General features: G+C 45.4%; 3 protein-coding genes and 2 long non-coding RNA genes across 9 annotated transcripts; 3 read left to right on the forward strand and 2 right to left on the reverse strand.

Moving 5' to 3' along the window:
• Positions 1-171,894: 171,894 nt before the first annotated feature.
• Positions 171,895-712,264, reverse strand: TRABD2B (TraB domain containing 2B). The gene is made up of 7 exons (XM_006126436.3): positions 712,020-712,264; positions 709,878-710,438; positions 413,464-413,610; positions 383,747-383,921; positions 257,507-257,597; positions 214,707-214,976; positions 171,895-175,902 (listed from the first exon to the last, which is right to left on the reverse strand). Exons 1-7 carry the CDS (start codon positions 712,125-712,127, stop codon positions 175,680-175,682), a joined length of 1,575 nt encoding a protein of 524 aa, XP_006126498.2. The 5' UTR covers positions 712,128-712,264; the 3' UTR covers positions 171,895-175,679.
• A 256,088-nt stretch (positions 712,265-968,352) lies between these two features.
• SLC5A9 (solute carrier family 5 member 9) lies at positions 968,353-1,050,493 on the forward strand. Of its 5 annotated transcripts, XR_012905844.1 has the most exons (16): positions 968,353-968,574; positions 976,290-976,496; positions 979,707-979,778; positions 986,921-987,025; positions 989,816-989,980; positions 992,343-992,448; positions 995,064-995,144; positions 995,937-996,142; positions 998,164-998,299; positions 1,000,033-1,000,140; positions 1,001,307-1,001,457; positions 1,003,776-1,003,944; positions 1,006,241-1,006,456; positions 1,024,056-1,024,215; positions 1,048,557-1,048,777; positions 1,050,356-1,050,493. XR_012905844.1 is itself a non-coding variant. In XM_025186312.2 (15 exons), exons 1-15 carry the CDS (start codon positions 968,368-968,370, stop codon positions 1,032,642-1,032,644), a joined length of 2,298 nt encoding a protein of 765 aa, XP_025042097.2. In that variant the 5' UTR covers positions 968,353-968,367; the 3' UTR covers positions 1,032,645-1,035,348. The 5 variants fall into 5 exon arrangements, 4 of the variants coding, with proteins under 4 accessions (XP_025042097.2, XP_075792058.1, XP_075792059.1 ...); XM_025186312.2 differs by lacking the exons at positions 1,048,557-1,048,777; positions 1,050,356-1,050,493 and adding an exon at positions 1,032,436-1,035,348; XM_075935943.1 differs by lacking the exons at positions 1,048,557-1,048,777; positions 1,050,356-1,050,493 and adding an exon at positions 1,032,439-1,035,348.
• LOC142830537 (uncharacterized) lies at positions 1,035,422-1,044,811 on the forward strand. The gene is made up of 3 exons (XR_012905845.1): positions 1,035,422-1,038,195; positions 1,041,008-1,041,180; positions 1,044,730-1,044,811. It is a non-coding gene; the product is annotated as an uncharacterized LOC142830537 (long non-coding RNA).
• Positions 1,050,494-1,062,314: 11,821 nt separating the features above from the next.
• SPATA6 (spermatogenesis associated 6) lies at positions 1,062,315-1,123,048 on the reverse strand. The gene is made up of 13 exons (XM_075935945.1): positions 1,122,863-1,123,048; positions 1,113,006-1,113,143; positions 1,110,985-1,111,033; positions 1,108,533-1,108,574; positions 1,107,115-1,107,239; positions 1,098,564-1,098,644; positions 1,095,437-1,095,715; positions 1,092,739-1,092,826; positions 1,090,155-1,090,195; positions 1,087,121-1,087,302; positions 1,074,050-1,074,149; positions 1,067,141-1,067,229; positions 1,062,315-1,062,522 (listed from the first exon to the last, which is right to left on the reverse strand). The coding sequence occupies exons 1-13, from the start codon at positions 1,122,908-1,122,910 to the stop codon at positions 1,062,342-1,062,344; spliced, it is 1,443 nt and encodes a 480-aa protein (XP_075792060.1). The 5' UTR covers positions 1,122,911-1,123,048; the 3' UTR covers positions 1,062,315-1,062,341.
• An 11,809-nt stretch (positions 1,123,049-1,134,857) lies between these two features.
• On the forward strand, positions 1,134,858-1,138,637 carry LOC142830646 (uncharacterized). Its single transcript, XR_012906082.1, has 4 exons — positions 1,134,858-1,134,922; positions 1,135,080-1,135,400; positions 1,136,888-1,136,953; positions 1,138,392-1,138,637. It is a non-coding gene; the product is annotated as an uncharacterized LOC142830646 (long non-coding RNA).
• The last annotated feature ends 14,796 nt before the right edge of the window (positions 1,138,638-1,153,433 follow it).

Genomic DNA, 1,153,433 nt, shown 5'->3' on the forward strand with positions numbered 1-1,153,433 from the left:
GCAAAAGTTACCCTTGTGGTTTACTACTAAGGCTACAGCTACACTGTAATCAGAGGTGTGATTACAGCACATGTGGACATACCTGAGCTAGCTTTGATCTAGATTTGGGAGGGCAATAACATGGCAGTAATTCATGGGTTAGCCCTCTGGTGGGCCGCCTCTTAATTTACTTGCACCTCCACAGGTACAGGCAATTGCCACTCCTGTTGGCCATGGATCGCCTTTCCCAGCCAATAGGAGCTGCAGTGGACCAGGACACTACTTCCTGCTAGTCCCATTGGCTGAGGAAGTAGATCCACAGCCAACGGGCGCTACAATAACCCGTAGCTGTATAGGTGCAGGTACATACAGTCCACCAGGGCTACTCCTGGGGAAATGGATCCTGCTCATGGGCCAGTATTTGCCCACCCCAATCTAGATGTTCAATAAACAAAAGCAATGGAGGTTGCATGGGCTGGCCACACGAGTCCCTACCTAAGGTCCTTAAAAACATACCCTAAGAACAAAGTAAAGATTTCTTTTCAGAAGAGGCCAGAGATAGGATAGGTCAGTTCCTCCTTAATCACGCTGTGTTCTGAACAAGATAAAAATTAGACCCCACCCCCTGCAGGTATAGGCGAATGGGCCCTGGTCCTGCAACCTGGTACACACATGTAGCCCATTGATGCCAAAGGGGCTTTTTGCGGGTGAATGGGTTAGGTTGCATTTTGTTGCAGGATCAGAGCCACAGTTTGCATTACTGGGCGTGTATAGACTAAGAGGCTGCCTTACCATGATATGGAGAATGATAATAGAAGAAGGGTCTAGATAATGGCAGTGCTATAGAGACATTAGGAAATGTATAATGGTGACATATTATGAAGACCTTGAGAGAAAGAGTACTAAGAGTTTTTCAGCTGTGTCTCTTAATAAGATAATTCAGGAGTGGATATCAATTGTTTACTTCCATTTGCAGAACTACTTACTCATGAATGGAATGTCTAAAGTTCCCTTTCTGTTGTAAGTTGCCCCAGTCCTATTGGTTTAAGTAGAAATTCAAGGTTTATAATGCAGTGTGTGTTTGTTTAAGTTGGGTCAATGATGCATCTGATTCAGCGAGTTCACCCAAGACGAAATGTGTTCTCTGATTCTCTAGACAATGGGGCATTTTATTTGTGATAACTAGTCAATGTCCATTATACTAAGCTGTCGTGTTTTAAGAGGGACACAAGTATGCCTAGTAGCTGGGTCAGTTCCAAGCACTGCATTTCAGTAAATGAAGCAGGAACTCAAGTTGATGAAATTTGCAAATAACTCCTCCGGGAATCCTGACCATTAAAAATTAGCACAGAATTAGATATCATTATACACAGAGCTGGGGAAAAAAGTGTCTGTGGCTATTGTCTCAAAAGTCCTTGGCATAATAAAAAAAAGTCACATTTTCTGTAGATGAAGGAAAAACCAGAGTCATCGGAAAGCATTTGAGTTTGCATAATTGGAAAATAGATTCAAATATTCATTGCAGGCCCTGCTAAAAAGTGACAGAAAGAACATTTTTAAATGTTGTTTTGGAACGGAGCCAAAATATGCACTTGTGACCATGTGGTTACTATGGTAATAAGCAAAAAATGCCCCTGCTTGAAAGCAGCTTGCCATAAATATGTATGAATTATTTTTATGATCATACAAACCCTTGCAGGAACCAATTTGCCGTGTCTAAGTGATCTGATTGAGGGCAATCATTGTTAGAGGGAGCCAAAAATATACTAGGCCTCTATTTTCATATTAAAATGCCATGCCTTGGTTTAGCATTTCCAAGTGGTTATTTTAGTCCTTTTTTAAACACACAAAAGCCTGTTGAAGATAGGCTAACTCTGTTGACCACTATATTATTGAACTTGTTTATCTCAGGGAATTGGGACTACCTGATCTCAATAGGATTTTTGTTGTTTTTTTTTTCTTTTTTTTTTTTTGTGTGTGAGTTGCTTGAAATAGTTCACAATTAAAGCAGAAGAGGCTTGTTCTGAGGTTCTCACCTTTTGTGGTCACAGCCCTGAATAGCCTTGAAACAGAGGGACACTTTCCCCAGTTGAAGTCTGGTATAATTTCCCCTTGAATGGGCTCTCATGATAAGAACCAGGGTCACGAGATGGTATGGCATGCAATAAAGCTTGTGATTGCATGGTTCTTCACCACCACAAAACATCCCTCACCACTCTGCTTTATGATGGAACAATTGGTCAACACAATGGGTTGGGGAGAAAGCTAGAGAAACAGAGAGGCGGGTATAGATATTAAGGTGGAGATATTAGTCAAGTGTTTGTCCCTCTTGGTGCATTTGAAGTGCTGAAATGTACAAGTGGCTGAGAACAGGGTCCCCAAACATTACACTGAAAAGCAGTGAATGAGTAAAAAGGGATACTAGTAATGGATCAATCTTGCCTATAGAATGAACCTTTGTGGTCAAATGTATAAGATAATATATAGCAGCTGTGTTATAAGCCAGCAAAGGGAATTGAATTTACAAAGCACAGTCTTTCAATAGATTTCCTTGTGGGAACACCAAAAGTTTAAGTGCTAAGAGAGCCTATTGCTGACTAACGGCCATGCTTAATAATAATTGTCTTATATACAGTGGAAGCTGGCAATTGGGTCAGATACTAAAGCCCTTATTCACTACCCCTAAATGGGAGCTTTGCCTGAGCGAGGACTGAATCAAAACTGAACAAGGATTTAGGCTGAGCCAATTTAGGTAAAGGAAACTCTATTTGTAAGTCCAAATCCTGAGAGGAGCTTAGAATTTGCAGCTTCAGGGATTTAAATCAAGGATGGAAATGCTCAGTACTAGAGATGATACACACAGAGATGAACATCTGTCAGGGATAATCTAGATGGTGCTTGGTCCTGCTATGAGGGCAGGGGACTGGACTTGATGACCTCTCGAGGTTCCTTCCAGTTCTATGATTCTATGAGTGAACATTTTTCAGAAGTACTTTTTTTATTAAAAAAAAAAAACGGTTTTTCCATGAAAAAGAAATGTTTGCCAAAAATCAATTTTTGCTAAAAAAAAAAAAAAAAGCCATGTTTTTGTCAGCTCACTATTTCACCACTCAAAATGTTGGGCTTTGGAATTTTTAATTTTTTCAATTACCATCCCTCTCACCAATTTTTAAAAAAATCCCATTTCCAAATGTCTATTCAATTTTACTTGAGAACTGGCCCTCATATCCCTCAGGCATAGTCCCATCATAAAGCAGAATGGAAGAACTAGAGGTCACCAAATGAAATTAATAGGTAGCAGGTTTAAAACAAACAAAAGAAAAATTTTCATCACAAAGTGTACAGTCAACCTGTGGAACTCCTTGCCAGAGGATGTTGTGAAGACCAGGGTTCAAAAAAGTATCCATCAACCAAAAGTATCCATCAATACTACTTAGCCAGGATAGGTAGGAATGCTGTCCCTCGCCTCTGTTTGTCAGAGACTGGAAATGGATGACAGGAGAGGGATCATTCCCTGTTCTGTTCTTTCCTTTTGGAACACCTGACATTGGCCACTGTCGTCAGACAGGATACTGGGCTAGATGGACCTTTGGTCTGACCGAGTATGGCCGTTCTTATGTTTTTAAGTTTACAATTGTTTTGTTGCGATGCCATGTGCAAATTACTATTTCAGTTACAGTGATGTTCCTCTATGGTGGAAAAAGAAAAGACTTCATTATAATAGGTGAGATATTATGCTACCCTTTAGTGTTTATATATAGACAGTCATAAAGATCATTGACATATGATTTATGAAGAAAAACTAAAGGTGAAAGAAAAAAGCAGTTGATCTCATAACAACTTCATAGCTGTCAGGAAAATGAGCTTTTAACCAAAATATGCTATTTTGCTCTTTGCCCTGAACCAATTTTAGTGTAGCGATCCCTATAGATGTCTACTGAAGACTATCTTCAATTTGACAAGCAGATAAAGATTTGTCCTGGTCAATCGCAAACACGAGGCCTTGTTACTTTGTGTGATTTGCTTCTAATAAAACTGTCTCAAAACTGCTCAAAGATCTGCTCATTTATCTATCCTCGCCCCATCCCTGCCTCAGCACTATTCTAACTATTCTCCTCACATGGGGTTAAAAATAGAAATAGGAACTCACCTCTTTTTCTCTCTCCTCTTTTCCAGTTTTCAGGAGAAATACCTAGATTCGTTTATAGATTTTAGGTTTGCTTTGTTTGCATGAGTGCGTGTCGTGTGTGTGAACATAAGAACGGCCATACTGGGCCATACTGGGTCCATCTAGCCCAGTATCCTGTCTTCAGACTGTGGCCAATCCTAGATGACTCCAGACAGAATCATCAAGTGAACAGATAATTAACAAATGATCCCATCCCTGTTGCTCATTCCTAGTTTCTGACAAACAGAGGCTAAGGACACTATTCCTACCCATCCTGGGTTATTATAGCCATTCATGGACCTATCCTCCATACATTTATCTAGCTCTTTTTTGAATCCTGTAAAAGTCTTGTCTTTTATAACATCCTCTGGCAAGGAGTTTCACAGGTTGACTATGTGGTGCCTGAATAAGTACTTCCTCTTGTTTGTTTTAAACCTGCTATCTATTAATTAGGTAATAACTTTGGATAGGTGACAGTCAGAAGTGAAGATTTTTTAGGACCTTTTTTTGGCATTAATTCCTTTGCAGGGTATGAAGGAATGAGTGTGGGACAGTTAAATTGCAGAAAATAGTTTTACATTAATACGAGGTTGATAAACTCAAAGCTACCTGATAAACTCAAAGCTACACATTTCGTTCGTTGCTAAGGTTGGTTTCCTAAGTCTGCTGGAGTCTTAGGAACACAAATAGTAACGGACTAAATTTACTTCCTCATCCCTGGCCATTGCAGGTCCTGCCTACAGTAAGACTGTGCTGTTTCCACTGGGCAGTGGGGAAGCAGGATTTACAAAGCCCCTGAGAAGGGCAAATGCTCATTATCCAACATTGACTATCGCCATAGGAAACCTCTTTGTGTATTTGAACAGGAGGCCATGAAGGGTGAACGGGGTAAGGAGAGATGAGCTCATGGATCAATAACTATGCTGAAGCTACATGTGGCAAAGTATATTCTAATTACAGGAATGGATACAAATTTGGAATATGCTAACAAAGGGGCACAGTCTCCTCTTGATACATGCGTGAGTGTTCGGGAAGACCTGCATGTGGAATAAGGAGAGAATCTTCCCCCAAAGTCATAATTTTCTCATTTTTGTTTGTCAAGAGCCAGAGGAATTTTCTGAACTAGATGGTTGAAGACCTGCAGAGATAATAGAAACCTAATATGAACCCCCATCCACAATTCAAACTCAGTCTCTTTGTGGTCCAGAAATATTGAGTTAGCCCTCCCCACCATTTTTCATACTTCTCAATATCCAGATTCAAGAAGGAAACACCACAACAGCATCCTGGGAGAGGCTGATTTTGCAGGCAATTGGCTAGAAGAAGGAAACTCTGGGTTTTGTGAAAAAAAAGGAAAAGGAGAACAATTTTTTTGGGAGATTTTCCACCTGTTCTGAAGTTCCAAGAGGTTCAGAGTTTGTATTTCAGAGAAGATTCAGTGAAGAGGACTAGGTATGGACCCATTAACTGAGCACATGCAAGTGAGAGGACTCATATGAAATCCTGTCGGAGTAGGGATGATGAAAACAGGTGAGAATTCCTGAGTTCTAGTCCCAGCTCTGGACACACACTCCCATTGTAGCTTTATTCAAACCACTTAATACCGCTGAGCCTGATCCATAGAAGCAAATGGAAAGTCAACTTCAAAGGGGGTTGGGTTATGTCCTCTGTTTCTTGGAAAGTGAGAACAAATTACACTTACCTATGGACCTCACAAGGATGTTGTCAGGATGAATTACTATCTGTACTGTAGCTTCAGAAAGGTAGCTGAGTTAGTCTATAATAGGAAAAACTTAAAAAACAACAAATAGTCTAGTAGCACCTTTAAGACTAACAAAACATGTAGATTGTGGGTTCCCAAACTGGGAGTGTGCCCCCCTGGGAGGGTGTGAAGAAATTCCAGGAGGGACGCGAGGCGACCCAGCCAACCCCCTCCCCCTGGCCCCTCAATCCCACTCCAAGTTTTGCTGCTATTTTTGGGGGGAAGAGGGGCATGAGGGTTTCTCAAAAATCAAAAAGGGGGCGTGATGCTGAAAAGTTTGGGAACCACTGATGTAGATGGTATCATGAGCTTTCGTGGGCAAAACCCACTTCTTCAGATGCGTTCTGAAAATGATCAACACTGTCAAATGTTATTTTCCAACCCAAGATTGATCAAAACTTCTGAGTCGGAGTTCTTTTTTAATGAGAGGTTTCTCTTCTTTCCTTGAATTGTAGAGGACTTTGGGACAGAGTTTGAACCCATTATTCACCCTGAATAGCATCAACTCACTTGAGGAATCAGTAGAAATACTCAGTGGGGTAATAGCTGCTCAAAATGAATGAAGATTGCTCTTCATTAGTATTTAGCAGAGGTGGGCCTGAATGGGGAAAAAAAATTGATTTGGATTTCAAACTTTCCAAAGCTGGAGGCTGTCTATATCTGGAATTTGAGTTTAGGCCCACCCCAGATAATTGCCCACCCACCTTTCCATGAATCACCAGAGTCTGGCCCTAACTCTGAAATGTAATGCACATGGACTTATTCACATACCGCAGAGGCATTGCACGCCCTTCAAGGGGGCGCTGTGCTGGCTCATAGGAGTGCCCACAGATGAGATCCATTGCAGGCTGGAGGCCCCTCATTAATAAATGCTACAGAACAATTAGACTCTGCAAAGAAATGAATGCAAAAAAAAGTTCCTCAGAAATCTTCACTTCTGATTGAGTCACCTATCCAAAGTTGCTGGGAGAAGAAAAGAAGAAACGTGACCTCCATTGATTGAATGCAAAAGAAACACTGGCAGAGAAAATCCAGTTGAGCAGAAAGTTTTGGTGGATGATATAAAATAAGAGGAGAGGAAGAAAACACAGGAAAAAAAAGCAAATAAAAATGTCCACTTGGAAATACAGAGTCCTGCCAGTCAGACCACATGGCTGGCCCGGCATCATTTTAAGTGGATTATTCAAACAAATATTAATTTAAGTTGCTAGGATAGAATATCTGGTTGGATGGTTAAAAAACACAGTATGGACATGCAAGTGGATGATTAATAACAAATGTGCCTACCCAGAACAGAATGTAAAGGGAAGGAATGTTGTAAGTGTCACTGTTCTGGAGGTAGATGTGCAAGAGGTTGCTCCGTGCTGGGTTTCAGAGCCAATGCAATGTTCATGCAGGCGGTGTGGTCACATGTGGTCTCCCTGAGCCCTGTCATCTCCGCAGTAGGCTGTGAGCTGGGGCTGAGAGCACCATCAACGGGAAAGAGATCTCTGATTGTTTGCCTGTCTTATCACACGCCCACTATCCTGCTATCCGAGCACCTGGGGCAAAAGCGGGTATGACAGAAAACTCGTTATGGTATGAGGAGCAACTTTTAAAATCATAGAATCCTAGAGCTGGAAAAGACCTTACGAGGTCATCTAGTCCAGCCCCTACCCAAAGCAGGACCAATCCCAACTAAATCAACCCAGCCAGGGCTTTGTCAAGCCGGGACTTAAAAACCTCGAGGGATGGAGATTCCACCCCCTCTCTAGGGAACCCATCCCAGTGCTTCACCTCTCTCCTAGGGAAATCGTTTTTTCTAATATCCAGCCTAGATCTCCCCCACTGCAACATGAGGCTATTGCTTCTTATTCTGTCATCAGTCACCATTGAGAACAGCCTCTCTTCATCCTCTTTGGAACCTCCCTTCAGGTAGCCGGAGGCTGCTCTCAAATCCCTTCTCTCATCTCTTCTGTAGACTAAATAAACCCAACTCTCTCAGCCGCTCTTTGTAAGTCATATGCTCCAGCCCCCTTATCAGTTTGATTACCCTATGCTGGACGTTCTCCAATGTGTCCACATCCTTTCTGTAATGGGGGGGGGGGGGAAGCACCAGGATTGGATGTAATACTCCAGATGTGGCTTCACCACTGCTGAATAAAGGAATGTTCCTACTAATGCAGCCCAATATGCCGTTAGCCTTCTTGGCTACAGGGACATGCTGTTGACTCATAGCAAAAGCACCAGTCTCTCCAGGCAGTTCTTACACTTTCTCTAAAATTTCCAGCATTACCTTTAGCTTTTGAACACGGACTAATGGTTTCTGTCTAGCACACCCCTTGCTGAAGTCAAAGTATGGGGCCTTTTTAGTAATGAAACTGAGGCCCTTTTATCCCACCCACATATGCATAAAGGGGCTTTCAAGTGGGCAGAAGCAGCCATTTTTGCGGCTAGGCCTGTGACACTGTTCCATTCAAGCCAGCCTCTCTGTTGCAGCCTTTCCGCCACCTCCAAGACTGATGTGTCCTACGTGTTATGTCTCTTAAGCAGATTGTGCTTTTAAATTGAGCTTTGCCCCAGAGAGCGCTTCATGGCAGCAAGTCTAAAGAAAGCAAATTATCATCCCAAATTGCTGGATTTTGTGTATACATTTGGATGTGCGCGCTAGGGATGTAAGCAACTAGGTGAGTAGTCAACTTCCCAATAAGCCTAGGCTTATCGAGTAGTCGAGTCACTACTCAACTACTCACTCCCCGCCCCCTTGCTGCCTCTGTATCAGAGGCAGCAAGGTGAGGGGGAAGCAGGAGCCAGTTTCCCCCAGCACTGACTCCGTAGTGGCAGGGAGGGAGCAGAAGACACAAAGGTGCAGCAGTCTGGGACCCGGTGCAAGCCAGGTCTGCTCAGTCCCGGCTTGGCGCCAGGTCCCGGACCTACCCCCACTGCGGCTCTGCAGTTTAAATGTAGTAAGAGGCTGGGCTGCCCATGTGCCCAGCTCCTGCTACTTTTAAACTGCAGAAGCACAATGGGAGTAGCTCCTGGACCCCGCCTGCCTTTATCGACTAATCATTTAGTCGATACCAAATGTGCTGACTATGTGATTAGTGAATTACCTGCTTCTTAACATCCTTAGTGTGTGCACATGCAACCAAATGCCTGTTTCCAGAGAAAGGGCCCCGTTCAAAGAGAAATTTCCTCTGCAAGAAAAGAGCATTCTTGCTCAAGGCAGATTCCTTAGAGGGAATGTCCTCTGGTTTCTAATAGAACAGCCTCCTGGGGTGGATAAATTCTTGCAATTTGCATAGCTTTTTCCGATTGCTTTTCCAGAAGAGGCTTTTCTGCCATTTTGGCCCTGTGTAAATGGGACCAAATGGCAGAAAAGACTCCTCTTTTGGAAGAGCCCTTATTCCTCATAGAACGAGAAATACAGGGCTCCCCGAAAAAGTACGTCTGCTCTTCTGCGAAAAAAAGCGGAAGAGCAAACGCGTTCCCTGGGTGTAGCAGGGTTTTTCTGGGATCCCAGAAAACCCCTGGGCTGTGTCTAGACTGGCAAGTTTTTCCGCAAAATCATCTGCTTTTGCGGAAAAACTTGCCAGCTGTCTACACTGGCCGCTTGAATTTCCGGAAAAGCACTGACGATCTCATGTAAGATCGTCAGTGCTTTTCCGGAAATACTATGCTGCTCCCGTTTGGGCAAAAGTCTTTTTCCGAAACACTTTTGTGCAAAAGGGCCAGTATAAACAGCACAGTAGTGTTTTCCGCAAAAAAGCCCCGATGGCGAAAATGGCGATCGGGGCTTTTTTGCGGAAAACCGCGTCTAGATTGGCCACGGACGCTTTTCCGCAAAAAGTGCTTTTGAGGAAAAGCATCCTGCCAATCTAGACGTTAAAAGCATTTTCGGAAAATCATGCCAGTGTAGACGTAGCCCTGCAGTGTAGACAAAGCCTGAGATAGGGAGTGGATGGAATCACAGACGAGGCTTTGTCATTTTCCTACATCATGTTTTATCTGCAGCGTCTAAAACCATGTCCATTTATTTAGAACCCCTGAAAAGAAAAGGGCACTGCATTTAAAGTGCTTTATTCATTTGCTCTCGCAATTAGATCAAAGGGCTGCGCATCAATAGCCTTGGGTCAAAATGTTCCAATGTGGGAGATTCAAATTAGACAACTAATGCCATAGTTAGTTGTCTCCGTTAATGGGCTGATATTCAGAAGTGTTTAACACCCACAGCTTCCATTAAGGTCATTTTACACTGCACTGAGACTGTCAGAGGACATATGCTACGTAAATACCAGCTATGAATAGCTTCGTTTTGGGGGTTTTTTTAGTTCTGAATAATAATGTGGGTTTTGTCTTGTAAAGCATCAAAGGAGCATCTTGCTTCTAGTTTGGTCGGTGTCTCTGACTTGTGCTTTAGATTGTAGAAGTAGTGGAGACCTTAACTTTCATGTGTTAGACATAATAATAATTAAGAATGGCTAATGCTTTGTCTATCTATCTATCTATCTATCTATCTATCTATCTATCTATCTATCTATCTATCTATCTATCTCTTGTGTGTCATTTATGATAGTACCTTGGTGGAAAGAACAATATTACAATGATCAGAGTAATTGCTCAAAATGGAATCTGCTTTTATCATTGTTGCATATTTCTTTGCTGTCACACTTTCCATCTTAGTCATTCTAAGCACTTTACATGCATTCGTCAAATGAACCTTAGAAGTGACCTGGGGGGAAAAGGGGTGGTAATATTGCCCCCGTGCATGTGATGAGGAAACTGAGGCACAGAGAATTAAAATCAATATTCCCAACAGTGAGGAGTGGGCCTAGAAGTCCACGAGAGTTGCTGGTGCTTAGCACCCATAAAAATCAGGCTGGGCAATATAGATTTGTGTGCCTAATCCAAGGCTCCCAAATTTGAAAATCCAGGCCTAAGCGATTTGCATGAATTCAGCCAGAAGCAAAGAATACAAAAGCTTCAGAGAGGTAGCTGAATTAGTCTTTAACCAGAAAAACTTAAAAAACAACAAACAGGCTAGCAACACCCTAAAGACTAACAAAACATGCGGATGGTATCATGAGCTTTTGTGGGTACAACCCACTTCTTCAGATCTTTGGAGAACTAAAAGTCCAGTTCCAAAATAAATAGGTAGTTGGAGGGGGGAAGGAAGGGGAAAAAAAGACATTACCTGACTAGCACACTACCTTCCACATCCTAATGACTTAAAAAAACAAACAATGGGTACTTAAGAACAATTTGCATCTTCTCTATCAGCATCATGTGACATGAACACTCTAATTCACTATTTCCCCCTGCCCTTCTCTGTCCCCCCCCCCCCCCCCCCGCGCATCCCCTATTTATTTTGGAACTAGATGTTTAATACTCCAGTCATCTGAAGAAGTGGGATGTGCCCATGAAAACTCATGTTACTGTCTACAAAGAAGACAAGTCTCCTGCCTCCCAGTCCAGCAAATCAAACACCAGAGCCCCAAACATTGATCACAAAAGGCTTTTGTCACAGGCTATCGGTACATCAGCTTTAGAAAGAAAATGGAGTTGAGCTCCTCCGAGTCTGTGTCCATTATTTCATCTCCTCCATCTGCTCTGGGTGTTTCCCATTGCTCCAATCCTTCAGTGACCACTACTGGCTTCTTTCCTTTCCATTTCATATCTGTCTCTCACCAGTCACCTTCAGAATTCTGCAGCCAGTCCTGTTTCTCCACTTCCCCCCCCCCCCCCCCCACACACACATGCTTGATGTCAAACTCCTTCTGGAGATCATATTTATTTCACGATTCTTACGTATCAGCACTCAGCTTTGTAATGAAATGAATCCCTTAGAGCGCTTTCTCCTCTTGGTCTCCTTCCACCAATAAATCAGATCCTTCTTATAATTTAAGACCTAATTTAAAAGTCGAGAGGACTCCTCTATAGACAGGGATTTACTTTGGTAACTCCCATTAAAGCAAATGGGGAATTTCATTCTAATTCTTTGCGCATTTGTGGAAGGCTAGATGATGGGCACAATTCTGGTCTCATTTAACTTAATTTTCCCAGTGGAACTTAATGTGGTGGAGTGTGAGTAAAATTGGTTTCCATGTCTCATCTGCAGAGCTTTAAATGGCTTTCCTCAATGTCAGAACATGCAGAAGAAGAAACAAAACCATTGCTACATATAGAATGAATCAAGCTTTAGTACAAATAACGGAAATTCATCTGCTAGAGTGGTGCTAGACGGTCTTATGTGGTTCAACTGGGCTGCAGAGGAAGGGGTGGGGGGAGCCAAGGAGGTTGGCACATGGCCTGGTTGGGCTGGGGGTGGGGCAGTAGGGGGACAGGAAGTCTGGCATGTGACCCAGCTGCACTGCAGGGGATGGGACCAGCAGCAGGGCGGGGGAGGGGAGAAATGGCCTCCCCTGGTCCAGCAAATCTCCTCATCCAGGACCAAGGGTTCCAGACCAGGGAGGTTCAACTTCTACTGTAATACAACTTGCTGCTGCTAATAATGGCCCAGATTCCGACCTCAGTAGCAGCAGTGTAGATCTGCAGGAACCCCACTGCTGTATCGATCAATCTTTCTCTTTCTGCGTTGCCTTTTGCTCCCGCGTTTCCCTGATTGCATCAACAAATGGAAACTCATTGATGGCAATGACTCTTTTAATAAGCATTTATATCCTGCTACCAGGGGGGCCCTTGATTGCAGACAGGAGTCCTTACACTGTAATGTGATTCAGCTAATGGCTATTATTAATATAGTGATAGCAGCTTCATCCCAGGGCAAAACTTGTCACTGACAGGATGGCTTATTCTGCCTGGGACTATGGTTTATCTTTGGAGGTGGTTGACGGCAAGGAACTGATGTGTCAAAATTGCTTCAGAATGTTTTCCCTGTGGGTTTTTTTTTCTTCGAAATGCCATTTATCTAAAAGGTGAGTTTTGATGTTTGTACATTTTAAAAAATTGTTCCCAGACCTGTTGCTAACAAAAACGTGATTTTGTTTTTCACTTTCAAAATTGGAAATGTTGAAATCTTAAAACGTCCCAGCTGTAATCTCTTCCTAGCTAAATATCAAACTTTGCACTTGGTGCTAGATCTGTCTGCTTAGTTTCATGAGGATCACTCATTACTGTAGTACAGGTTGAACTTCGCTAGTTCAGCACTATCTGGCCCAGCATCATCTGTGGTTGGCCAGGAATTTAACTAGCTGGATGTCCACTTATCATGGGTGTGTCCAAGTTTCCCATGGCCCCAGAAAGTTTGTTTACAGCCACCAGTTCTGGTTCTCCGTGTTCTGTGCTGTTATTTAGCTCTAATTTACCCCTAACTGTCTTCTAAGAGCCTAGTAAGCAGTGGACATGTTGGTAATGCTGCTAGACAATATTGACCTCCCGTGGTCCAGCAAATTCTCTGGTTTGGCATCGGTCAGGTCCCAAGAATGCCGGATTAAAGAGGTTTCAACCTATATATGGCTTCTTGGTCCTTTCCATACCAGAACCCTCTCCTGCATCAGCCCCCTTCCCATGTAGCAATATGGGAGCCACCTAGGTCATGGCCCCTGCTTAAAACTTGCGTAACCCATCATCTTTCTACTCCATCCCCAAAATTGAGATCTTTCTCTCTGAGGGGTGTTCCTCCCTGCTTCTCTGATGTGCCAGAGTGTTGAGTTCAGCGTCACCCCCCCCCCCCCCCGATTTCCCAGCTGGAGTTGGGTTATGCTACTCTTTGTTGTATATTTATGTATTCAGTACAATGTCCGCCTCTAAGAGTCACCACAGTACTATAAATAATAATAATTGTGTGTCTGGCTCTTTGCCCAACAAGCATAATATGAAGAAACCACATGGGCGGGTTGGGATCCATGTAACCATGTTTTCTGACTATACCCGGCATGCAAGACCTGGCTACATAGACAAGTTGCTCTGGTTAGGAAGAGGCAACTTCTAAAACATATAACACAGTGAGCGTATGTCTACACTACAAAGCTAATTCGAACTAACAGACGTTAGTTCGAATTAACTTTAATAGGCACTACACATACAAACCTCTAATTCGAACTTAATTCGAGCTAGGTAAACCTCATTCTATGAGGACTAACGCCTAGTTCAAATTAAGTAGTTCTAATTAAGGGCTGTGTAGCCACTTAATTCGAACTAGTGGGAGGCTAGCCCTCCCCAGCTTGACCTGGTGGCCACTCTGGGCACCACCAGGGAAACTTGTCTGCCCCCCTCCCGGCCCCGGAGCCCGTAAAGGGGCACGATCTGGCTACGGTACCCCTTCCAGGTGCAAGCCTGCCAGCACCCAGCCAGCAAACCCTGTACCTGGCACGGCACGAGCCAGCCACCCGCTGCCACCCAGCCCTCCGCCTCTTCCCAGGACCAGTCTGGCGGCTCCCAGGAGCCGGCCCAGGGCTGCGAGAGGTGGGTGCCCACCTGGTCTAGTGCGGAGATCGTGGACCTCATCCACGACCTTCGCACTAGGCACAGGAAAGTGGCCGTCTAGGGCAGGAGAGCTGCCAGCCTGGCCACCCAGGAACAGGTTTGCATGAAAATCAGGGTGGTCCAGTGAGACCCCGACCCTGAGCCCTGAGCTTAGAACATAAGAACGGCCATACTGGGTCAGACCAAAGATCCATCTAGCCCAGTAGCCTGTCTGCCGACAGTGGCCCACACTAGGTATCCTGGAGAGGATGGACCGAAGACAATGACCAAGCCATTTGTCTTGTGCCATTCATCTCCAGCCTTCCACAAACAGAGGCCAGGGACACCATTTCTACCCCCTGGCTAATACCACTCCATGGACCCAACCTCCATGACTTTATCTAACTTCTCTTTAAACTCTGTTATAGTTCTAGCCTTCACAGCCTCCTGTGGCAAGGAGTTCCACAGGTTGACTATCTGCTTTGTGAAGAAGAACTTTCTTTTATTAGTCTGAAGCCTGCTACCCATTCATTTCATTTGGTGTCTTCTAGTCCTTCTATTATGGGAACTAATGAAGAACTTTTCTTTATGCACCCTTTCCACACCACTCCTGCTTTTAGAGACCTCTATCATATCCCCCCTCAGTCTCCTCTTTTCTAAGCTGAAAAGTCCCAGTCTCTTTAGCCTCTCTTCATATGGGACCTGTTCCAAACCCCTGATCATTTTAGTTGCCCTTTTCTGAACCCTTTCCAAGGCCAAAATATCTTTTCTGGGGTGAGGAGATCACATCTGTACACAGTACTGAAGATATGGCGTACCATAGTTTGATACTTCCCCTCCTCCTTCTTCCCCTGGCTTCCCCCTTCCAGCTCCCTCCTCCCAGGTTTCCCCCTCCCCTCTCCCACCCTCTCTCTTCTCCTTTTCCCAGTCTCCCCCAGTTTTGTTAAATAAAGAGGGTTTCCATTTTTGAACACACGTGTCCTTTATTTTGTACATCAGGAAGGGGGACTATGGAGGGGTAAGTGGAAGGAGGTGAGGGAGGAATGGGGTACGAGCCCCTGATGGGGAGGACTGAGGTGGCTCTGCGGACTCTTCAGGGTGGAAGCTCTCCTGCAGCCCGCACCCCCCGATTAGCCCCTCCAGATGGCAGCCTGCAGCAAGAGCAGCCGGGCTGATGGCCGAGTGCTGTGATGTGCCAAGTGTGGGCACTCAGGGCACTCCAAGCCAGGACTGCTTTGCAAGCGGGGCACCCCTGAGAACTGTCTGTCCGGGGTGGGGGTCGGGTCCCTTTAAGCACAGCCCTCGGCTAGCCTGAGGCAGCAGCTCCATGCTCTAAGTCCTAATCTGATGCCCTGCCGGCACTGCTTCCGGCCATCCTTAACCCCGGTTCAGGGTCCACTCTGTGTGGACATGCTAGTTCGAATTAGTAAAATGCTAATTCAAACTAGTTTTTAGGTCTAGATGCACTAATTCGAATTAGCTTAGTTCAAATTAACTAATTCGAATTAAGTTAGTTCGAATTAGTGCTGTAGTGTAGACATACCCTGAGAGCCACTACAGGGCTCATAAACAACGTAAAGAATATTGTTCTGTCATAGGCGTCCGGTAGCCTAGGCGGGAGAAGGCATCTGGCCCCGCCCACACTCCGCCCCCACAATGCCTGCTGTAGGCATACTGAGGTGGAGTGTTGCTGCCCCTGAATGCCTGTGCTCCAGGCCGGGCAGGCTAGAGCCATGAGCCCTCCTCCCTCCCTGGTGCTCTGGGCCAGGGAGGCTGGGACATGCTGCCTTGCCTCCTCCCCTCCCCATGGTGGGGGGCGGGGCCTCAGCAGAAGGGGCGGGGCTGTAGGTAGGGCCTGCCTCCTCCACCCCTACCTCCACCGACTGCCCATCCTCTTCCTTTACACCACAATACCAGCACTACCTGAGCTCCCATGCTGGTCTAGAACGTTGTCCTCTGACAACTATTTTTGAACAGCAACCCTGCCACTTCTTGCTAATACTTTTAAAATGCTACCACTGAAATGTTTTCAGTGGGACTTTTACTCCAATCGGTCATATTCTGGAGACAGCCTTTCTGATCGTATCTTTCCTCCTACATCTGATCCTGTACGATAATTAGTTAAACAAATCATTTGTTCCTAATGCAGAAATGCCTGTCAAAGCCCCAGAGTGGTGATTTCGCCATTTATGTAACTGGGTTACATATGACTTGTTCTGACTGAGGGCACAACTGGTTCATGCTAATGGCTCTACACATTCATTTGCCTTTTTCACCCGTTGTCCAGAGTTGTTGAAATTACTCGTGCCAAACAGATTTCATGTCAGTGAAATATGAAGAGGAAATATGTATTAGTTTATTAAAATCCTGAAAATGTCAGAGTATTAGCAAACATAATTAATACATGTTTAAATTTCTCTCTGCAGCCAGACAGTCTTTTATTTTGTTTAAACTTAAGCTTGACGTTTTCAGTCAGCACGTTATTGTTTAACAGGAGGAGAGAGCGAAAGCTATACCCTATTCCTTAAGCACATCAGGACTTGGAATGTGTTCCATCTAGCTCACACTCCTGGGCTTCTTGTTAGATACAGGAGATGAAAGTTTGATCCTGCACCCAAGAGATTAGTTGCCCGTGGAGAAAAAAGGAAATCCTTATAAGGCCAAATCCCAGACCCTTCTTAGTGTCTCCTTGCTGTTTTTCAGGGGTTTGTCAGGAGGAGAATTGCTCAAAATCTTTCAGAGCGGATGGGAACGCGATATTTCTTTCCCCTCTGAAACATTTCAATAAGAACAAAAATGATCATTTCATCAAAATATATGCATTTTTTGTGAAAACTCGAGAAAATGAAAGTTAAAACCTCTTTAAAAAATTGGGGTTTGGTTGCCAAAAACAGAAAAAAAGCTTTTGACTAAAAGGGACTGTTTCTACCCCCATTTCCATTTCCTTTTTGGTTGGAAAAGCCGTTTTCTGTCCAAAAAAATCTATCTCTAGAGGTGGTCAAAATTTGTACGTTAAAGTCATGCCCACTTCATTGCTTTGGACGCACTTCCCGCTTTCTCTGTGGCCAATGAATGCTCTTCTGATGTTCCCTTCACTTCGTGGCTTCCAATTCTCCCCATTACCCAGACCAACTGAGTTCTCCACTTCTGACACAGGAATGCAACAATTCCTCCTTCCTAGTTTTCTATGTACCTCTCCTGTTGCCAGTGGAGAATGGAACATCCCTGCCACCCTTCCTTTCTGTTTGTAGCTACCATGTCTTGAGGAATTGTGGGAGGTGGTTTTACTAAGACTCAGACCTGCGTGGAGAAAGGGATCTGGCCTCCCACAAGGTACCAAGGCCCTATAGAATCATAGAACCATAGAACACTAGAACTGGAAGGGACCGTGAGAGGTCATCAGGTCCAGTCTCTTGCCCTCATGACAGGACCCAGTACCATCTAGACCAGTGTTTCTGAAAGTGCACCGCGGAAACACCCCCAGAAACGGCCGCCCCGGTCTGTCCATGCGCTGGTGCCACGGCAGCTTCCACTGGCCCCACCTCGGCCTCCACAGCCAACGGGAGCTGCAGGAAGCGGTGGCCTGGCCCACCCCCTGGCCGCAAAGGACAAAACAGCCAATGGGAACCGCGAGGTGCCACGGCCGTGGCGCCGGTGCCCCTTCCCCAGCTAGTGGCATCGATTGCAGAGACAACTCCCCCAGGGCCCAACTCCCTTTTCCATCTGAATTGGTCACTATCCAGTCCTGCCTCTCCTACCAGCAGCCAAGAGATCAGGGGGAGAGCAAAGCACTCTCTGGCTACGTCTACACTGGCACCCTTTTCCGGAAATGCTTAAAACGGAACAGTTTTCCGTTATAAGTATTTCCGGAAAAAGCGCGTCTACATTGGCAGGATGCTTTTCCGGAAAAGCACTTTTTCCGGAAAAGCGTTCGTAGCCAATATAGACGCACTTTTCCTCAAAAAAGCCCCGATCGTCATTTTCGCCATCGGGGCTTTTTTGCAGAAAACACTACTGTGCTGTCTACACTGGCCCTTTTCCGGAAAAAGGACTTTTGCCCGAACGGGAGCAGCATATTATGTCCAGAAAAGCGACTGATTTCTCACAGTAGATCGTCAGTGCTTTTCCGGAAATTCAAGGGGCCAGTGTAGACAGCTGGCAAGTTATTCCGGAAAAGGGGCTGATTTTCCGGAATAAGTGGCCAGTGTAGACACAGCTTCTGCGTGACCATGAGCAAGGACCCCCTGGGAGTTAGGTATCCAAATTCCAGTAGGAGAGGGGCGCTTCGCTCAGCTCCTTTGAAAATCCCAGCCTCATTGGAATGATTTAGAACTATCCACTAGTGCCCACAGCAGCCAGTGGGACTGTGGGTGCCTGTTACTGTTCTCCTCATACCACCTCCTCTGCCCTCCCCTTTCTCGCCAGCCCCACTTGCTGCCTCTAGTTTCCAGTTGGCCTCTAAGCCCTTCTGGGCCGGCACTGTGCCTTGCTACGTTTGCACAAGCGCCTCCCTCAGCAGTTGGGCCTTTGATTCTGATTGGAGGCCTCAGGTGCCACCACCCATAGACCTGCTCAAGGGTGGGAGACGTTTTCAAGCAGCACCAAAGTCCTGACGTTTCAAAAACAATGTAGGAGCCTAATTCCCATGGACTTTTCAAAGATGCAGGGTCTCCTAAGTGCTTATGTAGCTCTTGGAAATGGCACGTAGTCTCTTCAGTGCCATAGATACTTTCAAAACTGTTACCCTGGTTACTCCTCTGCCGTGCTTTGGGCCTGTTCTGGTGGCACCGATTTTCTCCCAGCAATTTGTCCATCTTTGCTGCCTCAGAAGAAACCAGAGGTTAGACTCTGGAATGTTTTCATTGCCCTCCCTGATAAATGCTAAGGCTTCCCTCTGAAATATCTGCCGATGCCTCCTCTGAGGCTGTTCCCTGACTCAGTTCCCCAAGAGCCCTCCTGTCTGTCCTCCCGTGACCACCTCCTCCTCCCCCTTACGCATCTTTAACGTATTGTGTTATTTGCCTTGCAGGCTTGCTCAATCTTCACTCCTTTCCAGAATGATATTTTTGACAACTTTCTCACATTCCTTTTCGTTCGTCTCATGCATCTCCCCCTTGTAGCACTGACATGGCTGATTTATATGTCTGTTATGTTCCTCTGTGGTCCACATTGCTCAAATACCATGTATAGCCATGCACGGACCATTTCACACACAGGTCAGCCGCGTCCTACAACACTATTAGTCATTAGTACCGCAGGTATAAGCCAAATCTACCCATCAAACCATCTCACCTCAGGTTTGACTTCCGGCCTTCTGTTCAGATGCCCAAGGATTTCTCGACTTCAGTCTGATTGTTAGCCAAGCTGTCGGGTTGTAGCGTCCCTCTGTAATCTTTTCTACTGTTTTTTGAGGCACTCTGAAACTTTCCTAGGGCTTTTCTCCATTCTCCTGTCTCTGCTGTTCAATTTTTGGTATCAAATTGTGTCTGATAAGCGCACACCAGCACTGGAAGTGGGGCCTCGATGCTTTACTGCAGCAGCAGCTCTGAGAAGGATCATGCCAATTTCTGCTCAAGTCAGTGGCAGCCTGAGCTATCGGGACACTCTGGGTACGTCTACACTAGCTCGGTAGTTCGAGCTAGGTAGGGTAATGAGGGCAAGCGGTATTGCAAATGGAGCCCAGGATTTAAATATCCTGGGCTTCATTTGCATGTTCCTGGGTGCCGCCATTTTTAAATCCCCCTTAGTCCGAACTCCGTGCCCATGGCTACACGTGGCACGGAGTAGGTAGTTCGAATTAAAGATTCTAATTCAGACTACCGTTACGCCTCACTCCACGTGTTCCAGAACCCCTTTGGATTTTGTTTCTCATTCTCCTGCCCTGCTGAGCTTTTTGGGGGATGTCTGAGGCTGTGTCTACATTGGCATGATTTTGCGCAAAAGCGGCCGCTTTTACGCAAAAACTTGCTGCCTGTCTACACTGGCGGGGAGTTCTTGCACAAGTACACTGACGTTCTACTGTGTGAAATCAGGGCTTCTTTCACAAGAACTATGAAGCTCCCGCTCAGGAATAAGCCCTCTTGCGCAACTAGCCAGTGTAGACAGGTAACATGAATTTCTTGCGCAAGAAAGCCCTATGGTTAAAATGGCCATCAGAGATTTCTTGTGCAAGAGAGCGTCTACACTGGCATGGATGCTCTTGCGCAAAAGCACATCTTTTGCACAAAGGCACATGCCAGTGTAGACGCTCTCTTGCGCAAATACTCTACCGCAAAAACTCTTGCGTTACAGAGTATTTGTGCAAAATCTTGCCAATGTAGACATAGCCATAGAGTCCTCCAGTGTCCAGTTCTGAGTCCAGATTTCAGACTGGAACATGTGCAGAGAAGGGCGACTAGGGTGATCAAAGGATAGAAGAGCCTGTCTTCCAAGAGGAGACTAGGACTACGTCTATACAGCAGCCATCTATACAGCAATCTATACATTGGACAGTGCTTTACAGCTTGGGAAGTCAGATAAGGGCTAGCGAGAACAGAGCTAGCAGCTAAAAATAGGAGTGTAGTCACAAAGGCAGCAGCCTGGGCTAGGTGTCTGGGATTGTTCCGAGGCAATCCAGCTGGGTTTGTACTCCGGTGACTAACATAGGGGTTTGGAACGGGTGCCATATGAAGAGAGATTAAAAAGACTGGGACTTTTCAGCTTAGAAAAGAGGAAACTAAGGGGGGACATGATAAGGTCTATAAAATCATGACAGGTGTGAATAAGGAAACGTTATTAATTGTTCCCATAACATAAGAACTAGGGGGTCACCAAATGAAATTAATAGGTTGCAGGTTTAAAACAAACAAAGGGAAGTTTTTCTTCACGCAGCGCACTGTCAACCTGTGCAACTCCTTGCAAGAGAATGTTGTGAAGGCCAGGAACTCGTGGAATGAGGTTTAACAGCTAATTCGAGTTAAGGGGTTTACTTCAAACTCCCGTTTCTCTGACGCGTATAGACATGGGCAATTATTCTGGGCTAGTCAGTTTCCAAATGGCGACCGCCTGGGAACATCTAATTTAAATATCCCATGCTTCATTTCCAATTTCGGTCACCCTCATTAGCCTCCCTAGTTCAAACTAGGGGGCTAGTGTAGACGTACCCCACAACATTTTGTTTACTGTTGCCCATGCGCAGGGTTGCCAGAATCTGCTGGTTTCTGTTCACATTGTGTTTTTTCCTACCGGTGTTACTAAAGTGACACACACGTACAGCCCAGGCACATGAAGTGACAGGTGTGCTGATGGTGCACAGCATTGACGGTGAGAGCCATCTGCTCTTTCTGCCTCCAATCAAAGTGCTACCATGGTTCAAGCGGCACCCTCCACAAATTCTAGGCACTTAAGCGCAGTGAGCAAAACTACCCTATCCTGGGAGATTATCTTGGTTACAACCTCCTGAGATACAGGAGAGTCACTCATGCGACCACTCACTACCCTCGGTTGCCCATGACTGGGGTATGCCCTTGTAAGCAAACAACTCCAGGGATCACCCCCAGAGCATCACTGTTGCAAACTGAGGCCAGCAGTTTCAAACTTGTCTACCAAGCACCTAGTCAATATTCTGACTTTGCGCCTGTCTATACTAGGGAGTTATTTCAATATAACAAGGCGAGAATCCACACTGCCAAGCCCGTTATTTTGAAATAAAGGGCTTGTTATTTTGAAATAATGACGCCTGCTTGCGAAGAGGAGCGGTGCTCTTTCGAAATGGTTATTTCACGAGTTATTTCGAAATAACTTATTTCAAAATGACTCCCTCATGTCGACTAAGGATGTGAGGCCTTAAGTCATTCAGTAGTCGAATAGTCGAAGCATTATTGCGTTGACTGTCCGATTAGTTGATAGGGCAATGCTGCCCCTTTGAAACGCCGCCATGGCATTTCAAAGGGGCAGCACCATCACTTTGAAATGCTACGGCAGCACTTCAAAGGGGCAGCACCGCACTGAGCCTGGGATCAGCTCTGTGGCTCTGCCCCTTTGAAACACTGCTGCAGCATTTCAAAGTGGCAGCAGCACATGGAGCCCGGAACCCCATCTAGACTGCCAGTTGGAAGTATCCCCCCTTTTCTCCCCTCTTGCTGCCTCTATGATAGAGGCAGCAAGGTCGGGCGGAGCAACTAGTCCAGTATTTCTCAACCAGTGGTACGAATACCCTTAGGGGTACTTGAGAGAAGTCTGGGGGGTAGGTCAACACAACTGAAATTTGGAGAAAACTGAATTTTTGTTTTAAGTTTTACAGTGCTTTATTATTTTTGTACTTTTTACACCCAAAAATTTCATTGCCCACCCGGCTACGATTAAATTGTTTAAACAAACATGTTGCAATGGTAGAAAAAAAATGTGTGTCTGAAAACTAGTTACTGGGGTACTTATAATTTTTTTTAAATGGGGTACTTTATAAAAAAAAGGTTGAGAAACACTGGACTAGTCAACTATCCTGTTGATTATCCTGTCGATAGTTGACTAGTCCTTAACATCCCTAGTGTCAACATGCCCTTTCAGAGGTGCTAACTCAGAGCCCTTATTGGAGGCCATACGCTGAGTGGGAGTGTCTCTGTCTTTAGGCGCTTGTCTGAATTGTTAGCCTACGGGAGTGCTTTTCAGTAAGATTAACTCTCACTGGCGTTAATTGGAATCGCATCCGTGTACCCACGGCCAAACTTTTACAAGGGCTCAGCCTCTGAGCTCTACGACATGTGGCTCTAAGGGCGCCCCGCCCGCCCAGATTCCCCTCCCGAGGCAGGCCCCGCAGGCCCAGCTTCCCCTCCCAGCCTGGCCCCGCCTGCCCAGCTTCTCCTCCTGCTCCTTTGGTTCTCTAAATTACAGTCTCCTGTATTGTCTCTCTTCAATGGAAATCCCCCACCTCTGCCTCCCACGAGTTTGTGTCACCCCAGTGCCTCGCTGTTATACAAAGCATATTTCAGTCATCAGCCCATGCTCACACATGACGCTAACCTCGTCTGTTTCTCATACCCTCGCACATTTGCACAGAGGCAATTTAGGGCCTTCTTTGGAGAATACTTTTGGTTTTCTTGGCAAGTTGTCAAATACTTTTCTGTATTTCTCTCTCCGCGTCTCCATATATCTTCCCTGCTCATGAGTCCCTGCTCACCCATTTTCTGCCCCAAGAGTCCGCCATTGGTTTTCCTGACACATTCTGTGCAGATCTACTCCGGAGGCTAGTTTAGAATTACCCCGGGCCACCTCCTGGCTCTGCATCTTCTCTCTGCCAATGAACTAGTCTTCGCCCTCGCTTTTTTCTGATGTCGCTCACCATGTCACCTGCCTACCTACGACAGCTTACCCTGGATCCCCCAGTATTTTGTGCCCATACAAGAATGGATGTCTTGTAAAATAAAATAAGTTTCATTCAATCTGTGCTTCTCTATCTTTCCCCTGCCATGTCCCCATGTTACAAAAGAGGGAAAAATACTAGTATATTTGGCCTCCCCTATATAGTCAGGGAAAGCCCATTCATAACCCCGCCCTGAATATCAGGACTAACCATAATCTAAACCCATCCTGGAAACACCAGCTATTTTCTAGCTATCCAGTCAATTTTCCTAAACTTGTTCATGCTGTCTAATCCTGACTTTCACACAGGGTGATTTGCTGAGATTAGCACCCTCTCTCTGTGGGCCTTTTATGGCCCTGACTACTATAGTGTCCAATTGTCTCACAGTCTTCAATTATTTATGCTCAGATCACTTCCCTGAGGCAGGGCAATGCTATAATCCAATGTTTTCAGATGGGAAACTGAGGCACGGAGCGGCTACATGACTTGCCCAAGTTTCATGCACAAAGTCTGTAGGAACAGATTTATTGGAGCATTAGCTTTCATGGGCAAAGACCCACTTCGTCAGATGCATGTCTTTGCCCATGAAAGCTTATGCTCCGATAAATCTGTTAGTCTATAAGGTGCCACAGGACTTCTCGTTGTTTATGCAGATCCAGATTAATACAGCTACCCCTCTGATAAAGTGTGTAGGGGAGCAGGAAATTGGTCTCTTGAGTCTCGGTCTCTTGAGTCTCAGGCTTACATTCCAGCCACAAAGTCCTACTTCCTGTCATTTTGAGGTCTGCTTTGCCTCTGCTTATTGTCACTAGTGCTGGCGTGCATTGCTTCTGCTAAACATATCCCCTATCCTCTCTAAGGGCTGCCCATTCAGCCCTTGTTTCCTTGATCAACCACACAGTGCAGAGACAAGCTGGGCCGTTCACCGACAACTGCATTAGCTGCAGCCGTTAGTCCATATCGAACCCCTCCCTGCAATTCTACTTTTGATTGTCCAAGTGAACCTCAGCAGTCATTCAGAGGAAGGATGGTCATGTGGTCAGAGCCGTGGACTGGGTTGCAGGAGCTCTAGGTACAATGACTTTGGCCAAGTCATGTCCTCTGTCTCTGAGTCTGTGTCTAGACTACACCTCTCTGTCGACAGAGAGATGTAGATTACGCACGTCGAAATTGCTAATGAAATAGGGATTTAAATATCCTGTGCTTCATTAGCATAAACATGGCCGCCACATTTTTCCGAAATGGAGCTTTTTCGAAAAAAACCCGGCAGTCTAGACAGGGATCTGTTGAAAAATAAACCCCTTTTCGAGAGAGCCTGTATTCCTCAAAAAATGAGTTTTACAGGATCTTTTGGAAAAGAGTTTATTTTTCGACAGAACCCCATCTAGACTGCCGTTTTTTTTTTCAAAAAAGCTCCATTTTGAAAAAAAGCGGCGGCTGTGTTTATGCTAATGACGCACGGGATATTTAAATTCCTGGTCCATTCGCAATTTTGATGTTCCTAATCTACATCTCTCTGTCGACAGAGAGGTATAGTCTAGATGTACTCTGAGTCAGACTGTGTCCCTACCAGCTGAGAGCTGCACAGACAGACACTGTGGTGACAGAAGCCCTAGAACACCCTGTGATCATAATGAGAGGCTGCGTGGCCACCAAGGCGGGCAGATGTGGTATCTGACGTTTGCCTGCCCTGAAAACTGAGTTGCAGCTTTCTCAGCAACTCACCCTCTGGTGAGAGCCACCACCCGGTATTTTGCAGGCTGAGCCGCATTGCCAATCTCATGCTTTCCCTGGGTTCATCTGATATTTCAGCTTCCTCCTCTGGCCAAATCATTAAGGGCGTTGGAGCACAAAATTATTTGAAAATATTCAAATAAAAATCAGCCAGAAGCCTCAAGTCAGGTTTAAAGAATGGATGACCGGTGGGGGTGATTCTTTATTGCATCCATACTGTCTTGGCCATCCCTGATTTTTGTACAAGGCTTTTTTCATTTGCCTGTCACATACCTGGTCACTTCATGATGGTTTGTTTGTGCTCTGTGGTGTCCGGAAGCTACCCATACCATTGTCTTTCCCCAGCAAGCTAGGGCATCTAGAGGTGGTCTCACACCAAACACACAGAGACCTGAAGACCATGAGGCCAGATCTACTCTAAAAGAGAAGGTAGAATCAAGATATGCAACTCCATCTACATTAATTATGTAGCAGGAGTTGACGTACCTTATTTCGCATTTCCCCACCATTCCCACAGCAGGAGGCCTACAGGAGCAAAGGCTCCCATCAGCTTCCCTTACTCCTCGTAGAATGAGGAGTACTCATTGCCTCTGATTTTAATTTAGCAAGTCTTAACAAGACTCACTAAATCAAACTCCAGCAGCATTGATCTTCCGTCTAGTGAAGACATGTCCTGAGTTTCCAGCTTGAGCTCATCTCTATAGCCAAATCATAGTCACTACAATTGTCTTCCATATAGACTCAGGCCCTTCATCAGGTCTCTCTTGCCAGGTCTTTCTTAGATTGCAAGATCTTTCGTGTGGTGTCTGGTGACCACGTGTTTGCACAGCACCCACAACATCAGGGCTCGAGTCCTGATCACAGCTACTGGGCACAACCAAAGATATAAAACATTTTCATGTTTTCTATTATCCTCTCTTTCCAGGACCAAGTCAACTCCATCCTTCATGATAGCGGTTTTCAGGTATCTAAAAGGGTGTCACAAGGAGGAGGGAGAAAAAATGTTCTGCTTAGTCTCTGAGGATAGCACAAGAAGCATTGGGCTTAAACTACAGCAAGGGAGGTTTAGGTTGGATATTAGGAAAAACTTCCTGTCAGGGTGGTTAAACACTGGAATAAGTTGCCTAGGAAGGTTGTGGATTCTCCATCTCTGGAGATATTTAAGAGCACATTACATAGACATCTATCAGGGATGGTCTAGATGGTACTGGGTCCTGCCATGAGGACATGGGATTGGACTCGATGAGTTCTAGTGTTCAATGACTCTACAATTCCATCTCCTGTACAGGGACTCTCATCTCGATACTTTTGTGTGCTGCCCTTGCTACCACTGTATCCGCTTCTCATTCCCATCTTCACGTCCCCTTCCATGTTTGCCTCATGTAATCCCAATACACGTGATCACCTGGCTCTCATCTCTCTTAATGATTCACATCCACCAGGCGATCCACAAACCCTGCCTTACCTCATCAGCCAGGCTCTTTCTCCACAGCTGTCTTATCAGGGAGCAGGAAAGGGAGGACAAGTTTCTAGTTAGCGGTACCCACTCCTCAGACTTTCCTGGTACATGTGCCAGTCTGCTGCATCCTTTCACCATGGTGGGGATTGTCCTTATGTATGTCTCATGCAGTGTTAGGATGACCAGATATCCAAAGTGTATAGGAACAATCCCAGTATTTGGGGTTGTATCTCCCTCCCCAATTCCCTGTCCCAGTTTTTCCACACTTGCAATTTGGTCATTGTGCAGCACCAAGCACAGTCAAGGCTTATCAACTAACCAACAGGTTGGCTTAATGGTGCGGAAAACCTGTTATTAAGTCCCCTATGCATTTGGTTAAAAGGTAGAAAGAAACAGGCTCTGATCTAACAGAAGCCATTTTGTTCACTTTGGGCTGGGTTGAGAGCTCCCTTAGAATCATAGCACACTAGAACTGGAAGGGACCTCAAGAGGTCATTGAGTCCAGTCCCCTGCCCTCATGGCAGGACCCAGTATCATCTAGAACATCCCTGATAGCCATTTATCTAACCTGCTCTTAAATATCTCCAGAGATGGAGATTCCACAACCTCCCTGGGCAATTTATTCCAATGTTTAACCACCCTGACAGTTAGGAACTTTTTCCTAATGTCCAACCTAAACCTCCCTTGCTGCAGTTTATGCCCATTGCTTCTTGTCCTATCCTCAGAGGCTAAGGAGAACAATTTTTCTCCCTCCTCCTTGTAACACCCTTTTAAGTACCTGAAAACTGCTATCATGTCCCCTTTTCAGTCTTCTCCTTTCCAAACTAAACAAGCCCAATTCCTTCAGTCTTCCTTCATAGGTCATGTTCTCTAGACCTTTAATCATTCTTGTTGCTCTTCTCTGGACCTTCTCCAATTTCTCCTTCGCCTCAAACTGTCACTTTTGCCACGAGATGGGGTACATGAGCGTTTGGATAGTGACCGGCCAACCGACGCTTCCTGACAGTAGTTGAAGAGATGTTCATTCTGATCCGCGGACATGCCTCTCTTCCGCCACTTTGTGGCATTGGAAAAGGCAACTCTAGAATGCTGTGCGAAGTTCTGGTCATATGTCAGGTGATAGAGGCAGGATTTAGGGAGGGGTGGCAACTTTCCTATTTAAATTAACCAGGGTTTTCAGACAGGTTCTCCCTGTACCATCACTGGGTCCCTCCAGCTCCATCTGGGTCTCCAGGAAGCCCATTTATAGTCTACTGCATATAAACTGGAAAGGTAGGTGGGAACAGACTGCAAACAGGATGTCTACTGTTTATTTTTAGTGAGGAATAAACACTGTATGCATCTAATACAAAGAAAGAAGACTGAAAGAACTGGGTGTGTTTTGTTAGAAAAGAGAAGATTGAGAGGGAAGGTGATAGCAGCTTTCAAGTACCTAAGGGTATGTCTACACTACCCTCCTAGTTCGAACTAGCGGGGTAATGTAGGCATACCACACTTGCAAATGAAGCCCGGGATTTGAATTTCCCGGGCTTCATTTGCATAAGCGGGGAGCCGCCATTTTTAAAACCCCACTGGTTCGAACCCTGTGCAGCGCGGCTCATTTCACGAGGAGTAACGGTAGTTCGAACTAGGAAGCCTAGTTCGAACTACCTAGTTCGTGCCCCGTATAGCCGCGCTGCACGGGGTTCGAACCAGCGGGGTTTTAAAAATGGCGGCTCCCCGCTTATGCAATGGGAAATTCAAATCCCGGGCTTCATTTGCAAGTGCGGTATGCCTACATTACCCCGCTAGTTCGAACTAGCGGGGTAGTGTAGACATACCCTAGGAGAGTGTTACAAGGAGTAGAGAGAGAAATTGTTCTCCTTGACCTCTGATGCAAGGACAATAAACAATGGGCTTAAATTGCAGCAAGGGAGGTTTAGGTTGGACATTAGGAAAAAGTTCCTGTCAGGGTAGTTGAACACTGGAATAAATTGCCTAGGAGGGTTGTTTAAGAGCAGTTAGAAATGTTTAAGAGCAGTTAGACTGACTTCTGTCAGAGATGATCTAGATCAGGCAAGGGAAACTTTTTGGGTCTGGAGGCCGCTGACCCACAGAAAAATCAGTCAGGGGCTACATGCAAGTGAGAAGCGAAGCAAAACAAAAACAAGCCCTCATTGAAGTGGCACCTGACTGAGAAGGAGAAAGACACTCCCCATGTTCCCCTCGCACACCAGAATCTAAGCGGGCCTGGGCTAGTAGATTTTGTGTGCCCCAGCCCCACGGGGAGACAGCACGGGGTCAGGGCTGGAACCAATGCTGGGTCGGTGAGCCCCGAGCCTCTGGGGCCTGACCTAAGCAAACCGGGGACTGGACCTGTGGTTACCCCCCATGACCTAGATGGTGCTTGGTCCTGCCACGAGGGGAAGGGATTGGACTTGATGAATTCTTGAGGTCCCTTCCAGTTCTATGATTCTAATTACACACTTGCCTGGAATAATTATTAATATTCAAATGAGCATTTATCCGCAAGAACATTTAGTAGCGTGGGGGCATCTTCTTACTTGAGTGTGGGAATAGTAGTGCAAGACAGGGAATGGGTGGGATTCTCAGTCAGGGGCGTCCCGTGAGCATAGGCAGACTCAGCGGTTGCCTAGGGCACCGCCGGCCCGGGGCGCCCAATGATGACAGCATGGGGGGCCCGGGCACCCAATGATGACGTCACAGCCATTGATGGACGTCATGGCCATTGATGGCCGTGAAGTGGGGGTGCCGATCACACCTTCCACCTTGGGTGCCAACTGCAGCAGCTGACCTCGGCCTGCTCCTGTTCTCATTAGTGTCTAAGTGAGTGAGGCCCACAAGCCTCATAGCCTTCCAGTGAGACTTGTGCTCAGAAGTCACTTGGGAGGTTTTGACATTCCTATGCGATGCACCAGGCTGAGGCTCCCCAGGTTTGATAGTGAGGTCACTCATAGCCTTATGGTTTGTGTCCCCTTCCTAGGTAAGCATGGAGCCCTGACCTTCCAGACTGATGAATCCAGGGCCTTTCATTTCCCTAGGCCAGGTGCTTCGTCATCACCTTAGAGCCAGGGTATCCAGCCAGTTCTGAAGCAGTAGCCACTATAGCTACTAACTAGCCACACTCATCCAGCCAAATAGCCACATGTGACTAGCGGCTAGCATGTTGGACACCATGGCCTTGGGGTATGTCTAGACTACGGGATTTTTCAAAAGGAGATATGCAAATTCGGTGCTAATTTGCATATCTTCTTCTGATCGCTTTTTCGAAAGCGGGTTTTTCTAAAGTGAAAGTAGTCTGGACATGGGCTTTTTGGGGAAAAAAAACCCTTTTTTCGAAAAAAACGCTCTTCCTAAAAAAAGGAGGCTTACGCGGTTTTCTGAAAAAGGTTTTTTTCCCCCGAAAAATGCATCCAGACTACTTTCACTTTTGAAAAAGCGATTGGAAGAAGAGATGCAAATTAGCACCGAATTTGCATATCTCCCTTTGAGAGGGGAAAAAAGGCAGTCTAGACATACCTTAGAGGTTTAAGGCTGGAAGAGATCACCAGGTCATCTAGTATGATGTCCTGCATGTCACAGTCCATCAGTACCCCCCAGCACTGCTACACTAAACCCAACAACCAAAATGAGACCCGAGTGCCCACAGGAGACTCAACCGTTGTGTGCCACAGGTGGAGAATAGGAGGGTGGAAGTGCATCTGTGCCCAAGGCTTCAGCTTCAGCCATTGGGGGGGTCTGATTAAGAGCGCTACCCACTTATCTTGGCAAGTGATCTGTAACAAGGCTTCACGGAAGTGAAAACTCCCTCCAGTCACCATGCTCTGGGGAGAAAATTCCACGGCTGGGAGTCAGCGGAGTGTCCGAGCGCAGAAGAGTGAGCCTGAGAAATGGGTGGGGAGAGTTGCTAAGTCAGTTGAGAACATGAGCCCATCAAAAGCACGGCAACCTGAACGATTCCTTTCCTTGTCTGCAATCCCAACTTGCCCTTATGAAGTCAGATCCCTTATCCGTGAATTAGACCATGATTCTGCAATGAGCTCCACATGGGCAGACCCCAGTGCCAACATATACCGCTCATTAAGGACCAGGGCCCAGGTGAAAACCTTCCCACTCAAGCAGTTCTCATTCTGCTGGATAACAGACTAGTGCACTTTTATCTTTTGCTGGAGACAGCCTACACTATGATAGATCCCCAGTGCAGCAACATACGCTGCCAGGCTGTTCTGCATGGTGGAGCAGTGAATCTAATGCAAGACAGAAGACTTAACAAGCAAGTGGAAATTTTTACATAAAAGAAAATATCTGAGGCTACAACCCATATTAATGAACTGAGAAAACAGACAGATGCACATTGGGGATTTGACTGATACCTGGGAGCACATTTTATTGTATTTTTTTCATACTTTTACATCTGGCGCTTTCACCATATTAATGATTTAAGGAATAATTATTGTAAGGTTGAGTTTCCTTTTAAAAACTTTCAGTGTTCTATCCCGGAATTCATTCCAGATGCTGGTAACTAAAACTGAAGAAACATGCTTCAGAATGATAGTCCTTTCTGAGTCAGGATGACAGCAAAAAATGTGAGCCGACCAACGGGTCTTCTAGCTGCTTCGTTCTTTATGGGCTATCTGATTCCTTTCTAGTTTGTTTAAAATTTTTACCATGCAGATGTTCCTTCGGGTGACCAATTTTTATAGTTTTGAGAAGATTATATCGGTTTTCCGTGGTATTGTGTTACTGTATTTCTTGGATTTTTTTATAGCACTTGAAAGGCTAATTTCTTAATCAGACATTACTAGTGGAATGTAGAAAGAGAGGTTAAAAAGCCAAACTGGCCCTGAGAATTAAACACAGGTTCGTAATAATGTGAAAGGAAAACAAAAAGCATCAACTCTAGGATGTTGTTATTGCAGGAAAGTTGAGAAAACTGCTATGAACATGCATTTTTTATTATTATCAAAGGTGTTAAAATAGATACATAGCATATGTTTGGCACCAACTGATTGTTACACAGTTCTGCAGTATTCAGCTGTCTTGGATAAAAACTATCACTTTGATACTGGAAAATTATTATGAAAATGTTAGTTTTGGGCCTAGTAGTAAAAAGCAAAGATTGTCTTGCATGCCAGTAAGGATTCAGTTTAGAGTTTGCACTGTTTCCAAAAACAGTCTCTGGCAACCATTGAGTTTCACCTCCATCAACAAGTCTGCTTAGCGTTTTGTCCTCCTTTATCATAGTCTAAGGAGAGCTGACAAGAACCAAGGGCTATGTCTACATTGCAATAAAACACCCGCAGCTAGGCTGGGACAGCTGTCTTGGGCTCGTGCTCTGGGACTATAAAATTGAAGAATAGACATTTGGGCTCAGGATGGAGTCCAGCTCTGAGACCCTCCCTGCTCACAGCCCAGGCTGTAGCCTGAGCTGACACATCTACACTAGAATGCCCTGTAGCCCCAGCCCACACCAGGTGGCCTGAGCCAGATGTGTGTGTGCTTTATTGCCCTGTAGACATACCCAAGGTAGCCTTACACACCAAGCTCAGGACTTGTCCACACCGGGCGTTAATCTACACTAGAGAGATATACATCTAGTGTGCAGTAGTGTCAAGAACATAAAAATGACCCTAGTGGTTCAGACTAAAGGTCCATCTAGCCCAGTATCCTGTCTTTTGACAGTGGCCAATGTGAGATGCCCCAGAGGGAGTGAACAGAAACACATAATCATCAAGTGATTCCTCGTCTGTCATCCATTTCCAGCCCCTGACAAACAGAGGCTAGGGACACCATTCCTATCCCTCCTGGCTAATAAGTATTGATGGACCTAATCTCTATGAATGTATCTAGTTCTTTTTTGAACCCTGTTAAAATCCTGGTCTTCATGACATCCTCTGGCAAGGAGTTCCACAGGTTGTCTCATACTAAGTGGGCACGTGTGAACCCTGCTTGTGCACAGTAGAAGTCCCCTAAGGCATGTCAATGTAGTACCTGCAAGGTAAATGCAAGCCAATTAGTATGCAACATGCTAGTATGTACTAGAATTTACATCTCTACTGCAGGCTAATGTATCATGTAGACAAACTTCAGCGGCAGATTTCAAATGCCACTTTAGGGCTGATGGGAAGTCAGGATTTGGTCCAGATCCTTGTAAAGATACTGTGAGTGCAAAATTCAGATCTAGGTGTGCATGTCAGCTGTCTTCCATGCCTCCTCCCCCCCTCTCCCCCCCAATCTTTGTGTGTGTTCAGCATTAGGGCTGTAAGCTGGGCTTCTGTTCACACCAGGCAAGTTGATCCAAATTCAAACAAGTTGCTTCCAATTTCTGAAACCATGACATCCATGTTTGCTCTCCTGTATTTCCTGCAAGGTTGATTCTATTGAGTAACATTGAGATCCTGGAAGTAAAATAACACATCTCCTTTCAGACAGCAGAGGTGGAAATGTTAAGGATTCTGAGTCATACTATTTTATTATACTTTCAAAGCATTACCTATTTGTGATTTCCAGCGGTTACCGTAACAAAAAAAAAAAAAAAAAAAAAGAGACTGATTTGTGAATCAAAATTAAGGGCCATAATGTGCTTGCAACACAATTATATTGACCAACTTGTTCATCTGCTCCGCTCTGCTGAACAGCCCCTAGTACTCACCATTATCTAGGGCATCTTTATTAGCTGCTAGAATACATCTGACTCCAAGCCAGCTGGTCATCTCTGCTTGAGTGAGGCTAAGGAATGGAGTCAGCGCTCAGGGTGATGTGAAGGGTGCAGCGCACTAAGAGTTGTGTGTGGCAAACTTGCACTGGGTGTGTCTGGCACTCGCTAATGTTATTAAGTTCCTCGTTTTCCCAGGAACAAAGTTCATGTCCCCAAAATGTTTAAAGCAAAACTGCATGTTGATAATTAGATTTACCCACTAAAAGTCTACAGATTCTTAACTGTTTTACCGATTCTCTTTTTAAACTCCCTGGACACCAGCTTTCTCAAATTCAGCCAGATAACATCGAGAGCCAGAAATGCCATCTTTGAAGTAAATAGCTTCTTCTTTTCGAGTTGCTCAGGCTTGTGACTAAAGCTGAAGATCCTACACATGCAGGGAGAGATCCTAAACTCTAGTGGCAACGTCTAGACTGGCAAGTTTTTCCACAAAAGCAGCTGCTTTTGCGGAAAAACTTGCCAGCTGTCTACACTGGCCGCTTGAATTTCCACAAGAACACTGACTTCCAACTGTAAGAAATCAGTGCTTCTTGCGGAAATGCAATGCTGCTCCCATTCGGGCAAAAGTCCTTTTGCGCAAAGCTTTTGCACAAAAGGGCCAGTGTAGACAGTTCAGATTTGTTTTGCGCAAAAAAGCCTCGATCGCGAAAATGGCGATTGGGGATTTTTTGTGGGAAACCATGTCTAGATTGGCACGGACGCTTTTCCGCAAAAAGTGCTTTTGTGGAAAAGCGTCTGTGCCAATCTAGACACTCCTTTCCGCAAATGCTTTTAATGGAAAACTTTTCCGTTAAAAGCATTTGCGGAAAATTATGCCAGTCTAGATGTAGCCTAGTGTGTGAATGAGGTGGTTTTAAATATGAAGAATATGAGAATGAAATCTTGATTGTGAAAAAAACAGAGGAGACGCAACCTGATTCTTTTAGTCACCATGCCTATTAATAGACCCTCAAACTTTCAAGCGTTCTGATGACCTGAACTTGGATCTGAAACTTTTCTCTTCACAATTGCTCTTGCCCATACATCTCTCCCCCCGAATCTGTCATTGAATTAATGAGAATTATTCATACATTCACATGAAGAGAAGAGAGGCCTTTTGTGCCCTTTAGTGCATGCTCCCCAAACTTGTCATTCTAGCTAGGAATTGCTGATCTGGTTTGGAAGGTTATATAAGTCACACACATACACACACACACTCCTCACTCACAAATCCTCGTGCGAAGGACCAAAAATCCAGGCCTGAGGACCCTCTCCCCCATCGAGAGCAAATACATCCCCAGCTTGCTATAGGTGCACAGCACAGGAGCAGGTGAAAATGCAGTTGGGAGGACGTTAGGGCAGTTCTATGCCCATGGGTTCATTTGTGCATCTGAAGTAAATGTAGTAGAGATGGGTTTTTTACTTAGTTATTTTATAGCTACGTAAGCCTTTAACACACCTCATGCTTTAGAGTCCCTGTGGGCAGCCAGGAATGGCAGGAGCAATTTAGGATGTACTGGACTGGCCCCCTATCATAAACCCAGATGTGGACACCCCTAGATGTTGAAGGATTTTGGATCTGGACTGCAGACCTCAGGCCCATCTCTAAGAAACAGATGGACAGAGAAGCTAATGGTCATGAAATCTGCCCCTTTGTTTTAAAAGGAGTTTTGCAGATGAGGGGTCTTCACTCGAGGAGCTGATGGGTAGGGCATGTTAGGAAAGTGTGTGGGGGGTAGGGGGTGAGGCAGTTAATAGATCTTTGGGTCTAGCCTCTCTCTAACTTTAAACTGTTTTATGTAGGCTGGCCGTGGAATGGAAAAAAAGATAGAGGGGTCTCGTAGACCCCTCCCACCTCAGTGCATTTCACTTAGGAGCTGACCACGATACAGCTCTAGCATTTACTTGAAGGCTGGATGGCTCTGTTAATGCTCCCAGAGAAGCACTTCATGGCTTGGAGATAAGTGTTTTGCTTCTGAATATCATCATCAGGGCTGATATGTAGGCATATAAATGGATCCAAGGCTGAAACCTCAAATACGAGTGTGTTGATTTCTGTCACCCTCTACTGGAGAGTCAGGGTAACAGGACTGTGAATCTACTGCTCTTTCCAACTTAGCCCTTTAACGTATGCAGTCAAGTCTCCTGATTTTAGCATAGAAGGTCCCGGGTTTAAATTCCTCGGCTGTCCAAGTAAACAACAGTAAAATGAGCCCCCTCTGAATGGTGTGCATTCGATATTCAAGATCTAACAGCGTGTACATTATCCATGTAGCTGGTATGTATGGCTTAGTGTTGGTTAAGTAAAGCAGTAGTTTACAGACCCAAATTTTGTTTCCTAAATGAAGATAATAATCAGTATTTATGAATATTATACCAGCTTTCTGTACAAATCAAAACAAAGCAAGAAAAGAAGATGTGGATATTAAAGTGCAGTGCAGTATCATTAATTCCAATACATCAGAAGAGCTGGGACCAGGCCATATTTTCCATTTTATTGGCTATTCAGTAATATTGTTTTTTCACATTCCAAAAAGGAAACCAAAGCAAATATTGTTAAGATTCCCCCAAAAGTCACTTTTTTATTTCAGTTCAATTGAACAGCTTCATTTTTATGAAACCAGGACCTTCCATTCTGATGTTGAGCTTTTAAAACATTTTACAATGCATGTTATATAAAACAATTAATTTAGTTTTGGGGGGGAGGGAGATAATTTTTAAGCAAAAATGCTGACATTGTTGAAATGCTTCTTTTTTAAAAAGATGAAGTTTTGTTGACACCAACAAAATTTCAAAGCCATTAATTTTTTATAAATGGCTTGTTTCATTGCGGGGGAGAGGGAAGTGTTGATGACAAATTTCCAAGCAGCTCTTTTTCACAAATACTGGGTTTGAGGTCAGCTATTTCAGTCTGTCTGTCTTCCTGTCTACACAGATAACTGTTGCAGGGAAACTCAAGGGTCCACCATCCAGTCTTTATTTGGGTGGTGAGGGGTATCTAAGAACTAGTGAGAGATTTGATTCTCTGACACCATGCCAGTTAGAAGTGAGAATTACAAAACGGTCATAGTGAAATAGCAGTTCCAGTTCCAAGCTTTTCATAGAATCACACAACACTAGAACTGGAAGGGACCTCGAAAGGTCATCGAGTCCAGTCCCTTGCCCTTATGGCAGGACCAAGCACTGTCTAGATCACCCCTAACAGGTGTCTGTCTAAGATGCTCTTAAATATCTCCAGTGATGGTGATTCTACAACCCTGCTAGGCAATTTATTCCAGTGTTTAACTGCCCTGACAGCTAGGAAGTTTTTTCTGATGTCCAATTGCCTTGTGGCAATTTAAGCCCATTGCTTCTTGTCCTATCCTCAGAGGCTAAGGAGAACAATTTTTCTCCCTCCTCCTTGTAACTTTTAGGTACTTGAAAAATGCTATCATATCCCCTCTCAGGGTATGTCTACACTACCACCCTAGTTCGAACTAGGATGGTAATGTAGGCAACTGGAGTTGCATCTCGCCGGGCGCCACCATTTTTAAATGTCCACTAGTGCGGACTCCGTGCCGCACGGCTACACGCGGCACGGACTAGGTAGTTCGGAGTAAAACGAGGAGTGAAACGAGGAGTAATGGTAGTTTGGAATAGGAAGCCTAGTCCGAACTACCTAGTCCGTGCCGCGTGTAGCCGCGTGGCACGGAGTCCGCACTAGCGGACATTTAAAAATGGCGGTGCCCGGTGAGATGCAAATGAAGCCCGGGAAATTCAAATCCCGGGCTTCATTTGCAACTCCGGTTGCCTACATTACCACCCTAGTTCGAACTAGGGTGGTAGTGTAGACATACCCTCAGTCTTCTCTTTTCTAAACTAAACAAGCCCAGTTCTTTCAGTCTTCCCACATAGGTCATGTTTTCTAGACCTTGAATCATTTCTGTTGCTCTTCTCTGGACCTTCTCCAATTTCTCCACATCTTTCTTTTAATGTGGTACACAGAACTGGACATAATACTCCAACTGAGGCCTAATCAGCACAGAGTAGAGTGGAAGAATGACTTCTTTTGTCTTGCTCACAACACTCCTATTAATGCATCCCAGAATCATGTTCGCTTTTTTTTCAACTGTGTCACACTGTTGACTCATGTTTAACTTGTCATCCACTATGACCTCTAGATCCCTTTCAGCAGTACTCCTTCCTAGACATTCGCTTCCCATTCTGTATGTGTGAAACTGTAGTCCTGTAATAGACCCACAACCTCTGGCTAAGTTAATGAAGTCCTGCTGTTTTAATTTAAAGCTTTAAAATTATGGAGAACCTACCATTTATGCTAGTTCAAGATGGCAAGCGACCTATATCTTTCCCCAGTGTCTCTGCCACTGTTGACTCATGTTTAACTTGTCATCCACTCTGATCCCTAGATCCCTTTCTGCAGTACTTCATCCTAGACAATCACGTCCCATTCTGTATGTGTGAAATGGATTGTTCCTTCCTAAGTGGAGCACTTTGCATTTATCCTCATTAAACTTCATCCTGTTTACCTCAGACCATTTCTCTAGTTTGTCCAGATCATTTTGAATATTGACCCTATCCTCCAAAGCACTTGCAACCCCTCCCAGCTTGGTCTCACCTGCAAACTTAATAACTGTACTTTCCTTTATAATCATCGGATATCTGACAAAGTAGGTTTTTGCCCACAAAAGCGTCTACATTGGCCACAGACGCTTTTCCAGAAAAAGGGCTTTTCCGGAAAAGCAGCCTGCCAATGTAGACGCTCCTTTTCCGGAAAAACTGAAAATCATTTACACGATTAACCAATAAGCCCAGGCTATTCCTAATGGTTACACACATCTCTCTATCAGAGTGATAGAAATGTAGCCGTGTTAGTCTGGGGTAGCTGAAGCAAAATGCAGGACAATGTAGCACTTTAAAGACTAACAAGATGGCAGCAAGGAATAGGTGGCAACAGTCGACAACAGTTTGAACCAAACAAAACAGTCCTGTAACAGGTATGTAGAGGCAGGCCCTGAGTAACTAAACATACACAGTGCTATAAACTCACCAGCACAGATTAAAGGGAATAGAACACTGAGTGCCAGGAGCAGGAACCATGAAAAAAACAGGAAGAGGGAGCAGGAGGCAAGAAGGACATACCTCCTCCCCCCCACACACACTCATTGCTGGTGACAACTGGACTAATTTATTATCTTGCTATGCATAGGCCAAAACCTGGAAGCACTGAGTGCTTGCGACTCCTATAGACCTCAGTGAATATTCCAGGAGCTAAGCATCATCATTTGGCTTCATGCTCGCACAGGACTGGCACACCGCAGTTATTGCATTCGTTGTGGCGATTAGAATTTAGATCTGCCGCGTCTGTTCAATTCTCTCGACTTCTGCCCAGTGTTCGGCCATGTCAATTCCTCTGCATTTCTACCAGAGCAGGCAATTCTCTCCTGCTGTGCTCCTTTGCATTTGAAGGTTTCTTTCCCCTGAGGCAACCTCACAGGCTAAACTTACATTTTCTTGGCAGCGCAACAGCCATTTAAATGAGAAGTCAAGGAGCTGACTTAAGAAATCCCTGCATGATCAAGTATTGACTTGCTTCAATGTGAAACACCTTGCAATACACATTAATTGAGAATTAAGGTCATTTCTTAAAAATCCAAAGTAATTGGTACTGAAAGGATTATTAAGGTTGAGAAAATGAACATTTCCTGTTGTGGTTTCTGTACTACAGCTCCAGTGACAGCTGCATATTACCTGAGCGACATATATAATTTGCATCCTCAAGAGACATGTTTCTATATGTACATTTAAGGGTGAAAGATATGTTAGATGCGGCTCTTCCGGATCAATTCCCCGTGAAATCCTTTATCTTCTTTATCAATAGATCCACCGTTCACATACTTTACAGAAGTTTAAAATGTCAAGCACATCAATGAATACATAGTGGAAAACCAAAGACAGGACTATGCAGCACTTTAAAGACTAACAAGATGGTTTATTAGTCTTTAAAGTGCTGCATAGTCCTGTCTTTTGTTTCAGCTAGACCAGACTAACACGGCTGCAGCTCTATCACTAGTGGAAAACAGGTCTGAGAAAATGTCTGTCCTATTGGGACACCAGAAAGAACATTTACTGGGGAGAATTTATCCTATAAATGAAACCTTTTGAAAATCAAGTCTATCACACGGATCTAATTAAAGATCTATTAGTCAAACGAGTTGCCAACATGACATAGGTTTGTATTATGCAACCATATCGGACTTTCCAAACATACTGTGAAGACTTGGCACTTCACTGAGAGACGTCAATTGATATGGATACTTGGAAGTAGTTACTGAAAATAAATGCTGGATTGTACTGAAGTTATAAATTACATGCACTGTTAGTTGTATTATGAAAAGGGCTACTCAGTAATATCTTCATACCATGAATCATTTATCAGTCCAAGACACAATCAAAATATTTGAGATGCACCACCTGTGTACTTAAATAGACCCATCTTTATATCACTCCTCTACTAAGTTCCCATCCACTCACATAGGAATAAAAAATGTAAGCAACCAGCTTTTAAAATACGGGTGAGGAACCTAAATCTGGGGGCTGGATGAGGCTCCTGGCTTGCCTGACAGCCACCCAGTGGAAATTCAAATGCCATGCAGCTGCTGAGTAAAGCGCCCACAACTGGCAGCATGTGTTTCTACTGCTGGTGCACATCTGCACATGCCTTGGTGCACAAAACAAAATTTAATCTGCATGTGGATAGAAAAAAATAAAATATTGGACCTGACCAAGCCAACAAAGGCAGACTTGGGCTTCTCTGAAGGTAGTAACTATATCTTGGCAGTTTAGTTATTGGCTTTGTGAGAAGATAGGGGACTGGTTGCACATGATCAAGGCGGGCAGTAAGGTAACACCCGGAGTGTGGGACTTAGTTGCCTACCATTGGGTGCTGGAGTGCAGCCGGTAGAAAGGGTGGGCCCACGCTTCTCTACCCATCCTTAAAGTGGGACAATAATAGAAGCCTATCCCTTGGTGAGGAACCTTGTGGGGAAGACTCTGTAGGTACAAGGATCTGGACGATAAACCCTTGACTCCAGGAGGAAGCTCTGACTCTATTGCAGGGGTGGCCAACCCACAGCTTGTGAGCCGCATGCAGCTCTTCTCCCTCAAAAGTGTGGCTCGTGAAGCTGCTCCTGTGCTCCCACCCAACGACCTCTGCCTCCTCCGCCTCCGCCCCCGGCTCCCCTGTACTCACCGGCACCCAAGATGGTGGCTGTTGATGGGACCCCGATATGGCCAAAAAGCCTAAGCTTGTTTCTTAAAGGGGCAGCCTCCTTTTTTTTTTTTTTTTTTGCTTGACAATTCTAGTGCGGCTCTTCCCACTGCTGTTTCGGCTCTCTTTGTTAAGTGGGTTGGCCACCCCTGCTCTATTGCTTCATCCTGAGGACTTCTCCGTTGTTGGACTCTGTATCTATCCCCTGAAAAGGATTGACTCGCATATGTGACCAGGCTCTAGGGCAAAGACGCAGAGATGGCAGACTGTTGCAGGGCAGAGTGGTAGTCAAAAAAAGGGAGTGCCCTGAAGGAAAGCAACCTGCTACATCCCTGCCTGGCCAGAAGGCGGCACTGGTGGTGAGTGCCCCATCCTCACATTGCTCCATGGGTCTTCAGTTTCTTGGCCACTCCCTGTGATTATCTAAGGGCTGCACCAAATCCCCTTGAAGTCAAGAGAATCTTTGACTTTAGCAAACTTTGGATCCAGCCCTTCGTGCTTGTAATCTCTCTGCCCTGTCCAGTATTTTGGCATGAGAGCCTTCTTCTCCGCAAGCACCTGTCATCTGTAACATTTCTGCATCTCCACTAGCTCCTGGATGCAAAGCCACCTGACCCTGGTGCCCGTGAGACATGCTGGGACCAGCCCTAACTTACACCACTGAGGTGAGGTCCTTCCTGCCTGTGTCGAGGTCTGTTGTAAGGTCTTTATCTCTGTGGTGGATCAGACACCACAGAGCTCTGCTCAGCCATGCCATCTTCCCTTTCCTCCTGCCCCCAACCTCCCTCTCCTTACTCTTATGTCGGGCACAGCATTATGCCCCCAGAAAGCTAAAATCCAGCCCCTTGCATCTCTATCAACCGTGCAAAACATTTCGGAGCTGCCCTTTTTATTTAAGATACTACAATGTGTTCAGATGCTTGAATATGGATTCTGAAAAATCATTGCATTGATCTTTTTTAAGACTGAGAAGCCAAAGGACGTGCCTTTTCTGTCACGTGGATTCACGAGGCAGAGATCACAGGTGTGCAAAAGCCATGCACTGCAAAATCAGAAAGCCGGTTTGTATTTCACAGCTGAAGCAGCATCCCAAACTTGCTGGACCCTGCAAGTTTCCTGAGATAATAACTTCCAGAGCTGCGCGCTACATGCCAATGTTTAGTTTGCCAAAGTTCACGTGGCCTGAGGATAATAACTTGGGTGGATGGGGTCTGAGAGTTCAGGGGGAGCAGTCCTTGGGAAAGTTAATTGATTTTTAGTACAGAGCATGTCCCAGAAGATTTTGACAATAAGACCACAGGAGGAAATGGGGAACCATCAATTCTGTAACCTCTACAGCATTTGTCAGACTGTGAGCCAGGTTCCTTATTCCACGGGGTAGCTATAAATTTTGCACAGGAGCCTGTGTGGACACATATGGAGACATATGGATACCTTGTGTTCTTTGGACTACATTCTCCTTTACTCATTGTAATTTAAAGTAATACTGGTGGCCACTAAGGGTATGTCCACACAGCAGGGCTAAAGGCGAAATAAGCTACGCAACTTGAGCTACGTCAATTGTGTAGCTTAAGTCGAAATAGTTTATTTTGGCTTGTGGCACTGTCTACACAGCAGGAAGTCTGAGTTAGAGCCCTCTTCCTCTGACTTCCCTTACTCCTCGTACAATGAGGATTACAGGGATCGGAGGAAGAAGTCCTCCAGCTTGACATTATTTGGACATTCTGTCAAAATAACTGCTTGCTGCGTAGACGTGGACTGTGGAATACCATCAGTTATTCCGAAATAACGCTGATGTACCCTAAGTTACCTGTATATTTCCTATGCTCATCTATGATTAAAACGGGGTAATAGTTTATCAGGAGCACTTTTGCAAGGAGACTGACCTCACTGTGAGAGAGCACATGAAAAGGTGAATCTAAAAGCAATAGCTTTTTTTTTTTTTTTTTTTTTTTTTTTTAAGAATACAAACTCTCTGGCTATGTCTAGACTGGCATGATTTTCCACAAATGCTTTTAACGGAAAACTTTTCCGTTAAAAGCATTTGCGGAAAAGAGCGTCTAGATTGGCATGGACTCTTTTCCGCAAAAGCACTTTTTGCGGAAAAGCATCCATGCCAATCTAGACGCGGTTTTGCGCAAGAAAGCCCCGATCGCCATTTTCGCCATCGGGGCTTTTTTGCGCAAAACAATACCGCGTTGTCTACACTGGCCCTCTTGTGCAAAAGCATTTGCCGAGAGGGCTTTTGCCCGAACGGGAGCAGCACAGTATTTCCGCAAGAACACTGATGATCTTACATGAGATCATCAGTGTTCTTGTGGAAATTCAAACGGCCAGTGTGGACAGTTGGCAAGTTTTTCCGCAAAAGCAGCAGAAAATCTTGCCAGTCTAGACGCAGCCTCTAAGGCTGGGGTTGTTTCTTTAGCTATGGTTGCACAGTCCCCGGTACAATAGTTTTCTGGATACTCCTGACTGGGGTGTTTAGGGGCTACCCAAATATTTCCATTAATTTTCACTAAAAACGAAGTATTAATAATTAATAACAACTGTTGGTGGCTGCAGGTCTTTAAATGCTCAGTTATTGATAGACCACACTGTTACAAAGGGCTTTTCATCTGTCAGTCTCAAAACAATGTGCAAATGAGGGTAAAAATAACATTATTCCCATTTGAACAATATGGAAACTGAGGCACTGGGAAAAAAACAACTTACCCAAAGCTATACAGCAGGCTGTACATACATGGAAGTGCTGGGAACAGAACACAGGACTTTCTAAGTTCCACTCCTCTACCTTAGTCAGTTAACTATGATGTTAGTTGAGTATAGCTTTAGAAATTGGAGTCTGGTTGTTGAATTATTAAATTCAACAAATAGAATCATAGAATCATAGAATAATAGGACTGGAAGGGACCTCAAGAGGTCATCGAGTCCAGCCCCCCGCCCTCAAGGCAGGACCAAGCTCCGTCTACATAAATTATTAAAAGTCTTGATGATATAAAGCACTGTCTGATATATATATATATATATTACCCAAAATCTTCATTAGGGAAGAATTAAGGTTGTCCATAGGTACCTTATGCCCTTCCAGAATGTTGAGTTCAGTACACTGATACCAAGTGATTTTCTCTGAGATCCTTCCTGTCCATGAGCAAAAGAGAGAAGGCAGAAAATTCTGGAAGAGAAATGCTGGCTAGGTGGAGTGGAAGGTTTTGATTCTGTGGAACATCATAGGTTCAACTTCTATGAGAAGAGGAGACTGTATCATCTGGATGCCCTTCACCTCAATAGAAAGAGGACCAACCTTCTTGGGGACATGCAGGTTAGAATAGTCAGGATGGTGTTAAGCAAATTACGAAGGCAGCACAAAACTGAGGTGATAAGAACAAGTTTAACAAGGAGCCCAAGGACGTGAAGCAAAGAAATTATGTTATGCCTTTACACCAATGCTAGAAGAATGCCTAAGAAACAAAGGAATTGGAATTGATCATTTATTATCAACTAGATAACATGTATGCTATTAAAGAAACCTTGGTGGGATGAACCCCATGACTGGAATTTTTAGGAAGGCCCAAGTGGGCAGAAGGAGAGAGGGAGTTGTACTCCATGTCAAAAATAGTGTTACTAATTTCTCAGTCACTGATAACCTGGAATAAAATTATCTTGAAAGTGTATGGATCAATGTCCTAAGAGATAAATCTCAAGATGGGGTTGTTTGTTATAGGCCACCGATTCAAATTAGGGAAACAGGATGATTAGTTTCTTGTACAACTATCTATCATGTCATGGGAGACTTCAATCTGAATGACATATGGCAGAGATCTGGTGATACCTGCAGTAAAACAACTTTGAGGTTTCTAAAAATTATAGATTGCATCTTCCTGACCCAAAAAGTCAACACTGGTAAATTTTATATTGGATACATTTTGACAGATAAAGAGGAACTGGTCATAGAACTTAAACATAATGATCACTTAGATACAAGTGATCATGACTTGATCATAGTTTTTAATGTGCAAACAGAATACAGTCCAGACCAGTGATATAGATTCCATGTCCTTTCTAGAAGGCCAATTTTGCAAAGCTCAAAAGAGAGAGAGAGAGAGAGACACACACAGAAAGAGAGATGGAGGAAAAATGTAATCAGTAAAATATGAATGATAATTAGGAATTGTTTAAGAAAACTTTATTAAATGCTCATAAAGCCGCAGCCCACAATCAAAGAAAAAAGGACATGTTTGAGGCAAGTTAACTATAAAGTTATTTATTTTTATATGTATAAACAAATGGAATAAATAGAAAGCTGAGAATAATGAATATAGGTCAGAAGTTAGAACTTGTAGAGAACCAAAAAGGGAAGCAAAGAGGCACACAGAGAAACCTACGTCCAGTAGAGTTAAGGATAATATGAAAGAGTTTTTTAAGTATAGTAGGAATAAAAAGAATCCTAGCCATGGTATTACATCATTACTAGCTGAAAATAGTAGAATTATCAATAATAATGCAGAAAAGGCAGACATGTCCAATAACTATTTCTGTTCTGCCCTTGGAGAAAAAACAGATGATATTTTATGATGACTCTTTCCATTCCACTAGAATTTCGGCAGAAAGTTAAATAGCAGATACTGAAGTGAGACATTTTTAAATGAGCAGATGTGGTAACTTGCATCTAAAAAAGATGGCTAAGGGGCTCATTACTGTTGATTTTTTCAACCAAGGAAATTCCAGAAGTCTGAAAAAAAAGCTAATACGGTACCATGTTTGAAATGGATAAACAGGATGTCCTGGCCTGTCAGTCAGATGTTGATCCTGGGCCAGATAATGGAGTGCCTGATGTGAGACTTGAGGAATTAAGAATTAAAGGAGGGTAATATAATGAATCCTAATTAAAATTAAATTAAAAATCAATCCATTTAAAGTAAGTTATATTTTTTTATGAGAACACATGTTTGGTTAATAAAGCTAATTATGTTGAAGTAATATTCTTAAGTGTGAAGCGTTTGACTCGGTACTGCATGACATTTTGATTAACAAATTAGAAAGATATAAAATTACTATGACACAAACCAAATGGATTAAAATGTGACAAACTGATAAAGTATATTTGTAAATGGGTGCGTTTCTAGTGGGGTCTCACAGGGGCTGGCTCTTGGCCCTATACGATTTAACATTTTTATCCATGACCTGGAAGAAAATATTTTTTTTCCCTGATAAAGTTTGCAAATGACCCAAAATTTGGAGATTAGTGAGTAATGAAGAGGACAGGTGATTTGGATCCAAATCTATTTGGATCCAAAATGCAAAACTGTTTGCATTTTAATGTGGCTAAATGTAAGTGCATGCATCTAGGAACAAAAGGCTGTAGGTCTTCCGTATAGGACAAGCAGTGAGGATCCTGGGAGCCAATGACTTGAAAGAGTGAAGAGCATGTTGGGTGATCAGCAGAATATACGCTCACTGTACAATGCTTTGACCAAAAGGGATAATGTAGTCCTGGGATACATACACAGGAGAATCTTGAGTAAGAGTGGGGATGTTATTTTACCCCTGTATTTGGCGCTGCACTGGAATCCAGCGTCCAGTTCTGGTGCCTACAATTTAAGAAGCATGCTAATAAATGTGAGGGTTCAAAGAAGAACCACAAAAATGATTAAAGGATTAGACAACATATTTTACGATGGTAGCCTTAAGGAACTCTATTTAGGCTAACAGGGAGAAGTTAAAGGGGTGACATGATCACAGTCTATAAATACCAACATGCAGAATGTTAGGAAATATTTGGGCTCCTTCAGCCAGCAGAACAAAGTATTAGATGATCCAGTGGCTGGAAGTTGAAGCTAGACAAATGGGCTGTGTCTAGACTGGCTTTTCCGGAAAAACTTGCCAGCTGTCTACACTGGCCGCTTGAATTTCCGGAAAAGCACTGACGATCTCATGTAAGATCGTCAGTGCTTTTCTGGAAATACTTTGCTGCTCCCGTTCGGGCAAAAGTCTTTTTCCGAAAGACTTTTGCACAAAAGGGCCAGTGTAGACAGCACAGTACTGTTTTCCACAAAAAAGCCCCAATCGCGAAAATGGCGATCGGGGCTTTTTTGCAGAAAAGCACGTCTAGATTGGCCACAGACGCTTTTCCACAAAAAGTGCTTTTGCGGAAAAGCATCCTGCCAATCTAGACGCTCTTTTCCGAAAATGCTTTTAACAGAAAACTTTTCCGTTAAAAGCATTTTCGGAAAATCATGCCAGTGTAGACGTAGCCATGAAGACTGGAAATAAGGTGTATGTGTTTATAGTGAGAGTAATTAACCATTGGTACAACTTACCAAGGGTGGATTTCCATCACTGACCATTTTAAAAGCAAGATTGAATCTTTTTCTAGAAGTCATGCTCTAGGAATTATTTTGAGGGAGTTCTCTAGCCTGCTATGGGTCAGACTAACTGATCAAAGAAGTGCTTTCTGCCCTTCAGAGCTAAGAATCTGTGTGTGCAAAATATGCCAGGAGACCCTGCTGATTTTTAGGAGGCCTAATCTCGGGACACGGTGATTCAAATGACCTCAAATTTCTTACTTTGCACCCCTGGAGGCACAGCAAGTTTTAAAACAATGTGAGCAACCATGTGGATTTTAGAGACAAAGAATGGTCAGCTTTATACAGAAAGTGACCTGCAACCTTAGCTACCGGTGTTTTGCTGTAATGTATTACATTTAGTCCAAATGAGTATGCAAAGTGTGTGTCTCATTTCTAGCCACAAAGACTAGGCTTTGGGTTCTACCTTTATTTCAGAATGTATTTTCCAAACACACATTTTTCTGTACTGCTCACCTTTAGCCTATTGCCTGACTGTAAAAACGAGCCCTTTTATAAGGGATAGTCGAAGGAAATGAGGGAAAACATAAACACTTTTCAAAAAGTAAGGATTTCCAGAACAAACCTGCATACGACACAATATATGATGTAGCTTCTTTTACTAGAGTTGTAAAAGAGGAGGAGGGAAAGTGAAAATACATTGGGGATTTTAAAGCCAAGCAAATCAATTAGTCATTACCGACATAAATTTCCCTTTCTTGGGGACATTCAACCCTCTCATATCCCATGGATGAACTCAAAAGCACCTGTAGTAGATTTGTTTTCAGTAAAGAGATTTGAACTACTGTAGGTGTTTTTCCAAGGAAAATACAATGTTGACAGAATAATGTGTGGAAAGAGGGGCTACTTATGCAGCTGCTATAAATTGCTAGCATTGTAATCTCACTTGCACAACTCCCCGTGTTACAGAATGTGCATTTATTGATGCTCCACATATGGCTCTGAGTAAAAGCAATTTCCTCCGAACATGATGAAAACTAAGCATGCAATGTGATGGACGAGGGTCATATTTTTCCTCTCTTTTCCCTTCAGTGAATGCTGAACTGGTGATGTTAATTTTGAAGAGAGGTCATGGATTACATGACTAAGTGACATATGTGCCTTCATCTTATTTTCAAAAGTGACTAGGATATTTAGAAACCTAAGTGGCTGTGAGCATGTCTTCACTCGCGGAGATTGATGTTTTGGCATTTGATTTAGTGGGTCCAGTAGACCTGTAAATCGACTGCTGAGGGCATCTCCAACCGGTACCTGTACTCTTTGCAGGGAAGCTATGTGGATGCCATTAAGCTCCACTTAAAGTAAGTCAACTCCAGCTATGCATTCTATGTAGCAGGAGTTGCATACCTTAAGCCGACCTTCCAAGTCTAGTGTAGACCTAGAGGGTGAAGGTCAACGAGGGTATGTCTACACTGCAGAGTTTTTTGGGAAACCTTCACTTACATTCAGACTGCAATCGCGTTCTTTCGGAAAAAAATTGAAAGAACGGGTGTTTTTCCGACATTGTTAAACCTCTTTCTATGAGGAAGAAGCCATTTTCCAAAAGAGTTCTTTCGAAAAAAGACGTGTATGGACGGGGAAGAGGGAGTTATTTCGAAAGAAGAGGAAAGAAGAAAAAGCACAGGTGCCCTGGTGGCCACTCCGTCCATAGTAATCACAGCTTAAATGCGAGATAGCGTCCATTCAGTGTGGACGCAATCTTTCAAAAAATCAGATCGCTTTTTTGATGCACTTTTGCCGTGTGGACGCTCTCTTTCGGAAGAAGTTTTTTCGGAAGATCTCTTCCTTTAAAGCTTCTTCCGAAAGAAGCTTGCAGTCTAAACGTAGCCTGAGAGAGCTGCCAGATTTTATGAGGTATCTAGGTGCGTGAAGATGCAGATAGGGCTAGACTTTAAAAGGTGTTTACACCTAAGTCACTTTGAAAATGGATCCTAAATTTCTTAAGCACTTTTTAAAAATGTACCCAGTGTTTTTCTAAAGAACATTATAGTTTTTTGAGCACATTATGCAATATTATAATGTCTCCAACAAATCTGAATATTTGTAGCAGCTAGACTCTGCAGCTGAGCTTGGGACCCAATTGTGCTCGGAGCTGTACAAACGAACAATGAGACAGTCCCTGCCTTGAAGTGTTTACAATCCAAATAGACCAGAAAAGCCATGAGGTATGGAAATGAAGGATTAGAATCTAAATCGTCCAGACATGGAGTTAATGCACTGAGGGCCTCGGACATTCAGGGAGAGATTTTACGTGGACTTCAGTGGTCCTCAGAATAGGTCCATCGACTCTGTAAGTGCCTTGCTCCAAGGTTACGGAGGAAGTGTGCAAAGCAGCCAGCAGCTGCACGCAGATCTCTAGACCCAGACCAATGCTTTGACCACAAGACAGGACCATGCAATGTGCCAAATACCCTTCACTCCCATGGACTGTGGCTGGAGTTGTGTGTGCCGAGCACCTTGTCAGAGGTACTCAGCCTCCTGCAGGATCAGGCTGTACTGCAACACTCTATTGGCAATGGTTCCGATGAAGTCTAGGCCAGGAGTGCTGACAGCTTCTGCAGGCATCTGGGGAAGGTGGAGGGCCTTAGTTCCATGATCCCAAAAGGGGCATGGCCTCAAGCAGAAGGGGGTGGAGCCGGGGACAGCCAGCCCTCCCTGTTGCTCAGAGAGTGGTGAATCCCTATTCAGCCCTCAATGCCCCCTGGACAAGTGGTGATTTAAAGCGCCCAGGCCTCTGGCCACTGCTGCGGCTGCTGAATCGCCGGGCCCAAGGGCGACTGTACCCTTTGCTCCATCCCATCAGCAGGGCTGGAGTAGGTACCTCTGAAACAGAGCAGGTGCAACTGGCAATCAAAAGGGCACTTGGAGCCACTTTGCAGGAGCAGGTGGTCAAGACGAAAATGGATCTGCTTCAGAAAGGGTTCCGGCAGCAGCTTCAGTGAGGCGTCTGCACTGTGTGAGCCAAATTCACAGCAGCTTCCATTAGTGCTACTAAGCCTGTTGCAGGCAGGTACTGTAGAACATGGCAGGTCTGAAGAAGCGGTTGTTTAACAATCGGAAAGTGTACCAGGAGGTACGGTGAGCCTGGTAGGAAGAGTATGAGACCAGATCTCCGTATCAGGCATGCAGGTATCTTGACTATTCACTCCTGAAGTTAACCCATGCTGAAATGATTTGTTGGATAGGGCTGGAACGGGTTAAAAATCAAACCACCAAATATTTTCTTCTAAAAACAAAATAGTTTGATTTATAACTGCTACCGTGGCACCTTAGGAGACTTGCAGCTAAGGTGCCCCATGCTCCCAGTCTCTGTAGTTCACACTGTCTGTTCAGACGACATCTCTCATGAGGTACCATGTATCACGGAGGTTGTGCATCATGGGAGTCCGATGGGGTACAGTGCATCATGGGAAATGAAGTCCTGCTGGAGAGCCTAGTCCATAGAGCAGAAAGAGAACATGAGCAACCAAGGAGGGGCAGGAAGGATGTTCATTGCCCTCCCCTACCCACCACTAGCCGCTCACTATAGAAAGGATGTGGACTCATTGGAGAGGGTCCAGCAGAGGGCGACCAAAATGATTAGGGGGCTGGAGCACATGACCTATGAGGGATTTGGGTTTGTTTAGTCTGCAGAAGAGAAGAGTGAGGGGGGATTTGAAAGCAGCCTTCAACTTCCTGAAGGGAGGTTCCAGAGAGGATGGAGAGAGGCTGTTCACAGTAGTGATGGATGGCAGAACAAGGAGCAATGGTCTCAAGTTACAGAGGGGGAGATCTAGATTGGATATTAGGAAAAACTATTTCACTAGGAGGGTGGTGAAGCCCTGGGATGGGTTCCCTAGGGCGGGGGTGGAATCTCCATCCCTAGAGGTTTTTAAGGCCCAGCTTGACAAAGCCCTGGCTGGGATGATTTAGTTGGGATTGGTCCTGCCTTGGGCAGGGGACGGGACTCAATGACCTCCTGAGGTCTCTTCTAGCCCTGGGGCAAAATTCCCATGAGGCACTATGAAATGTCTCAGAATCAAAATATTTCCATTTTCAGCAGAAAACCAAAAACTTTGTTTCTGAGGTATCCATTTTTTATGAATAATCACATTTTTCCTCAGAAAAGCAGATTTTCTTTTCACCAAAAGTTCATGTCATTGAAAATCCAATTTTCTGTCAAAAATAATGAAGATGGAATATTTTTGACCGGCTCTGATCAGGACCTTAGACAGCTTAGCCTGATCAAGCCCTAAAAAAGAAGCTACTTTCCCTCCTACCCCCTCTGTCCCCAGAGATGCTGAATTCCCTTTAGGTGTCCTAATGTGGATTTAGGTGTCTTACTGTAGCCTGATTATTTATGCAAATTAAACATGTAGATGATGACAGAAGAAGTGGGTTGTGCCCATGAAAGCTCGTGATACCATCTACATGTTTTGTTTAGTCTTTAAGGTGCTACTAGACTAGTTGTTTTTAAAGTTTTTCTTGTTACAGACTAACTCGGCTCCCCCACTGAAGTTTTTATTTATGCAAAGAAAGTTGAAAGCAAGGTCGTTCTTTCAAGTCAATGACAATATTTGTACTATATCTCCTATTCAATTATGCTGGGATTCGAGGGAGGGAATACCTTTGGGAAAAATCTTGCGCTTTAGATACACAAAAGAAAGTGTTGCCATGTTGTGGACAGCCACAAGATTTTCACCAAACCTTTTCTAGCTTAGGAGTTGATATTTACTGGTTAACACTTGCTGTACAGGTCTGTGACCTCTTTTTGAAACTTTTTCTTTACGAGTTTATTTTGGCTTGTCTCAGGCATTCATAAAATTCCTAGGGAACTGAAGGTTTTAAGCCTGCCTTGTAAAAGGAGGAGAGGGAAGGTGGGAGAACGGATTGGGGAGGAGAGTTTTCCATTACCTTGTCACAGCCTCCCTAATGTGAGTCTTATGCCTTTGAGATTCTTTCTAAACCTGCAAGCTTCTGAAAAGATTGGGGCGGGCAAAGAGGTGGGGGAGGAGAGACCCTTGTAATGGCCTCTGTTTCTCACTTGGTGAGGCAGGATCAGCCCCTAAGCAGATAAGGGTCTTTTTCTGAGTTTCCCTTGTCAGTCATCCTTCTGTAGCTTTTGGTCTTCACAGCAGGTCAGCAGAGTTGGTGAATAGCTCAGAAACCATGAGGCATCTGAAACAAATTAGATCTCTTATAGCCACCCAGAGACTGATGATGGATGGAGGTCTGTATTTACAGCAAAACTAATTGGCAACATACACAGACATCCAAAAGAGTATATTATTTTGCCAGACTTTGGAGTCACTGGCCTTTTTTTTTTTATTGAAGAACATTACAGTGCTAGAGATAAAAAAGAACAGTGAAAGTTTTAAATCTAATAAAAGTGTTTGACTGCAGAGTAAAAATAACATACACATAGCAGTTGGATTTGGAATTGAGTTTTATTAATGGTCTTCGCTGCAAAATGTTTCCAATTAAAAAACAATTCTGAATGTGGTGCATTAATAAACTATCCCCCCTGCATCCCCCCCTTAAAGACACTAAGAATTTTAAAGGCGGAGGTAGATTAAAAAACAGCCAGTGGATGTTATTAAAACATAATTTAATATAACCTAAATATAGTGCTTGCATACCACAGAGAGACTGCTGCATAATTGAATTCGAAACACTGATAGAATGTTGACTTTGCAAAGAGAAATATTATCAGATTCTGATCCGTTGTGCAAAAGAAGGGTCTTTAAACACAGTAGCAGATGACATGCAACAAAGTGCAAAATCAAACACGTCCCTCTGGAGTACATGTGACAGATTTAGACTTTCTGAGAGGCAAGAATAGACATGGAATTGGGAACATATAATAAACTAACATAGTGCTTTAATTTTTTTAGACTGACAGAATCTTTGCACATACAAAATCAGGAAACAAGGCTGGTGAGAGATATATTATATATCCAAAATAAATGTTTTTGTTTCACACACTCCAGGTTGTGTGTGTAATTGTGTCTACGTGTGAATGTGTGTATGGTTTTGTTTCTTTGTTGTGTTGATTTTTAATGAAACTATGTCTCGTCTGCATTTTTAGATCTCATATACAGGCAGAAACTGTATATAGAAGGATGTAAGCCTGTGAAAAGCACAGACCGCTTGGTTTCTGTGCTTTGTTCTTGCTGTGGATAGTCACATTACAATTAAATATGTCCAGAAATGCTAATCTCAATTAGAAAGGAGATCTGTCTTTTCCTATAAAGGATTGCTGATTTTCACACAGGCACCACATTAAAACATTTCTGGTGCATTTGTTTATTTTTGGTTTTGAAGCGCAACTCAGCAGAGAACAGTGAGGCAATAGATAATATCTTTCCTTGTAAATGGCCCATTTTTCCTTCTTTGCTCCTATGTGGCTGAGCCCTACCACTGAGCTATCTGAAGTTTCTTATAACAAGGAACTATTTCCAAACAAAATTGAATGGACACTGCATACACTGTGCAACTGGAAAACAACTAAATAGTATATTAATCTTGTTTGATTCCCATGACATTGAGAGGCTAGATTAAAGGCCTGATTCTTATTTACACGATCGCCCATTTACGCCTCCCTGATGCTGAGGAAGTGCCTGTCATTTGCATCCTCTCCAAGACCTTTTTATACTGTTAGAGAGATTTAAAGGGGTTAGGGTACAAGAGAACTAGCCCCTAGAATTTTAATTCAATGGATAATCCATGATCATCCATTATTATGATTATTACGTTTGCTGCAATGTGTTTTCTTATTCCAAGCTCTTGTGGGCTGCATCTGGGAAGCCGTCTTTTGTGCAAACAGCTATCAGAGCGCGCCGAAGTATGTGATCAATTAGCTCTGCTGAAAATACAATCATTGTGTTATTCCAAGCTGATGAAAACGTCCTCTGCAGTTTTCCCTCCCAGCCTCCGCATGCCAATCAGCGTTTGTCAGTGATACAATTTTCTCGCATAAACACAACCTTTGTGCAACTTCCACTCTGGATAAATAGATATAATTCCAAAACCAAATAACACACTTTGAGGGGAAATGGAGATTATACACGCAAGGGAAAACCTGCGAGAAGAGAGCCGCCTGAATTGCAAAGGGGGAAAAGGAAAGTTCTTTGGGAGCAAGCATTGTGGCTGGTTTATTTCTTCACGCTACCAAAAAGCCAAAGAAGGCAAATGTTTGGGCTAACTGCTCTGCACATTTGTGATCTAAAACTACCATGAATTGCTGAAAGAGGGTCTTTTGCTGCTATCTTGAAAGGAAGGGACATCACAGATAATTATGGTGATGCTGTTTCTCTGTTTCACTAGAAGGCCTGGTTTGGCAAGTTAGATTTTTTTCTTCTTCTTGCAAGCACCCATATCCTGTGGGTAAGTTGTGTTGTGATCAAGATTAGGAGACTTAAATGAGCTCAGAATTTCCTGCCCCATAAAGATCTGATCTCTGTGTCCGTCTGTATGATTCTGTGTGGTCACTGATAGATGCTGTGTGTACATACTAACGTGTGATTCTATACATGTGAATGGTAAAAAACAAAAAGCACTTAACTTTACGGCCATGTCTACACTGGGAAACTATTTAGAAATTAGTCAATTCAATATAACTCCCAATTTAACATATTTGAACTAGCACATCCACCCTAAGGGGAAGCCTAGAAATTAGTGCAAGGCAGGCTCCATTAAAGTGGATGTGCTACCTCGGACGTAGAGCCCCAGGAAGCACCGGGGAGTAATTAGTTTCAATTACGCTGAGGAGTATTTTGAAATAGTGACACTGGAGCATTCACACACACATTATTTTGAAATAACCATTGTGGAATTAGTGTTACTCTTGAGGAAAGCAGGTGTACAGATTTTGAATTGCACGACTTTTTATTTCAAAATAATGGGCTTGGTAGTGTGGACACTCCAGTTATAAATTTGACCTTGTGTATGTGTGGAGGGTGGGAGGTATTTTGAAATAAATTCCTAGTGTACACCAGGGCTATATGTGCATACTAGCAGATAGATGGACTTGGCTTTGCCCAGTAGTCCCAAAACAGAGCACTCCTCCAAATATCTCCATTTTATCTCTTTTCTGTAAAGTTTAGTGACAAGCAATCCTATTCCAAGTTCATCTTATTTTTTTCTGTCTCACCTTGGTTCAGTCTCTTTCAACATTTACTCAGTTGTGTCAATTTTGAGGACTATACCTGATCTGGTGAGTCTGTCTCTTTTCTGTTTGGTTTTATGAGACTCAGTCCCATTCCAGGCACATCCCATTTTCCTGGCACAACCAAACCCTTATGTTGCTGAAGTTATGATGAAAGGAAGGTGTATACCAATTGTGTGGGTCCTAGTTCTTACCATTTAACAGGAGTTATTAATCAAATAAACAAATTCTCTCTCTCTCTATCTATATATACACACACACACACACACACAGGGCTCGACAAACTGTGGCAAGAGCTACTTGCCAGCCCTGCACCGTGCCAGACCGGCACTGTGCATGCGCGTAGTGCCGGTGAATGGGGCACACAGAGCGATTTGTCGAGCCCTGTGTGTGTGTGTGTGTGTGTGTGTATGTATATATATATATATATATATATATATATATATATACATACACACACGCACACACAGGGCTTGACAAATTCTTGTGACAAATTTCTTGTGGCAAAATTAGTCTTTTGGAATCAAGCATAAGACCATCATTAAACAAAGTGTGTATCTATATATAATGTATGCACATTTCTAAATTAATACATAGATACACACTTCATTTAAATGATTGTCCTACACTTGATCCCCAAGACCTAATTATGCCAGGAGAGGTGTATATTCTGAAGAAGAAGAAAATAGAGTACATAGCATTGCTACTAATAAGGGTAGCTAAACCAGTGTTTCGCAACCTTTTTTAAAAAAAGTACCCCCTTTAAAAAAATGTATAAGTACCCCCAGTACCTACAATTTTCAGACACACAGTTTGTTTTCTACCATTGCAACACATTTGTTTAAACAACTTAATTGTAGCTGGGTGGGTGATGACATTTTTGGGTGTAAAAAGTACAAAAATAAAATGCTGTACATTTTAAAACAAAAATTCAGTTTTCTCCAAATTTTAGTTGCATTGACATACCCCCCAAACTGCTCTGGAGTACCCCTAAGGGTACTCGTACCACTGGTTGAGAAACACTGAGCTAAATAAGTTCATTAAGACTTTCGAATGCTAACTCACAAATAATGAAATAGCTGGGTATTAAGTAGCTCTTGTCACATGCAATCAATACATTGCAAGATTTCTCATGTATGAATTGCCTTAAAGTAAACCCAAGTTAAATACAGTGTTTTCCCCTCACGTGGGATAACTATGGGAGCAGAAATCGTATTTTCATTATTTGTTGGTCCTAGGGCCTTGGTCAGTCTGCTACTGTAATTACAATTGGGCTAACTTATTCCCATTGAAAACCTGGATGAACGATCCTTCCCCATTAAGATAATACAATAAGAAAGTACAACTGGAAAGAGGATGGGGCTGAGGACAGATTACCCTCAAATAGCCTCCACATTCCAAGCTCTATTGTATTCCTGCCCAATTCTATTTGCAAGGCCTAATGCATCATATAAAACAAAAACAACTTGGGCCTTGCTCTTGAAGCTAATTTTATTTTGATAAAATAAGGTGGAATTTTTTAATTAAAACCTAAACAACATTTCAATAGCAACTCATCCTCCAGACTTCCCAGAATGGAATGCTTTATTGGACTTTTTTATTTGGTGATTTTATATACTTAAAAAAAAAAAACCTTTACTTCAAGGTTTTCCAATCATTTGTGTCTATTAGCAGTGGCCAGGAAATGGAATGTGACAAATTAAACTCTGTCTTTCTCAGGAAGCCAAACAGTTTGTGAATTCTGAGCAGAGATCCTGGTTTTTTCCTTTCTGCCTCGTTTCAGCTTTTATGTTTCAAGACATCTTCCTCCGTACCTCCGCCTCTCTTAGTTTTGCACGTTTCTATGTAAATGCCAACCGATCGACTGAATTTTAAGTTTCTGCCTGACCATCTGCAAGCCATTAGCTGCTCAAAATGCCGCCATGTGATCCCATGATAAAAGGGGCTGCTGGGCTCCTTAAAAAGACAGCGATCGAGGCACGAAGGACGTGAGAGATGTTCGAAAACTGTAGAACATTCATAAGTCAGCGCGCAGCCTGTGATCGGAGCCGAAACTTCTGTTCTACAAGAAGCAGCCCAGTGAAATCGAGGCAGAGGGAGTCTCCCAATGCTTCTGCGCAAGCAAAATAAGGTCTTTACTGGGACCGAGGCCGCTTCGATTTTATTCTCACTGATTTAAATGCCACTGCTGCTTAGGGGCAATAATTCAGTGTCAGGGTTCTGGGATCGTCCCACTGCGAGGCTGCAAGACAAATAAAGGGCAACGCTGCTACATTATTAGCACTTCAAGTAAATACACGAGGGCGAAGGGGGTAAACGAGGCACTCGAGCGGTGTGAGGGAGGGAGGGAGGGAGGGGGCACCATTCTTTTTCAGGCGTGGGTCATCACTTCTCTGAGCTGCCCTGATTTGAGTGAAGTTTGTAAAGGCCCGAACGTCTGTTTCCCGTCCAGCCAGGTTTGCGTCCAAGGGGAGAGGAAATCACGCCGTGTGATGCCGCCCTGCTTGCCAGGGGTGCGGGTGGGTGTTTTCTTTTCGAGCCTCACAGCTGATCACCCCGTGAGTAGCTTCGTTTCCACCTGTGCGAAGTGTAGCAACGTTCCACGACAATGCCGCAGCGTTCCATTTGCGTTCCATTTGCGAGCCAGCTCCGAACGTTAGCATGGCTGCAGGAGGTAGCCCGAGATGGACGAGCACCATGCGAAACCAGATGCAATTCGTCTCCCTCGGGGTAAATGTGTCTGCGTGCGGGCTTTCTGTCAGGACGCCTGGCTGCAAAGCGATCCAGTTGCAAACACGTGGTCCACATTACCTCTATTTACATTCCCTCCCCCCTTTCTCTTTTTCTCTCTGGGAAGATGGGCAGCTCGCTGCGGGTCCTGGGCGAGGTGAGGCGAGATCTGAAATCGCTTCATGCTTGTTTGTTTGATTTTTCCTAGGGCCGTTGGGCCCGGTGTTTGTTCACATCGCTCCAGCATCTGGATTGGATGATGAGTTGGAAATTAACAGCGTTTGAGGGTTATCTGCCCTCGGTTGATTAAAACTCGTTGGCAATTTAGGGGGCGGGGACACACCTGCCTAGAAATGGATGGGCTCGATTCATGTTCTGGTCCGTGCGGTGGGGGGAGATTTGAGACTCCGGATCACGAGCGGCGCTCAGAACCACTGCACCAGACTTTGCAACAGCCCCTCTCTCTAGCCGCTCGGGGAAGAGTTCAAAGGCTACATTTCGGCCACAGGGCTAATGAGCAGGTCTGCCTGGGAACCCCCCCAGATTGTGGGAGGTACACCGGTGCAGCATGACAGAAACTGCAACGATCGCAAAAACGGAGAGTTGCACTTTCTGTCTATACACCGGCCTCGGTGACACCGCTTCGGTTAGGAACTGGCAAACAAACCAACCCGCGGCGATAGCCTCACAAATCGAAACGGAAATATCTACAGGGAGAAATGAATTAATCGTAAATTATGCCCCCCGAAAAATATCGGGTGGGTTTTAAAACTGGAGACACGTGTGTTTCCAAGTCACTGATCTGCGGGGGGGGAGGGGAAGAACCGGCAGGTTTAGAAGCAATCACCCCTGCGAATCAAACGCCCAGTTCTCAGATGCGGGGTGTGGAGCGGTTCCCCCGCGGTCACTTTCTAACCTTTCTTTTTTAAAAGCAAATGTCCCTTCCATCTAAACAAGCGTGGGGGAGGGAGATCCTCACGATCGGCACACAAGAATTAATCACCCACGTGGGTTTGCTGGTTAGTTTGGACAGGGCAGAGATAGCTGCAACCCGAGCAGCGACCAGGAGATACCCAGGGAAGCTAGCGCATAGCGGGATAGAAACTGCGTCCTAAGACCGTGTGAACGGATTCGGAAGCCGAAGCGCAGACAGAGAGGGTAGAAACAGCCGGGGGGCGGGTCAGGTACATTTCTCGATTAATGTTAGACAAACGACACTGTTAAGATATTTTATATACACCACACGCAGTGTTTGGCGACCCCCCCCCCCACACACACACACACACTTTGGTTTAGAGAGAAAAGTTTCATGAACAGATTTTTAGTTTTTTCACATAGAATATTCACCTCCCCCCATCATCTCATTCTGCACTGTTTAAATCGTGGGACTTTAAACATGAACAAGATCAGACCCTATTTGCCCAGCTCTAAGGAACCTCCCTGGATTCTACATAATTGGATTATCGGGGCCTTATTTTGCTGTTCTGCAAGGGCTTGCTTAGCAGTTAGAGGACATGCCTCCGAAATCCCTTCTCTGTTGGGTTAATAAAGGGTTCCGGGGTCGGTAGATGTCTTATAATGCTTCCAAACCTTATGCCCTGGCTTGTTTTTGCATGGGTGGGTAGCCTCAGCAAAGTTAGAGATAGTTCCTGGGCATAGAATTAAGTACATGTTTAAACCTTTAGACTGTGTCTACACTGGCAAGTCATTCTGGAAAATCAGCCGCTTTTCCAGAAAAACTTGCCAGCTGTCTACACTGGCCACTTGAATTTCCAGAAAAGCACTGACATCTAATGTAAAATCATCAGTGCTTTTCCGGAAAAACTATGCTGCTCCCATTCGGGCAACAGTCTTTTTCCGGAAAACTGTTCTGGAAAAGGGCCAGTGTAGACAGCACAGTAGTGTTTTCCGCAAAAAAGCCCCGATCGTGAAAATGACGATTGGGGCTTTTTTTGCGGAAAACCGCATCTAGATTGGCCATGGATGCTTTTCCGCAAAAAGTGCTTTTCCGGAAAAGTATCCTGCCAATCTAAATGTCCTTTTTCCGAAAATACTTTTAACGCAAAACTTTTCCGTTAAAAGCATTTCCAGAAAATCATGCCAGTGAAGACGTAGCATTACAGTATAGAGTACCGTTGTGTGTAAATGGCGTAGTATCACAATACCCAATATAATCAGTCTCTCTCTCTCTCTCTCTCTCTCTCTCTGGGTGGGTGTGTCTAAACTGCACACCTCTGCCAACTGAGATTAGGCACATGCCTATTGCAAATGAAGCAGGGATTTTAATATTCCTCACATTTGAATAAAAATGGCTGCCGCTTTTTACCCACATGGCACTTTGCCGGCAAAAAGCAGTAGTCTAGATGGGACTCAGTCGACAAGGAAAGCCTTTTCCGACCGATCCTGTAAACCTCATTGCACGAGGCGTAAGACACATAGCATGACAGTACCCAATATAGTGTGTGTGTGTGTGTGTGAGAGAGAGAGAGTGAGAACAAGCAAAGTTCTTGGAAGGCTTATATGTTTGCTCTGAAAGACACCAGACCAGCATCGGGCTTGTAGATTGGCCGAAGCCTAGTACAGGAATGATTCCTCACTCTAGACAAGGTTTTAGTCTAGGGTTGATTCATCACCTCACTCTATCCCCCCTTGGACTGGGGGTGGCTGCATGGGATCCTTTTTCCTTAGTGGTAGTCGTGTAAATTCCTTCTCCCCACCTTGTCAATGCACAAGTGAAGGTGTGATTGTAGATATGTTAGCGCTTACGGAAGGGGAGGCAGCAGGGAATATCTGCATGAGTAGGTCAGCTGCCTTCACTTCATTCTTCCATTCCTGCCACAAACAGTCCTCTGTTATGGTGGGGATGGTGTGGGCTAGTCCCCCCCACTGCAGAGCATGAGCTCATAGAGTTAACACCCCATTGAATTGCATGGAGCAGTCTACCCCTTTCCGAGCTATTGTTTCAGGCTCTCTACAGACTCAGGCAAATATCACTTCATTAGTTCTATTCACTTCACATTGCTGAGCTTTTCTTTGAAGCCAGGGAGCCCAAAAAACTTGTTCTTGGCCAAAATGAAAGTTGAGGTTCTGAGGTAACTGTCGTAGCTGGGACCCTAAGAATAGGCCTATAATGTCTATCCCTCAATCAGACTCTAGTGAATGCAACACAGAGTGTGTGTGTGTGTGTATACATGCATGTGCATATGTCTGTTCTGGCTTCTGGGCTGTTGGTGGTGAATATGGGATCACTCTCCATTTAAATTCAGCAAATATATTCACAGATCCTGGCAAAAACTGTAACACAGCTCAAGGTCCGTCCAGATTTTGGGTGGATTCAAGCCTCTTTGCAAACTCTGGAGTACCCCAGCTGGCTAAAGACTTTTAATATCTGCCTTTCTTTAACTGGAACCAAACCAAAAATCACTTTGCCAATCTGCCCAGCAGCTACTTGCATTCCCCCCATCCCGGCCCCCTCCCCCTACATGCAGCTCTCCCATTGATGTGGGAGCTGTGCTGTATATAGCAGGAATCCTGAAATGCGGATCAGGAATTATAATTTTCCCCTTTAGCCTACAGCACATATTCCGAGGATATGGTCATGAAAAATAGAGTGATTTCCTGTGCCATAGACATTATTTTATGAATGGAGCCACCTACAATGGAAAAGTCACCTTAAAACCCCCATAAAAGAAATGAGAGGGGGGAAACAAATTGTACTATTTTGCTAAATGGAAAACAAAGCCGAGTTTTATGGTTTGGGCTCCTTGTTCAGTATTTCATTTTTCCTTCATCCCAACTCTCCCATTGTGACTTTCAGATGCATAGAACAGAGTGTCCTTTGTGGTGTTTATTTACTTAGTTTATTGGACAACAGATGGAAAAGCACCAACTTAGTGTAATTGTGATGCTGACTGCAAAATAAACCTTGCCTCACCCACACACTACGTTGTTCCTTGCGATAAACAACACCGATTCACAAGGTGGTTAACTGGCTGTTGCTTCCCCTGTCCTCATCCCGTTCATAGATCTTTGGGACATCTGCCACGGATGTCCAAACAGAGCTCCCCAGTGACTCCAGTGGGGCAGTAATAGCATCCTACCCTTCGGTTTTTTTCTTCAGATGAAATGAAGCTCTCTTCAAAGACCTCTGAGAATTAAGCTTGGGAAGCTTTATGGTCACTGTCCACAGAGCAGTCTCATCCATAGGATGGTTCAGGTTGGCCACCCTAGGCCCCAAGGTTTGGGGCCCCCGTGGTGGCTGCCTCAGCCATTCCATGGATGGGACCCATGAGATAATGTGGGGCTGGGGCCTGGCACAGCAGCAGCAGGGATCGCCCACTCTCATCTCCACAGTGGTGGGAAGCAAAGTGCCTTGGCCTCAGGGCATTCTGCTTCCCGTTGCCGTGGAGAAACGGGGCACAGCAGGCCGGAGGGTGACATGTTGGGGCAGAGCCAGGCCACTCAGCACTTGCTGCTGGGGGAGGATGGCTCTTCTTCCACCACACCAGGCCCCCCATAATTCCCTGGGCCACATTGTGGGGGGAGGGGTAGTACAGGAGCAGGGTGGGGCCTGGGGTGGGGGATGGCTGCCATGGGCCCCGCACCTGGGCCTCTAGGGGAAGGGGTTGCCCCAAGCCCTGCATCCCCCTCAAAATGGCCCTGACTGCTCACTTGGGAAAGTTGTAAAGAGGCCCCAGATCCAAATCGTCGATGCAAACGTTCAGGAGTTTGGGGCTGTTCAGAATCTAAATCCACGTCCTGCTTGCATTATGGGTCCCACCCAGGGCCGGATTAAGACCTTTAGAGGCCCTAAACACTGAAGAGATTATGGTGCCCCCCCGTATGTAATTCAAAATAAAAACAATACTATACCGTCAAATAAAATTTTATTTTTCGAAATGACACAAAACGTAAGTGTCTGCTGAAATAAAAATAGCTTCTTTCTAGATTTTCTGATTGCAAAATTCTGGATAAGTTCATCAAAGCTGACTCGACGAAGCATGTCCACTTCCGTACACGATAGGGAAAGTGAATCAAGTCTGTCCTGATACACTGTTGTTCTCTGAGGCTACGTCTAAACTGGCATGAATTTCCGAAAATGCTTTTAACGGGAAAGTTTTCCGTTAAAAGCGTTTTCGGAAAAGCACGTCTAGATTGGCAGGATGCTTTTCTGCAAAAGCACTTTTTGCGGAAAAGCGTCCGTGGCCAATCTAGATGCGGTTTTTCGCATAAAAGCCCCGATCGCCATTTTCACAATCGGGGCTTTTTTGCGGAAAACAGTACTATGCTGTCTACACTGGCCCTTTCGCACAAAAGTCTTTTGGAAAAAGACTTTTGCCCGAACAGGAGCAGCATAGTATTTTCGGAAAAGCACTGATGATTTTACAGGATATCGTCAGTGCTTTTCCGGAAATTCAAGCGGCCAGTGTAGACAGCTGGCAAGATTTTCCGCAAAATCAGACGATTTTGTGGAAAAACTTGCCAGTCTAGACACAGCCTGAGGGTTTTTTATTCTTTTCAGCTGAGAAAAAGAGCGTTCTGCGGAGTTCTGGTATTTCTCATGATGACGACTTCAATAACACATTTTTTCCAACAAAAAAACTCTCTCTCTCTTTTTTTTTTTTTTTTTTTTTTTTTTTTTTTGGTGCTCCTGCTTTGCTGGTGCCCTAAGCACGTGCTTAGTCTGCCTATTGGGTAATCCAGCCCTCACACGACTGAATTTGAGCATGCCCAGAGGTGATTTATTGTGATTAAGGTCCACACCAAGACATCGAAGTCTTGCAGTCATCTTCGGTTGTTGAACCCTGTGGTTCAAAAGGTTCTGTTCCAAAGCCTGTTGAAGCCCCTGAGACTTTTTCCCATGGAAACTCAGATGAGGCACACTCAGAACATACTTAGGTGCTGATTAATATATATTATATTAACATATATTAATACTTACTTTAAAGAGGCCAAGAACTTTTGCACACGCTGAACGAGCCTGCCTTTTCCAGGATACACAAAAGGTTATTGTTGCACTTAAGTTTAAAAAACTGATGTTAATAAAATAACCATTGACATTTTCACTAAGAACAAGTACTTATATAAACTTCCCAGCTGAAGCATTGCACTTGGTCAGTATACATATATTCTGTAGCAACTTTGAGATCTCTGACATTGTTTTGACTTTGCTCCACATAAGCGTGTGCTGGGAGTGCACGTAAGCCAGCGTTCAAAAATACGCCACGTTATTTACCAAGCGGCAGTGTTCCTGCCAAGAAATTCTGTATTTCACAGGCTGTAAAGTTTCATGGAAAGAACCCCACTTCTGACACACAAGTGTCTAGTTGGTGAAAGTAAATATGCTTCTGAATTCAATTAGGGGATGTGGTATTAATATTTATGCAGATCAATCTAGAGAGGGAGAAAACCAGCCCCAGTGGTGTAGTTTGTATTAGTGAAACAAATTGACCTATTCATTCTTTATGAGTGACGCTGCAAATGAAACTGGATCATCTCTCTCAGCCTCTCAGGCTGTTGCACAGACAGATTGTTTAATATTTTTTCCCTTGAAAAGGAAGCCTGGGAATTTCACAAGGATGTAAGGGGGTTAGGTGCCTACCTCTAACTGACACTCAAAAATCTGAGCCAAACAGTGCGCTTTGCTTGAGATCCCCCTGCCCTTCTCCATCTCAGGCCAGAACTTGTATCCAGAACAAAGTTTGACTGCATGGACTCAGAGCACGGGTTCTATATGGGGCTTGGAAGAGGAAATCCCAGACCAGAGTCCTGTTCTGTTTTGTTCCGTTCTGAGCTGAGAGGTTTTGAGGTTTTACATTGTTTTCCCATAGTGAATCAGGAGGACGAGTCAAAATCTCAAAAATCTACTCAAACTCACGATCTGATTTCTTTTTTCTTTCTGGATTGTATCAGATGAAATGTTGTATTTTCATTCATTTTGAAAAGCATTGCTATTGATCTTTTTAAGTTTTTTAAAATGTTTAAATTAAATATCTTAGTCTAAATTAACTAAAAGCGTGAAATAAAGTCTTTTCACCATACAAAATAAACTCTTTGGTGGTGGGTGAAGGTAGGGATGGGAGAGGCAAGTCCATAGCCTCACCCTATCTGCCTAGGCCATGACCCTCATCATGGGAGTTGGGGTGGCACTAGGCCCAAGCCACCTCAGAGCATAGGAAGTGAGGGTGGGCAGCCCCAACCTCCCTGGTCCTGGAGCACAGGGAAGGCAGCAACAGTGAACCCCCAGTATGCTACAGTAGGCATTCTGGAGGCGGAGTGTGGGCGGGGCCAGGCTGGCAGTTCATGAAGGCAACGCCTTCCCTTTCCTAGCATACAGGCCGCCCATGCTCTTTGGTCTGAAAATGTCAAAAATGTGAAGAAGAAGAAAAAAAGAAACAACAAACTTTTTGAACTGGGAGATTGGTCAAAACTAACCCTTCCCTGTGACCAGTTTGGGTTGTGACAAACAGATATTTTCTGACCAAAAAAAAAAAACACTTCATAGAAAAATTTCAGACAAGATCTGCTTCTATTGTATCCTTCTGCTCTGTCCAACACCCACAGATTTTTTCTGGCCCACAGAAAAAATCAGTCGAGGGCTGCACACAACTGAGAAGCAAAAAGCAAAAAAACCCCACACCAACCCTCACACAGCAGAGCCTAGGGGGCCCCAGAGTAGCAGATTTTTTAATAGATTTTCTATGCTCCAGCTCCATGGCACAGTGGTCGGGTTGGAATGCAGCGTGGGCTCTCCTGTGCTGAGGGGAAGCCCTGAGCCTCGGAGGCCTGATCCAGGCAAGCTGGGAGTCTCATTCAGACCCCAGGCCTTAGGTTTCCTGCCCCTGGTATATTGAATTGTTGGGTGAGTTCTATTTTATTCAGATGTGTTTTCCTAGCAAAGGCAGGTTACTGTACAGTGTGGCTGTGTCTACATTGGCAAGATTTTGTGCAAAAGCGTTTGCTTTTGTGCAAAATCTTGCCACCTGTCTACACTGGCCGTGAGTACTTGCACAAGAACACTGATGTCCTAATGTATAAAATCAGTGTTTCTTGTGCAAATACTCTGATGCTCTCTCTCAGGGATAAGCCCTCTTGCGCAACTGTTCTTGCGCAAGAGGCCAGTGTAGACAGGCAACGTTAATTTCTTGCGCAAGAAAGCCCGATGACTAAAATGGCCATCGGAGCTTTCTTGTGCAAGAGAGCGTCTACACTGGCACGGATGCTTTTGCGCAAAGGCACGTGCCAGTGTAGACGTTCTCTTACTCAAATACTCTAATGCAAAAACTCTTGCGTTAAAGAGTATTTGCGCTAAATCATGCCAGTGTAGACATAGCCACAGTGTTTTCTTAGAGAAGGCAGGTTAATGGAGCATGTCTTGTGTTTAGTTTTACTACCTTCCAGGCTATTGGTGTCTCTTAGGTCATCAAACTGCAATATGGCTGCTTCTGCAACCTCAGGCGCTCCTAGTTCTTTCATGGAGTGTGCCATCATAGGGGTGAAAGGTCAGTAGGGGGTATGTCTATACTGCAACACTATTAGGAAATAACTAGCGCTATTCCAAAATCACATAGTCCGCATCTACACAGCAGGCAGTTACTTTGAAATAGTGTCAAATTATTGTCACGCTGGAGGTCTTCTTACTCCGACTCCTGTAACCCTCTTTGTATGAGGAGTAAGGGAAGTGCTCTATTTCAAAATAAGTACTGTGTAGACATTCCCTATTTTGAAATAAGCTTTCAAAATAAGCTACGCAATTGACGTAGCTGAATTTACATAGCTTATTTCAAGGTAAGCCCTGCTGTGTAGACGCATTCTTGACCCATGCGATCAGCTATCCAATAGCACTGACTCTTGCTTATATCCAGCCCACTTTCAGGCTCTCTCTGTGGGCTAGGACACAATGAGTAGCAGCTATTCACCTCCTGTACTGCTAGGAAGAACTACCTACCTACTGGATCCGATATCTAGAGAGTCAGTGGTCCGAATACTCCACCCCATGCTAACCTATTTGGATACACTTGCAAGCCCAAAAGAATGCACAATACAAACATAGTAATCCAATAGAATAAGGGTACGTCTGCACTAGCCCCCTAGATTGATCTAGGGAGGCTAATGAGGGCAACCGGAATTGCAAATCAAGCCCGGGATTTAAGTATCCCACGCTTGATTTGCATGTTCCCAGCCGGTCGCCATTTTAGAAATTGACTAGCCCGAAGTAACTGCCCGCGTCTACACGCGGCAGTGAAACAGGATTCCGGAATAAAGCCCCTAAATTGAATTAGGTGGTAAACCTAAGTCCACGAGGAATACCACCTACTTTGATTTAGAGCTTTATTCCGGAATCCCGTTTCACTGCCGTGTGTAGACGCGGGAAGTTACTTCGGGTTAGTCAGTTTTCTTAAATGGCACCCGGCCTGGAACATGTAAATCAAGCGCAGGATATTTAAATCCCGGGCTTGATTTGCAATTCTGGTCACACTCATTAGCCTCCCTAGATCGATCTAGGGGGCTAGTGTAGACATACCCTAACAGAATGGTGTTACTGAGATAATCAACAGGTAAATCAATGTCACGTTGGCCTCAGAGGGGACTAGATTCAGTTCTGGACATGGAGTCCGAGGTTCTGATATTCCACCATGTTCAAATCCCACCATGTGTTGGAAAAGAAGAAGAAACTGGAAATGATCCAGGAATCCAAAGGAATATTTTTGTTATTTTTAACATGGGGGCCAGGAGTCACATGCTGCCCTGGGTTGTTTTCAGCCGGGTGACAGAGACGTGGCGGAGAGCAGAATTTGGCCTCTTTTTTTAATTAAAGTACTACATGAGCTCTATCCCTGTTCCATCAAGTGCCATGTAGCATTTTGTTTCTCTGAGCCCTGCGAGTTAGAAAAGGGAGTGGCTACACAAAACCGTGTGCCCTGAATCTCACAGGAAATGTAAGGAGCAATAGAATAGAGAATTTAGAATAGAATTCAGCCTCCCAAAGTTTCACTGGCACTCAGGGCATCCTAAAGCTCTTTACATTTGAATCCCAGAAGGCTACGTACTTGGAATAACGTGCGCAAACGGAGATGAGGCCCTTGCATAAGAGCAGTAGAGTGACCATGAAGGCAATGCGGGCAGCCATTTTGTGCTCAACAACAATAGAAGGCAGGCCCTCTTTTTGGTCGCAGAATGGGTTCGGTCACGGGTCTGTTAGCACCAGAAAACCACATTTAATTTTGGAGTTGAGTGGGATCCTTTGCTGGCCAGTGCGCCCCCAGGGTAAAGGAGAAGCAGGTTTAGTGCTTCTTTGAGTGCAGAGGCTACAATTCTGCCTGAATTCTAACTTGGTTGTGGCTTCCCTTCCATCCCCACTGCATGCCCATGTGAAGGCCTGGTAGAACGTGGCCCTTAATTTTCAATACGTATCATAACACAGTTTCTCCCTTTAACTGCTATCGCAGGTGGGCAATCATTTTTAAAGGGGGGGGCCACTTCAAAAATGTTTGAAGTGGTCGCTAGCTGCCAGGAAGGGGCGGGGCCTTGGGTGGAAGGGGTGGGGCCTTTAAACAGCAGATGTTAAAAGGGCTCATGCCTCCTTTGCAGCTCCCAGGGGGGACATCACATTAGCGGGGGGGCAGGAACTGCAAGCCCTTTTAACTCCTGCTGTTTAAAGGGCTCATTGCTCCCGGCCTTGCTGCTAGCGTGTTGCTTGGGAGCCGGGGATGAGCGAGCCTTTTCAATTGCTTCTATTTAAAGGGCTCACGCCTTCCCCGTGGCTGTTGCCTGACCACCGCAGGGAAGGCACGAGCCCTTTAAATAGAAGCAGTTGAAAAGACTCGCGCATTCCGGCTCCCTGGCAATGCATTAGCGGCCGTGGCCAGGAACTGTTTTGTGGGCTGGATAAAAGAGCTAGGTGGGCCAGATCTAGCCTGCTGGCAGGCTATTGCCTACCCCTGCGCTATTGTGTACCACCCAAAGACAAAGTTTCAGATTGAGGGTGGAGGAAGAAAGGCCCCGGGGCAGCCCTGGTTCCTTCCTGTGGAATGAGCAGTATGCTGGGGCCAGTTCTTAACTCAGTCCCATTGGCCTCTGTGAACACAGTGAAGATGTATGGTGTGAGCTCAGAATCAGGCCCTCTAGTATCATGAGAACAGGCATACTTATTACCCTAATCACTAGCTTGAGCAGTTCAAAGAGAGAACCTCTACATGTTCCTGTAATGTGCAAAGGAGTTTCCTCGAGCAGCAGAGGTTAGAGAACTTAAGAAAACAAAGCCGTGCCGTGGGGGTGCAGGGTAATAGCGCACTTACACTTCTGGCTGGAGGAGCAATTCGGCTCTTTGTTCTTGCCTTTGTACACAAACTGCACCTGGGTTGCTTTGATATTTAATTATCAGGTAGGCTGATGGGGAAGAGCTGGGCAGTTAGAGGCAAACTGTGTTAGAAACCATCCCCTTACGGTAGGAAATGGATGCGCCTCTTTGTTCTTCTCTTGCGCAGTAATTGGATGCTAATAAATCATCTCTTGGGGTTGATTGAGAACATTGTAAGACGTGTTCATCGGCTGAAAAATAATGAGAGAATTCAGCGTGGGTTTCCTTCGCTTGGTTTGACTGTGTTCTTTTCCTCCCATCTTCATTTTGCTAAGGGCTGATTCCACCATCTTTATTCATGTTGAGTAGCATTTACACACACAAGTCGTTTTGTTGCTGTGCTACTCCACGGGCCAAATTCTTTTCTCACTTCTCGTTGGAAGGCAAGAGGGACCTCAATGAAATCAGTGGCATCACACTTTTTCACCCAGTGACTTCAGTGGAGTTATTCCTGATATACACCGCTTGTGAATGGAGACTCAATCCAATACTACCTCAGGAAATGGTGGATTCTCTGTCTCTTGAAGTCATCACGTGGAGACTGGATTCTATTCTTGGAGAGTTGCTTTAGCCAAAGACAGATTATTGGGATCAATACCAAAGTAACTATATGAAATTTTATTACCTGTTAGGAGGTCAGATTACATGGCTGAATGGTCCCAGCTGGCCTTAAAATCTATGAATCTATAATGTGAGTCCTGCATGGATACAAAATAGGTATCTGCACCCACGTTTGCATCTGCAGAAATGATCCCCAGCTACCTGTGGATATAAGTGGATATCTGCAAATTTGAAGAGTTCTAGATCAGTCTTTCTTAAACTTTTTAAGACCAAGGAACACCAAACAATAATTTTTTTTATGAGGAATACCAAGGACTTTTTGTTGAGCAAAAAAAAAAAAAGAGTCAGGGAAAAGTTATTGAGCAAAAAAAAAAAAAAGTCGCCTGTCCCTTTAAGGGTGGCCATTTTGAATTCTGTTGGTCTCTGCGGCACACCTCCGACTGCCTCGCGGTACACCACTGTGCCACAGAACACACTTTAAGAAATACTGTTCTAGATGCAACATTTGTATCTGCATCAGTATCCACAAAAGGATTCCGCATTCCCATCTGCGGATGTGGATACCCCCGGATATTAGGCAGATATCCACAGATTTGCAAGGCTCTATCTATAAGGAGAGCTGAGTCAGGCACTCTGTGAGCATAGTACAGAAACCCAGGTAAAACCACGTAGCAACAATGGTCAAACCCATTGCAGTTAAAAAAACCAACACCACTCATCTGTGCTTGACAGTCTATGGTCCAATTATTCAGTAGCAACCTGTTTGCAGGGCTGCCCCGGGGGAGGTGCGTGACTTCCGGCAGGCCTCCTCCCTGGCTTGGGGCCCAGGGCAATCTCACCTGTTGCAGGCCCTGTCCCCACCCTGCTTCTGCTCCTCCTTGCCCCGCCTCTTCCCCAAGCTCCACCCTTCCTCTTCCTGCCTTTTCCCAACTTTGCTCCACCCCTTGTCCAAAGTCCCTTCCCCCCCAAGCAATGTGAGCCAGGGGATTAGCTAGGGCCCTGGCATGGGGTGGCAGCAGGGGTTGTCCCTCTCTCCCCACTCTCTGTGGCAGCGGCAACTGGGACCACCCAGCAGCCTGCTCGGCTCTGATTCCCTCCCTCAGCCCACTGCAGCAGGAAGCAGAGCACCCTGCGGTTAGGTCACTGATTTCTGCTGCTGCAGTCAAGCAGAGCACAGCAGGCTGGGAGAGAGCAACAAGGTGGGGCAGAGCGGAGCAAGCTGCTGGATTGCTCCAGTTTCTGTCCCTGGAGTGAGTGGGGGGTTGACCACTGCTGCACTCCACACCAGGTCCCCCAGGCCACCCTGAACCCCATTCATAGGACAATTGAGACAGCCAGTGCAGGGCCCCCTAAGGTGCAGGGCTAGAGGCAGCCAATCAAAACCGTCCTAAGGATGGGACAACTCTGCCTGTTTTGTTTTTCCAGCTCAGGTTTAGAACTTTGCATGTAAGGATCTCAACACGCTTGGCAAATTATTAATAAACTCTCCTGCTACCTACGCCCGGGAAGCAACTATATGAGTCACCTTTTCCTGAGTGAGAATGAAGCTTTATCAGGTTACATGCGGATCATCTTCACTTATTGTCGTTCATATTCGGTGCCATATTCATAGTAATAAACGTTTGGCTAGAGGAATGGACGTTACTACACCAAATGTGGTTGTGTTTAAAACTTGTTTATGTTCATTGTTTTCCACTAGCTTTGTTCTTGGAATGTGTACAATCATGTTATTATTGTAAGGGATACAGAGGGTTTGAGTCTAATTTTGTACTCAAAATTAGGTGTGGTATATTGAAAAAAAAAGCTGCCAAGGTAATGGTCCACATTCAGAGGTGAGTCTTAGAACATAAGAACATAAGATGAGCTACGCAAATGGAGCCACATCCATTGCGTAGCTTATTTCGAAATAGGGAACGTCTACACGGCACTTATTTCGAAACAGAGCACTCTTACTCCTCGTACAATGAGGGTTACAGGAGTCGGAGTAAGAAGTCCTCCAGCTTGACAGTGTTTTGACATTATTTCCAAATAGCTGCCTGCTGTGTAGACGCGGACTAAGTTATTTCGGAATAGTGCTAGTTATTTCAAAATAGTGTTGCAGTGTAGACGTACCCTTAGTGTTAAAACAATTGAAGATTTCCCAGTGGGTAAACTTTCCACCATCCCCCCGCCCTTCCCAGCTTGTATATGAAACCATCTTCGACATTCACCCACATACTAACATATATCTTACATCCACCAACAATGAAACTGGCATCCTTAGTCAAAGATGGAGACACTCATGTTCAGAGATGTGCAGCAGGAAGAACAATTACCAGGAGACATGAATGTGAGGACCACTCCCAATACCTTGTTAAAGTTCCTCTTAGTTCCTTAGCCTGTATGTTAAACTTGTTTCTTTACCATAAGTGATATACAAGGGAAGAGCTGGAAGAAAGAGATCAGAGAATTTTAGGGCAGGTCATCGAGTCTAGCCCCCTGCCCAAAGCAGGACCAACCCCAACTAAATCATCCCAGCCAACAGGGCCAGCTTTAGGAAGTAGATGCCCAATTTGAACCGTTTCGACGGGGCCCCAGCAGCTGGGAGTTTTTTGTTGACACCCCCCCCTAAAAAAAACCCCCCACGCAAATTAATTTTGGTTGAGAAAAAAAACAGCAAACAAAGAAACAAGTCACAGCCCCGTTAAGTCCCCAGCTACAGGACAGAGTCCTGCCTTCCAGCCAAACCCAGAGGTTGACTCCCCCTCCTGCGGTGCACAGAAGCCGCTGCGCTCCTCCGGGGCTGACGCCCCCTCTCACAGCATACCCGGCACACTTCCGGGTTTAGGGCACAGGGCCCGATTTGGGGGAATCGGGCGAATTGGCCTAAAGCCGGCCCTGCTTAAAAACTAGGACTTTAAACACCTCTAGGGATGGAGATTCCACCACCTCCCTAGGGAACCCATCCCAGCGCTTCCCCACCCGCCTAGGGAAATACCTTTTTCTAATATCCCATCTAGACCTCCCCCATTGCAACTTGAGATGATTTCCCCTCGTTCTGCCATTGGTTACTACTAAGAACAGCCTCTCTCTGTCCCCTTTGGCTTCTCCCTTCAGGAAGTTGAAGGCTGCTCTCAAATCCCCCCTCACTCTTCTCTGCTGCAGACTACATAAGCCCAAATCCCTCAGCCTCTTCTCGTAGGTTGTGTGCTCCAGCCCCCGAATCATTTCCGTTGCCCTCTTCTGGACCCTCTCCAATGCATCCTCTGTCAGGGATCTTGCACTGCTCTTCAGGATTGTGCTCTGAGCACAATGCTATAAAAGGAGCCCACAAGGGGGCTATTAATCTAACGTGCACTTTGTCGGCCTAGCTTTACCGCAATAAGCTCTGTACCTCCCATCGATGCAGTTTGGTTTGGGTTACAAAATGGGAGAGTTTTGTCAGTGAGAGGAGCATGGTGGGGGGGTCCACCTCGACTGTTTTGACAACAAAAGCTTCCTGTCGCTGACAAAACCATAGTGTAGACAAGGCCTTAGACTCCCTTAGACTTTTCTAATTCCCTCCAAACCCTTTACTGGAATGTAATTTACACCGCTTTACACACCATCCTTGAAAGTGGCCCAATATGTATCTATCCCAAGAGCTGGGCAGAGAAGTTAATGTGAGAGGCATAGTCAGACAGAAACAAAGGGTATTAATTTATCGGGTAAAGAAACCCTTGAATTCTGCAGGATTGCAAATTGGAGCAGAATGTAGCTCTTGCTGGTTAATATATGTAAAAACATTGCAGCCCACATATGTAGCCCAGTTTTTCTATAATACTTTCCTGACTAAGCAGGGCTACAAATTTTATGCAGGTTTCATAAAGCAAAACAACCTGTTCCACCATTCTGTCCCTTCTGTGGCTGTTATTAAGAAATCATGTGTGTAATTAAGAAATGCCCTATGCTGCTTTTAATATGTATCAAGATCTGGAAACCATGGGAGACTTTTTGTTAGGAATATGCTAGCAGCAATGGCTTTGTTGCTTTCTTCCTGGGCGAGGTCAAAATAGAGAGACTTGGTGATAAGTTTAATTGAGTTGTCTCTTGTGCTCCATGATTTTCTCGACCACTACAGTCAGGTCTTTATGCACGTACAAGAATTGTATGATTTTCAAAGAAAAAACAAGGAAACACATACACACGAAAAGGAATGCCTTATTTCTCCAGAAGGGTGTTCTGTCTCTCACAACCAGCCAAGACATAGTGCAATAGACACTGTTGATTATGGTACATAGGAAAGTGATTGCAAACATTTAGCCTTGGTCTACACTAGGGCTACGTCTACATTGGCAAGATTTAGCACAAAAGCAGTTGCTTTTGCGCAAAATCTTGCCACCTGGCTACGCTGGCCTTGAGTATTTGCGCAAGAACACTGATGTTCTACTGTATGAAATCAGGGCTTCTTGCACAAATACTTTGATGCTCCCACTCAGGGATAAGTCCTCTTGTGCAAGTGTCCTTGTGCAAGAGGCCAGTGTAGACAGGTAACATCAATTTCTTGTGCAAGAAAGCCCGATGGCTAAAATGGTCATTGGAGCTTTCTTGCACAAGAGAGCGTCTGCACTGGCACGGATGCTTTTGCGCAAAAGCACATGCTAATGTAGATGCTCTCTTGCACAAATACTTTTAACGGAAAAACTATTCCGTTAAAAGTATTTGTGCAAGAGAGTGTAGATGCAGCCTAGTGCTTTATTTTGTAATAACCTTCTTTAGGTCAAATTAGTAAGTGGAGCATCCACACTACCAAGCCCATTATTTCAAAATAACTACTCTCCAGAGTAATTTGAAGTATTAGAGTCCCAGGAAGCACTGGGAAGTAAAGTGAAGGTAGCGCATCCACTTAAATGGAGCCTGCCTCGGACTAATTTTGAGGCTTCCTGTTGTGTAGAAACACTATTTTGATGTTATTTCAGGGGTTATTACATTGATTTTGAAATAGTTTCCTAGTGTAGACATGCCCTTAGGGTATTCGTATTAGCCACAGTTAAAATCATTACCCCTGGTGCTATGCGCTGTATAGACATATAGTAAATCAGAGATGATCCATGCCCCACAACGCTTATCAGACTAAACAGACTAAAAGTTGGAAGTAAAAAAAAAAACACACACACAGAGGGAAAGGGAGTTGCTCAGGCAGGTCAGCTGGAGAGCCAGGAAGGAATCCTGGTTTCCTGAGGTCCAGTTCAATGCCTTTACTACTGGACAAGACCATATAATAAAAAGCCTATTGAAGCATGAGTATTCTGAAACATCTTGGGCCAAGCGTAGCCATCAGTCACACCCATGCAGCCCTAGCTTGCGCAAGAAGAAAGTGGGAGCAACAAACTGGCGCATCAGCTGGAAATAGGCAATGAACTTGAAAAGACATGAAGCCCCATCCGGCAGCCTTTGAAACTCAAAAATCCTTCTAAAGTCAATGACACTCTTGAGTATGCAACAAGTGCAGGCTCAGGCCTGGAAGAGTTGGCCTGCAGTCCTCTAAGAACAATTCAGTGAAGCCACACTTACAAGCTGTATTTTCTTTTTGTCCTTCCCATACCAAATCCTCAGTCTGCCCTGGCCTTCCCTTGGCCTGTCCCATCTTGTCTCTCTCCCTTTGAACACCTAGGCTATGTCTAGACTGCAGGCGGATTTTTCGAAAGAGCAATCCGCTTTTTCGAAAGAGAGCACCCAGCGAGTCTGGATGCTCTCTTTCGAGGAAGCCCTATTTACATTGAAGAATGCCTTCTTTCGAAAGAGGAACTTTCGAAAGAAGGCGTTCTTCCTCGTGAAACGAGGTTTACCGCCATCGAAAGAAAAGCCGCGTTCTTTCAAAATAATTTCGAAAGAACGCGGCTTGAGTCTGGATGCAGGGGAAGTTTTTTCGGGAAAAGGCTACTTTTCCTGAAAAAACCCCTGAGTCTGGACACAGCCCTAGAGCAGTTTCTGTGACTTACAGAACCAGGAGGTGGGACAGTACCATACCTTCCATTCCATGTGGAACAGATGGAGCCCCATAACTTGAGGTTACCCTTCATATACCTCAGGAAGGATTGCTATGGGTCAGTGTGGTGTTCCTTCCAGGCCCTGCTCTGAACCCCTCATTCATGGGCTAAACAACCATTGACTTTAATGGGGAGAATCAGGTGAGCATGTCCTTGCTGCTCCTGCTTTGCATTCAAGACCATCAACACAGTTTCCAATGCCCACTGAACTGTCTAAGCAAACAGTGCATCTGACAGCCCTTCCACTAGGGGAACGTTCTATCATGGTCTTGTTTAACCTGCTGATAGGGCTAAAAGTGCAAAAGCACTGCAGGGAAGGCCTGTCTTCCAGGAAGCCTTTACAAACGTCAGTGCTCTTGACAAGGAATTGCAGGGTGTTGCCTTCAGTTTAGCCTAAACGTTAAGACTTTTCAACTAGCCATCCATCGTTGAAAGAAGACCCAAGCTGTGCTGAGGAGAGAAAAATGGACTGAACTAGGAATAAAGGCATGTTTTTTAGCAATGTCCATGCCTAAGGAAAGACTGAACCCTGGAACAAAGGATATGTAAGTGAAGAGGGGATATGTAGTTAGATGCAGTCGGGTTATTTTCTTTGGGTACGTCTAGACGACAGGCTTTTGTCGACAGAAGTTTTGTCGACAGATACTGTCAACAAAGCTTCTGTCGACAAAGAGCGTCTAGACTACAGCCAGTTCTGTCGACAAAGCAAGCTGCTTTGTCAACAAAACCCTGTAGTCTAGACACAACCCTAGATGCAATAACACCTTCTGTCGACAGAACTCTGTCGACAAAAGGCGTTATGCCTCATAAAATGAGGTTTACCAGCGTCGACAAAACTGCTGAGTTCTGTCGACATTATGTCGACAGAACTCAGTGGTAGTGTAGACACAGGTATAGTTTTGTTGACAAAAGTCCACTTTTGTCGACAAAACTCTGTAGTCTAGACACACCCTTTATTTCTTAGTTTGTGGAACGTCTCTGTGCAAATGTAAAACCCTCCTGTACTTATGACTAAAACTGAATCCCAGGGAAGTAAATCTCTGTGCTTTAATCTTTTTCTTGTTGCTCTGTAACACCTAGCAACCAAGTATGCTTTACCAAGTATGTTTCTTTTTTGTTTTGTTTCATTAATAAAATCACCTTTTTTAAGACTATGATCTGATTCCTGTGAAGGAAAGCAGGAGATTTTGTGTACACATGCCTAAACCCGAAGGTCTACTATTAAGAAAGTATAGATTGTTGTCAAACTCTCTTCTAAGGAAGAGTTAAGAGTTTGGGGTAACCCACAGAAAAAAAATACCAAGTTCATCTTCATGGGTTCAAAAAGAGTGTGTGTGTGGGGGGGGTTCATTTGGGTGGTGGCAGCATAGCACCCATCTTTAGGAAGTCTGTAATCTTGGGGAGATATATTTAAAACAAAAGCCTTTAGTTGAGGGGTATTTTAAGGTCTCTTGCTAGCTCTCACCTTCTGCACTCAAAGTTCCAGAGTGGAGAACAAGCTTGTCATGAAACTAGGCAAATGAAAGCAGGCAAATACTGTTTCATTTAAAATCTCTCACTCTCTTCCCATAGTCTCTCCTGGATCCCTGCCAACACCTCCTGGATACCCACTGTTCTGGGTTAACCTTTTAGCTGGAATGTCTAGAAAAGGGCAGTGTCCCTGCCATCTATCACACAAGCAATGGCATGTAGAACTATATGGAGAAACAGATCATGTGTATCATTCAAAGCAAATATTCAGGAACTGGAGGAATACTGATCTAAAGATCACTGAAACTAATGGGCTTCTTTGTATTGAATTTATAAATCCAGTAAGGATTATTGTGATTAGTCTGACTTCTTGCATAGCACAGGCCATATTGAGTTTCATTCAGTCATTGCAGCATCAAATACACTAACTCATGGCTGACCTAAAGCAGGTATTTTTGAAAGGTCCTGAATTGTGACTTTGCCCTGATCTACACGAGGAAGTTATTTTGAAATAACCCCCCTTATTTCAAAATAATAAGCGGAGCGTCCACACTACTAAGCCTATTATTTCAAAGCAATGGGATGGTTATTTCGAAATCGGTACTCTGCTTTCCTAAGGGAATAATGCTTATTTTGAAATAGTTATTTTGAAATAGCGTTTGTGTGGATGCTCCGCTGCTGCTATTTTGAAATAGCTCCTCCCCAGAGTCATTCATAGTATTTACTCCCCAGTGCTTCCTGGAGCTCTAAGTCAAGTAGCACATCCACAATAATGGAGCCTGCCCCCAACTAATTTCGAGGTTCTCCTGTAGCGGGGACACGCTAGTTCGATTTTGTTATTTCAGGAATTACTTCAAATGTAGTTATTTCAAAACTATTTTCCAGTGTAGACATGCCCTTAAAGACCCCCAGAGATTAATCATGCAACACACACTCCTTGGACAGCTGTTCAGCGGTTAATTTCCATCCTGGTTAGAAAGTGTGCACCTTGTTTCCTGCGTGAATTTTAATTTTAACTCCCAGCCTTTGGACCTCATTGTGCCTTTGGTAAAGTAAAGAAACTTCAACTGTCAGAAATCTTTCCCAATGTGGATACATATAGATCAAGTCACCTTTATACAATGTGGATACATGCAGATCAAGTCACCTTTATACTGTGTAGATAAATATAGATCAATTCCCTATATAGATCTATTCACATTTTATTAGCCAACTACAATGAATTTGAATTAGTTTCCATGGTATCAACATCCGAACACATTTGGCCAAAACATTTTCCTTTCGCCACCAAAAATGTCATTTAAAAACCAGCACTGATTGACTATTGATATTTGAGGTCTTAACAGACACTGAATGAGCATGGAACGTAGGTTGGGGTATTTTTATAAGGCAAGGTAGGGAAAGCTACTCAGCTGTTCTGTGAAACAAGAGTCTGAGTCTCTCTGATTGGCTGCTTTCAGGAGCGCTCATTGAATTCCACCCCACACAAATACAGCATGCCATCTCCCAGTAGGTGATTTAATTAATCAGAATAATTGCTAATCATGCATTAATTGCCCTCCTTTTCTTTCCTCTCCATCCCTTCCTCCCTAACAGCTACCCCCATTGGAATATGTCTTCATAAATAGTAACATATGCCATTTTTTTTGAAGTAGATATGTCCCTGTAGATAACTTACATAGGGGAGACAAGAGAGTGACTGACGGAAGTAGGTTAAAAAATGTGTTGATTGTGGATTCAGCAGTAGGCTCAATCAGTTGGGTTGATTGAGTGCTTGTGCAGGTAACCATAGATAAAAGATGGAGAAAGTGAATAGGGAAAAGTTATTTACTTGTACCCATAACATAAGGACCAGGGGTCACCAAATGAAAATAATAGGTAGCAGGTTTCAAACAAAAAAAGGAAGTATTTATCCATGAAATACACAGTCAACTTGCGGAACTCCTTGCCAGAGGATGTTATAAAGGCAGGATTTTAACAAAGCTAAAAAAGAGCTAAATAAATTGATGACTATTAGCTAGGATGGCTAGGAATGGTGTCCCCAATTTCTGTCAGAGGATGGGAATGGGTGTCAGGGGAGGGATCGCTTGATGATTCCCTATTTTGTTCATTCCCTCTGGGAGCACCTAGCATTGGCCACTGTCAGAAGACAGGATCCTGAGCTAGATGGATCTTTGATCTTACTCAGTGTTGCCATTCTTACGTCCTAAAAGATGAAATAATATAAGATAGACACCTGACATGATGGCCTATCTCCTAAAGAACAGGATATCTATGAAACACATGGGCTGTGTTTATTCCTATTTTCAATAATAAACTAATAAACTAATAAACTTTCAAGTAGGAATAAGAGATCCTCCGGAAAAGGCTTTATTTTCCGGAGAATCACGTCTAGACTGGTGCTTTTCTCCGGCTTATCTCCAAGCCGGAAAAAAGCGGCAGCCATGTTAATGCAAATACCGCGGGGGGTATTTAAATCCCCCGCGGATTTGCCTATTCCAAAGTGCTACATTAGCATCCCTTTTCCGGAAGGGATGCCAGTGTAGACACAGCCCTGATGTCTCCATTAATTTTCCTCCTAGAGATAATTTTGGTGAACAAAACCAATTGGTATGAAAATATTGTAGCTGAAGAATTGGGGGTTTGCCCTTGTTATAGCTCAGTCTGGGTCAGTTACGTATTTTCCCCTAGTTTTATAACTTAGGCATATATTACTCAAGCACAAAATTAGGTAGCGAGAATTCTATTTCCCCCTAATGATTTTGGATCTAAAATCTAATGCCAATCTTAGCCAGAGAGCACATAGGATCAGTGCTCTGTGCATTGTTAAGATCTGGCAGTGAATGCTGCCTCACTTCCTCCAGCAATCTCTCTCCTCACACCCATACTTTGCTCATCAAAGAGTATTGTGAATATCCATAAACATAATAGCAATCTGGAGCATTTTTTTCCCTCTGTGGAAGCAGCCAATATGTCCTATGTTGAAATAACTTTTCCCTGTCATCTTTACTAAAAAAAATGCCATAAGAAATAGCTGCAAGACAGACGGATCAGGGTGGACGGATAGTGTGCTGATCTTTCATTTTTACACTACTTTGAAAATCCGTTTCACTCCCCGATTTGCTATTTTTTTCCACCCGGGCCATCTATTTCAGTAGGCTGCAGCGCAGTTTGTATAAAATGCAACTGTCTCCCATACACTTCTGTGGTTGCCTATGTGTTCTGCTTTGTTGGGTGCAGTGTAATTGTGGCCCTTGTGGTGCCAGGGTAGTAGAGAGACAAAGCAGGTGACACCTGATCATTCATAGGCCCAACTTCTGTTGGGGAAAGAGAAAAAAAAAAAAACTTCCCAGCTTCAGAGAGCTCTTCTGCCCAGATTTCCAAAGCTTGTCTCTTTCCCCAACAGAAATCGGTCCACTGGAAGATATTACCTGGCCCACCTTGTTTGTTGCGGGAGTGAATTATATCTACAGGACTAGGGCTATGTCTAGACTGCAAGCCTCTTTCGAAAGAGCCTCTTTCGAAAGAGAGCATCTAGACTGCACGCGGAACTTTCGAAAGAGCAAGCCGCTTTTTCGAAAGAAAGCACTCAGTGAGTCTGGATGCTCTCTTTCGAAGAAGCCCTATTTACATTGAAGAACGCCTTCTTTCGAAAGAAGCACTTTCGAAAGAAGGCGTTCTTCCTCGTGAAATGAGGTTTACCGCCGTCGAAAGAAAAGCCGCGTTCTTTCGATTTAATTTCGAAAGAACGCGGCTGCAGTCTAGACGCAGGTGAAGTTTTTTCGGAAAAAGGCTACTTTTCCCGAAAAAACCCCTGAGTCTGGACACAGCCTAGGTGTATTATACACACTCACAGACAGAATGAACACACGTGCAGTCAGTATGTGTGGGAGTGTACTACAGGCCTGTGTGAGATGCATCCATGTACATAAGCGGTGGTGTGTTTTCAAGTGGTGGGGGTGTACATGTGTGTGTTGTCTCTAATGCACACAATTTATCCCCTTTCTTACTATGGCTCCTGTATGTCTGACAGATCCTGGAGTGTATTATAGGTATCAGGGGGGTGTCAGCCTGTGCCCACAAAAGCCAACAAGGAGTCAGGTGGTAACTTTAAGCCCATCGGGCAGAAACATTCCTGGGCAACGCCCCACATTGCTAGATGCATGGAGTGGAAGTTACAGAGGCAGGTATAAATGCATCGGGCTTCTGCCCAAATCAATCTGTTCGTTTTTAAGGTGCCAGACGTGTATGGAGAGTGGGGCGGTGCTTTCCGGAGCTGGGTTTCCAGCTCATTATGGCCTCCGGTTTGTTCAGCGGCTCCTACCAAAAGCCCAACTTTTGATCTCCGCTTGGGAACCGCTTGGCCTCCCTTGCTCTAGACGTACCTTGCCCGATGTCTTTACCAAATCGCCCCCCTTCCCTTTCGCCCCTTCCATTGTGCGTCCCCTTTGCTGACACACAAAAGCTTGTGTGTGGTCCCCCAGGGGCGCGCCGGAGCAGCGACGAGTTAATTTTTGGCCAAGGCGCTGCCGCGCGGGGACTGTGAACCGGTTCAATTAGCAGCTTCGACCCAGGACCCCACGCGTCGGCCTCCCCCAGGCAGAAAGGCGGCGTCACGCGGCAGACCCCAGCCCAGGAAAACCCGGAGATGCAATCGGCAGCTTGGTTCCTTGCCTCCCCCTGGCCCCCGGCCCTTGGCACAACGCTGGATCATTTGGAACGCATTTGCGCACATCTGGCCCGCTTCTAAACCAATCCAGTGTCATCCGCTGTGTTTCCCGGTTTCTTTTTTTAATTGAGGTTTAGGGAGTTATTTGGGGGAGGGGAGGGGTGTTGTTCCACGCTGCATCACTGTAAAGCGGGGGGGAGGGGGGGTCAAACCTTTCCCCGGACATCTTGGGCCCCTCTCGCGTGCCCCTTCCCTAAAAAGTAGCGGGCCGGCTATTCCGCTTTTCTGACTAGCGTTGATATTGACAAGTCCTGCAGACAGGCAGGAGCGCCCACCCGCCGCCAGTGACTTTCTGAAAAAAACACCACCAGGAAACCTAGAGGAAAAACACCACCACGAAACTTAGAGGGAAAACACCACCACGAAACCTAGAGGAAAAACACCACCAGGAAACCTAGAGGAAAAACACCACCACGAAACTTAGAGGGAAAACACCACCAGGAAACCTAGAGGAAAAACACCACCACGAAACTTAGAGGAAAAACACCACCAGGAAACCTAGAGGAAAAACACCACCAGGAAACCTAGAGGAAAAACACACCAGGAAACCTAGAGGAAAAACACCACCACGAAACCTAGAGGAAAAACACCACCACGAAACTTAGAGGAAAAACACCACCACGAAACCTAGAGGAAAAACACCACCACGAAACTTAGAGGAAAAACACCACCACGAAACCTAGAGGAAAAACACCACCACGAAACTTAGAGGAAAAACACCACCACGAAACCTAGAGGCGCCCGTGGTACCCGTCCTGATCCGCAAGAAATAATATGATGATTGCGGTAATTAATAAAATAAATAAAAGCCACAATACAACAACAATTAATAATAAAGGGACAAAGAGTCCTGTAGCACCTTATAGACTAACAGATGTATTGGAGCATAAGCTTTCGTGGGCAAAGACCCACTTTGTCAGACATGCATCTGATGAAGTGGGTCTTTGCCCACGAAAGCGTATGCTCCAATACATCTGTTAGTCTATGAGGGTATGTCTACACTACCCTCCTAGTTTGAACTAGCGGGATAATGTAGGCATACCGCACTTGCAAATGAAGCCCGGGATTTGAATTTCCCAGGCTTCATTTGCATAAGCGGGGAGCCGCCATTTTTAAATCCCCGCTGGTTCGAACCCCGTGCAGCGCGGCTACACGGGGCTCGAACTAGGTAGTTCGGACTAGGGTGCCTATTCCGAACTACCGGTACACCTCGTTTCACGAGGAGTAACGGTAGTTCGGAATAGGAATCTAGTCCGAACTACCTAGTTCGTGCCCCGTGTAGCCGTGCTGCACGGGGTTCGAACCAGCGGGGATTTAAAAATGCAAATGAAGCCCGGGAAATTGAAATCCCGGGCTTCATTTGCAAGTGCGGTATGCCTACATTATCCCGCTAGTTCGAACTAGCGGGGTAGTGTAGACATACCCTGAGGTGCTACCGGACTCTTTGTGGCTGTCGCAGATCCAGACTAACAGGGCTACCCCTCTGATAATTGATAATAAAGTTGATCCTCAGAGGAAATCGATAACATAAACCCCATTGGTCCTCGCATCCCCAGCAGTGTCACTGACAAAATTAATAAAAAAATAAAGTGACAGACTAAAGACCGCCCCCCCCCCCCCCAAAGAGATTGGTCCTTGCAATTTGAGATGGGGCTGGACTGAGACTGTCTTTGCGGGAGGAGGGGGGGAAACCTGATGAGAAACTGGAAGAATCCAGGGAAACAGGCACAGACCCCCCCCCCCAGCTCCCCTTTGCCCCCCTGTGACTAGTGTTTGTACCTTGCTGGTAGCTAGGCTTGGGCTGTAGGTGACCGCCGTTGGCTGCTGTCTGAAGCAGGCACAGTAGGGCAGGGGATGAGTTATTATGCAAGGGGGCTCTGAACCTGTCCAACCAGTTACTTCCCAGGGAGGGGAACAAAGAAAGGAGGGTGAGGTCAGCCCTGGCAGGTGGGCAGGGCTGGAGGAGAGTGGGGCAGTTTTTTCTGTCTGGGATGATGGAGGAAGCAGCCTAGGCAAGGGGCTGGGAGTTAAGGGCCTAGCCTCCCCCATCTGCAAGGGGGACTGAGGCATCCTAGGCCTGCCCTGTAACCAGATTACATCTGTGCTGTGCTGTATCCTGGAGAAGCAATAAACTCCCTCTATTCTACTGGCTGGTGGAGTCTGTTCATGCCACTAGGGGGTGCAGGAGGCGGGAAACCCCAACGTGCCGCCACCCCCCGCAAAGGGAGTGGTTGGTTCAAAGCCTGCTTCGCTCTGTTTCTTACAGCCACCCACATCCTCCCCCTTGCCCTGCGCGCCTCCGTGGGGGACTTGAAATAAGCGCTTCTTGGAGGAAGCCACCAGGGGGGCTGATTTCGAAGGGCCACGGTCCGGTTCCCTTTAAGACGCGGAATTGGGTGGCTAGGGGCGAGTCTGACCCCTCTGATGTCACTGCACGTGTTGCCCACGAATGGGGACAGGGTTTCACCCCCCTCTGCGTTCCCAGTATTCATGGGCACGCGCCGCGGCCCTCTCCCAGGTGCGTCCTTTCTGATCTGCGGCCCCTCATCGCGGCGTCGGGCCTCGCCTGCCCGCCAGTGCGATCCGCTCACAGGCCTGGTCTTGGGTTTTAAGTCCGAGCGGTGGGAAAGCGCTGCGGCTCCTCACTTCCTACCCTGGCTGAAACCCATTTCTCCAGCCTCCCTACCCGTTCCCATCTGCGCCTTGTTTGTCCACATGTTGCTGTGTCTTTAGAAATCATCTTAAGGGGGAGGGGGTGGATCAGCCCAGCCCATATTGTGTCTGAAACCCGGGGGGAGATTTTTGTTTCTCTCGAGGTGGAGGAGCCGAGCGAGGGGCATTTGGGGGGGGGGGGTAGAGGTTGCTTAGAGAAGTGTCTTATTCACTCCACGGAGCCCCCTCTTTAAAGCTCCTTTTCAAGGCTCTCTCGAGTTGGGCAAACTGAAAAGCAAAACAATCATTAGAGATAATTGCTTGTGGCCCAACACAGGCATCAAAGCCCCCGGGCTCATTTGTGCTGGGCCTTGGTGTGTGATCCAAAAAAGTGACCCTTGTTTTCTCGCTGGAGTGGGGGCGCACAGACAAAGTGCCAGATGGAGGGACCCCTTTGGCACTCTCCGGCGGCTCAGCCTTGTCTGCCGAGGCGAATAGGCACAGAGGCCGGGATAAAAGGGACATAAAGGAGGGTCAGGAGAGGTTGCATAATTACTAGGGCGGTGGGAGGCAAGAGAGGCGCGGAGCTCTATGCATGAGCTACCTCATCTGGAGATGGGGTGGAGGGGCTGATTAAGCCAGGTGGGAGGAGGGAGGGAAGCTCATGGATGCTAATGATGGGAAAGCACCTAGACCTGATTCAAAGGCAATGGGAAGATTTCTCTGGCTTCACTGGGATTTGGGACACCGGCCAGCCATGTTGCACTTGTGTGAATTTCCGATGAAGACATCGGAATATTCATAGAATCATAGAACTGGAAGGGACATCAAGGGCACCATCTAGAATCATCCCTGACAGGTGTCTGTCTAACCTGCTCTTAAATTTCTTCAGTGATGAAGATTCCACAACCTCCCTCCGCAATTTATTCCAGTATTTAAACACCTTGACAGGACGTTTTTCCCAATGTCCTAAACCTCTCTTGCTGCAATTGAAGCCCATTGCTACTCTCTCCAATCTTGTAGTTCATAAAAACATTGTTCTTCTGAGCACCCCGATGAGAAGTTAGGGTACCTCTTCACAGCAACATTATTTTGAAATAACTAGCATTACTTCAACATTGCTTAGTCTGCATCTACACACCAGGCAGTTATCTCAAAAACTTGTTGAAATACTGTCAAGCTGGAGGCCTTCTTACTCTGACATTTGTAACCCTCATTGTAAGGGAAGTCAGAGGAAGAGTGCTCTATTTTGAAATAAGTGCTGCGTGGAAGCTCCCAATTTCAAATAAGCTATTTCAAAATAAGCTATGTAATTGACGTAGCTCAATTTGCACAGCTTATTTTGAGTGACGTCAAGATTTCAAGCCTCTTTTGAAAGATACTTTTGAAAAAGCCTCTTTCGAAAAAGAGCGTCTAGACTACAACCAGTACTTTCGAAAAAGCAGTCTGGATGCTCTCTTTCGAAAAAGCAGTTTGCATGGCATAGCGCCTTTTTCAAAAGAGCACTTTCAAAAAAAGGTGTTCTTCCTTGTAAAACGAGGTTTTCTGCGGTCAAAAACTCTGCCCCGTTCTTTCGATTTACTTTCAAAAGAACACGGCAGCAGTCTAGATGCAGGGGAAGCTTTTTTGAAAAAAGGCCACTTTTTTGGAAAAAACCCTGTAGTCTAGACAGACCCTTATAGTGAGCAAGGTCCCACTGCCCTAGATACCTTCCTAATTCCCCCCTCCTGGACCTTCTTGTCCAGGTCACAAATTGGGAGGGGAGGTAGATTTTGTGGGGAAGAAAGAAAAATAAAATTGAATCCAACCCTCCCCCACCCACACGTGGGATATGTCTACACAGCAGGGCTAAAGTCAGAACAAGCTATGCAACTACAGCTACGTCAATTGTGTAGCTTAAGTTGAAATAGTTTATTTTGGCTTTAGGTGCTGTCTACACAGCATGAAGTCGAACGAAGAATGCTTTTCCTCTCACTTCCCTTAGTCCTCATGAAATGAGGGTTACCAGGAGGCTGAGTAAGAAGTCCTCCTGCTCCACATTATTTCAGAACAAAGGCTTGTAGTGTAGACATTCATTTTGTTATTTTGGAACAACATCAGTTATTCTGAAATAACACTGCTGGGTAGAAGATTGGCATGGTTTTTTTTTTCCGTTAAAAGCATTTGCAGAAAAGAGCATCTAGATTGGCACGGATGCTTTTCCGCAAAAGCACTTTTTGCAGAAAAGCATCCGTGCAAATCAATACGCAGTTTTGCTCAAGAAATCCCCAATCGCCATTTTTGTTATCGGGGCTTTTTTGCACAAAACAATACTACTTTGTCTACACTGGCCCACTTGCGCAAAAGCATTTGCGCAAGAGGGCTTTTGCCCGAATGGGAGCAGCATAGTATTTCCGCAAGAACACTGATGATCTTACATGAGATCGTCAGTGTTCTTGCAGAAATTCAAACGGCCAGTGTAGACAGCTGGCAAGTTTTTCCGCAAAAGCATCTGCTTTTGTGGAAAAACTTGCCAGTCTAGATGTGTTTCAACACAACACTGCATTTGAAATACTAACTGGTGTCCAGAGAAACACAACAGCCCTTAGCACTGGCAGTGCTGGCTTCCCACCATGTTGGCTTAACATGCATCAAGCCCTGGGAGAGGCAGGTTAGGTGCGCATTTCGCTGTCCCTTCCCCAGGGGATATGTCTAGACTACTCTTCTCTGTCAACAGAGAGATGTAGACTAGGCATGTCGAAATTGCTAATGAAGCAGGGATTTAAATATCCCCTGCTTCATTAGCATAAACATGGCTGCCGCTTTTTTTTGAAAGGGAGCTTTTTCAAAAAACAACGGCAGTCTAGTCGTGGATCTGTCGAAAAATAAACCCTTCTTTGAAAGATCCTGGATTCTTCAAAAAATGAGGTTTACAGGATCTTTCGAAAAAGGGTTTATTTTTCGACAGATCCGTGTCTAGACTGCCAGTTTTTTTCGAAAAAGCTCCTTTTTGAAAAAAAGCGGTGGCCAAGTTTATGCTAATGAAGCAGGGGATATTTAAATCCCTGCTTCATTAGCAATTTCAACGTACCTCATCTACATCTCTCTGTCGACAGAGGGGTGTAGTCTAGACACAGCCCCAGAAACTACCTAAGGGCTGCTTCGGTTTTGAGTCACTTTAGGGTGCATCTACACTGCAGGTCTTAACTTGAAACAAGCTACGCAAATTCCGCTATGCCAATTGTGTAGCTGATTTCGAAATAGGGAGTGTCTGCACAGCACTTATTTCGAAATGGAGTATTCTTCCTCTGACTTCCATTATTCCTCGTAAAATGAGGGTTACAGGTGTTGGAGCAAGAAGTCCTGCAGCTTTATAGTACTTCAAGGCTACGTCTACACTGGCACGATTTTCTGGAAATGCTTTTAACGGAAAAGTTTTCAGTTAAAAGCATTTTCAGAAAAATCGCATCTAGATTGGCAGGACGCTTTTCCGCAAAAGCACTTTTTGCGGAAAAGCGTCCGTGGCCAATCTAGATGCAGTTTTCCGCAAAAAAATGATTTGCGCAAGAGATCTTTTGCCCGAACGGGAGCAGCACAGTATTTCCTCAAGAACACTGACAATCTTACATGAGATCATCAGTGTTCTTGTGGAAATTCAAGTGGCCAGTGTAGACAGCTGGCAAGTTTTTCTGCAAAATCATGTGATTTTGCAGAAAAACTTGCCAGTCTAGACACAGCCCAACAGTTTAGAAATAACTGCCTGCTGTGTAGATGTGAACTAAGTTATTTTGGAATAGCGCTAGTTATTTCAAAATAGTGTTGCAGTGTAGACGTTGGGGGCAGCTAATAATAAAAGAGGTGTTGCAGAGTTTCCAAACACATTTAAAGTTGGACTCCATGGAGGTGGGGGCAAATAACAGCATCACATCCCCCTTCCCAGCAAATGGAAGGGGTGAGGAGCGGTCTTTAAAGGTGCTCTGGGCAGGCAAGCTAAAGGCAAAGCGCTAGAGCAGTTTCTCAACCAGTGGTAGGAGTACTTTTAGGGGTACTCAAGAGAAGTCTGAACACAACTGAAATTTGGAGAAAACTGAATTGTTGTTTTAAGCTTTACAGCGCTTTATTAATTTTTTGTACTTTTTACACCAAAAAAAGTTCATCTCCACCCATACGATTAAGTTGTTTAAACAAATGTGTTGCTATGGCAGAAAAAAATGTTGCATATGAAAACTGTAGGTACTGGGGGTACTTATAATATTTTTTTGGGGGAAAGGGGTACTTTATAAAAAAGGTTGAGAAACACTGCCCCAGAGGACAACGTGGAGAACTCCCTGGTTCACAGTCAGCCTTTACTGTCTCTCCTTAATGGGCTTGTAATGACCTAAACGATCTGTTGATGAAGGACAATAAATCTTTGGCTTTTCATCCTGTCATTTCGCAGGGCCCTAGGCAACGCTGTTTGCTTAAAATCATCTCAACTGATTGGAGGAGGAGGATGCCAGAAAGTAATAGGAAAGCTTTAGTTAAAGATATGCCTAAGGTTAATGCTATAGGAATTCTCATGTAAATACCAGATCTTTGATCGATGCTGGTATGAATCTACAGTTTATTGGCACCTATCCCTTAATATTTCAGGGATAAGCCCTCATACACAACGGCTACGTCTACACTGGCATGATTTTCCGGAAATGCTTTTAACGGAAAAGTTTTCCGTTAAAAGCATTTTCGGAAAAATTGCATCTAGATTGGCAGGTTGCTTTTGCGGAAAAGCATCTGTGGCCAATCTAGACGCGGTTTTCTGCAAAAAAGCCCCGATCGCCATTTTCGCGATCGGGGCTTTTTTTCGGAAAACAGTACTATGCTGTCTACACTGGCCCTTTTGCGCAAAAGTCTTTCGGAAAAAGACTTTTGCCCGAACGGGAGCAGCATATTATTTCCGGAAAAGCACTGATGATTTTACATGAGATCGTCAGTGCTTTTCCGGAAATTCAAGCGGCCAGTGTAGACAGCTGGCAAGTTTTTCCGCAAAATCAGATGATTTTGTGGAAAAACTTGCCAGTCTAGACACAGCCAACCAGGGATGGAACAGAAAGAACTTTTCCCCCCCAGCCAAAATTCCCCAGGTGAATCTGTGTTTGTTTATTTGTACAAAGGGTAGTTTTACCTCCCTCCCAATTGTTCAGTCAGCTGTCAGATCAGTTCGAAAAGTAAAAGGCGTGATTTTTCCCTGCACTTTTTCTTAAAAGCCCCTCTGTAGAGTTTTGTGTGTGTGTATGTATGGGTTCTCCAGATAAAGCTCAGAAAACGCGTACGCTACTTATAGCTTTCAAAGCGAAGCCTCTTCCCTGAACAAGCACTTCACCCAACAGCCTGCTTGGTGAACTGGTTGTATTTCTGCATTCCAACACTTCCAGATCTTTTCTCCACTCTGTCCACAGCCTTCAAACGTCTGTAAAACCCGGATCAGCCTAAACCGTTTTCAAGAGCAGGCACAATCCCATTGCGCCCCCTATGGTCTGCAAAGCAAAGTGCTTGTCGCACGCTGCTTTTCAAAAGGCTTCGCTTTCCAATGCTGTTATTGATCGTGGTTTTATGACTACAACGCTTCCCACCGCGATATTTGTAATTCTCCAATGCAGTGCGGTCTTCGAGAATGGGCGTGGGCGAGGATTGTTAAATTAGAGTTAAAGGCTTGGGTGGTTTAATTTTTTTTCTTAAGAGGTGGCTAGAATTTGGCAGAAATTCTGCTATAACCAGTCGGAATGGGTCACAAGAAGTTGTGGTTATATGTTGAGAGGGTGTGTGTGTGTGTGTGTGTGTGTGTGTGTGTGTGTGTGTGTGTGTGTGTAAGGAAAAGGGATCAAATGATAGAAAAGCCAGACCAAAAAAAATCACCATTCCATTTGTGCAAAAGGCGCCGATTGTGTAGCGCAAAACTCGCAAATAACTGGAGTTTTGTCTGAGTAAGGACTCCAGGACCATCCCTCGAAATAGGCTAAAACAATTCTGTTACTTTTCATATTTTAGTTGCCGCGTTGGAGGCAGAAGACAGACAATTGTGAGATGCTTGAGGCTCGAAGAAGAAAAAAAAGAGCCACTAAATAATATAGTGCGTAGAAAGAAAAGGAAACCCTCATGTATAACCAGCCACTAGCTAAAACATTAAGAATTGGATTAGGGTCAAAGATAGTCACCTGGCAGTCACATGCCATTTAGAGTGTGTTGGTGTTGCGCACAAAAATCCAGTGATGTTGAAGAGCGGTTCTCACTGAATAGAGAACGGATTTTGCTGCCGTTTCAATATCTAACTGCTAGCACAGGTACCACATAGCACAGCAGACTCCATACGCCTTCCGGAATGCTTTTATTCACATTACTGGGTGCCAAGCACCAAGAGGCAGTTTAAAGATGGGTAACCCCACCCCCCAAGTTAAACGAATGTCACTGCACAGATCCTCTGGGGTTTGTTGCACAGCAACATTATTTCAAAATAGCTAGTGTTATTTTAAAATAACTTAGTCGGCATCTACACAGCAGGCAGCTATTTCAAAATAATATTGAAATATTGTCAAGCTGGACTTATTCCAACTCCCATAACCCTCATTGTAGAAGGAGCAAGGGATGTTGGGGGAAGAGTTCTCTATTTCGAAATAAGTGTTGTGTAGATTCACCATCAGGGTGGGCTCTCTCCCCTGATCACTGAATAGTCTAAGGCTGTGGTCCCCAACGCGGTGCCCGCGGGCGCCATGGCGCCCGCCGGTGCATTCGTGGGCGCCCGCCGACAACCTGGGCCAGCCCCGCCCCCGGCGCACGGGAGGCGCCAGCCCCAGGTGCGCGACACACACCGGCGCTGGGTGCGCGGCGCTCGGACAGCCCCAGCCCCGGGGCACATGCAGGCGCTCGGGCGCGCGGTGCTCGAGCGGCGCCAGTGCTGGCCCCAGGCGCGTGGCTCGGGCGGCAGCGCCGGCCCCGGGCCCACGGCACAAGGCGCTCGGGCAGCCCCAGCCCCGGCCCTAGGGCACGCGCCGGGTGCAAGGGCATCCCAGTCCCCTAGCGTGCCCCCGGACGAGCGGCCCCGCCCCCGGGTTCCCGGCGTGTGAGTGGCCCCCACCTCCCGGGCGCCCGGCGCGTGAGTGGCCCCACCTCCCGGGCGCCCAGGAGCCTCTGAAGGTTGGGGACCACTGGTCTAAGGAGGCATCCCTTGGACCCTTGAAATTTTTGGCTCTTCATTGATCCTTCTGAGGGCACTACATTGCACACTTATTTTGAATATAGTTATTCCAAAATAGCTTATTTTGAAATAGTACGCCTATATGTGGGAAGCCTCAAAATTAATCTGAGGTAGGCCTTGCTAATGTAGACGTGCTATCTGGATTACCACAAGGCGCTGGGAAGAATAACTTAGAATGGCCCTGGTGTGGGGCTATTTCAAACTAGCAGTAGCGGAGTGTCTACACACCTTATTTTGAAATAGCTATTTTGAAATTGGAGTTATTCCTCATAGCATGAGGTTTACAGATTTCGGAATAAGCTGTCTGTTATTTCAAAATTATTTCAAAATAGCGGAATGGCTGTGTAGACGCTCACTTTGCTATTTCGAAATAATGCTAGTTATCACAAAATAACGGTGTAGTGTAGACACATCCTAGGAGGTGTAGTTCGAGTTGGTGGTTGTTAAATAGCTGTAAGGTGGGGGAAAGACCTACCCACTCACCACTGCTTGCAGGAGTAAGGATTAGTCAGTTGAGTCAAGGGTTAATTTTGATGGGCTAAATTATCTAGCTAGTTTGCCTCGGTTTAACTAACTCATAGAGATTTGGGGGACAGTTTCATGTTCACAGATCCGCATGGGTGTTACCTAGGACCACTTTTGTCAGCAGCAGGATAGAGCGTTGGTCCCTAGACTTTCAGAAATGTAGTCAGTGGATAGAGGTGTGTCCAACTCTACCTCCAGGGGCAAGTAGCCAGGGAAAGGTGTCAAGGCTAAGAGGAAAATTGAAACCCTGTCTTTAATTACATAGCCGTACGCTTGGGAACAGGGTCAGCAGCCAGTGGCTTGCTAGCGCACAAACCTGGGAGGTTAATGAGGGATGTGACAGCAATAGGGCAATTTTCTGCTTCTGCTCCTGCCCAAACTCCCAACGCCATGTGGGGGCCATGCCAAATATCACAGAGTGCCAACTCTCCCGGACCGGACAATGGCTTCTCGTCCGTGTGGTTTGGAGAGTTGGCAACCCTACACTGGCATAGTAGTGGCTGGTGGCGGCTGGCACGCTTGAAGTAGGAAACGAATGGTCCCAGGGCCCCTCCACTCCCGGGCTCTCCGGAGAAGGGGCAGCCACAGGGCGAAGCTCGCCCTCGTTTAGCCGCCCCGCCCTGTAATGAGGACAAACTATCAGCCGCTGTTAGTGACCCAAGCAAAACACTGGCTTCCCGGCAGAGAGCTCTGGGGGGGCACCCTTCCCCCCACCCCGCAAATTCGGACACGCGGTCGGGCTGACGGGGAACAGGCGAGGGAGAAAGAAAATGATCGCGCCTCAGAATTTTTGCAAGGCTGCAGCCTTGTGTCTTAGGAACGGAGCTTTTTCGCAGGCGTAGCCCCTTTCAGGTGCTTGAGAGAGCAGTGTTCTGCGTTCCATAGGGTGAACGAGTCAGCTGAGAGCGGTGTTCTATGTTGAATGGGGTGAATGAGTCAGCTGAGAGCGGTGTTCTGTATTCCACAGGGGTGAATGAGTCAGCTGAGAGAGGTGTTCTATGTTCCACAGGGATGAAGGAGTCAGCTGAGAGCGGTGTTCTGCGTTCCATAGGGTAAATGAGTCAGCTGAGAGCAGTGTTCTATGTTGAATGGGGTGAATGAGACAGCTGAGAGCAGTGTTCTATGTTCCACAGGGATGAAGGAGTCAGCTGAGAGCGGTGTTCTATGTTCCACAGGGATGAAGGAGTCAGCTGAGAGCGGTGTTCTGTGTTGAATGGGGCGAATGAGTCAGCTGAGAGCGGTGTTCTATGTTCCACAGGGGTGAATGAGTCAGCTGAGAGCGGTGTTCTATGTTGAATGGGGTGAATAAATCCGCCGGAGCGCTGTTCTGCGTTGAACAAGGGTGACCGAATCAGCTGTGCCCGGTGTTCCGCTACCGCTGTGATGGGCAAGGAAGCCAGCTAGCTCTTTATTCGGGACATGATCCAAACAGCACAGAAATCCGTGGGCGTCTCTTCGTTGACTTCCGTGGGCAAGGGCGAGGCTTTATGAAGTCTCTGATTGTTTCCATCTCCATCTCTCCAGCCCTGGTTGGTGTCCTCACTTCCCCTTTCAAACCTGGGGGAGAGCGTGTGTGAACTGGGATCGATCCATGACCGGCAGCACCCCTTTCACCTCCTGAATAACAGAGGGGAGGCGAAATGTTTTCAAACCACTGCCACCCACCCTTCCCTTTTCCCTTTGGAGCTGCCTGTGGAGGAGAAGGCACTTTCTGATGGGTGCTCCTAGCCCTTCCTCCCCTTTCCTTCTCCATTAGCGAGGCTTAAAACGAAGTCTCCCCCTCCCGCCAGTCAAGGCCAGGCCGGATTTGCTCTCTCTGCTCTTGCAATCTAGGTGAGTTGATTGAAAACAACCCAGCTTCCTGCCACGGGGCACAACCAACTTGTTCAAATAAAGCCTTTACAACCCCACACGCACTTCCTCCCCTATGGCATTTTAAGGGCCCCTGGCTGTCCTTGACCTTACCTAGCCGCACCTGAACCAGGCAATAAACTGCACACACAGGCAGTGATCTGCACCCCAGCCACTGAAATATAAAATGGGAGGAGGCCAGGACACAGAGAGGGGACACATAGGGTGGGCTGATTTCTGGCTCACCTGTTATGCTTAACCAGGGTAAAATGTTTAGATACTGAATTTTGAGAGAATCTAGGGCTGGACCAAGGGATCTTGAGAAATTATCATGGCTGGCCCCCAGCGATGAGGCAGAACCAACTAGAAACCATCCCAGACAGCTGTCTGTCCAGCCTGTGCCTAAAAAATGATAGGGATTCCACATTCTCCCTTGACAACCAGTGCCAGTTCTCAGTTAACCTTAGAGTTAGGACGTTTTCCCTAATATCTGATCTAAATTTCCCTTGCTGCAAAATTAAGCTGATTATTTCTTGTCCTACCTTCAGAGGCCCTGGAGAATAATTGATCAGCATCCTCTTTAAAACAGTCCCTCATCTGTTGGTAGCGAGATGCTGTTTTGTTAGGAATATTTATAGAGCGTTTCCCTCCCTCCTATTGATTAATATTTATAACCCATTTAGAAAAAAAATGCTTGTATCGCTTCTCGGTCTTTTGGCTAAGATTAAGTGCCCTGGAAAGAGTGAACAGAACAGGGAATCATCAATCCTAGGTTATCACCCATTTCCAGCCCCTGACAAACAGAGGGGCTACGTCCAGACTGGCATGATTTTCCGCAAATGCTTTTAACGAAAAAGTTAGACGCGCTTTTGCGCAAAAGGACTTTTGCCTGAATGGGAGCAGCATAGTATTTCCGAAAGAAGCACTGATTTCTTACATGAGATCGTCAGTGTTCTTGCGGAAATTCAAGCGGCCAGTGTAGACAGCTGGCAAGTTTTTCCGCAAAAGCAGCTGCTTTTGCAGAAAAACTTGCCAGTCTAGACACAGCCAGGCTGAGGACATCATCCCTACCCATCCTAGCTAACAGTCATGGATGGACCTATCCTCCATGAATTTACCTAGCTTTTTTTTTTAACCTTGTTCACAACATCCTCTGGCAAGGAGTTCCACAGGTTGACTGTGTGTTGCATGAAGAAGTAAACAACTGTTCCCAAAACAACTGGCCTCTTCCTCCCAAAGTTCTCAGCTGCACATACAATTCTTGGAAACCTATGTTGGATTTCAGCTGCTGGTAACTCAGGGTCATTTTATTTTTGCCTGGAGATAAAACCTACCGAAGACGTGGTGTGCAATGCATTTCATAGCACATCCTATATGGCAGAAGAATTTGGAAAATCAGGAGAGATATGATGCCAGAGGGCTTAAAAAAGGCTTGTGAGAAGAAAGACAATGACATTTCTGAACCCTGTGTGCTAAAGCTTGCTAGTTTCTTAATCATAGCAATTGTGTGGCCACTGCTAGTTGAAATATATGATACTATTTCCACTGTGATGTACTAGAATAAACTGGAGTGCCCATTTGGTATCAAGATGTTTACAGACATACTCTCATCAGAAACCGTTTACTCAGGAAACTGAAAGTCTGTTACCGATTTAAAAAATATTTAAAATCATTTAGTGGTAACATTACAGTTTTGTTTTTCAATGGCATCATTAAATGCTTTATTGATATGTATATTCTGTTTAAATATAAAAGAAAACCAATTACTCTTTCTTTTGGCTATGAACTTTTAAAGTCCAAATTTAGAGGGAGGGTTCATTGTTTTACCTGATGCATATTTCAGGTTTTTCAGAGGACAACAACTGGCAAAAATGTGAACATTCTTGTTTTAAGGTAACATTGTAATTGACATTGATAAGGGAAAAATGACTTTTTTTTTGTTTTTCTAACAAATAATATTGAATGAAGAAAAATAAAGGGTGATTGAAATGTTTAATCTAGGTATAAATAACATTTTGAATCATGAAATATGCATTAAAAATATAGTCAAATAATCATAGTTTTCTTCCCTTCTGAATATTGCACTGATTTTTACAGTATCTGCAATAGAATCAGGAAAAAAAAACCAGAATTTTCTGTGATTTGCCTATTTAGCTCAATTTTGAGATTAATTAATGAAATAACACCTTATAAAGTAACTAAGTGAAAGAACCTTCTGCTTTCATTTTGGTTTCTTGGAAAAGCAAAATGAAGTGAAGCAAAGCTTAAATACAGCTCAATGTTAAAGGCAGATGGTTTCATACAGATTTTCAAAGCTTTCAAAGCCTGTACAATTAATATTAAGACTGGGGACAGGCAGTAAACACAGAGCTGATGTTCCTCAGTTTGTTTGCGACGGAACAAAAGAAACATACATAAATGGGAATATTTGGTGTTTCATTATAATCTCTGAGGCTCTATAGTATATAAGGACATGTCTTCACTAGGAAATTATTTTGAAATAACTAAATTTGAAATAATAACTCCCAAAATAACAAAATCGAAATAGCATGTCCCCCATGTTCACACTATGGGAGACTCTCAAAATTAATCCGAGGCAGACTCTGTTATTGTGGACGCACTATCTCGACTTAGAGCCCCAGGAAGCACTGGGGAGTAATTAGGTTGATTTACTCTGGGGAGTAATTATTTTGAAATAGCAGCAACAGAGCATCCAGACGACCACTATTTTGAAATAACTATTTCAAAATGGCTACGTCTAGACTGGCATGATTTTCCGGAAATGCTTTTAATAGAAAAGTTTTCCTTTAAAAGCATTTGCGGAAAAGAGTATCTAGATTGGCACATACGCTTTTCCGCAAAAGCATTTTTTGCAGAAAAGCGTCCATGGCCAATCTAGATGCCCTTTTGCGCAAAAAAACCCCGATGGCCATTTTCGCGATCGGGGTTTTTTTGCACAAAACAAATCTAAGCTGTCTACACAGGCCCTTTTGCACAAAAGTTTTGTGCAAAAGGGACTTTTGCCCCAACGGGAGCAGCATAGTATTTCCGCAAAAAACACTGATTTCTTATAGTAGGAAGTCAGTGCTTTTGCGGAAATTCAAGCGGCCAGTGTAGACAGCTGGCAAGTTTTTCCGGAAAAGCGGCTGATTTTCCAGAAAAACTGGCCAGTCTAGACACAGCCAATAAGTGTTATTCCCTGAGTAAAGCAGGAATTCTGATTTCTAAATAACCAGCCCATTATTTTGAAATAATGGGCTTGGTTGTATGGACACTCCTTGGCTATGTCTACATTGGCATGATCTTGCGCAAATACTCTTTAACGCAAGAGTTCTTGCATTAAACTATTTGTGCAAGAGAGCGTCTACACTGGCATGTGCCTTTGTGCAAGAGATGTGCTTTTGCACAAGAGCATTCTTGCTAGTGTAGACGCCCTCTTGTGCAAGAAAGTTCTGATGGCCATTTTAGCCATCGGGCTTTCTTGCGCAAGAAATTCATGTTGCCTGTCTACACTGGCCCCTTGTTGCCTGTCTACACTGGCCCCCAAGAACAGTTGCGCAAGAGGGCTTATTCCTGAGTGGGAGCATCATAGTTCTTGCACAAGAAGCCCTGATTTCACTCGTTAGAACGTCAGTGTTCTTGCGCAAGAACTCCCCACCACTGTAGACAGGCAGCAAGTTTTTGTGCAAAAGCGGCTGCTTTGGCGCAAGATCGCGCCAATGTAGACACAGCCCTTAAGTATCCTACGTGACTTTGAAAATCCCACCGTACACTTTTTTGTATCTTCAGACCATGTACATTCTTTAAAAATTCTATTCCATATGCCCCAATTCAGAAAAAAAGTCCTTATTTAGGAAAGCAATTAAGTGAGTGCTTAACTTCAGCATGCACGTAAGTCCCACTAATTGCAGTGGCATCTTACCATAATTACTTTACTAAACTGGAATCATTCTAGAATGAGGCCAGAGTAAAGCCTGCAGGGTTTATCTTGCAGTAAAATGTAAGTGTTGTTATTAAATTCTGGTCCTACTGATTTTAATGGGTGTTTTCTAATTGACTTTAATACAGTATATTATATGGACATCTACTGATGAGCGAATACAAAGAGATCATGCACTGAAATATATGATCAGGTTGCAGAACTTGGAAGAAAAGAAAAATTTTTTAAGACATGAGTGGAGACCTTTACTAAGGCCTTCCTTCTATTCCCAATACAGTCAAGAGAAAAGCCCTAATAGGTTTAAAGAAATATGATCAAGCCATAAAAGCACATGTATTATTCTCTGCACAAGTTTTATAATAACATCTTTTGATTCCACACTCTCCAGTTGCTGGCCACTAAAGAACTTTCTTTATTGTTTGGGTGCCTCCTAGGGGTCATTTGACAACTTCAAGCTGAACTGTTCATGATTATGCTTCTAATCACGGATAATAATATATGCCTAAAAATAAATTGATTCTATGGCTTATTTTATAATCTCTTCCCTTCCTTATGTCCTGAACGTAAATCTAGTCTCCTATCCTTTGTGGTTAGTTTGTACTGAAAATGATTCAGACTCAACTGGTTTGGCCTATTAACTTAGTTTACTTTTTTACTTTTTAAAAGAAAAGAAAACATTTCTCATTGTGTGGTTCCCCTCTCTGCCGCAGCAAAACCGGATGCTTTTTTTCCCCCATTTTTTTTCTGGGAGCTGCTGGAAAATAATCAGAAACAAACTAGAGAGGGAAACAAGAAAGTTGAGTCAACCTGTGACTTGTCCTTTTAAAAAGAGTTTGTGCTAGATCCTGTTCAGTTCTTTGACAGAGCAGGCTGTCTCGGTTGCCTTCTGACATTTACCCATCCCCAAAGGAGTCATAACTCAGAGTCTAGCTGCAGCATCTGGGACATTGTGTAGTTACCCATTTGGCAGGCATGTATTTTCATGCAGCGAAGGAAGGGATTACAAAAGACATCTTGTATTTATTATTACATGCCCCTCACAGGGGCTCACTGGGCCCAGGGGTACAGTTCAAGGCTAAAGAGGTGGACCGTGGCATCTGCTCTCCTATTCCTTGCACTCAGAAAGAGAGTCACAAAGGCCACTTCTATACTTACTGTGCCAGAGATCGATCTTCTGGTATTTGATTCAGCAGGTCTAATTAAGACCTGCTGAATCAAATACTGAGGGCAGTTCCAGTCAGTGCTGGTGTTCCTCATAGTTGCGAGAAGTAAGGGAAGCTGATGGGAGCATTTGCTCTCATTGGCCTCCCTCTGTAAAGATGGCACCAAGGTTGGCTTCAGATAAGTTGACTCCAGCTACGTAAAATACATAGCTAGCGTTCAGTATCAGAGGGGTAGCTGTGTTAGTCTGAATCTGCAAAAGCAACGAGGAGTCCTATGGCACCTTATAGACTAACTGAAGTGTAGGAGCATAAGCTTTCGTGGGCAAAGACCCACTTCGTCAGATGCATAGCTGCTAGCGTTGTGTACCTTCACCTGACCTTCCAGGTCTAGGGTAGATCTGACCTGAGGTCTAGTCTACACTAACCCGCAAAGTCAATCTAATCTGCATCACTTTAGCTACTCAAATAGCACAGTTGACGTTGATGTAGTTACCGCAGCATCTTGCATGTGGTAAGGTCATTGGGGGCTGCTCTCCTGTCGACACCAGATACTCTTCTAGTTCTGGTGGAGTACCAGCATTGATAGGAAAGTGTTTGGAGAATGATTTAGCATGTCTAAGCAGGCTTACAAAGCGATGGCCAGTAGATTGATTGCTTCAGCATCAGTCCCCGGCCTCGTGGAGACAAGCCTTCAGATGCTGCTTCAGGCACATGGGGACTCCTGCCCATCAAGACAAGAGTGAAAATACCACCTCGCTCTTTCCGCCACCGGATCTCAAAGGAATATGATGACCTCCCTTTTAGAGGGTGAAGTGGCTCACTCAAGAGGGTGTAGCCAGACAGATCCCCCCCCCCCCCATCTCATCCATCTTATTTGCCTCTCTGAGGTTCCTGAAGCATACAGGACAGAGAAGGAGCAATAAAATCAGCATAGTCTATGCTGGCTCATCTGATCCCGAGAAGCTGAAAACATAGATATGAGGAGAGAGCAATTAAGGCAATAAGCTGGCCTCGAGGCTGCGAGAACTGCCCCGGCTGGCATCCATGTTGATTCGATCACACACAGTCCCTGGGAGAGGAATTTCCCACTGAGAAAAGAATGCCCAGTACTTCCAATTTAGTTCTCTCTCTTACAAGTGTAAATTAAGTTCACAATTCCCCTGTAAGAACTGGTCTCACAAAAGGCAGACCAGCACTATTTGGCATCACAGACAAGAAAGAGAAATACGTGACCCCATGGGTATAAAGATGGGTCCAGCAGCACACTCACTTTGAGTGTCAATCTACCCTCTACCTGCTGGTCGGGTTAGGTGTTTTGACCTCCCGAGGTTTCATGGGGACGCCCACTTTGTATTTTCGCCTTTCCTAGGAATTGAGGGACCGGCCCTGGCCTGAAACGCTGGAGTCGAGAGGCACAGAAGGGGGTAACAATTGTACCTGGATGTGGTCCTCTGTCTTAAGTGTACACATAGACTTAGAGCTCTTTAATGATTAAGCTGTTACTTGGTACCATTATTTCTATTTTTCTATCTTTATCTTCTTTGTAACCATTTTTAAGATCTATATTTGCTAGCAGTTAAGAAATAGAGCAATAGCCATTGTAACCATATGATTTATAAGCTTCTTTAATAAACCTGTAACTGTTTAAGTTTTAACCTGACTCCTTGGCTACGTCTACACTGGCCCCTTTTCCGGAAGGGGCATGTAAATTTCATGAGTCGTAGTAGGGAAATGCGCGGGGGATTTAAATATCCCCCGCGGCATTTAAATAAAAATGTCCGCCGCTTTTTTCCGGCTTTTAAAAAAGCCGGAAAAGAGCGTCTACACTGGCCCCGATCCTCCGGAAAAAGCGCCCTTTTCCGGAGGTTCTTATTCCTACTTTGAAGCCATTCCTACTTTGAAGTAGGAATAAGAGCCTCCGGAAAAGGGCGCTTTTTCCGGAGGATCGGGGCCAGTGTAGACGCTCTTTTCCGGCTTTATTAAAAGCCGGAAAAAAGCGGCGGACATTTTTATTTAAATGCCGCGGGGGATATTTAAATCCCCCGCGCATTTCCCTACTACGACTCATGAAATTTACATGCCCCTTCCGGAAAAGGGGCCAATGTAGACGTAGCCCTTCAGTTGCTGTAACAGAACCAAGCACAATTTAAAAGAACTTCAGCCGGTCATAAGGGACAGGTATAGGAACACACCCTGCTCTGACTGTCGACTGACAGAGGGTTGGATCCAGGAACAGAACCTGCTCTTTTTACTGAGTCCACATCTACTGCTCTGCCTTCTAGGCCACATTGCTGGGATACTGGTTCCTGCTTGTGTTCTACTCCATGGCTTCATGCTGTCTCAGAGCTCATTGGGGATAACAGTGGGAGGTGACTGTGGAAAACCTCAGGCACCCGTTCCAGATTCATTTCCTCTCACCAATATTTTGGGGGAAAAGGGGAGGGGGGCTCAGTTCTAGGGGCCATGTGAAGTTGGTAGAGAGGAAGAGGCATCGTTCAATACTTCCTTGGCCTACAGTCCAATAGCACAATTAACCGAGGACCCACGAGTTTCTGGATCTGCTGTGGAAGGGCCTGTCTATTCATGCAAAACAGCCGTGTTGGAACTCTTGTTCCAACCCCTTAACGAGTGTTATAATTGGCCTGGCCTTACTTGTACAGCTGGCATTAAAATGGTGATTTTTTTTTACCATCTCCAGTTCTAGGGCAGGTTGGTGATGTGACAGAAAGGAGGGACTCGACCTGGTTTTTTTAACTTGACTCGAGGCAATTTACAGACAATCGCTTACAACACGATCTCCTCCGCCATGACTCGTTCTCCATGTGGACAGTTAACCTGTGGAACTCCTTGCCAGAGGATGTGGTGAAGACAAGGACTTTGACAGGGTTCAAAAAAGAGCTGGAATTCATGGAGTCCATCAATGGCTATTAGCCAGGATGGGTCGGAATGGTGTCCCTAGCCTCCGTTTGTCTGGAAATGGGTGACAAGAGAGGGATGACGTGAGGATTACCTGTTGTGTTCCCTCCCTCTGGGGCATCTGGCCATTGGCAGACAGGACACTGGGCTAGATGGACCTTTGGTCTGACCCGCTATAGCCGTTCTGATGTTCTTATGTACGTGGATCCTAAAAGGCCAGATTCCACGGGGTTGGCTCACATTCCAGCCTCAAACCCTCCCCATCCAAACTAAGAGGGAACGGACAACAGACCAAGGGCTCATCCCTGCTTCTAGGAACTGAATGCTGGGGACAGCCCTCAAGAGCTTTTATCATCAAACTTCTGGGAAATTACGGTAGTTTGTAAGGTTCCACGGGTGTGCACAAGAAAAACGTGTCCCCCTCAAGGCTGGAGGTAAAGTCATTAAAGCTGATCCAAAGCCCACTGAAATCAGTTAATGCCTTCCATGTGAATATTCAGGGCAATTGCTCTTGGAGTCCTAGAGATGAAGGCCAAATGGGACCATCAAGACGTCTAGTGCGACATTCTATCACAAGCCATTAACTTCTGCTTAGTTACAGCCCCCCACCAACACATCCAGCAGCCAGAATTAGGCAAAGTCCCCATGACTCTAAGCTACTGTCTGCCACAGCAAAGATGAGAAAGACCCAGGGTATATCAACATCTAAGGTCTTTGCAATGGCTGGAAGTTAATTTTGCTCACAATTTTGGAACCGTCTTTCCTTTATGCAAATACTCATTTTTGCATACAAAGAAGGTGTTTGCTGTTCAATAGTCTCTGTTCTTCTGGATCATCTTTTTAGCCACTTCTTCCTTATTCTCCTGTTTAAAATGCTTGCATCATCCAATCAAGAAGCAGGAAGGAGACCATATGACTCAGATGGCACACACAGCACTCAAATGCCCCCTCCCAAATGTGAACAGCTTTTGTAAACCACCCATAGTCTGAAGATTGCTTATTCAAACCATAGCTTGAGTAATCACCCACAGCATTTTTTAAATACCATTGCAATATTGATGAAAACACTAGAAATAAATGTCAGTGACAGGTTTAAAATCCACTCACTTTTTTCAGATGGTTGTAAGCTGCTCAACATTTTTTTTAATTTTGAATTTTTACATAGATATTAAAAAAATGTAAGCAACAAAAACGGGAAAAAAGGTCAATCGTGTTTTCACGGCTTTGTTCCCCTTGTGTTTTTGTGTTCTGCTTGGGAATAACAAAGTATCTGAAGAATGTCAAAGATTCAAGAACAAAGCAAAGATTAAATTACGCCAGTGATTCATCTGTAATGAATAACATGACCAGCTCTCTGACCCACACATACTGGCACTGACTGACTCATTGTTGTAGGATGGATGTTGGATTCTTAACTCGTGGAACATCAAATCTTCTTCGTCACCTGCTGACTTGTCAATTAATTCAATCAGGTAAGAAACAAGCAGGGGGGTTGAGATGTAAATGGAATGGAATGCTATGATCGAAACAATGTGGCCTGCAATAACAGAGAATTAAATTCCCAGTTTCATGCCCAAGGAAGCCAATGGCAAAGCATGCAGTGGAATGGCTACTCTACCAATGGGTATGAAATCCATCCCCCAGACTGGCTGAATTCAAGGGCTTGTGTTCAACACTATTCAGAAATACGATGGTACAGGGAAGAAAGGATATGTCGAGACTGCATCCCTCTGTCGGCAGAGGGATGCAGATTAGTCAGGTCGACCTTGCAAATGAGGCAGGGATTTAAATATCCGGCGCCTAATTTGCATAAAAATGGCCACTGCGTTTTGCCAACTCAACGCTTTGTCAGCAAAATGTGGAAGTCTAGAGGGCGATCTGTCGAGAAAGAAAGCCTTTTCCGACAGATCCCTTATGCCTCCTGCAAGGAGATTTACAGGATCTGTCAAAAAAGGCTTTCTTTCTCGACAGATCCCCCTCTAGACTGCCACTTTTTGCTGACAAAGTGCTGAGTCAGAAAAGCGCGGTGGCCATTTTTATGCAAATTAGGCTCAGGTTATTTAAGTCCCTGCCTCATTTGCAATGTCAACCTGCCTAATCTGCATCCCTCTGCCGACAGAGGGATGCAGTCTAGACATACCCTAAGTGAAGGAAAATGCCATGCCCAGATGGACAGGGGGAATTTTAAGAGGGAGAAAGCATTTACCCAGCTGGGAATTTTGCAACGCATACATTAGCATTCTCGGTATGGAGCATTTCTTGAGGATTACATAGCTTGGGGCAATCCTTCAATGTGTCTAATTCCTGGGGAACACCCTGTGCTTCATTCATAACTGCTTCATCACAGCCTTGATGGGTTTATTTTAAATCCAGTGTTCTGTGTAGAGGTGGCGTGAGGCTGAATAAAGCAATCACTCCTTACGGTGCTCCCCCTTGAACCACAATGTTGAAGATGCCAGTCGTGTGGCTTTTTGGGTCTCCCTGTTTTCAAAGAGCAATCCATTTCTCTGGCAAAGGGTTTCATTAGAGAAGGGGTCTCCAACCTTCTTAAGCATGAGAGCACTTTTTGAATTTAAGCGCCATCCAGGATCTACCTCAAACCCAAACACCCTGGCTCCGCCTCCTTCCCTCCCCTTCTTCAAGGCCACGCCCCTGCTCACTCCATCCTCCCTCCCCCAACCTCACTTTTATTAGGCTGGGGGCAGGGGGTTGGAGGGCAGGGAAGGGGGATACAGGCTCTGGTCTTGGGCTAAGGGATTTGGAGTATGGCAGGGGCTCTGAGCTGAGCCTGGGGCAGGGAGTTGCAGTGCAGGAGGGAGTGCAGGCTCTGAGAGGGAGTTTGGGTGCAGGGAGACTCAGGACTAGGCCAGGGGTTTGGAGTGCAGGAGGGGTTCAGGACTGGGTTAGGGGTTCAGAATGTAGGCTTCAGCTGGACACCACATACCACAGGTGGCTTCTGGGTGGTGGTGAGAACATGAGAACATAAGAACATAAGAATGACCATACTGGGTCAGACCAAAGGTCCACCCAGCCCAGTATCCTGTCTGCCAACAGTGGCCAATGCCAGGTGCTGCAGAGGGAGTGAACACAACAGGTACTGATCAAGCGATCTCTCTCCTGCCATCCATCTCCAACCTCTGACACACAGAGGTTGGGACGCAGTTCCTTACCCACCCTGACTAATAGCCATTAATGGACTTAACCTCCACGAATTTATCTAGCTCTTTTTAAAACCCTGTTATAGTCCTAGCCTTCACAATTTCCTCAGGCAAGGAGTTCCACAGGTGTGCTGTGTGAAGAAGAACTTCCTTTTATTTGTTTTAAACCTACTGCCCCTGCTCTGACCCTGCATCACTCCCAAAAGCAGCCAGCAAACTCTCTCCATCCGTACCCCCCCTGTTCTGTGGAGATGGGGTACAGGGTAGGAGGAGGGACACCCTGACATCATCCCCCCCTCCTCTTCTTCCCATGCCCTTCACAGCAAGCAGGAGGCTCCCGGTGTGGAGGGCAGCTCCTAGCAGAGGTCAGGAGAAGCACGGCAGTGCTGAGAGAGGCAGATGAAGAGCCGGCACTTGACAGCCTCTCGGCCAAACCAGTCCGGATCACCTGTCAAAGGCTCCAAGATCTACCAGTAGATCCTGATCTACCGGTTGGTGACCACTGCCTTAGAGCCTGATGTAAGAACATAAGTACATAAGAATGGCTGTACTGGGTCAGACCAAAGGTCTTTCTAGCCCAGTAGCCTGTCTGCCGACAGATGGGCCAGGTGCCCCAGAAGTAATGCCTATCAAGGTCAATGGAAAGCATCCTATGGCTTTTAATGGAAAGGGCCTGGTCCTTGGATGGTGCAAGAATGATAGAGAACGGCTTTAACGGCAGAATGCGACCCACTGGCTGAAATAGGGAAGTCTCTGTATTCTCCCTCTGGAGCCAGCATGTTCCACCGTTCCCCCGGTTTTCTTCTTTCTGACTCAGTTCAACAAGCCAAGCGGTCTGAATCCCAGCGTTGCTGCTCGTGGCCTTGCCAGAGGCACCGTGGCGTAAATAGCTCAGGGACTCTTCGGCGGAACGTGCCGACCCAACGCAACCGAACCCCCTGAAAGACGTTCCGTGGTCTTTGACATCGAAGAAGCGTTAGGCACAGCAATGCAAAGGCAATGCTGCCGCAGCCCGAGGAATGCACCGCTGCTAGCGAACAGACAATCCAGAAACTCCCGCCCCCCCCATTTTATTTGATTAAGCTTTTGTTAATGAACCTGGCATCCGAGAACCTCTTGGAGGAATAGCTCGAACATGGAGTACTCTGAACATCCTTTGTTCAAAATTTATCTTCAATTTTTTCCTTAATAAAGGTTTTATAAATGCTCAGCTCTTAGTATGTGACAGTCATGAGTCACATGCCTGACCACATCAACAGAGGATCCACTGAATCATCAGTTGTCTTTTAGATCTCAGGAAATACGATGCTTTTTAATGACTGCCATTTTTTTTGGTTAAAGATGGATTGAAGAGAATGGCTGCATGCATCAGGAAAGCTTTCACTTCTAGCTTGCCCAGATAACTACCGTGACCCAATAAGAAGCCATGAGCTTAAACGGCAGCAAGGGAGGTTTAGGTTGGACACAGGGGCGGCCTGTGACTATAGGCCGACTCAGCCGTTGCCTAGGGTGCTGCCTTTAACAGGGTGCCTGGGTCACCCAATGATGACATCACGGGGTGCCCGATGATGACGTCACTCCATTGACGGCCCTGCAGGCGGGGGCGCCGATCGCACGTTCTGCCTGGGGCACCAGCTGCCTCAGCCGGCCTCGGGCCACTCCTGGTTGGACATTAGGAACAACTTCCTAACTCTCAGGGGGTATGTCTACACTACAAAATTAATCCGAACTAACAGACATTAGTTCCAATTAACTTTGATAGGCGCTACACATGGAAACTGCTAATTCGAACTTGCGGAGCGCTTAATTCGAACTAGGTAAACCTCATTCCACGAGGACTAACGCCTAGTTCGAATTAAGTAGTTAGAATTAAGGGCTGTGTAGCCCCTTAATTCGAACTAGTGGGAGGCTAGCCCTCCCCAGCTTTTCCTGGTGGCCACTCTGGGCAGCACCAGGGAAACTCGTCTGCCCCCCTCCCGGCCCGGACCCCTTAAAGGGGCACAGGCTGGCTACGGTGCCCATGCCAGGTGCAAGCCTGCCAGCACCCAGCCAGCAGACCCTGCACCTGGCACGGCTCGAGCCGGCCACCCGCTGCCACCCAGCCCTCCGCCTCTTCCCGGGACCAGGCTGGCGGCTCCCGGGAGCCTGCCCAGGTCCGCAAGAGGCGGGTGCCCGCCTGGTCTAGTGCGGACATCGTGGACCTCATCCACGACCTCCGCATTAGGCACAGGAAAGTGGCCATCTGGGGCAGGAGAGCTGCCAGCCTGGCCACCCAAGAGCAGGTTTGCATGAAAATCAAGGTGGTCGAGTGAGACCCCCGACCTGAGCCCTGAGCTTAGAATGGCCGTACTGGGTCAGACCAAAGGTCCATCTAGCCCAGTAGCCTGTCTGCCGACAGCAGCCAGCACTAGGTACCCTGGAGGGGATGGACCGAAGACATTGACCAAGCGATTTGTCTCATGCCATCCATCTCCAGCCTTCCACAAACAGAGGCCAGGGACACCATTTCTACCCCCTGGCTAATAGCACTCCATGGACCCAACCTCCATGACTTTATCTCACTTCTCTTTAAACTCTGTTCTAGTTCTAGCCTTCACAGCCTCCTGCAGCAAGGAGTTCCACAGGTTGAATATTTGCTTTGTGAAGAAGAACTTTCTCTTATTAGTTTGAAGCCTGCTACCCATTCATTTCATTTGGTGTCCTCTAGTCCTTCTATTATGGGAACTAGTGAAGAACTTTTCTTTATGCACCCTCTCCACACCACTCATGCTTTTATAGACCTCTATCATATCCCCCCTCAGTCTCCTGTTTTATAAGCTGAGAAGTCCCAGTCTCTTTAGCCTCTCTTCATATGGGACCTCTTCCAAACCCCTGATCATTTTAGTTGCCCTCCCCTCTCCCACCCTCTCTCTTCCCCTCTCCCACCTCCTTTTCCCAGTCTCCCCGAGTTTTGTTCAATAAAGAGAGTTTCTATTTTTGAACACACGTGTCCTTTATTTTGTACATCAGAAAGGGGGGCTAGGGAGGGGTAAGTGGAAGGAGGTGAGGGAGGAATGGGGTACGAGCCCCTGATGGGGAGGACTGGGCTGGCTCTGCGGGCTCCTCGGGGTGGACGCTCTCCTGCAGCTCCCCGATTGACCCCCCCTGGATGGCAGCCTGCGGCAAGTGCAACTGGGCTGATGGCCGAGTGCTGTGATGTGCCGAGCGTGGGTACTCAGGGCACTCCAAGCCAGGACTGCTTTGTTGTCCCTCATCGAGTTAGACAAGCGAGCGGGGAACCCCTGAGAACTGTCTGTCCGGGGTGGGGGTCGGGTCACTTTAAGCACAGCCCTCGGCTAGCCTGAGACAGCTCCACGCTCTAAGTCCTCATCTGATGCCCTGCCGGCACTGCTTCCGGCCATCCTTAACCCTGGTTCAGGGTCCACTCAATGTGGACATGCTAGTTCGAATTAGGAAAACGCTAATTCAAACTAGTTTTTAGGTCTAGATGCACTAGTTCAAATTAGCTTAGTTCAAATTAACTAATTCGAATTAAGTTAGTTCGAATTAGTGCTGTAGTGTAGACATACCCAGGGTGGGTAAACACTGGAATCTCCATCACTGGAGTTATTTAAGAGTGGGTTAGATAGACATCAGGGATGATCTAGATGGTACTGAGTCCTGCCGTAAGGGCAGGGGACTGGACTTGATGACCTTGCGAGGTCCCTTCTAGTTCTAGTGTTCTATGATTCTATGACATTCAGCATGCAGGAGTGTGGAAATTGTTGCTCTCTGACACCTGTTTAATAATCTTTGATAAAGGGCACTGCTGTGATCCCAGAGTGGTTACTACTGGACAAGAATCCAGAGTGTGTTAAGCTCACTGGCGATCTTAGCAGAAGACTAGATAGACAGGAATCCTCTGGATGGCTCCTGCTTCTAGGAAAAGTGAGGCCAATGGACGTTTTGTCTAAATAAGGATTGCAAGACCAGGCCAAGTTTTGCTGACTCAGGAGGTCTAGCGATTTTGGACTCTTTGCTCCTTTGACTGTTTGAAAGTCACTCTAGCAATGCAAGGGAAGGGAATTGCGGTTTGAATTACCATAGGCTGTTGTGCACGTTCCCCTGGGAACTGAGAAAGAGCTGTCAGAAGTCAAGTAAATTGCTTTGGGTGACAAGGCGAGTGTATTTCCCAACAAGCCGATAGACCACACTTTAATGTAGACACACACAATTACCATTATGTGCGGGGGCTGGTTGTGTCTTGCCCTTTCATAGGCAGCATGATTTGATGGAGGTTCAGACGATAACGTGACACCAGCTTAGGAGCCAATCCAGCCATTGGATGCCTTCTCTCGCAACGAGCACACCTACGACAAAACGTCAATAACGCAGCAGCAGATGGCTCCAGATATGGAGGGGAATTAAGGCCTTATGTCAAGTTACAGGGCTACAAGCCAGGAAATCTAGGCTGTATTCCCAGTTCTGCCACAGACTTCCTGTGTGACCTTGGGAAAGCCATTTCAACTCCGTGTGACTCAGAGCCCCCCTTTATTAGAACGGGATTAATAAACACATGGAAACTTCCCAGGGTCGTGGTGAGGTTCAGCTCACTGATATTTGTGAGATGTGTCAAGATTCTTGGCTGGAAGGGCTGTAGCCATATAGAATGATGTGGCACGTAGAGAGCCTTTCAAATGCATCAAGATGTAAGGATCTCACTGGGAAAATAGTCGGCCAGATGTGTTGCTGGGTTGAATGTCCCTACATCTATGTTGTGTTATGCTGGCCGAGGATCTGGGCCCCTGATTTTAAAGAGTTAAATAAAATAAAATAAAATAAAATAAAATAAAATAAAATAAAATAAAATAAAAGGAAAGTTTTAATTTACATACATGGAGTTATCAATCATTTATACTATATCATTTTTATAGAATAACTCACACACACATATTAATTTATATAAGGTATTTATGATATAAATTAATTTGACACACATTCACACATACACATATATACACAGCTAGATAGAATGATGTATTCACACATTTATCGCTAGATTGACTTTATAGCATTGTTCAGTGGCGGACGGTATCTAATGAGATGCTTCTGAAATCTCTTTCATGGATGTAATTTACTTTAAATCCCAGATTTCCATTCTGGCATTAGCAATCACTGCTATCATAACTCCAAACCTGTTAAGTCAACCTCACCTAGAGGAGGATATGATGTTTCAAGACAAATCTGCTGGTTCTCCCCTGGGAAACTCACTTGGACTCAGGCGCTAACCATTTAACCTTGGAGTCTCTAAATCAACAAGACCATTTCTGGAGAAGCGTGCACATTTTATGCTTTACCATGGTTGGTAAATCCTGGGTGGTTAAGCAAACTTAACCTTCATTTATGAAACTTGTGAACCAAAGGGTAAAATGTGACTGGCGCAAAGTAATTACGCCGGGGGTCTTAGAACGTGGAGTTATCACTTAAAGAAGCAGAGCATTGCTAATGAGTTGACTGAGAATTGATCCCTTTGTAATTTAGTTATTTATATGCAGCTCCTATTTTCCATGCTCAACTATAGGTCAAGCCCACTTTGAACTGCTCTGAGACCCCCAAGTTTGTCAAGCAAAGTCCCAAAGCCATGACAAAATGATATTTTAGAAAAGTAAATATTGTCCTGTGGGGCTTTAGAAAGGAGGAAAAGCTGTTTGCTTTACAGCTTGTTCTTTAAACTAGACCAACTGTTTCTTGTTCCTAAGCCGTCTCTCGGCAACAGCCCTCAGCTGCCGTTAAACAGAAAAGAGCGCCAAGACAAAAACGTCACCAGCACATCCCAGGTATTTTTACACAACAGGGAATAAGGTAGAGATATGCTAAGGGCGAAATTTTAAAAAGTATTTGGATCCGAAACTCCTCCTGATTTCAATGAGAGTAGGTCCCTGAAGGCCTCTAATAATTTGGTTTTAAGGTGTGTGCGTGGAAGCGAAAATGTTTACAGGACAGGTTGCGTCTCTCTAGTTGGCACTGTGGAACATCCGTGGTCTGGCACGATTTTAGTTAGCAGGATGTCCACTTATCATGGGTGTGGCCAAGTTTCCCGTGGTCCCATCAAATGTGTTTACAGCCACCAGCCCTGGCTCCTGGTGTTCTGTGTTGTTATGTAGCTCTAGTTTACCCCTAATTGTCTCCAGCAAGCAGTGGAAGTGTTGGCAAAGCTGCTGGACAATATTGACCTCCTGTGGTTCGGCAAATTCTCTGGTTCAGCATCAGTTGGGTTCTCAGGGTGCTGGACTAGACAGGTTTAACCCGTAGTGGAAAGTATGGTCCTGATCCTGCAAAACCAAAATTGTAGCAGTGGGAATTCTGGTTCCTCTGGAGTAATTCCACTGAGCACCACTCCTCATACTAAGAGTCTGCAGGCTAGGTTTACACTAGACCCAGCAGCTCGGTTTAAGATATGCACCTCCAACTACATAGAATATGTAGGTGCAGTCGGCTTACCATAAACCAAGCTTGGCAGAGTCCCCCCAGCAGGAAGCTGATGGGAGCAAACACGCCCGTTGGCTTCCCTTGCTCCTCACAAAAGCAGGAGTACCGGCTGCTGATGCGGGAGCCCGCTGAGTTTGATTGAGCAAGTCTTAACTAGACTCGCTAAATCAAACTCCAGAAGATCGATCGTGGCTGTGTCGATCTTCGGCAGAGTGAAGACATGGCCTGCGCCCTGGACAGCCAGACTTTCTTGGCAAAACTGGGTATTTATCCAGTTTGCTCTTGTTAGTTGATCACCCCTTGGCAAGAGTAAATGGGACAAATGCCCAGTTCTGTCATAAAGGGGCTAGGGCAGGGGTGACGAGTGGGGTCTGGGCCAGCCTTGCAGGGGGAAAAAGGGGACTTGGAGTTGAGTGGCTTGGGACAGCTCCATGCGGGGTGAAGTAGAGACTTGGGGCAGCTCCAATCAGAGGTGAGAGGGAGAAAAGAAGAGACACTCAGGCTAACCCAGTGCTGGGGAGTGTGGGGGATGGGAGAGGGACTTACACGCTCCCTCCCACAGCTCCATCTCTGGGAGAAGAGGAGGAGCAGGGCTAGAGGTGGGGGAGGGGAAAAAAGCATGGCTAGCATGACGGTGCCCTGGAGGGGTCCCCAAATTGCCTGTGGCCCCATTGGGCTGTATGGTAATCTGCCACAGGGTCTAGTATTTTAAACACAATACCATGGCTTGCTACGTCAAATGCCCCGGTGAATTCCACGTATACGACACCCACCCAATTCACTTTTACAGCCGAACATGGGAAGGCATTAAAAAAAATCAAGCCTGACAGGCTCTTCTACAGCTATATTTATTTAGGCTCCTATACATCGATAGTTATTTGCATTCATTCCGTTAGCCTCCTTTCCTGCTTTATGAATGCAGTCCCAAATCAGCCGTTCCGTCCTCTTGCCAGCTGTTTGTGTGGGTGGAACCTGAGAGCTGCAAGCCCCGCCTCTGGGATCTGAATGGAGTATGGACTCTGCCTGGCGGTCCATTCCGCCCACTGCAGCTCACGTCGGCCGCTGGCGGCCAATGCGCCCAGCCCCTCTCTTCCGCGAGAGCAGGAGCGGCCCTAGATGAGCTGCTGGCAACAAGCACCCGAGGTGAAATGCGCGATCGGCGCCCCTGCCTCCAAAGCCCTCCCCGGCTGTTTACCTTGGTGCCCTAGGCGACCGCCTCGTTCGCCTGTATTGACGGGCTGCCACCGCGTGAGAGTGACGTTCCTGATGTGTGGGATGGATCATGCCCAGAAAGCATCGCCTCCCTCCTCCTAGGCTTGAGTGGTGCAGAAAAACCTGCCTCCAGGCACAGCAGGGAGCAGGACGTCAAAGACGCAGCTGCCTTGTGCTGGCGGGTGACTGTCCCTCGGTCTGCCACGTTCCTACACACAGGACCCCTTAGTTCTGAATCCTATCCTCCTTTGCTGCCACCGCTCTGGATTTTACTTGAATTTAGGAAAAACGATTTCCCTCGGGGGGTGGTGAAGCGCTCGGATGGGTTCCCTAGGAAGAAGGTGGAATCTCCATCCCTAGAGGTTTTTAAGTCTCAGCTTGACAAAGCCCTGGCTGGGTTGATCTAGTTGGGATTGGTCCTGCCTTGAGCAGGGGGCTGGACTTGATGACCTCCTGAGATCTATGATTCTATGATTCTAGGGGCTGCCAAAGATATGGGGCGGTCCCTGAGCAAATAGCAACCTGGGAATCAGCCACTTGTGGCCTAACGAGACCGGCTCACGTGAAAGGCTCACCCACTGCCTCACGCTGCCTCCCAGTCACCGCTGCGGGATGCGCTGTGATAGTCAGGTCTCCCCGACCCCTCACGAGCTGGTTGCAAACAGCACTTGGCTTGGGGCGGTTCTGACATCCTGGACAAGATCTCGAGGACCACGCTCGCCGTGTGTCAGCGCGATGGTGTCAGGGGTATCATATGGTGACACAGGCCCAGCCCTTTAAAACGGAGATGGCTGGGCCTTGTGGTGGGGCAGGCTTTGATGGCTCCATCATGCCCCCCACTGTTTATTTGCCTCGGGAGGTAATTGGCTAGTCTGAGTGTAGCCAGCGAGGCCGATTATTCTGCAGGCCAGGCACGAAGCTGCAGGCGAACAAGTCCAAAAAAACGGGCCTGGCAGACAGTTTAAGACCAGACCGTTCCCCAGCGGAGCCAGAAACACGGCTAAAATACTCGACCGCTGACAGCTGTGGAGAACCCGCTGAGAGGCTGCTAGTGCAGCTGTCACAGATGATGGTGGAGACCAGAAGGAATGATCTAGGGGTGGTTGGATTCGTCAGGATTTAGGAGCCCACGAGGCAGTTCCCTGCTTTGTTTCAGCCTTCCTGCATGCCCTGGGGCAGGTCCCTGAGTGCTAGAGACACAAAGGGGCTGTAGGCCTGGCCAGGAGTGAAATGTGACCACTGGCTTTGGTGCCCTGCTGTGCTCGGGTTGCTCACCTCGATTCCTGACTCACCTGGATCTCTGGGCGTGCGCTGCAACTGCCGTGAGTCCTGGGCCGGGATGCTATGCAAGTGGCACGGACTCTGTAGGGCATGATTCAACCCATACCTGGGTGGTAGCAACCCATCAAGCTATGCCGTGACTGACGTCTTGTGGTGACTATGGACCATCTCTTGTGGGTCGTTATTATTTTTTGATCCAGCGTGTTCCCCCCTTGGGACGCCTTGTGATGGACAAGGTGGCAAGATAATAGATCCTATGAGTGATCTCCTCCTGGCCTTAGATGGGGCAACCATCAATGTGGGGTCAGTGGCAGGGGGATGGGTACGACAGAGCCAGAGGTAGAATGGAGGCATGACGGAATCTGTACATTAAAACAAAGTAAATCCAATGGAGTCAGATCATCAGCCCGGGATCCTGTCTCCGGACAGTGGCCAATGCCAGGTGTTTCAGAGGGAATGAACAGAACCAGGAAATTTTGGGTGATCCATCCCCTATCGTCCCGTGCCAGTTTCTGGCACTTGGAGGCTTAAGGACACCCAGAGCGTGGGGTCGCATCCTTGATCGTCGTGGCTAATAGCTATTGATAGGACTGTCTTCCCCCAACCGAGCCACCTTCTTTTACAAACCCAGTCGTACCTTTAACAGCGGTACAGGTGGCACATGGAGGTGACGGGAGCCATGTGACGCTCACTGGTCCTATGATGGGTGTGTGTGTGGGAGGTTAAGCTCATTATCTGTTCCAAACGATGTGACGAGGGCAGTCCCACCGCCCCACGACTGGGAAATCCCTTTTGGGCATCCCCACCTCTGAGCCCCAGCCTGCGCCCACGTACAAAATCTTTCCTCTCGAGTCTGAAAGATGCTCAGTTCAACCCACAGCAGCAGCTCCGTTCCGGGATCTCAGCTTTCCTTCCTCAGGGGTCTACAATTCCTGGTGAGACCCTGGAAGGATGAAAGACAACTTGATTTCGCCATCTAGTGCTCAAAGATATTATTACAGCCAGCTGGACTTTTACTAAAGGTCTGACTAAACAAGTGGCCCGGATCAAAGTCTTCATGATACAGCTCTTTGCTGGGCTCTGCAATTAACATGCAGAACCAACAAGCAATATCACGGGACTTCCAGTCGCACAACATCCTTGTGGCCAAAGTCTTTCGAGCTCCATACTTGAGTCTCCACTAGGCTTTGCAGGTAGCGTGTGGGCAATGCCAGCTAAGGTAAAGTCATGCACCCCTTTGTGCATCCGTGGATAGTTTACGAGCACAGCGAGCCAGGGGCTTTGTTCGTCTGGACGACGTGGTTAATGAGCATGCTGCCTTTGAATGTAGTGAGGGGTTGCAGGAAGGCCCGATTTGTGGACTATCGTGGCATTTCGCAGAGTCAAACCACTTTTTGCTCAGGCTTGCTTTGGTGGCCTGACATGCCTGCAGCACCACCAAGTCCACCCTAAGAGGGTCCCAGTTTCCGATCGCTACAGCAACACAGGTAGTATAGAGGTTTGATGGACCCTGAATGTTGTCTCAACTCAGAGACATTTTGCATCAACAGGTGAGACGTGGATTTCTTCGATGAGACCTACCAATTGGAAGAAGTCTGGTTTGAGGTGACCATTTGAACTCCACTTGCAGTCTATTTTAGGGCTGCCACTTTTGGTTGGACGTATTCCTAGAGGTGTCATCGCATGACATAATCTTTAATTAAAGATTAATCGTTTTAATTCCCGGAGATTCCCAGACAATCCTGATTAGCCTATGTATATGAACTCATGAATGCTTTCGACAGTGCCCGTGTGATGTAGTGGGGGTACTGTTACAGTCACTGCTGTAGTGTGTGTGTGTGTGTGTGTGTATGTGTGTGGGGGGGTGTACCTCAGTCCCCCCACCCCACTGCAGCTTTCTCTGCATGAGAGGGGGAGAGGCCAGGCATGATTCACTGTGGAAGTATGTCAGTGTCTCACCTCTTGTGGACCAGGTGACAAGAGATACACCGTGGGTCTGGGAGCAGGACAACGCAAGAGGCGGAGAAAGTGGGCTGTGCCCATGAAAGCTCATGATGCCATCTACATGTTTTCTAAGGTACGTCTACACTAGCCCCCTAGTTAGAACTAAGGAGGCTAATGAGGAGGACCAAAATTACAAATGATTTTAATATCCCGTGCTGCATTAGCATGTTCCCGGGCGGTCGCCATTTTGGAAATTGACTAGCCCGGTATAACTGCCCGCGTCTACACGTGGCAGTAAAATGGGAGTTTGAAGTAAACCCCTTAATTCGAATTAGCTGGTAAACCTCATTCTAGGAGGAATAACAGCTAATTCGAGTTAGGGCTTTACTTCGAACTCCCGTTTCACAGACGAGGGCAGTTATTCCGGGCTGGTCAATTTCCAAAACAGCGACCACCTGGGACCATGCTAATGAAGCACGGGATATCTAAATCCCACACTTCATTTGCAATTTCGGTCGTCCTCATTAGCCTCCCTAGTTCGAACTAGGGGGCTAGTGCAGACATGCCCTTAGTCTATGAAGTAATACCAGACCATTTGTTGTTTTTTAAGTTTATCTTGTACAGACTAACTCAGCTACCCCCTGAAGCTTCTAGGAGGGTGAGTTAATCTTGGCTGGGCTAGGATGAGTGAGGATGTTTTAGATCAAGGAAGGGGGGGGGGGTTTCAGGGCCCGTAAACCCTTCCCCTCAAAAGGAATAAGGCTGCCTACCCTGGCTCCGTGTTAACATTGATCTTAAGCTAAGCTGTGTCTCTGGGAACCAATAAACCTTCTACTCTACTGTCTGGTTGAGAGTCACATCTGGCTGTGGATGTGGGTGCAGGATCGGGGGCTCCCCGACTCACCGTCACAGCTCGGTCCCACCTGCACCTGGGATTTTGATGACCCAGCTCCATGGTTCTGGACCTTAGTTTTCTGCCATGAGATATTCAATCCCAGAGTGTGAGTGGGGTCTTGGGGCTTGTCTTCACTCACCCAGAGATTGATGCTCCAGAGATTGATCTCCCAGGGTTTGATTGAGCAGGTCTAGTAAGGACCCACTAAGGCGATCATTGATGGAGCCCCCTTCAATCCCGATGCTCTACTGGGTTGCGAGGAGTAAGGGAAGTGGGCGGGAGCATTTCTTCTGTCAACTTCTCACAGTAGGGATGCTGCAGTAATTTGGTCTAAGGTATGTTAACTCCAGCTACGCTAGTCTCATAGCTGGAGTGGCATATCATAGGCTGACTTTCTCCAGTAGTGTAGTCTGGTCATGGGAATCCCTGGCTGAAATTCTCTGACTTCTTCATAAGCAAAGTAAACTTGTCAGCACAGTCTTGGCTGGTGGACACATTGGCTACATCTACACTATGGTTTTTTGGGCAGAAGATATACAAATAAAATGCTCATTTGCATATTTTACACTCTCATTTGCATATAACCATCCAATCGTTTTTGTGGAAGAGGTTTTGCTGTTTAAAAACCCCTCTGTAGATGGGGGCCATTTGTCAGAAAAAAAACCCTTTTGCACAAGATCCTATAAACCTCATTTTTTGAGGAATGAGGGATTGTGCGCAAAAGGTTTTTTTTCCCCGACGAATGGCCCCGTCTACATGGGGCTTTTTAATGGCAAAACCTCTGTCGCAAAAAGGATCGGAAGAGGTTATGCAATTGAGAGTGCAAGATATGCAAATGAGCATTCTATTTGCATATCTTCTGCTGGAAAAAAAACCACAGTGTATACGTAGCTCACGGACCAACGCTGGTTCCCCTTTGTGGCGTGGCAAGTCCTAATATCCATCTGATGGCTCACCAGCAGTTGGAGGCAAGAGAACACCCCGTATACAGGAAGCGCTATAGGAACACGGCAAGAGCTGTGACCCAACGACCCCTTTTGCACGCGTGCACCAGACGGAATGGTACCTCTGGAAGACAACTCCTTGCCACGTGACTCAAAGTTCTGCCCTTTTGACCGAACAAAAAACTTGGCAGGTCCATTGCAACTAGCGTCTCGTCTCCCAGCAAGCAAGGTTTTGTTAATACATTTTTACAAGTCAACCAGAAAGGTATTTCAGTCAGAAACAACGGCTGCACCCGCTAAGCTAACATGAAACATGCTCTAGGAGCAGCGAGGTCTACAGGGCATGGGGAACCGAAGCACACGGTGCCTGTGGATCCACCTTCCTGTTTTACCCAATAAAGGCAGACCATGAAAAAATAAGAAGCCAGGAAGTAAACAGGTGTTAGGGGGCCATTAAGGACCAGAAGCTAAGCTACAAACAGTGATCTATACATATATTATACATATCCGAGAGAGCAAGAAACCCTTCTTCGGGCGGGTTCCTAAGCGCGTTCAAAATTTGGCACCATGAAGCCGTTAGTGACTCAGAACGAGGGCTGGGATATAAGTGGCCTGGGTTTGATTTTGTTCACTGCCTCCCTGATTTCCTGCAAGACATTGGAGCTCCCGGGCCCCATTTGTATTAATTATCGTTATTATTATTTGCATCGTGGGAGCAGCTCGGCGGCCCAACTAACGGGCCAGAACCGTGTTGCCTGAGGGGCTGCTCACTCACAGATTAAAAAAAACCAGCCTCTGCCCCAAAGATCCTCCTGTTTGAGGAATCATATAAGCAAATCTATTTTTAAAGAGCAGGATCCTGCCATCCTTCTGGCCTGTTGGAAGCACCAAGGGATGTTTTTACTACCCAAATATTGCAAGACCTTTTTTAAACCCAACACCATGGTGCTTGCCTGTGTTTATCATGTGATCTCTGAGGGCAGAAGTTATGTCTAAGGTCATGGGACATGTTCACGGACACAAGGCATTCTTGAGCCTTGGAAACATTTCCTCTTACATCCAGACGGGAGGCTTGCAAGATAAGTGTCATCCATTGCACTGACGGTAGGCTAAGCACCCACACCCCATTCAGCTGCTACAGGGCTACTCCTATGAAATGAGAGCAGCTTTTATCCAACACGATTGCACAAACTGATTTTTGTGCTACAAGAGCACTTTTCATCCTCCGATCACAGGAGGCACATGACTGAATATTGTGACCCCGCAAAGAAGGGGTTAACAGCTGCCGGGAGAGGATAAGTGACTTGACCGAGGACAAAGAGCGAGGCAGTTGCAGAAGCCAGGGCTGCTTGGCTGCCTGTCCCACACGCAATCCAATCGCCTTTGCCACAGCTTGCAAAGAAGGCCGCAATCCATTCAGTACCTTAGTGCGCCCCCCCTCTGGGGTGGAACTTGGCAGCTATTTGAGAGCACCGCATGGCTCCATACAACGGCAGTGGACGTCGTGGAAACATCTATGCAGCCCGAGGCAGAGAGCAGCCCAGCTCAGGTCAACAGAGCTCGGTTTGAGGGGCTCACGTTAGTGCTCTAAAACTCACTGTATATTCAGCGTGTTGAAGGTGCCTTTTGGGCTTTGATATCTAGGGAGGGGAATGGGCGTGAGATCCTGAGCTTCAGTTGGACCCACACCTTCCACGTGCTGGCTACACGTGAGTTTTAGCACACGAGGGCTGGAAGCTGTGCAGGTCTGAGTAGACATATGCCAAGTGCGCTACATTTCATTGAGCCTGCAGGGGGGATTTAGGTAAGCCAGATGTTAAAATGTGATCAGGACACTAGCAGCAGCATCTGGCTGGGTTGCAGCAGGACATCTGGGGAGGTGTTTTTCAATGATCATCGGCTGACACTAGTCCCTGTGCACTCGCTGACATGATTTAGGAAGGCTGGAAGCCCATCCCTGGGCAATGTTCCCTCTAACGAGTTTTTCTGTGTGGAATAAAATTTGTTGTTTCATGCACCAAGGCATGTGTGGATGTGCACCACCCAGAGAAACACATGCTGCCGGCTGTGCGGGAGCTGCTCATCAGCTGGGTGGCATTTGAATCTCACCTGGGTGGCCATCCCAGCACGCACGTTACAGGGAGCACAGTTCCTGGGATAAAAAGGGTTGAGAAACACTGCTCTGTGGAAACCCAGGGCACCATACGAAACGGTGTTGGCAATGCCACCAAGAACGATGGAGCAGTAGCTCAACGCTGTTCTCTTTCTAATGAGCCACAAGGCTGCAAGCACTGAATTAACTATGGCATTCTTGGCCAGCGGCAGGACACTAGCCAGGGTGAAATCCTGGTCCTCTTGAAGCTTCTGGGAACACTCCCATTGATGTCATACAGCTAAGTTCCCAACCCCTGCCCTTGTATGTAGCTGTAGCTCAATTAAGAGTAATTGCAGTTTGCCTTCTTCCATACCCTCTGTCGTTCCCATCAGATTATTGGCTTCTCCACATCCTCATACCATTCTGTTGCGTAACAAAGACCAGCAAAATACAGGTTGGACCTCCCTGGTCCAGCATAGAATCATAGAATAATAGGACTGGAAGGGACCTCGAGAGGTCATCGAGTCCAGCCCCCCGCCCTCAAGGCAGGATCAAGCTCCGTCTACACCATCCCTGACAGATGTCTATCTAACCTGTTCTTAAATATCTCCAGAGAGGGAGATTCCACCACCTCCCTTGGCAATTTATTCCAATATTTGACCACCCTGACAGTTAGGAATTTTTTCCTAATGTCCAATCTAAACCTCCCCTGCTGCACTTTAAGCCCATTACTCCTTGTCCTGTCCTCAGAAACCAAGAGGAACAAATTTTCTCCTTCCTCCTTGTGACACCCTTTTAGATATTTGAAAACCGCTATCATGTCCCCCCTTAATCTTCTTTTTTCCAAACTAAACAAGCCCAGTTCATGAAGCCTGGCTTCATAGGTCATGTTCTCTAGACCTTTAATCATTCTTGTCGCTCTTCTCTGGACCCTTTCCAATTTCTCCACATCTTTCTTGCCGGACCAGAGAGTCCCATGCTCAGACCAGTCCTGGATGAGGGACTTTGCTGGACCAGAGAAGGTCATTTTTGGCCCTCTTGCCACCAGCCCTTCCTGCCCAAGCCCCCTGCCTCCTGCTGGCCCTGTTGCCCTCCTGGGCAGCCACCACTGCTGTGGTGCCAACTCTCCCCCCACCCCCGTGCAGCCACATGCCGGGTCTCCCAGCCCCGCTGAGCACACACTGGGAGGCTCCACCATCAGCTCGCTATGGGCAGCCCAATGCCCTGCCAGCCCCATCACAGGGCTCCTGGCTGCTGGCCCTCCACCGGGACTCTCTAGTCCTGCAATACGTGTGCTAGCCCCTGGATGTTGCCGGACCAGAGAGTCCCAGCGTAGGGAGTTTCAACCTGTACATACTTCGCTCCACCCCAGAGCTGGCTGCAGGAGAGCTCAAAACACCCACTGTGTGCAACGTACTCCGCAGCTATTTCAGGATACTCGGTAGCCGAAATTCATTTGGGGCTTTCTGTGGTGCAGAGCCTTGACTCCAAAGTTCAATGGAAAGGAAAGTGGTGCTAAGTTCCAGCCACAGAGGAACGCTGCCCCTGCCTAATCTGGCTGCAGTTGAAGGGGTGTTTGCGTGCAGAAGGGAACCGCCTAATCAGTGCACAAAGAAACAAGCAAGCAACGAGTCTCTTTTACAGTCCAAACGGATGTTTTCCCCAGGCTCATAAAACACACAGTTGAAGCAGTAGCTCTATTTCTCAGGCTGCTCTTCCACCTGCAATGACCTCGTAAATGGAACTGGGATAGAGGGAACTAAGTCGCCTTGTAAAAAGAAAGCTCCCGGCGAGATTTACACAGGTTTACTGAATGGCTTTACAAGCTACTTGGACAATGAAACCTGCCCTCTGATCCCCCCTACGGTGCTAATCGCAGCTGGAACGTTCAGCAACGCCCAGCAAAGCTGATTGTTAAGCAGCGGTGGGCTGGAGTCTGCAATGGGTAGAATCTGAAAGGGGACCAGGACGCTGTGGCTACATCTACGCGGTGGGTTGTTTTTGGTAGAAAATATGCAAACGAAACACTCATTTGCATATATGGCACTCTCATTTGCATATCCTCTTCCGATCCTTTTTGCGGAAGAGGTTTTTGCTGTTAAAAAGCCCCATGTAGACAAGGCCATTTGTCGGGAAAAAAAACCTTTGGCACAAGAGACTATAAACCTCATTGTTTGAGGAATAAGGGACATTCCGCAAAAGGGGTTTGCTTGCAAAACCCAGCTCTGCCATTTGGAAAAAGAGAGGAGATGATGGTCTGTCATGACTTCTTCCCCACTCTGGCATGATAAATGCCAGTGGGGGCCAGCAAAAGTACCCCAAAACCTTATCTACCAGGCTTTGGTATAAAACTTACCCCCCAAATCTTAACAACCTAGATTTTGGGAATAAAATCTCCGTTGCCACCACCCAAACATTAATAAAGAAAATCAGGGGAGAGACTACTTGGGAAATCTCACTTCTAAAGTACAAACCAGGACACAACCATTAACTGGTACCAGGTTAATAAAAAGAAAAGAGAAAACTTTTATGATCACCACAATATTCCTGTTGCAAGCAGAATGACTAGATGGAAAAGTATCAAACTAATATACTCATGGAGAAACTCCATGGGCCTAGAACTGAGTTACAACAGAAAGCCAAAACATCAGATGCCATTTCCAAACCATAAAATAATAAAACCTAACGGATTTATCTAAACTTTACCCTACTTACAGAAAGTGAAGTATTGTTTCTTGGAGAGAGAGAGAGACATGTCTGTCTCCTTCAGTAGCTGGAGGGAACTCGCGAGAGACCAAAAGAGGGAAACCCCCAAATTCCTTTGTCCTAGTTTGAATTTCCTACCTACATTCCTATTGGCCAACTCTACCTGAGTTAGGTATAGTTAACCCCTTAGTCCCTAGGCTGCTGGCTAACCCTCACGATCATGACATTGTCCATTGCAATAAGTGATTTTGGAATAGTGCTACTTATTTTGAAATAGTGTTGCAGTGTAGATGTACCCTAACAGGACAGCATCGCTTTGTATCTGCACGTGTAAAGGACCAGCAGTTCTGTAAGAGTTTTTCTGGGGAAAAATCCTGGAATTATAAAGTGCAACTGCAACCCTGCTGTTACAAACATCCTTAGTTCACTGTTTGTGAAGGCACAGCCGAAAGCTAGGCCAGAAGTTACTTGACCTAGGTAGATTATGTTAAACTTGCAGGCCATGCTGGTACAACTGCCTCCAAAAACTGCATGCATGATATGGCATAACATTGGAAACACCAAAAACCATTTCAGTTCCGAGTGCTGATGGCCTTGTCCTATCAGCTAACACTGCAAATGGCTTGATGGAAAGGCTAAAGACTCATTTCTTTCTGTGGAGGCTCTTGGTTTTGGGAAGACTATTCAAGATTTTGAATAGTGCTTCCGAAGTCCTACAAAATGAAAAATCGGAATCGACCAAGTGCTGTGGAATTAGGAGCAAGCAATGTTGCTGTTCTTCAAGAAATGAGAACACCCGAAAGCAAATGGAAGGACCTACGTGATGAAGCTGTAAGCATTGCCAAGGAATTTGAAATTGCTAGTACAGTTGTAACCCACACAACGAGGCAACATCTGCATAATTAATGAGCGCCCTTTTTCGCTCAAGAAGCTTTTGCACAAGAGCCGTTCTTCCCCGTTTTTTCCCCCAGAAGAACGGCTCTTGTGCCAGAGGGGGGTTTTGCGCCAAAAGGAGCTGTGCAGATGGCTCCTTTTTGTGCAAAAGCCTGTTGTGCAAAAATGGGCGCTCATTAATTATGCAAATGAGGCATGGTGATATTCCACGCTTAGCCTCATTTGCATATGTTTTTGCGCAAAAAGGGTACAGTATAGATGTAGCCCTACTGTGGTTCACTGTCCCATGGAGTGGCACTTAGACCCCTTACAACAAGAGATAAGAGCAAGGGAGCTCTACAGCATAAGCTGATTAACTCATTGTAGAGATTTATCCACTAAGCTTCAATGGTCCCAGGTTCAAATACTAAGCTCCAGAGATCCTTGGTTCAAATCCACCCAGTGGCTGTTACATAGTCACAACTGCTAAGCACTGCAATACAACCATGGCAAAAAGACCTAAAAACATAACCCCCCCAGCTGGCCTTGTATTTTGTTGCTAGTACACTGGATCAGCCATCTATGCCTGATGTTCGAGAACCTATAAAATCTGATTTCTGCTAGCCTGGTGTGGACAGAATTCTTGCAGCGCTTGTGAGACGATTCGCCTCCAACTCCAGCTTGCTTTCTGCATTAACTTCTGGTGACCCAAAGAGTGGTGAATGCTCTTGAAACTGAAAACAATTACAGCTCACTATGACTTTGCAGGCATTGACTTTGATGGTCTGGATATAGACATCGATGTTGCCAAGAAACTTGTCCCACCAAAATAATTGCCTTCAAATTCTGATTCTGGCATGTTCTGTATGACTAATAGGTTACTACCCCCCTTGCTGTTTATTGTAGATACTGTGTTGAGCCTTTCAGTTTCTACAGCATCAAATGGGAGGTACTTTCTGTTGTGATCTACTCAATCATATATGTCTATAACAGTTCACCAAAGGGCGGCACATGAGCTTTCTATTGAGAGCCAGTAGCCCACAGATCATCATAATCACTGTGAACTGTATACATTAATAATATTCAAGGCGTTATGTAGCTATACTACAAATTATGTTGTTACGAACTTGGCATTAAGGAAGGTTACCTGGAGGTAAACAACACTTATCTTCCTGTCTGGCTATTTCTGTAATGTATGCCTCACACTGTATCCCTACTTGCTTACTGAGCCAGTTGTAAATTGAGCAGGTGTGAAATCTACAAGAGAAAAAAAAACTACAGGAAGAACCACACGGGGGCAGGAGGATGTTCTGTTTCTGAATGAAGAGAAAGGCCTGGCCTGTCTTGGAGTACAGACACACCAAATCCTTCATGAAGGAGGCAGACAGCAAAGCACAGCAAAGATTTTCTTTGCGCAATCTCCACAGGCAATGAAGACATTGTGGCTATGTCTACACTGCACAGTTATTTTGGCATCAGCTATTCTGGAATAGTTATTCTGAAATAGCTTATTTCGAAATAGCACGTCTACACTGAGGGAAGCCTCAAAATTACTCTGAGGCAGGCTTCCCTAATGTAGACGTGCTCTCGATTGACAGCCCTAGGAGGAATAACTTAGAATAGGCCTGGCGAGGGGCTATTTCGAAATAGTAGCAGCAGAGCATCTACACACGCTTTATTTCAAAATAGCTATTTCAGAATAGGCATTATTCTTCATAGAATGAGGTTTACAGAAGTCAGAATAAGCCGCCTGTTATTTTGAAATTATTTCAAAATAACGGAATGGCTGTGTGGACGCTCGCATAGTTATTTCGGAATAACAACCATTATTCCGAAATAACTTTGCTGTGTAGACGCACCCTGTGTGATTTAAGTGCAGGCTCTAGAAGGCATGGTATGATTATATGAACCCATTGGTTGCCATCACTTCTACTTGCTCCCATTTGAATCCCTATGGGTTGTGAAGTACCCTATGTCACTACAGATGTCACATCCAGAGTGTGAGAGGCCTGGAGGGGAGTGTTTGTGTTGCTTGGGGCTGGAGGAAGGGCTCCCTTGATGATGGTGAAGGGCCTCCCCCCGTATGGTTCTTCCTGTCGTTTTTTTCCCTCTCTCTCTCTCGAGGAAGCAGCACACTAGGGAGATCTGGGCTTATGGACTCAGTCTTTTGTTGGTTCCTCTTCAGGTCTGAGGAAGATCTGTCTTTTCTTCTGAGGCCAACATGCTACATCAACACTAGACTTGCTTCCATTCTCCATCCGTACAGCCATAATATTTCTTCTCTGCTTTGCCTTCCTTAATAAAAGAAAAGAGATCACTTGTAGTCGCTACAGTAACAGACTACACCTTTTCTGCTTTGTTTCCTCCCTGTAGTTGATAGGAAGGATGGCTGCAGGCAAGGATGTCCTGGGGGGTGAGACACAAGCCCCATGCTCTGCCCGAGGCCTTGCCCCGCCTCTTCCTGCCCTTGCGCTGCCCACATCCCGTCCCCATTCCACCACTTCTCCAAATACAGTAAAACTCCGATGGTCCGGCATCTGACGGTCCGGCACTTCTGATGGTCCGGCACAATCAGGAACCCGGAAGTGCTCCGGGTAGCCGGACCATTGGAGCTGCTCTGCCCCCAGCTTCCCCTATTCAACCGCTGCTAAAACTGACCAGCGGCTGAATCGGGGAAGCCGGCAGAGCAGCTGGGGGCGCTGCTGGGTAGGTCCCCTAGCGCTGCCCCTGGGGAATGTGGAACCAACCAGGCAGCACCCCAGATGTCCCCCATTCAGCCGCTGCTGAAACTGACCAGCGGTTGACTCCAGGAAGCCCGAAGCAGAGCTGCTCTGCCCCGGGCTTCCTGGAATCAGCCGCTGATCAGTTTCAGCAGCAGCTGACTTGGGGACACCTGGGGCAGAGCAGCTAGGGTGCTGCCGGGTTGGTCCAGTAGCGCCGAGGAGTGGCGCTGCAGAACCAACCCAGCTGCACCCCAGCTGCTCTGCCCCAGGCGTCCCCACGAGCAGCTGGGGTGCTGCCCGGTTGGTCTTGCCCCGCCAAGGGTCGGTGCTACCCGACCAACCCGGCAGCACTCCAGCTGCTCTGCCCCAGGCATCTCTGATTCAGCCGCTGGTGGTCAGTTTCAGCGGCGGCTGAATCAGGGACACCTGGGGCAGAGCCGGACTATCGGAAGGGGGGCTATGAGGGGTCTGGGATGGCATCCCCCCACCCCAGATCCCTCATAGCCCCCCCTTCCGATAGTCCGGCATATCTGATAATCCGGCACTCCCTGGGTCCCAAAGGTGCCAGATTATCGGAAGTTTACTGTAACACTGGGACCTGGTGGAGCAGAGTGGACTGGAATTAGCAGTTGCTCGGCTTCTCACCACCACCAGTGAGTGCAGAGGAGAGCCCCGCCCCTGCTGGTGCCAGAATTCCAGAGTGTACTCCCAGTGAAAGAGGAACTCAATGCTGGAACTCAAGCTCGGTGGAAGCTTCTTTGTTTGTACACAGAAGCTTAAGTTCGTTCATGAGCTGCACTGCAAGTCTGGATCTCATGAAAACAATAATTAGCAAGTTTCCTGTTCGTTCACAATAGCTTCACAGAACACATGCAAAAAATAATCTGCTCCTACACTCTTTTAATCAGTGACCCTTTATTGAACAAAGGGTGATGGGGACTGTAAAACATTCCCCTGGCAATGTCTGACATTAGCTGGTAGCCATCCCAACTTGGGACTGGAACTCTTCCTGGAAATAACTGGCAATATGTTTGCTTGATCTGACGGCCGGAGTCTTTTGTGGAAAGCTGACAATTTATGTGAGGAAACGAAAAACTCCCTGTAACATAGCCTGAATGCTCACATTGAATGACTGTCATTTGGAGCAAATTATCACTCACCTCTACTGAACTAATCTAGCAGGGTTCAGGTGTTTGGATCGCATAGTTAATGTAAGGCACCACCTTTTCTAAGTCTGCCTCATTCAGGGCTGTCTGTTAAGAAGATGAGTCAGAACTGGGCTATTTATTAGCTTAGTTAGGAGCTATTCAGCCAAGTTCAGAAGTACCTCAAAAGCACTTTACAATTATAGGAAATTATACTTGGAAGCTGATGTAACAGCAGAGCCCTCTTCTTGCCCCTTGGGCATGAGGGGTGGAATGACAAGTTCACGCACTGCATTATTCCAGTCTGAGTGGTGGAGAACGTGGGCGGAATTGATTCCCCCTCCTGAACACTTTTCATTGCAGATCTGAATTCCGCTGGAAAAAAAACCACATCTGAGCAAATAGTTGCCGCTGGGCTCCATCAAAGCCTGTGGCAGGCTTTCCAGTGACTCAGGCTCTCGGCTTGCTTCGTAAAGCAAAGATCGGAAAAGTTCTAGTAACTGCCGCCGGCGCTTAGGCCACACAGGAGCCTACAAGGATCCAGCTCCAGTGGCCGACGCTGAAAGGCTTCCCCTTGACTTATTGCATCCCATTCTGGGGGCCCCCACTACAGAAAGGATGTGGACGCACTGGTGAGAGTCCAGTGGAGGGCAACCAAAATGATGAGGGGGCTGGAGCACATGACTTATGAGGAGGGACTGAGGGATTTGGGCTTATTTAGTCTGCAGAAGAGAAGAGTGAGGGGGGGTTCCAAAGAGGCTGGAGAGAGGCTGTTCTCAGTAGTGACGGATGGCAGAATGAGGAGCAATGGTCTCAAGTTACAGTGGGGGAGGTCTAGGTTGGATATTAGGAAAAACTATTTCACTAGGAAGCTGGTGACGCACTGGGATGGGTTCCCATGGCAGGGGTGGGATTTCCACCACTAGAGGTTTTTAAGTCCCAGCTTGACGAAGCCCTGGCTGGGATGATTTAGTTGGGGTTGGTCCTCCTTTGAGCAAGGGTTTGGACTCAATGATCTCCTGGTCAATTTACACGCAGGGAAACTGAGGCACCGGGCAGGGCGTGACTTGTCCCAGGTCACCCAGCAAGTGAGGTGCGGAGCCAGGATTAGAATCCAGGTTTCCCAGCTGAGCACTGTACCCACTAGACCAGCAATTCCCAACCGTCGGTCCGTAGCTTGGTGTCGGGCCATGAACCGCTGGCTGCTGGGCCGCGGTGGCTGCCAGAGCTGAAGCCGGCTGTTCACAGCAGCTCTGGGAGCTGGGGCTCACCCCAGACCCCTGAGCAGCCTCACAGCAGTTGGCTTCAGCTCTGGCAGCCAGCGTGGCTGATTTTGCCTGGCGGTGACATTGGGGCTGAGGCAGTGGCAGGAGGTGGAGGAGAAGGAGGCGTTTCCTTCTCATCACCTCCCCCTTCAACCCAGGTAAGAGGACGGTCCAGCTGGGGCTCTGCGCTCCCCTCCCCTGCCTCCTCCCATGGGGGCCAGAGATGTGTTTGGGGAGGCAGGGGGGCGAGAAGGAGGAGGGGGAGCACACGCCGCCAACGGCCGCTCCCCCTGCCCATGTGGCAGTAATAGACACAGTCGCTAGAGGGGCAGCCTCACTCTGGGGAGTGAGGGCGTGGGGTGTTTGGTAGGGTCACAGGGCAAGAGGGTGTTGGCATGGGCTGTAGGGGTCAGAGGTTGAAGGGTCAGAGGGCATAGGGATGGGGGTCAAAGGGTGTTAGGCACCGGGGAGCAAGGGGCTAGGAGTTATGGGGGGAGAGCTGGGGCAGAGAGAGGGCAGGGGTTAGAGCTCCAAGGGCAAGAGGGAGTGGGTTGCAGTGGGTCAGCGGTTATGGAGCACTGCTCATGCTTCTGTCTGGGGGGCAGCAGATCTGAACATAACATAAGAACATAAGAACAGCCGTACTGGGTCAGACCAAAGGTCCATCTAGCCCAGTATCCTGTCTACCGACAGTGGCCAGCACCAGGTCCCCCAGAGAGGGCGGACCGAAGACAATGATCGAGCGATTTGTCTCCTGCCATCCCTCTCCAGCCTCTGACAAACAGAGGCCAAGGACACCATTTTATCCCCTGGCTAATAGCCTTTTATGGACCTAACCTCCATGAATTTATCCAGCTTCTCTTTAAACTCTGTTCTAGTCCTAGCCTTCACAGCCTCCTCTGGCAAGGAGTTCCACAGGTTGACAACACGCTGTGTGAAGAAGAACTTCCTTTTATTAGTTTTGAACCTGCTACCCATTAATTTCATTTGGTGAGGGTATCTGAGCAGGGTCGGGGGCCTCAGAGCTTGTGAAACAGGCAGTTGCAGGGTCAGTGGGGCAGGATCAGGGTTTGGCACAACAGACAGTCATGGTGTTAGGGGTGCATGGGGCAAGGTCAGGGAGCACGGCTGGGGGGGTAGGATCTGGGGAAATGGAAGGTTGTCTGTTTAAGGGGTTCCAGGGACACTGCATGTCAAAATTGGTAGTGACAGCGGATGCAGGATGGACTCCAGGCAAGACAGAGGTGGCTGAGAAAAGGAAGTTGGCAGCAGGGGGTGTTGGGAAGCGGGAGGCAGTGGGCACTGGGGCGGCAGGCTTGGCAAGGCAGACTTGTGAGGTAACAGGGTTCGTAGGCGGTAGGCACTATCAGAGAATGGGTTTGGCAGGTTTCCTAATACAGTGACACGGAGTACCAGGGTGGGCTGGGTAGGATGAGAGACTTCTGGGGCTGGAGGTAGAGGGATGTGTAGTGACAAGCCAGGATCAGAGGGCGAGTGGGTTGGTGGCCAGGTAACATTTTATTTACACATTTGCATATTTATTATTTGCAAAATGAATATTCAAATATGCATGTAAAATGTTGCCGGTCCGCTAAAAGTGTGTGAATTGGTTTGCTGGTCCATGGCATAAAAAAGAACATAAGAATGGCCATGCTGGGTCTGAGAAAAGGTCCACCCAGCCCAGTACCCTGTCTGCCGACTGTCCAATGCCAGGTGCCCCAAAAGCAGTGAACCGAACAGGTAATGATCAAGCGATCTCTCTCCTGCCATCCATCTCCACCCTCTGACAAAAAGAGACTAGGGACACCATTCCTTACCCATCCTGGCAAATAGCCAGTGATGGACTTAACCTCCATGAATGTATCTAGCTCTTTTTTAAACCCTGTTATAGTCCTGGCCTTCACAACCTCCTCAGGCAAGGAGTTCCAAAGGTTGAGAACTACCGCACTAGACTGCATCAGAAGCTCCTGGTGCCCTCAGGGACAGCTCCCCCTCTGGTGCAAACTTCCATAGCTTATTGACTTCACTGGCGGCGAAAAACGGACCCTGTAAGGGGACAATAGACAACTCTCATTTCTGCTGTGCTGTTTCGAAAGCTGAAAACGCAGATCATCTGATAGAATCATAAGAACATAAGAACGGCCATACTGGATCAGACCAAAGGTCCATCTAGCCCAGTATCCCGTTTGCCGACAGTGGCCAATGCCAGGTTCTCCAGAGGGAATGAACAGAACAAGGAATCATCATGTGGTCCCTCCCCTGTTGCCCATACCCAGCCTCTGACAGAGGCTAGGGACTCCATTCCTACCCATCCTGGCTCATAGCCCTAGACGGACCTATCCTCCATGCATTTATCTAGGGCTTTTTTGAACTCTGTTGAAGTCCAGGCCTTCACAACATCCTCTGGCAAGGAGTTCCACAGGTTGACTGTGTGTTGCATGAATACTTCCTTTTATTTCTTTTAAAACTGCTACTTACTAATTTCATGTGGTGAGCCCTAGTTCTTATGTTATGGGAACAAGTAAATAACTTCCTTATTGCATGCCCTTGATGAGAGGAAGTGACCACGGGACTTGGCTTTATCTGATGAAGCCGGGAGAGCTGGAGCTTAATTTGTTGACTAGGTCTGAGTCCTTGTGCTTTAGAATTGCTCGTTCTGTTTTTCAGCAGAGTTCTATGGGAATCCAGACCGCCTAGAATTTGGTGCCAATTGGAGGTCATTGTCTTGCTGAAATTTGGGAAAAATCCTTTGAACTATGGACCATTTTAATGCCTAAGTGCCTGCTTTAAGGTGCTTGTACATCTGATGTTTAAAAGAGTTTCACTATCTCTGGAAGCTATGCTGGTACCAGAGCCAGATAGGTTTCCCACTATCATAGTACATATCATCCTGCATCCGCTGTCACATGCTGACACTCAGAACTTTCATTGCAAAGTGATTCCCAGATACATGGAAAACTGGTTCAGTTTTTCTTGACCTGACCACAGCATATGATACGGTTTGTCATGCAGGCCTTTTGGTGAAAGTGACAAAATTGTGCGATATGCCACATCTCCCATTAAAGACTTTCAATAAATTTCAATAAATTTCAACCAACTATTTGCATTGTGAGATTAGTCTAAGATACTACATGGGATTGTTTCTATTCTCTGATTTGGCTACTGAGCCTTCAGTGCTAGAAAAAAGTTCACTAAGCAGCTACCCCCATTCATAATTATGTGGCAATCTTTTGGTGAAAACAATACACGGGCTCTTCAAAATGGTGACAGAAATTCATATTTGGTAACTGCAGTATTTACTTACTTAAGAATCATTAATCTGAATGCATTGTCACTTAGGCTACATATAGACTGCATTTCTCTCGCAAAAGAGGAATGCAAATGAAGGACATCGAAAAAACAAATGATGTGTGAATTTACAAATCTTGCACTTCATTTGCATAATTGTGTCTGAGTGCTTTTTAAACAAACAAACAAACAAACAAACAAACAAACAAACAGCGCAGTGTAGACTGGGTTCTTTTGGGGAAAAAAAAACCTTTTTTGAAATAACGCTTACTCCTGAAAAAATGAGGCTTACAGGCTTTTTCGAAAAAGCGTTTGCACACGATTATGCAAATGAAGCGCAAGATTTCTAAATTAGTGCTTCATTTGCATTTTTGATGTCCTTCATTTGCATTCCTCTTTCGACAGAGGAATTCGGTCTAGACGTAGCCTTACAGTGTACAGGATTATCTAGGAATTATTAGCAGAACAGTTAGAATTTCCTTCTGCATTTTTTTTATTTTGTAAAAAAACTGGAGATCCGAACATTATCAACAAAACCAATATTTTTATTTTCAAAAATTTCCATTGAATTAGAAGGTCATGTCCATGGAAAATATGTTTGCATAGAAAATGTGTTACCTAGTCTCATTGTTAATGAATGCATTTTCTGTATACAAAATATTAGCATGCTCTTGTCACAGATTTGTAGCTGTCTATTGAATTCCTCTTGTGGCTTGGGGCACTTCCCCATATTTAACCCTAATTACTTTGACCTTCCCTGCTTTGTTGTTTATTGACTTCCTAGTTAAAAAGAGATAGCTCTTCACTGGAAAGATAAATCACACCCCATATTTAATCCGAGGTGATTCATCACAATTTAACTTTACAATATGTTTTCATAAGATGCTTAGCCTTTTGCCTTAGTAGCTCAGCTTTGACTATAAACCTGTTCTCCTTGGAGCATAATAAATGTATTCTACATATCACTGTTTTCTAGTTTAGAGGTGAAGGGTAGCTGCTGGCTCAGGCTTTCAGCATTCATGATAATGAATATAAGCAAACAATACAAGTATGCAGGGTAAGATTAGAAAGGAAAAGGCACAAAACAAGCTCAAATTAGCTATAGACCTAAAGGGAAACAAGAAGACTTTCTATAAATATATTAGAAGCAAGAGGAAGATCAAGGACAGAGCAGGCCCAGTGCTCAGTGAGGAGGGAGAAACAGTAACAGGAAACCTGGAAATGGCAGAGCTGCTGAATGACTTCTTTGTTTCACTCTTCACCAAGAAATCTGATGAAGGAGTGCCTGACATAGCAAACTCTAGTGGGAATGGGGTAGGTTTAGAAGATAAAATTAAAAAATAACAAGTTAAAAATCACTTAGGGTATGTCTACCCTTGCACAAGGAGTAACAGTTAATTTGAGGGAAGGGTTTTGGATAGGACTACCGTGTCTACATGCGGCAAGTTAATTCAGGAGACCGGCATTTTAAAATGGCGATCGGCCGCGAATATGCTAATCAAGCACGGGATACTTAAATCCCGTGCTTCATTAGCAACTTCGGTATGTTTCATCTGCCCCCCTAGTTCGAATTAGGGGTCAAGTGTAGACATACCCTTAGAAAAGTTAGATGATGAAGTGCATCCTAGAATACTCAAGAAGCTGATAGAGGAAGTATCTGAGCCTTTTGCTATCATCGTTGAAAAATCATGGAAGTTGGGAGAGAGTCCAGAAGACTGGAAAAGGGGCAAATATAATGCACATCTATAAAAAGGGAAATAAGAATAACCCAGGAAACTATAGACCACTCAGTTTAACTTCTGTGTCAGGAAAGATAATGGAGCAAGTACTTAAGGAAATCATCTGTAAATGCTTGGAAGGTGGTAAGGTGATAGGCAACAGACAGCATGGATTTGTAAAGAACAAATCGTGTCAAACCAATCTGATAGCTTTCTTTGACAGGATAACGAGTCTTGTGGATAAGGGAGAAGCAGTGGATGTGGTATACCTAGACGTTAGTAAAGTAATAGAAATGTAGCTGTGTTAGTCTGGTGTAGCTGAAGCAAAATGTGTTTGATCAAACCAGCTGACAAAGGGGGTGCTGTGGTCATTATGAATAAGGCCGACTATAACCAGGAGGCAACCAGACAACTCTCGAACACCACATTTTACAAACTTCTCTCCTCTGATCCCACCTTCGAATACCAAAAGAAACTACACTGTCTCCTTAAAAGCCTCCCCACAGCTACTCGGGAACAAATCCACACAGAAACACCTTCTGACCCTCGACCAGGATTGTTCTATCTGCTTCCCAAGATCCATAAACCTGGACACCCCGGACGTCCCATCATCTCTGGTATTGGCACGCTCACTACTGGTCTATCCAGCTATGTAGACTCTCTTCTCAAACCCTTCGCAACCAACACCCCCAGCTATCTCCGAGACACTACTGACTTCCTAAGGAAACTACAAAACATCGATAACCTCCCCAATAACACCATCCTTGCCACCATGGATGTAGAAGCTCTATACACCAACATCCCACATGAAGACGGAGTACAAGCAATTAGAAACACTATCCCAGAGGACACCACTGCCAACCTGACAGCAGACCTATGTAACTTTGTTCTCACCCACAATTATTTCCAGTTTGAGAACAACATATACCTCCAGATCAGCGGCACAGCCATGGGTACACGCATGGCCCCACAGTATGCTAACATCTTTATGGCTGACCTAGAACAACGTTTCCTCAACTCCCGTCCCCTTTCACCCCTTCTCTACTTACGCTACATCGATGACATCTTTATGATCTGGACGCATGGCCAAGAAACACTGGAGATATTCCACAGAGATTTCAACAACCTACACCCCACCATCAACCTCAGCCTGGACCATTCTACATGAGAGGTCCACTTCCTGGACACCACAGTACAAATCAACAATGGAAAATTAGACACCACTCTCTACAGAAAACCCACTGACTCATACAGTTACCTACATGCTTCCAGCTCTCATCCAGAACACACCATACGATCCATCGTCTAAAGCCAAGCCCTTCGATACAACCGCATCTGCTCTAATCCCACTGACAGAGACCAGAAGCTTCAGGATCTCTATCAAGCATTTATAAACCTCAACTACCCACCCGGAGAAATAAAAAAGCAAATTGAAAGAGCCAGACGAATACCTAGAAACCATCTACTTCAAGACAGACCCAAGAAAACCAACAATAGAACACCACTTGTCATCACCTACAACCCCCAACTTAAACCTGTCCAACACATTATCAATAAACTACAGCCTATACTGGAACAGGATACCATACTCCAAGAGGCTCTGGGAAACAGACCCATAGTCTCCTATAGACAACCACCTAACCTCAAGATGATTCTTACCAACAGCCACAGGACATACCACACTAATATCAACCCTGGTACCTTCCCTTGCAACAAACCCCATTGCCAGCTTTGTCCACATATTCATTCTGCTGATACCATTATTGGACCTAACCAAGTGAGTTATAAGATCAAGAACACCTATTCCTGCGCATCCAGAAATATAATTTATGCTATCATGTGCCGAAAGTGTCTGTCTGCTATGTACATTGGACAAACATCTCAGACACTTCGCCAAAGGATTAATGCCCACAAAACATATCAGACAAGATCACAAAGAAAAAACTATTTCTTGCCATTTCAACCAGAAAGGACACTGTCTCAACGACTTAACCACCTGCATTCTACTACAAAGACCTTTTACATCTGCACTTGAAAGGGAATCCTCTGAACTGTCATTCATGTTAAAATTTGACACTCTCCGGGGGGGATTGAACAAAGACCCCAACTACCTTACCCATTACCAAGATAGCTTCCCCAATTATCACCTCTAATACCATTAGCTCACAGATATCTAACTTTCCCCACCTCTAATATCATTAACTCACAGACACTTACCTTCCTTCCTCTCCCCCCACACCCCCCTCCGCATCCACCTTCTGTTCTGAAATGTGATTTGGCCTTTTCATATGTGTTCATTTTTTTAAATTGTATCCTTTGGTATATATGGGTATGTCTACACTACCCCCCTAGTTCGAACTAGGGGGGTAATGTATGCATACCGAACTTGCTAATGAAGCCCGGGATTTGAATTTCCCGGGCTTCATTAGCATAAAGCCGGCGCCGCCATTTTTAAAAGCCGGCTAGTGCGAACCCCGTGCCGCGCGGCTACACGCGGCACGGACTAGATAGTTCGGATTAGGCTTCTAGGCACCACATTTCAAGAAAGGTGTGGAGAAAATGGAGAGGGTCCAGAGAAGAGAAACAAGAATGATGAAAGGTCTAGAGAACTTGACCTATGAAGGAAGCCTGAAAGAATTGGGCTTGTTTAGTTGGAAAGGAGAAGACTGAGGGGGGACATAATAGCGGTTTTCAAGTATCTAAAAGAATGTCACAAGGAGGAGGGAGAAAAATTGTTCTCCTCGGTCTCTGAGGATAGGACAAGAAGCAATGGGCTTAAACTTCAGCAAGGGAGGTTTAGGTTGGACATTAGGAAAAACTTCCTCACTGTCAGGCTGGTGAAACACTGGAATAAGTTGCCTAGGGAGATTGTGGAATCTCCATCTCTGGAGATATTTAAGAGCAGGTTAGACAGACATCTTTCAGGGATGGTCTAGATGATACTGGGTCCTGCTGTGAGGGCAGAGGACTGGACTCGATGACCTTTCGAGGTCCCTTCCAGTTCTAGTGTTGTATGATTCTATGATTCTATGTCTATTACAGTACTAACTGAAAGCAGAGCCCTGTTGTGTTAGGTGCTGTACAGAGTAGGAATGTTAAATATCTGTTAATTGAATAGTCAAGTAACATCATGAATTCTTACTAGTTACTCAATTATTCTACTGTACTCGGGAGTGGGCACAGAGGCCAGTGTGCTCCAGCCCCACTCCCGAAGAGCCCCCTGCCACTCCGTGCTGCTGCCTCTGTATCAGAGGCAGCAGCGTAGGATGCCAGGTGGGAGCTGGTCCATGAGGGGAGCCAGTTTAAAAACCAGTTTCTTTTGCAGACCTGCTGCCTGTTGCTTGGTGCTGCTGCCTCTGATACAGAGGCAGCAGCGCGGGGTGGCAGCAGCCCCTCTCTGGTGGGAATCTGTTCTCTCAGATCTAGTGCGAGCCGTGACTGAACCAAGCTGCCTGCCCACCTAGCTCCTAATACACAAATGCAGGAGTAGGTCCTGGACCTGGCGTGAGCCAGGATTGAGCTGGACTGCTGGCCAGCCTGCTAAAAAATGTACTGTTGGGAGGTATGTGCGTGGGGAAATGCATGTAGTCTATACCATTAACCTATAAGCTTTTGCTTATTGGTTAATCGATTACACTATTACATCCCTAGTACAGAGATACAGTAAAAGACATGCGGTGCCTCGAAGCACGCACAGTATAAGATAAGACAAAAGGCAAGACAGGAAAGATGAGCCTACTCCTTTTAGGTGAGCTGAAGCCCCGAGACACTAAATGATGTATCCGAGGTTATACCTAGCTGGAAATCAAACCCCAGTGCGTGAATGCCAGCCCAACTGCCCAGTGAGTGAACACAGGATCCTACCTCCTTCCTTTCTTCATCCTGACTCTACTGTTAATGCAGGGTGACTCTAGAGACCCTTAACTGTATATTTTAAACAAGAATGAAGAAAAATCTAGCTGTCCTGGCATTTGCTATGCACAGGCAGAGGCGTGTACAATGCGGAAAGGAAGTGAGGCAGGGGGATATCCCCCAGTAATTATCTCTGCCACCACCCCTAGCTTCTGCCCCATCCTCCTACCCTGGAATTCCCTCCCCCAAGCCCATCCTCAATCTTTTCCGCCAGGGTGGCTGTCAGGCTGAGCAATGTACCTGGGAAAGATACTGCAGTGAGCACTTCTGCTGCGCTCCACTAGAGGGCGCCCGGAGCGGAGCAGTCAGGCTGGCAGCACAGCTCTGCCAGAAGGGGGCGCTGTGAAACCTGCTGAGTCCCATCCCTCCCTCTCCCCCAGCCTCGAGAATGGGGTTGGAACTCTTCCGGGGAGTGCAGAAGGGAGCGTGGGACAATGTGAGGGAGGGGGCAGCAGTTGGGTCCCCGGGTCCCGTAGGGATGGATGGGGAGCCAGAGGAGACAGCAGGGGCCTGGTGGATGAGTGGGGGGAAGCAGTAAAGGACAGAGGGGTGAGGGAGGCAGGAGGGATGGGAAACCAGGGGGGCACTTTTTAAAATGCCCCTCCAAAAATAGTCACATTGAAATCCCTGCACACCCTTGTCCACAGGGTTGATACTGACGAGACTTTATTTAAAGTACCTGTGGGGCAGGTAGATGGTCCATCCAAAACAGAAACAAAGCAGCATAGAACCGGATGTCCTTCTAACCCACATCAGGCAAAAAGTACCTTGGAGTTTTGCTGGATTTCTTCAGCTGATCAGCAAAGCATGATCACCGGGAATGCAAAAAAGTTCAGAAAAGGGCAACAAAAGTGATTAGGCATTTGGAACAGATGCCATATGAAGCAAGATTAAAAAGACTGGGACTTTTCTGCTTCTAAAAGAGGAGATCAAGAGGGGGGATATGATAGAGGTCTATAAAATCATGATTGGTTTGGAGAAAGCAAATAAGGAAAAGTTATTTACTTGTTCCCACAACATAAGAACTAGTGGTCACCACATGAAATTAATAGGCAGCAGGTTTAAAACAAAAAAAAAAAAAGGAAGGTTTTCCTTCACACAGCACACAGTCAACCTGTGGAACTCCTTGCCAGAAGATGTTGTGAAGGCCAGGATGGCTATTAGCCAGGATGGGTAGGAATGGTGGTCTTAGCCTCTGTTTGTCAGAAGCTGGGAATAGGTGACAGGAGAGGGATCACTTAATGATTACTAAATTGCTCAGAATAATTTAAACACCATCTGCAATGGCTTACCATCCAGAAGCCTATTAATGTATTGAGGAGTTTCCCCCATAGATTTGTTTTCCATGGTTTTAAAAATATACAGGAAAAGAATGGGATCTTACAAAAAGTCATTTTCACTGATAGACAGGGATCATCAGTAGCATAACCCTTTGCATTGTGATTAAGAAGAATCAACGTCATTTCACTGTATTCATTGGACCCGATTCAGAAGTCAATTCTTACCGAGCAAAGCATTTAAACACATGCTTAAGGATCTTGCTGAGCTGAGCCCTTTGTATCTTCACAAGCATGAGTTAATAACGATAATAATTATTTATAACTTTCACTCTTGCAAAGTAGCCAAGGCCTGATCCAAACTAACTGAACGCAATAGATTTCTTTCCACTGGCATCAGTAGGCGTTAGATCCAACTTTTGGAGGGTTATAGTTAGGCTGAAAATCAACAATCAGACTAGTCGACAATACCATTAAAGGCAGAATATGCGATAAACAAACCCAAACACGGTTCTAAAAATCCACTTTCATTTAATGCAATTTCTTTAACTGCCTGTAGATGGCACTATGGCAATAAAAGTTTTCAGTTTCGATTTTTGCCAAGCTGCCTAGAAAGCATCTTACTTCACGGAGCTTATACGGTGTTAGGTGTGGGGAGACGCTAAGTAGGAGGAAGGTTGTTGTTGTTGGCAGTAGGAGGTGGTGGTAGGGAAGAGCTCAATCCAACCAGCGTAAGGACTCCTTTCTCCATACTTCATGATCCTTTTTTATGAGGAAGATTCAGTTGCTCTTAAACAGAGAGTTTCCAACTTCATTTGATAGTGTTTTTAATAGGGCTAATTTTTGGTTGAGTCTGCAGGCTGGTCACACAGCTCCTGGTCAGTTTCACACGGTGGTGTGCAAGACTAGGATGCTATCTTGATTTTCTGATCTGTTGCTCCCCACTCCCATGATGGCTTAGTTTGTTTTTGCTTCCTTTATCCAAGATGTTGATATTTTCTTATGCAAAAGCATACCCTGTGAGCGGTAAATCAATGGTCTAGAAGAGACATCCTCTAATGCAGGTATCTAAAAGGGTGTCATAAGGAACAGGGAGAAAACTTGTTCCTCTTGGCCTCTGAGGATAGAACAAGAAGCAATGGGCTTAAACTGCAGCAAGGGAGGTTTAGGTTGGACATTAGGAAAAAGTTCCTGTCAGGATAGACACACACTGGAATAAATTGCCCAGGGAGGTTGTGGAATCTCTATCTCTGGAGATATTTAAGAGTAGGTTAGATAAATGTCTATCAGGGATGGTCTAGACAGTATTTGGTCCTGCCATGAGGGCAGGGGGCTGGACTCGATGACCTCTTGAGGTCCCTTCCAGTCCTAGTATTCTATGATTCTATGATTCTAATGCTCACCGTGCTGTTGCTCATCACTGGTTACAATGGGACTACTTGTGGAATAAAATTCGTAATGAAAGGAAGCGTGGCAGAATCAAGCCCATAGAGTATTTAGAAGGGGGAGGGAGGACGATACTTCAAACACAGAGCTGCCATGTGTGCATACGTAACAGGTATGACAGGATCAGGCTGGAGGGCTTCAGGAGAGTGACATTTTTTAAAGGATAATTATCCCATGTTGCTGGCAGGGAAACTGAAGGACAGAGGGGTGACTCACACACGCAGGGAGTCACCGGCAAATCCAGAAACAGATCCCTGCAGAGATATCCGATTTCCTGCACCATCTACTGGACAACTTTCCCAGTCACACCTCAGAACAGAATCGAGCATTCACAACTCCCAGTCTCTTTTCTACTAGACCCTGAATCCTGACCGCTAGATGCCTGCTCCATCATCATCCAACATCCCTCCTACAAGCGAATGATCCTGTTGGATCAGGCCAGAGGGCTACAGGAGAATGGTCCTTTCCGTGCATAACAGAGGTTGGCTTAACAATTGTAGCAATTCAAGTTCCCTCGTACCCCCAACACCTGGAGAAAGTCTAGCAGAGGTGAGGGCAGTGTCTATGGTCTTCAGAGTTTGCCATTCAAGGCTGCCAGTCAATCCCATCAATGTGGTGGACATTTCGAGATGTAGGCACTTGGCCACTAGGGGTTTATCTCGACTACGGTAGAGTGTTGAAAGCGGAGCTTTCGAAAGTGAAAGTAGTTAAGATGCAGCTTTTTCGGCAAACCCCCTCTTTGTCGAAAAGCCGCTCTTCCTCAAAAAATGAGGTTTTTTCTCCGGCTTTTTGACAAAAGGGGGGAGGTCTCCGAAAAAGCCGCGTCTAAACGACTTTCACTTTCGAAAGCTCACTTTCCAAAGTGAGATCGGAAGAAGATATGCAAATTCCCACCGAATTTGCATAACCTCTTTCAAACACTCTAGCTGCCAGCTACCGGTACTTTAGGCGAACCATGCAATCGACGCCCCCACCTCCAAACCCCTCAACAATATTGCACCACCATTTGGTGCCCCATATGGATGGGCTGCCTCTGACCCAGTTAAATCCTGATCTTCACAACATCCTCTGGCAAGGAGTTCCTCAGATTCACAGGGGCTACCAAGAAGCTATCAAAGCTCAACAATTTTCAACCTGTGTTAGATTGAAATCAACACCTAGGCAAGCACAGTCACAAGCATTTTTCAGTGAACAGTTGTGAAGAAAGAGTCACAATTCAGTTCTGAGTCATGTCTTAACCCAAAGATTTTGGGTTTTGATTAAAAAAAAGACAATTTTTGCAACGAAGTCTGTGAAGCGCGGGCAGTTTCAGGCATATTGAAGTGGAACTTGATTTTTTCATCGAAAAGCACTTTTCAGCATTGCAGAAGTGCTGAACTTTTGGTGTTTCTTTTCATTCAACAATAGTCATAGCTTTGAATGGAAAAACTGGAAAAAACGTGTCACAGAAATTAGGCCAGTTTCACAAAATGAACATGAAATATTACAATGTCAGCGCCTGAGGCTATTGAATTTCTATTAGAAAATTAGACTGAAGGCAAGAAGTGAAAACTTCCGTGCCCCATGACCATTCCCTGGTGATATCCATATATTAGTCTTAGATTATATTTAATATAGCCCCAGTCCTTTTTAACTTTACGCATGACAATAGTTTCACAGACTTTAGTCAGCCACTCAGGGTATTTCTACACTACAGAGTTTTGTCGGAAAAATAGCCGTTTTTCCGACAAAACTTGAGGAACGGCCACACTGCAATTGTGTTCTTCTGCAAGAAAATCGAAAGAACAGAGTGAGTTTTCTGGCATTGGTAATCCTCATTCTATGAGGACGAAGGCTTTTTGCGAAAAAGCTCTTTCAGAAAAAGGTGTGTGTGGATGGGGAAGAGGGAGTCTTTCAGAAGAAGACAAAAGAGGAAAAAGCACAGGTGCCCTGGTAGCCATTCTGTTCTTAGCAATCGCAGCTTACATGCGAGAGAGCATCCATTCAGTTTGAATGCTTTCTTTCGAAAAAGCAGATGCTTTCTCAGTGCACTTTTGCAGCGTGGACACTCTCTTTTGGAAGAAGTTTTTCCGGAATATCTCTTCCGAAAAAAGCTTCTTCCGAAAGAAGCCTGTAGTTTAGATTTAGCCTCAGGTGCCTAAAGTGAAGTGTGTGCATCTGCAAAATTAGCCCCTTTCCCTATATGCCCCATATACTACCAATAAACGATTTAAAGCTTTGTCCTCTTTGTATTTCAGGTGCCATCAGCTCGGTCTCAGACTGTGCAAATGCCTTATGCAAGGAGAGAATGCAAATCTCCTAGCAGGCTTTCAGACAGAGCAATCTAAGGACACAGCTCAAATGCATCTGTGTCTTTGAAATTGCAATTGTCTATCAATTCTTTAACTACTCCAGAGAGAAAAATGAAGCCCAGCCTTCCTTTCATCAAGATACAAAGATTTGTGAACGAAAGACGGTGCAAAAGTTAATGGCAACTTCGCTGCTTTCGGCCCTTTTGAAGTTAATAACATGCTGTGAGAATTCAGTGACTCGGGGCAGCAGGCTACAAAAGATCATTTTGTTGTTATTATTATTATTATTAGATAAATGTAGCTTTATAAGACAATTTGCTCTTCACTTTCATTGGGAAAAGCCACTATTTGAAGCCAAGGAAGATTGTTAGAATGATCAAGACATTAGGAGGCATTTCCATTAAGTGATGATTGAAAGCAAAGTAGAAAATTATACTTTGTACTAAAAACCCATTTAGCTATTATGCTACAATATCAAGTGCATAAAGGGAAGGTTATTTCAGCTTTCAGCTAGGCAGAAAATGCCAAAGGAAAGACGGCAGGAGGCTCTCATTTACAGTCTGGACAGCCACTTTTCCCAGGACCAAACAAGCTTGCCTGATTACAACCATGTGCTCATTTTGCATGTGCCTTTATTTTTGTTACTGCAATCAGAAAAAAAAACCCTATCCCAAAATAAAGGCAAATATGAGTACATGTTGCATTAATAAAGCATTGTAACAACAGCTTGCACCAAACCAGGATTCACCTAATGTTACTGTTGTGGAAGAAAACAAGCCTTCACTCTGTGTTTGTAAGCAACAAGTAGCCAGAGGCAGTTTTATTACGAGCTGCAGCAAGGGAAAAACTGATTCAGACGGGGAGGGAGAGGGGGGCGGGAGTCCCCCCCAGGCAGATCTTCGAATACAAGCAATTATGAAGCAGTTTATATACTATCTAATACATATCATAATAATAAACAATTAGTCTTCTTCCCATTACAAACACCAATGGTTAACAGTTATTTTAGTTCCACCCAGATGTTCCTTTATCTCAAGGTTGGCGCTTCAGTCAACATTCTATCCTTATCTCCTCAAGCGCGGCGAAAGGCGAAGGCAGCGTCTTATTACAGCTCTCGCGTTGTCAGGCCACAGACTTAGCCTGACTCTTGCTCTGCTACTGACAAACCCTAAGACGGCTGCACACAAATCCCCTTATCTGCTATTCCTGCTTCCACACTTTGGAGGGTGCAATATCTTTTGTGGCTTACATAGATGTCTTTTATGCACCAATTGTTTACTAAGTCTCAGCATTGCCCTGTGGGAAATGTAAGGAGGATACCCATCCTGCAGAGGTTAAGTGATGTGTCAAAGGCCACACTGCCCATCAGTGGCGGTCTTGATTCTACGCGTGCGTCTACACTGCACCGTTATTTCGAGATAACTAGCATTATTTTGAAATAACAGCATTATTTCAAAATAATAAGCATCTACACAGCCATTCTGTTATTTCGAAATAATTTCGGAAGAACGGACAGCTTATTCTGAAATCTGTAAACCTCGTTCCAAGGGGAATAACACCTATTCCAAAATAGCTTTTTCGAATTAAGGCATGTGTAGACACTCCACTGCTGTTATTATGAAGTAGCCTCTCCCCAGGGCCATTCTAAGGTATTCCTCCCCAGTGCCTCCTGGGGCTCTAAATCAAGATAGCACATCTCCACTAGGGAAGCCTACCTCAGACTAATTTTGAGGCTTCCCTGCAGTGTAGACGTGCTATTTCGGAATAACTATTCTGGAAGAGTTTATTTCAAAATAAGCGTTCAGTGTAGATGTAACTTCGGGTGGGTTAGACTTCACTGCCCTTCTCCAGTGCCTAAAAAAAAACCCCAACTCACTCCCACAGCCATACAATACTGGAGACCCAGAGTTTAGTCTATAAAGAATTTCAGCAAGGATTGCCAAGTGTCAGCCTCCCTACATTCAAGTTCCAAAAGAAACTAAAGAAATGCATTTAATTAAATAACTTTATAAAATCTTCTGCAGAAACAATCTAATTCTTACAAAAGAACACCGCTATTTTATAACCCAGAGATAATGTCCATAGTTACAGTAAACAGAAGTAAAAAAGAAAACAAAGAGTAAAATTTGAACAGTTCAGTCCACACAAACATGGTAAGACAAGACTGAGCGGTCCCAAAAGCTTAGACTTAGTTCACCAGAGCCTCAGTTTGTGCCTCTGATCATCAAATCTGCATTATAAGCAGCAGGGGCAGATGACCATTTTGCGGGGCTCAGGGCAGCACAATTTCACGGGGCCCCCCTTTGGCATGGCACATGCGCGGGGCTTCTTGAAGCGCGGGGCCCGGGGTGGCCATCCCGCTCGCCCTGCCCTATAGCTGCCCCTGATAAGCAGAGTCTGAAGCATCTCTCCACTTGCTTGTAGGGGATGCTCAGCTGAAGTCCAGGCAGCCTTTTCCTCTGCTGTGGATCACTGCTAGGCAGCTAGATCCCTGATTAAACTAGTCAGTTAACTCACATGTGAACGGGCTTAAATAAACCGTGTTACAAGAAAATACAAAAACTGAGAATAACAAAGTAGAAAGGACGCGTTCCTCATTAGTACAGTTACAAAGACGATGAAGAATCATACTGAGAAAGTCACTAAAATAGTTGGTCTAAAATCAAAACAGCATTTAAAGCAGACATTTAACACAGAAGAGGTTACTTTCCCTCCCAGGTTCTCCTTGCTCTAAGTAGCATTGCCCATGATCCCTGGTAGAGGGTTAACAACATCACTACCTGCTGCAGCATGGGGAACAGCAGTCGGCTCTCTGCTCCTGGCTCATCTTTCCCAGCTCACAAAGGCCTTAGAAAAGCAGCTGCCCTGCCTGCTTGCTCATGAAGGCTGACCCCAAACTACTAAACCCAACTCCAGAAACTTCTGGATGGAGTGCCCAGCAAGAGTAACACTCAACTCACTCTTACCTGCCCCACAGGGGTCTCTTAAAGAGATAGTTCCCTATTAGGTGCATGGGTTACATGGACATACCCAAAGTCTCTTCCTCTAACCCCTATACCAAGTAGGCTGTCATGCAGGATCCAGCTCACTAATTTAAGAAGGCCAATCAGTCATGATTCAATCAGTCTGCATTATGGTAGATGCTATACTTGTACAGAGTGGACAGTGCAAGATGAGGCAACTGGCTCTGGACTGATAAATAAGAATAAGCTCAGCTTCTAGCCTGTTTTGTTCATATAGTACAACAGTGTGTAGGGAGCTCCACCTTTGTGCACGGTGCTGTATAATCACATCATGAGAGGCAGGTAGGGTTGCTCGATGGTTGAAAGAAAAATACTGAACACCCTCCCCTCACCCCCCAAAAAACTGGAAAAAATTCTGTTGAAAGAAAAAAAAAAGGGGGGAGGGAGACCAAAGTTGTTGAGCAAAAAAAAAAAAGTGCGTGCACAGATAGGAGCAGGGGAACAGTTGAGCACTAAGACCTTCCCCTTGGTCGGCAGCCATTTTGTGCTGGCAGCCTTGCAGAACCAGGAAACCGTGGAGGCAGGGAGCTGAGGTGTTGGGGGCCAGCTCGGGGAGGGGGAGAAGGAAGGGAGGCTGGGCCCTGAATGTTTGTAGGGTTGCCAGATGCCTGGCATTTTCACCTCCTGGCTGGGGAAAAAATCAGAAAATATTGGACATTTTAGGTGTCCGGTATTCTCTGAATTTTCTTACCGGACAGGAGGCGAAAATACCGGACTGTCCGGATGAATACCAGACACCTGGCAACTCTAGAGGCAGGCCCTGCTCCAAAGAAACTACAGTCTAAATAGCCAAGTGTCACAGTTCATGGCTTGTAGCACCTGTGACCACGTTTGTGGGCTCTGAGTGCACACTTGCTTGGTCCTTGCGCCTCGCGCTTTTACCTCCCGGCTTTTCCTCCACACTCATACTTCACCCTGGGCTATAGTGCCCTGTATATCAACAATAATTACCCGGCAGCTCTGACTGGGTTCGACGCTTTCCCTTCAGTGGTGAATACGGTGACCTAATCAAAGTATTGTTTAATCTGAATAACAGGACCAAGATAAAGCATATGGGACGAGCTTTTCTTAAACCAGTCCATGGGCATGTCTATCTCGGGTAGGCCTATTTGACTCAAGCTCCTGTTTAATTAGTGAACCGGTCAAAAGTTAAGTGATTAAATGTGGAGCAGGTGGGGGAGCCACTGTGGCTCTGTCATGGGCAGAGGCTGCTTCTGGTCCCTCATGGGGCTATCGGCTCCGAGTTCCACATGGGGTCAGAAGTGGCAGCTCTGTACAGGAGCCTGGTAGGGCTAACGCAGCTCTGTGCTTGCAGCGGGCCACAGGCGGGGGTCGCTCCGGGGTACCAGTTAACCATTCCCCTTTAACATCCCTATTTCACTCTGCTCCTTAAAAGTCTCCACCTTCCTCTCCCCTTTAACCCTGTCTTTTAACCCTCTTGATGCTTTTGATCCCCCCCCCCACACACACACTCTCCCACATAGTGGCTGGGTTCCTCCTGGTGAAAATATGGCTGCCCAGGCCTAGCAGGGAGACAGAGCTAGGGCAGCAAGTGAATCGCTCTGCATTGTCTCTTATCCCATGGAGTGTCTTCCAGGAGAGCTGAAGGGCAGGTACCACACCCCTTCCCTGGGTGCACTTTGTGGCAAACATGGAATGAATAAACAAAATATCTAGGGGTGGGCAATGCCACAAAGGCCCCATCAAGGTCCAGAATTAACAAATCATTAGAGGCCGTGCCAAATCCGCCACAGCAAAACAGATGAAAGGTTACCTCACGTTACCTCTGGGGCAAGTGACACAGGTAGTTTGCAGTAAAGCCAACTCTTGGGAATACCAGTAGAGAGGCTTCACCACAGCTTCTGAAGTTATGTCCACACTGGCACTTTACGGCGCTGTAACGTTCCGGGTCAGGGGTGTGAAAAAACCACCCCTCACTGAGCGTAGCAAGTCACAGCGCTGCAAAGCGCCTGTGTGAACCAGGCCACTGCGCTGGGAGCCAGGAGCCCAGCACTGTTAACTACTCCCCTCGTGAAGGTGGTTTACATGGAGTGCTGGGAGAGCTGTCTCTCAAGCATTCATGCCACAGCCACACTTGGGTGTGTCTACACTGGCAGCTTCTTGCGCAGGAACAGCTGTTCTTGCGCAAAAACTTGCCTGCTGTCTACACTGCACGAGTGTTCTTGCGCAAGTAAATTTACAGTATAATGTTGAAAAACAGGGCTTCTTCCGGAAGAGTTATTCCTCTCCCCATGAGCAATAAGCCCTCTTGTGCAAGAGTTCTTCCACAAGAGGGCAGTGTAGACAGGCAACATGGATTTCTTGCGCAAGAAGCCCCTATGGTTAAAATGGCCATCAGAGCTTTCTTGCACACGAGAGTGTCCACACTGCCATGGATGCTCTTGTGCAAAAGCGCATGGCAGTGTGGACATGCTCTTGTGGAAGATTTTTTGCACAAGAACTCGTCCGCAAAAGAGTTCTTGCTCAAGAAGCTGCCAGTGTAGACATAGCACAGTGTAAAGTGCTGCTGTGGCTGCTTTTAAAAATTTTAAGTGTAGACAAAGCCGGGGGTGGCCTGAGGTGGGCTGCGGCAGCTGGCGCCCCAGGCGGAATGTGCGATCGGCGCCCCTGTCTGCACGGCCGTCAATGGCCATGAAGTCATTATTGGGTGCTCCGGGCTCCCTGTTGAAGATGGTGTCCTAGGCGACGGCCGAGTCGGCCTATACTCATGGGCCAGCCCTGGACAAAGCCTGACACTAGAATATATCCCCACTGCAGAATTTCCCTCCCCCCATGCCATGGGAGGGGGAGGCAGGGGAAAGGCAAGCAACCAATCATTCTTGGCTCAAGAAAGAAAGTAGTTTTGGAATGTAGCCCTGCAGCAGGATTGCGACCATGTAGGCCCCACAGGACCTGCTACCCATGAAGCGTGAGAGAGTAAAATGTACTTTGTTGTGGGCGGGCTTGGGTAGGCAAAAACACCCAGCTGTGGTAGCTTGTGGGAAAACACTTGAAACCTGTTAATATTTACATTGAAGTGAGGTGTGGAAAGAGATTTACTTTCTATTCTAACAGGAGTTAAAGTACTGTTCACATGGGTTAAGCAAGAATGGTGTTATTCTTTCAGTGGTACATTTTTTTTGTCTGAATTCCATATATATCTATATTAACCCGCTGCCCCTTTATTCTGTAGTAATGGTGTGGGGAAACAGCTGTCTTTCCTGTGGGATCTAAGGTTCCTGTGGGTGGAAGAGATATAAAAATGCAAGAAACAATGTGGGACTGGGAATCGTGGGGCGGGGTAAAAATAATAGGCCCACACAGGGCTCCAATTTGGAACCCAATCACATTGTAGAGAACATTCTTGTTAGGCCTGATTAACCTCTGGGGAGATTATCTGCATTTCAGTTTTCACTTACAAAGTTAGGTGTAATTTGCTGTAACACACACACACACACACACACACACACACACACACACACACACACACACACACACAGTTTTCTTTACAGGAGAACTTACTTCATTTGTGTACTTTGCTGTAACACACACACACACACACACACTCACACACAGTTTTCTTTACAGGAGAACTTACTTCATTTGCTTAAGAACACACACACACACACACACACACACACACACACAGAGAGTCAGAGTTTTCTGTACAGGAGAACTTACTTCATTTGCTTAAGAACACACACACACACACACACAGAGAGAGAGTCAGAGTTTTCTGTACAGGAGAACTTACTTCATTTGCTTAAGAACACACACACAGAGAGAGAGAGAGAGAGAGAGAGAGAGAGAGAGAGTTTTCTTTACAGGAGAACTTACTTCATTTGCTTAAGAAGTAACCTGGCAATTCCGCATACAGTTCAATTTCAGATCTCCTTCAAGAGATCCAAGTCTACCATTCTGGGGCCCCATATGGACTTCAGAATTAAATGCACAGCGTTAAGTCCCCCTCTAGAAACACAGCTTTTACATTCAATCATGTACTGGAAACTTACTACTTACTACTTACTCAACTCTCTGTTATCAGGCATGATTATTTGAAGAGCCTAGCTTGAATATATACAGCAGGAATAGGACCTATTCATGGATGTCTATTATATTATATACTAGCAGGTGAGGCCAGTTGTTGACAAGGCAAAGTCATTTGCCGTAGATTACACTTATAGGAAGGTCAAGAAATTAAATATATGTAATAGAATTTTTTTTATTAATGTGCTTGCAAAAGGGAAGTAAAAAGAACAGTTTTAAATTGGTAGGATTTCAGCTTCAAACATTATTCATTTTATTGAATAAATACCATAGATAGTAAATTTGAATCAGAAACTCATAAAGCTTCCATTACTCTTTCTGTAACTAATTTTAATTGTGATTTGTAACAGTAAAAATTTTCTTTGCACTAAAATGACAGTTGAATGGGTGACTCGATTTTAATTTTGTTAGCAAATATTTCTTATGGACTCTCATCATAAAAGTCATGGCTTTTTTCTGATGAAAACCAAAAATAATTATTTAAACCTTACACCCAGCATATTCCAGTGTGAAAAGTAGTATATTCAGCTAATTTAAGTGGCAGGATTGTTTATGCAAAATTTGGTGTCTGTAGGTAATCACAAAGTAGAGTTGCCAGGTGTCCAGTATTGGCCTGGACATTCCGGTGTTTGCGGCTTCTGTCAGGTTAAAAAAACAGAAAATACTGGACATAGACAATACCGGACATTTTACGTTTTTCTCGGATGGAAGGCTGCTTGGGACATTCCTCTCCTGCCACATCTGGTGGGGGCGGTGTGAGCATGGGGATTTAAAGGTGCCGCGACTATTTTTTTTGTGTGCGGTTGTTGGTGGGGTTTTTTTTTGCTCAACCAAGATTTTTCCCACCATGTTCGATATTTTTTGTGAAACTATCTGGCAACCCTATCATCACAAAGTATGACTTTATTTTGCACAAATAAAGCCACAAACTCTTGAAAATATATAATAGATACACACCTATATACACACTCATGTTTTACACACACAATTACATACACACTGGGTGGTGCCAAAAAATGACAGAGAAAACAAATCCCAATTCACTACAAAAACTGTAATTAAAGTCACCTTCCACCTAGGGTTGCCAGATGGTTGAAACAAAAATACCAACACCCTACCCCCCAAAAAAACATGGGAAAAAATTCTGTTGAAGGGGAAAAAAAAGGGAGGGAGACCAAGGTTGTTGAACAAAACAAAACAAAACAAAACAACCAGCATTAAAACAGCATGTCCCCTTTAAAAGTGAGTGCAGGGATAGGAGTGGTTGAGCACTAAGACCCAGGGGAAAGAATTGCTTTCCCTCAGTCTTTTAGCTGGCAGCTATTTTGTGCCAGCAGTCTTGGGGAATCAGGTAAGCATGGAATCTAGGGGTGCTGGGAGCCAGAAGAGGTTTCGGGGGGGGGGGGGCAGGGCGGGTGCTGAGTGTTTGTAGGGTTGCCAGGTACCCTGCATTTTTGCCTCCTGGCTGGGGAAAAATTCAAAAAATACCGGACATTTTAGGTGTCCGGTATTCTCTGATTTTTTTTTACCAGACAAGAGCTGAAAATACTGGACTATCCGGGTGAATACTGGACACCTGGAAACCCTACTTCCACCAAATTAATGTCGTTAACACACTCAGAATTGTTAAAATGCATTGGTGCCCGGTGCATCTCTCTGAATGTTACACTGCTGCACGCACATTCCGGACTTTGTTATGGCACGTGGTTTAAAAGGGATATATGTATTTCGACCTTATTTGTATATGTCGCAAGGAACATTTTACTTCTACAAAACAAATGTTTGTACCAGGGCCGGCATGAGGCGTGTGCAGTCGGTCCCCTTCCCCCACTTGCAGCAGCTCCATATGGGTGCCGGCAGTAGATTCATCTGTCCCTGCTGCAACCCTGAGCCCCTGAATAGCTCAGTGAGAATTTAGGTCATGGGCTCACCCTACTTCAGGGCAGGCTAGAAGGATCCCCGTGGATTGCAATACCACCAATCCGAATGGGATAAAGCTGCTGCTGAGATATACGTTCCTCCCTGGAATATGCATAGGCTGTGTCTGAATGCTATTTCCATCCTCCAAAACAGGGGTCTCCAAGCTTTTTCAGCATGAGATCACTTTTTGAATGTGAGTGCAATCCAGGATCCATCTGAAACCCAAACACTCTTGCCCTGCCTCCTTCCCTGTCCCTGCTCACTCCATCCTCCCTCCCTCCTTCCCCCACCCTCACTCACTTTTATCAGGCAGAGGGTTGGAGTGCGGGGGTGGGGGATGCAGACGCTGATCTTGGGCTAGAGGATTTGGAGTGTGGCAGGGGTTCGGAGCTGAGCCTGGGGCAGGGAGTTGAGGGGCAGGAGGAGATGCAGGATCTGGGAAGGAGTTTGGGTGCAGAGGGACTCAGGGCTAGGGAAGGGGCTTGGGGTGCAGGAGGGGTTCAGGACGGGGGCCGGGATTTAGAATGCAGGCTCCAGCTGGGCATCGTTTATCACAGGTGGCTTCCGGGTGGTGATGCAGGGGATTATTGCAGGCTCACCCCTCCCCTGGCCCTGCACCACTCCCAAACGTGGCCAGCAAACTCTCTCTGTCCCTGCCCCACTTCTACTCTGTGGAGATGGGGTACAGGGTAGGGGAAGGGGCACCTTGACATCACTGCCCCCTCCTCTTCTTCTTGGGCCCTGCACAGCAAGCAAGAGGGTCTTGGGGGTGGAGGGTAGCTCCAAGGCAGAGGACAGGAGCAGCACGGCAGTGCTGCGAGAGGGGATGAAGTATCCGCACTTGACAGCCTCCCTGCCAAACCTGTCAGGATCACCTATCAAAAGGCTCCAAGATCTACCGGTAGATCCCGATCTACTGGCTGGCAACAATTGCTCTAAAACCACTGCCACATCCCTCCACTACCTGTGGCTTGGGAGGGGTCTGTGTTGTGAGGCAAGGCCTGTTGTTGTCCTTTTATCTTTGCATGCCAGTGACCAGCAACCACGAGCTCCATTTGCAGCCATTTAAATCAGGGCAGACTGTTTGAAAAGCCTCCTCCTTTCCTTCTTTGTCTGACAGGGGAACTGCACTGTGTCAGGCAAGCCCGGTGTGGAGAAATTTTAGTTTCTCGCGGACATGGGATCATTTAGCCGGCACAGGATCGGTTACTGTAAAAGTCCCCTCCGAAAACACCACCAAGACACAAAGCAGATTTTTCAGCAAAACTTTTCCTTTCCGATTGATTCGTCGGGGTTTTGGGTACAGAGCCAATAACGTGGATGGTTAGACACACCTCAAGTCTGAGAGACAATGGAAATCTGAAAAGAACAGGCCTTCTTATGATATTGCCAGTATTTCCTGATTCCAATCAGGCCCCAGGAAAAGCCCCATGGTTTTGGCATTTCTGTATTCTGTCCCATTTGGAATCAGAAAGCAACGGATGATCGAGATACTAAAGGAGCACTCAAAGACAATAAAGTCATTGCAGAGAAAGTAAATGAATTCTTTGCTTCAGTCTTCACGGCTGAGGATGTTAGGGAGATTCCCAACCCTGAGCCATTCTTTTTAGGAGACAAATCTGAGGAATTGTCCCCATTTGAGGTGTCACTAGAGGAGGTTTTGGAACAAATTGATACAATTAACAGTAACAAGTCACCGGGACCAAATGGCATTCATCCAAGAGTTCTGAAAGAACTCAAATGTGAAATTGCGGAACTATTAACTGTGATTTGCAACCTATTCTTTAAATCAGCTTTTGTACCTAGTGACTGGAAGATAGTTAACATGACGCCAATATTTTAAAAGTGCTCTAGAAGTGATCCCGGCAATTACAGACCGGTAAGTCTAACGTCAGTACCGGGCAAATTAGTTGAAACTGTAGTAAAGAATATATTGTCAGACACATAGATGAACATAATTTGTTGGTGAAAAGACAACATGGTTTCTGTAAAGGCAAATCATGCCTTATTAATCTACCAAAGTTCTTTGAGGGGGTCAAAAAACATGTAGACAAGGGGGATCTAGTGGATACAGTGTACTTATATTTCCAGAAAGCTTTTGTCAAGGTCCTTCACCAAAGGCTCTTAAGTAAAGTAAGTTGTCATGGGATAAGAGGGAAGGTCTTTTCATGGACTGATAACTGGTTAAAAGACAGAAAACAAATGGTAGGAATAAATGGTTAGTTTTCAGATTGGAGAGAGAAAACTAGTGGTACCCCACAAGGTCTGTCCTGGGACCAATCCTATTCCACTTATTTATAAATGATCTGGAGAAAGGGGTAAACAGTGATGTGGCAAAATTTGCAGTTAATACTAAACTGCTCAAGATAGTTAAGACCAAAGCAGACTGTGAAGAGCGTCAAAAAGTTCTCACAAAACAAAGTGACTAGGCAAACAGAATGGCAAATGAAAGTTAATGTTGATAGATGTAAAGTACTGCACAACTAATTTAGCTACAACTACTCAAGAGAGAGATCTTAGAGTCATTGTGGATAGTTCTCTGAAAACATCCACTCAGTGTGTAGCAGCAGTCAAAAAAGCTGTCAGAATTATTAGGAATAATTAAAAAAGGGATACTGAATAAAACAGAGAATATCTTAGTGCCTCTATATAAAACCATGGTACACCCACATCTTGTACACTGTGTACGGATGTGGCCACTTCATCTAAAAAAAAAAAAATATTGGCATTGGAAAAGGTTCACAGAAGGGCAACAGAAATGATTAGGGATTTGGAACAGGTCCCATATGAAGAGAGATTAAAAAGACTTGGACTTTTCAGCTTAGAAAAGAGGAGACTAACAGGGGATATAATAGAGGTCTATAAAATCATGACCAGTGTGGAAAAAGTGAATAAGGAAAAGTTATTTACTTATTCCCATAACATAAGAACTAGGGGTCACCAAATGAAATTAATAGGTAGCAGGTTTAAACAAACAAAAGGAAGGTTTTTCTTCACTCAGCGCACAGTCAACCTGTGGAACTCCTTGCCAGAAGATGTTGTAAAGACTAGAACTTTAACAGGGTTAAAAAAAGAGCTAGCTAATTTCATGGAGGTTAGGTCCATTAATGGCTATTAGCCAGGATGGGTAGGAATGGTGTGCTTAGCCTCTGTTTGTCTGGAAATGGATGACAGGAGCAGGATCATGTGATGATTACCTGTTGTGTTCACTCCCTCTGGGGCCCTTGTCATTGGCCACTGTTGGCAGATAAAATACTGGGTTGGATGGACCTTTGGTCTGACCCAGTTTGGCCGTTCTTATATTCTTATGTTCTTATCATTTACGAGATACAGACCTACAATTCCTTGTATTACTGCTGAATATAATAAAGCCGAGCTAGCCCTATAGGGTACAAAATGAATAAATCAACAATAAAAGCTGGGTTTTAGAAAATGTTGGTTTCAGAATTCCAGAAATTTTAAATGGTTTCATTTTATGTTCATACTGTTTCATAATGTGTCCATATTTATAATCTCTACTATCACCATCATAATGGCATACAATGATATAATATTTTATTTTTAAAATAATTAAGGGCTGTGGTTACTTAGTACTAATTGAAACATCTCTGTGTCAAAGTGTCAGATTTTTTTCATTGTAACACAGTAGGCACATTGATCTAGAGAAGATGTTTCAGTCACTACCAGCTAGCAACTGTCATTAGTGGTTCAAAAATTTAATATTTCCATCATATTATGCCATATCATATCATGCTGACCTGTTATGAAATTTAAAAATTACATTCCAAAACATATTTTGAAATTCATAATTGAAAATTTCAAAATTCCAAAGCAAAATTCCTGAATTTCATTTAGGAAATGTTTTTGTTTGGGAAACTTTTCTTAATTTTGATTTTTTTCCTGCAGAAATGTTTGTCCAAATTGACATTTTAAAAGTGTTTTCATTTCAACAAAACTAGCATTTTCCATAAAAAAAAGTGGACAACTTTTCTGACTTGCTCTAATAGTCACATGCAAAACAGGCACATTATAGTGTGAGCTGTCTGCTAGAAGCAAAGGGTGTTTGCAGTGCTGTTGTGGCCAGGGTAGTCCTAGGATATTAGAGAGAGAAGGTTGGGGAGATTGGTGAAAGAGACAAGCTTATGAGCTATTCTTCAGGCCTGGGAAAAAATACCTAGAATGTCACAATACAAGTGCCTATAAAGTACTTAACGTAAACTTAAATTTAACTATTAAATACTTATTACATCTAATACCTAAGTGATGATGTTTTGAGTACTTTTTACAGACCTGAAGAAGAGCTCTTTCATAACCTCAAAAGTTTGTCTCATTCATCAGACAGAACATGATCCAATAAAAAGTTATTGCTTCTCCCATCTTGTCTCTGAAATTAATGGATCTTCTTTCATGAATGAGGGATACTTCATGTAGCAGGTGCAGCACTGGGCCCTGAACCATGGATGCAATGAAATCTGAGCTGAAGAATGAGGTGATGGTAATTCTACCCTGCTTCCTGCCTATTGCATGGTCAAGCCACTCCTAGCTTTTTTTTTTACCATGCCACTCAGCTGTTTGCAGCTGGGACTTTAGCTTTCTTTTGAAGTGTAAAAGCTGAAGGGGAACAGTTTGGTCATAGTGGAAACAGCAGTTTGAGAGGCACAGGAGCTAAGAAAAGCAATAACTGGTTTGTGCACAATATGTTCAGGACATTACTGTCATCACAGTGTGACAGAGACCTAAAGACCAGGAAATAATGGTTGTGATGTGCAGAAGGGAGGCCAAGAATTCTTGTGCAAATGGCAAGCTCTACGTCTTCCAGAAATCCTGCTGAAAGTTGGCCTGTAGTTCACTGGGTTCGTGCACTTACACCCTGAGGTGGCAGATACCCAGGGTCATAAATGGATTTGTTATTATGATCACCTGGGGAGCTGAGCAGGCAGTAAGTCATTTATCGGGCCTTCTGTGCTGGATGGTGAATTTCACACAAGATCCTTACAAGTAACTAGTGAAAGAGCTGGCTCAGGGCTCGCTTTAGTTCACTAACGTAGATGGTCTTTGATTTCTGAACAAGGGTAACATTTTGAGGAAAGAGGGTTTTGTCTGATTTCACATGAATTCTTATATAGCGGCACCGTTGTCTTAGTCCACTTTTTTAAAGGTATTTAGGTATTTCTATATGGAGGCTATGTCTACACTTGCAGCTTCTTGCACAAGAACAGCTGTTCTTGCGCAATAATCCGCAGTGCGTCCACACTGCCCACCCGCTCCTGCGCAAGAAGATATACAGTATGGCGTGATAAGGGAAGGCTTCTTGTGCAAGAGCTCTTGCCAAGACAGCTTCCACTTGTAAGAAAAGAGCATAGCTCTTGCACAAGAAGCACAAGTGTGGATACTCTCTTGTGCAAGAAAGCTATTTAAGCTATAGAGTTTTATTGCGCATGAATCCCTGTCACGCATCTACACTGCCATGGGTGCTCTTGCACAAAAGCACATCTCACACATGGCAGTGTGGACGTGTTCTTGCGCAGGACTCCTTGCACAAGAAGTTCTTGTGCAAGGAGCCACCAGTGTAGACATAGCCTTAGTGTTGCAACACCTGATTTTGGGACCCCACAATTCATTTTTCTACAGGGATTTAGGCACCTTGAGACAAAATGCCTGTCAAAAATGAGATTCAGGATTCGAAATTAGTTTGGCCTTGCAACAATGGCTATGTCTAGACTTCACCGGTTTTTCAGAAAAAGCTACGCAAAAGGCAGAGTGCATTTTGAGTAGTTTTTTCTGATTCTTTTGTTGGAAGAGGCTTTCCTGACAATTGGCCCATCTAGACTGGGCCAAATGTCAGAAAAAAACCCTCTTTCGGAAGCCCCCTTATTCCTCATGGAATAAGGAATACAGGGGCTTCCGAAAGAGAACGGTTGCTCTTCAGCAAGAAAAGCGGATCTCTTAGATGGAGCATCAGCTCATAAGAACATAAGAACGGCCATACTGGGTCAGACCAAAGGTCCATCTAGTCCAGTGTCCTGTCTTCTGACAGTGGCCAGTGCCAGGTGCCCTAGAGGGGGGTGGACTGAAGACAATGATCAAGCAATTTGTCTCCTGCTATCCTTCTCCAGCCTTTGACAAACAGAGGCTAAGGAACACCATTCCTTACCTCCTAGCTAATAGCCTTTTATGGACCCAACCTCCATGAATTTATCTAGCTCTTTTTAAAACTCTGTTATAGTCCTAGCCTTCACAGCCTCCTCTGGCAAGGAGTTCCACAGGTTGACTGTGCGCTGTGTGAAGAACTTTCTTTTATTAGTTTTAAACCCGCTACTCATTAATTTCATTTGGGCTATGTCTACACTGGCGCCAGAGCTTTGCAAATGAGGCTAAGCGTGGAATATCGCCGAGCCTCATTTGCATATCTAATGAGTCGTCATTTTTGCAGAAAGGCTCTTGCTCAAGACGGAGCTGTCTACACTGCCCCTTCTTGCACAAGAAAAACCCTCTTGCGCAATGCTGTTATGCCTGAAAATGATCATCATAACAGCATTGCACAAGAGGGTTTTTCTTGCACAAGAAGGGGCAGTGTTGACCGCTCCTTCTTGCACAAAAGCCTCTTCCGCAAAATGGCGGCTTATTAGATATGCAAATGAGGCTCGGCGATATTCCACGCTTAGCCTCATTTGCATATCTCTGGCTCAATATTGCGCCAGTGTAGACATAGCCTTGAAGTCCTCTAATTCTTATATTATGGGAACAAGTAAATATCTTTTCTTTATTCACCCTCTCCACACCACTCATGATTTTATAAACCTCTATCATATCCCCCCTCAGTCTCCTCTTTTCTAAACTGAAAACTCCCAGTCTCGTTAGCCCCTCCTCATATGGGACCCATTCCAAACCCCTAATCATTTTAGTTTCTCTTTACTGAACCTTTTCTAATGCCAAAATATCTTTTTAGAGGTGAGGAGACCACATCTGTATACAGTATTCAAGATGTGGGTGTACTATAGTTTTATATAGGGGCAGTAAGATATTCTTCATCTTATTTTCTATCCCTTTTCTATCTTCGGAATAGACCTCCCCCTCACCAGACAACAGCGGCTCCCTCCCTTTTATTCAGCCTGAGATTTTTATTCAAAGTCCATTACTTATAAAGTTAGGGTGACACCTAAAAGGCAGGGTATATCCTGCATAATTCCTATGACCTGCAGTGAATGCAGTAATGATAGTAACATAGTTTATATTTTGATGTGTAAATGTGCGGCTATTTCCAAACAAAACAACAAAACTCAGTAGGCGGAAGGATGGGTAATGCATGCAAATTAAACTAGCCAGAGCTTGCTTTTCCCCCTTTGTTCCAGGAGAGTGAGCAGACTGGTGTTGTCGCTAACAAGATCAGCCCCTGAGATTTAGTGACCAGCCTTTGCATGTGGCCTGGGGTGCTTACAACACAAGATGTAAAGGACAGTATTGATGCCTTCCAGTTAACCTTCTTACAGTCAATTCTCATAATAGCTTGGAACGACACAGCCGGCCACAAGTTTCCACAACGAACGAATGGCTTCCCACACTGTCATTATGGTTTACCCGAAGATTAGTGCTTGTGCACCAGGGCATTTCTGCCACATCATCATCAAATTATCACGTTGCCAAAACATATTGCTCTGCACGGGGATTACAGAAAAAAAAAGCATTGGTTGAAGGGAAAGAAAAGAAATGAAAGCATCAAAAATCTAAAACGATGTTGTTCAGAACTGCCTGTGACCTCCACGTGGTTTCTTTCCATGGGGCTGGTACAGTCACCATTAATAATGGTCATTAATTGCATTGAGATACTGCCTAAGGACCCCTGTTATGGATCCTGCGACAGGCACTGTACAAATGCAGAAGAAAAGACAATTCCTGCCCCTACATGTAAGACATGAAAGCGATGGAGACCACAAACGGACAGAGAGGAGATACAAGGTGATAGTAGGTTCGCATTGCAGTAAAAGTCACGGCTGGCCCATGTCAGCTGAGTCACACTTGCGATGTGAGGCTACAAAGCTGTACAGTAGTGCAGATATTCAGGTGCAGGTTAGACCCCGGGTTCTGGGACCTTTCCCCCATAAGCATCACAGAGCCCATCCTCCACAGCCAGAGTCAGCTGGTACAGGGCAACCATAGATGTTCGATTGTAATGTAGATATACCCAGTGGTCAGTATAATCCCCAATAACTTCAGCATACCTGGGCTACATCTACACTGCAGAGTTTTTGCGCAAAACCTCGTGGGCTATGTCTACACCCGTGGCTTCTTGTGAGAGTAATATGCAAGTGAGGCTAAGCATGGAATATCGCTGAGCCTCATTTGCATACCTAATGAGCCCCCATTTTTTTCAGAAGAGGCTCTTGCGCAAGAAGAAGTGTCTACGCAATGCCGTTCTTCCTCTCAAGTAATAGGTGTAACATCATTGTGCAAGAGGGTTTTTCTTGCGCAAGAAGGGGCCGTGTAGATGCTCCTTCTTGCGCAAGAGCCTCTTCTGAAAAAAATGGTGGCTCATTAGGTATGCAAATGAGGCTCAGCGTTATTCCATGCTTAGCCTCATTTGCATATTACTCTCACAAGAAACCGCGAGTGTAGACATAGCCATGGAGCGTCCACACTACAAGTGTGTTTTTGCGCAAGTAAATTTATAGTAAATCAGAAGAGAGAGCTTTTTGCGCACTAGTTATTCCTTTGTCTATGAGGATTAAGCCTTTTCGATCAAGAGCTCTTGCACAAAAAGGTGTGTGTGGATGGCAAACGGGTTTCTTGTGCAAAAACAGCCTATCAAAAGAAGTACAGGTACTCTGGTGGCTATTCTGTTAATGGCAATCAGAGCTTTCTTGAGACTACACCGGTGAGAAGCAACCTAGGCTAGTGAGTGGGCCCTCCTTCTCGCTGGGCTGCAAGATTGTCATAACCAAGAGGGTCTTCTGGGAAGGGCAGTTTTGCTCACTACGCTGGCGTACCTAGAATTTGCAGGCTGTGTCGATTGAACCATAGCAGCGCTTTGGTTGGATGCAGAGGTAGCACACGGCTCTCACAGTCAATGCGGTGTGCAATCAACACCCACCTCACATCACATGCCGTTGCTTTCTGTGGCCGTCATTTCAGTAACAGTGGTAGGAAAAAATTCTGTGGACAAAATTACGAGCTACCATAGCTCTGAGTACTATAAACCAGGAAGGAAATCCACTTCCTTCAGTACCACAGTACCAGCAGAATCTGGTAACCTTGTGCGTGGGCAACAGTAAACAAAATGTCTCGTAGGCCACACACAGAAGTCCAATGGGCCGTCTGTGGCCCTTAGGCCACAGTTTGCCCGCCACTGCTGTCTACCATAGCTCTGAGTTCTATAAACCAGGAATGAAATCCACTCCCTTCAGTACCACAGACTTCCTGTGTGACTTAGCCTGCGTCTACACAGCCTCTTTTTTGCAGAAGAGGCAATGCAAAGGAAGCACTCATTAGCAACTTCTCGCGCTTCATTTGCATATTCTCTTCCAATGCTTTTTGGGGAAGAGATTTTTGCGAAAAAAAAGCAGTGTAGACGGGTTCGGTTTGTGCTAAAAATCGCTTTTGCGCAAGAACCCTTATTCCTAAAAAAGTGAGGTTTAAAGGTTCTGATAGAGTGCTTTCAGTAACTTGCCTTGTCTCAGGGTGCGTCTACACAGCACCCTAAACTCGAAATAAGATACGCAAATTGCATTTCTTATTTTGAAATAGCTTATGTCTACACAGCGCCCAATTTCAAAATAGCACAATATTTTGAGACATCTCTTAACTCTTGTGGAACGAGATTTACAGGGATGCCAAAATAGAACGCCCATTATTTTGAAAAATATTTTGAATAACGGGCGCATTTAAAAGACGCGGGGTAGCTATTTTGGTATGCCTCCGGTATCCCCACTGTCTAGATGTGCCCTTACTTTTCCCCACTCAATAATATGGGTGTAACACCTTTTCCTAGCACTGCTCAGCACCATGAAAACGAACTCAGTGTATGTAAAGGACTTGGACAAAAGGAGCATTATTTTTAAAGCTGTATCAAGCTACAGTATTTGACAGAGATGGTCATTTATGAGCACCCTTTCATTGGATCGCTACTTTTTTGCCCTTCATTATGAACCTGAAAAATACGATGAAAAAAAATCATTCCATAGAACCTCTGGGGGGGAAAAAATCAAACTTGTCCCAGAGCATGTGCTGGAACTATGAAGTGACCTTCTAAATCATGGGACCTGACCTAAGACTTCCCTTCACTTTGGATCACTCTCTAAATCATCATTTTGGATCTGTCTTCCACCCTCTTGGTTTGGGTGCTGGGCTCAGAAGCAAGAGAAAAATCAAGAGGAAAGCATGGGACAGACACGCTAAATAGTTTTTCCATTCACCCTCCTCTTCTTTCTGGGTGTTTTGGAATTCATTTCTGTGACTAGTTTTGGAATTCATTTCTGCGACCTAGAGAGGAAGGAAAGTGATTCTGGGAGGCCAAGGCAACCCTAAAACAGCACCTTTCGAAGTATTTCCCTCACTCCTCCCCAAAATGACTTGATTTTATTGCATGGAGACAATAAAAGGATGGATTTTATAAAAGGAAAAAGATTGTGAATTACAGGAGCCAACACATTCTAAAATGAACATCAGAATGCTCAAGAACACTACAGCCTTTGCCCTTTTCATTGTAGCTTAAGTGTAAATCAGAGCAGAAATCTCCCATTTTCTACCTCCAGCTATCCAGCTGGAGCCACAGTCTGGTGGCCGTTGATGTTTTCTCACATGACACTGACCCTTTTCTTCCTGCTGTGTAAGAATCAAGGGATCCCGGATGTGAATGATCATTATTAGCAATATAATGTGGCTGCCACTATTATTATAGTTCCTCTGTTCCTCTGACAATCAAAACAGCAGTGTTTTGGTTTCATGTAATTGGTGACATTTTAATCCCATCTGTAGTAAACAGGAAAGTGAAGTCAAGTGAATTGCTTTAGAAATCTGCTGGCCCACAAAGCACACTGATCCCACAGAGTCCATGCAGCTCCTCATGTTCTTAAAGGATCCTGTGCAGGTTGGACCGCCATGGTCCGGCATCCTTGGGACCTGATTGGTCCCGGATAAGGGATTTTGCCAGAGCAAAGGCGGTCATTTTTGGCCCCTCTGTTGCCAGTCCCCTCCCCGCCCTGCTACCCCTTGCTTCCTCAGTCCAGCCAAGCCACACGCCAGCTTCCGCCCCCACCTTGGATCGCGCCGGACTTCTGGTGTTCCACCCCCTGTAGCACACCGCGACTTTCTGATTCTGGAACATCCGTGGTCCTTCTGGACCACGGATGTTGCCGGACCAGAGAGTCCCGGTTTAAATCGTGCAATATGTACTCACAATCTAGAACAGTGGCTCTCAGCCTTTCCAGACTGCTGTACCACTGTCAGGAGTCTGATTTGTCTTGCATACTCCCATACAAACTACTTGCCTATGTAACCCACACACCCAGTGAGTGTGGTTTACTAGCCCATGTAGTGGCACTTAGAGCACTTACAGTAAGAGATAAGAACAAGGAAGTTGTACAGCCTAAGCTGTGAGCCAGCTGGATTTATAGCTGAAGCTGTAGAGCATTCTATACTGAGCGCCCAGGTTCAAATCCATCCAGACGCAGTTACACCTACACAATCAACCATAAGAATATAAAAGTGCCACAACACAGTGTTACTGAAAAATAGCTGACATTCTCATTATGATCAATTGGAATATAAATATTTGACTGACATTTCTATGCACAGTTTACAAAGCTGTATAAACAAGTCATTCTGTGAAATTTTAGTTAGTGCTGACTTAGCTGCTGCTTTTTATGTAGCCTGTGGTAAAATTAGGCAAATATCTAGATGTACTCTCTGGAAGACAACCATGTAGACATAGTTGAGAACCACGGTTCTAGAAAAGCCAGTCATCTAAAACCCTTTCCAAAGTCTATTGAGACTCTGGATGGTTTTCCATTCACTCCACTGAGCATTGGGTCAAATCATTTACCAAACTGCTATCTAGAATGTCTAGTACAGGACTGTTTCCTGTAGTAAATTCTTGGGAATTTACAGTTGTTGGCGCTGATTACATTTCCATCACATTTGCACGCCATCCATCCAAGCGCCGGGGGCTGACAATCACCCAAGAGCAGCACAAGTAAATCATCTGAGGATGTCATTCACAGCCAAGGAAATCATCAGTCACAGCAAGCTGAATGAAATTTGTATCTTTCAGTAAAGCTTTTTGGTGTTTCCCATCTACCCTACTGAAATTAGATAATTACATTTTCACCATCCAGATGTTTAGTAAACTTGCATACATACTCATTTTCCCATTACTGCAGTTATTACTGGCAACAGAACTATGGGTCTCGGGTTATTTTTGTTGGTTGGATGTCCTCCACTGGCGGCTGGAGTCCTGCTGGTTTCACTTTTACTTCCAACAGGGCATGAGGATTTAAAGGATACAGTTTTCATTTTTCCGTACAATATGCACGTGTATGCGTAGCACCAATAGACCTTGGTTGTTGGTGAGGAAGCACAAACCTCAGACCTTCAGAGCTAAATGCATGAGCCTCTACTGCATGAGTTTTAACAGTTTTAATGAAGGCTATTGTAGACTCATTAATCTCTAAGGGCACGTCTACATAGCAGGGCGAAAGTTGAATTAAGACGTGGAACTTCAACTACGTCAATTGCGTAGCTGAAGTCAAAATAGCTTAATTAGGCTTTTGGCAATGTCTACACAGCAGGAAGTCCTCCTTTGACTTCTCTTGCTCTTCGTGAAATTATGGTTACAAGAGTCGGAGTAAGAAGTCCTCGAGCCCGACATTATTTCAAAGTAACGATTTGTTGTGCAGACCCGCACTATGTTAAAATAACATCAGTTATTCTGAAATAACTCTGCTGTGGAGATCTACCCTAAGTGGCCCTAGTGCCACTAGTGGGGACAAAGGGTTTGTGGGTTACTTATGCACAAAACGGGATGTGCTGTTGAGTACTTGGAGATGAAGTACTTAGATGTGTGTGTGACAGTCTCCCCTCGTAGCTGGTACATTAGACTTTGGACCATGGTCTTCCAGTGCTATCAGCTACTGGAGGTTGAGCAAAAGGTCCCTATAATGTTCTGACCCTCCGTGGCAAGAGGAGAAGCCAGGGAGTAACACGTCTTCAGCAAGAGGATGCGTGTACAAATAAAGGCATGTTTTCCACAGGCCTTCAACATCTAAACCTCTTCTCACAGGAGACTTTTAAACTACAAGTTGAACCTCTCTAAAGTAGGACTCTCTAGTCCAGCAACATCCACGGTCCAGCAGAACTTACACTGAGCTTAATGCTTTCTGTAGAAGAGCTTCTTTAGCTGGATCAATAAAAGCGATTCCTACACCCAAAAGACGCTCAAAATGGCACAGTTAAATACAAAGTGAAACGGATCACTTTGCACAAATAGTTAACATGCAATGAAATACCCTTCAAGAGGAAGTAACCATTGACACATCTGCAGTCACACGCCAAAAAAGGGGTATTAATGGGTTACAGAAACCATGGGTCTTCATTAATTCCAGGGAAGGGATCAAATCAATGCCATGAATTAAGACCACAAACGTTAGTGTCTAGCACAGTCATGGATTTAAGCTCCCAGGCAGGTGTCCTTTGAGGAGGGAGTCCGAGAACTCAGATTGGTTTGTGAAGCTTGTTCTCCCCCAGGTGAGATGCTCTTTTTGACTTTTATCACTGTTCTGTGTGAGCTCACCTGAGAGTGTTCAGGCTGGACCTCTCTAAACGGGGACTCTGTGATCTGGCAGGACTGGGGTGGCCATCCGTCCTGTTTTTACTGGGACTGCCCCGTGTTTCAGCTGTCTTCCAGGCATCCCAACTTTTTATTTCAAAAGAGGGAAATGTCCCATATTTGCATGCCCCCTGCTGGTCCTTGAGTTCCCCCGTCAACGCAGCCACAGCTGCCTCCTATTTGTGGCTGGCGGTAAAGCAGGCACCAACATGTGGTGTCTGGAGTCAGGCAAGGAGCCGAGGGAGAAACATAGAAAGAAACCAGGGAGCAGTGTCGTTTCTCCCTGTGCATCCTAAAGAAGGGGGGGAATTGGCAAGACTTTCCGGAATATGGGGCTAAAGTCCTGACCGCTGGTGCTTCCTCCCCTCCCCCAGAACTGAAACCCCTTTCCCGCCCCCACCGCTGGCTCCAGCCGCATTCCCAGGCAGGGTGAGGCCCTTTTACCACCGTGGAGCTCAAGCCTTGCTCCTGAGTGGCCCCGATTGCAGATCTCAAACCCCCATTCCTGGGTGGCCCCACGCCATGGGGCTCAGCCTCTGCCCCATCCCATTTCCTCCTCCCCTTCCTCCACGGCGGGGCTGGAGCCCCAAGTACCGGTGCTCCCCCTCCCCCACTGTGGGGCTGGAGTCCCGACTGCTTTGGGCTAAAGCCCTGAGCGCCAGCAGCCGCCCCACCACCAGTGTCCAATATTGGGCATAGGGAAATATGATCACCCTAGGCAGGACAATATAAAAAGTCTTGGAGGCCTGGCTGCTGCCACGGTAGCTCTGCTGAAAAGTGTCTCTTGATTCACAGACATTTTTATGGGCCCCATGCAGGCTGCAGGGCTGGATTACTGGGCCCTGCATGGTGCTTACTGAAAACATCTTTGCCTTCAGAGACGCTGCTGTGGCTTTCCCCAGAGCAGGCAGGCTGGGTCCAGGGATAGGAGGCTCGGTTTGGTGGGGCAATCCTGGGCCACGTCCCAGCCGATTGGGGCAGAGCGGGGCTGGCCCAGGTCTCTTCTGACAGAGGTGGAGCACCTGGGGCTCCTCTGGGTGGCTGATTTCTGCCCTGGGGCCCAAAATTGCTGTGGATGGGCCTGAAGCCACATCTTTGTCTGGTGTACCGTAGATGAACGGGTGCTATTCCCACTGTTCACAATGGCTTCAAAGAAGGACGCCATTTTGTTGCAAAGCTTGCCGCCATATCATGCATTTCCCACCCTGAAATGGCCGCCATGGCCAGGGAAAAGACTCCACCCTGTACCAAAGGCAGCTTTCCAATCCTGCCCTCCAAACTGGAGACGTGTTTTCAACCCCCACCTAGCTCCCAGCAGGAAGCGGCGGTTGTGGGGAAGAACCTCGGCATACAAGCTTTGCCTGCGGTGGATTTATAAAAGCTTTTATTCATATATTAGGCTACAAAAATATTTTGACAAAATAACATTAGAAAGCATCTGTTTAATTACACTCTTCAAGCACGCTGCAAAACTGGCCCCAAATGGGGGAGAAGGAAGCAGAACAGCAATAACAAAAAATCCTAGAAATATTTGACACACATTTGAAGTGGCAACTGAGAAATGCGCATCTTGAATTTCAGATGAAGACTGACCAACCCTCCTGCAGCAGCGTTAAGAGCGGGGAGGACTTCATGGAATTTCCCTAGCGTACGGCACCCGTTTAAAAGCTAGTCCCAGGGGTACAGCTACACCTGAGCCAGCTCTGCTTCAGAGACGTCAAGGCCAGCTAGGATCACTGTGATCATCAAGTCTGATTTCCTCTATAACATCCTGCAAATAATTCCTAACTTGGATCTTGTTAAAAAGAACATTCACTATTGCTTTTAAATGGCCAGTCTTGGAGGACCTCCATGCCCCTTGGCGAATTGTTCCAATGGTTAATTACAATCACTGTTACAAATGAACATCTTGTTTCCATCTGACTTTGTCTAGCTTCCAGCTGTTGGATTGTGTTACACCGTTCTCTGCTAGACTGATGAGCCCAGAGCCGGCTTCTTCATAGTAAGGATGTAATAGTGTAGGCAATTAACCAATAAGCAAAAACGTATAGGTTATGCTATAGACTGCACACAAACCCCGCCTGTAATTTTTTTAGCAGGCTGGCTTGCAACCTGTCTCAATCCTGGTTTGTGATGGGCAGTGCTAGACCGAGCCATAGTTGCACCCCGGGCAGCGGGCGTACGGTGCATGCACAGCCCTGCCCCTGGGCCACTTCAATCAGGCGTCCCCCATATGTTGGCACCCTGGGCAACTGTCCAGCTAGCCCCCCCCTTAATCCGGCCTTGGTGATGGGTCCAGGACCAACCCCTGCTGTGGCTCTGCATTTAAAGTGTATTAGGAGACGGCAGCCCGGCTCAGTTCCAGCTCACACTGTGTCCAGGAGCTCAGACCCTCTCCCCCGCAAACAGAGGCTGCTGCCACCCCTGTACCAGAGGCAGCAGGGTGGGGTGACGGGCAGGCACTCCATGAGGGGAGCTGCTTTTTAAACTGGCGCCCCTCATAGAGGAGCTCCCGTCTGGTACCCGGCGCTGCTGCTTCTGATACAGAGGCAGCAGCACAGAGCGGCAGGGGGTGCCTCGGGAGTGGGGCCGGCGCGCACTAGCTGCTGCCCCCGGGAACTATAAAATAGTCAAGTAACCAATAAGAAGTCATGAGGTTCCTCGACTATTCAGTTAACCGATACCAAGCATCCCTAGTCCATAGGACGGTTCGGGGAAGCCGGCCTAGGCCCTGTCCTTTGGGGGCCCCCATGGCAGCTGCCTCAACCATCGTATGCCTGTATCTGGTGCAGAGCACCACCTCCTGCACTCCCGGTGGTGGGAGCTGGAGCGGCCCAGCAACCTGCTCCACCCTGCCCGGACACGCCGCCTTCTCCCGGCTGGCTTCTCCACAGCAGCAGGCAGCAAAACAGGCCAGCCTGCGGGCGCTCCGGTTCCTGCTGCCATGGAAAAAGTGAGGCGCAGTGAGCTGGGAGGGCAAGGCAGAGTGGAGCAGGCTGCAGGGACACTCTGCTCCCACCGCCTTGGTGAGTGCAGGTGGGCGACCCCTGCTGCCATCCAGCTCCTGGGAAGTCCCCAACTTGGGGGGAAGAGGACGGAGCAGGGGCATGAAGGGGTGCAGCAAGGGTGGAGAAGGAGCAAGACTTGGGGGAAAGGGTGGAACAGGGGCAGAGAGGGGGCAGGGGTGGAACAGAACTGGGACCTGTGGGGGAGTTACCCCCCTGCCCCGATCCCCTTCGGACAGCCCCAGATGAGCCCATGATCAAATATTGCTTCCCCACGTAGAAACTTACAGGCTATTATCACATCACGCCTTATACTTCTTGGCTTGCACTGGTGTACACCAAGAATGTCTTCACCAAATCATGCTGGTGCCAAAATTGGTGAATTGAGATCAAAATCAGGATTTTGGATTTTTCTCCTGCTCAGAGCAGGTTCAAATTTGAAACTGAAATCCAGCCCACTCTACGTAAACAATGGGTAGAAATGCCAGAGGTGACTGAGGGTGTGTCTACACTAGCCCCCTAGTTCGAACTAGGGTGGTTAATGTAGGCATTCAAAGTTGCAAATGAAGCCCAGGATTTAAATATCCCAGGCTTCATTTGCATCTTCCCGGGCACCGCCATTTTTAAATCCCCCTTAGTCTGAACTCCGTTCCTGTGGCTACACGTGGCATGGAGTAGGTAGTTCGAATTAGGATCTCTAATTCGAACTACCGGTATACCTTGTTCCATGAGGAGTAATGGTAGTTCGAATTAGAGATCCTAATTCAAACTACCTACTCCGTGCCGTGTGTAGCTGTGGGTACGGAGTTCGGACTAAGGGGGATTTAAAAATGGCGGCTCCCGGGAAGATGCAAATGAATCCCGGGATATTAAATTCCCGGGCTTCATTTGCAACTTCGAATGCCTACATTAGCCTCCCTAGTTCGAACTAGGTGGCTAGTGTAGACATACCCTGAGTGACAATTTGGGATCAGGATAAGTATGCTGGGCTGATAGGTTTGAAAAAGCTAAACCTTCACCCTTCAGTTTCTCTGCCATAACTGTAACGCGCTGTGGACAAGTGACGCCTTAAATAGATGATGCTTTGTAATGAAACACCTGGTCATGCCAATACACTGATCGCTGCCTTCAGGATGGCTTGCCTTCCTCACTCGCTTACCAGCACAATAGCAACAAGATTATAGAAACACACAGCACCCATACTGAGTCATACTGCTTGTAACGGAGTTTACTGGACGGGACAGGGAGGCTCAAGATGGGGTATTTGGACACGTATCTAGAGCATAGTTATCGTTCATCCTGTTCCGCAGCCATTGTCTACAGAGTTCCAGGAAGACAATAGCATTATTCAATAGCCCGAGGACTTGAACCAAAAAGATGCCATTCACAAAACACAATGCATCTTCTACATGCTCTTTAAATTGCAGTGCATTTTGCCAAGGGAAACGATTAACAAAATAAAATAGAGTCCCCTTGCTCTTTTGGTTGTGGGATTGTCCAGGTTCATAGAATCATGGAGCTAGAAGAGACCTCAGGAGGTCATCAAGTCCAGCCCACTGCCCAAAGCAGGACCAATCCCAACTAAATCAACCCGGCCAGGGCTTTGTCAAGCCAAGATGTAGAAACCTTTAGGGATGGAGATTCCACCCCTTCTTAAGTAACCCATTGCAGTGCTTCACCACCCTCCTAGCGAAGTAGTTTTTCCTAATATCCAACCTAGACCTGTCCCAAGGTAACTTGAGACCATTACTCCTTGTTCTGCCATCCATCAACTACTGTGAACAGCCTCTCTCCATCCTCTTTGGAACCTCCCTTCAGGAAGTTGAAGGCTGCTATCAAATCTTTCCTCTCTAGTTCAGCTCCCACAAAACCTGACTGGTGCCAAACCAGAGAATTTGCTGAACTGTGGAAGGTCAATGTTGTCTAGCAGCGTTACCAACACTTCCACTGTTTGCTGGGCTCTTAGAAGGCTGGGCTTTTAGAAGGATTTAAATATCCCACGTTCCATTAGCATGATCTCGCCGGCATGTTACTCCACTCAACAGCTGTTCCGAAAGTGAAAGTGCTCGTTGGGACGCGTTAGTTCGAACCAAACCCCTTGGTTCAAACTAACGTTACTCCTCATTTTTTGAAGGTGCGCACTTCCACTTTCGGAACAGCTGTTGAGCGGAGTGACGCGCCGGCGAGATCATGCTAATGAAGCATGGGATATTTAAATCCCTGCTTCATTAGCAATTTCGGTCGCCTACATTTGCATCCCTACTTCGAATTAGGCTGCAAGTGTAGACACATCCTATGGGACTGCAGTAAACTTGGCCATGCTAATGATAAGTGGACAACAAGCTAACTAACAGTCATGGCGGACCACAGATGTTGCCAGAACAGAAAGTGCCAGACTAGACCAGTTCAACATGTACATTCCTTTTGGCAAAAGATAGCAGCTCAATAGTTAACTGGCATAAGTCGCAATATCGCAGTTAGATATAGGGGAGAGGGTACTAAAATATTGATTTTAGCCTAGGATACAGCTATGAGACTAAATCAGAAAAGTGTCACATTTGGATTCAACAATGCCTAAATCTTGGCCCAGAGTAGCACAAATCTCAGGAAATCTGGCGATTCCATGTGATTCCCACATGCAAACGGTGTCACCAACTCTTATCATTGTAGTATGAGTTTTGTGGTATTTAGTGGTTTTGATATCTTGGTGTGGCTAAAATCCCCAGCTCCTGGATTCAGGTGACACGAGGTTCTCAGTTTTCATAAGAGAAAAAAATCAGCTTCCAGCCCTCTTGGTTGCTGAGCAGTGCTGGAAAATATGAACCCTAAAGACTCAAAGAAGAGAATGAAAATAAAATAGCAGTGCAGCTGGTAGTATGTGGTTATGACTATTCTGAATCCAGCTTGTTTTCTCTCTGAATTATATAGACACTCTCCAAACTCATGTGGAAAATTCATGACATTAACATGGCCCATCTGAATAAAGAATCTTTCAGAAACAGAGCCACATACTATGTAGTATTAATGTATTTTTTATTAGTATTGGGCTGACAGTTAATTACTAAATATTCCATTTTTGTCTATGCTAGGAAGTTTTATTTATAGTCCTTTCCATATTTTCTGCTATGGTTTAAAACAGTTGATTGGAACCAGTTAGCTGGACAGAGGTCTATACACTAAAGCATACAGCAAATATTATCAAATTAATCAGGGAACCCCAATGATAATAACTTTAGCACAGTTCTCACAAGTCCAAGGAAAGCTTGATCAGCCAGTACTGGGTCCTCCTCCTCCTTAGTTCCAGCTTCAAAATGGCCTTCAAAACAGCTAATGATGAATTAAATAGCTACAGGTTGAACCTCTGTAGTCTGGCACTCTCTGTTCTGGCAACATTGTGGTCAGCATGATTGTAGTTAGCCGGATGTCCACTTATCTTGGATGTGGCCAAGTTTCCAAGCTTGTTTAGAGCCACCAGTCCTGGTTTGCTTGGTTCTGAGCTGTTATTTCACTCAACTTTACCTTCTAAGAGCCCAATAAGCAGGAGAAGTCTTGGTAATGCTGCTAGACAATATTGATCTCCAATGGTTTGGCAAATTCTTCAGTCTGGCACTGGTCAAGTACCCAGGGTGCTGGACAAGAGAGGGTCAGCCTGTATCTGATTCTACTTTTCCACATGAGAAAGTTGCTCTAGAGATGTTCTAGGACTGTGAATTGGAGGGAAAGTGGCCAAATTGTGAATGGGAGGGGAGGTCTCCAGGAGGAAGTCTCTGTGGAAAATATGGACCACACTATGAAATTTTAACATCCAAGTATAGAGCAATTCAACAAACGGTGGCAATGCCTATTTCCCATGAAGGTATAGATGAACTCTTGGGAAGTGTCAGGTATAGCTGAAATATATATAGAATAAATATTGTAATATGTGTGCTCTTATCCTATAGGAGAGAAAATCAAAACTACTCAGCCGCATGTCATAGGCTTTATAATGCTAATGACGACTCTCCTTTGGCTCAGATGGTAGGGAGCCAGGCTTTTGGAGCAGGAAGGTCCGTGTTCTAGCCATTCTGCCATGATGACGTTCTAGTTGACTATGAGGTGCCTTAGATGTTCCTAGACTTGCAACAGTGCAACAACAACAACAACAACAACAAAAGCAGTAGGGTCCAATGGATAAGACAGTGGTCTCAGAGTTATAAGACTTAATGCCATTCCTAGCTCTGTCACCGACATGTAAGCTGAGACAATCACTTCAGCTGTGTGAACTTCTTTTTCTGTCTCTCACATTTTCTCTGTCTTCTCCATTTAGATTGTAATTTTTTTTTGGAGCAGGGATGGTCACTCTCTATGCATTTGTACAATATCTAGGTCCTGGAAGACCCAGCTGGACCCCCTGTGTGCCATGCTACTATATTACAAGTAATAATAATCCTGTTTTGTTTTACTTTTCCCCCCTCTATGCTTTTAAACCTGTATTACCTGCAAGTCCATTTACGGTGGGATTGCTTATTTTTGAATGAGTTCACAGTTCGCAGTCCAGATGATCTGTTCATTGTGTTGAAACAGCCAGAGAGCCCTCCCGGCTGAGGGGCAGTAAGGTTGAATTTGAAGGCTTTCAAAGGCATTATATTCAAATGAAGTTCTCCACAGTGTAAGAGCTCAAATAAAGCTGTAACGGAAGTTCCTAAAACATGTTTCCAATATGCGGCCCAGTGCAATAAATATCATGCAAAGCGAATGGCTTCCTTCCAAAACCAACATCTCTAATCTTCCACATGCCAAAATATACAATGGAAAAATATGCATGAGATTGGCTTGAAGCTCTCATTGGGGCAAAGGTCAATGTCTTCCATTTCACCTGAAGCGTTCTGTGCTTGCCCTGGCAAAACAGGCCTAGCTCACGAGGCAGTGGACCTGCTTGGGTTTGTACCGTTTCTCTAAAAATAAAAATTGAATGTGCTGCAAAACTGTTTCAGTTTGGTTATTTTGTGTTTTCTCCAAAAAAGTGTTTTGATTAAAACATTTCAACCAGCTCTACAAACCAAACTATCTTTTGGCACGACTAATTCTCAATGAGGACTATGCTCAGGCAAGGTTTTGTATGTTATGTCTCTTTTTCTCCAGCTCAGTTTTCCAAAGGGTATGTCTACACTGCAACACTATTTCGAAATAACTAGCACTATTCTGAAATAACTTAGTTTGCGTCTGCATAGCAGGCAGTTATTTCAAAAGTGTCAAAATACTGTCAAGCTGGAGAACTTCTTACTCTGACTCCTGTAAACCTCGTTGTACGATGAGTAAGGAGAGTCGGAAGAAGAGAGCTCTATTTTGAAATAAGTGCTGTGTGGACGCTTCCTATTTAGAAATAAGCTATTTTGAAATAAGATAAGGAATTGATGCAGATCAATTTGCATAGCTTATTTTGAGTTAAGCTCTGCAGTAGAGACATACCCCAAATATGTTTGGAATTATGAACAAGAGATGGACTTTTTTCCACCACTGCCAAGCTCAAAACTGGCTACCTAGATAGATATCCAAAATCACAACTGGTGTGAATTGGCATAGCTCTGTTTAACTCAACAGTGCAGCCATGGTCTACCCCAGCTGAAAATCTGGTTCTTCTGTTTTCATGCTCTTCTAAGAAGCAAATCCAAAACCCATTAAAAGGACAAAATCCAAGGTCCACTGACATCAATGGAAGTCTAATGGTATTGGATCAGCTCAGAATCCAATACCAAGAAAGTAGCCATGTATTTCACAGCAACAGGATCATAGCAACAAAGGTGAATTTTAAGATGTTTCTGCACCCTGGCTTGCTCTGGAGGACATGTGGCCACAGCGTTATCGACTAGCATGATATTAAACATTTAAATATAGTGGGTAGGCCACATTCTGCTCTCATTAGCACTTGGGTAAATCTAGTGAGGCGTCACACTCATGCAAAAAGTATGTGACAGGAGAAACCAACTCAGCAGAGTTACTCCAGACTGATGCCAGGCATTTTCACGAGGAAAAAGGTGAGATCTTGACTGGTGTTAGCTACCATGATGCATTAGTTTGTTAATCCTAGTGAAGACAACACACTCTGCACTTGTCTTACAAGTTAGCAGGTTGAGTGAGAGGCAATGGGGGAAGCTTAGTGTTTATCTTGATTTGCCAAGTCATGTGAACACCACCAAAAATGTTTCCTTCACTAGGATTTTACCTCGGGTTCACAAATTCGAGTGAAGTGATGTCAAGGCCACAGACAACATGACTTGTCTAAAATATGTCTAAAACATGCTAAATGGATATATCCCCCTTCACCCACTAATCTCACAAATTTATCTCAGGGAGGGTTCATGTAACATTGCAATGACAAAAACACATACTTGAGTATCCTTTTGTTGACATATTGGTTATAAAACAAATATAGAAAATATTAATTTATCTGTTTCACCATTACTACTGTATAATGGGGATGTTATTAATATATCCAATACCAACAAAAATAAGTTTACCAGTTGAATAAATACGTTTTTTCTATTTCATTTTTATATATATGAACACATATATTTTACAAAGCCCCATAGCACTATGGGAAATAAAGATCCTTCTACAAAAAAGAAGATGTAAGTCAGTGTTATAATAAAGCTTTAGAGTTTCAAAATATATCTGGGCTAAGAGACAAAACCAGCTAGAGGCACTACCATTTCTCCTCAGTGAGAAGGTCCAGGTTGGAACCGTGGCTGAGGGAACAACCCACTCTTCCATAAAGTATTTCTGTTCTCCATTGTAGGTATTGCACATAATCCTAGGTTGGTCAGGAAGGCCTCAAAAAACTCAGGAGAAAAGACGCTATTGGCACATAGAAAGAAGCAGTTATGGATGGAACCAATGTGCTGTCAGGTGCTGAGCTTTTTGGCTGATGGTGGAACGGGAGATCTGAACGTGGTCTCTGATCCAGTTGGTCTGAAAACCAAACGGGAGGATTGACTGTGATGTAGCCATTGGTTATCCTGATGTTTGAAGGTAGCGTGGTTGTGCTAGGAGAAAGGACAAGAGAACAAAATTAAACAGGATTCTTTTTTCAACAAACAAGAATTTGCTGAGTCCATAATCTTCCTAATGAGTAACAGTGTTGTCTTCAAATCGTCATTGTCAAGTCCAAGTCGAGTCTCAAGTCATTACAGTTCGTCTCAAGTCGAGTCTTGAGTCCCTAAAGTCACTTTCGAGTCAAGTCCCAAGTCGAGTCTCAAGTCTTAATTTAAAAAATGTCAAGTCACTTTTGTACAAGACATCAATATCAGCATTTTTGGACAATTTTTTCACCAAGTCGATTTAACAAAATTAGCAAGTCTCAAGTCGAGTCTCAAGTCACAAACAATGAACCCGAGTTGAGTCTCAAGTCGAGTCACCTAGGCGACTGAAGTCGGACTCGGGTTCAAGTCATGGGACTCGAGTTAACAACTCTGATGAGTAATAATAACCAGAGTTTGTACATCTATAGCTTCTTCTCATAGAAGAGTTCCCTGTGCTAATTATTGCACCACCTCCCTGTAAGAAAGGTACAATTCATTTGCTTTTCTTGGGGATGTTTGCAGTGGACGGGTGGAACAGAAACACCAGGGAAGTGACTTACCTGATGTATCCTACTGAAAAAGTCAGAAATAGGAGTCATAACTCTGATCACTTTGCCACACCTCTATGTGCAACCCTGGATGTGTGAGTGTTTCTTCAAGGTCTTGTTATTCAAAACAATATACAGTGAAACCTATGTTATCCGGCACTCTGTTAACCAGAAAACTTTGTTAACCGGCATTGTCCCCAGCCTCAATATTGTCACATTTTCAGGTGCCCAGACCTGGCTTGGTCTACCATGATTGGCTTAACAATTTTTTATTTAAGAAGTACTAATCATCTCAAAATAGAAATGTGAGACCAACTGCCTCACACTACAAAACTACCAATATTAAAAACTTGAGTTTTATTATTATTATCCATTAGATTATCCTAGGTTGATGGAACCCTCAGATAACCGGAATTTTTAGATAACCGGAATGCCCTAATCCCCGAGCGTGCCGGATAACACAGGTTTTACTGTACTAGAAATGGGACTCAAGGGAGCTATGTCAGGCTATGCCAACTGAGGTCTGAGCTAATAATTACATGACTGATTATTCACTGAACTTTTGAAATAAATACAAAAAAACCCAACCTATTTCCCATTGGGTTGGGATTTAGGGTAGATATGCTGTTAGGACTGTCACAATGCAGGGCAACTGCACCTTTTCCCCCTTTTGGGGCCAGGTCTACACTAGCCCTGAAAGGTCGGCTTATGGTACACAATTCCAGCTATGTAAAATACATAGCAGCATTCATACAGTGGGAGGCCTGTCGGCTTCCCTACTCCTTGTGACTGCAAGGGGTTCAGGCACCAACTGGAGCTGCCCTCAGTGTTTGATTTACAGGTCTATGCTTGACCCACTCAACTGAATGCCAGAACGTTGATCTCCGGCGTGGCGAGTGAAGATGTGCCCTTGGTCCACCAAAGGCTCTTACCCTTAGGCCGCTTGGCTTCCCAGCCATCACTTCTCTTGGGTACAGACATGCACCTCCCTCTTGACTAAGGTATTTTCAGGCTCAGTTTCCTTTCCCCAGAAAGTTAGACTGCCTAAACAAGCCTGCTTTGCTTTTCTTCCCGGAGGCTAATATCAGCATAATTGCCTATGATTTTAAGGGACCGCATGGCTCTGCTGAAGCAAGCACATTTATCTGTAAGATAAAAGCATGCCAGAGAAAACATATTAAAACAATCAAAGCACCTACATGCTTGCTAATAAGTCCGGAGTCCAGCCCTCCTACTCCACAAGAACTCCAGAGCCCTTCCAACCCTTCCCGAAGCATTGGGATGTCCCTTGGATAGAACGCCCTCTCTGTCCGCCGGACTCAAAAGAAGGCCTTGAATCAGGCTAAATTCAGACTAATCCAAAAGTCCTTTCTGCATCGGTTGGAAAATCCACTCTGAACTAGCAGCACCCCACTTTTTATAGTTCCTGGAGGGGCTGTGCTTACTCTCTCCCCTAGACTTACATACAGTGCCTAGCTGGTCCGCAATGCTACATACATTAACACAGTCATATCTCCCAAAGGTATTGCAGGAAATGTGACAAGGATCAAATTCTAGTCCAAAGTCAAAAGCCCTCTTTGACTGTGTTTTTGCTCTGAGATCAGGGGTGGGCAAAAGGAACTCTGTGGGCCAGATCCAGCCCACCAAGCGGGTGGATCTGGCCCATGGAGGCCCTGCTGCTCCCCTGCCCCCAGGCCAATTAGGGTCTGGGGGCAGGAGAGCTGCGTGAAGCTTCCTTCACCCTGCCCCAGCCCTGTGAAGAGCCCATGGCACTTCAAAGTGCTGTGTGCTCCTCGCAGGGCAGGAGGAGGCTCCCTGCGCTCTCCGCCCCCAGGCCCTGATTGGCCTGGGGGTGGAGGGATGTGCCAAGCCTGTTCCAGAGCATGGGTGCCTAGTGGGAAAGGGGGGCAAAGGGGCTTCCCCACCCCCAGACCAATCATGGTCTGGGGGTAGGATAGTCATGCCCCTTCCTGTTTAGGCCCTGCCCTTTCTGGGGTGGCCCGGGGTTACTTCAAAAATTTTTGAAGTGGCCACTGGGCAAAAATTATTGCCCACCCCTGCCTTAGATGGTAAACCCCATGTCGGACAGAAGCTGCTTCTATGCAATGAACATCATCAAATACACGATCAGCCTTCAGTAATTAAAAAGCATTCATGGGCTCTGGTGTGACAGCTTTAGTCAACTACAGCAAATACTGGAGCATCTATGCGAGATTATCCTCTTCGAAGCAGAGCATTTTCCTGGCCAACAAGGTGAAAAGTGAGAGACACGCCTGTGACAGTGTAATGTGAGAGCTGGTATCCACAGATTCGCTCCATTATTTTCTTAAATCAACAGTGAAACAGGACTGCAAGGCAGTAAACAGCCCTGTTAGCTACATTTCTCCTGGGGCAGGCCACAAGTACACCACTTTAAAAAGAGGGATGTAAAGAGGGAAAAGCATTTGAATAAATTCTAATAAAAGAACCCCCAAACACAGGTAACAGAATAATCTGTGGCCAGAGTTGCCATTGGCATAAACAAGAGTCAAACAGTCAGAGCCATACTGATTCACACTGGGTGTGTGTGCCAAAAAAAAAAAAAAAAAATCACAGACAAAAGGATCAACAGCTAACCAGGAGGATAAGACTGGAACAAATCTCTTGAGTCATCAAATCCAGTTGCCTGCTATTTCAAGCAACCACATTGTATAATCCCGTTCATTAATGTATCAAACTTCATCTCGAAACCAGTTAGGTTTCTTGCTTCTTCTACTCCTGTTCCCGAGTTGCTTTTCTCTGACAGTTAGAAACCACCTTCTAATTTCCAGCATGAATTTATTCACGGTCAGTTTGTGCCAATCGGTTCTTGTGCCAACATTATCCTTTGGCGTAAATAGCTCTTCACCCTCCCTGGAACTTAACTCCCTGGTGGATTTATACAGAGCAATTAGATCTCCTCTCAATGTTCCTTTTGTTAGCCGAAACAAGTGAAGCTCTGTTAGTTTGCTCTCTAACTGCACGTATGCAGCACAGATCTAGAACTCATTTGCATTGGATCCAAACAGACAGATCTCTTCCTTTTGAGCAAAACCAAAATGACCATTATGAATTAATATTAAGGGTTATAGATTCCATCAAGGCCAGCTAAAAAAGTCTGGAGTAGATCATACAATTTCAAATTCTGTAATAATAATAATAATAATAATAATAATAATAATATGACCAGGTCTGATTCCCTTCACTAGAGGGCAGTATTAAACATACACATCAGGCAGTACCTTACGAAAGACATTAGATCGGAGTACAATGTCACACTTCCATTCTGGGTTTTGTGATAACTCCGTTCTTTCTCCACACCTATGTTTCATAGTCTCATTTGTTTTTCCCAAAGGGATTTTTTTTGTAAACTTATGTTGCCTTATTATTCCCAGAATGTATATCACCTGCTATTGTTGGCTAGAATTAAAGTTAACAGATGCAAAATTAATTAGAGTAAAACATTCATTTGAAGAAGACACATGTCCAGTACAAATTAGGGACATGGGAATTGTCAGAAAAATGGTCCATCTTGTCAGTACCATGTCTGAGAGTGACTAGTAGCAGATGTTCCAAAGAGGGAGAACCCTCCCATGAGGAGAATTCTAAAATCACCTGATTTAGGACAAAATTCCATCCTAACCCTAGGCAGCTAGTCGATGGGTAATGTCCTGAAACATGAGGCTTCATATCCCTTCTATGGAACAGCCAGCATGGATTTGTAAAGAATAAATCATGTCAAACCAATCTGATAGTTTTCTTTGATAGGATAACAAGTCTTGTGGATAAGGGAGAAGCGGTGGATGTGGTATACCTAGACTTTAGTAAGACGTTTGATAAGGTCTCGCATGATATTCTTATCAATAAACTAGGTAAATACAACTTAGGTGGGGCTACTATAAAGTGAGTGCATAACTGGCTGGATAACCATACTCAGAGAGTAGTTATTAATGGTTCACAATCCCGCTGGAAAGGCATAACAAGTGGAGTTCCGCAGGGGTCTGTTTTGGGACTGGCTCTGTTCAATATCTTCATCAACGATTTAGATATTGGCATAGAAGGTACGCTTATTAAGTTTGCAGATGATACCAAGCTGGGAGGGGTTGTGATTAATCTGGAGAATAGAGTCATAATTCAAAATAATCTGGACAAATTGGAGAAATAGTCTGAGATAAATAGGATGAAGTTTAATAAAGACAAATGCAAAGTGCTCCACTTAGGAAGGAACAATCAATTTCACACATACAGAATGGGAAGCGACAGTCTGGGAAGGAGTACAGCAGAAAGGGACCTAAGGGTTATAGTGGACCACAAGTTAAATATGAGTCAGCAGTGTGATGCTGTTGCAAAGAAAGCAAAAATGATTCTGGGATGTATTAACAGGTGTGTTGTGAGCAAGACATGGGAAGTCATTCTTCTGCTCTACTCTGCTCTGACTAGGCCTCAATTGGAGTACTGTGTCCAGTTCTGGGCACCGCATTTCAAGAAAGATGTGGAAAAATTGGAGAGGGTCCAGAGAAGAGCAACGAGAATGATTAAAGGTCTAGAGAATATGACCTATGAGGGAAGGCTGAAGGAATTGGGTTTGTTTAGTTTAGAAAAGAGAAGATTGAGCGGGGACATGATAGCAGTTTTCAGATATCTAAAAGGATATCATAAGGAGGAGGGAGAAAACTTGTTCATCTTGGCCTCTGAGGATAGAACAAGAAGCAATGGGCTTAAACTCCAGCAAGGGAGGTTTAGGTTGGACATTAGGAAAAAGTTCCTAACCGTCAGGGTAGTCAAACACTGGAATTGCCCAGGGAGGTTGTGGAATCCCCATCTCTGGAGCTATTTAAGAGTAAGTTAGATAAATGTCTGTCAGGGATGGTCTACACAGTATTTGGTCCTGCCATGAGGGCAGGGGACTGGACTCGATGACCTCTTGAGATCCCTTCCAGTCCTAGTATTCTATGATTCTACATTGTTATCCTCTCTTTTGTAACTTTGAGTCCTCTTATTGTTGCTAAAAGTGTTTAATAGTTTAACAGAGAAACAAGGCGGGTGAAATAACTGCCCAATATATGTTCCAAGAGACCACTAAAAGATATCTCTTTATGCAGAAGTCACTCCAATAAAAGATACTAGCTAATATTGTGGGACCAATATGGCTATACTTACACTGCAAATAAAAGCTTAACATACATTTATTGACCATAACTTTGCAATAACTATTGTAGAGTCGTATCCACAGCACAGTTGTTATTCTCTGTTTTTGTTTGTGTAACATTGATGAATAGATATTTAAATGAAAAATAATAGTTTTCAAATTAAACCTAAGGCCAGGATTGTCAAACTGGTCTAAGGGGATCAGGCACTCTATTGAACTGCATTGGGATCTGGGCCCCTAGTAATCCTTAGGAAATTTCAGCCTCAGGCTAAAATTTTCAAAAATGATCAAGTGAGGGAGGAATCGAAAGCCCCATTTTCAAACGTGCCTCAGGGTCAGATTTACAAAGGGTACTTAGGCTGTGTCCAGACTCAGGGGTTTTTTCGAAAAAAGTAGGCTTTTTTCGAAAAAACTTCCCCTGCGTCCAGACTCAAGCCGCGTTCTTTCGAAATTAATTCGAAAGAACGCGGCTTTTCTTTCGATGGCGGTAAACCTCATTTCACGAGGAAGAACGCCTTCTTTCGAAAGTTCCTCTTTCGAAAGAAGGCATTCTTCAATGTAAATAGGGCTTCTTCGAAAGAGAGCATCCAGACTCACTGGATGCTTTCTTTTGAAAAAGCAAGATGCTTTTTCGAAATTTCTCCGTGCAGTCTAGACGCTCTCTTTCGAAAGAGGCTCTTTCGAAAGATGCTTTTGAAAGAGCCGCTTTCGAAAGAGGCTTGCAGTCTAGACATAGCCCTAGGTACCTAAAGATGCAGGTAGGCACTAAGTGGTCTTTTTTTACAAGTGCATAGACACCTAATTCCCTATGCAGGGGAGGGGAAGAGAGCCAGCTTTTCAGTGAAAAAACTTTCAGCGGAAAAGTGAAAATTTGGATTCAGACATGCCACCATGAGAGCTTCACGGGAGTTGCTGTTTGAATGCCTCCTTCCCCCATTCTCTTCCATGGATCAGGTTCTCCCACCAACATATCTCTCTCATGATGTCTCCGTTAGCTCAGCAGTCGTGGTTCATTATGGGACTTGTTGGCCATGGTGCATCATGGGAGATGAAGTATGGCTGGAGAACCTGGCCCATGAAGAAGAATGAGGATTGGCGTCACCCTCACTACTACTTCCATGAGGCATCACAGCTGGTACTGTTGAATAAAACAGTGTTCAGGTACCAGTAAAAAATTTCTATTTTCTGCCACAATGATTCTTTTTCTTTTTTGATAAAAGGTTGAAACTTTCCACAAAAAAAGCAGACACATGCCAGAATTCTCCCCTCAGAAACCAGTGCCTTTATCACACCAGCGCATCCAAGGGCTGTAAAAAGGCCTACACAGTAGTCCTTCAAGGGCAGTACCTTGGTGTACTTGCAGATTAGTGTGGAGGGGCTTGTCCTATCTTCTCTTGTGCACCTCGTTCATCCCCTGGCCAATGCAGAATTGTTCCATATTGGAGAGTTTTGGCCATGCTAAAATGCCTTCAGCAAAATGTATGCCAGAGCATGTAATAAATGGGCAACATTTGGCAGAGCTGGGATTGAAATTCTTTCCCCCTTTCCATTTACGCAATTGTTATACAAATCTGGAAACTTCCCAGTTTCTCCGAGCCAAATGACCTGCTATAGCATCACGTTCACAAGCTTGCACTTTTGATCAGAGGATATGGCAGCTTTAAAATCAGTGTGGTGGCCATTCACGGCCCCCCAGCCTTAACATGGGTGGAGACCCTTCCTCCAAAAAGCAGCAAACACACAGACCTCAGACATTTCGCATGCATGTACCTGACTTGAAATATATGAACAGTCCCATTGACTTCACTTGTTTAAAACTGGGCACGTGTTTAAGTACTTGCACACCAAAATGAAAACACACACACACATAATACTTTTGATTTGGGTGATCAATTCTGTTTTCGTTTTAGTACTTGAGGGGTAGCAAAACTACAGTTCTATTTTTCTCTGGATCAGCTTGTTCTTACAAAACTGGTCACATAATTGGCAATACGTATTGGTATTGCAATAGTAGAATCCATAGAATTGACAAGTTGTAGGCACAACCTTTGCTCTTAGCACCTCTTGCGAATTTCAAATATCCTCTACACCAAGCAGAAGTTCTTTCCTGGACATAGTGTCTTTCAGATGGTGTATACAGTTGAAACCTGGTTGATAACGCCTAGCTCTTATGCAAGGCTTTTCATCCCTATATTTCAAAGCGCTTTACAAAGGGGGTCAGTATCATTATTCCCAGTTTACCTAAGGGGAAACTGAGGCACAGAGTTCCAATGCTGCCTAACTCACTAAGGCACTTTTGAAAACCTTGCTAGGCACAAATCTCCACTTTTAGGTTCCTATATCCTTTGAAAATTGGGTCTAAAATTACTTTTGAGCAAATCAGAGACAGACCTAGGTATGGAACTGAGGTCCAGTTCTCTGTCATAGCTTCACTGTGTCACCTTCTTAACAAAGGGTACGTCTAGACTACCGGGTTTTGTCGACAGAAGTTTTGTCGACAGTATCTGTCGACAAAACTTCTGTCGACAAAGAGCGTCCAGACACATTGAGTTCTGTCGACAAAGCAAGCTGCTTTGTCGACAGAACCCTGTAGTCTAGACGCAACCCTACAGGCAATGACACCTTCTGTCGACAGAACTCTGTCGACAGAAGGTGTTATGCCTCGTAAAATGAGGTATACCAGCGTCGACAAAACTGCTGAGTTCTGTCGACGTTATGTCGACAGAACTCAGCGGTAGTGTAGACGCTGGTATAGTTTTGTCGACAAAAGTCGACTTTTGTCGACAAAACTCAGTAGTCTAGACACACCCAAAGAGAGGGACATGAAAAGGTCTAGCTTCAAAATGAGCAAATGTATCCGTCTACCTCCGTTACCCATGCAGTTTCAGGTGTCAATAGTATTGTCATCACCTCCTGGCCAAATATTTCCATCCAGCAAACTTTCCAGTCACAGGGCTCCCTTTCAGATCAATGGGAATTCCAAGCACAGAAGGGTTGAAGGGTGCCCAAAGATTCTATGTGCGGTTGCTGTATCACATGAAACAGCTGCTACGTTTCATCTTAAAGATGGGTGAAGTTCAGTGGTGGGTGAGTGATACTTTTAGACAGTTTACAACTGTGGTGTCCAACCATTTGGTTGGTGTCCAACTGTAGTGGCTACTGCTCTAGCGAACTCGACACATTATTCTGAAAATGTAAATAATATAGTAGTGGCTACTGCTATAGCCAACTAGCCACACTCAGACAGCCAAATAGCCACATATGGCTAGTGGCTAGAGTGTTGGACATCACAGGTTTACAAAGTATGTTGGAACCCATCTGAATGAAAGCATTAAGTAAATATATGGCAATTATTGTTAACCAAGCTACATAATAATGTGTGCAAGCCCAGAGTTTGGTTTTCTTTACAGTATCTGGCAAAAAGAGGTCATAGATGACATGTCAACAGAGACTGTGCCTTAAAAAATGGAGTTTGCAATCAAAAGACCAAAGCACTGGTTAGTTGCAACGATGTTTCTGTCAAAATGCGCCATAATATCATTCCTGGTTCAAGTCTGTGATTTGGCGTTGGTCTCTTCTTTTTTAAAATGATTTTCAGTATGTGCTCCCTATTCATTTTGAAAACAAAAGCTCAATAATGGTTGCATTTGTTTTGTATTTTATCCACAGACGGGGAAAGAGTCAATCAAATTATTTTCCTGGTGGCTTTTTCAGATCCGAAATAATGTAATAATGTTCTTTTTTTTTTTTTGGAAAGGAAGGGCTGTTTCCCTGGGATCTAACTGGACTGTTTTGTGTCTCACTAAAGACTATTCAATAGGGCTATGTCTAGACTGCAAGCCTCTTTCGAAAGAGGCTCTTTCGAAAGATACTTTCGAAAGAGCCTCTTTCGAAAGAGAGCGTCTAGACTGCACGCGGAATTTCGAAAAAGCAAGCCGCTTTTTCGAAAGAAAGCACCCAGTGAGTCTGGATGCTCTCTTTCTAAAAAGCCTGTTTGCTTTCAAGAACGCCTTCTTTCGAAAGAGCACTTTTGAAAGAAGGCGTTCTTCCTCGTGGAATTAGGTTTACCACCGTCGAAAGAAAAGCCGCATTCTTTCGATTTAATTTCGAAAGAACGCGGCTGCAGTCTAGACGCAGGTGAAGTTTTTTCGAAAAAACCCCTGAGTCTGGACACAGCCTAAGATTCACTGGCTCCTTGGACAAGCCACATGCAGGATGATGGCTGCTATGCTGTTTAGATGTTCTATAACTTCACAAGAAGACTATGTTGAGTACTAAAGGAAAAAAGGCATAACAAAAGTGAAAGCCAGACAAATTCAAATGAGAAATATGGCACAGGTTCTTTAACAGGGATGGTGACTAGCCATTAGAACAGAGAGAAATGGGGGATCATCCATCTCTTGAAGTCAAGATTTCAATGCTTTTCTGAGAGAGGCTTTGATCTGACACAAGTTTTTGGGCTCAATGGAGGACAAGGTTGATGACCCCACAAAACACACACAAATGTGTTTTGTTAAAGAAAGTGTATCTGTTTTAAAGGGTTAAGTTTTGGGAAAAAAGGAAAATTAATAGGTCAAAATGTAAGGAGATTTTTTAAAACTTTGGTTGGTGGGGAGCAGAAGCACCCCTTGTTGGAGACCAAAGATCTACCCATGTCTTCTAGGGAGACACTGTATCGCAGCATCTATACTGCACAGGTCCAATCTTTCCAGAAGTTGAGCACTCTGGCTTGGATACAGCACTTAATAGTCCTCAGTTTTAAATACAATATTTACATGCTCAAAATGAAACACACGGGGTGCAGCTACGCAGTAGCGGTATTTCAGAATAACAGCCGTTATTCCGAAATAACAATGCGAGCATCTATACAGCAATTCCGTTGTTTCAAAATAAATTTGAAATAATGGATTATTTATTCCAACTTCTGTGAACCTCCTTCCATGAGAAATAATGCTTATTGTGAAATAGCTATTTCGGAATAGCAGTAGTGTGGATGCTCCACTGCTGCTATTTCGAATTAGCTCCTCCCCAGACTAATTACTCCTCAGTGCCTCCTGGGGCTCTAAATCAAGGTAGCACATCCACATTAGGGAAGCCTGCCTCAGACTAATTTTGAGGCTGCCCTGTAGTGTAGATACCCTATTTTGGAATAAGGAATTTCGGAGTATTTCTCCTGGAATAGCTTATTTTGAAATAAGCGTGCAGTGTAGATGTACCCTTACATGCCTTGCTGCAGGAGGGGCAGTCCATAGCACCTTTTGCAGGGTTCAGTTCACAGAAAATAACTTGAACGGCCTTAAAGATACCAGTGATGGTCCTTTCTGGTCTGGAGAGGTCACTATTCATTAATGGGGCCATTATGACCTGGCTTTGTGTCTGAATGAGGGGAAGCAATGTTGTCGTCTGGAATGTGGCCTACAAGGTAGATATAGGACTTGCTACTGACACAATGAGATGTCTATTGGTCTCTGTTCATGCCAAGGGTCTTTGAAGACCAGATCCATGGACATTTCCCATATCTCAGTCCTCTGTGCTTTTGTGCTTTCCATTGCCGTGAGCAATGCTGTGTCACAGGGCAAAGTGAAGGATACAAGAGCCAGTGATGCACCATGCTCCTATGGTCTGAGCAGCTACAACTTGGAAATCTTAACAGGCTGCCGCTGAGGATAACAGCCCCCTTTGGGCATGGTTGTAATGGAAACCACATTTCCACCTGCTCTGTTGATCAAATGTTTTGACTGTGCGAGAAACTGACAATGAACCCTTTCCGCAGGAACCTGTGACTGTGTGATGCACAGGCGGAGGCAGAGGGCAGCACAACGCCGCGGATAGCCATCTATTTATTCCACCGGACCTGGTCTGCGTTATCAGCTGCAGCCGTCGCTTGCTTATCTTTGCCAGGGAGCGAGGGGACGCTCCAAGAGAGGACAGCTTTGAAAGAGCAGACGTCTGCGAACAAGTGTTCCCCCACGCCAAGACACTTGGTCAGCATGTGTCTGATAAGATGTAACAAGGCGGCGGCGGCTTGTGGCATCTTCCTGGCCTATCTGGACAGCTAGGTACGAAGCCATTAAAATTCCATCCTCCCCAAAGTGCTGTCAGATAAAAGCCCCTATGCCTTGCTTGCTTGTCTCCAAACAGTGTGTGATGGGCGATTAGGCCAACGTTAGCAGCACCTGCAAAAATCTACTGCGAGGAGCAATAGTAACTCTGTTGCAAACTTTCACCAACTTTCCAACAGCTGAGGTCACAGTGGGGGTAGCCCTGCTAGATCCCACCCCTTCTGCCCAGGCCCTGCACCCATGGGAACCAAGTCCCGCCCCCACCACCAAGGGGAGGTGTGGTGGCACGTGGCCCCAGCCTCCTCAACCCCAAAGCACAGGGCAGGTGGGCGCTCGGGCCCAGCAGCACTCTGCCCCAAGTATACCTACAGTAGGTGTTCTGGGGGTGGAGTCTGGTGGGGCCTTCCCCCACCGATTATACCCGCCGCCCCTGCTCTTGGGGCTAGGTTAACCAGTGTTTTGTAAGATGCAGGGCAAGCAAATTAGTCCAGAGGGCCCAGAAAAACTGCTGATGCTGCACGGAGTAAAGTGGCGGCTCATTGTAACGGGCTGCCCCTCTGTGATCGTGCCGAGCTTGCTAACACCGCCAGGCCATGGGAACCATGGTGGCATTCCGGGCTGCAGCCTCAGGAACCAACTGGGTGTCATGAGCTTTGTATCTCTAGCCTCACTGCATAAGTCAGCCACTCCAGCAACGGGTCGGGTGCTGTCTCTAGTGGCTGCATCGGGTGAGCTGGGGCTGGGAGGGAAAGGGAACAAAGAAGCGGCGAACAAAAGTCGGGAGAGGGTTAAAAACACAAAGCCGAATGGAGGAGGAAGTGAGAAGGAAAAGCTGAATGGAGAGGGAAAAAAAGCTAGGTGGTCTGAGCTGCAGGACCAGGTTGGGGCTGGCCTTTCACCGGTGGCACAGCAGCAAGCGCCAATCAAAAAGGTTGGGTGCCACAAGTTACAAAATTTGGGCAAAACAAGAACTGACCCAAGCTTTGCCCCCAATGACGTGGCCCTTTTTTGAGGCTGGGGGGGGGGGGAGGAAGGAAAAAAGTCTTTCCTTGTTCCTCCTTTGCCCTTAGTTTGTGTTTTTGTGCGGCTTTTGCGCTCCCGGGTTCTGGGTGTGATTAGATGTTGATCAATGTTTGGCTGAGTGGGCGTGTTTGCTCTGTGCGTCCTGCGAAGGCCTCATGTGCACTGCCCAATGACCCCAAGACCCGTTAAGGGACAAAGGCACACAGCCAGGTTTGTTGCTGGCAAAGCACAGTTCAAGTTCAAGTTGCAGTGGGGGAGGTCTAGGTTGGATATTAGGAAAAACTATTTCCCTAGGAGGGTGGGTGAAGCACTGGGATGGGTTCCCTAGGGAGGAGGTGGAATCTCCATCCCTAGAGGTTTTAAAGTCTCGGCTTGACAAAGCCCTGGCTGGGTTGATTTAGTTGGGATTGGTCCTGCCTTGGGCAGGGGGCTGGACTTGATGACCTTCTGAGGTCTCTTCCAGCTCTATGATTCTATGATGAAGTACTCTGCAGACTCTATTGGCTGACTAATGTATGTTTGCCCATAACAACGGACCAACAGGTCTTTCTATTCCTCCTTAGCCCAAGGATGCCCCCTCTGAGATATGGCTTTGTACCCCAATATAAACAAGTTAGTCTTGTCCTCTGACATAGTTAGATACTGTCCCCAGTGTGGCTAGTATCATCCATCACTATGGACATGTTGGTTTATCCCAAACATCTGCACTTTGTAATGTCATCCTGACCGTATCTTTCAGAAGGGAACTGTGTGTTCTTGCAGGGGAATGTTTTTTGTACCATCCTTGTTATTGGGATCTTCTGGTATCCCTTGCTATCGGGATTGTGTTTGTGTGAGTCCTCTGTGACCAGCACTTCTTAGGAATGTGTGTTTCAGGAATATCAGCCTTGTGCTTGCCAGAGTCTGTGAGTGGGTCCTGCCTCTTACCAGTCCTCAGATACAAGGGCTGATGTTGTAGGCTCTCTTCCTACAACAGCAGACATGGGAAAATAGCATCAGAAAGGCCGGCCTTGGGGTGGAGGGAAAGGGAGGGGGGAAGAAGGAGGCAGTTGCCCCCGGGGTTGGTGATTCAAAGGGGCCAAGGTTACTGCTTGCAGCCTGGCAGCAGCAACAGTGAGTCCTGGGCCCTTTAAATCGCTGCTGGAGCATCGTGCAGCATGTTCTATGAAGCTCTGAGGACTGGGGAGGCAGCTCAACGCACTCTGAGTGGCATGGAGTGCAGGCTGCCTTAGCCCCGCCCTTTCCACCTGAGGTCCCACCCCTTCCAGGAGCTCAGTACCTGCTCACACCACCTGGGCTGTCAGCTCCCCTGGGTACTCCTGCCTGAAGTATAAGTCTGAAGTAGAAAAGGGTTTCCAGCCCAACTTTGCAGATCCAAGAGGTTTGGATAAACATTTGGGCTGTGTCTACACTGGCATGAATTTCCGGAACTGCTTAAAACAGAATACTATTCCGTTTTCCATTTTTCCGGAAAAGGAGCATCTACATTGGCAGGCTGCTTTTCCGGAAAAACCCTTTTCCAGAAAAGCGTCTGTGGCCAATGTAGACGCGCTTTTCCGGAAAAGAGCCCCGATCGCCATTTTCGCGATCGGGGCTTTTTTCCGGAAAAGACTACTGGGCTGTCTACACTGGCCCTTTTCCGGAACAGTGTTCCGGAATAAGGACTTATGCCCGAGCGGGAGCAGAATAGTTTTTCTGGAATAGCGGCTGATTTTGTACAGTAAAGCATCGTTGCTTTTCCGGAAATTCAAGGGCCAGTGTAGACAGCTCGCAGCTTATTCCGGAAAAGCGGCTGATTTTCTGGAATAAGTGGCCCAGTGTAGACACAGCCCCGGGGTACGTCTATACTGCACGCTTATTTCGAAATAAGCTATTCTGGAAGAAATACTCTGAAATAGCTTATTTCAAAATAGCGCATCTACACTACAGGGAAGCCTCAAAATTACTCCTAGGCAGGCTTCCCTAATGAAGACATGCTATCTCAATTTAGAGCCCCAGGAAGCACTGGGGAGTAATTACTTTGAATGGCCTGGGGGAGGAGCTATTTCAAAATAGCAGCAGAGTGTCCACACTACTGCTATTCCAAAACAGCTATTTCAGAAGAGGTGTTATTCGTTGTGGAATGAGATTTATAGCAACCGGAATAAGCTGTCTATTATTTCAAAATTATTTCGAAATAACGGAATTGTGGTTTAGATGTTCACATTGTTATTTCGAAATAATTGTGCTGTGTAGAGGCACCCTAGAAGCTTGCTTCTTCTGTTGTGCAACACTTAACGTTGGTGCAGGAGTCTTCTCCTTTGCAAATACTGCCATCTTTCCTTATCACAGCCTTTCCTTTCTGCCTTGTCTTTAACCACTTCTTTTCCTTCTCCTTTTGCTTTTAAACCAGACCTTTATACTTAGGCGTATCAAGGGTTTGAATGAAAGATGCTCTACAACATCAGCATCTGACGAAGTGGGTCTTTGCCCATGAAAGCTTATGCTCCAACACTTCAATTAGTCTATAAGGTGCCACAGGACTCCTCGCCGCTTTTGCAGATTCAGACTAACATGGCTACCTCTCTGATGCTCTACAACAGTGTTTCTTAAACTTTTTAAGACCAAGGAACACCAAACAATAATTAACAACAACAACAACAACAAAAAGGTCACCTGCCCCTTTAAGGGTGGCCATTTTGAATTCTGTTGTTCTCTCCAGCACACCTCCTGACTCCCTCTTGCAGAGCACAGTTAAAGAAACACTGCTCTAAAACATCATGTATGGAATTGAATTGATGGCAACACAAATTGACTCCCGGAAGAAACATTTTTTAGACTGAATTTCTATGGGATGAGAAACTGCAATAAGTACACCACGTGCCTAAGTCTAACACAAACTATTGAGATGTGAACTTCTGGGAGTTTAGGCTTGATCCTTTTCACACATGTGACTGTCTAATCTGATCTGTGAATCCCCATTGGCTGAGACTTGAGTCTCCTCTCATTGGAGGCTGTGCAGTCAGGAGTAATTCCAATGAAGAAGCTATGCTGGTGTGCAGTGGACGTCAAAGACTAATCAGATGTCAACATTTCAAATGCTTGACTCCTTCCCTTATAGTTCAGTGGCTAGGAAAAGGGATTGGGAGTCAGGAGGATTGCTACGCTTGACTCTGCCACTGATTTACCGGGTGACCCTGGACAAGTCATTTTGCTTTTGTTTCCACTTTTTCTAAGGAGACTGTGAACTATTTAGGGCATGGACTAGCCATGTGTGTAGAGCATTTAGCACAATATGATCTTGGCTGGGATTTTAATAAAACAATAACAATAATGAGCATCAGCATCATCTAGCACAAACATTTCACAGGCTCACTCAGATTTGGACCACGCTGCTGCCAAGGTTCTATGAAAAATTCCTGGTAAACAGACTTTCTCGATGCATTTGTTTTACTTCCGTGGCCACATTCACTTCTGAAGCAAATTGCAGAAGAGAGCCGAGTTGCACTCATTCAAACCAGCACAGAATTATGTCCTTTGTTACAGGTAATTCCCTGGAAATTATAGAACTGGCTCACTCACCAAGCCTGAGGAAGAATTCAATTTTGCTTTTATTTGGTTTTTTTTTTTGAGGGGGATGACCATTAGGGAGCAGGAGCACCCTTATGTCTTGCTAGCAGTTACATGCATCCCTAACTAATACCCACACTGGTTCCTATTAAACCTCACATGCCAAATATGCCAGGAAAATCCTTCAATGACCTTGCCTACAAACCCTGTGCCCACTGTACCATGAATGAAGCAGATGAAGAATTGGTACCCAGGTTATTTTTCAGACAACTGCAGAATGGTGAACACACTGTAAAAAACCAATAACCTTTGAAGCGCACCCTCTGAGTGATTACTCCATTCCCGTCTAATGACTTAAAGATGTTCTATTCCTCTTGGATTTGGCAACAACAAAGATTTCAACCTTATTAAAACCAGCCTGTCAGGAAACTACATGTCATCCTTAGGGGGAAAAAAAAGGAATGAAATGAAATTCTTTAAAATCCCTGTGAACAATATGTCAAGATACCCTAGCTGAAAAAAACCATGATTTGTTGGATAGTATTTGGGTGGTCCAGAGACAGGAGATGACAACTTTCCTTCTTCCCTTTGCCCTCCTTAGAAATGCTGGGATGGTTCTCTAAGATCCTCAGAAGATTTCCTGTTAGGACTCTGCCATATCCTCAGAAGTTAGGCTCCTGATTTCCATTGAAACCTTTGAGGAGGAGGGCTTCCATGGCCACCGAACCTGGAAAATCCATCCCAGTTTTTATCTGAGACTCAGCTCTTGCTGAGATGGAATCCTTTGGAACTGTGTGTTTGGCCTGTTCTCTGTACACAGCCCAGCCAAAATGCATTCAGTAAAGCTTCTGGGTTGGTAATATTGGCTCACAAGAGCCCACATGCTTCTTCTGTGCACACGTCGGGACATGAAAAAACACAGCTCTCATTTGTGCATGCAGTTTCTGCAGTTGCCTGTATAATCATCGTAACTGTGTGCAATTGGACAATTGTGCGTCTAACTGGAAAATTGTGCACTCGCTGTGATAATCAGCACAGTCGTGCTGCGCGAATGCACAAGCAGTGCACACAAAGGCATCCAGAAAATTAGGAAAAATCCACCCAGTGTGTGCTCATTGACAGTTACCATCAATTGACTGATCTGCAACATGTGGCCAGTAAAAGAAGCAGCTTTGCAGGTGATGAAGCCAAACATTAGGTAGTGTCAAACCTTCCTCCCCAAAGGCTATGGGGTTGAAATTCGAATCCATTTCTTTTATCCACTTTCTGGCCCCTGTTGTTAAAATGGTCTGAGCCAAAATGCCCACCTACAAACACCCCAATCTTGAGGGGAGCCGGAATTGTCTATCTTGAGTTCAACCGCAAGTTAAATCAGAAAATGAATGGAAAGTGCTTCATGCTCTTATGCTTATTCATGTACAGGTTGAACTTCTCGAGTCCAGACCTCTCTGATGTAGAAACATCTGTCATCTGGAATGATTTTAGTGAGCTGGATGTCCACTTAACATGTGGCCAAGTTTTCCGCAGTCCCATAAAGTTTATTTACCAGCCACCAGTCCTGGCTCTCAGAGTATGTCTAGACTACATGAGCAGAGGCATGTAAAATAGGCTACCCAACATAGTCAGTGAAGTGGGGATTTAAATATCCCTGGCTTAATTAAAATAAAAATGGCTGCTGCGCTGTGCCGGCTCAGCTGATCATCGGCACAGTGGGCGAGTCAAGATGCGGATCGGTCAACAGGGGAAGCCTTTGTCAACTGCTCCAGTAACCCTCATTTCATGAAGCATAAAGGAGCGGTCGACAAAAGCTTCCCCTGTGGACTGATCCGCATCTTGACTCACATGCTGTGCCGACGGTCAGCTGAGCCGGCACAGCACGACAGCCATTTTTATTTTAAGGAAGCCGGGGATATTGAAATCCCCACTTCACTGACTATGTTGGGTAGCCTATTTTACATGCCTCTGCCAACAGAGGCATGTAGTCTAGACATACCCTCAGTGTTCCGTGCTATTATTTAACTTTAAATGTCTTCTAAGAGCCCAGTTAGCACTGGAAGTGTTAGTAATGCTGCTAGACAATACTGACCTTCCATGATCTGAAAAATTCTCTGGTTCAGCACCAGTCAGGTCCCGAGGGTGCCAGATTAGAGAGGTTCAACCTGTATTTTTTAGGGATTGTGGGGGGTCTGCAGTTCAAATATTCTTTGCAAAGGCATAGACTAAACGGTGCATATTTAGATACATGTGGGGAATACACAGACAGATTTGACCATGTCCCTTTATTGTAATACACTTTAAGATAGATGGCCACCTTCTCTGACAGGTTTAGCGGAGCTGGTATAGTCATATAACTAAAACTGTCTTCATATAACTAAAACTGTTAACTATTTTCTCTTGTACTGTTCTCCAGGATTCCAAATAATTCCAGCTAAGGTAAGCTTATGCTATGTATCAGGGAATGAAGGGAACACCCAAAACATGATCTGGTGTACCAAACACTATAATTTTCCATTTGATTTCCCCCCCACCCTTTGTCTCTCTCTGAAATTTATTCCATCTCCGTGTCATCGTTCATTTGTTTGTTTTTCTCTCTCTGCTTGGTCTCAGCTCCATATTTCTCTCTTTTATTCAATGAATTCTGTCTTGTGTCTCTGCACCACCGCTTCCCCCAGTCTCTCAAAGAGAACATTAGGCTAATGATGTCAAGTTCAGGGTAGATCTTTGAACCTACTATGCCTGAGCAATGTTGAATTTAGGCAACCTGTGAGCTTGGAAAAAAGTGCAGGTTCCCTTCTCTTTCCCTGGATTCGAGGGTCTGATGCTTGGGTGGGAAATGTTTCAGATTGCATATTTGAGAGTGTAAAATTGAAAGGTTGTTAATGCCTTTGCTTGCCCTCGAGACAAGTAGAACAAGACACATTCTACTTCTTATATCTTATAAAGCATCTAGTAGAACCAGGCACGGTGCATATTCCCGATCTCAACAAAAATTCCAGAGCAAAGTACCCTCCGAAGTCTTGGAGATGGCCCGTACTTATTTGTAGAAAGATCTTCGACAGCCCAATGTTGCTCACTAACCAGGGTTCCCTGCGATACCTGTAAACTGTCACTCTATCTGGAAATGAGTTAAGTGTCTCCATAGAACCATACCTAAGCTTTTTCTGAACCCATACAGACAGTTTGTCCAAGTTCAAAACAATTCCCAGTGTTCTTCGTCCCACAGACACTGAGGTGCTCCCAGAGAAAGTCTATGCTCTCGATTTTCTAAAATGTCCAATATAGGTATAATTCTCTGTCGTCCATATTCTCCTCTTGGCGATCCTGGCCAATGAAAACGCTTCTCAGGCTCTGTCTACACAGGGACATATTTCGAAATAACATAGTCCGCGTCTACATAGCCGGCTGTTATTTTGACATAATGTCGAAATACTGTCAAGCTGGAGGACTTCTTACTCCAACTTCTGTAACCCACATTGTACGAGGAATAAGGGAAGTTGGTGGAGTGCTCGTTTTCGAAGTAAGTGCTGTGTAGACAGCACCAGAACTCGAAGTAAGCTCTTCAAAATAAGCTATGCAATTGATGTAGCTCAATTTGTGTAGCTTATTTCAAGTTAAGTCCTTCTGTGTAGATGCACCCTAAGTGCATAACCCACAGAGAGGTCTCTAATGTTTGGAGAAGGGGAAATGCTGTGGTGGAGGTAACAGAACCTGTATTTACATGGGGACTTGAAGTTCAGGACGCTTGAATTGCAAGCTCATTCTGATCCTATGTTCTTATTAGACATTTTATATATTAAACTGATATTGAGTCGAATTCACCTCTGGTTTAACGCCATTTATCACTCTCTTTCTCTTAAAGCATTTAGCATCGGAAAATAATAAAGCAATTGCTTAATCTAAATGAAACGTGAACTTAAATCAGGCTTGTAAAATCAGCAACACCATTCACCATCAACATAAAAATGCCATTGTTTGCTTGTATTTTAAAAGTCTGTTAAAAAACTAACAAAAACAATTCTCAGGTGAGTGTACTTACCTGAGATGCACCTAAATTGGAGATGCACTTTTATTCAGCTTTGCAGCATCCACAGAATTTTACAAAGCTATATAAGGCTACGTCTAGACTGCGGTACTATTTTGGGATACCAGAAGTATCCCGAAATAGCTATTTCATGACTTTTGAGAGAGCCTGTTATTTTGAAATAGATTTCAAAATAATGGGCGTGCTTTTCCAGCATCCGGTAAACCTCATTCCACAAGGAGTAAGAGACGTTTTAGAATAGGGGGTTATTTCGAAATCTGGCACTGTGTAGATAGTGCCAAATTTTGAAATAAGCGATTTTGAAATAATTGCCTAGCTTATTTTGAGCTAAGGGTGCACCCTAATAGTGCATCTCTGATTTACTGCATTAAAAGCCGGTTTAGTGTTAAGCATGGATTCCCCCCCCCCCCCACACACAATCTGTTTGTTAGAGATAGCAATCTGATTTTCTTTCCTCTTCTATGAAATAGACAATATGCCACGCATCCTCCTAGTAAAAGACTTCAAGGACCCAGCCATGGGAACATCTGGCAAGTGAAAGCTCTGAATATGGAAAACATAAATGTAGAGGCTCATATTTATAAATTGGAAGGGCCATCAGGACATCTGCTAACAAGCTTTCCTCCAGAGTCTGTTTGCTGCACACAGTTGTTCACAGGCAACAATAAACACGCATGGATCATGTGCTCAGCCTGCCCTTTCATTGAGTAGCTGAAGGAACATGTGCTCTGGTTCCACATAAATGCTCTGTTCTCACAACACAGAAACACAAAGCTTTGCAAACCTCACAGCAAAGCTCTTATATTCCAGACCCTATAGGGATCTGTTCCTGGAATGGGCTGAAAATAGCCAGCAAAAAACCCTTGCATTTACACAGAATCAAACCCACTGAGGAGCAACCCAGTCAATGGAAAATCCCACATTTTTCTCTAGTTTGTTTTGTGCAAGGGTCCAATCCTGAGCCCCAAACTCCCATGAGCTCCCGTGGCCTTTAGGGGATGAAACCCATGTCTGGAACAGAGCCTAATTTAACACAATTGTAGCCAACAGATCACACATTAAAAGATTTGTAGGTCAAATGACATTTCTTTTCTATTTATACTACAGGACAGACCTCACTGATCCGGCACCCTCGGGACCTGAGTGGTCTCAAACCATGGAGTCTGCTGGACGAAGGGAGGTTCTGTAGGCTCTGCTCCCAGCTGGGACTGCACTCCCTGTTGCCGGCCCCACTGCGCCAGCCCGGGGCAAGACTGCATCCCCCACTGCCCCAGCCCCAGATAGAGGCTGGCCCTGCGGCCTCCATCCCTAACAGGGCTGTGTCCCTCATGGTGCTGGCCAGCTGCTGGCCCCACTGCCTACTGTGCTCCCCGCTGCCAGCCCTGGCTGGCGCTGCGCCCCCCAAACATGCCAGCCCCAACCAAGGCTGTGCTCCCCACCATACCAACCCAGCCCAGGCTGTGCGTCTGAACCTGGTCAGATGGGCCTCTCTGGTCCACCAATATCCATGGTCTGGCAGGATTGAGTCCTGGATTTTAGAGGTTCAGTCTGCACAGGCATCTTTCCTGCAAGAGGTTGCTAGCAAGGAATATCTTGTAGGCCCTTGCAAAAAAGCAACAGTAACAGATTAATAATAATAATAATAATTAATAATGACAGAGGGACTCTACTAATTAGTCCTCTGTTCTAGGTGCCTATAGGACACTTTTCACAGACATGAAGGCCCAGCTCTTCAGTGTATGTCTACACTGCAATCAGGAGATGTGATTGCCGCATATGTAGATGTACCTGCGTTAGCTCCGATTCAGTATGTATTGAGGGCGGGGTCATAGGCAGAAAGCTAGGCTGTCCCACACCCTCTGCAGTTATACTGCTATTGTTATTCAAGTTGGCTTTCACCTAGCTAGATCCAAGTTAGCTCAGGTACGAGAGCACTTGCTGTAGTCACATCTCCAGCCTGCAGTGTGGATATACCACCAAATCTATTTATGCACCTAACTCGCAGGTTTAAAACAAACAAAAGGAAGTTTTGCTTCACTCAGCACACAGTTAACCTGTGGAACTCCTTGCCAGAGGATGTTGTGAAGACAAGGATTTTAACAGGGTTCAAGAAAGATAAGTTCATGGAGGTTAGGTCCATCAATGGCTATGAGCCAGGATGGGTAGGAATGGTGTCCCTAACCTCTGTCAGAGGCAGGGAATGGGTGACAGTAGAGGGATTGCTTGAAGATTCCCTATTCTGTTCATTCTCTCTGGGGTAACTGGCACTGGCCACTATCGGCAGACAGGATACTAGGTTGGATGGGCCTTTGGTCTGACCCAGTATGTCCATTCTTATGTTCCCAATGAAATATCTTTAAGGAGCTGGGCCCAGTCAGTCAGCATCTTATTTACTTAATACCGGTGCCACCTATAAAAAGTAGTTAAGGAAAGAGGGAGGGGAGACAGAGAAATAAAATGGAGGAAAGTGATGGTCTCTATTAAAAAAGAAAGTTGTTGCATACAGGAGACCACAATCATTATTGTTTGTGTTACAGTAATGCCTAGAGGCACCATCCACATAGGGGGGCTCCATCGTGTTAGGCATTTCCCGGACACATAGTCAGAAATTGTCCCTTCTCCATCCAGTTCATTGTCCCAACATCCTGCTCCTTCAAAAGCTTATGAAAGTGCTTAACCTGTTTGTCCTGAAATTAATGGGATTATTTCCAGTTGATAAAGTTAAGCACCTGGATAGGTCTTTGTAGGATCAGGGACTGAACAGGCATGATAGGAAAAGGGTGACAGAAAGAGATATAAAATACAAACAAAAGACAGGGAAGAGAGGCACAGAGAAATTAAGTATTTTGCCCAAGGTCACAAAATAAAAGAGTTAGGATCTGAACACGTCTGTCTTAACCTCAAAACCATGCAGCCTCACATGTGTAGACAGTTACCCGGCAGTCTGAGGACATGCACACCACCTAATGCAGCATAAAAGGGATGTGATTATCAGAGCTTGTCATCTAGTGGTTCTTGCAACCAAGTCCAGAGTTGTTGACTTGAGTCCCATGACTTGAACTCGAGTCCCACTTCAGTCGCCTAGGTGACTCGACTTGAGACTCGACTCAGGTTCATTGTTTGTGACTTGAAACTCGACTTGAGACTTGCTAATTTTGTTCAATTGACTCGGTGAAAAAATTGTCTGAAAATGCCGATATTGATGGCTTATACAAAAATGACTTGACATTTTTAAAATTAAGACTCGAGACTCGACTTGGGACTTGACTCGAAAGTGACTTTAGGGACTCGAGACTCGACTTGAGACTTGAACTGTAGTGACTTGAGACTCGACTTGGACTTGACAATGACGACTTGAAGACAACACTGACCAAGTCCTAACCAAACATTTCATTTATATCAGGACAGACAGACCTGAAATAGCTTAACAAAACCTGGTTGCAGCAGGGTTATACTTCTGCAAGCAAAGAACCCGCAACATTATGAATATTTATCATGCATCTTCTTAAACACTAGATGCCATGCAAGTACTAGAAAACAGAAATGAAAGAGAGATTTTTGTGTAGGATCCATACCAGATCTTGTGTCTGTGTTTACATTCCTATTCAGCATATTGGGAATAAAGAAAGGGAAAATGTTCTTGGATTCCTGGGTAGAAAGTAACTCTACATACAAGAATCTTTGCAGATCTGACCTCGAGTTTGGTTCATTTCAACTCATTCACCCCGTTGTAAATATTTAATCAGTAACAAATGCAGAATTTAGACTCAGAGACTGATCAAAATCCTCTAGCAGGAAGATATGAAGGTTCTAGTCTACATGTTTCTTTGTAGGGAAAAAAGCTTTGCTTAAGGTAATTTTTTGCTGAAAGTAGTAAAGAGAATAGAAAACATGTTGCCTGCTTCTTCATGCTCTAGAAAGCCAGATAGTTCTATAGGCGAATTTCTGCCCTCTGTGAGACATGTAGGTATGCTGCTAAAGTCAGTGACAGTTCTGTAGATGGATCTGAGAGCAAAATTTGTGTGCACTTGACCAAAATAAAATAAAAAATTGCAGCATTTTAGTATGACTAGGAAAATCACCCGTGGACTTTTGGAGAATTATTTTTTAGGAAATGTGTATTTCTGTAGCCTGCCCTATTTTCCATTTTTTTACTGAAGGTACATTTAATTAAATCCACTTGATGTTGTCTCATAAGTTACAGTGAGAGACTGGAAGTTGGAGTTCTTGGCTACTATTCCTGCCTCTGATTCAGGCTACGTCTAGACTGCAGGTGTCTTTCAGCAGAAGCTTTTCCAGAAGAGATGCTCCAAAAAAACTTCTTCCAAAAGAGAGCGTCCACACTGACCAAGCGCATCGAAAAAGCGATCTGCTTTTTTGACAGATAGCATCCACACTGAATGGACGCTTTCTCGCATTTAAGCTGTGATTGCTATGGATGGAGTGGCCACCAGAGCACCTATGCTTTTTCCTCTTTCCTCTTCTTTCGAAAGAACTCCCTCTTCCCTGTCCCCACACACCTTTTTCCGAAAGAGCTCTTTTGGAAAAAGTTTTTTTCCTTGTAGAAAGAGGTTTACCAATGTTGGAACCCCCCTACCCCCTGTTCTTTCGATTTTTTTTCAAAAGAACACGATTGCAGTGTGGACATAAGTGAAGTTTTTTTTGGAAAAATGGCTGTTTTTCCAAAAAAAAAACCCCACCTCTGTAGTGTAGATATAGACTCAATCAGCTCCGTGCATGGAGCCCTGAGCTTCTGATTGGGCAGGGCTGATTAATCACCTGTGAAGCTGTGCTTCCCTGCAGTTTAGAGAGAACACTGCCCTGAGGCTGAATTAATACACGGAGCGTCCATACTACCAAGCCTGTTATTTTGCAATAACAAGCTGCTTATTTCAAAATCTGTACTCCTGCTTTCCTCGGGGAATAATGCTCATTTTGCTTACAGACTCGGCTTTCCCTTGACATATTTTTTATGCGCTGCCTTTTCTTGTTCCCTCTCTTCCTAATTTTCCCTTCCTCCACCCCCCCTCCCGTCTCTCCTGTTTAGTTTGGTCCTAGACATTCTACACTCGGGTCATCTGAGGAAGTGGATTGTGCCCACGAAAGCTCATGATCCCATCAACATGTTTTGTTATTCTATAAAGTGCTACCAGACCATTTGTTGTTTTTTCAGCTTACCCGTACAGACTAACTCGGCTACCCCCTGAAACATTTTGAAATAGTTATTTTGAAATAGTGGTAGTGAGGATGCTCCGGTACTGCTATTTCAAAATAACTACTCCCCAGAGTCATTCAAACTACTTACACCCCAGTGCTTCCTGGGGCTTTAAGTTGAGGTAACGTATCCACATTAATGGAGCCTGCCTCCGACTAATTTTGAGGCTTCCTCATAGTGAGGACACGCTATTTCAATTTTGTTATTTCAGGAGCTATTAAATCGATGTTAGCTATTTCGAAATAGTTTCCGAGTGTAGATATGCCCTAAGTGTACATACTGCACTATGATTATCAAAGGGAGGCACATTTCTTAAATTATGGCAAATCAAAAACAATGATATTTTTCTTTAGATTTTGTGGAAAATAAAAATTGTCAGCTCTCCCTATTTCAGCTATGCAAGTTTTTCAAGAACACCAGGAAACTTTAACCTAGTGAAACTAACAGAATGAACAAAAAGGAGCTGTGGACACATAGCCTGTTTATCATGTGAAATCGCGGCTGCACATCTCTTTCCTTTAGACATGTCTGGAGAATAACAAATGAACCTTGTCCTTTTATAAGGTGGAAGACGTTATCACCACTAGCAGGCTGCCAAATCTGGTGTATTAGCGTGATCCGGCTAGAGGCTAAGACACGTGTCAGAGTTTTCCATGTCTTGTTGCGATGCATGACAGAATCCTAAACTGAACACATTTCACAGTCTTAATTAATACATCGTGTGCTCTTTGACCAACCTGCTAATCCAAGAAACACTAATAAAATCCAGGAAAGAAACTATGTCAACACCACATCACAGGCTGCAGTAAAAAGATTTACCTCTGATACATATTGCGCGGAGTTCTGCTGTGCCATTATTCTATTTCCACAAGAATTCTCTACACTCATCACTTTCCCCAGCATATAGTCAATGTCAAGCACTGATATTGGACCCAATCCTGCTGAATGCCTACACAACTTCATTGAACTGTCTCACTTTATACTTCAGTGTAACTCGCTGAATGGCAGGGGATGTCTTTTGTGTGTTGTCTAGCACAAGGGTTTTCAACCTTTTTTTCTCATCAGGACCCAATTGAAGAAAATTGTTGCAACCCAACAGAATTTGACTAGAGTGTGGACTCTGGGGAGGGGCTGAGGAGGACAGCTTTGGGGTGTGGGAGAGGGATCTGGCTTGGCGGGGGTGTCAGTGTTGTGGCAGGAAGTGCTTGCCTTCTGTGGCTCAGAGTCAGTGGTGCAGAGGGGGTCCTAAAGCAGCTTCCTCCCTCTCCTGGAACTGCAGATCATCTGCGCCCCAGAGGCAGGTTCCCAGTGCTCAGGGCAGAGAGACCTGTGCTTTCTCTCCCCTACTCAAGAGCCGGGCCTACTGCCGGCTACTTCTGGGGTGCAGCACAGTCTGTGGTGCAGGACAGGCACGGAGCCTGATTCCCCTGCTCACCTGATCCCCCTGCAGCAACAAGACCCAGGGCCTGACATTCTGCGACCCAGTCCTGGGTCACAACCTGTAGCAAACCACCGATCTAGCACATTGCGGGGAGGGGGGTTAGATCGAGGACTAGTGCTTCCAGGCACTTTGATGAGGATGATGATGATAAACGAATAACAATCATTAATAAGAGTGCGATTGCATTTGTGTAAATGGGATGAGAATGGATTCCTCTAGCAACAGTCTCCATGACGAAATGCAGTCAGGACAAGTGCAAAGTACTTGAGGAAAACTCAGCCGCACAGCTACCCAGTGGAGAATAAAACCTGGCTGGATAGCTGTACTTCCGGAAAGGGTTCTAGTGGGTCACAGGCTGGGTATGAGTCAATGATGAGATGGAGTTGAGAAAAAAAGCCAATGTCCATCTGAGGTGTATTAACAGAAACATTGTATGCAACACTCAGGAGGTCATTATCGGGATGGCTGTAGCTGGAGAGTTGTGTCTAATTTTGGGCGCTTCACTTCAGGAAAGATGAGGACAAACTGGAGAGAATCCAGACGGGAGGGGGGAGGGAAAAAAGATAAAATGCTCAGAAAACCTGACTTCAGAGGAAAGGTTAACACAACTGGGCATGTTTAGTGTTGAGAAAGGAAGACTGAGCGAGGACCAGATTACAGTCTTTAAATGGGCTGTTACAAGGAGGACTGTGATCGTTTTTCTCTTTGTTCTCCGGCGGAAGGACAAGAAGTAACGGGTTTAATCATCAATAAGGGAGATTTAGGTTAGATATGAGGAAAACACATTTTAACTCTAAGGGGAGTTAAGCCCTGGAACGGGCTCCCAAAGGAGGATGTGAAATTGCCATCGTAGGTTTTCAAGCACAGGTTGGACAAAGACCCGTCAGGGATGGTCTAGGTTACTTGGTCCTGCCTAAGCACAGGAAACTGGACTTGATGACTTCTTGAGGCCCCTTCCAATCCAACATTTCTCTTAATTGGCGTTAAAGGGGTTTTGTTTTAAGGTTGCCACTGGGGAGCCAACAGTCACGCCAGGTCCCCGGGCAAAAGGGGCAGGGGAGCTCCATGCTTCAGGAAGGGGCCCTGTGTATAAGGGATGGCACCAGGGATAGCCAGCCCTCATTTCTGCCAGTAGCAAGCCCTGTAGAATTGCCGCAGTCCAGGGCAGTAGCCACCTTTGTCCCTGACTCCCCCCATCTAGGGTTGCCAGATGGTTTAACCAAAAATATTGAACGCCCCCCCCCCACACACACACACACACAAACAAACACAAAACCACCGAGGAAAAAATTGTGTTGAGAAAAAAAAGGGGGAGACCAAAGTTGTTGAGAAAAAAAAAGGACCCTTTAAGAAATGTTTTTGAGGCTTTTTGGTCCTAACAGGCTGCCAGTGGCCATCCGCCCATTTTGTCTCCCTGCTCTGGGCCAGACAGCTCCCCTGTGGAACCCGGTAAGCACCCGGGATTTTTGCTTCCTGGCTGGGAAAAAAATCAGAAAATACTGGACATTTTAGGTGTCTGGTATTTTCTGAATTTTTTACCGGACAGGAGGTGAAAGTACTGGACTGTCTGGCTCAATACAGGACACTTGGCAACCCTACCCCCATCAGGGGGCTGGGTTGCCAGTTCAAATGACATTAGGGTGACTCTCCTGATAGTTGATGTAATGACTCAGTGCCTAGATGTCAGGTGATCCCATGAGAATTTATCTATCTGAAGCACATACCTCACAAGGCCTTTGCTATTGTCAGTCAGCACCTCATGGTCTTTCATGTATTTTTCCACACCACACCCCTGTGAGGCAGGGCAGGGCCTGTCTCATTTTGGGCAGATAGGGAACTGAGCAAAAGAGGCAAGGAGATTCATCAGAGGTCACACAGGAAGTCTGCAGCAGAGCAGCGAACTGAACACAGGTCGGCTCAAATCCTAGATTATTACCATGTCCAATGGCCCATCTTTTCTCTCAGCCTCCATTTAAATAATACAAGTTTCTAGCCCTCATCTTTGCAGAGATCAGCTTGAAAACAAAGCCAAAATGCACCCTGATGGTACAGAAACCAGAAGGGAAATGAAAAGAACTCACACTCATTATTTTAAAAAAACAACCCTTTCACAGCTGTTTGAACATTCGGGGTATAGCCAGTAGCATAGAATCTCGAATACAGCTGGGATTTTCACACTCACTGTTGGCCTGACAATGCTGCTACTGAAGCTTTACCACCAACTTCAATGGAAGGCCTGTCAGAACAATGTTTTGGAAAATCCCACCTTACATTTTCAAAGTACAAATAGTTTTGATAATATTCTGATATTATCGAGCATAAGTATGAATTACCGTCTCTGAGCTTGGTACACAGGACTAATTAGTTTCCAACAAATAATAGAGGATTGATTCCTGGTTCTGATTGGGAATCTGGCTCTGATTAATAAATAAAGTGTGATCATGAATAATAAAATGAATATTTTACATAACACCTGGATTTCAGTTTAGACCAACCAGCATTTTTCAATCATTAATTCACGGAACAATTCATGGAAAAATTCCAGATCAGATCTAATTGTGAGTCGTCGAGATGAAGTCCGAGGGACTGCACAGAGTAAGCAAGATTCCCAGTGGTCTGCGTTTTGCAAAGCAAATCAGGGCCTGATCCAGTACATCTTTAAGTACGTGTGTTTGGGACTTCATGCAATAGAGATACACACGTGCTTCAGGTTTCACCTCCTTACTTTTAAATTGAGAAAGCAACACCATCTCATCAAAATGGCACACAGCTATTTCCAGGGGACTATTCACGAGAGAATACCGAGCAAGATTTGGCTAGGAACTTCAAATTTCATTTCATACAAAAAGATCTGCTTAAGAATCATGGAATCATCGAGTACGAGAACTGGAAGGGACCTCAAAGTCCAGTCCCTTCCCTTCATGGCAGGAACAAGCACAATAAGAACATAAGAACGGCCATACTAGGTCAGACCAAAGGTCCATGCAGCCCAGTATCCTGTTTGCCGACAGTGGCCAATGCCAGGTGTCCAAGAGGGAGTGAATCGAACAGGTAATGATCAAGTGATCTCTCTCCTGCCATCCATCTCCACCCTATGACAAACAGAGGCTAGGGACACCATTCCTTACCCATACTGGCTAATAGCCATTAATGGACTTAACCTCCATGAATTTATCTAGTTCTCTTTTAAACCCTTTTATAGTCCTAGCCTTCACAACCTCCTCAGGCAAGGAGTTCCACAGATTGACTATGCGCTGTGTGAAGAAGAACTTCCTTTTATTTGTTTTAAACCTGCTGCCCATTAATATGATTTGGTGGCCCCTAGTTCTTATATTATGGGAACAAGTAAATAACTTTTCCTTATTCACTTTCTCCGCACCACTCACGTTTTTATAGACCTCTATCACATGCCCCCTTAATCTCCTCTTTTCCTAGGTGAAAAGTCCTAATCTCTTTAATCTCTCCTCAGATGGGACCCGTTCCAAACCTCTAATCATTTTAGTTGCCCTTCCAAATCACCTACCATCCAAATCACTGCTGATCATAGAGTCATAGAGTTGGAAGGAACCTCAGGAGGTCATCGAGTCCAGCCCGCTGCCCAAAGCAGGACCAATCCCAACTAAATCATCCCAGCCAGGGCTTTGTCAAACCGGTCCTTAAAAACCTCTAGGGATGGAGATTCTACCACCTCCCCAGATCACCAATTCCAATGCTTCACAACCCTCCTAGTGAAATAGTTTTCCCTAATATCCAACCTAGACCTCCCCCACTGTAACTTGAGACCATTGCTCCTCATTCTCCCATCTGTCACCATTGAGAACAGTCTCTCTCCTTCCTCTTTGGAATCTCCCTTCAGGTATTTAAAAGCTGCTCTCAATCTCCCTCCCCCCACTCTTCTGCATACTAAATAAGTCCAAATCCCTCAGCTTTTCTTCATAGGTCATGTGCTCCAGCCCCCTAATCATTTTGTTTGCCCTCCACTGGACCCTCTCCACTGCATCCACATCCTTTCTGTAGCGGGGGGTCCAGAATTGGGCACAATACTCCAGAAGTGGTCTCATCAGCGCCAAATAAAGTGGAATAATCACTTCTCTAGAAATACTGCCTTGGCTAGTCTAGACTGGCAAAATTTTCCACAAATGCTTTTAACGGAAACGTTTTTCCGTTAAAAGCATTTGCAGAAAAGAGCGTCTAGATTGGCATGGATAAAAGCACTTTTTGCGGAAAAGCATCCTGCCAATCTAGACGCGGTTTTGCGCAAGAAAGCCCCGATCGCCATTTTCGCGATCACGGCTTTTTTGTGCAAAACAATACTGCGTTGTCTACACTGGCCCTCTTGCGCAAAAGCATTTGCGCAAGTGGGCTTTTGCCTGAATGGGAGCAGCATAGTGTTTCCGCAAGAACACTGACAATCTTACATGAGATCGTCAGTGTTCTTGCGGAAATTCAAGTGGCCAGTGTAGACAGCTGGCAAGTTTTTCCCCAAAAGCACCTGCTTTTGCGGAAAAACTTGCCAGTCTAGATGCAGCCCCTTGTGTTTTAATCCTGCTACCCATTTAAAAAAAGCTTCTCTCATTTCCACACCAGGAGTTAAACTCAAGCTGCGTAGGTGAAAACCAGGAATCCTAACCACTAGACCATGTGGGACTGATAGAAGGTGGTCTAATGTGCTTTTAAATATCTCCAGTGATGGAGATTCTACAACCTCCCTAGGCAATTTATTTCAGTGCTTAACCATCCTGACAGGAAGTTTTTCCTAATATCCAACCTAAACCTCCCTTGCAGCAATTTAACCCCACTGCTTCTTGTCTTATCATCAGAGGCCAAGGAGAATACTTTTTCTCCCCCCTCCTGGTAGCATCCTTTTAGTTACTTCCTGGTCCTCTCTTTTCCAAACAAACCCAGTTCTTTCAGTTTTCCCTCATAGCTCCTGTTCTCTAGACCTTTCATCATTTTTGTTGCTCTTCTCTGGACTCTCTCCAATTTCTCCACATCTTTCCTGAAATGTGGTGCCCAGAAAGAGCATAAGAACCCCCAAGTTGCTCAGAAGACATTTGAAAGCTGATGTGTACACTGAACTGGTTAGTAACTAAGTGCATTTCGTAGCCACTCAAATATTTGTTGAAGAGCTACCATGAGAGCATGTTATCTAACAAGTTGGAAGGAAATCAAGCCAATATCCCGTCTTGTTTGAGAGCACTCATGGTAATATCACAAAGCTATCTGACAAGAAAAAAAAATGCTGCGTAGAAGGAAGAAGAAAATGCTGGATTTAGCAATTAACCTGGAAGTGGAGACAAATTCCAGTAACTTCTTTAGGCTACATACTGCGGTGAGATATAGGATCATGTCATTTTGTTGCCCCTTTATGATTCTCTGGAGGTGCAAAGAGGATAACAAAGGGGTGGATATGTCCACCAGAGAATTCTCTGGGCACAGAGGGAATTTCCAGGTGGTGCAGGACAAGTAGCAGCTCTGCTTTCCCATCTTGCAGCTCTCTAGTGTAGGTGGACTGAAGGAGCCAGGGTTTGGAAAGACAAGCATTGTACAGCCTTGTGGGTCTAGCACAGAGCTGCAAGGAAGCTGGCATCCTCATGCTGTAATCGGCTTGTGCTCTGCTGCCCATGACCAGCCGTGGACACAGACCAGCAGAAGTCCCGCCTCAAAGGCTCTGACAGACACCAGTCCTATGGCTTCTGATTGGCTTCCCCCCCATATAAACCTATGCGGTATTACAGGAAGAGTCTAGGCAACAAGGCGGATTCTCTGTAGCGACCGTGAACATTCCTTGTTCCGCAACACCTGGCTTTAACCTCAGCTCGATTTGGACTTCACCTTGTGACTCAGAGCATGAAATCTCACTTGGACTCTGATCCTTGGCATTGGCCCTGGTCTGGAACCTGACGATGCACACCTCTGCTACTCCCAGCCTCCGTTTGCCCCAGCTCTGACCCACGTCCCGACTGCCTATGTTGAGATCCTGACACACCTTGCTTAAGTCTCTCTGTCCCTGGTGGCTCTGTGGCCTCCTAGGTAACTGGTTCCAAGACTACTCCCTAACTAATGCCGGAGTCTAGACAGGGCTCTACCCAATCTGACAACAAGGGGAACACAAACCAGAGAGACACCCTCCTCCTCCATTTCCTGTATCAAGCACCTCCCGCTCCATTTCCTGTATTGAACAGAGAATTGAGCCCATGTTGTTCATCAGTGGCTATGCAGCCCCGTTAGCATTCACTATACTAAACAGAGAGACGCAAGGAATATTTTAAACAAATAAAATCTCAGTTATGGACTTTCAGTCTCCAACCCACCAAATGGAAGAAAGTCATCTGACCACAATTTACCTGTTACACTTCAAAAGTGGCTGGCTCTCCTAAAAAAGAAAAGCCGCCTTCTCTTTAATGAGACTAAGTACCATATTTCAGCCCGGCGTGTTGTGAAAAGGAAACAATTTGGGTTCATTTACTGAAATTTACCTTTCAGGCGCAGTTAAGCAGAATTAAAAGTTTGTACGAACTGACAGCATTCTGTTTTCCTTCACAACATTGTCTCGAAGGAAAGGATAACAGACTAACTAGCTGAAATTCCAGCCTGGCTGATAAGGTTCAGTGTATACGGGCATGATTAGGGTGGTTTACAGCATGTTGTCACTCTTCATTCATCACCGGGTTAATTTTTTTTAGGCTGAAATAGCTGCCCCATGGAAAAGAGACGGCTGTTTGTTATGCTACAAACCAATGGGATATCAAGGAAACACCATTCCTGTTTCCAGGGAGATTTTATTTCATTTTCAGCCAATAACAGACCTGCAGATCCAGGGCTCCATCAGAAGGACACAGTCCTTTTCCTCCTTTCTGACCAACTCTCCTTCCTCCTTGAACTTTTATACAATTTCTCCTATTCTTCATCCTGCATTTTGCTGAAGCTTCTACTCACCTTCAATGTGCTCCTGGGGCCAGACCGAGCCATTCCAGCGCCCCGGCGCACAGGTTACTTGCGCTCTGGGTTGGGGGAGGGCACATGCATGGCTCCGCCCCTGCACCAGCGTGTGGGGGACGGTGCATGCACAGCCCCGCCTCCGCCCGGCACGTGAGGGAGGGCACATCCACGGCCCCGCCGGTGTGTGGGAGAGGGCGCATGCGCAGCCCCACCCCTGCACGGCGCGTGGGGGAGGGTGCGCAGAGTAGGCGGCGGCAGGCCACATGTGCCTGGCTCGGCCCAGCCCGGCTACTGCCGCTGGCGTGGAGCCGAGGGCCGCCCGGGGCAGGCAGAGTCTGGCCATGCAGGGCCCTGTGGCCGTGGGGGGAAGGGCGCTGCTGGCTGGCACTGTGGAGGTTAACACGGCCCCTGCCCCAGGCAGCCACTGCAGGATGGCCACTGGGAGCTGCTGCAGCCCGCGATCCAGGAGCCGGGCGTGTGACACCTGATGGCAGCTATAAAGGTGCGCGTTCAGTCCCTCCACACAGGTTGGCGCCCCGGGCAGCTACCCGACTAACCCATGGCTTAATCCAGCCCTGTGTGCTCCATAACTCCACCCCACGAACAGCGCTTACCCCAAGCTTGACGCAGCTGTAAATCACTGATTTGCCCCCGACTCTCATTCTGCTCTATCCAGTCTGTCCTCCTACTCCTCTTATTTGTCCCTTTCCCCAGACTCGCTGCCTTCTTCCAAGCTATCACAACTCTTGAATCAGTCAGACATTTACCAACCTCTCTGCCCCTAGAACAGCGGTTCTCAAACTTGCTGGCTGGGGGGCCAGAACAAACCTTTCCGTGGACCACCAGCCAACCACCCATGAAGACAAAATGGGTGCTGGAGGGGATGATGGTGCGGAGTCTCATCGGGGGAGTGCATGAGAAGGATGAGGACACAGGGTCTGGGCATTAGGGAATGGGGGATGCTTATCCCCTTCTGTGTCTCAGACACCACCTCCCACTCCTCTCATTGGCCATGATTCTGGCCAATGGAAGCAGAGGGGAAAGCCTCCAGGTTGTGCTTCCCTGTGCTGCCATTCCCCTCGCTAGCTTATCCTGTCAATCAGATCTGGCCTGTGAGACTTGGGGCTTCTCCCTTCTCCTGTATTGGGAAGCCAGCACTGGGGCTCCAACCTCACAAAGGTGGGAGAGGGAGGGGGTCTAGAGTACCAGTGTCGGCTCCCTGTTGCACTGGAGGGGGTAGAAGAAGAGGAAACTGAGCTAATAGTGTCAACAGAAGAGTAAAACTCTCCCCATCTGACAGAAGCCATGACCCTTTCAATACAATCTATCCGTGCTCCCTCCCCACCCCAAAAAAGCCACTTTTGCTCAAGTAGATGAACCGATCAATATTTTTTTTCCATCAAAAATGTAGTTTTATGGAAATCAAAATATTCCATGCAGGGAAACACATTTAAAAGAAAACAAAGATGTCTACAAATTGAAATGAAAACCACATTTCTAATTACAAATCTCAATTCATTTCCTTTGATTTTTGGCAACTAACACTGGAGTTAGAAAGGGAAAATGTAATGTTAAGCGTGGGGGGTGAGGGGGGATTGTTTTAAAATAACAATAATCACATTTGGCCCCGACAAATTTTTGAATGAAATTGTTCCCTTTAAAAATGTTGTGGAAAGAAAATTGTACCCCCATATGAAATAGTTTGGTTTTGCATACATCTTGGCTTTGTCAGAGAAACAGAAAAAGGTGAATTCCAGATCTAGAAACCTTCCAGCAAAACACCAGGACATTAAACAAATCTAGAGAATATCAGTTTATGTGTGACAGCTGGTCCCAGCTCTCAGGATAGAAGAAAAGGAGAGAGACAACCTCTAAAATAAATAATAATAATGTATGAGATTAAATGATGACTCATTTTTATTAGACTATTTCATATGGTGGTTATAACCCTAGAGCAGACTAGAAAAACTATATGAGTTAAGGCCTTAGTGGAACCATTAATTATGGATTTCCTGACTTTTATAGGTTGAAATCAAACCTTTGATGTTCCTATAACATTGTTCTCATTTGTTCATTTCCTTTGTTTCTGTATTGGAAGCTTAAAAAAACACCCTAAGATTTCCATGGAAGTGTAGGAGATGGACTTGTAAGCCACAGTCCATAAAAGCCCTGCAACTCATGGCTCATAAAGTCCTCTAATCCATAGTCAGTAAAGCTTTGGAAAAGAGCTCCGAAAAACAATGACTTCATAGTTCAGTGGGGTTCAAGCAAGTACCTTTAATCTGGTTTAAATTTGCATACTTGCTCCCCCACCTACACATTTGGCTTTGACTTTTCAGGTTGAAACTCAACTGAAAATATTGAATTTTGAAGGCTTTGGCTTGAAATAGACTGCGTTTTACATGGTTTTCATGTGAAATAATTAAAAAGACACAGATTCCCCCAAACTTATCTCAGGTTTATGCCCTTTTTCCTCTTCCCACATTTCCAGTGTGTGACAACTGGATAAAAAAGAAGCTAGTAAACAGACATGATTTGGACCAGCATTCTTGGTATATTGGTCCAGAGTCCGAGATGGTGTAAAATCAACAAAGCTCAGCTGTGAATCTATCCCATTCAAGTCAGCCTAAGAATTATTCTCTTCCATCCTTTCAGGGAATAATAGGTTTACAGACTCTAATAACTTGGAATGGAATGGAACCATTTAAAAAATAATACTCTGTCCAATGCATAGTGCCAGCCCCAAAATGCAACTGATGTTGATGAAACAGAACTGCCAACTGCACAAAATGCAGCAGCTGTTTTATAAATGTCAATAGCCTATCCATTTTATTAGGAAACCAATGCTTCCCATGAGCCTCTGGTTTTGGATTAACAGTTTGTAATTTGTTTTTAACTGAAGTCGCTTTAGAATTGGATCAGCAAAATAAAATAAAATTGGAAAGCACTAAAGCAGATTTTGTTCCCCTGCTTCATTTTAGGTCCTTGGTCTCCCACTGAACCCCACATCGACCTCCTTAGAAACACTGCCGTAAAGCCAAGGTCATGCTAAAACTTGTTCATCATAGGCTCTGTGAGCCAGTAGACTGTGATCTTTTACCATCTCGTCAATTGTCACTGAATGGAAAGGAGTAAAAAGGTTGGGACTGAGAAGAGATCCTGTAGGGGGAGTGAAACATAGCTGTAACTCGAAGCTGGGGAGCCATCCTTCTCCAAACCATTTTTGGAGGCAATACTTGTAATACAAAAACAAACATCCCATTCCATCCAGCTATTTGAACTCAGAGCTACACAATATAGCAGGTGTCCTGCTCTTTAAGCTGAATACGTAGATCATTCAGGGAGTGTGGATAACACCCGTGCCCCAGCCAAATCTGACCCTTTAACATACCATTTTGTCCCATGTGACAGCTATCAGGAATGGTCTAAATGATACTGGGTCCTGCCACGAGGGCAGGGACCTGGACTTGATGACCTCTCGAGGTCCCTTCTGTTCTAGTGTTCTATGATTCTCAGTTGAGCCAGGATAGATTGTCCTATGGAATGCAAGGACACTGGTGGACTTGGGACTCTTCAAATGGAAATCAAAGGAGTTGCCCTCCTTGGAGATAACTCAGATCACAAAACCCAGGGCTGGGTACATGGAAGCTGGGAAGAAAGCGGTTCCCTCCATTGAACAACCTTCCCGGAGAATCCAGACTCCATCTCTCTTTAAGAGACATTGCGAAGCCTCCGTCTCCAAAAAAAGCCTTTCCACCATCACAGCACTCACAACAATGACACCCCCGTCTGTCCATACTCCCACCCAAAATGGGACATAAAACTAGTGACATGAGTATATCAACCAATCACAGAATAAAATAATTTGACAAACCCTACACCAGGGTGGCCAACCTAAACCTGAGAAGGAGCCAGAATTTACCAATATACATTGCCAAAGAGCAACAGTTCTATGTCACCAGCCCTGATCATCTTCTCATCACCCCTATCAGCACATCCCACCCACTGGCAGCCCCACTGGTCAATGCCTTCTTCTCCTTTTCCTGCTGCCCACTGGGATCAGCTCTCTCTCAGTTGGAGACACTGGAGGGGGGAAGCGTGGGTGTGACAGGCTCAGTGGAGAGGATAGGAAGTGGCAGGGCAGAGATGGGAGTTGAATAGGGAGCACCCTCTGGCCCAGTGGAAAGTTGGCACCTGTAGCTCCAGCCCTGGATTTGGTACCTATGCAAGGAGCCTCATAACATTTGAAGAGCTGTATGTGGCTCTGGCACCACAGGTTGGCCACCCTTGCCTTACACAATACGCAACAAAAAAGGAATACCCCCAGCACAGTTTTCACCCCAACACTGGAGAAGTACTAGAGACTCCATGCTATTGCTAACAATTTTAGATGGAAGACATTGTGATGGGTACCAGGACGTAACCTAAAATGGAGAGCTATACTGATAGATAGGTAGCCAGTTCCAAATCATGTTTGTTTCATTCCCTTTGGTTTGTTAGCCCGCCTGTTACCCTTAATTTAAACATCACCCAGACAACGTTTCTCTTTTCCTTTCTGGTTTTGATCCAATGTATCTATTGCATCTTAGCCTTCATCCCAATTCCGATATCCCCACCCCCATTCCTGAAAAATACCATCACACTTCCGAGCGCTCAGGCCTTACCCCTAGATTCCCTTCATGACTCATGGATTGTTACTTCAGCCAATCGATGGGGGTCAATACCTGTAAAACAGACTATGAGGAGGCAAAAAATGCTGGGGTGACAGCCATGACTCACCTGTCTTCTATTCGGACCCACAGGTCATTGAACTGCCTTTGGCGATGGCGTTTGTGTTGTTTCTTGTGCCATTTCTTCTGGCGGCCGAACTCTTCCAGCTGGCTGATGCTATCTGGCAACAGGAGATGAGGTGGAAGATTGTCTTCTTCATCGGACTGAAGAGGCATCGAAGAGGGAGAAGACAGCGGTGCGTGCTCAAAAATATGGACCGCAGATGCCGCTGTTCCTGAGAACCCCACTGAAGAAGGGCTTGTGTTCTTTGTCTGAGAGCTGCAAAACACACATAAATGCAACGTGTCAATGAGTAACCTAAGCAAAAACCTCCTGATAGGCATGCGCTTCAGCTAAACCACCAGGGCTTGAATGCTCCCTGCCATTGTTAATGTAGACGAGGAGGAGAAACGCTTTTCCTATAGCAGGCTGGGAATTTTTTGATGAAACATTTTTTCCTTCAGAAATTTCCCAGTAATTAGACCTTCAATCTAGCAGGAAAAACTATGATGTGTTCCAATGTCAGGAAAAGCTTGACATAAGAACATAAGAATGGCCATATGGGGTCAGACCATAGGTCCATCTAGCCCAGGATCCTGTCTTCCAAAAGTGACCAATGCCTGATACCCCAGAGGGAATGAACAGAAAAGGCAATCATCACATGAGCCATTTCATCGTATGTTTCCAGCTTCTGGCAAACTGAGGCTAAGGTCATCAGCCCTGCCCATCCTGGCTAGTAGCCACCGATGGGCCTGTCCTCCATGCATGTATGTTGTTCTGGGGTGGAACCTGAATTCAGACTGGGCATAGTGTGGACATTTTTAACAGTGAGCATAATTAATCATTGGAACAACTTACCAAGGGCTGAGGTGGATTATCCGCCACTGTCAATTTTAAAATCAAGATGAGATGTTTTCCTAGAAAACCTGCTCTAGGAATTATTTGGGGGAAGGTGTTAGACAGATAATCAGATTAGTCCCTTTTGGCCTGGGGATTGATGCATCTTTAAATAAGATGAGTTAAAGAGCAAAGGGAAATAGCTGGACTATAATTCCATTCCTTCTTGCATCTTGCATACTCCCCCCATCCCACCCCGCATCCTACAGCATGATGGTTGCCTGCCCCAGGTAAAGTAAGGGTTAAACCCAGCCCTGGGAGAGGGCTGAGACTGTGCACAAGCAACTGAGGCAGGTAGCAGCCAATTAGGGTGTGTCTAGACTACAGGGATTTTTCGAAAAAAGTGGCCTTTTTTCTAAAAATCTTTGCCTGCATCTAGACTGCAGCTGCGTTCTTTCGAAAATAAATCGACAGTTTTTTTGACCACGGAAAACCTTGTTTTACGAGGAAGACGTGCTCTTTCAGAAAAAGGCGCTATGTAATGCAAACTGTGCTTTTTCAAAAGAGAGCATCCAGACTGCTTCGGTGCTCTCTTTCGAAAAAGCGGTTTGCTTTTTCAAAAGAACTGCTTATAGTCTAGCTGCTCTTTTTCGAAAGAGCCTTTTTCAAAAGTCTCTTTCAAAAGAGGCTTGCAGTCTAGACATAGCCTCAGGGCCCAGATGGGGCAGTATAAAGAGGGGATGCTAAGCTGAAGCACACATGCACAGCAGGATGGACTTGGCTGCCTGGGAAGCTACAGAGGGTCCCTGAGACAGAGCAGTGCTGGGGACAGGCAGACAGAGCTGTGGGGCTCTCGCCTGACCCAACCCCCAGGCTGCAGATGTGATACAGGGGCCTGAGGGTGCTAGGGGCTGCAGGGAGGCAGCCAGGGCAGAAGGCTCCAGGTCCACACCCCCTAGCCAATGAGGAGTGGCCATTTCAGATGCAGTTTGCCACTGAAGCAGAGGCTAGATGACGACTGGCAGTGGGGTCACTGAGGAATAGGGGTTGGGGTTCCTGGGAGGGGAGGTCCCCAGAGTGTCGGGGCACTACTGTGGGACTATGCTGTGAGGAAAGGCCCATGGGCTGGGAGGGACACGGGGCAGAAGACAAATAATTAAGGAGGAGCCACCAGTCCACAGGGGGCACCCCAGGGCTGGAAGAACTCATTCCTGGCTAGACCAGCAGGAGGCGTCGCACTGAGTGCTCAACCTGCTATGCCACCATACACTAATGATCTTCCAATTGATTTTATATCACCACCTACTGTGGTCTGTGGCTTATATGGTACGGCTGTGTTCTTTCGGAGGGAAAAAAACGCTGTTGCTAACAAGTGGTTACCTTCGTTGCGGTCAAGCGGTATATAGGCTCTATTTCTCTCCTTTCCTCCACTTTGATAAGAAAACATGGTAATTGCATGTGGGCAGCCAAACCCTATTACGTTTGAGGTAGGATGATCCAGGACTTAGGATGGGGATGTGGAAGACCTGCTTTCAGTATGATTATTTGTGAGCTCCATTTTATGCCTAGGGCGAGCAACATCATCCAAGAAGTCTATTCTTGTGGTGGGACCTGAACCCAGGGCAGTTGAATCCCTTTACCACCTTGCACCTGTACGCTTTGGGTGGCACTGCAATGAGAAATGTGGGTTGTTGTTGTTGCTGCTGTGTGTTTTTGTTTTGCTAAACTTTCAATAATCATAGAATCATGGAACACTAGAACTGGAGAGAACTTTGAGAGATCATCAGGTCCAGTCCCCTACCCTCACGGCAGAGGCAAGCATCTTCTAGACCATCCCTGACAGGTATCTGTCTAACCTGCCCTTGAATATCTCCAGTGATGGAGATTCCAGAACCTCCCTAGGCAATTTATTCCAGTGTTTAACTACCCTGACAGTTAGGAAGTTTTTCCTAATGTCCAACCTAAACCTCCCTTGCTGCAATTTAAGCCCATTGCTTCTTGTCCTATCCTCAGAAGCCAAGGAGAACAATTTTTCTCCCTGTTCTCATATTTCACTCGTGGTTCACTATGACCCCTAGATTTCTTTCTGCAGTACTCCTTCCTAGACAGTAGCTTCCCATTTTTCCATAATTCCACAATTCTTGCTTATGGTGAAGTTAGAAACACAATACAACATTCTCCCGCTCCTGAGAATGCTAAGGTACTCAAAACAAAGCATACAAAATAATAAAACAAATGGAAACTGTTCATAACTTCAGGAAAAGTTGTTAGATTTGAGTTTTGAGTGAAGGTTCAATTGGGGAAAGATCAAATCTTTACTATTCAAAGAGTGGCCCAAAGGGTACTGCTAAAAACATGTAGTCAATGTGGCCAGAAAAACTATGTCTATTATAGGAAACTCCTGTGTTATGATGGCCCACATTGCAACACTCTGCACTTACGATGATTTTTGTAAGTAAGGAAGGGGCCAAAAACCCCCTACTTACACCCTCGGCCCACATTTATGACGGCGCATGGTGCCTATCGTAAATGCAGGTTCCAGTTACGATGCCCCCGACTTGCGATACTTCCCCAGGAACCAATTGCGTTGCAAGTCGGGGGCCGCCTGTACACTGAAGCGATGACTTTTTTGGCAAAAACAGTAAAAGCCCAGTTAAAAGTTTTGCTTCCTGAGTGAAATCACCGAGTAACAAAAGCTTCTTAACTTTATTGGTGACAATTTACAAAATGTGCTTCAAAGTGAAACCACATGTTTCATTATGGAACATTTTCTTCTAGTCCAAAAAAGATTCATATCTACTACTATTAGTCGCTAATTTGTTCTTAAATCCATTAAGACAGCACTCAGAACAGTCAAAGTCACTTTCCACTATCTCATATTGCCCTTAAAAGTCTTTCCAATGTCACTCATCTGGATCCTCACTGCTACTAGGTATTCATTGTTACTTACAGAAGACTTATGAACAAAAGCACAGTAACTTTATCATTCAAAGTAATAATAAGATTCTTCAGAGCTCAATAATGCTCCTACACCAGCTAGAAGAGTACTTTCACTAAGTTCTCAAGGTTTGTTTTGAAATTTCTAGAAAGATCCGATATTTTTTGACACTTCAAAATTTCAGACACACAAATTCTGACACCTTTACTCACTGAGTAGTATGTTATTTAGTATAAGGGCATCAGAATGTGTCTCAATGAGATTCTGCTTCATGACTCACATTGAGAACACTAATAACAATACTTTGAAACGTTGCCCTTCCAGGGGGTGTTCCACTGAAGAATTGAAAAGCTTTTCAAAAATATTAAGTTCCCCAAACTCATGGAAGATTGTAAGAGATATATATGGATCCCTCTGCTCATTGTTAAAGCAAAGTTACCTCCAGAAGGGAAAGCGGTACCGTGTCTAACAGCAGCATTTCAAATACGAAATGGCAGAACTACTAAATGTGGCATGTGACCTATTCCTTAAGCGATGAGGATCAACAAGGACAAATGCAAGGCCCTACACTTAGAATGGAAGAATCCCGTGCACTGCTATAGGCTGGGGACTGGCTGACTAAGCAGCAATTGGGCAGAAAAGGACCTGGGGATTACAGTAGACGAGAAGCTGGATATGAGTCAACAGCATGCCCTTGTTGCCAAGAAGGCTAACAGTATTGGGCTGCGTTAGTAGGAGCAATGCCAACAGATTGAGGGAAGTGATTATTCCCCTTTTTTGGCACAGGTGAGGCTACATGTGGAGTGCTGTGTCCAGTTTTGGACCTCCCCCTCACTAAAGAAAGGATGTGGACAAATTGGAGAGACTCTAGCAAAGGGCAACAAAAATGATTAGAGACCGGGGCACATGACTGAGAGGGTATGAGCACAGGCTGAGAGATTTGAGCTTCCTCAGTTTGCAGAATAGAAGAGTGAGGGGGAATGTGATAGCAGCCTTCAACTACCTCAAGAGAGATTTCAAAGAAGCTGGAGAGAGGCCGTTCTCAGTGGTAACAGATGGCAGAACGAGGAGCAATGGTCTCAATTTGCAGAGGAGAAGATCTAGATTAGATATTAAGAAAAACTATTTCAGTAGGAGGGTGGGGAAGCAGTGGAATGTGTTACCTTGGGAGACAGTGGAATCTCCATCCTTAGAGATTTTTAAGCCCCGGCTTGACAAAGCCCGGGCTGGGTTGATGTAGTTGGAGTTGATCCTGCTTTGGGCAAGGGGTTGGACTCAATGACTTCCTGAAGTCTCTTCTAACTCATATTTTCTACAATTCTATGATAAATCAGCCACTGTACTGGATAGTGGGAGGATAGCTAAGGTAACTCAATTTTTAAAGAAGTCTCCAAAGGCGATCCTGGCAATTACAGGACAATATGCCTAAATTCAGTACTAGGCAAACTGACTGAAACTGTGGTACAGAACAGAACGAGTAGACAGATGAATAAACAGCCTTTGCAAAGAGAAATCATGTTTTACCAACCCATAAGAATTCTCAGAAGCGCTCAACAAGCATGTGGTTCTGTGTACTTGGACTTTCACACAGCCTTCACCAAGGATCCTTGACAAAGGCTCATAAGTAAAGTAAGCAGTCATGGGATAAGACAGCAGGTCCTCTCATGACTTAGTAAGGCTATATCTAGACTGTGGTGTATTTTTGAAAGAGGATATGCAAATTCTGTATCTTCTTCTGATCTCACTTTCGAAAGTGGGTCTTTCAAAAGTAAAAGTAGTCTGGACGCAGTTTTTTTGGACCCCTCCCCTTTTTGAAAAACTGCATAAATCTCATTTTTTAAGGAAGAGCGGTTTTTCGAAAAAGGGGGGTTTTCCGAAAAAAATGCATCCGGACTGCTTTCACTTTTGAAAGACCCGCTTTCCAATAAAATATATTACCTTGCCAACCTCATCAATCCCTACATTCTCAGTTTCCCACTGAGCATTTATGCTTCTCTCCCTGTGACAGTAACAGGGATAAAATCATGATTATATAGACACACTAGTATATTACTAAGCATGGTAAGCACAGTGATATTAAGGAGATACCACGGTGATAATTGTGATGTAAAGGGATTCCAGGAGAGTGACGGAAGGATGCTAAAATGTGATGTAAATGTACCTAAGGGGGAGTGTGGCTGTCAGAGACAGAGGTGAAGACTCTCACCTAGGGCCAAAGAGACCTGGATCTGTTTCCTGCTGCACCACAGACTTCCTGTGTGATCTCAGGCAACTCACTAATTCTTTCTTGTGCCACAAGTCCCCATCTGTGAAATGGGGGTAATAGCATTTGTCTATCTCCCAGTCACATGACCTTTTTATGAAATTTTTCTGTTGATATTTATTTCCACAGCTCCCAAAATGTTTCCAATGTTCTGAAAAATCTGCTAAAAGGTACCACACAATCTCTTCATCCACCCCTGGCCAGTACATGCCAAACAAAGTGCCATATATGCTGATTTCTACAAGGAAATTTGGAAGTTGTAGCTCATGTAGGAGGAAGTTCTCTAGCTTATGTGATGCAAAGAGTAGTCCAACCAGATGATCACAATGGTTCCCTTTCACCTTGGACTCTATGAATGTTTTCTCAAAGGTGTACTGAGACTTTGTCACCATTTTCCTTGTTTCAAGAGCTCACAGTGTTCAAATTCCTAGAAAATTTTGGAGCAAGTTGAGAGGAAACGTTGTAGGCTGAAATTCTGGAAACCCCTTCCAGAGAGTTGGATGACCTATTCCCATTAAATTTAATGGGGCAACCAATCCCATTGGTATCTTTGAAACTCTCTGTCATAATTCCTTCCGCTGCTGTTACAAAACTCATGGGTTGTAAACTCGATATTTTGGAACATTCTTCAGCAAGAGGATAGTGGAACAATTACAAAATTTTATACCCTACAGAGGGTCATAAACCTAACCACTCTTTTGTTTAGTGTCTGGTGTATTGTGACCAGCTGAGTTGTGAGAGCTGTATATTACCTTTGGTTAATATTTGTTCTATTATTTTTGTACCAGTCATTATCTCACTAAGACCTAGTAGATCAGTCTGTGATTGCACAGTTAGATCTGTGGCCTATACCCCCTCAAAGATCACCAGAATATGCTCCCCAGGAATGACAATGCTAGAAAATAAATGACTATGAATCTGAGGTGGAAATACATCTGTAGGGGTACGTCTACACAGCAGGGTAATTTGAGAATAAGCTATTCCAGAAGAAATACTCTGAAATAGCTTATTTCAAAATAGCGGGTCTACACTACAGGAAAGCCTTGAAATTAGTCCGAGGCAGACTCTCCTAACGTGGACACGCTACCTTGATTTAGAGCCCCAGGAAGCACTAGGAAGTAATTACTTGGAATGGCTCTGGGGAGGAGCTATTTTGAAATAGTAGCAGTGGAGTGATATTTCAAAATAGCAATTTCAGAAGAGGCATTATTCCTCGTGAAATGAGTCTTACAGAACCCAGAATAAGCCATCCATTATTCCAATTTTATTTTGAAATAATCATAGAATCATAGAATACTAGGACTGGAAGGGACCTCGAGAGGTCATCGAGTCCAGTCCCTTGACCCCATGGCAGGACCAAATACTGAATAATGGAACTGCTGTGTAGATGCTCGCATAGTTATTTCAGAATAACGGCCATTATTCTGAAATAATGCTGCTGTGTAGATGAACCCTAGCGAATATGGCCATAAAGTCACTTAGGAGTGGAAACATAATCAAGTGATTATTTAAGCAAGTAAAGGGAAATCCCTAAAATTTGGATATAACAACAATAACAAAAAGTGTTTAAGTAGCATAAAAGTAAAAATATTTTGAAATTGATTTATCAAATTCCAGAGACCTTCTCCCCCCCCCCCCCATCTGATCATTATCCCAAACATATTTAACCAGAAATATAAACAAAAATGGAATTTAACTGAACATGGAAAATTAATCCAGCTATATTACATGAATATTTGTAATCTATCCTGTCAAACCATGATAGGATTCACATCAGTCAATGGGAACTGATTTCAATAGGCTTTGGCCCTACATGAAGGGCTTGCACATTTCTTTATTTTCTGATTTTATAAGCAATTAATTTTTAAAAAGAAATGGGCTTCAATTAGATTATAGAGGAGGGAATTTGCCATTAGATTTATTGACTTTTGTACTGTTTTTTCCCTATTATTCTGGTTTCTCTGAGACCATGTCTACCCTAAACAAAAGATCACTGTTGCCATAATTGATCTTCCAGAGTTTGATTTAGTGAGTCTAATTAAGACTCACTAAATCAAACTCAGAGAGTGCCCCTTCCAACTGCCAGTACTCCCAGGGCCGGCCCACAACATTTTGACACCTGAGGCGGGGAGCTCAAATGACTCCCCCATACCCCTTTTCTCCTGCCTGCCTGTTATGTCTCTTGTGCCCTCCTTCCTCCAGCACAGCACTCTACCATCTCTGTGCATCTAGAGCAAAGAGAATACATGCACCAGCAGCAGATACAATTTTCTACTCTGGGTCCGAGTGGCACCCCCCACAGTCTGGCACCTGAGCTCGCCTCATGGTAAGGCCAGCCCTGGGTACTCCCACGAGGAGTAAGGGAAACCGATGGGAGCTTTTGCTCCCATCAACCTCCCACTATAGGGATAGCAGGGAAATGCAAAACTGGATACGTCAACTCCAGCTATGTAATTAACATAGCCGGAGTTGTGTATCCTGATTCGATGTTCCCTATACGTGTAAACCTGGCCTCAGTTCTTATCTTTGTTCACTAGTGTTAATACATCCATGTATTAGTATGTAGTAGGTAACAGTGTTTCCTGTAAGCCAAACACTTGGGCAGCCATCCAGGAAAGATTCAAATGCTGCCCAGCTGATTAGAAGAGAGCCCATAGCCGGCAGCATGTGTTTCTACTGGTGGTGCTCATCCACACATGCATCAATGCATATAACAAAATTTATTCCATCCACACATGGAAAAAAATAGAGCAAATACTGGTAGGTAACCCCACTTGCAGATGTTTTCACTATTATTTCACTATTATCTTTCACTATTATTAACCAGGCCATTTTTAGAGACAAGGAAGAAAACAAGGATAAGTCTTAACAAAATGTAAAAACCAACAAGTGGTTCTGTAGCACCTTAGGGTATGTCTACACTGCAACACTATTTCAAAATAACTAACGCTGTTTCGAAATAACTTAGTCCGCGTCTACATTGCAGACAGTTATTTCAAAAGAGTGTCAAAATACTGTCAAGCTGGAGGACTTCTTACTCCGGCTCCTATAAGGGTATGTCTAGACTACATGCCTCTGCCAGCAGAGGCATATAAATTAGACTACCCAACATAATCAATGAAGCGGGGATTTAGATATCCCCCACTTCATTAAAATAAAAATGGCCACCACGCTGTGCTGGTTCAGCTGATCGTCGGCACAACGCGGCAGTCAAGACGCAGATTGTTCGACAAGGAAAGCCTTTCCCGACTGATCCCTTATGCCTCGTGAAATGAGTTTTACAGGATCGGTCGGCAAAGGTGTTCCCTGTCAACCGATCAACTAACTATATATAGTTAGTCTTTAAGGTGTTAGAGGACCACTCACTGTTTTTTGAAGTTTTTTAAAGTTACAGACTAGCACAGCTACTCCTCTGAGAAGGATAACTCTTGGTTTTCTGGGGCCAGGAGATATTTTCTCTAAGACCAGTGAGAAAATTCCACACCTAGACACAAATGCATCTGTTTCATAGGACTTTCAGATTTGAAGGACCCACCTTTCCCAAACCCACTTCTCCTTATGGAACATTGAAAATAGAAATTCCTGGACTTTCCTGGCATATGGATGAGTTTTTCACACAGACTTTAACTTTCTACTTTGCTTCTGTACAATGATTTGGTAAATCAAAGGCTGAGGATCATGAAATCAAGGTGGAAACCCATAAGCACATTCTCTTCGGAGCTCCTGGGATATAAGAAACATTGGTTTTTTTGAGGCTTCAGTCTTATGGGAAGACTTAATCGTCTTAGTTCTGTAAAACTCTTGGTCCAGACACAGTGAGAGGCCTCAGTGTCATATTTCGCTCCTGTTAGCTTTTCTGCTGTCAATCCTGTACAAGGGTTAATGAAACATTGCCAGGCTGATATTTCAGGTTCAGATTAATCTGCTTCAGGGCTCCTCACTTTTGTTCTCTGGGTTCTTTGCGTGTTGCCATTTACCTTTGAGTTTTAAAACATCACCAGGCTGAGCTAAGCTGCAGCTATTGTCAGAAAAGCAGGTCTGTACAAGTGACATCTGGGAGTTGCACATATAAACTCTCTCAATGGTTCCAAATCTAATTGTTTTGCTTTGCTTCTTTCCTAGCTGCTGGTGCGCCACACTCAACCCGAAGCTTGAAAATCTGGCTGAGTTCTTCAGTGGCGCGGGAACATTTTTAAGAGTGGGGGTGCTGACACACACCCCTTTACTCCTGTTCTGCTCCCCACCCCCTGCTGAGGCTGGGAGCAAAGCCCCGACATGCAAGGCCAGCAGCTGGGATCCCCAGGTAGCAGGCTGGGACCCTGGGGGTGCTACAGCACCCCCACACCTCTAGTTTCCACACCTCTGGAGTTCTTTCTGCCTGCCTCTTTGCCACCAGCAGAAATGATTCTGCAGTTAGAAATGAGCAGACAATTGTGTTAAGAAAGCATCAGAGCAGAATAGATTACCACTCAATCTCCCATTGGCTTCATCAGGGTTAACTGTAATAGAAACCTAGCCCTGTTAAAGACAATGGCAACCCCCCCCCCCCCCCACTGATTTCAATGGGCCAGGATTTTTGTCCTATTTTTGCTTGTAAGTGAGGAAATATGACTCAGACACAATGGGCAAAATACACTTTTTTCAGTGCAACTGCTATTAATTTACAACTGCAAGCAGGTACTGTATGTACTCGACCATAAGCCAACCCTCCCAAGTTAAAAAAAATTGGTAAAAATCACAATGACATATTTATAAGCTGACGTAGATGGCAAACGTTCAGTCCCAGCTCGTCAGCATAAGCCAATGGCATGTTGGAACGTATCGTTTACCTGGACTGCCTGCAGGCACAGAGCTTCTCCACTCCCATTGGCTGCCGTTCACCGTTCCCAGCCAATAGGAGCTGTGGGAAGCAGTGCAGGCTCTGGGATGTGCTGGCTGCCACTCCTGTTGATCCGGAACGGCGAACAGCAGCGACTTGGGAGCTGAGGGGCTCTATGCCTGCAGACATGCCAGGTACTTAAAATGTCCTGCCATGCCAGCGATTTGCAGTGCTGGGCGGGGAACTGAAGTTTGCCGACTCCCACCCATGCTAAAAAAGAACTGGTAAAACGCAATGACCCCTTCATAAGCCAACCCCCGCTCTTTACAGCATCATTGTTTGTTCAGCAAGATGATACTTCTACATATTATTCTAGACATAAATGCACTTTAGGCTTTGACACACCCAAAATCCAAGACCAAGTTTTCCCTTATTTTACTGAAATATTTATGTTCCCTAAGATGCACAGAGAACCTTTTAAAACACAGCTTGGCAATTTGCTATATGCATCTCTTCTTTTTAGTTGGGGAAAACGAAACTCCTGACTTGCAAAGCTGCCTTATTGTCTCTTGTCCTTCCAAGCCTACTGATTTTTTGTCTCATTTTTTTTGTATTTTATAGTTTTAACCGACAAAATGAAAGATTTCATTTCCTCAATAGGGAAGCTGTGGTAAAAGCCAAGAATGTGTGATGTGGCAGCTTCGTCTCCGTGCCATCATTCCATTGCTGCACACAGAGTACAGCCAAATGCTAGCTAATATCATTTTATTATATCTGGATTCTCATAAATTCCAGTTGGGGAGTGCTTGTCAAGTCAAGAATTTTTGCTCACTTACACATGTCCTTCATCTTCTGCCCGCATGCCCCAGAGGCATCAGGATTTTCCCAATTTTTCCTTCTGCTCAGTGTTCACCAGAAAGATTCTGCACTTAGAAATTAGCTGACAACTGGGCTAAGGATGCATCAGGCAGAGTAGACGAGCAGAAGAATGTCAGATCAAACCATTCTGAGAATCTCTCCCTCCTTCCGCCCACCCCCCTCAAAAAAAAAAACAAAAAAACAATCAACCAAACCCACCCTGAACAATTTGGCAAAACCAACATTTGGGAAATGCACAATTTGATTTTTTTTCCTGAAAAAAACTTTTGGTCGTAAAATTTACCTCAGCTCTTGTTGAGGCATAAATGAGAATAAGGCCCATGCAGTGTTTAGTGAATTCTTAGGACTTTTGTACTTCTAGTCCAGAACCTGCACAAAAGACCTCTTGACACAGCTCTGGGAGTTGTTATTGTGCCTTTATGACTGCACGAAACCTTGCACCTCCTGTTCTGTGAGGCCCCAACCTGCTGTCTCCACCCTCCAGAGGTTGCTCATCCTCCCCCCTTACTCAATCACTCATTTTCACCATGCTGGGAAAGGTCCCTTATCAACCAGATGTTTGGTTGAAACTGGACACCTGGCAACTATATGACCCCGCTTAAGGACCTTTTACACTACTTAGAGCAAACAAAGAACTGACTCCAAATATAATTCTGTATTGTAGCAGAGACTGTACATGTGTGATACTATGGCTTCAGGATATCATCTCTGTGGGATGGAAGTTATGGAGCCACACATGGTTGTCTTCCTTTTTCAATGTCCTGCTACCATTCCCCAAATCTTCCTGGGAAGAAGAGCATTCAAGGGAGTGCAGAACCCTATAACAGGCTCTCCAAATCCTAGCCCCACATCTATGTGTAACGCCAACAGGCAACGTCAACCCTGGGACCTCTGGAGCTTAGTGCATGAGCCTCGACAGCCTGAGCTAATGCTATGGAGCAGATAAATTATTCTATCTATATGTGGTCTCGGTGCCATGCGATAGGCCAGCAGGCCACACCCGTGGGGTAAGCACGCCGCTTTGAGGTTACAGATTCCAGGATGTTTCTAGGAAACACACGTTTCTGCAACATCAAGACTTTCTGATGGGACTGTGCCAAATTGTTGTGATTTTTCTCTGGGGCTGGCCTTACCATGAGGTGAATTGAGGTGGCTGCCTCAGGTGCCAGACTGTGGGGGGCGCCACTAAGACCCAGAGTGTAGAAGATTGTGTCTGCGGCTGGTGCAGATGTATTCTCTCTGCTCTAGATGCACAGAGATGGTGGAGTGCTGTGTTGGAGGAAGGAGGGCACAAGAGACATAACAGGCAGGCAGGAGAAAAGGGGCATGGGGACGTCATTTGAGCTCCCCGCCTCAGGTGCCAAAATGTTGTGGGCCAGTCCTACCAAGATGAAATATTTCTCCCATTTCCCCCGAACTGAAATATTTCAGTGTGTTAAACTGACCTGAAATGTTTTGTTCTGAGGCAGTTTAACATTAAATTGCATCCCTCTGTAGTATCCTATTACATCCCGGGAGTTGTATTCAAAGATCGGAAGCCCCATTTTCCTAGCTAAAGAATATCTAGCACACAATGAAGTAGTTCTGGGCATATCTACACTACAGAGAAAATCAACTCTTTGGAGGTTGATCTTCTAGCACTCAATTGAGCAGGTCTAGTGTAGACCCCTAAATCAAATGCTTAGGGCAGTCCGATCCTGTGTCCGGTACTCCTCAATCTGCAAGGAGTAAGGGAAGCCAACGAGCATGAGCGCCCCTTGGCCTCCTTTGAGGCAACTTGGCTTAAGGCAAGTTGAATCCAGCTACGCATTTTGCATAGCCATATGGTGTAACTTGAGCTGACCTGCCTGGTCTAGTGTAGACCAGACTACCGAGTGGTGTGATGGATCATGGGAGTCACATGACTGCATGTGCATCATGGGAGATATAATTAAGCCAGGGACCCCTGTCCATAGAGGAAGTTGGCATCATCAGTTTCAAATTGAGGCTCCCATGAGGCAATGCACCCCCAGAGGGAGAGATAGTTTAAAGTTGACCTGACAAACTGAAATATGTCATCATTTCTGATTTTTTTTCAGGACATTTTATTCCACAAACAATACTGGTATTGCAGGGGTTTTGTCCTGATTTGATAAAAAGAAAAGTTCATATATCAAAAGTTTCCATGGGATGGAAATCTAATTCACTTAGAGCTTTCCATTAATATGGAGGATCAGAGAATATCCTTGTTTCAGGATTGTAGTTTTACATTTTATTAAACAAAACGAATCCTCTCTAACTTTATTCCATCCATTTTGCTCTGGCTCAGGGCTTGAAAAAGATCAGTAGCAACAGAAAACATGCAACTTTTCCCCCTTGTAACATGAGTTTTTAATACTCACATGTCTTACTTTAATAAAGAAAAATGGCAAATTTATTATTAGAGTATGAGATCGCTATTTGCTCTCCCTATTTTCCCTCAGAGCTGGAAGGTTCAGTGTTAGAGAAGATGATGTCATGTTAGTCATAGACAGCAACATTTTTTTGATACTGGACAAAACCATTCCTAGCACACTGTTCATTATGTTTTAAAAGCCAGATAACGCATCCTCAGGATGGCCCAATCTGCCAAACTGAGGTTCCCCAGACCCAGAGCCAAAGTTTTGAGTTGAGAGTTTGATTCTAGTCCACCTCTAATTTCACAGCATTTTGAAAGTAGGGTCGGCATTTCTGAGGAATCATTTGAGCATACTGACTAATGGAAACCCATCTCCCCAGACTACTATGGGTGTTAATGGACCAAGGGCCACCTCTAGTTCTGTTGCCCAGTTTCCTCCTTTGTGAACTGTTTGTTTAATACTCTTATGGGTACTCTCTTTCAAAATAGAAACATGCATAAGCAGAAATTTACCTTCCCATCTGAAAAAGAAACTCCAGACATGGGCTCTGATTTGGCAAGGTACTGAAGCATATGATTAAGGCCACATCTATACTTGCAGGAAGACTGGCACTCTAGAGATTGATCTTCTGGTGTTCAATTTAGTGGGTCTGGTAAGGACCCACTAAATCAAATGCTGAGGATGCCCCTGTCAACCCCAGAACTCCTTGCATTTGCGAGGAGAAAGGGAAGTTGAAAGGAAAAAACTCTCCAATCAACCACCTGCTGTAGGGCTGCCCCGGAAAATCCATGCAAGATACGTCAACTCCAGCTACACAATTCTCATAGTTGGAATTGCATATCTTGCATTGATTTTCTCCGCCTGTGTAGACCTGGACTAATTTGAAGCACATAGGTAAGCCCATTGGCTACGTCTAGACTGGCATGATTTTCCGCAAATGCTTTTAACGGAAAAGTTTTCCGTTAAAAGCATTTGCGGAAAAGAGCGCCTAGATTGGCACGGACGCTTTTCGGCAAAAGCACTTTTTGTGGAAAAGCATCCGTGCCAATCTAGATAAGCTTTTGCGCAAAAAAGCCCCGATCGCCATTTTCGCAATCGGGGCTTTTTTGCGCAAAACAAATCTGAGCTGTCTACACTGGCCCTTTTGCGCAAAAGCTTTTGCGCAAAAGGACTTTTGCCCGAACGGGAGCAGCATAGTATTTCCTCAAGAAGCACTGACTTCTTACATGAGATCGTCAGTGTTCTTGTGGAAATTCAAGCGGCCAGTGTAGACAGCTGGCAAGTTTTTCCGCAAAAGAAGCTGCTTTTGCGGAAAAACTTGCCAGTCTAGACACAGCCATTGACTTTAAGTTTAAGTTATGGCCAGATAATTCCACGTCTGCCTATAGTTATCAGAGGTGGCCTGATGTTTCTGGCACTTGCCACTGTGGAGACAAGACATTGTGGATCAGTGATATTCAGATTGGCTCTCAAGAACTGCAAGTGGCTCTTTCATGTATCTCCTGTGGCTCAAAACACTGTATGATTTAACTATTAACCAGTCGAAGTTATTAGTCAATCAGTACTATTGTGCTCATCACACTGGGAGATGTGGAGCAGTTCATCTACTTGGGAAGTATTATGGGCAGAGATGGAGGAAGAGACAAGGATATCAGTGCTAGGATAGGGAAAGCAACAGCTGCCTTCAAGATTCTTCATCCCCTATGGAGCTCACAAATAATATCTGCGAAGATGAAACCGTGAAACTTCAACCCAAATGTGAAGAGTGCACTCTTGTATGGATGCGAGACCTGGCATACTAAAAAGTTTTCAAATCACAAGCTGCAGACATTCATAAACAGATGCTTGAGGTACATCCTTCACATCAAATGGCAAAACTATGTAGCACTTTAAAGACTAACAAGATGGCTTAATAGGTGATGAGCTTTCGTGGGCCAGACCCACTTCCTCAGATCATATTCTGAAAGAGAATTAGCATGACCATATATACCAAAGGAATACAATGAAAAAAGTGAACACATTATTAAACTGACAATAATAACGTGTTCACTTGTTTCATTGTATTCCTTTGGTATATATGGTCATGCCAATTTTATTTCAGAATATGATCTGAGGAAGTAGGTCTGGCCCACGAAAGCTCATCACCTATTAAACCATCTTGTTAGTCTTTAAAGTGCTACATAGTTTTCCCTTTTGTTTAGCAAGATCAAACTAACACAGCTACCTCTCTATTACTAATCAAATGGCAAGACTTTGTCACAAATGAGGAGCTTTGGAACAGAGCAGGACAAGAACCACTTGACGTTCAAATCAAGAAAAGAAAATGGGGATGGCTAGGCTACACTCTCAGAAAACCAGCATAGTCAGTCAAGCTCTCATATGGAACCCACAAGGAAAATGCAAAAAAGGAAGACCTCAAACATGGAGAAGATCTACTGAGATTGAAGGAGAACAACTGGGGTACTCCTGGAGTCAGCTAGAAGTTTAGTCTCAAGACAGAGCGAAGTGGCGGAGACTTGTAGAAGACTTATGCTCCGCTCGGAGTACAAGGGTTTAAGAAGAAGACTATTATAATAATACTTGGTCAGATATTTTGCTGCAAGAAAAATATAGAATGAAACATTTCCCCGTCACATTAATTCACACTCTTGTGGCTGCCGAACCACTGCAAACTGATTACCACTGCACCAGATAGATCACAGATCTGATCCAATGTAGCAATTTCTGCATTATGCACCTTGCTGAATCTGTGTCTTTAAATCTACGAGATGAAAGACGAGCTGCTTTCAACTCTGAACAGTGAGAGAGACAGGGATCATTCCGATTATATAGTAGGTGCAGTGTGGAACCTGATATCTGTCAGAAGAGCCTGACATCTAAGTTACACTGAATCCACTTTTCCAGCCCATAAGGAACAAAACTTGTACAGTGAAACACTCTAGCTGCTGAGTTAAAATAGGGATTAAGTGAATCCTTCCAGAAATGTTGCTGAAGATAGCTACATCTTTTTATCACTGGACCCGAGAGACTCAGAAAAGACCAAGACACTTTTTCCTAGACTAATACAAATCCTAGATTAGTACAGGTAGAATCGTTTTTGTCTGGCACCCTCAGGACCTGATTGGTGCTGAACTAGAGAATTTTCCAAACTACAGAAGGTCAATATTGTTTAGCAGTATTACCAACACTTCCACTGATTACTAGGCTCTTAGCCCTGGTCTACACAAGGGCTTCATTTTAAAATAAATCCCCCTAGGTTGAATTAATAAGTGGAGCATCCACTACCAAGCCCATTATTTCGAAATGATGGGCCACTTATTTAGAAATCGGTACTGCTTTTCTCAGGGAATAACATTAATTTCAAAATAGTTATTTAAAAATAGCGGTAATGTGGACACTCCAGTGCTATTTCGAAATAACTGCTCCCCGGTGTAATTTGAACTAATTACTCCCCAGTGCTTCCCGAGGCTCTACGTCGAGGGAGGGCATCCACATTAACAGAGTCTGCCTCAGATTAATTTCGAGGCTTCCCCGTAGTGTGGACCCGCTATATCGATTTTGTAATTTGGAGTTATTAAATCGATTTTAGTTATTTCAAAAGAGTTTCCTAATGTAGTGACATGCCCTTAGAAGACATTTATGGGTAAATTAGAGCTAAATAACAGCACAAAGCTTTGAGAGCCAGAACTGGTAGCTGTAAACAAACTTTATGAGACTGCAGGAAACTTGGCCACACTTATGATAAGTGGATATCCAGCTCTCTAAAATCATGCCAGACCTCAGATGTATCCAGACCAGAGTGTGCTGGACTAGAGAAATTCATCCTGTATAAGAAGATGACACGTCCAACTGTCTGCAGGCAACTCCATTCAGAACTTATTCTTGAAACACGGAATCATAGCATGCTACCTGGCAGTATGTTGTTTAAGCCAGAGCCCACCAAACTTCATTTGTTCAGCTATCACCTCTTCCGCAAAAAGGATCGTCAGAAGATATGCACATAAGAGTGTGATTTGCATATCTTCTGCCGCAAAAAATGGCAGCATAGACATAGCCCCGTGTTAACACAAACTTGCTAAACAAGCCATCATAAACAATCTTTCCGAATGGAAAAATCCATTCTTCATTAAGTTTCCTGGAAGAGAAAATTTGTCCATTTCTGCCAAGTCTGCTCTAATCCCACTGACAGAGACCAGAAGCTTCAGGATCTCTACCAAGCATTTATAAACCTCAACTACCCACCCAGAGAAATAAAAAAGCAAATTGAAAGAGCCAGACGAATACCTAGAAACCATCTACTTCAAGACAGACCCAAGAAAACCAACAATAGAACACCACTTGTCATCACCTACAACCCCCAACTTAAACCTGTCCAACACATTATCAATAAACTACAGCCTATATTGGAACAGGATACCATACTCAAAGAGGCTCTGGGAGACAGACCCATAGTCTCCTATAGACAACCACCTAACCTCAAGATGATTCTTACCAACCACCACAGGACATACCACACTAATACCAACCCTGGTACCTTCCCTTGCAACAAACCCCGTTGACAGCTTTGTCCACATATTCATTCTGCTGATACCATTATTGGACCTAACCAAGTGAGTTATAAGATCAAGAACACATATTCCTGCGCATCCAGAAATATAATCTATGCTATCATGTGCCGAAAGTGTCCGTCTGCTATGTACATTGGACAAACATCTCAGACACTTCGCCAAAGGATTAATGCCCACAAAACAGATATCAGACAAGATCACAAAGAGAAAACAGTTTCTTGTCATTTCAACCAGAAAGGACACAGTCTTAATGACCTGCTAACCTGCATCCTACTTCAGAAGACATTCAAATCTGCACTTGAAAGGGAATCCTCTGAACTGGCATTCATGCTAAAATTCGACACCCTCCACACCGGACTCAATAAGACCCCAACTATCTTACCCATTACCAAGATAGCTTCCCCAATTATCACCTCTAATACTATTAACTCACAGACATTTCCCCTTCCCCACCTCTAATATCATTAACTCACTGGCATTCACCTTCCTTCTCCCCCCCCCCCACATCCCCCTTCTGTTCTGTAATGTGATTTGTCCTTTTCATGTGTGTTCATTTTTTTTTAAATTGTATCCTTTGGTATATATGGTTGTGACTGTTTTCTTCCATTATTTGATCTGAGGAAGTGGGTCTGGCCCACGAAAGCTCATCATCTAATAAACCATCTTGTTAGTCTTTAAAGTGCTACATTGTCCTGCATTTTGCTTCAGCTACCCCAGACTAACACGGCTACATCTCTACCACTATGCCAAGTCCTTGAGAGAGAGAGAGAAAAAAAGGCATGCTTTAGTCTCCTCTTTCATTAGAAATAAAACTCTATCTGAATAGAGATTAATACACAACTTGAGTGCCTGGCAAACATTTTAGGTCATGAACAGAGCTATTGGGAACAGAAGACTAATTTGTAACGATCATGATTAAATCAGAGTTTAAAACCTTGCTGAAAGGTACAGGCTCCCCAGCTATGGGTTGCAATCCCAACTGGGGTTGCATAACAGCAGAGGTGATGGGAGGGGAGCCCTTATGTACCAAGGATGCCATCTTGCTCTGCACAGGGTGACCTCATATACACCGTGCCTGTGAGGTCACAATGCACGGAGGACTCCATTTTGCTGTACAACATGGTGTCCAATGCGCCACACAATGGACAAGATCACACGGTGCAGAGGATGCCATGTTGTGGAGCAAAATGGTGCTCCCCGTGCAGCATGACAGTGCACACTCAGGGTGTGTCTAAACTACATGGCTCCTTCGAGGGAGCCATGTAGATTAGGCTGATTGGCAGAGGGAAATGAAGCCGCGATTTAAATAATTACGGCTTCATTTAAATTTAAATGGCTGCCACACTGAGCCGCTAGTCTGGACACTCCCGTGCCAACCTGAAAGCCCTTTATCGACCTCCCTGTTATGCTTCGTAGGATGAGGTTTACCGGGGAGGTCGATAAAGGGCTTTCATATCGACAGGGGAGCATCCAGACTGCCCCGATCTGCCAACAAACAGCTGATTGGCAGAGAGGGGCAGCCATTTAAATTTAAATGAAGCCGCAATTATTTAAATTGCCGCTTCATTTCCCTTTGCCAAACAAACAAGTCTACATGGCTCCGTCGACGGAGCCATGTAGTCTAGACATACCCTCAGTGTGTGTGAAGTCATGCTGTGTGGAGGACATGATTTTGCTCTTCAAAATTGCGTTCTCCATTCTGTCTGGGGCTCCAGCAGGAGATACATCATTAAACTGAGGTTGTGCCAGCAAACATCAGGGAATCCCTTCTGTAAAGTCATGTGGCGTCCCCATATTCCCCCTTGCAACCTGGCTTGGCCTTCGCTGAATTTCCTGCAGTTGAGGCAGCAATGGGTGAACTTTAATGCCCTGGGGCAAGGAGGAGCCAACACACACTGAGGCTGTGTCTAGACTGTCAAGTTTTTCCGGAAAATCAGCCACTTTTCCAGAAAAACTTGCCAGCTGTCTACACTGGCCGCTTGAATTTCCTCAAAAGCACTGACGATCTCATGTAAGATCGTCAGTGCTTTTCCGGAAATACTATGCTGCTCCCAGGCAAAAGTCTTTTTCATATGGGACCCGTTCCAAACCCCTAGTCATTTTTGCTGCCCTTCTCTGAAACTTTTCCAATGCCATTGACAGCTATGGAACCAAGAGCAGAGCCATGTGACCTGCGTTCGGGCAAAAGTCTTTTTCCGAAAGACTTTTGTGCAAAAGGGCCAGTGTAGACAGCACCGTACTGTTTTCCGCAAAAAAGGCCCAATCGCGAAAATGGCGATCGGGGCTTTTTTGCAGAAAAGTACGTCTAGATTGGCCACGGATGCTCTTCTGCAAAAAGTGCTTTTGTGGAAAAGCATCCTGCCAATCTAGACGCGCTTTTCCGAAAATGCTTTTAACAGAAAACTTTTCCGTTAAAAGCATTTTCGGAAAATCATGCCAGTGTAGACATAACCTCACAGAAGAGCAGGTCCCCTTCTAATGAGGTTTCAGGATAAAAGTGAATAGGGCCCTGATTGTGAACTCTCAAACTTCAAGTCCACACATCAAGGTTATGTTGGTCTCCTCAAGCCTGAGAGAGAAAACTTCACTCTCTGCAGCCTTCACAGCTGGTACTCCCCTATCTTCCTAGACAGCTAAGTGTTCCTGTTTAAATAACCCCAGCAGACCTCCGTGGTTACCCCAGGCTGCCAGCCACAGCCTGGCCCTTTAAAAAGTAGTATGCCGCTTCACACTTGCTTACAACATACACCATTAAACCAGCGCAGGTCACATGGCTCTGCTCTTGGTTCCATTGCTGTCAATGGTATTGGAAAAGGTTCAGAGAAGGGCAGCAAAAATGATTAGGGGTTTGGAACGGGTCCCACATGAAGAGCGATTAAAAAGTTTGGGACTTTGTGGTAAGGTCCCATGGTGCCTTTCAGGGGCTCTCTCAACTACCATTGACTTTGGAGGCTGCCTGAGCCTCAGGCTGACCCGCTCAGAGTGGCTGTTACTGGACCTGACTAGCAGCAATGGCCAGGGATCACTGGCGCCCCATCCTATTGTCCCTGCTCACACCCTCTGCTGCTGACTGCAGGGGGAAGAGGATGGTGGGAATGACGATGGTGGCTGTATCAGGAGATAATATTCTTGTACTGGGGGAGGCTGCCGTGGCTGGCCAGGGGACAGCTTTGTGCTGGTAAAGCAGTGCAAAGCCGCCATGATTTAGAGGAGTATCAGGCACATTCACTGATGCCCCTGTGCACCAGCACCATTCGGGAGACCTGTGTGCAATGCTCCTTCTCATTTTTTCATCTGCGGAATACATTTTGTTCTGTGCACCAAGGCATGTGCTGATGTGCACCACCAATAGAAACACAGACCATTGGCTGTGGGCACTCTGCTAATCAGCTGGGCAGCACCTGACTCTCTTCTAGGTGGCTGCCCAGATGTTCAGCTTACAGGGAATACTATGTGTGTATTCTGAAGATTGCATTTGCTGAGGACAAAAAAGGACTCAGACAGGAGACGGGAGGGGAGGATGGACTGACTATTCACTGAGGCTGTTTCACAAGAGCGAGAGACACCAGGCTCTCGACGTGTTTTTGAACAAAAACAACATTTCATGATTTCTGCTCGGGGATGCAAGGAAGTTCAGCTTGCTTCCTGTAAGGAAAACCCCATACCACAAGAAATGAAACATCGAGCAAATGAAAACCACTTGCGGTGTCATTCCCCGGAGCCTGCGATGTCATTTCAGAAGCATCTTTCTGGTTGCGTGTGTGTTTTGGAGCATATGTTTGTTTGGTTGAAAATGCTTTATCCAAGTGCCAGTTTTCGGAGCAGGTATCTTGGCGTCTCATTCATGGTGCAACGTAGCAGCGTAACATCCCTCCCCTCAAGCAACACCAGGGCTAGCACTGAAAGCCTGCCAGGCATTTAGCTACTTTGTAGCACTCTGGGTGCTGTGCTTCCGTACTGTAGTGCGATGCTAGGACAGCTTGGAAGCCTCTTTGCTCATTTTTCCTTTCCCACAGTGCAGTGTTGTCTCTGCTAATGTGTTTATGTAAGACAGAACACAATGCCTGTTTGGTAGTGAAGGGCTTTTCATGTGAAACTTTCTCTCAGATTTCCAGTCAGATCTCTGTATGGGTTTTCTTAAAGTAAATTGTAACAATGAATCCTTTTGGACAGAATTAACTCAGCGTCCTGTGCCCTATACTGTTACCAAATGGGGGAGATACTCCTGTGGAAGGGGTGGAGTGGGGGCAAGGTGGGGCCTGTGAGAGGACGTTGCCCCATGTCTGGGGCACTGGGGTGCTGCCTCAGGCTTCCCTCAGGATGGCCCTGGTGCTCTCTGTACTCAGTGTCCCCTTGTGGTCAACCATGACCTAACAGATCACTTGCTCTCCTGCCAACAGTTGCTCTGGTTTCTCTCAGGCCCCTGGCTAAGCAACTGTTTTAAGTCTGCCCCTTCTGGGGCCACAGCTGTCCAAAGTGAAAGTCCCCAAATGACTCTCAGGCAGATAAAAGCCTTCTGCCATCTCCAGGGCTTTTCCTCAGCTTCTCTTTGGGACTTAGCCTGCAGCCTTCCATGGGGCTTGATACGTTTTGCAGTGGGTTTGTCCACACCCTTCCTCAAGGCCAGTCAGGGAACAGAACCCAGTCTGACTCTGGACCCTGATCTGAACAGAGAGCTCTGCTCCTTTAGCTGTCCTGACGTTTTCCCTTCCTACTCAGACTCTTAAATTACCCTCTGGGTCTCTGTCTCTTCCCTGATTAATCAGGGTCTCATCCGGAGCTTTCCCCTAGCTGCTATGAACTTCCTACCTGGAACTTATTCCCTGGGATTTGTTATCAATTAAGCCTGGCCCTTCATCTCTGTGAAGGCCGCCACCTTCTGCTCTTTATTGGTTACTAGACGAGGGGGGAAGTCACAAGCTTTCTGTTGGCGCTCCTCAGGCAAGGGCTAAGGGTTGGGGGTAGGAGTTTGGGGCAGGGGAGCCACTTACCTGGGCAATATGGTGAGCCCCATCCCCAGCTGGCCACTCCCCTCCTGGCGTGGCTGCCCCCAGTGGTCACTCTGCAGTATAGCTGTCCTCTGTGCTCGCTGCCCCCAGTGGTGACTGTGAGTACAACACCCCTTCACTCAGTCCCCTCCCTTTCCATGTAATGGGAAACAGTCAAATTCCAGACACATCCCATTTTCCTGGTATAACCAAACCTTGGCCTTGTTTTAAGATAGGATAAGAGGAAGCTGCCTACCAAATTTGGAGGCGTACTTGAACAAATGGATTCACAATTTGCAGACAGGCAGATACACAAATCTCCCTCTCTCTCTCATCTCAGACCCCAGAACCTCTCCTGCCTACCCCTGTAATACATCCCTAACTTCTGGCTGAGTTAATGATGTAAACACGTCACGTTATAGAGAATCTACCATTTACTCTAGTTTAAAACAGCAAGTGACCCTGGCCCCCTTCTGCAAAGAAAACCAACCCTCCTCAGGGTCTGCCAATCTGACCTGCAAGAAATTTTTTTCCCAATGTCCAGTGTGGCAATCACATGAACCCCAGGCATGAGGGCAAGATCCAGCAACCAGACACCTGATTGCCTGATTCCCCCACAGGTGGGTCACATTTTGCAATCAGGTTGGCTTAGTCCCAGGCTCTGTAACCCCCTGGGGCAGCCGTCTCAGTTACAGAACCATAGGTCTACAATGGAGAACACCACATGAGGAATTCCATGCCTTTTCCTAGCTTTTACAGGATAAGAAGAGCAAAGTAAACATCAGGTGATTTTTCTGACTCTTCTAACTGCATTTATTCCAAAGAATACACAACATTGCCACCTTATGCTGAATCCTATCCTAAATACCTGGACATATACATCAGTCGTGTCTTAGAATGGAAGTACAGGATGAACCTTTGTAGTCTGGCATCCTTGGGACCTGACCAATACCAAACCATAGAATTTGCTGATCACAGGAGGTTAATATTGTCTAGCAGCATTACTAGCACTTCCACTGCTTACTGGGCTCTTAGAAGACATTTAGGGGTAAATTATACACTGAGAGCCAGGACTGGTGGCTGTAAACAAACTTTATAGAACTGCTGGAAACTTGGCCACATCCATGATAAGTGGACATCTGGCAAACTAAAATCATGCTAGACCACGGATGTTGTTAGATCAGAGAATGCTGCAGTACAGGTTCAACCTGTATCATCGTCCCTTGATTCATTTGTAAAATTCTTATTTAACATGAATATGTGGAGAAAGTGAATAAGGAAAAATTATTTACTTGTTCCCATAACATAAGAACTAGGGGTCACCAAATGGAATTAATAGGTAGCAGGTTTAAAACAAACAAAAAAAGGAAGTATTTCTTCACACATATCGTACAGTTAACCTGTTGAACTCCTTGCCAGAGGATGTTGTGAAGACCAGGACTTTAACATGATTCAAAAAAGAGCTAGATAAGTATTAATGGATCTAACCTCCATGAATTTATCAGTTAGGACAGGTAGGAATGGTGTCCCTAGCCTCTCTTTGCCAGAAGCTGGTAATAGGTGACAGGGGAGGGATCCCTTGATTATTACTTGTTCTGTTCACTCCCTCTGAGGGTATGTCTACACTACCCCCCTAGTTCGAACTAGGGGGGTAATGTATGCATACCGAACTTGCTAATGAAGCCCGGGATTTGAATTTCCCGGGCTTCATTAGCATAAAGCCGGCGCCGCCATTTTTAAAAGCCGGCTAGTGCGAACCCCGTGCCGCGCGGCTACACGCGGCACGGACTAGATAGTTCGGATTAGGCTTCTAATCCGAACTATCTGTACGCCTCGTTCCACGCCATTTCATTTAAATTAAAATGGCTGCCACACTGTGCCGATCATCTGTTTGTCAGCACAGTGCTGTAGTCTGGACGCTCCGCGATTGACATCAGAGGCATTTGTTGACCTCCCTGTTATGCCTCCTGGGATGAGGTTTACCGGGGAGGTCGACAAATGCCTTTGATGTCGACCGCGGAGCGTCCAGACTACAGTGCTGTGCCAACAAACACCTGATCGGCACAGCGCGGCAGCCATTTTAATATAAATGAAGCGGCGATTATTTAAATCTCTGCTTCATTTCCCTCTGCCGAGTAAACAAATCTACATGCCTCTGGCGACAGAGGCATGTAGTATAGACGTACCCACACAGACACTAGTTACCGTTCTGCATTGCACAGTCTCTCCTCCATGTGTTTCATTTCATTCAGCCTGGCGTCTCTGTGGTGATGAACAAACAGAAATGGGTGGAGCAGAGACCAACTCAGCGCCTTCACAGGAGGTTTCCCTAGGCTGTGCAATGCAAAGCACCAGCTGGGGAGGTTATGCTGTGAACCGGCGCTAGCCAGGCTGAATGCTGGGACTGCCTATCCTCATCGACTAATCGACTGATCGACAGAAAATCTGTTGACTAATCCATTAAAAAAGTAATTGCATTTTGACATCCCTATTTCCCCCTTCCATGCTGGGGCCTCCACATTTATTTACTGACAAATAACATTTGCAAAATTTTACAGAATTTTAAAATAGTATGTGCAGAATTTTTTTTTTTGGTGAAGAATTTTTACTTGTTTGGGGTAGAACTCTCTTTGGAAAAGACTGAGAGGGGACATGACAGCTGTTTTCTTTATCTAAAAGGGTTTTACAAGGAAGAGGGAGAAAAATTGTTCTCCTTGCCCTCCGATAATAGGAAAAGAAACTAGGCTTAAACTGCAGCAAGGAAGGTTTAGGTTGGACATTAGCAAAAATTTCCTGTCCGGGTGGTTAAACATTGGAATAAGCTGTCTAGGGAGATTGTGGAATCTCCATCTCTGGAGATATTTAAGAGCAGGTTAGATAGCCATCTATCAGGGATGGTGTAGATGGTGTTTGGTCCTGCCATGAGGGCAGGGGACTGGACTCAATGACCTCTCAAGGTCCCTTCCCGTTCTAGGGTTCTATGATACTATGATTCTAGCCGTGCATCTCCCAAGTAGAACAACTGAAGTCAATGGGTTTACTAATAATAATTCTAGGAAAAGGCCTAAGCAGAAAAAATTCAGTTTTCACCAGGCTCTCCTAACTTCTTGCCTTGCCCCTTCACTAAAAATGTGTGTGCCAATCCCAAATTTGGATTTTTCTATCATAAGAACATAAGAACGGCCAGACTGGGTCAGAATGAAGGTCCTTTAGCCCAGTATCCCGTCTTCTGACAGTGGGCAATGCCAGATGCCCCAGAGTGATTGAACAGAATAGGGAATCATCAAGTGTCATCCTGTCATCCATTTCCAGTCTCTGACAAACAGAGGCTAGGGACACCATTCCTATCCATCCTGGCTAATAAGTATTGGGGCGCCTCACTGAAAAATCTCTCTCCTCAAAAGAACATCTTCATATTGGCACTATCGAGTTGTTGTTTCGATAGATGGCAGTTGTTCATTTGTTTCCCAGGCTACATCTAGATTACGGAGTTTTTCCGGGATACTGGAAGTATTCTGGAAAAACTCCGCCGCGTCCAGGGAACACCTCTGCTCTTCCGCTTTTTTTTGCAGAAGAGCAGATGTGCTCTTTCAGAAACCCTGTCTTCCTCCTTCCATGAGGAAAAAGGGCTCTCCTGAAAGAGGAGGTTTTTCCGAAATTTGGCTCCGTATAGACGGGCCAAATTTCGGAAAAACCTCTTCCGACAAAGCTATCAAAAAAGGTACGCATATTGCGCTCTGCAATGTGCGTACCTTTTTCCAATAAAGTATTGTATGGGGGCAGGGGACTGGACTCAAAGACCTCTTGAGGTCCCTTCCAGTCCTAGTATTCTACGATTCTATGATTGTAGTCTAGATGTAGCCCCAGACATACCTACCTGATTCCTTTTGCCAACTTTTTTTTCATAGAGACATTCTCATTCCTCCTTCTCCTTGAGATGTAGCACATCAGGGAGTGAAAGGGGAAAAAGTTAGTGTCTTTCCGAAAGGATTAATGTTAATTAAGTTTGCAGGGGGGAAAGAGAAGAGCTGAACTTGTGCTCCCTGTAGTTCAGGAAGCATGAAGTATTGCCTTGTGCACTGATACGCAGGAGGCTGCCCTCGACACACATAGAAAGTGGAGGAGTTGCTTTGCTGGGAAGTTCTGACTAAGCTAAAATGATGTGAAACACAGGAATTTAATCTCCAGGAAATGGAAACCAGATTGGTGTGATCCTCACTTGGAAGTAGCATGAACTGTGGGGAAGGGTGAACCACAAAAGGTTCTGACAATTCCTTTGGCTCACAGAAAGAAGAACAACTTTGGCTGCTTCTCTAGCCCAGAGGTTTTCAAACTATGGGTCATGACCCAGGACTGGGTGGTGGAATGTCGGGCACTGGGTTTCATTGCTGCAGGGGATCAGGTGAGCAGTGGGGGGCTAAGTTAGGCTGCCTGTCCTGGCACAAAACTGTGCTGTGCCCCAGAAGTGGCTGGCAGCAGGCCTGGCTCCTAGGTGTGGGGGGAGTCTAGCGCACAGGGCTCTGCTCACGGCCCTTTCCCTTAGCACTAGCTCCGCACTCCCATTGGCTGGGGACCTGTTGCTGGCTGCTTCTGGGGTGCAGCCTGGTCTGCAGTGATAGGAGAGGCAGGAAGCTGCCTTAGCACCCCTGCTAACCGGGAGCGACTCGAGGTAAGCCACTCCTGCCACTGCCCTGACATTCCCCAAAGCCAGAGCCCCCTCCTACACCCCAAAGCTCTCCTCCTCAGCTCTGCCGGGAGCCCACACACCGTAGTCAAATATTTTCTTCAACCGGGTCATGAGAAAAAAAAGCTTGAAAAACACTGGTCTAACAGGGTATGTCTACATTACCCCTCTAGTTCGAACTAGCGGGGTAATGTATGCATACCGAACTTGCTAATGAAGCCCGGGATTTGAATTTCCCGGGCTTCATTAGCATAAAGCCGGCTCTGCCATTTTTAAAAGCCGGCTAGTGCGAACCCCGTGCCGCGCGGCGACACGCGGCACGGGCTAGATAGTTCTAACTACGTAGTTATTCCGAACTATCTGTACGCCTCGTGGAAGGCACTCAACAACGTAAATACTCCACAAGCTAGCCCAGTATCACAGGTCACCTAAGTCCCATGGTTTTGTTTCTGGGGGAACATCTTCACTCGCTGCGTCGGAGTTCGACATTCTGGTGTTCAATTTAGCAGGTCTAGCACAGACCTGTAAATCAAATGCTGAGGGCAGCTCTAATCAGCGTCTGTACTCCTTGCAGTCACGAGGAGTAAGGGAAGGCATTTGCAGTTGTTGCTCCCCTCAGCCTCCAAAGTGTGAATGGTGCCAAGTTCAGCTTAAGGGAAGCCGACTCCACCTACAAATTCTATGTAGCTGGAGTTGTGTACCTTAAGCTGACCTTCCAGGTCTAGTGTGGCCTAGATGACGTCCAAAATCACATAGGACAGGCATGTCCAAAGTCCGGCCCACGGACCAATTGCGGCCCGTGTTCCAGTTTAATATGGCCCCCCAGGTAATTTGGCAATATCTATCTTTTATGGCCCCCAACGAATCCATATGTATTGAGATGAATACGTTGTAAAATCTCAGTTAATGTCAGTTGGTCTAAATCAGTTATAAATATATTTGGACACAACATGTATACTTGGTGTTATGTTCCTGTTCATATTTTTTGAACTTAAAAGTTGACAGACAACCTTTATTACCAATAATATGTAATGTACTTTACAATGTTCCTGACATATATTTCAGCTTCCTGGATTTTTTTTTCATCTGGCCTTCAGATATGAAAGGCAGAGTGATTTAACACCTGTTTAGATTTGTCATCCATGTGACGAAATGAAAAGTATGCCGTTTGCAATAAACTTTGCATAAAATAGTTAATTTGCATTTAATTTTAATGGTTCAAAGAATGTCAGGCAAAATGGTCGGCCCTCACGCATGTTCACTTCATCAAATCTGGCCCTCTTTGAAAAAAGTTTGGACACCCCTGACATAGGACATCCAAGATGGCCATGCACTATGGCACACGTGAAAATGTGTTTGTAGGTGTATTCATGGTGAAAATGCGACTATTCTCAGTATTTTCCTTTTCAGCAACTATTCTTGCGAACTGAATTTTTTCTTGCTGGAATGTCAGCCAGAAGGCTAATATAGGCTGTGTCCAGACTCAAGGGCTTTTTCAAAAAAAGTAGCCTTTTTTCGAAAAAACTTCACTTGCGTCTAGACTACAGCTGTGTTCTTTCAAAATTAAATTGAAAGAACGCAGCTTTTCTTTTGACGGCGGTAAACCTAATTTCACGAGGAAGAACGCCTTTTTTTGAAAGTGCTCTTTCGAAAAAAGGCGTTCTTGAATGCAAACAAGGCATTTTCGAAAGAGAGCATCCAGACTGCCTGAGTGCTTTCTTTCGAAAAAGCAGCTTGCTTTTTTGAAAGTATTGGTTGCAGTCTAGATGCTCTTTCGAAAGAGGCTTGCAGTCTAGACGTAGCCATAGAGAAAAGACCTTGGAATCTCTCTCTTCCCTCTTTGTTTGTAGGAAACCATCCAGGTCAAACACTTCCTTCTACATATCATGCGGAATTACTTGCCATTGTGCTGATGAGTAGTTCTAATGATTACAGCACATCCCACAGACGCCGCTGTTAAAAGGGATGGTTCTGGAAGTAGAAAAGCTAGCAGGTCAAATGTGTGAGGCCTCTTTGCATGACAGTGTGATAACGTGGGTTGAGAAAGTCGACATTGGGTAGACTGAGTGACTGCAAACACACTGCAGGCTTGCCTAGATAAACGAAACAGTCTTTCAAATCACAAGATGCCACTTGATAGCTTTGTACCACTTGAGCTGGTACAAAGTGTAGCAGCCCCTTTAGTCCGCACTGATATCACCGGAGAATGAAACAGACCCAAGGACAAGTGCAATGCAATCACTGACAGGACAATCTCCCACGTAATCACTCTTGCCTCAATCCTGTTTTTAGCAAGTATGGGCCAAATTTTCCACTGGTGTAAACTGGGCACAACTACATCAACCGATTTTGGTCCAGAATCTCTAGAGCTAGAGGAATAGTGATAGAAATGTAGCCGTGTTAGTCTGGGGTAGCTGAAGCAAAATGTAGGACAATGTAGCACTTTAAAGACTAACAAGATGGTTTATTAGATGATGAGCTTTCGTGGGCTAGAGTCTGGCCCACGAAAGCTCAGCATCTAATAAACCATCTTGTTAGTCTTTAAAATGCTACATTGTCCTACATTTTGCTAGAGCTAGAGGGTCATTCTTTCTCCTTTCTGATTCATTCGGTAGCCTCCCTGATGGGGACACCAACAAAGCTGCCTTACTATTGCCAGCTCTGGCACTGGCTCCTGTCCTGTGGAGAGCGATCCCCTAGGAGGCAGGCCAGAAAAAGCAACCCATTTCCTGTAGGCCATGAAACAGCCAGAATGGGCCAGATAGAAAGACCATTGATGTGCTGCAGAGTCACTGTGCCCCTGGACAAGGCGGAGGAGGAGGGGACGGCACTCCCCACCTGGAAGGGGTGGGGCCTCAGGTGGAAGGGGAGTGGCTGAGGCAAGCCTCCCTCAGGCAGCCCTCAGAGCTCACCAGAGCACACCACACAGGGCGCCAGCACTGATCTAAAGGGCCTGGGGCCCTGGTCACCTCCATTGCTGCAGTAGCAGCCAAGATGGCTGGGAGCTCCAGCTAGTTTAGAACTGCTGGCCAATTGGCCTCCCTCCTCATTGTCAGGCCTGAGCGGCATCTTTCTACTGCCTTTAAGGGCCATTGAATTAGCTCGATGAACCTCAGCTGTAGCTTCCTAGGCTAAGGACCTGGGATCATAGGAGCTCTAGGAGCGCCGTGCAAAAGGCTGCCTGGGAATAGGAGACTCTGGCAGCCAGGGCTCCCCAGTAGGGGGCGCTGCAGAACTGGGAATAATTTCATTTTTTTTCCTGGCAAAACTAATCTTTTCTTTCAGAAGGTGCCCAGGAGCCTGCGTGTGGCATCAACAGCATGGCAGAGACTGGCCATAACTCATCACTTGCTATGAAGGGAGAGAGTCTTTACGTTTTCACCGAGATCTCTGCTTCCCTGATTTTGAAGCCTTTCCCTAATATTTAGCCACCTCTTCTCTAGCAAAACTTTAGCACTCAGCTCATTTGTTTGATGCTGCCCCTCAGGGTTTTCTTCTGTGGTCGGTCTCTAGCAGAGCGCCCCAAGGATCAGTTCTAGGGCTGGTTTTGTTCAACATCTTTATTAATCACCTGAATGAGGGGATGGATTGCACCCTCAGCAAGTTTGCAGCTGACACTAAGATAGGGAGAAAAGGTAGATATGATGGAGGGCAGGGTTAGGGTCCAGAGTGATCTAGACAGATTAGAGGATTGGGCCAAAAGAAATCTGATGAAGTTCAACAAGGACAAGGTCAGAGTCCTGCACTTGGCACAGAAGAATCCCAAGCATTGTTACAGGCTGGGGACGGAATGGCTAAGTAGCAGTTCTGAAGTAAAGGACCTGGGGATTACAATGGATGAGAAGCTGGACATGAGTCAATAGGGTGCCCTTGTAGCCAGGAAGGCTAATGGCATCTTAGGGTGCATTAGGAGGAACATTTCCAGCAGATCTAGAGAAGTGATTATTCCCCTTTATTTGGCTCTGATGAGGCCACATCTGGAGTATTGCGTCCAGTTCTGGGGCCCCCACTACAGAAAGGATGTGGATGCATTGGTGAGGGTCCAGTGGAGGGCAACCAAAATGATGAGGGGGCTGGAGCACATGACCTACGAGGAGAGGCTGAGGGATTTGGGTTTGTTTAGTCTGCAGAAGAGAAGAGGGAGGGGGGATTTGAGAGCAGCTTTCAACTTCCTGAAGGGAGGTTCCAAAGAGGATGGAGAGAGGCTGTTCTCAGTAGTGAGGGATGGCAGAAAAAGGAGCAATGGTCTCAAGTTGCAGTGGGGAAGGTCTAGGTTGGATCTTAGGAAAAATTGTTTCCTTAGGAGGGTGGTGAAGCACTGGAATGGGTTCCCTAGGGAGCGGGTGGAATCTCCATCCCTAGAGGTTTTTAAGTCTCAGCTTGACAAAGCCCTGGCTGGGATGATTTAGTTGGGATTGGTCTTGCTTTGGGCAGGGGGCTGGACTTGATGACCTCCTGAGGCCTCTTCCAGCCCTGGGATTCTATGATTCTATGATAAGAATAGAAACTAGGGGTGTGGGCAAAGCTGCAGCATCCCTAGACAGTGCCTGAGGTTGTAGCTGCTGGCCACGCACCTGGGATCCTGGATGCTACCAGTCACAGTCTCAAAGTCCTGGCTGCTGTCTGCTCTGTGCACAGGACTAGGCTCCCGATCCTGGGCCAGGAGTTGCAGTGACTGGTCCTGTGCCCAGGGTCATGGCACCAGCTCCTGGGCCCCACATCTGGGGCTCTGCTCCCTATCCCAACCTTGCCCCCTCAACTCCTGTCTGCACCAACTTACCAAGGGAGCTTTGGCCCCAGATTGGAGGGGTGTATGAATTTGAGTGGACAGAGGTAAGGGAGGCTTGAGATAAAAAAAATAGGGGACCACTAGCTTTCAGCACCCTGTTCCAGCACCATTGTTTCTATGGGGTCAGTGCCCCATGAATATTTCTTTAAAATCAATTGAATGTCAAGCTGCATTCCAGGTGTAGCCTGCCTGTTTCGTCCTGTACTTTCAGCAGCTCAGTGTGTGCTTGCTACTCACCCTGGCTGCGGTAGATATATTTAGGGGCACAGTGCGTTTGCTTGCACTATGGCTATTACTCTTACGTGCAGATCTCTTGCATTCTGGAACTTACACATCAGTGAAGTGAATTAAAAGGACAACAGGAATCAGATAGGTTTCACCATGACCCATAAAATACAACCCTTATGGAAGTAATAAGGGGAGGCCATTGCCTTTTCATTTAGGGTGGCATAAGAGAACATAAGAATGGCCATATTGAGGGTACAGCCAGACTACAGAGCTGAGATATCCCAGAAAAGCTCTGCTTTTCTGAAAATTTTTTTGGAAAAGCAGATGCATTTTTTCGGTATCCCTGTAAACTTCATTTTACGAGGAAGAAGGGATGTTCTGAAAGAGGCTTTTTTTCTGACAATTGGCCCAGTGTAGATGGGCCAATTGTCAGAAAAGCCTCGTTCGGAAGAAAAGTGGAAAAAGATACGCAAATTGCGCTTTGCAATTTACGTATCTTTTTCGGATAGATCTTTGTAGTCTAGACATAGCCTGGGTCAGACTAAAGGTCCATCTAGCCCAGAATCCTATCTTCTGAAAGTGACCAATGCCAGATGCTGCAAAGGGAGTGAACAGAACCATGAATCATCAAGTGATCCCTCTCCTGTCATCCATGTCCAGCCTCTGATAAAAGCCACCATTCCTACCTCTCCTGACTCATTAGTATTGATTAACCTAACCTCCATGAATTTATCTAGTTCTTTTTTGAATCATGTTAAAGTCCTGGTCTTAACAACATACTCTGGCAAGGAGTTCCACAGGTTGACTCTGCACTGCATGAAGAAAAGCTTCCTTTTGTTCGTTTTAAACCTGCTACCCATTAATTTCATTTGAGGACCACTAGTTCTTATGTTATGGGAACAAGTAAATAACTTTTCCTTATTCACTTTCTCCAGTCATGATTTTATAGACCTCTATCATATCCCCCCCTTAGTCTCCTCTTTTCTAAGCTGAAAAGTCCCAGTGTTTTTAATCTCTCTACATATGGCACCCATTTCAAATCCCTACTCAGTTTTGTTGCCTAAATCATTGTTATAATTTAGTTGGGATAGGTCTTGCTTTGAGCTGGGGGTTGGATTCAATGGCTTCCTGAGGACTCTGCCAGCCCTAGGACTCTATGATATTCAAAAGTGCTTAAGAGCCAGATTCTCAAAGGTATTTGGAAACCTAACGATGCAGCTAGTGAATGTCCAACTGTACTGACGCAGGTAAAATACTTTGATTTCCATGGGAGTCTAGCCTGCCAGGGCATTTTGTAAATTCCATGAGGGCTCTAATCTATAAACTTTAGCTGCCTAACTACCTTAGTCAAGATGACCATTAGGCGCTCTGAAAATGCCCTCCTTAAGTTCCTCCGCTCCATCATCAACATCAAAATGCACTTTGAGTGGACTGCAATGCAATGCATATTTTTTAAATTGGAACTATTTTTTTAAACCTAAAAAAAAAAATGTCCTCAAAGTATATTTGCTGGGTGACTTGGAAAAACATTTGCATTTTGTTTTCCTTTTTGGATCCCATCAGAGCCCCTAAACAGAGGCTTCCGACGATGAACGTCTAAACATGTATCTGGTAACCTCGCCCCAAGATAACAGCAAACATATTTGGCTTGTGCCTCTTTCACTGAGGAAGGGAACACATTCCACAGAAAATCAATCTTCTCTCTCTCTCGCCGCTCCTTCAGAAAGCAGGGAGGGGGACTTTTCTGCCTCTTAGAAGATTCCAATCGCTTGAGCAGATCAGTTGCCGCAGCTGCTGCAAATTTAATTTGAAACGGCAGAACTAAAAGATCAATTCAGGAAGCACCTGTGGCCAGTGATTCTCTATTGTTCAAGAATTCTTAGAATCTACTCCACCGTTCAGCCGTGTGCCAAAGTTTTATGTCCTGGATACAGTCTCGTAGGCCAACAAAATGCACGGTAGTACCCCTTTCCATCGAACAACTAACTCTGCTGGGTTGTATATTTAATGGGATGCTCTTAGTGAAAAGGAGAATATAGGCTGTGCTTTTATTTCCGTCCTTCATCTCTTGAGGCTATACTGCAGAAATTAATTACCATCCTCCTACATAGGCCTCACATATCAGTAGAAGCAGCAGCTGATACCTGGAATGAACCTACATGCTGCGCCAGTCCAGAGACCTGTACAGCATTCACACTCTTCCATGACTTGCTCGTGGGTGAGGAGTATGGCCTTTGGGATGGCTTGTCCTGAAGTCTTTATGCACAGGAGAGTTTGGGTACCACAGTTGTCCAGCACAGGTGAGATGTGTCCTGGAGTCTTTCTATATAGATCTATTGAAAAGCCTGCTCATAAGCTGATCTTTCATTTTCATGGGCTTGGGAAAAGGATCATCTCTGCTCTTCTCAGACCATGACTCCACCTACAGGCAGATCGACGCTCTGGCAATTGATCTTCTGGGGTTTGATTTAGCATTTCTCTTGTCGACCTCCCCCTGCGGAGATGGTGCCAAGCTCAGCCGAAGGTACATCAGCTCCAGCTATTCTATTTAAGCTGACCTTCCCCCTGCAGTATAGACTTGGCCTCAATTACATTTCATATTTGGTTGAATGTACATAGTTAAGATTTCAAGTAGAACACTTTGGATTTTATTCTTTGGATTCTACTTTGGTGCTATTTGAGTCTCACACTTCTTCTAACACACATGATCAAACCCAGTAGGTACTTCCAGAGAGAAGCTGAGCATATACTTGTCCTTTCTGAAACTCAAACAGATTTCACAGCCTAAATGAAATGACCTCAGGTGCGATCACTTGGCTAGGAACCTATTTGCAGCTTTCTTTAATTTTCCTGTAGACTATTCTAGTTCAAACTATTTATAAAATCCCAGGATCTGAAACCCTAAAGACAAACATGGCCTGTTGGTTCATTGCTCTGCCAACGTAGGATTGTTCCCTTTAGCATGGAGCAGGATGTCCTGTCAAGGTTAGTTGAAAAGTTCCAAATGGGAGGCCTTCTGACTTTTCTCTAGTCTAATATAACCTACTGCCTGGAAACTTCTTTTGATGTCTAGACTAAATGTTCCCTTCTTTAATTTTGCCCCTTTTACACTTACATAAGCCTCCATGTGCAATCCTAAATGATTTCTCTCCATCAATGTTCCCCTTTTCAGATATTGTCCTCCCCATCTTCTCATTTAACATTCCCTTGGCCAAGCTAGACACATGGAACTATTTTAAATCTTTCTTGCAACGCAAGCCATCCATTCTGCCCATGACCCCGGCCAATCAAGAGTCCAGCCAACCTTCACTGAACTCCTTTTTTTTCCTCTCCACTCCAGCTCATCTGAGGAAGTGGGTTGTGCCCACGAAAGCGCATGACACTAGATACATTTTTGTTAGTCTCTAGGGCTATGTCTAGACTACGCTGAAGTTTTGAAAGAGGATATGCAAATTGCCACGGATTTGCATATCTTCTTCCGATCTCACTTTCGAAAGTGGAGCTTTCAAAAGTGAAAGTCATCAGGACACAGTTTTCTCAGCAACCCCCTCCTTTTTCGAAAAGCCGCTCTTCCTCAAAAAATGAGGTTTACGCAGTTTTCTCCGTGGAATTTGCATATCCTCTTTTGAAACGTCAGCATAGTCTAGACAAGCCCTAAGGTGCCACCAGGCTATTCCTTTTTGAACTCCTTTTAGTTTCTCAACTAACTTTTGCCAGTATAGCAACACAGTGATTTCCTCTTCTTTTATGCCACTGTAATTCCATTCAGATCAGCAGAGATTCTCCTAGTCTGCATTGGCACAAATGAGAGGACACTCAGACCCATTATTATTTCGTGTGCAGTCTTACGAAGTTCATGCAAAAGCAACCAGGTTCCTTAAATTTATGTCTCCCTGCATGTGACTCAAAAGTGTATGGGACTTTTGTTTTGAGCCACGCTCATATTTGTTGTCCATGACCACCACTAGGTGTCTCTTTCAGCAAAAGGACTTCCCAGGACTTTCCCTCCCTTTTTGTGTATTTGTACTTAAATCAATTTAAATAGCTTTAAAAAATAGAGGCACTTGTACAAACTTCAGACTCCCTACCACTCCATATTACAACATACACTCAGCACCATTAAATAGTCAGTCAGACAGGAACTCAGCCAGTCAGTTGACTCCAAAAATCGTTCTTTCTGCTCCTCGTTATGCTGGGAGCATACCCTGAGCATGCCCAGAGGTGGCCAAATACCGATTATTTCAGACCAAGGGGGGAAGCACCTTCCATGGCTCCCACTTCTCAACAGCTGCCTTTCCTTTACAAAGGAGACCTGTGGGCGCATAGCAGGGGAGAGAGATAATCCTTCAGATAGGAAGTGCATGTGGTTTTCGTTATTTTCCTTTCAGGCCACTAGGTTCCATGTCTCCAAAATGAATCTCCCTTTGCTATTTTCTACGTCTCTCACTTGCTAAACGTCACTCTCCATTCGGAGTGATGTTTGCAAATCAGTGTTACCTGTACATTTCATGAACATGCCATTTAACCTTTGTGTAGACCACTGGGGTGCGTCTACACAGCAGCAATAAAGTTGAATTAAGCGACGCAACTTCAGCTACATCAACTGTGTAGCTGAAGTCGAAATAGCTTAACTCGGCTTTATTGCTGCTGTGTAGACGCACCGCAGTGGTCTATACAAAGGTGTAAATGGCATGTTCATGAAATGTACAGGTAACACTGATTTGCAAACATCACTCCGAATGGAGAGTGACGTTTAGCAAGTGAGAGATGTAGAAAATAGCAAAGCGAGATTTGTTTTGGAGACATGGAACCTAGTGACCTGAAAGGAAAATAATGAAAACCACATGCGTTGGCTACCTAAAGGATAATCTCTCTTCCCTGCCATACATCCACAGGTCTACACAACAGGAAGTTTAAGGAAGAACTCTCTTCCTCCGACTTCGCTTACTCCTCGTGAAATGACGGTTACCATGAGTTGGAGTAAACAGTTCTCCCGCTCGACATTATTTCAAAATAGCGGCTTGCAGCATAGACATGCTCTTCATCATTGAGGAATAACGTCAGTTATTCCAAAATAATGCTACTGTGTAGACTTACACTTGGTGAAGACATGGAGTAAAATCTCCACAGCTATGGCTATGTCTCTTTAGGCATTTATGCCCTATTCACCAATGCCATACCCAAACTCCATAGTATACTACTAGACAACAACTCTTCCTAGTTTAATCTAGCTCACATAGAATCATAGGACTAGAGAGCTGGGAGAGATCTCAGAATGTCATGTAATCCATCTGCCCATGCAGAGGCAAGTTTATATAAACTTCCTTGACCATCCCTGGTAGCTATTTGTCTAACATACATATAAATATCTAGCACAGGACTCCTCCCTCTCCTTTCATATCCTTGCTACTCCATAGCATGCAAGTTTTTTACGATTCTTTTTTATGGGAGCGGAGAACAACAAAAACACAGAGACCATGGGTTTAGGAGACAGAATACAGCAATTTACTAAGTCTCTCATATAATTCTACATCAGGGCCGGCCCGAGCCATTCGTGCACCTCGAGCCCTGGGAGTGCGGCGCCACCCCCAGGCACCTGGCGCATGCGTGGCACCACCCCAGGTGCGTAGAGCATTTGCAGTGCCTCCGCTGCCTGGCCCGGCAGCCCTGTTCGGCGCCCCATACAATGGGGCACCCCGGGCGGTAGCCTGGTTGGCCTGTACCTTAGTTCGGCTCTGTTCTACGTCATACTCTCTTGGACTGGAGGACCAAGAATTTATGGTTTTAATTAGGGCTGCTCAAAAATCTTCAAATGAAACTTTTTTTTTTAAAAAAAAGAAGAGTAGGTTTCAAACAATTGACACTGCTACTGGAAAAGGTCTTACTTTTTTTTTTTGTTGGAAAGCAGAGCCCCAACCCTCAAAATGTTAGGAATCTTTGTTTTTATGTTTTTTATTAACCATCAACATTATTCACTAAAATTTTGATGAACGCTAACCCAGTAGTTTGTTTTCATCCACATTTGCCATGGGTGAGGAAGGGGCGAGGACCTTTTCCGACTCTTTTCAGCTAAACTCCACAAACTCTTCCCATTTACTTAGTATTTCAGTCTTTCTGTCCCTAGTGACTTTCCATTTCATCGCTGACCGCATGTCCTTCTTTCATTCTGATGCCTTTTCATTTCTCTCTCCTCCTGATATTATTTAACTCTGAAGTTTTATTGCTGAACAAACTCTGTGCGTGTGGCATTTAGGATAAACTTTGCGTCAAGGATACTTATGCAGGAAAATAATTTATCCCATTCCATATGAAGGATTGCAGGAATTTTGCAAACAAGGTTCAATCAGCCAAATGTTAGGACTGTATCAATCTTGACAGTGTCTATATACAGAGAGCACAACCAGGCAAGATTTGTTAACCTTGCAATTGCTCCTGCATACTGAAACTCACCTCATTTTAGCATTGTACCCTGTTGGTCCCACTAAGGACAGGAAAATGCTACCAATTGGCAGATTTTGGCAACTTCCTGCAATATCCTAGAGAGACCTTATTGAATTAACTTTAAGTATCCTAAGAGTCCATTGTATTGAATGAATCATTTATATATGCTTGTGAGCTGGGATTAAAAGGTTTAAAATGAATAAAAGAAAGTTCTTCACACAGCGTGTAGTCAACCTGTGGAACTCCTTGCCAGAGGAGGCTGTGAAGGCTAGGACTATAATAGAGTTTAAAGAGAAGCTAGATAATTTCATGGAGGTTAGGTCCATAAAAGGCTATTAGCCAGGGAATAAAATGGTGTCCTTGGCCTCTGTTTGTCAGAGGCTAGAGAGAGATGGCAGGAGACAAATCGCTTGATCATTGTCTTTGGTCCACCCTCTCTGGGGCACCTGGTGCTGGCCACTGTCGGCAGACATGATACCGGGCTAGAAGGACCTTTGGTCTGACCCAGTACAGACGTTCTTATGTTCTTATGTTCTTATGATTGTATGTAATCTCTTGATGGGGGGAGATGTGTGAAGTGTAAGAGCCAGAAGCTAAAGGGACTCTAATGAACAGGGGTGGGCAACCTGTTGCAGACGAAGAGCCAAAGTAACGGTGGATACAGCACAAAGAGCTGAGGAAAAAAGTTGTTGAGCAAACCTCCCCCCTTCAAAAAAAAAGCTGCAGCACTTTTAAGAGTGGCCATTTTGAAGTCTGCACCAGCGTCCCGTGCAGACAGAAACACGTTGCCCTTTTCAGAGTCACGAGCTACAGGTACGAGAGCCACAATTTTCTTTTTGAAGAGCTTCATACAGCTCATGAGCTATGGGTTGGCCATCCCTGATATAGAAGAATGTGCTAGGCAAAAATGGGTTTGGGGAACAAAATATATTAAACTGTTTCCCTCGGGAATTTCTCGGGAGATGTGAATGTGAATTCCTTACCTCTGGGTATGCACAAATCCAGCCTTTTGAAAGTATTCCCCAAAGAGTGGACCATTGTCCTCCAATCACCTGTTACAAGAGGCCAAGATCAAAGGCCCAAGCTGTATAAAGAAAAGATTGAACTACTCCGGGCCATGCTGGTTGTGAATCTGAGACTGTGATGAACTTGTAACCTGTCGGTAAAACCCAGCAGTGGACTTTGAAGGACTGACACCTGAAAGGCTGGAACTGGGATGACATTGGGTAAACCTTTTAGCATGCATTTAGGTTCTCGTTTTTTTTTTTCTCTCTGGATTTTTTTAACATCAACAATAAATGTTCTTGTGGATGCAGAGTGATGTACTAATGTACCATGGTAGGTCATTATGCTGCTCATGGCCTCTGGAGCCAAAGCAAAGCACAGACTTTGGTCTATTTAAGCCATTTAGCTTGCTGGGAATCGCACATTGTAGGCAGGGATCAGTGCAGCCAGGAAAAACCCTAGTGAGGCACGAACGAGATGTAAGCCCCTGCCCAAGAAAGGTGATGATTGAGGAGCCAGAAGCTGAGAGTGGGTGCCCTTCACAGGCCATAGGGAGGGAACACAGCTGAAGTTGCTCAGAATTGAGCCATTAGAACTTATTTCTAGCATGTGTAACTGCTACCACTTGTAACCGCCACCAAGTGGATTTGAACCTAGAACCTCTGGAGCTGAGTATAGGAGCCTCTACCCTCTGAGCTAAAAACCAGCTGGCTCCCAACCCATGCTGTAGCAGTCTCTTGGTCTTAATTGTTGCTGTCGTCTAAGTACCACTTGCATTGCTCAGTAACCACACTAGGGCTGTGTCTAGACTGGCAAGTTTTTCCACAAAAGCAGCTGCTTTTGTGGAAAAACTTGCCAGCTATCTACACTGGCCGCTTGAATTTCCGCAAGAACACTGATGATCTCATGTAAGATTGTCAGTGTTCTTGTGCAAATACTATGATGCTCCCGTTCAGGCAAAAGTCCCTCTTGCGCAAGCTTTTGCACAAAAGGGCCAGTGTAGACAGCTCAGATTTGTTTTGCGCAAAAAAGCCCCGATCACAAAAATGACGATCGGGGCTTTTTTGCACAAAAGCGCGTCTAGATTGGCACGGACGCTTGTCCGCAAATAGTGCTTTTGTGGAAAAGCGTTTGTGCCAATTTAGATGCTCTTTTCCGCAAATGCTTTTAACGGAAAACTTTTCCGTTAAAAGCATTTGCGGAAAATCATGCCAGTCTAGACGCAGCGTAGATGTGTGGGTTACACATGGGTTTGCTAACACTCTGATGGAGAAACAATGTCCGCCAATGTTAGCTGCATTTCCCTGGAGAGCACTCCTCTCTAGGTGGGCACTTTGTCTGGTACACAGATGCACACACGAGCCCTTATAGGAAAATCATTATCCCTCTGTTGAAAAGAGGGGGGCCGAGCATAAAGAAGTATCAATAGTAGCTCCATAGCAGGTGCATCGCCAGCAATACGCCACAGCCCTGAAGTGCTGAGGTGAAGGGATAGGGGAAGAGGCAGTTGCAAAGCTGCCCGGGGAAGAAACTGACAAGGACAAGGGTAATTCTTAACAATGGAATGGTATCACCTCTCAGTGCATTGACCTGTTCTTGTGTCCACCATGGTGCATCTGATCTCATGTGCACTAAGAGCGCTGGGGGGGGGGGCGGCTACACCCCCTGCTTTGAAGTGGTTTCCATCATCTATAGGGTTTTGCAGTTCAGATCAATGACTCTCAGCACCCCCCACTACATGAACGGTTGCAGCACCGTTGGCATGAATAAGTAGCATCCATGTCAACACCAGTGACAGGAACTACCTACTGCCACAGTGTCGCACAATCGATGTAGAGCTGCTGGCATTTCAGATGCCGTCCATTGAAACAAGGACCTGTCACTACATAGGGAAGAAGGTAATGCACCCTCCCCATTCAATAACATAACCTTGCTCCCTTGCAGAAAAAGAGAGAGAGAGAGAGGCTAAAGGATCTACAGGCCGCTGCTTACGTTCCAATAGGTTGTCCAGCAGGGGTATGCTCCACTTCAAAGCCAGCCTGTCTCAGCACATCAATCACGGTGTTGTTACCCAGGAAATGACCTAAAACGGGGACAGAAAAACAGCAGCATCACTCACACTGCTTGGGGAAGGCCCTTCCTCCTTTGGACACAAGCACGGAGGTCCTGACTCCTGAACAGGACTCAGCTTCTCACAGCTTGGTCCACTATGGCTCTTTGAGCAGTAGGAAAGAGACTAGCCAACTGGTAGCCTAATGCGCTGACCTATGTGGGCAACAGATCAATCAGATGGGCGAGCAACTGAAGGGCCAATTCTCCAACTGTATCTTGGAACCTGCACGTTGTTGGGGGTGTCCAGCAGGGCTGCAATTTTCATAGAATCATAGAACACTAGAACTGGAAGGCACCTCGAGAGGTCCTAGAGTCCAGTCCCCTGCCCTCATGGCAGGAACAAATGTTTAAACACACACATGTACATGCACACTCAAAATAATCTCTTCACACAGATACAAGTTGAATTTCTCTAGTCTGGCACCCTCAGGACCTGACCGGTACCAAACCAGAGAATTTGCTGGACCACTTGAGGTCAAAATGGTCTAGCAGCATTACCAAAACTTCAGCTGCTTACTGGACTCTTAGAAGACATTTAGGGTATGTCTAGACTACATGGCTCTGTCCACGGAGCCATGTAGATGAACTTTCTAGACATAGGGAAATGAAGCAGTGATTTAAATAATCACCGCTTTATTTACATCAAAATGGGTGCCGTGCTATGCCGATTAGCTGTTTGGTGGCACAGCGCGTTAGTCTGGATGCTCCGCGGTTGACAAGGGAAGTCCTTGTACAGTGTGGCAGCCTTTTTGATGTAAATGAAGCGGCAATTATTTAAATTGCCACTTCATTTCCCTTTTTTGAGTACACTAATCTACATGGCTCCGTCGATGGAGCCATGTAGTTTAGATGTACCCTTAGGGGGTAAATAAGAGCTAAATAATAGCACAGAACACTGAGAGATAGGACTGGCGGCTGTAAAAAAACTTTATGGGACTGCGGGAAACTTGGCCGCACCCATGATAAGTGGACATCCAGTTAACTAAAATCTTGCCGGACCACGGATGTTGCCAGACCAGAGAGTGCCGGACTAGCAAGGCTCAACTTGTAGTACAATTGTTCCTGCAAAAGGTGAGAGAAAGATTATTTAGTTATCCTAGTTGTATTAGGTTTCTATTCAGGAGTAAGCGTGGGTGGAACGCAGGACACAAATACTCTGATAAATACCACGGTGCTCTCTGGCCGTGTTTATATTCCTTGTTACTTAGTGTTCCTAATACTTGTGTGAATGGTTATGTTTGCATGATGGCTTAGGACATAATTCTTTTTCTAGGGTAAGTGGCTTAAGTGGGACCCAGAATGGATAGATCTTAAGCTGGTTTTCTGCACATCGGTGAATTGCAGCATTGCTCACTCCACATATTAATACGTCACGAGACCAATAAATATGCATACTGGATTGTTTCCATGGGACTGTGGGGTTTTGAGCCTTTGGGATTTGTCACAAGGGTGCAGTTATCTCAGACTGCCATGTTGGCTTGGTGTTCTATGGCTGGCACTCCCTGCCTCAGTTTCCCTCTCTGAGGTTGGTCTTCTCGGTGTCCCAGATACAGATCTGGGTGGGAGATGTGACTTTGCTCTCCAGCCAAGTCACAAAAGTGTAATCTCTTCTGGAGTACCAAGAGTCCAAACTAAAATGTTCTGAACAAACAAAAATGTTCTTCTACCTTTTGGATCTCTTCAGCCCTCCCACAGGGCATTGTCCATAGACTTTCTGAAGTGCACCCCCCCCACCTCTAGATTTCAGAGTTTTAGCCCCTGCCCTAGGCATTTTTTGGAGAGCAAGCCTATGTCTGTCAACCTGGGCTCTGATTCTTGTTGCCGTGGGCAACCACTTGCGTGTAGCTGCACCCTGAGAATTCAAGGGTAATTCAGTCTCCAGTCTTTTTAAGCCTTGGCCTTCCTGCTTAAACTGCCAACAAGGATGCTAATTAGTATCAGTTGTGAGGGTGAGGGGGCGAGAGGGGTTTTAGTGCAACCCGCAAGCATCATAAACACGTTTTAGCCAAAAGACATTTCTTCAAGCGATTAAAATCACATTTGCAGGCCCTAACGTGTTCCAGGATTCCATTACCTCCTTTTCAGAAAAATCAAAATTTGATTTTTCCCCTGGCTAACTTGCTTACAACGAAAGCCAACGGAGCCGTCCCAAAAATGTGTTCCACGCCCTCAGAGTGAGAGCGTACGACATTTGAGACTGATTAATTTGATCTGATCAGTGCTGGGGGTTTTTTAAGCAACGCCAGAGCAAACAATGGCTCAATCCTACCGCCAATTAAACAGAGGCCTGAAAGCGGGATGAGGAAGGAACAAAGATGTGTCAGTGTTCATCCTCCAACGCCCTAGTGTTTCATGAAATATAATATGCAGTGCCAACTATTTTCTTTATGAGAACAAGTGTCCTGAATTCTATTAACCTGTGACCTTTACATTATAATGCCAAAAGAAACACAATTGTAATCCTTCATAGTTGTTCATTCATTTAGTCCTGGTCAAAAGTAGCATAATGACAACCGTAAATCCGCATCTACATTACAGTCATGACCTGGGCAACGGCATTATAAGCTTCCCAACAAAACACTTTAAGTACATTTGGGGAGAGAGGATATTGTTGCCTTCTGATCCCTTGGGCTCTCTGTTAAGACTGTTAAGGATGCTATCTAGGAAGTCAGTTGGCTTTTGTTGAGTACCTAAGTTATATAGGCTGAAGGATGTATGGGTGGTGGCAGCTTTCTTCTCGCTGCATTCCAAATATTGCACACACTTGTTCTCTGTCTTCTGCCATTTGTAGTGGGCTGAAATACAACAGTGTTGGGGCTGGCTTCTATTAATTAACATTTTTTTTCATACAGACACCTATCCACCAGAACATAAGAACATTCAAATGGCTACTGGGTCAGACCAAAGAAAACAGAGGCTAGGGACACTATTCCTGCCCATCTTGGATAATAGACATTGATGGACCAATCGTCCATGAATCTATCTAATTCTTTTTTGAACCCTGTTAGGCTAGGTCTACACTACCATTTTTGGGGGGCAAAAGGTACGCAATTTGCAGACCTTTTTCTGATAGTTTTTTTGGAAGAGGCTTTTCAAAAAATTGGCCTGTCTATACTGGGCCAAATTTTGGAAAAACCTCCTCTTTTGGAGGAGCCCTTCTTCTTCATGGCATGAGGAAGACAGGGTTTCCAAAAGAATGTGTCTGCTTTTCTGAAAAAAATGTCGGAAGAGCAGACGCATTCCCTGTTCCATAATCTAGACATAGCCTTAAAGTCCTGGCCTTCACAATGTCCTCTGGCAAGGAGTTCCACAGGTTGACTATTCATTGTGGCTGTATCCTTAAAAAAAGGAATAAGGGATCTTTCGGAAAAGGCTTTATTTTCCAAAAGATCCCCGTCCAGACTGGCGCTTTTTTCCAGCAAAGCTCTGAGCCGAAAAAAAAGCGGCAGCCATGTTTATGCAAATGAAGCGGGGGGGATTTAAATCCCCACTTCATTTGCGATTGCGATGTGTCTAATTTGTATCCCTTTTACAAAAAAGGATGCAGTCTGGACACAGCCTGTGTGAAGACATACTTTCTCCTTTAAATCTGCTACCTGTTAATTCCAGGATGAGGACAGAGACTATTAATCATGTCGCCCAACCCTGTTTGGACCCTATCAATATTTGCTCATTATTTACCTAGAAGGAGCCAAACCAGACATATAAATGGAAAAAGATCTGCTATCCATCACTTTGCCTTGAGCCCTCCAGTCCTCTGCCTTAATTATTCATTAGGAAAACTTTTTAATGGTATCACAGTGGTGCTTTAGATTTGCCCAGAAATTGCAGGGGATAAGAGAGGGTACTGCTAAGTCTCAGAATCAAAGATTGTTCAAGAGATTAATATATTTCAAAGCAGATAGTTCACAGGAAACAAGAGCTGGTACCCACTTATTCTAATGTCCAAAAGACTGTCTCTTCAAGGAACTAAGCATTCCCAGAAACATCACCATGGAAACAGAAGAGCTGGTCTTAAAGGCTATGTCTACACAGCAGAGTTATTCCGAAATAATGTAGTGCATTAAGCCCATTATTTCGAAATACATTTGAAATAATGGGCTTCTTACTCCAACTCCCATAACCTTCATTGTATGAGGAGTAAGGGAAGTCAGGGAAAGACTGCTCTATTTTGAAATAACTGCTGTGTAGATAGCGCCAAAAGTTGATATAAGCTATAAGCAGACTCTGGAGGCCCTGCTGTCTTCCTAGCTCCACCGGCTGTGAACTCTACTGCCCTCCCTGCCCCATGGGCTCTGGCTTCCCAGCTTGGCTGGCTGCAGGCTCTGGTGCCCTGTGGGCTCCCCTGCCCCACTGGCCAGCTCTGCTCACAAGCACCGGTAACCTCTGTGCTGGGGCTCTCTAGTCCAGAAACATCCATGGTTCTGCCGGACCATGGAGCTTGCTGACCAGAGAATTCCGAACCACAGAGGTTCAACCTGTAGTAGCTTGGGTATATTTCATTCTCTCTCCACTTACTGAAAAATAGCAACACCTTTTTGCTAATACTTTCCAAAATAATTCCCTTTCTGTTAGAGAAGAAGCCTGGAAAATGTTATCCTCAAAGGCTGTGTCTAGACTCAGGGTTTTTTTCGAAAAAAGTAGCCTTTTTTCGAAAAAACTTCACCTGCGTCTAGACTGCAGCCGTGTTCTTTCGAAATTAAATTGAAAGAACGCGGCTTTTCTTTTGACGGCGGTAAACCTCATTGCACGAGGAAGAACGCCTTTTTTCGAAAGTGCTCTTTCGAAAAAAGGCGTTCTTGAAAGCAAACAGGGCTTTTTAGAAAGAGAGCATCCAGACTCACTTGCTGCTTTCTTTCGAAAAAGCGGCTTGCTTTTTCGAAAGTTCCGCGTGCCGTCTAGACGCTCTCTTTCAAAAGAGACTTTTTCGAAAGTATCTTTCGAAAAAGCCTGTTTCGAAAGAGGCTTGCAGTCTAGACATAGCCAAAGGTAAAAGCTTTAGGAAGTTAGACTCATTGAAAACTTTGGAGATAGATAGATAGATAGATAGATAGATAGATAGATAGATAGATAGATAGATAGATAACCTATCTTCTCAGCCGCTACTCACTATTTATCCTAAACTTGGATGAAAAATTCTTTACATATTATCCTGATTTAGTGTGACAGTTGATGAGAGCTAATGCTAAAAAGGTCAGAATATCTACTATCCTGGGAATACTGAGTAAATATGCAGAGAAAAGCAGCTGAAAGGAGAAATAAAAGACCTGCTACACAGAAGTTTATGTGGTATTGCGTATATATGAGGCACTAACATGAATACTGCAAAATCTCCATTAACAATTTAAGTTAAAATGAGCTTCATTGTTGCAAACAAATGGTAATAAAGGGAAAATAAGAAAATGGTGCCTGAGAGTTTATGAGAGTTTGATATAAGGATATCTACTTTGTGTATTTTGACATGCAACGTTGACAATTTGTGTTTTAATGGTTATGAAGCTTTACCTTTCTGAATTTCAACATTTAGTGTCATTAAGCAATTACCTGACCTGTGCATAATATAGTGCAACTCTAAACATTTAAAATAAACATACAAAAATGTAATGAACCTATAATTTTGCACAACTGTGGAAATTTAAGAAGATCAAAATATAAAAAACTCTGTAAAAATTTTTAAAAAATAGACTTGTCCCAAGCCTATAAATACATCTGTATGTATAATACTCATGACAAACATGAGTCAAACTCATGACTGTTTGAAGTCTAAATAGCTTTTAGTACTGTAATAAGTATTGTACAACATTGAAATTTGAGACATCTCTTAAGAAAACTCTGCCGCACTACATTTCTAATTAACATGTCCTGAATTGACGCATATTTAGAGTCAACTTCTACCCTTTTTCACTGAATTTGATTCAATGCAGAACAGGAATGGGGAGTAAAAGTAATCCATATGCTTTTTAAACAAGACGATACTAAAGGCCTTTGCTAGAGGGTAATTTCCAATGCTAAACATTCAGGCTGTGTCTAGACTGGCAAGTTTTTCCGCAAAAGCAGTTGCTTTTGCGGAAAAACTTGCCAGCTGTCTATACTGGCCACTTGTATTTGCGCAAGAACACTGACGATCTAATGTTAGATTGTCAGTGTTCTTGCGCAAATACTATGATGCTCCTGTTCAGGGATGAGCCCTCTTGTACAAATGTATTTGCGCAAGAGGGCCAGTGTAGACAGGGGAGGACTGTTTTGAGCAAAAAAGCCCCGATGGCTAAAATGGCTATCGGGGCTTTCTTGCGCAAAACCGCGTCTAGACTGGCACGGATGCTTTTTTGCAAAAAGTGCTTTTGCGCAAAAGCATCCGTGCCAATCTAGACTCTCTTTTCCACAAATGCTTTTAACGGAAAAATTTTTCCATTAAAAGCATTTGCGGAAAATCATGCCAGTCTAGATGCAGCCTCAGTGAACTCAAAGTTTGGCTATAATTTACTTTATTAAACTGGATACTTTGTGGCTGTGTCTACACTGGGCCACTTATTCCAGAAAATCAGCCGCTTTTCCGGAATAAGCTGCGAGCTGTCTACACTGGCCCCTTGAATTTCTGGAAAAGCACTGACGATCTACTGTAAGAAATCAGCTGCTTTTCCGGAAAAACTATGCTGCTCCTGCTCGGGCAACAGTCCTTTTTCCGGAAAACTGTTCTGGAAAAGAGCCAGTGTAGACAGCACAGTAGTGTTTTCCGCAAAAAAGCCCCGATCGCGAAAATGATGTGTCATGGTGCCTAGGGTGGGTCAAAATTTTCCTATTTCATCTCTTTTTTTTTCTACTGGAAAACTGCTGTTTGGACTACATGGACATTTTCAGGGCATGTGTCTGCTTTCCTTTAAAAAAAGTGATTTTTTTTCATTGGAAAACTGAAAATCAGTGCAATGGTGAGGATGAATGCATGATAGGGTGGAGAAGGGTTGACAGTTTTTGACTAAAAAACAGGGGGAAAAACCCTTTGGGTACGTCTACACTACAGCGCTAGTTCGAACTAACTTAGTTCGAATTAGTTAATTCGAACTAAGCTAGTTCGAACTAACGCATCTAGAACTAAAAACTAGTTCGAACTAGCGTTTTGCTAGTTCGAACTAGTAAGTCCACATTGAGTGGACTCTGAACAGGGCTTAATGATGGCCGGAAGCAGTGCCGGCAGGGCATAAAAGGAGGACTTAGAGCGTGGAGATACTGTCTCAGGCTAGCCGAGGGCTGCGCTTAAAGGGTCCCGACCCCCACCCCGGACACACAGTTCTAAGGGGTGCCCCGCTTGCAAAGAAGTTCTGGCTTGGAGTGCCCTGAGTGCCCACACTGGGCACATCACACCACTCGGCCATCAGCCCGGCTGCACTTGCCGCAGGCTGCCATCTGGGGAGAGGGAGTAATTGGGGGGCTGCAGGAGAGCTTCCACCCCCAGAAGCCCGCAGAGCCAGCCCAGTCCTCCCCATCGGGGGCTCGTGCCCCATTCCTCCCTCACCCTCTTCCACTTGCCCTTCCCTAGCCCCCCTTCTTATTGATGTACAAAATAAAGCTAATGTTTCTTCCAACATTGACTCTGTCTTTATTGAAAAAAACTGGGGGAGACTGGGAAAAGGAGGTGGGAGAGGGGAAGAGAAAGGCTGGGAGAGGGGAGGGCAACTAACATGATCAGGGGTTGGGAACAGGTCCCAGATGAAGAGAGGCTACAGAGACTGGGACTGTTCAGCTTAGAAAAGAGGAGACGGAGGGGGGACAGGATAGAGGTCTCTAAAAGCAGGGGTTGGGTGGAGAGGGTGCATTCAGAAAAGTTCTTCATGAGTTCCCATAAAGAAGGACTAGAGGACACCAAAGGAAAGGAATGGGTAGCAGGCTTGAAACTAGTAAGAGAAAGTTGTTCTTCTTCCCAAAGCAAATAGTTAACCTGTGGAACTCCTTGCTGCAGGAGGCTGTGAAGGCTAGAACTAGAACAGAGTTTAAAGGGAAGTGAGATCAAGTGATGGAGGTTGGGTCCATGGAGTCCTATTAGCCAGAGGGTAGGAGTGGTGTCCCTGCCCAAAGTTTGTGGAAGGCTGGAGAGGGATGGCACGAGACAAATGGCTTGGTCATTGTCTTCGGTCCATCCCCTCCAGGGTCCCTAGGGTTGGCCGCTGTTGGCAGAGAGGCTACTGGGCTAGATGGACCTTTGGTCTGACCCAGGACGGCCATTGTAAGCTCAGGGCTCAGGGTCGGGGGTCTCAGTGGACCCCCTTGATTTTCATGCACACCTGCTCCTGGGTGGCCAGGCTGGCAGCTCTCCTGCCCTAGACGGCCACTTTCCTGTGCCTAGTGCGGAGATCGTGGACGAGGTCCACGATGTCCGCACTAGCCCAGGAAGGTGCCCGCCTCTTGCGGTCCAGGGCAAGCTCCCGGGAGCCGCCAGCCTGGTCCCGGCAAGAGGGGGTGGGCTGGGAGGCATCGGGTGGGTGGCTCTGTGCCGTGCCAGGTGCAGGGTCTGCTAGCTGGGTGCTGGCAGGCTTGCACCTGGCACGGGCACCGTAGCCAGCCCGTGCCCCTTTAAGGGGTCCGGGGCCGGGAGGGGGGCATAGAGTTTCCCTGGTGTTGGCCAGAGTGGCCACCAGGGAAACCTGGGGAGGGCTAGCCTCCCACTAGTTCGAACTAAAGGGCTACACAGCCCTTAGTTCGAACTAGCTAGTTCGAACTAGGCGTTAGTCCTCGTAAAATGAGGTTTTCCTAGTTCGAACTAAGCGCTCCGCTAGTTCGATTCAAATTCGAACTAGCGGAGCGCTAGTGTAGCGCATAGGAAAGTTAGTTCGAACTAACGTCCGTTAGTTCGAACTAACTTTCTAGTGTAGACATACCCTTTGTTCTTAATTTTTTGCCATGAGTCCAAGTTTGTCACTGAAAATCATTATACAATTATTTTCATTTGTAATTTTGGCAAAATATTTTGGGTGGGACTTGCAGGGACATTTTCCAAACACTTCTGAGAGCAACAAGCAAGTAGTCCTAGAGATCCACATTTTATGCGCTTCCTTAGGCATATTCAGCGATGCCATTAGCTTTACTGATAGAGATGCAGCCGTGTTAGTCTGGTCTAGCTGAAACAAAAGGCAGAAGTATGTAGCACTTTAAAGACTAACAAGATGGTTTATTAGGTGATGAGCTTTCGTGGGCCAGACTCACTTCCTCAGATCAATATTGATCTGGTCCACGAAAGCTCATCACCTAATAAACCATCTTGTTAGTCTTTAAAGTGCTACATACTTCTGTCTTTTATTTCAGCCATTAGCTTTGTATCTAAGCACCAAACCACAATCCTTAGAAGTTAAATAAGCCCAGGAGTTCTTACACACAAAAATACGATCTGCCTTAGGTGACAGGAGCAAGAAGAATGCTTCTAAGCAAACATTATGTGCTTTATCTGGATTTGGGGAGCTACTACAAATTACTTTGTCTGTTCACTTCAGGATTCATTGTTCTGTGGCTTACAGGGATAAAATGGTACAAAGGAGCAAGAGATAATTCCCACACAAAAGGCCTCCATTGTAGAGCCTTTGAAGTTAGGCTAGGAAAGGCTTGCTAGGCCATTAGCTGACACACAGCAGAAACCTGAACTGTTTCCGTGCACACTACAAGCTGAGCTATTTTCTGCACAATTAGTCATAAAAAGGACCAATGTAAACTGTGTCGGGAGGTCTCAATTCTTTACATTCTCCATGTCGTGAATGAGACATTGAGTATAAGGTTTTGTTACCTTTTAGGCCTCGGGCTCCTTCAGAGGAGAAGCCAGAAGTCATTACTTCACGTTCTCTCGGACACTGACTTTCAGTACATTTGGCACAACCCGAGTGTTTATTGTAGTTGAATTTCACGAGAATTAAGCAATCAGTGGAGATGCAAAAATCGAGTGCTGTATAGTCACTGTTGCAGCAAATATTTACTGACTCCTTTACTGCTTCTCCAAACTGTGTATTTTTTTGAGACAGGTCTAACTTAACATTTGCAGAGGCTGATTGATTAGTGCATCAGAAAGGCACCATGCGACTGTAGTAGGTGACCAGCAAGTATTGACCTCTGGATTTTTTTAACCCCTCCATTGTGTCACTCCACACTCCACTGGTGACCTCATACATACCCCCTTGCCAACAAACTCCATTCCTTCAAATGTTGTGCTCCTATCTATCTTTTCATTATTATGCACCATATTTGAGACTCGAAGGGGCACTTGGCTGTCCAGAAGTTGCCCCATCTGCTAACAGGTTCTTTCATCCTTCCGAGTCACTCTCTCTCAGTCACCCTCAACAACTGCTGGAGTCTGAAGAACATTGGAGCTAAATGCAGCTCCAGTCTCTGCAATCTGGACCCATGTGAGTCGAAACATTCCCTTTCCTCTTCAGCTGCCATTTGCTGCAAAGTGTTTTGTCATTGTGACGGGGCGAGGCAGCCCCGCACTGAACCTACAGGGCCCAGCCAGGGTTACCTGGCTGCAGAAGCCCCTCCCCCACAGCCCTACCGAGCATGCCCGGGCTGCAGCAGGGCTATAAAAGCCTGGGTCAGGACTCAGTCTGGGGAGACAGCCGAAGGAGAAGGACTGGAGAAGGGAGCTCTCCCTCAGTGGTTGCTAGGGACTCCAGGAGAGGCTGGAAGGAAGGCGGAGGCGAGTTGGTGCAACCCGGAGACTGCCTGCCGAGGGGACGCCGGCCTGGAGATCGCAGCCAGCTGGGCAAGTACAGGGGAAGGGAGCCCGGGGATCCAGGTAGGAAGTGGCCCAGGGCAGGAGCGGGAGCCGCCTCTCCCGACCCGAGAACCTCGGCGCGTTTCGGCTGGACTGCCCCGCCGAGGGAGTGACCCGGTACCTGGTCGCTCACAAGGCCCTGGGCTGGGACCCGGTGGAGTAGGGTGGGCCCGGGTCCCCCTACCTGGGGGGTGTCCCCGCTACAACGATAAACTTGCTTTGTGGACTCGGCCTTGCTTAAAGGGCCAAGTATAAACTGTTTTGGGGACTCAGGCCAGGGGGCCTTCGGCCTGGCTTAAAGGGCCAGACTGTATCACAAGGGTGTCGGGGACCCAGGCGGGAGGGGCCCGCCACAGTCATCATATGAATATAAAATGAAATGAATTGAGTGCACTGGTCCAGGATGAATAGATTTCAGGGCCGGAGGAGTATGTCTCCAAGCAGTTTAAAATGTTGCCCAATGAAATCGAAAATCTTACAAAGCTCATCGGGTTTGGATCCATAATAAACCAGAAGGAAACGCAGACAAGGTTAGTCAAAAGCTTCCCCGAGGCTGGTGCTTTAAAAGAAAAAAGGGGAAAAAAAAGAAACTGGGACCAGTTTCAAGAAAGCCAGGGTGGATTTAAACTGTTCAAACCAAGGGGCAATGTTGGCAGAAGAACAACTGGGGTCTGCAGTAGCCATAAATACATTGAAGTCAGAAATTGTAAGAACGTTTTTATCTATCAGAGGAGTGAGATCCTGGAACAACCTTCTAATAGGAGCAGTGGTAGTAAAAAACCTAATTAGTTGGAAGATGGAGTCAAGGGCCTGGGAATGGGGTGGGGGGAGAGGGGGAAGGGAAGAGGAGGGGTGCGGTTTCAGAGGACGGGGTGGCACAAGGATATGATCTTTGGAAGAAAGAGCAGCATGAGGGTGGGGGCTTGGGGTGGAGTAGAGATGAGGCCTCAGGCTGAACAGGCAGTGCAGGGGGCAGGACCATAGTACCCCCCACTTCTACGGAGCTTCTGCTGCTCCTGGATGTAGTTTGCTAAGTTTAAGATTGGCAGCAGTTCCGCCATTCTAGACTCCCTTTTCTCCATGAGCACCTCCCCCCACTTCGGGGTGGACACTCCTGCTTAACACACCCAAACTTCCTTTCAACGCCCCCAGCTGTTCCAACCCCGCCTCCTCCCAGGTGGAATCTGCAGCCACAAGCCACATGAAACCTGTGGAACGAGCCTCCGTCCTAAATTCTCTTTTGCCCCTTTATGCCAGGCAAAAAGTCCGGAGTGGCACAAATTAGCCCTAAAAGCCCCAGTCCACCCCAGGGGAAGACTCCCTCGGCTTACGCTCTGTGGAAAATTGTGCCCTTTGGGTACCCTCTCACAAACGTTAGCACATGGCCCAGAGGGCATGATGGGGGCAGGTCTGCCTCAAGGGTTGTGGGTGTAGCATGCAGCACTCAGAGAGACCAGGCAGCCTGGAGAGGTTGCTGCATTTAAAAAGGCCCCTCCAAAGATGCCTTGGCAAGGCTGCAGGCTGCACCAGCCCCTGGAAGAGGCCAAGAAAAGGAGGGAGCAAAGTTCCTGGGCTGAAGGTCCATGCAGCACCTCTTCCACTGCAACACAAAATGTCACCGGTGGCACCTGTCCTTTTCCAGAAAAGCTGATCGTAGCAGAAGGGGAACAAGAGTCAGAATAATATTTTGCATTTCAAAGAATTGTATGAATGGGGAGGGGGTGGTGGTGAGGCAGGGGGCCCTTTCTGATTCTTTATCTTGGGTGGGAAGAACTGCAACTAAAGTGTGTGCTAAAGGACTTCTGTGCAAACTATGGGCATTGGTTTTGGGCAGCAGGCTCTCAAACACACAGTGTGGCTCTGGGTTAGGGGCCGGGGCAGAAATCTTTTTCCCATGCTGGTTGATGTTATTCTCGGCAGTGAAACATTCTGACTCCTAACTGCATCTGGACACTGCCGCTGGAATGAAGAAATACAACAGAAAAGGGCAAAAAGCGTAACACTTTGAACACTGAGCAACTCCATATGGGTCCCATTCCCCACTTCATTCCTTCCTTACGTGTAATCTCTTCTCTGGCTATACTTCCATAATACATTTCGGACCAGGGCCGTACTGTAGATGGCTAGAGAGCGACTGAAAACCAAAAGTCAATGAGGTTTCTCCAGACAGACGCCTAGTGACTAAGAGCAGATTTTGATCCCTCTTGTTTCATTTAGAGCTGCAATGTAGTGCTGTACTAAGAGACTTCCCCCCCCCCCCCCCAAGCCTGCACAGACTCTCAGAGAATCGGTCCAAGATATTTTTTCTCACTGTTCCTAGATGTAATAAAAACTCATTCTTTCAGCACATGCATTCCCTTTGCAGCCCTGTCCTCTTGATTATGTATCTGTGTCCTTCTCCTACTGTGTCATCTTTGCTTCTTCTCCCATTCTGTCACCTCTATTTCTCAAGAGAAAATAGGTTTCCAACAAAAAAAAACAAAAAACAAAAAACCCCCCCACACAAAATGTTTTGATTCTGAGGAAAATTTTGATATTTCACCAAAAGACAAGAAAACTCAAGTCATTTTTGGCCAATTGTCCCCTTCTTTCTCTTCCCCGCCCCCTGTCCCCGGTCAGTGAAAAAGTCCCATCACAATTCCTCAAGGGAAATGGAATTTGGTTGTGTCAGACCCTCACTCTATAGTCTGGGTTCCCCAGTAGAACTACATTTCCCATTATGCACCATGGCCAAGGACTTCCAGAATGTACCATAGCAGCTCAACAAGAGGGTACGGAAAACAGAGGCATTACAGTTTAATGCACATGGAGCATAGTGTGGAATTCTCCTAGGCTGTGTCCAGACTCAGGGGTTTTTTCGGGAAAAGTAGCCTTTTTCCGAAAAAACTTCCCCTGCGTCCAGACTCAAGCCGCGTTCTTTTGAAATTAAATCAAAAGAACGCGGCTTTTCTTTCGATGGCAGTAAACCTCATTTCACAAGGAAGAACGCCTTCTTTCGAAAGTTCCTCTTTCGAAAGAAGGCGTTCTTCAATGTAAATAGGGCTTCTTCAAAAGAGAGCATCCAGACTCACTGGATGCTTTCTTTCGAAAAAGCAAGCCGCTTTTTCGAAAGTTCAACGTGCAGTCTGGACGCCCTCTTTCGAAAGAGGCTCTTTCGAAAGTATCTTTCGAAAGAGCCTCTTTCGAAAGAGGCTTGCAGTCTAGACATAGCCCTACTGACAGAGAGTATAACAAAGGATGCTCAGGACTTTTTAATGTAAATACATTAAATACATTAACTGCTGATGGGGCATTGAGGTTTGATTCTAAAGGGAAGAGAAATACAATACAGAAAGGTGTCCACCTTTTACATAAACACAATCCATTATCTTATCATCTAGTCCTGATTTTTTTTTGGGATACCACCGTACTCCTCTTGCTGATGCTAAGTGAACCTACAATTAATCTATTTAAAATGTGAACAGGGTCTTTTTTGCAGGGGACATTAAAGAGACAAGCCTTTTTAATATTTTTTTCCCTTTTGCCTGTGATTACAATTGTATGGGATCCATTTTGTGGGAAATTCTGTGAATTTCAAAGTTTGTTCTGAACTAGAATGAAAATGAAGAATGTAGAAATTCCCCACAGAATGACAATTTAAAAAAAAAAAAACCTCACAGTCAGTTGGGGGGGAAAAAGCTTCTTTTTATTTTTTTCATCTTTTTTCATGTTTATAATATGAACTAAAATACATTTTGAAATGAAAAGTCATTTCCAAATGAGAAATCGATACCTTCTATTCTAAAAGTGTCAAACCAGAACATTTCACCCTCCTCATTTTTTTTATATTTATTCCCAAAATGAAAGGTAGTGGAAACTGAAGTTTCCACAGAAAGTTTTCATTTAAATAAAATGACATTTTGGGAGGAAAAAATGTTTTTGTTGGCAAACCCTCAATCATCTCTACCGGTGACAGGAGCTGGAATGGTAGCACGTGGAAATGAAATCCCTAGGGAAAACACCATGTGGGCAGGTCCTTTTCCAAGCATGGGACCAGGGATATTCTTAGGCTTTATGGGATCCTATGTAATACCATTAAACTGGTGCTCCTATGCCCAATGGCAAATGGGAGAGTCAGGGGGAGATAAAGAGATGATTTTTAAGTTGTATGATTGTATAATCTTTAGCAATGCGCTAATTCAATATTTTAAAGCAAATTTTAAACTAAAGTAAATTTAGAGACTAACAGTATATATGGGAGTGGCAAAAGCCTATTAAATAGCTTCATTATCACTCGAATGGCTCTTTCATAGGTTCAGTGTCCTGCTAATAGGTCTGGCAGGCTTTTTCTCTTCTAAGTTCCCTAGATCCTCCCTGGAGGAAGCAGAGCCACAGGACAGGTAGTAGAAGAGGTGGGTGAGTGGACTTTAAGATGGTCTCCTCATCTCAAAAGACAGATACCAGCATTACAAAAGGTTCGGAGAAGAGCAACTAAAATGATTAGGGGTTTGAAATGGGTCCCATATGAGGAGAGATTAAAGAGACGAGGACTTTTCAGCATGGAAAAGAGGAGACTAAGAGGGGATATGAGAGAGGTCTATAAAATCATGAGTGGTGTGGAGAAAGTGAATAAGGAAAAGTTATTTCCTTTTCCCATCATATAAGAACTAGGGGTCACCAAATGAAATTAATGGGCAGCAGGTTTAAAACAAATAAAAGGAAGTTCTTCTTCACACAGCGCACAGTCAACCTGTGGAACTCCTTGCCAGAGGAAGTTGTGAAGGCTAGGATTATAACAGGGTTTAAAAGTTAAGTCCATTAATGGGCTATTAGCCAGGATGGGTAAGGAATGGGTGTGTCTAGCCTCTGTTTGTTAGAGGGTGGAGATGGATGGCAGGAGAGAGATCACTTGATCATTTCCTGTTCAGTTCACTCCCTCTGGGGCACCTGGCATTGGCCACTGTCAGCAGACAGGATACTGGGCTGGATGGACCTTTGGTCTGACCCAGTATGGCCATTCTTATGTTCTTAAGACCAGTGGTGCCCCAAATTTCTGGGTGCCCTATGCATCTGCATATTCTGCATTTGGGTAAAGATGGCCCAGAGTATGAGATTAGTTCACTATCTGTGACACCCTGAGTAAGGAGACTCAGCAGAGACTGTGGCCAATAGTATTTTCCCCCTTTTACAAAAGACATTTCTCATACAGAGGAAAGGAGCGTGTTTGTCCTTTTAATGGAACCAGATGTTTTTCACCGTTATTTACAGGCTGCTCAAGACAGCACGTTGAGAAATGAGCGGAGCACCATCCACAGGTTGGATGGGGTTCGCCATCTGGAAGAGGATGCCGCCTCTCTCCCAAGGGTATCCATTACTGGGGGTTGTGGATTTTGATGAAGTAGTCAGCCTCTTACGATCTGGACTGAGATCACCAACTCATTTCACACACGCCACTGAAAAGCCCGAGGGCTAGGAACGCGGCAGCTGGACTCAGACAGGTAACCTCCAAGTGAAGTGTTTCATATCCCATCGCAAATCCTCCAAGCTATTTTGGAATGTACAAGGTCTTGCTTGCCAAAAGCCAGGGGTGGGAACCACTTCCAGAGTTCATAAGTCTGGCTCCCTTCTTTGCGACGAAGATAACTGAAGTGAGGTGCACATGTTACTAAAACAAACACAACGATAAACCCGAGGCAGACCTCAGCAGAGGGCGAGGCTGAGGGAAGATCCTGACAGACAGGGAAAACTGCTCTTGCACTGTGAACATGTCCGCCCGTTTTCTAAAATATTTCTCTCTCGCTCTCAGCTAGGACTCAGTCCTACAGCAATGGGATCTGGGTATGGCCCATGCTGAAGACCACAGAGCACATTGGCGTCTTTATAGAAAAGCCTTTTGAAATTTAATAATGATGCAATCAATAGGCTCCTACAGAAAATCAGTAGGGATGGATAATTATTCCTCTGAAAATCTACTGAACTGAATATAAAAATGATAATCCCTCTATATGGAATTTTGCACCATCCTATAGGTTTTGTTGGTATTGCTATAATTCTCTACTAAATTCAAAAAATCCATAGAAAGGCTAGTGACACAAGGTAGAGGAGGTAAAATCTTTTACTGGACCAACAATAAGCCAGTAAGCGACATGGTTACAATCACACCGAACACTGAAAGGTTATCATTTTCTATTACATTCCGTACCCTTTTTTTTTAATGTTTGGACTGAAAACCCCAAATGAAACCTTGAAGTGCACAGAACAGGTTTCCCAGAATCTGAATTGTAATTTGAAACTGATTTTGAGTGGTTATTTTAGGTTAAATTGATGTCCTTCACCTCTTAGAGGAATCCGTTTCTATAGGCTCATCTGGATGGTGGTGACTATAAAACTTTAAACTGAAATGGGCTGTTTCATAGGAGACACAATGTGCCTCTGAACAACAACACGGACACTCACTCATCAGATGCTGACCATCTTGTACTTGCGGCGATACAGGGCGTACCCCTACATTGAGACATAGCAGTCTGAGTGCTTCCTATACTGCTTCCTAAGTTAGTGTTCTTCAGGTGAACAGCAGCTGGTAGGAAGTAAACCTCAAACAACAATCCTTTTAAAAGAATGGTGCCATATTCCATTTTATCAGGCTATTTTTCAAGCCCTCCTTGGTTATTAAAACACGGAGCTACTGACACTTCAATAATAATGGGACCCATCACCTTGGCCAGTATTTCTCAACCTTTTTTTTTATAAGGTACCGCATAAAAAAAAAAGTTGTAAGTATTCCCAGTACCTACAGTTTTCAGACACACATTTTTTTTTCTACCATTGCAACACATTTGTTTAAACAATTTAATTGTAGCTAGGCAGGCGATGAAATTTGTGGGCGTAAAAAGTACAAAAATAATAAAGCGCTGTAAAACTTAAAACAAAAATTCAGTTTTCTCCAAATTTCAGTTGTGTTGACCTACCCCCCAGACTTCTCTCAAGTACCCCTATGGGTACTCGTACCACTGGCTGAGAAACACTGACCTAGGCTATAGATGCTTCATGCTTTTTCCTGGAATAATTTAGCTGGCCACTGGGTGTCGTTGTTGCAGAAAACTACAGAAGGAAGTTCACAAATAAGTCTGTGACTAGACAGAGGCAAAGTGACTCAAGTCTGCAAATGGCTGTTTATCTGAGGTTGCCAACACCACTTATTTTGGCTGGTGACTGGGTTTCTTTGATGTGGGAGCCTAAAAGTACAGAACTTAGTGTCAACATATGAGTATCATTCAGCATTCCACCAGACTCTGCAGGCAAATGCATAGGACTTTCTGCACAATGCACGCACCAACAAATCACCCTGTCCGTTTGCATGAATCATTCCTGCTTCTCTCCTCTTTCCCCTTCAATTCAATCTCAATGAGATCAGGTCTACACTAGACCCGGAAGGTCAGATTGAGGTATGCAACTCCAGTTATGTAAGGAGTCGGCTTACCTTAAACTGAGCTCGGTGTCATCTTCACAGAGGGAGGCCGATGGCCTCTCTTGCGAGGATTACAGGCACCGAACAGAGACACTCTCAACATTTGATTTATCAGGTCTTAACTGGACCAGCTAAATTGAACGCCAGTAGATTGATCTCCAGAGCAGGAAGTGGAGATGTGGCCTTAGATATGTCCTTCAGTGTTTAAAGGGACCACAGAAACTGGAATATTAGAAACCACCAGCAAACATTTTTACTCTTTATTTTCTTTTTCTTTCAATGGAAAACAAAAGAAAGAAATTAGATGGGAGGGAAGGTGGGTCATGTGATTAAAGGTCATACAAGTTAGGTTCTCTTCCCATTCATGGTACAGATTTCCTCTGTGACCTGGGTCAATTAACCTCTTGACACATCTGCCTTCCTATCTATAAAATGGGGACAGTAATGTAATAGCTAGCAGGAATTATGTGTAGAGTTCCTCACTGTATTTGAGATCCCTAGGTACAAAGTACAATATAATTACAAATCCTTCTCACTGTTAAATGTGAAAGTTACATACATGTGTTATACATTCTAAATATAATAAAAAAGCTACAAGCCTGATCCTACAGTCACTTACACATGTGCATTAGTTTACACGTGAACAGTCCTGTTGAGAACTCACATGAATAAAATTAACTCATGTGCATAAATGTTTGCAGGACTGGGCCTCTACTAATGTAATATTTGGGTTATGAATGGAAATGTAAAAAAGTCAGGTAATGGAAAGTTCTGCCTCTCAGAGTACTATTCATTTACACAAATTAAATCTACAAGGTATTTTTACTACTTATTAATCGCCAATTAGCCCATCAAATGTAAACCGACACCCTATTTTGTTCATGTTCTTGTAGTGTACCCAAGGATCACATTCTGTCCTCAGTTATATGGATGGCTGTGCATCTAACAGAGTTCTCCGAGAGTCTCAGTGTTTTGTGAATATCAGTGAACTGATATACTGGTTTCCATACCTATATTAATGGGGGGAAGTGTGAAACTTGACCTCATTTACCACTGCTTTACTCTGGTGTTACACTATCATAAACCCTCTTGGTTTTTATGATTACCTTTTGTTGACAATGCATTAAAGTAGAAAAATCAATAACAGAAGAAGAGCGTTATATATTTGAAAACTCTGCATCTATTTCCTCATTATCCCTTTTTGAATTTGGCCTATTAGATAGTCTGGGAAGCTACACCAAAGCAGAGAATTTTGAGATTTGTATCAGTTTCACAAGAAATGGCTGTCCCCTATGATGCTTGGTCAGTTTCAATAGTTTAGTGGTTTGAATAAGTCATTACGGAAGTTTGGAAACCTCAAAATATACACAACAGGTTTCAAAAAGCCTTGTGGTTAGGTGGACCCAAGCGGTACTTGAGTCAGATGTTCAAATTAAAGCAAGCAAGCGCAATCTTGCTGCGTAGTCCCCTTTAAATCACACACACACACAGGTTTGCAGTCCAATTTTTTAGCTCTTCTTATCCAAGCTATTCATTACAGAATAAAAGCCCCTGTTTAAACATCACGGAGCAAAATTGTTCACACATGCGGACTAAAGAGATACAGCACCGCTGCAGCCTTATGGTTCCTGAGTGGCAGCCTTAATAAGATTATGCTTGATATTTCTTTTAGTAACGCTGGACAACATTCAAGCAAAGCCTACATTTTGTTTTAACAGTATGTTAAGAGAATCTGAGTCTGGCACAGCTGGAAACCCACACGGCTGAACAAAACCTGGCACTGCCAAGCCATTCCTTCTCCCAGCCTCCCAGGAAAGATATAATGAATGTTTATGTATATACCATTTTAAATATCTATTATTAGCTTGGCCAAGGTTAGTGCTCTGGATAACGGAGTTGAAAGGGGTATGAAGAATGATTTTTTTTAAATGAATTGCACACATTGAGTAAGCCATGGTTTATAAAGTGTCCGAGGGAATGGACCATATTTAAAACACACATACCAAAAGAAAGGAGAATAAATCCAAGAAATAAGAAAACTGAAGAAGTTGCCATCACCTTACTGTTTAATGCTCCAATTGAGCAAAGCACGTAGGCACCTGCTTAACTTGAAAGGCACATGAGCGGTCTCGTTGACTTTTCTTCCACCTAAAATTAATTATGTGCTTTGCAGAATCATGTCCTAAGAGCAGAGGGGCACAACTGATGTAAATTAAGCTGTAGCAGCATACACCATCGACTTTCAAGATAAAGAAAGGAAGACATAACTAAGGACAGAGGGGACGATCTAACACTTTAATTTTTCAACTGAAAAATTGAAAACATGTCACACGCACGTACACACGCATGAGAATTACCTTCCCAGAAAAGTTTCCTTAAGGATAAATGGGATCCCTCCAAAAGCCCTTTGACTATTGTCTGTATTTCTTATTTATAAAGGTGCAACAATGCTTACACCCACCCACACGCCCATACACACATGCTTGTTCTCTTAACACCATCAAAATAATGGGCTGACACTTCTGATTCTGTTGTCTCATTAAGTCAAGAAAAATGCAATATTGGATGTCTGATTTGGGGAAATCACCCTTCCAGAATATCTGTCAGTGTAGGAAATCCTTCAGTACCTGATTGTCAGTTTCCACCTAGATGTCTCCATGGTGCCATGGAATGGAGCTGCCATGGACATGTTGAAGATGGGCCCAGTAATGAGGGATTGTTTCTCTGCCCTGAAATAGACAGGCCTCTCTGGACTGCCATATCAGATAAGGTCCAGAATCCATAGTCTAGTATCCTATGACAGTGGTTAGTATCAGATTCACAGGAAGGTCCCAGCAAACCCCAAAGTTGACAATTATGCAATAATTTGCCCATGAAGCACCTGGCTCACCCCTAAAAGCTAGCGAGGCTCAACTCTTTTAGTTCTTCAAGGCTTGTTCACTCTCTTCAAAGATGTCACAAATTGTGTGATTTACTGGGGAGAATTCATGCCAAGCTTAGCTCTTACTCCTAATTTGGCCTGTTGGTCTAGTGGGAACCCAACCCCACCCCACAACAAACCAACCAGTCAACATACCTCCTTGCTATGAGAATTTGTAAAAGCAGGAGGGGTGGTCACAACACCCTCTGAGTGATAACACCTCCAGGGTCCCACATTGCTACATGATGTTTGCAGCAGAGGTGAGACAGTTACGAGAAGTTGAATACTCTTTAGACAAACACCCCAAAAGTCTAGAATTCTTGCTGGAAATCTTCAAGGCCAGGTTTCTTTATTGTTATGGTTTGTTTTCATTGCAGAAGTGTGTAGGGGCATGTAGAAGGGACCATGGCCTTACTGTGGTAGGCTAAATTCATTCTATATTTCACCAGACCTGGAGATCCGGTTTCTCTCTGAGCCTTTCTGCATGCATGCTACTGGATCATAGCAAGGCATGCCGAAGGAGGCAAGAATGAATAAACAAACTCCAGCCCAGCTTTCAGAACCTCAGAAAATGTTGCATTTAGTTTGAGTTTTGGACTAAGGCCTGAATACAGGTCAGAGCTTTTCTATTTCTAAGTCTCCATGCAACTTCCCATCCCTTCCATCTATCTGTTGAATACCCCCATGGCAGTCCTCTATTATCTATTTGGTTCAGCCTTAAACAATTTGATTTAAACACAAGTTTGGAGCTTGGAAGGCTATATTACCGCAGAAAGCTATTTTGCAGCATTGGATAGGAATCTGGGATCGCAAGTAAGAGACAGAACAATAGTCGTGAGGGAAGTACCTCGCCTACACCCTGCCGGGTTCACCGCAAGATTCATTTATTTAATCTATGTGACATATTCAGATTATACAGAACTAAGGGTTTCATTTTTTGTAATAAATACATTTCTAGCCTTCTGGTCCAGCCTGAATCAGGAACTCACAGGTGTGAGCTCCCTTGCCCCCTATGAATCCGATTCAAGAATCACCTTTACTGCCCAATGAGGACAGTTCATGGTCAGCACTAACTATTCCGTTGCTGGTCAGATTAGCAGGTGAAAGGTGATCTTGAAACTCATGGGGCTGAAAATCATAGAATCCTAGGGCTGGAAGAGACCTCAGGAGGTCATCGAGTCCAGCCCCCTGGCCAAAGCAGGACCAACCCCAACTCAATCAACCCAGCCAGGGCTTTGTCAAGCCAGGACTTAAAAACCTCGAGGGATGGAGATTCCATCCCCTCTCTAGGTGACACATTCCCATATTTCACCATCCTCCTAGGGAAATAGTTTTTCCTAATGTCCAACCTAGACCTCCCCCACTGCAACTTGAGACCATTGCTCCTCATTCTGCCATCTGTCACCCCTGAGAACAGCCTCTCTCCAGCCTCTTTGGAACCCCCCTCCAAGCAGTTGAAATCCCCCCTCAGCCTTCTCTTCTCTAGACTAAATAAGCCCAATTCCCTCAGCCTCTCCTCATAGGTCAAGTGCTTCAGCCCCTTAATCATTTTGGTTGCCCACCGCTGGATCTTCTCCAGTTGCTAGTGGGAAAGAAAAGCAGATTCCATACAAAGTCAGAGAAAAGATTAGGGCAGTTGGGGGAAGGAAGAAAAGCCAAGAGCAGAAGTAGATTTGATCTAAAAGGGAGCAGATTTTCCAGCGCAGAGACAAAATGTGACAATAAGATTCTGAATCAACAATTGATACACATTTAATTACTTCACAGAAGCTGCATTCTGCCCTTGATCTCTGTGCAAACCTCTTCCTGACAGGCCACCAGAGAAAGGCTGTGGATTGAGGGAGAATCCAGACTGGAATGTATAGCCCAGCCCACATAGCATAACTGAACATGGAGTCCGGCTCCCTCCTCCCTGTGAGGTTGACACTCCTGCTGTGCAAGCAGCCTCAGATCCAAATGGACGTTTCAGCAGCGGATTAAATACATATTTATTGTAGAACAATGAAGTCGGGTCTTTGGGAGCCAGGTCTTGCAAAATCTACCACAGACTGGACTGCCTGTCCTTGTCTTCATAAGATTTCCCAGTGTCGAGAGTAGATGATTTGTGGGCAAAATAATCCCTTTGATCAAATTTGTATTTATGAATATGAAAACATCTGGAAACAAATATACCACCCAGCAGAAATCCAGTTCTCTAGGAAGGCTGCTTTATTATAGCCTGGGGGATATACCCAGCATGTCACAGCAAGGAAAGCTTTGCAAAATATTGAAGGACATACATGTAAACATGGGTGTGAGTGGAGGGAAAAGAACATACAGAATTTCTTCCCAGAACTGAAATGTTTCGGGCCCCCAGCCCATGCGTTGTCCTGCACACATGGCAACTGAAACTAGTTTCTTGTCTCCTATAGTTGACTTAAGGATTAAATTTCTGACACCAATGAAAATTTACTTTTTGTTAAGTATGAACTAGTCATTACTGCCATCAATAACTCATCCAGCATTAATGCCTTCACAGTAATATCCTAATTGAATCGGAGCGCCGAATAGGGTTATTTTTCCCTTCTCCCCACCCAGCCATGAAACACAATCCACTGCTGTTCATCAGTGTGGCTCTAGTAGCTAACGACAAAAGGACTTTCCACCCTGAAAAGCATCCGGTAGCTGAGGACAGCACTTCTACTCTGGGAAAGACCAGGTTCCGTACTGAAAGACATCAGAAGCCACTTCAGCCATATTGGGTGAGTTGCAGAGTTTCTGTGATGCTGTAATTTAGGTTGGGCCAGTTCGTTTTCTCACATTTGGCTTAGACGCTGACAGCCATAGGGGCATTTAAATAATTATCCAGGCCTTTCAGATGCACATACAGTTTTTTTAACTGGCAATAGTGTCTGCTGAATATAAAAGATGGCTGGGCAGATTAATGGACATCACATTACTAGGGAGGCAGCAAAGACGCTCACTGCCTTATGGAAAGAAAATAGGTTTAATTGAGGAGTCTGAAAATCCAGAGGGTTCGTTGGGGTGTATGCCTTGTGTTCCTAAGGGCTGACGCTTTGGTTCATCTTCAAGGGTCAGGAAGGGACTTATCCTCTCCTCTCCCTCAAGATATTACAGGCAATTTGTGTGGAGGGGAGCGAGGGGTTGTTTCTGTTTTTGTCTTCCATCTCTGAAGCATCACAGGTGACCATAGCTGGAGATGGGACATTGGTCAGGGAGGGGCAGTGCTCTGAGATAGCACCAAGTGTGACTGGATGCTTCTTGCTTGAAGTCTAACTGATCATCACATGTGGAGGCCGGGAAGGAACTGCCCTGCCCCTATGCAGATGTTGGCTGGTGTCCATGGCCTGTGATGCATAGGAGCCCGGCCTAGGTCATGTGATGAGTCCTGCCAGCCTTCAATGCTGTACTTGCCATCCCAGCAAGCATGTTCAAAGTACGACAGCTGCACTGTCCACATGAAGTTATGCAGCCTCCCATTCTATCAACTGGATGGCATCCCATTAAAAAGAAGAGTGGTGCATGTATGTATGTTCATTATTTAGCTGGAGACACCAAAGGGAGAGTGAGTTGGGAATGGTTTGGCAAACCATTTTTTCACTGTAAAATGCCAAATCATCAGAACCAAATTTGTTTGCCAAGAAGGGTTGGTTTTGACCAATTTCCTGCTTTACACCATTTCGGGGGGGAGAGGAGGGAAATGATTGGAAAGGCTCAAAATAACCCATTTCACCATTTCCTAAATCAGTGGTGCTCAACCTTTTTAAATTCACAACCCCCAGGGCCGGGAAAATCTTTGTTGAGAAAAAAAAAAGGTGCCGGGAACATTTTGTTGCAGTGCTTTTAATTTAAAGCAATGGTCCACTCGCCTGCCTATCCCCGAGTGTGTACGTTGGGTGTCAAGTCGGGAAAACAAAATGGCAGCTGACCCTATGCTGCAACCCCCCAGGAAGACAGACGTGACCCCCAAGGGGGTCGTGACCCACGGGTTGTGCACCGCTGTCCTAAATGACCATTTTCATTTTTCAGGTTGAAATAACTTCCTTTCAAAGTTTAAGTGCACTGGTAGTAAAATAATAATAATAATAATTAAAACGTCAAAATCAAAATGAAACATTTCAGTTGACCCCATTCTGGCTTTTTTTTAATGTATTTTTTAATGTATTTTTAATGTCACTTTTTATGATTTTTTTTCATCTCATCCTGGGAAGGGAAACGTTGAAATGTCAGAAATTCTCACAGGTTCGGAAACTGTTTCCACCCCTGCTCCAAACAAAACACAAACTTATCCCTAGCTGACAAGAAGAAAATATATAATCAGATGATATCCTGTAGCAGCGAGGGGCAACCGAGGCTAGCGAGTGGATTGCAGGAATGACCCTCCTTCCTCTCAATGGGCCGTACGATTGTCATAACCAAGATGGTCTCCTAGGATGGGCTAGTTTTGCTCACTGTGCTGGCATACCTAGAATTGGCGGGTGGTGCGGATTGAACTGTAGCAGCGCTTTGATTGGCTGCAGAGGAAGCGCCCGGATCTCACAGGCAATGCGGTGTGCAATCAACATGCACCTCCCTTCATGTGCCCTTTCTTTAAGTATGTGTCACTTTATAATACCAGCAGGAAAAAAAAAATGCTGACAGAAAATCATGTAATTTGGCAACCCAGCACCTAGGCAATAGCAAACAAAATGTTTTGCGGGCCACACATCAAACCCTGATGGACTATGCATCCCTCAAACCTCATGTTGCCTACCACTGCCCTACAGCATAAGACAGAAAGTTTTACTAACGAACGCAGCAGCAAAACAAGTTCTCCTTTCCATTCTTTCCAAACCACCCATGACCCCATCCCAACCCAGGAAGCTTCATGATGGCGGTGGCAACTGCAGCAGCAAATCGCAAACACCCATAGAAATCTGGGTTTCCGAACCTGCACCAATGTAGCGGGACCAAAGAAAAATGGAGCCGCCCCTGTAAAAATATTCCCCAGTTCTATCTGTTTGGGGTTATGTGATATCAATGACCATCATACCTGAACACTTCACAATTCTTTCACAAACTGAAACACAAATACAGTTAGGACTAGATTTTAGGCAACTACCGGGATTTTTTTAACAGGCCAAAATCTCGCTTTTAAAAGTCCCACTGGGTGCCAGTTCTATGACTTAATAGCGTCTAAAAACTGGCCCTACATGACTTGTCCCAGGTGACACAGGAATTCTGTGTCTGATCGGGGGAGCTGAACCCACGCCAGAACCTTAAAACCACCGAACCACCATCCTTCCTCCCTGCTGCAAGAATTCTGGTAGGTGCAACGTGAGATTTCATCCCACGATGGGTTAAGTAGCCACTGAGAGGAGTGACGTTTTTCATTCTTTGGGCCCACTCAGAGCTTGGCCAGTGATGCGATGTCCAGCAGAGATGGGAAACGGAGCCAAAATCCTTACTAAAATGTCCTGCTGCCTTCAAAGGAACAAATTTGGGTCTAAATCTACAGCTACATATTTATGAAAATAACATTTCCTTCCAGGCTAGATTGAGACTGCTCCTCTTCATTTCAGTACTTCACACAGTTCTGGGCCAGTGCACTATTCTCAGAGCCAGTGGCCCCATAACCCTGTGGTTTGGTACTCAGAGTGCCCAGGGCTCTGAGTCATCCTCTTACCCACAGCCACTAGTAAGAAGTACACTTGCCCATAGTAGCTTGGGCTTCACGCCCAGGTGAGCAGACGGACTTTCTGGGCCCTGGGCTAGCTGGGGGCAGGGTCTCAGGCAGAAGTGATGGGGCTGAGACAGCCTGCCCTCCGGACCATGCCCCCCATCCTCAGCGGAGCTTTGCAGATGTCATGTAGCGATTTAAAGGCCCCTGGACTCTGGCCGCTGCTGTGGCCACACTAACAGCAGCACTGGTGCCTGGGAACCCTGGGTCCCTTTGAATTGCCGGTCCTCAGGGCAACTGCCTTCTTTCACCTTCCCCTGTTGGCAGGCCTATTTGCACCCAACACCACCAGTCCATGAGCTACTCGGTTTCCTCCGGGGTGTGCCAGCAGATCTAGGAAAGCGATTATTCTCCTTTCTTTGGAATTGGTGAGGCCACATCTGGAGTATTGCGTCCTGTTCTGGCCCCCCACTAGAGAAAGGACGTGGACACATTGGAGAAAGTCAAGCAGAGGGCAACAAAAATGATGCAGGGGCTGGAGCTATGAGGAGAGGCTGAGGGATTTGAGTCTATTTAGTCTACAGAAGAGAAGAGTGAGGGGGGATTTGAGAGCAGCCTTCAGCTCCCTAAAGGGAGGTTCCAAAGAGGCTAGAGAGAGGCTGTTCTGAGAGTAGTGGCGGATGGCAGAACAAGGAGCAATGGTCTCAAGTTGCAGTAGGGGAGGTCTAGGTTGGATATTAGGAAAACTATTTTACTAGAAGATGGTGAAACACTGAAATGGGCTGCCTGGGGAGGGGTGGAATCTCCATCCCTCGAGGTTTTTAAATTCTGGCTTGACAAAGCCCTGGCTGGGATGATTGAGTTGGGGCTGGCCCTGCTTTGGGTAGGGGGCTGGACTTGGTGACCTCCTGAGTATCTTACAACCCTAGGATTCTATGATCACCAGCTGATCAGGGCAGGATGGCATCTGCCTCCTGCTTGACTGAGCCATCATCAAGACACAACTCCTGGTGACTAAGGTTTACTCCAGTTCATAAAGGATGCTGTCAATATAGTTTCATTAATCCTTAGATATTAACTGGATATGCATCTCACAGAGATTGTGAGTCTGGGAAAGGTACGAGCTTCCTGTAGGTACTTTAATACGTGACCGTTTATGAAGAGATATCCCGCCACACGTGTTTGGTGTAGCGAATCAGTCACGTCTCTGGTGATTGTTGTTTGTGAAGAACAGGGGACTCTTTGCCAACGAGCCTCTGGTGTCACTCTCTGAATGTGGAGTCAGATCTAAACTCCACGGCTGTGTCTACACTGGCAAGTTTTTCCGGAAAATCAACCGCTTTTCCGGAAAAACTTGCCAGCTGTCTACACTGGCCTCTTGAATTTCCGGAAAAGCACTGACGATCTAATGTAAAATCATCAGTGCTTTTCCGGAAAAACTATGCTGCTCCTGTTTGGGCAAAAGTCTTTTTCCGAAAGACTTTTGCGCAAAAGGGCCAGTGTAGACAGCACAGTAGTGTTTTCCGCAAAAAAGCCCCGATCACAAAAATGGCGTTCGGGGCTTTTTTGTGGAAAACCACATCTAGATTGGCCATGGATGCTTTTCCGCAAAAAATGCTTTTGCAGAAAAGCATCCTGCCAATCTAGACGTGCTTTTCTGAAAATGCATTTAACGGAAAACTTTTCTGTTAAAAGCATTTCCGGAAAATGATGCCAATGTAGACATAGCCCACAAGCGTCAATGGAAAAATGCCCATTCACTTCAGTGGGGCATCAGACAATTACTGTGCATCATATGTACTCAATCTACACCAGGCGTAAATCAGCCCAGCTCACGGATTTCATCCCAGCTAGGACTCAGCTATGTAGAATGGAACAATAAACCCGGGGGACTGCAGCCTTGGAGCCAGAGGGTAGCTTTGAAGGAGCAGATTCTGTACCATTGCTGGTTTGTGTCACTTTTACCTATGTCATGTATGGTTCATCTTCTGCATGAAGGCCCAAACGTAGGAAAGCAGGAGGTCTGAGTAGGATAAGGCTCCCATTTGTCCCCTAAAAAACTATGACTTGTATGAAATCAGTGGTTTTCATTGATCTTTTTGGTGCAAGACCAGGGCTTAAGTGCTTGCTAAGAGTTGACCAGGATGATTTCCTGAACCAGGGCCCAAGTTATGAACGAAAAGCAAAATGAAAATACGTGTTTCTGTAGTCATTTAGATGAACAGTTTATTGGGTCTTTTGGAAAAGTTTGCTGCCTTCATTGCTAAAACTCAGATCATCCTAGGCTGAAGAAAAGAAAATTCACTGTCTGCATAACCCGATTTTTTGCCCTATTCCCAAAGCCATTTTCTCCTCCCCAGCTCTCCAGGCAAAACCCACACACTATATTTTGCCTAACTATTCTTTTCTATTATATAAGCCCTTTGGCACCAGGCTGGTAGATTTCTCCCAGCCACCACGCTTTTTCCGCTCATCCAAGTTTCTGCAGGAAACAAAACACTTTTCATTGAGGCCAATTAACTCAAGAACGTTGAAAAAAAATCATGAAAGCTTTGGGTCAGTGACAAGAGCAATACAGAGCCCACAAAAATGCAAAGGGCTTGTTCTAAAAACGGTGTTTTTTTTCCCATGCCAGAGCCGATGCCTTGTGGAGTGAGACAAGAAAAACATTCCTGGAGGCATTCAAGATGCACTGTGAATTTCCAAGATCAATCAAGAAGTCACATTCACTCTCTCTTTCTGGCTTGTTCTACCTAATCCCTCATGATTCTTCTAAGTTTGTTGCTGGGGTGTCTACACGAGACTGATGAGTTGAGCGAGTGAAAGAGCATAACAAGAGTTGGCCATTCAATATGTTGATAGACAAACTGGTTTGGAAAACATATTGCACTTCCATAGATACAATGCTCTCAACTATCCTTCCTATCCCATAGGACTGCTTCTCAAGAGAGCCAGTTTCAAGCTCCAACATTGCTGAAGCGTTCCCATATGACTGGGCAAATCATTCAAATTCCTGCGTTGGATCCCCACCTGTTAAATGGGGATAATGATTTTTCCTTTCTTCCGCCTTCTGCCTGTCTTGTCTATTTAGATTGTCAACTCTTTGGAGCAGGGACTGTACCTCACTATATGGCACCTACTGTAACACGTCCCAGGTCAAAGTTGGGACCTCAAGATGCTAATGTAAACACAAATAACTAAATAATGGGGTTTGCCCCTCCTGCCTCTTTTTGCATAGTTGCACTTTTAAGGCTCCAGCAATCAAAGAAGCAGCTTCTGAAAAGAGCCCTCTTCTCTCCCTATTATGTGGACTTCAAAATACTTCGGCGCTCTATCAGAGCCCTGACCTCGCGTTCCAAACCTTTTGCAATATCAGTTCCACAGATTGCCAATGTCATCTTAAAAAGACCCCAGGCAGCTATCGGAGGAAAACCATCCCACAAAGCAGCAGTAGAATGTTATTTAATGAAGGGATTTTACGGTTTTCAACCACCCTGGAAAATAATTGCCACATAGCATCAAAACACACTGAACAGGAACAGTCAAGCTCCAAGCTAATAACTCATAGTGACATTATATGCATTAACTTTTATGACAGTCTTTGCTGGACAACACTATACATCGATCTTGAACATTTCACTGTGGAAGTTAAATATTCTTCATGACATATACCTCTGTATCCGAGGGTTCATTTTTCCCGATGATTAATTGCATGTACATGTAGCGTGTGCTCAAGATTACCAGGATTCACGTGCAGTTGAATTAATTTTTGCATGCCCTGGTTTATGGCCCATGAAACATGAATCCATCCTCCCTCTCTAAGTGCCTTCAGTGCTGGGTACTCAGAGAATTAGCACAGTTCAGGAGAGTACTTATCTTGCACCCTGAAATATGGTTGTCTCTTGACGTTCCGCCCTCTCTCTGGGAAGTAGACAAGTGAGTAGATACAGCCAAAGAAAAACGGTTTTAGAAGAAATTTGGCAAATTGAAATTGAGAAATTTCTCATTTTTGTTCAAAATTCATTTTTGTTTTTGGCAACTAAAAAGGAATTTGGGTTTAGGTTGGCTGTGGTGAATTAAAGTCGATGAAGTCCCAAAGACTGAAAAAAAAGATGTGATGAAAACCACAAAAACGTTGAGGAAAATTGTTGTCAGGAAACAGTGGGGGAAATGGTTTTATTGAAAATTTTCACAGGAAAAAAAAAACTTTAGGCGATATGAATGTGGGCAATAAGTCATTGTCCCACAATTTTGTACCAGAGAGCTGCCATTTTGTTCCACAGAATATGAGCCATAAATAAACCTGCCAACCCATTTGTAAGCAGTAAAACCTCTTTTCCATAAGCAGTAATGTGTTATTTTAAATATTCAGTTCTTAATGTTTTGTTGTATTCATTTTAAACAAATTTTTAGACCTAAATACATGATAGTAATGGAGACATTAAAGCTGAACTGAACAGATCATAAGATTTAGGCTGGATATTAGGGGGGGAAACTGTGTAAGGATAGTTAAGCACTAGAATAGGCTACTTTTAGAGAGGCTGTGGAATCTGCATCTGTTGAGATGCTTACGAATTAGACAAACCTCTTAGGCCAGTGGTCTCCAACCTTTTTACACCCGAGATCACTTTTTAAGTCTCAGAACAGGCGAAGATCTACTGCCCCGCCCCTTCCTTGAAGCCCCGCCTACATTACATGAGGAAATCTAATGTAAATGTACTGTGCAGGTGCGCAGTTCAGAGAGGGCTCAAGAGCTACTCTTGGAGCCCCTGAGATCTACCGGTAGATCGCGATCTATTGGTTGGTGACCACAGTCTTAGGCTATGTGTACACTATTGGCTATGTCTACACTATGAGTTTTGGGAGCATAAGGATCTTGCACAAAAAGAGGGGGGTTGCGCAAAAAGAAAACATCTGTACTGCTTGTTTTTGCATAAAAATCCCTAGCGAAAAAACGGATAGACAGAAATATGCAAATGAGATTGTGACTTATGCTAACGAGTCCCTCATTAACATATTTTCTCCCGCAAAACCTCATAGTGAAGACGTAGCCTATGGGCCTGAAAGCAGTGCTGCAGTGTGCCTCTAGACAGTCTCCTGTGTAGCCACTCTATGCTCTTCCACCGGCATAATTAAACCACCTCCAATGTTCGGTGGGAGCTTTGTCTGTGTAAGAGCATCTCTTGCAAACAAAGAGCTGCTCACGCTGGTGCTTTTATCGGCAAAACTTACATTGGTTGGAGGGGGGGTGTTTTTCGCACCCCTGACAGGCAAAAGTTTTGCTGACAAAAGTACTAGTGTAGACAAATCCTTAATCTTGCCATAGCACAGAGGATGGATTTGATGACCTCTCGAGGTCCCTTCTGGCTCATCACTAGCTCTCTTACTTTGGCCAGGTGCTTTCACTTCTGTTTCAAACACTCTTTCCTAAGGGGAGACACAGGCATCAATCAGGACAATGATTATAAAACACTGAGACTGAATGGGTTGGTCTTCACTAAGGAAAAAATAAAGGTACATTCTAACCTTGAGTCAAATAACTAACAAGACTAGTCAAGATCAGTGTTCCCTATCAGCTGTGCACTTGGGTGGGAGAGGTTCAGATGCTACCCAGGTGATTTGCAGGGCACCCACAGCCTCCCACAGCTGCCACCATGTGTTTCTTTTGGTGGTGCACATCCCCACAGGCCTCAGTGCACCTGACAAAATTTATTCCACACACAATAGAAAAATAGAGGGAACATTACTCAGAAGGACATGAATTAGATGCCCGCAGCAACAACTGAAAAGAGACAGCCAACCCCTGTAATTGTGACAGACTGAATTTAGGTTGATAATTTCATACCTAAGGGATTTTTTCATGTAGTTCTCATTAGCTGAGCATCTCAATCCTTTAAGCAACTTTCAAAATGTGAATCTTCTTGCTCAGGAAAATATTAATCCATAGTTTAGCCCTGACCCTGATATCAAGCAGACTTTCAAGCATCTCCTCACCTCAACTTTCACAATAGATAAAAATCAGTAGCAAAGAGGAGCACTAATAATAGGCTCTTGATGTGTTTCATAACCAGTGATTACGGCCTCAGCCTGTAACTTGCATGTACAATGAGTAATAGTTATTTATGCACGAAGTCCCATGGAAAGCAACAGGGCTGTTTGCGGGACGGCTAGCCAACATGAGCATGTGTCTAGTTGCAGAATCAATATGACTTATTTGCTATTTATATTATCACAGCGCCCATAGGTGCCAATCAGAGATTCAGGCCTCACTGCACTGGGTGCTGTGCAAACAAGTAAAAGTCCCTGCTCCCCTGGATTTATGCTTATTGCAACTATCTATAAGCCACTAACCTGCTTCCTTTTCTCCCTGTGACTGGGGGGTGTTCATGGGTCACTTCACCTTGAATGGTCCGGTAGTGAGTCAGCGTGTCTTCCCAACGTGGGAGGAATCAAGCTCTCTGCCCAGGGTTTCAGCCTTCCCACTGGATGTTGAGAGGTGGGACAGGAAGTACAAAAGGCAGCCCCCATAACTCAGGCGGGATAGAGCCAGGGAAGAAGCCTGATGTGCCCCGCTTGGCTGTTGCCCACTGACCCTGCTGCTGAGCAATGCAGTGCCCTGGACCTGGAGCGGCCCGAGGCCAAGAGACGCTGGAGCTAGTGGGATTGCCAGCAGTGGAGTATCCTGACAAAACAGAGAAGCCTGATAGCACAGAGCCTGATCTGGAACTCGGGTCAGAAGTCGCTCAGGGGTTTGGCTGGACGGTGTTGTGGCTTAACAGCATGCTGAGGGAGGATCCCCGCTGATCCAGTGATGGGACATTCCCCCAATGTCAGGGCCCTGGGCTGGACTCAAGCAGGCCTGCTTTCCCCCATGACTGCCACCCCACCTCTGGGGTAGCAACCTCCCCAACATAGTGTTATAGATTGATGTCAGCTCTCTCCTGCCTCAGGGACAGATCAATAGACTGTATTCTTGCTCCGACCTGCCTATGGGCTGGAGTTTAGAGATTGCTTATTTGACCTGCTAAAGGGGTTGACCCTAGCCACTGATTTGCTGACTCCCCCTAATATTACAGGTTGAACCTCTCTAATCTGGCACTCTCTGGTCCGGCAACATCCGTAGTCTGGAATGATTTGAATTCGCCGGATGTCCACATATCATGGGTGTGGCCAAGTTTCCCGTGGTCCCATGAAGTTTGTTCATAGCCACCAGTCCTGGCTCTTAGTGTTCTGTGCTGTTCGTTCGCTCTAATTTCCCCCAAATGCCTTCAAAAAGCCCAGCAAGCTGCAGAAGTGTTGGTACTGCCACTAGACAATATTGACCTCCCGTTCAGCACCGGTCATATCCCAAACGTGCCAGACTAAAGCTGTTTAACCTGTAGGTTGTGAGCCCAGTGACACAGTGAGGCTCTATTGCCTCCCTCTGACCCAGAGAAGGAGGCACAGCTATGAGTTCAGGACAGGTCCCTTGAAATTTGTGTAAACTAATTTTGCTGCCCCACCTTATATTTAGCTGTGATATTTCCCAAAGCTGAAGAAGAGTCCTTTGTAAGCTCAAAAGCTTGTCTCTCGCCCTCGCCCTTGGAGGAACCAGGACATAACCATTGCGCCCATTTTACAGATTGCAAAAGAGAAACATATTAGAAAAGTAAAGTGACTGATCAGGTCACACAAATCACTTCTTCTGAGCTTGGGGTAGCTTGAAAGCTTGTCTACTCACCAACAGAAGTTGGTTCAAAATGATATATTACCTCACCCACCATATCTCTCTAGTATTCTGGGACCAGCCTGGCTACTGCATTGCATATAACATCTGTATTAAACACAGAAGAAGTCCTCTTGGACAATAAAGGGCAGGAGACTCTCCTGCAGGTAATGTCAAAGGATGAAGAGGTTCCCCAATGAACTGTGTGTAATCATTTGGCATTAGTGTTATTTCTTGAAAGGAAAAAACTTCTCTGCAAACATCCCACTTTAGCACATCTATTGGAACACCCGCCTTTCATTTACCAGGAGGAAATGGGATGTGTTTTCTGCAGCATGCCGTTTTGTAGATGAACAGTGAGAAGAGATGGATGTTGGATTATCTCCACAGGTTATTAACAAAATCTGTAAGATTTTCTTGAATCTACTTGGATTCCTGATCCAATAGCCATTATTCAGTGAAAGCCAGCTTACTGATTTCCTCCCTTTTTAAAAGTTGTGTCTACTAACAATATCCTATCTGGGGAATCTCCTCAACTACCGTTGAAAATCTACAAACCATGGGCACAGTAAGGCCAGGTGACAGTTGAGGGGAGGAAGCAAAGCAACACTTAAAAATCTCTAGGGATGGAAATTCCACTCCCTCCCTAGGGAACCCATCCCAGTGCTTCACCACCCTCCTAGGGAAATAGTTTTTCCTAATATCTAACCAAGACCTCCTCCTCACTGTATCTTGAGCTCATTGCTCCTTGTTCTGCCATCCCTCACTACTGAGAACAGCCTCTCTCCATCCTCTTTGGAACCTCCCTTCAGGAAGTTGAAGGCTGCTATCAAATCCCCCCTCACGCTTCTCTTCTGCAGACTAAATAAACCCAAATCCCTCAGCCTCTCCTTGTAGGTCATGTGTTCCAGCCCCTTGATTATTTTGGTTGCCCTCCACTGGACCCTCTCCAATGTGTCCACATCCTTTCTGTAGTGGAGGGCCCAGAATGGGACACAATACTCCAGATGTGGCTTCATCCGTGCCGAATAAAGGGGAATAATCACTTCTGTAGACCTGCTGGCAATGATCCCCCTAATGCATCCTAAGATGCCATTAGACTTCTTGCCTACAAGGGCACACTTTTGACTCATATCCAGCTTCTCATCCACTGTCATCCCCAGGTTCTTTTCTGCTGAACTGCTGCTTAGCCAGTCGGTTCCCAGCCTGTAACGATGCTTGGGATGCTTCTGTCCCAAAGATCACGACGCCAATCAGCTGTAGATCCCAGCTTGCAGTGGCATGGCTGCATTCAGCTAACAGATGTGCAGTTAGATGGCAGAGAAGTACTCACACAGCTCATGCTTGTTTACATCAACGAATCACTTTTCTATAGTGTCCCCTTACGGCAAGTCACCCTGTGGTCACCAAAAGCCTCAGTGGTGAGATAAGATTGGCATCAACGAAATATCCAATCAGACAGTCAGAGATCCTTAGCTAGAGGTCAACATGGGAGGTGACCACTATGCAAGGAGACTATATGTTCCTTTCGGTTTTGGCAGAATGATGAGATGAACTTGCCGTATCCACTATCTAGTTATGGAAAGTTCACTGATATGCATACATATTATAAATATCTACATATATATGTATGTATTTCATGGAAAAATAAGATTTATATTTCACAAGATGAGCAAGGAGAATGGAAAGCCAAGAAGTCTGGGCCACCACCCAAACCACATGGCTTTGAAATCAGCAGTGTGCTTACATTTGAAAAAAAAAAATCCACGCTTCTTTCCAAGAAAAGAGTGTCTACGTTTTCTGATCTGTTTACAGCTGGTGTCTATCCACAAGAGACTAGAATCTGAGCTGGATGAGATGGTGGCGTGGCGCACAAGACTAGGGGGAGGGAGGGACAGTAGGGTAAAGTGTGTGTACATGGAGGCAGATCCATAGTTGTTCAGCGTGTTTCTCCCCACCCCCTCTTAAAAGTCAGAATCTGTTTCTAATTACTGAGGAATCCCAGAACTTTTCTGCTTGCGGCGGCCCTCCCCCTCCACTCCCAAGCTTTTTGCTTGAGGAGCTCAGATATCTTTTCAAAACACCTGCTCCTTAACGCATATGAAATATGGTTCAAAAGTATTCAAGCAGTGTTATTTCTGTGCGAGCCAGCGCTCTGCCTCGGATCAAGTAGTTTTATTGGTGCTTATGGAAACAGGTGAGCAAGAAAACCAGGAGAACCCAACTGTTCCTGAATAGTCTATAAGCTACTTAAGAGGGTCTGGTAGATTCTGTACTAACCAGTGGAGGGTTGCGATAGCTGAAAAATGTTATATGGACATATACGCTCAGAGGCAATGCAGCGATCATAGAGTTGCAAGAATAATACACCTATATCTAACCCGAATCATGTGAGAACACACCTAACTCAAAGAACCTCCACAGGCGTTAGCATCACTCCTGTGAAAAACTCACTTTGATGTCCTCCTTCATGAGAATATTTCTGAATACCAGCCAGGCAATAGCAATGCTTCCGTTTTGACACCTTTGCTCATGAAGAATGGGGATGCTGTCCTCATGTCACTGTCTGACTGAGCCCCCAATCAAATCAGGCCCATTGAAATGGACATCATTGGCCACTGCATTTATTTCACTCATGCAACATGTTCCAGGGTTCTTTCCACCATCTTCAATGGATCAGCGGGGGCTGTGGGATGCCGGGGTCCTGAAAGCATGGACCTGTCCCCAGCAGTGGAACAATGGTTTGTTGATCTCCGTAATACTGTGATGAAACCGCCACCCAGTGCCCTGCAGAAGTTAAGTGGAGATGCTCTGTGCGGTGTTTGATTCATGGCATGCCTTCAAATGCTGCTTCATTTGGCACCAGTTCCAATGCACCGAATTCCTGATGTCCAACATTTGCCAGACCTGGACCAGACCTGAACAACCATCCATTGAAGATGATGGAAAGAGTCCAGGAGCAGGTCCCATGGGTGTAGACAACTCCAGCGATCTTCTCTTCATGGGTGATTTTCCCATAGTCAGACAGGAGAAAATCATCGCTTTGCTCATTTTCACATGTGGTAGGATTTGAACACGGGCCCCAAACAAAGAACTGCTGAGGAGACTAACACTGCATCACCACACAGTCCTTGCACACATCGATGGGAAGGTCACCTTGTTTTTGGGCAGAGCATGGAGATCTTGGTTCTGACGCCACCACTGACTTCCTGGGAGACCCTGAAGAAGCCATTTAACTTTTCTGTGCCTCATTTTCTCTAGAGAGAACAGTAGTTGTTTAATATTTGTCTACAGTGCCACAGCTGCAGATGGTTATTTAAAGACAAGGGACAACTCTAAAGAACTTACAACCTGGGTTCTTCAGGGTGATATTACTTATTTACCTTTCTGTCGGCATGAGGTACCTATGTGGTTCCTAAGACTATACAATCTAGCATCAAAATGCCCTGTAAGATAGGGCCGTGATGCTATTCCCATTTTAAAGGTGGGAAACTCAGTCACAAAGAGATAGATGACTTGCCCAAAGTGGCAAAGGAAGTCTGTTGCAGAACAGGGACTTGACCTTACATCTCCTAGGTGAATGCTTTTACTCGTGCTTTTATTAATGTTTGAGTCTTTATATATTTTTAGCTGGTTATGTCCCTCTGGGGTTTCATATTTCAAATTCTCATATTTTAAATTTTGATACATATTTGTATTTTTTGTTTGTTTTTGTAAGCCGCCTTGAATATTTTAAATAGAAAGGCGGGGTAAAAATATTTAAATAATATTATTCCACCACTGGACTATCCTTTCTACAGCCTGTTGTGGTCTTCAGGTGAAAAGTTGTATGATTGTATTATATATTATATATTATAAACATGATTAACAGGAGTGTTGTGAGCAAGACATGAGAAGCCATTCTTCCACTTTACTCTTCACTGATTAGGACTCAGTTGGAGTATTGTGTCCAGTTCTGGGTACCACATTTCAAGAAAAATGTGGAGAAATTGGAGAAGGTCCAAAGAAGAGCAACAAAAATGATTCAAGGTCTAGAAAACAAGAGCTATGAGAGAAGACTGAAAGAATTGGGCTTGTTTAGTTTGGAAAAGGGAAGACTGAGAGGTGACATGATTTCAGTTTTCAAGTATCTAAAAGGCTGTTATATGGAGGAGGGAGAAAAATTGGCCTCCAAGGATAGGACAAGAAACAATAGGCTTAAACTGCAGAAAGGGAGGTTTAGGTTGGACATTAGGAAAAACTTTCTGTCCGAGTGGTTACACAGTGGAATAAATTGTCTAGAGAGGTTGTGGAATCTCCATCACTGGAGATATTTAAGAGCAGGTTCGATAGACATCTGTCAGAGATGATCAGATGGTCCTTGGTCCCGCTGGGAGGGCAGGGGACTGGACTTGATGACCTCTCGAGGTCCCTTCCAGTTCTAGTGTTCTATGATTCTGTATTATTATTTGCCAAATAAATTTTGTGTTTTACATCCATGGAGGCTTCACAATGCTCACTATCCAGTCTTTAACCTTAGAATAATAGAACCATAGAACTCTAGGGCTGGAAGAGCCCTCAGGAAGTCATCGAGTCCAGCCCCCTGCCCAAAGCAGAACCAATCGCAACTAAATCATCCCAACCAGGGCTTTGTCAAGTTGGGACTTAAAAACCTCTAGGGATGGAGATTCCACCTCCTATCTAGGGAACCCATCCCAGTGCTTCACTCCCCTCCTAGTGAAATAGTTTTTTCTAAGATCCAACCTAGACCTCCCCCACTACAACTTGAGACCATTGCTCCTTGTTCTGCCATCCATACAGCCTTGTACTGGGCAGATAATTTATCAGTGGAGTGATTAAAAAAAAATAAAAGCTCCGGTGCTATATTTAAAGTGGAGTTTGGTGAGACATCTCGTGTTCTCTCCACAACTGCGCTGTGGTGAAGCCCAAAACCATTTCCCAAAACACAGCACATTTGGCATGCTGCCCTGCCATGCATAAAGCTGTCAGATTTAACTGAATTTGACACATTCTCACACCCGCTTTCTCCAGGGTCGAGAGCCCCACCACAGCATGCCGCTGTGGTGCCAGCCCTTCCAACAGCAAGGGGAGCAAGAGGACAAGCTAAAGACCACAACTGGTGGGTTTAATCAGGAGCCTGATTTAAAGGTCAAGTCAATGGCATTCTGTCTACTCGCTGCAATAAGGGATCAGGCTTAAAGCCCCCTATGAAATGTCTCCTGGGCTCTGATGCACTTTCCGTAATATTTAATGTAATGTGGGATCTCTAAACCGATGCTCCGGAGCCCCAGTATTTATTTGGAAACAGACCAGAACCCAACACTCACAATGTTCTGGGATCTGGAGTGCTGAGACAGTGTGTTAGAGAAGAGAAAGCTACCACGATCATACCCCAATCCAATGGTGTCCCCAATCCTGGGTGATCAGGATTGAAGGCATTGGTCCCATGTGGCTTGTTCAGTATGTGTAGTTGCGGCAGAGTATCAAGTTCTGTCGTAAATGGGTTGGTCCTAGGAGATTTCAAGGTTTTATCTCACCCACCTCGTCTCTCTGAGTATTAAGATCATTTGTGCTCTCCCAAACCTTAGAAAAGAGGAGAACTGGTCATACTAAGTGTATGCAAACATTTATTGCAACTTTAGCCCTTTCTTTGCAAAGCCAGATCTCGAACTGACTCCATTTTCTTAAGGTGTGTCTGTAACTTGCACATTTTCATGCAGTTGTTTGAAACCAATCATAGAATCATAGAATCCCAGGGCTGGAAGAGACCTCAGGAGTCATCAAGTCCAGCCCCCTACCCAAAGCAGGACCAATCCCAACTAAATCAACCCAGCCAGGGCTTTGTCAAGCCCTCTAGGGATGGAAATTTCACCCCCTCCGAAGGTGACCCATTCCAGTGCTTCACCATCCTCCTAGTGAAATAATTTTGCCTACTTCCTCCACTATAACTTGAAACCATTGCTCCTCGTTCTGCTATGCATTGCTACTGAGAACAGTCTCTCTCCATGCTCTATGGAACCTCCCTTCAGGAAGTTGAAGGCTGCTATCAAATTCCCCCTCACTCTTCTCTTCTGCAGACTAAACAAGCCCAAACCCTCAGTCTTTCCTCATAAGTCATGTGCTCCAGCCCCCGAATAATTTTTGTTGCCCTTTGCGGAACTGTCTTCTATCACTTGACTGGACATTTAGATTGGACATTAGGAAAAAATTCCTAACTGTCAGGGTGGTCAAATATTGGAATAAATTGCCAAGGGACGTGGTGGAATCTCCCTCTCTGGAGATATTTAAGAACAGGTTAGATAGACATCTGTCAGGGATGGTCTAGACAGAGCTTGGTCCTGCCTTGAGGGCGGGGGGCTGGACTCGATGACCTCTCAAGGTCCCTTCCAGTCCTATGATTCTATGACTCTCAAATTAATTTTTTTGACCTCTTACAAATGAAGTCGTGCAACTGGTTAGTTTAGTCGCATGGTGATACTGCGCACGTTCCTTGGTTGGAAGGCTGAAACCTTGTAAAGAGGAGAACAATCACACTTGCATAACGAGTTTTCAGACACATTCTCATTCCTGCTAAAATTCATGAAATATATGGGCTTTGTGAATGTTGCCACACACTCTGAGCAGCCATCTGAATCCTCAAGAAGCACAACCGATACAATTCTGGGAATCACCATCACCAAAACTTGAGTTTTCATTCATGATCATATTCATGAATCAGGATTTGGTTTTGTTTTTATATTACTCAACCAGAGCAAAAACCCTTCACAAGAGGCCTTCCATCATGTAGCTGTAACAAATCTCACACAAAGGAGAAGAGCATCTGAGGCACAGGTGCAACCTTATTGTGCCAAAACTTCTCCTACTAATAAACAGGATATTCTATGTCATTCACCCAATGACACAGGCCCATCTAGCTGTGTTACCATAGTCCTTTCTACTTTATCCATCATGCCCCTGTGTTTCAAAATAAGCCCTTTTCCCATGTCTTACATTAGCAGTTCAATATCTTTGCTTGCTCTTCTCTATATAGATAGATGTTTTCTCCTTAATATATATATATTTCATCTGTTTCCAGCACGCTTACAGAAAGAGAATGAAGTCTCAAAAAAACCCATTAATGGGCTTTGGCAAAAATCCAACATTTCAGCTACCAAGAATGTTAACTCCTCCATCTGTTTGCTAGCTAGATAATGTTACCTTTGAGCTTTTCTTTGACTGCTAAAGATACTTTATCTGCCTTAAATGTGCAGAAAGTTACACTTCAGGTCAAAGCCTGCATGCCATTAAATAAGGGATAACCCCCCCCCCTTCTTTTGCTATAAATTCCCATTTTCACACTTCCCTGATATTGGCACATTTAGACACAGCAATGACCACAGCTGAGTGCGTAAGCATATTAATAGCTGAAGCAACTGATAACAAAGGATGGAGAATACCAAAGTAGACTTTAATGCGCAATTACATATTACCCCGACTTGTTAATACCAAGAGAATGTATGGTCTCAGAGCGATGGTCTGTAACTTTAAAAATGAGTACTCCTGCATCACCTTGGAGACTAACAAATATATATATACAGTATCATGAACTTTTGTGGGCAAAACCCACTTCTTCAGATGAGCTGGAGTGGAAAAAACAGGAACCCAGAATTTATAACAGAAAAAGAAGGGGGAAGGGAAAGTACCTATTAGTTGTAGGACCGGTGCTAATGAGGCTAATTGAATGGACTGGAAGTGTTGCATACTTAGCTTTTGATGTCACTGAGGTGGTAAATGCAGGGAAGGCTAGTTTTATAATGAGACATCCAGTTCATATCTTTGTTCAAGCCTAGGAAGACAGTCAAATTTGCATATGCATATCAATTCCTCAGTCTCTATAATTAGCTTGTGAAAGAATTATGTCACTCAGCCAATTAGAGAGAGAGACCGTGGAATTGATATTCATATGCAAATTTGACACTGTTTCCCTGGGCTTAAACAAAGACATTAACTGGATGTTGCATTATAAAGCCAACCTTCTCTGCATTTAACACCTCGTTTTGACATCAAACAAGTATATGATACATTGCAGTGACAGGCCTAAATCCAGCGCTTGAGGGGTTTCCAAATCAGAACTGGATCCAGCGATGCAAATGAGTCAGTAAGAACCTCACGTACACCCTTCACTTTACAATGGGCTGAACCCATCACTTCTCTAGCTTCTTGCTGATAAAGAATATGGTGCATAGGATTATTATCTGCCATCCAGTAACTCTCCTCCTTCTGGGGCTCGCTATCACTACAGGAAAATAGTTGGTGACTGAAGTGGTACATAATCTAATGACAGGCAACATGGTTAGCAGGGGTATGTCTAGACTACATGGCTCCGTTGACGGAGCCATGTAGATTTGTTTTTTTTTGCAAAGGCCAATGAAGCCGCGATTTAAATGATCGCGGCTTCATTTACATTTACATGGCTGCCGCGCTGAGCCGACAAACAGCTGATCAGCTGTTTGTCCGCTCAGCGCGCTAATCTGGATGCTCCCCTGCCGACATCAAAGCCCTTTGTCGGCAGCCCCGGTAAACCTCATCCCACGAGGAATAACGGGGTTGCCGACAAAGGGCTTTGATGTCAGCAGGGGAGCGTCCAGACTAGCGCGCTGAGCGGACAAACAGCTGATTAGCTGTTTGTCGGCTCAGCGCGGCAGCCATGTAAATGTAAATGAAGCCGCGATCATTTAAATTGCGGCTTCATTTGCCTTTGCCTACAACCCTAATCTACATGACTCCATCGATGGAGCCATGTAGTCTAGACACAGCCCAGGGGTGGGGAACCTTTTTTGACCCACGGAAAAATCAGTCAGGGGCCACACACAAGTGAGAAACGGGGGGGGGGGGAGAGAAGCCACACCCTCACTGATGTGGCCCCTGACTGAGAAGGAGAAAGACACCCCTCATATTCCCCTTGCACACCACAGCCGGGGGGGGGGGCATCTTAGTAGATTTTGGGTGCCCCAGCTCTGCAGTGCGGTAGCAGGAGGCTGGAATGCCAGCACAGGCTCCCCAATGCTGGGGGGACTATGAGCCTCAGGGGCTGGATCCGGGTAAGAGAGGGGCCGAATCCAGCCCCTGGGCCTAAAGTTCCCTATCCCTATGTAAATAATGTGGGATGAATCATAGAATCATAGAACCCTAGAACTGGAAGGGATCTCAAGAGGTCATCGAGTCCAGTCCCCTGCCCTCATGGCAGGACCCATATAAAACATATGATATAAAGCAGAGGGGGACAAACCACATCCAGCTTTTAATCTGGCTCCCACGTGGGGGGCCGGTTTGGAACTGCCTTGCCGGGAGGAGCCAGTCCCACTTCTGGGCAGGGCAGTGCACAGAGAAGACTAGACCCCGGTTCCTCTCCTTCCACCCCGTTCCCCCCGCAGCCTCAGCTCCCTAGTGCCTGTGCAATGCAGTCACCACTCTGATGCTCCAGGTGGCGCAGCTGCAATGCCACCAGCCTCGGGTGTCACAGTCAGGGACTGGGGAGTGGCGGGGAGGCGGTTGGATAGAGGGACAAGAATAGACTATTTGTTGTTTTTTAAGTTCATCCTGTACAGACTAACTCGGCTACCTCCGAACCTTTGTATGAATTGTTAGGTTAATGTTTTGTCATGTGATTTGCTTCGCATTTATAAATACTGCCATTTTGTTGCCTAATCCTCCAATTTTGTGAGGTCTGTTTTTAACTCTTCACAATCAACATTAGACATAAGTACCCTGGATAATTCTGAATCATTTGCAAATATTGCCACCTTTCCTTTTCTCCAGACATTTGCTTGATATCCTGAACAGCACTGGTCCCAGGATGGATTCGTGGGGTACCCACTATTTACCTTTCTCCATTGTCAAATTCACTTTTTATTCCTACTCTTTGTTTCCTGTCCTTTAATTAGTTACGGATGCACGAGAGAACCTTCTCTCTTATCCCATGGCTGCTTACTTTGCACAAGAACCTTGGTGAGGGACCTCGCTGAAAGCTTTCTGAAAGTTCAAGTACACCATATTGACTGAGTCGCCCTGTTCACATGCTTTTTGACGTCCTCTAAGAATTTTAATAGATTAGTGAAGCATGATTTCCCTTTACAAAAGCCATGTTGACCCTTCCCCAATATGTTGCATTCATCTATGTGTCTGATAACCCTATTCTTTAATATAGTTTCAACCAATTTCTTTAGAACAAAGGTTAGACTTGCCATCCTGGAGGATCACCTCTGGAGCCTTTTTTAAAAAATATCAGCATCACATTAGTTATCTTCCAATCATCTGATATAGACGCTCCTTTAAGTGATAGGTGACATACCACAGTTACTAGTTCTGCAATTTACAGAAACCATGTTGACTTTTTCCCAACAAATTATGTTCATTTATGTGCGCGATAATTCTGTTCCATACCATAGTTTCAACCAATTTGCCCAGTACTGACATTAGACTTGCCAAACTGTAATTGCCAGGATCACTTCTAGAGCCCTTTTTAAAAATGGGCATCACATTAGCTGTCCTCCAGTCATTTGGTATAGAAGATGATTTAAAGGACAGGTTACAAACCACAGTTGGTAGTTCTGCCATTTCACATCTGAGTTCCTTCAGAACTCTTGGATGAATGCCATCTGGTCCCAAAATACAGGACTATGTAGCACTTTAAAGATTAACAAGATGGTTTATTAGATGATGAGCTTTCATGGGCCAGACCCACTTCGTCAGATCAAATAGTGGAAGAAAATTGTCACAACCATAGGGTATGTCTACACTACCCTGCTAGTTCGAACTAGCGGGGTAATGTAGGCATACCGCACTTGCAAATGAAGTCCGGGATTTGAATTTCCTGGGCTTCATTTGCACAAGCCGGCCGGCGCCATTTTTAAATGCCGGCTTGTTCGAACCCCGTGCCGCGCGGCTACACACGGCACGGGCTAGATAGTTCGAACTAGCAAGCCATTCCGCACTATCTGTACGCCTCGTTCCACATTCCTCGTTCCTCGTTCCTCGATCCTCGTTCCACGAGGCGTACAGATAGTGTGGAATGGCTTGCTAGTTCGAACTATCTAGCCTGTGCCGCGTGTAGCCGTGCGGCACGGGGTTCGAACAAGTCGGCATTTAAAAATGGCGCCGGCCGGCTTATGCAAATGAAGCCCGGGAAATTCAAATCCCGGGCTTCATTTGCAAGTGCGGTATGCCTACATTACCCCGCTAGTTCGAACTAGCGGGGTAGTGTAGACATACCCATATATTCCAAAGGATGCAATTAAAAAAATGAACACATATGAAAAGGACCAATCAAATTTCAGAACAGAAGCGGGATGGGGGGGAGGGAAGGTAAATGTCTGTGAGCTAATGATATTAGAGGTGATAATTGGGGAAGCTATCTTTGTAGTGGGTAAGATAACTAGATCCTTTGTTCAGACTCAGGTGTAAAGTGTCGAATTTTAGCATGAATAACAGTTCAGAGGATTCTTTCAAGTGCAGTCTTTGATCTGAGGAAGTGGGTCTGGCCCACGAAAGCTCATCACCTAATAAACCATCTTGTTAGTCTTTAAAGTGCTACATAGTCCTGTATTTTGTTTCAGCTACACCAGACTAACACGGCTACATTTCTATCACTATTCTACATCTGGTCCCAGTGACTTGGTACTGTTAAGTTTATCAGTTTGTTCCAAAACCTCCTCTAATGACACCTCCGTCCAGGCAGTTCTTCAGATTTACCACCTAAAAAGAATGGCTCCAGTATGGAAGTCTCCCTCACATCCTCTGCAGTGAAGACGGATGCAAATAACTCATTTGGCTTCTGGACAGTGGTCTTGTCTTTCTTGAGTGCTCCATTAGGACTTCTAATAATTGCTGTTAATTTGTGTGTATTTTGCTAGTTGCTCTTCACATTCTTTTTTTAGCCTGATTAATTATACCTTATACTTGACTTGCCAGAATTTTCTCTCCTATTTTCTACAGTAGGATTTGACTTCCAATTGTTAAAGCATGTCTTTCCATCTCTAAATGCCTCTTTTACTCTGTTGTTTATCCACAGTGGCATTTTTTGGTCCTCTTGCTGGTTTCTTTTTTCTTTTTCTTTGTATTTAATTTTAGCCCTGACTGTGGTATTTTTATAAAGTTTCCATGCTGCAGTCAAGCATTTCATACTTGTGACTGTTTCTTTTAATTTCTGTTTATCTGGCTTCCTTATGCTTGTATAGATTATACAATTGTCACAGATGCCTACCAGTGATTCAGATTTTCCACCCAGAGAGAACAGTTCAATTTGGGAGGAGACCAAAAATGGGGACATCATGTTAAACTTTATAATACAACGTGAAGTTTCCCTCTTTGCTTCTACCTAAGCTACTTAGTTCCTAGCTATGCTGATATCACAAACTCAGGTTATAAATAAAATAAAGGATTTTTTTTCACAGCCCATGGCATTCGAAAATCCATGCACAATACGAAATGCTTCCAAATTTTGTAGTCCTTAGATTAACTTGAAACTGACAAGGCATACATCACTCAGTTGATGAAAGGTTCTAACTCTGATTTCTCAGCTAACAAGGAATTCAGTTTGAATCCATCGGAGAATTCTCACACCAGTTGGTCTTCATGCTGCGGTACTTAGACCTCCAGGCATCATCAGAATGCTGTAACCTAAGCCACTGTTTTCAGTCACATCATTCTAATGTCACCCTCGGTAATAAACAGTCATTAAAGCTCCATTACTCTAGCATCTGGATCAAGAGGTATACATAAATACCAGCAATTTCTAAATTGCCTTGCACATACCTACAGCGCAGTTCATGAAGAGATTACTGAAAAATATTGTTAAACCCTCCTAAAATTATTTTGGACTATGTGTATGTACAGTGCCTCGCATAGCAGGGCCCTCTAGTCCAGTGTTTCTTAAACTTTTTAAGATGGAGGAACACCAAACAACATTTTTTTTATGAGGAACACCAAGATTTTTTGTTGAGCAAAAACAAAAAAAGGGGTGGGGATCGGGAGAAAGCTACTGAGGAAGGGAAAAAAAGTCACCTGTCCCTTTAAGGGTGGTCATTTTGAACTCTGCTGTTCTCCACTACACACCTCCAACTGCCTCGCGGCACATCAGTGTGCCACAGAACACAGTTTAAGAAACATTGCGCTAGTCTTTACCCTGGTAATGCTAAATAAATAAATTAATGGAGATTGCCTATCTCCTAGAACTGGAAGGGACCTTGAAAGGTCACTGAGTCGAGTCCAGTCCCCTGCCTTCACAGCAGGACCAAGTAACATCCCTGACAATTTTTGCCCCAAATGGCCTTCTCAAGGATTGAACTCACAACGCTGGGTTTAGCAGGCCAATGCTCAAACCACTGAGCTCTCCCTTCCTCCCCCCCAATAAACAAATAAAAGCAAGAAATAATAACCAGGCCCTGAATTTGTATTCATTTGTATTAATTGCTGTCCCCCTAATTTAACCGGCCTGAGCACTCATTAATAACCATTCTTATACAAAGGAATTTCACCAGCTAATTATAGAGAGACTGTGCAGAATTAACCTTCATATGCAAATTTGACGCTGTTTCCCTGGGCTTGAGCAAAGACCTGAACTGGACAGCCCATTATAAAACCAGCTTTCCTTACATTCAACATCCCCATTGACATCAAAAGCTAAGTATGGGGCACTTGCAGCCCAATAAGCCTCATTAGCACCATCACTACAATTGTCATGTACTTTTCGTCTCCCTTCTTTTTTCTGTTATAAATTGTGAAGGTCCCCCCCCCTTTTTTTCTCCACTAAAGCTCATCTGAAGAAGTGTTTTGTCCACAAAAGCTAATGATACTATATATATTGTTGTTAGTCTCTAAGCCCTGGTCTACTCTAGGGAGTTATTTTGAAATAACCCCCCTTATTTCAAAATAATAAGCGGAGCATCCACACTACCAAAACCTGTTATTTCAAACTAATAGGCTGGTTATTTCGAAATCTGTACTCCTGCTTTCCTCAGGGAATAACGTTTATTTCAAAATAGTTATTTTGAAATAATGGTAGTGTGGATGCTCCAGTGCCGCTATTTTGAAATAACTACTCCCCAAAGTAATTTGAAGTATTTACTCCCCAGTACTTCCTGGAGCTGTAAGTCGAGGTATTGTATCCACAATAATGGAGCCTCTGTCAGACTAATTTTGAGGCTCCCTCATAGGGTTCATCTAGACTACAAGCCTCTTTTGAAAGAGATTGTCTAGACAGCCACAAGGGTTTTGAAAAAGAGAGCAGCTTTTTCAAAAGAGAGCACCCAGGCAATCTAGATGCTCTCATAGACTCATAGACTTTAAGGTCAGAAGGGACCATTATGATCATCTAGCCTGACCCCCTGCACAGTGCAGGCCACAGAATCTCACCCACCCCCTTCTAGAATAATCCTCTCACCTAGATCTCAGATATTGAAGCCTTCAAATAGTTTGAAGACCCCAAGATGCAGAGAATCCTTCAGCTGTGATCTGTACCTCATGCTACAGAGGAAGGCGAAAAAACTCCAGGGCCTCTGCCAATCTACCCTGCAGGAAAATTCCTTCCCGACCCCAAATATTGTGATCAGCTAAACCCTGAGCATGTGGGCAAGACTCACCAGCCAGACACCCAGAAAGTTCTCTATAGTAACTCCTATTATCCTTCCATTGACCTATTTACCACTGATAATGAATGGTCAATTAGTTACCAAGATCATGTTATCTCATTAAAGCATCCCCTTCATAAACCCATCTAATTTAATCTTGAAGCCAAATAGATCTTTTGCCCCCACTACTTTCCTTGGAAGGCCGTTCCAGAACCTCACTCCTCTAATGGTTAGAAACCTTCGTCTAATCTCAAGTCTAAACTTCCTACTAGCCAGCTTATTATAACCATTTGTTCTTGTGTCCACATTGGTATTAAGCTTAAATAATTCCTCTCCCTCCCTGGTATTTATCCCTCTAATATATTTAAAGAGAGCAATCATGTCCTCCCTCAGCCTCTCTTTCGAAAAAGCCCTGTTTGCAGTCAATAACACTTTTTTTGAAAGAGCTCTTTCAAAAAAAGGCATTCCTCCTGGTAAAATTAGGTTTACCAATTTCAAAAAAACCACCACATTCTTTCAATTTAATTTCGAAAGAATGCAGTGGCAGTCTAGATGCAGGTGAAGTTTTTTCGAAAAAAGATTACTTAAAAAAAACCCCTCAGTAGTCTAGACACATCCATAGTGAGGACACACTATTTTGATTTTAATATTTGAGGAGTTATTGTTCCAAATTTAGTTATTTCGAAACAATTTCCTAGTGTAGGCGTGTCCTAAAGTACTACGGGACTATTCATTGTCCCTAATTCATGCATGGGGATAGACACAAACCATTTAACATATCCCTGGTAGAACTGCTCAGGAATTTTTGCCAGATCATTTTCTCTCCGAAAAATACCAGTTTACTGAAACCAATACAGTTCCTGAAACAGGGTCGGTTTATTTCGCTCTCTTGATGCAACATTTTTTTGAAACAAAATGTTTCATTTTTTTTCACTTGGAAAGACTTTTCATTTCAAAATTTAACTCAATTTTCACTAAAAAAAGTTAAAAGGGGGTTTAAAATCAGAACAAGATGTGTCAAAATAGCTAAGTGAATCATTTCAATTTTCTCAAATGGAAACTGTGTCTGTATTTTTTTCTTTTCTTAAAAATCATCTTTTTGTTCCAATTCAGGATGCAAAGATGTTTTGGCATCTTGAAAATTTTTATGGGATGGGAAAATTTTTTCCTGTCCAGCTGTATCCTTCCTATCTTTCCAGTAAAGTCACTAGAAGGAATTTAAGTGCCTTTTAAGAATAAGAACATCAACGGTATGAGTTTCTCAATACACTTGCAACACACATCAAGAGAGTAGTGCTGTTTTTCAGAGCTACTATGGAATGTGAATGAGGAAAAATATGTGATTATACTACAAGCCACAAAAGTCTTCCTGTGCTGAAAATCTGGGGGTTAAGTTTTGCTCCTTCAGGAGCCAGGCACTGGATTTGCATTCAGTCTGAGATTAATGCAGCAGAGACTTTCAAATGTTAATATTTTTGCAGAGAAACAACATGTGCAGGAAGTATGAACGGCATGTTAGTTTGCTTTGGGAATATTGATCAAGTCAAAATAATAGTGAGACAGTCAATTGTTATGGTTTTGGCTTGTTTTATTATGTGGCGGAAGGGTTGTGTGTGTGTTTTGGTTTGGTCCATCAAGATGTGTACAGTGCAGATCTGAATTGTAATGTCCTTCAAGCAGCTGTTTCTCAAATACCTTCAATTCCTGAGGAAGTTTACATTGAGGGAATGGACACCCTATATCATGTCCCTTGTGTTTCTTCATTTCCTACTCAACCAGGCATCAGAGGGGGAAGGACAGGATGTTGGAGAAGGATTAAAAAAAGGAGGTGCTGGTGGGGACTAAAAGATCACCGACTCACACACAGGGCCTGTGTATCAGCAGGAAAACCTTTCCGACAACAACCCTTCACCCTTCGTAATACAATAAATTCGCTGTCAAATGTTTTTTTTTTTAATTAACAGCCCAAGAGGATGTGATTGTTGTTGACTGGGATTTGTGGGAAATATCCAGTTGCTGAAAATCTAGCATGTCTTTTCGTGTGGCCTGACAAGGACTGTGAATTAGCCTTCTTAGGTATTTCATTCCCATGTGAATGAAATGAATGAACCAATCAAGGATTAAAATGCTGAGCTCTTAGTGGAAATTCCATCAGATTCCACTGAAACCCTTCATCTGGTCTCTGTTGCTTCCTGTTGGCCACTGTCGGTAGTTCCAAGAATCCCTACCATGAGTGATCTGGTTTGAATCTGCCAGTCAAATGGACCCAGGTGTAAATGGTTCTGATGGAATTTTTTAGGGATCCCTTTGGGCACACAGATCACATCTGGCTAGTGGTGCAAGTTGCCTGCCATCGCTTCTCCCAGCATCCTAGCTAGTAGCACAGAGCTTCCTCCTGCTCTGTTACTGCAGGCAGGCACAACCAAAGCTCTCGTACTTGGCCAACTAGTGCAGAGGTGAATGATGACAGTGTGTCAGTAGTTCATCTGGCCATCTTCTATAGCTCTGCATTGTTGTTTTGTCTCTAAGTGCTCCAGAACACCCACACCTACACACCCCCTTGTCTTAGCTGTCACTGTGTATTTCCCTGGTCCCCTTACTCCTTAAAAAACTCACCTCAGTCCAGGAAAGTAGAGATTACAGTAGATTTTGCTCACCTTTTTATTTCGTTTCCCCAACACACGGAGATTATGTATGGCTTTATTTCAACCAGGTTTTAACCCTGTCAGTTCTTTGGGGCATGTCTCCGGGGCGTTTTAACACCCACAGCAGCAAGCCTCTGCGCCTGGAACTGCAGAAGGAAGTCTGCGGGGCTTGCGCGACATTGCTAAAAACAGCTTGCAGAGGTTTGCGTGAGGGCTCCGAGACCCAGGAAGAAGGATGGGCGGCATTGCCTGAGCTCCCGCTCGAGCGGCAACATTGGCTCTGCTGCATTTAGTGCCGCAAAGCAAGCTAGAAGTCTGTAGGCCAGGGGATGAGACTCACTGCCCTGGGTTTCAAGAAACAGGGCAGACCTATCCTGTGTCTTTTCATTTGTATCTGCTTCATTGCATAGGGCTGAGGATGCTTCTGTAAGCAGGCATGTGCAATTTAAAATGTACTCTTGCTGTCATCAAAAAACCTCTGATAGGTGATACTGACTTATGAACACACATCTGCAGAAGGAAACGTTTCCAAGGGCACAAACTTTGATTAGAACTAAAAAGACAAAAATCCATTTCTCCAGTCACTAGCCAAAAGTGATCCCCATGTACTTTCTGAAGGGTCTGAGAGGAAGAAAGAGAATGTCTCTTACTCCTGCCTCTCCAACTTCAGCCACTTTTAAATAGCTATGTCAGGGCTATTCAACTTCGGAAGCCCTGGGGGCCACAATGATACTCATAGCACATGCCGAGGGCCGCAGCTTAAGTGTGCTCGCATATACAGGCCAATATACATGCAAATATACACAAATAGCTTCTTTCACTGACGGTCATGAATACAAAGATTAAGGCAAGACTATTTAGCAGGTTTAGACTACTTAGCAGGTTTTAAAACAAATAAAAGGAAGTTCTTTTTCACACAGTGCATAGTCAATCTCTGGAACTCCTTGCCTGAGGAGGTTGTGAAGGCTAGGACTATAACAGGGTTTAAAAGAGAGCTAGATAAACTCATGGAGGTTAAGTCCATTAATGGCTACTAGCAGGGCTTGACAAATGGCGGCAAAAACCACTCGTCAGCCCCGTACTGCGAATGTGCAAGATCCACATTGCGCATGCGCATGCTGCCGGTGAACGGGGCGCACGGCTGAAATCTACTCATTACGGGCAAGTAGATTCTATAGTTTGTCGAGCCCTGGCTATTAGCCAGGATGGGTAAGGAATGGTGTCCCTAGCTTCTGTCTGACAGAGGGTGGAGATGGATGGCAGGAGAGAGATCGCTTGATCAATACCTGTTCGGTTCACTCCCTCTGGGGTACTTGGCATTGGCCACTGTGGGCAGACAGGATACTGGGCTGGATGGACCTTTGGTCTGACCCAGTATGGCCATTCTTATGTTCTTATGTATACAACCCGCAGGCCCCATTTCAGTTCTGCTGTTATTAATAACATGCAATATTTACCCGATTTCCACCCATAGGACAGCACTTTTAATGAGCAATGACAGTCCAGAATTGAACTACTAAACCCCATATCAACAGCTGACCATTATATTGATGACTTTTTTGTTTTGGATCCCACCCACAGGCCCTGCGTAAACCCAATCCGCACCACGGGCTGCAAACAAATAGGCTGCATGTGTCCCACGAGCCATGTGTTGAGTAGCCCTGAGCTATGTTATCACTTTCAGCCATATTCTCAGCTGGTACAAGTCGTTATACCTCCAATGACTCCTAGAGATCTAGGCCAGCCTATGGAAGCTGAAGACTTGATGCTTCATTTTTTATTAACTAAAGAAGGTACATCAGGACATATGGTAAATTTCACATGAGATTAAAGAAAGATGGATCATTGAGTGGACATAGGGAAAAAAAACTTGAATAAATAATCAATTGAAAACAAAAGGGAAATCAGCATATAGTTCTGGAACATGTCCGAATCCTAAAAGCATATGTTCTGTCACTTAAATGAATCTCCCAAACACTTGCAATTTAATTGAATGCAAGAAAGTTTCTGCAATAATTCAGGTGCAGGCTCTGAGATGGAGATTAGACCCTGATCCAAAATAAGGAAATACATTAAGTCTTTGTTTTTCTGTGCTGTTTAAGTATCGGTGTCCAAAAAAATTCCTCTAGCATCTGCTGCATTATACAGAACAAACAAACAGATAAGATCTGATGACAAGGAAAACTAAAAACCCAGTCCAACTAATCGTAACCACTGAGCTATGTTTGTATTCCAATTCAGTTTTGCCAGGCTGCCTGACATCAGTTACAGGCAAAATAATGGAAAAGATTATATTGGATTCAATTAATAAGGAATCAAAGGATAGGGATATAATTAAAGCCAGTCAAGATGGTTTTAGGGAAAGTAAGTCTTGTTACACAAACCTGATTTAACAACGATGAGTTCTGTGTCGAATTAAGATATGTCAATTGCGTAGCTAAAGTAAATATAGCTTAACCTGGCTTTTGGCGCTGTCTACACAGCAGGAATTCAAAGGAAGAACATTCTTCCTTTGACTTCCCTTACTCCTCATGAAATGAGGGTTACAAGAGTCAGAGTAAGAAGTCCTCCAGCTTGACATTATTTCGAAGTAATGTCTTACTGTGTGGACACGCACTATGTTATTTCAAAATAACGTTAGTCATTCCGAAATAACGCTGCTGTGTAGATGTACCCTAACAGATATATTTGGGCATAAGCTTTTGTGGGCAAAAAACACTTTCTCAGATGCACTGGAGTGGAAATTACAGAGGCAGGGATATATATGTACTAGTATATCAAAAGAAGGGAGTTGCTTATCAAGTGTAGGACCAGTGCTAACAAGGCCAGTTCAGTGCTAAGGAGGCCAATTCAGCAGCTGAAGGGGAAGTGTGAATACCAAGAGAGGGAAAATTGCCTTTGTAATGAGAGAACCAATCTAAATCCTTATTCAGACCTAATTTGATCATGTTAAACTTGCAAATGAATTGCAGCTCTGCTGTTTATGTTTGTAGTCTGGTTTGTAGTCTGGTTTTTATTGAAGGGTGGCTACTTTTAAATCCATTCCTGAGTCTCCAGGAAAGCTAGTGTTATCCTGCTGGTTTATAAATGTTACCTTTCTTGATGTCTGATTTGTGTCCATTTATCCTTTGGTGCAGAGGCTATCCAGTTTGGCCACTATACATGAGAGAGGGGCATTACTGGCATATTTCACATTTGTAGATGTGTAGGCGGATGAGCCCCTAATGATGAGGCTTATGTGGTTAGGTCATGTGATTATGATGCTTGGCAATGGGGTTTGTAGCAGGGATAGGTTCCTGGGTCCATGTTTCTGTGGTGTGGTGTGTGGCCCCACAGTATGCCAACATTTTTATGACTGACCTCGGACAACACTTCCTCAGCTCTTCCTGCCTCTGTAATTTCCACTCCAATTCATCTGACAAAGTGGGTTTTACATGCAAAAGCTGATGCCCAAATAAATCTGTTTGTCTCTAAGGTGCCACAGGACTCCTCGTTTTTTCTGCAGATGCAGACGGACACTCTCTGGGTATGTCTACACTACCCCGCTAGTTCGAACTAGCGGGGTAGTGTAGACATACCCTCTGAGACTTGAAAGCCGAGTTAGTTATTTTAGTGAAATTGTAAGTTTGGTCAATAAAGGTAAATGCATCGAGGCCTGATCTACACTACTCAGGTTGAAGTAAGGCAGCATAATGAACACACTACAGAGCTGATGTAAGGACCCTGCCATAGGAGCTTGGTAACTCCACCTGCATGATGAGGGCTGTAGGTTTTATGTCAGTGTAGTTAGGCTGATGCGCTGTCTGTTTAGATACTACATTACTTACATCGGTGGTTGGCTGTCATTCTGGTCAATTTCAAGGCTCCAGGCTGGAGCTGTGAAATTGACAAGGGAGGCTGGCAAGATCCTGTTTTGAACCCAGGATTCTGCTCACAACAGGGTCCATCACATGGGGTAGTTGGGGGAATCTATCGATCGTGTGGGATTTCAGATTCCCACTCCCCGCTTGGAGGCTGTCTGCCATCTGGACTCCAGGCTCTCTTGTTCCCACTGGGAGCCCAGGACTGTCCAGGGTCTGAGCTTCCTGCTCTCTGCAAGGAGCTCCATGCACAGAGCCCATATTGTTCCCTGATTCCTGCCAGGGAGTGGGGAGTCACAAGCTTGGGGAGCCGTCAGGTTCCTGGCAGGGAGCTCCACTGAGAATCCCAGTCCCAGCTGGGTCCGGGCAGGTAACGCTATGCAGGGCCGAGACTCCTGGATCTCAGTGCCCCACACTGCCCATCTTAAGGGGGTGGAAGCATTCCTAGTGAGGATGGGCACCACAACAGAAGGAGGGTGGTGTGGTCATGAAACACCCCAGTAATCATTTGGGTGGCCGTAAGGCCACCTGTCGGAGGTTGATTTAATTTTGTAGCGAAGACAGCCCCTTGGACTTTTGTAAGGTATTTGCTTTAGTACTGCACCACATTCAGATTTCAAACAATCCCCACTGTGCCAGGAAGCACGTCAAGTAGATTAATAACTGGCTGCCCAGAAGTCCTCCACAAGTAATTCTCACTGGCGAATTGCTCTGAAATGGGGGTGTTTCTAGTGAGGTTCCACGTGGGCTAGTCCTAAGTCCAATAATAGTCAACATTTTCATACATGATCTAGCAGAAAATATAAAATGACCGTGGATAAAATCTGTGCACGACACACAACTTGGCAGTGTGGTAAATAATGGAGAAGACGAGGCAGCCATATGTCACTTTTTTTGCTTTCTGGATAAGCTAGGAAAAAATGGTTGAATGTAGCCAAAAGCAAAGTTAGATACCTAAGAACAAGGAATACAGGCCACCCCTCGGGAATAGGTGAATTATATAATTGAAGGCAGGGACTCTGTATTTAGGAGTCATAGGGGACATACAACTTAACAATGACCTCCCAGTGCGATACTGGGGTGTGTGGAAGCAGGCTCTTTGCTGGCCAGGCCTCACGCGCGTATTGCCATCCTAGCAAAAGGTCAACTTCCCCTTGATGAAAACCCTTACACTATGTAACTTAAAGGTCAGCGACAAACAGGAACCAAAACCAGACATAAAAAGTTCATGTAAAGTTCATGCTGGTTGTGCTGACTGTGCCATGCCCGATAAGGCAGAAAAGGAAAAACAGGAAACCATCTCACCCCCTTACTCCTGTCACTTAACAGACAGGGTCGGCTAGCCTATCACAAAAAGCGCGCAAAAGCTCTCTCTATAAAACAGCTTCCCCTCCTGTATCAAATTGAGGAATCCCGAATAAACATTGGATGGCGGAATATGAGCCAGGTCCGAGGACTGATCACCCGAGGGCCACCTCCCGCTCACCGAACCAAACGAGTTCCTGTAGAGCGTAATGTATACCAAACATAACGAATAGCAAATATGTTGTTGTTGTAGTTTGTGTGTCTGTTAAATGCAAGTATTGTTATCTGAAATTGTTTAGAGTTATTGTTAAGTAGTAGTGTTAAAAGTTTTAGATAAATGATTAGTCTTATAAGTAAGACTGATGTAAATGTAAGTGTTAATAAACCTTAGTCCCTTGTTAACAACTATTGGGATTTAGAGAAACCTCAAAGAATTTTCTTTATTGTATTGCATTTTGCTTAGTGGACATTCTAATAATTATTTAGTGCCTACGTATGTAAGAAATTGATAAAATCATAATTTATACGTAGAAGCCCTTTAATAAAAGTTTAAAAGATATTTAGTAATAGTTTGCCTGTTTCTGCGCCTTCCTGGACTAGCCACATTTCCGAACCTTTTACTTTAAACCGCAGGGTGTTAAAGGGCTAATGCAATCCTTGGGCGCATGAACAGGAATAATGTAGCAGCAAAGAGATGGTTTTTGCCTCTCCATATAGCATGGTGAGACTGATTCTGGCATACTGAAGAAGGAAAGTGGATGAGGACATCTCTTATTGGACCAAATTCTTGCCAATAAATTGAAGTTGGTCCAATAAAAGTTGTTACCTCCACCCACCTTGTCTCACTAATATCCAGGGACCAACATCACTATGGCAACACAGCCTACTGGAATAGTGGGTCCCGTTTTGGTGTCCACATTCTTTCAAAGATATCAAAAAGGAGATAAGGGGGCAAAACAGAGCTACAAAAATTATTCCAGGGGTGGACAAAACGCCCTCCCGTGAGAGATTTAAAGTACTTAATCTGCCTGGTTTATCAAAAAGAAGATTGGAGGGTGACTAGATTACAGCCGATAAATATCTTCATGAGAAGAAATAGAAAATATCTGGTATTAAAAATATCTTTTATCTAGTGGAGAAAGGCATCATCAAAACCAAGAGCCTGGAAGTTGAAGGCAAATTCAAATTAGAAATAGACACATTTTTAACAGCGAGGGTGATTAAGCAATAGAACAAACTACCAAGGGAAGTCGTGGATTCTCCATCTCATGATGTCTTCACAGCAAAACTTGATGTCTTTCTGCATTAGCCAAATGCAAGTTATTGGGCTCAATACAGGGGAAACTGGGTGCAATTTTATGGCTTGTGATGTACAAGTTAGACTGGATCATCTAATGGTCCCTCCAGCCTTCACACTATGGCTGTGTCTAGACTGCAGGGTTTTTTCAAAAAAAGTAACCTTTTTTACGAAAAAAGTCACCTGCGTCTAGACTACAGCCGCGTTCTTTCGAAATTAAATCGAAAGAATGCAGCTTTTCTTTCGACGGCGGTACTCCTCATTTCATGAGGAAGGACGCCTTTTTTTCGAAAGTGCTCTTTCGAAAAAAGGCGTTCTTGAATGCAAACAGGGCTTTTTCGAAAGAGAGCATCCAGACTGCCTGGATGATCTCTTTTGAAAAAGAGGCTTGCTTTTTCGAAAGTACTGCTTGCAGTCTAGACGCTCTTTTTCGAAAGAGGCTTTTTCGCAAGTATCTTTCGAAAAAGCCTCTTTCGAAAGAGGCTTGCAGTCTAGACGTAGCCTATGAATTTATGAGTTGTGTTTTGACTCACATTAGATACAAGTCCATACGGGCGTCCCCTGAACTTCAATTTAAGTTCCACCTGTGTGCTGGGGGGAGGGGGTAGTATGTGGCTCTGAACTTTGAAAAGAGAGCTTAGCCATGTTGCTTCTCTCCGAACAGAGAATTTGGTCTTGCGAGGTGCGGATCATCCACAGTTCTTGCTGGCTGGCAAAGGGCTTGAGGGCATTCGCCACCACTCGGAACGGGTCCTGAGTGCTATGCAAGGTCAGGCTCCCTCAGTCTCCAGAGAGCTCAGTGAGGGAAATGACAGGACTGAACTGAGCTTCATTTCCATAGGCCATCTGTAAGGTCTCAACTCTGCTCCTTCTGCTATCAGTGGACATTTTACCAATGACGCCATTGGTCAGAGCCTTAAAGCTCTCCCAGGCTAACGCTGGAGAAAACACTGGCTCCCTAAAGAAGGGCTTTGATTTGTCAGAGGAGGCATTTTGCTGGTCTATAAAATGAATAATTACGTTTGATTTATGAGGTGGGCAAGGGCAGGTGTTTTCTACTCCAAAAGCCTTCAGCAAATTTGTTCTACAGTCAGCTAATTTTATTACTGTACATAAATGTCTTTTCCCCTTATGGTTCTTGAGGTATTTTCATGAATCTACTGTGGGAATTACAAATCAACTTGCTTTTTGATAAAGGAACATGCAGTATTTTTTTTAGTTGTTTTATATTTATGTTCCAAACAGCTGAAAAAGTATGACATCCCATAAAATGTCTGGGTTAAGCATTTGTGCCTTTGCATAAGTGTCTTTTAAAAAGCGTTTTAGCATCTGAACTGTGAAACATAATCCATGGTTGGAGTTTATTAGGTAAAAAAGGGGGAAGGGAAACCCTGAAGACCAAAACTTAATGTGTCTTTAAAGTTGCCTCTTTACCTTCCATAGGGACCCAACCTCCATTTAATTAATTTTTTTCTTGAAGTTAGGAACCTGAATGAATTTTATTTATTTCTATATTTTTCACAGATGCTTATAATGAACTACATGGGTGAACGATCCCCAGAGGGAATGCATGCTCTCGTAATGAAGTATTTTACTACAGAAACTGAAAACTGGCCTCAGAGACCTAGTCACAACTTCATTTATGCGGCAACAGCTGAAACAAGAGGAAAAAGTCCCAAATACTCAAGTAAATCAGAATGTCATTTCATTTATCAGACTCTCATATCAATGGGCTGGTCCCCAAATCAGTTATGTGGACATTCGGACAGTTTTCTGGTGCGCCTTTGCCATAGGAACTTAGTTAGCATCACGGGTTGTGGTTTTGATCAGCTGTAGAGAGGGTTGCAAAAAGCTGAATGAAAGCCATGGGAAACCAATCTGTCTAAGGACACAGAGAATGGCACTCTAGAACCATAGCGACAGCTGGACTTTACATAGGATGTGGTGAGTAGCTGTTCGTTTATTATATTTCCAGACTAGGAACAAAAGTCACATTAAAACCTTATTAGATCAACTCGGCCGCTTTTTCCCGACTCGGCTAATTAATAATCATTTAAACAGCAGTACGTGGAACCCCTAGAGGCCTTGATGGAGAACAGAACCCTACTGTGATCATGGTGCCATTGTATCAAACTTAGAAAACAAGTCGTTCCTTGCCCCGGAGATTTGCAGTCAAAATAGACAAGAAAGACAAGACGTGGTCGGGGAAACAGGGGGGAAGGGACTTGCTCATGATCACACAACGTAACGGTGAACAGAGCGTGAGTCTCCTGAGTCCCAGCCTTGTATCTTGCCCTCTAGATCATGCTGATGTGGTATTTTTTTCCCACTGCATGCTTTTGTGCTTTGTGAAGTCCGTTGAAGGTGATTCATAATGGGACCCTTCCACTATTTTCCTTGGGAGATTCCTCCATACTTGAAGGTCTCAGTGCTTTTTGATGCTCAGAACTTCACAGTGTCTGGCCCAAAAGACTTCACTGGGATGAACAGCTTCATGATATTCAGCCTACATTTGTGGGGGTTTAAATTTAATTCCGCAAAAGCGGCGAGGAGTCCTGTGGCAGCTTATAGACTAACCGAAGTGTTGGAGCATAAACTTTTGTGGGCAAAGACCTACTTCATCAGATGCATGTAGTAGAAATATCCAGAGGCAGGGATAAATATGCAGGCCAGAATCAGGCTAGAGATGATGAGGTGGATCCAATCAGGGAGGATGAGGCCCACTTCTAGTAGCTGATCTGGAGGTGTGAATACCAAGAGAGGAGAAGCTGCTTTTGTAGTTAGCTAGCCATTCACAGTCTTTGTTTAATCCAGAGTTGATTGTGTTATACTTGAAGTTGAACTGTAGCTCAGCAGTTTCTCTTTGAAGTCTGGTCCTGAAGTTTTTTTGCTGCAGGATGGCTACCTTTAGATCTGCAATTGTGTGTCCAGGGAGATTGAAGTGTTCCCCTACAGGTTTTTGTATGTTGCCATTCCTAATATCTGACTTGTGTCCATTTATTCTTTTACCTAGGGACTGTCCGGTTTGGCCGATGTATATACCAGAGGGGCATTGTTGGCACACGATGGCATATATTACGTAAGTAGATGTGCAGGAGAACGAACCAGTGACGGTATGGCTGATCTGGTTAGGTCCTGTGTTGGTGTTGCTGGTGTATATATGTGGGCAGAGTTGGCACCGAGGTTTGTTGCATGGATTGGTTCTTGAGTTAGAGTTATTATGGCGCAGTGTATAGCTGCTGGTGAGAATATGCTTCAGGTTGGCGGGTTGTCTATGAGCAAGGACTGGCCTGCCTCCCAAGGCCTGTGAAAGTGAGGGATCATTGTCCAGGATGGGTTGTAGATCACTAATGATGCATTGGAGAGGTTTTAGCTGAGAACTCTGGGTGATGGCCAGTGGTGTTCTGTAGGTTTCTTTCTTGGGCTTGTCCTGTAGCAGGAGGCTTCGGGGTACACATCTGGAACACTTCAATCTCCCTGGACACACAATTGCAGATCTAAAGGTAGCCATCTTTCAGCAAAAAAACTTCAGGACCAAACTTCAAAGAGAAACTGCTGAGCTACAGTTAATCTTCAAGTATAACACAATCAACTCTGGATTAAACAAAGACTGTGAATGGCTCGCTAACTACAAAAGCAGCTTCTCTTCTCTTGGAATTCACTCCTCCAGATCAGCTACTAGAAGTGGGCCTCATCCTCCCTGATTGGATCCACCTCGTCATCTCTAGCCTGATTCTGGCCTGCATATTTATCCCTGCCTCTGGATATTTCCACTACATGCATCTGACGAAGTGGGTCTTTGCCCACGAAAGCTTATGCTCCTACACTTCAGTTAGTCTATAAGGGTATGTCTACACTACCCTCCTAGTTCGAACTAGGAGGGTAATGTATGCATACCGCACTTGCTAATGAAGCCCGGGATTTGAATTTCCCGGGCTTCATTAGCATAAGCGGGGAGCCGCCATTTTTAAATCCCCCATGCTTCGAACCCCGTGCAGCGCGGCTACACGGGGCTCGAACTAGGTAGTTCGGACTAGGGTGCCTATTCCGAACTACCGGTACACCTCGTTTCACGAGGAGTAACGGTAGTTCGGAATAGGAACCTAGTCCGAACTACCTAGTTCGAGCCCCGTGTAGCCGCGCTGCACCGGGTTCGAAGCAGCGGGGATTTAAAAATGGCGGCTCCCCGCTTATGCTAATGAAGCCCGGGAAATTCAAATCCCGGGCTTCATTAGCAAGTGCGGTATGCATACATTACCCTCCTAGTTCGAACTAGCGGGGTAGTGTAGACATACCCTAAGCTGCCACAGGACTCCTCCAGGCTCAGTTATCACCTCAAGCCAAGGTGGCCAAGACAGCCTCTGTGGGCCAGATATGGCCTGCCAAGCAGGTTGATCTGGCCCACGTATGCTTTGCCACTCCCCTGCTCCCAGGCTAATCGAGACATAGGGATGGGGGAATGCACAAAGTCTTCTCTCCACTCCTGTCACCAGCACCCGGCACTAGAGGGAACCACCAGCTGTTTTGAACAACTGGCAGTTCACTTTAGGCACTGCACACCCCTCGCATGGTGGAGGCAGAGGGCAAAGACTTCACACACTCCCTCGCGCCCCTGACTTGATTGTCCTGGGATGGGGGACGTGCACAAAGTCTCCTCCAGCCGCCACGGGTGCATGGCACCTAGAATGAACCGCCAGCTGTTTTTAACACCCGGCAGTTCACTCTAGGTGCTGCATGCCCCTTGCAGGGCCTGGGGGTGGGGGATCCCCCTGTATTCAGGGTCTGAGCATGGAGGAACACGTGGAGTCCCTTCCTGCTGCTCTAGGCATGCAGTGCCTAGAGGGAACCGCCAGCTGTTCAAAACAGCTGGTGATTCTCTCTAGGCACGGGGGGAAGAGGGGAGGGCAAGGGACAAAGACTTCACATGCTCCTCCCCTCTCCCCCGGCCAATCATGGTCTGTAGGCAGAGGAGCACAGGAAGTGTCCTGGTCCTGCCTCTTCCGCCTGAGGTCCCACCCCTTCTGCGGCGGCCCAGGGCCACTTCACAAGTTTTTGCCCACGCTTGCCCCATGCAAACTCTATAAATGGACACCCCTGAGCAGGTCCCATTCGCCCAAGTGAGATATTTTCAAACCCATTTTAAATGCAGGGGCCCCCAATTCAATCATGAGACTCACCCTTAGGAAAGGTTTTCCATTCAGCAAAACTGGATCTGCTAATGTGGACCATGCCTTCACTAAAAAGTACTCTGCCAGGCACCAATTTTATGGAAGTCAATGGGATTACTCATGGGCTTAAAGTTCTGCATGTGGTTAAGTGTTTTGCTGATGACTAATGAGGGGCGGAAAGCACAGAAGAAATTGAAATAAAGAAATACATTGGGTGAGGAAAAGCTCTCATCATTGTTACTGGGTTTCCAGCAACACCCTGTTATATTATATTGCTGATCGTCACACTGTTTAGATATAAAATTCTAGTAGAAACCACACACCTGCTGGGTGTAGGTTACTGTCCCAGGCAGTGGCTTTGTCTACACTATGGCTTTTGCCAGAAAAGGCAATGCAAATGAAGCACAGATTAGCATATTGTTGCACTTTATTTGCATAATCTATTCCGAGCCATTTATGCGCAAGGGGTTTTTGTGCAAAAACAAGCAGTGTGGACGTTTCCTTTTTACGCAAAACCCCCTTTTTGCGCAATATCCTTATCCCTCTCCTGGACTTTACATCGAATTTAGCCTCATGAGGTCAATTTTCTAAACGATGCGTCCGCACTACCAAGCCTGTCGCGTGGATCTAAAGGGCCGCTGAGGTCGACGTTGGTTCCTGCTGATGTCACGAGGAGTAACGCTATTCCCAACCTCGCATGGTTGAGTTTGCAGTAGCATACGCACAGCGTTGGCGAAAGTTGAGGCTATTGGCTTCCGGGAGGCATCCCATGGTACCCTGCTGTGACTGCTCTAGCTAGAGCTTCCTTTTGCCGCCTGTATTAATTGGATGCAGAAAGCCAGAGGGAAAAGTTGTAACCACTGCCTCTGAGAGGAATCACAGTGACAGGGCTTTTGGGCACAGAGCTTGCTGGGGTGACTCGGGGATTTAGTGCAAGGAATTGCCTGGTGTAGATATACTTTGGATCCAGACCGCAGCCTGCCAGGACCCTCAGGTAGACTCTCTTCCTGCAGCAACCCCAGGCTGCTCAAAGCCTCCCTGCACTGCGCACTGGGAAGGGGAGGGCGGGACTTTGCATTCTGCCCCCACCCCAAGCACAAGCATCACTACTCCCATTGTCTGGCTATAGATACACACACATCTGTAAACAAACAAGTTTGCTCTCCTCCAAGGTGGAAGATTGCTCCAAAGAACATACCTGCTTTGTGTCATCCATTTACCCACTTAACAGAAACAACCGTGCAAGTGCCCAGGTATTGGACCAAACAGGCAACAATGTTTACTCGTCAGTTTTTCTGGCCATACCCACAGTTTGTATCTCAGTCCTGCAGTGCACATCTGTGGGACTGGAGGGCGCTCAGTACAGTGCAGGATGGGACCGGATAAGCCAAGGCTGACTGATTCAGATGGAGAGATGCTATCCAGGGCTTGCGACTGCTTCCCTGTGTTAGAAAGAATCCACCTCTTTAAACATTTGTTTCAATTTAGGAGGCTCTGCTGCTTGGGAAGTTGAACTAGAGGTAGGACTCCCCTTTGAGGTGCAAGAATGATTTATGGTGCCAGGCATCCCACTGGCAATAAGCCAGAGCAGATCTATCAGGGACAATTAGCAAACCCTGTAAATCCACCTGGCAACGGAATGAAACAGCCCCATCGGTTCTGGGTGTGCTGTTGCCCTGATGGTCACTAACAGGTGCATCGGATAGCTGTGCACATGCACCCCAACACAGAGTTGTGAGTCATCAACATAAATCACCATGACAACCAAGGGGCGAAGAAAGAAAAAAAGGAAGAGAAGTACTTGAAGAAATGTAGCAGCAGATTGAACAGCGGAATTGAAAGCAGCCGTGTTAATTCCCCAGGGCCATCACTCCATAATTATTATTTATGCCCTGCAAATGGGAATTGTAATCTGCTGATTTTGTGGTTGCATTTTTGTGGCTTAAAATTCCACCTATCACAAGAAACAACAGCCTTGCCACCCGCACTCTGGGCTAAATCTATCCCATGTGTGGCAGACGGGCGCCACACATTCGCATCGCGCCTGGAAAGTGGACCCTTGTCCATCGTGAAAATAACGACGGTGATAGTCATGAGATCGGTTTTACTTCTGCAGTGCTTCTTTCTTCCGGCGGGGAAGGGGAGTGGAAGGGGTACTGCTTGGGATCGCTTTTTGCTCGCAGTGGTCTTTGTGGAAGAGCGTAGCAGCTGTGTAACAAAACAGCCTCCAGATGAAAGGACGGGGCTAATTCAGTTGCAGAACATGCTCACCATAACTAGAATGAAGGCAGATGACAACAGCCTACACCCCAGGTTTTGTGAAAAATGCAGTGAGTTCCATGGTAATGACTAACATTCGTCATTGTCACTAGCTCCGTTCCAAGCAAACCCATCACACCGTATCTTTTAAACCAGGGGTCTCCAACATTTTTAAGCACAAGATCACTTTTTGAATTTAAGACCAGGAGCTATCTCAAACCCAAACACCCCTGCCCCGTCCCTTATCCAAAACCTTGCGCCACCCCTTCACTGAGTCCCTGCCCTCCTCACTCTGTGAAGATGGGGGACAGAGGAGGGGGGCAGAGTGACTTCAGCGCCCCCCGCCTCTGTCTTCCCCACCCTGCACAACAAGCAGGAGGCCCCCGGGGGGCAGCTCTGAGGCTCTGGGCAGGAGCAGCAGGGCAGAGGAGGGAGGAGCAGCTGAAGTGCCGGCACTTGACAGCCTCCCAGCCAAACCTGTCAGGATCCCCTGTCAGAGGCTCCAAGATCTACTGGTAGATCCTGATCTACTGGGTGGTGACCACTGTTTTAAACCCCCCAGGAGTATATTTATTCAGTACGAACTCAAGGTCCTATCTAGTTAACCACCAATGCTTCCTGCAGCACCTCGGATTTTCCATAGAGGAGTCTCACACCTGGACATGAGCCTTAAAACTAAATTTTGTCATGGTCACTGTTATGTTAGCAAATAAGTCCTTTGTAGCATGGTGGGGTGGTGGTCTGTGTCTTTAAAGGCTGAGCTTCTCAGACAGAGTCTGCATGGAGCACGACAAAGCTCTTGCTATTATTATGCACAGTATTGATCATAGAAGTCTAGGGCTGGAAGAGACCTCAGGAGTCGTCGAGTGCAGCCCCCTACCCAAAGCAGGACCAACCCAACTCAATCATCCCAGCCAGGGCTTTGTCAAACCTGGATGGAGACTCCACCACCTCCCTAGGCAACCCATTCCAGTGCTTCACTAGGGAAATAGTTTCTCCCTAATGTCCAACCTAGACTATCCCCACTGTAACTTGAGACCATTGCTCCTTGTTCTGCCATCTGTCATCACTGAGAACAGCCTCTCTCCATCCTCTTTGGAACCTCCTTTAAGATCTTAAGATCATTGATCTCCCTTAAGATCAATGATCTTAAGGACCCTGATCTTAAAGGCAACCAGGAGGCAGTTGTCCATGGCAACATAAACAGCTGTTTGCAGGGTGAATTTATGGCAAAATTCCCACAGCCAGAAATGCCAGCACGTTCCAAACATGACAGTCACTCCTCTGAGCTCCAATACTTCCTCACTACACTGAGTATGGCTCCGGCCTCTCTTATCGTGGCCAGACATCCTGTACAGTTGCAGCTCTCCCCCCATTTGCACTCGACTCTGACATCTCTAGCTACCTTTAGCTGGGGGGTGCTTTTCCACCTTCTTCTGTGCTCCAGGTTTGTTGTGAGCTCTCGCTTGCTTAGCCTTCCACCATTCCCCAGCCCCTTGGGCCTTCTGGCTTCCGCTTTCCATCCCAGAGAAGCAGTAGGCATCTCTCTCTGTTGCTCTTGGCCTCGAGTCCCTTCAGTCCTCTCTGACCATGGCTCCCTGGCCTGGGAAAGTTTGTTGGTGAGTCCTTCTGAGATTACTGTCTTTCTTTTCCGCCCTTCCTTGCCTCCCTGCTCAACTAGGGAGCTCTCACTGTTCCCTCCTTCAGGGGCATCCCTTCCCTGAAGTTCCCAGGACAGCTCTGTTGCTTTTCTCCTTTTAAACACCTTGGCTACGTCTACACTGGCATGATTTTCCGGAAATGCTTTTAACGGAAAAGTTTTCCATTAAAAGCATTTTCGGAAAAGCACGTCTAGATTGGCAGAATGTTTTTCCGCAAAAGCACTTTTTCCGGAAAAGCATCCATGGCCAATCTAGGCACGGTTTTCTGCAAAAAAGCCCCGATCTGCATTTTCGCGATCGGGGCTTTTTTGCGGAAAATACTACTGTGCTGTTTACACTGGCCCTTTTGCGCAAAAGTCTTTCGGAAAAAGACTTTTGCCCGAACGGGAGCAGCATAGTAATTCCGCAAGAACACTGACAATCTTACATGAGATCGTCAGTGTTCTTGCAGAAATTCAAGCTGCCAGTGTAGACAGCTGGCAAGTTTTTCCGCAAAAGCAGCTGATTTTGCGGAAAAACTTGCCAGTCTAGACACAGCCCTTGAGTGTGTCTAGACTGCAGGGTTTTGTCAACAAAAGTGGACTTTTGTCAACAAAACTATACCTGCGTCTACACTGTTGCTGAGTTCTGTTGACATAATGTCAACAGAACTCAGCAGCTTTGTTGACGGCTGTAAACCTCATTCTACGAGGAATAATACCTTTTGTTGACAGAGTTCTGTCAACAGAAAGCATTATTGAATCTGCACTGTCCTTTGCGTCTACGCTGTCATGTCGTCAAAGCGACTTGCTTTATCAACAGAACTAGCTGTAGTCTAGATGCTCTTTGTTGACAGAAACTTTGTCGACAGTATCTGTCAACAAAACGTCCGTCGACAAAAGCCTGTAGTCTAGACTTACCCCTTCAGTCCTTCTCTCCCACGCTGGAATCCCCTTCCCTTTGGGCTTTCTCTCCTTTAGACCTCCAGGGGGCAGTCCCGCTCTTCTCATGACACTACCAATCTAGGGTGCCCCTGGACTGGTACAGGTGAGCTGGAAGGAGCCAATTTGAAAGGGGCCAGCATAGCCTGGGACAACACAGCCCACTAGAATACAACTCAGACTCAAGCAGTACCCTTGGAGAATTCCTAAGCACTGGATTCACCTACGTTTTGTTTTTTCCTAGGGAACTCTGCCTGCCAGGCAAAGGATTTTGCAAGCTGGGTCTGAAGGACATGCAGCCAGGGCATGCTTTGATGTGCCCGTGACTCAGAGCATCAAGCCCCTTCAATAGGCACATGCTGCTAGCAGAGTGGACATATTCTTTTCGGGATGGCCGAGAGGCCACATCCACTTCCAAGAACTTTCTGGAGCACTGGGGAACAATCCCATGTTGGTACCTGGAGCACTTGAAAACCCGCATCCCCATGCTTCCGTAGAGAAATGGCGTCCCCAGCCTCCCACCTGGATATGGGTGACAAGAGAGGGATCACGCGAGAATTACCTGTTGTGTTCCCTCCCTCGGGGGATCCTGGCATTGGCCTCCATCGGAAGACAGGATACTGGGCTAGATGGACCTTTGGTCTGACCCAATGTGGCCGTTCTTATGTTCTATTGGAGCTACGGCAATTTACACCAGATGAGAACTGGGCCTCCTGGCTTGCGAGATCTGGTGATGATGTTACTGTGCAATGAATGGCACAGCAATAGGCACATCCAGTAAATAATACTAACAATGATATCTCACATAACGAGGGTGGAGGTGAGCCACGTGTCTATCTGTAGCCTTCATCGGAAAGAACGGAACATAGCGAAGCTAAACTAGAAGCCACAGAGTGGATTCAATAATATAGGATAGCCGTATGTGTTATATTTGATCTTTTACTGCATCAGGGTGTGAGTAATAAACACAATACCAATAGCCAGTCAGCATCATAAATCCGGAGCATATTCATGAGAGCTTTGCTTTCCTAACAGCTAGATTAGAAGGAGGCTTGTAGCAGGAGGCCATGGGATGAAGATGAGAGTAGAGGTGAATGCAAAGAAGGTATAAACACTATCAGAAGACACTTCTCCATTCCCATAGATGAATGGGAACATTTTATATCCAGCTTGTATAACGGGCTGGCTTTTAGCTCAAAGGGTAAAGGCTCCTATACTAAGCTCCAGAGGTCCCAGGTTCAAATCTGCCTGGTGGTGGTTACACTTGCACTCAACTATTAGACAAAGACTCTTTATATTGCCACCACAACGCTGAGAGCTGGGTAGGGGAGGCATAGCATAGTCAAGGCAGTGCTGACGGCTAGTTGCTCCTATCCCTGCCCCTTCCATCCAAGGCCCCAGAGCTAAGCTCCCCTCCCCACACATGGCCCAGGGCCTGGTGAAGTCTTGTCACCACCTCTGGAGCAAGGAAATTATAGCGCTTGTCTGAAAACTCAGAGCCTATTTCTTGCCTGTCGTAGATCTTGGATGCAGTTCAAGGATCCCTAAGAGGGAATGAAAGCTGTTACTACCAGAGTCTACAAATCAGCAACCTGAAGAGGCAGTTGTGATCCATGTTTCCTATCACTGTTTTCACATCAGCGACGGCTTTCACACGTTTTGGATGCCATACCTTAACCAGCTACAACTTTGTTCTAGAGTACCTTGTATTGAATGAGGGTATTGTGATAATAGGCATTGCAGACACTTGGGCTGTGTCTACACTGGGCCACTTATTCCGGAAAATCAGCCGCTTTTCCGGAATAAGCTGCGAGCTGTCTACACTGGCCCTTGAATTTCCGGAAAAGCAACGATGCTCTACTGTACAAAATCAGCCGCTATTCCGGAAAAAACTATTCTGCTCCCTCTCGGGCATAAGTCCTTATTCCGGAACACTGTTCCGGAAAAGGGCCAGTGTAGACAGCCCAGTAGTCTTTTCCGGAAAAGCGCATCTACATTGGCCACAGACGCTTTTCCGGAAAAAGGGCTTTTCCAGAAAAGCAGCCTGCCAATGTAGACGCTCCTTTTCCGGAAAAACTGAAAACGGAATAGTATTCCGTTTTAAGCATTTCCGGAAATTCATGCCAGTGTAGACACAGCCTTGGTGGAATGAGGATAATCAATGGGACACAGTCATAACAGGGTACTAAATATATCAGAAGGACAGAACAGGTCATGCTGGTGGGGGAGTGGCACTATATGTGAAAGAAAGTGTAGAATCAGTCGAAGGAAAAAACTTAAATGAACCAAATGGTTCCATAGAATCCCTGTGGAGAGTAATCACATGCTCTAATAATACGAATAGGGATATATTACCGACCACCTGACCAGGATACTGATAGTGATATTGTGAAATGCTAAGGGAAATTAGAGAGGCTATAAACATTTTTAAAAAATCAATAATAATGGGGATTTCAACTATCCCCATATTGACTGGGTACACATCACCTCCAGATGAGATGCAAAGATAAAGTTTCTTGACACCTTCAATGACTACTTCTTGGAAACCACAAGAGGAGAGGCAATTCTTGATTTTGTTCTATGTGGAACACAGGATCTTGTCCAAGAGGTGACTATAGCTGGACTGTTTGAAAATAGTGACTATAATATAATTAAATTTACCATCCCGGTGGTGGGAAAAACACCTCAGCAACCCAACACTGTGGCATTTCATTTCAGAAAGGGGAACAAAACAAAAATGAGGAGGTTAGTGAAAAAGAAACAAAAAGATAGAGTGCTGAAAGTGCAATTCCTGCAAGCTGCATGGAAACTTTTCAAAGACACTATAATAGAGGCCCAACTTAAGTGTATAGTTCAAATAAAAAAAACACCATAGTGACAGAATGAAAAAAAAATGCCACTGTGACTTTACAACCAAGTAAAAGAAGCACTGAGACACAAAAAGGCATCATGTAAAGAGAGGAAGTTAAACCTGCAGCAGGGGAGGTTTAGATTGGACATTAGGAAAAAATTCCTAACTGTCAGGGTGGTCAAATATTGGAATAAATTGCCAAGGGAGGTGGTGGAATCTCCCTCTCTGGAGATATTTAAGAACAGGTTAGATAGACATCTGTCAGGGATGGTGTAGACGGAGCTTGGTCCTGCCTTGAGGGTGGGGGGCTGGACTCGATGACCTCTCGAGGTCCCTTCCAGTCCTATTATTCTATGATTCTATGATTCTATAACCCTAATGAAGAAAATGGAAAGGAGCCTAAAATAGACAGGAACACTGTCAAATGAAGTATAAAAATATAATTAGGAAGGATAAAAAAGAATTTGAAGAACAGCTAACCAAAAACTCAAAAAATAATAGCAACAATTTTTTAAAGTATATCAGAAGCAGGAAGCCTGCTAAACAGCCATTGAATAATCAAGATGCTGAAGGATCACCCCAGAACAATAAGGTCAATGCGGAAAATCTAAATGAATTCTTTGCATCTGTCTTCACAGCTGAGGATGTTAGAGACATTCCCAAATTTGAGCCATTCTTTTTAGGTGACAGATTTGAGGAACTGGCCGAGCATGAGGTGTCATTAGAGGAAGTTTGGGAACCAAATGATAAACTAAACAGGACCAGATGGCATTCACCCAAGAGTTCTTAAAGAACTCAAATGTGAAATTGTAGAACTACTAACCGTGGTTTGTAACCTATCCTTTAAATCAGCTTCCGTACCAAATGACCGGAGGATTGCAAATGTGGTGCCAATTTTTAAAAAGGGCTTGAGAGGTGATCCTGGAAATTACAAGTTGATAAGTTTAAATTCAGTACCAGGCAAATTTGTTAAAACTATACTAAAGAACAGAATTGTCAGACTCATAGATGAACACAATTTGTTGGGGAAAAGTCAACATGGCTTCTGTAAATGGAAATCATGCCTCACTGATGTAATAGGACTCTTTGAGGGGGTCAACAAGCATGTGGACAAGGGGGTTTCAGTAGATATAGTGTACTCATATTTCCAGAAAGCCTTTGACAAGGTCCCTCACCAAAGGCTCTTAAGCAAAATGGTGATGTGCCACAGAGATCTGTACAGGGACCAGTCCTATTCAACATATTGATAGACGATCTGGAGAGAGGGGTAAATAGTGAGGTGGCAAAATTGACAGATGATACAAAACTGCTCAAGATAGTTAAGTCCAAATCAGACTGTGAAGAGCTTCAAAATGATCAAAAAACCAAGGTGACTGGGTATGGCGGGGTAGCCCCGCCCCTCCCGGAGGCCGCCGGGGCGCTGCGTCCGCGGGGGAAAGGAGCACTCCCCGGCGCGGCGTGCATAGCCGTCCGTTCCCCCCAAGTGGGGGGGCCGGCGCACCGGCCGGGTGACGAGCCGGGGCCGGCCGACGGCGCAGACGTGGGGCAGGGAAAGGAGGTCGCAGGAGTGACGTCATGGGGAGGCTGGCCCGAGGGGGGGGCCGGCAGCCGATGAGGGGTGTGACGTCATCTGCCTGCGACCAGCGGGGAATTCAAAAGGACGCAGTGGACCAGCGAGAGGGGAGGACGCGGAGGCAACGGACCCACCCCGGGGGCGAGTACGTTTGCCAGGTACTGGAGACCCTGGGCGGGACCGGCGTGGAGGCCCGCAGGGTGAAGCCATTTAATTTGGGGGAAGAAGTGGCCCAGGGTGGGGACGTGGACCCTGAGAGTGGGGGAGTTTAGGGCTTTCAACCCCCCCCCCCCCGTTAGGTAGGGAGTCTATCCCTGACCTTAGGGCCCTGGGCCGGGGTCCGGAGCGAGGGTGGGCCCGGACCCCCTTCCCCCAACCGGCTGAGCTGAGGGGAGTCGAGCCAGGTGTACCGGCCACCAACTGCCATAAAGGACCGAGGGAGGGCGGACGTAAGCCCCTCCCCCTGAGGGAAACCCCTATACTGGGCAATAAAATGGCAGTTGAATGTGTATGTTGAACATTAAAGTAACACATATTGGAAACTATAATCCCAACTATATATATAAAACTGTGGAAACTTAGGGTATGTCTACACTACCCTCCTAGTTCGAACTAGGAGGGTAATGTATGCATACTGCACTTGCTAATGAAGCCCGGGATTTGAATTTCCCGGGCTTCATTAGCATAAGCGGGGAGCCGTCATTTTTAAATCCCCGTTGCTTCGAACCCCGTGCAGCGCGGCTACACGGGGCTCGAACTAGGTAGTTCGGACTAGGGTGCCTATTCCGAACTACCGGTACACCTCGTTTCATGAGGAGTAATGGTAGTTCGGAATAGGAACCTAGTCCGAACTACCTAGTTCGAGCCCCGTGTAGCCGCGCTGCACGGGGTTCGAAGCAGCGGGGATTTAAAAATGGCGGCTCCCCGCTTATGCTAATGAAGCCCGGGAAATTCAAATCCCGGGCTTCATTAGCAAGTGCGGTATGCATACATTACCCTCCTAGTTCAAACTAGGAGGGTAGTGTAGACATACCCTAATTTAGCTGTTTCCACTCGAGAGAGAGATCTTGGAGTCATTGTGAATAGTTCTCTGGAAACATCCACTCAATGTGCAGCAGCAGTCAAAAAAGCAAACAGAATGTTAGGAATCATTAAGAAAGAGTTATAGAATAAGACAAAGGTATTGTCTCTATATAAATTCACGATATGCCTGCATCTTAAATAGTGTATGCAACTGTGGTTGCCTCATCTAAAAAAAAAATCTTGGCATTGGAAAAAATTCTGAAAAGGGCAACAAAAATAAGATTAGGAGTATTGAATGACTGCCATATAAAGAGAGATTAATAAAACTGGGACTTTTCAGCTTGAAACACTGATGACTAAAGGGAAGTATGATAAAGGTCTATACAATGATGACTGGTGTGGAGAAAGTAAATAAGGAAAAGTTATTTACTTGTTCCCATCACACAAGAACTAGGGGTCACCAAATGCAATTATTAAGCAGAAGATTTAAAATAAACAAAAAGAAGTATCTGTTCATACAATGCACAAACTGTGGAACTCCTTGCCACAGGATGTTGTGAAGATCAGAACTTTAATGGGGTTTAAAAAATAATTGTGGGGGATAAGTCCATCAATGGCCATTAGCCAGGATGGGCAGGAATAATATCCCTAACCTCTATTTGTCAGAAGCAGGAAATGGGTGACAGGGGATGGATCATGTGAGGATTCCCTGTGCTGTTCATTCCCTCTGGGGCACTTGACATTGGCCACTATCAGAAGGCAAGATATTGGGCTAGATGGACCTTTGGTGTGACCCAGTATGGTCGTTCTTATAGAACGTTTCCACATGTGACCTTTCATCCACAATCTAGCCATTATGTCACTTCTTTTTCCATTAGATCTATATCGTCTGTGAAAGACAACCTAACTCACTTTAAAATATATTGATGAATATACAGAAGGAAAACAAGCACAGTAAGCAAGGGAAAATGCCCAGATGTGATTAAAAGTACAGACTAGGTTTATTACCAGTCACGTCATCACTAGCCTAGAAATCTGCTTGCCACAGAAAAACATGGAAGAACATGGAATTTACATTTTTACAGGGAATCTTCAGTTTTTACACTTTGAGAAAACATAAAAACATAGAATACATTTTACTACATTTTACTGAAAGTACCAGTGTCATTTACTCAATGTATGAAACCTCCCCCTCTTGTGGTTGACTTTTAAATGCAATTTAAATGAACATGCCTACAAATAAACCAATAAAGTGCTTCCAGCGTATCGACATTACTCAATGGCATAGAAGAGCTCAACTTTTAATATCTCTCAACTTTCACTTCAATCTCCAGAAGCAATTAAATTTATGAAAAGGTGCTGAAACCTTTAAAATTCACTCCTAAAGATCACGCCACGGAGTTCGGCAAGGACAAATTTCACATTTATGGTAATATGCTACTCTGTACTGTATGTAGCATGGCTATAGATTATATTTGAAGGCAGGCAATTGTGAACCATACGGGAAGTGCTAAACATAAACTGCATGAAAAGAAACAAAACCAAGTGACTGAAACAGCAGGGACACAGACAACAGTAAGGAAACAATGTACGGTGACTGCATCATTACATTAATTTTATTATAATGGTGGACTTTGAACTTGCTTAAAAATGTAAATATTTCATTAAAACATTGTGTTCAACTGATACTTGTTTACATTGTGGCTAGGGAAACTAAAGTTCCGTGTTTCATATTAATCATGGAAAAATGTGGAATTGTATGTGTTTTTTAACAAAGAATACTGTTTGTTTGTTTTATCGTGGTGTGGACCATGCCGGGTATGGATCACCACTGAGAATACCAGTCAAAAGAAATGGTAAGAAAAGAAGCAGACACTCTCCCAAAACTGGTAGGTTAGTCTATAATTAATTTCACCAAACTGGTAACAAAATGAGCTTGTTTAGCATTAATGAACAAGAAGTCAAAACACAGTCCCTGTAGGCAACCCAGTCCTTTTCATCTATCAACCATCTAGACAATTAGACTCATCATATATAAAGTTCTTCTAATCCCAAAGGACAATCACTTCCCCAGGTCAATACAGGCAGTCCCCAGGTTACGTACAAGATAGGGACTGTAGGTTTGTTCTTAAGTTGAATTTGTATGTAAGTCGGAACTGGTACATATTATAGGGGAAACTCTAGCCAAACATTTCTCCAGAGCTCAGTTTTATTCTCCCACACCTCACTTCCCTCAGTCCTTTATTCTCAAGCTGAGGTGTCTGCTGAGAAAAGCCGCTCCGCGTCACCCTGGTCTGCTGGGGGGAGGGGCGCTAGCTTCGCGTCTCCCTGGTCTGCTGGGGGGAAGCAGCTAGTGCGGGGTTGCCTCACCCCGTTTGTAAGTAGGGATCCGATGTAAGTCGGATCCATGTAACCCGGGGACTGCCTGTACATAACTCTGATCTTACCTCAAAATCATTCTGTCAGCCAATCCTTAGTAAATTAACTAAAGTTTTAGAATCATAAAAGATTGTGGTTGGAAGAGACCTCAGGAGGTCATCTAGTCCAAGACGCTGCTCAAAGCAAGATCAATTCCAACTAAATCATCCCAGTCAGGCCTTTATTAATAGTAAAAAAGAAAAGAAGAGAGTTATTAAATGGTTAAGGAATCATATACCTGACCTTGATATTCAGAGTTTGCAGGTCAGGATAATATTAGTGATGTTAAATCTGCTAGCTTGTAATTAGGCTCTCTGGTTCACCCAAGTGGATTGGAGTTTGTTCTGTTCTTTATCCAAAATTCCCTTAGAATATTACAGTCTGGAGATAAGAAGCAGGAATGATGACAAAGCTGTGATGTCACAGCTTGCATTTATAGATCCTCTCATGGGCATGGAAAGTTACTAGAAAAAGATGGCATCTTAGATCACATGACTTCATCACCTGTCCTGACACACTTTGTCAATCATAGGGGTAGCTATGTGTGAGGTAGGTATGAGGCATCCTCAGGAAGGGCTGAACAGCCCATCACCACATGGATGGCCCAAAATAGGGGTGATGAGGAGTCTGGATGTAAATTTGCCTTGTGGGTGTCACCCAAGTAACAGAACATCACCTAGCAAAGTTTCATGACTTCATGTACAAAGAGGATCCGTGTGCAGAAACATGGCAATCCTACTTAGTAGAGGACAACTTCTCAAATGTTGGTTTGTTACAGTGGTAGCAACAACTATATAAATGGTCCTTTCCCTTTTCATAGACTATTCCTCATGGAAAACTAGGATCTCTGGTCATCACAAGCTAAAGCTTTCTAAGGGTATGGCTAGACTGCAGGGGTTTTTTTCGGGAGACCAGGGAACAGGTTTGCTCTTCCGCTTTTTTTTTTGCAGAAGAGCAAATGTGCTTTTTTGGAAGCCCCTGTATTCCTCATTCTACGAAGGAGAAGGGGGCTTTCGAAAGAGGGTTTTTTCCCAATATTTGGCCCAGTCTAGATGGGCCAAATGTTAGAAAAGCCTCTTCCGTCAAAAGTATTGGAAAAAGCTATGCAAAACAGGAGTGCATTTTACATAACTTTTTCCAACAAGCGCATGCAGTCTAGATGTACCCTAAGATGTCTTCCCTTCAAACTAGGAATGGCATGGGGAGGGTGGACTGGGTGCAGAACTAGTAGAGAGCTAATCAGCAGGGTAAATTATAAATAAGAGCAGGTAGTGTTGCAATGGTTAAAGAGCTCTCCTAATGGTTTTTATATGTTACTGTTGATTTGTGTCCATTTCTTCTTTTGCACAGAATCATAGAATCATAGAATAATAGGACTGGAAGGGACCTCGAGAGGTCATCGAGTCCAGCCCCCCGCCCTCAAGGCAGGACCAAGCTCCATCTACACCATCCCTGACAGATGTCTATCTAACCTGTTCTTAAATATCTCCAGAGAGGGAGACTCCACCACCTCCCTTGGCAATTTATTCCAATATTTGACCACCCTGACAGTTAGGAATTTTTTCCTAATGTCCAATCTAAACCTCTCCTGCTGCACTTTAAGCCCATTACTCCTTGTCCTGTCCTCAGAAACCAAGAGGAACAAATTTTCTCCTTCCTCCTTGTGACACCCTTTTAGATATTTGAAAACCGCTATCATGTCCCCCCTTAATCTTCTTTTTTCCAAACTAAACAAGCCCAGTTCATGAAGCCTGGCTTCATAGGTCATGTTCTCTAGACCTTTAATCATTCTTGTCGCTCTTCTCTGTACCCTTTCCAATTTCTCCACATCTTTCTTGAAATGTGGCGCCCAGAACTGGACACAGTACTCCAGCTGAGGCCTAACTAGTGCAGAGTAGAGCGGCAGAATGACTTCACGAGTTTTGCTTACAACACACCTGTTGATACAACCTAGAATCATATTTGCTTTTTTTGCAACAGCATCACACTGTTGACTCATATTCAACTTGTGGTCCACTATGACCCCTAGATCCCTTTCCGCCATGCTCCTTCCTAGACAGTCGCTTCCCATCTTGTATGTATGGAACTGATTGTTCCTTCCTAAGTGGAGCACTTTGCATTTCTCTTTATTAAACCTCATCCTGTTTACCTCTGACCACTTCTCTAACCTGCTAAGGTCGCTTTGTCCAATGTGCAAACAGGGGCATTTCAATTGGTATTCTATGTTTCAAGTGCAATTAAAACGGCAATGAATTGTGATGAATTCTTTTAACGGTGATTAATTTTTGAGTTAATCATGTGCGTTGACTGCAATCGATTTGGCAGCCCTAGGTAAGTCTTGTTTAAACCATTGGGCATGAGCTCCACCCTTCATTTAAGATAGCAATAAGATAACTAAGCGCACACCCTCTAGGACAAAGGGGACATGTGAGCAGAAAGGTCCACACTCTGTGTGTGTGTGTGTGTGTGTGTGTGTGTGTGTGTGTGTGTGTGTGTGAGAGAGAGAGAGAGAGAGAGAGAGAGAGAGAGAGATGAACTGAGATGGGGCAGAAGACACGCACACCCACCCACCCACCATATGTGTGGTGCATGTCACCTCCATTGGTGGAGGCTAGGTGCACTTGAACTATGCCCCCTCCCCTCCCCATTCCAAGGCCTGCCCCTGCTTGGGCTTTAGCGTTACACATTGTCTAATCACACAAACAAAAACACCCTTGCCCCACCCTCTTTCCTAAGGCCACACTCCTCTCTCATCCTTCCTCTGAGGCCCTGCCCTCTTTCATGAGACCAGTGGTCAAGCAGAGGAGGAGGAGGAGTTGGGGATCTTTGACTCTGCTCCCCCCAAAAGCACCCACCAGCACAAAGGGAGAAGCAATTTGTGCCCTCAGAAAGTCCCAGATCCCTATGTCCCCCATGGAAAATCTGCTCTCTGGGTCACAATTTAGCACTCGATCTTCTCCCAAGGTGTCATAGTTGATTCCTCACTCTGGCACGCTGAATGCAGAAGTGGGGGCATGCAAAAGTACCCCAAACCTTCTCTCTCCAGGCTTTGGTATAAAACTTCCCCCCCAAAGCCTAAAATCCTAGATTTTGGAGTTAAAAAATCCACTGCCACAATCAAGTGCTTCTGAACCCACAAACAGGGGTGGATATTTGAAACTAACCCCAGAGCACCCCAAGCTCTTTTCCCCCAAAGAACTTGAAAAAGAAAAGAGAAAATACAAACTGCAGTCAGAGGAATGCAGATCCCAGAGACAGATTTTCCAGGATACAGAACTGAACCAATACCAGGTTAATAAAAAAGAAAGAACTTTTATTATCACAACAATACTCCTGTTTCAAGCATAGTTGGATTGGCTAGGTGGTAAGAGCCACCAATTAATAAACTCATGGGGAATTTTCCCATGAGAACAAAACTTAGTTATGAAAGAGAGGAAAACCCATTTCTAAATGCACAGACATCAGATTCCCAATCCCAAACCATAAAACAATAAAACCTAATGGATTTATCTAGACTTTACCCTACTTACAGACAGTGAAGAATCTTTTCCTGGAGAGAGTGATAGAAATGTAGCCGTGTTAGTCTGGGGTAGCGGAAGCAAAATGCAGGACAATGTAGCACTTTAAAGACTAACAAGATGGTTTATTAGATGATGAGCTTTCGTGGGCCAGACCCACTTCCTCAGATCAAATGGTGGAAGAAAATAGTCACAGCCATATATACCAAAGGATGCAATTAAAAAAAAAAAGTGAACACATATGAAAAGGACAAATCACATTTCAGAACAGGAGGGGAATGCAGGGGGGGGGGGGGAAGGAAGGAAGGTAAGTGTCTGTGAATTGATGATATTAGAGGTGGGGAGAGTGGGAGGTTTGTGAGTTAATGGGATTAGAGGTGATGTAGAGAGAGACATGTTGTCTCTCCGCCTCAGTATCTGAAGAGTCAACTACCCAGGGACAAAAGAGGGAAAATTCCTTTGTCTCAGTTTGAAATCCCTATCTGCATTTCTATTGGCTGACTGCTACCTGGCTAGGTACAGTTAACCCCTTAGTCCCCAGGCTGCTGCTACCCCTCATGGTTATGACACGGGGCTTCATAACTACATGCAGTCCCTCATCTAGGCAGATGGCGAGATGTCAGCCTCATCGTTAATGGTCATAAAATGCAGATCAGTGAGATCTCCATGCAGGAAGTAATATTGTGAAGCCTCTTTTCCAGCAGCAGAGGGCCTGAAAGCACGCAATGCTCCAAGTCACGCTGTACAGAAGTTGTACAAAGAGCCTTGTCTTTCTCTTTGGTGAAGGAGACAGAAAAGAGAATTTGGCTTTCTGGCTATCACATCCCACTGCAGTGGAATGGAAAGTATGTTCCCATACCCCTGTGGCCATAGAGATCTGGGTTTGAACTATACCACACTTGTCCCATTTCCCCCCTTTGCCCTAGCTCTGTTAAACAAGGCTAAAACTTCAGGGTTACGCAGTAGGTCAACCTGGGTGACCACAATGGTTCCTTCAAGTTGTATAATCTTTTAATCTATATAGTAGATTGGGGTGAGGAACCTAAGGTCCGGGGGCCAATTGCAGCCCCTCGGTTGCTTGGATCTGGCCCCGAGGCTTCGGGCCTTCCCCAGCATTGGAGAGCTCATGGTGGCTCTCCAGCTATAACCCCTCAGCCCCCCAGCGCCTGACTGATTTTTCTGTGGGTCAGCAACCCCCCACTCAAAAAAGGTTCCCCACCCCTGTAGCAGATAGCCACCATGCTTGTGGAAAAACAGCTTGAAATCACAGAGAAAAAAGGCCACGGCCAATTGAAAAATACTTTGGCAAACACGAAATCAGGGGTGGGGGACCTCAGGCCTGGGGGCCGGATGTGGCTCCCAGCTTGTCTGGATCCGGCCCCTGAGGGTTAGGGTTCCCCCCCACATTGGGGAGCCTGCACTGGAGTTCCAGTCCCCCTGCCATCCCCTCATAGGGCAGGAGTGCACAAATTCTACCAGCTTGGTGCCCTCTAGGGTCTGGTGTGTGAGGGGAATATGAGCAGTGTCTTTTTCCCTCTCAGTCAGGGGTGTCTCACTTTGCTTCTCACTTGTGTGCAGCCCCCGACGGATTTTTCTGTGGCTCAGTGGCCCCCCGGCCCAAAAAATCCCCCCCTCAATGGAGCTAGCGAGTTTACAAATCCTTCAGCACCACCCGTTTTTCCCGCTCCTGTACCCTAAAGTGAAGAACAGCAAAACACAATCAAGCACCTTATTAACATGCAAATGTCCATAAGCTAATTACGTTCCAAAACTACCTCTTCTCCCAGACAGAAATGACCCAAACCAGGTCAATTGGAATATGAATGAGATTGACATTTCCTACAGAGGAGGCCAAATCCAAAGGGCAGGCTGCCCTGTAAGCCCTTTTGGCTGAATGACCATAGCAACCTAGCAAACTTCTGTTACATCAATATTGTTCCTGTCTCAGCACTTAGCATAATTAATGCAGATGCAATCAGTGGGAAGAGGAAAACACTCCTGGGAAGTGTTCCCCTTGCTGCAGCTCTGAGGGTATTTTAAAAGTGGGCTAATCAAATGCTAATCAGCTGAGAGAGGGAGAGTTCAGGCAGGTGGAGAGGCAAATAATCGAACACAATTGGGATGCTGTGGTGCTGATTATCCCATACCCCTGGAAATGCACAGCCTGAGAAGGGCGGCCGTTTGCTTCCATCTGGTCTTTGAACAAGAGTCATTGTAATTGCCTGAATATTTGTTTTTCCACTGGGGAGCACTTGAAACCTTTTGCGGCCTGCCATCCATCACCCCTCTCGTCCCTTTCGGAAGCAAAACAACACCAAGTGGAAGTGCCACGGTGAAAGAGTTTGGATGCAAAAGTTAGGGTTTTAAAAAATTATTTGTTTCCTGCTCTCGCACGGGGGTAAAACGAACCACCCCGATTGTTATTGGAATCAGAGGAACATCGAGAAGCTCCCACCGAGATGAAGGCCCTGCGAGACTTGGGAACGTAGCAAAAGACAACGGCTGCGCTGAACCATTTGCAGTCTGAGGGCGTGAGCTAGACAAAGGAATAGAGGCAAAATCACTTGAATACGTTCCCCGAGAAGCTGGGACTAGATCCCAGATCTTGTAAGCCTCCTCCTCCACGCCAGCCACTTTTCTGCCCGTGGGAGCACACCGACACTCTCCGGGGGTGGAGGAGTGAAGAAGGAAGATGCTGGAACACCATTCTGGCCCCATGATACCACTGTGCCCCATCTACTGCACCATGCACAGGGGAGAAGCTAGGGAAAGGTGGGGACTGCAGTGTGGCAGCATAGGTGTGGGGCAATCCAGAAGTGCAACAGCAATCCTGGCTTGCAGGGTGTCGGGAGGTGGCCCGCCATGACCCCTTTTACCTCCCCCTGCAGGGGGACCATCTGGGCTGCGCTGCCCTCCTACTCTAGCCCGTTGGAGGGACGTCCGTGGGACGAGAGAAGCCAATGCTTCTTGCCAGATGTTCCTCTGCCCTAGGCGTGCCTAATTCGGTCTGGACCCTTCAGGCTTCACACCCCTCATGCCATCTATAACCCCCAGGGATTACAGTTCACTCAGAGTGTCCCTCGAATGCTCCCCTTTCCAGTCCAACGCCCTTTGAGGAGGCTGGGTTGTCAGTAAGTTTATTGCTGCTAAGAACCATGCAGCCCGGTTCAGTTCAGGTCAGGTTCTTCCCAATGCTTGCTTAGGGTGGGGTAGGGGGACCTGGGCCTGCCCCCACCTTCGGGTCCCGGCCCGGAGCCCTATGGGTCTAGACATCAAACCCTTTAAGGCTGGGGGCCACCCTCCAACCACTTCGGCCAATGCCCACTCTGGACCTCTCCATACCACTCCCGCACTCACCCTTGTACACTTGGATCCAGGGTGTCGTTCTCGGGGGGGCCGACCGCTTCACTTGGCAAAGAGTCGCCGGACTGGCCAGCTTCCACTGGCTGCTCTTCCCCCGGTTGAAAGGACCATTCTCCCTCCTGGAGCGGTGGCTCGCCCCGCTCTCCACCTCACAAGGATGGAGCGTTCCCCCGATTACCTGCACTGCTCCCGGGCTCCGACTCGGGTGGGCTTCGGCCCTCCCCATCTGCCGCACCACCGGCATTTAAAATACCTGGAATCTGGCGTGAGCATGCGCCGCACAGGCATAGGGGTGGGGTTAGGCGGCCACAGCTCCTCGCCGTGGCTCCCAACCAGTGGCAGGGCATTTACGCTCCATCACACAGGGGTTTTCAGTTTGGTTCAATGGCTCTCAGCACCCCCACTATACAAACTGTGCTGGCTCCCCTGCTTGGGAGATTGTGGGGGGTGGGGGAACGTAGAAGCAGCAGGGGGGAGGACAGGCCAATATTGTGGTTTCCAAAGATGGGGACCCAGTACTGGGTGGCGGAATGTCAAATACTGCATCACCTTGCTGTAAGGTGACCAGGTGACCTTCAGAGTTCCCACCTGTCCATGCACCGTGAACCAGGCTGCACCCTGGAAGCAGCCAGCCACAGTTTCGGCTCATAGTTAGGGGAAGGAGGTGGGCAGGAGGCTCCATGCACTGCCCCTGCCCCCAGCACCAGCTCCTTATTTCCATTGGTCAGGTACTAGCCAATGGGAGTGAGGGGGTGGTGCTTGCCTGCTAGTGAAGTTTGCAGAGCCACTTGCACCATTCTGCCTAGGAGCCAGACCTGCTGCTGGCTGCTTTTGGGCTGTAGTGTCATCCGCCATGCCAGGGTAGGTTGGAAACTGCCTTAGCACCACTTCTGTGCTGCTGATTGGGAGCCCCCACACATAAGCCCGCACTACAACCCTGCACCCTAATCCCCCACTCCAGCCCTGAGCCTCACTCCAAGCTGGAGCACCCTCATCCCTGGTTCTACACCCAACTCTCGCCCAAAGACATAATCATGTTGGGTCCTGGGCATCAACAATTTTCTCCAATTGGGTTGTAAGAAAAAAAGTTTGAGAACCACTGGTCTAGAGCGGCACTGGAGTATGATCCAAAATCAGCTGGGGGGTGGGATGAGACGTCCCAGCTAGTGCGAAGATGCTACAATTGAGGACTTGACTTCTACTCTTGGGTTACATCAACTCTATGAGCGAGCTTGTCATTCCTCACCATGGGCGGACAGACCCGTGCTGGCTCTTCTCCCGTATCTCCTAACCAGGAGGCACACACCCGCTTGGAAACGGTGGGTAGGCACTTGACCTGGCTCTGCTATGCCTCCACTGTTGCTATCCATACTATTGCCGTTACACTGTTATTTATACTCATGTTCGCTTGCTGAGCACTAGTGCAAGCCTGAGGACACGAGCCAGGAAAACAGCCCTCGGTCTTAGTGCAGACATAACCTAATGGAAGCAGATTGGCTTCCACGGGGGTGTTTTCAAGATTCAGAATTCAACAAGAAGATTATTTGTAATGTAAACATTCTTTGGCAATGTTTGGAATCCAGACAAAGCAACTCCATGCTGCAGCATAGAAACCAGCAGATGAAATTAATTTTAAACTGAGGGAAACTGACCAACATCGTTCCACTATCCAAAACGAGCAAAATGCAAGTAAGTAAGAACATAAGAACGGCCGTACTGGATCAGACCAAAGGTCCATCCAGCCCAGTAGCCTGTCTGCCGACAGTGGCCAGCACCAGGTGCCCCAGAGAGGGTGGACCGAAGACAATGTTCAAGCGATTTGTCTCCTACCATCCCTCTCCAGCCTCTGACAAACAGAGGCCAAGGACACCATTTTATCCCCTGGCTAATAGCCTTTTATGGACCTAACCTCCATGAAGTAAACAAAGAGTATAAATGACAAAAAGTAGCTTAGATCGTTTACGTTGTTTCATCCCAATAACACAGGGAAAGGAAAAAATACAGGTTGAACCTCTCTAACCCGCACCTTCCGGATCTGACCGGTGCCAAACCAGACCTAAACCACAGGACGTCAATACTGTCTAGAAGCATTACCAACATTTGCACTGCTTACTGAGTTCTTAGAAGACATTGAGGGGTAAATTAGAGCTAAAGAACAGCACAGAACAGTGAGAACCAGGACTGGTGGCTGTAAACAAACTTCATGGGACCACAGGAAACTTGGACGCACCCATGAAAAGTGAACATCTGGCTAACTAAAATCGTGCCGGACACGGATGTTGCTGGAGCAGAAAGTGCCGGATGAGAAAGGTTCAACCTGCACCTTTAATGGTATGTCTACCCTCCTGGCCTTTTTCCGTCTGGATGGCATGATATGAAAATCATTGGAGGAAGAAAGGAAATATAACAAAACTCATCCCGTGTTCTGCAGGGAACGAGATAGAATGGTCATTTGTGGTCCCTTCTGGCCAACAGGTCCCTTCTGGTCACTAATCAGTGGGGGAGCATACAGGGGTGGCCAGGGAAGAGACCCAGCCCTCAACTTTGCTGCAGCCAGGTCACTAGACCAGGAATATTCCTAGAGCCTGGGCACTATGGGCCCATCTAACTAGCTGCCCCCGCTGGTAACTATTAACTATGGAGAAGCTCTGAACTTCCTAGGAGAATAGCATTTCATCCAGGACAGAGATTGGCATTCTGGCATGGGGGCTGAGGGTGGATTCCTGCTCACAGAGTTAATCTGCAGTGTGACCAGGAGCTCAGGGACTTTGTAGCTTTGCAGCATTATTATGACCTGCCTATGTCACCAGCCTTACAGCCTATTCATTAAACTCGTTATCAGTTCAAGAGGGAGTTGCCATTGGAATGACTCCCAGTCAGACAGGCTCATTTAGCAAAGGCCTGGGGGTAGGGAGGGGTTCAGATAAGTGTCTCCATACAGATGCCAAAAGCCATGTGAACAGAGTTTATTTACAGTAACCTCTGTCTGGGAGAAGAAATGGGGGCTAGGGAGCTGTAGCCAGGGGGATTCTCATGTTCTGATTCAGCAGATGTGAGTCTTTGGGTCCTAGATAGTCATAGAACCCTAGAACTGGAAGGGACCTTGAGGGTCATCAAGTCCAGTCCCCTGCCCTCCCAGCAGGACCAAGCACTGTCTAGATCATCCCTGACAGATGTTTTTCTAACCTGCTCTTAAATATCTCCAGTGATGGAAATTCCACAACCTCCCTAGGCAATTTATTCCAGTGCTTAACCACCCTGACAGCTAAATAGTTTTTCTAATGTCCAACCTCAACCTCCCTTGCTGTATTGTAAGCCCATTGCTTCTTGTCCTGTCCTCAGAGCTCAAGGAGAATATTTTTTCTCTCTCCACCTTGTAACACCCTTTTAGGTACCTGAAAGCTGTCATTGTGTCCCCTCTCAGTCTTCTCTTTTTCCAAACTAAACAAGCCCAATTCTTTCAGTCTTCCTTCATAGCTCATGCTTTCTAAACCTTTAATCATTTTTGTTGCTCTTTTCTGGACCTTCTCCAATTTCTCCACATCTTTCCTGAGATGTGGTGCCCAGAATTGGACACAATACTCCAACTGAGGCCTAATCAGCACAGAGTAGAGTGGAAGAATGACTTCTCACATCTTTCTCACAACACTCCAGTTAATGCATCCATTGGCACCATGCCTCAGGCTGCTGGCTCACACCCATTGGATGTTGTAAGCTGTCTTAGAACCACACTTAGCTCGGTCATTCCATGGCTGCTTGTCTGTCCATCCATTGACATTTGCCTCCTTCTGTTTTATATCCCATCATCTGTACCTTTATGGAAGAGTCATGCCAGCAATTGTAGGGTCTATTTGCCACCTCTAACCCAGGTCAGGCTGGATTACTGGGTGTAGTCTATATTGCAGAGGCTACAGATGCATTGTTATCAGCCTTCTTACCTTAACTCAACTGTGGGCTCCTCTCCAGCTAAGTATCTGCTGGGTAGCCACATGGAATGAGCTGTGTGAATAAAGACTACAGGGCATTGCCTGGAGTGAAAAAACAAACAGTGGGCCTCTGAAATCAACCACAGCTGCTGCTGTCTCACCGAAAGCACAAGGGCTAGGATGTCCATGCAGACCCACTTCCCACAAGTCAGACCTGGGTCTCAATTTTGTACCCCTTCCTTGAAAATATCACTGAGGGGCTGTGTCTACACTGGTGCGATCTTGTGCAAAAGTGGCCACTCTTGCGCAAAAAGTCTATACTGGCCGCGTGTTCTTGCGCAAGTAAACTGACGTTCTAATGTATGAAGTCAGTGCTTCTTGCACCAGAACTCTGACACTTCCACTCAGGAATAAGCCCTTTTGTGCAACTGTTCTTGTGCAAGAGGCCAGTGTAGACAGGCAACATGAATTTCTTGCGCAAGAAAGCCCGATGGTTAAAATGGCCATCAGAGCTTTCCTGCGCAAGAGAGCGTCTACACTGGCAAGGATGCTCTTGCGCAAAAGCACATCTCTTGCACAAAAGCACATGCCAGTGTAAACGCTATCTTGCGCAACTACTTTAACTCAAGAACTTTTGCGCTAAAGAGTTTTTGTGCAATATCACGCCAGTGTAGACGTAGCCATGGTGTCTGAGGCTGGAGTTCTGGTGTGGCTCATGATGGAGAGAGGATTCAGCTGCCACATTAGGATCTGGATCCAGATTGGGATTCCAAACATCCCAGAGCTTGGGGGTGCTCAGATCTGGTAGTGCCATTTGGGCCTGTCTGTGCTAAAAGCCAAGCTGACTATCCTCTACCACCCTCACTGCACATGAGAACAAGATTCTGGAAGGGGCTGTGGAAGACGCTGCCCAAAGCCCAGATTGCACCTAGTCTTTCGGAGAAGGGGGGTGAAAGGAGGACAGATAAAGAACTTCTGAAGCAGTCTCCTTTGCAGTGGCCCTTGAGTTTTGCAAGGGCTCCTTGAAGGGGTGTACAGACCCCCCCCCTACCCCAGAAGGCTTGGGGAAGGGGATGGCCATAACTCCACCTCCCAAGTACACTGGAGGAGCAAGCTGTGCCTAAAAGACAGTCAGAGAAACGAAGAGCTGGAAGGGAAACCGAGAGCACGTTTGTCCTAACACCTAACTTCATGTCCTGTATTGCAGATTAAGCCTGTTACTTCATGTAAACCCAAACCGCACCACGGACTGCAAACAAACGGGCCGTGGGCCGCATGTTGAGTAGCCCCGCTCTAGCGGCTGTGGGCATGTGAGTCCTTAGAGTCATCTGTGCCCACAAGGTCTTACCACATAGTGAAAGCTAGTCAGGTAAAAAGTGAGACTCCACAGCCACCAGTTCAGAAATGGGATCCCTGGAATTAATCACCCCATGTGTAAAATATTCAATACAGGCACCATCTTGTGAGGTGTTTCAGGTCCTTAATTCCCATAGAGGTTGCCAAGGTCTCTTTGCACACATCAGGAGTCACTCAGACCCTAAAATCAGGCCCTTATGCAGCCTGAACGAGTTGTAAACCAAAATATTTGAGCAGTACATTCACATTTAAGGTCCCATTAAGCCCAGGCCTCCGATTAAGCAGGTGCTTAGGCACTACACAGAATAGGTACTCTTGGCCGTCTCAGAGTCTGAAGAACTACATTCCAGCTTTAATAATCCCAATGGAGTTCCATACTGGAGATTCTTGCCTTTGATAAGTGGATTTTATCTACTCCTCTGCTACAGTTCATAAATGAGCAACTGCTCATAAAAGAAAACCGTTTCAACGAGTTTGTTTTTCAACAGTTGCATCCATTCCTCGAATATACCACAACTGCTGAATTACCCGGACTCTCTCACACTCATCACGGCTTTTTATTCACAATAAATGTGTTACAAGCCTGTAATCAAAACTGTGCAGCAAAATATGATTTGCAGGGCCTCTGATGAATTTCTACTAAAAATAATGGACACAGTTGGACACCGAGTTTCATTTTAGCAGCATGGCAGTATGCAGGAGGTTGCAAAACAAGGGAATATCAGCCACATGCATCATGCCTCAGTCATTCAAAAGTTTAAGCAGAGGCTAGATTTAGTGTTGTCCCTTTCTAGTTGCACTGGAAGCGTGTTGTAATTTCTCTTCCGTTTTTAAAGCTGCGGTGTCAATTAAATCATGGCAAAAGATAGACAGACAGCCCTTCAGACAACCCTCCTCCAGCTACAAGCACAGGAGAAACAGCCTCATCAAACTGTCCTACCAAGTTCTCTGAACCATCACCTGCCAGGGCCACGTTACCAATTCCGGGCTCCATCCTGTACTAGTAACATCAATGGGAATTTACCCATTGAATTCAATGCGTGCTGGATGGAGCTTTCACCCATTGGTTGCTCTGTAGATTCCCACGAAGGGGGCCATATCGACTAAATTCCTTTTTTGGAGGGGGAGGGTGGAAGTGAGGCCTAGTCTGAGACCACCAAACAGTAACTATTTTCAATCACTACCAGCTTGCACTGGATTTGAATGTGGGGCCTACACCTATAGAGCCCAATGAAGTATTGTCCTGTTTACCCAAATAACTTGGGGAACATCCCAAAGCTTTCATCTAACCAGGCTTTGGGGTAAATAGAAACAATGGTATGAGCTGGGTTCTGGTCATTGGTTATGATCCAAATGAATAGTGGTGCTTTGTGTGTCAGCCATTTTTCTATATTCCCTGCCTGGTCTGTGGCTGTTCTAGGACCCAAGCTAGCTACCTCGGCCCCTCAGTGGCAACTGTGTCTCACTGTGGTATTGGTGAGATCCCCGCCCCCCATTGAGCACTTGGAGGGGCTGTGTTCTGGACAGTGGGGTTCCATCAGGGGAGAAGAGTTTGACTAGTGATCCCCTGGTGGATATAGTTACAGTCATGGGCGGGGGGGGGGGGGACTTTGAATTGGACAAAAAGTTGCAGCCATGGAACCCCAAGGAGAGTGGATACATTGGTGCACTGGTGTTCCGTGAATTAGAATGAAGCTAATTTACAACTATGTGTCCAAGGCTGCGTCTACTCACCAGCGTCAGTTACTCCGAAATAATGTAGTGTGCGTCTACACAGTAAGCCCATTATTTCAAAATAAATTCAAAATAACGGGCTTCTTACTCCGACTTCTATAACCCTTATTGTACGAGGAGCAAGGGAAGTTGGAGGAAGAGTGCTCTGTTTTGAAATAAGTGCTCTGTAGACGTGCCCAAATTCGAAATAAGCTATTTCAATGTAAGCAATGCAATTAGCGCACCTCCTGTTGTGTATTTTGAGTTTAGCCCTGTTGTGTAGATATGTAAGAGGCTAACTGAGATGTTACTAGCAGGCAATTAAATCATGGTAGGAGGGGGACGCATTAAGGGGCTGGACAGTATTGCTTGTAATATTGGTACCTAGGGATCAAGGTGATGGTTGCATAGCTGTCTATCTAAACTAAATGGGCTTTTCCTTTTCTAAATAATCAAATGCAACAGTTGTCTTTGAGGGGCAATTATCCACTCCTCAATAAGAGGAACGATAGTTTTGTGGTTAAGGGGATGGGTTAATTGGATTATTTAAATCGCCGCTTCATTTCCCTTTGCCCAATAAACAAATCTACATGGCTCTGTCGACGGAGCCATGTAGTGTAGACATACCCTAAGACAGTGGTCTCCAACCTTTTTACACCCAAGATCACTTTTTAATTGACAGACCAAGCCAAGATCTATCGCCCCGCCCCTTCCTTGAAGCCCCGCCCTCTCTATTCTCCTCTTCTCCATCACTTGCTATCCCCAATCCTTATATTGCTACTTTAAAAAAAAATTCCCACCATTTTTCGCAGCTACTTACCTGTGCTGTTGCTCGGTGAGTAGCTGCTCCTCAAATGAGGAAATCTAATGTAAATGTACTGCGCAGGCGCGCAGTTCAGAAAGGGCTCAAGAGCTACTCTTAGAGCCTCTGAGATCTACCGGTAGATCGCAATCTACTGGTTGGTGACCACGACCCTAAGAGAAGCAAAAGTGTGTGCCTGTAGGATGTGGAGGAGAAATGGGTCACCATATGAACTGAAATTTGCTTTGGCAACTATTACTGGATCTACTGCTATAACTGTCACCCTCACCTGGGATATAACATATCCGAAACGTGCGATCTCAGAACAATCTGTCCAGGATAGAGAAGTGATCGTTTCTAGCAATAGCTTTAGCCTCAGAAAGAGAATCTTCTCCCAGTGATCTTTGCACTGTAATGGAGACATTCTCAGTGTCAGACTGGGGTAATGTCTCAAGCCATTCAGGGTTAGCTCATTCTGCAGTGAGCTCTGGGGTAGATTATGACCACGTCACTTTCACTGTTCCTTTGAACTGCAGCCTTTCCGGGGGGATTCTCACCTGCTGGCAGATGGTGAGGTACTGTCTGTAGCTGGTAGCTGCTCTGCCGGTCAGCCTGGCAAATCTCACACTGTATCAGGAACCCTCCGGGCCTGATTCTGATCTCAAAGGGGTAAATCAGGAGTAACTTTGCTAACTTGCCATGGAAAATAGCTGGTGGGAAAGATCAGAATCAGGCCTTCCATCTCTTACTAGGAGGTGGAAAAGAGACAGTTATTACAGCCATCAAAATTGTGCTGCCTGGAGTATTGCCTACTTACTTTTCACAAAGGCTGTAACTAAACAGTGGCGTAGTTGGGGTTGGTCCTGCTTTGGGCAGGGGGCTGGACTCATGAGGTCTCTTCCAGCCCTAAGATTCTATGATTCTATGAAATCAACAATCCTGCATTACTGTTCCTGGGTATGTCTACACTAGCCCCTTAGTTCGAACTAGGGAGGCTAATGTAGGCATTCGAACTTGCAAATAAAACCCAGGATTTAAATATCCCTGGCTTCATTTGCATGTTCCCGTCCGGTCACCATTTTTAAATCCCACTAGTCCGAAGTAACTGCCCGCGGCTACACGCGGCAGTGAAACGGTAATTCGAACTAAGTCCTTAGTTCGAATTTACTGTTACTCTTCCTGGAATGAGGTGTAACAGTTAATTCGAACTAAGGACTTAATTCGAATTGCCGTTTCATTGCCATGTGTAGCCGTGGGCAGTTACTCCGGACTAGTGGAATTTAAAAATGGCGACCGTACGGGAACATGCAAATAAAACCCGGGATATTTAAATCCTGGGCTTCATTTGCAACTTCGAATGCCTACATTAGCCTCTCTAGTTCAAACTAAGGGGCTAGTATAGACATACCGCCTGTTCTATTGCTCATCTCTAGCAGAAATTGACTTGCTGCAAACAGATGCTTTACTTAGGCCATAAGTCACTGACTTCGCCCTCACCCAACGCAGGAGAGGCTGAGCTGGGAAGGCTTGGCAAACAGCAGCCCTCTGGCACTGGTCCCCCAGCTCTTCTGGCTGCGCAGCACGCTCTTTGGTGGCCACTTATGGTTGCATGTACTTTATTTATTTAGTGGTGCTAGCCCTCGTCTTTGTTTGCTCATGTACATTGCCGGCGTTGTGACCCTGGCGTCGGCAAGGAAACACATTTTTCTTTCCTAACAAAGAAACAGATGACCTCATTGGCAAATGAGAGACATACCGCCTTGTGTTGACTTTAGCGAATGTTCCCTTATAAATCAAGACACTCATCAAGTGGGGTTTTTGTTCCGTTATAGAGAAACGCCTAGGGAGGAAGATGCTCCCGCTGCCCCTCGCCCTATGGCTTGTCACTTTGAATCCTGGCATTGGGAATGATTTGAGCCTGGTGCTCACGGGACACCCTTTCAGAGGCCTGATCCTGTGACAGATCCTGCTGGAGTCCGTGTCTCTCAGGCAGGCGGCCCTTTGAAGACATGTGCATATAAGCAAGGGGGGCTGACAGCTTTCTTGGGGCCGTGGACAAGGAGTGTGTATGTGTGTGGGGGGGGAGACAGAGCCATACTCCCAGAAGGGGTGGGGCCTTGAGAGGAAGGGGCGGGGCCTTCAGAGGAAGGGGTGGGACTGGGGGCAGCCAGCCCTCAGATATGCCCAGAGTGTGGCACTGTGCCTTTCTCCCAGTCCTTAGTGCTGCTGGGAGGTTGTGGGGCAGTGCTCTGGTGGCAATTAAAAGGCTTGGGGCTCTGGCTGCTGCTGCAGGAACAATACAGGTGTCTGGGAGCCCCAGGATCTATTGAATTACCCGGCCCCGGGGCAATTGCTCCCCTCCCCCGTTGGCAGGTCTGCATAGAAAACCGTCTGTCTCATTGTGCTTAATGGCCATGCAAAGAGTTACAAAGCATTTGTAACTCTATGTTACATACTGAGGACCGGCCGGGTTTTGCTCCCTTTTTGACACCAAAATAAAGGGCCATATATTCAAAGCTGGGCAAATGGGGTATTTAAAATTCTTTTGAAAATTCAGTTGTATCACCAGGCGCTAACAGGACACACTCGCTGAGGTGATTCAAAGGAGGCTAGGAGACCCGGACCCCTTCGAATCAGAAAATCTATTGCGTGCTGAATGGAGTTGAGCATTTTAGAAAATAAAACCCTAGGTGCTGGCATTGAGCCCCTGAGAATCTGTCTCTGGGGTTCCGGTGTAAGGGGATTGAGCAGGAGCAAATATTAGCTTGTTGACACTGAAGAAATACACCAAGGAGCAATGCTGGTCAAAGTTATTCCACAATAACCACCCTGGAATAGCTCCCAGCATTAACGTTATGCAAGAATAAAAGTGGCTTTGCTGGAGAATAATTATTCTGTTTATAAAGGGGAATAATTGCTCTGGAATTAAATCACTTTTATTCCAGAATAGATGGGGGCGGCTGCTCCACTCTAGATATTGCGGAATAGGTTTTGTTACAGTCGTGATCCTGGTCAATTTTCCCATGTAAACATGGCCTCAGAAAGGGTAGAGTGTGCACCCAACATCCCCTCTCTACGCCCGCTTTACATCTGTTCAAATTACAAGCTCTTCATGGCCAAGCCAACTGTCTTGAATCCCGTATTTTGGCAGGGGGTCAGACTAAATTACCTTTGCAGTCCTAGCTAATCCTATGGTTCAGTGGCAGCGCCCCATTTTTATGTGTTTGAGTGTCACTTAGCCTACTTTGGGGTGCTAGAGGAGCAACCATGAAAACATTCCCAGCCCCATGGGACTTTTGTCTAACTTTTAACTCTCAACTTTCCCCACTGCAGCACCAAACACCTTCCAGACTCCTAGGGTACATCTAGACTACAGGCTTTTGTCGACAGAGGCTTTGTCGACAGATACTGTCGACAAAGCTCCTGTTGACAAAGAGCGTCTAGACTACATCCAGTTCTGTCAACAAAGCAAGCTGCTTTGTCGACATGAGAGTGTACACGCAAAAGACAGTGTAGCTGCAATAATGCCTTCTGTCAACAGAACTCTGTTGACAAAAGGCGTTATTCCTCGTAGAATGAGGTTTACCACTGTCGACAAACTGCCGAGTTCTGTCGACGTTATGTTGACAGAACTCGGCGGTAGTGTAGACACAGGTATAGTTTTGTCAACAAACATCCACTTTTGTTGACAAAACCCTGGAGTCTAGACACACATGTAGGGTACGTCTAAACTACATGCCTCCGTCGACGGAGGCATGTAGATTAGCCAGATCGGCAGAGGGAAATGAAGCCGCGATTAAAATAATCGCGGCTTCATTTAAATTTAAATGGCTGCCCCGCTCTGCCGATCAGCTGTTTGTCGGCAGATCGGGGCAGTGTGGACGCGCCGCGCCGACAAAGAAGCCTTTCTTGATCGGCACAGGTAAACCTGGTTTCACGAGGCATACCTGTGCCGATCAAGAAAGGCTTCTTTGTCAGCGCGGCGCGGCCAGACTGCCCCGATCTGCCGACAAACAGCTGATCGGCAGAGCGGAGCAGCCATTTAAATTTAAATGAAGCCGCGATTATTTTAATCGCGGCTTCATTTCCCTCTGCCGATCTGGCTAATCTACATGCCTCCGTCGGCGGAGGCATGTAGTTTAGACGTACCCCTAGAGTCAACAAAACATAACACCGTCTTCCAAATCCCTCATTGCTAAATCTTGTCGGGCCACCTCTTACTCTTCCTTACAGCTGTGTCATTCATGAGCAACCCAGAGAAAATCAGTAGAGCTACAGGAGGGAGAATATAGACTGTTCTATTCAGTCAACAGCAGATTTTTTCATGAGGCACAGACCTCAGTTTCCTATGGAGGCATTACAAAAATAGCTGTCTGCATCCTGGGGGGGGGGGGGGCGGTCACATCCACAGACATTCTGTGAATCCGTCCTTATCACTCACCTGTCACAATGACATGTGGCATAATCGCTCTTCTTAGCTGCTATTAAGTAACAGGACACAGGAGCAGCTCAAGGAGGGCTGCCGGCAACTGGCGCCCTAGACGGAACGTGTGATTGGTGACCCCGCCTCCATAGGCCGCCACGGCGTGACGTCATCATTGGGCGCCGCGTTCCATGTGGCGCCATAGGTGACTGCTAAGGTTGCCTGTATCCACGGGCCACCCCTGACAGGACAGTTTCCAGTCTGTGATGGGCAAACACACCTATCGGGTCACAGTGAAATGAATTATGTATGCTACCCAGTGGTGCTATTAGATTCCTGGATTTTTTTTATTAATATATTTGGAACAAAATTTTGAGCAATGTTGTAACCTTCTATAAATCCACAGAAGCCTTCTATAAAGGCATATATGTGCATATGGGTGTGTGGGTGCACAGACTTAAATGCTAGGTGTACAAATGTAGTATATAATGCTATTGTGCATATCCAACGTCCTTACCCAAAAAGTATCTGGAATGTCATGGCTGTCATATTGCTGAAAATCATAACTTCACAGTGGTCATGAAAAACCAAGTCAGACCCTCCCAAAGAACTGGCATAGCATTTGAGCACCTGCCTTAATCTTGCAAGATTCAAGTCCACGTGAACTTTCCCATTGAATCAAGTCCTGGAGGAGAACAACCACTTGCTGCTAGCAGTGAACGGTCTGTAAGACACCAGAGCGGTGCTCATACTTCCCAGCAGAGGGTGGCATTTTGCACACACTGCCCACTTCATTGCTACTCCCGTATAAGTGAATTGCAGTGGTTTAGTGGAAGTCACAGACAAAACGAAAGGGGGAAAAATACAAATTCCATGCCCTTCTTTGAATGACTTATCCTGACGTCTTAAAGGCCGGGCACGAACCCGCATTTTCCCAGCCCTACATGTCACATAAAAGTCATATGTGGGTCCTGCAGCTTAGGAGGCCTAGGATGGAAGTTTCCATCCCCGCCGTACCCACCTTAGCATAGTATGGGACACTGCAAGCCCAAACAACAGCTGTGGGCTTTATCAGTGTTAACCCAGGCCTTGAGCTGGGAAACTGCAAAGCGGTAAATAAATGTGACCTCGGTCTCAGTGATAAGAATGGCATTGAGCGAGGTACGCGCACACCTGGTAAACAACTGTAGGATAATTAGTGTAGAAAGTCTCACCCCTAGCTGAGGCTCACCCTGGGCCGCAACCTTGAGGGGTGACCGGGATTCCCCTCATGCTGCAGTCACGTCCACTGCGGCCGGGTGCGAGGTAACTGGAACGGGACTCCCTGCAGACCTGAAGGGCCATAACCATTCCAAGGAGCCTTTTACTCCTTTAACCATTGTTCTGTAGTGCTTTCGCTTGCTAGAGTGTACCCTGTGAAGAGTAAGAGCAGTGGAGTAGTGAGCTTAATAAAGTATATTATTCCTAATCGGCACTGTGTTGAAGCGAATCTACAACCCTGTTGTGCCCTGCAGGGGCAGATGAGGATTTTGCGGCACTCAGGGCAGCACAATTTCGCGGGGCCCCCCCTTTGAAACGGCGCATGCACGGGGCTTCTTGAAGCACGGGGCTCGGGGCAGCCGCCCTGCTCACCCTGCCCTATATCTGCCACTGGGGCCCTGGCCCTCTGGATCGACGCTATGCCTAGCTTAAAACGATTTCAAGAGCTGCCTGACTAGGTAAATGTAGGCAAATTGACCACAGTCTATTTGAAGAAGTGGGTTGTGCCCATGAAAGCTCATGATACCATCTGCATGTTTTGTTACTCTTTAAGGTGCTGCAAGACTATTTTTTTTTAATTTTTCTTTTCTGATACTTAATCTGTGAGTTCCTTCAGACCAAGGGCTGCCTTTTTGTTCTGTGTTTGTACAGCACCGGGCACAATCGAGTCTGGGTTTCATAGCTAGGGCCCGTAGGCATGAAGCTAATACAAACAATCATGATAATCACTGTTTGCTTTGAAAACATCACAAGCCTAGGTTAAGATTAATAAAATCAGACTGAGAACTCTCCTCCACATCCCTTCCGGCACATCCCAGCCAACTCTATACACAAACCGGCAATGATCAGAAAAACACTTCCCTTGGCTATTTCTCTTCTGGGTTTCTAAATTCTTCTCCTTTCCCCAACTGAGCTCATACTCAACAAAGAAAAAAACCCAACAACAATGAAATCCCAACAACATCTGAATTGAATATAGAACCGTTGGCTGCTTTCAGTTTTGCATTTCACCCTGCGCTTTCACTGGCAGGAGGTAGTGAATTCACAAGCTTTTTCCAGTAGAGCCCGGGAGAGGGGGTGTGTCCCACTGACAGAGTTTTATCCCTGCTTTCTGCAGTGCTACTAATGACTTCCACTGAGGATGCTACAGCCTGGCTCATAATTCGCTCCTTTTGTGCAATAAACACAGGACAATTCAATCCAGGGCTTTTAGATATGACCAGCAAAACCCAGGGACAATCCATCATTGTCGGTTTAAACACGCCGGAGCAGAATGAACACAGAAAAAGCAGATGTGCTTGGTTACACTGTCTCATCACATTTTCCCACAGTTAAAGGGATGCAAGCCTAGATCTGGATAGCAGTTAAAATGTCTCCCCCGATACACACCAATTTTCAAGCCCCAAGTTTCCTTGCCCCCTTTTTCCCACTTGCCTTTATCTCCTGGCAGGAAGAGATTGTAAAACAACAGTTTTAAAATGTTCAGTGATGTAAGATCCGCAGACACTAAAATAGTCTCTCTTGCCAGAGGTTGTTTCTCTCAACTTACCATCATCACCTCTGCTTTATCCAAGTAAGTTTACGTGCGCTATCTCTCCAAATATGGGAGCTGCCGGGGGGTGCAACAGCAAAGCTGAATGTCTGTACTTATCGATGGCCAAATCTGGATACAATATTTTTAAAAATTATGATGTTTCATCTTCCCCCTCCCCAAATCAGACTTTCCACCAAACTCCACCGATTTGCTGAGTCCTCCAAAAGGGTGATCATCTCTCAGACTTGCCTCATTGGTCCTGCTTTGGGCAGGGGGCTGGATTCGATGACCTCCTGAGGTCTCTTCCAGCCCTATGATCCTATGAGTCTATGATTCATATTAGACAGATGGAGGGACAGAGCAGAACACACTGGTGCCCCGTGCAAGAGAGCTCTTGCTGACAAACAGCAACCACTCACAGCGCTCCTTATTGAGAGGCGTGAGGCCATCCAATCCGAAGCAGCGATCTTCCTCCCTGGTGATGTCTATCATCATATCAACAACACCTCTTGGGTAGCATTATCAAAGGCCAGGGAAGAATCTAAAAAATAAAAATCAGCCTCGACACTCTATTTTTCCTGCCCCCAGCAGGAGAACATCAATGACCCAGGTCAGAATAATTTCTGCGCTATATGCAGATTGAAAACCAGACTGACAGAGGTCGACTCTGAAGATTTGGAACAGTGCTAGGCATGTTCCTGATTCACTGTTTGCACCCTTTTGGTTTACGCAAGCAAATTTCAGCCTGTGGGTTTTCTGCAAACTCTTCATGCCAACTTTCTGCTGTTCGTTATTCTTGATGCGTGACTGACGACATTGTCCAAAGTTCCCTTTATTTTTTATATCCATGCGCGGAATGAATTTTGTTATGTGCACCAATACAAAGATGATGCACGGCAGAGGTGTGGCTGAGGGATTTGGTGTTTGAGACAGGGCTCATGGTTCGGGTAGAGGGCTGGGATGTGGAGTCGTGAGGGTTCTGACTGTGGATGAAGGCTCTGTGGTGGGCCAGGATGTGGGTTTTGTGGTGCAGGAGCAGAAGGCTGGGCTTAGCATGCAAGGGGGTGAAGGTTCTGTATGAGGGTGCAGGATCTGTGGTGGGACCCAGGGAGGAGGGATTTAGGGTGCAGGCTGCCCTGAAATTGGGCTCAGAGGCAATGTTCCCTCTAATCTTTTTCCATTCATGTGCAGAATAAATTTTGTTATGTGCACCAAGGCATGTGAAGTTATGCACCACCAGGAGAAACGTGCTGCTGACTGTGGATGGCTGAGAACACTCTCTTAATCAGTTTGGTAGTATACTGTGTGGTAGTATACAGCTCCTCCTGTGTGGTCGCCCAGGCACTTAGCTTACAGGGAACACTGTGTAATTAATCACTTGAGTTAACTACGATTCATTGAGAACCTTTATTTCCATGCCATTCTATAAATTGAGAGTTTGCCTTCCCCAGCAGTGCTGTCTGTCTTCACTTTTGGTCACCTTACCTCCAGAACCATGTAGCAGACAGGGAGAGATTTGCAGGCCAGGCAGTGAAAATGATTAGAGACTCAGAAAAGTTATGTGTGAAGAGAGACTCGGCAGATTGGAACTGCTTCGTGCCCCAGGCAGTCAGCCCCCTGGGGCATGCCAATGCTACACATGCCAATGAATAAGTAGACACACATTGGGGGTGCTGATGGTGGAGGGGATATGGGAAGGCCCGGGGGGGGAGGTCAGGCTCAGATGATGGAGGGGACGTGGGGTGGCAGGGTGGGGTGGGGTGGGGTCAGGCTCGGATGATGGAGGGGACCCATCCATCCATCAACTCCTCCCATGGGGCATAAAGCAGGAGTCAGAAAAGCCCATGGCCGGAGTGGATGGTGCCAAGGCTGGCCACAGCAAGCACCGGAGGACAAAGGCGGTGGCATGCGGATGCTGATGATGTCATTCTGTCATCCCACCAAATTTTTTTTTAAATATATATCTATATATGGAGAGAAATGAGCGACACTCAAAAATGATCCCCCAAAATGCAAAAATAATGGGTTCGACAAAACATTTAATTGAAACTGAATAATTTTTCCCTCGGATTCTTCAGTGTGTCTCCAAATTTTTTAAAAAAAATCAATTATTTGCTCATCTCTAATGATTACAGGCAGCAAATGCAGCTGAACTGAACTGAATTCCTACACACGTTCATCGTCACGTTTTTTGCAGTACTCAACAAGACTTTTCTGCAAAGTGAGCTCCAGATGAAATCTTCAGATTGAGACAAGATGCCTTTGTGGAAGATGTGCATTAGCGAAACAAGTCCTTTAGCTCAATACAGTCACTGTATGAAATTCTATGGTTTGTGATATATAGCAGGTCATTCTAGATGATCTAATGTTCCCTTCTGGCCTTAAAAATCTATGAAACGGTCTCCTGTTTTTTAATGGATTGAAGGAATTTTTTTGTCAAATGTTTATAACCACCTTGAAGTATTATTAATTATTGTTATTACTACATATATTTAGAATCCAGTGAGCATAAAAGTGCAAAAGCATGGGAAATCGATCCTGGTATCTGTAAAGATCTAAAGGGGAAATTTACAAAATGCCATTCTCCTTAAGCGGAGTGTATTTGTTTAAGACATTTTGGTTAGCAGCAGAGGGAGGGAGCAATTTTCAGGCCCGAAGTTTTGCAAATATTTTAAGTAGACTTTTAATTGACCCAGTTTGACATTAAAAGCACTTTTTAAAGTCTTGATATTGTAGCCATTTAAGATAAGTGGTAATAAATACAGATTAATTGTAACACGTGAAATGAAATATTCAAGCTCTAGCGAGCTTGTGAAAAGCCCCTTTGTGTTCTGGTGAGGTGCCAGCTCACATGCTAAGGTTAGGTTAACAGAATCTCCTGTCAAGCTCCGTGAGCTTTTTGGTAGCTCATGCTGTGACCAACTGCAAAGACAACAAACTTTGGGCAAAGGCAAACAGCATGATTGGCAGATGTAAAGAAAAACAAAACTGTTACAAGGGAGGGCTCCCGTTTGACAAGAGAGCCAAAAGGTAAAAAAATGCAGGGAAATAGTCTTTTCTTGTGCAGGATGAATGGCTTCTAAAAATATAAGTTCAGGAAGAAGTTGTATAAGTCATTGGCCAGATTTGAACCCGAGACCTCTGGAGCTTAAAGTAGGTGCAGTAGCAGCTTAAGCTATAAAGGCAGCTGACTCATGGTATAGGCTGTAGAGCTCACTCATTCTTAGCTCTCTCTGTCAGTGACCTAAATGTCATTACATGGGACAATGAACAACTCTAGGGCTATGTCTATACTGGTGCGATCTTGCGCCAGAGCTATGCAAATGAGGCTAAGCGTGGAATATCGCCGAGCCTCATTTGCATATATAATGAGCTGCCATTTTTGCGGAAGAGGCTCTTGCACCAGAAGGAGCTGTCTACACTGCCCCTTCTTGCGAAAAAAACCCTCTTGCGCAATGTCGTTATTCCTGAAAATAATCAGCGTAGCGGCATTGTGCAAGAGGATTTTTCTTGCACAAGAAGGGGCAGTGTAGACAGCTCCTTGCGCAAGAGCCTCTTCCGCAAAATGGCGGCTCACTAGATATGCAAATGAGGCTCAGCGATATTCCACGCTTAGCCTCATTTGCATAGCTCTGGCGCAAGATCGCGCCAGTGTAGACATAGCCTAGGGGTGCAGCTACACAGCACCCTACACTCGAAATAAGATACACAATTTGCATAGTGCAAATTGTGTCTCTTATTTCGATTGAATTTCGAAATAGGCTATTTTGAAATTTGGCGCATCTACACAGTGCCAAATTTCAAAATAACGCACTATTTCAAGACATCCCTTAACCCTCGTGGAACAAGGATTCTCGGGATGCTGAAATAGCACGGCTTGTTAGGACATGGGGTAGCTATTTTGGGATATCTCTGGTATCCCGAAATAGCCATGCAGTGTAGATGTACCCTAGGTGTGTGGGTTACATAAGATGCTTGCATCAGGCGATGCACTTCAGAAATGCAAGAGGTGCTTAGCAGCGTCTCTGAAGTGGAATCTTGTCTAGTGGTTCCATTTGGAGTTCTTTTTTCAGCTCTTATTTTAGTTGTATTCTCCTGCTCCCTTTAAAGTCTCATGTACAATAAAACAAGTAGCCTCCAAAAACTGCAAAGACACTATGAACCTGATTGTCTTCTCACTTACACTGTTGGATCCAAAGGAGTTACTCCTGATTTATACCAATGTAAGTTGGGGAAAAACAGGCATTCCAGCTGCAATGAAATTTTCATTTTCGCTCTCTTCTCCCTTGCTCCCAGACCAACGAAACACACACCCCTCCGTAGCGAAGAGAAACAACATACCATTCTCACGGCAGAGTGTACTTTATTTATACAGGCCAGGCTTGGGACTGACTCTCTCTCCACAAGCCAAAGACAGCTCTCCCACCCTGCAGATGGCAAGTGAAAAAAGATGGAAAAGCTTTACGCTTCTGCACAACCATGTCCATCTGCCCTGTGCCTTCATAAAGGTGGAGAGAATGCAACTCCTTGGGCTGCTACTCATAACCTTTCTATAATCACAGCTCCTCCGCCACAAAAACAACACCTCCCGTAAAATCATGACTGGTTGCAGGTCTTGGCACAACAGTTAGGACCAGCTGGGAAGATTTTGACCAGAGACATTTCCAGGATGGAGGGAAGTGGGCTGTATTGGTGGACGGCCCTTGTCTTTGGAACCCAGTCACCCCCCAATGGCCAAGCTAGGGGTTCACCCAAACAAGACGAAAAGCACTGTCTATAGCTTTGCTTTTGCCTAATAGCTTTCTCGCAGCCTAGGAGAGAGGGAGGGAATAGCTATTACCTTAACCATTAGAAAGATAGCTTCCCACTTATCACCCCTAATTAGCCATTCATTAACTCAAATAGCTATTTCCTCCCTCCCTCCCCCTCACCCCACCTTCTGTACTAAATCTGATTTGTCAGTTTAATAATGTGTTCACTTTTTTCATTGTATTTCTTTGGTATATATGGTCGTGCCAATTCTCTTTCAGAATATGATCTCAGGAAGTGGGTCTGGCCCATGAAAGCTCATCACCTATTAAACCATCTTGTTAGTCTTTATAGTGCTACATAGTTTTTCCTTTTATTTTGAGTCCTGTTATCCAGTCCCAGCTTCTGGAAATTTAGGGACATCTAGACATTGGAATCCATTGATGGACCTATCTCCCATGAACTCATCTAATTCTTTCCGAACCCAGTTAGACTTTTGGCCTTCACAACATTCAACAATCTGTGGAACTCCTTGCCAGAGGACATTGTGAAGACCAGGAATTTACTAGTGTTCAAAAAAGAATTAGATAAATTCATGGAGGTTAGGTCCATCAATGGCTATTACCCAGGATGGGTAGGAATGGTGTCCCTAGCCTCTGTGTGCCTGGAGGTGGGTGACAGGGGAGGGATCACATGAAGATTCCCTGTTCTGTTCACTCCCTTTGGGGGCACTTGGCATTGGCCACTGTGGGCAGACAGGATACTGGGCTGGATGGTCTGACCCAGTATGGCCGTTCTTATGTTCTTATCCCCCAGCAATGAGCAGCACAGGTCGACTCTGTGTTGTGTGAAGAAGTGCTTCCTTTTGTTTGTTTCAAACCTGCTGGCTCTTAATTTCACCAGTGATGGCTAGTTGTGAGTTATGTGCAGGAATACATACCGTATTTTCCGGCATATAAGATGACTTTTGATGCTAAAAAACATCCCCCAAAAATCGGGGGTCGTCTTATACGCCGGGTATACAGGCGGCGGGGCAACCCAGGCGCGCCAGGGCTGTCCCGCTGCCGGGGCGTCCTCAGAGGCTTTGCTCCCGGTGTCCCTAGTCTGCTGGAGACGGTCCCCAGCAGACCAGAGGCAGCGGGAGCAAAGCCGAAGCGGCGGCGGGGTCCCGCGCTTCTTAGGTCGTCTTATACGCCCAGTAGCCTTATACGCCGGAAAATACAGTACACTACCCTATTCACTTTCTCCATTTCACTCGTGCTTCCAGAGTTATGGCTCTTTGGCAGCCCGGGATCATAGGGCTTCCATCATCTGTGGCTCGACGGCAGCCTGTACAATGGACTACTCCTGGGCCAAGGACTCCAGGACTTTCCTCATCATGGAAAACATTGAATTTTTGGTGTCTTCTTCCAGCTTGGAACAAAACCAAATATCAAAAATTTTACATCCTCCACCACATAGAATAGCTTGTCTCCCTCAACTCTAATTCTGATCTAGGTTTTCCATTAGGCCCATCACATAAAGAAGAGGCCAGACTGAGGCCTGGTCTACACTAGGACTATAATCAGAAATAACACACACACCCCAGGTTGACTTCATAAGTGGTGTGTCCACTCTACCAAGCCCATTAGTTCAGAATAAGGGGCTGTAGAAATTGAACTCTGTAGCCCTACTTTTCATGAGGAATAATGCTATTCCCAAACTTCTAAGTCCAAAATAACGTTTGTGTGGATGCTCTGGTGCCACTAATTCAAATGGCTTCATTTCTGGGAGGCCTCCCACAACTCCCCAGAGTGCTTCCTGAGGCTCTGAGGCCAAGGTAGCGCGTCCACATTAATGGAGTCTGCCTCAGACTACATTCAATGCTTCCCATAGTGAGAACACAGAAGTTTGAATTTGTAAAATTGGGTGCCCGGAAGCGGAATTTAGTAAATCAAAATAATCTACTAGGTTATGTCTACACGGCAGGCTTTTTGTGCAAGAATAACTGTTCTTGCGCAAAAACTAGCAGAGCGTCTACACTGCACGCGTGTTCTTGTGCAAGTATGTTTACAGTAAAGCATCGGAACAGAGGGATTCTTGCACAAGAGTTACTCCTCTCCCCACAAGGAATAAGCTCAATTGCTCAAGAGCTCTTGCGCAAGAAAGCAGTGTGGACGGGCAACAGGGGTTTCTTGAGCAAGAAACCCCTATGGCTAAAATGACCATCAGAGCTTTCTTGCGCGAGAGAGCATCCACACTGCCATAGACGCTCTTGCGCAAAAGCACATCTCTTGCACAAAAGCACATGGCAGTGTGGACGCATTCTTGCGCAAGAACTCTTGCGCAAAACAGTTCTTGCCCAAGAATCCTGTAGTGTAGATGTAGCCCTAGTGTAGACATGGCCTGAGAGACACAGCAGGGCCTGAAGTTCTCCCAAGTTTGGATTGGGGATTTGCATCTTCAGCTTTCACCACGAGGGTGAAACATGCCTTAGCACTTTCGCACAGGCCTCGGAATAACCGGTGAAGAGTGGTAGAAATTTACCTCCTTAATATCAAGAAGACATTAATAGCTAAAGAAGTTTCTGACATTTCTTCTTGGTACACCTGACTGGTGTTCTAATTACTTCCCTTCTGCCTCTTTACGTAATTCTGCCTTTCCTTTACATTTTTGACATTTAAATATTTGGGCAGTGGGGAGTTGGGGGCGGAGGAGGGGGGAGAAGGGGAGGGAGAAGTCTATTACATACATATTTTCTTTTTCTTTTTCTTTTTCTTTTTTTAAATTTTGGACACACCTCTTTTGATCCCATAGAGCGGTGGTCCCCAACCATTTAAGGTTGCCGGGTGCCAGGGGGTGTGGCCGTTCATCCACCGGGCGCCAGAGGGCGGGGCGGAGCGGAGTGGGCGGGGCCCCCCATAGCCGCGCGTCCGGGGCTGGTGCCCCCTCCAAGTGCCGCAAACCCGGAGCCGGCGCTCCTCCCCCATGCACCGCGTGCCCAGAGCGGGGGCGGCCAATCCGCAGCACTCCTGGGGCCGGCGCTTACCGTGCACTATGTGCCCGGGGCCAGGCCAGCCCCGAGCACTTGGTGGGTGCACACAGATGGCCCCGCGGGCACCATGACGCCTGAGGGCACCGTGTTGGGGACCACTGCCATAGAGAAAATAATGCTGGAGGGCAAACTCAACAGATTTATAAAAAAAAGGAAGATGGTGTTTTCCAGCAATGTCAGAGAAATGATCTAGATCAGGGTATCTTACCCAAAAATCAGAATGGAAGTCAAACAACCTTTGATTTCAACGGGAAGAAGATTTGGGCCAATATCTTTAAGCACTTTTCAACAAGGTTGCTCTCCTGTTACTTCTGGCCCAACCTTAGTCGGGAAACACTGGAACTCTCACAAGATTGTCCGTTTTAATGAGACATCCATCCTTCATTTTTGGACCGACAATGTTTCCTTAAGACTCCATCCAACTTACAAGCAAACTTCTATAGGGTCTCCTAATTCTACCCACATTTGCAAATCATCCACTTGCAATATCCGTTGCATCCCTTCTGAATCATGAATCAGACAGCTAAGTTAGAGCTTGATTCTGAACCAGATGGAGCCTTAAAAACAAACAGCAACAGTCCACAGTGATTTAGGACTGGAAATGAAGGATGCTGTATCCAATAGAAACATGCCAGTCATAGAACCATAGAACCCCAGGGATAGAAGAGACCTCAGGAGGCCATCGAGTCCAGCCCCCTGCCCTAGGCAGGACCAATCCCAACTCAATCAACCCAGCCAGGGCTTTGTCAAGCCGAGACTTAAATGACTGTTTATTGCCCAATGACTATGCATTGCCCACAACTTCTCTCACCTTTGACTTAGCATCTCTAGAAGGCAAGCTTTGTTGCTTAGATTGTTAAATAGAAACATTGGAGGTGGATGAAGCTAATATTAATGAAAAATTTTCCTGCTGAAGGGGGGCAAAGGTCTTCTCAGGCTGCAGTGTGGCCCAAAGGCTCACACACTCGATGATGAATAAGGAGCCCTCATTGTATTCTTAGCCGTAGCCTGTTCCACAGTTGCATTCTCAGTTCTCCCCTGCTGCATGACTTTGGGCAAGTCACTTCACCATCTCTTGCCTCAATTTCCCCATCTGTAAAATGGGGCTAATGATATTGCTTTCCTTAAGGCACTCTGCAATGTAATGATGAAAAAAAGCTATATGGCCCTGTGGGGTAGTCCCCCTCTGTATGGGCACCAGTCTGCTCTAAGTGGACCCCACCATTGGGTCCAACGTGTTTTTAAGATAACTGAGTCTAGTCACTATTTCTAGATATGAACTCCCAGGGTCAGCCCTATTATTTGAGCGCTTCTTTTGGGTATGAGTCTCCACAGTGCAGCTACCATGGTCCCCCAAACCAGTGCCTCAGGCCTCCCAAGCCTCCTAGCTCTTGTCAATCATTCCCTCCAAGTTCCACGGAGCTGTGGGCATTGTGGCTCCTAGCAAAGGAAGTTCTCAACCACAAACACGTTATTCAGAGAGCACTCGCCAGCTACAGATCTTTACAAAACACCAAGAGACCGGAGACCCATCCTCCCCTACTGTTGTCTCCCCTTTTCTGTGATTCTAAGGTCTGTTCTCATTTCAGCTACTCAGACAAGGGGAAGGATCTTTCGCCAGGAAGGATTGATGCAAACATTGCTTGAAAAAATGTGTCAAACCAACTATTCATCTGTATTATTAAACCCACTGTAATGCAGACATTGCAATATTGGTCTTCCAGACCCCCTGCTCTGACTTTCTCAGGGGCTGCAGGGACATGCCAGCCACTTGCAGGAACCCAGTTGCCACAGAGTTAATGACTCCAGACATGCCAGGTTAGAACTCACTACTCAAAGAATTAAATTTAAGCGTAAGAGAGAAATGAAAGTTATGAAATGCACGGACAAGTCAAAAACAAAAAAGAACCCACTTTGCAAGCAGTACGAGTAGTAACAACTACTCCCCACGTACGTGTTGGGTCAGGAGATGAGAGGGAAGGACAGGGCTAGAACTGGTGCCAAGTGGGAAAGTCCCAAAGAGAACCTATGGGAATGAATATACATCTTCGGAGATTTTCTGCAAGGCTCTACCTCTGTAAGTAGGTACAAAGAAGCAAAGTTAAGGGGGTAATAGAAGTGTCAAATCAAATCTGCTTCCTGTTGAAGTTAGACGGAGCCTCAGTATTATCTATCTCATGGGACATTTTTCTTTTTCATTTCTTTGAGAATAATCAACTTCATTTCTATATTAGGGATAATTAGGAAGAAATCGCTCTAAAACTCAATTGCTCAGAAACAATTTGCGTTCTTCCAGATGTGTTTAAAGAGAATTGAATTCAATTGTTCCCCGGCTTCACAATGGGGGACTTTTCAAACAGCAAGGCATCATCATCAGCAACTAGCAGGAATTTCGCTAAAGGCTGGAAAATGTCACTTTTTGCCAGTTTGCAATGTCACGCAGGTCCCCGTGCATTCGTTTATTTTTTGGTCAAGACCCCAGTGCTTTTTGTTAGCTGCCTTGTGTCAATAATTTCAGCAGTCAGGGATTTATTATGGTACTTTAAAGCATGCAGTCAATAAACATCAGAAAAATACTGATCCTGCAGTGCAGGTTCAGGAGGACAAAATCCACCGATGAAAATATTCTCATGTTCCTGATCACTGCAACTACGGGGATGTGGGTGATGCAGTCACTGTGTCTATGCTGTTCTACAGCAAATGAGCATGGGGCCCAGAATGCTTTGCAATGCCGTGTCATATCCAGGAGTGGCCTGAGGCGGGCTGCGGCAGCTGGCACCCCAGATGGAACGCATGATCAGTGCCCCCACCTGCATGGCGGTCAATGGGTGGTCAATGGGGTGATGTCATCATAGGGCACCCCAGGTGTCCCGTGACATCATCATCGGGCGCCATTGAAGGCGGCGCCGTAGGAGATGGACGAGTCTGCCTATAGCCATGGGCCGCCCCTGGTCATATCCTCCTACTGAGAACTGCATCCTGGTTTTTGTACAACGGCAGAGATCTTTTAGGCAGAGGAGTAACAGTCTCAGGAGTGTCCATTGTTAAAATCTTGCATAGGGTGTTACACCTGGTCAGAACCAGGAATTAACTGTTAACATTTTCAAACCAGAGGGGTCAAAGTTAGATCCATAAATTAATGTTTAGGCTGAGATTTTGAAAGCCATCGCAGGGCTGTGCATGCATGCACAGTTCCCATTAAAAATGCATAGGAACTGGCCATTTTTAGGGCCAGTAAAAATAGTCTAATTTGCAGATGCCCAGACTCCTAAGTAGGAATAGATGACAGTTTTTGAATGAAGCCTATTTTTTTATGAGAAATAAAGATCCAGTGACCACCCAGCCATTCCACAGATTCCACCAAATTGTTTCTCTAACCCCGCCCACTCAAAAACTAAGAAATGTAAGTGAGGAGGGGAATAAAAAATGTGATTGAAGAGAAATCTTGAGTGAGCACAAAAAGGAAGCTCACAGAAAGTGAAAACTTGTGCAGATGACTAGGGAGGGGTATGAACATATTTCTCGAACAATCAGGAAGGCAAAAGTGCAACTGGAGTTGCACCTAGTAAGGCATGTGAAGCAAAACAAGAAGGGTTTCTATAGGTATGTTAGCCACTTTAAGGTAGTTAGGAAGGCATGGGACTCTTAGGGAGTGTCTAGACTACAGGGATTTTTCGAAAAATGTGGCCTTTTTTCAAAAAAACTTCCCCTGCATTTAGACTGCCGCTGCATTCTTTTGAAATTAAATCAAAAGAACGCAACATTTTTTTTTTACCATGGTAAACCTCATTTTATGAGGAAAAACGCCTTTTTTCAAAAGTTCTCTTTCAAAAAAAGGCATTTTTGAATACAAACAGGGTTTTTTCGAAAGAGAGCATCTAGTCTGCCTGGGTGCTCTCTTTTGAAAAAGCGGCTCATTTTTTTGAAAGAATTGGTTGCAGTTTAGATGCTCTCTTTCAAAAGAGATTTGTAGTCTAGACATACCCTTAGGCTGTGTCTACACTAGTCACTTATTCCGGAAAATCAGCCGCTTTTCCGGAATAACTTGCCAGCTGTCTACACTGGCCCCTTGAATTTCCGGAAAAGCACTGACGATCTTCTGTAAGAAATCATCCGCTTTTCCGGAAATACTATGCTGCTCCCGTTCGGGCAAAAGTCCTTTTTCCGGAAAACTGTTCTGGAAAAGGGCCAGTGTAGACAGCACAGTAGTGTTTTCCCCAAAAAAGCCCTGGTTGCGAAAATGATGATCGGGGCTTTTTTGCGGAAAAGCACGTCTACATTGGCACGGACGCTTTTCCGGAAAAAATGCTTTTTCGGAAAAGCATCCTGCCAATGTAGACGCGCTTTTTCTGGAAATACTTATAACGGAAAACTGTTCCGTTTTAAGCAATTCCGGAAAATCATGCCAGGGTAGACGTAACCTTAGGGTGCATCTACACAGCCGGGCTTAACTCAAAATAAGCGACAAATTGAGCTACATCAATTGAGTAGCTTATTTTGAAATAACTTATTTTGAAATTAGGAGCATCTACACAGCACTTATTTCAAAATACAGCACTTTTCCTCCAACTTCCCTTATTCGTCATACAATGAGGGTTACAGGAGTTGGAGTAAGAAGTTCTCCAGCTTGACAGTATTTTGTGATTATTTCGAAATAGCTGCCTGCTGTGTAGACACAGACTGAGCTATTTCAAAATAATGCTAGTTATTTCGAAATAATGTTGCTGTGTAGATGTACCCTCACTGAATGGGGAAGGCAACCTAGTAACAGATGATGTGGGAAAAGCAGAAGGACTCAATGCTTTTTTGCCTGGGTCTTCACATACGAGGTCAGCTCTCAGACTGCTGCATTGGCTAGCATAGGATAGGGAAGAGATGGGCATCCCTCAGTAGTGAGAGAACAGGTTAGGGGCTATTCCTAAAAGCTGGACTTGCACAAGTCCATGAGGCCAGATCTAATGCATCTGAGGGTGCTGAGGGAGTTGGCTGATGTGACTGAAGAGCCATTGGCCATTAACTTTGAAAACTCTTGGCTACCGGGGAAGCTCTCGGACAACTGGCAAAAGGCAAATGTACCATAGTTTGTTAAAAAAGGGAAGGAGGAGAATCCAGAGAACTGTAGACCAATCAGCTTCACCTCAGTCCCGAGAAAAATCATGAAGCAGGTGCTCAAGAAATCCATTTTGAAACACTTGGAGGAGAGGAAGGTCATCTGGAACAGTCAGCAACAGAATTCACCAAGAGCAAGTCATGCCTGATCAACGTCATTTCCTTCTGTGATGAGATAGCTGGCTTTGTGGCTATGGCGAAAGCAGTGGACGTGATATACCTTGACTTTAGCAAAGCTTTCGGTATGGTTTCTCACGGTATTCTTGCAGGCAAGTTAAAGAAGTACAGCTTTGATGAGTGGACAAGAAGGTGGATAGAAAACTGGCTACATAGACAAGTTCAACGGATAGTGATCAACTACTCAGTATCTAGTTGGGAGCCAGTATCAAGCGGAGTGACCCTGGGGCCAGTTTTGTTTAACATCTTTATTAATGACCTGGATGAGGGGATGGATTGCACCCTCAGAAAGTTCACGGATGACACTAACCTGGGGCAGGGCTGGCCCGAGCCATTCGTGTGCCCCGGGCCCTGGGAGCGCAGTGCCGCCCCCGGGAGTGTGGCGCATGTACGACCCCGACACCGGGCACCCGGTGCATGCGCAGCAGTCCCGCGCGGTGCCCCATACAATGGAACGCCCCAGGTGGTAGCCTGGTCAGCCCGTAGCTTGGGCCAGCTCTGATCTGGGGAGAAATATAGATACACTGGAGGGCAGGGATAGGGCCCAGGGTGACCTAGACAAATCCATGAGGTGTACCGGTAGTTAGGAATAGGAATCCTACTTCGAACTACCTAGTTCGAGCCCCGTGTAGCCGCGCTGCATGGGGTTCGAACCAGAGGGGTTTTAAAAATGGCGGCTCCCCGCTTATGCAAATGAAGCCCGGGAAATTCAAATCCCGGGCTTCATTTGCAAGTGCGGTATGCCTACATTACCCTGCTAGTTCGAACTAGGAGGGTAGTGTAGACATACCCCTGGGGATTAGAGTGGATGGGAAACTGGATATGAGTTAACAGTGTTCCCTTGCAGCCAAGAAGGCTAATGGCATATTAGGGTGCATTCGTAGGAGCATTGCCAGCAGATCTAGTGAAGTGATTATTTCCATCAATTTGGCACTGGTGAGGCCAGTATTGTGGAGTATTGTGTCCACTTTTGGAGCCCCCTCTACAGAAAGGATGTGGACACATTGGAGGGAGTCCAGTAGAGGGCAACACATATAATTACAGGGCTGGGGCACTGGATTTATTTAGTCTGCAGAAGAGAAGAGTGAGGGGGGATTTGACAGCAGCCTTCAACTTCCTGAAGAGGGAATCCAAAAAAAGATGAAGCCAAGATATTCACAGTGGTGACGGATAACAGAACAAGGAGCAATGGTCTCAATTTGCAGTGCGGGAGATGTAGGTTGGATCTTAGGAAAAAGTATTTCCCTAGGAGGGTGGTGAAGCACTGGAATGGGTTACCTAGGGAGGGGGTGGAATCTCCATCCCTAGAGGTTTTTAAGGTGCCTTGATAAAGCCCTGGCTGAGATGACTTAGTTGGGGTTGGTCCTGCTTTGAGCAGGGGGGTTGGACTAGATGACCTTCTGAAGTCTCTTCCAACCCCAGTCTTCTATGAGTCTCTGATTTTTCTATTCTATGGTTTTAAATATGGTTTTAGTTTAGTTTACATTTTTTTTTTAAATAAAAGCATTAAAATGCTTGACAATGGAACAAAACATGGTGCCCAACCGGAAATCACTTCTTTATCACTTTTTGATTTGCTGATTTTTTGGAAATCATTTTTGGTTCAACACAAGTTGTTGGGGTTTTTTCATCTAAATTGCCAGCAAATTGACAAATCCATTATTTGCCCCGCTCCAGTCCTGAACATGTGCATAGTCTGAGGGAGGCTGAACAGGGAGCATTGCCCCTCAAAATGGCAATCCTCATGCAAGTGTGGAATTTGTCCACACCCCACACAGAGTTCCATTGGTTTGACTCCCTTCACCCAGCATTAAGGCCTCATTAAGCAGCTGCAGGGCTGCCCTGCCACGTAGCTTAGAGGGAACCTCGCTCAGGGGTGTGAGAAAACACCCTCCTCTCCCGAGCACAGTCAGTTACAGCGGTGTAAAATGACAATGTGAACCAAGCTACAGCTACTCCCTTTGCAGGGGTGGTTTACAGAGAATGCTGGGAGATCTCTCTCCCGGTGTTCGTGCCATGGCCACATCTGCAGTTTAAGCACTGACAAAGCTTCCTTCACACTAGTACTTCCATTGACTCCAGTGGAACCTTCTTAAGAACCAATGAAAGGGCCACAATCTGCCTGTAACATCTCCATACCTCAGTTTCCCCATCTGAGGAAATGGGTCTCATAGTAGCACCTATTTCACAGGTCTGTGAGAGTTCTCCATTTAACGCGTGACAAGTGTTTGAGATCCCCCGACAAGAAGCATTATACAAGGCCAAAATATTATTGATGACAAGTGGGTTACATGCAGAGGTTTAGGGAGGTATGAAAAGCACATCAGGAGGGGTTTAAATCGATCTCTGTTCAGCACAGCATCTCTGCATGTGCTTGAATCATCTCCTGCTTCGAATGATTTCCTGAATCACTCTCTTCAGTTCTTAAGTCCTTTTAAATGTCCTGCCAGCCCCAGAAAAAAAAAGGTCAGCACACAGCCAAGTCTGTATATTGCATGACAAGATGGGAGAACAGAGATTGGCTTCCTTTAGGAGAGGTGGTACTCAGAATGAGAGAAGCACAAGAGGACGTGGCACGGATGTAATCATAAATATGATGCAATATGATTTTTGTCAGGGATCTCAAGGCGCTGACATTAACAGATGAGTTTTTAAAACCCAAGATTCCACTGTAAACAGACAGTCTCACTCATCCCACAAAGCATCAAACAACAGCATGCCAAATATGTGCGGCGAGGTGGGGATTTCTAAAAGCAAAATTGCAATGGGATGTAGCCATTGTAATGAGGTCAATGCTTCTCATTACAAGGAAGCTAGGAATCTGACCTACAATGCTACTCTGGGAGTACAAATGGGCCAGCATCCACCAGAACTGGCCAGCGGACAATTCTCTGGATGGACTGCAATTCTCACCTGGCATAAAATCAGCAAACCCAATTCTTGGGCCAGCTTTTCCCGCAGCCAATCCCAGAGTAAGAGGCATGCTGTGGGGAAGGAGCACGGCAGGAAACATCCTTAGATGTAATTAATCATTGCAGTTTTCCTTGAACAAATGAGGTACTGTAGCTGGGTTTCTTCTACTATTTGGCCTCTCTGATTCAGGCTCTCTCTTTGTGCAGTATCAGGGGGAAATATATTATTTATATATATAATTGCAGAGGCTTCCAAATATCCCCGTGATAAAAGTTCCATGTATAAGACAAGTTCCTTGTATTTTTAAAAGGCTGGATTTGCATTTCCACTGAGCTATACCTGTTTTACACCCAAACAGCTGATATACAAATCATACCCCGCATTATTAATTAAGACCTTTAAATGCAAGTTACAAGAGCTCAGTCAAAATGAGCATTTGTTTTTTAAAGGTACGTGACATTTTGCCTTAAAAGAAACAAAGCAGCTCAGCTTTACTACAAGGATCTGCATGCCTAAATAAACATATACGCAAGGGATTCTGGCATCTGCAAACTGTTAATTCACCCTTTTCTGCTCTTTTGTGGTGTTGCCAAGCTCAGACACATGGTCGCCAATTTCTTGCTCCATTGAGACAACTCTGAGTGGTGCTGCTAAAGACATCCCCACTTCAGCTCATTGCAATGTTGGAGCAGGGAGCTGTACTCTGGGATGAGAGTCTCTTCATACTCTGTTATTGGGAGATTTTCTCTCTACTTATGTATATATATACACACACAGGGCTCGACAAATATATATACTCGCCTATGGTGAGTAGATTTCAGCTGGTCGCCCCATTCACCAGAGATGCACACATGCACAGTGTGGGTCTGGCGCATGCGCGGTGCAGGGCTGGTGAGTGGATTTGCCACAGTTTGTTGAGTTCTACACACACACATACACACACACACACACATACATATTCTGCAGGGGATAAAAGAAGGATAATGAACACTGGAAAGAAGTGTGCAGCTCTTCCAGCAAGTCTGATTCCTCATGCACATGAGCGTGGATGCCATTTTATGCCTAATTTGCATGCAAATTTATTTCAGTTTGGACCGCCAATCCCCTAGCAGGTCATTTGCATGAACAATGGTGATCAGTCTATGAATGTATATATAGATGTGTGTTCCTTTTGAAATAACTATATTTTTGCTCCATAATAAACCTACACATCCCATAGTAAACCTTTATTGATCCCGTTGCCAGATTCCATCTGGGTGGCAGATGCTAATAACTTCCTAAAATTCTCCCTCTTGGTTTGTAAGGCACTTTGTGATCCAGTAGTGTGAAAGAGGCAGTGTGAAGGAGTAAGCAGAGCACTGGAGTGGGACTGAGAAGAGGATGGATTCTATTCCATGCTCTGCTTCTGGATGGCTGAATCAAGTTCCATAAATCACTTTCCTTCTCTATACAATGGGGATAATGATATTGATCTCTTTGTAAAGTAATCAGAGATCTACTGATGAACAGCACTGAAGACCCATCGCATAATGATGAAAGGGAACACAAGAGATGTGCAGGGTGAGTATAGGACTAGGAATAAAGATGTTCTACGTTCTAAGCCCAACTTTGATACTGGTTTCTGCTCATAGATGAGCTTTCAAAATTATGCCTCAAATTCCCCAATAGAGGATACTATTGGTCTTCCTCATAATGTAGCTGTATATTGAGTCAGGTACCGTTTGCAAAAGCCTTCCAATATGACAACTGAGACATTCTATTAACATAATTGTGAACGTTATATTGCTCCCTGTTATTAATGACGCCATCAATTCAGTTCAAACTAGAATAATTTCAGTTGCATGGGAAGATAATGATAGGAATTCCAATTCTGTGAACCTATAAAAAACAATGTTCTTAATGTGTGCTGAAATTCTCAGCTGTGATTTGGGCACAGAAATATCTAGAGCACAGTGGGGCTCTTTTGGTCTTGTATAATAGACATGGCGGCCAAAGTCTCAAACTTGGGCGCCTAAGGTTAGCCACTTAAACTCACAGGGCATGTCTTCACTCACTGCACCAGAGATCAATGTTCTGGAGTTTGATTTAATGGGTCTAATACAGACCTGTTAATCAAATGCTAAGGGCAGCTCCAGCCGGCACCTGTACTCCTTGAAGTTACAAGGAGTAAGGGAAGCCAATGGGAGCCTTCCACTGTATGAACACCGCCAAGCTTGGCTTAAGGTAACACAACTCCAGGGATGTATTCTACGTATTCTACGTAGGTGGAGTTGCATACTTAAAGCCAACTTTCCAGGTCTAGTATAGACCTGGCCACAGGGAAGCAGACTTATGATTGCTCAGTCTGCAAATCAAGCTACTTAGTAGTCACTTAGTCACTTTTGCAGCTTAGCTATGGATGCTCCCCTTTAACTTGAGGACAACCACTGATTTCAATATCCTTCTTTTATGCAGCAAAGCTCTGCCTTTTACGCTAATGATGCAACTGTTATTCCACACTGTGAACTGGAACAGCATCTGACCGTCAGAGGTGATAAATACAGCCATCAACCCCCCAAAATGACAGAGCTCCATTAAAAAAAGAGATAGAAATGAACATGAGAAAGTAAAACATCCTAAGAAAAATATCATTCAAATTAACTGCAGACATAAATTTATCCATCTGTTATCATAAGTGTTACTTGAAAATTACTTGTCCATAAAAATGAAATAAACCAGAAGTGAACATTGATTTTATGTGTATATTCTTAGTTGCCAAAATATTAACTCTTTTTAACAGCCCATGTGCTCTTGGCTGCTTCTCTGTTTCTGGATTGTAAAAGAGCTTTGAAAAATTCCCCATATAATTGAACTTTTAGGCTCTTTGCTGTTGCATTTAGACTCCTGAGGATGGGTCTTTCAAGCAAAGACCAACTTGGCTTCAAAGTGCTTCCTTTAATCTCGTTGATTTCACCACAAAGGGAGGTGATCAAGGCGTTGACTTGGAACAGTGAAAACCGTATCGTATGCTGGAGCACACAGCAAGACTCGCTGGGTAGATTAAATCATGGAAGGACAGGTCTGGAGTTTGGAGAATTACCATGTTTCAAAGCTGAGTCCTTTTTTCTCCACATTGCTACAACTATATTTTTTCCTGGGGGGAGGGGCAAGGAATAGAAAGGAGGGTAGGATAAATGTTCCGTTGCAACAGGTGTGTTTTATAAAGAAGGAGAATGAAAGTCTCGACCTGTTCCAGGACATTGCAAATGTGAGCATTGTGCATTGAGTAGGTTGGAAATTTTATTTTTCCCAGTGGTCAAAACCCCTAAATATTTTGGCAGCACAACAAAAATGTCAATGCAAATATGCCAAAACATTTTCAGCATTTCTTATCGACACACAATGTTTGGACAGCATCAAAATGTTTCATTCCGGCTCACATTGGACAAATTGAGGCCACTTATACAAACGTGGAGCTAAAAAATGTGGCTGAAGTGAGTGGCCAAGTTGTGAAGAAACCCTAGCAGGACTCTGAATCCTCTGTCATCTGTGCTTGTTAAATTCTATATCTGGGCATGTTCTACACCCCAAATTGAGTCTTTATTGGGGGGTCTGAGTTGAGAACATTTTCCCCCGATGGATTTTGCTTTAGAACTGCCCTCAGATTTTTACTTTTAGGCTGTAGAGCATCAATGGGGAAAAAATCAAGGCGGAAGGTTATAAGCCAGCGGATGGGTTTAGAATGCAATTGTAGCTCAGTAAAATGAGATTGGTGACAGCGCAACTCTGTAACATAAAGGAGTGGTTAGCATGCGTATCGGGCCAGGTCAAGGTTGGGAATTACTGTTCTGTATCGACAGTAACCCACTGACCCCATGAAAGGCACCATGTCTTTGACATGAGCTAACCAAGTTGAAGGGGAGCAATCTCCCTTCACCACCCCTTAAGAAGGGGTCTTGTGCAGTGCACACCTCTCTGTGGCTGACCGGCAGGACCTCCCATTTCATGAGCTACTGAGGACAAGAGCCACTTCAGCATCATTTGGGAGGAGTCACACTTGATTGAACCAAAGTGCTAAAAACAGCTGTGGAGGCAGAGCTGTGCAAGCAAGCCAGACAGACTAACAGTCCTAAGACACATCCCATCTGAACTACACCTGGTTTCCCCATACCCCATCCATGCCACTGGGGCTACCCTCGAAATACCCCTTCCGGCTCCAATGTAGATGAGAAACAATAGTGGTAGGCAGCCCCGGCTCTAAGCAGAGAATAGACAATGAAATGGGCCAAACCCATGCAGAAGGGACGAAAGATTGACACAGAGAAAGATTTGTTTGTGCCTTCCCACACCTGCACAGCCAAGCAAGGAGAAATCACACACTGGTGCATAGTAACATTGTGCCACAATTTGTGGTCTATATTTTTAGTGATAAGGGAAATTCCATATTAAGAAGATTGAGCCCTACGCTGCCATGAGGTTTTATCCCAGTAGGAATTTCTACCCGTCCAAACCCACAACACTGACTAATCAAACCCTTTGCTGCCAATAGTTGGGATTTTCCAGAACTAACCGCTAGCTCGGTTGCGCTGGGATTCTGCATTAGTGGTTAGCCAGCGTAATGTCTTGATGTGCGATAGTTACAGTCAACATGTAACCTGTCAACTCCGTTAGGCTTATGGTCACCATGAGCCCCTGTCCATCATATTCTTAATCTAAACAAGGGTATCGTTTCTTACACTACTCTATACAAGTCCTGCTGTCAGCGTCGTGGAAAGGGGTAGGCTGAATTCAACCAGATTGTAGTTTACGGGGACATTTGCATCGTGAGTGGGTAGAGTCACATGGACATTATGCAAATCTTCTGCTCTGCAAGAGAAGCTGTCTTTGCACTGAAGCAAGACTTCAAATCAGGCTCCAGAATGGACACCCTCAGCAACCACATGAAGCAAAACTCACTGGGTCCGTAAGCAAAATGGCATCAGTCAATGTTGTGCAACCTTGTAAAACAAATCAGATACCAGTTCTCGCCATTTTATTGTGCTTCCCATGCTATATGGCATGCTGCTTCGAGCCTCAACACTTGGGGTCATGGGAAAGTGGGAGAAATTCTGCTCTTTTGATGTTTGTTTAAAGGTACATTTCTAGACCTCTTGGTCACAGGTGCTGGAACAATTTTTATGGTGGGGGGCTGTGACGGGGCGGACAGGTCCCGCGCTGAAGGGCGGGGAGTAGCCCAGGCCCAGCTGGCTGGGAAGGCCCCACCCATCCAGCCCTGCTGGGCATGCTCCCAGCAGAGCCAGACTATAAAGGCAGAGAGAGCCCTGCAGCGAGGGAAGCCACTGGAGGAAGGAGTAGGTCAGGCCACGCCAGTGTTTCTGCAGCTGCTGAGACTCGAGTCGCTGCCCACAGCCAACCCCGGAGCCGAGCCAGCAGCCCCTGCCCCCGGTGAGGCAGGAGCACCCGCAGCCCCAGCACCAGTCCCGGTATGGACCGGTCTGAGAGGCCAACAGACCATAGGGGTGCCAGGGCGGGGTAGGAAGCAGCTCAGGGCAGAGGACCGATAGTGCGGTTCGGTGTGTACTGGCCGGATTCCCCACCGAGTAGGCAGGAACCACAGTCTGGTGACTAGGCCTCAAGGGCCGTATATCTCCTGAGAGAGGGCCTGAATTTTATGACTAGTCCACAAGGGCCGTATATCCCGATAGAGGGACCTGAAAGTATGACTAGTCCACAATGGCCATATATCCCCTGATAGAGGGGCCTGAACTTTATGATTAGGCCTCAAGGGCCATAGATCCCTTGATAGAGGGACCTGAATTATGACTAGTCCACAATGGCTGTATATCCCCTGATAGAGGGACCTGAACTTTATGACTAGTCCACACGGGTTGTATATCCCCTGATAGAGGGACCTGAAATTATGACTAGTCCACAATGGCCATATATCCCCTGATAGAGGGACCTGAACTTTATGATTAGGCCTCAAGGGCCATAAATCCCTTGATAGAGGGACCTGAATTATGACTAGTCCACACGGGCCGTATATCCCCTGATAGAGGGACCTGAACTTTATGATTAGGCCTCAAGGGCCATAGATCCCTTGATAGAGGGACCTGAATTATGACTAGTCCACAATGGCCATATATCCCCTGATAGAGGGACCTGAACTTTATGATTAGGCCTCAAGGGCCATAGATCCCTTGATAGAGGGACCTGAATTATGACTAGTCCACACGGGCCGTATATCCCCTGATAGAGGGACCTGAAATTATGACTAGTCCACAATGGCCATATATCCCCTGATAGAGGGACCTGAACTTTATGATTAGGCCTCAAGGGCCATAGATCCCTTGATAGAGGGACCTGAATTATGACTAGTCCACACGGGCCGTATATCCGCTGATAGAGGGACCTGAAATTATGACTAGTCCACAATGGCCGTATATCCCCTGCTAGAGGGACCTGAACTTTATGACTAGTCCACAAGGGACATAGATCCCTTGAAGAGAGGGATCTGAACTTTATGACTAGACCACAAGGGCAGTAGATCCCCTGATAGAGGGACCCTAACTTTATGACTAGGCCGCAAGGGCTGCGTAGGCATTAGTAGCCAGGGACAGGTGGGCCCAAAATTGGGGGGGGATGCATCCCTTAATAGGGGTGCTCAGAACCTTTGAAACAAACTGTAAACCCTGGCTATGATGGAAACCACTTGAGCTAGGGTGTGATGGGTTTTCAGTGCTGTTCATCAGCAGATTGCTAATTATTTTACAAAGAGGTCTATATCCTTCTCCCTATTGTACAGAGAGGGGAAGTGATTTATGGAACTTGGTCCAGCCATCCAGAGGCAGAGCACGGAATAGAATCCATCCCCGTCTGAATCCCAAAGCTGGAGGGGCCGAGCCTGCCAGCCCCTCCCGGGACAGCCACCGCCAACAGCTTGGACTAGGCACCCTTGGAACAAAAGGAGGACAAGGGGGGCCCAGAATGCAGTGAGGTTGGGGGGCCCAAAATGTAGAGGGGTTGGGGGGCTCCTCCAGTGGCACAGTGGATAAGGAGTAATTCCTCCAGCAACCTTTTTTCCAGCACCCTTGCTCATGGTTATAGACGGGCAACTGAAAATAGTGAGTGGGCTGTCTGAGTGGCCCTCCTTCATCTCTATGGGCCACAGCAGCCCACAGTCCACTGGAGCTCCACCTATGGCCCATGCATCCCCTCTCTGTCCCCTTCCCCCACACGCCTTTCACATGCTGGGGCACAGGATCCGTGCACTTCCTGCTCCTCCCCCGTCCTCCCAGCACTTTCAAAGTCATGAGTGAGCTGATTTGCGCTGCTCTCTGCTCCTCTCCCTCCCGCCCAGACCTTGAACAGTCACGAACAGCCGATTCACAGCATTTCAGCACTGGGAGACAGAAGGGGAGGAGCAGGGACAGCGCACGAATCAGGAGCTTCACGGTGCTCCAAAAGCACTGGGAGAGAGGGGGAGGAGTAGGAAGTGCAGGGCCAGTGTGTGAGAAGCCTGTGAGAGAGGGCAGCAGATGGGGGGCTGCAGGTGGAGCCCCAGTGGGCCACATAAGCCTTGCAGGCTGTCCTCCCCTGTTATAGAGAAAAGCTTGAAAATATGACCTGCATGCATCCTAAACGCAGGAACTAGACAGCAAATAAAAAAGAACCCAAGAGGTATTTAGGGAAAAAATGATTTTTAAGCCAAACTTGTGATTTTTTTGGGAGTTGGCAATTTTTCAACCATAAATGTAGCTGAATCATAAAGGAAAATGAACTCGTGTGTCAAAACCACAGCAACATTCTGGCAAGGAAGAATCCATAATCTCTCCCAATGCTTACTCCATAAAGGTTGAATAGACCAGAGAATAGTGGAGGACTCTAGGTTACATTTAGAACCAGAGATCTCGGGAACATCGAAGGGCATTTAATATTCAGTTTATTAGCTCAGCACTCAGCTCTGGGATGTTTAAATGCAATGCGGTTAAAATGATCAAAAGAAAAAATGCTCATAATGATGCCTAAGAGACTGTGAAATGGTCTCTTTGAGGGAAGTGGCAGAAGCTGCACAGCTTGAATCACTGAAAAATAGATTTCATCCCTTCATGTTCTGTCCAGAGATGCACAGGCTTACCAAGGAGGGATGGACAAAATAGATAAGTAAAGCAGATTTCTTACAATATGTAGCTGGAGTCAGCTTACCTTAAGGCAAGGAGGAATACTGGATGCCAGTGGCGGTGCCCTCTGCATTTGATTTAGCGAGTCTTAACTAGACTCGTTAAATCAAACTCCGGAAGATCAATCAGCAGTGATCTTCCTTTTAGTGTAGACAAGGCCTCACATACCTTGCATCCTATATAGAGCATCACAAGTTAGGCCATTTCTATCAGACACACGTATTGGCTCAGTGGGTGACAAACAATGAGATCTGGTTGGGAATTTTCCATGGGAAAATTTGATTTTACTGATTTTTATTAGTATTAATATGTTTTCCACCAGGACAGGTTGAAACCAAATAGTTTGTTTCAAGTCACTTTGATGCCAGCCCTCTCCTACCTAGGGTGAGTCAGGTTGTAGTTATAGTTCATGTGCTTGATGCTTTATTCTCTCCTATAGGCAGAGTCCTTGCCTGATCTATACTTCCCATGATACACTGTGATCTCTCACCAAGCGACATGGTGCTTCATGAGAGCTGACTTCGAGCCATAGAGCCCAGCCCATAGGAAGAATAAGGACTTGCAGCATTAGAATAACAATGCCTGAGAAACACTTTGGAACCTCGAAGGGTTCTTGTTTAACAGTGAACCTGAAACAAACAAACAAAAAATCCATTTGGCTGAACAAAACCAAAACAAGCATTTCCAAAATGAAACATTAAAAAAAATTTTGTTCTTAAAAAAAAAAATCAATCTTTCAATTTTTCATCCTGGTTTGGGACAAAATAAATAGTCAAAAGTTTGGACTTTCCCACAGGAAAAATTTTTTGTTGTTGTTCAGCTCTGTAAATCAATCGAGTGCTAATGAAAGTTACCCAAAGCTATACGTGCAAAAGTCGGGGAGATCCTCGTTTGGGGACAATTTATCTTCTGCAGCACAATAAACACTGTTTCAGTGAGGATCTAATGTGTTTCCTCTAAAGGACCTGCAAGTAGATACAGGCAGTCCCCGGGTTACGTACAAGATAGGGACTGGACTGTAGGTTTGTTCTTAAGTTGAATTTGTATGTAAGTTGGAACTGGTACATATTGTAGGGGAAACTCTAGCCAAACATTTCTCCAGAGCTCAGTTTTATTCTCCCACACCTCACTTCCCTCAGTCCTTTATTCTCAAGCTGAGGTGTCTGCTGAGAAAAGCCGCTCCGCGTCTCCCTGGTCTGCTGGGGGTGGGGCCAGCAGACCAGGAAGACATGGAGCGGCTTTTCTCGCCGCGGAGGATGCGGGCGGCAGGACTGTGGTGCGTCTCCCTGGTCTGCTGGGGGGGGGAGAGCGCAGCTAGTGCGGGGTTGCCTCACCCCGTTTGTAAGTACAGATCCGATGTAAGTCGGATCTATGTAACCCGGGGACTGCCTGTACTTGAATTACATTTTTAAAAAATCAACCAAACTTCCCCCCTCCCCACCTTTGCTTGTATCTGTTCTTTCTGGCTGCCGCTAGAACAGGCTGCAGAAGCGTCGTGACAAAGGCTAGTTCTAACACACTCAAAATGGGCTATAGTGAAAATTATATGGTGAAACATGTCTCCTGGCAGAGAGTTTAACCCAGTTTCTCCAATTAAAGTAGTCTGGATAATCTTCAGATTGTCCATTTTGGATGCTACAAAACAGTCCTGAACTTCCACAGTTGAGCCATGACTGTTAGGAACAGATGTGTGTAGTTTTGTGTTTGGGTGTGTCTACACTGTACTGTTTTCCCCAAATAATGGCCATTATTCCAGAAAAAACAATACTACCATCCTCACAGCAATTGCGTTATTTCGAAAGAAAATTGAAATAACGGAGGGCTTTTTCCAGTGTTGGTAAACTTCATTCCACGAGGAATAATGGCTCGTCCAAAAAAGCTTTTTCGGAAGAGGGGGTGTGTGGACGCTCCACTGCTGCTATGTCGAAGTAGCTCCTCACCAGGGCCATTGTAAAGTTATTCCTCCCCAGTGCTTCGTGGGGCTCTAAATCGAGGTAGCACGTCCACATTAGAGGAGCCTGCCTCGGACTAATTTTGAGGTTTCCCTGTAGTTTGGACGCTCTATTTCGAAATAAGCTTTTCTGGAAGATGTCTTCCGGAATAGCTTTTTCCGAAATAAGCTTGCAGTGACCTTTGTGTAGTGTTATTTCTAGCACTTTCGCTGTTAAACATCTGACACGTCCCTTTCTGTTTCTCTCTTGTTCCCCCTTCTTTTCATCTCAAAAAGTGCATTTTCCTACAGTAGGAAAAGCTAGGCAAAACTCAGTTTCCCAAAACATGGAAACACCAGGGAATAGGAAAATAAAAGTGCCAGAGAAAATTCAAGCCAGAGTAATAGTTTTCAAACTACGGGGCACAGCCCAATACTGAGTGGTGGAATGTGGGGCGCTGGGTCTCGTTGCTGCAGGGAGATCAGGTGAGCAGTGGAGATGCACGTTTCCTGTCTGTCCTGGCACCACAGACGGTGCTGTGCCGTAGAAGCAGCTAGCAGTAGGCCTGGCTCCCAGGTGGGGTGGAGGAGAGTTCACAGGGTTCCATGCATTACCCTTTCCCTGAGCAATAGCTCTGTACTCCCATTGGCTGGGAACCTGTTGCCAGCTGCTTCTGGGTCGCAGCCTGGTCTGTGGTGCCAGGAGAGACAGGAAGCTGCCTCGGAACCCCCACTGCACCGCTGACCGGGAGCCGCTCAAGGTCAGCCCCCCCTGCCCTACGCCTGACACTCCCACTCCCAAAACCAAAGCTTCCTCCTACAACAGACCAAAGGTCTCATCCTTAACCCTAAACTGGAGCCCCCACACTAGTCAAATTATGTTGGGTTACAGCATCAACATTCTTCTTCAGCTGGGTCATGAGAAAAAAAGTTGGAAAACCCCTGCTCTAGAATTATTGAAAAAAAATTTAAAATGTGTCGTTTCTGTAACAAGGAACAATGGAAGGTCTGAACTAAACGCCACAGTCCTTCTTAAGCAACATTTCCACCAGTGTTAATGGAAGCTTTGTCTGAGTAAGGATTGCAAACGTAGACTTTGCCAACAGGCTTTGCAAGAGTCATGGTGTGAGAGGCAAACTTTTGTCCTGGATCACAGACTGACCAAGAGCCAGAAAAGAGAGAGTAGGAATTCACGATGGGTTTGGAGCATGACAGTCATTTAGGCCTGATCTACACTAGATTGGGAAGATTAGCTTAAGGTATGTAACTCCAGCTATGCAAAATAGAGTTGCATAGCTGGAATTGGCTTATCTTAAGCTGAGCCTTGGCTTGGTCTATATTGCGTGAGGCCAACCAGAGCAAACGCCTTACTCCTCACAAAAGGAGGAGTATGTGATGCTGGTGGAAGTGGCCTTCAGCATTCCATTTAGTGGTCTATACTAGACCTGCTAAATCAAATGCCAGAAGATCAACCTCTGGAGCATCAATCTTCCGGTAAGCATAGATGAATCCTAACTTCAGTGATCAACTTTTAACAGGTGCTTAAGGACTTGGCTAAATTGGAACCTTAGACGTTAGAAAGGTAAATGTTTACACCTTAGAAAAGTTTCTACTGTGTTTAAAAAAGAAAAAGGGGCAGTGGTGTACTCGGTAACAAGCTATCGTGGACACCTTTTCTGTATGGAGTCCCTTTGGGAGCAGATCGTGCATGCTAAGGAACACTGAAGATGTTCTGCAATGATTTGGAAGGCTGCTATGTACCCTGGCATGTATCAAATCTACTAATAAAGTCCAAGAATGTCTTGACTCTAAAACATGAACAGATTTACAACAAGGGGAGAAAAATAAGTGAACATATGTTGGCATTTAAAACAAATTGTGGAAGTGCAAAGAGTTTATGTTTCAATCCACATCACTGCCAGGGCCTGAAATAGGTCATGGAGAGAAGACCTTCTGCCTTAGACATTCCCAAGAGGAAGAATTCCAAACTGAAGGCCAAGTTTTACAGTGATGTACCCCCCTATTGAAAGCCATTGATTTCAATTGCATAGTCCATGTAAAGAAACACACAAGGGTATTTTCTTCCTTACCTGCTCCAAAAGCGAAGAAGAAACTCCTGTCGGTGTTCTCTTTTAAAAGGGTCATCACTCTTTTCCCCATCCTCTCGTTTCTCTTGTAAATGAGCTCCTGTCTGAAGTAGCTGTCTATCTCCTGAGCTGTCACTTGCTCATGTGGAGGGAGTGTTGTGTTGATGAAATTGGGGAGCTGCAATGGAAAGAAATTCTGCGGGTCAGATACAGAGAGAGATAGAGAGAAACATATGCTGAAGGAAGCAGGCTTGGGGCAGGAGAACATGAATAAAGAATTGGGTTCATTCTGCTAAGCATCCAAAATTTTAACCCAAGCTTACTTAAGCTGCCCAAACTTCTTTGCACTGCTCACAAGGGGGTGCATCTACACTGCAGGACTTAACTTGAAATAAGCTATGCAAATTGAGCTACGTCAATTGCATAGCTTATTTCAAAATAGCTTATTTTGAAATAGGGAGTGTCTACACGGCACTTATTTCGAAATAGAGCACTCTTCCTCCGACTTCCCTTACTCCTCGTACAATGAGGGTTACAGGAGTCAGAGTAAGAAGTCCTCCAGCTTGACAGTATTTTGTCTCTATTTCAAAATAATGGCCTGCTGTGTAGACGTAGACCACGTTATTTCGGAATAACACTAGTTATTTCGAGATAGTGTTGCAGTGTAGACATATCCAAGGTGTGCAAACCTTGTGAGATTGCAGGAAACTCCACAATAATTTTTTTAATACTGGAATTTTGACTGATCTGTGAGGTGCAGAGAGAGAGAGAGCATGAAACTGAAAACTAAAGAACAGGACCAAAAAAATTAACAGAACGTCTCTGGATTTCAAAACGAGACTCGTTTCATGTTGGGTTTGAGAAATTATCTAGGGATGTTAAAGGCGGCGGGGGGGGGGGGGGGGAGAAGCTTCTGGTTACAAGAGCAAAAGGCACATCCACTTCGAATCCCAAGGAAAGAGGAAAGCCAATCACAGATTCCTATCCCTGGGACGATGTTTGAGTAAATCATAGCCATTCCGCACTTGGCACTCTGCACAGTATCTGCTGTAAAGGAAAGCCCAAAATCAATTGGTTCTACATAAATTCTACAAGCCTTTGTATTTCCTTGTACATCAAGGGTCCATATTTAATGAGCATCAGGACGCTGGACCATAGCCAGCAGTGCAGGAGCTTTTAGACACTGAATTGGACAATGAAATTATATCTCAGCAGGTCTAAGGCTGTCTGGAGGCCCAGCACCTAGGAGTGGAAAAATCTTCTCCATTCACTTCCCAAAGGAAATGAAGGCTCTATAGAAGCAGACAGAGCTTTATTCTGCAATGAGGTAGGATACCTCTAGATCAGTGGCCCTTGCAAAATATGAATATAGGACCAGCGATGTAGGATGGTGGACCACCCTCACCACACCACCATAGCAAGGCTAGCTTTGTTGCTGGAGCTCACCTTCTCCACCAATCCAGAAAACACAGGGATGGAAATTATATGAAGCTCTGGGTCAAAAAGAAAGTTATCTGCACCGTATTCCCACCCCATCTGCATAGAGCCAGCTACAACCCAGTCTACTAGAATCAAGACACATTGCCTTGTTAATTGCATTTAATTGTTTTGCTCCTGGCTTGTCCTTCTCCTATCCTTTGCTCACTGAGATGCCTGCTCTGCATAACAATAAACTGATCAACCGCTGTACGCCAAAGGGACACTGATTTTTCTCCTCCTGAGCAGGAAAGCATTTGTGGAAGCCAGAGCATAGTCCGGCATTGGATCTGGCATTGGATTTCCAGAATCCATTTCCATTCTCCTCCCAAAGAACACTAGGAAGGGACATATTTAAGAGTCAACAATGGCAACACCATGCCGGGTCTTTAAGCACCTTGTAAATTAGTCTAATGGCCACCACATTTCGCATAACTGCCCCCTTGCTTGGGAAAGGGAGGGGGGTAGCAGGAGGAGAGAAGATAAACGATTGAAGCATGCATAGCACTATACAGCAGTGCAAGCACTCGCCGAACCTCAACGGCTGCTCCATTAATCATCTCCACTTCTTCCAATAGCTCAGTTCCTTTCTACAGTTTGTGACATACACCATGCCTGGCTCGAAGGAGGCAGCTGCTTCTGCTGATTTATGAAGCCTTTTTGCCTGCTTAACCACCAGACAGGGATCAGAAACTCAAGAAACAGTTGCATGCAATTAGCAAGCTGTTAACCGTCGCTGGGAGTTAATTTTTTTTCAGATTGTTATTGTAAAAGTGCAACCTCAAGAATTCAGCAGGGGGATTTGATGCCCTCCTGTTAAGTGTTCCCTGGAAGGCCTGATGTTTTCATTCTCCTTTCCCCCTCCATGAAAGATGTTCTTTAAAAATTTTGAGATGAATTATATACATCACCACCTAGTGGAGCATGTTTAATATGTCGCCACCCCCTCTACTGGCTGAGTTGCTAAAAGGAAACAACCTACTAGTGCTACTAACTAAGCAAGACGTGTTGGTAGCTTTATATAGCAGTGACTGCTGATAAAAGTCTCAGGTTAGAACCCTACTATTAATCTACTCAAGAAGCATTTAGATATTCAGGGAACTCACTGGCAAGCATCATGTGGAGAGAACGCTTTCTGCAGGAGCGGAGTGGAAAGTGAATATGAAGCCTCTTTGCTAAGCATTCAGCCTCCTTGCAGTCCTGCTGATTTGGGGTGGGCATCAGAATTTGGTACAACCGAAGAGCAGCATGTGATAATTTTGGAACCTTTGACCAAGGCGGTTTTTGTAGCCAGCTGAATACAAAGTTGGTACTGAAGGGGAACAAAACCCTCTTCTTCTAGAGTCAGAATGTCCACTCATGTAGGGCTTGTCTACACTATGGAGAGGATCGACCCATCCGGAGGTTGATCTTCTAGCATTCAAATTAGTGGGTCTAATGAAGACCGGCTTATTCAAACTGAGAGGGCAGCCCGTTGGCAGTGATAGTCCTGCTCGTCATAAGGATTAAGGGAAGTTGACGGGAGCATTTGCTCCCATTGATCTCCTGCTGTGTGGATGGCTCAAAAACACGATTTAAGATATATCGACTGCAGCTACGTTAAGTACATAGCCAGAGTTGCGTATCATAATTCAACTTTCCCCTTTAGTGTAGTCCAGGCTGTAATTTTTCATGAATATTTATTTCAGTCTAATTCACACCCTACTTTATTCCAGATTAATTTTTGCGGGTAGACAAGCCCTAAACTAGATATATAATTCTACCCAGATGAACACTCCCAGTCAGGAGGCCCACAGATAAAGTTACTCATGTACGTAAGAATTTGGTTCTAGGGTTCTGTTGACAGGAACCTGCAACACGGAAGTCAGTGGGAAGTTTAGGAAAGAAAGAGGAAGAACGTTCCAATGGCTAGGACACTAATCTGAGATCCAGGCCACATTTACACTTACAATTTTACAGTGGCACAGTTACTCTGATCCAGTTACGCTGCTGTAAGACCACTGATGTTGTCGTGTTATGCTGGCCAGAGAACATCTCCTACTGACATAGTGCTGTGCACAAGCGCTTATGCTGACAAAACTTAAGTCACTCAGGGTATGTTTTCTTCACACATCTGAGCGACAAAAGTTTTGCCAACATAAGTGGAAATAACACACTATTTTGAGACATCCCTTATCCCTCCTGGAACAAGGTTTACAGGGATGCCAAGACAGCGGGTCTGCTATATTTCACAATAACAGACTCATTCAAAAGATGCGAGGTGCAGTGCAGACATAGACCTGTCCTTAGATGACCTATGCGTAAGTCCCTGATCATCGTAGATTTCCTGTGTGATTTTTGGACAAGACACTTAGGGTACGTCTGCACTGCACATTTTATAATAGCTATCTTGCATCTTTTGAATGAGTCCGCTATTGTGAAATATAGGGGACCCGCTGTCTTGGCATCCCTGTAAACCTTGTTCCAGGAGGGATAAGGGATGTCTCGAAATAGTGTGTTATTTTCAATTTTGGCGTTATGTAGACGCACCAAATTTCAAAATACAGCCAGTCCCTGAGTTGCGAATGGTCGAGTTACAACCGCTTGCATTTACAACCGAAGCAGTCCCCGAGTTACAAATGCGATTCGCGCTTATGAGCAGCGCGGTCGCCATGTAACTCAATGGGGTCCGAGTTATGGACACTTCAAATTATGGCCCAGTGTTTGTTCTGTAACTCGTTCGTAACTCAGGGAGAGGCTGTAGCCTATTCCGAAATAGAATTGAAATAAGATACGCAATTTGCGTCGAAAAAATTGCGTATCTTGTTTCGCGCTAAGGTTGCAGTGTAGATGCACCCTTAGTCTCTCTGTGCCACAGTTACCCATCTGTACAATGGGAACAATAGAACTGTAGCATTCTGCCACAAATTCTAGACATAACTCAGATGTAAGGAAGTAGAAAGAGGTCCAGGTTAAAGAAGTTCCCCAGATTATAGGTCTGAATGACTGTACATGTTATCTGAAGATGGTTCTATGACAGCTGCCTGCATGAAGAGCTGTAAAACGCCACAACTTAGTAAAGCATGTCATGTTGATCTCCACAACACCACCGTGCAATCCTGCTGAGAGAAAACATCCTACAGGAAGCAAAACACAGAGAGGGGTAACGGTCTAGCTCCTGACATAACACAATGGATCTGTTCTAAGCCCCGAAATATCTTTTTTCCCAGGGGCATTTTTTTAAATGGTTAGAGAAGTTTTAGACTCACCCAAAGAATCAGTGATTGACCAAATCTGCCTGAAAACAATTCTCTCGGACACGTGTAAGTGCAGACATTTCAAGTCAAATTTGTGGGTGAATCAAACAAAGCAGAACCACTCTATACTTATAGGCCTTTTACAATCCCAGTTAGTTTTCCCCCCTGCCACAATAGAAATGACTGTTTCTGATCTCCCTTATCCCTGAATAACACCCTTATTGACTGCCCTTTCATGACTGACACCATTGTGAAATCAAGATGAGGTCCAGCAGACACCAGAATGGTGCAATTTTCACTATTTATGACAAGCTACAGATAGCTCTGTTTCCCAAAACACTTACATCTTATTTGGCCCGTGCTCTAGTTACTCAATATGGACTAGCTCCATTCAGGACCATAGCCTTGCACCAGTAAGAATGAAACCAGAGTCAGGTCTTTTTAAAGTCATAGATGACTTCAGCCCAAACACTTGCACAGGTATCGGCAGGACTCGAAAAACCGCGACAAAATCCACTCGCCAGCCCCGCACTGCACATGTGCCAGACCCGCACTGTGCATGTTTGTACTGCCGGTGAATGGGGCAACTGGCTGAAATCTCCTCGCCACGGGCAAGTAGATAAACGGATTTGTCGCGCCCTGGATAGTGGGCATCCGTATTTGGTCTGGTTTGAGCTTTTGGTGTGACTGGTGGGGTGAAGAAGAGGTGGGACCCATCAAGCTTTATTCTATTTGTGATTTGGGAGGATGAGGACGAGATAAGAATATGTTACAGGGACCCCTCAAATTCTGCTCAGTTACCTCAACATTAAAACAGAGAAACCTGACTGAAGACATCCCAGTGTCATGGCTGGTTAGGTTTGCACTATGCAGACTTCACAGTCCCTTTCCTGAGGTTGGCACCTGACGTTGTGTTCACTGAGCTGCGTGGCACATCTTCAGAGGTGTTTAATTAGCCCCGCCCAGTCAGAGGCTCAGGGCTCCATGCATGGTGCTGACTGACTGGGTGGGGCTGATACATCACCTGTGAAGCTGTGCTGCCCTGCAGCTTACAGGGAACACAAGTTGGCAATACTGGCAAAAAAGTCAAACACAGACTCCTCCCCAGGCCAGGTGACTCTTTGCCTGGGAAATGGCCTGGCACACCCTAAAATGGTACAAAGAGGCAGAGCCGAAACTAGGGGTGTGTCTAGACTACCTAGTTTTGTCGACAAAAGTGGACTTTTGTCGACAAAACTATACCAGCGTCTACACTACCGCTGAGTTCTGTTGACATAACGTCGACAGAACTCAGCAGTTTTGTCGATGCTGGTATACCTCATTTTACGAGGCATAACACCTTCTGTCGACAGAACTCTGTCGACAGAAAGTGTTATTGCCTGTAACATTGCGTCCAGACTACGGAGTTCTGTCGACAAAGCAGCTTGCTTTGTCGACAGAACTCAATGTGTCTGGACGCTCTTTGTCGACGGAAGTTTTGTCGACAGCATCTGTCGACAAAACTTCCGTCGACAAAACGCGGTAGTCTAGACGTACCCTAAGGTTTTCTGTGCCTGGGGCAAGCTACTGAACTGCCCCCCTCAATGATAAAATTATTTTTCATATTAATTTTATTCATTGCACATATTAATTGCACATATATTGAGATTGCAAATAGATGATAGTAAAGATATAAATGAAATAATATTTTAACTTTCTAATTTTTAATTATGTAAATGTACTGAGCCTGGGGCAAGTGTCCCACTTGCCCCACCCTTGTCATGGCTCTGCAAAGAGGGCAGAGACTCAAGACAGAGTAAAAATCTTTGTCTTTGACCTGAAGATTATGCTTGAAATAAGAACAGCTCTTTAAAGTAAGATTCTGCATGAAGTAAGTTTCTTAGGCTACGTCTATATTGCACCTCTCTTACACAAAAGCTTATGCAAATTAAGTGTGGATTAGCATATTGCCACACTTCATTTTTATAATTAATATGGGACCGCTCTTGCGCAAAAGGCTTTTGTGAAAAAAGGAGTTGTGTAGATGGCTCCTTTTTGCACAAAACCCCCTCTTGTACAAGAGCCATTCTTCCTCATTTTTTCAGGTGCAGTATGGATGTAGATGTTGTGAAGTAGAGCTAGTTATTCATTTTCTTTTCATTTTAATGTAGCAGTTTACTTTGATCTGTTTTTTCACTTGCAACCACTTAAATCCTAGTATTTGTATTTAATTAAAACACTTTTGATTACTAACAGGCCTAGTTTAAATAATTGTTACTAAGGGGAAACAACCACTGTGCATCTCTCTCTTTCATAAAGGGAGATTACATGATACATTTTCATTCTGTAAAACTTTAATGCAGAGAAAGATGGATTTATTTATAGTTTTATTTGGTCCCATTTGGGAGTTGGTTTCCTGTGTGCTGAGCCCTGTAACTGCATCCACAGAGAGCTGAAGTGGTTCAGAGTCTGCATTGCTCTTCAGGGGTGGGGGTAGTTACCCCAACTTTGTGCCTGGTCTAGGGGAAACCAGAGGATCTGGCCCAGCAGGACATGGTAGTGGGGAGCCCCAAAGAGAGAAAAGGAGGGTGTGAGTGGCATGATCAGCACATTAGGGGACAACCCCCAAGGGACTTCTGTGAGCACACCCCATCACAAGCACTAATCCTAGTTAACTTGCAGGTAAGGTACAAAATTCTAATTCCCATTATTGAGCCACTACATATATATATATACACACACACTTTCTCTCACACACACAGAATAGGTAAGGTACTTGTTCCAAACATATCACAGTCTAAACTGAGAACTCATGCAGTATCCCACATGCCCCAGATCAAAGGAAGTCCATGGCATGGAACTCCTGAGGTCGAATGCAGGGTCTTAAACCACAAGACCATCCTTTCTCAATTGACAGGACATGTCAGAAGAGCCCTGTGCCCATAAACAGTCTTGCCAAGCTGGTGAGATGAAAAAAATCACGAGTCAAGCCCTTAAACAAGAATGAAATTTTTTTAAAGATCATCCACTTTGATTGGCCTTGGGTTTTGAGCCTTTATACTTCACATTGCCTAGCTTTTCTCTGCAATCATAGAGGCTAGAATTTTGCTTTATTGAAATCCGGAGCTGTAAGTAAAACACCAGCCACCGGGAGACTTTAGATTAAAATCACAAGAACTGACGATGATGCTCAAACAGGGTTCTCAAGACGTTAAGGGGAGTTCTAAAGTCTGCCAGCCCGCCATAGTATGTGAGATTCGAACTGAGCCCAGCTGAGCTGCCCTTAGTTTATACCAATGTTTTTCAGCAAAGGCAGGACATTTAAGACGTTAAAAAGTCTCAGAGGTGTAGTCGTGTTAGTGACTTTAAAAGCAACGAGAAGTCCACAAATCTGGACACAAACCAGACATCAGAAATGACACACAAAAACCTATAGGGGAACATTATAGGTCACTCAATCATGGATTTAAAAGTAGCCATTCTCCTACAAACGAATTTCACTGGGCAATGATAGAGAGAGTCTGCAGAACTAGAATTCATCTTCAAATGTGACACAATTTCTCTTGCGTTTAACATTGGCATTTTCACATCAAAAGCTATGAATGGGACACATGCAGCTCACTTACTTAGACTCATGAACATGGATTCTACAATTGACAGGTACTTTTTCTGCTGTTATATCTATCTATCTATCTTGGTTTTTGCTATTTCCACCCCCAATTCATCTGATGAAGTGGGTTTTACCCATGAAAGCTCATGAGGTCTCTTCCAACCCTAAGATTCTATGATTCTATATATTTTGGTTAGTCTCTAAGGGTATGTTTACACTACCCTCCTATTTCGAAATAGGAGGGTAATGTAGGCATACTGCAATTGCAAATGAAGCCTGGGATTTGAATTTCCCGGGTTTCATTTGCATAAGCGGGGCACCGCCATTTTTAAATCCCCGCTCGTTCGAACCCCGTGCCGTGCGGCTACACGCGGCACGAACTAGGTAGTTCGAACTAGGTTTCCTAGTTCGAACTACTGTTACTCCTCATTCCACGAGGAGTAACGGTAGTTCGAACTAGGAAGCCTAGTTCGAACTACCTAGTTCGTGCCACGTGTAGCCGCACGGCACGGGGTTCGAACGAGCGGGGATTTAAAAATGGTGGCGCCCCGTTTATGCAAATGAAGCTCGGGAAATTCAAATCCCGGGCTTCATTTGCAATTGCGGTATGCCTACATTATCCCGCTAGTTCGAACTAGCGGGGTAGTGTAGACATACCCTAAGGTGCTACAGGACTACTTGTTATTTAAGACAGGTTTATCATGGCCTATACAGGGGAATAGTGGTAGAAATGTAGCCATGTTAGTCTGGTGCAGCTGAAACAAAAAACAGGACTATGTAGCACTTTAAAGACTAACAAGATGGTTTAATAGGTGATGAGCTTTCATGGGCCAGACCCACTATATGTGTTCATTTTTTTTTAATTGTATCCTTTGGTATATATGGTTGTGATAATTTTCTTCCACTATTTGATCTGAGGAAGTGAGTCTGGCCCACGAAAGCTCATCACCTAATAAACCATCTTGTTAGTCTTTAAAGTGCTACATAGTCCTGTATACAGGGGAAGGGACTCTACTGCTAACAAAGATCAACAGGGCATTGCTTTTTTATTCCAGTGCTACAAAATATACTACTTAGACTTGGGAGACACCTGTTCTCTGCTGATTTATGGACATTTCTCACATCTGGCCGAACAATCTATGGTTACCGTAATGAGAAGAATTCCGCTAGCACATGCCGAATAGACTGGGAGCATCAGAGGAGCTAAAAGAAGGATAAAGCTGACAAGGGATTGTGGTTGCTGAAATGACTGCTGCTGACTCAACAGTTTCTGCTCCAGGAGCCTTGAGTTTCCTTCCACCAGGGCTCTCAGGAGCCAAGAAAAGAGGCAGCTAATTAATTTGGCATGGTCCAAAGCGGGTGGCTTCCGAACAGCTCAACACCTGGGTCATTACACCAAATGGAGAAAGAGAAAACCGTCAAGGAACGATGCACAGTGGTGGGTAGATTATCGTCCTGCCACCAGCCAAACGAGTCTTCCATTTGTTGCTGATTCTAACGGAAAAAATAAAACCCCAGAAGCCTGGCAGGTATGTGAAAGGGTTTTCTATGAGAAGGTGGAGAAATGAGCTTTGTTACTCCTTCATCTCACTCGGGGCAAAATTGGCTCGTTCTGAAGCAGAATGGGGTTCAATTCCCCACATCTGCCTGGTGTGGGGTTCTTGCCGCTCAAGCATTTGGCACTGGCCACAGTTTAGATGCCGGACCAGGCCCCATCCTATAGGTCTGTTTGGAGGGCGGCTTTTCACACCCACTTTGCACAGCTGTAAGTGGTTAAACAAAGAGCAAATCTGTGGAGAACTGGAGACAGCTCTGAGTGGGGAGGTGTCTAGTGCTCAGGCAGGGCATGCTGGAAAGGGAAGAGGGCACAGCCAGGAAGTGTTAAGCCAGCTTGATCCCACCAGGGAGATCTTCTGGCAGGCAGGCTGTGGGAGAGGTTTACAGGAGCCTTAACATGAGGCATAAATCTGTCCTGGGACTCGCATGGGCCAGAAATCTCAAACTATTAAAACACATTCACGGCCTTACTCGTCGGATTTCATTCCCACCCTCCCACCCAGCTCAGGGCAGAGCCTTCATTCTGTTCAGTCACAAAGCGGCCATGTTCAGTGGGAGAAGTGTCAGGAAAACGAATAACTCTCCTGTGAACGTCTACCCTGGAATGTCCACCTCGTCCGAGGCCAAGCTGTCCCAAGCCCCGCTCCAGGGAGGGAGCACGGCAGGAAGTGGTGTTGCGGTTTGGACTCAGTCAGCATTTCCAGCCCTGCAATCGTTTTTCCATCCTGCCCTTTGCTGATGCTCAGTGAGAATCTACTTTTTGAAGGCACTGCAAGGCACCAGGGCACCTGCCTCCTCCTCCGGTCACAAAACGGCCTCAGCAATTGGGAATGGCAGGGAAGTCATAAAACCAGGGTTCCACTCCTAGCGATGGGACCTTGGGCAGCTCGCTTCTCCTCTTGGTGCTGCAATTGAGACCACGCATATCAAATTCATTGTGAGCCGCAGGCTGACTTACACTTGCATGAGGCTGAAGGAACAAATTCTAGTAGCCAGGGGCTGATGTGCAGTCTTTTCTGCTTCCTTAGCGAAGACGGCTCTTCCTCCCATACCTGATCAGCTGAAAAGTAGCAGGAGGCCGGACTTGCTCTCTGTGGTACATGGCAACAGTAGGCGGCCTGTGTCCCTTTTCCTTGGAGACAAGCAGTGCCAGGAAGAAACAAGGTGGGAGGAAGAAAATGAAAAGGCTCCAAGGGAGGAATAGCTCAGTGGTTTGAGCATTTAGCTTACTAAACCCAGGGTTGTGAGCTCAGTCCTTGAGGCCATTTAAGGTGCTGGGGCAAATCTGTCAGGGATGGTACTTGGTCTTGCCGTGAGGGCAGGGGACTGGACTTGATGACCTCTCAAGGTCCCTTCCAATTCTATGAGATAGGTATATCTCCCATGATCCTCATGTGGCCCAGGCCCCAATGGGAGGAAGGATACAGAAGGGGCAGGAAGGAGTAAGAAAGACAAACAAAAGGAAGTGTTTTTTTGCAGTCAACCTGTGGAACTCTTTGCCAGAGGATGTTGTGAAGACCAGGACTTTTAACAGAGTTCAAAAAATAACTAGATAAGTTAATGGAGGATGAGTCCATTAACTTGTTAGCCAGGATGGGAAGGAATAGTGTCACTAACCTCTGTTTGTCAGGGGGCTGGAAATGGGTGACAGGGGAGAGATCACATGATGATCACCTGTTCTGTTCACTCCCTCTGGGGCATCTGGCATTGGCCACTGTTGGAAGACAGGACACTGGGCTAGATGGACCTTTGGTCTGACCCAGTATGGCCATTCTTATGTTCTTAGAAAGACAAAAGAAGGAGGGGAATGGAGGAGGAGCTATGTGCGGCGGGAAGAGGGGAGGGAAACACTGGGACGACGAACCTGTGTCCGTGGCTGGTTCCGAGCTCAGGAGGCCTGTGTGACAGCCACTAGGTGGCCTCTCTCATCTCGTCTAGACTGTTGGTGGCCTTGAAGCATCTTGATTTATAAATCTCTACCATAGCTAAGTATCAGGGGAGTAGCCATGTTCATCTGGATCTGCAAAAGCGACAAGGAGTCCTGTGGCACCTTATAGACTAACAGATGTATTGCAGCATAAGCTTTTGTGGGCAAAGACCCACTTCTTCAGATGCATGACATGCATCTGACGAAGTGGGCCTTTGCCCACGAAAGCTTATGCTCCAACATGGCTGTAGTTTATAAGGTGCCACAGGACTCCTTGTCGCTTCTACCATAGCTAAGAACGCTGAGGGCAGCAAGCACTGGGGAAGGAACTCCAGGCTCAATTACTCCTTCTCCAGGACTGAAACGTGACAGACCTGACAGGCCAATTCCCCCCTCCGCCAGTGATTCCAGAGATACAGAGATGCTTCCAAAACCCCAACAGGCCTAGATCTCTGGAACAGCCCTGGATGAGTATCGGCTGGGACCTCCACTAAGCACCAGCGACGTCAGTGGTGCTCCACCCCAGCAGAGGTGGCCCGAACTGAGCAGCTGGCTTCCTCAGAGTTGGGGCTGTGACGTTAGCAGGTCTGCAGAAAGCCTTCTGCCACTTCGGCTCTGACTGGACACCAGAACCAACCTCCTTCTGCCCTTCCTCACTGTTAGGAATTTATGCGTGCGGCATGGTAGGAGGAGGGCGAATGGTTGCAAACACTAGCCATGCGTCTCGCAAACACTTGGGGCACATGGGGTGTTTATCGCTGTTCAAAGATATTCAGTGAATCTCGGCGAAGTCCTGCCCTCCATGTATGTTTTCTATTTGTTTTTCCACATCAGTTAAATAGTCACTTTCTGAGCACTTAAAGGAAAAAGAAATCAACATCCCCCCCCCGCCCTTTCTCCCTCTTTGGTAGCGATGCCAAAATATGCAGCCGGCCTCCCTATCTGAATGAGTGTTTTGATTAAAGAAGGCTTAACAAAACACAGTCAGAATGAGCGTAGCCTCTTTCTACAAGCGTCACCCAAGTATGCAGTGTATACTTAGGGCCGGATTATTGGGATCCAGGTATTAATTGAATAAGGATGACAAGCCTCCAGGATATGCAACTCAAAGGTTAGGTTTCAGTTTTGAGGGTAACCCCTAATGCTTACTAATATCCCCTGAAAGCCCCCAAAGTTGGGACTGTCGAGGCAAACCCTTGCCAGCTGCAAACATATGGAAAAGTTCATGTCTTTCTATTTTTCTTCCAAACCCTTTGTTTCCTTTGACAAAACGTTTCTGCTATTCCGACACTAAAACCAGCGCCTTGGAGCTGCCAAGACGCCCAACTGAGGATCCTGATCAAAGGAAAGAGCGTGGCAATAAAGCCAGGAGCTTGTGGCCAGCCCTTTTTTCCCCTCTTCTGTGTGCGTGTGGTATATTAAAACCTTTCATTCTTTTTTCAAAAGGTATTTTCCATTTCACTCTCTGCTACAAACTGGGAGAACAGCTGGTTGGGATGGTTTTTCATGAGTAGGTGTTGTCTGTGCTTGAGGGCAAATGGCCATGTGGCTTATATATATATATATATCTGTTTTGTACAGGCAGACAGTATATAAAGAAGCGCCTCTTCACACAACGCTCAGTCAACCTGTGGAACTCACTGCCTGGGGATGCTGTGACAGCTGAAAGTATAACTAGGTTAAAAAAAAGGATTAGGGAAGTTCACAGAGGACAGGTCCATCAATGGCTTTTAGTCAAGATGGTCAGGGATGCAAACTCCATGCTCTGGGTGTCCCTAAACCTCCAACTGCCAGAAAACAGGCCTGGATGAAAGGAGATTGATTGCTTCACATGGCCCTGTTCTATCCATTCCTTTTGAAGCACTTGGCATTGGGCCATGGTCGAAGACCCAGCATGGCCATTCTTATATTTTTGCAATGTTTGTGGCCAGCCTGGATGTTTCGAAAGCATTAGAAACGTGATTTAACCCCCCTCTCCAAAAAGCATAACCCAAAAGATACAGTTTGTAAGAGGTCTGTCAAATTCCACAAAAAGCAAAGTTCCCAGTGAAGGTTAGGAGGAATTCTAGATTAGTGCAACAACAGCACTGAAAACCTATATCCAAATGTACTCCACCCAGTCAAAAGAAGATTACTCAAATCTGGTACATTGGTTTGAGCCATGAGGAAAGTTATGAGCCTTTTGCAAGTTTCAGCACCCAATTCTGTTCCTCTTCCAAACTCTGACCAAGCTGGTGGATTTGAGGCCCTGACATTTTGATTCAGGAAGTGTAGACTTTAACACCCCAGCAAAGCATGGACTCTGAATTGACTCTGCAACAGGACTGGCCCAGCTCTCTCTCTGGCCTTCTAGTAGCCTCTGCCGCTTGATTAAGCTGTGAGAGTTTTTGCATCTGGATTGAACATAAGAACAGTATATACAATCATGAGTGGTGTGGAGAAAGTGAATAAGGAAAAGTTATTTACTTGTTCCCATCATATAAGAACGAGGGGTCACCAAATGAAATTAATGGGCAGCAGGTTTAAAACAAATAAAAGGAAGTTCTTCTTCACACAGCGCATAGTCAATCTGTGGAACTCCTTGCCAGAGGGTTTAAAAGAGAACTAGATACATTCATGGAGGTTAAGTCCATTAATGGCTATTAGCCAGGATGGGTAAGGAATGGTGTCCCCAGCCTCTGTTTGTCAGAGGGTGGAGATGGATGGCAGGAGAGAGATCGCTTGATCATTACCTGTTGAGTTCACTCCCTCTGTGGCATCTGGCATTGGCCACTGTCGGCAGACAGGATACTGGGCTGGATGGACCTTTGGTCTGACCCAGTATGGCCATTCTTATGTTCATTGCACTGTGACCCCCTTCTGACAACAAAAGTTATGACATGATCCCAAGAGGAAGGGCCGAAGCCGGACCCTGCCCTAAGCCCTCTACCCCAAGCAAGTGGGAAGCGAAATTACGAGCCCCACCATCCCAGACAGCCAGGTCAAAGTCCAAACCCAGGGGTTTCGACCTCAGGAAGGGGACCTATAACTTGAACCCTGGTGTCCAGGGCTGAAACAGGGCTCGGACCATGTGGCTTGAGCTTGGGCCCTTATCACAAGCACATCTAACCCATAAGAACGGCCATACTGGGTCAGACCAAAGTTTCACCTAGCCCAGTGTCCTGTCTGCCGACAGTGGCCAATGCCAGATGCCCCAGAGGGAGGGAGCACAAAAGGTAATCCTCACGGGATCCGTCTCCTGTTACCCATTTCCAGACAAACAGAGGCAAGGGACATCCTGGCTAATAGCCATTGATTGACCTAACCTTCATGAATCTATCTAGCTCTTTTCTGAACCTTGTTAAAGTCCTAGTCTTCACAACATCCTCTGGCAAGGAGTTCCACAGGCTGACTGTGCACTGAGTGAAGAAAAACTTCCTTTTGTTTGTTTTAAACCTGCTGCCTACTAATTTCATTTGGTGACTCCGAGTTCTTATGTTGTGGGACTAAGTAAATATCTTTTCCTTATTCCCTTTTCCACACCAGTCATAATTTTATAGACCTCTATCATATCTCCCTCAGTCTCCTCTTTTCTAAGCTGAAAAGTCCAAGTCTTTTTAATCTCTCTTCATAGGGGACCCATTCCAAATCCCTAAACCAACCGTGGCAACCCCATTAAAATAGGGTTGTGATTCCCTTTCCTACCTAATAGTTTGAGTACCGCTGTCCTAGAATTTCAGGATTGGGATTGGAGGAAGGAAAGAGTCACAACTCCTCCCTTTCCCCAAAGAAAAATGTTCAAAATAACACACATAACCCCAAAGCAGATCGTCATGATTTTGCTCCAGTTGTACAGAAAATTGGAAGAAACAAATGAGACCAATGTCATTACCGCAGGGCAGATCAAGGCAAGCAGTTTCTGTGCAAGGTAGAATTGTATAACATATAAATCCATCCAGGATTTGACCTTAGTCTATACACAAATGCACCCTTCCCACTGATTAAAATCTAGGCATCACCAAATTCTCAATTGGTGTAAGTCAGTGTAGCTTCATTGACTGTAACAGAGTTACATTGATTTACATTCAATGAGGATCTGACCTATGGTGTTCAAGTAGCATGTGGGAGTTCTTGTGGAATGCTTGAATTCTAATCCTGCCAAGTCAGGGAAGTCAAATGCTTTATTTTTTATAATGAGGTGACAAAAATGTCCTCTGGCTACAATACAAAAGAGAAACAGCATCTCCCATCGTTAAGCTACAATAGAGTTAAAAAACAAACAAGTCCTTCCCATTTCCCTTGAACAAGTAGGATTAAATAAGTCCTTCCAAGGCCAACTTCATAAAAACAGCACCTTAAAAGCCAGGAACTGTTCAAACGCTTTGCAGCAGTTGACACAGGACTGACAGATGTTTTTGGATTCCGAGGACATCTTACACTGAATTTTGGTCTACTCAAAAGTTTTACCAGCCTGGCTATGTTGGCTAGGTGTGTGTGGGGGGAAAAAACAACACACCCACACCCCAAAATACTACACACACACTCTAATCAAGAAAACTACCCGGCAACAACACAAAACAAAAAAACCCATAAAAATAATAGGTTTATCTATACTATCTGAAAAACTCCACTAGTTATATCAGTATTGATATACAGGGTGAACCTCTCTAGTCCAATACCCTTGGGACCCAACCAGTGCCAAACCAGAGAATTTGCCTAACCATGGGAGGTCAATCTTGTCTAGCAGCGTTACCAACACTTACATTGCTTGCTGGGCTCTTAGAAGACATGTAGGGGTAAATCAGAGCTAAATAACAACACAGAACATTGAGGGCCAGGACTGGTGGTGGTAAACAAACTTTATGGGACGGCGGGAAACTTGGCCACATCCATGATAAGTAGACATCTGGCTAACTAAAATCATGCTGGACCATGGGTGTTGCCAGACCAGAGAGGTTCAACCTGTACTAGCAAACCCACTGTAATATAGTCAAGCCCTTGTTCTCTTTACAGCACCTCTTTTATCCTTTGCTCCCCTGTAGCTAAGCAGAGCCGATCAAAATGTCTCCAACTACATGAATATTGAATGGATAAATGCATTCTGGTTTCCAAGTTTTGAAACTCCATTGTTATGAAAGGTTTCAAAAAAACAAAATAAATGGTTTTCCACCATTTCTGGGATGACCATTTTGAAACACGCAGTTTTTATCCCCATGAAAAAAATTTGGTGCTTGTGTTTGTTTTTTCTGGACCAGAGCTATTCAAAATAAACGGAACCCAACCTGCAAAATGTTGGATCCAAATGTCCAAAAAACGACATGCCTGGCCCTGGGCCAGAGTTTGAGATTGTTTAGATAGCTGGTGTTTTGGTTTGACCCATTGTGAAAATTAGCAGCCTTTTGCGAACATTTGGCTCTCAATCTGGGGTCTTGTTCCCAAAGCCTAAAAAGTCGGAAGATCTGAGGATCCAAAATTGTGGTTCATGCACACAGTGGAGCAGAAGATTTTCCTAAAAGTGTCATAAGAACATAAGAACGGCCGTACTGGGTCAGACCAAAGGTCCTTCTAGCCCAGTATCCTGTCTGCCGACAGTGGCCAGCACCAGGTGCCCCAGAGAGGGCGGACCGAAGACAATGATCAAGCAATTTGCCTCCTGCCATCTCTCTCCAGCCTCTGATAAACAGAGGCCAAGGACACCATTTTACCCCCTGGCTAATAGTCTTTTATGGACCTAACCTCCATGAAATGATTTAGCTTCTCTTTAAACTCTGTTCTAGTCTTAGCCTTCACAGCTTCCTCTGGCAAGGAGTTCCACAGGTTGACTACACGCTGTGTGAAGAAGAACTTTCTTTTCTTTCCTGCCCCAGAGTGCAGAAGGATGCAGCAAGCTGGTGTTCTCTCACACCCAGGAGCATGAACTGGTGCGAACAATCATGTCACAATTCAGATCAGCTTTTCTGGTGACCAGACATAATGGCCCGATCATGGGTGATCTCCTGGCTTCAGCTGGCCTGAAGACCCGCACAAGGGCTGCAGGACTGATTTTTGTCTGGAACACAGCTCCTTTGGGTCAACTCGTGGGGCGCCCAGGAGTGCTCTGGGCAGAGCTTCATTGGAAAGAGCAATCTCTTCCAAAGGAAAGACAAGGTGCCATGATAGCTCATCTACACTCCTCAGCCCGGAAGGTGATTAGATGGCTCCCAACAGCCCCATTTCAATAGCTTCCCACGTGGCATGCAGCAGATTTATTTTCTTTCGCCTCCATAAAGCTCCATGCCTTAGACGCATCAGGGGCCTGCTTATCATTCAACACGTCACCTAATGGCTTCAGCCGTGCGGTTTGTATTTACAGGTTCACTGACTCGCTTTGGAAGCGAGCCAGACACGCCATGGTGTTTCTCCAGCATTGGCACAGAGGCAAGTGAATGACGCGATTAGAATTCTTAGGACCCTTCTGTCTCCAAGGGCAGGTGAAATGCAGGATGCTCAGAGAACGTTGCTCCAGGGATACGTATCGCAACCAAGTGATTTGCAGACACCCAGCGAGTTGGAAAGTGACACGCCGCAGCTTTCCTCTTGGGATAGAGGGGGCAGACTCCTTTGATGTGACATGGGAGATATTTAAAAGCAGACATCTGTCAGGGATGATCTAGATCGGGGGGGGGCAATAATTTTTTACTGGGGCCTAGGCCACACCGGAAGGGGCGGAGCCTCAAGTGGAAGGGGCGGGGCCAGGATACTTCCCTGCTTCCCCACCCACAGACCATGATGGGTCTGGGGGTGGAGGAGAGTGTGAAGACTTCTTCCCCCCTCAAGATTCCCCCTAGGCGTCCATGCCCCTGGCGGTGGGAGGAGACGTTGCACGTTTCTCCTTCTACCCCCAGGTCAATCAGGGCTTGGGGGGCGGGGCAGCTTGCAAAGTCTCCTCCCGCCCTGCCAGGAGGGCGTGGCGCTTCTAAGGGCCATGTGCTCCTTGCAGGGCGGGGGCAGGGCAGAGGAAACTTTGTGCGCTTCCCCCCGCTCCCAGGCCCTAATTGGATGGGTGTGAGGGGGGTGGGGGAGAGGCACGGTAGGGCCTCCGCAGACAAAGAGGGCAACTTCTCTGGAGGTTGGTGATTCAAAAGGAACCCCACACACCATGCAGGAGAGCTCCAGGTGGTGCACTCTGGACTGTACTTGGGGGAGGATGATGTCACGGTCCAGGTGGAGCTGAGAGCCGGCAGTTCCAACCCCACCTTTTCCACCCAAGGCCCCGCCCCTTCCAGGACCACAGAGCCAGCCCCTCCCCTTGTCCCGGGGCCCCAAAAATCTGTCAGCTCACTTCGGTGCACAGTGATGGCTGCCACAGTAGCGGTTTAAAACAAATTTTCTGGGCCAGATTGGAGGGAAATTTTCTGGGCCAGATTGTAGGGAAATGTAATTGGAGGGCTGTGTGATGTAGTAGATACAGCCCTGGACTCAGGCTTTCCATTTCTGCCACTGGCTTGAAGGGCAAGACACATCATAGTGCCTCAGTTTTCCCAGCTGTGAAATGGGGATAATGATACCAACCTCTTTCATAAAGCGCATTGCGATCTGCAGATGGACGTGGCCATAGAAGAGCTAGATATTAATTATTATTGTTCAGGAGCATGCAGTTGTGCTACATGCACTACACAAGGGGCAGGCTTCTCCCACTGAGTTGCTGCACAATGCAGGGCTAATCGTACACCCGTTCAAGTCAATGGAAAGATGCCTCATTGAGTTCAAAGGGCTTGTGATCAGGCCTGGTACGGTGCACAGTGTGTAAAGGTTCGTCTGTGGGAAAGGTGCTACATACACATCAATTATGATTGCTGAGTTGCCATCTCAATAAAGCAGCCCAGGCATGTCACACCTCAGTATCCAGTGGGATCTAGTTTAACCAAAACTGGTGCCAAAAAGCAGTGCAGAAACGGGGACTCGCAAGCGGTCCAGCTTCAACACGGCCCAAGCGGAGGACACAAGAGAGGGAGGCTGAGAATGGAGGAGGGCAGAAAGACAGAAGACTTCTGAGGAGGGATGAGGTGAGGTAGAAATGGAATCCAGGGCAAAAAAGGAAGCCAATGATGGGGGTAGGATAGAAAGGGAGACAAAATAATAAGGAGGCCCTCCTATGTAGCCTCTCTCAATACGAGAGCAAAGAAAAATCCAATTACCCTGAGAAGCAATCCATTTCAAATGGACTAAAGGAATTCTTGGATGCTTAAATTCATACATACTGGCCTTGTCTAGACTGGCAAGTTGAATTTCCGCAAGAACACTGACGATCTCATGTAAGATCGTCAGTGTTCTTGCGGAAATACTGTGCTGCTCCCATTCGGGCAAAAGCCCTCTCGCGCAAATCATTTGCGCAAGAGGGCCAGTGTAAACAGCACAGTACTGTTTTTGCAAAAAAGCCCCAATCGCGAAAATGGCGATTGGGGCTTTTTTGCGGAAAACCGCATTTAGATTGGCCACGGACGCTTTTCCTCAAAAAGTGCTTTTGTGGAAAAGCATCCTGCCAATCTAGACGTGCTTTTCCGAAAATGCTTTTAACAGAAAACTTTTCTGTTAAAAGCATTTCCGGAAAACCATGCCAGTGTAGACGTAGCCAATAAGTTACCACATTGGCCATTAACCCATAGTTAAATTCATACATAGTTCACTAGTGGAACTCTCCCTTATAGGATACCACTGAAGTCAAATAGCTTATTGCAGGTGTTTTCAAACTAGGTGTCATGCCCCAGGACTCGGGGGGTGGAATGTTGGGAGCTGGGTCTCATTGCTGCGGGGGGATCGGGTGAGCTGTGGGGGGGGGTGAAGGCAGCTCCCTGTCTCTCCTGGCACCGCAGACTGCGCTGTGCCCCAGAAGCGGCCGGCAGCAGGCCCAGTTCCTATGTGGGGGTAAGGGGAGAACTCAGAGGACTCCGTGTGCTGCCCCTACCCTGAGCACTAGCTTTGCACCCCCATTGGCTGGGAACTTGCTGCTGGCTTCTTCTGAGGTGCAGCTGGTATGAGATGCCAGGAGAGGTGCCCTAGCACCCCCGTGCACCACTGACCGGGAGCTGCTTGAGGTAAGTCCCTCCTGCCCCTGCCCTGACTCCCCCAAAGCCGGAGCCCCCTCTTATACCCCAAATCTCTCCTCCTCAGCCCCATCCCAGAGCCCCCACTTCAGTCAAATTACATTGGGTCTCAGAATCAACAATTTTCTTCAACTGGATCATGACAAAAAAAGTTTTTTCTGCGCCTTCTTCTGGAGTGTTTGTGGTTGAGCACATTGTGAAAAAGGATAATCAACAAGACAGTTGTTGATCTAATCTGGTGGGGCTACCCCTGCTTGAATATCACAGCATTCTTCCATAAAGGGAAAAAATAAAGCCTGGCCAAAAAGCAGAACACTCCTTCCCCATCTCTACATTTATAGTATTTTCATTTCAGTATCGCTTTGACTCTCCGCCCAGACTGTCCGGCATAAATCTCTCAACTTCTGTGTCACAGTCTAACTGAATAAGATTGGACCTGCTGTGGTTTATTCAGTTTAATTAAGGAGTTATGAACAGGGAGAGACTGTGATTGGCTATGCAGAGAGCCAACAGGGTTTGGAGTTCTTCCCCTTTAAAAAGAATGGATTTAAAAAAATGGCAGTGGATTTATTTAGTGGAGGGGAACGCAAGGGTCTCATTTGAATGTACTGACATGCGGCAGGACAATAATGAGTAGAGCCCTGTGCAAATACAAAATTTGTACCCACGCCCGTAAAACAAGCCGTGGCTATCTGCATCTACAGCTTCGGATACAGATTCCTGCGGATATAAAGCAGATATCCACCAATGTGCGGGGTTCTAGACACAAAATTAGCATTCGCTTTTGCAGCTGTAGCCACAAAAATGAGTCGCGGATATCTGCATCCACAGCTACAGATATCAAGCAGATCTGAGTGCATTGGCAGGGCTCTAATGAGGAGTATTCTGTACGGGTTCTCTCATCCAGCTCTGTCGAATCAACCTGATTCCCAAATACAGCATGCACTCCCATTCTGCCATCCATCTGTCTGGCCAATGCACTCAGTACGAACAGAGAGTACCCTCTGCTCTTCCATTCCTGTTGGCAGCTGTGTCTGCTGGCACTGACAAGGCGCAGCTTGCTTTTGTGCTGGGGATACTTCAGTTTATTCCAGATGCTGCCCAGTGATGCAGGGTTGAATCCAAGTTTCAAAAGGAGAAAGGTTGTTGTCTAGCACCCACTTATGCGGCAATAATGGCCGTACTATTAAGAACATAAGAATGGCTGTACTGGGTCAGACCAAAGGTCCATCTAGCCCAGTAGCCTGTCTGCCAACAGCAGCCAGCACCCAGAGAGGGTGGACCGAAGACAATGATCAAGCGAGTTGTCTCCTGCCATCCCTCTGCAGCCTCTGACAAACAGAGGCCGGGGACACCATTTCTATCCCCTGGCTAATAGCCTTTTATGGACCTAACCTCCATGAAATTATCTAGCTTTTCTTTAAACTCTGTTATAGTCCTAGCCTTCACAGCCTCTTCTGGCAAGGAGTTCCACAGTTTAACTACACGCTATGTGAAGAAGAACTTTCTTTTTTTTTTAAACCTGCTACCCATTAATTTCATTTGGTGTCCTCTAGTTCTTCTATTTAGGGAACTAATAAATAACTTTTCTTTATCCACCCTCTCCACACCACTCATGATTTTATAGACCTCTATCATATCCCCCCTCAGTCTCCTCTTTTCTAAACTGAAAAGTCCCAGTTGCTTTAACCTCTCTTCGTATGGACTCATTCCAAACCCCTAATCATTTTAGTTGTCCTTTTCTGAACCCTTTCCAAGGCCAAAATATCTTTTTTGAAGTGAGGAGATCACATCTATACACAGTATGTACTCAGTATTCAAGATATTAGAACACCTTCTTCAGCTAGCTGTCTTCAGCCAAGCCATTCTCCCATCCAAAGGTGCATCAGCATGAGTTTCAGCAGTCAAAGACAGCTGTGTTATGAATTGATCTGGTAAGATGGAAAGCTACCCACCTGGAACCTTTAATACCCTGAGCTCCAGCTGGTCTACTAAGCCCTGGCTGGTCTATACTGGCATAGCACCATTCAATTCAGCACAACTTTGCCAATTTACACCATCTGATCACCTGGCCCATAGCTACAGAAGGCACTTAGAGCTTGCATTGCCAACAGGCCCTTGAATGGATTTAGCCTCACAACAACCCCAGGAGGTAGCAAGTTCTAATCCCCCTTGCGGAGCTGAGACACTGAGGGTATGTCTAGATGGCACCCCTCTGTTGGCAGAGGGATGCAGATTAGGTAGGTTGACTTTGCAAATGAGGCAGGGATTTAAATATCCTGTGCCTAATTTGCAAAAAAATGGCAGCCACATTTTGCTGACTCAGCACTTTGTCGGCAAAAAGCGGCAGTCTAGAGGAGGCTATGGCAAGAAAAAAAGGCTTTTTTGACAGATCCTGTAAACCTCCTTGCAGGAGGCATAAGGGATCTATTGAAAAAGGCTTGCTTTCTCGACAGATCCCCCTCTAGATTGCCACTTTTTGCCGACAAAGTGCTGAGCTGGCAAAACGCGGTGGCCATTGTTATGCAAATTAGGCACAGGATATTTAAATCCCTGCCTCATTTGCAATGTCGACCTGCCTAATCTGCATCCCTTTGCTGACAGAGGGATGCAGTCTAGACATACCCTGAATGACTTGTTCAAGCACATGCAAGAAGGATCAGGAACCTGAACCCACATTTCCATTGTCCCAACCATTGGCTCATCCTTCCTCTGTAAAACAGATCTCTCAAAAAATCCTACATGCATCTTTCAGGCTGGAACTAAATCTTGGGTAAATTATTATTCTGCGTGGCAGCATGACCTGCAAATGTTAGCTAGCTGAATTACTGCGCTCGGATATTAATTTATACCTAGTGTCCTACACCCCAAACCATTCACTCCAACAATGTTTTGTTTCCATGTGACATTTCACAGTGTACTTTGTCTGGTACCAGCTGCACAGACTAGCCTGAAGCTCTGAAATGGTGCCCCAGCTGACAGATATCACAGAAGAATGGTGCCATCTTCCAAGAAGGCTGACAGTTCTACCACCAGGATAAGGAGATATTGTATTTACCCAGAAATGTAAGTAATGATATTTGTGCTTTTGGAATGTACAGTCTTTTTCTACTTGTGGGCCTATCATGTTCTGTACATAACATCCTGGGTAGGGTTGCAAACTTATCAGTTCATCAGAAACCACACTGCTTACAGTCAAGCCAAGAATCCTTTGTGCTCCAGAAAAAGGATATGTTTTATACATACTTCATAAAGGCTAATCTAATTTGGTAGCCAGATCACATGGCATTTCCATGCATCCTGGAAAAAAAAAACACCAAACCAGAACAAACTTTGGAGCTATGCTGAGTAGTTCAAAGGGCATATTTTTGTCTTTCATGAAATCTAAAGCTGCCTTTAAAAAAAATAATCTGAAAAAAAGACTTACTGGGCCTGATTCTGTCCCCAGTCAAGTCAACAGGAGTTCTGCCACTGACAACATTTTGCTATGTAGCCTGAAGTATTTTACGGAATTTTAAATTTCCTCGGCTTGTAAGTGGTCTAATCCAGTGTTTCTCAACCAGTGAAGTCGGGGGGGGGGGGGGGAAGGGGGGGCTGGAGGGGATACATCAACGCAACTGAAATTTGGAGAAAACTGAATTTTTGTTTTAAGTTTTACAGAGTTTTATTATTTTTGTAATTTTTACATCCAAAAATTTCATTGCCTGCCCGGCTACGATTAAGTTGTTTAAACAAATGTGTTGCAAGGGTAGAAAACATTTTGTGTCTGAAAACCGTAGGTACTGAAGTTACTTATAATTTTTTTTTTTAAAAAAGGGATACTTTATAAAAAAAAAGGTTGAGAAACACTGGTCTAATCTAACTGCTCTGTGGTACTCTGGCTAGAGAGGTTGCTTAGAACCTTTATTGTTTCCCCTGAGGTGGAATGGCATGTTTTTAACTTAGTATTTGATCCTAGAATTTGCAAGGAGAAGAACTTTAAAAAAAAAAAATTCTCTTCCTCGCTAGTCTAAAATGCAGGTCAATTGCAGATATCTGCGATTTATTGACACAGAGTTCCTATATGTCACTGCAATCAATGGGAACAATGGCAAACTGCTCTCCGGAGCATGGATATATTGCTGGAGAGATTGTATTGTTTTAAAGTGGTGAAAAGGTAAGACAGGCTATCTGCTCACCTTGATTCTACTCCTGATTATGCCACTTGTTTTTGACCCTGGCCAATTTATCACTGAGCCTCTAAGGTCCCCATCTGTGAAATGGTCATATATTTGCCCCAAATAACTTTGAGATCCTGTCTTTGCAGCCTTCCACTGGTATCCTCTTCTCTAATACATCAACACACAAAGGTCCCTCCTAACTCTGTGGTTCTAAACATAAGCTACTTGTCTTCTCTTTCATGGCTCTTCGTGGTCTACACCCACCCTATCTATCATCCCTTATTCAGTATCAAAGGGTCGACTACCATCTTTGATTGTGAATGTAACCAGTAGATGATGGAAGGATAAACAAACACCTTAGTGCTTTCTTCCATGCTGCCCTTTATGCTTTGAAGGAGCTCCTCATTAACACCCTGAAAGTCACTTCACTATGCTCCTTCAAATCCTTTTACCATGATCCCTCCAGAAACATTAACTAGAGAATAACTAAGCAGCTGGTATGGTGGTGCCGGACCCAAATTCCTCCTTTTTTCTTTGAACTCCTCCATATATCTGTCTGCTTCCTCTCTCATCTTTTGCCTTCTGGTTAGATTGTAAGCGCTTTGGGGCAGGGGCCATCTTTGTTCTGTGTTTGTACAGCGCCTTGCACAGTGGGATCCCGGTCCATGCCTGAGAATCTGGGTGTGTGTTTAGACTACACATCTCTGTTGACAGAGAGATGTAGTTTAGGCACATTGAAATTGCTAATGAAGCCGGGATTTAAATATCCCATGCCTCTTTAGCATAAACATGGCAGCCACTTTTTTTTAATGGAGATTTTTTTTTAAAAAGTCAGTCTAGAAAATAAAGCCTTTTTCGACAGATCCTGTAAACCTCGTTTTTTGTAGGATAAGGGATTTTTCGAAAAAGGGTTGTATTTTCAAAAGATTGCGTCTAGACTGCCATTTTTTTCGAAAAAACTCCATCTAAAAAAAAGCGGCAGCCATGTTTATGCAAATGAAGCATGGGATATTTAAATCCCAGCTTCATTTGCACTTTCGAAGTGCTTGATTTGCATCCTACAGAGGGATGTAGTCTAGCCGTCGCCTGAGGCACTACACTAATACACACAACAAGAACTAGTGATTAGGGTTTTCTTTCCATGGGGCTGAAGAGAGGGGTTGAGCACCACCGGCACCTTAGGAAAGTGACGCCTTTGCTTGTCTTCTCAGCAGTACTCAGGAGGGGCTTCTGCTAGTCCAGACTCCACAGTCTTAGAACCGCTGAATTAATGACCCAACTTGGCCACATTCACTCATTGCATGCTGGGTAGCGCAGGGTCCAGCGCTCCACTGACAAAGCGTGACCACTCACACAGGGTGCTGCTACTCCACATGGGTAGAGGAGTCGGAGTCAGGCCCTGAAAGGATGGAAGGTTCTCGGCTGCCTCTTCTTAGACTCACAAAAGGATCCATGCTTCTTAGTTCGTTAACGTGTGGTTCTCCCTTGGCGGAACAGCATGTTATCTGCATATTTTAACATCACGGAGCTGTCTGAATTGCAGCGCAATGGGACTCGTATGCCAGGATAACCTATATAAGTGTTGTCGGGGGTGTAAGAAAGAGACAGCTCTTTCCCCAGGGGCAGGTAAGACCTAGCTAAGATGGGTGTTCTTGTCTGGATCCAGCTGCTGAAGCTCAGGGTTCCCTCTTCCTCTCCCCCAGGACTGGATATCTGTGGGGCTGGAACACACAAAATCGACTAGTGTGAGGTCGCCTAGGCTCTGGTGTGTGAGGGAAATGTGAAGAGAGTCTTTCTCTTTCTCAGTCAGGGGCCACATCAGTGAGACTTTGTTTTATTTTATTTTATTTTTGTTTCTCACTTGTGTGCATCCCCCAACGGACTTTTCAGCAGCCCCTAGCTCAAAAACGGTTCCCTGCCCCCGCACAACGTAACTCTTGTATGGAGCTTTTTATGCATAGATCTCAAAGCACTTTACGCAGAAGGCCCATCCCATTATCTTCATTGTCCTCTTGAGTCACGGTTCAGTGTCCTCTTTGTGAAGTCGCCCTGAATCAAAGCAGCAGTAGATGATAGCCCAAGAAACACAGATTCTGCTTCCAAACAATGAGTAGCCCTGTGGCACCTTAGAGGCTAACAAACATACATAGTATCTGAAACAAAAAACAGGACTATGTAGGACTTTAAAGACTAACAAGATGGTTTATTAGGTGATGAGCTTTCGTGGGCCAGACCCAGACTGGGGAAGAATCAATGCCCAGAAAACAGATATTAGACAGGATCACAAAGAAAAAACTGTTTCTTGCCATTTCAACCAGAAAGGACATTGTCTCAACGACTTGATTACCTGCATCCTGCTTCAAAGACCTTTTAAGACTACACTTGAAAGAGAATCCTCTGAACTGTCATTCATGCTTAAATTTGACACTTTACACCTAAGCTTAAACAAAGACATTAATTATCTTACCCATTACAAAGATAGCTTCCCCAATTATCACCTCTAATATCATTAACTCACAGACATTTACCTTCCCCCCCATTCCTCTTCTGTTCTGAAATTTGATTTGTCCTTTCCATATGTGTTCATTTTTTTAATTGTATCCTTTGGTATATATGGTTGTGACAATTTTCTTCCACTATTTGATCTGAGGAAGTGGGTCTGGCCCACGAAAGCTCATCACTTAATAAACCATCTTGTTAGTCTTTAAAGTGCTACATAGTCCTGTTTTTTGTTTCAGCTACACCAGACTAACACAGCTACATTTCTATCACTATATATAGTATCATGAGCTTTTGTGAGTCAAACCCACTTCATCAGATGAGCTGGAGTGGGGGAAAAAAAGAAACAAGGTATTTATAATGGTGTGGGGGGGGGGGGGAGAGGGAGAGGAGACAGGGGAAGAGTACCTGTCTATTGTAGGACTGGTGGATTTCCCACCTGTTTTAAATATCTTGGTTCTGTTATTTCCACTCCAGCTCATCTGATGAAGTTGGTTTTACCCACGACAGCTCATAAAACTGTATATTTTATGTTAGTGTCTAAGGTGCCACAGGACTACTGGTTGTTGTTAAAGCTACAGACTAACACAGCCATCCCTCTGAGGGTACATCTACACAGATGTTATCCTGAAATAGGTTTCTCCGCATCTTTACAGGAAGCCCGTTATTTCAAAATACATTCGAAATAATGGGCTTGTTATTCCAACGTTCCGTAAACCTCGTTGCACAAAGTTTAAGGGACTTGTCAGAACAGCGCTGAACATTGTTTGAAATTTGGCCCGGTGTAGACAGCACCACATTTCGAAATAGGCGCTCTCGAAATAAGCTACGCAATTTGCAGAGGTTAAACTGCGTAGCTTATTTCGAGCAATGTGCAACAGCATAGATGTACCCTGAGACTGCTCCCAAACAGTTAACAGTGAGAAAAAAATCAGCGTATACATAATAAGCCAGCATGCTCTCTCACAGATTGCCACAAGCCATCAGCTGGCCTGCAAAGGACAGGTTCCAGCTACACTGAAAGCCTTTATTAGCACCAGATAACTAAAATCAACATAGACCGGAGGGCTGCAACAGACACATATAATATTCTTGGACTGTGGCATGTTTGAGAAGTTATTTAGCCTCGTAGGCTATTTACATAAGGTTCACTCCATCTTTTGTTTGGACACATTCCTAGCAAAGCTTTTTGGTTGTTACCGCCCCCTTCCCTCCCCCCCCACACATGCATAAAGCAACCCAAAGGTAAAACCATGCTCTTCCCCGACAAATGAGACACACATGGGCTATGTCTACACTGGCATGATTTTCCGGAAATACTTTTGACAGAAAAGTTTTCCGTTAAAAGCATTTTCAGAAAAGAGCGTCTAAATTGGCAGGACGCTTTTCCGCAAAAGCACTTTTTCGCGATCGGGGCTTTTTTCCGGAAAACAAATCTCTGCTGTTTACACTGGCCCTTTTGCGCAAACGTTTTTCGGAAAAAGACTTTTGCCCAAACGGGAGCAGCATAATATTTCCGCAAAAGCACAGAAAATCTTACATGAGATCGTCAGTGCTTTTGCGGAAATTCAAGCGGCCAGTGTAGACAGCTGGCAAGTTTTTCCGGAAAAGCGGCTGATTTTCCGGAAAAAGTGGCCAGTCTAGACACAGCCATGGAGAACAAAAAAAGGAACAAGAGGAATAGGAAGAACACGTTGATGGGTGAAGAAAGAGGGGGTTGTGGTCAAGGAATGTGAGTGGAACTCAAAGTCAGGATTCTCTTCCTTGCTTGACTACTGGCTCCCTATGCGTTGTATTGCTGTCTGCCTCAGTTTCCCTATCTCTGGACTCCTTCTCTACCTCACAGGGGTGAGGTGAGGATGGGCACTTAACTAGCCTGATAGGCTGCAAAGCCTTTTCTTGAACACAGCTGGGTACTTTAAACCTTCCATGGGCCAAGAATGCAAACTTGAAAGCTAGATACAGATTTTTTAAGCTGAGGGGCAGTTTGATGTGTTCTGTTACAGCGACAGGGGCCCTGTCAGAAATTAGAGACTAATCTGGGATTTGATTTTGAACACACCACCGGATAGGGATTTCACAGCTGCCATTGAGGGCGCGAGATGGACAAACCAGATAAGCGGTATCATTAACAACAATAACGATGATGCCTTGCCATACAACGCCCGGCCTTAAGTTTTAAGGAGAGGTGCTACCCTACGAGAACCTTCTTACCTGAGAAGTATCATGATTAAATATGACAGCGTTCAGGTCTCCACAGTTATAATGCTTGATGAGATCTTCAGTAGTGTATGGGGCCTGCAAGCTGCCCGCTCGGAGACTTTCATGTTGCAGCAAGGTTTGGTTCAAAGCAAACAGCACCTGTACAAACACACACAACAGACAGACATGGGTCGGTGGAGCTCACAAGAGCATGAATGATCAGCAGAAGGCAAGAAGCACTGCAAAGGCACCTGAATCAGTCCTAAATGAGGGCCCTCTGCTCTCTGTCGACCCCCTCTGGCCAACCAAGGGAATGGCTCAGGAAGGAGCTACAGTAGACTTCCGATAATCCGGAACCTATGGAACCTAGGTGATGCCGGATTATCAGATATGCTGGACTATCAGGAGGTACTATACGCTGGTTATATATATACTGTATGCATTATATACTGTATATAAAGTGTTTGTAACCCTTTTTATTGTACATACTGTATACAGTATACTGTAATGTTTTAGTTTTTTTTAAGCCTTTTTTACCCTTTTTGCTCAGTTCAGCTGCTGCCGCTGTTACCTTGTGACTCATTTTTTGCTGAAGCTCACTCACTAGGCTCTTGCCATTTTGATGCTGGACTATCAGGAGTGCCGGACTATTGGATGCCGGACTATTGGAGTTTTACTGTACATGGATCAGTCCCCAAATGGAAAGACAAGTCAAAAGGACGCAGAGCTTAGAAGAGAAGAGAAAACTGGGAAGGGTTTGGAATATGTCACTATAGGGTCCCCACCAGCTAATGAAAATCCAGAGCCAAAGAGAAATAGGAAAAATCTTGGTAGATGTCGTTCAGTAGCTTCCTAACATCATTCATAGTAAAACTCTGGTGTATTGAGACATTTCTGTTGTTGTTAAATAATAAGCAGCATACAGGAACCTTCCAGATCCCCAGGGAACCGGCACTTGTGAAACAGGCAGAATATACACTCTCCCTTCCCGCTTCCTCCAGCACCTTTCTGCTTCCCCCTTTAACAAAATAAATGGCTGAGTCAAGTTGTTACACTGTCCCAGGGGGCTAATTGAGCTCTCTCATCGCAGATCTGGAAATACAACGGGAATATATGAGCTGAGAAACCTAAGCCGATTGGAACATTCATGGTTATTCATCTTGAAATGCACAAGTATCTGAGCTGCCGTGCAATAAAACATTTCCTTTAAAAAATTCAGTTGTATAATTTTCTGTCTCCATCTCTCATAAAAGGCAGTTACGTTTAAAATGAGTGATCATCTACCTGTGCTTATTAGTGGCAGACTTTGGGGAGGGGGAGATTTATGCTGATTACAGAACAAGCTTTCAAAGATCCTGACAGACCAGCTGTTCTAGGGACAGTCTAAGAATGGTTGGAAGAACAGCATCTGCGTGGGCAGGACGAACAGAACCTCTGTTATTTATTTGTATGATCATAGCTCTTAGGCATCCGAGTCATGGATCAGTTCCTGTTGTTGGGTGGTTTTACAGGAGGGTTTCCTAGGAATTATTTGGTTTTGTAATCCTGGAGGTTATTTCAGTACATGTCACAGGTCCATCTGCACTATGTTTTCCTGCAGTTTCTTCTGCTCTCGTTTATAGCAACACAAGAGCACTTTCAATGGCACATGCCACCACTTCAGTGTGCTGGGTTCTTCTTTCATTACTAGCCAGCTAGCCCATCATAAGATGGGATTTTCAGGACTCTCCTCCACATCAGTCTTCTCTCCTGAGCCTCTGGTCTCTCGCTCCGTGTCTCTCTCTCTTTCTCTCTCCTCCGCCTACTTCCTCCCCCTTTCTCTTTCAGCTCTCCTCCACCTTCTGCCTCTCTCTCCATCTCTCTCTTCTCTCCCTCCTGCCTCTCACTCTCTCTCCACTCTTCTCTGTCTCCGTCGGGGATGCATGCTCGTCCAGGCCCCGCCCCCTGGTTGTGTACGTCACCGCCCTACTCCCCTTTGCCTCTCGCTGTGGTGCTCGGCTGACTAGGTACCCTATATGACTAGGCCATAGGTTTTTTTTTCATCAAGTCACAGAACAGGATCACGTTTGCAGATTGTGTTTTGATTATTTCTGCTACATAATGCAACAGTGGGGCCGACAGCCACCAGGGGCCTAACTCTGTACCCTGGAAGGGGTGGGACTGAGGGCAAAAGGGGCGGGGCTTAGGGCAGTCATCCCTTAGCACCGCCCAGACTGTGGTGCTGGACCCCTCCTCTCCAGCCTTCAAAGCTGGGTAGAGAGGCTCTGGAGTTCCTGCCCCCATTCAAAGAGGCCCTAGTCTTCCGGCCGCTGCTGCCGCCGCTCCTGCAGCAGCCTGGAATTTCCAGGCCCCTTTGAATGGCCGGGCCCAGGGCAATTTCCCCCTTTGTCTCCCCACACCCTGCCATTAGTGGGCCTGTGACACAACAAGGTTCAGACCATGGCTGATGAAGGCAGAATTTTGCATCCAAAAATGACATCTCACTTCACTGTCAGATGGCTCTACATGTAATAGAGAAGAAATCCCGTCCTCCAGTCACACCGCTGCTTGTCCGTAGTGAACAAAATATATGTCGCACTAATGTCAAATTAAACTGAAATTCGGTCTTTAGTGCGAGCTGCCCTGTCCTTAATGCAGCCAATCACACCCATGCAGAGGGGATCTACAGCTCTACCAATTAAGAAATGCAGTGGCTGGCACCTAAATGTACTCTCTGGACAAGTGTAAAAGAAAACACAAGCTGCTAACACAATCAGGCCCCATACACTGTTAACACCATGCTTAAGGTAAACAGTACAAGGTTTGATCAAATTACATGTATATGATTTGGTTGTCATTGTTTTTCATGGTTTATGCTGTTTCCATTATTATTTCACTTCCATAATCAAATGAAAGATCCCATTTATTTATCACAAAAATGGCCACACTTGGGCCGTGTCCAGACTCAGGGGTTTTTTCGGGAAAAGTAGTCTTTTCCCAAAGAAACTTCCCCTGCGTCCAGACTCAAGCCGCGGTCTTTAGAAATTATTTCGAAAGAACGCGGCTTTTCTTTCGATGGCGGTAACCCTCATTTCACGAGGAAGAACGCCTTCTTTCGAAAGCTCCTCTTTCGAAAGAAGGCGTTCTTCAATGTAAAGAGGCCGTCTTCAAAAGAGAGCATCCAGACTCGCGGGGTGCTCTCTTTCGAAAAAGCGGATTTCTCTTTCGAAAGATCCGCCTGCAGTCTAGACGCGATCTTTCGAAAGAGGCTCTTTCGAAAGAAGCCTGCAGTCTAGACATAGCCTTGGTCAAACCAATGGTCCATCTAGTCCAGTATCCTTCTTCCAACTGTGGCTGGTGCCACATGCTTGAGAAGGAGTGGAAAAAAGGACAATTATTGCATGATTCTCCCCTTTGTCTTTCAGTCCCAGCTTCTAGCAGTCAGAAGGTAAAAGACACCCAGAACATGATGTTACATCCTTGACCATTTTGGCTAATAGCCATTGATAAATTCCTAGAAGATAGCTCCCTAATTCTTTTTTGAACCCATTTTTACTTTTAGCCTTCAAAACATCTCATGGCAATAAGTTCCACTAGTTGACTGCGAATGAATGCAGTACTTCCACAGTCAATCTGTGGAACTCCTTGCCAGATGATGTTGTGACAATGAGGACTTTAACAGGGTTCAAAAAAAGAGTTAGATGAACTCATGAAGGTTAGGTCCATCAATGGCTATTAACCAGAATGGGTAGGAATGGTGTCTCTAGCCTCTGTTTGTCTGGAAATGGATGACAGGAGAGAGATCACGTGAGGATTACCTGTTGTATTCCCTCCCTCTGGGGCATCTGGAATTGGCTGCTGTCGGCAGACAGGACACTGGGCTAGATGGACCTTTGGTCTGATCTGGTCTGGCCGTTCTTATGTTATTTTTGCGTTAAACCTACCACTTATTTGTTCTGTAACCCTTGGATCTTATGTAATGTGAAAGAATAATTGACAGTTCCTTATTCACTTTTTCCAGACTATTCATGGGTTTACAGACCTCTGCTATATCCCTTCCTTATTTGTATCTTTTCTAAGCTCAAGAGACAGAGTCTTTTTAATCTCTTCTCATCTGGAATTTTTTCCATACTCCTAATCATTTTTATTGCCTATCTCTGCACTTTTTCCTGTATTCAAGGGGTGGATGTACCCTGACGTTAGACAGTGGAATTATGATATTTTCTATTTTATTATCCATCCCTTTCCTCTTGGTTGCTAAAAGTGTAGCTTTATTGACTGCCATTGCACACTGAGCAGATGTTTTCAGAGAACTATTCGCTATAACCCCAAGATCTATCTCCTGAGTGGAAACAGCTAATTTAGATCCCATCATTTTGTACGTATTGTTGGGATTACAGTTTCCAATGTGTATTACTTCACATTTATCAACACTGAATTTCATCTGACTTTTTTTCCTTCTATTACCCAGTTTCGGGAGATCCCTTTAACTCTTTGCAGTCCATTTTGGACTTACCTACCTTGAGAATTTTTATATTTTCTGAGAACTTTGCTACCTCAGTGTGTACCCCTTTCCCATATCATTTATGAATACGTTGACTAACACAGTATGGATTCCTAGAGACTCCGCTATTTATTTCTCTCCACTGTGAAAACTGACCATTTATTTTTATCCTTTGTTTCCTGTCTTTTAGCTAGTTATCAGTTCATGAGAGCACCCTCCACCTTATCCCAGAAAAGTTTTCTTTGCTTAAAAGCCTTTGGTGAGGGGCTTTGTTAAAGGTTTTCTGAAAGCCCAAGTTCACTATATCTACTGGATCACCCTAGTCCACATGTTTCTTGACCCTTTTGAAGACTTCTAATAGATGGGGGAGGCATGATTTCCCAGTGTGGAAGCAGGACTAAGGGAGAGGGGATTTGGGTGGCCATTTCAGGGTTTGTCAGTAGCAGAGCAAGAGTCTGGTTCACTCTGACTCCTGCTAACGCGAGAGCTAGAAGAGACGCTGCATTCGCCTCTCTGCCGCGCTCTCCAAGATAAGAGTGGAATGCTGACTTCAGTGAGAACCTTGGAGATAAGACAGTGTCCGATGGGAACTGAGTGGGCAGGGAAGTAATTGTTTAATGTTATATGTAGCGGAAAGGTATATACCGTATATTCCGGCGTACAAGACGAATTTGATGTTAAAAAACATCCCCCAAAAATCGGGGGTCATCTTGTACGCCGGGTATACATCCCAGGCGCGCCTGGGCTGCCCCCCCGCCGGCTTCCCCCGAGTCTTTGCAAAGCTGCGGAGGGGCTCGGGCGGGGGGGGCATCCCAGGCGCGCCTGGGCTGCCCCCCCGCCGGCTTCCCCCGAGGCTTTGCAAAGCTGCTGCGGCTTTGCTCCCGGTGCCTCTGGTCTGCTGGGGACCGTCTCCAGCAGACCAGGGACACAGGGAGCAAAGGAGGCGGAGGGGCGCTGGGGTATAAGATGAAACCCTATCTTTTAATTAAAAAATTAGGGGGTCGTCTTATACGCCCAGTCGCCCTATACGCCGGAAAATACGGTATATTGGTTTTTAATTGTTTTGTATTTGAAGATCCGCTTATGCTGTCTTCCCTTGCAATATTGCTCGAATAAACTGCCTCTGGCAACTTGTTGCTTAAACACAACACAGAGTGAAGGCTCATTATCTTCCACACCTTTATAAAAACTGTGATGATTCTTTACCAACATACCATGTTCTTCTGTGGGTCTGATAATTCTGCTCTTTACTATAGCTTCAACCAATTTGCCTGGACCTGAAGTTAGGTTGACAAGCCTGTAATTGCCAGGATCACATGTGGAGCCTTATTTTCAAAAATTGGCATTCCATGAGATACTCTCCGGTCATCTGGTACAGAGCCTGATTTCCATCCCACCATTCTGCCATGTCAAGTCTGACTTTAGAACTGTTAGGTGACCCTTATCTGGTCCTGGTTTTTTATTACTGTTTAATTTATCAATTTGCTCAAAGCCCGCCTAAGCCTTGTGACAATTCTTCAGGTTTGCCACCAAAACAGAACAGCTTTGGGATGAAAATCTCCGTTACATTCCTTTCAATGCAGATGGAAGCAAAGAATTCATTTGACTTCTCTACAACGTCCTTATCTTCCTTGAGTGCTCTTTCAGCCTCTCAGTTGTCCATTGGCCTCACTGATTGTTTGACAGGCTCCCTGCTTCTGATGAACTTTAACAACATTTTTGTGGTTTTTTTTGGTAGTTGCTCTTCAAATTCTTTTTTTTTTTTTGGCTTGCTGTAATGGTGTGGCACTCCACTCCACTGAGTGCCCCTGTTTGGTAGAGCGCATTTGCCTGCACTGTTGCTTTAAAAGGCCTTTTCAGCTACTCAGCACTCTGATTGAGTCTCACAGCCACGTGTGAAAAATCACAACCCCTTCCGGGGTATATACTTTATCAGAGGCCTCTGGTAGAGTGTCTCTGAGTCCGGTCCATTCTTTTTGTCTGTTTCTCCACTCAGTCTGAGAGTGGTACCTCAGGGCTTCTCTTCCTTGAGACAATGTTCTAAACAGCTCCCCACTCTGAGCTGTCCTTGGTTCTGCCAGCCACCCCTGACCTCCCTTCCAGGTCTGGGATGCAACTGAAATGCCTCTAGTCCTGCAGCTTATTATATAGTCCCTCTTGATCCCTGATTGGCTGATTTCTTCCTAGTCACCCTAGCTGCCTGGAGGACTTCTCTATGGCCACCGTTACACCTGGCCAATTATACTTTTACAGTGGACTTACCAATGTTTATGCTCCTTTCTATTTTCCTCAGAAAGTCTGGATTTCCAATTTTTAAATTATATCTTTTTGCCTCTGAGTACCTCTTTTGCTCTTTTATTTAGCCCTGGTGGGATTCTTTTTGGTTCTCTGATTTTTTTGAGGTATATGTTTAGCTTGAACCTCTTTATGGTATTTTTTAAATGTTTCCATGCAATTTGCACGCATTTCCCTCTTATGGCTGTTGTTTTTCATTTCCACCTCATTTTGTGGTAGTTCCCTTCTTTGAAGTTAAATGCTATTGTGGTGGGTTTCTTTGGTATTCCTCCCTCCCCCCCAATTTAGTTATGTTACAGTCACTATTATGGAGTGGTTCACTTATAGTCACCTGTTGGATCTGATGGAGTGCGCCACTTGGAATTAAATCACAAATTCTCCCCTCATGGGTTCCAAATACCAGCTTTTCCATTAATAGTGTTTAGAATTTTTATCTCTGCATCCTGTCTTGAGGCAATGTGTACCAGTAATTATGGGGATAGTTGAAATCCTCCATTACTGCTAATATTTCTGGTTTTGTAGCTTCTCCAATCCCTAAGAATTTCACAGTCACCATATCATCCTAGTGAGGTGGTTGGTAGCATATTCCTACAGTTATATTCTTACTATTCAAGCATGGACTTTTTTTCCTAAGAGACTGTATAGTACAGGTCAAGACATTTAAGTTTTTTACTATATTTAACCCTATGCTCTTTTTCACAGTGTCACTTTCCCACCAGCATGACCTATGGTGTCATTTCTACATATTTTATACCCTGTTACAGTAGACTTCCGATAATCCGGAACCTATGGGACCTAGGTGGTGCTGGATTATCAAATATGCCAGACTATCAGGAGGTACTATAAACTGGTTATATATATACTGTATACGTTATATACTATATAGAAAGTGTTCTTAACCCTTTTTATTGTACATGCTGTATACAGTATACTATAATGTTTTAGTTTTTTTAAGCCTTTTTTACCCTTTTTGAACAGTTCAGCTGCTGCCGCTGTTACCTTGTGACTCATTTTTTGCCAAAGATCACTCACTAGGCTCTTGCCATTTTGATGCTGGACTATCAGGAGTGCCGGACTATTGGATGCCGAACTATTGGAGTTTTACTATATCATGTTGCTTTGATTAGCACCATTCTATATAATTTCTGTGTGGCCTACTATATCAACATCCTCCTTCAATATTTGACACTCAAACTCACTCAGCTTAATATTTAGACTTCTAACATTTATGTACAAATGCTTATTCAAGTTCATCTCATCTGAAGAATTGGGTTTTGCCCATGGAAGCTCATGATGCTACATATTTTTGTTAGTTTCTAAGGTGCCACAGGACTACTTGTTGCTTTTAAAGTTACAGACTAACACGGCGACCCCTCTGAAAATTGGTCACAGTTTAACTGTCTGCCTCCAATGTAACTGAATGGGGCTTTTTTGTGTGACGGTTTTTCCTCAGTTCCTTTCTGTACTTTATCAACTTCTATCCTCGCCTTTTTACTAGGATAGAACATCCTCTTGACTCTATCGTCCCCTAGGGGATATCTCCGTCCAAACCATTTGCTCCTCCACACCTGTCAGTTTTCCTCCAATCCTCAGATTAAGAACTCCTCTGTGACCTTTCTGGCTACATTTTGATTTAGGTGGGTCCTATCCTTCCTGATGGTGGTGGGCATAATAAGGCAAGGGAGGCAAACCTCCCCTGTGCAGCCATTGCTGCCCCTACCATTGGACACCTGGTCCGTGTGAACCTGCCTCTTTCTCTCCTTGCTCCTCCCCTTCCCCAAGGCCCTGAATACTTACTGCTGCCTGGCTGCTCCTCTCCAACTCTCCTCCACTCCACCACTTGCTGCATCCCTCCTCGCCTCCCTTTCTCCTCACTTAGACCCCCTGTGCCTCCACTCGTCATGTGCAGCCCACCGTGGCAGCTCCCAGTACCAGCTCTAGGGCTGGAGAGTGTGGCAGTGGCAGGCCGTGCCCAAAGCTGTCTAGGAAATGCATTCTGAGTGAAGTGGCTGTGTGGTAGCAGGCTTCCTTGGCTGGCCAGCTAGGGAGATGCCCTGGTAGTGGATTGTAGGGCATTGAGGGAGTCAGAGCTCTGGTAGATCAGGAGTGAATCCTGCCAGCTTTCCCTCAGCAGGACTCAGCAGCTCCCCTTTCTCTACCACTGGGTCCAAACATTAGCTCTGCCAATGGTCTTGGCTTGCCACAAGCCTCCTCTCAGTGCCCAGCACTTCAGAAACCCAGCCTCAGTTCCCAACAGGAGACTGCTCGGTTGGGAAGTGAGGCCCCTTGCTGTCACTAGATCAAAAAGAGGAGAGAGGTGCACACGGCGAGTGGCAGTGGGAGGGAAAGGGGAGGAGGGATGTGGCAAGCGATGGTAGGGGGCGGCGTGGGGTTAGGGTGGCGCGGGTGTAGAGTATGGATGGGGCCAAGGGTGGAAGAGGTGGGATAAGGAGCTAGCCTTCACCAGGAGAAGTGTCACCTGCTGCCTATGCTGTAGAACAGTGGTGGGCAACCTGCGTCCCACTGGCCACATGCAGCCCATAAGGGTTCTATGCGTGGCCCGCAAGACATGTGATTTACTGTTGCTCACACGTGGGGTTGCCAGATTCCGCTGGTTTCCATACACATCGTTTTTTACCCATCGATATTACTAAAGTGACACACGCTGTGAGCAAAACTACCCGATCCCAGGAGACTGTCTTGGGTAGGACAATCTTGCGGCCCAGTGAGATGAAGGAAGGACACTTATCCTGCCCCCTCACTAATCTGGGTTGCTCATTGCTGCTGTATAGGCTCATCCTTGCCAAAAGGTACCCCAGTTCCTAATAACCCTAAATCCCTCCTCCGAACACCATCGTCTCAGTGTGCTTTCCTGCCTGCCTAACGGGATCTTACGTGTGGGACTGGAAGCACGTTAGAGAGTAATGACCATGTAAACGTTGGACTTTGACTAGGCCCGGCCCTTGGGCAAGGTGAGCGAGGTGGCTGTTTTGGGCCCCACACATTCAGGGCCCTGTGCTGCCCAGCTCCCGGCCCCACCTACCCGGCCACTCACTCAGGGCCCTGCATTACTCCCGGCCCCGCACACCTGGCTCAGCCATGCTGCCTGGGGCCCCACACAGGCTACGTCTACACTGGCGGCTTCTTGCACAAGAAGTGTTTTGCACAAGAGTTCTGTGCAAAAGATCTTCCACAAGAGCGTGTCCACACTGCCATGTGCTTTTGCACAAGAGCATCCATGGCAGTGTGGACGCTCTCTTGCGCAAGAAAGCTCTGATGGCCATTTTAGCCATAAGGGTTTCTTGCGCAAGAAATTCATGTTGCCTGTCTACACTGCCTTCTTGTGGAAGAGCTCTTGAGCAAGAGGGCTTATTCCTCGTGAGGAGAGGAATAACTCTTCCGGAAGAAGACCTGTTTTCTGATGCTGTACTGTAAATTTACTTGCACAAGAATGCACGTGCAGTGTTGACGCTCTGCAAGTTTTTGCTCAAGAACCGTTCTTGTGCAAAAAGCCTACAGTGTAGACATAGCCACACTGTTTGGCCAGGCCTGACTTTAATCTCTGGCCAAGCAGCCTAACTTTGGCCTCCAGGAACTCTCTTCAATCGTACTATGTCACCACTACCCTGTATTTGCCGTTGCTACCAGCTCTGTCCAGCCCTACCAGAATACCTATCTACATGTGCTGAGAATACTGAAATCTTTGCAGCTCTCAGGCAATTCACCATGAGGTTCTCTTGGCCATCCCACACCCAACAATTCCATATAATTAAATTCCCCATTGCTACTATCCGTGTCTTCCTAACAACAACAACGAGTCCATTAACAACAAGGTGGCACATTAAAGACAAACAAATTTATTAGGGTATTAGAGCATAAGTTTTCGTGAGCTACAACTCACTCTCTCATGCTGAAGCAAAAAATAAAGACAGGAAACAAAAGATGAAGAGATGGGAGTGTGACATCAGTGCTAATTAAACCAGAGTGAATTTGGCTCCTCTCCAACAGTGGTGAGAAGTTGGGAGTATCTGAATGAGAAATTACCTATTGAACTGGGAGAACCACTCCAGGTCTTTGTTTAGACCTTAGTTCAGAGTGTCACATTGGCATATGAATTCAGCTCAGCAGTTTCCCTCTGCAGTCTGTTCCTCAAGTTTTTCGGTCTGAGAATGGCAACTTGCAAGTCTAAAACTGTGCGCAGGGAGGTGAAAACGCTCTCCCATTGGCTTTTGGCTGTTGCCGTTTTTAATGTCTGTTTTGTGTCCATTTTGCAGAGAGGCCGTCCGGTTTGTCAGATGGCCATGGCAAAGGGGCTTTGCTGGCACGTGATAGTGTGCTTCACATTAGTAGATGTGCAGGGGAATGAGTCTTTGATGGAATGGTTGATGTGGTTAAGTCCTGGGATGGTGTCACTAAGGGTAGATGTGCAGACTGAGCTGGCAATGGGGTTTGTGGCAGGGCTAGGTTCCTGGATTAGTGTTTCTTTTGTGGGGTGTGAAGTTGGTGGTGGAGGTGGGGAAGGAAGGGTTATTGGCCTAGGTTTAGAAAATATTTATTAGGAGTGTCTGGCTCTCGCACTCTCTCGCCAAACTACTCTGGTTGCTTAGGGGCTGTTTTTTAAAATCCCTGTTCTCCCTTCTCAAGGGATCCTGATGGGATGAGGGATCAAAGGATGGCAGGTTACAGCCTCGTTAGGAAGCTCTCGGCCTAGGCTCAGCACACAGTGGACCACCTCTCCCCTTCCAAGCACATCTTTAATTTCTAGTCAGTTTCATTTTTCTGGTTCACCGGAATGATCCCAGAAACTTCAGAAGGGTGTTTGATCCTGACCCTGAAAGTCCTTACCTTCTCCCACAGAAAACCCTTCTGATCTTAGAGGAATTACTCATAGAATCATAGGACACTAGAACTGGAAGGGACCTCAAGAGATCATCAAGTCCAGTCCCCTGCCCTCAAGGCAGGATCAAGGACAATCTAGATCATCCTTGATAGATGTCTGTCCAACCTGTTCTTAAATAGCTCCAATGGTGACGATTCTACAACCTCCCTAGACAATTTTTTCCAGTGCTTATCGACACTGACAGGATGTTTTTCCTAATGTCCAACAGCAACCTCCCCATGTATGTGTAGGGAATTAGGATTGCAGGATTGGGTTTACTGACCCTTTCCTTCCGAGCTTTATTAACCTGCTTCAAACATGGAAGTGCATCTCAGTGAATACAACAGGTGTGTTCATGTGCTTAAAACCAATTGCACATAAATGTTTACTAGACTGAGTTCTTTCTTTGTTTAAAAAAAGCGTTGCCAGTGGGTATATGTTTTAATTAAGGGAAACATTCTTTTGGTCTTAGGTTTTGTAAAACCATCCCTCCACACAACTTAAGTTGTGTATGAAATTTGATCTGACAGCAACAGCCTTTTAAATAAAATAATGCAGCTGTTGGCATTCAGCCTTGGCTGAATTTGAATTTTTTGCATATATGATTTCCACAGATATTAATTTTATTTTTAAGCTCCCCCTCCCAATTTAAATTGATGGCAAAATTATAGGTTTTAAGCTTTTTTAAATACATTTAAATGGTTACAGTTGCAAAACATTACAGCTGAGGCAGACAATGCAAAGGGAGATCAGGCAATTATTTAGTGAGGTTAGATGCTGAGTTTCAAAAAGCTAAAGCTTTATATGACTGTTCAAAATCAAATTGTCATCACATGTCCAAATGTGTAAAGCAGATATCCTTCAATACAACTCCATACATTCTCAAAGGAGCATTTTTCTTACTTTTCCCATCTGCAAATTTTAATGATCATTAATGCAAATATTTTGACCATTTGTGGATTCAGTGAAATAGAAATGTACCCACTTTTACCAACAAGAAAAAAATTCTTCCCTTCCTAAAGATAACAGCACATGAAGAAGAAAAGTTATAAGGCTATGTTACCTTTCCCCATGTGGGATACACTCGTCCACACCTGAGCAATGTTGTTAAAAACTGTCAGCCTGCAAGAAGGTTTTCAGTGAAAGCATATTTGGGAAAGCACTGCTCTCGCTTCCCCATTAACATTTTTCTAAAGCTTTCATTTTTATTAGTCCAATGTTTAGAATCCAAAGGAAATCCTGGGATGAGACGTTTCCTCCTTTGGCTATTGCCCTTGGGAAAAAGCTCAGATCTTTCCAAAGGCTAAACTCAGATCTTTCCAAAGGCTAAACATCCTTTAAACCATGCTTTTCACAGCTTTTTCAAATTACAAATATGCTCAGCTTGGATTTTATGGGCCATGAAAGATGCTGAAATGTAGACTGCGGGTGGGGGAAGGACTGGATTTTTTGTAGCAGAGCCTGCAGAGAAGTTGAAAGCTGTGTAAGAAGCTACAATGGGATATTAGCCCCTGGTTCTGCAACAAGACCAACAACAGGATCCAGGGCCAACAACTTTACTGGATACATCACAAATGTACAGGATATTAAAAAAATATCCTCCAACGTTTTTACATTTTTTCTGGTGCATTGGCTATTTTGTGTTGTGGTTTTGTGAACATCTAGGTAGGCTTAGAAGGGTTAGGTTTTTAACAGTAGTGTTGATAAAGGTTGATTTCACCATTCACACAGAAGCCAGTGGAAAAATATTTTCATCTCTAATAATGGAAATTTACAGAAAGGCTTAAAATAAGAAGAGTGCTGCTTGCGAACTTATTAGTGCTTTATTTAAGGATACTTGCTTGGAATATTGCCTTCTTGACAATTTGTTTTTCAATTATAAATCTTTAACTCTGAGCCTGCAATCATGAAGGTATTGATTTCCTCTCCCATTGTCTAGTCCACTTGTGACTTCCCATGACCGTGTGCATTTACATTGACAACATTTTTAAAAAAATGCTTAACACCCCAAAAAATAAATGGAAACAATTTTTTACAAATAAAACATTGAGACCTGTCAAAATTAAAAAAAAAAATCTGCCAAAGTTCGTTATTTTAATTCACCTACAATGATTTTTAACAGTGTTGTTTTTATAATAAAACATAACAGAGCTTTATTTTTAAAGTCTCTTAGTGCATCCTAAATCATGCTTTTGTTGTACTTACTGATCTTTGAAATGACAAAGCATTTCTTTCTGCCAGAACTCAAAACCTAGAAGGAGAACTTGTTCTTTTCACAGTTGAACTCTCTACAGACACTGAAGTCCAGCCAGGAGGTTACAGATAATACTAATAATAAAACATGGAGATATACCTATATCATAGAGCTGGAAGGGACCTTGAGAGGTCATGGAATCCACTCCCCTACCCTCATGGCAGCACCAATCCTGACAGATTTGTCCCAAATTCCTAAACAGCCCCCCTCAAGGATTGAACTCACAACCCTGGGTTTAGCAGACCACTGAGCTATCCCTCCTCCCCCTATAAATATAGTGTATAAATATAGTGTAATAAAATATTTGACACTGCCATGGTACCAAGGCTCTCAAAGTATTCTCTAGACTATGAACAAACTCAGTAGGGTCTTATATTCCGCCCCCTTCTTCCCCCCTCTCTCACCCTCCAGATGAGAAAACTGGGACCGAAAAGTTGTGACTCACGTAAAGTCACAGAGTGAACCAGTCATAATCGCGACCTCACACGTGCAGTGTCTGCCGCTGGGCTGTAGACCAAACACCCTCTTGAGCTCTGAATTCAGTTTGGTCTGAATATTGTTTGGTCAACCATTTGTTTTCAATGATAAATCCCTAACGTGCCCGTTCAACGTTAAGTGTGGGTGGTTTTGCTAAATAAGGACCCGAAAGGCTTGTTATTTTAATGGCGCCGAAGACCCAAAGGTGCCATTGATTTCTTGTTTTAAAGGTACTCAGAACCTTTAAAAAAAATCAAGGCACTTATCTAGGAGCCTAAATTTGTATTTGTTAAAAAAAGAACAGGGGACCCAGAAGCAGATGGGGAAGAAGGACTCCTTTATTGCAGATACTTGTTCTGTCATGGATCCTCTCACACCCTGGGATCTGAGGCTATGTCTACACTGCCGGGGTTTTATGGTAGACGATATGCAAATCGTGCTCTCATTTGCATATCTTCTGCCAATCCTTTTTGTGGAAGCGGTTTTGCTGCTAAAAAGCCCTGTGTAGACGGAAAATAAACCTTTTCCGCAAGATCCCTTATTCCTCAAAAAATGAGGTTTACAGGATCTTGCAAAAAAAGGGGGTTTTTTCCAACAAATGGCCCCATCTACCCGGGGCCTGTTAGCAGCAAAACTTCTTCTGCAAAAAGGATTGGAAGAGGATATGCAAATGAGAGCACAAGATATGCAAACGAGAGCACGATTTGCATATCTTCTGCCGAAAACCCCTCGGCAGTGTAGACATAGCCTGAGTGACCAACAAATTGACCACAGGTACACCTTTTTATCTTAGTATGTAAATACACTTACTGATCATATCACCCTTTAAGCCCTAATTAAGTAATGTGAACACCCACATAATGCGCAATTATAACCAGGTGATGCATACAAATATACCCGCCCCTGTTTACGACGTACAGTGTTTTAGTTGACGTAGGCAGTTCTCACATCACAAAACACTTTAAATCAACAATTTACACAGGGCAAAGCAGATGTATGTATACATGTACACACCCTGTATGTATACTGCAGAGCGAATGGGAATGGATAAGGGGGCAAGGAAGACAGCATTGTGAACACAGAGCATGCCTTAAAAGTTACATCCTTGGCACAACTGCATGCATTTCTATCCTGAAAAAGCAGGAAAGGAGGAATCAAAACAAGTCTGTAAATCAATAGACGCAAGGTCTGCCTGTGTCGTGCCCCATTCCATGGTTGCAACTATCACTACCTCTTAGGGAACCCAATGCACCCCAATGGTATTTAGATTCCCAGTAGATGAAAATCAGACTTTGGGCTTTAAACTGGAGTTATTTCTAAATGACCGGATTAAAAATGGTAATATTTCTTTCAAGTGAAGTAAGTACTTTAGAGGTTATGTTGGCCTACTCATGCAACTGAATAGCCCCACTGATCTGTCACAAATGTCACAAACAAAGCTCTTCTAGGGCGGGGATCAAGCGTGTACTTTTAGACAAGAAAGAAGGGGTAGGTGCGGCTGAAAATGTGGGTTTCGATCTTTGAAACGCTTCCCCCGGCTTTCTCTGGGTCGAGAGAAGAATCCAGAAGGTGACCCCTGAGCAGTAGGGAAAGTAACTTAAATTTCAGACAGCGACTGTCATATCCCAGGCAGGAGGTTTGTGGGGGAGGAGGAGGTTGTGATACAACAGTACCTGTAAGAAATTTAAGTGTGGGGTGCAGTGTGGGCGGGGGGAGGGGATCGCCAAGGCAGAGGGTTGGGGAGTGTTGGGGTATGGGAATGTGACGGGAGGGTGCAGGAGTCAGGGTTGAGGGCGGTGAGGAGGGGCTCAGGGCAGAGGTTTGGGGTTCACGTGGTGGTGCAGGTATTAGGGGTAGAGGTATGGGGGGTTCAGTGCAGGGGGTTGGGGTGTGTGTGTGTGTGTGTGTGGAGATGAACAGGGAGGGGAGGGGTAAAACCTTTCCCGCCCCCACCCCCGAGATTCGTACCAGGACCTTGCTTGCTCCTCCCCTTCCTGTTCCTGTCAGGGAGCAAAAGGAACATGCACAGCTCATCTGCCCCCTGCCCTCCCCAGCCAGAGTGAGAGGAATACTGGGGGGGGGCTCAGTTCTGGGACAGCCCTGGACTGATGGGGAGGGGGAAGACACACACCCAGACAGCCCCATCACCTGCTTGGCTGCTGCTGCTTGGTGTGGCAGCTTGAAGGAGAGCCCTGGAGCCCAGCTGGAAACATACCGCCCTTCCTCCTACCATGGAGCGCCCCATTGCCAGCTGGCTCCTTCTTCCCAGAGAGATGTGCCGGAACGAGCTGCTTCACTTTCACCTCTGCCTAAGAGGTGTTACTGGGGGATGGAAAGTGGATTACTACAGTCAGGCAGACATACAAATCCCCAAACCAGTCAAAGGAAGGACTCCCTTGTCTTTTGCAAGAGCCGTAAACACCCTATGTTCCATCCCATAGTTCAAACCTGGCTGTGGTGCTGGACTCTTGTTCCGATGCTTTGAAGTTTATGGACCATTTCCTCTGGGGTCAGGTTAACACCATTGTCAAGATTAGATTAATTTTTTTCTGACTGCTTGGCTGATGTCACCCAAACCGCGTCATTTCTCTCCTTTTGCTCCATCTCAACGCCGGTGATGTCTAGCCTAACTCTCTTTCTTAGTGATGGCCGCTAGAGGCACGTATCGAGCAAATGACTTCAAAATAAATATACTCAGAGCTGACTGCTCATGGAAGGCCCCACCTAATAAATATAACAGGATGCATTTGTTCGGGGAAAGAGATGGAGAATTACAACTTGGCCTTTGAGAAAGAACATTTTCATTCATGCAGTTTATGATCCATGTAGGCATGCGCTTTGGAAGCAGTTTCTCCAGAACAGTATCTGGCTCCAGTTTTCTAAAGAGGCCTTAAAGCCAATAAACTCAGAAAACATTAGGTGGGTCAGATGTTGTCAGACTGTGGACCTCCTGTTCCACATGCAGAGCACTTTCCTATACAAAAAGTCTTATTAGTTCACAGTTTAAGACACTACCCAGGAGTTAGAAGACATTAATTCAGTGCTGCAGCCTCCCACAGACTTCTTGGCTAACCTTTAATAAAGTCTCCTGGGGCACGCCTACACTGTTTCAAACCTGGGTCAATGAATATAAGCTCCAGCCTGAGTCCACAGGTTTACATTGCTGTTTTTACTGCCATAGTGTGAGCTTGACTCGGTAGGTAACTCACTGCTACAGGCCTTCAAATGCAGTGTAGATATGCTCAGGCTCTGTGTATCAGTTTTCTGCATCTGTAAAATGGGTATAATAGTACTTTCTGGCATCATGTGTATTAAAGTTACAGTAATCGAGGACATATAATTAATTAAGATTGATTTCCACCAAACAAAAGCTACACCTCAATGAAAGAATATAACCTAAGAACATAAGAATGACCATATTGGGTCAAACCAAAGGTCCATCTAGTCCAGTGCCCTGTCTTCCTACAGTGGCCAATGGCAGGTGTCCTCAGAGGGAGTGAACAGCACAGGGAATCATCATGTGATCCCTCCCTGTCACCCATTCCCAGTTTCCGAGAAACAGAAGCTAGGAACTCCATTCCTACCCATCCTGGCTAATAAGCCTTGATGGACCTAACCTCCATGAATTTACCAAGTTCTTTTTTGAATCTTGTTAAAGTTGGCAAGGAGTTCCACAGGTTGACTGTGTGTTGCATGAAGTAGTAAGTAAGGCTCATAATGAATTCTAGGAAGTGTTTACACCTAACAGTCACAACCACAAAGGCAAAGAGATGATCAAAATTCTGCCCATCAAGGAACAGTTGTACCGCTTAAGTATGGACAAACTAGTTGCTCTGAAATAAGAAACTCCAATAGAATCCAAACCAAAGTTTGAAAACCTCACAATTTTTCCACCTTTCCTTTCCAAACTATTGGATTCTGGAATAAGACCTTTTAAGGGTAGGTGCTAATAGCAACACGAATGTGTATTTAAGGTCAAGGGAGCCAAAAATCAGGCTTTGTTCTATACTGTTTTTGACCTCTGCATAAACTCTTTAGACACACTTCACCTATCACACTGTGGCACTTACTTGATCACTCTCAGAGCTCTATCAACTTAGGAGTGAATAAGGATCTCAACTCAATTACAAAGGCAATTTCCCCTATCTGGATATAAGAACATAAGAACAGCCGTACTGGGTCAGACCAAAGGTCCTTCAAGCCCAGTATCCTGTCTACCGACAGTGGCCAGCACCAGGTGCCCCAGAGAGGGTGGACCGAAGACAATGATCAAGTGATTTGTCTCCTGCCATCTCTCTCCAGCCTCTGACAAATAGAGGCCAAGGACACCATTTTATCCCCTGGCTAATAGCCTTTTATGGACCTAACCTCCATGAAATTATCTAGCTTCTCTTTAAACTCTATTATAGTCCTACCCTTCACAGCCTCCTCTGGCAAGGAGTTCCACAGGTTGACTACAAGCTGTGTGAAGAAGAACTTTCTTTTATTAGTTTTAAACCTGCTACCCATTAATTTCATTTGGTGTCCTCTAGTTCTTCTATTTAGGGAACTAATAAATAACTTTTCTTTATCGGCCCTCTCCACACCACTCATGATTTTATAGACCTCTATCATATCCCCCCTCAGTCTCCTCTTTTCTAAACTGAAAAGTCCCAGTCACTTTAACCTCTCCTCATATGGGACCCGTTCCAAACCCCTAATCATCTTAGTTGCCCTTTTCTGAACCCTTTCCAAGGCCAAAATATCTTTTTTGAGGTGAGGAGACCACATCTGTACACAGTATTCAAGATGTGGGCGTACCATAGTTTTATACAGGGGCAGTAAGATATTCTGGGTCTTATTTTCTATCCCTTTCCTAATAATTCCTAGCATCCTATTTGCCTTTTTGACCGTCGCTGCACATTGCGTGGAAGTTTTCAGAGAACTGTCCATGATAACTCCAAGATCCCCTTCCAGATTTGTCATAGCTAAATTAGCCCCAATCATACTGTACATATAGTTGGGGTTATTTTTCCCAATGTGCATTACTTTACACTTATCCACATTAAATTTCATTTGCCATTTTGCTGCCCAATCACTCAGTTTGGTGAGATCTTCTTGGAGTCCCTCACAGTCTGCTTCTGTCTTGACTATTCTAAACAATTTGGTATCATCCGCAAACTTTACTACCTCACTGCTTACCCCTTTCTCCAGATCATTTATGAATAAGTTGAAAAGGACTGGTCCCAGGACTGACCTTTGGGGGACACCACTAGTTACCCCTCTCCATCTGAAAATTTACCATTTATTCCTACCCTTTGTTTCCTGTCTTTTAACCAGTTCACAATCCAAGAAATGACCTTCCCTCTTATCCCATGGCCATGTAATTTACACAAGAGCCTTTGGTGAGGGACCTTGTCAAAGGCTTTCTGAAAATCCAAGTATGTTATATCTACTGGATCCCCCTTATCCGCATGCTTGTTAACCCCTTCAAAGAACTCTAATAGATTAGTAAGACAGGATTTCCCTTTACAAAAACCATGTTGACTTTTGTCCAACAAATTATGTTCTTCTACATGCTTCACAATTTTATTCTTTACTATTGTTTCGACTAATTTGCCCAGTACTGATGTTAGACTTACCGGTCTGTAATTGCCAGGATCGCCTCTAGAGCCCTTTTTAAATATTGGCGTAACGTTGGCTACCTTCCAGTCATTAGGTACGGAAGCCGATTTAAAGGATAGGTTACAAACCACAGCTAATAGCTCAGCAATTTCCCATTTGAGTTCTTTTAGAACCCTTGGATGAATGCCATCCGGTCCTGGAGATTTTTTAACATTAAGTTTTTCTATTTGTTCCAAAACCTCCTCTAATGACACTTCAATCTGGGACAGTTCCTCAGATTCATCACCCACAAAGGACGGTGCAGATTCGGGAATCTCCCCAACGTCCTCAGCTGTGAAGACTGAAGCAAAGAAATCATTTCGTTTCTCCGCAATGGCTTTATCGTCCTTGATTGCTCCTTTTATAGCTTGATCATCTAGGGGACCCACAGGTTTTTTAGCAGGCTTCCTGCTTCTAATGTACTTAAAAAACATTTTGTTATTTCTTTTTGAGTTTTTGCCTAGCTGTTCCTCAAAATCTTTTTTTGCTTTTCTTATTACATTTTTACACTTGATTTGACAGTGTTTATGTTCCTTTCTATTTATCTCACTAGGATTGGACTTCCATTTCTTAAAAGATACCTTTTTGTCCCTCACTGCTTCCTTTACATGGCGGTTAAGCCACGGTGACACTGTTTTAGGTCTCTTGCTATGTTTTTTAATTTGGGGTATACATTTAAGTTGGGCCTCTATTATGGTGTCTTTAAAAAGTTTCCATGCAGCTTTCAGGGATTTGGCTCTAGTCACTGTGCCTTTTAATTTCTGTTTAACTAACCTCTTCATTTTTGTGTAATTCCCCTTTTTGAAATTAAATGCCAGGGTGCTGGACTGCTGAGGTGTTCTTCCCACCACAGGAATGTTGAATGTTATTATATTATGGTCACTATTCCCAAGCGGTCCTGTAACGGTTATTTCCTGGACCTGATCCTGCACTCCACTCAGGACTAAATCCAGAATTGCCTCTCCCCTTGTGGGTTCCTGCACCAGCTGCTCCAAGAAGCAGTTATTTAAGCTACTGAGAAATTTTATCTCCGCTTCTCTTCCTGAGGTGACATGTATCCAGTCAATATGGGGGTAATTAAAATCCCCCATTACTATAGAGTTCTCTATTTTGGTAGCCTCTCTAATCTCCCTCAGCATTTCAATGTCAGTATCGCTGTCCTGGTCAGGTGGTCGGTAATCTATCCCTACTGCTAATTTCTTATTATTGGAGCATTAGTTTACTATCCATAGTGATTCTATGGAACATGTTGATTCATTTAATATTTTTAATTCTTTTGATTCTACATTCTCTTTCACATACAGTGCCACTCCGCCACCCATCCGGCCTGCTCTATCTTTTCGATATATTTTATATCCCGGTATGATTGTGTCCCACAGATTTTCCTCATTCCACCAGGTTTCAGTGATGCCTATTATGTCAATCTCCTCATTTAATACGAGGTACTCCAGTTCACCCATCTTATTAGTCAGACTCCTAGCATTTGTGTAGAAGCACTTTAAAAATTTGCCACTGGTTATTTGTCTGCCCTTCCCTGATTCATTGGATTCCTTTGAATGCGGTTGTTTGTCTGCTATGGCCCATGGTTTGTCCTCTCCCCATCTCTCTTTCTGACTACAGATTAGAGAATCTCTATCAATGGATTCTCCTCTAAGAGAAGTCTCCCTCCGATTTACGTGCATCTCCGCACCAATCGGCTTTCCCCCATCTCTTAGTTTAAAAACTGCTCTACGGCCTTTTTAATGTTTAGTGCCAGCAGTCTGGTTCCACCCTGGTTTAGGTGGAGCCCATCCTTCCTGTATAGGCTACCCCTCTCCCAGAAGTGTCCTCAGTTCCTAATAAATCTAACACCCTCTTCCCTACACCATCGTCTCATCCACTCATTGAGACTCTGAAGCTCTGCCTGCCTATCTGGCCCTGCGTGTGGAACTGGAAGCATTTCCGAGAATGCCACCATAGAGGTCCTGGATTTCAGTCTCTTTCCTAGCAGCCTAAATTTAGCCTCCAGGACATCTCTCCTACCCTTCCCTATGTTATTGGTACCAACATGTACCACGACCATTGGCTCCTCCCCAGCACTACACATAAGTCTATCTAGATGCCTCGAGAGATCCGCAACCTTCGCACCAGGCAGGCAAGTGACCATACGGTTCTCCCGGTCATCACAAACCCAACTATCTATGTTTCTAACAATCGAATCACCCACTACTAACACTTGCCTCTTCCTAACTGGCATTCCCTCCCCCTCAGAGGTATCCTCAGGGCGAGAGGATACCGCAACATCCTCTGGGAGGAGGGTCCCAACTACGGGATGATTTCCCTCTGCTCCCATTGAATGCTCTGTTCCCTTGAGACTTTCATCCTCCTTAAGAGCACTGGGGCTCTCAGACTGGAGGTGGGACAGTACTACAGTGTCTCGGAAAGTCTCAGCAACATATCTCTCTACCTTCCTTAGCTCCTCCAGTTCAGCCACCCTGGCCTCCAAAGCCCGAACTTGGTCTCTGAGGGTCAGGAGCTCCTTGCAGCAAGTGCACACATACGCCACCCACCCATAGGGCAGGTAATCATACATGTTACACTCGACGCAATAAACAGGATAGCCCCCACTCTGCTGCTGGGCTTCTGTCTCCATTTTTCTAATGAATAAGTTTAAGTGTAAACTGGGATTCTTTTTAAACCTCTGGAATATAGATTTTAAGAGTTATGTTTTAAAAAGGTCCAAAGTCAGTAGTGCCCTCTAACCTCCCCCTGTAACCTCCCTCTCCAAACTCTCCTGTTAGCTGTTCCTGGTCGCTGAGTCACCAGCTTATATAACTCTGGTAGCCCCTCCCCCTGACTGAGGCTCAGCCAATTAACAGAGGCTTCTAGGTTTCAAACCTTTTAGAAGCTCCCTCAAACAAACAAACAATCAAACAAACCAACCAACCAGACAAACACAAGCTCAGCACACAGCAAATAACTCCCCCACACACAAACACACACTTCAGACAGCCACTTACCACAAGGGTCCCATTTTTACTCCTGTTTTACCTGGAGAACTCTCTCTCCAAACTCTCCTGTTAGCTGTTCCTGTTCGCAAGCTCCCTAGTCACTGAGTCACAGGCTTATATAGCTCTGGTAGCCCCTCCCCCTGACTGAGGCTCAGCCAATTAACAGAAGCTTCTAGGTTTCAAACCTTTTAGAAGCTCCCTCAAACAAACAAACAATCAAACAAACCAACCAACCAGACAAACACAAGCTCAGCACACAGCAAATAAGTCCCCCACACCCAAATGCTGTGAATGACCCACTCCCAACCTGACCTGATTAGACTGATTACATAAGTAACTTCTTCCTTATATATACCCCTGCTTCTGCAACTTCCATTCCAGTTCATCTGATGAAGTGGGTGTTTCCCATGAAAGCTGAGGCCCTAATAATTTGGTTAGTCTCGTCTAAACTACAGGCTTTTGTCAACAGAAGTTCTGTCGACAAAGCTTCTGTCATCAAAGAGAATCTAGACTACATCCAGTTCTGTTGACAAAACAAGCAGCTTTGTCGACATGACAGTGTAGATGCAAAGGACAGTGTAGATGCAATAACGCCCTCTGTTGACAGAACTCTGTCGACAAAAGGCGTTATTCCTCATAGAATGAGGTTTACAGCTGTCGACAAAAACGCTGAGTTCTGTTGATGTTAGGTACAAAAAGAAAGGCAAACACCACGGCTACGTCTAGACTGGCATGATTTTCTGCAAAGGCTTTTAACTGAAAAGTTTTTCCGTTAAAAGCATTTGCGGAAAAGAGCATCTAGATTGGCACGGACGCTTTTCTGCAAAAGCACTTTTTGTGGAAAAGTGTCCGTGCCAATCTAGACGTGGTTTTGCGCAAGAAATCCCCGATCGCCATTTTCGCGATCGGGGCTTTTTTGCGCAAAGCAATACTGCATTGTCTACACTGGCCCTCTTGCACAAAATCATTTGCACAAGAGGGCTTTTGTCCGAACGGGAGCAGCATAGTATTTCCGCAAGAACACTGACAATCTTACATGAGATCGTCAGTGTTCTTGCGCGAATTCCAATGGCCAGTGTAGACAGCTAGTGTAAAAACTTGCCAGTCTAGTCCACCTGTGTCCCCAAGGAGCTTGCTGTCAAACTGAATTAATTTGTTGGCAGAGGGGCTACAGTGCATGGAATGTAATTCCTTGTCTTACTCTGTCCATGTTCTCCTTCTTAATCCCCATTTTAAAAAACACTCCTATGTAGGCAGTGAACATCAACGCTTTGATCAGCACTATTTTTACAACGCTTGCAGCTTCTGATCCTCCAGGGTGCTCTCTGTGTATATTATTGCATTGGTCAGCTTAGCTTGTAAAATCCTTAAGAATTCATTCACGGTTAGGAAGGATTCTGCTAACAAAGAAGTCAATAGGAGAACAAGATCAAGACATTGTTTCTATTCAGTAAAAACCACAAAGAGTCCTACGGCACCTTAAAGACTAACAAAGCTGATGCCCAAATAAACATGTTAGTCTTTAAGGTTCTGCAGGACTCCTCATTATTTTTGAAGAAACAGACAAATGCAGCTACCAGTGTTCCCTGTAAGCTGTGTGTTTGTGTGGCCACTCAGGAGAGATTCAAATGCCACCCAGCTCATTAGCAGAGTACCGACAGCTAGGTTTTTTTGTTTCTACTGGTGGTGCACATGCCTTGGTAAACATAAAATTATTCCACACATGGATGAAAAAGATTAGAAGGAACATTGGCAGCTAGTCTCTGAAACTTCTGTTTCCTGCCAATCATTTTTGCCCTCAATCATAAATAATGTCTGTGGTGATAGATGCTTTTTTTTTTCTTCAGTGCTGTCTTTTCTGCAGGATCAAGGGCTCTATGAAGGCCCAATTGCCAGGCTGGGACCACAGCGAGTAACTCAACCTGTTACTCTGACACCGAGGAAATGTTTTTCCTCTGGAAAAAATCTCACCAAAGGGATTCCGATATTAATGAAAAACAAGAGCTACAAAAATCTAACACCCACATGCACGTACCGCTCCACATGAATGGTTAATCCATTTATTTCCAGCTTCAAAAGATGAAATGCAAAAAACACCCTGGACTAAAAATTGATACAGAAAAGCTGTGCTGGATTGCAAGTGTGTCAAAGGGGACTGGCATTCTATAAAAAAGCATCTACATGGATATAACAGGAGTGGCACCTGTGAAATGTGTACTGGTACAGCTTGAACTTCATTGCCACCAGCAGACAGAAGGAGGGGCCTGAGGTTTTAAAGAGATGATGGTTTTGATCAAGCACTTCCATTTAAAGAAAATAGACCCAAGAAATCTTTCCCACCTTTGCCAATTAGGAGGCGAAGTGCATGCACATAGGCGATGTGCAGAAAATCTGGGATGTTGCAATAAAAGCCTCTTCTACAGGGGATTTACTTCATCCTCCACCTTAGGAAACAGCATATGGTGAGCTGAAATTCCACCTGTTCTAAAGAACCCTCTGAAGCATCCATAAATCACATTTTATTGTGCCACAAACATGCAGCACCAAATCGAGAGTTCCAAGGTCATTTTTAAAAGCAGCGTCATGTCTGCTGCAGCTCAAGAGAAGAAATCCTAGCTCTTCTTATTGTGATCCTGCCTGAAACTTTTGCCTGTCTGGATTCATTTACACGATACTTACCGTTCTTTCATGGTGCCCAATTATTTTCCCTTTCACATCACACAGGAGATAACTTTCCACTCCACTTTTGTAACCGATTCTGTTCTATTTGTGGATTATTTTCTGGGACAATCACCAAATACCGTGAGGATGCGAACACCTCTATAGTTTTTTTTCAACTAAATTTAGTAATGTCACGGAGGGGAATAAATGGAGCTTGTTTGGTTATCTCATTTCAAATTCAAAATGAGGTATTTGGTCCTTATTTAGATACAACATCAAAACGTTATCAAAACATTTCGATCGCTCATCTTGATGTTCCCGACTCACTTTTTTTTCTTTCCTACCACTTTTGCTATGTGGAAAATTTCAGATGTTTGCCTTTTTAGCCTCAGTTTGGGACAAACAAATTGCAAACTCTTGGCATTTGCTCTGGGAAGGAAATCCTGGTTTTCAACCAGTGCTATCTAGACAGCTTTGAATCAAGGCTGCATGTTTTGCTAAACAGAAATGTTATGGCTCAAACAGAAGTGACAGCACTTGCGGTATCTAGCTTGAGTGCAGCTCTCTAAACTCTGCTATGCAGCAAAGCAGCTAATTATAATGGCCCCTTCTGCCTTTAAAATCCGTGACTTTATGAAATAAGGATTTTTTTGGCAAAAGCCCATTTTGTTTTGTTTTTTAACAGACCTTGAAACCCACTGAACTTTGGTGACAACTTGGCTCCATGTCCACAACCTTTTTGCGGTCTCAAGGCAGCACTATGGCCTTCAAGCCATCTGCTAGGTTTTAGAATTTGCCCTGCTGCAATACAAGTCAGGGTCTCAAGTGGTAACATCTGCACACGGGCCTGTGGCTGCCAACAGGAGACCTTTCAGAAAAGACGTGGACGTTTGAAGGCCAGATGAAATTCCCAAGGCCTTGCTAATATAGGTCTAAATCATTTTGCTAGAATGATCAATAGCCATTCAGTTCAGGGTTTATACACAAGGACCAGAGGGAGAGTTAAAAGTGCCTGCAAGAAATGGGTTTGTGCCTGCATATGGGTTCCCCTTTCAGCTCTTGGAAACTCTGCCTGGAGAGCCTCTAGCTGAATTAACTAGAAAGCTAATGAGTCTGTTCCACAGCCTTAGCTGAGAGCGTACTGGCTTTTAGCTCATGCAGCAGAGGCTTATGCATGGAGCACCAGAGGTCCCAGGTTCAGTTCTGCCTGTCGCCGTTACACATGCGCTAGGTACATCACAACACAGTTATACCAAGGGCCTCTCTCCCTCACTAAGCCTTTTATACTGCTGGCTTTCTTCTCAGTGCTATTCTGTAGGTGAACTTATGAGGGCATGAGGGCATGGTCCTTTGCCAGACTCACACTGCTGATCTCAGAGGCGTAGCTGTGTAGGGGTATGTCTACACTACCCCCCTAGTTCGAACTAGGGGGGTAATGTAGGCATACCGAACTTGCTAATGAAGCCCGGGATTTGAATTTCCCGGGCTTCATTAGCATAAAGCCGGCTCCGCCATTTTTAAAAGCCGGCTTGTTCGAACCCCGTGCCGCGCGGCTACATGCGGCACGAACTAGGTAGTTCGAACTACCGTTACTCCTCATTCCACGAGGAGTAACGGTAGTTCAAACTAGGAAGCCTAGGAAGCGCGGCACGGGGTTCGAACCAGCCAGGATTTAAAAATGGCGGCGCCCAGCTTATGCAAATGAAGCCCGGGAAATTCAAATCCCGGGCTTCATTTGCAAGTGCAGTATGCCTACATTACCCCGCTAGTTCGAACTAGCGGGGTAGTGTAGACATACCCTTAGAGACTAACAAAATATATACAGAATCATGATCATTTGTGGGTAAAACCCACTTCATCAGATGAATTGGAGTGGAAATAATAAAAACGAATATCTATATATATGACAGCAGACCTGTCAGTTGTAGGACCCATGTTAATTTTTCCTGCCTTTAACATGTACATTTCCATATCAAAAGCTATGAATGGGTCACATCCAGCCCACTTAATCAGCCTCATTAACATGGGTCCTATAATTGACAGGAACTTACATATCTTGGTTTCTTTTATTTCTTCTCCAGTTCCTCTGATGAAGAGGGTTTTACCCACGAAAGATCATGATTCTATATATTTTGGTTGGCATCTAAGGGGGCATCTACACAGCACTCTTACCTTGAAATAAGGTGCCACAATTTGGTTACGCAAATTGCGCAGCTTATTTTGAGGTAATTTCGAAATAGCTTATTTCGAAATTTGGCGCTGTCTACACAGCGCCAAATTTCAAAATAAATCACTATTCCGACAAGTCCCTTAACTCTTGTGGAAGGAGGGTTACAGGGATGCCAGAATAGTATGCCCATTATTTTGAAATAGATTTTGAAATAACGGGTGCATTTAAAGGCATGGAATGACTATTTCAGGATACTTCCACTTGCCACAGGACTACTCATTGTTTTCACACTTTTGATGTCTGTCCTCCTCTAATTACAGCCAGAACCCTCCGGTTGAAGTGATCCCAATTCTGGCTTCCAGTGAGGCTCATCTGTAGCTGCTAACAGCACTCACTCTGTGCCAGTGCCCTTTTTGGCTATCTCCGAGGAAGGTCAGAAATGGAACAGTGAGAAAACTCACAACCCAAATCTGAGGCCTCAAATACGGTTTCTGGCAAAACCCGTGTGGCCCAGAGGAATAAGTATTTGCAAGGTGAGGGCGAGGTAGAATTTGAGGCTTGGAAGTGCATTGTGTGTCTGCCTCGAGGTATGTAAAACAATAGCGTAGCCACATTTAGGCAGGGCTAGCAAAGCCTTGACCTAAGTAGCTCACACGATAGAACACTGCATCAAGCAAGTTTGCCTCAGCTGCTGAGCATCCTTAGGATGTATGAGGCCCTAGGCAGCACTATTAAACTGGTTCCCCTATGCCTGATGGCCGCCGGAGTGAGGACAACTTTTGTAGAGGTGTGATTTTATAATCCTCAACACCACACTAATGAAATATTCTGAACGCAAATTGTAAGCTCTAGTCCTGTGGACTAACCCAGTACATTCAGACACTGACAGTATAGACCTTGGGTTGGCAAATGCCTGTTAAATGGTGTCATTACCACTTGAACGGCAGAGCCACAGAACAGGGAAAGGAAGAGGCAGGTGGACGGACATTAAGACCCACAGGTGCCCCAAATTCTCAAGTGCCCTGCTTAGCTCTGTATTCTATGTACACGTAAGGGTGGCACTGGCTGTTGACAGGTAAGCACAAAATGACACTTGATACCAGTTTGAGGTATGTTAAGCTGGGAACATCAGTGGATGTCTAACCACAAGGATACCATGGAAGCCAACTGACGTATATGCAAATCAGTATGAGGTAAGAGGTCTTGTAACATATAGGAGAAGGGCACCTCGATGGTAGAGGGGTGTTGAAGTCCAAATAAGGAGAAGGGGCTGAAACCCCAAATGAATATGTATTAGGTAGAGGGGCATCTGCGTAACACGTTATAAAAGCTGCATCCCAGCCTGCGTGCTCAGGATACTGACGGCAGGCCATGAGGAAATGAGGAGGAGGTTGATGAATACTTCGTAGTGAGTATAGTCCAGACACTCGTCGTAGATTCTTCTGCTGGGCTGGAATCTCTGCAGCTTTACTAATGGTATTAATAAAACAATTGCAGATCCCAACGTTTTCCCCCCCTCCCCAGTGTCATTGCTCCTTCCGTGCACATCAGCCTCCCTAGATTAATCATGATTCTACTAACGCTGGGTCTGAGGGATAAGACGCTTCCAGACAGAGGCACCGACAGCCTCCGTAAGCCCCTGGACAAAATGTAGGGAAGGCCCTGGCGCTGCACTCCTGGAAGGGGCATGGCCTCAGGTAGAAGGGGCGTGGCTAGTGCAGCCAGCATTCAGTGCCACCTGGACTCATAGACTTTAAGGTCAGAAGGGACCATTATGATCATCTAGTCTGACCCCCTGCACAGTGCAGGCCACAGAATCTCACCCACCCACTACTCACCTATATCTCAGATACCGAAGTCCTCAAACGATGGTTTAAAGACCCCAAGATACAGAGAATCCTCCCGCAAGTGCCCCATGCTACAGAGGAAGGCAAAAAACCTCCAGGGCCTCTGCCAATCTACCCTAGAGGAAAATTCCTTCCTGACCCCAAATATGGTGATCAGCTGAACCCTGAGCATGTGGGCAAGACTCACCAACCAGACACCCAGAAAAACTTTCTCTATAGTAACTCTTATCATCCCACCATTGGCCTATTTACCACTGATAGTGAAAGGTCAATTAATTGCCAAGATCACGTTATCTTATCAAACCATCCCCTTCATAAACCCATCTAGCTTAATCTTGAAGTCAGATAGGTCTTTCGCCCCCACTACTTCCCTTGGAAGGCTGTTCCAGAACCTCACTCCTCTGATGGTTAGAAACCTTCGCCTAATTTCGAGTCTAAACTTCCTAATAGCCAGCTTATATCCATTTGTCCTTGTGTCCACATTGGTATTGAGCTTAAATAAATCCTCTCCCTCCCTGGCATTTATCCCTCTAATATATTTAGAGAGAGCAATCACATCTCCCCTCAACCTTCTTTTGGTTAAGGTAAACAAGCCAAGTTCCTTGAGTCTCCTTTCATGGGACAGATTTTCCATTCCTCGGATCATCCTAGTGGCCCTTCTTTGTACCTGTTCCAGTTTGCATTCATCCTTCTTAAACATAGGAGACCAGAACTGTACACAGTATTCCAAACGAGGTCTCACCAATGCCTTATATAATGGCACTAACATCTCCTTATGTCTACTGTAAATACCATCCCAAGACTGTATTAGCCTTTTTCACAGCCATGTCACATTGGCGGCTCAGTCATCCTGTGATCAACCAGGACTCTGAGGTCCTTCTCTTCCTCCGTTACTTCCAACTGATGTGTCCCCTGCGGCGTCTTCCATAGCCCAGCCCTTAGAACTGCCCGGAGCGTGTGACGTGGTGCTCCGGCAGCCAGTCAAACAGCCCAGTGCTCCGGCTACTACCACTGCGACAGTCCAAGCAGCTGGGAGCCCCGGGCCGGCTTGTTTACACTGCCAGGCCCTGGGGAAACTGAGCCCTTGGCTCTTCCCTGTCAGTGGGCCTGCTGCCAGACCACACAATGCTAACAGGAATTCTTAAGTAACTAATACTGCGAATATATCATCAAGAGATCAGGCAACACTAGGGGAAATCAAACTAGGCGTTCCTGAGCTTACGAAGACAAAAAATGCACCAGGGAAAGACAAAAACTCTTTTGGAGGGGGCAGGAGGGGGAAGGGAAATCCAGGCCCTCTTCATTCGATACAGCAAAGTAAAGGAAGGGCATAAACTTCTCCCTTGCCATTGTCTGGCTACATTTAAGGAGTCCCTAAAGCTTTCCCTTCTTTCAAAACATGCTTCTAGTTCTTGAAATCCTCCTAGAACTTGCTCCAGCCCCTCTGTCCTGCCCCACCGGGTCCCCTGCATGTCCAGACCTGGGATCCTCTGCACTATGGGTTTTTAAATTGTGGGGCAGGTGGGCAACCTCTCTGCTCCAGACTATCAGGGGGTGAGCAGTGGGATGCAAGGTTGCAGCTGAACGGGTATCCAAGCCCAGGTAGGGCAGGGTGGGGGGGGGGGGGGGTGGTGCACAGAGACCCCCATCATAGCTTGACAACTGCTTCTCCCTGCCCCTCACTGTTGGGTACTCCCAGCATGCTCTGCCCTGCCAGGGATGCCCAGCTGGCCACAGTCCAAGGTATTTAAAACCCTGTGGGACCAGTGGGAAGAGGCTTGGGACATGGAGAAAGCAAGGAGTCCTGCTCCATTCTGCTCTTTGGGGATAGAACCGGCCAAATCCTGCCACAAGCCACCCAAACCTCTTGGGGAGTTACCTACTGCCTCTGATAACTGGGGCAACTGTTATGTGACTCCCCTGGAGAAGGGGGTGTAGCAGAAAACGTTTGGGAACCTCTACTCTCTTTACAACCTTTCCTGCCCTTCTCACCAGCTTCCACCAAGGCAGCAGGGGCTAGTGGTTCATGCACTTCACCTAGGATCTTGCGTTCAGTTCTCTGTATGGACTTCCTGAGGCAGGACATTTAGGTTGGATCTACATTGCACCTGGAATCAGGTGTCCTAGCTGGGGTAACCAGGTGAACTGGATCTGATCAAGGGAGCATGCGGAAAACAGCAGGGTAGTCGGTGGGGAGGAGAGAGAGATAGCGGCTTGGATGAAATGTCTGAGCATAGACCCTCTCTGATTCCCTGGCTACATGCAATGGCAGCTAGAATGAGCTGCAGCCAGCACTAGCCCTGGCTATGTTGCTGCTTTAGCATGCTAGCCGAGGTGCTGTCCATGTCTGTCTAGCTACACTGGGAAGCACACTTCTAGCAGCAGTGCTGACATATTCTCCGTCTCTCTGTGCCTCAGTTATCCATCTGGACAATGGGGGCAATCACATTTCCTTCCCTCACAGGAGTGTTTTAGGACAGACTCACCAATTGAGGCGGGGGGAGCAAAGGGGGTAGCTGCCCCAGAGTGTGGCAATTCAAATGGGCCCTTTAAATCACTGCGAGAGTGCCATGCAGTGCGCTCCAGGTGGCTCTGAGGGCTGCTGGAGGGGGAGGTTACGGTGCTGGCAATGCTGAGGGCCAGTGGTTAGGGGCGGATATAGGGCAGGGCGAGCAGGGCGGCCGCCCCGGGCCCCGCCCTTCAAAAAGCCCCGCGCATGCGTCGTGGCGCCACCGCGCCTGCGCATGGCGTCACTGCGCATGCGCCGTGGCAAAGGGGGGGGCCCCGCGGAATTATGCTGCCCGGGGCCCCGCAAAACGGTATCTGCCCCTGCCAGTGGTCCTAGCCCTGCCCCCTCCACCAGAGGCTCCGCCCCTTCCGGGAGTGCAGCGCAACCTCCCCACTTTGCCCAGGGGCCCAGCAAGTCTGTCAGCCCCACTGTCTGAGGATAAAATACATTAAAAATGGTGAGGCACTCACCTACCACCGCAATGGGAGCCATAAAGGCCATTTAGATATACGAACAATGTAGTCACATGACTCCTAAAGCTGGTGATTTAGGGGAAAAACCATGAGGTGGCATACGCTTTATAATAATACGGTGACAGTGCAAAGTTAGAGTTAAGCGTTTGGGAAAAGGGACCATCTCGTTATTCTGGGCCTACCACAATGGCATCTTGTTCTACAACTGAAGTTCCTCAAGGCAAATAAATCACAACAGGCAACTGTCTAGTTAACCTACCATTACAGGGTCCAGCTTGGGATCAGAACTCAGGAAGTCCCAGGCCTTCAACAACTCCAGTACTCCTGGCTGTGGTGAGTACTGACTGTGGCTTACCGCTGTTGAGTATTTTTGGTCTCATGAGTTGAACAGAAAATGAAATGCAGAGTTTTAGGGCAAAATAAGGGGCCAGAAGGGCAAAAAAATGCGGGTATTCTGGATTATCAAAAGGCATTAAAGCGTTTGCCCAAATCCCTACTGCTCCCAGAAGACGGGCAGTCCCCCCATATGGTCCCTGACGCACAAGTGCTATTGCAAGGAATTAGTGAGCTGTGAAACTCACATAATGAGGTCAGCAGCAGGAAATAGCTCTGAAAAATGGTTCCAGAGGGACTGTCTTAAAAGATGCCTCCAGTGTCCAGAAAAAAAACCCTGGATGCCTCTGAATATCGGGCACTTGGGCCACTAAGGAGGAGCGACTGTGACTTTTTTGGTGGTGTTGTTTCTATAAAAGCAGCAGCCAAAGAAAAGTGAAACTATTAACTCATCCACTGGAATTTCTGCTCACAAAACTGTGCCCTCTATTAAATTTGCTCATAAAAGCCTTTTGACTAGTTGGTTCCATATGTTCCCCAAAGCCTCACTTATTGCTTCTGAAAGGCAGGAGTAGTTAACAGGCTGTGGCTTGGCACTGACCCGGGAGACCTTAAGACCTTGGTTTTTCCCTTTCAAATGGCTAATTAACCAGTTTAATAAACATGGTACAAATCTGACAGCGGAGTTCTGAAAACTCGCTGTAACCGCGACATAACCTACAGTGCGATTCGGGCTGAAACTTGGGGTTGATGTGGTACGATGCTTCAGTGTCAATACCATGCAGCCACAGGATGGGTTTTCTAGAGGCTGGGAAGTTACGAGGCAGTAGGGAGCGATCCTGCATTCCTTGCACACTTAACTCTCCTGCTAATAGCAAGGGTAAGGTTTCCCTGGGCTTCACAGTGTTGGACCCCTGATCATCACACTCCACAGTCCTGGTGACAAGAGGACAGTACAAACCCAACTTCTCTCTCACTTTACAGTGCAGTGAATCCATGGACTGCAAGCCATTGCTAGAGCAAAATTACTCAGCCTCCAGGGACTGGTCACTGGCCCCTTTGTTTCACAGCCAGAGTTCTACTTACGCTAGATGAGCGACAGCAATAGCTGGTCTCATCCACGCTACAGGAAAACCACAAGGGAGACACGTCACTTGTACCCAAAGGTGTAGATCAGTGCTCTTCTACTTTTTCTTATTTGTGGGCTTCTAGAACAGTGTTTCTCAACCTTTTTTTTAATAAGGAACCCCTTTTACAAACAATTATAAGAACCCCCTTTAAAAAAATTGTAAGTACCCCCAATACCTACAGTTTTCAGACACACAAATTTTTTTTCTACCGTTGCAACACATTTGTTTAAAAACTTAATTTTTAGCCGGGCGGGCGATGAATTTTTTGGGTGTGAAAAGTACAAAAATAAAAAAGCTCTGTAAAACTTAAAACAAACATTCAGTTTTCTCCAAATTTCAGTTGTATTGATGTACCCGCCAGACTTCTCTCAAGTATCCCTGAGGGTACTCGTACCGCTGGTGGAGAAATACTGCTCTAGGACAACTCAAATGCAGTCCATCCCCCTTTGAAAACCTTAGGTAGAGTCTATGGACCTTTAGGGGTCTGTGGAGCATATGATGAAAACCACTGTCCTATGATACAAACCCCTTAGGCATAGTCTGCAGACCAGAGTCATCCTTACCCATATGCAGAATATGCAGCTGCATGGGGCACCTGAAAATCGGGGACACCACTGGGTCTTAATGCCCACCCTCACATGTCTCCTTATCCCTGTTCTGTGGCTCTGCTTCTTCCACGGAGGATCTAGGTAACTTAAAAATGAAAAAGCCGGTCAGAGCTATTAGCCAAACATGGAACCTGTGGAAGAGCCGTTCGAGTGGTAATGAAGCCATTTAACAGGTATTTGCCATCCCCAGGTATAGACTGTCAGTTTCTGAATTTACTGCGTTAGTTCACAGGACCTTAGTATTTCTTTAGTGTGTTGCTGAAGACTATAAAATTGCATCTCTGTAAAAGCATCACCCTTCCTCCCCATGGGCTGCCATTGGGCATACAGGCACCAATGTAATAGTACTCCATTGGGCCCCATAAATCCTAAGGACAGCCTTACTGAAGACCCCCAGGGATCTGTGGACCACTGCTGGAAAACCACTGGCCTGGATCTTCAAAGTCATTTGGGCACTTAATTGTCACTGAAATCAGGTTTAATTGAGGTTTAGGCTGAAATCTGAAAAGGGGCAGCAAAGTGGCAGTCCATCCTAGCGGATAGATCACAGGACTGAAACTAAGAGGCACTATTCCCAGCTCTGCCACTGTCCTCCTGTGTGACCGTAGGCAAGTCACGTCTTAGGCCTCAGTTTCCCCACCTGTAAAATGGGGGAAATGACACTGGCCTCTTTTGCAAAGCACTGGGAGATCTACTAATGAAGAGTGTTAATTAGGATCTAGCTAAGGTATTAATGTATCAGGCCCATCATCTTTATTTGCAAAGCTAATGATTTGGTGTTTCTGAGCTAATTAAAGTTCGCATTCAGATTTCACTTTAAAAATAGTGATTTTATAAAGTACAATTTGAGGCTGTATTTTTCTCTCTCGGTCCCTCTCCTTATAGAACCATAGAACACTAGAACTGGAAGGGACCTCGACAGGTCATCAAGTTCAGTCCCCTGCCCTCATGGCAGGACCCAGCACCATCTAGACCATCCCTGATAGATGTCTATCTAACCTGTTCTTAAATATCTCCAGAGATGGAGATTCCACAACCTCCCTAGACAACTTATTCCAGTGTCTAACCACCCTGACAGTGAGGAAGTTTTTCCTAATGTCCAACTTAAACCTCCCTTGCTGCAGTTTAAGCCCATTGCTTCTTGTTCTATCCTCAGATAAGGAAAACAATTTTTCTCCCTCCTTCTTGTGACACCCTTTTAGATATCTGAAAACTGCTATCATGTCCCCTTCTCAGTCTTCTCCTTTCCATCTCCTTTCTCAGTCCTTAAACCTATGTCAGTGAAAACATATTTAATTTAACCACCCCCTGACACAAATGAAGCCCTCAGTACAGCCTGGTGCCCGCATGCTTGAGAAATTAAAACTGATTATAAACTAGGTATGTGAACGGATAATCAGTTAACCTTACCGGGTGATGCTTACCTAGTAAAGGTTAACCAGCACCCAGCTGTGGGCCAGGGCAGAGCTGCTGCAGCTGGGTTGGAGCTGTCCCCTGCTCGGGATCCTGCTTCATCGGTTAACTGGTTAAACCTGGTGTTTAACCGATGAACTGACTAAATGGGATTTTACATCCCTATTACAGTAAAACCTGTGTTATCCGGCACGCTCGGAGATTAGGGCATTCCAGTTATCTAAAAATTCCAGTTATCTGAGGGTCCCATCAACCGAGAAAAAACAATGGACAACAATAGTAAAGCTCACGTTTTTAATATTGGTGGTTTTGTAGTGTGTGGCAGTTGGTCTCACATTTCTATTTTGAGTTAAGGAGGATTAGTGCTTCTTAAATAAAAAATTGTTAAGCCAGTGATGGTAAACCAAGCCAGGCCTGTGCACCTGAAGATGTGACAGTATTGTGGCTGGGGGCAATGCCGGTTAACAATGTTTTCTGGTTAACAGAGTGCCGGATAACAAAGCTTTCTCTGTATAAACAGAAAGTGAAAATGGCCAGTGTAGATTCACTATCCCAACCGACTACACAGGAACATCTCAAGAAAGGGCACAAATGGTCAGAGGTATATTCAATTGGATACCGATCAGCATCATCTCATTACCTGGTGCTGTCTGTTAAATCCCGCTGACAGGAAGGGTGGGGGCAAAGGGAGCAATTGCCCTGGGTCCCAGCGATTTTACAGGGCCTGTAGCTCCTGGTGGTCACTGCTCAGAACACCAGGCCCTTTAAATTGCAGCTGGAGCACCATGCAGCATGCTCTGGGCAGCTCTTAGGGCTGGAGTGGGGAGGCCTGGCCCACTCCGAGGAGGGGGCACCGAAGGCTGGCTAAGCCAGCCCTGCATCTTCCGCCTGCAGCCCCACTCCTTCTGTAAGCATGGAGCCAACCCCTCACCTTGCTCAGGGGCCTGGAGTAGCTGTTAGCTCCCCTATGTCCACTGTCTGTTTGATCCACCTGTTGAATTGCCAGCCCCAAACATGCAAATGTCCTGAGTCAGGATGAGCAAAATCACGAGACTGGCTTTCAGATCATTGGAGTGAAAACCGTGTTCTTTTTATTGGCCTTTTTTTAGGCAATGGTTTGGTGGCTGGTTGTGTTTGAGCCCTATGAGATCCCATTTCTCTTTTGTCTTGAGAGTTGGTAACTTCTCAAGTTGTTTATACCCCCCCGCAAAAGGTGAGATTCTCACAGACCAACATGACTCAAGGAGGTGAGGCTTTCAGTGGAAATAATATCCCAAAATTCATGGTAGAACCATGAGAGATAGATAGAATCACAGGCTGCGTCTAGACTTGCAATTTTTTCCGCAAAAGCTTTTTCTGCTTTTGCGGAAAAACTTGCCAGCTGTCTACACTGGCCTCTTGAATTTGCGCAAGAACACTGATGATCTCATGTAAGATCGTCAGTGTTCTTGCGGAAATGCTTTGCTGCTCCCATTCGGGCAAAAGCCCTCTTGCGCAAGAGGGCCAGTGTAGACAACGCGGTATTGTTTTGTGCAAAAAAACCCCGATCGTGAAAATGGCGATCGGGGCTTTCTTGCGCAAAACCGTGTCTAGATTGGCACGGATGCTTTTCCACAAAAAGTGCTTTTGCAGAAAAGCGTCCATGCCAGTCTAGATGCTCTTTTCCGCAAATGCTTTTAACGGAAAAACTTTTCCGTCAAAAGCATTTACGGAAAATCATGCCAGTCTAGACGTAGTCACTATGTCTTTCTTCTTACCCTTAGATTGTAAGCACTGTGGGGCGGGACTGTCATTTTATCATCTGATTGCACAGAACCTAGGCATGACGGCTCTAAGGGCCACTGTAATATAAAATCATATTTTCCCCTTTAACCTGTGATGATGTCAATTGCATAGGGAATAGACTTCTTCCTTCCCTTCTCTCCCCCCCCCCCCCATATTACTTTAACTGGAAAAAAATTAACTCCACATAGAGCTTTAGTTTATGATAAGTATCCAGCAAATAAATCCTATGGCTATCATCCAACTTTCTTCTGCTCCATTAAAAATAAAGCTATTAATCAAGAATGTCTAAATGCCCGTGACCCTTGAATGCACAACATGTTCAGTGCAGAAGAAAATGAATAGTTAGTGTAGATAATTTACAGAGGGTAACATGGTCTCTTTACTTTGTACTAGGGTTACCTCCTGTTTGTGTTTCATAAACCTTTTATTTACTGGAACATACAAACACGCTGACATTTCTCCTTTTCTGTCAATGACAGCAAAGAAATCTAGTTCTAAAGGGATGAGTTTAGCTTCTGTGACGGCTCAAAAGGAAGCTCTGCAAATAAAGAAGTGATGGGAGGAGGAGTTCACAGTTTAACCAAAATGAAAAACTAATACAAATAATCTCTAGTCAATTTCATTCTAAAGCCACAACACCATATGATCTGCATAACACAGACCATAAATCTTCCCTGAAATAATGTATGCTATTTCATCATAAGTGGGTACTTACCCATATCCTTAGCTTTAGGCACATTACTCAAGTACTTCGCTGAATAAGAACCCAGGACCCCACGTCTGTGAAATGTGGGAAACTTTATTCACTAAAGTTGCTGTGAATTCAAAGGTTCTGCCGATAAGAATAAAGTTGCTTGCCTGTCTAACTGTTTGCAGTAGAGGAGCCATATAAAAGCATATAAAAGCCTGTTCAACAAACAATTACCTGCCTTCAGTGCTCAGCAGGAAGTATTTACAAGGACAATCTATTTGCAGAGTGTAATTCTGTGGCAATTTGCTATCATAGTGATAGGTAAATAGGAAGAGAACCGTTCCAACAAATTCACATCTGTTGGAAATGGCTGTCTTTCCAGTGCTGTTGTCACAGGCTCACCAAGTTCTACAGATGTCAACTGAATATTCAGTTTGGGATGGCCCATCTGGAACTTATACACCACAATGTAAACCAAAGACCTTTTCACTGATTCAAACTAAAAGGAACCATCAGAGTTCACCCAGCCTCCTTGAGATAAGACAAGGGGTGACCCTTCCTTCCCTTTCACTAGCCCCACCCAGCAGTAGATGCCCAGATGAAGTGGCCAGCCCTTTTTATCTTGCCTGCTAGGTCCTGATTGGTTTCTGCTTACTCTAGCCCTTGGAGGATCAATTCTTATTGGCTCCACCTGCAGCTGATCCTGGGTGGCCTTTCTAGGCCCCTCCTGCAGATCTAAACTTGGTATTCTCTTCCCACTCCATCCCTCAAAGGACACCGTTTTGGAACAGGATATGCTACAGGCAGGGGGCTTTCAGCAAGGGGCACCTGGTACACCTCCTCTCAAAAGTTAACCAAGTTTGCAATGTTTATGCCAGGGATTAATATGGCCCAGGAGCAGTAAACCCGCTGGGAGACTTTTAAGCCATTGTTTTTAATCCTAGGCAAATAACAATAATACTATTTTACCACTTTGGAATCTCAGAGGCCATACAGCTGAGCGCCCAAAAACTACCAGGGGGGAAAAGAATTCTAAAGCCAGAAATCAGCTTTTAATTAACTCAATCTGGACTGTGTAAATTGCAGCTTTTACATATTCCCTTGCATGTTCCATGTTTATATGAGGGAGAAAAAGAAACGTTCCTAATGAGCGAGTGAGCTGCCAGTGCTCCGGAAACTGGATTTGATTTTCCATCAGATTCACCTATGTGCTATTTTTCAGTTAAAACGATCAATCCGCCATTAAAAGCATACACAACTAGCACATCCACCCATGCATAGCACCTTTAAAGTCAATCTCATGTGTACCATCTGAGAAGGGGGCATCTAGTGTAGATCTTGGATATGTAACTCTCTGAGAACTGACCCATTGGTTCCAATGTCGTTGGATGCATGCAAATAAAGGCAGAATTTCATTTAGCATCATTTGCTGCCCCGTATTTTGCTCTAGGTTGGTCAGTATCACAACTAGGGATGTAAGTTACTAGTTGATTAACCTATAAGTGTAGGCTTATCACGTAGTTGAATCACTACTTGACTAGTCGCTCCCCCGCCCTTTGCTGCCTCTGTATCAGAGGCAGTAAGGGGGGGGAGAGCAGAAGCCAGTGCTGGGGGGAGCCATCTTAAAAGCTGATTGCCCCCCCCAGCATTGTCTCTGCAGGGGGGCAAGGGAGATAGAGGCACAGCACATGAAACGGTGCAAGCGTGGATTCAATCTAGGTCTGACTTTTGTGCCTCAGTTTCTTAAATGTAGCAAGAGCCCCATAAGGCATGGTAGCAGCAGTCAGACCTGGCATGAGTGGGGACTGCCTGAGCCCCCGCTCATCCCGGGTTCTCCACTGTATGCTCTCTAGGAAGGGGGTACAGAGTGAAAATCTATCAACTACTCAATTAGCTGATTAGTCAAAATGTAACATCCTTAGTCAAAACCTTACATTCAGGCCTGGTCTACCCTACAGCATAAGGCTGAATTAAGATCAGCAGAAGCTCGAATGGTCTACACTGCAGCGGAAAGTCAAATTAAAATACGCATTAAAATACATTAATTACGTAGCTGGAGTCAACGTATCTTAAATTGCATCTCCAGATAGTGGGAGGCTGATGGGAGCAGCCTCCCTGTGAGGAACAGGAGGACTGAGGCCAATGAGGGTGCCCTCTGAGTTTGATTTATCAGGTCTTCACTAGACCTGCTAAATTGAGCCCTGAACGATCAACCACGGCAGCATGAATCTTCCATGTAGCGAAGACATGACCTCAGAGGGCCAGCTTCCCTCTTTATACCCACAGGTTCAACTTCAGTAACTTGAGTGCAATTACATGAGGATGACTGAGAAGAGAAGGAACCCAAAGGTCTTTGGAACAGATTCAAGTTAGAATAAATATGTGCCCTTGGGATTTATGACCCTGTGTTCCAGTCATATCACTGAAATATCACTCTATAATTTCTTTCTATCATTAAAATATATACTGTGCATGCTTGTGCCAATTAGTTTATCAATATCCAGCTGTCTAATCTATGCAATGCAGACTTCCTTGAAAGTCACACGAGACAGACCAATTAGTCAGTTGACTCTGGTACTCTGTACAGCAATTGCATTTCCAGAAAGCACCACCTGGCAGTCTGCCTAGGACCAAGAGGGCAGTGCCCACGATCAGGTTCCTTCTTCTTAAATGGACACATTGTCGCACGTTCACAATTGTTCATTTCAAAGGGGAAATGTTAAAACCTTCCCAAGAACCTGAAACCTTGTTTGTGCTTGCAGATTACAAGCAAAGCTTTTCTGGGAGGTGAGGGGGATTGTTGTTACATTTGTGACAAAGTTAACAGAAGAAATCTGGGAATAAACCAGTCTCTAGACGGGGAGTGTTTGAATCAGCTCATGTCACACCCACAGATGACCTGCCCTTAAAGAAAAAGATCCAGGCACGGGGCCCACAAAGGGATTTTGACATGACAATGCTGAGCGTCACAGCGTCTAACGTTTAGTCGCCCAGAAAATCACAGGAACAGCACGGCGATCTCCAAAGCTTAATTAGGTACCCACAAACTGAGAGAAAGCGCCTAGGTATGCAGGCTACAAGTGTGAATGCCACACAGGAAGCTGCCTACGATGGCTAATGAGAGATGCTGATGCAAACCACACATCTGCTGGGTGTGGTCACTGTCCCATGGAGCGGCACTTAGACCACTCGCAGAGAGAGACAATGGCTATGTCCACACTCGCGGCTTCTTGTGCAAGTACGGCTGTTCTTGCGCAAGAATCTGCCTAGCGTCCACATTGCCCGCCCGCTCTTGCGCAAGGAAATGTACAGTATGACGTGGTAAGAGAGGGCTCCTTGCGCAAGAGCTACACTCTTTTTTAACAGGTGTAAACCCTCTTGTGCAAGAGCTCTTGTGCAAGAGGGCAGTGTGGACGCTCGGCAGGGATTTCTTGCGCAAGAAAGCCCTATGGCTAAAATGACCATCAGAGCTTTCTTGCGCAAGAGAGCGTCCACACTGCCATGGGCACTCTTACGCAAAAGCACAGCTCGCACATGGCAGTGTGGATGTTTTCTTGCGCAAGACTTCTTGAGCAAGAACCCTTGCGCAAGATGTTCTTGCCCAAGAAGCCGCCAGTGTAGACATAGCCAATGAGTTTGTTCTACAGCCTTAGCTGAGACGCAGCTGGCTTTTAGCTCAAGCCTTAGAGGCTCATGCACTAAGCTGCAAAGGTCCCAGGTTCAGTTTCCCCTGTCAACATTGACACTGGGACATGTGGGCACCTAAGGTCAGGCTCCAGAAAGGCTTAGTGAATCCCAAGTGAGAATCCACCACCCTCAAGAGAGACGGGTTTAGTGTTACTTGAGGAAGGGAGCGAGGGATCAGACTTGCTCCACACAAGGAGGCTGGAAAACGAGGAGATGGTGACCTTGATACTGTGGCTACACAATGGAGGAATCATTCGGACTGAGTAAGAAGGAGACTGTAGGCCAGAGGTTAAGACCCCCCACCTGGGAAATGGGAGATCCATGGTCCCACTTCTGGCTCCAACCGTTCTTCTGTTATTTATCCACAAGAAAGATTAAGGGAGCCCTACAGCCAAGTAGCCCATAACTCAATGGTTAGAGCATGGGCTTATGAGGAAGGAGACCCCTCTTCAAACAGACAGGATTAGAACATGGGCTTCCCAAATCCCCAGTGAGTGAACTAGCCATTGGCCTTCAAGTTAGGTACGTTCTCCTGCAGCCACACTTGGAACGGGACCTGAGCCACTTCTGAGAATGCCTGCCAGCCCAGATCCTGCATGTGGCCCAATGCCTGTCTTTCCCTGAATTGGGAGGGGTTGTGTGTGGAGAGATAGGCAGGACACCCAGAGGGAGGCAGCTGAAGTGTACACAACCAGGAGCTGAAACATGGGTTCCTAGGGAACTTCTACTCTGAAACACTCAGGTGCCAAGTGAGTTTAGACACCAGGAGTTTTGAGGTGTTCAAACTGAGACCTAGCCACCTAAAACAGAGCCTTTGGTGCCTAAATCTGGGGTTTAGGCACTTACGTACTTCCACAGATACCACTCAAAGTGGGTAGCGATTTTGGTGCCTCCATTTTTAAGCATCCCTCCTGAGATGCATTAAAGGAGCCGGGGTTTAAGATTTTGCTAAGCATCCACCAATTAAGAAACCTCAAAGACCCTAATTTCTAAGTTGGAAAGAGAAGGGAATAAAGTGGAGAGTGGTAGTAAGTATGATGGGTACTCAAACCCCTCTGGGTTTGACCTTACTCGATGAATATTCAAGGTTCTAGCATCCATCGGCCCAGATTCCTGTCTTCTGTCGGAGTGTATCTCAGGAGAGGCATTCATCTGCCCTGCGGACTGTCAATTGGGTTGCATGTGCAAGTAACAACTACTGAAGTAAAGGTTCAAAGATCTGGGTGTTAAATTAAGTGGAAGACACCGAGTCTGCCACTGGTTCCTTCAATTTGCTGTTTAAACTAAAGACAAAATTAAATGAAACAAATCCATTATATTGAAAACAATACAATCTCCATCATTTCGTTTGAGCAATTCTGATCTTTTTCTGCCATCCTCAGCTATAGAAGATTGCCATGTCCTACTCTCTAAGGCTGTGTCTACACTGGCATGAATTTCCGGAAATGCTTAAAACGGAATACTATTCCGTTTTCAGTTTTTCCGGAAAAGGAGCATCTACATTGGCAGGCTGCTTTTTCGGAAAAGCCCTTTTTCCGGAAAAGCGTCTGTGGCCAATGTAGATGCGCTTTTCCGGAAAAGAGCCCCGATCGCCATTTTCACGATCGGGGCTTTTTTCCGGAAAAGACTACTGGGCTGTCTACACTGGCCCTTTTCCGGAACAGTGTTCCGGAATAAGGACTTATGTCCGAGCTGGAGCAGAATAGTTTTTCCAGAATAGCGGCTGATTTTGTACAGGAGACCATCGTTGCTTTTCCGGAAATTCAAGGGCCAGTGTAGACAGCTTGCAGCTTATTCTGGAAAAGCGGCTGATTTTCCGGAATAAGTGGCCCAGTGTAGACATAGCCCATGAAGTAATTTGAAACAGATTTAGTCTGCACAGGAGTAGTGGAGTGTATGGCTTCTAAAGGGTGCTTGTGTAAAAAGGGTCGTGTCATTAAAATCTCTCAGGGTACGTCTAGACTGCAAGTTTCTTTCGAAAAAGTGATTTGCTTTTACAAAAGAGAGCGTCCAGACTTGTGCTTTTCTCAATTGCCTCTTCTTTTGAAAAATGACCCTGTTCAGTGTCCATAAATGCCTTTTTTTGAAAGAGCTCAATTAGTGCACGACATTACAGCCCCTGCAGTAGCAGTAGCTCACTACAGCAATCATAAGGATAACCGCTTGAATGCTTACGTTATCAACGCCTGGGAAAGGGCAACTAAGGTGATCAATCATATTTCATACGACAGACAACCAACAGCTCTTTCGAAAAAGGCGTTCTTCCTCGTAATTTGAGGTTTACCAATGTCGAAAAAACCCTGTATTCTTTCAATTTCATTTCGAAAGAACACGATTGCAGTGTGGACACTAGTGAAGTTTTTCGAAAAAAGGGCCATTTTTTTGAAAAACAATGTAGTCTAGACATACCCTCAGAGAAAGGTCCAGGTACTGAGCAAACCCATGGTCTTCTATGTCTAGTCAACTGAGGATGTGGGATTGTCCCCAAATATTTTCATACATGAGTCTGAAGGCCTCATATTGCTCAACAAGAAGACAACGACTGATGTTTGGTGCTGCAAGATCAGATTCCTAGCAAGCAGACCGTCTGAGTTCCGGCTGCTGCCTTCAAAACCATCTCGCTTTTCAGCAATAAACCAGAGTAAAGAAGGCTGTCAGGAAATCAATTAGTCCGTGACATTAAGGCCCCTGAAGTAGCAGTAGCTGACTACAGCAATCCTAAGGATAACCGCTTGAACGCTTACGTTATCAAAGCCTGGGAAAGGACAACTAAGGTGATCAATCATATTTCATACAACAGACAACCAGACGTACAGCCTTTTGCAGGAGAGTTCAGGGCAGAAAGATAAAGTTACACCATTAGACTGTCTCAGGAAAACCTTCGGGGAACAACTGTGGAACAACTGTTGAGTCTAGAAAGCAATGATTCTGCTCCTGGAACATGTATTCTTCAAAATGCTCCCCAGTGCACATGCAACCCAATACTGATGAATGGTTATTTAATGTGGAGTTGTGACTTGTGAACCTTCCCTGATAACATCCACTGTTTCCATTGTTACATCATTCTCCTCAGAAAGCGTGGAAGGTGAGAGGAGACACAGAATTGACACACTCATTGTCAAGAGTCCTATTAATCTTGCAAGCTAAGAGCTCCACCCTTGGTGCATGGGAGTTTTCCCTTGAATGAACCAGGACTTGTAAAATGAGTTCAAAATACATTGTGAACTAAGCATCAAAGTTACATGACTTATTCAGTGAACACATTCAGGAAAATAATGATCTATTGGCAGCCAAGCTACAAACAGGAAAAGAGAAATTCATGCAAATTAATTGGTGATAGATTATTCTCTCTGCTTCTCAGCTCAGAGGGTGTGTCTAGACTACAGGGTTTTGTTGACAAAAGTGGACTTTTGTCGATAAAACTATACCTGCGTCCACACTGCCTTTGAGTTATGTTGTCATAACATCGACAAAACTCAGCAGTTTTGTCGACGTATGTAAACCTCATTCTACAAGGAATAACGCCTTTTGTCGACAAAGTTCTGTCGATAGAAGGCATTATTGCATCTACACTGTCCTTTGCATCCACATTGTTATGTCGACAAAGCAGCTTGCTTTGTCGACAGAACGGGATGTAGTCTAGATGCTCTTTGTCAACAGAAGCTTTGTCGACAGTATCTGTCGACAAAACTTCTGTCGACAAAACCCTGTAGTCTAGACGTACCCCATAGTGACAAGATTAGATACTTGAGTTCACTTCATACTTTTAACTCTGTAGCTTTATGGAAGCCGCTGTATTTTTCTTGTGAATAGGGACATGCAATAGATACAGACACAATGCTTTCACTGGGGATTTAAACCACAAATAAACAACTCCATTTTTACTGTGGCAAACCTGATTCATTTGTGGGAATAGCTACGCAGGCAGATGAAGTGTTATGTTAGGAGATTGAGAATCAGGACTTCTGGGTTCTGTTCCCTTTACAACTATTGTGTAACTTTAGGTTATTCATTGAAGTCTCTTTGCTTTAATTTACACACCCAGAAAGTTCATTCACATTCACAGGGATTTGGGTATTTCCAAATGTGCTTCCAGTTGGGAACAAAACACACAAGAAAAATATAGCCGCTTCCTTAAAGGTGGACCTTTGTGTGTTATAATTAATTTCCTCATAGCTAGGGAGTCAAAAGTACAAGGTGTGTGTAGCCTTTTTTCGAAAAAAACTTCACCTGCATCTAGACTGCCATCGCGTTCTTTCAAAATTAAATTGAAAGAATGCGGTAGTTTTTTTGGCAGAGATAAACCTCATTTTATGAAGAAGAATGCAGTTTTTCGAAAGAGCTCTTTGGAAAAAAGGCATTCTTGAATGCAAACAGGGCTTTTTCGAAAGAGAGTGTCCAGATTGCCTTGGTGCTCTCTTTCAAAAAAGTGGATTGCTTTTTTGAAAGTCTTGTGGGTGTCTAGATAATCTCTTTCAAAAGAGGCTCGTAGTCTAGACATACCCTGGCTGTCTGGCTGCCACAGAGTCCCAGACTCCAGGAGCCCTGAAGTCCCCAGCTATGCCTGGCAGCTGCAAAAATCTAGAAACCCTGTGGTGCTCAAATCTGAGGTAGTGGTAGGCAGGCAAATTGGCAGGAATCCAAGCAGGTTCTAAGGGAAACCTGGTGGGCAGGTAAGGGTTTGAAACCCAGCTAGCAACTCCATTGGAGTGTCATCAAAATGGAACCATCTCCACACAACATTTAATTTCTGCTCATCAGTCAATTCTGGGGAAAAAAATGTTTGTTGGAATGATTCCAACCAGTTCTACTCTTGGGCTACGTCTAGACTGGCCACATAAGACGGAATAGGCATGCAAAGCAGGCAAGTCAGAATAGGGAAATCCGCGGGGGATTTAAATATCCCCCGCGGGATTTAAATAAACATGGCCGCCGCTTTTTTTCCGGCTTGGGGAAAAGCCGGAAAAGAGCGCCTAGACTGGCGTGATCCTCCGGAATAAAGCCCTTTTCCGGAGGATCTCTTATTCCTACTTGCAAGTCGCGCCAGTCTAGACACTCTTTTCCGGCTTTTCCCCAAGCCGGAAAAAAAGCGGCGGCCATGTTTATTTAAATCCCGCGGGGGATATTTAAATCCCCCGCGGATTTCCCTATTCTGACTTGCCTGCTTTGCATGCCTATTCCGTCTTATGTGGCCAAGTCTAGACATAGCCTTGAGGTATGAGGAAGTGCCTGATAAAGGGCTAGAAATACTTCTGAAAGTGGAGGCATTCCTCCTGTGAATGTCAGGTATGAGAGAATCGATCACTTTCCATGTTTCGATCTGCCAAAGACGATGCACAGAAATTCAGAACGGGTTTGAAAGCAGCTGGGGAAAGCAACTTACATTTATCTTTTGCTTTGCAGTTTTGTTTTACACTCTCCTCCCTCGCCCTCCCAAAGAATGGGAAGTATCCCCAGTGTCTATCGCTGGAAGGGCCAGTCTCTCCCCAATTGCTTGCCTGATTAATATTGATGTTCCATAAATAGGCACATATGTGGCAGCAAATTGGCACATGCTGCCATTCCCCAAAACACTTCATAAATTCTTACCATGTTGCTCCGTCTACGGCTGCGTCTCACAGGAAATCCTCCAGCAAACCCTCAAGCGACAGACTGCTTTGTATTTGTGGAAGCACGCGCGAGAAGTTAAGAGAGCCCCGGAACAAAGCAAGGTCAGGAATTGTTATTGCATGGAGGCGAGTGTGTGTAGAGAAACGCTAGTGACACGGAATTCTCTCCCTATCTTCTGATCTGGGATCTGCTTATCAATCTGCACCGGGGCTGGGCATTCTGAGCCCACACTCCAGGCAGAATTTTCCTGACTGTTCTGCACAAAGAACAGCTGGTAGAGTTTCAGCATTTATCCCCGGAACGGAACTTCCACTGATGTCAATGGGAATTCTGTTGTGGAACGGGTACAGAATGTGCAATGGGGGTTTGTGTGTGCAAATACGGGATGTGCTGCGCAGATTACAGATTCCCTCTTTGCATTGATTGACACTCCTGCAACCATGCTGCCTTTGCACCTGGATTTTATATCAGGTTGTGAACTATTCATCATAAAAAAACAGGCAATACAGGGCCAGATTCCCAGCTGCTGTAAGGCAGAAAGTTCCACTGACTTCACTAAGAACGGCCATACTGGGTCAGACCAAAGGTCTATTTAGCCCAGTATCCTGTCTGCTAACAGTGTCCAATACCAGATACCCAGAGGGAGGGATCACAACAGGTAATCCTCATGTGATCCCTCCCCTGTCACTCATCTCCAGAGAAACAGAGGCTAGGGACACCATTCCTACCCATCCTGGCTAATAGCCATTGATGGTCCTAACCTCCATGAATCTATCTAGCTCTTTTTTGAACCCTGTTAAAGTTCTAGCCTTCCCCGCATCCTCTGGCAAGGAGTTCCACAGGTTGACTGTGTGCTGAGTGAAGTAAAACTTCCTTTTGTTTGTTTTAAACCTAATGCTGATTTGCGTTTGCTAAAGACTATAATGTAGAAAGAAGAGGATGGATTGGGAGACTGATGCTGGAGAACTATTTCTTTCCTCTCTCGGTCTCGAGCTCTAATCCTTCTCTGGTTCATGGACAATGCTGTACAAATATTTGATTTTTTGTTTGTTTGTTTCTGGTAATTTTTAACAATAGTAAAGATCAAATGATTAAAAATAAACTTTTACCAAATCAAAATATTCATAAAAATAAATAATAAAGTCTTGAGTCATAGGAACCTTTCTCAGTGGTTTTTATTTTTAATACCATTGAAAGAAAATTCAAAGCCAAAAGTCATTTCAAAAGGAAAAATCAGGTTTCATCTGAAAATGTTGGAAGGAAACATTTCAATTTTTTCAAAGATTATTTTCCCCAACAGCAATATATATGTGAATTTGATACAAATTCTCATAATATTTCAACTGACCCAAATCTGATTTTTTAAATTTTTTTTTCCCATCCAGCTCTCTGGGTAGGTCTGTGTATTCAATGGGAGGATCGGGCTATTAGGAAATACACATCATCCACAGTGGCTGTGTCTAGATTGGCATGATTTTCCAGAAATGCTTTTAACGGAAAACTTTTCCGTTAAAAGCGTTTTCGGAACAGAGCATCTAGATTGGCATGGATACTTTTCCGCAAAAGCACTTTTTGCAGAAAAGCGTCCGTGCCAATCTAGACACTGTTTTCTGCAAAAAAGCCCCGATCGCCATTTTTGCGATCGGGGCTTTTTTGCGGAAAACAAATCTGAGCTGTCTACGCTGGCCCTTTTGCGGAAAAGGGACTTTTGCCTGAATGAGAGCCGAATGGTATTTCCACAAGAAGCACTGATTTCTTACAGCAGGAAGTCAGTGCTTTTGCGGAAATTCAAGCGGTCAGTGTAGACAGCTGGCAAGTTTTTCCGGAAAAGCGGCTGATTTTCCGGAAAAACTGGCCAGTCTAGACACAGCCTAAGGGTTTAGAAAATCATCCCTCTCTAAAGCGAAGACTAAATCAATCATCTATCTCCTCACTGCTCAGGTTAACCACTGTAAATTGGAGTTTCCAGAGACAGCCCCAGTCTGGGGTGAGAAACCCTAACCACTGACAGCCAAAGGACATAGTTTTCCCAGACAGAAGAGATATTCTGGGCTGCTGATTTAACAAGTTGGTAAAAGTCCACAAAAGCAAGTCATGATGGCCCTGTAAAAAACCCCAAACTAGACTGTAATTAGCCATTCTTTATGAGCTATATTCTCTGTTCATGGAAATTCACATGAATCCATTTAGTTCAGTATACCAATACTGATTTGCTCCAGTAGAGAATGTTGCCCTGTATTTATATTTTGTCTGTCATCTCATTCCCCCCAAGATTTTAATCAAGAGATATAATTGTCACATTTAAACCACTGCAGCTTCAGTTTGAAATATCAAATATTGTAACTGCTAATAGGAATCTACAGGGCTAGAATTATCAAATGATTTCCAACAATGAACACATGGGAGAACAAAAATCCACACAACCACTAGCCATATAAAGCTCATGAGACCATCTACATGTTTTGTTAGTCTTTGCTAGGCTATTGGTTAGATTTTAAATGTTTCCAGTTAGAGACTAACTCAGCTCCCTGTCGGAAGCTTTTGAATATATACAAAGAGTAAGAGGTAAGTTTCCTGGTAACAATGATTTGCTCTTCTCTGTTAACTAAATGCTACTGGATTCTATGCAACAGAGCACCAACATTTAATGCTTTCCTCATTAAACTGGAGGCTTTGACTTCTTTATTCTGTTTATGTGATCTTTCTTGACCCTGTGATTACTTTCATTGAGCTACTTTACATTCCTGTCTGCCTCTTTTCCTATAATCACATTTCTTTGCTCTGACCATGAGGGCTTAGTCAGAGCTCTGATCTTTCCCAGGCAGAGAGATACTGAAAAGGAATCAATAACATCAAGTAAAAGGTACCTCCATTAACCTACCGGCCTTTTTAACACTGATTTTTCTTTTTAAAGTTGATATGCACTAAGTTAGAAATGTGCAGTGTCAAATCTATGCAAAAATGTCAAATAAAAAAACCCCACAACAATCTGTCCATTACATGTTGGCTAGTTTTGTCAAAGATGTATTTACTCTTTAAACGTCCCCGGAAGAAAAGCCCAAGACAATTGTCTTTCACAGCATTTCCAGTAGGGTAAAGCGTAAAAGTCGAAAGGCAACAAAAACTACCATGGATTTTTTTTTTCCAAGTTATTTTTTGCCACTGTCCTTTGTCTACAAAAATGATAAAGTTAAGCCAAGTCCAACGCAAAGATATAAAGTCAGGGGGATTATTCGTATGCGAACAGAAATACTTGCAACAGTAAATATTACAGGTCTGGATCATCGAAAGATGTTCTATACATGGTAGGGGGAAATATATTGCTGTTTCTTTAGAGATATGGTTCTCAGTGTTAATTTGAGAATATAGGAGTCTAAAAATACATGCCATTAGCAATGGGGGCTGCAATAACTCAAGAAGCCACTGTAATGCATTTTCCCTCTTGGATATGTCAGAAGACAGACAGTTTACTTATTGTAGAGCAAAGGGTCACATCATGCACAGTGCTGATGGGAGAACCTGAAAAGGTTCCGAAATTTTATTTCAGTGAGGACCCAGAAATCTGAGTGCTTATTCAATGTTTACTAAATCTCTTCCAAGAACTTCCAAAAACTGTACTGCAGAGAATGCAAAAATGGACAAGCCTTAATCTTGGGTATTACATTTTTTCCCGCACTCTACCTTTTCAATTTAAATAATTTCTATTTGAGATCAATGAAAACGAACACATGAGAAAGAACAAAAGTCAAGTCTCTTTGAGAGAGTGTGCATTTGTGTCCTTTTTGTAGATGTCAGAGCTGAAATGACCATAAACTGGCTGCCTTTCTCTTCAGACAGAAGAGTTCTAGGGGATGTAAAAGTGCAATGCATGGGAAAGAAAATGATAACTCTTAGTCTGTGTCTACATTGGCCACTTATTCCGGAAAATCAGCCGCTTTTCCGGAATAACTTGCCAGCTGTCTACATTGGCCCCTTGAATTTCTGGAAAAGCACTGACGATCTACTGTAAGAAATCAGCTGCTTTTCCGGAAATACGATGCTGCTCCCATTCGGGCAGAAGTCCTTTTTCCGGAAAACTGTTCCGGAAAAGGGCCAGTGTAGACAGCACAGTAGTGTTTTCCTCAAAAAAGCCCCGATCGCGAAAATGACGATCGGGGCTTTTTTGCGGAAAAGCATGTCTAGATTGGCCACGGACACTTTTCCGGAAAAGCATCCTGCCAATGTAGACGTGCTTTTCCCGGAAATACTTATAACGTAAAACTGTTCCGTTTTAAGCATTTCCGGAAAAGGGTGCCAGTGTAGATGTAGCCTTAGGGTATGTCTACACTAGCCCCCTAGTTTGAACTAGGGAGGCTAATGACGGTGATCACAATTGCTAATGAAGCCCGGGATTTAAATATCCTATGCTTGATTAGCATATTCCTGGCCGGTCGCCATTTTGGAAACTGACTAGCCCGAAGTAACTGCCCGCGTCTATATGTGGCAGAGAAGCGGGATTCCGAGATAAACCCCTTAGTTCGAATTAACTGTTAAACCTCATTCCACGAGGAGTAACAGTTAATTCGAACTAAGGGGTTTATCTCGGAATCCCGCTTCTCTGCCGTGTATAGACGCAAGCAGTTACTTCGGGCTAGTCAGTTTCCAAAATGGCGACCGGCTGGGAATATGCTAATCAAGCACGGGATATTTAAATCCCACGCTTCATCAGCAATTTTGGTCGCCCTCATTAGCCTCCCTAGTTAAAACTAGGGGACTAGTGTAGATGTACCCTTACATAGCTAAATACACTACACTGGTTGCTTCTGGTCAGTACAGAAGTATCACAAGAATAGCTATTGATATTTTTGTCCTGTCTCTGATCATGAATGAGAACTTAAAAAACAATCCCAAACAAACGAACGAATGAACGAACGACTGACCCATTCACCCCACATTTTCCAAAATCTTCTACAAGCCATGGCTCAAGTTTTGGGGAAAATGTGGGGTGAGAGGTTCTTTATTTTCTCATGATGCTTTGCAAGAGGAAGCTGAAAGGGCATAGGTCATTTCATGAATCAATTTATCTCAAACAAAAATCACTGAATCGAATGCACACAGTTCAAAATTATTTCATGAACTCATGAAATTGCATGTGGAGGTTGGAAAAACATCAGAGGACTTTCTCAGTTCTTTGATTTCATAACTTCGATTGGGATTTTCAAATAAACCTACAGGAATGATGTCAAATGGATTGGACAACTACTAATTAGTGGTGTTACTACAATTTTTATTGCAGAAATACCTATAAGCCCCATTGTGGATCATGACAGGATTGTGCTAGGCGCTGTACAATCAGAAAGACAATCCATGCTCCAAAGAGCTTGCATTCTAACACCCAACTTCCATAGGCTCCTTTGAAAGTACCAACCATAGTGCATTTAAACCCCGCAGGGCCAAAATCTCCTCCATTTCATATCCTTGCAACCGCACTGGAATGAATTCTGATCTCACCTACACTAGTGTAACTGCACTGAGGTCAGTGGGCTCATTTCTGATTTACACCCAGGTGTGACCAGACACACTAGCTGCAAGAGAAGTCCTGGCAGGATCGGGCCCTCAATGTTAGCAAGTAACCGTACAAGAGGAATGCATGAATTCAAATAATGGGTGGAAACAATTGAAATCATTGGGAGTTGCATTGATCCTTCTGCATACATCACTAATTTAACTATTGCTGATTGAGATCTAAACAGGGCAATGAGTTTTTGCCTTAGTGCTCCATTCAACCCCGATTTAATTCACTACCTGTGAAGAGATGATAGATGCTTAGTAGTATATTGCATTATCCATATGATTTTTTTTCTCTCTCTCTGGCAGAACAAATATAGACCTGAGCAATCCTGCCTCATTCAGGATTCCATGAAACCTAAGCTGATGTTGACTTAAGAATTACGCCCCAGGACTGAATAACAGGTCACTGACAGAAGGCTATAACACAGAGATTGCAGATATTACAGGCCACACACAGGCAGGCACCAGAATATGCTTCTTATTTGCTCTTGGAAAAGTGCATACCACTAGGAGCACACAGAACCTAAGAGACCCCAATCCACACATTGGCATAGCTGGCGAAAAGATTTTCGATAGTGCTGGTGGAAGTGGCTGCTCTTGTTTGGGACTTTTCTGGGGGACTTTGGGAACTTTCAGAAGTTGGAAGTGTGAAAAGGCACAATTATAAAGCCAGAGATTAAATTGTAGAAGGTTGAAATAAGAAGATAAGAAAGGCCATACTGGGTCAGTCTTCCAACAGTGACCAATGCCAAGTCCCCCAGAGGGAAGAACAGCAGAGGTAATATTCAAGTGATCCATCCCGTTGTCCATTCCCAGCTTCTGACAAACAGAGGCGAAGGAAACCATCCCTACTCATCCTGGCTAATAGCCATGAATGGACCTATCCTCCATGAATTTATCTAGCTCTTTTTTGAACCCTGTTAAAGTCCTGACCTTCACAATGTCCTCTGGCAAGGAGTTCCACAGGTTGACTGTGTGTTGTGTGAAGAAATACTTCCTTTTGTTTGGTTTAAAACTGCTACTATTTATTTTATTTGGTGACCCCTAGTTCTTGTGTTATGGGAACAACTAAATAACTTTTCCTAATTTACTTTACACCGGTCATGATTTTATAGACCTCTATCATATCCGCTCTTAGTCATCTCTTTTCCAAGTTGAAAAGTCCCAGTCTTATTCATCTTTCCTCATAGAGTAGCTGTTCTATGCCCCTAAACATTCGTGTTACCCTTTTCTGAACCTTTTCCAATTCCAATTTTGAGATTAGGTGACCACATCTGCACACAGTATTCAAGATGTGGGTGTGCCATAGATTTATATAGAGGCAATACAATTTTCTCTGCCTTACTCTCTATCACTTTTTCAATTATTCCTAACATTCTGGTTTTTTCTGCTGCACATTGAGTGCATGTGTTCAGTGAACCATCCATGATGAAGCTCTCTCAAGTGGTAACAGCTAATTTAGTCCCTATCATTTTAAACGGTCAGTTCAGCTTCCATTCTAAAAACTGCAAAGGAGGAGGGATCAGAGGTGTTTGTTTCCCCATCAACTTGCTCCGTCCCCCAGAGTTGTAATATGAAAGAGGAACTTTTGCAACCCTTCTACCTGGTAATGAATTGTCTCATGTGAATGGCTATCACTGACCTCTAGTGGATGGAATTCTCCCTGCTCAACTGTGTTCCATAGGTCTATAGGACTAACATCTGAGGAAGATTCCCCTAAACTTTAGTAACACAGGATTGTGCTTTTAGAAGTAGGAGGTTCAAAGATCCATCCCTGCTGTACCTAATAACTTTTAAATGGCCCCATGGCATGCAGTCTAATGACAACCATCAAGTAGGCACAAATTTATTATGCTATGTTAGGGTTTAATATATCAGTGGGAGGCCTAGGCAAAGCTAAACAAGGAGACTTGAGTCCAAACATGGGTTAATTGAAGAATTATGCCCCCTTAAAATAAAAGTTGTCACTAAGCAAAATGAACAACTAGCCATTGAAGAGAAAACTGTGGGGATTTATTGGGCCCCTTCTAGAGACATAAAAGAGAGTCAATCATCATCTGAAGTTTGTTATTTTTCTCTTGACTAGGAACTCCTCCAACATTCCCGCCACATTTTATTGCTAGAAACTTAAGGCCGTGGCTGTTAAAAAGTTAAAAATTAGGAGCTTCCTAAGTGGGAGCAGAATACATGGTTGCTCCGTGTGACCCCAGCTACTGCTGATTCCCAGTGGAAGCATCAGGGTTTGTGAAATAAACGCCTTTCTCTTCTTGTACAAATTATCCCTTTATAATCCCTGAACTTCTGAACCTCTGGCTTAACAACAACTCTGCAAGCCCGAAGAAAAATGACAGTGTGTTTATAACAACACACGGCCCCTTTGATTATCATGGCAAGCTATGAGCAATTTCAATTTAGCAAAACCTTAGTCGCAGTCTTCTTACACAACCACTCAGAACTACGACAAAGGAAACCTTCCTACTAAATATGAATGTACGTCTTTAGGCCAGTAGATATTTTAAAAGCCTCCCAAAAGCTTACTTTCACCACAAACCCTATCCCTCGCTCCCCCACCAAAAAAAAAAAAGTCTAATAATAATATGAAATTCTACATAGAAACTAATTAGACAAATAATAATTGATTTGGTATTAAACAATAGAGTCAGTATTAAACATCTAGGTCAATTCCTTAGCCATAGCCTGATACCACTGAAGTCACTGAAAGGAGCTTTAGTTCAAACTAGTGCCGGCTTTACGGACAGAAGAGATCTTTATGATTTGCTACTCTGACCTGTACAATCCATGCTATAGAATTTCACCGAGTGATTTTAGAAGTAAGGTCAGTAACTTTTGTAATTTTAAACTACTACAGAGCCCATCTTTTCAAAAGACATCCTGTCTAGATCATCAGGTCAAAGAAACATGGCCTGAGGTACCCCTATGTTGCCCCCACATTTGCCTGAGTGGAACTTGCCTGAATCTACATTGGTATAAACTGGAGTAACTCAGCTGTGACCTTCTAGCGATTTAAACAGCTGCCCGAGAGACAGTTATTTAATATCTAGGAGTGATTCTCCTCTAGCGTACACTAGTGTAAATCAGGAGTAACTTCTTTTAAGTCAAGGGGGTTATACCAGTCTAAAACTGGTGTAAATGAGAGAAGCCAAATACAAGCTCCAAATACAAGCTCCTTACGCCTTAGCACCTCAAGGGTCATCTTGTATCGTTCTCTGCTATCTAGATGTTGGTTCTATGAAAAATGCTAAGTGGCTACAGTCAGAAGGAGCTGCACTTAGACAACATGGTGCTGATAAGGGATATCTGCTTTAGTCTCAAACTTCTTCAAGGACATCTTTACTTTCTGAATGAGGGTGCCTGGACTTCTGAAATATAACCTCTGAAATTCCAGTGGAATGCCAGCAGGAAGAACCGAACCTGGGACCTCTGGATAAGCTTCCACGGCTGGAGCTAAAGAGCTGTAGAACAGACTCATTCTTTTCTCTGTATGTGGCCTTGGTACCACAAGGTGGGACTGCACCACACCCAGAAGGAGTGTGGGTTTCACCAACAGCGTGGGATTTTCCTGCTCCATTTGCTGCCTTAAACCCCCTCTAATGTGGCTGTAATGTTTAGAGGCTGGAGACATTCTTATGTCTAGGCCCTGCCCACCATTTGCCCACACATTAGGGTTTAAATTAAAGTCCATTCATCACATGCTTATGGTCAGAACTGTGGCAAGAATCCCTTTTTCCCTGCCCAGCCCTTTGCCACGGGTGGGGCTTGTGGCTGGTTTCTGGGCTAGGGAGCCCACCCACCCCTTCAAGAACTCCCTCCCCTGGTGTCTCTAGCTCTATAACTGCTAGTACTTTGTCTCAAACACTTGCTCTCTAACCCCTTCATTCTTTTTTCCACCTTACTCTCTCCCTCACCTGCTAGCTGGGGAGGCTTTTAAAGGCCTCTGGCAGGCCTGAAGCAGAGTCAGCTGGCCCAGTCCACCTGGGCCAACTCCCTGCCAGCTGCTCTTAATTGCCCTGCAGCCCTCCGCCTCTAATTAGCAGGCCTTTCCCCCTTTTGGGCTGCCTTTACCCACACTGTAGCAAACTTCTGGCTTGTCATAGAACTAAAGAAGATGACTTGTTGGTGATGGAGGGGGGACTTCAGCTGCCCATACACCTACTGGAAAAGTAACACAGCAGGGAACAGGTTATTCAACAAGTTCTTGGACTGCATTAGAGAAAGGTGTTTTTTTGGGGTGGGGGTGGGGGGTTTCCAGCAAGTGAAGAAAGTTATTGGGCGGAGGCTGTTCTAGATTTGACTTTGACAAATAAGGAGGAACTGGTGTGAGAATTTGAAAGTGGAAGGCAGCTTGGGTGAAAGGGAGCATGAAATCAGAGAGTTCGAGCATCTAAGAAATGGTAGGAAGGAAAACAACACAATAAAGATAACTGATTTCAGGAAGTTAGACATTAGCATACTTGGGGAATTGTTAGATAAGGTTCCATGGGAAGCAAATATAAGGGGAAAACCAGTTCAAGAGATCGGGCTATTTTTCAAAGAGACGTTAGTAGGAAAACAACAGCAAACAATCCCTCTGTGTAGGAAAGATAGGAAATATGGCAAGAGACCACTCTGACTTAAGCAGGAGAAGTTCACTGATCTGAAACTCAAGGAAGAGTCCTACAAGAAGAGGAAACAAGTTTGAATAACAAAGGATGAATATAAAGAAATAACAGAAATTTGTAGAAAGGCCAAGGCACAAAATGATCTCAAACTAGCTAGAGACATACAGGGTAACAAGAGAACACACTACCAACACATTAGAAGCAAGAGGAAGACTGAAGACCGCATATGCCCATTACTCAACAGGGCAGTGGGACAATAACATAAAATGTGGAAAAGGCAGAAGTGCTAAATGACTTTTTTGTTTGTTTAAGTTTTCACCAAAAGAGTTAGTAGCGAGTGGACGTCCAGAATAGTGAATGCCTGCGAAAATGAGATAGAATTCAGAGGCTAAAGTGTGTGTCTGTCTGGGAGGAAGGGGACAAGCTTACAATTACTTAGGGTATTTTAGATGACTTCAAGTCACCAGGGCCTGATGAAATGCAGCCTCTAACACTCAAGAAACTGAGGAGGTATCTGAGCCATTAGCAATTATTTTCAAATGGTCACAGAAGACTGTGGAGAAGCCAGAAGTTATACAGGCAGTCCCCGGGTTACGTACAAGATAGGAACTGTAGGTTTGTTCTTAAGTTGAATCTGTATGTAAGTCGGAACTGGCGTCCAGATTCAGCAGCTGCTGAAACTGACCGCCAGTTCTGACTTGCATACAGAATCAACTTAAGAACCCCAAGTGTCCCCAAGTCAGCTGCTGCTGAAACTGATCAGCAGCTGATTCCAGGAAGCCCGGGGCAGAACAACTCTGCCTCGGGTTTCCTGTAGTCAGCGCAGGTCAGTTTCAGCAGCGGCTAAATCAGGACGCCTGGGGCAGAGCAGCTGGGGTGCTGCTGGGTTCCTCCAGTAGCGCTGCTCCTCGGCACTACTGGACCAACCCAACAGCACCCCATCTGCTCTGCCCCAGGCATCCTGATTCAGCCGCTGCTGAAACTGACCAGCAGCGGCTGAATCAGGACCAGAGCAGCTGGGGTGCTCCTGGGTTGGACCAGTAGCACCCAGAGCGGCGCTGCGGGACCAACCGGCAGCACCCCAGCTGCTCTGCCACAGGCGTCCGGAGAAAAGCCTAGTCTGCTGGGGGGGGGGGCGTACTCGCTGCGCCCCCCCCCACCCCAGCAGACCAGGAAGACACGGGCAGCGGACCGAGACGCACCGTGGTCCCGCCGCCTGGGTCCTCCGCGGCTTTGCTCCCAGTCTCCCTGGTCTGCTGGAGACCAGCAGACCAGGGAGACGAGGACGCCGGCAGCAGGACAGCAGCGGGGCGTCTGGGCTGTCCCGCTGCCGGCTTCCCCCGCGGCTTTGCAAAGCCTCAGGGAAGCTGGCAGTGGAGCAGCCCAGGCGCGCCTGGGGTGCCCCGCTGCCCGAGCCCCCCCCCCTTGGCTTTGCAAAGCCGCGGGGAAGCCGACAGCGGAGCAGTCCAGGCACGCCTGGGGTGCCCCGCTGCCCGAGCCCCCCACCCTCGGCTTTGCAAAGCCGCGGGGAAGCCGACAGCGGAGCAGTCCAGGCGCGCCTGGGGTGCCCCGCTGCCCGAGCCCCCCCCCCCCTCGGCTTTGCAAAGCCGCGGGGAAGCCGACAGCGGAGCAGTCCAGGCACGCCTGGGCTGCCTCGCTGCCCGAGCCTCCCCCCCCCGCAGCTTTGGGGGGGCGAGGGGGGGGCTCTGGCAGCCCAGGCGCCCCTGGGGTGCCCGAGCCCCTCCACGGCTTTGCTCTGCGTCTTCCTGGACTGCAGACCAGGGAGACGCAGAGAAAGCCCCAGAGTACACGGGCGGCAGGACCGCGAGGTCCCGCAGTCCGTGTACTCTGGGGCAGCCCCGTTCGTATCTGCGGATCCGACATAAGTCGGATCCGCGTAAGTTGGGGACTGCCTGTAGTGCCAACCTATAAAAAGAGGAATAAAGAGAAGCCAAGGAACTACAGACCAGTCAGCTTACCTTCAGTGCTCAGAAATTAATGCAGCAAGCAATGGAAAGACTCGTACTGATTGTAGTGGGATGTGGTGGATCAGACCTCTACAGAGAGAAAATCCAGTGCTTGCCGGAAAAACAGAAGCACCATAAATTGGCCATGCCTAGCTCCGTACCAAGTTGCAGGGATATGATTATGAAGGCTTTCAATCACAGTGAGGTCCTGCAAATGGCTCCATGCAAGGAAGCCAACAGAGCGGCTGAATCAGCTGTTAATCTGTGTCTCTGTTTTGTTGCTGTGCTCCAGATTTTATCCAACATACATTCCCAGGTCCTGATTCCATCCACTGAAACTCTGTAGATGTCACATGTAACAGTAAACTGGGTTTGGGCCCATTGTGTTTTTTCCCCTTCTTCATAGTTGGACATATGAACAATCATATTGGGTCAGACCACCCCGGCCCAGTCTGCCTAATAGCCATTGACCTATTCCATCTCATCATTGGCCAGATTCTGCTCCCATTGAAGCCAATGGGAGTTTGAGCTCCGGGATAGCTGAATTAAACCAAAGCTGAGTGTTTCTAGGCCTCCGGCCCATGCTGTAGCTAGCCGCCTAAAGTATTCGGAGAGATCTGTCATAGGAAAGCCAGCCACTATGAGAAATAAATGAGGAATGTTAACCTGGTTAACTGGTTAACTGTTTTAACTCCGGGCCTGCTGCCCAGCCCTGTGGCCATGGGGTCCCACTGCCTGGCCCACCAGCCCTCTGCGGCCAGGACTGCTCCGGCCCAGTCCATCTGGCTGCTGTTGGAGTTCACCAGCAAGGCCTCGTGCTTATTGGTTAAACATTTAACATCCTGCTCCCCCAAAATCAAGCTGCACGTCCCTCACTCGCTCTGTTGAATACCACAGACGATGGCTTCAGACTCCTTCCCATGCATCAGGAGCGACTGCCATAGACTTGCAGAATCATAGGCGATTAAGGTAGGAAGAGCCCAACCCTCTGATCCAACAGGGCGAACCCCAACTTAATCATCCCAGCCAGGACTTTCTTCTGATTAGTTTTCTATTTTCAAATACAACTAGGGTTGCCAGGTGTCCAGCATTGGCCCGGACAGTCTGGTATTTGCGTCCTCTGTCCGGTAAAAAAAAAAACAGAAAATATCGGACATGTAAAATGTTTTTCTCGGACGGAAGGCCGCTTGGGACATTCCTCCCCTGCCACATCTGGTGGGGGAAGTGGTGAGCAAGGGGATTGTGTGTATTTTGGTCTTTCCCCCCCCTTTTTTTTCCTCAACCAATTTTTTTTCTCCCATCACGTTCGGCCTTTTTTCTGAAAGTATCTGGCAACACTACATACAACCTCAATTACAGTCATAGAAACCAGCACCCCTAGTTTTTATGCTGCAAAATCTCTCCCAAGTCCTCAGTTGCAGTCTCTCTCATTGCCTTAACCCTGGCTAGGATTGCAGCCACAGTGGCTGCTGGGTTTGAAAAGAAAAGTATAAACTCCCCCGCCCCCCCCCATTCTTTCCAAGTGCCATTTTTACTTGACCTTATCATAACAAAGCAGGGCCAACAGAGCGCCTCTGTCAAGCAGCACAGTGAAAGCGGCGCTAGCCAACCCGACAGGCAGGGGTTTTCCTGGCTCCTTGATGTTTTTGATCTGATGGAGTTTGTAGTGGTCTTGTAAATGGGAATTAGTCATGCCTGGAGGGGAAAGGTTGCCAGACCTCATGCTGAAGTGCATATGTATTACTGAAAGGAAAACTAACAAAAGCAGATCCAGTGGCAGGCTGGCGCAAAAGAAGAAGACATCAACAAATTGACAGAAAGCAGCTTCTGAGACTTTCTAGCCCAGCAAGGATCAGACAGCTGGGCTAGGGTGGTGGGGGGGATAGTGCCAATTATTATGTTGAACAGTATGTGTGGGTGGGGCGGGGAGCAATCACAGAACACATTAGCTAATCACATAGGGATCTTCATCAATTAGGAAGAGTTTAAAAGGACTCCCGGATCTTCACTAGGTATACCAAATAATGCCCTGGATTTTCAGTGATGTTTACATGGGACAGACAGAGCTAGGGGTTTTTATACAAAAGGGACAGTTCAGAAATAGCAACTCCATTACAGAACCAGAGCCTCAAGCTAGTGTAAAGCAGCATCATTCTATTGATTCCAGTGAAGGCATGCTCATTTACACCAGTTAATGATTTGGCCCTATATAGTTAACAAAAACATGTCCTTGCTTTTGAAACTAGTCACACTTCAGGGGCCCAATCCTGCCAGCTTTAGTCAAGGGAGTAATTCTTAGCTTGACTTTTTTGGGGGGGAGAGGGGGAAACAGTCTGCTGATCTTTAATAAGAAGTGACCAATTCACATGTATTTCAAAAGTCAAGCTCACAGTGCTGTTCATAGAAAGCCTTGCAAAACCTATGTTGTTTTACTCAGAGAACCAAAATTTGTGGCCTAACCAACTTGGCAGCCTCCCCTCTAGACGGAAGGATAACGTTTACTGCCAGAGAAAATTTCCCAGCCTAGGACAAATCATTCTGGATCACTCGTGGATGATGAACCGGAAAAACTGCTGATGTGCTCAGACTTTTCAAGAACCAGTCACACACTGATGTCGAAAGTCTCAGAGCACGTAACTGTGTTAGTCAGTAACTTTAAAAATGAGTTGTCCTGTGGCATCTTAGGGACTAAGCTATTTATTTTGGAACTGGACTTTTAATACTCCATTCATCTGGAGAAGTGGGTTGTACCCATGAAAGCTCGTGATACCAGCCACATGTTTTCTGAGTCTTTAAGGTGCTGCTAGACTATTGGTTGTTTTTTAAGTTTTTCCAAAAATATACATATAGTATCATGAGCTTTCGTAGGCATTGATGGAGAGTTGCTCCATTCAGGTGAGAACCTTCAATTCACACCCTTCCCCTAGAATGTCAACCTTCAAATCACACCCTTCCCCTAGAATGTCAACCTTCAATTCACACCCTTCCCCTAGAATGTCAACCTTCAATTCACACCCTTCCCCTAGAATGTCAACCTTCAAATCACACCCTTCCCCTAGAATGTCAACCTTCAATTCATACCCTTCCCCTAGAATGTCAACCTTCAAATCACACCCTTCCCCTAGAATGTCAACCTTCAATTCATACCCTTCCCCTAGAATGCCAACCTTCATATCACACCCTTCCCCTAGAATGTCAACCTTCAATTCACACCCTTCCCTTAGAATGGCAGGAAAGTTTTAAAGGGAAACAAAGTATTATTTATTGAAGGAAGCATTGCTTTATATGTCAGTGCCTCGCAGCACCATACAGATAAGGGGGATCTTTCAGGAGCCCTGGGATGGGGTGTACAATCTCGTACTGGAAAGGAAGGGGTTAAAGAGCTACCCTGGGCCCAGGCAGCCCCACCCATCAGATCTGGAGGAGCCTCCCTCTCAGTTGCAGGCAGCTAATAGGGGTGAGTTAACCTATCAGGTGCATCACAGGAGCTCTTGCTGCCGGAGATGTGGGGATAGTGACTTGACAAGCGCACACACGAGGGATCTTGGGGCCTCTGCAAGTCAGAAATGGTGTCGTCGTTGTGCTAATTGTTTTATGTGGTGAGAAGAGAGGGCACTGGGAGGAAATCCTCCAGGGAGCCAGGCCACAGGCACAGGACTTACCAAAGCCCTGGGTTGGAGTCTGGTGGAGCAGGTGAGCCTGGATTCCCCTACCAAGCCCTAAAGGAGGAGAGTTATGGAGCTTTGTTGACAGTATTTGTCGACAAAGCCTCTGTCGACAAAACACTGTAGTCTAGACGTACCCTGAGTGAAGAACCTATTTGTGTAAAGATCCTGAAGATACAAGAGTCTGTGCCATGAGGTCCTGATTCCCTTGCTTAATCCTGAAGGCTTTGCTGTTCTTGGTCACTTTACAGTATATAGAACACATTAATACAACAGGACTTGGTAGCTACTGATACAGATACATCCCCTCTCGGGATTGTCTTTTTTTGAAAATTCAAATATAGTAACCCTAGGAGCAAAGATACTAAGTGACATGGTCAAGGTCATACAGGGAATCAGTGGCAGAACCAAGTTGGAACAAAAAACACGTTACAAAATGTTGCCATTTCCCACTGAAATCTGAATGGAACACAAGCTGATTCCATTCTCACATATGCCCGTGATTTCCAGGGGCCGTTACTCCTTTGCACCTGCACAGCTAATGACCCCATAGCTTTACAGTCCCTTGTGAATGGGCACCGTCATTGTCAATCAGAGGGGGGAGGGCGCAATGGGTGTTTGAGATGCAGAGATGAATTATTACGGGTGACTTGTAACCATTGGTGAGTTTATTGTTGTTCCCTCCCTTTTTTTATTGTTTAGAAAGCTCTAGGGCTGCCCACTTGAGTGACTAATAAGGTACCGTTATCACTGTGTCACATAATAAACAGTCCATAAAAGTCTCCCGGCTCTCCGTTCACGCCAAGTGGCAAGTTCCCCGGCATCCTTTCCTCCGCCATCAGGAGGGTGCACCAAGCAGCCGGGAAGTAGGAAACCGCTTTTCTTTCATGGTTTGGGTCAAAAAAAGGTCACTGTTCATTTTCCTGAATGACGTCAGGAATATAACGAAGCGGCATCAACAAATCCATGGGGAGTTTGTGAAGGTGCAGCAGAGCTAATTGCCCTGGGCTAAATGCAGGTCTGCTCTAAGCCAGAGGGGCTCCGTGACCAACCTGGGGCAGCTTATATGGATGTAGTCTTCTGTATTCCTTTCTCACGAGGGCTCTGAAAACATCCCGGGCTGGGCTCTGGCTACACCAAGCACGCAAAGGCTCCCTGAGGTTGGCCTGGCATGACACAGGAGCATCATCCTCTTGTAGGGATTTAATGATGTAGTACTAGGGTAAGGGGTAACCTATGTGATCCCTCCTTCCTGAGTCTGGTGCAGAGTTCATAGCCGGGGGGGGGGGGGGGGGAGAATGCCACACAACCCCTTGTACATAGTTTGGACCCTCCCAGTTCACCCCGTATTCTGAAGAAGTTTGGATCTTATCTCCTGGGGGATAAGCCTGCTTCAGCCTCCAGAGCTGGGTCTTCCAGCGCAGGCACAGGCTTGCATGTTCAGATCCAGGATCCCCGACTGGATCCCCATTGATGACCCATCCAGATGACCACTACGAGGTGAGTTGTGGAAAAAAGCAGATGTTCACAAGTGAAGTCTCTCTGGTTAAAAAGGTTGCATCTGTTTCTCTTCCCTTCCCCAACATCTGCAGACGCTTGCACTGCCTGGCTGCTGCAAAATCTGACTTTCACTGGGTTGCAGGTGGCAAAGGGAAAATATCTCCCGCAAGACCTGATCGTTCCTCCTGTTCGGTAGCTTGAGGGCTCACCATGGAGGTGTCACATCTCATCGGGCTGACCCTGCCGGTCGTGATGGCGTTTCTTTGGGGACCTGGACATCTTGAGACGAGGGATGGGAATTCTTATGGAACAGCGCACCCCAGATTGACAGAATGGGGATGAACTCTGCTCAGGCCCCACCCCCTCTTCACTGCCCCACCCCTTCTCCACTGTCTCCCTCTTCCCTCTGCTCACCCACTCCAGCCAAATGCAGCAAATGACAATTGGGGAAAAAAACCCACCACTTTTCTAAAATTCTTTTCTAAAGAAAATGGAGCATGTTTTCCACTGCCTGCCAGTGGAAGATCGGACACACAGAGGGTTCTTAGTTAAAAGCACCAAATTTGGGAATAAAAAAGATCAATCGTGGGTTTTTTAATCTCCCCTGAAGTTTGTCAGAGATTTATTCAAAAAACTTTGTAGAAAGGGCAAGTCAATTGTCCTTCTGAATTCAACGTTAAATATTATGGAATACACGATGCAGCCCTTCTCTTCTCATTTTCGTTGTCAGTATTTCTAAGCTGATTTTAAATGTATATTAAGTATACATATATACTTAAGTATACAATTTTCCTTACTGTATAATTTATACAATATTTAAGTATATTTTAAATATAATCTTAACTCTTCATAAAGTAATCATTCCAGATTTAAACTTACTAAAAAAAGACATTATTAGGTAATCAGCCAGGGCAGTTTAGTGTGTTCATAACAAAGGTCATTGCTTTCAGAAAAAGGGAACGTTAATTTATTTTGTGTGGTTTTCACAACAAGACATGTTTATGAAATTTCACTATATGTTTATGTTAAAATGCATTTCCAAAGATTTTAGGCATAACAAAGGATGTTATATCTTAGTTAAGGTCCTGATTTTGGTGGAGGGTTCTCTTAAAACTAGTTCATCAAATACTCAGATATAAAAAGGAACATTAATTTGTCCGGCTATCTGGAAGAAAAGGAATGTTGTCCCATAAAGTCTCTCTTCAATGGAGGGGCAGAGGGAGGAGTAAAAGGAGAGTAGGGTTGCCAGCTGTCCGGTATTAAACTGGACTGACTGGTATTTGCGCCTTCCATCCGGTAAAAAAATTCAAAAAATACCAGACATCTAAATACCGGTATTTTCTGTTTTTCCTGAGGCCCGGCTTGGAAAGCCACTTGGGACAACTTTTCCTGCGGCCTTTTTTGTTGCTCAACAGAATTTTTTCCCGGCGTTTTTTTTGGAGGGGTGGTGCCAGTATTTTTTGTGAAACCATCTGGCAACCCTAAAGGAGAGTAGGGATGGATAAGAAAGGACAGGAAGACATTGGAAGCAAGTTTCTGTACGATAGTAATTAAAATTAAAACATGTATTTTAGATAAGGGGGGCCTTTTGAAGAAAAAGCAATACGTCTGAAGATCCAAGCATGTACGGCTAAAGCTGAGTACTCAGACTGTGCACCAAGAGATCTATGCATGGATTTTTTTTAGAGAAGAGATTTTATAATCTTTAGCCACAAACTACCAAAATGTTTACAGAAAATTTTAAACTACGGTCCTGTAGACATAGTAATGCACAACTGTTTTTGTAATTAAATTCAGGGTTTGCTCATGTCTCTTAAATGGTTCCCTTACCACTTAGCAGCTCTTTCACAGGTTCAGGCTTATGCTAATAGGCAAGGCTCGCCGAACCGCGACGAGCCCCGCTTGCCAGCCGCGCTGTCCGGCGATCTGCGCATGCGCAGATCCCCGAAACCCGGCTCATTATGGGCAAGTAGATTGTATAATTTGTCGAGCCCTGCTAATAGGTCTGGCAAGCTGGAAGGCTTTTCACTTTTATGCTAAGAGATCCACTTCATCTGAAGAAGTGGTTGTGCCCATGCAAGCTCATGATACCATCCACATTTTTTGTTAGTTTCTAAGGTGCTGCAGGACCATTAGTTGTTTTTTCAGTTACAGTCTAACACGGCTACACCTCTGAGACTTCCAGGAAAGAGTCACCAGTTTGCAAGCTATGACTTACGTGCTGGGGGAGCCCTCAGGAATAGTCAGAATATAGATGGGACTAGGGGAGCGGTTGAGCACTAAGACCCAGGAGAGACATTACCACCTCTTGCCTCTTATACCCGCCGCCCATGTTCCATGCCTGCACCGTGGGGCTGATGAGCATAAAGACAGGCTTCACTGCTGTCTGGGGGACCTCATTTTAGTTTACAAACAACTCTGAGCTCCTCAGGGTACATCTAGACGACGTTCTTCTTTCGAAAGGAGATATGCACATTTGGCACTAATTTGCATATCTTCTTCCGATCGCTTTTTCTAAAGCATTTTTTTTCTAAAAAGAAAGCAGTTCAGACGTGGTTCTTTTGAAAAAAAAAACCCTTTTTTGAAAGAACTCTGCACATCTCATTTTTTGAAAAAAAAATTGTTTTCGAAAAAGCAATTGGGAGATATGCAAATTAGTGCCACATTTGCATATTTCGTTTTGAAAGAAGAACATCGTCTAGATGTACCCTCAGATGCAAAGGGGTTACATTCATTCTCTCTGATTAGTAAGTCACCATCGTGAATGGCCTTCCTAGTAAATAGGATCATGAGCTAACAGCAGCTCTTAAACAGCAGACAGAGACAGGTGACTTGTAAAAACACCGGAGCAAATGCCCTGCCTGTTGTGGAAAGGCTAGAAACTAATTCTAGGAGAATCCGGCTCTTTAAATTTCAACTTTTATTCAGCAACTAATGTGCTGGATTAATAGAGCTGCTCCTAGTGCCTCAGGCTAAGATGCCAGTTCCTGGGATTCCGGTTTAAATTCATGCTTTGCATGTACCCTATAATATAACCAGCCACATATTGCTGGTTCTATTAGATGCTTCATAACCGCAAGGAGAGAAAAAACCATAACCCTGCGCTGAAAGAGGACTTGGATCTCACTTTGACAAAACCGCGCCTGCCACATTCCTATCTACTAATCTAGTCTAGGAGCTGTAAAATTTCATGTCCTAGGAACTGTGGGGCTGTTTAATGGAGCTAAGGGTAGGCTCCCCTAGAGGAAATTGACTTTAAAAGGGCGTTTATTTCTGCTGGCTGTTTTCACCCCTAATTGATTGACAACTGCAATCCTTTACCCCAGGAGTGGGGAACACTTTTTGGGTCGGGGCCACTGACTCACAGAAGAATCAGTCGGGAGGGGACACAGACAAAAACAAAAAAAACCCTCACATCTGGCCCCTGGGCCTGAGGTTAGCCATCCCTGCTGTACCCCTTCCCTTGAGCATATGCACAGGTCAAGGGCTGTCACACTAATTCCTCTTAGACACAAAATTATACCTAAGCACACTGCTGTGGGGAGAATTCATTCCAAGCCAACATACTCTGCCTCTTCCCCAGCTCGTACTGCCCAATGCGCCAGGATGTCTACGTGGACGTCTCTCGCCGTTATGAATCCGTGAAAAAAGAGCTGTCTTAACAGAGGAGCTATCTCCCCTGCTTTGCCTGAAATGGACCCACATTGAAGTGAAGAGGCACAGACCTGGATCCCTGCGTCCAGAGCAAATATGACTCGAGTGTCGTTGGACAGAGGAAAAGAGGGATACTGATCTCTGGTTTCAACCACGCTTCATTCTATGTCACCTTTCTTCTCCCCTGATTTTTGCTCCCCTCTGGCCATCGCTAAGGATAGCTCTAACTTCCCCCAGCTAGAGCAATTCTCCGGGGTCTCTCTGTGGGTTAGGAATTTTGAGAGAACCGGAGGGGTCAATGGGCCATGGCTCTCACACTTTTGAAAGTGAAGGGATCTGGCCCATCCACCTTTTGCCACAAGCCCATCCCCCTGCCCCTCCTCTTCCCCCTCAAGCTTCCCCCATGCCCTGGTATGGGTAAGAGTAGCCTGTGGATCACAGGCAACTGGCAGGAGCAATAGACCCTCCACCTCCCCTGGGTTTGAGGCTCAGGGGGCAGGAACATGGGCCTGGGGCTGCTCTTAGCCCCCCTCAACCTCAGACATGTGGCAGGACTTTGTGGGCTCCTTGGCCTGGCTCCAACTTCTGGCTTGGCCAGGGGGCAGGGCCGCATGGATGGGCAGAGGCGTGGCTGCAGAAGGGGCAAGGCTTCATGCCCTGCCCCACTTTTAGGAAGAATCGCTCGTCCCTGGGAGGAGCATGGTGTAGCCTGGCTTTGCCTACATGGCATACAGGGAACTCTGTCAATATTTCCTACCATGGAGAGTCCTTTGCATCCAGGAATTTATATCTGCCCTTCTTTGCACTCTTAGCACCCAGAGGAAGGGATAGCTCAGTGGTTTGAGCATTGGCCTGCTAAACCCAGGGTTGTGAGTTCAATCCTTGAGAGGATCACTTAGGGATCTGGGGTAAACCTGTCAGGGGTGGTATTTGGTTCTGCCATGAGGGCAAGGGCCTGAACTCAATTATCTGAAAGCAGAGAGGTGGCCAAGACTGTCTACGAGGCTAAGGTCCTGCACCTGGGCCATAGCTGAAGAGAGTTTTGTCATTGACTTTAAAAGACACAGACGCAGGCCTGGTGCGTGCAACATTTTCCTAGCTCACCACTCTGTGACATTAGTCCTGCTGTTTGATCCACTAGCATAAGCTACTTTGCTCACATGAGGTATGTCTACAATGCATTCCTTTTTCGAGAGAGGAATGCAAATGCAGACAAACGAAATTGCAAATGAAGTGCAGATTTGAATTTCCCATGCTTCATTTGCATAATCGTGGCCAACCACTTTTTTGACATACCCTATTTCGAGATAAAAAACGCTGTTTAGATGTGGTTATTTCGAGAAAAAACCCTTCTTTCAAAATAACCCTTACTCCTTATAAAATGAGATTTAAGGGTTATTTCAAAAAAAGGGTTTTTTTTTTCGAAATAACCCTGTCGAGACTGCATTTTTTCTTTTGAAATAGGCTATTTCGAAAAAGCGCCCAGATACGATTATGTGAATGAAGCACGGGAAATTCAAATCTGTGCTTCATTTGCAATTTCGCTCAGCTGCATTTCCATTCCTCTCTCGAAAGAGGAATGAAGTGTAGACATACTCATGGAGTACAAGATGTAGGTCATTGGCTAGGAAGCACTTTCAAATGCTTTAAAGTGAGTTGCTCTTTGTAACTGCAAGATGCCCCTTCCTTTAAACAAATCATCGTGTATTCATAGCTGCAGCATCCCACCTAACAAGGTCTTTGAAGATTGCTGAAAGGAAGCGGGTTTTTTTTAGTAGAAACCAAACCTCAGCACCCTTTTCAGCCTCTCTTAATGATACCGGTTGTGGTTACGAACATTAATTGCTTGGAATTATGACATGTGAAATGGGAAGACAATTTCAAAAGAGCCTGTGAATAGGCTAAAAGTCGGAGAGATATTTTTCTTTCCTGGTTTCACATGCTCCCTTCTCCATATTTTTTTTTTTTTTGGCTCGAGGTCCGGCCAGGTCTTCTTACATCACGAGTTGCTCAAAACAAAGAGCAAATTGAGAAGGGAATTAAAACAGTCGGTCAAGAAAAGGGTTTTTTTTCCCTTCTTTTAACCAACAAAACATAGTGAAGGCGCTGTAAAAACCACAAGTCTGGTGGATTGGAAATGCTGTTAAACTTAAACAGAAGCAAAGTAATTAATACATCTTTAAAAATGCATTAATGTTTTTGAAAAAGAAAGAAATACAGAAAGGAGATCAATAAACAGTCTTATAAAGTCAGGATTGTTAACGCCTTCTGCGAAATCGAAACGCACTTCCCGCCACATGAAAGGGGAGATTATGAAGAACCAGATGTATGCTGCGTAACACTCATGTATAAAGTGTGAGGGCATGGGATGAAGGCCTAGTTATTGTATCACATCTTGGGACCCTCACTCTTGTTTTGAACTTCCACCCTTTCTGGTACAGAAAGAAATTCCAACCCAGGCAGAAGCTCAATGAGCTGATTTGGGTTATAGATCTTATGATCTACATTTAGGTGATTTTCAGCCCATTGTGCTGTGCTCTTGTAACCCATTGCAAGTGTCTGTTACACTTCCTTCTCTGTATCCAATCCACACAGGATAAGAGTTTGTTATACCGCCCGGAGGGAAACCACAGTTCTTTAGCTTATCTATATAAGCACGTTCTTCTAGCTCTAGAGAGCCCAGGTTCACGGCCTTCCTGTATTAGCCAAGATGGTGACCATCACGTATGATGAGCTGAAATTCACACCTGGGCAGAGAGCCAACACAAGACACACTCACCCATCTTTCCCTCCATTTCAGGGCTGAAAGAGGAAATAATTGATGCTTTGGCTTTGTTTCACCCCCCTTTGCCCTGGCATGACTTTCATGGGTAAATAGTTCCAATGGGTTTGATGGTATATTGAGGAGCTGAATTCGGTGGGACAGTGTTCTGTGCTGTTATTTAGATTTGATTTACCCTAAATGTTTTCTTAGAGCCCAGTAAGTAGTGGAAGCATCAGTAATGCTGCTAGACAATATTGACCTCTCGTGGTTTGATAAATTTTCTGGTTCAGCAACAGTTGGGTCCCGACTAGAGAGGTTCCAGACTAGAGAGGTTCAACCTGTACTTGGTTAGTAAGTTACAGAAAGATAGCTGTGTTAGTCTGATCTTGGTAAAACTGAAAAAGCAGTAGTACTTTGAAGACTAACAAGATAGTTTACTTGGTGATGAGTGGGGGCAGACCCACTTCTTCAGATCATTTTCTGGAAGCGAATTGGCATGATCATTATATAACAGAGGGATACAGTGAAAAAAGTAAAAAAATTACAAACCAACAAATCAGCGACATAGAACAGAAGGTGGGGGCGAAGGGAAGGTGACAAAGGAGGAAACTGCTTACTGTAAAAGTCAATTAAGTGGCTAATCTGGGGTCACTATGAATATCAAAAGGTAGGGATGCTGTCTTTGTAATGTGTGAGATAATTATGGTCTCGATTAAGGCCCATTAGCAATGTGTCAAATTTTAGCATAAATAAAAGTTTTGAGGTCTCCCTCTGTAATATGGTGTTAAAGTCTCAATGTTGTAAGATACATGTTGTCCGGTCTTTAAGGGAATGACCAATCTGATTGAAATGCTGGCTGACAGGTTTGTGTATGGATGGCAGAAATTAATCCTTATTCGGGCAAAATTCCCACTGGGAGGAAGATTGTCTGAATTTTGTCCCATGAAAAATTCCACCCCCTTTCCCTATGTCTGTTTTCTTGCAATATGGCTAGTTCAAAAACCCTTTTCTAAAAATGCATAACCAAAAATGCCTTTTGGTTTCTGATGATGACAAAGGAAGATGGTGCACAGGGAGCTGAATGCTGGAGATGGTAGGAAAATAGTGCGCAGAGGGAGAGGAGGGCACTCCAAATTTTCAATGAAAACAAATGAAACAATTTTAACCAAACACCAAAACACCCGTTGGGCCTCAATATTTCAAGTTTGCCAAAAACTGAATATCTTCCTCAGAAAGTAGACATGTTGGATGAGAGAAGTTGTTGTCAAAATCTCTTGTTTTTCAAGCTCTCTTGTGGTAAAAGAGCTTGGGGTACCTCTGGGGAAGAATTCAAGTGTTCTCCCCCTGGTTTTTTAGGGTAAATCACTTGATGGAGGCAGCTGCCCCCCAAAGTCAGTAAAACCGTGACTCTGGGGAGTTTTGTGTAAGCAGAGCCTAGAGGCCAAGGTATTTATGGTCTTTGTGGGTCTCCACCTTCTGCACTCGGAGTGCCAGAGCAGGTATCAGCCCTGACATAGCACCTCATCAATAGTGTCACAAGTAAGTAAGCACGTCTCCACAGGAAGCCTTCTGTTTAGCACACTGGGGAAGCATTCCCGTCCACAGTGTAGCCTTGTATTTGAGGGCTGAGGACTCTGCAGTGGAAACATCAGGCCCTTCTACATAACAGAGGTTTTTCTCTCTTTTCCAAAAGGTTCTCCTGCAGAACCTTTCATGCTTAAAAGTTTCTTAAAGGCTGTGTCAGGTGTACTTAACACATGGCGGATAAAACCTATGCTCTGGACAGGGATGAGGACAGAATTTCCCAGGCCAAGGGGGGGCCCAGACTTGGGCAGAAGGGGCAGAGATGGGGCCCTAGCCTCCCCCAACCAGCCTTCCTGTGCCACCAGGCATCCACTGCCCGGGGCTCTGGTGAGCCACTGTCAAGATAGCAACAGCTGGGAGCCTCGGGCCCTTTTAAAGTACTAGGCCCTTGGGACAGCTGTCCCCTTTGCTGCTGTCTCCCCACCATCGGTGGCCCTGGCTCTGGCTTTCCTTGCTCTTGGAAGGGAAGATTTATGATGGCTGGTACTTTGAGGCGCCCCCGTCTCTGCTCTGCTGGAATGTCTAAAATGTTGAGCTTCCAATAGTCCTGCCATCTGAAACCTGCAATTGGGGTTGCCAGATAGCTTAACAAAAAATAATGAACACCCCCCTGCCTCCTCCCCCTCCCCCCAAAAAAATCACCGGGAAAAAAATCTGTCAAGGAAAAAAACCAGGGGGAGACCAAAGTTGTTAAGTAAAAAGAAAAAAGGGGGGTTGGGGGGAGGGACCAAAGTTGTTAAGCAAAAGTTGCACCACTATCTCCAGTTTCAGACCACACACTAACCATCAATGCACCCACCCCTCCCCCTGAGCCAGGCCGAGGAGTGTCCCCATCCCCATTCACTCACCCCTGCCTCAGAGCCAGGTCCCCTAGTGCTCCCCCATTCCAATGCACTCACCCTTGCCTCAAGCCTAGGCTCCCCAGCGTCCCCCCTCCCAGTGGACTCCCTCCTCCCCCTGAGGCAGGCATCCCCAGCATCGGGAGCCCCCGCCCCAATCAAATCTCCCCTCTCTCCCCAGCAGAGCCAGGCACAGAGGAACAGTCTGACTTTTAAAGTGGCTGCTCCTGCCTCCCGGCCCGGCTGCCTTGGCTCGCATTGTATAGAGGGAAGCATCACATAGCCAGATCCCGGTCTCTGCTGGTCACGTGGCCCAGAGCAGTGTGTGCTCTGCTCCCATCCCAACGCAGCACCCCCTAGAGCGGCACCCGGCAAGTGCCTCCTCATGCCCCCCTTCGTCTGCCATGCTCCTCACTCCCCCACCAGATGCGGCAGGGAAAATTGTCCCTGCCAGGCTTCTATTCCAGGTAAACAGGAAATACCGAACATTTCACATGTCCAGCATTTCCTGGGTTTTTTTTACCGGATGGAGCCCGCAAATACTGGACTGTCGGAGTGAATACCAGACATCTGGCAACCCTACCTACAATTCCTTGGCAATGCTGTTCTGTATTTGTATACCCTGAGGCAGCTAATTCCTTTTGCTACAAGTTATTATTTTCTAAAAGGATTAAGCATGCTTCTGGCTCTTTAAAAAAACAACAACCCTTGAGCCTGTTTTGCTACTTACACCAGTTACCACTAGGCCACATCTGGAGTATTGTGCCCAATTCTGGGGCCCCCAGTATAGAAAGGATGTGGATGCATTGGGGAGGGTCAAGCGGAGGGCAATGAAAATGATGAAGGGACTGGAGCACATGACTTAGGAGGAGAGGCTGAGGGATTTGGGCTTATTTAGTCTACAGAAGAGAAGAGTGAGGGGGGATTCGATAGCAGCCTTCAACTCCCTGAAGGGAGGTTCCAGAGAGGATGGAGAGAGGCTGTTCTCAGTGGTGACAGATGGCAGAACGAGGGTCAATGGTCTCAAGTTATAGCAGTGGAGGTCTAGGTTGGATATTAGGAAAACACTGTTTCCCTAGGAGTGTAATGAAGCACTGGGATGGGTTCCCTAGAGAGGTGGTGGAATCTCCATCCCTGGAGGATTTTAAGTTCTGGCTTGACAAAGGTCTGATTGGGATGATGTAGTTGGGATTGGTTCTGCTTTGTGCAGGGGGTTGGACTCGATGATCTCCTGAGGTCTCTTCCAACCCTGTGATTCTATGATGTTACCTCTTTGGAGGTCTCCTGATTTACATCTGAAAGGAGATCAGAATTAGGCCCTGTGTGTCTTGCTGCTAGGATTGCTCCTCACCATAAGAAGTTAATGAATTATGCCACATCCTGCAAGGATGCAGCCAAAACCACCTGTCATGTGATCATACCACCTGCCAAAGGCTGAGAGTTTATAGAGTTAGTATTAATAGTTCTGCGGATGTATTGCTGATTATGTTTACATTGGGGAGACAAAGTTGGGGATATAAAGCCATCTTGGGGAGACTAAGTCAATTCCTTAACATGTCACTTCTTTCAGAGGATACATTATAGAGCTCTTGGAATTAAGCTGCCTAGTTTGTATGTATAAAGAATTAGATCATAGAAAATTGTATACATTTTCATTAATGTAGAAACTAGTAAATAGCGGTAGGCTGAGAAGCAGGTATGAAGAAACCGAATAAGGACAAGGATTCACCTGCAGGATTTCGGAAGTCTCATGTGAGGCATTCAACCGAGGTTATGGTAATCTTGTGAGATCAGCCATTTTGGAGCCACATCTTAACCAGAATTGAAAGCTAGTTCTTACCAGCTTTGAACCTAACCCTGAACCAAAATCTATAGAACATATTCAGATCCAGCAATCCAGTTCTAAAGCCACTGCTGTCCCTTCTGAGGCTATGTCTACACTACCAGGTTATTTCGAAATAACAACTCCCAAAATAACTATTTCTAAATAAGCTTATTCCTCCTCACAAGCAGGAGTTATTATTTCGAAATAACAAACCCATTATTTTGAAATAGCAGGCTTGGTAGTGTGGACGCTCACCTTGTTATTTTGAAATAAGGGGAGTTATTTCAAAATAACTCCCCGGTGTAGACATGCCCTTCGTGTTAATGTTAAAATGGGGGATTAGACATTATTTAGACACCCACAAAACACCCAGTTATATTTCAATGACATTCCTAAGATGCTGTAATTCTTAGGAAATACATGTTTCCCTGTGTAATAATTTCTGACTTCCATAGATTCCACCTGGAAAAAAGAAATCAAGAGTATCCTAATGATCAAAGTGCTGTGAAGGGAACACATCGTACTACTTAGACTGAAATGTCTAACATATGGAATTGCTACAGAGATTTGGTTTCTCTTTTCTAGCTCCAAGTTGTGCAAAGTTGACCTTATTTGAATCCTTAAAAAAGAGCTGGATTGGTACTCGGGGAAAGGATGTCTTGTCAGAGGGAGGGGTTTGAATTCCACCTAATAGTAAAGTGGCGCTGTCCACACCTGCTGATTAAAGTAGAGTTACTTTACGATGTCAGATTCCATTTGTTTATTGCTGCCAGATTTTGACATAAGCCTTACTCAAAAGCCAGCTCCTCATCAAAGATGTGTTCCATTTATCTGAAATCAAAGACTCCAAGCAGATGTCACTAGATGTGTTTCTTACTTGTAATGAAGACAAATAAAACCCGTGTCATCTAACACATTTCGTACAACATCTGCAATGCTAGCACTGCCCAGGGAAATAAAAAATGGGTTAGGTTGTTGTGTACGCTGTTTGTGCAGAGAATGTTTTCAACTCCCGTGGCCTCTATAATAAGAACCACACTGTCTGAAAAGGAAACATTGCCAATTGTTAATTTCAGGTCTGGCGGAAATAAAACGAGAGACACGGGGAAAGGGAATTCCACCTAAATCTAATTTCTTCTGTGTCAAACAGTGCTACTGTATTTCCTTCTTGAGCAAGGAGAGCGCACAAAATGTGGAGGGATGTTCTCATGGTTTGCAGTGAGGAATGCTCAAAAAATTTTTGTTCCGATTTGGATTTTGAAGTTCAGGTGTTTCTTCAGGCACTTCCTAAAACGATCTAGATGATCAGATCCTTTGTCTGAAAATCTCAGAATTGGGTTTCTCTGATGGAATTAAATATTGCTGATCTTATGCAAAGCTCTCACGGAAATCAAAGCTATGCTGGACAAATTAACCAGGATTCAGGCAGGGATAGCTGTACCGCTGGCTTCCAGCAGAACTAGAAAGGATGCTTTTGTGACTATGATACTGGATGGGGACTTAGGATGGATTCAAGTCCTAACGCTGTCACTGTGTCCCTTCATGACTTTGAGTGAATCACTTAATTTCTATGTGCCTCAGTTTCCCTTCTGTTCAATCTTTTCTCCCACACTTTTCTTACGCCATCTATTTAAACTATAAGCATTTGGTTCAGAGATTACTTTATACAATGTGTAGGTTCGATGCCTAGCACAATGGGGTGTCAATTGGCACTTCTAAGTGCTACCGGAATATAACAATCAATACGCCACTAGAACAGTCTCTCTTAAACCATCTTTTTACCCCTCAATTCTGACCAGATCCTTGGAGTTCAGAGAAAATGAAAGCTCGGGATGAATGCCACCTCTCCCCATTTGAATCACCAGGGTAAAGATTTGGTGTGTTTCTTACTTTATACAGAAAATTTCATTCTAATGTATTTTCTTTGTGTCTTTCATTCACTTGTAACAATATAGAATCATAGAACACTAGAACTGGTAGGGACGTCGAGAGGTCATCGAGTCCAATCCCCTGACCTCATGTCAGGACCCAGTATCATCTCTAGACCATCCCTGATAGATGTCTATCTAACCTGCTCTTAAATATCTCCAGAGATGGAGATTCCACAACCTCCCTAGGCAACTTATTCCAATGTTTAACCACCCTGACAGTTAGAAAGTTTTTCCTAATGTCCAATCTAAACCTCCCTTGCTACAGTTTAAGCCCATTGCTTCTTGTCCTATGTAAGGGAACAACATAAAAGCAATATTTCAACAAAATTCATCCAGCACCATCTGCCAGTCTGGAGAAACCGAGTATAGGCAGAAGAAAAGGGAAACTGTAAAACCGTGATTGGAAAAAGGATCAGATGAAAAGCATCCTCATCTTCCAACAGCACCTTGTTGATATAGAGTCCCCATCCTCTGTCTTATAATCCCCCTTGACATCACTGGAAATTGGCATCCCTTACGTCACGCCCCGAGTGACCAGAATACAAATGCATTGAGCTCAAGGGACAGTCACTGTCGAGCTCTGCCAAGCACCCTCGGACAGCGCGCACTGCTGATAAGGACCAGTACCAAGCCAACGGTCAGCAAATGCCACATCCGTTACATCTGTTTTACAAGTAAATGAACAATATGGCTCCTCTTTGGGGGCTTCCAATTTCGGGAGAACTCCAGGATTGTTTCCTTGACCCATAGGTCTGGATTTCTCTTCTGGTGTTGGGTGGCAAAGTCCAAACAAGCAATGTGAAAACAAGTCTTGAGACTCAAGCTCAAACACCATTCCTCCTCCCAGAAATCCTGCTAGGTTCCAGATTCTCCCCACAGAGTTCTGGCACTTAAAGGAAAACATCTGCTTGGAGCTCTCGCCCTGTCAAGGAGAGACTGCCTGCACCTCTAACTCCCTCTGCAGTCTCTTGTCATGAGAGACAGGAGGCTTATTGCAGCTTGCTTCGCTTTCTTGCATGCCTCCTGTCAGGGCACGTCTATACTATGCAGAAGATTAATGCTCCAAAGGTCGATCTTCTGGCATTCGATTTAGCAGGTCAAGGATGGAGGAGTAAGGAAAGCCGATGGGAGTGTTTGCTCCTGTCAGCCTCCCGCTGTGTGGACAATGCAGAAACGCAATGTAAGATACATGACTGCAGCTACGTAATTAATGTAGCCGGAGTTGTGTATTTTATTTTGACCTTCCACTGTAGAGTAGACCAGGCCTCAGAGTCTTACAAAGCCAAACAGCCCCTTGGACTACATTTCCCAGGAGTCCTGGGGGCAGAGAGAGTGAAAGAGAGAGAGAGAGAGAGAGAGAGAGAGAGAAGAGACTCTAGACCCACCCAGGCTTCAAAGCTCACATCTTTATCCCTAGACATAGTCAGCAGCCTGGGATTTTTCCCCACCCTACAAACTGCCATCCAGAACTATTACTTCTCTTTCCATGACTGTTTCCTTTCTCACCAAGGTAGAACTCAAACCCTGGAACTGACTCTCTGGTGTGTTCCCAGCTCCGTCTTAAAGGGCTAGTATATCTAGTTACAAGGTCCTAGATGGCATTCACTTCCAATAGAATATGTTCTCACTACAAAAAGGTAAACCTTGCTTTTTGAAATGCCCCCACATTCCTCCAGCCATTCTCCACAACAGCTATTTACATTGGACAAACACTGGAACACAAAGCCACATTCAGTCTGTGAAAGTTTTCAGAAGTATTAAAATATCCTGGGATCTATTTCTTTTCTTTTTTTTTTTAACGGGATAAATCCAGCTTGCCTTGCAGTGCTGCTGGCTTTCTTAGCCCCAATCTGAAAGTGAGAGAAAGAGAAAGGGAATCTTTAAGAGGAACTCTCGGCGGGACACTAATATTTTTAATAGTTTGTGGGTTATGAAACAAATCTGTGTTAGCAGTATTCTATATCTCAAGGCTGAGCCACTAGGGTGTTTCCAGGCTCTTTAATGAAACTAAAGTACTAACACAGTCCAGCCAGGAAAGTAGATTTATTCAGAAAGAAATGTTCGCTAACAGAAATGAAAATGTAGCCATGGGTTGTTGTTAATGTACAGCTGTGCCTCTTGCTTGACTCCCATCACTCCAGTTTAAATCCAGGTGCTGTATCTGATCCCTGGGTTTTTGCTTCCACCCAATTTATACATTCACCTTGTCTCCCCCTTTAATTTTCAGAGCCACTGCTCCGTGATAAATCAACATGCCCCAAACTCTGTGCTAGCAGAGGGGTGTGATCTGTAGTCAAGGCGCGCTAAATGCAAGAAGAAAAGCGTGCACAGAAACTCTAGAGACCTTTAAAAAAAAACCAGTGTGAAACAGGACCTGAACTAATCAATGGTGCTCAGTAGGGGAGAATTATTATTAATAGGCCCTACAAGGGGCCGTAGAAAATATGCAGTTCTGTTGGAAGTTTAAAAGGTCAGTGTGGATAACTAACACATACTTTCTTGGTAGTTATTAGATACAGTAAAAAATAATTCATACCGACAACAGTTTGGAAACAATTCTCAGGTCCTAGATGGCTGGCTTAGAAGCTATTTTCATGCCTTCCAAGTACCTTTAGGGGCAGGTCAATGTGCCATGTATTATGTTCTTCCTTCATTCCCAAACTTGAGAACGACCAGTCCTGCTCACTGTTTGTTATTAGCTAACACGATTGCATACCTGGTGCAGGGTGGAGGGGAGGCATGAAAGGTTACATGCTCTCAGATGAAGTATGCAATTGGAAGGCCTGGGTCAGAGGAAAGAGTTTACCCCGTGATGTCTGCTGTCCTGCTTTTGAGAACCTGGCCTGTTTTGGGCCTTTAGCTCTTTGAACATAAGGACCATGAAGAAGCCACACAATCCCAGCTGTGCCCCAAATACCCTTATTTGCTACCATGCTAGTTGCTACGTAACCGTCTTCTGAGGAAGTGGGTTGTGCCCACAAAAGCTCATGATATAATCTATATTTTCTGTGAGTGTGGAAGGTGTCACAGGACCATTTGTTTTTTAAGATTTTTTTATGCTAGATCTAGCTGTTTATATTCTGCATCTCTGACTTCTGACTTATATTCTGATTTCTGACAGCTTCTAAAACTTACAGCAGAGTGAGTACCTGAAAAGGACACTGCCCTAATCCTACACATTCCACTACAGGTTGAACCATTCTAGTCTGGCACCCTCGGGACCTGACCGGTGCCAAACCAGACGATTTGCTAAACCACAGGAGGTCAATATTGTCTAGTGGCACTACCAACACTTCCACTGCTTGCTGGGCTCTTAGAAGACATTTTGGGGTAAATTAGAGCTAAATAACAGCACAGAACACTGAGAGCCAGGACTGGTGGCTGTAAACAAACTTTATGGGATGGTGGGAAACTTGGCCATGCCCATGCCCATGATAAGTGAACATCATTAAGTAAAATCATGCCGGACCATGAGCATTACCAGATCAGAGAGTGCCAGACTAGAGAGGTTCAGCCTACTAAAATGAACAATGCTGAGCAAACTCAGTGCCCAATTCATCAGGAACATAGTTGTATTTAACCTCCAGAACAAACATATCAGCTCTCATTTATTTCTGTTGCAAGCCCATTGAGTTCAATGGATTTGCTCTGGTACAGGATATGGGCCATGGTATTAAAAGTGCTGGAAGAGTGACTGAGCACAATTTAAAATGGACATCCACAAAGACTAGGAAAGAAGCCATGGGTGGCAGAAGAAGCCAAATATCAAAACCCGGGCTCAAAGAGCAGAAGTACAGAATGACCAGCATGGGTTAATCTCAGAGGGTATGTCTACACTACCACCCTAGTTCGAACTAGGGTGGTTAATGTAGGCAACCGAAGTTGCAAATGAAGCTCGGGATTTGAATTTCCTGGGCTTCATTTGCATCTTGCCAGGAGCCGCCATTTTTAAAGCCCTGCTAGTTCGGACTCCGTACCCGCGGCTACACGCAGCACAGACTAGGTAGTTCAGATTAGGCTTCCTATTCCGAACTGCCGTTACTCCTCGTGGAAGTTCAAATCCTGGGCTTCATTTGCAACTTCGGTTGCCTACATTAACCACACTAGTTCGAACTAGGGTGGTGGTGTAGACATACCCAGAGGGAAACTAGGACTCGTGAGAAGAGAGGTGAACCTGGCTCTCTACACGTGGCACTCATAGAAGAGGCAAGAACAGTTGGAAGAGATGCAAAGGGCCCGGAAGCGAATATCCAGTGCAGAGAAAACTGTGCTAGCTGAAGGCATATTTGGGAAGCCCGAACCCAAGTGATATCAGTCAAAGCTGCCCCTGGAAGGATCAGTTGCTAAATCTAAAGCTAGGACATAGATGGAAACTTGGCTTCTGGTATGCTGAACTACTACATTTCGATGAAGTGGTGCATGTGAAACCAATAAAGAACAGACAATGTAGAAAAACAGATGGACAGAACAGTGGTCCAATCCATGGCCAGCTACCCCTGTGGTAAGAACCTTTATGTCTGGCATGAACTAGATTGTAGCCAGTGAACTGCATAGACCGGAGTCAATACTGCAACACATTCTGGGAGAAATTTGCCCCTAGGCAAGAACCAGCACAAGTAGTGCTTTCACAGTGCAATGACCCATGGTTCATGATGCATTGGAGAGGGACCGGTGGAGGGCAACCAAAATGATTCGGGGGCTGGAGCACATGACCTACAAGGAGAGGCTGAGGGATTTGGGCATATTTAGTCTGAGGAAGAGAAGAGTGAGGGGGGATTTGAGAGCAGCCTTCAACTTCCTGAAGGGAGGTTCCAAAGAGGATGGAGAGAGGCTGTTCTCAGTAGTGACAGATGGCAGAACAAGGAGCAATGGTCTCAAGGTACAGTGGGGGAGATCTAGGTTGGATGTTAGGAAAAACTATTTCACTAGGAGGGGGGTGAAACACTGGGATGTGTTACCTAAGGAGGGGGTGGAATCTCCATCCCTAGAGGTTTTAAAGTCCCAGCTTGACAAAGCCCTGGCTGGGGTGATTGAGTTGGGATTGGTCCTGCTTTGAGCAGGGGGCTGGACTTGATGACTCCTGAGGTCTCTTCCAGCCCTAGGATTCTGTGATTCTATCGCCCTGAGCTGGCCCTCCGGATGGGGCAAACTTCACTTTTCCATTTTCATATAAATTTGTTGCAGTCAAATGGGGTTCATTTCCTGGATCCAGGTTATCCAGTTTTATGGGATCAAGGAAAATGTTCAAGGAAAGTGAATTGCAAAGTTACCTATGCGGATACCAGTAGCCAACACATTTTGCATTCCCACCTGTGCGGATGTTTTGCTCGCTTATCAGTTCATGGAATGGACACAAAGCCAGGTGACTTATCTGACCAATCACAGCTCAGACAGCTAATAGCAACCAGAGAATGGTCCATGTCTATTGAATCACTTCCTGAATAATGAATAAATTTCAGGACATCACGGGTTGTGTGTGGCTACTTCCTGAGCTGAGATAAAAAGAGACAAATTTATCCGTTATTTACTGTCACTTGTTCACACAGCAGAAGTAGAGCTAAAGTGGACAGGACACCAAAATAGCTGAATCAGAAGTTGAGCTAGAAATCCCATGAACTGGCTGGTTTTCAACCTGAGCATTCTTTCTGAGAGCGATATAGCTTTTTGCTGTGTTCTTCATTCTGGAATGTGCAACAGCTGGTTAATACAGTAATCGATATAATTAATTAATAATATTAATTATACTTAATATAGCTCCTAATAACACCTTCTCAAATGCCGCATCTCTTCTCTTGCATATGGTTCTTGTGGATGTGTACATTTTCCTGGGATCCCACCTACATTTTCCCTTGGTTAATTTAACTACAGGCACTCCCCGACTTACGCAGATCCGACTTACGTCGGATCCGCACTTACGAACGGAGCTTTCTCGCCCCGGAGCTCGCAGGCAGCGGTCCCGCCACCTTGACCTCCAGAGCGAGAAAAGCTGCTCCCGGTGCCCCTGGTCTGCTGGGGACTGTCTCCAGCAGACCAGGAGCACCGGGAGCAAAGCCTCAGAAGCACGGGAACCCGCCGTGGCTGCGGCTTTGATCCCGGTGCCCCTGGTTTGCTGGGGACCGTCTCCAGTAGACCAGGGACACCGGGAGCAAAGCCGCAGCGGCGGCGGGGTCCCGCGCCTCTGAGGCTTTGCCAGAGCAAAGCCTCAGAGGCACGGCACTCCGCTGCCGCTGCCGCTGCCGCTGCCGCTGCCGCTGCGGCTTTGCTCCCCGTGTCCCTGGTCTGCTGGGGACGGGGGGGCGCAGCTAGTGTGCCCCCCCCAGCAGGCCAGGCTTTTGTTGTGGTCCCTGGGGCAGAGCAGCTGGGGCGCTGCCGGTTGGTCCCGCAGCGGTGCTCTGGGCACTACTGGACCAACCCAGCAGCACCCCAGTGCTCTGCCCCAGGCGTCCTGATTCAGCCGCTGCTGAAACTGACCAGCGCTGACTACAGGAAGCCCAAGGCAGAGTTGCTGATCAGTTTCAGCAGCAGCTGACTTCGGGACGCTTGGGGTTCTTAAGTTGAATCTGTATGTAAGTCAGAACTGGCGGTCAGTTTCAGCAGCGGCTGAATCTGGACGCCAGTTCCGACTTACATACAGATTCAACTTAAGAACAAACCTACAGTCCCTATCTCGTACGTAACCCGGGGACTGCCTGTATTGGAATACCAGTGATTTGTGTAAGTTGTCTTTACGTTCAACAAAAGTCCACGGGCCAAACAGAACTGTCCAATCAGTGTCAATTTCATTAATTTCCACAGTGTTGCATTGACTCACAGCACCTAAAGAGTGGAGCTATTGAACAGTTTCCCAGTAGTTGTCATGGAAAGTGGCCCAGGGGAACTATGGAATTTTAGACAAAATGAAGAAAGTTTTTAAAGATACATACCTATATCATAGATCAATATTGTTCACGCGGGCTACTCACTAGGGGTATGTCTACACTACAGCGCTAATTCGAACTAACTTAGTTAATTCGAACTAAGCTAATTCAAACTAACACGTCTAGAACTAAAAACTAGTTTTCAGCTTAGAAAAGAGGAGACGGAGTGGGGACAGGATAGAGGTCTCTAAAAGCAGGAGTTGGGTGGAGAGGGTGCATACAGAAAAGTTCTTCATTAGTTCCCATAAAGAAGGACTAGAGGACACCAAAGGAAAGGAATGGGTAGCAGGCTTCAAACTAGTAACAGAAAGTTCTTCTTCACAAAGCAAAGAGTCAACCTGTGGAACTCCTTGCTGCAGGAGGCTGTGAAGGCTAGAACTTGAACAGAGTTTAAAGGGAAGTGAGATCAAGTCATGGAGGTTGGGTCCATGGAGTGGTATTAGCCAGGGGGTAGAAATGGTGTCCCTGCCCAAAGTTTGTGGAAGGCTGGAGAGGGATGGCACAAGACAAATGGCTTGGTCACTGTCTTCGGTCCATCCCCTCCACGGTCCCTAGGGTTGGCCACTGTCGGCAGACAGGCTACTGGGCTAGATGGACCTTTGGTCTGACCCAGGACGGCCATTGTAAGCTCAGGGCTCAGGGTCGGGGGTCTCAGTGGACCCCCTTGATTCTCTTGCACACCTGCTCCTGGGTGGCCAGGCTGGCAGCTCTCCTGCCCAAGCCAGCCACTTTCCTGTGCCTAGTGCGGAGATCATGGACGAGGTCCACGATGTCCGCAATAGCCCAGGCGGGTGCCCGCCTCTTGCAGTCCCGGGCAAGCTCCCGGGAGCCGCCAGCCTGGTCCCGGGAAGAGGGGGAGAGCTGGGGGGCATTGGGTGGGTGGCTCGATCCGTGCCAGGTGCAGGGTCTGCTGGCTGGGTGCTGGCAGGCTTGCACCTGGCACGGGCACCGTAGCCAGCCCGTGCCCCTTTAAGGGGTCCGGGGCCGGGAGGGGGGCAGATGAGTTTCCCTGGTATTGGCCAGAGTGGCCACCAGGGAAACCTGGGGAGGACTAGCCTCCCACTAGTTCGAATTAAGGGGCTAGGCTTAATCCTCGTGGAATGAGGATTACCTAGTTCGAACTAAGCGCTCCGTTAGTTCGAATTAAATTCGAACTAACGGAGCGCTAGTGTAGCGCCTAGGAAAGTTAGTTCGAACTAACGTCCGTTAGTTCGAACTAACTTTGTAGTGTAGACATACCTTAGGTGATGAGAAAATCAGTAAATAAACCTGAGCCACGGCTATGATAGAATCTAGTGATGCCAGCTTTGATTTTTGCCAACGATAAGACATAACAGAGAAGAAGCGTATGGAGAAACACCGCAGGTGAGCCTGGAAAATCTAGGTCTCCAAGAAAACACAGGAAAGACATTAACACTGGCGACTGGCATGTGAATGAAAGAAAACTTGCAGGGGGAAAGGAAATCATAGCTCATTAGGAGTGCTTCTCGAAAGCTCCATGGCTTCAAGTGGAGAGGCTGGTAAGGAAATCCCCACATCTAAAGCCAAAGCAAGCACAGTACCTCATCTGAAAAGGCCACAAACTTACTCCCTGAATTAAAATACAGTTGTCTTCCCCAATCACATTCCTGGTCAGTCATGAATAGTAATGGGCCTGACCCAAACACCCTGAATTATGCTAGTTGAAATATTTCATTCAAAGCACTTTTTCAAGTGTTAAACTAATTTCCCATCCAAACGGAAGTGTCCACGGGAAACATCCAACACTTGCAAAATGTGTCAGGGATTGCATTCAGAAAACTAAAAGATTTCAGCCAACAGCTGATTTTTTTTATTGTTGCTCCTTATTTTCAGTTTCAAATTGATGAAAATTGAAATTTGGAGAGCCTGGGAATTTCGGGGGGGGGGGGAGGCAGGGGGAAAACCATGAAAATATTTAAAGATTTGAAATGAAACTTTTATTCCCATCAAAACTGGATTGCAGAAACAAAAGACAAACCAAACAAATGAGGGAATCCCAGACCCACCCCTCCCCCCACATTTCGGCTATGTTCATATAGCGGGACTATTTTGGGATACTGAAATATATTTAAAATATATTTCAAAATAACGGGCATGCTATTCCAGTATCCGTGTAACACTGTCTACACTGGCCACTTCAATTTCCGGAAAAGCACTGACGATCTAATGTAAAATGGTCAGTGTTTTTCCAGAAAAACTATGTTGCTCCTGTTTGGGCAAAAGTCCTTTTCTGTAAAAACTGTTCTGGAAAAGTGCCAGTGTAGACAGCACAGTAGTCTTTTCCGCAAAAAAGCCCCGATCGCGAAAATGACGATCTGTGCAGTCCTGATCTTACTTTTATGGGTAAAGGCTAGTAACATGAGACAGGTTTGCAGAATCAAGTTTACGCATTGGGCATTGGATCTAGACGGCATTACATAAAGGGCATGTCTACACTACGGGGAAGATTGATGCTGCCGTGGTCGATCTTCCAGGGTTTGATTTAGTGGGTCTAGTGAAGACCTACTAAATCAAACACAGAGGGCACTCCTGCTGGTGCCGGTATGCCTGCTCCTTGCTGTGTGGGCAAGGATTTAAGATACTTTGTCTCCAGCTGCACAATTTAACATAGCTGGAGTTGCATATCGTAGGTTGACCTTCCGCTCCAATGTAGACCAGGCCAGAGAGAGTCCCTACCACCAGCGCTGCAATGAAAGGTGGTCACTGTGTATGCAATGGGGCCAATAATATCCTGATGGTACAGACTAATCCTTTGCCCGGCAGAAGCACCAATCCTGAACTCTTCGCTAAAAATCAGTAGGGGTTCTGTTTGAGGAGGAAGTACAGGATCAGATTCTGCAGTTCTGAGACGGCGAACACCCCTATTTTAAACTTGTTTTGTTTACATAAGATGAAGTAACAAACAATAAAAATCACATTAACTCCTGATGTGATTAGACAAAGGTTTCTAACCATTAGAGGAGTGAAGTTCTGGAACGGCCTTCCAAGGGAAGTAGTGGGGGCAAAAGATCTATCTGGTTTCAAGATTAAACTAGATGGGTTTATGAAGGGGATGGTTTGATGAGATAACATGATCTTGGTAACTAATTGACCATTCATTATCAGTGGGAAATAGGTCAATGGAGGGATCATAGGAGTTACTATAGAGAATTTTCTGGGTGTCTGGCTGATGAGTCTTGCCCACATGCTCAGGGTTTAGCTGATCGCCATATTTGGGGTCGGGAAGGAATTTTCCTCCAGGGTAGATTGGCAGAGGCCCTGGAGGTTTTTTGCCTTCCTCTGTAGCATGGGGTACAGATCACAGCTAGAGGATTCTCTGCATCTTGGGATCTTCAAAGTATTTGAAGGCTTCAATATCTGAGATATAGGTGAGAGGATTATTCTAGGAGGGGTGGGTGAGATTTTGTGGCCTGCACTGTGCAGGGGGTCAGACTAGATGATCATAATGGTCCCTTCTGACCTTAAAGTCTATGAGTCTATGAGTCTATGATGTCTCCAATCCAATTAAGGCTGATTGAGGTTTCAGAGGGAATGTTGATAGGTGAGTTATAAACACCTGAGGGAAAACCAAGAAGCAATTTTACAAAGGAAACACTTCCCCAGCCTTTAGTGGTGCAGAAGCTGAGGCCGGAGCAGGAAATATCAGCTGCTGTCTCTCTTGAACCAATATGTTGTCTTTGCTACAGAAAATGCAAGCTACCCTATTTGACAATGCTTTTGTTATCATGATGCCTCAGCCTCACACTTTTAGTAAGCAAAACTGGACTGATCTTTCTGCCCTTCTTCAGAGAAAATTCCCACAGGAGCAAAAGCTAAAGGATTGGCCCTAAATGGGATAGCACAGGGTGAAATTAAGAGTATTGTTATGACGGTAGCACAAAGAGGATTGGGGCCACAGGGTGGTCAGCTCCAATAGAGGGACTCAGCCTCATGGAGTTTACAATTTTAAGAGACAATGGATTGACAGGCGATCGGACACTGTAACACAGAATCGCTCCTTTGACTCCTGGGCTGTGTCTACACTGGCATGAATTTCCGGAACTGCTTAAAATGGATTACTATTCCGTTTTCAGTTTTTCTGGAAAAGGAGCGTCTACATTGGTAGGCTCCTTTTCCAGAAAAGCCCTTTTTCCGGAAAAGCGTCTGTGGCCAATGTAGACACGCTTTTCCGGAAAAGAGCCCCGATTGCCATTTTCGCGATCGGGGCTTTTTTCCGGAAAAGACTACTGGGCTGTCTACACTGGCCCTTTTCTGGAACAGTGTTCTGGAATAAGGACTTATGCCCGAGCGGGAGCAGAATAGTTTTTCCGGAATAGCGGCTGATTTTGTACAGTAGAGCATCGTTGCTTTTCCGGAAATTCAAGGGCCAGTGTGGACAGCTTGCAGCTTATTCCAGAAAAGCGGCTGATTTTCTGGAATAAGTGGCCCAGTGTAGAATTGAAATCCATGGAGTTAAAAGAAGTGGCTGTGGATCAGGCTTCAAGGAGATGGGGAGCAGAAGGAAACACAGAAGAAGAGCCTGAGTAAGGACAGGCATGTGTGTGGTTTGTTTGTAGGGACTAAAACTATCAATATACGAAAGGCCAGGGAAGAGATGGAGATAGCCTCTTTCTTTCTAAGCCACAGTGGAAGGGGGCTAAACCTAACTATTCCAGCCATTCTAAGCCTGGAAGAAGGGCGGAACATACAGGGGAGATGTACAGACTAGATTATGGAGAGGCAAATGTTGATTCAAGTGGTGAAAGTATCTTCCATTTTCCATCATTCTGACTTGAAAGCAGCCCCTGACTCTGTGCGCTGAGCATCCAAGGGGCTAGGAAAAGGGAAACGCAGGGCTGTCTTTTATTAGCATCCATCTGACATGAAATTGGCCATTTCATTCCTGTTAAAGTCAGGTCACCAGTGACCTCCCTTTCTTGCTCGTTGTCCTAAGCTATAGAGAGCCCTTGGCAAGCTTCACTGCCTCGTTTCGTGGAAAATGCCAGAGCCACTTGAGAAAACACAACCGCCAGACATTTTGATATATTTTAATATGGCTCATGATCAAAGCCTCTTTCTAAGGTGTGACGTCGCGGGGATTTTGCCCACTCTTGTACTCTGGTGTTCACTCTGTTTGTACATTCACTGTTTGCTTTGTTGGGCTGTGTGCGATTCCTAGTGTCCTATGCTGCTCTGCAGTGACTTTTTGTGTGTGTGTGTGGGTATGTGTGGTGCCCAGCGGGGGATGGGATCTCTGAGGGGGAACTCCTGAGGGAGACAGGGAGGCAATGGCCCAGGCCGGCCTGGCACCTGAGCTAGGTGGAGGATTCAGTCAGGTGACACTTTGCCCGGGGAATCTGAACACAGGAGGAGGTGAAACAGCCTGGAGGGCTGGGAGCAGGGGCTGTGACTGTGAGTTAATTTTTCATCTGGCTTAGGTAGAAGGGAGCCTAGCTGGCCTGGGGCATCCGGGGCTGTGGGCCCCCCTTTCCTCAAGATGGATTGTACTGAATGCTCCTGTTTCCTGTAACAACAATTTGGACTACGCTATCTCCCTGTGAATCAATACAGGTGACCTCCGACTTACAACGTTCCCCCCCCCCCCGCATTTACAATCATTTTTTCATGCGAGATAGCTTCTAAAACCCCCCAGTTGACATCCGCAGCTTGCATTTGACGGTGTACGATGCAGACTTCACACATCATCCCAAAACAGGAAACGTACAAAGTCAGCCAAACTCGCCAGTGTGCAGCTGCTGCTTGAACTGCACACCTCTCCACCACATCGGTCTTCACTTGTTAGTTATTTTTGTGCATTATTTGAGCTATTTCGTTTAGTTTTCCTCCATTTCCGTAGTCAGTTTTGGCATTTTTAAGGTATGAAATGGATTTCCAGGAACAGAACCGCCATTTATAACATTGCGCCTATGGGAAATAAGGGTTCGACTTATGACAGTTCTCCAGAAAACAATTAGGTCATAAGTGTGGGGGTCGCCTGTAAACCTTCTGTTCTACCTGCTGTCTGAGTCACATGTGACTGTAGATAGGGTGCAGAAGAGCTGGCCCGGCCCAAGCTACGGGCTGACTGGGCTACCGCCCGGGGCGCCCCATATAGGGGACGCCATGCAGGTTTACCATGCATGCGCTGGGTGCCCGGGGGTGGGGCCACGCATGCAACGGGTGCCTGGGGCCCGGGGGCACCGCCCGCCTAGGGGTGGGGCCACGCATGCGCTGCACTCCCGGGGGGTGGCGCCATGCTACTGGGGCCTGGGGTGCATGAATGCCTCGGGCTGGCCCTGGGGTGCAGGTTCTGGTGGCTCCTCCACGCTCTGTGACATAAGGGTCTCATGATTTTGCTTTAAAAAGCAATAGTTATTTTAAAAATTATATAGTTGCGAAACATCACGCAAAAACTAAAATCAATATCCAGAAGATCATTTTCCTAGTTTTTTTCCCCCTTGATTTGAAAGGTGGTGGGAGGTGCCAGGTTAAAATCTTTGGCTTATTGACAGGTGATGGAATTTAGACTGGTAAATGCTTAGATCCCTTTTGAAAAGAAGATGTAGGGTCACTTAGGAGCTGAGCAATGCTGGGATACTTTTAAAAACTGCTGGGCCTCTCTGCCTAAACTGACCCTTGGTAAATTGAGATATTGTAACAGTTTTAGCCTCCTGTTGGTCTGTTAGCAAGACACAATTTCTACCCTGATGACTTTATAATCTATGTGAGCATACAATGTTGGCATGTGTCTCACCTGAGCTCTCAGGGAGATGCTATAAAGTTAAGAATGTTGATTTAGAACTATACTGCAAACTTTCCTGGTGTGCTGCTGTTACATGACCCGGGCATGGATGGTCATATCTTGTGGCTTGATCAGGAGTCGAGCTAAATGGTCAAGCCAGGAATGGTTAGGAACCAAAGCCCACAGTCAGAACGGGAATTGGAGGATGGGTGCCAGAATCAAAAAGCACAGGTAGAGTCAGGACTCTGTGCAAAATGGACAGTGACTATCCAGGAAGGAGTACAGCAGAAAGAGATCTAGAGGTCATAGTGGATCACAAGCTAAACATGAGTCAACAGTGTGACACTGTTGCAAAAAAGCAAACATGATTCTGGGCTGCATTAACAGGAGTGTTGTTAGCAAGACACGAGAAGTCATTCTTCCACTCTACTATGCACTGATTAGGCCTCAATTGGAGGACTGTGTCCAGTTCTGGGCACCACATTTCAAGAAAGATGTGGAGAAATTGGAGAAGAGCAACAAAAATTGTTAGTTATGTAGAAAACATGAGCTATGAGGGAAGACTGGAAAAATTGGGCTTGTTTAGTTTGGAAAAGAGAAGGCTGAAAGGGGACACAAGAGCAGTTTTAAAGTACTTACAAAGGTGTTACAAGGAGGAAGAAGAAAAATTGCTCTCCTTGGCCTCTGATGGTAGGACAAGAAGCAATGGGCTTAAATTGCAGCAAGGGAGGTTTAGATTGGACATTAGGAAAAAATTCCTACCTATCAGAGTGGTTAAACATTGGAATAAATTGCCTAGGGAGGTTGTGGAATCTCCATCTCTACAGATATTTAAGAACAGGTTGATAGACATCTGTCAGGGATGATCTAGACGGTGCTTTGGTCCTTCCTTGAGGGCAGGGGACTGGACTCGATGACCTCTTGAGGTCACTTCCCGTTCTAGTGTTCTGTGATTCTGAGTCAAAGCCAGGTGGGAGTACAGCCAGGAACAAGCACACATAATAACTGCTGCAGCCACCTGCCAACTAGGGCTGCTGGGCTTAAGAGTCGGTCAGCTGACTCTTCCAAGCAATCAGACAGTGTCGCCAATCAGGCAGCATATCACCAATCAGCTGGGTTCGGTTGCCCAGAGACTGGCTCTGAGGCAAGACCCTGCTTTCTGACCATCACATCCCTCTAATATACCACACTGGAAGGCCCAACTTGGTAGGGGGTCGTACTAAATGACCCTCATGGGCCCTATGGTTCTATGATGATCATGTTCACTGTCTGCCTACCTCTGCATATGGAGACCGACCTTAAAGGTGCCGACCAGGAAGTGCACATGCACTAGTTGTATCTGTGATCATATACAGGCAGTCCCCGAGTTATGCGGATCCGACTTACGTCGGATCCGCAGTTGCGAACGGAGCCCTCCCTCTCCCTGGTCTCCAGCAGACCAGGGAGAGGAAGCAAAGCGGTGGAACACGCGGGCAGCGGACAACCCAGACGCGTCTGGGCTGTCCACTGCCTGCATGCTCCGCGGCTTTGCTCTGCTTTGCCCGCGTGTTCCGCCGCTTTGCTCCCCGTCCCCCTGGTCTGCAGACCAGGGGAACGGGGAGCAAAGCAGAGCAAAGCCGCGGAGCCTGGGGTTCTTAAGTTGAATCTGTATGTAAGTCAGAACTGGCGTCCAGATTCAGCCACTGTTGAAACTGATCAGTTTCAGCAGCGGCTGAATCTGGACGCTAGTTCCGACTTACATACAGATTCAACTTAAGAACAAACCTACAGTCCCTATCTTGTACGTAACCCGGGGACTGCCTGTAGACAGGAAGTCCCAGTACTCTTCATAGCAACTTCTGGTTACCGCTGACATGGGCTGGGTTTGAACCACCCATTGAATGATATAAAATCTCCTCAGACCTCTTAGCAACACTTCTCCCATCCTTACATTTTTCTGTGTCACATTCTATAGGCATTAATTCCTTGGGGGTGAGAATTCAGTGGTACCTTTCCTACACAATGAACAACCCCTCCGTGTTTCTCTGCCTAGTCTCCATGGTATAAACACTGCCACTCCCAGCACATTAAATGTCTTTCCTTGATGAATTATAACATTTATTTTTTCATGAAGAGGGCAATAAATCACTGCTGACTCTAGGAAGCAGATTATTTTCTTCGGGTGAGGCACTATCACGACACAAGCAATAAAAATAGAAGAAAAAACATTAATCTTTTCGTGGGGATAACCCAGAACCATTTCCCAATACTATTTCTGCCTCATCTTAATGACCGGATCAAAAAGAGGTTGATCCTAAATCATATTCTTTCCTGTTTTACTGAATGTGACTAAGAAAGACTTGCTTGAATTGAATAGATTAAAAACTAAGAAACACAGAATGAGCCTTTTCTATAAGAAAAAAAAACCTTCATGAATATTTCAGGTGTTCTTGTTTGGGTTTGTAGGAATTTGGTTCACATGTTTTTACTAAATGTAATTTATTATCATTTCAGTAATACTTCCACTGGGCTTCAATGGCTTTCTGAGTAGCAGTGGTCTAATGAGCCCCCATGACATAAGCGGCTACATCATAATCTTTGATGATGTCATGATGCCATAAGCCTTCTAGAGCTACTGGTGTCGACATGTGATGTTATTTAATTGATCAGTTTTTATATGGTCAAAGTATGGTTATTCTGGGCCTCTAGCTAGAAAAAAACACCACCCAGCTGTCATAGGAAAGCAAAGGATGTCCTGGGCTGCGTCTAGACTGGCAAGTTTTTCCGCAAAATCATCTGCTTTTGCAGAAAAACTTGCCAGCTGTCTACACTGGCCACTTGAATTTCCACAAGAACACTGATGATCTCATGTAAGATCGTCAGTGTTCTTGCAGAAATACTGTGCTGCTCCCGTTCGGGCAAAAGCCCTCTTGCGCAAATCATTTGCGCAAGAGGGCCAGTGTAGACAGCACAGTGCTGTTTTGCACAAAAAAGCCCCGATGGCTAAAATGGCGATCGGGGCTTTTTTGCGCAAAAGCGCGTCTAGATTGGCACGGACGCTTTTCCGCAAAAAGTGCTTTTGCAGAAAAGCATCCTGCCAATCTAGATGCTATTTTCCGAAAATGCTTTTAACGGAAAACATTTCCGTTAAAAGCATTTCCGGAAAATCATGCCAGTGTAGACGTAGCCCCAGAAGTATTCATCTACAACAGTGTCCCGGCTCCTTCCACATTTAAAAGTAAAGGTTTGGCTCGAAAGGCCAGGTTGCTGCCACATCTGCTGCCTAACAGTTGCTTAGAGTCAGCTGTTCTTGTTTAGTTTTGGATATGATTTATAGTCTTCAATTAAGTTCAAAATATGATCTTTTAGAAAATACAAATGCAATCTATGATTTGTATACATTGAAACCAAAAGAAGGGATTTAATTACTCAACTTTCTATGCCTGAAATAGTCCATTCACCACAGAATCGCTGCAAAAGGAAACACCAGTCCGGGGAGAGGTTTTGTTCCAACCTGAAATAGAGGCCAGGCTAGCGACAATCATAAACCTTTCAGCTGAGTTAAAGGCAAAGTTGGACTGACTGTCAGGTGAGCATGGGCCAAGTTATGGTTTGGGATGGAAACAAAGTGAATTCTACTGGTTTCTACCTAAACTCGGGCAAAATTGAACCGTTCGGGCCGAGTTTCATGTCGAGTTTGGGGATTTGTGTAAGGGGACTGTTACCCCTTACTAAAACTCTGTGGGAGTTTTTTGGTTTACCAGCTTCAGAAGGGGAAGGGTTCATGAGACTGACAGACCCCAGAGACAATGGAAAGCAGTCAACACTCCAGCTCAGCCTGACTGACAGGTTGTAAGTGGGGATTGTTCTGGCTCTGTCTCTGAACAAACAAGCTGTGTGCAGAAGAGGTCCTGCAAAGACAGAGAGCTGAGAGAGGAGTACAAGAAGAAGTCCTGCAGCGACAGAACCAGACACAGACAGGCCAAGCAGTGCAGACCCTGTGTTGAGCAGCAGACTGGCAGTGCTCAGAAAGCCAAAAGGAACAGAGAAACAACACAAGGAGCTGGAACTGGCCAAGCAGCACAGCCTGCAGCTGGATGTGGTGAGCTACTGGGACCTGCAAAGTGTGGGGAAAGGCTCTGGACTGGGAGAGGGGTCTGGCCACTTAGAGACTGAGGCTGTGTGGTCACTGCCAGTGCAAGCGTGTCCAGCCTGCAGCCCCTTGCAGCACATCCAGGGCTTCTAAGGAAGAGACTGTGAACTGTCCTTACACTCTGCAGACTGCTGTGTTAATGTCCCTGTGCTACAGAGCAGGGCTGTGTGTTCTCATTTAACCATTCTCATTGTTTCTTATTCTATTCTCTTTAATCAGTTGATGTTTAATAAATTGTATTTGCTTTGAACCTTATGAAGTGGTCACTGGGCCAAGAAGGCCTGCAGTGTAAAGAGAGCACCTCGGAGTGGGGACACCCTAACTCCTGCCCCTAGTGACTACAAGGTCAGGGATTAAGCCCCAGGAAACCTGGGCCCAGCCTTGTTGGAGTTTCAAGGGCTCTGCTACTCAGGAGAGTGGAGGGGGAGCCCTCAGGATCAGGGAGCCGTGGGGTAAAGGAAGTGGGAGCGGGGACTCAGATCCTTTCGCTGGTTCATTTCACCGGGGTGTATAGAAGCCAGGAAAGTTCCCCACAAGAGCGGGACCATTCCCCCGCTTACATTTGTTCAAATCCAAATCTCAGATGCTGGAGAATACACAAATGGAACTTTTGAGTCACAAAACTCGACATGAACTTTTGGGACAGAAAGATGCATTCTGGCCCAGCTTTCACCGGTCTATATGTGGTGGAGGGAGGGTGGAAGGAGTGGGGTAGGAGCAGCCAACCCTCTGTGCCACCTAGACCTCAATGTGCCCTTACTCCCCAGCCCTCAGCGCTGCCCAGAGTACACGGTGCAGTACCCCTGCCTCCCCAGGCAACCCTAAGAGCTGCCCAGAATGCTCCACATGGCACTCTAGCAGTGATTTGAAGGCCTCAGGACTCAGTATCAGCAGCAGTGGCTGGGAACCCAAGGAGCCTTTGAATTGCCAGGCCACAGGGCAATTGCCCCTTTGCTCTCCCCCATCGGTGGGCCTGGATGCATGCGTTCACTCTCAATTAGAAAAGAGCTAAATGCCCAAGTGCTCCTGACCTCAGTAGCTTCAGAATCCACAGCTGCAGCTCAGTCTGAATTATGCCGCTCCGTCTATCTCTACGATCAGTTCAGGGATGCAGACCTTCGCCAGAAATCGCATTTTCATTCCTTTCTTATTTCATTTGGAGGGAGCAAATTTAGGCCATGGTCCGGCAAAGCCATATCAGGCACGTGAACCATGCCAGGGAAGTCTTTGAAATTATTCATTGTGCTTAAAATTGAGCACCTGCTGAATAGGGTTGCCAGGTGTCCGGTATTGAAACGGACAGTCCAGTATTTTTGCCTCCTGTCTGGTAAAAAAATTCAGAAAACACCAGACATCTAAATTATCGGGTACTTTCTGATTTTTTCCCGGCCAGGCAGCAAAAATCCCGGGCTGTCCAGATCAACACGGAGGCAGCCTGGCAATGCTAATGCTTACCGGGTTCTGCAGAGGAGCTGTCCACCTTGCAGGGAGGCAAGGTGGCGGGTGGCCTCCAGCAGCCTGTTAGGGCCCAAAAGCCTCACCACGCGATTTTTAAAGGGGCCAGGGCTTTTTTTTTTTTTTTTTGGTATTTTTTTTTTGGTATTTTTTCTGAAACCATCTGGTAACCCTACTGCTGACGTGTTTTGCTGGAGTAGGGCCCAAATGAAATAAGCAGGGCCTCGCGGGATGCTCTTTACTAAAGGTCTCCTAAAAAGAGAGAACACTGACGGCATTGGAAAGGGTGTGACTACTTAAAACGGCAGATTGCAGCAGAAAGATCCAGCTCCTTGAGCAGCAAAGATGCATGCCCACATGTTTATGGCAAAAATAGTCTTCACTATTGTTCCAGGCCTTGGGGCTTATGCAAGCAGCCACAGGGGTGGGAGGTATCTCTCAGTGATTAACAATGGGAATGGGGCAACATTCTTATCAAGTATCTGGCATATTCCTCCAGCCCAAATGGGACCAATTAAAACCGGTGACACATTAGCAACTTAACCCCATAAGCCTTCGTGCTCATCGTCAATCATTCACTTTCTCCTGGAGCATGCATCAGAGTGAACAATAACTGCATGTCCTGGAGATTAAACAGGCATAACTGAAGTCCTGATTGCTGTGGGCTGCTTAGTGGGAGAAATGTACTTGCTAAGGCGCAATGGATGGTTTGGGCCATGCAAAAAAGGGGATAGAGCGATGAAAGAACGAAAAGAGAAATGTAAGTGGGATGTTAGGAAAGAAACAGCCTAATAGGCCTCCAGAGGAAGTGGCGGACACACCATCCCTTGGATTGTTTAAACCTGGAGAAGTACTATAGTATAAGGGAGCAACTCTGCACTGAAGAGAGGGTAGAGATTATACATCGCTGCCGTCGGAGCAGATGACTTTCCCAACAAGCTCCACACAAACAACTCCTATATCAAGTCCAAACTCATTGTCATCCTGAGCTTTGGGTTCATTAGCAAAGGCAATATGGCTGGGGTTACAAAGAGCAACTCAAGATACTTGGTGTCCCTAGGGTTCCTCCCTCAATCCATAGCCTACATCCATTTTCCCACAAGAGAACCACCCTGTTCTATCCAGGTGAAGTAAGAAGTCACTGGCCTCAGCGTGAGAGTGGAGCTCACTTATCTCTGTCCCTGCAGGATCAATGCTTGCTCATCAGGTGGGTGTGTTGAGAAAAGCACTGTCAGTTTGTCACACATCTCCTGTGAGCAGGGGCTATACTTGCAAGTACTTCTGAAGGGCACCAGGAGAAAACAGCAAAGTAGAGCCAGAGCCTGGCCTATGATTTGTCCACAGGTAAAAACAAGCCTCATTCTAGTCACCAAGGAAAGGAAAGGAAAGGAAAGGAAAGGAAAGGAAAGGAAAGGAAAGAACAGGCCTTAGTCATCACATATGGCACGTCTAGACTACATGGCTCCATCAATGGAGCCATGTAGATTAGGGTTGTAGGCAAAGGACTAGGGTTGTAGGCAAAGATTTGTTTACTCGGCAAATGGAAATGAAGCGGCAATTTAAATAATCACCGCTTCATTTAAATTAAAATGGCTGCTAAATGCTCCACAGTTGACATCAAAGGCATTTGTCAACCTCCCCGTTCTGCCTTGTGGGATGAAGTTTACCGGGGAGGTCGACAAATGCCTTTGATGTCGACCGCGGAGCATCCAGACTACAGCGCTGTGCCGCCAAACAGCTGATCAGCACAGCGCGGCAGCCATTTTAATTTAAATGAAGCGGAGATTATTTAAATCGCCACTTCATTTCCCTTTGCTGAGTAAACAAATCTACATGCCTCCATCGACGGAGCCATGTAGTCTAGGCGTGCCCTCAGTGTCTTCCAGGGCGGTGAGGCAAAGCAATACGCCTTGACAAAAATGCATTCTCATTTCCAAGGACATACAGCAGTGTCTTTGAAACAATATGCCCCAAGAACTATGTATTCCCATTTCCAAGGCATATTAGGGTACATTAGTAGGAGCATCACCAGCAGATCTAGAGAAGTGATTATTCCCCTTTATTTGGCACTGGTAAGGCCACATCTGGAGTAGTGTGTCCAGTTCTGGGCTCCCCATTACAGAAAGGATGTGGACACATTGGAGAAAGTCCAGTGGAGGGCAACTAAAATGATAGGAGGCTGGAGCACATGACTTATGAGGAGAGGCTGAGGGATTTGTGCTTCTTTAGTTACCAGAAGGGTGAGGGGGGATTTGATAGCAGCCTTCAACTACCTGAAGGGAGGTTCCAAAGAGGATGAAGAGAGACTGTTCTCAGTAGTGACGGATGGCAGAACAAGGAGCAATGGTCTCAAGTTGCAGTGGGGGAGGTCTAGGTTGGACATTAGGGAAAACTATTTCCCCAGGAGGGTGGGAAGCACTGGGATGGGTTCCCTAGGGAGGTGGTGGAATCTCCATCCCTAGATGTTTTTAAGTCCCAGCGGGGCTTTTAAAATACCCCCTTCCTGGGGCTGGGCTGATTTAGTTGGGGTTGGTCCTGCTTTTAGCAGGGGGTTGGACTCGATGACCTCCTGAGGTCCCTTCCAGCCCTAGGATTCTATGGCTATGCCTACACAGCGGCTTTATTTCAGAATAACTCACGTCTACACTACAAGCCTTTATTTCAAAATAATGTCGAGCTGGAAGACTTCTTACTCTCACTCATGCTAACCCTCATTTCAAAAGGAGTAAGGAAAGTCGAAGGAAGAGAGTTCTTCCTTTGACTTCCTGTTGTGTACACAGCGCCAAAAGCTGAATTAAGCTATTTCGATTTCAGTTACGCATTTGACGTAGCTGAAGTTGCGTAGCTTAATTCGACTTTAGCCCTGCTGTGTAGATGAACTCTATAGGGTACATCTAGACTACATGCCTCTGGCAACAGAGGCATGTAGATTAGGCCACCCGGCATAGGAAAATGAAGTGGTGATTTAAATAATCGCCGTTTCATTTCAATTTAAATAGTTGCCGTGCTTAGCCGATCAGCTGTTTGTCAGCTCAGCGCGGTAGTCTGGACGCTCCGTGGTCAACATCAATGGCATTTGTTGACCTCCCAGGTATGCCTCCTGGAATGAGGTTTAACTGGGAAGTCAACAAATGCCTTTGATATCGACCACAGAGCGTCCAAACTACCGTGCTGAGCCGACAAACAGCTGATCGGCTCAGCGCGGCAGACATTTAAGTTTAAATGAAGCGGCGATTATTTAAATCACCGCTTCATTTTCCTATGCCGGGTAGCCTAATCTACATGCCTCTGTCACCAGAGGCATGTAGTCTAGACGTACCCTATGAGTCTATTATTCTAGGACTGATTTAGAGGGCATAGAAATCACACCACCAGATGAGACCTATGGGCTATCCAGCTCAGTATCCTGTTTCTGAGAGCCACCAGCACCGGAAGCTCCATAGGAAGGTATAAATCCCTAGTAATGGCTAATTATGCAATAACATGCCCACAAGGAGTGCTCCTTCCCAACCCCAGGCAGTTAGCAGTTGGCTCTTATCCTGGAGCATGAGAGTTTATATCCCTTACAGTAAAGAGGATAAAAAATTATAACTGTGATATATCCCTAAAAGTATCTAATCCTCCTTAAGTCCTACTAAGCTCTTGAAATGGACACAGAACAGCATGATCTTGTGGGGAGAACATTTGGAAGTGTCAAACCCATTAGCGGCATCTACCCCCAGACAATGCTTCTGTTTGTGATTTTGGCAGGAGCGCAAGACTTGCAGCAGGGACGCTGACAAGCAATAAGTCCGCCTGACGTCCGATCAATACGTTGATCCTTGTTTAATTACATGCACCCCTTTCATTTATGCCTCGTGCCAACAGCAGCTGGTGAACGTGGGGGCAGCGAAAGACCATCCAGAGGGTAGGAGCCTGTAATTAATTATTCATGTTGCTTTGGTAATTTTGGGGGGTGCTGCTCTGATTTGCCTTAGGAAAGAAAAATGGATGGTTGACCCCAATACTTGAGGTAATATGATACTCACTAGAGGTGCCCATCAGGCACTTCTGTAAGAATGGGGTGTTCACATGAGAATCAAGCCTCTGATATCCCCATGCTGTAAACTGAATCCACCATCTTTTTTAGAATACAAAACAGGGATTAGGTCCTAATTGAGTTAGGTGCTGCATGCACCCAACAGAATGAAAATAGAAGACAGAATCCACCCAAAAGAAAGTTTCCCCATAGCCCATGATGAAAGAGGACAGAGAGATATCTTGTTCTCCCTCTGGTTTGTTCATTGTCATTGCAAAAGGCTCAGTCTAAACAAGGAGGTGCAATAATTTTTGATGGGGGGCCACTTCTAGAATTTGGAAAGTGGTTGAGGGCCACGCTCTTCCATGATATTAATGGAGAAGGTGCAGGACCTGGGATGGAGGTTGGGTTCAGAAGGCAGCTTGGGATAAGGGAGGGAGTTTGGGTGAAGGAAGCAGTTGTGACCTGGGGCACTGAAGTGGAGTGCAGGGGGTTGGATTGTGACCTAGGGCAGTGAATTGGGGTACAGGAGAGAGTGCAGGGATTTGGGTTGTGAGCTAGGACAGTAGGGGACTGTGGTCTGGGGCAGGAGATTGGGATGCCAGATCTGGGAGGGGATATGAGTACAGGAGGGGAGCAGAGGATTCAGGTATATGGAGTAGGGGGCAGGAGTGGGGGGCAGAGGGCTGGGGAAGGGAGAAACTGGGGTGCCAGAGGCAGGCTCTGGCCAGGAGATTTACCAGCCAGCAGCCGTTCCTGAATCAACCTCCCTACCTACTAGTGTTCCCTCTAAACTGCCCAATAGCACAGCTTCATGGGTGACTAATCAGCCCTGTGCAGGCAAGCAGTCAGCTCAATGCAGGGAGCCCTGATGGGTGGGGCTGATTAATCACCTGTGAAGTCTGGCTGCCCCACAGTTCAGAGTGAACACTGCTGCCTGCCTGCTCCACCCCTGCACAGGAAACAGCCATGTGCTTTGGCGCCCCTTGTGCTTCATGGTTGCCTGTTATTGAAACAGGCAGTTCCCATTGGCCAGTTTCTGGCCAGAACCATCCATTGGGATTGTGCTGGGGGAGGGAGCAGCTCCTAAAGTTTTCCTCCCTCCCTTCAAGACTCAGTTTTTAAAGAAAACACACCCACAGTCATGTTTCTGAGCAGCATGCACCTGGGGCAAGGCAAGCAAAGAGCTTGCCTGGGGCTCCCCACAATGTCCATGGGCCGGATCCAGGTCTGGACTAAGCCAATGTGAGATCACAGACATGCCGGTGGTGGCACCGTTCTATCTAAAGTATTTATATATAAGCACCTCACAGTCGTTAATGTAGTTACCCTCATGACACACCTGTGAGCTAGGAAGGGCATTATCATCCCCTTTGGACAGATGGGAAACTGAGACAAAGAGGCAGACTAAGGACATGTCTTAGCTACAGTCTGCATCGACGGGTATCAGTCAAGCGGGGGTCGATTTATCGTGTCTAGTGTAGATGCGATACATTGATTGCCGAGTGCTCTACTGTCGAGTCCGCCACTCCAGCAAAATGAGAAAAGTTAGCAGAGTTGAGGGAAGAGCGTCACCTGTCAACCATGGTGAAGTTACAGCAGTAAGCAGACCTAAGTTCTTTGACTTCACTACGTTATCCAAGTAGCCAAAGCTGCAGTAGTGTAGACAAGACCTAAGCAGCTATTCCAGAGTCACTCAGGATGTTTATAGCAGAACAGGGACAGGCTATTATTCTGGACCAAGTTCATGGGGGTGGGAGGAGGCAACAAAGAGGGGCCCGACTTTATCCTGGATTAATTCTGGAGCAACTCCTCGGACATCTGTGGAATGACTCCTAATTTACACAGCGAGAGCAGAGGGAGAGGTTATCACTGCATTCTGTCGCTGCAGGATACAGGCTCACGATTGTAACAGTAGCAGAGCGCAGGACTCACTGGTTGAGTCTTACCCATTCAAACACTATTTTCTCAGCCTGTATATAACTGATCCTTAATGAAGCTATTTATATAAGGAAATTAAATTAAAGAGGAATGTTAGTCACCTGGGTGTTGCAGCATGGCTGTAATGTGCGTCTGGGGGAGTGGAGACTCATAAATTGCACGCAGAATACTGAATGGAGGTCTGTAGCCTTTGTACATAAGTGGCAAGGAGTTTCATATTAAAGATTTTATGCACAGGTACACCCACATCAACACGCTGTCATAGTCTCCATTTCCTGGCCATCCACCTCAGTGCGCCACAAAACGAAGGACCACGGGGCAGGGGGAGGAAGGATTTAAAGGGAAAGTGCCTAATTTTGAAATGTGGCCTCTAAATTGATACCTGCAGATGTTGGCCCAAGAAGTAATTGGGGGCCCAATTATGGAAGTGTAAATTAACCTGGACACATTTTACAGCACAGGCAGTGGGACGTGTGTTGAACCTGAGGCCCCGACAGCTAACTCCCATTGATTCCAGTGGGAGTTAGGCACCTAAATACCTTGGAGAACCTGGATTTGGGTGCTCTGTGTCTCTGAGAATCAGGTCACTTATGGATTTGGTTTTGTCTGCGTGGGAGCTGGAAGGTGGAAGTTCCAGGTTCAGGAGATGAACCTGGATCTAGCATATGAAAAATGGACGTGTGGCTGTGGGCAGGAGGGAAGCAGTGGGAAGCATTAGCCACCCCAAGAACATAACATAGAACATCAGAATGGGCATACTGGGTCAGACCAAAGGTCCATCTAGCCCAGTGTCCTGTCTGCCGACAGTGGCCAATGCCAGGTGCCCCAGAGGGTATGAGCAGAACAGGTGATCATCACGTGATCTCTCCCCTGTCATCCATTTCCTGCCTAAGAAGGTACTTACTGCCACAAATGGGACTGTCCTTAGGGCAGGTACCCCCTCCCATCGCTCCCATGGTCATGCTCCCATTTTTAGCACACTAGCTCAGTCAGAGCTAATTCCAGTACATCTCCTCGAGCTGTAAATGACATTGTCCAGCTCCCGGGCAGCCATACCCAGAGTGATAAAACCCAGTCACGGGCATTTCAGCTAAAGGCACAAAACAGAGGCTGTTCTAAAAACGAAGGCCAAAGAGGGCAGCACAATGCCTGAAACTGTTGCTGTGTGTCACTCAGGATAATGCAAAAAACCCACTCTCCGGTTAGCCCTCGTTAACACAGGTCTAACCAGCACAGTCAGAATGGTGAGGAGTGGTTTCCTTGCACATGGAGTGTCCCTGTTCATCCAGGATTTGGGAAGCCCTCACTAGCCCTAAGGCGGCAGTTTGCAAATAATTACCAACTGTGTTTAATACATCCGCATACAAAGGCCCCACTGGGCTTGGTGCTCCAAACAGGCAAGAGAGAGCCAGGAAGCAGAGGCTCAGTGAGTTGAAATGACTGGCCCAAGGTCACACAACAGGTCAGTGGCAGAGCTGGAAATAAACCCCCTCAGTCTCCTGGTTCTCAGCCCAGTACAATCCCCAGGGAGGCTGGCTGCATCACTAACACATTTTGGCTACGTCTACACTGGCATGATTTTCCGGAAATGCTTTTAATGGAAAAGTTTTCCATTAAAAGCATTTTTGGAAAAATCGCGTCTAGATTGGCAGGATGCTTTTCCACAGAAGCATTTTTTGCGGGAAAAGCGTCCGTGGCCAATCTAGACGTGGTTTTCCGCAAAAAAGCCCCGATCGCCATTTTTGCAATCGGGGCTTTTTTGCGGAAAACAGTATTATGCTGTCTACACTGACCCTTTTGCGCAAAAGTCTTTCGGAAAAAGACTTTTGCCCGAACGGGAGCAGCATAGTATTTCCGGTAAAGCACTGATGATTTTACAGGAGATCGTCAGCGCTTTTCCAGAAATTCAAGCAGCCAGTGTAGACAGCTGGCAAGTTTTTCCGCAAAATCTTGCGGAAAAACTTGCCAGTCTAGACACAGCCTTCATGTGTCTAAGTCAGGGACAGCTGATACTAGTGAGGAGGCCAGAATCAGTTTTCCTGTGCAGACTGAGAAGCATATGGTAGGACAGAGCTTTTCAATGAGCAGGGATCCTACCAGAGACTGCCCTGAGGCAGTTTAGGAAGGAAGCTGGTCTCTGGGATCAAAAGGGTTGAGAAACCCTGTCCTGGGAAGCAGGCAATTTCTTACTGAGACTAGCCTAACCCAGATCCACTTGGCTTGAACTAAGGCAGTGGCTCCCAATCTGTGGCCCATGGACCCCTGGTGGTCTGCGATCGTGTTTCAGAGGATCTGTGGAAAGTTTAAAAATAAGAATTGGGCCCACCATAGTGGCCCAATTCTTTTTTTCCCCTTCTTTTTCTTTCCTTATTTTCCCCTTTTTTTTCCCTCCTCTAAGGAAGGAAGTCCGTGAAACGTTAACAGATTGAAAAGGGATCCATATGCTCAAAAGGCTGGGAACCACCGGGCTAAGGGAATCCTTTGCATGGGTGTTCCACATTGCTGCTAAAGAATAGCTGGTTGCAGAAACACGAGGGACACAAATCGAGACGGAAACAATGGCCAAAGCAGCCCATAATCTGATCTGCGCCAGTGTCCGCCACTGGTTAGCAGGCAGAAGGGATCCCTAACCAACGACTTACCAACTCATAAAGCCAAATGAAACTGGCTGTTTGAACTGACTGGCTGTGAAAGAGGAAATTGGTGTGTGTAATGCACCCCACTCAGTAATAATTATCACTAGCCTCAATTTTACACGGTGCTAATCTGCCGTAAAGACTTTTCAGATTAAAAAGCATCTCTTTTGGAAATCTGCTGTTTCCAGACAGCCAATCTATTGATTTAGAACGTGTTGATTTTATAGCGTTGCGGTGACCACATCTGCCCTTAAATCTAATACAAAACAATTGCTTTATATGTTATTAAAATAATTCTGCCTTTACTTGCTATAGTTTGCATAGCGATGCCAATGGTTCTTTAAAGCTGGTTTTAAAACCTGGTTCTGCGGAAAAGAAAGTTGAATGGCCTCCAAAGCAGTTTGTAGTCAGTGCAATAGAATAAGGCTGACAGTAACTATAGACACACGTGTATAAAATACAGTTTCTATAGCGGGATCATTTCCCCTTCACGTAATAAGAAAACATCAGAAACGGAAAGTGGGGGAGCTGTTCTTCTTCCCACCACCTACCCTTGGTAAATCTGCATAAGTCAGATGTTGGGAATTTCAGAGGGAGCTAAGATAGACACATGCCTATTCCCCACCCAGTTTTTTTCCATGGAGTTATGAAAGGCAGCCAAATCTGGCTCATCGGATCTGTGAAATGGACAGTTTCTCAGCTTTCTCCTGAGGCTCAGCTTCTTAGATTACTTTATTGGCAGGATACGTTGCAGCTTTTGATACACAGCCATTTAGGCTTGAAGCGTTCGGCTGGGAGAGAAACAGGGCCCTTTACATTCATTCCAGTTTAACAAAATACAGGCAAGGTTATTAAAAAAATAAATTCAATTATACTTCAGCAGGCTGGGACCTCAGGATCCAATATCCACCCTCGGATCCATTGTGGGAAATGATCCCGAGTCGCTATGAAGAGCATGGATCCTTGGAGCGAATGCCACCGATTTAGGAATTTGGTCTTTCTAAGGCCGGGGATTCCTTGTGCCTCTTTGCTCACTCTCTTCTGCTGTATCCCTGAGGCTGTGTCTAGACTGCAGGCTTCTTTCGAAAGAGGCTCTTTCGAAAGCATCTTTCGAAAGAGCCTCTTTCGAAAGATCGCGTCTAGACTGCAGGCGGATCTTTCGATAGAGGAAATCCGCTTTTTCGAAAGAGAGCACCCAGCGAGTCTGGATGCTCTCTTTCGAAGATGGCCTCTTTACATTGAAGAACGCCTTCCTTCAAAAGAGGAACTTTCGAAGGAAGGCGTTCTTCCTCGTGAAACGAGGTTTACCGCCATCGAAAGAAAAGCCGCGTTCTTTCGAAATAATTTCGAAAGAACGCGGCTTGAGTCTGGATGCAGGGGAAGGTCTTTCGAAAAAAGGGTACTTTTTTCGAAAGAACCCCTGAGTGTGGACACGGCCTTAGTGCCCTCCTCTGCAAGAGTGAATTGAGGTCCTGACGAAAGGAACGCACCTGTTTGCCATGGTCTTCAATGGAAAGAGGATCAGGCTTCGAAAGTGAAATAGCAATTTCTGACTGGCTTGAATTCAGAGCTTTATGCCAAGGGTGGTGCATAAAGAAGCAGGCAGCTGGGAAGGAGAGGCAGCGACAAGCAAACTGGCTTGCAAAGCTTTGGGTAATTATAGGTCGGGTTAGGATGTGCCTTGAAGCACAACCTTGATAAAGGGTGGGGTATCATTGTTACCAATCCAGGAACAGCACCAAAAGGCAGTGTGATGCAGAGATTCTCTGCCCTGTAATTCTTCCTTCGTGAACCATGCATGGGAGGTAGGAACTTCTGGCCGGCCTACTCCAGGAGTAGGTTACAACCCCCTCCCACCAAGGTACAGGCCAGCCAGTAAATGGGTGGACCTAACGCTCTGCCTTTTCCCTCCCCCATTCCCACCCACTTCCCCTCACACCTGCTCCCAGGAAGGAACAAACAGGGAAATAGCCCCTCGTAATCTTGCATACATGGACATTAAGTCCACAGAGTCCATTCAGGGCATGTCTACACAGCAGCATTATTTCGGTTTAATGGACGTTATTCCGAAATAACTATGGGAGCAAGCCTGTTATTTTGAAATAATATTTATTCCCCATTCTGTAACCCTCATTTTACGAGGAATAACTCCTGTTCTAAGGTAGCTGTTTCGGAATAGGGCGTGTGTAGACAGGGCAGCTGAAGTTATTTCGAAATAAGAGGCCTCCAGAAAATCCCACAGGTGCTGGCCGCTCTGTCCACACGCCTCAGAACTCTATAGTCCCCCTTCCCCTGCAGCCCTTAAAGCTGCAACCGCAGGGGTAAGCGCTTGTGGCACACAGCAGGCCCTGACAGCAGTGAGCCACAGAGAAGCCATTGGCAGCCACCACGAGCGACCCCATTGCTCCCACTGAGCCCCCCACGGCGGCAAGGGAGCCTGAAGCCAGCGTCCAGGACCCTGCCCGGGGACAAAAAAGGCGCCCGCCTTCCTGGTCTGGTGCGGAGATCCTGGTTCTTCCTGAGCTCTGGGGAAGGGAGGGAAACCGCCAGGATTTCCACCCCAGACACAGGAATGCAGATGTGTACGGCCGGATGGCTGGCAGTCTGGCCACGCAGGGCCACATGCGCACCCAGGAGCAGGGGCGCATGGAAGTTAAAGAACGTAGGCAGGCTGATGTCCTAGCCAGGGAGCTCAGGGGCGGCACGGCAGGCCAGTCCATATTATGCCCAGTTACACCACATCCTATGGGATGGGTCAATTGTTCCCCTCATTGTGGACTCAGGGCTGGAGACGCCTGTTATCGCCCTCCCAGGGGGCAGAGCCGCTGCAAAGGAGAAGAAAGAGGAGCCGGACGAGGCCAGCAGCATTTCAATGCTTGCCAGCCAGGAGGTCATGCTCACCCTGGAGCTGGTACCGCACCCCCCTTCCAGGATGTCTCCTGGGCATCATCTGAAGCCGGGGAAGGCCCATCAGGTGAGTGCCATTACTTTCCCTAGACACACATGGGTGGAGGTGGTGGGCAGTGAGGGGCAGCTGCACCCTCCTCATTTGGCCTTCTTGGCCTGGGGTTTGCAGAGCACACGGGTGCACATGGAGTGCCAGTCCGGGGCATACTGCCCCAGGAGGCTGCAACAGAGGACCCTTCTTCTCTTCCTCACAGGGTGTCTGGATAGGCCTGTCTTACTCCCAACATCAGTGTGGGACACCCTCCCTCCAAAAGCCACCAGTAGAAGAAGGCTGGGGACATGGACACACACACACACACCAGTATCAGCTCCCAGGGACAGCGCAATGAGGCAGGGGAGCATCTGCTGTTCACACACCTCCCCCCAACACTCTGCCCCCCTCTCCTCCAGCAAGCAGGGATACAAGTCTGGACCCGGCGTGTGCGTGGTGCAGAGCAAAGCCCAGCTGCCCCATGGCTGTTTCGATGGGCATTTGCTGTGTAGACGCACTATTTTGAAAAAGCTGTTTCAGAGTATTTCTTCTGAAAGCAGCGTGCAGCGTGGATGTGCCCTGAGGGAGCATAAAGTGGGGTTTCTCTTTGCTATCACTTGCTGCATGATGAGAAATCCAAGGTGTAATCGAGCCTGTAAGAGCACCTAAGCAAATCACTCAAACTCTTCTTTTATGAGACACTTTAACCAGCCCCCTTTTCATATCATTTATGAGGCTGCCTTTGGCCCTGGACACAGTGAAAACTCCATATTGTGGAATTCATCAGAAAGAAATTATACATGGAAAAATCATTACATTATAAATTGGTTCCACTGTTCCAAACATGTAGGAAACGGGGCATATAAAATTCATATGGCATTGCAGGCTTTGATTCATTATTGCACCGTGACAAAAGCGAAATGTGTGCTAGCACACTGCAGGCTAATTTTTTTTATTAACCGCACAGACACATTGCCCGGCAGCTTCATAAATTTGATGTACCTGTGTGATTTCTTTGTTCACATGTAGCAGAAATGAGTAGAGAGAAAAGCATTTCTTAGACCTGATGCACCATACAGTAACGGATTTGTGCCCCTCCTCTCCGACATACCAAAACCCCAAACTTTTCAATCTTTTATGTTACCATTGGACAATTAAAGACATATGTCTGTCCGTCTGTCTGTCTCCCAAGAAAGAAATAATTCAGTTCACTTTCAAGCACAGTGAAAACAGAACACCTACTTTCTTCTCTTAGCATAAGCCTACATTTTGTTCCTAAAGCTGAATCTTGGAAGATTTGGAATGTTTTGGTAAAGTTTTTTTTTCTCCTGCCCATTCTTTTTAATTTTTATGATTTTCTGCATTCTCTGGTTCTGATGGAAAGCTACTAAAAGTTTGCTTATAGCTAACCCGGCGAGAAGCAGAGACTGCTAGCAATGTTCTTAGAAATCTGCACATAACTCTGGATGAAAAACAAAACAGGAGGTCAGAGTAGATCTGGGCAAATATTTTTGTCATCACATCTTTGGTTGTTGAAAATACAAATTAAGCAAGCCTAAAATATTTCCTGAATTCATGTCAATTTTGCTGAATTGTTTTGTTAAAAAGAAAAATTCAGAAGAATCTAAATGTTTCATTTAGACATTTTTTAAATGAAATGCTTTGATTTTGTTTTTCAATTCTAAACAACTTGTTTCAGAATTTTCTTCCATTTATTTGTAGAACATTTTTAAATGTTCAAAAGTAAAATAAAATGTTCTGTCCAAAATGATATTTTTTTAACTTCTTGATTCACCAATTTAAAAGATATATTTTGGTTTTGGTTCAACCCAAACTTTCTCCTCTTCTTGCTCCCCTCCTCCAGAATTGTCAGTGAAGCGAAAAGATCAATTATACCCCCAGCTCTAACCCTGTTTTCTTACTCCATTTCTATCACATATTCTGTGTCCAATCTTGGACAAAATACTGCCTTCTGACTCAGTTTTTCCATCTGTAAAATGGGGACAATGATCTATAGCTACCATTACATGAGTGCTATCTGCATAGGAAACAAGCAATGACTATGAGTGGACTCAAATAGGGTACATCTACACAGCAGCGTTATTTCGGAATAACGTCTATTATTCCGAAATAACTATGCGAGCATCTACGCAGCTAGCCCGTTATTTCAAAATAATTTCGAAATAACAGATGGCTTATTTTGGCATTTGTAAACCTCATTTCATGAGGAATAACAGCTCTTCTGAAATAGCTATTTCGCAATAGCAGTAGTGTGGACACTCCACTGCTGCTATTTCAAAATAGCTCCTCCCCAGAGTCATTCAGAGTAATTACTCCCCAGTGCTTCTTGGGGCTCTAAATCAAGGTAACAAGTCCACCTCAGGGGAGCCTGCCTTGGAGTAATTGCTGAGCTTCCCTGTAGTGTAGACGTGCTATTTCTAAATAAGCTATTTCGGAATATTTCTTCCGGAATAGCTTATTCCAAAATAATTGTGTAGTGTAGATGTAGACATAGTGGCTACACATAGGGGTTGGAAAAGGTAGTGCCACAAAATCTAGTAACACAACAAATCTCAATAAGGAAAACTTCTGGAGAAGGAAGCAACTAAGGATGGACTCATGCAAAGAGTTTGATGCCTAGTTATTTCAGAGGGTCTAGAGTTTATTGGAATCAGTCAATTTCCTTTAGAGGAAAGAAAGTGTTACAGAGGAGCTTTCTAATGGTACATCTACACAGCTGGGCAAAAGTCGAATTAAGCTACACAACTTCAGCTACGTCAATTGCGTAGCTGAAGTCGAAATACAGGCAGTCCCTGAGTTACGCACTTACGAACTGGGCTTTCTCGCCCCAGAGCTCGCAGGCAGCAGGACCGCCCAGAGCGCAGCGGTCCCGCCACCTCGACCTCTGGGGCAAGAAAAGCTGCTCCGGGTGCCTCTGGTCTGCTGGGGACCGTCTCCAGCAGACCAGGGACACCTGGAGCAAAGCCGGGGAGGCGGAGGGGTCCCACGCCTCTGAGGCTTTGCTCTGGCAAAGCCGGGGAGGCGCGGGACTCCGCCGCCACTGTGGCTTTGCTCCCGGTGTCCCTGGTCTGCTGGAGACGGTCCCCAGCAGACCAGAGGCACCGGGAGCAAAGCCACAGCGGCGGCGGGGTCTCGCGCCTCTGAGGCTTTGCCAGAGCAAAGCCTCAGAGGCGCGGCACCCCGCCGCTGCTGTGGCTTTGCTCCCCGTGTCCCTGGTCTGCTGGGGGGGTGCAGCTAGTGCGCCCCCCCCAGCAGACCAGGCTTTTGTTGTGGATCCTGGGGTAGAGCAGCTGGGGTGCTGCCGGGTTGGTCCTGCAGGGACCTACCTGGCAGCCCAGCTGTTCTGTCCCAGGCTCGAGATTCAGCCGCTGTTGAAACTGATCAGTGGCTGATTCCAGGAAGCTGGGGGCAGAGCAATTCTGCCTCCAGCTTCCTGTAGTCAGCCCCTGGTCAGTTTCAGCAGCAGCGGCTGAATCTGGAGCCAGTTCCGACTTACATACAAATTCAACTTAAGAACAAACCTATAGTCCCTATCTTGTACGTAACCCGGGGACTGCCTGTAGCTTAATTCGGCTTTAGGCGCTGTCTACACAGCAGGCAATCGAAAGAAGAACACTCTTCCTTCGACTTCCCTTACTCCTTGTGAAATGAGGGTTGCAAAAGTCGGAGTAAGAAGTCTTCCAGCTCGACATGATTTCGAAATAATGGTTTGCTGTGTAGAATCGCACTATGTTATTTGGAAATAATGTCAGTTATTCCAAAATAACGCTGCTGTGTAGACGTACCCTAAATGAGAAATATTTGCCTATGGAAATGGTTAATATGGAAGACACCCAGTAGATGGCACTCGTGAATATGTAGCACTTGCTAGGTTTTGGAGAACCAATAAAACTTCTTGGTGTGCACTGTGAATGTATACAAATATAGCCATTTAATCCATAGGAATGCCTCTGGGATAAATGTCTTAAGTCACTCTAGAACTGAACATATAAAGTGCTGTGGAACTGTTATATTTTTATCCCATGAAGATTGCCATCTCAGTTTTGATGGATTGAAGAGTGTGAATAAGCCCAGGAGGCAAAACATTCCCAGAAGTTGATGGCACTGAGATCCAAGTTTTGGTCTGGGCTCACGTCTAGCTAGCACCACATGGAAAAGCATCCAAACTTTTGCTTGCTTAACCCAAACTGACCTCATAGTGTGAAGCTACTGCGGCTCACAAATCACAGGGTAAGACAGATCCCACACCATTGTATTTCAGAGCTGTTCATCTGGTCTCTTGCCCAAGCTTGACTCTACAATGTATTCTGAAGACATTGCTACACTGCCTGACAATTCCGGTTATTGGGGGTGTGAACGGCAGCATGCACCAAAATGCTACTCTGTGACTCCCCCATGTGGCTACTGCCCATGCAAACTGAAAGGTCCCAGTTCTCACACAGCTAGTCCCCCTTCAACAGAGATCCAAACTGCAGAACAGCATAGATATACCCTTAGGGCATGTCTACACTAGGAATCTATTTCAAAATAACTAAAATTAATGTAATAACTCCTGAAATAACAAAACTGAAATAGCGTGTCCACACTATGAGGAAGCCTTGAAATTAGTCGAAGGCGAGCTCTGATAATGTGGACATGCTACCTCCATTTAGAGGCCTAGGAAGCACGGGGGAATAATTAGTTTGAATTCCTCTGGAGAGTAGTTATTTCCAAATAGCAGTGCCAGAGCATCCCCACCACCGCTATTTCGAAATAACGATTTCAAAATTAGCTTTATTCCTCGAGGAAAGCTGGAGTACAGATTTCAAAATAAGTGGCCCATGATTTTGAAATAACAGGCTTGGTAGTCTGATGCTCTGCTTATTAATTCGGCCTGGGTGGGCGGGGTTATTTTGAAATAAAGCCCTAGTGTGAACCAGGACTCAGAGACTAGGGGAGATCTTTATACCACTCATATCATCTTTCACAACTTTCCCTGTTGTTTAAAATAAAATAGCTGGAGTAAAGGGGGAAAATGAAGAAGCACGCATCTAGGCCAGTGTTTCTCAACCAGCAGTATGAGTACCCTTAGGGGTGGGTCTACACTGGCCACTTATTCTGGAAAAGCAGCCACTTTTCCGGAATAACTTGCCAGCTGTCTACACTGGCCGCTTGCTTTTCCGGAAAAGCAATGACGATCTAATGTAAAATCGTCATTGTTTTTCCAGAAAAACTATGCTGCTCCCATTCGGGCAAAAGTCCTTTTCCGGAAAAACTGTTCCGGAAAAGGGCCAGTGTAGATAACCCAGTAGTCTTTTCCGCAAAAAAGACCTGATCGCGAAAATGACGATTGGGGCTTTTTTGCGGAAAAGCGCATCCACATTGGCCACAGACGCTTTTCCAGAAAAAGTGCTTTTCCGGAAAAGCATCCTGCCAATGTAGACACTCTTTTTCCGGAAATACTTATAATGGAAAACTGTTCCATTTTAAGCATTTCCGGAAAAGGGTGCCAGTGTAGATGTAGCCTTAGGGGTACTCGAGAGAAGTCTGGGGGGTAGGTCAACACAACTGAAATTTGGAAAAAACTGAATTTTTGTTATAAGTTTTACAGCACTTTATTATTTTTGTACTTTTTATACCCAAACAGTTCATCGCCCACCTGGCTACGATTAAGTTGTTTAAACAAATGTGTTGCAATGGTAGAAAAAAAATTGTGTGTGTCTGTAAACTATAGGTACTTATAATTTTTTTTTAAAAAGGCGTACTTTATAGAAAAAAAGGTTGAGAAACACTGATCTAGGCAATGCCACTAACTTTGGACCCAAACACTTGTGGTATGAAAAGCGCAATGGCGTTGTGTATGAAGAGATTTCCATTAAGTCACACGGGTCTTGCAATGAGGGACTGGCAAAAACTTTATTCCTGATATGTAAAATGGCAGAGAAAATGTTTTGCGACCCTCCAGTCTCATATATTATGGGGGACCTCAAACTAGATCAAAAAGGCATCTGAAGATGTCTGGTGTTAGGGGGGGTTTGGTCACAAGATGCTTTGAGGCCCTAGTTTTATTGGAAACACCTTCTGGCTTCTGGTTCCATTTGCCTGCGTTAATAACCCTGACACTGAAGAAATGTCCACATCTAATGTAGTTTTTTCTCCCTCTCTGCTGTGTGTCCATGATTTGCATTTTGCTGAGTGTGGGCACTGGATCAAGTCTGGTGAGTTTCTCCCTGGGACCACATTCTCAACTGGCATGGACTTTATGACCTTTGATTGTCATGGTGGTTTGTACTTCCATAGGCCCTCAACCTGCAAGGGGAGGCATGCAACTTACAGGATACTCAACTTGCTGTTCTGGGTGGTACTGAACAGTCTGCCTAGTCTACACACACAGCTCAGCTGCTGTCGGAGCCAGTGCAATGGCAAATGTTGCTAGCATATGCTGTCAGTAGTAGGTAATTTCCCTACGGTAGGACAGACTTAAGGGTGAACGGATAGGCTAGGTCCAATCATACTTGTGTAACATGGGCTACCCTCCAGAAATTCCCAGCCAATGAACAGCAACTCAGGCAGTTTCAGAAGGAAGGATGTTTGGTTCTAAGGCCCTGGACTAACTTTGACACAGATTCCTTCTCTGACACTGGTCTTTCTGCACCTCATTTTCCTGTCTGTAAAGCCCAACGGTCACCCCTCTCCATAGGATCACAATAATTTCCATGTAAAATAAATAACTCCTTCATTCTCACGCCGTTTGTCTGCCTGGTCTCTGCGATTATAAGCTCTTCAGGACAAAGGCACTCTTTTGCTAGGCATGTGTATAACACGTAGCATAACAGGGCCTGAATGTGGTTTGGGACTCTGAGTGCCGCTGCATTAAATGATTAGGACACCTCACAGCAGTGTCACCAAACAACCCAGTGATCTTGACTTTCAACGATTACTGATCTGTAACCTGACTCTGTCCAACATCCACTGACGTCAGTGGACATTCTATGCATAGAGGGCTTCCTTCGAACCAGTGACGATGAGGAAAAAGGTTGCAGTTACCAAACCCTGATCCCGTTAAGTCCTCCTTTTTTAGTTTATGTTTGAATATTAAAGTCTTGCAATTTTCTCAGCAGCACATGGCCCTTACTTCATAAGAACCTCCTTTTTTTTTCTTTTTAAAACATAGCCATTTACATGATTTTTTTAAATAAGGAAATTGCATCTTTAGCGGAAATTAATCTCCCATAGCCCCTTGATACAAAACTTTGAAGCGTCCTATGACTATGACAGAGGTAAGTATTTTTAGAAGGACCGTGTGGTAGTTTTCTCTGCAGCATTCAGTAATTTACAATATTGTAGTAGAAAGTAAAGATTTCCCTAAAGTATAATTTGGCATTAATCAGGCTTTCACAGGCGTATTCATTGCAGACAGGGCACCAGTGTAGAACACAACTTTATCCTAAAGATCACTAGGGGATTGCAAAATTGAATAATAAAGTCTTATGCAAATTCTTTGCCAGGTAAAGTCTCAATAAAACACCAGATCTGAGATGCATCAAAGTAGGAGATACAGTGACATAGCAAGTTGTCTTCCAGTTTGGGCTCACCTGCTCACCAGTGATGACACATGTATTAAAGACACGGAGAGGAAAAAACGCACTTAGCATCCATGCACAGATGGTTACAGGCTGCTAAATTAAGCGTTGTCGCTGTTAAAGAAACAGATACAAATTGAAATGTAAGGAAATGAGTCATTTCCTAATAAAATGCAATCCAAATGAAAGGGCCCATTTACGTTCGTTGTTGTAATTTATAAAAATAGTGCATGTGCTACAAAATGAATTTTGGGGCACTAAACCTGCATCTCACAAAGTGGGTTCCAACCCATGAAACGTAAGCTCAAATAAATGTGTTAGACTTTAAGGTGCCTCAGGACTCCTCCTTCTTGAGGTACTAAAACCATTCATGAGTTTGGGTCAAGTGCAGCAGACAATTTCCACTGAAAAACAGAAAGAAAGAATTTTTGAAATCATCAAAACTTTCGTTTTGATCTTTTTGTTTCAAAATGGCATTTATTTTGAAATTCAGTTATTTAAAAAAAAAACATAAAAAGGGCAAAAAAATCCAAAAAATGACCCAATTATTTTTTAAAGAATTTGTTTGAACCAAACCATTTCCCCCCAGACTTTTTGATTCTGCCTCTGAACTGAACAATCAATTATGTAGCCCACTCTTAAAAGATGTATCCAAGATCAAGGCCTTATTGTACTAGGTGCTGTACATAGGATTAGACAGTCTCTGCCCCCAAAGAGATTATGGTACAATTACAAGGAGGGAGAAAAGGTATTTTACTAAGACCTGATGACTGTGTCTACACTGGCCACTTATTCCGGAAAATCAGCCGCTTTTCCGGAATAACTTGCCAGCTGTCTACACTGGCCCCTTGAATTTCCGGAAAAGCACTGACGATCTAATGTAAAATCATGAGTGCTTTTCTGGAAAAACTATGCTGCTCCCATTTGGGCAAAAGTTCTTTTCTGGAAAACTGTTCCAGAAAAGGGCCAGTGTAGACAGCAGAGATTACTTTTCTGCAAAAAAGCCCCGATCGCAAAAATGATGACTGGGGCTTTTTTGCGGAAAAGAGTCCGTGCCAATCTAGACGCACTTTTTCCAAAAATACTTTTAACGGAAAACTTTTCCGTTATAAGCATTTCCGGAAAATCATCCAACTGTAGACGTAGCCAAAGAGTTTAAATGACTTTCCAAGGTCATACAGGGAGTCGGACCTGAGAATTCCTGAGCTCTTTAACCACACTGACATCTTTCCTCCCAGAATTTTTTAAAAATATTTTCTCTTTTTCCCCTGCTTTTCCTATATATCAACCTGATTTATGCTCAGCCCACACTATCACAATTAGTTCTCTAATCCATAACGGTCAATGCTGAACTGACATGTACACATATCATCATCATGCTTTAAAAATGTAATCATGTCATTTTTGTTCAAATTGATAGGTGATTCCCTGGAGCATTTATCTAACAAGTTCCATATTTACAGTTATTTTAGCTTCTGGACAGATGAGCTCAGTGGGCAATGGGAGGAAGAAATCTGAGATGACCTTATATGAGGCTATATTCTATTGAGAGTTGCCAGTTAGCCATAATCATTTGAGCCTAATGAGTAGATGGTGTCTGTTACGTTACAGGCTAATTCTGTATTTACAAATTACTTGTGCAAAATTTCATCCCCATTTTGTAGGCACTCAAATGCATTAACATGATACAAGCTATTGTAGATCTATAAGGCTAAAACTTGCAACAGCTGTGACCCATCCCTTTAAATACTGACCCATTTTCGGAGCAATGATTACTTCCTTTGATTAGGCAGGGAAGTCATTTTGAGTCGCTGGGTATGTCTACACTACAGAGAAGATCGAGCTGCTGCTGCCGATCTTCCAGGGTTCGATTTAGTGGGTCTAAGGAAGACATGCTCATTCGAACTCAGAGGAACACTCCGGTCAATGTCGGTAGTCCTGCTTCCATGAAGAATCAGGGAAGTCGAATGGAGAGTGTTCTCCGTTTGACTTTCATGCAGTGTGGACACTGCCAAAAGTCGAGTTAAGGTACTTCGACTTCATCTACGCAACTAACGTAGTTGAAGTTGTGTATCTTAATTCGACCTTATCCCATAGTGTAGATGTACCCTCAGAGACAGAGATAGGTGCTTATTGGAACAGTGAGCTGGAGAGTCTCTACTCAGCTGTCATTGTGGCCATAACAACCTATGGCAGGGAAACCCGGCAACTTAAGAAAACAGATGCTCAGAAGTTAGCCACATTTCATCAGAAATGCTTGCGGAGAATGTTAGGAGTAAGGACTGAGGAAAGAAAAACAAACAGAAAAAATGGCTAATACAAGGTCTCTGTTGCCAATAATTTGTAAGAGAAGACATCAATGGCTAGGGCCCGTGGTACAAATGGATCGTAATCGACAACCATTTATGGCTGTCAGTGGGAAGCCAGAAAAGCCAACAAGGGTAGACCTAGGATGTCTTGGAAGCATAAGATTATCAACGTCATAGGAAAATGTAATTTGAAATGGGAGGGCTTAGGACATGGCAGTTGATAAGCAAACATGGAGAATATGGGTATCCAATCTGCTGAAAAGCACGGTATGGTCTAAGGTGGGGTGGGAAATAATTTTTGACTGGGGGCAACTTCAGAAATTTTAGAAGTGGCCCTGGGCTACCCTGGAAGGGATGGGGCCTCAGGCAAAAGGGGCATGGCCAGGACACTTCAGGCTTCCCTGCCCACAGACCCTCATTAGTTTTTGAAGCATGTGAAGTCTTTGCCCATGCCGCCCCTTTCCTCCCCAGAGAGAACCACCGGATGTTCTGAACAACTGGTGGTTCCCTCCAGGTGCCTGTGCCCCTGACAGTGGGCAGAAACTTTGCATACTCCCCTCCACGCCCCAGCCAATCACGGTTTGGGGGTGGGGAGAATGTGCAAAGTCTCCTCCCACCCTGCCCTCATCCTGCAAGGAGCACGCGGCACTTAGAAGCACCACGCCCCTTTCAGGGAAGGAAGAGACTGGGGGAGGGGGAAGCACGTGAAGTCTCCTCCCACCCTGCCCTGTTCCTGCAAGGAGCACGTGGTGCTTCTAAGCACCGCGCACTCCCTGCAGGACGGGAGCAGGGCAGGATAAGATTTCGCACTCTCCCCACCACCCCCAAGCCTTGATTGGCCTTGGGGCAGAGGAGAGGCAGGGACTCCATAGGCCGAATCAATCAGCTTGGCTGGCTAGAACCGGCCCATGGAGGTCCTTTTGCCCACCCCTGGTCTAAGGTCTAAGGGACCATGCCAGAGTTGTGTAAAGGACAGCATTTGCCTTATAAGTGTATATGCAATGGCGGTCCATCAATACAGGCAAACTAGGCAGTCACCTAGGGCACCAAGATAAACGGCCGTTGAGGGCTTTGGAGGTGGGGATGCCGAACGCTCGCCGATCGCGCGTTTCGCCTAGGGCCCCAGTTGCTGGCAGCTCGTCTAAGGCCGCTCCTGTATATCTGACCTTTCTGGAGATGGTCAGTAGCCAATATAAATTGTGAGTTGGATTCACTTGCTCTTCAGTTGCCTCTGATGTAATATCAAGCATAGGGCTGCATATAGTTAGTGACTCATGACTAGAAATAAAGGGTCAAACATAGCTACATTACAAGTGGGCAAGGGAATTTGGAGAATTTCTCCCATGCTCTGCACACACATTTTCCATTCATTGAAGTGTAGTTTAATTAAATTGCCAAAATAATTAATAAACAAACAAGCTCCATTGGTGACTATTAGCCCGGCAGGGCAGGCATGGTGCCCTTAGCCTCTATTTGCCAGAAGCTGGAAATGGGCAAAAGTGAATGGATCACTTCATGATGGCACATTCGATTCCATCTCATCCCCCTGGGGCACTTGATATTGGCCATGTTGGAAGACAGGATACTGGGACAGATGGAACTTTGGTCCGACCCAATGTAGCTGCACGTATGTTCTTATGAAACAAGCACAATTAGATTGTGATATTTAGACAAATACAATACACCAAATTTTGCCAAACTTTAAAATATTGTGAGCAGAACTTTTCATTGTTTGGCACAGAATCCCCGCAGGAGCAAAGGGAGTGCAGAAGATAGAAAGCTGAGCAGATAAGGTCATGATCCTGCATTGAGCTCTGTGCTGGCAAATTTCTGAGCTTGCAGGCAGCTATGCTGTGGACTCAGGGGCTTGCCTGAGCAAACTTCCTTGGGAGATCAGGGTCTGAGTGCACTGTGGAATTACTGGTAAGCAAGAAGCAGCCACAAATCTGAGAGGAGTATTGCAATAAGCCAAGAGCACAAGGAGATGGTTTGGAGGAGCTTGGTGATAGAACCTTCTTGAAATTATCTGCTAGCTGAGTGTCAGGACAACCAAAAATGGCTGGAGTAAGGACCAGAATAGTAACAGGCTACCAACCTAGTGGGTAGTAGTATGAAGCAGAATGGAGGGGCTACTTTCAGGAGGAACCTATATACCTGCCTTTGGGTCACCTGATTAGACCCTTGCTTGTGGACTAGCTGGAACTTTACTCACAGATGACCTCAGATGGCTCATCAGGCTCAAAACACTCATCACCCTGGGGAGAAAATCCAGCATAAATAAGAGAAGAAGCAAAGGGACAGTTAATACTTTTTTCCCAGAAGGCATATGTGATGGGCACCCTCTTGATTAACCCACTGGGGACCTCCACACCTAAAAGGCTATGCACCTGCTACTTCAACGCATGTTATAACGCTGTACCAGCCCCTCTCCTTGTGGATTGGTGTGGAGGGAGACAGTAACACACACACTCGGCCTGGGTAACACATGTCCCTGCATTTCGAAAAGCATCTGGGTAAACGTATTTCTTGATTGACCAAAATCTCCTCAGGTCTCTAACGTAAACCCCATCCACCTCAGAATGCTCCCACCCAATGCTATATTCACATGGCAGATCGTAGCTGTTCTAATATCTCAGCATCCCATTCCCTCAAATCCTTTGGGAAGACAGAATTCAGAACGGGAAATAACAGGTGACATTATCCTTCAGTTCCCAAACCAGAGAGCGACAAGGGGATTTTTAACTTCAAATGTTAAGGGAAAACGTCCTCTCAGATAAGAAGAAAATAATTTTAAACAACATCTAACATTGTGTCACAAGCTGCCCTGGGTGATGGATTGTTTGCTGCGTGGCAAGGAGATACTTAGCTACAATAGAATGTTGTGAGCAAGACACGAAAAGTCATTCTTCCACTCTACTCTGCACTGATTAGGCCTTAACAAGAGTATTGTGTCCAGCTTTGGACACCACATTTCAAGAAAGACGTGGAGAAATTGGAAAAGGTCCAGAGAAGAGCAACAAGAATGATGAAAGGTCTAGAAAACATGACCTATGAGGGAAGACTGAAAGAACTAGGCTTGTTTAGTTTAGAAAAGAGAAGACTGAGAGGGGACTTGATAGTGATTTTCAAGTTTCTAAAAGGGTGTCACAAGGAGGAGGGAGAAAAATTGTTCTCCTTGGCCTCTGATGATTGGACAAGAAGCAATGGGCTTAAATTACAGCAAGGGAGGTTTAAGTTGGACATCAGGAAAAACTTCCTAACTGTCAGGGTGAGTAAGCACTGGAATAAATTGCCTAAGGGGGTTGTGGAATCTCCTTCACTGGAGATTTTTAAGAGCAGGTTAGACAGACACCTTTAAGGGATGATCTGGACAGGGCTTGGTTCTGCTGTGAGGGCAGGGGGCTGGACTCAATGACCTCTAGAGGTCCCTTCCAGTTCTATGATTCTATGAATGCTGATAAGGGCCGTTGTAAGAATGTATGTAGAATGCAATAGACATTCAAGCTAATGTTTCCCCAATGCCTGTGCCTTCAGCTGCTTCCAAACATTCCCTTTGCAATTATGTCTGTCACTCAGGTCTTCACAACAGTGCAGGCACCTATTGGGAGCAAACTTTTGGCAATTGGAAAGCCATCCTCCTCTGCTCTGTGCCATGTTTCATCTGTTGAACCAAGGCCCTTTTTGAATCCCACAAATGTCAGAAAACATCTTAAATCAGACAATCGCCCTGGCTTTCCTTTCACACTTGCATCCCCCAAGCGTGATGACACGGGGGTTTAAATAAGGACTTCTGGGCCCAGACCTTGGATGGTAATTGGCAAATTCCCAGCCAGCCAGAATTGTCCGAGAGGCATTATAAACCCAAGAAAATCAGAGCATACATAGTGGAAATGCTGCCTCCCAGGCCGCATCAACCTGGGATAACATCACAAAGGATGTCATTATAGTCACTTTATTATGGCTTCTTCTGAAGGATGCTGGGTCCCAGTGAGAGTTTTCTTAAAGCAGGTAAGACACTTCTTATTCCTCATTGGAGTAAAGCCCTTTCTAATGAATGCTGGCTAAACAAAGCCCTCATCTGTAAACACTTTTAATTAGAAATTGGTTAAAGCTGAACCTCCATGACCACATGGGCCAGAGGGATTAAATGCATGTCAGGCTTTGCCTGATCAGCAAATAAGATGCCCTTTAGTAGCCTAAATTCCTCAGCTGTGAAAGCCTTTCAGGCTCCATCTCATGTCATTGTGTTGCTCAAGCCCTTCTCTCCAAGCTCAATAGAGAATCAATATTTGTCTGTACTTTCGAGGCAGGAAAAAAACCCTCCTTGACACAGGCAGCATCTGTGTTTGAACAGCTAGTTGTGAACACAGAGCAGACTTTCACCAAACAGATCTTGAGTTTGACAGGTCAAAATAGAACCAGGGTCACCTAGTAGTGTCGTTATTTCTGTGTTTGCTTAGTGGAATGCTCCTACCCTAGCTACTAGAAAGGATATAGCGGGGACCTACATGAAGGGTGCTTATTGGTTTTGTGATGAAATACACAGATATAAGAACAGTACGTAGCGAGAAAAAAAAGAGGCACATGTTACTAGGCCTTAGTTGCTGTAAATTAAATCTTTCTGATGTTTCCAGTCCTTTGATAACATGCCAAACTATCTAAGAGCCAGGGTTGATATAACGGAATCTGACGGCATGCAGTCTGATCCATCGGGGATGCCACAGCTTTTGGCTTTGATTCTGTAAGGGGGTAGCTAATACCGCATAGACACACCCTCAACTTTAAGGACGATAGAAAACAAACAGTGAGGATGAAAGAAAGGCATCTCTGAATCCATTAAATAAGTTCAATCATAAATGGTTCTCTCTGTGTGACAAAGAACTTCTCCATTGGGAAGACCGCTGCTATTAGGATTAATATCTTAGTGCATAATTGCTCCTTATATGGGTTTTGCATATTCCTGTCAAGTATCTGCTGGTGACCAGTGTGAGAAGGAGGGTACTGGTCTAGGTGAACCTTTGGTTGGATCCTGTATGACATGGTTCTTATAGACTGGGTTACAAAGGAATGGATGAGAAGTTGGTGTGAAAGTCCTGATAGTTAAAATGGGGAGGACCAGAGATGCTTTTAAGAGCTAAGGACCATGTGACAGAATTCTTCCATCAACCTAGTGTAACTACCACCTGGTGGATTTGAATCGGGGATCTCTGGAGCTTAGTATAGGAGCCTCTACAGCTTGAGCTATAAAACCTGCTGGTGCTCAGCCCAGGTTGAAGAGGTCTCTTGATCTTATCTGTTGCTGTAATCTAGGTGCCACTGCATGGGACAGTGAACTACGCTAGGGCTATGTCTACACTCGTGGTTTCTTGTGCAAGAACATCTTGCGCAAAGGTTCTTGTGCAAGAAGTCTTGCGCAAGAAAACGTCCACACTGCCATGTGCGAGCTGTGCTTTTGCACAAGAGCGCCCCTGGCAGTGTGGACGCTCTCTTGCGCAAGAAAGCTCTGGTGGCCATTTTAGCCATAGGGCTTTCTTGCTCAAGAAATCTTTTCCAAGCGTCCACACTGCCCGCTTGCGCAAGAGAGGGCTTACACTTGTTAAAAAAGAGTGTAGCTCTTGCGCAAGAAGACCTCTCTTACCACGCCGTACTGTAAATTTCCTTGCGCAAGAGCGAGTGGGCAGTGTGGACGCTCTGCAGATTCTTGCGCAAGAACGGCCATACTAGAGCAAGAAGCCGCGAGTGTAGACATAGCCTAGGTGTGTGTGTTACACTAGCACTCTCTACACTAGAGGAGATTAGGTCGGCATAAATTATGTCTCTCAGGGGTGTGGACTTATACAACTGAGAGACATAACAATGCCCATGTTATGTTTCTTGTGTAGACTAGCCCACAATTTGATCCTAAACTGAGTCCTGCTGAATGTACCAGATTACCTCATCTGGGCAAAAAGTTTCAGTCTCTGAGGATTTTCTCACATTCTAAATTTTAGATCCCTCCAGTAAAGAGGCAAATAGCTTGAAAGCCAGTTTGTGAATGTCATCAGGATGGCAAAGAGCGTGGATCATTTCAATCGGACAAATTTGCTAAAGAGGCTCACACATCTCTCTCCTAATCTAAAGAGAAACTACATCGAGAGCAAAACTCAAAAGGGTTCTTAGCTGCCCACCTGCTTTGAATCTGGTGCTAGCTGCCTCCAAGGGCACAGCTTCTATGCAACAGGTACCCAAGTAAACACAAGCAGGTGTCTGTGAAGCTTTTGAGGTGGTTCAGCGGTGGTTGCCATTAAAAAGTCAACATTTACTAACCAGGACAGGCCCTGCTGTGGTTTCTGACAGTCCTGTATTTACAACGTGGCGTCCTGTATTTACAACGTAGAGCTCCTGTGTTTAGAAGAGGAAATAACTGTGGTATCTTAGAAAGCGTGGTCGATCTTGCAACTGATAAACAAATCTCATGAGTTTTAGAGGGGCAGACTCAAGATTTTTGAACATTTTAAGGTCAGCGATACTAGCAATGCATAGTGACTTTCCTAATTACTGTAAGTCAGCTACAGGGGAAATTGTTCTGTTGACCAATTCAGTTAAAGCTTTTTTTTCTTCTTCATTGAATGCACATGGCTCAGTCTCTTCATTCACTCCTCCCTCTCTTTTGGGTCTAATTGACAAAGCCTCCTTGTAATCCAGGCAGAGAGAATTAAGGAGGGAAACACCAGTCCACACCCTTATCTAGCTGCATTGTTACATTGTTTTTCTTGGAGATTTCCATCTCAGAACTGAATTAGAAAATGTGAATCAACACCCGGCCTTCCTACTTTCTTTTCTTCCTCCTATTGCTCACTGCAGATGAAGACAGTGGCTTACTGTTTGAATTGCAGTCAAGCTCAGAGGCCTCTGATTAAGACTGCGGCCCAGTTGTGCATGACTGTGGAAAACACATGCAAAGAAAGACTCAGACCCTGCCTCATAGAATGATTCCTGACTGTTTGCTTTTTAAAAATGATATTTTAGTTGAGTTGAATAAATAAGGATCATAAATGTAAAGAGGGATTTTTCTACCAGAAACTTCTATTTCTTTTATTTTATCTTCAAGGTCATTTATGGAAGCCATAAATCTGCATTTTGAGGTGAAATTTGGCACAGGAAGCCAGGACATTGTCTTAGGTATTTTATTTTAAACTAGCATGGTTTGGAGTACCTAGCAAGAGGCAGGCAGTCTGGACTAGTGGCTAGAACTGGTGAACCCTAAGACCTCAGGAATCCTGGGTTCAAATCCTAGCTCTCTCTGACATAGAACACTAGAACTGGAAGGGACCTCCAGAGATCACTGAGTCTAGTCCTTTGCCCTCATGGCTGGACCAAGCACCATCTAGATCATCCCTGACAGGTCTCTGTTTAACCTGCTCTTAAATATCTCCAGTGACTGAGATTCCACAACCCTCCTAGGCAATTTATTCCAGTGTTTAACCTGTTTTTCCTGATGTCTAACCTAAACCTCCCTTGCTGCAATTTAAGCCCATTGCTTCTTGTCCTGTCCTCAGAGGCTAAGGGGAACAATTTTTCTCCCTCCTCCTTATAATACCCTTTTAGATACCCGGGGCAAGCTGTTTTGCCTCCACCTTCCTTTCCCACCTTTTGTCTGTCTTGACTTTAGACTTCAGGCCCTTCAGGATAGGGATTATCTTGTTATGTGTTTCTATGCTGACCAGGGCTGGCCTTACCGTAAGGTGAACTGAGGCGGCTGCCTCAGGTGCCAGACTGGGAGAGTGGAGGGTGCCACTAGGACCCAGAGTGTAGAAAATTGTGTCTGCGGCTGGTGCAGATGTATTCTCTCTGCTCTAGATGCAGAGAGATGGTGGAGTGCTGTGCTGGAGGAAGGAGGACACAAGAGACCTAACAGGCAGGCAGGAGAAAAGAGGGCACAGGGGCGTCATTTGATCTCCCCACCTTGCAGGAGGAAGAACGGTAGTTCGAATTAGGAGCTTTAATTTGAACTACCTAGTCCGTGCCGTGTGTAGCCACGGGCAGGTAGTTTGAACTACGGGGCATTTAAAAATGGCGGTGCCCGGGAATATGCAAATGAAGCCCAGGATACTTAAATCCCGGGCTTCATTTTCAAGTTCGAATGCCTAGTTAGAACTAGGGTGGCAGTGTAGACATACCCCTTGTGACCTCTTTTTCTCTGCTTCTGGGCATTCATTAGTCAGCCGCTACCTTCTAGTTCAAAGGGTGAAATCACCCAGGCGTGGTGAGACAACACAAGGCCTTCTGCATCACCGAGCCCTGTGTGCTGCCTATACTGACCAGAGGGTTTCCAGAGCTGCTAAGTAGGGTTGCCAGATGGTTGAAACAAAAATACCGAACACCTCCCCCCCCCCCCCAAAAAAAAACACTGGAAAAAAAATTCTGTTGAAGAAAAAAAAGGGGAGAGGGGGAGACCAAAGTTGTTGAGAAAAAGAAGGACTCCAAGGAACAGGGGAGCGGTTGAGCACTAAGACCCAGGGGTGGCATTGCTTCCCCTTGGTCTTTTTGCTGGCAGCCATTTTGTGCCGGCAGCCTTGCGGAACCAAGTAAACATGGGGTCTGGGGTCGGGGGGCTGGGGATGTTGAGGGTCGAGGGGTGGGGCTCAGGGAGGCCGGGTCCTGAGTGTTTGTAGGGTTGCCAGGTACCCAGCATTTTCACCTCCTGGTTGGGGAAACTATCAGAAAATACCGGACATTTTAGGTGTCTGGTATTCTCTGAATTTTTTTACTGGACAAAAGGCGAAAATACCAGACTGTCTGGGTGAATACCAGACACCTGGCAACCCTACTGCTAAGTGTAGGCCCAAATAAAGGGTGGCATTGGGGATGGACTGGGGGTGATGTTGGCCCAGTCCCAGGAGCCACCATTGTGAGATACAGAGGTGTGAAGGGGAAACGAAGACCTCAGACTAGGAGCCACTAGTGGGCTTTGCTGCCTGCAGTCTCCATGCTTGGGCCCTGTTTAGGGTGAGTGATTCTAATTCCTTCCCTCCGAAAAAGGCTGCACATGTAGCCCTCGCACCTCATGGGGAGGTATGTTATCCCGTGCAGTGTCACTGAGACCATTTACAGAGCGAATAATGAGCCTGCTCTACAGCCTTAGCTACCAGGCAGCTGGGTTTTAGCTCATGCGGGAGAGGCTCATGTACTGAACTTCAGAGAACCCAAGTTCAGCTCCACCTGCAGACAACCAGCATCTGTTGGCATTATCCATACTCCGGCTTCATGAAAAGAAAATGAACGACACTGGATGTCCATACACAATACGGATGCTAACGGCCACAAGGAGCTAGACAATAGGGTGAAGGAGTTGGTGTTCTGGGGGCAGATTATTTTTAAAATACATTTTTCATTTGGAGTGGGGAATCCGGATGCAAGCACAAAAGGTACATCCTCACTGAAGCCGCTTCATTTTACTTGTAGGACAGGCCTCTTTCCACCACACTGGAGTGAATCCTGCTCCTTTTTAGAGACCCAGAATGCAATGCCTTCCCCAGGACAGGGATGGGTTAGTTGTTTAAGCACCGCATTTGGTATTCCTCCATGCCTTTGAGCCACCAGTGGAAGTCCTAATAGGACCACTTCAGTGGTATCATCCTTCAGAGCTCTCTTTGATGCAATTTAATACATGGGAACAGAAACGCCTGATGGGAGTTTTGCTTGAGAAAGGAGTGTCGTATCAGAGGCACCTGAGTAAATCCGCTTAGGAGCAAAGCAAAACACTCCCTGATTTTACTGGGAGTTCTGGGAAAGCAGGATTCGTGCCTTCATTTGGAAAGACCCTACCACAGTCTAATGAGTTACAGAGACAGCATGGATGTTACTTCCTCCCATACCAGACTGAGCACTCACTCCCAGCTGACAGCCAGATCTGGGGGTTTCGCAGACATCATAGTCAAAAAGGAGAATATGGGCAGAATTCTTGGAGCTTTCGTCTTTTCCCTCAACTATTAGGAACCCTTTTTAACTTTTTCAGCGGGGGAGCCAGAAGAAATGCAGCAGGGAAACTTTCACATGGGCAAGACCCCAACTCGAAAGACCTCAAAATGTCCTTGCTATAAACAGCCCCTTCGGAATGTTAATTTACGACATGCTTTCCATATGGATTATTAATATGCCTTTATTTTTCAACTTCCAATCTAGCACGATAATTGAAAGTTTAGCCTGGCAAGCATGATTATGAACAGAAGGGAACTTTGCCCATTTGGATTAGCTAAGCCCAGCCAGCCTGATTCTTTCCACCAGGCCTGAAACACTCCCTGCTCCCAGACTTCCCAGGGACACAGTGCCATTTGTGTTCCTTGGTAGACCTGAAAGGGGAAGGAGGACTTAACAGGGATTTGGAGTGGAAAATCCTAGCTCTGCTAGAAGTATGTGCAACAGAGGAGTTCATAGAAAAAGGGGGAATGCACTTTTGCACTATTTTCTCCACTCAGAAGGGTCTATAGCAGTGGTCCCCAACCTTTTGTGGCTGCCGGGTGTCCGGGGGCGGGGCTGCCCACGCACCTGGGTCAGGAGCCGCCCACGTGCCTTGCGCCAGGGGCCAGCACCGTACATGTGCTGCGCACCTGTGGCAGGGGACACCCACGCACCCGGGTCAGGATCCGCCCATGCGCCTTGCTCCCGGGGCCAGCACCGTGCATGTGCTGCGTGCCTGGGGCAGGGGCTGACCATGTACCACGTGCCCAGGAGCAGCACCACGCATGTGCCATGCACCGGGGGCGGGAGCAGCCCAGATGTTTCAGTGGGCGCACATAAATGCCCCGGTGGGTGCCATAGCGCCCCCGGGCACCGTGTTGGGGACCACTGGTCTATAGGACAGACCTGGGCCGAGTTGGAGAGAGAAAAATACACAAGACAAAATCCTGAAGGATTTATTTTCCAGGGGTAGCCGCACTGAAATCACCTTGCAAGAGATTATAGATGATAACCCATGGGAAACTTATTTGGGCACCTGGTGTTGAACGAGGCTACGTCTAGACTTCATCCCTCTGTCAGCAGAGGGATGTAAACTATTTTGGTGGGTTTACAGGATCTTTCAAAAAAGCGTCCCGTTTTTGAAACAGCCATGTCTAGACTGCGGTTTCAATTTCGAAATAGCGCTTTTTCGAAAGAGCGCAATTACGTGATTATGCAAATGAATCACGGGATATTTAAATCCTGGCTTCATTTGCACTTTTGAAGTGCTTCATTTATATCTCTCTGCCGACAGAGGGTCATAGTCTAGACACACCATGAGACAGAGAAGTTGATCACAAACAATGGGCTGAATCCTGCAAGGAGATGAATGCAATCCATTCCCCGCTGGTGTTAATGGAAATCAATGGTTCACGGCACCCAGTCGTAGACGCTCAACACCCTAAAGGATCGGGCCTATCCACAAGTCATTTTAAACCAGCTGCCACTATTGTAAGGACAGTAGGACAATGGCACAGACTGCCGAGGGAGGTGGTGGAAGCGGTCCCTTCTACGCCTCTGATTCACGTTTGTATTACTGATTCACCCAGTCGGGGGAGGAGGAGTGTGCTGAACATTGTCCATACAGGCTGCACAAAGACAGCAGCTGCATTGTGGCAGTGAAAAGACACAAGGGACGGGTGAAACAAAGACATGGAGAGGGGGGATGATGTGAGGTGAACTTTTCACAATGAGGTGGCAGTATCTGCTCACCCCCTGCCCTGCTGTTAGCAGGTCACCACCCTCTGTCAGCATCACCACAAAAGGGTGTTTTAAGGACCTGAATCTTTTCTCATGCGAGCGGTCCTACTGAGGCCATAAGTGGCCTTCTCAGAGAGTACTCAATGGCAAAATTCCCAGCGGCTTCCAATTGCATGAACTCAATCTATCACTGACCGATACTACACCTGCTGGGGTTCACACCTGGGTATATGAGCAATGGTATTGTGGCCAGTTTTGCCCCCGCCCCCTACAGAAAGGATGTGGATGCGTTGGAGAGGGACCAGCGGAGGGCAACCAAAATGGTGAGGGGGCTGCAGCACATGACCCATGAGGAGAGGCTGAGGGATTTGGGCTTATTTAGTCTGCAGAAGAGAAGAGTGAGGGGGAATTTGATAGCAGCCTTCAACTCCCTGAAGGGAGGTTCCAGAGAGGATGGAGAGAGGTTGTTCTCAGCAGTGATGGATGGTAGAACAAGGAGCAATGGTCTTAAGTTGCAGTGGGGGAGATCTAGGTTGGATATTAGGAAAAACTATTTCACTAGGAGAGTGGTGAAGCACTGGGATGGGTTCCTTAGGGAGGGGATGGAATCTCTGTCCCTAGAGGTTTTTAAGTTCCGGCTTGACAAAGCCCTGGCTGGGATGATTGAGTTGGGATTGGTCCTGCCTTGGGCAGGGGGTTGGACTTGATGATCTGTTGAGTCTCTTCCAGCCCTAGTATTCTAATAGTTAAAAACATTGGGCAGCGATGCACTTCCCTTGATACTGAGTATTTATCCTGTAGCTACAGCCAGGCCAGTAATTGGTCAGCGTGGATATAACATTCTTCAGAAAGCACTCACTTCTGTGGGAGCATGGTCTGGACATCGTAAGGCAGGATTTGATGCTTTGCTACAGTCCGTTTCTTACACTTTGCAAAGACACACAGATACTTGTATTCCGATTAATTGCCTTGAAAGCCACAAAAACTCAGTCCTGGGCAAACCTCCCTTCCAAACAGACATTTGGAAACATAGGCATAATTCTCATGCATATAACATAGACACCCAACTACTGATACTTTCATGCCTCTGCAGGCAGTACGTTTAATGCCCAGTGGTTATCGGGAGACTGCAGAAAAATCATTCCCATTCATGGGTTGTTGTTTTTTTCTTTTCATAGTGGAAAGTATATGGAGGTAAGTATGTCTGTGTATGTCATAGTTAGATATATGCATATGGCCAGATTCTTAGCCGGTATAAATCAAACTGCCTCTATAAACATTAATAGATCTACTTCAGTTTACATCCATGGAAGAGATGGCCCATCGGCTGAATATATTGAATCCTTGGGAGGAAAAATCAGAAGCCCAAATTATTTACACAAGACAAAGCAAATGTGGAAGGTCTCACTGACAATTTCTCATACATTTGTTAAAATATCGCCAACACTGGTAACTGGATACACAATATTAATTAGAAACAAAGGCTCAGAGGATTGGATCAATATAAAACATGGAGGGACATATATAGATTAGGATGCAAGAAACTAAATTCTAAATAATAACTCCAGAAATTAAAAAAAATCAAAATAGCGTGTCCCCACTAACAGGACGTCTCAAAATTAGTCCAAGACAGGATCCGTTTATGCAGATGCACTACCTCCACTTAGAACCCCAAGAAGCACTGTGGAGTAATTAGTTTGAATCACTCTGGGGAGTGGTTATTTCTAAATAGAAACAGCGGAGTGTCTACACTAACACTATTTTGAAATAACTACTTCAAAATAAGCATTATTCCCCGAGGAATGCAGGAGTACCGATTTTGAAATAACTAGCCTGTTATTTCGAAATAATGTGTTTGGTAATGTGGACACTCCATATTATTTTGAAATGAGGGTGATTATTTTGAAATAACCCCCTACTATAGACCAGGGTTGAACGATCAGAAGGCAACATGCTGGTGAAGGCAAACCAGGAGAATCTGATGATAATAGCAGCACTAGACCAAGAGTTAGGGTTTTGAGAGGAAATAATAAGATTACCTCATAAAATAAATATCATTGAAACTATTCACTTAAGAAAGGAAAGTTAATGTGAAGGCATCATGCCTAAATATGAGATTTATCCTCATCTTAGAGCTGCACTCCGCCTCCTGCCAGAAGGTCTGCATTACTGCATTATCTTCTCCTGTGGGATTATATCGCCATCTGGTTCACACTATTGTTCTAAGTACTTCTAAGACTAAGTTTAGGTCTCAACCCTACACTCTATATGCAATCATACACACAATTATTTATCTGCATACACACACACACCACTCATTAATAAGAATTGAGGTTTACAGTAGAAAAGTAATGTCTTCCAGGTTGAAAAAAGAAACTGCTTTCAAGTTCTTCAACCCAAGGGACAATGTGATACCTTATAAACTAAAAGCCTTACTCAATATACGTTTTATTATGCTGTTTTAAAAAAAAAGAGCATGTTCCTCTCCAAATGTACTTCAGCTTCATTTATTGTCAGCTGATGGATCTCTTTTTTGTTTGTTTTTTAAAACTCACCGGGGCATATGATCTCCTTATCCAATGGAATAGCTCTCACAGTGGCCATCTTGGATAATGAGAAGGGAAAATTGTTTCAGTGATCTTATCCCTGTCTGCTGATGTCTGTTGGCAGGCTAGGACATGACTGCACATCTACGCTCAAGAGGTTCACCATGGGAATTGCTTCCACATGAGGTCAAACCAAGTAGCAAATTCATGTGCCTGTTGGCCATAAGCATGGCTATAGATTGCAATACAGTATCAGAACCTGGCACTGTAAGGTTCTGGACAGTTCCCTTGACTTCAATAGAAGTTGCCGTGATCAATGAGAAATTCACCACCTTGGCAGGATCAGATTCTTAGTCCTTACTTTTCTCAAAGTTAGGGCACGTCTACACTTGCCACACTGGAGATCGACAATCCGGCGTTCGATTCAGCAAGTGCAATTGAGACCCGTTAATCGAATGCTGAAGCCAGCTCCAACCAGCATCTGTACTCCTTGCACTTGCAAGGAGTCAGGAAAGCTGATGGGAGAGTTCTTCTCCTGTCGGCCTCCTGCCATGTGGACGCCATCAAGCTCGGCTGAAGGGAAGCCGACTCCAGCTATGTATTGTACGTAGCTGGACTTGTATACCATAAGCCAACCTTCCAGGTCTAGTGTAGACCCGGCCTAAGGGTCAAATCATGAGGGAGACCTGACCATCCACACATCTTCCACTAGATTCCCCTGGGTCCTGTAGGTGTTCACCATATCTTTGGAACAGGCCTAGAAATAATTCACAAAATCAAGGTTAAAAAACAAACAAACCCAGTGTGGAAGCAGGGTGCTAGTTTTCCCCCTTCTAGTTCACTTTTGATAGTTGGGTATGTGAGGCCTACTATGTACTCTGCTGAATGCCAACAAGACTAATTAACTCCCTAGTAGAATCTGGCCCCAGTATTCTTTCATTTCACTTTCCAACAAAACTCATCTCTGTTCAGACACCCTCCGTTGTCTCTCCTACCCCCTGCCCAGGGTCCAGTTTGACAGACTTTTACTCAAGGTACCGCTTACACAGTGCATGAGAAACAAAGGCTGGACTTCCAGAAGCTCAGCACCTCCTACCGGATGGTGAATGTCCTCCACTCTACTTCTTTACCAGTCAGTTAATTTCCAAATTGATGGGCATGGAGGATGCTCTGCACTTGGTAAGAAGCGCTCAGAACCCTGCAAGGGCAGGCCCATAGGTCCACTGAAGAGGGTTGTCTTCCATGGAGTGGATTCTCCAGGACATAGTGTCAATGGAACATGAAGATGCTTGCAGGTATTTTCCAGATTCTGACAATATCTGAACAGTGCCCTGAACCCACCTAAAGAATCTGACAAATAATAGTCATGAGCCCTCCCTTCTCTTGGGAACCAGCAGAGATAAAAGGACCATTCTAAGGCCACCCTTTGAGCATCTTATATAATGTCCTTGGAAACACAGTGCTTAGTTCATGGATCGCCAAGAGGGAAGCAACCACTTCACTGAAAAGAACCTCTTAACACTGCGGGCTAGAGTTTTACAAACACAAACCCAATGTAAGCAAACAGCCGCTGGGCTAATGATCTGCCGTTTGGAAGTAACAAGGCTGGGGGGGGGGGTACGTGGATGGGGGGCTATGGAGACGGATGTGGGAGAGATGCAAGATCTGTACGGAGTTGATTAGTATGCTTGTTAGATGGTTTTCCCTGTCAATTTTCAGGCTAGAACAGACCCCGGTTTCAACAGCTGGTTAGCCACATCCATTCCAGGGGATTTTTTTTTCTGTTGCTAACCACGAGGGCCACAACATTTTGCAGTCCTATAGATCCCCATGATGCTGCTGGCCTCTCACAAGTGAAGCTGGGAGGAAGACGGCAGAAATGTTTAAAATAAAAACAAAACAAAACGACGGGTTGGTATTTGCTTAGGAATTTTCACCACAATGCTGAAGCTGCATAAGCGCCGTCTTTGTTCAATCAAAACGGCTTTTGGGTTGAATGGAGGCCACCACTAACAAGGTATTTGGCGGGGAAGAAAATTTCCTAAAGGGTGAAGTGAATGTGGAGGTTTGATGGAGCATTTGATTTCTGGGTATGGTTTGTAGAGCTGGAGAAACAGAAATACAACTTCCTTATTACAGCCAATACATACAATATGCCACAGTACACATGCAGTGCCGGCACCTCAACCACATGGCTAATGGATATGAATGGGAACTATATTCTTCTGTGAGTGGGGGAAACAATAAAGTGACAGATAAGAGAACTCAGAGGGAGTGACACAAGGTATTTTGCACCATTTGGGATGAATTTTCTGGCAAGATGGATTGATTACAGATGCTCTTATTGAGCTGTATGAATCCTTGCCTGCAGGGAACCAGCCCAGAATGAGTTTGGCTTATACAGCATATTATATAATCCTCTGAAGTTTGCCCTGAGAAACTTTTCTTATCTGAGGTTTTCCCCCTGATTAAATCTTCCAATACCCTGTAGGCGCTCAAGATCTCCACTTTCCCTTACTTGCTATGCCTTATGACTTGATGGCAAACAACATGGGAGTTGCCATCTTTCCGGCTAAGGAGAAATGGAAGGCATTCCTTCCAGAGCTTCTACTGGTAGGTTCTTGCTTTTTACTGGTATCAGTTCGGGGGGTCAATAACCCACTGAACCTAAAGAGCAATAGATTATACTGTTTGGTTATTTGCATTTTGAGAAGCTCATTATTTTTAAAATCAGAAGGGTGCCATCAAGTTCTAGACTGATATTGTGCATAGAACCGGTCAAGGAATTTCATCCAGGGAGTCCTGCCAGGGAAGGAATTCCCCTTCCCTCCCCACCCTTTTATGCGAGGGAATATTAAGCCCAATAAGTTGGCACTGAACTAGAGCCAATGACCACTCAGGAGCTGGAGATAGTGCCTCACTGTGGCCAGTCCATGAAGTGACTGAGACCAGAAGGCAAGCACAGGGACAGAGAAACCTAGCCTGTGCCCACTAGGCCAGATTTCTCCTCCAAAATGTCTCTGAAAAACCAGCTTCTGGCTTCACAGCAGCTGCTGCAGCTCATGAAATTGCAACCGCCGAAAACAGTGATAGCTGAAAAGGAGGAGACAGAAATGGCAGAAGACCAATATCTATAGCTTTCAGGCACAACAAACCTTGTGTTCCCATTATAACAGAGTCTTCTGTCACAGATAATTGAACTTGATTTGTTTTACCCACAATCACCTTTGGCTTTCAACACATCTCTCACACTGTGGCCAATTACCTTACAAGTAGATGCTTGCCGTGACGGAGACTGCATCTGCAGTGACATAAGCCTGGATCAAATCACAAGCAATAGCAATGCTTACGCTTCAGGGTATAAGCTGATCAGCAGCTGGGGTTGGGAAGAATTTTCCCTCTCTAGCCTACTGGGGCTTTTACACCTTCCCCTGGAGCCTCCAGAATTGGCAGCTGTTGGAAGCAAGATACGGGCCGGATGGACCACGTCCTTGCACAGCCATTTTTGCATTCTTATGGGCCTATCTTGCTACTTTTACTGCTCCGTTGTCTTCTCCTACTAAGCTGAGCCTAAAAAACTAGCCCAATGCAAGTTGTATATCTTTGCTGAGGTGGCAATTGCATCTAGCGAAGACCAGACAGGAAGTCGGTGATAAACTACCAGGGGCAAAATACCAATTGCTTGACACCCAGTCTTGTGAAGAGCTCAGCCTTCCACCTTTTGTGTGATTCTTTTGGAACCTTGTAGCAGGCCTTGTAAGTTTCTGATGAGCAGTTGAACATCGAGTTGAGGTGGAAGCTTCAGTCAACGGATCATAGAACATGAGGTAGAAGTGACTCTGCAGTTCTGGGTAACTCACGTTTACTCTTTAAGGGCATTTAACCACCTCTAAAGCAGGAACAATTATACTTACCTTCATTTGTTCCATGAGTTAAGATTAGTGGATGAAACAGGCAAAAGGGTATAAAATAGGCACTTCTTTAAATCAGACCAACTCTCAATGTGAGCATCAACTCATCTCTAATGACTTCTCTTCAGCACAAGAGCAAAACTAGTCCCACACACACTGTTGTCAGTCTTCAGAAATGAATTTGGCAATCTATATCACTGCCCTGAAACCAAACAAAGAACTTTTGCTTCAGAGGGGTAGTCGATTTAGTCTGTAACAGGAAAAACTTAAAAAACAACAAATAGTCTAATAGCACCGTAAAGACTAACAAAACATGTAGCTGGTATCATGAGCTTTCATGGGAACAATCCACTTCTTCAGATGACTGGACTTTTGGGATGTACCATATTTTCCGGCGTATAAGACGACTTTTGATGTTAAAAAACATCCCCCAAAAATCGGGGGTCGTCTTATACGCCGGGTATACAGCTTTGCGGCTTTGCAAAGCCTCGGGGGAAGCCGGTGGCGGGGCATCCCAGGCGCGCCTGGGCTGCCCCACCGCCGGAGCCCCTCCGCGGCTTTGCAAAGCCTCGGGGGAAGCCGGCGGCGGGGCATCCCAGGCGCGCCGGGGCTGTCCCGCTGCCGGGGCGTCCTCAGAGGCTTTGCTCCCGGTGTCCCTGGTCTGCTGGGGACCGTCTCCAGCAGACCAGGGACACCGGGAGCAAAGCCGGGGAGGCGGAGGGGCGCTGGGGTATAAGACGAAACCCTATCTGTTAACTAAAAAATTAGGGGGTCGTCTTATATGCCCAGTAGCCTTATACACCGGAAAATACGGTAACAAAGCTGCTGCTTCTTTTTTTTTCAGAAAAGCCAGAAGGCTTGGAAGCCTGAGAGTTTGGTTTGTATATAACAAATAAAAGTTCTTTGCGAATGTTTCCTTGTGTCTCTCTCAGTGGAATTGTAATGACTTTGCAGTTCTCCTGCTTTCTTGACCACCATGAAACGATCATTTGTCGACACACTATTCTGCCTAAAAAAGAACTTTATCCCATCTACCCCCTCCTGTGCAGATAGGATGTGAAGAACTTGGATTTAATTGGGTATTCAGCTGCAGGTCTAATGTGAAGCTGCTGCTTTCCCAAGGAATTTAGGAAAAACCCAAGTGAGAGTCTTGCAGCAAAAATGGAACGAAGAGCTCCTGGGTGGTAATACTCACACTTTCATAATGACTAAGAAAAAGTCCTAAGTTGTGCTGGAACTAGCTTCCTGCTGGGTAAAAAACTATGGGACCTGATTTACATTGTTTCAGCTGGATTCAAGCCTTAGCAATGCTCCAGATGGAAAGTTGGGGAGAACTCACCTCTGAGAACAGGCAAAAGGAGATGGAAATGTTGGGGCATTCCTGTTGGATGGAATCCCAAGTCCCCCTTATAAATGGCGCTGCCAAACACCAGGAAAACAGGAGGGTTGATTTTCCTGGAGGTCTTAATGCTTCACACTGTATGCATCTGAGTAACTGCTTTGAGGTTCATAGGGCCACTCATGTAAGTAAGAGAAGCTTGGAAAACATTAATCACTCAGGCACGGACACCATTTTACAAACAAAGATTTGCTGCCCTACCAGTATTTTTTGCAACAACCTGTTTGCTTAAACCTTTCTGCTGGGCATGACTTCCTGGCATTCAGGACACTGCTTTTAAAGAGAAAATGGGAGAGGATGGCCCCCAATTGTGCTCGGTGTTAGGCGCCTTCAGAAGGATTCCAAAGAGGACCTGCTGTTCTTTGGGATGCTTTGCTCCCCTCCCTATTCGGTGAGTGCCAGGGAGAAGGTCTAAATGCTTTCAGCAATGATATTGAATATGCATACGTTTGCCAAACGGTGCTGCCTCCTTCCTTGGATATGGTTTTGATAATGTGATTTCATTTAACTAGGAAAACAAGTGACTAGAGGCCCCAATCTGGCCATCTGCAACCCATGCGTACATATGGTATAGGGGTATTATCGCTGGCCAAGAGGGAAAGTTTTATATGAGTGCCTGGTTTGCTGGTATTGGCAGTGCACCTCGCTGTCCTCGTAATATTGCAGCTGAGGGCTGGGCCAGGAAGGAGAGCAAAAGAGGAGATGTGAGTGCAGAGCAGCAGCTGGTTAGGTTGAAGGTGGGGCACAGGGGACCTTAAAGGGAGACAGGTTAAACAAAGAGATGTGCAGCAGATGTACAAGTCTGAACTGGGGGAATAAAGAGGAGGTAAACTCTAGGCTCTGATCTACATTAGGGAGCTTTTTGAAATAACAAGCAGAGCGTCCATACTACCAAGCCCGTTATTTGGAAATAACAGGCTGGTTGTTTTGAAATCTGTACTCCTACTTTCCACGGGGAATAATGCTTATTTCAAAATAGCAGTCACGTGGATGCTTCGTTGCTTCTATGTCGAAATAACAACTTCTCAGAATAATTCAGACTAATTACTCTCCAGTTCTTCCTGGAGCTCTAAGTCGAGGTAGCGGGTCCACAATAACAGAGCCTGCCTCGGACTAATTTTGAGGCTTCGCTGTAGTGGGGACATGCCAGTTTGATGTTGTTATTTTGGGAGTTATGATTTCGAAATAATTTCCTAGTATAGACATGCCCTAGGAGATCTCCTATAAGACTTCAGTATTGACTTGAGACCAGGCGGAGTGTGACAATATGATGAGTACTGAATCGTATCTGAAGGGTTAACTTTCCTCCTCCTTAGTGCTCTTCTTTTGTTGTCCAGTGTTGTTCCTGTATTTTCTTTTCCTGGTGATCAAATGGAGGACAGAGCTGGGAGTTTCCATCGACCAACCTCTGGCCTGTAGGAGTTGATGCCCCAGCTCTACAAAACTGGGGGCATCAACTGTTCACACTGAACCACATTTGCAGGAAAACTCCTGGAGCAGTAGCCAGGAGGAAGATAGCAGATCCCCCCTCCCTGGTTGTAGGGAGGCCACGGAAAAGTAAAGAAGCACCAGGACTTCCATGAAGATGCTTCTGACCTCCAAGGCTGCCCCAAGATCTTTGGGATTTGTCTGTAGATTTCAGGACATTGCTGGACTTGGTGGGCCTCACTCTTAGACATTTCATGGAGTTTCCAAGCTACTGTGCTGTGTTTTTCTTGATAGGGTATGATATAACTCATAGGGCAAGATGATCAAAAATCCTTGAAATAGGGACCCTCTTTCCGTCTCCCCCCCCCCCCCACACACACACTTCTTCCCCCACTTCGTTCTAGAGGAAGGTCCTAATCGTTCACACCATTCACATGAATAATTGCTTTGGGGGCTACTCATGTGAATAAAAAGGGGTCTGGAAAAGTTAGGTGCTCAGGCATGAACACCATTCTAAAAACAAAGTTTTGACTCCAAATCAATATTTGCCCAATAACCTTTTGATTTGACTGACAATATCTTTTGGAGTTGATTTTGAGACAGAACCAATTGTTTCCAGGAAGTGTGGGAGGCGGATGGGGGAGGGGGGGGAGGAAGGGACAGCTATTTTACATCATCTTAGATGCGATGTGCACGTTGAACAATGGCTCACCATAAATTCCCATCAATTTGTCACACCATATTTCACTGATTCGCCTCATATTTTCCCCTTCATGTTTCTGATCATCAAATAAAGGCCAGAAAGGGCTGGATTCCAATATCACACCAGGTATATACCACTATAGTGCCATCGATTTCAGAGCTACCCTGATACAACAGGGTCAGGTCCTCATGTACTTTCCTGAATCTGCTTTCTTCTATTGATGGAATATTGTCCTCCTTCATGAAATCATAGATTTGGATCCTCAGAATTAGTTCAATTTACGCCATCTGAGGATCTGGCTAATATACACGAGAGATGAAAAAGACCAATTAGCTTATTCTGTCCTTCTTCCAGACAGTGCAGCATTGTTCCTTACTGTATAGCTTTTATTGCTCTATCATATTCAGATTTATGTGGCTGTTCCAATGACTCCTTTGTTAAAATCCATTCTACTTCACATTTTGCCTTACGTGTAGGGTTGTCAGGTTTCCCGTTTTCACTTGGACAGTTCAGTAATTGCATCTTCTGTCCGGTTAAAAAACCAGAAAATACTGGACATGTAAAATGTCCGGTATTTTCTGTTTTTCTGGGATGGAAGGCCGGCTGAGTCATTCTTCCCTTGCCATATCTGGCGGGAGTGTGGGAGGGGGGATTTAAAGGTACAGTGACAGTTTTTTTCTTCTTCTTTTTGCTCAGCAAGGTTGGTCTCTTTTTTTTTTTTTTTTAAAGCTCCACAACTTTTGTCCCCCATTTTTGTTGGTTTTTTTTTGTTTTTGCTCAACCAATTTTTTTCCCCAACGTGTTTGGGATTTTGGGGGAAAGTATCTGGCAACCCTACTTACGTGTTGAATTTTTTCACTGACAAAATTCCCACCCCTACACACAATCTAAAAGCTTTTGAAAAATCTGTGTATCTATCCGTCTGGGCCTTTATAAATTGCTCAATAATTAATACCTTAGGGTATGTCTACACTGCCACCCTAGTTCGAACTAGGGTGGCTAATGTAGGCATTTGAAGTTGCAAAAGAAGCCCGGGATTTAAATATCCCGGGCTTCATTTGCATCTTGCCGGGCGCCGCCATTTTTAAATCCCCCTTAGTGCGGACTCCGTGCCTGCGGCTACACGCGGCACGGAGTAGGTAGTTCGAATTAGGCTCTCTAATTCAAACTACCGTTACTCCTTGTGGACTTCGAATGCCTACATTAGCCACCCTAGTTCGAACTAGGGTGGCAGTGTAGCCATACCCTTACTCTGTAAATTATGTTTTTATGACCTTTCATGCAATCTGGGGCTTTGTGGGTGTCAAAGACTATCCTAGGATCTATAACTATAAACAATATTCACAAAAGCTTGATATATTTGTTTTAAAACTATTATGGAGCATAAAACAAGATTTAAAAAAAAATCTTTCCTAAGAACTAGACCATATTAATCACTGCTAGCATTAGTGAGACTTTTTTTTAATGAAACTTTACTAAAACTTTCTTCTAGAAACAGTCAGTATCAATTAATTTCTTGACTTGAAGCATTTTTTAAAAACCCTTTATATTGTGAGAGGGGCCTATTTTTACATTTTCTAAACAAAAAATATCACTTCCTTACTTTTAATTTAAAAATTTCCACCAATTATTATAAAAAGATTTTTAATGGTGGAAACTAAAATGATACCTTTCAAAATTATTCAAATAAAATGTTTCAATTAACCCAAGATGATTTTTTTTTTTTTTTTTTTTTTTTTTTTTTGCAGATTTTGATTCATGAACATTTTTAAAAATTTGACTTTTTTTTTGGCTCAGGATGAGAATCATTCTGGAAATCTTACAGATTTTCATGCGGTGAGAAAACCATTTCCCCATCCAGCTGTCCTTTCTTCCTAATGTTGTAGTCACTGTATTCATTAGAGAATATAGTGCTAGCTTAGAAAACTTTAGGATCTGTTTAAAAGTTAGATGTCCAAAACATGGGACTATCCATGGGTGCTAGGATGGCTTCCAAATATGCCATTCTTTTCATGGGTCACCTTGAAGAAGAATTTCTGGAGTAATGTGCCATGAAACCAATAATACATCTGAGATAACACTGAAGATATTGTCACCCTCTAGGAAGGTGACAAATTCCTTCACAGATTCTCACCACAACTTTAACAACCATCACTGGTTCATTGAGCTTTCTCATTCCTACACTAGCATCAACTTCCTGGATACCACAATCAACTTCACCAATGAAACTCTATGGACAACTGTATAAAAGAAATGCACAACTTACTACACCTGCCTCCCTAGGAACAGTAACCACACTAAACACACCTAGAAGTCTTTTATCTACAGCCAGGCACTCAAATATCACAGAATATGCTCCAAGGAGAAAGTCCAGGGTATATACATTAACCCACTCAGAATCACTTTCACCCAATAAGGACACTCCAATGGAGTAGACCACATTATGAAAAGGGTCACCCAAATATCCCAAGAGAACCTGCTTCAATAAAGAAATAACCCCTCCTGTGACCGCACACCCTTCGTTGTCACCTACCACCTCACATCTGAACCCATATGGGGTATCATAAAACCACCACAACTTATACTCAGTGGGAACCACTTCCTGAAAGAAAACTTTCCCCATTCTGGCTTTCAAACAACCCCCCGATGCAGGCCCACAGATGGGACGGGGGCAGAGAAGCGGGCAGTTACTTCAGGATCTGATTCAAAGGGTCCTGAGGTTCCCAGCCACTGCCACGGCTACCCTGATGGTGGTGGCTGCTGAAACCCCGGCCCTTTAAATCACCTCTGGAGTGCTGTCCAGAGCGCTCTATGCATCTCTGAGAGCTAGGGGGGTGGCATGCCACGCTCTGGGTGGTGTAGAGGACTGGCTGCCACAGGCCCCTCCCCTATTGCCCAAGGCCCAACCCCTTCTGGGAGCACAGAGCCAGGTCTTCCTCCTATCTTGCCCAAAAGCCTGCGCAGGCTGTTGGCTCCCTTGCCCCAATCTCTCCACGCTCATTATCAGAAGTTCACTTCCCATGGACTAGGCACACCAAACCAAAGCAGCACAGACCTTGATAGAACAACAGATGAAAAATCAGCGTTGTTCCATGGCTTCCAACACTGGTGTATATGCTTGTTTCTATCACTAATAGTGTAGTGTCTATGATTATGTCTACACGACAGAGTTTTGTCGGAAAAACAGCTGTTTTTCTGACAAAACTTAAGGAACGCCCACAATGCGATTGTGATCTTCCACAAGAAAATCGAAAGAACTGAGGGGTTTTTCCGGCATTGGTCATCCTCATTCTACGAGGAAGAAGCCTTTTTGTGAAAGAGCTCTTTCGCAAAAAGGCGTGTGCAGACGGGGAAGAGGAGGAAAAAGCACAGGTGCCCTGGTGGTCATTCCATCCATAGCAATCACAGCTTACATTAGGTCTGGACCTGTTCTTTTGAAAAAGCAGACCGCTTTTTCGATGCACTTTTGCAGTGTGGACAGTCTTTCGGAAGAAGTTTTTTCAGAAGATCTCTTCCGAAAAAAGTTTCTTCTGAAAGAAGCCTGTAGTCTGGACCCTTTCTTTCGAAAAAGCAGACCACTTTTTCGATGCACTTTTGCAGCGTGGATACTCTTTCGGAAGAAGATTTTCAGAAGATCTCTTCCGAAAAAAGCTTCTTCCAAAAGAAGCCTGTAGTCTAGACGTAGCCTAGACCAGGTAATTGTAGGACACAAAATAGGAAGAAGCATAATAAAACTAAGATGTTAACCCATCTATTAAAATTGTTAAATCCGTTTCCCTGCCACAATTTATTAAGCTTATCCTATAATGTAACTAACAAGATAATGACAGGACAAGACCTGGACAAGATTTCACACAAGTTGGAACCTAATGACACTGTATGTTTTCATAACCTAAGGATGGTTGAATTGATCGCTGGATTGTGGTACAACTGCGGTCTCACCAACCTCATTTTCTAAGGACCACAATGTTATTTTATCGGGTTTTAGTGATCCTGGTATTGACTTACACCAAACGTACCGGACTCAACACATTTCTATCTTGGTAGATGATTTCATCGCTTGTAGCTCAGCTCTGTATGTATCCAGGAAGTTTGGATATGTGGCTCTTTGATAATCAGGCCATTTCTAGGTATTTGAATAGAAAAACATCAGTTCAATCTGAAAAGCTATGGAGACTGGCCCTCTCTCCATGGCCTGGATCCAGAACCATCACTTCTGAGAATTTCAGACCGTATGTATTTTGCAAACATGGAAAATAAATAGCTTGCCAATCTTCAGAGGGTGCAGTATGAAACAGGCCAGAGTTTTATTTACACTAAAGAACCTTTTTGCACTGTTTCAGCAGTAACTTGCACTATCTTCATGGGGTAGAGGAGCCGTGGCACAAATGAGAATCAGGAAATGAGAATCAGACCCAATATTCTTTATCAGATTGAATTTAGAACAAATTTCTTCTCTCCGTGACCCCAGAATAAATGCAACTCTCTAGAAAGAAAGTGGAGAAACGAAAGCTTATAATGTATTCAACCTTTACAGTCTATTCATCCTCATCAATACCACAGATTGCAGTCCCAGCATTCCCTGGACCCTGGTAGCTGCTACCCAGAAAAGTGGGACTTTATCTTTAACTTTTTCAATGTGGAGGGTATGATTTGTCCTGCTGGTTTCGTTTATCTCTAAGGCTACGTCTACACTGCAGGCTTCTTGCGCAAGAAGCTTTTAGTGGAAGAGATCTTCCGCAAAAACTTCTTGTGCAAGAGAGCGTTCACACTGCAAAAGCACATTGAAAGAGCGATGCACTTTTGCACAAGGGAGCAACCAGACTGCATGGATGCTCTCTCGAACGAAAGCACTGATAGCTATCCACAGAATGGCCATCAGGGCACCTGTGCTTTTTCCTCTTTCTTGTTTTTGCACAAAAAAATCCTGTTGCCCATCCATACACACCTTTTTGCACAAGAACTCTTGCACAGAAAGGAGTTACTCCTCGTAGAAGGAGGAATACCTACACTGGAAAAATTCCTTTCTTCTTTCATTTTGCTTGCGCAAAAACGTGCTTGAGGTGTGAACACTCCATGAATTTTTGTGCAAAACCTCTATAGTGCAGAGTAGACCTAGCCTAAGGGTGCGTCGACACAGCACCTTAAACTCGAAATAGGATATGCAATGTGTGCTATGCAAATTGTGTAGCTTATTTCAAATCTATTTTGAAATAGCTTATTTGGAAATTTGGTGCATCTACACAGCACCACATTACAAAATAACGTGCTATTTCAAGACATCCCTTAACCGTCATGGAATGAAAATTACTGGGATGCCAAAATAGTGTGTCAGTTATTTTGAAAAATATTTTGAAATAACAGGCGGCTTGTATAGAAGTGGGGTAGCTATTTCGGGATCCCGAAATAGCCATGCACTGTAGACGTACCCTAAATTGTACTGTCATTGAGGCAGTCCTTAAAAATGGGGGAATAGACAACCTCTGTAAGTCAGATCCTCGGCTGATCTATACGGGGCTAGCACACAGCGAAAGTAACTGAAAATTTCTTACAGCTACTGTCCTATTGCAACCCAGGTCCCTACCAGCATCAAGGAAGTCAGTGGACTGACTCCAGTTTACAGCATCTGATGATCTGGTCCTCCATGATGGAACTTTGTTGTAGCTGTAGCCAAGACATTTGAAGAGCTTTAAAAGGAAAATCAGCTATTCCATGCTGAGCTCGGGAACGGCCTCTCCTGCATTGCCACAATCAATCTCCCACGGAGGGGTGGTGTAAATGGAAGCTCTTCTCAGACAACCTAGTAAAACTTAATAAGCCTTCTGTCTTCAGGCCCTTCCATTTGAATGGAAGTGAAATGTGTCATGGCTAATGCATTTCAGAATCTGTTTAGGCATCTGGCATCTGCTTGTTCAGAAATAGTTTTGGCACGGACTTCCTGAACAGCAAATCTACTTACACTTAACGAAAACATGTTGTTTGTTGTTATGGCGCGTTACTAGAATCATTCAAAAATATTAACGGGGGGTGGAGGAGAAAGAATTTAGTTCTGGTTTTCTGGTATCCTGATTTCTTTTACTTTTCTCTCACTCGTGTTTCTTTTTTTTTTTTTTTTGATACCACAACATTCTTCTCAGCCGAGTTATCTCGATGGAAAAAAATATGATGTGCTCGCTGCAGAGACATGGAAAAATAGTTAATAGGTTTGTTGTCTCTTTCAGGATGGATTCCTGTCTCTGCAACCTCTGTACAAAAGCACAGATAACAAAACAAGGAAGACAGACACTGGGGAGTAAAACAAGAAGGTTCAGCAAATACTCGGCATTAATTTTACTTTGACATTTATGCGCTAATAGATTCCAGAAGCCTCATAATTTCTAGTCCGACTGAAAAGGCTGTTGGATTTTCACCCTTGATGAAAAAATGATACACTTTGAAACGCTTAGTATTGTGCCCCTGAAGCATACAAAATATGGAAAGAATATATTGTAACTATATTGTAACCACTTAGAATTTTCTCCAAACTACAGATCATGGTTCCTCAAAACAAACACTAAATGACCAGGACAGAACTAGTAGGTAGGATTGCCAGGTGTCCAATATTGACCCGGACAGTCCAGCATTTTCACCTCCTGTCCACTAAAAAAATTCAGAAAATGCCGGACACCTAAAATATCCGGTATTTTCGGATTTTTTCCCAGCCACGAGACAAAAATCTTGGGTGCTTACCTGGTTTTGCAGGGAAGCTGGCTGGCCCGGAGCAGGGAGACAAGATGGCGGAGGGCCGTCAGCAGCCTTTTAGGGCCAAAAAGGCTCAAAAGCATTTCTTAAAGGGGCCACACTGTTTTGTTTTGTTTTTCATTTTTTTTAGCTGAACAACTCTCGGGGTCCTTTTTGTTTGTTTGTTTGTTTGTTCAACAACTTTGGTCTCCCCCTTTTTTTTTTCTCAACAGAATTTTTCCCCCATGTGGTGTGTGTGGTTTTTTTGTTTTGTTTTGGGGGGGGGGGGGTTTGGCAGGGAGGAGAATATTCGGTATTTTTGGTTAAACCATCTGGCAACCCTACTAGTAGGGAGAGAGAGAAAGACTCTTTCTGCTGCAAAAGTTTTCATTCTCTGATGCTTGAAGTGCAGTACCTATGATGACTCACAGTCAGTTTCAGCCCGTAAGGAGAAGTGGTGTACATGTGTGTACCTACCCTCGCTCACTACAGCCTTGAGCCTGTAGAACAGGGGTCTCACGCCCACCAGTATTCCTGGGTAGGATTGTGAAACTGCTCTGGCTGAGGATTGCCCACAGGATGGGTGTTTGAGGGGGAGGCTGTCTGCTCCCATCCTCCAAGCTCCACCCTTTCCCATCACAGCCCCCTCCTCTTCTTCCTCCCCCTGGCACTCCATCCCCCAAGAGACATGGCCCCAGGGATTATGGGATCGGACCTGGTGCACAGTGACAACAGAAGTTGTGCCCCCCCCCAATTTTCCACAGCTCCCTCAAGGAATGCTGGGGGACCCAATTGCTATTGGTACCCCAGGCCCTCCAGTAAACCCCAAGCTAGCTGGGACTCCCTGGCCGGATTGTGCAACTGCTCTGACTAGGGATGGCCCATAAGCCAAGAGTTTGAGACCCCTGGGCTACGTCTAGACTGGCCACAAATTCCGGAAAAGGGATGCAAATCAGGTAAGTCAGCATAGGGAAATCCGCGGGGGATTTAAATAAACATGTCCGCCGCTTTTTTTCCGGCTTGGGGAAAAGCCGGAAAAAAAGCGTCTAGACTGGCGCGATCCTCTGGAATAAAGCCCTTTTCCAGAGGATCTCTTATTCCTACCTCAGGTAGGAAAAGGGCTTTATTCCGGAGGATCGCACCAGTCTAGACACTTTTTTTCCGGCTTTTTCCCAAGCCGGAAAAAAAGCGGCAGACATGTTTATTTAAATCCGCGGGGGATATTTAAATCCCCCGCGGATTTCCCTATGCTGACTTACCTGATTTGCATCCCTTTTCCGGAATTTGTGGCCAGTCTAGATGTAGCTCTGCTGTAGAACAGTTCCACCCACTGCCAAGCAGACCTCTGAAGGTTAGTGTATGGACCTCTGCTGCATGAGCTAAGGGCTATCAGTGGCTTCTTGGGCTAGATGCCTCAGGGCCAAACCAATCAGGCCTGGGCGCATCAGCACACGTGTAACGTTAAGAACAGAAGACAATGGAACTGCTCAAGCTTTTGAAGACCATGGAACTGCTCAAGCTAAACGGTATACGCGCCCCTAGGCGCTTTGCTCGATCAGTGCCTATGCACGCTAAAATATATACTATTGCATAAGGAAGACAAAATATTTCCGAACCATTAGCTTCTCTCTTTGGAGAACTGCACGCCACCACTGTATTGCAGACACTGGGGAGAGTAAGGAAGTAGCAAGCAGACCTGATGATCCCAGATACAAAGATGAAGCATTTCAGAGGAGTGATTCTGATATGACAATAAGCCCTCGCCCTTTTCATTAACGGGTATCAAAGCAGGTCAATATCATGACAACCATTTTATACATGGGGAAACCGAGGCATAAGTGACACATCTAAGATCACTCAGGAGGCCAGCAGCAAAGCCAGGAATAGAACCCAGAGCTCCCGAGGCCTACTCACTAGGTCATACTGTCTTAGGGTACAGCAGCGACACTGTATGTCTCCATCTCACATCTACCCAGATTATCAGCAGCTAAAGAGGGGATAAGACCCAAAGTTCAAAACTGGATCTAAACATTCCCAAGTTCAGGGGCGTTTTGATCTGGAGAGGGGGCTCAGATCTATTGGTAACAGTCACAACCATTTTTATTGCCTAATGCCCGGACAATGGCCTATTTAAGGTGATGGGTACTTAAAACCACAAGTGTGGACACAAACCCTTCATCACGGCAGACACCCTTGATAACCATCACAGCAGAGACTGCAGACTAGCAGAGAGCAAAACAAAGAGGCTGTGTCTACACTGGGCCACTTATTCCGGAAAATCAGCCGCTTTTCCGGAATAAGCTGCGAGCTGTCTACACTGGCCCTTGAATTTCCGGAAAAGCAACGACGCTCTACTGTACAAAATCAGCCGCTATTCCGGAAAAGCTACACTGCTCCCGCTCGGGCATAAGTCCTTATTCCAGAACAGGGCCAGTGTAGACACAGCCTACACAGTTCTGGAAAAGGGCCAGTGTAGACAGCCCAGTAGTCTTTTCCGGAAAAAAGCCCCGATCACGAAAATGACGATCAGGGCTCTTTTCCGGAAAAGCGCGTCTACATTGGCCACAGATGCTTTTCTGGAAAAAGGGGTTTTCCGGAAAAGCAGCCTGCCAATGTAGACGCTCCTTTTCCGGAAAAACTTATAACGAAAACTATTCTGTTTTAAACATTTCCGGAAATTCATGCCAGTGTAGACACAGCCAGAGGTTTTTAAAGGCACCAGTGGTAAGTTCCTAGTACTGAGAGGCATGATTCTTGATTTCTTTGGGACACAAATACCTAAACAACTTTGAGGGATGTGGCCCTAGCTCCTATTGACTTTCAGCAGCATTCAATTTGAACCTGGTACTTCTGGAGCTTAGTGCAGGAGCTTCTGCAGCTTGAGCTATAAAGCCAGCTGGCGCTCCGCTTAGGCTGTAGAGCTCCCTTGTTCTTATCTCTCACAATAAGTGGTCTAAGTGCCACTACCTGGAACAGTGAACCACGCTAGGGCTATGTCTATACGGCACCCGTTTTGCGCAAGAAATATGCAAATGAGGCGAAGCATGGAATATCGCTGAGCCTCATTTGCATAATTAATGAGTGCCCGCTTTTTGTGCAAGAGGCTTTTTGCGAAAAAAGGAGCCATCTACTAGCTCCTTTTTGCGCAAAACCCCCCTCTTGCGCAAGAGCCGTTCTTCCACACTTTTTTCCGGAAGAATGGCTTTTGCGCAAGAGGGGATTTTTGAGCAGAAAGGAGCTGCGTAGATGGTTCCTTTTTGCACAAAAAGCCTCTTGCACAAAAAGCGGGCGCTCATTAATTATGCAAATGAGGCTCGGCGATGTTCTACGCTTAGCCTCATTTGCATTTTTCTTGCGCAAAATGGGTGCAGTATAGACATAGCCCTAGTGTGTGGGTTACATAGGCGCCTGCGTGTCATCTGTGGCTGTGAAAATCCCCCTGTGGTTCAATAGGGCAACTAACCACGCCTTTGCTGTGGACCTTGGTTGAAGCATATCAGAGGGCAGCATGGCGGTTTCCTTGCACTGACCTGACCGTCTCACACCAACACTGAGGATAAACAGAGAGCTTTTAGTTTCCTGTCCAATTCACGAGCAATAAATTGAGTTTTATTTTTTTAAAAAATATTCAAGAAAATGTTGAACGACAGGAAGATTTAGCTCTGCAAACTCGAAACTAGAGCGCCTGCATTTTTCTTGCCTAGAGAGTGCTCAAGCCATACAGTTACAGCTTCATTCAGAAATGTCATATGGAAATGTCATTTTGATACTAAAATGATGTTTCCAAATGTATGTTCACTTCATCGAAGAATTCAGTCCCATTCATCTCTCGTATTGGACAAAAAACGAACAATAAATTATTGAGGCCCAGAAAGCAAATAACCACTAACAAAAAAAAAAAGGAACAGATGTTACTTTGATTTTCTCCTCTATCTTCAAATCTCCTGTTATCTCCTTATTGTTGATGGTTTCGTTGGCTGTAAGCTACTTTTAGGCAAAGTCTGCTGTGACAAGCTCTGTCTCTCAAACATGGGGGCAGGTATCAGAAGAAGGGAAGGCAATGCCTTCCCACACTTAGGAAGACAGGATACTCTTGGCCACTGACACAAGACAGGATATTGGGCTAGATAAACCTTGGTCTGACGTAGTAGGGCCGTTCTTATGTTCTCATGTAAACTGGCAGCTTGCCCCACCCACATCCTGCCCCAGCCCCCCACACCTCTTCAAAGCATCTTCCTCTGTCTCCGAGGGCTGCCTGGGCTTTAGGCCCACCAAGGCTTGGAGCTGTGCTGTCAGCCCTCCTAGGGCTGGGGAGTGTGGGAGCATGCACCACCCGCCCACCCTATGCTCCCACTGGAGCCAGGGAAGGCTGGGGCCCCCTGCCCCTACGGTGGTGGGGGCACTTGGCTCCAAGGAGTCCTGGGCAGCAGGAGCAGGTCTGGGGGTTTGACTCCTCCAGCCCTAAGCTCAATCCTCTCAATGTGGCCTCTGCCAATGGTACCAATGAGACAGCAGCCAAGGAAAGCAGGTGTGTCAAATGGCAACCAGTAAAGCATTAGAAAAAATAGACGTATGCTTTCACCAGAACATATGGGGTATGTCTACACTTGCACCCTAGTTTGAACTAGGGATAGACTCAGAAGGGACCATTATGATCATCTAGTCTGACCCCCTGCACAGTGCAGACCACAGAATCTCACCCACCCCCTCCTAGAATAATCCTCTCACCTATATCTCAGATATTGAAGCCTTCAAATAGTTTGAAGACCCCAAGATGCAGAGAATCCTCCAGCTGTGATCTGTGCCCCATGCTACAGAGGAAGGTGAAAACCTCCAGGGCCTCTGCCAATCTACCCTGGAGGAAAATTCCTTCCCGACCCCGAATATGGCGATCAGCTAAACCCTGAGCATGTGGGCAAGATTCACCGGCCAGACACCCAGAAAGTTCTCTATAGTAACTCCTATCATCCCTCCATTGACCTATTTCCCACTGATAATGAATGGTCAATTAGTTACCAAGATCATGTTATCTCATCAAACCATCCCCTTATCACAGAATCATAAAACTGGAAGAGACCTCAGAAGGTCATCAAGTCCAGCCCCCTGCTCTAGGCAGAACCAATCTCATCTAAATCAACCCGGCCAGGGCTTTGTCAAGCCAAGACTTAAACACTTCCAGGGATGGAGACTCCACTACCTCCCTAGGTAACCCATTCCAGTGCTTCACTACCCTCCTAGTGAAATAGTTTTTCCTAATATCCAACCTGGACCTCTCCCACCACAACTTGAGACTATTGAATCATAGCTGATTCTAACCAGGAAGTGTGTGCCGGGATGCGTTAGTTCAAATCAAACCCCTTGGTTCAAACTAACGTTACTCCTCATTTTTTGAAGAGTAACGTTAGTTCGAACCAATGGGTTTGGTTCGAACTAACGCGTCCCGACATGCACTTTCACTTTCAAAACAGCTGTTGATTGGAGTAACGCGCCGGCAAGATCATACTAATGAAGCACGGGATATTTAAATCCCCGCTTCATTGACTATTTTGAATGCCTACGTTTGTATCCCTAGTTCGAAGTGTAGACATACCCATGGACAGAGGCATATGTGTCCCACATTATTCCACTGTAGGCAGTGATCTCTTCACTGATGCTCTGAAGGGACGCTAACAAGATTTATCTAGATAAATTCATGGAGGTTGAGTCCATCAGTGGCTATTAGCCAGGATGGGTAGGAATGGTGTCCCCAGTCTCTGTTTGTCAGAGGCTGGGAATGGGCGACAGGAGAGGGATCACCTGATGATTCCATGTTCTGTTCATTCCCTCTGGGGCACTTGGCATTGGCCACTGTTGGCAGACAGGATACTGGGCTAGATAGACCTTTGGTCTGACCCTGTATGGTCGTTCTTATGTTCTGGAAACCAAACCTTCCATTTTCCATCCTGAACACACTAGGAGATTTTCCTATTCAGGTGCCCCTGCCTAGAAGGCATGGAAAGGTGAGATAGTAGCACGGTGTAATGCAAGAGTGGGCAAGAGGGGCAAGCGGGCTGGATACGGCCCACTGAGCCACGGGATCCAGCCCGCAGCCGCCTCGCGAGCATGCTTATTAGAGAGCAGCTGCAGCTGCTTTAACAGCAGGATACTAATTGCTAAGTTGTCTGGCCAGGGAGGAGAAAGTTTTGTGTGTTGTCCCCGCCTCCTAGCAAAATCCCTCAGTTCCCATTGGCCAGTTTCTGGCCAATAGGAACTGAGAAATTTTGCTGAAGGCAGGGGCAGCGAATGAAGACTCCTCACTCCCTCACCTTCCCTGCTCCCTCCCTGTGATGGAGCAGAGCCATGTGGAGCAGCCGAGAGCACAGGAGGGAGCCTGTTTCAGGTTCCAGCTGAGCTGCTGGCCGGGAGCCACCTAGGTAAGCAGCTCCCTGCCAGAGCCTGCCTCTGGCACCACACCCCACCCCTCTCTCCAACTACCTGCCCCAGGCCACCACCCAAACCCTCTGAATCTCCTCTCCTCCTCCAGATCACAACTTCCCCTCCCTGCCAGACCCTGTACCTCCTCCTATGTCCCCTTCAGACCATAATCCTCTCTTGAACACATACCCTTCCTTGATCCTATACCCCATTCCCCTACCCCACATCACCCACACCCTCTGCACCCCCTTCCCCCGCCCCTCTTCTCCCAGGTCACAACTCCCTCCCAGACCTTGTACCTCCTCCTATACCCCCCAGGCCAGAATCCTCTTCTGAACCCATAACTCCTCCAGGACCGTGCACACGAAGCCCCCATCCCAGATCATAACCCCCTCCTTCACCCAAACTCCCTTTCAGATCCCAATCTCCCTCCTGCACCCCCGTCCTCTATCTCAGGCTCCCTTCTACACCCTACCCACTGCCCGAGACCCCGTACTCCCTTCACAGAAGTGCGGCCCTTGAGCACTTACTGAAATCTTGGGGTGGCCTCCCATTAAAAATTATTGTCTACCCCTGGTGTAATGGATATAGGATAGGGTGGGAGTCAAGAACCCTGGCAAAGGAATACAAGTTGAACCTCTCTAGTCCGGCACACTCTAGTCCAGCAATATCCATGGTCCAGAATGATTTTAGTTAGCTGGATTCCACTTATTGTGGGTGTGGCCAAGTTTCCCACAGTCCCATAAAGTGTGTTCACAGCCACCAGTCCTGGTTCTTGGTGTTCTGTGCTGTTTTCTCACTCTAATTTACCCCTAAATGTCTTCTCAGAGGCCAGTAAGGAGTGGACATGTTGGTAATGCTGCTAGACAATATTGACCTCCCATGCTCCGGCCAATTCTCTGGTTCAGCACCAGTCAGGTCCCGTGGGTGCCAGACTAGAGAGGTTCAACCTGTCTAAGTATATCCAAACTGGCTCACATCTGTCACTTCTGTAGTCCAATCTCCTGTCACCAACAGTGGTTGGTCCCAGATGCTTCAAAAGAAGGTGAGAGAGCCCTGGAGGAGCAGCTGTAAGATAATATAAGCCCCCACAATAGCGCTTATCCTGGTCCCCAATAGAGTTACACGGGCACAACGTTTAATATTCCCTTGGAACGTTTGCTTTCCTTAAAGATGACATCTATACACACATCCCCCTCCTTTTGGAATCTTGCTAAGTTCTTGGTCTCAATGACTCATAAAAGAATTTCATTGTATGGCTCTTGAATTTCCTACCATTTACGTTAATTGAATGTCCCCCCGCCGTTGTGCTTTGAGCCAGGGAGAACAAACATTTCCATTCTACCTTCTCTATCCTATCCATTATTTTATGGATTTTATCGTGTTCCTCCCTATTCATCTTTAAACATCTGATTTCTTTTTATACGTACAGCACTCTTGTGCTTAAAGAGCCAAGAGATTATTAACGACCACAACAGGAAAAGCATCTCACGAATTTACCTCTCATCTGGAAGGCAGGACTTCTCAACACGGTGCTAAGTCACTGGCTCAGGACTGACTCACAGAGGAAAGTCCTGCTGCTTATTAAATCTTTTTCAATATTTCCTACCTTCACCTAGATAATCTCCCTTCCACGGACTGATCTAGCCTTGAGACAGAGCGCAGGGACTCTGATCACTCTGACAACCATCAGTTCCCCACCTCCCACTTCAGACGAAGGTGATTAGGCAGGTGTGCTGAGTCAGCTAATGAGCCAATTAGCCGATTGGCTCCAGACTAACAAAAGGGCACGGGATGGATGTGCCAGAGGACAGCGAGGAACCAGGTTAGATTAGCCAGTTTCAGAGGCCCCCGGAAAGGGAAAATTCTGCTCTTCTGAGGTCCTGAGGAGAGGGCTGAAAGTACAGAGAATGTCATAAATAATTCTGTCACACTGGACTGTGAACACATTGGTGGAGGGAACTCAAAATAACAGCGTAGTGAATATGTAGCCAATGAAGAGGGGCTAGAAGCCAGGAGCAGACTGTGTTACATGCCTGTACTTAATTAGCCTGCAAGACACAATGAGAATATGGGCCAAAGAAACATGGCTGTGGGCCAGCAAAGAGATGCATTTGCTTAGAAAAGCAGACCCGTCACTAAAAAAAAAGAGCAGAATATGGGATACTGTAGGGATAAAAGTAGATAAGTGTCTAACCCTAACTGATAGCAAAGTGGTACTCATGTAACAATTCAATATTAAGTAACAAAAACTAAAGGGCACACCACCTGGAATACCTTCCTTGTCCCATGGATACAGCACTAAACTGGGAGAGGATAGACCTTTGTATATCCTAGCTCCGCCACTGACCCATTGTGTGACCCTGGGCATGTCACGCCATGTCTCTGTGACTGTTTCCTGTACCACTCCTGATCTAGTAATGTTTTTTCAAGCCAGGGTCATCTCCTGGTAGGTGTTTGCGCAGCACCTAGACCAATGGGACCCTGATTTCCATTGAGGTCTCCATGTGCTGCTGTGATCCAAAATACCTCGGCCTGGGGTGGGGGGTTGCCATTGTAGAGCCTGAAGCATTTGGTAAATACATTAGTTACATCCATTTTTTTAACATCCATGGCCCATGTGTGGAAATGGAGAACACATTGTTCATTTTTTAAAAAATGTATTAATGTGATTTGTCAAAGTTGAGTTTTTACAGCAAATCCATGGGAACTCATTTTTCCAATTAAATCTAGTCTGGCCTACATTTCCTAAGTACTTCCAGTGTGAATTTTAAGACCCAAAGTGAGCTATATGATCAACAGGAAAAGGTCTAATCCAAAGAACAGGGAAATAAGTGGAAAGCTCTCCATTGACTCCTCTGGGAATGAGATGGGGCTATATAGCACGACTTGGATCTAATACATGAATCTGCCTTTGGGGTTGATCAAAAATCAGTGCCGTCAATATTACAATTCCCACTGACTTCAACAGGCATTGGATCAGTCATGCTGTTAATATAGCAAGAGTCCATTAACGTATTTAAGAGCAGGTTAGAGAGACACCAGTAAGGGATGATCTAGACAGTGCTTGGTCCTGCCACGAGGGCAGGGGACTAGACTTCTCTAAAGGTCTCTTCCAGTTCTATGATTCTATGATAATAAAGCTTACACTGTACATCAGGGCTACTCGACTCTGGAATCCCTGGCGGCCACAATGATACTCACAGCACATGCTGAGAGCTGCAACTTAAGCGTGATTGCTTATACATGCACATATATATGCAAACATATGCAAATAGCTTATTTCACACAATGCCCCGGCGTGCCTTCCTGGGGGCTAGAAATGCCAACACCCTGTACCCGTCTGTTCCAGCCAGCCTATCCGCTTGTGTCTTTCAGTGCTCACCCCACCTGGGAGAGGCCTTGCTGTTGTGGAGCATGTTCCCAATGGAGGCCATGTTCAAAGGATCCCGGCCATGGGCCGTGTGTTGAGCCCTGCGTTAACCCAACCTGCACTGTGGGCTGCAAACAAACAGGCCATGGGCCACATGCAGCCCACGGGCAGCATGTTGAGTAGCCCTGCTGTACATGTCTGGATTTATTTGTTCCAAACTCAAGATATACTGAGGAAGAGAACTAACATAGCCACTTTGCCCTTTAGAAAACATTTTAGAAATGTAAGACACCAATGTTACCTGATATAATGATACCAGCTTTGTCGGATGAAATTTATTCTGGATGCAGTTACTTGAAATTATAAAATCTATTCCAAGGGTCTCTTTATTTTTCAAGAGCTTGCATTTATGATTAATCAGGGATGAGCAGTTTAGATTTCAGTAACTATGGAAAGATGTCGAGAAACCAAGAATATGTAGTAAGTTGCTATTGGGAAAATGCAAAACTGTCCAAGTTATTCATATGTTGAAATAATGGTAACTTTTCTTTAAAACACCTTTGTTTCCTTTTCACCACAGGATAATATATTGTGTTCAATATACTGTAAAACTATTTTTCACCTCCAAACTATGGATTCTTTTTCTTTTTTACATATAAAAATAGTTCTTAGCAAGGAAATGACAGCGGCTCAAACAATGAATTGAATTATAGAAGTTAGTTAGACAGCAAGTGAGTTAATTGGCTAAAAACTGTGCTTTATTTTATTTTTTCCACTACTTCCCCTGTCTCTACTGTAACTAACTTCTTTGTTTTATTCACCTGTTATGTGTTGTAAGATGCTGGGGCCCAGAATTGTTCCTTGTTCTGTGTTTTCACAGCATTTAGTAGAATGCAGCTTTGGCCAGTTGGCCTTTACATTCTACAAGAATATAAAAGTTAATTAATAATAAAAGTTATAAATGGAAAAGAGCCAGTCTCTCTTATGTCTAATGTGTCCTAATTATCACATGCACACTCTCTTGTAAAAGCCTTCCTTTGGCATTCACTAGGCTAATGAACCTGGCAAGCTAATTAAGGTAATTTGTTAGGAGAATCCTGATCACTAGCAAATGTTTCTGGAGTCTTTTCAAGTCTACCTAAAATCTAACTTCAAAAGCATGCTCTACACAAGAGATGGTACTCAAGAGGCACAGGATAACAATTAGAAGAGGTGATGGAAATACTGAGTTTCTAGGTTATGACCCTAACTTTGTCTGCCAATCATTGAACTGCTCTGTTCCTCACTTTACCCAGATGTAGGATGGGTATAATTGACCATGTTTACACTGTCTGATAGTTTGGAATGTAAGTAGCAGTGCTCACTGAAATGCTGTGCTGTAATTCACCCGTAGAGATGCTGCAGACATGAAGAAATGGTTCAGAGTTGGCATTCACCTGGTCCTCTTCAGACATGACTGAAATAGGAGCACTTTGATTCATGTCAACAGCATCCACGTAGGGGATGTACTCCGCTGGTCACACCTTTGTAGTGCAAATTCTAGGGCAGGGCAGACACACCCCTACAAGAGTTAGTACCTCTCAAAGAGGAATAGGGTAACAACAAATGGATGTTGTTGTCTGGTCAGATGATCCATATAGGCCTACTTCAATGCCCAATCAAGTCACTGGAAACTTTCCCATAGACTTCAGTGAGCTTGAAATAAGACTGTGTATACATAGACGATCACGGCCGGTTTTATTATTAATGATTACTGTTATTGGTTTCTATGCATGCTATGTGTGTTAAAACAATAAGAAAAGAGGAGAGCATTAGCAAAATTAAATCTTAATTAAATCTTTGTCCAAGTAGCATGTTCCAAATTTCTGGTCATCTGCAAAACAGCTGGTCCATATGCTCTCACTCTCATTAAAAGAGAGTGTAATTTGGATGACAGTCCATGAATTATTCATTGCCTATTGCTGCAAATTCATCTATTTTTGCTTGTCTTCCCCCTCAATTCCCCCCTGTATTTTTTCTCCCCACATCCCTGGGATTATTTAATAAGCATAGCAGAAGAGCCAGATGTTTCTGTTGTAAGGGCAGGCATGGTACCTGTGGGTCACGGGAGGTGAGTTATTAAATGTAAATTGCCTATTATTTAAAACTTTCCAGAGCTTGGCATTTTTCATATCATAATCCCACGGAGCCCTAAAAAGATGTGGTTTGCTTTCACCATAATACAATGTCTAGCAATGCATTAACTTATCACATACATTTCAGTAATACAGCTCCTAACCCTGACTGAGAGAAGACCTTTTGTGCTAGTGATTTTGTTTTCCATGTAACTTCATAGCATCAGGATGTCCTGCCACAGTTTTGGAAAGAAAGCCAAGCATTCCATGGGATATAGGTTTTTCTAAGCATGTCTTAGCCCTGTTGCTTGCCAACTATACAAAGAGCAACTTGATTCCTAGCCATTAAAAAAATTAAAATTAAATTAAATTAAAAAGGAGCCACGCGTTCTCTCCCCATCTTCCCCTTCCTTCTCCCCCGCCCCCCCCCCCCCCCAATCCTTCAGACTGGAAGAACTGTGTCAGAATGGCACATTAACAGAATAGCAAAAACACATGCAACTGATATAGTAAAGACGAATCAACTGCAGATCCACAACAGAGATTGCTGAATGGCTCGAAACTTCGCCTGCAGAGCTGGCCAACTAACAGACAGTATGAATGTTTAAATTTCTTCTCTTCTTTGCTCAGATAATCGAGTCGTTATTGATATTTTCACTGTGTGTGCTGCAAGGGAGGTATTTAGCATAAAATCTATCCAGAGGCAAAAGGCCTAAGCAAGTTCCCATACCGCTTAAGCTTTGTATTGCTTTTCCACAGATCTCAGACACAGGGAGCTCATAAGAAGTCTTCATATCCTGGTACATCATCCACATGCTCCATGCCAGCCTCGAAATAAACTTTTGCAAAGGGGGAGCCATCAGGAATTGGTTGGTGAAGGATGCTACTACATTTGGACTTGTATGGATCCAGTAGCATTGGGGCAGTAGATGAGGAACCCCCATAGTCTGCCATATCATCACAGAAGATAAATGTTGGAAGAAATCTCAGGCGGTCATCTAGTCCAACCTCCTGCTTGAAGCTGGAACAACCCTAACTGATCATCCCATCCAGGGCTTTGTCAATCCAGGCCTTAAAAACCTCTATGGATGGAAAATTCAGACATCTACCTAGTAACCCATTCCAGTGCTTTACCAATGTCCTAGTGAAATAGATTTTCCTCATATCCAACCTAGACCTTCCCCATCCAGACTTAAGACCATTGCTCCATGTTCTGTTATCTGTCACTGGCTCCATCCCCTTTGCAACTCCCCCTTTTAGGTAGGCTGCTATCTAATCTCCCCCCACTCTTCGCTTCGCTTCTCAAGACTAAATAAGCCCAGTTCTCTCAATATCTCCTCAGAAATCCTGTGCCCCAACCTCTTCATCCTTTTTGTTGCCCTCTGCTTCACTGTCTGTAGTTGGGAACCCAATGCGGGATGCAATACTCCAGATGTGACCTTGCCAGTAACAAATAGAGGGAAATAATCACTTCCCTCGATCTGCCGGCAATGCTCCTACTAATGCAGCCCAATACGCCATTAGCCTTCTTGGCAACAAGGACACTATCTTTGAACAAAATGGATTTCACGGTTCCAGAGTTCGCTGATTTAATTACCAGAACTCGGTTCTCCTATAAATCAATAAGACATCTCTAAGTGATTGCAGAGGTAATTAGACTATGATCCAGCAGCCATTTAAGATAATAGACAGAATTCCATTGACTCCAACGGGCATTGGATCAGGCCTTTATTTAGCTAAATATAGTTTAGAAATGCACATCTGTCTGTCTGTGTCTCAGTCTGTTTGTTCAAGAACTCCTCCTAAATGGTAAGAGTCGGGACCACCAAATTTGGTAGGCAGCTTCCTCTTCTCCTAATGTAAAGCAAAGTCAGGGTTTGGTTGTGCCAGGAAAACTGGAAGTGCTAGGAATGGGACTGTGTCTGTAACACTGAAAGGGAGACGCTGTTCAGACAGACGCTATACCCAAAGTGGCCACTGGGGGCAGCGAACCCAGAGGGGAGAGCTATCCTGCAGAGTGACCACTGAGAGCAGCCACAACACCAAGGCAGTGACCAGCAGGCCTTGGCCTCTTCCATCTTCCCTGCCACCAGACTAGGTAAGTGGAGCCCCCTGACCTCAAAGACATCCCCTGCCAGACCTCCCCTTTCCCAGTAGGCTCCCTGCCTTCCCCTCCACCCTGGCAGGGGTTATGGGGGAGGGAGAAAGATCCCGCCAGTCTCCCCCATGCCAGAAGAAGATGGAGGAGGAAGACAGCCTCCGGCCAGTCCACTGCCCAGGGAGAGGTGAAGAAGAAAGCCCCTACCATCCCTCAGGGATGAGCTGGCCAGTGGGATGTGTGTGTGGTCCCTTCTGCTCTGGACTGCCCCCAAGGAAAAGCCAGTAACCACCCCTACCTTGTGCCCTGAGTCTTCCTTCTCCCTGCCCTGAGCATCCTCTTTACCCCAACCTTCACTCTCTCATAGGGTTGCCAGATGGGTTAACCAAAAATACTGTACACACACACACACACACACACACACACACACACACACACACAAACACTGGGAAAAAAATTCTGTTGAGCAGAGAAAAAAATTAAGCAAAAATAAATAAATAATTTAAAAAAAACCCAGCATGGCCCCTTTAAGAAGAAGCTTTTTTGCCAGCGGCCATCTTGTTTTTCTGCTCCAGGCACAAGACAGCTCCCCTGAGGAACCAGGTAAGTGGGGGGAGGGAGAAGGGGCCCGGTGGGAGATCTGGGACGAGGTCCGGGGGCTGGGCGCAGTTGCTGAGTGTGTCATAGGGTTGCCAGATGTCTGGTATTTTTGCCTTCTGGCAGGGAAAAAAAAATCATTTTAGGTGTCCGGTATTTTCTGATTTTTTTTACCGGACTGTTAATATCGGACACCTGGCAACCCTACTCTCTCACCCCCTCTGCATTCCCAGCCTCCTGTCCTAAGCCCCTCCTCAACCCGCCACCTTGACTCCTGAACCCCCCCCCCCATGCTTCCATCTTCCTGTCCTGAGCCCCCGCCACATCCTCAAAGGCCTGCCCTGCCTGCCCCCTGCCCTGAAAGACTCAGGCAATGTTAAGTCTTCTAGTAGCACATATTTAAAGGTTGTAGGCATGAGCCTATAGGCTGAGCGACTTCAGTCACCAACAAAGTGCAATTATAAACCTAAAATGACCTGCCCTCCTGTTACTGCTGTTGTACAATGTGAAAACACACAGTGGACAAGATACTTGTAAAGCTCCACTGATTTCAGAGTGATGATGATTTAAAACCAGCTGAGGATTGTGAAAACGAGTAGAGTCGGTCAATAATTACAGAAACAAATTGTCACAAAATTGTCACCCCGTAATGGTGAACACTCACATGAACGGGCATTTGTTCTCAGCAATGTTTGCTGAATATCCATTCTTCTTCTCAACTAGCCAATTAGCCCACCATAAGACCGGATTTTCAGGTCTCTCCTCCACATCAGTTTTCTCTCCTGAGCCTCCGGTCTCTCGCTCCGTCTCTCTCTCTTGCCTCCTCCTATTGCTTCCCCCTCTCTCTCTGTCTCTATCTTTCTCTTCTCCTCCCCCTTCTGCCTCTCATTCGGAGGACCACGGAACCCAAATGGCCGTTTGGGCTGCATGGGGAGTGCAGAGCCCAAACGGTCGCTTGCGCCACTTGCTCCCATGCGGCAGCCTGGCTGAGTGGCACAGAAGTCAGCCGAGCACCACGGTGGGAAGCATGGGGGGCAGAGCGGTGACGATCACAGCGAGAGGGCAGGGCTTGGAGCCGCTGTCACGTCACATGTCACATGTCACCTCCCCACCCCCCTTCGCTTCCCGCCGTGCACTCGGCTGACTTCTGAGCCGCTCAGCTAGGCCGCCACGGGAGCAGGAGGCGAAGGGGGGCGGGGTGGTGACGTACACGGCCAGGCCCCGCCCCCTGGCCATGTACGTCACTGTCCCAGCTCCCTTTCCCTCCTCCGTGGCACTTGGCTGACTTCTGTGCTGCTCAGCTGGGCCGCCACGGGGGAGCAAGCGGCGCAAGAGGACATTTTGGCCCCGCACTCCCCATGCAGCACGGGCCGCCCAGAGGGAACAGCCAGAATTTCAGCAACAGCGCTACCCAGAGGGAACAGTCAGCATTTCAGCAACAGCACCACCCAGAGGGAACAGCCAACATTGCAGGCAACAGTGCTGCCCAGAGGGAACAGCCAGCACTTCAGCAACAACACCACACAGAGGGAACAGCCAGCATTGCATGCAACAGCGCTGCCCAAAGGGAACAGTCAGCATTTCAGTGTTACAGACTCACACACATTGAGCTACTATATATATGATGCCTGTGTGCATAGGTGGTCAAATACATTAAGGGGTGAACAAGAATTTTTCATTCATTTTTCTAGTCAACATATTTCTGCCATCCAATCAAAGAGCAAAGTCAACATTATGTGTTTAGACCACCAAACACAAATCAATGTGCAGCAAAAAGTCATCAACAGCAGGTTATGAAGAATGCATAAGCTGGAACCCATTCACATAAGTCGGTCTGGAAACAGTTATGAACAGCAAATATTCTTGTGCATTTGTGAACAGGAACAAAAAGTCTAAATGTATTAAATAGATTTGTAATGAATAATACAACTAGCTCAAAAGGACATTTAAATCTGTATGTTCCCCGGGCAGTAAATGCATGGATATTTCATTGCACACAGCCATTTAGAAAGTAGACATTTGAAAGCCTTTTCATAATATGCAATACAGCAGAAAGGAGTTGGTCCAAATAAAACATTTTTGTACCAGAAATGGGATTTATTAAAAAACAGAATTTGGATGGCTTCTATTTATAGATAAAGTATATTAGTTACATATTGCCTAAATATATACATGTACAAATATGATCAAATAAAAATAAAAAAATAAAATCCACCCCCAGTTCTCTGAAGTCAATTTACATACGAAGTGCTTTGTATTTTATAGGCACATCCTCAGGTATCTTGTTAAACTTAATTCAAGTCTAACCCCAATCATGGACAAGACAAACTTTGTAGAATAATCACCTACTAGTAATCTTTAAAATATTCTGCAAATGTATTTCAAGGCACACAAAAAATTTCTCATTAGGATTTATCTGGTCATGATAATGACCGGAACTAGATTTGAATAACAGAGGAGAAAACTATTCCCTGGGCCAGAAGCCTCCTGGTATCCTTTTAAGGAACAAATTAAAGTGAAACAAAATAAAGTAGCAAAACACGAAAGAGTGATACACAGACGGTAAAGGAATTTGATTATCTGAAGAGAGGCTGACTGTCTGTCTTAAAAAGTAGGAGGGATCTACACAGAAAAAAAGAAGCAAATGTCAACAGAATGGTTGGAGGCCCCAATATGTAGGCAGTCAGCTTCCCCCAGAGAAACTCTACAGACAGCAGAACTGGTCCAAATGTTTCAGATAAGGAGGAAATTCTGAATTTTAAAAGTGTTAGGCTATGTCTACATTGGCAGCTTCTTGCACAAAAACTCTTTTGTGGAATAGTTCTTGTGCAAAAACTCTTCCACAAGAGAGTGTCTACACTGGCATGTGCTTTTGCGCAAAAGCATCCATAGCAGTGTGGACGTTCTCTTCCGCAAGAAAGCTCTGATGGCCATTTTAACCATAGGGGCTTCTTGTGCAAGAAATTCGTGTTGCCTGCCTACACTGCCCTCTTCTGGAAGAGCTCTTGTGCAAGAGGGCTTATTCCTCATGGGGAAGAGGAATAACTCTTCTGGAAGAAGCTCTGTTTTACAACACTGTAAATTTACTTCTGGAACAACGCTTGCTAGTGTAGACAGCTGGCACGTTTTGCAGTGTAGACGCTGCCAGTGTAGACGTAGCCTTAAAGTTTAGTTTCAGTTGTGTGTGTGTGGGAGGGAGGAAGGAAAAATATGGTGAGGACAAAAATAGCTTATTTTTTACCAGCTCTACTAACAAGTAAGAAAATCTTTGATGAAACTCTGCCAGGAAGAAAGAGGGACAACACGAAACACTCAAGCCTACCAGTTTGTCAAGGAAGAGTTTCAAGAAATTCCTAGCTGGCCACAGACTGTTAAGAGAAACCAAATCATAAGTTTCAGTCCAAAGCCTTAACCACAAGACCATCCTCCTTTCTCTCTTTGATTTCCATAGGACTACATGGGGAGTAAGTACTATTCACTGTGAACAAAGGTGTCATAATCCAGTTCCTATCAATGCAAGCTTTTTTGAGGAGAGTGTCTTTCGGTTCTGCATTTGAACAGCACAATGAGGACCTCAGTAGGGCTGCAAGATTCTACTGTCATGCAAAGAAGAAGTATCAGAGTCAAATACTGAGCAATAATTCACATGTCTGTGAGTAGTTAGCTTTTAGCAAGTTTGGTGAGGCCACTAACGACCAATGTCTGGTCCGTTATTCTCAAGAAAACATTCTTTAGGCCTCAACCTCTCTTGAAATCAATGGATATTCTTGCACTGACCTTACCGAAAGCTGGATCAGGTAAACTTGGCAGGGAAATTATTCTGAGCACAGAAAACAAGTTTTGGAAGAACCCAGCTTGTTTTCTTAAAAGAAAAAAAAACCTGCAGCGCATGGGGCAGGAAATAGCACACTCATGGGTGGTTTTCCTCCTCACCAGCAGTTTATACACTGCAGCTGAGACAACACAGCACGAAGGCCTACGTTGGAGTTTCACAAAAAGGATTCCCACAGCCACGGGGCTGGGTTTGGATCCCGGTAAAGGACGGTCTTCTGAGGTATGAACATATTAAAGTATTTGAAGGCATTCCTCATGGGGTGGAGCTATTTTTCCCAACAGGATGTATCGCCCACCTTCCCTTCCAAACAGCAATCAGTCAGCTTTTCAGTGGGCAGTTTTCTATGTTTTCATTCACCGTGGTTCCCTTACAGAAAGCCGGTCCGAAGACATTGATGGATAACCCCAACTCAGAAGCCATTGCTGTAGAAGCCGTTGCTGCCTTGTGGAACTACGGCTGCTTACCCATGAAGTCAAACACAAGCTCAAAGGCTGATCCATTCTGGAATTCATGCCTGACATGGTGTCCATTAAGTTACGCAAACATGCTAATTGGCAACATAAAATAAAGCAGCAGTCTTTTGCCCTTCCAATAATGTTTCCTTTGGGGCTCAGCAGGGAAACGCCGCTGACATGAGTGTTTTGTTAACGCTAGCGACAGGGACTGTAAACTACTCTGGAAAAAAAATTTAATGGATATTTCAAAAATAGCTCCAGCTTCTAATTTTTTTTTTTTTTTTTTTTACAGTAAGTCAGGACATATTTGAGGGAATAGAAACGCTTGGCGTGGCTTGCTCAGTGGCATCCTGGAGTTTAGAGGGAAAGCACGACAGCTGTTGGACTATTCACCTCTTGGAAAGACGTGGTGTGCGGCAGTGTTGTTAGTGATTTGTATTACACGAGTGCCAGAGATCCCAACCCACAGCGGGACATCATTGTTGCAGGCCAGGGGAAGGCAAAACCCAGCCTGTGGTCCAAATCCAGCCTTAGGATCTGGCCCGCGGCCTGTCGGGACCTTCAGGCAGGCTCCCTGCCTGTCGTACCCCCAGGCCACTCAAAGCAGCAGGCTACTGGGGCCATGTGCCTATAGGTGCCATAGGTGCCTACAGGTGCCATGAGCCCCTTGTGGGGGTGGGGAGAGGTGTTTACGTGCTGCCTCTGTCCCCAGCACAATCCTTGCAGCTCCACTGGACAGGAGCCAGCAAGCAGCACAAAGAGGCCCATGGCCCCAGCCGCTTTGAACGACCTGAGGGAGCCACTGGGCTGCTGGCTGGGAGCAGCCTAGGTAAGCGCCTCCCAGCCAGAGCCTACATCTGGCATCCCAGCCCCTCCCACACCCCAAACCCCTGTCCCAGGTCACCACCCCTCTTGCTGCAAGTCACCACCCAAATCTTCTGCACCCCTCCTGCCACTTCAGGTCACAACTCCCTCCCTGAGCCTCCCTCCCCTCCACCCCCAGGCCAGAATCCTCTCCTGAATCCTACCCCCTTCTCAGCCCTGCACCCTCTGCTGCATCCCAATCCTCTGCCCCAGGTCAGAACCTAAACCCTCAGCACCTCCTTCTGCATTCCTTCCCCAGGTCAGAATCCTGCACCCACACCCCATCCCGGATCCTGCACCCCAAGCCTCCGCCCCAGGTCACAACCACGTCCTTCACCCAAACACCCTCTCGACTCCACACTGCCCCCTGCATGCTAATCCTCTACCCCAGGCTCCCCTCTGTCCTAGACCCTGCAACCCCTCCATAGAAAAGTGCAGCCCTTGACCACTTTCCAAAATCCTAGAGTGGAAATTATTCAGCCATCAAAAATTATTGCCCACCCCTGCTCTGGGCACTGCAGAAATCCCTGGCTGCATAGAGTGCCTACCCTGAAGAACATACAAGGTGAGTAGGGAGTGTGAGAGAAAGGAAGCATTTCTATTAGCCCCACTTCACAGACCTGACAGCCCGTGAAGGATTTGCCCACTGGGGCTACGTCTACACTGGCATGATTTTCCGGAAATGCTTTTCCGTTAAAAGCATTTTCGGAAAAGAGTATCTAGATTGGCAGGACACGTTTCCGCAAAAGCACTTTTTGTGGAAAAGCGTCCGTGCCAATCTAGACGTGCTTTTGTGCAAAAAAGCCCCGATCGCCATTTTAGCCATCAGGGCTTTTTTGCGCAAAACAGTACTGTGCTGTCTACACTGGCCCTCTTGCGCAAATGATTTGCGCAAGAGGGCTTTTGCCCAAACGGGAGCAGCATAGTATTGCCTCAAGAACACTGACGATCTTACATAAGATCGTCAGTGTTCTTGAGGAAATTCAAGCGGCCAGTGTAGACAGCTGGCAAGTTTTTCCGCAAAAGCAGATGGGAGGTTTTCCGCAAGTTTTTCCTAAAAAAGAAGGAAGGGCATGCGAAGTGAGGGGCGTTCTGATGGTGCACAACTTTCAGAGAGAGAGAGCCATGTGCTCTCTCTGCATCCAACCAAAGGGCTGTTATGGTTCAACTAGTACACCCCACACATTCTAGGCATGCAAACGCAGATGGTCAATCATTACAATATCCCAGGACACCGTCTTGGTAATAACCATCTTGCGACCCATTGAAATGAAGGAGAGCCACTTACAGACACAGGAGCAGATGACGATTTTGTGGGGCCCAGGGCAGCACAATTTTGCGTGGCCCCCCCTTTGACATGGCGCATGCACGGTGGCGCCACGGAGCATGCGCGGGGCTTCTTGAAGTGCAGGGCCCGGGGCGGCCGTCCCGCTCTCCCCGCCCTATATCCACCCCTGCACAGACATTTACCTTCTCCTCCCATCCCCCTTCTGTTCTGAAATTTGATTTGTCCTTTTCATATGTGTTCATTTTTTTAATTGTATCCTTTGGTATATATGATTGTAACAATTTTCTTCCACTATTTGATCTGAGGAAGTGGGTCTGGCCCACGAAAGCTCATCACCTAATAAACCATCTTGTTAGTCTTTAAAGGGCTACATAGTCCTGTTTTTTGTTTCACTAGCTTGGGTTGCCCATCGCTGGTCTAGACAATACTTAGTCATTCATCAAAGAGGAGTGGATTAGATGATGCACTGAGGTCCCATCCAGTGCTATGTTTCTAGGATTCTATGGGTATGCTGTGATCCTGGGGCATCCAGACTGCTCACGGAATCATAGAATCATGGGGCTGGAAGGGATCTCAAGAGGTCATTGAGTCCCTGCTCACAGTAGGACCAGCCCCAACTAAATTATCCCAGTCAGAGCTTTGACAAGCCAGGACTTAAAAACCTCTAGGGACAGAGATTCCACCGCCTCCCTAGGGAATACATCCCAGTGATTCACCACCCGCCTAGGGAAATATCATGCTCCATAGCTCGTGATATGCATAGCTAGTTATTCAGAGGGCTAGAAATCCCCACAACTGCATCTATGCCTCATTACAAATTCCCTACACCCATCTCCACCTCCCTTGCCAAAAATATCTGCCTTTCCTTTTCTCTCCCTTTAAAACTGGTTGGTGTTGACCAGTTAGTATAGGTTGAACGTTCAATACTTTTGATATTTTGCATGTGTGTACACACACACACACGTGTGAACGCGGTAATACAATGATATGAGGGATAGGAAATTACTTTGGTTTGTGTTCTAGCTGTTCAGCTGCATGTGCAAAGTGGGTGAGAAGGACTTTCATCACAGTGGTTTTGAGACTATTGGGAAAAGAGTCAACTGCTTCCCAGTCCTGATTTAAACCGAGAATTGTATACTGTGGGAGAAATTCCTTACTGATGTAACCTCATTGACTTTCATCTGTGTGACACCTGGCCCATTCTACCATTTTAGTACAGAAGTCATGACATGGGCAAACAGAGCCTTCAGTGATCACAGTGAAACCCCTTCAGCTTCACTGCACCCTTAGCTTGAAATAAGCAACAGAATTTGAGCTATGCAAATTGCATAGCTTATTTCTAGTGTATTTCAAAATAGCTTATTTTGTAATTTCGCACCAAATTTTGAAATAAACCTCTATTCCAAAATGTCCCTTAATCCTCATGGAATGAGGTTTACAGGGGCGTTAGAATAGCATACCCGTTATTTCAAAAAATATTTCAAAATAACGGGCTTGTTCAAAAGACGTGGAATAGCTATTTTGGGATACGGGAAGTACCCTTTGAGAACTGTATTGAAGCAGACTGGTGAAAAATATGTGGTTAGCAATATCACTCCCTACCCATCCTTTCTAGCATTGTGAAATGCAACTTCCTGAAAGGCACCAAGATCCGGCGATCACTTTGCTCAATCTCCACCCCCAGCTCACGCCCACGAAAATGAAAAAAAAAAAATCCTTGTCGGTGCAAGTAATTAACTGCATTCTCATTTACTGGAGCAGAGCAGAACAGTGTCCGTACTGGGTCAGACCAATAGTGCATGTAGCCCAGTATCCTGTCTTTGGGCAGCGACTTCAAAGGGAATGAACAGAACAGGGCGATCTTGAGTGATCCTTTTTGTCTGCTCTCAGTTTCTGGCTCCATGCAGAAGGACCAGTCCTGCCCTGCAGGTGAGAAAGCTCACGGCAGTGCAAAGTTCACCCCCCGATAGTTCTGCGTGGGCTCTGCCACTGGGGAGACCCCAGCCTATATTCCAACAGTTTGCTTGAGTGGACCTTTCAGGGTGTTCAGGAACTAAATCATGTTGTTCAAGTCACCAGGGCATACAAGTAACTGTTCACAGCACATGGATATATGAAGGCCAATGGTGTTCTTAGAAGCAGCTCATCCAATTGCCACTTTAGAACTTGTGGGTGTTCAGGAAAATTACAGACTCTGGCTATGTCTATGTTGCAAAGAGAAAGTCTCAGAACCCTGGTCATTTGATTCAGGCTAGGATCATAGGGCAAAAAATAACAGTGTAAACATTCCCCCTTGGTCTGGACCCTAAACTCTGAGACCTTTCCCCTTTCTAGGGCCTGAGCCCCTGGAGCTCTGGGATTTTGCATCAGATGGTTCTCTTTGCAGTGTAGACACACCCACCGTGACCGAACTGAGAGCAGACTACAGTTGAGTGACTAATGGATTTTTCAGGACCCTGGCAATTTTGAAAATCATCCAAAAATCTATTTCAGATAGAAAAAAAGAAACATTTTGCTTTGACGAAACTGAAACGTCTCATTTTCATTGTGATGATTTTACAATCTTCTTGGTGTTACCAATAAAAAAGGAAACCATTGTGGAACGAAAGGTTGTTTCAAACCAAACTATTGAAATGTTTCATTTTGAAAAAAAAAATCATCTGACACAAAACATTTTTTGGTTTGGTTTCGCTTTTCCCCCCAGAACGAACAATTCATGAAATTGACACAAATTTGCAAAACACGTTGCTGCTGCCGAATCTCCGTTTTCCACCAAAGAATGTTTCAGATGAAATTTTTTCCCAGGTCTCCTCGACTAACAATCCCCTGCTCTGTCTGGCTTTACTCTAACTTCCATTACACGTCTCTCCACAAAGTGGTACGATGAGAGGAAAGCTCAAGTGGTCTCCAGTTAAGGCTCAATGAATTATGCTCATTTCCAGCACAAGTTTTTGGCTGATAAATAACAGCTTCATGCGCCAGTAGCATGCAGCACTTAGACTATTTAATCACAGGCCACTCTCATGCATCAGTTGGCTTTGGCAAATCATGTTTATTCACTGGAGTAGTCTTGAACCATTATGCTCATTTATCAGCAGAACACATTTATTTTAGGTCACCCCCGCAATCACCCCGGCCTTTACAGTCAAGCAAGTGGGAAAAGGAGGATTCTGAAAAAATAAGTGTCTTGCTTAGAAAGAAGACAACAAATGCAGGGAGGCTCCCAGGGATGTTTAAATGAAATTGTAGGAAAGGAAATGGTAGCAGCAGGAGAAACAGGATGAGCATTTTCTAGTGTTGTTGTTCTTAATTGTAGTAATGTTCTAAATACCCTGACCAAGACCATGGCCCCATTATGTTATAAGAAACAGCCCCAGGTCTGATGAGCTTGCAGTCTAATTATACAAGAGGGGGAAAAAAGGACGTGTTATTATCCTCTGTTTATACTTGGTATTTGAAACAACGAGATGTTAAGTGATGTGACCAAGGTCTCACAGGGAGACTGCAGCAAAGCCATGAACTGAACCCTGACCTGCTTTGTTCTAGGCTCGTTTCCTAAATAAAAGAGAAATACTGGAAATCTACCTAGCAATATTGTTCAGGATCGTGAAAAATTTTGTGCCTTCACTCCATAGTAAGGTCAACCTAGCTACCAGTGTAGATGTAGCTAGGTCCAAAGAAGGGTACGGCTTGACTGTGTGTGTGTGGGGGGGGGGGGGGGATTCGGGATACCAGAGGTATCCTGAAAAAACTCCACCGCGTCCAAGGAATGTGTTTGTTCTTCCACTTTTTTTTGCAGAAGAGCAAACATGCTCTTTCAGAAGCCCTTGTATTCCTCGTTGTACGAGGAAGAAGAGGGCTTTCAAAAGAGGTTTTTTTCCCAACATTTGGCTCAGTCTAGATGGGCCAAATGTCGGAAAAGCCTCTTCCGACAAAAGTATCGGAAAAAGCTACGCAAAATGCAGAGCTCTTTCCGACAAACAGATGTAGTCTAGACATACCCAAAAAGTTCTACCATCAACCTAGCTACTGCCTCTCAGGGTACGTCTACACTGCAAGGCTATTTCAGGATACTGGGAGTATCCCGAAATAGCTACCCCGCGTCTACACAAGCTGCCCATTATTTTGAAATATTTTTCAAAATAATGGGTGTGCTATTTCGCCATCCCGGTAAACCTCGTTACACGAGGGATATGGGATGGTTTGAAATAGTACGTTATTTTGAAATTTAGCACTGTGTAGATACACCAAATTTCAAAATAGTTTTGAATAAGATACCCAATTGCGTATCTTATTTCGAGTTCAAGGTGCTGTGTAGATGCACCCTTTGAGAGACAGTGTACGTACATCATGGGAAAAAGAAAAATCCTTTCACTGATGTAGGAGAAGTTTACACTATGTAGCCACAGCAATCCGTATGCAGTTCTGTAGTCATTCCCTTAGTGCAACTGGTGTAAAACAGTCATGAAAATTCTTACCTATCCCCAAAGAGGGCTGTGAAGTCTACAAACAACAAAATATTAAAGCTGAGAATCTTTTATGAATGGGAGGTAAACATGTATCTAAACCCTGTATACTATCACAGATACAAAAGTTCTGAACTGGCAAATTTGTGTTTTGAAACAGCAAAACTTTGGTGAGACATTTTGGATCAGATCACACTATTTGTTTACCCTGAGCGGAGGAAAATTCTTGGTTACTAAATGTGTTTCCACAAGGTGTTTTCATACATCTGTGTCATTGGGCAAAACCTTCCTGGAACAGAACTTTTCAGTGGTAGTCTGAATATTAAAGGCACCTTCCACTAAAGGACGAGTCAAGGTTGCTTAAATTAAAAAAAGGCTAAAATTAAATACAAATCTAAATTGAAGCCTGGACGCATAAGACTCTAGAGTATTTTATATTCCAGATATTAATTAAGTCTCATGTTTTCAATATATTGTGTGTTTTTGTTTTCCAAACGGAAATCTTTAGTTGAACAGCACTCAAGCGCTTGTAAAAAAAAACCACGCTTATTTTGTGTGATTTATGTGCTGATTGGTATAAGCAGGTCTGCGGTCCACATTAATTTTTGTACATACACTGGTGTACTAATATTTATGCATTTCTTTGCCCAAACTGTGTGGATAAACTGAGGTAAATTGGATACTTGTGCAAGCTAATAGCTAGCTGAACATTTAACTAGATATTTTCATTCACAATCATAGCAATCATGTACACAAAACTAAGTGACCGTGAATGTGTATAGGAATGTATATGCAAGCGTAGCTCTTCTTTTTAAAACTCATGCCCATTGGGCATGTGGGTGCTCAGACACTGGGGTGATGGGCTCATTAGTCATCCCTAGACAGATCAAGAAGAGTTGAGCATTAGTGGGTGAGCCGACAGCCTTGTCAGGCCTCTAGGGTAAGGGGGAGGTGGCTCCGAGTATCCAGAAGGGGTGGAGCCTGAGGCAGAAGGGGTGGGGCCTGGACTGCTCCTCCCCTGCTCAGTGGCATCCGGAGTGTGCTGCCCAGGGCTCTGTAGTGCAGCCATGTGAAGCTCTGGTGGAAATGTAAAGGGCCTGCGGATCCAACCACGGTCGCATTCTGAAGCCCTGAGACCCTTTGAATTGCTGGTCTCTGAGGCAACTGCCCCCTTTGCATCCCTTCCCTCCCCTGTCATTGGGCCTCAGCCTTAGAAGTAGGACAGGGAAGAAAACACTTTCCCCATTCAATGGGAATTTTTCAGGAGGTTTTCCCTGCCTTAAATGAAGCCGAAGATTTGAAATGTTAAGAATTTTCACGAACGGAATATTCGGAACATCAGTACAATATTCAGGTTGGATTGACCCAAGCACATTGGTTCCAAGACAACCTTCGGGTTGGTGCTTGACGTTGATTTAAAATTTCCAACAACAACAACAACAAAAGTAAAAAAGTGTAAAAGGTTGACATTGAAATGAAACATTTCAAAACCGATGGGAAACAAAGAGCCACACTCTTTTGCTTAGAACATTTCAAAACGGCACATCGTGACCACGTTTCCTCCCCAAACCTTTTGAGACTGAAAATTCATTTAAGCCGATCCTTTCCAGCAAGCAGTTTCATCAAAAAGGCCCTGGTCAGGTCTATTGACAAGCAGAGGTCAACATGAACCATATGGAGCTTGTGTTTCTATTTGAGATCCATATTCTGACCCCTGACCCCAAATACATGCCCTTTCCTCCCATCTCAATTATTCATCAATTACTAGAGAAAAGCAATACCCTGACCTTTGAAGCAGTGGCATTGATTGGACAGGGCTGGCCGGGCACAAAAGTTTGTGCATTTGCTCAAAATTCCATAGGCCACACAGGTACCGTGTCAGGCACTGCTTGACTGACACAGGCTTGGAGTCCCTGAAGGAGGAGGGGGAGATAAGTGGGGAACAGAATATGGTTCCTTGGTGCCACTGTTTTACGGTATTAGCAGCCTTCGAGACCTGATCCAGGTTTTACTATTCAAGCCCAGCTCTGCTTCATCAGCATTTCTGGCAGGTGCAAAGAACTTGCTTCTGAGACATGAATGAGAAAAGTGATACCAATCCCTCCCCCGCCACATACACACACCATTTGAGCTTTGGGACATTAAAGTGTATTTCTACCCCTCAATAAAACCTGGAGGTAGCATTTTGCAAAGCTATTGGAGGGGCAACCATTTCCAAAAATCAGGATATGGAGAACCAGAAGAGAGCATGTGACATATCCATTCTGCAACTGCACATCAGAGGGACAGCGACGAGATTAAAATGTTGTGCGTGTGTGTGTGCGCGCGCGGGCGAGAGAGAGAGCGATAGGTGTGTGTGTGTGTATGTGTGAGAGAGAGAGGTGTATGTATGTGTGTGTGTGTGAGAGAGAGATAGGGGTGTGTGTGTGTGTGTGTGTGTGTGTGTGTGTGTGTGTGTGAGTGTGAGTGTGAGAGAGAGAGAGAGAGAGAGAGTCCAACCCCGACCCCTTTCAGGCTTCCTAAATCATTTGCACCTATGTTATTACCATAAACTCAGTATTTTGACTGACAGTGTCTAGGGTTGCCAGATGGTTTCAACAAAAATACCGGACACACTTGACATTACATCGCAATCTACATTACACTTTATTTAGAAGATACCAGACATTTATAGTTTCTCAATTTGTTTCCTGAACAGAAAGCTCAAATACTGGGCTGTCCGGTTCACCTGGCCACCCTAATAGTATCTCACAAAACACGTAGCACGAGGAACCCAGAAGGGAAAGCAAAAATACGAATCACTTCATTTTTCCAGAGTGGAAATTCTTCATTCATCCGAAGCCATTCTCTGGAAAGCTGTCCGTTTCCTAACATAAATAGTTCTTGTTAGCCTAGAGTATGTTTCTCCCCTTCCCACCCACTCCCCACACATGGGTGCAGCAAACAGCACTGTTTTGCTGGAGGCTTCCACAGTTTCTTGTTAACAGGCAAGTCTAGATTCCTCCTAAGCTGACAAGCTTTTAGGCGTCTTACCACAGCCTTGGCAGAAGTGGTATGTATTTTCACTGGATAATTTTTCTAACCACCAGACATCTTCACTCAATGTTGTAGCTGAAGCTTTTTTGGCTAAGTGTGGACGAGCAGGGCTTTGCAAGAAGTTGAAATAGAGCATGCAGGGTGGGCCGTTGGTTTCTAGAGGTTTAACCTCTCTAGTCCGGCACTCTGTGGTCCAGCAACATCCGGGGTCTGGCATGATTTTACTTAGCCAGATGTCCACTTATCATGGATGCAGCCAAGTTTCTGGCAGTTCTCCAAAGTTTGTTTAAGCGACAGCCAACAGCCCTGGCTCTCAGTGTTCTGTGCTTTTATTTAACTCTAAACTACCCCTTCTAAAGACCAGCAAGCAGTGAAAGTGCTGGTAATGCTGCCAAGTGTAAGCATATTTTGTATGCTTTATCTCCTTCCGCTCTTGTGCCAATACAGTAAAATTGTGTCACAACACCAGGACTTCGTTATGAAGAGAGCTGATCTGCTGTGGTGAAGCATAGGCTTATAGAGAGTGTATCAGAACAGTCATACTTCATTAAGCAGCGTTGCACACGCTATTCCATTTATTCACCTCAGGGAAATAAAAATAGAGACCCATTCGCTACAATACTGACCTCCTGGGGGTCAGCAAATACTCTGGTTCGGCACCGGACAGGCCCCGAAGGTGCCGGACTAGAGAGGTTTAACCTGTACTGTGTTCTCAGAGATGGTTACAGGACTACAAAGTCCAGCGTAGCTGGGCAGTTTCTAGTCATACAGCCCTTCCTCCTTCTACCTTCTCTATCTCACCCAGATACCTCCTCTCACCCTGCAACTTCGCAGAGCTTCCTACTCTGTTCAGTTGGCTTTTTTCCCCTTTACCCATGGGACTGTGGCTACGTCTACACTGGCATGATTTTCCGAAAATGCTGTTAACGGAAAAGTTTTCCGTTAAAAGCATTTTTGGAAAAATCGCATCTAGATTGGCAGGATGCTTTTCCGCAAAAGCACTTTTTGCGGAAAAGCGTCCGTGGCCAATCTAGACGTGCTTTTCCGCAAAAAAGACCCGATCGCCATTTTCGCGGAAAACAGTACTGTGCTATTTACACTGGCCCTTTTGCGCAAAAGTCTTTCGGAAAAAGACTTTTGCCTGAACGGGAGCAGCACAGTATTTCCGGAGAAGCACTGATGATTTTACATGAGATCGTCAGTGCTTTTCTGGAAATTCAAGCGGACAGTGTAGACAGCTGGCAAATTTATCCGCAAAATTAAGTGATTTTGCGGAAAAACTTGCCAGTCTAGACACAGCCCCTATGTTTTCAGGTCCTGTGGCTCATCATTACCTGCACCCTCAGCCCCTTTAAGGCCTTCCTGGGGGCAGAATGCATGTCAGACAGCAGGGCAGGAAACTCTCTCTGAACCCTAACTCTACTGAGTACGTGTCTCATTATCTCTAGTGAAGCTCCCCGTGAACTAATGGAAATTGCCTAACCATGCACTAGGGTCTTATAGTTACATTGGCCATGGACACTAGACAGTCAGTCTGGCATGCAAGGAATTATGGGATACTATATGCTGTGCTTTGGTACAGCCAAGGGCAGAGCTACTCAGTGTAGGAAGGAAGGGAGTGTAACACCTCTTTCAGTTCCCACATCAAAGAGTGGTTCTGACCTGGTGACTCTCCCACCCCAAAAGCACAGGGCTTGTCTCGCACACACCATGGTGTAAGCACTGCGACCTAGGGGCTGGAGTCTGGCCTAGTGGTCAAAGGAAAATGAAAGAGAAAAGTCACTTAGTATGGATATATTGGGCCCAGCTGAGGTCATTGGGTTGCTAGGAAACCATTCCGGAGGCAAGTTCCTGACAAGATTAGCCAAAAGCACATTCTGATAACCCCAGGGCAGGAACCTCCAGACATTAAATGTGAATGAGAAACCAGGCAGCTACCTTAAGCCCTTGGGAACAATAAAGGCTGCTTGGGCTTTGTGCGAGCATGTTGGAAGTGTTAGGGAACGGGTAGGTGAGTGCCCCTGGATGGGGAGTGGATACATGTTAAAATTTAGAGGCTAAAGCCCTGCCAGCAGAATTAGAATAGTTGATCCGGCACCTGCCCCTCAAACTACCTCTTACCCTCAAACTACCACCTGGTACATGGCCTAGTCCTTTGCTCCAGCACTAACTCTGGAAAGAAAGTGGTTTTACATCTTCAAGTGTTTGTGATTTTTAGTTTTGTCCTGTCCCAACCTGGAACAGAAATTTGAAATCTCCCAAATTGTCATGAACCAATCGGTAAACAAAAATCAGATCTGGTGAATCAAGAGGTTTTTTGATAATTTTGAAAATATTTCCCTTTGACTTCCTCCCCCCAACCTTTGTTGCTGCCTTTAGTATACGTAAACTAAAATTTCAGATTGCAAAGGGTGTCTTGCACTGGAAAATAATCCTTTTCATTTTGAAAAAAGTCAAAATATTCCATTTTGACAATTTGTCACCATTTCGCTTCAATTTCTTTTTTCAGATCACGTTTGATGCCTCAAAGCTGATCCTTTCCCACAATCTGGGTTTCAACTGATCAGTATTTCCTAGAGGAAAAAAAAAGTGTAGTTGGAAAAGTTCTGACCAGCTCTGTCCAACACAATAGGAAATCGGAGTTCCTGAGGCAATAATAAGAATATATATGTTGCCTTTTCCATCCATAATCGTATAGTGCTCCTGTGAGATAGGCAAGAGGTTTTATATTCATTTTACAGATGGATCAGCTGAGACACACACACATTGATCTGGGACCTATTCAGTAACAGAGCCAAGATGAAACAGCAAGAGATGCCTGCTCTAATTGCTCAGATGAACTCCTTCTTAATTCAGCTGCAGCTTAAGACCACTGAATTGCTCTGATGCATTTCAAACTTTTAATAACACATATTGCCATTAATTACATCTGCTATCCCAGAGCATGACAGGTAAGCTAAAACTAAAATGCAGAATACAGACGGTGATCTACTTTCCACACAGGGAACTACAGTTGGGTTTTCGGTGTGATGGTGCTATGCACTTTGCTGTGGACTGAATGCTTTCTAGTGGTTAGAGCAAGGGATTGGGAAATCAGGATTTCTCCTTTCTGCTACTTGACTCTCACACCGACAAGTGGACAAGCCACTTGTCTTCCCCCCACCCCGTGCCTCGGTTTCCCTTGTTCAAAAAGGAGAAAACATTGGAAGACTCTTGCCAGACTGCCTCTGTCTTTATTTTAACCTGTGGACTCTGTTCTTCAGGTGGATTGCTCCTTATCTTTGCCTCAGGCACTCTGGATTTTTATCCGATTAAAATTTCTTTGACAATTGCTGAGGATTTACAATGTGAAATGTTTCAGTTTTCCTTATATTATGTCTTGGCATCAAAGCATCCACACTCTGGACATAAGCACTGGATAAAGATGATTTCTAAGGGGAGACAAATGAATCAAGATCCTGACACCCATGCTTTTTTTCATATACATCTGGTTATTATTGAACTGCGCCTTTCATGTTTTAATGATAAATTGTCTTTTCCCGCTGTAACAATGTCCCCAGACGGCCTGTCTAGGCTGAAATGTCTTCTAAGAGCATCTGCTTTTGATCTATGGGGGTTTTAAATCTTTGGATCTAATCTCCACTCTGACTGAATTGAAAGCTGATTTCCACAAAAGTAGAGTGTTAAAACTTGTGGAAGCTCCATAGAAGGGATCATTTGAAATTATTTAGGAGACGATGTTGACAATTATATTCAATGTGTCTTTATGATCATTTTTCTGCATTTATATAGAACAGTCTACATTTTACAAGTCTCCAGTCTTAAAAAGAAAAAAGAGAGATGGAAAGAGAGAGATTTCTTGAAACAATGGCTACAGTAGTATTTCAGTGTAACCTGCATATGTTGTGGCTTAATACTCTAATAAAGGAGGACTGGAAGCTTTCCAGAGCATGGTATTTATGTCCTGTATATCAATTAAGATAACTGCCAATTAAAATGATAGGTCAATTAAAGTAAAGTGACTTATAAAAGATTCCTGCCTGCTATTAACTCGTTTATGTGTGCAAATTGGAAGTGAAGTCATATGGGATCGTCTTAAGATGCTGAATGTGGTTCACATCCAAAATATACCCATCTGCACCACCTTGGGCTCACGAGTCCACTACTAAGCTGAAGCACAGTGGGGTTTCATAGGACGGAGAATCAAGAGGAATCACTCACTCAGCTATTAGTAGAACAATATGTGGAATAGATAGGCCAGATTTGCTCTCAGCCTAAATCGGAATTGAAGCTGTCCAATATGTGTGTGGGATTTCTGTGGCTAAAAGGAAAACCATTCTGGTCAAATAAAAGAGAACCTGGAAATCCTGCAACAGATGATGAACATCTTCGATGTGCTAGTTTGTCTGCTCAACCTACTGCAGTCCACTACTACATTTTATGTACAGTTAGTGATAGAGATATCTTAAAGGCTTCAGACTTTATATTTGGGTTGGATAAGAATTAAAGGTAGCATGAAGCAGGAAATTTCAAGCACAGCATTTCTTTTCCCACAAACAGTGGGGGTGGTTCGAATACAATGGAGGCCAGATCAAAACCACCCCTCTTGGAGGTTTGCAAACTCAAGCACCAACAAATAATTATTCTGAAGTAGAGGCGCTGACAAAATTTCCAGTGCTCACAGCTGCTGTTTGTACCTGGACACCAGAGATCAGCCAATCCCAGGATATTTCAGCCCAGCTGCTCTTATCCATGTCTGAATGCAGAAGCAGAGGTCAGAGATGAGGGGGAAGTAAAAACTCATTGATGAATATTAAAAAAAAACTAAAAACCCACATTTTCAGAATTGCCAAAAACAGTTTTGGGTTTGGATGCAACTATGGGGAAACTTTCAGGCCTGATCTACGCTACATGCAAAGCTCAAAGTAAGATACACACCTCCAGCTATGTAAACAGCTATGTATCTTGCATTGCATTTCCACGCCATCCACACAGTGGAGACCAACCGGAGCAAATGCTTACTCCTCGGCTGTGTCTACATTGGCACCCCTTTCTGGAAAAGGGATGCTAATGAGACACTTCGGAATTGCAAATTTCAAGTAAGAATAAGAAATCCTCCGGAAAAGGGCTTATTTTCCAGAGAATCGCGTCTAGACTGGCGCTTTTCTCCAGCTTATCCCCAAGCCGGAGAAAAGCTGCAGCCATGTAAATGCAAATGCCAAGGGGGATATTTAAATCTCCCGCGGATTTGCAATTCCGACTCGTCTCATTAGCATCCCTTTTCCGGAAAGGGGTGCCAATGTAGACGTAGCCCTCATGGGCTATGTCTAGACTGCATCCCGGAAAAGCAATGCCAAGTCCAAGGCATTTTTGAAAAAAAATTCGAAAACGTGTACAGGCTCTTTCACCATCCTGGTAAACCTCATTTTATGAGGAATAAGGGATGTGTCGAAAAAGCACTTTTTTCTGAAATTTGGCACCGTATAGATGCGACAAATTTTGGAAAAGCCTCTTTTGAAAGTAAATCAGAAAAAGTTTATTTTTCTGATTTAACATGGCAGTGTAGACCTAGCCATGAGAAGCAGAAGTACAGGTATGAATGGGGGTGCCCTTTGAGTTCAATATAGCAGGTTTATACTAAATTGAACTAGAAGATTGACTGCTTCCGTGTAGTGTAGATGTGCCCTAAGAGAGGTGGAGTTCTTGTCTCTGAAGACTTCATGAGCTAAGTACTTTGAAACACTGCAAGCTACTACCTACAGATGGTTTTCTGAAGCACATAATGAAAACCTTCTAAATTATTTTTAGCATGCTGTAAATAAATGAGTGGGCTGGAAATGTACAAGAAGCCCTAATATAATCAGAGCCTCACTGGTATTAAGAAATATATTATTTATGGAGATTTTCCATCTCTCTTTCAGGGTGGTTATCAAATTATAGGATTTACTATGGAAGCTGGACGCCAACGTTAACTAACTTGAAATTGGAATGTGTTTTGCTAAATAAGTTATTTGGAGAACATTTGAGGGGGAAAAAGGAGAATTGTCAAAAATCTTTTATTGCTTTCAGGTGGCATGAATTTCTGAGTTCAGAAGGGTGTTCCCACTTCCATACCATGGTGCTGAATTCAGAACTCCATTTTCTCCCATCTTCTGATTGTACAAACTGCCCCTGCGTGAGCTTGCTGCAGGTTGCCAAGTGGTTTGTACTAGGACCGGTCCAGTGTGAGACACGGAAGGGAGCTCATCCCTGTGAGAAATTCAAGCTGTCCATGAAAATGGCCCAAAAGAGCCTCATTTAATGAGCAAGCCAAGAGCAGACTTCAAGGTAGGGTTGTGTCATTTTCACCTCAGAATTTCCCTGAAAACACTTGCAAGTGGCCAAGTGAAGAGAACAATTTCATACGGCTCTCATATAACGGGAGAGCAGCGGCCCACAGCAGAAACATGGATTCTTAATAAGTAGTTAATTCAGCTACTTTTCTGATGCTTCCCTGACCTGGGAATGAGCCCTAGTGGTGCCCTGCAGGTCAGGTAAATCATCTCTGAAGCATCGGTGTCCCTATGTTCTGCTATTATTACACCATAGCAGAAGCCACGGTGAATGTCGCCCATGCCCATATTATAAATAAATAGATAGACTAATGGGGAGTAGAAGAGAAGCAGGAAGACTCCCCAGTCAGCATGGTGATTAGGGAGGAAGGGCCCTTGGGAAACAACTAGTGATGTTGGGGGAGGGGAAACCAGTCTTCTTCACTCTATCAGGTATGTCTCTATCAGTATTTCTTAAACCTTTTAAAACTGAGGAACACCAAGCAATATTTTTTTATGAGGAACACACACACACACACACACACACACACACACAAAAGAAAAGGTCAGGGGAAAAGTTATTGAAAAAAAAAAAAAAGGTCGCCTACCCCTTTACAGGCAGCCATTTTAAACTCTCTCCAACCAGTGTCCCGCAGAACACAGTTCTACATCATGCTCTGAAGCAATCCCAGCCATACATGAAACCCACACCCTTCTCTGGAAGAATCACACCCAGTCCCAATGGAGAATGAGCATATGGACCAAGCCTAGCAGATACAGTGGTACACAGGTCATTTGCATTGGCTTATTCTCCTCCGAGAACCTTCACCGGTCAATACCCAGCAAGCACGCACAGCCTTGCGTCTGGCCCAGCAGGGATATTTTCTGCGGGAATGGGTCCGAATCAGTGTACAAACATTAAATCCACCGAAGCGGGAGAGCAAGCCAGCCAGCTGTCCCTGATGGCTTTCATCCCTGTACACGCCAGCATCCCTATGTAGATTCCTCAGCTCTCCTGTTGAGTGCAGTTACACATTAAGCGGCTAATGCATGCTGATTTCTCCTTAAGCCGGAAAGCACAAGAGGTTAAACAGATTTTGATATAAGAGCCCACAAGGAACACTCTATTTAAAAAGACTATGCATCACTGGCTGCAACTGAAAGGATGATGAGTGGTAGGAGGAGATGAAAGGTGGTTCAGGCATGGGTCTGATGACAACAGTAAAGGGAAATTAAATACACTGCAGGGAAATGGAAGTCATAATCATCTTGGGTTTGCAGCTCATGAACAGTGAAAGGCTTATGTGATGAAACAGCAGGTAGAAGTGCCCTGAGACTCAAGTTTTAGGGCCCCAAGGGTTTCAATTTGACATTCAAGCCTTTTAAAGTTTTACGAGGACATCTAGTAACTTCTCGTGCTCAGCCCTCCACCCCCCTTCCCCACCATGTGCTCTGCTTTTTTTTTTTTTTTTTTTGGATTTACACGCCCTACTGAATGTACAATACCAGGAAATGATGCAGAAACTGTGGTAGGGTCATCATTAAAAAAAAGCCCAAAACACTTTTGTACACTCTTGCCAAATGCAAAAGGGAAAGAACGTTTACTGGTATAAATTGACATAGTTGGACAGAAATCAATGGCTCTGGGCTCATTTATATCATCTGGTGGAGCGTGATATTCCCATTTAAAACTGGTGCACCATGGGGGCAGAAATTTAAATGCTGTGGAACCTTGCTAATTCATACCTTGCTAATCCTCAAACTTGAGCAACTAACTTCTCTTGCAAGATATGACACAGTGGCTTCTCTCCACTTTACAACAAAGATATAACAGATTGAGTAGCAAGGTCTCATGTTGCTAAGTCAAATTCGGAAGTCCATTCTTTGGTAAAATCCTAAGTGGTACATCTGCAAAGACTCTGCCATTAAGAGCTGCCCAGAGAAAGCCATGTGCAGTGTATAATGACAAGTCTATTGAACCATAAGCAATACTACTTACCCTAAACTGATGTACCAATGAATGACTTATGATCACTATCGTTGTCTTCGGTCCACCCTCTCTGGGGCACCTGGTGCTGGCCACTGTCGGTAGACAGGATACTGGGCTAGATGGACCTTTGGTCTGACCCAGTACGGCCGTTCTTATGTTCTTATCTACCTACATACGGATACTACTTTTATTAGCTAGACTTCCTGTAACATCTTCAGAGGGGTAGCCATGTTAGTCTGAATCTGCAAAACCAGTGAGAAGTCCTGTGACACCTTATAAACTAACGGATTTATTGGAGCATAAGCTTTTGCGGGTCTTGTTCGTTAGAAGTGGGTCTTTACCCATGAAAGCTGATGCCCTAATAAATCTGTTAGTCTATAAGGTGCCACAGGACTTCTCATTGTTGTAACATCTTCCAATCTTCAGTAGTTCATCTTACTCAGTACCCTGGCTTCTGACAGTTGCTAATGTCAGGTGTTTCATATGGATAGGCATCCTTTAGTGGAGTAATGCCATTGCTTGCAATAGTTTTTGTGGTTACTGGATCCCCCTCTCCCATGAACAATTCTGCAGAATTCATTGGATTAGCAACCACTTTGCAGAAACATATCATCTTGTCATCCATTAATTCATTGAAGGTATTCCTGTTAATACATCTCTACCAGTTCTGCTGCCTATCTAGTTCAACACACACAGGCAAAATCAGGTTTGCCCTTAGCAACAACATGTTCACTAACATAGAGTTTTAGAATTGTAGCCCTAGAAGGGACCTTGAGAGGTCATCTAGTCCAGTCCTCTGTGCTAAAGCAGGACTAAATATTATTTAGACCATCCTTGACAAATGTTTGTCCAGCCTGCTCTTAAAAATTTCTAATGATGGAGATTCCACTACCTCCCTGGGCAATTTATTTCAGTGCTTAACCATTATGACAGGAATTTTTTTCCTAATGTCCAACCTAAACACCCCTAGCTATAATATAAGCCCATTGCTTCTTGTCCTATCCTCAGAGGCTAAGGCCAATAATTTTTCTCTATCCCATTTATAACAACCTTCTACGTACTTGAAGATTGTTTTTATGTCCCTTCTCAGTCTTCTCTTCTCCAGACTAAACAAATCCAGTTTGTTTGTTTGTTTTGCAAACGTCCATCATAGATCATGGTTTTCTGTACTTTTAATATTTTTTGTTGCTCTTCTCTGGACTTTCTCCAGTTCATCCACATCTTTCCTAAAATGTGGTGCCCAGAACTAGACACAATACTCCAGATGGGACCTAATCAGCGTGGAGTGGGTAAAAGAATTAGTCTTATTTACAACAGTCCTGTGAATAGGTTGCATTTCCCTAGTTTGTTGATGAGAGTTCATGAGAGACAGTATCAAAGGCCTTACTAAAGTAGATATACTACATCTACTGCTTCCTCCTTTCCACAAGGCTTCTTACCCTGTTAAGGAAAGCTATTAGGTTGGTTTGATAAGATTTTTCTTGACAAAGCCATACTGATAGTTAGTTATCAATATACCTCCTCCATACCACAGGTTCAGCCATGAGATTTAACCCACCAATTCTTTTGGACACCCATTACATCATAATTTTGCTTATGTACTAATATTTTCAGTTCTTTGTGTTTCATCCCCATACTCTTTTCTTTGGTGTGTAGGTATTTAAGATGTTTGCAGTGCTATTGTAGCTGTGTTAGTCCCAGCCAATTAGAGTGACATGGTAAATGAAGTACTGTATTGCGTTGGGGCATCTTCTGTTGGTTCAAGAAAAAAATGCTTCATCCCTCTTGTCTCTCTAATTTAAGATGTTGAGAGGATTGTCCCACTGAATTCCCTCTTTTTGCTCCTTAGAGCCTACTTTGAATTTGCCATGTCTCTTGTCCACATCCAGTAAAAGCCCAAGACCTTCTTTATACTGTCTACAAGCTAAATCTGCACTAAGTGAAACTAAGACTGAGAGGGGACATGACAGCAGCACCTTTCTATAAAGGTGTTATGTTACAAAGAGGAGGGAGAACAATTTTTCTCCTTTGCCTCTGAGTATAGGACAAGAAGCGATGGGCTTAAATTGCAGCAAGGGAGTTTTAGGTTGGACATTAGGAATAACTTCTGAACTGTCAGGGTTGTTGAACACTGGAATAAATTGCCTAGGGGCGTTATGGAATCTCCATCACTGGAGATATTTAAGAACAGCTTAGATAGACATCAGACATGATCTAGCTGGTGCTTGGTCCTGCCGTGAGGGCAGGGGCCTGGACTTGATCATCTCTCTAGGTCCCTTCCAGGTCTAGCGTTCTATGATTCTATGAATTATTCTCATTATTGTTGTTATTACCTAACTCTGCTATTACACTTTCCATCAACAGATCTCAAAGCACTTTGTAAAGGAGGTTGGTATATGAGGAAACTGAGGCATAGGGTGATGTTACTTGCCCAAGGATACCCAGCAAGGTAGTGGTAGAGCTGGGAATCAAACCCAGGTGTTCTAAAATGCCAAATCCGCTTGTGTGGTTTTGAAAATCCCACTTGGTGACATTCTGCATCATTAAGCACATAAATATCATTGAAAATCTGGCCCTTTGACACCTTTGAATGAGCTAGATCTCTGGTAAGGTTACCTTTTTGCTACTTACCGGTGGTCTTCTGTCATCTGCCCCATTTGAACCTAGTTTACGACCAAATACTTAAGCACATGGGCTAGGAAAAATTCAGCGAGTAGCAAGAGACGTGGTTCTGTTCTTCAGAACATGAGCCAAGTCTTCCTTTGGTATTATACACAGCCCTTTCTTGGTGGTATTTTTCTTATTCATGCACATCTGATTGCAACATATGGCTCTTTTCTGAAATTGACAAAATGTTTCCCTTTCTGTTTTATTTACGTAATGGTTTGTTTGAGCCGCAGCACACTTAAGTCTAATAAATGACAACTGAGGATCAGTGATGAATTCTCCAAATAAAAAAAAAAAATTAAAACTCCAGACTCTCTCACCCACGAATTTCCATCGTTTCATACTGAATGGCTGCTGTGTTGTTTTATTCTGGTTTTCATGATCCTAGTCACTTGTGATCTGGCCCAGGGTATAGACAGACAGACACTGAAGCATATGAAAGAGATTACTGCAGTCTGTTTGCTCTACAGAGGCTCCAGATCACTGACACACAAGAAAAAAAGAGCTGAAAAGATACACCACTCCTTAATAACTAGAGAATTCGCAGGCCAGCATATTTAGACAAAATGGTGTCAAAGGCGGGTATTTACTCCCTTTGTCCAGGGTCCCGTTAATGCTATCTAAATCTAAATCCACTCTAGTTGAAACTAATAATAATGTGAGTAACACTTCTATTACACTTTCCATCAGATCTCAAAGTACTTTGTAAAGGAGGTTGGTATCATTATCTTATATATGGGGAAACTGAGGCAGGGGATGAAGTTACTTGCCCGAGGTCACCCAGCAAGGTAGTGGTAGAGCTGGGGATCACACTCAAGTGTTCTGAAGTGCCAAACCTGCTTGCGTGCTTTTGAAAATCCCATATGGTGACTTTCTGCATAAAGCACGTAAATATGGCCCTTTGGTACCCAATGCCCATTGAATAAACTGGGTGCCTATCTCACTGAGGGTCCTTTGGGAAATCTCGAAGGAGGAACAGAGGTCTCATGGGTATTTTCCAAAGGCCCCATCATACTTCTATGGAAATCGGTACCAAAACACTCATTCTTTTGAATGAAAGCATCAAACAGCAAAGCCCGACGGTTTAAATTTGACTTTATGTCTGGAGCGCCATGAAACCAGCATCCTAAGAATGGTGCATGCATAAATGAGCACACTTGGTGCTTTTTAGTGCATTTCCCAGCATTACATAGGCTCAGAATGGCATGGAAGATTATCCCATTTCCCCTCATTAGCTTAGGGGCCTTCTCATGCCCTAGTATGTAAAGGTTGATGTTTCGGAAGGATCAGGGCCTAGCCTGCCCACCGCTGAAGTCAATGAAAATACTCCCATGGACTTCAGTAAGACCAGGGGCATGGTTTGACTTGCTGGTCCCACCAAAGTGAGCTCATATGCAAAAAGTAATGGGACCAGTCCCCTCAAGGTGCTCGGTATCCCCATAGGGGGAGCTCCCTGCATTCCCGTAGAAGTCAAGGGCACCTTAGAATCATAGAACACTAGAACTGGAAGGGACCTCAAGAGGTCATCGAGTCCAGTCTCCTGCCATCATGGCAGGACTCAGTACCATCTAGACCAGTGTTTCCCAACTGGTGCTCTGCAGAACCCTGGGGTTCCGCAAAGAGAAAGCAAGGGTTCTGCAAAGAGCTGGCACTCCCCTGCCCCCTCTTAAAGTGACAGAGCCAAACGCGGTGCTCGACCAAACACGGTGGGGCCCTAGGGGCTCCATGAGCAAATTAAATTGGGAAACACTGATCTAGACCATCCCTGATAGATGTCTGTCTAACCCGCTCTTAAATATCTCCAGTGATGGAGATTCCACAACCTCCCTAGGCAACTTATTCCAGGGTTTAACCAACCTGACAGTTAGGAAGTTTTTCCTAATGTCCAACCTAAACTTCCCTTGCTGCAGTTTAAGCCCATTGCTTCTTGTCCTATCCTCCAAGGCCAGGGAGAACAATTTTTCTCCCTTCTCCTTGTGACACCCTTTTAGAGACTTGAAAACTGTTATCGTTTCCCATCTCAGGGTATATCTACACTTGCACCCTCTTTCAAGAGAGGGATGCAAATGAAGACATTTGAAATTGCAAATGAAGCCGGGATTTACATATCCCGTGCTTCATTTGCATAACCGTGTTGTGGCACTATTTCAAAATACAAAATGCAGTGTAGATGCTGCTATTTCAGGAGAACACTCTTCCCTCAAAATAACTCTTATTCCTCATAAAATGAGGTTTAACAGTTAATTCGGAAAAAGGTTGTTCTCCTGAAATAACTGCACCTACACCACGTTTTGTATTTCAAAATAGCGCCATAACGTTATTATGCAAATGAAGCATGGGATATGTAAATCCTGGCTTCATTTGCAATTTCAAATGTCTTCATTTGCATCCCTCTCTCGAAAGAGGGTGCAAGTGTAGACATACCATCAGTCTTTTCCTTTCCAAACTAAACAAGCCCAATTCATTCAGTCTTACTTCTTGGGTCATGTTCTCTAGACCTTTAATCATTCTTGTTGCTCTTCTCTGGACCTTCTCCAATCTCTCCACATCTTTCTTCAAATGTGGTACCCAGAACTGGACACAATACTCCAACTGAGGCCTAATCAGTGCAAAGTAAAGTGGAAGAATGACTTCTCATGTCTTGCTCACAACACTCCTGTTAATGCATCCCAGAATCATGTTAGCTTTTTTTTGCAACAGTGTCACACTGTTGCCTCATATTTAGCTTGTGGTTCACTATGACCCCTAGATCCCTTTCTGATGTACTCCATCCTAGACAGTAACTTCCCATTCTGTATGTGTGAAATTGACCTTGCACGGTCAGATCATAAGTTCCTGGGATGTCAGTACAGCACAGAGTTATATCCGTGTTATATATTAGCATTATAGCAGTAACACCAATATAACACTGATATATATACCAATACCGGTGTTATATCAGTGTTGTATGAGTGGTTTTATAACACTTCTTTATATATGGATGTTATATCAGTGTGAACCCTGGGTTTACCACAAGCATCGTGCAAGGGCAAAATTTTTTTGCTACCCCAAGGACAAATGAAGAGGTGAATCTTGATTTTCAATTAGAGAAAATCAGAAAATGTCCTTTTTATCTACATCTATATTGATATTGATATCGACATAAACTGAAATATTTCAAATTGGAAATACTGTCATGGTACTTCAGCAGAGCTGTAGATCTTGGCCTTCTTAACTACATCTCCCATAATGCACTATTGCCTCCCTTGTAGTGAAGAGGGTTTTGCATACTGGGAGTTCCTGGACATGATAGATCAGGGGATTTGTATTCTGGCTGTGGAATTCAGCCCATACAGAAGAAAGGGGACACAAGGAAACTGAACTACAGCTCCCATGGGGCACTGTGGTAGAATACCTAAATTGAAACCGTTCAGAGAGGTGAGGGGTGTGTATGTAAAGATTCAGGCTATGTCTACACTATAGCCTTTTCTGCAAAAACATATGCAAATGAGGTGAAGCATGGAATATTGCTGTGCCTCATTTGCATAATTAATGAGGCTCCGTTTTTACGCAAGAGCCTTGTGCACAAGGCTATACAGCTCCTTTTTGTGCAAAAAAACCCTCTTATGCAAAAGCCATTCTTCCGCATTTTTTTTCCGTAACAACGGCTCTTGTGCAAGAGGGGGGTTTTGCGCAAAAAGGAGCTATGTAGATGGCTCCTTTTTGTGCAAAAGCCTCTTGCGCAAAAACGGAGTCTAATTAATTATGCAAATGAAGCACAGAGACAGTCCACACCACCTTATTTGCATATGTTTTTGCGGAAAAGGCTATAATGTAGACATAGCCTCAGTGTCTCACTTGCTTCTTGGAGAAAGAAGTACTCTACACTGGAACTATGCCTGACTCAATGCATCTCTCCCAGGGACCAGCACACATATACTAGCCTGAAGCAGGAGGAATGTGGTAGCTTTATGGACTCGTGGTATTTCTAGTTCATGCAGGCTAGGGTTCAAATGTTCACGATTTCGACAAAAGACTCAAACACATTTTAAAATGTTGGCAAGCATTTTTTTCAATTTCTCTCACAAAAATTATTTTGCATTTGTCTAGTAGCTCTAGTAAGTCATATTTAAAAGCACATTTTCCAACTTCATTGGGTGCTTCTGAAATCAAAAGACATTTTTAAACAGGCCCAAAACCCTCTCTACAGCCATGGTGTACATTTATAGGTTGGCTGAAGATTCATTTCTGGCCCAGTGCCATGTATAAAGTCCAAAATCTCAGCACAACCTAGGTTTTAGAGTAGCAAGTTTTTACTATTAGAAATCCCAGATGCTACCTTTTCTGATGCATTATGGCTTTTTTTATTCTAGCCCAGGATATTATAATGCTAATTTAGATCAGTTTTAGAGGTTTCTATAATGCATTTGTTATAATTTCCCTTCTTCTTCAACTCATAAGGTGTGTTTACACTACAAGGGTATTTCGAAATAAGTTATTTTGGAATAATAACTATTTCAAAACAGCATGTCCAAGGCTATAAGGAAGCCTTGAAATTCATTCAAAGTAGGCTCCCCTAATGTGGATGCGCTATCTTGATTTTGAGCCCCAGGAAGCGCTGGGCAGTAATTACTTTAAATGGCCTGGGAGAGGAGCTATTTTGAAATAGCAGAAGTGGAGCATCCACACTGCTGCTATTTTGAAATCGCATTTTCAAAATAGGTATTATTCCCCATGAAATGAAGGTTTACTATTCTGGGATAAGAAGCCTGTTATTTTGAAATAATTTCAAAATAATGGGCTTGTTGTGTGGACGCTCCGTTTTTTATTTTGAAATAACGTGAGTTATTTCAGAGTAACGCTGTAGTGTAGACGTGCCCATAGTAAATAGGAGAACAATCCAATTCCTATAAACATCAATGGAAAGATGCCCACTGATTTCAATGGGAGTTGGAAGAGACACCAAGAGTGCATCTACACTGCGCATCTTATTTCAATGCTATTTTGAAATAGGGTATTTTGTCATTTGGCCTGTCTACACAGCAGCAAATTTTGAAATAAAGTGCTATTCCAAAACATCCCTTACTCCTCGTAGAACGAGATTTACAGGAATGTCAGAATAGCGAGTCCGAAATAGCCGCATTGTGTAGACGTACCCTAAGAAAACAGCATTATAAGCAGAGCAATGTGAGAAAGGGCTGCAATCAAATCTTTTACAAACTCTGTACAATATGTAACAGAATTCATAAGAAGAACATAGGGGCTATGTCTACACTGGCACCCTTTTCCAGAAATGCTTAAAACGGACCAGCACTTTTTCCAGAAAAGCATCCGTGGCCAATGTAGATGCGCTTTACTGGAAAAAAGCCCCGATCGTCATTTTCGCGATCAGGGCTTTTTTGCAGAAAAGACTACTGTGCTGTCTACATTGGTCCTTTCCAGAACAGTTTTTCCAGAAAAGGACTTTTGCCCGAACGGGAGCAGCATAGTTTTTCCGGAAAAACACTGACAATTTTACAGTAGATCGTCATTGCTTTTCCGGAAAAGCAAGCGGCCAGTGTAGACAGCTCGAAGATTATTTCGGAAAAGCGGCTGCTTTTCCGGAATAAGTGGCCCAGTGTAGACACAGCCAGGATGTTTCAGACCAGGTCAAACCAATGGGTCCTGCTTCTGAAGATTTCAGTGCCAGAAGCTTCAGAGAATAGTGCAAGAAAGCTCCAGAATGAGTATGTAGGGAACTACGTGCCCATAGGAGATGTTCCTCCCTAGCCCAGCAACAGTCAGTGGCTGGCTTATGCCATGAAGTATGAAGACTTATCTATCCCTACTATATTTAATCCCCTGTAACATCTCTGGGGCTGTTCTCATTGTCAATGTCAGGCCCGGCCAAAAAGTTTTCAGGGCCCAAGGCAGCACGGTGTGGTTGGCTGAGCCGCGTGGCTGCGCGGCTCCCAGTCAGGGCGGCAAGTGAGCGGCCGGGTGGGCGGAGCCAGGAGCTGGGCAGCATGGAGCCCAAGGCAACCACCTCGCTCGCCTTGCCCAAAGGTGGGGCCTGGCCAATGCGGTGTAAATGTTTTCTTGCACACATTTGGAAATGCCTCCAAAGCTCACTTGTCTTTGCCACTCACACATTCCTCACTTATGCCCGTAAAACCCTTTTCTCACACTACCCTGCTTCCTACAGTAGGTATATTTCTACTCCCTATGTGGGAATGGAAAGCCAGAGATACATATGCAGCTGAATGTAACAGGTGGTGTTCCTTCACACACATACAGACTTCACAACTCAATGCACACTGCCTTGCAATCCTCCAATAACCTCAGTTCCTATTTTTTGTTATAAATTTACGGCTTTATGCACAGCAAAATTTTGCATGTGTGAGCATGGGGGAGGGTCACCTTCAGGGTGGTCTTGAAGCAAAGAGCCAAAATAAGACACTCAAGCATGATTATAAGATATAATAAAAATGCTTCTTCCAGTCCATTCCCATAGCATCTCTTGGAAGAAGAAAAAGAGACTGGAGTTTTTGCTCTTATTGAACCATTGAATATTTCACAATCTCACATGGTGACAACTAACTCTGAAAAGGCGAAGGCGCAGTATTTAAAAAAAGCCCCGCTGTTTCCTTCAGAGCAAAGAAACCCACTGAATATATTTTTTAAGATTGGAGAAATCTTCAGTCTTTGAGTGAAAGGAAAACTAAAGCAATTAATTCTGCCTTACATGGCTGAATACATATTTACCCTATGAAAGGATATGTTAAGGAATGAGCTTATATTGTCATTTATACCAGGGGCAACTAAGTGCTAAGTGGGTATAAAATCCCACCATTCTGATAGGATGGTATTTTACACCTAATTTGCCCTTACTCTGAACTGGTGTAAATGACTAAACAGGGTGCAAGGCAATGGAGAATCAGACCTCTTTGATTTTGCCCTACTATACAAGGTACTGCTTCCTCAGTGTGTGAGAAACTCCATGCCGCACCACTGACTTGAGTTAATCTGTGTTCAGGGAATTCAGGTCATCCTTTGAATGTATGTGACAAAGTGTTTCAAAATTGCTATACGGTGGATTCTAGAATCCTCTTAGTCCCTTGCAGAGAGGGAGAAGCGTTTTAGCTGATGAACAGAAGAGGGAATCAAGGTGAACAGGGATCAGGATTCTCATTAGACTTCCTGTGTGATCATAGGTAAATCGCTAGAGCTGGTTGCAATTTTGAATTTTCAAAATTTCTACAACAAAAAATTTGCAGAAATTTTTCTCAGATTTTGTTGATTGATCTTTTCTAATCAGCTACTAGAATGATCAAAATTTCCCAAATTTTTGAAATTGTGATAAAATATTTCTGTGAAAAGTGGCAAGAATTAGTCACAGAAATATGCCTTTTCCCCACTATTTCTAACTTCTGAAACATAAGACATCCTGGTTTCACTTTTCAGAAGTGCTGAGCATTGTTCTTGCTATGTAGTTACAGGGAATAAAAGATTGCTCACTACATTTCTCTCTAAATGGAGATATTTTACCTGAAATAACCTTGTCTCTTCTTAGGGCTATTTATCCAGAAATCTCAAAGTATTTTGCAACAGGAAGGTAAGGATCATAACTCCTATTCTGAGGTGCAGTAGCTTGCTGATAGTCATGCAACAAACCAGTTGCAGGATTAGGAACAGAAATTAGTTCTCCTAACCACCAGATGGATTTGATGAATGAAATGAGCTGCCTAAGCATTTTAAACTTGCAGTATCTCCCATACCTCTTTTTCTCCTAGTTGCTATATTCTTATAGTACATCTCACTGTTCTGCATTAGTACATAACCAAGGTGTATGCTATTTGTCTTCCTGCTTCTATATCTGTAAGTTTTCAACCTTTAATAACTACTGTTCATATTAAAAAATATTTTATATAAGCCCTCTCTAGGTAATTATACTCCAACTAAACTGAGAAGAAAGACGAAAGATTTGAATTATGCAGTAATAAAGATGCATGGAATATCCATGAAAAAATGAAAATCAGTGTAAAAAAATCATGTGGTTTTGCACTTTGTGATGAACTAAAATGAGCTGATCTTTGCAAAAAAATGTTGCAAAGGTATTTCAAACAAAAACGTTGCCAATTTTAGATGAAACTGAGGTTCTTTTTAAGGCAAAATCAGGCCTGCTTCTTGAGTGGAAGGGAACTTTGCATGGGAAAAAAAGAAACCTTAGCTGTTGCACTTGTCACGTGCTTTTGAAGTGAAAATAGCCGTTTAATTGAAATTTCACACAAAGGTGATTTGGGGGTACAATAAATTACAAGACTAAAAGCAGTAAAATGTCCATGAGAAATTCCCTGAAATTAGTAGTCTGAAGGTCACACTTCATAACTCTGGTGAGAAAGGTCATTCGTTGCGGTCTATGCTTTGAGGATACTGCTTCATGCACAGCTACATTTCATAAAAATAATAAATAAACTAGAAGAAATAACAAGAAATTTTATTTTAGAACTGCTATATTGGTGCCAAAAAAAGATCAGAAGTCATTTGGCATCCAGATAGTCTTTCTATTACTAGAGAAGATCCTATCTGGTCCAATGACATTACCACTAAAAATAAATTCCTCTATATTTTTACTATTCATTTTGGGAGCCAAATTGTAGTCTCCCGAGCCATGGGTTATATGCAGGGGCTCTCTGCAAGCCTCAGATCAGACTATTTCTTCCACTAGACCTTGAAGCATCAATGATGGTGGATGGCCACATAATGCAGTGAAAGGCCTTTTGGACTGGGGTTCTCTCCTTGGATCTGCCATACGTATTATTGTCTCCTCTTGATTATTCTTCAATCTGTAAATCCACTTGGGGAACAGAAAGTATTGCATCTAGAATCATAGAATATAAGGCCAAATGAGAACCCCCCCAGATTATCCAGACCAGTAGTGGGCAATGGCCCACAGGCCATATGCAGCCCATCGTGGTTCTACATATGGCCTGTATAACCTCCTCTGACTGCCACCTCTGCCCACTCCTCTCACGCTCTGGGGACCTTGCACTTAGTTACTTCTCACCCTCACTCCCAGCATGTCCAGAGCTCTGTGAATTGGCTGATTCACAATGTTCACACTCTGGAAGGGTGGGGGAGGAGCAGAGATGGGGCACGAATCTGTCAATTCGCAGTTGTTCAGAAATGGTGGAAGGGACGGGGAGGAGAAGGGTGGGGCTGCATTGGGGAAAGGAGGCAGAGAAGAGGCCAGTTGGGGGTTTGAAGGAAGGGATGGAGTGGGGGCGGGGCCTGTAGCAGAGGGGAGGGTCGAGAAGTGACATTTAAAGTAAGGGCATGTGTGAGGTGCATGACGATTGCACACAACGTTGTGAGAGCCACGGGCTCCCTCTGCTTCCTTATGTTACTTTTGCCAGCCATTTAATGTCCTCCTAAAAATGGATCACTATGTGTTGCAAAGGCAATACAGGCAACGTATTTCATCTTCTTCTTGGGATCATGGTGAGTGCATATGCCCGATTTCAATCTTGTGGCCCACTGAGATGGAGGGCCACACATGTGGCCCACTCATTAGCCTTGGTTGCGCATCGCTAATCGACAATGGCCTGCTGGATATCACAGGCCACCAAACACCAGCCAGCCATCTTCACACTAAACCCAACCACCAATGCTAGGCCAAGCATTATAGACCTCCGAAAACTAGCCTATTGTGTGCCACTGGCAAACAACAGGAGAGACTGAGGGTACATCTATACTGTACAGTTATTTTGAAATAAGCTATTCCAAAATAAATATTCCGAAATAGTTTATTTCAAAATCGCACGTCTACACTACAGGGAGGCCTCAAAATTAGTCCAAGACAGGCTCTCCTAGGGTACGTCTAAACTACATGGCTCCGTCGACGGAGCCATGTAGATTTGTTTGTTTGGCAAAGTCAAATGAAGCCGCAATTTAAATGATCGCGGCTTCATTTAAATTTACATGGCTGCCGCGCTGAGCCGACAAACAGCTGATCAGCTGTTTGTCCGCTCAGCGCGCTAGTCTGGATGTTCCCCTGCCGACATCAAAGCCCTTTGTCGGCAGCCCCGGTAAACCTCGTCCCACGAGGAATAATGGGGCTGCCAACAAAGGGCTTTGATATTGGCAGGGGAGCATCCAGACTAGCGCGCTGAGCGGACAAACAGCTGATCAGCTGTTTGTCGGCTCAGCGCGGCAGCCATGTAAATTTAAATGAAGCAGCGATCATTTAAATCGCGGCTTCATTTGACTTTGCCTATGTGTCTAATCTACATGCCTCTGACGACAGAGGCATGTAGTCTAGACACAGCCCTAATGTGGACATGCTACCTCTATTTAGAGCCCCAGGAGGCACTGGGGAGTAATTACTTTAGCCCTGGGGAGGAGCTATTTCAACATAGCAGCAGTGGAGTGTCCATACTACTGCTATTCCAAAACAGCTAGTTTGGGAATAGGTATTATTCCTCGTGGAATGAGGTTTACAGATGTCAGAATTTATTTCAAAATAACAAAATTGCTATGTAGATGCTCACACTGTTATTTTGGAATAATGGCCAAGCAGGAGTTATTATTTTGAAATAACAAGCCCATTATTTCGAAATAACAGGCTTGATAGTGCGGACCAAAATAAGGGAAGTTATTTTGAAATAACTCCCCAGTGTAGACATGCTCTGAGAGGTTCCAACCAGGAGCCTACTGGCAATCAAAATAGGCCCGGGAAACGGGTTGAGAATGGTCCTCCCCAGAACATCACCCCTGCGTGCCCCTCAAGCCCCGCCCCCTGCATTATGTCTGGCACATGGCACAGGTGGCGGGTCGGGCTCTGCGTGCCACATACAGCGCAGATGCGGAGCCGCTCGGAGTGAGGAGCAACGGCGTGCGGACATGACGGCCCACCAGACGACGGCCCACCGGGAAATTCCTGGTATCCCACCAGGCCAGTCCACCCCTGGCCTCAACCCCCTGTAATGGCAGAGAATGGATTATGTGAGATATACCCAGATAAACCTGACATGCTATCCACAACTTTATTTTTTCACTGACAGGGTTAAATTTCTTAGGCTGTATGCTGTCCTTGACAAAATGTTTTTGCTTATTGAACAAATGACTGTTTTGGCTTAAGGTTCCCCATTGTGCCACGCTTCTTCAAATGATGAGAAGGATGAAACAACCTTGGTTCGTCAGTCCAGTAAGCTCATAGTGTAGTTACTATGTGCCGAGAGAGAGAGAGAGAGAGACCAAAGCGCTACAGCTCATTCCAAACACAACAAACATGATGTTGAGAAATGTGGTCGGAATAAATTTGCACAACCTCTCCTCTGCTCAGCAGTCAGCCCCCAACAATTTCTGGAGAATGGCTCCTGTGTTGATTTAATAGGTAACACTAAAGATTTCCCATTCCTCTAGTCTAAGCTGTTTCCCAAAATGGTAAACCAGACACATATCCCCTGGACCCAGAGTCCGAAATAATTGACAGCTAGCCCAAACCCCAGAAATAAAGAATATTAACTGGGAAGTATTCGCAGGACAGATCCAGATCTCACGCCGCTTTTTGCAAACCTTTATAGCAGGTTGCACATACCTCGGGAGCTTACACCCCAATAATCTAGATAGAGAGCCAAATCCAAACTTTGCACCTTGAGCCCACACACAGTGTCTATTAGAATTTCCCATGTAAGCAGGAAAGATGTTGAGCCAACAGCTGCTCTGAAAGATCAAAGCTCTGCTGAAGGCAACGGAGGAGTACCCATTCACACCAACAGACATTTTGTTTCTTAGAAGCTGATTCCAAGTATCGGGGTTGTGCTTGCTCCCCCCCGCCATCAGACAGGTTCCTATGAAACCGTTTACCACGGACCATCCCGGACAGAATGGTATGCCTTCTCTTTGCATAGCCTCCGCTGCTTTGTAGAGATCATCCTTCAGGCTGCATTCTTGTGCTTATGCATGCATTCAAAAATTATTAGGTGGCTACCGTTATACCACAGAATTAGTTTTCAGGAAACTTTATCCAAAGCCACCTGTACTTTAGGGCAGGGAATACAGAAGAGTATTATGGGCTTTTCTGTCCCGCTTCCCTCCGCCTTTGGAGCTGAAGATCACTGGGAGACGCTGCATTTGTCCAGTGAATTTTTTTTACTTCCCACTCTGAACAAGCTATCTTTGTGAAATGAAATGTCCTCCTTCCATATATTAAAGTAACACCTCTTTAGGAAAAAGGTACATGGGCACAGACTGCAGCCCATTTCATAAAGAGAACATTGACACCTCAGAAAATTTAAAAGCGAGCAGAGGATTGGACCAAGACCAACGGTGGGGGGATGGACAACGGCATTTCATCATTGGCCTAAACATAGGTCCTGAGAAAAGGGTAATTTTTGTTACACCTTATTCACGTGTCAAAGTGCCTTTTCTAGAAACAAAGAAACCTTAAAAGTGGATGTTTAATGGTACTGTTAAGTTTAATAGACATTTTGAGCAGCTTTGCATTGACATTGTTTAATGGTTTATATGCATGGCTGGCTTCACACCCCGGCGCTTTACCTCATACTAACCTCCTGTTGGAAACACAACTACTTTTGTATCCAGGATGCAGGGCTTTGGGGCGTAGCATGTAAAAGTGATTGGTGCTTCAACACACCATTCTCAAATGCCATTCTTTGCCCCGCATAGACAATGAACTTCTTGTTGCCGCGAGGCGGTTTGCAGAGACCACAAGCAGAAAACAGTCCAGCTAATAAAAAAACTTGCACTTTGGAGCATGGCATGAGAGGTACTCAGCTGGGCACAACCAGTGGCATGTAGTCACCTCTCTATAAGGCCTTCTTGTTAGTTATAAATTATCTCCCCTTGTCCATTCATGGTGATGAAAACACCCACCTATTTATGGGAGATCTTCTCTTACTACATCCCTTCCATCTCTTGCTACCTCAGCTTGATCTTCTGTTACTCCATATTCCCTGTGTCACAGGTCAGTCCTGGACTGATGCTCCTGTCCCACCAACCAGCTAGATCATCCTGCTCACCCTGCTGTACTCTCTTCCTTTTTTAAAGCACAGCACAAACCTGGGGATGGAAGGAGAGTCTGGTGGTCAGATATCTGGACAAGGATGCAGGAGACCCTCCAGTCTTGATCAAAAGCTTCATCTAAGAGCTTGGGCAACCCTGCCCTGTGTCTTATTTTATCATAGAATCATAGAACTGGAAGAGACCTCAGAAGGTCATCAAGTCCAGCCCCCTGCTCTAGGCAGGACCAATCCCATCTAAATCAACCCAGCCAGGGCTTTGTCAAGCTGAGGCTTAAACACCTCTAGGGATGGAGACTCCACTACTATTTTGCCATCTTTAAAATGTGGATCATACTTCTCTCCCCGTCAGGGGTGGAGTGGAGGATAAATCCATCCACACTTGTATGCTATAGAGATGAAGGCCAGATCAGGAGATGGAGATGTATCTGGAAGTGTTAAATGTGTATCCAGAGTTTAACACTTCTACTCTTCCTCGTTCCCACCTGGGTTGGAAATGAAACTGCTAAAACACACCAAGCTGTTGTGATACATTGGGTCACAATAGAAGCAGCAAGCATTGGCAACCTTATGGGCCAAATTTTCAAAAGCGGCTAGCAACTTTGGGTGTCCAAGCCAAGACCCTGAAAGGGGCCCGATTTTCAGAACCTGCTGATACCCCTTCTTCTGAGAATTGGGCCTCTTTAAGATATCTTGTATCATGCACTTAATACCATTACGTGTTTTTTACATTGTTTACCCATGAGAAAAGGCTGTGCTTCCAAGTTTTCCAACCCAATTTGGCAGCCCTAAAAGGCTTGGATAGTTTGGATAAACATTTGACAATATGTAAATATATTTCTTAATTTCAGTTTTAAATGTTATGCATATGTTCTAAGTCATAATTGATTAATACATGTTAGAAACTAGAAAAAAGTCTTGGAGCGTCTTCAACACATCACTAATAATGTGCACATATGCAAAAAAAGGTGACTTCCAGCTGAGAAAAACTTGAAGCAGCTCACTTAGGAGCCAATCCAATTAAGAGACACCGTCAGACTCTATGGATTCATGGATTCACCTCTCTCTGTGTCACTGAGTCACAATCACATGCAATGGCCACCATCTTGGTTAACACACCAAGGATTGGACAAGGCTCTTCCAGAGCTAAAAGCAGGCGGTGATATAACCCAGATTAAAGAGCCATATTTTACTAGCTGGGAGTGGTCATGGAGTCAGGCTGTGATCAGCGGGGCTCACGCACAGACACAGACACACAGCAAAGCCGTGAATTAGACAAAGAGTTCTTCTAAGTGGCAAACTCTTCTCTCATCTTCCCATTGGCCTCCCTTAGCAGAACGGATCTTTGTTATGGAGAAAGTCTCGCTGTTATACAGGGCGCTCCAGAATTTATGCTATTGGGATTACCCAGTGAATACTATTTAGTTGAAACCCCACAAATAATGAATAACTGTCAATGAAATTGTGTTAGATGAAGGCTTGAGTGGGGTTCTGCAGGGATCTGTTCTGGATCTTGTGTTATTTAACATCTTTATTAATTACGTGGATGTATGACTATAGAACATATGGGCCAAATTTTCACAAGAAAAAAGCTAGGGGACCTGTAAACACTTTGGGGGATATAGCTAAAATTCCAGGGAAAATTGATACATTGGCAAACTGGGCCATGGACTGCAAAATGAAATTCAGGAAAGGCAAATGTAAAATGCTGCACTTACGAAAGAAAAAACAAAGCACAAAAAACCAGAATAAGTAGCTTGGCAGCAGCATTGCTGAGAAGGATCAAGAAGTTATGGTTGATCACAACCTCAACATGAATAAACAATGCAATACCGTCGCAAAAGAAAAACACAAATTTGGATTGTACAAACAGAGGCATAGCATGCAAGTCAGGGGAGGCTGTAGTACCTCTCTGCTCAGTACTGGTTAGGCCTCAGATGGGGAACTGTGTCCAATTTTGGTCACCAATGTATAGAAAGGCTGTAGAGAAACTGGAAAGAATCTAGAGGTGATTGACAAAGATGATCAAAGGAATGGAATGCAAGTCATATGAGCAAAGGAAGGAAGCCATATGAGTTGGAAGGAACAATCAGTTCACACATACAGAATGGGAAGTGATTGTCTAAGAAGGAATATGGCAGAAAGGGATCTAGGGGGTCATAGTGGACCACAAGCTAAATATGAGTCAACAGTGTGACACTGTTGCAAAAAAAGCAAACGTGTTTCTGGGATGCATTAACAGGAGTATTGTGAACAAGACACAAGAAGTCGTTCTTCTGCTCCGCTCTGCATGGATTAGGCCTCAATTGGAGTATCGTGTCCAGTTCTGGGCTCCACATTTCAAAAAAGATGTGGGGAAATTGGAAAAGGTCCAGAGAAGAGCAACGAGAATGATTAAAGCTCTAGAAAACACGAGGGAAGACTGAAAGAATTGGGCTTGTTTAGCTTGGAAAAGAGAAGACTAAGAGGGAACATGATAGAAGTTTTTAAGTATCTAAAAGGGTGTCACAATAGGAGGGGTGGGAATTATTCTCCTTGGCTTCTGAGGATAGGACAAGAAGCAATGGGTTTAAATTGCAGCAAGGAAGGTTTAGGTTGGTCATTAGGAAAAACTTCCTGTCGGGATAGTAAACTACTAGAATAAATTGCCTAGGGAGGGTGTAGAATCTCCATCACTGGAGATATTTAAGAGCAGATTAAACAAACATCTGTCAGGGATGATCTAGATGGTGCTTGGTCCTGTTGTGAAGTCAGGGGCCTGGACTTGATGCTCTCTTGAGGTCCCTTCCAGTTCTAGTGTTCTATGAAAGGCTGAAGGAATGGGGCAAGGTTAGTATGGAAAAGAGGAAATTAAGGAGGATCTGTTAATACTCTTCAAATATTTCGATAAGACTGCCATACAAAGAGAGAGTAAAATTGTTCTCTCTTGCCACAATGACAAGACAAATGGCAATGGGTTCCAACTACAGCACAGCAGCTGTAGGTTAACTTTCACAAACACCTTTCTAGCTGTAAGGACAAGGACAATGGTGTCTCAGGAAGTTGTAGAAGCTCGTTCACTGGAGGTTTTCAAAAAGAGGCTGGATAGCCTCTTGGATGGCTTGGACACGAGCCACAAGAGACACATTAAAAAGCCACTTGCAGCTTGCACCTCTGGGTCTGAGTATCGCTGCTGTGGTGGTTCTTACACAAACTGTGATGGGGCATGCAAAGGGTTAAAAGACTAGCGTGTCTCCAGGTAGCACCATCCCTCCAGGTCTGCAGAGCAAGCTCCAGCTGGAGACACGTTTGAAAAGGGAGCAACCCAGCACAGATGGGGAAGTGCAGATCTGCCCTGCAGGCTCCTGAAAAAGGAGGTAGAGATACCTCCCTGAGGCACAAAGGACTTGATGCTCAGTCCCATTAGGGCTGAAGGTTTGGTTTCCCTTTTATATATTTTTTTCCACCAGATCAGGGACTAGAAGTAGAGAGAAGAGTGGTAGGAAGCAACCACAGTTGTTAACTTTCTAACGTCTGAAAAATGCCCTCCCAGCCCTCTTCTACCTCTGTACTCACCTCTTCCCTTCAGACTGTGGCCCTATGCCACCTCTTTCCTCAAGGCTTCTCCCCTTCTCCACTTCTTTCCATGAGGCTTTGCCCCTATTCGCTCACTGCTCTCTCCCCTCCCCCTTCCTTGTTGTTTGACCCTCTCTACCTCCCTTCCCACCCCAGTTGGGTTCTCTCTACGCTGGGGGGCACAACCTGATCTGGAGCTGGCTGCCTGACTGCCTGCCTGCCCATGAGATGTAAGTAGGAGAGCCCCAGTTGAGTAGGATTGATGCAGATTGAAGACTCAATGCCTCCACCCCACCTCAGTGGCCAAAATTTTAGTGTCTGGTCAATATTTCTGACTAGACACTTCCAGGTCCTCTTCTCGACTCAACTTTCCAGTCAAAAACCAGACACCTGGCAGGCCTAAAAACAACCCAGGGCGGATAACACAGATAGTCCACAACCTGCCCTAGGGTCAACGCTGTTGACCCTCCTAGGACTCTAGGTCAGAGCCCAGTGGGGTAGTGGTCTTGTACTTCCCTACCACTAACCCTCCTCCATAGCTGAATGGACACTATCCACTCAGCCCAATGAAGGCCTACTGCCCTCATCACCATAGTGTCTGAGCATTTGCAGGAGTTTATTAAGTGACATGACGAACATCTGGGAGACAAAGGCAGGGTATTATTCTTTATCGGACCAGCTCTTTTTGGTAAAGACACAAGCTTGTGAGCTACACAGAGCTCTACTTCAGATGGGTAATGCCTCTCGTCTATGGTTCGTTGTCTCTCCTTATGAGAAAGGTAAAGTTTTTCACATGAGTACTCTTTCTCCTGGCCTTACTTGCACCTAAAGCCAAGCAAAAATTTTGCCAGGAGCCCTGTAATATTCATTTATGAATGTCTGAAGTGAGCGTTGGCCTGCTTCCAGCGAACCCCGGGCAGGTTTATGGTTCGACACCAAAAACAATACAGAACTCACTGTACCAAGTCAAACTGTGGTTTCATTCAAAACTCAAAAGCAAAACTGAGGAAGCACAAACCAGTACAACTTTACACCAAACCCAAGGTTTGCATGGAGCCTTTCAATAGCTCTGATTACAATACTTTTCCAACGAGGCAAAGATCATATTCTACACTCTCAAGGGAACATCTCTTGCTAGGAACCATCACCTTCTTAAGCATGTTTGGTCTCTGAGATGTAAACCTACATGTGAATAATAAAAGTGCATTTCTGCCTTATGGCAAAACTTCTTTCAAAGAGAGATGGAGAGTATAATTCATTTCAGGAGTTGCATTCCACTAGTGCACACACTGTGAATAGAATGGATTCCACACAAGAGGAGCAATCCAAGTGATATTCCTTTCCAGACCACATGGACGTTCCCCACCCATCTTTCCCATAGATATGCTCTGTAAAAATATTGCATAATCTCTCTGAAAACATCCTGATCTAACATGTTATTTTATCTCTGATTTCGAGAGGATTTTAATCTTCAGCAGTCTAAAAAAAAAAAAAAAACTTCCTCAAAGCCACTAAGTTAATTTTAGGAAGGGGCTAGAAAGATCGAAAGACAGATTAGGGCCAGCCTGCATGGCTCTTGTGCTTTTCAGGAAACTGGCCAAGACTTCCTGTGGATACTAGCGTCCCGTAAAAATGGTGGGAAGGAATAATTACCCCTGCACACAGAGTCTGCCAGACATTTTCCTATTATCTTTTGCTTTACGGTGGAGGGAGTTGAGATTCTGTGCTGATGGGTAAGCATGTAAAACCATAGAATGCTAGACTGACAGACAGAGGACTGGCGTAACAGCTGTACTTCCTAAGAGAAGAATCTGAGTCTGAGAAGAATCATGACTCGCTAGGGCTCCATCTTGATGGCTTGGTTCTTCATCAGACCCTATCCAGTAGCTATGTTATATTAAGACCCTGAAATATATTGTTTTTGTTAAGAAAATGAAAAAGTGAGCGAGTGGGAACATCCACAGGGTGCAGTGTGATGGGCAAAACTTAGGTTTGCGATTCTGTTAGCATAAGAACTCAGCATTTGGCTGTGAACTATATAGACCTCTTGGATTTGCAAAGAGGCGAAGGAATTCACCAAAAAACAGGTCTTTCCCTAACATTTCTAAGAATTTTTGCTTTTGATCAATCAGGAAGTACTGTGAGAACAGCTCTATTGCAAGTATTTCAACACTCGAACTTCCAGACTTGGCCAAGCCCAAGAAATACAGAGACACGAAAAATAAAATAGTGGGGCAAGGGGAGGTAACCAAGTTTTTCCAACATCAACATCAAATGCTGCTAACCATCCAAGATTTGGTCTGGGTACTGGTCCCAGCTCTAGGTGAACAGAAAGGATTCTGGGCCATATTCTGAGGCAACATAAGCTGGTGTAACTCCTTTTGACGTTCATGGAGCTACTCTGATTTTGCACGTACCTCTTTGAGATTATTCAAGCCAGTTGAGCTGCCAATGTATGAGGATATTTTAATGATGTAGATCACATTTTGGGAAGAGTCCTCTCAGAGAGTGCAGACCAGACGCCTTCTTCATCATAAAATATGGTCTATGTATAGACACTGTACGAGTGCTTTATTATTATATACAACCCTGTCCAATTCTTTAAAGGAAAACATACCTTTCAAATATGAACATTAATTTGCTGGCAACCGTGCATGGCCGGTGTCTCACTGCTCCAGAATGCATGACCACTTATCCATGTGTACGTTCAGATATGCCCATTAGCTCTGAGTTTATTATTAATAACAACACCACTTTGTATCTTTGGCGCCGGACGTTACACATTTACTTTAGACTGACGAGGGCCTGGGGCCCTGGTAAATTCGCTCAATCATCCTACACTGCCACGTAGGATGATGAAGCCAACGGTACTGATCCTCTGTTGCATAGAATCATAGAATACTATGACTGGAAGGGACCTCGAGAGGTCATCGAATCCAGTCCCATGCCCTCATGGCAGGACCAAATACTGTCTAGACCATCCCTGATAGACATTTATCTAACCTACTCTTAAATATCTCCACAGATGGAGATTCCACAAACTCCCTGGGCAATTTGTCAGGGTAGTCAAACACTGGAATAGTTAGGAACTTTTTCCTAATGTCCAACCTAAACCTCCTTTGCTGCAGTTTAAGCCCGTTGCTTCTTGTTCTATTCTCAGAGGCCAAGATGAACAAGTTTTCTCCCTCCTCCTTATGACACCCTTTTAGATACCTGAAAACTGCTATCATGTCCCCCTCAATCTTTTCTAAACGAAACAAACCCAATTCCTTCAGCCTTCCCTCATAGGTCATGATCTGTAGACCTTTAATCATTCTTGTTGCTCTTCTCTGGACCCTCTCCAATTTTTCCACATCTTTCTTGAAATGCGGTGCCCAGAACTGAACACAATACTCCAATTGAGGCCTAACCAGTGCAGAGTAGAGCGGAAGAATGACTTCTTGTGTCTTGCTCACAACACCCCTGTTAATGCATCCCAGAATCATGTTTGCTTTCTTTGCAACAGCATCACACTGCTGACTCATATTCAGCTTGTGGTCCACTATGACCCCTAGATCCCTTTCTGCAGTACTCCTTCCCAGACAGTCGCTTCCCATTCCATATATATGAAACTGATTGTTCCTTTGTAAGTGGAGCACTTTGCATTTGTCTTTATTAAACTTCATCCTATCTTCCTCAGACCACTTCTCCAATTTGTACAGGTCATTTCAAATTATGACCCTATCCACCAGATTAGTCGCAACCCCTCCCAGCTTGGTATCATCTGCAAACTTAATAAGCGTACCTTCTATACCAATATCTAAATCATTGATGAAGATATTGAACAGAGCCGTCCCAAAACAGACCCCTGTGGAACCCCACTTGTTATGCCTTTCCAGCAGGATTGTGAAGCATTAATAACTACTCTCTGAGTACGGTTATCCAGCCAGTTATGCACCCACCTTATAGTATCCCCATCTAAGTTTTATTTACCTAGTTTATTGATAAGAAGATCATGTGAGACCATATCAAATGCCTTACAAAAGTCTAAATATACCACATCCACTGCTTCTCCCTTATCTAGAAGACTCGTTATCCTTTTAAAGAAAGCTATCAGATTGGTTTGACATGATTTATTCTTTACATGAAGCATGAAGCTTCCTTTTAGGCCACTCATCCAATAGAAAGGGGACCAGAAGTGAGCATGAAGGCAATTTGCTCTCAGAGCAGCATCACGCAGAAGAACTGCAACCTAGAATCAAGCCCAATAATGGCAAGGGAGCAATGGAGAGCACAGATTCCTTCCCCCACCCTTCTTATTACCCTCACCAATCTTAATGGCTTACGGTAGAGGAAAAGATCTCTCCATCTTCTCTCTGGCTAGGCTGATAAAACGCTCCCCCATAACACTACATCTTTCTTGCCTTGATAGCTCCTCCCTTCCTGTTTGACAACTTTGAAGACTTGACGCTCTCTTGGGTAAAAGAGGCAGGAGTTGTCTTTTTGTTAGGTGTTTGTGCAGTGCCCGGCAACACAGGGCACTGACCAGAAAGGGGCTACCGTAATACTACCGTACAGAATGCATTACGTGAAGGGAATCAAAACATGGATTCCTTGATGCCACAGGGCTTAATCCATCACTCATTGACATCAGTAGGGAAGACTCCCTTTGGATCCAGCCTGAATCACAGCCTGACTGAGCCTCACCCCAAGGAGGAGATAAGTCTGTAGAAGCTCAGAAACAGCCAGGTCTTTCTCCTCTCCTAGGGAAGGTAGGTGAAGTGGCAGGGAAAGCAGGTTGTGACTCCTTTGCCCATGTGCAGTCGAGGGTTTCAAAGCTTCACTCCCTGCCAGGAAAGCAGCATTTTTCAGTCTCCAGAGGGATGGCATGGCCTAGAAGCCTATGACGTGTTTTGGCCTACACTGACTCTTACGTCGTGGTCTGATAATAGAGAGAACAGCCTTCACATGGGGTATTGTGCTGAACTTGCATCTAAGTCACCCATATTTGGGAGATGGAACTGGAGTCAGCTGAGTGACCTCAGTTGTACAGAACCCAGTGGATCCCAGTGTGGCAAGCTGGTCATGGCAGACTCGAGAGCGGGATATGCCTTGATGCTCGCTACAATACACACGGAAGCAAATTCATTGAGGGAAAATAATCTGGGACTTAGTCCTTCATTTAAAAGCTCAGCAGTGTGGAGCCTGACTATTTTAAAGCTGCCTTTTTTCTAAATCTTTTTGGTCTCAGCTCGAAGGCCTCAGCTCCACTTAAAACCTATATTTGGCAGAGCTCGGTGGACCCTGGGTGTGGGAAAAGACCATATTCCTTACCCAACACACTAATGTTGACAAACCCCCAGGGCGGATGCAGGTATGACAACAGACGGCTTCTGTCACCAGATCTGAACATGGTACGGGTGGGTTGGGTTCCTCCATTAGCAACAGTCCTTCTTCAGTGTCTATGTGAGGGGCTCTACTGGTATAGCTGGGTTGAGATGGAATCCTTATGCTTCCATGCTTATACCATCTTAGTCTCCGTAGTATAGGCATTGAGTAATTGCACCTGCCCATGTGTCAACTACTCGTTCCTTTGCATAGGCATCTCAGCAATCCATCAAGAGTAGTTTTAACTCCCGGTGCATGGCTTAGAAGCTATGCTAACACACTGGGCACAATATCACCTTGTCAAATGTCAAAGATTTCACGAGTGCTTCACTAAGACAGGGAAGGAAATTAGTTTTGGCTGAAGCCATCTGGTCTGCACATAGTTTTGAGATGAAGGAAGCAAACGTTTGACGAGTGGAGCAGGATGGGGTGAGGGGAGGGGGGAAATGGCGGCAGAAAATAGGTTTTTAATAGGAACGGGATTGCTGCAGCTGATTTTCAGTGTAAGCAAAACCTCCATTAAGTGGAACATACTTTTAAGTGCAAAAGAACCTCTGCAATTAAGCATGTTAGTTTTGTTCAAAAGGAGATGGAAGGGGGGGTAATATTTGACTGACATTAATTGCCTATATTAGGGCTGCATGTACTGTACTCCATCCAGACTCCACTAAGGACATGAAGTCCAAGTGATTAAGCGGTGGACAGTGGTTCTTTTGTAGTTGATGGATGGCATGTTGAACTGAGCAACAGCCCTTGTAGCACACAGTTGAATTATGCCAAGATCCCAACGCAATCTGTAACATCAAAGAGGGAAAACTTTCCCCTGAAATTCTTGCCACCTGCTCTAACGGCAGGTTCTAAACGTTTCAAGGAGTGTGCACGTGTTTACAACCGCCTCTCCCAGGCTGGAAAAGGGACAAAGGAATCCCCCGTCAATGACATAGCTTGGAAGCTTCCCAACCACACTAAAATGATAGATAGTGCATTCTGCCTCAGTCAGATTCAGCCAACCGCATACAGCAGGGAGACCAAGCCATGCGAGAAGAGGGGGTGAGCAAGCATTTGGTCCATTAGCAGCTTGAGCAAGCAATGGTTGATGAGTGGTGGTTCACCTGCTCCAGGTTATAATCCCCTACTTCACCTAAACTCCCTCTCAGACCCCATACCCTCGCCTGCATCCCAATTACCTATCTTGAACTCCCTTTGGCATCCAACCTCTGTCCCAAACCCCACACCCCCTCCATAGAGAAGTGCGGCCCTTGGCCACTTTCCTAAACCTTGGAGTGGCCTCCCCATGAAAAATTATTTCCCACCCCTGTCTAACAACATGGAGACTGACACATTGAATCCTTATTTGTTAATAAAGGGTTTACAAAGTTTCTGAGTCTCATGATTCTGTGCAAGTCTTGTGATAGCTGGGTTGTAGACTCTCCTAACTTCTGGAGTCAGGTGATTATGTGAGACTCTCAGCTTGCATTTTTAAAGTAGGTTTCTAGTCCTCATAGCTGTGCAGAAAAGTTTGAAAAGGTGACCATTAAAGGCTCAAAAATTGCCATACAAATCAACTCTCAGTTACTAGTTTTAGGGCTTAATCCCCAAAATTTAAACCATAATTTGGCAAGGCCTAACTCTGGATTTTTTTTAAAAAGTTCGGGCTTTAATGACATGGTGGAAATCACTAATTGTACAGCATGTGGATGGCACCCTAGAAACTCAGTTACTGCGGATCAGATTCAGTAATTCATCATTCAATTTCTATTTTCTGCCATTCCTGCATTTTTGCTGTTTCAAAATGGACAAAGTTCTTTGTTCTATGAAACACCCCATCAAACTCGATTTCAAAGGTTGAACACAGCCTCAGGCAGACTGCTGAAGTACATGGACCACTTCTGTGATACAGCAAAGCCATCCCTATGTTCCCAACACATCCGAGAGGCCAGCGTTCTGGTTGTCAGGTATGGGCACAATAGAAACCAACCAACACACAAAGCAAACCTGATCGGAAGCTCTTCTGAGTTTTGACAAGTTCCTTTACTCTACAGACCTCTCCCTTCCCATTCCCTGATATGTTTTAGCTTTGCATTTATCATTATTCCCTTATCTGGACTACCCTATTCCATCTGGGAAGTGAAATGGAAGTAAGAAAGTACCCTGAGAAAAAGTTATCCCTGCTGAATTTCTGCCCAGAGAGTACTGAAAAACTTACAGAAAAGCGTGACTCAGAAGAGTAAAGATGGCCAGCCAAGTTTGTATTCTAATCTATCACTTACAAAACACTGATTCCATTCTCTGCTTTTTCATTGTTGCCCATTTATTAAATGGCAATAACAGCACGGTCCTACCTCAAAGGTGCATGGTGAGATGCTCAGGCACTATGGAAATGGGGAGTCATATATGTTCCTTTGCTAGAAGAGAAATTGTAGGTCACATTACGGAATTAGTAGCATGTACAGCAGGAAATCATAGAAACACAGAACACTAGAACTGGAAGGGATCTTGAGAGGTCATCACGTCCAGTCCCCTGCCCTCACAGCAGGACCAAGCACCATCTAGACCATCCCTGGTAGATGTCTATCTAACCTGCTCTTAAATATCTCCAGTGATGGAGATTCCACAACCTCCCTAGGCAATTTATTCCAGTGTTTGACCACCCTAACAGGTAGGAAGTTTTTCCTAATGTCCAGCCTAAACTTCCCTTGCTGCAATTTAAGTCCATTGCTTCTTGGATTACAAGATCCAATCGATCCAGTTTCTATTAGTCTGAGCCTTACTAAGTATACATTTTCAGAGGGTGGGCCTCACGCCTGTATCACCCTCTTTAAAGGTTGGAGCTAGTCCTAAGTGCTTGATATCTTTCTCTCCTAAACACACACACACACACACACACACTTACAGTTCAGTTGTGGCAATGGCTTTAACTGCCTTTCCCCTAACAGGCAAGCATAAAAAAGTGTATTTCTTGCCATTACTTCTGAAGAGCAGTATTAATGAATATTAAACAGCTTTGAACATCAAAGCACTGACTGAAGTGGAAACCTAATATCTTTACTACCAGTGTTTTAGCCCCTGCATGAAGAAAGCTGAGTGGCAGGGAGGGAGAGATGGATGGGGAGGAAATGCTAGGTCTTCAGCTAGAATGTCACAGACAATTTATAGGAGCCTAATGACCTGCAATTCGAATAAGTCCCTCAGCTTGTAGCTTGCAACATGCAATAAAGAGATATGACATTATCTTCTCTCCTGCCGCCAACTATCCTGACTGCAAAAGTACCATTGTCGTAATTCCTGCAGTAATTCCTTCCTATTAAAGGCAGGTAAGGATCCTTCTTCTTCTTTTGGTTTTCCTTGTCTTACTAATTAATCTGGGGCTTTTTAGCTGCTCGGGATTTTTGTTCAGTGTCCCAGGAAGGGCCAAATGGCCTCCCACAAAGAGTAAGGACTGAAAAGTAGCCAGTTATGAAAACAAAAGACAGGAAACAGAAAACTGTCAACAGGGATATTTGTGGATGTTGAGCTGAAATTTATCAATAACTAGAGTCAGTCTCTTTTTTGCCCCCCAATCAAAGATTTTTTCCATCTGAAAATGTTGGTTTAATAAAATCCAAATGTTTCACGGGAAAGTATCGATTCTGACAACATTTTCAGTTTGACAAGGTCAAAGTGCTTTGTTTCAAATCTGACATTATCACACTCATACCACAAAGTCAAAAGAAGCGCTTTGACTTTATAGCCATGAAATATTTTAATAAGGTCATTTTGATACTGCCAAAAATTTGAAATTTCAACTTTCTTTTCTGATTCACAACAGAAGGACATTTTAAAGTGTCAGAATTTCCTGCTAAATGGAAATTCTGAGTTTTGACCTACTCGGTTTATGATCTTGGTAAACAAGACAGACAAAAGATGGTGAAGCAGATCAGCATCAGCTATCTGCCTTGCACCCATCCAAACTAGGATCTCTCTGCTTTTAATATGCAGATCCTTGGCTTAAAAAAAAAAAAATCAGCATACTTACAAGCTTTACCGAACTGAGACTTTTCTGATTTCAACCTTAAGCCGTACTTCCAGGTAACCTGTTCAGTTACAGCAACAGCATAGAGTCATAGAACACTAGGACTGGAAGGGACCTTGAGATGTCATCAAAACCTGTCTCCTGAACTTACGCCAAGCATCATCTAGAGCATCTTTAGCAACTACCCCAGGGACCAGCAAAATTGACTGCCTACTACACATGGTGATTAAAAAATAAGGTTACCAGATGATTTTAAAAAAATACCTGACACACTTGGATGGGGGGCGGGGGACACGGCCATGAGGGGAGCGGAGCTGGCCAGGAGGAGGTTGGGGGGAGTGGGGCTGGCCAGAGGAGATTGCGGTGGGGGGGGGGGAACGGTTGGCAGGAAGCAGTGCTAGCTGGAAGGGGGTCAGGGAGAGTGGGGAGGGGAGGGGAGGAAGCCGGGGGTGGAACCAGCCGAAGGGAAGCAGGGCTGGCTGAGACAGGTTCGGGGGGAGTGGCGAGCCAGGGTGAACCAGTCATCATGGAGCAGGGATGGCCGGAAAGGAGTCGGGGGGAGCGGGGCTGGCTGAGGAGAGAGCTGAGCCAGGGCACATGCAGATCCCAGGGTGCTGCCTGTCCCGTGCACAGCCCCGGCAGGGCGCCCGGGCGAGTCCAGCCCCTGGGATTCCATCCCATCCCGGCCCCACCCTCACCTCCCTCCTTTCTACTGTGTAGTTGCATACTGATACTCATGATAATAATAAAACTTAATTAGAAAATACCAGACATTTATATGTCCAGGATTTTCTCAATTTGTTTCCTGGAAAGAAAGCTCAAATAGCGGACTGTAAGGTTCAAAACTGGACACCTGGCAACTCTTTTAAGAAAAAACCAGGCAAACTGCATGGGGGACTTCGGGGACAGATCAAAATGGTTCCTTAAGAGAGGGGTGGTGTGTCAGCACAGCTCCCTGGGGCAGGTTTGACTGTGTATTCACCAGAATTGTGACTTACAGTTTATATTTTCATGTGGGGGGGGGGGGGGGGGGGAAGCACAGTGCTAAACTGAACCACAGGGCTCCATCCAGTATTCTGCGCAGGATCGAGCCCCTCATCTCACATAGACGAGAACCACACAAGACTGAATCTGGCATCTCCTGCTGAAAACTTACCACACGGTAAATATTTATGAAAAGCACAAACCGCGGATTAAATCCTTCCTTCCCACAACACCTGGGCACTCATGTGGTCATTTCCGTGGAATCTCATACTGTGCCGATTAGGAAATCGGACAACTCTCTCCTCTCAGCAAGGAGCAGTATAGGCACTTGAGAAGTGAAGCTGCGATTTGTCAAATGAAGAAGTAGCCTCTGCTTTTTGTGCATGGGTAAGATACATTGAAACCCTCTTATAGAACCTGGTCCAAAGCCCATTGGAAATACTTCCACTGACCTGTCCTTCAGGCCCAGCTGTGAAATCAATTGCCCCTCTTTATCCCAATGATTTAACAATTTGGATTGTGCATCTCCCTACATGCCAGAAATCCCAGCTCCCCAGCAATGTTGTGTAGTGAGGATCCAGGGTGTGCACATGTAACCGCCACCAGGCAGATTTGAACCTGGGACCTCTGGAACTTAGTATAGGAGCTTCTCCCCTCTGAGCTGAAAGCCAGCTGGCTCTCATCCCTCTGCTGTAGAGGTCTCTTGTTCTTATCAGTTGTGGTGGTCTAGGTGCCACTGCATGGGACAGTGAACCGCACTAGGTGTGTGGGTTTCACACACACACACACCTACACCCACACCCACCCCCCTCTCTGCAGCAGCAAATGATAAGATGCTGCACCTCACCAGCAGGAAGAAACCTTTCCCATTCCCCAAGGAGTTGCCCCGCCCAGATGGGCAGACACAGGATATGGGGCTCTGTGCAGAGGTCCAATGAATGTGCTGCAATGCAGTGACCCCATACAGCCTTTCCTGCTGCTTTAGTAGACGTGGACTTTGCTCTGGACCTTAGAAAGGTCTCTCTCAGTTCTACACTCCCAAACCCGGCTTGCTGGGTTCAAGAAAGCACCCAAAGAAGTTCCTGCGTATTGGGTGGGAGTCATTGGGCATGTGTTTGAAAACCGCTACCTTATCTAACTACAGGTCAAGGCCCAGGACTGGGTGGTGGTGTGTTGGGCCCTGGGTCTTGTTGATGCAGGGGAATCAGGTGACCCGGGGGGGGGGGGGGGGGCTAAGGTAGCTCCGTGCCTATCCTGGCACCACAGACTGTGCTGCGCCCAGAAGCGACCGGCAGCAGGCCCAGCTCCTAGGTGTGTGTGTGTGTGGGGGGGGCAGAGTGCACAGGGCTCTGTGCACTGCCCCTGCCATGAGCTCTAGCTCCACACTCCCATTGGCCGGGAACCTGCTGCTGGCTGACTCTGATGCAGCAGAGCCAGGAGAGGCAGGAAGCTGCCTTAGCACCCAAGCTGCACCACAGACTGGGAGCCACTCAAGGTGAGCCTCTCCTGCCCCAGCCCTGACTCCTCCCCCCAAAGTCAGAGCCCCCCTCTCATGCCCCACACCTCTCATCCCTAGCCCCACCCCACGCTAGTCAAATTACGTTGGGTAATCACCTTGGGTAATCAATGATTTTCTTCAACCAGGTCATGAGAAAAAAAGTTTGAAAGCCCCTGAGATCAGGTATAAACAAAAAATCCAGGCAGCTATTCAGCTGAGCATGCCCGTAAACCATTAGCAGTGAGGTTAGTAGACCTTGACACTGATTACATAGCCTTGTGCATTACCATTCCCAGGTTTGTTTTCTCTTCCTCTCATGAGGCTGGTAGAATATTTAGGAACAGGAAAAGGGGCATCAGACTCAATCTGCCTGCCACTTCTCAGCAGCCCCCTCCATCCTACTCTTTCCACCAGTCCTCTGCTCCCTTGAATTCACTCATATTCTTTGCTTTCATCCCCCGGTAACTTTTTTCATATGTTTAGCTCCCCCGTTCAGTGAAATTCTTCTGCCATATTCCCACCTCTCTTCCAGGGTTTTTAGAATGTCCTGTATTCACACTGGCTGGGAATCCAGAACTTAAAATAACGGCATCTTCCTTGAGGACTTCCTCAAGCCTGTATTGTTCCACTGATTTTTCCAGTAACATTAACAACCTTATGGGCATAATATGGATAGGGAAGTTTCTCACCTTGTGCAAGTATCAGAGGGGTAGCCATGATAGTCTGAATCTCCATAAACAATAACAAGTCCTGTGGCACCGTATAGACTAAGGGTGTGTCTAGACTACAGGGTTTTGTCAACAAAAGTGGCCTTTTGTCGACAAAACTATACCTCAGCAGTTTTGTCGACGGTGGTAAACCTCATTCTATGAGGAATAATGCCTTTTGGCGACAGAGATCTGTTGAAAGAAGGCGTTATTGCATCTACACTGTCCTTTGCATCTGCACTCTCATGTCAACAAAGCGGCTTACTTTGTCAACAGAACTGGATGTAGTCTAGACGCTCAAAGCCTCTGTCGACAAAAGCCTGTAGTCTAGACGTACCCTAACAGATTTATTGGAGCATAAGCATTCGTGGGCAAAGACCCACTTTGTAAGATGCATGTAAATTCCAGAGGCTGGTATAAATATACAGCCACATGAACATAAAGGAGAACCAATCAAGAGGAAGGCCAGAGATAACGAGGTCAATTCAGTCAGGGAGGACATGGCCCACTTCTAGCAGCTGATGTGGAGGTGTGAACACCAAGAGAGGAGAAACTGCTTTTGCAGTTGGCTGGCCATTCACAGTCTTTGTTTTTTGAAGTGTCAAATTTGCAAATGACCTTGTGCAGTAACAACGGTTCTTCAAGATGTGTGTTTCTGTGGGTGCTCCACTGTAGGTGTCGGGTCCCCCCCGTGCTGCAGATCCAAGTTTTCCATAGCAGTAGCTAGTTGGGCCATGCCTTCTGCTTTGCGCACGTGGTACGAACCCTCCACAGTTCCTCATGAACGCCCAAGTGTCTGAAAAAAAGAGAAACCTCCCAAAGAAGAGGGGAGAAGGGGGGGAGTAGTGAAGCACCCACAGGGACACATACCTTGAACCATAATTACTGCACAAGGCAAGTAACTTCCCTTTCTTCTTTGAGTGACATCCCCACGGGATTGCTTTGTAGGTGACTTCATAGCAATGAACTGTTGAAGCAAAGATGGCGGGCTTCCGAGTCACCCTTTGTTAATAATGGAAAGTACCGTGGTGGCTACTGTGGCATCATCGGAAAGATGCTGGAGTATGGTGCAACATTTCATAAAAATATGGTCTGATGACCATGTGGTCGCACAGCAGATGTCTCCTCCTAGGAAGGCCGTGGACGTAGCTACTGCCCTGGTGGAGCGTGCCCTGGGCTGGACAAGAAGAAGCTTATGACAGAGTGTAGCACTGTGTGATACAGGAGACTATGATGTTAGGTATGCATTGTGAGGAGAGTGCGCTGCCTTTCCATCACTCTGCCATTGAGACAAAGAGTCACTGAAGTGAAGAAGGGTCTCATGCAGTCAAAATAAAAGGAGAGAGCCCTCCTAACATCCAAGGTGTGGAGGAGAGCCTCTTGTGCGGACGAGCGCGGTAGGTAAAATGATTGGTTTGTTGATACGGAAGTCTGAATATACCTTCGGTAAAAAAATGGATGAGGTTGTAATGTAACGCTGTCCTTGGTAAAAACCATGCACAGTGGTGATTCCATGAGGGCTGCGAGGTCACTGACCCTGTGAGCGGACATTATTGCTAAAAGAAAAACTACTTTGGGGGTCATGAGAGCTAACGAGCAGGTCACTAAGGGTTCAAATGGAGGTCGAGATAATGAATCCAACACCAACTCCAGATTCCATGACAGTGGTGGAGGTCTGGCAAGGTGGGATTAGGTCCTGGAGGGCCTTGAGAAATCATCTGGTGAAATCGTCTGGGGTGTGTGAGTACCGAATGTCCATCCACCAGTGGATGAAGTGCGGTGATGGCAGCAAGGTGGACTTGAAAGGATGGTCAAGATTGTTTTAGGTCAAGGATGTAGTCTAGGATCACGTGGAATGGAGCTATGTACAGGGTAGCAGATAACTGCGTGCACCACTGTGAAAATCTCATCCATTTGTGGAAGTAGGTAGCATAGTGATATTGCACCTGCTGTGGAAGACGGCATGTTTTATTCTGTCTGAACAGAGCGTTTCTGAGTCCTGGAACCATCGAGCTGTTAGATGCAGTGTTTGAGGATGGGGGTGTAGCAGGGTCCCCCCATTCTGGGTCAGTAGATTTGGCCGGCAGGTGAGGGAATGGGGGGGGGGGCTGAAGAGACATCCGAGAGAGATAGGGAAACTGAATTAGGAGGGAGCTTTGAGAATTACTCGGGCATGGTCCCTTTTGATCTTGTTGATGACTCTTGGGAGAAATGGGATTGGGGGAAAGTGTAAAACAGGTGATTTTTCTAAGATATCAGGAAAATGTCTCCTAGAGAACCGTGACCTAGGTCCACTCTGGAAGAGTACTCCGGACATCTGGCATTGGTGCGAGAGGCAAAAATATCGATCTGGGGAGACCCCCAGTCTTGAAATATGGGACTAAGTACCCGCCAATTTATTTCCTAGTCATAGTCTATGTTGAAAACCCTGCTTAAAGTGTCTGCCGTGGTGTTGTTGATTCTGGGCAGGTAGATTCAATAGGTTTGTGACAGCTCTTGCACTTTTTAAAACCTGTCAAGTATCACAGGGGTAGCCGTGTTAGTCTGAATCTGCAAAAGCAGTGAGGAGTCCTGTGGCACCTTATAGACTAACTGAAGTGTTGGAGCATAAGCTTTCACGGGCAAAGACCCATTTCGTTCACTACATGCATCTGACGACGTGGGTCTTTGCCCACGGAAGCTTATGCTCCTACACTTCAGTTAGTCTATAAGGTGCCACAGGACTCCTCGCCACTTTTTTAAAACCTGGAGAGCCTGGCATAGTAGGAGGAGTTGTTTGTATTTTCTTCTTTTCTTTTCCTATTCTCTCTCTCTCTCTTTTTTTTTTTTATATGAGGCTGCAGCCTGTTGGACTTTGTGGCTCCGTTTTTTAAAAAACTGTATTAATAAACTAACTGTGACAACTACTAACTATGAACTTTAAAAACTATGATATTAACGCTAACTAATTAACTAAGCAGTTCTTAGGTAAAGACTCCGAAGAGCGAGGCGAGTTCCCGCCTGCAGCGAGGGTGGCAATAAAGGAATTGAAGAGGGGTTGGGCCACGCGAGTGAAGCAGAGGGTGTGAACAGCATGAGATGCCTACAGCACATGTACACCCCAACTGGCTACTGCTATGGAAAATTCTAATCCACAGCACCGAGGCAACCCAACACCTACAGTGGATCACCATTGGGGACATCACTTGAAGAACCACCTTTATTTTTAGCGCCTTCTTTCTCTGTTGACATAAACCTGATTCTCTTAACCTTTCTTTCCCATTTTAAATATGGGGATCTGTGAGCCTCCTCATTAGCCTAAATGCATTTTTCTAAAGGTGATGATATGTTTCTATGGTACAGTAATCAATGCTGCAAACAATACTTCAGATCTGAGCCACTTGGGAATTATTCAAAGGAGCATTCTTTTCATTGGGAAATGTCAATTTGTCAACACAAACTTTTTTTCTGGGGGGGAGGGTTAGTTTTGATAACTTTGATATTTCAACCCTTTTAAAAAAAGTTTCACAACTTTTCAAAATAGCAAAGTGTGTGTGTGGGGGGGGGGGGGCTAAGTTCCTAAATAAACGTCAAGTTCTTGTCTTGATTTGGGACAGAAAAAATTCAAACTCTCAGAAAATTATTGTGAGATGGAAAAAAACCATTGCCCACTCTGCTCTGCTCCAGGCTGGGATATCTCAAGTTCCATGCATCTTAATACCAATAGCAAGAACACTGCCGTACAGGATCACAGTGGTAAACTATATTCTTGTCTGGTATCCTCGGACAGTGGCCAGTTCCAGCAACTTTAGTGAAGAAACTTTACTGTAGATAAGTATGAAGTAACCTGCCTCCTTGGACAATTTGTCTCTAATCCTCAACCGCCAGCATTTATCTTACGCCCTGGAATTTGAGGGTTTGTATAAGTGGATATTTTTCTTATCCATATAAATGTCTAATATGTTTTAACCCTGCTAAGTTGTTTACTTCAGTGATTCACTGGAGCAATGAGTTCCCCACACTCATTGTGTATTGTGCAAAGGTGTATTTCTTTTATTAGTTTTGAAATCGCCCCTTTTTAGTTTTCATCGAATGACATCTTATTAGTGAATTAAGAGACAGAGCTAACACCAATTTCCCAGTTCATTTCGTGGTGTCTGTTTCACTTAGCCTGGGCTTGCTAGGCTGGCTTCTTGCTCCCAGAGAATTTGTTTTTTACCTTCACAACATTGAGTTTGCCACCTGCACTCCCACTCACCAGAATGATCCATACCATGTAGCGGCAGCGTTCCACGTTATGGCTACAGGGGATGGATCATTTCATGCTCACCGGTTCTGCTCATTTCCCCTGCGGCACCTGACCCCAGCCACTGTCAGCAGACGGGACACTGGGCTAGATGGAACATTGATGTGGCCGTTCATATGTTCTTACTTGCTCTGCCTCCAATTTCGGATGTTAGCTGAACATTTTGTTTTCCTCTCCCTTGCTTGCCCATGTGCACGTGTACTTATGGGGAAGAGAGAAAACTCTCCCCAGGAAGGATCCACTTGGAACCTTTCTGCGGCTTTGGAAAATGTGGCATGATCCAATGGAAAGGCCTGGCACTCGAGAGACACAGGTTCAGTTCCGTGCTTTGTTGCTGACCTGCTGAGGTTGGGTGAGTCGCTTCCCCTCCAACTCTTGGTTTGTTCTATTGGGATTGCAATTTCTTTGATGGCCTCTCGCTATGAGTAAGTAAAGCACTGAGTGCAATGGAGCCCTGGTCTTGGCTGGGAACTCTAGGTGCTAGTAAGATACAAATAAACATGGCTTCTCACTATGAGGGCATGTCTACACTTGCACCCTCTTTCGAGAAAGGGATGCAAACGCAGTTGAGCGAAATTGCAAATGAAGTGCGGATTTGAATTTCCCATGCTTCATTGGCATAATCGCAGACCGCCGCTATTTCAAAATACCCTCTTTTGAAATAACAAATGCTGTGTAGACGCAGTTATTTTGAAAGAAAACCCTTCATCTGAAATAACTGGTAAACCTCATTGTAGGAGGAATAAGGAGGTTCAGAAGAAGGGTTTTCTTTTGAATAACTGCATCTAGACAGCGTTTCTTTTTTCAAAATAGCGCTATTTTGAAATAGCGCCATAAGGTGAATATACAAATGAAGCATGGGATATTTAAATCCTGCCTTCATTTGCAATTTCGAATGTCTACATTTGCATCGAAAGAGGGTGCAAGTGTAGATATACCCTGAGTTTGTCTTTGTAGTGATGGATGAGTCTCAGGAGGCCTAGATAAGCCTAAAAATGTTGAATTGATTATCTCAGCCTAAGTGTTCACAGTGAGAAGGGGGGATCATGCCCCTATTTAACCTTACAAAACCACTATATTTTACACACTTTCCAGATGGAACCATAACTCGCTCCAGACTAAACTCACCCCAAGTTCACTCACAGGTCACCCCAAGCCTACTGCCAAATTGGCTCAGGTGTGTAGAAAAATTCATGGACCTTGATCAACTTGGCCCAAATTTCAGATTTACATGTTATGCCCCCTCTCTCTATACATGTTATGCTGTATATTGTTGTAAGGGAGTCAAACAAAGCCTTTTGGCCCAGCTAGCCCCTTCTCCCCACCCCTCCCTACCTGTAGCCAATGCCAGGCCTGGAGGGAGGATAAAAGGAAGGAGCTTGGCTCACTTAAGGCCTAACCAGAAAGGAGATGGGATCATGGTTCTGCAGTTTTCAGGAACTGAGCCAAAGCCACAGAAGCAAATAAGCCCCCAACCCCACTCCCTGGAGCAAAAAGGGGGAACCTATTCAAAACCTTCACTGAGGAGGGAGAAATTTGGATGCATGGGGCCACACTCCAAACTTAAGGCCTGCACACAGACAGTAGGCCAGAATTCCTAGGCCCGGGGCATCAGCAGTAGGGGGTCTGCACCCCTTTTCTGCCAGTTAAATCCACTGGTCCTCCCCACACACACACACACACACACTGCAAGAGAGACCCAGCCACAATTGTGTTTAACAAATCGTTTTCTAGCAGGCAGACAAGAGGTAATGGGCGTATTTTGCAGCAATTGAGATTTCAATATTAGGAGAAACTTTTTTACTATAAGGGTAGTTAAATTTTGGAATTGGCTTCTAAGGGAGATTGTGGAATCCTTATTATTGGAGGCTTCTAAGAACAGGTTGGACAAACACTTATCAGGGATGATTTAAGTTTTCTTGGCCTTGCTTCACTACAGGGGACTGGACCTGATGACTTCTTGAGGCCCCTCTCAACTCAACTTCTCTATGATTCTATGAGTATGTCTATACTAGGAAAGTATTTCTAAGTACCTTATTTTGAAATAAGAGTTATTCCCCAAGGAAAGCAGGAGTTACTATTTCAAAATAACTAGCCTGTTATTTCGACATAATGGGTTTGGTAGTGTGGACGCTCTGCTTATTATTTCGAAATAACTCCCTAGCGTAGACTATGGCTATGGTTTCTACGCAAGGATACACAGTAGAGACTTCTCTGTCTCCCTTGTGGCACAGTTCTTATTTTCTCCCAAGTGTTTTCATTCTTCTGTCCAGCCTTTCTTGTTTAATTTTGCATACAATAATCTTTTTATCATTCCTTCTCACTTGGAGCAAAACAACGTGATACCCCTTGTGCACAGAGGAAAGGGAAATCTATCAAACCTTTGGTTAAGGGTTTCAAAGCTTACTCAAGTGACTTTGCCACACAAACTCCTATGAAAATAATGGGATTTGTGTGGCTAATACCCTGGGTGCTTTGGGAAATATCATAAGAAGGGCCACAATGGGTCAGACCAAAGGTCCATCTAGCTTAGTATCCTGTCTGCTGACAGTGGCCAATGCCAGATGCTCCAGAGGGAATGAACAGAACAGGGAATCATGAAATCATCCATCATTATTCCATATGTATCAGTGTAATGACCTAAGCACTAAAATAACATTAAACATAACTCTTGGCACAAATAAAATGGAACTCACAAGAGCAGTTGGTCAACATCAAGAGTTCATCAAAATAAGTGGTTTTGAAAACTAGACTTTTTTTGTCATTGAAAATTTTCTTTTTAGTTTCAGTGAAAACCAGAAACCAAATAAAACTGAAGTTTTTTGTACAAAATTCCACTTTGTAATTTTTGGAAACCAAACATTTTGATAGCAGAAAAAGAAGCAGGCATGCAGTTGTATTTCTGACTGAACAAAAAATTCCCAACCCCCAGGACATTTTAAAATATCCAAAATTTCCCATAAAAAACAGTTGACGTGTTTTGATCAGTTATAATCATGTAAGATGAGAAAGACTGTGGATTTCACAATTTTCAGGGCTACATTCAAAGCTCGTTTCTTCAACATACCTTTCCATGAATTAGTTCTTCACATACGCATGCTTAGAACCAGACAATCACACACACAAACTGAATGTACAGTTTTAATACTCAACGAATTAAGGTATTTCTCCTACAAACTGGGAAGTGTAAAAAAGACAAAGTCTTCACAGACAAAAGGATGGTTTTTTTTACAGCACTGTAACAAATAGGCAACAGTTATCTTGCTGTACAATTCTAAATGGAGACAAGGTAGCTGTCGTGTTTACTGTGAGGTACCTAGGGGAGGACAGTGTAATATTCTATGCCCCTGGATAATCTTACCTGGTATAACTTAAGATCAAAACTACTAAGATTTTTCCAGTGGGCTAGCCAGTGCACTTGATTACTTCATAGTAAAATCATATTTTTGTCAGTGAAGACATAGTCAAGGATATTGCTATGCTACTTTCAGGGTGAGATTTGCAAAAGTGTCTGAGGGAATCCAGTTGGCAACCATACCCTTAAATACCTGGTAGACACTCAGCATTCAATGCCCACGTGATGGGATATGATATCGATTCAAGATACCGTTAAATAGAGCTACAGGGCCAAGTTACGAGCTTCACTCAGACATCTATTTTAGACCAGGCAAGTTGGCTTAAGGTATGCAATTCCAGCTACGTAAAATGTGTAGCTGGAGTCAGGTTATCTTAAGCTGAGCCGAGGCAGCATCCACACAGTGGGAGGTCAATGAGAACAAAATCTCCCATCGGCTTCTTTTAGTCCTCAGAGAAGGAGGAATACCGGATGCTGGAGGGGAGGCTGCCCTCAGCGTTCGATTTAGGAGTCTATACTAGACCTGCTCAATCGAATGCTAGAAAATCGACCTCCAGAGCATTGATCTTCTTCTGAGTGTAGACATGTCCGAAGGAAGATAACATACAAAAACTAGTAGGAGACCACTTTCACCTCTCCGGCCCATCTAGTAAATTTAAAAGTAGCCATCATTTTACAAAAAAAAACAGACTACAAAAGAAATAGTGGAGCTGCAATTCATTTGCAAATTTAATATGATCAAATTAGGACTGAATAAGGACTCTACCTCTACCTATCCCTGCCTCTGATTTCCACTCCATGCATCTAAGTGGTTTTTCACTCACGAAAGAATATGCTCAAATAAATGTTAGTCTTTAAGGTACCACAGGACTCCTCACTGTTTTTGTAAATACAGACTAACACGGCTACCCCTCAGACTTGTCACTCCCAAGTGTGAGAGCAGAATTTGGCCTCGACTCATTGGAACCCCATATTCAGTGTAACCAGGAAACTAGGAAACATCCCTTTTCAGACAACTGGGTCAGCTCAAATTTAGAATTTGGTATAAAACTTTGCTTGACGTATTTCTTTCTACGATTTTCCTGCATGCAATGATTTCAGTTTGCTGCCGGAAGTGCAGGGTCAGAGGGTCCGAGAACCCCCAAAATATGAAGCCAGTTATGAAAAATAAAGAGCTCTCAGTGGACACTGATAAAGAATATAGGGAAACAGGGAAACTCCCTCAGCATAGGAATTGGAAGCATTCATTAGGATGGAGGCTTTGGGGATGAATTTCTTTTATTGCCTAAATCAGGGCTGGGGAACCTTTTTGGGGTCTGGGGCCACAGAAAAATTAATCGGGGGCCACACACAAGTGAGAAGCCAAAAAAAACCCACCAAACCCTCAAGGACATGGCCTCTGACTCAGAAGGAGAAAGACCCTCCTCACAGGCAAGCCAGGGGTGGCATCCAGCCCCTGGACCTGAGGTTTCCCACCGCTGGCCTAAATTAATGGGACATTCTTAGACAACAGTGTCCACCTACCGTTGTGTGAGTTCTGTTCTAAACCCCTCCTTCCACACACTCCAGAGGCTTTGCTCTTCAGGAACCTCTATTATGGCAGAAGAGAGTTTCTTCAAGAATTTGAAAAAACCCCGCACAGACTGTAAGACCTGATACTGAAACAATGTGGTGTCAGGACCAGGCAAGGGCTGCAGATTAAACAGGAATGGAGTCGGGAAGGCAGGACAGGTGAACACTGCTGTTCTCAAAGAGCTTCCCAAGAGGGCCTACGTTGAAGGCTGGCCCGCCAGGGGGTGATTAAAATAAAGGCTTGAATTGTGGAACTATTGGTCCGGCTCCTCCAATGCACAGATTACGTGACAGCGTGTCAACCCAGCCTGAATGACTGGCAGAGGTCCATCACAGACAGCAGAACTCAATTAAGCCTCTGCTTACACACCGCCTTTGTGAGCCAAGCTAAATTTTTATAATCCCAAACTGCTCTGTTTTAAATTCTAAACTCACACTTTCACATCCCCTCCGGTAGAAACTAGGTGGATTAAACACATGTGTCTCACATACACACACTTAGCACCTTAATAGACCCCTGACGCTTAGCAGGTTTTTTACAATGGGGAAGTGGAAAGACTGGCTGTGAAGGGCACGCCATTGAAAAGAAACCTATTACCATTGTGGAAAGGCCCGCTGGGAATGGAAGAAATGGCTGCCCTTTCAAAAAGCCAAAGGTCAAATCCATGTGAGGATTCTCCCGATCGCCAGGAGTGAAATGAGGCTGCACTTATCGGACTACAATTCTCCAGGGCTCCATCGCAAGATGCTGCTTTGGCTCACATTTCACTTACCACACATACAACACTCAACATTTGTGCATATGAACCGACTGTGGTCAGCCTAAGACAGGAGCGCGGCGAGACATTTGTTCCAGTCATGGTAACGGCGGCCCACAAAAGGCTCCGAATTCAGGTTTGGTTTTTCATAAGCACTCACAAGTTTGAAACAGTTATCCAAAACACAGGCGCAATCTGGCTGTGCGGCTCATAAGAACAAATGGTCTCAGTGGAATTGCAGTCCTGGCTGCCTCTGGAAAGGCTGGAAATATTTAAATGAGAGCTTTCCTTGTATAATTTGAATCCTTCTCATGGAATTTGGAATGGAGCTGGGGGGGGGGGGGGGATAATCCATAGTGAATAATTTACTCTCAATTAATTTGATCGCTTTTTCTCTTTGTGAATTCTCCAAAAACTTTATCTTGACTGCCTTACATGTATTTAAAAATAGTAGCAGATTTACCCAGCGTTACCCAGGAGCGCCGACATGGAGCACTACTCCAAATGTCTCAGTTTTCTCTCTTTTCAGTAAGGTGGATTGTGAAGCAATCCTGTTCCACGTTCATCCTATTTTTCTGGCTCATCTTGGTTCAGTCTCTTTCAACATTTTCTCAGTTATGTCAATTGTGAGGACTGTACTTGCTTTAGCGAGTCTGTCTCTTTTCTGCATTGTTTTCCAAGAAGCAATCCCATTCTAGGCACATCCCATTTTCCTGACACAACCAAACCCTTACCATACTTTAAGGTATGATAAGAGGAAGCTGTGTACAGGCAGTTCCCGGGTTACGTACAAGATAGGGACTGTAGGTTTGTTCTTAAGTTGAATCTGTATGTAAGTCGGAACTGGCGTCCAGATTCAAACACTGCTGAAACTGACCGCCAGTTCTGACTTACATACAGAATCAACTTAAGAACCCCAGGCGTCCCCAAGTCAGCTGCTGCTGAAACTGATCGCAGCTGATTCCAGGAAGCCCGGGGCAGAGCAACTCTGCCTGGGGCTTCCTGTAGTCAGCGCTGGTCAGTTTCAGCAGAAGCTGACTTGGGGACGCCTGGGGCAGAGCAGCTGGGGGTGCTGCTGGGTTGCTCCAGTAGCGCCGCTCCTGGGTGCTACTGGACCAACCTAGCAGCACCCCATCTGCTCTGCCCCAGGCGTCCTGATTCAGCCGCTGCTGAAACTGACCAGCAGCAGCTGAATTAGGACCTGGGGCAGAGCAGCTGGGGTGCTGCCGGGTTGGTCCAGTAGTGCCCAGAGCGGGCGCTGCAGGACCAATCGGCAGCGCCCCAGCTGCTCTGCCCCAGAGTCCAAAACAAAAGCCTGGTCTGCTGGGGGGGGGGGGGGAGCACACTAGCTGCCCCGCCCCTCCCCAGCAGACCAGGGACACGGGGAGCAGAGCCTCTGAGGCTTTGCTCTGGCAAAGCCTCAGAGGCGAGGGACCCCGCCGCGGCTGCGGCTTCAGTCCGGGAGCCTGTGGTCTGCTGGGGACGGTCCCCAGCAGACCACAGGCACCCAGATTGAAGCGGCAGCAGCGGCAGTTCCCCGCGCCTCTGAGGCTTTGCTCTGGCAAAGCCTCAGAAGTGCGGGAACCCGCCCGGTGCCCCTGGTCTGCTGGAGACGGTCTCCAGCAGACCAGGGGCACCGGAGCAGCTTACCAACGGGGCTTTCTCGCCCCGACTTCTGGGGCGAGAAAGCCCCGTTCGTAAGTGCGGATCCGACGTAAGTTGGATCCGCGTAAGTCGGGGACTGCCTGTATTGAATTTGGTGACCCTAGCTGTTACCATTTAGGAAGAGTTCTTGAACAGACAGACAAACACTCTCAGATATATACAACCTGAACCTCTCTGGTCCGGTACACTCTGAACCAGCAACATCTGTGGTCCAGAAAACTCCCCTGGACCAGAGAGCCCTAGGAGTCTATAAGAAGCAAGTGGAGCCAGGTGGCCTGAGCTGGCCCCAAGCAGCAGAATCCCAGTGGCCCTGGGGTGGCAGAGCCCCAGTGGCTCTGGAGCACTGGTGGCCCAGAACTATGGCAGCCATAGTGGCCCTGGGGCAGTGGAGCCCTGCCAATCATGCAGCCCCAGCGGCCATGGAGCACCGGTGGAACTGGGGCGGTAGCAGCCACGGCAGCCACAGCAGCCTTAGAGTGGCAGAGCCTTGGTGGCCCCAGTGGCTATGGAGCCTGGAGCCCTACTGTGGGGTGAAGAACCAGGAGGGGAACCCATTTGGGTCTACTGCTGAACCCTGGGAGAGCCTGGAGTCCATCAGCGTAAGTACAGAATTAACCTCTCCTGGTCCAGCAAACTCCCTCATTTGGGACTGGTCAGGTCTTGTGAGTGCTGGACCTGGTAGGTCCAACCTGTAGTAGATTCCTTGCTGAATAATATATACCAGCAATTAATGGAATGCAACTTGTTTACAAGCCATTTGTTGTGACTCTTCTACTTTCAAACATCAAGATGTTTTGACTGGGGACATACAACAGCTTCCAAAGTAAGCATCTCTCCCTGATTGGGGGGAGCCCACCTTTTAGGGTTTGATTTCTGATGCAAATACTTTGCACCTACATTCTTCAGAATTTGCGTCTCAGGAACATTCTACAACCACCTCTTAAACCTTGCTCCTTCTTCCGCTAGTCTGCTAGAACCCGACTAGGACATAGAACGCAAAATAGGCTTAAAGAGTCACAGTGAGGACATTTTAACATGTGTTCCCAGATATAGTTGTGCAGCCGTGGTGGTAGAATGGGTCAGGAGAAAGCAAACCATTAGAAATCTGCTCATCATTTTAGTTTGGAGTTGCTGCACCAGTGTAATATTATCAAGCGCACAGTCTTTCGCAAAGCAAGGTTCTGAGGATACATAAGCCAAATCCCTTTTTTGGGGTAAGCCAACTGACTTTAATGGAGTTAAACTGTGGATGAATTCTGGCCCCATGTGTCTACATCATGTAAGGATAAATTCTTTAGGGACGACGTGTTCTGGCCACTGCTTGCTAATTGCCTCCCATAACATATGATCAGTTCATCTGTTGTCATCAGATACACTGGCTCTGCTTTCCATCTTGCAGGATAGAGATAGCAGTGCCATTGCCTTCTGCGTGTTTCTGGAGGGGTGGTGACAAGGGTTTGCACTGTTTTCTTAGAGGAAGACCTTGTTATTTGAACCACGTGTCATCACGTGAAGCCCACATGAATTGTAGGACTTCCTCTCCCCATTAAGTGAAAGATTGTTCTCTGTGATGCCTTTTATCTGCCTGAATGCAATCCAGCCAGCTTGGATTTCTTCAAAAAGTCTCCCATCTGCTTCCTATTTGGTTCTAGCAGGCATTCAAGGTAGACATATTCTTCTAGTTGTTTAATTTTGAATTCTTCCCCAGAGAGTCTTCTTTCTGCTCCATGTTTATGGAGGCTGCTCATCAACATTTTGGGGTACCCATTTTTCTGGTTCTCAGTACCAAGCTCCTCCACCAGTGCTTGCCCATGTCTGGATTATCTCTGCAGCACATCGGTCTGGATGGCTCAGCCGGTGTGTAGTACATGTCTCATCTATGTGACGCTATTCCCCCCTGGAAGTTGTAATTATAGCAGGCTGTGGAGAACATTTAAGAGATGCTCTTCTTGCCCAGGAGGTAATGTTTTTCAAGAACTGAATATGTTTAGAAGGTGATTGAACTTTTTGCATCCCTAGGAACATAGGAATTACCAGAATGAACCAAACCAGTGGGGTAAAGCCAGTATCTTGTCCCTACCAGTGATCAGTTCCGCCTGATCCCTACGCTCTTCAGGGGTAGATTCTGAACTGAGTCACTGATGCAACCCCATGAGAGTCCTTTGTGCTCCTCACCCTTTAAAAAAGGAAGCTTTTGGTGCGGGCTTGCTATTAGTAGAGCTCGGTTGAGCAATCCTGGGAAAGTGAATTATACTCGCCTTATGAAATAAATCCGTCCTGACTTTTCTAAAGTCACAGTTGGATGCCTAAGGTTAGTACACACTGAAACTCATCCCAGCCCTGTGGAGTCAAAAAGTTTTTCAATATGACTAAACTTTTTTTTTCTACCCAGGTTCCATAAAAGAATGACTCCCTTATGAATTAAAGCTGTTCCTTATTTTCGTATGATCTGTATGTTACTCCTATATACGATTGCATGTTGGCTTTGAGATTGAGTTTGATTTCTTAGGACTCAAAGCCAGGGTGTGTAACCTACTATCTGGTGTAAACTGGAAAAAGCTCCATTAAAGTCAAGATCCTGGGCAACGTTCCTTCTAATCTTTTCCAACCATGGGGGGATTTTTTCCACCCATGTGCAGAATGAATTCTGCTCTGTGCACTAAGGCATATGTTCATGTGCACCACTAGGAGAAACACAAACCTAGCTGTGGGCACAGGCCTAATCAGCAGGGCGGCACTGGACTCTCTCCTGAGTGGCCGCACATGTGCACAGTTTACAGGGAACACTGCGTCCTGGGCTAAATTGAGGCAGAACTAGTGACAGGAGCCTGAAATACCAGAACATAAGCCAGAAGGTAGAATCAATGTCAGACTCATGAGTCAAGCTAAGGATGAGAGTAGGGTTGCCATGTGTTCGGTCTTCACCCGGACAGTCCGTTATTTCTGGCCCCTGTCCGGTAAAAAAAAAAACAAAAACGTAAAATGTCTGGTATTTTCTGTTTTTCTTGGATGGAAGTCTAGTGGGGACACTGTTCCCCCACTGTGTCTGGCGCGAGCAGGGGGAAGCGAGGAGCATGGGGATTTTTAAAGGGGCAGCGACCTTTTTTTGGTTCTTTTTTTTTTTTTGCTCAACCAAGTTCTTTTCCTGCTATGTTTGGGATTTTTGGTGAAAGTATCTGGCAAGCCTAGATGAGAGTGAGGGTCAATACCTGGTATCAGGGCTAGTCATGGGGCCCCAGAGGTCAATTAGGAGCCAGGATCTAAATCAGAGACTACGTCAGAACTGGGGAGTTCAGGAGCAGAATAGCAGGGCAGATAAAGCAACTATCAAGGGATCCACATTGTTGCCTGGATACCTCCTGATATGTCCCATGGGCTTATATAGGTACAAGCAGCCAATCAGGGATGTCCAAGACAGCTGTCAGTCAGATCCTTAAGGCGGAACTTCCTATGCCACAGATCCTCTGTGGATTATGGGTCACAGTGCGTGGGTAGGCCACAAGTAACAATGAGACCTGGTTGCCCTGCAAGCCTGGGTTCAAATCCCATGAAAACTTGCATCACAGAGCAGTGACCATTTACACCTGAGCAGGATCCAGCCCTGTTATTTTGGAGGGGAGCAACTGGATGAGGACTTTATGTGGAAAAGGGGCTTTTGTGTGAGTGTGTCCTGATCCAAAGACACAAAGGCCTTGAGAGACGGTAGGAAAGGCATAGGAACTTGGCACACAGGTCAAAAGGGCTTGGCCATAAACGTCCAACATCCTTTGAAGGGAGTGGAAAGACGCCAATCAAAGCTGGAGAGAGGTAAGTGAGAAGGTGAGGAGAGGTAAGAGACAGATGATGAGCAGGAATCAAAGCACTGTACCCTGCTCATAGGTTTCCCCCAGGAAATTTCAATACATAAGCAATTCAGGGGTAAGATTTGGCTGACAGAGAAGGGCCCCTGACAACAATGATAATATTTTACTATGGCTAACAAGCACAGACATAAGAAACCCAACCAGCCTCGGGCACTAAAATAAATATCAGGGTTGTTTTAGGTTGGCTTTCTTTCCCCTGTTGCAAGATGTAATCTAACCTATTTAGTTAGAAAAACACGGCTTGTTGCATTCTAAGTAATTTCTATTTCTTTCTATATCACACGCTGTAAATTAATCCAGTTAGTTAGAGAAACATGGTTTCGCTGAATTCTGAGCAATAGTTTTGGAGGAAGGGGCAGTGTTGTTGTTTTTCTAAATTCTGACATGTTTTGGTGGCGCCTTTATAACTTTCTCCAAGCAGTGGATGGGTTTCACATTGCCTCATACCTTTCTGGCCTCGCCTTCCTCGGACGGTCAATTGAATTTTAGAACGTACCCCCAAGGTGGCATGGAAAATCCTCAGCATGCTGCGGTGGAAAACCAATTTGTAACAACATTTCCTGAAGCAATCGGCTCAAATCCATTGCAGCTCTATTGGCCATATGCTTGAACGCCTCCAGGAACAACAGAAATCTGTGCTTGGATGCCTATGTGCAAACGCAAGTTGTGTACAAAGAGATGCTCCTGAGCTTCAGGCGGCAATATCAGAGAGGCACTTTGACTAGGCCTTTCTTTCCCAGTCTGAAAGGGCACTGGGGAAGTCAACAGAGCTGCTGAGCGTACACAGTTAAACAACTGTTAACACCACATGGGCCGATGAGGGCAATTTCTCAGAGGATGTCACTGGAGAGACAACAATTCATGCCAGGTGAGGATCTCCCCTTGACTGTTCAAAATGGACGTCTGGAGCCAGTGCATAAAAAACGTGTATACAAAAGTGCAGCGGAAATGGTGAACAGCTACCACCTTTCTATGTGCCAATTGAATAGGGCTGCCAGGCCCACCAATGGGGGGAGAGGCCAGCTGCTCTGGGGGCCTGGTGACTCAAAGGGGCACCAGCATCACTTGGAGCCCCAAACCCTTTAAATCCCCACCGGAGCACCGTGTGGAATGCTGCAGGCAGCTCTTATGGCTGTCTAGGGGGTACCACATAGCATGTTCCAGGCAACACTGGGAAGGACCAACTGCCCTTGGCCCCGCCCCTTCTGCCTGAGGCTCCACCCCTTCTGGGAACACAGAGCCAGCCCTCCTCCACCTTGCCCAGGGGACCGGCATCACTGTTGGCACCCCTCAAAGGTTGGTTAAGTACCTTAGCCCATTCAAATACCGGGGGCATATTTTGCACACAAATTTCCCGTGTTCATACCTGGGCTTTTACCTTCTGCAAATCTGCTCCTAAAGGAAGGACCAGATTGTTGAGCCCAAAGGGTTTTGGTTTTGCTATCATTCATGAGCCACTAATTAAGCACATTTACTGAACCCAAACCAGAAATCATTGAAACCATCTATCGGTGGGTATGTATGATGGGTTTTAAAGAAACCTTAAATCAGGAGAGGGCTGGAGAATATCCAGCCAGCCACTTTACCACTGTTATTCATCACCACCTAACATCTGCAAGCAGACAGGTCTGCTTTGCAAATATCCTAGCTAAACAGAACCTTTAAACCTTTCAAGTTTTGCCATAATCTCTAGGAGCAATAAGTGTCCAAATTTTGGAAACTTAACCAAATGAATTGGACCCTCTCTGGTCTGGAATGTGCACTAAAAATATTGGGGATGGATGGGAAAGATGTGTGAAAGAACTCTGAGTGGTCTTAATTCTGCCCACACTGAAGTCAATGGTGAGACCTCCATGGATTCAAATAGGAACAATTAGGGGACTGCAACCCATCCTAAACAATCAGGCTTTCTAGTGAGGACTTGGGGGAAGGTTGGGAATTTTTTGTTTTGTTTTATCTGTTTATATTGACTGTATAGATTCAGATAGAGCAGAATGTGATGAACACTGTTCTTTTCTCATGGTATTCTGTTACATCAGTTGCCAACCGCAGGACATAGAAATGGAAAATTAAGGCAAAAAGAAGATTTTTTTTTCTCCAAATTTCAAACAATGTTTTATTTGGGTTTGTTTCGATTCAGGCCAAGGATTGGATGGGACCTATTTTATCTGAACTAGGTTTGTCAACCCGAGGTTTTACTTCAATGTGTCTAACACCACTTTTGATCCTCCTTGGCTCGAGAGATCTAAAAAGTTCTCAATTAAGATTCTAGCACATAGATTTAGCATCGAGGTCTTTGAATTGATATGCACTTTAGAAAGAGCACTGTACTCTCACAATTCTCTGTAGGACGGGTTTATTTTCCAAAGAAAACATCAATGAAAACAAAGAAATGCTTTAATTGACATTTTCAACCATAAATTCTAAACTTTTCTCAAAAACATTTTCTTTTCCAAAATGATTTTTAGAAGAGGAATCAATACAAAATAAATTCATGAACATTTCCTTAATTTTTTTCATTTCATGTAGTCAAAAACCCAATTTTCCATCCAAAAATTCTTTTTCCTAAAAATTTCCAACTAGCCTATGTCATCAGATTTTTCTCCCTTTTATCATTATTATTAAGTATGGGGAGAACATTTAAAAATTATGGATGAATGAACCAGTTGAAACTATAGGGCTGCATCTAGACTGGCATGATTTTGCGCAAAAACAGCCGCTTTTGCGCAAAATCTTGTAGCCTGTCTACACTGGCCGTGAGTATTTGCGCAACACTGACTTTGTAAATGTACAAAATCAGTGGTTCTTGTGCAAATACTCCAATGCTCCTGCTCAGGGATAAGCCCTCTTGCGCAAGTATTCTTGCTCAAGAGGGCCAGTGTAGACAGCCACGTTAATTTCTTGCGCAAGAAAGCCCGATGGCTAAAATGGCTATCGGAGCTTTCTTGCACAAGAGAGCATCTACACTGGCACGGATGCTTTTGTGCAAAAGCAAATCTTTTGCGCAAAGGCACATGCCAGTATAGACACTTTTTTGAGCAAATACTTTTAACGGAAAAACTTTTCCGTTAAAAGTATTTGCGCAAAATCATACCAGTCTAGACGCAGCCTTGGATTTTATATCTGCAAAAGAACGCAATTATAGTTTATGAATACCATTTTTGAAAAATCCCCCCCAAATATGACGATTTACATATTTCAGCACATTCTGCAAATCTGATTTCTACCTACTCAAAAGTATCTCCATTCATTATGATAAAAAAGCAAAAAAAAAACCCAAAGGAAACTGCACGGTTCATAGAAAATAAGAAACTTTCGGTTTGTCCTTTGATTTAGTCCAAGTCATGTTGATTGTTATCAAAAGTTCTTTTCATCTGGACATCTGTTCAAAGGAAATAAACTGATGTACGTATGTTCATGCCACCGTTTGTAGTAATTTGCATCTGTGCTGTGAGTCTTAAAAATAAGAGGCATTTGCAATGTTTTAATGAAAACAGATTTTTGACCTAAATGAATATTTTCCAGAGCCCTGCCTTTCTCATCATGGTTCAACGTACCTGCTCCCTGCCCCCATCTGAATTAAGAAATAATTTATTCATGATGGAAAGTTAAATGACCTCATCAAACCCGGAGGAAAAGGTTGAGTTCCCTTCAGGAGAGGAAATTCAGACAGTCCCATTCGATCTATCAATTTGCATATTCCTAGTTGTAAATAATTTTGAGGTGCAGAAGTCTAGATTTTATTTATGTATCATTATTTTGCCCCACTTTCACCTTCTGATTAGGAATGAAAACATTTATTAATTGATGGCAAAAAAACAAGCTGCTATCTACAATGGTGTTCAATTTATCTTGGTTAAAGTCATTACAGTGACACATGAGATATGGGGTACTTTTCCAACACACATCATACATGACATTGTGGCACATCCTGTCATGATTTCATTGACAAAAGGCCAAGACTTAAAACACAGAAGAATCTCTTCTACTAGCCCCTGAAAAAGTCACTGGATGCTCCCAGTTTCTTTCCAGGTTTTCAAAGTTTCCCTGCAAACTCACTTTATCAACATCATGATAGTAAAAACATTTTGCATCTACTGGGCTATGTCCTACATTTGTGTAAAGCAAGAAAGGTCTACTGATGTCAATAAGCAAACAGTAAAGTTGCCCCAAAAAATGCATGTTAGGAGGCACCACTACTAGTCAAATTGGGGAAATAGCGTCAGCTAAAAATAACCCCACAAACAGAAATTTTGCAAGTGTGCAAGTATTTTGACAATAATTGAAACAAAACTTTTTTCTTTCAGTTTTGTTTGACCTGAATGAAATTCTTGCTTTTTCTTTCATTTCAGTGAGAAACAAACAAACAAACAAAACAAAAACACCTTTCATTTTTAAACAAACCCGTTTTCTCCTGACTTTTTTGGTTCTACTACTAAACCAAATATATCTATCTATATCTTTATCGATTAACGACTAGACACTTTCGGTCTTCCCAGTGAAGTCTATTATTCTACCAGTTTCTGGTCTTTGTGCAGATTTCTTCTCAATTTTTGGCTGATAACTTGACCTGTGTACATCTGTATGCACTATACAAATAAATAAAGACACAGAAGAACCCAGCGTGAAAGAAGGGAAACTAGTAATATCGCAGCATTTACATGAAGTCCCGTTGTGCCTTGTTTTGATTAAGTAACTAGGCAGTTTAGAAGAATAAACTGGATTTGTTATCCAAATAAATTCAGAAAAATTAAGTGTCTCCACCATCTTTCTTCTCTTCCTCTGGAATCCTAACAGGGACTCCCTCTCATGTTCACAGGTGCATGCAGCATGTACTCATTTCTACTTTCGTCAACAAACATTAACCCCAAATGAACCTAATTCAGATTCAGTTACACAGTTATAAATCAGATGAGAATTGGGCCAAACATTTTCACCTAAAAAGCTGTAGTATTCCTACATAAAAATAAATTCCATAATGATGCTACTGTTTCGATAAGTCTGCCTTTCAAGTGCTCATCCTGATTATTATAATGTTTAGCTTAGCACAGTAGCACTTCAAGAGAGGCGAGGAATATTATTACATTGCTCTCTGAAAATGAAACATTTTATTGACATGGAAAGACGGCGCCATGCATGTAATTGCTGCATATGACAAAATAAAAACCACAAGCAATAAAATACACCACGGGTTATGATTCATGTTTACAATAAACAAGGACACAGTTGCCATATGTTAGCTCAACAAAGCATGTGTGGCTTATGAGTCATGTGATCAGCAGAAGTAAAAGCACCACGGATATTTTCTCCGGGGATAATGAACAGTGTTCCCTCTAATCTTTTTCATCCATGTGCAGATTTTTTTCCTACCTATGTGCGGAATAAAAAATTTATCTGCACCAAAGCACATGCAAATGTGCATCATTAATAGAAACAAAAAAACCAGCTGTAGGCACTCCGCTAATCTGGGTGGAATTGAATCTCTCCTAAGTGGCTACACAATCACATGGTTTACAGGGAACACTGATGATGAATGCTGTGTTGATTATGCAACTGAAGTTCCTTACGGTTTCAAGGACGGAACTTGCCTTTATTTAGAGAATCCTTGCACGTATAAAATGAAAGCGACTTTAATACATTGGTTGGCTCCCATCATTAAGAAATAGCATGTTGCTTTGTCCAGGGATTCTAAGCATCCAGAAACTCCCATTGAGAACAAGGCTTAGTGTGACCATTCATCTAGACAGTCCCTTTTTCAAACCTTGACCCAGCCATCCCAACAGTTTTGGCCAAAGTGGGCATTGGGCCATTTGCACTTGCCAACTTGGTCAGCTGGTGAAGGGGCAAATGACACACTGTCAAACAATGAGCGTGCAGAGAAACTTGTGCGGGATGAGTGATGAGCCAGCCCTACGCAGGAAGCAGACAGTGCTAAAGTAAGGGGAGATACCAGCACCATGCCAGGAAGGGGGCAGGGATCAGGTGAGCAGCTGAGGCCAACCCCTCATGAGGGGGGCATCCAGGACAGCCTCCCCCCCCAGTATACCATTTTCCCTTTGGAAACAATGGCTACCCTAGGCAAGAGCAGCAAGTGAACGCTCAAAACTTTGGCAATGAATTGACTATTAGAACAACTGTCCCAGTGATAGGGTAGACTCTCCATCACGTGAAGTCCTTAATCAAGACTTTCTAAATCAGTGTTTCTTAAACTTTTTAAAACTGAGGAACACCAAACAAGTTTTTTTATTAGGAGCACCAAGGATTTTTTGTTGAGAGAAAAAAAAAGGGGGGGGGGGAGGGGAAAAGTTATTGACCAAAAAAAGAGGAGTCAGGGGGGAAGTTATTGGGCCAAAAAAAAAAAGTCACCTGCCCCTTTAAGGGTGGCCATTTTGAACTCTGTTGTTCTCCGCAGCACACTTCCAAATGCCTCACGGCGCACAGTTTAAGAAACTGTTCTAAATTATCTCCTATAGCTCCGACAAAAGCTGAACCCTTCCTAAGAGAATTAGTGCATGCAGTTCTCTGGCTTGAATTATGTAGGAGGTCAACTAGGTGACCACAGCGTCCTCTTCTGCCCTTCACATCTATCAAAATGACACCCTAAATATAGACCTAGGACTATGTTTTTCAAAAGTGATCGGTGATTTTGGGCATCTTAATTTATGGGTTACCAACCTGAGATGCCTCGAAAGAAGATGCTGAACATACGCTCTCTGAAAATCAGTAGGCCTCATTAGAGGTGACCCAAGAGGGGCTTCCAAAAATTGAATCATCTTAAACACCAATTACATTTAAAATTCTTGGCTTTAATTGTCCAACTTTAGACACCCATTTTAAGAAATTCATGGCCTTCAGTTTTCACCCTGGGCACGTCTGGTATAGAAACCAGTTCTAGATGTCCAAGTGCGGTGTGGTGTCCTATAGGAACCAATCTTCTTAGAGATGTAGAAACTTAGGAGCATTTGAATACTGCAGTACCAAGAGGCAGAAACTTTTAAAAAATCCAATTTTCATAGGACTGAGCACTGTTTGCTTTAAATGAGTAGTTCCAGTGAAAGCAATTGAATTTGATCGTTAAAGTCAGCAGCACAGATTTTTGGATTCGGAAGTGGGTGGCGGATAATTAAGATAATAAAAACCATGTAAAATATCCCCGGAAGAAAGGTGTCAGAAATGGGATATGTGTGAAACACAATAGGTTTAACATGATTTATGCGCCACTGCTTGCAAAATGTACACGTCAATCAGAAGGTGCAAAATGACCTACCATCTCTCCCTGTCACAACACATGGCTCCTGGAAATGGATTCTTGATTATTATACCTTGGAATACTTATAAACAGTCATATTATACAAACTTGGACTGCTTTCAGAAATCCAATCACGTAATCTCATCCAATTACCGTGATGCTCACAGTTCTCTTTGTAGATGTGATTCTCCCAGTAACAAGGCATGGTGGAATAGACATTCTCTTACATGACATCATTTTTATCTGCAGCTGCAAGGAACTACTGAATTCAGACTGCATATTGCCAGCCTCACTGATTCAAACAAGCCCGGATTCCTTAAGCTGTCAGCCCCAAAACACTAGAGACAACTTATGTTCAGTGGTTCAAATCTTCAGTGAATGGAAATTCACAGGAAATGGTCAATGTCCATTTACAAAAAAAAATTCCAATCAGGAGAGTGGAAACAAAAGGTGCAGCTTCAAACTGACATTTCAAATGGTACCGAATGAGCCTTTGCATTTTGACAGATCTATGTGAATCGCAAAATGTCTGATCGTTTCATTTTGGTCAAACATGTCTGTACCTCAACTCTTCCTGTTGTGCCAAGGTAAAACCAGAGGGTGGGTACAGTGTGGGGGAAAGGGAGCCCAAAAAGGGGGAAAGGCCTACTAATTAGATGAGGGGGGTTGCAGGGCAATTAGGAGCAGCTGGCAGGGAGCTGGCCCGGGGCAGATTGGGGCCAGCTGACTCCACTTCAGGTCAGCAGGAGGCCTCCCCGGTTAGAGGGTGTAGTGTGGAGTATTAGAGACATGGGAAGTACCAACAGCTACAGAACTAGACACAGCAGGGGAGGGAGACCCAGAAGGAATGGCTGGGCTCCCTATTCCAGGAATCAGCTGGAAGCCTCAACCCCTGGCAAAGGAAAGAAGGGCCCTTTCCACACTGTTCACAATGTTGGCAATTTTTTTTTAAGCCTTAAGCCTTTGGCTTTTCATTCCCATTTGAAACAAATTCGTGCTGGAACAGCAACATTCCCCACAAATGGAAAATTCCACTTTTTAAAGTGCTCTCTCTGAAGCACCCGCCACCGGCCATTGTTAGATATGATCCCAGAGAGGATGGACTGCTGCTCTGTTACAGGGTGAGGACAGCTATTCTCCCATCATTCCCTATCTAGCCAAGAAACCGTCGTTTTCTTTTCACTCACAAAGTTCAGAAAAGAAATGTGCCTTCCTGGTTGACTCTTTCTGTAGTCAGGTCTGAAGAGCACCTGCTGCAACTCACACATGGTTTTCATCTGTGATTGGCAGCTTCACTGTTTGCTGATGCTTCACACCCGTAAACAAACAGCCTGTGTCTATTATTCTTGGAACAAAACACCAAAGAAACATGTTTTTTCTCTTTTGCACAGGGCTGACACTTGTGTTGACCTTCATTTACTATCTCGTTTAACTGTAGCTTTGAGGTAATTTTTTTCCCACTGTGCATTGACTCTGACCTATTAAAACATCTCTGTACCAATCAGAGTGATTAACTATCACGACACACTACCAAAGGACGTGATAGAGTCCTCATCTCTTTGTGTCTTCAAATCAGCACTGGATGCCTTTCAGAAAGATAGGGTTCTAGCAGAAGCACAAATTACAGTGATAAGTCTCACAGGGGTGGCCATGTTAGTCTGTAGCTGTGAAAGCAACAAGGAGTCAGTCCAGTGACACCTTAACAATGAACACATTTAGTTGGATATAAGCTTTTGTGGGTCAAACCCACTTCATCAGATGCATGAAGCAGACAGAGTGGTTTTGACCCACGAAAGCTTATGCCCAAATAAATCTGTTAGGGATCTGTTTAGGGATGTGTCCACACAGCACCCTTACTCTGAAATAAGCTACAAAATAAGTAGCTTATGCTGAGGTAATTTTGAAATAAAGCACTATTCCAACAAGTCCCTTAACCCTCATGAAAAGAGAGTTCCTGGGATGACGGAATAGCGCACCAGTTATTTTGAAATAATGGACACGTTTAAAGACACGGAATTGCTATTTTAGGACATTTTAGGGGGAGGGATAGCTCAGTGGTTTGAGCATTGGCCTGCTAAACCCAGGCTTGTGAGTTCAATCCTTGCGGAGGACATTTAGGGATTTGGGGCAAAAATTTGTCAGGGATGGTACTTGGTCCTGCTGTGAAGGCAGGGGACTAGACTCAATGACCTTTCAAGGTCCCTTCCAGTTCTAGGAGATAGGCAATCTCCATTAATTTTTTAATTTAGGATAGTTCTGGTGTCCAAAAATAGCCCCGCTGTCTAGACAAAGCCTAAGGTGCCACAGGACTTCTCACTGGTTTTACAAAGTATTGTGCACAATGTAGTGTCAACTGGGCGAAATGTAATGACCTGTGACATACAGGTCAGAGGAATGATCTAATGATCTTAAACTCTATAAATCCATGAGCCTCCTCACATATACACACACAAAATGGCTTCCAGTGTTCACCTCCGTCCTCTGACGGCTCTGCTGAACCGTCTAGTCCAAATTTCCTCCTTTGTTTGTAACACCGTCTATGGAATTTCTACATGAAGGCTACGTCTACACTGCAGGCTTTTTGCATAAGAACAGCCATTCTTGTGCAAAAACTTGTGAAGTGTTTACACGGCACGTGCATTCTTGCACAAGTAAATTTACAGGAAAGCATCAGAAAAAAGGGCTTCTTGTGCAATAGTTATTCCTCTCCCCATGAGGAATAAGCCCTCTTGCACAAGAACACAGTGTGAATGGGCAACAGGGGTTTCTTGCGCAAGAAACCCCTGTGGCTAAAATGGCCATCAAAGCTTTCTTGAGCAAGAGAGCATCCACACTGCCATGGATGCTCTTGAGCAAAAGCACATGGCAGTGTGGATGTACTCTTGCGCAAAACAATTCTTGTGCAAGAAACCTGCAGTGTAGACATAGCCTAACAGACCTTGTTTTCTCTGAACCTCCTCCGCAGTTCTTCTGCTGCTATCTCTGATCCATCTGCACATTCTTGGAGACTGAGTGGGAGTGGGAGAGCCATCCTCTCTGCCACGCCTGACAGATCTCTTCCTGGATCCTCTCCTTTATCCATCTCCCACTGACCTTCCATTTCTCTCCATACCTCATCTAAGACCTGCTTGTTTCCTTATGTACGCTCCCCTCCCCCTCTTTCCTTCCCATTAGCCCTTCCTCCCTCCCATTGGCCCAAAATAGCAAGGACTTGATGACCTACGAGACGCACTGCAAAAACCATTGAGTTGAGAGAATTTTAGCAGACAGTTGAGGACACATCGCTAAGTGGGTGCCTTAAAAAGGCGATTTTGCTATTTTGGTTCATTGGCTGGCTTTGTTAATTCATTGGCAAAAGGGAATTCTTGCCAGTTGAAATATGCAGTTGGATGGTTATTACTCATAACCAGTAACAATCCAGAGCTCTTCCATTACTTTTTTATTATTCAAACTTAAACAATAATAACTAAATCAATACGTTAACCTTTGTAGCCTTTATCTAATTGAGGGTATCGTTTGCGTGACAAACACTATCTAAAACGGAAAGTGAATTTGATAGGAATAATGCTTGCTTTCTGGAGCCAGAAAATCTTTGTTCCACGATCCAAAATGGAAAAATCAGCTTCAATTTTTCTGTCTCCCTTTCTGGGATATTGATAAAGTAACCTGCAGTTGTGAGCTCTCCCCTCCTGCCCAGTCACACCTGGCAAATCCCCTTAGCGGATCCATCTTTCCATAACAAATCTGTCGGCACCAGGCCCCTGATTCCCCAGGCCAGAGGCTTGTTTTGTCTGTCGCTCATAAGTGGAAGGGAAGCCCAGAGTGACTGGTGCAGCTTGTGTCAATAATCACGGCGAGAAGGTCCTCACTGTTTTCCTTTAGTACAATAAACTATGCGGCCGCCTCCTCCTCCTACTCTTTCCCCTGGTTTCAGACATGCACTCCACAGGGATAGATTCCCTGCAGCTCGTCTCTGCTCCTCAGGAACTGCCTTCCTCATACAACTGGTAGTTTCATTTGCGTTAACCTGGGAGCTGCTAACTTTGGACGGGCGGCAGATACCGGAGGTCTGCGCTTCCAGATGTGTGACCATGAGAATTCCAGCTGGGGTCCACTAACCCTGGTAACTGGATAGGGCTCCTCACAGCCCTCCTCCCAAGCCCCAGCACAGAGTGCACTGCGCGGCGGCTGTCTCCACTCCCGTAAAGTCCTAGACAGCAGATCGTTACAGTCTCCTTCACCCACAAAAGCATGTCACGCTTAACAAGGGTTACACTCAGCAACAGCATGTGGGGAATGAAAATGATGCTCTTCTACTGGGGGGGGGGGTAGGATATGAGAAGCGGAAAAAACAACATGCTGTCTAAATTTCAAATGCCCCAAAGTTCGGCATTGTGGGGTTGGACCTAGACACCTCCAAAAACTGGACCTATGGGCAGGCCCATGTCTCACAGAGAAGCCCTCTATTTCTATGGGCTGATCCAACAGCCCAGATCTGACTGCTGCCAAGACACGTGTGTTGCTTTGAAGGATGGGGGTAGTGCATTACAGATCTCGCTTCTTCCCCCGACATGAATAATGCAGGTCAGTGTCCCTGTGGCACAAAGCCAAAGTACAAGTGGGCACACCGTGAGCCAGGCATATGGAACTCATCCGCTTCTCCTGCCACGTTGACAGGGGGAGAGGTTGACACCATCTCTGAGCTCACACAGGTTCCTGTCTTCATTACAGATGCTACGACCAGGCTGCCCAGTCACAATGAAAGTTAATAGGTCTAGACTCGGCTGGAATGAATGACTCCTAGATGAGGGGGAAGAGCGCACGGGGCTCTATGTATGGCCTCTGCCCTGAGCACTAGCTCCACACTCCCATTGGCCGGGATCCTGCTGCTGGTTACATCTGGGGCGCAGGATGGTCTGTGGTGCCAGGAGAGGCAGGAAATCTGCCTTAGCATCCCCACTGACAAGGAGCCACTCAAGGTAAGCCACTCCTGCCACAACCCGGACTCCCCACCAAAACCGGAGCCCCCTCCACCAGCTCCCATCCGGATCCCACATTCTAGTCATATTATATTGGGTCAGGGGCATCAACGATTTTCTTCAACTGGGTCATGAGAGGAAAAAAAAGTGTGAAAACCGCTGATTTAGGGTTCTCCGTAATGAACTCTCCCTGGCGACTGTCTTTTGTCTTCTTGTTGTAAGCGGGGAAATGGTCCCGCTATTGTGGGGAACTTTCCTGGCTTCTATACCACCCCAGTGAAATGGGCCAGCGAAAGGATCTGAGTCCCCGCTCCCACTTCCTTTACCCAACAGCTTCCCTGACCCTGAGGGCTCCCCCTCCACTCTCCTGAGTAGCAGAGTCCTCAAAACCCCAACAAGGCTGGGCCCAGGTTTCCTGGGGCTTAATCCCCGACCTTGTAGTCACTAGGGGCAGGAGCTAGGGTGTCCCCACTCCAGGGTGCTCTCTTCTCACTGGATGCTTTCTTGGCCCAGTGATCATTTCATAAGGTTCAAAGTAAATTCAATTTATTAAACATCAATTGATTAAAGAGAAAAGAATAAGAAAAAATGAGAATGGTTAAATGAGAACACACAGCCCTGCTCTGTAGCACGGGGACATCAAAACACCAGTCTGCAGAGTGTAAGGACAGTTCACAGTCTCTTCCTTATAGGCCCCTTAGAGGCCCTGGATGTGCTGCAGGGAGGCTGCAGGCTGGACACGCTTGCTCTGGCAGCGACCACACAGCCTCAAGCTCTAAGTGGCCCGACCCCTCTCCCAGTCTGGCCTGCTGGGCCTCTTGGCTGGTGATATCTCCCCGCCCAGAGCCTCTCCCCGCACTTTGCTGGTCCCAGCTGCTCACCACACCCAGTTGCAGGCTGTGCTGCTTTGCCAGTCTCCAGCTCCTTGCGTTGCTTCTCTGTCCCTTTTGGCTTCTCTCAGCACTGCCAGTCTGCTGCTCAACACAGGGTCTGCGCTCCTTGGGCTGTGTGCGCCTGGCTCTGTTGCTGCAGGACTGCTTCTCCACACAGCTTGCACTCCTTGGGCTGTATGTGCCTGGCTCTGTTGCTGCAGGACTGCCCCTCAGCACAGCTTGCACTCCTTGGGCTGTGTGTGCCTGGCTCTATTGCTGCAGGACTGCCTCTCCACACAGCTTGCTCCTCTTAGCTGTCTCTCAGCTCTCTCCTTGCTCAGAGAGACCCAGAAAAATCCCAGCTCACAGGGAGGATGGGGCCTGGCCTCTTACTTTCCTCACTAGCCTGTCCATCTGTCAATCAGGCCGAGCTGGCATGTTGGCTGCTTTCCATTGTCTCTGGGGTCTGTCCATTTCAGGGCCCTGATTTCTCATGGACCCTTCCCCTTTTGGTACTGGGAGCTGGCAAACCAAAAACTCCCACAGAGTTTTAGTAAGAGGCTAACAGTCCCCTTACATTGTATTTGAGTCTCACCTGCCTGTGTTGTTTCTCCTTTACTATTTAGATGTGCCAGAGATCTCCCACTCCGAGTCTTTGCACTGGTGAGATCCTTAGTTACTCTTAGGCCCGTAATTTAGTCTGAATAAACGACACGTTCAGTCGTGCGGCAGGGCACAACCTGAAAGCTGATAAAAAGAAATATTTTTTTCCCTGCCTGTCAAACTCTCTACGTAGCTCTGAGGCCAGGAGTTCAATCACTTGCACGGATAACAAGCAGGACATTTTTTAGATGAAGTACTTTGTTGTGTCGGGGCTCAAGCAACTCCACGTTAATTAGACAGCGAGTCCGAAATCAAGAAAATGAAACTCAGGAATGACTAAGGCAAAGTACGTCACTTGGGAAGGAAAACTCAGCTGGGCAGCTACACATTGGGGAGTCACGGGCGAGGCGGGAGCGCTATTGAGAGGAAGGGTAGTGATCGTGGTTGGAGTAGATCACAAATGGAGGGAGCCAACAACGTGATGCAGTGGTGAAAAAGGGTTAGATGCACGGGTATATTGACAGGAGCGTTATATGCAGACCCACCAACAGGGAGGACCAAAGAGGTAGTTGCCCTGGAGACCAACGATTGGAAAGGGCCAAGCCCTTTAAATTGCCACTTCGGGGGGCTCTGAGGGATGTCTACGGTGGGGGTGTCTGGTACGGTTCACTCCAGGTGGTGATAAGAACTGGCTGTCCTCACTCCTGTCCCTTCCGCCCAAGGCCCATCCCCTTCTGCAAGCACGGAGCCAGGCTTCCCCCATCCCTCACATACCTTGCCTTGGGGCCTAGCAGGTCTGTCAGTCTCCTGGGTCATATGTAAGATGTAATTGTCCTACTCTCCATGGCTTCAACTGAAATCCTGCCAGGGATGCTGAAACGGGGAGGGAGGGCGGGGGAGGGAAGAGAAAGACATGGCCCATCGCTCTTAGGCTACGTCTAGACTGCATCCCTCTGTCGACAGAGGGATGCAAATCAAGCACGTTGAAATTGCTAATGAAGCCGGGATTTAAATATCCCATGCCTTATTAACATAAACATGTCTGACGCTTTTTTTCAAAACGGAGGGGTTTTTTTTGAAATAATGGCAGTCTAGACGTGGATCTGTCAAAAATAAACCCCTTTTCGACAGATCCCGTATTCCTCAAAAAATGAGGTTTACAGGATCTGTCGAAAAAGGGTTTATTTTCAACAGATCTGCGTTTAGACTGCTGGTTTTTTCGAAAAAACTCCATTTCAAAAAAAGTGGCAGCCATGTTTATGCGAATGAGGCATGGGATATTTAAATCCCGGCTTCATTAGCAATTTCGACGTGCCTAATCGACATCTCTCTGTCGACAGAGAGGTGTAGGCTACACACCCTTAAAGCGGTAGAGCTGTGAACTTCCACGTTCAGCGGGGTGAACGATGAGAGGGAAATGAGGAGGGAGAGAAGCGAGCATGGGACAGAGGCGATGTGACAGGTGCGAGTGTATTTTCCCTCCTCCCCCTACTATAGGGAGCGTCTGAGTACTTCATCCATTTCTGGGTGCTGCCCTTTAGGAAACACAAGGACAAATGGAAAAGGGTCTGGAGGAGAGCGACAAACAGAAAAGCTGACCCACACAGAAATGTTTAAAAAAAATGGACATAGTCTTGAGAAAAGAAGACAGAGCGGGGACCAGAGAACAGTCTTCAAATACGTTCAGGGCTGTTATCAAGAGGGCAGTGATCAATTGTTCTCCATATCCACTGAAGGCAAGGCAAGAAGTGATGGACTTAATCTACAGCAAGGGTGACATTCATTTGTTAAGCTTCGGAATAGATTTCCAAGGGAAGATGTGGCGTCCTCATCACTGGAGGCTTTTAAGAACAGGTCGGACAAACACCTGACAGGGATAATCTAGGTTTACTTGGCCCTGCCTCTAGCAACAAGCTAGACTTGGTGACTTCTCAGAGTCCCTTCGGGTACGTCTAGACTACAGGCTTTTGTCGACAGAAGTTTTGTCGACAGATACTGTCTACAAAGCTTCTGTCAACAAAGAGCGTCTAGACTACATTCAGTTCTGTCGACAAAGCAAGCTGCTTTGTCAACATGGCAGTGTAGACGCAAAGGACAGTTTAGATGCAATAACACCTTCTGCCGACAGAACTCTGTCAACAAAAGGTGTTATTCCTCGTAAAATGAGGTTTACCAGCGTCGACAAAACTGCTGAGTTCTGTTGATGTTATGTCGACAGAACTCAGCGGTAGTGTAGACGCAGATTTAGTTTTGTCGACAAAAGTCCACTTTTGTAGACAAAACCCTGTAGTCTAGACACACCCTTCCAGCCCTTTATTACTACAATTCTGTGTTTAATGAGGGTTAGGAAGAAATGCTCCTTTAGGATGGTCTATCCCTACGTGCCTGTTGTAGGATTTCTTGCATGTTCCTCCAAATCAGGGTAGATGGCCCACCGCTCAGATGCGTTATGACAACTCCGATGATGCTATGAAAGCTCTAAAATACGGACCAGTGAGAAGAACTCAAACGAAGGCTGCTATGTGTCCTCACCGAGGTTCCAAATACACACATTACACCAACAGGAGTTTTTAGGAAAATAAATGACTCTCTGCAATTCTGACACACCAGTGCCGGGGGCTAATGGAGTCTTTTGTGTGGTTTCCCTGCAGATCTGACCTCCTTGGCATAATTCTCCTGATGTTGGAGTAGTAACCTGTTCTGAAGAGTCAGCACCTGTTTGTCAAATACAGCCAGCACACACATCCTTTAAAGGAAAGCTGTTAGGTGTCAGATGGAGCTGAGCCACAAAGCACAGAACGGGATCTGGATTTTGAATTTCCTCCCCTCCAGTGGGGGTGGGAGTCAAGCAATCTGCTTTTCTGGTCCAACCACCGTAGAAAGATGGCTGAGCTGCAAAAGTAAGATGCAAAGTTCAGGGCCTTACCCCTTGTGACCGGGAACACCTGTAATACAAATCAGAATCTAGAGGCTCCTAAAGCCCAAAGGTGTTTGCATCCAGAGTCTGGGATGTGTAGCTTATTAACTTGCTTAACTTCCCCTCTCCTCAGCTAACTAGGCACTGATCAAAAAGCCACTTTGTTTGAAATACTTTCTGATCAGGCCAGGTTTAATAAATCCACGCTTCTACCTTGTTGTTTCTCCTCAAATTTTTATATTAATCCGTGTTCTTGAGAAAAGCAGTGCTTATAAAACAACAACAACTAACTCCTGAGTCTCAAAAACCCAATCCAGCATTCCACAGTGTTCAACACAACAGTACTTTGGTTCTCCAGAACTGTGCTGTAAACTGGGTACCTTTGCAGCCACTTGGGGAGAGATTCAAATGCTGCCCAGCTGATTAGCAAAGCACCCACAGCTAGGTTTTTTTTTTTATTTCTACTGCTGGCGCACATTCACACATGTCTCTGCGCATATACAAATTTATTCTGCACATAGATGGAAAAAATCCACACATGGATGAAAAACATTAGAGGGAACATTGGCTGTGACTATTAGAGATCAGCAGACTGACATTACCCATATTCAGGCAGCAAAGACAATCATTTCAAGTAGTGAGAATGCTAACCACCAATTAGGAGTGAGAACACATTGAAAGTGTAGATGTTGGGCTTCCAAATGGAGTATGTAAATTTAATGTCATTTGTTTGAGGCTAACATGGACCTACAATAAAGTATCATTGTACTCCTTTGGTGTGAGGTCAGACCAGATAATCATGACAGTCCCTTCTAACCTTAAAGTCTATGTGTCAGCACTATCCAAAACTAAACTACAAAGAACTCTTTTATATTTTTTCGCCCAAGGATCTCAAAGTAGTAATGTTCATAACTGACACCACATGCACCCACACAAATTAGCAGCATAACTCTCTAAATTATTATTCCCATCAGACAGATGAGCAAACCAAGCCACAGTGCAATTGTTCAGGTCCCACAGGAAAGGTGGATAAGGGAAGAGCCAAATTAAACTTTCATTCAACGAAAACACAAGTCTAACTGTTACGATTGTGAAGAAAATGTGAGAAATGTGACCTGAGTGAGCTGTTATTTCAGTCTTCTTGCAGACTCAGGCAGACATTTCTCCCTCAGTTTCAGAGAGGTGTCAACTGCCCTAGTCATCCCAGTGACGGGTTAACTCTGATGCACATTGGCGATAATATAAGTGTCAACATTATCGACTCTTTCATCCTCCTGTAAGAAAAGGGGCGGGGAGCTGCAGTGAACCACATAATTTGGGATGTGGGAGTTACCATCACGTATGTGTTTCTTTTCCCACACCCCACTCATGAAGAAGGCCGAGTACAGGGGTGGCCAACCTGCAGCTCGTGAGCCGCATGCTGCTCTTCACCCCGGAAAGTGCGGCTCACGAAGCCGCCCCACACACCCCTACAATTGGCCCCCAACCCCCTGTGCTCATCGGGTGCAGGGAAGCCATCTGGCATGGCAAAATGGCAGGGGCCGACGGGAGCCTGATGTGGCCAAAAAGCCTACCTGTGGTTTTTAAAGGGTCGGTGTCCCAGGGTGGGGGGGCGTCAACAATTTTGGTGCGGCTCTTTGCATTTTTTCCGCCACTGTTTTGGCTCTCTTTGTTTAATGGATTGGCCACCCCGGCCTAGCAGAACCCATGGACCTATCCAATTTCCATCAGAGGGTGCCCACAGACCATGAACAATCATATTTTCAACATTTGTGCAATCTACTGTGAGTGGAGTCTTATTCTGGCAGCTTGCATGTATGGCCCTTATTCTGAGAGTGAAATTTTACAGCAGCACCACCTTTTCACGCCCCCCCCCCCCCCCATGTGAACCTTGACCACAGAGAGAGAATTTTGGTTTGCAACCAAATGCCCATAAAACGGATAAGTCATAGTCATGGTCTCTCACCTATCTTTTCCAAAGGAGAGAGAAAAGAACGAATCGCTTTACTTGAAAGAGAGCCATTGAAATTGCATCCACAGGAGCATCCCCACTGACTTACCGCCCTCATTAGGACAACAGCAAGGCGATAGCAAACTCCATCTCTGCTTCCTGCCATCCAGCATGAAAAATCTCAGCTCTGTTCCAAAGTATCTAGTGCTGTACTTGTTTGCCACTGGCAAAGATGGGAAAGAGGGTTTAGACGGATCAGCCGTCTGATCCATTATGACAAACCCTTATGTTCTTTGGCAAATCTTACGCAAGGATTTCTTTCACATTTAATAAAAATTGATATTAAAAAACAACCCCCCGTGAATCGGCGAGACGACCAGTTCCCAGCGACGAAGCCTGTTCATCCCCTAGATTACTGGGAGATTTAAGCAAGCGCAACAGTCGTTATCACTTGGTCTGTGGGATTTTGTTGGCTTTTTGGAGGCTGATCCCTATATTTAAGTTAGAGCTGCTATATCAGATTTGGCTTATTGTTTTCAAGACGATGTTTCAGTTACTTTGGAAGGGGTGGGGGAAAGGCTGGAGGAATTTAATTACCGGTGGTTTCAGGAAGAGGAAAGCGAGAGAAGAACGGGACCATGAAAAGATCTGCTTGTCAAAATCATTCTTATCGTTGTAGCAGCATTCCGTGCTTACAGACCCCTTTCTTCTCAATCCCTGTTGCTTCGGCAGTACTAATATTACATAGATCTTCTATAGCACTTCACAAATGTCAGTATCACTATCCCCATTTTACACATGGGGAAACTGAGGCATGGAGCAGCAGTGACTTGCCTTCGATCACTCAGCAGGATGGCACTAAACCCCAGGTCTCCTGGGTTCTACTTTAGTGCTCTGTCCACCATGCCACACTGCTTCACTCCAACACTATTAGACAATCACTGCTGAATATCTGTGTAACACAGGTGTGGGCAATAAGCCAGAGGTGGTTCACCAGGGTTATTCCCTGGTGGGTCACCAGCCCTTTATTTACCCACACATCCACACATATGGCTGCTTGCAGCGCCTGCTGGCTGCCGATTGCCATTCCCAGCCCATAGGAGCCTCAGGAAGCAGCGTCCCCACAGTTCCACAGCCAGTGGGAGCGGTGAGCGGCCATACCTGTAGATGTGCAGGTAAATCATATTCCAGCAGCCCACCAGGTACTAACCCTGGTGAACTGCATTCATTCCGTGGGCTGCTTCTAGTGTTTAGCAGATGATTACACCCCTGGCGTAACACTAGGGTTTTTAAAAGCGCCTAATTCTTAGACATCCAAATACCATTCAGTTTTAACACGGGATGAACACCTACTGACCTTCCCCTCCATGGAAAATCCCATCCTAAATGCATAAACCCCTTGTTATGGCACTGAAAACGACGTATGGTCTTCTAATTCCCCCCTTGTCAGGACATACACTACATCGTTACTTTTTAAACTGGAGTTTGTTTAATCCTGCAATACTTCCCGGGCATGCAACAGGCCTTCTGTCCATTCCCCATCTGTTCATTCATCTCAGATCAGTGTTGAAAAAATAGTTTGGACTTTCCATTTTTAATAAACATTTGTAACACATTATGGCTTTGTTCTTTATGATCCCATAGAAGTTTGAAAGCCAAATTTGTTTCCAAGTCGAAATGTTCTCTCTGGGGCATTTGGATAATAGTTTGTGTCAGGGATGTTTGTAATACTGATTTGTTATTGTAGGGTTGCTCGATAATGCTAAATTAGCACCAACGGGCTTGTTATTACAGAGGTTCTCATTAGTGTTTGGCAGATGACGCTGATTTTTATTTTAGAAAAAAAAGCACCTAACAATTTGTATCTAAAGCCCCCTTTTCCACAACACACATTAAAGAACGACATGGCCATTTCAATAGCCCAGAGAAAACTGGAAGCCAAGTCAATTGCTGGACTCAACATCCATAGAATCATAGAATCATAGAATAATAGGACTGGAAGGGACCTCGAGAGGTCATCGAGTCCAGCCCCCCGCCCTCAAGGCAGGATCAAGCTCCGTCTACACCATCCCTGACAGATGTCTATCTAACCTGTTCTTAAATATCTCCAGAGAGGGAGATTCCACCACCTCCCTTGGCAATTTATTCCAATATTTGACCACCCTGACAGTTAGGAATTTTTTCCTAATGTCCAATCTAAACCTCCCCTGCTGCACTTTAAGCCCATTACTCCTTGTCCTGTCCTCAGAAACCAAGAGGAACAAATTTTCGCCTTCCTCCTTGTGACACCCTTTTAGATATTTGAAAACCGCTATCATGTCCCCTCTTAATCTTCTTTTTTCCAAACTAAACAAGCCCAATTCATGAAGCCTGGCTTCATAGGTCATACAGGATACTGTTGTTTTAAATCACACAGAGCAAAAGTCTTTAATTTATATTTGAGGAGGTAAAAGTCTAAGAGCCACCATAAATTAGGCAAATAAACCCATTGCTGAAGATCAAATAAGTTTGGAGCACGCATAACGGGGAACATGAATGGTCATTAATCTTCCAGCAATTGGGGAAAACAGGCCTCTGAGTCTCTTCTCTCTTTGAAGAGACTGGTAGCCTTTTCTCAGTTCTTTCCCATCTAGGAGAATCACTTACCAGGCCACATTTTCCCTCCTGCCGTGAGGGCAGTTAAGTTTTACTCCTCATGCAGTGCTGCCTCCAGGCCTGAAGTCTTGAACTTGACTCTAGCTCTCTTCAAACAGGTGCAGAATAACTTTGGGATAAACTCTATACTCCCCTCTATGTAGTAAAACTAACAAGGCTCCCAGAGGGAAGGAAAAAGCACGAACCTCATTCGGAAGTTAATGGCCTGTTCTTTTTTTCTTCTTGGGTAGGCCGGTTTGTGGGTGCCTGAGTGTATGTTTGTGTGTGAATGTCACCCGTAGTTCTTGTTTTCAACCTGCTTTCACAGCACAACCCACTAAGAAATGGCAAACTTTTCAGTCTGTGAGTTGCTTTCAAAATCCTGTTATTTAGATCCCGGCATGTTTGGAACATCTCGTCTATTTTCCTTAGGGTTGCCAGGTGTCTGTTTTTTGTACGGACAGTCCTTTTTTTCTGGCTCCGTCCAGTAAAAAAAAACAAAACAGAAAATACCGGATATGTAAAATGTCCGGTATTTTCTGCTTCTCTTGGACGGAAGGCTGGCGGGGACAATCTTCCCGTGCTGCACCTGGCATGGGGTCAGGGGGAAGCAAGGAGCACACAGGGACTCTTAAAGTTGCAGTGCCTTTTTTTTTTTTTGCTCAGTAACTTTTGTCACCTTATTTTTTGTTTGTTTTTTTGCTCAACAAGTTTGATCTCCCGGGGTGGTTTTTGTTGTTGTTGTTGTTGGGGTTTTTTTGCGCCATGTTGGGGATTTTTGATGAAAGCATGTGGCAAGCCTAATTTCGCTTACAATTACGATGTCACATAGGGATAGAACCCTTTGGTTGGGAGGGGTTGATGGTTTAGGCTCTTTCTAATCCTAGATTCCATACTTTATATGTACAAATCCTGAGCAAAGATTTATTGTTTGTTCAAGTATTGACCTTGTTTTCTAAAACTGGAATGCTATGCCCTATATCGGCTCTGCTTTTTATACAGCAGTAATGCCCACAGGCCTTGGTTAAGTCAAGTCTTCATTGCGCAGGGTGATGTACAAACAGCTGAGGAGAGCTTCTCCTCTAAAGAGCTTGCAGTCTAACCAGGTAAGACAAACATATGGCAGCAAATAGTGGACAAGGAGGTACAGGCCAACTGATGAGGGGAGAGGGGGCAAAGGGGCCCAATGATTCAAAAGTGCCAGGGGCTCCCAGCCCTTTAAATCACCACTGGAGTGCTATGGTTCTGGCCGCTAGCTGCTCTCAGCTCCGCCCCTTCCACCTAAGGCCCCACCCCTTCTGGGAGCAGAGATCCAAGCTCCCTCTACACCTGGCCCACGGACCTGGTGAGGCTGTCTGCTCCCCCGGGGAGACACATGGGTGGGGAGACATCACATAGCAGCACAGCTAGGAATGAAACCCAGGTTTCCTGGTCCAGTTCCCTAGCCACTAGACCAAACCACATCCAACTGTGAGGAAGTAGTACTCACCAGATCGGAAATGGATTTTGCTTATGAGCTTAGTTAACGTTTATTATTTTACAGAGTTGAGAAATGTTGCCATGTGTCGTAGGTGACCAATCACATACCACCAATAATGGAGACCAAATTTGCTGAACAAATGCTAGGTCAAAAATTATTTATCCAAAACACCCACCAAATTCTTATGAACAGCTAATACATACACAGAAATCAGGTCTGCTTCTCACTTGATTTTTGAACAGAAAAAGGGAGATAAATTCACAACTAATACTATTTGTAATGAGCAATTCTATCATCTCTGAAAGTCTGTCTCTTAACTCAGTATAAAGCATATATTCAAACTAGTTCAACTCAAGTACAAATTTACCTAAATCTGAACCCGGCCCTGAAAGGAAAGCCAAACCAGACCTTCTCATGGATATTCAAAAAAGGTCAGTAAACTTTAATCAATTTGCAAAAAAAAAAAAAAAAAAACCCCATGGTAATAAAATATGACTGTAACTCAAGCATGTTTCATTTAGACATTGTTATTGTTGATATAAGTACAACCATTCCCTGTGCAAGCAATGTTACGCTCCCTAGTGATTGTATAGTTGTTCTGATGGTTTATTTCACTCAACATGAGGAGAGCAGACATCATCAAAGAAAGAGAAAAGGCTTCCACATGGTAACATAAAGAAAAACTACTCTAAGAGGATGTACGTGTAATGCTGCAATCCAGGGTGGATTGGCAGCAGTGGGAAATAGAAGCGAGGACTTCCGGAACTAAAACCACAAGCTTCCATTACCGGAACGGAAAGATGTTGTTACCCAAGTCTGTAGAAGGTTCACGAACCTCCAGCCAGCCCTAGAGAGGGACAGAGTGCCACAATGAGGTCAGGTCTACACTAAACTTGGAAGGTCAGGTTAAGGTACGCAAACCTAGCTACCTAAAATACATAGCTGGCGTCAGCATATCCTAAGTCAAGCTTGGCACCGTCATAGAGGGAGGCCAACAGGAGCAAAATGCTCCCGTCAGCTTCCCTTACTCCTAGCGACTGCCAGGACTACTGGTGCTGGCAGGAGTCGTCCTGGGCATTCGATTTAGCAGGTCTTAACTAGACCTGCTAAATTGAACACCGGAAGATTGATTTCCGGCACGGTAAGTATAGATGTGGCCTGAGTGGCTGTGGGTTATGTAAGTATTTAGAGGATATGTATTTGGGTGGGTACTGTACAAAAGTTGTCTGAGGCTTCTTAACTTAGCCCTCATTTCCTTTCCCTTGTACCAAACAATGACTCAGAGCTCTGTTATATATACTCGGTTTTCTTTTCAGGCTTTCTATCCTGTTTTCCCTCCCATGACAATGCATCCTGCCGTAATTTTTCATGGATAAGATCAGTCTTTTTCACCAGGGAGGGTTTTGCAGTGTAAGAAATATAGATTGATGCCCTCATTGAAAGAAGAGCAAAGAGAGAGAGAAACAAAGGAGTAGACCATCCTTCATTCTATATACACAGGCACAAACACACACACACTCAGAACTTCTCCTTTGGTCTAAGCAAGAAAACACCAAACTCCTGGGCTCTGGCTCCGTGAATAGCTCCTTTTTCAAGCCTCCATGAGCTTTTCACCCAACCCCTACAGCTAATCCAGTCACCAGGAACAGAGCCATCCATTAAATGCATTGACAGCCAATCTGAACTAGAACTATTGCAAAACCTGTGTGTAACACCAACAGGGGGAATTGAACCAGGGACCTCTGGAGCTTTGGGTATGATCCTGTACAGCTTGAGCTAAAAACCAGCTGGCTCCCAGCTAAGGCTGTAAAGCAAACTCATTTGCTGGCTCTGTAAGTCATGGGGCTCCAACCTTTTTAAGCATGGGATCACTTTTTGAATTTAAATGCAATCCAGGATCTACCTCCATCCAAATACTGTTACCCTGCCTCTTTCATGCTCCTTCTTCAAGGCCTCACCCCTGCTCCCTCCATCCTCCCTCCCTCCCCCATGCTCACTTTCACCAGGCTGGGGTAGAGGGTTGGGGTGCAGGCTCTGGTCTTGGGTGAAGGGATTGGGAGTGTGAGAGGGGCTCTGAGCTGAGCTTGGGGCAGGCAGTTGGGTGCAGGAGGGGGTTCTAGGTGCAGGATCTGGGAGGGTGTTTGGATGCAGGGGGGCTTGGGGTACAGGAGGGGGTTCATGACTGGGCTGTGGGCTCCAGCTGGGCTCTGTTTACCTCAAGTAGCTCCTGGGTGGGGGTGCAGTGGGGCTAAGGCAGGTTCATCCCTATCCTGGCCCTGCACCCCTCCCTAAAGCAGCCAACAAACTCTCCCCTGCCCACGTCTTGTTGTGCCCCCTCTCTGCTCTGTGGAGAAAGGATACAAAGCAGGAGAAGGGGGCACCTTGGCATCAGCACCCCTCTTCTCTCTCCCGTGCCCTGCACAGAAAGCAGGGGGCTCCTGAGGAGACAGCTCCAAGGCAGAGCGCAGGAGATGCACAGCAGCGGGGAGAGGAGCAGCTGAAGTGTCCCTTGGCCAAACCAGTCAGGATCCCATCAGAGGCTTCAAGATCTACCAGTAGGTGACCACTGCTGTGAGTGATCTTAGTGCCGATGCATGGGACAGTAGGTGTGTGGGTTACATAGGCAAGTTTTCTTCCTTCAATGTCACCAGTCGCAGAATCTCTAAAATCTCTAGAAATGAAGTGATTTGCAGTTATGACATTCAAATGGAAAAGGCTGCAAATCTCCTTTGTATTTACTGGGCAGGAGCAGAAAAAAAATTCTTCCCAAGACTGAAATGCATCCGAGTGCTAATCCACCTGGACTGTAGAGCTGGCTGGCCTGGCGTGTATTCACTGATCTCAGCTGAGGCTGTGGTAGAGATTACAGAGGACTCTGTCTTTGACAAGATCATGCATCAGGCACATGGCACTGTTTGGCTTGGAGACACCATCGCCCACGTTGTAGGCTCCCATGCCCTGTAGCATGTTTACATCCAGCAGAAGTTAAATGTCCTCCAGGCACGGCAAGGAAATTCCTTTCAGAACTGGTTTCTTCTCTGCTTCGAGGTGTTATGTACCAAGGAGGCCTGTGTGGCTAGGAAGTCCATCCCAGGTGTATGCGATGAAATGCCAAGCCGGCGAAGTCTTTCCAAGAGAGGCATACTTCTCTCTCAGTGACTGTATAGAATAATACCTCAGTATTTTGAAGTATTACTTGAATTTTGCTAGCTCAGTGCTTCGGAGCCTGTTGTCTGGTCCTTAGTGCTTGAGGCACAAGTCCCCTCAAGACCTAGCCTCCCAGATACCCCGACTTACGAACACATTTGGCATGGGAGGGATGGAGCACGGCTGATCTGTGTGCTGCTGTTGCCTGGGGAAAGGCAGGATGTGGGGAGCCCACAGGGGGAACTGGCACTATGCAGAGCTTAGCAACCTCCATAGCACAGAGGGAGGCCTGGGTAAACACGCCCAGCCTCACCGTTGCTGCTGCAAATCTCTCTCTCCGGTTTTGATCATCCAAGCCCAGATATCGGAGCACCTCAAAATCTGTACCACATTTATCCCCCCCGTAAGCAAGGACGTACTAATAGTCCCCTTTTGAGGGGAGGAAACTGAGGCCTGAAGAGAATTAACTGACCTATCCAGCTGTCTGACAGCAGGGAAGTGAACCCGCACTTCCTAAATGGCAGAGGAGTAGCCGTATTAGTCTGTGTCTGTTAAAACAGTGAGGAATCCTGGGGCACCATAAAGACTAAGCCCTGGTCTACACTAGGGAGTTATTTTGAAATACCCCCCTTATTTTGAAATAAGCAGATCATCCATGCTACCAAGCCCATTATTTCTAAACTAGCCAATTAGCCCGTCATAAGACGGGATTTTCAGGTCTCTCCTCCATGTCGGTCTTCTCTCCTGAGCCTCCGGTCTCTCGCTCGGTCTCTCTCTCTCTCCTCCTCCTCCTACTGCCTCCCCGCCCCTCTCTCTCAGCTCTCCTCTGTTTCCATCGGGGATGCATGCTCATCCAGGCCCCACCCCCTGGCCATGTACATCACTGCCCCGTCCCCCTTTGCCTCCCACCATGGTGCTCGGCTGACTTCTGTGCCGCTCAGCCAGGCTTTTGCAGGGGAGCAAGCAGAGCAAGCGGCTGTTTGGGCTCCCCCGCGGTAGCCCGGTGGGGTGGCGCAGAAGTCAGCTGAGCGCCATGGCAGGAGGCGAAGGAGGATATGAAGGGGGGCGGGGTGGTGACATACACGGCCAGGTCCTGCCTCCTGGCCGTGTACGTCACCGCCCTGTCCCCTTCCCCTCCCGCCATGGCGCTCAGCTGACTTCTGTGCCGCTCAGCCGAGCTGCCGCAGGGGAGCAAGCAGTGCAAGCGGCCATTTGGGCCCCACGCTCCCCATGCAGCATGCGGGTGCTGCATGGGGACTGAGGCGCCCAAACGGCCACTTGCGCTGTTTGCTCCCCCGCGGCAGCTCGGCTGAGCGGCACAGAAGTCAGCTGAGCGCCATGGTGGGAGGCGAAGAACGTGACTCAGGCAACAGCGCTGCCCAGAGGGAACAACCAGGGAGGCAACAGCGCCCCCCAGAGGGAAGACCCAGCATTTCAGGCAACAGCGGCCCCCCAGAGGGAACAGCCAGCATTTCAGGCAACAGCGCCCCCCAGAGGGAAGACCCAGCATTTCAGGCAACAGCGGCCCCCCAGAGGGAACAGCCAGCATTTCAGGCAACAGCGCCCCCCAGAGGGAACAGCCAGCATTTCGGTGTTACAGACTCTCAGACACTGGGCTACTATAGATATGATAAGAGGCTGCATATTTCAAAATCTGTTCTCCTGCTTTCCTCAGGGAATAACACTCATTTTGAAATAGCTATTTCGAAATAGCGGTCAAGTGGATGTTCCGCTGCTGCTATTTCTAAATAACAACTCCCCGCAGTAATTTGCAGGATTTACTTCTCAGTGCTTCCTGGGACTCTAAGTCGAGGTAGTGAATCCACAGTAACGGAGCTTGCCTCGGACCCATTTTGAGGCTCCCTCATAGTGAAGACAGGCTATTTTGATTTTGTTATTTCAGGAGCCGTTATTCTGAATTTAGTTATTTTGAAATCAGTTCCAAGTGTAGATGTGCCCTAACAGATTTATTTGGGCATTGGCTTTTGTGGGTCGGAACCACTTCATCAGATGCCTGGAGTCCGAAATAGACAGAAATGCCCAAATAAATTTTTTAGGCTTTAAGGTGCAACAAACTTGTTGTTTTCACAAATCTTAAGTCTCAGGTTAGCATCCCTAACCACTAGACCATCCTTTCTCTCCCTGAAGGGCCCGACTACACTACATGGCTTGGGTGGAGGAAATTTCCTCTCCTCCAGCTTCTGCCCAGAGGCCTCTGTGCACAGTCCATGCACTCAGGCTGCATTGAGGTTCCCGAATTTGGCCCCTTATGAATAGAGCACTATGCTGCACAGCCTGTAAAGCACACAGTCAGCTATACGAGGGAGAAATTCGTAAGCTAGGCAAGCAAGGGCAGGAATGTTCTGTTGGCAGGCTTTGTGGGACCCCAAGCATCAGCTGATTTTTCATCTAAGAGGCCATTAATTTCCATCCTGAGCCTGATTGCTTTCCCATGCCAGTGTAAACGAACGGCATCGCTCCAGATTTGCACCAGAATCAAAATGGCTCTTATACATCAGCCTGGAAGCTTGTCAATATTTGTCTTGCTGTCTGGTCACCCTTCCATAGATTGCCCAGCCTGCCCTGTTGGCATTTCTGTCCTTGGTTTAGCCCCTCTCTGAATTACACTCAGCCTGGTTCCATGTGTGTCTATTTATTCAGCCATCTGTGCTTCAAGAGGGTGGGTTGATACTGGGTGAAAAACAACAGAATAGCCCTGGTATTTCTATATAGACAATGTCTTGCTTCTGCAATTAAAATGCAGTACTCGGGGAAATGATAGTATTTCATGTCACACTGTAAATTGCCATGCTGTGTTTTCCCTATAAATGAGTTAAATACCCTCAGGACAGCTGGTACGGCAGTTACATTTATACTACCCATTAGGATGCATTAGATTACATTAACCCAGGACCTCTCAGGTCCACCACAAAGTATCCAGGCAGCAAGGCAATTTTTAAAGGCAGCCTGCAGATTAAAAAAGCATTAGCATCCAGCAGCTATATTATTTATCAATATTTAGGGTGTCGCGTTTCCAGTTTTATGGCACTGCGGCTTGGAGGGTTACCAGGGATGGGCTTTTGGAAAATGGCCTGTTAAGAGGTCTGATACTGTGTTAACCCTTTCACTGCTGCTGCTGAGTGTGCCAGGAAGATGAGGCAGAATGCATTGTCCGCACTGCTGACAGATGAAATTACACTCCCCCAAGCACTTCAAAGACACATAACAGCCCTCTTGAGCAGTGTTGGTAAATATGATCCAAATCTTTTTAGAGAGAGGGAAAACTAAGGTGCAAAGTGGTTAAGTGACTTGCCAATGGTCCAAGCCACACAGCAAGTGAATGGTAAGTCTTGGAACAGAACCGAAGCCCTGCTGTGATCATGAGACTCTATAGCTAAGGGGGGGAAGGAAGGCCGGGCCAATGGCAGGAAGGGGCGGGCACTTGGGGCTGATAACAGACCGCTGAAGTCCCCGGCCAGATTGTGCAATTGCACTAGCCAGGACTAGCCTGCAGGCTGGGAGTTTGAAAGCCCTGCTTTACTGAGCTTTGATTGGGACATCAATAGACTGCAAAGAACCAGCTTGTATGGTCATAAGTATCTTCCTTGTATGCACTTTTTAAAGTTCATTTTTCATCTCTTGCTCATAGAATCATAGAACACTAGAACTGGAAGGGACCGCGAGAGGTCATCGAGTCCAGTCCCCTGCCCTCACGGGGCACCATCTAGTTCAGTGGTCCCCTTTCTGATTTTTGAGAAATCCTCCTGCCCTCCTCCCCATAGCAGCAAAACTTGTTGAGCAAAAAAAAAAAAAAAAGAAGGGTGGGGGATTAAGGGAGAGGATCTGGGTCACCTCGCCCCCCATCCTCAGTTTGGGAACCCATGATCTAATTAATCCCTGATAGATGTCTATCAAACCTACTCTTAAATATCTCCATAGAGGGAGATTCCACAACCGCCCTAGGCAATTTATTCCAGTATTTAATCACCCTGACAGTTAGGAAGTATTCCTACTGTCCAACCTGAAACTCCCTTGCCACAATTCAAGCCCATTGTTTAGCTAAAAAGTTATGGTAACAAAAAAGACCTGCTAAGGCAAAGTTTTGAAAGTTCAGAAAAAGAACAGGTTAAGCCAGATTCTCCAACAGAATGTCCTTCAGTTCATGTGGCATGTGTCAATCTCACTTCAGTCAAGCTACTTGTATCCCAAACCTGTGCATTTTGAGGGCTTCTCATAAGATCTTGTTTGGGAATCTGCAGAAAATCAGACTTAGCTCCCCACGTAAATGTTAAGTTGTCCATGTCAAGAAAAGTTGGGAAAGCAAGGCTCTGGCGGGGGGGGGGGGGGGGGGGGGTAGAAAAAGAGGGCATTGTTTATGGAATATGAAAAGCCTCCGCAACACAATATATGGAATTTTAAGGGAAACAGGCCCTTCTTTCTTTCAGCACAATTCAAATAACTCCAACGGCGGACTCAATATTCCACAAAGCCAACTAGAAAAGCACTGGGCTGTCAAAGCAATTTCGAAAGGGAAAGTTGAAATCAACACAGGAGCTTTTTGGAAAACTTAATGCTTGAAGGACCTTAGTGCTTCCCTGCATAATGTGCCCTTTACAAGGTAGAAGGCAGTGCCGGGCAGGTTTTTAGTTCAGTGCATGGAGAGGACGAGAACTGGCATCAGAGAAGCAGCGTGGAAAACCCACTGGAATAAAACAGGGGGAGCAGGATCCTCCAGTGCAGTAAACTGACCTAGCTCCACTGAAGTTGGGGGTTCACACCATCTAAGGATCAGACCCTGTGTGTGTTAGAGAAGTCATCATTACTCCTTAAGCAAATTGCAATAGCATCCCCAGTGTGGTAGACTCAACAGAGAGGAAGAGGCAGTCTCAGCCTTTGAAATCACAGAGTCTAAAAGACAAAGACGGAAGAGAATTGGGGGGCAGTGTTCCCTGTAGGCTGGACACTTGTGCGGTTGCTCAGGAGAGCTTCAGATGCCTTCCCACTGATTAGCAGAGTGCCCAGAGCTAGGTTTATGTTTCCACTGGTGGTGCACATGCCTATGCCTTGAGGTGCACATAAAAATTTATTCGGCACATAGGTGGAAAAAATCCACATATGGATGGAAAAGATTAGAGGGAATGTTAATTGGGGTGAGGACATGCAAAGCCCTTGACTCTGAAAAAGGACAATGCTTACACCTCTGTGGAGTCACTTTCACTTTAAGAAACTCACTGTTCACATAGACATTCTAATAAAGATTGAACCCACAGCGATAAGGGTGACGGCAGAAACCCATCTGATTAGCTACAGGTATGTGTTGGGCTGATGTGGCATTGTTTTCTCTAAGTCATGGGTCCCCCGGGGGGGCATGAAGAAATTCCAGGGTGGGCACGAGGCGACCCAGCCTCCCCCCTTCCCCCCGCATCAAGTTTTGCTGCCCAGCTCAGAGCCGTTTTTTTTCCCTCAACAAGTTTTGCTGCTTTTTATTTTTATTTTTTTTTGGCAGGTGGGGCGTGAGGATTTTTTCAAAAATCAAGACGGGGGGGGGGGGGGGGGGTGTAATGCCAAAAAGTTTGGGAACCACTGCGGAGCACTCTAAAATCTCACTTCACACAATTCATCTCCTGCCCCAGCTCCAAACTTCCGGACCCTTCCTTCCCCTGTTTCTTCACAGCCGTGAGATGCTCCAGAGTTTGGAGAGGCATCCGAAATGGTGGTGTCTGAAGTACCTGTCTCTATCACTTGTAAAGAGCCCTACCCAAAGGAAATGAATTCAAGAGACAGGAAAAGTCACGACACGCAGTCTACCCACCCACCACTGGAAGAGAAAGGGCTGTGAACTGGAAAAGAGGGAAGCTGCCCAGACAGCAAAAGGGGTTTCGCTTCTTTCAAAAAACCAGACAATAGAAAAGCATGAGGGAAATACGGTGTAGGATGTGAATTGGGACAACCGGTAAAGAGGCTCAAGAAGCAAGTAAAAACGATAAAGCTGCAGGGGATTCTCTCTGAGTCAGGCTGGGCACAAAAATTACAGCTGGGGTGGACAATTGCCTCAGTAATGCTCAAAACAAAGTTGAGACCAAAGTTGTTGAGCAAAATAAATAAATAAATAAATAAACCCAGCATGGCCCCTTTAAGAACAGGAACTGGGCTCTGCCTTTCCTAACAGACTGCCGGTGTAGTGGCAGAGTGAGGGCAACAGCAACAGCAGCTCTTACTGAGGATGCTCAGTTGCACTACACATGCTCAGTACACCCTCGGTATGACTTTCTGAGGGGCAGCTTTTTGCTCTGCCTTCTCTCCCTGCTCTGGACCAGACAGCTCCCCCGCAGAACCAGGTAAGGGGGGGGGGGAAGGGAAGCGGGCAGGCAGGCTGAGCCTGGTTGCTTAGGGTTGTCAGGTGTCCAGTATTTTTGCCATCTGGCTGGGAAAAAAAAAAATTCAGAAAATACCGGAAATTTTAGGTGTCTGGTATTTTCTGAATTTCTTTTACCGGACAGGAGGTGAAAATACTGGACTATCCGGGTCAATACCGGACACCTGGCAATTCTATTATACCTGGCTATCCCAGAATTCAAATGACAGTTGCTCATCTGAATATTTTTATTCGTGAAGGCCTCCAGGAGTCCCCCAGTTTCCTTTTGAACGTTGGTGAAGGAACTGAAATCTGAAGCCGTGGGGTGGGTTTGTTTAGCATAAGAACCTATGACAGATTCCCCCTGGGACTGATTTTCAAAGGTATTAAGCACTCACAATTCTCACTGACATCAACAGGAGGCTTAGGTACTCAGCACGTTTTTTGAAGCAGGCCCGTTCTGACTAGTCGCCTCATCCTTCTCTTACATCCCATTACGAAATGATATTCTGGAATCTCAGGATCCACCGTAGGAGACCAGCAGGTTTATAAGCAAAATCAGCTGTTGTGCATCAATGTATTGAGAATAGTTGATGCTTCCAAGCAGACAATAAGGACATGCGATTGAATTTCTGTTTCCCTTTTTTGTTTGTGTGGAGTGCAATTTCAAAAATTTAACATTCCAGGGTTTGGGGTCTCTAATTGTAACTATTTGTATACTTTATAGTATATTAGTTACCCACTAGGTGTCTCTGTAAGCTGTAGATTTTCAGTGACTGGGAGGCTCTTGGTCAACAAACAAGACAAAACTGTAACTCAAGCCATGTGGAAGCTTATTAATTTGTGCCTGTAGTTTTAATTGCTCTTTTTTTAAATAAATGCCTCCAGAATATTGTGATTCTATATGTTGTGACACCTATATACAACTTAATAAGGAGTACTAACACCAAGGGAAGAAAATATTTCAGCTGAATAAAAGTGGTGTAACAAGGAATTACATCTGGAACTAGGTAAATGAAAATCCTAAACACATTAAAAGGGAAAAAAACATTCAAATAATGGAAGTTACTTAAACAATGGGTTAAGTTGCCAAAGGATAGTGCTTCAGGAAGCATTAGAAAAAGGTGTTGAATAGTAAAGTAAAATATTTAAGTGATTAGAATTGTGACCAATCCAGCACTCTTACAAAAGGAGTGAATTGAGTAATTCAAGAGGTCCTTTCTGACTAGAGATTGTGATTCTAGCATTAGTGATATTGGTTCACATACAGGTCAAAGGCAGTTTGATCAGATTGTTCTGGTATTGGCTTATGTCTGTTTCTATGGGCTGTGCCCAGAAAAGCTCGTTATACCATCTACATGTTTTGTTAGTCTATAAAGTGCTACCAGACCACTGGTTGTTTTTTAAGTTTATCCTGTACAGACTAACTCAGCTACCCCCTGAAGCTTCTAATCTCTGTTAACCCAAACCATTCAGTAGAATTCAGTCAGATATATTCAGTGGCTACTTAACAAATAAAAGATTCCCTGTAACACAAGCAATTAAAAGCTAAAACATCCCTAAGTCAGAGGAAGTTGCTTTATTGCAATAGAACAAAGTGAACAAAACACAAGGTTCCATATCTGCGGTGTTAATCAGCATGTGATTTTACTGGTTGCTCTCACTTATCTTACTCTTACTTATCATGGTGCAGGTAAATCTACAAACAGCTGAGTCAATGGATTACTGATTCGTCAATTACTTTGAAATGGCCTTGCCCAAGCAACACAAATAACACATGGAAAAGGTGTAAATTCCAACTGAAAACCTGAACACAGAGTAGAGGGATAAAGACTGTTAAAGGACACTGATGGACTCCAGAAATCTCCCTGGGAAGATAGAATATGGCTTTCAAAATTCCAAGAAAAGATTTTGTAAGATTGGAGAGATAAATAAGACTGGGGCTTTTCATCTTGGAAAAGAGACAACTAAGAGGGGATACACTAGCAATCTATAAAATCATGGCTGGTGTGGAGAAAGTAAATAAGAAAATGTGATTTACTTGTTCCCATAACTCAAGAACTAGGGGTCACCAACTGAAATTAACAGGTAGCAGGTTGAAAATAAACAAAAGGATGCATTTCTTCACAGTCAACCTGCAGAACTCCTTGCTAGAGGATGTTGTAAAGGCCAGGACTGGAACAGGATTTTAAAAAGAACACGATAAATTCATGGCCAGGGTGGGCAGGAATAGTGTCCCTAACCTCTGTTTGTCAGATGCTGGGAATGGCTGACGGGGTGGATCACTTGATGATTTCCTATTCTGTTCACTCCTGCTGGGGCATCTGGCATTGGCCACTGTTGGAAGACAGGGCACTGGGCTAGATAGACCTTTGGTCTGACCCAGAATGGCCGTTCTAATGTTCTTATGGTTTTCACATTCAGGAAGGTACAAGAGGCAAGATACTGGTGCAGTGGGATACCGGGCAAGGGCCAGACTCTACCTTGGCATGTGTGAGTGCCAAGACACCATGGACAATACTAGGAAGCTCCAGAAAGCATGACCTGCTACTGCTTGAACTAAAGAGCTAAAGCTCGGCAGCATGGGATTGTAACAACCCATATTATCGGTGGATCAGTGCAGAGACAGTTAGGTATGCACATAGATGGCTCCCATTCACATAGTGTGTCCAAGTGAGAATCTAGCCCAGATGGGGTTTAATTTTTCAAGGGGAGCACTGGATGCAGACTAGGTAAGATCTGGCTTCTCTGAACACTCTTTGAGATGGCCGTTGACTAGAAACTTCCTTCACGTGCCGCAGGTCCCTTGATGCCAATGAGGCTACTCAGCGTACAGGACTATTTAATGAGAGCAAGGATACAACCTAGTCCCATGGGAATACACTGGGGAAAAAACACAACCTCAAAATACTTCCTTTTCCTTGGAGTCTGAGATACAGGCCACTTCATCAGCTGGTAAAAATGGGAATAAAAACTGACGTGTGGCAAAGCAGGGCCATAGATAGATAAGCCATCTCATTCCTATACTCTCTTTGTTTCTTATGTAGCCCCTATAATGCAGTACCTGAGCACCTCAACATCTTGAATGTATTTATCCTATCACCCCTATGAGGGAGGGAAATGTGTACCAAAGGAGAAACTGAGGCACAGAGCAGCTAAGTGACTTCTCCAAGGTCAAATGGCAAGTCTATGACAGCACAGGGAATTGAGCTGATGTCTCATGAGTTCCAGGGTACTGGCCTAACCATTGGACCATGCTTCCTTCCCTAGTTCTTTATATTTGGTTGGCAGCCTGATGCAAAAAAGATTCCATCTCTTCCACACTGACTCATACCAGCAAAATGAGAACTCTGGGCCTGATCCTGATCTCACCTCTTTAAACATCCGTGAAGATGCTATTGAGTAAACCGAGTTAAGCTGATGTCAAATGGGACTCCCACCCTATGGCACCCTCTCCGCTTGCTGGCGAGGGCAAGTTACAACCAAGTTACTCACCTTCATTTTCCCTATCCGTAATATTGGGATATAGTGATAGTCGTCACCTATCTTCTTCATAGAAGAATTCATGCCTGTCAAACACCACCCATCATTAAATAGGGGCATGAGTTTGCCCTTCCGCAGAATTTTCACTGGGGTTCTAAGAGTGTTCAACTTTGCAAACACTAACTCGTTTAGCTTCCCAGCACTCATTTGCAGCATATAAACAGGATCATCTATATTTTGCAATGGACTAAGTGGAGACACAAATGAGCAAACTAACCAAGCCAACATCCCACAACAAACAAGTGTCGGGAAAAAAGCGAGGAGTCCTGACCGCCACTCCAAACTCTAGCTCCTTCACAGCTCTGTCTTTCTGCGGTGGATGAATCCTGAAGCAAACCACTTGCTTTAAATGACATGCCAAGAGCTGTGTGAAAAGGATGAGTTTGGTGTCCTGGGGACAAGGGCTTGTACAAATCTGTATTCCCTATCAGTTAATGGAAATTTATGTCTCCTGAAGTTTTCTGGAAATTAGTGATCCTGGCAATAATAGACCAGTAAGTCTAACGTCAGTACTGGGCAAACTGGCCATACTTAAGGATAGAATTGTCAGACATACAGATGAACATAATTTGTTAGGGAAAAGTCAGCATGGATTCTGGGAAGGGAAACCATGCCTTACTAATCTATAAGAAACTTCAGGGGGTAGCCAAGTTAGTCAATACAGGATAAACTTAAAAAACAACAAATAGTCTGGTAGCACTTTAAAGACTAACAAAATATGTCGGTGGTATCATGAGCTTTCGTGGGCACAGCCCACTTCTTCAGATGTTCTGAGTTTATCTACTGGAGTTCTTTGAGGGGGTTGACAAGCATGTGGACAAGGGGGATCCAGTGGATATAGTGCACTTAGATTTTCAGAAAGCCTTTGACAAGGTCCCTCACCAAAGGCTCTTAAGTAAAGTAAGTTGTCATGGGATAAGAGGGAAGGTCCTCTCATGGATTGATAACTGGTTAAAGAACAAAAAACAATGGATAGGAATAAATGGTCATTTTTCAGAATGCAGAGGGGTAACTAATGGTGTCCCCCAAGGGTCCGTCCTGAGACCAATCCTATAAATTATATGAAGAAAGGACTAAACAGTGAGGTGGCAAAATTTGCAGATGATACCAAACTGCTCAAGATAGTTAAGAACAAAGCTGGCTGTGAAGAGCTTCAAAAGGATCTCACCAAACTAAGTGACTGGGCAAAAAATGGCAAATGAATTTTAATGTTGATAAATGCAAAGCAATGCATATTGGAAAAAAATAATCCCAACTACTGATACAAATGAGGAGGACTAATTTAGCTACAACTACTCAAGAGAGACATCTTGGAGTCATTGTGGATAGTTCTTTGAAAGCATCCACTCAATGTGCAGCAGCAATCAAAAAAGCAAACTGTATGCTAGGAATCATTAAAAACAGGATAGAGAATGAGAGAGAATAGTTTACGGCTCATCTATAAATCCATCATACACCCACATCTTGAATACTGTGTATAGATATGGTCACCTCATCTCAAAAGAAGATATATTGGAATTGGAAAGGGTTTGGAAAAGGGCAACAAAAATGATTAATAGATTGGAAGGGGCCTTGTGAAGAGAGATTAAAATGACTGGGACTTTTCAGCTTAGAAAAGAGGGCTCCGTCTAGACTGCAAGCCTCTTTCGAAAAAGAGCATCTAGACTACAACCAGTACTTTCAAAAAAGCAAGCCACTCTTTCGAAAGAGAGCACCCAGGCAGTCTGGATATTCTCCTTAGAAAGAGCACAGTTTGCATTACATAGCGTCTTTTTTCAAAAAAGCACTTTCGAAAAAAGGCGTTCTTCCTCGTAAAACGAGGTTTTCCACAGTCGAAAAAACTGCCGCGTTCTTTCGATTTACTTTCGAAATAATGCGTCAGCAGTCTAGACACAGGGAAAGTTTTTTTGAAAAACCCTGTAGTCTAGACACACCCAGGAGACTACGGGGGGATATAACACAGGTCTACAAAATCATGACAGGTATGGAGAAAGTGAATAAGGAAAAATTGCTTACTTGTCCCCATAATATAAGAACTGGGAGTCACCAAATGAAATTAATAGGCAGCAGGTTTAAAACAAACAAAAAGAAGTTTTTCTTCATGCAGTCAACCTGCAGAACTCCTTGCCCAGAGAATGTTGTAAAGACCAGGACTTCAACTGGGTTCATGAAAAAACTAGATAAATTCATGGAGGTTAGGTCCATCAATACTCATTAGCCAAAACAGGTAGGAATGGTGTCCGTAGCCTCTGTTTGTCAGGGGCTGGAAATGGATGACAGGGGAGGAATCACTTGATGATTAGTTGTTTCTGTTCTCTCCCTCTGGGATACCTGGCATTGGCCACAGTCAGAAGACTGAGCTAGATGGACTTTTGGTCTGACCCACTATGGTCGTTCTTACGTTCTCATGTTCTAAGTTTCAGGTTTGAACTCCAAACTTAAAAGATAGACTCAGTCAGGAGGTGCCCACAGGCACACCCTGTCCCAAACTCTAAGGAGGCCTATCCAAACCATAAACAGGCCTTATAAATGGGCACTGGCTTACACTACTCAACACCATAATGAGTCTCCAGAAATTTTCAAACCTTGGGCGATCCCTACCCATGTTAGTGCTTGTCCAGCCTGTCTCGAGGCTTAGTAACATATGTTGGGATGACTGTTTTCAAAGTAAGAATGGTGGGAACAAGTGCAGAGACCTAATCTGCTTCATCACAAATGCAGCAGGAAATTCAAAAGGCTGGAAACAAGGGAAAGGGCATGTTCTTGATCCAAAGGAGTATTTTTGGTGTTGGCATAAACACAAAGGATCATAAAAGGTCTCAGAAGGTATTTACTCTAGTTCAGACTGTATCACTATTAATTCCAACACGGAGAGAGCCTGTAAACATATGTTGTGGATTAGATTCCAATCTGGCAGGGAATCCAAAAAATAAAATAAAATTAAGACTCTAATGAGTTTCAACTACACTTTCTTCTTTGTGTTCTGTCTAAAGGAGGTAGTCTTGGAGAGCATGCTAGAGAGGCAGGAACCTTTGAGCGCATTGTATATAAATTACAGCAGATTCCTTCATTAGCACATCATAACACCAGGATGACAAAAATATCCCTTTCTTCCCTTCCTTCCCCTTCTCATTCATCACATACAGAGTCCTCACAAAACACAGCAAATTTAATCTCTTTTTATTGGCCAATGTGGACAACAGTGACAAGCTAGCACCTAATCCCTTTTCCAGATCGACCACACCAAACCAAAACAAAAAACTGGGCATCCTATCAATAGCAATTAGCCTGCGTTCCTGTAGGCACAGATTTTAGGAGAATTCTTTCAAGCGACGTTTTGACTCTGAGATGAAGAGTTCCGGTTTGTGCAAACAAGCCCATTAGAAGGAGGGAACTCAGATGTGGATAATGTGTGGAGGGGGAATCTTGGAACGCATGGATTTAACAAGCCAACGCAGTAATTAAGAAAGATGAAAGGGTATTTCTAGGACTAATATTTCATTAAAATAGGAACAGCTGAGTCCAGCTGAGACAATCTTTAGATCAGCATGGTCATTTTCTTAACCCCTTCTAGAGTTAGCCAGATTAAGGTGCCTGGGGGGTTGCCCCCACCCCACTCATTGTACTGAGAGCAGTCCCACTGACAGAGGGGCAAATGGGGCAGATGCCCCAGGCAGGAGTGGCCCTAGACGAGCTGCCGGCAACTGGCGCCCTAGGCGAAACATGCAATTGGCGCGCAATCGGCACCCTCACCTCCAAAGCCCTGTTTATCTTGGTGCCTTAGATGACTGCATAGTTTGCCTGTATTGACAGGCCGCCACTGGCACCAGGGCCTGCCCAGTGATTCGAAAGGGCCCGGGACTCCTAGCCGTTGCCATGACTACCTCAGAAGCGGAGGCGGCCAGAGCACCACATGCTCCGAGGGGTTGCTGCCCCATCCCCACCCCTTCCACCCTAAGCCCTACCCCTTCCAGGATGTCATTCCCCCTTCCACCTCACCCAGGAGCCTGGCAAATCTGTCGGCCCCGCTGACAGAGCACTCCACAGCTTTGCAGAGTCCAACTATTAAGCAATAAACAAATAAAACCTTATGCGTCTGACTTCTGTGGCTTTGTGGTCTGCAGATGTCATGCATGGGGTTTTCATTATTATTACTAATAAGAGATCTTCTTTTAAAAAGAGCTTTGATTTCCTTCCAGCCTTGATTAAAATTTTACCCCTTACAACATAAATGCAAGGCCTCGTTTGCTGTCACACATCTCCCAGCCCCGAGGAATTGAATATTTATTTGCATAGGTTTGGGGAATTACTGAACAGATCCTCTTGGCTACCGTGGAATCTCTTTTCTCCATGGCCTTAATTAAGTCCAACCGCTGCTCTTGTAAGCTTGGCTGGTGAAGCTGGAAATGTTAAATGAAGGAGCAGCCTGACCTCAAAAGGGGCAATAGCTGCATGTCTCCTAGCTGGAAACAGAGGAGAGTCATTGATGGGTGAAGATTTTGGGGTGCTTTTCACAAAGAGGTGGCAGTCCAAGACCAGTCATAGTCCAGGGCTCTGCCCATCTATGATTGCAGTGTAGGGACCAGATGGCACCTTTGTGCACAGCCATAAGCAAGGTGAAGGATATAAGCTGCATCACTATGGGAGTTGTTCCAAGAAGCATTGTGGTACTGCTGAGTCACAATTTCATCCCTGCTAGCTCCAGGGCACCAGTGAGCATGGAGTAGGTTTGCCAGGTACTTTCACACAAAATACCGAATGTGGCAGGGAAAAAACTGGTTGAGAAAAAAAAGGGAGGGGGCGACAAAAGTTGTTCAGAAAAAAATAAATAAAAAAAGAGGCACTGCGCCTTTAAATACCCATGTTCCCTGCTCCCTCTGCCCCCATCAGACACGGCAGGGGAAGAATGTCCCCTTTGGCCCCTTCCATCTGAGAAAAAAATGGACATTTTACATGTCCAGTATTTTCTGTGTTTTTTTACCGGACAAAGACCACAAATACTGGACTGTCCAGGCCAATACTGGACGCCTGGCAATCCTATCATGGAGCAGCTAATTAGCCTTTAGCTTATATCCAAAGCATGTTTGACAATCCCCACTCTGGCCAGGGAGCATGGGGTTTTAGAGACCAAACCCATTCCCCACCCACGTTCTGCCTACATGCTACAAGAAGGGAGTCCTGCTTGCTCCTACGCACCCAGATCCAGTGTTCTCTGGAAGAAGTGGCTACTCCATCACAAAACCACACTTTGTCCAAGTCACAATTAGAAGTGGTTGGGAATTTTTCAGCATTTTCTTTTTTGGTCAGAAAATGCAGATTCATCAAAACCAGAACTGTTTGTGGGCAAGGGGAAGTTTTGACCTATTTCTCATTCAGATATTGCTTTGGAAGAAGTGTGTTTTGAAAAGGGACATTTTGTGATTTTCCGCTTTTTGGTTCAACGTGACTTTGCAAATTCAAAGTTTCACTATTTCAGAAAGTGGAGAGAGCAAAACCAAATCTTTTTAAATGACTGAAATGCTGGCACAATCTGGAATTTTACGGGGGTGGATTTTCGTTTTATAAAAATTTTCAAGATGTCTGATTCAGGACAGAAAAAGTTGCTGAAAGTGTCAATATTCTTGTGGGACAAGAACAACAGTTCCCGTCCATCTTTAATCATATTGTGGCATTAGGTAGCCAGACCGTACACTTCTTCTTTCAGCTGGATGTGGAATTCCCTTTCACTTCAAGTGGTAAATAGCTGTGTAGTTTTGTTGTGCATTGTTAAAATATGCCCTAGGAATTATTTTAGGGAAGTTCTATGACCTGTATTATACAACAGGTCAGAGGAACATGATCACATTGTTCCCTTCTGGTTTTGCAATTTATTAAGCTATGAAGTAACTGTTTCATTCCTTACCCAGAGATAGCTGCATTTCACATGGGAGTGAAGAGATTAGATTCCTCTTTGTGTACATATGTAACCCATAAATAAAGCATTTTTGGTCATGGTCAAAATGTAAGAAATGAAGCAATGGGCTGAAACTGCAGTAAAGGAGATTTAGGTAGGACATTAGGACAAACTCCCTAATTCTCAGGGTGGTTAAGCACTAGAATAAATTGCCTCGGGAGGTTGTGGAATCTCCACCATTGAAAAAATTTAAGGGCAGGTTAGACAGACACCTAGCAAGGATGATCTAGATGTTGCTTGGTCCTCCCAGGAGAGCAGGGGACCAGACTTGATGACTTCTCAAGGTCCCTTCCAGTTCTAGGATTCTATGAAATGATTATGTGTTGAAGCATTATTACTAAGGCCCCTTTATCTCCTGAATCTCTTGATTTCTTCTGGCGCAAAAACACTCATTTGCATTCAGACACTTCATTAATGTTTACAAGGGAATGCAAACACACAGGCAAAGCAAGAACTAAATGCGAGCACAAGACGTGTGATACGATAAATGTCACTCGAGCAAATATTTGGAGCTGTTTACAGAGAGGCCTATTAAATCCTTTTGAAAAAATCGGTGCAGCTCTGCATTTTGGCTTCTACATAGCAATGCCAGTATAAACAAATGGAAGATGGCAAACTTATTTGTTATGACATCTGGAAATCAAAGGATATCGGAAGAAGCTGACTCCGTGCTACACCGTAGCACATGGGAACAAAGCAAGACAGACAAAATGGGCCATTTCAAGTTACAGTAAAACTCCAGTTGTCCAGCATCTAGTCGTCCGGCACTCCTGATGGTCTGGCACCATCTGGAACCCGGAAGTGCTCAGGGCAGCCGGACAATTGGAGCTGCTCTGTCCCCGGCTTCACCGAGTCAGCCGCTGGTCAGTTTCAGCAGCAGCTGACTTGGGGAAGTCTGGGGGGGGTATGTCTACACTACCACCCTAGTTTGAACTAGGGTGGTTAATGTAGTCATTCGAAGTTGCAAATGAAGCCCGGGATTTAAATATCCCGGGCTTCATTTGCATCTTGCCAGGTGCCACCATTTTTAAATCCCCATTAGTGCAGACTCCGTGCCCGCGGCTACATGCGGCACGGAGTAGGTAGTTCGAATTAGGCTACACGGGCACGGAGTCTGCACTAATGGGGATTTTAAAATGGTGGCACCTGGCAAGATGCAAATGAAGCCTGGGATATTTAAATCCCGGGCTTCATTTACAACTTCGAATGACTACATTAAACACCCTAGTTCGACCAAGGGCGGTAGTATAGACATACCCGGACAGAGCATCTGGGGTGCTGCCGGGTTGGTCCTGCAGCACCGAGGGGCGCATCCCCCCCACTCCACTCCAGACCCCTCATAGCCCCCCTTCCGATAGTCCAGCATATTTGATAATCCGGCACCCCCTGGGTCCTAAAGGTGCCGGATTATAGGAAGTTTACTGTACATAGCCCAGGCCAAAATCAGCTGATTTTCAACAGATCAACCTGGAATAATATCCCCCTTGACAGAGGTGACTACAACACAAGAGGAATCTGTTGGTTACTACTTACACAGCATGAGTCATTTTCTTTTCCAGAAGGGGTATGGTTCAAAGAATGCAATTTAACTGGGGATTTGTTTCATTAGAATTTGGCATGAAAACCTGCCAGAAATTGTGCATGTGTATGGAAAAATGGAGCTGTAGAATAAAGAATTCATTGCAATAAAGTCTGGGTTGGGCTAAGACAAATAGAATAGACACTGAGGGATAGAAGAATGTGTCATGAACCAACCCCAGCCTTCTAGCATCCTCGGTCTCCATTCTGCAATGATTATTCCCACTGACGTTAATCATACTTTCCACTGTGGACCTTTCCTCACCAATTCCCTGGTTCAGGTCCCACAAATAATATATTTTCCAATAAGAGGAACAAACACATTAACAAGGAGAAGGTATTATGATGGTGCACCTTAAAGTCTTTTCCAGACGTAAGCTGCCTTTAGGTGGTTAGGGTATTAATGTGAAAGCCTGTCTTGTAGCGAAGGTATCAGTCAAGGACCCAGGTTCGATTCCCTGCTCTACTAGACTCCGTGTGTGATGTTGGACAAGCCATGTACGCCTAGATCCTCAATGGGAGTTAGGTGAATCAAGACCTTTGATGAACTCAGCCTTCATCTCTCTTTACACCTCAGTTCCCTATATGTAAAATGGAGCTCATAGCTCTGCATGAGGAGGATACATTAAAGATGATGGGGTGTTCAGGTCCTAAGGTCATGAAGCCATAGTACTACCTAAGGTAGCATTTTGTCTAAGCAAGTGCATGGGGCAAAATCTATTTGGGTTAGCCTCGTGTGAACAACTGGGGCTGAATTCATGCTTCATGAACTAACTATTCTTAGATTCCCAGGCTAGAAGGCACTAGTGTGATCACTGAATTTGCCCTTCTTTACAGACCATGGAATGTCTCCAAAAACAACTCCTGAGTATATCTTTGAGGGGAAAAAAAAATCTATTCTGGATTTTGAAAATTGCCAGTGGTAGGGAATTCACCAGGACCCTCGGTAAACAGTTTCAATTGTTAATTATTCTTGCTATTTACGATTTACCACTTTATGTACAGTCTGGATTTGTCTCTCTTCAGCTTCCACCCATTGAACCAGGCTAGACCTTTCTCCGCTAGATGGAAGAGACCATTATTCAAGATTTGTTCCCCATGTAGATACTTTTAGACTGTAATCAAGAACCCTATCTATTTAAACTACATGGACTGAGTTCCTTGTGTCTGTAATTACAAGGCATATTTTAACCCTTTAATCATTCTTGTGGTACTTCTCTGATCCCTGTCTAATTCACCAACACCATTCCTAGCTGCGGATACCAGAACTGGACACTGTTTTCCGGCAGTGGGCTGTATTTTGCCCACCCTGATATAGGCTGTACCTGACAGCTATTGGTCTAACCCATTGTGAAAAACCTCCATTGACAGAGATTCCACAACCTCCCCAGTTAATTTGTATTGGGAATTAACCACCCTGACAGTTAGGGAGTTTCTTACTAATATCCAACCTAAATCTCCCTTGATGCAAATTATGCTGATTATTTTTTGTCCTACCTTCTGAGGAAAGGGTGAACAATTGATCACTGTCTTAATGATGGCATCACTTTATATCTACCTAGCTTGCTTCCTTCTTTTAGATGTGGTAGAACACAGAGAAGTGCAAATAAGAACATAACACTTTGTTACCATGATCTGGACCATGCGACTGGGGCCTGGAAAAAAATATCAATATCCCTAATGCACGGCAGGGCTCAGCATTCTCAAGTGCCAGAGAAGACTTTCCAAATGCAACCCACATGAAAAATAAAGCAAAAACCCACCAGCCCACAATAATAAACCACCGATTCATTCTAACCACAGTCTCTGAAACTCAGTGACTTCCAGATCACATGGCCATGACTGAGCGGGGACATGATAGCAGCGTTCAAAGTACCTAAAAGGGTTTTACAAGGAGCAGGAAGAAAAAAAAATATTCTCCATAACCTCTGAGGATAGGACAAGCAGCAACCATGGGCTTAAACTGTAGCAAGGGAGGTTTAAGTTGGGCATTAGGAAAAACGTCCGACCTATCAGGGTGGCTAAACACTGGAATAAATTGCCTAGGGAGGTTGTAGAATCTCCATCACTGGAGATATTCAAGAGCAGGTTAGATAAGCATCTATCAGGGATGATATAGATCAGTGTTTTCTGAATAGTGCTCCGTGGAACCCCGGCGTTCCAAGTGAAAGTAAAGGTTCCGCGAGAACCTGTTCACTCTTCCCTCCCAGAGCCAGTCTTAGGGGTGGGCGAGCCAGGCGGTCTCCCGGGGTTGCTATTTTCAAGGGGCCGCCAGCCGCCACGGTCTTAGGGGCAGGCCGGCATTTTTGTGGGTTTTTTTGCTTGACAGTTTTTCCCCCCTTTTTGGGGGGCGGGAATAGACCAGTTCCCTCTGGCATTTTTTTAAGGGGTTCCGTGGCCAAATAAAATTGGTAAGCACTGATCTAGATGGTACTTGGTTGTGCCATGAGGGCCAGAGACTGGACTTGACCTCCAGAGGTCCCTTCCAGTTCTAGTAATCTATGATTCTATGACCCTGATACAGCTGGCATAGCTGTTATACTGGCAGGCTACCTGATACTATGTTTTGCATGTAATGTGACACTCTCTCTTTTCCATTTCCAATGAGGATACTTCTGTTGAATATTTATTGGCATATTTCTTCTGGTTTAGTTGTTTGCTATACAGCTGTCTTGGAGCTACAGAGGGTAAACACAGCTTGGTTAGAAGCACATATTAATGCCCAAGGTCACGCAGTTTGTTAGATGCTAATACAAAGGGATATGTGTCCATGTGTCTCTGAATTGGTGATAGCACCATGACAGCCTAAAACCTCTATGGAAGGACTCGGTGAATCATCTGCCGAGCATTTTATTTCATCAAGGTCTCTGCTCTGTGTACTTACTTTCCTGTTAACCAGAGTTGACTGTGCATAGCAAGGGCTTGAGCTGGTGTGCGTCAAGTGAGGTATCAAAGAGAACTGCTGAGCCATTCATGAGTTGTGGCCATGACTGGTGCATTGACTCATCTGGAATCCCATAGTGAGCTAACCACAGTTTACAATGTGTTAGGAGATCGCAGCTTGACGTGCTGCACAACACCTCAATTAAAAAACCACTGTAGTCCACTAATAAAAGAATCTTTCCAGGGCAATAAAAGGAAAATGAGACCGATTTTGGATGAAGGGCAGACCAGAATCTCAAGTAGGTCTTGGAGGTTCTTTAGTGTTCTTCTTCCAGATCTCACACCTCAATCCTTTGTCTTCGTGACAGCAGCCATACCGGGTCGGAACACAACATCTCAAGCTCAGCTCTTTCTCTTCTCCATACCCAAATTTTAGATGTTCAAAAACCCAGATCGGGGTTGAATTGAGTGGCCTGGGCCCATCTCTGCTTTCTTACAAATTCATAGCCATACCAGCTCAGAGCTTTGCATATTAAATTGCTCATGAGCTTGTCCAATCATAATTAGCACATAGGGAGCACTCCAAGCAGTCAGTTTATTTTTCAGAAGGGCCCGTCTAGATTATCAAGTTCTCTTTCATTACTGGGACCAGAACCACTGTGCATTACTGGGGCTAAATTATTACATTGAGAGAGAGACATTAAAGGCTCACATCTCTCTGGACGCCATGCTTGACTGAGAATGAAACAAATGCCTCTAAAAGCAAGCTTGAGTTATGGACTGTACAGTATGTCTCATTTCACAGCCAAGCCACTTGAGTTAATAACGAAAAACCTCTCTGGCCTCGTACAATTAGCTGGGTAAAGAGCCAGTCAGCCTCGGCAGGCAGTAAGTCACTGCCACAAACCAAACACACAGCCAGACGACAGCACAAATCCAGGAACACTCCTGCCCTTAGACTTTCAATTCTCCTCTCTGACAAGGAGAGTAAGTTATTCCAAGAAGGTTTCACTTGCCTAATTAGACTTCCTGGTACTTACATAACTGCCTTAAAACAAACTAACTGCTACATTGTGCTCTATATTTGGGATTTAAAAAATATATTGAGGAGCTAACGTAATACAGATTCAAGATGGGCTATTGTTTGGAGCCGTAAGGAAGACACTGGTTTCTCACAAGCGGCGAGGAGTCCTGTGGCACCTTATAGACTAACTGAAGTGTAGGAGCATAAGCTTTCGTGGGCAAAGACCCACTTCGTCAGATGCATGTATGTATGAATCTGACGAAGTGGGTCTTTGCCCACGAAAGCTTATGCTCCTACACTTCAGTTAGTCTACAAGGTGCCACAGGACTCCTCGCCGCTTTTGCAGATTCAGACTAACACGGCTACCCCTCTGATACTTGGTTTCTCACAATTGACCTCTGAAGCGCCAGCCAGCTAGGCCCACTGAGGACACCTAGTTGCTTAAGGACCTGCACTTCATATTCTGAACTCATTTCAGGGAGAAATGTTTGGATGTGGAATGAAGCACTCTGTGAAATTACTACTCCCTCGAAAGGTTCTTATGACAGAAGGGAAAAGGCAAGGAGAGAGGCTGTCCAGTGGTTAAGGCGCTAGCCCTGGGTCTGGGAGACATAGGGAGTCTGCAGATGAACCTGTGTGACCTTGGGCAAGTCACTCAATCTCTCTGTGCTTCCATTCCCCATCTGTGCAATGGGGCTAACAACACGTCCCTACCTCACAGGGGTGTTGTTAGGCAACATCAAAGGTGGCTTATACAAGTCCATTCAGTAAATATTATGGAAAACTTACAAAGCATGCCGGGGGTCAGTTATTGGTGCCACTACCTGGTTGTGGCCTGTGGGCATGCAGGACACAAAAGGAGGTTAACTTCTTCTAGACTATGGTAGTCAGAGCCACAGCCTAACACCAGCATCAATCGCACAAGCCTGACCTACTCTAGAGCTGAAGGTCAACTTAAGATATGCAAATTCAGCAACGTCAATTGCTTAGCTGGAGTCAACGTATCTTAACTCACCGTCCACACAGCAGGAGGTCGACAGGAGCAAATGCTCCCATCAGTTTCCCTTACTCCTAGGAGGAGCAGGAGTTCTGGCACCGATGGCGGTGATCTCTGAGTTTGATTTAGGGGGTCTTCACTAGACCAGCTAAATTGAACCCCAGAAGGTCGACTGCCACTGCGTCAATCTTCCATGTAGTGTATACGTGGCCTATAAGATAATATAACCCTGGCAGATGGTGCTAGTTTTTCAGCCCACAGACAGAGTCCTTCTTTTAGCCATGGGACAGGCACAGCCAGGTTCAGAACAGAACCAAACCCACTGGCATCATCCCACTCCCATAACTAAATCCAGAACTAGAGAGAGGGTATCCCATTGAAGGGCAAGATGGTCCTCAACTCAGTCCCCAAGGCCCGCTGAGTCCTTGCTCTCTCTCAAGAATGCCAGCATAGGTGCGGAGAAGCACCAGTGATTTTTGTTGATGTCAAGCTTGTTGAGTGGGCACTGAGCTGAGACAACCAGTTCTTCCCACAAACCCCCGTCACAGTCACCAAATGGAAACAAGGTGTTTGCCGTTTGAACTGGTGTCTATCTAGAAATCTAGTGTTGGGCAGCTTTAAAGCTCATTACCAACCTATATTCCCAAGCTGCTCCTTGGAGAAAAAGCCGGCCACTTGTGTTCTAAATCATCCGCCCATAGGGCCCATTCCCTTAGACGCACCTCAGACCACTGGCACAGGCTTTTATTCCTGAGCAGTGAAACTGGCAAAGAAAAAACTAACCCCAGACTCGTATTTCTTTGCGTCAACAGACTGTCACAGTTGTCTCAAACGCCGTATGGAACAGATGTCCCTTTAGACTAATTCGGACAATAATACAGGGACTGGTAGCCTGATTTGCCATTTAGCCTATTTCTACATGAGCCTTTTTATGATTGTTTCTGAAAAAGTCTCTCTCCAACTCTGATTCCCATTCTACTCAGTAAGGTGGGGGAAGAGTAATCAAGCCCAGCTCTTTCATATCTAAACCCAGCTAGTGATTAAATGGCATAATACGCACTTAGCAGAGATATCTCATCATTGTTTGAACTTGTGGTATCCCAGAAAACATGCGCGTTAGTCAGTCGACTGCGCTTTAGTCAGTAATTTCTGCTGAACGCACCCAGGCCTGCTGACAGAGGGGGACAAAAAGAGCAATTACTCCAGGGTTTGACGATTCAGAAAGGCACAGGACTTCCATCCACCACTATTTCTACTGTGGCTACATCAGCGGCTAGAGCCAGGGGTCCTTTAAATTGCCGCCAGAGCCCCTCACGGCACGGTGCACTCCGGCTGGTGCTGAGGGCTGGCTTCCCCTCCCCTGTCCCTCCTACCTAAGGTCCCCCTTACAAGAGCACAGAACCAGGCTCCTACCGCCACCTTGCCAAGGGGCCCAGGAAGTCTGGAGGCCCCACTGAACACACTCATGCAACTTAATTCATGGCCCTGATTCTCACCTGCACACTGACACCGCTCTACTGAAATTCGAAGATGCATGCCAATATCCAGCTGGGAATCTGGCCCAACGACTCAAATTACATTTGACTAGTGGAATAAAAATCACTATCTTGATTTTTTTTTAAACATGGTAAATCAGCTACAGGCCAAAAAATACAAAGGCCTTCAGTAACTCAGCTATGTTTCTCAAGTCTCGTTTTTCTCTTTCCCTTTGCTGACTTTGCATCTTCTTTATTCTGAGAGTTTTGCATCTGCCTAACGTTGAGTAGGCATCTTCTGCATTATTATGTTGTCACCTATTATTACAGAAAATGACCATGAAAAAAAAATCAAAGGGAAGCAAAAATGTCTTAGCTGCAGAAAGCATACAGCAAATTATCAGTATCAGTTAGCATACAGCAAATCAGTATCAGTTAGCATGCAGCAAATTATCAGTTTCAGTTAGTATCAGACTGCTAACAAACATGATAGCTCATTAGGTGAGTTATAAGGGCTAGTGCAGTCCCTAAAATATTGGCAATGTGCTGTAAAGATTTAAAATCTTTAAATAAGGAAATATTCTCCTCTTTATTACTAATGGCAAGCTGATGTAGGAAAATGGAAAGATCTTTAAAAATCAACATACTGACCATTTGGTTTACTTGTTTTGCACTTTGCTGTACATAAAAACTAGCCTGGTCAGTTTCACCGTTTTTTGTAGACAGTTTCCTTTTCTAGTTATGGTCTGCAGGTAATTTTGTCCTCTACAAACACCCCAATACAACAACAGTAGACTCTGTAGAACAGGCCTGGACAAAATATGGCATGGTATCTGGCCCACCAAGCCACTGGATCTGGCCCAGGCGGGTTCCCCTGTTTGTTCCCCACACTGCTCAGAAAAGCGGCTGCAGGGCCGTTTCTCTTTCAAAATTGTGATCCTGGAGGGTGGAGGGAGGTTCAGGCACTGCTCCCCCCGCCCCCACACACAATCCCATTGGCCAGTTTCTGCCTTCAGCTGATTTATTCACACAAGCACATGGCCCTGCAGCCTGTGCAGGCACGGGGTAGGCAGGCATGCTGGCTGAGAAACGTTTTAAGCTCTGCAAACAGGCAGGCTGGTTGGGCTGCTGGCTGGTAAGTCTGCTGGTCAAAGCCTGCCTCTGGCACCCCTGCCTTCCCTTCCCCAGCCCTCTGCCCCTCCACTCAACATACCCAAACCCTCTGCCTCCCTCCTGCACCCATACCCCCTCCCAGATCTGGCACCTCAGTGGCCTATCCCAAATCACAATCCCCCCCTACTCTAGGTCACAACCCAAACTCCTGCACCCCAGTCACCTGCCCTAGGTCAAAATTCCCTCCTAAACCCCACTCCCTCCTGCACCCCAATCCCTTACCCCAAGATCCCTTCTGCACCCAGCTTCCATCACAGACCCCAGAACACCTCCATTAATACCATGGAAGAGTGCAGCCCTCAACCACTTTCCAAAATCTTGGAGTGCCCCCTCCCCCATTAAAAATTATTGCCCTGCTATAGAAGAACTTGGATACAGAGCGACTGGGAGAAAGATTAGATAATTCTATTAATCAGAATCCAGTGAACAATGCTGCTTATATGGCAAACATTTTGGCCAGGATATTCCATTTTGGCCAGAATACCCAGAAGGGACAGCGATAGAAATGTAGCCGTGTTAGTCTGGTCTAGCTGAATCAAAAAACAGGACTATGTAGCACTTTAACGACTAACAAGATGGTTTATTAGGTGATGAGCTTTCATGGGCCAGACCCACTTCCTCAGGTGATTTTAGGTGCTTCCAGTTTGGGGTGCTAAAGTGACAACATCTGGGAGGAAGTCTGATTTTCAGTGGTTGGGAGCTCAGCACTTTCTGAAGACGAAGTCTCCAGATGCCCCCCCCCCCCCCCCAAACAATTGAATGCACTCAGGATCACTTGAAAGTCCTGACCACTGTTTCCAAAATTTTGTTAACAAAATGCAGACAAGAAAAAAAATCAAAATTTCTCTCATTTCCATTTGAGGGGAAAGCCTTGTCCAGTGATTAGGGCCCATAGCCAAGACTAGGGAAACCGTGTTCAGTTCCCTTCTCTGAAACAGAATTCCTGTCTGAACTTGGGTATGTCACTTAGTCTTTCTATGCTTCAGTTCCCCATGTGCAAAATGAGGGTAATAGCACTTTGTTGCTCCACAAAAGGTGTAGTGAAGATAGATTCATTAAAAGATTATGAGGCTTTCATATACTCTTGTGATAGGGGCTAGATAAGTAGCTCTACAGATACTTGTTTCGTCCCTTCTGTATATGACCATGCATATTTCCTGGGCAAACCCTGCCCTGCCTACTCATCCCTGCCTCACACAGAAAGACTCTGAAGGAAGTTTTTGAGTGAGCAGAACTGCAGGATTTGGCCCATAATCAGTAGAAGTTTTCTGACTCCCTACATATATGGGATGCTTTCCTGGGTCAAAAGAAGTGAATTGAAGCATTCTTATTGTCCTTCATGGAGACAGATTTTCACCCACCAGGGGTTGAGGTGTTCAGGTGAAGTTTATTTGTAGGAAATCAATAAAAATTTACATTTTCAAAGTTACCCTAAAGCTAGCTAGAATGTCAGAAATTAACTCAAGGCATGGCCTGTATGTGTTATAACAGTGTCTCTCAATTGTTTTACAAAGTACCCCTTTAGAAAAAAAAAAAAAGTATAAGTACCCCCAGTACCTACAGTTTTCAGACACACCATTTTTTTCTACCACTGCAACACACTTGTTTAAACAACTTCATTGTAGTCGGGCAAGTAATGAAATTTTTGGGTGTAAAAAGTACAAAAATAATAAAACACTGTAAAACTTAAACAAAAATTCAGTTTTCTCCAAATTTCAGTTCTGTTGACGTACCCCCCAGACTTCTCTCAAGTACCCCTAAAGGTACTTGTACCCCTGGTTGAGAAACAGTGTGTTAGAATATGGGTGCTTAAACCCGTGTTAAACCAGTCTCATACTGGAACATCTGAATATGAAAAAGCTTTCCAATCATTTATATCAACAAAGATGTGTGCTGATGGATTTATGCAAGCCAAACAACGTGCAGCAGTACCATCTCAAAATGCCAAGTGTATGGTTTTTATTTACAGACTTTAGCAGCATTCATTTATATCACGTTAGGATAATGACATGACTTGCAAGAGATGCTTTTTCCAAGGACCACAAAGAAACATAGATGCTCTACGGAGTGGAAATACAGCTGTTAGAGAACATGGTTAGACTAACCAGTGCTAAGAAAAGTGACTGAAATGAGCTTTTGAACAGTCTGGACCTGATGCCATTTGCAGAGGCATCAGCAAAGGAATTTATAACTTTGTGAGGATTCAAAATGCCATCTGAGGCTATCCTAACCAAGCAGAGCAGGAGTAAGCCGTTGCAATACATACCTGAGCATTAGAGGGAGTAGAGGATGGAAATCCAAGGAAGAACAAGATAGCTGAACTGTACTGAGTTTGGGTAACCCTTTCATGAGTGTGTGACACAGGGTCTCCTCTGTGCCCAATCTGCAGCGCATTGGAGGCTGCTACAGAGCCTTGCCTTTTTAGCTTAAGCTCTCGCAACTCATGCCTTTAAACTGTAGAGTCCCTAGCTTAATCCCCATCATAACTGCTTGTCAAAAGAACACTGGCTCTTACCAGTCATGTCTATCCTTCAATCAGTGTCTCCAAGTGAACTGATTTGTAGAAGTTTCTGGAAAGACACTAGACATTTGGGATGGGACTACAAAAGCTTATCCACGACACTTAAGTCTGAAAAACGAGGCTGGAAATAAATAGTTTGGAGTGCAGATTCGGGAGTGAGATTTCTGATACAATGCACTTCTGGTTGCCTCTCTTCTGGTGTATCAAATTAGCTGCTATCATGGCCGGAGTCTGAGAGTCAAAAGGCTCAAAAAAATTGAAACAAAAAAGGCCCGCCAACTTCTTGAACTTCAGTTGCTGTAAACGTGAACCAAGGTGCCAGAGATCTTCTCTTACCTCAGTCTGATGGCCCATCTGTCTCTACTGCTACTATATATTCATCCCTTTTGATTTCAGTTTCATTATGAACAGCTTTCTTTCAAACCTTTTAGGACAAGATTTTTCAAAAGCGAGTAATGAGGCAGAATCCCCTACTCGCTTGATGTTTAAGGGCTCTGCCTTTCAGCGGATAGGAGGTGGCTCAGCAGCCTCAAAATGAGGCCCCTTGTAAAGTCCTTCAGATTGGGAATTCAAAAATGGAGGCACTGAAAAAAAAATCAGGGCTCACCTTTGAAGCTCTTGCACTTACACTATTAAAAGGGGGACATGTGTGTTTGTGAATAATCAGTTCTTGTGCTGCGAAATGATCTCTCTGTTCATGTGTATAATTAGTCCCTACCCCGTGTGTGTGTGGGGGGAAGGGGGTCTACGTCTCGCCTGAAGGCTTCTTTTGGAAGAAGCTTTTCTGGAAGAGATCTTCCGGAAAAACGTCTTTCGAAAGAGAGCGTCTACACAGCAAAAGCACAACAAGAAAGCACCCTTTTTTTAAAAAAGATAGCATCCAATCAATGTGAATGCTATCTTGCATTTCAGCTGTGATTACTGTGGAAGAATTGGCCTCCAGGGCACCTGTGCTTTTTCCTGGCAGCCTCTTCTTTCGAAAAAAAACCCCACTCTCTTCCACATCTACATAGCTTTTTTCAGAAAAGGTTTTTCGGAAAAACGCGTCGTCTTTGTAGAATGAGGTTTACTGCCATTGGAAAAACCCCTCCCATTCTTTTAACTTTCTGTCGAAAGAACACAATAGCAGTGTGGCCATTAAGTATTGTTTTTCTCGGAAAAATGGCCATTTTTCTGGGGGAAAAAAAACTGTAGCGTAGACATACCCTGAGAGAAAGGAGAGAGAAAGAGAAATCGGAAGTTTTGCAACAACCCTGGTCAAAGCATGCCATAAAGTCAATAGACAGGATAAATCCTCCATATTTATTAAGTGTAGGTGTGGAGTAACCAATATTTCTCCTTCACATCGCTTTCTCTGACAACCACAAACAATGAGCCAAGAGGTTAATGACAGAGGGTTTGGAACCTGAAGTGCAATACAGGGGAAGCCTGTTCTGCTGTCTACAACACAGTACATCACTCTGAAGTTCCCAGACCTGCCTTGCCAAGAGCGCTGCTTGCAGACCCCAGTCCCACCGGGAGCACGAAGTGAATTAATGCCCTTGCTTACAGATCGTTTCAGTATGGGAACCACCGACCAGCCGGAATGATGTGGGCTGGCATTATAATGCAGGACTGCTAGCCGCCAGGGACTGAGGGAAGATTGTTAAAGATTTCACTGAGGGCTGGAGGTTGGACTGTATGTGAATTGAGGTTCTTAAGGTTTAAACACAATGTTGTGATTAGAGTCCTAACAGCCTTTGAAATCAGGGGTAGTTAGGAGCCGACGGAGCTTTGTTGATCTGGGCTCCTATCCACCGTGTGGCAGGCAGCTGGGAGGAGGAGTCAACTCCCCAGATGATGCTTTTAGTCCAGTGGGTGTTATGAAGATCCCTTGCAAAATCCTCTTACTCTCTGCCCATGCATTTCTGCATAATGAGGCTGTGGGAAACAGTGCTCTGGGTTGTATGGAGGACATACTTTGCCTCCCCTCCTTTACACAGCAGAATTGTACCATTTCTGCTCCCAACAGGCCCTCTTCAGCCACCAAGGATTATTAATAATTTGTATGGCAGTAGAGTTCCAGATGTTGGCCCTACCGCATCAGGCGCTACATGAACAGAATAAAAAGCCAGCTCCAGCCCCTGGGAGCAGGCAGCTCAGATATCAGGATAGATACCTTTGTTTCTCCCTGAATGTGCAGTTTAAAAAACAAAACAAAAATGAAACACTTTGCTCCTGCCCTGGATTGTTGCATCACTGGCCTCCAGACAACATCAGGGATTATAGCACCTATGGGGCAGGGATAGCTCAGTGGTTTGAGCATTGGCCTGCTAAACTTAGAGTTGTGAGTTCAATCCTTGCAGAGGCCATTTGGGGCAAAAATTTGTCAGGGATGGTACTTGGTTGTGCTGTGAAGGCAGGGGCCTGGACTCAATGACCTTTCAAAGTCCCTTCCAGCTCCAGGAGATAGGCAATCTCCATTAATGTAATTGTGATAGTGTAATGCCAACAGGCACACTGGGATCTTTGGAACTTAGTGCATGAGCCTCTACAGCAGTGTTTCTTAAACTTTTTAAGACCGAGGAACACCACACAATTTATTTTTATGGGGTACACCAAAGATTTTTTGTTGAGGAAAAAAAAAAGTGGAGGGAAGTTATTGAGAGAAAAAAGTCACCAGCCCTTTAAGGGCAGCCATTTTGAATTATGTTGTTCTCCGCGGCACACCTCCGCCTGCCTCACGGTACACTTTTGTGCCACAGAACACAGTTTAAGAAACATTGCTCTACAGCATGAGCTAAAAGCCGACTGCTTCTCAGCTAAGGCTGTAAAGCAGATTCATTCTCTCTGTAAGTGGTCTTGGTGCCACTAGATGGAACAGTGCACCACACCCAGCAGGTGTGCGGGTTACAATAGCAAAGGCACAGAGGAAAGTGGAAACCCCTGAACTCAGAGGCATTCAGATAAAGCCTTTCAGTTTCCATTTGACAAAGGAACATGCAGTCTAATGAGGTGGCCTGTCTTGGCAAAGCACACGGGACATCTATTGCATGCCTTTGTGCCTCGGACATGCCACCCAAGGCCAATGGATCTGTCTCATGTATTCCAATACTCAACGGCACATACGGGCGATTGTTCTGTCTGGCTTCTGCAAAGTCTCCTTTGACTGGGAGCACCAGTTCAAAGGGACCTGATGAGTTAGTTCTTTTAGGTCAGAGATTTTCCGATGGGGCTAAGTACAAGAGAGCATGAGGATCATTATATCACCCTGCCTGACCTGACACTGAAGAATGGGTCTGTAGTTCAACTCACTACTAGCCTTGGAGTAGCAGCCATAGCTTCTTCATAGCATGTGCATGAAGTTTAGTTTATAAGGTGCGACAGGACTCATTGTCACTTTTGCAGATACAGACTAACACAGCTACCCCTCTGATAAAAGAGCTTAGTATTTCTTGATTTGGGGGGGCCAGTTTCCTGAGTTTTGAATGTGTGAGGCTGGCAACACGGTGACTGTAATCCAAAAAGGAAGACAAATGGCATAAATATCAACTACTGCAATTTCATTTCTATATTGAAATAATGTTCAAGGGCCAGGATCAGCACACCATTATTATAACGAGTGTCATAAAAACACATGAAGAGTTAGCAAACTCAGGTGAGGTCTATATTAGACCCAGAAGGCTGGCTTAAGGTACACAACTCCAGCTGGAATACACAACATAGCTGGAGCTGACATACGTTAAGCTGAGTTTGGTCCGTCTTCACAGCGGGAGATTGACAGAAGCATTTGTTCCTGTTGGCTTCCCTTACTCTTTGCAACCGTGAGGCGTATCGGTGCTGACCGGGGCATGCCCGCCGTGTTCGATTTAATGGGTCTTTATTAGACCCACTAAATCAAATGCCAGGAGATCAATCTCCAGTGTGGCAAACGGCATTGTGACCTTAGACTCTGAGCCTACCATTGGATCTAATGATAGAGACCTTTCAGGTATGGAGGTTGCACAGTAACAAAATATAACACCAAGACAGGGGCTTATGAACTCAAGGGACACATGAAGGTTTGTGGGGATGGGTAAAGTGGTACAATCAAGTAAATGCATTTTGTTATACACATTTTCAATTAAATATCAATATAGCAGATGAATTGCCAACTGCACTGCAAGTCATTATTAACTGTCTAACTTCTTCTTTTCCAGTAGGCATGCTGACAGAGCAGGACCCAGAGAGAGATTTCAAGGAGGAAAACATCATGGCCCTAGAGATGTGTATGAAAAGTAAATTAGATTCTATAAATCATTCAGATTTTGATAACTTGGGGTATAACTATTAGTAGCAGCTACTGATTTCTTTTCTGAGTACATATTTTTACCCTCAAGAGTTGTCTTGCTCAGGTTTTAAAGTGACTCCATCTCATTAGCTCTCTATCACCCCCAGACACAACACAGAATAATTTTAATTTTGCCATGTCCCTTTTCATTATAAATTTACTAATGCTAGTTGAGAAATTACACCCTCCCCCTCCCCCCCACAGAAGCACATGAGAAATTCAGTTTTTCATAAAAAAATATAACAGAATAAAACGTAGGTATGGGAGAGACTTTTGGCAAAGGTAGACAAAAATCTTCAGGTATTTAAGCAACCAATATCTGAAATATTTGGGGCTTTTTGGCAAAAAAATTGCTTGACAAAAATCCTATTTTTCCACCAACATTAGCCCACGCCCAAAAAAGCAAAAAGCTTTTTTGTTCAGACAATTATGTCTAGATCTAAAAAACAAATTAACTTTTCCCATCTATTTCTGTTTTTTTTTTAAACTGGGCCAGATCCTCAGCTGGTGTAAATTGGCATCGCTCCACAGAAATCAGAGCTACAGCAGTTTGTGTCATCTAAAGATTATGGCCCTTGTAGTAGGGATGTAAAGGGCATATTACTGGGGTAACAGGTTAACTGGGATCCAGCCCAACCAGAGTAGCCCCCCTCTACAGAATCCCAGTTAATGGGTTAAACATTTTAGATGGGATTTACACTCTTACCTTGCAGAGGCAAAACTATTTTGTCTTTTTTTAAAAAGGAGGCATACCGGGCATACCATAATATTGTCCTGTCCGGAGAGCAATATTTCATGTGGTTTTGTAATCCAGGACCCAATGTAAAGAGTGCAGATAGATGTCAGTGGCCAAACATCACGGACCACCCATTGTCCTTTTATTAAGCAGTGCTTGTACTCGCTGTAATCCTATCAATAGCGTAATCAGACCTGCCATGTCCCAGCGCTTGATGCAACAACAGGACCTGGGAAATGAAGACTGACTTTGTTAACCAAGTCATTTCGTCCACTTCATTCTGACTCTCCTTGGTGGAAAGTAGGAAAACAATGTTTATTTGTGCAGAGAGTGGGGGGAAGGGGAGGGTCGAAATGAAAGGAAGGGAACAGCCAAGTGTGAAGTTTGATCTGACTCTATCTAGCCCTCCGTTCTTTGAGACTGTCTCTGATCCAGTCAGTTACAGTTGGGTATTACGTCTCTCATTTAATTTATCCCGCCACAGCTTGAAGTGATACCATCGAGATAATCATCGGGTTCATGACTAAGTAGGAAAGCCTAGACAGCATGAGGATAATGAACACAGCCTTCGTTCAGTCAGTCAGGGATATTTCCCCATGTATGGATTGAGAGGGTAGGTTTAAAATTGTCAAGACAACTCAGGGAGGCTTACTTTGCAAGCAGGAAGCATAGTAACTAAAGGCTTTGCCACCAGCTGAATGTGGATTAACTGTGTGGACAAAGAACTAGTGATGGGAGATGAAAGAGCACGAAGTGGCTAATATATAGGAAGGAATTAGAGGGAGGGCAGTAAATACCTTCTTGGCAGTCACAATGGGCTCCAGGCGGGACCTAGTAGCGAAGTTCCAAACCTTCCCCTGGGAATCAAAGGTGCTCAGACACACCATAGTCAATGGCAACAGTCCTATTGGTTTTAATGGACACCTGATTTTGCCAGGTCCCCTTCCACAGTTGGGAGCCTGCTGCAAAGTTAAGATCCAAATCTCAATGAGAACTTCCCCAAATTTCAGCCTGATCAGGTGAGGGGTCAGGTCCATCTCTACCCAAAAATCAACAGGTGCTTTAGCTTCCTGGAAAGCACTTGTTATAACTATAATGGAGTTTTGAAACAGTGGGGTCCCAAGAGCACCAGGAGATGTTGATCCTTCTAGAGCTCCAGGAAGCATTATCCTCCCTCTAACCTCGTGGAACATTCTTGGTCAAGTCCCTGCTGCTCCCATTAGCTTTCGTTAGGGATGTAAAATCCCGTTTGATTAGTCAACTGGCAAAATGTTACCTTTAACCGGTTAACTGATTAAACGGGGACTGGTAAGGGGGATGTTCCAGCCCTCTGGCTAGAATCATAGAATACTAGGACTGGAAGGGACCTCGAGAGGTCATTGAGTCCAGACCCCTGCCCCCATGGCAGGACCAAATACTGTCTAGACCATCTCGGATAGACATTTATCTAACCTACTCTTAAATATCTCCAGAGACGGAGATTCCACAACCTCTGTGGGCAATTTATTCCAGTGTTTGACCACCCTGACAGTTAGGAACTTTTTCCTAATGTCCAACCCAAACCTCCCTTGCTGCAGTTTAAGCCCATTGCTTCTTGTTCTATCCTCAGAGGCCAAGATGAACAAGTTTTCTCCCTCCTCCTTATGACACCCTTTTAGATATCTGAAAAGGGCTATCATATCCCCCCCTCAATCTTCTCTTTTCTAAACTAAACAAACCCAGTTCTTTCAGCCTTCCTTCATAGGTCATGTTCTCTAGACATTTAATCATTTTTGTTGCTCTTCTCTGGACCCTCTCCAATTTCTCCACATCCTTCTTGAAATGCGGTGCCCAGAACTGGACACAGTACTCCAACTGAGGCCTAAATAGCGCAGAGTAGAGTGGAAGAATGACTTCTTTTGTCTTACTCACAACGCTCCTGTTAATACACCCCAGAATCATGTTCGCTTTCTTTGCGACAGCATCACACTGCTGACTCATATTCAGCTTGTTATTCACTATAACCCCTAGATCCCTTTCTGCTGTACTCCCTCCTGAACAGTCACTCCCCATTCTGTATGTGTGAAACTGATTGTTCCTTCGTAAGTGGAGCACTTTGCATTTGTCCTTTTTAAACTTCATCCTGTTTACCTCAGACCATTTCTCCAATTTGTCCAGATCATTTTGAATTATGACCCTATCCTCCAGATTACTCGCAGCCCCTCCCAGCTTGGTATCATCTGCAAACTTAATAAGTGTACTTTCTATGCCAATATCTAAATCGTTGATGAAGATACTGAACAGCCCAAAACAGACCCCTGAGGAACCCCACTTGTTATGCCTTTCCAGCCAGATTGTGAACCATTAATAACTACTCTCTGAGTACAGTTATCCAGCAAGTTATGCACCCACCTTATAGTAGCCCCATCTAAGTTGTATTTGCCTAGTTTATTGATAAGAATATCATGCGAGACCGTATCAAATGCCTTACTAAAGTTTAGGTATACCACATCCACCGTTCTCCCTTATCCACAAGACTCGTTATCCTATCAAAGAAAGCTATCAGATTGGTTTGACATGATTTGTTCTTTACAGATCCATGCTGGCTGTTCCCTATCACCTTGCCACCTTCCAAGCATTTACAGATGATTTCCTTAATTACTTGCTCCATTATCTTTCCTGGCACAGAAGTTAAACTAACTGGTCTGTAGTTGCCTGGGTTGTTCTTATTTCCCTTTTCATAAATGGGCGCTGTATTTGCCCTTTTCCAGTCTTCTGGAATCTCTCCTGTCTCCCATGATTGTCCAAAGATGATAGCTAGAGGCTCAGATACCTCTTCTATCAGCTCCTTGAGCATTCTAGGATGCATTTCATCAGGCTCTGGTGAATTGCAGGCATCTAACTTTTCTAGGTGATTTTTAACTTGTTCTTTTTAAATTTTGTCTTCTAAACCTAGCCCCTTCCCACTAGCATTCGCTATGTTAGGCATTCCTTCAGACTTCTTGGTGAAAATCAAAACAAAGAAGTCATTAAGCATCTCTGCCATTTCCGAGTTTCCTGTTACTGTTTCTCCCTCCTCACTGAGCACTGGGCCTGCCCTGTCCTTAGTCTTCCTCTTACTTCTAATATATTTATAAAATGTCTTCTTGTTTCCCTTTATTCCCATAGCTAGTCTGAGCTCATTTTGTGCCTTTGCCTTTCTAATCTTGCCCCTGCATTCCTGTGTTGTTTGCCTATATTCATCCTTTGTCATTTGTCCTATTTTCCATTTTTTATAGGACTCCTTTTTTATTTTTAGATCATGCAAGACCTCGTGGTTAAGCCAAGATGGTGTTTTGCGTTGGTAGGGGAAGCTCTCCCCCAACACCTGCCAAAACCAGGCAGGAGAGGCCACGCAGGCTGGGATTTGGCAGCGTTGCACGGGGGTTGGGTAGGGGCACAGAAGCAGCAGCAGAGGAAGCGGGGTGAGCTGCCAGCTCCCAGCCAGTACAGGTTCATTAAGGGTGAGGCTTACCAGGACACCAGTTAACTGGTTATCCACTCACATCCCTAGCTTTCATAAACACACCTTTCCTCCTCATCTGAGGTTAAATGGCAAGACAGGATGTTAGGAGCCTAAAAACGGGAGCTGAGCCTGAATGAGAACTGCCGATTCCAGGCGACTCCACAAAGTGCAGGCAGGGTTGCCAGATAGTTTCAACAAAAATACCGGACACACTTGACATGACATCACAATCGACATTACATCTTATTTAGAAAATACCTGGCATTTCTATTTTCTCCATTTGTTTCCCAAACAGAAAAGCTCAAATACTGGACTGTCCGGTTCAAAACTGGACCCATGGCTACCCTAGGTGTGGGCGAGTTCAAAATATGGAGCAGGATCTGAGTTTGGAGATTCAGGGCAGTGTCTGTTAATTGTACAGGCCCAGAGCCTCCCACCGGTTTAGGCACCAAACCTTTGAGGTATCTCCCAAAAACTTCACTCCGAATCAAAGCTGCTAAGCAGATAGTTCCATACAGTTCAGATCTGTTTTGAATCAGCATCCAGACTTCCCCAATGCTAGAATAGGGGGTTCTGAGCCACCTTTACTTATCACAGTTGGATTTAGGAACCTTCACCGTCACGTAATGCACTGTGTGGTTGGCTAATGCTGCTACTTACTAATATCCAAGGCCCAGTCCGGCATTCCTTATGGAACCAAAACTCTCCCTGAAGTCACTAGAGTTGTGGGTGCTTGTACACACTGAAGGGGGCCGTCTCTCAATTTTAACAACATTTGGAGGGCAATTAAAATCAATGGTATAGCAGCATTATAGCAACCACAAGGTCTCCAGATATCAGTAGGAAATACTGTACAGAAGTTCCAGGCAAAATAGAGGACCCAATTACAAATGTCATAGTGCCAACTTGACCAATGGGGAACTGATTTACGACATTCTCAAAGAAGCAGTCAGTTTCAGCATACAGCTTAATTTTCTCATCTGCATGAAACAATTCAGAAGTCGAAGGAACTCTGGGCATGGAGCATTCCTGGTTAAAAATGCAAATACCGACAGTTTCATTCTGAAACAAATCAAAGTCAAATACAACTGGGTGATCACTTGTAGCTTTTCCCTTCCTGATGGTATCAGATTAATGGACTGAGTATACAAAGTCCTGCTTAAAATCTGCAAAGACACAAAGCTGCCTTTCAAATGGGGGGAGGAGGGGGAAGCAAATGATTATTTTTAAACTTACTAGGGAAATAAGTTGGATTTTTCCCTAAAAAACACAAGCATGAAGAGGTTTTAATGAGGCACAATTACAAGACTTAATTTCCAAATATTATATAATATATGCGATATTGCAGTAATGCTGAAAGCAGGTAAAAAGTGCTGATGCCCTTAGCAGATTTGGAAGTGTAATTTAGCGCAGATGTTCTCAAACCACACACATAGACGGACGGAGTGGAATATAAGAACTGGTCAAGTTCTGATTTCCATTTTTAGTAAGGTTAATTATGTGTTTCTTACAGAAAGATCCAAGATCTAGAATGAAGAGGAGAGAAATCTAGTTATAGGAACCCACACCTCTCAATTAGCACAGAAATACTCCAAACAGTGGGACTGCCAGACATAGTGATAACATTACAAATTACTACCACCAAACAATTTGCCAGGTGCCAGGATGTATTCATCCTAAAGGAAGCAAGCAAAGAGCTATCTGGTTTGTTTTACTTAATTTTGTCTCATGTTGTTTTAAGAGCCACCTTTCCAAAAGTGGCTTCACGCTGAGAAAAAAAACATGTTTAAAATGATTCTTGAATGGTGACGTATTTTCACAGCAACATCAACAATCCATAATCAAATAGACAAATTCAATAATCAAAACCTAACACTGTGTTAATAAATTCAGAATTTTCCACAACATTCACCTTTCCTGTCCATTAAAAAAAAAATCTCCTTTACTAAAGTTGGTAATTGCCCCATTTTTTTAAAAAAGGAAGGGGGATTCTAGGTACATTTTAAAAATTAGTGACTAAAAAGGAAAATAAGTTGAATTTCCATCTTCAAAGTGCTATGATTTTTTTTTTTTTTGCACAATTCTATTTCCCTCACACACACAAAAATGTACAATAGGATTCACATTTAAAAGGTTTCCAAGCGTAGATTTTTAGCTAAGGCTTTTTCATGTGTATCATTTTAAGTACTATTTGACTTACTATGGCCAACTTAGGACTCGATCAATATTGGGAGGGACAGTGGTTAATTATTTAGACTTCAGTTTTAAAGTAGTATGTGATCAACCAAAAGAAAAGGCAGTTAACCCTTTGAAGGAAAGGTAGAAGCAAATGCCTGGTCAGAAAACACTGATATTTGTAGGTTTTGGTTTAGAAATAACAATTTTTAACAACTCAAACTGTATACTTTCCATACCTGAGAGCCCAGGTTCTCTCAGACTTATTATGGGAACTTTGTATATAATGCTAGACTAACCACAGGGAACAAGAAATGAATTTACTTTTGCAAAAAGAACAAAAAAAAAAGTGATTTTTCCCTGTAAAGCAAAACCCCCATTAAATAATTGAGAAAAAAAAGCATCAGTTGGTGACAGTTTCTCCACTGAAAAGGCCCCTGAGGGTTTTTTGTTTAAATAAGGACAGCAGGGTTACAACTGGAAATAGCTGCACTTACAGTAAGGATTAAAGCCGGTTACAAAAACTGATACACTGTAATTGTAAATCATAGTTTTCACTGGAATATTTCCCCTCCCACTCTTTTTGCTCATTTTCAGAATTTCCAGTCTGTCTAATTGGTCAATTTCACAGAGCAAAGTTAAATCCACTCAAGCCAAATAGTCACTGGCATGGGATTTGATTTTAAAAGCTGAATCTTCAACAGAAAGAGACATTCTGGATTCAAGCTACGCCAACCCTTGCTCCTCAATCTGTCCATCGCTTTCCAAACTTCTCCTCCTCTTAACAAGCCTCCTCCCCGTTGCAGATCCGAGAAATGAAAATTCCATTTCTCTCAGCGCACAACAGCTTATATAAAGTCCATATCTTTAGGCATGGAATAACACAAGGACACCCAAGCCGCTTGTACAACATTAAACACCCAGAAAATGACATTAAAACTATACCCCTTCCCCCCGGGCACCTTTCAATTCATAATTTTACTTCTTAGTTGCAGGGAAGGAGAGGATGTTGGTAAAACTTTGTGCCAAGTTGCTGCAGAAATCAGACATGTTCCCTTGCATTTTTATTAACTTACGGACAGCACATCTCAAGCTTCTGAATATCACAAAGAGAGATAAAGTGGGGTGGGTGTGCATTTGTGTTGTGGTGGCTGTCCCGCACACACACTGAGGGAAAGTCACCTCTGCAGGTAGACGGTACCATCAGTGTTCGGTTGCTAAGGGACTGCTCTAAAGGTCTTTGCAGCCTCAACGGTCTTTAGCTTATGCTGTGTCTGCCTGAGTCCCCTTAGCCTGGTGCTTCTCAGCTTTCCTCTCCCCATGCTGGGATGGACAAAGAGACCCATGGGGCCAAGCCCCCCTTACCTGGGAGAAGTTGAGCCCATTCAATGGGTGACACTGTTCCTCCACCCTCTCCACAGCCCCTGTCCTCTTCTTCATCCGCTCGGCCTCCTGGGCCAGGTAGAGGTCTAGCACAGGCACTCCTCGGGAGCGGATGTCCGTCTCTGTCAGGGAATTGACCATCAGCATCACCCAGACGGGCCTCTTGCGCTCCCAGTTGCCGGCGATGGCGTTGAAGAGGTAATCGGCGTACAGCCCCTTGCCCCGCTGGTCTGGGGTCATCCAGTGCGGCAGCATCAGCTTGACGTACTCCAGGTGCCGCTTGAGGCGACGGTAAAGCTCCCGAGGCAGCACGTCCTGTAGGTTCTCACCATGGGGCAGCATCTGGCAACTGGCCAGGCCCGAGATGGTGTAGGGGTCTGTGAGATCCAGTTCAAAGTATACATTGGTGCTGGCCTGGAAGGCTGCCTTGGAGTTCTCCGGGATGAAGTCCCACACCCGTGTGTAGGGCACATGGATGGTGCCAAACAAGTAGGCCGGGGGGTCCCGACGGATGGTCCACAAGAAGGAATTTAGCTCTCCCTGCTGTGGATGGGAACAGGCAGAGTCAGTTTTGGGGACAAGATGCAGGGCCACAAAACTTTCAGCTTCATTACCACCAGCACTACAATTGACAGGTACTTTTTTTCCCCTCTTCCTTCTTTTTCGGTTATAAAATCTGAGAGTCCCCACATTTTCAGATGAGCTTGAATGGAGAAAAAAGGGGGTTTTGCCCACAAAAGCTCACGATACCTCAGTCTCTAAGGTGCCACAGGACTACTCGTTGTTTTTAAAGTTACAGACCAATACGGCTCCCCCTCGGACAAAGGATAGAATACGAGAGAATTTTACATACAACGACTCTGCTGTACACACTTTATCTACAACACACACTACCAACTTGAGGATAATACACTGCATCAGCCGAGATGTCTATGAGGTAGACTGTTTTGGTGTATATCTCTACAGATCCAGATGCAACACACAAACACACACTCCACACACACATATTCTGAGCCTCTATAATGTACACGTACAGAAAAAATAAAGCTTCTGTGCATGTACCTATCTGTATATGAAATCTTAGTCATTTGCATTGTTATTTGCTTGTCGTACAATACTTCATGTGCAGTACACATCTAAAACTTTGGTTCTGTCTCCACTTGAGTAGCAGTAGCATGTACTAATGTAGCTCTGGGTGAATTAATAAATTGTTGGCTAGTTAAGAATTAAGCAAGGGCTCATATTTAGGAAATACAGTTCAATTTCCAAGTTGCCCTGAAAGGAATCCAGCCTTAAAATTAGCAAGCTAGCACTCCCTGCATTCAATAACAGGGAGGTAATATGCTTAGATTCCATTTTCTGTTGGCAATAACACTTATCCAATTAGCAAATCTAGCTGGTTAAGATTTCAGCTTTAAAAATCTAATTGGTATCTTGGCAAATTCATAAAAAAAAATTATTGCTTTTCTGTAACTATATTTACCTGTGTTTCTATAGCTCTATGTACCTGCCTCTGCATAGTAAGTATATAACCAGATACATGTGATGATGGCGAGGTCACATAGCTATAGATGTAATACATATACTGAAGCTATGTTAGTGCCTATACCCATGCAGGGCTAAGGGGAGGCTGTGCGTGTGTGTGTGTGTGTGTACACAAACACAGAAATTGTATTGATACCCAAGTATAAGCAAGACACCCAAAACGTGCATGTTGCCATGCAGCCTGCAGTCATAGCCACATGTGCGTAGGCACCACATCCACAGGGCTGGGTCTATCGAGAGGCACAGCCCGGTGTGCATAGAGGTGTGGTTGGACTAGCTCTCTGCATGTGTGGATCTCACCCTGGTAGCTGGCATGCCTGGAGTGAACTGGGCAGCCATCCTGTGCCCCTGGAAGCAAGCTCTGGTCCAGCAGAGGAGAGGGAGGCAAGCAAGGCAGGGATGGGTCCTTGGAAAGGTCTCCCTACTCTGATGGGGCAGGGGGGTGACTTGGGTGGGGAGGGCAGAAAGCAGCAATTACCCCCCGCCCACACACAGTGGCACCTGGAGGACAACGCCAAGGTCTGCTCGTGCTCGGGGCGTGGGCTCCAAGCAGGCTGGGGAAGGGGGAAACTAGCTCACCGATCGAGGCAGCTCACATTGCCCGGTGTCGATCTGCTTCCTCCTGGGTGCAACGCCCGGCAGGAGCCCCCCGAAGACGAGGTAGAGCAGCGCCAGCTTGGGTCGCATCCTGCCTCTCCCCAGCGGAGCCTTCCCGGGCGGCTTCTTTGGGTCTCCTCGGAGCTCAGTCCCCCCCACTTTCTCCCCGGCTTGTTCTTCAAACAAACTTTGCCCGTCCCGTCCGCAGGTGACAAGTGCGAAGCCAGGGGCTGGCGGCGCCCGGAGCTCCCTCCGGGCTCAGGGCTGGGCCGAGGGGCCGAGGCTCCGCAGAGGCTGAGCCCCGCGTTGCGGCTGCTCCCCAGCCTCCGCCATGCTTCCCGTGCAACTCGGAGGAGCCACTCCGGAGCTGGCCGGAGCAAGTTTGGTCGGCGTGGGGAAGGGGGTGGGAGAGCCCAGGCGCGTGGCGGGAGGGGGGTGGGTGGGAGCCCCGCGGGTGAGGATGGATGCGGGGCTTGCTATTTGAACAGGCACGGGAAGGCGGGTACTGATCTGCATGTCAGGCTCTCTCACACGCGCAGCGAGGAGGCAAAAACTCCCAGCCACTTCCAACTTTCCCAAACTTCCCATCCTCCTGGAACTTTTTTTTTGGTGGTTGTGGCGCTGCGGCGCCGCTAGAGGGCGCTTGTTTCTCAATCATCTAAACCAGCTGGCGCTGGAGGCGTAATCCACAATCATCTTCACCTTGCCTGCAAAGGGACCAGCTGGAGCCGTCAGCTGGGTTCCTAGTTTCAGGGCCTTGGGCTTCAATTATCCCCAATGGGAGCAGCCTGATTTTTCACCTGCAACGGGAGGAAGTGAAGGGCTGAGACTTTCTCTCTGGACATACAGGTCCAAGACACCTCCCTCAATTAGACTGGGCAGGTGAGTTTCTTTTTCAAATCATTGTCAAACTGCCAACCTCTCTCCTCAGTGCTGGAGAAGAAGAGGAAGATTTTTTTTTCTCCTGCAGTTTTATTTCTTGCTCTGGGCAGGATCGCATGTGGGTGTTTGTCTAATTCATTACCCTGGAATGTGTTTCCTTTAGTTGGCTCTGAGTCCTTCTCCCCAAACTGTAAAAAAAATTACAGATGCCTCTCCCTCGCACCCCTATCCTTTATTATAGAATCAAACCACAACTTTACTTTTAAGCTTTTGAAACTGTTGAATATGGATTTTCCCACATCCATCCCCCTTTGCAGCTGCCTTTGGCCCTGGGGGTTGAAATTAGGCTGGAAAGCCCCATGAGAAAGTATGTTGGGTTCAAAAAGTGCTTGAGCCCAATTTGCAAACCGAAGACACTCAGGTAAGATCCTGTCCAAGAATCTCAAAGCATGCGTGGCTTGCCACCGATTCCAAGTGGCTGTGAGGGGTGGTTTGGACCAAGAGCTGACAGGATTGGAATGAAGTTGGCAGGTGAAATCTTGATCCAATTAAAGTCCATAAAAGTTTTGCCATTGACTTCACCATGGTCAGGATTTCACCAGCACTTCCATTTACTTATTGCTTGGACAAATTGAACGTTACTGAGGGGAGCAAAAGAAGCAGCTGCCCCAGGAACAGACATTTAAAAAAGCCCAGGGCTTCTGGCCACCACTGTTGTAACCTCGGCAGCTGCTGCAGTCCAAGCTCCGGGCCCTCTAAATCAGTGGTCTCCAAAGTGGGGTGTGCACACCCCAAGGGGTGTGCAAGATGATCCATTGGGGCACGGGAAGAAAATTCCCTGGTGCCGGCCATGTACAGGGCACAGTGGGGCCAAGGGAGGTGGGTCCAACAGAGCGCATGTACAGCATGCTCAAATGCTGTGCAACAGCTGAGAGGGGAGATGCCCAGGCATGGCAGGACGTCAAGGCCCGGGACTTTAAAAATGCCTGGCCCAGCGTTGCACTGGTCAGCCTGGCACGTGGTCTGTAGCCCTGGAAGCATCTGGGGACTGGGCTGCAGGGACTTCTGGGACCCAATCACAGACTCCAGCCTCGCAAATTGGAAAGCAGAAGGTGGAGGAGGGGAAGGGGGAAAAATAGGGGGAAGGGGTGGGAGAGGAAAGGGCTTGTGCTGAGGGGAGGGAGGAAGGTCAGGAGAATAAAGGGAAAGGGACAGGAACCTCCAGGAGAGACAAATACCAGGGGGCCAAGTGGAGACAATGAGGAAAAGGGCAGGAGTGGGGACAGAGTGATGCTGGGAGAGGAGAGGGGAAGGGCATTGGGGGCTAGAAGGAGGAGGGGGAGGTGCTGGGACAAGGCTTGAAAGAAGGGGTGGGCATGAGGAAGATGGGGATGGAGCAAGTCATGTGTTAGGGCATAGGCATGAGGGGAACGGGGGCAGTGGATGGTGAGGGGGTGGGCATCGGGGGAAAAAGAGGGCAGAGGGGGTAGGGGCAGTGAGGGAAGGTGGAGGCACCAGGAGGGTTCAGGGGTAAGGGAAGGTGCAGGTGCCAGGGGATTCTGGGGGTGAAGCAGAAGGGCAAACACCAGCACCAGAGGAGAGAGGCAGGGCAGGTGTGTAGAGGGAGGTGTTAGGAGAGGGGATCAGGAGGCAGACCTCACATGATCAGAGTGGGGCTACTGGAGGAGTGTGCACAGGGGAGAGAAGGGCAGGTGGAGGGGGGCAGGTTGCAGCAGGGCTGAGGGCAATGAGAAGGGCAGGAGTCAGAACAGCAGAGGAGGGTGTGGGGTTGGGGGGCAGAAGGCACCAGGGGAGCTGATGGAGCAAGGGGAGGAGACATGGCAGCAGAGAGAAAAGATAGAGGTTTATAAGACTTTTATTAATAAATGTACATATATTGGGGGTGCATGCTCAAAAAATTTTTACCGGTAGGTGTGCGTGATCAAAAAAGTTTGGAGACCACTGCTCTAAATCACTGCTGGAGCCCTCGGAAGTGCTGAAGGGCTGGGTGGGGAGGGTAGCCTCCAAACTTGCCCCTTCCATCCAAGGCCCTACCCCTTTCAGGCGGGTGGAGATGAAGACTCTTGTCAGCCTTGATGTTACCCCTCTGCACATGGAATCCCTGAATCTAAAATTGATGGTATATATCTTGGCTTGAAGCTGAGTTGCAAATGCCCACATCCAGAAAACAGCTGGTCCCTATCGGTAGGAAGCCAAATCCTGAATCTAAACACTCCCCAAAACTTGGGGATGTTTATATATCTGAGCTTCCAAAGCTCAGCTCTATGTTAAAACATAAAATCAACCTAGGGCAGGTATCGTGTTCTTTTTGTGCGTATCACATGCCCACTGTACTAGAAGCAATTGAAGGTGACTGGCCTTTTAATAACAAAAAAAAAAAAAGTTAGTTCCTTACTCATGCAAATCCCGTACTATTTCCTGTGACCTTTAATCAAAATTCTCTTTTTTGTTAATGGGCATTTGCAAGGTGGCAGCTGGCAGGATCGGGTCCCTCTGACTAATTATAAATAAGACTCTTCTAAAAGCAGGGCACAGACTGAAATGACGTCACATGTATCAGTCACTGTGGTTACTGTTAAACAACTGTAACTACACCCGCCGACTGAAGGGGCTTTGACGTTGAAAGCAAATCAGATTTGTTTTGCTTGGATTCAGTTTCTGGCCTCCAGATATGAACACAGTGTGTTCTCCTAACAATAGCTTTGATATCAGTGGCACATTTTTATAGAGGAAAATTAGACCCATGGATTTATCAGACCGATCCTAGAGATAGGAAACACACACAGACGGCAGGGAAAGAGACTTTTCCCAGCAAGGCCACGATTTGGTCGAGACTTCGGTGGGGCTAACCATGTGTGTAAAGTGCCTTACGCATGTAAGTCTGTACCGGACCAGGGTTTTACAAGAGCCCTGGAAAGCTTGCAAACTGCACCATGGCTTTGCCCATGCAGAGCTCTTTGCAGGTGCCAGGTTTGAATTTGTAAACATGTGTATCGGCTGCATGCGCGTGCAGCAGGAGGAGTGCATTTCTCCTGGGTGCTGACTGCCACAGCTGCACGTACCAGAAGCATTAAATTGGACTCCCCAGCCTTTTTGTGCTGGCAAGGCCTTCTCAGCGAGGGCCAGTGGAGGCTCTGGACTTTTTTGATGGGCGAGGCGCAACTCATGAGACAGTTCTTTCCACCTCTACCCTTGTATGATGTAATCACTATTAAAGCATGCCTTATTTATAGTGAAGAACCTGGAAGTACCATCACCACTGCTCAGACTAGTGCAAGGGGCGTGCGAGACAGGCCTGCGTGCCTCACTAGTGATTCCTCATGCATATTCCAGTGGGGGTAGGAAATAGGGGAGTGCAGGATGCATCCCCACCCCTAGTAAATCACTGCCAGGCTTGAATGTTGCAGCCCCCCCCCCCCCGGTTACCATAGCAACACCCTTGTGAAGTGACTCCTGGGCATGGTAAATCGCCGCGGTAACGAGGCAGCTTTCTGAGGCACCCCGCCTGTTCCAAGATGCGAGCCTCACGTTCTTCTAATGTTCCGGCCTTGCGAGGGGAGGGTTGGGTGGGCCATTTCAGTCACCTCACAGTGTGTTCTTAAAGCTGGAAACACTTAGCAATTATGTGCCCGAGACTATGCACGCAACATGTGCTTTGTAGCATTGGGGAATTCTTGGGCACTTCACTTTCCGGGCCTGACGAACCATCCTTTGGTGACGGCTTTGGAACTGACTTCCATCTTTGGTCTAAAATAACCCTTCACTGGTGACCTCCAGGGCATGCTGCAAAAGCCGTTAGGCTGCAAAACTGCTAGGCCATGGGTGTGTTCCTAGTGAGACTGGCTGCTTTATCTTATATGATTAAACTTAAAAACAACAAATAGTCTGGTAGCATTTTAAAGACTAACAAAACATGTTACCAAAGATGGTGGCAGGAGCTTTCCTGGGCACAGCCCACTTCTTCAGACAACTGGAGTGTTGGAAGTCCAGAATCAAGAATAAATAAAGGGAAAGAGGGTGGGGGGGAATCTGAAGAAGTGGGCTGTGGCCACAAAAGCTCATGATACCATCTGCATGTTTTTTTAGTCTTTAAAGTGCTGCCAGACTATTTGTTGTTGTTTTTAAGTGTTTCCTGTGACAGACGATCTTGGCTACCCCTCTGAAACTTTTGTATATGATTAGTTAATGCTACTTCCTGGCTGAGTAAACATGTTACCTGAAGATGAGTATTTACTGCCGCTGGATGGTTGCCACTATGCTGGGGTAAACTGAGTTGATAATTAGGACACTTGCAGTTTTTAATCTGGAAGCTTCTCCATTGCTTAAATCCAAAAAGCCACATAAGGAATAAGATGTATGCACATAAGCTCTCATGCCCTGTATGGAGGGAATCTGGGAGGTTTCTCACTGCCTCACTCACTTGAATACCCAGAGCCAGCCCAAGCTATGGGCTGACCGGGTTGCCGCCCAGGGCGCCCCATTGTACGGGGCGCCGTGTGGGACTGCCGGACCAGGAGGGGCCGGGGCCATGCATGTGCCGGGTGCTTGGGGGCGGGGCCGCTGTGTGTCCAGGGGCGAGGCCGCGCATGCGCCACACTCCTGCGGGCGGCGCCTCGCTCCTGGGGTGCACAAATGATTCTGGCCGGCCCTGTGAATACCATAATATGCTGTAAACACAACACCAAAACAGGGTCAGAAGCAGTGTTCCCTGTAAGCTGAGTGCTTGTGTGGCCACTCAGGAGAGACTGAAATCCCACCCAACTGAGTAGCAGAGTGCTCATAGCTAGGTTGTTTTGTTTCTACTTGGTGGTGCACATTCACACATGCCTTGGGGCATTTAAAAGTTATTCTGCACATGGATGGAAAAGATTATAGGGACCATTGGTCAAACATCACCGCTGTCTGTGAAGTCCAGGATCCAAAGCTGTTTGTTCCTTCCTATCTTCTTTCCATTACTCTGGTAGAACTGAGTGTTTATTTTCAACCAGTTGCAGCGTGTGGTGCTTTCTTTAGAGAAAAACAGATGGTGTGTCCCCCACCCCTCCAGATAAGGACAGGGACTGTGCAGTGAATCTTCCCTCTTCTTTCCATAAAACCCTTCAGAGGTTAACAGTTTGTCGGAAGAGGTGAAATCCTTGCTACCTGGCCAAGGGCAAAAATACTGTTGGTGCTGGAGCAGTAGTTTTCTACCATTTCCCTTGCTGTCCCTAGACCCCATGAAACATCCCTTCCCAAAGTACTCCATTTATGAAGGAACAATCGGTTTCACACATACAGAATGGGAAGTGACTATCTAGGAAGGAGTACTGCAGAAAGGGATCAGGGGACTTAGTGGACCACAAGTTAAACATGAGTCAATAGTGTGACACTTGCAAAAAAAAAAGCAAACTTGATTCTGGGATGCATTAACAGGAGTGTTGTGTGCAAGACACAAGGGCTGTGTCTAGACTGGCAAGTTTTTCCGCAAAATCACATGATTTTGCGGAAAAACTTGCCAGCTGTCTACACTGGCCGCTTGAATTTCCGGAAAAGCACTGACTATCTCCTGTAAAATCATCAGTGCTTTTCCAGAAATACTATGCTGCTCCCGTTCGGGCAACAGTCCTTTTCCGAAAGACTTTTGCGCGAAAGGGCCAGTGTAGACAGCATAGTATTGTTTTCCGCAAAAAAGCCCCGATCGTGAAAATGGCGATCGGGACTTTTTTGCAGAAAACCGCGTCTAGATTGGTCACAGACACTTTTCTGCAAAAAGTGCTTTTGCGGAAAAGCATCCTGCCAATCTAGACGTGCTTTTCCGAAAATGCTTTTAACGGAAAACTTTTCCATTAAAAGCATTTCCGGAAAATCATGCCAATGTAGACGTAGCCAAGAAGTCATTCCTCCGCTTTAGTTTGCACTGATTAGGCCTCAGTTGGCGTATTGTGTCCATTCTGGGCACCGCATTTCAAGAAAGATGTGGAGAAATTGGAGAAGGTCCAGAGAAGAGCAACAAAAATGATTAAAGGTCTAGAAAATGAGCTATGAGGGAAGGCAGAAAGAACTGGGCTTGTTAAAGAAGACTGAGAGGGGACATGATAGCTGTTTTCAAGTATCTAAAAGGGTGTCACAAAGAGGAGGGAGAAAAATTGTTCTCCTTGGCCTCTGAGAATAGGACAAGAAGCAATGGGCTTAAATTGCAAGAAGGGAGGTTTAGATTGGACATTAGGAAAAACTTCCTAACTGTCAGGCTGGTGAAACACTGGAATAAATTGCCCAGGGAGGTTGTGGAATCTCCATCACTGAAGATATTTAAGAGTAGGTTAGACAGACACCTGTCAGGGATGAGCTAGACAGTACTTAGTCCTGCTGGGAGGGCAGGGGACTGGACTCTATGATCTCTCGAGATCCCTTCCAGTTCTAGTGTGCTATGGTTCTATGATCTCAGAATTGCTGAGAGAGGATGCAGTGTGGACTCACTAGGTCTTGCTCAGGAGAAGGGATTTCTCATGCCAGTGCCAGCAATGGCAACTGTGCGTACACCCAGTCTGATCTTCCTCCGAGGGTCCTGTTCCCCATAGCCGTTCCACGTGCAGCAAGCTGTTCCACATGCTCTTTGTCCTAAAGACTGTAACTAGGATATGGCACTGCCATTCCCCTGAGCACCACCGTGATGCTCGGTTTGACCCCTTGCAAGGGCAGCGTCACACTGTATCACCCCATTAGCAGAACAAGGAATGAATGAGCTACGCTTCTTTCTGCTTTGGGGAGGGAACATTTGACTCTTGGCATTACTATGCCCACCTGCCTAAGGATTTGTCCATTCCCCCCCATGCCCTATCCTGGGGAGGGTGCAAATCTCAATCGGTCCCCTAGTATATTGGTGCCACTCCAGCAAGGGCGGTAGTTGTGTATGGGCCCAGCTCGCAGTGCTCCTAACAAGACTAGATCTATCTGTGCACGAGGGCAGGGCAGTAAAAGGCAGGTGCATTGGGATCAACGTATACCTGTTTTATGGACAATCCCTGAACTGGCCCTTAAGTTGCAAGCACCACTTGTTGATTTGTACTGCTGGCGGGTGAGATGACTAAAGTGACTGTAAAGAGAAAAGGAACATACATCCCAGCAGGAGACAGAAGCCAAAGTGTCCTATTAAAGTGCCGGAGTCGGGCTGTAGAAACTTCAGTCGACGTTCCAAGGGAGCAGGAACGGCAGACCGCAAATTGCATGCCATCCATCAGGACATCTCACCTAGGACTTCAACGCACGCCGCAGACAGATGACTTTTACGAGGCCATCACTTCTGCAGCAGCAAGGGAAATTAATTCTTTGGTATACTTGTAATTTTTCTTTTTAAGATCAGTTCCATATGTTCCTGTACTACTCATTTAAACACAGCAGTTTAGGGCAAATCTGAAGTGATGTTAGTCCTCTTCTAATGTAAATATTTACCAAAAACATTAAATAATTGTTCTGATCTTTGGATGTGTCTAGCTCTTTACCTGCTACTGTAGGTTTGTAACTAGAGCCATTTAAGGGCTGTGAGAGAAACCCCAAAGCCTGTAAAAGAAGTTAATGGTTTAGTCACTAGTGTGCTGGCAGAAAAGGCTAGCAAAAAAATTACCTGGAGGAACAAACTAGAAAAGAAAATTAATGATTTTGTAACAGGAATTTATTTTTGAATTTCAATAAATTCCATTAAAATAATCATTCTTTGGTGGGGAGGGAGAGTCTAGAATCTTTCATTGTTAATGTGCAATGTGACTTTTTTGGGTATAGTATTGAATAGCATCAGTGTATATTTCTATCATATGTCTCATCCTAAATGCTCCCAAATTGTTTTGCTAATTGTTAGGAATCACTTGAATCACCACCGAAATGCAACCAATTCTGGGGCTGAGCAAGGAAGCTGTTTAACAGCTTACAGTAGTCAGAAGTTTAAGACAGGAAATGAAAAAATGTCACATCCAATCAAGAGGTAACAGATAGGCAAAGTATAATAGCCCATCATGGAATTTGGCTATGACTTGGAGTTTTAAAAATATCTTAACTATTGCAAGAATAATCTCTGGACTTTGAGTGCTACTTTTTGTACATGAAACCGTACACGCATGAAATTCACCTATTTAGTAGTTCTGCTTACAAGAAGACCACAACTTACGTTATTTTACGGCCTGTGACATTAAATATGTCTTATGTTTGTTGCACGTGCATTTCCATGTGCAGGCATGCTCATTTTTAAACTGGTGGGTCTTTTAATTGCGAGATGAATTTCCTTTGTCTACAAGTCACATTAGTGCCTTGATGTGAAATAGCTGTGAGGTTAGAAAAACACCATCTGTTGATCAAATAAACAAAAGCCTGATTAGTTATAAATTTACTAGGTCATTCTGTCTTGCAAGGTCCTTGTATGTTAATAAATTGTATCAGGAAACGTTTTCTAACATCACACGAAAAAACACTGTACTCTCAGCGTTGATCTTGTTCCTGTTGCTTTAACAACTAGCCAATTAGCCTGTCAGAAAATGGGATTTTCGTGTCTCTCCTCCATGTCGGTCTTCTCTCCTGAGCCTCCGGTCTCTCATTCCGTCTCTCCCCCCCTCCTCCTACTTCCTCCCCCTCTCTCTCTCTCTCTGTCTCTCTCTTCCTCCTCCTACTGCCTCCCCCCCCTCAGCTCTCCTCCACATCCTGCCTCTCTCTTTCTCTTCTACTCCCCCTCCTGCCTCTCACTCGGGGGACCGTGGAGCCCACTCCCCGTGCTGCATGGAGAGCGTGGAGCCCAAATGGTCGCTTGCGCCGCTTGCTCCCACACGGCGGCCTGGCTGAGCGGCACAGAAGTGAGCCGAGCGCCATGGCGGGAGATGAAGGGGGGTGCGGTGGTAACGTTCATGGCCAGGGGGTGGGTCCTGGAGCCACTGTCACGCCACATGTCCCCTTCTGCCGTGGCACTCGGCTGACTTCTGCACCGCTCAGCCGGGCCGCTACAGGGGAGCAAGCGGCTGTTTGGGCCCCGCACCTCTCATGCAGCACGGGCCGCCCAGAGGGAACAGCCAGCATTTCAGGCAACAGCGCCGCCCAGAGGGAACAGCCAGCATTTCAGGCAACAGCGCCGCCCAGAGGGAACAGCCAGCATTTCAGGCAACAGCGCCGCCCAGAGGAAACAGCCAGCATTTCAGCATTACAGACACACATAGGTTGGGCTACTATATATATGATGGATCTGGGCCTAAGAGCTGACCTTTCCCAAAGATCAAAGTGGTGTTTGGATTTGGTGGGGTTTTGGTTTCACCGTTAATTAATAATTTAGGATACAGCTCATGTGACGCTGTCATGGTCCCGTATTACTTATTTGTGTTAACGGGCACCAGCTGAGATTGGGTGAGGGAGGGGCAGGGTGCGTGTGCTTAGGCACTCTCCAAACACAGATGTAAATGTTGCGGTACTGAAGTGAGACACCACTCTAGGTACATGGGCAGCTTTTGAAAGGCTAACTGCCCACTCCCCGGGTCACATGGGGAAACCTCTTCTTCTGGGAGCGGATTGGTGTATTCTACAGCCCGTGGATTGTATCCACTAGCTGCCTGTCAATTAGGGTTGCCAGATGGTTTAACCAAAAATACCGGAACCAGGTAAGCAGGGAGGTTGAGGGAGCATCCACGGGGCCCAGCAGGAGGCCTGGGGGAAGGCCGGGCCCAGTTGCTGAGTGTGTCATAGGGTTGTCAAGTGTCCGGTATTTTTGCCTCCTGGCAGGAAAAAAAAAATCAGAAAATACCAGACATTTTAGATGTTCGGTATTTTCTGAATTTTTTTTACCAGACAGGAGGCAAAAATACCGGACTGTCCGGGTCAATACTGGACACCTGGCAACCCTACCATAGATTGATATTATTCATGTCACATGGTATCTGAAGTGAGAGGCATTTCATCAAAGTGCCCAGGGTGCTGCTGAATTAATAGTTCACTCTATGGGGCTACTTTTGCTTCCAGTTAAGCACGAGGATCAGTCTTTGGAAGCCAGGTGGTACAGAAAGTTAGCTTGTGAAGAGCCCAGACTTTTTGGCTGGTAAAACACACGGCAAAGGTCACTCAAACTCCCAGTTTTTTTTCTTGGGAAAATGAAATAAGATGTGGAAGGGAAATTAATGCTGTGGAGCTGGTGATGGAGCAAGGCAGGCAAGGTCAAGGCCAGAGGCCAGATCCTTCCCCCTGTAGCAGGAAGCAGTGCCAATCAAAGTGGCTATCTGCTTCCTGTAGCTCTCTGTGCTGCAGGGAGGGAGGAAGAGGCATTGGCACCATCTGGCCAATGGAAGAAGGGAGATTTTGCTAGGGGCAGGAGCAGTGCAGCTCAGTTTCTCAGCTCCTTTGGCCTGATTCTGGTCAATAGGATCGGAGAGATTTTTGCTGTGGGTGGGGACAGCGTGTGAAGCCTCTACTTTCTCCCCCACCTCCCCACAGCACAGAGAGCAAAGCTCACTCAGCACAGCCAGCGGTCTGGAATTGCTGGCTGGAAGCTGCTTAGGTAACCACCTCCCAGCCAGAGACTGCCTCTGGCATCCCCCTTCAACAACCCAATTCCCTCCCAGATTCTGCCACTCCCTCCTATACCCAGAATCCTTTCCTGCCAGAATCCTCTCCAGCACCCATACCCCCTAACAGACCCTGCATCCCAATCCCTGCTCCAGGTCACAACCCCCTCCTTCATCCAAACTCCCTCCCAGACCCCACTCTCCCTCCTGCATCCCAGTCCCCCTACTCCAAGCTCCCTTCGGCACCCAACCTCCGTCCCAGCCCTTTGAAAAGTGCGGCCCTTGAACACTTACCAAAATCTTGGAGTGGCCCCCCATCAAAAATTATTGCCCACCCCTGTGCTAGAGGCTGTGTACGGAAGACATCATTGAAGGCCTCGCCTTGATTTCAATAGGCATTAATTCAGACCCTCACTGTGAAAGTCTTTTTTGCAAGATTCCAAAGTGGTACATTTTAGAAAAACTATGCTTTAAAAAGTACAGAAGGTGGGTAAAGATGAGAGACACAACTGGAATTAAAGCCAGATAAATATGCTCCTATTTGAATTTGCTGGGGAAAGTCTTCCCAACACTCAGATCTGTATGATAGCATTTTAGTGTACTTATTCAATCACACCCTCAAATATAATACTTTGGAGATTCTGAGACTCTCTCCTTCCTCCCCCATGTTATAAAAATACCCTCCTGGTTTTCTCCAGCTACTTGTTTATTTCTTCTGGAGTTAACACCTCTTCTGTTTTCAGACTGTAATGTACAGAACAGTCTGCTCATAGTCATTGGAGTGAAGGTGCAGAATTTCAGTCTCAGTAATCTTTATCTTTCACCCTTGCACAGTCCCCAAATTCCTTATATATATAAGGAACACAACGCATCAAACATAGATGGACTAAAGTGATTAACAGTGGCTCAGGATAGAGTGACAACATTCTTGATACTGTGACAGAGGGTTGGCTAAGCCAGAGCTCTGTAGGGTTGCCAGATAGTTTAAAAAAACCAACCAAACAACAACAAAAAATATGCCAGGAAAAAGTTTGAGCAAAAAGAAAAAAAGGCCCCCAAGAGTTGTTAACACACACACACACACACACACACACACACACAAAAAGTGGCCCTTTAAAAACTGCATAGTAAGGCTTTTTGGCCCTAACAGGCTGCCGGCAGCTACCCGCCTTCTTTCCTCCCGGCACCAGGCTGGATAGCTCCCCAGTAAACACTTGGGTTGCCAGGTTGCCTCTGTATTGAGCTGGACAGCCCAGGATTTTTGCCTCCTGGCCAGGAAAAAATCAGAAAGTACCCGACATTTTAGGTGTCTAGTATTTTCTGAATTTTTTTTACTGGACAGGAGGTGAAAATACCAGACTGTTTGGTTCAATACTGGATACCTGGCAACCCTAGAGTTCTGCCACTACAGCCTGGCTGAAAAGGCCAGTTACAGCCAGCTGAGCAAGCCCAAGCCTGAAGGGCTAATGGAAGCAGCTGTGGGCCTCATTAGCCAGAGGGCTAGATAAGGCCACCAGAGGGGAAGTGAAGGGGCAGAGCAAGTAGCCAGGGTATGGCTGAGTATGCACCAAGGCAGAAGGAGAGGCTGGATGAGTTGGCTATGAAGAAAAGCTCTGTAAATAGAAGGTGTGGGAAATTGGCGCTGACCATAAAAGGCACCAGAAAGGGTCTCTGGTTGATTTGTGACCCAAGAAGGGGTCCCGCCGCACATGGTACAATGGGACTGGTCGGGCTGGAGCAACCCCCACACCCACAGCACAACATGGGGTAGGGAGTTGCTTCAGCTGGGCCAAGCCAAGCCACCAGGTTAGCATGCCAGGAAGGCTAACATTGACCAGGGAACCAGTTAACCCTTTACATCCCTAAAATCAACCAAACTCCTTTCCAGAGGCAAAAGTCATGAATTTGATGAGAATTCTTTTCTGGAAGAAATGTTTTCTATTGCAAATTGGAGTGTGTGCATAGCAACTGTCTTTCTCTGATGAAAAAGGTTTTGCTTATTTGCAAACCCTGTGGAAATAAACATTATTATTAATATTATGTATCATTTGCTGACGGTATTATTTTATTTTTTCATGTCTAGTGCCAAGCTCTTTCATGAATCTAAGTTTGAACAATCCAGTTTGATATGCTTAGAAACGTTGTAATGGATACATTTAAAACTGGCAGTATTTCTTTGATGATTTTTCCGTTGTTGATCTTGCGGATAAGACATTGAACTGGAATTCAGCTGCTGTGCACTGAATTCCCAACTCTGCCATACAGTTCTAGGTGGCCGGAGACTTTCTCTCTGTGACTCAGTACCCCATGGCTGTGTCTAGACTGCATCCCTTTTCCATAAAAGGGATGCAAATTAGACACATCGCAATTGTAAATGAAGAGGGGATTTAAATCCCCCCTGCTTCATTTGCATAAACATGGCTTCCTTTTTTTAAGAGGAATAAGGAATCTTTTGGAAAAGGCTTTATTTTCTGAAAGATCCCTGTCTAGACTGGGGTTTTTTTCTGGCAAAGCTCCGAGCCGGAAAAAAGCGGCAGCCATGTTTATGCAAATGAAGCGGGGGGGATTTAAATCCCCACTTCATTTGCAATTGCGATGTGTCTAATTTGCATCCCTTTTACGGAAAAGGGATGCAGTCTAGACACAGCCCATATGTAAAGGGTAATGATACTTTCTTGCTTCATAGGGATGTTGGGAGGAATAAATTGATGCGAGTCTATGAGTAAATTATGAATAAATTAATGCGAGTCTACAACAGTAGAGGGCATCTAAACACCTAGGGCATGTCTATGCTAGGAAATTATTTTGAAATAATTTATTTTGAAATAATAACTCTTGAAATAATTTTAGAATAAGTGTTATTCCTCATGGAAAGCAGGAGTTATTATTTCGAAATAACCAGCTTGTTATTTTGAAATAACGGGCTTGGTAGTGTGGATGCTCCGCTTGTTATTTCAAAATAAGGGGATTTATTTTGAAATAATCCCTAGTGTAGACCAGGGCTCAAAGAGGCTATGTGTAGACTTCCCACAGCTTCCAAAAGATATGCAAATTAGGCACACATTTGTATAACTTCTGATCCCTTTTTTGGAAGAGGTTTTTTAAAAAAACCAAACAGTCTAGATGGGGGTTTTCACACAAAAAAAAACCTTTTTTGAAAGAACCCTGTAAACCTCATTTTTTTTGAGGAATCAGGGTTCTTTCGAAAAAGGGTGGTTTGTGTGAAAACCCCAGCTAGACAGCTTTTTTTTTAAAAAAAAAACTCTTCCAAAAAAGATATCGGAAGAGATGCAAATGTACACCTAATTTGCCTATCTTCTTTTGGAAGCCGTGAGTAGTCTAGATGTAGCCAGAGTGTCAGACACCATGTTACAAATCTTGTGTTCTAGTCCCAGTTCTTCTACAGAAGTAATATTTTGCACCTCAGTTTCCCCAACTGTAAAGTAAGGACAACACAACTTTTCCACTTCACTGGGATGCTCAGGATCAATTCATGTTGTTCAAAACTCTTTGCAAACTTAGGGGAAAGCACTTTTTAAGTGCCTGGTTTTATATCAACTCCATTTAAACTAGCTGACTTTCTTCTTCAGAAATCGCTTTGCCAAATTCCTAAGCTGTCCTACAGAACAAAAATATTGGCATTTAATCCTCAAGTCATTGTGTAAATGCTTGATTTGATAAATTGAATGGTAAAATGCTATATTGTGAGCTATCTTTATTACCTTTCTTTGCCCTCATGGAGATGACCTGTGAATGGCTTCAATATATTTTCACTCTTTTGTAAGGCACTAACAATAAAGAAAATGAAATATTATTCCTCAAGCAGTAAATCTACAGGGGACAGTAACAGATCCCTGAAAACTCCACTGGCTTTTTGCCAGGTAAACCAGCACTGGAATCCACAGTATAAAAAATTAATGCAGATCTATTCCAGTATTTAGGGAACTTTGAACCATGTATTTTTAATTAAGCACTCACACTCCCTCTACCCCCATCTACTATGATGCTACATTCCATGAGAATCACCTGAAAGTCAGTGTTCTCTTTTCATAAGAGTGTTTGAAAGCATTTAAGAGGCATGTCTGCAGTTTGCTAATATACCTTTGTAGAAGAGGTTGCATGGGCTAGTAGAGAATAGATTATGCCCTGAATAAATGATCCAGATCCTGAGCTGATGTAAATTAGTGTAGCAGTAAAGTTCTTTGTCCTCAAAGGAGTAATAAGGATTTACACCAGCTCAGGATCTGGCCCTGTGCTGGGAAAACAGGACACAAGTCATCCCATTTTCTGCCCTAGAGGACTTGGAGAGCCAGCAGGGTGAATGAGCCTGTTTTCCTATTGGATCTCTTCAGTGCCAAAGAAGACCAAGGCAATCAGTTTCCCCATTTGTAAAATGGGGATAATCCTATGGATCTCCATTGAAAAATACTGCAACAGTTACTGACATGCTAGAGAAGAGCTAGGCATTATTATTTATGATCCAGCTTCTGCTCCTTGGGTTCCTTAGCTCACATTGGTCTGGTCTTGCCAGAGACCAGGATCTCATTATTTTAATTTCATGTATCAAGACTCATTAGCTTACTTGCCCATTGCTATGGTTATGCTCCCAAAAGGAAGCACGTTCTACTCCGAGCAGACTACGAGTTTCCTGGTTAGTTCTGGCATGTTGACCCATCGACCCAGTTGATTTCTTCTAGATGATCTGTTACTCTTCCATTTCCCTTGGCTTCTCTCTTGACCTCTGTACAGACTGAGGGGTGAACGAGATACCTATTGAAGAGCCAATCAAAGCCACTGAAGACGATGCAAATCCTTCCAGTGATTTGGAGCCTGACCTCACAAGCTGCCTGCACATGCTGATTCTCTGGCTTTACTATCCCTGTGCAGTTCAAAGTGTTATTCCCTCTTGCTTTTCAGCAGAGCCAATCTCTATGGGTCAGTGGTGGAAGAAAACCCAGTGCATTTCTATGATCTCTTTTCCCAGGACATATCTGCACTGGTGGGTTCTTGCGCGAGAACATCTTACTCAAGAGTTCTTGTGCAAGAACTCTTGCACAAGAACACGACCACACAGCCATGTGCTTTGCGCAAGAGCATCCATGGCAGAATGGACGCTCTCTTGCACAAGAAAGCTCTGATGGCCATTTTAGGCATAGGGGTTTCTTGCGCAAGAAACCCCTGCCGTGCGTCCACACTGCCCTCTTGCGCAAGAGGGCTTACACTTGTTAGAAAAGAACATAGCTCTTGCGCAAGAAGCCCTGTCTTCCGACGCCGTACTGTAAATCTTCTTGCGCAAGAACCCACCAGTGTAGACATAACCTCACCGTGGAAGTGCCTACCAATAGATCATCTTCTGCTGAACCAGAAGAACATTATGGCAAGTATCACCATGTTCTCACCGGTCCTTGTTTGGCTAGTCACATGGAAGTCTTCAGGCATATCCCCAACAGCATGCTAACCATGTTTTCAATCAACACAATTAAATTATAGTTGTGAGAGGTTTTTAGGGTTGACTGACAAGTCTTACCCTGAAATGTGTTGTGAAAAGTCTAAGACCTGCCCTAGGAAGGAATGCAAGAATGTTAGGGGTTGGAGAGCTTTTCTTTGAGGCCATGCCTCCACTTTCCAGAGGATTGACACTACGGTGATCAATCTTTCAAGGTTTGATTTAGCAAGTCTAGTAAAGACCCACTAAATCGAATGGTGAGGGCATCCCCATCGGTGCCAGTATTCCTTGCTGTTGTGAGCAGTAAGGGAAGTCGATGGGAATGAGTCTGTCATTGACCTGCTGCTGTGGAGACAGCGCTAAGCTCGGCTTAAGGTATGTTGACTCCAGCTATGTTATTTAAGGTATGTTGACTTCCAGCTGTAGTGCAGACTTGGCCTGAGTTTTCTCAGTCCTGAACCTTCATATACTGCTTCCAGTGATGATGCTCCCATCCCAGTATTTCACTTCAGATCTTCAGACAAGAACAAAAGTGCTCAAAGTGAGCACCCAGAAGGACATCTTTTGTACCCCAGGTTTTTTTGTGCCATGTGACTAGAGCAGATGTTTTGTGGCTGTGCTGTGTTTGAGTCATTCCAATCTAACACAGCATTAGGCTATAAACAGACAGATTGGATTGATATTTTAAATATGTCTACTTGGGCAAACTCTGCATGCTGACAAGAGCAGAATCTTGGCTTGTCTTAATGAGTTTTGTTTTGTTTTCTGTTTCGTATAAATCAAATATAATGTAAATAAACTGAATTGTTTTCTGATTCCACCCAGCAGTACATGGGACTTTTGACCAGGCTCGTAGGTGAATTTGCTGCTTTGTATTTGCAACATTATTATTATTTACAATCCCATATATCAAGGGTCACTGTCAAGATAAAAATCACGTGGTGGTCTTTTCTTTAAATTGTGGCTACTGCCGATTATTAATATAGAAACTGACGAAGAGCAAAATTCTACCCTTGCATATGGAAGGGATGTGAGACAAAAGGGGAATAAACTCAAAGACGCAAAGTGTTCTAGGTCATCCTGCCTTCCTAATCGTTAAAGATGGTGGGGGGATATTATTACTGGGTTAGGACTCCATTTTGTTAGGTGATGTACAAACAGAACAGAAAAATATTTTCTGATACCAGTGTTCCCCCCTCCATAAGCTGAGCATTTGGCAGCCACCCAGGAGAGATTCAAAAGCCACCCAGCCAATTAGCAAAATGCCCACAGCCAGAACCATGTGTTTCTATTGGTGGTGCACATGCAACATGCCTCAGTGCATGTAACAAAATTTATCCTACACACAAATGGAAAAACTTAGAGGAAACATTGCCTGCCAGTAAAGAATTTGGCTACGTCTACACTGGCGTGATCTTGCGCAAAAACTCTTTAGCGCAAGAGTTCTTGCGTTAAAGTAGTTATGCAAGAGAGCGTCTACACTGGCATGTGCTTTTGCGCAAGAGCATCCATGCCAGCGTAGACGCTCTCTTGCGCAAGAAATCTCTGATGGCCATTTTAACCATAGGGCTTTCTTGAGCAAGAAATTCATGTTGCTTGTCTACACTGGCCTTTTGCACAGGAACAGTTGCGCAAAAGGGCTTATTCCTGAGCAGGAGCGTCAGAGTTCTGGCGCAAGAAGCCCTGATTTCATATATAAGAACATCAATTTACTTGCGCAAGAACACGTGGCCAATGTAGACAGGCAGCAAGTTTTTGCGCAAGAGCGGCCGCTTTTGCACAAGATCGTGCCAGTGTAGACACTGCCAAATGTATGTTACTGAGCTGGTTTATCTGAGTCCAGTGGGGCTATGCTGGATGAGTTAACCAAACCCACTGCCTACTGCTTAAGGGTAGATTAAATGTAGATCTGCTTGGAGTTTTTCCCCACTGCAAACTACTTTTGATGAAAAAAAGAGCTATTTGTGTAAAAAGGTTTTATTTCCCTTTGGTAGAAAACATTTAATTTTCAATCAAATGTATTTTTAACATTAAATATTTTCAGTATTTGTTTTTTTCTAACCAAAAGCTGTTTTTAAATCAACAAGTTTACCAGCCTGAAAAGTTGTTTAATTTTTTGCAGAACTAAAAGAAAATGTCATGAGAAACTTACAGGAGAACTTAAAAAAAAATTCCCTTGCTGATCTTCATCCAGTTGTAGTTAAATGCTAGTTCCTACTTTTTCCCCCTGCATGGGGTGTGAAAGAAGATTTTTGTGTGTTTTTCTCCGCCCACTCATGCACCTGTCCCAACTCAGCTGTGCTCAGTGTTTTAAATGGTAGATCCGTATTCCAAAACTCTGACAACCTAAGGGCCCAGGGCTGGAAACACTTACTACTGCATGCAATGCAGATTACTGGATATCCTTCAAAGGGATTGTGTTTCTGGCTGGAAGTAGGTTTGTAGCCCTAGATTAGATTGAAGGCAGCAAAGGCTGACAATACACAAAGGATAGGCAGGGCTATGGAAGTGAAAGCTCATGAGATGAGCTGCTAATCACTGACATGTTTGGAGAGCATCTGTGGGATTTTGCTTTGAAAGTGATCTAATATTGGGGAAAATGTCCCCATCAGACCTGTCAGTCTCCTTTGCATTCTAGGCAGTTTTGCATTCTTGCTGGCTGTGTGTATTTGGTTTGACTCCACAGATGGGTACTGCACACACAGTGCAGCCATGAAAGGACAATAGATGCATTTCCCAGCATTTTAGGTTTTGTAATCCAGAAGCACTTTAAAAATGTGATGACCCCTGTATACGATCATGGACCTTGCATTTGTCCCTTGTGTGTGTGATTAGGCCTTATACTATTAAATGCTGTGCGTGTGACAGTGAGAGAGTATAATATACATTGAGGCCCATTTTTTTCTTTGAAGCTATTAACACCACCCACAAGCAACAGGAAAGAGACTTCACTTATAATTAGTACCAGCACATGCAAAAATTCACCCTATATTCCCCTTCAAGTGCGGCAAAGCAGCTTCAAAGCTAAAAGCTTCTTCACTTGCTAAGTAATAATGAGGTATTAATGAGGCAATTAGGGACTTGTAAACATGGCTGTCAAAGAGAGATGAACTAATCACCAGCTGAAGGAAAAAGACAGCCTCCTGCTTTCAATGCTCCGCTCTTTCCACAGCCCCTGAGGCGTTCTGTGCTTGTAAATTAATCCACAAAAAACGTTCTAGATTAATTCAAAACACTATCCTCCTTTTAATTCCCTGACTGTCTTTGCACTGGTGACTGAATAGATGCCCTGTGGGGCAGTTTTTTTAAATACGCACGTTTGTTACGCCAATAAAACCCGGTTGAAGATCTATTGCACCAGGCTCTCTTGTTTGCATCTGTCTCCCTTCGGCCCTTTTTATTAAGTGTTCCTAAATCGTTCCTTCGGCTGTATTTTAGTTCATTTCCTTTCAGGCTGCTGAAAAAAAGAAAAAAAATGGCACGTAATTTCATTAGAAGTGGCACAAACGGCCTGATGTTATTTTCTTTCATTGAAAATGAAAGGACAGGCTGCTGAAAGTGAGGCATTAAAGATGCTGGTTAGATCCAAGATGGGGGAGGCCCACCTGGGCCCCACACAGCTCCCACACCACTTCATGTGTGATTTTTAGGCAAGTCACTTCTGTACTCATAATGCCTTTCAGGCCCCCATCTCTCCTCCTTGCACTAATTCGGTCTACACGACTCCCTGATGCACTTCCGGTATTGCCAACCCCACAGGTTACAAAATCCTGTTGGGCTCCTGCAACAGAGCACAACTCGCCACCGCAGTGCCCCCTGCTGGTCACTCCAGGAATCAGCTCTTCAGCTCCAGAGCGCCCCCTTCTGGCTGCTGTCGCACCTTCTGTGACCTGTTATTGGCTCCTGCACTTTGTGTGCAGACCCACGTCCCTCCCAGACATCGCCATCCTCCTTGCAGGGCCCCCCACACTCTGCCCCCCTCCTCAGGGAATCCCAAAGCCCTAAACTCACTTTGCCTCAGCAACCCCACTGAAAATCATCATCTAGCCCCTACCTCAGGGGCAAACTGTATCTGAAATGGCCACGCCTCGTTGGAAAGAGGGTGTGGACCTGTTGCCTTCTTCTGCCCTCCCTGTAGTCCTGGTAGCCTGAGAGCAAGGCCTCAGCCTGGGAGCTTGCCTGGCCAGAGCTCCACAGCCCTGCCTGTCTTTCCCTGGCCCTGCTCTGTATCCGGAAGCCTCTAATTTCCCTGGCAGCTAAGTCCCTCCTGCTCCATAACTGGAGCAAGAGTGAGCGAGAGTCTCCACCCCTCCAAGAGTCCTTATTTATCCAGCCCCAGCTGAGCCCTAATTGGCTGTATCTTCCTCAGCTGCTTGTTCCACTGCCCTAACCCTCTCCCAGGGCTGGATTTAATCTGAGTCAGTCCAGGGTGAGACAGGTGCCCCCTCACAGGTCCCCAAGTCATTTGATTGTAAATCTATTCTGGCTCTTGTGGTGTGGGAACCATCGGGGGCACCTAATTCTCCTTTTCAAGCATCTCTCTGCCACCATTAAGGCTAGAAATGTATCTTCCATCCCACCCCCTCCCAAAATAAAAGCAAGTCGAGAGTCTCATGTATTCACGTGATTCCAGCAGCTGGGGCTTTAGAAATACCAAATATCATCCGGTACTATAAAAGCATGACTGCACTGTACCTATAGCCCTCTCTGCTATTCTAGTTTCAAGTCTTGGTCTTCCCAATGGCTTTGCTGTTGTACTGAAATTCTAACCCCATATCATGCTTCTTTTTCTGAATCTTGCTACATGGCTGGGTGTTCTGGAACTAATCTCCATTCCAGCATAGTCCAGATTTGGGGTTGATTCTGTGATAGGGACAAAAATCCAACAAGCTCAGCTGAAATCCCTACCTCCTTCCCCCAATGATCTAATTATGATTTACACATAAAAACAGCCACTCTGGATCAGACCAAAAGCTCTTCTAGCTCCGGATATCATCTTTCAACAGTGGCCAATGCCAGGTACCTTAGAGGAAATTAACAGAACAGGGATTCATCAGGTGATCCATTCCTTGTCACATATTCCCAGCTTCTGACAAACAGTAGCTAGGGACACCATCTCTAGCCATTAATGGATCTGTTCTCTGTGAGCTTATCTACCTCTTTTTTTAACCCTGTTATAATCTTGGCCTTCACCACATCCTCTGGCAAGGAGTTCCACAGGTTGACTATGTGTTGTGTGAAGAAATACTTCCTTTTGTTTCAGAGCGGTATCTGAGTTAGTTTGTAACTAGTAAAACTTCAAAAACAACTAATAGTTTTGCAGAACCTTGGAGACTGACAAAACACAGATGGTTTCATGAGCTTTCGTGGGCATAACCCATTTCTTCAAATGAATGGAGTTATTAAAGATCCAGTTTCTAAATAAATAGGGGATGGGGGGGGAGGGAGGGAGGAGAAGGGAGAAAAAAGGAAAGAAAAAAGAAAAAAAGGGGAAAGAAATAGTCAGTGTCCAGTCTACATGAAGCTGATAGAGAAGGTATTAATTTTTCTTAAGTACCCATTGTTTGGGGTTTTTTAATGTCATTAGGATGTGTTTTAAACCTGCTGCCTATTAATTTCATTTGGTGACTGATAGTTCTTGTGTATGAGGAGGAGTAAGTTGCACTTCCTTATTCACTTACTTTCTCCACACCAGTCATGATTTTATCATCTCCCTCCTTAATCTTATCTTTTCCATGCTGAAAAGTCTTGCTCTTATTCATCTCTCCTCAAACAGGGGCTGTGCTATACTCCTAATCATTTTTGCTGATCCTTTCTTAACATTTTCTAATTCCAATATATTATTTTGAGATGAGGCAACCACATCTGCACGTACTATTCAAGATGCGGGCACTCCATGGATTTATATAGCAACAATATAAAAGTTCTTTATATAAAACTTCAAGGAGGGGGTCTTAGGAGAGAATGGGATTTGACCTAATCTGGAACCATCTTGTGCTCGTAGGCCCCCCCATAAGCGGAAAGTGAGGACCCAAAAGAGTCACGAGAATCTGTCCTTGGCTTAGGCAAATGGAAGTAAAACATCTGCACAATTGCAGTGTTACTAACTAAAATAAACAAAATAAAAGGACAAATTCATCGATTAAAGTTAGGTATCTATATGCAGATACCAGGACGCATACTTATATATACACAGAGGCTACGTCAAGACTGGCATGATTTTCCGGAAATGCTTTTAACAGAAAAGTTTTCCGTTAAAAGCATTTTCAGAAAAGAGCATCTAGATTGGCATGGATGCTTTTGCGCAAAAGCACTTTTTGCGGAAAAGCGTCCGTGGCCAATCTAGACGCGCTTTTCCACAAAAAGCCTTGATCGCCATTTTCGCGATTGGGGCTTTTTTGCGGAAAACAAATCTCAGCTGTCTACACTGGCCCTTTTGCGCAAAAGCTTTGCGCAAAAGGGACTTTTGCCTGAATGGGAGCAGCATAGTATTTCCACAAGAAGCACTGATTTCTTACAGCAGGAAGTCAGTGCTTTTGCGGACATTCAAGCGGCCAGTGTAGACAGCTGGCAAGTTTTTCCGGAAAAGCGGCTGATTTTCCGGAAAACCTGGCCAGTCTAGACACAGCCAGACTGAACCTCTCTGAACTGAGAATCTCTAGTCCAGGCAACTTCCTTGGTTTGGCAGGAACAAGGATGTTCCTGGATCAGAGAGCCCCAATGACCCGAAGTTTGCGGACAGGGAAGCCAACCTTTCTGAGCCCTGCTGGGGCCAGGAGCCTGTCTGGGCTGGTCAGAGGGGCAATGGTGACCGGCAGACAGGTAGCAAAGGAGCAGGCAGCCAGGCTGGGGTCAGGAGTGGAGCCGAAAACAGAACCAGGCAGTGTGTGTGGGGGGGGGGCGGGTAGCAACTGTCCCAGAGACAGTGGCAGTGGGACCAACGGTCTGGCCTGGGGTGGAGCTGCAGGTGCGGGGGAGAGGGGGTCTTACAGCCCAGCCAGCCAGTGACCACAGTGGGGAAACAACCAGGGAGGGAGGAGGGCAGCATCCAGGACTGGGAGCAAAGCTGGTTTTGGGGGCCAGTGGCAGGCAGGCTGGAACCACAACCTTTCCTGGTCCAGAAAACTCACTCATTCGGGACCAGTCAGACCCTGAGGATGTCGGACCAGGGAAGTCCACCCTATATGAAATGCCTGAACCTGCAAGTTACTTGTTAAAATTGCTTTGCTAATGAGTAAAATAATAAATTATTCACTCTAGCGAGGCTATAATTTAAGAAATGGTTGGCCTATTAAAAGCTGCTATAAATTATATGCTTAATTTAAAAAAACCCTGTAACAATGAATTTAAAAACATTTTTTTAAAAGCTTAAACTTTCAGAAAAATTTTCCACAAGGAAAAAGCTAGCCTCAAATTCCTCAGTGACTTAAAATAATAGCTGGCCACCAAACAAGCTAACTAGTTCAATGCCACCGCCACGTTTGATGTATCTGAGTGTGTTAGAGTACTGCTGATTTTAATATGTGCTTTATACTCAATAAAAAAATTAAATAAAAGCATTCTTGTATAGACCAATCATTTATCAAACAAAGGTCTGTGTCCCCCACTGATTTATTTCCTCACACTGCCTAAGAAACAAAGGCATTACCATAGCTTTAAATTTAATATCCCCAAATAACAGCCCTGCCCATAGGAACCCCAGCCATGGTTGTGGGGAAGAGGAAGACCTGCCCTTAGGACACTTGACCTTGGAAGAGGGAAAGTCATACCCATAGGAAGCCTAACACAGAGGAGAGAGGCCACTACCCATAGGAACCCTAATCCTCGCTCTAAGTACCAGACCTATAGGAAGCCTAACCGAGGCTCAGAGGACCCCAACCATAAGAACATTAACTCTAGCTCCAAGTAACCTACTGATAGAAACCCGAATGTGAAGAACCCTAACTCCAAGTGTGCGTCCAAGAAGCTCTAACCTTTATTCCCCTTTATTCAGCACTAGTGAGGCCACATCTGGAGTATGGCGTCCAGTTCTGGGCCCCCCACTGTAGAACGGATGTGGATGCATTGGAGAGGGTCCAGCAGAGGGCAACCAAAATGATTAAGGGGCTGGAGCACATGACCTATGAGGAGAGACTGAGGGATTTGGGTTTGTTTAGTCTGCAGAAGAGAAGAGGGAGGGGGGATTTGATAGCAGCTTTTAACTTCCTGAAGAGAGGATCCAAAGAGGATGGAGAGAGGCTGTTCTCAGAAATGACAGATGACAGAACAAGGAGAAATGGTCTCAAGTTAGAGTAGGGGCGGTCTAGGTTGGATATTAAGAAAACTATTTCACTAGGAGGGTGGGGAAGCGCTGGGATGGGTTCCCTAGGGAGTGGGTGGAATCTCCATCCCTAGAGGTTTTTAAGTCTCTGCTTGACAAAGCCCTGGCTGGGATGATATAGTGGGGTTGGTCCTGCTCTGGGCAGGGGGCTGGACTTGATGACTCCTGAGGTCTCTTCCAGCCCTGGGATTCTATGACGTTCTAAGTATTTTACTGACAAGAACTTTAAAAACAACAAGTGGTCCTGTGGCACTCTAGAGACTAACAAAAATAAATAGAACCATGAACTTCCATGAGGCGCTCTAACTTGAGGTCCAAGTACCCTTCACATTGGTAACCTAACTTTAGGGTAGGGAGCCCTCCTCATAGGGTCCCTAAGCCTAGGGGTTGAAGTCCTTCCCATACAAATCCTAAACCTATACTGGGAATCCCTTTCCAGAGGAAAACTAACCTTTGTCCCAACTATGTCCCTGGGCAACCTTAATCCTAGATCCAAGTACTCTTAGGATAGGAACCCCAACGCTGGTGTGAGAAACTCTACCCCAGGAATGCTAATCCTCTCAAGAATAGCCCTCCGCTTTGAAACCCTAACTCTATGGCAGACAGCCTTGCCTTTGTGAATCCTTGCCCTATGACAGGGACCCGTATGGGAGCAACCCTAAGCCTAGCCAGAAGAGCCTTCCCAATAAGATCCACTAGCCCGGTGCAGGGCATTTTACCTAAGGGGACCCTGAGTCTAGGGCCCTTCTCATAAGAACCCTATGTCACTTTGCCACTGTAGGTTGAGAAGTTGAGCAAACTCACCCCAAACGGGTGGTTATTCTATCATTAGACCAGGGTGGGGCACCTAAAGCCCAGAGACTGGATATGGTATCCAGCCCCCAAGGTTCAGGGCTCCTCCACCCTGCAGTGTTGGGGAAACCACATTGGTGTTCCAGCACCATGCCCGCCCTGTGCTTCCCCCACAGGACTGGAGCACCTGTGCTGGTTCCCTGCTGTGGGGGGACAGAGCCCCCACCTCACAGGCTGACATCAGGCAAGCCAGGGCCAGAGCTGACCCAGAGGCTCTGCTGGGGATGAGGCGGGAGGAGGAGGAAGTGGCTCTGGGCACTGCCCTTTCCCTTCCCGCTGGCTGCTGCAGCAAAGTGCTGCCTGGAGGCTTTTCCCCAGCTGCTCTGATTGGTCATAATTGTAGCCACTAGGAGCAGCAGGGGGCGGTGCTTGGGAGCAGCCAGGGATGTGTGTCTCTGGGGAACTGTGTCAGGTAAGTGCCCCCCAATGTCCAGACACCACATTCCCACTTGGTTCCTGCATCCCCCTCATGCCCAGACCCTCCCACTCCCAGGCTGATCCTGCACACTACCTCCTACCCAGTCCTCCCACCCTTAGCCCACTCCTGCACCCTCCTTCCTGCCCAGACCCCACACCCTAAGCTCACTTTCTGGCAGCCTCCTCCCACACACCTTATTTTGGGCCCCATCCTAGAGCCTACTCTTTCATCTTCTCAGTTGGGGACCACATCAGTGAGGTGGAGAGGTTTTTGGGGTGTGACCCTCAATTGATTTTTCTGTAGGTCAGCAGCTCCTGACCCCCAAACCATTCCATATGCCTGCATTAGACTATACGTAGCCAGTATCTAAGTGGACTTCTGTTTTATCACACTGGTTACCTAGAAAACAAAATACACTCTGCCAAAGCACTCTGGTCCTTGGCTCGTTTCCCAAACGCTGGACTTCATGATAAGGGATATAGGGTCTTTCAAGTCCCAAGAGATCAGCTACCACAATATCTGTCTCAGATCTTCACACTCATGCCAAATCCTTTAGCAACTAAACACTGAAGATTTAATAGTTAAAGAAAGGAAGAGAATTTGTAAAGGTTGAATCAGTCATATAAATGCAAGGGATAGCAAACTTCTTGTCTCAGATTTGAAGCAGGATGGAATAACTGCTAGCTTGCAAGTGTCTCTCTGGAAATACCCAAACACATCAAGGGTAATCAGTCCTTGTTGGGAGTTTCCTTGTTGAAATCCAGTCCAGAGAAATGAAGCAGGAGATGAAGACAAAATGGAGATATCTCAGGGGTCCTTTTATATCCTCTGCCATGTGCATGGAATTTTATTGTCCCAAACAAAGGCCATGAAAACCCAAAGCCCTTGTTTATGGAAAGTTACTGGCCTAAGCGGAGTCCAGGGTCACATGAGCATATCACATGTCCTTACATGGCCATTGGCTCCTTGCGGTCTAAAGTGTCCCCAGGAAAAGCTCTCTGGATGGAATGAGCTTTTTTTTAATGGGTGATTGGGAGAATTAAGTGTCCTCGATGAGCCTTCAACACACAGCTGTCTGGTCTTGATGTAAATTCGGGGGAGGGAGTTACCCAGGCATACAGCATGTGTAAAATACCATTATACAGCCAATATCCATAACTTCAAATGCCATGAAAGATGACACATGAATATAAACAGGAGAATCATACTTGGCAATTCATAATTTTTCCATTGACCCCTGACATGACATACTTTGGGCACTATGGGTTGTAATTGTACAACATTGGTAGCAATGATACAGATGGTCATTCTTGTATATAGCATACACCCTAATCTTCGGATGGGGATCCTAACCCTAGCATGAAGAACTCTTAGCATAAGAACCTGAACCTTAGGACAGGGACCCTTACTAAAGGATCCCAATCCTCCCCATAATAGCTGTAACCCTTGGGTGAGGACCATTTTTTATAGGGACCATAACCTTAGTCAGAAAAAGCCTTCTATTTAGGAACTGTAACCCTAGGGCTAGGCCAGTGACTAGCAGGTGATTGTCCTACTCCCAAGGAGCATGTGTCCAACTCAGAAAGACCCATCAAGGCTCGTGGTCTCTTGTGACAGGCAAGGAGGATGCGGCAGTAATGCCTTTTAACAGACCAACTGGCGTTGGGGAAGAGGCAAGATTTTGAACTGAGCAGAGCTGCTCTTCAAGTTGGTGATCTAAGTAAGGAGTCCCAGGGTTGTATGGGCCTTGGCACCTCACTTACACTTACCTCTCTAGCTGTAGGCTTTTGAGAGGAAGCTGAAGTAAATTGCTTGAGTCAATGTGGAGGAGGTCTCCAGAGTCAGCCATTGCAACCCAGGGCATCTGTGGCAGCGGGGCCTGCCTATTTTGGTGAATTTTGAAATGACAAAGTTCCCCCTCCCTTATTCTGGTAGCATAGGCTTGGATCATGGATGGATTGAAAATGTGTTACTCCTTTGTTCACGTGGGTCACAGGTTGTTCACCAACAACCTAGATTCTAGCATCTTATAGGTGTATTGTGAGTATCAAAACACCAGAAGTTTGTGATGGACAGTAACGGGGCCTAGATGGCTACCAAGTGTGATTGGTGACTGGACATCTTGACTGGTCGGCAATCGGGACATGGTGTCCTTGGGAGTAGGACTTCTCAGGGCTTCCTTGTCAACAGCCTCATGTGCCCTTTGGGACCTCCCAGCTTCCACTCCCAAACAGGAGAGCACATTGACAGAAGACAAGCTTCACCAGTGTCCTGGCACAGGAAACTTCAGCCCCACCAAGTAACTGCTGTCACCCATTGCCTTTACGCCACTGAGCTTGGATCGAGCCAAACAATCCCAAGGAACAAACTCTTGGACTATGAGCAATGAGCTACTTTTGTTTTAGAAGCTTTGCTCTTTTGTGTGAGTAGCTGAGTGAATTAGAGATGTTACTGATGCGCAGCCAACTTTCTGAGTTTCTACTCTGTAGGCAACAATGGGAATTTTGCCAATGACCTCAAGGGATGCAGGGTCAAGTTGTCTTAGGTGACTGAGAGGACATGTTGCCCATATAAGAGTTCTGTGAGTAAGACCATAATTGGAAGTCGGTGGAGCGGAACTGGGTGTCAGGTGCTGTACATTATGTTAATTGGATGGCGCGAGAGTGGGTAAATCTAATACATGCTTGAGAGCTGTCAGGGGAGCTCTGGGGAACGGTTTGAAAGGGAGGGTGCAAGAAGATGGCACTTTTCTAACATGTGAGTATCTGTAAATAAAGATGCCCCTTTAATTGCAGTGGTTGCTTATGTTCTTCGGGGTCAAATAATAGCACATAGCTCCTGTGATTGGCCCTGGTATTTCAGGGACTTTGTTAAAAAAGATTTCTGATTGTGGAAGAAAGAAATGTGTCAGACTCAGTGTTCTAAAGTCTTGGGATTAAAGGTTCCATCCTAGACTCCTACCTCTGATTCTATTTCCCAGCTCTGTCAGGGTATGTCTACACTACAGCACTAATTCGAACTAACTTAATTCAAATTAGTTAATTCGAACTAAGCTAATTCAAACTAGTGCATCTAGATCTAAAAACTAGTTCGAATTAGCATTTTGCTAATTCGAACTAGCATGTCCACATTGAGTGGACCCTGAACCAAGGTTATGGATGGCCAGAAGCAGTGCCTGCAGGGCATCAGATTAGGACTTAGAGCGTGGAGCTGCGGTCTCAGGCTAGTCGAGGGCTGTGCTTAAAGGGACCTGACCACCACCCCGGACAGACAGTTCTCAGGGGTTCCCCGCCTGCAAAGCAGTCCTGGCTTGGAGTGCCCTGAGTGCCCACACTTGGCACATCACAGCACTTGGCCATCAGCCCAGCTGCACTTGCCGCAGGCTGCCATCCAGGGGGGTCAATCGGGGGGCTGCAGGAGAGTTTCCATCCCGAGGAGCCCATAGAGCCACCCCAGTCCTCCTCATTGGGGGCTCGTACCCCATTCCTCCCTCACCTCCTTCCACTTACCCCTCCCTAGCCCCCCTTACTGATGTACAAAATAAAGGACACGTGTGGTCAAAAATAGAAACTCTCTTTATTTAACAAAACTCGGGGAGACTGGGAAAAGGAGGTGGGATAGGGGAAGAGAGAGAGTGGGAGAGGGGAAGGCAACAAAAATGATCAGGGGTTTGGAACAAGTCCCATATGAAGAGAGGCTAAAGAGACTGGGACTTCTCAGCTTAGAAAAGAGGAGACTGAGGGGGGATATGATAGAGGTCTAGTAAAGCATGAGTGGTGTGGAGATGGTGCATAAAGAAAAGGTCTTCATTAGTTCCCATAATAGAAGGACTAGAGGACACCAAAGGAAAGGAATGGGTAGCAGGCTTCAAACTAATAACAGAAAGTTCTTCTTCACAAAGCAAATAGTCAACCTGTGGAACTCCTTGCCAGAGGAGGCTGTGAAGGCTAGAACTATAACAGAGTTTAAAGAGAAGTTAGTGGTATTAGCCAGGGGGTATTAGCCAGGGGGTAGAAATGGTGTCCCTGGCCTCTGTTTGTGGAAGGCTGGAGATGGATGGCACGAGACAAATGGCTTGGTCATTGTCTTCGGTCCATCCCCTCTGGGGTAGCTGGTGTTGGCCGCTGTCGGCAGACAGGCTACTGGGCTAGATGGACCTTTAGTCTGACCCAGGACGGCCATTCTAAGCTCAGGGCTCAGGGTCGGGGGTCTCAGTGGACCACCTTGATTTTCATGCCAACCTGCTCCTGGGTGGCCAGGCTGACAGCTCTCCTGCCCTAGACAGCCACTTTCCTGTGCCTAGTGCGGAGGTCGTGGATGAGGTCCACGATGTCTGCACTTGACCAGGCGGGCGCCCACCTCTTGTGGTCCTGGGCAGGCTCCCGGGAGCCGCGAGCCTGGTCCCGGGAAGAGGCGGAGGGTTGGGTGGCAGCGGGTGACTGGCTCGAGCCGTGCCAGGTGCAGGGTCTGCTGGCTGGGTGCTGGCAGGCTTGCACCTGGCACGGGCACCGTAGCCAGCCCATGTCCCTTTAAGGGCTCCGGGGCCGGGAGGGGGGCAGAAGAGTTTCCCTGGTGGTGCCCAGAGTGCCCACCAGGGCAAGCTGGGGAGGGCTAGCCTTCCACTAGTTCAATTAAGTGGCTACACACCCCTTAATTCGAAGTAGGCGTTAGTCCTCGTGGAATGAGGTTTACCTAGTTCGAATTAAGCGCTCCGCTAGTTCGAATTAAGTTCAAACTAGCGGATCGCTAGTGTAGCGCCTATCAAAGTTAATTTGAACTAACGTCTGTTAGTTCGAATTAACTTTGTAGTGTAGACATACCCTCACAGACTTCTTGGGTTACCTTGGGCAAGATACTTAATAGCTTTGTGTTTCCATTCCCCATCTGTAAAGCAGGGTGGGGGCTAGTCATCACAGACGGGAGAGAAATTGATTTTTTGTTTGTTTGTTCTCTGGCAATTCTGCAAAAATCAAAAAAGAAAATAAAAACTGTTTCTGGCCGCACTGGGCTGGGAAGGAACTTTTTGGCAAATTGAAAAGCAAAAACCTGGTTCATTTCAGGCTGAACAAAGTGGTTTCAACAAAATTGAAACCCCGTTTCTGTTTCAACATTGACCGTTTTTAAACCTTTTTAATGAATAAAAAACCTGATAAAGGACATTTTGAAACAAAGTCCATTTGAACTGAGAAATCAAAATGATCTGTTTTTTTAAAAGTGTTTGCAATGAAACCTTTTGATTTTCTCTGAATTTGTTTGGTTTCATTAGAGGTTCCTTCCCCCTCACTGAAATAATGTGGTGAAACAGACAAACACTTATGGAAACATTTTCCGTATCACTGGATCTGTACTTTTCCACTAGAAAAAAAGTTTCAGATGAAAATTTTTGCCCATCTCTATTAAAAATGCTTCCTTTGTCCATTGACTGAGCTGTGCTAGATCGGTCTCTTACTGTGTGTATGTATGTTGTTTTCCACAATGGGATGTTGAGCTCAGTCAGGATATTAATGAAGTGTTAAAGATTCTAACAATTAATGAACTCATGAGTGGTGTCAGCAGGCTTTAGAAGAACAGGCCCCGTTGGTGCAGGGGAGAAAAGAGAACCAGTCAGGGAGATCATGGACAACACCCCCAAGGGGAAAATATTTCATAGAGAGAAGGCATGTTGGCCAGGGAAAGCCATAAATATTTCTCTTATTAGAGCACAGGCTGTTTCTTTTCTTGTTGGCTCCATTGCCAAAACTGGCCCTGGACAGAGAGTTGTGGTGTCCGTTTATGTATCGCATGGGGGAAGGGATGTAGAGACCCAAGGAATGGGCAGATCCTGTGCCAAAAAACCCCATTTACTGTGATTGTATTAAGGATCAAACGTGACGTTTACATGGCAACAGCCCCGTGGCTACTTTATCATCATAAACAGGGTTTTCTCGCAAAGGCATGGAAATCTTCAGGATTCAATCATCCACATGCATCAGGGTTAGGAAGGAGAGTTTATAATAACTGGACTGGGCTAAATTCAGATCTAGTGTGAGCCCATCTCACTCTATTGAAGCACTGGGATGGGTTCCCTAGGGAGGGGGTGGAATCGCCATCCTGAGAGGTTTTTAAATCTTGGCTTGAAAAAGCCCTGGCTGGGATGATTGAGTTGGGATTCAGCCTGCTTTTAGCAGGGGCTTGGACTCTGATCTCCTGAGAATCCAACCCTCGGATTCTACGACTAAAGTCAACAACCCAAGGCGCAGCAGTTCTGAATTTGGCACGCTCTGTCTTGCCGTCGGGGTGGGGGGAAGACGCGCATGGGATCAGACAGAGTTCACATGGGGAGGCAGGTGAAAACAAACTGGATTCTAATACCTCTCGTCACACTGAGTCCCTCAAGCAGGCTGGTGAGCAGTTTCACTCACCACTGACTTCCGTAAGAGTCCTATTGGGAGGAACTAGCCATCAAGGCTTCAGGCTGGCCAAACGAATAGCACCTTCTACCACACACAATCTTAGCCGCGCTGAACACCATGCCATCCAGAGTCTCAAAAACAACCTGGACATTGTAATCAAACCAGCTGACAAAGGGGGTGCTGTGGTCATTATGAATAAGGCCGACTATAACCAGGAGGCAACCAGACAACTCTCGAACACCACATTTTACAAACCTCTCCCCTCTGATCCCACCTTGGACTACCAAAAGAAACTACACTGTCTCCTTAAAAGCCTCCCCACAGCTACTCGGGAACAAATCCTCACAGAATCACCTTCTGACCCCCGACCAGGATTGTTCTATCTACTTCCCAAGATCCATAAACCTGGGCACCCCGGACGTCCCATCATCTCTGGTATTGGCACGCTCACTACTGGTCTATCCAGCTATGTAGACACTCTTCTCAAACCCTTCGTAACCAATACCCCCAGCTATCTCCGAGACACTACTGACTTCCTAAGGAAACTACAAAACATCGATAACCTCCCCAATAATACCATCCTTGCCACCATGGATGTAGAAGCTCTATATACCAACATCCCACATGAAGACGGTTTACAAGCAATTAGAAACACTATCCCAGAGGACACTACTGCCAACCTGATAGCAGACCTATGTAACTTTGTTCTCACCCACAATTATTTCCGGTTTGAGAACAACTTATACCTCCAGATCAGCGGCACAGCCATGGGTACACGCATGGCCCCACAGTATGCTAACATCTTTATGGCTGACCTAGAACAACGTTTCCTCAACTCCCGTCCCCTTTCACCCCTCCTTTACCTACGGTACATCGATGACATCTTTATGATCTGGACACATGGCCAAGAAACACTGGAGATATTCCACAGAGATTTCAACAACCTACACCCCACCATCAACCTCAGCCTGGACCATTCTACACGAGAGATCCACTTCCTGGACACCACCGTACAAATCAACAATGGAAAATTAGACACCACTCTCTACAGAAAATCCACTGACTCATACAGTTACCTACATGCATCCAGCTCCCATCCAGAACACACCACACGATCCATCGTCTATAGCCAAGCCCTTCGATACAACCGCATCTGCTCTAACCCCACTGACAGAGACCAGAAGCTTCAGGATCTCTACCAAGCATTTATAAATCTCAACTACCCACCCAGAGAAACAAAAAAGCAAATTGAAAGAGCCAGACGAATACCTAGAAACCATCTACTTCAAGACAGACCCAAAAAAACCAACAATAGAACACCACTTGTCATCACCTACAACCCCCAACTTAAACCTGTCCAACACATTATCAATAAACTACAGCCTATATTGGAACAGGATACCATACTCAAAGAGGCTCTGGGAGACAGACCCATAGTCTCCTATAGACAACCACCTAACCTCAAGATGATTCTTACCAACCACCACAGGACATACCACACTAATACCAACCCTGGTACCTTCCCTTGCAACAAACCCCGTTGCCAGCTTTGTCCACATATTCATTCTGCTGATACCATTATTGGACCTAACCAAGTGAGTTATAAGATCAAGAACACATATTCCTGCGCATCCAGAAATATAATCTACGCTATCATGTGCCGAAAGTGTCCGTCTGCTATGTACATTGGACAAACATCTCAGACACTTCGCCAAAGGATTAATGCCCACAAAACAGATATCAGACAAGATCACAAAGAGAAAACAGTTTCTTGCCACTTTAACCAGAAAGGACACTCTCTAAATGACTTAGCCACCTGCATTCTGCTACAAAGACCTTTTACATCTGCACTTGAAAGGGAATCCTCTGAACTGTCATTCATGTTAAAATTCGACACTTACCAACAAGGACTTAACAAGTCTTTGAACTTTCTCACCCATTACCAAGACAGTTTCCCCAATTATCACCTGTAATACCATTAACTCACAAACATCCCACTCTCCCTATCTTTAATATCAGCAATTCACAGACACTTACCTTCCTTCCTCCCCCTTCCCACCCCCCCGCATCCCCCTTCTGTTCTGCAATGTGATTTGTCCTTTTCATATTTGTTCATTTTTTTAAATTGTATCCTTTGGTATATATGGTTGTGACTACTTTCTTCCACTATTTGATCTGAGGAAGTGGGTCTGGCCCACGAAAGCTCATCATCTAATAAACCATCTTGTTAGTCTTTAAAGTGCTACATTGTCCTGCATTTTACCTTCTACCACAAGAACTCTCATTCGTAGGACTCCTGAGATATGTCTGCAGGACTCCTGGGATATGTCTACTGCCGAGATTTTCCAGAAAAATGGACCTTTTTCAGGAAAAACTACCCTTACGTCCACATTGCAATTGAGTTCTTTTGACAGAAAGTCCAAAGAACGCAGAGGTTTTTCCGACAGTAGTAAACCTCTTTCTATGAGGAAGAAGCCTTTTTCCAAAAGAGCTCTTTCAGAAAAAGGCATGTGTGTACAGGGAAGAGGGTTTTTTTTCGAAAGAAGAGGCCTCCAAGAAAAAGCACAGGTGCCCTGGTGGCCACTCCGTCCACAGCAATCAGAACTTAAATGCGAGATAGCGTCCCATCAATGTGGATGCTATCTTTCGAAAAAGCACATCGCTTTTTCGTTGCGCTTTTGCTGTGTGGACGCTTTTTTTTGAAAGAAGTGTTTCCAGAAAATCTCTTCCGGAAAAGCTTCTTCCGAAAGAAGCCTGCAGTTTAGACATAGCCCTGGGGGCCTAAGGAGCTCCAGGGTATGTCTAGACTACAGGGTTTTGTCGACAGAAGTTTTGTCGACACATACTGTCGACAAAGCTTCTGTCAACAAAGAGCGTCTAGACTACAACCAGTTCTGTCGACAAAGCAAGCTGCTTTGTCAACATAACAGTGTGGACGCAAAGGACAGTGTAGATGCAATAATGCCTTCTATCAACAGAACTCTGTCAACAAAAGGCGTTATTCCTCGTAGAATGAGGTTTACATACGTCAACAAAACTGCTGAGTTTTGTCGACGTTATGTCGACATAACTCAAAGGCAGTGTGGACGCAGGTATAGTTTTGTCGAGAAAAGTCCACTTTTGTCGACAAAACCCTGTAGTCTAGACACATCCCCAGAGAGCAAGTAACAGTTTGAGATGCTGGGCCAAGAGACGTGAGAGAAAGTCAGCAAGAGTCAAGTGAATCCTCTGAAACACCTCAGGCAATGTACAGGAAAAAACCACCACTGTTAACACAAGGACTGCTTGCCAGCAGATGCCTTTTTTGTTTGTTTGTTTGTTTGTTTTGTTCCCTATCGATAGCAGTTTAACCACAGCCCCTGGGTATTTCTTTTTAAATTACATGGGTTCAGGAGCAACAGAATGAAGCAATACATTCTCTTCAGAGCCACTACAATTTTTTGTCACCGTCATATTTGTAAACAGCGTCACCTTCCTGATGGTGGATTGGTCCCCGTCTCTCCTCAACGCTCTGGAGGTTGCTGACGGTGCCACCAAGCCCTCAGAAAATAATACGGAGCCGTTGGGTAGGGCTTTCTGTCCACACACCAGTAGCAGAGCTAACGAGAGGGCAGGATGTAGCTGCTACCCTGGTGAGGCCTTTAGGTGAATGCGTTGTGTTTTCTCAGATGGAGTTGGAGAGCAAACACACTCTTCGTGTTTTCTATCCCACGGCGCTGAGCCTGGCTCCCTGCTCTGAGCATTGCAACCTGGCGCATGAGGTACTAAGGCCTTATGCCTCATGCTGTAATGCCACTCGCTCAAATATTGTTTGCCCACTCCTCAGTCATGGCAGAGGGAGGGATAGCCAGGCCAAAGCTGAGTGGTGCTGATACTCCCTACACCCGGCCGCAAGGCCTCGTGAGTGTAGCTAGGCCCAGTCCAGTGGGACAGGAGCCGCCATTACCAGGTGAGTACAGGGTCTGGCTTGATCTCCAGCTCTCTGCCCTGCTCAACCCACCTCCTTCTCTGCACCAGGAGGGCGATGAGCATGTCCCGGAGTGGGGGAGAGTCACCTGTGCCCTGGGCCTCCTCCCTGCACTCTAAGCCATCTGAGACTAACTCATACACTCAGCAGCCAGTCCCAGCCCTGCAGGCAGCTTCACTTTGTCTCGCTTCCTGGGCAAATTGTGTCACCCAATTGAATCTTCCACCTACACTCAGGTTACAAGACAACCTGAGCTATTGTTGTGTAAGTGCTAAGATGAGGCAGCCTGGGACACCCCCCGCCTCCAGTGAGAGCCACACCCAACATTCAGGGAAACTGAGGCACACACATGGGGTTACAACAGAACAGGACAGGACAGGACAGAAGGAATCACATGCAACCTAACAGAGCGAACACAATCCCAACTATATCACAGTGTGGTACCAGGCTGGAGGCTGCTGCTTAGCATGGTCTGGGCCCCTGGAAGCGGGTGAGGAAGAGTTGGCCGTGGAGGAAGTCATGCACTCTCTGTTATGGAGGCACCTTTGACTGTACCACCTTGCTCTGCCACTGCCAAACACTATGCACAGAAAGGTAAATATCATTGTCCCCATTTTACAGATGGGAACATAGAGGGGAAGAGTCTTGCCTGAGATCATGCAGAGAGTCAGTGGCGGAGCTTGGCATAGACTTCTAACCCCAGTCCTCTACGCCCAGTGGACCATGCTGCTGTCCTGCCCAATCCAATAACAAGTGCGAATAAGAAATACCAACAGACCCTTAACCTATATGTGAACCTTTAACCCGGTCCCAGCTGGATCTGCGAAGGCAAACCCATTTTCAAAAGGTTTATGGGATTTCTCCCTCAAACGCTGCCTTGGGTTGCCCATTACTTGCGCTCCTGCCGTGCCAGGCTCGGTGAGCAGGCTAATTCCCAGAGTGGAACACGAGGAGCCACCGTTTACCAGCTGCTGGTCAGGAGCCCTGAGCCAAGAGGCTATCGGCGCTGCCGAAGCGAAGTCAGCCTGTAAAGGCAAGCTCAAGGGATGGAGCTTTCTTTGGGCTTTGCTCCAGCCTTCTGTGCCCCTGCCAGCTAATCAGTCCAGAGCGTAGTACAGGTTAAACCTCTAAAATCCAGGACTCTCTGGTTTGCTGGGGCTGGTGGCAGGGAACCTGGTCCTAGTCAGGCCACATGCAGTGGGGCTAGAGACAGTGGGGCCTGGTGCCCCCCCAGTGCAGTGGGGAGCACAGCTCTGACCCCCAGTAGGAGCACAGCCTCGGCAGGGCTGGGGCCAACGGGACTGGCAGGGGAGCAGGGCCAACAGCCAGTAGGAGAGCCTTGATCTCCTTTGTTCCAGCAACTCCGTGGTTCTGGACCACTCATGTCCAAAGGGTGCCGGACCAGGGAGGTCCCAGCTGTAAGATTTTGTAAACATAAACTCCATGTTATGCTGAGGATCCACAGGTGGCACTCAGGACATGTGGGCTCCATTCCCATGTCCTCCAATCACCTGCGATGCCGCCTTAAGCAGCCATTCCACCTGCTTCCCCTCCCACCCTTTGCCTGCTTTTCCTATTTATGTTGAAAAATACCATTTCTTTTCCATTCCATTTCTTTTGTTCATTTTAAAATCGGTTTTACAGTGTGAATGTTTGAATTAAAAAAATCATCAGATAAAGTGAGCCCTGTACACTTTGTGTCATGTGTACTCTAAATCAATATATTTGAAAAGGTAGAAAAAAAAATCCAAAGAAGTATTTCTAATAAATTTAAAGAAGCATTCTGTTATTAACAGGGCAACTGCGACTAATCGTGACGATCTTCTGTTCAAGCTGGTTAATTCATTTTGTGTTAATCACTTCGGTTAACTGCAATTAATTGACAGCCCTAATTTAGAGGGAAGCTCTGCTAGGCAGGGACCGTCTCTTGCTATGGGTACGTACAGTATCTAGCACAGTGGGTCCCCATTTTCACTTGAGTGCACTGGTCTGTTAGAGGAAGAATGGGTCAGAATCTGCGGCCTGAGCCTGGATCTTAAAAACTGCCCAGTTCAATTCCCTGCTGTGCCACAGACTTATGGAAAAGTCGTTCAAATGTTCTTTGCCTCAGTTTTCCTTCTGTGGAATGGGTATAACTGCATATCCTTGCATTAGAGATTGCAAGGTGTTCAAATGCTATGCTAATGGGAGTCATACAGTACCTTAGGCTATATCTATGTCCCCCAGGTTATTTCTAAATAATAACTCCTGAAATAACTATTTTGAAACAAGCTTATTCCTCTTCACAAGCAGGAGTTATTATTGCGAAATAACAGGCTTGGTAGGGTATATCTAGACTGCATCCCTCTGTCGGCAGAGGGATGCAGATTAGGCAGGTCGAAATTGCAAACGAGGCAGGGATTTAAATATCTTGTGCCTAATTTGCATAAAAATGGCCACCATGTTTTGTCGACTCAGCATTTTGTCTGCAAAAAGCTGCAGTCTAGAGGGGGATCTGTCGAGCAAGAAAGCCTTTTTTGATAGATCCTGAAACCCTCCTTTGCCTCATCTGCAATGTCAACCTGCCTAATCTGCATCCCTCTCCCGACAGAAGGATGCAGCCTAGACATACCCATAGTGAGGACACTTCCCTTGTTATTTCGAAATAAGGAGGGTTATTTCAAAGTAACTTCCCAGTGTAGACATGCCCTGTGGTAGGTAACACAAAGAAGAAACATGTATATTGAGATGTAAAATGGGATCACACTTCAGGCCCGTACACAGGAATTTCAGGTTGGGGTGGGGGTGCAAGCTGTGGGAGGGGCTGATGGCTGCCACGCCCCCGTAGCCCAGCCCCGCCCCCATCACCTAGCACCGCCCCCAGCCTTGCTCCTGCAAGGTGAAGGGAGGAATCAATCACAGCCTTTCCCTGTGTAGAGCACGGTGCAGTGGAGGCATGGGCAATGCATCGCTTCTGCTTTCCGCCGGCTGGAGCACAGGGGAAGGAGGCTGGGGCAGTGCGCCACCCCTGCCTTCGTCAGGCCAGCAAGAATCGGCCCCATGGCAGACCATAAAAGGACCGCTGGGGGGAGGGGTGCATTTGCACCCTTCGCACCCCCCACTGCGTCTGAGCCTGCACTTGCCATTGGTATTGCAAGTTGGAAAGGGCTCTGAAAACTGGGCTGTTATTTATTGATTTCATGGCAAACACTCTGGGGCTGGCCTGTTTTGGGAGAGGAGCGGGGCTCGTGGAGCTAGCCACGGCTGGAAGACAGGATACTGGGTTTCCTGGTCTGAGGCAGTATGGCCGTTCTTTTGCTTTGACTGAGTTCAGTAACCCCCCTGTTGAAGTTAATAGGACAACTTGCATGAGTAAGAGCTGTGCAGTCTGGCCATTTGAGTGTCGTGGAGCAAGAGACTATGTTGGGGTCAAGGCCTCTTTCCAGCTAAGCCCTTTACCACAGACCTAGGGTCAAGGCCTCTTTTCAGCTAAGCCCTTCACTGCAGGCCTGGGTCCCAGTACAGTCTGTGGGGGATACAGCAGACAAGGCATCTCTCTTTACCCTCTCGGGTTTCATTGTGCACACGGAGACCCCAAGGGCCATTAAGCGCTGCACCCTAGCAACCGTATCATACAATGTCATCCATACTGTAAACATGTCAAGCCCTGTCTCAAAACCGGGCCTCCAACCCAGAAGTCCCAAGGTAATGTCTTGACCACTGGGTCATGCTTCCGCTCATGCCACCTCCCCTTTGCTCCCAGAGTGGAGAACGAGACCACAATACAGCCCCTCAAATCTTTTTATTCTAGGGTAGCTGACAGGACAGGAAATAGTTCCTAGTTTGTTGGTAGGACCACAGCCATTGTGAGCTGGAAATGACCTCTTAAGCCAGCTGGCCCACCCTCGGTCATCATCCAGGACTCTCCCTTTGCGTAGGTCCATTAATGCGTTGAGAGAGCCTCAAGTGAAGTGCAGACAGAGAGAGACGCTGTTTACAATCAGCGTAATGCTTACATTATGATGAGCCACCTGAGTCCTCTCCCAGGATAAACAGAATCTATCAACGCCGATTAAACCATTAACGTTGACAACTGAGCTTCTCCAGAGCAAATCTTTTTTCGAACGGAACCGGAAAGGAAACCTGAAGGGAAAATTCACCTCACCCTTTTGTGCCATTAAGTAACTTTCTCCAGAAGCTATGGGTGAGTCTTGTGAGGCTCGGTTTAATCCTTTGACAATTCAGGAATTGCTGCAGGTTGGACTACAATTCTTTGAGGATTTGGGTCTTTCTCTTCTGACGCACTTTTGTTTAATGGTTATTCTAATGGGCAGGCTGTTTTTTTAATCTAAAATCTCTCTCTAGAGCTGTTCAGCACAGGGTAATTATGTTTAGAGACCAGTACCTAATTAGGAAATGTCTCTGGGCTCAGTGGTGCCTTTGGGATCCATGTATAGATGGGAACTCATAGTGCACAGATCCATGCTACTGCATCAACATTTCAACACCTCCTGGACCTTGCAGAAGGTTCCCCCAGGTTTGGATATGGTGCAGGGAAGAATGGGTGAGTCGGGGGGGAGGGCCTTGAAGCTGTACATTATCCCTCCCATCTGCTCTGCAGAGATTAGGGTGGAAACATTATTTAGCCTGAGTGTCTATTCTTTTTCTGCAGCCTCATGCTTGGAAACTTTTAATGGACTCCCCAAGCAACCAACATTCAGGGGAAAAAACTTGGTCATAGGACTTCAAAGGGACTGCATTGCTAGGGAATAGAGAAGGACTCACATTCGGGACAAAAGCACATGGTGTCTGCCTGGATAACCTTGGATTTTGTCAGATATTCCAGGATCTGTAAAGTTTGTAATCTGTTTTCCGCAGGGTATCAAACCTGACATCAGCTCTACCCACGAGACAACTCTGGAGTAAACTTTCTGGGGAAAAGTTCATGGAAACTTTCTCCCGCTTAACTGTCTATGGATTTCTCCACAACAGCCAAGGTGGAGAGCGTAAGAGAATGGATGCGCTGGTGTGAGAGACTGCTAAGAAAACAAGCTACTGACAAAAGGAGGTTTTCAAACTTCATTGCATCGTGCCCCCCATTTGAGAGCAGAAATTACTACACGACCCCAGGAGGGGGGACTGCAGCCTGAGTCGGCCCAAGACTCACTGGGGCCAAATTTAAAGCCCAAGGACTTCAGTCCCAGATGGTTGGCCTATAACCTGGGCACCGTTGTCCCATGGTGGGAGTTGGGCTTTGGCCACTAGTGTGGAACTTGGATTTTGACTTTGGCCTGACCCCTGCAAGTATAAGCTAGCCTACTGTGGGGTCCTGACCCACAGGGTGAGGACCACTGCCCAGAAGTATTTGCTGACCATACTGGAAGAAGCTTATTTTGTAAAAGTTTGGATAGGCACCTAATGGCATATTTAGAGCAGGATCCTTACTGTATACTATAATTGTTCTGTTGACTGCCATTTTGGCTCTCGCTTTGAGCAGGAAGTTTTTTGGAGAACAGCCCTTCCTGTGGTAATTTTGAGCCTCTGATTCAAAATGGAGGCTGTGAAGAAAGCTGTAAAAATGAGAATACACATTAAAAGCTACCGGACCTTCTGGTTACTTCCTATTTTGAGTCCCACGGACCCGTCTAGGTAGTCTTAGACCATCATTAACCTCAAAAACTTGACGCTGTAATGACGTGTTTCACCAGGATCCTCAGAAAAATCTCTCCTCCGTCCTCCTGCATGCTTTGCATTTGTGAGAAAAGTGGGTGGTAACTGGATGAAAACACAAAGGTTCTATTGAAGGCATGGCAGATATGTCATTTAGATGCCTATGGAGTTATTTTATGAGTTGCATCACTCATTTGTATTCCCTGAGGAAATCCAACACACATCTATCTCCACCTACTGGAGGAAGATTAAAAACGTTGAAGGATTGTTATTTTAAAATGCAGACCTGAAGGGTTTAAACAGATTCATCTTTTGTACGGCTTGAATGAAGAAGGGGTCCTATTTTTAAATGATGAGGAACAATGCTAAGTCAACATTGTGGGGATGGTGCCAATATTTTTGCAGACTTTCACAGTAACGACTAAATTATTTGGTGTTCAAAGAGGGTGGCATTTGGCTGTCGGTCTTGTTCTGAATTCAGAGCATTCAACTGATCCTTTTCCAAGAGAGATGTTTGGGGTGCAGTTCTGGCTTCCCTCAGAATATGTGCAATACCTATGGAATTTAGCTCAGGGCAGCATTGGGGCATGTGGATTGTGAAATGCATCTAGCCCTGCCTTTTTTAAGATGAAGTATTCACAAAGATCCAGGAATTCAAATGCTCTCACTTTAAATGAAGGAATGATTGCTTGCTTAAATGCAATACAAGTAAATCACAGACAAATCAAGTAATTGTCTTTGCTTCATGAAAAGAACTCAAAGTTGAGTCTGTGGCTTTTAAAAAAATTATTTTAAAAATGTTAGGGGGTGCAAATAAAAGAACTACCTAGTCTGTTCTGAAAGTTGGCTGAGTGCTAGGCACATGAGCTAAGCCTAAATAGAGCTTGCCTGGTTTCACGAAAGCACTTTTTTGGAAGTTTCAGAATATGAACTGAGAGTATTTTGTGAGGTTGATGACTCTTTATCAGAGAAGTCTTATCCCAAATGTTCCTCTGCAAAAATGGCCAAATAGCAAACAGGCCCCATATCTGCAATTTGAAATACTCTGAATAAAAATCACTTTCCTTTCCAATTAAGTAGACATCTATAAAGCATCCAACACGTGATATAAAGATAATTGCTTTCATCCAACCTACTGTGTTAGCAAGGAAATGCTTTAAATATACAAACAGTTTTTTTTTAAAAAAGGCCTAAGGATCTTAGGTGAACTTCACTGGGAACTGGTTGTTTAATTCCAGCCATATTTTTTTTTACTTGAATGTTCACGAGCCCCGACAAAGGGAAAGTAGGTGAGACGTTCCTTTACAAAATGGACACTTTAAAATCAGGCTTTAGTTAGATCTATTTGGTTGCCCAATATCACTTGTATCTTTATGTCAAATCCTGAGCAGCTAGATTTTTTTTTCCATACACATATTCCCAGTGGTATATTAAATCTTTACACAAAGTATCTGCGAGTCATTGACATCTTCTGCCATTGTCCCAGGAGGATGAATTAAGGAAATACAAAGATCTGGGCCTTCTAAGACTGAGGACTATCCAGCCAGTGGCTTGTACTGTAAAAACTCACATCCTTTCACAATAGAGCATTTGACACATTGGAGGACGTGGCAGTGAAACATTGATATTTTATTGCTGCCACATACATTATGGCTGCGTCTAGACTGGCATGATTTTCCGCAAATGCTTTTAACGGAAAAGTTTTTTCCATTAAAAGCATTTGCAGAAAAGAGCGTCTAGATTGGAACGAACGCTTTTGCGCAAAAGCGCTTTTTGTGGAAAAGCGTCCGTGCCAATCTAGATGCGGTTTTGCACAAGAAAACCCCGATCACCGTTTTCTCCATCAGGGCTTTTTTGCGCAAAACAGTCCTGAGCTGTCTACACTGGCCAGTGTAGGCAGCTGGCAAGTTTTTCCGCAAAAGCGGCCACTTTTGCGGAAAAACTTGCTAGTCTAAATGCTGCCTATTTGTTTGTTCAGGTCTGTAAATGACAAGTCTGCTGAAATTGCTTTAAGATCTTAGGTGACCTGGAGTTGCAATTTGAAACCTATCATTAAGAAGCGTGGAGGGGAAAATTTCTCACAAGTCTCCAGAGAATACTCCACAAACCAAAGCATGTTTTCCATTATGGTTTACATCAGCATTTGGTCTATGAAAGACTCGTGCGGATGTGTGTTAGCGTTGTGCATGTCCTCTCTAGAAGGAGACAGTAAAGCTCATTTGAAAATTCACTCACACAATATCCAGATACACATTCATTCATATGAAGGAGCTCATGTGGTGTTGGGTGAAATTGTCCTCGAGAAAATAGGAATTGCATATCTCACTATAGGAAATGCGATTCTGCTTGAGCATTAGGTCTGCTCCCATGTTTGGAAGCACAGAGTTTCCTTTGCTCTGGTTAGCTACTCACCCGCACGCACACACTTGATTTGTATGCCACTTTCTTGCTGCTTTTTATGGTGGTGGTGGACAGAGGCTATGGATGTGTCTGTACCTTTTTTTAAAAAAAACTTCACCTGCGTCTAGACTGCAGCCGCATTCTTTCGAAAGTAAATCGAAAGAACATGGCAGTTTTTTTGATCGCGGTAAACCTCATTTTATGAGGAATAATGCCTTTTTTTGAAAAGTGCTCTTTTGAAAAAAGCGCTATTGAATGCAAACTGTGCTTTTTTTGAAAGAGAGCATCTAGACTCTCTTTCGAAAAAGCGGCTTACTTTTTTGAAAAATCTGCTTGTAGTTTAGACGCTCTTTCAAAAGAGGCTTGTAGTCTAGATGTAGCCTATGTCTAGACTACATCCCCCTTTCGAAAGAGGGATGTAAATGAGCCTGATTGAAAGTGCAAATGAAGCGCAGGTTTAAATATTCCGTGCTTCATTTGCATATTCACGTCTGATCGCTGTTTCGAAAAAGGGTATTTCGAAAGTGAAACTGCAGTCTAGGTGTGGTTCTTTCAGAAAAAAAAACCCCTTTTTCAAAAGATCCCGTACTCCTCATTTTTTCAGCAACAGCGATCGGACACGCTGTGGTGCCCTGCATGTTCGGTTCCCTACACAGCCATGTGTAGGGACGAATCTGGACGCATCGTGTTTTCCCCTAGCGCCAGCCTCCGCTATTCACTCAGTGCAGGGGCAGAAAGGGCCAGGCCTCGGCGCTGCCCAGCCACGCCCCTCCTGGGGTGTGAGGTGCAGCAGGCATAGCTCTTACCTCAGTCAGCGCGCACAAGCACGTGGGTTCTGCATGCTCCAGAGAAGGAGGGGGCAGTTGCCAAGGCACCTGGATCCTCCCTCAGCACTCACGGCCTTGGGGCAGCGTGACTGTAACACTCCATAGAAGGGCCTGGCTAGAAACAAAAGCCAAGGGGGTAGACAGCTGAGTGCTACTTGCCTTTGCCAAGCCAGCCCTGGCTCCTCAACAGGAATGGCCTAGCTCCTGGTGAGCCCAAGGCAACCCTGCCACTAGTGTCTCTGAGGAAAATGGTCTCTCCTGTCCCCCTGCTCCCTAGATCTTCTGTACGATATTCACCTCCATGATGCCCCCTTAGGGACTTAGTCCATTTGGGCCCAACTTGCCCAGGCCAAGGGTGTAGTCAATGTACCCTCTAATCTCGTCCATCCATGAGTGGATTTTTTTCCATCCGTGTGTGGAATAAATTTTTCTATGTGCGCCGAGGCATGCACAAATGTGCCCCACCTGTAGACACAAAAAAACAGCACTGGAATTTCTGCTGAGCGGCTGCCCAAGCACCCAGCATACAGCAAACATTGGTGTGAAGGAGCAGCAGCTCCTGCCTTACCACCACCCCATTAGCACTCGCCTCCTACGGGAGCCCCCCAAATGGAGGCGAGACGAGCAAGGTGAGCCACGGGGCTGTCAGGTTCAGTGAGCACAGGCACTGCCATCTCTGACGCTGTGGCTCCTGCCTACCAGCGTGAGTCCGCAGAGACATCTGTTCTTCCAGGAGCCGCTCACACATTTAATAAGCAGCAACCGCTTCTCAGGTAACATCCTGGCAAACATCCCACTGCAGTGCAGTAGCCTGGATGGATAGATCTGCTCTTTAAAATTAACAAGCGGTCTCCTATTACACAGTGGGGTCATTCTGCTGCCCTGGCTGGCCCAGATTTCTGGGCACCTACTTCTGCCTCTCTTTCTGCCACTGGATCCCTTCGAGCGGGGTGGGCAATAATTTTTGATGGGGGGGTGAAGTGGTCAAGGGCTGCACTCTTCTATGATATTAATGGGGGGGTCTGGGACGGAGGCTGAGTGCAGAAGGGAGCTTGGGGTAAGGGATTGGGGTGCAGTAGGGGGCGTGGGGTCTGGGAAGGAGTTTGGGTGAAGGAGGGGGCTGTGACTTGGGGCAGGAGATTGGAGTGCAGAATCCAGGAGGGGGGTTGGGTGCAGGAGCGGTTTCTCACCTGGGGGAGAGATGCAGGGTCTGGGAGGGTGTTGTGGCCAAGGTCAGGGGTGCAAGAGGCGGTGCAGAGGTTTTGGGTTGCGACCTGGAGTGTGGGAGGCGGTGGGATGCCAGGCTCCCAGCCAGCAGCCCAATGGGGCCCTCGGTTTCCAGCCAATGGATGCTGTGAGAATTGCATGTGGAGATGCCCCCAAGGCATTCTGCAGAGACACACATGGTCCCAGCAGCTGGCCGCTTTGAGGGCCGAGGGTGCCACAGGACATTGGCAGCCCCAAGGGTCATGGCGTGACAGGTTGGAAGCTTTGGTGGGCTGAACCCAGCCCACGGGCTGTATTTTGCCTGTCTCTGCCTAAGAGCGTATGCAAACTAGAGCAAGCTCCTGCATGCACGGGACCTCAGGTGGTGCATGAATGTGCCTTAATGGGGCAGAAAGGGGAAGGAACAGCAGCAGGGAGAGGGTGTTTGGGTGAGACCTGCCTTACATTTATTAGGCTACCCGCGCAGCTAACCCATGTTCTACTTACCCTCACACTTCGTTTTCCTCCTCTCCAAATTTCAGTGCCGCTCCTTGCCTCAGCTTCCACATCTGTACAATGAGAATAATGACCCTGGTGCTGATTCATTCGCCAGTCAGGGTACGTCTACACTGCACCGTTATTTTGGAATCACTGGCGTGATTCCGAAATAACAACGTGAGCACAGGGCCGGATTAAGACCTTTAGAGGCCCTAACGCACTGAAAAGATTATGGTGCCCGCCCATATGTAATTCAAAATAAAAACAATATTATACCATAACATCTCATTTTTTTTTGGTGCCCCTGCTTTGCTGGTGCCCTAAGCATGTGCTTAGTCTGCCTATTGGGTAATCCAGCCCTGCGCGAGCATCTACACAGCAATTCCGTTGTTTCGAAATAATATCGAACTAACGGGCGACTTACGCCGACTTCTGTAAACCTCATTTCATGAGGAATAATGCCTCTTCCAAAATAGCTATTTTGAAATAGCTGCGGTGTGGATGCTTCACGGATGCTATTTCAATATAGCTCCTCCACAATGCTTCCTGGGGCTCTAAATCAAGATAGCACATCCATGTTAGGGAAGCCTACGTTGGGCTAATTTTGAGGCTTCCCTGTAGTGTGGACGCTCTATTTCAAAATAAGTTATTTCGGAATAGATCTTCCTGAACAGCATATTCTGAAATAAGCATGTTGTGTAGACATACCTGAAAAGAAGTGACTTGAGATCCTAAGACGACAGGTGTCACTCTACAGGTAAAATATGATCACAAAAGCCATGAGGATGAGAGGACAACGGTCTGCCTTCCCTGACAAAAGACTCCACAACTGGTGATGTGTCCACGCACGGTTCAATTTACTACAAGTAAAAGCGGTGTGAGCAGGGAATAAGTCCACATGAGCCCGCGGGAAGTAATTTATCCAGGGAGATTAGAGACAACACGGATGAGGTAATATCTTTGATTGGACCAGCTTCCATTGCCAACCGAAGATGGTCCACCAGAAGATATTACCTCACCCATCCTTGCCTCTCTAATATCCTGGGACAATAAGGCTACAACATGACTGCAAACAACAAGGAAGTTCTCCAGATACAGTTTCCTGCTGGGAAAAGCTCAGCACAGCTCCTGTGCCTTCGGGTCTCGCTCACCATTCAGCTGAATTCAATAAAACATCTGACAATGATCAGTGCCCTGTAAATGTCACCATTTTACACAAGACGACACGGACTTACTGGGGATTACGATATCCACACATGGTTTATCTCCGCATGATGTTTTCAGGAAGTTGAATAAGCCAGTCGATGTGCTGACACGCATTGTAAGCAGAAGCTCTGCTTGATATATTAGACCAATAATTTGGATAATATATACCCAGTCCATTGCAATCCATCTAACAAAATGACTCTGGTTCTAGGTATGCCAGCTTTATTTTAAGTGGACTGTCTGGGATAGTTTCGCATTTCACACGGCCTTGTTTTGTTTCCCTAATGTTCTGGAGTTTTCAAAGCTTGACAAGAAGGTGCCGCCTTAACTGAGAAGGAGACATTCTTCCTTAAACTAGTTTAGTCTTTACAAGGTTTTCTAAGCAGAAGACACTGACCTTAGAGTGGGTGTAGAAAAAAAATCATTGTATTTAAGGTTCTCTCAAGATCTCTGCTTCTAGAGGTGTGGCACAAATCCCTCTATTATACAAATCAGTTGGACAGAAAAGTTTAGGAGTAAGTCATGCCCACATATTGCTTAAAAGAAGACCACTCATTTCAGTGTTAGATTTAAGAAAAGGCTCCAAATGAATATTTAAAGTATCTGAGAATCAGCTTTTGAGAGACAATTGTGTCTAGAGCCGTCTATCACCCTGCACTCTTTCTGCACTGGTCATGTGGAGTGAATATATCTAACCATACGTTATCTGAGTGTTAGCTTACAAAAAAGATCAGATAAGTCAGTGAGGAGTAAAACTCATCCTCCGGACCACTGGCAGCAAATTGTGAGTTACTTTCTTTTGCATGATTTCATGACAGCAGGCCTGTGAAATGGCTTAGGAACTAACATTCCTGCTTGGTGTATCTGTGGAATGGAGAAAAATGAAGTGTTATGCCCAGGACCTCTAACTTGGTAGATAATTCAGATAAAAGTTCCAGCGAGCAGAAAAAAAAAGTCATTTGTCATATTTTTGGCACTGAATCCATAGCACACAGAGTCTGATAGGTAGGAAATGGACATGTTTAAAATCTAATTAATTCTGAGTTGGAAATATTTGAAGCATACATTCCCTCCCTCTCTGAACTGTCAAGAACATTATTTATTTCTTTGCCATTTCTCATTAATGTTGAATTTTCCAAAGTGTTGTAGCAGGGCCTCTTAACTGGATGAAACAGCCCAGAAGAAAGCTGTTGGTTTCCTACCATCTTCCTTCTGTTTTATTCAGGCTTAAGCATTCAGAGCAAAGTCCTGACAGTTTTGTAGGGATATTTGCTGACCTGATGGGCAAGATTGTCTTATCAGAACCATGTAACCAATTTGCAGCTACTTAAGTGCAATGAGTTCTGTGGGCTTGTTAACATGTAAGGGTGCACTGCTGAATGAAAGACTGGACTTAAAATGGATTGAATTATAAGGTCGTGTGGACCCTCTTAAATCAACAGAAGCTAGACGATTAAGCTCAAGTTTGTTAGGAAGAAATTTAGCTAAACAAATAATAAGCCACCTTTAAACCGAACAAAGGCGGTTTTCACTGGTTTAATTAAATAGGGTTACAAACCAATTCAAGTGAAATTTCTGTGTGTAGACAAGTCCTAGAAACTTGTCTGGTTCTGTACCTTTAAGTGCATTCTCTCTCTCCTGCAAAGGTATGTGATCTGAATCTCAGTGCAAGTGGAGTTGGTCCAGAGAAAACAACCGGGTGGCAACCCAGCAAGGCTGATCCTGCTTCTAATTTAGGCCACGCCTACACTAGGCACTTTGGCCAGTGTAGCAAAGTGAATTGGGAGGCGGGGGGGGAGGGTGATTGTTTTTGGAATGACAAATTTATATTGGCAAAAGGCCTAGTCTAGATGCAGCTATATTGGGGGAAAAAAGTGCATTCATCATACAGCTTATTTTGTACATGAAAATGTGCAAACTCTAATGGCCAAAGCACTCCTTTGCCTATATAAGTTCAGGGTCATACAACGTGAGCTAAATCAAAATCGCAGCAGAACTCCGGTCCATGAGTCGCAGCTGAATAGTTAGAATTCTGCCCACTTGAGGGCACTGGTGCGTTCACACATTTTACAATTAGAAGACCACACAAAAACAAACCTTTAAAAAAATCATCTGCATGTAGTCTAAAGTTCCAAATGTTTTTCTTCACTGTGGAGCGCTATTTTTAATTTATGTGCTTCCCCAGGCTCATGGAGTCCTGGCTGGGGTTGGATACACCAGCGGGAGATTGCTGGCACTATATTCCCAGCCCAGCAAGAAGCAGAAAGGACTGGAAATATCACAAGAAAGAGTATTCCAGTGTAGTTTTACAAACCCAGCTGAAGTGCATTGGTGTTGTGTGTTTAGTTTCCACATAGCTATTTTGTGCGTGCATGTGTTTGTGTATCTGTATTAACTGCAGATCTTAGAAGTCCCAGTTGACATTAGACTCTATTGTGCTAGGCATTGTACAAACACATAGGCTGCGTCTAGACTGGCATGATTTTGCGGAAATACTTTTAACGGAAAAGTTTTTCCGTTAAAAGTGTTTCCGCAAAAGCGCATCTAGATTGGCATGGATGCTTTTGCGCAAAAAGTGCTTTTGCGCAAAAGCATCTCTGGCCAGTCTAGACGTGATTTTGCACAAGAAAGCCCCGATCGCCATTTTAGCCATTGGGGCTTTTTTGCACAAAACAGTTCTTCCCTGTCTACACTGGCCCTCTTGCTCAAGTATTCTGTCTACAAGAAAGCCAGTGTAGACGCTTTCTTGCGCAAATACTTTTAACTGAAAAACTTTTCCGTTATAAGTATTTGCGCAAAATTGTGCCAGTCTAGACGTAGCCAACATGTTTGTGAGAGTGACAGACACACACAGTGTGTGAGAGTGACAGATTTGCATGGCCAGGCACCCTTCTCTCTGTATGGAGATAGGGTACAGAAGCCGGGAGGAGAAGGGGCACCCTGACATCAGCACCCCTCCTCTTCTCCCTCCCACACCCTGCACAGCAAGCAGGAGGCTCCCAGGGAGGCAGCTCTAAGGCAGAGGGCAGGAGAAGCATGACAGTGGGTGGAGGGGCAACTAAAGTGCCAGCACTTGATACATCCTGGCCAAACCAGTCAGGATTGATAAAGCCCTGGCTGGGTTGATTGAGTTGGGATTAGTCCTGCCTAGAGAAGGGGGCTGGACTTGATGACCTTCTGAGGTCTCTTCCAGCTCTATGGTTCTATGATTCTATGAGGATCCCCTGTCAGAGGCTGTAAGATCTACTGGCAGATCCCAATCTCCTGGTTGGTGACCACTGCTTTAGGACATAAGGCATCCACTAACTAGCAGTGGTCAGGAAAAAACTTTCACCCTGTGGGAAAATTAGTACATAATTATCTATTGAGGCTGATTAAATGACTTTATATGAAGTAGCGGCGAGAGTCCTGTGGCACTTTATAGACTAACCGAAGTGTTGGAGCATAAGCTTTCGTGGGCAAAGACCCGCTTCGTCAGATGCATGTGACATGTGACATGCATCTGACGAAGTGGGTCTTTGCCCACGAAAGCTTATGCTCCAACACTTCAGTTAGTCTATAAGGTTCCACAGGACTCCTCGCTGCTTTTGCAGATTCAGACTAACATGGCTACCCCTCTGATACTTTATATGGAGTATCTACTTCAATTTCCAGAGGTGTCAAGCCAGCACTAAAACAAATAAACAAGCAAAAAACCAACTTCATAGATTAAAGTAAACTAAGGTAAGAAAAGCAGGAATCTGAGCTATATGTAGATATTTTTTATTTGTTGTCTCAAGGATTTAGGACAGTCTAAATCACACAGTGTAGGAGATGGCGTGTGGTGTTTTGCCTCTTAAATCAATTTGGAGAAGGGAATTAGATGGCTTTTTTCACGCTAGACAGTTGGCTAAAGTGGAATTGGAGACACAGTGCTAGAGATATTCACCATTTTTCTTTCATCTTTTCTTGGGTCACATCACATGGCAAACACATGTATTTCCCCCGCGCGTGCACGCACCTCGTGTCCAACACCTGTGCAAATAAACATCGGCTGTTTCAGTGCCGGAGAATTATATTCTGGATGCCACAGAGACCCAAAGGCATTTTGTACAGGATTTCACAACACAGATTAGCCTTAATCCAATTCATCTCTGAGTGATACAGTGCTGGAAACCTGTGGCCAAACTGCCAGGCTTGCTGGCTGTGATGTGCTGTCAGCTGCACTGAAATCTATTCACTCACTGGGCAATAAACCCCAGAAAATCCCATAATCTCTCCCATCAAATGCCTTCCTTGTTGATCTGAAGGCACTGCAATTCTCAGCAAGCCTATGAAAGTGGGTGTGATAGGTGGGGTTTATTTGCTATCCATGGTCCCATCGCATCTCATACGTTGAGCAGCGGTGTGCTGGGTCAGCACTTGGATGGGAGGCCTCCAGAAAAAGGCAAATATTTGTGATGGGGTGAGATCCCCACACTAGCCCTGCATGAACTGAATTGGGCTAGGTGGGCCCAATCAGGTAATTAGGCTGAAAATGTAACCCACACACACTTACTGGGTGTGGTTCACTGTCCCATGTACTGGCACTTAAACTACTTACAGAGAGAGAGAGAATAGGTCGGTGTGGCCAACCCGTTACAGGCAAAGAGCCAAAATAGTGGTGCGTATAGTGCAAAGAGTTGGAGTGGGGAGGGGGAAGGTTGTCGAGGAAAAAAAAAAAAGTCCTGCCCCTTTAAGAAATGCAATTACAGGTTTTTTTGGCCACATCAGGGCACAGCCATCTTGAAGATGCCATTTTGAATGGCAACGCTGGACATTGAGCACAGGGAGCCAGGAGCCATTTTCAGGGGTACAGGGACGGCTTCATGAGCCACGGGGGCGGCTTCACGAGCTGCGCTTTCGGGGGGGGGGGAAGAGCCGCATGTTGCTTGCGAGCCGTGGGTTGGCCATGGTTGGAATAAATGAATGAGTTTCCTCTGTAACCTAACTGCTCCCATTGAAGACTTTTATTGTCTCATTGTTCCCTTGTACTCCTTTAGCCAGCTGCTGTCTCTTACTTAGGCTACATCTAGGGTATGTCTAGAGTACATGCCTCTGGCGACAGAGGCATGTAGATTAGGCCACCCGACATAGTAAAATGAAGCGGCGATTTAAATAATCGCCGCTTCATTTAAATTTACATGGCTGCCACGCTGAGCCGACAAACAGCTAATCAGCTGTTTGTCGGCTCAGCGCGATAGTCTGGACGCGCGGGTGTCGACATCAAAGGTATTTGTCGACCACCCAAGTAAGCCTCTTGGGATGAGGCATATCTGGGTGGTCGACAAATACCTTTGATGTCGGCAGGGGAGCGTCCAGACTATCGCGCTGAGCCGACAAACAGCTGATCAGCTGTTTGTCGGCTCAGCGCGGCAGCCATGTAAATTTAATTGAAGCGGCGATTATTTAAATTGCCGCTTCATTTTACTGTGTCGGGTAGCCTAATCTACATGCCTCTGTCGCCAGAGGCATGTAGTCTAGACGTACCCCTAGACTGCAAGCTTCTTTTGGAAGAAGCTTTTCTGGAAGAGATCTTCCGGGAAAGCTTGTTTCGAAAGAGAGCGTCCACACAGCAAAAGCGCAATGAAAAAGTCTGGACAGAGTGGCCACCAGGGCACCTGTGTTATTTCCTAGAGGCCTCTCCTTTTTAAAGAACTCCCTCGTCTACGTCCACACGTGTCTTTTTTCTGAAAAAACCTTGTTGGAAAAAGGCTTCTTTCTCGTAGAATGTTTACCACTGTGGGAAAAAAACCCTCTGTTCTTTCGACTTTCTGTTGAAAGAACTCAATGGCCGTGTCGACACAAATATTGTTTTTCCAGAAAAACGGCCGTTTTTCCAGAAAAATGCTTCAGTGTAGACGCAATCTTAGACTGTAAGTTCCTCAGAGCACAGGCTGACTTTTGCTCTGTGTTTTGTGCAGAGCCTTGCCCCAGGTGGTCTTGGACCATGACTGTACCTTCTCGATGCTACGGTAAGGCACATAGTAATAAGTCAGTTGTGAAATGCCCACCCTAAACAGTGTACCCAAGAGCACAAAAGAAATCTGTGACAAAGCCAAAAGATGAACCAACATTATCCAAGGTCTACTCTAGTAAGTTTACCACTAAACCACCCGTTTCCAGGCCGGTAGCATCGGCAACAAAAGGCCACTTCTCCTATGCTCAGAAGAAGGCACGTCCATTATCCCCAACAGTTTACCCGGGACGTGCAATTGCAGCTTGTGAAATAATGAGTCCAGAAAGGAAAATAGTCTCAAGTATTTTCCTAGAGAGCAGTACAATTCTGATAGCGGGGACATTGTGCTATGTCTAGATGAGCCAAAATAGTAGCTGTCTGACTCGCAAGGCCCATAAGGTATCCTAAACATTCTTAAATCTGTTTCTTATAATCCAAAGATGTATCACTGAACAAGTGAAATCCCAGCGTGCTCTGGGAGATTCTCTCTCCCTGTATCCAACGGAGGAGAATCCAATGTGAAGGCTGAAGCTTTGCAGGCCACTGCTGCTGAGGGTAGCTGCCAGCTGGCGTCTGTTCAGAGCCAACAGTGCTGTCCTTCTCGTAATTATCTTTCATTCCAGAGATAGCTCCTGCACTGGAATTGCAACCAAACTGTACTCCATTCCATCACGACATTGTGTGGGTGTGTGCGCGTGCACGCGCGCGCGCACGCACATGTGTGTTCATTTACTATGACTCCGAGAGGAGCTGTTTAAAAATGCAACAGAAATCGGTTTCTCTCCGAGATCACATATGTTTTGTCTTAAGACAAGATATTAGAGGGACAATATCACACCCCACAAGTGAATTTTCATGTGACTTGCTGATGTCAATTGTGTGGGTGGCTGGAGATGGCTATTCTGATACGCTGGCATCTTAAGTGTAAGATACTGAGTTGTTGCATCATGATTTTGAAGCCATCCAGACTGTTGATCTCTTGGTGTCTGATGAAGGAATTGTTTATGTGCTACTTATGTTATCTGTAATGGGGTGTTCATCCTGCATGGGATTTGAAGAGGTTGAAATGGCCAGGCTGGCCAATTAACTCCCTAGGCAGCAGCTGGAGGAGAAGAGAGGGAGCAGGCAATTAACTGATTACATGCAGGCTCATCTGCGCAGGAACAGGCAGGGTCTCTAACACCAGGAAGCTGGTCACAGATCGGAACAGGAGGCTGAGGAGTGGAAAAACCATGCAGAGACCGTGACTACTAGCTACGAAGTTGCTGGGCTGGAACCCAGGGAAGAGGTGGGCCTAGTTTCCTGTATGACCCTGTGGGAAGCCAGAGAATGGGTCTGCAAAAATTTGGAATTCCCTGGAAGCGGAAGGAACGTAATTACCGGGCTAGAGGGCCAAATTGTGCAGAAAAGACTGCAATCCCAGTCGTGAGAGGAGCTGCAGGCCAACCCCGCCTGGGGGAAGACGCAGCCAGTTGGGGAGCACGGCTCATTCCCAGGGTGGCCAGCAGGAGGCACTGTTAGTTGTGAGGGAACCCCAGAATCCTGTCCTTGTAATATAAACCTCTTCTCCTCAGCCTAGGCTCAGCTGAATATTTCCATGTTGCAGTGTTTCTCTTTGGTAGGGGGAGCTCTCCCACAAACCTCCGTCTTCCCCTTCCACTCAGATACCCCCTGTGTACATACGCTTGGTGTCATGCTGAGCTTTCCACCTACCACTTATGTCTTAAAGGCATCACTGTCTCTCCAGCTTTGTATATTCCACACCCTTGATTCTACCCAACGTTGAAATCCGCCACCAATTGCTCCATTCCCACTTTCCTTGACTACTGCAGTTCTGGTGGTCCTGCCAGTCCAGACTCTGATCTGTACGATGGCGCCGTACGCTTTCTGACTATTACAAGGAAAATATATTGTATCATCTTTGCCCTCCAACTACCCTACTAATTTTGCAGTCCTTTCAGGATGCAGCGTGATGTTGCTTTCTTTGAAGAAGTGCCGCTAAGCGACCCACCATGCACCTACCCAAATTCTTCTCTCCATTTAACCTCCACTCGTGACAATTGGACCACTAATTATTTTGTGCAAGAACCATCTCCTCTCCATTGTCTACCATCCGGAACAGACTCCCAGCAGCTCTGTACCTCATTGGCTCCATCTCTTTCAAAATTAATCTGAAGGCTTCATCTTTTCTCCCTGGTCTATGCCTCTGAATGGCTCTCTCCTCCAGCTGTTATTTATCACGTCACTCTACAAACCGTTGTAGGGGTCAGACAGCTTGGATGGCCAATACCGCACATTGCAAAGTTGCATCATTCCCTCCTGGGACTTGACAGTGGAAGTTACTCGTTTCATAGTTGAGTTGTTTCATGTTTTGTCCAGGGATTACACATTTCAGTCCACACATTGCTAACCTCCTGCCCTCTTCCTAAAGGCTGTGGAAATACCGATGACAATCTTCTTGGAATTGGGTTTAAGGTCTTTAGATTGACCTCCCTGAAGGTGATTCTGTCTTCTCCATCCCCCCATCCCAGAATTTCACTCCTGACAGTGAAATTTACAGTCAATTTACAGTCACTAATGGAGAACTGACTCATTTTGTGGTTGAATTTGAACCTGAGGTGCACGACACCCATCGCAGCTCACTTTAGGAAATCTATCCACGGCAGCACTTGTGAAATGCATCTGAGAACCAGGTTGGCTTGAATTCAAATCAGCATTTCACATTAACCCCTAACTATAATGTTTGGCGAGAAGGTTTCTGGAAGGTGTAGTCTAGGAACTAGCAAACAAATTTAAATAAATGGCACATTAGGAGGAGCATTTCCAGCAGATCTAGAGAAGAGATTATTCCGCTTTATTCAGCACTGGTAAGGCCACATCTGGAGTACTGTATCCAGTTATGGGCCCCCCCCCCCCCCCCACTGCAGACAGGATGTGGATGCATTGGAGAGGGTCCAGCAGAGAGCAACCAAAATGATTAGGGGGCTAGAGCACATGACCTACGAGGAGAGGCTGAGGGATTTGGTCTTATTTAGTCAGCAAGAGAAGAGTGAGGGGGGATTTGATAGCAGCCTTCAACTACCTGAAGTGGGGGTCCCAAAGAGGATGGAGAGAGGCTGTTCTCAGTGGTGACAGATGGCAGAACAAGGAGCAATGGTAAATTGCAGTGGGGGAAGTCTAGGTTGGATCTTTAAAGTTTTCCTTCAATAGAAATAACTAGCAGATTTACCCAGCATTGCTCGGATCTGCAATTTGGGAATCCGATCAAGTATATTTTGTTTCTTCTCCCCTGTAAAATCTTATCATTTGCTCTGTTTTAACAAAAAAAGTCCCTAGTCAATTTGGTTTCCAATATCATTTTCTAGTTTTCAAGCCTTAGGCATTGACGTAGTTGTGCCAAAACAGCACTACTCCACATTTCGCCATTTTATCTCATTTCTATAAGGTTTATTGAGAAGCAATCCTATTTCAGATACATTCTGTTTTTCTGGCTCATCTTGGTTCAGTCTCTTTCACCATTCACTCCGTTGTATCAATTTTGAGGGCTGTGCTTGATTTGGTGGCTTTGCCGCTTTTCTGTATGGTTTATGGCAAGAGCCCTTTTTCCCTTGCCGGTCTCTGCATTTCTCCCCTTGGCAGGAAGGGCCTCTAGTAAAACACCCCCTATGTGATGTGTTTGGGCAGTCAGCCTTGCTCTTAGTAGGGGGTTGAGCTTGTAGTCTTTCCCTGGGATAGGGAACCCAACCTCTCTTTCTGGCACTCTTACCCCCCTCACTGCCTCTTAGCTCAGTAGCTGTTGATGTTTCTATCTACCTGTCTCTCCTCCACCCAATGGGGGAGGCTTTAAAAGGTCTCAGGCAGGCCTTTAGTGGAACCTCATTGGTCCAAGATGGTCCTGTCCCAGCTGATCCTGATCAGTCTGAAACAACTCTTCCCAGATGCTCCTGCCTTACCTGCAGTAACTCACTTCTAATTAACAGGGGAGCTGGCTTTTTACCCTTCTAGGGCTGCCTTTTCCTATAGATTGCAGACCTCTGGTTTGACTTTGCCACAGATTTTATGAGAAGCAATCCCAGTCCAGGCACAAAACCTTATATTGTTGTAAGCTGTGATAAGAGGAAGCTGTATACCAAATTTAGAGAGCTTAACTCGGGCAAACTCTCTCAAATATATAGAAGATAAAACAGGCTAATTGGGAGAGAGATCAACAAGTCTAGTCCCCTGCTATCACAGCAAGACCAAACACCATCTAGGTCATCATTGCTAATAGGATGTCTAAACTCTGTTAATATTTCCAATGACAGAGGTACCATAATCTTCTTAAGCAATTTATGCCACTGCTTATCCAAGAAGGACATAGCTTTTCACCCCCAGGTGGGACTTGAACCCACACACAGTAGCTTAGGTAGCCAATGCTTTGTCAATTAGGCCACTTGGGCTTAAATACACACAGTTTGCTAGTTGGCTGGTGATCTGAACTTAAACCACCATTGGCAACTTACAAGTTTCTCTCATTGCTAGTGTGTATGTCCACTGATTATTCTTACTGTTTTTAAAACCGTTCACCTTCCTTCCAGCAAAACTTTTTGCATGCCCTTATTTCTGTACGGAGTCTAACAAGAGAAGGCTCCAGTAATTACAGTAATACAGCACCTTCCGTTTGAGAATTTCACAGCAATTCACTAGGGCTTTCTGTCACCCAGGTACTTAAGCATATGCCTAAACGTAAGCACATGGATAGTATTAGTGAAGTCAGAAACATGTCCTAGTAAGCCCAACAAAACTTAGTCCTCCAAAGGACTAGAAAGATCCTGACCAATCAGGAGCTGGCAGGTATGTTAAGAAGGCCTGTCTGCTTCTTCTGAAGGCCAGTTTGCTGCTGAGGGAGGTTGAGAGAGGAACTTCTCAGTTCATGTCCAAAACTCCAGGGCCAGATTAAGGCCCTGGATTAATAATCAGCTACCTCTTGGGCATTTGTTAGTTTAAAGGTGCTGGCAGCAAAATCTGGAAATAGTTTATTACATTGGCTGAGCTGCTACAGACCAGCTGCTGTAGACAGCAGAGAGGGATTATGGCAGAAGTGTGCTAGGAACTCTGAAATACTCTAAAGACAGCCTCTGCCTTAAAGAGTTCACAATCTATGATCTAGGTGTCAGGATCTAGGTCTTACCAGGGTCTGGGGCTGATGTTGCTTTGCATCATAGTGCACTGAGCTGATCCAAAGCCTTCTAGGGTGAAGCCTAGGATCAGAGACTTGAACATTTGGAGGTTTAGTGAAATTGAATCTCTGGGCCATTTGCTCATCTTTAGTCGTTACTTGCAGAGTACTAATTGCAGTGGTGACATGATCAGAGAAGGGAGGAGATTCCTGGCTTCTGGCAAGGTGGTTGGCTTTGCTCAATGGGTTCTCCTGATTGTATGCATCTCAGAAAACTTCTTGTAGGTGCATCCTTCTGAAAGATTAAATTCCTCCCTGCATATTAGTGTGCCAGAGTTGAATCACTCCCTGAGGCTGAATAACTGAACTTTTATGCCATGTTTATAGCATAAACCAGATATAAAGCAGGAAGTGGGGAGATTTGGCCACACAAGACAGTTAAAAACATTAGTTACAGGTAACTTAAGCGCTTCATTTAAAAAAAAAAAAAGCGAAGCAAAAATCATCCTTTTCAGTGAGAAACACATAAAGCCCATTGAAGTCAGTGGGGAAATCCCTATTGACATCAAAAGAGCATAAGAACATAACAGCCATACTGGATGAGACCAAAGGTTCATCTAGCCCAGTATCCTGTCTGCTGACAGTGGCCGATGCCAGATACCCCAGAGGGAGTGAACAGAACAGGGATTCATCAAGTGATCCCTCCCCTGTCACTCTGTCTCAGCCTTGAAAGAGGATATCATTTCTACCCATCATGAGTTTTTTTTAGTTCTTTTTTGAACCCTGTTAAAGTTGTGGTCTTCACAACATCCTCTGGCAAGGAGTTCCACAGGTTGACTGTGAACTACATGAAGAAATACTTCCTTTTGTTTGGTTTAAACCTGCCACCTATTAATTTCATTTGGTGACCCAGTAGTTCTTACGTTATGCAAATAAGTAAATAACTTTTCCTTATTTACTTTCTCCATACCTGGCATGATTTTATAGACCTCTATCATATCCCCCCTTAGTCTCCTCTCCTAAGCTTAAAAGTCCCAGTCTTGTTAACTGCTCTTCACATGGGACCCATTCCAAACCCCTAATCATTTTTGTTGTCCTTTTCTGAACCTTTCCCAAGGTTTTTGGATTGTGTCATTAGTGATGGAAAAGGTTAAAAACATTTTAAAAAATGGATGAGGCTTAGGGAGGAGTAAAATCAGAGATTGGTTTGAACTGCAAGCTTTGAGTCAGGCTCCAGATCTGAAGTCCCCTGAGGTGGGAGGGAGCTGGGATTTAGGATTCTAGTTTGGTGAATTATAGACAGCGGGGCTGCAACAAAATGTGAGTCTGGACCCACACTTGAAGGTTGGATACTTGTTTTGCCCACCCCCCTCCCCAAAAACATGGGGTTACTCAGCTGTAGGGTTTGGTTTGGGGCCCCTCTCCAATTAAGACAGATTGGCTAATGTGCATGTATCTATGTTCTTTGCATTTAATGATTGGGCTTCTATTTCTCCTGGTTTAAAAAAAAATTGGAAAAATTAGTTGCAATCACATGAGGAAATAACACATAGCTGAAACAGGAGGGTCATGTGAGATAATATCTGGAATTCATACATAAACCACAGCTAAATGTACTGGAGCTCACAGTTCTAAAGGGCACAGTGTCTCACATGAGACTTAGTCATGGATCAGTTCCTTTGTTTCCGCCTTACCTCCCATCCCATACAGTTATTTGCTGCCGGGGAGTTGAAGCTTGATGGAAGAGATTTTTCAGGGTGTTCCTTATATTATCTCCTTCAACCTCTGCTCTTCAGAAACCTGTGGAAGGATCTATCATGAACAGAGTTTTTCATCTCACCTAACTTTCTACTTCTTAGCAGCACAGCACCCTGAATTAAGAATTCTGAGTAAGGCCAGCACATGTAACCCAAACATGGATTACCTACAGAGATTAACTCTATAGTGCCCTCTAGAAGTTTGTACAAAGTGGTCAGCCTCGCTCTGATTTTTCTGATCTCTCTCTATATAAAAATTTTCCAGTGGGATGACTGAGCGATGTCATCACATCACTCTGCTTCCCTCCGCTTGCCTCCACCCTCAGCTGTGCGGCTCTCTCCCTCCCACCCCTTCCCCGGTGCTCCAGGGGGAGGACTAGGGAGGCTGTGGCCTTGTCCTGGCCTTCCCAGGTGGATGGAGGATGAGGAAACAGGGCTGCCACAGCCTTGGCTCACAGCAGGGGGGAGAGCTGGGGAAGGTGCGGCCTCGGTCCGGTAGTGGGGGGAGCAGGCTGGGGCCACCATTCTGCGGCCGCAGCCCAGCCCGCCCCGGCAGCCAGGGAGAGAGCCAGAACTGCCTACCCCCAGACAGAGGGGGGTTGGCGAGTGTAGTGAGCAGGGGGCATCTCGCCCTCGTACCAGTAAAAACAACAAGGAATCTGGTGGCACCCTAAAGACTAACAAAATTTATTAGAGCAAAAGTTTTTGTGAGATGCTTGGAGAAAAAGAAAGGGAGGGGTACAGAGATGGGAGTGTAACATCCGTGCTAATAAAATCAGAGCGGGTGTGGCTCACCTGTAATGGTGATGACAAAGTGAGCACACACCAATGGGCAGAGCTAAGTCCCGGTGTGATTGTTCAGGAGTCATTTCAGTGACGAGTCTGTCCCTTCTACGCGGTCTGTGTTTTTAGCGCTGGAGGTCACTAGGGGTACGTCTAAACTACATGGCTCCGACGATGGAGCCATGTAGATTTGTTTGTTCAGCAAAGGGAAATTAAAGTATGATTTAAATAATCGTGGCTTCATTTAAATTTAAATGGCTGCCCCTCTCTGCTGATCAGCTGTTTGTCGGCAGATCGGGGCAGTCTGGATGCTCCCCTGTCGCCATGAAAGCCCTTTATCGACCTCCCCGGTAAACCTCATCCTACAAGGCATAACGGGGAGGTCGATAAAGGGCTTTCAGGTTGGCGTGGGAGTGTCCAGACTCTCGTGCTGAGCCAACAAACAGCTGATCAGCTGTTTGTTGGCTCAGCGCGGTAGCCATTTAAATTTAAATGAAGCCGCGATTATTTAAATTGTGGCTTCATTTCTCTCTGCCGATCAGCCTTATCTACATGGCTCCATCGACGGAGCCATGTAGTTTAGACACACCCTAGCTGTGCTGGCCAAGAAAACAGCTGTGCCATAGGTACTTGTATAACACCTGGGCAGAGAACTGAGGCACCCAATTTCTTTCAGGGGGCGGGATAGCTCAATGGTTTGAGCATTGGCCTGCTAAACCCAGGGTTGTGAGTTCAATCCTTGCAGAGGCCATTTAGGGATCTGGGGCAAAAATTCATCAGGGGGCTGGACTTGATGACCTTTCAAGCTCCCTTCCAGTTCTAGGAGATAGGAGTTACTGAAGTCACCCTGTGAACATGACTTTGTCTCCATCAGAGTAGGACAGATGTCCTCTTTCCTCATTTGTCCTGAGTCAGCATGGGACCAATGGCTTAGTGGTTCCATTTTCCTTCTTGTGGGTTTCAGTGCTGCTTGGAATCCAGCTATGAAGACCGTAAACCCCGAAGTTAAGGGTTAGCCATGGGTTAGTCTTCTCTGAAGATGGAACAAGGTTGTTAGGAGGACTCCAAATCATCTAGTTCAGAATATGTGCATCCTAGAGACATTTACGAAATGCCTTAATAAACTTACCATACCACAGACTGTTATTTTTGAGGTAATAGATAGTTGTGGATGTACTGAAAGAAGTGGGGAGAACAAATAGTACCTCTCTTCAAAAACGGAAATAGACACAATCCTGACAATTACTGCCCCATACATCTAGCATCTATAATTTTAAAATAATGGAAGAAATAAAAAGAGAAAGCTAATCAATATATTCAATAAGAGTAGACGTATGATCAAAAGTCCTCATGGGTTTATAAAAAAATGATTCCTGACTGACAAACTGGATTGCTTTTTGTGACGCAATTTGGATGTTATGAAAATATATAATTACATTGATTCTTCTAAAATTTGACTTGGTAAATTTATTCAAAGTTGGATTGGAATGGAGTGCTGTCACTGAGCTGAAAACTGCCTCCTCAAACCATAAATAAAAAGAGTTTTTAAATAAAAGGCAGTGTGTTGAATTGTAGGTGGCCATCCAGTAGGCTACCATAAGTATCAGTATACACCCAGGTCTGATTAACATCTGTACAAAGATTGGCAAGAGGAAATAACATTTCAACAGTATTGCATTTCATTCAATGAAATCTACAGGTGATGCTAAATTTGAAGGTATTGCAAACATCAGTCAGGACAGTGAAACAATACAAAGACACCTAAGGGGACTGGATGAAAGCAAGCCAATATATGTGGAGAAAAATAATCTGAAGCAAACTTAATCAACAGGGAGAAGCCTGGGTGATGCTGAAAATGATGTAGGCGTGGTAATGGACAGCAAATTGTGATATCAGGTAGCTGGAGGTAACAATTAAAAGCACTACTAGCTACAGATATTGTGAGGCCAATGGAGTTACTCTGGTGTAACTGAGATCAGAAGATGACAAGGTGTGTGGGGGGGAGGAGGGAGAAGGCATCTCTATGGACATCTGATGAGTATAAACACCAAAGTCTAGTTTTTTTACTCTTACCCATACGGGCCTAAAACCTTCAATGGTGTAAATTGGCATCGCTGCTTTGAAATCACTAGAGCTATGAGCTGAGGATCTAGTCCCATTGCATGGTACCTTACTCCATGAGCAGTCCCAGTGAAATTGATTTCACTGCTCAGGGAGTAAGGTCATGGAAATAATTTTCATAGCACACGGGCATATGCATAAGCCAGCAACTGGGGTGACCACGGAGATCCTTTTTGCTGGCAGTTGTCATGGATGTGATAAGTGAGGAGTACATGATCTTTCAAAACAGGGCGTTTCTGTCGAACATGCCCCATCTAAAAGCCCGATTTCGAAAAAAAGCGGCGGCCGCCATTATGCAAATGAAGCATGGGATATTTAAGTCCCAGCTTCATTTGCACTTTCAATACATCTAATTTACATCCCTGTGCCAACAGAGGGGTGTAGTTTAGACGTAGCCAGAGACTGGAGAGCTATTTCAATAGGATGACTCTTGCAATGCCTGTGGATGGAGGATGACCAAGGAAGAGACCAAAGACATGGTACCAAGACTGGATATCAGAGCAGACCAATCTGAACAACAACCTGGCATATGGTCATGGGTGTTGGAAGAAGTCTATAAAAGTCCCCAAGCCAACTATGACTAGGGAAGTGGCAAGAATTAAGAAGATGACAACTTGGGTGTATGAATAGGGCAATCAATTAAGCTATTATGGGGGAAATTTAAATTGAATATCAGAAAAAGTTTCTTTACAATAAGATGTATGAAGCTGTGGATGATTTCCCAAGAGGCTCAGGGCTGGAAACACATTTACATTACATGTGTTGTCAGGGACAGAGATTGGATAGACTACCAGGTTTTCTCTGTCTGTAACTCTCTTAAATCAAATTTTATCTGAGGATAGGAAATTGACAAAATAGCGTCATAGGTCCCAAACAGATAGTTGGTAGCTTTTTAGGTAGTACTAATTTTTCTCCAGATGCAGAAGGGCTCCCTAATCAAATACATGAGAAGAAGTTAGAAAGCATTTGTGTCATTCGCTTGTTTTCCTTTTAGAAGGAATTATTCTGGTCATTTCTCTACCATTTGCCTTGTAATCTATTTGGATGTATCTATGAAGTCAGCTCCTAGCAAACTCACAGTGTTACCTAGTTGATTCTTTTTACCATCTGGGTAACTTGACCTTGCAGAGAGTCATAGGTGCTATTGTCATCTGAAATAGACAAGAAAGGCAACATTGGTTTTTTTCCTGATCAGATTTGGATCAAATTGTAGTCTGAAATAAATAAGGGCAATGAATGAAGTAATTTGCATATACTTGTTGAAATATTTCACTGGTGATTCTATCTATGCCAAAGAGGTGAGTTTGTTGACATAGACACAGGCCTCTAAGATGTATAAAACATTGCATTGTTTTTACCAGAAATATAATGAATCAATTTCTTGATTTATCTTTAAAGAGGATCCCCACCTAGTCTAAATTGACTTTAATAGACCTTGTCCAATTTATATCCACTGGCGATCTGGCTCCAGATTTGCTTAACTTTATGTCTTATTAATTTCTGTCTTTGAATGGGTTAAACCTCTCTAGAAGTGTGTGTCTATCATGAGTATAATAACATCAACTTCCTTTTTCATGGCCTTAAAAGAAACGATGCATTGTAGCAGTCAATGTGCCTTCCAAGAGAGTTCAAAGATATGTACAATGCAAGTAATGCAAAAATCAGCATTTGTCTCTTTCAGTGACCGTTTCAATGGATAAAAAATAAACGTGCATATTCCTGGATATTAATTCCTTGTCACTCTGTCTAATCTGTCTAATCTGTGCCTATAATTCTCTTTCTCTTCCAGTGCATTCAGCTAGTTATGAAAAAAGGAATAATTTATTCAAAAAATTTTAACCTTCTTTCATAGGTGTTGATGCAGATCACGATTTTCTCCAATATAATCCTTATTCCAAAGGAATTTTGTTTATTATTTTCTTTATCCTTTGGCTCACCTTTTGAAATTCAGCCTCCGAAATTTGAGTGATGGTGCCCTTGGTCACATAAGCCACAAGATGTTGCTTTTTTCCTCCAATTAAGATAGTGTACATTCTTAGCAGCATGTTTCTGGCATGTATAATGGATTTAAAAAGCACCCTCCGGGCCAAATTCACATGTGATATATATTGATGGCACTGACAGTGTTGTCATATCTTTAGGCCAGGGTATATTGGTTAAATGTAGCACTATCCCTGAAACAACCACATTTCTACAATCTTCTAGTTCTGTTTGATCCAGAGTGCTCATCCAGAATTTGGCTCTGAGATAGGGGAACAATTCTATTCTCACTTGTATTGTCTGAACACTAGGGCAATGCCATTGTTTCACTGGAGTTATAAACTTGGCTTGTTTATCTTAGCCAAAAGAAGGCTGAGCGGAGATATGATTGCTCTCTTTAAATATATTAGAGGGATAAATGTCAGGGAGAAAGAGGAATTATTTAAGCTCAATACTAATGTGGACACAAGAACAAATGGATATAAGATGGCTATTAGTAAGTTTAGACTAGAAATTAGATGAAGGTTTCTAATCATTAGAGGAGTGAAATTCTGGAACAGCCTTCCAAGGGAAGTAGTGGGGGCAAAAGACCTATCTGGCTTCAGGATTAAGCTAGATGGATTTATAAAGGGGATGGTTTGCTAAGATAACATGATCTTGGCAATTAATTGACCTTTCACGATCAGTGATAAATAGGCCAATGGTGGGAAGATAGGAGTTGCTATAGAGAATTTTTTCTGGGTGTCTGGTTGATGAGTCTTGCCCACATGCTCAGGGTTCAGCTGATCGCCATATTTGGGGTCAGGGAGGAGTTTTCCTCCAGGGTAGATTGGCAGAGGCCCTGAAGGTTTTTTGCCTTCCTCTGTAGCATGGGGCACGGGTCACTTGCAGGAGGATTCTCTGCATCTTGGGGTCTTTAAACCATTGCTTCAGGACTTCAGTATCTGAGATATAGGAGAGAGGATTATTCTGGCAGTGGGTGGGTGAGATGCTGTGGCTTGCACTGTGCAGGGGGTCAGACTAGATGATTATAATGGTCCCTTCTGACCTTAAAGTCTATGAGGTGCAAGGTCTCAGTCCAGCAAACCATTTATCACAGAGAGCTATAAAATTATGGAGAAAGAGGATAAGGAAGTGTTATTTCCCCCCTTCACAGAACATGAGAACCAGGGGTCCCCCAATGAAATTAAGGCAGCAGGTTTAAAACAAACAATAACAACAGAAGAAGCACTTCTTCACACAATGCAAGGTCAACTTGTGGAAGCAGGTGCCTGACACACCATGAAGGTCAAAAAAATAGAACTTGATTTAAAAAGGAATTAAACGAGTTTAAGGACAGGTACCCCAATGGCTGTTAGCCAAGATGATTAAGGATAGACTCTCCTTTCTCTGGCCACATTCCCGCCTTGCATGGTCAGAAAGTCAGGTCTCCTACTGGAGTCTGGGCACCTACATTGAAAACAAACACAAGTCAGCTCAGGTCAGTCCCAGGTGTTTAGTTGCAGCGTAGACATGTCCTTATTCTCTGACTGCCAGAAGCTGGGTTTGGACAACAGAGGAAGTATCACTCCATAATTTCCCTCTGTTGGTCATTCCCTTGGAAGCATCTGGCACTGGCCACTGTCAGAGGAAAGGCTACTGGACTAGACCAATGGTTCTCAAACTACTTGGCCTGCGGCCCACACCGCTCAACACAAACTTTTCCACAGACCATCAGCCAACCACTCATGATGACAAAATGGGTGCAGAACTGGGGTGGGTGTATTAAGGGGCAGATGGGCGTGGGGTCTGGGCATCAAGAGGATGGGCACCACTTACCTGGTGCCTCCTATTGCACCCAGGCACTGCCCTCTGTTGCTCCCATTGGCCATGATTCCGGCCAATGGAACGAGCAGAGAAAGCCTCCAAGTGACCGGTTTCCTGCGCTGCCTTTGCCTCAGCCAAGGGGATGAGGAGTGGTCGTGTGCAAAGCTGCTTCCTTTCCCTGCAAGCCAGGTTCGGCCTGCAAAGCTCACTCTTCTCCCACAGGAGGAATCTGGAACTGTATTCCAACCTCATGGAGGGGGCCCATGTGGCTGACTGAAGTACCAGCATGGGCCCCCTGATGTGTGTGTGGGGAGGGAGGGGTGATCCGAGGATCACACTTTGAGAACCACTAGGCTAGAAGGTATGACCCAGTATGGCCATTGTTATATTCTTATGTTCTTAGTCAAATAATGAGGCAATTTATATGTTCAAAGTTAAGCACAGAAGACAAATGCCTTTTCTAGTTCAGGATCCAGGTGACTGCAGAATCAACCCTCATATTCCTTTCTGTAGTGATCCCGTAGCAATTTTGCTTCAAAAACCTCATCAAGAAAGAACAACATCAATTGAATCCACAAATTCCAGTTAATTTCCCATTAAAGTTTCAGACTTTGCACCGTAGTTCTTTGGCATTCCTTAGAGAGAAACTATTACACAGATAAAACCCATACTCTCGCCATTTTTTTTTCCTTTTTGTCAGATGAGAGACGTAAAATCAATTGGCTAACAAAAATAAATAGAGACTTTGAAAAATGGTATATAAGGATTTAAAAAAACAATCCTAAATATATCTTCAGTGTAATGAAAAATTAAGTATGATGCAAATAAAAGATTGTGGAATACGCTTTCTGGGAAAAGATGAAAGGTTGTTTCGTTGACTTTATTTTTAATCTTTGTTTCTTTCTCAAAGGACTTTGGTTTTAAGCACATTTGTTACTGCCTGGTGCTAGAAGGTGTGATATAGTGGCAGTGATGGAATTCACCATGCAAAGACTTGAAAGAGTTTTGTCTTAAAGGTTTGCCTTTCGGTTTTAGGAGGAGAAATTATCATGATCACTATTCTTCTTGGTGTACCTCAGTAAGACCAGGCAAGGAACTGTGAGCACATACAGCAGCTGAGAGGGACAGGATAACACACATCTGTGTTTAAATATGTGCACAGAGTAGCTAACTCTCATGAGCTTGTTATGTGTTACGAGGCTGCATGGGACTCTCAGCTTTCATTTCACAAATAAACTTGTTTCTAGCCTTGCTGGTTGTTGAATAAAGCTTGAAAATGTGAAGGGAGGGGCTTCAGAAGACAGACATCAGAGGAAAATACCCAACATTTTTTTAAACTTGATTTAAAGGCAATCTCTTGATTTTTGGAGCCTGACTTGTGATCATAGGATTGGCAATACAGATGTACATATGGTCTAGTGCTTTCCTATGTCGGTCTGCTACTCTCATTAGGATGATGTGAGTTTTAGAACCACACCAATGGACCAGTAGCTTCTCCTAGTTTCGGGGCTGCCTGGTTTTCAGGGTTTGTTAGCAATTTCAACCTGTGATGGGGTGAGAGAACACCGTACTGAACTCACAGGGGTTAGCCAGGGTAACCTGGCTAAAGAAGCCCTAATCCCACAGCCCTGCTCAGACTGTAGCCCAGCTATAAAAGCCTGGGGAGAGCCTCAATCTGGGCTGACTGCTGGAGGGGAAGGACTTTGGAAGCAAGCCCCTGACCTGAATCAGGTAGCGGCTCCAGAAGCCAGTGAAGACACTGGGGCCATTTGGGACGTGTCCACAGACATCTATAGAGGAGAAGCCACCCCCAGGAATGTGGAGGACCCTATGAGCTCATGGGACGAGACCCTGTCAGACCAGGTAGAAAGTGGCCCAGGGAGGGTGCAGGAGAGGCCTCTCCTACCCAGAGATCATAGGCATGTTTTGGGTGGATTCCCTGCTGAGGGAGTGGTGGGCCGTCCTGCCACACTCACTGTATCCTTGGCTGAGACCAAGTGGAGTGGGGTGGGCCCGGGTCCCCCTACCAGGCGTGCAGCCCCACCCCATCAGTGACCTGCTGCCACAGCCCCTGCAGCCCCGTCGTAAAGGGCTGACCAGTGACTTTGCATAGAGACTCCAGCCAGTGGGCCAGTAGGCCCTGCCTTAAAGGACCACTGGATGACTTTGCATAGAAACTCAGGCCGGTGACTTTATATAGCAACTCGGAGTCCTACCCCTGCCCTCCAGAGGGGGCAGGAAAGGCAGCCCCGTGACACACCGTCTTTTCACAATCAAGACATATCAAAACCTTAAAAGTCACATTTTCATCCTGCTTCTGAATTCATACAAACAATACTGTTTGCTCATGCGGGACTTGGATCTGTGTACTCAGAAGGCCATTTGCATGTGATGGTTAACCAGAACCAACACGCATTACCTATTTAGTGTGGTGCTCACTGGTTAACCAGGTAACCAGTTTACCTTTCCCCTTACTACCAAATACCAATTGGATCTGCTCATCTTAGTTTATACATTAAGGTATTCTAACATTCTCTCCACCATAGTATCAAAGCCTTTGCTAACATTAACGAATGTATCCTCCCACTACTGCTTAGTTACAATTGTGAAATGATATTGTTCTTCCCATTTGGCATGTGACAAATCAGGTGAGTCTTCAGAAAGGGCCCGTCTCCTGGGTGCTCAGTTGCCACATTAAGTTGTCTCAAGATGGGAGGCCAGAACACGAGGTACCCAAATTTAGATCTGCTCCAGAAATGCCACTTATTTTTCATGGGAAATCTGAAACAAAAATCATTTTTATCTAACTCTCCCACATACAGCTATCAGATGTGAAAAAACAAAACTAAACAAATAAGCGAGGAAACATTTTTGATGTACAAAAATATTTTCATTTAAAAAATAAATGACTTTCAATTTAAAAAAAAAGTTGTTCCCGCCCCCCCAAATATGGTAGTATTCAAAGGAAGCTCTTTTTAGTCAAAATTACATGGTGACCCCCCCCTAAAAAAAATCATGCCGCTTTACCCAGAGTCTAGGACAGTGTTTCTTAAACTTTTTAAAACCGAGGAACACCAAACAATATATGTTTTAATGAGGAACACCAAGGTTTTTTTGATGAGGAAAAAAAAGGGGGGGTCTGTGGGAAAGTTATTGAGGGGAAAAAAAAGTCACCTGCCCCTTTAACGGCAGCCATTTTGAACTCTGTTCTCTGCAGCACATTTCTGACTGTGTGCCATGGAACACAGTTTAAGAAACACTAGTCTCGGGATACTCCTAACATTTTTGGTCAGAGTGAATTTTCCCAGGTTACAGAAGGAATCGGTGGCTGGACATAGACCATCCTCGCCTACAGACAACCCCCGAACTGGAAACAAATTCTTTCTAGCAATCACACATCACACCTCAAACAAACTCACCCAGGAACCCACCCCTGCAATAAACTTCGGTGCCAACTCTGCAGGCCCGGCCTTAAGGAAAAGTGAGCAAGGTGGTTGTCTTGGGCCCCATGCTGCCCAGCGTCCACCTGCCCAGCTACTTGCACACTACCCTGTCTGGGAGCCGCCTGGTGAAGCCAACCACAACATGCCAACTTGGGCCCCACAAACTTTTTGACCAGGTCTGCAACTCTGTCCACACATCTACACAAACGACATCATCACAGGATCTAACCACATAAGCCACCACATCAGAGGCTCATACAACTGCACAATGTGATCCACCAATGTGACCTATGCCATCAAGTGCCGGCAATGCCCCTCTGCCATGTATATTGGCCAAACTAGACAGTCTCTATGACAAAGAATTAATGGACACAAATCTGATGCTGGAAATGGTAACACTCAGAAACCTGTTGGGAGAACATTTTAACTGTCCTGGGCACTCATTAATGTATTTAAAGGTGGCTATTCTCTTACAAAACAATTTCAGGAATCAATTAGAGAGAGAATCTGTGGAACTAGCCTTTGTATGCAAATTGGATACTGTCTCGCAAGGCCTGAACAAAGACATGGATTGGCTGGGCCATTATATTTAACAACTAAATGACATCAACGGCTAAGTATTGGGCACTTACAGCCTACTCTATTCGCCTCATTTAGCACCGACACTTTACTTAACAATTTTTCCTTTCTTTCTCTTCCTCCTCTCCCTTTTTTTCTGTTTTATATTTCAAAAACTGGGCCGCTTGCTCCACATTTCTCATCTGAAGAAGTGGCTGGTGCCCATGAAAGCTCATGACACTATTTATATATTTTTGTTAGTCTCTAAGGTGCTCCAGGGCAATTGTTGTTTTTTAAGTTTTTACAGGTCTCCTGACTCATCCTAATCTAGTTCTTCAGCCAGAAGAGCAATCTTTCTCACTTTTGAGGTATAATGGGTGAATAGCCTCTTATGATAGGACAGCACCTTTGCAGAGCCAAAGCGTTTATTTTGTGCTAATTGCATGTGTGGTAAATGAATGTCTTAAATGAGGTCATCTGAAGAAGTGGGTTTTGCCCATGAATACTCATGATACCATCTACATTATTTTTTAGTCTTTAAGGTGCTACTAGACTATTTGTTGTTTTTTAAGTTTTTAAATGAGGAAGGTGAGTAGGGAGGCACAGATGTATAGTCTAAACAAAACTCCAAGATTCTGATTGTGAAGTAGGATTTTTTAATACATGGATGATAAAACAATTTCATGCCTCATGTAGCCTAAGGTTTGTAATCAACATAATAATAACAATGAGAGAGAGAGAGAGAGAGAGAGAGAGAGAGAGAGAGAGAGAGAGGAATTGACATTCATCTGCAAATTTGACCATTTCCATGGGCTTGAACAAAGACATTAACTAGATGTTATATTATAAAGCCAGCCTCCCCTGCATTTCACACCTCATTTTTACATCAAAAGCAAAGTATGGGACACTTCCAGCCCGCCTAATTAGCACCAGAACAACAATTGACAATTCTTCAGAAGAGCCGCCCTAGTTACTCTGTAACAGGAAAAACTTAAAAAACAACAAATAGTCTAGTAGCACTTTAAAGACTAACAATTGACAATTCTGTTATCCTTCTCCAGCTCCTCTGATGTGGTTTTTGCCCTTGAAAGCTCATGATACTACATGGTGCCACAGGACTGCTCATTGTTTTTAATTCCTTCCTTGTGCATACACTTCCCATAAAACCCCAACCAAAGAGACATGGGAGAATGTATCTCTAGTAAGAAGCATCTGGGGAAATCCTGAGGTTTCAAACTGCCAGCTCACCTAAAGATAAGAGATTGCCAATATTTACTTCTTTTTAAAAATAAGATGCAAACAGTCCCCTTGGAGAGATATTTCTCAATACACTCTGCACTCACACATCTCTAACTAAGGAAGACTAGAGTCAGTAGAGAACTGTGCACCACAGCTGCAAAGAAGGGGTGTAGGCCAGAGAACTGAGTCATCCTGGCACCACATAAACATTCATCTGCCTTGAGGGGACATCATTTTGGTGGTGTTCCCTCCCTTTCACTTGGAGTGTTCCACATCCATGTTTCTAACTAACAGCTTAACTTGAAAGGTTTCCTTGACAGGAAACTACAAAACTGATGAGCATTTTTGTGGTTTAAGGATACACACACACACACACACACACACACAAAGACCAGTTTCATAAAAAAAAGTTATAGTCATTTCCATAATCACTTTTTCCTCTTTTTAAATAAACTTGGAATGGATCTCAAAGAATGTGGTTGACTGTATTCTGTAATTAATGACTGGATCCTTTCAGCATAACGGATTTGTGAACAGTGTGTAAATATGGATTCAGGCAATTGAAATGCTAAACCTCAGCGCCCAATCCAACAATGCATATCTGGTTCAAACCAGGCCTGGACCAGCCAAAATGTCTATTAGAATGTGATTCTGAATTCTTCCATCCTTCAATAAGCCTTAAAATACCTCGGTAGTTCCAGAAGACTGAAAGAAAAACTAATGTTGGGCCAATGTTTTAAAAGGACAGCCATGCTGATACAGATAATTATAGCTAACTAGGGGGATATCAGTCCCAGGCAAGATATTGGAGAGGTGGATACAAGGCTCAATTAGTAAAGGAAGGCAGTATAATTACATCTGATCGATATGGGTTTCTGGCTAATAGATCCTGTCAAACTAATTTGATATCTTTTTTTCCCTAAGATTACAATTTGGTTGATCTTCTTTCGAATGTTGTGTTCAATTTGGTTGATAAAGGTAGTAGGTTAAAGTTTTATACATTGACTTTTGCAAGGCATTTGACTTGGTACCACATGACTTTTGCTGACTAACTGATTGATCTTAAAATGTAATGATAAATGGGAAATCATTGCCAAATGAGTATGTTTCTAGTGGGGTCCCTCAAGGATCAGTTCTTGGCTCTGTGCTATTTAACTTTGTTATTAATGACCTGGAAGAAAACAAAGTAATCATGAATGAAGTTTTCAGGTGACATGAATATCAGGGGAATGGTAAATAATGGAGAGGACAGGTTAACTGATACAGAGTGAGCTGCATTGCTCGGTGGGCTGTATACAAATGGGTTCTAATACAGTCACATGTAAATATATACATCTAGGAACTGCAAATGAAGGCCACACTTACCGGATACAGGACTCCACCTGGGAAAGCAGTGACTCTGACAAAGATTTGGGGCTCAGGGTGGATAATTAGCTGAACATCCCAATGTGATGAGGTCATCAAGCCCTGGTCTACACTAAGGAGTTATTTCAAAATAACCACCCTTAGGTCGAATTTATAAGGGGAGCATTCACATTACCTACCCCGTTATTCCGAAATAATGGGCTGGTTATTTCAAAATCTATCCTGCTTTCCTCGGGGAATAACGTGAATTTCAAAATAGTTATTTGAAATGAGTGTGGACGCTCCAGTGCTGCTATTTCGAAATAAGTACTCCACAGAGTAATTCAAACTAATTACATCCTAGTGCTTCCTTGGGCTCTAAATCAAGGTAGTGCGTCCACATGAATGGAGCCTGACTTCGACTAATTTGAAGGCTTCCCTCTAGTACGGACACACAAGTTTGATTGTTATTTTGTGAGTTATCATATCAATTTTAGTTACCATATTGATTTTTATCAATTTTAGTAACTTTGAAAAAGTTTCCTAGTATAGATATGCCTCAAAAGGGTTCATGCTATCCTTGGCTATATAAAAGGGAATCTCTAGGCAGAGTAGACAGGTTATTTTACCTTTTTATTTGGCACTGGTGTGGCCACGGTTGGAATATTGTCTCCAGTTCTGGCATCCACAGTTAAAGAAGTATCTCCATGAGGAAAAAAAAAATTGGAAATGGGTTCTTCAGTTTCACAGAGAAAAGCACAACACAGTCCAAAGGCTAGTAGCAGAAACTAGACAAAATCAGACTGGAAATAAGCCATACATTCATAATGGTGAGGGTAATAAACCTTTGGAACAATTTATCAAGGGTTGTGGTGAAGTCTCCCTTACTGACAGTTTTTTTACATCAAGATTGAATGGTTTGCCAAATTATATGTTCTAGGAATTATTTTGGGGAAGCTCTCTGGCCTGTGTTATACAGAAAGGCAGACTAAACAATCACAGTGGTCCTTTCCTGGCCTTCGAGTTCATGAGTCTGAATTATTCTTTGTATGATCATAATCCCTAAGAGCTCCAATCATGGGGCAGGACCACACTGTGCTAGGCACCACATACACATAGAACAAAAAGACCATCCCTCTCCCAAAGAGGGAATTTGATTTGAGTTAAATGTATCCCTCTGGGGTAAAAAATAAGCTGGAAAGCTCATGAGAATTTTTGTGGGACATTTCTATTATTTGGCTAGGCCAGTTATGAGATACTGAGAAAATACCTTTTTTTTAATTGTGAATAATGAATATGTCACCTTTTACGGGATGTTCATCCTTCATTTTCAAAGTGCGTTACCAAGGTAAACTGAACATTATTATCCCCATTTTACAGATGTGGATTCTGAGGTATCGGGAGCTTACATCTTGGGTCAAGGCCTAGCCACCTGGTATTTCTGTTTTCAGTCTCAGGGTATGTCTACACAGCAGATTTTTACCAGAAAAATGGCCGTTTTTCTGGAAAAACAATACTTGCCTACACACTGCTATTGCATTCTTTTGACAGGAAGTTGGAAGAACAGAGGGGGGTTTCTGACAGCAGTAAATCTCATTCTATGAGGAAAAAGCCTTTTTCTGAAAAAGCTTATTTGGAAAAAGGCATATGTGGATGCAGATGAGGGAGTTCTTTCAAAAGAAGAGACCTCCAGGAAAAAGCACAGATGCCCTGGTGGCCATTCCATCCACAGTAATCACAACAGAAATGCGAGATAGCGTCCCATCACTGTGGACACTATCTTTCAAAAAACCACATCTCTTTTTCATTGAGTTTTTGCTGTGAGGACGTTCTCTTTCGAAATAAGTTTTTTCGGAAGATCTCTTCCAGAAAAGCTTCTTCTGAAAAAAGCGTGAAGTCTAGACATAGCCTCAAACAAAAGCAGGAGGTTCAAAAGCCAGATGCCCAGAGAAGCCCCTGTCCAGGTCATGCCTCACAGGGCTGGAGCAAGTCCCTGCCCACAATGAGCGCACCAGAACTGCTAAGCATCACCCGCTAAGGTTAACTGGTTAACCTTTCACATCCCTAACATGAATATTTATTTTGGGGGGAAATCCCTTAAGTGTTCTCAGGAGGGAAGTTAAAATGTGATGAGCAATCTTTGCTTAATTTGCTAGTCAAGTTTTGTGGTCAGAGCAAGCCATGCATGACCTAATTCAAAGCCAATGGAAAAACTCTCACTGACTTCAATGGGCTTTGCATCACGTCTTTGTGGTAGGGAGGGTGGCAAAAGAAAATATCACAAATTCTTTTATGATTTTTGATGAGCATTTCTGGACATAATTGAAAAATGCTGACAAAGTTAGCAATACTTTGAAATGTAGATGTTTGCCAGCAGCTGTTATTGAGCAACAAGATTCTTACATGGATGTAGAGCAGAGACATCCATAGTATGAACCCAGCATTAAAACAATGGGTGTGAAGAACAAAGTCTTTTCCTGACTCTTTCATGCTAGATTCAGAGGCAGATCCTCAGCGGATATACATCCTTCTAACTCCATTGTTCTCAGTTAAATCAGTTTACTCCTGCTGACAATGCATCCTACGGCTTTGAAGAAAGATTCAGTATAAAACTGAGGTTTTTATACTGTAACTAGCATGTGGCACAACTCCCAGTCACACAAGAAGATGCAGAGGTGACCATGCTGAATGTCCAGTGTGTATACATGGCTAAGACATGGTGCATTCTGGAGTCTTTTTCGAAATACTCTGTAATGACGTGTGTCTAACGGTGACAATTCAGGAATGCTCCACATCTGTCTTCACTCCTTGTATTTTTAGTAGCCTCATAATAACATGATTAGAAGGGGTTGGTGGGAGGGTCTGAGATAAAAGCGAAGATAAAAAACAGATGAAGAGAGTTCGAGAGGGAGTCTTTCATTAATCATTCCAATTCACTAATATGTTTAATTCCAGGAAGTATCTTGATGGTTAAACCACTTATTTTACTTGAGTCCAGTGTTGAAAGGGGGAATTATCTATTCAAAAATCTCAAGTCTGTTAGTTTGACTTAACATTTTAAGAAGTACATTTTCTTTTTCTTACCTCCAACAAAGAAGGTGTAAATTGTTTCAGGGCAGCTGGAGAGGACTCAGAAAAGAAACAGTGAGAAATCAGCTCTTCTTTTCTTCTGTGCAGGATCTTTTGAACACCAGATTTTCCATACTCAAACCTCCTCCCCAAAAAATGTGCCAGCACTCTGCTGTCTTTATCAAGCATCTTTTCGTTTATGTTCTTCAAGGAAACATTTTTGTCCAATGGACACTTTTTAAATATATTTTCCTGAATGCATTGAGAATGAGCTCAAATTCCAATGTTCAGAACTAGGTACAAAGCCATAGTTTTCAGGCGGCAGGATCCTGTCGATCAATCTCAGAATGTCAGATGCCATTCGGAAAGGAATTACCAGCAAAACGGAAAATATAATGTTACCACATAAATTCAGTGTAAACCCACATTCTGAATACTGCGTGCAGCTCTGTTTGTCCTCATCTTCAAAGATACACAAAATCAGAAGGGCATAAAAATGATGATAGGCATGGAACAGCTTCTGTATGAAGAAAAATAAAGACATTTGCCACTAATTACTTCAGAACAGGTCTCAGAAAGCCAATTTACATGACCATCTCCTGCTCCAATTCACTCTCTTCTGGTCTGTCAGCATCAGAGACAGGTTTTTTTGTGCTCACTTGAGTCACCATCTGAAGAAAGCCTGCCAAATTATTGCCATGATTTGTGCATGTGCAGTCTCATGGTATCAGGGAACCTCAATTTGTTCAAGCATTGCGGTTGAATTCTGGTCCTAAAAGAGAGCATTGTTGTCACCACCTTTTCATTGCCTATTTTCAAAACTAATTTAGCACTTGTGTGAATGCCTTTCCATTGTGGTCCTTCCAGACCCCCAACTAGGCATCAAGGGGAATTCATGCAAATTCTCCTTTTGTTCACAGTGGGTATGTCTACACTACAAGGCTACGTCTACACTGGCATGATTTTCCAAAAATGCTTTTAACTGAAAACGTTTCCGTTAAAAGCATTTTCGGAAAAGCACGTCTAGATTGGCAGGATGCTTTTCTGCAAAAGCACTTTTTGCGGAAAAGCGTCCGTGGCCAATCTAGACGCGGTTTTCCGCAAAAAGCCCCGATCGTCATTTTCGCGATTGGGGCTTTTTTGCGGAAAACAGTACTATGCTGCCTATACTGGCCCTTTTGCACAAAAGTCTTTCGGAAAAAGACTTTTGCCTGAACGGGAGCAGCATAGTATTTCCGGAAAAGCACTGATGATTTTACATGAGATCGTCAGTGCTTTTCCGGAAATTCAAGCGGCCAGTGAAGACAGCTGGCAAGTTTTTCTGCAAAATCATGCGATTTTGCGGAAAAACTTGCCAGTCTAGACACAACCCAAGGGTATTTTGAAATAACTTATTTTGGAATAATAACTGCTGAAATAACGGTTTTGAAATAGCACGCCCACACTACAGGGAAACCTTGACATTAGTCTGAGGCAGGCTCCCCTAATGTGGATGTGCTACCACAAGTTAGAGTCCCAAGAAGCACTGAGGATTAATTACTTTGAATGTCCTGGGGGAGGAGCAATTTTGAAATAGCAGCAGTGGAGCCAGGAGCAGCCCAAGGCCTGCTGCAGTAGCTGGCGCCCTAGGTAGGGCGGCACAATCGGCACCCCTGCCTGCATGGCCATCAATGGCCGTGACGTCATCTTCGGGCTCCCGGGCCAGTGGTGCCTTAGGCAGCTGCCTAGCTCACCTAGGCTCACGGGCTGCCCCTGAGTGGAGCACCCACACTACCGCTATTTCAAAATGGGTGTTATTCCTCGTGAAATAAGGCTTGCTGTGTGGATGTTCACCTTGTTATTTTGAAATAATGTGAGTTGGCTGTAGTGTAGACATGCCTAGTAAGGGAATGCCATTAGTATTAGAGGCAAACCAATTCCCAACGGGATCCAAAACTCAGTGGGAGTGTCTCTACTGATTTCAATGGAATATATATCAAGTGTTTGGGGAGTTGGGTCCCCCAGTTTCCATTAATTTCTGTCCCTTCAGTAACTTTTAAAATCCCACTTATAAGATCATTCATTTATAGACTGAAATCTCCTCAGCATAGTAACCCTCCTACTGTCTTTTGTTCATGGTCAAGCACAGTGCTGGCATGTGACAAATAGAACAACAGTAATCAGATCCTGTCTCTTAGGACTTGTCTACACTATGGAGAAGCTTGACGCTGCCACAGTTGATCTTCTGGGATTTACATTAGTGGGTGTAGTGAAGACTCGCTAATCCAAACTGAGAGGGTGCTCCCGTAGGTGCCAGAAGTCCTGTTCCTCATGAGGAGTAAGGGAAGTGGACAGGAACATGTGCTCCTGTCAACCTCCCACTGTGTGGACGGCACCAAAACGTGATTTAAGATACTTTGACTCCAGCTATCTAATTAACATAGCTGGAGTTCCAGCTATCTAATTAACATATCTAGAGTTGTGTATCGTAAGCTGACTTTCCCCTATAGTGTAGACTTCCCACAGGACAACCCAACTTACAATGTACGACTCAACTATGAATCTAGGTGTCCATTTCTTATTCCATGAAAAAAGTGTCATAAACATAAATGAGAAAGTTGTAACGTTTAGCGCAGCCTGGTTCTAGATGTTGAAAGCCAGCATACAGCTGGCTGAGGAATTTCAACCCAATGGGAAATCTTATATACAGGGATGTTTGGGAACTAGAACTGAAAAATGTAGTTGGATATCTGAACTGGGAAATGACTCAAAGCTGCCATTGGGTTTCTTCTTTCTCCTATCTACATTGCTTATAGAATCATAGAATCATAGGACTGGAAGGGACTTCGAGAGGTCATCGAGTCCAGCCCCCCACCCTCAAGGCAGGACCAAGATCCGTCTACACCATCACTGACAGATGTCTATTTAACCTGTTCTTAAATATCTCCAGAGAGGGATATTCCACCACCTCCCTTGGCAATTTATTCCAATATTTGACCACCCTGACAGTTAGGAATTTTTTCCTAATGTCCAATCTAAACATCCCTTGCTGCACTTTAAGCCCATTACTCCTTGTCCTGTCCTCAGAAACCAAGAGGAACAAATTTTCTCCTTCCTCCTTGTGACACCCTTTTAGATATTTGAAAACCGCTATAATATCCCCCCTTAATCTTCTTTTTTCCAAACTAAACAAGCCCAGTTCATGAAGCCTGGCTTCATAGGTTATGTTCTCTAGACCTTTAATCATTCTTGTCGCTCTTCTCTGTACCCTTTCCAATTTCTCCACATCTTTCTTGAAATGTGGCACCCAGAACTGGACACAGTACTCCAGCTGAGGCCTAACTAGTGCAGAGTAGAGCGGCAGAATGACTTCACGAGTTTTGCTTACAACACACCTGTTGATACAGCCTAAAATCATATTTGCTTTTTTTGCAACAGCATCACACTGTTGACTCATATTCAACTTGTGGTCCACTATGACCCCTAGATCCCTTTCCGCCATGCTCCTTCCTAGACAGTCGCTTCCCATCTTGTATGTATGGAACTGATTGTTCCTTCCTAAGTGGAGCACTTTGCATTTCTCTTTATTAAACTTCATCCTGTTTACCTCTGACCATTTCTCTAACTTGCTAAGGTCATTTTGAATTATGTCCCTATCCTCCAAAGAAGTTGCAACCCCACCCAGTTTGGTATCATCTGCAAACTTAATAAGCGTACTCTCTATCCCAATATCTACATCATTGATGAAGATATTGAACAGTACAGGTCCCAAAACAGACCCTTGAGGAACTCCACTTGTTATCCCTTTCCAGCAGGATTTTGCACCGTTAACAACAACAATTATGCTTGGTAATTGTCTTAGAGACGAGCAATGCTTCTAAAGCCAAAATGTTGTGTTCTTGGTAGGGTTTAACAGGTTATATCCCAGGGTCCTCTGCAGGGGATGCACAATGGAAGGGGCTTTCCAGCTGAGTCATTTACAGCACAGAACCAAGCTGAGTTTTCTTTGGATGAGGCATGAATTTCTGTCCCCCTCCAAACCTGGCCAAGAACATTTTTCCTTCTCTTAGGGTGTTCTGTGACCCGTCAGAGATTTATAACATTTGCAAAGAAAGAGGTGCCAGAACAGTCATGATATACTGGTAAATTCCATTACATCAGGCGCCATTCAGCTACATAGAGACTGTGCACACCCAGCACTTTGAACAGAACTCAGACAAGCTTCCATTTTGAGCTGACTCTCAAACTAATGTTTTCATCAAAATGACCTTTTTTTTTTTTAACCCTGGTTGACCATTATCAGGGAGGAACTTATCATGGTTCCAGTGTCTGATTGGGATGATCCCTTAAATCTATGATGAGTTATTTTTTTCCCCCTGAAATGATGGCACTGGAAGGAAACAAAGAGAACCTTTGTATTCCCCTTCTCCATTGTGCCAAACATTCTGAACTGCCCAGTGAATGACCAATAAATGTCTTTTATTAAGAGGTCTGTGCAGGCCAACTCTTGATCGGAGATAGATATCCTTCCAACGGCCAGTGTGAACAACCAATCCAGGACCACAAGTAGGTTGACCTACGTGAAAAAGAGAACTCCAAGTCTTCCTGTTCCAAAGATGTTCTTGAATATTATCCCATGAATATAGAGTTAAGAGTAACATTATACAGCTCACCAGTGAGAATTGATGCCTAGCAGCTTAAAGGAGGAATTTACTACAGAAGAGCTTGACTATTGGAGTTGATTTCAGACTGTTGTGGAAGCCAAAGCCCACCCTTTGTCAAAGAGGATAGAATGAACATGTTTTCCTCACTTTTCACCCTGTCTTAGAGTCACATTTCCCTCCTTCCCATTAATGGCCTATCTCATCTTCTGTCTCTCCTTGATGTCACAAATAAGATCAAAAGGCCTGGGCGTCCATTTCACCTCCCCATGATGGCACTGTCTCATTCTCCCTGAAATTGTTTACTTCGTCTGAAAGACACTGGTATTGGCCACTTCTGTGCCTGCTTCAGAAATGACCACCCCAGAGTTAGAGTCCGATCCAAACCTCCTACCCCTCCTTTATGGATTCCTACAGAGTTGGGCACGGAAACACCACTTTCCTCAGTCAGCCGTCTGGATTTAGCTCTACATCTAATGTTCTATATCTGCAGGAATGTGGCTTCGACCACCTCCCTTGGCTTTCCATTTCATTAGCTTCCTACTATGCCGAGGACAGAAAACCTAACAGAAGTCATTCTTTAATGACTTTGTTGTTGTTCAAGTCACAGATGAAATTGGGAGAAACAAGAGTATATGTTGCCAAAATGTGTAAATTAGACACAACCAGATGGCTGAGATCCAGCTGTGAAAATGCACAATGGATCTCATCACAAAGACCTTCTCAAACAGAATCTGGAATGTGCTTTCAGCTCCACAGAGGGAGTTGGCATGAGTTGTTTTTTTCCAGAATTTTCCCAGCAGGGTCCGGTGGCTTGTAGAGAGATTCCAAAGAGACCAAGGATTGATATATGAATATGTGTAAGTGGGGGGTGGAAATATCACTGCTTCTTTGCATCTAATTCCCATTCACTTGCAGGGTTCATACCAAAGCATGTGGGAAGTAACCACTTTTCCTCTCTTGGACATTTCAGTGTTATGCTCTAGTGTCTAAGCATCTTCCAAAAGCTCTATAGAAAACGTGGCAAACATCTACTACAAGCGCACCAGGCACTTAGATTGGGTGGGTTTTTTTGCTCCGTCTTTCTTATAAATGATGCTTACTCCACCTTTTGTGTTTACATTAGCAAAGGCAGATCAGAGAAGTGTGCCACGCACTGGGAGAGACAGGTGGATGGATTTTATAATGATTGTTAGGTTAGACATTCATACCACAGCCTTTAACCATTCCCTGAGAAACCTCCTGCACAGGTGAATTTTACCTTTGCCATGGGTAGTTCCCTGGTGCCTGGGAGTTGGAATTATTGGCCCCGGTCTATCTAGGATCATCAGGTAATCATTTAGCCCTGATGGCCAAGATAAGGATCAAGAGCTTGGACTTACATGGGAACCTGGTGTAGAGAGTGAAAGACAGGTTTGTTGTGGTTTTGTGTGTTGTTTAAATCTGGGGAAGGGGGTCTGTGAGAGATGTTTTCTACCCTGATGGGAACCAGCTGATGGGAACCAGCACAAAGGTATATAAATATCAGCTGGTAGCCACATGGTCTCTTGTAGCATGAAGGAACATATTTTCCATGTGTACAACACCTCACAAAGTGCCGCACCAACTCGCCTGATGTGTATAAGGGCTATCAAATTCCAAATAAAGAAATAATACACATGCCAAGTTTTCACACACAGAGAGCATGAGGCAAAAACCAACCAATCAAACAAAACCCAATTTCACCATTAAGCTTGACATCCAATTTTTGCCCACAACCTGTTTGAGTTCCTTTCCATTTTTCTCCCCTGTGTCTGAGAAAATTCATTTCAAGGCTCTCTGTGCAAGTGAAAATGGCAAAATGTCACCCAGGGCAAATGTTACCCTAAGTCAATTTAGCTGATTTCCGATGATTAGTTGTAAAGCAAAGGGCCTCACCCCCGATCATAGTTATCTCTGCACAGCTGTAATCAGTTGTAGCTACTCTGTCTCCATGTTAGCTACAAAGCAAGACTTCAGAGGGGATTGTCTAGCTCAGGGGAAAGGTAATAGGATCCAGAGCCTTTCACCTTGAGGTCAACAGGTCAAATCCATCCCAGCTTGGTAGTGACCAAAAGTTGTTCAATGTAATTTCAGATGCTCAGAGGAAAACAGCAAAGCATGACTCTTATTTCCACCATCTGGCAGCTGTTTATTGTCCTCTATTAAAGCAATAGAAAGCCTCAGTCCAGATAAGTGTTCAGATCCAATGATGCTCACAGCAGTGTTGTCTTCAAGTCATCATTGTCAAGTCCAAGTCAAGTCACTACAGTTCAAGTCTCAAGTCGAGTCTCGAGTCTTAATTTTAAAAATGTCAAGTCACTTTTGTACAAGTCATCAATATCAGCATTTTCGGACAATTTTTTCACCGTCAATTTAACAAAATTAACAAGTCTCAAGTCTAGTCTCAAGTCACAAACAATGAACCAGAGTCGAGTCTCAAGTCGAGTCACCTAGGCGACTTAGGTCGGACTCAAGTTCAAGTCGTAGGACTCGAGTCAACAACTCTGGTTCACAGTATAATTGTCCAGATAATAGAATAGTGTGAAACGGATTGTTCCTTCCTAAGTGGAGCACTCTGCATTTGTCCTTATTAAACTCCATCCTGTTTACCTCAGCCCATTTCTCTAGTTTGTCCAGATAGTTATGAATTATGACCCTAACTTCCAAAGCACTTGCAACCCCTCCCAGCTTGGTATCATCTGCAAACTTAATAACTGTACTCTTTATGCCAATATCTAAAGCATCGATGAAGATATTGAACAGAACCGGTCCGAAAACAGACTCCTGCGGAGCCTGCCAGCTCTTAATACATTTAAAAGGCTGGGCCAGCGGTGGGAGGGCGGGGGGAGGGCAGGAGAACCCAGCGCAAGGTCCCCCTGCACACCAGTCTTAAATATAAAAAGGCTCCCCCTACTGCACTTCTGATTTTTAAATGTACTAAAAGCCGGTAGGCTCTTAGTACATTTAAAAAGCAGAGGCGCAGCATCTGGGACTGGATGCAAGCCGGGAATGAGCTGATTCCCAGCTCGTGCCCAGTCCCAGCTACCCCTTTGCCTCCCCTGTCCCCCTTGAAGATTACACTGGCTCCTGCCTTACCCCCTTGCTGCCTCTGATAGAGGCAGCAGGGGGAGGGCAGAAGAGACTAGTTGCTTTTGCTTATCAGATAGTCGACTAGTTGACTAGTCACTAACATCCCTAGTACTTACCATGCCAGGGAAGACACTACTGGTATGGAGAAGCTTTCACCGTTGACTTTCACAACGTGATCTTATGCAATTGCTAACACCAGGTTTTAGTTTCATTAAAAGAACGAATTGATTGCTGCATTGGATTTCCAACTCAGTTTTGATTGGAAAGTAAAATAACAGCATGCCCTCCTGATCATTTCTGTCTTTCTTTGGCATGCGCGCATGATTGATTTGTAGCTCTTCCCCCCAAATCTCCAATACTTCATGCAGTGAAGGTCCCCAGAAGCCCTGTAAGGGAGGTAAATATTATTGCAGCTATTTTATAGATAGGAGAACAAAGGAGCAAGGCAATTAAGTTACTTGCCCTAGAGTTTCACAGGGAGCCCAAGGTCAGCGTCGTCCCTAGAGTAACACCAGCGGAGTTATAACAGTGATGAATTGGACCCTGTTCCTGTTTCTAAACCACTTAGACCTTTAACATGTCTATTGTAGTTCTAGAAGCCAACCCAGTGTGCTGGGTGCTGTACAATCGTATTGGAAATGGCACAGAAAGACCTCACCAACCTCACTTTTGTATAGACAGTAACATCCTATTAAATATATTTATTTATAGCTCTACAAAACCTTCATATCAAGCCAACTTCATTGCAGGATATGGTTTGCACGGAGCAATGAACTAAACCAATCTGAGACTTTCATCCTACTTTGTCAAGAACCATCTTTTCTCTGCATCCAGGTCCATTGTAAGCAAACACACGGTGATTCTTAGATTCCATAAACAGAATTATTCTGATACCTTATTAATATATTATCTGACACATTGTTAATTATGACTTCTACAATCTACTCTGACATCAAGGTCAATTATCCAATTACCTGTCAAAGTTTCCAGGCATAATCCACAGTGCATATGTAACCCACGCAACTTCTGGGTGTGGTGCCCTGTCCCACTTAGTGACACTGAGACCACTTACAGAGAGAAGAATGAGGCTATGTCTAGACTACGGGGTTTTTCCAGATCCCAGAAAAACTCTGCCGCGTCCAGGGAACGTGTCTGCTCTTCCGTTTTTTTTTGCAGAAGAGCAGATGCACTCTTTCAGAAGCCCTGTCTTCCTCTCCCATGAGGAAGAAGGGTTCTTCTGAAAGAGTGCTTTTTTCCGAAATTTGTCCCAGTGTAGACAGGCCAAATTTCATAAAAGCCTCTTCTGAAAAAACTGTCGGAAAAAGGTGTGCAAACTGCAGAGCGCAATTTGCGTACCTTTTCCCAATAAAGCCGTGTAGTATAAACATAGCCTGAGTTTGTTTTACAGCTTTAACAGAGAGTCAGCTTGCTTTTAGCTCGTGCACTGAGCTCCAGAGGTCCCAGGTTCGATTCCACCTGTCGGCATTACACTTACATTTATAAACCATGTTGGCTCCCAGGTAATGTGCTTAGCTGGGAGTTTGGTACCATTACTCGCTTTTGAAATCCCCTTCCTGCCATTTCTTTGTTCACTAACTCTCCTACTCTGCTGAATCAGCTCTGCGGAAGCTACGCAGCCTGGCAAACGTTGAAACCAAAATCCGCCTTGGAAAATCTGGCTCAGTAAAGCCATAAGAGCTTGTTTTGTTGAATTGAGGCCTGTATCTTAGCTTTCCTGCCCAGAGGGCAGTGGACTGGACTCGATGACCTCTCGAGGTCCCTTCCAGTTCTAGTGTTCTATGATTCTATCTGCATTTTAACTGCCATTCCTGACCCTCAATTTCAGTTTCCTTTTCAGAAGTTATTGTTTTCTGCTCACGTACAGTGCTTCAGTATTGAATGTGTAAAAGTTTGCAGGGGGTTTCTGATAACTGTGATAAACTAAAGGAACATAGTCAGGATACAAATCAAAAGTTTAAAACAACTTCTTACTCAGAGCATTTGTAGTATCTTAGATTATTACAACTGAAACCAAAAACATTAAAATTGGGCTCACCGATTACTACAGCGCCAATATTATAAAAGCATGTTGAGAGAGAGTCTCTGCCTTGAAGAGTTTATAGAGACAAAACAGACAGAGTAGGAGGGAAAATAGAGGGGAAGTGAGTAAGCCAAGATCACACACAGCTGAAAATAGAGAAGATCAGATTCCCGATAGAGTGGCCTCTCCCTTGGACCACACGGCTGCATGATGAACAAAAATGCTGCTTGCATATGTTTTGTATGTCACCTTGTTTGGATAGTGAAACAAGGCTTAATAGCTTTATTTTCTGAATCTAGTCCTTTTCATTTTCTGGCTCTCAAGTGTAGCATTGATGGTGTGCTCATGTCCCATAAGTTATTCTGTCTCTGAATGTCATTCTGTATTATCCAGAGTTCCTGTGCTCCCTGGTAAACAAAGGAGACAAATCTGAGACTCAAACTCTGTGGAAGCCTGTTTGTTTTCTTGTGGCTGTTTTCTCTAATAAATACGCCCTGCTTATGAATGGCCAAGATTCTGTAAATCATGCCAAGCCCAATATTATTCTGTGTGGGTTGAAGACACTGCAAGGAAAAGTTTAAAAGTCCATTAAGAAAACTGTTACCTTAGGAAGAACATAGCATGAAAACCTTTTTCACCATGTGAGGTTTTTAAAATCCAAATTGTGTGCCTATACTCAGGGGGAAAGTCACCTGGGTGTAAGGTGTAAGTAGGATTTAAGTGTGTCATAAGGACCTTCACTAGCACTCAGTACAATGGTGAATTTTCATCCTAATAGCCATCTGATCAAAGTCCTACTAGGAAGAAAGTTCATCTTAGAGACCCACAAACTGCCATGAAACTGAATTCCATCTTCTCCCTGCAGCTTAGAGCACAGACCACTTCTAGGCCAATGCCTGGATGAAATGAGATGTGTGTCATCACATGACTCACCAGCTGAACCCTAGACAGCTTGGAAAGTGCTTTGGGATCCCTTAAAATGAGAGGTATTACATATATTTAAGATTATTGAAGTTATTATTATTATTATTAGTCTAGTTCTAATTACCATTAATCTTGGATCACTTGAGTGTTACTTCTCTGTGGGTGCCTTTAGACAGCGGCGCTACTTCAGCATACTTCTGGTATCCCAAAGTAGCTAATCCATGTTTTGACAGCACACCCATTATTTCGAAATATCTTTCAAAATAACGTGCGCGCTATTCTGCCATCCTTGTAAACCTCATTCTGCCAGGATTAAGGGAAGTTTCAGAATAGTGGTTTATTTTGAAATTTGGCACTGTGTGGACAGCACCAAATCAAATAAATTTAACATTTGCGTAGCGCAATTGCATAGCTTGTTTCGAGATAAGGGTGCAGTGTAGACGCACCTTGGGTGCTTTAATAGGGTCCCTGGTAGTGTGCTTAGCTGGGAGTTTGGTACCATCACTCACTTTTGAAATCCTCTTCCTGCCATTTCCTTCCTCACTGACTCTCCTACTCTGCTGAATCAGCTCTACAGAAGCTACATAGCCTGGCAATCATTGAAAACAAAAACCGCCTCAGAAAATTTGGTGCAGTAAAGGAGTAGGACCTCGTTATGTGGAATCTAGGACAGGGTGACCAAAAGATCCCATCTCCTACTACGGGTGTGTCTACACTGCACCGTTATTTTGAGATAACTAACATTATTTCGAAATAACAATGTGAGCGTCTACGCAGCAATTCTGTTATTTCGAAATCAATTTGAAATAAATTCAAAATAACAGATGGCCTATTCCAACTTCTGTAAACCTCATTCCATCAGGAATACCACCTATTCTGAAATAGCTGTTTCAAAATAGCGCTCCATGGCTGTTATTTTGAAGTAGCCCCTCACCACAGCCATTCTAAGTTATTCCTTCCTAGTGCCTCCCGGGATTCTAAATCGAAATAGCATGTTAACATTAGGGAAGACTGCCTGGACTAATTTTGAGGCTTCTCTACAGTGTAGACATGCTATTTTGAAATAAGATATTTTGGAATAACAATTCCAGAATAACTTATTTAAAAATAGCTGTGCCGTGTAGACGTACCTATATACACACAGCTAAGAAAACTGAGTTTGGGATGTAGCTCAAGGGCTGTTCCAGCAACAGTTTTACTTGATTAAAAATCGCAGAATTTGACTCCCCATTGCAAACCTTGAAACTGCTTCATTCTGCGTCTCTGTGGGCAGCCCCGCTCATCTGCTGTTTGCGTTATTTAATTTCAACACTATTGGCAACCTCAGAGATGCAGCTCAAGATTATATATCCCCAAGGAGCTTTCATTCATCTCACAATCCAATTCCTAATGTCTTGGCTTGTCTTAAAAACTATCCTCCCAGACCTTGCCTCTTTCCCTCCTCTGCCCTTTCTGAAACAGCTCACCTGGCCCTGATTTTCTTGCAACCTCACTTCCGATGATACAGGAGCCCTTTTCCCGAGTAAATATTGCTACCTTCAAGAGCCTTTCCTGTGTCTGGGTCTTATCACTCTCCTTCTCCTTTCGTATGCCACGTGAAAACATCTCTTTCTTTTTTTGCCTGTGCCCTCAACCGATCTTCCCTTATTGATATTACATGGCATTCACAACTCAATGGGTACGTCTAGACTACAGGGTTTTGTCGACAGAAGTTTTGTCGACAGATACTGTCGACAAAGCTTCTGTCGACAAAGCAAGCTGCTTTGTCGACAAAACCCTGTAGTCTAGACACAACCCTACATGCAATAACACCTTCTGTCGACAGAACTCTGTCGACAGAAGGCGTTATGCCTCGTAAAATGAGGTTTACCAGCGTCGACAAAACTGCTGAGTTCTGTCGACGTTATGTCGACAGTACTCAGTGGTAGTGTAGACGCAGGTATAGTTTTGTCAACAAAAATCCACTTTTGTCGACAAAACTCTGTAGTCTAGACACACCCAATGCAAAAACAACAAATGATCTAGTAGCACTTTAAAGACTAACAAAACATGTAGATGGGATCATGAGCTTTCATGGGAACAGCCCACTTCTTCAGATGACCAGAGTTATGAGTAGGGGATGTGAAATCTCGAAATAAATAGGAGAAGGGAAAGGGGGGAGAGAGAGAATGATGCTCTGTCTCCCACCCCCCTTTCTGTTTTTTCTTTAAGTATCTGGAGAATGGCTGCTAACAACTCAATGTGTTTGCCCTGCAGTTTTCTCCAGTTTCTAACATTTGAGCTTTATCTAGACTAAGAATATTACCCACTGCTGACAGCTAGTGTCAACAACAGTTACAGCTGAGCTGGTTCTGAATGCAACGTAACTACAAATGTGGCCAAAACACGATCAACACTTATTCCCAGTGCCGGATTTATGCACAAAGTAAGTAAGCTACATTTTAAGGCCTCAGATTATGAGGGGCCTCTAAATATAAAAAAAAGATCGCTAGCTTTTAGTTGCATTCTTGCCTATGTACCAGTATAGATCACAGAATCATAGAATACTAGGACTGGAAGAGACCTCGAGAGGTCAAATATAAAACTTTATTATTGCTAATGTAATTGTCCTTGCTATTAGAATAATACACATTTTTTGGCAATGCTATGGGGCCTTTTAAACTTGACAGAGCTCAGGGCCTTAGCAGGTCTTAATCCAGCCATGTCTTTCCAGAGCCATTGCTTGCTCCAAATGGGCTTTAACCATGGTTTTCTGGTACCTGTTGTCAGCAATGGTTCATTTTCTCAGGCCATACAGTCCACTGTCTTGTTACTTTTAATGCTGTCAGGCATTTGGGGCTGTCCTTTGTCCAAAGAAGGGTCTGCTGCTGCAAACATCACCCCACATACTGCTTACCACTATTAATATTGCAACTCACATCAATGGTAGTAAACACTGTCCTAAGTAGTGAGTGATGAACAGTGTTGAAAACTTGGAAACTGCTCAGAAAAGAACTATGAGAGTGATTCAAAGTTTGGAAAACCTGACTTATAGTAAGAGATTTAATAAGATCAATTAATTCTATGGAAGGTGACATATTAAGGAGTGACCTCATCAAGTCATGGTCTTCAAGTATCTCGATGGGAAAGAGATTTTTTTGATAGTACACAGCTTGTTAAAGTAATAGAAAAAGTTATGTAGGTGACCCCTGCATTTATGGCCTAATTGGTTCCTGGAGAACCGTTGTAAGTCAAGCCATTGTAAATTGAACCCTTATTTCCCATAGGCACAATGGTTCTGTGCCTGGAAAACCATTTCATACCCTAAAAATACCAAAATTCACTATGGAAATGGAGGAAAATGAAACTAAAAAGTTCAAATAATGCACAAAAATAACTAAAGTGAAGACCGATGTGGTGGAGATGTGTGCAGTTCAAGCAGCAGCTGCAGACTGGCGAGTCTGCCTGACTTTGTACGTTTCCCGTTTTGGGACGATGCGTGGAGTCTGAATCGTACACCATCATAAATGCGAGCTGCAGACATAAATTGGAGTTTTTTAGGAGCTATCTCAAATGGAAAAAAGTGGTTATAAATGCAGGAGGTCGTAAGTCAGGTGGTTGTAAGTCGGGGGACGCCTGTAATGAGAGCGAATGGTTGTAACCTGAAACTAATCCAAATCATATTTGAAATAAAGTGCAAAATTTTAACTGTGAGGGTAATCAACCACTGGAGCAACTCACCTAAGCCATGTTTATGCTATGGGGAAGAACAACACTAGCAGTTGACCTTCCGGGGTTTGATTTAGCAGGTCTAGTGAACACCCACTAAATTGAACTCAGAGGGTGCCCCCATTGGCACCAGTATTCCTGCTCCTCACAAGGAGTAAGGAAAACCAATGGGATCATCGGGTCCTGTGGTGGTTCTACTGTGTGGACAACGATTTAAGATACGTCAACTTAATGTAGCTGGAGTTGTGTATCTTAAGTTGACCTTCCACAGTAGTAGCGGCGAGGAGTCCTGTGGCACCTTATAGACTAAAAGTTAGTCTATAAGGTGACACAGGACTCCTCGCCACTTTTGCAGATTCAGACTAACACGGCTACCTCTCTGATACTTTCCACTGTAGTGTAGACCAGGCCCTAGAGACATCATGCATTCTCCATAACTTGCAGCTGGCAAGCCAAAATTGGCTATCTTGCTATAGCTCAAACTGCACCACTTATGGGGTGAGGTTCTCTGTTATGTGTAATGCAGGAGGTCGTGTGAGATGAGCACTGTATTCCCTTCTCATCTCAGTAGGTATGGATCTATCAAGTGTTTGCAGCACTAGGCCTGTCCACTGTCTCATACGATACAAGTTACTTCAGGCTTGTTTTTCCTAAAGGCCCGGAAAAGGCAATCCTGACATTTCTGTCCCTGTCATATATTTATGTGAGGACAAAAACCAGTTGCAATGATAAAAGAGAGGCACCCGCCGTGTATACAATATCAGCCTTAGACCATCTCCATTTGAGTTTCATTTCATAAAAGCAGCGCATCTGTTTATTTTTGCCAGCACCATTTAAAAAAACCATAGACACAATATTTTTCTTTCAATGCGGGGCTCCAGCAGCTGGAACTGAAACCAGCAATCAGTGAAGCCCCTTGTTTTTATTGGAGTGGAAGAGCCTCGCTGGAAACAGATTGGATTACGGGGATCCGTCAGCAGCAGGTTGAGGAGGCAAAGGGAACTCTGCCAGTATGACAGCTGCCAAGAGCAGCGAAAAATGCTCGGGCTAGTGGTGGGTCCTAATGGACTAGAAAATCCATTGTTTTGAAAAGAGCGGTGGAGAGAGGAGGTGGGTGGAATTGCAGAAGAGTACAGAAAATCATCATTCCACCCGTGGGCGGTCAGGATCAGGGGCAGGCGGATCCCCAAAACAACTAGGTGTGGCTCAGCCATTCCTCCTCCCTTTCCCGAGGGCTGTCCATCCTTGGCTGGCTGCCTGGCCTCCCCATGCTCTCAGGCTGGGGCTGCACTGCCCAGTGTTCTGCAGCAGTGGGGTGTTCTAGGGCTGGGGTGGCTTGGCCCCACTGCCTGGCCCCCCAGCACTCTGTAACTGGGAAGGCAAGGCCCTACTGTCCAGCCCTGCAGTGCTCTGAGGGGGCATAACCTGTCGGGCAGTGGTCACCAACCAGTGGATCAGGATCTACTGGTAGATCTTGGAGCCTCTGACAGGGGATCCTGACTGGTTTGGCCAAGAGGCTGTCAAGGGGCCCTTCAGTTGCTCCTCCCCCTGCTGCTGCACATCTCCTGCACTCTGCCTTGGAGCTGTCTCCTCAGGAGCCCCCTGCTTTCTGTGCAGGGCACGGGAGGGAGAAGAGGGGTGCTGATGCCAAAGTGCCCCCTTCTCCTGCTTTGTATCCTATCTCCACAGAGCAGAGAGGGGGCACAACAAGACGTGGGCAGGGGAGAGTTTGCTGGCTGCTTTTGGGAGTGGTGCAGGGCCAGGACAGGGATGAACCTGCCTTAGCCCCACTGCACCCCCACCCAGGAGCTACTTGAGGTAAACAGAGCCCAGCTGGAGCCTACAGCCCAGTCATGAACCCCCTCCTGCACTCCCAACCCCGAGCACCCCTGCATCCAAACACCCTCCCAGACCCTGCACCTAGAACCCCCTCCTGCACCCAACTGCCTGCCCCAAGCTCATCTCAGAGCCCCTCTCACACTCCCCAATCCCTTCACCCAAGACCAGAGCCTGCACCCCAATCCTCTGCCCCTGCCTGGTAGAGTGAGCATGGGGGAGGGAGGGAGGGAGGAGGGAGCAGGGGTGGGGCCTCAAAGAAGGGGCACGAAAGAGGTGGGGTAACAGTATTTGAGGTAGATCCTGGGTTGCATTTAAATTCAAAAAGTGATCTCATGCTTAAAAAGGTTGGCGCCCCCTGCTGGAGATGTAGTGGCCACTATGGAAGGGGCTGGGCTCTGGTGGGCATGGAATAAGGGCCTCATGTGAAAGGGGTGCGATTGGGTGGGGGCTAGCCCCCAAGTCCGCAGTTCACCCATTGCCCAAAATTCCACCCCAAAACTTCCTTTGTTCTATTACATGTGACTGAAAGGAAAACAAACGCCCTGGCTCTATTGACCACATGTACCGGAAAACAGCCCTACCAGGGCAGACCGAAAAGTCCATTCAGCCCCGTATCCTGTCTTCCGACAGTGGCCAAGTCCAGCTGCCCCAACAGAAATGCACAGAACAGGAAATCAAGTGAGTCGTCCCCTGTCACCCATTCCCAGCTTCTGACAAACAGAACAGACAAACAAACCCCATTCCTGCCCATCCTGGCTAATAGCCATTGACAGACATATCCTCCAAGAAGTTATCTAGCCCTTTTGTGAACCCTGTTCTAGTCTTAGACTTCACAACGCTTTTTTTTCATCCAGGGACAGGAGATGAAAAGACCCAACATCCTAAGGCATAATTTGGGAAATGAAAGGTCCTTCGGGTTTCCATAACGCTCTGTTCAAGATTTGAAAAGTAAACGAAGGCCTGATCCTATGAGGCATCTGGCTTTGCTAGAGCGGAGCTGTGAGCCATCAACTCTGCTCCAATTGATGGGCGTTTAGAGAGTCTTCGATATTGTCAGAACTCCTCTCTCTTTCTTCTCCATAACAAGATTTTGGAAAAAAAAACCTCAACTCCAATTTGTGAAGTATTTAGATGTCCGTGGAATTCTATTTTCTGTCAGAAAACCTTTGCCTTGAGTTTTCCCACCAGCTCTGTTGGATTTCCACTGTAAGCCCTAGAAGCGGTTGGCAGTGCTGTGCGCATATCCTGCTCTTGAAGAAATGTATCACCATTCTACAGTGAGGAGGGGATGGTAAAGGAAATTGTGGTGTGTGATAAACATCACACAGAATTTGATCTTCCCGGGTGACCAGAATGATGATGGTTATGTAGAACCTTGAGAATGGAGGAAGAAGTAAATACAATAGCAGTAAATACAATTATTCCTCTAATTCTTATGTGAAGAGTGAATAACCTCATTTGGAGGGATTCCCTACAGAAAAGAATTGGGAGCCAAGGCATAAAATCTGGATCCAGATCTAAGCTGCTCCCAAACCAAGCACTATGAGAATCCAGGGTGAAGGATCATCTTAGTAGAGCTAGAGGTCAAGACAAAGTTAAGCTGCAAATCCTAACTTCCACAAAGAAGACACTGTTCATTCTTCCATCAGATTCCTCCTTCACACCCACCTCTTCTACAACACCTCCAGAAACACACGAATAACAATCCTTATTGAAGAAAGGAGGAGGATACCCCATGATTCTAATTAAACTAACATGATGTGCACCTGCCTAGCCAAAGCAATCACATGTCCTCAAAGATAATACAAAAAACAGGACTATGTAGCACTTTAAAGACTAACAAGATGGTTTATTAGGTGATGAGCTTTTGTGGGCCAGACCCACTTCCTCAAATCAAATAGTGGAAGAAAATTGTCACAACCATATATACCAAAGGATACAATTAAAAAAAATGAACACATATGAAAAGGACAAATCAAATTTCAGAACAGAAGAGGGATGGGGTGGGGGAGGTAAATGTCTGTGAGCTAATGATATTAGAGGTGATAATTGGGGAAGCTATCTTTGTAATGGTAAGGTAATTAGAGTCTTTCTTCAAACTTAAGTGTAAAGTGTTGAATTTGAGCATGAATGACAGTTCAGAGGATTCTCTTTCAAGTGTATTCTTAAAAGGCCTTTGAAGTAGGATGCAGGTAATCAAGTCGTTGAGACAATGTCCTTTCTGGTTGAAATGGCAAGATACTGTTTTTTCTTTGTGATCCTGTCTAATATCTGTTTTGTGGGCATTGATCCTTTGGCGAAGTGTCTGAGACGTTTGTCCAATGTACATAGGAGACGGACACTTTCGGCACATGATGGCATAAATTATATTTCTGGATGCACAGGAATATGTGTTCTTGATCTTATAACTTTTTTTATTCTCTTTCCAGGACCTCTCCACTACTTGTTATCTCTATCTTGTCACATGGGCTGTGTCTAGACTGGCAAGTTTTTCCGCAAAATCATCTGCTTTTGCGGAAAAACTTGCCAGCTGTCTACACTGGCCGCTTTAATTTCGGCAAGAACACTGACTTCCTACTGTAAGAAATCAGTGCTTCTTGCGGAAATACTATGCTGTTTCCATTTGGGCAAAAGCCCTCTTGTGCAAATCATTTACGCAAGAGGGCCAGTGTAGACAGCACAGTACTGTTTTGTGCAAAAAAGCCCTGAAGGCTAAAATAGCAATCGGGGCTTTTTTGCGCAAAAGCGCGTCTAGATTGGCACGGACACTTTTCCGCAAAAAGTGCTTTTATGGAAAAGCGTCTGTGCCAATCTAGACGCTCTTTTCACAAATGCTTTTAACGGAAAACTTTTCCGTTAAAAGCATTTGCGGAAAATCATGCCAGTCTAGACGTAGCCATCATGTTTAATATTACATTATAAGCAATGTAGTCCAGATAGCATGTGGTCCCAGTTGCTCTATAAGGGCACGTCTACACAGCAGGACTAAAGCCAAAATAAGCTACGCAACTTGAGCTACGTCAATTGTGCAGCTTAAGTTGGAATAGCTTATTTCGGCTTTTGGCACTGTCTACACAGCGGAAAGTCTGAGTTAGAGTACTCTTCCTCTGACTTCCCTTACTCCTTGTAAAATGAGGGTTACAGAAGTCTGACCTATATTTACACTACAGGGTTTTTGCACAAAACCAGCTGGTTTTGTGCAAAAACCCACAAAGCGTCCACACCTTGAGCATTTTTGTGCAAGAAAATCTAGTCAATCGACAGAACAGAGGGCTTTTTGCGGTATAGGTATACCTCCTTCTACGAAGCAAAACTCCTTTTTGTGCAAGAGTTCTTGCACAAAAAGGTGAATGTGAACACTCAACAGGGGTTTCTTGTGCAAAAAGAGCCCATCACAAAAAGCATAGGTGCTTTGATGGCCATTCTGTGAACAGCAATCAGAACTTTCTTGCGCAAGAGCATCCATGCAATGTAGACACTCTCTTGCGCAAAAGCACATCACTTGTGTGATGCACTTTTGAGGCGTGGATGCGCTTTTGCACAAGAAGTTTTTGTGGAAGATCTCTTGTAAAAAGCTTCTTGCACAAAAACCCTGCAATGTAGACAAAGCCTCAGTAAGAAGTCCTGCAGCTTGATATTATTTTGACAGTATGTTGAAATAATTGCTTGTTGTGTAGACGCGGACTATGTTATTTTGGAATAATGTTAGTTATTCCGAAATAACACTGCTGTGTAGATGTACCCTAAAGCACCTAGAAAATCTTTTTGAGTGATGTAATAAATAATAGAATCAAATTCAGGAGTGCTAGGATCTAAGGTTTGGGTTCTCATTCATCTTTACTGAATTTCAGGTAAGTGTTCAAAGATTTGGACCTTTCTGTGAAGACATTCCAGATGTATAAGAGAAGCACCTTGTACATTCACCCTGTAACATGTTGGTTGGGAATATCCTAGGCACTGTTTTTTTCCCCCAAAGTTTTGTGGCCTGGTTTCTGGGCATCAGGAAACTGCTGAGCTATAAAAAGATGAATAGGAAAGTTGACTGTATTATGTTGAATCTCAACTGAAGATTCAGTTCATGCTCTTGGCAAAAGTTTGGGTCAATACTTACTTTATTTTTAGGAGAGTTGCTCATCATCAGATGTGCACACACTTCTGGGGGGAGGGGGGAAGACACATTTTTAAACACTGGCGAAACTCTATTATGCCACCGGCAGTGAGCTGTTGGCTCAGCTAGTTAGACACAAGCACCATGAGCAACGTGCATGAATTTCACCATTGTGAAGAGAGGCTATACAATTCCTTTGCACCATCTAAATCCCACAAAAGCCATCCTAACCTAGCTATATAGTTTTTATATAATAACTTCCATCATAGGTCATCAGACAGGTATGAAACCAGGATCTCCCAAACCAAAGCACAGACAGACCTTTACCACTTGATACAAACTGGTAGCTGTAGTAGACTTTTAGCCTCTGTGTGGACTATCTGCTCTAGAAAGGGATTAAATATGCTTTGTAACAGTGTTTCTAAAACATTTTAAGACCGAAGAACACCAAACAATATTTTTTTCTGAGGAACACCAAGGATTTTTTGTTGAGCAAAGAAAAGGCAGGGGGGGGGGGGGGGGGGGAGAAAAGTTATTAATAAAAAAAAGGTCGGGGGGGAAGTTATTAAGCAAAAAAAAAAGTCTCTTGCCCCTTTAAGGGTGGCCATTTTGAACTCTGTTGTTCTCTGCAGCACATCTCCGACTGCCTCGTGGCACACCAGTGTGCTGCGGAACACGATTTAAGAAACATTGTTTTATAAGAACATTTTACTCATAACACTTGCAGAGCCTTCTGCACAAGGGTGAATTTCATCCAGTATCCACTGATCCTCCACCTCCACCCAGGCTGGCCTTGTCTCTTGAAGATGGAATGCCCCTAGTTGGGGTATAAGAACAGACATTTGGACCCTGGAGGGGAAACGTGGGTGAGTCATGCCCATGACTTCATCAGGAAAGGGGCAGAGAAGGAGTCAGTGCAGGTAAGCACAGATTTGGGACCCTCGCGGCCTGTAGCCAGACAGGAACCCCCCCTTGTAACATCCATTTTTGCTTGCCTGGAGCATGCAGGGCACACAGAGCAGAAGGCCCAGGCTGTGTGACCATGAATGGCTGTAAACAGAGATACGCCAATTGCTGACCAAGAAGCTGCCAAGGAGTGCCCTTGACTCAAACCCATATTGATACGAACACACATCCATCCGCGGGGGGAGGAATCTCTCGCCCAGTAAAAAAATGTCTAGTACTCACAATTTAGTTATCTCTCTTGCAAGTATAAATTAATTTGAAACTTGCTTGTAAGAACTGGCTCCACAAAACGGACCAGTAGAATTTAGCCTCTTAGATAAGAAAGAGGATACGGGCCCCCAGAGGTATATAGGTGAGTCCAGCAGCACATTTTCTCTGAGGCTGTGTCTACACTGGGCCACTTATTCTGGAAAATCAGCCGCTTTTCCGGAATAAGCTGTGAGCTGTCTACACTGGCCCTTGAATTTCCGGAAAAGCAACGATGCTCTACTGTACAAAATCAGCCACTATTCCGGAAAAACTATTCTGCTCCCGCTCGGGCATAAGTCCTTATTCCGGAACAATGTTCCGGAAAAGGGGCAGTGTAGACAGCCCAGTAGTCTTTTCCGGAAAAAAGCCCCGATCACGAAAATGGCAATCGGGGCTCTTTTCCGGAAAAGTGCGTCTACATTGGCCACAGATGCTTTTCCGGAAAAAGGGGTTTTCCGGAAAAGCAGCCTGTCAATGTAGACGCTCCTTTTCCGGAAATACTTATAATGAAAACTATTCTGTTTTAAGCATTTCCGGAAATTCATGCCAGTGTAGACGTAGCCTGAGTGTCAATCTACCATCTATCTGCTGGTCGGGTTAGGTGTTTGATCTCCCGAGGTTCCAGAGGGGACGCCCACCTCGTATTCGTCTTTCCTAAGAATTGAGAGACCGGCCTGGCCTGACACGCTGGAGTCGAGAGGCACAGAAAGGGGTAAAAATTGTACCTGGATGTGGTCCTTTGCTTAAGTATATATATACATAGTGTTAGAGCTCTTTAAAGATTAAGCTGTCACTTGGTACCATTATTTCTATTTTCTATCTTTACCTTTTTCCTGTAATCATTTTTAAGACCTGTGTGTATATATATATATATATATGCTAGCAGTTAAGAAATAGAGCAATAGCCATTGTAACCATATGATTTATAAGCTTCTTTAATAAACCTGTAACTGTTTAAGCTTTAACCTGACTCCTTCAGTTGCTGTAATAGAACCAAGCACAATTTAAAAGAACTTCAGCCGGTCATAAAAAGACAGACATAAAGAAAGCTTAAGCGTTTGGATCTGTGTCACTCCCAGGTGACAAGATCCGTTAAAGCACCTTTTCAGCCTTTCCTAGGCTGCCCGCCGCGAAGGAACCCGTGTTCTAGCAGCTAAAATCTAAAGCGTAATAAGCTCTTCCTATATAACAAGGCGTCTGTTGGCCTGCTGGCCACCCTCTGCGACGGGACCCCAGTCCTAGCAGTAAAGACTCAGACGTTAAACCTTTTCTCGGAAACACACACACACTGCCCTGCCCGTCGGCTGACACGGCCTGCTCCCTGCAGACAGATAGGCCAACAGCCAGCAGGATGGGTGGGCAGGAGAAGGAGAAGCAGGAAGTTCTGCCAGACTGCTGAGGAAGGGGAGGTGGTGGGAATCTGCTATGAGAAAAGAGTGTCCAGGGAGAGATCTCTGGGAGATGGTACTCAGTTAATAGCAGATGGGGAGTCATGTTGGAAGAATCAAAAGAGGCCCAAGGATGTTCCCATGGGTGCTGTAACCGAGGGTGGGCTGAGAATGTGTAGGGAGGAGGTTGCCTATGTTTGAGTTGTCCAACAGCCTAGAAATAAGACTGGGCATGGCAGTCTGTTCTGAGGACCAGCCAGCACCTTGCACCTCCCTCATACCTGTTTTTCTGAAGGCTTTGGATGCCTCCAAACCTTTGTTGGGAAGTCAGGCAGAGTAGCCAGTACTGCAGCAGTTCCCATCTGCTTTGCACCACCCGCCAAAAAGCCTGAGCAGCAGCAAGGTTCCCGTCCTCGGTCTCAGTGAGCATGTAACATTAAGGATCCATATTATTTCAATTAATGGGTAGCAGGTTTAAAACTAATAAAAGAAAGTTCTTCTTCACACAGCGTGTAGTCAACCTGTGGAACTCCTTGCCAGAGGAGGCTGTGAAGGCTAGGACTATAATAGATTTTAAAGAGAAGCTAGATAATTTCATGGAGGTTAGGTCCATAAAAGGCTATTAGCCAGGGGATAAAATGGTGTCCGTGGCCTCTGTTTGTCAGAGGCTGGAGAGGGATGGAGGGACATTGTCTTTGGTTCACCCTCTCTGGGGCACCTGGTGCTGGCCACTGTCGACAGACAGGCTACTGGGCTAGATGGACCTTTGATCTGACCCAGTACGGCCGTTCTTATGTTCTTATGTAATTTTACTAATAACGCTTACGTTATGCTGTGAGATGGAATCCGTGCTGCATTGGCCCGACTGGAGACACGGCTTGCTTATGTGTTGTAGGATGGATGGTGTTTAAAGTGACTCTTCCATGGCTCCCATGATAATGGCTTTAATATTCACTAGGAGAACAAACCAGTGATTTAGCTGAAGAAGTTTCTTGCAGGGGAAATAAACCAATGGGATTGAATGGGAAGAGTCACTCGTTTTTACTCCAGAGCAAATACTGATGATGTAATTGGAGAGCTAACAAGCTTTGACTTTCAGTTATCGGATGTGTTCTTTTGCACCATCTCATTCATCGTTATTCCGACAGGCGTTCCCTGATCTGCATGTCCCTTGACTCCCCTGAAAATTAGGTTTGGCTAGTGGACATCTAGCTCGCACTCTATGTTGCTGCAAAGCAGAGGTCGTGTCTGTTTACAATGGCTGATTGATAAAATAAATAAATCCAGCTAACCCCTAAGAATTGGCTTGCATCAGACCCACTGGGCTGAGAGTAACAAAAAGTCCTGATAGCAAGAGGGTGGATTCTTTATTATGTGACTGAGGGGTTTCAGTGACTCATTTACCCAGCCTGACAGAATAAAAGCTGGCTGGTTTTCCTGAGACAGACTGTGATTTTCACTGACTGCACTAGAGTCTTGACCTCTATTTATTTATCTACCTCCTCTTTAAATTAAGCAGGTGAGTGGTGATCAGTCTGCCCCACCCTTTTTCTGGTTTGGCTTACCATCTCCCTGCAGTTTCTAATGCTTCCTTCCATTGTCTATGTTGGCTCTGAAGATTTGCAGGCGTGACCTGCTAAGTCAAGCCACCTGGGGATGTTTGCACCTCCCAGATCATCCCAGCAAAATGTTACGCCTCTGCTCATGCCTGGACAGCTGTATTCTATGTGGCTTTTCAGGCCAAGTTTACACCAAAAGGGAGCAAGATATGCAACTCCAGCTATATTAATGAATCAAGATATGAAACTCTGGCTATATTAATTACGTAGCTGGAGTTGACATACCTTGTTTGGAGTTTCACTGCTGGTTTCCCTTACTCCTCACATAAGCAGAAGTACTGGCCACCAGCAGGGGTGCACTCTGAGTTCAATTTAGTGAGTCTTAACTAGACTCACTAAATCAAACTCTGGAACATTGATTGCAGCAGCGTCGCTCTTCCCCAGATTGAAGACGTGGCCTCAGAAAAGCAAAGCATCCACCCCGGGGAAGGTTAGAAAGGCATTGGTCTTATAATGCCGGACTAGGCCTAAGCAGAAGAAAGGAAAGCACTTGTGAGGGGATTCCCTATGAGCAGATGGGAAGGTTCTTCCAACCATAAGGCCACCACTTGCCATTTGAGCTTGAAAAGTCACAGTTTGGGTCCACAAACAGTTCAGCCTGTGGAGAGGGCTAAGCATAAGAATGGCCGTACTGGGTCAGACCAAAGGTCCATCTAGCCCAGTATCCTGTCTGCCAACAGTGGCCAGTGCCAGAGGGGGTGGACAGACAATGATCAAGCGATTTGTCTCGTGCCATCAATCTCCAGCCTCTGACAAATAGAGGCCAGGGACACCATTCCTACCCTCTGGCTAATAGCCTTTTATGGACTTAACCTCCATGAATTTATCTAGATTCTCTTTAAACTCTGTTATAGTTCTATCTTTCACAGCCTCCTCTGGCAAGGAGTTCCACAGATTGACTAGGAGCTATGTGAAGAAGAACTTTCGCTTATTAGTTTTAAGCAGGAGACAATATCTGTGAGTCTCCGCACAGAGTAGTGTGGTCTCTGCTTTAGTGCAGTGAGTTGCTAGCATGGCATTCATTCTCAAAAATCTTCCATGACCCCTCCCCATTTTCTCAACCTCCCTTGTGAATTGTGGACATCAGAACTGGACACAGTATTTCCAAAGAGATGACACGTCTGTGAAATACAAAGGTAAAATATGTAAAAGACAACCTCTTTTCTCCTATTTGAGAATCCCCTTTATGCATCCAAGGATTGGTTAACCCTTTTGCCCACAACTTCCCCCTGGGAGATAAAACATTCTGTTTTACTGACCCAGTTTACCAAGTGATCCAGAATTCTTGGGATGGGGATGTTAACCAGTTCACTGGCACCTGCCAATTAATTCCAGCTGTGACTAGCTGCAATGGGCCCCAGCAATGAGTCAGGCAGCGGGTCAGGCAGCGAAACCTAGTTTAAAATGGTTAACTGGTCCAGTGCCATTGTGTAAACAGTTAACGGTTTGAACATCCATAAATTAGTGACTTGCCCTCTTGTTTAGGCCTCCCCAGTTTTGGGGTTATTTGCAAATTTTTATCAGTAATGATTTTTTGGTTTCTTCTGGGTGATTAATAAAAAATATTGAATAGTATACAGCCACGTCCTGAAGGACCCCCTATAAATATCCCCTTTTTACCATTACATGTTGAGATTTTCAGTTAACCAACTTTCATGGCTCTGTCGAAGGAGCCATGTAGATTGGTTTGTTCGGCAAAGGGAAATGAAGCCGCGATTTAAATAATCGCGGCTTCATTTAAATTTAAAAGCTGCTGCGCTGAGCCGACAAACAGCTGATCAGCTGTTTGTCGGCTCAGCGCGCTAGTCTGGATGCTCCCGTGCCGACATGAAAGCCCTTTATCGACCTCCCCGGTAAACCTCATCCTACGAGGCATAATGGGGAGGTCGATAAAGGGCTTTCAGGTCGGCGCGGAAGCGTCCAGACTAACGCGCTGAGCCGACAAACAGCTGATCAGCTGTTTGTCGGCTCAGCGCGGCAGCCATTTAAATTTAAATGAAGCCGCGATTATTTAAATCGCGGCTTCATTTCCCTTTGCCGATCAGCCTAATCTACATGGCTCCATTGATGGAGCCATGTAGTTTAGACACAACCAAAATGTGATAAGGTACCAAGTCAAATGTCATACAGAATTCTAATGCAGTTTGTTCCTCCCTTAACCGGGACTCTCTAGTCCAGCAACATCTGTGGTCTGGCAGGACCACGGATGTTCCTGGACCACAGAGCCCAGGCATAGGGAGGACTGGCTGCAGGGCAGGAGTGTGGCAGGGGGAGTCCAGTAACAGGAGAAGGAAAGGGTGAGGAGCGAGGAGGGGAGTTATGGCCTCAGCGGCCAGGCTCTAGCAGGGCGCCTGCAGTGGCCACACAGAAATGGAGCTCCAGCCCCGGCAGCAGTCAGATTGCTCCAGGCCTGACCATGGAGCTCTGGACCCAGCCACAGCCAGGGAGCTCCGACCCGGCCACGGACCTCCAGCCTGGCCATGGAGCTCTGGCCCTGGTGGCAATCGGGGAACTCTGGCCCAGGTGAGTCACAGCCAGGAAGGCAGCAGTGGGGCCGGGCTGGAGCCCTAGCCAGGTGCAGAGGTTCAGCATGGTCCACGAGGGGAAGGACCTTCCCTGGTCTGTTAGATCCCCTCATTCGGAACCGCTGCCTGAACCAGGGAGGTCCAACCTGTATATTACATCGATATTATTACTTTTGCCAACCAAATGTGTCATTGCATCAAAAAAGAAATCAAGTTAGTATAAAAGGATCTGTTTTTCACAAATCAATGTTGATTGGCATTAATTATATTAATCTCCTTTAATTTTTTTTATTATCAAGTCACAAGCCACTCCACTATCTTGCCCAGGATAGAAATCATACTGACCTGTAATTACGCAGGTTATCCTACTTATCCATTTAAAATAAAGGAACATTTGCATTTTTCCCATCTTTTGAACTTCCCTGATGTTCCAAGACTTACTGAAAATCAACATTAACAACCCAGTGAGCTACCCAGCCAGCTCATTTAAAATTATTGAATGAAAATTATCCAGACTCCCTGATTTTACAATTATCTAACTGTAGTGGCTTCCCCTTAACAGTATCATGAGATACTAGACTAGAAAGAGTATTATCATATGATATTGTAACCCACACACCTAGTGTATTTGGTTTATATATGATGATATGACTATCTAATTTGCATTTTATTCTCCCAAATAAGGGACAGAAATATGTATTGGCTTGGTTTTTTTCCCCATTATTACTGATAATTCTAATGTTTCTGTCTAATAATGGACCGATGCTAATGTTAGGATTATTTTTGTTCCAAATACACATTTAAAACTCCTTATTGTTCTTAACTCTTCTGCTCGTAGTAGATTTTTTTTGTTTGTTTTGGGTTTTTTTGGTCTCTTCCTCCCTTATCAATTTTCTACAATTCCTAACTTCTTATTCATATTAATTACTATCAACTTCCTCCTGCTTTTTAGTATTACTGAAGTACATAGGGGTCCTAATAATTGACTAGGACACTACAATGCTGTAGAAAAACTGAACAAAAGGACAGTCCCTATCTTAATAAGCTTACAATCTATCTTTTTATTGCAATTATGACACTGAGCAACAACTGGGAGGAATACCTACCAATAATATATTACAATTAGGGCTTGATTCAAGATCTATTAAATCAGTGGACTTAGAAGCCAGCCCAATTGTGTCATCATTGATGAGTTACAAAGAAGAAGGTCAAAATGGAAAAGAGATTCTAGCCATCACTGAAAGGATGGTCCCTAAAGATCATCTCCTGAAAATGAAATCACTAACTTGTATCAACAAAGAAAGACTACATAGCAATTTTCCCATTAGTGCTGTATTCCTGTGGCTTCGAAACCTTTTCTGACTTCCAAATTATGCTTATGAAACCCCCACAACCTAAAGTGGCAGAATGGAAATTAAAGCAGTGGTATTTTTCATGGTTTCTAGTAAAACATGCAGACAGTGATTAGCAGCTCATCCAATTTTATACCAGAGGCAGAAAGTGAGCACGAGATAAACAATCGTTGGCCTTCCCCTCCCCAAAATGAAGCCACATAAGAAGCAATTTTAAGGATCCAGAGCTCTATGGTATTGAAACATTAAGGCTGCATTTCTTCTTGCTGAATGTGGATGTGAGAAACTGTAGGGGAGTTTTTACACAGCAGTGCTACTGAGTTTAGTTTTACTTTCACATGAACCAAAATAGACAATGGAAAAGAACAAAACAAACGTGCAATTTCCAATTAGAAAAAGGCTTCTGTTTCTTTTATTTAACCTCAAGCATTCCTGTTTCGTTAGGGGTGGAGAACATGGTTGTCGTCAGAGTGTAATGAGAGCAAGAATAGTAATTAAAGGAATCAGAGGAAATAACAATCCAGAAATGGAGGATGTCTGGGTAAATGGATAGCAGAATTAGGAAACCTGGATTCTGTTCTAGTTCAGACACTAGTTGTGATTTGCTTCATGAACCTTGGGCAAATCATCCATGCCTCAGTTTCCCCATCACTAATCAAGGGGATAATGATAACTACCTGTGTCTGAAAGGCACTTGAGATTTAAGGATGAAAAGCATTGTATACCAGCTAAGTACTTTTGTTAAACTGTTCTTGGTCTATCCATGTTGTAAGCTGTTCTTACAGCAAAAGATTGACGGAATCTGTTCTGTCTTGCTTTGCTTTAAAGAAAACGTGACCCCAGGTCAGTCTGTAAGGTCAATCCATCAGTCACGACATCGATGAAGAAGCCCTATACAAAGTATTGGGCAGAGCACTAAAAGAAAGTTGGCTATTTCTTCACATTTCACACCTTCTTAATTACCCACCTGTGTTCCTTTTATTATAAAGGCTTGAATAGAATCACTCATAAACTAAAGGCCAAGAGGAAATTGCTGGTTTGTTCAAATTGCCTCCTCAATGAATAATGGAATCATTTAATATCCCATCATTTTCTTTTGTTAGTTTCATACCATTCTGAAACCTTCATGGCCCACAGTGACATGCCTCTACACCTAGGGGATCTACAAATTTAACCAAAATCTCAAATCCTTCCATCAGAGAGTATCACATTAATTCTTCCAGAACGAAAGCGTGGATTTCACGCCAGTCTCTGTTACAAACCCCAGCATGAGCCAAAAAGTAATCTCACCTCCTCCGAGATATTCGTATACCCAAGTGAGCAAGTGCCAGTTTTCAGTCAAACTGCTCTCCAATGAAATATTAAAACAATAGAGCCTCTTGAGCGGAAAAGTGCCTGGAGGAATATCCAATGCGTTCTGGTGAAGCGGAGTAGGATGGCTACATTACTTCTAGATCATTTCTAGGAGGTGAGGAGTAAATGGGTGAGACAGGGCATCAGAGGTGATGTTCCTGGTGGTGTAAGTTGGTGTCCAATGGGAGTGAATAGCTCCATACTGTATAATGTTCCCTGTTATGCAGACAAGACTAGATGATCATAAAGGATCCTTCTGGCCTTAATATTTATGTGTATCTATGTGTCACCCCCAGATTGTTTCATCATCTAAATATGTTTTAATTAGGAAGAAAAACAAACAAAACCATGGAGATTTTAAAGCCAGAAAGGGACCTTTATGATTATAGATAAATGAATAAAGGAATAAATTATCTCGCACCTTCTTACACCTCTCTGAGGAAGACTTGTCCCCTTCAGGGTTTAAGTTGCACCAGCTTTCTCTCGTTCTGATGTTCTCTTACCTATCATTCTCACATTCATTTCCAGTGTCTCTGAATGCAGCTAGTGTCCAGTCTAGCCTTCGACATCACCAGAAATGACACTGCTGTACCATCCCTAGCATATTTCATGGTCCAAATCTGGTTTAGTGGAAAACCAAACCAAACTGCCATGCCTGTTATTCCAGCCAGTTTTCTCCATTCGTCAGTGCCTGCTCCAAAGAATGACATCAGAGTAGACCAGTGGTTTTCAAACTACGGCTCATCATGGAATGTCGGGCCCCGGTTCTTATTGCTGCAGGGTGATCAGGTGACCCGTGGGGATCCTGGCACCACAGACTGTGCTGCACTTCGGAAGTCAGCAGCAGGCCAGACTCCTAGTCAGGGTGGGGCGGGGGGGGGGGGGGCGGAAGGAGAATGCACAGGGTTTCACACACTGCCCCTGCTCCAAGCACTAGCTCTACACTCCCATTGGCTGGGAACCTGCTGCCGGCTGCTTCTGGGGTCCATCACGGTCTGCGGTGCCAAGAGAGGCAGGAAGCTGCCTTAGCCCCCCTACTGACTGGGAGCCACTCAAGGTAAACCCCTCCCACCCCAGTCCTGACCCTGCCCCCCAAAGCCGGAGCCCTCTCCTATGTCCCAAAGCTCTCAGCCTCAGCCCCACCCCACCGCTCTAGTCAAGTTATATTGGGTCATGGGCATCAACGATTTTATTCAACTGGGTCATGAGGAAAAAAAGTTTGAAAATCACTTGGATTAGGCTATTTTAGCTTGATAAGACTGGTCATGATGTAATTTGGCCTGAGCTTTTGACTAGACAATCTCCTATGTCAATGACATCCATAGGGTGACTATACACAGAAGCCATAATGTGTCCCTTCCAAACCTTCTTTTCACCATGTGCTAGATACTATTTGCTGGTGGGTTTTTTTCCTGTTTTTTTCTTGGTCCTTGGTTTCAGCTGTGCAATTCCTAGCATTCAGTTGCACAATTCCCAGAGCCTGTAATAACAACAATTAAAGATGAAGAGGCAGCAACGAACGCTATTTTTTTAAATCTATGTCACTGCCAAAGAAAGGTCAGAAGTAACAGCTGCATGATCTCACCCATCCATGTCTATGACAGGGTAGCAACAGTTACCCTTAGGGTATGGTAGCTGTTCACACATCTGGCTCTCGATCATAAGACAGGATCACTGTTAATGCCAAGTGGCTTCTTCTATCATGGCTTTGGAAGAATTTCCCCTGGAGGGGAAAGAAATTTAGTTTAGAAAACAAAACAATCCACATTAGTGGAACCGGAAATGATGAGTTCTAAACCAACCAAAGTCAGAGACTTAAGATTTCTGGTGGCTTCGTTTTCTGTCCTCTGTTTCTATGGCATCCTTGTTTCTGGCTGTGGCCCTTTTGTAGAACAATGAAGGAGGAATCCAAGGCCCAGAAATGGAACGGCGATTGGATGGAGACTGATGGTTCAGGTGCATGTTCTCTAGGAAAAATGGTACATTCTTACCTTAAGTTAGCTAATGCATGGTAACTGATACAATGTAATAGTCAAATAAAGCAGCCAAAATGCTAAAACTCCAGATTTTGATCCTTGTGTTCGCTAACACAAAATAAGAATGAACTTTTTTTTTCCTGGTGATGATAAGACCTCGGGGTCCTTGATAAAATACTTACTGAAGTATATAAAATACTTACTGAAGTATATCTTTCGAATTCTCCCTTCACTCGAGTAGGACACCAGAATTGCCAATTGAGTGGTCCCTCAATTGCAGGGTACGTCTACACTGGCCCCTTAGATCGATCTAGGGAAGCTAATGAGGGCGACTGAAATTGCAAATCAAGCCTGGGATTTAAATATCCCATGCTTGATTTGCATGTTCCCGAGTGGTCAGCATTTTAGAAATTGACTAGCCCAAAGTAACTTCCCGCGTCTACACACGGCAGTGAAATGGGATTCTGATTTAAAGCCCCTAAATCAAATTAGCTGGTAAACCTCATTGCAGGAGGAATACCAGCTAATTCGAGTTAGGGCTTTAAATTGGACTCCCGTTTCACTGCCGCGTATAGACGCGGGCAGTTACTTCAGGCTAGTCAATTTCTAAAATGGCGACCGGCCGAGAACATGCAAATCAAGCACGGGATATTTAAATCCCGGGCTTGATTTGCAATTTCGGTCACCCTCATTAGCCTCCCTAGAACGATCTAGGGGGCTAGTGTAGACGTACCTTCGCATTTCATTTAGAATCAGAAATAGTCAATCAGCATCAGAAGAAAAATAATAATAATAAAAAGCAAGCCCCATACAGTATTGTGTTATGAATAATCTACAAAAAATAAAGGGAAAATTTAAAAAAGATTTGACAAAGCAAGGAAACTGTCATCATGCTTGTTTCATTTAAATTAAGAGCATTCATTTAAATTTAAAGCAGCATTTTTCTTCTGGGTAGTGAAGTCTCAAAGCTGTCTTACATCCATGTTCAGTTGTAAACTTTTCAAATAATGGCCCTAATGTTTCTTTCAGAGTTACAAACGTCTGGTCCCAAGGTGTTCATAACTGAGGTATTATTGTTCTGTTATGAGGAAGCCCCAAAGCCTTTTCTTCTCAGCAGAATTCATTGGGGAGTTGAATTGAGCTCTCATATCAGAAGAGTTGCTAGCGGGTACGTCTACACTACAGAGAAGATTGAAGCTGCTGCTGTCAATCTTCCAGGGTCTAGCAAAGACATGTTAATTTGAAGTGAGAGGAGCGCTCCAGTCGAAGCTGATAACCTGCTTCCACGAGAAGTAAGGGAAGTCGAAGAGAAAGTGTTCTTCCTTCGACTTCCTTCACCGTGGACAGCGCCAAAAGTCGAGTTAAGGTCCTTCAACTTCAGCTACGTAATCAGAGCCGGCTCAAGCTACAGGCTGACTGGGCTACCGCCCAGGGCACCCCATTGTAGGGCGTGCTACGCGCTGCCGGGCCGGGCGGGGGCGGGGCTGCGCATGTGCCATGCTCCCGGGGGCAGCACTGTGTTCCAGAGGCCCGGGGTGCACAAATGTCTCGGGCCAGCCCTGTACGCAATTAACATCGCTGAATTTGCATATCTTAATTCAACCTTCTCCCGTCGTGTAGACGTACCCGCTGTGTGCCAACGTTATCCCGAAAGAGTCAAGTAGCACAGACTTGCTTAAAACAGGTTAGTGCTGCCCTCTGGTACAGAGACATTGGGGGAGGGCAAGAGGGGGAAGCAGAGCTCACATTTGCAAAGCAGCAAAGGACAAAGATAACTGGGAATCAAAGGCCGATGCAAACATCTGTTTCCACGAGGGCATCTCTGGCCTTAGTGGGCCTTGTATTGTCTTTGGGGTGTACAGAAGATGATTAAAAAAAGTGGCACAAAGAGGACTTGCTGCCTGCAGAGAAAAGCTCTATTTACTCTTTCGGACTCCCCCTGTGTTATTGTCTTTGTCCGGTTTAACCTCCTGTCTTTTATGAAATTAAAATGATCGGCGCAGATAAGAAGCAAATTTAATTAAGGCTGATTTTTTTTTAAAGGAGTCCCGGCCGCTCTCAGCAGCCTTGTTATTCCCTTTGAAGCTCTGACTCATCTTCCTGCTCCCATTAAAACATAAAGCATGTGTGGTGGGCTAGCAGAGCTTAACCACACGGTGGGGAATCTGGCCTAATCCTATTTGATCTCCCTTTATTTTCACAAATCACAGACCCCCAACTTCAACATTGAAAAGAGAGGGACCTGTGGAATGGGAGGGGAGTATTTCAGGCAGTCCCCATCAGCTGCAGAGCTGGCTTCTTAAGGGGAGTTTTGAATGGGACTAACCAGGTAAATAAACACTGATAAAACCATCTTTTAACCCTAAGACACCCAGTGAAGCAGGAGATTAAATCAGGTGTCTGGCTGTGTTTGATCAAGCGGCTTAGCACTCATCCCTGGTGCTCTGTTGACCAGTTTGATGAGGTAATGTTTTGCGCTGACTCACAAGAGAGCCAGCTGCACTCAAATCAGGGCAGATAAACAAATTGGGAATAAGGAACAGCGCTGGGGAAATAGCACACGTCTGCTTTATCACTTGGGTTCTTAGCCCCTGGCTTCGGCTACCTGCTCTGAAGTTCACAGCATGTTAATTCAGTCCGTCTCCAAGTGTTCCTGCAGGTAACCAAGTTTTAATGCTCCCTAATATGAGGTTTGGGGAGGAAAAGATGTAAAGTTTTCATAGATGATTAGAACTTTTTGATAGTCACGGTGTAATGACTGCCTCTAGAGAGCTTCGGATTTCCCTAAGATATTTTCTGTTAGTTCTGCGGGGAATTCATCCCTCTTCAGTGCAAACTATGGGCCTGATTGTGCCTTTTATACAAGTGGCACTTCACTGACTTCTATTGATTTACACCTCCGGAGAAGAGCAAGGCAGACTTAGGTCCTGTTCAGCTGGGTTTCTGCACTGAAACCCAGGGATCACTATGCAGTTCACAATATTTGATGCGTCAAAATGTTGAAGGCTAATAGTTTATTGGCTGGGGAAAAAATGTTCTGAGTGACCTGACATTCACTGCAAATTGGTCATGAATCGTTTCAGCCAGAGAAGCAGAGGCTGCTGCAATAGTCCCATATCGGCTCCTTCCCCCAGCCTTGCCCCATGTACTTAGTACTTCTAGTTTGCTGGTTAAGGCATTCACCTGGAATGCTGGAGATTCAAGGTTCAATAATCCCTGCTCTGGAACAGATCTGAAATGCATGGGTATTCCCCCCACAAAATTCACCCAAAATTGACAAGTTTTAGCTTTGGTTCGACCACAATCCCTTTTTACTTTTTTTTCCAGAATTGTCCCCGAACCAAAAATAATCATGTATGTGCCCAGGTCTATTACACTAAGGCTACATCTACACTATGAGTTTTCTCAGCAAAGAATATGCTAATGAAGGACTCATTTGCATGAGTCGCGGCCTCATTTGAATATTTTCTGCCAATCCATTTTTGTGCTAGGGTTTTTGCTCAAAAACAAGCAGTGTGGATGCTTTCTTTTTGCACGACCCCCCTTTTTCCGCAAGATCCTTATGCCCCAAAAAAGGAGGTATACCAATCTTGTGGGAAAAGGGGTTTTTGCACAAAAAGAAAATGTCCATGCTGCTTTTTTTTGCGCACCCCAACCCCCCGGAAAAAATGGATCCGTAGAAAATACGCAAATGAGATCACAACTCATGCAAATGAGTCCCTCATTAGCATATTTTTTGCAGCGAAAACTCATAGTGTAGACGTAGCCATAGATTATATTTGTATCATGCATACAGTAGTGGCCTCTACCAACTAGCCATTTGGCCATTGCCATGTCATGAGCATGGGAGCCATTTCAAGCAAGTGACTCATTCCCTGCCACTAAATTCTGATGTAGCATGCAGTAAACCAGCCACATGGATATCAATGAAACTCATGCCTGTTTCTGTTACGTCTGAGGGTACGTCTAGACTACATGCCTCTGTCGCCAGAGGCATGTAGATTAGGCTACCCGACATAGTAAAATGAAGCGTCGATTTAAATAATCGCCGCTTCATTTAAATTTACATGGCTGCCGCGCTGAGCCGACAAACAGCTGATCAGCTGTTTGTTGGCTCAGCACGATAGTCTGGACGCGCGGGTGTTGACATCAAAGGTATTTGTCGACCACCCAGGTAAGCCTCCTGGGATGAGGTTTACCTGGGTGGTCGACAAATACCTTTGATGTCGACACCCGCGCGTCCAGACTATCGCGCTGAGCCGACAAACAGCTGATCAGCTGTTTGTCAGCTCAGCACGGCAGCCATGTAAATTTAAATGAAGCGGCGATTATTTAAATCGACGCTTCATTTTACTATGTCGGGTAGCCTAATCTACATGCCTCTGGCGACAGAGGCATGTAGTCTAGACGTACCCTCTCTGAATTTAGTCTCTGAAGTGCCAGGCATTCTATAGCCTTTGTAGATTTAATGATCTAGATTTGCATTTTCTTTGTGTTTATATAATACAACTTTCTTTCTTTCTTTCTTTCTTTCTTTCTTTCTTTCTTTCTTTCTTTCTTTCTTTCTTTCTTTCTTTCTTTCTTTCTTTCTTTCTTTCTTTCTTTCTTTCTTTCTTTCAACGCAGAGGCATGCAGAAGACATCTGAGTAGCTATCATTATTTTGGACTGCAAAACCTTTTGTTCTGGTGAAGGCAGGAGTTGCTCCCCATTGTGCATGGAGCACCCAGAGACGATCATTTCATATGAACTAGCTGACTTCACACCCTGCCTCCCCTCCCCATACACTATGGGCCAGTCCTGACCACCTGTGAAAACCTTTCCTTCCTAAACACAAAGTTAATCCAGTTGAGCTCTAGATGAACAATCCGCCCAGTCACTTTGCTCACACTTACCCTCCAAACTGCAGCATGAAGGGGAAGGAGGCAGGTCCCATTTAGGAAGAGCTTATATTTCCTTTCAGACAGGCTGACTTTTATTTTACATTAAAAGAACAGCAGCAAACGTAAGGTGTCCCAGAAAGAGCAAAGGATGTGTGTCTTCTAAATGACTCACTTCATCTGAAGAAGTGGGCTGTGCCCATGAAAGCTCATGATCCCATCTACATGTTTGTTAGTCCATAAAGTGCTACCAGACCATGTGTTGTTTTTTAAGTTTATCCTGTACAGACTATATCAGCTACCCCCTAAAGATTCTAAATGACAGTCTGTGTTGACCTTTGCTTCTCCCTATAGGTGCAGAGAACAGACGTGTAGATCTTTAAATGGGTAGTTCACACACAAGCAAGCATGACCATTTTCGATCTAAATAATACATCACACTTACCCAAAAGACACTCTAAAAGGCTCACAGGCACATACATGTTCCTCCTGCAGAATAAAACAACCTATATACGGGTTGAACCTCTCTAATTCGGTCTTCTCCGTACTTGACCAGTGCCAAACCAGAGAGTTTGCCCAACCTCTGGAGGTCAGTATTGTCTAACAGCATTACCAACACTGCCTCTGCTTACTGGGCCCTTAGAAGACATTGAGGGGTAAATTAGAGCTAAATAACAGCACAGAACACTGAGAGCCAGGACTGGTGGCTGTAAACAAACTTTATGAGACTGCGGGAAACTTGGCCACACCCATGATCAGTGGACATCCAGCCAATTAAAATAATGCTGGACCATGGATGATGTTGTATCAGAGAGTGCTGGTCTAGAGAGGTTCGAATCGTATATGCTAAATTGTAACTGAAGTTTCACTAAAAGGATTTATTTGGTTTTAAGGCTTGCCATGAATCTGCCTGGGAGAACTAACAGAGGCTGGAAGCACTTACTAAAATGCACTTTTAATACAAGCCATGCAAGTGTAACCCACTGTTGACTGCATGTTACAAGTCCTGGCTATAATAAATATCTAGAAGATAGGAGTCTAGAGAGTTTTCACCCAGTAGAATCTCAGGACTTGTAGCTCTGGAGTTCCCTGGTTCAAATCCCAGTGTGTCAGTCAAAATAACAGTTCTCTCATCTGAAGAGCTAAGATTCCAGTCTGGCAAAAGGTCAAAAGCTCCTCTATGTCTGTCTTTGCCAATACTCGGGGAAGTTTTGCTCAAGATGCCAAATTTTTCATCAGCACAATGGCCAGACCTGGGACACCAGATCCAAACATACTTTTTGGCTAGCAGACGGGTCTTGACATCAGCAGTTGTGTTAATTATTTGTGTTTTGCTGACTAGTTTTGATGAAGCATTCCCACCCTTTGGTGTGCTGAGCTGACAAAGTGCTCTCTTTTGATATTCATTATTCATGCTGTATGATTAGTAACCTAGGACGGTGTTTGCTTCCTAATTAGATGCCTGGAAGGTTTTAAACGGGAGATTAACTAAACTCGCATGGCAATTCTGGAGACAAATATTGATTCAGGGTAAGGTTTGTAATACGTTTGGGAATCATAAATATTTTCACAAAGAGCTGGTGATGTACAAATACCCACAAACACCATGGCATTATGAATCATAGGGAATTGAACTCTGTAAATGAGTATATAGATTCACAAATGGATTTAAATCTCTTTCTGGAAGCTTTAGCCAATAGGAAGCCATCGGAAAGCTAGAGGACATGTAGATCTGGGCAATTAAAGATTTATTAGTAGCATAGGGTATGTCTACACTACCCCCCTAGTTCGAACTAGGGGGGTAATGTATGCATACCGAACTTGCTAATGAAGCCCGGGATTTGAATTTCCCGGGCTTCATTAGCATAAAGCCGGCGCCGCCATTTTTAAAAGCCGGCTAGTGCGAACCCCGTGCCGTGCGGCTACACGCGGCACGGACTAGATAGTTCGGATTAGGCTTCTCTCTGATAGCGACCAGTACCAGACCTGTAGGGAAAGTGTATGGAAAAGGTCAATTTTGGGGAGACTTACCTTTTTCTTTCCCCTTCAATGTATCCAGTTCTTTTTTCTAACCCATTTATACTTTTGGCTATCACAAGATCCTCTGGCAATGAGTTCCACAGGTTAATTGTGCCATGCACGAAAAAGAAGTTATTTTTGTTCACATTAATCTGGCTTGTGCAAGGTCACACAATGAGCCTGCAGAAGAACTGTGAATGAAACCCCTGTGCCTTATGTCCTAGCCTAGTGTCTGAAGCAATAGGTGGTCCTTCCTCGCAGCTTCATTTCCCTCTGCCGATCAGCCTAATCTACATGGCTCCATCGATGGAGCCATGTAGTTTAGACACACCTTAACATGCTGCAAGACTATTTGTTATTATTTAAGGTTTTTTTTCAGTTACAGGCTCACACAGCTACCCCTCTGAAACATTATTCATGAGTTTATAGAACTCTATCAGATCTCCCCTCTTATTAATCTCTTCTTCTGCAATGAATAATCCTATTCTTTTTAAGCTCTCCTCATATGAAAGCTGTCCATACCCCTAATAATTTTTGTTGCCCTTTTATGTACTTTCTCCAACTTTAATATATATATATTTTTAGATGGGTTGACCTGAACTGCACACAATACTCAATTTCTGCGTGTACCCGAGATTTATCCAGTGGCAATATGATATTCTCTGACTTATTATTTATTCCTTTCCCAATGTTAGTAACATTCTGTTAGCTTTTCTGACCTGCTGTTGCACACTGAGCAGATATTGTCACAGAACTATTCACAACTGGAGTTGCCAGTTTTGGTTGGATGTGTTCCTGGAGATTTCATCACGACATACTCTTTAATTAAAGATTTGTCTTTAATTCCTGGGTGCTTCAATGCGTGCTGGAATTAGGGATGTTGGAGATGCTGCCATACCCCTTGGCTTGAAAGAGTTTCCATCATATGCAGAGTTTCCTGTTTGGTTCAATGGCTGTCACACCTTCATTCTACAAATTGTTCCAGCGCCTCTGCCCACAATGATTCACAATGATTCCAAGATCTCTTTTTTTGAGTGATAACTGCTAATTTAGACCCCATCGTTTTGTGTGTGGTGTTGGGATTCTATTTTCCCATGTTCATGCCGTTGCCTTTATTAACACTGAATTTCATCTGCTATTTTGTTGCCACATCACTGTTTTCTGCGATACCTTTGCAACTTTCCACCGTCCGCCTTGGACTGGCCTCTTTGGAGTAATTCTGTATTTTCTGTAACCTTTTCCACTTCAGTGTTTATTCCCTTTTCTGGATCATTTATAGAATCATAGAATCATAGAATAATAGGACTGGAAGGGACCTCGAGAGGTCATCGAGTCCAGCCCCCCGCCCTCAAGGCAGGACCAAGCTCCGTCTACACCATCCCTGACAGATGTCTATCCAACCTGTTCTTAAATATCTCCAGAGAGGGAGATTCCACCACCTCCCTTGGCAATTTATTCCAATATTTGACCACCCTGACAGTTAGGAATTTTTTCCTAATGTCCAATCTAAACCTCCCCTGCTGCACTTTAAGCCCATTACTCCTTGTCCTATCCTCAGAAAATTTATGGGTTTGTTAAGCAGCAATGGTGCCAGTACTAGGTTTGCCAACCCTCCGAGATGGGCTGGACATCTCCTGGAATTAGAATCAATCTCCCAGTGGCTACTGAAATCCATCTGGGAGATTTTAATAGGCCGTTAAAAGTCCATTGGTAATGCAGCAGAACTGGCTCCCTACCTGCCCTGGCTCCGCACAGGGGGAAGTGATTGGCATGTCCCTCTGGCTTGTAGGTGCAGGGGTGACCATGAGTCTCTGCATGCTGTCCCCAATCTGAGTGCTCAATCCACAACTCCTATTGGTCAGGAACCACAGCCAATGGGAGCTGCATGACCAATGCCTGCAGGCAGAAGCAGTGTGTAGAGTCACCTGGCCACCCCTGAGCCTAGGAGCTGGACATGCCAGTTGCTTCCAGGAGCCACCCAAGGTAAGCACCACCTGGCCAGAGGCCACACCCTTTCCTTTCCCCCATTCCAACCCCCTGCTCCAGCCCTGAGCCCTCTCCTGCACCCATGCTCCTTCTCAAAGCCCCAAATGCCCTCTCACACCCCAAGTCCCTGCCCCAGCCCTGAGCCCCCTCTAACACTCAAACCCCCACACCCTCTCCTGCACCCCAACCCTTTTCCCCACACTCAGCCCAGAGCCTCCTCCCACACTCCAAACCCTTCATCCCCACCTCTCAGCCCAGAGCCTCCACCCCTCCCACATGTCAACCTCCTGCCCCAGCCCGGTGAATGTGAGGGAGGGTGGGGGAGAGTGAGCAACGGAGGAAGGGGGATGGAGTGGTTGGGAGTGGGGCCTCAGAGAAGGGGTGGGGCCTCAGAGAAGGGGTGGGTCAGAGAGGTGAGGCAGGAGTGCAATTAGACCATTGGAAACCCTACCCAGTTCAGATCCTTGGGGAACCTGTTTATCTTTCTCCTTTGTGAAAATTGACCATCTACTCACGCCTTTTATTTTTAACCACTCACTGGTCCACGAGAGGACCTTCCTTCTTATCCCATGACTGCCTAAGTTGCGTAAGAGCCTTTTATAAGGGATCTTGCTAAAAGGCTTTCTGAAAGTCCAGGTATACCTTACCCACTGGACCACCTTTGTAGACCTGTTTCTTGAAGCCCACAAAGAATTCTAGTAGACTGCTGAGGCATGATTTCTTTTTACAAAAACCATCTCAACGTTCCCCAATACATTGTGATCATTTACGTGTCTGATCATTCTCTTCTTTACGATCGTCTCAGCCAATTACCTGGTACTGAAATTAGGCTTTGTGTCACTTTTGGAGCCTTTTTGAAAAATCAGTGTTCCACCAGCTCTCGGCCAGTCATCTGGGACAGTGGACATGTATGTTTGCACAATACCCTCTTGGATCAGTCTGAAATGAGACGGCTTGGTGACTCAAGGAGTCAGGGAAAAGAGAGGAGTTTGTTTTCCTTTGTGCTACTTTATCTCACTTCAATGGGAGCAGTCAAAAATGTCGAGGATAAATGAAAACCAACTGTTGGGCATGGGTCCAAGTGGTTCGCAAAAGAACCCCAAATGAGTTTGTCTTTCTTTCAAGTCCTACAAATAAAAGGTGCTGGCATAGACAGAACAGTATTTATCTTTGTGGAAATCATTCGCTGAGTGCATAGCAGGAATAAGATTTCCCCATCCAAAATGCACTATTTTGCAATATTAGGTTTTCCCTGTGCTAAGATCTTTCCGGCTAGACATCCGCTGAGACCCAGCCCACTTTCAGTCATTATCATCTTCGTGCCCATTTTTGCAAGATCAGCAATGCTAATCTGGAGCTGGGCTGCTTTCCAATTCAGGTAGCTACTTTCGGCTTCCCTCAAATCCCGCTGCACTTTCAACTGGACAGTATATTTCCTGTTTTCATATTGTTGCTGTGCACTGTTCAGATGCATCTACGCTGCAGCATAGCACAAAATAAGATACGCAATTTGAGCTAAGCAAATTGTGGATCTTATTTCGATCTTATTTTGAAACACAGCGCCAAATTTTGAAATAACCCGCTATTCCAAAACATCCCTTACTCCTCGTGGAATGAGATTTACAGGGACATCAGAATAGCGAGCCCGAAATAACAGGCTTGCTGGTAAGATGCGAGATAGCTATTTCGGGATACTTTTGTATCCCGAATTAGCGTTGCAATGTAGACGTAGCCTTACATGGCTGTCAGGCCCTAACCCAGAGGTAGGCGCACACCAGCTTCCAATTAAACATCACAACAGGCTGTCTTATTTCAAACCTAGCTTCTTTTGTAAAATCATAACCCAAAATGGTTAAAAAAGGTAAGTAATCCTAGCAGGAAGGAAACTAGAAGGTAAAAAACAAGCAGAAATGATACATTTTCAAAGGGGCTTTGAAAAGTTATAGAGTCAATGAAGCAGAGAGCTACAGGAATACAGCTACCATGGTGATTCGTACGATATGAAAACCAGATGAGAACAGACTAGAAAGGCGGTACTGTATCTCTAGCGCTGCTGAAGAGAAGATTTTTATATCAACAGTGGGAAATAATGTCATATGACAAGGCAGAGAGAATTCCATCGTTAGGATGAGAGTCGAAAGACAAGACAAAAGCTCCATTTTGGAGGCTAGTATAAACCCACATTGGATTTTATAAGCAAAGGGGGCAGCTTTGAATGGCACATAGATTTGCTCAAGGAGGGTGCTGATCTAGCGGCGCCTTGCAAGTTGTGCAAAGCCCTTTATTTTCAGTTTTTATTACTTTGTACTGAAAAATCTCTGGGTTTCCAAAAGCTATTATTCAATTTGTTCCCAATTTTCACCCACTCAAATGCATGAGGATACTGAATATGTTGAGAAAATCCAGTATATGACATGAGGCAGATGTGTTTATGTCAATAATAAATTAGTCTAAGTAAATGCGAGGTTGTCTGGCATGTAAAGAAAGGCATTGTAGTGGAGGTACACACGCAAACACATGCATATGTTATGTAGTTTTAATGAAGTACACCACAGAGTTAAACTGCTTTGACTTTCAATACGGTTATGTTTCTCCATTTCTTGCTTTTTTTCTGGGTTTCCTAACCCCCCAATATTAACCCCAACACTTCTCCAGAAAATTGTGACGTTAAATTCTTGTACTGTTTTTTCACCAGTTTTTTAAGTAAACCGTGGTAGCCAATTCCCAAGAAATTGTATACAAAATAAAAACTGAAAATGAAAGGCCTTGAATGAGTGAGAACTTAGAGCAGCCCTCCTAGTCTGTCATTACTAGGAGGTCTGACGGAGATGCCAGGCCTTGGGCAAGGTGGAGTGGGGGAGGACTCTGCACACTCGGAAGGGGCGGAGCCACAGGTGGAAGGGGCGGAGCCACAGGTGGAAGGGGCGGAGCTGGGGACAGTAAGCTTTCAGCACTGCTCAAAGTGGACTAAGTTGGCCCCACCACCACCCTTAGAGCAGCCCGGAGCACGCTCCAGCTACCGCTGCTCCTGAGGTAACGGTGGCATCAGCTATGAGCCCCAGGCACTTTTGAATCACTGGGTCCTTGGGCAACTGCCTCCTTTTACCTCCCCCCAGCCTCCAGCCAGTGGGCTTGGTCATTACTCTGGATTCAGTCTCTTGATGCCTACGCATTATGATTCAGGCTTTAATTACATGATCACACACTACTCCACCCCACCCCTCCCAAAACTCCTGCCTCATTCAGACACAGTGGACCAGCATTGGGGATGACTCAGGACTGTGTACTGAAAGAGGCTGTTGTTGTCTGTAAGACTCTTGCTTCATTGGTTGTACGTGCTGAAATCTCTGTGGAGAATGAGGCAGAGTGTTGTGGGAGGAGAATCATAGGAGATCAGAGTTGGAAGAGACCTCAGGGGGGCATCTAGTCTGACCCCCTGCTCAAAGTAGGACCCCAATTAAATCAGAAAAGATGATCTCACAGTAAAGACAGTTGAATGATGCCCTTGAGAACTGGATTCTGCCATAGCCTCTGCTTCATGGGATGCTGGGTGAGCTACTGAAGCCAGACTTTCACAGGTGGTCACTATAAAGCAAGTTCCTCATTTTTTGGCTGCCCCCCTTGAGACGCAGGGGTCTGATTTACAGAAGCATGGAGTGTTCCCAGCTGCCAGAGCTGGGCTTTGAACATGTGACGTGCTGTAGAACACTATGTTCTTTGGAAATTCAGGGTAGGCGTCTTACGCAGGCACTCAAAATTAGTGGAAACCTTGATCCTAAACCCTTTGCTTCAGTCCCATATCTGTAAAATGGGGGTAATACCACTCCCTCGCCTCATGAGGGTGCTGTGAACTTTCATTCATTAAGGATATGTCTAGAGTACGGGGCTAAGTCTACACTTGCATGATTTTCCGAAAATGCTTTTAACGGAAAAGTTTTCCGTTAAAAGCATTTTCGGAAAAGCGTGTCTAGATTGGCAGGATGCTTTTCCGCAAAAGCACTTTTTGCGGAAAAGCGTCCGTGGCCAATCTAGACGCGGTTTTCCGCAAAAAAAGCCCCGATCGCCATTTTCGCGATCAGGGCTTTTTTGCAGAAAACACTACTGTGCTGTTTACATTGGCCCTTTTGCACAAAAGTCTTTCGGAAAAAGACTTTTGCCCAAATGGGAGAAGCATAGTATTTCTGGAAAAGCACTGACCATCTTACATGAGATCGTCAGTGCTTTTCCAGAAATTCAAGCGGCCAGTGTAGACAGCCTGCAAGTTTTTCCGCAAAATCAATAGATTTTGCAGAAAAACTTGCCAGTCTAGACACAGCCCGGGGGTTTATCGGAAAATTTGCATGCCTTTTTCCAATAGTTTTGCATACCTTTTTCTGATAGTCTACACTAGGCCAAACTTCAGAAAAACCTCCTCTTTCTGAAGAGCCCTTCTTCCTCATGGAAGACAGGGCTTCCGAAGGACGTGTCTGCTCTTCCACAAAAAAAAGCGGAAGAGCAGACGCATTCCCTGGTATCCCGGAAAAACCCTGTAGTCTAAACATAGCCTAATACTTGTGAGGGATTCTGATACTCTAGTGTGCAGGCCGTAGAGAGAGCATTAATCATTCTGTCTCCAGAGCAGGGTTTGAACAGTGTCCAGTAAAATGAACAACGCTGATAAAACAAACAAATAAAAAAAACCCCGAACAATCAGCAGAGAACACACATTGAACACTGGATAAAACAAAATATTCTAGCTTATTAAGTGAGCCCTGCTCAGCCTTACTGAATGAGGCGGGGTCCTATGGTAAAAATCATATGTGATCACGTCTCTAGCCACTTCCTTAACCCCAAAACCATCTTTCCTCAAGACTTCCAAGTGGGGATATAGAGAAAGCCACTGCGAAAGGAGTTAAAGAAGATAAGGGGTGAGAAGAAAGAAGGGGGCAGATACAGATTTACACAGTAAGGGAACCAAGGCAGTGGTTTTTAAATGGATAATATCTCACAGTTAATTGTTTTGAACGTTTAATTTTACCTAGCTGTATAAAGGAGAAATTGAAGGGCACGATTCTCCTCTGATATACACTATTACAAATCAGGAATAAAGCCAAAGCTACCAAAGTCAAAAGAAATAAAAAGTGGGAGAAGATCAGAATCAGGCCCTAAATGTTTGTTTAGAATTCTCCAAGGACAGCAGAAGGGAAAGAGGGAACTACATAAAACACGCTCAGCAGTTACCAGGAAAATTCCACCTTTATGCAAATTGTATTTCATTGCTTAATTAAGAAGGCATTTATTCGTCTGCTTTAATTAATATCTTGTCTCTTCCTTCCTAAATACTTAATCACAGAGTGAAATCATTCTAGAAATATTACCCTGAAATGAACATTGGCATTTTACATCTCAGCAAATCTTATATATATCTTTAATAGCAGTAATTATAAACTACTCTGCCAACTTATGGGGCTGCATTACATTTCTGGCTTCATGCCACATTTTTTTTCCCAGTGCCTAATGAATAGCAATGCTTGTGTACAGTAGAGCTGTGCTCCATTTAAGCAATATCCCCAAAGAAATTGGCCTTTACCAGTAGTTAATCACAACTTTGTTAGGCATTGCCTGGGGCAATTGACAAAACCCATTTGTTAACTAGAAACTGTAATCAGTGGTTTATATCTCTGCAATGTATACTTTCAGTGAGGCCACATTATAATAGATGGAAAATCGGTTATTTCCTGAGCATCAACAACCAATTTTCCACCAGTCAGACTTGAGATGGATGTCCTATGAGCATAGAAGGAACTGGATTAATTGATGTCAGTGTTTAATGGTGAAAAATGCTGAAAATACATATATACTAGAAGCCAGTGGCTTTCACAACAAAAATAAAATAAGCCTCTGTACAATATGCCTCCTGGAAGTCAGGTTAGCTTTTCAAGCAAGAAAATGTGGATACTATATTTACAACTGATATTCATCTTAATGGGGAGGTTAATTAAGCATCGGACCAACTTACCTAGTAATGTGGTCGATCCTTTCTCCCTTAGGGCAGGTCTACACTGGGGAGTTATTTCGAAATAACTCCCCTTTCTACAAAGTAACAAGAGGAGTGTCCACACTACCAACCCTGTTATTTCAAAATATGGGGCTTGTTATTTTGAAATAACTCCTGCTTGTGAAGAGGAATAAGCTTATTTCAAAATAGTTATTTCGGGAGTAACTATTTTGAAGTAACTTATTTTGAAACAACCTGATAGTGTAGATGTAGACGTAAAGCCTTTACAGCAAGACTGAGTGTATTCCTATGAGAAGTAGTCCTAAGATATGTTTAGCTTCAACAGAAGTTCTGGACTTGATGCAGAAATTACTGCATGCATTTGGGAGGCCAGTGTTATAAAGGAGAACAGACTTGTTCATCATAGTGGTTCCCTAAAATCTATGAACCCAAAACTATTGTAATCATCACACCAGTCCTTGAAGTGAATAGGCTTACAGCCGCTCCCTGAGTTATGACCACCTCCACTTACGACCATCCGTACTTACGACTAAAGTGGTCGTAAATGCATATCCGAGTTACGAACGGCGATCCGCACTTACAAACAGCGCTGTTGCCATGTAACTCTATGGGAGCCAAGTTACGAACACTTCAAGTTATGGACCAAGTGTTGGTCCGTAACTTGTTCGTAACTCGGGGTGCGGCTGTACTTGTTACACTGGTGTAAATAATTTGTGGGTCCTATTCTGCTGTCTCTCTATATGTGGAGTATCCTTATTCATGTTGGTGATGCTACTCATGCAGAATCCTCTTTTGAGGTCTCTAGGACCTGGTCTACACTATCTGGGAAGGTCAAAGTAAGATATGCAACTCCGGCAATGTAAATTACATAGCTGGAGTCGATGTTTCTTAAATCCCCGTCCACACAGTGGGGGGGAGGGATCGACGGGAGCAAATGCTACCATCGGCTTCCCTTACTCCTCATGAGGAATAGGAGTACTGGCACCTAACGGTGGTGCCCTTTGAGTTCAATCTAGTGGGTCTGTAGTACAAGAAAATTGAACCCTGGAAGATAAACAGCAGCAGCTTCCATGTTGTGTAGATGTGTCCTAGATGTTTGCAATGGAAAGAAAGAAAGAAGGCTGGTAGGATAGCCTATTGCTTAGATTTTCTCTCTAAGAAATCTTCCTTTCTTTCTGTCAACTGTACAGCTGGGGTGTGTTACCCATGGCAAAATTCTAACCTACACCCATGAGCATAACTGGAACAATTCACTCTCTTAAAGCTCTCTGTTTGTTTTGTTTTGAAGTTTTCCCTCTGATCCAAGAGCTAAGAAGCCAGATCACAGATGCAAGTGATTACACGCACCTTTGGCGGATGGCACAAGAAATGTTGCAAGACCCAGTATTCAGTTCTTTTAAGGAAGGGAATAATCCAGTTGAGTTAACAATTTCCTTCTCTTTTTCCCTTCTGAATGTGATAAGTTGATAGGACATTATTGATCAACCCTTTTAAAAAGCGTGACAAATTCCTAGGGAAAGAAAAACTCCATATGACTGACTAGCCAATAGAGTTGTTTTAAGACATGTGATTGCAATTCCTTGTGACATTACTCTGAAAAGATGGATTAACAGGAAGGCATGTGTGGCAATGTAAGTTACAACTTATCTCAGAAAGTTTTAACTTTAGGCCTTTGCATGCCTAAGAAGTCATTTGAAAAGGAACTTTACGAGTTCCTTTACAGTCCTACACAAATCTGCAGCTTGCAAAGATAGTTCAAAGCATTTGATGAAAGCCTGGGAGTTTGAGCAAGCAACAGGGAGTCACAATTCCTGGCTCCTGTCCTTGAAAATGCCATAGACTCTCTGTATGAATTTAGCCAAGCCACTAAAATTCTCCATGCTTCAGTTTCCTCTCTCCACAATATTGACATAAGAACATACAAACGGCAATATTAGGTCAGACCAAAGGTTCATCTAGCCCAGTATCCTATCTTCTGTCAATGACCAATGCCAGATGCTCCAGAGGGAGTGAACAGAACAGGGAATCATCAAGAGATTCTTCTCCTGTCACCCATTTCCAGCCTCTTACAAACGAAGGCAAGGAACACCATTCCTGCACATCTTGGCAAATACATGTTGATGGAGCTCTCCTCCATGAATTTATCTGGTTATTTTTTGAACCCTGTTAAAGTCCCGGTCTTCACAACATCTTCTGGCAAGGAGTTCCACAGGTTGACAGAGCACTGCCAGAAGAAAAACTTCCTTTTGTTTGCTTTAAACCTGCTGCCTTTTAATTTAATTTGGTGACCCTAGTTCTTATGTAATGGGAACAAGTAAATACCTTTTTCTTATTTACTTTCTCCTTACTTGTCATGATTTTATAGACGTCTATCATATCCCCCCTTAGTCTCATCTTTTCTAAGCAAAAAAGTCCAAATCTTTTTAATCTCTCTTCATAATCATTTTTGTTGCCTTTTTTAGAACTTTTTCCAGTGCCAAGATATCTCTTTTGAGATGAGGCAACCACATCTCACGTAGTATTCAAGGTTTGAGCATACCATGGATTTATATGGAAAGATTGTGGGAGCATTTTGAGGTTTGGTCCATATGCATGACATAGATCAATAGATAAATGGGGGTCTTCAAGTGAACCAAATCATTTCAGAAGCTTTGTGCTGACCATCTCCTGTTCTATGCTCTCCCATCGACTTTGTGTGTCTTTGCCATACCCTCTACATCTACATCTCTGTGTTGAACACAACAGTGCCAATTTAGCCAGTAATGTTGTAGATATTTCCATAAATTGATATTTTGTTGTAAGAAGACATCCACAAGTTTGAACACTTACCAAGGGTAGATGTGAACTATTCCAGTCTTGTGGATTTGCTCAACCGAGATGAACCCTAGGAAGAACAAGACTACACATGAGATTTTAGGAGCTTCATTTTTGAACCCCCATGGGGGACAAAAATACCATAATTTCATCTGTAAAAGCCTTTCAGATTCGAGTTCTAGACAGGAACATTTTAGAAATATGAAAGGTTAAGCAAACTTTTTTTGAACGTCCGAAAAGATTTGGATGGAGTCTTCTGTATTCTTTTCTGGTTCACTCATCCATCCAGACCAGCCACCTTGCTGAGGCTTGGAATCGCAAGGACGGATGTTCATGGAGCAGTGAGAAGATAGTTAGGATGTGCGAGAAAGGGTTATTTGAAGGAGGAATACAATTACCCAGAAGAAACAGGAATGCAAAGACAAGATCCTTCAACACCGTGACTTGTTCAAGATTGGGATGGCTTTTGGGGTGGGGGATGGGGAATGTGCATGTATATACAAAATATATCTGTGAACCTGGTGGTGATTTAATGGCAAGCTTAACATGCTTTAAAGAGTTCTAAGCACAGGAAGAAATGTCCGGGTAATAAAGCTTTGGTGTTATCAGCACAACTAAATAATGACGTGCAACGTGTCATGTGTAAAGAATATATGAACGCTTGCATAAATATTTTCCTAATGTCTGCTTGGCCAATGTCTACTTGGCAAATAACCAGCAGATAGTAAATAATACTCACGTTTCTGTTTGTTTAAGGTCTATTTTCTCCGTTGTATTTTATACTGGCAACCCTTTGAGGCTATGCAGAGGACGGGGAGGGAGGAAAGCCGGAGGCTTGTAAAACGGTTTGTTTTCCTTACAGATTTTGGGAGAAATAAACTGTTTATATCGTGGGGTTTCACTGCCATGGCAGTGGAATGTTTTGTGTCAGTACAAATTGTGTAAAGCTTAGCCAAGCAGTAGCTTTATAAAGAGGGGGAATTGGAAGAACATGGAGGAAATGGGAAAGAAAATAGTGAAGACGACAAACAAACTAGGCTACTTTTCCTGTCCATCTCCTGCTTCCTTATGGGCACGACTCAACACTGTGTCACTCCTTTTAGATTAGCAGTGACACTCATTGGGTACCACTTCGAATCATAGGGCATGTCTACACTTGCACCCTAGTTTGACCTAGGGATGCAAATGCAGGCATTCAAAATTGCTAATGAAGCGGGGATTTAAATATCCTGCATTTCATTAGCATGATCTCGCCAGCGGGCTAGTTCGAATCACAGCTGATTCAAACCAGGAACTGCACACCGGGACGCGTTAGTTCGAACCTAACCCTCACCGAACCAACCGAGGGGGTTGGTTCGAACTAACGCATCCCGGCATTCACTTCCTGGTTCGTATCAGCTGTGATTCGAACTAGCATGCCGGCGAGATCCTGCTAATGAAACACGGGATATTTAAATCCCCGCTTCATTAGCAATTTTGAATGCCTGAATTTGCATCCCTAGTTCGAACTAGGGTGCAAGTGTAGACATACGCCTAGAGTCATACAATCCTAGAACTGGAAGGGATCTTGAGAAGTCATCTAGTCCAGTCCCCTGCCCGCACGGCAGAACCAAGCACTGTCTAGATCATCCCTGACAGATGTCTATCCAACCGGATATTTATCTCCAGTGATGGAGATTCCACAACCTCCCTGGGCAATTTATTCCAGTGTTTAATCACCCTGACAGTTAGGAAGTTTTTCCTAATGTCCAACCTAAACCTCCCTTGCTGCAATTTAAGCCCATTGCTTCTTGACCTGTCATCAGAGGCCAAGGAGAACTATTTTTCTCCCTCCTCTTTGTGACACCCTTTTAGATACCTGAAAAGTGCTCTCATGTCCCCTCTCAGTCTTCTCATTTCTAACCTAAACAAGCTCAATTCTTTCAGTCATCCCTCATATGTCTTATTTTCTAGATAACTGTAATAATTTTTGTTGCTCTTCTCTGGCCCATCTCCAATTTCTCCACATCTTTCTTGAAATATGGTGCCCAGAACTGGACACAATGCTTCCGGTGAGGCCTAATCAGTGCAGAGAAGAGCAGAAGAATGACTTCGCATGTCTCTCACAACACTCCTGTTAATGCCTCCCAGAATCATGTTTGCTTTTTGTGCAATAATGTCACACTGTTGACTCATATTTAGCTTGTGGTTCACTATGACCCCTAAATCCCTTTCTGCAGTGTTCCTTCCTAGATAGTCACTTCCCCCTTATTTCTTGACTCTGTGCACCATGTTCTAGCCAAACTCCTGGTCAAATTCCAGATCCATTTATCCCAGGGTGAATTTTACCCCATCAATAAAGCCCAATAGGCCAGATACTCCTCTTTATTCTATATGGGCTTTGATGAGGTTTGGGGCTGGTCCTTTGATCTCCGGAGAGCTCATTGCACAGTGCTGGAACAGGGCAAAAGTCCTGTCAGGCATAGATGACTCTTCCCCTTATCGTTGGGATTTCCGTTATGCCAGAGGGGTGGAGTTCTCAAGCATGACTTGTAGGGTCCAAATCATGAAGCAGCTTGAAGATAAGGACAGACCTTGAACTTGATTTGAAATTCAATGGGCAACCAGAGTAGAGCCGAGATCAGTAGCCCATGTTGGAGAGGAGAGAAGTTGCCGTGTTCTGAACTACCTGGAGTTTCCTATGTGCTGAAGGCTACATTCCCGGGTTTACCGCATTGCTGTGGTCCAGCCAAAAAGTGACTGAGATGGAAATAACTCTCAGTGATCCCACTGAACCATGGAGTACCCCCATGCAATCGGTGTGATTTCCTGTATTGGGACTGCATGGTGCACCTAACGTGTCCTCTTGGCCCAGGTCTGAATGAGGATGCTACAAGCTTTCCTGGGTGGGACAGGACTTGGATTTTGCAGTTCACATAAGGATCTGTTTGGGAGGTACCTTGGGGAAAAGGCAGAATTTGGGCCCTGGGAGGCTGAGCTCTGAGATCTCCTTCCCCTCGTGGGCTGTGTCTACACTGGCACCCTTTTCCGGAAAAGGGATGCTAATGAGACACTTTGGAATTGAAAATGCTGTGGGGGATTTAAATATCCCCAGCGGCATTTGCATGAACATGGCTGCCGCTTTTTTCCGGCTCGGGGTTTTGCCGGAGAAAAGCCCCAGTCTAGACGGGATCTTTAGGAAAATAAAGCCTTTTCCGGAAGATCCCGTATTCCTGATTTTGAGAGGAATAAAGGATGTTCTGGAAAAGGCTTTATTTTCCAAAAGATCCCGTCTAGACTGGAGCTTTTCTCCGGCAAAACCCCGAGCCGGAAAAAAGCGGCAGCCATGTTCATGCAAATGCCACGGGGATATTTAAATCCCCCACGGCATTTGCAATTCCGAAGTGTCTCATTAGCATCCCTTTTCCGGAAAAGGTGCCAATGTAGACACAGCCATAGAGTTTTAGATCCCTGGTTTAGATGTAGCCCAAATGTCCAAACACTGCATAGCCCTGCAGCTTGAGCTGGCTGACCTGTGGCCATTTCATGGCTCTTTGATTGCAGCGTAGATCTAGGCAGAGAGCACAGGGTCTAGGTCTCCTCTTCACAAGCTTCAGCAACACTGCAAACAAAATGGCTCCATGCTACATGCAGCACAGAGTTCAGTACCCATGTGTCAAATATAGTCCACCCCACTTGGAGAATATACCCCCATTTATACCACTGATTTTCAGGTATCCTGACAAAGTCTCTGTTTGCCCTGAATTTTAACAGCTTGATCCAAAACTTACTGAGGAAAAATGGAGCCTTTCTGTGGATTTTAGTGTTGGCTCTGATTGAATGGCAATTATTCTTTGGTTTGGATTTGCTATTGTTCCCACCTAAAAATACCTTGAACGCGTCCAAAATCACACAATTCCACTGACTTACTGGAGAACCTTCAAATGGAAGGTTCCATGTAAATATCATCATTTCACCTATGCCTAGGTGATGCTACGGTTTCATAAGCAAAGCCTACAACTGTTTTCTGACTTAAGTTTCTCTGATTCTATTTTCACCATCTAGGGTATAGCTGATTTAATTTGCAGATGAGGTAGCCAGGATTCATAGTAGACAGAACATCTAACGGTATACTTCTAGTAAAAGTTCTACAAGGATCATTGCCAAATGAAATGGAAAGAAGGAAAGAATAATAATAAAGTACTGACGCAACTTGAAACAGGAAAAAAGCCGTTCCCCTCCAGCAACATTATTTACAGCTAATTAGAAACCACTTTTTAATATTTTGCTCTAATTTAAATGTTCTTACGCATTTTTTTCAACAAAAGAAAGTGGTAAAAGGAAAGCTTGTCAAATTCATCTTAGGGTTTTGGTTTTGTTGCTTTTTGTGATTAAAATCTTTATTGATTTTTCCACAAATCAAGAGCCCAGAAACATCAACGCCAACCCTAAGGCACCAGCAAAGTTGTAATAATGTTGGTACAATAGTAGGCTCAGATCCTGATGCATAGCCTGATAAAATTATGTGGGCATCTGGAAGCTGACAGATTAATGATACCTTTAAAGAGCCGAGTACGTTTTGAAAGCGAGAGATACTGCTTATGATTCTAGATAGATTGATTTAGGGTTAAGCAAGGTAATGTATCACTTCAACACAGCAAGTCTTTAGGGAAAAATGCTGGTCATATTTGAACCAATGTAATTCAGTTGACCTCAGTGTGGTTCCACAGGTGTAACTGAGTGTGGAGTATTTAAATGAAGATTGGATGTACTTCTAAAAGATATAATCATCTTCAAATTACTGGACTGAAGCAGGAAGCATTGGGTGAAGTTCAAAGCAGGTCAGACTAGATGATTATAATGATCTTATCAGGCCTTAAAATCTCAGAGCAAAAATTGACTTCATTATTATTAGAGTTGGGTGAACTTTTTTTTTCGGTGGATAGCCAATTTGTCCCCATATGCTCTCTCTCTCTCTCTCTCTCTTTCCTCTCTCTCTTTCCTCTCTTTTTTTTCCCCAGTGCTGAAACTATTTGCAAAATTGGGTCACATTCACCACGTCATTTAAGCTGAATACAGTCTGAAAAAAAATAATTCTGAAACATTTAAACATTTCCAACATCTTTTAAATGAACCCTTTTAATATGTCACTTCAAAACCATCATTCTAAATTGACGTTTGGAACTTTTTGTACCGAACAGCACCATTCTCTTTGTCAAATTTGTCAGCTCAGCCACTGAACCAAATGCTCGGTTAGTCACTCAGCTTTACTTGTCATATCGTCATTTGCCCGGAGACCTTTAAATCGAGTCTTCGTAGTGAAGGTGGGAACTAGAAACTTCACAGATGACATCAGAGCATATATAAGGCCTCAGCGAAATTCCCAACCTGCTCTAGAATGGACTGCTGCCTCTGTAAAACCTGAGATGGATTTTCTGTGGTCTGGATCAGGCCCACTAACAGGGCCCAGAGATTCAAAGGGGTCTGGGGTTCTTGGCCACCACCACTGCTCCATGTGACCCGGAGGATGGGGGCAGAGAGGCACATTATGGTCTGGGCAGTGCTAAGGGCTGACTGCCCTCGGTCCTGCCTCTTCTGCCTGAGGCCCCACCCCTTCCGGGCATGGAGCCAGCCCCCCCACACACACACCTTACCCCGGGGTCCAGTGTAACCGTCAACCTGCAGGGCTGGATTCTTCATTGTTTGCTCCTAAGTCTTGGTGAGGATCGAACCATGTCTCGGACACATGACCTGGTTTTATCTGTCTCCCTTAAATATCCTCACTGCCATGCCTCAATTTCTGAAATACCCTTTCCTTTACTTAGTCAGAGTGCTCTGCGCTTGTTTTCATTTGAGCACAGAATGACACAAATGCAGGGCTGGTCATTTTCCAGCCCCCTCCGCTGAAGCAGGACCAATGAAACCTAGACGGTTCCTGACACGTAGTTTTCTAACACGTTCTTACAAACCCTCAAGCATAGGGATTCCGCAACCACCCTTGAAGGCCAATTCCAGAGCTTAACTAGCCTGAGGATTAGAAAGCTTTTCCTAATTTCTCACCTCAATTTCTCTGGCTGCACAGTAAGCCCATTACTTCTTCTCCCTTCAGCAGATACAGAGAAAAGTTGAGCACTGCCCTCTTTATGACAGCCTATGACTTATTTGAAGACTGTTATCAGGTCCCCCGTCAGTCTTCCTTTCTCAAGACTAAACATGCTCAGATTTTCTAACCTTTCCTCTGCGGTCTGGTTCTCCAAAGCATTCATCATTTGTGTTGCTCTCTCCTGGGCTATCTCCAATTTGTTCACATATTTCTTAAACTGTGGAGCCCAGAACTGGATACAGTACTCCAGAGAAGGGCTCCCCAGTGCCAAGTAGAGCATGAATCATAGAAACCTAGGGTTGGAAGAGATCTCAGGAGTTCATGGAGTCCAAGCCCCTGCTAAAAAGCAGGACCAATCCCAACTGTACTTTGACATCTGGGACTTAAAATAATTAATGGAGATTGCCTATCTCCTAGGACTGGAAGGGACCTTGAGTCCAGTCCCCTGCCTTCACAGCAGGACCAAGGACCATCCCTGATAAATGTTTGCCCCAAATGGCCTCTGCAAGGATTGAACTCACAACCCTGGGTTTAGCAGACCACTTTAGCTCAAACCACTGACCTGTCCCTGCCTATTCCCCATTTTATAGTTGTGCATTTGATTTTTTTCCCTCTTAAGTGTTGTGCTCTGAATTGGCTTTATTGAATGTCATCTGGTTGATTTTAGACCAGTTCTCCAATTTGTCAGGATCCTTTTGAACTCAAACCTGATCTCCAAAATGTTAGCCACCCCTCTTTGCTTGCTGATACCCACAAATTTGATAAGCATACCCTTTTCATTATCCAAGTAATTAATAAAAATATTGAATAGTATCAGACCCAGGACAGACCCTGATAGTCCCCCTGCATAGTTCCCTCTCCGTTAGACAGGGAGACATTTGTAACTACTCTTTGAGTACAGTCTTTCAATCAATTTTGCACCCACCTTATAGTAATTTCATCCAGACCTCATTTCCCTAATTTGCTCATGAGACTGTCATGTTGGACTGTTTATCCATTCTAAAATCAAAACCTAGGACATCTACAGCTTCCTCCCACCCCCCATCCAGTAGGCCAGTAATCCTGTCAATGGTCAGCAAGGGCTGACCCTGTGCTCATATATAGTCCCATTGAAATCAGAGTTCTAACTAAGGGCCTTGTAGGGATCTATTTAAGGGATCTTGTAAGAACCAAGTAAACTTGTAAAGGCCAAGTTTAAAGCCCACTGAAATCAATGGAAAGACTCTGATTGTTTCTGATGTCTTTGGCTCAGGTTCTAAATATTCCACCCTCCTTTCCCACCATGTCCGGAAGCAGCATGATGGAGTTTGCACAGAAGTTATCACTCTTAATGACTGGGCTCCTCTCCATCCAATCTTGGAACTCAGGAATGGTGAAAATCGTTTCCCCAATTTGTAACGATGAAACGTCAAACATTTTAATGCTAAAAATCCAGGTTTGGCTCTGCACCTCATTGTCCTATCCTTCTGAAATTGTGTCTGCTTCATTTCATCCTATTACTTAAAACTTTCTTTAAAAACAAATAAACTCTGTCCCCGAGTACAGATAATAAGCAGTATCTGCTTACAACTTGCACGATTACATCCGTCATCACAAATACTGGAATTCTTCTTCTATTGATGGTGGTGCAGAAGCACATTCATGTGTTCCAAGGGGCAACATTTCAAAGCCGAAACACTTATCTGCCGGACAGACACCAGATGGCACTCTCACATGTTTGACACGCACAAACACGAGATAGAAGTCATGGCTGGTTGAACGTGCATTCAACCCAGTGAACAGAGTGTAGTGACAGAATGCATGATCAATGAGCAGCAACAAACGCGATGAAAACGCGAGCCTAGTGTCAGCCATAATGATAGTGTCAGCACTTTGCTAAGTGCTGCAGGAGAAAAGGGACTTGTGGGTTAAGGTGAACCTCCCTGGGAGGTAGAACTGTGACAGGATGCAATGAGCACCTGGATTGACAAGAGAGGATTACTGGTACATGGCTGCCTAGTGTACTGTATTTAAGAGTCAGGAATGATTGCCTGCTTCTTGCTTAAATATGGATTAGTTCCAAGCCCAGACATTCTCTTCCCCACTTCATGGGGTGGCACTGAGGATAAATACATACTGGCTGCGTCTAGACTGCGTCCCGTTTCCGTAAAAGGGATGCAAATTAGACACATCGCAATTGCAAATGAAGCGGGGATTTAAATCCCCCCCGCTTCATTTGCATAAGCATGGCTGCCGCTTTTTTCCAGCTTGGAGCTTTGCCGGAAAAAAGCGCCAGTCTAGAGGGGGATCTTTCGGAAAATAAAGCCTTTTCCGAAAGATCCCTTATTCCTCTGAAAAAAAGGAATAAGGGATCTTTCGGAAAAGACTTTATTTTCTGAAAGATCCCCGTCTAGACTGGCGCTTTTTTCCGGCAAAGCTCTGAGCCGGAAAAAAGCGGCAGCCCTGTTTATGCAAATGAAGCAGGGGGATTTAAATCCCCGCATCATTTGCAATTGTGATGTGTCTAATTTGCATCCCTTTTGCGGAAAAGGGATGCAGTCTAGACACAGCCACTATGTTTGTGGGCACTACAGCTGGGGAGGCGACTACTTAAGGCAGAGAGTTAGTTGCCACACAACAATGGATAAATAAATAAAATCTTCGCTTTTTTCATAGCATTGCAAATGCTCTTTCCTGACTTCAACAACACCACCCATGTGCAAGAGGCGAACAAGAAAATAAAATTGCTGTCAGCAAAAGTTAATCGTCACTGCAAGGAAGCATCACCATTTTTATGTGAAAAATTAATTGTCTGAAAAATGAGCAAAATGTTAGACCCAAGCTCAGTGGGGAGATTTCATTTTTGATGATCTCAAACACTTGTTCTTTACGCATTTCAGTTTCACACATTACACCAAAGGAATAAAAAGATAAACAAACACAAACACCCGAGCTATATTCCCTCCGTTATAATGGGAAAGAAAATGCACAATGTCAACACTCGGGGTAGTTAACCCCTGAAAATGTGGTGGATTCTTTCTCCCATGAATTTTGCCATTATTTACATTAGAGTAGAACTTGAGGGTCCCTATCAGGTGTGTGCTGGGAGCTGTACGCAAATGAATCCAGACCAGATGTCTTACTATCTAAGGGTGGAACGAGATGTACAGGTAGTTCGGAATAGGAAGCCTAATCCAAACTACCTAGTCCGTGCCGTGTATAGCCGCGGGCACAGAGTCCGAACTAGCCGGGATTTAAAAATGGCGGCGCCCGGCAAGATGCAAATGAAGCCCGGGAAATTCAAATCCCGGGCTTCATTTGCAACTTCGGTTGCCTACATTAACCACCCTATTTCGAACTAGGGTGGTAGTGTAGACATACCCTAAGAGATGTTCTAGATCAAACCCAAGTGATTGGATGTAATTCAAGAATCATTCACTAAAATGCTACGGCCTGTGGCATGCGGGAATTAAAGGAGATGATCACTCCAGTCCCTTATAAGTCTATAACCCAGGAGTTTCCTGTGTCTCACAATGACTAAGCTCATTAACAAATTGCCAACAATCAGTTAATCAGCGGTATTAACATATTGCTTGCTGCCCACATTTAGGGCTGTGTTTAGCATTCTCATTCCAGTCTTGACACTTTCACCTAACTTGTAAGGCTCAGCGTGCAAATTTTTTTTGTTTTAAGTCTGTGATTTTGTGATTTGAAAACAGGACAATTTGATAAAGCCCTGGCTGGGATGATTGAGTTGGGATTGGTCCTGCCTTGGGCAGGGGGCTGGACTTGATGATCTCCGGAGGTCTCTTCCAGCTCTATGATTCTATGCTAGCAAAACACACACATAGTCTATGCAAATCAATATCTTAATATTACTATTGCCACCCCTTCCCTCCCTCTCTTCCAGCCATGCTTCTATGTTACAGCCACTTGTGCCTTATCTTATACCTTATCACCTTGATACAGGGATGATTCTTACCACATATGTGTACAGCTGGCAGCACAGCGGGGGTTCATATCTGGTTGGGACCGTTATGTCCTACCCTACTGTAAATAACGACAAAATCATAATTAAAAACAATGGCACCTCACAATTATGCTAATTGCAAAGCTTGGAATTCATTTAAAAGTGGTGGAAGCAAATGAAAATCTGTTCCTGAAAAAGATAAACCTACATTCAAACTGTCTCTGAGGGGTGGCTGTGTTAGTCTGTAACTTTAAAAACAACAGCTAGTCCTGCGGCACCTTAGGCTATGTCTAGACTGCAGGCTTCTTTCGAAAGAGAGCGTCTAGACTGCACGGAGAAATTTCGAAAAAGCGGCTTGCTTTTTCGAAAGAAAGCATCCAGTGAGTCTGGATGCTCTCTTTCGAAGACGGCCTCTTTACATTGAAGAACGCCTTCTTTCGAAAGAGGAGCTTTCGAAAGAAGGCGTTCTTCCTCGTGAAATGAGGTTTACCACCATCGAAAGAAAAGCCGCGTTCTTTCGAAATAATTTCGAAAGAACGCGGCTTGAGTCTGGACGCAGGGGAAGTTTTTTCGGGAAAAGGCTACTTTTCCCGAAAAAACCCCTGAGTGTGGACACGGCCTTAGAGACTAACAAAATATATTGGATCATGAGCTTTCATGGGCCAAACCCACTTCATCAGATGAGCTGGAGAGGGACGACAGCAACCCAGAATTTATAACAGAAAAAGAAGGGAGGAAAATTGTAGGGCCAGGGCTAATGAGGCTAATTAAGTGGGTTGGACGTGTTCCATACTTCGCTTCCCCTTAGTGTTGCTCCCTTGGCTTTTCCCTCCCCTCCCTGACAGGGCAGTGCACAACCCTGCGGTTGCAGGAGACGCTCTGGACGCCTAGTGATGGGTGGCTGACAGCTGCAAGTTGCCTGGCTGCCGGCGCAATTTAACAAGTTATCAGCACAGCCAGTTTGCGGTGAACTAACCCTTTGCTGTCAGCAGGCCTCCTCACAGGGCTCCGGAACAAGGCAGCCCTGTGCTTCTCAGCCAGGCGACGCGCGTGCGGGGAGGCTGTCAGGTTCGCTCCTCCTTTTTAAAGCGGGCACTGACAGGCATAAAGACAATAATGAAGAGAGCTACTCCTACAAGCTACGCTTCCCAAGGCTGAAAAATCCAGCTGCTGAGGTTGAATGTCCATTTTTTTCTGCAAGGGTTTGTCTCCTGCTTTATTTGATGCCCAGGATTCTGCATTGGTGGTTGTTTCTCTTGCGGTAGCACTGAGGCAGGGGCAGTCTGGTCGGCACTGAGAGCCGGCCTGGTCCCTTCTGCCTGCCCCTTCTGGGAGCGCAGAGCCGCTGCCTCAGTCTTCCCCAGGGGCCTGGCGAATCTGCCTGGCTCTGCGTGTGGACAGAGCCTCCCAGCCTCACGTCTTGAGCCTAGTATAGCGGAGTAGGGAGAGTGCAGGGGTAGAGGACCTCCCATTCGGCCTGCCATGGTGGGAGAAGGGGCAGGATAGGAACAGGAGGTGGCATGCACAATCCCAGCTCCCAAGGAGCCTCGTCTCCCCCACGAGACCCAGGGCTCCCACCAGCCTGGTGATTTCACTGCCGGGGCCAACGTCAGTGGTGTCATTTTAGGTCCAGCGTCTCCCGTTTGCACAGAAATTTGCCGTGACCACCAGGCACACACTCGATTGGCCTCTGAGGTAAGGAATCCTTTCCCTGAGGCGCCAGGCAGAGCTAGCTGCGTGATGCAGAGGGAAGGAACCCCACCAAGTTCTACACTTCACGCATGAACACATTTCCCAGGGTCCTTCTCACGCGCTCCATCCCACATTTGGCCCTGGGCTGGCCGAGGGGTGCGCAAGGCCCAGAAATGGCCTCAATTGAAACCAGCTCTCAGGACAATCTCCAATGGCACCTCAGAAGGAAGCAGAAGACTCAGCTTCTCTTGCCTAGGACTCCTATGAACTCCTTCCTTCTGCCGTCTGGCCTCATATTTTCCAGAGGGCTTTTGGGAAACAGGATATTGCTTAACGGGCAACCACCGAGTCATTCAGTGCCAGTGCCCAGATGGTAGGTCAGTGAGAAGAAAAACTACTGTTCTTCTCCTACTTTGGAGGGACATAAGTGTGGCAGGGTTCAGAGAGACAAATCTAGAAGGAATGTGTGCGTGGCAGCAGCTCATAGACACTATGTGGAATCCGTTACGTTCTAGCAGCCTCACACTCTGTTATATTTCTCTTCACAGCACCCCTGCGAGGTTGGAATTATTATTGTCTCCCTTTTCCAATGGGAGAACCCAGGCACAGGGAGATGAAGTGACTTGCCCAAGATCTCACAGAAAGTCTGTGGCAGAGCAGGGAATTGAACACAGGAAAGAGCTATGCTGCTTCCCGAACCACTGCCCCAGTCTCCCTCTCAACCAGTCTTGTTCTCTTAGGGTACGTCTACACAGCAGTGCTATTTTGGGATAACATCTGTTATCCCAAAATAGCATTCTGCACTGCCTAACAAGAAGCCCATTTGAAATACTTTCGAAATAACGGGCTTCTTATTCCAGCCTTCTATAAACCTCACTGCAAGAGGACGAAAGAAAACGCCAGAATAGCGATGTGTAAACTGTGCCAAATTTCAAAATAAGCTATTTCGGAATAAGCTACGCAATTTGTGTAGCTCAAATTGCGTAGCTTATTTCGAGGTACACACTACTGTGTAGACATAACCCCTAAGATCAATTTTCAAAACCCCCAGTTTTACTGTCTTTATGACTACAATACCCGTACTAGCATAAAAATACCTGCAGAATATCACTGCACACAGATCATGTATAACTCTTTGCTATCAAACATTGCACAGAATTAATAGAAGCCAACATGCAAACCTCTTCAAAAGACAAACTTCATGCTGTTGTTTTTTAATTTATCAGTTGTATTTAGTCATTTCCCCCTTTGCCTCTTCTTCTTCCTTCTTAATTCCTTTTTGGGTGAGCTTTCTAAAATATAACTGAAATTTCTAATAGTTGTTGAAGGTGGAAATCATCTGTTATAAGTCCCTTATATGCATCTTCACTTTAAAAAAGCTATTCTAATCTTGACTTTTGCTTTCTTGGTTCTCGTACATACAGATACTATCTTCCTTTCTTAACATTGCTGTGGTGTATGAAGGCACGGACTCCGGCCGGTGCAAGCAGGAAATCATTTTATTGCAAGATTACAACTATCTTTATACCCTCTCAACTTCCCAAAAGTCCACATCCTGCTTTCTCACAAACTGTGCTTTTTCACAGCCCCAACACAGCATTCTCGAAGGTCGTTGACTCGGGCAGATGTTGTTATTGTTGGCTCAGGACTCTTGCTTGGTTTTTTCCTTGGGATGCCCTGTCACGCGGCCAAAGCACTATACTTACTGATTCTCTACACATTGCCCCAAATTAGCTCCATGTTCTTCCCTTCTGAGCCCCTAAGATAATGTTTCTCAACCATTTTTTTTATAAAGTACCCCCTTTTAAAAAAAAATTATAAATACCCCCAGTACCTACAGTTTTCAGACACACCTTTTTTTTCTACTGTTGCAACACATTTGTTTAAATAACTTAATCATAGCCGGGTGGGTGATACAATTTTTGGGTGTAAAAAGCGCAAAAATAATAAAACACTATAAAACTTGGAACAAAAATTCGGTTTTCTCCAAATTTCAGTTGTGTTGACGTACCCCTCCCCCCCAGATTTCTCTTGAGTATCCCTAAGGCTACTCGCACCACTGGTTGAGAAACACTGCCCTAGGGGACTCTATAAATGGGATCCTTCCATTAAAACCTATTGCAGTTACACCGCCCCTAGGGCATGAGCTTTGCCAAGGAAGAGACAGGGTTGGATTACCCAGTAGGCAGACTAAGCAAGTGCTTAGGGCACCAGCAAAGCAGGGGCACCAAAAAAAAATGAGATTTTTTTTGTTGGAAAAAATTTGATATCGAAGTCGTCATCATGGGATAAAAATCAGAACTCTGCAGAACGCTCTTTTTCTCAGCTGAAAAGAATAAAAAACCCTCAGAGAACAACGTGTCAGGACAGACTTGATTCACTTTCCCTATTGTGTATGGACGCGGACATGCTTCGTCGAGTCAGCTTCGATGAACTTATCCAGAATTTTGCAATCAGAAAATCTAGAAAGAAGCTATTTTAATTTCAGCAGGCACATACGTTTTGTGTCATTTCGAAAAATAAAATTTTATTTGACGGTATAGTATTGTTTTTATTTTGAATTACATACGAGGGGCCATCTCTTCAGTGTTTAGGGCCTCTAAAGGTCTTAATCCGGCCCTGGGAAGAGACCTTGCTCAGATCTCTGTTGAAGTCCAAGCTTGCTGGGATTCTCAGCCCTCAGCCTTCTTAGAGTCAGCTGCTCTTCTGCCTCTACCTCATCCAACCTCTAAGTGCCTCACTGCCATTGTCTGCCCCCAGCAGGCACCCAACGCCTAACCCGTTCCCTCCCCCTCCCCATGAGTGTGAGCACCCTCGGCTGCCCTTATCTGGAAACATCCTCACAGAGGAGCTTGGATTTGCCCCACTTGAGACTTGCGCAGGAGGAAAGAGGGGGGTGAACAAGAAACAACACCCTTTTAGAGGTGGAAGCAATCAGATCCAGGGTACCTGCATGAAGATGTCGGCCGTCTTCCAGCAAGAACTTCTGCAGATTTTTCACCCACCTTTTGGCCTGATAAGACAGCAAAGCTCTGGGTTGCTGATAACCCTTCATCCACCCAATGCTGTTCCAATTCCCCCCCCCCCCCTTGCGGGAAAGTCACTGACACCAAACCAGTTCTAAGAACACGCCTTTGTTTCATCAAGGACAATCGACGGAGTCTTGTGTATTCCTTTGCTAACCAGGAGCATAAGCGGTTCTCCATATTGCCTTACCTCTCTCTTCCAGCTCCGCAGGGGCCCTGGTGAGAGAAACCAGCATTAACGCTCCCAGACCAGGGTCTTGATCAAGCAAGAAGCTTATCGAAGGACTTTATGGATTAACGGTACCACAGCCCTCTGTTGTGGTGTGGCAGAATTCTTAAGTCCCCCTCCAGCCTCCATACCTGGCTCACTACAAAAGCCTACTGCTTAGCATTTGGCAGAACTGCTGATTTAAAGAGACAGCAGAGTGGAAAGACAGCTTTGGTGTCCCGTTCCTTGGGGAATACAGCACACATGCAATTTGCCCTGAGCCTCTCCCCAGACTGATTGTCCTTTTGCTTAGCAGCTATTACCGCATCACTATGAAAGCTGCCAGGCGTCTTTAAAGAGACCCTCTGTCCCTACTCCTCTCTTCTCGTGTTACCGTGAGAAATGGAGGGAGGGCTCCCTATTAATGGAAATAAACGTAATAGATTAATAAGGAAGAAAAGGACCTAGAATCAGGCCATTGGCAACTGAGTGCACACAGAGCAATCAATCAAATTTACTAGTTATAGGAACTAGTTTATGTACATGAAGGTAAAGCACTCACAGGGGGAAATGTTCCCAGTATTTAAAGACAGACAACTCAAGATTTTGCAGTAGGAAATATAATGCAAACTTTCCATTGATTACCAGGGCTAATGGTGTACGTACCTAGAGAGGCAGTGAGCTAAAAAGAGTTGAAGTCTCATCCATGTGGATCTAAGCTTGTTAGATCTACATGTTAGTGTGTGTCTGTCGGTCTGTGTCTGTCTGCGAATCCATTTGTTCAAGAACTCCTGAACGCTAAGAGCTAGGGACACCAAATTTGCTCTGCAGCTTCTTATTCTCTTAGCTTAAAGCAAGGCCAGAGTTTGCTTGTGCCAGGACAACCAGAAGCCCCAGGAAAAGGACTGTTTTCCATAACATGAAAAGGGAGGGGCTGCTGTTCGGGGGGGACACCATATGAGAGTGGGTACTGAGGGGCAGAGAGCCTGAAGGGGAGAGCTATCCTGCAGAGTGTCCACTGGGGGCAGCCATACCACCAAGGGAGTGGTCAGCAGGGTGGGGTTCTGCCATCTTGCCTGCTAGCACACTGGTAAGTAGCACCCCTGCTCCAAACACATTCCTTCCTCCAAGCCCTTGGGGGGTGAAGAGGGAAGAAAAAAGCCCTTGGCAGCTAGGGAGGTGGTCCGGGAGTGAGAGAACTGGCCCCAGGCTGGCTGGGGGAAGTGACTGGGGTGAGAGAACAGGCTCCGGGGCGGGGGGGGAGGGAGAACAGGCCCAGTGCATGCTGGGGGAATGGTCAGAGAGGGGAGACAGGCCTCAGGAGTGGGCTGGGTGAGGAGAACATGCTCCTTGTCCCCCAGCCTTTGCACCCCCTCCCCCACCATCCCCAAGGCCCTGCCCTGGCTCATTTCAGAATCAAGAATTTTATTCTCTAGTTATTTCAGGGCATCAGTTGGAAACCGAGCTGTTTTAAACCCTTCCGTAACATTGGCCTCTGCCGCCTTCATGCCCCTTTTCTTCTAGGGTTGCCCACTTGGTTTGCTTCAGGGGCCGTGTCCCGCCTTTGAAGAACTAAAACGGAGTCGGTCTGGAATCAGAGTAGGTCATGCAGTTAGGACATTAACGTATACCCAAGGAAAGCTGTGAAAAGATGGTTATTAAAGTGGCTCAATCAAACTTCCTCCCATGCGCCTTTTGCTCTGAAAAGTTTGGAGATGCCGCAATGCCCTGGGCAGCGTTAGCCTCCGTTTGTGGCCTGCGGACATTTCAAAGGCGAGAATGGAGGCACAGAGGCACTGTAATAAAAGACCCACGGCATGGCTGCGGCTGGCCCGGGTCAGCTGAGGCCAGGCTCATGGAGCGTGGCCTGCAGGGCTGCACATCGCTGTGTGGACAGTCAAGTTTAAGCTGGAGCTCAAGCTGTGAAGCCTCCGGAAAGGACGGTGTGTCTCAGAACCCGAGCCCAAACCTCGGCGCTGCGATTTTGAGTCCGACAGCCCAAACCCGGCAACCCGGAGTCAGTTGTCATTGCAGTAGATGCATTTAGCTGACCTGACTGGGTAGCAGTTTCTCTAGTGACGTGTGATGCTAATGGTGCTCGCCACACTTCCACTGAACCATTTCGGACACAGGCAGCGTCTATTTCTATAAGAATTTTAAATGCCACTGAAGTCCCTGCAGTTATTTTGCTAATCGAGAGAATGAACAGTTCTCAGGGTAGCTCTCAGCTCCATCTCTCAACTCACCTGGACCTGGAGAGCCGAGCTAGTGTGACATTAGCGGTAGCCCCGCGTGGCGCCCCCTATAATGGGGCACCCCGAGCGGTAGCCCGGTCAGCCCGTAGCTTGGGACGGCTCTGCTTGAGTCACCATCATAGAATTCACCACCACTGACATTTTCTGGAATCCAGGATTTTCATTCTGATCCTGAGAGATTTCCTGGCCGAAATAGGCCAGAGAGATTAAACTAAATTCCATCGTCTCCTCTACCAGCCCCAGCGGAATGACTAACCCCACCTGAGATAAAACAGGATCAGACTTTAATGGCAGCAAAACCAACTCCAGCTCATGTCAGCTAATGTCTTCTCATTTATCCAAAAGGACAGTTAATACCAGCTTTACCAGCCAAGAGACTGTCAGAAAACGGGGGGAGGCGGGGGGCGGAGGTTGGAGTGGCTTCTCTTCTAAAACTCTCTCCGGCTAAAGGGAAAGGGAGCAAGAAATGTTCAACTGCAAGCCTTACTGAATACTTCACTTTTCAGGAAATGCTTTAACTGTTTCCCCTTTTCTTCTGTACCCTTTTATAAAAGGTTGAAGTGACTTTTAATGGTATATTTGCCGTGGTTTGAAAAACAGTGAGATCTCTGTACACCAAACCTCGAACCTTGGTTAACATTGTTTCCTGATGATCAGTGAGGCTACAGCTATGCCTACACTGTGGGGGTTTTCTGGGATACCAGAGGTATCCCAGAAAAACCCCACTGTGTCGAGGGAACTCATTTGCTCTTCTGCTGTTTTTCATGGAGGAGCAAACGTGCTTTTTCGGAAGCCTCTGTATTCCTCGTTGCACAGGTAAGAAGGGGCCTTCCGAGAAAGGGTTTTTTCTTAAATTTGGCCCAGTCTAGATGGACAAAATTTTGGAAAAGCCTCTTCCAAAGAAAAAAAAAGTCAGAAAAAGCTATAGTGTAGACCTAGCCTATGTCTAGACTGTAGGCTTCTTTTGGAAGAAGCTTTTCCGGAAGAGATCTTGTGAAAAATCTTCTTCCAAAAGACAGCGTCCACACAGCAAAAGTGCATCAAAAAAGTGATCGCTTTTTCAAAAAGTGTCCGCACTGAATGAATACTATCTTGCATTTAAGCTGTGATTACTATGGACAGAGTGGCCACCACGGCACCTGTGCTTTTTCCTCTTCCCTCCTCTTTCGAAAGAACTCCCTCTTCAACGTCCACACACGCCTTTTCCCGAAAGAGCTCTTTCAGAAAAAGGCTTCTTCCTCATAGAAAGAGGATTACCAATGTTGGAAAAAACCCCTCTGTTCTTTCGATTTTTTTTCCGAAAGAAAGCAATTGCAGTGTGAATGTAAGTGAAGTTTTTCGGAAAAACGACTGTTTTTCCGAAAAAAAACTCTGCAGTGTAGACATACCCTGAGTGTCTTATGTTAACTAGGGATGTAAAATCCCATTTACTTGATTAACTGGTTAAACATATTATTTCACTGGTTAACCAATTAAAGGAGAAGAAGGGTGAGGGTCATTCCAGTCCAGCTGGAGCGCCCCCCCCTTCCCACTCTTGGGCTGGAACACCCCCCCCCCCCACGCACACCTTTCTGCAGCAGGCCCCCTGGGGAGATGGAGCAAACTCTTGCCCGTGGCAGGCGCCCCCACCAGTTATCTGGTTAACTGGTTAAACATTCACATTCCTAATGTTAGCACCATTGGTCCATATAATTTATCTAAATTAATACAACAGCACTTTGTCCTCTTCTTTTGCTCTCTCCCCTAGGCGTGATCTGCGTTGGTACCCAGATGCTACATTGCCAGGCTAGATTCATCCCTGGCATCACCAGAAAAGAATGAATTTGACCCTTACATTGGTTTTATTCATTGTTTCCATATGCTGAGGTCTGGACAAGCAGACGCCTTACGACTCATTCTTCCTTGGTGGCTCGGTCTCTCTGACTGTGGCACCATTTGCCAATCCGAAATATTCAATGTCAGGCCCCTCAAATCATGAGATTTTAAAATAACAAATGTTTGGTTCTCTGTTCTTTGCTCTTTTGTGGTTTTTATAGTCCGCGGGGTACATTCAGATCTTGCTGTCAGGCTTTGTTCCAGTGTTCTGAGAGCTAACGACTTCTTTAATGGAAGCTGCAAGTCCCACCCCACTTGTCTCCTGAAGCGGGGACCTTAATTAAAACATCAAATAGCATAAGACTGGCAGTAAAATAATGAGACTTGGTAACGCAGCCGGGAGCAACCTAAGCTCTGCTGAAATCCTTCAATTCCAGTGTCCTCTACTGAAAGGCCATGCATATGGCTTTCTAGCATCCTTCCTCTTTTCTCCTTTACTAGAGTTAGGAATTGCCTATAGAGACAAAGGCACTTTCTCATGAAGCAATGTCAGAGTCCCACCCGCCTCCCCCTGAAGCCAATGTAAAACATCCCTCCTCGGCCTTTGACAGCCAGCTGAAAATCCTTTCACTCTTCTGGGCAAGTTGACAGACCTAACATCTTCCTGTTGGGAAACCGTCAGAAACCCAAAGTGATGCAGGCGGCAGGCTGTGTTTGTCTTAACTTGAGTTGCAGAGCTATCACTCAAGCTGTGGATATCCTGGCCTCCAGCTCTTTCCAAAACCACAAACGTCATCTCCATCCATGAGACTGAAATGATTCTGCGGCTCCTGTCAGAAAGAGGTTTGAGAGCCCCCTGGAGAGGCTGGAGCCTTAAGATGGATAACACCTTAGACCCATGGGTTTCATCCTTTTTCCAGGTCTGGATCCTTAACATTTTGAACGCAGGTGCAGACCCCTTTGGAAATCTTCGACCTAAATTTGTGGCTCACAGGTAAATGTGAAATATATTTCAGGGAAATAAACAGATTCCTGAAAATAAGTCTTTAAACTGCATGAAGCTAATGCCCTGGAGGGTGATCTAATAGCATTTAATTTTTCATTATAAGCCAGGTTTATGTTAGACCCGGCAGCTTGCCTTAGGGTACACAACTCCAGTGATGTACAGTAAATAGCTGGAGTCAGCTTACCTCAAGCTGAGCTTGGCGGCATCCCCACAGTGGAAGGAGTACTGGATGCCAGCGGGGGTGTTCTCTGAATTCGATTTAGTAAGTCTTAACTAGACTCACTAAATTAAACTCCGGAAGATTGATCGCAGCAGCGGCAATCTTTTTTTTTTTTTTAGTGTAGACAAGGTCTTAGTCACTGGGTGGATCTGATACCTTTGTACGTAGGTCCAAGTAGTTTGATAAGCCTAGTCAATACTCACATGCCGCTCTTAGTATGGTTACACCAGTTGCTCCTGAGAGTGTGTATTGCAATAGCTAATGCCATGGCTTTCTTGGGGCTAGGAAAGAACAGTTAAGGAAAGTTTTGGTTTTATTTGTAGTACTTATTACTGCATTGTGATGGCTGCTGTTTTTGGGGAGGCAAAAGCATTGGGAGGTCGCTTCTCAGGCTGATTTATAAAGCACAAGCATGGTGGCAGTGGCACCGTGCCCAAAATGGGTCATCCATCATGACCCACAAGAGCAAGCCAAGCCTCAGAACAGCTGGAGCAGCTTCTCAGTGGGATCCAGTCTCCACAGGAGATGAGCACTCATAGCACCAATTGAAGTCAGGGGAAATTGGGGTGCTGGCCTGCACTGGAACTCAGGACCCCATGAGTCCTTTCATAGCCTGAGGCCTGGCATCTCCAAGTGTATCCCTTAAAACAGGCAGCCATCAGCCTTCCGGTTCCTATAGAATCAGTCTCGAAAGTATAGGACAGAACTTCCCTTCAAGAGAAACCTCCTTAGATCAGGGCCGGCTCAAGCCATTCTTGCGCCCCGAGCCCCAGGTGCGTGGCCAGGGCCGGCTTGAGCCATTCCTGCGCCGTGCGCGCATGCGCGGCTCCACCCCCGGGCGCACGGCGCATGCGTGGCCCCACCCCCCGGCATGCGGTGCCCCTTACAGCTGCCATCAGGCGCCCCCCATAGGTTGGCACCCCGGGCAGCTGCCCGGCTACCCCTCCCCCCTTAATCCGGCACTACCTTTGAGTGAGGTCCAGTGTAGGAACAACTCTGAAACAATCCTCTTCCCATGCTGCTAACTCACAGTGACTGTCAACTGTCTTTTTTATATGCCCTTATGGAAAATCCTATAGAATTGTAGTAAGGTTGATGTCTAGTGGTGTCCATAGAGTTCTAGGTAAATCACCTAGAAAATGGAATAGAGAAAGGTTCATTACTATAGACTCATTACTATGGAAACAACAAGTAGTCCTGTGGCACCTTAGAGACTTAACAAATATATATATAGTAACATGAGCTTCTGTGGGCAAAACCCATTACTTCAGATGAGATGTTCTTGAGACATTACTAGGGGTTTATCAAACATCCAGTAGAGTTATATAGACAGAATACCACGTTCTATTCAATTATAGGACAGGTTGAAGGTAGTCATTATTTCGACAGTTTTGGAGGACATTGCCATGAGAACTTTGCCTTCCATCCCACATGGTCCTACCACATTTGATAAGGAGTATGCAAGACTCTGTCTTTAAAGTCCCAGATGCTTGAAGAGCCGTAGGGGTGGGAGCCAGAAGTTCCCGTTGTAGCCAGAGATATTCTGCCCACAATGACTACATTTCTACAGAAGCTCTTGGAATCTCTATTAGTCACTGCTTTATTCAATTCTCTTTGCTGCCTGCCAAATTGGTTGACTAGAAAGCTCACCGTGGAGTAACTCAGTGGGCTGCAGATAGTCAGCTGATGGTTGATTTTAACATAGCCCCATTGATTCACTCCAGCGGAGCCTCTACCATTACCCCCATGAGATCTGAACATGCCATCTCTGCAGAACTCCTGTTTCCCAGTGGCATGGGAAATGAAAGACTAGAGCTGGGACTCAAATCCACGTCTCTCTCCTAGTCACACACCGTATTGCCACTGGAGTCGTGTAGGTCACCGGTAAGAATTTATTCACACAGGGTACGTCTAAACTACATGCCTCTGTCGGCAGAGGCATGTAGATTTGTTTGTTCAGCAAAGGCAAATGAAGCTGCGATTTAAATGATTGCGGCTTCATTTACATTTACATGGCTGCCGCGCTGAGCCAACAAACAGCTGATCAGCTGTTTGTTGGCTCTCGCGCTAGTCTGGACGTTCCCCCTGTCGACATCAAAGCCCTTTGTCGGCAGCCCCGGTAAACCTCATTCCACGAGGAATAATGGGGCTGCCAACAAAGGGCTTTGATGTCGACAGGCGGAACGTCCAGACTAGCGCGAGAGCTGACAAACAGCTGATCAGCTGTTTGTCGGCTCAGCGCAGCAGCCATGTAAATGTAAATGAAGCCGCGATCATTTAAATCGCGGCTTCATTTGCCTTTGCCTATGTGTCTAATCTACATGCCTCTGCCGACAGAGGCATGTAGTCTAGACACAGCCACAGTGGTGTTGCTTTCCCTCCGGAAACATTCCAGGATGGAAAATAAACTCGCTTCATATTGTTTTTGACCTCCAGTGCATGCCCAGCTTATTAGATAACTCCAGCAAGATGCTAGACTGAAGCAGAAACCATACAAGCCAGTACCTTCCACGCGTATTCTGCTGAGAGATGGAGACAAGCTACAGAGATCAGATCTGGATTTAAATCTTCCACAACATGGGCGTGTTTGGATATGGGGCCTTGATTCAGCCCCTTGTGCGACGTGAGGCACAGGTCATGGACTGCGAACATTTGGATCTGAACTTGCTCAAAGTTCAAATCATAGTTCCTGCTAAGGTGTGCAGCCGGGCACAAAAAATTCTTCCACAGCCCACCTCCTCTGGAGAGCCACGAAGCAGCACTTGCATGGCAGTTGGCTGCTCTGGCAGGCGGGGACAGCTGAGACGGCATTAGCAGGAGGCGCTGGGGTAAGGGGGCCGGGACCTGCCACGGATGCATGGCGGGGGGGGGAGGAGGCCTGCTCTGGTGGCCAGGGCTGCCACGTGGCAGGGGGGCCGGGTCCTGTTCTGCAGGAGTCTGGGGCCGGGAATGTGACATGCCACATGGCTGAGGGGCGGGCAAGGTCTGCTCCAGCAGCCGGGACCATGTGTGTTAATAAATTGGGTACCACAATGGCACACATCCAAACCAGCGCACATGACCTCTCTATTGGTGCCCAAGCCAAAACTCACTCGGCTCATGGTTGGAAAAATCTTAGAGGGAACACTGGTTCAACTGTGTCTGGATCCTGAGTATTGGTTCAAGTCCATGTTTAAGTGAGACATGCTGTGACATCTACACACAGGCTTGTTTGAAATATCCAAAGCAAAGGCTCTTCTATCAACCAATGCAGAATATTTTCATGCTGGTTGGCTTTTTTTTTTTCAGGCCTCTTCTGTGAGGTGATTTTTTTTTACAGCAATAAATAACAGAATAATTATTTTTACTTCCTACACAGGAACTCCAGTGTGTGATGGATGTTGCCCTTTTGGGCATGGCGAATAACCCTAAAATAGCTCTCCCCGTCCACAATGTTTTGCATTAACCCTAAAGAGTACAAGTGATCTAGGCTTGTCTTCAGGGAGGGAGGTGTCTCTGCTACTTCCAAGCTGGTTTTCCTTTTCTCACTGTCCATTTCAAATGGAGCCTGGAGTCTCACCTCACACAGAGATTCCTTTCTGTCTGCTGAGACGCTCTTTTGGCTTAAGGGCTAGCAGACGGGCTTAGAGGTGAGATTTTTAGGACAAGATGTTGGACGTCATGGCCACCAAGATGAGCGCCGTTTCCCCATCCAGGCAAGATAGCCAGTCCTCTGGGACAATGAAGTGTTCAGGAACTATCTGGGTATGTCTAGACTGCATCCCTTTGTCGGCAGAGGGATGCAGTTTAGGCAGGTCGACATTGCAAATGAGGCAGGGCTTTAAATATCCTGCGCCTAATTTGCATAAAAATGGCCACCGCGTTTTGCCGACTCAGCACTTTGTTGGCAAAATGCGGCAGTCTAAAGAGGGATCTGTCGAGAAAGACTTTTTTTCGACAGCTTCCTTATGCCTCCTTCAAGGAGTTTTACAGGATCTGTCGAAAAAGGCTTCCTTTCTCGACAGATCCCCCCCTCTAGATTTCCGCTTTTTGCCGACAAAGTGCTGAGTCCACAAACCGCTGTGGCCATTTTTATGCAAATTAGGTGCAGGATATTTAAATCCCTGCCTCATTTGCAATGTCAACCTGCCTAATCTGTATCCCTCTGCCGACAGAGGGATGCAGTCTAGACATACCCTCTGTGGGCTGCTAGGGGCCAGTTTTCGCCTACATCAGCAGCTCCCCTAGAGCTGCCCTTTATGATAAATATTTATCATGTGGCTGATGAATGCTCCTAGGCTTGCATTGGAGAAAGAGAAATGCTTGTTGTGGCCTGCTCGGGATTTTGAAGATTTGCTCACCGTATATAGGCTATCAGAGGGGTAGCCGTGTTAGTCTGAATCTGCAAAAGTGGCGAGGAGTCCTGTGGTACCTTATAGACTAACCAAAGTGTAGGAGCATGAACTGCATGCATCTGACGAAGTGGGTCTTTGCCCACGAAAGCTTATGCTCCTACACTTCGGTTAGTCTATAAGGTGCCACAAGACTCCTTGCCGCTTTTGCCTATATAGGCTAAAATGCTGGGAAATGGTTACAATAGAGATCACACCATGTACCGTATAGACGGGGGCATTAGGTGCGTTTTCCCAGTGTTCTACCATGAGGAATAGTGATAGAGATGTAGCCGTGTTAGTCTGGTGTAGCTGAAACAAAATACAGGACTATGTAGCACTTTAAAGACTAACAAGATGGTTTATTAGATGATGAGCTTTCGTGGGCCAGACCCACTTCCTCAGATCAAATAGTGGAAGAAAATAGTCACAACCATATATACCAAAGGATACAATTAAAAAAATGGACCTATTGGACCTAACCCTGGGTATGTCTAAACTGAAAAGTTAGTTCGAACTAACGGACGTTAGTTCGAACTAACTTTCCTAGGCGCTACACTAGCGCTCCGCTAGTTCGAATTTGAATCGAACTAGCGGAGCGCTTAGTTCGAACTAGGTAAACCTCATTTTACGAGGCTTAAGCCTAGTTCGAACTAGCTAGTTCGAATTAAGGGGTGTGTAGCCCCTTAATTCGAACTAGTGGGAGGCTAGCCCTCCCCAGGTTTCCCTGGTGGCCACTCTGGCCACCACCAGGGAAACTCTATGCCCCCCTCCCGGCCCCGGATCCCTTAAAGGGGCACGGGGTGGCTACGGTGCCCGTGCCAGGTGCAAGCCTGCCAGCACCCAGCCAGCAGACCCTGCACCTGGCACGGCACAGAGCCACCCACCCGATGTCCCCCAGCCCTCCCCCTCTTCCCGGGACCAGGCTGGCGGCTCCCGGGAGCTTGCCCTGGACCGCAAGAGGCGGGCACCTTCCTGGGCTAGTGCGGACATCGTGGACCTCGTCCACGATCTCCGCACTAGGCACAGGAAAGTGGCCGTCTAGGGCAGGAGAGCTGCCAGCCTGGCCATCCAGGAGCAGGTGTGCATGAAAATCAAGGAGGTCCACTGAGACCCCCGACCCTGAGCCCTGAGCTTACAATGGCCGTACTGGGTCAGACCAAAGGTCCATTTGGCCCAGTAGCCTGTCTGCTGACAGCGGCCAACCCTAGGGACCCTGAAGGGGATGGACCGAAGACAGTGACCAAGCCATTTGTCTCGTGCCATCCCTCTCCAGCCTTCCACAAACCTTGGGCAGGGACACCACTCCTACCCCCTGGCTAAGACTACTCCATGGACCCAACCTCCATGACTTGATCTCACTTCCCTTTCAACTCTGTTCTAGTTGTAGCCTTCACAGCCTCCTGCAGCAAGGAGTTCCACAGGTTGACTCTTTGCTTTCTGAAGAACAACTTTCTCTTACTAGTTTGAAGCCTGCTACCCATTCCTTTCCTTTGGTGTCCTCTAGTCCTTCTATTATGGGAACTAATGAAGAACTTTTCTTTATGCACCCTCTCCACCCAACCCCTGCTTTTAGAGACCTCTATCCTGTCCCCCCTCCATCTCCTCTTTTCTAAGCTGAACAGTCCCAGTCTCTGTAGCCTCTCTTCATCTGGGACCTGTTCCCAACCCCTGATCATGTTAGTTGCCCTCCCCTCTCCCAGCCTCTCTCTTCCCCTCTCCCCCCTTCTTTTCCCAGTCTCCCCCAGTTTTGTTCAATAAAGACAGAGTCAATGTTGGAAGAAACGTTATCTTTATTTTGTACATCAATAAGAAGGGGGGCTAGGGAAGGATAAGTGGAAGGGGGTGAGGGAGGAATGGGGTACGAGCCCCCGATGGGGAGGACTGGGCTGGCTCTGCGGGCTTCTGGGGGTGGAAGCTCTCCTGCAGCCCCCAATTGCCCCCTCTCCCCAGATGGCAGCCTGCGGCAAGTGCAGCCGGGCTGATGGCCGAGTGGTGTGATGTGCCCAGTGTGGGTACTCCGGGCACTCCAAGCCAGGACTGGTTTTCAAGCGGGGCACCCCTTAGAACTGTCTGTCCGGGGTAGCGGTCAGGACCCTTTAAGCGCAGCCCTCGGCTAGCCTGAGACAGCATCTCCACGCTCTACGTCCTCCTCTGATGCCCTGCCGGCACTGCTTCCGGCCATCCTTAAGCCCTGTTCAGAGTCCACTCAATGTGGACTTGCTAGTTCGAATTAGCAAAACGCTAATTCGAACTAGTTTTTAGTTCTAGACGCGTTAGTTCGAATTAGCTTAGTTTGAATTAACTAATTCGAACTAAGTTAGTTCGAACTAGCGCTGTAGTGTAGACGTACCCCCTGTGAGTTATAAGGTCAAGAACACATATTCCTGTGCATCCAGAAATATAATTTATGCTATCACGTGCCGAAAGTGTCCGTCTGCTTTGTACATTGGACAAACGTCTCAGACACTTCGCCAAAGGATCAATGCTCACAAAACAGATATTAGACAGGATCACAAAGAAAAAACAGTTTCTTGCCATTTCAACCAGAAAGGACATTGTCTCAACGACTTAATTACCTGCACCCTCCTTCAGAAGCCTTTTAAATCTGCACTTGAAAGGGAATCCTCTGAACTGTCATTCATGCTAAAATTCGACACTCTATGTGGGGGGCTCAACAAAGACTCTAGCTATCTTACCCATTACAAAGATAGCTTCTCCAATTATCACCTCTAATACCATTAGCTCACAGACATTTACCTTCCCTCTTCCCCCCCCCCCCCGCATCGCCCTTCTGTTCTGAAATTTGATTTGTCCTTTTCATATGTGTTCATTTTTTTTTAATTGTATCCTTTGGTATAAATAGTTGTGACTATTTTCTTCCACTGTTTGATCTGAGGAAGTGGGTCTGGCCCACGAAAGCTCATCATGTAATAAACCATCTTGTTAGTCTTTAAAGTGCTACATCTACCATGAGGAGTGTGTCATCTTTGGTCGGCCTACTTTTCAATAACTGCATGGCAGAAGGCCCCATTGTACCCTGCTGAATAGTTACCGATTGTTCTGCTGATATTCAGCCTAACGTTGGGATTGTTCTGTCAGTCATCTCAGGTTCGTCACTCATCCCCGCTGGAGCAGTCTTGGCAGTCCTTGGCAATCCTTGGCAATCCTTCTTTGCTTTCAGTTCGGACCATTCGAGCCATGTCACTCATTCGGGAGGCACCGGGAGTGAAGGGAGAATGCTGGAAGTTCAAGCTACAGGGTGGGGCTGGGTGGAGGCGGCTGAGGTGAAGGAGGATGCTCCAGAGCTATTGTGAGGAGAATCCTGGGGTGGGTGGGGGAAGGGAAAGGCATCTCTCCCCACCGGGACAACTCCGGAGTTGAGGCAGCAGGATCTGTACCCCTTCCCCACCCCGAAATGGGCTGGATTGCAGCTGGGGCCGGGCTAGGTTGCAGCCACGGGTGGGGTGGCCTTCCTCCAGTTGTGACAGGTCCCTGGATGGGTTCCTTCAGTGCCTGGGTGGCACTAAACAGGCAGTTGCACGGCCACCCGGCTTACAGGGCACTTAGCTCAGGGGTGGTATTTAGTTTTCTCAGATTATTAGGTGGTGCTCGAGCTGGCTCTGTTTTCTGTTAAGAGAAATAGTTAGATGTTGAACCTGGCCCATACTGCTGCCACCTCAACCTGGCAGAAGAGCAACATCTTAAAACTGCTTTCAAATTACAGGAGCTGGGTCTAGCACCAGAGAATCATTTTGCCGGAGAATCGTGTCGAACTTAGCCAAATAAATACTGAGAGACGTTATATAAAACTCCCACACAGAGCCCTGCAACTGGAAACATAAAATAAATGTAGACTTGTGTAATCACAGAATCATAGGAACACGTATAATATACACACACAGCAGAATCCAGTCCTGTGAAAATATGCCAAGAGTACAAGGGTATCTTTTTATATAAATTGGCTTGTTTCCCATTCAAGAGTCAGAGACATGCCACCCCCATAAACATTCATGGATCACTTAGGAATCACAAGCAAGTCTGAATGGCCCTGCGCCCTTCTTGCGGGGTGGAATATTCAATGCTGAGTCAGAACATCTCGACACCACTGTTCCCTGGTCAGTCTTGTCCTCTTAATGTCATCAGACTGTTCTCCCGAAGAACAGCTGAGCTTCTCCGAGGTCCTGTGAACCAGCTGGCTGTAGGATCGACCCAAGATATCTCCTGGGTCTGTTCTGACAGCACAAATTCTTCCCTCCCTTTTTCTTCTTGACATTGTACTGGATGAGAGCAAATGGAGCTGATTCGTGGGTCTGAATTGAAGTGTGTTCCCACCACTGAGTCATGTTGCTAAGCCAGGGCCAGCCCACAACATTTTGGCACCTGAGGTGGGGAGCTCAAATGATGCCCCCATGTCTTCTCGCTACACTACAATTTTCTATGCTCTGGGTCCTAGTGGCACCCCCCCCACAGTCTGGCACCTAAGGCAGCTGCCTCAGTTCACCTCATGGTAAGGCCAGTCCTGTCCTAAGCAGAGATTTCAGTGTGGAAAATGCAGCAGTGCCAAAAAAAATGCAGAGAGCTGAAGTTAATGCAGCCTGACACCACAGCCGGTGTATCCCACTGAAATAGGTTCCACATGCTGCAAACGATCACTTGAATACGTGGACTCTCCCACCTGGACTAGCAGGGGACTTGCTAGCAGCATCCAAAAGGTGATTTTATCATTTTTTGGGTGGGAAATTATAGCTTGAATTGATATTTTGCACCACCTAGTGGCTGGCTGCATTGCAACACTGATCTATTGATGGTATGGTGCACCTGGCGTCACCATTGGATCTGAAACCTTGAGGGAGAGAGATGGGAGGGACAGCGTTTTATATTTCCTTTGGGGCTATTGTTTAAGATTTTTACCAGTGTCCACCATGGAGTGCTTAGAAATGGGGTCCCATAAGAAAAAGTTGTGGAGGATGACCTGCCACAGAAATTATAGAAAAACCTAGATAGGCAGATCCCCAAAGTCACACATGGTCTCTTTCAGGATTGGTCTACACGGTGGATTTTTTTTTGGCACCAGTGGAGCTACATTTATGTAGCTACAGCACTGATGCACTAGTGCAAGCTTCTAGGGTATGTCTAGACTACATGCCTCTGCTGACAGGCATGTAAATTAGACTACCCGACATAGTCAATGAAGAGGAGATTTAAATATCCTCTGCTTCATTAAAATAAAAATGGCCACCACGCTGTGCCAGCTCAGTGCGGCAGTCAAGATGCGGATCGGTCAACAGGGGACGCCTTTGTTGACCGCTCCTGTAAACCTTGTTTCATGGGGCATAAGAGAGCGGTCAACAAAGGTGTTCCTTGTCGATCGATCCGCATTTTGCCTGCTGCGCTGTGCCGACGATTAGCTGAGCCGGCATAGCGTGGTGGCCATTTTTATGTTAATGAAGAGGGGGATATTTAAATCCCCACTTCATTGACTATGTTGGGTAGTCTAATTTACATGCCTTTGTTGGCAGAGGCATGTAGTCTAGACATACCTCTATTGTAGACGTTTTGTATATGAATCACTTGTTTATTACATGGCCACAGGTCTGCAGTAGGCAGTTTTGCACTAGCATAGCTTTACTGAGGTAGCTACACTGGCAAAAAAACTCAGGGTAGACAAGCCCCTTGTTCTATAGGAGAAGACTGGGAAACAGAGATGGGGGTTCTGTTCCTCATGTAACAACCTCCATGTGGCGGGGAACGAGGAGGACAAGTTGCATGTGGGAAGAGTCTGGAGGAGGGACCAGGAAGTCAGTCTGTATGCACATGGCTAGCGTGCTAATGGGGGCAATAACATTCCCAGCCTTTGCAGACCACTCTTAGATCTGGGGATAAAAGAGGCAGTATAAATGCCATCTATTATTTTTGTTTTTACAAGAGCAGGTACTGTTATGAGACCTATGCATAGAGAGGGATTAGTTAGAAACAGAAATGTAACCCGACATTTCTAGCCTTTTGTGGGGTTATTTTAACAGTTGGGCTCTTTATTTGTTTTCATATATTTCCACACTTCAGAACAATCCCAGGTTTGGGTCTGACTGTAATTAACGTGACTATATAAACAGAGTTTTAATGAAGCCAGTTAAAAGCAAATCAGACTAGAATCATGAGCTTTGCCGTCTACACAATATAGGAGTACGATGGGGAATGTTTCAATTTTTTTTTCATTAAACAAGCAAGTGCCCCCCCTTCTTGCTCACTGCTAGTTTGAAAAATCAAATAGAGTAGGTATAAGACTTGAAACACTATTTCCCCCCTCTCCGCAGCCCCCTCTTTCTATTTGTTTTTGTGTTGACATTGTGTTTGGCCTGGGTGGGTAAACCATTGTTCCGCATGTGTGGCTAACGGCTCTGCTCTTCAGACGCCTGCTACTTTGAACTCCTGCAGGAAGCTGCCCTGGAGCACGGGACCTTTCTGGACCAAAGTTGTAGAAAATAACCCTGCCGATGCAAAGGACAGTGGAATCAGCGTGGGTATGTCTACACTAGCCCCCTATTTCGAACTAGGGAGGCTAATGTAGGGATTCGAAGTTGCAAATGAAGCCCGGGATTTAAATATCCCGGGTTTCACTTGCATCTTCCCAGGCGCCGCCATTTTTAAATCCCCCCTTAGTCTGAACTCCGTGCCCGCGGCTACGTGCGGCATGGAGTAGGTAGTTCGAATTAGGATTTCTAATTCGAACTACCGTTACTCCTTGGGGAACGAGGTGTACCAGTAGTTCGAATTAGAGATTCTAATTTGAACTACCTACTCCGTGTTGCGTGTAACCGTGGGTACGGAGTTCGGACTAAGGGACATTTAAAAATGGCGGCTCCCCGGAATATGCAAATGAAGCCCGGGATATTTAAATCCTGGGCTTCATTTGCAACTTCGAATGCCTACATTAGCCTCCCTAGTTCCAACTAGGGGGCTAGTGTAGACATACCCTGTCATTCCTTCTGTGCCATTGACATCAGCATGCTGTGGGATCAAGCGCACGACAGTATGCGCTGAAGACGCTTAAGGATTTTGAACATAAAACAGTTCCCATATTAAGAAAGGGATGTTTGTATTTCTTAGTTTCTAAAATCCTTGGCTCTGGCTTTGAGTTCATTTATCCCCATAGAAGTCCACTGAGGTCAGTGTGCCATGGGGTGCACATGGCACTAGTGCATGATCGGCACCCATTGACTTCAGGATAGAGATTAAGGCCTTAAATTACTTGGGACCCATCTTCTAGTGAGACTGTTTCCCTCTCAGAACAGTAGCTCCACAATGAAGATCAACAGATACTCAGAAGAGGTTGCCGACTGTTCAGTCTCCATAAGGGAAACTTAATTTTGTAAGGTCAGTGGTTGATTAATATGAGGGCAAAGTAAGACTACAGATGCACATACATGTGTCAAGAGATGTTGATTAAAAGCCATCTAGAGTGCACAAGAGGCACTTTGTATTCAGATAAATAAATAATTAACACACTTGAACCTCTTTATTCTAGAAAATACTGGGAAATGAGGTATCTGAATCATAGAATCATAGAACCCTGGAACTGGAAAGGATCTCGAGAGATCAAGTCCAGTCCCTTATCCTTATGGCAGGACCAAGCACCATCTAGATCGGGGTGGGCAATAATTTTTGCCCGAGGCCACTTCAAAAATTTAGTAGTAGTGAAGTAGTGGAGTAGTAAGAAGTAGTGGGGCCTAAATGGGAAGGGGCGGGGCCTAAAAAGGAAGGGATGCGCCCATATCATGATTGGTCCGGGGGTGAGGGAGCCTCTTTGTCCCACCTTCCCAGTAGGCACCTGTGCCCTGGAAGAAGCTTGGCACGCTCCCCCACCGCCGGGCCAATCAGGGGGTGGGGGTGGGGGAGTGCAGGAAACCTTCTTCCACCCTGCGAGGACATGTGGCACTTTGAAGCACCGTAGGGCTCTTCACAGGGCTGGGGCAGGGTGAAGGAAGCTTCACGCAGCTCCTCCGCCCTCAGGCACTGATTGGCCTGGGGGCACAGGAACACATGAAACCTCCTCTGCTCTCCCCCCGTCCTGCGAGCAGTGCGTGGCGCTTCAAAGAGTCACATGCTCCCAGCAGGGTGGGAGGAGGAGTCACACGCTGCCCCGCCCCTAGAACCTGATTGGCCTTGGGGAGAGGGAGCAGCAGGGCATCCACGGGCCGGATCCACCTCTTGGCGGGCAGAATCTGGCCCGTGGAAGCCCTTTTGCCTACCCCTGGTCTAGATCATCCCTGACAGGTGTCTGTCTAACCTGCTCTTAAATATCTCCAGTGATAGAGATTCCACGACCCTCCTAGGCAATTATTCCAGTGTTTAACCACCCTCACAGTTAGGAATTTTTTCCTAATGTCCAACCTAAATCTCCCTTGATGCAATTTAAACCCATTGCTCCTTGTCCTAGCATCAGAAGCCAAGGAGAACAGTTTTTCTCCCTCCTCCTTATAACATTCTTTTAGATCCTTGAAAACAGCTACCATGTCCACTCTCAGTCTTCTCTTTTCCAAACTAAGCAAGCTCAAGTCCTTCAGCCTTTCCTTATAGCTCATGTTTTCTAGGTCTTTAATCATTTTTGTTGCTCTTCTCTGGACCTTCTCCAATTTTTCCACATCTTTCTTGAAATGTGGTGCTCAGAACTGGACATAATACTGCAAATGGGGCCCAATAAGCGCAGAGTAGAGCGGAAGAATGACTTCTCGTGTCTTGCTCACAACACTCCTGTTAATGCACACCAGAATCATGTTTGCTTTTTTTGCAACTGTAACAGTAAGTAGGGACTATAAACTCAAGAAAATCCTTTATCTAGATATATGAAAGGTGTGAATCGAAATAAACTTAGTGAAGTATTGCTTCACACGGGACCAAAGGGAAGGAGCAGCGAGGTTAAATTAACTAAAGAAAATATGTAGGTGAAAGTATCGCAACAGTGAGAGCTGTCAGGTTTTTCCAGAAAGCAGGAGAGAACTCATCTTTCATAGTCCTTTGAATCAGGAAGGTCAAAACACTAGATCTACTCTAGAGAACAGTTATTCCTGGCAGAGGGGATAGTTTAAGTGATGGCTAGCCTAGCTTTTGGAAAGAGTGTAAATAAAGCTGATTGTATCTGTGGACTAGTGATTCCTTCTTTATCTAGGGCAGAGGTGGCCCGTGGCTATAGGCCGACTCGGCTGTCGCCTAGGGCACCACCTTCAACAGCGCCCAATGATGATGTCACGGCAATGATGATGTCACGGGGTGCCCGATGATGACGTCACCCCATTGACGGCCCATTGACGGCCTTGCAGGAGGGGGCACCGATCGCGGGTTCCGCCTGGGGCGCCAGCTGCCGCAGCCCACCTCAGACCGCTCCTGGGGGTGGGGAACCTTTTTTGGGTCTGGAACCACTGATCCACAGAAACATCAGTTGGAGGTCACACACAAGTGAGAAACAAACAAAGAAATACTCACTGATGTGGCCCCTGACTGAGGAGGAGAAAGACACTCCCCATATTTCCTTTGCACACCAGAACTTAGGGGGACCCAGCCTGGTAGATTTTGTGTGCTCCAGTCCCGCAGAGGGACAACGTGTGGGGGGGGGGATGGTGGTGCTGGAGTTCCAGTATGGGCTCCCCAGTGCTTTTTTTGTGACGGTACAGCCCGGAACGGTGCACCATCACCTATTTTCCCAGCCCACAGAAAGGGAATGTGATTTCTGCCGTGCATACCGGCACCTGTTTTCCTGGGTGGCTCGGCTCCTGGCGGAAGCTTGCTTGAGACGCGCATGTTTTCTTCCAGCTTCCAGTGCAGCGCTGTGGCTCTTGAAGGGGCGGGGACCAAATTTTGGCCCCCAGTGTGGGTTTTTTTTGGCTCAACACATGTTCCTTTTTTTTTCTTGCTCAACAACTCTGCCCTAGAGTATCGGCACCTTTTTTCTCACAAAAAAAAACACTGAGGCTCCCCAGTGCTGGGGGGAACCTTGAGCTTCAAAGGCCAGATCCATGCAAGCCAGGGGCTACATATGGCCCCCAGACCTTAGGTTCCCCTCCGCTGATCTAGGGGTTTTACAGATTTTTGTGTATGAGATATGATCCCTTCCCACTGGCATGTCTGGGCTTCATTGTATTTGTGCTTCTGAATTGTTTGTTGCTCCGTTTGGTTAGCTTATTCTATTGTTGAGAGCAATGGGGCTGTGAAATCCGAAGTGACAGCCGAGGAAGCTGAACAGTCATATTTCTGCACGGTCAAATATTTGGCAGGCAAGAATTTTGCAAAGTAATGGCTCCATGTCTTTTTCTGGCACAGGCCAGAGGAAAGAAGCAAACAAAAGTGGCATAATATTGACTGTCTGCTCTACGGCTGCCTAGTTACACAGGTTTACAGTAGCTTCTCGAGCAGGAAAGCTGCCAAGAAGTGGGCGTGGGGGAAGCAAATTGCAGTCATTGTTACAGAGGAGCCGAGCACTGGAGTGAGGCACACCTGAAGACCTTGTTGCTAAGGCGGATCTCTGTGGTACCAGAGCGATTAGTAACATTTCTTGGCTCAGACAGAGTGTTCCTTGAGTAAGGCACAGCATGGAAGAAAGAAGGGCTGTGTTTGTTGGGGAACTAGGCTAACAGAGAATTTGGGGCAGAGTGACATAAGAGACAAATTAATGATTCTTTACAAACTATTTGCCCGCTCTAGTCTGGAGTGCGGCTGCTTTTCAAGTTGCCTCCACTGTATTTATCTCCTGTCCCCAAATATTAAAATGTATCCCTGGTGCAATAGGGTTGCATTTATTGTCAGTACATCAGATATATGTGGGCCAGCAGGACAACTTAGGTTAGGGAAGCTTATTCATGTAAGTGATGAGTGTCTTTATTTTCTGAGTGAGCGCTTTCTACAATTTTTTTAAAATATGTCATTATTTTTAATAATATATTCCCCAAGAAGGGCCCCCAGTATGAGACCAGCTACTTCGCGGTGGCCGAGAATTCTACTGACTATGGATATTGATTCAGAATCTAATGCTGACAAGATTTATGGATGAATTCATCTCATTGCCCTTGCCTCCCACGGATAAACTCTAATAAAAAGATGCGTGGAGCCTCATTCCTTCCCCTGCGGGATCCTGGATGCCACTTGTATGTGGATAATTGCTAGGAGAGAACCTTTTATTTTGACGCCAGATTTCTGACGTGGCAACATGGGGTGCCGCAAAACCAACACCCCATCCCCAACAATCCACAAAATTTGGCTGCAAAAATAGCCCAGCCTGGAAGGCCAGTGCTATGGACTTTGTGGAGCTATAAAATACTGATGAAAAGGATGGGGAGGCGCCGTCAGAACAAGGCGCACAGTTGCAGTTAGCTGGTTGCAGAGAGAGAGAAGACGACCATGGTCATGGAAGCTAATTGGAATTGAGGGTGTGCTGCACATTGTCAGGTTGGAACATTTGGTGCACTCTTAGGCTATGTCTAGACTACATCCCTCTTCCAAACGAGGGATGTAAATTAGACATATCGAAGTTGCAAATGAAGCCAGGATTTGAATTTCCTATGTTTCATTTGCATAATCGTGTCACGGCTTTTTTTTTGAAAAACACTATTTCGAAAGTGAAACCGCAGACTAGATGTGGTTCTTTCGAAAAGAAAAGCCTTTTTCAAAAGATCCTATAAACCTCATTTTTTTTGAGGAGTAGAGGATCTTTCAAAAAAGGCTTTTCTTTTCAAAATAGTTTTTCGAAAAAACACCGTAACGTGTTTATGCAAATGAAGCATGAGAAATTCAAATCCCGGCTTCATTTGCAATTTTGAAATGTCTAATTTACATCCCTCTTTCAAAAGAGGGATATAGCTTAGATGTACCCTTAGGCTGTGTCTAGACTGGCAAGTTTTTCCGCAAAATCATCTGCTTTTGCAGAAAAACTTGCCAGCTGTCTACACTGGCCGCTTGAATTTCCGCAAAAGCACTGACGATCTCATGTAAGATTGTCAGTACTTTTGCAGAAATACTATGCTGCTCCCATTCGGGTAAAAGTCTTTTTCCGAAAAACTTTTGCGCAAAAGGGCCAGTGTAGACAGCAGAGATTTGTTTTCTGCAAAAAATCCCCAATCGCGAAAATGGCGACTGGGGCTTTTTTACAGAAAAGCGCGTCTAGATTGGCCACGGACGCTTTTCCACAAAAAGTGCTTTTGCGGAAAAGCGTCCTGCCAATCTAGACACACTTTTCCAAAAATGCTTTTAACGGAAAACTTTTCCGTTAAAAGCATTTCCGGAAAATCATGCCAGTGTAGACGTAGCCTTAGGGTGTGTCTACACTGCACCGTTACTTCGAGATAACTAGCGTTATTCTGAAATAACAATGTGAGAGTCAACACAGCCATTCCATTATTTCAAAATAATTTCAAAATAACGGACGGCTTATTCCAAAATCTGTAAACCTCATTCTACAAGGAACAATGCTTATTCCGAAATAGCTATTTCAAAATAAGGCTTGGGTAGATACTCCACTGCTGCTATTTCAAAATAGCCCCCCCCCCCAAGGCCAGTCTAAGTTTTTCCTCCTGGAGGTCTAAATCAAGACAGCAAGATACACTAGGGAAGCCTGTCTCGGACTAATTTTGAGGCTTCCCTGCAGTGTAGATGTGCTATTTTGAAATAAGCTATTTCAAAGTAACTATTCCAGAATAGCTTATTTTGAAATAAGCATTCAGTGTAGACAATGAAGCTTCCCATCATGCATTAGAACCTGTTTGCATGTGACAGGTTCTTCTATTGTTTGGGGGTTTCATGGATAGATAATCAAGACTCCAGTGTTTGTATCCTGGCCCTAACACTGACCTTGAGCAAGCATCGTCGTCGTGCATGATTTTTGCTTATAACGTTTTGCACACAATGCTTCAGTCCCACAGTGAAGGCTGCATTACTCAGACAAATGTGTTTATCCCTTAAATTCTCACTCTGTGCAGTATATTAAAAATGTTTGCACAATTTTACCCTATTCCCCACTGGTCGGACGTGCCAAAGGGATGGAGGAACTGAAGGTGGTGGTAACCAGTGGTGATAATTCCTTCTGGGTGCTTGGGCCACGATCCCTCATATCTGCTCTTGTGATTTTTTCCACCTCTTTCACCCCTGCTGTGACAACACTGAAGCCCCTTGAAATCTCTCCTCTATTTGTCCTCCTCAGACCATCTTCATCTTTCCTTCCACAGGATATAGCTTCCTCAGATCCTCCTCCTTTTACACAGAGAAACATCTAGGGATTGCACTAACTGGTTCAATTAGCTATTGTGTGTCTACAGTTCAGCTTCCTACCTCTTCCATGGAAGTTGCTTACCCTCTTAAGCTGCGAGTTCCCTGGGACACGAGCCTTATCCTCCACGTTTTGCCCATTATGTAGAAATAAATAAAGACCTGAGAATAATCTCCCATCCCTAGATTACAATGGCCTAAAATTGATGGAATTTTTTTCTTAACATACACTTGGTTGAGAATTGTCATCCGGTGACCTGAGACGCACACAACCATTGATATAATAAAACCTCAGCTAAGCATGCCAAGAAAATCAACATCTAGCTTACATAGTTTGTCCCAGGGGGGAAATATAGTTAATACTGAGGTTTAAAATATCTGAGTCCCTGAATTTTAAAACTCCATCAGCACTTGGGAAGAGGGGGGAGTGTGTTACAAATAGCCTTAGCAAGAGGGAGGTTACATATACACACACACACACAAATATACACAGATACACAATGTAACGTAACTCCAAAGATCTCTGCAGAGCTCTGTCTGACATGATCTCAGCTCTTGATCCCCTTGTATTTATAGAAAGCAAGAATTAAATAATAGTAATAATAATAATAAAACTTGCCCCATTCTGAGATCGCCTTATAATAAAAATAGGGTATGTTGGAAGCAAAGAATAGGAAAGGTTGCCTGGGGGGGTGCCCCGCTGCTTTTTAAGTAGCCTGGCTAGAAAGATTTATGTCAAGAGCAACAGAAGGTTGGAAATAAAATAATGCCATTGGTGTTACGGTCTCTCGTTCAGCCGAGTGAGATGGCTTTTTCATGTGCCTTGTTGAAAACCCAACATGAAAAAGGGGGCAGGAAATAAAAATCACACACCATTACGGGAGATTTACAAAAGCCGGGACCAAATAAATATTTATTTCATTCTGGAGAGGGACTGCTCCACTTGGTGATAAACCTCTTCCCATCCATAGTCAGAGTCTTTTCTATTCTCCAGAAAAGTGGCTTTCCTTTCTGAGGCCAATATCATTTTACTCCGGTCATAGCCCGAGTAGGCCTTGTATATGGCTGCTTCACAGGGGATGGAGGCTCACTGGAGCCACCTCACCACCTGAAGAGAAGGATTGGAGCTGTTCTTTTCCTGCTTGAGAAGAGAAGCCAGCAGGGCTTTCAAAGGGAGCTATGGGGAGGATACGGGTTATAAGAGCACCACAGCGTGTGCTTGGAGGGAGCAAGGTCAGGCTGTGTGTAGAAGCGGTAAAGAGGAAGTCAGTAATGGAAGGCTGACTAAAGGAGGATGAGCCACGTGGAAGGAGCCTGAGGTGGTGTTTGAGGGGGCAGGAGAAAAGACGTAGAACTGCTTGGGGCAGGAGACGGGAGGAGTTTCCAGGCCCTGTGTGGTCAGAGTGAGCAGGGAGTGCTTAGCTTCCCAGAGTGCTCAGAGGTGAGGGAGTTTGATAGTGCAGCCATGGTGTTTAGAACAATCCGGCATCCCTTTCTCGTGAAAGAGGAAGGAGGGAAGTGCCTCCTTTCACAGAACTCCCTTTAATCAGGCCTCCTCCCCCTCTGCCTCATTTCCTTCCTGTGCTCTTTTATCCAATCTCCTTGCTAATGGGCCCATTAGCTTCCCAGCCCCGATCTTATCTGGTAAATCAAGCCCTTCCTGAGGCCTGCTTGGTTAAAACAGTGACAGAACACTGGTGCAGTTACAGATTCCCAACACTCGGTCGTACGGAAGCTCAGGTCCAAAAACAACCCAATCTCTGATGAGCTCGTTTTATTTTTTCTAATTGACTCAGAGAAATCACCCCAGCCTTGAAATCTTTCCGTTTGAAGCCAGGCCTTCACGAGCTGGACACTGGCCTAATGAGCAAACACAAGCTTTAACTATTGTAGAAGAGAGTCTACAGAAATGTGTGCAAGAGAATGCACATATTCTGAATGTAGGAATGGTTATTAGAAGCCCAATGTTATTAGGACAGGAGTAGGGATCCTACCGCCTGTGCGCCAACTTGAGCTTATTGCTTAAATTCATCTCTGGTCATACCCTGCTCCCCAGTAGTAGAATTGGGCAGGTAGAATGGGGCAAACCTGAAGGACTCAAACACCAGTAAATCTTCTAGTAATTAATATTTAGCACATCCTGGTGCTTTACTGCAAAACAAAGGACAGATACAATGGAATTAAGCTTAATGATCTTTGCCCAGTAGGGGCTGATTTAAAGACTAGCTCTTTGAAGTTCTTTGAGGCTGGTATCATGTTTGTTCTGTGCTCTGTATACCTAGCACAATGAGACTCTGATTTATGAGTGAGGTCCTCATGCAAATAACAAATAATGATCATGTCCGTTTATGGGAAAGTCACATGAAATAGTCTCCAATGAATCAGATCCAGGGAGAGGACTAGCCAGAGCTAGCGCTTCAAGTCTGGAAACTCAGATCTGGACTTTGGAAGGAGAAACCACTGGAAATTGAACCTAGACAAATTAAGATTAGTGAAGAATGAATAATATTTATTCTATTTTTCCACACCATGCATGATTTTCTAGACCTCTAGCATATCCCCCTACCCCTTTAGTCATTTCTTTTCCAAGATGAAAAGTCCCCGTCTTGTTAATCTCTCTTCATATGGAAGCTGTTCCTTACCCCCCAGTTGCCCTTCTTGTCCCTTTTCCAAATCCAATATATCTTTTTTAGATGGGGTGACCAAATATGCATTCAATATTCAAGATGTGGGCCTCCCATGCCTTTATATGGAGGCAATATGGTATTTTATCTTATTATCTACTCCTTTCCTAATGATTCCCAATATTCTGTTAGCTATTTAGTTTTCAGACTGCCAGTGAACATTGAGCAGACGTTTTCATGGACCCACCCACAAGGACTCTAAGATCTGTTTCTTGAGTGCTATTTTAGACCCCATCATTTTTGTATCTATAATTGGGATTATATTTTTCCATGTGCATTATTTTGCACTTACCAACATAGAATTCCATCTGCCCTTGCGTTGCCCAAGCTCCCAGTTTTGAGAGATCCCTTTGTAACTCTTTGCAGTCAATTTTGGATTAGTCCCTGTTTACCCCTTTTTCAAGAACATTTATAAGAAGTTTAACAGCAGTGATCCAAATGTAAATCCCAGCAGCACAACATTCATTTCTACTCTTCCCTCCTCCCCCTCCTTATTTTAAGTGGAGTACCTGGCAATGTTTTCATGATGATCCAACGATTTTTCAGTTACCGGAATGCCCAGCCTTTTGTTATACTTAATCACCTGCCTCCCTCTTTTTATAACAAACTCCCTGTTCCAAAGGCAAAACCGCAAGCAGCTCAAACTCTGTTGCATTTAAGAACTGCCTCGGGAGCTGCAGCTTTAAGCAGACCTCAAGTATGAAATCCAGGGGCTCAAACTCAGGAGGGGGCCTGCTGCCTCCCTAGCCCCCCATAAATGGCGCCCTTGAAATATGTGTTAACTATTTATGCTAAACAGTGTGTTGCCCTGTTTTTGGCTGTGACACTAGGAGTAAATTTCCCAGAGCAGAAGAAGAGCTCCGTGTAAATGGAAATGCTTGTCTTTCTTCCCAACAGAAGTTGGTTCAATAAAAGATATCTCCTCACCCAGCTTGTCTCTGTAACATTGCCCCTCAGTTAATCAGCATTGGCTTGCATAATGTCTCTGATTTTTTAAATCTCCTATATCTCTAGTTGTCCATAGATCCTAACAGGAAATAACCTGGGAGACAAAACTTATATTTCTAATATTAAGAATAGGCAGGAAATTAAAAATAATAAGTGTAGTCCCTTTGTAGTCACTATAAATCAACCAAAAAGAGGCTTAAATCTATTTTTTTTTCCTTTCACGGTCATCTTTTACTGAGGAATAAGCAACATGGGTCACAGATTCTGAGGCCAGAAGGAGTCATTTGATCACTAGTTTGATCTCTTGTATACCACAGGCTGTAGCACTTGTGTATTGATCCCAGTAATTTGAGTTTGACTAAAGCTTATCTGCACAGATTGGCCGGGGGGGGGGGGGGGGGAGAGGGTTGACAGAACGGTCAGGCCCCTGCTGAAGTGAGAGGTCCAGTTCCATGCCCTGTAAGGGGTGGGGCCTTGGGTGGAAGAGGCGGGGCTAGGGGAACTAGCCTTGCCCCCGCCAGGCCTTTAGAGCCACCTAGAGTGCACTGCTTGGGGTTCCAGTGGTGATTTAAAGGGCCCACAGGTCTGACTGCCACCCCTGCCACAGTAGCAGTGGACAGGAGAAACAGACCCTTTTGAATTGCCAGGTCCTGGGGCAATTGTCCTCTCCTCTCTCACTGTTGGTGAACCAGTGCATAGATACTTATCTGTGTGCCGTAGATACTTTGCCCAAAATTCTACCTTATCCCAAATATGCGCCTTTTCCCAGCCATTATGATTCACTTTTGCTCCTCCCTGCACTTCCTGGTTCTGATCTGGGTTGGTAAGTGGATTGGCTGGAATACCTCCCTGCACCACTGTTCTCCTCGTACTGCCAGCCTCCCAAAAAGCACCCAAACGATCCTGCAAGAAAGCCAATTCTCATGACATCTCCAGTCCAACATTGTGGTCCCAAGACCTGAGGAGAAGATTTCAGATAAGCATCTGAAGCTTGTGCTGCCTGGGACATGCACACCAAGCTCTCATCTCTCTGAGATGAGATCTGGGACTCGCTAGCGCAGTGCAATTTCCAAGCCTGGAGCAACTCATGGCCATGAGAACTTTCCAAGACATAAAAGTAGGGATAAATATTTACCTTCTTTGTCCAAGTCTCCATACTAAGAGTTGTGCTGAAACAATTATCCTTCCCTTTTAAACTGTGTTTATTTTGAGACTTATCCAGCATGAGAAAGTAGCCCCAGATTTCAGTAATGTACACCTCTTGCCCTCTGAGTAAGGGGGATATTATAAATATTAACAGCATCTTGTAGGTATTTCTGTGCTCCCTTAGGCCCATAACTGCAAATTGGCACTACAGCATAGGCTGATAATAGAGGTGGTAAAGTCTGTTGCTTGTGGTGCCAGAGTAGAAACTTTCAACCATTTTTGGGGTTTGTATTGTTGAAATGCTCACTAATGACCCACATGGAAATAACATTCATACCACAATTTAAAGACCTGGTTGGTGGTTTTTCATCTAGAGATGGATACACTTGGCAGAGGCCATTTTTCCCACCAACTTAAGTTTTTGCACAGTTGATTTTAATAAAAGAAAAACAACTTTAAACAAACTAGAAAACTATGTCCCCCAATGTTTTCCAACTTCCTGTGACAGCCCTTACACTCCAGTTCTCTTTTTGCCTATAGCCTCTGGTTGCCATGTTGTACTTATTATATTCCCTCTTTTAAAAAGTCATGCCTGGTAATGATAAAGTGGAGGTGCCTGTAACATACGAGCTATGTGTTTCAAAACTACACATAGCTGGAGTAAATCAGCAGAGCACCAGTTCCAACCAGATGAGGATCTGGGACATATTTGTAGTTGGTCAGGTGAGTTAGTTAGTAGTGGTATTATTGACCGTTTACAGAAGCCCCTACCGAAGATCAGGACTTCACTGAACAAGACCCTGGTCTACACTAGGACCTTATTCCAAAATACCCGCCCCCATTTGAATTTATAAGCAGTGCGACCACACTACCAAGCTCGTTATTTCGAAAGAACAGGCCACGGAATTCCAGCTCTGTACTCCTGCTTTTCATGAGGAATAATGCTAATTTCAAAATAACAGTGTGGATGCCCTGGTGTCGTTAATTTGAACAGCTCCCCACAGTGCTTCTTAGGGCTCTAAGTGCAAGGGAGCGTGTCTACATTAAAGGACCCTGCCTTGGACTAATTTCAATGCTTCCCCATCGCGAGGCCACGCCAGCTTGAATTTGTTAAATCAGGAGTTCTCAAGTTGAATGTAGTAATTTCAAAAAAGTTTCCTAGTGTAGGCATGGCCAAGGCGTGTAACAATCCCTGCTCAAAACAATGTAAAGGGACAAGACAGGTGAAGGAAATATTGAAATTGGTGGGGAGCTGAAGCACAGGAGGTTTAGGGCTTATCTATGAAACCTAGTCTGCATGAATTGTCATATAAATTCTAATTCCCACAATGTTTTGCACACTTAGGCTTCATTTAAATTTAAATGGCTGCCCCGCTCTGTCGATCAGCTGTTTGTCGGCAGATCGGGGCAGTCTGGACGCTCCCCTGCCGACATGAAAGCCCTTTATCAACCTCCCCGGTAAACCTCATCCTACGAGGCATAACGGGGAGGTCGATAAAGGGCTTTCAGGTCAGCGCAGGAGTGTCCAGACTAGCGTGCTGAGCTGACAAACAGCTGATCAGCTGTTTGTCTGCTCAGCGCAGCAGCCATTTAAATTTAAATGAAGCCGTGATTATTTAAATCGCGGCTTCATTTCCCTTTGCCGATCAGCCTAATCTACATGGCTCCATTGATAGAGCCATGTAGTTTAGACACACCCTTATTGGCCCATATGCACCCTGTTGGCATGCACTAAAAGTTCCCTAGGACATAAACTGCATCTTATTAAAATGTCCTGGAGAACTTTTAGTGAATGTCCACATGGTCCCCATTGGCCAGTTAGGGTGTATCTATACAGCAAAGTTATTTCAGAATAACAGCCGTTATTCTGAAATAACTATGTGAGCATCTATACAGCAATTCTGTTATTTCCAAATAGTTTCAAAACAACAGACGGCTTATTCCGACTTCTGTAAACCTCATTCTATGAAGAATAATGCCTATTCCTAAATAGCTATCTCAAAATAAGGCGTGTGTAGACACTCCACTTCTGCTGTTTCGAAATAGCCCCTCTCTAGGGCCATTCTAAGTTATTCCTCCCCAGTGCTTCCTGGGGCTGTAAATCGAGATAGCACGTATACATTAGGGAAGCCTGCCTTGGACTAATTTTGAGGCTTCCCTGCAGTGTAGACGTGCTATTGCGAAATAAGCTATTTCGGAATAACTATTACGGAATAGCTTATTGCAGAATAACTGTGCAGTGTAGATGTAGCCTTAGTGTACAACACTGTAGTGTGCATTAGAATTTATAAATCAGACAAAGACACAACATTATATATGGAGCCTGTGTCAGAGCTGAGAACTGAACCCATTTATGAGTTCCAATGCAAGGCTTTATCCATAAGACAGCCCTTAAAATATAATTACAGGCCAGAGAATATTAGTCAAAATTAAGGACCAGTGTGACAGCGAGTCGGGGACCCCCCAACCCTGCACTCCGTCTACAGCAAGATGTGACTCCGCCCGCCGGTAGAATAGAGAGGATTTATTGCTTCTCAAAGATACCGCACAGCCGAGTTCGATGTGGACATCAGAGTAAGGGGGCAGGCAGCCTCAGACCTCTTGGGGTAGGGGTCTGCAGGCCTCTGAACCCCCAGTACTCGCTTAGTCTGTTCTCTTCATGTTTTCCCAGCCAAGACTGCCCCTTCTCAAAACCACAGAACACACATCCCTCAGGTAGCCACACCCCTTCCTTTGTTTAGACCCTCTTCCTGTGGTCAAGTGAGAAACTTTCGCCAGTCATTGTCTAGATGCTGGTGCTGGCGCTCAGGGGAGACCACCCACTGAGCAGTGCTTACAGACACAGGCCAATAGGGGTCACCCACAACACACATAGCAACCAGTGAGTGCCCAAGCTAGAGTGGAAAGCCCCCCTCTACATCACACCAGCAAACTACTGAAGACCAAATATAAAATAAGAATTGGCCCAAACTTTCACTCTGGTTCTGAGCCAAGCCTTTCCCTCTTTTAAATTTCTAAAACTTTGGTTAAGTCTCAATATTTTCCACTTTTTGCAGTTTTTACTTCCAATTGGAGCCAAAAATGGAAGGGCTAGAGTATCATATGACTGCCTGCTCCGGCTGGAAGTGGGTGGTCGCTGAACTCTCACAAGAGGGCTGTTCTCGTGAGACTTTCCGCTCAGAGGATTGAGCTAAGTATCATGCTGTTCTGTTGTTCTTTGTACTGAAGCTTCCAACACTTTGAAGTTGAGCCGTCCCTATAAAACCAACAGGGAACTGGGCTGGTGCCCACGAGTCTTTCATTTCTTCGATAAAAACAGGCAATACATTACATAGGAGCAGAACTGTGTACACACAGCGGAATTTCTCCAAGTGTTGTTTATTCAGGGATTTCTGCAGTATTCAGATTTTTGCAAAATAACACAAAATGGCTCATAGACCACAAGGATGATGTATTACATATTTAATACCTATTCCTCCAGTAGGTGCCCACCTCCAACTAACAAGACTGTAATTCATTTTTAAAAAAACAACCTAATTGGTTAGCTTTATACTGTGCCCTAAAGACTGATAAGTGTTGGCTTTAGCATACAGAGAGGCAACGAGTTTTAACAGATTTAAAACAAACAAAAGGAAGTATTTCTTCACACAATGCACAGTCAACCTGTGGAACTCCTTGCCAGAGGATGTTGTGAAGACCAGGACTTTAACAGGGTTCAAAAAAGAACTAGGTAAATTCATGGAGGATAGCTCCCTTAATACTTATTAGCTGGGGTGGGTAGAAATAATGTCCCCAGCCTCTTTTTGTCAGAAGCTGTGATTGGGTAACCGGGGAGGGATCATGTGATGATTCCTAGTTCTCATCATTCTCTCTGGAGCACCTGTCTTTGGCTACTGTCAGAAGACAGGATACGGGGCTAGATGGACCTTTGGGCTGACCTAGTATGGCTGCTTTTATGTTCTTGTGTAGAGCTGGGAAGGGTCTGTTGCTAGTCCAAACCATTTGTATTCCAGGCAACCACTACATGTTAAAGAATATTTAATTGCATCATAAGATGACAGCCCATGATGGTGGGCTACACTGGTGCAAGATGTCTCCATGGGGATTGGGAAGTCGGTCTGTTGGATTGGGAACATCAGTGACAGCTGCATTTGGGCCCTGATCAAGGTCAGCTCTAGCAAACCATTTTACAAGCCTCCCCACATGAAAGGGATCTCCAGTTTCTCGCTGCCCAAGAACCACTGCCCAAGAGCTGAGAGAGCCTCTTGGACACTCTTAGCAGGGACTGAATGGCTCCTGGGGAAAGAGCAACCCTTGTATTCCAGACAGAGGCACACTGGCAGGAGCTTTGCTGTGGGGGTTCTCTTTGTTTATGCGGTAGCTCAGGGATGGGCAATAATTTTTTGCTGGGGGCCACTTCAGAAATTTTTGAAGTGGCCCCAGGCCGCACTGGAAGGGGCGGAGCCTCAAGCGGAAGGGGCGGGGTCAGTATCCTTCCCTGCTTCCCCGCCCACAGACCACGATTGGTGGGGGAGTGCGTGAAGTCTTTGCCCCCACCACAGAGGTTCCCTCTAGACATCCCATGCCCCTAGAGAAGGGAGGAGACTTTGTGCATTTCCCCCACCCCCAGCCCCTAATTGGCCTGGGGACGGGAGAGTGGCAGAGCCTCCACGGGCCAGATCCAGCCAGCAAAGGCCCTTTTGCCCACTCCTGCAGTAGATGCTCTATAAATAAATAGAAGCATCAAGCCAGCACCTTTCCTGAGCCGTAAACTCAATTGAAACCTTTTAAATTAAAAGATACATCCAGTGCATGGGAGCACAAGTTGTTTACTGCACAGGGTCCTAAACTGAGACGAGCGCTTCAAGGGTCTTACTGGCATGTTATTAAACACTTTACAATGTAGCATGTTGCCAAATACCTTCCACTTAAACCAACTGCCCTTTGTGTTTTTCCAAGCCATTAATCCGGGTGATATTTTCAAGCTGACATTTTAGCTGGTGAGAAGGTTTGTTTTAAACATTGCAAGCTTTTGATCCTCCAGTTAAAATCAAGAGCTGAGTGGGGTGTTTCATCTATTTGCACTTTACGTTACAAGCACGGTAATGGTCAGAGGATTTGCACTTTCCAGTTTGTTCCTCCCCTGGTGCATGCATGACAAGTTGTGTGTGAATCCCTTTATTACCAGGTGCCTGTCACTACCGACAAGCCTGATCTCAGGCCTACACCTATCTTTCAAATATTACCCTGGTCCAGGAGGAGAGTGACAAGCCACTTCACTGTACAGGATGGCTGCTTTACACCTATCGACCAGATCCTCTGCTGACGTAAATCACCGTCACCCAGAGAAGGTTTCTGGAGAGCTGTCACACAGAGAGAAAGGCGTGTGCATCAGGAGAGCCCTGCAAATCCATGAATATCCACTTTATATCCCCAGGTATCCACATCCATGGATGCGAATGTAGATACAAATGTTGTATCTAGAATCCTGCAAATTTGCAGATATCTGCTTTATATCCGTGGATATCCAGATGTGGCTCATCTTTGCAGATACAGGTGTGGATGCGCATACAAAATTTTGCATCTGTGCAAGGCTCTATGCATCAGGAATTATCCTAGAGGAAAGCAGATTATGCCTTGCAGCTGAACTGTGAACAGGGTGGCTCTGTGATAGCTGAAGTCACATAGCGGCCAATAAAAAATGAAACCTGTTGACATTTGAATCACAATTTATAGCAAAGTGCCTGACAGCCACTGGGGGAGCTGACACAAGTCGCTTTTCACATCTGTAGCAAGCAGGGGTCAGGTTTGCAGGGGGAATTAATTTATTGAGACTTCTCATTGCTGTACTTATAAATCTGCAGCATATCATTAATCCATGAGCTGTGAACAAAGGCTGTCTTTTTCCCAAAGATAGTAATTTGTAGGGTGGGGGGAGGTTTCAATCAGTTGGATGGTGAGCAATCCAGCCAAGCTGGAAAAGAAAACAACGACTCATAGAGCAGTTGGACATGTTACTGGGGAGACAATGCCTCCAAAATTGACCAAAGAGGTTGACTTGTTATTTGGGCAGGTGGAACAGAAATCTTGCCATTTGATATAGTGCGTGTTCACTGTATTACATCCTTTCCCATTGTTGGCATCCTTTTTAAACACACCGAATGCAAACAGTGATAGAAATGTAGCCGTGTTAGTCTGATGTAGCTGAAACAAAATACAGGACTATGTAGCACTTAAGTGCTACATAGTCCTGTATTTTGTTTTGAATGCAAACAGGCTACCTGCAATTCATTTGCAGACCCTCTCCTGATGATGGGAACCAGAATGGTATAATTTACGCCGTTTAAACTAAGAGGAGCTGCAAAGTGGAGTTAAGCACCTGAAATATTGGAAAAGATAAAAAAAGCCTTTTTTTTTGCCACCTTATTTCACTGTGCCTATGTAATTGCCCATGTCCATGGAGAGAGAAAAATCTGCCAGAATCAGATTGGGTCTCCAATGAATTCTGACTCTGCAGGGGAAAAAAACAAAAAAACAGAAGGGATATTCAAATGTTGGTTCAAATCAGTAATTCCCTTGAAGTCAATGGTGTTACACTGGGGATGAATTTGGACTCATTCCCTTTTTTGTGCATGTGGTGGAATGATTTAGAAAAGTGTTGCAATTAACATTTAGCTGTTTGTTGCTATTTGCGGAGAGCTGCCAATGAAATCAGCGCAATTCAGAGCAGAGAAACAAAGCCTGTGGCCTCAGCAAATGTCTTCTACTCCAACGCCCTTAGTTATTAAGACTCTTTTAGTGCCTACGCTCCATGCATGGTACAAAGGCAAAGACTAAGACAGTCTCTGCCCCAAAGAGCTGACAGCCCAAATGCAAAAGAGGAGGAGAAACAGTCCCAAAATCACAGCCAAGGCTGGGATTAGAACCCAGAACTGATTTCCTCTCCTATGCCCCCATCACCAAGTCACATTATCTCCCTTAGCCAATCCAGCCCCTTTTGCCTCAGATTTCTTCAACATCACTGGGGCTCCCTTGATGGTCCCAAGAGAGAGACAAAGTGGCGGTGGTCACTGGCATATTTACCACCCGCTGGTTTAGACCTTCTCTTAGCAGGGCTGGACAACATGAGGGTAGCAATTGTAAGAGATTAGTCTCTGCTAGCCTTCTGCTGTGGCTACCACAGGTAGAGTTGTGTTGTTTGCAAGAGTAGAAAAGTAGGGATAAAAAATGTCCAGCAGGACAGAGATCCACAAGACAGGAGATATTCAAAAAACCAAAGCTATTTAGGCCCAATTTCTACCATCCTGAAATGAGCAAAACTCCCTTTTTACACAATGGGGCTTTTGTTCAGCTGTGGACCCTGGCGGTGTGTCTAGACTACATGGCTCTGTCGATGGAGCCATGTAGATGAGATTACTAGACATAGCAAAATGAAGCAGCAATTTAAATAATCGCTGCTTCATTTACATCAAAATGGCCGCCGCGCTGTGCCGACGATCAGCTGATCCAGCACAATGGGGCAGTCTAGACGTGCCATGGTCGACAAGGCATACCAGAGCGGTTTCACGAGGCATACCGGAGCAGTCAACAAAGGCTTCCCTTGTCGACCGCGACACATCTAGACTGCCCCGCTGTGCCGGATCAGCTGATCATCGGCCTAGCGCGGCGGCCATTTTGATGTAAATGAAGTGGCAATTATTTAAATCGTCGCTTCATTTTGCTATGTCTAGTAAACTCATCTACATGGCTCCGTCGATGGAGTCGCGTAGTCTTAGACACACCCTGGAAGTCATCCTATAGAGGCTTTTTATTCTGCACAACCCTGATGGCTCTTGGGGAACCCAGGACTGTAAGTCCCTTGTTAGTCCATCTCCAAGATGAGGGGGGTATCGCCGGCACCTACTTGCATGGTAGCACCCTAACGCCACCTGTGTATCAACCGCTCTCTTCCAGGCTATGCCTGACCTGCCTTTGCCTCACAGGTTAACAATAGGCGCGCTCTCTTTCTTGAGTCCTTTGAAGCATTCCCCTGCGGTAACCAGCCCGATACTGGTTGCTCACAGAAGTCTCAGATCCTCTTCCCTCCAGGGAATAGCGTGCCCCATTTCACCTCGAACCATCACTCCTGTATAACAAAATGCAGGACAATGTAGCACTTTAAAGACTAACAAGTTGGTTTATTAGATGATGAGCTTTCGTGGGCCAGACCCACTTCCTCAGATCAAATAGTGGAAGAAAGTAGTCACAACCATATATACCAAAGGATACAATTAAAAAAAATGAACAAATATGAAAAGGACAAATCACATTGCAGAACAGGAGGAGGATGCGGGGGGGGGGGGGGGGGAAGGAAGGAAGGTAAGTGTCTGTGAATTGATGATATTAGAGGTGGGGAGAGTGGGATGTTTGTGAGTTAATGGTATTAGAGGTGATAATTGGGGAAACTGTCTTGGTAATGGGTGAGATAGTTCAAATGTTTGTTAAGTCCTTGTTGGCAAGTGTCGAATTTTAACATGAATGACAGTTCAGAGGATTCCCTTTCAAGTGCAGATGTAAAAGGTCTTTGTAGCAGAATGCAGGTGGTCAAGTCATTGAGAGAGTGTCCTTTCTGGTATAACACACGGCCCTGTAATAAAACAATAGAAGGGTTGTTGACGCAAAGACAGAGATTCTACTAGAAACAAGAGAAAGACAAGAACAGATGGCGACAACACAAAACAAAATCATAAAATAGAACTGGCCCAAGCACTCATTAACAGTTACCTTGCATCAGAGGGGTAGCTGTGTTAGTCTGAATCTGCAAAAGCAGCGAGGAGTCCTGTGGCACCTTATAGACTAACTGAAGTGTTGGAGCATAAGCTTTCGTGGGCAAAGACCCACTTCGTCAGATGCAAGTGGGTCGATGTTACCTTGCCTATCTAATCAAGCATGTCCCACACCCCCACCCTCCATTTATTGGCATCAAAGGACTCAGGATTCTGTTTTTCAGGAGATGCCTCTGCCCCTCAAAGTACCTCCTCAGTGTGCCTTGCCCACTCTGTAATACTGAAACAGCCTTTTGTCTTTGGCCATATGTGGGGTACTTTCGATTCTTTGCAGTTGTCGGGTGGATTTTCAGTCAAAGCTTTAGGAAGGAACAAGGTGAGATGATTCAGCCTCGCACTACATCCCCCGCTGTTCGGGGTGGGATGGCATCTTCTTGCTGGAATGGGCCACCCTGGAGACACTTTATGCCCTGGTGATGAATTTTCACTGCAAGTCCATTAAGCATACTTCCACTGTTCCTTAAATAAGACCTGTACATACATCTCGCAGGGAGTGGGGAGCTTGACAAGTGACAAGCTTTCTGTAGATACCTTACCTCAGGGCCACTCAACTTTGGAAGCCTCGGGGGACACAATGATACTCACAGCACATGCCGAGGGCTGCAATTTAAGTAGGGTTTCATATACATGCAAATATATGCAAATTGCTTCTTTTACACTGATGGGCATGAATACAAAGATTAAGGCTTAAGCTATGGTGCTAGACCCAAACGTGGCCAGTTTGAGCCAGTCAGCACCTCTCAGGCTCTTCCCACAAGGCTAAGCAGCCTATATTTCCCACAATACTCCAGTGCTCCCGGCACCTCCTCCCTGGGGGCTAGAAATGCTGACACCCTGTACCCGTCTGTTCCAGCCAGCCCGTCCACTTGTGTCTTTCAGTGCTCACCCTGCCTGGGAGATGCCGTGCCATTGTGAAGTGTGTTCCCAATGGAGGCCATGTTCAAAGGATCCTACCCACGGGCCACGTGTGGAGCGTAAGCCCAAACGGCACCATGGGCCGCAAACAAAGGCCATGTGTCGAGTAGCCCTGCCTTACATTCTAAGCTTTCTGGATACATTTCCTTCAAGATATCTGTTTGGTGTAGCGAGTTTCTCAGCTCTGAGATGAGAGTTATTTACAAAGAATTGGGGGTCCTTTGCCTTAGAGCTTCTGCATCACAACCACACCAGATTCTTAGTGTGTTTGGACAGTGCCTACCACAGAACATGAAAATGGTCCCTGCACAAGGAACTTATAAGTAAACAGTAAGACAATATCAGAGGAGGAGCCATGTAAGTCTGTATCCACAAAAAGACCAAGGAGTACTCTGGTACCATAGGGAATGTCTACACTGCATTATTCTTTCGAGAGAGGGAAGCAAATGCAGCCGAGCAAAATTGCAAATGAAGCGTGGATTTGAATTTTCCATGCTTCATTTGCATAATCGTGTCCGGCTGCTATTTCAAAATATCCTATTTCGAGATAAAAAACTCTGTCTAGACGCGGTAGTTTTGAAAGAAACCCCTTCTTTTGAAATAAATGTTAATCCTTACTCCTAAAAAAAGAGGATTATTTCAAAAGAAGGGGTTTCTTTCAAAACTACCGTATCTACACAGCGTTTTTTATCTCGAAATAGGGTATTTCAAAATAGCGGCCGGACGCGATTATGCAAAAGAAGCACGGGAAATTCAAATCCGCGCTTCATTTGCAATTTTGCTCAGCTGTTTTTGCATTCCTCTCTCGAAAGAGGAATGCAGTGTAGACATACCCTTAGGCTGTGTCTACACTGGCCCCTTCTCCGGAAGAGGCATGCTAATTTTGAACTTTGGAATATGGAAATCCGCGGGGGATTTAAATATCCCCGACGGGATTTAAATAAACATGGCCGCCGCTTTTTTTCCAGCTTGGGGGAAAGCCGGAAAAGAGCGTCCAGACTGGCGCGATCCTCCGGAATAAAGCCCTATTCCGGAGGATCTCTTATTCTTCCTTGAAAGTAGGAATAAGAGATCCTCCGGAATAGGGCTTTATTCCGGAGGATCGTGCCAGTCTGGACGCTCTTTTCTGGCTTTTCCCCAAGCCGGGAAAAAAGCGGCGGCTATGTTTATTTAAATCCCGCGGGGGATATTTAATTCCCCCTCGGATTTCCCTATTCCAAAGTTCAAAATTAGCATGCCTCTTCCGGAGAAGGGGCCAGTGTAGACGTATCCTTAGAGACTAAGGCCTGGTCTACACTACAGCGGAAGGCTGAATTAATTTACGCAGCTCTGGCTATGTTAATTACACAGCTGGAGTTGACATATCTTAAATCGCGTTTCTGCGCCATCCACAAAGCAGGAGGCCATGGGAGCACACACTCCAATTGGTTTCCCTTACTCTTCATGTCGAGCAGGAAAACCTGAACCAACAGGGGTGCCCTCTGAGTTCCATTTAGTGGGTCTTTACTAGACCAGCTAAATCAAACCCTGGAAGATCCACCGCACCAAGCATTGATCTTCTGCGTAGTGAAGACTTATTTTGGCATAAGTCTTAACAGATTTATTTTGGCATAAGCTTTCGTGGGCAAAGACCCACTTCATCAGATGCATGGAGTCTCACCTTTGACAAAGTGGGTTTTTGCCCACAAAAGCTTATGCCCAAATAAATCTGTTAGTCTTTAAGGTACACAGGACTCATTGTTTTTACTGAGACAATATGGTCAGCATATGGGTCTTTAGTCTCTGCACAGCAGCAGCCTCATCTTTATGAAGGCTTTTGTAGGTCTAATAGTCTTATTCAGGGCTCTTATTTAAAAACTATTATCTAGCCTTTGGGAGCTAGCTAGTTTCTGAAGGGAGCAGACCTCCCTCCCAGGCAGATGCTGTTACAGTCTTCCTTCCTTTTCCATCCTTCACAGTATGTTGTGTGTAAGAGTTAAGCCACATGTTCGATTTTAATCTGTCTGTTGGGAATGTGGAGGGGTAAGGAGAGAGGGTCAGCGGGGCTGTAGATTTTAGCCCTGCAGTATTTCATGATCAGTTGCTCTCCAAGCGCAATCATTTCGTTTTTATTTAGCTGAAGAGGGGATAATTTCCCAGGAGCTTGTTTTAATTTAAAGTGCTGGATCTGAGCATGACTCAAGAGATTTTGGGGCTTGACTCTGAAGCAGAGCTGATGAGAATAACTTGCAATAGGGCCACTACTAGGAATCCGTCCTTTCTAGGTACGGGCAGGGTGTTTTCATGCAGCAACACTTCAAAAAAACTCTAGGGCTAGCTGAAAAATTTTGAACAAAACATTTTCTTATCTGAAAGGGAGGGTGGCATTTTCTGTCAGGCAAGTCCAAACAAATCGTTTCAGGATGCCGTGAGATGAAACTTTGGTTGGCCAACCCAACATCAAATAATTTGTTTCCGGTGAGTGTTAATTTCTGCATCCCAAAGAGCAGCGCTGGTGCATTGGTATTCCAAAAACCTCTACTCACCTTCTCCCCTGTGTGCCCCACTTCCCAAATGATCAACATCTCCTATGATGCATCGAGTAGCTGAGCTGCTGCTATGTATCTGGAGCTTCTGAACCAAAACTTTTCAGGAGCGTTCTGTTCTGCAAAAAGTTGTGACGTTTTAACTCTTCTTCCTGATTAAACCAAAACACAGAATATCCTTTGGGGTGGGAATTCCATTTTTCAATCCACTCTGTTAACAGCCTTTGGTCAGTGTTTTGTGATAAACTTTTTCAGAAGACTAAATTTGTAGGGGAAAACGCTTGTCTCTGAGAAATCGACACATTGAGGCTGAGCTAAAGGCTGGCATGAGCAATGTCAGAACACAATTCTAGAAGAGGCACGTTTGGTTTTTATTTGAGTATTCTGAATCCCTAAAAGATGCTACCACAGAAGTGCCTGGGTGGCGGGGGGTGGGGGTGGGAAGCTATGTTAAAAATATGGTCACCCTAAATCAGTGGTCACCACCCAGTCGATCGGGATCTACCGGTAGATCTTGGAGCCTTTGATAGGTGATCCTGACTGGTTTGGCCAGGAGGCTATCAAATGCAAGCACTTCATCTGCCCCTTTAAGCACTGCTGTGCTGCTCCTGCCCTCTGCCTTGGAGGTGCCCCTCACCCCTTGGAGTCTCCTGTTTGCTGTGCAGGGCACAGGAAGAAGAGGAAGAGGGGTGCTGATGTCAGGGTATCCCTCCCTCCACCCTGGACTACATCTCCACAGAGCAGAGTGGGGCAGGGATGGAGGGAGTTTGCTGGCTGCTTTTGGGAGTGGGGCAGGGCCAGAGTAGAGGTGAGCCTGCTTTACCCCCCTGCACCACCACCCAGAAGCCACATGTGGTAAGTGGTGCCCAGCTGGAGCCCACATTCCGAACCCCATCCCAAGTCCTGAATCCCTCCTGCATTCCAAACCACTTCCCCCAGCCTACAAAAGTGAGTGAGGATTGGGGAGGGAGGATGGCGTGGGCAGGGGCAAGACCTTGGAGAAGGGGCGGGAAGGAGGCAGGGCAAGAGTGTTTGGGTTTGAGGTAGATCCTGAATTGCACTTAAATTCAGAAAGTGATCTCATGCTTAAAAAGGTTGGAGACCACGGCCCTAAATGATGCTATTTTACAATTGGTCCAAAGGATCTCAAACTGTTTTACACACACCCTTTTAAGCCTCATAAGAGCTCTGAAGTGAAAGTAGGTATTTACTAATGTGAAATTTGGGGTGCCACCTGATTTTAATGACTTGACCAAGGTCCCACAGTGAGTTGGGGACAGGAATAAAACCTCAGCATGCCCAATGCCCAGTCCCCTGATCTAACCATTGTGCTTCCTCACTTACAAACTGGGCACTTCTTCTGAGACTGTGTCTAGACTACAGGCTTCTTTCGGAAGAAATCTTTCGAAAAAACTTCTTCCGAAAGGGAGTGTCCACACTGCAAAAGTGCATCGAAGAAGCGATCTGCTTTTTCAAAGGAGAGCGTCCAGACTGAATGGACACTCTCTCGCGTGTAAGCTGTGATTGCTATGGATGGAAAAGCCACCAGAGCACCTGTGCTTTTTCCTCTTTCCTCTTATTCCAAAAGAACTCCCTCTTCCCTGTCCACACACACCTTTTTCCGAAAGAGCTCTTTTGCAAAAAGGCTTCTTCCTCGTAGAATGAGGATTACCGATGCCAGAAAAACCCCTCTGTTCTTTCGATTTTGTGGACATTCCTCAAGTTTTGTTTGAAAAATGGCCATGTTTCAGACAAAACTGTCGTGTAGACACACCCTGACAGATCTGATCTTAGCATGCAATCTGGGAAGCAGAGTATTTCATGGGAAATCTAGTATTAAAGGTTAGGAAAAGAGGTTTGTGTCACTCATTCTATTCTGACTTGTGCCTCCCATTGAAAACAGATTGTTCTGAGGTAGGTGATTCTAAGACAGAAGCAGGCAAATTATGGCCCCTGGGCTCTATTTGGCTCGTCAAGCCTTTTAATCCAGCCTGCGGCCTTCTCCACCAGGACCTGCATACAGAGGTCTATGCCACTCATAATGGCTGATTGCTCAGTGTGGTTTCTGCACCACATGCTGGGGAGGTGGGGAAGTTTCATGTGCTGCCCCTGCCTATGGAATAATCTCTCCACTCCTATTGGACAGAAACCAGCCAATGAAAGCTGAGAGATTGTGCTGGGGGCAGGGACAGTAGGCTAAAGCCTCCTCCATGCACTGTGAAGAGCCACAGGGAGCTGCCAGCCACTTTGAGTGGTCTGGGGCTGCTGGCAGGCAGAAAGCCTGCCTGAGGGTCCCTCTGATCTGCTGGTCAGGAGCCACCTAGGTAAGCCCCACCTAGCCAGAGTCTGCCCCTAGCATCCTACTTCCTCCCTGCCCTAGGTCACTACTCAGACACTCTGCATACACCCCACCACAGGTCAGAACTCTCTCTCAAATCCTGCACCCCCTCCCAAGCCCTTCTCCCAGGCCAGAATCCTCTCCTGCACCCATACCCCCTCCTGGACCCTATACCCCAATCCTCTGCTCCAGGTCACAACTCCCTCTCCTGCACCCTAGTCTCCCAAACTCCCTCTCCTGCACCCTAGTCTTCTACCCAAGCTCCCTTCTGGACCCAACCCCCACCCAGACCCTGTACCCCCTCCAAAGAAAAGTGCGGCTCTTGACCAGTTACCAAAATCTTGGAGTGCCCCTCCATCCAAAATTATTGCCCACCCCTGCTTGAAAGTACAAACTGGAATGACCTGTCCTGAAGGCAACGGAAGAGATGAGTAAAGGAACACACATTACACTGCAGATGTAAGTAACTTGGGGCATCTTTACCTCAGCTTCTGAGAGGCCTTTGAATAGTACAGTGAACAAACTGAAGATCAAAGGGAACTCAGTCTCAGTGGCCCAAATGTGAAGCACATTTTAACATAGGAAGGTTAGAATAATAATGGATGGGATTGTGTGTGGGAGAAATCTACATCTGTAATAAAGTGAGAGGGACAGATGTCCTGTTAAAGATACTCCCACGGCTGTGATTCTCCACTGCCAAAGCCAAGGCTACTGCTTACCCTCCCACAACTTCCAGAGAGAGCGGCTGGCCAGAGATTTGGATTACGAGCCAGCACTGCATTATGAACAGACACACACTGAGCAGGAGGGGGAGAGAACAAATGGGAGCAGGGGAAGTAGGAAGAAAGGCAAGATGGGTTTTTGATGGAATCCTTACTCGTCCCCCGTGAGGAAAATAAAAGGCTGGGTGTCCCGAAGCAAAGCAGAGACAGCCATGCCAAAGAGCTAGTCAAATCTACCAGGCCTCTAGTCAGTCAGCATCTGCTAAGGTCATTTCAGGGCTGGGACTAAAGAGAAGAGGAGACATTTGAATTAAAGATGCTCTTCATTTGGAGTGCGGAACTCTTTTCACCAATCACTTAGTAGCATCTTGCCTACAGAAGCAGCTTTAGTCTTCGTTGTCAGTCACCTCAGACATAATGTCTCAGAGGAGTGCCACAATGGAGCAAACTTTCACTGCAAGATTAGGCCGCGTAGTCAGAAGACTCTGCCATCTGGAAGCTACTCCCCTGAGGACACAGGCTGTAGGAAGAAGCTGCAGGGCAAGCTGGACAGATGGCTCAGGCACTGGAAAAGGGTAACGGTCAGGTCAAGTGGCCCAAAGAAGGGAAAGACATGGAGGATTCTCCTTCTTGACTCTGATGACAGAGAACACAAATAGTCATCACCTACAGCAGAAAAACACCTACTAACTGGCTAAATTTTGCAAAAGGCAAATCAGTTCTCTCAGGCCAGGTATACACTGGCGGAGAAAATCGATGCAAGATTCGCAACTTGAGCTACAAGAATTGCGTAGCTGGAGTCAACGTACTTTACATCGATTTTCTGGGACGGCCCCACGATGGGAGTTTGATAGGGGAAATTCTCTCATCGACTTCTCTTACTCCTTGCTACTGAGAGGAGTTTTGGGATTGACAGGCACCTTCCGCATTTGATTGAGCAGGTCCTTACTAGACCTGCTAAATTGAAAGCTGGAAGATTGATTTTTGGAGCACCGATCTTCCTGCAAGTGTAGATGTGGGCTCACTTGGGCAGATGCTGCAGCAGATAGTAATGCATTTGCACACTGAAACTGCCACATTTGCCAACAGATGCGAGAAGCAAATTAAAAAGACAGGGGTCAGGATGATTTGCATCCTGACTGGGAGCGGGTGCCACTCAGGGCTTGTCTACACAGCAGGACTAAAGCTGAATTAAGCAACGCAACTTCAGCTATGTCAGTTGCGTGTCTTAAGTCAAAATAGGTTAACTCTGCTTTTGGCAATGTGTGTACAGCAGTAAGTCCAAGGAAGAGTGTTCTTCCTTTGACTTCCCTTACTCCTCATGAAATGAGGGTTACAGGAGTCACAGTAAGGGTACGTCTAGACTACCGGGTTTTGTCGACGGAAGTTTTGTCGACAGTATCTGTCGACAAAACTTCTGTCGACAAAGAGTGTCCAGACACATTGAGTTCGGTCGACAAAGCAAGCTGCTTTGTCGACAGAACCCTGTAGTCTAGACGCATCCCTACAGGCAATAACACCTTCTGTCGACAGAATTCTGTCGACAGAAGGTGTTATGCCTCGTAAAATGAGGTATACCAGCGTCGACAAAACTGCTGAGTTCTGTCGACGTTATGTCGACAGAACTCAGCGGTAGTGTAGATGCTGGTATAGTTTTGTCGACAAAAGTCCACTTTTGTCGACAAAACTCAGTAGTCTAGACACACCCTAAGAAGTCCTCCAGTTTGATATTATTTCAGAATAAAGGCTTGTAGTGTAGACATGTCTGTTATTCCAAAATAACACTGCTGAGTAGACATACTTTCACTCTCTCGCATTCATTTTCTAGGACCACTGAGTTGGCTGGTATCTCAGAGTCAGAGAAATGCAGGTGCTCTTAGGATCAAGTTCCTGGAAGAGTAAATTGCTCCCTGACATCTGTAAGAACCTGCAAAGTGATTTGCTCTTCTATGTCTGTTTCAAATTCAATAAGCTCTGCAGCAGCAACATCTAACCACAGTGCGGTTTATCCTTTAACCGCTGCCACAACTATGTAGTGAAACACATTTTTCCATCTTTCCCTCTAGAGTTCAATTAGCACATGATCAAGGCTTTTATCTAAGCATGAAGCCAATGCCATTAATGACCCGTGTGATTTATGGCATCATGTAACCAGGCAAGATCTAATGTCACAAACGCATAGGGAGTTCCGGATGCTCGTGTTCAAATCACAAACCAGCGCCAGCTGCTTCTAAGTTTGTCTCTGCCATCGCCATAATACACGTTGGACCTCCCTGGTCCTCGGTAGAATCATAGAATCATAGAATAATAGGACTGGAAGGGACCTCAAGAGGTCATCGAGTCCAGCCCCCCGCCCTCAAGGCAGGACCAAGTTCCACCTACACCATCCCTGACAGATGTCTATCTAACCTGTTCTTAAATATCTCCAGAGAGGGATATTCCACCACCTCCCTTGGCAATTTATTCCAATATTTGACCACCCTGACAGTTAGGAATTTTTTCCTAATGTCCAATCTAAACCTCCCCTGCTGCACTTTAAGCCCATTACTCCTTGTCCTGTCCTCAGAAACCAAGAGGAACAAATTTTCTCCTTCCTCCTTGTGACACCCTTTTAGATATTTGAAAACCGCTATCATGTCCCCCCTTAATCTTCTTTTTTCCAAACTATAAGAATAGTACCTGAATAGTTCTGAATGAAGGATTTTGCCAGACTAGGGAAGGTCATTTCTGGTCACCCTGCAGCCAGCCCTACAACCTGGCTCCACTCCTGCCCCTGCCACCAGCTCCCCCCCTGCCACTGGCCCAGCTCTGCTGCTGGCATCCCTGCCAGCTTCCCCCGGCCACTAGCCCCAATGCCCTGCCAGCCCTGCTGGGCACCTGACCTTGCCAGCAGCCCACTGCCCCGCTGGAGTTCCTGGTCCCGGCAGCAGCCCACTGCCCCACTATAGCCCACTGGAGCGCCAGCCACCCTGCCGCTGGCCCAGCTGAACTTCACAGCAGCACTCCCAGCCACCAGCCCCCCCTTCAGCCAGCCCAGATGGACTCTGGGCCCCTGAAGGGCTCCTGCTACCAGCCCTCTACCAGGACTCTCTGGTCCAGGAACATCCGTGGTCCGAGAGTCCCGGTTTAGAGAGGTTCAAGCTGTAGTGGGAAAAAATGCAAATCAGTCTTCAAATCTCCGTAATTTTGATTGGCTAACCCAGTTATATGACTGTGAACATATTCACTATACCATGTAGCTTACTGATTTCCATTTCATTTGTGGGGGGCTTTGGCAGGGCTGGTTTCCTGAATGCTATCCAGCCAATGTCTCTCAAGCAAGTTCACTATCTCTAGTAGTGACGGAGGTGTTAATCTCCATGGCCTATTCATTCCTTGGACTTGCTGCGGTGACTGCCAAAGGGGTGGCCAATGAATGCCAACTGCAATGGTGACATCAGTCCCTGTCTTCAAGAAAATAGTCTGAAGACCAATTCACCCACGGGCAGCATGGAGTCATATCCAAACGTTGCTCATGCCAGCAAGTCAAGAGCATACCACACACAAGTATGGATTGGTGCACCCCTCTTGTGACCGTTAAATCAATGTCCACATCAAAGCGTGTCCGATTCTACATGCATCCCCTGATTATGCTGCTCCTGGGGACATGATATCTGAAAGCTTCAGCAATATAGTACTCAGAGTATTTCTAGACTCCACTCACAGTTAGTCACTCACCACTAGAAAACAGGCAGCTCTGTGGTGGTGCCTTCACAGCTGGTGGCAGCTGTCTGTCAACAAAGGAAGCTGGGAGTGTCATTAGCCATTGTTTGCATGAATGAAGATTTGCCCTACAGAGAAAACCTGGAGGATTAATAGAAGAGTGTAATTTTTCTGGAAGGTACTTTCACCATGCCCTAGCATTTAAAAGGTAATGATGTCCATGGTTTTAAAAAGCAGAAAGGGCACCATTTGTGTGGTAAATTCTATATGACTTTTAAAGTCATTTCTATAGAGATTTATTGGTTTCATCGACCTTTTGCATATCGATTTGTCAGAAGAATGGTACAGGAGAACCCCTGGGCTATGAACATTAGAGTTATGAACTGAGAAGTCAACCACACATTTCATTTGGAGTTGGAAGCACCCAATCAGGCAGGATCAGGGGGACACACACACACACACACACACACACACACACACACACACACACACACACATTTCTGTTAAACATGAACTACTAAAAAAAAGGAAAGCAGCATTTTTCTTCTCCAGAGTAAAGTTTTAAAGCTGTATTAAGTGACTGTTCGGTTGTAAACTTTTGAAATAACAGCGTAACGTTGTGTAGAGAGACACGGACATGTCAGAGTTCTGAACAACCGTCGTTCCCCGGGGTGTTTGGAACTCTGAGGTTGTACTGTATTCACAAAGTGAGGAGAGGGGGAGTTATGTCATGTTTACAGGTACAGGTTGTACCTCCCTGGTCCGGCACCTTTGGGACCTGACTAGTCCCAGATGAGGGATTTTGCCAGACCTGGGGAGATCATTTTTAGCCCCCATGCTGCTGGCTTCACCTCCCGCCCTGCTGTCCCACCAGATTCCTGACTCCTCCAGGCAGATCATCCCGAGTCACATGTCAGGATTCCTGCCCTTTCTATCTCCCCTGCAGCCCTGCTGGGCTGTACGTTGGCCTTCCCCTCCTTGCCGCTGCCTAGCTGAGCCGCACCCCGGCTCCCAGCTCCCCTGACCAGCTGAGCCATGTGCCGGACTTCTCACCCTCCTGAACACACACACTGCATCGAGCTATGCTCCTGGTCCCTCCATCCTCCTCAGTGTGCCAGGACTCTCTGATCCTAGAACATCCATGGGCCGATGTTGCCAGACCAGAGAGTCCCGGTTTATAGAGGCTCAGCCTGTATATTAGTTATTATTTGCATTACTGGGGCCTGTAGAAGCCCTAATGATAGACCAGAATGGCATGCTGCTAGGTGCTGTACAAACACAGAACTAAAGAGGGTCCCTGGCCTAAGGATCTTACAGTCCAAGGGGTCTGTTATGTCTCTTACGTCTCTTACGCTTTACACAATATGGCTGTGTCTAGACTGGCAAGTTTTTCCGCAAAAGCAGTTGCTTTTGCGGAAAAACTTGCCAGCTGTCTACACTGGCTGCTTGAATTTCTGCAAGAGCACTGACTTCCTACTGTCTGAAATCAGTGCTTCTTGCAGAAAAACTATGCTGCTCCTGTTCGGGCAAAAGTCCTTTTGCGCAAAGCTTTTGCACAAAAGGGCCAGTGTAGACAGCTCAGATTTGTTTTGCGCAAAAAGCCCCGATCGTGAAAATGGCGATCGGGGCTTTTTTGTGCAAAAGCGCGTCTAGATTGGCCATGGATGCTTTTGCGCAAAGGTACTTTTTCTGAAAAGCGTCTGTGCCAATCTAGACGCTCTTTTCTGCAAATGCTTTTAACGGAAAACTTTTCCGTTAAAAGCATTTGCGGAAAATCATGCCGATCTAGACATAGCCCATATGTAACATACAGGAACCACATGGGCACACACAGTGTCAAATAACCATGCTTGCAACATGCAACATACGTAGACTGCTGCTCTGCAGGGTTCTGGTGACGTCTAAACCGTGGAACATAGAACACTCCAAATAGTTTGAGGAGGGGCAGTGATCTTAGCTCTGTGTCTTGACCGGGGGAGAGCAGGATGCTGGCTCAGCAGGACAGAGCATGAGAAGCCCAGGGAGCAGGAAGGAGAGGGGAAGCAGCCATGTCAGCCCTCTGGAAGCCCCCCCCAAGAGGTCTTCTGTGACCTCACCCCATCACAACTATAATCCAGGGATGAAGACAGGGGAGAGGCAGATGAGGGACCACTCAAATATCTGATTATCTAAGCTGTGAGGGGTGCCATTGTTTATTCCTCAGAACACCCCTCAGCCCCATTCCAGTAAGCAGGCAGTCTTTGTGGGTCTGGTCCTGGATCTGGAAGAAGGACGTGCCGAGCAGCGTGGGAGAGGGGCTGACTTTTGTTACTCGAGTCACACAGCATGTCTAGGCTTGGCTTGGCAAACACCCGCCAATGGCCAGCAGGGCCTGATCCAAAGCGTCACATGCGGCTTCTCCGCCAGTCCTCCAGGGAATCGGGCAGGAAACCGGAGAACTTGTTATTGCTGTCAAATGCTGCCTGGTCCCCACACAGCCAGTGAGTGTGTGAAAATGACCCAACCCTCCCACGTGAAAAAGAATCCGCACTCAGCATCAGCCATTGTTTAAGGGTCAGCACTTTTTAATATCCGGTAACGTCCCTCTCTCTCTTTCTCGGTGTGCGTTGCTCTTTCCTTCTCTGTGCCTTGGATGTGAGGGGCTTTTGGCACCACATAACTCAGGCAGAACAAAGGGGAGGAAAAGCTGGGGGAGACATAGTAACTCATTAAGCACTTTCAGACATCTCCTGGTGGGAGGGGGATGGGATGGGAAATGTCCAGAGTGTGATGTGGGAAGGTTGGGTGGGATGCCACGGATCACAGCGGAAGGAGCTGAGGTGGTAGGAATGGAAAGCATATGGTCAGGAGATCAGAGCACCTTTGCAGCGTTCTTTTTTACCAGGCTTTGGGAGCGGCCAGTGGCCTGGCCTGGCGCAGATTTATTATGCCGGCAGAAGCATTGGGGATTTATGGCCAGGGGTTTTCAAATTAAGGATCGTGCCCCAGGACTGGGCGGTGGAATGTCGGGCGCTGGGTCTCGTTACTGCAAGAGGATCAGGTGACCGGTGGAAGTGCTAAGGCAGCTCCTTGTCCCGACACTGCACACTGTGCTGCACCCCAGAAACAGCTGCAACAGGCCCGGTTCCTAGGTAGTGGGGGGAGCACACAGGGCTCCACACACAGCTCCTGCTCTGAGCACTAGCTCCACTCTCCCATTGGCTGGGACCCTGCTGCTGGCTGCTTTTGGGGCGCAGCTTGGTCTGCGGAGCCAGGAGGGGCAGGAAACTGCCTTAGCACCCTCACTGACCAAGAGCCACTCAAGCTAAGCCCCTCCTGGCCCAGCCCTGACCCCCCACACAGCTGGAGTCCCTTCCTATATCCTCCCCAGAGCCCATACTCTACTCAAATTACGTTGGGTCACAGCATCAACAATTTTCTTCAATGGAGTCCTGAGAAAAAAAGTTTGAAAACTGCTGATGTATGGAACGCCGGTGGCTTCTTTCATTGTATGGCGAGGCCTCTGCAAAGCACCTAGAAGTCATGCGCATATGAAGACTCACTGCATGCTGCAGATATTGGTGCCAAAAAGTCTTGCTGAGTTGAGATGGGGGGAAAGTCTGTCTGGTTTTCTCAGCTCTGTAGCAAGCGCCTCTCTAAGGCTGAGTCAACAGATTAGCGTGGCAGCATTGTGACTGAATCTAGCCACGCTGGGCTTCTCAGGCTTGGTTAGAACCTCACTTAGCATTTTGGGGTTATGAACCAGCACTGCTCCCTTGCCACACGGCTACAGAGATGGGGATGCGAGAATGGTCCTGGATTCATCAGTTTTGAAGGCGAGTGTGAGGGGGTTCGCACTCACCACCGTATCCCCCTGCCGTCTGTCCTCAGGAATTGGCTCCCTTGGCAGGTAGGGTGCCTTCTCTGGGGTGGTGTCTCCCCTCTTTCCTCCCAGCTGCGGCGTCCTCTTCGCCACACTGCCCTCCGGCAGTGCCCAAGTCTGTCTCTGAGCCCCACTTCCGGGGGTTGATGTTCCTTCATCGGCCTTCTTTCAAGCCCTGCAGTCTGGGGATTTGCGGGCCAGAGCTCCCCTAGCCCTGCCTGGCCTCCCCAGCCCTGCCCTAGCTCCAGGGAGCCTCCTCCTCCCTCCGCAGCCAGGTTCTCACTGCTTCCCCCCACAGCAGCAGCCCATTCTCTATTATAGCGCCCAGCTGGGCCCTAATGGGCTAGTACAGCCTCAGCTGGGCTAAATTCCCCAGCCCTGGTTCAGGCCGGGGTCTGCCCTTAAAGGGCCAGTGCAGGGCGAGCGCCCTGTCACACACCCTCCCCCTTAAGTATCTCTCCCGTGGGGGGGGGGGGAAGTACCCTAACGCCCCAATGTACGCCTTAGCTGGGCCCGTAGGGTGTCTCTCTCTTCCTGCAGGCTCTCCACTCTCAGGAGCAGCCTACTCCCCTCTTCCAGGGTCTGGACTCCCACTGCGGTCCTCTCGACCACAGCTGGAGTCTGGGTTCCCACCGAGGCCCTGCCTATTCCGAGGCGGGTTCCCCATTTTGCGCTAGGCCTTCGGGCCTCAGCCTTCCCCTTTCTAAAGGCTCTTATCTCCCCCACTCCCTCCTGGGGCGTCGCCTTACGCTGGCTCTCTTTCTGGGCTCTCCGCCCCCCTCCCTGGGGGCAGTGTCTTTTTATGTGGCCGGCTACGTGGCAATAAAAGCACTGTTTGTGCCTCCCCTGGGTCCTGGCCCCCCGCCAGGCCCTTTGTGGCTTAGCCCCTCCTCTCGGGCTAGCCGGTGCCCTGTAGGTCTCCCTGGCGCACTCCCTCTTTAGGTGCCCAGGTTCCCCACAGGCCCAACACCTTCGTAACCCCCCTGTTGCCTTCACAGGGGGGACTCTCCCACCATCCATCCTATCTGGGTGGGACCTCCTTTCCCTAACCCAGTAGCAGCACTCCCTCCTCCTGTGGCCCCGATGTCCACAGGAGAAACAAGTTGCAAGTCCAGGCCCGGGCTCCCAGCCCTTGGCGCCTGTGTGTCCCTGGAGTCTGGGTGCCCACCCTTGCAGCGGCCCGACCGGCCTCTTCTGCTGCTCGGCAGGCTGGGCCACCCACGGCCTCCAATAAATGTCCATCTCGTTCAGTAATGTCCCGGGTCCAAACCAGCCCCCTTGGTCGCAGGGCAGCAGGCCCAATGGCCCGAGTTCACCAAAGTAGCCCCCTTGTATCAGGGGGGGACCGCAGACACCTACATTCTCCACCATCTGTGAGGGGGTTCGCACTCACCACCGTATCCCCCTGCCGTCTGTCCTCAGGAATTGGCTCCCTTGGCAGGTAGGGTGCCTTCTCTGGGGTGGTGTCTCCCCTCTTTCCTCCCAGCTGCGGCGTCCTCTTCGCCACACTGCCCTCCGGCAGTGCCCAAGTCTGTCTCTGAGCCCCCCTTCCGGGGGTTGATGTTCCTCCAGCGGGCCTTCTTTCAAGCCCTGCAGTCTGGGGATTTGTGGGCCAGAGCTCCCCTAGCCCTGCCTGGCCTCCCCAGCCCTGCCCTAGCTCCAGGGAGCCTCCTCCTCTCTCCGCAGCCAGGTTCTCACTGCTTCCCCCCACAGCAGCAGCCCATTCTCTATTATAGCGCCCAGCTGGGCCCTAATGGGCTAGTACAGCCTCAGCTGGGCTAAATTCCCCAGCCCTGGTTCAGGCCGGGGTCTGCCCTTAAAGGGCCAGTGCAGGGCGAGCGCCCTGTCACAGCGAGACATACATTTTCATGCAAGACATACATTTTCATCCCTTTGCCTGGGAATTGAGCCCAATGACTTGTGGCTGACTCAAGCATACCCTCCAGAAAAATGTCCAATCTTAGTTTGAAGACATCAGGAGTTAGAGAATCTATTGCCTTGAGGTGCTGTTCTGTCCTACAAGTGGCTTTGACAAAATGGCGTTACTGGGTTCTGGGTGTGCTGGGTATCTATCCAAACCGCTCAGTGTATAAGTAATAAGATCCCCCTCTTCCCCCCCCCCCCCCCCCGTTGCACTTAACCTGCTATCTGGACAGCAGGTGCATCTGGCTCATGCACCATCTACCATAAAGATCTGCAATCAGAACAGTTTCATCCCATTAGCGTTAGGAGATGTGGCAGGCAGAGCCAGGGAGGAGATCTGTACTGACTGCGGAGTGGCTGATGTTACAGCTCAAGGCCTCGCAGTCTGGATTCGCCTCACATTCCGGAGTGCGTTATTGTCCCACCGAATGACGTCCTTCCTGAAATCCAACCCTTCTCTCCAGTTCCACTCGCTGGGCTACAAGACCCGAGAATACGATTTTTTAAATGATGTATGAGTTGGACCTGAATGCATCTCTCTCTCCCCTGTCAATCTGGCTCTGCTAGGCTAGTTGGGGTCCAGTTCAGCACGAACTAAATGTAGACACTACGGTTCAGCAGAGGTTTCAATGGATTTGCCTGGGGAAGAGGGCTACTAAGACTGTTTATAAAGGGCTGGTAATTCCAGCTCTCCTCTATGGTTGTGGGACTTGTGTGACCTATGAAAAACAAGTCAAAATCTATAACATCAGCATCAGCACATTCTTCGGAAGTCCCTCAACATAAAATGGGGGACTGCTTCACTAATGTCAATCTCCTCACACAAGCCAACATCTTCAGTGTTAAGGCTTTGATTGTCCATCATGAGCTGAGGTAGAGTGGGCACTGTGTGCACATGCCGATAACAACTGCTGTACGGACACTTACCAAAGGAGAAGGGAAACAGGGAGGCGAAAAGAAACACATTAAAGACGTCCCTGAAGACCAGCATCAAGAAATGTGGCACTGACACCACATGTGGGGAGACCAGGACAGGGATAACTGGCAAAGGCTTGTCAAAGAAAGAACATCCACTTCTGAGGAAAATCACCTTGCCCTCATTGCAGAAAAAAAGCCAGAAAAGAAAGCAAAAATGAGCCCAATCGTGGCTTAGCCCTGAATTTCAATGCCTCCTGCAACATCGGCCAATTCACCATGAGACTTACACATCGGGCTCCTCAGTCACCCAAGGACCCATAAAAATAAAACTTGTGGAAGAGATCGTCCTCCACCTCAAGGGATCACCCAAGCTGACTAAAACAACACAGAAAAATTAAACCCTGGGAACCAAAAAGGAGAATTCAATCTGTTCACTTTCATGGGGATCCCACTGTAACTCACAGAATTTGACACATCCAAATGACAGCTTTCCAAGCTCCATCACTGAGAAATTGTAGATCAGCCCCATCCAACTTCTTAATGGGGATTTCAGGCAGTGGAGGAGTGACTCAGAAGACACCACATCAGCCACTAACATCTGTTCCTCGAGGCATAGTGCTGGCAACAAGCAAAAGATGTTCACAGGAGTAGATGTGGACACAGAAAACTCCCCAGATCAATGTGAAGTCCAGCATTGTAGAATCATAGGGTACGTCTAGACTACCGCGTTTTGTCGACGGAAGTTTTGTCGACAGATACTGTCGACAAAACTTCCGTCGACAAAGAGCGTCCAGACACATTGAGTTCTGTCGACAAAGCAAGCTGCTTTGTCGACAGAACTCCGTAGTCTGGACGCAACGTTACAGGCAATAACACCTTCTGTTGACAGAGTTCTGTCGACAGAAGGTGTTATGCCTCGTAAAATGAGGTATACCAGCGTCGACGAAACTGCTGAGTTCTGTTGACGTTATGTCCACTTTTGTCGACAAAACTAGGTAGTCTAGACACACCCATAGAATGCTAGAACTGGAAGGGACCTCAAAAGGTCATCAGGTCCAGTCCCCTGCCCTCATGGATGGACCAAGCACCATCTAGATCATCCCTGACAGGTGTCTATCCAACCTGCTCTTAGATATCTCCAGAGATAGAGATTCCACAATCTCCCTAGGCAATTTATTCCAGTGTTTAACCTCCCTGACAGTTAGAAAGTTTTCCCTATTGTCCAACCTAACTCTCCCTTGCTATTTCAAAATTCTATACCAACATTTTCAGCCCTCCTCAGAGGTCAAGGAGAACTATTTTTCTCCCTTAGCCGTACAACATCCTTTTAGGTACTTATGACCTCTCGGCCAGGTGTTCTCGTGGCGTCTCTCAAGCATCCATCCAGTGGCTTTACACTCTACAGCCAAAATTTCTCCTGCCCAAAGCCTGAGTAGGCCTTGAACCTAAGTGCTCTGCAAGGGCGAGGGGCTGGTAGAGGCCTTCCCACCAGCCTGCAGAGAGTGAGCAGAGAAGTCCTTTTCTTGCTCCTGCATCTCAGGGACCAGCCCGATCTTTTCTTGGGTTCAGCCACATTACTCCTGTTGTTCATGGCTACGTCTACACGGTAGCGCTATTTTGGGATACCTCTGGTATCCCGAAATAACTATCCCATGTCTTCACCGCAAGCCCATTATTTCGAAACATAACGAGCTCGCTATTTCGACGTCCCTGTAAACCGCATTCCACGAGGAGTAAAGGACATTTCAGATAAAAGATAAGTTATCTAAAAGATAAGTTATTTTGGGCCAGTGCTATCTCTTGCTATGTTCACCTCTAGCAGCTATCATCATGGATGTTTCTACAGAGCAACTATGATATAAATAATAATATGGCAAAAGGGGAAATTAGGGAGGACACAGATGATATTTTGTAGAAGGGTGCTGGGAAGGCCAGGGAAGAAAACACCAATGGGTTAAATTATCTCGTCTCCTGTGACTGTCCCCTTTTGCTCTGAGGGATCGAGAAACATGAGGCAAAACCTGGGATGTTGTTTTTCTGTTTTTAAACAAATCCTCTTTTCAATTAGCCATGTTTCTCTCAGAGGCAGTAAATCTATGGGTTATAAAAACAAACACACTCATAATTAGTTCTATCCATGAAGAAAATTAGCTGTTTATCTTTGTGTCATTAATCAAAGGACCCTGCCAGCTTCACCAAGCTGACTCTCCACAGATGGAGGGTGGGAGGGAGGCGAGAAACACATGATATATAATGACAGGACATCAGGATGCCATAGATCTCTCCCCTCTCTGCTTGTACATCTGTCCACATGACTTATGTGAAATAATATTCCAGGCCAAAGAGTTACAGGGCTGTGCAAGGGCTGCTACTTGAAGAAACAATAAATAACAAGGGGATCATTTGATACCTTCATTTGCATTAACCTTTTTAACAGCGGGATCTCTCTGGCATGTATGTGCAGTGGGGCAAAGCGGTTCACCTGCCTCACTGGTAAACTTTTACATGAAGTGAAAAGTTACATCAGGGATGAGTTTGACCCAGCAGCAGTCAGCTGAATTAGCCCTGGTGTCTTTCCAACCTGAGCAATCACACTCGTTCTGCTTGCAGAATTTTCACTTGTGGCTTCACTTGGATAATACACACACACAGACATACACTTGGATAACACACACACACACCTTGTTCCACCCAAGATGTGGCTGCATTTTAGTGATAGGTGCAGCAATCCACTTGGGTCTAATCTTACCCACAAAAAGATCCATACGCACAATCAGCAAGAAAGAGGAGCTTTCTTTTGGTGTGTCTAGACTACAGGGTTTTGTCGTCAAAATGGACTTTTGTCGACAAAAATATACCTGCGTCTACACTACCGCCGAGTTCTGTCGACACAACATCGACAGAACTCGGCAGTTTTGTGGACAGCGGTATACCTCATTCTACGAGGAATAACGCCTTTTGTCAACAGAGTTCTGTTAACAGAAGGCGTTATTGCATCTACACTGTCGTTTGCATCTACACTTATGTCAACAAAGCGGCTTGCTTTGTCGACAGAACTGGATGTCGTCTAGATGCTCTTTGTCGACAGAAGCTTTGTCGACAGTATCTGTCGACAAAGCCTCTGTCGACAAAAGCCTGTAGTCTAGACGTACCCTTAGTTCGAAATAAGCTACTCAGTTTGTGCTATGCAAATTGTGTAGCTTATTTTGAGTGTATTTCGAAATAACTCACTATTCCGAAAAACCCCTCATGGAACGAGAGATGCCACAATGTCAGAATAAGTCACCCATTATTTCAAAATCTATTTTGAAATAATAGGCTGCTTCAATAGACACGGAATAGCTATTTGGGGATACTCCTCATATCCTGAAATAGCTCCAAAGTGTAGAATTACCCTTTGTGTCCAAGAAATGAGATGTTCCAGTCTCTACCATTAATGCTCCTCATCAATGACTTACTCCAGGTTTTCACTCATGCAAACAAAATCAGAATCTCTGACACCAGCTTCCCATCTGTGAAACCAGGATAATCGTTATCTGTCTCACGCAGGTGTTGAAAGTCTTAGTTCATTCATGCTGTTAACGCAGCTTGAGTTATTGGACCGAACCATTAAACATGCAAAATGTCATCACCTGAAGGCTGTTGTTATCTGCAGGCTGAATTATAGGGATTTGAATTAGCTGGGTGGGGCACCTGTACTATCCTAGGCATTTTCCTGTAGCGTGGGTGTTAGTGTCTCCTGCAAAGAGCACAGACCTAAAGAGACAAACAAGAGCCAAAGGGGGCTGGAGCAAGGGTAAATATCGCCATTCATTTTTAAATATATTTCTGCTCTGTGTGACTTGGCCTCTTTTTAGCTGCCATTGGCCGGCAGTTTGCGGTAGACAGAAGAAGCTCTAGAGGAGGGATTTATCTGAGGAGAAGGGAATGGCTTTATGGAGATTTCACTCATCCGAGCCTGCAATTGACAGTGGATGGGTGGCGTGCGGAGCCAACATTTATGAAGTGTGGTGTGAGCCTTCCGGATGATGGAGATAATGATTGAGATATTGTCATGAGACAATAATTGTATTATTGTTGTTCTTGTCACAGCAGCACCTACGAAGGCCTAGATCAAGGCGCCACGGTGCTAGGGGCTGTACAGTCAAGTAGCAAAGTCCCTGCCTCAGCACCAGACAGAGTACCCCAAGGGGATGAAACAGATCAATGTGGAGGGCAGGAAGGGGATGCAAAGCCACAAGTCAAACAGAGGGCCAGACATCTCAGCTTGCTGCTTGTCTACCCAATGCCTATAATGGTGAGAAGGTCACTGTGGTTATGTCTACGCTGCAGTGTAACCCGGGGCTCAGATTCCAGCTTCAGCCCGGATCCACTTTCTGTCTACACACAATTCTATGTGAAGCAGGGCTGGGCCTGAGGACCCTGCAGGGTGGATGGGTTGGCTCAAACCTGGGTCGCACTGGGACTTGGTCCCCAAATGCCATTGCTTTGCAGTGTGGATGCAACTTGGGCCTGACGCCCCCCTTCCACATTTGGGCCCTGAGAGGCTCACAACATTATTCCACAATCTCCTGGGCTGATGTCCTTTATCCTCCCGATCCAAAGAGCAGCCAATCAACTCCCAGGAAGTGAAAGCAACTTTCCTTATTCAACCTCTGGGCAATATGCAGTGTGGCTGCTCAAGGCCCGGGCTTTCAAACCCAAGGTCCGCAGACTTGGGGCCCATGGACCCTGGGTTTACACTGCAGTGGAAACATACCCTCTGTCTCTCCTTGCTGAGATGGTCAGCCTCAGGGCCAGTGGCGTCTGGCACATGGACAGAGGGGGACTGATTTTCCTTGCCTAACGTTTGCCCAAATTGAGCATGCAATGCGCTACCCATTCGCAACCTCTTCCAGCTGCTGGGGTAAACACCACTGACTCGGCTAATTCCTCCTGATGTACACAATGTCACTGAGAGCACAAGGCAGGCTGGTCTCAAAGGAGGCTGGGTCTCCATTGCAAAAAAACCCAGCTTCATCTGTAAGCATGTGCCTTGTCCACACTGGGTGTTTTTTCCTCCAGGGAAGACACAAATGCTGTTACTTCTGCTCCATTGATTTGCAGGCCGTGGTGAGCAATGGGTGCACAGGTTATGCATCAGAAGACCCCCACTTCAGAAAGTCACCCTCTTCCCCCAGAGAGCTCTGCCTTTCCCAGCCACGTGTCTATAAATCTGAAGATGTAGGAAGTTGAAGCGCAGGTCACTGGAAACCCGATCGGCCCCCCAGTTCTCCTGCTCATTAAGGTGAGGTATAACTTTACCTTCACATCACGCGCCTTTCACTTTTCATCTCGCAGCAGCCCCGGCGAACGCTAAGCAGGTCACATATGGCCTCTGTCAGCTACACCACAAACCTTTTGGACCTTGTAATAAAAACGTCATGCGTGTTTTCTTTTCTTTTCCATTTGAGCCGGGCGCATCTCGAAGATAGGGATTTGTCGAGCAGCTTTGCTTTCCAGAGCCAAGATTTTGTGGCCATGGCGCGTGCACCTGGAGACTCATCACCACTTGGTGTGTTGCTCTGTGCCCAGATGTGACAAATGGGCACTTCGTTAACACCTCGTGGTTCGTTTGCGGCTATGCAGCAAGGAGAACTAGCCTAGCCCTATCTTTTCATAGAATCCCAGGGTTGGAAGAGACGTAGGAGCCATCGAGTCCAGCCCCCTGCCCAAAGCAGGACCAATCCCAACTCAATCATCCCAGCCAGGGCTTTGTCAAGCTGGGACTTAAAAACCTCTAGGGATGGAGATTCCACCCCCTCCCTAGGGAACCCATCCCAGTGCTTCCTCACCCTCCTAGGGAAATAGTTTTTCCTAATATCCAACCTAGACCTCTCCCACTGCAACTTGAGACCATTGCTCCTCGTTCTGTCATCGGTCACTACTGAGAGCAGCCTCTCTCCATCCTCTTTGGAACCCCCCTTCAGGTAGTTGAAAGTGGCCATCAAATCCCCCTTCACTCTTCTCTTATAGAAACTAAATAAGCCCAAATCCCTCAGCCTCTCCTTCTAAGTCATGTGCTCCAGCCTCCTAATTGTTTTTATGGCCCTCCGCTGGACTTTCTCCAATGCATCCACATCCTTTCTGTAATAGGGAACCAGAACTGGACGCAATACTCCAGATGCGGCCTCACCGGTGCCGGATCAAAGGGAATAATTACTTCTCTAGATCTGCTGGCAATGTTCCTCCTAATGCACCCTAATATGCCATTAGCTTACTTGGCTACAAGGGCCCACTGTTGACTCATATCCAGCTTCTCATTCACTGTAATCCCCAGGTCCTTTTCTGCTGAACTGCTGTTTATCCAGTTGGTCCCCAGACTGTAGGGCTGTGTCTAGACTGCATCCCTTTTCCGTAAAAGGGATGCAAATTAGACACATTGCGATTGCAAATGAAGCGGGGATTTTAATCCCCCCCGTTTCATTTGCATAAACATGGCTGCCACTTTTTTCCAGCTCAGAGCTTTGCCATAAAAAAGCACCAGTCTAGACACGGATCTTTCAGAAAATAAAGCCTTTTCCAAAAGATCCCTTATTCCTTATTTTAAGAAGAATAAGGGATCTTTCGGAAAAGGCTTTATTTTCCAAAAGATCCGCGTCTAGACTGGCGCTTTTTTCTGGCAAAGCTCTGAGCCGGAAAAAAGTGGCAGCCATGTTTATGCAAATGAAGCGGGGGGGATTTAAATCCCCGCTTCATTTGCAATTGTGATATGTCTAATTTGCATCCCTTTTACGGAAAAGGGATGCAGTCTAGACACAGCCTAGCAGTGCTTGGGATTCTTCTGTCCCAAGTGCAGGACTCTACACTTGTCCTTGTTGAACCTCATCAGATTGCTTTTGGTTCAGTCCTCCAGTCTTTTTGCTTTCAACAGTGGGAAGGACTCAATAGTTCAGCTAGGAGCAGACTGGATTGGCTATTGTGGGGAATAAGTAATTGTCATGATGTGTGAGACCTCAAAGTTGAAATTCCTTGCCATGAGTAAAGAAACAGACACGTCAAAACAGACAGCGTCCAGGCTGAATGGGCGCTCTGTCGCATGTAAGCTGTGATTGCTATGGACGGAATGGCCACCAGGGCACCTGTGCTTTTTCCTCTTCTTTTGAAAGAACGCCCTCTTCCCCGTCCACACACGCCTTTTTCCTCATAGAATGAGAATTATCAATGCTGGAAAAACTCCTCTTTTCCTTTGATTTTCTTGCAGAAGAACGCAGTTGCAGTGTGGCCGTTCCTCAAGTTTTCCCATCAAAATGGCCGTTTTTCCGTCAAAACTCTGTCGACAGAGAGGTGTAGTTTTGACACTTCCTCGATGTCAACTCTTAGGGTGAAGTCCAAATATGTTTCGCGTACATTGACAGTCTCGCAATCCTAGATGGGAAGGAGTAGAGTGATGCAGGCTAATGAGAGAAGAAACAATTCACCATCAAAGCTGCCACAGAGGAGGAAAATCTCAGGGACCCTTGCAAAGCAACACCTCCCCTTTCTACTGAAGCAAATGGCCCACTCCAGCCTGTGAGAACCTGCATGAATGCTCTTGGTTTTGCCCAACCATCATTTACAAACCCATCTGCTCCCAAGAACTTTCCTAGTTCTCCAAGCCCCTGACCAGCACGGTGAAATTCTGTGAGGTGAATGTGTGTTGAATGCCAGGTGAGTTGGGATTTGGGTAATTTGGCCTCTGTCCAGAAGCCTTTCCTTCCACACTGTGCCCTTTATTAGGAACCAAAGTATGTAACCATTGTGGAGAAGGTGTTTATGTTTCGCTGCCTAATAAATCACTTGTCATCTTTCATCTTTAATGACCTGAATAGAACCATTTCCCTAGGACTGAAATACTGCAGGCAGCATTTCCCCCACTCTCCGACCCTTCGCACGCTGATATATGCCTCCTTGTGATGGCTGCCGCAAGTTGAAAGGACTTGGGAGTTAAACGCTTATTCTCTGCTCTTCCGTAAGAATTTATATATTCTAAATTCTATACCCAAATGTTCAGCCCCGGCCTTTGTGCCTCTTCCTCACAAATAAGGCTAAAAACTCACCGCTTAAAAAAAAAAGTTGAAATTGTGTGACACTCGTAAAGATTTTCAGTAAGAGCCACTTTCTCTCAGGATATGTCTACACAGCAAAGTTATTTCGAAATAACAGCCGTTATTTCTAAATAACTTTCCTAGCGTCTACACAAGTCAACTGCTATTTCAAAATTTAATTTGAAATAGCGGAGGCCTTATTTCAAAATTGGTAAACCTCATTCCATGAGGAATAGGGCCAATTTCGAAATTGCTATTTCGAAATAAGCGCTGTGTAGATGCTTATTTCAAAATAGGGAGACTCCAGCCCTTCCCAGGGTGCCCTGCTGGCCGCCCTGGCCACAAGGTAACTTCTGACCTGATGCCCTGACGGAACCAGTTCCAGCTGGCCTTAAATGCGATTCAGCATCCAATCAGTGTGGACGCGCTATTTCGAAACAGCAAAAAGCTATTTCAAAATGCATTTTGTGTGTAAGATATTTCGAAATAACGCTGTAAGGTAGACATACCCTTACTGAATGGTAAACAACACTACCAAGGGCAAACAGCTCTATTGCTAAAGCTTGCTTGCAAACACTGCAAGCAGTTTAGGGCTAGAACCATCTTCCTCTTCTGTGTTTGTACAGCGCCAGCACAGTGGACCCCTAGGTTGAGAGTAGGATTCCTAGATGCAACAGCAGTACAAATAATAACAATAAAGCTATTTGATCTGCTTCCCGTAAATTTTCTGCTAAAGGCCTTCTCTGGCCTCCTCCTGTCTAGATTCCTGCTCCAGAGTTATAGTCAGTACATGTACCCACCCGAAAGCTAAGATTAGCCTCACTGTGCATAGATTCCCAACATTCAGGGGGTTCGGTTTGCAGGCTGCAGATTTCACAGATCCCAAAGGCTGGCTCTGTTTCCTCAACCTTAATTGATCAGTCACTGAGTTCCCTCCTTCGCTGTAATGTCTCCGTACCAGTTTACTTGGGCTCGCTCTGAGCCCTGGTCTACACTATGACCTTAGTCCACAATACCCACCCACCAAGTTCGAATTAGTAAGTGATGCGTCCACACTACCAAGCCCACTATTCCGGAATAGGGGGCTATGGAATTCAAATTCTGCACTCCTGCTTTTCATGCAGAATAATGCTATTCCTGAACTTATAAATCCAAAATAACATTAGTGTGGATGCTCTGGTGCCATTAATTAGAACTAATTGGCCTCCGGGAGCCTCCCACAGCTCCCAAGATTGTTTCTTGGGGCTCTGAGTCTGAGGTAGCGCGTCCATATTAATGGAGCCTGCCTCAGACTAAGGCTACGTCTACACTACGTAGTTTTTCCGAAAGCCCTATAAACCTCATTTTATGAGGAAGAAGGGCTCTTCTGAAAGAGGAGGTTTTTCCAAAATTTGGCCTAGTGTAGGTGGGCCAAATTTCGAAATACCTCTTCTGAAAAAAGAATCAGAAAAAGGTAAGCAAATAACACTTTCTCCGAAAAAGAAGTGTAGTGTAGACATAGCTTAATTTCAATGCTTCCTTGTAGTGAGGACACGGAGGTTCGAATTTGTTAAATCAGGAATCCAGAAGTTGAATTTAATCAATTCAAAATAATTTCCTAGTGTAGACATGGCCTGTCAGATGCAGCCCTTAACTCTGCTCCTGTCTCTGTCGACAGACACAATCTACTCACCTATGCTTATTGGCACTTTCAGCCCTAGCTAGCTGGCCCAGCTGGAGATACTAGCTAGAGCTGAGGGGCAGCTGGTAACCCACCTATTTTGCAATGAGGATGCTGCTAGTCCTCCATTGCCTTTCCACAATTCCCTCTGAGTGCCCAGAAGGACAGAAAAGTTCTCCCACAATTCACAAGGGAAGAATTATAGCATGGCTCAATTTTATGCTGCAGAAAGAACTACAGGCTATGCCCCCAGGTTTCCTAACAAGTACAACTCCCACCAGGGAGTGTGTCACCCACGGAGACCCAGTATCTCAGGTCGCGCTGGGGTTCGGGGCTGATCAGGCTCAGGCTAGGCTAATGTGGGTACCACTCACCCAGGATAACTCTGTAGACATAAACCTAGAAGCTCTGAGATTTTCCCTATGCCTCTAAGCTCCTCAGAGGTTGGCTCACACGATGAAAAGTCTCACATACCACCGGTTAAGTGCAGGATGATGTGAAAAGCCACTCAACGAATGTTCTAGAAGATTCTCCCTCTTACACTTCAGCTAAGTGTGACCTAGAGTTAGACTGTCTGAATATGGAGGGTAGGCATTTTGTGGTCTGTGTTCTCTATTCACCTCCTCCTCTTCGAATTTGTGAGTCCTACATGATGACTCTCCATTTCTGAGGGAGGGGAATGATCACCACCCCTATTTTACAGACAGAAAAACTGAGGCCAACAGAGGGATGGTGCCCAAAGACTTGCTGGAGATCACACAGCACCTTAGCTGCAGAGTTTGGAATAGACCCCGCAAGTCTCCTGATGGAGGTCTCATTTTCAGGTAGGTTGGTGATGGGGACCAATAAGCACCTGAAGATACAGGACGTTCCGGGGACTAGGTGGCAGCTGCTTCCAATTTCTTGCTCAAGATTGTTGATGTGATTTGTGTTCTTTGAGAAACTGTAGCATTACATTGCAGCAAGTTGCTTATGCTATGCTTAGGGGCCCTGCAAAGTGCCAATAGGGGATTCACTCATGAAGGGATTAGCACAGCAGAAGCTAGTTATCCCGCCAGTACTATCCTCACGAATTCTACCTGGTACTCCCCTGCCTATGCCCCCAAGGACTGCATTTGCTCCACATCTCCATTTTGCAGATGGAGAACTGAGGTCCGGTGAGACTCAGTAACGTGCACATGACCCCACCGGAAGCTTATGGCAGTAGCAGATATCGAACCAATGCCTTAAGTCCAAAGCCTTATGCTCATTCTTCCTTGCAAATATGTAAATGAGAAAATTAGCAGGCCAAGCTCCCTGGCAATTTTCTGTGAGAAGATCAAAGCCTCTTGTTTATGTACATCAGTGTCCTGCCGCCAGAAGTGATCTGCCGCTACAAATAAAGGTGAAATCATTTCTTCCGGACCAGTTGTTGAAATGTTGATCAAGGTGAGGAAACCCTTATCTCTGATGTTCCTTTTTTTTTTTTCTGCCAACCTTTCTGCTGCTCCATTGTTGGGGAATGTCACTTTCATTCCAACAAAGGCAAATAAGAGCATGCTCTGTTTTCTTGCTTGTTTTATAAAGTGAATTGGACATGCTCTGGACACACATTTTTCAGCTGTCACCTTTGGAAACCAAGCAAGCTCAGCATTCAACCAAAATTAAAAAATGCACTCGTAAATTATAAGTGGTTTAATGAACCAAAATATGGCCAGCAGTCTGGGAGCCGCAGCAGATCGGTGGTGGTGACAAATCTGACAGATAGAGCAAGAGAGGAGACCAAGATGCCCATGGAGACCGAGGCTTTTTGAAAATTTAATTATTGAAGTCAAATCTATTAAGAGAGAGACTTGAGTAATGGTGTCACAGATATTTGCTAACTGGGGGTGCAAAAGTCCAATGAAGATTGTGCTTAATTTCCCCAACCCTGTAGTCGCCCCCAGTTTTTTGTTTCCGTGCCTTGTGAGAAGCCCTAACATCTGACTTCACACTCATTCCAAATTGCATCTAAGGATGCATCTATGCTGCACCGTTAATCCGGAATAACAATACGCGGGTCTACATAGCGATTGCATTATTTTGAAAGAAAATTGAAATGACAGAGGGCTTTTTAGAGCTCGACAAATTCATGGAGGTTAAGTCCATTAATGGCTATTAGCCAGGATGGGTAAGGAATGGTGTCCCCAGCCTCTGTTTGTCAGGAGAGAGATCGCTTGATCATTACCTGTTCGGTTCACTCCCTCGGGGCACCTGGCATTGGCCCCTGTCAGCAGAAAGGATACTGGACTGGATGGACCTTTGGTCTGACCCAGTATGGCCGTTCTTATGTTCTTTTCTGACATTGGTAAACCTCATTCCATCAGGAATAATGCCTCTTCCGAAAAAGCTCTTTCGGAAGGGGGTGTGTGGGGATACTCCACTGCTGCTATGTCGAATTAGCTCCTCACCAGGGGCTCTAAATCAAGATACCATGTCCACATTAGGGGAGCCTGCCTCAGACTAATTTCGAGGCCTTCCTGTAGTGTGGACGTTCTATTTCAAGATAAGCTTTATCCGAAATAAGCGTGCAGTGCAGATGTACCCTTATTCTAGCCCTGTTGCCTTTTAGCCCAACTGCTGATGCCACCCTCTGATGTCACGAAGATGGCTGTTAATTATCAAAATTAACACACAGGATTTCCTGCTTGCTCCATTGGTCGCTCAAGTATTCTGTCTCAGCTCATAATCCATGCCTCCCGGGAAGGAAATCAAAACCCTATAAATGAATGTGGGCAATTGTGCAAGGTTGTATGAGTAGAGAACTTCTCCGGACTTATGAGATCAGCTGACCCATGGAAGCATGAAAGTTTATTAAGGAATGAACCCACCAAATATCTATTGCAAAGATCTTAGTGTCAAGCATTTTAAATCCATGGCCCATGTGCGGGAGCTCCGTGGGACATTAGCGGGAACTCAATGCAGAGATCCTGGCCAAAATTTCATCCTTATGCCGTGGTGCTACTACAAAGTTAGGTTGCTTAATCTCAGTCTCTCAGGGCTGTGAAAACTATTACGCCCCATGTGATGTAGTACAGCCTACCTAAGCCCTAGTGTAGACAGCACTACGCGGAGAGAAGAATTCTTCCATCATCCTAGTTACTGAATGTAGGAGGGGTGGATTTATGACAGGATGGAAAAACCTCCTCTGTTGCTATGGGAACGGTCTCTGTTCCTACATTGTAGCTGTAGTGTTTCTAGTGTCCACATACCGTTAGTTGCTGGCTTTTGGTTGGTGGTGAGGGGAGGTTACAGCCACTTGCCTGTATGTGCCAGTTGTGTGGGATTCTGTAACCTGCCTGATGTGGGGCATGCCAGCTGGCATTTAAACACCACAGGGTTTCAGGAGACTGAGCCTGAAGGCAGGTTGGATAAGGCACCTGTGCTTCACATCGCAAAGCGTGAGCTGGAAAAGGAGCCAAGCCGCAAGCCAAATTAGTTCCATGATCCCGTTTCTGCTTCTGAAGAGATGCTGGCTGGGACACCCGGACGGTGGCAGTTGGCAGGTTTATTTGGGCAGAGGAGTGTGAAAATGGCTGTTCTGGCCTACGTGTGCCTGGCCTTGTGGAAAAATAAGGGAAAGTCGTGTGCTCTTCGGGGACACAGACCCCTCCTGTTATCTGCCGGTCTGAGCACGAGCAGTGAACTCCTCAGCCATCTTTTTCCCTGAGGTAATGGCTCTTGGCGTCAATGGGGTTACAGTGGGGCCTTGATAGCCACAGAAACCAGCTTCCATCAGTTTGCCTGTCAGCCTAGCCCTGCTGGATTGCAAATAAACTTAATCTCTGTCCCTCTCCCTTGTAAATGGACACCCACCCGAGCCTCATTTTGGGGGCTCAGTCACGCTTAAATGGTGGGGCCAGCCAAGAGTTCTCTGGCAGAGTGGCAGACAGGTCTTTGGACTGGGTCTCACATCTGTGTTCAGTTCACTACACATCCGCAAACCTCCTGTGTGACTTTGGGCCTGGTGCCCCATTGAGAAAACAGGGGAGACGTGTCCCTATTTCCCTGGGATGCTGTGAGAATAAATCTCAGTTGCTGAGTTACTACAGTGAGGAATGAGGGTGAACTAAGCACCCAGATAGCCAGTCCTGGCCTGCTGCCTGCACTAACTTTCTGGAAATGCCTTCTTAAAATAGCATCAGCATCTCCCTGCAAAACCATGATTAGAATTTCCTGCTAGTCAGTGTAGTTTTATTGACAGACCAGCACATATATAAAGGCTTTCGGTGCCTCTAGGGCTACGTCTACACTGGCCCCTTTTCCGGAAGGGGCATGTAAATTTCACCTATCGTCGTAGGGAAATGCGCGGGGGATTTAAATATCCCCCGCGGCATTTAAATAAAAATGTCCGCCGCTTTTTTCCGGCTTTTAAAAAAGCCGGAAAAGAGCGTCTACACTGGCCCCGATCCTCCGGAAAAAGCGCCCTTTTCCAGAGGATCGGGGCCAGTGTAGACGCTCTTTTCCGGCTTTTTTAAAAGCCGGAAAAAAGCGGCGGACATTTTTATTTAAATGCCGCGGGAGGTATTTAAATCCCCCGCGCATTTCCCTACGACGATAGGTGAAATTTACATGCCCCTTCCGGAAAAGGGGCCAGTGTAGACGTAGCCCTAGGTGTCTAGCTAACCCTTCCTTACTCCATCAGATGAGGAAACTATTGGGTGTGACCATTATGGAGACAAGCAGATTTTTCAAGGTAGACGGAGCTTGATCCTGCCTTGAGGGCGGGGGGCTGGACTCGATGACCTCTCGAGGTCCCTTCCAGTCCTATTATTCTATGATTCTATGATTCAAAGTTGGTCTCAAGTGTAGGGCATGGGATTTCCATACCCTTCAACCTCCCCAGCTCACTCCGCATTGTGGGTGCCGAGGAAAACTCAGCCACAGTCAAAGTCACGAAGACAGTTATTTCTGGGCGTGATAAGTAACGGGGTTTGCAGCATCCGTGATACACTTCAAAGGGAGGGTCTTTCCCCAAGCTGCGTCCTGTTTGGAAAGTGAATACGGAGGCACAAACTACAGCGGTTACCAGATTGCTTCAGCAGACTGAGTCCCAGATGAGCTGTTCGGGGAAGGGAGGGACCACATGTTCATATGAGCAGCCAGAGTTGTTCCCACCGTGGGAGAGACAGATGCCAAAGACAGACTTTTCCCCAGCTCCCTGTCCCCTCCCTCCACCAAACAGCCAGAACCCAAATCACCATGTGGATAAGGCGTTATTGCCTTAGTGTCTTTAGCAGCACAGAAAACCCCAAGCAAATAGGGAACACCACCTAGGAAAGCACAGAGGTCCTCTTTAGAACAGAGATTTTACCCATACTTTCCCACCTGCCACAGATCAAAGGCCCCAGGAGCCAACAGACTGTTTTTTTTCACTCTACAGCCATATGCCAAAGGCCACGCAGCTCCAGTGAAAACTGAAGCTTTATTAATAATTGGCTCATATCAGTAAAACCAAACTGGCAGCAGAGTCCAGAGAACAGAAAGAAGGTGTGAAAGGCTTCCAAAGAAAGCATGAAGAGGTCTGCAGCATTGTCAAAGCTCATGATTTCATAGCAGCTCTCAAGATATTACCCAGTAAACCCCTGATCTGGGAGACAAATGATTAAATGGGACTCTTGGTTAAAAAACAATACTTGTTTCTAACCTGATGGCCACAGAAGAGTGATTGAAACTGCATCCCGAGTGCTACCTAAAGCTCGAAACCAAGAAGGCAAAGTAAAGGAGCCCAACATGGCTTTAAAACAGTGACTTTTTTGGGAGAAAAGAAAATCTCCAGATTTTTCAGGGCTGGATTCGTGATTGAGTAAGGTTTGGGGTTAGCAACACTGGGGATTGTCCGGTTACAGAACGGGGCTTTCCACAATGCTGTGAAAATAAGTCTGACTTGTGCTCCTACATACGAAGGAGAAGCGCTGTTGGGCTTGAATGTGGAAGCAGTCAGAGAAGGACTGGGAGGGGGTGTCTGTCCCGCACTGGCCTAAGACGGGTTCAATGGGGCTGTGGAGAAGGCAGCTGCAGCAGATAGCAGCCAATAGGGCCTGGCTGAGGGCAGTATAGGAAGGGCTCCTGAGAGGTGTAGACTGGCTCGCTCTCACTCCAGCCTTGGAGGGAGGGACCTAGCTGCCTGCCAGCTGAGAGAACACAGAGCAATGCTGGGGAAAGACAAGGTGAACTACGGCCAGAGTAATCCCAGGATAAGGCCCAGTGACAGGCACCTTAGGGTGTTAAAGCTGCAGGGAGGCAGCCAGGGCAGGAGAAAGCAGCAGCCCCACACCCTCATGCCAATGATGAGTGGACATTTCAGATGCAGTTTGGCCCTGAGGTAAGGGGTTGAGGACGACTGGCAGCAGGGTCACTGAGGCAAGATGAGTATAGGGGGTTGGGAGTTCCCTGAGGAGCAGGACCCCAGAGCGTGGAGGTGCTGTGGTACCCAGAGGGGAGGGTGCCATGCTCTGGGAGGGATGCAGGCCTTAATGTAAAGTGGCAGAACCATTAACACAAACAGGGAACAGCAGGCGAGACACCAGCCCTCAGCCGCTATGCCTACACTCACGGCTTCTTGCGCAAGAAATATGCAAATGAGGCTAAGCGTGGAATATCGCCGAGCCTCCTTTGCATACCTAATGAGCCGCCATTTTTGTAGAAGAGGCTCTTGCGTCAGAAGGAGCTGTCTACACTGCCCCTTCTTGTGCAAGAAAACCCCTTGTGCGCAATGCCACTACGCTGATTATTTTCAGGAATAACGGCATTGCGCAAGAGGGTTTTTCTTGCGCAAAAAGGAGCAGTGTAGATAGCTCCTTCTGGCGCAAGAGCCTCTTCTGCAAAAATGGCGGCTCATTAGGTATGCAAAGGAGGCTCGGCGATATTCCACGCTTAGCCTCATTTGCATATGTCTTGCGCAAGAAGCCGCGAGTGTAGACATAGTCAAAAGGTGCTCTAAGGCTTATTTGAGCCAATTCCCTGACTGTCCAACAGGCAGGGAGGATAAAGGAAAACTGACTCAAAACAAAGGAGAAACTGACTCAGCTAGTCTCATTGTCCATGGTCAGTGAAACTCAAGCAATAAAACAAACATGATGAGGGAAAAATAAATGATCAGAACTTGGTCATTCTATCTCTCTCGCTGTGTTAGTAGTAACACTGATACCATAAAGACATTTTTTTTAAAACATATAATAATACCTAGCTGTTGTATAGCTGTTCATGAATAGATCTGAAAGCACTTTACAGTGAGGTCAGATTCCCAGCTGATGGAGACTGGTATAACTCTGCTGACTTCAGTGAACCTGCCGTGATTTACAGCAGCAGAGAGCTGGGCTCTGAACTTTATCTCCACAGTGTGCCTTTATATTAGACGATAAATGCTTAAAACATTCATTACACAAGGTCAGCGGTGCTAGCAATACAGTTCTATCCGGCAGTGATAAGTTTCCTTCCCTAAAGAGTAGTTTAGGATTGTTAATAAATACAATACTTTGCCTGAGAGAATGGCTGAGGGAAAGGAAGTCGTGGTTATCTGGATTTCTGAAAAATTTAATATTAAGCATTAACTTGGTCGATGTGAGGTTTGCGAGCTCTACCTACTGGCTAGAAGGTGAACTACATAAACCCGACACCTAAATGCCATGAAAGTGTGCAGAAAAACTTGTTTCAAGAGAAAGGTTTTTGAAATAGAAGAAACCTTAAAGTAAGTAGCTGTCATGCAGCCATTTTCTAGCGGTAGTATGTCAGCACAAACCGACCTTATGTCCAGAGCTGTGGGAACTAACAACATCTTGCCGTCTATTAGCTCACATTGTTGCAAGCTGAATGCTAGGAAATGTCACCACAAGACCAATTCCACGTGTGAGTTTTGTCTATGTAAAAACGAAGGCTTCAGAGCATAATAGACTCCTCCATTACTAGATCCTGGGAATCTTATTCAGACATGAAGTAAAAGAACATAAATCCACTGGCTTTGAGGAAGTTGTGGGTCACTGAATTTTGCCCCGTGGCGGGTGCTCTGATTGAGAAAAACCAACAATTAAAATGTGTGAAGATGCTTGATTTAGGTTTGCCAAGTTAACTTTCATTTGGACTGTAAGTGGGGGTGAATAGAATGGATCTTTACATTGCAGTTCTCTTCTGGAAAATGGCTGTAAAAATGGCACTCTTCCGTTTCATCTTCAACGAAGATGAAACAGTCATTTCAACATCAGCCTTTCTAAGATGGCTTTTTTTTAAAGGTGATACATGGAGAAGTTCTTTAACAATCCTCCCTGCAGGCTCAAGCTGAGATTTCAAAGTCAAGCTGGGATCTTTCCTGCTGGATACCAATATTGAAATCCCAGCTAAAGATGGCACTTTCATACCTGTACAACCCCATGGCCTCTGCTTCTGAACGTTAGCTCCAAATCTGTGGCTGGCTGAGCCATTGGACTAGAATCCTGCCCACTTTCACAAAGTTTTTTTGACTCTGCAGGGCACACACTACTAAAAAGTAGTAAAAATGTATTTTAAGTAGATAACAGTGAGCATGCATAAAAGACAGTCCTCTAAAGTAACAAGGGGTGATTTTCACACAGTCACTTTTCAACCACACTTTAAGGCTGTGGTTTTTCAATAGCATTCAGTATTTGCTTAACTCTGTTACCATTGAAATTAGTATCGACGAGTTTGGTCAATTCTGGGTGCTTTTAAAAATCCTACACCAAATACTCTGGAGCAGTAGAGTTGTCATATTGATTCTCCAGCCACTGGATTGGAAATATGTACATTCCCTTTTTGTGTGAACAAATGAAGCCTGACGTTTTGCTCAGGCACAATGAATTGGGGTTGCAAATCTGAACATCAGTGTAACCCATACACTGCCTCAGTGTGGTACCCAGCTAGCATTTAGCTCATGCACTAAGCTCCATAAATCCCAGGTTTCATTCTATCCACAGATGACCGGGGTCTGCTGACATTATATCAGCTGCTCTGAGCATGTGCTTTGCACCAATAATTAGGCACCTACATATGCAGTCTCAATCAGTGTTCCCTGTGAACTTGTGTGTGGCCACTCAAGAGAGAGTGAGACGCTGCCCAGCTGATTGGCAGAGTGACCACAGCTACATTTTTTTGTTTCTGCGGTTGGTGCACATGCCTCAGTACACACAGAAAAAATATTCTGCACATGGATGGAAAAATCTGCACATGGATGAAAAAGATTAGTAGAAACATCGCTCCCAATACAAATTCTTGTTTCCTATACAAATCATTAGAATATAAGAATAAAAGAACGGCCATACTGGGTCAGATCAAAGGTTCATCTAGCCCAGTATCCTGTCTTCTGACAATAACCAATGCCAGATGCCCCAGAGGAAGTGAACAGAAACAGGAAATCATTAAGTGATCCCTCCCCTGTCATCCATTTCCAGCCTCTTACAAACAGAGGCTAGGGACACCATTCCTATCCATTCTGCCTAATAAGAATTGATGGATCTAACCTCCATTAATTTTTCTAGCTCTTTTTGAACCCTGTAAAAGTCCTGGTCTTCACAACCTCCTCTGGCAAGGAGTTCCACTGGTTGACTGGTGCTGCATGAAGAAAAGCTTCCTTTTGTTTGTTTTAAACCTGCTACCCGTTAATTTCATTTGGTGATCCTCAGTACTTACGTAATGGGAACAAGTAAATAACTTTTCCTTCTTTATTTTCAAATCAGCCTTCAGCCTTCAGAAGAGGGGTGAATTTCTCCTTGATACCCTGTCGTTGAAAGAAATCCTTTCTGAGGGGTTGTACGGAGAAGAGCTGGTGCTGGACTTTGTAGCTATGCCATGGAGATGCTGTGATGTCTTAAGAAGAGATGTTACACCTTTAATATATATGCAAGTACTACAGTGATGGATGGGGTGTCATACACACCGAGCTGGGCAGGTAGAGGGAATTGGCTAGGTCTGTCGTTGACACCTCTCAGAAATGCTTTAGGACCATGTTGATAGGAAGTAAAAATAGCTTCCTACAAGCACTCTGGAGCAGTCTAGGGAATCACACTGGCATAGCTCTGTTGTGCAGGGTATGAAAAACCATCACCCTGAACAATGGAGTTAGATTGATCTACTATCCCATGTATATGGCGCTCAGTCAAGGGGTGAATTCTCCCCTCTGCCTAGCTCCATCTCTGAGGGAGGAGGGATTCCCCATGCCCACAGGAGAAGACCTCCCATCAATGTATGAGGCATCTTTACTGAAGCACCATACTGGTGCTGCCACGGCATTTTAAGTGTACACCCATGTTCACCACCATCCAAGACAGGAGCAACAAGAATAATAAATAGTTATATTCTAGAGAGCTCACTGTGCTAGGCACTGGGCAAACCTATAGTGAGAGGCAGTCCCGGCTCTGAACTGCGCACAAGTGAAAGGAACCCGACAGAGAATGGGAAAAAGGAAGGCTGCTCACATGGGATTCTAGAGAGACCGTCTGCACTGTGAGGTGTGTCTGACTCTGGAGGCTTAAAACACCCAGGGCTATGTCTACGCTCGCGGCTTCTTGCACGAGAAATATGCAAATGAGGCTAAGTGTGGACGATCGCGAGCCTCATTTGCATACCTAACATGCCGCCATTTTTGTAGAAGAAGCTCTTGTGCCAGAAGGAGCTGTTTACTCTGCCCCTTCTTGCGCAACAAAAACCCTCTTGCGCAATGCCGTTACGCCGATTACTTTTCAGGAAGAATGGCAATGCACAAGAGGGGTTTTCAAGAAAGGGCAGTATAGACAGCTCCTTCTGGTGCAAGAGCCTCTTCTGCAAAAATGGTGGCTCGTTCGGTATGCAAATGAGGCTTGGCAATAGTCCATATTTGCATATTTCTCGTGCAAGAAGACGTGAGTGTAGACATAACTCCAGCACTTTCTTCACAGAAGTCCGGTGAGCCACCAGAAGGGGGAACCTGACCCAACGTCACAGCCCACTTTACAGATGGAGAATGGAGGCACAGAGAGATTAAGTGACTTTCCTAACGTCACACCCGAAGTCCGTAAAGTCCCAGGAATACAACGCAGATCGCCCGAGGCCTATTTCAGCGTCTTAACCACAAGGCCACTCTTCCTCTCTACCCTCATTAATCGCATCCGGCTACAACGTCACACATGCTCCATTAAGTTGCAGCCATTTATCAATGTGAACGGTGCTGTCCTGACCATTCCCGTCGTGACTGGAGAGGGCTGAGGCAACCCCCCTCTCCATTCCCCCCCCTCCCCGCCCCACCATGCTAAACCAGCCAGAGACATTATTCCTGGGATTGGCCATTTGTGCATCCTGTTTACCCAGCAGGAAGGCATTATGCAAATGAGCCTCACACACCAGCCCACCATGTAGAGTTCCTAATGGAAAACAACTCTCTAAACTGTATCGCCAGAACATATCCCCGCTGCACACACGGCAGGCTGTCAGTGTGTGTGTGTGTGTGTGTGTGTGTGTGTGTGTGTGTGTGTGTGTGTGTGTGTTTATTTATTTATTTTCGTCTGTGTTCTATTTCTCCAACAGATTGGTACTGAATGCGGAGGGAAGGGACGAAGCCACTGGAATGCGCTCGAAATGAACACTGTGTGTGACAGAATCCAGAGCACCCCTTCTAATCAAGTGGGTATGTTTTACATTTTCTCCCAATGTGTTTTACATTTTGGCTGCATTTGGGAAGGGGGCTTTAGATAGTACAACAGCATCATGAGAAATGTTAAAAAAAAACAAAACCGTTCCAATACAGGCTGCTTTAAATAATTTATACCATTCCTAGACTAATGGGCTGTGTAATGTACACATGGTTATGCTACGGATGTCGCAAATATACAGAGATTATTCATGCGGGATGGATGGGTGTGATTATAGATTTGAAAAAAGTCCCGCCCACTGCCTGGCAAACTACTCAGCAAGCGCTTATATGTGATTCATGCACGGTAACTAAACTATATTCCAGGGAGCAAATGGTCACTTCTTTCTATTGTTCCTCATCTTGTGTAGAGCGTGTGCAGGAGCCAAGCTGATGTGAAATGGCCCAATGGTAGGGAAGAGTCTTGACGATGTCTATGCTCCATCATCTCTGCTTTTCCCAGGAGAAAATCTTTTCTCGGCTAATTTCCTTTTCTTCCTCCTCTGTGTTAAAATGCCACCCAACCTCTAGCAGAGTGGGCACAGGGCTGTTTCAGGTGACTTGGATTCTAAATGCGCATCTCTGAAGTGCAGTGGGAAGTGTGTTCGACTTCTAAGCCATGGGGTGAGCGTGAGCAAGGTCAGTTATTCAAAGGTCTGGGTTCAAATCCCACTAGAGTTGCTTAAGGGTGGTATGAGCCTCACTTAGGGTGAGAGAGATCTGGGTTCAAATCCTGTGTAAGGACACTGCTTCCTGTGTCCTTGAGTTTTATTAATAAGTAGCAGGCTTAAAACAAACAAAAGGAAGTATTTATTCACAAAACACATAGTCAACCTGTGGAACTCCTTGCCAGAGGATGTGGTGAAGACCAGGACTCTAACAGCATTCAAAAAAGAGCTAGATAATTTCATGGAGGATATGTCTGTTAATGGTTGTTAGCCAGGATGGGCAGGAATGGTATCCCTATCCTCTGTTTATCAGAAGCTGGGAATGGGTGACAGGAGATGAATCCCTTGAAGATTCCCTGTTCTGTTTATTCTCTCTGGGGGACCTGACATTGGCTTCTGTTGGAAGACAGGATACTGGGCTAGATGGACCTTTGGTCTGTCCGAGTATGGCCATTCTTATTGACTGAGACGCTTCGTCTCTTTCATTCTATTCCCACCTTTTGTCCTGTATATTTAGATTAAGAGCTCTTTGGGTATCCCGTCTCTCACATTAGATATTTTGTAGACTATAGAGTACAACAGAGTCCTGATCTCACTTGGGACTTGAAGGGGCTACTGTAGTACGTATCATTAATTCTAATGCTTCTGCCTATCTTTCCTGTCTCTCTTCTCACAGTCATTGTTGGCCATGACTAATATAAGGTATATGAAATAATATGTATTCTGTGTTCTTAGGTTGGTGAATATTGACAATGATTGTCCAGTGTCTTCTCCTTGATCTTTAATTTATCCAAGGTCAATAAATATTGATACACATCTCAACAGATGTCAATATTTGATTTTGTTCTTGTATTGCTCTTTGAAATAAATACCACCTTTATCATATCTCATGTGAACTGTGTCTGAATATACCATATTCCTGTGTACAAGGATAAACAATGTGGTATACTTCTGTATTTTTATCCAGATGGAACATTACGTCATAGATTTTCAAGGTGACTCAATCTTCTTCACCATTCTGTAATGTCTATTTCCAGTTCTTTTCCCAGGTTTTTTGAAGTACAGATCCCAGAAGCTCAGATTGGGCAGAAGAGAATGGATCACTCAAAATTCCCAGTTCTGTTCATTCCCTCTGAAGCGTCATGGACTAGCCACTATCAGAAACAGGATATTGGGTTATGGGCCATTGGTCTGACCTAGGATAGCTACTCTTATGTTAATAGATAATGACAGAGTCTTTGCTTAGCAACAGTGCTTTGTATATGTCATCAGCTGGCTAACCTGGTTAGACTTGTCTAAGCACTGGCAATTGGTATATTATTGATGTCTCCTATTATATTGATTTCTGTGTCAGTGGGCTGATCAAAGTTCAAGGTTACCTTAATTCTGAGGATTGCAGAGTAACTAAGTCAATAGACGGTGCTGAGAGAACAGAGGTGAAATGAAAAGACACTGGAAAATGTGCGTGTCCAGTGTAATTAAAGCATCAAATATCAATTGACTTTTATGATCTTTATGCAGTTTTTTGCAAGGGTGCTTGTATGACACGATGTACGTGTTTCACATACATTGGTAGGAAGGACACTTAGCAACCAAATCAAGCTGGTTTGTTGTGAACGCTATAATTGCAAACGTATTATTCATATTGTGGTAGCCTGGAGAACCAAACTGTAGCTGGATCCTATTTTGCTTGTCATTGTTCATACACATAGCCAGAGACAGACAGTCTGTGCCCCAAAGAACTTACAAGCTAAACAGACTCAGGGTGAGAAAGCAGAGAGATGTGTCTGCTTAGCCTCTGTCTAAGTGACCCCATTTTATTTTGCTGTTCACAAGCAGTTTTCACATTTCTGCAAATACAGTTACAGATGACTCTTCGCTAGGTGGTTTGAACAAACCATTTTCAGGCGATCGAGTTGTTTATTATCCATTCATGTCAGCCATTCATCCATCATGGTGACTGGCCTTTTAAGCCACATGGTATTGTTTTTTCTGCTGCTTGATTGGATAACTGAAACTGTCACACTGCATGATAACAAAGATTGAGTAATGAGTAGCAAATAACTAATGACGCCCTTTTGGTGCCAATTATCATTGCAATACAATTTGTGATTCACGGGCCATCATCAGTTTACCAGAAGCTTGTCGTTAACAAATATGATCCCACCACTAAAAACGAACCCCTATGTGGGCCTTTTACTCATGACGATGATTCCAAACTACAGATGTACCATGATATTCAGTGGAGGCAATGCCACATTCACACCAACAGCCACAAATAAGCTGCTGGCATCTACAAGAGATGCTTGGGAATATGCCAGTTGAATGTGGGCCAGTAGATGACTGTCGAGGGGTGCCCTATCCTGGGAGGCCCCTTGAGCCTAATCCCCTTTAAGGACGTGACTTGGCCAATACGGCCTAGCAGCCAGGATCCATACCCAAGTCCCCTCTACTAAAGGTAATACGGCCTAGTGGCCCGGATCCATACACAGTTGGCTCTAGTAGGGGTAATATGGCCTAGTGGCCAGAGTCCATATGCAAGTTCTCTTTTTTAGGGGTATTATAGCCCAGAGGCCTAGTCCAAAAAACCAGTCCCCTTTACTGGGGTAAAACAGCCCAGAGGCCTAGTCCATAGACAAGTCCCCTTTACTAGGGATAATATGGCCCCAAGGCCTAGTCCATAGGCCTGTAGGAAGGCTTTCCCCACACAGGCTAGCTATGAGGGAGGTTGGGGGACCCAGGCCTTGCACCTCCACCGGGTCCCAGCACGATGCCCTGCCTGCTCAGTGGGGAATCCTGCCCAACACGCTGAGTGCCCGGAGAACAATTCCCCGCCCTGGGCTACTTCCTACCGTTCCTTGTCCGATGTTCTTCCCTGTTGTCTCGCTCAGGTGTCGTGGCTCCTCAGGTCGCCTCTCCCAACCCAGCTACTGCGGTGTGGTCTGGCCACGTCTGCTCCCCTGGTTCTGGAGCTCTCTTTGCGCCTCCTTCGTCTTCCGCAGTCAGCCCCGGCCGAACGGTTGCGGGGGCTTTTATAGTCTGCCTCCCCTGGGAGCATGCCCAGCAGGGCTGCGGGGGTGGGGGCTTTTCAGCCAGCTAGGCCAAGGCAACCCCTGAGTTTTTCGCCTTCCTCTGTAGTACAAGGCATGGATCACTTGCGGGAGGATTCTCTGCATCTTGGGGTCCTGAAACCATTTGAGGACTTCAATGTCTGAGATCTAGGTGAGAGGATTATTCTAGGAGAGGGTGGGTGAGATTCTGTGGCTTGCACTGTGCAGGGGGTCAGACTAGATGATCATAATGGTCCCTTCTGACCTTAAAGTCTAGGAGTCTATGACCTTCAGTGCGGGGCTGATACACCCCGTCACAATGGCACTCAAGAACGAGCGACTTTGCGAGCAGGCCTTGTGGGACCAATTCAAAGGGTGGTGGTTGTGCCCTGAAAATGGCTCCCTCTGTCCAGCTCTTCACAGATAGGGCAACATCGATGAGCATGCTCTAAGGTTCCCCAATGTGCCACTGTCCAGCCAGCTGCCATGGGCGGGTTATGTGCAGCAGGAATCGGATATCCATGTATCTTGTGGTGGTTCTGGCATCTGTCTAAGTTACATTAAAACACTGGACTAGGCTAATATATAAAGGAGAATATTTGTAAGTTTGTGCACTAATAACTTGGGCACTATAAGAGCTACTGCAACCAAATTTTGCATGGGGTAACCTCTCCTCCAGGAGAAGGTTTCGAGGTACTTTTGCTGTGTGGAGAAGTGGCTTCCCGGGGGAAACAGCTGGGACAGTCACTCACTAAGGCTGGCGGCAGAGGTGCGAGGGGAGGGGTGGCGCTCCGAGCAGCTGTCCACTCGCCTCTACCAGGCCATTCCACTGTGCAGGTGCATCTGGGGTGGGGAAGCCCCCTCCTCCCTCCCTCCCGTGATGTCACTCGGCCCGGGCCCCTCCCCTCTGGTGGCGGCCAAGGGTTGCTGAGCGGCAGGCTGGAATTCGTGGCCACCACTAGGGGGCGTTGCGGGTGCAGCGGGGCGAGCCCAGCGGGGAGGCAGCGGTGGCGGTACTGGGAGCAGCCTAGGGTCCTGCGCAGCTTCCTGGTCGCGTGGCGGGAAGCCCGGCACCTGCTCGCCGTGGGAGAGGGGAGACCCTGGCGTGGCCCCATGGTGCGGCAGGTAAATTTCGGGGCAGGCGGTTGGGTCGTTGCCCCCCACAGCACCTGCAGCCCCGGGCATGAGCTGGGCTGCTTGCCCCCACCCTAGGTCCTGTGCCCCTTCCCTCCCACCCCTCACACGGAGCACCCCTGGCAGGATCCCACCACCCACCCCGAGCAACGCCAGGTAACTCCAGCTAGTTTTCTCTAAAAGATAGACCTACTCTATCCTCACAAAAACAGCCTCTCTCCCTCCCCCGCATGTAAGATCTGGGTGTGCTAATCCTATCACACAAAGTAGCCACCCTTTGCGACTTCCAAGGTTGTAGCAGGGAAGTTCGTTTCTTTTCTTTTTACTTTAAATCAATCATTCGCCCACCAGAAACATCCGCCTTCCAAGCAGAAGGTGGTTACCCAGGCGAGCTGCTGCTGTGTCCACCCAGCCTCCACGCTGATTGTGCTGATTATATCCACTTTTTGGTTATATTAGCACCTGACTATGATTTATGAGGGCGGGCAGGGAGACGGCGACTGACTGACCTGATTTCATGAAAGCAGCCTGTTTGCTGAGGAAGGGGTTCCGGCATAAATCATTTTAGACATGCTTTTACACTAGGACTAAATAAACACTCACTTAGCCCTGTACCTGTTAATATGTTAACAAGTAATGTCCTCAAACAGCCTCATTATTTGATTACATCCGAGGTCGGGGATTTATGGTGAGGCTTTTCATGCTTCCCAGAATCTCCAGAGCGTCTAGAGATCAGGCCAGTTGACTTCAGAGTAAGAGAGAGAGTTTATGACATTGTGTTATCCATCCAGCATGCCAAAGAACTATATATTTTTGATCTCGCAGTTAAAGTATTCTAGAGTCTCTCTCTCTCTCTCTCTCTCTCTCTCTCTCACACACACACACACACACACACACACACACTCCTCTGATTTACAGAGATACAAATATCATGTATATTACCATAATAGATGTCACAGCCAAAGTCAGGGGCCACAGCTGGTGCTAGGTGCTGTACAAACATAGTGTCAGACAGGCACTATCTCAAAGAGCTTCCAATCCAACTGAGAAAGATGGACCCAAAAAGGAAAGGAAGGCAGCAGATGTTCAAGATCAATGTCAGAGCCAGAACCCAGATCTCATGACTTAGGGTAAGTCTACGCAGCAGCGTTCTTTCGGAATAACGTGCGTAATTCTGAAATCACTATGCGAGCTTCTACACAGCTAGCCCATTATTTCGAAATTATTTCGAAATAATGGGCGGCTTATTTCGGTATTAGTAAATCTCATTCTACAAGGAATAATGCCTATTCCGAAAGAGCCATTTTAGAATAGCAGTAGTGTGGACACTCTAGTGCTACTACTTTGAAATAGCTCCTCCTCCAGGCCATTCAAAGTAATTACTCCGCAGTGCTTCCTGAGGCTCTAAATTGAGGTAGTGATAGAAATGTAGCCGTGTTAGTCTGGGGTAGTTTTTGCTTAAATTGAGGTAGTGTGTCCACATTAGGGGAGCCTGCCTCGGATTCATTTCCAGGCTTCCATGTAGTGTAGACGCGCTATTTTAAAATAAGCTATTTCAGAGTATTTCTTCCGGAATAGCTTCTTCCGAAATAATCGTGCAGTGTAGACGTAGCCTTACTGTGCTGTGATCTAACCCAGTGTTTCTCAACCTTTATTTATAAAGTACCCCATTTAAACAAAATGATAAGTACCCCCAGTATCTATAGTTTTCAGACACGCTATTTTTTCCCCTACCATTGCAACATATTTGTTTAAACAACTTAATCATAGCCGGGCGGGCGATGACATTTTTGGGTGTAAAAAGTACAAAAATAATAAAGCGCTGTAAAACTTCAAACAAAAATTCCATTTCCTCCAAATTTTAGTTGTATTGATGTACTTCTCCAGACTTCTTTTGCATACCCCTAAGGGTACTCATACCACTGGTTGAGAAACACTGGTTTAACCACAAGACGGCATTGTCTCTCCCTTACTGAATAACGCATGAAAAGAAACACGGTTGCAACGTTAAGGGTGCACTTCACTAGTCTTGTGTGTGGACTAATAAAATTAAAAATGGTGTCTGTTCACCTTTAATCTTTATTTTTAGGAGTGAGAGAGGAAAGGAAAACAGACCCAGGTAAAGAATTCCCCTGATCTAAACTATTCTGCATTTTGGCTCTGGTTCAGAAAAGCACTTAAGCACGTGCTTAACTTTAAGCATGAGCCTATTTCCCATTGTTCCATTTTTATGTGTAAGCCCATCCACTTGCTGAGAACAAGTGAAACACTGACCCTGTATGAGCAGGGAACCTCCCGGTCAGTCATATTCTCCTGAAGTGCCAACCCAACATGACACCAACGTAGGCCTGGGACAGGAGTGTCATAGGACCCAGTACCACTCCTGCATGGTTGACAGGGGGCAGAGTCCAGCCCAGGCCAGCCGTAGGGCAAAGCGAACAAGGCAGTTGCCTTGGGCCCCACGCTGGCTGGTGTCTGCCTGGCCAGCCGCTCACTCACTGCCCTGGCTTGGAGCTGTCCTGCAACATGGTGCAGCCAGCCACATGCCATCCAGCGGCCGGGCCCTGCTGTCAGCAGGACGTCTTGGGCCCCACAAACTCTTTAGCTGGTCCCACACCAGCCCAACAAGGTGCAAGGCGTAAATAAATCCCTTGCTCACTGTTGCAACATTAAACAGTTAATTGTGGTCTAGGGTTTTGTGTGAAGTTGTGGCTGGCGATGCTCTTTGTGACACCCACTACTAAAATCATTTTAACTTTGTGTTCCAGCTGGGAAGAAAAAACTGTTAAAGCATGTAAGTGAAGGGTCTCATTTTTTTTTTGAAGGTTCTCTTATTCTCTTTCACCAGAAAGGCACAGAGTCTTACAGAGGAAACTCTGGTTTCTCCCTTAGCTGCTATGAAAGATTATATTAACTGGTTATTTTGGCAGGGTGGGGGGATAGAATGGTAGTTTGGATGGATCTAGGTGTGACTGTGTTGAAGTCTGGTTCCGTTTCCCTTAGGACAAAGCAAGACAAACACAGAAGAGGAGAGAAAAGAACGGCCCAGAGGGAGAACGGAGCATCAATCTCTGGGGATAACTTTCACTTGCAGCCTTGCTACTGGAAAAACACAGGCCTGACCCATGGTTTCCTTAGCCATGCTGAGGCACGGCAAACTTGTCCCAGGATTGGGCTGCGTGAGGCATTGCTTCTGGGCTGTTTCGCTGCTCAAAGTGCTGGTGTTGCATAGTACAGTGTTTCCTTGGCTGGCAAAGCCAAACTCTTATACAGAAAAGGGCGGAGGAAGTGGGGGGAGTAATGGAGTAGCGTCAGGAAGGAAAATGGCAAACATGGGCCGGGCTTGCAGCAAGGACATGGGTATCCAGTAGGTATAGTGTAGTTAGATTTCCAGAAAGCCTTTGACAAGGTCCCTCGCCAAAGACTCTTACGTAAATTAGAATAGTGATAGAAATGTAGCCGTGTTAGTCTGGGATAGCTGTCCTGCATTTTACGTAAATTAGATTGTCATGGGATAAGAGGGAAGATCCTTTCATGGATTGAACTGCTTAAAAGACAGGAAACAAAGGTTAGGAATAAATGGTAAATTTTCAGAATGGAGAGGGGTAACTAGTGGTGTCCCCCAAGGGTCCGTCCTAGGACGAATTCTTTTCAACTTATTCATAAATGATCTGGAGAAAGGGGTAAACAGTGAGGTGGCAAAGTTTTCAGACGATATTAAACTGCTCAAAGTAGTTAAGACCAAAGCAGACTGTGAACAACTTCAGAAAGATCTCACCAAACTAACTGACTGGGCAACAAAATGGCAAATGAAATTTTATGTGGATAAATGTAAAGTGATGATCATTGGAAAAAATAACCCCAACTATACATATCATATGATGGGGACTAATCAGGAAAGAGATCTTGGAGTCATCCTGGATATTTCTCTGAAGACATCCACTCAGTGTGCAGCGGCAGTCAAAAAAGCAAGCAGGATGTTAGGAATCGTTAAAAAAGGGATAGAGAATAAGAAGGAGAATAACTTATTGCCCTTATATAAATCCATGGTACGCCCACATCTTGAATACTGCGTACAGATGTTGTCTCCTCATCTCAAAAAAGATATAACGGCATTAGAAAAGGTTCAGAGAAGGGCAACTAAAATGATTAGGGGTTTGGAACAGGTCCTATATGGGGAGAGATTAAAGAGACTAGGACTTTTCTGCTTGGAAAAGAGGAGACTAAGGGGAGATATGATAGAGGTCTATAAATCATGAGTGGTGTGGAGAAAGTGAATAAGGAAAAGTTATTTACTTGTTCCCATAATATAAGAACTAGGAGGCCACCAAATGAAATTAATGGGCAGCAGGTTTAAAACAAATAAAAGGAAGCTCTTCTTCACACAGCACATAGTCAATCTGTGGAACTCCTTGCCTGAGGAGGTTATGAAGGCAAGGACTATAACAAGGTTTAAAAGAGAACTAGATAAATTCACAGAGGTTAAGTCCATTAATGCCTACTAACCAGGATGGGTAAGGAATGGTGTCCCTAGCTTCTGTTTGTCAGAGGGTGGAGATGGATGGCAGGAGAGAGATCGCTTGACCATTACCTGTTCGGTTCACTCCCTCTGGAACACCTGGCATTGGCCGCTGTCGGCAGACAGGGTACTGAGCTGGATGGACCTTTGGTCTGACCCTGTATGGCCATTCTTATGTTCTCATACCCCTCAGTGGTGGTCAGGATTTACCCAAAGGCAGTGGAGATGGTGATGGTATTTACTCCTCTCTCCTTGGCCTAGTCTGACAAAAATGCCTCGTAGGATGAAGATGGGGCACAAAATGATGATGGGGTGGCAGCCCTGATGGTGAAGCTGTTTCTTCCAGTTTATGTGTCCCTCTCCCACATTCCTGTCAGTGGCCAACCTGAGGTAGCCACCTCGCATTACCATGAACCAAGCCAAACACATTTTGGTGATAGCAACTGTAAATCTTTTCTCTCATTTCTGAATATATTTTTTTTGGCTCGTTGCTATGCCAGCCCATGACTTTACCCTTTAGCACAGCTCTTTGGACTTAAACCATCCAATTTGTACCAGTCAAGCTGTCTCCGATGTCTGCCGACTTTTATAAACAACTTTACAGATCAAGCCAAGGACAACTTGAGGCACAGGCCTCTCAGGAACACTTCCTTAAACCAGTTTCAGCTCTCCTGTTGGGAGGGAATCCGCAGCTAAGGAGGTGTGTTTAGTTTTTGGCTTCCTTGTGCCTCCATAGAACACAAGAGGCAATTTGTCCTTCATTGTTTGTGTGTGTGACTATTACAGATGAGCATGAGTCAAAGCCCAGCTCCAAATGCTCTCTGGGTATGTCTACACTAGCCCCCTAGTTTGAACTAGGGGGCTAGTGTAGACATACTCTCCCAGACTTTGGGAATGTCTGACCACCCTATCCATCATGTATTACAGAAATTGTGCCTTTCGTGAATATGTAGGGCTGGATTTTTCTCTTGTGTGGGCAGGTGTAAATCAGGAGTAACTCCAGTAGACTTACACCGGAGTACAATTGGTGTGAGACAAGAATCAGGCTCATAAAGCCCCAAAACTGTCCCTTTCCTTGGTATGCCTCTCTGCGCTCATAAACGTAAGTAACCTTCTGAAGCTATTGGTAATTAATCCATCTCAAAAGCTTTGGTCATTCATTCCATACCCTTTGAAACACAGTGCCATACCATTATTCTTTACAACACGCCCAGCAGAAGAGATTTAACAGAAGAAGGCCCCAGTTCAAGAAGGCATATGTATTTGGGAGAGGACTTATGCTCGCAGAAATCCTATTGAATGAGACAATGGAAAATATGCACATGCTTAGAGTTAAGCATACGCTTAAGTGCTTTTCTGAACCCGGCCCAAACTGCAGAATAGTTAAGATCAGGAGAATTCTTTATCTGTGTCTATGTTCCTTTTCCTTCCCTCCTAAAAATAAAGATGAAAGGTGAACACTGAACAGAGACTATTTTTCTTTTTATTACATTTATTTTTTACCCCTTATTCATCACAGCTGCCCCTAAAATGAGCCTATCCTTGCCATGACGTAATCTGTAATTAACTAGACTCCTTTTGTCAATCCTGCATCATCAAAGTACATATTTATGGAGTGTGAAGTCTAATATTTACAGTGTTAAATACTTGAAGAATATTTAAATTGGTTTCATCACTTACTATATTTAGTTGGAACAATATTGTCTGGTTAATAGCAATGAAAACTATGCTGTTCTTTTGGTTTTTACATTTGTAAGTGTGTATTAGGTAACTGGAAAATATGGTCATTATATTTGTCTAACATTTCTGCAAGTTGGTAACATGGCATTTCATTACTGGTATTAACTCATGAATTACCCAGATGTGAAGCATTTGAGAAGTTTCCAGGTTCAACAACCAAATAAGTACAGAGTGCAGTAGACTGTCTGGAAGGAAGGCATTTTAAATATATTCATTCATAAGTGCAAAGAGATCTTTTTCCTACATTGTTGGCTTTATGAAAAGTTTCTTCAAAAATATTGTTAATAGCAAAAAAAGTTGATGTATGATCTAAGTGCAGCCTGCAGAATTTAGATAAGCACAATGGTAGTTCGTCTTTGAGTCTTTGTCCATGTGAATCCCATGTATAGAATCATAGAACCTGGAGAGGTCATAAAGTCCAGTCCCCTACACTCATGGCAGGACTAAGCCATCCCTGACAAGTGTTTGTCTAAAAAAAAAACCACTTAAATATCTCCAGTGATGGAAGTTTCACTGGCTCCCTAGGCAATTTATTCCAGTGTTTAACCATCCTGACAGTTAAGAAGTTTTTCCTAATGTCCAACCTTAAGCCCCCCTTGCTGCAATTTGATCCCATTGCTTCTTGTCCTATCATAAGTTTAAGGAGAACAATTTTTCTCCTCCTCTTTGTAACACCGTTTTAGGTACTTGAAAGTTGATAACCTGTCCCCTCTCAGTCTTCTCTTTTCCAAATTAAAAAAAACCAATTCTTTCGATCTTCCTTGTAGGTCATGTTTCTAGATGTTTAATCATTGTTATTGCTCTTCTCTGGACCGTCTCCAATTTGTCCACATCTTTCCTGAAATGCGGCACCCACACCTGGACAAAATACTCTAGTTGAGGCCTAATTAGCGCAGAGTAGAGCACAAGAATGACTTCTCGTCTCTTGCTTATAACATTTCTGATAATACATCCTAGAATAATGTTTGCTTTTTTTTTTCAACAGTGTCACACTATTGACTCATATTTATCTTGTGGTCCACTGTGATTCCCAGATCCCTTTCTGTGGTACTCCTTCCTAGACAGTCGTTTCCTATTTTTTATGTGTGAACCTGATTGTTCCTTCCTAAGTGGCATACTTTGCATTTGTCTTTGTTGAATTTCATCCTATTTACCTCAGACCATTTTTCTAGTTTGTCCAGATCATTTTAAATTATGATCCTATCCTCCAAAGCACTTGCAACCCCTCCCAGCTTGATATCATCCTCAAACTTTATAAGCGTGCTCTATATGCCATCATCTAAATCGTTGATGAAGACATTGAACAGAGCTGACCCCTGCAGAACTCCACTTGTTACGCCCTTCCAGCATGACTGTGAGCCATTGATACCTGTGCTCTGGGAAAGGTTATCCAACTAATTATGCACCCACCTTACAGTAGCCACCCCTAGGTTGTATTTTCCTAGTTTATTAATGAGAATGTCATATGAGACTGTATCAAATGTCTTACTAAAGTCTAAGTTTACCACATCTACCGCTTCCTCCTTATCCACAATCCTTGAATGGTGAGCATGCACCTGGTAGAGGATTCTTTAAGAATAGGGCTTGGATTCTTTAAGAATAGGGCTTGCACCTAAGGATGTTCTTGGCACTTCCAACTGAGGAGGCATAGGAGCAGGGCAGCTGCAGGCACCCTTTATGCCTTCAGGTGTGGGGGGCATAAAAACATGCAGGATGGGTTAGGAATGAGGACTTGCTGCTGTGCCTGCCCAGTCAGCATATGAGCTGGACCACCCAATTGACTACTCTGCCTGATTGGCCAAGGATGTCAGCAAGCCAGTTCATAAACCCAAGTGATCTCTGGCTACTCAGTGCACATGGCCCTGCTCCTAGCCTTGCTCCAGCCCTGATCTTGCCTTGTTCCCAACCTTCCTCCTGTTTTGCCGAGTCACTCCACCCTTGCTTCCCTGCCAGCATACCGACTCTGTCTGTGACCGCTGGCTTCAGTTCCTGGCTCCAGCTTTTTTGGTGACTGGCTTCCTTACTTTGGCTGTGACTCCAGGTCCACCCACTGGGCCTGACCACCCATGTCATGGTTCCTGGCTGCACGCAGGCATGCTACAAATAAATACTGGCTGAGATTCCAACCGTACGTGAATGAGGTACACGTGGATCATGAGTGGAATTCACACAGGCAAAATAGGAACCCGAGGCATGGAGCTGTTCTTTAATTGTGAGCATGTCTGAAAAAAGAAAGCTTCAGAGGGCGAACCGAGTTAGTCTGTAACTAGAAAAACTTTAAAAAAACAACTAATAGTCTTGCAGCACCTTAGAGACTAACAAAACATGTAGATGGTATCATGAGCTTTCGTGGGCACAACCCAGTTCTTCAGATGAATGGAGTTATTAAAGATCCAATTCCCAATAAATGGGGGGAGGAGAGAAAAAGAAGGAAAAAAAAGGGGAAAGAAATAGTCAAAGTGTCCATGCTACATGAAGCTGATAGAGAAGGTACTAAGTGTTTTTAAGTACCCATTGTTTAGTTTTTTACGTCATTAGGAGGTGGAATGTAGTGGGCCATCCAGCCAATGTCTTTATTCATACCTCTGTTATAGGAATCAGACTTGTAAATGAAGTTAAGTTCTAAGGCTTCCCTATGGAGTTGGCTTGTGGAATTGGCCTGAAACAATACAGTGACTTGGAGACCCATTAATGAGTGCCAGAGCAAGTTAAAATGTTCCCCAACAGGTTTCTGTGTGTTGCCTTTTCGGATATGTGATGTGTGTCCATTAGTTCTCTCTCATAGAGACTGACCAGTTTGAAAAAAGAAAGTTAGATCTCTGCCACCCAGAATTCATTCTTCAAACAGAGAGAAAGGGAGAGTCAATCATGTGTGTTTAGTGCCAATTAATAACGGAGGGTATGTCTACACTACCCCGCTAGTTCGAACTAGCGGGGTAATGTATGCATACCACACTTGCTAATGAAGCCCGGGATTTGAATTTCCCGGGCTTCATTAGCATAAGCGGGGAGCCGCCATTTTTAAATCCCCGCTGATTCGAACCCCGTGTAGCGCGGCTACACGGGGCTCGAACTAGGTAGTTCGGACTAGGGTGCCTATTCCGAACTACCGTTACTCCTCGTTTCACTCCTCGAGGAGTAACGGTAGTTCGGAATAGGCACCCTAGTCCGAACTACCTAGTTCGAGCCCCGTGTAGCCGCGCTACACGGGGTTCGAAGCAGCGGGGATTTAAAAATGGCGGCTCCCCGCTTATGCTAATGAAGCCCGGGAAATTCAAATCCCGGGCTTCATTAGCAAGTGCGGTATGCATACATTACCCCGCTAGTTCGAACTAGCGGGGTAGTGTAGACATACCCGGACTCCCTATTGGCTACATTCAACATATCCATCGGCTGACCAGTGATTTGTACTGGCTGCATGTATGGTCTTTAATTTATCACCTGCCAAAACAGATATTTGGTTATCTGGTAGCATACAGGGCTGTGTAGCAGCACAGTAGTGAGTATGGTGGAATAGATGTGGAAGGTCATCGCTGGAGTTAGGATTCTTCTGGTGATGGCTAGTGACAGATCCGAGTCTATCATTGTTTTTCATGTAGGGCTTTGTAACAGAGACAGGGCCAGGCAACTTGAGGCTAGCCCTGTTCTGAAGCCCAGCCCCTTTAAGAACAAGCGTGTCTTATTTGCAAATTGCGTATCTTATTGCGATTGCATTTTGAAATAGGCTATTTCAAAATTTGACACGTCTACGCGGCACCAAATTATGAAATAATGCGCTATTTCAAGACAACCCATTGACCCTCATGGAATGAGGATTACCTGGATGCCAAAATAGCGCACCCGTTATTTCAAAAAATATTTTGAAATATTGGGCAGCTTGTGAAGACATGGGGTAGCTATTTCGTGATACATCTGGTGTCCAGAAATAGCCGTGCAGTGTGGATGTACGCTTAGTGTGGTTCACTGTCCCATGTAGTGGCACTTAGACCACTTACAGCAAGAGAGAAGAACAAGGGAGCTCTACAGCCTAAGTTGTCATCCAATTGGCTTTATAGCTCAAGTTGTAGAAGCTCCCAGAGGTTCTAGGTTCAAATCTGCCCAGTGGTGGTTACACTTCTTCTCCCCTGCTTGTTCCCAGGGAGGAGACTCTGTTATCCACCCTGAGCTATAAACTGTACACCACTAACACAGCTTCTCTGGGAGCCTTATACTGCTACATAGCCATTTTAGGGCTCCAGACATCGTGCCCGTGTTTATCTGGTTTTGTCTATGTACTTATAGAGCATCTGGCTTCTGCTGTGCTTCTGGCACTGGGGAGTAAGGAGCTGAAGTTTTGGGTCTTTGTTTGGGATGTGCTTTAAGGTCCTCTCATGGGAAGTGCAATGGAAATGGAAAATCTTTTTATTATTTGTTTATACAACTTGGATTCTATTCCCAGCTCACCGGCCCACTGGGCAACTATCGCTTGCCAACCTATGCCTCAGTTTCCTATCTCTAGAAAGGGGATTATGCTACTGATCTCTCTGGTAAAGCCATTTGAGATCTCCTGGCTATAGCAGAATTGTAGGTATTATTAATGTTTGTTGTTTTATTGAAACATTTCCTGCAGTTGTTGGCTAATCGACCGGATGAGTCTTTAGTTTCAAAACTTCTCAAATAAACTCAAACCCGATGATTTGGAATTCATAACATCCCCTACTGAAAAGGACATTCCAGGCAGAATGCTAAAAGGGTGTACGAAACATTGAAAATCCATAAGGACTGAAGTTTTTGCCTTTCTCTTCCTATTTTCCAAGTCGCCCCATTCCTTTAAAAAACATACTGACAAGTCACGGCTCTTCAGTCAGAACTAAAATAATCTTGTGAGCAGAAAATCTCTCTCTTCACTTAAAAAAAAATTGGAAAGTTTCAAAATGTTTCTGTTTGTTCAAAATTGATGTTTTTGTCCAAACAGCAATTTCAGGCAATTTGTATAAGAAAATGCCCATTTGGGGACAGTATTGTGAAAAAATGCAATATCAGAGTCAGGTAATACATATAATTAAAATTCAAAAACCCTTTACAACAAATTTCATGACATTCGTTTTCCTTATTCACAAGCTCCAGAAAATGAATGTAGTTTTCACACTGGTGGTGATGTTAGTAAAGGAGTAGCTAATACAGGAGAAACATGGATTAGAAGCGTACTTACCGAAATCAACAACAAAACTGCCATTGACCTCAAGTAAAGCAATATTGGACGATAACGTCTTTTGGCGTCATGCAAAAGTCAGTAAAGTCTATGGGAAACTTTCTAGTGACTTCAACTACATTGGATGTATGTTTGACTGTAGTGAGGCAGAATGTCTGCCCGCTGACCCGGAAGAGGAAGAGCCCCTATCTGAGTCCTCTTGGGCTGAGCCTGACCCTATTCCCACACATGACTGGAAGTCAGGAGGCGTGGCCAAGGCTATAAAAAGCCAGCCCAGGAGCTCAGTCAGGCCTGAGCCAGCAGAGGGACCAGACGTCTGCCCTGTACTCCTGGGCTGGGAGGCTGAGAACTGTCTTGGGCTCCTGTGTGTTCAGGCCTGACTGGCCCGAACCAACAGGACCCCTGCTGGATTTGCCGATCCCCAACACCCCGGCAGATCTGCTGGGAGACCAGGTCTGTGCGGAGCGGGAGGATAGAAGTAGCCCAGGGATAGCCGGCCACCGTTTGGCTGAGCTAGAGCTGGGCTCAGCATGTTGCAGACTGGATCCCTGCTGTCCCCACAGCAGGCCGCTCTGCGGCTGCTGCTAGGGACGTGACTGGGATGCAGTGGAGTGTGCAGGCCTGTGTCCCCCCCTGCCTCCCAACCGCCGGGTGGCAGTCTCCCCCCTCTGCCACTGCAGGCGAACCACCCGTGCTAGCCAGATCTCCGCCTTAGCTAGGAAACCCGGCTGGCTGTTTGCTGCCTGCCCTGAACTTAGGCCTGGGCTCTTGAACCCCATACCTGTTTGTTTGCTGCCCTGTCTGAACCCGGGTCGGGGCTACAGAACTCTGTGACTGCTTGTTTTCTGGCCCACCTGGGCCTCTCATTCCAGAGATTGATGTACTGCCCTTGATCAGGCTGGATTACAGGCCCGAGACCCAGGACTAAAGGGGCTCTGAGGACTTAGGCAGAGTGGCCCCCCACTGACCTGGAAGGGGAAGGGCCCCTCCATGAGCCCCAACAGGCTACACTGACCCTTTTTCTATGCAAGTATTATTCACAAAAAGCTTAGCCTTTTCCCATACATAGTGCCAGCATTTATTTTAACCTAAGACATTGACAATACACCTTGCATCACCTGCTTTCCTACTGGCAATGACATGGTTTTTTTTGTCATTTAACCGTTGCTGTTTCTTTCGCGGCTCCACTTTCTTCACCTCTTTCCCCCTTTCTTCCCTCCGTTCTGGTCTCATGAGCAGCCTTCCTTTTTCATCTCCCCCCCCCCCCCCCCCATCCTCTGCAGCAAGAAAAATGGGTCTATTTTCTTCCGTACCAATTTCAGTGCCCTTTGCCAGTGCAAATAAGGGCTGTGGATAGAACACACCATCCACCAGCTTAGTTTCTGGATTGTGTCACTAGAGCTGTATTTTCTCAACAGCTTATTCATGGCATGTGCTTTGGGCGCAACTAAGCAAATGGAAAAAGAAGGTCGCAGCAAGGAAGCCAGGTTGCAACACTTAGCTTATTATGCTCCGTTAAGTTAAACAAAGACTTTCTAGCCCTATTCTAACTCCTACACCTAAGGAAATTAATTTTAAAACAGGCAACCTCTCTTAGCCAGCTCCCCCTTAGCCAAAATGCTCCCATGTGCCACTCTTATGAATTTGATGGAAGAAAAAAAAAGATGAACAGGACTAGGCCAAAAAGTTGAACAGGACTAGGCCAAAAATTGGCATAAGTCAACTTGTGCCAAGAATTAGAAAAACAATGGGAACCACTACAAATTGGAAACCTTCTCTCTACCATTTACCAACCATTTACTATTTTCTTTTTCTGTCTTCAGAGCATGTGAACGAAATGTTATGGGGAAGCTATGAATTTCGTAGCACTTTACCCCCAAAACGGGCCAGCCATCACTCATATGCCAGGGACCAACCATGTGACTTGACTTTGATGTGTAAATAGCCATTGGAGAACTCTGCTAGACATCTGAAAAGAATTCTGATTTCTCACTCACTAAGGGCTCGGCACCCATGTTTTGGCCACTTAGTTTAGTGCCTAAATGAGAACTGAGCAATTTTGACCATCTGATCCTAAATAGATAACATTTCCACATATTATCCTTCATTTATGATGAAATAGGCATGACAGTGGTTCTACCATATGTGGATTAAAAATAATGTGTTACCTAATGGTATTACATTGATATTCCCCTCCCCTTCCTCTCTCCCTCCCTGCCCCTGTCACCTACTGTTCTTGATTAGGGTGGAAATGACCTTGGTGCTTCTTGGCTGATTTAATTTAAACAACATTTTTTAAAACTGTTTTGCAGCTTCTTGCATTTCAGCTAAAAAAAACCCCAGCAACAACACATACAAAAACAGTTGTTGAACAAGACTGTGGAACATCTGACAGAAAGCAAGTTCTCCGAGCTCTCCAAAGGAAATTACTCTACTTCGTGCAGCAATACTAGTTGATGTTTATAGAGTTCCTTCCAGGGTGTAATATTTGACCTTGAACACAGCACACAACTCAATTGTATGCACCCGAAGAACATATGAGACTGTCACGGTTCAGCGTCTGCCTTCACTCAGCCTCCATCACTTCTTTGGCTGCTTTTCCACCAAGCATTTTTGTTTCTCCCATGAAAAACATCCTTTGCAAGATAGGAGGAAAAGTTCTCGGTTGATATCCATAAAGCTACCATCTTGTCCTCCTTCAAATCCAGTGATGTAGGAACATTTTAAAAAGTGAGGGTACTAAGGTCCCTTTCCCCCACCCAAGCCCACCCCCAGCTGAGGCCAGGAGCAAATTCCTGTCACATAGTTCTGGTAGTTGGGACCTTGGGGATGGGGCCAGCGCTTGAGGTCTCTGGGGCTCAAACTTGGATGCCAGCATGCAAGGAAACAGAGCCCCTGACTGAGGCAGCAGCCAGGAACCCAGCATGTGGAGTGGCAGCAGAGTCCCTGGCACATGGGCCCAGCAGGCTGGACCCAAGGCACAGGGCTGGCAGCATACAGGGCAGGGAACGGAAACCCTGATGCACAAGATGGCAGCTGGATCCCCGGACAGTAGGCACCTCTAGTTCCCACACCTATGCTCAGATCCCTTCTTCACTAGTCTGGGACTTGAGACCCATGTCCAATGGCCAAGCAGAGACTGAAGTATAAATATATGGAGATGCACCGTCTCATAGAATTGAAAGGGACCTTGTGAGGTCACCAAGTCCACTCACCTGCCTTGCAGTAGGACCAAGTACTATCCCTGACAGATTTGCCCCCCCTCAAGAATTGAACTCACAACCCTGAGCACAGCAGGCTAATGCTCAAACCACTGAGTTATCCCTCCTCCTGGGGCTTTGTGGCTGAATATGGGAAAGTTACTTTGCATCTGTGTGCCTCCATGCTCCATCTCTAAAATGGAGAGAATGACACTGCCCTTCCTCAGAGGGATGTTGTGTGGCTTGTGAAGCACTTTGAGATAAACTGATGAAAAGTGTTGTATAAGAGCTAAGTGTCATTATTAATAATAGTATTAATTAATCATCTACAACAGTAATTATTAGGCACATGGAGAACTATGACTGCTACTGTTGATGAACTAAGAATTTGCACATATTTCATTTACAAATACATATATTTATTTGTATTTTTGCTTATTATTTGTATTCTACCCCATCCCAATTGTTGATGAGATCCAACTCTTACACCTTGGCTTCCAGACTATTACCTTTTTGAGGCTACGTACTATATATCTGTACAGCACCTAGCATGATAGGGTTCAACTTGGTAGTGGCCTCTGGGCGCTAGAACTCTCTATAAATGTAAAAAAGTTTTTCCTGACGGATGACAGAATGTTCCGGCAGGGCGATAGAATGAGGTCATCACGTCATCGGCATCATCAGTGACAAGAAGCTCTCTCAGAGAAGCGAAGTGGCCAACGAGATGAGGGGTAGGTGAACATAGAGAGCTGAGGGCTCAGCCCCCTATTTTTAATTCATAGTAAATTCAGGCTTATTCAGTGTGTGATGATGTCATGTCTCTGAACTGGACATATCACTAGGAACTATACTGAGAAACGGTAATGTAGTTCAGCAATATTTCACACAGGCCGCGGTACCTCTGTCAGGTAGGGTACGTCTAGACTACCGGGTTTTGTCGACAGAAGTTTTGTCGACAGTATCTGTCGACAAAACTTCTGTCGACAAAGAGCGTCCAGACACATTGAGTTCTGTCGACAAAGCAAGCTGCTTTGTCGACAGAACCCTGTAGTCTAGACGCAACCCTATAGGCAATAACACCTTCTGTTGACAGAACTCTGTCGACAGAAGGTGTTATGCCTCGTAAAATGAGGTATACCAGCGTCGACAAAACTGCTGAGTTCTGTCAACGTTATGTCGACAGAACTCAGCGGTAGTGTAGATGCTGGTATAGTTTTGTCGACAAAAGTCCACTTTTGTCGACAAAACTCAGTAGTCTAGACACACCCATAGTAGGCCAGATCCTGAGCCAAATTAGCTCAGTCCCATGAGTGAATGGAGCTTTACCAATGCGGGCTAGACTTCCAGGGGCATGGTGTGGTAAAGAGTATGTGGGCAAAGTGTTAGAATTATAATTTAGACTCTGGGCTCAAACATCAACCAAATGGAGTTGGCTAAGTATCCTCTGAGACACGTCCAGAATTAGGAACAACTCTGTGCAATGATGTATGGGGAAAGCCAAGCAATTTGTTTTTATGAAATTTTGAAATAATCATTAAAAAAAAGCTTTCATTTTTAACACAATTGTTTGGTCAAAATTTCCCAAGACAACACTTCCATTTTTCAACAAAAACTAAAACTGCACCATTTTCCATTTTCAAAAACTGATTTTAGTAAAATGTATTCATCGGGGAGGTGGGGAGAGAAATGATTCCTGATTTGTCATTGATTAAAACCGTCTTATAAGACCCCAAAATTTCCACAGAGGTGTTTGCTTCCAACAAGGAAACGTTTTCGTCAGAATTTTTGACAAAACATTTTGACCAACTCTCTCTGTATGAATGAAAGAAACTTCAGCTGACCTGTGACTCGAAGCTCATCTAGCTGTATAAGAGTTTTCAACAGGTCTCATCACTGTAGTTCCAACTGCCATGGAAAAGAATAAAAGTGTCACAAGTACCTGCTAAATGTGAAGGTCAGCAACTCTGAGACTTTACAGTCAGTCATTTAATTAAACCCTCCATTGATTGCATCACGGTAAATCCAATAATACTACATTCTCACTGGCCTCAGCGCTGACCCAGCTGAGACATCTTTCCATCTGCAGCACCAGGCAGAACAAATAGTTGAGCTAAATGAATTGTGAGTCCAAAGGACTTACCCCAAGGATAATTTTGCCCACATGTGTAGCCAAGGAATCACCTGCACAACTAAAAACTCCCGAGTAAAGTAGGCTTTGGAAACAGCACCAAGTTTATAGCATGTGGTTAGGCCTGCTGAAGCTAATGAGCTCCAACTATATAATCAACGAAGCTATAGACTAGAAACAAGTGTGGAACCATTTTAATTGCTAAGCTTGGAGGGTGAAATCCTGGCCCCATTGCAGCTGGTGCCTAAACTCTCATTGGCTTTAGTGGGGCTACAACTTGACCTCATACCTCGGTGGGAAATCGTAGAACACTAGAACTGGAAGGGACCTCGAGAGATCATCAAGTCCAGTCCCCTGCCCTCAGAGAGAGCCCCAGAGGCTCAGGGCTACCCCTACCAGAAGCTCAGAGACTCAGGGCTGCCTCCCCTGCTATCCTCCTGGGAATGTGGGGAGAGACTTTCTCCTTCTCAGTCCGTGGCCATCTCAGGGAGGTTGTTTTTTTGTGGGTGTTTTTTGAGTCTCACTTGTGGGCAGCTCCCAACTGATTTTTTGGGGGTCAGTGGCCCCCGAACCAAAAAATGTTTCCCTCCCCCCACACTAGACCACACTGCCTCCCTCAAACAATATGTCCCAGCTACAGCAACGGACAAGGGTTGTATTTTTACACCCTGTTCCAATTTTCCTTGAACTGCTGCAGAACCGTTTAGAGTTACAAATATTTTCCGCTCCTACCAGCTAAAGATATGGCCCCAGTTTGGCTACACAATGAACCAAACGGCCAGGCTTTTCAGGTCTTTTCAATTATGAATGAATGCAGGGGAGAGGGCAGGGCGGAGGCTGCCCCTAAATGTCACTTACATGAACTTCAACCACAATTCTTCCTAGACAGATGCAGTCCTTTTCACAGATTTCCTTCCCTGCTGATTTCAACACCAACCTAGGGCAGAACTGTTTTATGGAAAAAATAAACCAGGAGCAACCACACCAGAAAAAACCAACCAAACATGGAGAAAAACAAACAGTCCGGCAGGTCACAGTGAAACTTCTCTCAAGTCAGCAACCTGTGGCAAGAGAGCAGTGCGACTGGCGTTTTGGAGTCTGGACGGAGCATTAGTGTGACTGCGCTTACTTCAGGAGACTTAGGGATGCTGCATGTTTTTGCTCACTGCTGAACATGCCTAGTGTCATACCTCGGGGTGTGTCTAGACTACATGCCTCCTTCAACGGAGGCATGTAGATTAGCCAGATCGGAAGAGGGAAATGAAGCCGCGATTAAAATAATCGCGGCTTCATTTAAATTTAAATGGCTGCCCCGATCTGCCGATCAGCTGTTTGTCGGCAGATCGGGGCAGTCTGGACGCGACGCGCCGACAAAGAAGCCTTTCTTGATCGACACAGGTAAACCTGGTTTCACGAGGCTTACCTGTGCCGATGAAGAAAGGCTTCTTTGTCGGCGCGTCGCGTCCAGACTGCCCCGATCTGCCGACAAACAGCTGATCGGCAGATCGGGGCAGCCATTTAAATTTAAATGAAGCCGCGATTATTTTAATCGCGGCTTCATTTCCCTCTTCCGATCTGGCTAATCTACATGCCTCCGTCGAAGGAGGCATGTAGTCTAGACACACCCTCGGTGTTCTCGTACCTCGGTACCTTCGGTGGTCTGGACTGTCAGTGTCAGCATCGTCTGGTCAGAGTTGTCCTGGCGCGCTCCTGACAGGACCTCTACTCCATTGTTAAACTCTTGGCTGCGTGCGTAACAATCGGTACTCCCTTTATCTAGAGCGTTAGACCCCGTGCACTTGGGTCAACACAAGAGATCTCTGAGAGGCCCCGGAAACGACAGATGCAGGCAAGGTTTGAAATCAATCGAGCAGGTTTATTGTCAAATGCGAAGCTCTACCAGTTGGTAACAGAGATCAGTACAATGTTACACCACTGGGCACTATGGCCCGTGTTGACAAGGTACCAACACCAGGCAGGCTTATTGCCATATATCAAATATTAACAGCACTTAGTCAAAGTTAAGCTACTGTGCATTCTGTAAGTTTAGGCAATGACACCTGCCGTTCAGGCGCCTAGTGCACCCCACCCAAGGTCGGCCGGAGAGCACCCTCTGCAGTGTCCTTTTATAGACAGGTACAAACAACTTACATCATTTCTTTACGCACCAGGTTACCACCCTCTGTTGCCTAGTTACCACCCCTCACCTTATGGAAGGGGGACTTACTTACTATCCTTCATGCTGTCAATTTCGACCCAGTCCTGAACCTAGGTCGGTCTGTGCATTAGTTTTTAGGGAGTTTTTGTACCAAGACATTTCTTATTAAGATGTTCCATTACTCCCCTTTGGCTTTCAGTCTGTACCCAGTGCCTCCCTGTATCCTTCCATGCTCGACCTAACTTACACAATCACACAGTTATCATTAGGGCCTCTTTCTTGGCTCCTGTTACTGAACCAAAGTCTTGCTCACTAGATTGCAGGCCTGGTGCTGTTTTCATGTTATAGGCCTCTATTTAGGCCTGCTGACTCCATGTTACTGACCCTCAACTTACTACATTTAATTCAGACTTTAATCCCCACATGTGCTGAGGGGTAATGTGGGAATAATGCACGCAATTGGCCAGGGAATATTGGAAGCGTTTATGTGTTGTGTGTTCGAGATCTTAGATATGAGAGGAGCAGTAGACACCGAGAACAAACTCTGCCTCTAATTTTATTATATACAAAATAGTAAAGGGAAGCAATGCCAAGTTACATAGAACTAGTCCAGTAAAGGGGGTAGTTAGCACCGGCAATATAATAAAATCTACACCTATGATAATACACAAGATATCAACCGTGTCTTGGATGATGCATTTCCATCACCTGCAGGGGCTATCCAGCCGGAGAGTTTTCAGTGTCAGGTTTAATGCTTCCTCTCTCCTCCATCCAAGGGTGTGCAGCCCCAGGTGTCAGGTGAGTGGCTTAAAATGGTACTGAGTAGATGGTGCAGGGTTGGAAGCAGGAGTCTCCCGGGCCGCAATGGAGAGGAACAATGCCAGGGTTAGGATTTGAGCTGCAGCGATTAATGTGGAAGAGGCCTTTTCTCAGCACAGGGCCAGTGACAGAGGAGGTGGGAAGCCAGCACAGAGAGGAGGTTATGGACAGACGGTAAGGGATAAGAAGGACCTGAGCGTTGGAGAGTTTACATTAATATCCCTGCATACACACACACACACACACACACACACACACACACACACACACACACACACACAGCTCCCTGACTCGTGTATATCACTGCATACACACACACACAGAGCTCCCTGACACGTGTATATCCCTGCATACATACATACCCACACACACACAGCTCCCTGACACGTGTCTGGCTTTGTCAGCAGGTAATAAACCCTGGACTGACAAATACGCCTCTAGACAGCACACAGTGCTAGCTAGTGGGTGGATCATATATTGGGAATAAGTAATCAACGGCTAGGGAAGCTCTCTACATCTCCTTACCAGTCCTATAACTTAGAACCATAGAATACTAAGACTGGAAGGGACCTCGAGAGGTCATTGAGTCCAGTCCCAGTACTGTCTAGACCATCCCTGATAGACATTTATCTAACCTACTCTTAAATATTTCCACAGATGGAGATTCCACAACCTCCCTGGCCAATTTATTCCAGTGTTTCACTACCCTGACAGTTAGGAAGTTTTTCCTAATGTCCAACCTAAACCTCCCTTGCTGCAGTTTAAGCCAATGCTTCTTGTTCTATCCTCAGAGGCCAAGATGAACAAGTTTTCTCCCTCCTCCTCATGACACCCTTTTAGATACCTGAAAACGGCTATCATGTCCCCCTCAGTCTTCTCTTTTCTAAACTAAACAAACCCAATTCCTTCAGCCTTCCCTCATAGGTCATGTTCTCTAGACCTTTCATCATTCTTGAACCACCCTCGGCCCAGGGATCATTTTAAAGAAAATCCCTGTGAGAAGAGGTTTAGGGAAGGAAAGAACAGCCTGCCGGACTGCACAGAAGGCTCTTCCCTCAGGAAAGCAGAGACAATGGGAGCGTCTGCTCCAAGTATTAGATACAGTGGAAGCCCATCAAACGGACTCAGTTTAGTTCTGCAGGGCAGCAGTTTCTTAAACACATTTGGACCCTCAGCAAGGGCATTTCTTGCAAGCAGAAAAGAGTCCTGTGAAATCAAGCCATGGAGAGCTCTTGTATGGACTGTAAACCTGCCCTGCTTGAGATCTGAGGTGCTGGTGCTTGAGTAAATATCCCCCCCCTCAAAAAAAAAAAAAAGCCACATGAATTTCTGATGACAGCTGCACACGCATGACTGCTTGTGGCGGATGTCTCAATTAAAATCAGGCTGCTCTAATCTGAGGGGGAAATAAATGCAGGCCTGATGCTCTGCCCCTTGTTTTCCAAGGGGATCAGTTGGAGGTGACACAGCAGCAGCCGTTTCGCGTTCTTAAGGCTGCCCAAGATGCAGATCTTACTGCATCCGTGAATAGCTGCTGCCCTCTGACGCTCAAGTGAGGCAGAAATTTGGTTTGATACACGCAGAGCCAGTGCAAAAGGCCAGAAGGAAAGGAGAGAAGAGATGGGTCTTTCCGTACAGGTGACAGCAGCTAAGATGAAATCAATCAGGGAGATTGATCTATAACCGGTGTGTCACTAAAAATTGGGAGCCAAGTTTACCTTGAAATTAATAGTGAAATTCTTCCCAGTACGTAGCATACATTGTAGCTGCATCTGGAAGTTGCGAAGAACCCAAAGGATGACTCTAACACTAACATACAGATGCCCACTGTAGGGATGCATCTAGACTGGCATGATTTTGCGGCAATACTTTTCACGGAAACGTTTTTCTGTTAAAAGTTATTTGCACAAAAGAGCATCTATATTGGCAAGTGCCTTTGCGCAAAAGATTTGCTTTTGCGCAAAAGCATCTGTGCCCAGTACAGACGCGGTTTTGCGCAAGAAAGCTCCAGCGGCCATTTTCGCCATCGGGGCTTTCTTACGCAAAGAATTCCTGTCCCTGTCTGTACTGGCCCTCTTGTGCAAGAACACTTGCGCAAGAGGGCTTTTTCCCGAGAGGGAGCATCAGAGTTCTTACATTAGATCGTCAGTGTTCTTGCACAAATTCTCGTGGCCAATTTAGACAGCTGGCAAGATTTTGCGCAAAAGCAACCCTAGGGCTGTGTCTACACTGGCACCCTTTTCCGGAAATGCTTAAAACGGAACAGTTTTCCGTTATAAGCATTTTCGGAAAAAGCGCGTCTACATTGGCAGGATGCTTTTCCGCAAAAGCACTTTTTGCGGAAAAGCGTCCGTGCCAATGTAGACGCGCTTTTCCACAAAAAAGCCCCGATCGTCATTTTCGCGATTGGGGCTTTTTTGCGGAAAACACTACTGTGCTGTCTACACTGGCCCTTTTCCGGAACAGTTTTCCAGAAAAGGACTTTTGCCCGAACGGGAGCAGCATAGTTTTTCTGGAAAAACACTGACAATTTTACATTAGATCATCAGTGCTTTTCTGGAAATTCAAGGGGTCAGTGTAGACAGCTGGCAAGTTATTCTGGAAGCCATCTAGTCCAACTCTTTGCTCAAAGCAGGGCCGACCACAATTAGATTGTCCCAGCCTGGCCTTAAATCCTCTAAGGATGGAAATTCCACCACCTCCCTAGGTAACCCGTTCCAGTGCAGTTCAGGTGCCTCCATTTAGAACAGCCACCTGGTCTAAGAGATCAGCACATGCAGCTCACCCTGAAGTATCTTGGCCTCTTGGAAAAACCGAATCTAGATTAGATTGGCTGCAAGTTCTCATGCAGCTCCATCTACCATGCTTCCATGCATCTTCCAAAAAGGCTCCTCAAGTCTGTAGTTGCCCTAATTGCAAATGACTCAGTTAATCGTAGGCTGGGATTTACAGGGCGCCTTGCTCCACGACACTCCACCTGATGCTATCAGCACCACAGAGACAGCAAGAGAGAAAGAGGCAAGATGAGGGCTGCAAACAGGAAAGGCGAGCCTGAAGGAGTGAGATAGCGGCAGAGAGGGCGTAAGAAAATGGTGAAGGGCAAGAGAGGCCAGAGGAACACAAGGGATGAGGATAAAGGGACAGTGGAGGAGCTTGGGTGAAGGAGATCCAGGCAGCTTTGGAGGGACCAACCATTCCGAGTAACATGGAGCTTGAGGACCTGCCTAGCCAGCGCTACTTCCGATCTGACAAGGCCTGGGCATTCAGGATTTCCCTTTGATCTAGCTCTGGCCTGTCCCTGGAAAAACTACAGGGAGGGACTCAGCTGAGACAAATCTCAATGCCCCCACCTCCCACCATTTCTTCATGAGCAACGTGATTCTGGAGCCAAAAGGGGATGATGGGAGACTTTCCAGCCCTCTTGTGAATTTCAGTCCTGCGTGGGGGAATCCCCCTCTGATTGGCTGCCTTCCTCCTTTGTCATGCGGTGTGCTCTGGGTGGCTCTAAGGGCCTGGCCAGGGGGGCGTGGCACAGTGTGCTCTTGGCAGCCCCGCCCCTTCTACCTGAGGCCCCGCCCCTTCCAGGAGTGCAGAGCCCCCTCCCAGCTGCCCAGCTTGCCCAGGGGGGGCCTGGAAATGTCATCAGCTCCCCCTCTGCAGACACAGGTGACTGGAGCTGCAAGCGTAGATGCGGGCAGGTAGCTAAGTGGAGCGCATACACACAAGCCGCTAATGCTAGCGATGACACTGGCCAATCACAAACAAGCAGAGCCAGTCCCATGTACAATATGAGGCCCCCGGTGCGGTGTTCTCCCATGTCCCAGGTCATAGTATCACTGAGTTGTTTATTATTTTAAAAATAAGCTCAGGCCGACCTCTGTTCACTGGGTAGGTCTTCGCTTTTTTATTTCAAACCCACTTTTAACTTTTAGGCACCCCTAGAACGCCAGCCCCCCTCTGCACATCGGAAATCCAGCCCTGCTGAGACAAAGCCAGCAGATCACAGCTGCATTTAGACCCTCTGAGGGGGGCACAGAAACGATAGTTCAGCCTGATTGGCTTCCATAGGGTGGAGAGTGGGGATGATGTTCCTCCAGCCCCAAGTCCCATCTACTCCTGCCTCCAAGCCAACCCCCTCTTGCAGCCCAGCTGACAAGTCCTCCCATGCAAACTCTACACCGTGTGCCCAAGCAGGGACATCTGTAGGTAAAGGGGTTCCCTTCCCACTCCACTCTGCGTGTGCCCTGATCTGGATCAGAATTTATACAGGAACGCAAGAGAGGCAGGTGGGGGTGTGAACCAGGTTTTCCCCCCTTTGCATTAATTGAAGAGGCGCTTAATGAGCCACGACTGCCATCTACTGGCCAGTGTGAAGAGCAGGATTATTTCCCTGATGTTTTGGGGCAGGGTGAATTCATTTATTTTCCATGTGATCTTTGAGGGAATGTTCACCCTGTACCTTAAGCCCAGAGTCTGACTCGGATCTGAGCTCCAAGCCCCCGTTCCGTCCACACAGAACGCTCCCTCCTCCCCTCAGCAAGTACTCAAGATTTGGGGGTTAGGGCCTGGTTGGGGGGGGGGGTGTCAGACCTCAAGTCCCATTGTGATTTGGGCCTAAGCCCTGTCATTTTGCAGTGTGAATGCAGCTGGAGTTTCAGACCCGCATCCGGAGACCTGCATAGTGCAGTGTGGACACATTAGCCCAGTGGCGAAACCTGGCTCCAGCCGCGATAAGCCTGGGTTTGCCTTGCCGTGTGCGTTCTCAAGTAGAGGCTAAGAAACACCACGCCACGATCTGGGTTTCTAGTGCAGCGTGGACATACCCCTTCGCTCCTAATTTACCCTAGACATGAACCGCGTCAGGTGCAGGAGGAATCCAGATCACAGCAGCAAGGGAAAGAAAATAGCTCTCAGGCCAGGTAAGCACGTGCTTACCTTTTAAGCACTTGAGCAGCCTCAGTGACCTCAAAGGGACCAATTTCATGCTTATTGGACACATACTTACTAGCATTGCTGGATTCGGGCCAAAGACAGAGAATGCATGTCAACCGGTCCCCGTACAAATGTGTTGCTTTCCTTTCCCAACAGCTTAGATCTGGCAGAAAGTTCGAAGAAAGTAAAACTGATAATAAGATGTCTAGTATTTCTCCAGGGTTTTGTATTTAATTGGGGTTAGTTCAAAAGTTACCCTACTATGACCATACAGACCCTAAATTAATACTAGAATATATTGCACAAATGGCCCCAAACAGCACTTTGGTCTGGGATCATGATGTTCAGCTAGCTCAGGGTGATTGTCTCCTCTATTGCATGATAATACAGCTGGGAAACAGCCAGGCCTAGCAGGAAGTGGCACTGGGGTCTCTGGGATGGCATTTTTCTCAAAACCCTACTAGTACCGTCTTGGGTTTCCACAAGATCTGTAGCTCTGTGGGCCAGCCACCAGAGTGCAGGGGAAGGACACATTGAGCCTAGCCTTTTAGGGGCCTGTGTTGTAAGACAATGTGAAAGACCACTCGCGCTCCTCCAAGTGTTAAGGTCACCAGCACTTGCAAATTTATCACAGTCCAGGATATGGGGTGATTTATTTATCCTGAAGCCCCTGCACCTGGAATCATGTGATTATGGGAGACACTCAGCTTGCATGAAAAAGTACATTTCTAGTCCTTGTCATTATGGAGAACTGCTTAAAAATGTACCCTCAAAACATGAGTCAGAAGGCAAAGAAATGGAACTATTTTTCTATCTATCAGTATTTCCTTGACTCATGATTTTTGAAGGCTTGGGTTGGCAGTGTTGGAGCTCCCACGACACTTTCCGCAAGAGGCAAATCTTAAACCCAGGGTCCTGGCCAAGTCCCAATTGGGATGATCCCATTTCCGTCCATCTGACATCTTCCTTGGACTTCCAACTAAATATGGAATTCTTGATCGCTGTTCTAAACTTCTTCCCGGAGGCTGCACACTAGGAGCTAGTGACTACCGCCTGCCCTAGATATTTTTATATTTGAGTGACAGACCGTAGCGGCACATCAACTTTGAAAAGCAGTTGGAACTATTCCTCTGGATTCAGGCCCTGCGTCAGAGTATTTATTGTTATTATGATCACGGTGCTGATTAGTGTTCAGGGCTGTTATTGCAGAATGTCGGAGTATTTTTTCCCCAGGATTGAAACTCGGCCATGGGGCCGTTTTTCTACAGAAATAGCACTCAGGAGGGAGCTGTCATTTCTGGAGGCTGATTAGCTTTTGCCAGGTTACAGCGAGCAAGACTGATTACCCTGTAGCCAGCCAGAGTTCATTCGCCTAATCAGGCCAGCACAGCAGACTTGGGTAGGGGGAGTGTAACCCTACCTCACAGTTTGACAACTTGGGCTATTCCAGAGTTTGTTTTCTCACACCCACAAGCTGTAAGAATTCATTATGTTTGATTTTCGTTCTTCCAGCACCGGTCTGGGCTAGTCCTTCATTCACAGCTTGTGCTAGTCACATGCAATTACACCCAGGATGCTCTTGGCTTTGAGAATCTTTGAACTAATTTATGCCCCTATTTTATTTACTGGCTACTCCTAAGAAATTAAGGCTCCCTCCAAAGATCTCCTGTGAGGTATACTAAGCCACGCTAAGTAAGCAGAGTGTTTAATCTACCCTGCCCACTTCACAGACTGTTTGAATTGGGGATGGGCAGATGAGACTTACTGAAATCAGAGGCTAGAAATGCTGCAACCGTCTTGTAATTAAGGCACTCACCTTAAGAGATGTGGATTCCATTCCTTGCTCTGCTACTGACTTCCTGTGTGGCCATGGGCATGTCACTTGAGCCATCTGTTATGCTTCAGGTTGGTTGGAATTCCTTGGAAGCTGGTAAGCGTAACAGGCAACCTTCATTGAGGATAATGTAAGAAGCAGTGAAGTTCCTTGATGGAAGAGATGGTTGAAACAATAGGAGACCCCACCCCCAAAAATCATAGGCCACATGGAAGGCTGGAGTCGGAGTCCCTCCCCCATGGGGTCTGAGTGGTCTCCAGGGGGTCTGCATGTACACAGAGTGTTGCTTCGTGGTGCCATGTGCAAGAAAGACAGAGGGGAGGGGCAGGATCACACAGAATAGGTGGTAAGGAAGGCCCAGAAAGCACGTCCTGTGAAACTTTGAGAAAAATCAAATAGCTTTTGGGCAGAGTGCGGGCTGGAAAGAGGCCTGGAAGGGTGAGCAAAGAAACGGTCTCCCGCTGTGTTCAGGAAAACGGGACTTTGTACGTTCTTTGCCAGTAGGACTGTAGCACAGAAATACTTGGCTCCATCATCAATGTCTCCATCTAACAGGAACGACCCCCGTATCCTGACTTCCTACCCAAAAGCAGTAGCACCTTTCCATGGACCCCTCCCTTTGTAAAATTAGGGTCCTAACTCTTCCTTCGCCCTGTCTATTTAGATTGTAAGCGGCTTGGAGCAGAGACAGTACCGCACTATGTGCTTGTGCAGTGCCCGATGCAAGGAGGCCCTGACCTGGGGTGGATCGTTCTCAGTGTTGTCGACTCTTGTGGTATTCTCATTGTGGCTGGGGCTGGAGTCCATCTGGCGAGGCACCACAGTGCTCCGGGGCTTTTACAAATGCCAGCTCTGCCCTGGGGAAAAGCCTTCTCATTGGCTGCCTTTTACCATCTCTCTGAAATTCCAAGGGGTGGATTTTAGAGAGAGGAGCAGGAGACAGTTTCTTTGCTCTGAGTCCCGGGCCTCTTTCTAGGCAGCGCCCTGCCCAAAAGCTCTCATTTGCTCATCTCCTGGAGGAGGGAAGCCAGTCAGGATGGGTACGGGAAGCAAGCAGAGCCCTTGCTGTACCTCAGGGTTGCTTCTCTATCCCCACTCCAGAGAGCAACAGGATGTCTTCTCTGTTCCTGTCCCTGCTCCTGCATCACCTGGCCTGGGAAGAGAGAGGGAAGGGCAATGAATTCTTGAATCTGTCCCCATGTGGGGCTGGAGTGGGGGAAGTGAAGAAATCTAGGAAGAGCAGACAAGGCGGTAGGGCAGGGAACAGAATTCCTGTGGAGGCTGGGAGTGGTGGGTAATCCATTGCTGGCACAGACGCGAGGCTGGCAATGACACACCCGATTAATTATTTAGCTTGTTGGGGTGCAGGGAGGCGCTGGAAGCGCCCTGCCACCAGGCAGCTAGTCAGAGGCGAGCTCCTAGGCCAGGAGCCAAAATCCGTACCCAGGCACATCTCCACAGAAACCCACAAGCTCACCTGCGGCCCTGGGGAGCCGGCAAGAGGCACAGGTGGGGGTGAACAACACAAGTGCTGGCCAGAGGCCTCTGGAGGAGCAGGGGGGTGGTCGCACAGCCGGCAGCTGGAGAGAAGTGGCGCTTTGAAGGCGAAACTGCCGCTTCTGGAGTCCCCTGGCCCGGCTCCTGGTGAGCTGGTGCAGCCCGAGGAGGGGGATGGGGCTGGCCATAGGAGCCCACACAGAGCCCATAGGGCATGGGTTCCCTGAAGAAATTCCAGGGGGGACGTGAGGTGACCCAGCCCCCTCGCCCCCCCATCAATCTTCCCCCCTAAGTTTCACTGCTATTTTTGTTTCTCAGCCTTGGTCAGTTCCTTTTTTTTTTTCTCTCAAACAAGTTTTGCTGCTATTGGGGGGGGGGGGGGGCGTGAGGATTTCTCAAAAATCAAAAAGGGGGCGTGATGCCGAAAAGTTTGGGAACCACTGCCATAGTGGGAGAGCTGGTGGCCCGGAGATGCCCAGAAGTCCCCTCAGGATCTCCACCCACGAATTAAACCTGCCTTCTCTCAAGCACCAGCACTCACGGGTAAATGAACCCCCCCCCCCCCAATTTCTACTAGTTTTCATTGCAGATATGCAGCATTGCAGCTACATTGTGGGTTAAAGCGGCCTTTGGGGCTAGCCAAGGAACCTACCTACCATTTTTTAACATTGTCTCGATGGGAAAATGCATTCCCAGTTCCAAACTACCGACTTGCAAACAAAGGTTTGGAACCCAACCCCTGCGTAGGTTGGGGACTTCCTGTATTCTCTAAGGTCAGGGGAGTGAGCAATAGGAATTGTTTCTCTCTCCCACAGATACACCCTGGAGAGGGGAGAGTTGAGCAATCGAAAGACTGGCCCCCAAATCCTGAGTGTGGTTTTTTTTTAATGATGAGATTGTGGTTTGGGGCTCTCTCCTGATATCTGAACTTCGGGGGCTGGCGAGACAGAATTCAGCCATATCGGCAAGTACCAGAAAACGCGTTTCCCTTTCCACAACCCCCTGCTCTTCCCCCCGGCCCTACCACAGGTGGGGAACCCACTGGGGCTGACATGGTCTGTGGGCTTGCAAGAGGAAGACGATTGAGCTGAGCGGATAGTCGGTCCAGCAGAGGGCAGGCGTGCTCATGCCGGCTGCTGGCCCGCCCTTGGCAATATCTTTCTTCAGGCATGCCAGACGGCTCAGTGTGTTTCCAAGCCGTTGCTCTCCCTGCAAGGAGAAAAGCTGGCCCCATTCCTGGCTGTGCCCCACACGATGCTGCTAATGTGTCACCAGCGGAGACTGACGCGTCCTTCAGCACAGACGCCGCTCAGTGCGCCTTGTCACAGATGGCCGGGGCGCGGCCTGACGCACGCCTGCCTCCGGGGCTGAGAAATGCTCGTTTGGCATTCGCAGCCTGCCTGCAATGATCTCTCCCTAATTAGGGGCAAAGCGGGAAACCACACGACGTGCACAACCCTTTGCGGCCAACAGCGCCAGGCAGGGCGAGAGGGACCTGACAGGAGCAGGTGCTGGGGACTGGCGTACTGAGCACACAACCGGAGAGGACGATCTCTCTAGGGGGACAATTAGCCACACGCCCCGTTGCTGCCCTGCGCTCCCCACCCCACTCCCTTCTTAATCCCCCCCCCCAACTGAAACCCATTTCATTCTCTTGCTTTTTTGGCAGTGAGCTGTGCAGTCCCCAGGCACACTCCGCCAACCAATGGCCCCTTTAATTTTTCCATCCTGGTGCGGAATGCATTTTATCATGTGCACCGAGGCATGTGCAGATGTGCACCACCAATAGAAACACGTGCTGTGGATAGCTATGGGCACTCTGTTAATCAGCTGAATCTCTCCTGGGCGTCTGCCCAAGCATGCAGCTTACAGGGAACACTGCCGCCAACCCATCTGGGAGCCTATTAGTACCTGGGCATGGGGGGTCCGCTGCTTGGGGGCTTGCCTGGCGATTTGGGTGCCACCAGCAGCTAGGTCGGAGACTAGCTGAGCTATTCAGTTGTCACTCGATCATTCCTGGGCTGGGTACGGAGCAGAGGGGCCCTGCCCCTTAGTGGCTCTCTGGATAGCGATTGAGCCGGGGGTCGGCAGGGATCCCTGAGAGCCCCAGTGTCTTTCCCCCACATGTTCCTGTCACCAGAACTCCACCCTCCCTGCCCCAGCCCCTCCCTTTGTTTCTTATGATTGACCATTTATATCGCGACAGGGCCTCATGGCCCCAGCTGGGGTGGATTGTGCCAGGGCTCACCCCAGGCCAATTGGCCCTTTAAAGGGGAGACAGCCCCAGCTGAACCCGTTCCAAACCCTCAATCGTTTTTGTTGCCCTTTTTCGGAACCTTTTCCAGTGTTAAGATATCTTTCTGGAGATGAGGGGACCACATCCGTACGCAGAATCCAAGAGGGGCGTCGGAGCCAGCTTGCGTGCTGTTACACCAACCCAGAGTGACTCGGATGACATCCGTCGTCCCTATTCCGCCACAGCCAAGACAGAGGGACTTCTCTGAAGCCAGAGTCTTGGTAGATTCGGGGAGTCTTTCCAGAGAAACGCCACTTCGCTCAGCATGCCGAAGTCTAGTCGCATGCTGGGTTTATGCCAGTTTGATCCCATTGGCTTGATGGAGTTACACCCCCTTTACGCGGGTGCCAGGAAGGCCAGAGTCAAGCCTGATCGAGTTACGCCATGTTTGCGCTGATGCACAGTAAGTGAGATCAAAATGCGGCTTGCGGAGCGTGGAAAGGGGCCATTTTAATTGCATTCGCTTCAACAGAGCTATGAGCTATGAGAGCTATGAGCTATGAGCTCTAATGGCACTTGGTTCCCTCTGAGTTTCTGGCCACGGGTAGCATTTTCAAGGAGGAAATGTGGCAACCGTGCCTTGTAGGGGCCAGATGGACACGTCTGCAGACACACCAGCAGGAGAGGCCTGGAAAGGCTGCCTTACTTGCTGGCATCGCCTCTGACAATTAGCATGCTCTGAAGAAGAAAGATCCTGGTTGCCGACAAGCACTTTTCAGCCAGAAACATGATGTCCGGCATTTGGGCCCAACAAGGTGGTGTCCAGGAATTACACTGTGGCAGTCACGTTCTGGTTTTAGCAGCTGGCCCGCTGGCGCAGTCAGACAGCAGAGAAAGTTTGGAAGAGGGGAGGGGTGGTGGTGGTGAAGAACATAAGTAACAGCCATACTGAGTCAGACCAAAGGTCCATCTAGCCCAATATCCTGTCTGCCAACAGTGGCCAATACAGAGGGAGGGATCACAACAGTTAATCCTCACATGATCCCTCTCCTGTCTCCCACTTTCAGAGAAACAGAGACTAGGGACACCATTCCTACCCATCCTGGCTAATAGCCAGTGATGGACCTCACCTCTATGAATCTATCTAGTGCTTTTTTGAACCCTGTTAAAGTTCTAGCCTTCACCGCATCCTCTGGCAAGGAGTTCCACAAGTTGTCTGTGTGCTGAGTGAAGAAAAACTTCTTTTTGTTTGTTTTAAACCTGCTGCCTATTAGAGGCCATAATGAAGGTGCAGACTTCACCCCATAAGGCTTGACCACGGTAATGCTCTCTCAGTTGGAGCTGACCTGCAGGGACTCTCCCTGGCTTGAGATGCCATGGCCATGACTCATCCCCCTAATTATCACCAACTGCTGAGCATGGCATGGAGCTAGCCCAGTTGCTTTTTAAGGCCTTTCCTGATAGAGGTAGTGAGGACAGGGGGAATTGAACCGGGGACTGCTGGAGCTTAGAACAGGCGCCTCTGCCACGTGAGCTAAAAGCCAGCTGCTTCTCAGCTCAGGCTGCAGAGCAGATTTATTCTTCTCTCTATAAGTCGTCTCAGTGTCACTACATGGGGCAATGAACCATACCCAGGGATGTGTGGGTTACATAGGGACTCCGAGGGCACGTCCAGCCAGCCCATGGCAGCGAGCTACCCAGCCTGGTTTGACAGATTTGGGCTCCCACTCGCGCTCTAAGAATAGCTGTGTAGACCCCACTTTGAAGCAGTGGCTTGGGATGAAGTCACCTGCTGTGAGGGGGAGGCTCTAGAGCAGTGTTTCTAGAGCAGTGTTTCTTAAACTTAAGACCGAGGAACGCCAAACAAGGCGTTGAGCAAAAAAAAAAAAAAAAAGAGAAAAAGGAGGGAGGATGGGGAAAAGTTATTGATAAAAAAAAAGTCGGGGGGCAATTTACTGAGAAAAAAAGTTTACCTGCCCCTTTAAGGGCAGCCATTTTGAACTCAGTGCTTTGGGCTGGAGCTCAGCCTCTAAAGCAGTGTTTCTTAAATTGTGTTTAAGGCAGTTGGAGATGTGCTGCAGAGAACAACAATCTACACAGCTATTTTTAGAGCACTAGCATGAGACCCACAATCCCAAAGCGGTTGATCCGAGCTGGGAGACTCGCTGCCGCGGGCCATGTAAGCATACCCCTAATCCCCTGGCTTGATGGCACTACCACCTATTGAAGCATCCCCATGTAACTCTCCTACATTGCCCAGCAAAACCAAACCCAAAGCAAATCCACCTGCCGAAAGAGGCTAAGAGATTCCAATCGATTCCAATCCGCCAAAGTGTAATTCCTGTCTATTCCCTCATCGTTTGTGCTGCCCTCTGCTGGACATCTCTCCGCACTGCCACAGTGATTGCCGGGGAGCAGGCAGGCCCCTGTCACCCTTACGGCGGAGAGCATTCGGGTGCAAAGACAGCATCGTGGGATGTGCCAAGTCCCTTCCGAAGAAAGGCCGGACCGGCGCACCTGACGCAGAGTGGATCCCAACAGGCCTGTGAGGCCGCTCAGTGTCATGGGCTAGCATGGGTGGGGGGTGACCCCGTGGCGTGAAAAACCTACATTTTTTCATTATGGTCTCTGATGACCCCATTGAGAGGATATTTTGTGTGGCGACCATTTGGCTGCAGGATCACGGTGTCCTCAAAGGTCCAGTCACCAGCCTGACAAACCCATTTGTGGCTAACCAGCCCAATGCGAGAGCAACGCCGCTTGCTACTCATTTCACGGATCCAGGCATCGTCTCTGTTGGACTCCAAGATTGCAGCACCCCGCTGAATTCTTTCACGCTTTGCTTCCTTCCTCTGGACCAAAGCCACATCACGGTGAGTTTCCGTCTGTGCCAGATGTTCCCTTCCCATGGAGTTCTGCACTCTCCTCCCAGCTTTCTATATCGACTCACCCTATTTTTACACACAGCATGATACTGTCATGAAGGGCGACCTCATTTTTTACCGACGGCACGAATCTCACTACATATTCTTAGGGATACCTTCTCCTTCCATTCGTCTCATGTGACCAACCCATCGCAACCTCCTTAATAAAGGGCCCAAACCTGCTAAAATCACTATCCATTAAGACTGCACCAACTCAGGGCCAACTGCTGATCTCAGCTACGCTGAGGCCACTTCAGTTTGCTCCCTATGGATGTAAACCAAATTGACACCAAATTAGAATTTGCTTTTACACAAGCAAAACTCCAGTGAGCAAAGACTAAGCAAAAATGAAGGGCCAGATGAACTCTAATGCTCCAGAAAAAAACCCAAAGGAAGGAATTAATGATACTAATGCCTTATGTAAGTGGTTAGGTGTGATTATTCTCTTGCATTGTCCGGGCTCTGCTGTCATTTGTAGGTACGCTGGTTTGCAATACACATATAAAGCCGCTAATTATCCCTACAGTTCTTTGCTGGCGATTCTGAATTAGCTTCCTAATGAAGAGGAAGCCCATCTATTTGTTACCCTATGGGAACTAATTGCCTGTCACTTAACCAAACATCCTTTGGCCCCAGAAACATTTGCTCTTTAGCACTTTTTTAGCTGCACTTGTAGAAATGCCACTTGTAATTTCCATTCCGGCAAAGGTCTCTCTCTCTCTGCTGCCGTGACGTGAGCTGCAAACTACACTCCACCAGAGGAGACAAATGCCCTGCCGGTTTTGCTACGGCGGGAGGAGAGCAAATAATATTAAGCATTGTTGTATTGGTTTAGTAAGACTTCACAGGGGCAGAAGCACTGAAATCAATAGAGTTCAGGCTGATTTTATACCCCGGCCTTGTAACATTTGTGGCAATGCCTCTCACAGGGGCACTAAATGATGGAGGTGACATTCCCTCCTCACATGCTAGCTCTGTTAAACTTTTATTGTTGCCTGGGCCTGTGAAATTAACACTGATCACCACCTTCAGCCTCTGTTGATGCAGAGGGAGGGGAGGAGTAAACATTTGCTCAGGTAATTGACTCAGATGGCAATTTAATGTCAAGGCGAGCCAGGGAACATGAGCTAAATGCTGCAGCCACACGGAGCCAGCCTGTCAGACATCCCAAGTTAAGGTTCGCTGCTCAGTGTGTACACAATAAGCCGTCTTTCTGGATGGGTGGCTTGGAATGAATTGGCAAGGTGGATGGAAACACTCCCCGGCGAAGCAAATGTGGAGCAACACCAGCTCCTGTCGCGGGCGGAGGAGGGAAACTGGCTTGCTTCATGGGCGTGCCTCTGCTTTGCTGTGCCTCCCTCAGGCCACTCCGCCTCTACGGCAGGAGCCAAAAGAAACGTAGGTGATTATGGGAGCGCACAGTCCCAGAGGGAGCCCACAGGAGACCGGTTCAAGGTATTGTACCCTTCTGAGGCCTGGTAACAAGGACTGGAATTCCTCTCTGAGGGGGAACTTTTGGCATTATCACACTGGCACTGGATTTGGGCCAACGTGTTAACGAAGAAACGCCAAGAACCACTGTACTTCTGACCCCCTGGGGTTGGCTCCTCGGCGGCTGCAAGTTGGATTCGGTGGAGCGATCCTGATTTTGCAAGCTGGGGAGCTCGCCCACATGGGCGGCGGGTGTCGTAGGCAGGGGAACGCACTGCCTTCCCGAACTACCGCACCTGTCTCCATCGGAGGCCCCCAGACCCACTCCCCCAGCCTGCTGTGGTGAAATGAGGAGCTGGGACAGGCAAGTTGAGGGCCGAGCCGCCTACTGGCTCTCTGGAGCTCTGGGACCGGGGAAAGTTGGGGGCCCCACCCTGTGACAGGGAGGGGGCAAAGACCAGCAACTGCTTTGCAGGGGTGGGGGGGAGGAGGCTGAACTGGGGCAGAAGCATGGCTCTGGTGGGAGAGGCTGGCGGGGAGCTAGCCTCCCCACGCCACGGGGTCACCCCCCACCCATGCTAGCCCATGACACTGAGCGGCCTCACAGGCCTGTTGGGATCCACTCTGCGTCAGGTGCGCCGGTCCGGCCTTTCTTCGGAAGGGACTTGGCACATCCCACGATGCTGTCTTTGCACCCGAATGCTCTCCGCCGTAAGGGTGACAGGGGCCTGCCTGCTCCCCGGCAATCACTGTGGCAGTGCGGAGAGATGTCCAGCAGAGGGCAGCACAAACGATGAGGGAATAGACAGGAATTACACTTTGGCGGATTGGAATCGATTGGAATCTCTTAGCCTCTTTCGGCAGGTGGATTTGCTTTGGGTTTGGTTTTGCTGGGCAGCTTTATGCAAATGAGGCTTAGTGGGGAAAACTAATTGGTTAGCAAATTAGCAGCCTGCATTCCCAAGAAAATGAATCCCAGAGCAATAAGTGACCTGGAGGCTTTAGAAGATGGGACCCTTGGTGGGGGAGGGGGGCAGGGTAGTCCTGAATCAGTCCCCGATGCAAATGAGGATGGGAGGAGGGAACAGAGCACGGCTCCAAAAAGGCTCCTTGTAGCGACAAGGAGAAAAAGAGGCAAGGTCTGCCTTGCACAGCTCCGCTCCCCGGCAGGAAACGCCGCCTTGAAACAAGCGACGAACCCGTGGGCAGCCAGATGGAACTGTTTCCAAGTATGGATCCGGGGCTGGATTTTGCCCTAGATGCTGAGAGGCTGGGTCTGTGGTGCTCAGAGCCCCCTAGAGCATTGGGGATCGTTTTTACTTGCCTGGACACTCTGAGACCGGGCTTTTAATATGTGTGTGTGTGTGTGTGTGTGTGTGTGTGTGTGTGTGTGTGTGTGTGTGTGTGTGTGCAGACTCATGCAGGGGTTGGGTGTACAACCAGATGGGCCGAGAAGTGAGTTGGCACTGTTAAAATCCAACCCTCTGTCGCAACCCCTCCTGAGTTAGTGGCAGAGCCAAAACCCCAGAGACCTGCAGCAAGGGAGCAGCCCCACAGCTGGGGGTGGGCGGGAAATCTTCATTCGTTGGAAAAAAGCAATTTGTCAAAACAGAGCTTTTTGCTGGGCCAGGGTCAGCTCTGGCCACTTTCCTAGTCTGATTCCCCCCGCCCCCCCAAGTTTCAAAGTTGTTGCAATGACCCATTCTGAAGCCAAAAATTCCATTTTTTAGCCTCCACAATGACCTTTTGTTCCACGAGGCAATTGAATTTGTAATGACAGCAGAAAAGGTCAACGTGGAAATTAAAGCCTTGGATTGAGATTTTGGGGATTTGGGTTCCGGGCCGGGAAATGCTTTGAAATCTTGAACACCCTCATGGGGCAGGCGTCGCATCTCCTCCGGCGTTCTCCTTTACTTAGCGAGAGCAGGAAACTCTTCTCACACTGTGCAGACAAACCCCTCAGTGTGCTGCGTAAGTTCTAGGAGAACTTTGCTGGAGGACAGAAACTGCTAAATCTGGAATAGCAACCAAGTGGACCTCTTCTTATGAAATGATGCTGGGGGCTGAGCATCTTTTGGCTAAGACCTCACATCAGCGTGTGAGCTTTGGCAATGTGCCTACGTAACACTGACAGGTGGAACCGAACCTGGGACCTCTGGAACTTAGTGCATGAGTCTCTACAGCTTGAGCTAAAAACCAGCTCGCTAAGGCTGTGGAGCACATTCATTCTTTCTCTTTCTAAGTGATCTAAAAGGCCGTATTTAGTCTTACCCACAGATCAATGCACCAGAGATCAATCTTCCAGTGTTTGATTTAGCAGGTCTAGTAAGGACCTGCTCAATCAAATGCTGAGGGAGCCCCCATTAGCACTGATACGCCTACTCCTTGCGTGGACTAAGGGAAGTCAACGGGGGCATTTCTCACGTTGACCTCCCACTGTGGGGACAGCGCCAAAGTTTAAATCAAGGTACGACAACTCCAGCTACACAATTAATGTAGCTGGAGGTGCATATCTTAATTCGAATTCAAATTTTCCTCTAGTGTAGACCTGGCCTATGTGTCACTAGGTGGCACAGTGAACCACACCCAGCAGGTGTGCGGGTTACACCTACATTCTGGTGCAGCTCACTACCATCTTCTCCAAATCCTCTTGACCAGTTGCTGCCCCTCTGTGGGTTACGTGGTGCCCTTCGTATGTGACTTTGGGAGGAGGAGAAGTAGCCCTTGGAGCCTGGATTGACACAGCAGCTTGGAGATTTTTCAGCGCTGCTGTTCCTGTCATGGAGCTAATGGGGGCTAGACAAAAGGACTTGTTGGCACTTTCAATCCCTAGAGTGTGTGGAAAAAGGGAAACTCTTTTGTGCCAGGCTAACCCATTGAGGAGGGGCTGGCCCCTCTGTGCTGCATGTGCAGAGGAGACGAGTCTATTCCTGCCCTTGTTAGAGTGGCCTGGCTCTTCAGCTCAAGCCATCGCAGCTCACATGGAGGTTCCTGGAGCCGTCTAGGAAACGTCAGCCAAGAGGGCAGCCTGGCCATCGCAAAGCCTCACTAGGGTTACCAGATGGCTTAAAAAAAATACCGGACACACTTGATCTCAGATGGGGGGGCGACCAGCCAGGAGGGGAGCAGGACTAGCCAGGAGAGAAGTGGGGGAGAAACCGCCAGCAGGAAGCAGGGCTGGCCAGAAGGGGGTCGGGGGAGCGGGGCTGGCCGGGGGAGGAGTGGGGGAGGAGAGAATTGGCCTGCAGTGAGCGGGGCTGGCCAGGGCTCATGCAGGTCCTGGGGTGCTGCTCGTCCCACGCACGGTCCCGGCAGGGCGCATGGGCGAGTCTGGCCCCAGGGATTCCATCCCTCCCCCACCCCCAGTCCTGCCCCCACCCCCGCCACCCCCCACTACTGCATAGCTGCACACTGCCAGGCAGCGTGAGAGTGTCTATCAGCCAGGCAGAATGCAACTACATACTGGTACCCAAGATCATAAAACTAACTTAATTAGAAAATACTGGACATTTATATGTCCGGTATTTTCTCAATTTATTTACCAGACAGAAGCTCAAATACTGGACTATCTGGTTCAAAACCAGACACCTGGCCACCCTAACCCTCACCGGCTCCAGTAGTTACCTGGCACAGATGGCCGGGGAGACTTCCCTGCCATGAAAACTGAGCTGACGTCTGTGATACTGTGAGAACAACCCACCCAGCAATTTACACCCACATCTTTATAATCTCACACCCCCGGCGCTCCCAGCCCACTTTGCTCCCTCCCTACAGTTGGAACCAGTAGCACAAAGAGCCTCAGACCCATTCCTTATCTCTCCCCCCCCCACACACACACACACACCTACAGCTGGGGAAACTGAGGCAACCTATTTAAGTGAGGCCCCCTTTGTCAATGGTGGAACTGGGGATGCTGGGGCTGGTTTCCTGGATAAGCCACTAGCCCTGCTCCCTCACGTTCATTCTCCTTGCGTTGTCTGAGCCGCAGGCAGGCCGTGGCAGTGCTTAAAGGACCCAGCTGCTCCTTGAATGTGTTGGCTCCCTTCCGTTCCTATCTCCTGCCGGGAGGGCTACCCTGAAGACAATGGGAGCAGGAACAGGTCCTGTTTGGCTTGAGGCTGAAGGATCCAGGGCGGCACCCATAAATGCAGAACTCCCTCCTGCCAGCCGGGCGTCGTCCCCCGCTGTGCCAGGTGACCTATGGCACTGCCAGGATGCAGTGCAGGAACTGGAGTTACAAGCTTGCCACACCTGACAGCGCTTACAGCTCCCTGGCCAACCCTGGGTGAGGTGTGCCTGGTCTAAACCGAATGCCAGGAATAAGGGATACAGAATATTGCCTCTGTACAAATCCACGGTACGCCCACATCTTGAATACTGCATACAGATGTGATCGCCTCATCTCCAAAAAGATATATTGGCATTGGAAAAGTTCCAAAAAGGGCAACAAACATGATAAGGGGTTTGGAATGTGTCCCGTATGAAGAGAGATTAAAGAACCTGGGACATTTCAGCTTAGAAAAGAGGAAATTAAGAAGGGAGTACAACAGAGGTCTAGAAAATCATAACTGGTCTGGAGAAAGTGAATACGGAAAAGCTATTTACTTATTCCCATACTGTAAGAACTAGGGGGTCATCAAATGGAATGAATAGGTAGCAGGTTGAAAACAAAGAAAAGGAAGTTTTTCATCACACAGAGCATAGTCAACCTGTGGAACTCCTTGCCAGAGGATGTTGTGAAGGTCAGACTATAACAGAGGTCAAAGAACAGCTTGATAAATACGTGGAGGTTAGGTATATTAATACTTATTAGCCAGGATGGGTAGGAATGGTGTCCCTAGCTTCAGTTTGTCAGAGACTGGAGAAGGATGATAGGCGAGGGATCACTTGATGATTCTCTATTCTGTTCATTCTCTCTGGGGCATCTGGCATTGGCCACTGTCAGCAGACAGGATACTGGGATAGATTAACTTTTGGCCTGACCCAGTATGGGGGGTCTTACGTAACCACTACTAACGCACAAAGCCAGCTGCTTTTCCAAGCTGACTCCATAGCTCTTTGCCAGGGACTATACCTGCTGCTCAAATTAGGCAAATTAAATCCATCAGTGCCATGCTTGTGTGTGGCAGGTTCCATAGGTAGGGCAGAACAAGCACTACCCGCTCTGCCCTGACGCTCATATTTAATTCCTATCGAAGGGAATGGACTTTAGAAACTCTTATCAATTGTTTGCATGTGCTATTTGATTTTATAGCAGGTGGCAGAATCCAGTAATAATTAAGAGCTTATAATTAGATGCATATAGCAGTTTTCCTCCTGAAAGAGGAGGAAGCACCTTGTACATGGCACTGGAATCACTTTAGTTATAATCACAGTCATTCTTTTCCTGCTGCTGAAATGCAGCTGGTTCTGGTGCGGAACGCCGCCACTTTAGGCAACACATAGAACAGCACATAGCAGGGTAAGGCAGGAGAGGAGGCTGAATCCCAAACCTAATCTGTCCTGCAAGGGAGAAGCAGGGAAATAGAATGCAACCCTGCAAATTGCAAATTGGCCAGGTTGTAAGGCCCTGCAGTGGAGAACCGTGCCAGGGGATCTTTAAGGACTGTAGGTAGTTAGGACCTCTGGTTTACGTCTCATTATCTGGGGTGAATTTGCCAGTAAGACTCTTTGCTTATGAGAGTACGTCTACACAATGGGACAAAGTCGAATTAAACTACGCAACTTCAGCTACGTCAATTGCATAGCTGAAGTCGAAGTCCCTTAACTCGGCTTTGGACGATGTCTACACTGCGGGAAGTCGAGGGGAGAACACTCTTCCTTTGACTTCCCTTACTCCTCGTGAAAGCAGGAGTACAATCATCGATCAGAGCACCCCTCAGTTCCAATCAGCGGGTCTTCACTAGACCCGTTCATTCGAACCCTGGAAGATCGACAGCAGCAGCTTCGATCTTCCTTTGTACTGCGGATGTAACCCTAGAGGGCCAAAAAGAAATGTGTATATCGAAGTGCTGGACTCTCATTCAATTTTCTGTTCTCTCGTCTGTACACCAGGTGGCGCTGAGCCATGTGTAAATGTGCGCTGGTTACATATTTGTTTCACGTTTAAAAAGAAATTGATGGGGTTTGTCTTTTTTTTTTTTTTTTTAATGCTGCATTGAAGTTCTGGACAGTACTTGGCTGTATTAAATAGGCACTCAGCAGCACCAGGACCCTGAACCTGATCCAGCTGCCCTAGACTAGAAAGGCCAAGCACAAGCATTCAGAAATCATGTTAGCCCCCTAACCCCGCAAATAAACTTACCTTTCAAATCTCTTGTTTTCCTTCTGGTTTTGGAGCCTTCCAGTTGCCCTGGGGTCACAGTTTCAAGCTGCTCTCTGTAGCCAGTCAGGCAAGAAATGGGCTTTTTTTTTCCTAATAAGGGCTGCTGTTTTCACTGAATCACCGGACTCCCGGGGCTGGGGATAGAAAAATACGTGCTGGCGAAGTTGTTACAGCAGCTGCTGGAACAGGCCCCGTACAATTTATTCTTTGCATTCTGATGGCACCTTGGAGGACAGAAAAGCGACCCCTGCCCTGAGCTAAGAACAAGTGTAGAGCCCTGCACTTGGGACGGAAGAACCCCAAGCATTGTTACAGGCTGGGGACCAACTGGCCAAGTAGCAGTTCTGCAGAAAAGGACCTGGGGATTACAGTGGATGAGAAGCTGGATATGAGTCAACAGTGTGCCCTTGTAGCCAAGAAGGCTAATGGCATCTTAGGGTGCATTAGGAGGAGCATTGCCAGCAGATCTAGAGAAGTGATTATTCCCCTTTATTCGGCTCTTGGGAGGCCACATCTGGAGTATTGTGTCCAGTTCTGGGCCCCCCACTGTAGAAAGGATGTGGACGCATTGGAGAGGGTCCAGCAGAGGGCGACCAAAATGATTCAGGGGCTGGAGCACATGACCTATGAGGAGAGGCTGAGAGATTTGGGCTTGTTTAGTCTGCAGAAGAGAAGAGTGAGGGGGGATTTGAGAGCAGCCTTCAACTTCCTGAAGGGAGGTTCCAAAGAGGATGGAGAGAGGCTGTTCTCAGTAGTGATGGATGGCAGAACAAGGAGCAATGGTCTCAAGCTACAGTGGGGGAGGTCTAGGATATTAGGAAAAACTATTTCACTAGGAGGGTGGGAAGCCCTGGAATGGGTTATCTAGGGAGCGGGTGGAATCTCCATCCCTAGAGGTTTTTAAGTCTCGGCTTGCCAAAGCCCTAGCTGGGATGATTTAGTTGGGATTGGTCCTGCCTTGGGCAGGGGGCTGGACTTGACCTCCTGAGGTCTCTTCCATGATTCTTCAATATTGTGGAGAGATCTGGCCCCAGCCTATTGTAGGTTCAGTTAGTCCTACAGCCTTTATCGGAGAATCCCTTATTCTTACAGGGATTCCTTACTGGTACCAATCAAAATAATCCTGCTGTCCTAAGCCCACTTATCCGTGAATTCAAGGGTTGCTAAATTCCCAGGCTAATGCCCTTCACTTGTTATCCCTGGATCTTGCTTATCTGAGCCCACCTGCCAAGCCATGGGAAGGTTTGCCCATCCTCAGCTCCGGCTGGTGAGCTCCATACAGGATGCCTATGCATGCAGGGGGCGGGAACCCAACCACTGCCAATTTGCCAGCAATGTTATCTCCCTCCCTCCCCCCCCCCCACGTTTCTCTGTTCCTCCACTGACACTCTCCCAAACCTGTTAATTATTAAAGGAGGATAATGAAGGAAAACGTGCCTCAAAGTCCAGTGTGAGAGAGAGAGAGCGAAAGAGAGAGAGAATCGGCACTTCCTTCGCAGCCATGAGCCAGCCCACCCCGGCCTCCACAGAGCTACCAGGACAGAAGAGCCTCACCTTCGAGGTGGTGGACATTGTGGTTATCGTCATTTACTTCGTCTTCGTCCTCGCCATTGGGATATGGGTGAGTCCAGCGGCCAGGCAGTGTGTGTAATAAGCCGCCGGCATCTCCCGGGTGCAAAGATTGCGGCGTATCAACAGCCTGCTTTTCTATTTGCCCGTGGCGTTTACAGGAGCCAGGAGCAGGCCTGGATGGTTCCGCAGGGGGGTTGGGAGCAGGCACATTCCCCCACACTTGTGTGCATCTTTGCAGGAGGCAGCTCTCATTCTGTTCCTTGTAACCCTCTGACCAGCATTCAGGGAAGGGTGGTGCCCTCAGAACTGCTGGGTCCCCTCGTGGGCTGGGGAGCAAGGGGGGGGCGGAGGCATCCTGGGGGAATGGATGCTGAAAAGGGAGCTAGGGGATTTTTGTGGTGTAAGAGAAAAGGACTTGAATTGAGCAAATCTGGAACGATTTTTATTTTATCCCCATGTTCTTTGACCCAGATCCTTTGGAAGACAGGCCTAGTGGTGTAGCTGGGGAAATAGGTTTGTATTCCCAACATGTGCACTTATGGGGAGATGGCTAACTGGACTAGAAGCCCCTTTACCCAGTCAAAAGGCAGCTCCTTGCAGCCATCCTCCTTAGGAAGGGGAGGAAGGAAAATGGAAAAGCTCGGCCAGAACTCTGCAGCTCCCAGTCTCCCTGGGTCTGCTGCAAGCGAGGACCAAACCTTTAGATGCCTCCAAGCAGCCGGGCTGCTATGTGTTCTGGGTACCGGGATGCAACTGAGCATGCTGTGCAAATCAGAGCTGAGCAACGACTCCCTGCGGGATAGGAAACTCAGGGTGAGAGATCCTGACAGACCCAGGAGCTTTGCAACTTGCAAAGTAACAACCAGACCTTGGCACAGAACCAGAGAGGCTAGTTAGATCAGGATCGTCTGAATAAAGGGTTAATAATGAATCATAGAATCATAGAATAATAGGACTGGAAGGGACCTCGAGAGGTCATCGAGTCCAGCCCCCCGCCCTCAAGGCAGGACCAAGCTCCACCTACACCATCCCTGACAGATGTCTATCTAACCTGTTCTTAAATATCTCCAGAGAGGGAGATTCCACCACCTCCCTTGGCAATTTATTCCAATATTTGACCACCCTGACAGTTAGGAATTTTTTCCTAATGTCCAATCTAAACCTCCCCTGCTGCACTTTAAGCCCATTACTCCTTGTCCTGTCCTCAGAAACCAAGAGGAACAATTTTTCTCCTTCCTCCTTGTGACACCCTTTTAGATATTTGAAAACCGCTATCATGTCCCCCCTTAATCTTCTTTTTTCCAAACTAAACAAGCCCAGTTCATGAACCTGGCTTCATAGGTCATGTTCTCTAAACCTTTAATCATTCTTGTTGCTCTTCTCTGTACCCTTTCCAATTTCTCCACATCTTTCTTGAAATGTGGCGCCCAGAACTGGACACAGTACTCCAGCTGAGGCCTAACTAGTGCAGAGTAGAGCGGCAGAATGACTTCACGAGTTTTGCTTACAACACACCTGTTGATACAACCTAGAATCATATTTGCTTTTTTTGCAACAGCATCACACTGTTGGCTCATATTCAACTTGTGGTCCACTATGACCCCTAGATCCCTTTCCGCCATGCTCCTTCCTAGACAGTCGCTTCCCATCTTGTATGTATGGAACTGATTGTTCCTTCCTAAGTGGAGCACTTTGCATTTCTCTTTATTAAACCTCATCCTGTTTACCTCTGACCATTTCTCTAACTTGCTAAGGTCATTTTGAATTATGTCCCTATCCTCCAAAGAAGTTGCAACCCCACCCAGTTTGGTATCATCTACAAACTTAATAAGCGTACTCTCTATCCCAATATCTACATCATTGATGAAGATATTGAACAGTACGGGTCCCAAAACAGACCCTTGAGGAACTCCACTTGTTATCCCTTTCCAGCAGGATTTAGAACCGTTAACAACAACTCTCTGACTACGGTTATCCAGCCAATTATGCACCCACCTTATCCTGGCCCTATCTAAGTTATATTTGCCTAGTTTATCAATAAGAATATCATGCGAGACCGTATCAAATGCCTTACTAAAGTCTAGGTATATGACATCCACCGCTTCTCCCTTATCCACAAGGCTCGTTATCTTATCAAAGAAAGCTATCAAATTAGTTTGGCATGACTTGTTCTTCACAAACCCATGCTGGCTATTCCCTATCACTTTATTACCTTCCAAGTGTTTGCATATGATTTCCTTAATTACCTGCTCCATTATCTTCCCTGGGACAGACGTTAAACTGACCGGTCTATAGTTTCCTGGGTTGTTCTTATTCCCCTTTTTATAGATGGGCACAACATTTGCGCTTTTCCAGTCTTGTGGAATCTCCCCTGTCTGCCATGATTTTTCAAAGATCATAGCTAAAGGCTCAGATACCTCCTCTATCAGCTCCTTGAGCGTGAAGCAGTCCCTTGCTCTCTGGCCAGAAGCATTGGCTGTGTGGGTGCAGGGGACCAGGCATGCGTTTCAACCTTGCAATGAGACGTGGGGAAGGACTGGCTCTCCTAAGGCTCAGTTCTGTCCACAGTCCCTTCTAGGGTAGTAGTAGAGTAGTAGACTCTGTAGTAGACTGACCAGGGTCGCTAGCAGGTGAGTTCTCAGGAATGGTTGGGCGGTGGCCTGAGGTTTCACCCTGTTGGATCGCAGGGTGTCATTTCCCCATTTTAACTCTGGCCGTGAGCGTCTGCAGAATGGTTAATTGAATCCTCCAGAAGCCAGAGGATAGGGGTGAGCTGAGCTGGGTATGGAGAGATACATGTGGAACCTCTCTAGTCCGGCACTGTCTGGTCTGGAAATATCCATCGTCCACCATGATTTAATTAGCCGCATTCCACGTACCATGGGTGTGGCCAAGTTTCCCACTGACCCGTAAAGTTTGTTTACAGCCACCAGTCCTGGCTCTCAATGTTCTGTGCTGTTATTTAGCTCTAAATTACCCCTCAATATCTTTCCTGAGCCCAGCAAGCAGTGAAGTGTTGGTGATGCCGCTAGACAATATTGACCTCCCGTGGTTCGGTGAATTCTCTGGTTCAGCAACTGTTAGGTCCCGAGGGTGCCGGACTAGAGAGGTCCAACCTATTGTAAATTCTAGCAGTAGCTGGGAGGGTAGAACTGAGATATCTCCCGACATGCTGTTGGCAGGACACCTCAAGAGAGGGGGGCCAGTGTGATGGATGGGAACGTGGGAGAAAGCACGTAATGCTTTTTCTGTATTTCAGTCATCCATACGGGCAAGCCGGGGAACCGTTGGAGGGTATTTCCTCGCCGGACGGTCCATGACATGGTGGCCTGTAAGTCTCGTGCTTCCATTTGTTACTTTCAAATTGGGTTTCAAGTGAATCCAGGTACTTGCTGGAAAGGTCTGAGGGCACGCACAGCAAAGGGATACCCACCTGCCCATATCTGGGCCTAATCCCCTCAGACCTGAACTACAGGGACTCCTACTTGGAGACCAAGGACAGTAGAGTCTCCCTGGTCTATCAGTTCGTTCAGCTTTTTTGCTCAGGTCAGCGGCATGAGGTACCTGGTGAGGTAGGTTCTGTGATGGGCCCCCATCTCCGCTCCTAGCTGTAGAATCTCTCGCTGTTCCCAGCTCACATCCATGGGTGCACTAAAGGTGCGTCTACAGTGCTGGGCTTAACTCGAAATAAGCTACGCCACTTGAGCGACATCAGATTCGATTATTCGAAATTGGGAGCATCTCCACAGCACTTATTTCGAAATATAACACTCCCTCCGACTTTCCTTAGTCCTGATACAATGAGGGGTACAGGAGTCGGAGTAAGAAGTCCTCCAGCTTGACAGTATTTTGACACTATTTCGAAATAACGGCCTGCTGTGCAGACGCGGACGACGTTATTTCAGAATAGCGCTCGTTATTTTGGAATAGTGTTGCAGTGTAGACGTACCCTAGATGACTCTGGTCTACATGGGGAGGTAAAAATCATCTGTAGCCTGCGAAGAAAATAATCGCGTGGTCGGGCCCGTCACTTCTTCCCTCCTTGTGTGGAGTAAAGTCCGCACGATTGACCATGTGAAGAGTAAAACTGGGCTCCAAACCCAAAAATATAAATCTCTGAAATGATTCCCCAAAAAGGAATAAACCTCTCAAAGGGCACACTTTCATGGGAGCAAAAGGTACACACACAAATAATTTAAACTTTTTAAAAGAATAAAGGTGTCACAGGAATAAATAGCCTTTTCATCCAGCTGCCGTATATACAGCCATATATCTCTCCCATGAGTCGCTAGTAACAGAAAACAGTTTTCATCCAAAAACTTTTCTCTGTGTACACAGAGCCTGTAAATCCTGGAGGGCTAGGCTAAAATTTCAACCGTCTGTTGGCAACACATACGTATATATAAAAGCTGTTATTGCTTTAATGTGTTTTTTGCTCCGATTTCTCCCTGGTGACGGTTAGGGAAAAGCGTTAGGGGTGATTCAGTAACTAGAGAGTGGAAGTATTAAAAGACATTGAAAGGAAACTGGCTTTTCCCAGCATCCTTCCTGTTCTTATTTTTCATTGTGTCTGGTGACTGGACCGTTCTAGGAGGCCATGCAGCCAAGTGGTTAGAACACATGAGTGGTTCTAGTCTTGGTTCTCTTATTCACTAGCTGGCAGCTTTCAAGTTACTTAGATCAAAGGGAGCCTCTGAATTTGCCGGCTTCTGCTTTTTGGGCTCATCTTGAGATACTTCGGGCTTGATTCTCCGAGGTGCTGGGCCCTACTTGAGTCCAGTTATGGCATGCTTCCTCCGGCGTCCATGCTAAAACCCTGATGCAATGTGGCAAGAGGGCTGCTCTGCTGTGGAAGGTGCCATATTCTGAGCACTTGTGGTAATAGAAGTATCCCAGCATTCCTTGCAGGCATCTCAAAGTGAACCCCCTAGCATCCCAGGAAATTCCAGGTTGTTGTTTTTTTGTTTTGTTTTTTTGAGAGGGGAGCAACATTCTGGCTTCTTCAGGGTGTCAGCTTCAAACACTGACATCCCAACTGGTTTGGCCTTGAGAGGTGGTCTCCAAGGCAGGCCACGGGAGCTGAAATCATCTGAGGTACCAAAGCTCCTCCAGAAAGGGTTGGCCCAAACAGCATTTCCAGTTCATGACCCTCTGACTTCAGAACTCATCTGCCTCCTGATCTAATAGGGCCCATATTCCTTTTGCACTATTTCCCTCCCATAGCTGATAGTCTGAAGAAATGTAGCCAACAACCCCAAACGGAAGAAACAAGAAGTCCTGTGGCACCTTATAGATTAACAGATTTATTGGAGCATAAGTTTTTGTGGGAAAAGACCCGCTTTGTCAGATGCATGCACGAAAGCTCCACTAAATCTATTGATTCTATAACGTGCCGTAGGATTTCTCATTGTTTTTGCAGATTCAAGCTAACACGGCTATCGTTCTGATACTTGAACCCCAACCGGGGCTCCTGAATCCCTTAATTCAACATGGCCTATCTCAGTCACAGGCTTTTAACCCCTGAAGTTCCCATTGACTGGGGGGGGAGAGTTGCAGGTACGCTGAAGCTCAGATGTTTAAACAGGGCCTCCACAGCTGGAGGATAGGCAGCCAGATTTGAAGCTTTTGACCAATAGCTTTTGTTCCCGTCTTCCAGTGAGGAGTAACTCCACTGACATCTGGAGTCCCCTCCGTGTAAAACCACCCTCGGCGAAGGCTGTCCGGCCCACGGCACAGTGGCTGTGGTGATGTTACTCCTGATTCTCCATTAGTGTAACAAGGGTGTGACCTTCTTCCTACTGAAGTTTTTCTATTGAAAACATTATAAACCTTAGCCCCATAAGTTAAATACCACGGTGAGGTCCAACAGGCACCTTCCCCATGGTCTCATGAAGGATTGTGGATCTGCAGACAATAGTTTCCATGGCTTCAGGGTTATTTTTCTTGGAGCATCTGCATCTTCCTGTGAGTGTGGACACAAAGCAACCCCAGAGTAAATAATAAGGCCATTGTCTCGCTCCTCTCCATCCTCTGTGCTCCACACACCTGTGTCCGCTACAGTCGGAAGTGTGCATTGGAGAAGATATTTACATTTCTTGGGAGTCAGGATATTTACCCAAGATATGATTTCACATTACTGCAGTCAGCCTGTTAATCAGCTGTTTATTATATGGAGAAGCCAGGCAGCTGGCAGTGTTCACTTCCGGCTTCATGCAATATTCATGTTTTAACTTGCTCAGAGGGTGAGAAGCAGGTCAAACTCCATTACTCTTCGCGCGGAGCTCAGCCGTGGCATATTCGGAATCTGCTGTTCAGACAAGGTGGAGCTGGAAAGCAAACTTTCGGCAGGAGGGACACCAAAGCACTGGAAACACAAGGCTGGATTTACCCCTGGGCTGTGTCTAGACTGGCAAATTTTTCCTCAAAAGCAGCTGCTTTTGCGGAAAAACTAGCCAGCTGTCTGCACTGGCCGCTTGAATTTCTGCAAGAACACTGACGATCTCATGTAAGAAATCAGTGCTTCTTGCGGAAATACTATACTGCTCCTGTTTGGGCAAAAGTCCCTTTTGCGCAAAGCTTTTGCGCAAAAGGGCCAGCGTAGACAGCTCAGATTTGTTTAGCGCAAAAAAGCCCAGATGGTGAAAATGGCGATCAGGGCTTTTTTGCAGAAAAGTGCGTCTAGATTGGCATGGATGCTATTCCACAAAAAGTGCTTTTGCGGAAAAGCATCCATGCCAATCTAGATGCTCTTTTCCGCAAATGCTTTTAACGGAAAACTTTTCCGTTAAAAGCATTTCCAGAAAATCATGCCAATCTAGACGTAGCCTTGCTGTATCTCCATTGACGTCAATGGCCACCTGAGATGAATTTGGCCTAGGGACATGTGTGGCAAATCTTTGTCCCCCAAGGAAATCAATACCTAAAGCCAGAGATGCTTGATCCTGTGTGAAGAGCCCTTGCTTTGATCTAGCTGGTTAAGGGATCACTGGACCATGCTAGGGGCACTGTTAAAATTAACCCAAGGTGTTAACATTTTCCAGACTCCTGCAGTTTTCCATCCATATGTGTCGAGACCCGCACTTATGCAGGGGTTGCAGGTCACACGCTCTTTAAGATACATGTAGCATTCCTTCCAGGAGAGTGTTTCTTGAACCGCTCAAGGTCCAGGCTCGGAATGTAAATATTTGCCTATAGAAAGGCAGTGCATTTGCTGAGATTATAAATGCAAAAGTCCCCTTTTTTTGGCACCCTTTCACTTCCACACTGGCCTGATAGCAGGCAACATTGTCCCCTTTGAAATCAATGGGAATTTTGCCGTTCATATTCACTTCCATGTAGACCAGATTTCATCTTCATTCCTAACTTGGTCAGAACTCAATTAGAGTTTTCCTGAGGGAAAAACAAAGATCCTTAACTGCCCCATAGATGGAAGGCTTACTCTGAGTGGGGCTCCCCCCTTCCTCTTGTGCGGAAAGGGTCAGCCACCTCCTTGGTGCCATCTTCTCCCTAGACCCCCATGAAGGCCTTGCCATGAGCTTGGGGGCAGCCATGCAGAGACAGGATGGAGATGGGGGTATCTGACACATAATGTCACCCCTCTATCCCCCTGGCCTTGTGTCATCTTCTCAACATGGTTCCCTGTGGGGCCTCTCTGGTACTGCAGCTCCCACAAAGACCTGGGGCCAGGTGGCGCACTATGGCCAGTGCAGAAGCTCAGGGCCTGTTCCCTGGGGAACTGCCAGGTTTGGGGACAGGCCTCCACAGACTGGTGGGGTGGTGGGAAGAGAGGTGAGGTTTCTGTGAGGGCCTCTTCTTAGAGATTTCTTCCCTCACAACCCCCTGCATGGGCCCAGGGCAGGTTTGGCCCACAGGGAGAAAGGACGTTGCCAGGTATTGCTAGGTGTAATGCTAACCGGCCTAGGTTGTTGGGATTGAACCCGGGACTTGTGGGTCTGATGCGACAAGGCTCTACCACAGCTGCTAGAGGCCAGCTTCCTCTTGAGAGCAGACTTCCTGCTCCCACTCAGTCGTCTCAGTGCCTCTGGGTTACACAGGGGAAAGAGCAAATTGCCTGCAGCCCCTGACTTTGCCAGACTCTCAGAGCAGGGAGATTTGGATAAACTTTGCCCTTCGGCCTGCAAACACTTCCCTTTGGCCCTGAGTGTCACCCAGCAGTTTCACCGACCCTTGTGAAACACGAGTCTTTCTACTAACCCAGAGTTAAGAAGCCAGCAGCACTAAAAGGAGCCCGCCAGGGCCTTAGCTGCGAAGGGCTGTTTGATTTGCACAAACAGAGGTTTTTATTCCTGCCCCTTGGGTTATCTCACTGAGCCTCTCTCACATCAGCCAATGAGGCCACTCAGGCTGCATCTACACTATGTGTTTTTGCAGCAGAAAATATGCTAATGAGGGGCTCATTAGCATAAGTCATGATCTCATCTGCATATTTCCTGCCGATCTGTTTTTGCACTAGGGGTTTTTGCGCAAAAACAAGCCGTGTGGACATTTCCTTTTTGCACAAACCCCCCTTTTTGCGCATGATCCTTATGCTCCAAAAAAGGAGGTCTACCCATCTTGCGCAAAAAGGAAGCGTCCACACTGCTTGTTTTTGCGCAAAAACCCCTAGCGCAAAAACGGATCAGCAGAAAATATGCAAATGAGATTGTGACATGCTAAGGAGTCCTTCATTAGGATATATTCTGCCGCAAACGCTCGTGGTGTAGATGGATCCCCAGGCAGCTGTCCTGCACATGTGGTATCAGCCCAACACCTGCTAATCTGACAGGCCCTCACACGTGTGGTCCCTGGTTCTGCAGCCATTATTCCTGCTCCGTTGCATTTCCATGGAGCACTGGGCGACGATGGGCAGCTGCGTCACGCCGTGAATATACAGCATGGGGAGTGTTCACACAGGGATACACAGCACACAGTGAAAGGGCTTTGCAAACCGGCAGCTAAACGCTGACCGTGCCTCTAAGGGACCTTCCCTCCCTGTATTTCAGACACTGCGGCACTAGTGACATTGCAATTAGCCCATCGGCTGGTCTGGGAGGTGAGACCTGCGCAGGGGGCGGGGCTCGAATAGGAGAAGAAGGCGGGGCTTAAGATGCAAATTGCTCACACACATGCCCTTCCCCCACCCCACGCTTGCAGAGCGTATCCAGAAAACATGCCACCGCCTGGAGCTGCATTCAACCTGCTGTGGAGTCTCAGCTGCGGTTGGGCCCTGTTAACTTGACTCCATCACAGCCAGAGCTGGAGTGAGCCATAAACAGGCTCCGCAATGATGTACAGGTTGGACCTCCCTGGTCCGGCACCCTCGGGAGCTGATCCTTCCTGAATGAGGGAATTTGCCGGATCAGGGAGGTCCCCTGCCATTGGCCTCCCAGGATGCTCCCCCTTCTTGTAGCTGGCTCTGCTCTGGCACCACTGCCACTGGGGTCCAGCTTACAGGTCTTGGACTTGGGCTCCAGCCCACTAGGGCTCCCCGGGGACAGAGGTCCCAGGCTGTTCATGCTCCTGGGCACTGGGGCTCTCTGTTTCAGGGACATCGGTGGTCCTGCCAGACCAGGGATGTTGCTGGACCAGAGAGTCCTGGATCTCAGAGGTTCAACCTGTATGTGTTTGCAATATGTAAACTACATAGGAAGCAAATGTTTGTTTCAGATGAGCCCCATCCAGAATCTGTGCTCAGACCTCATCAATCTATTTACCTATGGAGCAGCCAGGGTATCGCTCAGGGCATGTCTACACTAGGAAATTATTTTGAAAGAACTACATTTGAAATAACTTCCTAAATAGCAAAATCGAAATAGCATGTCCACACTACGGGGGAGCCTCGAAATTAGTCCAAGGCAGGCTCCGTTAGTGTGGACACGCTTTCTCGACTTAGAGCCCTGGGAAACACTGGGGAATCATTCGTTCAAACTACTCCAGGGAGTAATTATTTTGAAATAGCGGCACCGGAGCGTCCACATCACCGCTATTTCGAAAGAACTATTTCAAAATTAGTGTTATTCCTCGAGGAATGCAGGAGTACAGATTTCAAAATAAGCGGCCTATTATTTCAAAATAACTGGCTCAGTAGTGTGGACTCTGCTTATTTCCAAATAAGGATAGGAGGGTATTTTGAAATAGCTCCCTAGTGTAGACCAGGGCTCTCTGGCGTATCTGAGCTCCCATTCCAGCCTTCAGAATTCAAGAAGACAACCCCTCAGCGGTGTCTGTTAAAGGAAAAACTCCCACTGAACCCAAAGACTGAAGAAGAACACACCAAAGGAGGCCCTGCACCAGAGGGTAGACTCACACACATTCGATTTCTTTAAGAAGTCAAAGCAGGGTATCCTTAGATAAAATCCATCCAACAATAGCCTCTTACACGACAGAGAGCCGGGCCGTGGCAAAGTGCTTTCTGTCACTTAGAAGCTACGTGCATTGACTTTCTGCATGCTCTGCCTGTGTTTTGTGTTTCAGATCGGAGCCTCCCTGATGTCAAGCAATGTGGGCAGTGGCTTGTTCATTGGCCTTGCCGGCACAGGGGCAGCTGGGGGTCTCGCCGTCGGAGGCTTTGAGTGGAATGTAAGAATCTAGGCTGGCCTGGAGTGGGTTACAAGGAGACGTGGTGGGGATTCCATGAATCAGTGGTTAATAGTGTTGTCACCCCCACCCCCACCCCCCAGGGCTCACAAGTCCTGAAACAGGCCTCCTAAAATCACGAGACTGGCTTAAAAATCATGAAATATAAAATTCATCCATTTTGTGGTTCAGTGTCTGTATCTTCTGCTTGCTAAACCTTCAGGGAGATCTCAGGTCAAATTTGTAAGTTTTGCTCTGCATCCAAGAAGGTTAGAAACCATGTTTTTAGGGGGAAGAGGAAAGTTGAGCTTCTCTCCAAGGCCAAGTCTACACAAGACACAGTAGTTCGGCTTAAGATATGCAAATCCAGCTACGTAGAATATGTAGCTGGAGTTGGCTTACTTTAAGCCGAGGCCGGTGGCATCCCCATAACGGGAGGCTGACGGGAGCAAACGCTCCCCTCATCTTCCCTGACTCCTCACAAAGCAGGAGTACCAGATGCCATCTGGGGCTGCCTTCTGAGATCGATTTAGTGAGTCTTAACTAGACTTGCTAAATCAAACTCCGGAGGATCGATCACGATAGCAGTGATCTTCCTGTTAGTTTAGACAAGGCCTTAGTAACAAGATTCCAGGATCTGGGGCTATAGGCAAAACAGCTCATCTTGCAAGTAATGCGCCAGCACTATGTTTTGAAAATAAGAGAGTGTATTCTTAGCACCCCTTCCTCCTGATATAATTATTATCAGCAGCAGCAACTCCTGGTCTTACTGCACAGAGATGAAAAAATAAGGGAGGTCTCTTGTAATAAAGGACTGTTGGCAACCCTTTCCCACAAGACTCACCATAAGGCCGCAAGCTCTAGCAACACTGTAATAACATTTCAGGTTCCAAAATGTGTGTGTCTGTGTTCAACAACTTGATGCAAATTGGGGGCTAATTCTGCCCTACTGAAATCGGTGGGAGGTAAGCCACTGACCCTTCTGGGAGCAGAAACACGGCCTAGTACAAGAAGTATTACTAGATGCATTGGCTAGAAGTGAGTCCAATGCTAGTTTTCCTGCCACACACAATATTCTGATCACTCAAGATCTCTCCTATTCCATTCCCAGACTTCCTTTGATTGGGCCTGATAAGGATGCCAGATTCTCTCCGAAGGGCCAGTAGGGGGCCAACCAAAATCTATTTCCTTGTACATACTTTCACTCCAGCTGGCATTTTCAAAGCATCTACCGGAGTTGAGATTTGGGTCCCCTTGCAAATTCCAACTTGCACTCACAAGCCCTTTCTGCAGAACCTGGGTCCTGTGGGCCCATCTTCACACTGTTGGCAGCATTGGTATATTGTGATGGTCCCAGAGAACAAATGTGTCGCCAGTCGTTTTAACTTCTCCATTTTGGCCAGGGCTGGATTTTGGAGCAGCAGGGTGTAGTGGGAGAGAGTACTTTAAATCTCCCAAAACATGCGTCCTCTGAAGCAAATGATCCATTTCGTTGCTGGGTCTGCCACTTGTTTTACCATGTGCAGGCGCAGATCCAGGAAGTTGTCCTGAGGTCTTCCTGTCGATTCTCTTTCTGCTGCTCTACTCCAGTCTGTTCATTCAGCATCCCCCTCTGCTAATCGAGCCATAGTGGCCTGTAAAAACCATGAGCTGCTCAAAGCTGAGAGAGCCTGAAGGTCAGTTAGGCCCAGATCCTTCAAGGCAGGGGTAGGCAATAATTTTTTGAAAAATGTTTGAAGTGGACCCTGGCTATGCCAGAAGGGGCAGGACCTCAAAGAGACGAGGCGGGGCCAGGATGCTTCCAGGCTTCCCCAACCCATGATTGGTCTGGGGGTGAGGGATCCCCTTTGCCCCCCCTTCCCACTAAGCTCCCATACCCCTGGCAGTGGGAGGAGACTTCCTGTGCTCCTCCACCCTGAGGCAAAGTCTCCTCCTGCCCTGCCAGGATCCTGCAGTGCTCCAAAGTGCCTCATGCTCCTGGCAGGGCAGAGGAAACTTCGTGTGCTTCTCCCCACGCCGAGGTCCTAATCGGCCTGGGGGCGAGGAGCGGCAGGGCCTCCGTGGGCCAGATCCACCCGCTTGGCAGGCTGGAGACTGCCTGCAAAGGCCCTTTTGCCCACCTCTGCTCCAAGGTTTTTGGCTTCTACTGTCCTTAGCTTCTGGGCACGAGTGACAGCATCCTGAGCCCAAAGGTCTCCCGATATGACATCTCCTTTTATAGACCTAGGTGCAATGAAATGGAATCTTTCCAAGGAGGCACGGAAGTGGAACAGGATCTGGCAACCTATAAAAAGAGAGACACGAGAGACCTCGAAAGGCTTGTTGCTGTACCGACAGCAGCGTTCACCGTGTTCTCATTCATCCATCTACCACCTTGTCTTTCAACCCCTGCATCCCGGGACCCTTGCCTTCCTGTCCAATAGAGCAGTCTCATTCCCTGCCTTCGAGATGCCATATTCGCATACTGTCCAGTATCTTCCAGTATTTAGATTCATGGAGGTTATGTCCATCAATGGCTATTAGCCAGGTTGGGTAGGAATGGTGTCCCTCCCCTCTATTTCTCTGGAGGTGGATGACAGAGGAGGGATCATGTGATGATCACCTGTTGTGTTCCCTCCCACTGGGGCATTTGGCATTGGCCACTGTTGGCAGACAGGTTAATGGATTAGATGAACCTTTGGTCTGACCCAGTATGGCCGTACTTATATTCTTATTTTCTAAAGTGTCCACTGTGGACAGCCTACTGCATGTGTTTAATTATGGCCCTTTCTTTCCTCTCCTCCCCATTGCCAGGCTACATGGGCGCTGCTGGCCCTCGGCTGGATTTTTGTGCCTGTTTACATTGCCGCCGGAGTTGTCACCATGCCTGAGTACCTGAAGAAGAGATTTGGAGGACAGAGGATTCAAATCTACATGTCCGTACTGTCCCTCATTCTCTATATATTCACCAAGATATCAGTATGTATCCCATTGTTAAAGCAACATAGCATCTTCAGCGAGCTGGCACACAGACATACACAGAACAGTCGCTCTGTGAACCTTACACTCACAGTACAAATAATGAAGGGATTGAATATGCACCCTAGGTGCATCCTCGCCTCCCTCGTACTCCTCCCCATATATCAGACAGGAGCCTCCGCTGGTGTAAATTAGCTTAGCTCCCTTGACTAGGAGGATCTGATCCCTTGTATCTTGTGTGGATTAAATTCTTTGCAGAAAAGCTTGTTATTTTGAAATAACGGGATGGATTATTTTGAAATAATAACTCCTGCTTTCCACGAGGAATAGCACTTATTTCGAAACAGTTATTTCAAAATAGCGTAAGTGTGGACACTCCACTTCTGCTATTTTAAAATAACTACTCCCCAGAATTATTCAAAGTCATTACTATTACTCCCCAATGCTTCCTGGGACTCAAAGTAGCACGTCCACATTAAGGGAGCCTGCCTCGGACTAATTTAGAGGCTTCCCTGTTGTGTGGACACACTATTTTGAAATAGTTATTTTGGGAATTCATATTTTGCAATAAGTTATTTTGAAATAATTTCCTAGTGTAGACATGCCCTAAGGGAAGGTGATGGGAGCATTTTCTCCTGTCGGCTTCCCTCTGTGAAAACCGTGCCATACTCAGCTTAAGTTAAGCCAACTCTAGCTACTTATTTTCCATAGCTGGAACTCCAGCTACATATTTTATGTAGCTGGAGTTGCGTACCTTAACCTGAACCCTCCAGGTCTAGTGTAGACCTGGCCTCCTGTCCATCCACCTAGATCCGTGGTCCCCAACACGGTGCCCGCGGGCACCATGGCGCCCGCGGGGGCACTTGCATGCGCCCGCCAAGTGCTCGGGGCTGGCCTGGCCCTGGGCACATGGCGCACGGCGCTTGCGGGGGGGGGGGGGGAGCGCCGGCCCCAGCCCCGGGCACGTGGCGCTTGCGGGGGGGAGGGGGAGCCCCGGCCCCGGGCGTGTGGCGCTTGCGGGGGGGAGGGGGAGCGCCGGCCCCAGGCGCGCGGTGCTTGTGGTGGGGGGGGTTGCCGGCCCCGGCGCATGGCGCTTGTGGGGGGGGGCGCCGGCCCCGGGCATGCGGGGGTTATGGGGGGGGCCGCCCACGGGCTAACGGCCACGCTCCCTGGCGCCCGGCAACCTGAAAAGGTTGGGGACCACTGACCTAGATCTTGCTAGTGGTGACTAAGGCCCGGATCCTCACAGATCCTTTAACCTGTAGAAGTTTGGAGCCTAAATATCTTTGAGGATCTGGGCCCAAAAGCCATTCTGGCATGATGACTTCTGGTCAGCTTCTGTGAGAGGTACAGCTGGCCTCAGTGCAGTACGACATAGGAGCTATTTAGTGAACAGGGTTGGCTGAGAAGTAAAGGAATGAATAGACCATGAACACAGCTCCATTTGCACCTTAGAGGGGTTCCTCAAGGCCAAAGTTGGGCCACATTGGTGGGGCAGTCCAGGTAAGCTTGTGTTGCCTGTATGATGCCTGTTCCATGGGCAAATACAGAACTTCAGTCTCTAGGCCTCTATTTCTGGGGCATCAAAGACCTCTCTCCGCGGTCCCTCCCTAGGGACTCTGGGATGTGGAGGAGCTTAATTTCAACTCCCCATCCGTGCTTCAGAACAGCCCCATCACCTGCAGGCTCCTCTGCACAGTAGGTCTCCAGAGACTGGGAGGGAGGGCGCCAACAGCAATCCAGGCCCATTACAGCTACAAGGTGGCTTGAGGGGGGAGCAATATTTTTCAACGCCTTTCGGTTCAGAGGTCTGTGCTTGGCCTTCATTGCTTATTCTCAGTGACCTCTCATCCAAGGCTAATTCCTACGCGTCTGGCAGGTGTGCCTGGCTTAGCTATTTGGCCTCGTAAGTGTTTTCTCTGAGGCAACACCTTTGTTTTCAGAGTGTGTATTTAGCAGCTGGCTGGCCAGCAGGAGGTTCAGTTACGAGGGGGATTTTTCGCACCGCACTTCCTGCTGGAAAGTAGGTTAATCACTTTGCTGCTCAGTTTCATCCTCCTCCTGCTTGCCGGGAAGCGTGAAGGGCGGAGTAAATGGGGGTGTCAGAATGTGCGGATGCAGTTCTCTTTACATTTCCTGCTGAGAAGACAAAGCTTGGGTGTCCATTATGTAAAGGAGGTTGCCCCCTGCCTCCACTTCGTGTGTCTGACGGCTGTGAAGCTCAGGAGGTCGACTGAAAGATGGATTTTAGGGGGATAATCTGGGTTTTGAACCTGCCAGTGGATGGGAGATTATGCCAGAGAAATGCTAATAAATTCAACTCCACTAGAAACTGCAACTCTTCTTGCTCTCCTTATTCCAGACGGATATTTTCTCTGGAGCACTGTTCATCCAAGTCTCCCTGGGCTGGAACCTTTACCTGTCCACCGTGATCTTGCTAGTGGTGACAGCGGTCTACACCATCGCTGGTAATTATACTGCCTTGATAGCATCACTTTCATCTGGGAGCCTGGGAATGAATACCATCCCCCCCACACATTTAACATTGGTGCATTCCGGGTCCAATCCAAAGCCCACTGAAGTTAATGGAGAGACGTCCATCGATTTGAGTTTTGGATCAGGCCCTTTAGCACCACCTAACTCACAGACGAACAGGGAAATGCTAGGGCTCAGTTGTGTCTCTACAGGGCAGGACTACCGGGCTGCACGGAGAGAGGGTGGAGATGCAGTCCCTGAACAGCAGCATGTGCAAGAAGCATATAGTAATAATGGCTATTACTGTTGCGCAACTGACCCGTTGCATGGACCATTGAACATTTCGCTCCAAGATGCAAACAATTCTCCTTCTCTCCCAGCCTCCCTGAGTTGGACATTGGCCTTTGAAGAGCTCTAGGAGCAGATTGTTTCTCTGGGGTGCTTCTGAGGTAACAGAAGGCCCCTTGGTCCCCAGAGAAGGCCAAAACCTCCTGGCCCTGGTCCAAAGATTTGTGTCATTTGCAGGGTCCTTTGATGATGGTCAAGTGGGTAGGACACCAGACTGTGATTCTGGAGTCCTTGGTTCCTAGCTCAGCCACTGATTCCTGGCATGACTGTGAGCAAAGGACTTAAACTGTGCCTCAGTTCCCCTCTGCTAAATTGCGGATAATGTTCCTATGTGTCACCGTAGCATCATGGGGCTCAGAGCCACTGGTGATTATGAGGTATTCAGGCTGTGCAGCAACTGGGGCTGTATAAATACTAACTTAAGATTCTCTGGTTGCCCTCTCTCAATGCCAGAATTGAGACCTAGGAAAGAGTTTTCAGATTGGGCTGGTATCTCAGAAGATTTGGCCATTTATATAAATATGGCAACCTGCTTACTCTGTGGTTGTAGCCAGGTTGGCCCAGGAGATGACGCAGATGTGGTGGGTGAGGTCATATCAGTTATTGACCAACTTCTAGTGTTCGAAGGGGGCAAGCTTTTGAGCTTCATGGAGTTGTACTTCCCACCTGCAGAAAGTGACCAGTGCATCTGAGCAAAACACAAGTTGGGACAGACAATGAAGCATGAGGATTTCACACACTCTGTAGGACATTTGGGGTACGTCTAGACTACATGGCACCGTCGACGGAGCCATGTAGATTTGTTTGTTCGGCAAAGGGAAATGAAGCCGCGATTTAAATAATCGCGGCTTCATTTAAATTTAAATGGCTGCCCCGCTCTGCCAATCAGCTGTTTGTCGGCAGATCGGGGCAGTCTGGACGCTCCCCTGTCGACATGAAAGCCCTTTATTGACCTCCCCGGTAAACCTCATCCTACGAGGCATCCAGACTAGCACGCTGAGCCGACAAACAGCTGATCAGCTGTTTGTCGGCTCAGCGTGGCAGCCACTTAAATTTAAATGAAGCCGCGATTATTTACATCACGGCTTCATTGCCCTCTGCTGATCAGCCTAATCTACATGGCTCCATCGACAGAGCCATGTAGTTTAGACACACCCTTTGAGAGGCTTGTTTCATAATGCAATCTAGATCTCTGGTACAGTGCCCTATTTTGGGAAGTAATAGAGATGTAGCCGTGTTAGTCTGCTCTTGCTGAAACAAAAGACAGGACTATGCAGCACTTTAAAGACTAATAAGATGGTTTATTAGGTGATGAGCTTTCATGGGCCAGACCCACTTCCTCAGATCAAATAGTGGAAGAAAATTGGAAATATATATGGTCATGCCAATTTTCTTCCACAATTTGATCTGAGGAAATGGGTCTGGTCCACGAAAGCTCGTCACCTAATAAACCATCTTATTAGTCTTTAAAGTGCTGCATAGTCCTGTCTTCTGTTTTGGGAAGGTGCTTTAAAGCTTGTATCCTAGATTTTCTCTTCAAAAAAGAGGGCCTGGCTTTACAGAACAGATGTATTGGTTTGTCTGAGTGGTTGCTAGGTCAGTGGAGGCAATTGTGGTGATCTGTGGGGTTTTGGCAGATAGTCTTTTGTAGGGTTCTATTTTTGACTAAACACGGAGACACAAATTGTTGGGGAAAGCCAGAAAACTAGTAACACACCCTACTGACTCTTAGCCTTTAATTGCCCACTTCATTTTTAAGCGGTCTCCTACAGCATGCCTGAAACCCATATGTTTAACAATCTGTCCTCCCTTGTATTTAGCTGGGATACACTCATCTTCTCCAGATCTGAGGAAGAGCCCACGCTACAGCTAGACTATGGAGTTTTTCCTGGAGTTATCCTGGAAAAACTCCACCGTGTCCAGAGAACGTGTCTGCTCTTCTGCTTTTTTTTGCGGAAGAGCAGACGCACTCCTTCATAAGCCCTGTCTTCCTCCTTCCACGAAGAAGAAGGCCTCTTCCGAAAGAGGAGCTTTTTCTGAAATTTGGCCCAGTGTAGACGGGCAAAATTTCGAAAAAGCCTCTTCCGACAAAACTATTGCAGAGAGCAATTGGTGTACCTTTTGCCGAAGAAAAGCAGCAGTGTAGACCTAGCCTCAGAAAAGCTGGAAAGCTTTTCCCTTCCCACCCTAAGACGTTGAAACACATCACCTCCCCCACCTTGGCTCGCTCTTACTCCGTTATTTGGCATTCTCCCTCCAGGTGGTTTAACAGCTGTGATGTACACCGATGTGCTGCAGACAGTGATCATGGTCCTCGGGGCTTCAGTTCTCTCCTTTATAGGTAAGAGGAACAACAGGCCATGTTACCTCCAGCTTGAGTCAAACCACATTTGTGGTCTTGAGCTAGGCCTTATGGAGCATTTCCCCCTCTTTCTACAGAGTATTGGAGGCACTAGCATAGTTGGCACCCATCTCTATAAACCAAGCCAGTGCCTCCTCTTCCTTGTTTTATTCCAAAATGCTTATTTTAGTCATGCAAGGTGCAGAGCGCCTTTTGCTCCCTTCATGAGTTGATGGAGCAGCTTGCTGGATCAGAGCCACAGAGTCAGACTTGGCTCTTACACGTGTGTGCGTAACTCGTTGAGTTTCAGCCCTCTCTACTGCTTTCCTTCAGTGGCGTTACTCTGGGGGAACAGGTGAATAACTGGCATAAAAACTACACTTGGCTCTAAGCCTTCCAGCCAAACAGCAACCCAAATGCTGCCTCCTGTGGCTTCATGTTTTTCTGCCTCAGCTCTTCCGGAAGGTTTTGATCAGAGACTCAGGGTTTTAGAGACACTTCCTTGCCAGTCCGGGTAATGATGCCACTGCGGAGGGAACTCTGTGGTGTTGGTGCTGGCTCCCCACAATCGGAGCAGAATATCACAGATGCCCCATTAGCATCCCAGAGTTTCTGGGTGGAACCCTGCCCCCTCACACACCTGCCCCTTCACACAATGGGGCTGCCAGAATCTAGGGGCGAGGACGGCGAGGAAGGGAGGAGAAAAGCAAAGCAAGAAGGAGAGAGAATAAGATGGACAAACGACCCGGTACCCGGGTGTCGGACCTAACCCATGGGCTGCTTCCTTCGCAGGGTTTGAAAAAGTCGGCTGGCTGGAAGGCCTGAAAGAGAAATACAGCACCGCGATACCCAGTGTCATAGTCCCAAATACCACCTGCCACCTCCCACGCACTGACGCCTTCCACATGCTCAGGAACCCTATCACCGGAGACATACCTTGGCCAGGGCTTATCTTTGGCCTCTCTGTGCTGGCTACTTGGTGTTGGTGCACTGACCAGGTAAAGTAAGTCTCTGTTCTCTTTCTCTTTCTCCCCTGCCACCGTTCGTCCCAATAACCTCCTCCCTAGCTGGCTGCTCTGGCTGCCAACTCTGCGAACATGTGTGTCCATCTGTCTGTCTTTTGGGGGAGCACCGCTGCATGGCTAGTCAGCTCCTGTTGCCATTCAGGGCTTCTAGGAGGGGTGGTTTTAATGGTGGGGAGCAACAGGCTGCCATGTTTTCCCCCCATGTGCACCGCGCGCTGGTGAGCATGTGCGCTCTCTTTATGGAGGGAGGGAGTAAAAGCCAGGATGTCTGTGTTCTTCCTAGCTCGGCCAACAATACCATAGAATCACAGAAGACTAGAGTTGGAAGAGCCCTCAGGAGGTCCTCTAGTCCAAGGGTGGCCAGCCTGTTACAGGCAAAAAGGCAAAATAGTTGTGCATATAGCTGTTGAGCAAAGCTGTTGAAGAAAGCAAAAAAAAAAAAAAAACACTGCTCCTTTAAGAAAGCCTTGGGTTGGCTTTTTGGCCACATCAGGTGCCCATCAGCCGGCACCATCTTGCTTTGCCCTGCCAGACAGCTCCCCTGCACCCGGGGAGCTCAGTGAACCGGAGGCCATTTCTAGGGACACAGGGGCAGCTTCACGAGCCACGGGGGAGGCTTCTCGAGCCACACTTTAAGCAGGGAAGAGCTGCGGATTGACCATGACTGTTGTAGTTCAACCCCTGCTCCAGGAAGGACCAGTCCCAACTATGGAGCATGACTCTGTGCAAGTTGCTTAAATATCAGAGTCCTCATCTATAAGCCACTCATTTGAAATTCCTGCGCATGAGGCGCTGAGGAAGTGTGAAGTATTGCATGGCTGCTGATCCCCACCCACTTGAAGTCCTTCATCTGATCAAGAACTAGGAGCCTCTTGTGAAATTTACTGAGCAAACACAAAAGCCTAGTGTGGGCTCAGAGCAAAGAGCAACGGGCATGTCTTTAGAAAGCTTGGCTCTCTGGGCACGTCTACACTGTGGGGAAGATTGATGCTGCTGCATTTGATCTTCTGGCGTGTGATTGAGCAAGTCTAATGAAGACCCACTAAATCAAACTCAGAGGGTGCCCCCATCGGCACTGGTATTTCTGCTCCTCAAGAGGAGTAAGAGAGGCTGAGGGGAGTGTTTGTTTCTGTCGACCTCCCACTGTGTGGATGGTGATTTAAGATATGTTGACTCCAGCTACACAATTAACCTAGCTGAAGTTGTGTATCTTAGGTCGACCTTCTGCTGCATTGTAGGCCAAGTCCTCAGTGTTCAAAGGTGGGAAATTCAGGTCTGCTCACTGCAATCCAGTGTGGGATTCATAACCAAATGCCATTTTCTTTTTTTCGCTCCCTACTCTGACCTCTTGCTTCACGTTGCTGAGGGCACCGGTGAGCAGCGGCTGCATTTCACCCTAGAGGTGGCTGCGTTGCATTGCAAGTTGATGTGACTCCTGTAAAGGGCAAGGAGAAATTTCCTCACTGCCAACAGACCCTCGCTGGTGCCAGCAAGACTGACCCATGCAACAGAGATCTGCAGGAGAGATCTGCAGGTTTGGGAGCTAACCCTGCTGCGGTTCTGCTTTTTAAAAGTGTTTAGAGCCGGCAGGCTTTTAATACATTTCAAAAGCAGAAGGGGAACAGCAAGCTGGAACAGCTGAGTCCTGGCTCACGCTGGGTCCCGTCGGCTGCGCGTCTGCTTTTTAAATATATTAAGAGCCGGCTTCCCTTGCCCCCACGGACATGGTGAACCAGCTCCTTCTCCCCACCCCGCAGCAAGGGGTGGGGACGTGACTAGTTGAGGGACTAACTGACCATCTGCTAAGCTTATGCTTATTGGATAGTCAACTAGTCACTTCCATCCCTAGTCTGCAGTGCAGCTCAGAGAGGAGAAATTCACCATAGGCTTGCGAAGGGCTTCGGGATCCTTTGAGATGAACGCATCCTGCACTCCATGATGATTCTCTCTGCAGGGTTTTCTTTTAACTCTCTCCATTCTCTTACTGGCTGCAGGTTATAGTGCAAAGGTCTCTCTCTGCCAAGAGCCTCTCCCATGCCAAGGGCGGATCGGTGCTGGCAGGTTATTTGAAAATGCTCCCAATGTTTTTCGTGGTCATGCCGGGGATGATCAGCCGAGCTCTGTATCCAGGTATGCTCATGTGTCCTACCATTGGACGGAGCAGGGATTCTCTGTGTCGAAGCCTCCTGAGGGGGCAGACATGCTGCAGCTCTGGGGCTTGACGATTCAAAGCGGCCTGGGGCTGCCAGCCACCACTACCATGGCAGCAGCTGGAGGCTCAGGCCCTTTAAAGCTCCCCCAGGGCCCACTGTGGAGTGCTGCAGAGCTCCAGGCAGTAAGCATGGGATGGCACGGAAGAGGGAGGGGCAGCGTGCTTTGGATGGCGCTGAGGGACAGCTGCCTCAGCCCTGCCCCTTCTGCCCTAGGGCCTGCCCTTTCTAGGAGCGCAGAGCCCCCCCTCCCACACACACACACACACACACACACACACACACACACACACACAAATACGTTGCCCAGCAGCCTGGCGAGTCTGGCAGCTCACTTGGCCCCAACGTTTATCCCCACCCGGCACTCACATGCCTTAGCAATTCAGAGGGAGTTTTCAAGGCCCGGACTTGACTTCCGGGTTTGGGGTGCTGCTTTAGGACATGTCTGGCCAATGCCATTTGGGACAGCAGCAAAGGGCAGCTGTCATTGCACCGTCTACTGGACACTGCACATGTCCAGTGCTTTTTTTGTAAGAAAAAAGTTTCCAGTACTCCAGGCTCAAAGTTGTTACTCAAAAAAAAAAAAAAAAGATGCACCGGGTCGCGGCCCCTTTAAGGGCAGGGCATGGTGTCCCGGGCAAGCTTCCATCGGGAGCCAAGCCGCCCCAGGAAATAGGTGCCGGTACACCAGAGGGGAATCCCATTCAATTCAAGTAAGATGGGAAAATAGGTGCTGGGACACTGTCCCAGGGTGTACCGTCACAAAAATGACACAAATTGGTTTGATTCAGATCAGCGAGTACTCAGGACCTAGAAAACTCCTAGGGGGGGTGGATCGGAGCCTGAATCCTGCTGTGACTTGGGTCCTTGCCCTGCCATTTTGCTATGAGGAGGCAGGTCATGCCACAGATCCAAATCAGGTCTCCGTAGCGCTGTACGGATGCGATTGCACATCCAGCCACTCTGAGCCCACGTTTACAATGCAGTGTGGGTGATCAAGCCTGGCTTGGAAACACTGAGTCCACAAGCCTGGGTCCCACGGATGTGGGTTTACAGTGCAGTGTAGACTCACCATTACAGACGTAAGGGGAGTAAGGTACAGAATCTGGTTTCTTCCTTTGATGCAATCGTAAAAGCGCATCCTGCTTTGTCATGGGTTCTGCGGGGTAGGCAACGGCCAGGCTGAACTCCTTCTTGTGGAAAGAACCAAGATCCCCTCATCTCTGCCACCAAGGTGCAAGCTGTGTTAGACCCGGCCTCTAGTCATGGCTGGGCCACAGATAGAGCTGGGTGAGCCTGCTGTGAGCTTTAGATAACACTGCTGACTCTTTTAGCACAGGCCATAAAAGACCCCTGAGCTTAGAACCAGAGGTCCCTGGTTCAACCCCAAATGCCACCAACCCACCTAAGGGTGAAGAGTTCCATGTGCTCTCAACCAAGTTTGCAATGGGTAACAATCAAGCTCCACCCAGAATGTTGTTTGGCTCCCACTGCTATAGCTTGGAAAACCGTCTTTGCTGTTTTACCGACTTATCTTATATATATAAGGTATTAAGAGTCAATTCCTTTAAGACAATAGCTGGAGTAGTAGATAGGCCACAAAGGAGATTTAAGATGGCTTGGTCCGTTTCTAATCTTTTCTGTCCGCTACAGATGAAGTGGGATGTGTGGACCCGAAAATCTGTGAAGCCGTCTGTGGTGCTAAAGTGGGTTGCTCTAACATCGCCTACCCTAAGCTCGTAATGGGACTCATGCCTGTAGGTGAGAAAGTTATATTCCTAGGGGCATGGGTCAGGCCGCATTATGACTTTCGTGGGCCCTGGGCACTTTTACCTTAGTGGGCCCTTCCTCCATACAAAAAAAATATTAAAAATTATTTTTGATATAACTTTAAATACTTCAACATTTTATTTTTTTTCTGTTTTAGGCAAAATTTAATAGATTTTCTTGGGCCCTAAAAGTTTCATTTTTTTCTGATGTGAGAAAAAAATTAAAATATTTTCTTCGACCCTAAAAGTTCTTTTTTTTCTTCTGATTTTAAAAGAAATTAAAACATTTTCGTGGGCCCCTAAAAATATCGTGGGCCCTAGGCACTGTGCCTACTGTGCCTAATGGATAAGTCGGGCCTGGTATGGGTTTGTATCAGCACTGAACAGTTGTGTACACAGAAAGGAGTGCCTTTTGAGCTATCCCTATGAAGAACTAATCTCCTACAACTATCAGCTGGGTTGGTAAACAAATAAGAGATAACAAAGTTTCTTTTCCATTGTGTAGGAGTATGTGTGTACATGTGCGTTTGACAGATAGGCGGATAAATAGAAGTAACCGTGCTGAATGGGAAAGAATACAGTATCTGCTGTGGAAAAATAGCAAAAGAAACAAAGGCTATGTCTGGACTGCAGGCTTCTTTTGGAAAAAGATTTCTGGAAGTGATCTTCCAAAAAATCTTCTTCCAAAAGAGAGCAGCTACACAGCAAAAGCACATCGGAAAAGCGATCTACTTTTTCGAAAGCTAGCGTCCACACTGAAGGGACACTATCTCGCATTTTTTTCGGCCATTTTTCTGAAAAAACTCTGTAATGTGGACATACCCAAACAAACAAACAAAAAACCCATAAGTGTCTAAAAATGTGGACATTTGCTATGTTTTTAACAGATTTTTTTTAATGTTTCACATCTTTACATGAAACTAAAGTTCTAAAAAAAAAAAAGTTCCTGTAAAATTTTTATTTTCAAAAAAAGACACTAAAAAAAAAATAAAGAATTTGACTTTAAATGTTGATTAGCTCTCAAAAGTTGAGATACACCCAGGCCTGAGCCACAGATCCTAAGAATTCTCTGGCCTTTGCTTATTTTCATAGGCAGCATGTGATACAGGAGCTAAAAAACCAAAGAGCTGTACCTAATGATCCTTGTTCGTTTCCCAGGACTCCGGGGCTTGATGATTGCCGTGATGATGGCAGCCCTGATGAGTTCCCTCACCTCGATTTTCAACAGCAGCAGCACGCTCTTCGCCATAGATATCTGGCAACGGCTCCGCAAGAAAGCCACGGAGCAGGAGCTCATGATTGTTGGCAGGTCCTCTCACTTCCTTATGGCTTCACTGAGCATTTTAAGCTGAAACCATTTTCTGTTGTTTCTGTTTTGACGGCAGGTCAAAATATCCTAATGGCTACACCAAAAGTCAGAGACTGCAAGGTCAGAAGGAATCGTTGCCATTAGAGCCATTTTCACCCATTGGCAGAGTATGCAGCTGTGTGGGGCACCTGAAAATTTGGGGCACCACTGGGTCTTAATGCCCATCCACCCAGTTCTTCCTACCCCTGTTCTGTGGCTCTGCTTCCTCCAGAGAGGATCTAGTTAGCTTCAAAGTGAAAAAGCCTGCCAGAGCTATCAGCAGAACACTGAACCTGTGAAAGAGCCAGTGGAGTGGTAACGAACAGGCATTTGCCAACCCCAGGTCTAGACTGTCAGTCTCTGAATTCACCATATTAGGATCTTCATTTAAAATTCACTTTAAAACTACAGGCAGTCCCCGGGTTACATGGATCCAACTTACATCGGATCCCTACTTACAAACGGGGTGAGGCAACCCCGCACTAGCTGCTTCCCCCCAGCAGACCAGGGAGACGTGAAGCTAGCGCCCCCCCCCAGCAGACCAGGGAGACGCGAAGCTAGCGCCCCCCCCCAGCAGACCAGGGAGACGTGAAGCTAGCGCCCCCCCCCCAGCAGACCAGGGAGACGCGAAGCTAGCGCCCCCCCCGCAGCAGACCAGGGAGACGCGAAGCTAGCGCCCTCCCTCCCAGCAGACCAGGGAGACGCGAAGCTAGCGCCCCCCCCCCAGCAGACCAGGGAGACGCGAAGCTAGCGCTCCCCCCCCCCAGCAGACCAGGGAGACGCGAAGCTAGCGCCCCCCCCCCCCCCCAGCAGACCAGGGAGACGCGGAGCGGCTTTTCTCAGCAGACACCTCAGCTTGAGAATAAAGGACTGAGGGAAGTGAGGTGTGGGAGAATAAAACTGAGCTCTGGAGAAATGCTTGGCTAGAGTTTCCCCTACAATATGTACCAGTTCCGACTTACATACAAATTCAACTTAAGAACAAACCTACAGTCCCTATCTTGTACGTAACCCGGGGACTGCCTGTATTTCATTAGCGTGTTGCTGAAATTTATAAAATCACATCTCTAAAAAAATCATCGTCCTGCCCACTCCAACTGCCATCGGGCACAGGGGCACCAATCGAATAGTACTACGTAGGACCCCATAAATCCAAAGGGCAGTCCTGATTGTGGTCATCCAATCTGACTCCTGTACAACACAAGTCAGAGAACTGCCCTGAATCAAATCTCGTTTGAACTAGAGCATAACGTTTAGTGGGAGGGGGGAAATGAGCGAAAAGGAACATGCCTAGGACATGTTAATAAAAAAAAACTTAAAATCTGAGCCGAGTTGTTTTTCCCAACTTTACTTGGAGTAGATTCAGTTATATAGACAGGCTCAACTTGCCACAGATCTAGAGAGATCATTTCTTCTGTGTTCTCTAAATCTGTAAGAGGTTCCTTTCCTAAACATAATCCAAAGTGAAATCATGGCCCCCTCTAATGGCAGATTCCAGTACTGCATTACACCAAGACTGTAAAACCTTCCCGCTAACACTGTTCACAATATTCTAGCCTTTTCGCTAAGGTCACCCATATTAAGAAAGCTTCAGAGCACCCATGTGAGTTAGGTGAAGGACAGAGGGGGCTGGAAGCATCAGCTAAGAGCACACAGGAGGCCAATTCAAGGCAGAGAAGGAAGAGGGTATTGTGTGCCGCTGAGCTTCTGTGGGAATGTAAGTAGGAGGCAGTGACAAAGCTGGAATTTGGGGGAGGTGCCAGAGTTAACACCTCCACTCTTCTGAAAGGTGGCTGTGGCATTTTATGACCACAAGGTGTCATCTAAGAGACAATGCCTCATCCAAGAGACAACGCCTCCCGCAGAAGAGTTCCCACTGCAATGTGTAGGGCTAGTGGGGCAGTAATGATTCAGCCAGCCCCAAGGGTGCCCTTCCCAGAACCACCAGCACCACATCTTGCCACGCTCTGGTTCTCCTTGCAGCTCTCCTATTCAGGTCCTGACAAGGCCTCACCTAGCTTGATCTGTGCATTCTGACCAGATCTCCGCCCAGGGTTGTTTGCCTGCCAGCCCCCAGAGGTGAATGAAAGGTGTGTCCTGCTTCCAGTTACAAGGAGAAACCTGTCCTAGATTTTGCCTCAGATGAGGACTTCAGTCATGATGGTTTCCCTTGGAAGTCATTGCAAATGCAAGGACGTATGTCTTGCTTGAGTGCGTTTCCGGGTGGATTCTGAAGCACACAGAGCTAATACCCTTTGTTCCAACCTCCGGTCTTCCAGGGTGTTTGTTCTCATCCTTGTCGTTGTCAGTATTCTCTGGATTCCCATCATTCAGACGTCCAACAGCGGTCAGCTCTTTGACTACATTCAGTCCATAACCAGCTACCTAGCCCCGCCAATTACTGCCCTCTTCATCCTGGCTATCTTCTGCAAGAGGATCAATGAGCCCGTAAGTGAGGAATCAGTGACTGGGCCAGTAGGGGTAACGGCACCGCCTCACTGGGATGGGGGGAGGTGTTTGTGTGAATTCTTTGCAAACATTGTTGCATACCAGTAATTGGAAACATTAGAAATCAGAGAAATTAGAACTCATTCCAGTTGTTTGGGCTTACCAATACAATGATTTTAGACAGGAAATCTCACAGGACGTGATGGTTGAGGGATGGGACTGGTCTATAGACCCTTTCATCGCTAGGTCACCTGTTCAGACTCAGCCCAGCAAAGATGTGACCATCACAAAGTGGCTTAGTGACCTGAGTTAGCAGGCCATAGCCCTGTTTCAGTTGGATGGGTATCCCCCTCACAGAAGCCACCACAACAGGGGCTAGGTCTGCATTAGACCCGAAAGGCCAGCTTAAGTTACACAGCTCCAGTTATGTACATAACATAGCTGGAGTCGACTTGGAGCCGTCTTCACAGTGGGATGTTGACGGAAGCAAATACTCCCATCGGCTTCCATTACTCTTCACTACTGCAAGGAGTACTGGCACTGACTGGAGGACACCCTCAGCGTTTGATTTAGTGGGTCTTAACTAGACCCGCTAAATCAAACACCAGAAGATTGATCTCCAGTACATAAGTATAGATGTGGCCTGAGGCTAATTGTCAGCCTCAGCAAGAGGGGCCATGGAAACTGAACTGGCTTCATATTCCTAGAGAAGGCAGTCTGTGAGAAGCAAACTTGCATTTCCACTGTCTGTGCTGTGACTATTCTATGTACAGAGAGAGCCTTCAGCCCATATCTTCATAGGGCCTCAGGTTCCTAGCTCCCATAACTTTGAGGAGCTGGCTTTAGTCTCTAGGGCTGTGTCCAGACTCAGGGGTTTTTTCGGGAAAAGTAGCCTTTTCCCGAAAAAACTTCCCCTGCGTCCAGACTCAAGCCGCATTCTTTCGAAATAATTTCGAAAGAACGCGGCTTTTCTTTCGATGGCGGTAAACCTCGTTTCACGAGGAAGAACGCCTTCTTTCGAAAGTTCCTCTTTCGAAAGAAGGCGTTCTTCAATGTAAATAGGGCTTCCTCGAAAGAGAGCATCCAGACTCGCTGGGTGCTCTCTTTCGAAAAAGCGGATTGCTCTTTCGAAAGATCCGCCTGCAGTCTAGACGCGATCTTTCGAAAGAGGCTCTTTCGAAAGATGCTTTCGAAAGAGCCTCTTTCGAAAGAAGCCTGCAGTCTAGACATAGCCTCGGAGACAGATCCTTGCCCTAGCTCCATTAAAGTCTATCCATCTAGCATATTTCACTAGTTTGAATTCATGTATAAAACACCTACAGTGTTTGGCTTCCCTCTAGTCCAGTATGAAGAGGGGGAAACCAGACTTGTACCATTGCCCTGTGTTTCTCTGTGCCTTCTTCTTTCCACACAAGAGAGGAGCATCATGGGGTTGCTTAATCCTACTGTTTCAAAACTTCCACTGGGGTCTGGTTCTGTTCCTGACACAAGCTCAGCCTTTGTGGCAGGAGAAACCCCAAAAGGGATTTCCGACCGTATTTCAGAACCTAGCTCACAGCCCCAATTATTTCTGTCACGTCAGAACTTTTCACCAGAACCCTGGAAAACAAAATGGTAGTGAAAATGAAACTCCCGTTCCCCTTTCCGGTAGCAACCCCATATGAAGCTCAAACCATCTTTCTAACCTTTCCATTGGTTTTGTAGCTCCTCCTTTATGATGTGGCCAGAAACAAATTTCTCCCTCATGCAGATTCTTTCAAAGGCTTTTATCCCTGTTTCTGAAGCAGGTGGGATGGCCACTGTCTGACACACACAGTTGGACTAACAGGTACCAGTCCTGCAATGAGTGGAACATCAACAGAACTTGGTGTCCACACAGAACCTCACTGAAATCAATGGAAGGCCCTTAGCTCGGTTGGGTCTGATTGCAGTCAGAAGGGGAAATGAGTAGCTTGCAAGTTTGTTGGGCAATTCAAGGTACCTGACAGGAATGAATTCCCTTCCTTTGCTGTCCTGCTCTGTTGACTTTCAGGAGATAGAGCCATTCCTAGAAAGGGACTATAAAAAAAACTCACAAAGATGCTTCGTTCAATTAGGGCAACCAGGTAGCAACTGTGAAAAATTCGGGCAAAGTGGCCATATAAAATAATATGTCATTAATGTAATGTAATAGGTGTCTATACAAGACAAAGTCCCAAATATCGGGACTGTCCCTATAAAACTGGAACTGGTCATCAACTGACATTTTTAATGAGCCCTCATTTCCTCATACTTCTCTTCCATGTTTTCTTTGCAGGGTGCTTTCTGGGGCCTCATGTTCGGCTTGGTAGTAGGTGCCATTCGGATGATCATGGAGTTTTCCTATAAAGTGCCATCCTGTGGCGAGGAGGACCTAAGACCAGCTGTCCTAAAGGATGTGCATTACCTGTACTTTGCCCTCATTCTCTGCGTGCTCACAGGCATCATCATTACCCTAGTCAGTTTCTGCACTCCACCCATCCCAGAGGAAAAGGTAAGCAGCTCTGTGGTTCAAAGCTTTCCAGCCCCACTATAGTGGAGGGTCCAAGAGAACGCTATTGTCTCTCCTATTATGGAGTTCTCAGGGTCTATCACACACCTCTACAAAAGATCATCTTTCCCAAATCCTTCCATTTTCCACAACTCGTAGGGTGCATCTACACAGCACCCTAAACTCAAAATAAGATACGCAATGTGTGCTATGCAAACTGCGTATCTTATTTCGAAATAGCGTATTTTGAAATTTGACACGTCTACACAACGCCAAATTTCGAAATAACGTGGAACAAAGGTTACAGGGATGCCGAAATAGCACGTCCACTATGCGAGATCTAACTCAAAATAGTGGGTGTGTTCAAAAGATGTGGGGTATCTATTTCGGGATACTTCCTGTATCCTGAAATTGCCCTGCTGTGTAGCTATACTCATAGGATCCGTCTAGACTGGCAAGTTTTTCTGCAAAAGCAGCTGCTTTTCTGGAAAAACTTGCCAGCTGTCTACACAGGCCGCTTGAATTTCCGCAAGACCACTGACGATCTCATGTAAGATTGTCAGTGTTCTTACAGAAATACTATGCTGCTCCCGTTTGGGCAAAAGCCCTCTTGTGCAAATGCTTTTGCGCAAGAGGGCCAGTGTAGACAATGCTGTATTGTTTTGCGCAAAAAAGCCCCGATGGCGAAAATGGCGAAAAGTGGAAAAGCATCCGTGCCAATCTAGACGCTCTTTTCCACAAATGCTTTTAATGGAAAAACTTTTCCGTTAAAAGCGTTTGTGGAAAATCATGCCAGTCTAGACGTAGCCATGGTGTCAGCACTGCTTGTGGCTGAATGAAGTATTGACTAGCTGGCTTTATAGCTTAAATTGTAGCACCTCCTATACTAAGCTCCAGACATCCCAGGTTCAAACCTGCTCAGTGGTGGTTATACAAGTTCCTGTGCTGTGCTTAGAGCCATGCAGACACCAGCATACAATCTGTCTGGGAGAGAAGGGAAAGAAATGGGGGGAAGGGAGCGAAATCATATTACAGTGTGTTGTTGAGAAAGACGTAAGTGGCTTTAATTGAAGCTGCTGCCCTATTTCAGCAAAGTCCCCATCAGTCTTGCAAGCAAACAAGATGAATATCTTCACAACACTGGCATAAGAGAAATAGCCTTCCAGCCCAATGTGATCTCAATTACATTTAACAAGGCAGCGTCTTGGTACAAAAGAAAGCAACTTTCCTTCACTTACTGTATTAAAACAAAACTGTGCATAAAGGTTAAGGTGACCGCTAAAAGACTAAGTAGTTTAGGGTTTGAGGATGTTTGGTTTGCTGAGCAGTTGCAATAAAAATTGAGGGCAGGAAGAGAACAAACAGTAATCAGGCAAAACTGTGTTCCATGAGTGTAATTTTTTAGAAAGACTTTCTGAATGGGGTATGGGCTACACAGATTCTCTGGGCCACATGGAGCCCCGATGCCTCCCCTCAGTGGAGTTACATGGGGTGAATGTGATCCCATGTGTAGGGGAGGAGGAGAGAACGACATTCCTAGATTCCAAGGCCAGAATGGACCACTGTGGTCATCGTATGACAATTTCCTAGAGCAGATCTTTCAGAAACGCATCCCAAAGCAGCAGTGATGGAGAATTTGCCCTTGGGTCAGGATACGGTCTTGTTCTTTTCTTCATGCCTCAGTGTAAATCGGACCAGAAGGTATGGAACTGTGCACCAGGAGCAAGCAAATCAATCCAATGGGGTCCGGGGGAACCTGACAGTCTGGGCCAGGAGCAGAGTAGAGGAAGAATGGAGGCAGGAGGGGCCATTTCCAGCTCGGGGGGGGGGTGGATAGAGGCACTAATTAACACACTAGAAGTAGAAGGGCGGCTATGGCAGTGCATGCGGCAGGAGGAGCTGACTGCCCAGGGCTCGGCTGGGATTGTACTTGGAGAGGCTAGGTCCTGCTGCCACGGCTACCCTTCCATTTTTAGCATGCTGTCTCCAGCAGACCGAGCACAGCCAGCCCCTCTCAGTCCCAATTCTTCCCTGCCCCTCTCTTCCTCCCCCCTTTGCTCTGGGGCACTTGGGGCAGAGCAGCTGTCTTCTTGTTGTGCCCCTGGCCAGCTACTCTGGCTGGTGCGTAAGGGACGGGAATGGCCGGGGCTCTTCCTTCATTGCCCCTCTAAACCTCTTTGTTTCCAGTGGGGATCGCTCTGTTCTCCCCATTGCAGGCGTATGGCACTTTGAGCCGGGCACTTAGCAGGGCCTTTGCATGGCTGAGTAAGGCTGCGACACTCAAGCCCTAATTCATCTCCACCCAACAGCCCCTGGATGGGGAATCCTCTACCCACTGCCTCCTCCGAGCCCATGACATGGCCATTGTGATGGGGCTGGAGGATGGAGTCCCTTGAGCTCGGCCAGGGCAGTCCAGCTGGGCGCCATTATCCGACCTGTCACGTGCCCTAGGTGGCAGTGCCCAGTGGCAGCCCTACACAGGGTGGACTGTTCCCCTACATTGTCCCACCCTGGTGCTGCCAGAGGGAGATGTTTCCTGTCTGTGGACTATGTGCTGAGACTGGGAAGGTGAGAGGAGGAGGCCTGGGAAGTGGCCATGGGGATGGTATTGCCTCTGCACGCGTCACTGAACCGACACCGCTGTCTGGACATAGGCAGGCCTGCCAACCGGGGGAGGTTAGTGATACAAAAGGGCCCCAAACCCCAGGCCCTTTAAATCTCTGGGGGAACCGCAGCTCTTTCTCGGAAGCCCAGAGGGCTACCAAACTTCAGCCCTGTCCCTTCTGCCCTTCCAGGGTTCAGAGTAGGAACCCCCTCCCCCACCTTGCCCACGGGCCCAGCCAGGCTGTTGGCCCCATTATAGATAGGCCACAGAGCAGTAATCCAAGGACAGTGACCTTGGGGTATTGCACCCTGGCTTCAGGGAGACAGGTTTAAATCACAGTGCTTTAAATCACTGACATTTTAATCATGATTGAAATCAGGAGGCAAGTAACTTTGATTTAAAGCACCCTGTTTAATTGTGTCTTTTGATACTTTTTAAGTTTGTTCCAAAAGAGTGATTTATTCTCACCAGTTGGTAGCCATTAAAACATTGATTTCCAGCTAAATATAGCCTTTACATGAAATGTGGGGCTTCTTTTCCATAAACGTTTGTAGGTTTGGTTCACCTTCCTGGTTATCTGATTAGTTGGGTAGCTTGATGTGTATTTATTTAGATTCTTAATTTTGACATTGTTAGAAAACGATGCATTTCTTATTAACTAGATGATAATCAATTTAATACTTGTGATTTGTGTGACACTCTATTTGAAGGCAAATTCAAATTCAGTTAAAATGCTCCAATAATAATAATAATAATAATAATAATATTAATCATATCACTAACATTACTAATTACTTGTGTGATAAATCACACCATTAAACAATAATAGAATACAATGTATTTATGTTTTGGATGTTTTCCACATTTTCAAATATACTACATCTGACAAAAAGTGTAAAACACAAAAGTGTCAAGCAAATGCCTGTTCTCACTCTCTTGTCATAGTGTAAATTAGAAGAGGCAGCATTATCTCCTGTAAATGAAAATGAACTTGTTGGTTTTTTAGTGATTGGCTGAAGAAGAAGTAGGACTGAGTGAACTTGTAGGCTCTGAAGATTTACATTGTTTTGTTTTGAGTGAAGTTATATATGGAAAAAAAACTTTGTTTAAAAGTTGCACTTTCAGAACAGAGATTGCACAGCAGTACTTGTATAGTATTTTTATTTATTATTTTTGCAGTGCATTTGTAATAAAAGCCAACATACACTTTGACTTCAACTACACCATAATACAACAAGAACACAATATATATGAAAATGTAGAAAAACATCCAAAATATTTCATAAATTTCAATTGGTAGTCTATTGTTGAACAATGTGATTAAAATGATGAATAATTGTGATTAATTTTGCTAATCACAATTATTTTTGAAGCAACGCGCAGTCCTGAGGCACCATAAAGACTAACAAATATAATATATCATGAACTTCCATATGATATATTTGTTAGTTTCTAAGGTGCCACAGGACTGCTCATTATTTTTAAAATTATGGACTGACATGGCTACCCCTCTGAGAAATTATTTTTGAGTTAATTATGTGAGTTAACTGTGATTAATCAACCTCCCTAATTAGTTAATCATGTGAGTTAACTGTGATTAATTGACTAATAATAATAATAATTAATAATATAATGGCTATATAAGAAACATGTTTTTCAAAACATGTTTTGCATTTAACACTAATTGCTTTATTCAACAAAGGCAGCATTATCTGTAGTTAGTGAGTTGTACTGATTATTTTTCTCCATATCCTTTAAGGTTTTAGAACAAGCTGATCTTGTCCTTTTGTCCTTTCACACCATAGAATCATAGAACACTAGAACTGGAAGGTACCTCAAGAGGTCATCAAGTCCAGTCCCCTGCCCTCCCAGCAGGACCAAGCATCATCTAGATCATCCCTGATAGATGCCTATCTAACCTGCTCTTAAATATCTCCAGTGATGGAGGTTCCACAACTACCCTAAGCAATTTATTCCAGGGTACGTCTACATGGCATGACTATTTCAGGATACTGGAGAGTATCCTGAAATAGCTACCCCATGTCTACACAAGCCACCCATTATTTTGAAAATTTTTTCGAAATAACGGGCATGCTATTTTGCCATCTCAGTAAACTTCATTGCACGAGGGAGAAGGGATAACTCAAAATAGCACAGTGTTTTGAAATTTGGCGCCATGTAGATGCACCAAATTTCAAAATAAGATATTTTGAACTAGATTTGAAATAAGATATGCAATTTGCATAGTGCAAATTGTGTTTCTTATTTCACACTTAGGGTGCAGTGTAGATGCACCCCCAACCTACATCAACACTGTAGCCTTCTTGAGGAAAAGCTTATGCTAATGAAGCGCGGCATGGAATATTGCCACGCTTCATTTGCATAATTAGCAACCCCTCTTGTGCAAGAGCCGTTCTTCCTCATTTGTTCAGGAAGAATGGCTCTTGCGCAAGAGATGGGTTTTGCACAAAAAGGAGCCATCTACACAGCTCCTTTCTGAGCAAAAGCCTCTTGCTTAAAAGTAGCTGCTAATTACTTATGCAAATGAAGTGCGGTGATATTCCATGCTGCACTTCATTTGCATAAGCTTTTCCGCAAGAAGGCTACAGTGAAGATGTAGCCCCAGTGTTTAACCACCCTGACAGGTAGGAAGTTTTTCCTAATGTCCAACCTAAACCTTCTTTGCTGCAATTTAAGCTCATTGCTTCTTGTTCTATCCTCAGAGGCCAAGGAGCACAATTTTTCTCCCTCCTCCTTGTAACACTCTTGAAAACAGCTGTCATGTCCTCTCTCAGTCTTCTCTTTTCCAGACTAAACAAACCCTGTTTTTTTAGTTTTCTCTTATAGGTCATGTTTTCTAGACCTTTAATCATTTTTGTTGCTCTTCTGTTTTTATTCACTGATTGAAAGAGGCAAGTAGACTTTTCTGCTTTTGTATCTCCCAATTAGATTCATAACTTTGAATGACCTATGTTTCTAACGCTGAATGGCCGGAGCTAGTTGAATAAACCGAAATGAAGGAAATATTCTCTCTGTTCTTAGAGAAAAGGCTACTGCTGTCAAAAGCTGGTTTAGCACGTCATACTCTTGTTCCAGGTTCTTAGCCATTGATGTCCACCAGCTTAGTGATCTGACGTTCTTTAAAACTTGGCAGCAAATATATACCGCTCAATTCTATTTTTTTTTTCATTTAATTTGAATTTGAAAAAATGACAACCTATGTTATGGCCTAAATTTATCACAAATCTATTAAAACATTTAATTTAAATAGGGTGGGGTTTTATTTTAAAAATAAACTTGTATTTGATTAAAAAAAAAGAATTTTAAAATTAGATTTAAAAAAAAATGAAACATTGACATTTATGCCCCATGCCTGCCTGGGTTTGAGCAGACGATTACTCAAACGAATTCATGATGAAACAGCTTCATAACTCTTTCCCGGCCTAAGCCAGCTCCCTGCTTATACACTGGGGCTGTGTCTACACTGGGCCACTTATTCTGGAAAATCAGCCGCTTTTCCGGAATAAGCTGCGAGCTGTCTACACTGGCCCTTGAATTTCCGGAAAAGCAATGATGCTCTACTGTACAAAATCAGCCACTATTCCGGAAAAACTATTCTGCTCCCAATCGGGCATAAGTCCTTTTTCCGGAACACTGTTCCGGAAAAGGGCCAGTGTAGACAGCCCAGTAGTCTTTTCCGGAAAAAAGCCCCGATCACAAAAATGGCAATCGGGGCTCTTTTCCGGAAAAGCGCGTCTACATTGGCCACAGACGCTTTTCCGGAAAAAGGGCTTTTCCGGAAAAGCAGCCTGCCAATGTAGACGCTCCTTTTCCGGAAAAACTGAAAACGGAATAGTATTCCGTTTTAAGCATTTCCGGAAATTCATGCCAGTGTAGACACAGCCTGGGAGCCAGCAGGGCCTAGTGAATAGAGCTCTGATTGGGATTCAGGACCCCAGGGTTTTCATCCAGCTGCTGAAATTGGCATGTTGGTTTCCTGGAGCAAGTCATGTTGCAGCTCCGTGCCTCAGTTTCCCCAACTGGGATACTGCTACTCAGCTCCTTGGCAAAATGCCTGGAGACCTAGTGATGAAAACTGCCAGCTAAGAACTAGGAAGCAGTATTATTTTGCCAAGTGAAATAAACAAGACCTGCCACCACAAAGCCTAAAAAAAGTACTGATGGGTCAGACGTTCAGCTGATATAGATTGTCATCATAGCGTCACTGACTTAAAATACGAAGACTTTGATGGCACTAGGCCAGTTTACATCAGTTATGGATATACTCAGTGCAGATAGCAATGCGTAGCAGGGAAAAACAGCGATTTTATAGCTGCATCAGAGAGGGGCAGTTAATGTACCGAGCTCTAAATGAATTACAATCCAAGAACTGCCAGCAGTAGCATTTTTCCCTGCTGTTTTGGACCCTCTCCCATCCCTGTGGGTGATTGATGCTGTGCTGGGAAACAAATATGCAAAGAATTTGTTTGGTATGCTCAAGAGTTCATATGTCTTCATTGTAGGTAGTCCATATTGTGTCAGGCCGTCCTTGAAAACCTTGCAAAAGAGCTTACAATTAAATTGGAGACTGTGAAGCTGAAACACAACTGTCAGGTGCCAGATGGCGTTTTTGGAACAGAAGGATTTATTCTCACTTTGCCAAGTTCTCTCAAAGTCCCTTGGGCTGGGAGAGCAGGGGGAGGGGAAGGAGAGGGGGAAGAGAGAGGGGAAGGAAGTAGCACAATCGTGTGGCAACATGCTGCCAATGACAGGGCCACCCAGGCTGGTCTCCTGCTACGTTCCCAGGCCCCGTGCTTGTGTTGTGGTCTATGGCACGAGGAACGTCAATGGCTCTGCTCCAGGGAGTGAGACTGATACATGAGGTGGCGGGTTTGCCAAGGCGTTGCACTCCTACAATGCCAGGTGGAGCTTTGGGAAGTCTCCTGGCCTCTGAAAATCAGACCTTCAGCGTGTGCAAAGGAGACATGGGCTCAGATGAAAGTCTGGGATCCAGACTCCTCCGGGGGGTGAGAGAGGGGAGCGGGGAGGGTCTTCCAAATAGACTGGCTTTCGCAGGAGAGAGCAATCCATGGGGGAACACCAGTTGTGAGGGCTCAGGAGACCTCTGCGTTTGGCAGAGCAAAAATACTGGGTGAGACGAAAGGCCCATCTAGGCCAGGATCTGGTCTTCTGGCATTTTGGCACCTGAGGCGGGGAGCTCAAATGACACCCCCATGCCGCCTCGCTTGGGCCAAAACTTTGAAAGGTCTCAATTCTGCCTTCTTCCTGTTCTACTCCTCTCATGGTGCTCCACCATCTCGGTGCATCTGGAGCAGAGAGAATACATATGCACCAGCAGACACAATTTTATACACTCTGGCTACGTCTACACTGGCATGATTTTCTGGAAATGCTTTTAACGGAAAAGTTTTCCGTTAAAAGCATTTACGGAAAAGCGCGTCTAGATTGGCAGGACGCTTTTCCGCAAAAAATCTAGACGCGCTTTTCCGCAAAAAAGCCCCGATCGCCAATTTCGCGGAAAACAAATCTCTGCTGTCTACACTGGCTCTTTTGCGCAAAAGTTTTTCAGAAAAAGACTTTTGCCCGAACGGGAGCAGCATAGTATTTCCACAAAAGCACTGACAATCTTACATGAGATCGTCAGTGCTTTTGTGGAAATTCAAGCGGCCAGTGTAGACAGCTGGCAAGTTTTTCCGGAAAAGCAGATGCTTTTCCGGAAAAAGTGGTCAGTCTAGACACAGCCTCTGGGTCCTGGTGGCGCCCCCGCTCCCTCAGTCTGGCACCTGAGGTGGCTGCTTCAGTTCTCCTCACGGTAGGGCCAGCCCTGCCAATGCCAGGCACCCCTCAGGGGATGAACAGAGGAGATAATCATCAAGAGATCCATCCCCTGTGGCCCATTCCTGGCTGCTGGTGTCATCACATCTCCTCGTTGTTTATCAGAGAGGACGGACTCGGCTTGGGCACCTAACTGCAGGAGAGGTTTCCCAGAGTGGAGGGCGCAGGTCTGGCAGACTCTGCTGGGCCTTGGGCAGTGTGGGGTGGGGAGGTCTCAGCCCTGGCTCCCCCTCCGTAAAGGGGCGGAGCTTTGTGCGGAAGGGGCGGGGCTAGGCGCAGCCAGCCCTCAGAGCCGCTCGGACTGCACGATGTGGGGTTCTGGTGGCGATATAAGGGGCCAGGAGCTCGAGCTGCCACTGGGCCCTTTTAAATCTTTAGGCCCTGGGGCATCAGCCTCCTTTGCTCCCCCTGTCGACACCCCTTGGAGGGAGGCACCTAACTCCCTTTGCGGGGAAGAGCGTCCTCCATGCCTGTCTCCTCAGCATTTCCTGTTGGCGGGCTTAGGCGGCTTCCCGCTCAATGTGTGCTGGCCTCGGTGAATCCCCACATGGTCTCTGGGCCTTGTGTGGGGAGCTTGGGGGCCTCCGGTAGGGCTGCAGCTTCCAGCTGGTGGCAGGGGGGCACCAGCGTGACCCCGCACTGAATCTAGTCCCTGCTTCCTGGGCGCTTGCCGCAGGAACAAGACAAAGGGCTCTTGGTAGCGTGACTGATTCCAATCCGAAAGCCCCCCCTCCCCGCCTTCAGCAGTCAAGTCTGTTTCCTCTGCATCCCAGCTCTGCTGCTCCACCTGGACTCTTGCGTCAAAGACTGTCCGAAGGTCCAAATAAATGATGCTGCTAAATTTCGCCCGTCAGCAGAGGGTTGGGTTTTTTTTTTTTGCTTACTCCAAAATAGCTGCCCTGTTAGACATGATCGCCCGTTAGTAAATCCATACCGATGGAGCTTAATGAGCTCACTAGACATGCCGCTGCTGTGTCCTTGGGTTGGCAGGGTTGAAGGCAAGCTGTTGCCGTTGTTTCTAGGACGTTGCTTGGTGGGTAGGACACAGGATAAGACACGTCCTCAAAATGACAGCGGGTCGACAAGTTCCCAAATGCAAAGGTGAGCGGGGGAGGGCGTGTTGGGGCACAGGAGTGCAAGGGAAAGCATTTTGTGACAAGTCAGCTAAAGCTGCCAGGGGAGATTTTCTTGGTGTCTCATTCCAAGTGACTGTCCATGGGAGTTAGGCACCAAACTTCCACGAGCAACTTTACCTCTGAAAGGGAAGGTTTCCAGGAGAGGGGCGCACACAGCTCCAATGTGTCTTGAGTATCTAGCTCTGCTCTGTCACTTTCCCGCCCTTCCCCTGTCTACTGAACGGCCCTTCCAAAAATCGTATTCCAGATTTCTTAACTGTTCAGCATCCACAAAGTTCCGCTTTCACTTAGACAGGGAGATCAATGTCAGGAGTGAAATCTTGACGTCAAAGGCAAAACAACGAGGCTGTGTCTACATTGGAAAGATTTTGCGCAAAATCTTGCCGCCTGTCTACACTGGCTGCAAGCATTTGTGTAAGAACACTGACTTTGTGATGTACAAAATCAGTGGTGCTTGCGCAAATACTCCGACACTCCCGCTCAGAAATAAGCCCTCTTGTGCAAGTATTCTTGTGCAAGAGGGCCAGTATAGACAGGCAAGTTAATTTCTTGCGCAAGAAAGCTCGATGGCTAAAATGGCCGTCGGAGCTTTCTTGTGCAAGAGAGCGTCTACACTGGCACAGATGCTTTTGCGCAAAAGATATCTTTTGCGCAAAAGCATCTGTGCCAGTGTAGACGCTCTCTTGCGCAAATACTTTTAACGGAAAAACTTTTCTGTTAAAAGTATTTGCACGAAATCATGCCAGTCTAGACCCAGCCCCAGTGACTTAAGCGAGGCCAGGATCTCGTCCCTCTCCCCGGCTTTTGAAAGAGGTACCCAGAAAGGCCATGAGCTCAGGTCTAATGTAGACTCTGAACTTCCACTGATTTCAGTGCAAGTTAGGAACCTACCTTGGTGGATTGGGAGCTAAAGCCTAAATCCTCAAAGTTCTTTTGAAAATCTGGCCATATTTTGAGGCCTACATGAGAAGGGGCTTGTTTTGAAAACCAGCACTTAGTTCTGAGCTCGGAGGAAGAGTCTGGCCTTAGAATATTAATTCCAGGTGCTGAAAAACCTCATCCATAAGCAGCCATTTTGTTGGGTGTGACAGGCGCTCTGTAGTTTCTTGAATTCTTTTGTGCTCAGAAACTTTGCCATGTTCCAGTGATGTTTCCTAAGTGATAAAATAAACTAAAAAAAACCTCAGGAAAGATGAGGATCGTCAAATCAAAGTAATTTAGCAAAATGTGACAAGAAAGATTAGTCTTGCCCGATGCTCATCTTGGTTGAAAATGATTTAAATAAAGCTATAAATCTTCTGGAACTTATGCAACATTTTGTGTCAGATGGAAATTGCCATCTAGATTTTGTGTGTAAAAAAAAATCTACATTTAAAATGGTGATACTTTGGGAGTGATGCAGAGGAGAACTTCGTTTCTCGGGAGGTAGCGAGGAACAACCGGATATTGGGAGAAATAAGTGACTTTGCCTATCATATAATCACCATTGTTGCTTCTGGTTAGCCCTGGTTTGCTGTTGCTTTTCTGCAGAACGCTCAGGGAATCATAGATGTTGTAAAGAACATAATATAAGAACAGCCATAGTGGCTCAGTATCTTCTCTTCTGACAGTGGCCAATGCCCAGAGGAAATGAACAGAACAGGGAATCATCTAGTGATCCATCCTCTGTCACCCATTCCCAGCTTGTGGCAAACGGAAACTCGGGACTCCAGTCCTGCCCATCCTGGCTAATAGTCATTGATGTTCCCAACCTCCTTGAATTTATCTAGCTCTTTGAACCCTGCTATCATCTTGGACTTCACCATACACTCTGGCAAGGAGTTCCACAGGTTAACTAGGCACTGCATGAAGAAAAACTTCATTTTGTTTGTTTTAAACCTGCTACCAATTAATTCCATTTGATGATCCCTAATTCTTGTGTTATGCGAAGGAGGGAGCTTTTCCTGTACTTGGTTGTAGGTTTACAGAGTGCATGGCCAGGACATGTTGTCCTCATGGCCATGTCTTCTACAGCAAAGAGCAGCATGTGAAGTTACCACTGTGGGTAAGGGCTACGGTAGTGATGACTCACAAGTGGCTTGCAGTCAGTGTACCTCCCAGCTACAGTCAGATTCCAGCTGTGAGAGTTCCTCAAAGGCATGAGGGCAGGGGACTGGACTCGATGACCTCTCGAGGTCCCTTCCAATCCTAGTATTCTATGATTCTATGATATGGAATCCGTGGGCACTAGAGGCCTAAATATCTTTGATGATCTGGGCCTAATGCCTTAGCTGCTTTCTCCATAGGTGGAGAGGCAGAGAAGTAGGTTGTTGCAGGTGGAAGGGAAGAGTATATCTTCTCCAGCGTCAGAAGTGCTGCTCTGAGGGGCATAGATTGGCCAGTGTCAGTGCTCTTGGTGGCTCCTGTTCCCACAACCCATGGGAAGTCAGCAGATCAGAATTAACTGAGTCACCTCCCTCTCTGTAATGCTGGGTGGGAAGGGAAGCCAGAGGAAAGCAGCCGTTTCCTTCCTTCACCACCCAGCACCGAGTGGAAAGGAAAGAGCAAGTGTAAGTGTAATGCCGGCTGGGGGAACAGAACCTGGGATTTCTGGAGCTTAGCACATGAGCCTCTGCAGCATGAGCTAAAACCCATCGGCCGCCCAGCTAAGGCTGTAGAGCATTTGCTCTCTCTGTGAGTGGTCTCCGTGCCGCTCTGTGGGACAGTGACCGTACCCTGTAGGTGTGTGGGTGCCACGGAGTGTGGGGGAGTCACCGGGCCCTGCACCCTCAGCCAGATGTGAGAGACAGTTGGCAAATAGAACAGAAGGTTTATTCATTGACAGGGACATAGCTTAGCCCAGATTCATTGTTACAGGAACCAGGAGCATTCAGTACCATCCGTCTTGGGGATACGGGCCCCTGCTCGGCCCCCCAAGCCAGCTAGACTCCCTTCTCCCTAAGCCAGCCGGAAAACTAAACTCACATGCCCAGCAACTGGCCCCAGCCTTCCAGACAACCCCGCCCCCTCCTTTGTTCAGATTCCTGGGCAAGGTGTTAGCTACTGTCACTGGTTGCATCTTGCCCCTAGGATCAGGGGACAGGACAGCAGGGCCATTCCCTACGTGCCGTCCCTCAGGAGTTCTCCCCCAAAGATCCCATCCCCTGCTGGGCACTACACACACACAGAGTCACTACAGAGCAGCACCGGTCCAATATGAATCACATACAGCACAACAAAGTATACAGTGACTATAGGCCCCCACTGGTCACGGTGGGTTGCACAAGAACCGACGCTTTCCACCTCCTCCCGGGCAGAGTAGGGGATGAGTATAAACCAAGGGGTGTGACTAGTTCCGGACCCAGGTCAATTAAAATCCTAGCTCGGTTCCAGGCCCACACTGTGCATGTCTCCGGAAAATCTAGACTGGTTCAGTCCAGCATTTACATGTGAGTTTGGTTGCACATCTCTTAGGGTTGCCAGGTGTCTGCTATTCTACCGGACAGTCCGGTATTCGTGCTCTTTGTCCGGTAAAAAAAATCAGAGAATACTGGACATGTGCAATGTCAGGGATTCTCTGATTTTTCCGGCTGCGCACCGGATGGAAGCCTGGCGTGGGCGGGGGGAGTGGCTGGAAGGCGGGGCCACGATCGGCACTAGGAGCATGTGATTGTCCAGCCACTCCTCCCACCCCACCCCAGTTGGGAGGCGGGGCCACGATTGCTGCTCTAGGTGCCCCAGAACGGGGGGGGGCTTTTTAGCCCGCATTCCTTTTTTTTTGCTCGACCAAAAAAATACCACGTGTCCGTTTTTTTGTGGGAAACCATCTGGCAACCCTGCTTGCGACCAGCTGAGTGTTTTGGCCCATCCTGGGATTGCTGGGTCCTCGGGAAGGATGCGTGAAAGAGAGCGCTCGTTTCTGACGACAGCAGCTGCTTCTGCTCCTTGCGGAGGCAGGAGACGGCCTCCCAGGCCTGCAAAAGCCGTTGAGAAATGGAAACTGGCACGTCCTACGGTGTGAATGTGACACCTCCCGGCTTTTAATAAAAAGGAGGCGTGTGCAGACAGATCGGCTGGCTCCCCTGAACGCAAGAGACTGCGCTGCTGAATGTCTCTTTTGTTTGTGCCAAGTCAGTGCACAAACTGACTGTGCTGTGCTGTAAAAGTTATGAGGTTGCGGATTTTTTTTTCTTCCTCTGCAGCTGATTCCCAGCCCGTTTCCAGACCAGCACAGACCGCAAGGGTGCCTTGAATCCCTGAACATGCAGGCTAGGCCTGGCACGGGCTACAGAGGGGTAGGGAGGAGACGCCTCCTCCACCCCAGCCTGTCAAAGGACAGCTGTAGCGTTCTCTGTGACGCCAACACTGCCGTCTTTTTGCTGGGGAATGGCCAAGTGGACTGTATAGTGCCAGGTCCCCGTCCCTGCCTTGCTGCTCACTTTTTTCTGAAGGCTAGTGTGACAGAAATGGCCATTTCCTGCACTCTCTGAGGGCGATCGGACTGTGTTATGTCTGTGTCTGATTGCAGGGCAGGGATTGCATATAAATCCATTCAGGGAGGGTGACCACAGCCCCTGCAAGCACTAAGCCCAGTGTGTGGGGAAGGGTGAGGAGGGAAGGCAATGAGACAAATTCTCTCAGACTGCATCGCCTCCAGAGAGATATCTCCTTTTGCGGAGGCTCGGCTCTCCTCCTTCAAACCGGATTCTCCAGAGGCCGACAGAGTAGAGACTTGTGGCTACATCCCCAGCGTTTAAGGGGTAAGGAAGCTTTTCTGAGTCAGGGGCTGCTGACCCACAGAAAAATCAGTTGGGGAGGGGGTGCACAAAAGTGAGGGGGAAAAAAGCCAAAAGTAAAAAACCCACCTCACGGACATGGTCTGCGACTGAGCAGGAGACAGACGTTCGGCTTCCCTCATGTTCCCCTCACACACCAGCACCTGGGGGGTGCGGGCTAGTAGATTTTGTTGGGGAAAAGCCGCCAGGCGGCGCTTAGCTGTGCCAGCCAGGGGAGTGGCAGGGCGTGAGTCACTTTGTCCCCCTGCCAGACAGAGCCTATGGGTCAGTCCTGGCTCTGGCTTGCCTGATTCCAGCCCGCAAGGCTTGGGCTTCCTCCCCCCATGGCAGGGAGCCAGCATTGGTGCTTCACGCTCAGCTGCATGGCGGAGGGGGATGGCACACCAATGCTTGGGGGGAAAACCCCAAGCCTTGGGGGTCAGATCCAGGCAAACCTGAGGCCAGAATCAAGCCCCCAGGCCTTAGGTTCCCCACCCGCTAAGACCTGCTCCTTATCCATCAAACAGACAGGACCTTCCATCCCAGGGTAGGGAACCCCAAGGAAGGGTTGGAAACACGGACACCCGCCGGAGGTTGGCGTGGGGAAGCCGATCTCTGATGAGTTTTGGAGAAGGCCTGTAGGTTCCTGTATTGGTTTTAACATGCATTCTCTGCAGTGCTGTCCCCTGAAGAATACAGCCGGTCCCCGAGTTGCGAACGGTCAACTTACGACCATTCGCAGTTACGACCAAAGCTGCCGTAAATGGCGGACCCTGAGTTACGAACGCGATCTGCGCTTACGAACAGCACGGTTGCGTGTAACTCAATGGGGTCCAACTTACGAACGAACCGAGTTACGACCAATTGCTTGGTCCGTAACCGGTTCGTAAGTTGGGAAGTCCCCCACTCCTAGCCCCTCTCCCTCCACCCTCCTCACAGCAGGGCACATCATGGCTGGAGTCACAATCCATACAACAGAGCTGAGGGACATTCTCTCTTTCTCCCATGTGCCCAAATAAGGGCGGGAGCCATCTAACTCTGAATGACCAGGTCCGCCTTGGTGTGGTGGAAGGTCCAGCCTCTGCCTTGCCCTGTCCTGTTGTTGTTCCTTCTCGTGGTTGTTCCTTTGCTCTAACCTTGAACTGCTGGGCGGTTGTGCCTTGGGTCTGAGCGGGGTTCCTCTGATGGGGTTTCACTGCAAAATGCCCTCCCGGTCTGGCCGGGCTGACCTTCTGAATGTGGCCGTTGTCCCGTTGCGTCTCCCTGGAGACCCAGCTGCTTGTGTCATCACCCTGGATGCTTGCCGCGCCCAGGAGTTAATGACCTGCGATGCTGGCTGTGGTTCGGCAGGTTGCCAGGGTGCGGCGGAAATCAGCAACTTAATTCATTAAAGCTGAATATTTCCCTGGCTTTCACTGGACCCTATGTTGGGGGAAAAGGAGCATAAGCACATACGAACGGCCACACTGGGTCAGGCCAAAGGTCTGTCCAGCCCAGTGTCCTGTCTGCCCACAGTGGCCAATGTCAGATGCCCCAGTGGGAGGGAACAGAACAGAATCCCCATGTGATCCCTCCCCCGTCGCCCATTTCCAGACAAAGCATGTGTGCAGGGGGCACGCTAGATGACCACCAAGCCTATTGGCCCTGCCTGCAACTTCCACACATGCATCTTTTGGGCTCCCCATCCAGATCTCAACCAGTACAGATCCTGCCAAAGAGAGAGGCCTTCACACAGAGAAGTGTGTTGGTCTCAAAGGGGACTCCTGGGAGCACATAGGTCATACACCGCCCCGGTCTTCCTGCCAAAAATGTCAGTTCCTAAATGGGGTGGCCCCTCCCGGCCCCTCTGGGTGGCCCTCCCTGCACCCCCTGCCCCTGCAGGCACTAGTGGCCTCAGGTAGTCTCCCAAGGACTAAAATGGTACAAGCCAACTGAAAACAGAAGAACTATTAGGCATCCTGTCACCATCCATCTTCTGTGATTAAAATGGAGAGGGTTTCACCTCATAAAAACTGTGTTGTTTGGGGGTTTTTTTCTAACATAATGAATGCTAGGGTACATCTAGACTACAGGTTTTTACTGTCAACAAAGCTTCTATCAACAATGAGCATCTAGATCACAGCCAGTTCTGTCGACAAAGCAAGCTGCTTTGTCGACATGAGAGTGTAGACGCAAAGGAGGGTGTAGATGCAATAACGCCTTATTCCTCATAGAATGAGGTTTACCGCCGTCGACAAAACTGCCGAGTTCCGTCGACGTTATGTAGCCAGAACTCAGCGGTAGTGTAGACGCAGGTATAGTTTTGTCGACAAAAGTCCACTTTTGTTGACAAAACCGTGTAATCTAGACACACCCCTGGTGGGAATGGGGTAGGTTTGGAAGTTAAAATTAAAAAAAAGAACAAGTTAAAAGTTAGAAAAGCGAAATGTCTGCAAGTCCCCAAGACCTGATGAAATGCATCCTAGAATACTCACAGAGCTGATAGAGAAGGTGTCTGAGCCTTTAGCTATCATCTTTGAAAAACCATGGACGTCAGGAGAGATTCCAGAAGACCGGAAAAGGGCAAATCTAGTGCCTATCTATAAAAAGGGAAATAAGAACAACCCAGAAAACTACAGAGCAGTCAGTTTAACTTCTGTGCCAGGGAAGATAATGGAGCAAGTAATTAAGGAAATCATCTGCAAACATCTGGCAGATAATAAGGTGATAGGGAACAGCCAGCACGGATTTGTAAAGAAAAAATCATGTCAAACCAATCTGAAAGGTTTCTTTCATAGGATAACAAGTCTTGTGGATAAGGGTGGACATGGTATACCTATGCTTTAGTAAGGCATTTGACATGGTCTTGCATAGCCTTCTTATGAATAAACTAGGCAACTACACCCTAGATGGGGCTACTATAAGGTGGGTGCATAACTGGCTGGATAACCATTCTCAGAAAGTAGGTTCACAATCATGCTGGAAGGAAATTCCTAACTGTCAGGGTGGTGAAACACTGGAATAAGTTGCCTAAGGAGGTTGTGGAATCTCCATAATTGGAAATATTTAAGAGCAGGTTAGACAGACACCTGTCAGGGTGATCTAGATGGTGCTTTGTCCTACTGTGAGGGCAGGGCATCTCTCGAGATCCCTTCCAGTTCTAGTAGTCTATGATTCACAGCTCCCATTTCCAGCCTACGCTGGCCCAGGACTGTGAGCTGACAGCTGTTTCAATTGCTTTTCCCCATCTTTCTTTGCATCGCTGCCTCCAGCTGGCCAGCCTGACCTGGTGGACTCGACACAGCAGCGCTCCCACGACTGACCTGGAGAAGGACAAGAACGAGTTGGCGGAGGTCAACCCATCAACGGGCGAGAGTGATGCAGAGGAGCCGACGGAAGAGAACGCAGATTCAGGGAACAAAGACCATGACGGTAGGTTAGCTGGGGCGGCCACATAGGTGGATGTCTACCATGTGCATGGGCGTAGGGACCGTGTTCGAATCCCACTGGCATCCTTTCAGTGACCTCAGTAGCATCAGGGCCATGGATCTAACCATGCCACATTCGGGGACGTGAGAGAGACGTACTCAGTTCATTTACCTTTGCCCACCACACCTGCACTCTGCCTGTTCCCCCTTCTCCCACGGGTGTATTCTAACATTCCAGGCCTCTGTGTAGTTCCAGAGAACTTCCAGTTACAATCAAAACAACCTTCCCCAGAAATGTTCCCTCCTCCCTCTGAATTCCTTTCTTCCACATTGCCCAGGCCTCCGAGCCAGGATGAGCCGGGCTCAGCCCGGCACCAGCAAAAGCATTTTCGAAGTATCCTGCCTTTAACTGCCTACATCTGCCAAGCCAGCTGGATGGGGAAACTTCCCAGCTTGATGTGCCAGCCACTGGGGCCAGAGAAGCAGTGCGTTAGACCAATGATGCACCTGCTTTTAAGCCCTAGGGGGCCTCTGATAAGGACTTTAAAGCTAAGACATTTTTAGATGGAGACAGGCTATTTTAGGCAATTTGTGGAGGTGTTAATAGGCCTGATTCTCAGGGATGCTTCCTGCCAGGGTGGGTATGGCATCACAATAATTCTGCAAGGAGCTTTTCAGGCAGCTAGAGAGAGGTGGCGGGCTAATTACAACCATCTATTTTAAAGGCTTGGGGGAAACAGCCTCCATAGTGCTACCTGCCGGCATCCTTAGGCACATGAAATATGTAAATGAGACGCTGCTAATTTTTAGCATTCAAATTGTATGAAGCACAGCAGTCACAGACAAACTTGTCCTCGGCTGCCTTTCCAATTCCACACGCATCAGCTGCACTTCCTGCCCCATCGCTGCTGCTTGTCAGCTTCTGCTAGAGTCGCTTTCTCCAACCGCCCTAGCCTGCCCTAGTAGCCTAACTTAGTCAGGGATGCAACCGTGTCAAGATGGCAGCGTCACCCAGTGGCTAGAGCACTGGATCTGGGGGACCTGGGTTCTCTGCCACTGACTGCGCTGTGACCGTGCACAAGTCTCTGTGCCTCAGTTTCCCTTACTATAAAATGGGGTTGAGGCTTTCTCCCTACATAATGTACCTTGAGCGCTCCAGATGAAAAGCACTGCGTGGAGCTGAGTTGCCCAGAGACCCCTGTGGCAGGCATAAGCGCCAGTGACCACAGGGAGGCTGTACAGATGAGCTAAAGAGGTAGCAGGAAGCAGGTTAGCAGGGGAGAGTTTCAGCCCAGAAGGGACCACCAGGACCTGGAGTCTGACCTTCAATATTTCAGAGACCACCCTCGAAACCCCAACTGAAGTCTGACAGCCGTTGGGACACTAGACTGTCCTGTGCCACAGGCAGAGACTCGGAGGGGCTGAGATGCATCCATGCAGAAGTGTCCCCTCCCCCCCATGGGAGATATAAGGTTGGATTATGAAAGTAGCTTTAGGAGCTGCGGCCCAGGACCCCAGGCGAAGGGAGCCCCCTTTAGTCTGGGGTGCTGGAATGCAGCCACTAAAGCCCCTGCGTGCTGTGACTCTGCCTGGAGGGGTAGTGGCTCTGCGTGCTGCTGTTCCTCCCTTTCCCTCCCCACTGGAGCTGCGTACATCGCCGCTAGCAACGCTTGCTTGCAGGATCCAGCCTGCTGCTCCCATTGGCCTGGAACTGCAGCCAATGGGAGCAGAGGGGTGTGGTGCCGGCAAGCACAGGGCCATGTAGAGCCCTCCCTACAGCAGCACCAGGTAAGAGCCCCAATTCTTTGCCCCCTCCCACCTCCTCTCTCCCTCCCAGACCTGCACTGCCACCCTGCTCCTGTACTCTACCTCCCACTTACATCCCAGCCCACTCCTGCACCTACCTCCCACCCTGACCTCCCACCCGCATCCCAGCCCACTCCTGCACCTACCTCCCACCCCGACCTCCCACACACATCCCAGCCCACTCCTGCACCTACCTCCCACCCCGACCTCCCACTCACATCCCAGCCCACTCCTGCACCCTACTTCCCACCCCAACCTCCCACTCACATCCCAGCCCACTCCTGCACCTACCTCCCACCCTGATCTCCCATTCACATCCCAGCCCACTCCTGCACCCTACCTCCCATCCAGACCTCGCACTACCATCCCGCTCCTGCACTTTAACTGTGCTGGACTCATTAGGCTCCAGGGTGAGGCCAAAAATGAGGGGTACAGAGTATGGGAGGAGGCGTCTGGGAAGCAGGATGGAGGTGCAGGGTTTCAGCAGATGGTAATCTGGCCCTGGTTATACCCAGGTACACCAGGAAAGGCAGGCAGCATACTCTGACGGTAACTGGGTGGGGGGTTTCTGTCTCAACGCCACATACAATGGGCAGTTTGCATGTGACTAAGAACCAGCCAGCCAAGTGCCTAAGTATGAGAAAATGCTCTGTCTCCCCTTCCCTCTCCCCACCGCCTCAGAGCACCAGTTTAGCTTGTCCAGGGTGCGTCCGCCAGCGGTAGCTATCGCTGGTGCTTCAAAGGATGGTGACAAAAGGCCATTACGTGCGTGTGTGCGGGGGGGATTCCTTCCTGACCCCTGCCGGTGACCAGTTGAAGCCAGGAAGCATGAGCTTTAGGAACGTATGACATAAACTGGAAGTGAACCCCTAGGGCTGCTGAGCCCTGCCCCACACCTTCATGCAAAACCCCCCACCCCACCCACAATCACACTCATAAATGCTTCCAGTTCTCACTCACTCGTTATTAAAATCAATTCAGTTCCCACCACCACCACCCCAACTCCTGTGGGGAGGCTGTTCCCGGTCATCACTCCTCTGGTGGTTAGAAACCGCCTTCTATTTCCCAGCTGCAATTTGTTCATGGCTGGTTTATATCCATTTGTTCTTGTGCCAACATTGTCCCTTAGCAGAGAACCCACAGAAATGTGGGCCTTTGATAAGTCAGCTAATACAGTCCCCTGCATAGGGACAGGACTAAGTATTAGCTAGCCCGGGGCGGGGGGAGGTCTCTTTTTATCTCTGAAGCCCCTGCAACATGCTAGAAGAACGCCAGGGCTCTGTAGGGGAAGATGTGGAGCTCCAGGCAACGGTTGGGGATGCTTGGGTACAAGCATGGTTTGACATCTCTTGGGGCCTGAGGCCCAGCTACATACAGCAACGCCCAGGGAGGGAATGCCACCGCCGCTCCCTGACACATCTGAGCAGGGCACCCAACCCATCTGGGTCAGGGGCGGGGCAGGGCGGGGGAGGATGAAGGGGGGAGCGCTCAACCAAAAATTATAACTCAGAGTAGGGAGGCTCAAAAAGTGAAAACTGTTCAGGGTGCAGGTAGCTAGGTTTTATCTACACTCGCATCTTCTTGCGTGAGTATTATGCAAACGAGGCTAAGCGTTGAATATCACTGAGCCTCATTTGCATAACTAATGAGCCGCCATTTTTGCAGAAGAGGTTCTTGCACAAGACGGAGCTGTCTACACTGCCCCTTCTGGCGCAAGAAAAACCCTCTTGCGCAACGCCGTTCTTCCTCTCAAGTAATAGGTGTAACAGCATTGCGTAAGAGGGTTTTTCTTGTGCAAGAAGGGGCCGTGTAGACAGCTCCGTCTTGTGCAAGAACCTCTTCTGCAAAAATGGCGGCTCATTAGTTATGCAAATGAGGCTCAGTGATATTCAATGCTTAGCCTCGTTTGCATATTCCTCACACAAGAAGACACAAGTGTAGACATAGCCCTGGAGGCTAAGTGTGAGCTGTGCAGGTGCAGAAGCTATGTCCAGGCAGGAGGAGTAGCCCAGTGTGCAGGCAGAGGGGAATAGGGGCCCTGTGCAGAGAGGGGCTAGCTGGAGAGGCGTCACTGGGGCTGTGCACCAAGCAGGCACCACTGCTCCCCAAGGGTGCTGAAAGCCCCAAGCTGAGTCCTTTGGCCAGGTGACTCTTAGTCTATGTCTATACTTGACAATGGAGATTGCCTGTCTCCTAGAACTGGGAGGGACCTTGAAAGGTCATCAAGTCTGGTCCCCTGCCTTCACAGCAGGACCAAGGACCATGGACCATCCCTGACAAATTTTTGCCCCAAACAGCATCTGCAAAGATTGAACTCCCAACCCTGGGTTTAGCAGGCCAATGCTCAAACCACAGAGCTACCCCTCCGCCTCCCCTATAGTTAACAGATCTGTAGCTTCAAGACTTAGTCCTTCCCTAGGCATGGCTATTGCTGGATTAGCCATGCCTAGCTCCTTTCAGGCTCTCCTCTGGGCACACAACAGGGACAGGAAAGCTGCTGCTCCCAATGCAAAGCCCATATTCTGTTTCCATGGGCACTCTTGGCCTCTTGCCAACTCACTTCCTGCTTTATTAGCATTCCTGGGGACTCTCTAGGGCCCATCCTCTATGGTTTTAATGCTCACAGGTAGGGCACCTGGGCTATGTTGACACTGGCAGGTTCTTGCACAAGAACATCTTGCGCAAGGGTTCTTGTGCAAGAACTCTTGTGCAAGATCACATCCACACTGCCATGTGCTTTTGCACAAGAGCATCCATGGCAGTGTGGATGCTCTCTTGCGCAAGAAAGCGCTGATGGCCATTTTAGTCATAGGGCTTTCTCGCACAAGAAACCCCTGCCACGCGTCCACCCTGCCCTCTTGCACAAGATCTCTTGCACAAGAGAGCTTACACTTGTTAGACAAGAGCGTAGCTCTTGTGCAAGAAGCCCTGTCTTATCACGCTTTACTATAAATCTTCTTGCGCGAGAGCGGGCAGGCAGTGTGGACGCTCTGCAGAAGAATGGCTGTTCTTGAGCAAGAACCTGACAGTGTAGACATAGCCTTAGCGTTAGGCCTAAAAGAGTTAACAATCACTGAGAAAAAACTTCAGTGAACATCCAGAAAATGGTTTTAATCGCCTGTTCCTGCCACCCTCCGTACCCAAGTCTCCCTTCGCCTTTCTCTGTTTAAGTCCCCATTTATAACAGAGATTCTTATTAGCCCCTAAATGCATAACTTTGCACTTTGTACTACTGAATTTCAGCCCATTTCTGTTACTTAAATCTTCAATGTGATCTGGATGTTCCTGTCTAATATTCCAACTCTTTTCTGCGGTGACGCCTCCCAACTATGCATCAGCAAATTCTATGAGCACACTTCTAATTATTTGTTTATTAGAAAGAAAACAGCACCCTGCCCTTTCTTGGTGTGCTGAGAGACTTCCTTTGGAAAGCCATCCAGAGTATCAGGTGCATGTTTTAAACTTAATGCCCTTGAGTCCTCAAAACTGGAGATCTTCCAAACTGAGCCCGCTCTCGTGAGATTTTCTACATTTCCTTAAGTGTAGACGGGCCATGCTTGAACTAGTTCTCATCAGAATGAGAAGTGAGACACCACAAGAAAAGTTCACCTCCATGTCTTGGAAATGGAGAAAGTTTGGATTCAAGCATAGTGTAGCTGTTCTGGATGATGCTGTCGTGTCTTATCGATTCTTATTATACCTGACCCAGCGCATCTTTTTATAGCCTGACATCTTGGTAATTCGGTAATTAGCAGTGACGGGAAAGGAAATGCAGAACAGCTTATACAACAATTTAATGAGGTTTGGTAACATGCTTTTCAAGCTTTTATGACATGCTACCTTTCAAAGCGGATTATATTTGGAAAGAACAGCAAGTGACGGTTAAAAGGTATAATTAACACAGTGCTTCTTTCATGATAAACAAGGCATGAGTTCTGTGTTGGAGACCATGAAACGCTACAAGTTTTGTGGAGGTTGGTGGAAGTTGGTCAGGGGAGAACTAAGAAGGGTCATTATTCCTTACACAACAACTGCTTTATAGCATTGTAGAACTGGAAGCAACCTTGAGAGGGCATGAAGTCCAGGCCCTTGTCCTCACAGAAGGACCAAGCACCATCTAGATCATCCCTGATAGACATCTTAACTGCTCTTAACTATTTCCTGTGGTGGTGATTCCACAACTTCCCTGTGCAATTTATGCCAGTGCTTAACCACCCTGACAGGAAGTTTTCCCTAATACCCAACCTAAACCTCCCCCTCACTGCAATTTAAGCCCATTGCTTCTTGTCTTAAGAGAAGATGTTGTGTGTCTGAAGTGGTTTTGGACCAGGGACCTTCTGTGTATTAAGCAAACACGATAACCACTACCCTACCGAAACACTGTCCATTATGCTTCCTGCTTTAGGAGGCCAATGCCTTGCCCACTAGGACCACATATCAAATGACTGTCGAGTAGCAGAGGGGTAGCCCTGTTAGTCTATAAGGTGCCACAGGACTCCTCGCCACTTTTGCAGATTCAGACTAACCGAAGTGTTGGAGCATAAGCTTTCGTGGGCACAGACCCACTTCATCAGATGCATGTAGTGGAAATTTCCAGAGGCAGGTATAACTATGCAGGCCAGAATCAGGCTAGAGATGATGAGGTGGATCCAATCACAGAAGATGAGACCCACTTCTAGAAGCTGATCTGGAGGTGCACCTCATCATCTCTAGCCTAATTCTGGCCTGCATATTTATACCTGCCTCTGGAAATTTCCACTACATGCATCTGAAGAAATGGGTCTTTGCCCACAAAAGCTTATGCTCCAACACTTCGGTTAGGCTATAAGGTGACACAGGACTCCTCACTGCTTATGTCAAATGACTGGACTCATTTAATCTCATTGAAGGACAGATTTTCCTAGGGTTACTCTTTAAGACTGAGGAAGCAAAGTAAGCAGGCTGGATTTGTGGACTGCACACAGGACTGGGGTTCAAGACCATCTCAATCTTAATTGTAGCTGAGCCACTGATTTAGGGTAACTGTTTTCCAAAGGGGCCACTGGTTTTGGGGACTCACGGTAAGACTCTTTATGTCCGATTGTAGCAGAGGCTGAGTGGCTGTGTTCACCCCATGCATCTGGTCCACTTCCCTGGGAGATAAGAGGCATGGGGAACTTCTGAAAATGGCTCGCGTGATGCATCCAAACACGGAGGTGCAAAATATCAGTAGCCGTTCTGCAAATCACCTGACCGCTGTGCATCTCCATTTCTGTATACCGCTATACTCACTTGGCCACCTCCAACAAGTGGCAAGGACGAGCTAACGTTTGCCCAGCACTTGGCACATTGCTATGAATGTAGCATGCTCGTTAAAGGTGCTTTCAGCTGGTTTAAGTTGTGCTGTGAGTTTGGCCTGGGCAGTGCTGTTTGACCAGCCTACCCATTCGCTTCCTCTGCAGCCCTGGCAAGAAGGTGAAGACTTGGCTCTGTGCTCTTAGAAGACAGCTGCTTTTTAACCACACAGTCATGATCAGTTCTAGACTATGAATGCTGGTTGGGGTGAATCCTTTTAATGAAGCGCTTAGGAATGGAAAGTCCCTGAGGGTACGTCTGCACTGCACAGTTATTTCAAAATAAGCGATTCCGGAATAGTTCTGAAATAGCTATTTCGAAATAAGGCGTGTGTAGATGCTCCACTGCTGCTATTTTGAAATAAGCTATTTTGGAATAGGCATTATTCCTTGTCGGATGAGGTTTACAGTTTTCAGAATAAGCCCTCCATTATTTCAAAATTATTTCAAAATAACGGAATGGCTGTGTAGATGCTTGGATTGTTATTTTGAAATAAAGCTATCTCGAAATAACCGTGCAGTGTAAATGCACCCTAAAAGGAGGGGGGGAGCATGAGCACCCAAACATTGGCTCTACCTCCTTATACCAGTCCCCATAGGACCCACTCTTGCACTGCCCCTCTCTTTGAGGCCCCACCCTCGTACCATCCCTTCCTCTGAGGCCTCACGCTCATGCTCTCCTTTCCCTTCCAAGGCCCCTCCCCTAGCACCACCCTTTCCAACATAAGCTCCTCTTTCCCCAAAACCCCGGCCCTCCCATTCACTCCTCTCTGCCCCGTCTCCCTGTTGCTCGCACTGACAGCCAGTACAAAGTGAGAGGGCACAGCCCCTGCTCAGAGCCCTTCTGAGCTTCAAGCCACTGGTTCCTGGACCTGGCTGAGATGGTGAAGCGTTCCCTTCCATTGAGGATGTAGCTCAGTGTGGTTGGTGTTCACCCCATGCGCCTCAAACAACAGTGCTGCATAGACGATGTTCAGAGAGGTGACCCGGTGCATTGAGGGCATGGGACAATGGGGAGGGGAGTGGACTATCTCAGCGTTTAGAATATGGGACTCATTCTGCCTCTTGGTATGGATTTCCTGCAGCAGCAAGCCCGCCATGCTGGAAGAAGATGTACTTCTGGTTCTGTGGCATCTCCACCAACCCAGGACCCTCACTGACCAAGGAAGAGAAAGCAGTCCTGGAAAGGAAACTTACTAACATTACGGAGAGGCCCCTTTCAAGGACGGTTTGCAACATTAATGCTATAATCCTGCTAGCTATTAACGTCTTTCTGTGGGGATACTTTGGCTGAAAGACGGGGCTGCAGACGCTTCTCAGCTGGTTTGGCTTTGATTTACAATGAATTCAGACACTAATTGATGGAAACAAATTAATCTCTCCTCATCCTAACCCCAGCCCGGAGCTGGCAGATAACAGAGACAATAGACTGTCCATTAGGCTCTATGTTTCCCCTCGGTACAGCTTCAGTCATTCAGAGATTGAAGGAAATGCAGTTAGCTGCTTGGCTTCTCCAGGAGTGAACATATGATGAGGTCAGAACGGGTCCGCAAAGTTTGGATTCAGAACCAAGCCTGCCCAAGGATAGGCAGAGCAGGATTTGGTTCAACTCAAAAGTGTTGGGCTGGGTGGAAAGTTTAGATCCAAGCTCAGTTCAAAGCCAAGTTCAAGGCTATTTAGCTCTTGAGGAGTCTGGACCCAGATCAGTCAGCTTGGGCCTGCTACCCCTCACAGTAAACTGATGTAGATCCGTTGACATCCTTGGATTTATGCCTAAGGGCCAGCAATGCCAGGGGTGGGCGAATCAGGTGCAAGGTGCTGTGTTTAATGTAACTTATATTGGACCAAAGAACATTGCAGCAATCCACCCTGTTCCATGACCTCCCCAGTCCATCCCCCCGTGACCTCCTAGGCAGGCCATGCATGGACCAGTACAGAGACCTATCTTCTGTAAGCACCCCTCACAGACTGGACGGAAAGCCTGCCTGGCATCTCTGGGCTGAATTTCACCCGTTGTATTCTCCAGATTCCCACGTGTATTGTAATCACCCAGCCCTTCCAAGATGGCTGAGTTGAAGCCAAGACTTTGGCTAACACAGTTTGTGCTGCCCAGTGTTAGCCTGCAGAGCCTATCAGAAAGAACCTCAGGGTCTGCGTGGGGGCCAAAAGACTCCAGACAAACAAAACAAACAAACGATGCCCTTTTTGCAAGCCTTCTTGCAGCTGAGTTCTGTCTCTTTCCACTTCTGAAGGACCTTGTACCCTAAATAGCCATTTCTTTGCTAATGTAACATGTTCCTATTTATTGATTGGGCTAATGCTATACTTCAAGAGCATTGCCTGTGGCGGAAGAACTTTAACAAAACAAAAACCGAACCTTTCGTGCAGGTCATTATCTTCTGTATATATTTGAGAGGTTGTCTGTACGTGAGGGAGTGAATGAATCTGCCCACGTGTTTGTTCGAGAACTCCTCCACTAAATTTGGTATTCAGCTTCCTCTTATCATGACTTAAAGCAAGGCCAGAGTTTGTGTCAGGACAATGGGATGTGCCTGGAATGTGATTGTTTCTCATAACACAGAAAGGGAGGCTTCTGCTGGCAGGGAGAGTTATACTGTAAAATGACCACAGGGGGGAGCAAGGGCTCTGTTGCAGCTGCAACAGGCTGTGGTGAGTGAGGATTGGGGTAGTCCTCTCTGACCAGGGCAGACTGCATACTGAACCCCAGGTCCTTCAAGGAAGTCTGGGGAGGGGGTCTGAAGCTCCACCCCCCTCCTAATCTGTATGGGGACACTGCTGACTCTAGCAATGCCAGCTAAATCTTCTAGTTATTTATACTGAAGTCTTGCTTAGAGACCATGGTTCTAGCTGTTGTGCATATAGAAAATAAAATCCCCTTACCCAAAGAGTTTATAAAACCAAACCTAGCAGGGAGGAATAGCATGGTATTTACCAGAGTGGGTTTTTGTCAGGTAAAATCATGTTTTTTTGTCACCCAGATTAAAATTAGTTAGACCCAGTTTATGGCATTTTCCATGTTAAAAGTTGTTTTATCACACGCAACCCGCAGTTTTAGTTATATATTCAAATTGCATTACATATTCAAATGAGGCAGCAGATTAGGAGAGCAATTTAAACTTGCAGAAATAAAAAAGTGAAATTGCTGTGAGCATACTAATATACATAAATATCACAGTCAGTGTCAGGAGGCCTGTATACAATTTGCTTTGGTGTTTTCTCAAGGATCACTCATGTCCATAACTCCTAAAACATTCAGTGCCAATAATGCAGAGTTGGAGCCCTGATGTGTTAAGCAATTGGAAGCATTCAGGGTTGCGGTCTACCAATCCAGGTCTGGTTGGCCATGCAGCATGCTGGCGCAGACCAACTTTGCCATGGGTCAAATAACCCCGAATGGATGGCTTCAAAGTTTGAAAAGATTCATTCGAGGCTTGCTGAACTTGCTGGACATTGACGCTGAACATCCCACCCTGTTCTCTGATGTCAGATGGCATCTCGGCGTTCTGCAGGTTTTCCACCATACTCCAGCAGAATGACAGTGGACAAAAATGTTGCTTTTTGGCAACGGTGAGTCTTCTGCTTCAAATGCAAGTAAACATGGCAGAAAAGCCGGGATTTTTGCTGAGCAGTTACTTCTTGTTCCAATGACGTATTTCTTTCCTGTGTGGGTTGAATGAAGGAGGTTGGCCAACATTTGTAATTGCCTCATGGAATCATTTTTATATTTTTGCTTTATATGGCACAAAAAGTCTTCCATTTATCAGTAGATCCAACCATCCGTCTCACGCACCAACCGGCCTTTGTAGAGTGTGTCAAGTGTCACAGAAAATGAATTAAATTGACTGGACAAGTTATTTGCTTCTTGATAAATCCCTTGATTAATAATTATACTGACCACTCTATCTTTAAGGTCTGTCTCATGATCGTTCATAACCCTGAGCTAATGTGACAAACATTTGAATATATGCTTCCATGCATGTTGCTTGACTATTTCATTGTGTGCTACCAGGGGTGCAGGTAGGGGAGTTTATAGAACGTGTCAGTCTTTTAACCAGGCTGATGGTGAATATGAAAATACTTTTGTAAATCTACAGAATGTTTCATCAACGCACCCAGTGTAATTTCTTATCCTTTAAAGGAAACAGGAGAATTTCCAGCCTCAGAAGGTTCATGTTAAAGGATGCAAAGGCAACTTTTGTTTTTTGCAGTAATCTTGTCTGTTGCATTGAAATGAAAGGAAACACAGTCAAGCAACAAACTAGTAACACATTGCTCAGCATTTGTCAGTCATTTTCAGTGGACTATTTAAATCATAACTTTATTTTCTCCACTTTCCCAGGTTATCCGGGATTTAAAGCCATAGAGCCAGCAGCCTGCCCTAAAATAGTTTTACCCGGGAAACTGCCAGCCCTGTGAGCAGGAGGATGGAACTCAGCTGGTGTAGGAAGGGAAGGAAATAAAATAACAGGCAACTCGGCCTCTGGAGATTGGCAGCAAAATGCCCATTGCTTCCATGAGGCCTGGGGGATGGGAGTTGCCTCAGCCCCCTGCCCTCCATGGGATGGCCCAAGCACACAGAGATTTCTTGCTCTACTTTGATGTTCTCATGTCAGTGCCAGTGCGCAGTGCTTACTCTGTGATACGGACCAGCGCTCCCTCTAGGCTCTGCACCCGACCCAGGTTGCTTTGCCTTATGGGAGCGAGGGCTGGGAGTACTGCCAGTGGTGCCATTAAAGCAGAGTGATCCTTCTCTGTCATTCTAGGAGCTGGATGGCCCATGTTGTCTTTACATGTGGTATTTGTGGGGCTGGTACACCCAACACTGGCCCTGGCAGGCACTCAGGCATGGACAAGGTAACCTGGCCGTGATTCGGAGATCACCATATAAGGAGGCAAAGATGGTAGAGAGGCTCTTGTACAATTTAAAAGACAGTGAGGCAGGTTTGTGAAGGCCTTCCCTAAGCATGTCTTTCACAGGTGTCACGCTTCAGCTGGGATAACTCGGACTGGGATGGGATGGAACGGAGATTCTGAGACTCACCCCAAGCCCCAGGGACATTCAGTCACTGAGGGGTTTTGCTTCTCAGAGTAGAGCCTGTCTAAAGTAGAGCTACTGTTATGCTGGGATAAACGAAGAGGCGTGAGCACTTAAACATCTGGCACAGACACTGGTAGGAACCTTTTGTGCTCTATCAGTCAGGGCTAGCGCACAGGGTAACCAAAAGACAGCATGGCACAGTGTGTTTGCAAATACAGGTTGAACTGCTCTAGTCCGGCAACAACCATGGTCCGGCATGATTTTAGTTAGCTGGATGTCTGCTTATCAAGGGTGTGCATAAGTTTCCTGTGGTTCCGTAAAGTTTGTTTACAGCCACCAGTCCTGGCTCTCTGTGTTCTGTGCTGTTGTTTAGCTCTAATTTACCCCCAAATGTCTTCTAAGAGCCCAGTAAGCCGTGGACGTGTTGGAAATGCTGCTAGATCAGGGGTGGGGAACCTTTTTTGGGTCAGGGGCCGCTGACCCACAGAAAAATCATTCAGGGGCTGCACACAAGTGAAAAGGAGAAAGACATTCCCTGTATTCCCATCACAAACCAGAGTCTAGGAAAACCAGGCTAGTAGATTTCGTATGTTCCAGCAGGTGGGTGGCAGGCGGGGCTGGGGCACCAACATGGGCACCCCAATGCTGCACTTCTGGGGCTGAATCTAGGCAAGCCTGAGGTGCCCCGCCCCTGTGCTAGATAATACTGACCTCCCTTGGTTCAGCCATGGTCAGTTCCCAAAGTTGCCACACTAGAGAATTTCAACCTGTATTGAAATCTGTGCTATTTTTAACTAGGCACCAGAAGATCATGGTGGAGCAAATTGGCCTCCCTCCACTAAAGTCAAAGGCGCTATGGGGATTTACATTAGTCGTAGAGTTAGCCCAAGCAGTCGTGGGTTTGCAGAATGGTGCCCAGATTAACAGGGAACTGCTGCAATGCAGAGATGAAGACAAGTGGACCTTTGTGTGTAAGAGGCTGAAGTGGCATGGGAGCAGAGGAATGGCTAAGAAGGAGAGAAGACAGAAACACACCCCGATCCACTCCCAAATAGGCAATGTTTTTATCTTCCGTGCCAGCATTTCTCAGGGAATAACTTGTCTGCAGTGTAAGGAGTCGTACGTCCTTGTTGCTCAGAGCCGGTGATAAATGGCAAGAGTCTAACAGGACTACATTGCATTCAGAATTGTAATTGATATTCAAGGCCATTGGCAGGAGACATTATTAATGATGCCAATACATGTTTTCTTATTTATCATCCCTACTATGCTTGTGTCTATCAGCAAATGATTATCATTCATTTTCCTGACAAATCTATCAAGATCATTCATTACTGTTCAGCAAAGGATCTTCGCTTAAACAAAGATTAATGACTTTGCATTTTATCTGGTTGGCTGAGCAAAAAAGGAAATGAAATTAACAATGAACCCTACAAACATGTCACCACTTTAATTTACCAGAAAATATTTAAAAAATGTTATTTAAAATGTACGCTACGGTTGGCACATTTTATTATTAAAAAAAGGAAACTCCATAAATTTAAAAGTGATGGATGGCAAGTGAGCAAACATGGCGCCATCTTTGCTGTAGTTCTTTGCTGCGATTTTCTAAGAGGGAATCTAGTATTGAGTCAGTCTAAACAGACAGTCTTACTAACCTCCCTAGGATGGACTCTGGCAAGGAGGTGACAACGGAGGGTCAAGAAAACATTTCTCAGTTGATGAAGCCAACCAGAGCGTCTGCTGCATTCAGGGGTCGCAAAGGAGCCAGCATCTTGCTATCAATGTACGTCAGTAAATTCCTCAGACTAAAGGAACAATGTGATGGTACAAAGCCAGTGGAGGCATGAGAATCGTGGTAGGAAAAAAGGAGAGGAGATCGGGCACAGATGGGCTGTGGGAAACTGAATTCCTCCACAGGTCTATGGAAGTTTCTACAACAAAAGGAAGTATCTTGCAGCTGCAATTTTCTTTCATTAAAATACATCTGATAACCAGTTTTTGTTAGGCCTGCTCCTGCCAAAATATGTTAAAGTTTCCCATTGAAGAGGCTTATAAGATAAACATAAACATGTGGGACGTTTCAGAGGGCTAACCGTGTTAGGCCATGTCCACACTAAACGGAAGATCACTGCTTACATAATCAATCTTCTGGAGTTTGATTTAGCGGATCTAGTTAAGACTCGCTAAATCAAACTCAGAGGGCACCCCGGCCAGCTGCCAGTATTCCTGCTTGTGCAACAAGTAAGGGAGGCCAAAGGGAGCATTTGCTCCCATTGGCATCCCACCATGGGGATGGCGGGGAAACACAAAAACAAGGCACGTCAACTCCACCTATGTAATTAACATAACTGGTATCTTGCTTCGACTTTCCCTATGAGTGTATACTGGGCCTTAGTCTTTAAGGTGCCACAGGATTCCTCATTGTTTTTGCTGAAGCAGACTAACAAACGTATCAGGGCATGAGCTTTTGTAGGCTGGAGCCCAATTCATCAGGTGCATGCATCTGATGTAGTAGGTTATAGCCCACAAAAGCATATACATATGGGATTTTTTTTTTGCGCTCAATAACTTCATGTTCACTCCCACACACCTCCTCCAAACCCACGGAGTAGAGGGGGCGGACAAGTAAACCAAATGCTTTCTGGCTCAGAAGAATGATTACTCACAAGTCCAGTCCCTCTTTGATTTCATCACAAAATGGTTATGCCTTAGCAGTTCCCATGGGAACAGATGCATATGCTACTAATACTACATAGCACTTACTCGGTGCTTCACCATGCCAAATCGCTGTACCAGCATGACAGCTGAGTCAGCCGGGGCTCTGACCAGTAAGGGAGGAAGCATCAGGGCTGCTCAGTATGCGCTACATCAGAGTAGCTGCAACGGTGCAGCATGTCAGGTGAGGGGTGCACGAGAAGCAGATGCTTTTTCAGTGGGAGAACATCTTCTGCCAAGATAGAGTCGGTATGGACAGCAGTTAGGGCATTGACACTTGCATTCCTCGGGGGATGGGGTGTCTTTTTCACACCTCTGAGTGGTGTAAGTGAGAGTAACCTAAGCAGTGGTGGACATGTGCCCTCAGGGCACCACTGACAATCAAACACACAGCAGAGTCTGGGGGCCCACCAGGAGCTAACCCTGGTAGACTGGAGCTGGGTTTGGGTGGTGGGCGCTGTGGTGGGTTTGAGTTAAGGAGGTAGGTGCTTTTGCTTTGCAAGTCGGTGGGTAACAGCTTGATAACTGATGTGGCACAGAGGGGTTTTTCAACCTCCTTGCTCATCCAACAGTGCTAAGTGGGGAGCCAGACCCAGCTAGGCTAGGTGAGACAAGGATTTCAAAGGGCTGAACCCCTGGGTGTGCTTATGGGCATGACAAAGGTACATAGTGGTAAGGCGGAATGTGAGGGTAGCTAGTCGGATCTCGGCAGCCTTTGAGGGGGAGTTCCAGGCCGTGTCCTCAGTCCTTTCCTGTGTCAATGCAGGCTGGCTCTCTGTAGCTCATTTGCCCAGCTCTGACAAGTCTTCAGTGTCCCAGCAATGGGGCTTCCTCCTCAGCCTCGCTGACTATTCCACAAGCTCTTCCTAGCAGGAAGTTTTTCCAGCTTCTGAGTCTGTCCTTTCCCTCAGGTACATACCACACAAGGATATGAGTAACTTGACTCACATACGAGTAGTCCTGTGGCACCTTAGGGACCAACATAGTATCATGAGCTGTGGTGGGCAAAACCCACTTCCTCAGATGAGAGGATTTTGAGGGGAGAGAAAAAAGGGGAACCTCAGAATAAGAAGGGAGAGGGAGAAAGAAAAAACCAATTACCTGTCAATTGGAGTCCTGGTGTTAACAAGGCTAATTGAGTGGGCCAGAAGCGTCCTATACTTAGCTTTTGATGTCAGTAGGGTGTTGAATGTAAAGAAAGCCGGTGTTATAATGTTAGCCAGCCAAGTCTTTGTTCAGCAAAGGGAGCCGGTGTCCAATTTGCATATGAAAGTCAATTCCACACTGTCTCCGTAGTTGGCTTGTGAAATTCCTTTGTAGAAGAATGGCTACTTATAAGTCCATTAATAAGTGCCCAGGCAGGTTACTCACATGCATAGGTCCATACCTGGGTGCATCTTCTGGACTGGGGCCTGAAGTGAACCATATTACTTTCTGGAACATTCTACCTTTGCCATTGCTAGCCTGAAGAAAGGAGAGGACTGTGTTCATTCCCGGAGTAGAAAGCAAACTATTTGGTACTGCCCCGCATTCTCCCTGCTTTCGTGCCTCCTGGGTTAGGTTAAAACAACTTTATCTTATATATTGGCCAGTGTCTCATCCAGAAAATAATAAAAATCCATCCTTCCCTCTGGGCACGCACACTGAGATGCCAGGTTAGAAGTACTGTTGTAACCCCCCGCCCCATCAGAAAATAGAGTCGGGTTTGGTGATGGTGGTGGTGGTTGTTTTTTGTTGTTTTTTTTTGCTCACCTCCAGCTGCTGCAGTTGCAAAGTGATTACATAGTCACTAGAGGAATGCAGCACGTGTATCACACAGGGGCAACAAAACATACACCAGTCAACTGGTTAGTGTTTAACAAGCCATTTCATCTCCACAGTGCTAAGCGTACGCTTTCAGCTTCAGGGGAGATGGAAAAAAAATCAAACCCCACATCCGTGCTATTCTACATCACAAGGAAGAAACACTGCTATGGCCCCGACAGCACGACTTAAGGGCAAGTTTTGCAACCACAGCTAGCCTGGCAGAGAAAAATACCAACAAATCACGTTTGTAAGTTACTGCCGTATTTTTAATGTGGGAGGCTGAATATTACAGAGCAACACTGCAGGTGCTGAGTTAAGGTTGGTTGTCTGGCCTAATTTGGCATCGGCTACACACATAAATATTTGAGCGGCTTGAAAAATTAACCTGACCGCAGCCTTGGGTTTCTAACGCAAATTTTGGGGGATAACTACTATGTCTAGGGATTTTTTTGGCACCCTTGAGAACATAAGATCCATCTCGCCCAGTATCCATCATTCCGACAGTGGCCAATGCCAGATGCCCCAGAGGGATTGAACAGAGCAGGGAATCATTATGTGAGCCCTCTCCTGTCACCCATTTCCAGCCTCTGACAAATGGAGGCCAGGGACTGCATTCCTGCCCATCCTGGCTAATAGCCATTGACGGACCCATCCTCCATGAATTTATCTAGTTCTTTTTTGAACCCAGTTAAAGTCCTGTTCTTCACAACATCCTCTGGCATGTTTTGGCAAACTTAGACCAGTTTACCAAAGCTTCTGGTCAAGAACACTGTTTAGCTATTGAGTTAAAAGCAGAAAGGAGCAGTAGGATCTTCTAGTCCAGTGTTTTGTTGGTACCCCTTGTCACGGTTCCTTCCCCCCCCCCCATCTCAACCGAATCGCCAATCACAAAAAACAAAAAAAAAACGAACCAAAGCCGGGGAGGCCTTGGGGTTAAGGTGCCAGCCGCCGCCAGCCGGGTGGGGTCCGGGCCCTCCCTCGCTCCTGAACCCCGGCCCAGGGCCCTAACACTAGGAGCTGTAACTCCCAGTGGAAGCAGGTGGGGGCTTGCCCCTAAACTCGCCTGTTCACGGGCTCCACGACCCTCCCTGGGCCTCTCGACCCCGCCGGCGGCGGACTCAATCCTTCCCACTCCACCCCGGGGTGAACCGCTCGAGCTCTCCGCCCTCCGGTTCCTTTCCCCACCCACTACCTACCCCTACGTTCCTCTCCTGTTCCCCTCCCTCCTCTTGCTGGTCCCTCCAGCCTCTTTTATGCTCCCCTTGGGCAGTTCCCCCGACTTCCTGGTTCCCGGCGGCCATTTTGCTCGTCGCGCCAGTGACGTCAGCCAACGTCATGACTGGGCACGGCAGCACGCCATCTTCCCCACCCTCGGACCGGCCGGCCATAGCCTTCCCCGGCCCCTGCCCGCCTTGAGGCCAGACCGGAGGTGGGTTCTCCGGGGCTGCCGCCGCAGACCCGGCGGTTCCAATAGGCCCGGGCGGCCCTTCCGCCTGCGGCTGGTGGCGGGGTTGCTCCACCCCATCACACCCCTTTTTGTGCTCTTGTAACACCAGCAGCTGGAACAGAACCTGGGACCTCTAGAGCTTAATGCATTAGCCTCTAGTGCTTGAGCTAGAATCTAGCTGGCTCTCAGCACAGGTTGTAGAGCAAACTCCCTCTCGCTCTCTGTAAGTGGCCTAAATGCCACTTCATGGGACAGTGCACCACACCTAGCCGGTGTGTGTTACACTGGAACCCAAATTTGGATGAAAAAGTGCCCTCTTAAAAATATTGTTGTTGCCCTGCTTCCTACCCCTAACACTAGCCCCACAACCCCCTTCCCAAGCCATTCCTGTGACCCCCATGGGGTGTGTGTGTGACCTCTCAGGATTACACTGGTATAGTTCAATGTCTTTCACAGGTGGCGTAGAGACTTTGAACCCATAATCTCTGCCTTCAGACCACCTGTTTCAATGCTACTATAGCTTATGGAATACTGCACATGCTTGATTTAAAGCCCATCAAGGATGGGGAGGCTGTAACATCCGTAGGAAAGACAGCTGTTCCCATGGTTAGTAACCATTTCAGTTAGAATCATAGAGCTGGAAGAGACCTCAGGAGGTCATCGAGTCCAGGCCCTTGCCCAAAACAGGACCAATCCCAACTACCCCAACAGTTGAGCCTTTGTGGCTTAGTTCTTGCCTGACTGGGGCTCCCCTTCCAAAGGCTGGTTCTTATTATGCTTTTTCTGCTGTGTCAAACAGCCATCTATGCTCAGGGAAGATCGCAAAACGGTTCACAAGGTGAGAAATATTATAAATAGAGGGGAAACTGAGGCAGAGGGCTAGGCCAGGACTAGGAATGTCAACCCTCCTGGTTTGGCTGGAAAGCTCCAGGAATTGGACTGTATCACTCGGTGGCTATCGCAGCTAAATTATGGAAAAGTCTGGCAGGGCAATGGGGCTAAGGCAGGCTGCCAGCCCTGGCCCTGTGCCACTCCGGGAAGTGGCTGGTATGTCCCTGCAGCCTGTAAGTAGGGTGGGTGAGAGCTCTCTGTGCTCTGTCCCTACCCTGAGTGCTGATTCCGCAGCCCCCATTGGCTAGGAATTGCAGCCAATGAGAGCTGCAGGAGCTGAGCCTACAGATTAGAACAGCTGCCAAAGACACCTGGCCCGACACCCCCCTGATCCCAGGGCAGCGGAGACCTGCCAGCTGCTTCTAGGAGCACTGTGGGGCAAGAGTAGCCAGGGAGCCCCATTGACCAGGAGCTGGTTGAGGTAAATTCTGCCGACCAAAGTCCGCACCACTTACCTGCACCTCTGCCTCAGCCCAGAGCCCACACCCCCCTGCTACACCCCAACCCCCTGCCTCAGGCTCAGCCCAACGCCCCCTCCCAGACTTTAAAAATCCCTTGGCCCCAGCCCAGAGCCTGCACTCCAACCCCTTGCCCAAACCTGGTAAAAGTGAGTGAGGATTGAGGAGAGCAACCCATGGCAGGAGCAGGGAATTGTGTGAGTGGAAGGGGCAGGGAAGGAGCCAATCATGGAATCACAAAATCCTAGAACTGAAAGGGACCTTGAGAGGTCATCCGATCCAGTCCCCTGCCCTCATAGCAGGACCAAGCACCATCTAGATCATTCCTGATAGATGTCTGTCTAACCTGCTCTTCAATATCTCCAGTGATGGAGAGTCCACAACCTCCCTAGGCATTTTATTCCAGTGCTTAACTTTCCTGACAATTAGGAAGTTTTTCCTAATGTCCAACCTCAGCCTCCTCAATATAAGCCCATTGCTTCTTATCGTATCATCAGTAGACAGGGAGAACCTTTTTTTCTCCCTCCTTCCTGTAATACCTTCTAGGTATTTGAAAAATGCTATCATGTCTCCTCTCAGACTTCTTTTATAGGGTTAGAGGGAAAAGGCACTACTGCCTGGAGTTGGGATTGTCGTAGCGTTAGAATGGCTAAACACAAGTGGGTTAGGTGAATGAATTGGGCACCCAACCGTGAGATCCACTCAGCACCCAAACACATGCAGACTTTGACATACAATAGAAAAAGCAGGAAGTGAAGCATTACATTCCAAGCCACTCTCACCCACACAGTCTTAACCTTGTGCTCTCTAGGGCTACCAATAGCCCCTGCGGGGGGTTTACCTAGTCTTGGAGTGCACTAGCAGCATTCATTATGCAGCTCAATTGAAGGAGGGCAAGATTGGTTGGGACGGGGGTAGACGAGGGGCTGTGGTCTGTGGAGAGAGTGCCTTGAATAAGTGCCCGTGTCTCATTTCAGCTCTGTGCTTGTTTTGTCAGTAGAGATCCACAAAGGTGCCTTTGTGCCAGGTGAAATGCCAACAGGCTGATGCCATAGCAGACAGTCATCTCCGGGGCTCAGAGGCGTGTGAATTCAGGCTCTCAGAAGGAGGGTTCTGGGTGGTAAAGGCATGGTACCATTTCTCTAAACCCAGCTGCTGCTGCAGCAGAGGAGTTAGACTTTGCTCTACTGTCTTCACATGCACAGTTTGCAAAGTGCTCTCCATTGAGCATCAGTGAGCGCAGCGTCGGGTTGGGTGTTATTTACAAGCTGGAGCACGGAGGACAGAGTTGTATGGGAGCTGAGGTGGGGACATCTACCTTTATTTCCTGATGTAGTTCTTTGCATTGTCCTCTTTTAAGAGCTTCAATATTGTACTGGTTTAACTTTTCACACACACAGGTATGTCTAGACTACATCCCTCTGTCACCAGAGGGATGTAAATTAGACATACCGAAATTGCTAATGAAACGGGGATTTAAATAGCTCACGCTTCATTAGAATAAAAATGGCCTCCGCTTTTTGCCAGCAAAAAGCAGCAGTCTAGACGGGGATCGGTCGACAAGGAAAGCCTTTTCCGACCGATCCTGTAAACCTCCTTGCACGAGGCATATGGGATTGGTCGGAAAAGGCTTTCCTTGTCGACTGATCCCCATCTAGACTGATGCTTTTTGCCTGCAAAGTGCCACGTCGGCAAAAAGCGGTGGCCATTTTTATTCTAATGAAGCGCGGGATATTTAAATCCCCACTTCATTAGCAATTTCGGTATGTCTAATTTACATCCCTCTGGTGATGTAGTCTAGACATATCCACACACACAGCCTGCGGTACCATTTTAACTTCTCGGCCTTTGCTGTTTTGCAGCAGATTAAGTATTGGTGCATTTCACATTTTAGAGGGGGTAGAAAGAACAGCTGAATTCTGCTCAACCAGTGTTTGTTCATTTTTCTCTATGTCCATTACTTGCCAAGTCAGCTGAGAAAACAACAGTTGGAGCTAGGGGCTTTCTGTAAGCACACGTTACAGCTTTTAGACTGCAATAGCTTTTGCAACATCTCCCAGTATAGTGCAACCTACTATAAATTTCATGAAGGTCAGCTCCTTAGATTTTCCTTTGCTCTGCACCAAAGGAGTTTTAAGACTTTGAAATGTTATTTGCAGCTCATTGAAATGTTGAAACCGATAGAAATGTCATAGCGCTAGAAAATTAAGGCTGGAGGTTCAGAGTTTTGTATGGTAGGTGACAAGTTCTTTGGAAAATCTGCTCCAGCTGTAAGTATAAGCTATTTGAAATTTTGCTCCCATTGAATAAGATCCAGTTGTCATTCTGGATGATCGCTATTGAGAAAGCAAAGGATCCTATTTAACTTGGACTAATCTATGCAGAAATGTGTCACATAGCATTGCAACCAGGATCCAAACATAAAATCCAAGTAGTAGAGGAACAATGTCAGAGGGCACAATTTGTCCAAGTGCCCGAACCCAGAAGAATGTCTCTATACTGTTCAGAGCCTACTCAGGTGAGACTTGAGTGCTGCTGCCTGAAAAGGAAGGAATGCATTTTATCCTATGAGTGTGCACGCATGTGCATCTTGGGATGTAGACATCTGTGACTGGTTGAGGATAGTAAAAACACCATTAGGTTGAGATGGCAGCAGTCTAATCGTGTTTGAATTAACAAAAAGAAGAGCTTGCATGTTTCCCCTTAACGTAGCCATTATCCACACACTACCACCCCTCATGTGCACTGGGTAGAGCTTACTATCTGTTTTTAAAATGTGTGCCTGTCTGTGTGCCCGTCTGTCCATGACTTTGTTTGCTCAAGAACTCCTCTTAAATGGTAAAAGCTAGGACTGCCAAATTTGGGAAGCAGTTTCCTCTTTTCATAACTTAAAGCAAAGTCAGGGTTTGGTTATGCCAGGACAATGGGATGTGCCTGGAATTCGACTGTTTCTCAAAGTGGAAAGGAAGGGGTCTGGTAGGAGGGACAGTTATACTGTAGAATGACCACAGAGTGCAGTTAGGGGCCAAAGAGGGAGACTAGGAGAGCTATAATCCCATTGGGCCTGCAGGGAATGGGGACAGAGAAAGGGACAACTATCTACTATGTATTTCAAAGAAATTGTCTTGTTACCCATTAATAAGATATCCATAGGGTGGGCAAAGTGCTGCAACAATTCCTGAGGGCTGGCAGTCCTCTAGTGCCTTCCTAAGATTCCTAAAGGTCCCCGAACCTATGGTATTTTCTTGTTAACTAATTATTCCCTGCTGCCTGAGGGGAAGTCCTCTACCATTGCACATAGGCCTGCTTAGCTCTTGGTCGCCATGTCCACATACAACTTCCATGCACCAACTAGACTCATCCATCCCTGGTCCTTTTGGAAATGGCTTGATCCTAATATGACAGCCCAAGCATGTTATCAGATGGTCAGGACCTGCCCCCACGATACTGGTGGGTCTCTGCAGCAAGTTCCAGTATCAAGAACCAAAATGCCAGGGTGTATCATCATACTGCACATAAACTGCCCAAGCACAGTCTCCACCTAATAGGACCTCAGTGCCAGGAGAAAACAAAGAGATGAAGATGGCAGCCAAATCCACAACTGGAGCCCGCTAAATCAGAATGAGCTTATCTGCCGAGCTGCTAGGTCCCTGCCATTTCTACCCAGACTCACCAGAAGGGCCAGGCAAGTGCTCTCACAATATGCTGCAAATGTAATCACAGAGAGACATGGTTTATTGAAAAAGCTGTGACCTATAGGGTGTCTCCAGCCCCCTTAGTGCCACATGTAAGCAAACAGAGCACCAGGACATTTCAGTACCCCCATCTCCTGCATCATTACCCTGTAGTGTAGCTGCTACCTTAACTGAGAGATGCTGAGGACTAATACAGCAGTAGATTTTGCAGCAGAGGCAGATTCTTTGGACTAGATTAGACACACAGATGGCTTATTTTTAAAGAGAAACGTGTACTTTTTATTGCATGATTTGAAAAACCAGTATTGCTGAGAATGTTCCGGTGTGATTTGCAAGAGGCACATTCAATTTAATATGAGAGACTCAGACTTGTCTCACACGGTGCTAGAGTTCACATCAGTTTGAAGAAAAAAAATTCTGCTGGAAGCACGGGCAAGTAGCAGTGTCATTTTTTTCATTAACCTACAGCCACTGTCTCGATAGACTTACAGCCGTAAGTAAGATTACTGCTATAATTTTATCTGGTCTCCGGGGGAAAAAGTTTTGAGAACTTTAAAGGTTATTAAACAAGACAAACTGGCAACAGTTTCAGTTTGCTTTCATATTTCAAAATCAAATTGCAGCTAGACACACATCAAAGCAGAAATGTCAGTAGTTTTGCTTTGTTCTTAGACACTGTAAAACCTACAACCTCCATAAAACAGATTCCCTCACACAGAAGAGCTGAATGCTAAGTCAACAGCTTTTCAAAAAACCTATTCTTCAAGAAGAGGACTATGGTAATAGATTCTATGGGGCAGATTCTCTGATTATTTACACAATCTTGACACAGGTGTAACTCCATTGACTTTAATGGTATTGGTCGCGACTTATGCCCATGTAAGCAAGGTCAGAATAAGAGTGAGTTTTCCTTCCTCTCCTTCTAACAACTACACTGAAAAGTCACTGACACCTCCCTTTAAACAATATGAACAGGAAGGAAGCACTTTTTCAAAGCTAATGCTCCCAGCGTTCCTGCCTTGTAACGTCACTGAATTGTGGAAGTCGGAGCTTGATATTTGGCTCCTATCTGATAAGAGGGTGAAGGAGTTTGGAGCGCAGGTGATCTTCTCTTTGATCTTTCCTGTTGAAGGTAGGGGCCCGGGCAGAGACAGGTGCATCCTGGAGGTGAATGCCTGGCTGCGAGGATGGTGTCGCCAGGAGGGCTTTGGCTTCCTCGACCACGGGATGCTATTCCAGGAAGAACTGCTCGGCAGAGATGGCGTTCACCTTTAAAGGAGGGGGAAGACCCTATTTGGACACAGACTGGTTAACCTAGTGAGGAGGGCTTTAAACTAGGTTCGACGGGGACAGGTAAGCAAAGCCCAGAGGTAAGTGGAGAACACGGACATCTGGGAGATGAATCAGAAATGGGAGGGAGCGTGGGCTATAATGGCAGAGAGAAAGGAGGGTCAGGGCAAAACTGGGAGGCAAAGTCAAATCAGTATCTTAGATGCCTATATACAAATGTGAGAAGTATGGGTAATAAGCAGGAAGAACTGGAAGTGCTAATAAATAAGTACAATTATGACATTGTTGGCATCACAGAAACTTGGTGGGATAATACACACGATTGGAATGTTTGTATGGAAGGGTACAGCTCGCTCAGGAACGATAGATAGGGAAAAAAGGGAGGAGATGCCTTATATATTAAAAATGAACACACTTGGAGTGAGGTGGAGATGGACATAGGAGACGGAAGTGTTGAGAGTCTCTGGGTTAGGCTAAAAGGGGTTAAAAACAAGGGTGATGTCATGCTAGGAGTCTATTACAGGCCACCTACCCAGGTGGAAGAAGTGGATGAGGCTTTTTTTAATCAACTAACTAGATCATCCAAAGCCCAAGATTTGGTGGTGTTGGGGAACTTCAACTATCCAGATATATGTTGGGAAAATAACACAGCGGGGCACAGACTATCCAATAAGTTCTTAGACTGCATTGGAGACAACTTTTTATTTCAGAAGGTTGAAAAAGCTACCGAGGGGGGGGGGGGGGGGAGGGAAGCTGTTCTAGATTAAATAGGGAGGAACTGGTTGAGAATTTGAAAGTGGAAGGCAGCTTGGGTGAAAGTGATCATGAAATCATAGATTAAATTGCCCAGGGAGGTTGTGGAATCCCCATTTCTGGAGATATTTAAGAGTAAGTTAGATAAATATCTATCAGGGATGGTCTAGACAGTATTTGGTCCTGCCATGGGGGCAGGGGACTGGACTCGATGACCTCTGGAGGTCCCTTCCACTTCTAGTATTCTATGATTTTATAATGTTACGCAGAAGCTAAAATGTCACCACAGCAGTCCTGGCACACAATTGGGTCAATTTATAAAAGCCAAGAATTAAACAAAATAGAACAAGTGAGTTCCTCCAATGGACATTAACTTTTGGGTTCACAGCCTGTTAGAGCTGAGAGCCAAAGTTGTATGGTGGGAATGGATTGCTTCTAAGGTGGCAGGTTTTCTTCCAAGATGAGACAATCGAGCCCATGGGGACATGCCTCCAGTTGCAGACATTTAATAAGGAAATGTAGTTTTCACAAAGTCAGAGGACAGGTGCGCAAAGCCTCACATCTTCACCCATACTCTGCAGAACTCAACTTTTGCATTTCTACGTAGTTATTCTATTCAGATGTCTGGCTACTCATAACAAGTGTCATTTCCTATTGATACAAACAGTATCTTTCTCTCCAGCCTTTAATTTCTGATGGATCATCAGGCTGCACTGGAACATTCACACCTTTTATATACTGTGCACAAGCCTTACATTCAGTGAAATCCTCAAGTGCACCCAAAAAACCTTATCTTGATTGGCCAGATTATCGTAAATTATTTATAATGCAACTCACTAGAGTATAATTCAGTGTTTTCTTTCCCCTGCTATTTTATCTCCTGACAAGTGTTACAAAAGAGAAGAATGGAATGTAGCTCACTTGCATTGCATCCAAGATGCTGCCTACACAAATACCAGAGAGAAAAGCTAAAGGAAACCCAGAACATATGGTGTTCTGCTGACAGAGCTCAGAAGCTGGTTCTGCATGAGCAACAAGGAACATCTTGAAGCGTACAAGACATATGTGTTTTAGGAAAAAGATTGAAGTGTTTCATAATAAAACAGGACAAAGTGAAATACAAGTGCTGTATAAAATTTTAATTAAAAACTGGTTTTACCCTTCCACGTAAATATACAATATGCTTCACAGATGGATTTCATATTTAAGTATTATCTAAACCAAAAACGTAAATGAGACAAATAAAGCCTTCAAAAAATGGCACAGAGGCTAAAATGTATGTAAACACTCCACGATTGTGGTGAAAACAAGGCAAGGAGAGAAAGCAACCTTCTGTCAAGTGTTTACTGCAGGAGTGCTGAATGAACCAGTTCACAGCACTATTGCCTTTGAAACAACACATTTTAGCTCAAAGTCCAAAAATTCCAGTTGGTTTCATGATATAAATATTAGCATCCAATTTACAGAAGTTCGGTGAAGTGGATATTGCCTGCCTCACTTTAAAGAGATTAAAATAACTATTTTATGAACCCCTCATACATGGCATCTGGGTGGCTTGATGCACACAGAAAGCCTTAAACTGCGCCTCAACAGATTGAACAAAGATCCCTTTCTTTTGGATCACCCCAAACTATCCTAAGTAAAACCTCCCCAGCAACTCCAGTGTTAAATAAAAGCCTAACCAAAGAACAGGACCTCACTTTGAAGAGCCAGCGAGCAAGTTCTACGATCAAAGAGTCTCCACCAAAACAGGTTGACCACTAGGCCTCAAAGCTAGAGACAGTCAGCAAGAGTAACTCAGCTAATAGCAGGCATCAGAATGGATCAGCATTGGGAAAGTGGTCCCAAAACCACAATCCTTCCACGGCTTCTTTGTTAAAAGATTGTGTGTTCCTCCCTTCCCTTGCCCCACAAAGGACAAAAATAGGAATTACTGAAAGAGTTTACAGATCTTTTCCTAGAATATTAATCCATTTCTTATGGCACACTGGAATTGATCTTAAAAAACTTCCTTCTTTACTGCATCACCTCCATCAATGAGGCAGTTAATTCAAGTCATCCCCCAAAAGACTAGCTTCTGGTGGTTTTATTGCTGGAGAATAGCTTGGTCACAAACTTCTAAAGTTTAAGAGTTTTTTCACATAAACTTCCTAGAGAAAAACGCTCAGTAGTCCCTGCCAAACACCACAACTAATTCCAACTTTTAATTCTTCTCAATAATAACCTCTCATAAATTGTACCTTTCTATTGATTGATCAAGTAAACTCACAGCATCATAATAAAGACAGGTATTAGACTCCACATGATTCAAAGACTCCCCATTATATGATCATATTGATATACGGAGAGGACACCGGGAAAAATTTTGCTTTGCACAGTTCCATGTTTCTAAAATACTATCAAATTTAGAATTTAGGAAAATGAAGATTACAGAGTGAGAAGATGATGTATCACCTTCCACTCTAAGTGCAAAGCACATTTTGACCTTAACTCGGTTAAGAACAATTAATATGCAGCATAAGTATGCATACATATATACACATATCTGAAGTATAAAAACCTGGATAGAGTAAAACAGATGTAGGAACAATGGAACAATTGATGGAATAATGCAACATTAGACTTATAGGATCAAGATTTAACCAATGAGGCTGGCTAGGACCTTTATTATAATGATTAGTCTCTAAGCCACAAGCTGTCAGAATTGTACAGTTGCTTTCTTACTGGACTCTGTCAGGTTTAACATCAGACTCCTGCCTCAACACAAAAAGTGCTTGTTTAATTTCTGTTACATGATTTAAAAAGAAAGAAACTGGAAAATCCACAGTAAAGCTCTTTTTATTGAATAGGAAATGGGACTTGGTGGGGTTATTTATTTTGTAACAAATCACTTCTGTAGTAAATTCTACCTCAAGATGTCAAAGCACTTTCCCTGTGTAGGAGACCTCTAGTTTCTCTATTTTATGGATAGAGTAACAAAGGCACAAAGAGGAAGGGCAATTCACCACACACTTCCAGAATCTTCTTGTTCCCAGTTCTGTCGCCTAACCACAAGGAGAGGTTATTCACCTTGTGCAGTAATTGGATGCGTCCCCACAGTGCTCCATTTCAAGTCTGCATGCACCCTCTGCCTTTATCAGAAATTTTGGGTAAAAGCGCCCATTCATCCCATACATGTGCCCTACACCTTTTTAGGTCTTGTGATCAAAGGTCTATAAGGCTGAGGGGGCAAACTGCCTCACTTCCTTCTCTACCACAAAGTCACACAAAGTAAACTCTGAAGCAAGAGGGAAGTTAGTGGTGCTCCCACAGGGACACATCTCAAAAGAACTCCAGTTACTGCAAATGGTGAGTAGCCTCTCCTCTTTCACTGAGTGGTGTCTTACCACGGAGTGTGCTTCACGGAGTGTGCTCCGTTTAGGTGACTTCCTTGCCATAACCCCTTAGGAAAGCAGAAGGTCTGGAGCAGAGTTCAGCACTGAACAAAAGGACTGCATTGCCTACTTTAGCATCTGAACTTGTAGCATGAGCCAAAGCACAATGGCTGGGGAAAGCAAGTACTGAGATCTACACTGCAGCGCTCCATTTAGAGAGTCACTGCCCAGAGATGGTGGATCACGTAGGCCTGTCTGCAACAGAGGCAAAAAGTCCAGGGAACTTCTTGAATGGTTCAGTTTGGTCCAGAAAAAAAGATCAAATGTCCTCTTAACATCTAGCATATGGCAGGTGGCTCTGGTATTATCTCATACAACTTAAAGAAAATTGGAAAGAGAATAGTTTAGTTACTGTGGAACTCAGAAGGAACCTTAGATGAACGTTTTGGATGATACATTCTCTGTGGAGAAAACAGTAAAGGGAGAGTCTTCCCTAGAGCCTCAATCTCCCAAAACCTTTGAGCAAAAGTGATGGTAACAAAAATGCAGTCTTCATAGGCAAATGTAACAGAGGGCATGTAGCTAGCCATTCTGAGGAGCAGTTAAAGGACAAGACAAACTGCAAAGCAGAACAGATCTCTAATTTATAAGCAAAGTTTCATAAGATTTTTCAGGAACCTCCATGTGGTTAGATTTGTGAAAACTGAGAAGCCTTCTACTGGTAAGTGGAAAATGGTTATGGATTCTAAGTGAAGCATGATGGAACTCTCAGACCTGATGCCTTCAGTTCCAGCAGGTAAATACAAGAGTATGGAAAAAGATGACTGGACAAGTGAAGGTTTGATAATGGTTACACCAAAGATTCTCTCTTCTCCATTCCTGGAGCGAAGCATGTCGTGTGGATTTCTTCCTGGTATTTAACAGTACAGTCTATACTCCTGATGACCAGAACACCTCTAATCCCAAGAATCATCAAGGTATCATGCTTGGAGACACAGAACATTTGGATTGGGGTGAAGTGTTTGACCTGCATGCTGAGACAATAGTTGAAAATTTATTGGGAGTCATCACCAAGGGCAAGAGGTGAGTTTGCTGAGGAAAAGAAACCAAATGAGTCTTGACCAAGTTGATACAATCAAAATGACCCTGGGTGAAAACCTTTAAAAGCAGTGGAATCGAAGGGTAAGCATAATACTTTTGTCCATTTAATGAGAAAGGTGGCTGCTAGAGATAAAGGTTTGCGTTTACCTCTGGAGCAGATTTTTTTTTTTTTTGCACTCCATGTTGGCTACCGTGGTGCAAAAGTCAAGCTTTGGGAACCCCTAAGTTAGGAAAATTTGGTAGGGACTCAAAAGTCTAACTCCCATTTGCAATTTAGGATAAAATACCTGCTGAAGTTGTCTGCCATGGTGGTTTGTATTTCTGGGAAGTACAAAGCTGAAATAACCATTTGGTCGATCATTTACTTCATCGCTTCAGTGCAGAGCAAGGGCGAACACACTCCTCACCGACAATTAATATAATCCAGCTATGTAGTCCCTCATGATCTTGATCTATTTGTTTTTGATGAGTGGAAGAAAGTGGAGGCAAACCTTTCTCACGGTTGCCAATTGCAACAGATTGATGTGCAAGAACTATTCTTGTTGTGACCCTTTGCCTTGGGAGGCATGAGGACCTGAATGTGCTCCCAATCCCAACAGAGAAAAATCTGATGTTCTCATGAGGATAGGTGGATGCTGGATGACCAGGATTCCTGCAAGAACCTTGCAAAGATCCTTCCACCAGGTGAATGACTGAGTACAGTTTCAGACTGTAGGCTATATATGCTGTTCTGAGTCACTCCTGGGTACACTGATGACTGTAACCTGGTGTTCTAGGTTACAAAACTGCAAGCTAACAGATGATGCAGAAGCTGCAGTCACATGTTGTAGCTGGTATTTGTTGACTAAACTGAATTCTTTGGCTAGCGTTGAGGAACCTCTTGGGAGATTTGCTCCTCACTGAACCTAAAAATGCTGATATAAAAAAATATACACTGTTTAGGGGTCAAGACCGATTTCTCAATATTACTGGGAAAAGTGACATTGCTGTTTGAACTGCTGACAACATCTCCTAAGCCAAGGCTGCCCTTTGAGGAACCAGTCACCAACCTACAGAGACTTACTCCTAGATGTGTGTGGCTTCCATCACCATTATTTTTGAGATAGCCATTGGGCTGGAAGAAAAGCTGAAGGCTAGAAATGGATAATGACTGACTATGACAAAATACATCCTTTGTGAGGGATGAATTACTACAGTTAAGGAAGCATCTTTGAGGTCCAGAATTGCAAAGCAGTCACAGGACTTGAGAAAGGAAATTACAGATGCAAGGGAAACCATTCTGAATTTCAGATGTCTGACTGACGTAATTATATGAGATCTACTTTTGGCCTCCAACCCATTTTCCTTGGGTAACAGAACACACCATCAGCAAAGCCTTTGTCCTTTGTGTTTGAATGGAATTGGTTCTATAGCCCCTAGGCTACTACGCAATATGATCCTGTGTCTCAGAAACTGATCACAAGAAGGTCCCTGAGAAGGGAAGGAAAAGGGACAGGAGGGCAGGATGAAGGCAAACTGGATTGTGTAACCATAAGTTTCTTTTCCTCGGTAAATTCACCATAGTGAGAGATGGTGTCCAAACTAAGGGAAAGGAGTGGAATAGGGTAGTGAAGAAACCCTATCAGATGGGCCAGACTCCTGACCAAACCCTCAAATGTGAGGAGTGGAAAATTCTGGCCTCTTAAGCCAGCGGTTCAGGTAGTTTATAGAAGGTGGAACATTGACCAGGATGTGATTTTTACATTGATTGAGGCCTCCTGAATGTCTTTTTATTTGCAGGCATGTATATCCTCAGGATGAGGTTTACAGGATCTTTCGAAAAAGCCTGCCGTTTTCGAAAGAACCACGTCTAGATTGCGGTTTTACTTTTGAAATGGCGCTTGTTCGAAAGAGCGCCATCATTCGATTATGCAAATGAGGCACGGGATATTTAAATCTCCGTTTCATTTGCACTTTGAAAGGGCTTAATTTACATGTCTGTCGAAAGAGGGATGTAATCTAGACACAGCCCTAGAGTCCTTTAGAGTATGAAGTGGGTTAAACACTAACTCCTTAGTGGCTGATTGTACCTGCCAGAGGAACCCATACAACTGAAGTCAGGAAACTCATCTCACTATGGCTGGGGCGGACACAGATCTGCCTTCACTGTTGGCTACATCAAGTAAAACCTTCAAAGATGTCTTTGCCACAAGCTGACTCTTTTTTATTATTGCACTATTCAGAACTCGATGTTCTTGTGGTAAATGATCAATGAAAGCATTACATGTCTCATAATTCAGGTAGTTAAGTCTCAACATTAGTGTTTAGTGATTCATAATCCCAAACTGTAATGTTGCCAGTCATTTTTATGATCAAAAAGTTCCAGACACCTCTAGTCCCTGTTATACGGAGTACCGTTAGTACTATGCTGAGTCTCACTTTCATTAGCTGTGTCCACGGCTAGAGAATTTGGTCCTGGATGTAGAAAACAAAATTCCTGGCTGAGACATAGCACCTTTTGGTTGGCACATGTGCACGTAAGGGGTGCCACCACTGGAGTTTTCAAGGGGGTCTGGTCTAGCTCCAGGAGAGTTTCCTTAATCGGCAGTGCCTCTTGTGCTAAAGCAGAAGTAGGCAATATGGCCAGGAGCCTGTTTAGGGTGAGAGAGAAGTGAGGCACTGCACCCACACAGCCCTATATAGCCTCCGAATGGGGCATAAGGTTGAGTAGGGTGCATGCGACATCTGAATGGACGCTGCTACCAACACGTCTCTCATCAGAGGCGCAAGGTGCATGTGTACCTGAAATGAAGACCTTATAGACACACAATTCAAAGGCTCCTTTTAACAGATTTCTTAGTTTTCTGGTGATTCTCTGAAAACTTCAGGTGGTGAAATCTAGGCGAGGTAGTGTGGAAAAACCCAAACACATTGAACCTGGAGACTTTCCTCATCAAATAAGTTTAAAGCAGCTCACATTTTAGGTCTAAACATTCTCACATCTTTATTACCCGAGGCGTTCCACACCGTCAGCTCCAACTGACATTCTCAAGGGACCGAGCTGAAGCTTCTATCCTTCTAGCTGGGAAGCTAGATAATGCTGATCCTTAAAGAGCTTGACACTTCCACCCCTTAATCACTACAGGGCAATGGTGAGGGACTTTCAAAGTGACTGCTATTGAGGAAAGCGCCTGACTTTCGATTGGGCCCCACTGCTTATACAGTTTGTTTTGCACCAACTAAGTTTCTGCTCCCGTGGGAGTTGAAACAAGAGTAGCCTCAGTTTGACTTACTAAAAGAAAAGTGATTAAAATATTACACTGATTACATTTTGTGTCACAAACAATACCAGAAAGGCAAATATGTCTGGTTAGAATACTCTTGGGCTATGACAGTCTGGGGGAGTAAAAAAAGAAATAAGAAGACTGATGCAATAAACTCTAATTCTCTCTTAATCTATCCCATTATTTCTAGATTTGAGTAGGTAGTTTTCCTTTAGGAGGTAAAATGGTGGTGGTGGAATTATGCCATCCTACTGTCACTAACACACCACTTTGTGGATAGCAAAAGATAAGGCCTGAGCAAGGAAATGCTATTTAAAGCTCTGCTCAGGAACCTAGAAATTTGCATTTGATAGAAGGGATTTAAATTGTATTAGAAGGCAAGGTGCACTAAACAATCACAGTTTATTACTATGTTGGTTCACTGCCTGAGAGCGTACTTATCGCATGCTGCAGTAACAGAGGAGAATCAGTCTTCTCTGCACTTGAGCTATATGCATATTAATAGAAGGTTAGCCAAGCACACAAACAGGAGTGGGGGCCAAACACTTGTTTCAAAAGCAGCGTGCCGATTTCAGATGGACAGAGCTGTGCATTTCAAGGCTTAAGTCAGGTTTTACTTACAAGTTTCTCCCTAACAGAATGAATTCTAGTATAGTGTTTGGAAATGAACTCTGACTATACCCAAACAAGCACAATCCTATCACCAGCGAGAAGGCTAGCTGGACCTGATGATCCTAGCTGATTCTAAGAGGCAAAACATCTACACACTCCATAACAGCCAGGCCAAAGATTGCCTTTCAATCTGGTATACAAATTATGTCATATAGTAAAACTTCACATGGAGACTATTCCTAGCCAGCACGATTCAAATATGAACACGTTTCTTTTCGCTTCTTCCTAAAGGAAGCCCACATCAAGCTAGCCTGTAACTTCCATCAAAAAATGTAAAGCACCAAAACTGCCACATTTCAATCAGGCTAAAATGGAACGTAAAGTACAGCCTAGTATTTCCTACCAAACTCCTGCCCCTCTAGACCAGCAGTTTTCAAACTCTTTTTTCTCGTGACCCAGATGAAGAAAATCATTGATGCCTGAAACTCAACATAATTTGACTAGAGCGTGGGCTCCAGAATGGGGCTGAGGATAAGGGTGTAGGAGGGGGGCTCTAGCTTTGGGGGGGCAGGGATCAGGGATGGGGCAGAAAGGGCTTACCTTGAGTGGCTCCCAGTCAGTGATGCAGCCGGGGTGCTAAGGAAGCTTCCTGCCTCTCGTACCATTGCAGACCTGGCTGCGCCCCAGAAGCAGCCAGTAGCAGGTTCCCAGTCAATGGGAGTGTGGAGCTAGTGCTCAGGGGAGGGGCAGTGTGCAGAACCCTATGCATTCTTTCCACACTCCCCACCTAGGAGCCGGGCCTGCTGCAGGCAACTTCTGGGGCACAGCACAGTCTGCGGTGCCAGGAGGGGCAGGAAACCTGCTTTAGCCCCCCCCACTGGTCACCTTTCAGCAGCAAGACCCAGGGCCTGACATTCCACAACCCAGTACTGAGTCATGATCGCTAGTGTGAAAACCACTGCTCGAGACCTCACTTCCTTTTCACCCTCCAACTTACTATCCTGGATTCTCATGGTGGGTCTCTCACCTGTCTTCCCCCTCCCTTGGCTTTCTGGTTGCACATGTGGTACAAGGGTCTCACATGCAAGGAGATGGCCCCTCTGTATTTTCAGCACCTCCCATGAATTTCACTAACGGAGCTGAACTTAGTAACTAACTGGGCTGCACCCTCGGAGATGGGGGACAGGGAGTAACACTCCTGTATCATGGAGAGAATGAGTCAAACGGGGAAGTAAAAGGCAGCAACTAGTATCCAAAATATTTATAGTCCAGATCCCCCCAATTACAGTGGTCCTGCTGAGACTGGGAAGGAAGACTGCAGCTGCTAAAACTTCTTAGAGAACAGGGCACAAAGTCAACATGAGGCACACAGAGCGTGTGTATACACACTACATGTTTCCAGTCCTGGAGGTCTAGCATGCCCAGGGCATGTACCAGCTTTGCCCTGGTGACCGGAACAGTAGTAACGTGTATGCTTACAGTTTTCATTCAGCTGTGACACTGAATTCAGGCCAGGAGGGAATACTAAACAAGGAGGGATGGGATGCATCAGCAGGCAGACAGAACTCATCGCTGAAGTGCTCATTCATACCCAGGAAATCATTTCAACGTGCACTTGCAATGTCGATTTTGTTTTGATAACTCTAGGCCACATGCTGGCAGAGAGCCAATCAAACTCTGCTTGGCTTTTTATGATCCATACATTGTCTTCCTAGTTTCTTCCTGCCTTCTTTTCATTGGTCAATTTTGTCTATTAAGAAACTACTGTATTACAGATGAATAGGGAGTCACAGACAAGCAGCAGAGTTTAATGGCAGGGATACAGAAACGTGTACATTCTAAACCTGCTGTGCTGTTGAGTCCCTGGCTTTCGATAAGTCTGTGCTGTACTTTTCCAGTTCTAAAAAAATGACTTAATCATGCTTCTCTGCTTGGAGGTTGTGAGGATTAAATAACTGACTAATCTTTATTTTGCACTTTGAAAATCTAAAGCACTCCAAGTGCCAAGCCTGGTCAAGGCCAGGAATGGGGAGCTGTGGTTGGTTTTGTTACCAGGAACAGAAATGCCTGTACAAGTTGAACCTCTCTAGTACAGCATCCTTGGGACTGGATTGGTTCTGAACAAGAGAATTTTCTAGACCACAGGAGGTCAATATTGCCTAGAAGCATCACCAACACTTCCACTGCTTACCGGGCTGTTAGAGGACATTTAGGGGTAAATTAAGAGCTAAATAACAGCACAGAATACTAAGAGCCAGAACTAGTGGCTGTAAACAAACTTTATAGTACCGGGGAAAACTTGGCCACACCTATGAAAAGTGGGCATCCGGCTAACTAAAATCATTCTGGACAATGGATGTTTCTGGACCAAAAAGTTCTGGACTAGAGAGGTTCAACCTATACTCCGAACATTTCCTCCGAAAGCCCCCTTTTCTGAAGCTGCAGTGTTCCACTTTTCAGTGTGCTCTCCAAGTGACTTACTCACTCACTGCTTCCTTAAATCAATGAGGTTATCTTACTATTAAAGCACGGATAAGAGTAGGCCAACATTTCGTCTATCCACATATGTTGACAGGTTACAGTCCTAGATTTCTGCCATCTGTACAACCAGTTTATCCTTTGTCCAAAAGCAAGATACAAGATGGCACTAGTGTAACTGAATCGGCCCCAGCTGCCTGCTTCTGCAGCGAATGAGCCAGAATACACATTTGTTATTCCCTTTTCAAAAGGAAGCAGGAGATGGACACACTTGCCCTTTAAATCATTCAGCTTTTTCAGGAGATGGGCTGCTTGCCCTGGTCTGTTAATGTGGGAGCTGTTCAATGCAAGGCTGAAAAGGTTTCCTCTCCTGGGAAAGCAGCTAACTACTGCTGAACATTTGGTGGCCTTTACAAAAAGAGGCAATTTCTGCCAATACATCCCCAGCAGGCTAGTAAGGATGGGCTCCAAATGTGGTGGGAATGTGATGCAGGAGCTTCATACTGTTTGCATGGGGCATCTGCTCTAGCCGACAAGCTCCAAAAGTGATCCTGGAAATTTTCAGACACTGTGACATTAGGATGCATGAAGAGGAGATATTTTCATCCAATATACAGATATTTTCAAAAAAAAGCTTGGCAATAATAGAAACTTCATGGCTAAGAGTGCTAGGAAACACTTTGACACAGCTACCGGATACTATCAGAATTTTTCCCTTCTTCATTTATAGACCTGGAATGAACAAACCTTTTCCTTCTTGGGAAAAAAAAAAAAGTTCCTTCAAACAGACATCTCTCTAGCTCTTTAAACACTGGGGCAGATTGCACTTTCAACCACTTACATTTAAATTGTTAAATAATGTTAATAACTGAAATGATGCACTGATGATTGATGGGTGCAGAATAAACTGGATGCTCTTACTTCAGCACTGAAAAGGACAAAGAGGGGGTGCATGAAACACCATCATCCTAGTTTCTTAAGGGAACAATTTGCTACTTAACTTCAATTGTTTCTGGTTTTCTTTTTATTTGAACATTTTCCTTTTGGGGTCCCAGCCTGTCATAACCATGGGGGCTGACCAGTACCTGGGGACTAAGGGGTTAACTATGTCTCCTGTCTCTAGCCAGGTATCTGGTCAGCCAATAGTAATGCAGGTAGGGGTTTCAAACTGGAAGAAAGGAATTTTTAAATTTTCCCTCCTTTCTCCGAATCAGAGCAGTTTCTTCCATGTAACAGGGAGATGCGAAGGCCTGTCTCTCTCCCAAGAATGGACTTTTTATGTGTGTAAGTAGGGCAAAGTTAGTTAACCAGTCAGGTTTTATTTGTTTCCTGGTTTGGGAATGTGGAATTGATGTGTCAGCTGTTCAAAGTGTATTTTTTTCTTTTCCCTTTAAAAGAGTTTTCCTTTTGTAACTAAGTTTGAGCCCATGAGGGAGGGTCCCCTCCATGAGTATATCAACTGGTGGCGCTTTTTCATCTAGCCACTTTATTATGCTTGCAACTATGGTATTGTTTTGCTAATAAGTTTGTTTTCCTTTGTCTAATTAACCTGTATTGGTTCATTTCTGTTTCCTGGAAAATCTGTCTGTGGGTAACTGCATACCTCTGACTAAGGGGCAGCTACCACAGACTGCAGCTTATTTTTTTTTCTTTTCAAGCTCTTTGGGGAAAAAAGCTTGTGGTACCCCTGAGGTTTTTAGGGAGGAGGTTTCCCAAATGATCTCTTCCCTGGTTTTCTTGGAATACTTGGGTGGTGGCAGCGGTTTTTATTCTCCAAAGTCCAAATCAGGATTTTGGGGGAAGTTTTTGTACCAAAGCCGGTAGAGATCAGGTTTTGGGGTGCTTTTGCAGGCCCCCACTTCTGTATTTGTCATGCCAAAGTTGAGAACAGCCTTGACACAACCTCAAAGCTCCACTAGCCCATAACAGTTCTTCCCAATGAACATTACATGCTAAAAAAAATTGAGTACAAAAATGTGTTACACAAAAATAATTCTCATTAAAAATAGCAACCTTGCGTCCTGTACACGTCTAGTTGTATTGTTATCAGGAGTGTATTTTTCTTTTTGACATGGTGCCAGAGGCTTTTTTGTACATGTTTCTATATATTTTCTCCAGGCTGTCTTCAAAGATAGCTCTGTGGGGTTTTCCTTTATACACAGCTGCATGGTTGGACCAATATTCACCATTATCCAAGTGAACGGTGGTGTTCTGCTGAGCTGATGAACTGTTAACATAAGCAAAGCCAAAATGATCAATCTTAAGGGAAGAGGAAACAGGAGTCTATAAATGCAATGTGAACCTAGATGCAGTGCTGAGACAGTGACATTTTACAAGCAGAAACACAATTATACCACAATTATTCAAAGGAACAGAAGCCCATGTTATTGAAATACAGAAGTCTTACTTCATGTAACTAGATACCTGCTAAACAGAGACAAAATTCTTTCTGGAACAGAATGTCGTTGCTTTACTGTACTTTGATTGGCAGTGTGACAATGCATTGAGCAGTATGCAGCGGCTACACAGTATCTGTGTGTCCTTTGAAGGTCAAAATACACCCATAAGCAGCTATTTCAATATGAAGACAATCTATTCAAGGTAAATTAAATTACTTCAACTGCAGCTATAATGTGTTCTATCCTCTCTCTCAGGTTAAAAATATATTTTACCAAATACATTATGAGACAGCAGCAATGGAATGTTACTCATTTCTTCCCCTTATGTGTCACTGATTTAATATCTGTAAGAAAAGATATTAATATACCAGTTGCTTCCAGAATTCATTTTCCTAGCCCCATCAAGTAGAATGTATCCTCTAAAAGTCTTCATTACCAAGCACTGACAAATGTTAGTGCATTTATATCTAAGCGTCACGGATTGATTGTTTTCTCTTAGAACCTCTGAAATAAACAGTTGCATTATAATAAAACCAATTAGTTTGATTTTGTGTTACTATATTTGAAATTAGATCATAAAAAATTAAAAAGGTAAATCTCAGTCCTGGGGTAATTTTTTTCAAATGCACCTAACTGACGTGGTGTTTTTTAAATGTTTACCCCTTTTCTTCAGAGGTTCAGATCCCAACTCTACCATCTCCTGGGTATGGGAAATTTATTGGTGGCCATTTTTATCTAGAAAATAGAAATAAGATTTGATTTTACAGGTAAATTTCAAACTGGGTCGTTTATGCATATTTTGATCAGGTCAAGTCACACCACTTCAGTAGGGTGGCAAAACTTCCAGGTCTTAAAATTCTGTTTAATACATATTAACTTCAAGACAATGTGACAAATGAGTGAACCAGTGTATGTGAAATTATTAATGAGTGTATTTTTAGCAAGCTACAGTAACTTCTAATGAGGTTTCTTTCCACTGAAAGCTGCAATTTAAACCATATGAATAGGGTGGGGAAGGATGAGAGATTTAGGGCCAGCTCTTAAAACCCTGGTCTCTCTTTTTGCACATGATAAACAGAAGCTATAATGCTCCATTTACAAGTATATGCTGAGGCACAAAGAATGAAATTTGGAAGCCAGCCTATATGAAGGAGTTGGGTGAAAAAAGGCATCAGTTGTTCTTACACAACTGTGGGCACGAGGCTGAAAAAGCATGGCAACCTTTCCTTTCCCACACTCCAAAAACATAAAACAGGCCCTGGTATTTTAAATCAACTGACTATCTGGAGTAAATTAAAAATAGTTCTCTTAACAGCGAGGCGGAACTGCACATTACATCTTTGACTCACAAGAAACTAACACAGAGAGAACGTCAAACCAACAAGAGACCCTCATGGCGCCACTCTGAATAGTTCTGTAGAACTGGACGCCTCTAGGAACTGCTAGATAAAGGTACCAGTTCTGCTTCCTTATTTAGCCAGATTGCTTCCTATAGTCTGCATTGCACTTTCTTCTACTTAAAATGCAATTTGGGCCAGAAAAACTAACGTTACTCATGTGCCTCCATTCAAAACCCATCACAGCGGCAAACATAGATGACTCTTCAAGAATGAGAATAACGTCAGCAAAGTCCAAATCAATGCCTTAAAGCTTAAGAGCTGTCTATTTTTGGTGTATTTCCATTAGTCACTCCTTGCTCATAAGATATTCAGCAGTAGTATGGACATAGACACAGGCCTGGCAGAGAAAAGCCAGTCTCCTGTCTCAACTGGAAACCATCCTTACAATCTGAGCTAAGTGATCTGGGAATTACACACACAAATTATCAACAGCAGGATTTCTGCACGCAACTCCCCATTCTGAACTACCTGTCATATGCTTTTATTCCCTCATACATGTCCTTTAGGAGTCCCAAAAGCTCTTTTCAGAGTGAGTCATACACTGAATATTTTAAACAACATGGACCTATTCCATATTCCCAGTGGTTTTCAATCATCTACTTTACTGCAAACATTTGGTCAGGCAGTAGCATGTCCTTCTCTGAACTCTCCCTCTGTCCTAGTATCCTGTTGACAAAAACTGTGCAAATATAGAGCAGTCAAATGATCATTGAGTTCTTATCTCTCTCCCCCTTTCGTGCAGTGGAATTAATGTTGCCGGTGTTTAACCCTAAGATACAATTCTGTCCCAACCTGAGTGCTCCATTTCATATCCCGTCAGTTATTGATATTGTAATACTGGGGTTTGTTGCACCTCCCTTCCCCAATGCTTGAAGTTTCAACATCAATCTCAAAGTTGCCTCAATACAGAGATGTGTGCACATATACAGACACTTTGTTTGCTTCAACTTGTCAGGGTAAGGGCACATATGGGATACACTTAGAATAAAGACGTGGCAGTAAGTACAGAAGTGTTCCCAACAATTGATCTAAAACTTGATGAAGAGAAAAGTAATTGCTCTTTGACAGAAGGGGGTATAATTAGGATTGTAATCCTTAGTGACACCCCAACTGTGGAAATCAAAATGTAGAGTTTTTAAACATTTTTTTAAAGTTCATTACACTGCACAATATGAATATGAATGTGTTTTCCTATCTGCACATACACCAATGACTCATGAATTTGGAAGTCACTATGAAAGTTTGCCCTAATTGTAAGTGTTAAAACATACCTATTTTAGGTCAAGTCCATCTAGATTTAGCACTGCAGTCCCAGCCCCCTCTCACCACAGCAACTTAGGGCCAGGAGAGAAGCATTTTTCCATGGCCCCTGCAGCTCCAGCAGGCACAGTTGGGGGATGGTTGCTTGTCCTGAGGCTGAGGCAGGTCCAGGTTCATCTGCCCCCTGCTCTCCCCAGCCAGAGTGAGGAATGCAGCAAACTGTGCATGTTCCCCTCACTCCCTGACAAAGGGAACAGCCAACAGCATCCCATATGAATCAGGGGGCAGGAAAACTTCAGCCCCACTACCCTCCCTAAAGGGTGCCTGGGGATAGGAGGCTCGGGGATGGGGCAGTCCTGGACAGGGGAAGGGAGTGTCCCCAGCCAGCCATTTTCGTCTGCCTGTTGATTCGGACTCTTTTCCTGTATGGATTTCTGAGAAGCAATCCCATTCCAGGTACATCCCATTTTCCAGCCATAACCAATCTCTGACCTTGCTTTACATTCTGATAAGAGGAAGCTGTGGTCCTAGCTCTTATCGTTTAGGAGTTCTTGAACAGATTCTCTCACATACATAGCAGATAGTTATTTTCATCCTCAGAAATCCCACAGTGTTTCACAAACAACCACCAATGCACCCTTCCCCTCTTCCCACACTGAACACAACTATCTCTAGGGTAGAGGATGGCAATGACTCCTCACTAGGAGTAAGAATGCTAGAGCAAGATCTGCTTCAGAGGAAGAGTGCCAGAAGATGCTAGCATGCATCTGATGAAGTGTTTTTACCCATGAAAGCATATGATCAAAGAAACATATTAGTCTTTAAGGTGCCACAGGACTCCCCACTGTTTTTGCAAATACAGACTAACATTGTTATCCCTCTGAGAAGATACTATGTTTCTGTAAATCAGATAGGGCTACAGTTTTGAGGTCTCATCTGAAATGCAAACACTAAACTGCCTCATACTCTGTTTAATCCACCCTCTTGCAGATAAAGGATAGAGCTCAATACTTGATCTTAAATAAAAAAAATCCTCTCAGTTATAGGGATGTAAGTGACTTGTCGACTATTCGATAAGCTTAAGTCCTCCCTGTGGGGCTTCCTTTTGAAATGTACAAGAGCCCTGCTGGGGCTCTTGTACATTTCAAAGGCTGAGGCCTCTCAGGAAGCATGGAGCTAGCAGGAGTCCCCCCCACTGGCTCTGTGCTCTTCATGAGGCCTCCACTTTTTAACTGTAGCAAGAGCCCCGTAGGGCTCTTGCTACAGTTCAAAGGCGTAGGTGCTCTTATAGACTAATCATATAGTCAATGGAAATCCCATCGACTATTCAATTAGTTAATTAATCTAAATTTAACATCCCTACTGAGTTACAAGCATGGAAAAGGATTCTAGCTACTAAGTCTCAGTTTTCACATCTCTCTGAGTTAAAAGATAGCCAAATACTTCTAAAAATAGAAAAATGGCTCTCTGGCTGACATTATGAAGTCCAAATCACTGCCCAAGGATCGTTTTTATGACCATGTGAAGTCTTGACAATACGAATTATTGGAGGTTGCACTGACACAGTGTCAATCATAGCAGCATGGAAGGCACAACAATAATTAGCTGCATTTTGCTCTTAGGTAAAAAATCTTAGTAGGACTAACTCAAAGAAGCATTTGGCCATTTTACAGCATAATGCATAACTTAAAATAGAAAATGAATTATTTACGTGTCCATTTTGCAGCTAGATTTTAGCAGCATGGTATACATGTTGTTTCTATACCAATTACCAAATAGGACATACCTGCTCTGTAGTTCGTTGCCACATAAGGAGTCTTTACATGAATCTTCTCTTGTCTTACTTGAGTCTCCTTTCAATGAGTTACTCTCATCCTAAAAAACAGAAATCAAATTTTCATTAGCCCGGTTTCTGATTACAATAATTTAATTTAGAAATAGTTTCCTTCCATTTAGAAAACGACTATTAAACCGCTTACATTTCTTGAGGGAGAAAAAGCAAAAGGTGTAATGAACCAAACACTACTTTGGATCAGTTTTAATTAAAATCACTGGAACTCAGCTAATAAATTTTCAAGTAATAAATTGGAAAGAATTTCTGGGAGCTTACATCCAAGGGCCTGTGCAGACAATAATAGGCACTTATGCTTACTTATACACAAACAGGGTTGAGTGCTAGGAAGCATGTTGGTGGCAGCACTGAATTTGTATCTTGAAGTAGGGGAAAATGGAATCAAAGATTCATCACAACATGCCATTGTCATACAAATCATGCATTTTAATCAGTTAGTGGCATTCTAGAGGACAAAAATGGTTCGCTACAAGTATGCGAGGCTGAGGAGAATGGTAAGTTTACTGGACTTTAAGGTAACTATAATGTATTTATTGACTCTGCAGAGGTAGTCTTAAAAAATAACTACTTAGGACTCTTCCTCTTCCAAGTGCTTAACAAACATTACTGAATTAGTCCTCTGTGCAGAATTAAGTAGAATAATAACCACTGAAAGTCTGCAACACAACCAAGACTAGAAGGTAGAAATTCCTTCCCTTCCTTAATCATATGTAGTGTACAGGTATGGAATCAAGGCCTGTATGGAGTTGAGCCTAGAGGATGCTTTCAGCAGAAGTCAACTGCTCAAGGATTATTAAACAAAATTACCTTTCATGCATACCATTAAAATAACCAGATGGGATGAGAACACCAAACTGGGAGAGAGGACAGTGACCATGAAGGAAAACAGAAATATAATGGAGAGCCAGCTCCATAGCCTAGGACTGTGGCAAGACTACAGTATTTATTGTGGAGAAACACAAGGTAATGAGGGTGTCTGTGTGACCAGGAAATCCGACTCTGTCCTCGGTAGTTACACGCTAAAAAGCACATAGCAAAAGGAATCAAGTGCAGTGGTAAAGTCTGAAATGTTTGCCAGAAGCAAATTAAATTTTGGAAGGCATAAAAAGATGTATCAAATGTAAACAGGAATATGATGTCCGTAGAGCTGCATGAATAACTGAGTTTTTGGTTTGCAAACTTGTCCAAAAAACAAATCAAATCAAGTGTCCATTGGTGCAGGGACTAGAACTCAGGTTAAGCGCCATAATAGCTACACTTACGTTATAGGGATTTTCTTTTCTCTTTCTTTGGCCCAATGAATATACTATGTGGAACAGCTGGGGGGACCCAGCCTTCTGAGCCCCCTCTGAGCCTGCCTTCTCTCCCAACTTTCAGTTGGGAATCCTGGGCATCCTTCTTCAACAGGGAGATGACTGAGAGCCCAACCCAGAACACCGTACAGTCTGGCAGACCTGAGTCTTTGTTTTAGAGTAGAGATTTGAACTAGGGTCTCTCAGGTGGGTTCTCTAACTGTTGGTCTACTCAATGTAAGTGGGGCACCAACACTGTCTCCTGTTCAGTTTTGTGAATGATATCAAAGTCTCCTTGTGAAACCAACCCAAAGCATTTCAACTAAGGCAAAATGGTTTATTTCACCACATCCTGATTTCTTCTTGTTCTCAGCTGAAAAAATTTCCTGAATTTCACAAATCCACAACATGTTTTGGTTGACCCAAATCTACATTTTGGGGGGGAGGAAAAGAGTTTGAGATGAAATATTTTGCCCAGCTCTAGTTTTCCATGTTATAATGAGAGCTGTAGTGGTCACCTTTGGAATATGATCCAGAGTTCTGGTCACAATGTTTTAAGATGACACTACTGATATCAAAACTAGCAAAATGCAGTTGGAGGCTGTTTGCAAGGGCTGCAGTTCGATAGAAAGGTTGGAGACATTAGGCCCATGGTCTCTGGAAGACCCTTCCAGAAGTGCAACAAATTTGGGCAAGAGTGGAGACCTGAACCAAGACGTTTTGTGTCCTGTATGCTAACTTGCCTCCCTTACCTGTTGCCTCCTACCACAACCCAGATGTGGAGCTTTCTGGGATAGGAAGTATCTTTCTACTGGGTGTTGTACAGCACTCTGTGTGCTGGGGCCCTGAGCCTCGCCTGGTGCCTCAGGTGATAGTTTAACACAAATTATTTCCATATAAATACATGTTAAAAAGCAATTCTCTGCTTACTTAAGTGAACAAAGGCAATGGGAAAAGGAACAGAAGAGCACAAGAAGCAGGCTTTATCTGAAAAAAAGTACAAAAGTACACTTATAAAAGTACAAAGGCTATAAGATCCCATATGCTGCTTGATGTCCCGCCTTCCTGTTTCTCCCCAGTGGGTCTCTCCCCCACCTGCCCTCCTAAATGGGATAGTCTTCATGGGAAGGGAGATGTAGTCACCGAGACATGCCTTACCGTTGTTAAACACTGACTGTGCTAATCCATCCACTCAGCTGCAGAAATGGCCCCGTCTGCTCAAGCCAGCACAGCACAGCCTGGCAAGTCTGGGTGAGTGTGCGAGGGAGAGATGGTTCAATATGGCCGCAGCAGACAAGAACCACCTTGTGCAGAGGCAGCTTCACAGTGGCATGAGGCTTTCTTTGGTGTTTTCAAATTAGGACTTTTCCAGAAGGAGCTAGTGGAAAAGAGGTGTTGGGGAAGAGACCCTTTTGCAGTTCCTCTTTAATAGCTACAAACCATTTACAGCATCATGGGAAGACAAAGTAGCCAGCCCTCAGGCTGTTTTAGCAAACCAGTGAATTCTATTATCTTAGAGTCATGGTCTGGTGTCCAGAAGAAGCAGTCAAGGGCTGCTGGTTTAGGCTGTGCAAACTTTCATTACACGTAGGTGCTAGACCGTCATAAAATTCAATTTGCCATCCTAAATTCATCGGAACATTATAAGAAGCTGACCTGAGCTGTACCTGCTTTCAAGTGTTTAGAACACAGAACAATGTCAGAAACATCTTGTATTTAACAGCATGCAGTGCAGCTCACTCAAGGTCATCAGGTTCATGTACAATTTAGGACAAGTACATCATGTGCACTTACATTTGGTCAAAGAGTCCTGACATGAACAAAAATTGCTTTGAAAGACCATCAAGAGTAGACAAATAGAAATCAGATTGGGATGCTAGATTCTCAAACCCTGAATGTAAATGGATGGGCATAAACATACTTAAATTATATTAAATTTAGTTACCAAAGTGGGGATTCAGACTAAGTATTTTTCATTCGTCAAGAATTTCAGAGTCTGCAAGTATACCTAGCTTTATGAATAAACCTGTAGATTAATAATTTGGTAAACCAAATTTTGCCCTTTCTCCAAAAGAGGAGTCAGAGGAGCTCATGGATGTAAATTTTAGGCTAATCCGTACCAATTCATTCTCATGCCTTCGTGCAAAGAAGTCATACATAGCAGCATTGGTGTCAAACTGTACTGTTCAGTAAAGCACAACTCATGAAAATCCTACAGTCTAAAGTCAGAGAAGGTACAAGATAGCACACCACTGGCAGAGTGTGCCGAGGACACACTTCACACAACAAACATCACTCTCAGAAGGTACGTCTGCACAACAATTAAAATACCCATGGCTGGCCCATGCATGTTGACTTGAGTGAAGGGAATGACCCGTTGGTCTGAGGTCTGCAACGACAAACGAATGGGCACAGGCCAGCTGTGGGTTTTTTTTAACTGCAGTGTAGACATACCCAGAGAGGCTGTCTGGAATGTGGAATGCCAAGCAAGGGAAGTAGGAAACAAGACATGAAATTTCAAGTGAGAAAAGGAGACAAGGACCAGTACACAGCAAGTATGGGAGAACACTTTGAGGAGGCAGGGTTGGGAGCTGGAGATGAGGGAAGTATAAAGCAGAGTGGAACTATGGACTGCTTTGACAACATGAAAGATCTTAGCAGATACATTGTGGACGGACTAAAAGGGGGAAAAAAGAAAATGGGAAGGCCAATAAGGAAGAAGAAGGAAGGAAATTACTAGAGCATGGACAATCATGTTAGTGCCTGGTGTGAAGAGAGACTAATTTTGGAAATGTTGCAAAAAAGGAAATGACAAGTTTTGGCTACGGTGTGGACATGATAGAAGAATAAAAAACAAATACAAAATGACACTAAGCATGAGAGCCTGTAATACAGGAATAGAGGTGGCAGTATGAACCAATTGAGGAAAAATCCAAGACAAGGAGGAGTAGGGGAATAGTTCACTAGGTTCACTATAATGAATCTGAGATAGCAGCAAGAAGACAAACTGAAAGTAGCAGAGAAGTAGATTTATGGATAAGAGGACCCAGAGAGAGAGAGAGAGAGGTCAGAGTCAAGAATTAAGCCCTGGGAACTCTGACAGAGAGGAAGAGGAAGAGAAGATATTGCCATAGAAAAAAGTACTACAGAACTGGTTCAAAAGGAAGGAGAAAAACCGAGACAGCTCAGTAAATTGGAAGACTGGATACAAATAGGTATCATCAGTCCTTTCAAAGGTGAAGAGAGCTAAAGCCATTAGATCTGGCCAAGAAATTGTCATTGGTTTCTTTAGCAAGAGTGGTTTTGCCACTTGACTATACAGAAAATTAGTCTACAAAGGGTCAAAGTCAAGGAAGGAATAGTCCATACGATCAAGAGAGGAGGGAAAGAAAGTTGGGAGTCAGTAAGATTTCATGTTGGGAGAAAAACAAGGGAATGTTTTAATATTCAAGAGAGTGGTTGAGGATAAAGATGAGACCAAGACTCCTTCCCTCCTTCATGTCCAGTGACAGAATTGTGATAGGTTGATTTGAGATGTTTGTACAACATTGACTTTCCATGCTCCGTTTATCTATATTTACTCGCAGGGAAACCTGACTACACGTATAATTACTATTTGTGCCAGAGTGCTGCTGATGCAGGAGTTTGTATTTGTGCAGTTCTCAATAAAGAATGGTTTAAGATACTCAGTGCTGCAATAAGCTGGCATGGCATATAAAATGCTTCGCTCACCCCCAGTTATGTTGCATGCACAGGTGGAGCGACAACAGAAGTCTGTGCTTTGGAGATAAGAGATCTTGGGAAGGGAAATTTCTCTAGTGTTTTCCCTTAGAGAATGGCAGAGATTCAAAAGGCAACACAGAGCAAAGTTTGTCTACACTACACAGACATGGCCCTGTTGCTAAAAGTCTAATGTAAATGGAACAGGATTTGCATTGCCAAGAGAAATATGGACCACTCCTGTGGATAGCGAGTCATATACGCTGCCACTTATCGAAGCAAACTTTTCTCTCTCGGAAGGGAAGGGGAGAGAGTTGGGAGGTTTAAGCATTTGTGAATGTCAAAAGCTTTGCCACTCAATTGGTAGTGTAGACAAAACTTGGACTGAAACGTCATGAAATAGGTTCCGAGATTTCTGGCTACACAGATTTGATTTTTTTAAGCACAATTCTACACTGAAGCGGGTTATGAAAAAGAAACTCCCTCTGTTTCTGGATGGAGTAGCACTATAAATCAAGAGCCCAGTTTCTATTCACAGCTTACTTATTGGGTAACCTTAGCAAGCCATTTCACATCTCTGTACCTCAGGTTCCCCATTTCTAATACTAGCTCTCTTTCATAAATCTTTAAGTTCCATGGATGAAAACTCTAAGTATTATCACTACTGTGGGTATGTGTACACTACACAGCTTTTAGCGACAAGCCTATGTTGACACAATACTTCCATGCCTTTTCGAAGCATCTTTCTCTTTGTCAGCAGGAGAGCACTCTTGCTGGCAAAGAAGCTTTCACATTTACACTTACCACCGCAAAACGTCATCATTCATGGGGAAGAAAGGTTTAAGTACCCATGAATGTCAAAAGTGTGGTCAATCAAGAGAAAGTGTAGACCTGTTCTGAGTAGATCTGCTCCAATTGAGTTTCACGAACATTTTTTACTAGTTACCTCTAGTGACTTGGATTCCAGGCTAGCTTACAGATCAGTAGCACCGTTAATTGCATTTCAACTACAAAATTATTGGTAGGGGACCATGAGTTAGAATGAACACAGACACTGACTTTCAGATTCTAGGTTGAGGTAGGCAACTCAAATTTCAAATAAAACCTTTTTACTTGTACACTGATTAGACCCACAGAGTCACCAAGGCACAAAAATGGAATCTCAGTGCCAGTTTTACTGAATCACTTTCCAGAGCAGAATTGCTTTTATGGATGTAAAAGCTTAACATTTTTAAAAATCTTGGCCCGTGTTTCTAGAACTCAGACATACCAAGAGATGAGTTCACTTATCTGATTACAAATAGCCCTAAGTTTTAATGGAATGGAATACACTGGTCTAGGGCATAATCTTATTCATGAAAAGAGCACTCTCTTCCTCTTTCATTCACAGGAAGATGAATGAATGAAGAGAAAGTAACATGCATCTGAGAAACAAAGATATCTGAACAACACTGAGTACAGCATCACCAGTTGGGTGGCGCTCAGGCATTTGGGAATTAAGCCCTTACCTTTCTGAAGCTACATAACAAATCTATACCAAGCTTATTCTAAATTGGAGGAAGACACAGAAATGTAACAAAAAGTCACTATCCCTTGATGCTCTGTGAGGGAGTTAACACAAGCCCTGTCCGTAAAGGCTGCATAATGCCTGCCACATTGCACTTGAAATAGCTCAGCGATGTGCAGAATCCAGATTCCAGAGCCGCCTGCCAAGTCCATCACTTGTACAGAAAAGGAACCTTTCTATTACAACAAATCTGTAGGAGGCACAATTTTCTTCCTTAAACATTTAGTGGCAATAAATGTTTTAGCTTGTAAACATAAAACTTACAAATGTTAGCATTTGCCTAGCACTGTGTGTCCTTAAAATGTTTTTCACTCGTTTATGGATCTCTTCGCCATTTGCGGGGGTAGACCAACCAGAGTTGAACCTATAAGAAGGGGGGGGGGGGGGGGAAGGGAGAGAGAGAAAATCAAAGAAAGATTTTTAGTTTAAAGATGGACCACACTTTTTGCTGTGAAGTTTACTTAAATCAAGAAACGCAAATGATTTGGAATGTATAGACGGTTAAGGTTCAATCCTCTCTTGTTCCTCTGGTTGCTCAGTGGTTTAGGAGATTAGCAACCAACATCAACCAAAAGAGCCACAGTAGTGTGAATTCATGGTTTCATTTGCTATATATTAATATTTAACATGTACACCAGGAGAAATACTTATACTTAACTGTGTACCTATGTTATTGTCACAGCAATATGACAGATCAGTATTATTATTTTATCAACTACAGGTTCAACCCCTCAAATCCAGCACATCTGTGGACCACACAAACCTGGCCCTCGACCACCAGATGCTCGGGAGCCCCAGTCTCGGGATCCCCAGCCAGCCTGGCAGCAGTGGTCCGGTGACTGGGGATGGGTTGGCGGAGGCTGAGGATCCTCAAGGCCAGAGACTCTGGCTGCACCAGCAACAGCCGGGCTGTCAGTGGCTGGAGATCTGTGGAGCTGGGCATCTCTGGCTAGACCTTCAGGAGCGGGATCAGCAGCTGGGGATCCCCAGGGCTGGGCTGGTGGTGGCTGCAAAGCCCCGGCTCTAGGGATCCCCAGCTGCAATGGCAGCAGCCGAGCCACCGGGGGCTGGAGATCCCCAGGGATCCCCAGCTGCGCCACCAGCAGGAGGGTCATCAGAGAACCTTCCCTGGTCTGGTAAAATCCCTCGATTGAGAACGGTCAGGTCCTGAAGGTGCTGGACCAGGGTGGTGCAACCTGTACAACCCAGCAAAAGCATCCAGATTGGATAGTAACTTAGATCGGTTAATAATTAATAATCAGCGTTTCACTATCAAGCGCGGGAAAAAGCCGCAAGAGACACATTAAAGAGTCACTTGTGGTTCTGAGACTCAGTCTGAGAATCACTAGGCTAAAGAAACCTTTCAAAAGGTGCACTGGGAAAATGCAGCCACAATTTCAATTATGTGCAAGGATTGTCCATATTTGCTGTGCATTGATTTATGCTCTTTATATGTAAGGCTGCGTGTCTGCCATGGAAGACTGATTCCATGAGTTTCCATGACCTCCATGACTTCTGTAGTGGCAGGACAGCTGGCTCCAGGGCTGTCCAAGCCGATCAGGCAGCCCACGGGCCAGGTGCATTGGCCACTATTGGAGCAGTTTGGGGCTCACAGCTGGGGCAGGGGTCTGTGGTGCCAGGTAGCACTTATCTCAGAATCAGCCAGCATGTCCCTACAGATCCTAGGGGGACGGATGGAGGTGAGCTCCTTCAGGCACTGCCCCTGCCATGAGCTCCACCACAACAGCTCCCATTGGCAACACAGAACCATCCCCTGACAAATAAGGGCACTAGAATTTTTAAACATGGACGTGAGACGATACAACGAAAAGCACCTTGCAACCTGCTGTTTGCTGATGACTTAGTGAGAAGCGAGAAAGACAGATTCTGCAAGCTGACTTTGAACTGTGACAGCATAGTTTGGATTTCAAACTACAAGCATTTGGGTTTCAGGTGAACATTGGTAAGACTGAGGCTATGACAACTGGGGGAACTGACTGTCAGGGATGTTTTGAAGGCTAAAACTATAATAGGGTTCAAAAAAGAATGAATGTTTCTGGAAGACAGGTCCATTCATGGCTATTAGCCAAGTAGTCATGGAGACAACCCCATGATCTTGGAGTCCTTAAGCCTCTGACTGCCAGAAACTGGGAGTGGAAAAAAGGGGGTGCAACATCCAATAATTTCCTGTTTTGTTCATTCCCTCAAACACTTGGCATTGGTCACTTTTGGAAGACAGACAAGGAGTCAGATAGACAACTGGTCTGACCAACTATGGTCATTTTTAGGATAATGATTCCCTCCTGAGTGATGTTAAGTTAGTGCCACACACTGTGTGATACAAGTAGCAAGAACTGACCTCAATAATGCTAAAAGACAGAGTATCTGAAATTGCACTTTGATCCACATTAACATATGGAAAAGAAACGTGGCCAGCTACAAGAAAGGAAAACAGTATGCTCTCCATCTCAGAAATTAAGATACTGAAATGGCCAACTGGTTGGACATTTTATGGCAGGAAACAAAATAAGGTCATAAGGGCCTAATGTGGCTTGCCCCAACAGACAAGTTGGCCAGGAATATCAAGCAGAGATCAGACAGCTACATCACCAGGATGGTTCTTGAATGGTTGTGGACAGAAGATAACCAAGGAAAAGCCCAAAACCACTGCACATGGACCAGATATTAATAGACCTCAGAAATGCCAATCAGAACAACAGCCTGGTGTGTATTATCATGAGTTTTCAAAGAAAACTATAAAAAAGTCACCAACCCCCAATAAGGAAGAAAGATGGTGACTCAAAGGATTCAATGTCATCTAAATTCTTGTGTGTCAGAGAACCACCAACATCTAACTGAGCAACTTCAAATACGGGCAGGGTATTTCTACCCTTTCCTTCATTTTCCTTTATCCATTTGATCTATTCTAAATTATTCATTATTGGGTATGCCTCCAGGTCTTCCCTGTAAACAGCCCCAATCTTTTCAGTCTATCCTCCTACAGGATATTTCCAAGTATCTACTCACCTGTCATCCATTTTTGCACCTCTCCTGTTTTAACGATCTCTCATTGGAGAGAGGCTACATAGAATTGACACAGTCACCCAAGTGAGGGTTATCACTGATTTATAGAGCAGAATATTTTTAGATTCCTTATATAATTTAAGATTTTGTTTGCTTTTTGACCATCACTGAGGAGACCCTTTTTTCATTAAGCCAAAAATATCTTTTTCTGGAAGCATTACAGTTAATTTAGAACCTAGCAGCATGTATGAATAGTTCAAATTATTCTATTGTTCTCCAGATCCTGAGAATAAAACAAAACCTTGTCAGAGTAACAGATTTCAATTCACCATTCTTAGAAAAAGGCCAAGTGGTCTGTTGACTTCTTTTAATTGACTCATCATGAAAGATATTATGAGTGAGAAGGCTGGATTCTGCATTTTCTCATATCACTGAACTAAGTCTGATGTACAAAATTACACTGAATACATATAATTGGTATGCAGTAAATTGCTAGAAAGCTGCAGCTCTGCAGAAATGCTCTGATTTAGAATGAACTAGATCAGGTAAGAGAAAATTAAAAATCAAGAAAAAAGAGCAAGGTTAGTAATGTGATCTTCCATCTACTTGTAGTCACTAATTCCAAACCTTAGCACAAGGGAAACTGCTGCTGAACTTGTGCACATAGAAATGTAGATTTACAAGCAATTCAAGTGTGCCAGTTCTTATTTTCACAAATGAAATGTGGTCCATGACAGTGTGGCACTTTGCCTCATTTATTTTCATTTTGTCAGATTTCCTTGTGTTGTTTCATATTGGAAAGACAGTCAGACATATTGCTGCAGTTTATAGAATTTGCTTTAAAAAAAAACCCAGGAAATAAAGTAGCTAATGTTCATTTGGAGTATTTCAAAGCACTGTTATTGATTTTGCGTTTGCAAATATCCTTTAGAAGTCATATGCTATTCTTATCAGAAAAACCATGTGCCACAGGAGAAGGCTAAGTATTTAGTGCAAAAACTATAGGCATTTTCAGTGGCATTACTGAACAATCCACTAGTGTGCACTGTGGTATAAGAAATGTTTGTTGATCACATAACCCTGAACTTAATTTACAAAAATCAAAACCTTAAGTATGATTAAAAACAGTATCAGCTCCTTTTTAATTAGTTTTGCCAGTATCTTTACTGTCTAATTTTAGTAATAACTACAAAGCCTAATCCACATTTTAAGTCATAATATTAATATTTACACCAATCAAAACTCATCCTAAAATAAAATTATGCCAGAAAATGTAACACCCATAATCAAAATTTAAACAATTTAATGATGCGATAACTCCTATTGGACAGATTTTATAAAATGGGTTTCAGAGCAAAGCTTCTTAAACTATAAATAAAGGAATTTCATTTGCCTGAAACTAATAATGTATTTTAAAAACCACTAGCTACTTATTTATGTGATTAAAGTGTCAGTATTCTATTGCTACGTTGGTGGAAAAGTCATTTCATTTCAATGGCTGTTTGCCCTGATAAACTTCTACGGCTGTATTTTGTCATACTTCCAATTTTCCTGGGGACTTGCAAACATTCTGCAGTTACATCAGTTTAAATTGTTTATTGATTCCAATAGATTGTATAAACACTTTGGAAGTATAGCTCAGTGACCTAGAAAAAAGCCAGATCAGAGACGTTCTCATCATTCATTTAGAAGATGCTATGTCTAGGTGCAAAACTATTTTCCCTTGGAACGTGACTAAAGGCATTTATTTTCTTTTATGAGGTAAGGTTTTTTTTTCAAGTCACACAAACAGAAAACATTTACCTTAGTGTCGGGGGGGAGGAGTGAGGAACCCAAGTCCGGATGTTCTAATACAGATGACTATAATTCTCAAACATCCATTAGGATGGGACAGACTATTAGTAATTCAAATATATGTGTCTATACTGTTTAACTATCAATTTAAAACCCTCAACTTTATAATAAATAGGTGTTTTCTAAATGTCAGACAGTCCCATAATTCTTTTGCTAATATCACATATGAGCAAGAAATCCTACACCATCTTGGTTAGCAGAGTTAATGCAAAAGCTTACTAGAAAACATTTGCAGTGCATATAACCCCTTCCCCATCAGTAAGCCTCCCAGTAGTGTGTGTAATTGTGTGCATGTGGCCTCCATGAAGAATTTATCAACTTCAAAGCAGAGACTTCTTGCTGAGAAGAAACTACATACAAGGACAAACTATCACAGGACAGAAATCAATAAAGTACTATAGTAGCAGATTCACAATTGGAGAGCACAACTGAAGACAGAAAAAGGGAGAAAAAATAACTCCTTAGATAAATATAACCATACAAGCAGCTAAAAGAATCTTTCAGGAACTACCCATGTAACATGAGAGATCATCCAGAAAACCAAATACAGGTACACTTAGTTCTAAAATGGATATGTAGCAACTGTAATATATCAGGTTGTATGGGGGCACTGCTGTGAGGGTCAAATTGGGGAAAATTGCTTAAAACCAGGGCTACCTGCAGCCCAAGACTGGGGTTCCCTTCTGTAAAGTACCAAACCATACCAGTCACACACAGCTCTCCAGCTGCCAATCTGGCCAGCAAGAAGTCGCACAAACAAATCCCCCGCCCCTTCATCTGTGCCACAACCAGCACCACTCGCACAGATGAAAGGTTGTGAAAATCAATCTCACCAACTCCAAACAGGTTCCCCCAGTCGCAAAGGACAGGCCACAGTCTCAGGTCAGTTTATACCTCAGATCTCACCCAAAAGAGCATGCTGTGCTATTTCTTTAGAATCTAAAATCTAAAGGCTTATTAATAAAGAACGAAAAGGCAGAGAGTAAGACTGTTAAAGAAAACACATTACATACATCAATCACCAAGTTCTTGACGCAGGCTCTTAGAACAGATGTAACAGAGTGCTAGCTTAAAAATCTCTGATGTACATCCTACATTAGGATTGGTCAACAAATCCTTTCCAGCCCTCTGTCCTTAGCAAGGATGCTTTCTGGAGTAAAGAGCAGGATTGGAGACAAAAGATGAAGGCGCCCTTAGGCTCCTTTTATTATCTTGCCCATGCAGAGGGAAATCCATTGTTCTCCTGAGTGATGGTACCTCCCAAACTGGAGCTGATCACATGACCAAGTGACCTGTCCATATCTCCTTAGGCAAAAAGCTATGGTGTGCCTGCAGGTTCCCAGCCACATTGCATTCCTCAGGTGTTTATTAGAAACACTTGAGAGCCATTGTCCAGGCAGCATTGCTATTCAGCACAGCTATCCACTGAATAACCACTCCTCACAATAGGTGGTCCAGGCTTATTGCTATGTCCCAGACAGAGAACATTTAAAATAAGAGAGCCCAAATTCATAACTTTACATATAAAAGTCATACAAGTATATGAATAGCATACATAGAACCAGCAGAGCATAAGCTTTCATTAGACACCTCACTTGGTCCACTTTGCAGAGAATTTGGGGCAAACACACAACAGTGTGTGCAACAACAATCTGCAGTTTCCTATTATAAACCAATAACGTGACAGCATTACAAGTAATTTTATTTCCAGTTAAAGGATAGGAAGTAGCTGCTTACTAACAGTAACTTGTTCTCCGCATATATTGCCAACACACAGACATGCTGCAAGGGTTGGACTACCTATAAAAAGTTTTACAAGCATAATTAAGTAAGTAAAGAATGCATTTTTTTCCACAGACATGATTATGGTAGTAAAAGCCCTATTTTCGATTTAGCTATACCAGTAAAAGCTGTATGGTTTATAGCACATAGCTTTTTTCAGTTTCCAAATCTCAAGAAGCAATTCTGGAATAAGCACCTTTATAGTTATACAGCTGCTTCCACTCTACGGAGATTTTGCTGCTTTAACTGTGAAGAAATAACTTAAAGAAATGTTTTTAAAAGTGAAGACAAGTACTAAGAGTCAGACTGATGGACCCTACCCCCATACAGTATGAAATAGTATAAAATATGCATAACTCAAAGATAATTTGGACAAAATGTCTATGTAACCTATCAATTATAATGTCACAATCTGCTGGATCTGTATATCTTATTTTGGCGTATCATTCTTGTATGTGAAGTTAGAAATATGGGGTATGGAATTTTTTATGGTTTTCAATGTGCAAACAAAAGCCATTAAGGGTTTTTCCAATGCTCTGACAACCTGGATCAGTGGGTGATCAACTTAATTACCTGTAAACAGCCTGGTTTTGTCTCTTAATTGTGAGGACTGGTTGGTCCTGGAAAAACCATGTGACCAAACAAACTTATACTAGTATATCAGTTTAACTAAGTAATTATCGGGGGGGAGGGAAAGAAGCAAGCAATTCACACCCAAAAGAACTGGAAAGCTATCATATTTAAACTGGAAAGCTATCATTCCCTTTGTCTTTGGCTGGCATAACACACTCAAGAGAGTAACTAGAGACTCTGGAGAAAAAAAGCTTTCCTGGCTTGGGTGTTTAGCCAAAATAAAAACAGTTTTAGGGTAAGTTCCCATTTCCCTTTCATGTGTTAGAACTAGCTATGAGTTTGTTTTGTTATTTTTAATTTGTAATTTACTTGGCTCTGTTTTCACTTGTAATCACTTAAATCCTATTGTTTGTACTTAATAAAATTACTTTTATATACTATCAAACCCAGTGTATATAACTGTCACCCAGAGAAGCAATCAAGGTGTACATCCTCCTTTCAGTGTTAAAGGGGGCTTGCCTGAATGGGCTTTCAACATATGAAACTCTCACATGGTGAAAGACGGAGTTATTTGGGGTTCGGTTTCCAGGATGTTGTGTCTGCATTCTCCTCAGAGCTGAAGTGATTCAGTGTCTGCATTGCTCTTCGGGGGATAGGAGGAGGTGATCTCAGCTCTGTGCCTTGGTTGGGGGAGACCAGGAGATTTGGCCTAGCAGGACAGGGTGATGAGAAGCCCCAGAGAACAAGGCGGCGAATGTCAGTGGCTTTGTCAGCACACCAGAAAGCAGCCTCAAGGGGTCTTCTGTGACTGCACCCCGTCTCACAGACCATGGCAGTACATAATTGTTTAGAGCAGTTCCTCCGAGTGCTAAATTCTGAAGACAGGGTAAAAATACCTTCTAATGGTCCCTCAAGTTCCTCTACATCCCCAGAAATCCTGGGCTCTGAAGCAGATAAGAGGTAGTGCTACAGTACAGAAGCACATTGAGAACAAGAGCTCTTGCTGATAAGTAAACTCATTTAAAATTAATAATGTGGAGACTAACCAATCATTTTTTAAGGTGGTGGCTCTTAAACAATGTCCTTCAATAGAATCATAGAACCATAGAGCTGGAAGAGACCCCAGAAGGTCATCAAGTCCAGCTCCCTGCTCTAGGCAGGACCAATCCCAAATAAATCAACCCAGCCAGGGCTTTGTCAAGCCGAGACTTAAAAATCTCTAGGAATGGAGACTCCACTACTTCCCTAGGTAACCCATTCCAATGCTTCACCACTCTCCTAGGGAAATAGTTTTTCCTAATATACAACCTGGACCTCTCCCACCGCAACTTGAGACCGCTGTTCCTTGTTCTGCCATCCGTCACTACTGAGACCAGCCTTTCTCCAGCCTCTTTCGAACCTCCCTTCAGGAAATTGAAGGCTGCTATTAAATCCCCCCTCACTCTTCGCTTCTGCAGATTAAACAGACCCAACTCTCTCAGCCTCTCCTCATGGTCATATGCTCCAGTCCCCTAATCATTTTGGTTGCCCTCTGCTGGACCCTCGCCAATGCGTCCACATCCTTTTTGTACTGGGGGGCCCAGAACTGGACACGACTCGAGAAGTGGCCTCACAAGAGCCAAATAAAGGGGAATAATCACATCTCTGGATCTGCTGGCAATGCTCCTCTTAATGCAACCTAATATGCCATTAGCCTTCGTGGCTACAAGGGCACACTGTTGACTCATATCCAGTTTCTCATCCACTGTAATCCCCAGGTCCTTTTCTGTAGAACTACTACTTAGCTGGTTGGTCCCAAACCTGTAACAATGCTTGGGATTCTTCCGTCCCAAGTGCAGGACTCTACACTTGTCGCTGTTGAACCTCATCAGATTTCTTGTGGCCCAATCCTCCAATTTGTCTAAGTCACTCTGGACCCTCTCTCTGCCCTCGAGTTATTTACCTCTCCCCTTAGCTTAGTGTCATCAGCAAACTTGCTGAGGGTGCAACCCATCCCCTCATCCAGGTCATTAATAAAGATATTGAACAAAACCGGTCGTAGAACCAAACCTTCGGGCACTCTGCTAGAAACCGACTGCCATCCTGACATTGAGTCGTTGATCACTATCCGCTGGGCCTGGCCTTCTAGCCAGCTTTCTATCCATCTTATCGTCCATTTATCCAATCCACATTCCCTTAACTTGCTGGCAAGAATATTGTGGGAGACCGTATCAAAAGCCTTGCTAAAGTCAAGGTATATCACATCCACTGACTTTACCATGTCTACAGAGCCAGTTACCTCACAATAGAAGCTAATCAGATTGGTCAGGCATGACTTGCCCTTTGTGAATCCATACTGACTATTCTTGATCACTTTCCCCTCTTCCAAGTGCCTCAAAATGGATTACTTAAGGATCCCTTCCATGATTTTTCTAGGGACCGAGGTAAGACTGACTGGCCTATAGTTCTCTGGATCGTCCTCCTTCCCTTTTTTGAAGATGGGCACTACACTTGCCTTTTTCCAATCATCCAGGATCTCTCTCGATCGCCACGACTTTTCAAAGATAATGGCCAAAGGCTCCTCAATGACATTTACCAACTCCCTCAGTACCCTCGGATGCATTAAGTCCAGACCCATGAATTTGTGTACATTCAGCTTTTCTAAATGTTCCTGACCTGTTCTTTACCCACCAAAGGCTGTCCATCTTCATCCCATTTTGTGTCATTTAGCACATTAGTCTGGGAGCTGACCTTGTTCGTGAAGACAGAGGCATAGAAAGCATTGAGTACTTTAGCTTTCCCCACATAATCTGTCACTAGGTTACCTCTTTCATCCAGTAGAGGCCCCACAGCCTTTCTGATCACCTTCTTCTTGCTAACATGCCTGTAGAAACCTTTTTTGTTATCCTTCACATCCTTTACCAGTTGCAATTCAGATTGCGCTTTTGCCTTCCCGATAACCCCACGGCATTCTCGAGCTATACATTTATAGCTCTCCCTGGTCATTTGTCCAAGTTTCCACTTTTTGTAAGCTCCCTTTTTGTGCTTAAGTTCACCAAGGATTTCCCCTGTAAGCCAATCCAGTCTCCTACCATGTTTGCTTCTCTTCTTATGCATCGGGATGGTTTCTTTTCATGCCTTCAGTAAGGCTTCTTTAAAATACTGCCAGCTCTCCTGGACTCCTTTCCCCTTCATGTTAGCATCCCAGGGGATTCTGCCCATCAGGTCTCTGAGGGAGTCAAAATCTGCTTTTCTGAAGTCCAAGGTGTGTATTTTACTACTCTCTTTTCTTCCTTTGGTCAGGATCCTGAAATCTACCATCTCATGATCACTGCTTCCCAGGTTGTCATCCACCTCTACTTCCCCTATTAGTTCCTCCCTGTTTGTGAGCAGAAGGTCAAGCTGCGCACAGCCCCTGGTCGGATCCTTCAGCAGTTGTACCAAGAAGTTATCCTCAACATTCTCCAAAAACTTCCTGGATTGTCTGTGTAATGCCATATTGGTCTTCCAAAAGATGTCAGGGTGATTAAAGTCCCCCACAAGAACCAGGGCCTACGATCTGGAAGCTTCTCTCAGTTGTCCGAAGAAAGCCTCATCTATCTCATCCACCTGATTCGGTAGCCCATAGTAGACACCAACCACAACATCACTGTTGTTGTTTGCACTTCTAAACTTAACCCATAGACTCTCACAACAGGCTTTTCTCCCTCTATATACTATAATTTGCTCTGGATATGGTGTCAAGAAAATAACAATTGTAGCTATGAACAGATCTCCAGACAGCAGCCCTTCAAATTTCAGGTAAGGGCACATTGCATATACACACTTTGCAATACCCTCATTGATTGACCCCTTAAGAATTCAAGCACAACTGGTTTATAACACAAATGGATTCATTTTTTTATCCTTTCGATAGTAGGTTTTTGAGCTCAGGTGGGTGATTCTCACATTCTTCTCCTGAGGCCATAAACTCTCTGACTTCTGAAATGGATTGGTCCTGTTTAAGTAGACATCAACGCTCTTGACATGCAGGGTGTTCAATTTCACCTCCTCGGCATAGTTATTGAGGCATTGTAAACGAGACAGGCAGAAATACCAGCAATTGAAACAAAAAGTGAAACATACATTTGTCTAGAATTTGGGGTGAAGCTTAAGTAGCCACTGGTCTTTGTGGAATACAATAGAAGATTAGCAAGGCCTGTAACTCAAACCCTCCTGGTCAAGTTAGCTGTGACAAAATATGAGATCTTCACTGAGAGGCAATACAGAGAGCAAGATCCTAAAAGTTCAGACACCCTCTCATAAGTTTATTTAATACCAAGTTCAAGTGCCAAAGAGAAATAGGTTCCAGAACAGGAGTGTACAAGTTTGTATGACGTTTAAAAGAACTGTTTCATCACAGAACAAACACAGAGCCCCTTTTCACCAGGGTAGGGCCAGCATAAGCAGAAATGGCAGATAGGTAACCATCTGCAGTTTCCAGATACAGATCTGACAACAGAGATTGAAGGAAGTCTAAATCAATTTGAACTGGCAAATAAAATGGGTCACAGCTTCTATGAGGACTAAACTTTTTAAAAAGTTGTATTAATCATCATTCTGCTTTCTAATGGATGGCTTTCTGGACTCCACTATTTTAAGATATTTTACCCTAATTTCTATAAAGGAGTCTGGATGTGTTATCCTGTTGGGGCAGGAGATCTTGACTTCAGCAAGAGAGAGAATAAATCACCCTGGGACAAAACTAGAAGCCAACAAGCTGGGATGAAATCATGAGTCCACTGAAATCAACGCAAAACTTCCATAGACTTCAAAGGAGCCAACACATACATGGGTCAAGTGGATTCATAGTGGATTAACCAAGATCACCCAACAATAAGATGCCCAAACTTTTCTAGTACTCAGGGAATGAGAGAAACAGAAAAAAAGGATCCTACACATGGACCCTTGTCTGTTCTTAAGCAAACCTGATTGTTGTTTACTGTTTTGACTTGTAGCAGATGAACCCGTGTCCTATCTATCCTACCTAGCAGGAGTCACACAAGCACCTGAGGACAGGAATGACCACTCATGATGATCTAAACTAGTTGATATTTCAGTGTGAAAGGTGAGTTTTTTTTCCAAACTCGATGCATCATTCTAAAAGCCCCATTTGCCTCCCAGCACACTAGAAATTACTAAATATCACAACCGTCCATTCTTTTCTCAGTTCCAGCCAAAGACCTTTGATCTGTAGCTGGTGAAGCCCATTTCAGCGGCTGTAAAGGAGTCTCAAACAAAGGGATTATGTCAGTTTGAGATTTTGCATTATGTTTTGACATCTAGCAAGGTTTAGCTGCCAAACTACTTGTGCTGGGCGTAGAGGGTATTTTCACAGGAGAAAACCATCTGGACTTGTATGCTACTGAAGACTCTTCCAAAAGCAAGCTCTGGAGCAAAGTCCAGTGATTTTGGGCCTTTTTGAGTGTCACAGCCTTTAGCAGAGGAATAGTCAATAGGTAGACAGAGTCATAACCACACTGTTAGGTGCTTTGGAATGGACCCCAAAATCTGTTTGTTTACTTATTATAGTTGTTATTTTTAAAATGATTTCCTCTAGAGTTTGGACACTGACCAAGAAATTTGGACCTTGACAAAAAATTAATTTACTACTCCCGCTTTGTGGAATGCCCTTCACCAAGGTATAAAGAGCACTTTAAAGCAGACCCTGTTTTGGACATGCAGTCCTTTGATGCTCGTTCAAATGGTTACATAAAACAACAAGAAATCCACAGTCATTTTCATCTGTGTCACGCAAACAGTCAACCTACTCTTATGCAAACTATGCCATTACTCACAATTGCCAATTATTCCAAAATTTCACTGACAACAAACAAAAATTTGGTTTTGGGGGGAGGGATAGCTCAGTGGTTTGAGCATTGGCCTGCTAAACCCAGGGTTGTGAGTTCAATCCTTGCAGAGGCCATTTAGGGATTTGGGGCAAAAATTTGTCAGGGATGGTACTTGGTCCTGCTGTGAAGGCAGGGGACAGGACTCAATGACCTTTCAAGGTCCCTTCCAGTTCTAGAAGATAGGCAATCTCCAATAATTTAAAATTTAAATTTAATTTAAATAAGCCTTTACCTTTCTCTAAGAGAAGAACGGTTTAGTACAGGACTTGAGGGATATTTCTGCAACGAGGAGGGTGCTGAACGTACTAATGAGCCAGTGGAACGAAATTGCCTACTAGCAGTACCCAGTGTCGGGTGATCATCACAGCTGTCAGAAGAACCATCTAAGTCTTTCCCATGATGAGACCTGATGATCTGTGAAAGAAAAAAACAACAGTGCAACTTCAAACAATATATAATAAGAACCTTAGCTATGTCTGTGCTTAAGCTAATGAGGGGCAGAGATGTAACACTTCAATTTGTTTCTGTATGTAAAACAAAGTTAAACATTAGACTAGCCTATTTTAAGCAATACACATAAGACAGTTATTTACAGAGGCTTGCATATAACACTAGAGGGGGAGTGACAGCAACCAGTGTTCCCTCTAAGCTCAGAGACTGCACAGCTTCATAGGTGATTAATCAGTTCCACCCAGTCAGTCAGCTCCATGGAGGGAGCCCTGAGCCTCTAACTGGATAGGGCTGATTAATCACCTGTGGAGCTGTACTGCTACACAACTTAGAGAGAACAGCAACCCCCATAAGTAAGAGTGCATTCCATACTAGATCCTCTTCCTCTCACCCCAACCTTGTTTTCAGTCATTGATATCTTTCTGAAGTTTCCACCTTTCCAGCTGAAATGCTCCACGATTGCTTTCTGAATGGGCATTTTTAGTCTCAGCTAAAACTCTTCAGCCTTATTGGATTATCAGGCAAGATTGTGGGGAAGAGACACTTTGCCCATTATAAAACAATTTTTGCCATTTTTTGGAACGGCTACAGAGCTGAAACAAGTCAGAGGTAAAAATCTGAAACAGCCCTCGCTGAAAAAAGTACCTTGCAGGTTTCTAGAGAAGAGAGTCCATAGAGATTTCCACTGAAAGTGTTTCTCTATTTGGCCAAATTATGACCCTTTAAAAAACTGCATATGGACCTGTACAGTGCATTTTGCATGGGTTCTCTCTTTAAGCTTGCAAAATGGAAAGCAACACCCTGTACGCTTGAGTGATTACTGATAAAGAAAATGTGTAAGCAATGCAGAAGGGTTGCTGCATTTCTTAAGTTTTGCCATGTTAATAATCCTCTAGTATGGCTCCTTCTTTATCCAGCGTCTCACCCCCCATCAACTAGGACCAAATTCTGCATTGACACTTTGATCTCTAGATACTGCTCCAGACCCACAAGGGGGAATCCTTGGACCTATAGCTCCATGTCAAAGATGTGAGTGGGATAAGAGCGTACATTTTCCAGCTTAGCTTGTAGGCTTAGGGAAACAGGCCATGTTTCATCTTGTTTGCCATGCCCACTTGCTCTGGAAATGCTATTTCTGTGTAAGATTTGATATGTCCCCATATATTCTTACCAAGAGATTCATCACAGCGTTATTCATATATAACCCCAATTAGAGCTTTACGCCGCTAGCCTTGTAAAGCACCCTGTGTCCTATGGGAGGAGTTTGTTTCGTTATTTTACACCACACATGTATAAGAACTCAATACAATTTCTTGAAGTTCTTCATACTAGGCAGGAAACTGTCTAAAAGGCAGGTTTATATCTCACTGCACTACACAATAGAGTATTTTTAGGTGAGCTTTAATGGAAGTTTAATACCCTAGACACACCACATGAAAGACCTAAATTAACAATAAAAGCCAGAAGAGTCCAAACATTATGTCCCCATAAGCTATTTCACCTAACAATTTTAAAAGATGCATCTGATGTTTCTTACAGAATTAGAATCTCATTCAAAGGTAATCCTCAGATTAAACACATACAAACAACATTTCCAAATATTATCTACTTTATTAAATGTAACACTGATTTCCCCGTTAACAGGTACATGACACCAATAATTCTCAGTCTTCTTATTCTACACAATGCTAGCATCATCTAGTTCAGAGCTGTACAATAATTTTTAGCTACAGAAAAGATATAGTTTCTTCTGGTTTTTTTTTATTATTATTATTTGGTGTTTTTTGTTTTGTTTTGTTTTTTGAGCCAAGAATGCTTAAAGGCATCAGGAGAGTGATGAATTTAATCTGTATCTGTTACACCTATGTGCTCCAAACAACAACTACTGCTAATATCTTCTTCCCCATTTGAGAAAAATGGATTAGAATGAAAACATTCATCATAAAAGCATAGTTAGAAGTTCTCTGTACAGTTTATCACTTATCACACTATGGAACAATCCAGAGGCAGCACAATATATTAGAAGTACATGCCACATAAAATTGCATTCCTACACAGTGAAAGTTGAGAAGCTGACAAGAATGTATGGCCTGTATCAAAGTTTTATCCTTTTAATCCACTTTCTTTCTCCCTCCTTGCATCATCTCTCTTGCCAGTCATTAGGAAATCGAACAGGGCACAAATACAACAATTAATGGTCTACTAGCTAAATGTCCATGGTATTTCAGGAAAGACAAAAATTAAGAAAAAAGGACAGAATAAACAAAGAAGTTGGATCTTATTTCTCACATCTGTCAGGTGGGTGAGAGAAACAAACCCCTGCATCCCAACCAAGAATGCAAGAAAAGCAGCTAGCTGAGGAAAGAAAGACAAAACTTGAGAATAATCACAAGAGGCAAACATTTGAAGTAACAGCACACTGCAGGCTCAGCTGTCATTTACACCACTGCTGTTTTACAATGCTATACTGATATAAAGGATCCTCTTGAAGTGGCTGTAAATGTAATTTCACACTCACTTTAAAGTGCCGTTACTCACCCCAGCACTGTAAAGTGAAAGTGACATTACTGTAAATAACAATTAGATTCTATAAATGTAGAACGTGATTATTTACTATGAGTTTATGTCTATAGTGCATGCAGAATGTATTGAGAACGCTTCATAATATACTAAAACAATATCTATATTTAGGCAATGATGCAATATGCATCGTTGATTTCACTCAGGCACCTGAAACAGAAATCTTACAAACTTTACCATTCCAAACACTCCAAAACATAGGAAAAAGTACATGCAATTTAATTTTCATTACTTACTTTAGTGTACTTGGGTCGATAGCTGCCAAGAAGAGAAGGATCTGGAAAAAAGTGCACCCCAACAGAATTTTTAAATACACTTTGAGAGTATAGGTCTAGAAGTACATGCACTCTATGGCATTAAAAAAAAAGTCTTTCCCAAAAATCACCTTTCAAACAGTAGCTAAAACAATTCTCTGTTATACACTGCATGATTCAAAATAATGGCATGGCCTGTGGTGTTTTAGTTTCAATTTCTTCATCTGACAATACCTTTAAGTTTGATTGCAACAATCACATTTTGTCTACACTAGAGACCTTACAGTGGACAGCTGTACAGATGCAGCTGCCTGCTGTAAGATCTCTCACATAGATCAGCTATGCCAACTGGAGAGAGCTCTCCAGCCAATACAATTAAAACATCCTCAACAAGTGGTGGTAGCATCTTTTCCATTGACAATGCACTGTGCACACTGCCTCTTATGCTATTTATTTCGAGTTTCCTTATCCTCTAATCATAACTCTGGTCATCTGAAGAAGTGGGCTGTGCCCACGAAAGCTCATGATACCATCTACATGTTTTGTTAGTATATAAAGTGCTACCAGACCATTTGCTTGATGTTCTTTTTTCTGTAACAGACTAACTCGGCTACCCCCTGAAGCTCGTGAGTTATATTATTATACATTGCTTAAACCAATATAAACAATACCAGAATATGTACCGTATTTTCTACTGGCAAGCCACTTTAAAAAGGAAGTCAAATTTCTATCCAAAGATAAATCCATTGTGTACCCACAGGACAGCTATTCTCACTCTATGCTATGCCTTGAACCAGTTTGGTGGATAGTACCTACAAAGTGAAAGTGAGTCCACCTAATAGTATCTAATACTTAGTATTTCTGTGCAATTTTAGATACCCAGAGAGGATGACAAACAGAAAGGGGACACAATCTACCCACAGACAAATGCACAGAAATTCCACTGGTATGAATAGTTTTGATAAAATTTGGTTACATCTAAACAAGACCATATATTTGGGATCCTTGATCCCTCTAAAGCACGGGGGAAAACCCTTCTTTAATTAAAAATGTCATAGCATCTGTAGATCCAAATTTTCCATAACTGCCTCTGATTCGGCATACACAAAATGATGAAATTTAGTGTGTAATTTGGGGGTACAACCAAATAACCAAACTTCTAAAAATCCCCTCTATAGAAAAGCAGACAGGTCATCCATTTTTTAGTATCTCACAAAGGATGAAAGAGAACTGAGACGTTATTTCTAGGATTAGAACATTTGATTCCAGGAATCTGTACTTTTCAGAAGTTTGATTCTTGTAACTGGTACAGCCTACCACACAGGCAGAGGGTGTCTCTCCCCCAGTCACTGTTAGAAGTGACACCTCTTTTCTGAGGTAAATTTCAGTTCCCTGGTGACTGGCCCGAGACCACTAACTCATATCACAGGATAATATGGCTCTGATAATATCAAACTGCTAAAGATTACTGTTTACACCCTGAGATGAAAGGCTTTGCATCCCAATGCTTACAGCTGGAGCCTCCAGTCCTTCTACTATGCAAAATACCTTTAATTTACTGTGAATTGCAATGAAGATATAACTAGTAAGGAGTCACAATAAAATGTAAATAGAAGTACACAAATACTAATGAAGTTCACTTTGATTCATGCTATCATCTTGCATCAGCAAATACTGAAGAACTTAAGCCAAGTTTTAAAGTACTCCCTTCCTTAATTTTACCTGATACAGACAAGGAATCTCCAAATCTGTGGGAATACACTATATGGGAGAAGGATTGTTTTCAACAGAGCTCTCCACTAAAGGATTCTAACTTTAATCCATGGATTACTGGAAGCAACAGAGCAAATAATCTGTGTCGTGCATATGGGAAATAAGAGATCAGAAGCTAAATAAATCAAGTGGCAAAGCATAGCCAACACTGTGTTTTTCAGTTTGCATAACGATATATAATTATAGTGCCTTCCCAGTACACCAGCCCTGTAGGCTTAACAATAGCATGCCAGATGTACTGAAATTAAGAGTGCTACATAGTCCTGTATTTTGTTTCAGCTACACCAGACTAACACAGCTACATTTCTATCACTGAAATTAAGAGGTAAGCATTATAGGGGCTTCTGCAGCTAGGCATTGTAGGCACTAGCCCTGGTGGAGCCCAATAACCAGACACTTGGTTGAGTGAAAGGGTATTTTACCTTGGCTGGAAGGAAAAGGAAAGGTTGCAGATATCCTAGGTGCAGGAGTTTAAGAGATATAGTTACAAGTGAGTAATGGGATAGGGGAGTTGTTGGGATGGTGAGGGTTCCCGAGGCCTAGTGCTTTTGCAGGCTTCCATAACAGGATCAGTTAGTGTCTGTAACCAGGTGCTTCCTTGCCAGCACAGGCTGTACTTTACCAATGCACCAGCCTGATATTGGGGGACACTGTTTACAGATGACACAAAAGGACTGAGAGTAGTTTACTTCGACTTTAGCCCTGCTGTGTAGACATACCTTAATAAGTTAAAAGTCTACCCTTCCGTATGGACGAGGAGTATCTAAGATTAGAGATACAAATCAACACTTACCGTAAGATACCCTGGACATAGCTTCTCGTCCCCTGTCTCTGTTGAGATGCCATGTATGAACATCAACAGGGGAGCTCGGATATTCAATCTGGAGCCAAAACATTATTAAAACATTTAGTGTGTGCAGATAAATTTTTAACTCCACATACACACATTAAATTACCTTTCCTTTCCGTATGTCTTCCTCTACTTCTTTCTTGTTCAATTTCTTAATCTAAGATATTTCATGATCATGTTTAGGAAGCTATTCTCCATATTTTATCTGTGTGAATGTAGTATTACTCCACAGACAATAGTGTAAGCACATAGTTATAAAAACCCTTAAACAGAAATTAAAAAGCAAACCAGAAAAGAGGCAAGAGTGTGACGAGCAACAGAACAAGGTGTAACGTATTGTCTTATGTATTAATGTAGATCCATTAGACCCTTCTTACAGAAACTCAAAGTAACCAATAAATACAGGTTGAACCTCTGTAGTCTGGCACGCTTGGGACCTGACTGGTGCCAAACCAGACGATTTGCCAAACCATGGGAGATCAATATTGTCCAGCAGCATTACCAATACTTTCACTGCTTACTGAGCTCTTAGAAGACATTTAGGGTAAATTAGAGTTAAATAACAGCACAGAACACTGAGAGCTAGGAATGGTGGCTGTAAATAAATTTTATGGGATCATGGGAATCTTGGCCACACCCATGACAAGTATAAATTTGGCTAACTGAAATCATGCCAGACCAGATGGTGCTGGACTACAGAGGTTGAATCTGTATAAGTTCTTGTTTTAAACTTTGCCAAACATGAGTCTGCTATAGGAACCTGTCAAATAAAATGAAAAAAGGAAAAGCCTTCTTTTTTAACATTCTCTACAAATTAGTAATCTAATATTTACCTGAAAAAGTTCAGATCTCACCTACATATTTAAAGGTTTACACTTCCTTCCTAATTAAAGAATAATGTTTTAGCAAGTTCAAATTTTGAGCTTAATGTAACACAGGGTATGTCTACACTAGCCCCCTAGTTTGAACTAGGGAGGCTAATGTAGGCATTCGAAGTTGCAAATCAAGCCCGGGATTGAAATATCCCGCGCTTGATTTGCATCTTCCCGGCCGGGCGCCATTTTTTGAAATTTACAAGTACGGACTAAATGCCCGTGTCTACACGCGGCAGGAACCCGGTAGTTCGAAATAAAGCCCTAGTTTGAACTACCTGTTATTCCTCCTGGGATGAGGTTTAACAGTAGTTCGAACTAAGGCTTTATTTCGAACTACCAGGTCCCAGCCGCGTGTAGACGCAGGCAGTTAGTCCGGACTTGTAAATTTCAAAAATGGCGACCGGCCGGGAAGATGCAAATCAAGCGCGGGATATTTCAATCCTGGGCTTGATTTACAACTTCAAATGCCTACATTAGCCTCCCTAGTTCGAACTAGGGGGCTAGTGTAGACATACCCACACAGACTTCCCAGTCCAAGTCGACCTCAGCATTAAAGATATCCTTAAGGAGTGTTATCACATCAGAAAGGCAATGAAAGTCTGGATATGATTCATTAAAATAATGCAGCAGATATATATTTTCTTTTTGTAGAAGAGGCACAAAAGCAGTTGGAGTAATCAGAATAAGCAATTGGCATGTAAAGGTGCTGTAATTACTCTATGAACATCACTTATAGATCAGAAATGGGAGAACTGACTAATTTGAGTTAAAAGAAAAAAATAATATCCATGGGAGTATGATAAGCAATAGGTTCAAGATTAATGGTTGCTTAAGGCTCATCTGAATGTCTAAAGGGGATGTAGGAGTAAAAGAAAACTTGTAAATGAATTTCAGAGTTTGACAACATATGCTAATGAATTAATTAGAAATAAGCTAAAAATGGAATAATCAGAGAAGTAACAAAGATAATCAGATAATGTGGTAGATAAGATTGCTGAAATTGCACATAAGCCCTGATGTCATAGCCCAGAAATAAAATAGCCCCATTTGTCTTTCTCTCTGCACTATTTCAAGATTGAATTTTTAGAAGTAGAGACTTATAGTGATTGTGGGGAATAATAAGAAAAACAAACATTAACATCAAAGCACATTTCAAACAATATGCTCCTCCAATATGCTAAGCATATTGGACCGAGTCCAGCCAAATGCTTAAGAACATGCTCAGCTTTAAGCAACAGTAGTCCTGTTTACTTCAGAAGGATGATTCACATGTTTAAATCACTTTGATAACCAGGGTCAGAATGCTCAGGAATCTGAAGAATCAAGTTTAGATTTTAGTTAAGAAAAGGACAATTTGAAAGACAAGATGATAATGTAATGAGAGGTAAGGAGGAGGAAGAAGTCTGACTTTTCATAAAGTCACTCTGCACTCTTTTCAAATCCTATTCAACCACTTTTAATACTAATACCAATTACTTCCAACTTGAATTATGCACCTATTATGCTGTCCAGTGTGCTAGATGAAAAAGAATGAGCATTCAGAATTTAAACATGGTATTCATGAAAGACTTTGATCCTTGTCAGTTACCAACGTTGACAAAAGGACTTTTATTCTAGTTAATTTTACATCTAAAATGACTATGTAGAAGGCTGTTTAAGAGAAAAAAAGATTTTTCATATAAACTAGGATTTGGGGAGTAATATTTAGTGAAAGAATAATGTTTGATCTGAGCTTAAATTGGAAACACTTTGCAGAGAATACATACATGTCTAATTACAAATGGAGGTTTATCAGTTTCTCTTCTGAATTCAAAAGGCCCAAGGTTTAAATGGGCCAGTCGTTGTCTGGCTTCTTCTGATAGCTCACACATTCGTCTTTTTGTGTATGGAGATGGAGATCGTGATTTAGAAGCTATTGTGGGCTGCTCATAGTTCTTTGTTGCTAAGCAGTTCCTGTTTTTCTCAGGTGAAGGGGTGTTTTTCTTTGGTGACCTTGTTTGGAATCTTCCATTTGGTGTTGAATGATGCACCCGATCCAAATTATCCTAAAGTGAAAAGAGAAATTATCTGGCCTGACAGCATGCCGAGAAAAGACTGCTACTGATAATATAACAAACAAACATCTGCAAAGGGAGAACAAGCACTTCCGACAGAAATAGATGTATGTCAGTCCAAGTTACCCTAACGAAACTATAATCACAGCAATTTAGAAAAAAAAACACCACAGAGCTGGTCCTTTGAAAATAATTTGTTTAAAACCAGGAGGAGGATAAAATGCACATTGTTAAATGTCAGACTTTAAGGTTAAGTGCCTGATGCTTATCCAATTAGCTTGCCCACACAGTTGATGCTAAAGACACTATATAAAATTAAGTTGAATTATGTCACTTTAGTTCATTTAATATCAACTCCACCTAACATATATGATTAAAAGTTTACAGATTTGAAAATATTTTTTCATCTTGCTAACATTTTTATAGCCTCATTTAAAGAAGTTTTTACTTTTCTGTGTGCAGGTTAAATACATCTGCTTATTTTTTTAAAAAATAGTGGATGACATCAGACTGACCTTTTGTTTATGGTTAAATTATGTGCATTTTAGAAGCTGACCAAAGAGTCACAATTAGTTAACTGCTTTAAAATGCATTTTCTAGAGAGATGGGGATTTTTTTCTAAAAAGAGGAGGCTATTACCAAAAAAGCTACAATATTACAGCCGTAAGGACTCATTTTCCAGTATTCCTCGTAAATTATGCTAATAACATAATGCAAATTCAAACTGAAAACATTTGCCCATAAAAATAGATTTTGTTGCATGCACAAATACAAGGTTTGGAGGCAAAGTTTGGAGACCATTTAAAATGTCAGCAAAGCGGTCTAGCTCAGAATTGACAAAAGCTTTAAAATACCATATTGTACACATGCACAGTATATTAATAAACCACAATTCTTTTGTAACCCGCATCACTGAACTAAGAGTTAAAGAAAGAGCCGTCATAACTACAGGTTGCACTTCTAAAATCCGTGATTCTCTAGTCTAGCAACATCCATGGTCTGGCATGATCACGGAAGTTCCAGGATCAGAGAGTCCCAGCATGCTGCAGGGTGTTGGGCTGCAGGGGGAAGGAAGGGAGGCGGAGCTGTCATGCAATTCATCTAGGCTGCAAGGGGAGGGGCAGGGAGCTGACATGTGGCTCAGTTGGACTATGGGGGGAGCCCAGAAGCCTGGAGGGGGATCAGGGGACCTAAAATAACCTTCCCTGATCTGGAAAAATACCTCATCTTGGACCACTCAGGTCCTGAGGGTGCTGGACCAAAGAGGTACAACCTGTATTAGCTACTTCACTTACCCATTTAAAAGTCAACTGTCAGGATTAATACTTTCAGTGCAGAAGTTTAATTTGTAATTTATAATACATTATCACTCTTTTGTAATTTCAACACAAGGTCATCTTTCAGCTGCCTCTACAAGCTTTATAGTTGGAAGCATACTAGGGGGAAAAAGCTATGATTTAAATGCTCTCTCAATGGCACATTTTGATTTTGAATGTCACAGTATGAGGAACTGGAATTTCAGAGAAAGTTTGGCTCCAATTTCCCATTTAATTAAGTCTTATTTTTATTGGTTTAAAATTTTGTAAATAGTTTTCTGACTTTCCTTTGGAAATTACTTTTCCTTTTAAAATAAAAAGAGATCACATATGCAGTACACACCTGCACTAAATCAGTGTATGAGAATTGAAACAGAAATGAACTACAAAATAACTGGGATGTGTTTGCTGTTTTTTGCTTGCCTTTCCCTCTACACTCATGATGAGTTACATGTTTAAGACTATATATATATATATATATATATATATATATATATATATATATATATATAAAGAATCATCTCAGTTACATTTTAGTATGTTAAAAAATGTCAAGTACATGTTTCGTACATTTCAGAAAAACACCAGTGTGATGACATTTCTCTGAAGTGACAATGTCAACTTGATTTTTTTAGGTTTACCAGTTCAGAAGCATTCAGTTTTCTGATAAAATGTGCCGTTTAAAAAATCCGCCTTTAAAAATATTGATAAAAGTTTTTCTTTGTTTTCCTATATAAGGATAAAAACAAAGTCATCACCGCCACCCAAACATTCACAGGCTATCTGAACATTCCTGCCTACAACCCGCACATTTTCAGTTTCACTGTTGCTATTACTACAAATACTATTTTGAACAACATGGAAAAGAGTAATGTCATCATACACGTACATAAGACAAGAAGCCCAATGGAGGCTCAAAACAGTGAAACTTGACTATACACAAAATGCTTTCAAACACACAAAGTCAACAAATTGTCAAAAAAAAAAAAAAAAAAAGGTTTCCTCTAGTTATTTTAAATGAACTAATGGAAGAGTTAATCATCATTGTTTCAGGACCTCCAGATAGATATTTGATTGACAAGTTGATGGTTATCTTTTAAAATGAAGCCTTCATCTCTATTACAAAAATAATTTCTCAAGATATTTACAATTATATTTTATGCATTGGTTAGTTTTGTTTTTAATAATGTGTCATCAACAGGCTACTGTTAGATAATGATAAGAAGGCATCTTACCAACTCCACACACATAAGGGACTCACATCTCAGCTGAACACAAGATAAGACAGTGGTTAATTGTTTTGAATTTGAGGAACTCTCAGTACCTAGGGTTATGCACCAAGCATTCTCTTTACTCACGCTGGATTAAAAATGTAATCAAGTTGTCAAGCACCTATGACAACAGTTTTATCCAAAACAAAAAGATGAAAAACAGTTTTAAGGAGTAGTACACACAATCATTTGACAGCAAAGTTATCAATTTAAATCAAGAAATTAAATCACAAAGAGTTAAATTATGCTAACCTGTACATGAGTCCTTCCTGAACTTAACAGGCTTTCTGTAATAAGGGAGCTGGTAGAAAATCTCAATTTTGGTGCAATTCCCTAGAAGAGAGACAATAATTGAACATCAAGCTCCTACTAAAGATAAAGGGTATCAAAGAAATAAATGCCACCTAATGTAACAAACCATTCCTAATTTTAAACCACTTCCTTTGTTAATTTCAGCCTTTAATAAAGATAATTAGAAAAGACAGAACAGCAATGGTAAATGTCAAGAAGATAACATTTGCATTTCTGACAATTCAATTACAGATGATTATATTGCTTTTGTACAACAATTAAGGTCTGACTTTTATTTCAATATATTTCTTTGTCAAAAGCAGTTTTAAAGATTTTTCATGTCATGTTACAGCATCAGTAAAGATTCAAATAATGATTTGCAAGTTTCATTCCTACTGGACTTTGCAAACTTGTTTATAAATATAATTTTGCTTGTGATTTCTATTTATTATTCTCAACTAGTTTTTCTATTTATTTATATGTGAATTTTTGGTATTCACTGATTGTGTATAAAGTCAGAAAAATGCGTAGAGAATGAAGAGTCATACCATGCTAGGGACGTGCTTAAAAACAAGTTGCTAAACTTAACAAATGCTAACAAGTGTCTAAATAGGAGCCCCGCCCAGGCCAAGTGGCTCTCCTGCCCCGCCCCACCGATTGGCCCTGGTCCAGCCACGGCAGTTAACTAACAACTGAGGGTCAGTTAAACAGATAGTCTCGTGCTTAACGGTTCCTGAGTAACATGGCTATGCCATGCTCTGTAGATCAATGGACAGAGGGACCCATCTACACACATCTTTCTCAGCTGTGCAGAAGAGAGCTAGGCATCAGCTGTCCCTACAGAACCTCATCCCTTGACCCCCTCCAAGCACCACAGGTCTATACAGGTCCAGGTCCCCAGACCCGGAGAGGATACCGGTGTCTAAGTATCTGAACACAGAAATGGGTTGTGAGACAGGAAGGTGAGGGCTTGGACATTCTGCAAGAGAGCTGCTAGAGCCTGGTGATCCTGGATGCTGCCACACATGAAGAGAAGGTGTCTACCATGGAAAGACAGAGGGGCTTTGAATTCAGTATGGAAGTGAGAGATCTCTGCATCAGCACCTCTCATGTCTCCAGCAGACCTCTAAGATCATCAGATATTTTAAGGAAGTCTTCTTCCATTGTGAACCCTGTTTCTGTCACCCTAAGAATTTTGGGAGAACTCCATAAGAGAGACCTCTCCTTCCCCCATGCCTACACCATTGATTTCTCCACCACTCAGGAGATGGTGTGATCTGGCCCCATGCTAAAGTATTAAATCAGAAGTGCAAGAGCAGAAATGAAAAAGTCAAACCGCAGGGTATAAACACATTTTAAAGCTGACCTTCTTTAATCAGCACTCATATTTATTATCTACATGAATTATCAACTGCCATTAATAGTCTAAAAAGGAGAAAATTAGAATTAATGTATCTGCTATGAAAAGCCTCAGGAGAGTACCTCCTGTTCTTAAAGAGACCAACTTTAGAAATGTGTTCAACAGAAAAACAGTTATGTGAGAGCACGTTTGGACTAGCACTTTGGTATTATAGTAATGGGAGCCATAGAAACACCCAGACTAACAGCAAGAGAGGAAAAAGGGCATCAACTCCTTTGTTCTACTCGCTACTCTGCCAGGGGCTTGTGGGTGCAGGTATTCTTGGGCAAATTGCTTAGCCTCTCTGTGCCTCCTGTTTACCCAGCAGTCAAATGGGTCCAACATCAACTGGATCACAGGAATGCTATAGAGCGAGTTAATACTTACAAAGGACTTTGGATAGGGATGTTAAATTTAGTTTAATCAACTGATTGACTAATCGATGAAATTTCCATTGACTAGTCAATAAGCAGGGGAGCTGCAGCAGGCTCTGAATACATTTTAAAAGAAGAGGCACAACATCTGGGACTGGACGTGAGCTAGGAATCAGCTCGTGCCCAGTCCCCGCTACCTCCCTCCCTCCCCTTCCCTCCGTGGAGATGGTGCTCAGGGGAACTGGCTACTAAGACAGCTCCTGCCAGCACCGGCTCCTGCTCCTTCTCTCACAGAGGCAGTAAGGTGGGGGGAGGAGCAACTAGTTGAGGGATTAGTCAACTATCCGATAAGCATAAAATTGACTAGCTGCTTACATCCCTAACTTTGGAAGTAGATGACCGGTTTGCAATTGTTAGTGCTAAGAGAAAAAGCACTCTGTTAAAAACAACAACAAAAAATCAACAGTGCGCTGGTTGAAACTGTAATTAAAGATACTGGAGGGGGGAAAGGTCATTTAAGTGATGCTGCAAATATTGCACAGAGGGAGAAGACAGTACATTATATAAGCAGTCACAATCAGAGCAGGTTAATCAAGTCCTTAGAGGTCTGCACAGAAATGCAGAAGAGTCAGCAAAAGCATCAGCAGGACATCACCAGCCCGGGGAAAAAAAGAAATAAAATTGTTCTCAGGGAGAACTCCCGGAATGTCTTGTATTTTAGTATGTTTTGTGAGCCTGGTAAGACATTTTGCTGGAGACATTATCAGCCAAGTGCCAGTTTTCAGGAGGGGTTCTGATATCCTAATCTCGGGATTCTTTCCAACAGACAGATTAGCAGTGCTAAACAAACATGGCTTGTCACTGCCTAGCTGGAGTCTAGAATAGTAACCTTGCTTTCGCTACCTTTTGTGTTAACAAAAGAAAAAGTTAATGTGCATCAAAGCACTCATGTAGCAAAGCTGTCAGTCAAACATATTTGTTACTGCAACTAGTTATAACATTTCTTCTGGGAAAAACTCCACTGACTAGTGCGGAAATAAGGGGAATGGTTTTGATTCTCAAAATCTGTATTAAATGTTTTACCATTAGAAATAAAATGAAAATCCACTGTTTGGGGCCTCCAGGGACAGCAAGTATATCTTACTGGTGTAACATTGGGAACAACCTTCACCCAAGAGGGGCAGGGCAGAAGCATCTATCATTCCAAAACTAAGGTATCTGAAGCATTTCAGAAACAAGGAGGAGATCCACCCAACAAGAGACAGCTGGCATGATCGGGGGCTCTAGGAAGGAACATGTGAAACTCTTCCCTCTGAGTCTGAAAGGGAGAGTTTTCTCCCTCATGGCTGCCCAAGCCATCAAATCTTCCATTCCATACCCCTCTCCCCACTATGAATTATTTAGGTTCTTCTTGGAGTATCGTCATTACCCACTACTTCCCTCCATGTTTCCGGGAGGAAGGAGGCATGCATGCTGTCACATTATTGGGTTATATCAGGAAACTGCAGATCATTATTGAACACGCTATTCTGTGTTTGCCCCAAATTCTCTGCAAAGTGGGCCAAGTGAGGTGTCTAATGAAAGCTTATGCTCTGCTGGTTCTATGTAAGCTACTCATATACTTGTACGACTTTTACATGTAAAGTTATGAATTTGGGCTCTGTACTTATATTTTAAATGTTTTGTGTCTGGGAGGGTATGTCTATACTACAAAGTTAATTCGAAATAACAGCAGTTATTTCGAATTAACTTTAATAGCGTCTACGCAGGCAAACCACTATTTCGAAATAAATTTGAAATAGTGGAGCCCTTATTTCGAATTTGGTAAACCTCATTCTATGAGTAACACCAAATTTGAAATAGCTATTTTGAATTAAGGGCTGTGTAGAGACTTAATTCGAAATAGGGGGCCTCCAGCCCTTCCCAGGAAGCGCTGGTGGCCACTCTGGGCACAACCAGGAAAACTTACTCTCCTCTCCTCCAACCCAGGAGCCATTAAAGGGGTAGATTCTGGCCACAGTGCCTGTGCCAGCTCCAAGCCTGCCAGCCCAGAGCCAGCAGTGGCCACTGAGGCCCCACACCTAGTGGCCCCAAAACAGGAGTCAGCAAGCCACTGGCAGCCAGCCCTCCACCGCTCCCCAGGAGCAGTCTGCCAGCTCCCAGGAGCCTTCCAGGGGCTGGAGAAGGCGGGCGCCTTCCTGATCCAGGGTGGAGATCGTGGCCCTTATTCAGGTTTGGGGGGGTGCCCCCAACGTCCATGATCCCCGCACTATATGGAGGAACGCGGCTGTCTATGGCAGGATAGCTGCCAGCCTGGCCACCAAAGGCCACATGCGAACCCAGGAGCAGGTTTGCATGAAAGTCAAGTTGGTCTGGCAAGACCCACAACCCTGAACCTTGAGCTTCCCCTCCCCCTTCTTCCGCTTGCTTCCCCATTCCAGCTCCCTCCTCCCAGGTTTCCCCCACCCCTCTCCCACCCTCTCTCTTCCCCTCTCTCACCTCCTTTTCCCAGTCTCCCCAGAGGTTCATCCTTCCCCCCCTCCCCCAGTTTTGTTCAATAAACCCAGTTTCTATTTTTGAACATTCCTTGCTTTTTATTTGACATCAGGAAACCCCCGGATGGCAGCCTACAGCAAGTGCAGCCAGGCTGATGGCAACAACCCCATGAGACCCACCAGAATGTCCAGGGGCAGCTCTGGCTTCATGTGGCCGAGTTGGTGTCCTGAGTTGGAGCACCCAGGGCACTCCAAGACAGGATTGCTTTGCTGTCCCTCATTGAGGTAGACAAGCAAGCGGGGAACCCTGAGAACTGTCTGTGCAGGATGGGGGTAGGGTCCCTTTAAGCACGGAGTTCAGTTAGCCTCAGGCAGCAGCCCCATACACTAAGTCTTAACCTGATGCCCTGCCCGCACTGGTTCTGGCCAGCCTTAACTTTGGTTCAGCATGCCCACACTAAGTGGACCCTATTTCGAAATAGCAAAGCGCTATTTCAAAATAGTTTTTGTGTATAGAAGCATTATTTTGAATTAGCTTACTTCGAATTAACTATTTTGAATTAAGTTAATTCGAAATAGCACTGTAGTGTAGACATACCCGGAGATAGCAATAGGCGTCGACCACCTATTTTGAGGAGTGGTTATTCAGTGGATAGCTGTGCTGAATAGCGATGGTGCCCGGACAATGGCTCTTAAGGTTGCCAATAAACACCTGAGGAATGCATCTGCAAACCTGCAGACCAGCAGTTACCCTATGGCTGCTTGCCTAAAGGACTTGGGAAGGTGAGTTGATCATGTGATCAGTTCCATTTTGGGAGGTACCATCACTCAGGAGAACAATGGATTTCCCTCTGCATGGGTACGATTATAAAAGGAGCCTGAGGGAACCTTCATCTTTGTCTTCAATCCTCCTCTTGACTCCACAAGCATCCTTGCTATGGACGGAGGGCCGGAAAGACTTTGTTGACCCATCCTAACATAGGATGTACACAAGAGACTTATAAGCTAGCAATCTGTTACATCTGTTCTAAGAGCCTGCATCAAGACCTTGGTGATTGATGTAAGCAATGTGCATTCTTTAACAATCCTAGGCTATGTTTAAACTACATCCCTCTTTCGAAAGAGGGATATAAATTAGGCAGATCGAAATTGCAAATGAAGCCGGGATTTGAATTTCCCGCATTTCATTTGCATAATGGCGGCTGTGTGTTTTCAAAAACAGGCATTTTGAAAGTGAAACTGCTGTCTAAATGCGGTTCTTTCAAAAAAAAAAAAAAACATTTTTCAAAAGATCCTGTAAACCTCATTTTTTGAGTACAGGATCTTTTGAAAAAGGGTGTTTTTTTCCCCCAAAAGAACCGCATGTAAACAGCGGTTCACTTTCGAAATGCCCATTTTCAAAAGAACATGCGGTCGCCATTATGCAAATGAAGCATGGGAAATTCAAATCCCGGCTTCATTTGCAATTTTGATCTGTCTAGTTTACATCCCTCTTTTGAAAGAGGGATGTAGTTTAGACATGCCCCTACTCTCAACCTTTTCTTTCATTTTATTAATAAACCATTAGATTCTAAAGGGATGACACAGCATGCTCTTTAGGATAAGATGAGGTATAAACTGACCTGGGACTGTGGCTGGTCCTTTGGGACTGGGAGAACCGGTTTGGAGTTGGTGAGATGGGTTTTCGTAACCTCTCACCTGTGTAAAAGTGTGGTGCTGATTGTGGCGCAGGTAAAGATGGAGTGTCTAAGGGGATGGCTTATGAGACTTCTTGCTGGGTAGGGTGGCAGCTGGAGTGCTGTCTGTGACTGGTTTGGTGCTTTATGAGGAGGACTCCAGTCTTGGGCTGTAAATAGCCCTGTTCGAAGCAGTTCGCCCTGATTTGACCCTCACAGTGGTGTCCCAGACAACCTGATATATTACACATGCTTCTGCAGTAAGGGATTTCACCATCTAAACTGCTCCATGTACTCTCCTGGAAGTGAGAAAGACTGGAGCACCTTTCTCTCCATTCCATCATTCCAGTCATTCTAGGGCTACTATAGCTTCATTACCCAGCTGCTGATGCTCCATCTGGCTCTGCTCAACTCCTCAACAAGAATGAAAGGCTCTAACTCACAGCAGAATTACCATGGTTCATTATAACGACTGTTGCACAGAGCCAACTATCTGGTCATAGGACCACTGTTGTATTTTAAGTATCTCAAAGAGAAAGCCTTTCAAAATGAATACAAATACATTTGATTTACCATTAAGAAATTTCAGAGATGTGCATCAGAACTGAAGAGTTCCAGCTTTTAATTTTAAAACATTTTTTCTAATAAACTTTCTATTTAATACTACTCAACCATCTATTTTCCTTAAGTCTTACAGCAATGTGTGATAGGACTATAATTTTCATTTGGGAAAAAAATCTTCCTAATAATAATAGAAGTTGACCTAATGCAGTGCAATTTGCTTTTGTAGTGTATGTAGCATCAGACTAAATAATACTCGATAACTTGCAGACAGGATGTTAACAAAAAGATGTGTGCAAAGCAGTTATTGTGGAATCTTCTAAAACAAAGTACATCTCTGTATTGCAAGGTGGCATAAAAACACTCCTGATTCAGATCTGGATTGGTTATAAACAGGCTTCCAAGTACATCACATGATGGTACAATTTTGTGGTACTAGAAGAATCACTTAAACACACCTATTTGGATTCCAACTCACCCAACTAGATGTTCATTTAAACAAAGTTCATTTTAATACAACCCATCATCATAACCCCCTCTCTGTGACTCAAGTCATTCAGATGAAGTATGCTGCCTCTGACCATCAAATTAGCACCTCTATTTTTAGCAGGATGATTTTCAGGTTGTCTTTATGGGGCACAGTGTACCAGCTGCAAGCCATTTTTGACCTTTAATCATCAATTTTAAAAAAATCTAGTAGGAACAGAACAATTGAGTCCCAAATCATCTCAATCGCAGTGTTTTGTCACTTTAATGATGCAATTATATCAAATTAAGCAAAAGCACAGTTCCCAAAGGTATTTCTTTTAAAGTTGCTTTCAGGACTATCCCATTCCCTTCTGAGAATCATCAGCTTTAAACACATACCATGGGGCCTGCTGAGACCAATCTTATTTTCATTTTGTGCACATTTGAGCTCGCTGCTACAAACAATTAATGCTAATTCATTCTATTCCCTGTGCCACTCACCCATTGGCTATTATGGCTTTTGTATGGCTGGTAAATGTGGCTAATTTCTAAAATGGCTTGGCCAGTCAGCGTGAATGGAGGCTGAAGAGACCTTGACAAACAAGTTCTAGAAGAGAAAACCAAGCTATAACAGTGTCTAAATCAGGGCTATTCAAATTTGGAAGCCCCAGGGGCCACTATGATACTCACAGCACATGAAGAGGGCTGCAACGTAAGTGTGGTTGCATATACATGCAAATATATATGCAAATATATGCAAATAGCTTCTTTCACACAATGCCCCAGCACTCCTGGCACTTCCTCCCTGGGGACTAGAAACGCCGACACCCTGTACTCATCTGCTCCAGCCAGCCCGTCCACTTGTGTCTTTCAATGCTCACCCCGCCTGGGAGACGCCTCGCCATTGTGAAGCGTGTTCCCTGTGGAGGCCATGTTCAAAGGATCCTACCCACAGGCCACGTGTTGAGTGGCCCTGGTCTAAATCAAGATGAAATACAAGTTATGATGATTATTTATTCTTTGTGAGTGAGATCCTTCAAGCCCCAATGAGTGCTCGAGTACCACTATGCCCAGTGTTGTACAAACAGATGGATCACCATACCTTGACCCAGAGGATCTGAGGTAACTTGAGACAAAATGCAACAAAAAGAAGATGTGAGGAAGAGAGCTAGACAAATAAGATTGTCCTGTTTTGTAATTTTACTACTGTATAATTTGATGGTTCTTGCTGGTACTAAATCTAGCTTCCCACCCACTGGATGGATGAAAAGAACGTATAACAAGCTATGGTACTACATAGCAAACCAATCTAGATACTAACATGTTCACATTATACACGTACAGTTTGCACATCGAGTTAAAAATAACATTTCCAGCAGACAGATTCTATCTTCACAAAGTTCAGCCTGGGATTAGTACTTGCCATTTCAGGTATTGAATTATCTGTCAAAAGTAATCACTTTTGGCTGGAGGTAGTTCACAGAGCTGTTCCTGTGAAACATACCGTATCATAAGCACAATACACAGATATGCACTTACTGTAAAACTAGCAGACCTCTTCATTAAAACTTCACGATCTGAACCATGGTGCCCACGAGTAAGCTTAGGGTCAGGGAACAGAAAAACTCTTGTAGTTTCTTCATAAGTGGCTAGAATTTCTCCCACTATAAAGAAAATATGTACTTAATTTATTGGGAAAGAGTTGTACAGTGTAGGCACACATGCACAAGACTATGCTGAAACCAGTATAACTTTTTAACCTTTAAAAATTAAGAGTAAACTCTTATTACACGACCACTGACTAAAATGGGACTAAGCCAAGTAGTAAGAATCCGCAGGATCAGGCTCTTAAGCACCTTTTACTGAATACTGTATCTAATTTATATAAAGTAGACTGCCTTTGTTGTACTAAGAGACTTATGAAAGATTTTCCTATAACATTTCTTCAATTTCTTTCCTTCTTCCCCTCCTATGTACAGACAATGGTTTTCTAACAGCAGCCAACTTCACATCTGTTATTCCGTATTACAAAACAATTATGGTTATTTATCAGAGATGTATCTGGCTGTCAGAAAGGAATTTAGATACAAGCAAAAGTATTTCAAGATCATGAAATCTTGTTCTATTTTCTTCAAGGAAAAAAAATCACAAGATAGAACAATTTGAAAGTTTCATATAATCTATCACAGTCATTTTGCCAAATGTCCATAATTTGAGCCCCTCAAATTACAACTCTCCTCCTAATATCTCCTATGCTTCCACAACAATTAAATCCACACTCAGTTTGTTTGTTGGCATAAATATCTCAGTGAGCCACCAACAGAAACAAATATGTTCTTGCTTGCTGTGGTTTTATTAAGGATCTGTAACTATGGATGCTTTTAATTCCAGGGTTCTCAAACAAGTCTTCCTTCAAATTCTATTGCAGTTCCAATAAAATGCAGATTTATGTTATCCATGGGAACATTTGAATTTCATTAAGATAGATGTTTTATAATCACACAAACCTATAACAGAAGTAGGACAAATCATTATTTATTATCTTCACCTTTCCCCAGAGACCTGTAATATTTATAGCATGGATAAGGATTTTCCCAGCGGTCACCATTAAAATAAAAGTGTCATTTTGAGAACAAAATTATGCACTTTGAAACCTTACAGAAAGACCTACCACAAGTGAATGTTGATGCCTTTTATAAATGTGCATTAAGTGATTTTGGTTTATTTTCAATTTTTAAAGTATTATCTCTTTTGTAAGCTTGAGACTGGAACATTTCAATATTTAGCTTTATTCTTTTTCAAAAATGAGATCCTCTTGATCAATTAGCATTTTACATTAAGAGGACTATTTGCTGAAGAGCTTTTGACATGGTTTGTACATTGAGAAAAATGATTGTACGTCCTCATGGAAATTCACCTATTAAACTGCATAATTTATGAAGAGATTGATACAATACCTGGAGGAACAAGTTGTATTAGTTCAAGTACTGCTGTGTCAACTAGAAAGGAAAAAAAAGTTTTTTCATAAGTCAAAAAATAAACTATAATCAGAAGTCATTTTAATATGTAAAATAGAAGAGAAGCCATTCACTGGTTTAACCATCTCAGCATTGTATGAGCTAATGTAATAAGGACAATTTTGATGTATCAATAAGAACAGATTATGAACACTTTATATGAATACTACAAATCTAGGCTAACACAAGGGAGCCCTTAGGCATTACCATAATGCAAATAATAAGTTATTGGCTAAAGTTTATAACCGACACTGTCAAGTTTGGCAGCAGATGGGTGCAATTCTTCGAAGAGACTAGAAAGAAGACGGGAACTGTGGATCCCGTTTTGGACTATAATTCTCTCAATGTTTGAGAAAACCTATATTTGGAGTTTGGGTTTAGGCACAATACTATTTTAACATGACGTGTCATGCTCAAAGTATTACATCATTGTTCACTGTGAAGTCACTCTGTTTTAAAAAATCAACATCATTTGACAAGGTAAAACACTCAGTGAAGTTCAAAGTACTTGAACACAGCTTGCTACAGGTGGTCAGTTTGTTGAGTTCATGAAGTCTTTGAACCAGCTATGTTTTTAACTGTTCTGAATTTCAGTCTCTTGAATATACTTGAAGAAATGTAGTATTTATATATTTCTGGAAGTGGCCTTTTATTGATCTGTATTCCTGGTAAGTTATTATTGTCAAAAGAAACCAATGCATCCTCTAAAACACTCAGGGTCACATTTGAAAGATCACACATTGAGCAAAGACTATTTCATGTAATGGTCACAAGTTTGTAACAGATAGAGTACTGATCATTGTTCAACCACTAACGTTTCAAAGATATAGTAAGAATGCTTTCCTGTTCCCAACATAATGCCTCAACATTCAAAAACATCTTTAGATTCCATATTATTAATATGATTTTAGCCACCAACAGCTAGAACCACAAAGGGAATCGGATGCCTAAATGCCACTTTAGACATCTAACGTTCCAACTTTAGATCCTCTAAACCCCTGCTCAGTGGCCACATAATCCCATGGGAAACTAAATTACCCAGAACCTTATGTTTGCACTGGCAAAGTCCCTTAAGCATCTACATTTGTGTTTGTGGGCATGACCAAAACTGCTAAGTCCTGATATCGCTGAGTAGTTCAGAACCTAGCCCAGGCATATGCCCAGCAGGTATTCACAAATACAGAGTCCTCTCCATCTGTCTCGTCCATGGGGCCTGATACAGTAGGCGTGCTCAGAGGCTGCCTTACCAGCCTATATGGCAGCCAAAGAAGAGGCAGCAGAAGTGCCTCCCTTTGCTCAATGGTCAGGGCAATCACTCAGGACGTAGAAGACCCAAGCTTCAATCTCTATTTTACTGGTCACAGCAGTGTTTTCAGCCATGTCTCTCCCCTCTGAGATGAGTACCCTAACCACTATGCTCTAATGTGTTCTGTGGTAGGGCTCTCAATCTCTTTTGTTAAAGCTTTTCTACTGTGTATGAACTCTACTATATATTTGAGAGAATATGTGCATTTGTCTGTCCCCCCATCTGGCTGTGAATGTATTTAAGAACTCATTTGTTTGGTGGTAAGAGCTAGGACCACCTAATTTGGTAGGTAGCTTCCTCTTATCCTAACTTAAAGCCAGGTCAGGGTTTGGTTGTGCCAGGACAATGGGATGTGCCTGGAATTCAATTGTTTCTCACAAAATGGAAAGGAAGGAGTCTGCTAGCAGAGATAGTTATACTATAGAATGAGCACAGGGGGCAGCGATGGGGACCAGGACACCTATAACTCACTGGGGCAGCAAAGAGTAGGGGTGGAGAAAAGGGCAGCTTTCTATACATTTGAGAGAGTTTGTCCATCTGTGTGTGTGTCCATACCTCACCTAGGGGATATGCACCCTTCCCCCAGCTGTGTCCACTGGAGCTACAGTGGCCATGGAGAGACGCTTCACACCTGGATCCAAGCTGCAGTGAGAGAGGACTGGAGTTGTCCTCTCTCCCTGGGGCAGCCTGATGTCCTCATCCCCAATCCGTCCCGTCCCCCTGTCCTCCCCCCCCAAGAAATGATCTAAATGAAGAAAAACAAAAATTATTTCAGTTTAGGACCTCAGCAGCACCAGATAAACCCTGTAATACTTAAATATTCCTTGAAGAAGTAACTGAACAGAGTCTCCCAGTAAGAGCACTAACCACTATGTGACCGAGTTTCTCTCTCTTTATTTTGCCCCGTTGACTATTTTTAAGGGTCTTAATTCCCCAATACGTTGCATACAGAGTCTAAGCACCAAACTTGGAGCCATGAATTTTGCTGACCTGCATATTAGACATCACAATGCTGAGACAAGCTCTCTTTTTGAGGATCTAGCCTTAAGTGCATACAATATAATGGATAAGAAAAGCAAAACCTACATTCAAGTAGTTCAACAAGTTCTCCAGGATCAACTACATCAGTAAATACCTAAAACAAAAGATTAAAAAAAAATGTAATGGACACAGTTGATCAAAAACAACAGATATGCTTAGAGAAAACTAAAGTTTGCATGCGATTCTGATTAGTGCAAACAGTACTACTCCCCATACGGGAAAAAAAAGAACAGAAAACTGAAATTATTACTGGCATTGAGACAGAAAATCTATTTCTTAGAAAGACAGCACTTTTGGTCATCTGATTTCTAACATTTTCAAGATTCTTCCTCTCTATCTAAATTATGTGACCTACCATAAATAAAGAGTCAATCACATGATCAGGTAAGTGCATCTGCACAGACTTCAACAATTTACAAGAACAACAGCTGATCTTGTTACAAAAGTTCATCTTTCAACTTCAGCTGAACAAGATTAAAGGGACAATGTCAGCAACTTTTTCCATTATTGGAGTTTCCACACTTGAGCGAGCGCACAACTGTCTTCAATATTTGAAAACATAATTCTTCTCCCTTTTGCTTTCCCTTCTTTCCATTTGTATAATGTTGATCATTCTTCTGACACTTGTAAGTGAACTGAAAATAATGTGGCACACTTCCATTACTTTCTTGATTGTGCACAACTGTTACTGATCATGTCAGCACCACTCTGGGAATCCTGTTCATTTACTAACTGCTGCTGTAAAGCCAGAAAGGGCTGCTCTTTACATTTTTGTAGGTCCTGAAAAAACAGTGCTTAGTTTGTTGTTATAATTTCTAGGGGAAAATAGATTAATAAGTTATACTTCAATGGCAATGTTCTTCTGCACTTTAACAGTTGCAAAGTATAGCAGAATTGTACTCTAGTGATACATTTTCAGCTTCAAAATATGTACTGTAACCTTACAAAATCTTTCAATGACACTTTTTAAAAAATGCTCCACCTAATTAGAGGGAATATAGCAATTTTTGCTGCCGACAGTGGTGCTGCAGGTTCAGTCACTGGCACTCTTCCCTCATTCAGTACTGAGACACTGTCTCAGCATGATGTTGAGGGGCATCCTACTGTGGGAGGTACCAAACTTTTGAGGATTATGTAAAAATAGAGAACCTATATACTTCCAGCTATTAAGTGATGCTATTTGTTAGAGCATGGATGTTATTCCCAGTGCTCTGGCTAAATTTCTACTTCAGAAATTGCACTTGATAAATACATCGAGATGTCTCCCTCAGTTTCAGTTGGATACAGTAATCAGCACTTCCTGTCCTAAGTTGTTCTACAGTCCGGCTGTGCACTGTTAAATAGCTGCTATATTCCATTCCCACCTGCCTATCAGTGGTGGGTGAAATTATCCCTTTCCATGCCTTGCCTACCTCACAAAGTTGTTGTTGACGCTTAGTCAGTCTTTGAAAGTGCTTTGGGATACTTGGATGAAAAGCACTAGAGACGTGCAAAGCATTGTTATTCATGAGCAGTCAAAAATGGAATTGTGTTTGTAAGGTATAGGATTTCATTACTCCTATGGCACTCACAACGAAACTAGTAGGAACACAGAAGTGGTGATAGGCAACAGTAAATTACAAGGCTATAGTACCATCAAGGGGGCTCTTGCAACATCAAACTCTGAAAGAACAGCGCATAGGGAGAGAGCTGTCATCAGAAAGCCCAAGTTCATATTCCATTTGTTTTGCTACACATAGATTACAAAAACAATCTTTTGATTTTCATTCTCTCTACTTTTATTTTCCATTTTTACCTACATTTAAGAAGCATAACACTGGGCAGGAACTATTGAACAGCTATTGAGAAAAGGTCAAATCATAAGACAAAAAACAAAAAATCTTCATGATATATTATGGCCATAGGCTCACAAGTTTACTATATCTGTAAGGAAGAAACAAATGTCATTAGTGTTGAAGAGATGCAGTAATTAGTACTAATAAAATACCATTTTCAGTGTGATCATTTATGTCTGGGGATTCTGGTACTTTGTTTTTTAATGCTCATGTCAGATGTGATGATCTTACCTTTTCAAATACTAGTTTCTCATCTAAGAAGAGTGGAAATGCTGCAGGGACACGCTGAGTCTTCTTGTATTGACCAAATATACAGGCACCGATATAGAGTTCATTTTTGTCTTTCAGCAGCACGCCAGGGCAAGTTATCTGAAAGAACAACATATTTAGTGTACAAACTGAGCTTCAGCATTAGAATGAACAGTTATATTTGGGAGAAAAAATAGACTGGACTAAGATTGAAAATAATTGTTTGCTTGAGAACCATATGGTAACACATTTCATAGTCACACATTCCTTTTCAAAAGTAATTCTCGCTGCACTTACTTATAGTAAGGCAAATGTTATAGTTTTTAAACAGTCAGGGCTAAATTCTCCCCTACAGTAAGCTGTCACAGCTCTATTAACATCAGCCAGAGTTAAAGCTGACTCCCCAGACTTAGGGTCACATTTCACAATGGCTGCTGGTTGTCACGGTCCACATCACTAAGGCTTATACTGAGCACACTCATAAGATAGCCAGAACACATCAGAAAAGCCAAAAACTGCCTAAGCCCTAAAAGCTAGCCTCACAGCAGTGAGAACTCTGCTGATGAATTGGGGGGCGGAGGGGGAATAGAGTTACTGCAGAACTAATTCAATCTGCCTAAGAAAAGGTACATTTGTTCTACAGTTGGATCTTTTAAAGTTTATGTAAATGTCTGTTGGAATTAGGTACAGCTCTTGGGATCCCAGAACATTGCCAGTGCAACTCCTGATGTTGCAAAGGTGGGTACTCCAGAGGAATACCAAAGGGAGACTCGACTTTCTTACTAGGGTAGTATTCCTGGACATTGTTGGCATGTGGTAACCGCATTATCTTTCACATCTCTTTCTAACTAATAGGTTTAGTTCTCTGGCTAGTGAGCATCTCATCCATTTTTTCAAGCTGTGCTGTATATCACACAATTCTCAGCTGTTCTCTCACATTAACAGCACTCACAAATCTCTTCCCCACAGCTATATGTTATTTTCTCCGATCCTGATGGTTCTGCTGTGTGATCCAGCTAGAGAATTCCCACTCTTCTTTCACTCCAGTTTATGCTACTCCCATATTATCACAGTATTATAAATCTGAGACTGCTTCTTGAAACACAAGGTTGCAGAAGAAGCAGTGCTCAGATTTTCAATTGCAAGCTACAGGAGAAAGGATATGAGTGACAGGGATTAAGTGAGGTATGTTTGCTATAGTTCTCCTTTCAGATGAACATTTTGCATGAGGGATCCCTACTGGATCTAAATAAAGATTCTTCATATATCACAGTAAAATAATCCTTGAATAAAAAGAAGTTATGGAGGCTAAATCCAAAGGATTTGTTCAGTGCTTAATTTGTAATGAAAGAGGAGCTGAAGCAGCTTTTTTTAACATTCATAACTGATGTAGTAAGCCCAGACATGCTGGAGCCATGAACTGCCAATCTTAGAGATGCTGGGGGCTGGCCCCTCAGAGAGCACAGGGACAGCGGGGGAGCCTGAGCCTTTGAAATGTACAAGAGCCCTAGTGGGACTCAAAAGCAGAAGCCCCGCAGGGAGCGCCATGCTGGCCCTGCGCTCCCTGTGGGGCTTCCTTTTGAAATGTACAAGAGCCTCACTGGGGCTCGTGTACATTTCAAAGGCTCAGGCACCACAGGAAGCATGGGGCCAATCCCCTGCTGGCCCCATGCTTCCTGCAGGGCTTCGACTTTTGAACTGTAAAAATGTAAAAAATAGAGAACTCAAAGGTGGAGGTGCCCTTATAGACGAATTGAAGAGAGGATGGAAATCCCGCTGGGCCCTCACTCCCTGCGGTGCCCGAATCTTTGAAATGTACAAGAGTCCCCCGCTGGCCCCGCGCTCCCTGACAGGCTTCTGCTTTTGAAATGTCAAGAGCCCCACTGGGGCTCTTGTACATTTCAAAAGCAGAATCCTAACAGAAGCGGCATGAGCAATTTCCCACTGTGCCTATACCTCCCTTACCCCCTGTGGAGATGGTGCGGGGGGGAAACTGGCTTATGCTTATCGGATAGTCGACTAGTCACTTACATCCCTAATCCTTTCATAAGTATGAATGTGAGAGGGACTTGCCCTGCAGTACCATGTAGCCTAGGGGAAGATTCCCTGAACTACAAGCTAAGAGACAATGAATAGTCTTTTCAATTGACTATTCTTAATATTTCTGTACAATTCACAATCCTTAATAACCAAGGCCTCATATCTTTACCTCAGAGGAGGCAGCTAGCATTCCCCTGCTTTATAGATAGGAAAAATGACAACTTGAAAAAGAGGACTATGTAGCACTTTAAAGACTAACAAGATGGTTTATTAGGTGATGAGCTTTCGTGGGACAGACACACCTTCCACTATTTGATCTGAGGAAGTGGGTCTGGCCCACGAAAGCTCATCACCTAATAAACCATCTTGTTAGTCTTTAAAGTGCTACATAGTCCTGTTTTTTGTTTCAGCTATACCAGACTAGCACGGCTACATTTCTATAACTTGAAAAAGGTCACTGAAGGCAGAGATGAGAACAGAATCCAAGTCTCCAGTCCAACAGTCTCCATTTGCTTGGCCAAAAAATACTCTTCTCAGATTGGCATTATATGGCAGAAGCTTACACTTCAGTTGGCCTAAAGACAAATTGAGGGCTTCATTTACCAGAGCTACAAAAGCACTATATTTACGATTTTTTACAGCCAACGCATGGGTATAGAATAGTGAATTACAAATATACATTTTAATTCACTAAATAATTTCCATAACATGGCACATGGAACTGCACAGATCTTGGCAAAGCCTGGAGAAGCCTCTGTTTGATTGCATCTCTCAAGACAAGGCAGGTTTACTCTATGCAGTTGTGACAAGCTCCCCCCACGATGCTTTATGAAAGTGGTTTATGAACATAAATACCGTAAAATCCTGACTAAAATGTGCACCTATGCATAATGCGCACCTACCTTTTAAACATGAGAATTCCGGCATAAACTGAACTCCTATCTATAATGTGCACCCCGACTTTGCCGTATTTTGTCTTGCCTTTTTGTATTACCGGATAATCATGCGTGAGCGCATGAATATACAGTACGCAGCATTTCCATGCTCTCTTTGGGATGCCATGAGTTGTCGGTGATCTTACACGACTGCTGAAAAAGTTAAAGTTGTTAGCTATGCTGAGGCTCATGGCAAGAGAGCTGCCAGCCATGAATTTGATGGCATAGCAGAGTCTAACATTCGGCTTTGGAGACGGCAGAAAGAGCGCCTGCAAGTGCTGCCTCAGATGAAGATGGCCGAGTGAGGTAAAAGTGCTGCATATCCTGAGTTGGAGGCTAAGCTGGCTGAATGGATTGCTGAGCGTAGACAGCAAGGCAGTGGCGTTAGCATTGCGGAGGTTAGAATGAAGGCTTTGACCATTGCCAAAACGTGCGCTAACACAGCCGTGTTTAAAGCTTCACATGGCTGGGGCAATCGGTTCATGAATCGCCACGGCCTATCAGTCCGACGCCGAACAACTATCGCACAGAAGCTACCCATGGACTCAGACACCAAGGTACTACAGTTCCAAAAGTTTATCATAAAACTACGCAAGCAGCACTGCTACAACCTTTCATTAATTGGTAACGCAGATCAGACACCATTAAATTTCGATAATCCCTACAATAGAACGCTTGAAGTGAAAGGTAACCAAGACCATCTCCATTGCTACCCCAGGCCATGAAAAGTCTAGGTTTACTGTAATGCTTGCTTGCATGGCCGACGGAACGAAGCTGCCTCTTTATATTGTGTTCAAGCGCAAGACAATGCCAAAGAATGTTATATTCCCAAACACCATTCACGTGCGTGTTCACCCTAAAGGCTGGATTGACGAAGCTTTAATGGCTTGATTGGCTACAGATGGTTTGGGCGAAGTGGCCAGGTGGACTTATGAGAAAGCGGTCTCTAATAGTTTTGGATGCATTTCGGTGTCATCGTATGCCATCCATCAAGAAAAGGCTTCCGCAGGACAAAACAGACTTGGCAATTATTCCTGGTGGAATGACCAAAATGTTGCAGCTGCTTGACGTGACAGTTAACAAGCCAATGAAAGACGCACTACGCAGGAAATGGAACACCTGGTTGTTGGAAGGTAAACATACATTTTCTGCAGGTGGACATATGCAAACACCGACACTGCAAGATGTTACCCAGTGGATAGCGGATGTCTGGGTTGAACTTGAACCCGTTATCATAAGGAAGGGGTTTCTGAAATGCAGCATCTTAATGCTATGGTTGGCAGCGAGGATGATGCCCTGTGGATGGATCCGAGAGACGATGAATCGTCCGAGGGCGAATTACCGGTATGCGAAGATGACAATGATTTGTATTACCTGGATGAAGATGTCAAGGGCTATACCCTTGAAGATACTGCTCATCTGTTCAAGGAAGATTCTAACATATGTGAATTTGAGGGCTTCGAAGATGAGTAGAAGATCAATTAACACGGTATTTGCTTGTTTGCGCTGCAGTGTTGATTTCATTTCTTTAACTTACCTTTTTGAAACTGTGAATATAGTTGCTTGTCGATGCTAATAAAAATGAACTTAACCTCTGGTGTCCAGCGATTAATTAAGTGCCACGGAACCACCAAATGAAAACTTAAAAAAAAAACTCCTATGGATAACGTGAACCCTAACTTTGATGTTAAAAAAACAGGAAAAAAAGTGTGCACTATACTCGCGACTTTACGGTATGCATAACTCAAGATGCTTTGGACAAAATACCTCATGCAGCCTATCAATTTTCATGTTATAATCTGCTGGATCTGTATATCTTATTTTGGTGCATGTATCATTTGTGTATGTAAAGTTAGAAATATGAATTATAAAACTGTTCATGGTTTTAAATGTGCAAATGAGAGCCATCAATGGTTCTATGGAAGCCTTAATGACTGAGTGATCAACTTAACTTGAGAACAGCCCTGTTTGTCCTTTAAGTTTAAGCAACGGTTGGTCCTAAGATGACATGTAACCATGCCACCTAGTACAGGGATACCAGTTTGACCAGGTAATGTTCCAGGGACAAGGGAATAGAGAAAAAAAAAGATTCCAACCAGGGAAAGTCAATAAAAACAATGGGAAGCTATCGGTCCCTTTGTCTTTGGCTGACGTAGCACACACAAAAGGAGGGCTAGAGACTCAAGTCAGAAAAAAGATCATCTTTGACTAGAAAGCATGCCTGAAACAAGAGCAGGTTTTAGGTAAGTTTGCAGTAAGCTTTAGTGTATTAGAACTAGCTATGTGATTTCCATCTATATTATTTTTAACAGTCACATCATCATGACACTCTGTGTCCCACAGCCCCTCCCCCTTCAGATCCCACCTCCTCCCTTCCTTCCCGCTGCTAACCCAGAAGGGGGATCGGGAACTCATGACTCCAAAGCAACAGCAGCACTGAAGGTAATCTGCTGCTGGTGAACTTCGAGGGTGGGGGAGGAGAAGAGGAGGAAAATTGTGGGGGGCAGAGGGACCAGCAGAGAGGCCCGCTATGGGGGACGGGGCTAAAATAGTTCTGGCGACGGAGGCGGGATGGCAGCAAGCCCTGTGGCAAGGGGCGGAGCCTATCCGTTGGAAGGGGGGGCCAGACTGGAGGACACTCCAGCCCCTGAACCAAGTTGGGAGGCACCCCAGCCCCTGAGGTGGGGCCGGGGCTGGAAACGTTCCTGGCAGCCGCCATGTAGCAGGCTGTTGGGAGTTTCAATTTGGGCCAGCGGCGCAGGGGGGAGGGGCTGGTGGCGAGGCCCGTGGTGAGGAGGACTGGAGTGGGGGTTCCCCCGGCCTCTGAACTGGGCCACCAGCCAGGGCTAGATGTCCCTCCGGCAACTGCCTACCCCATATGGGTTAGCAGCAGCCCATCAGGGTTAGTCCCTGGCCAGCCACTGTATAACCCTGCCCCCACTTTCTGACACTCCAATTAGCCACAAACAGTGACCCGCAGCCAAACGAGAGCCGTGATCACCCGATATCTGCAGAGGTGCAGGTAAATATAGAGGTGGGGGTCTGCTAGGGACTAACTCTGCAGACTGGCTCCAGCATGCAGGCCGCAATTTGCCCACCCTTGAACTAACTTATGTCACGTAAGGGGCCAGTCTATTACAATGAACCATAATGTCCTTTCACGGAAGTCCCACTGCTTGATTTTACATTCAGGTTTAGAATTGTTGTGTGACTCAGGGTATCATAAACCCACTTGCCTATTCATTACCAATACATAAGATGTTGTTAGCACCAAGCACAAACATTACCCATCAACTCCTACAGAGTTTTCACTTCCAATAAGGTGTTAGCCAATAGTGTTGCAAAAGTAACCTTCCATATGCAACTGGAATGTAAACAGGTGCAACACTAACTTCCCCGGCCTGCAAACACACAGCTGGAGTAATTCAGCATGCTGCTACAGGTGAGAATGCTCTAATTGGCAATGAAAGGAAGAATCCGGTGAATTTCACTCTGAAGCTACTTGGGAAAGGTAGGAGTAGCATCAGAGACAGGCATTGGAGCTATTCTTTAGGAAGCGGCATTCAGAATCAAGGCTGGTGGACATAACTGAAAAGCCCACTTTCATTTCAACCTGGAATCCTGAGGGTGGGAAGAATAGCAAATACTGTTAATTAGGAGAGGCAGTAGGGACTACCCTTCCTCTCATCCTACTACAGCACTCCAGAGGACGGGGGGGGGGGGACATCCAGAAGCCAAAAAAGGCTTTTTGGGGAAAGAGTCATATTTAATAAAACAGATATAAATACTGCCTGATATGAAATCTACCAGGCTGCCATCTCTGGACAACAGTAGAAAAGCTAGTACCCTCCCTATCCTTCATATCATGACAACTACATGCTCATGTGGCTCTTTTAGAGCAACCATGCAAGTACCACCAATAGGAACAAATCAGAAACCAAAACACCAACTCCATTGGCATCATAACCTCCAATTGACAATGGGAGGACAAAGTATTCTCAGATCTTAAATGGCACCCAGCATTTTTCTTCCTGTAAAGTGCACTCAGGAACCAGTGGGACAATATAACCTATAGATCAGCGGTTCTCAAACTTTATGGCCTGCGGCCCACACTGCTCAATGCAAACCTTTCCATGGCCCACCAGCCAGCCACCCATGATGACAATATGCCTTGACTTATGTCTAAATACTAAATAATTAATATTAGGCTTTCAGAGCATACAAATGTAAATATGTAGCTATAATATTAGGGACATATATAATTGGCAAGAAAGAAAATATTATTAACCAAAATCATTAAACAGATTAGACACTTTAACTTTATCATGTTAGTTTACCAAACTTCATTTTAAATAAAGTAAAATATTAATTTATGTTCAAAACAACAGGTTTCAACATTGTCTTTATTTATGGCAGGGATAAGGAACCTTTTTTGGGTCAAGGGTCAAGGTCACTGACCCATATAAAATTCAGTTGGGGGCCACACAAAAGTTAGATGCAAAAAACCAAAAACCAACCCCCCCACCCTCACTGTATCAGAGGCAGCCAGGTGGGGAACCAGGTAGGAGCTGGTGTGTGAGGGGAGCCAGTTTAAAAACCGGCTCCCCTCACAGACTGCCCTGCACGAGTTGGAACAATATGTGGAAGAAAATTGGCACAACCATATATACCAAAGCGATACAATCAAAAAAATGAACGCATGTGAAATTGACACTTTATGTATGGGTTTAAACAAAGACTATCTCACCCATTACAAAGATAGCTTCCCCAATTATGACCCCTAATGTCATTACCTCACTGAAACTTCCCCTATTATCACCCCTATGTCATTACCTCACAGACACTAACCTTCCCTCCTCACCCTCACTCTGCTCTAAAATTTGATTTGTCAATTTCACATGCGTTCATTTTTTTGATTGTATCACTTTGGTATATATGGTTGTGCCGATCTGAGAAAGTGGGTCTGGCCCACGAAAGCTCATCACCTAATAAACCATTTTGTTAGTCTTTAAAGTGCTACATAGTTCTGTCTTTTGTTTCAGCTAGACCAGACTAACACGGCTGCATCTCTATCACTATCCGTATCCCTGACTGAGACACCTCACTCCCCTCACACTCAAGCCCCACAGAGGGAGAGAGGGGCAGGGGAGGGAGGGAGATAGAGGTTCTGGGCTTCCCACAGGTCAAATTAACTCTTCTAGGGTCCCAGGATTAGTAGATTTTGTGAGCTCCCCTAGGCTCTGGGGTTCAGTGTGTAGGAGGGAGCTGCCAAGGAGCTGGATAGAGATGGGTATGCAAGGTCTGGGTTCGAGGTGGGGTGCCAGAGTGGGTGAGGTCTGGATGGGAGGTTGGGTAGAAGAGTGAGCTGAGGGTGGAAGGTCTGGGCGGGAGTAGGTGTTAGCGCGAGGGCTGGCCAGGAGGGATGGTGCAGGGGTAGGGTGGGTATGTGTGAGGGCGATGGGGATGCAGGATTTTCCCAATCTCCCCACTCCCGCTACCACTGGCTGTGATTCTGGCCAATGGGATCAGCGGGAAAAGCCTCCATGCAAGCGTTTTCCTGCGCCTGGAGCTGCTTCCTCCCCTGCCCCTCCTCCCCTCGCGAGCCAGATCTGGCCTGCAAGGTTTGGGGCTCCCTCCCTCTGCAGCAGGAAGCCAGCGCTGACGTCCAACCAAGCAGGAGGTGGGCATGGTGCATGGCTGAAGTGCCAATGTGTGCTCCTCGCTCCGGGGGACGAGGGCTGAACTCTGGGTCTGTGGCCCGTCTGCAAGGTGAACCACTGCTATAGAACGAAAGAAGCACTGACCTAGGGATGTTAAATATCAGTTAATTGAATAGTCAATTAACCTCATGAATTCTTAGTGGTTACTCGACTATTCTATAGTCCCTGGGGATGAGGCTGGCAGCCAGTGCGCTCTAGCCCCACTTCCAAGGAGCCCCTTGCCACTCTGCACTGCTGCCTCTGTATCAGAGGCAGCAGCACAGGGTACCAGGCGGGAGCAGCTGCGCAAGGGGAGCCAGTTTAAAAACCTATTCCCCTTGAGGACTGGCTGCCTGTTGTCCCATGCTGCTGCCTCTGATACAAAGGCAAGAGTACCTGTCCAGGGGGTGTCTGAGTTCCTGGACTCAGTGTGACCCAAAACATTAGCCGGGCTGCCGGCTCCTAATACACTTTAAATGCAGGGCCACAGCAGGGATATGTCCCGGACCCAGACCAAGCCAGGACTCAGATGGGTTGCTGGCCAGCCTGCAAAACAATTAATTGGGGAGGAGGAGCGGAGGGAAATGGGTGTAGTCTGTAGCATTCGCAGATAAGCTTTCGCTCATTAAGCTAATTGACTACCCTACTACATCCCGACACTGATCATGCCAAGTCAACCCTCAAGGCGAGAGAGGGGGAAAGGGAGCGGATTGTGATTCCGGTCTCAGCCCATCCAAGTCCCGCCCCGCTCACCCCATTTCCCCCCGCACGGAGGCTGGACCCGGCCCCGCTCCCGCCGCGGGTTCATCCCGGGGCGCGATCCCCGCGGGGGGGGGGGGGCGCTCGCGGCTCTGGCGGCGCCGCCGGGGGGAATCCCCGCGGGGGGGGGGGGGGAGCGCGGCGAGGCCGGGGGGGGGGGGGAATCCCCGCGGATCCCGGGAACGGCTCAGGGCGGCCCCAGGCAGACCCCCCCCCCCCAGGGCAAGGCGCGCGCGGCCGCGGGGGGGGGGAGGGGTGAAACTAACGGCCCCACAGGGGCGGGGCGGGGCGGGCCTCAGTGTCCCCCTGCCCCCGGATATGACCCCCCCCCCCAGCGGCGGCGGGAGGGGGGGGCAGAAGAGCCACCGCCGGGGGGGAGGGGCGCCCGGCCAGGCCCCTCACTCACCGAGCGGAGCTGCAGCTCCAGGGCGCAGACCAGCGCCTTCCGCGGCATCGGGGGGGCTGCCCCAGGCCTGGCCGGAGCGGGGGGGGAGGGCGGCTCCGGGCCCGCACAGGATGCGCCGCTCGCTCGGCCCCGCCCGCAGGCACCGACGCCGTCGTCGTGGCAACCGGAACGTTTCCGGCCGCTGCCGTGTGACCCCAGAGCGGGGGGGGCGGAGCTTAGGGGATGACGTCACTGCCCGGGGCAGGATCTGGCCGGGCGAACCCCCTCCCGCATGAACCGGGCCAGGCGCATGCGCGGCGGGATGGCGCCCCCTGGAGGGATCCAGGAGCAGTTGATAGATGCTCTATCCCCTCCCTGCACCCCACGCGCTATTTCCTCCCGCCCACTCGTCGGCTCGCTCCCTCTCCCACGCTGCCCCTCCCCTGCAGGTACCCCACTGGGCCTGCACAGCCCCTCACCCCTGCAATCCCCACTGGGCCTGCACAGCCCCTCACCCCTGCAATCCCCGCTGGGCCTGCACAGCCCCTCACCCCTGCAGGTACCCCACTGGGCCTGCACAGCCCCTCACCCCTGCAATCCCCACTGGGCCTGCACAGCCCCTCACCCCTGCAATCCCCACTGGGCCTGCACAGCCCCTCACCCCTGCAATCCCCACTGGGCCTGCACAGCCCCTCACCCCTGCAATCCCCACTGGGCCTGCACAGCCCCTCAGCCCTGCAATCCCCACTGGGCCTGCACAGCCCCTCAGCCCTGCAATCCCCGCTGGGCCTGCACAGCCCCTCACCCCTGCAATCCCCGCTGGGCCTGCACAGCCCCTCAGCCCTGCAATCCCCGCTGGGCCTGCACAGCCCCTCACCCCTGCAATCCCCGCTGGGCCTGCACAGCCCCTCACCCCTGCAATCCCCGCTGGGCCTGCACAGCCCCTCAGCCCTGCAATCCCCGCTGGGCCTGCACAGCCCCTCACCCCTGCAATCCCCGCTGGGCCTGCACAGCCCCTCACCCCTGCAATCCCCACTGGGCCTGCACAGCCCCTCACCCCTGCAATCCCCACTGGGCCTGCACAGCCCCTCACCCCTGCAATCCCCGCTGGGCCTGCACAGCCCCTCACCCCTGCAATCCCCACTGGGCCTGCACAGCCCCTCACCCCTGCAATCCCCGCTGGGCCTGCACAGCCCCTCAGCCCTGCAATCCCCGCTGGGCCTGCACAGCCCCTCAGCCCTGCAATCCCCGCTGGGCCTGCACAGCCCCTCACCCCTGCAATCCCCACTGGGCCTGCACAGCCCCTCACCCCTGCAATCCCCGCTGGGCCTGCACAGCCCCTCACCCCTGCAATCCCCGCTGGGCCTGCACAGCCCCTCACCCCTGCAATCCCCACTGGGCCTGCACAGCCCCTCACCCCTGCAATCCCCGCTGGGCCTGCACAGCCCCTCACCCCTGCAATCCCCGCTGGGCCTGCACAGCCCCTCACCCCTGCAATCCCCACTGGGCCTGCACAGCCCCTCACCCCTGCAATCCCCACTCTGCACCCACACACCACCCCTCCCAAACCTGCACCCCACTGCTGTGCCCCCCGGCCTGCACGTGCAAGGGGTAGCACTAAGGAGGTCTGCTGCCCCTGTGCCGCTGCCGGGAGGAAGGGGGTAGCTGTCCTGGGGCTCAGCCATTTCAAAAGAGCAGCGCCTCCTGCTTTGCCCAGAGGCCTGGCAATTCTGTTGGCCCTCACCAAACTTTTAATTGGTAAACAGATGCTCTGCCACCTCCCCTCCCTGCCACCTCACCCCTTGTAGGGACCAGTTATTCTTGCTGCATTTTTCACCACCACTGGGTGAATTTGAACCAGGGACCTCAGTATAGAAGCTTGCCACTTAAGATGAAGCTTGCCAACTGGCTTGCCACTTAAACTGAAGAGCTCCCTTGTTCTAATCTCTTGCTGTATGTGGTGTAAGTGCCACTACATGCAACAGTAAATCACATTGGCTGTGTCTAGACTGGCAAGTTTTTCCACAAAAACTTTTCCGTTAAAAGCATTTGCGGAAAATGATGCCAGTCTAGACGTAGCCATTAGGTGTGTGAGTTATACCCCCCCACACACATACACACACCCTCATCTGCAACTACTCCCCTCCTGCCCTGAACCTAACCCATCCCCCTCCAGCCCATGCTCACTTCCACAATCCCCTGCGTCACCAGCTCCTGCCCATTTAGGCAGTACTGGCTCTGTGCTCTCTGCACCCCTACCACGTCCATGATGACAGCTGCCCTCTTGGCTCACATTAGCCACTGAAGCAGAGACCGCCAGTGCTGAACACAGGAATTGCTGCAGTCGCAATGGACTCATCTCTTGCTGATGAGGCACAAAGTAGAACTCCACGCATGCTGACCAGTGGGTTGTGCACATGTAACTCACACACCTAGTGTTTTTCACTATCCCATGCAGTGGCACTTAGATCACTTACTTTGAGAGCGAAAAACAAGGGCGCTCTACGACCTAGTCTGAAAGCCACTTGGCTTTTAGCTCAAGCTCTAGAGGTTCCTACACTAAACTCTAAAGGTCCCAGATTCAAATCCACATGGTGGCAGTTGCACCCTCAAACCCAATGTGACCCCACCTCCTCTTTCACAGCCACAGCCTCTTCCCTTGCCATATTCACCTCTACAAACTGACACAGGCAGTTCTAGACATAAATTACCCTCTACCACCTTCTGAATGGCTGATTAGAGGCATCTGCCTGATTTCAATAGGCATTCGTGTGATTAAAGCCCAAATAAGTGTCTGGGGAATTATAATCTGCCATGTATAAACTTCAGGATGCATGCAGCAATGAAATACTGTTTGTTTAGATAAATGAAATGCATTCAAATCAGCAGGGCCTGATGAGTTCGTCCTAGGGTACTTAAGAACTAGCTGAAAAGCTTGGAACTGTTAGCAGTTATCTTTGAGAACACCTGGAAATGGGTACCGATCCCAAAGACCGGAGACCCTTTCATAAGGGGACAAAAGACGACCCAAGGGTTGGCAGACTGGTCAGCCTAACTTAAAAACCTAGAACAACCCCAGAACAATTTATTAAACAATGTGTAATCAGCTAGAGAATAATACGGTTATAAGGAACAGTGAGAATGGTGTCAAAAATAATTTGTGCCAAACCAGACTACTTGTCTTCTTTGATAGGGTTGTTGAACTAATGGATGTGGGGGGAGGCAGTAAATGTTATTTATCTTTATTTTACTAGGGCTTTTGACACAGTCCGATGTGACAATCTCATAAGCAAACATGGAAAAGTTGGTTTAAATGAAATTATTGTATAAGTGGTTGCACAGTTAGTCTGAAGACTGTAGCAGACAAGCAGTTACCAGTGGTTCTTTGTGAAATTAAGGGAGTGTATCTAGTGGTGTCCCACAGAGTCTCAGGTGAGGTTCTATTCACTGTTTCTGTAGTACCGTTAATGGCCCTCACTTTGCATGGCTAGATTAGTAAAATAGGCTTATGCTTTTTGTTTCTAAGTTCAAATACAGGAATGATACATAACACAAATAGAATATACACATTCAGCAGATTATACTTTTCAAATGGTATGTTACATGAAGTATTCTGCATAAAACATAATCCAGTTATAAGCATGTTTCCATAAAGAATATGGAGTGCAGGGTCACAACCTCTTCATCCCACTTAGCTGGACGCATGAGAGCCATTTGGATCTTTCAGCTATGGTCTGGTCCAAAGACTACCCAAGCAGCTCTGATAGATGGGCTTTTAGGGAGGGAAACTCCTCCATCAGTACAAACACATTTCGGGTACATCTACACTTCACACTTATTTCGGAAGAAGATATTCCGGAAGATATATTCCGAAATAGCTTAATTTGAAACAGAGTGTCCAAATTATAGGGAAGCCTCAAAATTAGTCCGAGGCAGGTTCCCCTACTGTAGACATGCTATCTCAATTTAGAGTCCGAAGAAGCACTGGGGAGAAATTATTTAAAATGGCTCTGGGGAAGAGTTATTTTGAAATAGCTGCAGTGGAGCATCCACACTGCAGCTATTTCAAAATAGCTATTTCAGAACAGGAGTTATTCCTCGTGGAATGAGGTTTTCAGAAGTCGGAGTAAGGCGTCCATTATAATTTATTTTGAAATAACAGAATTGCTCTGTAGTCGCTCGCATTTTGTTATTTTGGAATACCGCTAGTTATTCTGAAATAACGGTGCAGTGTAGATGCACCCTAGCTGATTAGCAACATTGGTGATTAGAAATACAAGAAACACATGCTAGTTTCAAGAATTCAGGGGTTTAAAGAATATACACTTTCCCCTAGTATGAAAGTGCTTCTTCAACTTTAAATTCCTTTGAATTTTGCATCCATAAATCTTCTCTCAGCATTACTTCCACTCTGTTTTATGGAGGCAAATAAAGATGTCTGGGTGGCTGACTTGCATAATACTAATTTTCTGCACTCAGCTCCATTTAAATGGCCAGGAACCCAGCGCACCTTCTGCTGTTGCTTCCCTTATTTGGGTAATGTACAAAGAAAGTGAAAATCCTGGTAACAGGAAAGTAAATGGAAGGATTCCTCCTCCTGATGCTGCTTTCACTTCTGTCAGACAAGTCAGATCTACACTAGACCGGATGGCTCAGATTAAAGGACACAACTCCAGCTATGTACGATGTATCGCTGGAGTCAGCTTACCTTAAACCGAGCTTGACAGTGTCCCCACAACAGGAGGCTAATGGGAGCAATTGCTCCCATTGGCTTCCCTTCTTCTCACAAAAGAAGGAGTACTAGATGCCGGTAGGGGGTGCCCTCTGAGTTTGATTTAGCGAGTCTTAACTAGACTCGCTAAATCGAACTCCAGAAGATCAATCATAGCAGATGGGATCCTCCATGTAGCAAAGACAAGCCCTGAGAGTCAGAGAATCTGACAAAAGGATTGGAGTTATATGAATATAAGATGAACAGCAGGAAAATCACAACCCTATTGTTTTAAGTGAGAGCAGAAGTAGGCCTTAGCTCTGTAGTGGCAGGACATTTCTAGACTATTACTCCTGCTGATGGAGGTTCATGGGGCTAGAAGTGTAGGGGTGGGGAAGGGAAGATATCACATACATAACACAACATTTCATATTGTGAAGATCAGTGTCTTGGAAGTACTCTGGATTAGAGAGAAAGTAGAAAGTTTAGATCAAAGAGCAATTCTTTGCCTTTGCCTTGATCCAATTATTTCCCATTCCATTTCATTCTTTTCTACTTTTAAAGCCTCTGTATTGACAGAGCAGCATAAAAGAGTCTTAACTTATCTACGAATTGGACCCCTTTCCTCTTGAGATCTGACAATAATTGCCCTAACAATAACCGTGGAGAGTTCAATGAAAACTTCAACTAAATGTCTAGTCCTGGAGGAGGGCAACAAAAAATGGCTAGGAAAGATTTCCATATGAAAAGAAAAAAAAGGTTAGGCCTCATTAAGAATACAAGGTAATATGAAAATTAAAAGGCAACCCGTTCAAAAGGAATTGAAAAAAGTGCTTTAGAAGGACATTGTTAACCCTTGGAACTCACTGCCACAATAAATTAGTGAGGCAAAATTCTTTCAAGGATTTGGAAAGCTAGATATTTATATGAACCATAGGAGGTCCTGCACCTGGAGTAGTGCCTGACTTTGCCCTCTATTCATACAGTGCCTAGTCCCACGAAGCCCTGGGTTATGTTTCATATCTCATTTCTTTCTGAGAATAACTGTATCTTTTACTGTAACTGAACCATGATCTGTGCAAGTTTGTTTAGCAAGGGAGCTCCCAGAGAAAATGAATGTAAAATAATCTGGGCAAGTTGTGGAGTAAAGCAGAGATTCTACGAGATTTTAGTAGGTGTTTAGGGGGAGCAAAATGAATTGTGTTATCATAGACAACAACGTGCCAGGGAAAGTAGACTGATAGAGCAGAGATGAGTTTGGAGGATGGAGATCACCTGTGGGAATCAGAAGACTTCACAAAAATGTATTTTCATATAATCTTGGTACTTTAAAGCAAGAAGAAAAAGTTCTCTACAGGTTAGTGTTCATTAATATCCATTGCTTTAGATTATGGTCACATGTTTTTAATTAACTCCAGCTCAGTTGCCACAAATTACATTTATCTTGGGCCTTCCTTACCTACAGGGACACAACCGGGCAAAGCTATGGGGCTCCAAAATCATCTTGCTGTACCTTAAAATCATTATAGGCAAAAGTCCATGTGGACTTTGTCACTCTCTTCATTCTATATCATGCACAGAGCCCTCCTTACCCATATGCAGAATATGCAGCTACGCAGGGCTTCTGAAAATTTGGGGCTCCACTGGCTCTCAATGTCCACACATCTGCCTCTTCCTATCCCTGTTCTGGGACTCTGCTTCCTCCAGACAGGATCTAGTTAACTTAACAGGGAAAAAGCTGGCCAGAGCTATTAGCAGAATGTGGAACCTGTGGAAGAGCCATTCAAGTGGTAAGGAAGCCATTTAACAAGGGCATTCGCCACCCCCAGGTATAGACTGTCAGTTTCTGAATTTACTGTGTTAGCCTCCAAGACCTCAGTTTACAATTTATTTTTAAAATATTTCATTAGCGTGTTGATGAAGGTGATAAAATCGTGTCTCTAAAAGTTGTCCCATGCCCCCCCAACCCCGGCTGTCACATACAGTCTGCATGATTTCACTTCAGCAAGCTCATCATTACAGTGATGTTCCAGAGTGTAAAGAGTTTCTCCATTGAAATGAGCAGCCTAGGAGGGGAGAAGAAATAGATGGATCTATTTTAACAGTCTTTTGTTAGTTAACATTTATTCCAGCCCTCCAGCTTTTTGGCTTTGGCTGAAGTTAACTATAGCACACGTCTCAATGATTGTTCCCCAGAGCCTCTCACCATGCAGTACATATACCAATAGTCATCAGTTAGGTGCTGGTTCAGAAAAGCATCCCTTAGGGTGCATCTACACTGCAGCATTTTTCTGGAAAAACGACGTTTATCTGGAAAAACAACACTTGCATCATGTCGAGGGGCGTGGCCCCCCTCGAGTGGGGTCCCACCATTAAAATACCCCTGTGGGTTCCCCTATCAGGGTCTGGGTGGCCCAATGGCCAGTGTTTGGTCTCAGACACACACACACACACACACACACGTCCGGGTCAATACTGCCCTGAGGCTCGGTCTCTGCAGTGCGCCCCTATTGAGGTAACTACGGCCCGGGGGCCTAATCCTGGCAGTGGTCCCCTGTTGGGGCAACTACGGGCCTGGGGCCTAGTCCTAGCAGTGCTCCCCTATTGGGGCAAATATGGCCCTGAGGCCTAGTCCTTATTAGGCTCCCCTCTTGGGGAGAATACAGCCCTGTGGCCTAGTCCATAGAAGGCTCCCCTCTTGGGGAGAATACGGCCCTGTGGCCTAGTCCATAGAAGGCTCCCCTCTTGGGGAGAATACGGCCCTGTAGCCTAGTCCATAGAAGGCCCCCCTCTTGGGGAGAATACGGCCCTGTAGCTTAGTCCATAGAAGGCTCCCCTCTTGGGGAGAATACGGCCCTGTAGCCTAGTCCATAGAAGGCCCCCCTCTTGGGGAGAATACGGCCCTGTAGCTTAGTCCATAGAAGGCTCCCCTCTTGGGGAGAATACGGCCCTGTAGCTTAGTCCATAGAAGGCTCCCCTCTTGGGGAGAATACGGCCCTGTAGCTTAGTCCCTAGGCTTCTGGGCTTTCCTTTATTCTGGGGCACTGCAGAGGAGGGGTAGGGGGACCCAGGCCCTTCCACTCCACTGGGTCCCAGCCCAGGGGCCTATTTGCTCAGCCGGGGGTTTCTCTCCTCAACCTGCCCAACACTCGGGGACTGCAATTCCCCACCCTGGGCTGCTTCCTAGCTCCTTGCAGCTCTCCGCTGAACTCTCCCCACCCTGTCATAGCGGCTGCAGCGTTGGTTCAGGCTGCGTGGGCTCTTCTAACTCGAGCTGGCTCTGCAGGTCCTTCCCCTTTCGCAGTCAGCCCCGAATGAGCTGTCTCAGGGCCTTTTATAGCGCTGCTCACCAGGGAGCATGCCCAGCGAAGCCATGGGGGAGGGGTGCTCTCAGCCAGCTGAGCCCCGCCCACAGGCTGATCTACAGTGTGGGGCCGGAGCGCCCCATCACACGTCCACACTGCCATTGAGTTCTTTCGACAGAAAGTTGAAAGAACGGAGGGGTTTTTCTGACAGCGGTAAACCTCATTCTACGAGGAAGAAGTCCTCGTGTGGACGTGGAAGAGGGAGTTCTTTCGAAAGAAGAGGCCTCCAGCACTCTGTGCAGACTAACCACAACTTAAATGCGAGATAGCATCCAGTCAATGTGGACGCTGTCTTTCGAAAAAGCACATCGCTTTTTCATTGTGCTTTTGCTGTGTGGATGCTCTCTTTCAATATAAGCTTTTCCGGAAGATCTCTTCTGGAAAAGCTTCGTCCGAAAGAAGCTTGCAGTCTAGACGAAGCCTCACTTATAAATTCAGCACTTAAGGGGGATATGATCGAGGTCTATAAAATCATGACTGGTGGGGAAAATGTGAAAAGGGAAATGTTATTTAGCCCTTCACATAAATATGAAAACTGGAGAAGAGGGGGTCACCAATGAAATTAATAAGACAGCGGGTTTAGAACATACAGAAGGTGAGGGCGGAATTTCGGGAGGGCGTGGGTGGGCATCCGCCGTGCACTCCAAGATGCGGCTTGTTTTTCATCCCATTCCCCGGACACTAAGGGAGTGAGGGGGTGGTACTTGTATTCCGTGCATGCCTCTCGCACCTGGCTGAGGCGTGCCCTTATATTTAGCTGTAGCATCCTTTACCACAGACAGAACTCTTCTTCTGTCCCAGACTGTTCTCACAGCCAGTCCTTCCAGCTCCTCCTAGTTGAATCTGAGCCTTCCAGCTCTGGCATTCAGGGCCAAACTCAATCAGGGTTTCTCACAAGGCCCTTCTGCTCACTGGGCTCTCGCATTCAGGGTACGTCTACACAATAGCATGCACCTCAAAATAAGCTATGCAATTTGAGCTATTCCGGTGTCTTCCTTAATCTTCGTGCAATGGGGTTAACAGGAAGCCGGAATAAGAAGGCCGTCATTTCAAATGTATTTTGAAATAACAGGTGAGCTGTTAAGATGCACAGAATGCTAATTCGGGATAGCGGATTTTATCCTGAAATAGAGCCGCGGTGTAGACGTACCCATAGAGTCCTTCCTGCAGCAGCCTCTCTCACACCTGGCAATTTCCTGAGCTTGCACTCTTTGCAGCTTCCCGCTGCTTCTTAGAGGGAAGCACTTACTCTAAGCGAGCTGAGCTTCTTTAGTAATTAGAGTTGTCTAGCTCTAGGCCTTCCAGCTTTTCAGAGGCAAGCCAGCCTGTAGCAGTCTCCTGACTGTTTTGTTTTTCTCGGATGGCTCCTAGCAAAGTACTGATTTATCTGGTAAGTTCTGATGTGCCCATAACCACTGGCAGAACAGGCCAGTTATACTAATCAGTACTCTGTTGTACTAATCAGAATCTTTCCGTATGGACACTGGTCCATATTTATCCGTATTCATCCTGCATGTAATTCCAGTGAAGTCACCCCATCACAGCCATGAAGAGGACATGCCTTCCTTCTTCGTCATAAAATGAGCATATGAACAATGATTTTTTCACATCTAAAAGGTCACCTCTGCACCCTTTAGTCAGTTCAGAACAGGGGACACTTTTTCATATGTTATGTACAAGAAATTCAATCTTAATTCTCCTGTGTGGAGACACCGCACAAGTGAAGTTTCAGCCTGCAACAAAATTCTTCCGACCAAGTTATAAACCCCTGAAAATGGGAGTTTATCATGGGACTGCTGATAGACCCTTAACAACAGCCTCGTGAATGAAGCTGCTATAATTAATGATACTTCAGGAAGATTTATGGTCCTTAGACAGGGATAAAACAGAAATATCATTTCTCCTCTTTGCCTCCCATCATTTTATCCACTATGAAATTTTATGGGAAATAAGTCAAATGAAAAATGTAAGCTCTTAATCTTTTCCAAGAGTCCTGTCTCTCACTTGATGAACACTTTTGTAGAATAAATTAGGGGGCTTTATTTCTCATGTATGTACCGCATTATATTTGAAAAAGCAAAGAAAAGGCCATTGTCAGACTGGCGAAGTGACTCCAGACGATTGCGGTTGAAGAACTTGAAAGTAGAATTTCATTATTGTCCCATCCCAATGCCAATTATCCTGATTCTGCAGTGACTGGATGTAAATGGTTGGGGATGGTATAAATGGTTGTTGTTCTGTTAGCACATAAAGTGCTGGATAGTAGAGTACTTTTAGGACTTATGCACAGTGAGCAGTCATGTTTCTGCCCAGAGCATCAATAGCTAAGTGGCCAGTCAGGGAAACGATGAAAGGTGACTTGTTGACAAAATACAGGTTGAATCTCTGTGGTCCGGGACTTTCTGATCTGGCAACATCCATGATGCTACCGGATGTTGCCAGACCACAGGTAGCCAATCAGAGCCGATCTTAGGGGTGGGCGAGCCGGGTGGTCGCCTGGGGCCTCCATTTTCAAGAGGCCACCAACAGAGCCGGTCTTAGGCCCAACCTCCCAAATCATCCCCCCAGGTTTCCCTAATTACTCCCCAGCCCCTTTTTGCTCGACAAATTTTCCCCAGCTTTTGCTTTTTTTTTTTTGGCTTGACAAATTTTTGTCCGGTACTTTTCTTTTCTTGAAACCATCTGGCAACCCTACGGAAGAGCCGGGCGATCCACCGGGGCTGCCAATTGGTGAGGACCGGCCCTGTTGCCAGTGAGTAGGAGCTCACCCAATCTAGCAGCAGGCAGCCTGCAGGGGCAGTAGCCTGGGGACAGGGAACAGGACCAGCTGGGGAGTTCTGCCCGCCAGGAGTGGAGCTTTGTGGGCCAGGAGCAGAGATCTGCTGATGGCAGGTAGGGAACCTCTGTGGCCAGGGACAGGGAGCAAAACTCCACTAGCTGGGTGTGGAGCTGCCACCAGGAGAGGCAGGAGGCCCTGGTGACTGGCAGAGGGATTCCGTGTGGCTGGGAGCAGTGCTGTGGGGGGCAGAGAACTCCTGAGACTGGGGACATGAGCCACCGCCGGCTGAGGGGAGGGAATGTAATCAGCCGGAAGTGGAGATCTCCCTGCCGGGGGCAGAGTAGCTGGCTTTTAGCTTGTGCAGTAGAGGCTCGTGGCTTTAGCCCCTAAGGTCCCACGTTCACTCCCACATGCCTACGGCCTTACACTAGGAAGAATTGAGGAGTTACTAAAAGTTTTTTTTAATCTAGTGGAGAAAGGCATGAATTAGAACCAAGAGTGGGACGCTGAAGCCAGCTCAATTCCGATGAGAAAAAGGCAGACCTTTCTAACAGGGAAGGGTTTAAATAATGGAACAAACTCCCAACAGAAGCAGCGGGTTTTCCGTTCCATAGATTCTGAGATCAGAAGGGACCTTTGTGATCATCTAATCTGATCCTCCTGCATGACTCAAGCCATAAAGCTGCCCTGCAATAATTCCTACTTTTTAGAAAATCAAGCAGTCTTGATTTAACGGTGAATGACGGAGAACCCACCACAACCTTTGGTAAATTGTTCCGATGGTTAATTACTCTCACCAGTCTGAGTTTGTCTAGGTTCAACTTCTAACCATTGGATCGTGTTGTCCTGATGTCTTCAAAGCAGTGGATGCCTTTTTGGAAGATACATTTTAGTCCAACACAAGTTGTACTTTAATCAGACAAGTTATTGAGCTGAATACAGGAGTATCTGGGGGAAATTTAATGACCTGTGATATATAGGAAATCAGACTGGATGGTCTAATGGTCCCTTCTGGCCTTAAACACTATGAATCTATGAAGTACATTAATAAAATGCAGAAATAAAAGACAGTATTGTGCAAAGGCTAATGCGGGGGAGAGGGGGAGGAGCGGGGAGCATGTGTGCTCATATTCAAGAGAATTTTTGTTCTGTTCCTGAGTTCTTGTGACTGATCTTGGGGAAGTCACTTAACATCTATGTGCCTCGATGTTCATCTAATTCACATGGTACCTTGTGACTTACTTTTTAAAATGCCAGCATTTTACACTGTATCTATTTCGGGAGTTTGTAGTGCTACGCATCACGTCCCATCTGAGCAACTCATTAGCTAATGTAGAGTTCTGAAATTGTTGGTTGACTCTCAAAATTGCCTCTCTCCAACAGGAACAAAGAGCCCTTTTTACAAGAATGCCGTATTTTCAATGGAATTCACGCCGCAAAGCAGGACATTCCCTCATGGAAGAGAATGATTTTAAAGGGCTAGTGCTGTGGCATATGCGGTTATTGGTGCTTTTGCTACCAAGCACCGTAAAATCATTCACGGCATCAGGCAGGAGTGGAGGTGAGATCATGGAACTGCTTGCATGGAAAGAGAGAGGAAAATGGAACAAAATGAGAAAGAGAAGAACTGAAATCCAAAAAGAAATGCAATTGTCAGTTAACGTTTCTGGCAAGCTGCAGCAAAGAGAGGAGTGTGGTGGGAAGGTGAGTAAGGATTTGTGTTAATCACAGGCTAAAGGAAGAAGGGACGCTTTAAAATGAGCTTTAAAAAAGTCTCCTAGGAGCCTGAAGAGGAGAATTCCAGATCAGCACAAGTGTAGAGGTGACAATAAAATATCAGAGGGAAGCAGACTACAGGGAGACACCTTGTGGTCTGTGCATTCAGATTAACATTACCAGCTCTGTCTATATGACATATAGAAAGTCACAATTCCTCCAGTTTGTAATGTACTCTGGGGATATTAATATTTCCCCACCTTTGAACATCGCATAAAGCTTATCCACCTTTGCAAAGCACAAGCATGAACTTACGTGCAAAATATAATTACCACTAAAATCTATTTTTAATTTCTGCTAATTGCAACATCAAAGAAAACCTGCCTTAACACAGAGCTTGTTTTGGTTTGTTTTTTTTAATGTGGATTGCTGATTAAATGTTGGCGCACTAGAAAAAAAATCAATATGAAAAATAGTTACTTCCCACTGTTTGCGATCTCTCAAACTGAACATTTTGGTTTAAAAATACTAATACTCACTAGAACGCATTGAAGATTAATCACTGCCCAAATACATTTGTAATCAACCTTCTCTTTTCCAGCCCTCCCCTGGTCCATGAAATCATTTTCAATCAATAAACCTTTAAGAGCTCAGTTCAGCCCTCAGTTGCAGCAGAATAAACAAGGACCAATTCTACTAACTTAACAGGCATTCATTCTGTTCTGGCATTGGGGTCACGAGGCATGAGCAGGCTGTAACTGGAATGTAAGTGGTTCATAATACTTTGGTGACCTCTCGTTGCACACTGGCCAATATCAGTTTGTGAGCAGAATTTGACCTGGTACGAGTTACCTGCTTGAACTTAATTTAAACCCCAAACAAACTGGCTTGTTTTGTTTGGGAGAATAGGGAGAGTATTAGGCAAGAAAGAGGGGGAAATGTGTGAAATGGTCTTATTTTGTCTACAGGCAGGTCCAATTTTTTTTTTCTTTTGAGCAATCAAAGTTACACAAAACCTTCCGAAAACGAGGTTTGATGAGGGCAACGCCTACACAGCTGTAACAGCCACTTCGCAAATGGGCTCCTGCTTATGAGCCACAAGAATAATTTGGCTAAATGTGCCGACTTTTGCAGTTTTCCCCTCTTTTGTTGAAACTAATGAGTCACGATTAGAGTAATGCTTTTCTGTGACTCCAAAACCATTTTGCTTAATGAGGTACTAAGTCTTTATAATTAGGCCCAGAAGGGAACTGGGACGTGGCCCCTTAAGAGCAATAATTATTTAGGTTATTTATGGTAATAAAAAATTGAAAATAGGAATTCTTCCTCAGAATGTGACTATTTATTCTTTTACATATTGCCTAAGAGGCAATTACCCTATTAAGGCAACGTTTTGTTGCTAAAGACATTAATTGAAATGTAAATTAAATGTAAATCGACTAATTAAATTGATATGTAATGAACTTGTCATGCAGGCCTCTGAGATCAGATGCATTCTGCTAATAAACAAGTATTACAGAAGCACAATTGCCCCAGAAGAGGTAAGGTTTTTGAAGAGCTGCCTTTATGTCCCCCCCATGCTCAAAGCGTTAAATTTCATTGTTCGAGTCCGCAGCGCGATGGTAATACAAATGGCATTGTCAGTTCCCAGATTCAGTCTCTCTCCACTGTGCCCAAGACCAGTTTAGTTGCACCTCAAGAGAGGTTTCCTGAATAAGAGGGCCCCAAACACCAGCTGGGTCCTTTCTGTCTCATACATGATCACCAGAGGTTCCCATAAACATCCTTATGGCCACTACGTTGTCCTCCTTCAAGTGGGTCCTTACATCTAGGCTACGTCTACACTGGCATCCCTTCCGGTAAAGGGATGCTAATGTAGCACGTTGGACTAGGAATAAGTAGGAATAAGAGATCCTCCGGAAAAGGCTTTATTTTCCGGAGAATAACGTCTAGACTGGCGCTTTTCTCCGGCTTTTCCCCAAGCTGGAAAAAAGCGGCAGCCATGTTAATGCAAATGCCGCAGGGGATATTTAAATCCCCTGTGGATTTGCCTATTCCAAAGTCTACATTAGCATCCCTTTTCCGGAAAGGGGTGCCAATGTAGACACAGCCCTAAGCTCTGCCATCATGTTGATAAACTGTTCCACAACAGCGAGGCAGCTAGGGTGCTGTGCCCACTGCTCTTACCCTTATAACAGTCCCACTCTTCTCTTTCCCCAAGGGTTGGTTGCACCTATTTCTCTCTCATCTCATACAGAGTTTGTCAGCTCTTTGGGGCAGGAGCCATCTTTCTGGGGGGGGGGGGGGTGCAGAGTCTATGCTCCAGGCAGGCCCTGCAGTGCAATACCAATAAAAATGACCACAAAGATCCCTGGGATCAGAAAGGGGCCAGAAACTGTGTTCATGCTGCCCGAGGCAGAAGAGCATCTGGTTAACACTGGTGGTGGGAGCATGAGCTGGAGTAACCTCTTGCTTTTCTCAGAAAAGAAAGCAGGCAAGGTTAAAGGCACACAGATTAGCCTGTCCAAAGGCAGCATTTGACCCAGATAGGATGAGGTTGCAGGATTCCAGGTGTAAAGGAAAACCTCAGCTCTCCTGCCTTTCGGTGTTGATTTTGTGACCTGTAGACGAACGTCTCACACAAAGACATGTCCTTGTGCTGAGCCTCCTTCCACAAATAGCAGCTGAGCCCCTCACATTTGAATAAATAGAAACCACTCACCCAGCTGGGTGCCAGAAAGCAAACAGAGAGGGGCCTAGACATGACAGACCCAAGGTCTGACTTTGAATTTGGGAGATGTTTGCCAAGAGCTTTCCCCAGAACACACCCGGCTACAGTCGCACCTTGACATTTAAGCCGCCTTGTTCTGCACTGACTAACTGCCGCTCCATGCATAATTTACTCCACCCTGGTGTCCTTTGTGGGCCGGGGTATTTAATGAACATGTCAACTATGGTTTCTTTTCAACTTTAATACAGCATCTTGACTCTTATTATTGAAAAACACGCCAGTCTGAAGTTTACAGAGCAATTAAGGACCCTCCTGGGGACCCCACTGCACAGAGAGTGTCAGCGTATGTAGATGAGAAATTGTGAAGATTCTCCCTCCGGCTGAAGATCTCCCAGTCAAATTTCAGAGATCATCAAGTATTCATATTTCAGTGGGCTTTATAGCATACACAACATACCAGTGTAATTAAACGACAATGCGCCTCATCTAATAAACTTTTGGATCTGGCTAGGCTTCTATTAATTTCTTTTAATTAGCTACTATCAAGAAATAATATGAACATCAGTCTGAAGCGGCCTCTTTGCTGCTTGAAAACATGCGCGCTGGGAAGAGCTTTCTGTTCTAATCTGGGTTGTTGTACCCCGTGTAGCGCTGTGGTAGGAGAGGGCTTCACGGCCGAGAAAGAAACTGACAAAGTGAAGAGTCTCTCTTTAATTCCTCCTGTCTGGGCAAGAGGGAGTCATTGATAGTTGTGTATTACCATCTTATGGAAAACACAAACTGCCGGGGGGGGGGGTGTTCACATTTAGAATGGACATGGGACGCTTTCTCTGATTCCCAGCTTTGATGAGTCCTGTCATGGATCATTCCCTTGACATCCACCAGCAGAGGAGAAGGAACCTAGGGTGACCAAATGTCCCTATTTGATAGGGACAGTTCCACTACTTGGGGCATTGTCTTAGATAGGTGTTTATTACTCCCCAGCGTCCTGTCCTGATTTTTCATGCTTGCTGTCTGATTACCCTAGAAGAGTGCTTCTTAACCTTATTGCAGCCTGTACCCCTTTGGTTCTCAAAACATGTTCTCGCACCCCTTATTAAAAATCATTGCAGTAGATCAGTTCTTTAAACCTAAGATGTATTATAAAAATCTGTCAAGTATCAGAGGGGTAGCCATGTTAGTCTGAATCTGCAAAAGCGGCGAGGAGTCCTGTGGCACCTTATAGACTAACTGAAGTGTAGGAGCATAAGCTTTCGTAACTGAAGTGTAGGAGCATAAGCTTTCGTAACTGAAATTTATACCTGCCTCTGGAAATTTCCACTACATGCATCTGATGAAGTGGGTCTTTGCCCACGAAAGCTTATGCTCCTACACTTCAGTTAGTCTATAAGGTGCCACAGGACTCCTCGCTGCTTTCATAAAAATCTGGCATGTCTCACACCCCCAGAAAGGACATCTCGCACCCCCAGCGGGTGCATGCACCCCAGGTTAACAGCCACGGCCCTAGAAGAACCATTCTCCAAAAGAACACCGGGTGTGCCATTTAAGGGTTGGGGCACAGTCCTGCATGGTGCTAGCTGTCTTTCTCTGGTATCTACTTAGCCTCCATCACTGCCCTGAGCACCTTCCACTCTTCACAAGACCCTGTGAAGTGGGCACGCTATCCCATTTTAGAGAGGACGGACAGGTTCTGAAAGTTAGATTCCTAAAGCTTTTCAAAAGGATCTAAAGCTTTTCACTGCCGACGAGAATTAAGTGTGTTTGAAAATCCTACTCAGCATCTATCTGCATCTCCAGTCACTTAAACACACTTAAAATTCAGGCTCCAAGGGTACGTCTACACAATAGTGCGTACCTCGAAATAAGCTACGCATTTTAAGCTATGCAAATTGCGTAGCTTATTTCAAAATAGCTTATTTCTAAATGTGGTGCTTGTCTACACAGCGCTAATTTTGAAATAAATCTCTATTCTGGTGTCTTCCTTAATCTTCGTGCAACAAGGTTTGCAGGAAGCTGGAATAAGAAGCCTGTTATTCTGATTATATTTTGAAATAACGGGTGTGCTGTTAAGATGCACAGAATGCTATTTTGGGATAAAGGACGTTATCCTGAAATAGCGCCGCTGTGTAGACATACGCTCAGTGACTTGACCAGGGGCTACACAGGGAGTCTATGGCAGAGAAAAGAATGGAAAGCAGGCTTTTCAGGACTCCATACCCTACCCCACTGGCCCATCCTTGTTCATTTCATTTAAGCATGGGACTTCAATGGACTCCTCACATAATTAAATGCTTTGCTGTATCTGGATATTATTCAGCAAGGATTGGATCCTTGACGATCAGAACCACAACCCAGAGTCAAAATTCTGTGTCAGCCCATGTAGCCATGAGCACCCCGGAACTATGCATTCACATCTGCTGGTATTCCATGGCAGATGGGCAGCCGCACATTGTGCGACATTGACTAGGTCTAGCCAATTACTTGACTACACTCTCAATTCAGGATTAAAATTATTCACGCCACCGCCTAGCCAGGCACAGTCAGGTTATTAGCCAAAGGCTAATCAGAACATGAAAAGGGAGCAGCAATATCAGGAAGCAATCTTGCGGTGTTCACCTTACGTAGAAGGTTTGCTTCAAAAACATGCATCCAAGACTACTCCCATTTATAGCACCCCGGATTACAAGTCAGAGAGCACTCTTCGGTCCTCCACCTGGCTGTACCTGTTTTCCCATGCCATGCTGTGTACCTTTCATTATGATTTTGAATATCACATTCCAGGTGTCAAGTGGGTTAGAGCCGTCACCCTGGACCCCAGGGCCTGGTACCTCACCTCAGGTCATCACCCTCCACACGCACATTCCACCATGCCATGCGAGGGTGGTACACCTGCCTCTTTTTGGTGAATGGGCCATTTGTTCATTTGCTCTTGCCAATTGATCAGCTGGCAAGAGGAAACAAGACACATGCCCATTTTTGTCACCAAAAAAAAAAAAAGTCTGGACAGCCAGGACAGAGCTAAACAAAGGGACCGTCCTGGCCAAAACAGGGCCTATAGTCACTCTACCTCCAGGTAGGTGGGTCTTGGCGTACCCTGGTCTAGCTGATTACACCACTCTGGAGAGACCAGAGGGATTCTTCACCCCAACACTGGACTGGCTACTAGCTCCATCTGGCAGAGACAGTCACTTCCAAGCAGGGCCGGTGTGTGTGGCTGGGGGGCAGAGTGTGGGGAGTGGGTCTTTTGGAGGATTGTGGGGTGGGTGCAGGTCTGTGAGGGAGATTTGTGTGTCTGGAATGCTAGGCAGTGTGGGCGGGGGGGGGCTCTAAGTGGGGTGCTGTGTAGTTGTGGGACTGAGGGAGGATGGGGGAGATCTGTGTGTGTTGGGGTGGTAGGGAGTGGGGGTTCTGTGAGGGGTACCGGGCAGAAGCGATGGTGCGCAGGATGCTGTGCATTTGGGGCGGAGGATCTGCGGGACAAGGGACGCTGCCCTGAAGGAGCTGGGGGGGACGGGTTGGATATCATGTGGCACGGCACTGCCCCACTCACAACGTGAAGCGGCCGTGCTGGCAGCACAGGGCCGGGCAGGTCAGTGTGCTTCTGGCGACTGCTGGTGTGTACACAGTGCCCTTGCCCTGAGATGCTGCTCTGCCATGCCCCATTGACACTGGCCAGCCTTTCATTCCGGGGACCAACCTCTTCCAGCCATGTTCCACCTACCCCATGTGGGCCCACAAATCTGTTTGGCTCCGGGCCTACCAAAGATTAACCCGGCCTTTGCTCTGCCTGCTCCCCACAAGACAAGTCAAAACACATGGGTCAGCAATGCAACACGGGAGTGTCAAAGACCCCTTCCTCCCCCAGAACGAGCAGAGCGGGGTTGGGTGCTGGAGTGCCCATTTCTCTAGCCTTGCGGGGGCCTCCGGGTACAGGCCCATAGGCCCAGTGTCTGATCCGCCGCTAGCCGGGTCCATATCCACCACTTGACCTCTCTGTGCCTCCCTCTGCCTGCCTGAGAATGAAGGGCAACATTCACGTACCTATCTAGCTGTAGCAAAGCTTGTGGCAAGAGCTTTAATCAGGGATTGCGCAGAGCGTCCAACGCACGGGCTGAGGCTTTCAGAGCTGCGGATGGGAGCTAAATGCTGAATCCCTCCCCCCGTGAATGGGAAATGGGCATCCGAAGCACCTGGGTAGCTTTGCATCAGCGGCAAGGTGCTCCCCAAGTGCTGAGCAGTCATGATTTATTAACAGCATTACGGATAACGTACTTCATTTGCATGCTGGTCACGCTGGATAGGCTTGGAGGAGCAGCCGTCGTCGTACTCAATAACTGGAAAAGCAGACCTTTGGTTTGAGCTGTACAAGCTTGTGCACACACACACACAGGTTCTCTCTCTCTCACACACAGACACACACACAGACACACACAGGTTCTCTCTCTCTCTGTCTCTCTCACACACACACACACACACACAGGTTCTCTATCTCTCACACACAGACACACACAGGTTCTCTCTCTTTCTCTCTCTCACACACACACACACAGGTTCTCTCTCTCTCTCACACACACACACACACACACACACACACACACACACAGGTTCTCTCTCTCTCTCACACACACACACAGGTTCTCTCTCTCTCTCTCTCTCTCTCTCTCTCTCTCACACACACACACAGGTTCTCTCTCTCTCTCTCACACACACACACACACACAGGTTCTCTCTCTCTCACACACACAGGTTCTCTCTCTCACACACACACACACACAGGTTCTCTCTCTCACACACACACACACAGGTTCTCTCTCTCACACACACACACACACAGGTTCTCTCTCACACACACACAGGTTCTCTCTCTCACGCACACACACACACACACACACACACAGGTTCTCTCTCTCACGCACACACACACACACACACACACACACACACACACACACACACACGAATTGGTCCTGCCTAGAGCAGGGGGCTGGACTTGATGACCTTCTGAGGTCTCTTCCAGTTCTATGATTCTATGATTCTCTCTCTCACACACACACTCACACACACACACACACAGGTTCTCTCTCTCTCTCTCTCACACACACACACAGGTTCTCTCTCTCTCTCTCTCTCACATACACACACAAACACACACACTCACACACACACACAGGTTCTCTCTCTCTCTCTCTCTCTCACACACACACACAGGTTCTCTCTCTCTCTCTCTCTCACATACACACACACACACACAAACACACACACACACATAGGTTCTCTCTCTCTCTCTCACACACACACGCACACGGGCACACAGCCACACACTTGCATCAATGCCAACTGACACCGTTTCCTCACGGACTTCATGAATGCCAGTGGCAAGTGATATTTCTGCAAAAACCTGAAGTGAGCCTCGTGTGATATCCAAGCTAGATTTACATTGGTGGAATTGGGAGCAGGATTTGGACTCTCTTTTTAACTCCACTTCAACAGAAAAGTCTCAGAGGGGTAGCTGTGTGAGTCTGTATCTGCACAAACAAAAAGGAGGAGTCTCGTGGTGCTTTAGTGTCTAAGAGATTGCTTAGGGCCCACGCTTTTGTTGGTAAAATCCACTTTCTGATGAAGTGGGGTTTACCCATGAAAGCTTATGCTCTAATAAATCTGTTGGTTTCTAAGGTGCCACAGGACTTCTTCAGCCCATACGAAGGGATGACTACCTCTGGAGGCAAAAGAATAATTGATCTCCATCGCTTCTTCAAGCCCGAGCCCCTCCTGCGAAGAAACATGCCTGGCCTTTCTGATAGTAGTTCTGTGATGGAGAAGCCTATCCACTAGGAACCGGAGTGGATCCTGGCAGCTGCTAAAGCTGGATTTCCAGTCTCCACAGACTTAGGCTGACTCTAAAGGACCTTATGGTGAAGCCTACAACCTTGTTCCCAAATCCCTGAGTCCTCCCTGTCCTGAAAGCTCTTTCGGGCTCAAAACTAGTTCCATTGACATGCATCTGACAAAGTGGATCTTTGCCCACGAAAGCTTGTGCTCCAATAAATCTGTTAGTCTATAAGGTGCCACAGGACTTCTCGTTGTTCTCGTTGAAGTTCCATTGAAGACAGTCGAAATGTTGCTAGGGGTTCAGATTTCAGCTGGGCTTTCTCTGTTGACCCCTTTGGTAGTTGAATATACTGCCGCTGCTTCCTTTTATAAGAATGTGTCCATGTTTTAGGCTAGCCCACAAGAACTGGATCTGAGCAGAATGTTTCCAGGTAAAAACAGCTGATAAAATAAATGCAATACAGCTGCCTGTATCTATCATCATCATCCCAAAAGCCATTCAGCTTCTTAATTCTGTTTGTCCCACATCATATCTTGGGGTACCTATTTTCCAGACTGAATTGCAATATAGAGTCGTGTTCGGTGGGTTTAACCAAAGCATGGCGAGCTGGAGGCGGTAGCATTATCTGTAACAAATTAACTCCTCCCATTTACCTTCTTGCTTTGCTATTTTATGTTGGGCTCACAGAGTCTTAATACCTGGAAAAGTGCCAATAATCTCATTTGAAAGGAAATGGCGGTGCGAGGTGAGGGAGTTTGTCATTTCTCTCCGTCAGTTTTGCAAATGTATTTCGGAGAGAGAACCAACCCGAGGTGCTTGTTAATTTCACATCTTATCTTACTCTGATGGGAGTGCCTAGCTCAGAGAGAATTCATTCTCACTCAGAGAAGTCACTTTTGCTAGCCCCCCTAGACTAAGGGGAAGAATTACTTTTGGTAGGTTTCAATTCTTCCATCTCTCTCCTTACACAGAGATGAAATTTGAAGGCGAGGCCTAGATCCAAACATACATTGGATTTGCAAAAACTCTTTCAGTTGTAGTGGGCTGCCATGTTACTGAATATATTGCATGTCTGATTGTCAGGAGCGTCTCGAGGAGCGCTGCCGGCAACTGGCGCCCGAGGCGGAATGCGCGATCGGTGCCCCTGCCTCCATAGCCCTCAATGGCGCAACGTCATCATTGGGCACCGTGTTAAATGCGGTGCCCTAGGCAACTGCCAAGGTTGCCTACATCCACAGGCCACCCCTGCTGATTGTATATGTGTGTGTATACACATACACAGGGCTCGACAAATCATGTAATCTACTTGCCCGTGGCGAATAGATTACAAGCCGGCACAGCCGGCGCCGCGCGATCTGCACATGCGCAGCATGATCTGCGCACGCGCAGCTCACAGAACCGCACGGCTGGCGAGTGGGGCTCACCGCCGCTTGGCGAGCTCTGCACATACAGGATATATACCTACATAGATACGCATATACATTTATATATACACAACTGCATGAGTTTAGGCTGATGAAATTATCATCATTAACTGACCCCATATATGAATGTCAGTGATATTAGTCTAAATCTAGAGTAACTCTAATGACTTCAGTGGATTCTTCAGGGGGTGGCTGAGTTAGTCTGTTACAGAAAAAAACAACAAATGGTCTGGTAGCACTTTATAGACTAACAAAACGTGTAGATGGTATCATGAGCTTTCATGGGCACAGCCCACTTCTTCAGCTGACTGGAGTTATGAGTTTAGGATGTGTACACCCAAAATAAATAGGAGAGGGGAAGGAAAGGGAAGAAAAAGGAAGCGGGGTGGGAGACAGAGAGCAGAGGGAATCAGTAAGTATATGAAGACTGGGTAGTTAAAATGAAGCAGATAAGAATCAAAGTCAATGGATAGTATCCTTCCTGACATGGGAGTCCACACAAAGAGGTATTTGCACCTTCAATGGCTGTTAAGTTGGTAGTGTCCCAACCGACTTTCATCACGATTGAGTCCATTAGCATGTGAATTGAATTTGCGGATGAACTCTAATTCCAAGGCCTCCCTGTGGATCTGGCTTGTAGAACTGGTTTGCGACAAGACTGCCACTTGAAGATCTTTTAAAGAGTGATTTGGAAGACTGAAGTATTCCCCATTAGGTTTCTGTATGTTTCCTATACGTATATCTGATTTGTGTCCATTGATTCTTTCCCGCAGAGACTGTCCAGTTTGTCCAATATATATAGCAGTGGAGTTACTCCAGATTCCAAATGATGCCAATGCATCTGTGCTCGAAATCTAACCCAGGATTGTTATTTCACTGCCATTTTAGCACCACAGGGGCTCCAAGATGATCATCCAAGGATCTGAGCTAAGCTCTGCATGAATTGTTATTCTCCTCCCGCCTCTGTTAAAGGAATACCCGAGTGAGTGTTCAGCTGCTGTGCTACCCAGTGCCCTCCAGTTGGACAGATTTTGCAAAGCGTTAACAGGATTAAGAATGCAAACCTTGATCCTGCAATTGATTGTGTACTGCAAATGCATGCACCAATACAAAATCAAAAATGGTCCATAAAGACTTCGTAGCTGGGAAAATGCAAAACCCCTGGCCAGAGCCCCGACACAGAGACAATTAAATAATCCCGACAAGAGGCAATTTTCTGATTGTGTCCATGAACCAGACCGTGAATAATAATGGGCTTGATTTACCAATGCAAAAGGTAATTAAGAAGGTACATTCTTAAACACGCAGCTCAGTCTTTAAAAGTTCTTGAGTTAAAAGCAGATATATACCAACTGTGATCCAAAGCTCTGAGCTTCATTTGCCTAGCACTAGTCATGGATATTTAGGAAAGTGGGCGTCACACACTACCACACAAGTCACCTCTCACACTAACCTTCAATGCTGCTAAAGCACAATCCCAACTATGCCTACCAAAGGATAGGATCTCAATCAGGGGATGCCACTTGAGGAAGAGCTCTTGGCCTCACCGTGGATAGTTCTCCGAAAACATCTGCTGCATGGGCAGCAGAAATCCAAAACGCCAGTGGACTGTTACGAACCTTGAGGAAAGGGGTAACCAATAAGACAGTAAAAATCAAAATGTCACTAAATACATCCATGGTACCTCAACCTCGTGAATACGGTATGATGTGCCAGTTGCCCCCCTCAGAAAAGATACATTCGAATTGGAAAAGGTACCGAGCCACAGAAGTGATGAGGGGCCAGGCTAGTGAGAGACTTTGCTGGGCAATGAGCTGGGGGAGGCTTGGCTCTGGGCCTCCGCAATGGGGAGGGTCTCACGCCGAAGGCGCAGGGCTAGGGGCAGCGAGTCCTCAATGCTGCACCTCCCCGAGTCAACCTTTAACGCTGCCCGAACCACACTGCATGGGGTTCCGGCAGCCACTGAAAAGTCCCGGATCCCTGGGCCCTTTTAAATCATCCAGCTCCAGCTCATCTGCTCCTTTGCCCCACCTTCCACCCTCCTTTGGTGGCCCTGATTAGGGGTATGCCACTGCTTCCATCCAGAGACAGGTTAAAACACCTGGGACTGTTCCATTTAGCAGAGAGACGATTAATGGGGATATGACAGAGGTCTGTAAAATCAGGGATGCTGTGGAGAAAGCAAAGAGGGAAGAGTTACTTACCCATCCATATTGCACAAGAATCGGGGGTCATTCCATGCAATTAAAAGGCAGCAGGTTGAAAGCCAATGGATAGTTCTTCTCAAAATGCAGTCGGCCTGGGGAACTCATTGCCAGGAGATGTTGTGCAGGCCCAAAGTATCACTGGGTTCAAAGAAGCACTAGATACATTCTCAGAGGATATGTCCATCAATGGCTAGAAGCCGAGAGGGTCAGGGATGCAACCCCATGCTCCAGGTATCTTTAAACTCTGACTAGGCAACACGAGATGAAGCCCTCAGTACATTGTCCTGTGCTGTCTATTGACTCTGAAGCTCCTGGCCAGGTGAAAGGTAGGATGCTGAGCTAGGTGGACCAGGAGAGCTGCAAATCTCTATGAGTCCCTGGGCAAGTTGGGGGAAGGGAGAAGGCTCTGCATTCCAGGAAGGGGTGGGACCTCAGGCAGAAGGGCCTTCCATCCCACACAGAGTGTGGTGCACCTCCCCGTCCCTCAGAGTGGCATCGAGAACCCCCACAGCTGCTCTCTGGTGGCGATTTATAGGGCCCAGGCCTCCAGCCATGTCAGGGCTGCTCCCCACTCTGGCACTCTGAGTGCAGAAGATGGGGACCCGCAAGAGACCTTAAAAATACTTTGGCCTCTACAGGCTCTGCTTACAGAAACTCCCCCGAGTCACAAATTCACTGACGTGGTGGGTGGCTGCCACCATCAAGTGATTTACCCTAAAAAACAGGGGGAAACACTTGAATTCCCCCCCCCCCCCCGGGGTATCCCAAGCTCTTTTTCCACAAGAGAGCTTTAAAAGCAAGAGAAGAGAAACACAGAATCATAGAATACTAGGACTGGAGGGGACCTCGAGAGGTCATCGAATCCAGTCGCTTGCCCTCATGGCAAGATCCAGTACTGTCTAGATCATCCCTGATAGACATTTACCTAACCTACTCTTAAATATCTCCACAGATGGAGTTTCCACAACCTCCCTGGGCAATTTATTCCAGTGTTTAACCACCCTGACAGTTAGGAACTTTTTCCTAATGTCCAACCTAAACCTCCCTTGCTGCGGTTTAAGCCCATTGCTTCTTGTTCTATCCTCAGAGGCCAAGATGAACAAGTTTTCTCCCTCCTCCTTATGACACCCTTTTAGATACCTGAAAACAGCTATCATGTCCCCCTCAGTCTTCTCTTTTCTAAACTAAACAAACCCAATTCTTTCCACCTTCCTTCATAGGTCATGTTCTCTAGACCTTTAATCATTCTTGTTGCTCTTCTCAGGACCCTCTCCAATTTCTCCACATCTTTCTTGAAATGCGGTGCCCAGAAAAACAAACTGCAGTCTCTGGTAGCTGACTGCTCAGTCTAGGCGCGTGCACGCACGCACGCACACACACACACACCCTGTCCCTTCCCAGGACACAAGAATCAAATCATCGCCTTGAAAAGGTGGGTTTTAGTAACAAACAAAAGATATACTTGATAAAGCATATTTGATTGCTAGGTGTTATAGAGCAGCTAAGTAAAACAAATTCAGACACAGAGAAAAGACTCTTAGATAGTGAATGGGGAGGGGAGGCACAGATTCACACACAGCAGTTCAAACCAAACCACAAAAATAAAGACAAATACCCTGATTGTGACTAGATACACTTTTTCCCTTTATTTACTCACAATCCCTTCCTGGTTCAGTCCACTTCTATGCCCCGAATTCCTTGGAGACATGGTGGTCCTGCCTGGGTTTAAATCATTCTGGATCTTTCAACTCCTGGTTTAACTCTCCCACGCAAAGAAAACAGGCCAGGTCTCTTATACAATTCAAATGTCAGCACTCCATCCCCATTGGTTCTTCTGGCTCTCTGCCAACAACCTTGCTAGCTACCTGAATTTAACCCTTTAGTCACCAGGTGCTAGCCAGCTCTCCTTCTATCCATCACAGGACACCACTGCTGCCACAGTACCAGCAGCAGCGCCCAGGAGCCCTGGGCCCCTATGAATTGCCCCTTTTGCCTCCTCCCCCCCATCAGAAGGCCTAAGATGAACCATTGGTCTGACCCTCTCTGGTCAATCTTATATCCCACCCACTTTGGACAGGTTTCGACGTCTGCATAAGCTGCAACACTTTGGACTGTCAGGCCCACTGCATTTTCCCCGACTGTGCAGATTTTTTGGTAGCTTGATTTGTCATTAACTATGTATAATGTAATGCCCCACTTTCCAATAGTCCACAGCAAATCAGTGCGAGCAGAAACGGACGGCCCCACTCTTCAGCTGCTCTGCTTTTCCTGCATCTCCCGAAACAGTTAACTTCTGAGGCTTCAACGCAGGGAACATGATGAGCACAGCAAAGCAACTGATAGCTGATTAAAATTCATCCTGCTGTATCACCCGTAAATAAGAAATAAAGGATACACGGCTGTGATTAATCAACCCTAAATGGCCGTCGCGGGCAGCCCGTGTTCCACACAATCGCAACCCAAGCACCAGCTCAGCTCGCCGGAAGGGTCGTTCTCATTCGTCAGGATTTGCAATGTAAACAAATACTTGATGGTTGGGGGTTTTTCTCCCCCTCCCCCTTGCAGATTTTCAGTGTTTATGAGCAAACCTGTACATTTATTCTGGAGAAAGGCACACATTCATCCTAGCCAGAGGATCAAAATAAATCACTCCAGAACCCAAGCACCGAAATGCAAGTTTTAAGTAAGGCATATGAGTAACATGAAAGACCGCCTGCACCTATCCATCTATATATTTTACAGTGCATCTGTCCGTGTGTCTGTCTGCGAGTCCGTGTGTTCAGGAACTCCTAAATGGTAAGAACTGGGGCCACCACATTTGGTCGGCAGCTTCCTCTTCTGCTAACTTAAAGCAAGGCCAGGGTCTGGTTGCGCCAGGACAACTAGAAGTCCCAGGAAAAGGACTGCTTTCCATAACATGCAAAGGGGTGTGTGTGTGTGTGGGGGGGGTGCTCTTCAGCGGGACGTGATATGAGAGTGGTCACTGGAGGCAGCGAGCCAACAGGGGAGAGCGACCCTGCAGAGTATCCAAGGGGGTGGCCAGGTGGGCTGGGGCCTGCCAGCACAGCAGTAATAGGCCCCCCCTTCTCCAAACCTTTCCTCCCCTTCCTGACCCATGGCTTCAGCACTGGAAGGGAAGGAGGAAAAAGGCCCCTGGAAACCAGGGGATGGCCTGGGAGGATAAAGATGGGGACTGTGGGGGAGAAAAATGCCCCAGTGGCCAAGAAGGAAGGCACTAAGCGTGAGAAAGCTTCTGTGCCAGATGGTACTTCCTGCCCTGACCCCCTCCACACTCCCAACCATCACTCTCACCCCCCCCCCCGCCCACTGCTAGCCTCCTGCACTCCCCTGACACATCTTCAAAGCCCTGCCTTGAATCCTGCACACCCGCTACTAGCCCCCCACACTGAAGGACCTGGGCAAAGCCGGATAAGTCTGTTAGTTGACTAACAATAACCGTATATTTTGGGTTTCAAGCGCTGCTACCCAGATGGCACGAGCCCTGCAGTAAACAACCTACAAACATTAGCTGGCAACCAGGCCTGTGGCTGAAACGCTGGTGGGTGTAAGAATCTGTTACCTGTCACCAACACGCCTCCGTTGAAATCTCGGCTTGCCTGTCTGTAGCTCCCGGTTCCGCTGAGCCCACGGGAGCGGCGCTTGCTCCTCTGTCGTCTCGCTGACGGGGTGAAGAGGCGTCTCTCCTATTTTCGCTTGCCTGATCCATCCCTGGAGTGGCCTTTGGGGACAGGGCAGCAGCTGGCCTACAGGCACAACAGCATTCGACACCAACAGCAACGGGCTTGTCCCCTCACACCAACTGCTTAGAGGCCACCTTTGCAGTGTGGTTCAAAGGAGCAAGCTGAGGGCAGTGGCAAAGGTGCGTGCGCTCTCAGCAGGCCTAAGGCTTGATAGCTGGACATGAGTTAACCACGTCCACTGTCCTTTCAGCAGTCCCGAGCTTGATCGTGGGAGCAGAACTTCCAGATTCTTCGCCGAGATTCTCTAGCAGCAAGTAGCCTTCGCTAGGCCTCACGGCCTAATGCTAAAATACAGAGTGTGCTTTAAAAGAGACCCCCAAAGAAAGCTACTGCAGAAAGGGGGATGGGGAAAGCTCGTGCCTAAAGATTCTCTGATGGCTAATTCAGAGGGAGAACTCCACACAGCGTTTATATCGTTGCCTCTTATCCGCCAGGGGGCCGATTAGCCGGACGTTCAAAAAGCACACGGGCCCTGCTTTAGCTCCTTCGGGGTCAACAGACTCCTGGTGCCGCTTGTAAAAGAGCAACTGACAAAAGCCAGCTCTGCCCTGTTCCCTGCCTGACGGGCGAGAACGCTGTCACACTGCAGACGTGGCCTGCCCCAGAACAGACAGGACGTGGGCGATGGGTTTTCCGCAAGGCTCCCCCATAGGCGACAAGCATCCGTCTACCTGCTGTGCCCGTGGGAAATGGTTCCTCTCCCCCCCTTGTAGTGGTGGTGACTAGGAACAAGGGCTTAATGGCACTAAACCCCGGCCACTGAACCCCTCCCCACTGATTGCGTTACACAAAGAGATGGACCTTTGGGGTCAATGTCGCCCCATGATGCAGATGGCAGGTGAACGCAGCCAAGGCCTTAGGCCTCTAGGCTCAGATCCCCTAGGCACTATTTTGGGGCAGTTCTCTGGCCTGTGCAGGGGGGCCGACAGAATTGACTGGGGTGGAAGGAGGGCAGCTCCATGTTCCCAGAAAGGGCTGAGGTCTTGGGTGGAAGAAGCAAGGCTGGGGGCTAGCCTCCCCCTGCCAGCCCATCAGCACTGCCCAGACCACTTAGCCAGGGTTCCCATGGCGATTTAAAGGGCCTGGTCCTCCCGCCGCCACCACTGCCATTGTAGCAACAGCGGCCAGGAGCTCTGGGTCCTTTTGAATTGCCATGCTCCAGGGCAGTTGTCCCCTCTCCTCTCCCCTGTGGGCTGGCCTGGGCCTGTGTCATACAGCAGGTCAGACTAGATGATCACAATGATCCTTTCTGGCCTTGGGAACTGTCAAAGGTATAGAGGTGCCTCGCTAGTTAGACACCCCAATACTTTCTAGGATCAGGGCCTACGTCCTTCAGTGCAGCCATATAGCGTCACTCTAGACTACTGTGACAGGTGGGACCTCCCTGGTCCAGCACCCTCGGGACCTGAGTGGTCCCGGACCAGGGAGTTTGCCGGACTGGAGAGGTCAGTGCTCCTCTGTTGGTTGCCTCGCTGCCAGCTTCTCTCCCTGGGACTCCCCACCATGCCAACGCTGACCTGGCTATGGATCCCTGGCCACTATTGCCAGAGTTCCCAGCTAGAACCACCTGGCCGCTGCTGCCAGGGTTCTCCTGCTGTGCTACCCGGCTGCCACCAGCCCTGCTGCCTCTGAGGATTCCCCAGCCGAGGCTCCCTGGCCGCCAGTGTAACAATATTGTTTTTCTGTAGCCATATTGGAAGGCCTAAAGCCTTCCTCTGCAGCCAGACTGACGAGCAGCAGCCATTAGCTGTAGAGTTTGGAGTCACACACTCACATGCCATGTATATTGCATTGAAATACTGTCACACCAGACTGTTAAAGGAGGAGACCCTGTCCTATTGGCACCCGCTGTCATTAGATAAAGAAATAGATTGCAAGAAAGGAAAAAAACTAAGTTTAACAGCATTTCGTCTGGCAAGAAACGTTATCAATCGCTGTGGTTGTGGAATCCTCATTCTATGATTATGGTCCTCACCTCCCTGTTGTTTGTCTGTGTCATCTCGGTCTGGTTTCTGTTTCTGTCTGCGGTATAATTCATTTTGCTAGGCGTAAATCAGCTATGGTGGTG

This window comes from Pelodiscus sinensis, chromosome 9, assembly GCF_049634645.1.
Source record: "Pelodiscus sinensis isolate JC-2024 chromosome 9, ASM4963464v1, whole genome shotgun sequence".
Taxonomy (NCBI): domain Eukaryota; kingdom Metazoa; phylum Chordata; order Testudines; family Trionychidae; genus Pelodiscus; species Pelodiscus sinensis.

What these genes read in the sequence shown, in the direction of transcription:
- TRABD2B (XM_006126436.3), bottom strand. Translation starts at nt 712,127, where the DNA reads ATGCGACCCAAGCTGGCGCTGCTCTACCTCGTCTTCGGGGGGCTCCTG. An exon ending in CTTCTTCGCTTTTGGAGCAG is followed by an intron (nt 257,598 to 383,746) that starts GTAAGGAAGAAA and finishes TCCCCGTTTTAG; the next exon opens with GTCATTTCCTGGGTAACAAC. An exon ending in TGGGTCCGAATAGAAGACAG is followed by an intron (nt 175,903 to 214,706) that starts GTGAGTCATGGC and finishes CCTTTCTCCTAG; the next exon opens with CACAACCACGCTACCTTCAA.
- SLC5A9 (XM_025186312.2), top strand. Translation starts at nt 968,368, where the DNA reads ATGGAAACACTCCCCGGCGAAGCAAATGTGGAGCAACACCAGCTCCTG. An exon ending in ATATATTCACCAAGATATCA is followed by an intron (nt 989,981 to 992,342) that starts GTATGTATCCCA and finishes TCCTTATTCCAG; the next exon opens with ACGGATATTTTCTCTGGAGC. An exon ending in GCAAGAGGATCAATGAGCCC is followed by an intron (nt 1,003,945 to 1,006,240) that starts GTAAGTGAGGAA and finishes TTTTCTTTGCAG; the next exon opens with GGTGCTTTCTGGGGCCTCAT.
- SPATA6 (XM_075935945.1), bottom strand. Translation starts at nt 1,122,910, where the DNA reads ATGCCGCGGAAGGCGCTGGTCTGCGCCCTGGAGCTGCAGCTCCGCTCG. An exon ending in TATGTCCAGGGTATCTTACG is followed by an intron (nt 1,090,196 to 1,092,738) that starts GTAAGTGTTGAT and finishes ACTTTTTTCCAG; the next exon opens with ATCCTTCTCTTCTTGGCAGC. An exon ending in GGCAACGAACTACAGAGCAG is followed by an intron (nt 1,062,523 to 1,067,140) that starts GTATGTCCTATT and finishes TTATGTTAACAG; the next exon opens with TTCATCAGCTCAGCAGAACA.